This window comes from Ctenopharyngodon idella, chromosome 13 (assembly GCF_019924925.1).
Source record: "Ctenopharyngodon idella isolate HZGC_01 chromosome 13, HZGC01, whole genome shotgun sequence".
Classification (NCBI taxonomy): Eukaryota; Metazoa; Chordata; class Actinopteri; order Cypriniformes; family Xenocyprididae; genus Ctenopharyngodon; species Ctenopharyngodon idella.
The window spans coordinates 14,373,295-15,526,419 of NC_067232.1; the positions used below are offsets into that span (position 1 = coordinate 14,373,295).

The following is a 1,153,125-nucleotide window of genomic DNA, read 5'->3' on the forward strand; positions in this document are numbered from 1 at the left end:
GTCTGTTCCACACTCCGGAGCAGAAGGTGGGGGTAATGCACCTATTACGCTGTAATAAATAAATAAATAAATAAATAAATAAATAAAACAAACTCACTGACCCTAAACATTTGAACAGTAGCCTAGTGTATGTTTATGGAATGTAGCAACAATTATAATAATAATAATAAAAAAATATATATTTTAAATACAAGAGAAAGAACACAGGAGCCTATTTGAAGTGATTGCATAGTTGACTGTTTTGCATATAAATGACTGTTTTGCATAAAATAGATCACTTACTATATGGGTGAATGACTGTATCAGTGATTTTATGAACGATATACAACAAATATCTAAATAATGATAACTGTTTAAAATCTGACATTATACATAGTTTTATTGCAATAACTAAGAAGAGAAGTACACTTCACAAAAAAAAAAAAAAAATGTTAGTCTGTTGATATGGCTTGGCTCAGTGCTATTCTGTTTCATGTAGTATAAAGTATGTTCAATAAATATGCATGAAAACACTGCATGCATTAGCCTATCCAAACCGGTTCTGTGTAATGTAATGTATGTGCCTGAGGTGCAGCCACACGATGTGCTTTGATCTCACACACTCCTCCATTGAACACGCACTCACGCACGCTTGCCTCCTCCCCCCGCTCTCTGCGCGTGCGTGGTACAACATCAACAGAATGAGCCCTACTCGTTTACTGACAGAAATAAAACAAACCCTTTACGACCCAAAATAATTCATTCTGTACCTAAGTATTGAGTGCGTTTCCACCTACATCCTACAGTCGCCTTATCCGGACTAATCTCCACGGTTTAAAGTGGTAAGAGACATTTTTCCGATTTCTTGAAATTAGATTGTGCCAATGCAACAGTGCTAGGCCGCAGTCTTATATTCGAGCATGCACTTATTTCTATGAGCGTTAAGACTCAAACAGACCTGAGAAATGTTTGTGCATTTTAAGGCAGTTTGGTTTCAGAAATAAAAAACTACATGTCTTTCAACCTACATGTTTAACAGCAACGCTTCCGCAAAAGTTGGCTATCAATAAAGGCAGGGCTACAAAACACAAGAGCGATCAGGAAAGATTGGTTATCGTTTTAAACCGAAAAAAATGTGTGAAAAAGTAACCATAACACAAATGCATTATTTTGGCTTGCTATAGGGAGACCTCATCGAGGCACGTGCATTGGTAAGCCAATAGTGCTGCATGCATGTGGGTCTTTGTCAATGTACTGAGCATGAGACCAGTGGTGCTGATCTTTATGGTTGTCTGTATTTGATTTGTTTGTTTGGTTGGTTGGTTGGTTGGTTGGCCGCTGATGCAATGAGCCCTTTAATTACAAAACATAACTTTGATTCAGTATTTTAGACATTAAATATCAAGCCTTCAGATCATGAAGTCTAGGCACATGTATCACATTTTCACATCTTGTGACAGCAAGCGTCTTCTCACTGGTTTGACAATTGCTGCCATAAAAGGTTTTACGATGCATCTAGAAAGAAAATTGTACAAGTGAAAGTAACCTACAGTTACAGTATAAGACGTATGAGGAAGAGTTTGTGAAAAGACAATTAGACAATTCACTCAGTAAGTACAAGACCAGTGGTGTTGGTAACTTACAGTAACATTTTTAGAACTAGCCAGCATCTACTAACAAACAAATTTCTTTAAAAGCTAGTCCAGACATGGTTTCATCACAAATGTGATACAGCATGTTGGTCCACACCAAAAGACTTTTTTCCCCTCAGGCTGTATTTTGTCCTGCAGACCTGGTAAAACTACATTTTGTGCCACTCTGTAGCTTGAATAACAACAAACCAAACGCGACTTTATTTGTAAACTCTTGGAGTATACATGTAAATATGCCATGGTATATGAATTCATTCAGTAGCCACTGCAAGTGTTTCACTATCCTCTCTGCATCTGAACAGGATTACTAACAAACTTATTGTTCTCATTAGATATGTTGAATATGTCATGTACAAGCAAAAAAAATCTTTTGCATTTTTAATTTGTCAAATGTAGTTGGTCGTCCACATATTCCTTCCACAAAAAGAAAATTTACATACTGTGCACACACAGCATTCAATTCATACTGAATACTGCAGAAATAGTAAAATTAATATTGTACTATTGCAAACATCTGAGCTTCTGAACTTCCTGTGATGATTAACAATAAACAAAGATATAGAATAATTTATCTGTAATAAGCATTAAATTACTTGTAAAGAGGAATAGTCTGGGCTTAGTACAATTTTTAAAATGTTTTTTTTTTTTAAAAATAATACTTTTATTAAGCAAGGATGCATGATATTGATCAAAAGTGACAGTTAAGACATTTAAAATGTTACAAAGATTATTGTTTTCAAATAAATTAATTTTGTGTTCATCAAAGCATCCTGAAAAAAGGTATCACGTTTTCCACAAAAATCAGTAAAGCAGCACAACTGTTTTCAACATTGACAATAATATTTCTTGAGCAGCAAATCAGCAAATTAGAATGATTTCTGAAGGATCATGTGACACTGAAGACTGGAATAATGATGCTGAAAATTCAGCTTTGCCATCACAGGAATAAATTACATTTTAAAATAAAAAAATAAAAAGATATTTTAAGTTGTAATAGTATTTTGCATTTGTATTTTTGATCAAATAAATGCAGCCTATGGGCTTTAGAGACTTATTTCAAAACATTAAATCTTAGCATAGAGTGATCGATTATATGATATGATTTAGTGTATATCTGACCTCGTTTTTTTTGTCACAACACAGTCTTAGTGTGTTTGGAGCTTATTGTTGTGATTTGATTTCCTGCAGGTTTCTAAAGTGTAACCAATTGAGACAGGGGAAGGGCGGATCTGGAATGGCAGGAGGAAGAAGAGGAGCGAATAGAACGACATATTGTCGTTCTCCGCTGAGCAGTGAGACAGGCTCCGTTGGCAATGGCAACCATTCCACCAGCTCACCTGTGACGGGTGTGAGGTCACGGACCAGGTGAGGATAATGCTACACATGATAAACTAATGTTCTGTTGCTATGGTAACATTCGCCTCCTATGTAACCTACCGATTTCAAATCTGTGTGGTCATCAGGAATGGCTCCGGAACGGGAATGTCCAGCCCTCCGTTGGCCACTCAGACGGTGGTGCCACTGAAGCACTGTAAGATTCCTGAACTGTCCATGGACCGAAATGTCCTGTTTGAGCTCCATCTGTTTGTGTGCCATCTTACAGCTCTGTTTGTGCATTACGTCAACATCTACAAAACCGTGTGGTGGTACCCACCTTCACACCCACCTTCACACACCTCTCTGGTGAGTCACGTCTCAAGGCTTAAAATGAAACTCTACAGAAGCATTCAATCCTTTTTTTTTTTTTCTTTTTTTTTCACAAAATGAATTTCCTTTTTTTTTTTTTTCTCAGAACTTCCACCTTATTGACTATAATATGCTGGTGTTCACCATCATAGTTCTGGCACGCAGGCTAATTGCTGCCATTGTAAAAGAGGTAATGTGCATTATCTTTTATCTCTGTATGTCATTTTAATAGCTTTAAAAAATGAACTAGTAGTTTATCATACTTTTTCCCTTCTTTCTTTGCTCCAAAGGCATCACAAAGTGGGAAGTTGTCCTTCCCGCACTCTGTCTTCCTGGTGACGGCTCGTTTTGCCGTCCTGACTCTTGCAGGATGGAGTTTGTGTCGTTCACTCATTTATCTCTTCAAGACATATTCCGTACTTAGCCTGCTCTTCCTCTGCTATCCGTGAGTAATAATCTGTACATCCACTGCTATTGATTCTAATGTATTATTAAGGGTTAGTTCACCCAAAAATGAAATTTCTGTCATTTATTACTCACCCTCATGTCAACCCACAGCCGTAAGACCTTCATTTATCTTTGGAACACAAATTAAGATATTTTTGATGAAATGCGAGAGGTATCTGACTCGTCCATAGACAGCAATTTAATTACCACTTTCAAGACCCAGAAAGGTACTAAAGACTTTGTTAAACCGTCGACGTGACTGCAGTGGTTCAACCTTAAAGGGTTAGTTCACCCAAAAATGAAAATAATGTCATTTATTACTCACCCTCATGCCGTTCCACACCCGTAAGACCTTCGTTAATCTTCGGAACACAAATTAAGATATTTTTGTTGAAATCCGATGGCTCAGTGAGGCCTGCATAGCCAGCAATGACATTTCCTCTCTCAAGATCCATTAATGTACAAAAACATATTTAAATCAGTTCATGTGAGTACAGTGGTTCAATATTATTATTATGAAGTGACGAGAATATTTTTGGTGGCCCAAAAAAACAAAATAACGACTTATATAGTGATGGCCGTTTTCAAAACACTGCTTCATGAAGCTTCAGAGCGTTATGAATCAGCATATCGAATCAGCGTATTGAATCAGCGGTTCGGAGCGCCAAAGTCACGTGATTTCAGCAGTTTGACGGTTTGACACGCGTTCCGAATCATGATTTGACACGCTGATTCATAATGCTCCGAAGCTTCCTGAAGCAGTGTTTTGAAATCGGCCATCACTATATAAGTCGTAATTTGTTTTTTTTCGGCGCACCAAAAATATTCTCGTCGCTTTATAATATTAATATTGAACCACTGTACTCACATGAACTGATTTAAATATGTTTTTAGTACGTTAATGGATCTTAAGAGAGGAAATGTCATTGCTGGCAATAGAGGCCTCACTGAGCCATTGGATTTCAACAAAAATATCTTAATTTGTGTTCCGAAGATGAACGAAGGTCTTACGGGTGTGGAACGACATGAGGGTGAGTAATTAATGACAGAAATTTCATTTTTGGGTGAACCCTAACTTTATTCAACAATTTCTTCTCTTCTGTGTCATACTCCTAAGCTGTTTATGTTGTAGACACAGTGCAACGCTTCCAGGTTCTACGTCAGAACGTCGGCTCATTATTGGCCGGCTCCAGCATCAGCATCGCATTGTGCTGCTCACGTGTGCAGCGTCGACCAATACTGAGCCGGCATTCTGACGTAGAACCTGGAAGTGCTGCACTGTGTCTACAACGTAAACAGCGTAAGAGTATGACACAGAAGAGAAGAAATTGTTAAATAAAGTCATTATTTTTGTTTTGTTTTTGCGCACAAAAAGTATTCTCGCCACTTCATAAAATTAAGGTTAAACTACTGTAGTCACGTCGACTGTTTTAACGATGTATTTAGTACCTTTCTGGGCCTTGAAAGTGGTAATTAAAATTGCTGCCTAAGGAGGGGTCAGACAGCTCTCGGATTTCATCAAAATATCTTAATTTGTCTTCTGAAGATAAACTAAGGTCTTATGGGTTTGGAACAACATGAGGGTGAGTAATAAATGACAGAATTTTCATCAGTTTCAGGGGAACTAATTCTTTAAGATGCTGTCACAAAGTTTTGCAGGCGAAATCCAGTAATTTCTTTAAGAATCCATGCAGTCTTGAATTACTTGCAAAGGTTAAGGATTTCCCCATGCGCATTTCACATCTAGTTGGTCACACAAATTTGGATGGATGGATGGATTCATGGATGGATTGACAGAGATTGATAAATGGTTAAATAGTTTGACAGACAGATCGATAGTTGAACAATAGATGGGTAATGGATAATGGACCTTTTTTTTCCTCACAAAAGTTTGATAATGTGTCAGCACCCTTACTGCTTTCAAAATGCATACATGATACTCATGATGGTCGACTAGTCAAATGTATAATTTATTTTTTTCAGTTTTGATATTTTTAGTGTTGGTACTTCACAATACCAAATATCTTTGGATGGATGGATAGACTTCTATAGATGACTGAATAATTAGGGTATTTTGGCTGGTTACTAGGCAGTGATAGGTTGTTCAGTAAGCAACGTAGTAACTTGCAGAGTCATAAATGTTTAGTCATAAACAGTCAGAATTTACAGTCATAGATATCCATTTATGATATTTTAATATTTCAACACTCTTCTCTATCTTTCCCCCTCAGGTTTGGAATGTACATCCCTTTCTTCCGACTCAGCTGTGATTTCCGCAGGGCTGGATCCATGTCCCCGTTAAGCGGCATGAGTCCTAAAGAGGTGGGCGGAGCTGCTTTGGGACGTGGGGGACGAGACTATCTGTCCGTCCTGAAGGAAACATGGAAACAGCACACCAGTCAGCTGTACAGTGTTCAGCCCATGCCCACCCACGCCTGCTGTCTCTCTCCTGACCTCATCCGCAAAGAAGTGGAGTACCTGAAGATGGACTTCAACTGGAGGATGAAGGAGGTGTTGGTTAGCTCCATGCTAAGTGCCTACTACGTAGCGTTCGTACCTGTTTGGTTCGTCAAGGTGAGTGCATCGACAGCTGGTCTTTTGTACACTCGCACGAATATGCATAAACACATACAATGTGTGGACTGAGAGAACAAGTTTTGTTGATGAGGAATACAGGTGGTTCATATGTAATAATTATGTTTAGATCAGATTGTCCTAAAGGGAAAAAAAAATCATTCTTCCCATTTAAACCAACACATGCAAATAATATTTCCAGGTATTAGTTTTATGGCTTTTTTATTTGCCCTCAATGCAAAACTTTGGTTTTAGCATCATGGGTTCTGTTGACAACATGTTCTTTGAAGAAACATTTTTCAATGCAAGCCGCTTCGAAATAATGAGTAATAAAATAGATGGCAATTATATTAGCTTGCTTAGCTTGTAATGCTATACAATCCAAAAGTTTGGGGCAGTAAGATGTTTTACTGTTTTTGAAATAAGTCTCTATTGCTCAACAAGGCTGCATTTATTTGATAAAAAATACAGTTAAAACAGTAATATTGTGAAATATTAATACAATTTAAAATAACTGTTTTTGGATTTAATATATTTTAAAATACAATTTATTCCTGTGATGGCAAAGCTGAATTTTCAGCATCATTACTCCAGCCTTCAGTGTCACATGATCCTTCAGAAATCATTCTAATATGCTGATTTGGCACTCAAGAAATATTTCTTATTATCATCAATGTTGAAAACTGTTGTACTGATTAATGTTTTTATGGAGCTAATGTTTTTTTCCAGGATTTGATGAAAAGAAAATTCAAAAGAACAGCATTCGTTTGAAATGGATATCTTTTGTAACATTATTGATTTGCTATCATTTTGTTTGTGTCATTGCTAAATAAAAGTATTTATTTATTTAAAAAAAGATCTTACAGACACTTTTGAATGAATGTTCTTTGGTAATGTGCATCAAAATTAAGCATTTGATATTTAAATACATAAAGGAATATTACAGGTTTGTGTTACTCGGTAATACCCGGCACAGCACATTTTGTCACTCCAAACCTGTATGACTGTCTTTCTTCTGCTGAACACAAAGGAAGATATTTTAAAGAATATGGATAACTAAACAGTTGGAAGATAATGGCATCCCATCAACTTTTTGGTTACCAACATTCTTCAAAATATCTTCCTTTGTGTTTAACAGAAGAAATAAATTCATTCAGGTTTGGAACAACTTGAGGGTGAGTAAATGATGACAGAATTTTCATTTTTGGGTGAACTAACACTTAAAAGGGTGAACTAACACCGTAAGACCTTCATTCATCTTTGGAACACAAATTAAGATGTTTTTGATGAAATCTGAGGGTTTCTGATCCACACATAGGCAGCAACGTCATTGCACCTTTTGAGGAAAGGTAGTAAAGACATCGTCAAAATAGTCAACATGACTACAGTGGTTTAACCTTAATGTTATGAAGCAACGAGAATACTTTTTGTGTGCAAAAACAAAACAAAAATAATGACTTTATTGCTGCCTATGTGTGGATGAGAAACCCTTGGATTTCATCAAAAATATCTTAATTTGTGTTCCGAAGATAAGCAAAGGTCTTACGGGTTTGGGACAACATTAAGTGTGAGTGCTTAATGAAAGAAATTTTCATTTTTGGGTGAACTAACTCTTTTAGCCTGAAGAGTTTAAGTGAATTGTTTTACATTCCTACACATTTGAAAAAAATCCCCATCCCCATTTTTCTCTGTTTGTATAGAGCACACAGTATGTAGATAAACGCTGGTCCTGTGAGCTGTTCATCCTGGTGTCGGTCAGTACTTCTGTCATTCTGATGCGGCACCTACTGCCTCCCCGTTACTGCGACCTGCTTCACAAAGCTGCCGCGCATCTGGGCTGCTGGCAGAAGGTGGACCCCTCTCTCTGCTCAAACGTCCTCCAACACATGTACGTCTGACCTGGGGACACTGCTGGGGTCATAGAAATGTCAAAAGTTTAGGCTGTGCTAGAGTTTTTTGTGTGTATCTTTTCTGGATTTTGATAAAAATAATTTTTAGTGCTAAAATCTCAGTACAGCAGGTGCTGAATCATTTCAAATGCTTTTAAAGAAAGAGCCTAATTTTAGTGAAATGCTCAGTTTATGTACACAGTCTCATGTGCACTTACCCTTATAAGAATGGATGCATTGTATTGCATGTTTCAACATGTTCATTTGATCTTGGGTGTTGCCATCAACAACAGATTTATTTATAGCACATTAAATGAATTTAAAAAAAACCTTGCTATTTTTGTTACTTATAGATTTGACCATAACTGTAGAATTGTTTGACCCTTTTCTGTTTTCCTAAATTAACATTTTCTCATTGAAATGTTTTTTTTTTCTCCATATAATATTTTTAAATTGTGCTAAAAAGCTTTGTGACATTGTTTTTGCTTTTGTTTGTAGACTCAAATCTCTTTCTTTTGCTTTTTTTTTTTTGTGTGTTTGTTTTTTCTACAGATGGACAGAAGAGTACATGTGGCCACAGGGAGTTTTGGTCAAACACAGTAAAAATGTTTATAAGGCCATGGGCCATTATAACGTAGCAGTTCCCTCAGATGTCTCACATTATCGTTTCTATGTAAGTATAAACTGTAGCTGAACTCTGAAACAGAAAGTGCTTTGTTTTTTGCAGAACAAGTTTGCTTACTCATCAGAATGAATGTAGATATTAATAGAAATATTATTACAAAGAATGCATTATGTATTCTTCGTGGGAATAATATTGCAATAACCACTCTTCCCCCTTTTGTTTTCCTCTCTCCTAACAGTTTTTCTTCAACAAACCACTTCGAATATTGAATATTCTCATAATCCTGGAAGGTGCAATGATATTCTACCAGCTATATTCATTGATGTGTTCAGAGAAATGGCATCAGACAATATCATTAGCTCTAATATTATTCAGTAATTATTATGCCTTTTTTAAACTGCTCAGAGACAGAATAGTTCTGGGAAAAGCATATTCGTATTCAGCCAGTGCCTCTAATCAGAAAGTCAGTTAGACAAGCATAAATTATTGTCAGTCATCACAGATGAGCAGAAAACGTGCATGAGAGCTGTTTATTTTTTCTACAAGTGCATTTTTTTTGGTCTGTTTATGTTCTGACTTGCCATGAAATAAAAAGGAATCATATTTTTGTACTAAGTTTGTTTCTCTGAAGTTTTTTATTAATGCACCACTTTTTACATAATCATCTGACATAATCAGACACAAATCTGTTACTAGAATTCAAATATTTTCTTTATTTTGAAACAAATATCCTTTGAAATCAAGTAAGCACTCGTTTTATCATCGTAATATTTCTCAGGTATTTTTTTTTTTTTTTTTTATCGTTACTCTACCACAATCTCCTTTAGATGGCGATAAACATGTCTCAATGGCTACAGATATCGGTCAAGGGTTGACTAATACAGACATTAATTAAAGAGCTTTTTGTGGTATAATGGCTTATTAAAACACGTTTTATAAATAGCCAGCTGTGTGGTTGAGGTTTTAATGGTTAGTGTGAGGCTCTGTGTCTTTAACCGGGAGCTTAGCTCGCATCTTATTGTGACCACTTTCCTAGTATGGCGAAGGTTTAGCTCATGAATAGTAATTTTGTTATTTTGACGTTGCTTATACGCATACCCATTGTTGAGGCTCGGCTCTTGAATATTAATTAGTTAGTCGGGACGCTTCTTTGATACCTTCCAATAGCGAAAGCGCATCTCATGAATATTAATAACCAAGCTTCACCATAGTACGAGTCGCAGAATCGCGGTCGGGAAGTAGGAGAGCTCCCGCTGGAAGCAGCACGCACTTGATATCGGGTTTTAAAACGGACCGCGTATAAATCATACGTTATTGGGATGGAAAAACCAACACCGGGGCCTTAAATTTGCGTTGGAAAGCTCAAAGAGCCCCATCCTTATCCGCCAGCCGGTGAGTAAATCGTTTTGTTTAGCCATATGACGATGTGCGCATCGCGCCTTATGGGGCATCCTGTGCAAATCCTTTACATTTTGTGTAAAACCTCTTCCCCAAATGAGAAATGCATTAGATCTTGCATTGATAAATATCAAGTCATAAGCTAAAATTCTAAAATTGCAAAGAAAAAATTGTCTTGCGTGAAGAAGACGCAATGTAAAATAAAGTGCATTCATTAAAATTTAGATTTTGACCCAGATTGTTTAATGCTCACTGGCAATGAATAATCCTTCACCTGAATAACTATTATAATATATAATCTGTAATATACAAGTATGTACAATTCACGTATTCATCATTCATTTATAGGGGTGTAACAATATATCGCAATACAAAAATGCAACAATATGTATCGTGTATAGTGACAATATGTATTGTGTAGCTCACCCAAAATGAAAATTCAAGTTTACAGAGTTTCTCAGTACTACACGAAACTACAATAAATAATGTTGAATATAATGTATAATAATGCAATGGGGGAATATTTGTGGGTCCTGATAATGCCTAATGTCTTATGTTACCAGTAAAAAGTGACCTACATTATTTTAAATATATCTAGTCAGTTACAGAGTGCAAGCATATTTGTCTAAAATAATTCTGTATTTTCAGCTTCAGAATCATGAATATTTTTATTCTGGTGGCAGAATTGTTCTGTGCATTGGGTTATCAGCACCAAGTCTAAGCCTATTTCCAATGTAATACCAAATTTAGCATTTTAATCAACAGTACCTTTTACCATGTCTTGGAGTATCGGAATAATATCGTATCGTGATATGTATCGAATCGTGACATGAGGGTATTGTTACATGCCTATTTATTATATATAATTTTTTTTAAAGAATCTAATTTATTAATTTAAATTAAGTTATTTAAAATCTACCATTATGGAATTAAGGGTTGGCAGGAACATATAAATTGCACAGAAATCAATTGCTTTTTCCCCTATTAGGTTTAGGATTTAAATAATAGGCCTACAGTTTAATGCAAAATATTGCGTATATTTTTAATTTTTCTAAAAGGACAGTGATCTTCTTATAGCTGCCATGTTACGTTTAGATAAAGATAGTTGAATTGATGCCAGAGTGCAAGATACCTGACCCAAGTAGTTGCAGTTTCAGAGAATTTTTTTATATATATATAGGTATGAATATATATATATATATATATATATATATATATATATATATATTACAGCAATAAAAAAAACCCTGATGGTAGACTTAAATCATTGGCGGATGGACAGCAGGTACTGGAGAGTCCCAGAGAGATCTGAAGTGTCTAAAAATATTTCGACACTGCAGCACAGCTTGATAACAAGGTATTTCTTTACACAGGGTTGAGAAACAGAACAGAAGAATAAATAAACCAGAGGGGCTAACTTCATCCATAAGAACCTATAAAGTTTTGGTGGAGGTTGAAACAACCCCACAAAGTTAGGATGATTAGAAGTATGTCTTGACAGATACATTTACCAGTGACATTTATCAAGCATGTTACCTCTGATATTGTTAATTGGCTTCATGCGGTCACACAAAACATTGAATTTTCCATTCCATCTGTTAGCAGCTCAAGGTCAGACATTAATAATTGCTGCCTAACCTATGAATGTTTTGCACAGGCTCTTACCGACATGCTGTAATGATTGAAATCGGTTCGCTTCAAAGCTGAAATTGTGATACCAACAGGACTCTCAGGGCATGTGACAAACCTTCAAATTTGGGCCCCCCACATTATTTAAACTATCTCTGTAGGGGCCCTTTTTATTATGTAATGCTCCTGTTTACCTTCCCACCCAAAACAAAGCAGACAGAGTCTGAAGTCTGAACAAGTAACTTTTCCCATGAAAGTAGATTGCTAATGCTTTACAATGATGGCAGTGTTCAGGTAACAGTTTCATATAACAATATTTTTGCAATTCCATTCAGTGACTCTAAAAAAGAAATTACCCACTCTACCTTTACCTTTTTAACATCATGTTAAATAAAGGTTCTTTATTGGCATCTATGGTTCTATGAAGAACCTTTAACATCCATGGAACTTTCCACTGCAAAGGTTCTTTAAGGGTTCTTCAGATTATTAAAATGTTTTCACATTAAGAAAAAAATGGTTCCTTTAAGAACTGTTCACTGAGAGGTAATTTGGTGAACCAAAAATGGTTCTTTCCCATCTAACAGGGAATGTTCTGGTAAGGTTCTCACAAAGTTATAAACAAATGTTTTTCCAGTAACATTAATAGAACATTTCTTCAAAGTTATCTAGTCATTAATAACGTTCTCAAAGCGTTAGCACAAAAACATTATCTATACATTATTCATGAAACATTTTTTTCTGAAATGTTTTAGTTGGACGTTCATCTTACATTTTTAAATGTTACTAATTGTTTCAAAGAACATTCAAAATTAATGTTCCCATAATATGGAATGTTCCCTTAATGTTTTCATAACATAATGGGAACATTAGAAAAACGTTCTTAGAACATATTTTATGTTAGCTGGGTCTATTGCATCACTGCAAAAAAGACCCTTTTGGAACCATTATTTTTAAGAGTGCAGGATCAGATCATGTTGTTTCAGTGGCTGAAAGCTCTTGTCTATGTCTCTTAGAAAGTGCCACTGCCCTCATGGAGGACAAGAGGAAGAAAAGGAGTCCCAAAGTGTCCCTGCCCCAGCCCCCTCCTCCACCAATCAACCCTCGAAAGCTCTCCGTTCTCCCGGCGAGTAAGAGCGCCACATTCTCGTTGGGTCTGCCCCAGCCCCCCTCCCCCAAACCCAGGGGAAAGTACAAGAGATCGGTGGGGGCAATGGGTCCATCTAAAGAAGTTCTTGCCGTTCCTGTGGTTCCCCCTAAAAACACAAGGTTTGTGCGTGTGTGCTCCTAAGCAACATATCTCTGATAGTTTGATCTTTGTGTTTTTAATTGACATTTAAAAGTAGAGTCTAGTAGTGATTCTGGTTCTATTTGTACCGATACAGGCCACACAGAGAGAAGCCCAGAGCTCCTCAGCCTGCCGGACCCAGTCGTGTATCCCAGTCCTCCTCGCCGCTCCAGCACTCATTCCTCACTGACGTCTCTGATGTGAGAGAGATGGAGGGAGGACTGCTCAACCTGCTCAACGACTTTCACTCTGGAAAACTACAGGCTTTTGGTATGACACATGTGCGCTAGGGTTTTATTCAGAAGCTTTAATAGTTTGGGCTCTAATTAAATGTCTTAATTGTTGGGACATTTTTGAGGAATGCAAAGGTGTGTAAGGGTGGCACATTTACACCACCTAATTCATCAGTGAGTTGATTCAGATTTGTTTTATGAATCTAGTAAGGTATTGTCTCAGTTTCTATGTGTATAACACGCTGTGTTTGCAGGTAAGGTGTGCTCCTTTGAGCAACTAGAGCATGTGAGGGAGATGCAGGAACGTCTGGCTCGGCTACATTTCAGTCTGGACAGTCATGTGGAGGAGCTGTCTGAAGACCAGAGAAAAAACGCTTCGGACCGCAATCTAGAACACCTGCTTTCTAATGTGAGACATTCTTTCATCTCATTTTATCATGTAACTCTTGTAGGGCTGCACGATTAATCGAAATAAAACCGAAATTGTTATATGGCCTAGAGCGATTATCATTTGAATGAAATGAAAATATGTGCTGCGTGTTTCAGAGTGAAGTTCTTTTACATGTGAACAGCTCAAGATTCAGTGTTTTCAGTGTCTTTTCAGTAAATTCTGCTCCATGCGAACTCATTTCTGCATCTGCTGTGAGTTTGGGTCACGTATAACCTGCATTTAGGAACGCCACATGCACCAACCATCTTCCCCCCCAAAAAACGACTGTTGTCAACAAAAGAGAAGCTTAGTAGTAATTATAATATAATATTATAATAATGATGATTATTATTATTATCATTATTATCATTATTATTTTCAAGTCTATTATATTGATATAAAATCACAACATATTTGGCCAAATTGTGCAGCCATAAAGACAAGCACAACAAACCCGGAACTTTTTTTTAATTCTAATCACAATATTAATCTTATGCATTCACACTGAACCAACCTTAAACCACAGACATTCGTTCTCCTTTCACACACACATTTATATTTGTACCTTACAGTAGACACACACATTAGTGGAATCTGGATCTAATGGAGATGGAACACAAGTCTACTTGTTCTCTCTCCACTATTCAAGCATTCTGAGCGTCTCTCACACACAAATACTCAAAGACTGGACACAATAATACCCTGTATCTCAATACAGGCCCGTGGCTGAATCTTGTATTATTATCCAAATCCAAGTGTCGCTGTCTGACTGAATTCTTTCATCAGCCTGTGAAGGGCTGGACAGTTACTATTGATAGTATTTCCCTTCTAGCTGTCAGCTCAGTGGTATGTGGTAGAGAGCCCAGAGTGTGACAGAGTATGTGTGAACTGTTTCATTATCGGTGGTTCACTCAGTATAACAGAGTGTATATGACTGAATATTATAGTTCAGGTTACTTTTTACCTCACTTTTTTGTCATTAAGCTTGTTTTCAGACTATTAAAGGGTTAGTTCACTCAAAAATTGTAATCAGTTACTCACCCTCATGTCGTTCAAACCCGTAAGGCTTACGTTCATCTTCGAAACACAAATGAAGATATTTTAATGAAATCTGAGAGATTTCTGTCCCTCCTTTGACAGTCTACACAAGTGACATTTTGTCGCTTCAAAAATTTCATAAAGAGATCATAAAACTAACCCATATGAATTGAGCAGTTTAGTCCAATTTTTTTGAAGAGACTCAATTGCTTTCTATGATGAACAGATTTAATTTAGTTTTTTAATCATATATAAACATTAATCAGCAAACTTAAACAGAAGCTCAGCCGAACCTGCTTGACGCATGAGAACAAACCTCTTCCGGAAGCTCAAACATGCTGCGTAACACACGAGAATGAATCTCATTGGTCCTTGCACACATTAAGCAAACATGCTTGAATTTCCATTTACCAAAACTGATGTGTGAGTTGATAAATGTTTATATGTGAATAAAAACCTAAATTCAATTCTGTTCTTATGATCTTATAAATCTTATAAAGCAATCGTGTCTCTTCGGAAAATTTATACTAAACGCTCGATTCTTATGGATTAGTTTTACAATCTCTTCATGAACTTTTTGAAGTGTCAAAGTGTCAGTTGCGTAGCTGTCAATGGAGGGATGGAAATCTCTCAGATTTCATCAAAAAGATCCTCATTAGTGTTTCAATGATATACGAAAGTCTTACGGGTTTGGAACGACATGAAGGTGAGTAAACGATGACAAAAAATGTTTTGGGTGAATTAACCCTTTAAGACTTAATATTTTCATTAAGCACATTCTCCATAATGCAATGTTTTACTTATAAATTTGTCTATAATTCTCATTATTGATTCTTATTACTGTACTACAGTCTTTTTTAATGTATTATTTTTTAAATCAGCAATATTTAAAGGCAGCACAACAAATACTACCAAGATGTATTTTACTATTTAAATAATACATATATATTAATTACAATGTTAAATTAATACAATAGTTATTTATTCATGTATCTATTATTGTGTTAATGAAAATTAGGAGGCAAAAAAATATTAATAATATTGATAATAATGCCACAGAGCAAAAAATGTAATGGTCCTAAAAATATTTATTTTTATGGCATATATGATTTTTGATTTTAAGGTAAAATATGACTTGGAAATGTTTGTGAGATTCACCCATTTATAATCAATTTGATGTCCAATAATTCACATAATCTTGAAGATGTTTATAACAAGCAAAAATAAAATATTTAGGATTTATTAAATTACTATACTTTTAGGGCACGGTGTAAAGAAGAAAAGCTTTTTTGCAGTGCAGTTTGTAATTTCTGAACAAGGACAGCATGTATTTCACAAATCAGCTCCGTTTTTGTCAACATACAGGCTAAACAAAAGAACCCATCAGGATTTTGTTATTGTTTGAAGTCTTCTGCTCTACTGATTCTGTCAGCTCAACCATTATAGATTGGTCTTTTTAAAGCAGCAGCAATTATATTGATTTTTTGAATTCATCTCTGTTTTTTTCTCCTCTTATAGCTGGAAGAATTGAGCAGCTCAATGTATCCTTTCACACTATGGTTTGTATGTGTTGTACGTTGCAAGAGTAATAAAATGCAATGTTAATTGACTTTTAATCTTAATCAACTCTGGTCAAATAACATATTTTGTGAAAATGTTACATTGTGTTTTTCCAGCATTTGTGTTTGTCCAGAGAGGGTTTGTGTTAGACTGAAAGCTCTCAGTGTTCTCAGCTAAGCACTTAGTTTTAGTTCCAACAAAAGCAGGGATTGTGTTTCTCAAAACATCTCAGATCAGTTGTGTCCTAATGGAAGCCAAATGGATACATGCATTTAAAGAATACTGGAATCAGTATTTTTATATGTAATAGGACCTCCAGAGTTTGTTCATTAGATGAACATTAGGACTGCATATCTCCTTAATGCAATTTAACCAGACAGAAACTCCACCTGGCAGAAAATCAAGACTTACCCAAGACCTCGAACACCTGAAGCAGGAAACCAAACCCAGCCGACCATCAAATCACTGTGCAGATCAAAGCCCAAGTTGCCATGGCTACAACTCAACTGCAGGTTCAATGAGCGCCATCACCGTGATCCGTGGCTAACGCAATGCTAAGTGACTGCAGCAGCATCAAAGCACATTCTCCATGTGAATTAAATTATTGACATTGAAAAAAAAACAAAATATTTTTTGTCTTGAACAGTTTCAGTTATTTTGAGCCTGAAAGCCATTTTTGTTAGTGTTTTAAGTGTTTAAATTGGGATAAATAGTAACTGTACTTACTGTAGGGTTTGAATGAGTTGATTCCACAGGTTCATTCATCACTGGTAAAGGATGACTTAGTTAAACAAGAGCAGACTTCAAAAACCTGAGATCTAGAATTATCAGATCAGCAATGACAGAAGTGAAGGAGAAGGTTAACATTTACATAATCAGTCAATCAGCACAACACACAATTGATTTTCATTCAGTAGTTGGTCAGTGTTCTCTGGAATGATGTTGTAAATGGCTGTGGAGTAGCTATAAACTCACTCAGGACTGCTTGAGATCATTGATCTTAGTGCCTCTTCTCAGTGTCTAGATTACATTGATTGTTTTACCGTAAGGTCTTCATGGGACTTTTCAAATGATGGAACTGGACCTTTTTGTAGATGCTTGTACATTAAAATTGAAGTACAATTATTTAAAATAATATGTTATATGCCATGTTTGTAAACTAGAGATTTAATAGCTGTGTTGATATAGGAACAATTATGCTAGTAGTTGTTTGTTATTCTATATGACACTGATGGAAATGTACAGTATTTGTGTGTGTGTTATCTTCGTATAAACTAAACTGAAAACAATGGAATCAGCCATTTCAAATTTCAGGTTCTAAAAAAGTTAGAGACAAGTTGACTCGAAAATTCCATTTCTTTATGGAGCAAATGACTGTATTTGAAACTTGTAGATATGCAGTCTTTACCCCAAAGCACAAAAGCAGTACAGTAACATCTAATAAAGATCTACAGTGGATGTAGATCAAAACTGCTGCAAAAAATGTTACATAGTCCATAATACAACCTCACTAACAACAATCCCCTTCCTATTTTACACCAGTTTCACTAAAACATCAGCACAACAAATGGACAGGTTTAGGGAAAAGTAAAAGATCTGCACCAGTTTGATGTTTATACATATATATATATTTCATAATGCAGTAACTTCGCTTCACAGCTGACCTCCGCTATGCCTACCTCCAACTATTTCGATAGAGAATCAGTACTGTTGCGTTGAGGGACGTCTGTTTAAATTTATATCAGATTGATTCATGACAGGATCTGATCCTGCATCAGCATGTACAGGCTGTTTTCTCTTCCCTCAGTCTAAAGCATTTGAAAGCATCATTTAAAAATCACATTTGTATTCTTTCTGTGAATTTCAATTATTTCAAAGAGAAAATATCTGTGTGCTTTGCTTTTTGTCCATGTCTTTTGTTTATCAATGCTTATAAACTATTTTCTATTTGTGTGCTTTAAGGAATAAAACTTAATGCAACAACTTACTCACTTTGGACTTACTTTTGCAATTATGGGTCATCAAGTAATAGGAGCAATTTGATTTATTAAAAATAGTTGGGGGGGGGGGGGGGGGGGGAATTATATTATGACTTTTTTTATGAAATGTATTTATTGTTTTTTAACAAATGTTACAGTAAAAGCATGCACAAATATATCATTAGGGACTATCTTTTGTTAATTAAAAGGATTGCAAAAGCCACAAGTAATGCAATTTTGTGTGAAGCATTTTAATTATTCCTTTATAGTTTGCTAGTTTTTCATATTAGAAGTTTAGAAGCATGAAATGTGGCAAAATGGCAACATGCTCAAACCAAAGTAGTGTTTTTTAAATTCACCTCTATTTTCACTAAATTAGGCTTAAGAAAATACATTTAAATTCAACATTTTATCCAATATATTAAAACCTATATATGTTGGGGTCATGGGTAAATAAAATTACTGCACAACAGGAATGACCCCATTACCAAAACATCTTCCAAACAGCGGATGGCGGTCGTGAGCTGCAATCGAATCCGATCCTCGGTGTGTCTGTAGGGGAAGAAAAACACAATCAGCCGTTCAAACACAGCGGCGCTATGAACGAACAGAAATTGATTCTGATATTAACTCAATTTCAGGTAATATTATTTTAATTCAGTTTCTAAAGGTAATGTAAATGTATTTTATTAATAATTTGTTTAACCGTATGTCGGGTAAGTAACTAGGCAAGTTCATTTTTGTTTACATTATTATTTTCATTTGTTTATCTACATTTTTGGAGCAGATGTCCTTTTTTTCTCAGTGCTGACTCTTGTCTGTTCTTTTTTACAATCAATACTTTTTTTAAAAAAAACTGTATTAGATTACAAATTAAGTTCTCAAAACTTCTGTAGTTTGTGCTTTATAAATGAACATGAGCGTTTTAGTATAAGGAAAGTAAAGCTAAAATTGTGTGTCGTGTTGTCCAGGCTCAGTGTCGCGGTTATGTGATGAGGCAAGGTCTGAGTTTGGTTCAGACTCAGTTTGAGGACGTCGTGCGAGAGATTGATGGAGGATTGGATCACCTGCAGTGGAGAGGAAACATCATTCCCAAACCTCACTTTACTGACACTGTGAGCTTCTCTGTCATTACTCATTTCTCTCACTGTCTACTACTGTTTAAAAACAACATAAGTTGTGCCATAAAGTTTCGTTATTACTTTGATTTTCAGATCTTCTTGTTTGTGTAATTTTAACTATTGAACGCATCATCTGATGATTGATTGATTGATTGCTTGATTCGATGCATGTCAGTATCAATATTAGCTAATGTTGCATAATGATAGATTTTAATGTGTGTGATGTAATCTATAGGAAAGTCTACTGCTGCAGTACGAACGCTCCAGATTTCAGTGCCATGACTGTCAGGTTGATTCCGAGAGAGAACAGAAGATAGAGGATGAGGACAGTGAGAAATCTCTCCCACAGTCTGAAATCCACATACCAGAGAGAGACGAAGCTCCTGAAACGGCCAGCAGAGACACTTCCACACCTGTGGACGGTATTGTAGAAAAGACCGGAGAGAACGTGGTTGAACGAAACCTGACAGATGATCCTATTACATTTTGCAGTGCTGTGAATTCAGATGTTAGCCACAGCAGCTTATTTCAGACAGGTGCTATGACAAGAGATTTCTCATTTTAAAAAAGGATATAAAGATTATAAAAAAACAGGCTGGACTTTACGTGTTTGTTTTTTTGTTTTTGGCAGGACCAGGTTTGCATTCAGTTTTGAAAGACACGGCACACACTCCTGACTCTCTGAAGCAGCAGCGGAGCACTTTGGCCATGGAGCTGCTGTGGATCCAGCAAGCCATCAGTAGCAGAAAGAAAGTGAGAGAAGTTTATCATTTTTAACATTAATGTTTTATATATATATATATATATATATAACAAAAAAAATGGTAGAAAATTGATCTGCTCTGCTCCTTTGCAGTATCTCACCCTCAAACAGAGAATGAATGTGTCACACTGATACCGGACCAGTTTTGAAGCGGATCAACGTTATGAGAGATGTTTTTCTCATTTCTTTGTAGCATTTACAGCACAGAATGGTTGTAAATCATGTTTATTTATAAGTTTGTTTTGTCCATAAATGTGTCTGTTAAAGAAGAGTTTCTATTTTTGTACAAATGACATTTGAGAAATAAATATAACTTGCACATAGTATTGAGATGGGATTTTCTGTTTCTATTTTATTTTATTTATTTATTTTTTTAAGTTGGATATACAGGTCTACATTCAAATTTAACCGCACACATAAAGCAACACCGTATATAAAGCAAATCTCGACTGCGTGATTGTTTATATCGCAAAATGTGAACTATTACAACCATATGAAGTTGAATATATAAGTATATCCATGTTTACCCGCATATATACAGTACACTCACGTAAAGAGGTATACATTATATAGCAGAACTGCTTATTTATATCGTCACAAAACGATTTTATCGCCCAGCTCTCATCTAAATATACGCTATATCTAAATATAGACTATATGGTAGCCCAAAGCCCATTATAAAAGTTAACGTGATTTGAAACAATGTATAGGCTATTTTTAAAATTGCTATACAAATAAAATTGACTTGGCAACAGACAATCTACAAAATATAACTGAATTTAAGGATTACTATTTAATTATCAAACATTTTTCAGTAGGCCCTAGCTGCTATAAGGGCTTTTAGACTAAACAAAACCATTCAAAATTTCAGGCTTGCTGTTTTACATTTATTGCAAATGAAACGAAAGGCGGTTTTTCTTCATTATCACTCCACAGAGGTTCTTTACGTCCCTGTGTTTAAAGGTCTCGGGCCTGTAGGTGATGATAAGGAGCGTAATTCTCCAAGGACACGAATAACCACTTCACACTTTATTGCACAACCCTGGATATAGCCGTTTGGAAGGACAGATTTATTCAGGAAGATTAAAGCGATTTTTTTTTATTTATTTTTTTGGGAGATAGATGTAAAATAGTCTTGGTCGTGTAATTAATAAATTGAAGTATTTCTGCTGCCCTCTCTCTAACCCTCTTTCCCCCTCCCTCACCTTCTCCGTATTGTTGTTGTAAAGCCCCACCGCCGCCATAGTTAGTAATGCTGCCATGGCAACCAGGAAACACTTCAGTGTGTGTATGCGAAAGGGTGGGAGTCTGGATGAGGTGTTTGAGTCTCTCACACTCAGGGATTTACTATTAGAAATAAACACTGAAAAAATCTGCACAACTACTAGTAACAGACCACACTTAGATGAGTTTTTCTCCAGGTGATCAGCTTCCTTTGTAAGTATTTTATTGTGAGTGTGTGTATATTTGCATGAGCATGAAAGTGCATCTCTGAGCTGTAAGTGAATCAATGTGTGAGTTTTTGTGTTTAAGGTGTGAATAAGTTTTGGATCTGTACTTTTACAGTTTTGTTATCAAATGTATGGTTACATTTTGATGGCATAAGTAAGTTATCCTATATAGGGGTTCATCTCTGTTTGTGTTTGTATTACAGGTGTGTGTTAATGTGGCTAGTTTAGGGTCATGGCATCCACTGGTGTCACTAATCACCTGCCTCCCGTCAAGAGTGTGAAGGTCTACAGAAATGGAGACCCCTTCTTTTCAGGTTAGAACAGGTTCTAAAACAGTTTTCTGTATAATTGCAGTACGCCACTGTCAAAGCATATACAGGGCCTAAAATTAACAGTGCCAAATGCGAGTAAAAATCGGTTATATATATATATATATATATATCACTCATGGCTCTTGACTGAATAACGATTGTAACTTTAATGGGGAATACTGTTCATGTATTTCATGGCTGGTAACAAATATTTATGGTCGGTAAATTTTCTTTAGTCACCAGCCATTGACAGGTGAGGTATATATATATTTCTGAAATAAAACTACATGTCATTTCATATATGTGTGTAAATGCATGTCCTTCTTGATCAGGAAGGAGATTTGTGGTCAACCAGAGACAAATCTCCACCATGGATGCATTGCTTAATGATATCACTCTCAGTATTGGAGCGCCGTTGGCTGTTCGAAATCTCTATACGCCACGATACGGCCACCGGGTCACGGACCTCACTGACCTACAGCAAGGGGCACAGTATGTGGCTGCAGGGTTTGAGCGTTTTAAGAAACTGGAGTAAGTGTGAATTCAATTAGAATGGGAATATTCTGAATTTATTCTGTCTTTTACTTCGAGGGAACAATTTGGTCTGAACTAAATGTTGAGACTTCGTGGTCCCAGTGTTTGGACTATGGTTTGGACACTTTAGCCACATTTAGCAATGTATGAATTTTATTACATTGAATAACAAAACATCAAATCAAGTCAGTGTTGTTATTAACTAATGCTAAAATTAAGCTGAAATTAAGCTGAAAATTAAATAAAATATAAATATTAGATGAAAAGCTTAAACTTAAAAACCTAAAAAAATATTGAAACTGAAATAAATTTTTAATAAGTTGAAGTACTAAAATACAAAAAAAAAAAAAGTTTAATAAATAACTTATAAAAATGACAAAAGCACATAACAAAATTAAAATTAAGAAGAAAACATATAAAATTAAATTTATATACATTTAATAAATTTATGAATTAATACAATAATACAAATTAGCTAATATATAAATATATCAAAATATTCATAAATACTACATGGGTTATTGGGATTGATTCAGGATCATTCATCAATAAACCATATTCCAGATTTATTGTGGAGAAGGCTTGATATTATGATAAATGGCTAAAACATGCATCATATTTGTTTGTCCGTTGTATATGTGTTTAGTTATCTGAGTGCAGGATTGAAGAAAGGTCCAATGTTCAGAGCTGTGGAGCCAACACAGGTATGTCAATTCAGTACTTATTACTGATTTGTTGCTTTTTAAATTTAATTAAGCTATAAATCACATTTTTACGGTGTTCTAAAGTTGATATATGTAATTATGCATCAAAAATCATACCCGTTTGTTTGTTTACTGGTGTGTTATGTTGTGTTTGTGTTTTTTGTTGCTGTGGATGTTGGTGTGTGTCATAAAGAGGAGGAGAGGGAGAGAGGGGTGTTATTGTCCCTTCCAACAATGGAAGGCCAGGGGAGACACGCTGTTAGTAATATCAGATCAGAAAGCTTGTTAGGACATGTTTAAGTGCCTGACCCTTTAATGCTGCACACAGAGCTGCTAAAACCACTGTTAATAATAGCCTTGAGAGCAGGGGACACTGACTCAGCATCAACATCCTTGATTTAAAATCACTGACTGCACATTATCCTGCTTTTTACACAGCTACTTGCCAAATAAAGAAATGGACATTAAATATTGATTTGCAATTTTTGTATTATGTGAGAATTAAGAGGAAGCAAAGTGATTTGAGCGACGTGAAGCTGTGTGAAGAATTAGTTTACAGTTTAACGGTCACTATACATAAATATTTGGCATTAGAATGCTGCGACTGACTAATCAGAATCAAGTATTCTCATTGTTAAAAATAATACATATAATTGTCCATTAATAATAAATACTCTTTTCACAGGCTAAAGCACTTGTCAGGCCTAATGTTTCTGCAAAATGGAGGAAGGTCATTACTCTGCCCTGCATCATACAGTGAGAAGTCAAGACATTTAAATGCACAAACATAATGCTTTTCCTCTGTTAAACCAGTTTTTCTCATGCTTTCAAAGAAATCCAAGCTTATTCTTCATTCTCCCTCTCATATTCAGTGTATTTAGGAACGGGGACATCCTCAGTCCTGCCATGCGTCTGATCATTCCCAGACACATGCAGAAAAATCTAGAGCAGATCCTGAGCCTCATTTCGGAAAAAGCCATGCTTCGCACAGGAGCTGTGCGCAGGTGATCAAAATATACATACTGTATGTTTTATGATGAGCGTATGAAGCAAGTCCTCATAAATGGTGTGGTTGTTTTGATTTCCACAATCATTTCACCTTTGACCTCTCAGGCTCTGTACTCTGGAGGGCTTCACGGTGACCTCCACAGACGAGCTGGAGTCTGGGCAATGCTATGTTGCTGTTGGAACAGAGAGGTTCAAGAAACTCCCATATGTGGAGATACTGCTAAACAAAGCAACAGGCAGCAGCGCGGACAGGTGATGATGGTGGATAATTGAGATGAACAATACTTTAATTCTTATGCACATGCACTACTGTTCAAATGTTTGGGGTTGGTAAGATTTTAAAAATATTTTTATATTATATTTTTTGAAAGAAGTCACTTATGCTCACCAAGGCTGCATTTATTTGATCAAAAATTCAGCAAAAAGGATTTTTTTTAGGATTCTTTAAAATAGAACATTCAAAAAACAGAATTTGTTTGAAATAGAAATGTATTTACTGTCACTTTTGATCATTTTATTGCATCCTTACTAGTGGTTAAACTGATCGTTGTTGATCCGTGATCCGTACGGACCAAGCCCCACGGTTCGGCACGCATGTGATTCGCGGATCAATTGCAAGTTTAACCGCAATAGAGTGAAAGGTTATCATTTGCACGTGTTTTGTCTTGCTAGTTTACACATTAAATAGATATAAAACCATTCCAGCGCTGGAAGAGGCAAAAGAGGATTTAATTCGGTATCGCACGCCACGCTGTTATCGGTGCACACAGACGCACATACATACAAGGCTCGCGCCATTCGGATGTGTATCTATCGGATGTGTGAATGCATGGGGTCTTACTCTTAAAGTGACAGCAACCTATAAATACCTGCTGTTGTCTGTCATGCAAAGATTAATCTATATTAAATTTATACAGTGTCATTTTACATTTAATTATTACATTTCTGTACACGAAAATTAATACTACAGTTAGACCTTATACTTTATTTGTAACTTCATGTTGTATTTATCTATGCTTGTAATTGGTGTACGTTTGTTCTTTTTACAGTCTGTTCATTTGCTTTTAATAATGTATTAGTTAGGCTAGTAGTTTCTGCTGTGGAATCGGAGTAGTTAAAGTGGGCTACGTAATAAATGCAAAGTTACCCCCCACCCCCCATTTTTTTTTGTGCTGATCCGAAAAATTATCCGTTCCGTGACTTAATAACCGTGATATGATCCGAACCGTGAGTTTTGTGATCCGTTGAACCACTAATCCTTACTGAATAAAAGTATAAATTTTTTGTTACTGAGCCCAAACTTTTGAAATGTAGTGCAAGTATAAATGAAACCATGTTAAATAGGATCTGTCTGTCTTCACTGTAGGCATTATGCAGGAGACAGAGGATTACAGAGAAGAATTGAGGTACTATTAACACTTAATATACAGCGGAGTTAAAATATTTCTTAAATATTTCTGTTTTATTAAAAAAATATTACAAATCATTAAAAAAAATATTATAAATAGAGGATTTTTTTCTTCATTCCCCCCCCCCCCAAAATTGTATTTTCAGGTTTAAATTAGATTTTTACTTTTTAATGCAGTCTCAGACTTATGGACCCCTGCTGTAAATTTATTTTTAGTGTGTCAGACTAATACATTTCCATAAGACAAATTGTTCTATTGAAGTTCGTTATTGTTCTCTTATGATGATCCGACTCAGAGTAGAAAGATTTTTCCCCAGGACAGCCACAGTGACTCCACCCTCCTGAATTCACCTGAGGTAAAAACCAAATCTGCATATTATTTTATTTTTTTTATTATCTTTACACTTTTTTTTTTTTTTTTTTTTAAATAATACATTCATTGTGTAATGTTCTACTTGTTTACACTATAATATTACTGTTTGTTTCTCTGTTATACAATGTACTTTTTTAAATCCACAATTATTTATTCGTGCTTTGAACTCTAGAGCATCATCGTTCAACCGAACCCAAAAAGGCTTCAGATCGTTGACCCACTATATTGAACATATCTTGTGTAAATGGTGTCTGCTTTCAGAGGGAAGGTAGGCGTGTGAAGTCCACAGGAGATGAGGTGGAGCGAGAGAGCTCCCCTCGGCTGGTTAAGAGGAGAGGAAGGAGAGGAGAAAGAGAAGAGAACTCTGTTTTCTACGCCAGACCTGTGAGAGTTCGCAGACACCCACCCACACACAGACCTCCACCTAAAGCTGCAACAGGTGATTGCTGAATAAATAAATACTTACCAAATAAAATGTAACCTTTTTGTTTATTAACCTGTTGCAGTCTGTCTTGTATGATAATTTTTTAATTGTGTTAGATAAACACAGTGTGTTTAAGGCCTCTGAGAGGGAGGAGGTTCGAGGTGCTGAGGAGGTCGCAGAGGATGAAAACACAGCTGTAGAGCTTCCCATTGACCAGGTACACCTCTCCCCTTCTTTTGTCCCATCTTATCTAGTCTTTTCTAAAAATGTTACATTTCAGAGAGAAGCAGATATTGTGGAGGATGAAGAGCTTCCTGAAAGAGATCAATTTGACCCAGCCAGTACAAATCATGTGAGTGTGTGAAATGCACATGAAATGAAAGTAATGACAACTCAATCATAAAGTAACACTATTTGTTCCAATTAAGAAGCATTCAGGTGAACTGCACAGTCCATCAGCTGATCTCTCTAATGAGAACAGAGAGAAAGAGTTTGTAGTGTCTGAGAGGGAGACATGGGACAACACGTCAGCTCTGCAGAGAGAAACACATCAGTCTCCGCATGATTCAAACAAACATGACATTGTAAGACACTGTGCATTGAACTTTGACTTCGTTTTTGTAGTTGTACATCTTAATTGTGTTTTCACTTGGGCTTACATGGAACTAAATCAGTTTAGAGGGATTATAGTATAGTCTCAATTAATTATGCAGATTTTCTTCAGGTCTGCATAATTCTTTCATTCTGTTCCTGTTTAGGAGTCGGACACACGGCATTCCAGATCTTCTCCATCATCACCCAGGGTATCTGAACATTCTCCACGAAGTGAAGAAACACAGCAAGAGCCAGTCAGTTTATGAGTTTTAAACCGGTATATTTAATGCATTTAATAATATTTTAATTTTTAGTGTAGTGCAGTGGTGCCATCTCTATTAAAAGCCTGATATCTAATTGCTGGTGGTAGCATATACGTAAAGGGTTAGTTCAACCAAAAATTAAAATTCTATCATTAATTACTCACCCTCATGTCGTTCCACACCCATAAGACCTTCATTCATCTTCGGAACACAAATTAAGATATTTTTGATAAAATCCGAGAGGTATATGACTCGTCCATAGACAGCAAATGAATTGCCACTTTCAAGGTCCAGAAAGGTACTAAAGACGTTGTTAAAATAATCCACGTGACTACACTGGTTCAACCTTAATTTTATAAAGTGACGAGAATACTTAAAAACAAAAATAACTTTATTCAACAATATCTTATCTTCTGTGTCATTCTCATACGCTGCCTATGTCCAGCGCTTCCAGGTTCTACGTCAGAACACCGGCTCAGTATTGGCTGGCTCCTGCGTCAGCATCACATGGATGCGTAATACGGCTCACATGAACAGCGTCTGCCAATACTGAGCCCGCGTTCTGACGTAGAACCTGGAAGCGCTGAACGTAAACAGCATATGAAAAGAGGATATTATTGAATTGTTATTTTTGTTTTGGTGCACAAAAAGTATTCTCATTGTTTCATAACATTAAGGTTGAACCACATCGACTGTTTTAACAATGTCTTTAGTACCTTTCTGGACCTTGAAAGTGATTGTTAAATTGCTGTCTATGGTGGAGTCATATACCTCTCAGATTTCATAAAAAATATCTTATGTTCCGAAGATGAATGAAGGCCTTACAGGTGTGGAACATGAGGGTGAGAAATTAATGACAGAATTTTCATTTTTGGGTAAACCAACCCTTTAATGCATCCTTTTTTTTTATAGTCTAATATCAAGTTACATTTAGTGGAAATTTTATGTTGCAGCCTTACCCATACGTATTTAGCAATTATTAGAATTAGGTGTAAAGATAAATCATTGAAACACCTTGTCTTGCTCTCTCTGTGTGTGTTTTAGACTTGGGGATCCCATGAGGAACAGACAGACAGGGATGCTGAGCGCCCTCTCCAGGCTGAATATGATGCAGGAGACAGAGGCACACCTTCCCAATCCACACACGAGGTCTGAACATGGAGATCACTATGAAATTGACATTATTTTGGTGAAAAAAATGGCATTTAAAATAACGTACCCTGCAAAGTAACAGTGATTCATTGAAAATTTTTTATTTTTTATTTCTTCTAACAAAATAAGACCTCAATGTAAAAGACATTTAAAATAAAGGTATTTAAATAATGGGCACTTTCACCTTATTTATACAAATCCATATAAACTTCTGTTAATAATACAATATGTACCAATATTTTGCATGTCCCACAATCCACATACAATCCACATTTCCATAGTTGCAAAACATTTGGATTTCACCAACAGTTCAAGAACAGATTTAAAGTTATACATTGTTTTCTCCTGGTTAAAGTTCACAGCATATACAGAAAAAGAAGCAGCACAGATATTGTGTCAGTTTTCACTTAGGTGAATATGTTTCACAACAGCTGGAGCAGATTAAAGGTCCAAGCTTTCTCCTCATTCGCCTTAAGTGGCATGTTTTAGTGGTCACTTGTGTTGCGGAGCCCTGTGCCGTCCGTCTCAGAGACAGAACTCAGGACGCACACAGTCACTCCAGACATGATGAGTAACATTCCCAGCAGAGCTCCTACATTGCAGAGAGACAGAGAGTAAAAGACCCGTCTAACTATGGAGAAGAGTGAATGATGTTATTAAAGCTACTTACTCTTTCCTCCAAACTCCTCTCCAAGCAGTTTACCCATTAGTAGTGTGAACAAAAATGTGAGGGAATTCACCATGGGCACAGCCAGAGATAGATCTACAAAACAAACAGAACTTAAAAATCCAACTCTAATGCTGGCTAATACAATTTTCCATGGCTGCATAGTGATTATGCTGGGAATGATGCTGCCAGCAATTAAAATATTTAAAGGGGTGGTATAATGCCATTTTTACAAGATGTAAAGCAAGTCTCTGATGTCCCCAGAGTGTGTATGTGAAGTTTTAGCTCAAAATACCCCACATATAATTTTTTATAGCATGTTAAATTTGTCACTTTTTGAGGATGAGCAAAAATGCTCAGTTTTTGTGTGTGTCCTTCGAAATGCAGGACGGAGTTTCAAGAGGTCATGTTAGCACATAGTGTTAGCAGCGCCTCACAAAGACTCACTGAAAATGTCAGAAACCGTTCAGCCTTTTATGTTTAAACCGGAGTCGGACAATGATGGAGAGACTCAAGAAGTGACAACATGTAGAATGCAACAGGACGTTTCTGAATGGTTAGTTGCTTAATTTATGTAACTGATGTGGAGTTAACTATCTTAAAGTCATTGATTAGCATATTCTGTCATGATAATCTATACATCGCTCGTGTGGTAACTGTTGTAAGATCAGAGTCAGAGAATACAACCCCCTGGCAAAAATTATGAAATCGCCACACTGCTCTGGAAAAAGACATGCCATTAATAAAAATAAAAAAAATGTGGATTTGTTTGAGGTATGTTTCCTGAAGCCAGAATGTTAAGTTATTGAACAAAACCTTTTTTTGTGTCATATCTGTGATTTGTTTGTTTGCTATAAAGTAAAAAAATCTGAGTGAACATCCTCTAAGTGTGGTGATTCCATAATTTTTGCCAGGGGTTGTATATGCTGTATGAAGATGTAACCGGTATAGTTCAGTTGAATTATGGTTATAACTTATGTTGTCATCTTGCTTTTATGACATGCTATTACATTTGTGTTATGTACTGTATTGCAATAACATGGCCTCACCCATTTGTTACATGTTCTCATGGGCAGGGTTTACGTAAATTTTAGGGTTAGTGATGTCACCAACCCGGGAAGAAGCTCATTTTAGTCCCTACCAGCTGTTTGTTGTAGTCCTTAAACAGAATTCTTTAAAAGAAAATATCTCTCTTTGCTTTGAACTTTGAGCGTCGTAACTTTGCAGCTATAACAGCAACACACACTAACTAAATTTAAAAAAGTGAAATCATAATCAACCACATTTCACATGGTCATATTGCATTTAAATTCAGTAACTGGCAACCAGTATCATCTTAGTAATAAAAACAATTATTTTGCATCCAATACTTTGTGTAAAATTGCTATCTTTTAGCAGCTTGATTCAAAACCTGAGTCATGAAACAGTTGCATTGCACTGTGGGACAGTATTACAGTATGCTCTGTATTACACTGTTCATTTGTGACCTGTGTAATGGGTCATCGAGATATTAATCATACAGAATTTCTGTGCACAGTATACATCCTATATACTGCAGGAGACTGAATCCAGGTTTAGGCTCATTTATACTGTATAAATAGTAGTATGATACTATCCTTAAGAACGTAGACAGTCAATACCTAGAAACTTGAAAAGAAAAAAAAATATCTTCTCACCCGTAGAAGCAAGAGTGAAGTAGAACATTAATGATCCACTTTGGTTCAACAGGAATGGCACCAAATACTAAAAAAAAAAAAAAAAAAAAAAAAAAGTAAATTAAATATATATTACAATTCTCCAATCGTAAGCACTTGGTATATGCGCTTAAAAGGATGATAAAAACACACCTTGAAATTGAGAAACAGGAATTTGACCTCAGCCAGAAACTGGAGGAGTTTGTTGTTCCTCTGAACCCCTTCAATGCCCTCTGTGCCTTTTTTCAGGAAGGGGTTTGTTCCTCCCCACAAGATCGCGACCAACAACAGACAAAGCACTTCACCTGGAGAAAACATTTATTAGGACAGACATTTATTATATGCATTAAAAACAACAATCAACATGTTTGAAGAAATGCACATAATGGAAATTTTACTACATAAAACTGCGAAACAACTGATCATCCAATTATTTTTCTTGTTTACTCGGAACAGTTCAGAAAAAACACCCCCAAATTTCTTTTTTCAGATGTAAACTGATTGATTTGCACAGACACTCGAGCAAAGCGTCACGTGCCCTTTAATAACGATGTCTGCAATTTATCTTCAACAAGGCGTATGTGGCGACGAATTTATTTAGTTAACGTTAGACGACATTGCCAATATCTTTGAAATACTCTGCAAAATACGTGACAGTCTTACTTGTTGACACCATTTCAGAAGGGGTGAGGATCTTATTCGAGTAACAAAAACAAGTCCAAAGAAGAGAGAAGTTTCAGGGCGTTGCTGTCATGCATTGAAGAGATTTTGCAAATAGCTTCAGATGATTCTTCCATCCGTTGAAATGGGGGGGTTTAACCTTTAAATATTTAGGTCTATGAATAAAATGTTTAGCTAAAAAAATCAGATGTAGAATCAGAATGTAGGCAACTTCGAAATGAAAGTAGAAGTTTGTGTACAGGTTCACTTCCTGTTGATATCCAACTCAAAAAGATGGGTTAAAGCAAAATGAACGCCGCTCATTTCAAGCGGCCATTGTCTATCCATTGTAGCTACAGATCTGCAGTTCATGTGTCATACATACGCAAACAGATTTTAAATTAAAAGACTTTTGGTTCCGTTGATAAGAACACACAACACCTGCATAACCAAGAACAAAATTTAAATCAAGAGTATTGAATAGGTAGATAAGTTGACCTGATCTAAAAACAAACAAAAAAGTCTGAGCTCCCAGGTCACTAACCTCTGGTTTGCTTTATTTAATGTGATAATATCATAAATATAGCCTAATTAGAATATTTTCGTCAGAAGACTGTTTTTGAAGACTGGTTTTGATTTCTAATATCTCTATCCAACAGAATAATTTACTTGAAACACAGTTTGTCATCATTCATTCACTCACTCAGAGAAATGACCGTCCATACACAGAGAACAAAATTCTGTTTAAGTTCACTTTATTAGGGTCACAGAGCACATTATACATAAATTATAAACAAATAAATAAAATGAAATAACCTCTCATTGGTGGTAATTACTATTATACTGCTCTATTCTATAGAGCTATATGTTTAAAAAAATGGATTTGATTTGAATGCAAAGTACACCTAAAAGGACAATTACATTTAGCAGCTGCTGAGGTAAAAAGAATAAAGAAACAACAATGTTGAAACCACTGTAATTTGTATGATAACATGTGAAAAGTGCAAAAGTAGTAATTAAAAATATATAAACAATTAAGGTTATTCAGAGAAAATAAATCAACAATCAGTGGCAAAGGGATAATAGCAGGTTATTAATGATGGAAGCATACCGTTGAAAGGTTTATAGCCACCTTGATACTCAACCCATGCCCTGTTACAGCTCAAAGACCCCAATATTGCTTTTTATAAGTTAGCTTTTTGTTTATTTGATTTGGCTGAGGCTCTCTTTGCACATTTAGGGAGTATAACATTGTTAACTTGTTGAAATGGCTATGGTGCAGTACCACTGGTTTGGAGGGATTCTTTCAAATGCTTCTGGCATTTACCATATAAAGCTAATGTGGATTTGCTCCTTACCTCTTTCAGCATGTAAACAGTAATAAATCCACTTAAAATGATGCATACAACTGAGAGAACTATGACTGGGACAGTGACTGCACCTCCAGCTTCTCCTGGAACTAAAACGGACACATCTGTTAGATACAGTATGGATCAACCCTACATTCATTTTATATTCATTCGGTTTTTTGATTTACAGTAAATCTACAGGTACATTCAGACACAAAAACGTTTGTTACGCTATCCACATTATTTTTAATGCAAGAGTGGGTGCAGCCATTTGTAAATTGAATGTGTCTGGCTTCCAGTCTCATCCATTTCCAGTTATTTTAGCTGTACATAAAAGCTCATTATGTTGCTTGATATTGCAAACTGGTATGTCTTACCATATTATTTTAGTGTATTGTCATAATTAACACTGGTTTGTATCACAAATAGCTTTCTGCATTTTGTTGTTCTTTTAGTTGTTTACCTATAGCAGCAAATGAATCGAAAGTCTTGCACCTTCACAGAAAATAGCTTTCTTCTGTGTTGTAAAGATGGATGGATATTAGTGAGGACATCTCATAGACTTCCTTTTTTTTATTTTAATCAGGTTAATGATATTTTGTATCACCGAACCCAACCTTTTTTTGTACTACAAAATGGTTTTTCCGTAGTACTACTGCACACCGTGAATTGTTTGCTTTTGGTATCCCAGAGTGAAAGAGGGTTTTTACCATAGCTGAAGATCACAGGTCTCTGAAGCTTCTGGTTCAGGAGGTGGTTCTTCAGTGTAAATGTGACATTAACCACTGGCTTCTGGGCCTCATAGCTGCTCTTAACTAAATAAAGCCCATCTTCTGTCTGATCATGGAGTTCCAGATGATGGATAAGGCTCTGGCCGTGTTCATCCAACCAGATCACCTCAGGCTTGGGGAATCCCTCCGTCTCAAACTGCACCATCACTGTGGTAGAGTTTGCATGGATGCTCAACCTGGGCTCGGAGTAAAAGGCTAAAGAACACACACACGCACATTTAGATTGACTATTCAGTGATCAGAGCTCAGCTGTTTTCGGATGCCATTTGTGTAAAAGCATCCATGTACAAATGCCATTTAATTTTGCTTCATTATTAAGCATTCTGTTGTAAAATGACAGTGAGGGTTCACAACTTCAAATTCTACATACCTCCATAGTCAAGTTTTATTTTTGCATTTCCCACTTCTTTGATGTTGCTCACTTTACACAGGTACCAACCCACATCCTTCAGTCCAACTCCATCTATCCTCAGAGAGGCATTCCCTTTGCCAAGCTCTGAAATATAAAGCGAGGTCCGTTTGTGGTATTCTGGACTTTGATGGCCTAGCTGGTTCTGTTCATAATAGAAGCTGTGCACGACCCGCGAGTCCTCCTGCCGTTGCCACACAATAACTAGGCTGGAAAGGTCGGGGTACGGCGTGAAATGACAGCCCAGTACAGCTGGATGACCCCTGACTGCAATCAAGTGATCATTTGGTACGCTTACCATACAAGAAGCTGTAAGCAGAATGCATCCAGATTTAATGCTTAACAAGATATTTGCATGTAAACATAATAATATTCATACACATATTTCATCAGCTGTACATGTAATAGGCTATTATAGACACATTAGAGGAACACACTTTGAATACCTTACCTGCACTGCTAGCTAAAATGCAATATAGAAGTTGGAGCATTTTTTAAACCCAATAAGAAGTAAGACTTCCTACTTCTAGTTCTTCTGCAATTAGTGTAAAAAAAGAAAGAAAATGTACTAGAAGCTTAGTACCCACTAACAAAATAACATCGTTAAGAATAGATTGGCCAAATATTTCAATTAGCAACAAAACTTTCCATTTACTCTGTTACTATCCGTAGAGTTATGAAATTTTTATAATAATTATACGCAAGTTAAAAGCTTACAGAACCTCAATAAAAATAACCCTCCGACACACAGACCTCTGTATAATGAGGAGAAAATTAGACGTCAGGTAAAGTGAAAGTAAACAATTGGGTGTGTATCATTTTACGTGGCCGGAAGTGAGGCAAAAGTTCACAATAAAATAACAGTAAATTAATTTGCTACTTATCAGATTGTGTTTTATTAACGACTACACCTACCCTTACAAAAATGCAAATACAGTAATTAAATGACCCAATATTAATGTTGCGCATGCCCAGTGTCCGTAGCTGTATCCCTTCTAGTCTTTACCGAGAAACAGCGCCGTGAATTGGGCAGAAAATGTGCATTCTCTGCCAAGTTCAACGGTCCATAAAAAAATGATACAGTAAAAAGTACTGAAAATTTGGATTTCGTTAGAGGAGTCCCTCTACTATATAATACGTGAACCTCAAGGAACATATTAAAATAATAAATAAATCCATGTCATGACCTATTTGAACACCGTGTTGCTTGTATCAGACTTGTGGTTCCCATGAGGATTGAGGAACAGACAGACAGGGATGCTGATCGAGCGCCCTCTCCAGGCTGAAGATGATGCAGGACACACCTTCCCAATAACACACACGAGCTCTGAACTTGGAGATCACTGTTAAACTGATTATTTTTGGTGGAAAATCCCACAAGATCACGACCACTAAACAGACAAAGCACTTCACCGGTTTATGAGATATTTATTTTTAAAAGAACAAGTCAGTACATTTATAAATACATTTATTTTAAAACAAGATGCAACATAGCGATTCCATATAAAGCTATGCAGAACCATTTGAGAAAAACACGACCGCTGAATTCGGAACCGCATACTGCCATATAAAGATATGGCAAACGTTGTACGACTAGTATGTGGTTCGAATTCAGCACACTTAAACCTTTGTACAACATTCATGATTGTCTTACCTGCTGACACTATTTTACTCTTCTTCGAGTAAAAGAAACTACCTCTACGCATGCGCACAAAACGTTTAAAATAAAAGACCTTGGTTGACATATTACATTAAGAAATCAAGGAAGATATTTTAATCTAATATAGTAAGAGTAACGTTAGTCCTTCCGCATTGCTGTTCCATACTCCAGTTCAGTTGGTGGCGGTAACGCACCTAAAAGCTAGTTTGCCAACCGCTAATAAGCAAGAAGAAGAAGAAGAAGAAGAAACATGTGGTTCTTCAGCGATTCACGTTAAGATGATTTATTTTACCATTGTATCTTGGTTGTATCTACTATTTAATATACTATGATTGTAATAAAAATGTTTTCCTAAGGAAATACATGGCAGCAGAATGAGAAATTAAAACAGTCAAAAACTCTTCCTAAATGTGTACTTGTTGCTTTTAAATTCACCCCACAAACATTGCAGTTTGATATTAGCTTACACAAGTTTGTTGCTGGAATTGTTTAACCAGAACACATACACAGCTATAGGCTAATGTTAATGTACTAAATATGCACATATAACCTGTTAACAAAAGCTCATTTCATGTTGATTTTTACTAGTCTGTGAAAGCTTAAGATAGCCTACCCATTACTTACGCTGTCATGAAAATACATGCCACTATGGGTATTTATTTGAACAAACATTATCATAGACTAGAATTCATAAGAATTAAAAAATAATAAACATACAATATAAATTATTGTGAACATAAATGCATGTTTTCTAAGTTGGAGTCACCTTAACTGCATACACACGAGCAACGAACTTAACGAACTTAACGAACAAAACGGTAGTTGACACCACGTAATGTAGTTCGCCCTGCTGCTATATTTGCATGGCTCAGTCTCGCCATGGTCTCGCCTCAAATGTTTCTTTTGTATTGCACGTGGATCATCGGTGCTGGTAAGAAAAGCTTATTTATAATCGAATGTTTTGACATGTATAATTACTATGAACCTTACGAGCATTAATATTACAAATAAATCATTATTACAGTCATACGAGAGTCATTTCACCATTAGTTTTCAAGCAGTCGCATGTTGTCCCGCTGGAATTAGAACAACACTTGGATTCATTCTTTTTCATTGTAGGCTACAATACAAAGTTCATTATGTTTGTTTTTAAAGGTGCTATTCAGAAATAAAATAACAAATTCGTCAGTTACACTACTGTATTTAGCCTTACTCTAAGTAAAAAACAAAACAAAAAAACACATTTTATCATCTGATTATTGATGTTGAGTTATTAAAAGTTTTATATTTATTTATTAACTAAAGTGAATCCCTTGAGTGAGATCCCATGTGGCATGCTGTTGTTGGTGTTTTTATCATTTAATGTACTGGTGGTCATGATCATGATTCAACCCTGAATACAAGCTACAAAATCTTTACGTTTTTGTAAATGAGGTCAAATCTTACATTAAATTTAAAGTCAGACCACATTCTTTTAGCCTCTTTTAGGGTGAATGTTCCTGACAGGTATCTGCTGGCAATTCGGGGTCATCCAGCTGTTCTGGGCTGTGAGTTCACCCCTGATCCTGATCTGTCCAACCTGGTGATTACTTGGCAAAGATCGGAGAACTCACAGGTTGTCCACAGTTTCTATTATCAGCAGGACCAATTGGACCGCCAGAGTCCAGAATACCATAATCGGACATCATTGTTTATTTCAGAGCTTGGTAAAGGAAATGCCTCCCTTAGAATTAATTCAGTTGGACCTAAGGATGCCGGTCAGTACCTTTGCCAAGTGAGCAATGCTAAAGGGACGGGAAAAGACCAGATAGAGCTGGACTACGGGGGTATGCTAGACTTATAATAACCAGAATTTTTCTTTTTTTTTTTTACGCCCTGTTATTATTATAGCTTGGAAAACAAAAGAATGTTTCTGAACCTGAATGTTAACTGATATACAATATGTCTTATACATATACATATACAATTATCTGTTGAATATTTGTGTAGTCAAATGCCTGTAACAGTAATACAGTGTCTAACACAGACAGCTTATTCAGTACAGAATTATGGAGAAAATTACATTCTTTTTTTAAAACAACTAAAAGTTTTTGTTGGTACATCTTTGCTTTCTAAGATACTAAACTTGTGTATGTGTTTCTCAGCTCTTTACTCTGAGCCTAGGTTTTACATTCATGTGAACTCCACAACTGTGACAGTGCAGTTTGAGACGGAGGGATTCCCCAAACCTGAGGTGATCTGGCTGGGGGAACACGGCCAGAACCTCAGCTATCGCCTGGATCTCCATGACCAGACAGAAGATGGGCTTTATTTAGTTAAGAGCAGCTATGAGGCCCAGAAGCCAGCAGTTAATGTCACATTTACGCTAAAGAACCACCTCCTGAACCAGAACCTTCAGAGACCCGTGTGCCTCAGCTATGGTAAAGACCCTCTTTCACTCTGAACTACTGAAACTGCATGTCAGAACGTATTCACTTTAGAATGGGGTTAGTGAAGTAAAATTGTGATATTAAAATTCAACATTAAAATGGAAGTATAGCAGCTTTAATATCCATGATTTGTCCATAATGAATGTAGACTATATAATAAGATGTTTGAAGTCTGAAAGTGACACTGAATAAGTGCAATATGACTGAATGGATTTAAACAGTATGATATTAGTAGCTGGAGGTATTACCAAATTATCCAAACATGCAAGGGGGTTTGTGAATTCATTCCAATTCTGCAGGCACATGTTCAGTGTGCATGAGGTCATGTTTATTATAATAAGAGTCCATTGTCTGTCAACGGAAAAAAAAAAAAAAAAAAAACTTTATCACCTTACTGTAAAAGAATGAATCAGGATGTGTTTAAACCAGTTTTGGAACAGGTCACATTAAAAAACAAACTTAGTTCTATTATGTTTAATCGCTCTTTATTCAAGACAACCACAAGGAAGGAAATTAACTCAATGTCTTGTTTTAAGCCAGTTCTTTATATTTAACCAAGACAAAGAGTCATAAAAAGAAGAAACATTGATCAGCCCATAGTGTTTTAACACAATCTTTATTTGCTTAACGAGCAGTGAGAAAAACATTGCATGAAATTACTGCTACATGTTGTATTGATGCAAAGTTGATGGATATAATGTTTACCATATTCAAAAAAACAAAACAAAAAAATATGAGGAAGAACAGATGTTGGGTTGTGATTTCTTCTAAATATAATTTGTGGGAATCATCAGCATCAGGTTACTCTGGATGATTTGGTTACAAAGTCATACAACTAGTTTGGTTTGAAAACCTAGTTTGTGCAGTAACTGTCATTCAAGTTACATTGTGTCATTCATTTGAATGCAGATATTATGATCACATTTAGTAAAAGAAACTCAACCAAAAACATAAAACAACAATTTCTCAGGTCACTAAATTTTCTTTTTAGACTGAAACAACATTTATGAAATGTATCAATACCTCTGTGTGAGCATAGAGTTTCCATTCTACTGGATATTCAGTTCACCTGCTGCTCGAGGGTGACTTCAGGTGTTCAATACACAAGCTGCTTTTGTCCTTTTTTCTTGGGGTTATTGAATTTCCTACATGTCTATGCAGGGTCATAGATTTTCACTATAGAGTTTGTTTTCTTGGGATTTTCTCCTCAAGTAACTACTTGTCCTATCTGAAGCTTGAATGCAATTTGGTGTTAAATCATCTAAACCCTATTTTAATAATAATTACGGTTTGAGGTAGGTGCTTAATGTTCAATATTAATGATTTGATTGCATTGACATGAGAATGAGCTGAGATGAGAACTGAGATGAGCTAGATGATGACATCACTGTTTTCTCCAGAATTATAGCAGAATTGACCTAATTTCCTAACTGATGAACTTTACAGTTATTGAACTGGATTGAACTGAATCAACTTCAGCTGAACAATGACACTATTGTGTTTTTTAGAGCTGCTTTACAGCAAAATTCTGTTTGCATCATTGATCATTACTTTCCTGTTTTGTTTTTTAGTTTCAAATGAGGCTGGAGGTAGAAGCTGGAAGATGGCGGCAATAATTTCTCTGTCGATAATAAGCATCATTCTTTTTGCTGTTGTGATGTTTTTACGATATAGAAAACCAATAAAATCGAACCCATGAACCTCCAATCTCTTGCCATCTTCACTATGACCTTTTCCCAGCATGTTAACCATCATTTCTCAAAAACAAACTAGTGGCATTGTTTAGAAACATTTTCAAGGGCAAGGAAAAAGTAGCCGATTCATACTGTCTCAATGATAACATTCTGTTATTTACTTGCGCTAATGTTTCAAACATTTGACTTTTTTTTTTTTTTCTCCTTCTTTTGTGGAAAATCATTGTATGTTTTGTTCATACAGTGAAAGTCAGTGGTGTCCAGTATTGTTTTGAATCTCAATAACTTTCACTGTATCAACAAAACATTTTGCAAAATATCTTTATTGTTCCACAGAAGAAAAACATGCAGGTTTAAAACAACATAAAGGGGCATACATAATAATTTCCAAATTTGCTAAATAACCAGGATAATAATGAAGATGATAATCAGATGCCCTCATGAAACTCTGTTTCTGCGGGTTGAGTCAGCTTTCCGTAAAAATGTTGGTTTCAGCTGAGCTGCCTGGAAAGAGATGAAACCTTTTTTCCATCTGCTAAGCTACACATATTTAATGAGAATAAAACTGCAGAAAAGCAATGTGGACTTGTGGGAATTTTAGTAATTTTATCATCCTCACAAACCCTTAAATACACAAATATTATTTATGGTCCATGATGTATTATGCAGTGTAAAACTCATCATTAAATTCAAAGCCATTGCCATGGGTCATTCTCACGAAACCATTAAAACACCAATGATTTTAAATATTAAACATGTATTTTAGTAATATATAAAAACATCATCATAAAGAAAATATTGTTCTCTACACTGAACAAAGAGTAATTTCAACATATAAATGAATTATTTTTGTATTTTACTGCATTTTCAGCTGAAATTCTCATTACCGCAATGCGTCCAGGTATGTCTGAATGTGTGTTGTTCTAATTTAAACAATATATATATATATATATATATGTTCTAATAGATGTTTTCAAATGACAGGAAAAATATTAATGTATAATATATAATAAAAATGAAAAAATAGTGGAAAAATGAATTGTCTATGACTGATGTTCTCATCCTCTGCAACATTTTTTTAAGGACTCTTTACACACACAAAATTTTAAATAAATCTTGATTTTGAATTAAGCAACACCTTAAAGATGGCTACCAGGTAGGCAGATCGCTTTATATTTCTTCAGTTAAAAGTTCAAAATTCTCTTGTCAGACCATATAAACGACATTTTGATTATTACCGTAACAGGAAATATTCCTCATTTAGAAAAACTTTAACAATTTTCTGTGAAAAATTTACTTCATTAATGTCTAATTATGTACGTTGAATAAAAGTTGCCTAAATCATCATGGCTTCTCTGAATTTAACAAAATAAGCTATGGTATATTATCCTCCGCAACACCATTCTCACTTATCGCAACAATTTAAGGCCAATTGCGGTAAAGAGAACTTCTGTTTTGGTAATGAGAATTTAATCATACAGGCTATTTTTAAATATATATTATCAGTTATTAGGTTAAATAATATTTACTAACTGTTGGAAAACTTTAGCAAAGACTATGGTGACAAATTTCAGAGAAGAGGTTTACAAAAAAGAAACCTTGATGAGATTTGAGATTTTTAAGGACTTGTTTTGGAAAATATGCTCAAAAACGTATTACATTGTCAGTAAAACTTTTAAAATTAATGATCACAAACACTTCAGACCTTGCTCTTAATGTCTAAAAAGGAAATCTGTTAATACAAACATTTTTTTCAATTTTCATGTTTGAAATCTTTGAAACTAAGATTTCATGAGAATCACCTGCCTATATAGCATGTTTAGATTCCAAAGAGTGCTGTAAAAGCTGTGTCAACAATGACAACACTGGGAAAAAATCCAAGTAATGGTGAACAGTTGATAATGTAAACACTGGGTGTCTGAGCTAATCTAGAAGAATGCTTATTATTCAAAGGTGTGGAGTGCAATGGTTAGAATGTTACTTATGTCAAGGTAAGTACAATATTAACTCAACTGACTTCATACAGTACAGAATCATTCAATATTTAATTGAAATTTAAAGTGTGAATAAATTCCCCCTTGTTAAATTTTGTACAAAAAGTTTTTAAAAATACACAACAGAAAAATAAATAAGCGGTTAACAAAGAAATGACTTTAGACACACCCATCTGACTCCCTCTTACAGTCTTTTTTTTTGGCATGTGTATACTGTACTATAAATACTGTTCATTCAAGCATTCTAGCGTAAATTGATGTTAACCTGAAGAATTTCACACAAGAATGCTTGTATGTACACTGAATAGATTTTTGCTCTGCTTGTGGTCAGTGATGTAATAAATGAGCTCAACAATGCAACATGTTGAAACATGTATGCAAAGCTCCTACAGCAATCATCAACTGTTTGATCTCAACTTATTTCGCTTCCGCACTAACCAAATGATAACAATGACCAGAAAAACACAAACCACGGACAGGACAAGTGCGATGGTTCCTTGATTTGCAGTTATGTCCTTATCTGAAACAGAAAAAGAAGCTTAGCTTTAACATTTGTTAAGTGATTCAGATTATGTCAAATGCACTGTTATATCCGGATCAAGGCAGATATTAAACATTATATCTCACAATCTAAAAAAGCATTTAAGATTAATACTACAAAATAGTTTTGCAAACCCTGGAATTCAATATATGGATATATTGGATGTGTACAATCAGTCATTCAGATAACAACTAACCAAAACCATGCAGGCTATATATATATATATATATATTTGTGAATACACCAGATAATGCTTTATTTTTAATATCACTGACCGCGTTCATAAATTTGCACCATTGTATTCCCACTGTGTTCTGTGTTCACTAGTTAACCTTTAGAAATTTATGTCCATTAAAGTAGAAATATGCAAAGCATTAGACAGCTCCAACAGCTCTCTGGGGCTCCATTAATGGATGATGTTTGTAGATAGTAGGCTTTTGTACAAATACTTAAAGGAAAAACAGGCCGCTCGTATATATAAACTTAGGGATTACACTCTTATGACAAATAGTTGACATTTGGAAACAACATTCCTGAAACAATCATAGTGTTGAAATCAAGTGGCTCATGCCTTTGTTGAAAGATTTTATGATGTTTAAGTGAAAAACCCAGCACTGCTAATTCTAACTATTATATAAAGTGTTTCCCAACCTTGTTCCTGGAGACCCACCAATGCTACACCCACATTAATCCAGATATATTTGAAAATATAACTACTGATATCTATGGGTACAAGATGAGTCACATGACTGAACATTTCACAAGATACGATTGCTTTCACATGATATAGTTTGTCTTAGTGTGGACGGAAGGCCAAAGTGTAGAGAAAAAAATATGAAATTTTTTTAAATGTATTAATGTGAATGTAGCCGAAGAGTACACATTTTCGAACAATTTTCTCAAATGGATGGGTCAGAAAAGGGAGACACTCAACATGTGTTCTGTTGGTGTGCCTCCAATAGGCCGACCCCTAAACCAAACCACTAGGGGTTAAATCAGATGGAAATGAAGTCCATAGTCCTTAGGCTAACCCTAAACCTAACCTTTAAATATTACTGGTTGATAGGAGTGCTGATCCAGGAACAACTTATACTTGAGTAAATTACAGTATGTCGGATCTTAATCTTGACAAACAATCTAAACACACAGTCATTCTCAGTTTAAAAGCTTTAAATTGCTGTTAATTGCCTTCTGGTTTCAGAATGGCTGCAGACATAATTAATAATCTCAGTTAACCGCTCTGCAGTTTATTGCAGCTTATTTACCAACACCCAAGCCTCTTTAATTCCCTCCTTCATTTATCTACCTAGATAAATGAAGTTTGCTTTGTGTTCTTCTACATTAGGAAAGTGTACAAATATGTGCCATTGCACAAACCATTTAACACCCCCCTTTCTCACGTGTCAAGTTATCAACTATGCTCTTTCAGTTATTATTTGTGGTGTGGCAAGTATAAATCCAACCCAAGGCAGACAAAGGAGTTCTGTGTTGTAAAATAGCAGGAAAATTATGGCAACAAATCACTTGAGAAGTCAAACATGCCTTAAATGCATAAAGTAATGGATGACATGCCTCTAACTGCCACATCCTCACACACACACACACACTTTGCACACAGAAAGCCATACCATAGCTGAGGCACACGGGTCTCTGAAGGTTCTGGTTCAGGAGGTGGTTCTTTAATGTAAATGTGACATTAACTGCTGGCTTCTGGGCCTCATAGCTGCTCTTTATGAAATAAAGCCCATCTTCTGTCTGGTCGTGGAGCTCCAGGTGATAGCTGAGGTTCTGGCCATGTTCCCCCAGCCAGATCACCTCAGGTTTGGGGAATCCCTCTGTCTCAAACTGCACTGTCAATGCAGAAGAGTTTACATGGATGCTTAACCTGGGCTCAGAGTAAAGCGCTGTGGAAGAAAAATACAATCAGCTGCATTGTATTGAAATGTACTTAAGTAAAAAATAAAAAAAAACAAAAAAAAAAAACATTGTTTTAATCACAAAAGTAATTTCTAGCTAATAAAATATTTTACAGCAAAGCATAACTAGAACACTTTTAAAATACATTTCTATATTTCAAGGCTTTTCATGACCATGGGAAACCTGAAACATGATACAGCCACAGCAAAAACACTGCTGGCATATTCTCAATTCTCAGGATACCTAATCCTCAAACAAAAATAAACTTAAAGATAAAATGAAACAAGATGAATAGCTAATTTGTTTATGTTTAACTTTATCTGTGTCAAAATGCACTGTGTATTTCGGATTCAATAAAATGAAACATTATTTTGCCAATCAGACTACACTAGAATTCAAGGTCAGCGAATTAAGTAAATACTGTAAATTCAGTAGCAATCTTGAATAGAAGTGCAGGAAACACTGTCTGAGCATTTTCGTACGAAGATCCGTCCACGTAGAAGGAAGAATGCATATGCAGGGACAGTTAACGCAACGAAAACGGCATTCTGTTAATTTTTTTTTTTTTTTTTACTTTTTAACTAGAATTACTTCAAAACAATATAAAAAACAAACAAATTTAATTTTATACGTTAATTTTGGTGACTGAAAAAAACAAAGTTGGAAGCTCCTGGAAATAGTTTACAACATATTGATTCCACTGATCATCATACTCCATACCTCCATAGGTCACTTTCATCAAGGCTCTTCCTGTTCCCTTTGCATTGCTCACTATGCACAAGTAGAAGCCTGCATCCTTCGGTCTAACTGTTGCAATTCTTAATGAGGCATTTCCTTTACCAAGCTCTGTAATAAATAATGACGTTCGATTGTGGAATTCTGGACTCTGTCTGTCCAATTGGTCCTGCTGATAATAGAAACTGTGGACAACCTGTGAATCTTCCGATCGTTGCCAGGTAATCACCAGGCTGGAGAGGTCAGGATCAGGTGTGAACTCACAGCACAGAACAGCTGGATGACCCCGGATTGCCAGCAGATGCTTATCAGTGACAATCACTTCAAATGAGGCTGGAAAGAGGCAGTAAGAAGAAGTTATAGTTGCTTGAAGAAACACTCCTGGGTAATCCAAAACTTTATCATGAGATCATCATGGGTCATATCATGAGAAATCAAGTTTTCCGTAATTTTTATGAAAAAACAAACACTGGACCTGACAGCAATGGTACCGCAAAAATGTGCACAGTCTTAAGCCCTTCACTAGTAACAAGTAAATATAACTAGTACATAGCAAATATAATTAAATATTTCATATTTAAATGTCACTTGAAAAAAAAAAAAAAATAGAATGATGCTTTATACAGCCTTGAAATACCTTGGACTCAACACACTGTACTGACTCAGCTTCAACCAACGGCATGAGTTTGACGTGCTTTATTGTTCATCTTATTTGAAATTCAAATTTTAATCAATTTAATAGAAGGACCATAAGTTGTAAAGGGAAAAAATGGAAATAAAGTTTAAGAGATTAAGTCTGTTTAGTAAAAAAAAAAGAAAGAAAGAAGAACCATTTACTTCCATCTAGACTAGAGTATTATACTTAATTATACTGAATCAGTAAATTCAGTCTATATTTGTCATTCTAAATTCAAAATGGTTTGGCGTGCAGTCTTTAATTCTACTGGCTTAAGTAATACCCTCTTTCTATTTAGGCTATACCCTGCAATCGGACTGGAAAGAGTTAATTAACATTTCAGTGGCCATGTATAAGGACATGTTCTAACAGCCAAATCAAGCACATTTTTGGCTTCTATTCACTTTTGCTTATGCTTATCAAGTCAATCGGAAATATTTTGCTCTATTAGAGTCAAGAAACGGAACATAAATATTATCAGTTTAATGACTTACAATGTCAACAATTTCCTGTGTTTTTTCGTTGGACATCACATTAAAGCCGGTAACACTTTACAATAAGGTTCATTAGTTAAACATTAGTTAATATATTAACTAGCATGAACTAACCATGAACAATACATTTGTTACTGTATTTACTAATCTTCGTTAACGTTAGTTAATAAACTAATAAACTCCTTTCAATTTCTATTCATTAAATATAAGTCTTACCCACAAGAACATCCACGAAACACAAAAAGAGCCAAAGCATCGTTGCAGGGGCTCAGGAACATGGCAGTTCAGTGCAGTTCAGTTCAGTTCAGTGCAGCCATATTCCGCTTCACGATTTACGTGATCTCTCAAGCCATATAGAGGCTAAAGCAAACTCACCACAAGACAAACAAGCAAAGTATGGCGTATATCAAAGTCCCTTTGTCTATATTATGCTTCCATCCCCACTTTAACACCTGGCAGTCCCGCCTGCAGAACTCTCAACGTGGCTTGAATTGAAGCGAGGCTGCCCACGAGTCGCTCCGCCCCATACCTATTCACAAATCCTTCACAAACCCTTCATTATAATCCACAAATGAAAAAAAAAAAAAAAAAAAAAAAAAAAAAGGGTTAGTTCACCCAAAAATTAAATTTCTGTCATTAATTACTCACCCTCATGTCGTTCCACACCCACAAGACCCGAAATAACAAAACAAAAGAAAAATAATGACTTTATACACAGGTCAAAAGTTTTTGAACGGTCAGATTTTGTAATGTTTTTAAAAGAAGTCTCTTCTGCTCACCAAAGCTTCATTTATTTGATCCAAAATACAGCAAAAACAGTAATATTGTGAATTTTTTTTACCATTTTCAAATAACTGTTTTGCTATTTATTTCTGTGTTGGCAAAGCTGGATTTTCAGCATCATTACTCCAGTCTTCAGCGTCACTTGATCCTTCAGAAATCATTCTAATATGATGATTTGGTGACCAAGAAACATTTATTATTATTATCAATGTTGAAAACAGTTTTTCAGGATTATTTGATTAATAGAAAGTTCAAAGGAACAGAATTTATCTGAAATATAAAGCTTTTGTAACATTATCACTACCTTTCAAAATTTTGGGGTCAGTAAGAGGGTTTTTTTTTTCTTTTTTTTTGGAAAGAAATGAAAGAAATTCATACTTTTATTCAGCAAGGATGCATTAAATTGATCAAAAGTAACAATCTAGACAATAATGTTGCAAAACTTTCTATTTCAGATAAATGCTCTTCTTTTGAACTTTCTATTCATCAAATAGCCTAATCCTGAAAAAAAAATTGTACACAACTGTTTTCAACATTGATAATAATAATAAATGTTTTTTTGTTGTTGTTGTTTTTATATTTTTTTGTTTTTTTAGCAGCAAATCTTCATATTAGAATGATTTTTGGAGGATCATGTGACACTGAAGGCTGGAGTAATGATGCTGAAAATTCAGTTTTGCCATCACAGGAATACATTGCATTTTAAAATATATTCAAATAGAAAAGTTATTTTAAATTGTAAAAATATTTACCAATATTACTGTTTTTGCTGTATTTTTGATCAAATAAATGAAGCCTTGGTGAGCAGAAGAGACTTCTTTTAAAAACATTAAAAAATCTTACCATTCAAAAACTTTTGACCGGCACTGTACAACCAGTGTTCGAACTATACAGTGGACTTAGGTGAAACAACAAATAGCCCATAAACAAAGCATCAGGCTGTCTTTGAGTTCACATGAACAACGGTTAAAGTTACTCGTCAGGCTACAGAAGAATACCAAAATTCCTCCGTTCAATTAGGTCTAATACATCGAGAGTCACGCACACCTAACAACCAAGCCACAACACATAATTGCGAATAACATGCCTCACCTTAACACAGGCCTGGGGTCAGCTTCCTTTGCAGTTCGAGTTAACGTACTAAACATGAGAAAAATTTGCATCGCAGCGCTCCCACACCTTGATGCTCATGACAAGAATAGCATGTATAATTATCTTTATTGAAGTGATAGGTTTAAATCGCCGTCATGCATGAATGAATTATATTTTTGCAATTCTACACATAATAATCCACGATTATCACATTACACAAAACTGAAATTGCACGTCAAAATAACACATTGTCAATATTTTTTGAGACCCCCCAAAATTTAACAAATCACGTTTTTACAGGGGAGCCCATGTTTTATTAAAGAAACTATATATATATATATATATATATTTTTTTTTTTCATTTATATTTATTTATTTAGGCCTGTTTTATTATTATTATTATTATTCAGGCAGACATTTATTTTGGATGTCAGCATATCATACAGTGACAGGCTGTGAGGTGTACTAACATTTTCAGGTGAAAATGGGCTGTAAAATATGTATTTATTTAGTTATTTTCATTTATTCAGACAGACTGAATGTGAAATCGCTTTGACAGAAGATTACTTGCTTTCAGATCAGTTCTCTGACGGTCTTACCCATGGGCGAGGCTAGAAAAGGAGCTCAGCGCCCCTAAAACTTGGAGTAAGAAATGTTGTTATTCTAAAATTTTTGTTCGTCTTTTACAAGGTTAAATAATGTCCAAAACATACTCCGTAGTTTGTAGTTTAAAATATATGTGTTAAGGATGAAAATGAAAACATCCCCCTTAGCAAATGGTGTCATCCTCTTCTCTTCTTCTACTTCTCCTCTGTACCTGCACCGCTCAGCACGACCGTCATCCAGCGCGAAACACAGTGAGAACCCATCATGTAGTGTTGTGAATCAACTAAGTTGCTCCAAAGCTGTGTCTCACACTTCTTTCCTTTTACCTAGAGTTGTTCCGATTCCGAAACCATATCGGTGAGTACTGGAGTCAGTATCCTGAATCACCATGGTACACCTATAATAAGTGTTTATTTTCGGACTATTTTAGTTCAGCGGGTCGCCGCCGCTGTGGAGTAGCACAGGACCTGAGTGACTCGTCCATAGTCATAAACGGAGAGAAGTAGCGCCGGTTACAATGTTCTTCCGCAAGACGCATGCAGTTCTGTTTATTAACTGCTAGAGTGAAACAAAAACAGCAGCGCGACAAATAAACTGCATACCTGTGTAGTGCGTACGTGTGTCTCTGTTGTTAAAGTTTATCGTTAATTTGATACTCATTTTAACAATCGGGAGTCATGTAAACATGACGTCACGTGCGTCTTTTCTGGTCAGTCGTCATGGAAACATGAAGCCCTGGCGTTTGGACCAGAGTGAAAACAAACGACATATCACTGTATACCACCAGTATGTGTGAAAACACTCACTGTGGCTTTTTAAATGAATTGTTATTCATTCCTAGATTTATATCTGTTATTTTTCAGTTGTGGCTGACTATCAAACTAGACAATAAAAGAAAGTTTAATGTTTTTCTTTTGCTGTATTTATTCATTCCTCACACACAGAGGATTTAACCTGAACCAGACTTAACTCCTGAACTCCTAGCATTACTCTCTCTCATTCTCTGTGTGTGTGTGTCCGCGTGTGTGTGTGTGGCCTGCCAGTGAGCAATGGACATACGACAGTTCTTTAAAAGAAAAAAAGACAGATTCAGGTGAGAGACTAGGGACAGTCCATAATGACCTCTGTCTTGTTTTTGTTTTTTGTTTTTTTTGTTCTTCTGAAAAGTGTTAAGCAAGCTAAAGTAAGAGATAATGCAAACCAGCTGTTGTTGTATCAAATTACTTATCTAGGCAATGGTCCCCTGCTTTTATTTTTTTTTTATTTCAAACCCACAATGGAGAATACAGCTTCTCTTGTGAAAGGAATTTGTCATTTAAAAAAAGTTTCTAAGCCCAATAATAATAATAATAAAGACATTTAAAATGACACGCCTCTGTGTGCCTTTTGATCATATCCTTAGAATCTGTAAATGGTCTCCATAACATTTTTGTGACATGACAAACTGACTTCAACTCTCCTGCCTACAACATATTTGTGTATGATTGTCAGTGCCAAGGGAAAGAAGGAGAAAGGGAAAGGGAGAGTATGCAGGAAGAACCAGGTGAGGAAACAACAACAATAAATTGACATATAGTGAATAGTGGCAAGCAAAACAGTAACTACTCATACTCCTATACTAACTTATTGGCATTAAGTAGCCTATATTACATTTACTTTTTGTAACATATTTTTTGTTTTTGTGTGAAAAGAGGGTGGGTGGTGGCAGTGGGGCTCATTGGGTGCTCAGCACCCCTAAAGCTCTGACCCTAGAATCGCCCCTGGTCTTACCGTAATAGCCAGTGTATGCGCGAACCACAAAATATATTGATTGACTGTGCATTTCGCGGTGGCGGCTGGCTTGACCGCAGTCTATAACTAAAAATGTCTCTTTGATTCAATAAAAGAGACCGTTGATGAGGCAAAAAATGAGGCAAAAACCGCGAAAATTTCCATCTAAGTTCTTTTCTGACTTTTTTCGCCTTCAAATACATCTCAAATACTCTTGGACAGAAATAAGTGAGAATATCTTTAATTATTTATCGTTACTTACCATAAACCGTCTTTATGCAGGGTCGCAGGCGCGGCGTAATATCATTGCGCCTGCTGCAGCCATGGTATTATTGGTATTATATTTTTCAACCCAACCGCTGGGTTAAGACTGCTGGGTAAATTTAACCTAATTTTGGGTTGAAGATCCTTCTTAATCTTAACCCAGCAGTGCTGGGTTGGGAACGCGGACGTGAAAGAGAGCATGCACGTCACGTTAACAGCACTGAGGACTCCGGTGCGAGAAGCCGCCATTTTCTCAGCGTCTTCGGATGGAATCGAGTGAAATACGGTTTATGGTAAGTAAAGATAAATAATTAAAGATATTCTCACTTATTTCTGTCCAAGAGTATTTGAGATGTATTTGAAGGCGAAAAAAGTCAGAAAAGAACTTAGATGGAAATTTTCGCGGTTTTTGCCTCATTCGTCTCATGTCTCAACGGTCTCTTTTATTGAATCAAAGAGACATTTTTAGTTATAGACTGCGGTCAAGCCAGCAGCCACCGCGAAATGCACAGTCAATCTAGCTGCCACTATATTTTGCATACACTGGCTATTACAGTAAGACCGTCAGAGAACTGATCTGAAAGCAAGTAATCTTCTGTCAAAGCGATTTCACATTCATTTATTCAGTCAGTCTGTCTGAATAAATGAAAATAACTAAATACATACATATTTTACAGCCCAATTTCACCTGAAAATGATAGTACACCTCACAGCCTGTCACTGTATGACATGCTGACATCCAAAATAAATGTCTGCCTGAATAATAATAATAATAAAAATAATAAAAAAACAGGCCTAAATAAATAAATATAAATGAAAAAATATATATATTTCACAGACCAATTTCACCTGAAAATGATAGTACACCTCGGACCCTGTCACTGTATGATATGCTTAATTCCAAAACAAAAGTCTCCCCAAGTAAATGAAAAAAAAGGCCTAAATAAATATAAAATTTAACAAGCCAAAGTCACCTGAAAATGATAGTACACCTCACAGTCTGACACTGGCTGCTGCTAAATTCCAAAATAAAAGCCCTCCAACACTCATATATACGTACTCATATATGTTTTGTCCATACATTCTAAAACTAAGAAAAGACCTAGTTTCCACAGAACAAATTCACCTCAGATGGAGAGTACATCTTCTCACGGTGTCAACTACACTGTTTCAGGACATTCTGATGTTGTATTCCAAAATAAGAGCCCCCCCAAACATCATATATATGCGCTGTTTTGTCTATACATTCAGAAAATCATAAAAATAAAAGTCCTAGTTTCCACAAACCAAATTCACCTCAGATAGACAGTACACCTTCTCACGGTGTCAGCTACACAGTTTCAGGACAGTCTGATGTTGTATTCCAAAATAAAAGCCCCCCAGACTTCATATCTATGCGCTGTTTTGTCTATACATTCAGAAAATCATAAAAATAAAAGTCCTAGTTTCCACAAACCAAATTCACCTCAAATGGACAGTACACCTGCTCACGGTGTCAACTACATCTTTTCAGGACATTCTGATGTTGTATTCCAAAATAAGAGGCACCCAAACTTTAAATATATGCTGTTTTGTCTAAACAGTCATAAAATCATAAAAAGAAAAGAAATAAACTGGTCTGTTTCCACAGACCAGTTTAACCTCAGATGGAGAGTACACCTTCTCATAGTGTCAACTACACCGTTTCAGGACATTCTGATGTTGTATTCCAAAATAAAAGCCCCCCAAACTTAAAATCTATGCACTGTTTTGTCAATACATTCAAAAAATCATAAAAATAAAAGTGCTAGTTTCCACAAACCAAATTCACCTCAGATGGACAGTACACCTTCTCACGGTGTCAACTACATAGTTTCAGGACAGTCTGATGATGTATTCCAAAATAAAAGCCCCCCAAACTTCATATCTATGCGCTGTTTTTTCTATACATTCAGAAAATCATAAAAAGAAAAGTCCTAGTTTCCACAAACCAATTGCACCTCAGATGGAGAGTACACCTTCTCACGGTGTCAGCTACACTGTTTCAGGACATTCTGATGTTGTATTCCAAAATAGGAGCCCCCCAAAAACTCATATATACACTTTTTTGCCTATACATTCAGAAAATCGTAAAAAGTCCTAGTTTCCACAGAACAATTTAATGTCAGATGGGGTTGTACACCTTATCATAGTGTCAAATACACCGTTACAGGACATTCTGATGTTGTATTCCAAAATAAGAGCCCCCGAAAACGCATGTACTGCCTATATATATGAAGTTTGGGGGGCTCTTATTTTGGAATACAACATCAGAATGTCCTGAAACGATGTATGTGACACTATGAGAAGGTGTACTCTCAATGTGAGGTGAAATTGGTCTGTGGAAACTAGGACTTTTCTTTTTATGATTTTCTGAATGTATAGACAAAACAGCCGAAACATGAGATTTGGGGGGCTCTTATTTTGGAATACAACATCAGAATGTCCTAAAACGGTGTGATTGACACTGAGAAGGTGTACTCTCCATCTGAGGTTAAACTGGTCTGTGGAAACTAGGACTTTTCTTTTTATGATTTTCTGAATGTATAGACAAAACAGCGTATATTTGAAGTTTGGGGGGCTCTTATTTTGGAATACAACATCAGAATGTCCTGAAACAATGTAGTTGACACTATTAGAACGTGTACTCTCCATCTGAGGTAAAATTGGTCTGTGGAAACTAGGACTTTTCTTTTTATGATTTTCTGAATGTATAGACAAAACAGCGTATATTTGAAGTTTGGGGGGCTCTTATTTTGGAATACAACATCAGAATGTCCTGAAACAATGTAGTTGACACTATGAGAACGTGTACTCTCCATCTGAGGTAAAATTGGTCTGTGGAAACTAGGACTTTTCTTTTTATGATTTTCTGAATGTATAGACAAAACAGCGTATATTTGAAGTTTGGGGGGCTCTTATTTTGGAATACAACATCAGAATGTCCTGAAACAATGTAGTTGACACTATGAGAACGTGTACTCCCCATCTGAGGTAAAATTGGTCTGTGGAAACTAGGACTTTTCTTTTTATGATTTTCTGAATGTATAGACAAAACAGCGTATATTTGAAGTTTGGGGGGCTCTTATTTTGGAATACAACATCAGAATGTCCTGAAACAATGTAGTTGACACTATGAGAACGTGTACTCCCCATCTGAGGTAAAATTGGTCTGTGGAAACTAGGACTTTTCTTAGTTTTAGAATGTATGGACAAAACATCGTATATATGAGTGTTGGAGGGCTTTTATTTTGGAATTTAGCAGCCGACAGTGTCAGACTGTGAGGTGTACTATCATTTTCGGGTGACTTTGGCCTGTTAAATTTTTATTTATATTTATTTATTTAGGCCTTTTTTCCATTTACTCGGGGAGACTTTTGTTTTGGAATTCAGCATATCATACATTGACAGGGTCCGAGGTGTACTATCATTTTTTTTCAATCACTATCATGATTCGACACTCTGATTCATAACGCTCCGAATCTTCCTGAAGCAGTGTTTTGAAATCGGCCATCACTAAATAATTCGTTTTTTTTTTTTTTTTTTTTTGGCGCACCAAAAATATTCTCGTTGCTTTATAATATTAATATTGAACCACTGTACTCACATGAACTGATTTAAATATGTTTTTAGTACATTAATGGATCTTGAGAGAGGAAATGTCATTGCTCCCTATGTAGGCCTCACGGAGCCATCGGATTTAAATAAAAATATCTCAATTTGCGTTCCGAAGATGAACGAAGGTCTTATGGGTGTGGAACGGCGTGAGGGTGAGTAATAAATTCATTTTTGGGTGAACTAACCCTTTAAGTCTGTTAATGGAAGGTTATCAACAGATTCACAGTTTAATTTTTTTTTTTTTTATCTTCGCGATTAACCCGAATGTGATGACCTAGTTTTCCTTAAGGAAATGAAACTGCGATAAAATAAAGGTTGATTTATTTTGATGGTGTTGAAGCGACAATTGTTAAAATTAATGTTTTGCATGTAATATTTCAGACTTGTTGCGCTTTGTGTGTTCATTTGGCCCGCTCTGGGAGTAACGTTAAACGACAGGCGACTGCTGTGCGAGGATGCGCAATCTTCTCAGCTTCTTCAGAAGAGAGGGACAAAATGATTTATGGTAAGTAAAGTTTAAAATTCCACGTCGTTATCAGTTGTTTTTTTGATAAAACCATGTTTGTTTTTGTAGATCAAGCCAGAGACCTAAGGAGTGCTTTATTCTTTTGAGTTTATGAGAGTTTATTTTTAGAAAATAAATGTTTCTGTTGTCTTCTGCCTGTTTAACGTTACTTAAAATGTTTATGCAACAACAGTATGACTTCTTGACATTTTTTTTAAAATAACTGATGTCCGTGTTATTCATTGCAGAACTCAAACCAACTATGGAGAGGAGCCCTTCTCCTTGGTCTTCCTTTCTTAAAGGAATAGTTCACACAAAAATAAAAATTGTCACCATTTACCCAACCTCATGTCTTTAATAAGACTTTTGTCCATCTATGGAAGACAAATGAAGATATTTTTAATATTGTCATCTTTTTTATTCATTTATTTGTATCCATTTACAGTCTAGATAAGTATTTTTAAGCTTCACAAATGCAGTTATTGTAGTAATCCATACCAATATTTATATATGAATAAAATCCTTAATTATATCTGTTTATATCATTATAAAGCAATCATGTCTGTTCAGAAAATTAAAAAATTTTGGACTCCCAGATTTGCAATGGATGGACAAAAAATTGAGAGAATATAAAAAATATCTTCATTTGTGTTTCAAAGATTAGCAAAAGTCTTATGGTTTTGGAAGGACATGAGGGAGAGTAAATTATGACAGTTTTCTTTTTTGGGTGAACTAATACTTTAAAGAGCAGCCCTCCAAGTTCATCAAAATGTGTGAGGTATGTCATGTCTGTTTTAATACTTAAACAAAAAAGTAGTTATTTATATTTTTATTTAAATGATTTTTTGGCATGTTAACTGTTAGGCTTCATAATGACAGAAAAACATCTGACTGGACTCCACACTACATGCTGTGTAATTAAGACATTGTGGCAAAAATATGGTTTTTGAATAGGGCTGGGCAGTAAACGATATCATGTCGAGATCACAATAAAATGTATGGCTAAAAATAAGCTCTGGACATTTTTACCATATATGGATTAATCTAATCCATCTGCAGTATCACTGTATGAGGACAATCCACATGAACTTCATCTCCAGAGCTGCTCTTGAGTCACTTCACAAGCTTTTCCCTGTTTCATTTGAGAAAAACTACCATCAAATAAACATTGAAACTCAAACTGAAACTGTTTGATTACATTTTTAAAAGATTGATTAAATTGTTAAAGTTTTATTAATTTAGTAAGACACAAATTTTTATGATAAATTTGTATTAAATCATAAAACATAGAATCCAGAAAAATACAATGGAAAACAGAATTTAGGGAAAAATAAAGTGGATTTCATGGGGCCCTAAATTAAAAGGTAGCTTACTCTGTGGAGTTTAACTGTGGACAAATTGTTTGCATTTGTTCTCAAGTTCTAACAAATATGTAGAATTTCCTTCCCCATTAATGGTATTTGAATATCGTGATAAATATCGCTATCGTATGATATGAAAAAAAGTATTGTGACGATATTTTTGGCCATATCGCCCAGCTCTATTTTTGAATCATGATTGAATCATTTGGGTTGGTCAATAATAATAATCGAATTAAATGCACTCACTGGTGCTACCATTGTAGAAGATACATTAAACAACTACATTAAGTGTTTGAAGTGATAAAATAGACTATTGACCTACCCTTACTGATGTGGATGCACCTGTCAGAAAATTATTCAGTTTTAACCAACAAATGTTTTAGGAATTTGTTTTGTGTTCCCTAGTAATTTTCTTTTTCCTCTTTTTAACCCAATGATGAACAGGTGGCGACAGGGATGATACTGGTCAAAAAGGAGAATGACCTTCCCCAATGAAGATCACTGATGTGACAGTGCTTTTAAAGGAGAAGATTGTCCTGGACAATTTAAAGGATGTTGCATGCCTTTGCTGTGCTGATGGAGCTTCATGACTGGACATCAGTTATCCTAAGGAGGTCATGAAAATTGGCCGTGATGCGTGTTCTGTACGTATTCATGGACTTAATGAACTTTTAGCATATAATCTGACAAATGTTCGATGCTTGTTCATTGTTGTTTAGTGGAGGAATTCACACTCTCATTCAAACTCACATTCTTTCACATGTATACCTGCCTTATGCTGCGTTCACACCGAATGCGAATCGCGCGTCAAATTCACGTTGGACGCTTCAACATTTTGAAGTCAGATGCTTCAGACACGCGTCAAATTCGCTCTATTCACACGTCTAAACAAAGTGTGTTCAGACGCGAATTCACGTCATGGGAGGGGCTTCTGCCTGGTGTGCTACCCAGTGTATTTGCCGGCCTCCTTGCCAGATAATGGCGGATATGGATGCTGCTGAGTAGTAGCGGCAATTTAGCTCGGTTATGCCGGCCGGCTTTTGCTAGCTAGCAGGTGGGCTAGTATCAATGGCTAAAATCATGCAAAGCGTTTTACAACTTACCAGATTGTCCGATTTTCTCGCTTATCCTCTTCCAGGCAAGGTCCTTTTTATTCCTGTCTCGATAAAAATATGATGACACATCATAGAGCTCAGGGTGGCCACACACAGCGACTATTAATTTGTCCTCCATCTTTGTTCTAGTCTCCACCGCTGATCACATCATACACACGTGACTACCAAAGCAGAGTCCCTGATTGGTTAACGTGCCGCGAATATTCGCCAAAGTTCAGATTTTTCAACTCTGGCGTCTAGGGCGTCAGACGCTCGATTCGCACGTGTGAACGCTCAATTCACGCCACACCATTCGCGCCGCAGGACGTCTAGACGCGCGTTTACATTGACTTAACATGTAAATCAGACGCGTTCGGTGTGAACGCAGCATTAGAGAATTCAATAACTAACAAATGTTATAATGTCAGTGTTAATGTTGTGGTTTATTTGTGTTTAGTCATGTTTGTAAAACAAACAAAAAAACTTTAGTCATGTTAACTTATTATAACTCTTGTAATATAGCTCCATATTTTAGGCAACAATAGAGATTTTAAGTAATTATTACCAAGTAGTTTTGTAAACAACTTAAGGTTATGGATTTATAGTTATAAGTTTGAAATTGAGTGAACTTTGGAAGTTAACTTGTTACTTTTGTTTACTTAAATAAATTATTGCAATATTTAATACAATTACTTAAAGTTGAAACCAGTGAATAATTTTATAGTGTAGTGTTTTCGTTGGCGGTGGATAATATGCACAACAAAAATCTTATATTTGTCTTATTTATAAGATTTATTTATTTTTATGTCTTATTTGGTCTTAAATGCCAGTTCTATTCATCAATGTTCTCTGAAATGTGACAAACAATTTCATTTATCTGTATAAACTGTGTGGCTGTTGATTTGCAATTCTTTTCTTATTTTCATCTCACATGCATGTTGTTACTTTTGACCATGTTCTTGTTTTTAATAAATTTTTACCTTTTGATAGTCATTCTGTGTGTACAAGTGATTTTATAATGTCTAAGATTTCTGGGTTTAATTAAAAACCCATTTGGGTTCATTTAAATACAGCAACGTAGTCATTTTACACCAAAATTTAGGTTACAAAAAACAACCCAGCATGCTGGGTCAAATATTTAACCCCAGCGCTGGGTCAAAAAGGGACGAACCCAGCGCTGGGGTTAAATATTTGGATTGCAAAATAACCCAAATAGGGTTGTTTTTAACCCAGCATTTTTTAGAGTAATTCTTGATGTTCTACTGTGTATATCTTTTCTGGCACTTCTATAAAAATCACCTTGGTTTTATTAAAATTTTGGTTTATAATTTCATTCTGATTCCGTGAATAATTTAATCCGACTCCAAATTTAAATGACTCTTCAAATTTACAGTATTTCTGATTTAACAGCTGATCATAAGATTAGTTGTGATTTAATTTAGATCTCTGTTTTTTCTGGGTACCCCATACTTTCAATTATTCATTCGTCAGGGTCCCGATGCCGCACAGAAATACACGCCCCGGGTTTGCGCTAATTTCACGGACACAGACTCATCAGTCTGATTTTCGTCAGAGGATGTAATAAGTTAGCTAATACCTTTTAGTTGGTTGCCAACTGCTCACTCGTGCAAAAAGAGTATCTAATTTAGCCGCTTCCATACATCTTGCTAAATCAGTGATAGACAGAAATCAACAGGTCTTTAGATGATGTACCTACTGCTCCATTCGTCCATAAGCCTTCAGTGTGACCTATCCTGAACACAGATCTGCGGTAGCATTAACCTCCCATAATCTACTGATCATAATGATTTCAAAGTCCAAAATAAATCAAAATTTATGCTAACGGGTCACACACATCTGGTTTTGGGGATCAAAACAAATATTTAATAAGGATCTTTATTGGGGCATAAACACTAGAACAGGTTTTGTTTTCTTTATTCTTGCCTGTTCTATTGATGTGGGAGTAAAACCATCTTACCAGTTACACCAGAAGTATTTACTTTGATGTCACATCAAACAGCTAAGATAGTATATTTGTGAGATTTGCATGGCTAGGTGAGATCTGAGGGGAAAGGGGGGAGGGAAGAGATGAGATTGAGTCAGCTGTTGTCCTGTGCTCTTTCTCACAGATCCTCTCTTCAAATTAGTGAATTGTATTGTTTTATTATAGGATAGGAATCTTTAATTCAGTCTTGGTAAAATCCATCCTTACAAAGACAGCAAAGCAATTTACCAAAGAGACAGTAACATTTGAACATCAGAAGTGTTTTGAGCCTATAATACAAAGTTTTCTATTTTAATATACTTTAATTTATTTCTGTGATGCAAAGCTGAATTTTCAGCATCATTACTCCAGTCTTCAGTGTCACATGATCCTTCAGAAATTATTCTAATATACTGATTTATTATCAATGTTGGAAACAGTTGTGCTGCTTAATATTTTTGTTATAACCTGTGATATTTTTACTGGATTCTTTGATGAATAAAAAGTAAAAAAAAAAAAAAAAAAAAAAATCTTTTGTTACATTAGGCCTATACACCATTCAAAATTTTGGGGTCAGTAATTTTTTTCTTTCTTTTTTTGAAAGAAATTAATACTTTTATTCAGCAAGGATGTGTTAAATTGATAAAAAGTGATAGTAAAGATTTATATTGTTAAAAAAAAAGATTTCTATTTTGAATAAATGCTGTTCTTTTTAAACTTTTTATTCATCACTGAATCCTGAAAAAAGTATCACAGGTTCCAAAAAAAAAAAAAAACCAGCACAACTGTTTTTAACACTGATAATAACTGAGTTTCAAATCATCATATTACAATGATTTCTGAAGGATCATGTGACACTGAAGACTGGAGTAATATCAAATGAATGCAAACTTGATGAGTATAAGAGACTTCTTACAAAAACATTAAAAATAGTATTTTGTTTCCAAACTTTTGATCGTTACTGAACACACACACACACACACACACCCACACACATACAAGTTTGTTTTGCTATCTTAGTGAGGACGTTGCATAGACTTCCACTGATTTTATATCAGGTCAATTATATTTTCTATCACCTTACCCTACTCCCAAACCGACCCATCACAGAAACATGTGCAAAACACTAGATTTAAATAGAAACTTCTTTTAGTTGACTTATAAGCCTTTTTAACTAGCGAGGACCAGTCAAATGTCCTCACGAGTGGGTTGTGAAAGTATTTTACAATAGAAGTGAGGAAAATTGGTCCTCACAAGTATAGCTAAAACAAGTACTACACATACACACTTTGAGTATTTTGTGATGAATCCTACTGAACACAACAAAGGGCAAATTCCATTCGGCATTTTTGCAGCCTTGAAGGCCATTAGGAAAGGGTACATGCGATGGTCACTTCGAGGAAGTAATTTTGTTATTTATGGTCATGTGACCCAGCGATTACTCGTGATCCATTCATTTTAAAGGTAGATGGCGGGAGAGTTCGAGTTAAAAAACATACCAATTCAAGCTGGGGTTTTTTTTCATGATATAGCCTATTTCACACATTTTTGTCATGTTATGTTTAAATAGGTTTCATAGGTTAGAAATGTGTTTTCTTACAGTGTCCAAAGATGAGATGGCAAGTTTTAAAGTTGAGAAGAGAGAAATACACGCGCACACACACACACACATATATATATATATATATATATATATATATATATATATATATATATAACATATTTTAAAATATATATAAACGTATCTTTATTTGCAACAGCTATGTTAACAGCAATAATAAGAAATTTCTGTCGCAAGAACAACTAATCAGCTGATGGACACCGTGCTGCGTTGTCATGAGATCATCCCAGCTCATGCCCTTCGAAGGGAGTAGGGTATAGGGATGCTCCCTTCCGTTTGGAATTTGCCCAAAGTTGCACACTACGTTTACATGTTACGTCAGTATGATCAGAGCGTTTCAGACAGGGAAAACGATCCATGAGTCACCAAGCTATTGGATCTTATATATCGCATACTTATTATTTAATGATTTTTGAGTAATTATTTATAAGAAAACGGAACAATAGTGTTTCTAATACGGTGCTGTTTTCTCTCACAGTATGTTATAATGGACGCGAGCAGTTGTGGCACCCCTCCGCGCTCATAATGGTATGCGCCGTATCGCACGCTGACTGAAAACATGTGGCTGACTGTGTTTTTTTGGATAGTGGAGGCTCAATTTGCCGGTTTGTCATGTAGATAAACATATTGCATCTTTTAGAAAATAAATCAGTGATACAGTCTGTAAAACGACTGAAAGTCAAGAATACACAGTTGTCACCTCTACAGACAGGAACTGAAGGGCCTTTAACGGGCTCTCTGGATCAGACAGGTGAAGCCTGCGACTGGTTATCTTCCAGCTGCTCGAGGTACTTCTTTTTAATTTAAATAATTCATCAGCCGACATCTGCACAGATTGTTACGGTTATTCGACAGATTTGCTTGTAAAGTAAGCAGATTGCCACGTTGCAAGCTGGATGCAATGCAGCGGGGCTTATTGCATGATATTGAGAGTTACTTCCTTTGACCCTTCAAGGATCGTGTTCATTTAGAGGTTCTGATCTGTGTGATTGGATCCTGGGCGTTTAAATCTGTACCGGTGATGTCTGCAACGTGGGCTTGTTGAAAGCGCAGTTCGCTTGGCGCCCTCACAGCGGCGCTGCTGCGCCACTTTTAAATGAGAGTTCAGTAGGTTTTCCTTAAATTAGTGAAGCCAAAAGTGTCACATAGGGACCCACAACACTGTTTTCAAACATTTTGATGCCAAGTACCCCCTCCATATGGTGATCACTTCCTAAAATATAATGAGAACTGTATATTTAAATTATGATGGAATATATACTGTGTGAGAATTATAAAGACAGGATGTTTTAAAATGTCTTTGTACTAAGGCCAAAACAAATGATTAAAAATGACTAAAATGTGAATAATTATTAATGTATGTATTATTAAAATATATATTGAGTGTATTTACTTTGTATGAAATTGGCAACATGTCTTTTATTTTACATAGTGTTAAAATGGGATGTTCAAAATGGATTTGGTGGGTTTTTTTTAAGGCAGTTAATAGAAAAAAATAATTGTTGTTAATCCAATCATTTCCATTTGGTTTTTATACACTGTATTGTCATTAAGTATAATCAAGCCCAATACTGAATGCAATAATTACTAGTTACGAGTCTCAGTGAATGGACAGTCAGACTGTGGCACTTTGGACCAAGAATGACCCACTGCTGTAGTCTTTGTTCAGCCTAAAATCTGCCACTGACAACTATGAACTTTGCTGTTCACCTCATATGTGTCTCTAAGATTCACTCATATCTTTTTTTTTATTTTTTTATATGAATTTAGAGATCATTCCTCTATTGTGTGAGCTGATTGGTCGTGACCATGAGGAGGTGTAAGAATTGTGGGGGGACGGACATTGATGTGGACCAGGCACGGGGTGATGCCGTGTGCATGGGCTGCGGCTCCGTGCTGGAGGACAACATCATCGTTTCCGAGGTAACCTTCGTGGAGAACAGTGGAGGAGGATCGTCCGCCGTGGGGCAGTTTGTCGCTGGTGACTGTGAGTTATAGTTCATATACACCACAGACAGTTTTTTACTGAATTTAATTTGTTTTAATATATTTATAAGGGAATAAATTTGTGAGCTTGTGAGCTTAACGAAATTTGTTATTTGTGTGTAGCTCAGAGGATCCAATTGAAAAGCTATATGATTTCGTCTTCTATCGCACCGTCCATTAGATAGACCTGTTAGGAACCTTGACTAGAAACAGTTCCAGTTGTCAGCCTGTGAGATCTTCTTTATGTTATTATAATCTGCTTCCACTTTTATAGTGTTCAAGGAATTTCTAGTCTTGGACAAAATTTAAAGTTTTTTTCCCTCTGAATTTAACTGTCCTGAAATCTTCCCACGTTTGAAAATGTTGTATATTATGTATATTATATATTGTATATTATATTATGTGTTTTATATGCTATATGTTACGTTTATATGTTATATAGCTCAACACAGTTAGTCTTATTGTTTGAATCTCTTGTTTTCTTGATGTACCGCAAGCTTTATTTGTAGGAACAGTAATACAGCATTTTCTCTGCCAAAAATTAACTGCATGCCAATTATGATTATGATATTCTAATATCGATCTAGCTTACTGCAGTGTGCAACAGGTGTCTCATACCAGCCACTGAGCGAACGCACAGACTAACATTAACTTTCAACACACTAAAATAAATTAGTATAATTGTTTTGACCAAGTAAAACAGTGCTGCATTACTCCACAATTTTAATTCATCAGATAAAGTGACCTGTATGAGTAGTAATTCAGCACTTGTGGCCATTTCATTAGAAATAAAAAACATTTAAAGGGATCAAATGTAACTGTAACAAAGGGTTTCAGGTTCAGAGAAGGAGGTAGATGTTAAACATAACCTTAATCGTAAAATAAACAAACAATAAAAATGCGGCTGACTGCGGCATATAAAATGTGCCAGGCTCTCGGCCCCGCCCTGTTTCACGCCACAGTAACGTTAATAAATCTTTAATACGTTAGCTCATCCATGAACATGATTTCTGCCTGAGTCCTGATGGATTGCTTTCTGGTGGCTGTGGAGGTGAAGACGACAACTCCCATGATTCCATGCTCATCATTGTAATTGTTTTGAATAAGGGACCTCTAGTGCGAAACTTGCATACTGTGCCCAAATATGAAAATTATCCTTAACACATCCTAGGTGTATATGACTTTCTTCTTTCAGCAAAACATATTATACAACAGCAATCGGAGTTTTATTAAAAAATATCCTGGATCTTCCAAGCTTTATAATGGGAGTGAATGAGAGTGAACCCTAGATTTTGAAGCCCAAAAAAGTGCATCCATCCATCATAAAAGTAATGCCTACAACTCCAGGGGGTTAATAAGATCCCTCTGAAGCGAAACAATTTGTTTTTTTGTAAGAAAAATATCCATATTTATAACTTTATAAACTATAATCACTGGCTTTCGGTAATGGCCGTACGTGAGTCTAGTTCTGGCAGAAGAGTGTCCTCTGTCCTCAAACAAATAGGTTTGGGTAACAAACTCAAGCTCCTCTTCTCTTGTATCGAAATCCTCCTACATTTCTCTTTAAAAATTCTGGTTTTAGACTTCTAATTAATGACCGGTGTTTTGTTTTGCTTTCTCCTCTGTGCTTCTGCATTCGTCAATACATCATGCGTCGAGTCAGAGATCACTTTTCCACTGGAACTAGACTCGTGTATGGCCATAACCCAGTGATAACAGTTTATAAAGTTATAAATATGTATATTTTTCTTACAAAATCCCATCATTTTGCTTCAGAAGGCCTTTATTAACCCCCTGGAGCTGTATGGATTGCATTTTTGGTGTATGGATGCACTTTTTTGGGCTTCATAATCTAGGGTTTATTCACTTCCATTATAAAGCTTAGAAGAGCCAGGATATTTTTTTAATATAACTCACATTGTGTTTGACTGAAAGAAGAAAGTCATATACACCTAGGATGGCTTGAGGGTGAGTAAATTATGGGATAATTTTCATTTTTGGGTAAACTAACCCTTTAAGGCCCGGTTTTACAGACAAGGCTTAGATTAAACCAGGAGTAGGCCTTAGTTAAATTAGGACATTTAAGTAGCTTTTATAAACGTGCCTTAGGAAAAAAAAACATTACTGATGTGAATCTTGAGACAAAACAATGGCACTGACATATTTTAAGACAGTTAAGGACAGCTCAAACATGCATTTTTAGTATGGGACTAGTCTTAAGCCTAGTCTGTGAAACAGGTCATAAGTGGGATGAGAGGGTTTTTTTTTTTTTTTTTAAACTGCTGTACTGTCTTTGAACACCAGATGGCTGGCAAGTTTCTTTTTTTTTTTTTTTTAACTAATGTGCTGCAATGGGGGTTATAAGCAACAAACTTCAATATTTAAAACAGGTCGCATCATTTTAAGTTCAGGTCTTTTGCATGTGCTTCGTTAAATATAGTGCTGTTTTACTCTGGATACCTTCAAAGGAACTACCAAAGATGAGCATAACCGATGCCATATCTAAAAAGTTTTATTTTATTATTTTTCTTTCTCTCACTAACATTCAGATATTAAAATTGAAGAAAATGCTGGAAACAATAAAAATAACTATATTAGCTGATTACCTTAAAAATCCTTAGATATCGCTGTCAGTTCATACTGCATTTTAACATTTTCTCTGACAAGTGGATGAGACATGTTTTCCTGTTTGTTCATGTGACGTTCAACATAAAGCCTATGAAAACTTTTATAGTGGAAGCTGCCTTTCACCACCTCATCTAGTTTTAAGCATGGCAAGCATTCATTTTGAATATAAGTGTTGTTTTTACCTTTCTTCTAAGGTAAATCATTAAAAGTATTGGGTAAGATAAAGAGTACTAGGTAAGGCAAGTTTTAATGAACTATACACACTATACACAATGGTAATACAAAGTGCTACATATAGGCATAATAAAAAACTACAGATATTTTAAATTCTTTAAGAACATAAAAATATTAATGGAAGAGATGGATTATATTTTTCTGTTCTCATAATACTAGTATTACTAATCTATTTTATTTTTGCTTTGTTGCAGCATCTGGAACTGTGCCATCATTGGGAGGAAACTTCCACACTGGGGTTGGGAGGGAGTCCAGAGCTGCCACTCTACAGAATGGTGAGCGTTCATATACAGTATTTGCCATTCATGAAGAATTCATATGTCCTTCGTATAGCCTTCATTTACGCTTCATGACAGTCATAAAACAGACATAAAGCATAGACACTACCATTCAAAGGTCTGGAATCAGTCGTCTGTGTCACATGATCCTTCAGAAATCATTCTAATATGCTGATTTGGTGATCAAGAAACATTTCTCACTATTATCAATGTTGAAAACAGTTAATGTTTTTGTGGAAATTGTGATCATTTTTCTCCAGGATTCTTTGATTAATAGAAAGTTCAAATGAACAGCATTCAAACATAACTCTTTTATAACATTATAAATGTCTTTACTGTCACTTTTGGCCATTTTAATGTGTCTATGCATGTATCAATTTCTTTCAGGAAAAAAAATCATAGTGATCCCAAACATTTTAATGGTAGTGTATGTAACTTTTCTTTCTATGTGACATACTTAAGGTATCTATAAACCCTTCATGTGACGTTCATTAATTTCTCATAAGAGCGTTTGTGATGTAAATATTTTAATTACTTGCTTAATTGTTTTGATTTCTTCATACAGCGCTATCGATGTTAATTTATTCCTTAATCATACAAATTTCATGTTCATGTTCATGGCATTAGATGTATATCATTGTAAAGTCTATATTGTGCTTTTTTATTAAAGGGTTAAATTTTTTGAAACATTTCCTGTGAATGAGGTGATACTATGCGTCACTGAAACTTGTGCAATACTGTGTGTGTTAGATATGTCCATAATATTCTATTTAATTAAAATACATGATTGAGCAAGATATTAACTATATGTGTTCTGTGTTTATGAGATAGGGGGATTCTTTGGAAGCTGTGGGCTTGTGTAATGTGGTTTCAAGTTAAGCGTGTGAGGTTCATTTCAGCCAGATGGTAATGGTTGTTTTTGAAAGAGGCTTATTAAGCCTGAGAAGTCAGAAGGTGTGGTGGGTTTATGTGCTTTTGTGTAGTAACCGATGAATCAGTTTGGTCAGACAACCGTATGGTCTGTGTGTGTGCTGGGAGGGAAATGCGGAGGCCACTTTATTTGTGTATGTGTGTGGGAATGTACACGTGTGATTAATGGCCTCATGTCTGCATCGAGATTTATACTATCTGTGTGTGGTGAGAGAACAAAAGTTGCTCTGTGAGATCTTGAATCTGTATAAACAGACCTGCTTTCAGCTTGAAGATGCTCTCCTCCCATTCTGAAGGGCCAAACAGCCCGTCCACAGCAGGTGCTCATATATAATGTAACTAGACCTTTACTTTGTAGTCAATATGTAATTTGTTTATGGTTAAACTATCAGTTTTTGGTGTTAACTTCAAGAATAGTAGAGGTGTTGTATAAGCATTACATATAGTTGACTGCACATTAAACTGGGTGAAAAATGTATTTCAACAACAACAACAAAAAAAAACACAAAACACACTTCACCTTTAGATTTAGCTCTTGAAGTTGGGATGAAATGAAAATTCTTATCTATTTTTCTAAATGCATGTTATAGATTTTATTGTAACTGATTCATCTGTGCATTTTTTATTTTTACAATTTTTTTGACCTTGTAACATTTTAATCAAAATGTCATAACTGGATCTTCCAGTAAAAGCAACAGTGATATTTCATGCACTGGCCAATGTTTAGAGTCTCTTTTTCAGACTGATTTACACCAAACTTTCCAGTTTTATTCCTATCTATATTCTGAAGTTTTTTTAGGGGGTTTGTTCATATACTATTTGCCTGATTTATGTACTATTTTATTCCTAAAAACATGGTGAACATTGATCCCCCCCCTGGCTGTTGCCAATATTTTTTTTGATTTATTGAGTGATTAAAATAGATAACCAAAATTTTTAACTTTTAACTGTCAACAAAATGAAGCAAGAATTTTGCACCTAGCTTTATCCAGTGTTCAGATTCCCATTCTGGATTTTTTTTTTTTTTTTTTTTTCCCCAATCTGTTACATTCAAATGTACATCACAATATGGAAGAAAAGATCTGTCACTACTTCTGCTTCATCGTGACTTGGAAAAACATGGAAATCAGGAATAATCTATGAGGCAAAGGTCTTCCTCTCTGTCTGGTTTAATAAACAGAAGTTAAAAAAAGGCAATTTTCTTCAAATGCTCTTTGTTTGTTTGTTTGATTTAAACTAGGGGTGTAAGGGTTCTCCGTAAAAAAAACAAACAAAAAAAAAACGGTTCGGCACTCACTTGCAGTATCAGTGTACTGGAACCATGCATTATGTCTTAAAGTGACAGCAGCCTAATATTCCTGCTGTCTGTGTTTTTAATTTTACAACAAAAGTCAAGGAAATCACTCGCTGCTCTTGACTGAATAGCTTTTGAAACTTAAATAATGATTAATCTTTATTTAATTTATTCAAGATTAAATGCAATATTGTTTTACATTTGATTACTTTAATTTCTGTACCTGAAAACTATTGTTAGATGTCTGAAAAACACAAAAAGCACTGTTAATTTTATTTGTATCTTTGCTCTACTGTATTTATTTGTGCTGGCACTTGTAGTTTGATTATTTGTTCTTATTTTCATTTGACAGTAGTAATTTGACCTAATTTGACCAAACCAAAACTGTGACCCTAAAACCGTGATAAAATCCAAACCGTGAGTAATTTGAACCGTTACGCCCCTAATGTAAACACAACATAGAGTTGGACTGGCAACCTAAAGTTTGTTGGTTTCACCCCAAGAAGGGGCAAACCAGGAGCTTTTACAAATTGTGTGTTTCCACTATTAACTTTTGAGGGGATAAACCTGCTGTAAATGTGCTTGGAAAATGCCTGACTGTGGTGTTTTTGGTTGTGTTTTACTTAGCTAAGCGACAGATAAACCATCTTGGTCATCAGCTACAAATGAATCAGCACTGTCTGGACACTGCCTTCAACTTTTACAAGATGGCACTCTGCAAGCATCTGACCAGAGGACGCAAATCATCCCATGTCATCGCCGCCTGCCTCTACCTCGTCTGCCGGACAGAGGGAACGCCTCGTATCCTTTAGCCATGAGGTGATGGAAGCACTTAGAGAGAAAATAAAAAGTCTGTTATTGAGGGTTTTACACCATGAATGGTGAAGTAGATGATAAAATATTTACACATGGATGGTGCATCCATGTTTGTGTAAACTGTTTTTTTGCTGTGGGTTAAGGCCTGTCACACCAAGAACGATAACTATAATGATATCTATTTTATTGTCCACACTGGCTAACGATATCGTTCTGTTTATTCTAAGCGCGCTGCAGTTATGTTTTCTGCTGCTTTAAAGGATTAGTCCACTTTTAAATAAAAATTTCCTGATAATTTACTCACCCCCATGTCATCCAAGATGTCCATGTCCTTCTTTCTTCAGTCGAAAAGAAATTAAGGTTTTTGATTAAAACATTCCAGGATTTTTCTCCTTATAGTGGACTTCAATGGTCTCCAAACGGTTGAAGGTCAAAATTAGTTTCAGTGCAGCTTCAAAGGGCTTTAAACGATACCAGACGAGGAATAAGGGTCTTATCTAGCGAAACGATCGGTCATTTTCTTAAAAAAAAAAAAAAAAAAATCAATATGTATATGCTTTGTAGGCACAAATGATCGCATCACAAGTGCTTCCACCAGAACGCGATTCCGTATTCTTCAAAAAGCTTACGCCGAATGTCCTACGCCTTCCTTATTCAACTTACGGAACGAACGCGGCGCCAGTTCCGCAAGTTGAATAGGGAAGGTTTAGGACATTTACCGTAAGCTTTTTGAAGAATACAGAATCGCGTTCTGGTGGTAGCTCTATGATGCGATCATTTGTGCCTATAAAGCATATACATTTTTATATTTTTTAGAAAATGACAAATCGTTTCACTAGATAAGACCCTTATTCCTCGTCTGGTATCGTTTAAAGCCCTTTGAAGCTGCACTGAAACTGTAGTTTTGACCTACAACCGTTTGGACACCATTGAATTCCACTATAAGGAGAAAAATCCTGGAATGTTTTCATTAAAAACCTTAATTTCTTTTCGACTGAAGAAAGAAGGACATGGACATCTTGGATGACATGGGGGTGAGTAAATTATCAGGAAATTTTTATTTGAAAGTGGGCTATTCCTTTAAATGATCGAGCAGGATGGATTCTGATTGGCTGCCAAAGTTTTTATCGTTTATCAGCTTGAAAAAAAAAAATGTTCTGAAAGTGATTCCAATGATATTGTTTCTCTGTGCTGTTATAGTTGTGATGTGGACTCTACTATTCTTTTATATTTAGAATGATTTTTTAAAACTATATTGTAATCATCTTTGGAGTGAATAGGCCTTTAGAGTGTAAAATACAGTTCAATGATGGGCAGCTGTTTGCAACAGTCAAGAGCTGCTCCCAATCCCAGCATAATGTTAGATGTCACGGATTACATAAACTGAACACTATTTTGATGTTTCCACAATCTTATCTTTTTGTCAGTCTGACAATGGGATTTAAAATGATGCTTCTTCAATATTTTTATCATGTATTTGTCTTGTAGTTTTTCAGATATTATGACTATATTTGCAATAATATACTAAAGGTACAGTCATGTTTACCATTGGTCGGCAGATTTTCACAGGCGAAATCCAGTCATTCCAGTAAGAATTATTGAACGCAATCAGGAAAAGTTTTTCCCACGCAGATTTTGAAATAGGTTCAAGTTGGTCACGTGAATTTGCAAAGCTGCTTGTTTGAGTTGGGCTTCATAAATCGCTACACTATTGCCAATAGACAGTAGACCTTTTTTGCCTGCAAAATTTCGCTGGACATGTTATTTTTATTATTCCTGCAGAATATAGTATGTGTGCTGTGCACTGTATACAAATACCCAGATGACCTAGTACATCTGGTAATTGCATAGTTTAAAACATAGCAGACTGCACTGTATCCCACAGTGCAGAGCACTCGTCTTGATCTCCCATTTCCAGTGTGGTGAATGAATTGATGGTAATTACAGCTGTGTTCTCTATTTTGACTAATTATTTGATTAAACTACAAAGAGTTGACATTTTTTAATGCAAAACTGAGTTGTGAAAGTAGCGGTTTTGCCATTTTTATTTCCATGATGATAATTGTATGCTATGTGCCTGCCACTTGATTAGGTCATTTGATACCAGTGTAGCTTATTACTGTTTGAAACATTTATAAGGGTATAATGATTACTTTCCTAATACTTCAAATAGTATGCAAAATATACTGTGTGGTATTTAGTAAGTAGTTTGATAGTAATGCTCTTGTTCTGCATAGTTTGTACACCATATATATATAATATATATATAAAATATGGAGAGAGAACGCAAAATAGCATAAACAAAAAGAGATGGTGACTCAGATCCATGGAAAGAAGCTGAAGCGGTAGGTATGGAAGAAGAGAGGTTGAGCAAGAGAGGCCCTCTGTGAGGGTAGATGGTCAAAGGTGTTAGTCAGTCGTCTTGATTTGGTCTCCTCACGTACGTCTGTCTGCATTCCACGCCACGCACAAACACTCACAGCGTCTGATGCTTAGTCATATAGCCCCGGTTCTCCCGTGTGTGAACACTCATGCTTATTTTTGTAATAATCATCCTACACTCTCACACTGACTCACTGAGTCAGAGTCTAACTTAGGTTGTTATCTTTAATGTGTTTGTGTATAAAATAATTTGCTTCCTGTTTAGCCTACGCTTCAGCAAAACCTCATCTAGTGTCCGAGACGGGATCTCACTTATAAGCGAGTTGGCTTTTCCAGAGGGTTTATGTGTGTTCAAAGAGAAGCAGGAAATAAGGCAGGGTGTGTCTCTCAGGAGACTGCATTAGGCCTGTACTACACAAAAAAGTAGACTGGAACACCCCGCTTTAGTTTATTATAGTTTGTGTTGTTTTCTGCCTGGCAGTTAGTGCACGTCCTCCAGCATTTTGCCTAATGCGGTGCAAGTTTAAATATGGATCATGACAGTAGATTTCTCTATTATCCCTCACTTCCTACAATAAAAAAGCAGCGAATAGATCTATATAATTGTTTTTTAAGGCAAGGTGGGTATGAATGTGCTGTCTGGTAATTGACGTCCACCAGCGTGAGATGCGGTAGATAACATTCACACGTTCACGGATGGATGGATGGATGGATGGATGCATGGATGTTTAATTGCACCAGCTGTTATATTCAGTTATATTATAACTGTTATATTCAGCCGTTATAACTTGAATGCATATTAGGTGATTTTATTCATCTTTCATCTGCCTTCTACAGTCTAAAAATGCCACCACAGTAACACTCACATTTGTGCGTATTTGGATTTTCATGGACAATGCTGCTTGCTTTCACTTGTTCAAAAACAAATAGAGGCAACATAATCTTTCCGTCTGTCTGAGATTATGCAACGTACGTGTTCAGTTAGATGTCTAGTAGGGTTATATAAGAACTCATGAGAGAGCTTTCACTTTCTGCCCAGGAGGAAAAGGGATATTTGAGTGAGTGAGTGAGTGAGAGAGAGAAGCATTGTTGGTCTCAATCTCCACTATACAGGGTAAATTTAGACGGACATTATATCGCATTATATTTCAAAAGTCAGCCTACAGAATGTCTTCTTGCTCTAAGGTTAGCTCTAAGACACCAATCTGTTTGTGGATTATTGTAGTTGTTTTCCCATTTTATCCTTGACTAATTTGTATTTATTTATTTATTTATTATTATTATTATTATTATTTTTATTTTTTACAGTATCTGTAATTCTACATTGACACCTAAACACTGTGCTTCCTGTAAAGTGATTAGGGAAATTAGCCTTTAGCTAATTTTGCAATATGTTGGATTTCTCCCTGGAAAGGTCAAATCCTGATGCATCCTAAAAATAATCATTAATTTAACAGGGTCATCCATAATCCCACAATTTAGGATTATCTCTCACTGTTACCTTGGCAACTGAATATCCCACAATGACATTTTTAATGGGATGTTTTAATACACTTTGTCTTGATTAGACAGGTGTGCTGGTCTCCATGGATACAGAGTACTCGTTGCCAGGAGACGGGGATTTCCAGAGTTCATGAGGTGGTGGTTCAGTGGAGCTCTACTCAAAGAGGGAAAATGTCAAGCAAAGAGACCAAATCTGACCAATATCCCTCCCTGTTTCTTGTCTGTCTCTGTCTTCTCCAAGTGTCCCTGTGTGTGTGTGTGTATATATGTGTATATATATATCACTTCACTTTAAAGTTGGCATGATGAAATCGAAGTTGGTTCTCAAAAAAAAAAAAAATGCAGGGTAGGATTTTATATATTGGGAAATGATTGGATCGTTGCTGGATTGTTGTCGTTTGCTAATTGCTGCAATCTCAGACAGGTTGACAGGTTGCTGGAGAGAGGGATTATTGTGCCAGTAAAAGTGTCCTAAGAAAGGTGTTGTCGCAGCAAGAAGGAGGGCAACTTATTTCTATTAAAAATTACGAGGGTGCATAAATTAAAAAAAACAATGATGTGCAAGGATAAATCATTTATAATAAACAACAAAATAAAAACAAGAATTTTCAATTTTGCTTTAATTGTGACTTTAAAAATGATAGTTTACCCAAAAATGAAAATTCTGTCATCATTTACTCAACCTCAAGTTGTTCTAGAAAATGCATGCAATTAAAAATTTTATATCTTGAATGCACTATAAGTTGCTTTAGATAAAATGTTCTGTAAAATACATAAATGTGTATGATTTCTTTAATGCACTTTCTCAGACATGCTGCTTGACTTGAGTGACATCCTACAGGTAAGTTTCTATCTATCTATCTGTCTGTCTGTCTGATTCTGTACTGTTTTAGTTAAAATGAAATAAGCAGGTTTGTGACAATATTCATATGAAAGGGGGACAAAAAAATACTAAAAATTGTGACATTCATGTACATTTTTCACGTATAGCTTTTCACTCAAAATTGTTATGCTGGTATCATTTGTAATGAACGGTTTTGTATTAAATTAGACCATAATGCAAATAGATGCATTTTTACTAGCAATCCTAGACTTTTGAGCCCAGTTATTTATAAATTGTGCATGTATTAGTATGTGAAAGCCATTTTCTTCCAGCTGGTGTGGCCGTTTGTTTTATATTTTTACCCTCCCAGCTGTCCTATTAAACCCCCTCCCTGCCCCACACAGTAACACGCAGACCCTGTCCACTGCGGTATTTGAGTCATTAGGGGATTTTACCAGAGAAAGGACCCATAAATTCCTTTGCTCTCCCCCAGACAGAGGAGCTCTTTTGAGGCATAAGGCTGTTGCCGCCCCTCTCAGGTCAGGAGTGTGTGAGGGCCATTCTACTTTTCAGTGGTTGTGACCTCTGACATCATCCAAAAAAGATCCCTCTTTAATGCTGTGGGGCCCAGATGGAAGAAATAGGGTGTCTGTGTTTGTGCATCATCCTTCATTTAAATAATTATTAAGGTGGTCCAAAAAGATAAGTTCTGAGTTATATGATGTTTAAAGCTTGTTTTATGAAATATTTTGTTATTGTAGTTCATCCTTGAAGGATAAGACACAGATATAGAGTTTGTGAGAAAGTGAAGACTCTGTGGTGATGCTGGTACGGATCCAAACCCCAGAGCTATGAACTCCGCAACCTTCAGCATCTGTTAAAATATACAGCGTTATTACAAAGTCTTCTTGTCCCTTTATTCATCCTCCTAACTCTATCTTATCTCTTACTCTCATTCTCTGTTATATATTCCCACTATCTTTCTCTCTTTGTACTTGACCAAAAATTTGTGTCCATGTCTCACTCTTTCTTTCTTGCCCTAGGTGAACGTGTATGTTTTGGGGAAAACATTCCTTGTTTTAGCCAGGGAGCTGTGCATCAACGCACCAGCTATCGGTAAGCATCAAATATCACAAACAAGTGTCATTTCTTTTTCCCATGATGCTTTGCTGCTCACCCAAATTGTACTAGTACTGCAGTGTATGAATGGGTCAGTGTAGTGCTGCTCTTTATACCCAGAGGGTGCTGTGCAACTGCAAATGTAAAACCTGAATTGAACACTGGATTGATTTGTGCAATGTAAAAACAAACTTTTGTTATCTTTTCCTCACCCTTATGTCATTTAAAACCTGTATGACTTTCTTTTGTCTCTGGAACTAAAAGGAAGATATTTGGGAAAAGTGTCTAGGTTGTTTTCTTTGGCCAAAATAATGAAAGTCAATGGGGTCCAATGTTGTTTTGGACCACATTGACTTTCATTATATGGGCAAAAAACAGATTAAACTTTCTTTAAAATATTCTTTCTGTTCTGCAGAAGGAAGGTATTAAGTCATACAGGTTTGGAATAACATGAGGGTGAATAAATGATAAGAGAATTTTCATTTTTGGGTGATCTCTTTAAGGGTATATATTACCCAGATTTAAACAGTAAACACAATTCTTATCATAACTGCACATTAGACAAAAGAAAAGGAAATGCTGTTTGATGAATAGAAACAAATATTTTATGATTTTTCAGGTCACTCAGCATCAAGCTGTCAACAAATAACCATTAAACAAGACAGAGGAAAAGCTGTCTAGTTTCAAGTGCAAACTGCCCCACTTTACACAGGCAGATTATGAATAATTAGAAAGAAAATATGCTTAAATTAAAGTATGTGTTTTAAAACACTGTGTTTAAAGAAATAAATAAGAACGGGCAGCATTCCATTATATATGAGACAAAAATAAAATCAGATCAGAGGGCATTGTTTCTCCTCCTCTAGTAGTATCTTGTAGCTATTGTGAATGAAGGCAATTATTTGAGAAAAAAATCCCCCTGCTGTCTTTTCATTAATGGATCAGTCTGAGTACTCATGCATAAAATATCAGCTCCGGAATCTGTCCCCCCTGCACCCCTGTCCCATTAGTACTATCAGAGGAACACTGAAACTGGAAGGTGACTTTCCCACACTGGACTTCTGTCATTCCTTCCTGTCCAAAATAACTTAGCTCGCTCCCATCAAGAACGGCGCTAACCGTGTAGAACGCATCCTGCTCCACCTGTAGTGGGTGCTCGAACCACACAGGGAACGTTGAGCTAGAACCATCCGACACAAATTTGGTCAAGTTTTGTGCCAGAAGCACTCCCTGTCTCTTTAGTTCAATTCTGACGCTATATTCCGCCTTCCCTCCACTGGAGCCGTACAGACCAAGTCCGGCGATAAACACTCGCTTGTCCACGGCGAACTGGATGCTGTCACAGCGTCCGCGGTAGCGCCACTGGTTGCTTCGGTAGGCGGATGACTGGAACCGGTGACAGCGTTGCGGCGCCAGCCCCTTTCTGGATGCAACCGGGAATCCCAGTGAAGGTTTCGTAGCAGCTGTATACCAGAGAAAGATGTTGTGTGTTTCCTCAAGGGTTAAAATGTTCGACTGCGCCGCTCCGTCTGCAAATTCCTGCAGTGTCATGGAGGGCAGGTGCACAAGGTGCAATGCCTTTCCCAGCACAGAGCGCTGGTTCTGTGACGTGAGGCTTAAGCCTTGTCTCCGACACTCTGCATCGGCCCATCCCAGGACAGCCTGGAACACCACCGCCTCCTTCACGTTCAGCGTCTCTCTGTGTAAAATGCTTTCCAGTGTGGGCAGGTCAATCTCAGAGAAACCTTCGGAGCGCAGCGCAAGTTCTGCCTGGGCGTCGATCACTTCCCAGCATCTCTGAGTGAGCTCTGGCTCCTCAAACAGACGACTCTGAGATAGCAGCACGCACGCATTTCGGGCCTCCAGGCTCGTCTCGAGGAAACCCACACATGCGCGAGCCAGAGCAGACACCAGGTATTTTTTGGCAGCGTAGAGCGTAGCTAGAACTGTGTCGGCCGACAGCTCTATTTCATCACTGTACATGTATCTGGTAAAGAAGAGGAAGATAGAGAGGTTAGGGTAAACTTTAAAGTCTGCATGAAAAAGAAGTTGCGATTGTCTTTTCTGCCCTATTGTGACGTACAGTGTTGGGGACAGTTACTTTTAAAAGTAATGCATTACAATATTGCGTTACTCCCTAAAAAAAGTAACTAATTGTGTTACTCAGTTACTTAAAAGTAATGCATTACATTACTTTTGCGTTCTCACCTGGGCTGAGCTTGCTTGTTTGTTTTTAATAACAACAACAAAAAAATGGCGAATGTTAAGGCCCTTTCACACCAAAAGTGAAATGAATAAGCCTTAGGCTGAAGGAAAAGCATATTTACGCCTGTACAGTAGAGGGCGCAGCTCAAACAAACCTTTCAGCTGTGCTGCCATTCGGGAAAGTAATTTTTGCTTATTAGTATGGTTAAATTAGATCATTGAAGGTCAGCAGCAAAGATATTGGTTAATAAAGTAAGATTAAATACATAAAGTACATTTGTGTAATTTAATATAGTTTATTACAGGTTTGCCTTAAATTCTGAGATTGCATTTCACTGTTTTTATTCATTTTGAGGAATACTGAATGTTTTCGTGCAAGTGAGATGAGTAAATGCATGTTCACATTTAGCCTAGAACTACAATAACCATCATGTTCTACACTTTATTTCTCTCAACATGGCGACAGGAGAGCTGTCAGTCAATAAATGTGAAAAAGTAACTATTTTAAAGTAGATATGTTGTTGTGAATTGAAAAAGTAATGTGTTACTAGTTACTTGAAAAAAGTAATCTTATACGTAACTCAAGTTACTTGTAATGCGTTACCCTAACACTGGTGACGTATATATGAGTGAAATGGCTTCTCGAAAGAGGAAAAAAATGTAGGGTGGGACTTAATTCTGTCCATCGGGAATTGATTGGATCATTGAATCAGTATCAGTTTGCAATTGCAATCTCTTCTGAGTGACAGGTTGTTCGGCTCTTGTGTCAGTAAACACGTCATCAGAGAAGAGATGTTGTTTTAAGGGGGAGGGGAAGTTATTTTGAATAAAGAATTAAACATGAATTAAAAAATATATAAGGACATGCACAGATAAATAATTTATAATAAACACAAAATTGTCCATTTTGAGTGCAGAGATGTTCTTCCATACGAAGAGAATAAAACTGCTAGTTCATACTTCACTAAAGCTGATCTGTTTAACATGATCTTTTATTGCATTGCTACTGCTTTAAATAGTGACTTCCAACTTTCCCAGGGAAAAAGCACATCATTCGCATTCACAATCCAATAAACGATCTAATAGCTCTGAAATAAGAGGGCGACTCTTAAACCAAGACATCACTGTCAAAGTCTCTGTGAACCCATCTGTGCTGCTTGGCATGAAAGCTGAGTCGCCCTGTTATTAATGCCCGGATGTGATTAGTGAGTGAGTCTTACTTGAGCAGGATGAGAAACGCAGCGGGTTCCACATCTGGAATATGGATATCAGAGTCCCCTTCCGCGAGATCCCCATAAAACATGGCACAGAAAACGGAGCTCCCCACTGCCAGCACATACTGAGAAAGAAAGAAGAGAGGATCCATCAGTGTTTTATCTAGTCCTTTCCCAAGCATTTCCTGGATGTCTCCCTTATCTGACACCTATTTCAGATCCACTGATAAGCTGTTGGGTCAAATCAGGTATGTTAGATTTGGGAGACATCCAAAATATGTTGTGGTTATTGTAGAGGGAGAGGTGTGTGTGGACTCACCTTGTGTGCCGGGACCCTTTCCGATTCGCCGGGTGGACCAACAATGAAATGAACATCTGCCATGTGTTCATTATTGAACATTAGTGCATTTCTGCATAAAGTAAAAAATAAATACATTTAGCCTTGGTGTTAATAAATAAACAAATAAAGCACATTTAATTTGAAAGAAAATAATGTAATATTATATTATTTAATTGATGTTAAGATATTAAGTGTCTTTTCACTTATTTTTAAATAACTTGCCTTAATACTGTACAAATGTAATAAAAAACTAATTTAATACATATTCAGACATTATATCACTTGATTTAATGTCTTGCCTTTCTCGTAACGTCGGGTGCGCGGAGTGCCAGCTGGGAATCTCCACGTTGTTGTTGTTGATGTTTTGCTCTGTGTTTGGTGTGGTGGCGATGGACGCGGTGGTCTGCGCAACCGGCTCTACGCTCTTCTTCTCTGACAGACTCAGCATCACGGTCCCGTTCTTCTGCACTGTGGCGTGATCGTTCACGGGGTACAGTTCCGCTGCCATCCTTTTCTTCAGGGAGAGAGTTAAGATGTTATAGCACACAGACAGCCTGCCGGGGTGCTTGCTTGCCCGCTTCAACTTCTTTAACGTTTCGGGGAGCAAGAGTAAAAAAGTCACGCATTTCATGATCCGGCCATGATGGGACAGCCTGCATTCCGGCGCAGCGGGCATCAGAACAAAAAAGAAAAGTTTTTGTTTTGTATAAAAAAAAACTATCAGCTACAACCGTGGTCCGTGATATTCCCAAGTAATATTGCGTAGTTTCCTTGGAAACAAAAACCGCTCCACTGTCCTTAAATGGGCACGTAAATATTTGGGAATTCAAGGATTATTTCATAGATATGCCATCCTCTTTTCCCTAATCACATAACGTTACTCTCCCATCCTATACCGAAAATCCAATCCAAATCCGTTTAAAATCACTTAGGAATTACACAAGTATTGAAAAAAAAATTGCGTCTGTAGTCTTAAATAACGGCCAAGCAGACCTTTCCTCAGCTGTGGCCACACGGAATGATTAAATTTGAGTTTATTTTGAGCTCTCTCTCTCTCGTCTGACGTCAGCAGTGGAGGGTTGTCTCTCTTATCCCTCCTGTAAATTCTGTGTTGCCATGTCCCATTATTATAAGCAGCTCTTGTCTAGGATATTTACACATGGTTATTCACGTGTTGTTTTGGGGATTATTTGCAGTATGTATATGTGAATATATAGTTATATATATATATATGTGAAATAATGATTTTTTTTTTCTTTAAGGACATTATTGAAAATATACGTCTAAAGCAGATTGCTTGTTTTTCTTGTGGGGTCTGGCAACCCTGCGTAAATGGAGCCTGTGAGGATCTCTGTGGACTGTTCAGTGATGATGATTTTTAATTCTTTATATATAACCTACGCATGCTTGTTTATAACTTTACAATACTAACAATCTTAACGTATCATTTAATGATCCGAGTCAAATAAAAGATCTTTGTGTTTATTTGCACATCAAATTCGGAGTTCGTCATTGCAGATCGTTTATTTCGTTCGTCAATATTTTTGTCCTTTACACTCACAGTGCAACTGAAATATAACACTAAATACATAACCATTATTTATATGCTATATATTCTTATTAAAATATCCAACGGATACATTTCAAACCGCGCGCTGCAGCGTTCTGTAAATGTAATGTTTGCGTCACACTTAACTGTTCTTCTACTAGTGTGCAACCAATAAAAGATCTTGCGTATTCTTACCTCAAATGCTGTATTTTATGCGTTGGTTTGTTTTCATCACACAACTGAGATAGTACGCTCGACTTAAAGCGATGTCAAAAGTTTTACTGCTCCGGTTCACGGTCGGTCGTGATGGAGTCAGAAACCGGACGAGGGCTGGACTTGTGGAAATACTGTAGTGCGCACGACTGCTATCCGTTTTCCCAATACATTCCTCGCGCAGAATTATGCTTTCCTCTCTCCCTCGGTCTCTTTTTTTCCCCCACTGACAGCACAGACGGATCTAAGCGGCTTATGTGAACATATGTAGTGGGGAATTAGATCAGAGTTTCTCAACCTTTCTTGATTTATGTGCACTACTCCCACAGTCCCATCAGTAAGGCTCAAGTACCCTTTCATCAACATTAAACCAAAAATGTGTGTGTGTGTGTGTAATATATATATATATATGTATGTATATATGTGTGTGTGTGTATAACTAAAACAGTTAATATTATTGGTGAAAACAGACCCAAACATGTAGCGCCCTTACAAACTGAAGCATTTTATTGAATCTGTTATTTAAAAACTGCATTTAAATTGATATTGATTTCATTGACTGTGCTGAGGCATTTGATGGGTAGAAACTAGGAGCACATTGTGTTGTTGTGTAGAAGAGTGAGAGAGATGAGTAAAATCTACCTCTTTCTGGAGTCTAATTACCATAAAAATCTGAAATGTATTTAAACACTTTACAGCACTAATCATTTTAATTTAATTTCTGTTTTGTAGTTCTTAACAAATCAAAATCACCCCTATGGAGCCTGATTAAGTACCCCCTGCAGTACACGCATCCTTGATTGGGAATCATTGGATTAAATGGAAGATTTGCTGATACTTTGTTAGAGCTAGAAGACTTGAGTTTTCCCACACAGTGCCATTATCTTTTGAAAGTATTACTGGAAAACTGTCAGAAAGTTAAAGTCCCTCGACCTGTCATGTTTCTCCTCCATTAAATCAAATTTTAATGGTGCGAGAAACATCTTATGTCAAGCAGTTGGCTGAAGCTTAATAATGAACATTCTCTGTATGAGTTTTATAGTATTTGATGCGAGTATAAATATTATATTTGTTACATTATCATAACTAAATGAAATTCAAGCATATTAAAAGCCTTTGAACTGAACACTCATCAGTGGTTATTAGCATTTTAAGATAGACGAGGATGTAATATTATGCCCAATAAAGTATATCTTGCACAAACCCTCATATACCATTCATTAGCAGCTGTAAACATTAGATTTGGCACTGATAGTTATTGAACTGAAAATGCAACAGTGTTTGAGAAGGTCTAGATATGCTTGTCTATCTTTGTAATTCTGAGAGTTTTGTTTCGTACAGATCCGTGTCTTTATATCCCGCGTTTTGCGCAAATGCTGGAATTTGGAGAGAAGAGCCACGAGGTTTCGATGACGGCACTGCGTCTCCTGCAGAGGATGAAGAGAGACTGGATGCACACGGGACGAAGACCTTCAGGCCTCTGCGGAGCAGGTAACCATGGCAACCCTCCCCTAACGGTGCGACCTCTTTAATGATGTGAGCTAGTGAAGGGTTGCTTTGTTACATGCGCAAAAGCACATACACCATCGCTGAAACATCCACAGTTGGAATGCATGCTCTAGAAACCTCTTCCAGAACTGAAAGTTTTATATCTTTCATAGGAAACATTTTAAGCTATAGTTTATCTGTCATAATCTGTAATTAGATCAGGTCATGCATTTAAAGCTGTTTCCGAATCACCAATCGGTCTTGATGAAAGAGAATGATTACTGAATAAGTGTTAGCCTTCTCAAACTCACTGAGGCCTGATATTTCTTGGCACTGTAAATTGCCTCAGAGATGCAGTGCAGCGAAATTCTGATGCATGTTCATCAATGTCATTTTTATTTTCCTGCACTTTTAGTCTTGTGCAAACTTTACACAGGCTGTTAAAGCTGAGTTTCAGTAATTAAGTTTTTAGAATAACTGATGACTCCTGCCTCTCAGCATGATTTTCTCTGCCCCCCACCCCTTCGCTGCGTAACCTGAATAATGAATCTCCCATTAATCTTTTAGGAGCAGTGCTGAGAAAAGAGGAAGCATGAGCCTAAAAGAGTTTGTTTCGCAGCGAGAGATCAGAGACTTGAGAAAGAAAGGCAGACTGACAGAGCGACTGAAAGAATGTGAAAAAGAACCAGAATGAAGATAAACTGAGAGGCAGAGAGGACTGCTGAGTGTGATGAATGCCTCAAGCTTGTTGAATAGTCCTCATCTAGTAGCTGAAACATAGATTGATTTGATATCCTGCAGGGTTAACAGCAGAGGAGGAAAACTGCTTTTTTTTTAATCACAACATGAACCTGAGCCCAAGATAGCGGTCAGTTAGATACAGCTGACACCTCTGGATGTGTTGGGGAAAGTGGGGTAGAATGTTTTGCCCCTTTAATTTATCACAAGACCATGTATTTAGAAAGGACTGTATGTGATTGAGAGATGCATATGAGAAAATTGAAATGCATTTTTATGCTTTTTGTTTACATGACAAAGTACATTTTCTACGTGGCAGGATATTATAGATCTAAAAAATATTCTAATATGTTAGAAATCATTCTAATATGTTGATTTGCTGCTCCAGACATTTCTTATTATCAATGTTGCAAACAGTTGTGCTGCTTAAAGGATTAGTTCACTTCGGAATTAAAATTTCCTGATAATTTACTCACCCCCATGTCATCCAGGATGTTCATGTCTTTCTTTCTTCAATCGAAAAGAATTTAAGGTTTTTGAGGAAAACATTCCAGGATTTTTCTCCATATAGTGGACTTCAACAGGGTTCCACGGGTTGAAGGTCCAAACTGCAGTTTCAGTGCAGCTTCAAAGGGCTCTACATGATCCTAGATGAGGAATAAGAGTCTTGTCTAGCGAAATGATCGGTCATTTTCTAAAAAAAACCCCACAAATGCTCATCTTGCACTGCTCTGCGATGCGCCACGCATTATGTAATCACATTGGAAAACTCCATCTCATTTTCTCCTTCAACTTCAAAATTGCCCAACATCATTGTTTTACTTTTTTTTTTTTTTGTAAAGGCCGTCTTTGCACGTTCTCTTTGTAGACACTGGATTTGTACCTATGTCATGCGTGACCGTTCCAACGTGATTACATTATGTGTGGTGCATCGCAGATCTAGTGCAAGACGAGCATTTGTGGTTAAAAAGTATATACATTTTTATTTTTTTAGAAAATGGCCGATCCTTTCACTAGACAAGACCCTTGTTCCTCGGCTGGGATCGTATAGAGAGCTTTTGAAGCTGCACTGAAACTGCAGTTTGGACCTTCAACCCGTTGAACCCTGTTGAAGTCCACTATATGGAGAAAAATCCTGGAATGTTTTCCTCAAAAACCTTAATTTCTTTTCGACTGAAGAAAGAAAGACATAAACATCTTGGATGACATGGGGGTGAGTAAATGATCAGGAAATTTTAATTCTGATGTGAACTAATCCTTTAATATTTTGTGGAAACCGTTATAATTTGTTTCAAGATTCTTTTATTATTGAGAGTCCAAAAGAACAGCATTTATTTGAAATAGAAATCTTTTATAACATCATAAATGTCTTAACTGTCACTTTTGATCCATCTAATGTTTCCTTGCTGATGAAAAATACTAATTTCTTAATTTTTTTTTTGAATGGTAGTGTATATAATGCATATTGGTAAATGTACACTTGATAAAACAAAGTTTTTATTAAATGAACAAATATGTACATAAATTGCAGTTTTCATGGTAAGCTGTGTCAGTGCTCAACTAATACTGATGGCTAAATGCAGAAAATGCTTTTACAAAACCTACAAAAAATGATAAATTAGTGCATTACATGGAAATATTTTTCCTGGCTTATTCATAAAAATGTAAATAACGTGCTACAAAATATATCTTTGGAATGAGATTATGAATTAGTGTGAAATGATGATTATATTTGTTTTTGAAATGTAAATTCAGTCATTTTGTTTCTCAAGGCAGTACAATAATTTTAGAGAATGACAGTGAACCATGCTGTCATATTTTTTAATTAATTCATCTACTCATTAAGCTCTAAAATTCTTCAGTATCTTTTACATGCTTGCATGCTTAGTGGTGTTGGACATTCTTCAGTTTGTCAGGTAGTTCAGAAGTGCATCTGGCTCTTCATGTTTCTTTAATGAATCAGAGTGAAACAGGCATCAGGGGTTCTGCAGTATTGCAGGTGCATTAAATGTCTGTTTGTTCTGCCTGAGGTGAGTCCGTAGGGGGGCAGGTACAGTGGACGCACTTTTCTGAAGGCCTATTAATGTTTCATATTTAACTATGCTTCCTCTCTCCTTCTCTCTCACATTCTCTCTTTCTCTTGCCATTGGCTGAAAGTTTGTATGATGTACTTAAAGTTGTGTATTTGTGTTTACTATAGCTCTCTTGGTTGCTGCCCGAATGCACGAGTTCCGTCGCACAATTAAGGAAGTGATCAGCGTGGTGAAAGTCTGTGAGGCCACACTGAGGAAAAGGTGCATTTTGTCTTAAAATAATCACAGCATGACCACAAGCTGTGCTCTGTTATAACTATTATTGTAATATATAGCAATATCATTCATATGATATAATTGGTGCTATTTCTTGGTTTTGCACTCTCTTTCTGAGGCTTTGAATTTAGGCCCCTTTTTGCTGTTGTATGCCTTGATCCCTGGTGTTGTTTGATTGACAGGCTGAATGAATTTGAGGACACGCCCACCAGTGAGCTGACTATTGAAGAGTTCATGAGGGTGGATCTGGAGCAGGAGTGCGACCCGCCCTCTTACACGGCTGGACTTAAGAAGGAAAAGCTAAAACAGGTCACGAATCTCACTTCTAGTTAGAAATTTTAACATTTAAATCAGCCATTCTCTCAATATGTGCTTTCACACAATCAATCCAATTTATTTTCTCTGATGAATCCTTCCACAGATTGAGTTGGAGCTTGCGAAGAAAGTTGATGACATTGAAGGTACCTTGAAACATTTAGACAGGAGCTTATGCTCTAATTTTTTATCATAGGTGTTTGAACAAACACATGTGTATGTGATCTGCAGGTGAAATCTGTGGCTATCAGGATGAGATTGAAGTCGAGCTGGAGAGCTGTAGGCCCAAAGCCAGGGGATTTTATGCATCCTGCTCCAAAGAAGGTACAGTGTTCACACACAATCCTGTGAAAAAGTTGTCACACTGAAAACATGTTTCATCAATATAAATTCGCACTTACACTTCCATTCCAAAGTTTGGGTCAGTAAGATTTTTTTAATGTTTTTGAAAAAAAGCCTCTTATGTTTCACCAAGACTACATTTATTTGATGAAAAATTCGGTAAAATCAGTGTATATAAATGTAATTTATTCCAGTGATAGCAAACCTGAATTTTCAGCATCATTACTCCAGTCTTCAATGTCACGTGATTCTTCAGAAATCATTATTATATGCTGATTTGGTTCTCAGGAAACATTTCTTATTTTTATCACAGATGAAATCAGTTGTGCTGCTTAATGTTTTTGTGGAAACTTTGATATTTTTTCAGGAATATTTGATGAATAGAAAGTTGAAATGAATAGCATTTATCTGAAATAGAAACATTATAAATGATTTAGATCAGTTTAATGCTTTCTTGCTGAATAAAAGTATTCATTTCTTTCTAAAAAATTGTACTGACCCCAAACTTTTGAACAGTAATGTATCTCGTTTCTTAATTTGAGGGTAATATTTTTTTAACCAACACCTATTATACATACACAAATAAAAAAAAAACTCCTGTTGGCCTTAAAAACATGGAATGTTTTAAGTATTCCATGAAATATCAGCATTTTTATATAATTGTTGATAATTTATATTTAAATATAATTTAACATAAATTAGACTAACATGCTTGGCCTTATTCAACGATTGAGGTTGGTGCACGCTATCAGATGGGAGCGCATATTTGGAAAAGCGTAAGAATTTGTTTGCAAAGAGTGATGATTGGCTGTTGTGTGGGAAGCACTTATATAGAGATGGTTTGCTCCATGAGAACCACAATTATTGGTGAATGACACCCAAAATGTTTGCGCATAAAACGATTATGTTGTTGTCAGAATTTCTCTTTGTTTGGCGAGAACTGCTGCTCTCACAACGTTTTCTACAGGAAATGGAGTGTTACTTCCCTTGTGCAGAAATTCTGTTTATGTTTCTGTCCAATTAGTTTCTTGTTCAGCAGCACTCACAATCAGAGAGCCAGTGCTTCCCCATGCGTGATATCTCTCTCTAATGTGGTGATTACAGAGGGGAGCTAATTAAGACTGCGAGCGTGGGAGTGTTTGTGTGTCTGTCTGAGTGTCTTTTTCATGCGTGTGTGTGTGTGTGTGTGTGTGTGTGTGTGTGTGTGTGTGCGTGTGCAATGCATGTGTGTTGCTGCGGTCAGCTGTGTGTGTTTATATAATTACTTTCTCCCCATGTCAGCTGGATCATAGCGAAGTTCAAAATCAAAGGGAGAATGCATCTAGCTTCATGTTTTAATTATCAAAATAATTTAATTACAAAAATAAATTTGCTTTATTTGCATACATGCAGTAATTTCTTTATTTCTTTCTACTCAGTTTACCTTTTTATTTCTTGTTCCTGCAGTTATTTGAGAGATTTCATTTGTGAATATCGTGTATATTTTCTCACTTTCTTTTCCCAGATGATGTGATTTCCTTGGCATCATCCAGTGTCCTTGTCGGTGATGATGAAGGAGAGGACGATGAGCTGAGGGCAGCAGCGTCTCACTTGTGCAGTACTGTATGTGGAGAGGATGGAGGTGGCAATGAGCAAGAGCGAGATAGAGAGAAAGCCACTCCAACCAAACGGCCCTCGTTAGCATTATTGCTTGGAGCTTTGCCCACTGCTGCCAGTTTGGGCCTGCCCGAGTCCATCACCAAAATGGGAGAGGAGAAAGAGAACGGTAAGATTGTGACTCCACATTCAAGTTACACAGGGTTCCTTCCTACGCAGTTTGGAAAAGTATGGAATTTGATTTGAGTAGTTTTCAGGTCTGGAAAAGTATGGAAAAAAGAAAGCAGAGTATGGAGAAATATTTGCATTTCCAGACTATTACCTCTATTTAGTTTTCTATGATAGATAATTAAGAATTTAATGAATTTATCATACAAGAAGTGTGTTTTCATGGCAGCTGTTTAGTGATTCTTTAGTGATTGTCAAACATGACTGACTGAATGAATTCAAGGTGCACTTTCTCATTATGCAAAAATGCAGGTTAGAAGCGTTTTGGGTTTCTTCTCACAATATTCTTAGCACCATATTACAGAGCCTCTAAAGGACCTTTGCAAAAAATAAAAAATATACAAACTTTCATGGGTGCATGAGAAACCATTCAACTTAACATATAGGACAATGCACACAGCCATATTGCACCATCAGCCCAATTCGCGGTTTGGTTTCTTGGCCGCCACAGAGTATGTGTTAAAGCAGACCTAAGGCCTTGAAATATGACGTACTGCCCTAACGAAAGCCAAATTTTGAACACTTTTTTTTTTTACAGTACCAGTCTGTTTTATAGACCCTTGAGCTTGGCAAATAGGACAATGCACACAACCGTATTGTGCCATCAGCCCATTTTGTGTCATGGTTTCTCCATCGCCACAGAGGATGTTAAATTGGACAGTTTTGAGCAAACAGATCTCTATTAATTTTTGTGCATCCATAATCTTGTTTTCTTCATAGTGAGATGGCAGTGACGCACTAAGGAAATGGGTTATAGCATATATAAAACTAGAAATTGTAATGTGTAAGCAATCAAAAAATTCCTGTGCGCATGTGAATAGTTTCTCGAGGACACAAAAAAGTTTCTTGTGTGCATGAAAAAGTCTTGTCTTGTGTGCATGAAAAAGTTCGAGAAAATCAATGAAAAAAAAAATATTTACAGATGACTGTACTATATACCAAAAAGTGTTTGTTGTTTTGTTTTAAGAAGTGTGGAACTATAGTGACTCCTTTTTTAAATGCTCATTAATCCAATTTCATTTAATCCACTTTCATTTCACATTCATCATTCAGTCACACATTTGTGCCATTAGTCAAAGAAGGAGAGTGGAACTGGAGTAGTGTTGTCAAAAGTACAGACCGTGATACCAAGTCAGGTACTGACATTTTAAAAATATGATGCTTTGAGCGATGTTGAGCGGATTCGTAAACACCTCTGATTGGCAATTGTGTTCACACGCTCATCAGATATGTCTGTGATTGGCTACAATATAAGTGTTTGAATTTGAAAGTGTTTTGAAAGCAAGAGCAGGAGCGTTTGAAAGCAGGTGTCTATCTGATGAAAGCGTGAACACAATTGATACCGACTTGGTATCGCGATCTGTACTTTTGACAACTCTAAACTGGAGTGACTCCTTTTCTAAACCCTCACATTAATCCACTTTCATTTAATCTACATTCATTCCACATTCATTGTTTAGTCACACATTTGTGCTATTAGGACATGAGTAGAAGAATAGGAGTGGAACTGGAGTGATTTTCTTTTCTTTTCTAATTAATCCTCTTTCAGTCTACACCACTTCCACACTACAGTGAGAGTTACCCAGACTATGGTGAACAGAAATCAAAAGTGTCTTGTTTATCTGAAATGATTGCGTTATCTTTTGTGGTTGTTGCGTTTACACTATGCAAGAGCATTCAAGAGAGAGAATAAGACTTTGTTCATCACAGGCAGAAGAGCTGCAGCTGGTAAACTCCTGGGGATAGAGTGCTGGCAGGTTGTCAGATTGTGTGATTGGCTGTGCGAGCAGGTTGTCATGTTTTCGATTGGTTGTGCTGATTGTGGATGATTTGTATGGGGCGGAGGAAGATGAAGCCCCCCTCCACTCTTTGAAGCACTAATTGAACACAGCACCTTGTCATTAGTGCACTGTCTTTCATCCACCCACTATGGCCGGCTGTATGCGCATTTGATTGCCCGTGAGACCATGCAGTGTGTGTATGTTTTGGTTTGGTTTTTGAGTGGGGTTCAGGAAAAATCATGACTCGGAGAGAAGTATTTTTAGTGCTTTTGTTTTGCCCAGTGTCCATGTAAACTCAAGTAAATGTCTTGTAGAACTGTGACAATGTCATTTATTTCACTCAATTTGCTCATTTCATCTCAGCGATGGTCGTATGGCCACGACTGACAATATGGCGCTCTCTGTATGTGTGTGTGCATTTCTGTCTTGGTTCTGTCTGCTTCAGCTTTTTCTGTCTATTCTCCCTGTTTATTTTTAGGCGGGCTCATTGTTCCATTCTAGACAATAAGATGCTTGTTAGAGTGTTCTAGTTACTGTGCGTGTGAGTGAGATTGAGCTGGATGTTCTTATTTAAAAATGCAGAAGTCTTTGTGTGATGAGCGAGTATGTTACATCAGAGAGACAGAGAGATAACTTTCACTACATCATTAAACTTAATGTCATTATCACAATTACTGGCACCATTAGCCTTGTCCGTCATCATAATTCACCTTAAAGGATTAGTTCACCCAAAAATGAAAATTTTATTTACTCGCCCTCATGTCTTTCCAAACCGGTATGACTTTTTGTTCTTTTGTGGAACACAATAGAAGATATTTTGAATTGGTGACCATTGACTTCTATTTTATGAACAAAAAACACTGAGGCTTTTCCCAAAATATCTTCTTTTATGCTCAACAGAAAAATGTCATGCAAGTGAACTGTCCCTTCAATGACTTTAATTATTATTACCTCTTTAATTTATACCGTTTTATTCAAATTTATCAATTCTTTTACTCCACACTGTTATTTTTTCTCAGAACCTGTTTTAAATGATATACTGTACTTCCATTACACTACTGTACTACTGTATATCGTATATAATTGTTAAAGAATATTAATTTCTTCAGATACAACTGTTTTTTGGGGGTGGGGGGGGGGGGGTGGGGTTTGACTACCTGGATTTGGAGTTTTTCAATTAAGCAAAAGTGTATCACGCATGTCTTATTTGGTTTTGCTGCTAGCTTTAGCATGTTAGCTAACCTCTTTTTACATTGCTCTACATCATTTTGTAGTATAAACAATGTGGATTTTTTGTTATTTTGCTCTCTTTTTTTCACTTTCTTACTATTTCTCTGTGTACGCTATAAATAAATATGTTAATATATGGCAATATATTAAACTTGTAGTTTTTGCCTTGCCAATTAAGTGCACTCTATTGAAACTTTGTGAGAGCGAGCAGGCTATATACTGGTGTTTGAAGGTGTCCATCCTCTCCTCTTTTTGTTTTTGTAACTTTTCTTTTTGACTTTTTCTGTTTTTCTAAGGTCAGTTCTCTCCTGTGAGGATGTCAGAATGGTGTCTCCTTTGTGTGTGTGTGTGTGTGTGTGTGTGTGTGTGTGTGTGTGTGTGTAGAGAGAGAGGGATCTGGTGCTGCTGTGTAATGCAGTGTAATTCTCTGAGGGGGCGGAGGGCCTGTGATCTTAACAATGCAGCAGTGAGTGTGAGTCTCCAGATGGTCACTCACTGTCCTCTCTGACCACACAGCAGGAGATACCAGCAGCATCCCCAGGTTTACTTTGGTTCTAGCTATGTTTATGTTTTTCCTTTTGTTTATTGATCAGTCAGTAAATTAAGCTTATTTGTTCACTCTATTTTCCATTCCCTTTGCATAATGTTAGTGTTCACTGTTTATTTGCAACAGAAAAAAGTGGATGGAATCTTTCTTCCCCTCCCCATCTTTCAGAATCTCCCTGAATCTTCAGAGCAGGAGGAGAGAAGAGGCTTGTTCATTTACACTAGGAAAGAGTGGGAGGAGATATATAGAGAGAGAGAGAGGAGGGGAGGGAGAGGTGCCTTTCAAAGGAGAATGAAAGACAGAGTAAGTGTGTGAGTGACATTTATTCTTCTTGCTCGCTTTGAACGCATCCTCAAGACAGCTGTTAGGGGTTTGTAAAGGACAGATGGGCCAAAAGTGACGGTAATTTACATTCATAAGGCCTTTATAATGCACACAGATGTGGCTTTGTCAGTCTTTATAACAATGTTCATAAACACCATGTTAAGAATCGTGTCGCAGATCACATGGTTTGAGGTGCCCTTTTGATGATATTGAATATTTTATTCAGCAAGGACCTGTTGATTAAAGTGACAGTAAAGAATTTATGAAATTACAAAAGATTTCTATTTGAAATAAATGCTGTTCTTTTGAACTTTCATTTCATTAAAGAATCCTGAAAAAAAAAATATCATGGTTTTCACAAAGCTATAAAGCAGCACAACTGTTTTTAACATTGATAATAAAAAGAAGTTTCTTGAGCAGCAGATGAGCATATTAGAATGATTTCTGAAAGATCATGTGACACTGAAGACTGGAGTAATGATGCTGAAAATTCAGCTGTCATCATAGGAAAATATTATTTATATGTAGTTATTTAAAAACAGTAATATTGTGAAATATTATCAATTTTTACTGTATTTTGGATCAAATAAATGCAGCCTTGGTGAGCATAAGATACTTCTTTAAAAAAAAAACATACTGACCCCAAACTTTTGAATGGTAGTGTATATATATTAATATATAAATATAAAATGTTAGTGTTCTCATCAAATAAAAAAGCACAATAAAATCTGTGCAATATTCACAGTTACTTTTTTTCTACAGCAAAATATACATGAATGTATCATGAATAAATAATAAATATATCTCCAAACCATAGTTTTGACTTCAAATTAGTGTATAGTTTAAAAAATGAGTATTTAAGCTGCATGTGAAACTATTGTTATAGCAATATTATGCTAGTTTTAGTGCAGTTTTCAACGTGACACACTTACGATTTATAATGTTTACATTCTCTTATTTTTTCCCTGCTGTTTGATTGATTCTCTTTATTATTTTCATCCTTGTCACTTATTTATTGCTGTGTTTTCTTCTAATGAAATGCAAACACTGACAGTGATGTGATGTCATCTGACAGAGACGCTGCTATCTGTGTGAAATATGACATCATAAAAGTGTGACTGACTGACAGACGTGTGGAGAGGAAAACAACAAATGACTATAGGAGGCCCGATCCATGTGATAGACACGTTCACTGTACCGTTAACATGCACTGACAGAAAAATCTGTGTGCGGACCCCCGTGAGGCTGTTTTGCTGTCTAGATTTAACACCTGAAGGGCAGCCGAATGTGAGCGAGAATGAGAGATCTCATGAATAAAGGCTGTTCAAATCTTTTTCTCTCTTCTCTTCTCTGCTGTTACATTTACATTTTATTGTAAAAAATGTCTAACCCTCCCCCATTTTTGGTCTGTAGATGTACAGTAGAGTGTGAAAAAGTACATGCATATATTTTCTCTTGGCATTTTCTCTCTCTCTCTCCTTCTCTCTTTCCAGCCTCTGGGCGATATAGACTGTTGTAGCAGGTGTGTGAGTGGGCGAGGGGTTTCCCTGGGGAAGTCACAGGGGCAAGAAGGGGTCAGTTTTTAATGGGCCTGTCTGCCCTCTTCGCCTCCAGAAGAAACCCCCCTTCCTCTCTCATTCCATATCTCTGCATCTCCATTGTCCGTCTTTTCCTTTCCCTGAGCTTCAGTGCTTGTTCTCCTGACCCACCAGTCAGTTTGAGTGACGTTATCAGATGATTACGTTTGATGAGCTCCTGCTTGTGTTGAAGAGTTAGAATTGTCCATGGAGAGAAAGAAAGGAGGTGTCCGTCTGGTGGTATCTTGAAATATCTATTTGTCTTTAGTCAGACACAGTGCTTGACTCTGAACAGGTGTTGGTGTCAGTGAAACCTCTAGAGACGAGGGGGGCCTTTGAACTCTTTCTGAACGCACACGGAAACGCTAATGTCTGGGTGGACAACATCATTCAAAAATGTAGCTTCAGGACAGAGAGGTTTTTGGATTGAAGTACAGAGGAATAGATGAAGAGGGAGAATGATTACTGTTAAGTGGAGTCTTTCATTTGTTGTTTCTCTTCTCTGTAATTTTGTTGAACTTCGCCCCTTTTTTCTGCTTCTCGGGGGGTTTTTTTGCCACTGTTGTTTTCAGGTGAGGTTAAAGGGACAGTTCATTCACAAATTGGACTGATACAGTTCTAGAATTAAAGGGTTGGTTCACCCAAAAATGAAAATTCTGTTATTAATTACTCACCCCCATGGGCGATTTCAAAACACTGCTTCATGAAGCTTCGCAGCTTTATGAATCTTTTTTTGTTTTGAATGAGTGGTTTGGAGTGTTTATCAAACTGCCAAAGTCACGCCCCCCAGTGGTGAACCATTGAAACTTCTAAACACTTATGATGTAACGAAGCCTCCTTTACTGAAATCACGTGACTTTGGCAGTTTGATACACGCTCCAAACCACTGATTCAAAATGAAAGATTCGTAAAGCTTCGAAGCTTCATGAAGCAGTGTTTTGAAATCGCCCAATCGCTGTTTTGTTTTGTTTTTTTGCACACAAAGTATTCTCGTCACTTCATAACATTAAGGTTGAACCACTGTAGTCACATGAACTGTTTTAAATATGTCTTTAGTAGCTTTCTGGGCATCTGAAAGTGTTAATTATCTTGCTGGCAAAAGAGACCTCACTGAGCCATCGGATTTGATCAAAAATAACTTAATTTGTGTTCTGAAGATGAACGACGGTCTTATGGGTGTGAAACAACATGAGGATGAGTAATTAATGACAGAATTTTCATTTTTGGGTGAACTAACCCTTTAACTCAGTACATGAATTTACGACGACTTGTGAAATCACAATTGACAATTCTTAATTTTATGGTATATTGTATTAATTACAAAAAAAAAAGAATCTCTGCGCATCATTTGAAAAAAAAAAAAATCATGTTCCAAATTAACAAACGATAACAATCCAGTCTTTCCCATTGGACAAAATCAAGTCCCACCTTACATTTCTTCTCATTCGAGAAGCTATTTCACTCAGATATACATCACAATAATAAAGAAAAGATCATTGAAATTTCTGTTTCATGTCAACTTTGAATTTAGCTTCATATTGCCATTTAATATTATCATATTACTTGAAGACTTGAAATATAGTGCATTAGTAATATGGACTACATTTATGGTACATTTGCTTCATTTTTGAAGTTTGAATTTTACCTAAAAATTTTACCTTTTGTGTACCACAAGACAAAATCTTTCATTTTTGGATGAACTATACTGTACCTTTAAGTGATGGTACTTCATTACCAAGTCGATGCTGAAAAACTAACAATAGCAGTTTTTCTACAGGTTTTTCAACAGTATTCAGTCCCTAAGTGCTGTCTGACTGACATGCAGCTGCTGTCGAACACTCATGCATATGCATATGTCTTCAGGTAGTGTGGCTGCACATGTGCACACATTAAATGCTGTTTTTAGTCAAAATGCACTTCTTGGCAAGCTACACACAGTTGGTTATGTCCTAAGTGAGTGAAAACAGACAGTACAAAAAAACAACAACATTTGAACATGAACACAAAGTTAGGCCTAATGGGAAGGACAGACTGCACTGCTCATTTTATTACAGTTTGGCTTCTCTTCTCTTTATTCTTCTTGGATCCAGCTGCACCTGGTAGTCTCTCTCTGGTGTGGGTTTTTTTCGCCTGTTGTAACTAATCTCTGCTATTCACGCTCTCACCACATCACACAAATGTGACTCATGGTACAGTGTGTTTTAATGTGTGTTGTTGGAGGACTGTGTATGTGTGTGCATGCATTGCATTGATTGTGCAGTGTGTTTAGTCTGTGCATGTTCGGATGCGAGTGGCGAGAGGAGGTCAGGTTTCTTGACTCACGGGATCGACTGGCATTGAGGGGCCCCCCGTTTAGAGGCGAGAAACCAGAATTTCCCTCTCTGTTTTTTCCCCTAAGCCCCCATCCCCATTACAACACATGAGAGAGAGAGAGAGAGAGGGATGCTCTATAAAGCAAACTTCTGAAGCGTTGCCAATAATCTCAAGGCAGAAAGAAAAGAGTAAGGCTGGGGGAAGGGAGTAACTGGACCTGGAAAAAGGGAAAAGACGGAAGGCAGAGTGGGAATAACCCTGGAAGTTGCTACTGTAGAGCCACTGGTTTAATGATCCCAGTAGCCCCAGTGGACTTTCTCGTAAGATTTGCTACAGGGCAGAGACCACAGAGAAGCACACACATATTTTTGAGTATGTTTTGCCATGTGATTTTGCTGTGGGACATTTTATGTGAAGGTTTTTGGGTTGGACTGCAGTGGGATATTCTATGTATCTCCACTAACTTAATTTAACAACTGGCTCAGAGAAATGTTCTCTGATGAATGGCAGCATGTGTTTCTCCTTAGGAAAGTGAAACATTAAATACACTTTAATTATGTGGAGAAAATACCAGGCAAGGCTTTTTATTTTCCTTTTGCCAAAGCAGTTTCGATGAGATACATAACACACACACACAAAAAAAAGATATAATTTTTTTTTTTTTATTATGTGATTTTTATGTAATTTTATTTAGATTTACATTTTTATTTATTTATTTTTAATTTAACATGATTTTTATAGTATAATTTTTGCACAAATTTATTCAGACTTCTGATGTCTACCAATAAAATATTCAATATTCATGAACAGTCTTTGTTTTTCTCCATCAGATGTGGAGGCAGAAAACGGTGAGCTAGACCTGAGCGGTATCGACGAGGACGAGATCGATCGGGTAAGTTTTGACCTCACTATAGTAACGACATGGTAATTTGCTTTGAAAGCAAATAGAGTTAGATAAGCTCATGTTTGAAGTCTCGTCTGTTGAGAGCGTCTTTGTGGTTCTATAAAGCTGAAATCTGAGATGGGATTTTACATCCAAAAATGAACAATGGAATTGCATTAAAGTGGAATGAGAAATGTCCTGATTTGCAGTCTTTTTAGCTCATCCACCATGACCTGAGGGATTATATATTGGTTTTTTTTTTTATACATTTTTTTTTTTTTTTCTATTAGTATATCCTGAATGAGAAGGAAGTTAAGGTGAAGACTGAACTGTGGATGCTACAAAATGCAGACTACCTCAAGGAACAGAAAGGTGGAGAACTTTGAACTGTCCAGTTTGTTAATTTTACTCTTGACAGATTAATTTAAACCAAGAACACTTTTGTTAGAACTATTTGTTTGTTTTTCTTCAGAAAAGGAGGAAAGAATAGCAAAGGAAAAGGAGGAGGGTACATATAAAGAGCGGAAGGTAAGAAGACAATTCATAAATGACAGTTGTAGCTGTGAAGGGTCCCAAATGAGCAAAAACCTTCTAATTTTTGTGCATCATCTCACAGCCTAGAAAAAAGTCAGCACGGAGGCGTGAGCCCATCAATGCCAGCACTGCAGATGAAGCCATTGAAAAGATGTTAGAGCAGAAACGCATCTCCACTAAAATAAACTATGATGTCCTGAAAGACTTGAACAAATCCAGCCTAAAAAGTCCCACTCGCCATCCTGAAGAAGCTTCCACTGGAGCCAAAAGCACCCCCACGGCCCGCCAACGGAAACCCCAACTGACTTCACCCAGTATTGGCAAAACTATCAGCAGTTTTGGCAAGAGGTATGGAGTTGTAGGAGAAAGGTTTCTTATGTCTCGATTTATTTCTGTTTTTCTCTCACTCCCTAGTTTTTTTGGATTTGCTTTTGCCCACACATCTTAAATCACACATTCTGTTCTAGAAAATCCTCTAAACTCGCCATCTGTCCATCACAGTCTAGCACCATATCCTATCCAAGCATGATGCGAAAAAATCTCTTCCGTTTAAAAAAGGTTTTATCCTTACCAGCTGCAACCGCAATGAGTGACTGCACATCTTGTTGATTTGGTTTCTATTTCTTTTTCGTGTGGACCAAGGTTGCCCCGCCCACAGAGGAATCTTATTGGTCCAAAAAAAAAAAAAAAGACTTCACATAGCTGTAAATTAAACATCAATGACAATCTGATTGGCTGTGATTGTGTCGCGTTATGCAACATTTCGAAAAAGTGGTTGTTATTTTTTTAATACAGAAAATGTTGGAAATTTTTGTTCTCTCATTTAGTAATCCTGTGTCTTAGAGTGTTGATGTGGACAGTCTTAAAACAGACCCACTTCTATTGATACACCCTGATTTTTGTTCGTCTGCCCACACCCTTTTTTTGTTTTGTTTTTTTGTTTTTTGGACTCTTTCCTGTAACCACCTCAAGATTTTTTTCTCTTCTGTGCTAACTATAGACCTACGGATACACAATGGCAGGGTACATTACTGTAACTGTATCATGAACCCTGCTATATTTTCTTACTCTATCTTTATATCTTTCTTTTCACATGAACACAATTTTCTATTTTACCATGTTCAAACAAGGTGCATCTGCTACACAGAGTCTGCCCTTTTTTCATAAATCATTAAAATTATATATAAAGAAAAATTAAAGTTAAAAGAAAAATTCATATTTTACATTAGCTTAGTAACAGCAGTCTAATAAAATTAGCCAGTTATGCTTTCATATTTTTCACAGCAATTTTTAGCAGCATAATCATTTAGATGTACTCAAATCATCATCAACTTTAAATTCCCATATGTTTGAATTTTTTTTAATGCAGTCTGAGAGAAAAAGCTAATTGGGGTCACCCTCAGATGGAAAATCTTTAGAGCTTTGTGGGTTGGACTGCAAGTGTGAAAGGTCCTTATGTTTGTTTCTCTCTCTCTTTTTTTTGTGTCCTTTACCCTTTTGTGCCCTTGAGTACAGGGCAGGTCTGTTAAGAATAGCCAAGTCTGGGCTAAATTAACCGTGGGTGTGTGTGTGAGAGAGAGTCCCATGCATATGGTCAGTCAGAATAGCCTCATTCTGCTCTATATTTAGTCTCTAAATGCTGGTATGGAACACATTAAAGTTTAGAGCACGTATTTAAAGTGAGGCCCCACTGCGGCCCACTCCCTGGTACCCTCCTTATACTACTGTGTACTCATTTCCATTCATGTTGTTAGTCTTTAGCTTCTAGGTTGTCATTAGTCATGGATATTTTCTCTTTAAGGAGAGGCTCTTGGTGGCCCTGCACACAAAATTTGCTCTAACAGTTTGTCTTGACACGGTTCAGGCCAATATCATGGAACAATGAGCAACTCTCTCTTCTCTCTCTCTCTCTCTCTCTCTCTCTCTCTCTCTCTCTCTCTCTCTCTCTCTCTCTCTTTGAGTGGCCAGTTTCATCTGTGTGTGGTGTTTTTCTCGTTGAGTGAATTCTTGAAGTGAACAGGATAGATCTTTTGAATCATTCATTCTGAAAGTAGCTTTTATGTTTGTTTTTTTCTGAATGGAAAGGTGAGCAATCTGAACATCCTTTTAAAAGCCATTACACCGTTACTATGCCACTGTCTGTCTTCCAGTTTTTCCCTCTTCTCACTCATAACAGCCTGCAGTCTGTTTACTGAATGGATTCTACCTGAATGGGAGTGTCTGTATTATTTAGTGACTCGCCTTTTACCGCTCAAAGATGACCATCCCTTTTTTTTTTTTCAGTTACTTACAGACTCATTCTAGGGCTTGGCAATATAGCTAAAAACTAAGAAGTTTTTTTGCATTGAACAATATTTAATATATGAAAGATTAATATTTTTCTGAAAATAAATAAATAAATATATAAATATATATATATATATATATATATATATATATATATATATACAATCAGAATTTTTATATATATACATTTACTTTTTCCAAGTATTCGCTCTGAAAACGCTTAAATGAGTTGTTGTTTTATTCTTTTTTGTTTTGAAAAGTTCTGAATATATGCACAATATTCAGTTTCTACCTTTATATATTTTTGCTCGCATTTAATGGCTTGAATGTGATTCTTTTTTTTTTCTTTTTTTTTTCTTCAATCAATCACCCTCATGTCATTCCACATCTGTAAGACCTTTGTTCATCTTCGGAACACAAATTAAGATATTTTTGATGAAATTACTTGTCCATAGACAGCAATATCATCAACACTTTCAAGGTCCATAAAGGTACTAAAGACATTGTTAAAATAGTCCACATGACTACAGTGGTTCAACCTTAATTTTATGAAGCGTCACAAATACTTTTTGTGCGCAAAAACAAAACAAAATAACGACTTTATTCAACAATATCTTCTCTTCTGTGTCAATCTCATATGTTGTTTATGTTCAGCGCTTCCAGGTTCTAAGTCAGAACGCAGACTCATTATTGGCCGGCTCCTGCGTCAGCATCACACGCATGCGTCGTGCTGCTCACATGAACAGTGTCGGCCAATACTGAGCCGGCATTCAGACGTAAACACGGAAGCCCTCACTGTGCTTAATGCGTCACCTGTGTAAGGATAATTACAGGGAAGAGAAGAGATTGTTGAATAAAGTCATTATTTTTGTTTTGTTTTTGCGCACAAAAATTATTCTCGTCGCTTCCTAACATTAAGGTTGAACCACTGCAGTCACGTTGACTGTTTTAACGATGTCTTTAGTACCTTTCTGGGCCTTGATTATATTGCTGTCTATGGACGAGTCAGATGCCTCTCAGATTTCATCAAAAATATCTTAATTTGTGTTCTGAAGATGAACGAAGGTCTTACGGGTGTGGAACGATATGAGGGTGAGTAAATAACGAAAGAATTTTCATTTTTGGGTGTAAAAATAAATAACCTTTTAATATATCACCCAGGATTCTAGTCCTATTTCAGCTGAACCTGTATTTATCACAAAAACCAAATTAGTGCAGTTCACTGTGTGTGTGTAAGAGAGATGTTCTACTGACAGTAAAGCCATTGTATTCCGTTCAGTCCCACCCTCTGTTGCATACTGAGGTATTGTGTACTGTTATACACAGACACACACACACAGACACGCAACCTCCCTTTTCTGCTTCTCTGCTGTATTTTTACAGCATATACCCAACATCCCGCAATCTACCCATCTGTTGGTCTGTTCATCCCTCCATTTTACTGAACCTTAAATTTAATAAGTCTCTCACATTCTCTCACTCTCTCGTCCAGAAATAGCTTGTATAATTGCCCCCTGCTGTTTTAACCCCCTTTCCCTGGTTCTCCTCCCTCTTTCTCTGGACATTTTCTTGTCCTCTCAGATACCCGCAGCTTAGAATTTATATAGAGCCATGGAGATTATAAAAAGTGTGTGTGTGTGTTGTGAGAGACAAATGCCAAAGGTTTTCATTAGAGTTGGAGGTAGGGAGAATCTGAGATGGATTGCGCTCATTTTTGTGGTCCTTTGTTCTTCTAACACTTCCTCTGTATCCATACATGAGACCATCTCATGTTAGACATTCACACCTGGAGTGCCAGAAATCGCCATCTCACACCATCACACATCTGGTAATTAAACAGTCTCCCCCTCTCGCTCTTTCAGACAGCTGTTATAGACTCTCTTCCCCAGTTTTTTCTTTCTTACTCTCGCTTCCTCTGAGGTTCCTTCTGCTGTCGGCTCAGAGTTTCTTTCTTAATCAGCTTACTTACAGAAAACTGCATCTCTAGAGAGAGAGAGACAGAGAGGTGAGCTGTCTGTGAGATCAAAGAAAGTTGAGTTTTTCTCAAGGCTGAATTGACCCAAAAACGAGAGGAAGTTTTGTCATCCTCGAGGAAAAGAGAGAGCCTTATCTTTTTCTGGGACCAAAGCATGCTTCTGAGATGAAGAGACCGAGTTCTTGGGCAATGTTTGCTCATGCCTTCAAGCGCTCAGCGGTAATAGTGTCAGCCTGGTGTCATACTCTTTCAGCTCAATAAAATAAAGGCCTCTGTTGACTTCAGCCATTTAGTCATACGCTGGGTGCAGCATATGAAACGAAGAGGTGATGCAGAAGGTCGGAGTAAATGCTGAACAGTTTAAAATGTTAAAGCGATCTCTGAGAAAGCAGTCAAGTCATCACAACCACAAACCAAAGACTCTGTAATAAGGTCATACATACATAAGTACTAATGCCATTGGTGAGAGCAAAAAAATAGATATAAAATAATATAAAATATATGTATATAGTATCACAATTCAATAATTTCTGTTCAAGTAAAAACCTTTTAAACCTTGTAAAGATTATGATTCTGAAAAGCACCAAGGTTCAAATCAAGTATTGCATCACAATATATCACAGTTTTGAATAACTGTCTCATAAAGAATTACAATATTATTGTATTGTGACCCAGATATCAATATACTGCATCACCAGGTCCCCGATTCCCACCCCTAATCATTATTGTTGTGCTGTGTGTTTGAATAATTGACCCACTCAGTGGTGTGAACAATTTATCAGCCCTTGACGTAAATGTGAATCTGTGTGTGTGTGTGGAACAGACTGTTTCTCAGGAATAGAATGTTGTCACTGTGTTTTGGCTCTGACTGCTTGTTTTCATGCCAAGTACCACACCGTTCCCCATCCCAGAATGCACTGTAGCATCAATAGGACACTTGCATGCTGGGTCGTGAAGGACTGTCAACCATGCACTTGTGTTACTGACTGAGAATTTGAAGGAATTAATCTGTCTGTCTGTCTGTCTACACGTCTACACACACTATATTACCAAAAGTATTGGGACACCCCTCCAAATCTGAATTCAGGTGTTCCAATCACTTCCATGGCCACAGGTGTATAAAATCAAGCACCTAGGCATGCAGACTGTTCCTACAAACATTTGTGAAAGAATGGGTCGCTCTCAGGAGCTCAGTAAATTCAAGCGTGGTACCGTGATAGGTTGCCACCTGTGCAATAAGTCCATTCGTGAAATTTTCTCACTACTAAATATTCCACGGTCAGCTGTTAGTGGTATCATAACAAAGTGGAAGCAATTGGGAACAATAGCAACTCAACCACGAAGTGGTAGGCCACGTAAAATCACAGAGCGGGGTCAGCGCATGCTGAGGGGCACAGTGTGCAGAAGTCACCAACTTTCTGCAGAGTCAATAGCTACAGACCTCCAAACTTCGTGTGGCCTTCAGATTAGCTCAAGAACAGTGCGTAGAGAGCTTCATGGAACGGGTTTCCACGGTCGAGCAGCTGCATCCAAGCCTTACATCACCAAGTGCAATGCAAAGTGTCGGATGCAGTGGTGTAAAGCACGCCGCCACTGGACTCTAGAGCAGTGGAGACGTGTTCTCTGGAGTGACGAATCGCGCTTCTCTGTCTGGCAATCTGATGGACGAGTCTGGACGTGAGACCTGAACATCTCACGTTGCTATCTGTGTTTAAACTAAACTTGCCAATTTAAACATTCATCCGTAAGACGCGAAAGAGAACTCGTGCGCGCTGTGAGGAGATTTGTGTGTACTCATCCGAAGCACGTACACGGAGAGCACGTGCAAATACTCTCGTGCAAATTCTCTTTCAAGTCTTGCACCTAAACGGACAAATTCACACAAAAATTATGTCAGCACCGCCCATTTTAGCGAGTATCCTAACAAACATAGTAGGTTATGTCTTAGGAGAAAAACGAGACCGACAACGCATGTGTATCAGTATCAGTGTACTGTATTTTTGAATTATGTCTTAAAGGGACAGCAGTCTAATATTCCTGCTCTATGAGTTTTAATGTTAATCAAACGACAAAGCATGAAGAAATCACTCTTGACTGAACAGCTTTTGTAACTTCAATAATGTTTCATCTTTATTTAACTATTCAAAGAAGTTTATATGCAGTGTTATTTTATATTGGATTACTTTATTCAATTTCTTTACCTGAAAGCTGCTAGATTGGTCGGTCAAGTAATATTAAATCCAAATTTTTCTTGACAGGTAAATAAATGCTTTATGATAGTATCACTCTGATACCATCTAGCTGTCAGAAAAACCAACACACAGCTAAAATGATTTTCTAAAGGTGTGATTTACTAAAACTAAAGCATGATAAATATAGTTTACCCAAGAAAGCTTAGGAAAACATATGAAAATACATCAGTAATTCTCAAAACTTTAGACTAATGGGCATTGTTTCTAAAGCTCTTCTAATGCTGTTTACGTGGTATAGACAGTGCAGCGCTTCCGTGTTCTACGTCAGAATGGTGACTCAGTATTGGCCGGCTCCTGCATCAGCATCACACGCATGCGTCGTGCGCCTCACGTGAACTAAGTCGATGTTCTGACGTAGAACACAGAAGTGCTGCACAAAGTCTACATTGTAAACAGCGTGGCAGGGAAGAGGAGAAATTGTTTAATAAAATCATTATTTTTGTTCTGTTTTTGGACAAAAAAAAAAACACTGTAGTCATGGACTATTTTAACGATGTCTTTACTACCTTTCTGGGCCTTGAAAGTGGTAATTAAATTGCTGTCTATGGATGGATCAGAGAGTTCTCGGATTTCTTCAGAAATATCTTAATTTGTGATCTGAAGATGAATGAAGGTCTTACAGGTTTGAAACGCATGAGGGTGAGTAATTAATGACAGAATTTTCATTTTTGGGTGAACTAGCCCTTTAAGACTAAATAATTTAAAATGTTAGAAAAATACACACCTAGTACTTCGTTCTTGGCACATTTATTTATTTATTTTTCTACTCTAGCTTCTTTTGGAAGCCATTTGGAGTCCAAAACAGTTAATAAATATAAATCGTTAATTAGAAAAAAGAAATTTCCACATGACTCCGCTAAATTTGAATCGCATTTATATTTGCATGTTATAAAAAATGTTATGTAGTGATATGCTACTTAAATAATCTTTGAGAGCAAGGGGGCCCCCTGGTGGTTTGGGGGCCTTACACAGCTTGCGTAGTTTGCTTATAGGGAGGACCGGCACTGGTTATATCTTTCTTTCTATCCTCCTTTCATTATATCCTCCTTTCTATTAATCATTCTCTTAGTCTGTCTGTCTCTGAGAGATTTTTTTGTGTTTGAGTTCAGTTTAAGATGCGTGTTTGAGTAGATTTGGTGCGCCTTGTGGTTATATAAAGAACTGGTCCCATGAGAAATGAATCTCTTCTGCATATTCAGATGTATCATCAGGAGAATCATATGATTCTGATTAGCGTTTATTTATGCTGCGGGTTTAGTGCATCCATACCTCATTAACATATCTTACATTCTTTGGGATAATGAGTAAACTCATTATTCGAACTGTGCCACTGCATGTTGACTTGCAAATACTGAGATAAACTGCGTCTCTGGATTTTTCTGTGCTTGTCCTGCCCCCCCCCCCCCCCCCCCCCCCCCTCTCTCTGTCTGTCTCTCGATCTTCCCCCTTCTGTTGTCACTTGAGCTGCCATGTTTATTCCTCTGGGAATTTTACAGTGAGAGATTTGAGGTAATGCAAGACAGGACTTGTCCATGTCTACCACCACCTATGAAAATGTGCTAGATTGTTTTTTAAGCATTTTGTTTTTGAAAAATATAGTGAATACATTTTTACCAGATATACAGAGTGACATTTCATTATAAAGCAGGGGTTCATTAGAGTCCCTGTGGGTCTGTAAACTTGTGCTTTTCTGGGTTGATAGAATTTAAATTGCGTACATTTAGGGAATTAATTTAAATAATGTGTCAAGATTTGCATTATAATAAGTCAGTGACTTTTAAGCAGTGTAGTGAATTGAAAATAACAGATGAGGTAAATATTGAATTTATTGGACTGTATAGTACTTAATTTTTGACCTCATTTCCCCCCTTCCCCCCCACCCCAAAAACTTTCTCTGAGCAGCTTTTATTGAGAGATAAGCCATGTTCTCTTAATGATCTTGTCTGTCTTTTTCACTGTCTCTCTCTTTCTGTCTTTCTGTCTCCAAGGTTACAGCCCCTGGTGTGTGCGCAGCCCTCTAAGAAGCTGGCCCTCGATCAGGTGAGTGAATTTAAATCACCGTCCATCAAACTAGCACATCCTTGGCAGGTCTCTGGATATATTAAACCAATTTTCCTTAACTGTCAAATGGCCCTCTGGCCCAGAGCTTCACTTAGTTTATCCCCGTTTCACGAAAACTGAATTAAGTTGACCTAGAAACGGGTTCTTCCTTTTCATGTCTAAATTAAGAGAATTATTTTGATCCGCCGAGTTGCTCCTAGATCAGCAGTCTAACTCTGTGCCGATACTCAAAGGCACCAGTTTGAAATGGGGTATCATAAACCAATGTACTGCCTCAGACTGCAACAGAAAGTGGGGCGCTGACGTCTGGACTCTGAGGAGGCCTTGATGACACATGCTCTTTTCTCTCGGCTCCTACTGATCCCTCGCCGTCGTTCTGGCCCGTAGACCGCTGGAGCTCCTCAGTGGCTCTGTCACTTCCTCCGGCTGTGTCATCCATGATGCTTCATCTTTCTGTATGTCAGGGACCTTGATCTTTTCTCCTCCGTCTTGTTTTTTCTCTGTTATTAAGTCAGTCTGTCTGTCTCATGACAGTCTCTGGTCTTCTCTCTACTACTTTTAAACTTCTGCGAGTGTGTGTGTGTGTGAGTGTGAATGCATAATCACCTCCCTCTTTTGAACCCAGAGCAAAAATACTACCTTCCAGGGGGCAATACTCAGGTAACTAAGCAAAATCCTGCCATCACTTGGCAACGGGAAGTGAAGCTTTGTGATTGACAGCATTCCCTTTGTCCCTCAGGAAATGGAATGGTTCATAAATTCACTAACAAGGTTATCTGTTAACTCTGAAGCTAACTTGTGAAGATAAGTGTGATTCTCATTTAACGGAGCATTATAATAGAATCACATGATCAAAGGGTGTTTTTTGAGTACACTGAAGTCAACAAATTCAAATTGACATCCTTTATCTTATTGTGCACAATTCATCAATGCTCATTATTTCAAAGAGGAGACTCATTTTCACCCTACAGTTTTCCCCCCTACTTGAATATCTAGTTTCACTCGGAAACATGTTGGATGACTGATGCAAAAGGAGCTGTGAATACCATTTCATGTTGACTTCTTTTCTCCAGAAAGGGTCTGGTGCTCCAGTGGCCATTCCTGCTGCCCCAACCCAGAACGCTACTGTTGTAGAGAGCGGACCGGTGGCGTATGAAGACCCTGCAGATGAAGAAGAGGAGGATGAGGAGGACGAACACTGTGTCAGTGCCGTGCAGTTAATGGGCAGCACTGGTACGTGAACTTACCTTGACCTATTTATATACTATTATATTATTTATTAATATGTTGAATTGGCTTTTATTTTTATATTCACAGTTTTAATTCTAATTTTAGTAATTTTGTTATGTGCTTTTGTATTTTTTTTTAAATTAGTTTTATTTAAAATATTTCTGTTTAGCTTTATTTTATTTGAAGTAATTTTAGTACCTACTTTATTTTAGTTAGTTGTCAATTCAAATGTTTTCAATCCAGTATTTATATTTTAATTTATTTGCAGTTTTAGTTAACAATAATAATACTGCTTTTTTTTCTAACCCAATATAGTCCCTCAATATAAAAAAAGCTAGATTTTCTCAATTAAAATTCATATTAACCCTTTAAGCCCTGAAGGCATTTTTAGAGTTAAATATTTTGCACTATCAGAGCATGTTTTATGAAGTTACGAGAGAAAACGTGACATAAATGCAGCATCCGTGTATTATTTACATATGGTACTACTTATGACTTTAGCACTACTTATGATTTAATCAAATTGGCTACATTCCTTGTAAAGACTCTAAGCTTTCAAATGACACCTATTTTGTGTTGATCAAGGCAGTAGTTTTGAAAACTGATTATTAATTTTTTTTGTAGCTAGGTGGCGCCCAAAGGCAGTACACTCCAGTTTAGAGGGACTACTCAGCACTTGTTAGTAGTTGTCATGCATTAAAAAGCTGAGTTTCTAAGCTTTAAAATTATTCCTATTTTGTGTTATTCTTGTCAGTGGTTGCTTAGCAATTTGGTTATGAATTTTTTGCAGGGGGTGGTGCGAAAAACCAGCGGTACACTTAAAGGGTTAATGATGTTTTTCATTAAGAGTTTTAACCTTACTATTTTATATATATATATATATATATATATAACTGTTTATACATGATAACTGTTTATACATAATCTTGGCTCCTTTTTATCATTTTACGCTGAAAAGAGCATTAAGTTTTGTGTGTCCTAACATTTCTGCATTCCTCTCCTTTCCTGCCTACAGATTATGGTTATGAATTGGATGATGATGATGGCTTCTGAATCCAGGGTGTCTGTGGAAGCACCAGTGGAGAGGACACACTAACACTTAGCCTGCTGCTTAATTTTGACCCCAATACACACAAACAACAACCTCCATCTCACGACTCCTGGTGTTCATGCTTATGTTTGCACGATGAGAAGAAAGATTGTGAACATAACACACAACAGAGGAGAAGACCTACAACTAAACAAGAACAAAGACCCCATATTCTTGTGTTTGTGCTTTTCAGTAAATGCATGTTCTAAGCTCATGTGCACTAAGTAACTTAAACACCATTTAAACTCACACAAACAGGAGCATGAGAGTAAATGGGTGTGTGTGTGGTGATTGGGAAAGATGATTCTCTCTCTGGAGTGTGTAAGCCTGCTAGCTAACTGCATTACTGTGTGTTTTAGGCTAATGATGACATATGATCTTTCACATCTAAAGCGATTAGCCCACATGAGGCTCTGGCCTCTGTGTGGACAAACGTGCGCATGTACACGTGCCTTTTACAATTGCAGTATACAGGCCTGGGATAGTATAATGATTTTTAGAGCCAAAGTGTTATTCTTTAAACCAGATATAGCTTTATGTGTTCATTATTCAGAGTGGAGTACGGGTGTGAAATCTGATTAGTAACAGTGTTAAATTTTGCTCAGCTACTTGGCTGCTTTCCTAGTGCCTTTTTAATTTTTATTATTAAATTACCCACTGGTCTGATGGATTTTCCATTTTGGGCTAGTTAATTTTTTTTTTTTTTTACTTAAACAATGTTTAAAAGGTACTTTGAGAATATAATTATTTTTGATTTGATGGTTGCTGCTTTTCTGGTTTATGCAGATGAGTACTTGAAAAATTCATTCCAGATAAATGCTGTTAAAAAAAATGTCATTGGTTTGATCTTATTATTACTGCATTTTGTAAATACTTAACAGTATTTGTTTTTTGACTGATAAAGGAGATGTTTACAGTGATTGTTTCAAAATGGATTGATAGTTTAGTATTGGTTTGTTAATGAGGAAGAAAATATGATTGTTTTAATAGTATTACTCATATCTGAATGCTCAGTATTGGAAAGTGCTCTTGGAGAATGTTTTACTTTATTTATACTTTATTCTCTCTCGGACTCAAAGATGAGTAAAATATAGGAGTACACTATTTTTTTCTGTTAGAAAAGTATTTGAGTGGTTTATTCTGACAGTCATGGCACAACACACAGCAGATATTACTGATGCAAACCCAAGCCATTCAGATTTTGATAAGCCTAATAATTACAAATACAGATGATCCAATTCATTAAAAGAGTAAGCATCTTAAAATGTTAGAAGATACAAAAAAAGAAACACAAGTTGGACAATTGTACTGATTAAATCATTGACCCAAACATCTGTATTTGCATCCACAATCAATAAATTTAAATAAATGTATTTGTGAACTCTTGCTTGTTTAATAAAAACAAGTATGCGAGTCTTCAGGATTTTGAAAAGATCAGATCTTGCTCTGTAGTCCATTAGAGCCAGTGTCTTTTGGAATAGATTGGTTTGGTCTTGCAGCAGTAATGCTGACTATACAACAGACTCAAAGTAGTGTTCAGTAAACCTTAAATAGTATTTATGAGCAAAGAAATAAAGAGTAATCATAATACACTATGTCTTCTGTCTTTATTTCTCAGGGTGATCACTGTGTATTTTTATTCTTTTTGTCTGCTTGCTGTCTGAGTCCTTCGACACTATGACCTAAGACAGGCTATCTCCAGTGCCAGTGGGTAAAACGTTCTGGGAAATAAGGCAATGAAAGAGCTGAGCATCTGTTTTTAGGTTCATGTGCTCAAGGCTGTTGTGTTTTGGTTGGCATAGAAACATGAGTAGTAGTAACTAACTGTAAGATCCCACTGGATGAGACCCTAGAAGTGGCCTCACTCAAGGGCTGCTGGGAGTTGAAGTTCTTAGGGTCATCTGTGTTTACTGGGTGTGACGGCGGGGTCTTTGGTCTTGCCTTAAAGGCTAGTAAAATCTCTGAGAGGAAAGGAGCTCTGCGGCAACAACAACTACAGAAAATTGTTTTGTTATACACTCTTTCCTTTGTTTCACATGTCAAATACAGAGACTATACAGTTTCATGATGTATTTAAATATTTAACCTGTGATATACCTAATGGTATATGATGGTTCTGCACCTTTTGGGAGGATATCTGTCTGAAGCTTTGATCAATATCCACACAGACCCTGAGTGAAGTGAGCATGGTCAACTCACCTCTTCACACTTCTGTCTTTCTCATTATCTCTTTTTCACCACTCTGGAACCTATTGCTCTGACCTTTTGATATCACACATGAGAAAACAGTGCTGATCAGAGATGGGGCCTGATGGGAGAGATTGTGGGTTAATCTGCTGAAGCATGTGGGAGAGACAGGATTTCCCAAGATCGTGAGAAAGGTGAGAAAATGAGCTGAGAGAGAGGGAATATTGATTGATTTTGCTAATGAGAGGATTTTTTACCAGGCTGTTTAGGAATGTCTATAATGAATACCCATGTTCAACACAACACTCAGTTCCTGTCGAAAAAAAAAAGAAAAAAAAGGGTAAAAAAGTGCAAACCAATCTGCAGGTGACCTGACACTAAATGATCAAACTCATTCTGAATAGGGGTTTATTATTGTTACATTTTTATTTATTTATTTTGCATCAGGAATGGGATTGGGATTAGAGTGCAGTTTTTGTTATACAGATATAGGGTTGCGTTGTTTAGTGTAGAGTTTTCAAACTTTACTTTATTCTAAACAATATATACTATAATGTATTTAATATTATGAATATAAAATTTTATAAATGTTACAAATGCTATAAATAAAATAATACTATAAATAAATGTGTGGTTTAAGATATTTGCTATGGAAGCTTATGGGTAGCAATATTCAATTTGAAATGTAATATGCAAAATGGCAGTGCATGATCATTCAAATTCAATAATATAATTTACATTTGCTATATCCTACTAACATATCATTTAATTTTCTCAGGGTTAGTTTTGTGTTTCAGTCTTTATCAAACTCCTCCCTCTTTTCAGAAAACAAAGGTGAAACTTATCTTTCTTTTACCCAAATGTATTTTTTAAAAATTAATATGATTTATTTAATAATATGAATATAAAATTTTATAAATGTTACAAATGTTACAAATAAAATAATACTTTAATTTAATATATTACACTTTATAAATATACTTTACAGTTTTCTCAGGGTTTTGTGTCTTTATAAAACTCCTCCCTCTTTTCAGAAAACAAAAGTGAAACTTATCTTTCTTTGCAACTGCGAGCAAGAGATGGTGAGTGTCCATCGCTGTTTATTTATTATACACTCTTGTTTTTAAATCCTATCAAAAATTAATTTTTGTGTTAAAAATCCTCTCATTAGCAAAATCAATCAATATTTCTGTATATATCTGCAGCATATTTATCTATCTTTATGTCAGTAACTTAATTATGGGTACGTTATTGACAAAGCACTCTGGATCATGATGATCGGGCTGAATACGACTTACTACGTTGCTAAGATTTCTAAAAACAAAATAGGATAAATTATGAATTTATGGTAGGCCTATTAATTTGTATCAAGTTATTTGTTAATAACTATGCATCCGTTCACGGTTGACACTAAATTCTAATAATTATAATCGCAATTTACGTAGCCTACATCAATCTGCTATGCCTTCTTTTCTCATTAAAATATTAGCTAGGCTACTCATTTAAAACGAAGTAAAATCAATTTGCATCAAATTAACCTCAGCATTTCCCGCAACGCTGGGATTTTTCGGCAGTGTTGTGTATGGATGATGACCAGGGGCGCAACTGCACATTTGCTGAAGGTTATGCAAGATCATGGTGCCCCCCCCCCCCCCCCCAAAAAAACAACAACAACAACAACAACAAAACCAAAGGTATATAATCGTATATATTAGCCTAATTATATTACATATTATATAATATTACCAGGCACTAGCATACACACACACACACACACACACACACACACACACAATATATATATATTCTGTAGTACAGTGGCAAGAAAACATATTCATTTGCATTAATTTGTCATAAAATTGTTATCTGATCTTCATCAAAGTCACACCACATGTATAGACGAAACACAATGTGACACACTACAACACAAACAATAATTTTCTTTAATGCTTTATTGAACAGAACTTGTGACTTTTTTTTTTTTTTTTTTTTTTTACCAGGATGACCCACATGTTTTTTTTTTTAGTGTTGTGGTTGTTGTTCATGAGTCCTTGTTTGTCTTGAGCAGTTAAACTGCCCAATCTAAACTTTTCACTTAGGCCTACTTTTTTCAAAAAATTAATGGGATTTTAAATAAAGACAATTTTATTTTTGTATGTTATGTTAACTGCATTGTGTTTTGTCTACTTGTGACTTTAATGAATATGACATTGATCAATTGATATGATCAGTTAATCCAGAAAATCCAAAGGATTCACATTTTCTCATATTTTTCAATATTCTTGCCACTCTATATCCCCTGTCTTGCCCCGCCCCAAACCTATGTAGGTCATCTGATGGAATATAAGGAATATAATGCAGGGCAACAACTCACTATGCGATGGATAGAGCTTACAGAATGCAGTTAGAATGTCTATAAAACTCAAGATATTGGAGCAAAAATGCCCCTTATTGAGTTTTTGTCTCATATTTATCATATGAGTTAAGCAGTATCACAAAAGTAACGGATTTCAATATTACACGAGTGCTGTTTTTGTCCCAAATAAAATGAGTGCAAAATGCAATACTTATTTTATACGTGTTTAAAATAAGTTTATATTGTGTTATTTTAGACTGTTTTGTTCAAATTTGCCAATGAAACTATAAAGACAAAGCAGAACTGTTCGTCTCCACGCAACACACAGCAGTGTTTCATTTCTGAATCTGCGTTTTGAATGTAACAAAAGTGATTCAGTGGACCATTCATAAAAGACTTGAAGCGGCGCTACACGCAGACCGACCGGTGTATGATATCAAAGACTTACAGTGATATAGGTTACGCTTACCAATTTCTTGTTATCCACATGGACATCGATGTCCTCATTTTAAGACACTGTTTTTCAATTTCTTTTTTACGTTTTCTGTTCTGTGTCCCAAACCGCTTCCCTCCTCTGTCCATTTTGGACATGTGACTGTCCGTAACAGAGCAACGGCTCTTGTCGAAATGGTGAGCAGTTGATATCACTTAATATAATAAAGTATATATATTTTTAAAAACTTAAAATGCTAAACAAACATTATTTTTCAACATACATAAGTTTTAAGTTTATTTTAAACGTTTTATTCAAAAAGATTTTCAAAGAAGTTGTGGCACAATGGCGCCCCCCACCACGTGGCGCCCCATGCACTGCATATACTGCATACCCCATTTTTGCGCCACTGATGATGACGTATACCAAGTTTCAATAAGGAAATGCTGTTATCCCAAATTCCCGATCCCGTCCTTCTCCCAAACGAGTGTTGTGAGTACAGAAGATCCAGTGTACGAGAGAGGCACTTTAATGCTGCCTTCACGTGCTATCGGAAATTTGATAATTCCCACATCTGAAGTCATGATTGCGAGCCTAAATTCATTGCCATATTAAAGTTACTGAGTGCACCTTTAGGAAGCGACAGCCACTTCTATTATAGTAGCAATATTGAGTAAACCACACATTTTTACATTGAAATATTTTTTATTATTGTAAGTTGTTAAGTGACATTTGACTCAAATTTGAGTTTTAGGTTACGTGAATTAATCTTTTCCAGTAACATCACTTACAGTTTTTCTACTGTTTTCATAGCAGCAAAATGGCAGAATCTTCTGACGATCAAAATCCCTTTAACTGTCCGATCTGTCTTCATCTTCTGAACAACCCAGTAACTACAACTTGTGGGCATAGTTTCTGTATGAACTGTATTAATGAGTGCTGGGATCGGGATGATCAGAAGGGAGTTTACAGCTGCCCCCAGTGCAGGCAGACGTTCACCCAAAGACCAGCTCTGAGCAGAAGCACTCTGTTGGCTGAAGTTGTAGAGAGAATGAAGAGAGAAGCACCAGAAGCAGAAACAACCTCTCCTGTTTTCAATTTTGCTGTGTCTGGGGATGTGGAGTGTGATATCTGCACAGAGACCAAACTAAAAGCCATCAAGTCTTGTCTGGTGTGTTTGGCTTCTTACTGTGAATCTCACATCCAAACCCATTATACATCTCCTGCATTAAAGCGACACAAACTGGTCAATGCCTCACCACATCTACTGGATCAGATCTGCTCTCAACATGATAAACTACTGGAGCTGTATTGTTGCAAAGATCAGCAGCTGATATGTATACAGTGTGCTTTGATCAACCACCAGAACCATAAAATGACTTCATCTGCAGAAGAAAGAAAAAAAATACAGGTAGGGCTACTGATTTGTTTGCATATCATATTTTATATTTATTTTATATAAATGTTTTAAATAGACACTTCATTCTGATGTGTATTTTTTTCCCAAGTGGTTAGAAATATAAGATCAATGTAATGCCCAAAATATTTTGGAGGAATGCATCTTTTGTGCACCATCAATCAATATTTACTGCACTTTTCACTGTTTGGGAACAATTTTCATGACAAACATAAAATGCAGTTACAGAAGAAGCTTAATGCCCAACTTTTATAAATTTAGACACAGGGACAGTTGAAGAACAATTTGGATACCCTACAAAGGGAAATGCATCAGCGAGAAACAAAGGTACAGGAATTAAGACAGGCCATGAACTCTCATAAGGTAAGTGTATTATAGAACATTATTAATTTTACTTAATTTTTTTTAAAATCACAATGTACAGCATTAGATTTGCAGCTTATTTGGAGGATTGACTGCTATATGATGATAATTATTAGAATAATATTATAGTATAGTTATAGTAAAATAATGTGCTAATCTAAAGTGTACTATTACAGTATGCTAGTAAATTTGAAGGGAATTGTTCCTGCAGTGTCACTGGGGAAAAATTATTTATCATATTATTTATCATATAGTCTTTTGATAAAAAATAAAAGGGCAGTCATGGCCTAATGGTTAGCGAGTCCGACTGGTAACCCCAAAGGTTGCTGGTTCGATTACAGCACCGGCAGGAAATGACTGAGGTGCCCTTGAGCAAGGCACCTAACCCCCAGTCTGGGCGCCACAGCATAAAGGCTGCCCACTGCTCTGGGTGTATATCACGGTTTGGTGTGTGTGTGTGTGTGTGTGTGTGTGTGTGTGTGTGTGTGTGTGTGTGTGTGTGTGTGTGTGTGTGTGTGTGTGTGTGTGTGTGTGTGTGTGTGTGTGTGTTCACTACTCTGCTCCTAATGTGTGTGCACTAACTTTTTCCTCTGTCATCTAACAGCTCTCTGCACAGGCAGCAGTGGAGCACAGTGAGAAGATATTTACTGAGCTGATCAGCTCCATGAAGAAAAGACGAGCTAAGATAACAGAAATGATCAGAGCTCAGGAGAAGGCAGAAGTAAGCAGAGTTGAGGAACTCATACTAACACTGGAGCAGGAGATCAGTGACCTAAAGAAGAAACATGATGAACTCGGGCAGCTTTCACAGGTGGAGGATGACATCTATTTCATTCAGGTAACAACTGACTGATACTGTATCTACTAACTTAACTGTGGCATCAAACAGACTCTGGACTGCATCAAAAGTCCTGGCTTGAAATTTTGTGATTTATTGCTGCTTTTTCCATCTGCAGAATTTTTCCTCTCTTTCCCGCTACCAATGTTCAAATTTGAGCAACATCTCCATCAGACAACATTTGACATTTGAGGAAATAGAAACGGTTATCTGTGAGATGAAAAGTCAACTGGATGATCTCTGTAAACAAGACATTGTTCGGATATCAGAGAAAGGTGAGATAGCGTTTTTTGTTTTTAATTAAACTATCTTTAACCTGTTTGTTTCAAAGAAAATGAATTTAATCCCAGTCAGTTTCTTTTTTTTCTTTTCTTTTTTTTTCTCTCCATTGTCTGTTGTCAAAATTAGGCAGTTTTGAAGCCAGAATTGTAAATCATTGGTTATATCTTCCAAAACAAAGAGCATATGCAGGCAGATTGTCATAATGATGGAAAAAAATTTGTGTATCTTAATAGTTCCCACTGTCCATATAATGGTGAATGAGAAGATCCGAGAGTGTAAGTCAACATTTTTTTACCATTTTATTTTAAAACAAAAACACTCCATACATTCAAATATTCTACGTGTTTTTTGTTTAGATTTGCCATCTCAACCCAAGACCAGAGAAGAGTTCCTTATGTGTGAGTTGCTCTGTAGCTGTGTGTAAATGTCAGGAGTAAGGAAATAATTATGCTGAAGTACATATGTTTAATTATTTTTTTCTTTTTTTTAATCAATAGATTCCTCTGAACTGAATTTGAATAGCTCATCAGCCTGTGATCAGCTCTCTGTACAGAACAAATCTGTGTCAAGGCGTGATGTTCAGCGAAACAGAGACCCATACAGACATCTATACTATCAAACTGCACGTACATACCAGGTGTTGTGTAATAAGAGTCTATCTGGGCGCTGTTATTTTGAAGTTAAGTTTGGAGGACCAGGTTGTTCTATTGCATTTTCATATGACCAGATTAGTAAAAGTGAAGGAACTATTATATTTGGCTCCAACAACAGATCCTGGAAATGTAACTTTCCAGCAGCTAATCTTTGTGTAAGGCACAATAGCCAAGAGACTAACATTTGCTTGGTCTCTAAAATTGGAGTGTTTCTCGATCAAGTTGCAGGAACCGTGTCCTTTTACAATGTCTCTGATAAAATGACCCTCCTACACAGAATCCAGACCAAATTTTCTCAACCCCTCTACCCTGGGTTTTCATTTGAGGATTGGGAAAACAACTCATCAGTGACTATTTGTGATCTTCCAAAGCAAAATAAGTAAATCTAATCTGTTCTAACAGTGATCGTTTGTGAATGGACACCAAATTCAAGGCAAGGCATGAGAAATCACTATACCCCCAATCAATCAATCAATCAATAAATAAAATTGGAGGGGGGAGATGTGGGCTGTTCAAATTAGTGATTTTTTTTTAATAAGAAATTGATATGAAACTTGTTTGAAAACTGTCATACTATGGGATGCTCTGTGTCTGTTTTTCCTGTTTCTTGAGATCCAGTGAGTTGTTAATTTTATTCACTATCTCTGCTACTCTAGATTTCACAATTTAAATTTTTTTCACCAATTCCCTTTAAAATAGTGGATTCAGGTTGAACTTCCATTGTGGATTGAATGTATTCTGAACAATAAATTTCTTTTTTTGTACAAACTGAGAAATTGTTTGTAAATCTATGTTACAAAAGAACCATGAAATGAATGTAACCATTCTCAGAACTGTCATACTTGGTTTTGCAAAATACTTTTGCTTGTATTGTTTTTGCAGATACTTTAATCTAACGAGCAATTAATCATAAGGAAATAGTAACATTTGAAGCTTTAAATTACTTTTACAAAGTAAAGTGGTATAAGAAAGCTTCCTGCTTTCAGTGGCAGGTGCTGCCTGACCTTTGACCCCTTTCATCATGTTTTCATTGTTTTCTATCTCAAAAGACAGGTAGGGGTGTGTGTGTGTGTGTGTGTATAGGAGGTCAGAGATTAAGAATTCCTGGGCTATACTGAGGTGTCCCGCAGTGGGAGATAGTTAATACAATAGGAAAAGCTTGATAAAGACATTTAAACCTGCTGGCTGTGGTCTGCTTCAGTCAGGGTGTGTATTAAGTGTGGCAGAGCAGGGGTCGTACCAAAGCTCTTTGTGCAGTCAGCATTCTTATATTCCTGCACATGTAACATAGCAGCACGCACATAATATTTAATCAATATTTTAGCTCTAACCCTCTATGGGACATTGTCATTTATAAATGATGCTAAGACAATTGCATTTCATATACAATAATAATGTTCAACCAAAAATGAAAAAGATTTTTAGTAATATATGACATCCCCTGCTTCATCCAATAAAATTAAAATTAATTTGCCATGTGCTTGACATTTTTGACAACAAGGAAGTGAAGGAGACATGACCACGTTAGGTCACACCATAATGAGTTCATTTTAGATCAGAAAATAATTCCATTTATATATATATATATATATATATATATATATATAGTGGGTACGGAAAGTATTCAGACCCCCTTAAATTTTTCACTCTTTGTTATATTAATGTACATTAATGTACACACAGCACCCCATATTGACAGAAAAACATTTTTGCAGATTTATTAAAAAAGAAAAACTGAAATATCACATGGTCCTAAGTATTCAGACCCTTTGCTGTGACACTCATATATTTAACTCAGGTGCTGTCCATTTCTTCTGATCATCCTTGAGATGGTTCTACACCTTCATTTGAGTCCAGCTGTGTTTGATTATACTGATTGGACTTGATTAGGAAAGCCACACGCCTGTCTATATAAGACCTTACAGCTCACAGTGCATGTCAGAGCAAATGAGAATCATGAGGTCAAAGGAACTGCCTGAAGAGCTCAGAGACAGAATTGTGGCAAGGCACAGATCTGGCCAAGGTTACAAAAAAATTTCTGCTGCACTTAAGGTTCCTAAGAGCACAGTGGCCTCCATAATCCTTAAATGGAAGACGTTTGGGACGACCAGAACCCTTCTTAGAGCTGGCCGTCCGGCCAAACTGAGCTATCGGGGGAGAAGAGCCTTGGTGAGAGAGGTAAAGAAGAACCCAAAGATCACTGTGGGTGAGCTCCAGAGATGCAGTCGGCAGATGGGAGAAAGTTGTAGAAAGTCAACCATCACTGCAGCCCTCCACCAGTCAGGGCTTTATGGCAGAGTGGCCCGACGGAAGCCTCTCCTCAGTGCAAGACACGCATGGAGTTTGCTAAAGATGGTGAGAAATAAGATTCTCTGGTCTGATGAGACCAAGATAGAACTTTTTGGCCTTAATTCTAAGTGGTATGTGTGGAGAAAACGTCTCGGTTACGTATGTAACCCTCGTTCCCTGAAGGAGGGAACGGAGACGTACGTCAGTAGTGACCGACGAATTGGGATATCGCTAGAGAGCCCTATCAGCTTCGAGTGAACTACAACAGGCCAATGGAGTTGGCGTGCGATATTTGCATAATGCGCACCGCCCGCCAGGTGGTATAAATAGGGGAGCAGATGCCATCGCACTCTGTTTTTCGCTGAGGAGACAATCTAGTCCGCACTACAGCGAGGGTACAGCAACTGTGGCGACGGGACGTACGTCTCCGTTCCCTCCTTCAGGGAACGAGGGTTACATACGTAACCGAGACGTTCCCTTACAGTTGGTCACGTTTGCCGTACATCAGTAGTGACCGACGAATTGGGATCCCAAATAAAGCGCCACAGTATGAACCCCTTCCAGTGCCCAGCGCAAGCTCTAGCCACCCGGCGCACCAGTGGGAAGGGGAAGGGGGCGAGCTTACGCCGAGAGAGTCTACTGCTGTTCCAACATACCCACTAAGTAAACTAGACTACACTGGGGAAGCGAACCCGTAGGGGACACTGCGGAGACCACTACCCACCCGTAGGGGAGGAATTTACGTGGAGAGTACACATATAGACTGGCCGCGGGCAGTTCGCATATGGAGTCCCTGGGATGGCTCCACCTGGGTAGGGGGAGACTCATCTGACAGGTGACAGCAGAGCTGGCTCTGCTAGGGAAAGACACGGGCTCGCCGTAGGGAGTTGACCGTGGACAAATACACACACGGGACCACTCACTTGGAGGGGTTACGACATGTGGAACCCAGCCAAACGTCAACTTCGGTGACGGAGGTTTGGCCTGGCATCAGACACTCCGCAATGTCCGAGCCAAAGGGGGAGGCGGAGGAACTCGACAGGGTTCGCCAAGCGGGGAACTCGACTGGAGTAAAAAGGATGCACGGATCCGGCCCAGGGGGCGGGAGTGGCATTGCAAGCCGACACTAGAACGGGCTCTTCGCGTCTACCGGCTGGTGGAAGCGAGTACACGGGAAGATACCGGTTCTACACGAAGGCTATAGAATCTAGCGAAGTGTTAGGTGTTGCCCAGCCCGCAGCTCTACAGATATCTGTCAGTGAGGCGCCGTGCGCCAGCGCCCAGGAAGAGGCCACTCCTCTGGTGGAGTGGGCTCTCAACCTGAGCGGGCAAGGCACGCCCTGGGACTCATACGCCAGGGCGATGGCGTCCACTATCCAGTGGGCCATCCTCTGCTTGGAGACAGCCTTTCCCTTCTGCTGGCCTCCGTAACAGACAAAGAGCTGATCTGAGGTCCTGAAGCTTCGCGTTCTGTCCACGTACAGGCGCAGAGCGCGGACGGGACAGAGCAAAGCTAGGGCTGGGTCTGCCTCCTCCGAAGGCAGCGCTTGCAGGTTCACTACCTGATCTCGAAAGGGAGTGATAGAAACCTTGGGCACATATCCAGGCCGGGGTCTCAGGATAACGTGAGAGTCACCGGGCCCGAATTCCAGGCACGATTCGTCAACCGAAAATGCTTGCAGGTCCCCTACCCTCTTGAGCGAGGCCAGTGCAACCAGGAGGATGGTCTTTAGGGACAGTGCTTTTAACTCGACTGATTGCAAAGGCTCGAAGGGACGACCCTGGAGAGATGTAAGAACCAGGGTCAGTACCCAAGAGGGTACAGAGGGGCCGGGGAGGATACAGTCTCCTCGCCCCCCTCAAAAACCTGATGATCAGATCGTGCTTCCAAACGCGCATAGAGGTTCCTCGTAGAAGAAGCTCTAGCGGAAGTGATAGTGTCTGCGACTGCTTGCGGGAGATCACTCAGAACCTCCGCGTCCCGTCCAGGGACCACACATGGAGTTTCCACAGGTCGGGACGCGGGTGCCAGAGGGTGCCCCGTCTCTGAGTCAGGAGGTCCTTCCTCAGAGGAATGGGCCAGGGAGGTGCTATCGCGAGGAGCGTGAGGTCCGAGAACCAGGTCCGAGTAGGCCAGTATGGAGCCACTAACAAGACCTGCTCCTCGTCCTCCCTGACTTTGCACAGGAGCTGTGCGAGAAGGCTCACTGGGGGAAACGCATATTTGCGTAGGCCCCGGGGCCAGCTGATTGCCAGGGCATCCGTGCCAAGCATGCCGCCGGTCAGGGAATAGAACAACTGGCAGTGGGCAGTCTCCGGGGAGGCGAACAGATCTATCTGTGCCTCGCCGAAGCGCTGCCAGATCAGCTGGACCACCTGGGGATGGAGTCTCCATTCGCCCGGAAGCAGAGGCTGCCGTGAGAGCTCGTCGGCTGCACGGTTGAGCACGCCTGGGACGTGAATGCCACGAAGCGACCTCAGATGCTGGGCGAGTTGCGACATACGGCGGGAGTGTAGACCACCCTGATGGTTGATGTACGCAACGGCCGCAGTGCTGTCCGATAGTGCGAATGAGCCAGCGGGACGGGCTGGAGGGGCGCTATCCAGGCTTCCAGACACCGAGCCAGCGGGACCGACGCACCAGGGGTGGGGCAGCGAAGCAGAGTGCTGGAACCCGACTCGGACGGCGCAGAGGCCCAAAGTGGGGTCAGACTCTGCGAGGTGACAGTGTGAATGGGAGACGGCTGGGGGGCGGCCTCGACCATCACACTGGGACCTGCTGGCGAAGTGAGAGTGGGCTGTGAGTGGCAAGGCGGGGCCTCTTGTGACCTGGAGGATTGGGAAACTGCTCTTTTTGTGATGAAGTGGGTACCGCTGGACTCCGGAGAGCCAGCGGCGGGACAGACAAATTCACAAATTCCCCCCGGCCCTCCTCTCCCGAAGAGCAGGAACCTTACCATCCAGGTCGCCCGTCTCAGGGTCGCGTCTTCCTCGACCTCTTGCCACCTGGCTTGGCCTGAGCGGGCTGGACGCCGTGTCCGCGACCGGCACCCTGCTGTTTGGCTGGTGTTGGCTGCTGCTTTGCCGTCTTAGCAGGGGCGGAGGACGACGCAGGCGGGCGCCCTCGGCGACAAGCGGGCTGAGGCTGTGCGGCCGGCGGCAGGGTGGAGGCAGCAGCGGACCGCCGGGGCATGACATGTTTAATAGCCTCAGCCTGCTTCTGGGCGGCAGAGAACTGCTGGGCGAAGCTCTCTACCGCGTCGCCGAAAAGGCCGACCTGTGATATGGGGGAGTCCAGGAACCGATACTTGTCGGTATCCCTCATATCAGCAAGGGTCAGCCACAGGTGGCGTTGCTGGACCACAAGCGTGGCCATTGCCTGACCAACAGAACGTGCCGTCACCTTAGTCGCCCAGAGGGCGAGGTCCGTGGCGGCACGCAGCTCCCCAAGCAGCTGCTGGTCAAGACCTCCCTGGGGCATTTCCATCAACGCTTTTGCCTGATGAACTTGCAAAAGGGCCATGGCATGCAGGGTGGAGGCAGCTCTGTAAGCGTTCTCTGTCAAGCCTGACGAGAATTTACAGGCCCAGGATGGGAGACGCGGCTCACCTCGCCAGCCGGAGGCCGTTGGACACAGTTGCATCGCAACAGACCTCTCGACTGGGGGAATCCGCGTATATCCCCTAGCCTCCCCGCCATCCAAGTTGGTGAAGGCGGACGAGGGACCAGGTCTCGCACAAACGCTATAGGGCATCCGCCAGGACCTGGTCACCTCACATGCACCTCCGGGAAGAATGGCATCGGGGCGGGGCGGGGCGCCCCGAGGTACCAATCATCGAGCTGAGAAGGTTTGGGACACGGTGGAGGGTTCCAGACGAGCCCGACCTTCTCGGCAGCCCGGAAAAGCATAGCCGTCAACTCAGGATCGGGCTCGGACAACGCTACGGTCCTGGAGGGAGGTAAGAGAAGGTTCGAGCCGAGAATGTTCGGGACACGGTGGAGGGTTCCAGACGAGCCCGACCTTCTCGGCAGCCCGGGAAAGCATAGCCGTCAACTCAGGATTGGGCTCGGACAACGGTACGGTCCCGGAGGGAGGTAACGCAGCCGAGTCCTCATCTCCCGATGACTCTTGCTCACCTTCCGATGCCGCGATCGACATGCGGTCATCTGCCGGTGCTCCGAAAGAAACGGCTGGTCACTCCGTAGAGGGACCAGCACGCTCAGTCGGCAACACCACCGGTTGCAGTGAGGTAGAGGGGACAGGGGCCCGCGGAGCGGCGCTTGGTAGGGGAAGCCCTGACCATGATCCTCAGATCACCCTGCCTACACGCCGTCACACCGTCACCCCGGCCGAAGCCAGAGAAAACGGCGGAACGGGGCATAGGGGAGGGGACCCCCACTCCCTGAGAACCAAGGAACAAGAGTCTCGATCTCAACACTGCAATAGTCATGTTCCCACAATGAGAACATGAACTATCCACAAAAGCTGCTTCAGCGTGCTGAACGCCCAGGCACGTGATGCAGCGATTGTGGCCGTCAGCGGGGACCAATGAACGACCGCATCCAGTAACGCACAGACGAAATAACATCTTGAAAAAGACGCAGGGTTCATCTGTGAAGCTATTTTAGGAGGGGAAAATTCAGCTCTCTTGTGCTGAAGCACACAGGGAGTGTCACGATGTGTTCGGGTACACCACTCCCCGAACACAACGGAGGAACCGGCCCAAATCGCAACAGACAACAGCTGGGAATTTGGAAATTCTATGCTGTAAAAACAGCAGTTGAGAGCTTAAGCTCAGTCTCCTCGGGAAGCTCGCGACCTTGCTGAAGTGCCGTCTCACCAACACAAGAACTAATTTTCCTTTCTTGGCTTGAAGAATTCACTCTAGAAGTCTGAAAGCTGGAACACAACTAGATGGCTCCGAAGCGAAAGACAGAGCGCGATGGCATCTGCTCCCCTATTTATACCACCTGGCGGGGGCGGTGCGCAATATGTAAATATCGCTCGCCAACTCCATTGGCCTGTTGTAGTTCACTCGAAGCTGATAGGGCTCTCTAGCGATATCCCAATACGTCGGTCACTACTGACGTACGTCGAACGTGACCGACTGAAAGGGAACCAGGCACTGCTCATCACCTGTCCAATACAGTCCCAACAGTGAAGCATGGTGGTGGCAGCATCATGCTGTGGGGGTGTTTTTCAGCTGCAGGGACAGGACGACTGGTTGCAATTGAGGGAAAGATGAATGCGGCCAAGTACAGGGATATCCTGGACGAAAACCTTCTCCAGAGTGCTCAGGACCTCAGACTGGGCCGAAGGTTTACCTTCCAACAAGACAATGACCCTAAGCACACAGCTAAAATAACGAAGGAGTGGCTTCACAACAACTCCGTGACTGTTCTTGAATGGCCCAGCCAGAGCCCTGACTTAAACCCAATTGAGCATCTCTGGAGAGACCTAAAACTGGCTGTCCACCAACGTTTACCATCCAACCTGACAGAACTGGAGAGGATCCCCAAATCCAGGTGTGAAAAACTTGTTGCATCTTTCCCAAAAAAACTCATGGCTGTATTAGATCAAAAGGGTGCTTCTACTAAATACTGATCAAAGGGCCTGAATACTTAGGACCATGTGATATTTCAGTTTTTCTTTTTTAATAAATCTGCAAAAATGTCAACAATTCTGTGTTTTTCTGTCAATATGGGGTGCTGTGTGTACATTAATGAGGAAAAAAAATGAACTTAAATGATTTTAGCAAATGGCTGCAATATAACAAAGAGTGAAAAATTTAAGGGGGTCTGAATACTTTCCGTACCCACTGTATATATATATATATATATATATATATATATATACATATCATTGTACATCCAAAAGTTTTTTTTTTTTTTTTTTTGTAAAAATAAGTCAAAGACCAAAAAAATCTGTGCATCATGCATAAATCACAAAGTCCTTTTAGGGGATAGATATTTTCTGTGTAGCTGGCACTATTGTTTATAACTGGCAGACTGTTACAGTCACCGGTTCCTGTACTACACTTCCCAGCATTCCCTCTGCCCTGCACCTGCACGTCATCACCATCACCCGCACCTGAATCTGGACTCACTATATAAACAGTCACCCTTATCACTTGTGTTTGTCGGTTGTCGTTTGATGTAAGTGCCTGTATCTCCCAAGTTCCTGTATGTTCCATTGGATTCTCTAGTAAAGTTTGACTTTTGATCTTATACTCCTCGTCGTGCGTGTTTCTACACCACTACTCTGTAACAGAACAACCGACCGCCCTAAATGGATGAATGGGCCAAATTCATCGCCTTGGCTCAGGAGAGTCATGACTTTTTTGTGTATTCCTCACGATTTCTTCTTTTCGCCATCAACAGCTAGCTGGAGGATGAGGAATTAAGGAAGATGTACTGGATCGGGACGAGCTACAATGGACCTTGCGAGCTTCCAGATACCACCGGCTTGAACTGGAGGGAGGCCATGCTGAAATGCGTGGAGTTCAAGCGGCCCCGATCCGGAACCCTTCCGAACCCAGTTCCCAACCAGAGACCCACCGCCGATGGAAACGATGACCCCGCCGTGACGTCAGAGCCCGCGCCAGGAGGAGCGACCGAGCCTGACATCACCCCGGAGCCTGAGGTATTTTCAACAGAGGAGAAGTTCGAGTCGGGGGTCCCTTCCAGCGTCAAGGGAGTTGGTGTCGAGGACGACGAGCAGGACAGAAGTCCTGCCCACCCACCCGTCACTGAGAGTGAGTCAACTGACAACAATACTACCCCTCAGCTGTTTGAAGACTCTATACTGGACTCATCAGTTCCTACCAGCCTGTCTCTCCCACATCCTCTCCTGGAATTATATACAGAATCTGCATCTCTGCCTTCTTCCCTGACCCCAACCAAGTCTGCTGTTCTGCCCGAGCTGTCACCCATCAGTCCCACTACACCACCATCACCTCCTTTCAGTGACGTGGTTACATCGCGGGACTACTGTGAGCCATCTCCTCCGGGGCGCAAGGATCCCGTGGCTCTGCCTCCAGCATCTGTTCTCGTCTCTCCTCCTCAACCCGTCGCCCTGACTCCTTCACCTACGCTCCTCCCTCCCTTGTCGTCTGCTGGGACCTTCGAGCCATCGGCTTTGTGGAGCTGCCTCGGACCGTCAACTTCACCTGGGTTGGACGTCACACCGCCTATGCAACGGACCTATGGGCCGTCCGTTGCTCTCCGGCCCTCCACCCCTACTGCTCCAGCTAGCTCCGCCCTCCCTCAGGCTCCGTCGCCGCCCTCGGTCGCTCCAGCTACCCAAGATTTTAGTCTTAAATATATGTAAAATATAGTCTCTTTTTTCTAGCTGTGATTTCACAATTAGTCCCATAGAGGGCTAAACTGCTAAATGTGGAATATGAGGCATTGAGGTATTTTAAACATTGACTTGACACACTCTGAAACACACAGATGGTAACGCCCATTCTGTTTTTCTCACCCACTTACATGAAACACTGTGACATAAAGGGAATAGGAGGGGCAATAAAAACTTCTTTGCTGTTTATATTGCAGCATGATATAGCCCATAAATGAATCAAACTCCAAATCTATTGGTCTCCTGTTATGGACACTCAAGAATTCATCATTCATCCATCACGCAGATAAAAACACAGACAGAGACATCACATACACCAATTTGGTAGAAACTGTAACTCAAACAGCAATAAATAAAATATATTTTAGAAAAATAGATTTTTTTTACTGTATTCACACAATGTATTTTTATGATGCTCACAGTTAACAAAAGATATTATATATATTTTACATATTTTGTAAATATTATTACTGCTACACCTTACTTTCCGAAATCATTATATTAATAATCATTATTTTCTTGTGACATGTAGCCAAGTATGGTGTCCGATACTCAGAATTTGTGCTCTGCATTTACCTATCCAAGTGCACACATACATCAGTGAGTATTGAACACACACACCGTGAACACACACCTGGAGAATGGGCAGCTGTTTCTGCTGCGGCGCCAGGGGAGCGATTGGGGGTTAGGTGCCTTGCTCAAGGACACCTCAGTGGTGGGTAATGAGAGAGTTTATTCACAACCCAATAAATATTTTCCAAATAATATTCCAAATATTATTTGGGGGGTAATTATATTTGTGGCTCCTTGACATCAAAAAGTAAAAAAAACCCTGAAGTGGGAAGGAAAAAAAATGATGCTGCAAGTGGCAAATTGAGAGATTGTTTGTGTACAGCTACACCTGCTGGTCAAATGGAGGAATGGAGTCCCTTATGGTGCTCTCTCTCTCTCTCTCTCTCTCATTCTGAACATGATCTTTTGTGAGGTTCTCTCTTTGTCCCAAAAGGGCCTGGGTGTAGAAATCTGCATAAATTATCATCTTTTCATATTCAAATAAGGCCCACTGGTCGTTAAACCCATGAGGGGTTAATGATGAGAGAAAGCTTGTTAAGGCCAGGCCAATTAAACTGCAGAAGAGCACTGTGTAATGCAGGTCAATTAAAGACTAATTAGGAAGAATTTTCTTAATTAATTCCAAAAGGGCACATGTGTGTGAGACCTCCCAAATGATGGTTACTGTTATAAAACAGACTGTGTACATAGAAAACACACATACATCCTCATATCTCTCACTCAGTTCTCAGAAAATGGGTCACCATCAAAGAGAAACTGGAAAATAGAAGCATAATGAAAGATTTTTGCTCAAAGATCATTAGAATTAACCACCAGGGACTTGCACTTTATAACAGCTGTGCTGGGATACTGTACAGACTGATATACTGTATGTGCTAAATATAGATTTTAATAAGATGATTATAGGATGATATATCAAGTGTGATCTTATTTTATAAAATACAGAACATCTCAAAGCTCCAGGCATGACAAATTCATTTTAAAACTGATTTTTTTATTATTATTTTTAATGATTTATTCCTAACAACTTTGGCTGATATTGTCAACAGAGCTGCAAAGGGACCCTTCTTCATTGTGTGGATCATGTTTGAGGAATTTATTAGCCTATGTGTGGCAGAAGAATGTCCATAACTACTACTTTTGATATTTAAAATAAGTATTTTTCCCCATTAAACTACTTTTGACTACGAAAAATGACAAGCACAGCATGAAGATTTATTAAAACTGTGTTTAAAAGTTTGGTTGGTTGGTGTAAACATTAAACTTTATATTATCTTTGGGGTCCGTTCAGACCCATTTTAATGTTTCCCTCATTAAAAAACAAAGTTCCCTTCATCTCAGTGACATGAGATTTTGTAACTTTTGTTACATTATATATCTAAACACACACACAAAAAAAAACTGGGCATGATTTGGTTGTTCTGAAGGTATGTAAAAAAAAAAAAGTTTTTGTGAGAGACGCTGCGTAATATCATTGCGCCTGCTGCAGCCATGGTACAACAGCAAATTTCCTTGATTATTACGCCGGAATGAGAGTATAGTTCCTAGTCATATCGGCCTAGAAAATCGCAACTTTTCATTTTCCGTTGGTCTTAGTGCGCGCTGTAACTACAGAAGAGTCAAGTTTTAAATAGGAAAAATATCGAAACTCTTTGGTCATTTTTGAGCGAGATGCTAACGGTCTAATCAGATTCAATGAACTATGCTAAGCTATGCTAAAAGTGGTACCGCCAGACCCGGAGATTGGCTGAATGGATTCGAAAACTGTAAAACTCAACTGTTTAACTCTAGGGGAGTTGGAAAATGAGCCTATTTTCAAAACAAGTGGAGTGTTCCTTTAATAAAATAAATAAATCTGGCAGAAATCTAAGAATTTCAGCACAGAAATGAAGGTCTGGACTCTGGTACTAGAGCACAAATGCAATTCAAAACAGACATGCTCACTCACACACAGGCGCACACACACGCACAACACACATAGATGGGCCTGCATAGAGCATTTATATAGAATTTGGGAAATAAAATCAGCCACCAGTCAGTGAGACGGTGAGACGTGAGACGTAACACACAAAAACACACACGCACACACACTTTTGCATACACGCGCGCACACACACACACACACACACACACACACACACACACACAAATACACAACTTATGTTCATTTCTGCTTATTGCTGTTGGTTGTATTTACATATTTGTTTTTAATAATTTCTTATTCTAAAGTTAATGTTTTTTTTTTTGTTTGTTTGTTTTTACTTTTGGTTTATTTAAATAAATATTTTGTGAATATAATCTGAGTTTTAAAAAATGTTTTGTCACTTTAATTATAGTTTTGCAAATTTTTATGGCATTATTGCAAAGACACACACTCCAAAGGTACCCAAACAGCAAAAACAAATTCTAAACTTTCACAAAAATACTTCTTATGTATTTTAATGTATTTTATTGTTTAAATATATATTTTCACAAAATACATAAAAAAACTTGTCTTATGATCAGTTGGCCACTGTCACAGTCACATGGACTTTCAGTTTGTTTGTTTTCATCGGTCACGTGTTCCTTTGTTCTAGTTTCCCGCCACTATCTGTAACCTTGGACACTAATCACTTTCATCACAGCTGTTCGTCATTTGAGTTCATCAATCAGTGTATTTAAGTTCCTGTTTCTGTTCAGTGTGTGGTCGGGTGTCGTTAGTATCTACATGGTGTGTATTCCTGTCTGTTCCTGTATTCTTCCATTGGATTTTCAAGTAAAGACTCACTGTATCCTTATCTCCTCGTTCGTGTGCTTTATACACCAGCTACCGTAACAGCCACAACCAGAAAAATGAATGGATCTCTATGGCCCTCTGCTGGATATATATCATCAAAACACTTTTTTTTGTAAAACTGTAGTTTTATATATATATATATATATATATATATATATATATATATAAAAATCTAACCAACAGATGGCAGAATTCTGCCTCCAACAAGGTCAATATCCAGAAACAGCTGATATTTAATTAGATAATCATTAAAGAGTTTTTTTTTTTTCAAAATGCAATATTTTTGTGGTAAATGGGTAAAAAAAAAGTACCATATATCCCCCAAAACACAGCATAAATTCTTATTCACGCACTAGTCACTTCACACATAGACTACTGTAATGCTCTTCTCACTGGTGTTCCCTCTAAATTGCTACATAAGCTTCAGTTGGTTCAGAATTCTGCAGCTTGTGTTCTTTCTAGAACACCTTCTATCGAGCACATTTCTCCAGCAATTGCACTGGCTTCCAGTAAAGTATCTAGTTGAATTCAAGATCTTGCTACTTAGGGGAGACGGGGGCAATTGTAACAAATTTTGGTCATGTCGTCATTACTCAAACACCTTTTGAAATATTTGGATACAATTTTTATGTCAGTAACTTGTATTTGTGTTCTACTTGTTAACAGTCAACAAATGTTTTTACAAGCAATGTTAGAGTCACAATATTGATTGAAACATTAGAAGTCAAATGTTACATCTGCCCCCACATGCGGGGGCAATTGTAACAACACATGTAATACCTTCATATAAATACCAATAACCACGATAAACTCCAGAGAATATGGACATAGTTCAAACTGTTTAATATCCATTACATCCATATTATGCAGAACAATTAATTAACTCCTCTTGCTGTTTTCCTTGGTCTGAACCAGGCATGCTGTGAACACATAGTACAGAGCTTACTCCGTAAAATGGATCCCCAGATTGAGAGGCAAAAACACATTTCTTAAATTATTGGGAAAAAAAATAATCTATTTTGATGTCCTTACTAAGCTGGACACTATTTTGATGGTGTCGGGGGCAATTGTAATGCAGTGTTACAATTGCCCCTGACTGTACAGCCTGGTCTCATTGTTAATACGTAGGTATTAATACGTAACTTTCAAAGACACAAAACGTACATTTTTGTACGTTTAGAAAGGTGCTAAAACGTACAATATTGACGTAATTATGGCAATAAAACGTAAAAATACTTACGTTTTTACAGCGAAAAAAACTTAAAATATTTACGAATTATATCATGTCTTAAAGATATATGTATAATTTCCCTTTTATCGTTTTGTAGATAAATGTAAGATCCCTAAACCCCATCCCGAACCTAAAAACCTAACGTTACCCATTTTATACAGAATGTTCATAACATAATGGGCAGAAATGTGTAGGAAAATGACAATTTTAGTAAAAATATAACATTAAAACGATATTTTGAGCCACTAATCCTACACCTACCCCTAAACCTACCCATAACCATTTCTTTAAACTACCTACTAATATAAATAAAAGAGTGACAGACAAACAAGCGTAATCACAATAATTTTTTTTTTTTTGCGAAAATGTCAAAAGTGGTACCAAAAGTAGTTCAAATGATGATGAGTTCCAGTCAGTCTTCTTTGGCGGTAATAGTTTTTATAGGGTACAGAGCAGAATTTAACTTATTAATCCATGAATATACGATGAATCCGGCTTCTCTCCGTGAAGGCGCGACACTCATTTCAAATGTCAATCCACTGAAACACGGCATGTCGCAATCTGTGACGAAGCAGGTGAGAACCAATGAGCGTTCGATATCAGTGCCGTAAACCATGTCGTAACACTTCTCGAGGGTGGCGCTACTTTCAAATTTGAATCATAACGAGCGCGAGCTTTGACTGTGACGGTCGCTGTTGCTGAGAATCAAAATGAAGATCGATGGATAAAGGGCTGAATTTGGATCTGTTCCTTACAAACATATGGATTCTAAAGATTGGGAGTACAGCGAACAAATAAAATTGATGTGATTTGTGAATTTATGTTGTGTTTTGGTGTATCTTATGGTTGTATTGTCAGTCACTGCACAGGAGAAAACGCCTTCTGTGTCGCACAGCAAACAAACTAAATATTACAAAATGGTTAAACAATTTATTCGTAAGGTTTTAAATTGTAGTCTTGTTTAACATTATGCAATCCTCCGAAACGAGTAGCACAAGTCACGAACAGAAATGTTATTTCATATTAAGTAGATGACTAAACTGCTTTCAATAAATTCGACTAAAAACAACATTAAATCATTAAAGCCACGATTTTAATATTAATACATGGGAATTCATATACATTCACACTTTACATTACATGATTTACGTTTTTATTGCTGTTAATACGTAAGTATTTTTACGTTTTAGTCCTCTAAATACGTCAATGTTGTACGTTTTTGTGTGTATGAAAACGTAAGTAAATGTACGTGTGGTAGAACCACAATTTACGTAAAAATACACACGTATTCTCATGAGATCACATTGGACTGTACCACCCCGTGACAAGCTACCCTGCTAGCTACAATGAAACTAATGTTTGACAAAGGTATCAAATGTTAGACAACAGAAATGTCATCAAAAAAAGACGGATTTAAATTCATAGACATTAATGGTTAAGACAGTAGGAAAATACTGTAGATGAAAAAAATTACATTTATACCTCAAAAATTAGTTTTTGTAGAAAAACTTTACCAAGTATGATTTAAAAGCTTGTCCTTTGGCATGCATAGAGGCATCTCCACAAAGCACATGCAAACTGAGTTTCATGGTTCTGTCTCGTTTCTGATTGGTGTAATTTGAGATGTTACAATTGCCCCCTGTTACAATTGCCCCCGGTCTCCCCCTACTTACAAGGCACTTCATAATCTTGCACCCCAATACCTTACTCAACTTCTTCACGTTTACACTCCTTCACGTGCTCTCAGATCTTCATCTTCAATTTCTCTTGTGGTACCTCGGATTCGACTAACTACCACGGGTGCCAGATCTTTTAGCTATGCTGCCCCCCGCCTATGGAACTCCCGCTGACTTTTAAAACGCGTCTTAAGACATATCTTTTTATACAGGCTTTTTTATAATATGTTTTGAGTCTTTACTGCACTTTATCTGTATATGTGGAGTGTTCATTGTGTGTTTTGTCTTGTGCATGATCTGTATTTTTATTTTTTTATCTCTGCTTGCTTGTGAGGTGACCTTGTGTGTTATGAAAGGCGCCATGAAATAAAAAATGCATTATTATTATTATTATTATTATTATAAATGAATAGTCGAGAAGTAAAAAAAAAAAAAAGATATATAATTTGTATTAAAAAAAATATATAGTTTTTTTTTAATCGTTGTGTAAATGTGTGGGGTCCGAACGAACCCCAAAGACAATAAGTTTAGGGGAGAAATGAGGAGAATATGAGGGTTAAAGGGTTAGTTCACCCAAAAATGAAAACAATGTCATTTATTACTCACCCATATGCCGTTCCACACCCGTAAGACCTTCGTTCATCTTCGGAACACAAATTAAGATATTTTTGTTGAAATCTGATGGCTCAATGAGGCCTCCATAGCCAGCAATGACATTTCCTCTCTCAAGATCCATTAATGTACTAAAAACATATTTAAATCAGTTCATGTTAGTACAGTGGTTCAATATTAATATTATAAAGCGACAAGAATATTTTTGGTGCGCCAAAAAAACAAAATAATGACTTATATAGTGATGGCCGATTTCAAAACACTGCTTCATGAAGCTTCGGACCGTTATGAATCTTTTGTGTCGAATCATGATTCGGATCACGTGTCAAACTGCCAAACTGCTGAAATCACGTGACTTTGGCGCTCCGAACCGGTGGCTGCGTCCGAAAACTGGAAAATGCTGCTTTCGGAGGACACATTTCAAGGTAGGAAGGCATCAAGGCACGTCCGAATTCTATGTTAGCTTCACTTCCTGTTTCCTGAGATACCTTCGTCTGATCAATTTTTGAAGGCAGCATAGATGTATCCTTAGCTGCCTTTGATATCCCACAATCCTGTGCTTTCCATTCTGTGACAGTTGAGCTAGAAAAATAAAGATGGCGTCCGAAAGTTGCGTTTGCTGGCCAGTTTGTGAGTAAATGTACATTTTTGATCAACATTTTCCACCTTTGATGTCATTTCTAGCGAGAAATTACTACTGTAGTAATTAAATATTTGTTTAGTTCTTACCAAAGCTCGCGCTATTTTGCTGTAGTAGATCATTAAACTCTTATGCTGCCTCAGAAGTCTGTCCAAAATCCGTTTCATGGGGTGCCTTCATGCACAAACTCTGCCTTACAAGTCATTGCTTGATAAGGCAGCGAGGCAACAAGTCAGCTACCTAGGTTTTCGGACGCAACCGCTGATTCGACACAAAAGATTCATACGGTCTGAAGCTTCATGATATTTTGAATCGGCCATCACTATATAAGTCGTTATTTTGTTTTTTTGGAGCACCAAAAATATTCTCGTCGCTTTATAATATTAATATTGAACCACTGTACTCACATGAACTGATTTAAATATGTTTTTAGTACATTAATGGATCTTGAGAGAGGAAATGTCATTGCTGGCTATGCAGGCCTCACTGAGCCATCGGATTTCAACAAAAAATATCTTAATTTGTGTTCCGAAGATTAATGAAGGTCTTACGGGTGTGGAACGACATGAGGGTGAGTAATAAATGACATTATTTTCATTTTTGGGTGAACTAACCCTTTGAAGCAGGTAGGGCAATGTTTTTCATAGGCTAATCACTTTTTGTCATACTGGTTGAAACTCTCTTCACATCCTGATAGCAATCAATAATATGGTCTAAAATATATAAAAAATTACATATATCTTCTGTGGAAGTCTCAGAACCAAGAAATGTACATCCAATCATTGCATTTGGTCCAAATGCAATAATAGGATGTCCTACTTACCTGTCAACTTACCTCCACGCACCCTGTTTGCGCAGACATCACACATCATCAGCTTGTTTCATGAGGCTATGCACTGCACAGTATGCAGAGTTGTAGATAGAAAGTCACCGAGCAGCACAAACAAACAGCAGCCGCATTTTAAGTTCCTCCTGAACCAAAACAACAAGCTTATGCTGCGTTCTCGCTCATAACTAATGTAATTAAGAGATTGCAACCCGGAGCTGTTCACCCTCAGACTCGGATTTATGTGTTTCTATGGCAACACTTTCAACACCGAAATGAATCTGCAGCAGTCAAGTCAGCGCTCTTTAATTTAAGTTCATTATTATTGTAATATTATGTGCTTTGGACATGAGGTAATTTGACGCTGTCTCTCGTGACACTTTGCATACTCTGCTGTGCGTGTGCGTTCATGTTTTTAACTAACTTTAAACTAATTCTGTGCTCCCTCAAGTGGTGATGAAGGGTATTGCCATATACTTCTGAGATAGGCCTCCGGTTTGTAGCACAGCAACCTCAAAACTTTCAAACTGATTATAAAATAAGAGCAAAAAAATATATATGTGAGTATGAGTACATATGACTTTATTGCAATTCATTGTCGTTTTACATTCACAGACTGAGGTTTTGAAAGCTTTTGTTTGTGTTCCTCTAGAAAACAATGCTAAAAATAGTGAAGGGGTGGATTTACATGTATTTATCATGATCTTTGTGGTAGATATATAAAATATAGTTTTGCAGTTATATTTGAGTTTGATAATATATCATATGAAACTTTTTCTGTTTTCTCAGAGAGCGTGCAATGTGACACATTTGTGCTGAAATTATTTATCGTACAGACAGTTATTTACATCGTAACACTGCATTATTATGTGGTCAGGTAATAATTGGCTTCTGCGTAAAAGACTGACCGTAATACTGCGTTTTGGAGCCAGACAATTTAAAATCCTACTTAAAAGACACTTCTCTGTTCACACACACTATTAAGTTAATCCGTATCCAGACATGCAGACACACACACATTCTGAAGTCAAAACAGCTGCCCTATTATTGCAATACCCACCTTCACAGATCTCTCTAAGCACAGAGAGACGCTGCGTCTGTTATCGTGAGGTTTTAATGAATGATACTGTAGTTCAATGGATGTATAGGTGGTGAGTGTGTGTGTGTCTTTGATGCAGTGTGGAGACATAATGTCTAGCGGTGTTTAAGAGCAGTAATGCTCAGGTAAAGGTTGAATCACCGTCATCAGCCTGTCCGGTGTGTGGGCTTGTCATCTATCCACCTAAAAGAAAAGCAAGTAATCCCTACGGAGTGCAGATCTGAGACAGCCCTGGACAATAACAAAAAACATATTGGTTTATATCAGTGGTTCTCAATTGGTGGTTACTGGTGATAGATGGGCAGCAGGGAAAAACAATGCTACATGCAAAAACAATAAAATGACACTAAGCATCATAGTTAAAGGGTTAGTTCACCCAAAAATTGTGTCATTAATTACTCACCCTCATGTCGTTCCTCACCCGTAAGACCTTCGTTCATCTTCAGAACACAAATTAAGATATTTTATATTTAAGATGTTTTGTATCAAACTGCCAAAGTCACATGATTTCACTAAACAAGGCTTCATTATGTCATAAGTGTTTCTAAACGTTTTGAAATTTCAATCGTTCACCACTGGGGGGCGTGACTTTGGTAGTTTGATACACGCTCCGAACCACTGATTCGAAACAAAAGATTCGTAAAGCTTCGAAGGTTCATGAAGCAGTGTTTTGAAAACGCCCAGAACTAGATATTGTTTAATAAAGTCATTATTTTGTTTTTTTGCACAGAAAGTATTCTTATCGCTTCATAACATTAAGGTTTAACCGCTGTAGTCACGTGAACTATTTTAAATATGTCTTTAGTAGCTTTCTGGGCATTGTTAATTATCTTGCTGTCAATGAAGGCCTCACTGAGGCATCGGATTTTATCAAAAATATTTTTATTTGTCTTTTATACGAAGGTCTTACGTGTGTGGAACGACATGAGGGTGAGTAATTAATGACAGAATTTAAATTTTTGGGTGAACTAATCCTTAAAGAAGGCAAAATAAGGCTTATCACAGAAAACACTTTCTATATTGATGTTTACTTTAGCGTTCAATCAAACTATAAGGTATTTTGATCAGAATATTCTATCACTTGATAATACACTATTTGCAGGGTTTGTTCAACCTGGTAAAAAAATGCATTTATGTATTTATAGAATTGACAATATTTCCATTCAGCCTATGCAATGTCAATAATTTTGCATATTTTTCACCCAATGTACACAGTAAAACATGATTTTTCAAAATTGTAAATAAAACATAGATCATTGGAGTGTTTTACAAGAAAATACTATTTCAGTTTTTCTACTTCAAAATGTCACATGTAATTTCATATGTTATTTGCTGTTTCTTTGTAATTATTTGTGAAATTTATTAGAGATTTATGAGTGAAAATTGTTTTAAAGTAAATCCCACATCAGTGTAGTTTATGGTTATAAAAATTTAAATATTTTATATAAATATTTGATAAATGTTTTGTTTAAAGACATTTATGTTTACATTTGAAATAGATGCCCAAAGGAAAATTTGGGTCATGAAACAAAATCAAAGACTATAGAATAACACAAGACGCATCACTCGTATTGTTTTGAATGGGAGAAAGTGCAACGGGCAATATATGACAATGATGACAATGGACTATATGCACGGAGCGTTCTTTAGAACTTCCGCATTAATATAAGCCAGCTCGAAAACTTCCGGTGAGATGTCATTTGCTGGTGTGTTGAGCATCAGTAGTGTAATACTTAGTTTATAATCAGAATAAATATAATAGTCACTTAAATAGTCAGGCATAGCATTAATTTAGTTATTCAAACGTAAGACGGCATAAAAAATAAATAAAGACGTACCTCAGTGTTCCTTCTCGGCTAAATTAAATTCGACCATCAGTTTTCACACTTTTATGTGTAAAAAAAGCTTCAGAAATTCAATATTTATTGTGCACTTTGGTTAGATTAAATGAATAAAATGTGTGTTTTTACAAGTGTGCTGAAATCATTGATCTTGCGCTGCACTGACTGACAGCTGCTGTGATTACAAAGGGAAAGCGTGGTGCTCGCTTTCTGTCATGAATCACAAGAAAAGTTATTGTTTTTCTTAAGATTTTTTGAGTATTTCATACTTCACATTGACAAAATGTATTTTTAAACCTAGTTATTTCATAATGTTTAATATTTAGACAATAACGAAGTTTAAAACGATTAGAGGAAATGGCTGATATATGCGTAAATAAATGCTACTTTGCCGCCACCTGCTGGTTAAAGTGGTAATTATTGTCTTCTTTATTTTTAAATAAGTGTTTTCTATCAAATGTTGAATTTCCTACATTTTGAAACTTTCGGTTTTACGATGGGGACAGTCTCAGAAGGATGAACAAATAATGTTTGTGGTCATCACATTAAAAATGCTGGGGGAAAAAATGCGTACGTGTGTCTAATTACAGACACTGCGTTTTTAAACGGTCCCAATAGCTTCGTCTTTATTGCAATCAATAAAACTGGTTTATTGGCAAATTAAGTAAATGTGATAAGTGCATTAAAATATGAATACAACATTAAAAAGTCAACCATTGATGGTTTTGTGTTGATGTACAGCGAATACAGAATGAACAGCTAACAGTTCACCGGAAATGCCCGAGCTGGCTTAACGACAACCAGGAAGTAACCGTGTATATAGCCCATTGTTGTTACTTTTTTTTTTTTTTTCAAGCATAAAGAATAAGTCCCGCCTTCTAAATAAGAGCCAATCGCCGATTGGTAAAGCAAAGTCCCTTTAAGACAAGTCATTTCACTCGGCGGCCATCTTTGAAACGCCTCTCGGGCATCCTGGGCATCATGCAGCTCCTATCTCTTTGAATGGGGAAACATCAAATTCTCCAAAGCTGTTTGCCAAGTTTTCGATTAAATTTCATATTTGAAATCACCAATGAAATCTGACAACAACTGTCTCATAAATTTTTTTTCCAAACGCTCAAATCATGACAAAAAAACAGTATTTAGGCTGGATCAAGCTAATGCGCATGCGCAGACCTAAATGCGCGCCTCTTGTGCCTCAATTCGGAGGTGCGCGTCTGACTGTTTCTATAGAAACCGGTGCTTCTGACGGCCGCTGCAGTGACGCGATGACTTTACAGGTCGGCGATTGGCTCTTATTTTGAAGGCGGGACTTATTCCGCCATATTGAGCGTTACACTTTCTCCCATTCAAAACAATACGAGTGACATGTCTTGTGTTATTCTATAGTCTTTGGGTAAAGTCATCGCGTCACTGCAGCGGCCGTTAGAAGCTCCGGTTCCTATAGAAACAGTCAGACACGCGCCTCCGAAATGAAACAGAAGAGACGCAAATTTAGGACTGCCTATGAGCATTAGCTTGATCCAGCCTGAAAAATACCGTTTTTTTTGTCATGATTCGAGCGTTTAGACACACAATTTTTGAGACAGTTGTTGTCAGATTTAATTGGTGATTTCATATATGAAATTTAATCGAAAGTTTGGCAAACAGCTTTTGGAGAATTTGATGTTTCCCCATTCTAAGAGATAGGAGCTGCACTTGAATGCCCGAGAGGCGTTTTTAAAGATGGCTGCCGAGTGAAATGACTTGTCTTAAAGGGTCTTTGACAAAACTAGTTAACCACTGTTTTTACATGAGTTGAATAGAATAGAATAGAATAGAATAGAATAGAATACAGTACAATAGAATAGAAAAATAGAACAATTGATGTAGCAACAAATTTCCTAATTTTAAACAGCAGTAGTTTACAACAAAGTAAATGTTCAAACTGAATGATGCATTTACGATATTTATATCAAAACATCAATGTGTTTTCCAGTATATACTAAATGAAAGTATGTAGATTCCTGACACCACACCCGTACATACTTGCTGAATATTTTCTTTCAAAACCATCATCTTAAAACCATCATTTTGCTGCTATAACAGCTTCCTCACTTCTGGGAAGGCTTTTCACTGCATGTCGGAACACAGCTGTGGGTTTGCTACCATTTACACACAAGAGCATCTAGGGAGCTTAGAGGTAATGTTGGGCGATGAGGCCTCGTTCACACTGCTCGGCTTCAGGTCCAAGCTTTAAAACGTTCTTCCATGCCAGATTCAGTAAATCATTTCTGGTGCACAGGGAGAAAAAGAGATGAACCCTCCCCTAACTTCTGTAACAAAGTTGGAAGCACAGAATATGGATAGCAGGTAGCAGGTTATTTTGATCATGACATCACAGGGCTCTTTTGGCATGACACCACTAAGTTGACTCATCATTAGTTCATATGAGAACAATTAGAAAATGATCAATCACAGACCAACATGTTTATCTTCTGAAAGGCAAGATCCTCCCGGGAGCTCCTGAAATACAAACCACTGTGAATCTGAGCAGCCAAAGATCTGAGGCGTCAAAGACAAACAGATCAGGCTCTTTAAACTCTTAACTATCAACAAAGTTGACTCCATTTAGAACCGAATCCAGAACTCGGAGTTGTGATGTCACAAAAAGAACTCTGGAGTGTTTTGTGCTTACAGTAAACAAAGATAAGAGCCATTCTCATCTTCTCTTGTTTGAGACTAGAGTTCTGTTCTGCTTTGATTGATAAGATCTGCCCAGGCATTACTTTTGGCATAGGGACAAATGTGAGTGTGCACTTTGTAGTCTCCTTGACATGTAGAGGCCAGACTTTCCTCCTCTCTAATGCTTTCTGTCTCCGTTTCTTGGAAAATTAATACCAGAATCCTGCACATGAAAGGATTATTGCCCCACATATAAAGGTTTACCCTCCAACATCGTGTCAAGGTTCAGGAATTTGTATCATTCATGCAAAAACCTGGAATGTGATTTGGCATGGGATTGTACAGGCTGAGATTTACCGTGGAAGAGGGAGAGTGATATGACCTTGAGTCATGATGTGTGTTTTTCCTGTGCTGCTAAACTGAGATGTGAAGTGTTTGGGACAGATTGGAATGTCTGTGGAATTCCCCTCGAATCCCCTTCATCATGCAGTACCTTTGACAGATTTCGCTACAATGAAGTCTCTCAACACTTTTTTCTCTCATTCTCTCACTATTGTAGGAAATGTTACCTCATACAGAAAAATACCTTTGTGTCAAACACAATTGCACAGGATCTTTCCCTCCCCAAGAACAGTTCCCTTATTCCTACTCGAAAAACACAAGAACATGGAGGAGTGCACAAGAAGTCATTAAAAAATCTTAACAAGTCTTAACAAGAGAGGAAAACATGTTCAAACACCTGGTAATAAGTGAAAGTACATGGCCTTTAAATACACAGTAAGGCTGAAGAGGAACTCTACGCAAGGTTTTATAGATATCAAAATAAGCATACACAAGCAAGTTTGCTGTTGTTCCGAATATCCCCTGATATTTGAACCAACAAAGTTACATGAATGTGAGTGTGATATTGCAACATGGTAATTCGTAACTATTTTACATTTTGGCAAATTGGTGGTTAATTTGTATTGTACAATCTCATTAGTGTTTTTTGTACAAACTGCTTACACCACATTTATGGCTAGGTTTAGGGGTGGACTTTCATGCTTACATTTTTTTCTAAAAAAATGTTTCTGTATGAAAAACAATGTACAAATTTATACATAATCACATACATTTTAGACAAGATATTGTCAACTTTGAGAAAAGATTTTCAAACAAAGCCAAAGCAGAATTAGCCATCACGTCTTCTTTGAACACATAATAGCAGCATTCCTGAATGAATCTGTGTTTTGGATGAATCGTTTGAGTGAATAATTTAAAGACTCACTAATAAAGACAGTCATTTGTCGTCACCTACTGGCGTAATGATTTAACCTGCAGAAAAGTCACTGTAAAACAGTGGCTCTTCACCTTTTTTTTCACACCCCTGCTGTCCAACACAATATTCAAAGGCCACCTCCTCCCATATAGATATTTCCGGTATTTTTTCCACTCATTTTCAGACTTTTTCATTAACGAAAACTGGGAGCATCGATATTTAACCATGATTACTTTTGTGATTTCAGAAGTTTAAAGAACTGCATGTTTTTTAATAATAATAATAATAAAAAACTTTAATTGAAGGGAAATTTTAATTTAGATTAAAGTTACATATATATATATATATATGTATATTGTGATATATTAATAATAATGGATTAATTTTATGTCACACAATAGAGAACACACAAATATTCTCATGTGTAGAAGGTCACAGTCACACACAAGGGGTCCTTAGGGATTTCTCTGAGAAACACATAATCCATGCTCAACCAGCCCTGCCTATCTCCTTCTATTCAGCACTGTATATAAGCAACACAATGTCTCATTGTGTGTGCGTGTGTATGTGTGCATGTACTCCTCCCTCTCTTACAGCAGACTAATGCAATGAATGATTGGCACAGCTGACTGAGCTGATAACAGCTCCATCCTTTACATACCCACCCACTGCTAGGCACGCACATACCCGCCTGCGGTTAACCCTCGTGGGCCGCAGACCTAAACGCTGCCTGGCATCTATTCCCAGAAGCCTGGATCAAAAACCACAGCCGGGCTTCAAAAACTGGCCTATGTGGCGGGGTCACATAGCTGTCTAATTACCAGCGGTTTACAGTCTCAGGCTGGATCTTGTGAAAAAAAAACAACAACTTTCAGTTCAACATTCAGACATATTTCCAATTTTTTAATTGAAGGTGAAGTGTGTAATTTCTGTCACTAGTGACACTAAATTGAATTGCAGTCTGAGCGCCCTGATAAGCCAGACATAACACTGGCTCAACTACTGGAGTAATTTTGGGGTGGAACTTGTTTGTATCAACAATTTGGTTAGGTCATTATTTTTGTTTTGTTTTTGCGCTAAAAAAGTATTCTTATCGCATCGTAAAATTAAGGTTGAACCACTGCAGTCACGTCGACTGTTTTAACGATGTCTTTAGTACCTTTCTGGACCTTGAAAGTGGTGATTATATTGCTGTCTATGAATGAGTCATATACCTCTTGGATTTCATCAAAAATATCTTAATTTGTGTTCCAAAGATGAACGAAGGTATTACGGGTGTGGAACAACATGAGGGTGAGTAATTAATGACAGAATTTTCATTTTTAGGTGAACTAACCCTTTAAATTGTGCTTATTTTAACTGGACATGGCATCCATGCACAAAACGCTGAAAAATAAGACCTTTGTCTAGTGCATGCTTACACAGAAAAAACAAGAATAAGCTGTGCAGTGGAACCCCAAAACAGGGTATTTGTGAACCAGTCCGTATGTTTTCGAAAGACATGACAGAAACATTTACTTGAGTAAACACAACATGTAAGTACAATTAAAGATATGCCCTGTATTTTACAAGAGAGGATGATCCACAGCTGTGATTTAAAAGAAAATGTAAAACTAAAGAGGATCTAAACAGTGAATCACCTTTTATAGGAACCTCAATTGGTTTCCAGAGATCAATCAGAACAGGGCAAGCTGAGGTGAGCTGTAAGATGCCTCTTCTGAAGACGACATATTCAGGTCAGCCCATTGACATGTCGCACCCCTTCAGTGACCCTAAAAGAGGTGTAGAGTGCAAACACTGAGGGAATCTGCATTAGCTGTAATAGAAGTCTGCCTTGAGGTCAGAGGTTAAGCACTCTCACACTCCATCACTGACATTTATAAACCTGAGACAGAATTTCACACCTCCCAATGACACACCTGCTCGCCAACTCTTCTGCACTTCTGTTCCTCTCTGCATCTTCAAGAGGACTGAGAGAGAACAAGATGAAGAGAGAGCAAATGGCCCATATATATTTGGTCACTTAAGATATCCTTAAAATATTATTTAGGGCCACTGCATGAATGTAATCTTGCATGTGAGGTAATCTTGTATATTAAGAGACAAAGCTTTAATCTTTTATCTCATCCTGCAACCAAACAAATCAATCAACAACACTGTATCAAAACTACAATTGCATTTTTGACTGTGGGCCAAACCTCAGCTGTTTCAATTGAGCGACAATGACAACAACAACTCTTTCAATTAATCATACCCTCAGAACCAAATAATGTGTGTATCTGTGGTGTAGATATTACTCCATGTGCATTCACTGAAAAACAAAACTATTTCAAATGTTTCCCACCCCCTCCCCAATCTGGTACATATTCTGTGAGTTCAACAGAACGCAGGTGCCTTTATTTCTATCAGAGCCGCAGTGTGTCACATCCTCAGAGTGCAGCGAGCATTGTTCACATCTAATTCCTCTGCATGTAGCTCTCGGGCTGACTTCCTCTCTTTATTCCCTTATTCTGGCTATGGACCGGCACTAGAGGAACGCAGGATGGAGTCTGACGGCAAGATTAGGACTATAGCGTCACCCGTTTCCTAAAGACAGAGAGTAGAGAAAGACAGAGAAAGACATTTGATTAACAAATAGCAGGACGTGACACAACCATAAAGTAAATCTGTGATATCATCTCGTTTAGTCTATTACTAACAAACTAAGAGCAAAAGTTCAGGTCTGGCATCACAGCTGAGGGGTGGGAAGCCTTTGAACAAAAAAAAAACAAAAAAAAAACATTCCCACGCTGTTTTATCGGGCACAAAAATGACTTCAAATAGTATAGAGATATCAGAGTGAAATGCAAGTAATGAATGCATGTTGGTAGTTTAGTGAACCTCTCTTTCTCTCTCACACACACATACACACACACACACACACACACACACACACACACACACAAAACAAGATTAGGCTGTTTTATGAGCCTTTCAAATTGTGATTATTACTTCAAATGTCCTCACAAGTTGTCAACATGTAGCTATCCTATTTGAGGGAATTTAAAAAAAAAAAAACTTATTGGATTATGTTGGACTGTTGGAAAAAGGGTATTATACAACATACAAAAAGCCAGGGCTACATGAGACCAAAAGGTGAACGACATACTTTTTTCCCCAGAAGTTTTCAGAGGGCAACCGGTATAATGAATACGTTAACTCATATCCGCCAGTAATCGATCACTAGAGGGCGCTCTGTATCTGTTACCCACAAACATTCAACCGTGCCTTCACATCACTGTCAATTTGGATTGTGAAAGAGTGCAAGCAGGGAAAAATGCTAAAAAAAAAAAAATGCTAAGTAAAAAATGTGCTTACTGCGTAATAATCGTTTGCAAAATGTCAACATACTTCTACCAGTAATTATGTAACCATTCAGCTGTCAAATATTGTAGAGTGAAAGATTATTCCTTTTGTGAAATATTAAAATTGATTAAATAATAACACAATAACAATCTTTAAAATCTCAAAATAGTTTGTCTTTTACTCTACAAACTAAGTCAATAATCCTGTCAGATCTATAATTTATATGGAGGCCCCGCCCTCTGACCATTCGATTGGCTGACGCAGACGTTCTACTACAGCTGATGACTTGCCAATGGTTTATTGAACTGTCAGTCAAGCCCGTTCAGACGTCTAGTAGTTGACTGATATAGTGAGAGCAGCGCGCTGGAGAAGTGAGTGGATGTATGTGTGTGACTTTCATCTCATCTTCTGGAGGTCTTGCGGAGAAAGGAATCACTTTGTATGGCTGGATTTTTGTGGATGATGCATATATTGGTTTTCTTTTTTTAACCATGTCGTATTAACTTCATAGGAGTCATGCATAACTATTTTGGAGCTTGTTTCTCAATAGTGTTACTGATTTTGACGTTTTGGACTGAGGTGAGTTAAACTTCCTTAAGCCTTTTTTAAGTCCACTTTTACCTTCACTGTCTGTAAAGTCCATAGATTAAACAACCGTTTTACATTGACCTGAAACTCATTCATTTTTGTCAAATTAGATTTTGGGATTCTTGTCCTAATAGAATTATCCTTCTGTCAGTGGAATCATGTGATCCTCAAAGTTTAAAGGCGTTTTAAAACCAGTCCGCGTACACTGTAATGGACCTACTTTGAAACTTTAAGCATCGCCTAAATTAATAAATGCATATTTCATTATTGCACGAGCCTGTTTGCTGCGAGTGCATTGGTAGGTGTTTCTGCAATAGCCTACCTGTAGAACCATACAAGCACTCCTTAAACACAAATGCAAGTCAATGCACTATTTATTAAGTTGCATGTGCTGTTTTGTATATGAATGGGAACAAGACAATTTATTCTATGCAATCTTACAAAGCCAAGCTGTTTGTAATTCATATTTTAACTACTGTTTATGTTATTTTTAGGTGTGCCAGTCGTCGGGTTATTTAGAGCTCCAGTTGATCAGCGTGGAGAATGACAAGGGTGAGCTCGCGAATGGAAACTGCTGTGACGGCGCGCGGAGCGCACGAGACGGTCTGTGCGACCAGGACGAATGTGACACGTACTTGAGAGTGTGTCTAAAGGAATACCAGGTGGAGGTCTCCACATCTGGCTTTTGTACTTACGGCACTGGAAGCTCGAGCGTGCTCGGAGGGAATACATTTCAGTTGAAAGGATTCAATGGAAACCCAAACAAGGCCAATGACCTCGGGACCGTTATCATCCCCTTTCAATTCGCCTGGCCGGTAGGTGTTTACCGATACTCTCTTTCATCAGCTCTTCAACAAACAAACACTTTTTTTTTTGTGAACACTTTCTACCTCTATGACGCTGTATATAGTTATTTGGAATATTTTATATAAACTGTTTAAAAATGTGCTCGATTTTATGAGTTTTCAGAACTCGTATTTTCAACAGTAGCCTAATTAAATTCAAAGGTATCAGAAAGTGCAATGAAGACTGGACGAAAGGTTGAATATTTGTAAGTAGGCCTATTAAGGTGTTCATATTGTATTAGAAAACATATGATAGGCTTATAACATGACATTTGGTGAGTATCAAATCATAGCTTGACCACATTAAGATTGTATAACCAGCTGGTACCTTGTTTATTGTTGGTCCAACTAGCTAACGACCAGTTTAGACCAGCTACAAACCATGTTCCAAAGCTAGATTTTACAGCAGATGGCCAAGACGCCCAAGTGAAACATGCTTGGTCTTAACAACACCAACTGGTAGCCTGCGCATTAAACACTCATTGCAAAGCAAATGTTTGACTCGGTGGAAAGAGGAGAGCTCGGTGTCACCGTAGTCACTGGCGTTAATCGTAGAGATGATGAGTAGGGCATCTCCGGTTACGGCGCGCGTTTGGCTGAGCGAGCGGCGGCTGGTGCGTGTCTCTCGCGCGCGCTGAGTTTACAGTTACACGCGTAACTGATGGTGTCGTATTTATAGGACGTAGTGTGTTTTACTTCATGTGGAAGGGGCTGCAAGAAGACCATGCATTGCTGTATTGTATTGCTATCTATCTATCTATCTATCTATCTATCTATCTATCTATCTATCTATCTATCTATCGTCTGTCTATCGTCTGTCTGTCTGATTTAAGTTTCTTCTCTTTTTTAGCAGGGGTCTACATCATTTACAACAAAATAGTTGCTACAGTTGATTTTGCTGTAGTAAGGAATCATTAATGAAACTGTCACCTTTTCAGTAAAACACATCTTAGCAGCATCTTTTTCTTTTCTTAGTGAAAGAATCATAAGATATGGTCAAGGGCACCAGAATGCTCACAAGAATGCTGTTTTGGGTAAAAATGAGATTGCATTTTTTTTTTTTAAAAAGGCACGATTTACACAAGACAGAGTTCTTGACTAGAGCTGGCATGCTCATGGAGTGATATCACAACCCAAGAGATAGAGAAGAGAAAGAGAGAGGCAGTGGGAGTTGTCTACACGATCATGTTTCAGATAGCAGCATTGTCACTAAATAGACCAGAACAGATAGATTGTAAGATAACGCAAGGCACATTATACTGTGGGTAAAACATTTAACTCAAACCACACAGAGCTTACATCAGTGTGAGTTTGTTGCTGTTGTTTTAAACCAGGTAAATCTGTTTTCTAAGAAGTGAAAAACGCTGAATCACTGCATTTGAGTCTTGTTTGCTTCCAGATTTTAGCCGTGGTGATAACAGTAGCGTTGTGGTGAGAGCTGCCTGTGTTCTTATGTTATGCACACGTGTCTTTTAAAGTGGCTTTGTTTTAAACACACAGTAATTGCCCAGTTGAAGATAAAATCGTGGACACAGCAATGTATGGAGATGTTTTGGGACTGTGCATGAATATTTGTATATCTCTGCAGTGGTTCTTCAGTTATTCCCAACTTCAGTCAACTTTTGTCTGTCTGTCTGTCTATCTATCATTCTATCTATCTATCTATCTATCTATCTATCTATCTATTGTTCTAGCTAGCATGCTTACAATAGATGTTTATTTTATTTTGTTTATTTGCTCTCTTTTCTGGTATGCTGAAGAACATCTGCATTTTTCCAATCACCATAAGCTATAACATATTTTTTTCTATTCAATTTAGGACTGTTTTACAGGTGACAAATTCTACCTACTTAAGTTTAGTTTTAGGTCTAAACTGTGTCTCACAACCGTTATCTGGTCGCCTGCTTATGAATAGGTTTATAAGTGCTGTTTCAACAGTTTGGCAGGTGAGTCATTTGAGCAACTGATTACACATTCAGCTGGTGCACATGTGAAGATTCTTCTCTGCTGTAACTGCTGAAGTCTGTGAAGTCTGAAGTTATGTGTTAACACTGGTGAAGACAGCCCATAGTAGGAAGGAAATCCTCCTGCTGTGATGTTTAATAGTTATTTCTGGAACTGGCAAACCACAAAAACAAACACTTGCTAATGGGAATAATCCTCCCATAATGTTCTTCTCTGCAGCTTGTCTGCCTTTAAGTCTTTACAAATTCTTCAATAACGAATAGGAATGATGATAGACAAATATACTGTTTGATATAGTTGCATCAACGCACTCTGCACATCATCATTGTTATTTAGATCAACATCAGCTGATCTGAAATCTGTCACGACACTTGCATCTGCCATTGTCCATAGTTTCTTGGTAAATCGGGTGTGCCAAGGGGAGGGACACAGTTTACGGAAGGTGATGTTTATGGGCCTTATAAGTCCTGCTGTGCCTGACGTCCTACAGCTGTGAGATCTTTGATTCTCTTCCAGCATACCATCTTTTGTTTTTGGATAAAAAAATCTTGTCCCACTGAGCACACACACACACACACACACACACACACACACACACACACACACACACATACCACTTTTTTTTTTTTTTTAGCTTTTCCAAGAGCTCCCCAAGTTCATGTTCTGTTTCACGATTAGGACTTTTTCAGTCTTTAATCTAAACCCCGAATACACAGTCAAGAGAGAGATATTTTTACAATCCAAACAGGAATGTACAATAACAATGTATCTTTACCAAAGATAACATTAGCTCTTTTTAAAGCAGTCAGTGTATCTGGTTGTTTTGAGATATGGGGTCAGGCCACTTAAATGACTGAGTCTTTGTCATTTATGTTTCTGTTTTATATCACGTAAATGTGGACCTGCCAAGAAGCTGCACTGAAAGTTTTACTGAAAGAGAGAGGGATGCTAGTGACAAACAAACTTGATTCTATCATTCTTGACAGCTAAAACAGTTAAGAAGACCTGCATGACTAATACTTGATCTCCTCTACTTTTTCCATTTATTTTTTGTTGTTTATTTTCAGATCTTTCCTGTCCTCCTTTCACCCCATCCTGCTTTCTTTAAATCTTGAATGAGTGTTGGGTCTCTTGTTTCACGACTGTTTCTTTCTCCTATTTTGTATGAGTGCTCAGTAGTTGGCTGAGCGTTAGATAACAGGTGTTTGATGCAAACCTGCATTGTGTTTTCCATCTGGACTGTGATGTCGTCTGCTGGTTACAGGAATGATAACAGTTGATATTTGACTATCAGATGTATTAATGCAAACATGATGTTCCTGGGCTGATTCTAGATCTTGCACTTTGTTTTAGCGTCATGTTGCTCCAGTTGAATGTCTCATGCAAATAACTTAAATAACATGTCTATCTATCTGTCTATATGGGGGGGGGGGGCTATTAGGGGCTTAGACTTAGGGAGGTCCCCCAGATATTTTCATTTTAGTAAAGATAACAAAGACAAAGACCTAAATGCCCTATTTCTACTATATTTAATCTTTCTACTATATTTATCCATTCCATGTAGGGGCTTTTGTATTGCTTACATAAATCAGAAACATGCACTCATTTTTCATTATTTCTATTTTTTTAACATTTTATAATTATTGCAAAGTAATCAAAACTGATTTGTGGCATCTGATTTGTGTTGAAAATAAGTCAAAATGATTGTGCATGACATTCTTTTAAATATGTGAAACTCATTCGCGAATAATTATTCCTGTGCCTCTGATGAATCTGACATTAAGACTCTCCAGTGAATTTGGAAGCCATCTGATTAGGCCTATACTGTTTTTTGAGACATTTCAATGTATTTGTAGTCATATGCTTTTTGTGGGTCTTCAAGTGCCTTATATCAAGTCAAGTCAAGTGACTTTTATTTTTATAGTGCTTTATATAACACAGATTGTGTCAAAGCAGCTTCACAGTGATAAACGGGAAAATAAAAAGAATGAATTATAGAAACTCAACTAAGGATATTCTGCTGTGAAGCATCCCTAAAAGACAATAGTGTCATTATTTAGCTCAAATTTAGCTTATATGTAGTAGTCACCTGCTTCTTTTGCCATTTTTGCCCTATTGGGTCTGCTGCTTTATCACCCTCTAAATTAAGTATTACTTAGGGTAAGCCATTTAAAAGAAGAATAGTGGCTTATCTCTCTTTGTTATCTCTGTTTGTCATTGCCTGGACTGAAAATGTAAACATTTTTTATTCCTAAACAAAAAAGCCTGTAATTCTATGGAAGCCTGTTTTAATAAATGGTATATAGTTATGAATAAATATATATTTTTTAATTATAAATATATTTTATATTGCACCCCTATAATACTTGATTCAATTTGAGCATTGCCTGCACGGTCCCTATCACTGAAGGGGAAAATTACAAGTAAATAAGGCTTAAATTTTGGTCTGTAAAACTACTGTATACCTTCAAGAGACTTGCGATGGACTTTTAAGGTGGGTTAATAGCATAGCCTCATACAGCTTACACAATGGTCTGATTTGTTTCTCATTTCTTTAAGATATTGAAATTATGTCACAATTATTGTCTTGCTGCATGGCTACTAACGTTTAGGAGTCATTCACATACAGCGAGACACCTATATAAAGGAAAAACGATTAAAAAAAGAGTCTTAGACAGAATGGCAGAACCCAACAAGAAAAGTATGATGGCATTTTTAGTGCAATATTACTGCCACACTCTGTAACGCTCAATAATATTTTTATAATAGATATATAATATAGTGATGATATTTTAGTTGTCCAGTAGTTGTCTGTCATTAGAATTGAGATTTATTTACAACCTTCAGCCTCTACCACCTTTACCCCTGACATGCATGTTTAATGTTTTCTGAAGAGTTTTGCAAACTTTATGTATCGGTTGTAAAATCAAAAACACAGCTTACCTTGGCTTATTGCTAATAAATAAACCACCACCTCTTTCATTGAAAATCGCACACAATGGAATAGCATTGTTAATTCTGTGCCACGGAAACCCAAGCACATTGGGTATGAAGTGAATTTAGAACACAGGTGTGTTACCAACCTGCACATATCACATTCAGCTTTTAGGTGGAATAGTTCCTGCGTGTGTGTGTGTGTGTGTGTTTGTGTGGTGTTACTGTGCATTGATTTGCATTTGACCTGAATCCTTATAGACCGGTGTGTTCACACCTGGTGCGAGTGTGTGTATGTTAATGAAAGGCACATTCTGGCTGGATTCTCACAATATACAGTACAGTACGTCCTCCTCACTGTCCTCTGATGTGTAAAAACTGTGGCACTGCCTGCTCAGTGTCACTTAGGAAGTGTAATTTATTCATTGCCTGTGTGTGCGTGTGTTCCTGTGTATCTGCTGGCATGTGTATATGCATGTGGGTGTCTTATTTCCCTCTAACTAAGGAAAGATAAAATGTCCTGCTCCTCCCTGGACTGGTGTCCTGCTGTCCTGCTCCTCCCTGGACTGGTGATTGGTGTCTGATGGCTGTCTATAGAGATTAGTAACTGTTTTTTACGCTATTGACCAGGGGCCAGATTTACTAACAGCTTGTGCCAGTGCAAACCCTCTTTTGGCTTTAAAAGTCTACTGTCAGGATTTACCAAAGACACAAGGTAAAAAATTAGCGCTAAAAAGGCGTGGACACAGTTATTTTTGCATATGCATTTGTAGGAGTTTCCCTTTTAGACGCAAAATTTATGGGAGGAGAGTATTTAAATGAATCATGCAAGGTGATTTACTAAGGTTTGCGCTAGTCAATTTACTGGTATTTGGCGCCATTATTTACTGCCCCAAAAAAGCATTTTTTAAACCACACGCTGATCCGGCTGCATCTGTGTTATTTAATTTGCGCGTCGTCAGTAGATCATGCACAGAACTTTCCACTCCCATCTGCATTTTTTTGGAATTGTGCTCTCATGCTAATTTGCCCTGTTTAGTAAATCTGGCCCCAGGTGTTTACATTAATACGCTCTTGTGGCAAACTAATGCTGCACAAAACCTTTCCCTTTCATTAGTCTGCTGACACTGATTCCTCAACATCCTGACACATTTAATGGGATTTGGACTTTATTCTGGATATTATAAAGCAGTACGCAACTCCCAGGGGGTCTGTGGCAGTACTACAGGGGTAGTATTTAAAATACACTAATATCGCAGTACTGCATACACATAGTTCATTTTATTTTGTAAGATGATTATGGCCCTGTTTCTACCTGGTATTAAGATGCATTTTGGTCGATTGGATCACAAGCTTTTTCGATCTAATGGACAATTTTTGTCTTCAAACCAGACTTTGGTCTCCAGCCGACAAACTTTAAATCCTGTCTGGCTAGCACGCTTCCCATAATGTTTACGTTCAGTAGGCAGAGAGTAGACAGTCTTTTCAGGCTGTTTGAAAACATTTGACCACATGAGTGTTTCCACTACGAAAGCAATGTGGTTGAATGCATTTTTGACTACCTCTGGAAGTGGTCGAAAGTGGACACGCTCAAAACGGTTAACACCCCATTTACACCTGTATTTAGCGTCGTCCACTTGTGATCCAATCGACCAAAACGCATCCTTAATACCAGGTGGAAACAGGGCCTGTGATAGTGTGTTACCTCTGACATTCATGGTTAATGTTTTCTGAAGAGTTTTGCATATACTTTATGTATCTGTTGTATCCTGTCCATTTACATGTAAAAATGTACATATATAAATGTCAATGAAACACCAATTTTTTATTTTTTTATTTTTTATTTTTTTTGTGAATGTTGCTTAGAGGTTTAGTGAAAGGTCTTGCGATGGGAAAGAGTCTTTCCTTCTTTCCATTTACTGCATGCACCTACAAGTTTGAGCGGTTTGGCTTCACTGATGTTAGCGTGCTGATTCACGCTTCCAGAGAAAAGATGCATGAGTGTCAGCACACAAAATTCATGGGCATGTTTCTCATGCCGTGCTGCTGCAGTAAACCTGATGTGATCTCTGCCCAAACCAAAAAATAGCCAAAAACAGCCAAACATAGACCTGCTAAAAACACCTCTTCAGAAATGTCCTGTGTTTTCCCCAGTGGCTCTTTGAAACATAAAACGCTGTTTCCTTGCATTTGTTTTCACAAAGTATTAGAAATCTGTGATTTTAAACCATTTGCAAGACATTTGTACAGACATAAGTTGAAGGAAAAATCTCTTTTAACTACAGAATCTTATTACATGTATGCTATTCTGTCTTTTGTCTGTCCCAGAGATTTCTTCCTAATGTTTCAGACATTTCCTGAAATGTCCATCCAGGACAATGTAATTCCAAAAGAACTCAGGTTCTGTCAAATTAAAGGGAAGAAACGCTACTACTCCTTATTTGAGAAAGAACACAACCTCTCCGTCACCTCACAGTAAAATACTGCTGGTTCAGGAACCTTTTGAAGTCATTCTGCCAATGCTGTTAATCGACTTGACTTAGCAGACCATTTTCCCACGCAATGAATGAACTAAAGAACATTGTTGAAGCATGTGCCTGTGTAGAAAAAACATGAACGCATAAACATCACACAATCATTTATGAATTTGTTGAGTGTGGCAGTGACCTGATGCACACTCATACAAACATCCTTGCACCATCTCATCGTTCATCTGGTTTATAACCGGGCTAATCAGTCACCAGACTGTGGGAACCAGGTTATTCACATTGCTGTTATGACTTGCATCCTGTTAAAAAGGTACACACACATATTCACACGCTGTCTAATTGAGGACATAAAACAGATTTCCATTGTTTTATGTTGGCTAAAAACTAACCCAATCCCTAGAATAATTGAAAAAAAAAAATCCCTAGATATTATTATACTTCTTTTTTTTTTTCTTTGAGGATGTCTCTGGACGCCCTTCTGAGGTTAATATGAATTCATAAACATTAAAAATCATACTGACCCCAAACTTTTGGATGGTAGTGTAATCAGAGTCTTTCTTTTACTTCGACTCTGTAGGCAGACTAATAGGAACTGTGTATGTCTGTGCTTCTTGTGCCATTGTTTTTTGGACTGTGTATTATTTCATTGATATTTTCTGTTTGTCTTTTGCATAGACTTTGACTGTGGAGTCCTATATGTCTGTGTATATTAGCTAACCATCTCTTTCTTTCTATCTCCTAGCTAGCGTACACTTTGATCGTGGAGGCTTGGGACTGGGACAACCAAACGATCACCGACAGCAGTGAGTAATGATTTCCTAACACCTTGACACACACCACCATGCATTTCTACATACACGTTCTTTAAAGGATTAGTTCTCTTTCAAATGAAAATTACCCCAAGCTTTACTCACCCTCAAGCCATCCTAGGTGTATATGACTTTCTTCTTTCTGATGAACACAATCGGAAATATATTAATAAATATCCTGACGCATCCGAGCTTTATAATGGCAGTGAGCAGGACCAACGAGTGTGAAGCTGAAGAAAGTGCCTTCATCCACATCTATAAATCATAAACGTACTCCATACGGCTCCAGAGGGGTTAATAAAGGCCTTCTGAAGTGAAGCGATGGTGTAAAAAATATATACATATTTAATAAGTATGAAGTAAAATATCTAGCTTCTGCCAGACCGCCTTCCGTATTCAAGTAGGGAAGGCTTAGGACGTAGCGTAAGCTTTTTTAACTGCAAGAGGCGTTACACTTTCTTTCTAAGTTGAATACGGAAGGCGGTCTGGTGGAAGCTAGATATTTTACTTAATAACTTGTTAAATATGGACATTTTTCTTACACAAATGCATCGCTTCACTTCAGAAGGCCTTTCTTAACTCCCCGGAGTCGTGTGGAGTACGTTTATGATGGATGGATGTGGATGGAGACACATTCTTCAGCTTTATACTCGTTGGTCCCGCTCACTGACAAGATGTATAACAGAAAACATTCTTTCTGAAGCGAGATACAAGATGTATTGATACTGATAAAGTTACTCAAGCCAGTGTAGATGTATTGATGCATGAGCTTGGGTTTTGCAGTATGTTGTGCTTTATGTGACTATTAAAGGGTTAGTTCACCCAAAAATGAAAATTCTGTCATTAATTACTCACCCTCATATCGTTCCAAACCCGCAAGACTTTTGTTCATCTTCGGAACACAAATTAAGATATTTTTGATGAAGTCTGAGAGCTTTCTGTCCCTCCATAGACAGCTACACGACTAACACTTTGACACTTCAAAAAGTTCATAAAGAGATCGCAAACCTAATCCATAAGAATCAAGCAGTTTAGTCCAAATGTTCTGAAGAGACTCGATCGCTTTATATGATAAACAGATTTAATTTAGGCTTTAGGTTAATTTAGGCATAGTCACTAAAATGTATTTGTAATTTAATCGCTTTATTCATTTAAAATGCATTACATCAGCATCATAGGCACACATGGTAATCATAGTCATTACAATTCACAATATTACACAATGACTATTATTAAATAGGCCTACTGCTACACATTTTCTGGTGGCAATGCCGTAAATGAGTCCTACCTTTCGCTGCATTCCCTACTCTGCTTTATCTTATAAAATAACATTTTTCTCATAGTAAAATCTACATATAGTTCCCAACAAAAGTATTGTTTAGCGTAAAACATGTTAAGAATTAGTGGACAGGCAGTCAAATAACTAAATGATAAGCTATTTCCTCACAAAAGAGTTTTTTTCAGCGTAGTGAAGCCATTCTTCCATTGACATCCAATAAAAAAACAATGGCCTCTGGTCTCCTTCCCTGCATATAGCGTTAGCAGTTACGCTTTTTTCGGCTAAGGTTGCAGTCTTGCCTTAAAGTGACTTTGACATCTATAACGATAATGGTAGAAAAAGACTACAAGCTGTTAAAGTGGCAGACGACAAACCTGCAGCACGCTTTGAATAAACAGAGCGTTTGTTGGTGTAGACACTAATATAGTTATGTTGTTGTGGTTATCTTTAGTTATCGTTATTGGTGTGAATGGGCCTTGCCCAGCCTTACACAAGCTCCTCCTATGTACAGATTCCTCCTCATTTTGTCTGAGAGTGAGACTGCTTCCTTTTTTTTTACATGTTTTCACACAGCTAAATGCTGTATTTTTCTTAATAAAAAGAAAGCAGGTGGACAGGGTTGCCGATCAGAGTATCAAGTCAGAGCTAGATTCCTGTGTTCTGACGTGTCTTTGAACCATTAAGGGTTACCGGCAGGCCCATGAAGAATGTGCATACACAGATCTCAGCAGAAAATTACACAGGTTTCTGCAGAATTTGAATGCCCATTATTCCACATATTCTCACTACATGCTCACGATTAAATATTCTGGCTAATTTGATATACATTATTTTAAAAAGGATAGTACTCCATTATAGACACCTTAGTATAGGCTTAAAAGTCCACTTTTGTCTTGTCCATCCAAGCAAAACAAAAATAAAGAGCTGTATCTAATCGAAAGCAGTGTATTTTAATGAAAAACAAACTCAAAAAGCACTTTTTACACAAAAGGGGCTGTTTACACAACACTGTTTTCAACAAAAAATGTAAAACTTTTTATGCGTTTTGGCCGTTCATTTAAAATGCACACTTTTAAAAAATGGGTTTAAAAGTGCAAGTTTTAGTCTCTTTGTAAACTACAAAAACGCGTATTTGTGAAAACGGTGACGTCATGCGCGTGCTTATTACATGTGCAGTCTGTAGGCGTGTAGTGTTTCTTTACAAAATGACATCGCCAACTACTGGCCTGGCAGCATAATACAGCATTTTTAGTCCTTTTCGTGGATCTGTGTGAACATTGTGGGATCGTTTTGACAGTGATGTCGCCTGTACGTGAAAAATGCAAAGGAAAAACTTCTCATTCTTTAGTATTGTTGTCACATAAACTTACATAAAACTGAAGGCCATATATACACAAGGAAAAACACAAGGGATGAAACAAGGTATAATTGATTAACCACAGGTATGACACATGAGGGTAAATCAAATGCTATGACAGATAAACAGAAATCAAGGAAACTGAACTGAGGCCAGTGCAAAAACTGGTTTCTGTGCAAAAACTGATTTCTGTAATGGCATCGGTAACTAATGTTGACCAGTGCAAATATGACCAAAACATTTTTGTGTACACCAATTTAGCAGAATCTTCCACATTGCAAAAATCATGAATATAAGCAGATTCCATTTGGGCCTTGTTAATACTGCATTTATAATTGTATGAGAGATTCAGAGACTCATTTATTGGACTTTTTTGATCAGAAAGCACTGCAGTCCACTGTCATGGTATGGATACCCAGTGTGCAGGACGTTAACACATGGTGTGAATGTTGATGTGTGTGTATGTGTGTGTGTGTTGTCTTAAACAGATGTGTCCTGTTTTCCTCTTCTCCTCCTGTGGTTCTCCTTTGCTCCATAATAGAGGATGACTCTGACAGGAAGTACCATTAATGAAGGAATTCATGTTCTGGGTGTTGGCTGATCATTTACAAGCAATGTACTCTATAAACCCTAACAAGCTGAATAAACTCAAAGAATTTTAGTTAATTAATTACCTTGAAGAAATTAAGATACACTGCCTTTCAAATGATTGTGGTCTAATGTTGTCAAAAATATCGATATTCTGATATGTATTGATACTGAAATATCTGAAACGATTCTAATACTCCTTTTTGCAGTATCGATACACTGCAGATTTCGCGCTTACACCCGAAGCGCACAAACATAATAAAATCGCCTCTGACATACAGCTCACGAGTGCCAAACTGAGCTCTTTTTTTGCAAATTATTAACAGTCAAATACACACAAAAATAATGTCACAATGCCCATCTTGGTGAGTATTAACATAAACACAGTTGGTTATGTAACAGTTCAGAAAGAAAATGCATGTGTAACTTTATTTTGGATCCGTGAATGCGTCAGGTCTTAAAGGGACAGCAGTCTAATAAACATGCCGCTCTTTATGTTGTTAATATTAATCAAACAAAAGACAAAAGCTCTTGACTGATTAACTTGTGTAAATTTAATTGATTAATCTGTATTTACGTGAGATAATTGTAATGGTAATTCTTTAGAAGAAATTATTGATTGTCTAGAGACAATGGACAAAAAAAGAATTATTAAAAATATCAATTTGACAGTATATGCAGTATTTTTTCCCTGTGGTATCGAAAATGGTATCAAATATCGATACTTTATGGGTATCGTATCGAAATTTGAAATTCCAGTATCGTGACAACACTATTGGGGTCACAGTAAGATTTTTTTAAGAATTTTTTTTCAGAAAGAAAACTTTTATTCAGCAAGTATGCATTAAATTGATCAGAAGTGACATTAAATACATTAATGTTATAAAATATTTTAAATAAATGTTGTTTCCTTTGAACTTTATATTCTTTATGTATCACGGCCCACAAAAACATTGATAATAATAATGTTTTTTGAGCATCAAATCAGCATATTAGAATGATTTCTGATTGCCCATGTGAAAATTAAACTTTGCCATCACAAGAATAAATAACATTTTAAAATATTAAAATGGAAAACAGTTATTTAAAAATTGACTTCTTTCAAAAACATTAAAAAAAAAAAAATCTTACTGAGCCCAAACTTTTGAACGGTAGTGTGTATTTTAAAAACATAATCAAAAAGCTGTTCATCTAATGTGGTCTTCACAATGAGAAGTGAAGTAAACAAAGCATTAAAGTTAACTAGCTGTAAGTAGACTTAACTCTGGTTTGCAATTAAAAAGTTTGTTTGGTTGAATTGATTAAAACATCAAAAACTAAGCATTACTGAGAATGGACTGGAGATTCATGCATTTGACTGGATGGGGACAGTTTATGTTAGAAAGTAAACTGTTATTTTATGTGTTTTTGGGAAAAACAATTGAGGTGGACATCAGTTAGTGCTGAAGTCACTGTTAAGCGAGGATTTATAAGCAGGTCAATCTGGAGGTTACTGGTGTGGTGATGACTGGAGTCTGTGGTTTGGTCAGAAACAAAACTAAACTGCTCTATAATAAGCAAATCCTGATCCATTATATTTAATAATGTCTTACTGTAAGACCTATATTTATTTTATAAGAACAAAGTGTATTCTACGGCAAAGTAGAAGAAACAGAGAATATAACATATAAGCACATGTCTCCTTCAGTCCTCAAGCACACAGCATTGTTTTACACCTTTCCAGACACTTTACAGCAGATTTGAGTATTTGTATAGGTAAGTTTATGTTTATTTGTGTTTGAATATCTAGTGGGACAGTTTGTTGCTAGTGTGCTAGTGCCCTTAATGGGGAAGGGAGGTGGTTTTAGCATGCAAATGGAAACTGTTTATATTCAGCGTGTCATGTTTAAAGTCCCTGGAGAGAGTTTGGGCCTAAACAAAGAGTATGAGGTCATTGCCTTGTTAAGACATTAATTACTGTTACTGTTACTGCTGCTCGTTATTTTCCACACATGTCTGAGCTAATTATTGTCTGAGCAGCTGCAATGCTACTATTCTTCACACACATGTACAAACAAATACACCACCGCCAATTAATCATAAAGCAAAGGGCTACTGACAGGACTGGCATGAATATACTCTCTCACAAATACACACAACACTAACAAGGCATTGATATGTTCACATACACAACTTTGTCAGATAATTGTCCTCTGACTTTCTGAAACTTAGCGCAGGGCTTTGCTTGGCATTTACTTTAAACGTAGACTAGATCTCACACAGACAGACCATGAGCAAGATCTAGTCTGCATTTTTTTGAGATGATCACCCAGATGACAAAATGTGAATGTTGAGACATCAACCGGTAAAGAGGCAGTAAGAGTTTGTGAATGTTCCTGATGCATTACTGGTGGAGCGATGACAGGAATTACTGTTTGCTAACAGATGAGTGGAAATAATGTTGTTGTTATTCCTTAAAGGCATTTGTTTTACTACCGTTATCTGCAAAAAAAATTTTTCTATGCATAGGCATTTTAATTAATTATTTGTAACATTTAATTAATGCTACTTAATCTTTAACATGATTATTTAATTATTTTTTATTTAATATTTCATTTAATTCTTTAATTATATATTTCATTATAAATTATATATTTAATGCTGTTTTACAAAATATTTTATCGCTACTCTGGGAGTTCTTGCCCAGAACAGAACCATAATACCAATCCAAACTGTATGCTAAATATCAATCATATTTGACGATAGTGGTCCTGACAGAACTATGTTTATACACAGTATTGTGCCTGTTATGTGCTATTCACTTTCACACTGTTGCCAAAGATATGTTACTTTGTACTGCGGCATAACATGAGGGCAGTTGCATTTTAGACCAAACATAAAATGGTGATTGAGTGCAACCTGAAAGCATCAGTGAATGGTGAGATATTTTGCTAAATAAAATGATCATGAAAAAGAATATTGTGAGACCTTGATTATGTTTGTTCCATCAGTATCATCTCAGTGAGCTTTAATGAGTTTTTACGCATGTGCAGTAAGGTGAATTTAGCGCTTTCCAAAGTTTAGGTGTAGATAAGAAACTTTTGGAAAATGCTTGAAAATGTGGACGGATAGCGGTTTGAAACCAAAAACGCCATTTTAAAATGTATCCGGATTCACGAGTTCACACTTCCAAATAATCAGATAGAGTAAAAAGTATGCGCATTTGGCGTGCTGTCTGGGGCTCGGTATTTGGCCCGAACCCAGAGAACTCCTCCCGTATCCCTGGCTGTGATAGGAACCCACTGAGAGTGAGGAGTCAGGGTGGAGGAGGGATGCTGAAAACTTTCAAGGAACATAAGTGAGTCGGATGCGTATATATACAGCATATATATATATAGGCCTCCTCTCATGCTGACTGGAGAGATCATTTGAACGTGTTCCTCACAAACTTTGCTCATAAAACATAATTTAATGTAGATGTAGCCTCAGATATGGTAATAGGTGTTTCGTTTCCGACACATGCTGTAAGCGGTAGACAAATCAAAACAGACTGGGCCATCTGGCCAATCAGAGCAGAGTAGGCACTCGGAAAGGAGGGGTTTAGTAGAGGCTGAATCTTCAAACAAACCGTTTCAGACTCTGTGAGAAATAAGGTGATGTGCAATGTATATTATGAGGAAATTAAAGTGTTTTTGATTGTTGATGCATGTAAACCTGTTGTAGGAGAAAACAAAAAACAAAATTAGGAACCTTTAAATTAGCATAATAGAGGCACTTTAAGTACAAAACTTTAGGTCTTGCAAAAATTGCATGCTAATTAGTGGTTCAACAGATCACAAAACTCACGGTTCGGATCATATCACGGTTATTAAGTCACGGATCGGATAATTTTTCGGATCAGCACAAAAAAAAAAGAGGAAAAAAAGGGGGGGTGGGGGGTAACTTTGCATTTATTACGTAGCCCACTTTAACTACTCCGATACCACAGCAGAAACTACTAGCCTAACTAATACATTATTAAAAGCAAATGAACAGACTGTAAAAAGAACAAATACTGTACACCAATTACAAGCATAGATAAATACAACATGAAGTTACAAATAAAGTATAAGGTCTAACTGTAGTATTAATTTTCGTGTACAGAAATGTAATAATTAAATGTAAAATGACACTGTATAAATTTAATATAGATTAATCTTTGCATGACAGACAACAGCAGGTATTTATAGGTTGCTGTCACTTTAAGAGTAAGACCCCATGCACTCACACATCCGGTAGATACACATCCGAATTCTCACCTCGTTCAATTAAGACATAACCGAATGTGTTTACGAGAATACTTGCCGAGAGGGGTATTTTGACTGACATAATGCGTGTATGTGTCCATCCAAGTGCATTGAGGACGCAAAAGAGAAATCAATTTGTCAAAATCAAAAAAGCTGTTTCTCTCTCTGTGTGTGCGCGAGACTTGTATGTATGTACGTCTGTGCGCACCGATAACGGCGTGGCGTGCAATACCGAATTAAATCCTCTTTTGCCTCTTCTAGCGCTGGAATGGTTTTATATCTATTTAATGTGTAAACTAGCAAGACAAAACACGTGCAAATGATAACCTTTCACTCTATTGCGGTTAAACTTGCAATTGATCCGTGAATCACATGTGTCCCGAACCATGGGGCTTGGTCCGTACGGATCACGGATCAACAACGATCAGTTTAACCACTAATGCTAATGTTGTTATTGTTTTAGACAGAACAAATGATAAAGAACATTTTTTGATATAAATCATCAATATAGCTGCTGGTTTCTGTTTATATCTGTCAATGTTTTTGTTTCCTGGACACCACACACCTGTCTGCTATCAATTCATCATCATGGTGTCATACATGCCTTGCGGTTTCATTTTATTACAGGTGTTTTTTGTAGTTAGCTCAAAGGTGTAAATCAAGTAATAAAATGTCTGGCTTTGGATGCAAGAAGTCAGTTTTGTTGTTTGCAGGGCATCAGGTAGCGGAGGCCCTTTGGAGGAGAGGGTCCCGTGGGGCTGTTTACCTTTCAGGAAGTCTGTTTCTCCAGCCCTACGTTTGGACTCTAAACAGCTCTTTCTGGCCAGCGGGTCAACTGCATTGTTCACGTATCGTCAAGGGGCAGAGAAAGGGGTGTTATTGTGTTTCACTTGTACTGTAGTGCTGGCTGGTAGCTCGCTAGATGGTAATAAAGTGGATTAGTGAAAAAAATGCAAGAAGGAAGTGGAAGTTAAGAAAGGTGGGGTACGTTATCATGGAGGAAAACTTGGTAATGTGAGAGAGAGAGTTGTGTAGTTATAAGGGAAAATATTTGGCCTTGTCCAATTCTTTGGTCTATTGTTTGTGATCTGTTATCGCTGTGGCAATAGGGGCCGAATCGCACCCATTGTGCTGGAGGCAGTGAAACAGAGCAAACTGGAGACAGACTGATGGAGAGATGTAAATAGGACAGAAAGAAAATAATAGGAAAGAAAAGAAACTAAGAAAGACGCTTTGTTTCTAAGCCTAACAGCAGCCATCATCTGCATTTCCTGAGGTTTTTCTTTATCTAAAGCTGTTGTTTTGAGTTAAAGAGAGCCTCTCAGATCAAGGCTGAAGTTCTAGTGTTGCTTGAGCTCACGGGATAAATACGACTGATTACTTCAAGAGCTGTTCATCTGCTTACCTGTTTGATAGTTAGGGCTCTTACCCATGTGTGTGACTGTGTTCTGGAGCTGGCTTATCTTTAGGGTCTATCTCTCTCACACACACACACACACACACACTACTGTGACTCTACCCAGTAACAGTCTCTAAGTGTCTCCTTCAGCTTATAGAGAGGGAGTGATTGGTGTGTATTTTTATAACTAATTGCTGTAGATGAATTAGGAGATGAGTACTAGTTTTTTAGGTTTATAAGTGGGGGCAGAGTGAGAGGGGAAGAGAGTACAGCAAAAAGGGGGGATGGCACATTTGATATGAAAGAGCTCAACAAATTCCTTTTTTTAGTCAGAAAGTAGGAAAGTATGTCATAGCTTTTGTTCCACTTCTGGAATCGTGTGTCCATTTAAGGAAGAGAGCAAGTGGACTGAGATGGGGCGAGTGGGGTGATTTCGGCTGTGGGGAAGGAATCGTGAGGGAATGTGCACAAGGACGATTTATAGAGCACCTTGGCTAGCAGTCAAACATAACGACCTGTCAGAAATAACACTGCTATCTCTGATACATCCTCAGTTTTCTTGGGCTTTTTCAAATATATTCTGCATTCCTGTGGGAGTTTATATATATATATATATATATATATATATATTCAAATTCAAATGTTGTACACCATTCAAATACAATCAATTTTTTTAAATTATAATTCTTATGTGTTTATTATAAATGATTTATCAGTGCACATCATTATTTATTTTACATTAAACACAACATTATTATGTACCGATTGAAGAGAATTTCATTCTGAGATATAGATCTCAAATATGACTATATATCTCAAAACGAAAATCATTCTTTTCACACTGTACATTATAATGTTGTGTGATGCCAAAATTAACTTTTACAGTTTAAAAGATCAATTTTAGTCTATCCAGGAAAAATAGTATTGTTAGTATAGTACTACCCACTGGTAATATGCAAATGAGCCTCTGGCCTCAGGTAGGTGATTTTGCCTCTGGTGATCATCTCACCCCTGATTCAGCCATATCCCTATCCCTGTCGTATCCCTAGACGATGATATTGCTAATTTAATCAGGTGTGAATTTCTTGTATGAAATGGAAAGTGCTGCAATGTGAGAATCTCAAGCCAACACCCACCTTCATGAACAGCATAGATTAGATTTGAATCATTGTTGAAGTTCCCTCGCTCTTTAAGACGCTGTTTGTCTTTTTCTCACACACCCATTGTGACTGTGTTTCTCTTCGCTTCGAGTTTGGGTGTGTTTGTGTTTTCTTGAAGAGATGGGGGGGGGGGGGGGGGGGGGGGGGGTGTCTTCCTGGTCTGTTCCTGATTGTATTATTTCCTCACTGGCTCCCAAGCAGTCTGAGACAAGTGTGTGTGTTCCACTGAAGCAGGAAGATCGGCCGTGCTTCATAATTTACACACACACACACACATGCATATAAATCAATGTTTTTGTCTCTGCAACAGGTGATGATCTGTTGATCGAGAGGAGTATTAATCGTGGAGAAATGAACCCCGGAGAGGAGCAACGGATCATTCAGTACAAGGGCCAAACAGCCAGCATCCAGTACAGCGTGCGTGTGCGCTGCGACCGAAATTACTATGGCAACAAGTGCAACAAACAGTGTCGCCCCCGAGATGATTACTTTGGCCATTACACATGTGATCACTTCGGCAATATGCAGTGCATGGAGGGCTGGACTGGGCCAGACTGCAAGGAAGGTGTGCAAGTGTATACATGCATTCATGAGTAAATATATATTGATTTTGGTACATAATGCATACAGAGAGAAAGAAAGGTGGCGACAGCTGTTGTGACATGTTCAGCAATGCAACAGTGTTCAAGGAAATCAAAATTGATATTGAACATTGCAGTGTTTATTATAAAAGATTTATCTGTACATATCACTATTTATTTTTTATTCATGTACTCTCATAATCTTAACTTAATGATCTTCCCCTCCTCTTCACAATGACATCTCTTCTCCATGTGAGGGTACAACAATTATCCGGTCGAGATAACACCAATTAGCAAATGACAATGATCCAACAATCATCAAAATCTACTTTACATTTTTCATTCAGGAACCTGTTTCACTTGAGTATACGTCATCAGAGAAAACAGACGATCGCAACATTATTTCATGCCAACTTTAACTACATATCGTTAAAGTTGGCATTAAATAATGTTGCAATCGTCTGTTCTCTTCGATGACATATATGCTGTATGCCACAATAATGTCACAATTATTGATAACAACTTGTAATATCAAGCGTATCATATCAACTCATTCGTCCATGTATTAACATATTAATAACTTTAATAAAGTTGTGCAGATATATTCACATACCACAATATAAATAATATAGCAAAATCTCTTTCAATTGACACTTTACATAAATCATTGACATTTGTGATCAAATTTTTCAGTTAAGTCCAGTTACGGTATCGAGCAGTAAAAACTACAACCAACAATACAACTGTAACACTGTGGTGCTGACGAAGGAGTGCAGGGAAAAAACAGTCTTTAATGTAATCCACAATGAAAAAGTCAGGAGATAGCAGGAATAATTACTCAAACACAACTATGTGCACATCAACAATAACGGACAAAGAACTATGGAAAACTCAGGGGTTAAATACATGGGGAGTAATGAGGATACAAATTAGACAACAGGTGAATGACATCAGTAACTATGGGAACAAATTAGTGGCAGGAAAATGAGAACAAAAGAAACAGGTACAGGAACTAAAACCAAAACACAATGAAAATAACATAATCCTGACAACAACCTCTGGGTGACCTCCAGCAATAAAATCGTTAACACCTTATTAGTGCTGTCATCTGTCTCGGACTGTAAATCACATGTCTCAATGAAGGGAGAGCAAAGGAATATAATAAGGTTCAATCATATTTCTCTGTCTTTCAGCTATCTGTAAGCAAGGCTGCAATGAGCTTTACGGATTCTGTGACACTCCGGGAGATTGTGTGTAAGTGTTAGCTGATCTCTCTCTATTCTCAGGTCATGCTTCCCGAAGAGATGAATGAGTCTGTTCGTTAGAGTAAAATTGTTTTGCACACACAACACACACATTTGCTTGTGTGCACAGCAGCTTTAAATAGTCCTGAATGAGTTGAGCAGACAACTGAAGGATAATATGATAATATTAGCTCCGCCTCCCTTATGAATGTCTGAGTAGTTGGCTATTTTCAGAATGGAATACTGTGCAGTATATACAGCGGGTTTTTTTTAAATACATGAAAATGAATGCATTAAACATTTCAACGAGTCTATGCTACTTTTCACTATTATAGTGAAATGACCTCACTATGTTTGTCTTTAATTTGGCCAGTTATCATCTTGGAAAAAAATGGACTCTGATATAGTGCACATTGTAAAGTGGCAAATGTAGTTGGTTATCTGAGTATTACTGTACAGTACATGCATACTGAAAGATTACATAAAGTATGCTATACTGCAGAAATAGTATAGTATTGTAGTATGCTTGTTTTGGATATAACCACTGATCCCTCTCTCACAAGTGTGTCTGAGTGATGTTTCTTTTCCTCTGCGGTAATTTAGAAATCTTTTAAAGTATGTGAGGTGGAAATGACCTTTGACCAGCGGTCTGTCTGGAATTCATTGCTGTCTAAGATTAGGAAAGAGACAGAGGTCACGACCTGTGTCTGCTACTGGAAAGACGTTTACACTTCTCTCCCCATGATACTCAAGACTTCCCTCCCTCAGAGTTACTGTGGTGTACATGTGCACTGTGTGACAAAACTTTCTGTGTAAATAGAAAAGTTGTGTAAACATATAAAGTGCAAACACATAGTAAGTTGAAATGATATAATAGGTTTTACTGCTGTATGATAAATGTGTTGATTAGCATGAATTCTGTTCTGTCACACACACACACACGCACACACACATGCTCATGCTCTACTGGTGCTGTAGGTGTAGGTTCGGCTGGCAGGGCCCACTGTGCGATGAGTGTTTGCCGTACCCGGGGTGTATGCATGGCACCTGTGTGAAACCCTGGACGTGCACCTGCGAGAAGAACTGGGGAGGACTTATGTGTGACAAAGGTAGGTTAAATTACATTCTTTTTTCAGCAAATATAGATGAAATTAAGCAGCATATCATTAAAATATTAAATTAAAATATTGTATAAAAAATAATAAAAATCCATTCAAATCTCTAGTGCATTTATATTAACAAAAAAAAGAAACACACATACTGTACACTGCTGCTCAAAATATTTTATTTTTATGTCAAATAAATGCTGTTCTTTTGAACTTTTTGTTCATCAAAGAATCCTGAAAAAAGGTATCACAGTTTCCACAAAAATATTAAGCAACTGTTTTTTAACATTGATAATAATAATAAATGTTTCTTGAGCACCAAATCAGCAATTTTAGAAAGATTTCTGAAGGATCATGAGACACTGAAGACCGGAGTAATGATGCTGAAAATTCAGATTTGCCATCATAGAAATAAATTACATTTTAAAATATATTAAAATAAAAACAGCTATTTTAAATTGTAAAAATGTTTTACAAAATTACTGTTTGTATTTTATCTTATAAATGCAGCTTTGGTGAGCATAAGATATTATAAATAATAAATATAATATATGGAAAATATATTAAAAAATCTTACAGATGCCAAATTTTTGAACGGTAGAGTACCTAAACTTTTGCAAACATACACACTCACAAAAGAACCCTCTTATATGAGATTCCTGGTGCTATGACCTGAAATTTAACTCAAAAATATTTTGTTAAGATAGTAAATGAATGCAGTCGAGGCCTGTTCCCTCTCACATTAGACATTCACTGACATCCACACACATTTTTCTGCTCCAAATGCCGTGTTGCAACTTTTTCTGCTATATTCTTTCCTGTCAAAAAAGAAAGATTGTGTATTGTTTATTTGTTTGTTTCTGTACAGATCTAAATTACTGTGGCACACACAAGCCCTGTGTAAATGGAGGCATGTGTCTGAATACAGAGCCAGATGAATATTTCTGCTCTTGCCCTGAGGGTTACTCCGGCAAAAACTGCCATATCGGTAAGCTTTCTGATACTCTGATAAATGTTGTTATGTAATTCTCAGAACTATTCTTAGTGGTTAAAAATACAGTTGCAGTATATTTGATTTTATCAAGGTATACCAAAATGTGTGTGTGTATTTGTACCTTACAGCTGAGCATGCGTGCATGTCAAATCCATGTGCAAATGGCGGGACATGTCATGAGCTGGCATCAGGGTTTGAGTGCCAGTGTCCCCCAGGGTGGGATGGCCCAACTTGTGCTAAAGGTCAGAAGTCACTCCCTTTTAATTTAGTCTAGATAAAGCAGACTATACTCAATTATGCATATTTATTTTCATTTTGTGTATGTTTGTGTGTGTGTTTCAGACAAAGATGAGTGCACGTCAAACCCGTGCGCTCATGGGGGGACCTGCTTTGATTTGGATAATGGCTTTGACTGTTTATGCCCCCCACAGTGGACTGGCAAGACCTGTCAGATAGGTGAGACCTAGTATGTGTGTGTGTTTACTGTTATTCATATAACTGATTTTATACTCAAATCAATTGAGGGCCACAAAAACTGTACCATGTTTAACTGTATCGTATCACATCTAAATAGGGGGCTGCATGGCACCTCTCAAATATCAGCAGTTCTCTGAGTGTGCATAGTGCTTGTTTAATGTAATGAGGTGTGTAACTGAATGTCGCGTTTACATCTTACATCATGAATTACTCACAGTTGATTGTGTTACAGCGCGAGCGTACTGTATGCTTGTGTCTTTGATGTTTTTTTGTGAGTGCATGAACGTGTGATATGCCTGTAACTATGTACAGTATATATGCTGGCATTGCGTGCTTGTATGTTTATTTAACCTGAGTTTGTGGGTATGTGTGTGATATGGAATTTTGTCCGAGGCTGTGCGGTCACGGCAGATAGCTGAATATTATCTGTAACTAGACCCAGGTGATTTAAGTAAAGCTAAATATATCAACAGGCCTGGCAACTGCCAAGACGGGGACTAAATTTATCTTTTCGCGGGACTATATTACAATGATCATGGGGTGGAGAAAGAAGCTCAAAAGGGTTGTGGTGGAAGTATTTTACTCTGCTGCTGCTAGTGCGACAGGAAATGCGTTATAACCTGTAAACAAGTGAAGTGTGGAATTGTAGCTGTGGTGTCTGGTTATAGGGGGCGGCTCAGGTTTCTCCGGTAGTGTTCTGGTCTCAGGTGTGGAGCAGGCAGGGTTACCTGTGCAGTTCGATTTCATCCAGGGCACAACATCGGCCCCATATACGTAGCTACACAACTTCGATCTGCTCACTTAATACACACTGTAGACTCATGTACACATAAAACACATTTTCCCATTTTCCCTGTGAAAAGTGTTTCAGAGTAAAGCATGCAGCACATTGATTATTATAAATATCAAATACTATTTTTTATAATACAATTGTAATTCACAATAGAAATGTCTTTATTTTTATAATTACAGTTAAAAAAAAAAATAAAACTACTACTACTAATGAATTTTATTATATTATTATTGACATCAATTAATTATAAAAATGCCCACAAAGTTATTAGATTGTATTTATTTTCCACGTCTAGAAATCACACATATATCCAGGTTATCCACATATTTATCGAAAAAAGACAGTTGTTGTAATACTGCCTGCTTGTGCTCTTTATCATAAATACGAGTTTCATAGTTAAAAATTGCACATGAACGCCCTCTGATTCCGATAGCACGTGAAAGCAGCATAATTAAAATAAAAAATATATAGATTTTTAGTTGTTTTAGCTTATTTTAATGCTTGTTTTGTCCTATTTTAAATAATTTTAAGTCATCTTGAGCCCCTCTGGTTAAAAACCACTGCTTTAGGGTGTCTGAATGCTTTTAAAGGGATAGTTCACCCAAAAATGAAATTCTGTCATAATTTACTCACCCTCAAGTTGTTCCAAACCTGTATGAACACAAAAGAAGATATTTTGAAGAATGTAGGTAACCAAACAGTTGATGGGCACCATTGACTTCCACTAGGTTTGGAACAACTTAGGGTAAGTAAAGGATGACAGAATTTTCATTTTTGGGTGAACTATCCTTTAAATGAAAAGCTGTTAGCACAGAGGATGTGTATATGCCACGGTGCATCATAAGATTCTGAGTTTGTTTACAAGGGCAAGGCTTGACACAACTAAGATCTTGTGCTTGGTGGTGGGGCTTGATCTTCAATGCTATCTCTAGCTCCCCTCATCCTCCTCTTCTCTCTCACACAGACGTGAATGAGTGTACGAGGAAACTTTGTCTAAACGCTTATGCTTGTAAAAATCTAATTGGTGGATATCATTGCAACTGCTACCCGGGCTGGGCGGGACCGAACTGTAATATCAGTCAGTATACAAACTCTATAAAGTCTACAAAGTCTATATCTCTCATACTTTTTCCCTCTTTTTTGCAGCAAACTTTTTCTCTTCTTCCTGTTCTCTAACGCTGATTAAAGCTGCTTTGCTTTTTATGGAGCAGAAAAACAGCTTTAAAGGAATCGTGCACCCAAAAAATTCAATTCTGTTATCATTTGCTTATCTTAATGTTGATCCAAACCCATAAGACTTTTTCTTTTCCACTATACAATAGCTTTGAATGGCAAACAGGCTGAAATTTAAGCCAATATTTGCTGATTTTCACCTACAGTGTTAATTGTTGTGACTAAATTGAGTCAGTGAGGTTTGTGAGTAAATAAATTCAGACCAATTTTGTAAACTGGATCAAACAAATAATTGAACCAACTGACTCAAAGAAATGATTTGCTCATAACTCAGACACTTTTCACTTCAATCTGTTACACTTTGCTCTGATCATCACACAAAGTTGTCATATAGCTTCAGAAGACCACTTTTATGATGCTTTTGTTGTACTTTTGTGTCCTTTTGAAGCTTTTTTAAATTCCATGTTAAAAAAGTGACAAGCTCAGACTTTAGAATTTATGTACAAACTTGTAAAGGAAGTGATGTATTTTCTGTCTTCAGTTATTCTGTAGTATTACTTTGTCTCTTAAAGGTTTTCTCCTAACTGTGCATGTGTTCTGTTATTCTACCTGCTCTCGCATGTCTAACAGCCTTTTTAAACTTTTGATTTCTTCTTTTTCTTTGTTTTTACACATATTGGAGCAGAATGTTATGCTGATTGTGTTGATGATTATTTATTTCACAGATGTCAACAGCTGTTACGGTCAGTGTCAGAATGGAGGAACCTGTCAGGTGGGCATATTCCTGTTTTATTTGGCAAGTCTTTTTAGACATTGTGGGTTGAATCAGTTGCACAGCTTTTGTGCACTTAATTTCGGTAAAGAAACCTGCATCTTATTCATTAATCATCCGCAATCAGGTTTATTTAGGCACAATGTACTGCATTGGGGTCAACACTCAGTGCACAGAATTTGTGCGCATTTGCACTGTTATCTGATTTACATAATCTAATTAGGTAAACAATGCAGTCAGTGTGTGAAAATAAATGATGCAATCAAGAGCCAGATTCATTACTGAAAATACTGTAGACATTAGTGAATACCTCCCTTTCTTACTTGTTAACATTTCTGGTGTAGCGTGTATGCGTTACTCACTGTGGTTGTCATTGCACATGATGTTGCTTGCCACTGTAAGAATAGAAAATTTGTTGAAATGAACCACGAACAAGCTAAACTCAAACCATAGCGATTTTGCAACCGATTGCTTTCCTGAATGTAAATTCAGTTTCACTTCTCACGGAGATTAAGTATAGTATCTTTCTTCTGTTCTCAAGGAATCTGTAGATATGGCACAGGTGTGAGCGTACAAATGGTAAAGATAAAATTAAACCTACAGTGCAAGGTAATATAACATATTTTGGGGATATTGTTATTCTAAAAGGGACGGTTACATGTATGTCTAATTTTTCTTCTGTGGAACTTAAAGGAAGATATTTTGAGAAATGTGTGTTTTAGTCAGTGGCAAAACCAATACTTTTTAGTTTCCAGCATTTTTCAAAAAATCTTTCTGTGTGTGTGTTCCACAGAAGAAAGTAATTCACTTTTTTTCAGTTTTGGATGATTATCCTTTTAAGAAAATACAATGGAATGGCATTTATATCAGAGTAGATCGTAATTTCTTGGTTATTTACTCCCTAACTTTTACAGGCTTATTTGGGCCTCTGCCCTGCACACCTGTGAATCATCTCCACTTCTGTGTGTGTTTGTTAGGATGGTCGTCATGGTTATGTGTGCCAGTGCCAGCCGGGATTTATGGGAAGACACTGTGAAGTGCAGCAGAGCAGGTGTGCAAGCTCCCCATGTCAAAATGGTGGACGGTGCCGTTCGCTAGCCACGGGCTATGAGTGCGAGTGTCAGTATGGATACACTGGAACCAACTGTGAGGTGAGGTCAATAATTACATAAGCACACAAAATCTTTCCCTTTCTCAATCGCTCATTTCCTCTCTCATTCTCCTACTCTCTCTGTAGGTGCAGGTGGATCTATGCAGTCCAAACCCGTGTCAGAATAAAGCCCAGTGTCACTCTCTGCAGGGAGATTTTTACTGCGCCTGCACAGATGAATATGAGGGGAAAACATGCAGTCAGCTACGAGACCACTGCAAGACCAGCACCTGCCAAGGTACACAAATGACCTCACTGAAGGCCTGATCAAATTTATGTTATGATGTTCCTGTAGCTCAAGTAGTAGATCACAGTGCTGGCAACAACAAGATTATGTTTGTATTTTATTTTTTATGTTTTTTTTTAATTTATTTTACTTCATATGCTCTCTTTTAAAGATCCTGATAGTACAAACAAAAAAGAGGCAATTTTTCTTTAATCTTGTTTTGTTTTTCCTATTAGTGATTGACAGCTGTACTATTGCCGTGACAACTAATGGCACAGCAAAAGCGGTACGACACATCTTATCAAATGTGTGTGGTCCTCACGGGCGCTGCATCAGCCAGTCAGGAGGAAACTTCACCTGTGCCTGCCAACCAGGATTCACTGGCACATACTGTCATGAGAGTGAGTAATATTACACACATACACACACCATTATTAAACCTTCAGTATAAACATACATGCAACATTCTTTACTGCTTTCTCTCTCAGATATAAATGATTGTGCATCAAATCCTTGTCAAAGCGGAGGAACATGCATTGATGACATCAACTCCTTCCGCTGTGTCTGTCCTGATGGCTTTGATGGGCAACTCTGTAACCTGGGTAAAAATATCACCTCTATATGCTTAACTATTGTCTCTTACAGTAATGGAGTTCTAAACCCTTTAGTCCTATGAGAGAGAGAGAGATTTATTTATTAATTTAGATAGTCATTTGTACACTACCATTTAAAGGTTTGGGGTCAGTAAGATTTTTTAAAAATAAATTAATACTTGTATTCAGCAAGGACACATTAAATTGATCAAAAGTGACAGTAAAGACATTTGTAATGTTACAAAAGATTTCTATTTCAAATATACTTTCTATTCATCAAAAAAGTCTTCACACATGCATCAGGGTCTCCACAAAAATATTAAAGGGGTCATGAAGTGGAATTTTTTATTATTTTATCATGTTTTCTGAGGTGGGTTAGGGTTAGGTTTTTACATCAAAAATTGTCATAATTTAGAAATAAAAGGCATTTTTCTATCCTGATTTTAGCCCTCTGATTTGAACTGTTTTAAGGGGCGTGTCTGCTGTGAGACATCAATGTAAACGTCCATTGCTGTGATTGGCTGACATCTTTGCATTTGAAATACGTATTACATGTGGAACCCTCTCGGATACTTTTACTATTAATGAATTAACGAATTCGTTAGATTAACGAATCCTGAAAAGTGTTGATTATAGCCTTATTATATTTAGATCTTTTCCCATGACATGAAAGGTTGCAGTGATGAGCATTGAGCAGATGACAGACAGTCTGTTGATCGCGTGAATGTAGTGATCTCATTATTGTAACTCGATTCCTGCATTCTCACGAAATGCTTTCACCACAACTAAAAGCAAACATGATGTGAATACAGTAACGTTTGTGCAGTGTAACAGCATCATTCATTATAACGGCAGTTTTGGCAAGTGTCCAGATAAACTCACGCTGTGTGATTGACAGCTTCAGCTATTGTAAAGGGAGCGTACTTTGATCTCTTTCTGTATGTAATTTAATCACAATTTAAAAATCGGATTATTTTCATGCTACTAAGAGAAACAATGTGAATTTGATCGTTTAGTCACTGGCTTGATTTACTGATGCAAAAACAGTACTTGAACTTGAACAGTACAGAACTTGATTACACATCATTTCACTGATCACAGATCAGGCATTAGAATGAACACTGTTACTTACATGTTTGTGGCGTTGCTGTCGAATACATATCTTAAAAGTCTGTTTGCAAAACCTGCATCGATATTGCGACTGAATTACCAAATAATCCACAGTGAAATGTAAAAATAAACTGAATGCATTTTTCTCCAACATCGGCAGCTCATGCAAAGATGATGTTTTTCCACAGCCAGGAACACCACAACGTCTGCGTGGCATCGCAATCTTGTTATTATCACAATCTTATTGTAAACAACTAGGCCTACTTTAGATCCACTCGCTGCTCATCGACTGAACACCAGTGGGCGGGGCTAACGATGCAATGATGTAAAAGTAGGCGTTGTTGTCTTGCTCCAGAGGCAGTCGTATGCAAATGATTGTGCCCCTGTGACGTCACATGCCACCTCGGATTTAAACGAAGCTTTTTTACAGCTTGATTATAAAAATGATTTTTTATTGATGACGAGGACGTTTTAAGTTATGGAACTTGCAGGATGTAATAATAATACAAAGACCTCTTATGTGCCAAAAGACCAAGGAAAATTTGATTTCTCATGTCATGACCCCTTTAATAAATCCAAAACACAAAACTCAGGAGATTGCAGGAGAATAACTTAACACAACCGCATTAACGTTGAAGATACCGGACAAAGAACTGAACAAAACACAGGGCTTAAATACATGGGGAGTGTAATCAAAGATAAAATGGAACGGGTGTAGGAACTGACTAACAACCAGGGAAACTAACTAAAGAACTAAGGCAACAGGAACAGGAACAGAGAAAACTGAGTAAAAAACAAAACCAAAATCTTCTATACTGATTGCTTGTTTTTATAGCGAGATTTAACATTACTGATCCGAGTCCGCTTGAATACCGGGTCAAGGAATATGGTTTATGTGTTTTAGCAGTATGTATATAGTTCTTTATATAATCTTATATATCTTAAATCTTCTCTTCAGACGTGAATGAGTGTAGTGGTGAGCCCTGTCTAAATGGAGGTTTTTGTGTCGATCTGCTGAATGATTTCTACTGTCGCTGCACTGACAACTGGAAAGGAAAGACGTGTAACTCACGTAAGTGAATGCATGAATGAATGTATTTTCATTTGAGGCCTCTAACTGTATGTGCCTGCACTCAAAGTGGATTTGTTGTTACAGGAGACAATCAGTGTGATTCCAGTACTTGTGCTAATGGAGGAACGTGCTACGATCATGGAGACTCGTTTCGATGTGCGTGTCCTTCCGGCTGGGGTGGCAGTACATGTAACACAGGTGAGACAGAAACCAAAACACCTCCATGTTGAGCTCATTTAGTCTGTATCTTTCTCACTATCTCTCTGTCTCTCTCTCTAGCCATGAACAGCTCGTGTGAATCTGGTCCGTGTCTAAATGGCGGGACTTGTATTGGAGGGGGCAGCGTCTTCACCTGCATCTGTAAGGATGGATGGGAGGGGCCTACCTGTGCTCAGGGTAAGACCATGGCCACTTATCCATTTCCCTAGCTTTCTCTCTTGTCCAAAAATATCCCCTAACTAAACCTTGTGCATTTGTATTCATGATTTACTCCCACATGTATAGCTTTGATTGGGCTTAAGGTGTGCTGGCAGGCTGTGATTTGCCCTGACAGGTCTAGTTCTGATATATCCTCTGGTAGTTCTGCCTTCATGAGATCTGTTTTCATTCTGTTTTCAGATGTTGATGACTGCAACCCTCATCCCTGGTAAGTGATGCAATAGATAAAGTAAGTGAAGAAAAGTACAGAAAGGAGAGCAAAAAAACATAACAATCACTCACGCAAACAACTGAGCTTGTCATTCACAAATCTTTGGCAGAACTTAGTTAGACAAAGTGATAGAATATAAATGTCTAAACACCTATATTGGTGTGAGAGCCTACTAGTTGCGCCTGTAGCATCTTTATCTTGGTATGTCGGTCAGTTAAAATCAAGTATGTGTTACTCAGATGCCGCCTCTCTGTCCCTCTCTCTCTGTAGTTATAATGGGGGACAGTGTGTGGACGGGGTCAACTGGTTTCGTTGTGAGTGCGCACCTGGATTTGCCGGGCCTGACTGTCGCATCAGTGAGTAAATACATCTGCACATACTGTATGTGTAAGCATGTTTAAATGATACAGCAAGAACTATGAATATTCATGACAGGACAAAGTTTTTTTTATTGTATATAATACTTGATTTTATTGGTAGTCCACTGTATGAAGAATTTTTGGGTATAATATGTCACAGTTTACTTTATTTTGCTATCCTCACTTACATAAATGAACTATAGTGTCCTGCACCCACTAGTAAAAAATATCAGGGTATATATAAAAATAATATATAAAAAATATCAAAAATGTCTGAATAATTTTTGGTTTGACTATGTGTATATATATATATATATATATATATATATATATATATATATAAGCCATTTTAGTTTTATATTTTACCATTGTTTTTAAAACACAGTCTTGTACGTTTGTCTTTTTGTCTGATTTTCAAATACTTTTTTGCTTCAAATAAAATTTGTAATGTTGTGATTCACCTCATAGCTGGTTGGCTTGGTTCATGGCTTTAACAAATCCCTGTGGGAAAAATGAATCAAAAATATTTTCGCTGAAAAAGTGGGTGGACTGCACTCTGTTCTATTTAGTGAAACTAGTGGTGCAAAAACCACACACTTAACCTTTACAACTTGAAATGGAAATGCACTTATTCATCTATTTTCTAAATGCATCTAAATTATCTTATTGTGATCCATGCATATGTTTCATTTTTGCAATTTTGTTTGTTGTTGAAAATGTCGGTCTTCCTGTGAAATGACAGACTTCTCTCTGATGATGTCTACAATCATATAGTCTGCACAAGCCCTTTCTTACAATTGACTGCAAGCTCGCATTGAGATCTGCTCCATCAAATCAAAAACCGATGAATTAAAAGTTTTCTTTTTTGATGATCCATTTCACTCTGACGTATGTCACAGTACAGAAAAAAAGATCTGTCACTACTTTAGTTAAATTGTGACTCTAACACACTTTCTCTACTTCTGTCTCTGACTCGATCTCAGACATAGATGAGTGTCAGTCCTCTCCATGTTCATATGGAGCCACATGTGTGGATGAGATTAATGGATATCGCTGTCTGTGCCCAGTGGGACGAGCTGGACTGCGCTGCCAGGAGTGTGAGTTCCCACTGACAGAACACCCTACTTGTTTGCATTATGAGAAATGAAGTGTTGATAATCTTTGCTGTCTGCTCATGTTGTGTGCACACCTTAACTTGAGCCAAACAAAACTGGACCAGACTAAATTGCCTGTTTCAACGGCGTTTAACAAGGGTCTGTGGCAGTACTGCAGGGGCTCCATCAACGTTTGTGGGGAAAAAATGAAATATGTGTTAAACAACAACAACAAAAAAAACCAGCTAAATTCAGCAAAATATTTCATTGTCCCTCCCACATTAAAAAGCATTAAGTAAAATGTTATGATTATTTATTTATTAAAGTAAGTCATGCAACACTCAGTTATGTACAACATATAATGGATGACCCTGCTTCATCTCATGCATTTATTGGATTTTATAATGTTTCCTAAGGTGCACTTATAATGTTAGTATGCTTTTTACATCAAAAATCATCATAATTTAGAAATAAAAGGCATTTTTCCTACCCTGATTTTAGCCCTCTTATTTAAACGCTCTGTTTTAAGGAGCATGTCTGCTGTGAGACTTCAGTGTAAACACCCACCACTGCGTTTTTACTATTACAGCTCTCAAGGTTAACTAATCGTGAAAAGTGTTGCATTACATTTAGCCAATATCTATGGCATTAGAACATCGTAGCCAATCACAGACATGTTGTTGATGCACATGAAAGTGCATGAAGTCATTACAACTAAATTTCTGCACCCTAACAAATGCTTTCATCGTCACTAACTGTGCAAATGCATTGTAACTAAGAAATTCACGCCAGTGGGCGAGGCTAACGTTGCAATGATGGAGTAGGTGTTGATTTCTTCTGTGGAGGCGGGGTTTCACCTATCTATGATAGATAGGCACATTCCAGGATCAATCGTTCAATGAGCCCGGTGTCAATAAAAGCTTTTATTGGCCTAACACGGAAGTTTTCAGTTCTTAAACTTATGGTGCTTTTCCACTGCTTGGTACTACTCGGCTCGGCACAGCTCGGCTTGCTTTACTTTCGGTTTGCTTTTCCACTGCAGTTTAGTACCGCTTCAAAGTGGGTGGGATTATAGACTGATCGAATAGTTGCGCCGCCTCTACTGCCATGGATCCATCTACCAACGAGTCTGCACCTCATCTACTGACCACAATACAGCCATTTCTTTTTACAAGTTGCTTGCAACAGTCGTTTAAAGCAAGTTGTTTCACAAACAAATGATACTGCGGTGGCTGTTACTGAATCCTAAAAATCTAGCGGGTTTGGTGTCTTGTGTTTCAAATCCAATGACGTTTGTAGTGACGATTCTCTCTGACCAATCAGTGATCTGCAGTGTTTACATGTCACATTTAGTATCGGTACGGCATGCTTGGAACCTCCACCGAGGTGGTACTATTTAAGCGAGCTGTACCAAGCCATACCGAACCGTACCATGCAGTGGAAAAGCGCCATTACATGATATTCTTATAGTAAGATGACCTCTTATGTATCAAAAGCTCAAGGAAAAGTTGATTTCTCAATTCATGACCCCTTTAAAACTGTTTTCCATTTTAATATATTTCAAAAATGTAATTTATTCCTGTGATGTCAAAGCTGAATTTTCAGCATCATTACTCCAGTCTTCAGTGTCACATGATCCTTCAGAAATCATTCTAATATGCTGATTTGGTGCTCAAGAAACATTTCTTATTATTATCAATATTTAAATGTTGTGCTGTTTAATATTTTTGTGGAAACATTGATACATTTTTCCAGGAATTTTTGATGCATATAAAGTTAAAAAGGAAAGCATTTATTTGAACATTATAAATGTCTTTACTGTCACATTTTGATCAAGTTATTGCATCCCTACTGAATAAAAATATTAATTTTAGAAAATCTTACTAACCCCAAACTTGTGAATGGTACTGTGACTTTCAGGATCTGATCTCTCTTTCTTTCTCTGTGTTCCTCTCCATCTCTTGCCATCTGTAGTCATTGGTGTTGGGAAGGCATGCGATCGCTCGGGGTTGCAGCTTCATCACGGTGATCACTGGGAGGATGGGTGCAACAGCTGTCAGTGCATGAACGGAAACATCAGATGCACTAAAGTGAGTCCTATCATCTACCTCAGACTGTGCTACTGAACCAACCTAATACTAACAGTACAGTTCTAGTCACATGCAGTGTAAAATGTTAATGTTGGAAGGATATGCATCTCACAAACATAAAATATCAATTTCACAAACAAAATTTTTTTGCATAAAGAAAATGACGCCTCCATGTAGATTTTATTTTTATTTAATTATTTCATTTTTATCTCGATATAGATTCTTTATTAAGTTTTTTTTTGTTGTGACCGCAGGTGCGTTGTGGTCGTCAGCCCTGCATGTTGCAGACAGACTCTGATGAGCCACAGCACCCCCTGTGTCCACTAGGACAGAAGTGTGTAGCGCATGATTTCCTGTCTTGCCTTCGTCCACCCTGCAGTCAGCTGGGGATATGCTCCAACTCTGACCGTCTACAGCCCTTCAGCACTCAGTGCCTACCCAACAACGGCTACCTAGATGATAACTGTGCTCATGTCACGCTTGTATTTGACTCTGACAGTGTCCCGCAGGTAAGAATTTTTCATTTAGTAAATGCTGAAAGTTTTGAAAGACAGATACACTACTTATTATCTCAGATAAACATGATTTCCAGTCAAAACACCAACATTTGTGGCATGTTCGTGGGTTTGTTTAACAGGGCACAACCACTGAAGGTGTTTGCACAGAGCTAACGTATCTGCCAATCATGCGAACCCTGGCCAAAGACCACACCCTTTTCATTCTTTGTGACCAATCACCGTCCAACCATAATGCTGTGGAGGTTGCTATGGTGAGCTCACTCTCTTCAACCATCAGTCTTTAATCCTATGAAATTACCTCATCCTTTGTAAACAAGCCCGGCACCCATGTTCAGTCTCAGAGCTACTAAGAAAAAAAGCAACACATCTTGACATAACAGAAAAACACTGGTAACAAGCTAAGGAAAAAAAGTTTAATGATGATGATTATTTATTTAATAATAGCCGTTTTCACATGACAACAAATAGATACTGTAAAATGATAAAAATGATGCACTTTCCTGTATCTTATTCACTTTAACTGATGCTTTATCTATTTTTTTGTCTTGTGTGCCACATAAAAAAGTCTAAATAAGTAGTATGTAATAGTACAGTAAACATTCACAATAAAAGCTTTTTATGATCAATTAGCATCTCCTATTAATGGACACGCCTTCAACTTGGAAAGTTGGGCCTCAAAGAAAATCCCAAGTTTCCTGCTGCTAAACACAACTGTGGTTACTTTTATGTGTACTCATCTCATAAAAGCAATCACTCTGACATAACTTGAACAGTGTGTATCAAAATACTGCATTTTTCATCCAATAACATACTCTTCCTGAAACCATCACATCTGTTTTCCTTCACTTTGGAGTGTTTATTTCTCTTTCCATCTCGTTTCTGCTTTAAAACATTTTCCTGTCTGTCCTCCAGTTTGCACTCCTTCAAAAAAGGCACTTCAAGTCAAATGGCTTGTAAAATTTGATTCTTTGTCGTATCTTTTTGTGAAATCAGGACTTTATCTAAATGTTAGTTGTAAAAAAATCCAGCTTTTCACCTTTAACATACCTCACCTGTCCTGCTCTACACCCTCTCATCTTTCTCTTTTTCTCCTTCATTCGCTCTGAGACCATTGCTGTAGTAATGCAGACTCTTGGGGAAAAGTCTGTTCCTCTACTTTAAGCCCTTAATGGCCAGAATCTTAGTTTTACTCTTTCTGTGATGTTGTAATTCCCTTAAGATTTATGTTGTAACATTGAAAGATTTCCGGAGAAGGAGCGGTAACCTTTTATGGTGTGAGCTCTCGTAAGACTTTGCTTTGTGCTGATGTTATAAGCTCAGCACTGGGACGTCCCCCGTTGAATCCAGTGTGGTTATACCCTGACTGTTACCACAGAAAAATTACATGTGGCTTGATCATGAAATTTAAGGGAAAGGTGAATAACTCAGTTAGGTCTAACTTCTTTCGTTTCTGATCTAGCAATTATTTTTTCTTTCCTTACTCTAAATTCCTTTTCTCCTGTCTTTCTTCCTCAGTCATTTCAACATGTCTCCATCATTCCTCCTTCCCTTTTCTCTGACTGTACGTTTTTCTAGTTTTTCAGTTTCAATTTTAGAGTGCTTTCTTATGAAATTTAAGAGAATAAGACAATAAAAATTAATAAATAATAAAATAATATTATTACTCCATTTATTTCCTGGTTCATATTAGATTTTCTCTTTAAAGGACAGGGACTTTTTCATTACTTGCTACATAATCAAATGTGTGTTTTAATGGTTTCATTTGTGGTTGAACTTTTCCTGGATGTTGCAATCTGTATTCCTATGGCAGTCATGTTTTCCTGTGTCTGCCTGTTTCAGTAGTGAGGTTCTTTCTGTTAAATCTGTACCTTGACAATGTGGCTCTTAGTTGTTGTTGTTTTTTTTTTTATGTGACTGTGTAAAGATAGTCTAACCATTGTGTACTGACCTTTTAGGGCCAAATACCATTACATTGACTTGTTTTTGAGTTTCCCAACAAGTGATATAATTGTTTAATTAGTGTTGTAATTTGGTTTGGTCTAATTAGACAGTACTGTTCTTTTCCAAAGTGTAAGTGTGTTGGGGATTAGTGGATGTCTCAGTAAAACATCAGGACTAAAGCTGAGAGAAAGGACTTGAGTTTGCTCATTTTCATTTGCTCTTTTTCATTCTCTTTCTTTTGTTTTCCTCAGTCATATGAGCAAAACGACTTTGTTGAGGGACGAGCTCAGATACAGGATGTTGTCCGCTCCATCATTGATGTTCTGTCCAAACCTCACAACAGCACGTTACTTTTGGCTGTGAGAGAGGTCAGAGTTGACACTCAGGACCCGCGTCCCCAAGTTGGTGAGTAAGATGTGTGTCCCTTCTCTTTTCACCTGCTCATTCATTCTCTCTTTCAGTCCTCTTTCTGATGCTGCCATTCAAAAGTTTGGGGTCGGTATGTTTTGTTTTTGTTTTTGTTTATTCAGCAACAATGCATTAAATTGATCAAAAGTGACAAAGACATTCATAATGTTAAAAAAGATTTATATTTCAAATAAATTCTGTGCTTTTATCTATTCATCAAAGAATCCTGAAAAAATGTATCACGGTTTCTGCAAAAAATTAAGCGGATAGATAATGATAAGAAGTGTTTCTTGAGCACCAAATCAGCATATTAGAATGATTTCTGAAGGATAATGTGACACTGAAGACTGAAAATTGAAAAAAGACTAAGTAATGATGCTGAAAATTCAGCTTTGCCATCACAGAAATAAATGACATTTTAAAATATATTAAAATAGAAAAGAGTTATTTTAAATGGGAATAATATTTCACAATATTACTGTTTTTACTGTATTTGGTGATCGAATGATGAGACTTCTTCAAAAAATTAAAAAAAAAAAATCTTAATGACCCCCAACTTATGAACTGTAGTGTGTGTATATATATATATATATATATATATATACAGTCAAACCAAAAATTATTCAGACATTTTTGATATTTTTTATATATTTTTACTAGTGGGTGCAGGACACTATAGTTCATTTATGTAGGTGAGGATAGCAAAATAAAGTAAACTGTGACATATTATACCCAAACATTCTTCATACAGTGGACTACCAGTAAAATTGATAAAAATTTGGAACCAAAAATTATTCAGACACTTTGACCTGACCATGTTTTGCTTAAGTGTTATCTGACATAATTAAGATTATTTTTTTCTGACACAGTTTAACTCTGAGATCTTGTCATATTTTATTACAATTTTTTTAAACTATAGTGAATAAACTGTATTAATGAATGAAATGTTCAAGGTGTCTGAATAAATTTTGGTTTTACTGCATATGCTTCATGGGTTAATTTTTGTCTCTCTCTACAGGTTACCTCATCCCGTTGCTGTGTGTGTTATTTGTGGTATTATGGATCTCATGTGTCATCGTGTGCGTGTGGTGGTTCCGGAGACGCAGGAAAGCGAGACAAAGAGAGGACACGCAGATGGAAGAGAGCATCAACAACCAGCGTGGGACACTACTGAGCACTCGCACACCTCACAAAGACAACACGGACCCGCTGCAGGAGAACAAGAACCTGCTTTACCCTCTGGATCGGGTTGGAGACGGAGCCGAGCGAGAGGAAGAGGAGGAAGAGGGAGACGAAGAGAGTGACAGAGGGGTAGTACTGCATAAGTGCTCATCTCGCGCGTACTCTAAAGGGGATGCAGTGTACACTATTCACACTGCAGCCCAAAATCAGCCACACAGGACACACTACAGCAGCAAAGACAACCGCTGCAAGAACAATGTGAACGAGAGCTTAAGCGAGCACATGAAAGATCATTACGTATGAAAGAGCCAGACAAACTGGAAAAACATAAGTATTTTTTCACCGACTGATCTGAAAGCATCTGGGGCTTGTGCGATTGGTGTTTTTCATCTTTTTTTCATCGTGTAGTCAAATGAAACAGGGATTTGTGTCACATAAATGCAGCAAATCAGACTGTCAAAGAATGGTTTTTAAAATCCTTTTCTTTTGTTTACACTTGCACTCACTTTCCTTAAAAGAAGGACATTTTTACACAAGGCTGAACTTTGAGATTATGTCTGTGAACTGTGGCGAGACCTTTGACCCTTGGGGCTGAGGAGAAATCAGCGATAGGCAGCTTTAAAGTGTTTTTGATTATGTCCAGACCTGCCCAAATTCAAGTGTTAGGAGCTGTTAAATCTTCCAGAGGTATATATATTCAAGTGCCTCATTAAACCTTCACGATAGTTCTTACACCTTTTATATACATTTTTAATGATGATACTCACGTTGGTTCTTATTGTTTTTGTTAACAAATGCTACATACACACTTAAAGGGTTAGTACACCCAAAAAAAAAGGAAGATTCTGTCACCATTTACTTACCTTCGTGTCATTCTAAACCCATATGACCTTCTTTCTTCTGTGTAACACAAAAATTAACATAAGAGTGTAGTTAATCGCTCAGGAACTGGAGCTTTCAAGCTTCAAAAGGGGCTCAAAAGCAGCATAAAAGTATCGTCAACGTATCATAAAATACATTCGTATGTAATATTCAAAGTCTTTTGGAGCCATATGTGAAATTTTGGTCTGTTCGTCAGACATGAATCAGACAATCTCTACCTCTTTCACCAGGGCGGATGTCAAGATATTCACTGAACAATGACTTCAGAAAAGATACATTTATTTTTAAGATACATTCATGGTTCTTTTTGTAATTATGGAGCTTGAAAGCCTCAGTCCTCATTCACTTTCTATATACAGAAAAGAGAGAATGACATGTGGAATGACATAAAGGTGAGTAAATGATGACAGATGACATTTTTGGATGAACTATCCCTTTAAAGGCCAATTCACACTGCACAGACAAACGCCCAACAAACACGTTTGTTGGGTTTTGTTGGATCAGTGCGTTACCCCTGTTGGCGTCTTGGCATTGGTCGGTGTTTGTTTTCACCCGAGTGAACATGTTCAATCAGCGTTTGTTGGTGTCTGTTAGGGCAGTGTGAACATGACAGTTATTTTTCATAAAATTTTAAATCCAACGGCCAACTTGTTTGTTGGCGTTTATCTGTACGGTGTGAATTGGCCTTAAGACTGTTGAGATAAAAGGTTTACTTTTTTATTGAAATTCACCTTCTTTGGGAATTGGTACTCATAGTCCAGACAGTAAAAGAGTATTCTGACTGATACACTTTCACTCAGCTCTTGATTATAGCTCATTTTTTGTGTTCTTTCACATGACACAACAGTCATAAAATCAAGGGCCACTTCACTCAACGCACTATTGTGTTGTCCCAAAACATTTGGCTTTTTGGTCACACAGTAGGGAAATTGATTTTAGTTCTTTAATTACTAAGAGGTAATTCATTATAATGACAAAATATGCATATGTACATATGTAAATAGTGAAAAAAGACATAGCTGTGTATATTTGAGATTAGTAAGTTATGTGACACCTTTTTATTATTGTCATTCTTAGAATTGTTATTACTTTTTCTTATTCTCTCCTTCAGTCGCTCTCTTTTTCAACTGTCATTCCTTTTATTTATGTTGGCCAGAAAATGTTTTATATATAAATATGTAAAATGACCACAGGCTGTTAGTCTGTGGGGACTCTTTAAGAAATACTCTAAACATTGATGATCTGTCTTCATGTTAGAATAGATTATCTGTGTTATTTTTTTATGACTTTCCTAATGAATGTCGACTTGGGGATTGGACACATTGACCATGCTGAAAGTAAAAATCAACAACAAATGTTGTCACTGATCACTACTTCTGAAGGTCTAAATACTTCATTGGAGAAAGAATACAAAAACTAAAAAGACTAAAAAATATACTGCGTGTCCGAGTGGCACTTGTCTCCTTGGAAAAGTCCAACACCTGCATTTTCAAGCCACTGTCAGTCATGATGTAATTATGTGTTTATATTAGTGACCCAGACTGTCTGGCTTTTAAGTTGGATGTTGGAAGATTTGTTTTTTATTATTATTATTCTTAAATGTTTTCAGAACATCATTGCTTGGTATTATTCTACAATTCAAACTGAACCACAAACAGACCAGAGTCTTTTCATGAAATGACCCACGTCAAGAACAGAAAACACTTGATTTTAAAGTGTATCTTCTGTCTGAGTATTGTGTTGAATATTTAAAAAATGGTACTATATTACTATAATACCATTTTACAAAAGAATATTATGAGTAAAGATTTAATTATGTTATCTGAAAACCTCCCTCATTTAGGGTGGCTGGGGTATATTTCCCCCTCCTTTATTTATGAGCTGTTCTGTCAAATTTGATCGGGGTCAAATCAAATGCAATTATTCAAGGTTTCTGGAAGGTCAGGAAATTTGTATCAGTGCATGTTGCTGTGGCTGAATGAAGGGAACAATTTAGGTTTTTTCATTGTCATTTCATTTGGCGTCTTTAGTGCAGAAAAATATTACAGTTGAATATAGAAATAATTTGATAGTAATTCAGATGTATTCACGTTTTGAATCTTGCCATTTTCAATATTGTAATATAAAAGAATTGAAACATGTAAAAAACAAAAAAACAAAACGAAAAACCTCCATTAAAGTCCATTATTACTGCCTGTGATTAGTTCTACATGCACTGATGCTCATACTGAATCTGGCATTTCATTTGTTACATCTGTTTGATTTTCCCAACAAGTATTTATTAAAGACTTTTGTACCTATGAGGTTTACACTTTCATTTCATTTGTAGCATTTATGACGTATTTGTTTAACTTTTCCATTTAAAAGAAGACCAAAAATACAAGCTTAGGACTTAGGATCTGTCAGCTGCTGACATCATGCATAACAGTGAAATCCAAAGCTGGAGAAGAATCCTCAAAGTTGAAGAGGCTGATAACAAGAGTTTTGTTTTGACTCAGTCAGAGTAACGATGTGTATCACTCTTTTTAAAGACTAACCTGCTCTAACTCATCCTGGGACCCAAGGCTTTAATTTCTTAAGGGAAAAAAAAGCCACACCCACATTTCCATTTCTTTTCAAAAACACTGACCTCAGATTATCAGATCTCTCTGGAGGATGGGGATGTAAAGGAGTTTTAGGTGATGGAAGGCTTCAAAGATTTGGAATGTGTAACATTAGGAGTTATGATTCAGACAACCAGTAAAGATATACCGTTTAAAGGTCTAGGGTCAGCAAAGATGTATTAAATTAATCAAAAGTGACAGTAAAGACTTTAACATTGTTTTAGCTTTGCCAACACAGGAATAATTTACATATTAAAGGGTTAGTTCACCCAAAAATGAAAATTCTGTCATTAATTACTCACCCTCATGTCGTTCTACACCCGTAAGACCTTCGTTCATCTTCAGAACACAAATTAAGATATTTTTCATTAAATCCGATGGCTCAGTGAGGCCACTATTGAGAGCAATGCCACTGAACCTCTCAAGATCCATAAAGGTACTAAAAACATATTTAAAACAGTTCATGTGAGTTCAGTGGTTCTATCTTAATATTATAAAGCAACGAGAATACTTTTTGTGCGCCAAAAAAACAAAATAACGACTTTTCAACAGTATCTAGTGATGGCCGATTTCAAAACACTGCTTCAGAGCTTTACGAATCGAATCAGTGGTTCGGAGCGCCAACGTCATGTAATTTCAGCAGTTTAGCCGTTTGATAGGAGATCCTGCTAATCATTGACTTTAAGATAGTCCACATCAGCTACATAAATTCATCAACTAACCATTCAGAAACGTCCTGTTGCATTCTACATGTTGTCACTTCTTCTTGAGTCTCTCCATCATTGTCCGACTCCGGTTTGAACATAAAAGGCTGAACAGTTTCTGACATTTTTAGTGAGTCTGCGTGAGGTAATCGGCGCTACTAACATGAGCTCTTGAAACTCCGCCCTCTTCTTAGGAGCAGCAGCTCATTTGCATTTAAAGGGACACACAAAAACAGAGCGTTTTTGCTTACCCTCAAAAAAGTGACAAATTTAACATGCTATATAAAATGATCTGTGAGGTATTTTGAGCTAAAACTTCACATACACACTCTGAGGACATCAGAGACTTATTTTACATCTTGTAAAAGTGGCATTATATGACCCCTTTAACTCTTAATGGGCAGTCAGAGTGAGTGTAAGATTATACCCACTTAAAAATGAGAAAATCTCATTCTTATTTTTATTTTATTTTTAATCCTCTACATCAGGGCTCTTAAACCCCAATCCTGGAGGGCCAGTGTCTTTCTGAGTTTAGCTCTATCCCTAACCAAACACACCTGAAAAAGCTTATCAAGGTGGATTAAATGGAGATTGGTACTGAAGTCTGCAGGACACTGGCCCTCCATGACTGGAGTTGAAGAGCCCTGCTCTACATCTATGATATTAAACACCACAAATGGCTACAATCAACCACTCAACAGCTAATCAAAAGACTGGATTTCAATCATGTTCCTATTCTATTTCCTTTGTAGACAAAAAACAGGATTTTCTTAACAAAAAGATTGTCCTGTGATAAACACCGTTTGTGGTTTTACACCCTCAGGTCCTGTTAGGTGGCCCGGTGCCCTTGGTCTGAACTCTAGGCTTAAATGACTTTATCCTGTGGCTCTCTGTAGCATGTCTGTGGTAGTGGAAAGCTATCTATTTTAGGAGAGCGTTTTTCTCTGCATTCTGTAATATATACTTCACTTGGAGAGCAGGTGCTGGTAAGCTTACTGTATGGTGGGACAGTAAGTGTACTTGACTTCTAATGTCAACAGTAGTAGGTTTACGTGTACTGTATGTACTTCTGCATGAGTGAGCGAGCTTTGATTTGTTGGATGTTAGCGCCATGCTAAGCTGTAGTATTATTGTTGAGTCAGCAGTGGTATCAGATTCCCAATCCGAGCTGCATGCACAGACATAAAGAAAAGAATTTAGCGAACACATTTGTTCTGCCAACAGAGGAAGCTGCCAACAGGCATCTGGCAGCTCGGACTTCAGTACCTGAAACCTGAGGTAAACCTCAAATTCCTGTTTTATAAGCAGAGAGAATGGCAAAGAGAGAAAAACTAAATCAGAAACTATATGCTGTAAATAGTGATCTTCTTTTTTAGTTGCCTGCACTCAAAATGTTTAAGTTGTCTTAAAGGGTTAGTTCACCCAAAAATGAAAATACACCTGTAAGACTTTTGTTCATCTTTGGAACACAAATTAAGATATTTTTGATAAAATCCGATGGCTCAGTGAGGCCACTATTGACAGCAATGCCACTGAAAATCTCAAGATCCATAAGGGTACTAAAACATATTTAAAACAGTTCATGTGAGTTCAGTGGTTCTACCTTAATATTATAAAGCGACGAGAATACTTTTTGTGCGCCAAAAAAACAAAATAACCTTTTTTTTTTAACAATATCTTATGATGGCCGATTTCAAAACACTGCTTCGGAGCTTTACGATTCTTTTGTTTCAAATCAGTGATTCGGATCCTATCAAATGGCCAAACTGCTGAAATCACGTGACTTTGGCGCTCCGAACCACTGATTCGATTCGTAAAGCTCCGAAGCAGTGTTCTGAAATCAGCCATCATGAGATATTGTTAAAAAAAAAAGGTTATTTTGTTTTTTTGGCGCACAAAAAGTATTCTCGTCGCTTTATAATATTAAGGTAGAACCACTGAACTCACATGAACTGTTTCAAATATGTTTTTAGTACCTTTATGTATCTTGAGATTTTCGGTGGCATTGCTGGCAATGGAGGCCTCACTGAGCCATCAGATTTAATCAAAATATCTTAATGTGCGTTCAGAAGATGAACGAAGGTCTTACGGGTGTAGAACGACATGAGGGTGAGTAATAAATGATATTATTTTCATTTTTGGGTGAACTAACCCTTTAATAACTGTCCTAAATAACACTACTTTGTTTTGTCAATTTGAATTTGTGCATTTGGTAAATGCAAAATGCCTCCTTCAGCCAACTACAGAGTCTTTTGTTCACATCACAACACAACAATAACTAAAAATGATGATAAATTTAAATTAAGTCAGCAAACAGCAAAATCATAATGCTATAACAGTAAGCACATAACTTATTTATGCTGTAATGCCTGCTGGGAAACTTACACATTCCAGCAATATATTCATTTTTTCAATATGAAATTCTTTAAGACTAGTTTTGACTAGTTGGGACAACATTTGGCAAAATTCTGTAGGTTTAACATGGGTTTTATAGTTTCAAATAATTCACATTTCTTGTATTTGTGACTAAAAAGGTTCCCTATACTGGAAAATATGTTGATGCCAGTGTACAAAAAAGTACAAATATGGTCTTGAAAACAACTCTAAAAACTGTTGCCATATTTGTATATTATATACGGTGTGTTGGCATTTTTTAGTTTACAGGCATTCATCCTTTATTTTATGGCTGATTCTAATTAACATCTAGTCTGCATTTAATATAAAAAAAATAATAATATAAAATAGGGATTTTAAATTGGACATTTTAAAGTTTTGGACCAGTTTATGAAACACTGAGGGATCCATGCTTGGATTTCCAATGGGAGACTAAAGATTAGTCAAAGAATGTATTTTACTTGTCTCAATACCTTAATTGTTTGTGGAAACAGCTGCTGAAGACCCTCTGCGGGTTTCAGACTCCATGCTGGCATTGAACACATCCCAGAATTCCTCTTGCTCTCAACTGAACTTCATTCATCTAGTGCTGGCAAAAAAACTACAACAGCTGCCAATCGAAACTCTTCTTGTTCTAAAACTTTCATTCCTATCTGTGATTTAAAACCGCATAATGGAATATAGCAAAATTGCTGAATATCATGAATATCATCGCAACCCCCCCCCAAAAAAAACCCCTTTGTTTCAAGCACAAATATTTGGCCATTTAAGGTGTAAGTTTCTGAGAAACTGAATGGACAGTAATTTGTATTATTATCCCGATTAATCATTAAATTCCTGCTCTGCATTCTTGGGCATGTTTTGATCTGCCCTCTTAACTTGTGCCATATATGAGAAGCTGTGCGGGTCTATATTAAACATTCTTCAGGACTATTAGAGAAGACACCACCAATGTTTCTAGCATATCTTAGCACTTTATCAGTTCAGAGAGTTCAGAGATTTAGAAGCAGCCCAAGCTGCTTGCACAAAGCAAGACATATGACAGATTTAGAGTTACAGAACGAGTGCACACACTTCGATATCAAAATATAGAGAATAAATTCACTTAAATTCAGTCCAAACTGCATAACAACATCTGTGAATGAAATCTTTCAAACTTCAGAGGTTTTATCAGGTTGAGTTATGAGCTTAAACTTTGTGAACGCATCTGAGAATGTGTGTGTTCAAAAGTCATGTAGCAGCATGGATCACATTTTACACACGCACACACACATACATGCCACACCCAGAATTAAATTTCTATTTGGGAAAAAGGCTGCTGGAGTGATTTTCATTTGATGTTAGGACAAGAAAAGACCTGTGTTATTCCGGGCCCTGACACAGAGGGTGTTACGTTCACCGCTCTACTGACGCGATTAAGATCTCATGCCCAGTGTTATCCCAGATAATAAATATGAGCTAAGCAATTCTTTCTTTCCTTTTCTCCATTTTAGGGTGGATCCATGTTTACGGTAATGCAGGAAAAGAAAAGCAAGGTAAACAGTTCGCTATTCGACACTATATGCACACACACACACACACCGACCTGGCTATTCCTCTCTCTCTTTTTCCCAAGAGAATAGCAATACAGGCAATACAGGCATTCATGTGGCTTCATGTCTCAATCTTCCTCCTGGATGTCCCACTGTTGCACAGATTAGATGTTTCACTAAAGGTGCGGTCACATGTAACTTTGAGCATGCAAAATTTCTTCTGAACCTGCAACAGATTCTGAACCTGATACAGTACTTAGATCCTCCATTGGACAAACGTTGTTTCGCTATATATAAATATATATGTATAATAGGGCTGCAGGATACATTTCGAAATTATCGAAATATCGCAAATGTACATATTGTGATATGCATATCGCGACGGCTTGCAATAACTGCATGATTTTAATACCCCAAAATAGAATAAAAAGTCCAAATTTTAGGTCGACAGACAAGCAGAGAGTACACTGGACATATGACTGTTACATACATTGTGAGGCATGCTTAATGTTATTAAATGCAATAAGCAAAGTACTCACGCGCACAGGAAGCCGCCTCTCAGACAGTGCGTGATCCCGATTTCAGTCTCTTCCGCAGATTATATGGCCAAATACATACAAAATGATGTCAAAATGTATTCATGTAAACAGTCAGTTATGTCTTAAAGGTGCAATATGTAAGATTTTTGCAGTAAAATATCCAAAAACCACTAGGCCAGTTATATATTTTGTTCACTTGAGTACTTACAATATCCCAAATGTTTCCAACTATTTGTAAATCGTGAGAAAATTGCAATTTTAACCAAGGCTCTGGGACGTGTGAGGAGTCGCCTGTCAATTGCGTCATACCCGCGTTACCCTCGGTTTCCGGTTTTATTTTGTAAAAACCATGGAAACACCAAAGACGCTTTAATATATTACATGTTTTAGTAGGCAAGGGAACAACTGTTTGGTTACGTTTATAGACAGAAAGCGAATTGTTTTATATAGCTCAACACGTTTAGTCTTATTGTTTAAATCTAATTTTCTTGATTTTTTCTGAGTACCATGCTTTACCATGCCTCAGAGAAAAACACTATTTTGTCAAGTAGCTAACATAGCATAATCAGATGCAGCTTTATTTTTAGTAACAGTAATACAGAATTTTCTCCATCATACGTTTTAAAATTAATTGCATGCCATTTATCAACAAGCCATCCAGCATTTAATGATATTCTAAAATCGATCTATCTTACTGCAGTGTCTCTCAAACAAGTGTCTCACAGCAGCCGCCGAGCGAACGCACAGAGTAACGTCATAACATCATTTTCAACACTCTCAAATGTATCTAATATGATAAAACACAGCTGCATTACCTCATACTCATGACCGGAAAGGCGGAAGCAGCGCCAGCGACTGTGCCATAATAAAAGTTCCGCTGCTCGTGAGGCATGTGTTGCGCAATCGCTCCAGCGGCTTCGTTCAGCTCCCACAACACTCGGTCCTGCTCTGCTTCATACTACCGTGACGTTAATAATCTCATCCATGAACATGATTTCTTCCCGAGTTCTATCCTGATTGTTTCCACCGGCCGTTGAGGTAAAGACCACCGCTGCATCCGAAATCGAATACTACTTCACTATATAGTACACGAAAACAGTATGCGAACAGAGTAGTATGTCCGAATTCATAGTATTTGAAAAACAGTAGGCGAAAAGTACCCGGATGACTTACTACTTCCGGCGAGATTCTGAAGTGCGCATACGATGGACATTTTACTATCCCATGAGACCACGGGAGAGGATTTGTGGATGGAGTTGAAGGGACGTAACTGACGCTGGTAGGTCATGTGACGGTAAAAACTTAGCGGATGTAGTATGTCCGAATTCATTCATACTACACGCATTTGTACTATATAGAACATACTTTTTCAACGGTCGTGAAGTAAATTTAAATTCAAATGTAGTACCTACTCTACAGTACGCAATTTCGGACGCAGCCCGCATGTCCCAAGATTCCGCGCTCAAACTTGCAGTCATCGAGCTACGCCTTTGTTTTGATTAGGCCTCTAGCGGACAGAATTTTCACATATTACACCTTTAAATGGACTAAACAGTTGAGAAAGAAAGTGTCACAGACCCGCCAGGCTCAACCATCGGCCAATCCGCAAACACCGCCGTTACTCCTTCACCACCGGTATACGCCAGTCCCATGGCCAAACCAGCGCCCTTCTCTGGCTCGGCGGAAGATTCCAATGGCTTCCTCTTACTGTGCTCGCTGGTCCTGGAGATGCAGCCGCAATTATACCCTGACGAGCACTCCAAGGTAGCTTTCATTATATCCCAGTTGAATGGGCGAGCGCTTCAATGGGCGGAAACCATCTGGTCACAACATGGACCAGCAACCCAGTCTCTTACGAACTTCCTTACTCACTTCAAGGAGGTTTTCGGTAAACCAGCTGGTGATTCGTCGGTGGGTGAGCAACTCTATCAATTAAAACAAGGATCAATGTCTGTTAACGATTATGCCCTCAAGTTTAGGACTCTCGCTGCTGCCAGTGGATGGAACGAACAGGCATTGCTTACTACCTATCGTCAGGGTCTGGATCCCAGGGTGTGGCTGCATCTCGCTGCATACGAGGATTCCATCAGGCTCGAACGTTTCATACAACTCTCCATCAGATTCGCCACTCGTATGCAGTCGTGTCTAAAAGAACACCAGGGCCAGCTGCTACGCACACCTTTCCTCCATCAGCCAGAGTCCATCAGCCCTCCAGAACCAGTCTCAGAACCCATGCAATTGGATGCATGCAAATCGTGCAAATCGTCTAACCTTCACTGAACGGCAGAGACGGCTGACCCGAGGATTATGTTTATATTGTGGAGCTCCTGGACATGTGATTTCTACATGTCCCACTCGTCCTTCTCGTCCCATGGTGAGTGCGATAATCCCCTCCATTAAGAAAATGAAGCCGCTCACCACAATTGTAACACTTACTGCTGTCAATGTTTCCATTCCAGTCTATGCTCTCCTCGACTCCGGGTCAGCCGGCAACTTCATCTCTGGTGCCGTCTGCCGTCAGCTCAGGCTCAAGACAACCTCTACGCCGTCCGTCTACCAGATCCATTCAGTAACTGGCAAACCACTCGGCCGTAAACCTTTTCATCAGTGTGCAGGACCAGTGAAGCTTCAAGTTGGAATACTTCATGTGGAGGAACAACATGTACTGGTTCTGGAGGATTCCACCGCTGATGTGATTCTAGGGCGCCCATGGTTGGAGCAGCACAACCCCATCATCTCGTGGACCACCAGAGAGATCCTGAAGTGGGGCAACAACTGCTTTCCAGACTGTTTTCCACACAAGTTTCAACCTCCTACTCCTCCTCCTGAGTCACTCCCTGTGTGTTCAACTTCCATTGAGAGCCCAGTAGAGAAACAATCTGTGGAGATACCTCCGTGTTACGCCCCCTTCAGTGATGTATTCTGCCCGAAGAAAGCCTCCAAGCTGCCTCCACACCAGCCATGGGACTGTGCCATCGATCTGCTTCCGGGTGAGTCAGTGCCCCGTGGGAAGATTTATCCACTATCCATCCCGGAACAGAAGGCCATGGAGGAGTACATAGAGGAGGCTCTAAACCAAGGTTACATCCATCCGTCCACTTCCCCTGCTGCTTCAAGCTCCTTCTTCGTGGCCAAAAAGGACAGAGGCTTGCGGCCTTGTATTGACTACCAGGCTCTTAACAAGATAACGGTCAAGTTCCGATATCCTCTTCCCCTCGTCCCAGCGGCTCTGGAACATCTCCATGGTGCCACTGTCTTCACCAAGTTGGACCTCCGCAGCGCTTATAACCTCATCCGGATACGTGAGGGGGACGAGTGGAAGACGGCCTTTGTGACCCCTACTGGACACTATGAGTACCTTGTTATGCCGTATGGCCTGGTCAACGCCCCCTCCGTATTCCAGGACTTCATCCATGAGGTGCTCCGGGAATTCTTCCATAAGTCCGTCCTCGTCTACATTGATGATATCCTGATCTATTTCCGGAGTATGGCCGAACATCGCCACCACGTTGCGGAGGTCCTGCAATGCCTGAGGGAATTCCAGTTGTACCTCAAGGCTGAGAAATGCTCGTTCCAATAACCATCAGTGCAGTTCCTTGGATACAACATCTGTAGCAGTGGCATCCAGATGGACGAGGGGAAGGTGGAGGCCATCAAGAACTGGCCCGTTCCATCCTCCATTAAAGAGCTCCAGAGGTTCCTCGGGTTTTCAAACTTCTACAGAAGATTCATCCAGAACTACAGTTCCATAGCTCATCCACTTACCAGTCTCCTCTGCAACAAGCCCAAGTCTCTGTCCTGGTCACCAGCAGCCAACAAATCTTTCAACACCTTAAGAGAAGCATTCCCCAGCGCACCACTCCTCATCCACCCTGACCCAGAGAAGCCGTTCATCGTGGAGGTAGACGCTTCCCATACCGGCGTTGAAGCGGTGCTTTCGCAGCAGCAGGGGAATCCCACCAAACTCTGTCCATGTGCCTTCTTCTCCCGTAAACTCAGCCCGGCGGAGAGGAACTACGACATTGGCAACAGAGAACTGCTAACCATCAAACTGGCACTCGAGGAATGGAGGCATTGGTTGGAGGGGGCCAAGCACCCGTTCACTGTACTCACCAACCATAAAAACCTAGAGTACTTGAGGGATGCTAAGCGACTCAACCCACGTCAAGCCCGTTGGGCATTATTCTTCACCCGTTTCAATTTCTGTATCTCCTATCGTCCTGGTCCCAAGAATGTTAAAGCTGATGCTTTATCTCATCTCCACGCTCCAGAAGAAACCCCTGAAACGCCTGAAACTATCCTACCTGAGAATATCATTGTGAGTCCCATCCAATGGTGGGAAACATTGGTCCCTACCTCCAATGCCTCCGTCAACTCTCTGCCGGGCTGTCCTCCTGGACTACAATACGTCAGCAGCACTCCTCTCATCCACTCTTCCCACACTTCCCTGGGCACTGGCCACCCAGGGGCCAATGAAACCCTCTCACTGCTGAAAGAGCGCTTCTGGTGGCCAAACATGGCCAGGGATGTGAGAAGGTACGTACTGGGATGTAAAGACTGCGCCATCTCCAAGAGCCCCCACTATCTTCCATCCGGCAAGCTCCTTCCTCTGCCCGTTCCCAACAGACCCTGGTCACACCTAGAAGTAGACTTCATCACTGATCTACCTACCTCCGATAACTGTACCTGTATCCTGGTGGTCATCGACAGATTCTCCAGATCCTGCCGGCTGATACCCCTCAAGGGTCTACCCACAGCCATGGAAACTGCAGAACTCATGTTTAACCACATCTTCAGGTACTATGGAATTCCCGAGGACATAGTGTCGGACCGTGGACCACAATTTATCTCACGAGTGTGGAAAGCTTTCTTCGCCCTCCTAGGTGTGACCGTAAGCCTCTCATCTGGTTACCATCCACAGTCGAACGGGCAGACGGAAAGGAAGATCCAAGAGATCGGCCGTTTCCTACATACCTTCTGCCATGGCCACAGAACTCTTGGAACCAGTTCCTGGGTTGGGCCGAGTACGCTCAAAACTCCCTATGCCAGCCCACCACTGGATTCACTCCCTTCCAGTGTGTACTCGGTTTCCAACCCCCTCTGTTCCCCTGGTCTGGGGAACCATCGGATGTTCCAGTGGTCGACTACTGGTTCCGAGAGAGTGAGAGGGTCTGGGACGCAGCTCACCATCAACTGCAACGAGCTTTTCGCAGGCGCAAGATGACAGCCGACCTGAGACGCTCCACTGCTCCAGGACAAAAGGTTTGGCTGTCAACCCGGGACATCAGAATGCGCCTGCCCTGCAAGAAGCTCAGTCCCAGATTCATTGGTCCCTTCACCATCCTGAAGCAGATCAACCCGGTCACCTATCAGCTCCAACTACCACCTCAATACAGAATTCACCCCACCTTCCATGTCTCACTCCTTAAACCTCACCACCTCTCTGTTTCTGTTCCCACAGAGGCTGGCGAGGAGCCCCCCCTTCCTCTGATCCTGGATGACGGAGCTGCATACCAGGTCAGCGAGATCTTGGACTCCCGGCGCCGTGGTGGTCTACTTGAATATCTGGTGGACTGGGAAGGCTATGGTCCCGAGGAGCGCTCATGGGTCCCCAGAAACGACATCCTTGATCTCTCTCTGCTCGACACCTTCCACGCTACTCATCCAGATCGACTTGCTCCCTGTGGAAGAGGATGACCACCATGACGTCGGGGTCCTCGGCCCTCAGGAGCGGGCCGTCGAGGGGGGGGTACTGTCACAGACCCGCCAGCCAATCACAGCGCACTCCCTCACCAGAGTTCTAACCACACTCACCTGATCCTCATCATCACCCAATCACCACAGATACATAAGCGCACCACTCACCTCAGTTCACTGTCCGGTCTCGTTGATACCAAAGGACTGCTATTCCTATGCTCCAGTTCATCGTAGATACCTACCCATTCCACTCCAGCGTGCTTCCTAGTCTTCGTGCCTGTATCTGTGTGCGTTGTCACCCTACCGTCTCCGTGAGTCTACTATTCCACTCTGTTTCCAGCCATCCACGAGTCATCCACCTGCAAGATAAAGGATAGTATCATTACTACAGTTTCACCATTACAAAGTACCAATTTACCAGTCACTTACCAGCTCATCTGTGTTTCTCTGCTGTTAGTAAATAAACTGCACTTGCCTGCAAACCTGTTGTCTCCTACCCTTCTGTCCGTAACAGAAAGAGTGTGTAACAATATATTGGATCCGTGCAGCTCTTAAAGTGACAGCAGCCTAATAAACCTGCTTCCGTCTGTGTGCATAATGTTAATCGAACAACAAAAAAAAAGAAAAAATCACTAATTTACGGAGCCCCGGACATGACATGCAGGAAAAAAATAGTAGGCTAAATCGTGCGCATGATTTATTAATTCATTCCCTCGATTTACTAAAACGTCCGCACGATTTACTATTTCGTTGCCTCGATTTACTAAAATGTGAGCACAATTTACTATTTTGTTCCCTCGATTTATAAATCATGCACACGATTTATAAATTGAGGGAACAGAATAGTAAATCGTGCACACATTTTAGTAAATCGTGCGCACGAATTAGTAAATCATACGTACAATTAAATTTTTTTTCTTGCATGTCATGTGCGGGGCTCCGTACTCATTGCTCTTGATTGAATAACTTTTGTAGCTTTAAAGAGAATCTGTATATATTTAATTATTTATACAGTCACTAAGCAGTGTTTCATTTTTACATTTGAGTATTCAATTACCGTTGTTACATAAACCTAATGTAGACCTAACTGAAACCCTAAACCCCCGGTTTACACTGATGACACTTACTTTTTATGTAATGCTACAGTAAAACACTGCTGTTCACTTTCAGAAATTGTAGGGAAGCTTTATTCTCACAAAAAGAATGTGAAACATGTATATTGGTTATATCATTTGCAGTTTTTAAATATATTTATAAAACGGATAGTTCCGGCCCTCGATTCTGATTGGTTGTGTAACGAAGCGAGACTCAGGCGGGGATCCATTTGCTAGCTTTATTATAAAAGAACGTGGTCGTACAGGCAGGGTCAAAGCAGGGGCAAACAGGAACAGCAGGGACAGGCAGAATCGTAGTCAGGATACAGGCAATAGTCAGGGCAGGCAGAAAACACTCACAGAACAGTATACCAGGCAAGGATCAAAGGTAGGCAGCAACGGGTCGATAACGGGTAACAGACAGGATCGGAAACAAACAGGCAGACAGGAAATAAACGCTCAGAATTGCAACAAGGGTTAACAAGACTTCGCAATGAGGTGGTGTGTGTGTGAGTCTTTTATAGTCCAGGTAATGATCTGCAGGTGTGTGTGGCAATTGGTGATTGGAGTGGAGTGTGCATGTGATTGGAAGGGAGGATTGTGGGAAATGGAGTCCAGGAACAGACGGTGATCATGACATAACGCCCCCCTTCCGGAAGGCGCGTCCTCGCGGCGTAAATGGCACAGATAGGGAGGGGGGGTGGGTGCATTGGAGACGTAGACAGGAACAGGGTCTCCAATGCAGATCCAGGAACTCAGGCAGCCACGGTGGGTCATGTGCCACGGGCAGCCATGGTGGGTCAGGTGCCACGGGCAGCCATGGCGGGTCAGGTGCCACGGGCAGCCATGGCGGGTCAGGTGCCACGGGCGGCCATGGCGGGTCAGGAGTGTCGGGAGGCCATGGCGGGTCAGGTAGCTCGGGCAACCACGGCAGGTCAGGTGGCTCAGGCGGCCACGGCAGGTCAGGTGGCTCGGGCAGCCACGGCAGGTCAGGTGGCTCGGGCAGCCACGGCAGGTCAGGTGGCTCGGGCAGCCACGGCAGGTCAGAGTCCGAAGATGACCACGGCGGGTCAGAGTCCATTAATGGCCATAGCAGGTCAAAGGCGGTTGAAGGCCGTGGTCGTGTAAGGTCCCCACCCACAAGCTCAAGCAGTTCGGAGGCCGCTGATGATCGCGGCCGTGCAGGGTCCCCACCCACAAGCTCCCCACCCTCAGCTCCCCACCCTCAGGTACATGGCCCCCCCCAAAAAAGTTCTTGGGGAATTCAACGGAGTCCGTGGTGGTTTCTTGGATAAGGAGCTCGGGCGGCGCCGGCAGGGCAAGACGCTCGGGCGGCGCCGGCAGGGCAAGACGCTCGGGCGGCGCCGGCAGGGCAAGACGCTCGGTGACGGCCTCCGTGGCCGTATCAGGAAGAGCGGACTGCTCTGGGGCGGCAGCGGGCTGCTCTGGGACTGACTCACGGGCTGGAGCGGGCTCTGGAGCGGACTCACTGGCTGGAACGACCCCTATGTTCACAGACACTGGAGGGGCGGCCATCTTGCCCGTGGGCACTGGCAAAGCGGCCATCTTGTCCATAGCATCCAGAGAGTTTGAGTGCGTACCAACCGGCGAGCTTGAGTGCGTAGCAACCGGCGGCCTTGAGTGCGTAGCAACCGGCGAGCTTGAGTGCGTAGCAACCGGCGAGCTTGAGTGCGTAGCAACCGGCGAGCTTGAGTGCGTAGCAACCGGCGAGCTTGAGTGCGTAGCAACCGGCGAGCTTGAGTGCGTAGCAACCGGCGGGCTTGAGTGCGTTGTCACCGGCGGGCTTGAGTGCGTTGCAACCGGCGGGCTTGAGTGCGTTGCAACCGGCGGGCTTGAGTGCGTTGTCACCGGCGAGCTTGAGTGCGTAGCAACCGGCGGGCTTGAGTGCGTTGCAACCGGCGGGCTTGAGTGCGTTGCAACCGGCGGGCTTGAGTGCGTTGTCACCGGCGAGCTTGAGTGCGTAGCAACCGGCGGGCTTGAGTGCGTTGCAACCGGCGGGCTTGAGTGCGTTGCAACCGGCGGGCTTGAGTGCGTTGCAACCGGCGGGCTTGAGTGCGTTGCAACAGACGAACTTGAGGGCGTTGCAACAGACGAACTTGAGGGCGTAGCGGCCGGCGGAGGCTTAGGAATGCCAGCCGCTCGTACTGAAGTCAGCGGTGGATCAGCCACACTGGAACGCAACCCACTCTGCTCCCAAACAGATCCAGAGACGTGATGTGATTCTAGAAGATCAGCGGAGATGGGACGTGACTCAGGAAGTTTAACTTGGACTTGACTTGGCTCACGAAGATCAGCGGAGACTTGACTTGGTGTTGTAGTACTGGTGGCCGCCATTTTATGCGTGTTCTCTGGCGCGGCGGCCATTACATGATTCGGCGAGGTGTCGTATTTCTCCGCGACACCCACAGTAAATGGAGAGCCCACAGTCATTAAAGCAAACTCCAAAAAATGACTAAGAGAGGAACGAGGTCCCTCACGAATCAATTGTGTCTTAAGTGGCTGATTAACACCCTCACAGAAAAAGTCTATCAGTACACAGTCTGGCAGATCTGAACCATATGCAACATCCAAATATTCTCTGATGTATTCCTCCAACGACCGGGTGCCCTGCTTGAGCCATAATAATAATTGTGCAATGTTCATACCGGGCCAGTGTTCTCCAGGAAAGCCGCTGGATCCATGTGTTGGCGAAGTCTTCTGTAACGAAGCGAGACTCAGGCGGGGATCCATTTGCTAGCTTTATTATAAAAGAACGTGGTCGTACAGGCAGGGTCAAAGCAGGGGCAAACAGGAACAGCAGGGACAGGCAGAATCGTAGTCAGGATACAGGCAATAGTCAGGGCAGGCAGAAAACACTCACAGAACAGTATACCAGGCAAGGATCAAAGGTAGGCAGCAACGGGTCGATAACGGGTAACAGACAGGATCGGAAACAAACAGGCAGACAGGAAATAAACGCTCAGAATTGCAACAAGGGTTAACAAGACTTCACAATGAGGTGGTGTGTGTGTGAGTCTTTTATAGTCCAGGTAATGATCTGCAGGTGTGTGTGGCAATTGGTGATTGGAGTGGAGTATGCATGTGATTGGAAGGGAGGATTGTGGGAAATGGAGTCCAGGAACAGACGGTGATCATGACAGGTTGAGGCGCTTTCAAAGCCGTTGTAAAATTCCCGAAAACATACAGCTGACCATATTACATAAGTATCGATACGCCACTGAATGTGTAGGTTGCTGCGTCTGTCTTAGCAACGTAAACATATGTTTGTTCCTTTTTACAGTCTATGGTTTGTTCTCAATTGATTTTGTTCATTGAAGCTTACTGCATTATGTAGAAGAGTACTGTGAGAGAGATATCAAGTGACCAAGTGTATTACTTGCATTCAGATTTAGCATTTTCCTTCAAGTCAGTCCTATGTTCATAATAAAAAAATCCATTTGAATATCCGCTGCGATCTTGTCCTTTTAAAATGTAATGGGTTTTAAATGAATCGCGTTGTGCCTAACAACACCCCTTAGCTGTTAAATTCACTGTAAACCACAGCTTCTTGGGGCTTATTGCTTTATTTAAATAACTTAAAGCATCATCGTATTGCATATCGAACATTGCATTATTTAACGAGTTATCGAATATCGCATTTTTCTTCAACATATGTCATACAGCCGTAATGTATAGAAATAATCAAACTTTAAGGTGTAGCAAAAGCCAAAACTATTATGCATAACCTAGTCAGCCCTAAACACCTAACTAAACACCATCTTCAATCAGGTGAGACCATTAGGCTGATAGGCAGGTATTTTTAATAGTAAAAATTACAAAATAGAAACGAAATCCCAGCATAATTGGACATTAAATCACTCACTTGATCTAAAACGCAAAATAACACATGATAAACTTCCTATCAAGTTCCATGCAAAGCAACAAACATAATTAATGTAGTTCCATAATTAAGCAGATTGAACACAATGAAATAAAACATGACAAAATGATCATAAAAGTCAATTGAACAACCATAATTTTCCATTGTGTAGCATCTCTGGCCCTGCTTATCTCCACTTGTCTCCACTTAATTACTCTAGTGTTGATAGTACAACTATAACAGAGTCTCAAACGCAGGTCCATCAAATGTCACTTCCTAAATGAGGTCTGCACAGTTGCCATATGTGTAATGGAGAAGATTAGCTACATAATGGGAAAAACTGATCCAAAATCAGCTCTTAATTGAAGCTGTGCTCATAAGATTTTTAAGCATACACCACTCTATCTTCACTCTATCAGTGGGCTGTTTCTGAATCTTTGTGATTCAAGGACAGGTGTAGAAGTTACTCACAGATGATGTTGTGTAGTGGGTAATGCTCAAGGTTGGTGATATTTATGGAACATGCTCTTGTCCTGAGAACACAATTCAAACGTTCAGATCATAAAATCTTTAGTATACTCTTAAAAAATATTGTTCAATGTAATAATATTGAGGAAAAGGTTTCCATGCAATTAATTTAGGTTTGTACAACTTCTTGGCTAGTAATTCATTTAAACAAATAAAGTTTTGCTGAACAAACTTGATAAATTTTAAGTTCTTAGTATATTTATTAATATATATAATGCATGAGATCAGCAAGTAAGAAGAGACTGGTCTCGATATTTGCATTATCACAGCTATTGTTCATTAGGTGAAGCAGTAAACACAAGCTGCACACTTCAGCACAATGGTAACCAAACAAATAAATCAATAAATCCAACACATAGTAAACTCTACTAAATCTCCAATAAACCTGCACATTAAATACTAGCAAGTCTTTCCCCTTTACTCATAAGCACATAAAATAACACTTAACTTTGACATTTACTATCCAAATGCCATCCCATGCTTAAAGGGTTAGTTCACCCAAAAATGAAAATTCTGTCATTAATTACTCACCCTCATGTCGTTCCACACCCATAAGACCTTCGTTCATCTTCAGAACACAAATTAAAATAATTTTGATAAAATCTGATGGCTCAGTGAGGCCTGCGTAGACAGCAAGATAATTAACACTTTCAGATGCCCAGAAAGCTACTAAAGACATATTTAAAACAGTTCATGTGACTACAGTGGTTCAACCTTAATGTTATGAAGTGACGAGAATACTTTTTGTGTGCCAAAAAAACAAAATAGCGACTTTATTCAACAATATCTAGTGATGGGCGATTTCAAAACACTGCTTCATGAAGCTTCGAAGCTTTACGAATCTTTTGTTTCGAATCAATGGTTCGGAGCGTGTATCAAACTGCCAAAGTCACATGATTTCAGTAAACGAGGCTTCGTTATGTCAAAAGTGTTTTGAAATTTCAATGGTTCACGTGACTTTGGTAGTTTGATACGTGCTCCGAAACACTGATTTGAAACAAAAGATTTGTAAAGCTTTGAAGCTTCACGAAACAGTGTTTTGAAATCGGCCATCACTAGATATTATTGAAAAGACATTATTTTGTTTTTTTGGCGCACAAAAAGTATTCTCGTCGCTTTATAATATTAAGGTTGAACAAGTGTAGTCACATGAACTGTTTTAAATATGTTTTTAGTACCTTTCTGGGCACTTTAGAGTTAATTATCTGTCAATGGAGGCCTCACTGAGCCATCGGATTTTATCAAAAATATCTTAATTTGTGTTCTGAAGATGAACGAAGGTCTTACGGGTGTGGAACAACATGAGGGTGAGTAATTAATGACAGAATTTTCATTTTTGTGTGAACTAACCCTTTAAATGCTTGCTTTAATTTTATTGTGTTTACTCGTTTACCCGAGTGTTGACAAATAAATATTGAAATATCAGTTTAGAGGATAGCATTCACGAATTATCCTATCCTAAGATCTTTAAAACGAACATGTAAAACAATTGCTAGAGGCAAACACACATTTGTGTAGCTGGACTTTTGACCTTACAGTTACAGAAATACAACTTTTGTGAAAACTAGCCCCATGCGCCAAATTGCCCCTTATTGCAAGATAAGGTGCATGTTTGTTTTTGTAAACCCAACACAGTAAAAAGCAGCGTGTCCATGAGCACATACATGTGTCTGAGCGATCGTTCAGCTGTCTTTCCCAACGCAGCTGTCCGTCGTCATACAGGCAGCTGCCACCGTCAACCTATCAATGAATCATTACTCCTTTACATAAACAAACCATGAGCCTGTGTGCTTTTTCAAATACAAGTATTGTGTTACAGCAAATGTTAAGATTGCTTGTTCTCCTTCCTTTGGTCTATGTGTCTGTATGTGAGTTAGTTGAACATATTTATGGATAATGATGGATGCATTGTAATGTAACTTTGTGTGGGCTGCAGGTTCAGTGTCAAAAACTAGTTTGAGAAGCTGCATCTCAATTGCCTTTGTGAGAAGCACTGAACTACTGAATGCTCCAGGCTACTTTCCTTTTAGAGTCAAGTGTGAAGCAACGAGAAAGCAGCAGGGTAGATAATTTCTCACAGCTACAAGAACACTTGCATTTAAGCTGAATTCACCAGAAAAGAGACATACCAGTGATTTAATCAATCAGTGTGTCTCATTACACACTGGCAGCTTTGTCGCTTTTAGGGCGCCTCTGTACGGACATATCCACATACTGTGCACACACAAGCGTCTGTGGTAGGAGGTCTCTCTGAAACTGAAATCAGATAGTGTGTGTACAGTAACCCCACCAACGATTAAAATTTAGCTGTTACGGCTATCTATGCTGTTCTAATAAGATATTGAAGATATTTGGAATGAGTGTCCCCTTTATGCATGTTGTAGATCTATAACCTTACGGTGTCATATGTAAGTGTAGTGTGTGTATGTACGTTAGTGTTGGTGTTCTCTCATATCTCTGGCAATAGTTAAGTTGCAGCTGTTGCTCTCAGATGAGTCCAATCATTCTTCAGCTGTTCCACTTCTGATCACTGCATGTGTGTGTTTCTTCAAAGGAAACTCACTAACCTCAGTAAATGTAGATACAAAGTTACATTAACTGATATTACTGAGAAATGTTTATACACACACAAACAGCAATTAAAAATGGCAGCAAAGACTGTGGTATTGACTAAGTTGTTCACTCTGACGAGTTGATTTTTGTGATGCAAAGCGTTTCTCCCACTCACTTTACCTAAACACCTTTGGGAAAAACTGTAGAAATGTTACATGGGAAAGACTTCGAAGAGATGTGAAATAACACATCATCAGTCAAGCTGATTGGCCACTATATGGGAAAGATTGTTCTGGAAAAAAAATGGGTATGTTTGATTGAATGTGTCTGTACGTGTCATGTGCTGTGATTAGAAATGCCTGAACACACTCACACACACACATATTTTCCAAATGCATCAAGATTTTCTATCCAGGTGTTGTTATTGTTTACTAAAAAAAATATTTTCATTAACTAAGAGCTGAAATAAAATAAAATATAAAAATTAGCCAACTTAAAAAAAAATGAATTGAAGTTGAAGTGCTAAAATTACTAAGACTGAAATTAAAAAGACTAATGGAAATATTATTTGAAATATTACTTATTTAATTAAATATTATTATCAAATTTTAAATTATTTTAATGGAAATTAAAATTAAAGCAAATGGAAATATTTAAAAAAAAAATAATAATAATAATAATAATAATAATAATAATAATAATAATTTTTAAAAAATGACAAAAGAACATAACTTAAAATTAAAACTGAAAATATAAAACTTTTTAGAATTTTTCTAATTTTAGATATTAATAAATACTATAAAAGTATATCTGCAAAGATTTGATCAGTTAATTTATAATCTGCATATTACATGCTGATTTAAGGGTAAAGTTGTAGAGTTCAATTAAACCACACTGAAGTTAGTAGAATTATATCAAATACTGTATAATCTAACGTGTGCATGCAGGTATATGCGCACGTGCACACACACACACACACACACACACACACACACACACACACACACACACACACACAGGTTTGTTTTGCTATCAAAGTGAGGACATTCCATAGGCGTAATGGTTTTTATAATGTACAAACTGTACATTCTCTCCCCTTACACTACCCCTACCCCTAAACCTACCCATCACAGAAAACATTCTGCATTTTTACATTTTTAATAAAACATTGTTCAGTAAGCTATGAGGACTCATGAAATGTCCTAATTTTTCATGTTTGCGCCGTAATACCAGTGTAATACCCATGTCATTATACAAATTTGTGTCCTCATAAATCACAAAAATGTGCACACACACACTCCGCTGATACTGGACTCACTTCAGTGATGTCATCATTTACACGTTTTTCCCTGCAGTCGTGGAAGTGTGTGTGAGGCATGTGATTGTGCATCTCAGATGAGAGTATTATAGTGGTTTATTGATTTATTATGAGTCTTCACTTAGTCAAGTCTTTATTAGGGTCTGTCATTAACCAGCTTCTGTGAGATGGAAACACACTGGCAGAGTCTGGGAACTGGCCCTAGGCTATGGGGTGTAGCCTGGGATTTTGTGTGTGTGTGTGTGTGTGTGTGTGTGTGTGTGTGTGTGTGTGTGTGTGTGTGTTAATGGGTGTGGCAGACTACTGTCTCCCTCAATGAGACGCAGACTTTTCCCAGCCTTGGTAATGGAGCCAGTCCTAAAATAAACCATCCAACATGCACAGATAAACACACACTGCAGCGTGCATTATTACTAGTAACTGCAGAATGCGTCACCTGAGACTGGACCCTCAGAGGATGCAGATCAGTTCAAAGGAAACTGACCCATTAAAGTGACCACTAATGGTTGGCCACTGTGACATTAATTTAGTGCCACACTGACTGCTCCATCTGATATGTTGCCACTCCTCACATGTGACTTTTACGTATTACAATGCGACATTTTGCCATCCAATCAACATTTAGCTAACTAAAATAAGAAAAGGAGCATCATATAAATATTGTGTGCAATATTACTGCGTGCTGTGCAGAGTGAAAGAGGGAAAAGAGGATGCAGCAAAAAGTTTTGGGGCATTTTTGGGGTCATGGACAATACATTTTTAGCACATGTTGGAGGTCAAGGACATAAACTAACCCCACTCGCCAACAGTCACTAAGAAAAATCCAGACTATTTATTGTTCCCAGAGGGTGCAAAGAAAGTTGGTAAGGCCATTAACTCAGCAGGGAGTTGAGCTGGCGGTCAGCAGCTGACAGACATGATCGCACACACCATCTCTGGTTTTTCGAACGGATTATGTAAATGAGGCTAATGACTGAAAATGCATATAAAAATCTGTTAACTTAATTTACAGAAAAGCTTTACATTTGTGACTCAATATCCATATTCTGAGACTAACAAAAAAATAACAAAAGACTGCCCGTTTGTGCTTTTGTAAACACTTTGCATGCAAGTGGGGAGTGTATGAGAAAGAGAACAAGTGTGTTTTCATTTATAAATGCGTCATGGGAGGAACTTTACCTTAAGATGACTGGGCGTGACTTTCCATCGGAACTGTATTCATGACAATAAGCGAGAGAAGGCAAATGAATTGGTGAATGCATCTAAAAATGAAAAAAAAAAAAACAAGAGAAGGAAGTGTATTAAAAATGTTCACCAAACAAAAATAACAGAATAATAAACAAAATTGTATTTGATTCAAAAGTTAAATTACATAATAAAGTGTGTTTTCTCTAGCTGTGGGAAAATACTTACTTAAATACTTAATTCACAGAGCATTTAAAATCAGTAAATATATATATATATATATATATATATATATATATATATACACACACAACGATCAGACATAACATTATTGCCACCTTCCTAATATTGTGTTGGTTTCCCTTTTGCTGCCAAAACAGCCCTGACCCGTCGAGGCATGGACTCCACTAGACCCCTGAAGGTGTGCTGTGGTATCTGGAACCAAGATGTTAGCAGCAGATCCTTTAAGTCCTGTAAGTTGTGAGGTGGGGCCTCCATGGATCGGACTTGTTTGTTCAGCACATCCCACAAATGCTCGATTGGATTGAGATCTGGGGAATTTGGAGGCCAAGTCAACATCTCAAACTCGTTGTTGTGCTCCTCAAACCATTCCTGAACCATTTTTGCTTTGTGGCAGGGCGCATTAACCTTTTGAAAGAGGTCACAGCCACTGGGGAATACCGTTTCCATGAAAGGATGTACATGGTGTGCAACAATGCTTAGGTAGGTGGTACATGTCAAAGTAACATCCACGTGAATGGCAGGCCCCAGGGAGAACATTGCCCAAAGCTTCACACTGCCTCTGCCGGCTTACCTTCTTCCCATATTGCATCCTGGTGCCATGTGTTCCCCAGGTAAGCGACGCACACGCACCCAGCCATCCACGTGATGTAAAAGAAAACGTGATTCATCAGACCAGGCCACCTTCTTCCATTGCTCCATGGTCCATTTCTGATGCTCACGTGCCCACTGTTGGCACACGGGCCAGCCTTCGCTCCCCACGTGCATCAGTGTGCTTTGGCCACCCTTGACCCTGTCACTGGTTCACCACTGTTCCTTCCTTGGACCACTTTTGATAGGTACTGATCACTGCAGACCGGGAACACCCCACAAGAGCTGCATTTTTGGAGATGCTCTGACCCAGCCATCTAGCCATTACAATTTGGCCCTTGTCAAACTCGCTCAAATTCTTACGCTTGCCCATTTTGCCTGCTTATAACACATCAACTTTGAGGACAAAATGTTCATTTGCTGCCTAATATATCCCACCCACTAACAGGTGCCATGATGAAGAGATAATCAATGTTATTCACTTTACCTGTCAGTGGTCATAATGTTATGCCTAATCGGTGTATCTATAGTATATATATTCTGTAAGCAGCAGTGAGGTGAGCAACATAAATCTAGACCTTGCAATACTTCGTTCTCTGATTTGTTCCTTTTGCCAAGAGGCAGGGCAAGGATCATCCCTTCAAACTAATGCACTCTTTGGCAATGAGCCGAAAATCAAGACGTCTCTAAAACATGACATTAATGTCTCAGAATTTCACTGCTTAGGTTATCAGATCATCACTTGATATCTTATCAAAGAATGCACTGATTCTTTCATTCTTACCCTCTTCCAGTTTTTTCAGAGGAATTGAGAACAGTGCCTGGAGACCTATGATAAATTTGCAATATTAGTAGAAATGTTTAGTGGGCTTACATTGTGTTTCCTTTACTGTGCAAGTGAGTTTGTGGTAATGTCAGGGAGGGATCTGTCCCTTGCAGATGGATCTATCATGCCTCACCAGCACTCAGATTATGTGTTGTACTGCTTTGCATTGTAAAGTATGAGAAAATGGGTTTGACGTGATTCATATGGCTGTATTATCACAATACTTGATGAATCTAATCACATAAACAAGAATTGTGTCATACTATAATCCATATATTGTCTTAACGTTTCTGGCAATTCCCACCCACCGTAAGTCTTACCACTGCAAAAACTGCAGCATAAAGCCTTTTTACATTAGCAACTGCAGGATCGTTTTCTTTGAGATTGACCCAAGCACTAAACACCTGGAGTCTTTTACAGAGCTATGCATTCTCATCTCAAATCCATTCAATATGATTGAGGGCTTCTTTAGAGCCCTCAAAATATCTATTTGAATCTAGGGCACATCTGCAATGCAGCTGTGATGATGCTTCATTCAACACTAGTCTATTGGATAAATCTAGAAAGGCAGGTGACAGTTGGTGGGACATCACTGAAAGACTGTGACACAAACACTGACCTTTTGCAGTTTGGGTTTACATTCCATAATTTCATAGTCCTCCCCATCCACAGCATGGCCAGTAATATTTTTCAGGCATTGTTTCACAGTGCTTGAGGTTTGTTAGATATTAGCTCTGCATGAAAATAGTATAAGGGCGGAATGTGGCAGTACAGTCTATCAAAAGGTTTTTTTTTTTTTTTTACATATACAACTGCCCACATTTGATGGATTTCCTGGAAGACATTAGCACTAACCTGGGGCTTAACCTTGTGTGCCAAAATGCATCTACTGTAGCTGTAAAAATTTGCAGACAAGTTTAGTTTTCACTATGGAAGTGAACTGATAATGGGCTGACAGCTCTCAAACAGTCTGTAAAATGTCCATCTAACACAATAATTGCATAATTAGACATTTTAATATTAACCAACTTACTATACAGAAACAATATGTCCAGTTTATCTTCCTTCCGTCAACGAAAATAGTTCCAAATGAAGCTGCGCAACATTAACCGCTGCACATGTCTCAGTAGTGGTGTTTCCTTTTAGAATGAATCAGTTGATTAAAGATTCAATGACTCACTTACAAAAACAGACGGTTGATAGGCCTACAGTGCAGGCAAAATCCCTACCACTAACGCATGGATGGACAGTTTAGTGTTAACTAAAAGTAGAATGAAAACTATACAAAACATTGTTTTGGATAATTGGATTAGAACTGAAATAAAATAAAATAAAATATAAATGTTAGATTAAAAAAAAACCTAATGGAGAATTAGAATTGTTGTTTTGGCAACTATCTTAAATAAAATAAGTTGAAGTTTACTAAAGTACTAAGTACTAAATTTACTAAACTTTAAAAAAATAATAATAAATTAAAGCTAAATAGGAATTAAAAAACTAATAAATATGTCAAAAGCACACAACAAAAAGATTAAAATGTAAACTAAAATGAAAATGTAAATGGAAAATATAAAAATAAAAAGCTAATTCAAAATATTAGTAAATGCTATGATGGTTTATAAATAATACTATAATCAGGGGTGCACATAAGCGGTGCAAAAAAAAAAAAAACGATGCGCACCACAAAACATGGAGGGAATCGCTTTTGAGTTCCAACGTTTTTGAGGACCGGTTCACAGGGACACGTTTACTTACCTGAGTAGGATTTTTCTCCATCTCTGGTAAGACAGCAATCATGATGATAAGTGTGTTCTTTAATTATTAGGTGTGCAGCAGATCGCAGTTAATCCGTGATCCGTACGGATACGATTCTGCACGCATGTGATTCGCGGATTAACTGCTAAATTTAATCATCATAGAGTGAAAGTTTATCATTTGGACGTGTTTTGTCTGGCCAATTAACACATTCAAATGATTTTAAAAGCGGAAGAAGAGGCGAAAATCGGGACTCGCGAGCTGTCATCTGTGCGCACAGCCTTACACCCCCGAAACGAGCGCACGCAGAGTGAGAGAGAGAGAGAGAGAGAGAGAGACAGTCAGACAGCGCTCGAACACCGAATTAATTCCTCTTTCGCGTTTACTTGCGCTTGAACGGTCACATACACACAAACTTATGTCAAAATACCCGTCTCGGCAAGTATTCTCTCGGTTATGTCATAAGTGAACGGTTGAGAAAGAAACCGGATGTGTGTCAGTTATTCGGTCCGTGCTTTCCTTCTTAAAGTGACAGCAGCCTAATATTCTTGCTGTTGTCTGTGTCATTAATGTTAGTAAAATAAAATAAAAATTATCATCATCTACCATGTTCGAGAAATAAGAAGATGTAAAGAGAGCAGTCAGGAGGAAAGTGATGAGGACAGCTTGTGTGTCATGTAAAGTGTGAGTACAAGCAACATCTCCAGGTGCTCCCTTGAGAACCAGGACAAAAAAGTTATGTGCACCCTTGAATATAATAACACTGGTGGAGAGATAAAAACAGTGAAAAGTCTCTCTGTATGGACTAAAGATCAGACTGACCAGAACTATTTGTTGTAAATTTGTTGTAATTATTATTGATGTGCAATTATTTGTAAATGTTTGAAAATGTTTTACAGTTTTTTAATGATGTCCTAAACATTGTTGGATCTATTATAACTGCAATGCAACTAGAACATGCTGAACACACACACACACACACACACACACACACACACACACACACACACGCACACACACATCTTTCAGAGTATCATTACAGTAGTAATCAGTAAAGGTGTAATTATCTCTGTCTGTCTCTGCTGTCTATTATTTTAGGGTTCTGCTGCTTGTCTGAGAAGGGGTCAAAGTTGACCATGAGAAGAGGCCTACACGACCCCCACTATTTCTTTCTTTCTTTCTTTCTTTCTTTCTTTCTTTCTAATTGGCTCACATACATACAAACACACACATACACTCACACATCCTCTCTTTGGCATTGCTGTTTGCAATCCTTCTGAGTGAGAGCGTGTGTGTGTGGTTCAGGTATACCCAATTTTTGGGGGACAAAATGTTCCCACAAAGATGGCAATATCTGAAATCCCTGTCCATGTGGGGACATTTTTTGGTCCTAATGAGGAAAACAGCTTATAAATCACACTAAATGATGTTTTTTAACAATGCAAAAATGCAGAACGTTTTCTGGGCAGGTTCAAGGGAAGATTTACGGTTAGGGGATAAAATATACAGTTTGTACAGTATAAAAATCATTATGTCTATGGAAAGTCTCCACATGTAAAATGTGAGTGCGTGCGTGTGTGTGTGTGTTTCAACAGCTGTTTTCAGCAGTTGCTTGTCACTTTGTCTTTGTTTTTTCATAGTGATTTTCTCTCAGGACCGTGACCCTGAATATGACACAACCAGTCACTTCACACGACTTTAAAAACACTAACTGCTTGTGTGTGTACAGCATATATAAGCCGAAATGCCTGTTTAGCAATTCCTCTGTACAAACTTAATCTGATGAAACACATTGTGACCTAAAGACTCACAATAAATTATCCTTTTTCAAAAATATATCACTCACCATAGTCATGTTACGCAAAAAGTGGCAACCTAATTGTTACCATAATGAGATTTTTCTACCTGATTAAGCTCATAAAATTGAGTTTTGTTGGTTTAAATTAATATATTGATTCAGTGATAATTTTTGGTTACCAGTGTGGCTTTTTTCACATAACACTGATGCAGCTGCCCCTCTTGACACGGGAAATTTTAGGGCCTTATTGTTCAATGGAGTCATGACCAGTTTGTTTTTAACAAATGATGTCACTAATGATGGATTGCTTTATACTTTAATTTATTTCTAATTTTTATTATTATTGTTATTCAGTTATATTTGAACCACTAATGAAATATTTTAACGTCATTGGGACAAAAAATAGTGCAGATACAAAATGGAAACATAAAAAATAAAGACAATTTTTGCAATATCACTCCATTTGCTTGCACCAATCAGCTTTGCTTGTCTTGAATGTTCTGTTGAATCACGTTTCTGCTTTAATAAGTTGAGGTAACTTTCCAATGAATCAAAAGACATATCCGCTTTGTGTTTCATGCATTCCTTGAGATTTCTGACCTGGGTCAGCCAGCAAGCCTGGACATGCACTTCTTCTCAGATCACACAAGCACACACACATGTATGCACTTACACTAAAAGCACCCATAAAAAGAAGTACCTGTGTCCTTTGCCTGTTTCCTGCACATGAACCCTGCAGGTGACCAATCAGAGTGCATATGGGCTCATTCCATGAAATTTATGTGAATATAAAACATCAGGAAAATCCCATCAAGCACATCTGCGTGGGGAACACAGAGCCTGCCTGAAATTTTAGAAATACATTTTCTGTTGCACTGGTCATTGCATCAGGTTGCATTGTTTCCTCTGTTTGTGTGTCTTTATCTTTAAATGTACACCCTGTGCAGTACAGGATTGGATCAATGTGTGAATCCATGCATGATCTTTCTCTAGGAGCTCTTCAGTCTCTGTGTGTTCGTACCTGTCTGCCCGTCTGTGCTCTGTTAAGGTGTATTGTGTGTAATGGAAGCTTGGCCATTAATCTGAGTCTCAGACACTCTGTCATAAACACGTATTACTTAGCCAGAGGCTATACTTATTGAATGGGCAGTGTGTACAAATGTGTATCTGCATGAGAGTGTGTGTGTGTGTCACGCCCAGTCATAAACTCTGACTTTGGGTGCCTTCAGGCTATGCTTTTTTGTCTTTTTAATCCCAGTGTGGCGTCTTCTTTTATTCCCTGAGTCTGCACCTGCACAATTTCTCTGGCAACACTGCCTCCTGCTGGACAGGAGGGGTTTGAACAGCCATTGCTTAATGAGATTACTTTTCGTATTAGACCCCAGGCTTCACAACACTGGCATGTTAAAAGACACAGACATCTTATACACCTGTTGTGTGGTCCCAGTGAGAAGTTGGCTTGGTTTCCTCATAGCCAGAAGAATGAGTGTTGCACATGTGTGCCTCTGTCCATACAGAAGTTCTTTCTGTTTCTAACTGATTTCTGTGCCACACAGCTGTCTAAAGATGGCTTTAAAATCTCAAAAATTTGTTATCAACTTCTAATGCTGACGCACATTGGTGTCCTGCAGGGGATAATGTTTATCTGCTGTATTTTGAATTGCTGCTGTCCAGTAAATTCAGTTCTTAAAGGTGTTTATAACATGTATGTAAGTTTTTTTTTCCTTCTGTTCTTTTTAAATGTGCTGAGATAAAATATTAAAGTGACTCCATTGAAAAATTGCCAGCAGTAAGATATGATAACATATTTAGACACCTTTATATCACACGGTGAAGGGGTTTTGTTTGGTGTTAAACTACTCTTCTGAAGGTTTCATGTTCCCCAACATCATTGTTCACTCAGAACTCACAAGGAGTCTTTTGTCTTCAATAAAAAGCTGAATAGTTTGGTGTGGCCTATATAGCAAAACCATAAGAGACAGTAGAACACAGAACTCTGTTTGTCGCAGAGTAACAGGGTGGGGATGCAAAATTCAGTCCGACATACCAGAGGAACAAAACCTCAGAGGTAGAACTGTGTCGCTTACTAGAATCACCATTCACCCCACAATGCATCAGTCAACGGAGACTGCCACACTCTGAAACGATCATCTGCTATCATGATAAGAGTATCATTTTAACATGCAGTGTTTTGTTTGCACTGCCAATGAGCGATGCTGTTTAATATATATGGTGTACAGTATTTTTCAAATGGATTTATGCATTATTGGATGCATAGAATCATACCATTCTCGTCAAATAATGTAAACAAATCTCATTTTAGAGTACAATAATTTAAAAATGGTATAAAATTCTTATTCATTTTAATACATCAAATACATTTTTTTTGTATTTGTTTTTGCATTGCATTATCTATTTGTTTTTATATGATAAATGTTTTATGCTTTTTGTGATTTAAATAATTTTACTAATATCATATTGAAAACTTACATAAATAATATACATAGCCCTCAAAACCAAACTATGGTATGTTTGTGGCACATTTGCATGAGATATTAACCCTTCAAGACTGGATGGAGCGCCAGCGCTCCCATTTGCGTGTCTCTTTTTAAGAGCCAATAAAAACTGAACCCATATAGGTAGCACAAAAATTCTTTTTGCATACAAAACCAGAGACTTTACTCGTTCAGATGAAGCCTCCCACATGCTCCTGTTGCGTTGTTTTCACCCTCTAATGAGTCTGAGTATGAAAATGAAAAATGCACAGATCATAGAAAATGGCACATCATTATTTAAAGCAGATTCTCATGATTAAAATGCACCCAAAATCAACATAATATATTGTGTTGATCACAAGATATTACTCACAGAACGATGTAACATACTTGGCTAAAAACATGTTTCTCATCTTTCCGGTATGCAGCGTGTATCCAGTGTTCCCTGAACCATCCATGTTCGTTTTCCAATGTGGAATAACACAAAATAGATATCATTTTAAAGCTTAGAAACTCAGCTTTTTAGTGCATCTAATCATTTTGAAAAACTCCTAAGAAGTGCTGAGAAATGCCTCTAAACCTGAGTTTACCGCCCGTGGGCGCCATCTGGCTGCGAAAAAATGAATAACACTTTATTCAACTATACTTTATGCTATCACCACAAAATTTGAACCAGATGCAGCTCACATATAGGAGAGCATCACCAAAAAAGAATTTTTCTCTTATTGCCTTCCTGAATTATTCCATGTCAAATAAAAAATTATTTAAAAAAATTATAGATATTTTTTTGTCTTTTATCAGCGGTTTCTCAGCACCTGTAAGACCTTCGTTCATCTTCAGAACACAAATTAAGATATTTTTGATAAAATCCGAGAGGTATATGACACGTCCATAGACAGCAATTTAACCGACACTTTCAAGGTCCAGAAAGGTACTAAAGACATAAATGTCTTTGTTAAAACAGTCGACATGACTGCAGTGGTTCAACCTTAATTTTATTAAGCGACGAATACTTTTTGTGCACAAAAACAAAAAAATAATGACTTTATTCAACAATCTCTTTTCTTCCCTGTCATTATCCTTATGCAGTTGCCTCAGTAAGCACATTGAAGGCTTCCGTGTTCACATCCGAATGCCGGCTCAGTATTGGCCAAAGCTGATCATGTGAGCAGCACGTGGAAGCGCTGGACGAAAACAACATATGAGAATGACACAGAAGAGAAGATATTGTTGAATAAAGTCATTATTTTTGTTTTGTTTTTGCGCACAAAAAGTATTCTCATCACTTCATAAAATTAAGGTTGAACCACTGCAGTCACGTCGACTTTTTTAACAATGTCTTTAGTACCTTTCTGGACCTTGAAAGTGTTGGTTAAATTTCTGTCTATGGACGAGAATATACCTCTCAGATTTCATCAAAAATATCTTAATTTGTGTTCTGAAGATGAACGAAGGTCTTACGGGTGTGGAACGACATGAGGGTGAGTAATTAAAAACAGGATTTTCATTTTTTGGGTGAACTAACCCTTTAAAGCCTTGCTGTGTTGATTGGCTATGTAAGCATTTAACTGAAAAAAGAAAAAAAATTTTTAAAAGACCATGAGATGCAGGACGGCAAATGAGACTGTTATGCCATCACTGGAAAATCGACAGAACCGGAACAAGAGGAAAGAGATGTGGCAGAAATGTGGTCATAAAAAGGTTATTTTATTAAGATCTATGACACACAGCAGAGCACTCAGATCTCTGAAGCTGTACAGGATGCATGTAAAGATCCCCATGCTTTGCCCTCATCCTTTCTGTGTGTATATATGTGTGTGTTTATATCCTGGGGGCTTGTTACCACATCAAGGTTCAGGAACAATGGACCCAGAGCGGATATCCTCCATATGGACAGGTGTGGTGAGAAAAACCTCATACACTCTTTTTCTCTCTTCCTCTTTCAGTCTTTCTCTCCATCTTTTCCCTTTGTATCTCTTTATTTCTCAGTGCATCATATCTTGCCTAATAGTCCTTTATCACTCATCTCCGATCAAAAGTTTTGTACTTCCTTTAGCTAAAGTGACCACTGTCTATTATTATGCTCAATGTGTTTCATTATTCTATTTGTTCAATAATCTGCTTGAAGACCAAGGGAGGGGTAAAACAGAGCCGATGGACAGATGAGGTTTGATCAGGAAGTCAGACAGGTGGGATGTAAACTGATATTTTTGTGCCCTCAACTGCTCTCAACAGTTTCTTATCAGTTGCTGTTTTGTGGGGGAGAGGAGTGTGTGTGAGCACATTTGCATGAAATAAAGGATAATGTGTTTGGCTTACTAAGTAGTCTGGGGGCAATTTTGTGAATTAAATCTAAAGCAACTTTCCTTTGGGAATATATTAGACAATTTCAAACTGAAAAATTTGAAATTAAAATAAATATAAATAAAATAAGTGAATTTTTCTGTAATTACAATTGTTCATTTAGATATACGGTTAGGGTAACTTTTAATACAATAGTTCCAGTCCTTGAGTTTGGCTCTTGTCAGTGACTGTTTTGTTAGGTTACATAGTTAGACCAGTAGATGTCAGTAGATGGTCTTAATAAGTGAGTCATGTCATTAATTTAAAGCTGCATTCAATAAGTTTTGCCTCTTTGTCGCAATCTCTGTTTGAAACCTGCAATTGCAGTTGTTTGCGGAATTATCATTTTTACGTGAGTTGTGCTTCGGCACGGCTCCTCAGCGCGGATGAATCTAATGTTTGCTGTCAGTGTGGATACTGTACTTCGGAATCACAGATTGTAGTCTTTCAGTATGACAAAAGTAAGAATTTTCACCGGAAAAAATGTCATCTGAACAAGTAAGTAACATGTCTGCCACTTTTGTTATGACCAATTGAGGGGGAAAAAGCATTACAATAAATCGCACTGCCAATGGTGATTAAATCTAACGATCGCTTAGCTCAGATCACGTCAAACTATGCAAATTATTATTATTGTTATACTTTGTTCTCAAATTGTTAATGTTAACAGCATCAGCATTGTGTGACTATGTGTATTTAGTGTGTATTAGCATTACCTGTAAGATTTCAACTCCTGTACAGTCTAATCTCTAACAATAATTTGTCATACAATCCGCCATCCAAATGATAAGTTTAATTATTGCAGCTGCTGTGAGAAAAGACTATAAATGGTCCGCCTCACATGCGATATAACCTTCTAGCTGAGACTCGTTCTTTCTGTTTACAGACGTGACATCCTCGAATTTCCCGCGAAACCCCACCAAGTACCACCATAATTATAAAACATTATTACAAGCTTACCGTTGTGAATCGGGCTAAGGTAAGGAGATAGTTTTGAATGCTGGCTGGTTATGTACATGCTCAAAAATTCATTTTGGATCATTTTTAACCAAAAAAGTTACAGACAGCAGCTTTAACTAATTCCTTCAAAAACACTGATTCATTCTGAAACTAAACAAGGCTGTAATCATGAGTGAATCATTGAATCAATATCTTATCCGAAAAAATAGCTCAAAGCCGTTTTTTTTTTTTCAATAGTATCAAGGCTGTTCATCTCAAGATGAGTTTTTGTAAATTTTTATGTCACTTTGTGTCATAATGATCTGATTTAAAGCTGATTAAAAATCATTTGACCAAATGCCAGTAATACGAATGACAAACATTTAGGCTCGGTTTCACAGACAGGGCTTAGATTAAGCCAGGATTAGTCCTTAGTTCAATTAGGACATTTAAGTAGCTTTTATAAACATACCTTAGAAAAAAAAACATTATTGGTGTTTACTTCAGACAAAACAATGTCACTGACATATTTTAAGACATGCCAATGCAAGTTGCTTTCAGTTAAGACAGCTCAAACATGCATTTTAGTCTGGGACTAGGCTTAAGCCTTGTCTCTGAAACCGGGGGTTAATTGTTTATTTTTTACCTTTTAACTGCAAATTTTGTTGTTTATTTTTGATCTCTGGGTATATTTAAGTTGAAAATGAAATCTAATCATGATCAGTGACATATATTTATTAAAAAGACATGTTCCATGTTTGTGGAATGAATTAAAATCTGAACTGCTCCTCTAATTGCCGCTAAAAACCTTTGTGAACTGCTTTCTTTGGCAACTAAGATGTTTTCAACTCTCAGATGAAAAGAGCTGACTGGTGAACTCCAGACCCGAATAACAACATTTAAAAGGACCACTGATTTTATACTCACAGAGTTTCTTTGCTTTTCTCATCGCAAAAGCTTTATTTCTCCAGAGCATCCACAAGAAAGTAAGTTAGAAGAGAAAGAAGAAAAGAAAGAGAGAAGTGGAATTACTTGGGGTTCATTGGTGGCACCAGCGTCCCTTCATGTTGTTTTCCATGACACTCCTTTAATCAGCTCTCTGCTCTCCTTTTATGAAGTCATAAATCATTATCTGACTGCAGTGAAATAATTTCACCGCCTCTCTGCTTTGTAACCATAGCAGCTGGTCAATAAACTGCAACTTAAACACACTGTGTGTGTGTGTGTGTGTGTGTGTGTGTGTGTTCTTTATGGTAACTTGAGATTTACTCATTCACAGCTTTAAAAGTAAGGCTGATTTTCCTTTTATAACCTAAAATCAAATGCGAGCAGCATTAATATTATATGCTTGGATTTAGTGGCTGATAGTTACTCAAGCACACACATTCTGGGTAATCTTCATCTTCAAACTGACATTGTTAAACAACACTGCCATTTAATTTAGGGATTTTCAGCCTCAAGACTGACTTCATATAACCACAACCCCCAAAGAATGTGTATGCACTGCCATTTTCAGAATAATACCATAACATACTACAGTTAGAGTGTATAACACTGGAGAGGGGAGATGTTTCCAAAGCTATCAGAAGCCAGAAATGCTCACACATGGGCCTGGATATTTGTCATCATCTTTAATTGTTGCATATGTTGGAAATGAGCTAGGAGGGGCAAAAACAGTTGTGTTGAAATAACCTTTAACCTCTTCTCCCTTGCACTAGCTCAGGTTATGGAGTTCATAGTAGCAGATCTCTGCATAAACACACACACACATGAATGCACAGAGCTGAGGTTGATTTTGCTGGCAAATGAACTCACACATGCACACACTAGTACACATAGGAACTTCTTGATTGGGAAAATGTGTTCGTGTTGGTCATCTCCAGTAGGACCCAGTGGACATCAAGCCTGTTGTGTAAGCTCACAAGAGACCCCTGAACTAACAGGGTTCAAAAGGAACATCTCTTTCTGCACCAGATGAGTAACCGCCCCCTTCTCAGCAGCCAATCAGACTTTGACAGTCTCTTTTATACCAACGATCCAAACGCTTCTACACAGAGTCTTTGAGCAATCGCCACGCTTGCTTCATCTGCACACTGTGTGTAACTCCATTTTAACAGTCGCTTCGGCACAGACCTACAGAGCAACGGTTCCGTAACATAAAGACATTTTAAATTAGCATTGCAAAACTGCATAACCACACACTTACATAAGTGCACCACTAGAGAACAATTACAGTGCTGAAACTTTGACATGATGCACAGCACAGAAGTATTGCTCGATGGTAAACTCAAGAACATTTTACAACAGGTTTCTCTGAAATAGGTTTCTCTGTCCATGTTTACATGCTTATAATTTTCTGATTAAGATTCATATTCTGGTTAAGCCTCTATTATGAAAATATATGTACTCAGCATAATCCAAAGAAACAGACATGCATGTTTTTTCTGTCTATCCTATTGCAGAAGGGCCGTTTTTTATTCGTTTTTTTTTTTTTTTTTGGTAATTTTGCACAGTAACTAATTTCTGTGCTTGCACCGCTTTTACTTATATTCATTTCTTCTAATGTTTGAAGAAAAATGCTCTCCTCTTTATTCCTGATGAGTTTCTTCAATAGCTTAGGTTTTCACAACTGCCTGTATCAGCTAGTTGCTGTGCAAGTAAAACCTGATGCTAGAGGTTGCAGCATTTAGCCTGCTTGTTAGAGCGTCCGACTCCCACGCCAGAGACCCAGGTTCGAGGCCCGCACAGAGCTGGGCGAGTAGGACCTGTGTAGAGGGGTTACACATATAATTGCTTGTGTAAGAACATACAGAAATATAAATGAATATTCTGTTACAGTGGATATTCCAAATACCAAAATGTCTGATTAATACAGATATATACCACCAAGCTTTGGAGTAAATTAGTCTAAATTTAAATCTACCCTGCGGAAACATCCAGCATTGGTCACTAGCATAAGGTATGTTTTGCATGCAAAATGTCCCCACAAAGATAGCAATATCCGAAATCCTTGTCCTTGCGAGGACATTTTTTGGTTTATGAGGACATTTCCTGAGTCCTTGTAATTAAAATGGCTTACTAAACAGTATTTTATTAAAGCTGCAGTCTGTAAGTTTTGCCTCTTTGTCGCCATCTCTGTTTGAAACCTGCAATTGCAGTTATTTGTGGAATTATCATCTTTACGTGGGTTGTGCCTCGACACGGCTTCTCAGCGCGGATGAATCTAATGTTTGGTGTCAGTCACCACATCAGTGTGGATACTGTACTTCAGAATCACAGATTCTACATCTTAGAAGTATGATCAAAATAAGAATTTTCACCGGAAAATGTCTGAACAAGTAAGTAACATGTCTGCCACTTTTGTTCTGACCAACTGAGAAAAAATGCATTAGGCCTACCATAAATTGTGCTGCCAATGGTGATTAAATCTAACAATCGCTTAGCTTAGCTGTTATACTTTGTTCTCAAACTGTTAATGTTAACAACATCAGCATTGCGTGACTATGTATTTAGTGTGTATTAGCGTTACCTGTAAATTTTAATTTCTGTAGCCACTCCGCAGTCCGAAGTCTTTTGCTTTTGACTACGGGTGAATCTCCAGTTGTCACTGATGATTGTCATTTGGACCTTTCTGGATTACAATCTGCCATCAAAATGATAAGTTTAATTTCAGCTGCTGTGAGAAACGGCTATAAATGATCCGCTACCAGGAGCATCTTATATGCATAGCCTACTAGCTGGGACTCCTTCCTTTCTGTTTATAGACGTGATGCAATGACGCAAAGACGAACAGCTGCATGCTTGAATTTCCCGCGGAAACTCACCAGTACTGCTCTTATTAGAACACATTATTACAAGTTCACCGTTGTGAATCGGGCTAAGGTAAGGAGATAGTTTTGAACACTGGCTGGTTATGTACTTGCTCAAAAGTTACGGACTGCAGCTTTAAAAATGTAAAAATGCAGAAAGTTTTATGTGATGGGCAGGTTTAGGGGTATGGTTAGTGTAGAGGGATAGAATATACAGTTTGTACAGTATAAAAACCATTACGTCTATGGAATGTCCTCATAATGATAGGTGCATCAACGTGTGTGTGTATGGTGTGTGTGTGTGTGTGTGTGTGTGTTTTGAAAGTGTGTTAAGAGTGAACTGGAATCCCTCTGTACAACAGTGATGCCCAACCAGCACTGTTATGGTTTATCACACTTCTTGTCTCCATCTCTCCACCTCTTTTTATTTTTATTTTGCATTTATCTCTCCCTTCATTCTGGCTGACCTAATACCAGTTTTATTGGTCTCTTGTGTAACCTCAAGAAAATCCCTTGATAAAATCTGGTATTAGGGCAGTAATTATAAGCATTATAAGCACAGCGTTTAGTTCACGTCACAGCCCGGCAAAGCCGCATTTGACAAATTGCGACAGCCACAGTTGTATTAAAAATACAGTCTAATAGATTCCCCCTTTAGATTTAATATGAAAACTTATCATTTTAGTAAAGGCGATGATGTGTCATTTTAAAATCTTGTATGTCGGTGCATTATCTCTTGTGTTTGATCTCCTCCATAGCGCTTTAAAATATAGCATTCTGTGTAGATTTCGATGAGTCTGCTGCGCCGAACTCACGCATATGATCCACTTTCTACACTTCTGTCTCTGCTGAGATTCGTGTGACACTAGTGCAAATCATGGCTTCACTTACCCAAACTGAATGCATTTTTACACTGTTGCAATCATTGCTGCCTATCTGCCATTCACAAAACAGTAAATAATGTAGGGGGCAGGACGCTTCAGATGCTAGAGAGTATTTTATTGGACAGAAAATCTGAGGAGAAGCTGAAGTGTGGAATGATGTATTTAAAATTGTTTATCCATATTGGTGGCAGAGAGAAACTGTTCATTTTAAATGCATATTTTTAAAATGCGACTTTTGTCGTTGTTTTGGAGCACTCTGTAACCTACACTAGATAACATTGAGGCTAATATATTCAAACTAACAGCCAAAATACAAAAAAAAAAAAAAAAAAAAAACCCGAATGCTTATTGGGTAGGCTACACTGCCCTCTTCTGACTATGTGGTTAGGATTAGTTCCTCATAAACTGACCTTTACACGGTTTGTACATTTTTTAATCATGCAGACTCAAATATAGACGTGATTTAGCTTGGTACTTTGTTAAATGTTTTTTTTTTTTTTTTTAATGTAAAACTTTTTATGTTTGTTGTGTAGGCTACTACATAATCTTGTTGTTGACAATTGACATTGACGAGCGTTGTTAGACCGCTGAGGCATACTAGACTAAAATGTAACCTAAAAAGGGGGGGTGGGGGCAATTTGTCCATTTCTAATTATTTGGGGGGTCATCTATGGTGCCAAAGACATCCAGCATAGATGACTTGGACACACGTGATTTATGAACGTTTAGGTAGCAGAGAGACAAAGTAGTTTAGTGCCATTATTGTGGCAGTGTAGTAGCGCCATCTAGAGAATAAAATGTTATTATTGATTATTATTAATTTAAGATATCAGAAACAGCTGTTGTCATGAAGTTGTTGATATTTCCAACCAGCCATTGACATCTGCTTTTCCATACGGCATGAACTTACAGGTGAACATTTGAGCATTTAATAAAGTATCACAACCCACTGAGTGTAATTTAATCAGACTAGATCTCAAGAGCAAGAGTGGTGTATAGGCCTACTAAACAGCAGTATGGCTGTGAATCACCCGTAAACACGAGGTGAGAGAGGAGTGATACAAGAAGTGAAAGTCTCAGTGCAGTAATTCTATATCAGCAATGCTGTTTCTCTTCTATGTCTTTATCAGGACTGCACATGCACACACATTCCTCCATGAGCAGAGAACCTGTCCCATCATGCTCAGCTGGACTGACAGAGCTTCAGATTTAAAAACAATGCAGAGAATTATAGGTGTGCCGTCAGTCCCTCTAAACTTACAGAGCAAAAGTGTCTACAAATGAAATACAGGCTATAACTAACAGCAAAAGTGAATGTCCACACTTTGCCAATGCAACAACAGATAAATAATGCAACAAGTTTTGTAAAGTAAATGACTACGCTTTGTAATCGTCATTATCGTGGATTATAATAAAACATAAAAAACAAAGAAAAGCAGAAAATTAGAAAACACCACTGAATGCAATTTTCCTACAATATTATTCTTCATTTGGGGAAACATTTCTGTCCCCATAGAATGATTTTGAAGAATAAAGAAACTAAATTTTCTCTCAAAAAATGCTTAAAAAATAAAACTATTCTAGTTTTAAAGAATAGATTTTAATTCTGTCTCTTTAATTACATTTTTTTTTCTAATATTTTAAATAGATTTTATTTGAAAATTTTGAGTGTTAAAATCAATTTTCATTTATTTCGCTTTAAAATGATCATTAGATCTATTTTTACTGTCAACAAATTGATCAGAAGTTGTCATAACTAACATACATGACTTTTCAAAGCATTGAATTCAAGAAAATCACATTTGTTGACCATATATTTTTGCTAGCTAATTCTAAAGTAGAATTAATTTTAAAGTGTTTTTTAAAAAAAATAAAAAAAAAATAAAATAACGGAATAAAAATATCACTGCCTCAATACTCCATAATACATTATAAACATTAAAAATTTCCTGGTCTATAATAATCATCATGATTATCCTACGTCAAGTGTCACATTTTTACACCTGGATCCTCCCATCCATGCAAATGTAATATTTGTGCCCCTCTCACCAAATAAGGGTTTTTGTCAGGCTTTCTGTTGAGATTCTGTCTTCCTTATAAGGGTGTTTTGTTGAGTAGTTGTTGTCTCCACCTCCAAACTGCGTTTGACTCACCTGAACTCTTTCATGTGCCACAAACGTATCACTTTATCTGACTTTCTTATCACAAGTACGAAATATAAATAATTGGGCGACAACAGGATATATCACAACACAAAGATCCTGTAATTGAAGGTGTTCGCAGTTGCGGACAACAGGTGGAAAGTCAGGTCATTCCGGACTGATCTGTTGTGAAGAGGGCGTGTTCAGATCCGCGCGCTCCTGAGTCTCTTCTTTACTGTTCGGGGCATCAACGCACTTCTCTCTTCCGTCTCAGAACAAGCAGCAGGCATGGTAAGTCCTCAGACTGGGGCGGTTTTCTTTCAGTGTGCACTTTGCTTGCCGTTAAACCATTTGGTAAACACTGGCTCTTGTTAAGGCAGTGCAATTATTTGCATTAAAACTGTTCCAAATCGTACGCTACATGTGCTACAGTGTGATTTAGCCTACTAAACTCAATCTATAACTATCTGAAAACTGCATTATGATAATTCCTGTTTGTGATTTGATCTATCATTGATTAACGAACTATATGGAATATATATTATTTATTTATATTTAATGTATAAATATATAATGTATTTATTTATATATTTTATAAATATATAATTTATATAGCCTATTATATATATATATATATATATATATATAAACACTTTAGTTATTATTATTATTAATAATCCTCCAGAGGTGTAACTCGGCTTCTTGTTCTGACTTGTTTGTAAAGGAATGGAATGTGAAGGCCGCAAACTGGTTCAGATTTCCATCTCATACCTTAAACTAAAGCATATATAAAGATGGGTAATACCTGTGGAATATAGATTTTAAAAAGAATAAAACTAGTTTAGTGGTAGTCCTGTGTCTGCCTAATCCAATATAGATCATTTTATGAGATTCATACAATGGCCTGCTTTGTGTTTCAATTGTTTTTTCTTCGAAGTCATCTGGAAGAAAATGCTATCTTACTCAACAGTCCAATTGTACTTGTTTTTTCATTGCTCTTTCCCATATGTCACCCAGGCCTCAGGTGTAGCCATCGATGATGAGGTGATAGCGTGCTATAATTTAATTAAGGTGCGCCGCCAGGGTGAAGAAGAGAGAGAGAGGTTTAAACTTGTGGTCATGCGTTTGAATGAAGGTCTAAAGAGCATCATAGTGGACCACGACAACTGCTTGAAAGTCAAAGATGTGGCAAACACGGGTGACGTCTTCAAGACTGTCATCAATAAGCTTCCTACTAAAGAGTGCCGCTACGCCCTATACGACTGCACCTATGAGACCAAGGAGAGTGTGAAGGAGGACCTGGTCTTCATCATTAAGTACGAGGCCCTTGTAACTCACTGATTAGTCTACTTTTGCAGGCTTGTGTTCTGTGTGGCTGTTGCTTAGAATATTAGATATATTAGCAAGAATGGTGAATTGTGGCATTTCGATGAGCTACTCTTAGTAAGTGGACAAATTTAGGCTGTAGCTTTGTCAATTGTCAAAAATATCTCTTAGGAATGGGCTGAAAAAATCCTGCTGAAGTCTAGCCTATGCTTCCTTTGGAAATACATGCTCATTGTTGACATTTGAAGTTGAGTTTTGTTGGGAACTTGAGCACCCAACAGAAACACACACAGAAATATAACATCAGCTCAAATAGGGGCTGTTCACACAGAATGACAGATCGTGTTTATTGCTTTTAAAAGGATTAGCCACTGTACAACTGCATTAAACTGCTAATTAATTGAAAAGAGGGCAGAGGTTTAATACATATATAAAATGTGAAGCACACGTCTAGAACACATTTGAATAGAAAAACAATTAAAAAGCAACACAGAGGAACACAACAATGCATTTTGTGTGAAGCAGCCATTAGGACAGCACTTTTTCCTAAATTTTTCCTCTTTATTTTACAGTGCCCCTGATGAAGCCTCCCTGAAGAGTAAAATGGTCTGTGCAAGTTCAAAGGTTGATCTTAGGAAGAAATTGCCAGGTTGGTTATTGTCCTTTTAATATTATAATAAATATTGTAAAAAATAACATACATGGTGTTCATTGCTGATGCTTTTTTTCCCCTCACAGGTGTGAAATTTGAGTGGCAAATTAATGACCCTGCAGACAGAGACGTATCAAATCTTGTGGAGAAACTTGGTGGAAAGGGTTTAGTAAAGTCTTTGGAGGGGAAAAGTGTGTAAAATTAGACCAATAAGACCACTGAGCCAACACCCCCATTATCAGTCTTTTGGTCAAAACAAAAGATTTTTACCTCTGAGAAATGTGTTTTAGCTAATGATTAGCTAATAAACTTTGTATTTCATTGGAACCAGTATTTGTATGTCATTTGACCAAGTGAGAAAAACCCATATTTAGTCATTTACATTAATGATCATTCTTCAGCAAATACCGACATTGTTTACAATGGCAAACCATCAAATATAGTATAGTGACAGCCAAAATCCCATGCCAGAAATTACAATTGGACTGTTAGCTAAAGCAACAATGTGTACTTGAAAAATAAAATCATGTGATTTTCAAAAACTTCGAATGTGTCTCTCTCAACTCATAGTTTTTTTTTTTTTTTACAAAAGATACCAATAACTGTACCACAGTTTCTGTCATATCATCCTGGGAACCAGGAATAGATATTTGTCCTCTGTAGTGGAAATATTTTAGTGAATTTCTCTGACAGCATATCACAGTTTTCAATTCTGGATGTCCTGTAAAGAGCACATTAAGGGCTTTTCAGAGATACCAAATGTTTGGAAGTTTCACAATGACAACTGTCTCTCCTTGTTCTTTAAAAATGACTGACATTAACTTAATCAAATTTAACACTCTTATGGAAATATAATATTTTGTAACAATCACTTAAATCTGACTAATTTTCAATTTTTTTTGTCATAAATCAACATCTCAGGAAAATGTTTTGGGCTTTGAAATCAAAATATGACTTTCTGTTTCGAAACAGGACTTTTTTTTTTATATACATGTCCACTGTAAAGGACACCAGGACTTAAAGCATGTTTATTAGGCATTTTGGGAGACACAAGTGAATAGGGAAATAAATTATATTTCATTATTCCTATGAAATATTAGATACTATTATGAAAATCTTACCAATCACTACTCCCATTATTGCATTTTTTTATTACATGTTGCCCCAAGAACACATTAATATGCAAATTAGATACAGTGCATAAAGCAAAATGGTAGTGTTGGGTCCGAGTCCACCTTTGTCGAGTCCGAGTCAAGTCCAAGTCCTTAACCAATCAAGTTCGAGTCCAAAAGGGGCCGAGTCGGATTTGAGTCTGAGTCGAAGTCCAAAAAGATTTGAAATTGCAATTAACTTTTTGCAAAGACCCACTCCTCTTAGTTACTGTTGCTATGTCCGACAAGCCATGCCGCTCTCTCGCCACACATCATGTTCTCACACAGTGAAAAATACATTGCAAAGTAAAGAGGACACTGACAAAGCACCAACAGACAAGACAGAGCAGGTTACTTTTGATATGAAATAAAGTCTTAGCTTTTAAATTTTGTCATTTTTTAAGAAATTCAAACAATAAATACCATTTTGTAGCACCTCAGTTCAAGCAGCATGTGAACTGATCATCTCTTCTAGTTATAACACAAATTTAGCATGAATGAACATCAGAACTGCAAAAAGATGTCAATACACACCATTTTCCAAGTTCAAGTCCACTGACATTAATCTACTAACTGGTTTAGTTTGTCAGACAAAATGGATGATATCTGCATTATGATTGGTCAGTTCATATGTCAATCAAACTCCAGTAAAAGGTCAATTGTAAACTCAACACTGAGCTCTTAAAATAATATTTTAACCAAAACGATTGCAATGTACAATTGCAGTCATAAATTTACCTACTGTACACCTTGTAGAATCTGCAAGGTAATGCTCAAGAAGGCAAAACATGTCTTAAAGTGTTAGTTCACCTAGAAATGAAATTTCTGTTAATTAATTACTCACCCTCATGTCGTTCCACACCTGTAAGACCTTTGTTCATCTTCGGAACGAAATGTAATCTAAGATCCAATGCAACTACCACTTTCAATCCCCAGAAAGGTAGTAAATCATTAAAGTAATCCATGTGACTCCAGTGGTTGAAACTCAATTTAATGAAGTGACGTTAGTGCTTTGTTTGTGCAAAAAACTTAATTTACCACTTTATTTACAAAATAATATTATCCAAAGCATGTTCATGCAACGTCAGCTCTTGTGTGAACACAAAGCATGTGTCATGATGCTCTTGTGAATGCGCATTGCAGATCAATATTTTCGTAAATAAAGTGGTAAATTATGTACATTTTTGCACAAACAAAGCACTCGTGTCACTTCATAAAATAATAACATAAGTTAAACCTCTGTAGTCACATGGATTCATTTAATAATGTCTTTCCTACCTTTTCTCTTACTAACCCTTTCAGAGCCAGGGGTAAACTTTTAAACAAGATGATTTTTCTTTCTTTTTTTTTTTTTTCCTTTTTTTTTTGTTAATACCTTATTTAGCCTCACACAAAACAAGAATTTGGCCGATTCACTCCCACATTTAAATGCAGTTATCACTCCTAAAACTTTGCAGTGTGAACGTGACCACTGGTCCTCTAGCAACATGAAAAACAAAACTATTATTCTGATTTTCAATAGCGTACCCTTTAAGCAGTCACTTACCACGTTCAGCACTCTCACAAAAACATGTCATAAACAATGAAGTAGTCCACACTACACAGTGAATCTCTTATTTACATCGCGTCGAGAGTAGACTTTGCTGGTTATGAGGGGATTTGCGAAAGTATAAAGCTTGTGCTGATTCTGAACGCATACATTTTGGGCGAATTCTCCGCATGGCGACTCTAAAAACACCTCTGATCTGATGGACAATTGCGTTCACGCGCTCAACGTACATGTCTGCGATTGGCTACAATGCTCAACGCTGCAACAATACAATGTAAGTAGTTTCGTTTCGTTTTTGAATAATACTATATTGTGTCCTTCCTTCAGTGCCCGGACTCGGGACTGTACTCGACTGTTTCCGAGTCAACAATGTCCAAGTCCGTGTCAAGTCCGAGTACAAATTCACCCGAGTGCGTGACAAGTCCGAGTTCATTGAAAATTGGACTCGAGTCAGAGTACCGCAACTCTACAAAATGGTATTAAATCATTCTTTCGTATCTTTCATAACATGGTTGAGAGTCATCTTTATACAAAGTTTTGTATAAAAAATCCTGAAACCTACAAATTGATTGGTCACAATCACATTGTTTTTGCCTATTCATGTCTTTTTAACATTTAAATTGTGCCCTGGTGTCCACTACTGAGGACATAGCATAACATATGAATAAAATATCATTTTTCAAAAATGTTATTTTTCCATTTTTTTCTTATGCTAAACAATGTAATGACATGAAAAAAAAAAATACTAAATTCACAAAACCTTTTTTTCTGGTTCTCAGAAGAATTTTTTTAAAATGGTAAAAATGTTTATCCAAAGAATTAAATTCTAAATCCAGATGCATCTATGCCTGAAATGAACAGCCTTTTTGAAACACTGAAAGCCATATTGCTGTTTATTTATTAATTATCAGACTTATACAGTGGTGTTGAAGCCAGCTACAGAGAAGGCATTCCAAATGCTGTACCCATGTACCATACAATTATGCATACTCATTCACTTACAAGTAATTAATTGCACTAGTTGATGCACGCGTAACGTACATACGTTTTCCCTTTTAACACTGACATCAGGAGGAGAGGTGCGAGAACACAATATATAAGGCAGTGGAGGAATAATTTCTGACATAGCCAGAAGGTTTAAGATGGAATGTAAAGTGAAAATAGTTCCAGCACATCTCTGAAATAAAATGTTTGCACGAGTTAGATTTCTCAGTCTTCATACAATTTCTCCCAAGACTATAGTACGACAAAAAAAAAAAAAAAAAAAAATTCTGGAATGCTTCATTTTGGTCATCTTAAGGCAATTTTTGGCAAAAGGGTTCATTTTCCACCTCAAACAGAAGTGCCTTGCTTCAGCTCTCCATCACCCTCCTGTAAATCGAAGCACATAAACGACATTAACATAGTCATGCAGCTATTCGTGCTACTGTATAAACTTATTTTGTATGATGTTTTTACCTTGTCTTGCAATTGATCCTGCAGGGTTCTGACTTTCTCCTTCTCTTTGGCAAGTTGGTCCTGACTATTTTTTAGCAGCTGCTGGAGTTTGGTGGCTGCCTGGCCCAAATCTTTGGTCATTTTTCGCTCCTTCTCTAGACACTCCTAAAACACCAAGTCACAAGCATTATTGTCATGTCAGCATTGAAGGTTACATTCAATATTAAAATACTAAATCATTCCATCCTTTGAGAGTGATTTCACATGCTGCGTCAAATTCTGGAGCTTGTGAACACATTAAAAAAGACAAAAAAACATCATACTGGTTATCAGCTGGTCAAAATGCAGAGTACCTTCAGCTGAACAACATCCCCCATGGCTGCAGTGTCTTCAGCTGACTTCATCTGTTCGAGATGGCTCTGAAGCTGTCTTTTGAAGGCCTCCTGAGCCTAAAAAGGACGGAATAATGAGTTTAATGAATAATAGGCTTTTAAAAATCAAGAAGAAACAAGGTCATGGACGCTGCTGTACCTGCTCCACTTCTGCAGAGAGCTGCTGGTTTAGAGCCTGTTCACCCTGCAGTTTTTCCAATGTCTGTTCCAGCTGAGCCTGGACCTGATCAAGCCAACAAAACAGTACCACATCAGCTAACCCATGAGAGCTACTGCGAAACCTTTCCATGCCAGCCAACACAAGAGTTGCATTAGTGCACACTGCATTCAAAAATGAGAGTGAAAACAAGCATAAAATCCTGAGAAAAACTGTAAGATATTCAAAGAAGTGTGAGTTTCAAACGCAAAAGACAAAATGTTAGTGGTTAAAAATGTAAGTGTGAGAGAAACCCAAGAGTGGAGATATTCAGAGGTGAAAACAGGCGCCTGGGTTAACAGAAGCTGCTGAAACAAAATGCTGAAATATGAACGGTAAGAATTACGAGTAAAACATCTCATTGGCAGCACTAGATAGGGAGAAAAAGATGTATATGGTATGTAAATATAACCTCCGGTATAGGGGAAATTATCCTCAAAAACCAAAAATAATTTATGGTCAAGTAATTTAAACAAAATATGACCAAATTTGAGACATATAGTGACACTGACTTTTTATAAATAATAACAGTAGTATACAGACTGTCTCAAAACGTAGTCAGCAAACCATTTTTTAAAAGACTACTTCTGTCTGCATTGCTTCATTTTGAGACCCAGCCAGAGTACTGAAAAATCTATCTAATACTGCCAAGTGAGGTGCAGGGTGCCTTTCTGCGTCGCACCCTAACCTGACACTCCTCCGCCTCAGGCCGCCCGTTCTCCGCCACTCCCTGAGCTCGCTTTGTCACGTCACTCAGTTGCTGCCTGACCTGGAAAATGAAAGCTGTCACTCAACAAAACCAACTGCTTTTTTCTTTGGTGAAGCCTCGTGTTTGGCACAGGATTGTGTGTAAACAAAGAATATTGGGTGTAAACCCTTAGCAAATGTTTGGATTTCAAAGGAAACCAACCTGTGAAAGTTCCTCCCTCTGCGTCTGTGCCTCCATCATGGCCACACTCAGCTGTCTTTCAGATTCTGCTAAAACCTGCTTCAACTGAAAACAAACAAACAAACAACCTGTTAAATGACAGAGCAGGATGAGCCACATGTAGGTCATAGTTTATGTATCAGAAGCTCAAGACCTATTCACAATGTCAGATGAAATTAAACAATGCATGTCTATCAATCCATTCACACAGACAAACTATTATTTATAAGAATATTTATAATGGATTGAATGACTAAGATGACTTTGTTTTGCTTTTGTATCTCATATTGTGTTTTAGTGAATAGGCCTTTAGGCAGGAGTGTGCACTCACGTGCGTCATCTCTTCAGATTGACTCTGGCTGTCAGGGGAAGCTGACTGCAGCTGTTTCTCCAACTGGGCCTCAAGCAGCACAATTTTCTCCTCCAGCTGCACTCAGGGAAAGAACATGGAAAGATAAGGGTACAGATTCAATGAGAAATATTGAGAGCTGTTATAAATGCAATTCATTTTATACACTTGGTTCAAACTACTAAAGTAGCATGAACCAAAACATCGGCTTGTTTCAAACTACTAAAGTAGCATGAACCAAAACATCGGCTTGTTTCATGTTTAAATGCAGGGTATCTGCAGGGTTTTTAAAATCAAATTTAAGGCTTTTTACCTGCACAAATAAAATACCGTATATCCATACAGAACAAATCTCAGTATCCTATCAGGACTTAATATGGCTTATCAAAATGGTAGAGCTGCACGATTCTGGATAAAATGAGAATCACGATTTTTTGGTTTCAAATAGACATCACGATTCTGAATATACAACCAAACAATACACATTTGTAATTTAATAGAGATTCTGACAAAATATAAATTGCTGACTCTAATTGCTGGAAAATGTTTGAATGAATTATTTAAAAAATGGTTTTGAATGAATTCAATGACTCATTAATAAATACTTGTTTTGATTTCTGGATGAATCAGTGTTTTTGAACGAATCTTTTGAATGAACGATTCAATGACAAATAAATTTTTTAACAGTCAGTTGTCGCCACCTAGTGGAATTAGATGTAATTGATACAACCGTTATTTGACGTGCCAAGTTCGTTTCAAAAGGTAGTTTGCTCTATTTTGATCGCTATCGTAGACATCGGTGTTTAAATACTAACTTAAAACTTATATCTCAGTATTTCTTAGATAATGTGAATATTTGTAACACAGAAATAACTAATATGTGATTCAAAACGGCTCTCTCTGGCTCTGGCAGCACGAACACAGATTTGAACGTTCCGGTATGATTTTGTCAAAGGTTTAATAGACGCGGGAGAATCGTTGTCATTAATAAAGTAGGATCGCGTGGGTGCTTGAATCGAGATCGCGATCTTTTTACGATTAATCGTGCAGCTCTACAAAACAGGCTAACTACGGTTTTAAAAGGTTAGTTCATCCAAAAATGAAAATTATGTCATTTATTACTCACCCTCATGTCGTTCTACACCTGTAAGACCGTTCATCTTCTGAACACAAATTAAGATATTTTTGATGAAATCCTATGGCTCAGTGAGGCCTGCATAGCCAGTAATGTCACCAAACCTCTCAAGATCCAGAAAGGTACTAAAGACATATTTAAAACAGTTTGTGTGAGTACAGTGGTTCTACCTTAATATTATAAAGCGACAAGAATACTTTTGTGCTCCAAAAACCCCCTCAAAATATCGACTTTTCAACAATATCTAGTGATGGCCGATCTTTGAAGCTTTACAAATCTTTTGTTTCGAATCAGTGATTCGGATCGCATATCAAACTGCTGAAATCACGTGGCTTTGGCGCTCCGAACAACAAAAGATTCGTAAAGCTTCTAAGCAGTGTTTTGAAATCTGCCATCACTAGATATTGTTGAACAGTCATTATTTGTCGCTTTATAATATTAAGGTTGAACCACTGAACTCACATGAACTGTTTTAAATATGTTTTTAGTACCTTTCTGGATCTTGAGATTTTCAGTGGCATTGCTGGCAATGGAGGCCTCACTGAGCCATCGGATTTCATCAAAAATATCTCAATTCGTGTTCTGAAGATGAATGAAGGTCTTACGGGTGTGGAACGACATGCGGCTGAGTAATAAATTACATTTTCATTTTTGGGTGAACTAACCCTTTAAAATACTCATGATTTTTTATCCTTGTGTATATATTTTGGTTTATGCACCAATATATTAATACATACAAATTAGTGACATTAGATTTTACTAATACAATAATAATGAGTTTAAAGAAAGACATCAAATGTTATTGTGCTAATACTAGTTAAATCTTTATTCTTCTAAATGTGTTAAAAAAAAGTTCTTAGTCTTTGTATTGGACAGAGTGGCCCGAAGCTACAAGAGTTTGTTGAATTAATCGCCAGATTTAATTTTTGTGTAAGCAAAATACCAATAATTACCAGGGTAAAGAAAATTTTATGCATGATGCCACTCTACACTATTAATTATAAACAAGTCTGAAATACACAGAGACTCTTCTTTCTTTTTTCAATGTCTACAGCTCATTCAAAGAGATGAGGGAGATAAAATATGCACTGTTACAACCATCTACAACGTATTACAATGTAAACCACTATAATGTAAACATTCACTGCGGTATTCACTGATTTTGAAGTGCACTGAAGCCGCAAGCCTGTATGTGCAACAGCGACACGATTTTACTTTGAAAAATGCAGCATTCACATTTAAATAAATCCTAAAATTTGGAAGATTAATAATCACGTTTTACATTTAATAGGCCTGTATTTCCATTCCCAAATTAAAGATCTCTTAAAATGAATAAAACTTAAAACTGTTTACCACTTAAGATATTAAAGACTTTATATGACCTCAAATTTGAACTGAATGTGACTCAGTTGAGTCCTAATATTAAATATTTAATACTTCAATAATACTTTATATTCTTTCTAAGGTTTATGAAGATAACTATTTAAAAAAAATGCCTTTATCTGTACGTGTCATATATAAAGGAACTTGTCAGATATTTTAAATAGTGACCGGATATTTTCAGGTTACACTTATTTATACAGCCCGACACATTTTTCTCAAAATACGTTTTTTACAAAAGATCTCATCTTTTGTATTCCTACAGTGCAAAAACTAATTTCTACTGGTGAAATCTATACCTGCTGGGTGCTCTGGTTTGCCGCTCTCAAGCTGTCTGTTGTCTCTTCTAATTCCTGCACCTTTTTGAGTGCCTATGAAAACACAAAATGACACATTGAAACTTTCACATGTACTGTCCCTTGGTGGTGGAATGATCTTCCCACAGGAACAGTTTCTTCCCACAGGCCATTTCCCTCTTGAACAGTTAAATGCCTTCCAAGTGCAAAACTCCACTGTTTAGTGCAATATCTTCATAAATTCATTTATTCATAATATTATTCACAATACTGTAAATGTTCATTATCTGTAAAAGTTTATTCTGACTAAACCTATCTGTCTTTCTATAATTTTATATTTTTTATTCTATATTTTTTATTTATTGTCTTTATTTATGTGTGTATTGGAAGCTTCAATACCAAGGTAAATTCCTTGTGTGTGCAAGCACACTTGGCAGTAAAGCTCTTTCTGATTCCGAATTTCCCCCGAAAAGTTATCCATAAATAAAGCTTGTTCATGAAAACTTGATAACAAAATCAGAACCAAATATAAAAGATATTTTCTATAATAAAATAAAACTTTTTTTCTCTGTGTCTGCAGAATTGCTGTGTGTGTGTGTGTGTGTGTGTGTGTGTGTGTGTGTGTGTGTGTGTGTGTGTGTGTGTGTTAATACAGTGTAAAGACCCACCATCTTAAGTTTGTCTTCTGACTCCATTATCTGGGTCCTCCACACCCTCTCCTCCTCCTCTACACTCTTCTGAAGTGTTTTCAGCATCCCCTCCTATAGAACAAGAGGGAAAAAATCTGGCTTAATACCATTCCCATTAAGCAGAAACAAATTGTTAGTGTATATTCTTACCGTCTCAGCCAGTACGCTCCTGTACTGTTCACACTCAGACTGTAGTGTGCACTGACTCTCCTGGGCTGCCTGTAGTTTCACAATTAACTCCTATATAATAAAAACAGCACTGTAATAACTACAAATATGCCTTACATGCCCACTAGGGGGCGACGAAGAGCCACTTAAAGATAATAATAGCACAAGGCCAGAAATTGCAGCATACTCACCTCCATCTCTGTGCTTTGCTGGGATTCTTGGCTCTGTTGCTTTTGATTTAGCACCTCTTGTGCTTTCACAGCAAAGTCCTGCAGCCATTTGGTCTAAAGGAAAAGAATGAGAGACAGGATTAGCTAGCATTTAAGGATGTGAATAGAGAAAGTGATGGAAGATATGTACATCCATTTATTCATAAAAGGGACTCCACTTAATGTTTATGACAAGTACAAGTACACTACTATTTGGGGTCACTAAAATATTTTGTTAGAGAAAAAAAAATTAATACTTTTATCCAGCAACAGTGCATTTAATAGCTCAAAAGTGACAGTAAAGACATGTATCTTTTGTAATGCCATACTTTAAATAAATGCTGTTCTTTCAAACTTTCTATTTATCAAAGAATCCTGAAACAAAAATGTATCATGTTTTCCACAAAAGATATTAATCAGCACAACTGTTTTCAGTTAAAAACTATGAAATAAGAAATGTTTCTTGAGCACCAAATCAGCATATTAGAATGATTTCTGAAAAGTAATGATGCTGAAAATTCAGCTGTCATCACAGGAATAAATTACATTTGTTACATAGAAAACAGTTATGGTAATAATATTTCACTTATTACTGTTTTTACTGTATTTTGATCAAATAAAGGCAGCCTTGGTGAGCTTTCTTTCAAAAACAATTTAAAAAAAAAAAAAAACTTTTCAACCCCAAACTTTTGTAGTGTACATATAGAGCAGAGCTTCCCAACTCCAGTCCTCGTGCCTCCCCACTCTGCACAGTTTGTATGTCTCTTATCTAACACTCCTGATTCAGATCATCAGCTCATTAGAACAGAGCTCAATGAACTTGGGCGCGTCCCGATTGACAGCGTCCCTACAAAGTGTTCACTGCTCCCTACTCCCTGAGCACTTTTGAAGTTCACTTCATTTGACAAAATGCATTTATTCGCAACACCCTGCAGTGTCTCAAGTCACGCATATTAGAAGAGTTTACAGTTTTATGCAATAATATAAATAATATAATATATATAATAATATATAATATAAATTACCATACTTTCATTTATAATACATCCATATAAATATTAATTATAAATTTCACATAATCTAATCCGTCCAATTCAAAAGCCCTAAACTGAGTGATAAATATAAGTTGCAATGTTTAATATGAAAATAAACGTAATTTGGCAATATGTATTTTTATCGCATTTAACCTGTAACCATTAAAGCTGACTTGTAACTGTAGTGTCTATTGCTCTTTACACCCACGGACAACCACATACAAACTCATCTGCTTCGGATTGGAATCTCCCTTAAGATGGCAAAATGCCCTTTTAAGTCCACTTTGTACCGCACGTACGGTCAAAATGGAACTCACCCCTCAACTGAGCGTGTCAGATAAGCGAGACATACAATGTGTAGAGTGGGGAGGTGGAATTGGGAACCCCTGTTGTAGAGGGACTGATGTTACATGTATTTGCATTTCCAAAACAAGCCAATATTACAAGTGAATCCAAAAACAAAACTGAGAAATGAAACCACAAGAAAACTGAAATCCTAGACACCTGTGCTGTCTCTATGTTGATGTGTGGGAAAAGAGAGTGAAGAACTTCTTTGGTCTCGGTCTGGAAAGATTTCAGCATGTCCTCCAAACTCTCCTGTAATAACATTATATGCTCAGAGACAACTGAACGCAATATTTACATTAAGAGCACAACAACCTCTTAAAATTGACATTCTGTTTTATCTAATTCTGTTTTATCTTCTGTTTTAGGTAAGAGCAGGGTTTGAAATGAACTTTTTCACTCACCAGCCAATTTGGCTACAACATTAAGTTACCAGCTATTCAGAACTTCTACTAGCCAAAACAAAAAATATCAGAGATAAACCAGATTATCAAAGTCACAGGTTAGATTTAAATATATTTATCTGATTCTGAATCATTGTATTGCTTTTAGCTTTATGACAGTCAATCACTTTTTGCAGATACCATTAAAATAAAATAAAATAAAATAAAATAAAAAAATAAAAACAAAATTCTTGGTGACTTCTCTTATAATTGCCATGAGTTTACCTGCATGCAGCAATAAATACTCTAGGGCACTTTTTCCCCAAAATTCTTGGACATGTGGCATGTACAGTATCTCACAGAAGTGAGTACACTCCTCACATTTTTGTAAATATTTTATTATATCTTTTCATGTGACAACACTGAAGAAATGACACTTTGCTACAATGTAAAGTAGTGAGCGTACAGCTTGTATAACAGTGTAAATTTGCTGTTATACAAAATAACTCAACACACAGCCATTAATGTCTAAACCGCTAGCCACAAAAGTGAGTACACTCCTAAGTAAAAATGTCCAAATTGGGCCCAATTAGCCATTTTCTCTCCCCTGGTGTCATGTGACTCGTTAGTGTTACAAGGTCTCAGATGTGAATGGGGAGCAGGTGTGTTAAATTTGGTGTTATCACTCTCACTCTCTCATACTGGTCACTGGAACATGGCACCTCATGGCAAAGAACTCTCTGAGGATCTGAAAAAAAGAATTGTTGCTCTACATAAAGATGGCGTAGGCTATAAGAAGATTGCCAAGACCCTGAAACTGAGCTGCAGCATGGTGGCCAAGACCATACAGCGGTTTAACAGGACAGGTTCCACTCAGAACAGGCCTCGCCATGGTCGACCAAAGAAGTTGAGTGCACGTGCTCAGCGTCTTATCCAGAGGTTGTGCTTGGGAAATAGACGTATGAGTGCTGCCAGCATTGCTGCAGAGGTTGAAGGGGTGGGGGGGTCAGCCTGTCAGTGCTCAGACCATAAGCCGCACACTGCATCAAATTGGTCTGCATGGCTGTCGTCCCAGAAGGAAGCCTCTTCTAAAGATGATGCACAAGAAAGCTTGCAAACAGTTTGCTGAAGACAAGCAGACTAAGGACATGGATTACCGGAGACCAAGGTCTGGAGACCTTGCTAAAGAAGGTCTCCAGACCTAAACCCTATTGAGCATCTGTAGGGCATTCTCAAACGAAAGGTGGAGGTCAAGGTCTCTAACATCCACCAGCTCCGTGATGTCGTCATGGAGGAGTGGAAGAGGACTCCAGTGGCAACCTGTGAAGCTCTAGTGAACTCCATGCCCAAGAGGATTAAGGCAGTGCTGGAAAATAATGGTGGCCACACAAAATATTGACACTTTGGGCCCAATTTGGACATTTTCACTTAGGGGTGTACTCACTTTTGTGGCCAGCGGTTTAGACATTAATGGCTGTGTGTTGAGTTATTTTGAGGGGACAGCAAATTTACACTGTTATACAAGCTGTACACTCACTACTTTACATTGAAGCAAAGTGTCATTTCTTCAGTGTTGTCACATGAAAAGATATAATAAAATATTTACAAAAACGTGAGGGGTGTACTCACTTCTGTGAGATACTGTATAAGAACGGGTTGGAAAAAGTGGGTTCTTAATTGTCTCCTAAGGCTCTGGCAGAGTGTCAACCTGTCGCACAGCAGACGGGAAGCGCTGTGCCGTGGACATCTCACAGCAGGCTTAACGCACACCATTTGTACTCGCGTCATTCTGTACTCGCATTCTCAAGTTCAAAACAGTGAATCTAATCACAATACAGGCAAAAGTTCACTTCAAGAATGAACAAAGTGGCATCAATGAGTCTGAGTTAAGGTATTTGAAAAAACTGTGCAAACAGAAAAAGAAAGTGCGATTTATATTATTTCTATATACAGGGTAAGGCATACTTATTCAAGGCACAAAAACCTGTTAGTGAAAAACCCACAATACACAATCTCTTAGGGTGAAGTAAGCAAGTACATATATTTGTCCTAAATCGTTGTATTTTAATGGAAAACTATGCAAGTGACTCTGTGGTGCAGCATGATTTTGAACAGCCGGAGTCTTGCACGACTCTCAGCACGACTAAACATTGACTAAACCAAAAGGAACTTTAAAATAGTTAAATAATATGAAAGAAATTATTTGAGGTTTCTTTTAAACTAAAAACTGCGGAATAAAATGATAATACTTCCTTGATCAGTGTCACTATTTTCATTACCAGTAGTACCGGTCACATTTTACACACACAGAAAAACCTGTATATGGTATTTTTTGTCAACACTCCTGAAATGGAAATACAAGAGCACTGCAACAATTTACTTTATACAGCAAGGCCATATACCCAGCTGACATGATGAGATGTGTGCCTACGCATATTTCTATGAATCACTGCGTACATGCAAGATGACACATCCACAATTGTCTCAGCTACTTACGTAACTCTTGCCTTGTGACTGATTTAGTTCCTTGAGCTGCTGCACTTCCTGTTGTAGTGATGTCACTAGGCTCTCTTTTTCAGATACACTGGAAAACATCATGAAAAACCACTCAACTTGTGGAGGAAAAAAAATGATCAAAGAATGATATTAATGTGGGTGGCTGACAGGAAAAACATGCAATAGTACAGAATATGTACCTTTTTTGTAATGACTCCAGTTTGGCTGTGCTGTCTGCCAGCTGTAAATGAAGAGTGTGTTTATAGAAATGGTCCAAAGCACTTTTTTGAAAGGGGACCTATTATGCCCTTTTTCAAAGTCTTGATTTAGTATTTGGGGTCTACTAGAATAGGTTTTATGCTTGAATGTTCAAAAAACACTTTGTAAAAATAAATACATAAATAAATAAATAAATAAATAAATAAATATAGTTTCAGCACCTTACTTCCCACTCTAACGATCTAATTCTTGCGAAAGTTCTTACTTTGTGACCGCTAAATAAAAGTATGTTATATACAATATGAATGTGTGTAGTATGAATGTAATCCGGATACACGACATTCGCCATGTTGTCTATGTCATGTGACCTAGACAGCTGCATCACTTCACTGCCATTCACAAATCCTCTCCCGAGGCCTAATGAGATAAGTATCCATCATTTACACACTTCAGAATCTCGCCGGAAGTAGTGGGTCATCCGGGTACTTTGCCTACTCTTTTATGAGCACTGTGAATTCGTACATACTTCCTTTGTCACATACTGTTTTTCACCTTCTATTTAGTAGGGAAGTACGTGATTTTGGATGTAGCCTCTGTTTAGATCCGGTCTCTATGAAGCCCCTCCTTTGTGCTCTGATTGGATTGGTTGGACCAGTGTGTTGTGATTGGTCAACTGCTTTAAAGGGTTAGTTCACCCAAAAATGAAAATTCTGTCATTTATTACTCACCCTCATGCCATTCCACACCCGTAAGACCTCCGTTAATCTTCGGAACGCAAATTGAGATATTTTTGTTGAAATCCGATGGCTCAGTGAGGCCTACATAGGGAGCAATGACATTTCCTCTCTCAAGATCCATAAAGGTACTAAAAACATATTTAAATCAGTTCATGTGAGTACAGTGGTTCAATATTAATATTATAAAGCGACGAGAATATTTTTGATGCGCCAAAAAAAACAAAATAACGACTTATATTGTGATGGCCGATTTCAAAACACTGCTTCAGGAAGCTTCGGAGCGTTATGAATCAGCGTGTTCCTGAAGCAGTGTTTTGAAATCGGCCATCACTAAAGTCGTTATTTTGTTTTTATTGGCGCACCAAAAATATTCTCGTCGCTTTATAATATTAATATTGAACCACTGAACTCACATGAACTGATTTAAATATGTTTTTAGTACCTTTATGGATCTTGAGAGAGGAAATGTCATTGCTCCCTATGTAGGCCTCACTGAGCCATCGGATTTCAACAAAAATATCTCAATTTGTGTTCCGAAGATGAACGAAGGTCTTACGGGTGTGGAACGGCATGAGGGTGAGTAATTAATGACATTATTTTCATTTTTGGGTGAACTAACCCTTTAAGAGTGTTTCGGAAATGTTTAAGGGAGTTTAGAAACTGTGTTTGCTGATACAGAATGACTTCCTTTGAAGTAGACTTTTTTCATGTTCAGACAGCAACATTAAACAATAAAGAAAGTTGAAAATATAAAAAAAAAGCATAATAGGACCCCTTTAAACTAACAAATTATACACTTTAGCTGTACAAGTCAAACATACTAACAGGATAATAACAGCAAAGTGTCACTTACTTTAGTGTTGTACTGTTCTTTAGACTGCCTCAACTCTTCTTCAAGCGAAACCACCTGAGACTTCCTTTTCTTTCAAACTACAAGAACAGGAAAAAGAAAACACTTGGCATTAAATCTTAATTGCAGATTGTGAAAAAAAATATGAATTTGAAGCTGTTAATTGGATCACAACTGACGCATACCTGTTTTGCAGCTTTTCCAGCATTTCTGTGTTTTCAAGCTGGAAATAATTAAAAGAAAAATGGCATAAATGGTTAAGTCTGAATTTAATTGTTGTTTGAGGTTTGCAAGTTTGCATATGATCAACTTACTGTGTTGGGGTCTGAACTTTTTTCTTTAACCTGTTGTAGTTCTCCCTGAAGAGTTGCTATTTGCTCATCCTTTTCTTTTATACTTAAATTCAAATGAAGAGATAAAAAACAGATTAAAATCATTCAAATCAACTAAGCACTACTGGACTGCACTAGTGAAGCAGCAGAAAACATCCTCATTGTACCTGTGCTGCAATTGTTGCATCTCTGTTGTGTTATCCACCTGAAGAAGACATATGATTGGTTCAAAAAAGGTAGTACAATAAACAAATTTAAAAAACACTCATTACACACATTAAAAGTCAAATTTACTAATGAAACTGGCACCTGATTAGCAGTGGTGTTTTTGAGTTGGGTCAGCTTTTCTTCAAGAGTTGAAACTCTACTTTCTTTCTCCTTCAAGCTAGAGATTAAACAGTTAATGTGAATTTCATTGTAAACAAATGTTGTGGGGGCAAAGTTGTTTCAAATTTATTAATGTACTAAAATTTTGTAAAGTTTATGCTAAATACCAAAAAACTTAAATTAAAAAAACCCTCAATACATTGTCATCTGAATACAAGTTTTATCTTACGCAATTTTTCATCTCAAGTAAATGTCCTGTTTTAAGCATATATAGATATTTTCATTGGAAAACAAGACAAAAACAATGATTAAATAAAATACACAGCATACACAGATGGTAAATCGTACCTGCTCTTTGCTTGCTCTAGTTCAGCCATCAAAGCCTGTAATGATGATAAATGCAAATGCTTATGAAATTACTGCTACATCATATAATATGTAATCATTTGTATATATCTCTGCTTGTTGTATTTCCCATTTATGTAAGTTGCTTTAGATCAGGGGTGAAACTCAGTCCAAGGGGGCCACTGTCCTGCAGAGTTTAGCTCCAACTTGCCTCAACACACCTACCTGTTTCTAGTATGCTTACTTGATTAGCTATTCAGGCATGTTTGATTGGGGTTGGAGCTAAACTTTGCAGGACGGTGGCCCTCCAGAAGTAGGACTGGACACAGCTGCTTTAAATAAAAGCATCTGCTAAATTAATAAATGTAATGTAAATGAAAAAGTATAGACTGATAATAGATGAACAGTTACTATTAGGGATGTCAAAACTAGTGAATTAACATGCAAATAACTAAATGTTTAACACTTTTATTCAATTTGACATCTACAAATCATTTTATGAGACTTTTACATAAGGTGAATTTGAATGATTGATTAACAGATGATTATCATACAGGGGCACAGATAAATGTATTGGGACATGAAAAGTGGAGTGTCACCTCTGGATTATGGTTTTGTTCTTTGTTCTGGCTTGCCTCCAGTTGCTGCTCTCTCTCCGCCTGTATCTGTTTCAGCTGGCTCTGCAGACTCTCCAACTGTCCGGACCGCTCTTTCAATTCCACCTCCACACTGGCCACACGAGCTTGAGCCTCTGAAACAATGCAGTTAGGAAGAGAAACCTTATTTCTTATAATTAATTCATAACATAGCTGATGTTTTTGTCCAAAGCAACATACAGTACACAAGCAACCTGAGGTTAAAGGGATAGTTCACCCAAAAATGAAAATTCTGTCATCATTTACTCACCCTCAAGTTGTTCCAACCCTGTATAAATTTCTTTGGTCTGTTGAGCACAAATTAAGATATTTTGAAGAAAGTTTGTAACTAGGCTGCTTTGGGGCACCACTGACTTCCATAGTAGAAAAAAAAAAAAAAAATACTATGGAAGTCAATGGTGCCCCAAAACGGTTCAGTTTCCCACATTCTTCAAAATATCTTCCTTTGTGATCAGAAGAACAAAGAAATTGTTATACAGGTTTGGAACAACCTGATGGTGAGTAAATGATGACAGAATTTTCATTTTTGGGTGAACTATCCCTTTAAGTGTTTTGTTCAAGGGCACATTGGTGATACTACAAGTATCACACCTTGCAGGATTTGAAGCCCACACAGAACTATTATCTTGCTTTTCCAGTTATACAGAAATGTTTTTGAAACAGTCTGTATCCATCTTGTGGTTCTACAATGTGCTTCCTTGCTTAAGAACAAAAGTGGGTGCTGACCTGCTAGAGCAGTGGTGTCTTTCTGAGCTTGTTCAAGTTGTGTCTGAAGGCTGTTTCTGCTGCTCTGGGTCTGTCTGAGCTCCTCACTCACTTCCTCCAGACGCTTCTGCAAGGCCTGTTCGCTGCTCACCCAGTTCGCCTGCAGAGGACAAACCATGATAACACAGAAAACACAGGTCAAGTTTGATCGCTCAACTCCGTCTTAATGAACAAAGCAGGTTTGATCATGTTAGTCAAGTATATTCATATCTGCCCTCTTATGAAGCATTACAGAATGGAGTATAACCACCTAAATTTTTTAAATCCCACTAAATGGATCCACAAAAATGTTTTATAACAAAAAAATCAAACCAAGTGACATCTGCAAACAAATGATGCTAACCTTTTTCTTATAATAAGAAAAAAAAAAAATATCTATATATACATCTTTTTAAATGTAAAATGTCATTAAGTATAATATTTGGTTATATAATATGGCTGCAAAAACTAATCGATAAAATCAATAATAATCAGTAATGAAAATAATCAACAACTAATGTCATTGTCGATTAGTCGCGTCTGCCCACCGTGCACGGAAAACTTCCGCCCGTCGCGTCAAATTACAGCACTGAATAAATGTATTTCTATGGACAAAATACATTTAAAAATAGTGGAGGAAACAGAGTAAGCTGCTGCGGGAAAGGTACATGATCCAAGCTGCCCAAAATATGAGAATTCTTTATTTTAAGCTTCAAGCCAATGCATTAGCGTAATGTTTAACATGGCTTGCCCTGTCAGGCGCTTTGACAGATGCGTGTGCTGTTTAATGTGTGATGTTTCCTCAGCGCAAAACTTTCATTTTACGGTTATATACTTATAAATAATTTGCCAACTAATCGATTATCAAAATAATTGTTAGTTGCAGCCCTATACATATAATGCAATTTGATATTTTGATATATTATGATAAAGGAATTCATTTAGTTTTAAGTGTGGCTTAGGTGTCCAATTACTATTTGGAGCCACTGTACATTAAATTCATTTTAGGTCCTGATGTTCACTTAAACTAATTTCTAACCAGGAGGGACTATGCAAACTTAACATGGGAAAATTGATTCTCTCTGGATTGTTACACAACCTTACAGTTTCAGTCATTGCAAGCTCTACACAAACACTTCAATTTAGATGACTGACTCACTCTCCAGACATTGCCCATGTCTCTCTCATGCCAGTACATTGTCTAGATGCTCAAAATGAGCTTAGGAAACACTTCAACAAAAGGCTGCTTTTTATCCGGTGGCCTTTGATTTGTAGCAGTGGATTAGCGAAGAAACGCAGTTTGTTCTCAAAGCTAAAGCTGTTTTATCTGTGCTTCCAGTATGAATAATCAGATACTTCTGTCTGAAACTGTACTGCTTAGGCAGGCTCACATTCCAGATTGCTCAAAGAAGCGCTTCCCTGTAGCTCGGGCCATGTTCCAACCCACGGAGCACTACTGAGCAATCAAACTGGCAATCAAATGTTCTGCCAGCATGTGAACAATCCCATTAGTAGAGGCACCAGCACTAGGGGGGTCAAAGTCTGAGCTTTACCAGCAAGCCTAATCAAGCTTCTTTAATACACACACAGATTGCAAGAAACTAAGCTTGCCTACTGTACCTGCAAATGTGCAAGGCTAAACAGCACAGCAAGTGGTAACAGAATGCTCTAATGAGGCTGGGGCTCATGCTGGGAGATGTTTTATAAGAATTAGAGCGGCATTTTGAAATCTTTCATAAGAGGCACTACTTGGGCCCTTGTTGTTCAGCTCTTTGGTACAAAACTAACTACAATTCAGCAAACTAAACAGGAATGATTGGTGTCTGTGGTGCACAAAATGGTTTAAGAAGGGTGGACTTCTGACCTGCAGCTGGGTTAGTTGTTTCTCAGCCATGGCAGCTTTAGATTCCAGATTTTTCCTGAGCTGTTCTTCAGTCTGCAAGGCCTCATTCTTCTCCACCAGGTCCTTATTCAGTCGAATGCAGTCCTGATGCAGTTTGGCCAATTCAGCATTTTGTCTGATGGACCCAAAAAATTTAATTAAATACAGAGGGAGGGGGAAATCACTATTCTGAACACTCCAGTGTAGTATTAAAAGTCAACATGAAACTCCATTCGCAACACATTTTGCTATTGTAATCTGACATACATCCAAGTGAAAATCTATCAGGTACCCATCAAAATGTATGTTGCGTATGAGAATGGTGCCAGGGACTTGAAGGGATGTTTAAAAAAAAAAAAAAATCATTGGTCCAACGTTCTGAACATCAAGGTGTGGTCTCTGATATTAAACAATATTTGTCACTAACTATTGTGAAAAAGATCAATTAGGCAAGCAAGACATTTTTGGGTTTGGCAGGAGTTGTAGGTTCATACTTGCTCTCCATCTGACTGGTGGCTTGGTTAAGTGCATCTCTGAGGATGGAGTTCTCTTGCTGTAGACGGGCCAACTGAGCATTAGGGCCTTTCTCCAGCTGGTCCTGGAGAGCCGAGATCTGAGAATGAACAGAAAGGGCTTAGGCATGTCACGTAAACATTAGGGCTGCCAAAGCTCACTAATGCGATTAATTAAAAGCATCTAATCCTGTTAAATTTAATACATTTACCTAATTTAACATTACAACTAATGTTAATGACAAAACCACCATCGCTGGTACAATCTACTACAAATAATAAAAAAATAAAAAAAATTTGATTTAGTCATTCTTCAGCCAATTCATAATGAGGTTAATCATGTAAATTACCCAAATTACAACGCAATGATTATCTTAAATAACTGTCCCACTAAATAAATATTTTGTCTGATGCAACTGTAATTTCATAACTTTTCAGAGAGTCTCACTACCATGCAGGTGTACAGTAAAGAATCTGTGCTGAATTCTCACTTTGGCATTAAGCTGCTGAGTCTCAGCGAGGTGGTCTTGATAACTGGCCTGCATACGTGCTTGCAGGGCGATAATGTCCTGCTCTCGCTTGCTCAGCTGAGAGCTCAGCCTGGTCTCTACAGACGCCACCTTTGACTTCTCCACAGACAGCTCCTACACACAAACAAACCAAACACAGGTGATCCGGCGTGAAAATAGGCCATCACAATACTTGTGGCTTCTTGTTCAAGGGCTGTATAGTGGTTGAACATCTGAGCTAGGGTATCATGGTTTCCACAAAAATATTAAAGGGGGGGGTATCACACACAGTTTTTGCCAATCTCATGTTAATCGTGAGTACCTATAGAGTAGCAGTGCATCCTTCATTTCTCTGAAAAGTCTTTAGCTTTATCGTATTTATAACAGATAAATACGCTGTACCGAGTCTTTCCGAAAACAGCTACACGAGCAAGCGCAGCTTTTGCATAGCGATCGTCTGCAAGCTATCAATGGTCATATCTAATGCGTGAGCACAAAACTCTCAGCTCCACTTAACGCTGGGTTCTTTGGGAAGCAAGGTTATCTTTCCCTCACAACCAAAAACACACTTCTTTGGTGACACTGTTGATTTCGTGAAGTCCTGTGACCTGTGCAGCGCTGCCGACAATTTCCGTAAGGCGAACGCACGTTGATGGGCGTGCTCTTGCTCTCTCGCTCTGGTCGACGTGTGCGTGCGCACTCTTCCCGTACAAAGTGCTCGTACAAGGAATTCCGACCTTCATGACGTTACAAAGGCCCATACTTGAAAAAAAGACTGCGAAGTTTCTGAGGATTTGGAAGAGTATTTTTGGCACAGAAATACTCTGTCACACATCCAACTCGTGTTTTGAAAATGTTTAGCATTACAAAATCTTGCTGACCCCAAACTTTTGAATGGTATCCTAGGTTCAAACCTTGCAACGATCAACATCAGACTAAAGCAAAACATTTAATCAAAGGACTGTACAATTTTCACTTAATACAGTCTATAATAATAATAATAATAAATAATAATAATAGAGTACTTATAATGTTTGATGCGTACGCACATATCAAACTTTAAATTTTTTATGCATTATTTTTTTTTTACTGGAATGAGTGTTTCAGGCCTCACTTTAGTCAAATCCCTCAGTCGGCTTTTAGCAGCTGCTGAGTCCTCCTGCTCAGCTGCCAGCTGCTTGTCTCGTTCCTCCAGCTGTTTCTTCAGCACAACTACCGGATCACCCTTCTGTGTGGCCTATAAACATGCACAAAGCACTGTTTAAACAAACTTCCTGCTTGAGTTATAATAAAGTGATGGGTATAAGAATACTCATTTAAAAACATAAAACAAGACATAAAAAAACATAACTTTAGGAAGTTGGCCATACCTTGTGCCATGTGTCTTGAATAACGCCAGTCTTATCAGACAGAATCTCAATGAGCTGCTGGGCCTCTCCTTCACTGAACACCATACTCCTCACTGTGGAAAGCAAAGCCTTGTAGGGAAGATACAGTGGACTGTCTGCGGGGTCTGCAGCCACCGCTAGAAAGAAAGACAAAAAAAACCCAGATCATTTATTAAGGTTATGCGTGAGTAAGAGAGAAAAAGAGAGAAACAAATCACAGAAAATCACAGTGATAACTGCCATCCACTGAGAAGACAGAGTTGCCCCCTTTTGGAGTGCTAGTATGTTGTCTTGACACCAAATCAGAAATCTAAGAAGCGCTTTGCGGCAGATCAGTCTCTGGTCGCAGCAGGGTGTCTACTAAACTCCTTGTGTTGAAGAGCGAATTCGCCAACCCATTTATTACACTCCTAAACACCCACAGCATGATCAGCATCCAATCAGTGATGTTCCCTCTAGTTCAGATCAGCACAGTAATGAAAACAGAACAGACAGTGCAGCTTCAATGGAATGACATGTACAATACAGTTAACTGGACTCGTACAGTGGTGTGTGCATGTGCTATCATGTTCTTTATTGACTCACTGTGTTATTTAGACAGTGCCAGCATGGCATGATTGCAGTGTGGCACCAGGGTGAGATGGCACCCAGGACTGGCGATAAACTCCTATTGTCCAGTCACTAAAGGCCTTTGTGTGCTCCTCTAATGGAGCAGCTGAGGCAAAAGTATTGTTTGAACAGGGCCAAGAGGGCTGAGCTTCGCAGAGAGGAGTGGAATTCTGAGTGCATTTGGAAACCCACCTGCGCGCTGCCGCAAAACTCTCTGCATTTTCCCATGGTCAAAGGAGTGTAATACCTCATCACAAGTGAGTGGAAATACTTATAAGGACCGACTCTTTGTGTATGTGTGAAGGAAGGTGTTCAAAAGAGTTTGAGAAAGAATGTTTTTTTTTTAAAGTCTTTATTTTATATTTTCCATTTCCATTTTACTTAAAGTTTGTTACTTTGTTGTGTGTTTGTCGTGTTTTAGTTTTTTTTTTTTTTTTAAGATATGTCCATTTAGTTTTTTTTTTTTTTAGTTTTAGTAATTTTAGTACCTCAACTTAAAAATAAAACAAAAATGAGAAATTTTGCCTTGCAACTAACTGAAATAAATACGTTTAACTTTTTTATATTTAATTTTAATTTAGTTAACATTTATTTTTATACATTAATTTTTTTATATATTTTTTTAGTTTTAGTTATGATAATACACTGCCCGCCAAAAAAAGGGTCGCTGTTTTTATTTAAATAGGCATATGCTTAAGAGTCTATGACTGAATCATTATTGCAGTTATTATTTTTCTAGCATGTTATATGTTTGGCAACAGTTCTTTTAACCCTAATTGGTGGAGTGTGTAGCTTTTCATTTCTTAAACAACCATGTAGGAAGACACATCATGGCCATATTCCAGGATGACAAAGCCAAGATTCATCAGGCTCAAATTGTGAAAGAATAGTTCAGAGAGCATGAAGAATCATTTTCACCTCTGAGTCCAGACCTTAAATTCATTGAAAGTCTTTGGGATGTGCTGGAGTAGACTTTACAGAGTGCTCACCTCTTGCATTGTCAATACAAGATCTTGACCAAAAATCAAGGCACCTCTTGATTGAAATAAATGTTGTGATGTTATTTCCATCAAGAGGTGCATCAATTTTTGGTCAAGATCTTGTACTGACAATGCAAGAGGTGAGCACTCTGTAAAGTCTACTCCAGCACATCCCTAAGACTTTCAGTGAATTTAAGGTCTGGACTCAGAGGTGAAAATGATTCTTCATGCTCTCTGAACCATTCTTTCACAATTTGAGCCTAATGAATCTTGACATTGTCATCCTAGAGTATGGTCATAGTTCCTACATGTTTGTTTAAGAAATGAAAAGCTACACACTCCATCAATTAGGGGTACAAGAACTGTTGCTAAACATATAAGATGCTAGAAACATAATAATCACTGCAATAATGATCAAGTCATAAACTCTTAAGCATTTGCCTATTTAAATCCAAACAGTGACCTTTTTTTTGGCCGGGCAGTGTATAAAGTGTATAATGATATAATGATAACACTGGATGGTTGACTGTTCTAACAATAGATTAACTAATGAGTGAGGTTGAGTAATTTATTTTTGTGTGTGTGTGTGTGTGGTATTGCTTAATTCCGATTTATTTTAACAATATGCAGCACATCTGTGCAAAATAGAGACAAAGTAAAACCAAAATTATGCATAACAGCATGAGAATCAAGGACATGGTCAGAATATGAAACCATTTTTAAATGAAACTCAAACTATCGTATGTGCCTAAGAGCCTGTGAACTAGCACACACGTGCATGAAATCCAGCACATGTGCAGAAGAATGCAGCTCACTGCCTCCATTCCCCTGTGAGTAGCACTTCAGACATAAACCCACTCTGAGCTCTCTGCAACCAATCAGAGCCAACATCAGCAAATAAGGACTAGTGCTATTCCAACACCCCGCCCACAAAGGAAATAGAGCACATCAGCGCTATTTGTCAGAAGAGAAAACCCAGACGGTACTCTGAATTAGATGAATGACATTAGGAAGTAACACGCATATAAACTCATGAGTCAGCCACTTCACATATACTATATATTCAGGTTTTCCAAGCTCAGCTTGGAGGTTTATTACATGTAGATGTCAGCTGTGTGGTCTAGCCAAAACAGTTTTATCTCTGTCCATTTAATGGGTCTAGCAAACCAATCAGAAGTATCCTGTTATGGCATACTGAAGCCAAACTTCCTTTAAGACATACCTGGGTGCTACTGGCTTTTTTTATTTTCTAGGTCTAATATTAGCGTCTACCACACTTCACGATGATCCAGATAAATGCAAAAAAAAAAAAGAAGAAAACAACAGAGGTCAATCAGTGTGTGAGGAGCATGCACATTAACAGTTTGTCTTGGATAAGACAAATATAAATAAATGGCAAATTATTAGGGGTTAAACAGATCGTAGTTGATCTGTGATCCGTACGGACCAGGCCCCACAGTTCGGCACGCATGTGATTCACGGATTAATTGCGAGTTTAACTACCATAGAGTGAAAGTTTATAATTCGCACATGTTTTGTCTTGCCAGTTTACACACTAGAAGAGGCAAAAGAGAATTTAATTCGGTACTCACGCACTGTTATCTGTGCACACAGCCGCGCACACACCCGAAGCGCGAGCACACAGAGACAGGAGTTATTTTACATTTAATTATTACATTTTTGTACCTGAAATGAATACTGCTACTAATTTGTAACTTTGTTATTTGCAATTAGTATATCTGTATTTTTATCAATTAAAAAGACAATGAATCAATCGTCGAATAATCATTAGCATTCCTTATGCTAATTAAGTGAAATGTCTATTGTCTATTAACAAATTTGAGTTTCAACAGGAACCAGGAGGGGGCAGCCTCCTCCACTTCCATCAGGTCTGTGCATCCTGCCTAGTAATTATCTGACCACTTAATATGGGTGGTTTTGTGGAGATAACAACATACCTGGCTCTGCCTTCTTCTTGGATCCTGCTTTCTTCTTGGGTGGAGCATCCTGTTTGGTCTCCTCTGCTTTGGCCGGCAAAGCAGTCGCTGGGGCAGCTTTTGGAGTGCCCACTGGAGGCACTGCCATAACAGGAACCTTTTTGGTAACCATCTCCAATGGAGCCACTGATTTAGACTGAACCTCAGCAGAAGCAGACTCTGCTTTGACTCTCTTCTTCCTCTTATCCTTAGGAGATAAGGCAGGTGGGGCATCTTCAGGAGTAGGATTGGATGTAGCAAGGGTAGCACCTGTAGCTGCCTTTTGGGAAGGGGCCGGGGCAGGTGGACTAGGTTTTCGGTCAGGTGGAGAGGATTTCTGGGCTGGGGCGGGCGGAGCAGCATTCTGAGCTGGGGCTGGTGAAGAGGATTTCTGAGCTGGAGCATTTGGAACAGCCTTTTGGGCTTGGGCAGATTTTTGCGCGGGGGCAGGTGGGACAGTTTTCTGGGCTGGGGTGGATGGAGCAGCCTTCTGGGCTGGAGCATTTGAAGCAGACTTCTGTGCAGGGGCAGCTGGAATGGACTTTTGGGCTGGGGCAGATGAAGCAGATTTCTGGGTAGGTGGAGGTGAAGTGGATTTCTGGACAGGAGGAGCTGGAGAGGATTTCTGGGCAGGAGGAGCTGGAGAGGATTTCTGGGCAGGAGGAGCTGGAGAGGGTTTCTGGGCAGGAGGAGCTGGAGAGGGTTTCTGGGCAGGAGGAGCTGGAGAGGATTTCTGGGCAGGAGGAGCTTGAGAGGATTTCTGGGCAGGAGGAGCTGGAGAGGATTTCTGGGCAGGAGGAGCTGGAGAGGATTTCTGGGCAGGAGGAGCTGGAGAGGATTTCTGGGCAGGAGGAGCTGGAGAGGATTTCTGAGTAGGAGGAGCTGGAGTGGATTTCTGAGTAGGAGGAGCTGGAGTGGATTTCTGGGCAGGAGGAGCTGGAGAGGATTTCTGGGCAGGAGGAGCTGGAGTGGATTTCTGGGCAGGAGGAGCTGAAGTGGATTTCTGAGCAGGAGGAGCTGGAGCAGACTTTTGGGTTTGAGGAGATGGAGCAGACTTTTGGGTAGGTGAAGCAGATTTCTGGGTTGGGGCAGGTGGAGCTGACTTCTTGGCCGGGGCAGGTGGTGTGGTCTTTTGAGAAAGGGTGGGCTGGGGGGACTGAGCTGGGGCATCTTGTTTAGGTGCTGGTGCAACAACTTGTTCCGGGGCTGGAGGAATTAGTGGACTGGGCTCGGCCGTTACTTCTGTAACCTCAGGGGTGGCCTCTGACTCCAGGAGCTTCCCATTGGGCTTATCGTCCTTTTTCTTACCACGATTTTTCTTCTCAGCTGCCTTGTCCTTTTTCTTTTTGTCTGATCGTTGACTGGATTGGGTCTTGCCCTGCTCCTTCCGCTGTTTAGCTATAGCTTCTTCGTACGAGGTCTCCTTCATGGAAAATGTTGAGACCAGAGCAATCCCAATAGCTGAGAACACCATGAAGCCACCAAACACCACTATTCCAAGGGTCTGAGGATCGTAGATGTCCATAACTGCAAGTGGTCTTTCTATATTAAAAAAAAAAAAAAAGGTGAGGTTTGTGGCATTTTATATCAATAATATCATGTTTTATATTCTATTAAAGTTCCACATAAAAGCTTTTTAACACAAGAGTGGTACCTTAAGAAATAAAAATGTCCCAGTAAAGTTGGGCTATCTTACCTTAGGATTTCCTAGATTATCTTTATCAAACAGATATTTATCGCTTTACTATTTAACAATTTATTCTAAGGATATAAAGGCTGGCTTTTGAATGTTGGCCTGGAGGGAAGAAAGAATGACTCGCACAAACTTTACACTGCATAATAGACATTCCCTGTTCCAGGAGCATCCAGTTTATTCATCTGGAAAGAAGGCCCATGCAACCAAAAAATTACAGAAACTACAGTTTCTACAGAAACTTGTGAGTAGGAAAAGATGCCCAAGCATGCTACCCTCAATTACTTCTATAAAATATGAACAAAAGCTTCTACCATTCAGTAGGCCCTATGCAAACCATGCATTCAGTAGAAGAGGATCATGCAACCAAAAAATGATTTTCTACAGAAACTTGTGAGAAGAAAAAGACATCCAAGCATGCTACCCTCAACTTCTACTATAAACTTTGAAGAAAAAGCTTCTTCTATACAATATGCAAACACTGCGCTTGGTAGAAGACTGAATTATGCAGAGTTTTCCATTCCACCATGTGCTGCTTTCTGCCAAAGAAAATTTCTATACTCTGCTGCTTCCATGGAATTCTTGCCATACCAACCTCACACTTCAAATGTGCACCAAAGCACAAATGCATGTCAAAAAAAAATAGAAATAAAAGAAAAAGAAAAAAAATTCTTTATATTCCAGAAGCAAGAACAATCTAGACGGCCTTCAGGGCACAATACATATAATAAAGAGGTTCAGTGGCCATCTGTAACTTGTACGTAGGAATGCTAAATTTCTGGGGTAAAAGATTTTCAAATAAACTGCTCGTTTATAATTCGCATATCCCTTGACTAGTTTTCTATTTTATATATATATATATATATATATATATATATATATATATATATATATATATATATACACACACACATATACACACACACACACACAGGAGACATAAATCAATATTAGATCAAACAAACATGCATTATGCTAATACCGTGACATCCGTTTATAATATATCTGTTCACTAAAAGTAAAATGGGCCAATGGGAGATTATGAGGGCCACCTTTACGTTGACTTATGTTTTATCTTACATATTTAAAGTTGTTACAAGAAATGAAAGTGAGGGGGAGACTCAACATTTTGCAACGAATCTGAATGAAAAGGCTGATAAATGTTAGATGTGTTTGTACTCCATACTCGCTTTTGACACCTATTCAAATGGTAACGTTAGCTGTTGAATGAATGTACAATAAGAAATCAAGGGTGAGAGTTTCTACTCTCAACAGCTCAACAGATGTACTTTTCTCCCTTAAACATGAGACAATGAACAACCAGAATTATATTTTAAACAGTTTTCGGATAATTCATACATACATTAAAGCAGTTGTAGGAGCAGAAAAGTGTTATTAAGTGTATTTAATGGACAGTTTTCTTTGCTAGCTCACAAAGGAAAAGCTGATATTAACTGTCTGCCTACAACGGAGCATCATCCAAATCAAAATGTGAAACCACTTATTATAGTCATGCCATTCGCTTCGTAACTACAATAAGATGTCTTTAACACACCTGAGTTACGATCTAGGTAAAGAGGAGAGTAAATAAATGGGAGAGATCAAAGTTTACGTCTAATTGCTACTGAAAATCTTTTAAGCTTTTAATGAATAACGCCATAACAAAAGCTTTTAAATCTCACCTTTTCTCGCGGCAGATTTCCGTTGGATGAATAACTTCAGGAAGAGTTTTAACAGAAGTGATTATCTCGAACCTAAGTGCCTTACCACGCCAGCAAAAAAAATAAAACAAAAAACAAAAAAAATCTTATTCCCAGCTTGAGGAGTCAGTCGATGTCTGTGTGGAGTCGTGGCACTTTCTCGCGCTGGCATTACGCCGGTCAGTGGCCCACATTCCGTCCATCCAGGGGACAGCTGATTGGCTAGAGTAGAGTCAGTCAAACAGTTGCAAACCAATAGAATTTTGTTATCGTAAAAGAAGGCTGGTCTGTTTGACTCGAATGGGATTTGTAGTTTTTTACTCGCTTTTCAACCAGGCTTTCAAAAATTACCTTTACAGACATTATTTGACTACCAAACGATTAATTTTGGCATCCTTTTAAATCACCAGTCTGGTTGCTTGTATTTATTTTTTTATTTAATTTTTAATATTTTATCCTATATTATTCCTTAAATATCCAGAAACAGGCCTACAATAATTTATTAATTTTCAGAGAGAATATGAATCAGTGTATCTCCCATAAAAATATAATTTAAAGGACTGGAAGTAAACATGCAGAAGGTGGGGAAAATTATAATACATTGCATTACATCTTTATTTGTTTATATACATTTAAACTTATATTTATTATCTTTATTTGTTTATATATACTTAAACTTATATTTATTAAGCTAAGCTTATACTATGACAGTCAGTTAGGAGCTGTTTATTGACTATAAAAAATTCAATTTACTTTTGAAAGGTTGTTCTTTGGTGTGGTTGTGTTAGGTATGTGGTGTCACATTCATTTGTTTAGCATTGGGTGTGGTATTTATCTGCAAGAATGTGGCATATAAAATTAGTCAAAATGTTTTAAAACATTTCAAATTTTACATATTATTTTATTTTAGAAACATGATATTATTTAATTATAATTAAGAAATTCTGTACAATTCACATCAGAATAAAAATAACTAAGGACAGATTCATATGCATTAGTTCAATGGTTACTTTAAAGGAGTGGATGCTCACATTCCACATTCATTTCTTTATTGTGTAGAATGGTGCAACAGTACTCACAACAATTCCAATCAAATTGGATAAGAGGGCGTTGAAAGAACAAAACATACAGAGAGCAGATTGACCTGAATTGCATAAGTCCAAACCTTCTTATCCTAAGAAACACCTCTCAAGTAATTCCCGACATGCTTTACATTTAATCACTTTATAGGTGAAATGTCTTGTTGTTGTTTTTCTTTGCAGTGATACTTCACAGTATCTCAATATGTGACAATAGTATGCATTACAATATTCAGACTTTATTTCCTTCTTTATAGTTGCATAATTCTCTGAGACTATTGGCCCTCTACATGTATTACAGATCATACATGCTTGCAAAAAGTATACTGCGAGATATACACGATAAATACATTACCTTTAAAAATCAAATCAACATGTCCATAAATACCATAATATTTCCAAATGTTTACCCTTAGGATAAAAAAAAAAAAATCCTTCGTAATTGCTTCATAATCATCTTTAATTTTACAACAGGTCCCATATGCATGTAAATGTTAGAAATATCTGGCATGAAACTGTAGTTATACTGCTGACTCACAGATTTATCGGTCAGCCATTCGAGGTCAAGTCAACGTGGTCTGTTTGCTTAGTGAGTGAGAGAGTCAGAGCTGCAGTAGCACCTGGTCTAGAAAAGTAATTTTCAAAGGAGTATTTTTATTCATTGTTTGTTGAATATTGCCTAACCCTAACCTTAAAGGTACATGCAATACAAAAGAATATTAACATTAAATGTTACCATTATTTCATTTTCAGAAATGTTTTCTATTCAGAAATGAAGTTGGAAGCAAAAATGTAATATAATGAATATTCAGAAAAAATAAGACGTTTTTGCATTTAAACAAAACATAAAGTACAAACAGTATGCAATTTAAAAGTCTTGTGCATTGTTTTCTAGAGCACAGATGGAGCCCAGAACATTATATAACCTATAAATGACGGCATGGCAGTGTCTCGCCTGTTACTGCAGTGTTTGATGTCTGTTCAGAGTAAACAAAACTGCTTCTCTTTAACTTTATCAAGAGAAGTGGACAAACTGGTTTGCTTATTGAAAGTATAGAAAACGGATATATATATACATGTATGTATAATTTTAATTTAATTCTATTCTATTTATTCTATTGCTGCTGTGCCTAAAGCACTCTAGTCTCAGCCTCAGACATCACACTGAACGTCTGATGCATATGGCTCACTTAACTGGAAACACTTCAGAATTTTCGAAGTCATCATCTCATTGGTTGAATTCTACAGGATGTCCGGGAGACGTTTGTGTTGCGTTCTTTAATGGTCCACCTGGAAACAAATGCCTTGACGCCAAACCCCCTCATCGAAGAAGAACGCCGTTGTGTTTATAACTGTGACAATGAGCTCTTATCAGGATCAGCTAAACGCTGGATTTTCAAAAGTATGTAAAGTTTGCAGCTCCATTGTTGCAGGAAACTTGCAATGTTTTTGAATGAATATTTAGATGCACACCGGTCTGTTATTGTAGGGACATTGACTTTACATTTTCACGCCCCTAAACATAACACGGAACAAAAACGAACTATGATTGGTGGCGTTACATGTCAGTCAAACGTCCTCTTGGGCGATCCTTGGCCAATGAAAGCTGCGATAGAGTCCAGACCTTCTGCTGTCAGTCTGAAGGTCTGGCTATGGGAGACTAAAAGCACTCTAACCTCTACTATAGGAGCGCACTTATACATAACCTGCATTTTCGTCTTAATGGACTGAGAATAGGGAAACCAGAGCAAATGCCCTCCGTTGACTTTAGAGAACGTTGTGGAATATTTCAATGCACTTTAAGCAACTGAGTTTCTAATTATCCATGCTGTCTGGTTTACAGCATCAGCGTGTGAATGCTTGTTATGAGTTTTGTACTTTTTGTAGTGATGGGTAGCCCCACACATTGTGAAATCTCATTGGTCCAAGCACATGAAATATTTAAAGGGTTCATATGATGCCAGTTTTACAAGATGTAAAATAAGTCTCTGATGTCCCCAGAGTGTGTAATGTGAAGTTTTAGCTCAAAATACCCCACAGATATTTTTTTATAGCATGTTAAACTTGTCACTTTTTGAGGGTGAGCAAAAACGCTTTGTTTTTGTGTGTGTCCCTTTAAATGCAAATGAGCTGCTGCTCCTAAGAAGAGGGCGGAGTTTCAAAAACTTGTGTTAGCAGCGCCGATTACCTCAGGCAGACTCACTGAAATGTCAGAAACTGTTCAGCCTTTTATGTTCAAACTGGAGTCGGACAATGATGGAGAGACTCAAGAAGAAGTGACAACGTAGAATGCAACAGGACGTTTCTGAATGGTTAGTTGATGAATTTATGGAGCTGATGTGGAGTTAACTATCTTAAAAGTCACTGATTAGCATATTCTGTCATTGCTCATGTGCGAACTGTTGTAAGATCCTACAGAGCCAGAGAATATATGCTGCATGAAGACAGAACAGTTATAGTTTAGTTTAATTACGGTTATAACTTATGTTGTCATCTTGCTTTTATGACATGCTATTGCATTTGTGTTATGTACTGTATTGCAATAACATGGCGTCACCCATTTGTTGCGCGGCTCGGGGGCAGGGTTTATGTAAATTTTAGGGTTAGTGATGTCACCAACCCGGGAAGAAGCTCATTGTAGTCCCTACCATCCGTTTGTTGTAGTCCTTAAACAGAGAATTCTTTAAAAGAAAAGATCTCGCTTTGCATTGAACTTTGAGCATCGTAACTTTGCAGATGTTGTTTATGCTCAAACAGCAACATTACACACTAACTAAAGTTAAAAAAGTGAAATCATAATCAACCACCCCTTTAATATACATTGAAAATATATATTGGCTGTGATTGTGAAACGCAGCAGTTTTGCATTTGTCACTATCAGTTTCACTGTTCTCTAATTCTTTTGTTCGTTTCAAGATATAGGCCTAAGTCCAATATAAAATATTAAACTGTCAATCAACTATCACTTTAAACATATGAGTCAAAAACAAAAACAAAACACTTTGTATATACCAATAACTGTGTTGGGCTCGTTACTCAAAAAATTTAATTTATTACTCGTTATACTCCTTTAAAAGTAATATTACTACTTTACTTATTTCTTTCTGGCAACAGTAATTAGTTTCACTACTAGTTATATTACCTTTCCTTCACGTCCCACAGAAGTTGTAATTGTGTATCTTCCCCATAAAACTCTTCTAAAATGTTACTAACAACATATTTCTGCCTCATCATTTGACCAAAATCCACATTGGATTGCAGTCAGAAGTTATTACAAACACTCGATGGTGATTGATAGTGACTTTTAAGTAAAAATGTTGTGTTAATCTCATTGATTGTCATGTGTAGCTTGAAGCTAATTGTAGCTATAATTTCTCTGTTACCCATAAACGATTACATTTCATGATGTATTTTATCAAAAGAAATCACATAAGTTTGTAAGCAAATGTTTAGTTTTCTCTCTATTAAACGCTATCAAAAGTCATTGAGGTGGGGGACCCGTTTTGTACTTGCTGTCTCCATATTTTGTGCAGGTGCAGTCATTGATTTTGACACAGGACAAGATACTTTGACCCAGAATTCTGACATGTGATTGGGTAATCCAAGAGCAATATTGAAACTCTGTAGAAAAGTAGGCCCTTTAAATGATTTTTTAGATTGTGGTTAAAAGGAAACTGGGACAGAAGTAGACTATATAAAGATTTAACGGCATCATAAGTGCACAATGAAACTAGTATGACTGGAAAGTGGGTGGAATTGTATTGGATGACCCACTTAACGTCTTATATTTCTGTTTCAGCTGCTCAACTTTGTTGTATATGTAAGGGAGAATGTACATTCAGTCCGTGCACTTCCCTTCAGGGTCCCGATCATCCTGTGGGGGTTTGCTTTGTTATTATGATCAACATACTGACATTATTCCACTTTAATGAAATAAATAAATGGACGTTCAATTCCTGTTATTTTATTTTTTCTGTTATTTTATTATGTGCTGACTGCTGAGTGATATGAAGGACATTAAACTAGTCATCAGTTACCAGCTTAGAGACATTATACAAAAATATTTGAGCACAGAATATGATTTTTAATCTCTAAACAGGCTTTTAGCTATGCATATTATTTTAAGAGCCAAACTTAATATAAAACATCAGATTTTATTATAAGAGTAGATAGTCTTGGGGAAAAGTACACAAGGTTTTAGTCTTTCATTTATTTGGTGTTTCAAAGTTTCAATTATGCTTTAGGGTCAAAGCACAACATAGTGGATAGTAAAAAATAAATAAAAGACCATAAAAACTGCACTGAGTGCTGCTAGGTTGTTCATTACTGAATTTCACATCTGATCTAATAGTCACTGGATAGCCTCCAGATATACAGTAGATGAGGAACTCTACACTTATGTACAACAATTCAAATGCAAAACCACAAAATTTCCACCTCAACTGCTGACATCAACCATATCTATTGTGTGGTTTGGAAGAGCTGACCCACATCCTGACTAAAATGACAACATTTTCCAACTTGTTTGAGAGTCCAGCTTCCCTCATCATTGATTTTACAAATTAAGCTTTTTGTTTTTTGGCAGAGCATGGCGTGGTGGTCTGCCATGAAATTCTTGCATTCTTGCATCAGCGCATGGACAGTTGGCCAGTCGTGATGAGTCACAGGCTTTACATCACTACATCACTACACCACCACGATCAGCTAAATGGAAAAATAGATTGTGCTATTATAAACTGATGAAGTCAAAATGTGTAAAGTCTTGTGGAAAGCCCCTCCCCTATAGTCATAATCTCATTAATATTAACGAGCTAAGCTGTTAACATTTAGCAACGTCACAGCACGTTGGTGAAAATACTTTCATCATGAGACAAATATTTTACATATATTAAAGTCATTATTATGTAACACTGGCTGAACAATTTCAAAAAAGAGTGGGCCATGAAGTCTAAGATAAGGCCTGCAGACCTACAGTTCATGGGCCAATGACAGGGAAACAATCACATAATGAAGAAGTAACTAGTTCCTTTTCTTACAGACAGAAAAATATGAATCAGTGGATAATGTAATGAGCCGTACAGCCCAAAAGTGGACAGCAGCAGCTTTAGGTGGAAACCTTCAATCAGTGTGTTTTAGGCAAAAGGGAATGAGAAAGTCAATGCAGTAAATGTGTCTGGTAATCCCATTAATTGATCTCTAGCTGTGGTGGAATCCATAAAATATAATAAAGCTTCCTCCAACACCATTGGTAAGGAGCTATTGCTTCTTTGTAGCTGCAAAAGTGTGTCCTAACTTTTCTATCTTGGCTATGATGTCTGATATTTAGCATTTCTAGCAGCAAGCAACAGATAACTGACACATCATTGAAAATACATAAGCACTGCCACCCTCTGGTGGGAAAAAAAGGTTAAATTAAAACAATAACAATGTTTCAAAGTAGCATATGTTGTTCAACGAACACTAAGACTAATATGTGAGAATATGGAGGTTTGTAACCACATAACCTTAAGGGAAATCTTCACGTTGCATTTTAGATCTAACACTCAACATCTTGTATATAAAAACTCACATTTACATTGTTATAAAAAAAGGAGGAATGAAAAGACATAAAAAGCCACAAAAAAGGGAAAGCAGGGCATATTTATTTTCATTATTGCAAGCTTTCATAAAAATGAGGATAATCCATATGAAAACACTTTTTTTTTTAATCTATACAATCATTTATAAAATTTGTCGTCTCTGAGTTTGCACATGATTATAATAGTGCTTTTACAAAACATAATCTCCATAATTAGAACGGCACAGATACATATTTTTGTGGCTTTACATAAAACCAAACTTTACACATATATTGGTCCACTGAATTTAAATGTAGCAAGTTTTAAACTGTTAGTAACAACATCAAGAGAAAACATTTAGTCAAGTAGAAAAATACATTTGAATAAGGAATGCTGATTTATATTTGATAAAGAAATGGTGTAATTGCAAACTATCAAACTAAATTAATTACCTAATTTAATCTTACATCAGAGGCATTTTTCACATATGATTTCAGTCATCTGAAAAGGATAAGTTCAGGGAAAACATGCAGCTTGAGGAAAACATTTATGGAAGCACCATGTTATTCATGGCTGCATAACCTTTACCATAAAAAGCTCTGGATTCCACAAACTACTAATAGTAACAGAAAATTGAAAGTTGTGAGATTCACCCACACACACCGAATGGGGACATCAGAGTCAGTATTCAATTTTACAGTCCGTCCTTTACATTTAACATAAAAATAACCAGATGAAATACAAAAAGTGCTGTTTTTGACCCTAGCAAAGTATAATTTGACAATTTGAATGTAAATTAATGTCAACATTCCCTTGGTGCTTATATTTTTGTCTAGTAATCTATGACAAACTGGGTCATGTCTTTGGATGAATCTCAACTGAATAGAAAATATGCCATGTCACGTAACACTTCTGAGGTTTATACTGCTCTGCTTGTCATCACACATCAAGTTGTATGTAATATTTTTGTTTAGTATGCATCAGCTTTCCAGTGTGACAACAAATAGCAGATAAATCACATTTAAAGGTACAAAATTGCAGTCAAAAACAAAACAAAAATCATATCATGCACTTTTGTTTTTTCTGTCATTGTGGGGGTTTATAACTGTGCATAATCTGAGCTAAAACATCTCAGCTAATGTTTGCAAGATCTGGAATACTTAAAGAAAGGGAGGCTAACACAGCTATTGTGTTATTGAACTCAAATAAATGGGAGAGATTTTGGGTGATGTCATGTTCACTGCCGTCAGTTTGGTGGCAAGTTTCTGGCAGTAAAACCGGGCATGAGAAAAAAAATGGATAAAGTGTAAACATGGTAGTGACATTGCTGGTGGTGGCTCTTTTTTATGTTTTAGAGTGGTTATTGAACCACATTAAGGACATTTAAAGTAGGTGCATCCAGGTTCCCCTCTAATGGGTTGGTAACAATGCAAGGAGCTCAAGCTGGTCCAGTGAACTCATCGTGTGGGTCAGTTGCTTTTGAGCATCTCAATGCTGCCTTGCAGAAGGGACACACTGTTCTGTAGTGAGTATACAGAAGAAAGAACACGACAGAGAAAAAGAGAGAACGGATGGAAGAAAGTCAACATGTTGGGCCAAACCACGTTAAAATCTATTGATTAATGGATCCCCATGACTTTCCTAGTTGATCGTGATTACTATATTTTAAGTTTTTTTAAACTATAAACAATTCTAGATGTTGAAATATTTTACAGCTGAAACGTTTTACTACTGTTCAAAAGTTTGGGGTCAGTAAGATTTTTAAATTGATTTTTGAAAGAAGTCTCTTATGCTCAACAAGGCTGCATTTATTTGATCAAAAATACAGTAAAATGTTTTGTAAAATATATTACAATGTAAAATAATTTCTATTTTTATATATTTTAAAATGTAATTTATTTCTGTGATACAAAGCTGAATTTTCAGCATCATTACTTCAGTCTTCAGTGTCACATGATCCTTCAGAAATCATTCTAATATGCTGATTTGATGCACAAGAAACATTTCTTATAATTAATATTAACTGATGTTGAAAACAGCTGAGCTGCTTAATATTTTTTGGAATTTTTTTTTTTTCAGGACCCTAATGAATATAAAGTTCAAAGCATTTATTTGAAATAGAAAAATTTGTAACATTATAAATGTCTTTACTGTCACTTTGATCAATTTAACGCATCATCCTTGCTGAATAAAAGTATATATTTCTTTAAAAACAATCTTATTTTCCCCAAACTTTTGAATGGTAGTATATAATTAATACAGAAATTTAAATGTAGAAATTTAAATATAGACATTACCAGGCCTGGTAATCACAACTTTAAAATTCTCTACTATTACCAAGTTTTTCATGACTGTAGGAACACTTGTGCCACGCGGACACATGACACTTCATCATCCTCACCTTGGCATGTTTTATTTCCAGCTCAGTCATCTCAACCAAGTTCTTACGAAAGGCTACTACACGCCTTGCCTTAAAGCTGGTGAGCTCTACAAACACAAGAAATCAATGTTAGTAAGTAATTTGTGACTTAAAGGAAGTTCACCAAAAACTGAACTACTTTTATGATACTTTATAGGTTCTCATCAATGTTCTTCCAAATTTCTCTGCAGTTAACCAGCTTACCGGATACAATGGCAATAGTTCATAAACATCACTCAATTCAAACCTATATTCTATTGGCTACCAGCCAAGATCTACCATATTAAACAAGATCTAAACACCATATTAAAGGGTTAGTTCACCAAAAAATGAAAATTCTGTCATTAATTACTCACCCTCATGTCGTTCAACACCCATTCAGAAAAACAGAAAGATATTTTTGATGAAATCCGAAGCAGTGTTTTGAAATCGGCCATCACTAGATATTGTTGAAAAGTTTTTTTTTTTTTTTGGCGCACAAAAAGTATTCTCGTCGCTTTATAATATTAAGGTAGAACCACTGAACTCACATGAAGTGTTTTAAATATGTTTTTAGTAACTTTCTGGGCATTTGAAAGTGTAAATTAACTTGCTGGCAATAGAGGCCTCACCGAGCCATCGGATTTTATCAAAAATATCTTAATTTGTGTTCCGAATATGAACGAAGGTCTTACAGGTATAGAACGACATGAGGGTGAGTAATAAATGACATTTTTTCATTTTTGGGTGAAGTAACCCTTTAACTCTTCAAATATTACAAACTCTGACCATCATAGTATAATTCATTAGGGTTATTAAACAGTTAAATAAAAAAAAAAACTAAAAAATTTATTGTACAACACACCTTTCCTGCCAGACTCGGAGAGCTTGTCAAACCTTTGCAGACACTGCTTCTGGTTCTCCTCAGCCTGAGCAATGTCCTTACCCTTCAGACGAGCCTTGTCAAGAGCTTTATTGGAATTCTCGTAATCGGCAAGTGCCCGTGCACGTCTATACAAAAGGTCCTGAAGGACGGAATGGAATGCATTATTGCTAAACCTATAATCAGGATAAATCAACTTATTTTGTTGTTAGTGAGTGTTGTTAGTGAACAATGACCCAGGGTTGTCAGCCAAATGTGGGTACTCTTTACACAGTGGCAGGTGAGCTGCAGTATAAGATTTAGCAGATTAAAAAGAAATTCTGTGGCTGTTAGAACCAATGATGTATTCTTGAAGAACACAACGATGTATATGTCTGTCTGACGGGTAAAAAAACCTAGGCAGGTCTGGTGGGCAAAAATGTGAGTTTCCACCCTACAACGAACCCATTCTGGAAATAACTATAAAACATACAATCTAATATACTTGGATGAATTATACAATCCAGTGTATGTAACGTTATACAACTGATGTAACACAAACAGAGGGAAGGTTTCACCTTAGCAGCCTGGATGTCCCTTGTGTAGTATCTCAACAATTCTGTCAGCTTGAGCTCCTGATCTGATGCCACCCTGTCCTCCACTTTCTGCAAAACACACAAATGCCGTAGCATGTTACTTATGATCTTATGATCTTATGGCAACAGTTGGTTGGTAAGTTGGTAAGAAAAATCCTACAGAGATACTCACACGAAGCTTTTCAAACACATCGGCACATTTTTCTAAGTGCCTGGAAGGAGAACAAAGACTAAGTAAAAATAAAAAATCTTACATCATCAAGCTTCAACACTTGTTTTGTGGAATGCATTTGTTGTTGTAAATTCTGCCGATTTAAATGTTTAAATCTAAATAATATAAAAACAACATGTGATGGGGCTAGTCCAAATGTTGGCAGGGCAAGTGAAATATTAAAAAAATGCACACACACACACACACACACACACACACACACACACACACACACACACACAGTACCAACTGTTTAACAGCTACTAACTTTACTAATTTACTACATTTACTTGCATATCAATTTATTCTATGCTGCTTAAAGGGTTAGTTCACCCAAAAATGAAAATAATGTCATTTATTACTTACCCTCATGTCGTTCTACACCCCTAAGACTTTCATTCATCTTCTGAACACAAATAAAGATATTTTTGATGAAAGCCGATGGCTCAGTGAGGCCTCCATTGCCAGCAATGTCACTGAACCTCTCAAGATCCAGAAAGCGTCGAGAATACTTTTTGTGCAAAGCTTTATGAATCTTTCGTTTCGAATCAGTTGTTTGGAGCTCCAAAGTCACGTGATTTCAGCAGTTTGGCAGTTTGATTCGAAACAAAAGATTAGTAAAGCTTCAAAGCAGTGTTTTGAAATCAGCCATCACTAGATATTGTTAAAAAAAAAGTTGTTTTTTTTGTTATTTTGGCGCACAAAAATATTCTCGTTGCTTTCTAATATTAAGGTAGAACCACTGTCACATGAACTGTTTTAAATATGTTTTGAGTACCTTTCTGGATCTTGAGATTTTCAGTGGCATTGCTGGCAATGGAGGCCTCACTGAGCCATTGGATTTCATCAAAAATATCTTAATCTGTGTTCTGAAGAGGAACGAAGGTCTTACGGGTGTGGAACGACATGAGGGTGAGTAATAAATGACATTATTTTCATTTTTGGGTGAACTAACCCTTTAATGTATCAAACATTTATTACTGTTCTTTGATAAAGCTGTTTTTACGGCAAGCAAGACATAATACACTTCTCACTTTTTAAAGGCAGAGTTATTGTTGTCTGCAGCAGTGCTGTTCAGAGCCCCAGAAATGTGGTTATAATCATCAGCAACATCTAAGAAAAGAAAGACAATCTTTTTGTGAATATGAATATCTCTTAGCCTAAACAAATAGCCAAAATGTTTGCAGCCAGATAATTCATTTGGATGAAATGGTCTCACTTTTGTGTGAACGGGTCATTTTCTCAGCTTTAGCAGTGGCGTCTTTGATTTTACCGGAATAATCCAACAGAAAAGTCTTCTCCTGTTCAAAAAACTCATCAACCTCCTACAAAAAGAAAAGAATAATAAAAAATAAAAAAAACTGGCATATCATGACACAAGTCAGAACACTGCTGCCTGTCTGTTGTGCTGATAATAAAAACACACCCACAAAGAGTTGATTGACACACTGACCTTGACCCCTGAGATGAGGACCTCATCAGCAGTCTTTACCATGTTCTTAAAGAACCCACCAAACATTTCCTTGGCATTTTTCCTCCTTACGGTGAGCTAAACAACAAATGAAAAGCAGAGAACAAAGTCAAGCACAATATGAACCAATCAGAAGGCAGAACCATAGTGCGCAGTCTTTATCGCCACTGGCTGAGATCCAAGAAGGTCACGTGTCTTTGTTATCAGTATAACTGACACTTATCAGTACAATACAAGACTTACAGCTTATGGCTGAGTTTTAAGAGACTTTATCTATATATATATATATATATGAATCAGCAAAATACAGTTGTCCAGTCAGAGACAGTTTTTGCGCTGAACTAAGCAGGAAGTTTCCCTCCTCCAATCCCCCTTTATCTTCTGCACTCATCCTCAAACCTCTCTCCATTTGTGTGTAAACTGCCAACATTGCAGCTTCACAGGAAATAAGCAATGCCAACAGTCCCTCTCACTGTCTCTCTGTTTCCTGGTCTGGGATGAACAGGACTGGCCTAGACAAAGCGGAAGACTCACTTCCTGATCGTATTCCAGGAATATCTGGAAGTTTCTGTCCTTGCTGAAGACGGGGTGGGAGGAGAGTCGCTGAAGAAAAACTTCATGAACCTGCACGGTCTTCTTAAAAACAGCAAGATATTCTCTGAAACGATACACTGATTTAATTATATGCATTTAAATGTCAGTAATGCCACAACCTATGTGCAAAAAAAAAAAAAAAAAAAGTGGAAAAATATAAAAATATAGTGCAGAATTTGACTCACGCTTCAAGTTCCTGCTTCATTTTGGCGTATTCTTCCTTTGTCATGCTCGATTCCCCCTCTCCCAATTTATGCATCTTTTCCCGGGGACCCTCAAAGTCAGGTTTTGGTGGGGCGGGAGGGATCTAAGGAATATCGAGAAGGGAGGAAGGAGGAAAGTACACTGTAAAAGCAAGCCAATTCCATATGAGACTACTTGGCTATTCCAATCATGTACAATGCAAACTGATTGTCAGTAGAGAAACTCTGTGGTTTGCATGTCGGCCAACAGTTGCATTCTGTTGCTGGTGATGAGCTTTCATAAATCTAGACAATATGAATATGGGTTTTAAACTTACAATGAGCCCAGCATAATCTTCAGTCTCCACAATTGTGTCATGGAGCCAGATGAAATCTTCATGCTGGCGTGGCACAGAAAAATCTGGCTTCTGAAAGGAACTAAGTGTGGTCTGAGAGGAAGTGGAGAGCAAATTGGCAGTATGAGTCAAAGACTTCATCTAAAACTACATCAAATGTATGTGACAATACAAACACTGACAGACAGTCAAAGAACTATTATAGATCATGGTAAGTTACATTAAATAATATATAACGTGTGCAAGCTACTCAAGCACTGACTTTGAATGGATATAAATTTTATCTGTTAGCTAACCTTGGTGTGGACGGTAAATTTGACTTTGTCACGTTCACAGAGGGCATCAGGGATATCAATGAGGAGAGATGCATCATGGTTCAAGTCCACTGATACAGAACGCACCTATATAAAGCATGATTTGTTAAAATATCAAACATCTTGTGACAAATCAAGAAGAGAGCTTTAAATAAAGACTGAGAACTGTAGTTATGTCTCCTGAATGGATTTGGGGACAAAATTGCAAAAATATTAAATATATATATATATATATATATATATATATATATATATATATATATATTTTACAGTACTGTCTATGCTTATGAAACCATGTTAGCAAAGAAAACATGTTATTCAGTCATCTAACAATACATAACGTCGTTTACTAGATAAACAGTGTAGTGAACAGTCGTTGAGTTCGGAAAAAGCAGTTCGAGAAACTTCCTCTAATTATTTCTACAGAAAAGAGACTGTGTATATATATATATATATATATATATATATATATATATACACATTATATATACATTTTATATATATATATATATATATATATATATATATATATCATTCAACCATTCGTTTTTACTTATTGACAAAACAAATACAACTACTGACGCACTGGCCAATATCACTATAATTACACTGCCAGCTAAAATATTATCATTATTGACAGACAGGCAGAGAGGCAGACAGATAGATAGACAGACAAGATAACATATGACACGAAGACAGTTTTAAACCTGTTTTGCAGTTATTATTGGGTAACACAGCTAGAAAAGAGTTAAAGCTATTAGTAAGAGCGACAAAATTTGCGATTGCTCACTACAAAATACTAAGCAGAGCTGGGCGGTTATTAAGCAACCGAGCAAGTTGAGTGCTCGAAACAGTCTTCATTAACAAACTTTGACTCTATAATAGAGAGATATGGCAACACATACCTTCTCCTTATCGCTGTCCTCTGATATAGATGTCATGTTCAGAAGATATTTTACTTATTTTATCGTCTCTGGGTTGTACATTAAATTGTACTTTTAACTTCCCAAATGCAGCTCGTGCTCCTCACTTTCCACTCTCGCCTGTCACTATGGACATCCGGCTCGATTTTTTTCTGGCAACACGTCAAAATAAAAGTCTTTAAAAACTTTCATTTGTTCGAATATGACATATCACCGCGAAAAGAGAGGGGAAAACATATTATATACCCAATTTACAGAAAAGTAAAAATATTTAATGACTAAATTAAGAACATGTTGTGACTTGTGAGAAGTTGCTGCATAAGGTGTAACGTTAAAGTGGACACAATTGCTTAGTGTTTTGGCGTGTAGTAACGAGCCGAAAAGTAATTTCAATACAGTTGTTTTATTGCTTTTCTACTAAACGTGACCATATATATAAAGTGAACTATATATATTTAACGTGAGCATATATATAAAGACTACTTTCAAAGCCTACATCCAAATGTTGCATTGTGGGAATTGCTGTTTTATGGGAACGTGTTCAGTGTACGTTCGATGAAGTTCAAACTACAATTCCCATAATTACCCAGTAGCTCCAGTTCAAACTGCGCTCCATTTGAAACTGGAACGTAGCAACATCGTGATCGCTAACTTTTTTTGTTTATTTATTTGAATCTATCTATCCATTTTCCAAAGCATGCGAATGCAGACGTAAACATCCCCACAGAAACAGGATAAGAACATTAAGCATGGCGATTACAATGCAAGTATTGAAGCTTTTGATACAGTGCAAGTGTGCGAGACCAATGGGCTTCCCCTCTGGTAAGTTCTCGCGTGTGGACAGCCTTTCAACTAGCTGTCAATGGCGAGCACGCAAAAAGGCCAGTAAGTACAGCACAGTGGACACAGAGCGCTACTCGTCTCTGGTGCGCGCGGTGCTGTCCTCAAAAACCAGCTCCCAGACTCCTGCGAGCATCGAGGATGAGGACTGTCAGCTGTACGGACCTGTAATAAGATCCAGACCGCCTTCACAACAGCCCAAAGTACCTAAAAACCTGCATCCACTGTTAAATGAGGCCAAAGGTCAGTCGGAGTATGTGCCGGGAACTTTGGCTCGTATAACATTACAGAGGGACTCTAATACGACATATCTGCCCAGTGTGACCCGAATCCTCCAGAAGACCATGCCACCTGACCAAGCGTTTTACCTGGAGAGGTGGAAGAGAAGGATGATTGCTGAACTCGGAGAGGAAGGATTTAAGGAATACAGCTTGAGTAAGAATATTTATTTTCTTTAATTGAATATTAAAAGAACTACACCTCCTAATTTATATGTGTTGTGTTTCAGACATTTTCAGACAAGGACAGCTGTTCCATGCTGCCATTGTGGAGAATTTCACCCAGGAAACCCCTTCCAAAGAGGACCCTGAGCACCCACTGGATGTGTCCGGATTTGTAGAGAGTGTATCTCATGTGCTGAATGAAATAACAGGAGTGAGAGCTATTGAGAGTGCGGTGCAACATTCTACATTACAATACCTGGGCATTGTAGATTGTGTTGCCCAATACAGGTGAGATTCATTTCTTTGAATCAAAAAGTCATAGGAATTCATAATCAGATTCATCATGTACTTTTTAACGTATCTTAATCCTGGATTATTTTAATAGAATCATGTATTCTTGATGCTTTCTTGCTCATATTTACATTGTTATTCATCCCTTCATCTGCTCTCATACAGAGGTTCATTGTGTGTCATTGACTGGAAGACCTCAGAAAAGCCCAAGCCCTTACTTCGCCATACTTATGACAATCCATTACAAGTAGCTGCATACATTGGGGCCTTGAACAGTGACAACAACTACAGCTACCAGGTAAACATTACTGTGACCCCGTTTACACCTGGGGCCTGTACCATGAAGCCGGGTTAGCTGGCTAGCCAGTTAAGTTTCAGATTAGTTTGTGCCAATCCTGGGTTTTAGGTACCATGAAAGTGACTTGGCTTTTAGCGGTGTTCATCGCCATAGTAACTTACGCTCCACAGCTAACCTGCTCCGGGGCAGGTTATGTTCTGGGTAAGAGATCTCAAACCGAAATTGGACCAATCAGATGTGAGCAAAGTGACACTGACACATCCAACGCAATAAAGTCCCTCCCCCAGTTTCTCTTCCTCCAAATTAAAGGTCACTATATAGTAAAAACAAATATTTAACGATGAAATTGTCTTGCTTTAATGATTTATAGAATTATTTTATGATTTATATATGATTAAAATAATTATTATATGATCTATATTATTATTAATCCATTTCACACAAGCAATTTTAGTTTAACATTTATTATTAAGCATTTATTTTAAATAAATATTAATATATACAGATCATATGTAAGCTGTAGAATCAACAGATAACTCTTTAAAAATGACTACATAACCTTACATGTTTGAGTCTCTATTGCTGTATATAATAAACTATATAAACACTTGACAATTTTCACTTGCTCTGATAGAGCAAGATAATTTCTTTTATTTGTCCTTTTTCATGGACAAGTTTCTTCTTTAGTGTAAATGCGTTTAAATTCTTCATTTTCTTCAGCAAAAGAGTTTTGAAATGCGTTGACTCTCTCGCGAGAAGTAAATCACAGTTTCTTTCTGTTGCAAGGCATGTGATTGGCTGTTTGCCACTGATGTCACGCATTCATGTGCACGCGCTCCACAAACTCAGGATCAAAGCCTGAGTTGACAGAGGAAACTGATGATCAGCATCATGGTACCAACAAAGCCGGATTGGAGTGGTTTGGTTTTGTCAACTTGAAACTAATCCTATAACCCTGAGTTTGTTTAACTACCATCATGGTACAGGCCCCTGGTATTGAGATCCGAAACAAATATATATGTCAGTGAGACCAGCAGAGGGTGCTTACTCTGTTGTCTGTGTGGGTCCTAACACCCCAGTATAGTGATCAAGACACTATACTATCAAAAAAAAAAAAAAAGCACTGTCCTTCGGATGGACGTTAAAATGAGGTCCTGACTCTCTGTGGTTATTAAAAACCAGAGGATATGCTTCGAAAAAGAGTAGGGGTGTAACCCTGGCATCCTGGCCAAATTTGCCTGTTGGCCTCTATCCATCATCATGGCCTTCTAATCATCCCCATATAAATACTGATTGGCTTCATCACCCTGTCTTCCCTCCACCAATAAGCTGGTGTGTGGTGGGCATTCTGGCACAATATGGCTGCCATCGCATCATCCAGATGGATGCTGCACATTGGTGGGGGTTGAGGAGATTCCCCTTTTCCATAAGTAAAGTGCTTTGAGTGCCGAGAAAAGCGCTATATAAATGTAACATATTATTATATGCGCAAGACATCACAGAACTACATTTTGCCTGATATCAAGATGCAGTAAACATAGATCATATTTTACACAATTCAGTTCAGTTAATACAGGTACTTTAATGAGAATTCAGCTTGATCTATCAATTTTGTGCTTGGATTGAAATTCAAGTATATTTGGGAGAAACATTTTGACATTTATGACAAACTTCAAAGTTTGTGGTCAGTAAGATGTATTTCTTAAAAGAAATTAATAGTTTTATTCGGAAAGAAAGGACACATTAAGTAAGATATGTTTCAAATAAATTATGTTCTTCTGAACTTTCTATTCATCAAAGAATCCTGAAAAAAATGTATCACAGTTTCCTCAATAATATTAAGCTGCATAGCTGTTTTCAATGTTGATAATAATAAGAAATGTTTCTTGAGAACCAAATCAGCATGTTAGGATGATTTCTGAAGGATCATGTGATGTTGAAGACTGGAGTAATGGCCACTGAAAACTCAGCTTTGCCATCAAAGGAATAAATGTAGTGTTGCCAACTGTATGGAAAGTAGCTAAAGGCTGCTCAAAAAGTAGTCATATGTCGCTAGATGACATAATGCGCCAACTGTCGGAATTTTAAATCCATTTTTTCCTCCTAATCAGTGCTCACATACTGTATTTTAATACAATATATACAGTGGGTACGGAAAGTATTCAGACCCCCTTAAATTTTTCACTCTTTGTTATATTGCAGCCATTTGCTAAAATCATTTAAGTTCATTTTTTTTTCCTCATTAATGTACACACAGCACCCCGTATTGACAGAAAAACACTGAATTGTTGACATTTTTGCAGATTTATTAAAAAAGAAAAACTGAAATATCACATGGTCCTAAGTATTCAGACCCTTTGCTCAGTATTTAGTAGAAGCACCCTTTTGATCTAATACAGCCATGAGTCTTTTTGGGAAAGATGCAACAAGTTTTTCACACCTGGATTTGGGGATCCTCTGCCATTCCTCCTTGCAGATCCTCTCCAGTTCTGTCAGGTTGGATGGTAAACGTTGGTGGACAGCCATTTTTAGGTCTCTCCAGAGATGCTCAATTGGGTTTAAGTCAGGGCTCTGGCTGGGCCATTCAAGAACAGTCACGGAGTTGTTGTGAAGCCACTCCTTCGTTATTTTAGCTGTGTGCTTATGGTCATTGTCTTGTTGGAAGGTAAACCTTCAGCCCAGTCTGAGGTCCTGAGCACTCTGGAGAAGGTTTTCGTCCAGGACATCCCTGTACTTGGCCGCATTCATCTTTCCCTCAATTGCAACAAGTCGTCCTGTCCCTACAGCTGAAAAACACCCCCACAGCATGATGCTGCCACCACCATGCTTCACTGTTGGGACTGTATTGGACAGGTGATGAGCAGCGCCTGGTTTTCTCCACACATACCGCTTAGAATTAAGGCCAAAAAGTTCTATCTTGGTCTCATCAGACCAGAGAATCTTATTTCTCACCATCTTAGCAAACTCCATGCGGGCTTTCATGTGTCTTGCACTGAGGAGAGGCTTCCGTCGGGCCACTCTGCCATAAAGCCCCGACTGGTGGAGGGCTGCAGTGATGGTTGACTTTCTACAACTTTCTCCCATCTCCCGACTGCATCTCTGGAGCTCAGCCACAGTGATCTTTGGGTTCTTCTTTACCTCTCTCACCAAGGCTCTTCTCCCCCGATAGCTCAGTTTGGCCGGACGGCCAGCTCTAGGAAGGGTTCTGGTCGTCCCAAACGTCTTCCATTTAAGGATTATGGAGGCCACTGTGCTCTTAGGAACCTTAAGTGCAGCAGAAATTTTTTTGTAACCTTGGCCAGATCTGTGCCTTGCCACAATTCTGTCTCTGAGCTCTTCAGGCAGTTCCTTTGACCTCATGATTCTCATTTGCTCTGACATGCACTGTGAGCTGTAAGGTCTTATATAGACAGGTGTGTGGCTTTCCTAATCAAGTCCAATCAGTATAATCAAACACAGCTGTACTCAAATGAAGGTGTAGAACCATCTCAAGGATGATCAGAAGAAATGAACAGCACCTGAGTTAAATATATGAGTGTCACAGCAAAGGGTCTGAATACTTAGGACCATGTGATATTTCAGTTTTTCGTTTTTAATAAATCTGCAAAAATGTCAACAATTCTGTGTTTTTCTGTCAATATGGGGTGCTGTGTGTACATTAATGAGGAAAAAAAATGAACTTAAATGACTTTAGCAAATGGCTGCAATATAACAAAGAGTGAAAAATTTAAGTGGGTCTGAATACTTTCCGTACCCACTGTAGCTGGATGTCCAAAAAAAGCTGTTCTCATTTACATATTTTCTGTCAAACTATGTAAAGAGCATGATATAGTGACTGACTACATGTTAACCAGCAGTCCAAAAAGTCACTAGATTTGTTGCTAGTCATTTTTTCAAAAAAGGGGTCTGAAAAGTCACAAAATTGGCTAAATTTAATACAAAAGTTATTTTGAATCAGTAATGTTTCACAAAATTTAACTATTTTTGAACAAAATAAATGCAGCTTTGATGAGCATAAGAGACTTCCTGCAGCATTTATAAAATTATACATACCGTAAAACTTTGAACAGTAGTCATGAAATCGCTCCCCTCAAAATCTATTAAAAACTGGTCACATGTTAATACCCTGTGTACAAAGGTCTTGTCTGACCACTAGTGAACAGATCATCTGAGATGGATCATATTGCCAGGTATAAACAAGGCCTTAAGTCATTTACTCTTTTTAAATTGCTTGTTGAAGTTTTCCATTGCAGTCTTTCATCATGTTCTGTTGTTTATGCACAGGTAGAAAACGGTTTAATTGTGGTGGCCTACAAAGACGGATCACCCGCACATACTCACTTCCTGAACTCACAGCAGATTATGCCGTTCTGGCAGAAATGGCTGCTTCGACTAGAAGAGTATGCAGAAAAATAAAACGGCTTTAACTAGTGTAACAAATCAAGCTGATGCTACGCAATGTGTAGTTTAACTGTAAATGTTTGTTTTACATTTGATACAAAAAATATATAGTTGTGTTTTACACATTTTATTAATGGAATGGATTCTTTATAATTTAAATAAAACAAATGTTTGGTTATTGATGTGGTTGATGTATTGGTGTTTTTTTAAAGTTGTATGCACATATCAGAAAACAGCTTTTTACATAGCAATACATAGCATCAGACAAAAGCTAAACAATTTTGATTTCTGCTCTAAAAATAATTAAATACAAACCAGGCTGCCCTGTAATCTGGTTCCTCTGTGAAACCCAGGCTTGTGAAGAGCCTGTAGGATAATTGGTTCTCCTCCTCTATAAAACAGTACACTGGATAACCTTGAGAGTGGAGTCTCTTTGACATAATGGTGACCAGTGCTTTTGCATAGCCTTTTCCTCTGTGTTCTGGAACAGTGTACAACATTCCCAGAGCACAGGAGGGATAAGTTAATATCCATGCTACTGGTTGATCATCTGCGTCCAGGACACAACAAGAGGGAAAGTTCAAAATCATATTCTTAATCATTAGTTTGCTGTGTTCACAGCCAAACTTCCAGCTACTGTTCACTAGTTCAAGATGAGACTCGTTAAGAGAAGACAGCTTCAGTGATAAGCTGCAGGAAAAAGAAAACAAATTTTAGTTTAACCTGATATTCCTCACTTATGGGTCAATACAGTCCAAATGAAATGAGCGTAACATTTGTTATGAAATTATTGTAGTATATTTTGTTTAATATGTTGTATTTTGAGGGAATTTTATGGTACTAGACAACCTCTCTAAATTATGCACCATTTATTTCTATATAAAATAATACAAATATTAGAATAAACTAGATTAAAATGCTTGAAAGACAAACTTTGTTTTCTAGACAGAAAGATTGTGGTTGTTTAAAGAGCTTGAAGTTTCAAGAAATTTTAGTTTGTTAAAAAGGTATTTATAAATTCAATGCATGGAAGGCAGATTGGAGTCATGTGGTGGGAAACATAAAGAAAATCATATGCAATACCATGATGCACTACATGCCAGTATAGCCTTATATATAATAGGGCTGTGTAATCTCTAGTTGCTTATAAGAATGTTTTCAGACATTATTACTTACTTTTATTAGGTTTTGCATTTGGATATATATTTTAGACATTATAAAAGAAGACTATTGTGTCTTACTTGTAGACTGTACCCAAAAATTGCTCCGTATTTTCGTATTTCCCATTTATATCCTATGGCATTTTTGACCATGAAGATCATATGTGTGACAATATTTAAGACCATTTAGCCTTTTCTAATCATGTCCACAATAGCATTTCAATTAAATAAAAAATTCAAAACGTAAACTTTTTGGTCTAAAATGACTGAAGACCAACAAAGGTTTAAGAGTGAGATACAATGATGTTGACAACAACTCAAGGGCCATTAAAAGGTTACATTTCAGTTACAGTGCTTGTACTCAGTGACATTACTGAACATAGTTTGACTTAAACTATGAACTGCCATAAAATTGTATGTCTGAAGTGTGGCGTTAATGATTACAGCTGATATACTTCACCTGTCAACTTGTGAATGTTTTGATGGCTCTCGAAGTACCAACATGTGGCACGCGGCTTCTTTCTTCAAAGGTACACCTCTGTTTTTTGCCACGACTTCCAGCATCTTCTCATGATGAAGCTCAGTGGCTTGAGACAAAGGTTTAAATGGAAAAAGTGAGACCTTCAAGGTTTTGAGTGATTTATACTAATGTGAAAAACTAGCAAAAAGAGATGCAAGTACCTAAGCAAATATACATCTTCCAATCAATGACATCTATCTGTGCCAGCAGGTCTCTGAGGTAGACATCGTTTTTTGAAAACACAGTCAAGTCTTTGAAAAGGTCTCCCGTCTGTAGAAAAATTAGGAAACGAGTTGTTGAACCTATTCTAAACTATTGTAAAATATTTAACCACTCATTTATATTTCACAATGTCCCTGATACCTCACGAAATTCTGGTTTAATGAGTACAACTCTGAAGTCTGGCCACAGGTCAACAAACACACTAACAGGATCAGCTCTCTGTCCAGTTCTGTTGAGTTGGACAATACATCCATATACCTGTATATATCCAGGACCAGGACAAAGCATAAAAAATATAAAGCAAGACAAAATTAAAGGTTTGCAGTCAATGCGTCGCAAATGGCGACGTTTACTGTTACCACTGACAGTTGAGTTGCATGTAAAGCATTATATGAAATTTTGTATTTTTTAGTATTAAGTTTGTTAGCAAACTTATGCTGATTATAGGATCATTTGAAGGTGAGCTACTTTATTAGCTCAATAAATGCTTTCAAACCTGCCGCGACTGTGGAAAGTAGTTTTTAAGGTCTACTTCCAGTGTCTTCAGATCCTCCGTAGTCAGCTGACGCATTGTGGGGGCTCTCTTCCACGCGCTTCACTCGGCGTCAGCGTGTCTACTTGCATTGCTCGCAGTGCATTTAAAAGCCTCATAGAACAGACCCAGCTTCATGGTTGCCAAGTCCGCTGTTTTACTGCGGAAATGGGCTACATCTAAACTTTACAGCGCGTTGATTTTTCCCCGGCTGGTTAAAGGTTTGACATGTTGCATACATTTTATTTGACTGAAATGCTTGCATTGAAATATTTTATTTTCTAAAACTGTGCTAGATTTTAAGTTTTGTTAAGTAGGACCACTGAGTGCCTTGAGCTGTGTTTAATCACGATAGTGCTTTTCATTTTATATAACTTTGACCGTAAATATGTATTTTGGGTATGTATGGGAATGGCATATTTTGATTTTTGGGATGTGGTCAATGGGATACTTTTGGCTTTGGGCTATTTTTGATTGGCCATTGGGCTAATTTTATAAAACGCAGAGCTGGCAACCCAGCCCAGTATGAAAACACTGTAGGCAGGAAGGGGTTGCGGTTCATGGTTTTGCAAAAGTTTCTTTTCACAAGTGCTCATGCAACGCATAAAATCTACAGCGCCCCCCGTGTATGGAATCGTTTCTTCATTTATTTATTTTGTAAACAATCTTTAATTAGAATAATTTTATATATACATATATGATCATTATGTGCATGTCTGCTACATGACAGATAAAATTCTGTGTCAAAGCAAGTTTAAGCAGGTCTAGAAAAAAAAAAGAAACGTAATTCTTGTTGGTGAATTAGAACCATGTGTATTTTTCACTAAAGATTAGCTATAAATTAGGAAAATATAAAATAAAATGGATTTCCCCCAAAATTGTAGCTGTGTGGTAAGGTGTGCCAGTGGGTTCAATAATAGTGATTTTACCTTTGTCTCCAGATGCAGGAAATATTATTTTACTGGTCCCATTAAAAAAAAAAATAATAATAATTTGAGGAAGCCCTAGCATTGAGAATCCCACTTTACAAATAAAATTAAATAGGATTTCCCCCACAAAATTATGATGCTACTGCAGCCACAAATTTGGCAACAGACATTTTGTTTTTAGAATTATTTTACATCATTAAAATATTAATGTATTTATGTTCATTCTTTTTTATTTAAAATGAAAATTGCTCAAGCATTCTCCAATAACTCAACTTAACACAGATTTCCTCTAATAAGTAGTGTCATTACCCAGGTTTGGTGGGTTGACCTTCATTCATAAAACATTTTAGTTCTAGATCACAATGTCATCATCAAAATGTATAATATTACAACTGTGTATAAAATAGATCTTTTTATATGTGACTGAACCTTCACGTAATCAGTCGTGAGGGCGAAGGAAAGTTGAAGTTTTTGATTAAAGATTACATGGGCACTTGAATTTTCAAAAAATAATGATGTGAAAATAATGAACTAATTAATTTATAATAAACAATGCAGAAGTGCATTAAAAAATAGAATTGTTCATTTTGATTTCATGATGATGTTCAAACAGGAGTAGTGGTGAGTATTTACTCTAACAAATGAATTCGTACCAGGCAGCCCTATAAGAAGGGTCCTCTGTAAAACCAAGGCTTGTAAAAAGTTTGTAGGAAAGCTGATTGCATTCTTCAATGAAACAGTACACAGGATAACCCTGAGAATGAAGCTTCTTCGCCATTGTAGTGACCAGGGTTTTGGCATATCCCTTCCCACGATGCTCTGGTAGAGTGTACAACATTCCTATGGCACAGTAATCATACAACAGTACCCAGGACACAGGCTGGTTGTTCTCATCTGTTATGCAGCATGTGGGGAAATGGCTGATGAGATTCAGGATGTTCCTGTAACCTTTGTCATCCCCACCAAATTTCCAAGTCTTGTTAACTACATCGGCATGTGACTCATTCAGGACAGACACTCTGGTCTCAAGGTCACTGAGGAAGGAAGCGAAGATACAAAAGAAAATTTTAATCATTATCAAGCTTTTATTTAAATGCATCGTATTGCAACACAAATAGATATTTATGAGTTGACGACAGGATCTTTTAAAACATAAAATATAGGGACCATCTTACCTGGTAATGAGCTCAGGTAAATGACTGGAATCAGTTAATATCATAAGGTGCACTAAAGAGAACCCTTTCATAGTGACACCCCTAGAAGCAGCAATTTCCTTCAGCATTGGTGAATGACGTAGATCACATCCTAGAATTAATGTAATTAAAATAACCAGAAGTCACAATAATAATATATATAATATAAAATAATATAGGAGGGGAAGACATACCTCCTACTAAGAAGTATGTACTCCAGTCAATTGCATTTTCCATAGTCAGCATTCTTCTCAGGACTTCTTCATCTGTACTGTATAGAGTCACCTTCCTCATAAAGTCCTTTGCTCGATTATTCTAATGATTTCAGACGAACATTAGTGATGTTGACATAAAAGTGGTTTAGTTGTAAGTTTTGGAGAGTTTATATAAACAACGCAATCTCACATTTGGATCTGGTCGAACAATGATAGTGGTAAAAGCTGGCCACGTATCCACCAATACCTCCAAAGTGTGTGGTTTCCGTCTGTTTATAGCAAAAACAAATCCATACACCTAAAAACCATCAGGTATTTGATTAAATGCGATTCTAAAAGCATTACAATTCACGTTTTGCTGTGACATACAATAAAGTAAACATAGTACTTACCTTTATGGATTTAGGCAGATGCGCATATAAAGTAGTCTCTGCAATTTTTAACTCATCTGAATTTAAAATTTTCATGTTTTATAGTAAAAGCAGTCCGTCAGTTCTGTAAAGTGAAACCGATTTTGCCAGAGGTGGCAAATATGTATTATCCAGACCAGAGCAACGTCAAACAGTCTTAAAAGACGGCAGCTTGGTGAAATGTGTAGGCTAATATTTAACCTAGGGTGACTAGACGTTGGTGACCGTTTTCTCGGGATAATCCCGGTTTTTGTTGTCCTGTCCCCAACTGGAGCCGTTTGACAGTATGTACAAAACACCCGGAAAAGCACTGCAAATCCAGTTAGAGCAATTGTATAGTGCTTATTTTCACCAAAAGAGGGGGCTACAGTAATGACTTGGACGCGAGTCGCTACTTTAGCCATGAAGCTGAACGAGAGCAGGGCTGCGTTCAGCCCTGACAAAACGTTGCAAAACGTTTTTTAAACGGAAACGGTGGTGCGCTGAACACCCCGTTCTGATGACGCAAGTGTTGCAACTATGGCAGCTGAGAAGGCCATTCTTTGTGTTCTTTTTGAAGACTAATACTGCAAAATACGCTCAATATTACAGTCACTGCCCTTGCCGTCCAGAATAAAAGAGAACATCCCAATCGAGTGAAGGGATTTGCGGAAACTGTGGTTCGTAATTATTGTGATCTAACATTTGCCTTTATGTTTATGAAAGTATCACTCCACAATACAATAGCAAAATATATAAGTATAGTATTTTTTTTATGTTAGGCTACATTAATCAGTGTCTAGCACACCTTCCTATGGAAAGGATATGGACCAGAAGACATTGCAATTACTAAATGATATTTAGACAGACTTAAAGAAGTTCCAGGGGCCGGTTGCATAAACCACTTAGACTAGTCTTAAAAGTTAGACACTATTTTTTTTCTTGAAGAGAATTTTTTAAAGTCTGTTACATAAAAAGGTAGATTGGTGTAATTGGAATTGGAAAAATAACATTGATTACCCCTTGGTTAACTGCAAGTTGGTCAAACTAGTTCTTAAGACACAGTCTTAATATAGTGACTAAGTTTATGCAACTGGCTCCAGATCTATACTTGTGCTCTTATTATTTAGGTTATTTTGCTATTAATGTAAATAAACATGTGCAAACAATATACTTGCTCTTGTGAATTTATTTTGATGTTAATTACATTTACGAGCTGTTTCTTTAATACTGCGTGGTTTATATCCATGTTGATGCTGATTGGGCTGACATTTTTGACACACCCACCAAACAAGAGAAAACGTATCTCAAACTCGTTGCACACCGTTTCTAGGAAACATGTTGTTCAACCCGGACACCGTAGCAAAACGTTGCGCACCGGTTTGAGCTTGAACGTGCCCCAGAGCACTATTATCAAAGAGACGTCACGCCATTATCGGTTTCAAGTCACTAATAACTATTCATTTAAAGTTAAAGTAGCTACTGTTTGTATGTGCTATATAGAGATAAAATGCAAAAATGTATTTTCCCTGTTTTTAATTCATAGATAATGACAAGTGAGATGTCGAAATGATAATATTTTGACCAGTGAACTAGGAAATGTTCTGTTTCCATTTCAGAACCTTTATTTAAAGGGATAGTTCACCAAAAAATACAATTTCTTTCTTCAGCTGAACACAAAAGAAGATAATTTAAAGAATGTCAGAAACCAAACAGCTGATGGACCCCACTGACTTCCATAGTATTTTTGTTCTCCATACTATGAAAGGCAATGGGGTCCATCAACTGTTTGGTTAACCATATTCTTACTATCTTCTTTTGTGTTCAGCAGAAGAAAGAAAGTCATACAGGTTTGGAACAACTTGAGGGTGAGTAAACGATGACAGAATTTTAATTTTTGGATGAACTATCCCTTTAACTGTGATTTTGGTAATGTTTATAGGTTAGCTGCAAAGCTGAGTACTAAGCTGCAATTAAAATAAAATAATGCTGCTATACACTCTACATTGCTACAGTGCAATATCTATCTTTTATTAGTATACATTTCTGTACACCACTGGCACATCACACAAACTCCATAGGGATTATTGAAACAAAAATAAAATAGCCTTATTATCCTTCCCTTATTTTATTTAATATAGAGAAAGAAAAATAACAAAACAATATATAGCTGATTAAACTCTTTGCCAGTTGTGGCAAAAAACAAAACAAAAAAACAAGTATCAAAATGCTTGTATCAATGCAGTATTTGTCCAGAGGTTAATTTCATATTCAGAGGAAAAGTGTGAGTGCAAGATTGTGGCATTTATAAAACTGTAAACATTAAAACTCAAATCATATACAAATATATCAGTTCTGGTACTTACACTCCTATAACTGTTATCACATAAATACTATGGTTGGATTATTGTTTTCTTTATGTATGCATACACAAAATAATACAGTGTTCTCTATCCTCCCAATAGACTCCCAAAATGAATTTAACCAAAAAACACAGTGCACAGACATATCTCATTCAACCATGTTTTAATAAGTAAAGGATGAACAAATATCAGAACATGCAGTTTATTATTTAGAAATTCTTACAAATCAGACTTTTTCAGAGCAATTGTCAAATGTCATTACATGATTATTGTGTTAGTAAAGCATTCTTATATCATGATTTGTTGCTGACATCAAATGTTATCATGACAAATAAAATTCCTATTTTATCAATAGTAAAGACTTCTAGTTCACCATAATTAGCAATAACAAGTAAATTTTATTGCTGCATGAATGTTAAAGCCCCCAAACTGCACTAGAAATATGCTCTATATGCAGCTGTTTTTAAGGACTTTAATTGATTTTATCCATGGCTGGCTCCAGACCTCTATTTTGCACGTAGTGACCTAAAAGAAAAAAGGCAATCTCTTTTAATATGGAAATTGAGAAATGCAAACAGGTAACTGCAATACTGTAAATTAGACAGTGTGTCATACCCGTGCAACAGTGGGGTCCGCATGAACAGCACACAGGGTTTCAACTCCATCCTTTCTGCAGGCGGTTCTGCCCACTTTCACAGTGAAGATGTATTTCAGGCCAGAGACAACCTAGTGTCAACCAGAAACATGTTCAGACATAGCTGGGTCAACCCTGATGTAATGTGTCACAAAAGCAACCTACATCAACTAATGCGTAAAAGCATCATATCATGATGTGAACAAAGAGGACATTTTCAGCAGGAAAAAATGTATTTATGGTCATTTTTTTTGTCAATTTTCAAAAATATTGGTAATACTTCAAATACTTTTCAAAACATCTCATCTGACAAATCCTTTACTGTCTTACCTTTAAAAATAATTATTTCCCATATGTGGCCTATAAAATAAATAGTTTCCATGTTGGGACCAACAATTCTGTTGGTCTCTTTGCATATTGCTTTGCATAGAACTGGTAAAAATTTCAAGGGCTCAGACCTTTGTACAAATCTTTATGTCTTTTAACATATATATTATTTTATTTATTCCATCATTATTCCTAGTATAACTTCTAACTATTCATTAGATACTTATTCTTACTAGTACTTCTTCATAACAGTGTTACAAATCACTGACAAGTCCACTGTTAATAATGGTTTGCCATTGAATTCTATAGGCATACGGCTATAGTTAAGATGAAAAAGATACTAGTCGCTACTGAATTACTTACTATTAATAAAAATAGAAACATAAAAATAACTACTAGTTAGTTTATAAGAAATAAACATTCAAACAGTTATTTGTTATACATTTATTAGTATATTGTTTATTTGTATGCAGTTATTTGTCACACCCTAGTGACTGTTACAGGGCCCGTCTTGCTTTTAACAGGTTTGTTTAACGAAATCAGGTTTGATGACACAGCCATTAGCCACCATGACAGCGTTCAAGAAACAAGTACGTTTATCACTGGGTGTGATTTAGCGACGTTCCGAGTGTACAAGATGACAAAACAAAATTTTAAAGTACTTACTTGTTTTTGAACCTTGATGACTTCGGAAACCTGACTCACATACGCATCATTGCTTTGTCTGTTGTACTGGGTCATTGCGAACTGTAACGCACTTTGAGCTCCTTCCTCGCTCATGTCTGCATCCACAGGACCTCCAACCTTTCCAGCGCTCGCCACGGCCAAAACCACCGCCAAAAACGGCACAATCATCTTAAGATACATATTTAAGCTGTGTTAGTTGACTCCGTCTGTTTTGATTTTTCCTTTTGTCGACAAGTCTGGGTGGATCCAAATATGCTGCCTGAGATTATATAAACAAACGCTCTGCGAATGGGGGCGGGGCCTCGCGCATCCACCAATCGCAGTTGTAGGGAGGGACAATGGGTTTGCAAAAAACCAAACAAACAAGTCTGCTTCGTTATATAATGTTTTATATAATGCAGATATTTTCATATTGATTTAAAAAAAAAACATTGGAATTACTTAACTTCGGTTTATAAGTATATTTAAGTTTGTTTGTTTTTTCATGTGTTGTGGTTATTTATTCAGGTATCTGCTCCACCTAGCTGAGATGTTTGTGGTAATGTTTTGATGCTTTGTTGGTTGTATACATTTTAATGCTTTTTTTTTTTTTTTTTTTTTTAGAAACATTTGAATAAAACTATAAAAAAATATAAAATGGCACTTTTATAAAGAATATATCATTTTAAAGATAATTAATATTAACCCTGAATTATCTCTACCATTAAAACTGGCCTGCTTAAGCGTCAGCTGGGATTTAATTTTTGTAAACCCCTCTTTCTTTATGTTTCTAATGGCAATTAAATTTCTGTTGTCCCTTGCAACTTGAGTAAGCATGATTTGCAGGTCTTTATGGCTTATGTTCTGGTTTTATAAATCTAAATCCCTGCTATTGTAATCTCAACCAAAGCAGGGGCAAAGTAAAACAAAATGACAGTTTCTGTTCCCTAAAACCTAAAACTCCTTGTTGAACAATATGCACTGTAAACAAAACCCACTTTTTTTCTAGTTTAAGTGTTCCCTTAACTTATCAAAGTATCAAAATGGTGCCACTTGAGAGAAGTCTGACATTTGTTTCATTTACTGTAACTCTTTTAGGAATCTCATTCCTACAGAATCATTCGTATTTGAACTTACTGTAAACAGATTTTAACCTCAGGTGGAGTCACAGTGAGACCACAATGATTATTACAGTAAGTTTGTGGTCTGGGATTTTTTAACCACAGTTTTTGTGTTCTAAAAGAAGTAAAAAGAAAAAAATTACTGCTGCTCTAACTTGTAATTTTTTAAATTTGAGATTGTGTTTTTAGGTCACATTTGTTAAATCTTTTGTCTCAGTTCCTGATCACTAAATTTAATCAGTGCATTGTGTGAAACTGCCTAATGATTGATTGCTACAACTAAACTAATCACTGTTATTTACAGAAAGTAAAAAAGGGAATGTGCCTGCAGTTTCCTTCCGCAGAGTTTATATGATTATTTTACAATAAGTAGTCTGGAAACCAGGCAGACATTGACATCACTTTTTTGAGATCACAGTGAATATGGTTGAAACGAACAAACCCCTTAATTTATAAGGAACTGCTTATTGTAGCTATAATTGAACAGGGATAATCACTAAGGATTGTTAAAGGGCTTTGTTGCAAGTGGCTGCAGGATTTTAACAGTTTGAAAGATTAAGTTAATTTTAGACCAGTGTTTCCAAAAACTTGGGTTTTTCAAACCCTCATCCTGGAGACCCACTGTCCAGGGGCCCATTTCAGTAAGGAGGTTCAACCAACTCTGAATTAAAACTTGAACTCTGAGTTGACTTACTCTGAGATGGGAAACTCTGAGTTTTCGGTTTCAGAGCAGCTGAATTTAGTTAGTTCAATCGACCCTGAGTAGGCTGACTCTGAGTTAAGCGCGTGCACCACGACTATGAAAAGCCATTATCAATGGAGCTCCGATATTACGATTCACCATAGCAACAGCACCCAACAAAAAGACGTCTGCATACTTCAGAGTCAATAAAAGTTTAATTCTTATCAATGTTATAATTTCAGAGGTGAAAACTGGCAGAACGGTAGGTTAATGAACTAATATTCATTTTCATGGTATCCCACGGCGGGCAACAAAAAATGTAAAATAGGCCTATTAATAATAATTGAAATGCATTTTTCTTACTTTGCAAGTTCTTTGCAATAAGTATAAATAGTAATTAGATGTTACTTATACTTTATACTGACAGATACATACTATTTGCACCTCGGTATCGTACATTAACAGGATGCAATAATAACAGTGTAAATGATTATATTTATTAAAATTATAAATACTTTTATCATTATTAAACACTTGTTAGGCACTTTATTTCCACTTTTAGAACATTTTATTTTATTGAAAATAAATGCCTTTCTGATGCACTGTAACAAAAAAAAAAAAAAAGGGGGTTGCTTTTAGGTTTGCTTATCGATAATAAACTTTCATGGGAAGTGCATGTGGATAATCTGTGTCGAAAGGTGCAACAACAAAAAAATTTACTTTTTACGGAGGCTCAGACTTTTTGGTGTCACTCAGAGAGTCATGTTGCTGTTTTATGATGCCTGTATTGAATCCATCTTATTGTATGGTATAGCCACCTGGTTTGGTAATTTGACAGTTACCCTTAGATCACAGTTGAATCGGCTGGTGCATATGGCAATGAAAGAGGTTGGTCTTCAGTCTATATTAAAAAAAACTGCTTTTAAACAGGCAAGGAAAATGACTCTGGACCCATCTCATGTGCTTTATCCTGAATTTGAACTACTTCCATCTGGTCAACAGTTCCGTACTGCAAGGTTTAGATACAACCGCTATAGAAATTCTTTTGTTCCTTTGGCTACAAGGCTGTTGAACTCTAATTCAAAGGACATGACTGTGTGAATATGTTATTGGGTGTCTTGTTGTGCAGCTTCACCTGTATTGCCCAAGACAATTTTCCCTTAACAGGGACAAATAAAGTATAAAGTAAAGTACCTACACCACTGAAGCCGTTAGTCATGCTCCTAGTTTTTAACCTTGTGTGACATTGGTGGGCAGAGCTAGTGTAAATTTGCACTTAGTAATAGACACTCCCAATAATCTTGTTTTCCGTTTGCATTAAGATTATTTTTATTACCACACTGGCAGATAATTTTACTTAAGTAAAATACACTTAATTTAGATCCCCCCAGAAAACAAAACTAAATATCTTATACTGTATAATTTTCTTAAATAGAAAATGCATCCTGATTTAAGCAAAAATACTCATTTTTGCAGCGTGAATGAATGAATGAATGAATGATTTAAACATTGCTCGCACTTTAAAAAGGGGAGGAGAACGAAAGAAACTCTGGGTTTACCGAAGAAAACCTGCTCCTGACCAGGTTAGGTTCACAGAGTAAGTTACCATGGTAACTGACTCTGAGTATAAGTTACCTCTCTTTCAGAAACGGGCTTGACTTACCCTGCTTTCTCGGGTTTGACATACCTCCCATTCTGAAACAGAAAACCCAGAGTTTCCCTCATTTCACGGTTAACATACTCAGAGTTTTCACTTAACCTCCTTTCTGAAATGGGCCTCAGGAGAGTTGAGCTGCAACCTTATGACTGATGTAAACATTATCACCTCACCTAATATAATTGGAAAATAACAGTAACTAGTCACAGAGACCCATCTGTTGATTCACATACTGATATCTACATGTATATTGCAAGCTACAGAACATTATAAACATTTTACTGGAAGCATAAAAAAAAAAAAAAAAAAAAGCAAGGCAAGTTAAGTTTATTTATATAGCACATTTCATACACAATGGTAATTCAAAGTGCTTTACATGAAAAAGAAACGCATACGGAATGCATAGGAAATAAAAGTAACAATAAAGCAGAGAATACCCCTATCTGAAGAGTAAGAGAGTTTCACTCAGAATTGTTCTATGTATTTTTTAATTTGTCTCTTCCCCATATCTATAGTCTTTGGTCCAAACACACCCTGTCATACTCATAACCCTGTCACTAAACATAACTCCACCCGCTCCACCTGCTAGGTTATGAGGCGCCGGACTGGACAAAAGCTAAGCGACACTGCTAACACACAATTAAATAACATATTTCAAATCAGCAACAAAATCTGACTGTTCCATTATGCTCAGACAGCGTTAGAAAAAGCTTATTTGCGCATGTGCAGTCCTAAGCACGAGGCATGAGTCCCAAGGCTGCGTTCCACTCCAGTTTTAGACACGCACTCGCGAACTTCCCTAAGCACTTCCCCTCGGGGGAATCCCTGCCACCATTTTGAAGTGCGTTCCACTTGGACAGACCCTCGCTCCCTCGGTCTACTTCATATGTACACTTCAGGCAGCTCCATAACCCACAATGCAACATGATTGTGACGTCACCGCATATCGCGTTTAATTTGCCCCACCACAAACAACTCTGATATATTAATAAATCTTTTTAAATATTTGAAACACACATATATACATACAGAATGCTGCATTAAACAATTTTGTAAGGGGAAAAAATTAATAATAAATCAGCGCCATTGCTGATTCCAAGCGATCAAGGGCTTAAGACGTTCCAATTCAGCCCATTGCAAAGGCAGCCCAGCTCGTTTTTTAAATGCCCTTCCCTCGCTAACTTCCCTCAGTCTCGTTGACTCGGATGTACGTCATTGCTTACGTTGTCCACTACTGGCGAAACCTTTCCTAAGCCCTTGATCACTTGGAATCCGCAATGGAGCTGATTTATTATTTATTTTTTCCTCTTACAAAATTGTTTAATGCAGCACCCTATCACTAAACATAACTCCACCCGCTAGGTCCACAGAGGTGGAGCCGGACTAGGTCAAGCTACACCCATTTTTGTGTCCAGAGAGGGGAAGCTGGACGTCATTTGACTGCGCAGTGAGCGCCACTTGCTTTAAACCCCGCCCCGCAGCCGATTCTAAAGATTTTATTGGTCATGTCAATCACAGCGCTGCATGCCTACACAACACTAAAACAAATACTAACCTTAAAATACCCTACGCCATAACCTTAACCAGCGTTAGCACATCCTGATAGACAGTGTATAACACTACTTAAATCTATCCGTCCATGATTTGTCTCAAGTCTTAACTTTTCTTGACAGGCGACTACGTGTTGAGTTGGCCAATGAAATCGGCCGAGGGGCGGGGTTTGCACGTAACCGGTAACTTTGGGGTCTTTGGGGGAAAAACCGCCTTCTTCTTCGCGCCTTGAACGTTTCTGCACTTTGAACGTTACATAAGCACTATTATTTGTCAAGTTCAATACAGCTTTGTCTAGAAAAGACTCGGCTACATAACGTACGATGGGTTTTGAGGACTCCATTATGCAGACATTTGACTGCATCAAGTGAGTAAAACTGCGGAACATGGTATGTTTAGAGTTTAGAAATTCTAGCACAGTGTCATACTAATGTGCGGTTAAACCATATCCGTTGTTGTGCAACGTGCCTGGTCATTTCGAGGTCATTTCATGTACTTAACCAGATTCCTGCAACTCCACAACATTGGTCTGTGTAATCATTGAACTGAGATATCATTGTTGTATGTGAAAAAATGTGTTTGCATGGCTGTTTTGAGTTGCGTTCATTTACTTAATTGTTTTAAGTAATATTCGTGATTTCAGATTTCCATGACTTAATTATTGTGTTAATTCACTGCAAATGAGGTTCTTTATTTGCACACCATTCAATATAATGTGCGTTATAAAAAAATAAATAAAAAAAAACCGTCATGAAGAGCAGAGTAACGTTACTCATTTTAAACTACAATATATGTAGTCTCAAGACTAAAAACACTTGAAATCCCTTAAAATTCCATTTTAATAGTGGAACAAACTCATCATGACAACACCTGACTAAATGTGGTGACAAATCAACAACAGCAATGTAATGAAAACTGACAAATGGTCAATGCAACCATATTGCTGCCCCAGTGCATGATGGGAGGAGGGTGGATGGTGTCAAATCACTTTTTTTTTTTCCCCCAGTGTAGGTCTATATTTGAACTAAAAAGAACAAACAAATCTAACCCACCTGCTATGCTTATTTGCTTACTCAGTTATTTGTAAAGTACAGTAATCAAATAAAGACTGGATGGAATACACTACTTGATTTTTGCACTGTTTGCAGTCTGGGCGAGTCAGCGCTAGTTGCTGAAAGTCAGAGCCAGTCTGCAGATTTTGGGCAGTTGGATCGGACCAATTTCACAGAAAATAACAAAGTGTATGATGGGCACAGACTGGTTTATTTCTTCAGACTATGAAGAAATATATATTATCTTCAGAATATAGATTCCGTCCAGTTATCGAACATGTTTTTAGAACACATATTGTTTTGATTGGTCATGTGTCTCCTAGCAACAAGGGGGATGTATCTGCTTATGTTTTTTTTTTTTTTTTTTTTTTTTAGGAACGACTTGAAAGTCTGGTGTATGATGCCCAGTTTTTCTCTGTAACCATGTACAAACTCGGTTGTCGGTTTCACAGACAAGGCTTAAGCCTAGTCCCAGACTAAAAATCATGTTTTAGCTGTCTTAACTAAAAGCAACTTGCTCTGACATATCTTGAAATATGTCAGTGCCATTAGTTTGTCTCAAGTTTCACACCAGTAATGTTTTTTTTTTTTTTTTTTTTTTTTTTTCTCTAAGGCTCATTTATAAAAGCCACTTAAATGTCCTAATTGAACTAAGGCCTAATCCTGGCTTAATCTCTAAGCCTTTTCTGTGAAATCGGGCCCTAGTGTTTTAAAATCTGTTCAGATTGGTAAATCGTGTAGTGTATTCTAGCCTTCAAATCTTTGTTTATTTTTTCAACATGTCAACTAACTTTCTTCACTTTTAGAGAGACCCTTGGCAACCTTGATCGGTCTAAACTACAGCTCCTAGCACTCTCTTCTGCTGGAGTTGGAGCTCTTTTGTGCTACTTGGCATGGAAGCAAAGCCCCAAAACAATACCAATTGGAGATGGCTGGTGGGGAGCTGGGGAGAAGCCTTTAACTGAAGACGAAGCCATTCACAGATTTGTAGTGAAGACCTCAGTGGAAGAGATAGAGGTGGGTGCACAACCACCTGAACAGTAATAATGTTTTAGTCAAGTGCATAATGCAAGTCAGCATCTTTTGGGTGACGAATGGCACATGGATCAACAGTTTCAGAATCAAATAATAGTTTTTTCACAAATCCCCGCAAGATCATTCTTTTCCGCTTTCATACATGTGTTTAGCATACACTCACTTAACCACTATATATTTATATCATCATTAACTGCACTGTTTTCTTCAGGATCTGCACAGACGCATTGATCAAACACGCTTCACGGATCCACTGGAGGATTCCCGGTTTCATTATGGATTTAACTCATCTTATCTTAGACGGGTGGTCTCCTATTGGAGGCAGGAGTTTGACTGGGAGAAGCAGGTGAAGTTGATTAACCAGTATCCTCACTTCAAAACCAAAATTGAGGGTAAGCACATAACAATTTTAAAGGATATCATTTACCTGACTAGATAACCTGTTGTAACAAAGTATGCAATTTTCACTTTATCTTTCAAGTCCCACATCATGCATTCACAAAATGTGTTTAGGTTTATTTTAAGCTTTCTAGATTATTTGTTTCTTAGAACATTTTAGTGAAACTCTGTACTGCTTCTCAGGTATAGATGTGCATTTCGTTCATGTGAGGCCTGTTCAGAAGACTGGACAGACAGTTCTCCCTCTCATGATGGTTCACGGCTGGCCTGGATCCTTTTATGAGTTTTACAGGATTCTGCCTTTGCTCACTAAGACAGATTCAGATGTGGTCTTTGAGGTCATCTGTCCCTCCATTCCAGGCTACGGCTACTCTGAAGCGCCACATAAAAAAGGTAAGTCTGCCAACATGCAACGAGTTATAGCAACGGGTAGTTAGAACTTACATAAGCACTATTATTTGTCAAGTTCAATACTGCTTTGTCTGGAAAAGGACTCCATTATGCAGACATTTGTATGCATTAAGTGCGGAACAGGGTATATTTAGAGTTTAGAAATGCTAGGACAGTGTCATACTAAGGTGCGGTTAAACCATATCCGTTGTTGTGCAACGTGCCTAGTCATTTCGAGGGCATGTCATGCACTTCACCAGATTCCTGCAACTCCACAACATTCCTCTGTGTAATCATTCGGATGAGTTTTCATTGTTGTATGTAAAAAATGTTTTGAGTTCATTTACTTAAAGCTGCAGTCCATAACTTTTGGCGCTCTAGCGGTTATTAAACAGAACTGCATGCGTCTTGCGGAAGAACATTGTAGCCAGAGCTACTACTCTCTGTTTATGTCTGTGACGAGTCACGCAGGTACTGTGCTACTCCGCAGTGGTACGACCTGAACCAGTATAAAATAGTCCTAATATAAACACTCATCACATACTGTAGTGATTCAGGAAAAGACAAAAACACAGTTTGGAAAATGGATTCATGATGTACTTTAATCGTTTTAATTAATATTCGTGATTTCAAATTTCCATGACTTAAACATTTAATTATTTTGTTAATTCAATGCAAATTAAGTTCTTTATTTGCACACCATTCAATATGTGCGTTGCCTCATGTTTTTTATTAAAAAAATATTCACATTTCACATTTTATTTGTATAGCGCTTTTCACAATACATATCGTTTCAAAGCAGCTTTACAGAGAATGCATGTCAACATTACAATTTGGAGAATGCAGTTAGCTAATAATGTAATAATTTAGGCAATTAATATACAATCACTGTTAGCAATTTAATTGAAGGTAGAAGCAAAGAGCTCCTGGAAAAATGAATTACATATTAACAATAATTAGGATATATAGAAAATTGCGAATGTGTGTGTTGATCCAGATGTTGCATCTTCTGAAGTCCTCGCAGGAGTAAAAAATATGATTAAAAAAATATGTCATGAGCAGAGTACTCATTTTAAACTACAGTATATGTAGACTCTAGACTAAAAACACTTGAAATCCATTAACATTCCATTTTAATAGAGGAACAAACCCATCATGACAACACCCAAATGGTCAATGCAACCATATTTCTGCCCCAGTGCATGGTGGGAAAAGGGTGGATGGTGTCAAATCACAATTTTTTTTTCCAGTGTAGGTCTATTTGAACAAAAAAACAACAAAAAACAAACATAAATCTATGCTTATTAAAAAGGTACGTCTGCCAGCATGCAATGAGTTATAGCAACGGGTAGCTAGAACAAATTCTACTAGACAATAGAGTGCAACAGTGCCTGCCCCCTTTTTTTTAGCAGAGCTGGTTCCGGGAGTATTTTTTCCGTTCATTTTTCCCATAGGAATTTAAAAAAAGTCTTTGTTAAAGAGTTATAAGCCATGAACCAAGCTAATCAGCTACAAACATTGATTTAAAGCAAAAGTTTTTGAAAAATATCCCATGTATCCCATGATTTACTCAGCCTCATGCCATCCAAGGTGTATATGACTATCTTCTTTCAGACAAACACAATCAGAGTTATATTAAAAAATATCCTGGCTCTTGGCGCTCGAGATTTTGAAGCTCAAAAAAGTGCATCCATCCATCATAAAAGTAATCCACATGGCTCCAGGGGTTTAATAAAGTCCTTCTGAAGCGAAGCAGTGGGTTTTTGTAAGATAAATATCCATATTTAAAACTTATATATTATATATAAACTATAATAACTGGCTTCCGGCAATGGCTTACGCGAGTCTAGTTCCGGTGGAAGAATGACCTGTGACCCGATGCATGATGTAATGACGAACCCGGAAGCGCAGAGGATAGAGCAAAACAAAATGCTGGTCACGAATTAGAAGTCTAAAACGAGAATTTTTAAAGACAAATATTGAAAGATCTTGAGTTTGTTGCCCAGCCCAGTCGTCTCTCTGATTGGTGTAATTTTATGCACAGCATCATGGTTAATGTAGTTTTTCACCAGGAATTCCACTGTTAAACAATTATTTTGAAAATAAGCTAAATTAATGCGGTCTGACAGCTTCAGCAGAAGCAAATACCATGGATTAACAACCTCTTTAAAGGTTTATAAATTATTGTTCAAAGTCAATACATTTCCAGATGGAGAAAATGAATGGAGTTTTTACTTCCATGATGGCATACAAATAATATACAATCTCAACATCTGTAAATAGATTTAAAATGGAAAATAGACCTGCTATTCTTTCTGTTTTTTCACATGAAGGTTTTAACACTATGGAGGCTGCCCGCATCTTCCATAAGCTGATGGAAAGACTGGGCTTCGCTGAGTTTTACGTGCAGGGAGGAGACTGGGGAGCATTCATTACCAGCAACATGGCCCAGATGAAGCCAGAGTAGGAGTTTCACTCCCTTTACTTTACTAATTACTGTCCTTTTTATGTCATTAATTTTCTGTCACTATATTATTTGTCACTTTTTACATGTTTAAATAATACAGGGCAATACATTTTATAATAGTGTTTATTGTCAATTAAAAAGTTGCCTATTGCTCTTTTTAAAATAAGGTGTGTTCGTGGTCTACACTTGAACATGGTCATTGCCAGGACAGACAGCCTTGGACAGCTCCTCTCCTTAGTCATTGGTCGCTACCTGCCGTTCCTGGTGGGCTTCACAAAAGAAGATGTCAGACGACTCTATCCTTACATGGAGAAGAATATATATGATATAATGAGAGAAACTGGCTATTTACACATTCAAGCCACAAAACCAGACACAGCAGGTAATGCTTGGGACATATTATACTATGCTTTTGGGTCATGTCAAATTAACACTTAATTTTTCTAAAAATATTTTTTGTGCATTTTGTCATTCTTGCAGGATGTGGACTGAACGACTCTCCAGTCGGATTGGCTGCATATATCTTGGAGAAATTCTCCTCCTGGACAGACTTGGGACACAAAGACTTGGAGGATGGAGGTTTGGAAAGGTAAAGAGATTCATCATACAGGTACAATTATTTTTTGCAAAGATTTAAATATACACACTACCGTTCAAAAGTTTGGGGTCGGTAAGATTGTTTTAATGTTTTTGAAAGAAGTCTTATATGCTTAGCAAGGCTGCATTTATTTGATCAAAAGTACAGTAAAAAAAAAAAACATTAATACTATGAAATATTATTACAATTTAAAAATAACTGTTCTATTCAAACATATTTTTAAATGTCATTTATTCCTGTCATGACAGCTGAATTTTCTGCATCATTACTCCAGTTTTCAGTGTCACATGATCCCTCAGAGATCATTCTAATATGCTGATTTGGTGCCCAGAAACATTTTTTCTTATTATCAATGTTAATTATGGTTGTACTGTTGAATATTTTAGATACATTTTTTAGGATTCTTTAAGAAAGTTCAAAAGAAAAGCATTTATTTGAAATACAATAGTTTTTGTAACACATCTTTACTGTAATTTATGATCAATTTAATCCATCCATCCATTCATTGAACTTGGATGAATAACTAGCAAACTCTAAAAATAAAAGGGTTTAGTTCAGTTTTAATTCAATTTTGTTCTATTGTAGAAAGTTCAGTCTTGACGATCTCCTCACAAATGTCATGATCTACTGGACCACATGCTCCATCATTCCCTCCATGCGCTTCTACAAAGAGAACCTGAAGAAAGACTTCAAGACAAGGGTGGACAGAGTGTAAGTTCAGAAATCTTTGTAATGTCCTGAAGTGAATACTCATCATAAAAGGATGGTCAAAATGTTTGCTTTAACATTAGATTTTTTTCAACATAAAAATATATAATTTGCAAAATATTCTATCTTTGCAACCTATTCAAAAAAAAAAAATTGTATGGCTAATTTTTTCCCCCTTTCCCTTAAAGGACAAGTGTGTATGTGCCCACTGGCCTGGCTGCCTTTCCCGATGAGCTACTTCACTGTCCTAGGGCCTGGGCCAGCTCACGGTTTACAGATGTGCGTTCTTTCACCTACATGAGCCGAGGGGGACACTTCGCTGCCTTGGAAGAACCCCAGCTTATGGCTAATGACATCATTCAGTTTGTGGAGAAAGTGGAGAGCAAAGGCCACAAATAACTGCTTTATTCCAGTATCTTAAGAAACATAGAATGCACTGCTCTGATCATTTCTGTTTAGTGTTAATTTTCAGTCGACCAAATGAAGTTACATAAAAAGTTCTGTACAATATAATTTTGTAAATTTTTTGCACAATGTTTTGTGCATAAAGACTAAAGATATACTTTTTTACTCTATGCTGTTAAAGTCAGTAAAACATTTCTGAAGTTTCAAAAGCTAAAATTTGCTAACATAGTTTCACGTTACACTACAATATGCACGTACACTACAATAATCAGTTTGTCATTTCAATCAGTTTAATGAACCCTGACCTTAAGATTGAATGTTCTTTTGTAAGTGAATGGAAATGCAAATAAAAGCAGACAGTACAAAGATATAGCACCAAATGGAAAGTGAAGTGTTAAATTGCATTATTTTCATTAAAGCCTAAAAACACATAATTCATTCATTAAGTAAATTAAAAAAAGTGTATATTCACCAGTTTACAGAAGCTAACATTTAGCAGATGGTTTTAATTAAGTTACTTAAAAAAAATTGGTACAAATGGTCTTAAAGTGAGTAGCAGCCCAGATTATTAAACAGAAAACCACCACTGTATACTGTAAAATATAGATGGATTAGCTGATGACAATGTAAACATGGCATAAATAATCTGAAGTTTTAAAACAAAGTTCACACAGAATTCCTGAATAAAGCATATTAAAAAAAAACAATCATAAAAAAACAATAGCCCATATACTTTTTGGCCAGTCATACAGTGATCCCTGAGAATATGGAGTGAATTGTATTCCAACATTCCCTGAAATCTGTTACTGTTTATTCCCTCATCATTTACAGAATCCTTTCACAGTGACAGGGGCCTGGAACCATATATAGTCCTCTAGGTCTCTCTTACTTTTTTCTAGTTCCCCGGCAAGTGACAAATCACTAGCTATAGAGATGACTTGCTTTTTCACTTTTGTGGGAAATTTAAAATCCACTTTGGGTTTAAACCCAGTCACACCACAATCCCTGTGCCCCAGAGCCATGACCGTGGTGGTCATGAGACGCACAGACTTGGCATCCGACAACAGGTCGGCCACAAATAGAGTCCGGAAAAGCTGTCTTAGACAGCTTGAGGTCCTTAAGCTGTTTTCCCCAGCTCCAACAGCCACCGCTTCCATGTTGACCTCGTACAGCTCACTGGGAAGGATGATAGACCCACCCAGCAGGAAAAGCACACGGGGAACATGGGTAAGAGAGAATAGTGCCTCAAGGTGTGCCAGCACCTCATCCAGCTCCTGCAAAGTCCGCTGGCACCGGCGCCAGTCTAAGCCCCCTGATGCTTTTGAAGGCCGTCGGTTCACCATGTCCTCCGTCTGTGAAAAAGGAAGGACAAATCGATCATACCAGATACAAAGTACAATTATGAATCAAACTCATATGAGGCCTTCTCTAATACCTGAGTGGTATTATGCTGCTGTTTCTGCAGGAACACCATTTGGTCATATGTCATGGGCATCTGTTGCCGCTGGTAAAGGACACACTTCAGAAGCTCACAAACTAATCTACAGCAACCGTCCTGGGTAATGCGCCCAGGGAAGACGACATTCACTCGTCCTTCCTCTCTTGCTCTCCTGAATATTTCCTCATCATCAACGTGGTATGCAGACATTCCAGTAGATTCCCTCTGACTGCCAGAAGAACTGGCCAAAGCATTGGTCTGCTGGTAACCTTGAAATAAGACATTTACATGGCATTATTATCTTGTGTGAAAAGAAAATGAGCAGAATCAAAATTTTAGAGATTTGATCTGTTTAGTCTGAGGTCCCAGGTGAAAAAAGTACACTTCCATAATGTACTAATTTTGTACTTAATATACTAAAAATTCTTTGAAGATAATCTTAAGAACATCTAAGTGTACTCAACTGTGCTATTTTGAGACACCATGAATATGAACTGAAATGTGCTTTTAACATACTGTCATACCAACTAAAAATGTATTTAGTTACCACTTGTAGTACACTTGAACCCATCTTTCATACATAGATGGGTTCAAGTGTACTACAAGTGGTAAATAAATAATTTTTTTAATACAGAGATAGTATGTTAAAAGCACATTTTAGCAACATTATCACATTTATATACATTTTGTTTAGGTCATATGACGTAACCCTAATTATATACACACACACACACACACCAGTCAAAAGTTTGGAAACATTACTATTTTTAATGTTTTTGAACAAAGTCTCTTATGCTCATTAAGGCTGCATTTATTTCATAATAAATACAGAAAAAACTATAATATTGTGAAATATTATTACAATTTAAAATTATGGTTTTCTATTTTAATATACTTTAAAATATAATTTATTTCTGTGATGCAAAGCTGAATTTTCAGCATCATTACTCCAATCTTCAGTGTCACATGATCCTTCAGCAATCATTCTAATATGCTGATTTGATACTCAGTTATTATCAATGTTGAAAACAGTTGTGTTGCTTAATATTTTTTTGGAACCTGTGATACTTTTTTCAGGATTCATTGATGAATAAAGGTAAAAAAGAACAGCATTTATTCAAAATAGAAATCTTTTCTAACAATATAAATCATTACTATCACTTTTTATCAATTTAACACATCCGTGCTGAATAAAAGTCCTACTTTCTTTCAAAAAAAAAAAGAAAGAAAAAAAATTACTGACCCCAAACTTTTGAACGGTAGTTTATATTGTTACAAAAGATTTCTATTTTAAATAAATGCTCATATTTTTTTTTTTTTACTTTTTATTCATCAAAGAATCCTGAAAAAGTATCACAGGTTATAAAATAATATCAAGCAGCACAACTGTTTCCAACATTGATAATAAATCAGCATATTACAATGATTTCTGAAGGATCATGTGACACTGAAGACTGGAGTAATGATGCTGAAAATCCAGCTTTGCATCACAGAAATAAATTATATTTTAAAGTATATTAAAATAGAAAACCATAAATTTTAAATTTAACAATATTATTGTTTTTTCTGTATTTATTATGAAATAAATGCAGCCTTAATGAGCACAAGAGACTTCGTTCAAAAACATTAAAAATAGTAATGTTATCAAACTTTTGACTGGTAGTGTGTATATATTATATATATATATATATATATATATATATATATATATATATATATAAAATTGGCAATCATCTTATTATTTATAATTGCTTCATATTTACTGATATTTAACTGACTGGAGTTTGATATTCTATCACAGTTAGTTATGTGAAGCATAGACAGGAAATTTAACCGTTTGCCACTACTTACCTACATCATGATCCTCTCCTCTATCTTCTGTTCTTGCATGTGTGGGGCTATTTCTATTTTCTTTGTCCCCTGATTGGTTAAAGGGTTCCACACAAACCCTGTCTCTCTCAGTCTCACCAATGTTGTCCAGCAGACACATATTTTCCACCTGAGACTGAGGGGAGGAATCAGGATCATCGACATGGCACAAAATGTTCCTTTCCGTTTCTCCATCAGATAAAACCTTCGTTTCTTCTTCGTGAAATGTGCATTGATTGGTGTGAAGAAGTTTGTCGTTGTAGCTGCTGTTAGAAGTTTCGTTGGTGTTGCTGTGTTTGGTGACAGTCATTTTTGCACACACAATCTCTCTCCTCCTCGATCCCTCTTCCATTTCTACTGTTTGAATTTACCCACCGGGCACGGCATCATGGGAAACACGGGAACCGGAAATCACGAGAAATGTAATAAGAGTCTTGCATTTTTCTTCTCATTTTTTATTTAAGTTTTTTTATATATATATATATATATAAAAAATGTTTGGTTAAAATGTTCACGGCAGAGCAAAATCAGATTTATTTAATTCCTGTATGTTTGGAAATGTTTCTTTTTTGTTTTCTCTTCGGGTTTCAAAGAAGCGGTTAATTGACGCCCTCTGCAGGTTGACTTTTTCATATAATCCTATCGGGACCATTAGGTTCTTGGCCATTCTTGACTGAATGCTGTTATGTTATTGCAAGATTGATGGTTATTTGACAACAATGGAGGTCTTTGTGCTTCTATAAACATTCTGTGCTCTAGCCAGGAGGCCTGAAGAGACTTTTGCATAGATTCTTTATAGAGTTTTATGTGCCTAAATCATGTCTTGCTGAATTTTTTTTTCCCAATTAAATACAGAGAATATGAAAATATTTATGGAATAGGGTGATAATGATAAGAATGACAAAATAAGATGTTGACACATGATGGACCTTCCAACAAGACATTTGTAGCACTCAATAGTTATAAAAGAATTTCCAAATGTACACATCTTTATAGTTAATTAATGCCTTAAAGCAACAGATTCTGATGTTTTCAAAATACTTTTTATATCTAAAGTCATTGAGCACGCTCCTTATGAGGACAGATCAATGTCTCATTGTATGCATTTGGGTTTAACGCATTTAAATACCACAAACCTGTTGCTACAGAAGGTTACTTTTACAACAAGTAAATCGCCATTATCATTCGATCCCATAACTAAATAGAGCTAATGGAACCTAAATTATATCCAAAATAATGTTTCATATTGTGCAGTGAAAGCAATAATTTACCCTTTGTACAAATGTTACAAAGTATATTATGAATTTCAAAAGTTCCATTAATTATAAAAGTTAGACTACAAGTGCGTATATTTTGACCTGTCGCTAAAACGCCAAAGAAACAGAAGTTGCGTTCGTCAGAGGAGGTAACCATAGCAACATTATCCCGCTCGTAAGTTTTTCATTGCCATTGATTTCTGGCGGTACGCTAATAAAGGATGGCAAGTACTGGAATTTTTTTTTTATTACTTTATTATAGGTTTACATATCACAAATATATCACAAAATGTTTTGTTTAAGAAGTCCTTAGAGAGACAGACAGACACATAGATAGATAGAATGTATTATAAGTCAAATCTGGGGAAAAAGTGAGTCGACAAGTTGCACATCACTATACAACTGTATCCAATATGAGCTACATCCCCGCAATTACTACCACGCACGGCGCTCCAGTCTTTTAAAGCTCTTGTACTCGCTCCCCACGGTTGCTACCCTACCAGACCTACAACGCTTTGACGCTCAACCTAGCGCACGTCAAGCGTATGCGCATTTTATCTGACTGCAGCATGAAACAATCCAATCGCAACACCACTTCCGCGTACGGACCGACCAATCGCCGAGCGCCTATTTTCCACGCAGCCTCCACGGGTAGAGTTAAGATAGGTTGCGTCACCGCACACAGTCTCCCCACTAACTACAATTTGACAGTTTCTCAGGTGAGGCGTCACGCTACCGGAGCTCTTTCACTTTCTCTTGAGTTTTAGCGCGCATTTCACTGTGAGCCTGGGGTTGTTTAACTCAAAAACCATTTACCAGAAGCCCTCACACCACGGCACCATGAGCAAAAAGAAAAAGGAGTGGAGAGCGGAGAAAGGTAAGGATCTTTTGGACTCTGGTCGTGTCTCTTCCGTTCAAAGACAGGATACATAACAGTAGTGTCAGTCTGGGGTTTGACATCCACTGGGTTGAGCATGGGGTCACGTCACGTACGTGGCGGGAGAAATGTCTTCTTATAGTCGCTCTGCCTCTTGAATCAACAGCATGGACAGATGCACACCTTCAGATGCAGGTGGAGCATCAGTACATGATGCTGTTGATCAAGGCCCTGATATATCCGGCGTTAAATTCTGTTTAAATGCAAATAAAATGCATGAATTAGTGTTTAGTCTTTTTTTAAATTAACTGGCACATGCGTTTGCTTGGTGCAGCCAGTGAAACACCGTTTGATAACAAAATATCCAACAAGGTGGTCAAGACGCCAAATGACTGTATGACTGACTCTGTGTGGAGTGAACCTGTAACGGGTACATTTCAGTTTGTATAAATACATAAGCTAAATTACAATTTAGAAGGGCTGTTAATGGAATAAAACAGTTCAATGAGATGAATATCATGCAGGCATACACTTTGCAGTGGCTCAGTCTTGCTCCTGGATATCTACCTTCCTAAGTAGTTTAGTTTTGCCTACTTTTTTTTAAAGTATACTTTCCAAACATTAGTTGGTTCAGGTCTTTAATCAGTGTTGGAACTGAGGTTCTGCACTGGCTATGCCTGTTTGATACAACCATATTTTAGCTCAATTTGATGAGAGAACCTTAATAATTTTGTGTTAATCTACATCTTAGACACTTCATTATTAGAACGTTATCATTATCATTAGATAATGGCATCATTAGATTAATTTATAATAATTTTAAGTACACAGGCACCGCCTTTCCTGTTGTTGACGTTAAAATCACTCACAGTGTGACTTGAAGTTCACAACTTTAGACTCCAGTGAAGTATGATTTTGACATGTCCTATGAAGTGGCAGGCGTGTAAATCAGTAGCTTGACAGTGATGCTACTTTACACACATTAATAGTCTGGTATCGCAAATCAAATGCATAATATGATAAATTATATAAAATATGAGCTGTTGACTCGTGGCCTAGTAGTGTAATACAGTGGATTGCAGTGAATGAACATCAAATCCTTCCTTTATAATATCTTTTTTTGGTGATTTGATTAAATGAATCAGCGTTGTTGTCGTTTGTACTATTTTAAAATTGCAAATGCACATTGTGCTCATAAAGGAGCCCTTGTGATCTGCATTCATGTAGCAATAGGGAGTGCATAAGGTTAAAAACAGAAAAAATAAATTAATAAAGATGGTTGAAAAGGCAGATGTAGGGGCAGTCAGCATGAAAAATCGGTAGTGTTGGCATGGGCATGGAGCTAGTTTATAGCAGGAATACCAAGCTAAAATTTCATTTAGTCTTAAGCAAGACAAAAATAATGTTTTAAAATAAAAAAAATAATAAAACCTTTTTTTTTTTTTGGGTGAGCTTGTTAGATTTTATGTACATTTTAACTTCTTATCTTACCACATAATAAATAGTAAAGTCATTATAATTTCCTTTATTGGAACAATGTCTAGAAACACCAAATGTCTTTATTAAAATACATTGCTATAACAAGTAAAAAAATAAATATTAAAAAGTTTTCTAGAAATGTTTAATTATGATAAAAACAAAAATAAAACCTTTTCTCGATTTTAACTTATTTTTATTTATTTTTTAAAAATGTTATTTATATGATTTACAGAATTATTGGGAAGTAAATTTGTTGCTGCAAAATTTTTTTTCTTCTTCTTTTTCTGTCCATTCTATAAAAAACTCTTTACAAAATTTTTGTTATTTAGTACAAGGAAAGTTCCTATTAACTGGAGAAACAAAAGTGAAACTGAAAACGTAGGAACAAAGTTGTCAACTTGTATATGGAGAATGAAAAGAGAAACTAGGATATAGATTGTAAACAGAAACAAACTGTGTAAACTTTAGTCTACTGCAGTCTAAACTAGTTAATGAAACATGCCTTTATTGCAATGAAATGCCTCAAATTTTGGCCACATAAATATTTGGAAATGATTGAATTCTGTTGTCCATGAATGCTACATAGAACTGATCACACACAGTCTGGTTGCATGTCAGGCCTGCAGCTGTATGCTGAACAGTGTACCCTCATTAGCCTGTCACTGCTTTCTCACACATACTTACATGGCTGCCACAATTACCACACCAAAGAGTACCACTCTGACACGATGCATAAAGCTAGTCGCAGATGTTCCTTTATGAACCCCTCTGATTCAAACTGATTAGCTTTGCTTCACAAGACATGCTCTTGTCTGTGTACTTTGACAGTATTGTTTCTTCTGTTCCACAGAGCGCTTACTCAGTCTTGGTCTAGAGGATAGGCGCAAAGATTATCGGGGAAACTATGTGGCATTGGACAAGATACCCACCTGGGCAAATCCTGACAATAATACAGGTAAATTCCGAAGCCTTTCTGACTTTATCTGTTTTTTGTCCAATAGCAGATGTGGGGAGTGCTTGGGGAAGCTGTTTGAAAATGATTTGCAGTTCCTTTTAATGCTAGTGGTGCAAAAATTACATTACTTCACCTTTAAGTAGCCCACAAGATTTTACAATAGTGAATTGTATACACTACTGTAAAAGTTTAGGGTCGGTTACATTTTTTTTTTTTTTTTTTTTTTTTTTTTTTTTTTTAAAGACATTAAAGGGTTAGTTTACCCAAAAATGAAAATTCAGTCATTAATTACTCACCCTCATGTCGTTTCACACGCGTAAGACCTTTGTTCATCTTCGGAACACAAATTAAGATATTTGTGATGAAATCCGAGAGCTCTCTGACTCCTCTATAGACAGCAATTTAATTACCACTTTCAATTCCCAGAAAGGTAGAAAAGACATCATTAAAATAGTCCATGTGACTACAGTGGTTTAACTTTAATGTTAAAAAGCGACAAGAATACTTTTTGTGCGCAAAAACAAAACAAAAATAACAACTTTATTTAACAATTTCTTCTCTTCCCTGTCATTCTCCTATGCTGTTTATGTTGTAGACACAGTGCAGCGCTTCCGGGTTCTACGTCAAAATGTCGACTCATTCTACATTCATACAAGTGTTTTTGGGTGAACTAACCCATAAGGATCCATTAAACTGATCAAAAGTGACTGTAAAGACAGTTGTAATGTTACAAAAGATTTATATTTCAAATAAAAGCTGTTCATTTGAACTTTCTGTTAATCAAAGAATTCTAAAAAAATGTACCACAGTTTCCACAAAAATATTAAGCAGCTATTTTCACTATTGATAAATAATAAGAAATGTTTCTTGAGCGCCAAATCAAAAAAATCGAATGATTTCAGAAGGATCATGTGACACTGAAGACTGGAGTAATGATGCTGAAAATTTAGCTTGCCATCACAGGAATAAATGAGATTAGAATATATTAAAATTGGAAAAATTTATTTTCATTTGTAATATTATTTCACAATATTAATGTTTTTAATGTGTTTTTGATCAACTAAGTGCAGCCTTAGGCCGTGTGTCCACCAAAGTGTTTTTTTCCAGTGGTTAGCATACTTTTCCAATTGTTTTCAATGGGAGCGGCGCATTTTTTAAACGGCAGGAGCGTAACGAGGCGCTGAGCGTCTTTTTCACGTTCAAGCACTGAGAGCTCGGCGTTTTTTACCGGTCGCCTCGAGTTGAAAATTTTTCAACTTTGAGTAAAATGCTGCACTCATCACTGTCACTTTTTAGCCAGCCGTCCAATCAGAGTGGAGGAGGGGCAGGACAAATACAACACTGACCAACTGTCACAACATTCTTGCTGTATGATGACATCAAAAAGCAGAGAACGGAACAAAATAGATGAGAAATTAATATTTGCTGGTCTCCAAACATACATAGCAAGTACTCTACATTGTGTTGACATTTTTAGTCTGAAACAAATTACCTGCGAAATTAGTTACAAGTAACAGATATTCCATATATTATAGCAACCATATATTATCTCAACTTAAAAAAATGGTGCGCTGCCGAAGTGCTCTTAAGCTCTCACAGATAGTCATTTTCAGCAGAGCGCCTAGCGTTTTCAGCGCTTTGGTGGACACACGTCCTTATTGGTGAATATAAGAAACTTATTTCAAAAATATTTAAAAAAAAAAAGTCTTTTGAACTATATTGTATGTCTTTGTGAATAGCTTTAGAGCTCTTTCTATTGTATTGAAGTTGCAAAGTCATTCTGGAAGAAGGTACTGGTCTGGTTGTTTCATGTCCTTCTCTGCCAGCAGACATGATAGTCACTCTGCATGCAAGTGACTTGTTGCCCTTTAAAAAGAAAAGGACACATGGATCAGTGTGACCCTGACAGCTCAGATATCATGGCTTATTTATGGATGAACCTGCCAAAATTTTGAAAAGGTGTCAGCCGTCCCTTTCATAGCCTTTGTTTATGCAGGATTGCTAGTGCTAAGGTATTTGAGCTACCCTGACCTAAGCTTATTTTTTAATAGATTTATTCAAAGGTTTCCCAAGCAAATACATATGATATACAGAACAGGAAGACATAGATGGTGTTACAGTTTATCAATGTAGCTTTATTGCTATTATGTTCCCCCCCCAATTATCTGACCACTATAACCCACATCCAGAAGCCTTAGATTATCAAACATCTGAAGCTGTTATTTCCTGTTTTGATACCAGAGGTCTGTTGCATAAAAACGTAGATTGGTCTACAAAAGACTCAGTCTTAAAGGGATAGTTCACCCTAAAATGAAAATGAAGTCATCATTTACTCATCATGGTGTACATAAGTTTTTAACACTAGGAGATCCACCAACATGTTCTTTCTGTCAAAACTCTTTATCATTGAAGCATGTTTTATTAGATTGTGCTGGTTTTAACACTTTGAGAAACCCTTTTTTATTCGGTTAACTGTTTTGAAATGTCTGACAAAATTAAACCAAATATAGTATGAGTTTTTAGGAAAAATAAATTGTAAAACCTGATATAGTTTTACCATAATTTTTTCTCGCCTTGAAAATAGCCACAGAAGTTGGCATGGCGATAAGAACAAACAAACAAACTCACCCTGGTGTTGTTCTAATGTAGTTTGCAAAAAACTGCACGTGAACACACCAAGAGAACTACCAGCACACGCATTCTGCGCTTGCGTGTAAGGAGACCACTGTCTATTTTTTTATATATATATATATATATATAATATATATAATATATAATATATATATATATATATATTTATTTATAATTCAGAAAGGGAGACCAGCAATGCAGGATGCAGATAAGCAAACCATAAACAAAGCAGCGCGTGCTGGGCTTAAACGTAACTAGTTTTGTGAACTAACAGATTCACCAGTCTAAAAAGCGTAATTTGTTCACAAATCAAATATTTTGCTTCTCTTATAAGTGTTTCAGTGATTGGTAACTTACATTTTTGTCTGTTTCACACACAAAGCTACCGTTGACTTTAGAACACTTGAAAAGTAGTGCAATAGCCTTTTATGGTGCCGTGTGCTTTTTGAAGCCTGAAGGCCTCAGTTCATTTTATTTATTTATTTTTTTAAATTGCAATAAAAAAGATCATGGAAAACAGATATTCTTCTTGTTCCACCAAAGAAAGAAGTTCACATGGGTTTGTAAATGATGGCAACTTATGTATTTTTGGATGAACATTTCCTTTTAAGAAATTTTCTCAGCATTTTATTCACGGTTTCATTCATCTTGCTTGTCTGAATGCAAACAAACCAGGAGAGCATGAATTGTATGTTTTTGCCGAGGCACAGTGGAAAACAGGTTTTATACAAAACGTCAGACAAAGTGCAAACACACAGTATTTTTATTACTTTAACAAATCAGATTTATAAAAGAATATACAGTACTCATTCTTGAAATGTAACGTTATTTTCTCACATAATTTGGCACAGAAAGTGCTTGCTTATTCATTTAATAAGAGACAGGAACACATGTAGGCACAGTACCAATATGGCTTTGATCCAGAACAGATCAGGATTCCAGCATATCCAGAATAAGGGACAGCTCAGAGATTCTGGATTTCATCTGTCCTACACATGATTCAGTGAAACAAGGCAGAGGAACTATAGTGCTATAGTACTCTTCATGTCTCACAACTTTAACAGGACTCTCATAGCAATGACACTTACATTTGTAAGTACACTACTATAAATCCTACTGCATTCGTGTCAGCAGTGGCTATGAGTGTGTTTATAGAAGTAATATGCTATTTGTATTTAAAGTAAAATATATGTGCAGTGGTGGGTGAAGTTAGTAAAAAATGCATTTGCCAGCAGTAGTTATTGCATTCAGTGTAAATACACTAGCTATGTTTCCACCCAAAGTTGAATATTGCATGAAACATTTGCGAATAAAGCACAGTTTCCATCCCATGTGTTCAAGAGTTCAAAATAGTCACTTCCTGGGAAATTTGTGCAAAATATCTGTAATAAAAATGGAAGATTCTGCAATTGGGGAAGCCACTGTTGCTCTTTTATCCTACATCATAAATGACTTGTGCCTCAGAGCGTGCAGACTAAACGTAATAAACGCTGTCATGTTATCTTGCGTTGGATGCCTGACGGACTTTTCAGAATAGCTAAAACAACATTTGACATGCTGTGCAATAAAACTGATCCTCTAGTACATTTATCCAATCACATCCTGTGTTGAGGCAAAGTCACGTGAGTGTTTTTTTTTTTTTTTTTTTGCACATTGAGGGATTTATTCTGTAAATGTATTTCCCGCCAGCGTTTTATTTATTTGTTTATTTTAAATACGACATTCCAAAATTTGCATACAAATAGGTGGATGAAAACATGGCTACTGTCAATTATGTTTGCTTGTTTTTTATTTATTTATTTATTTATTAATTTTTAATTTGCCTTTTGCTTTTTTGTTAGATAGGGCAGTCAGAATTATTTTCTGTAGAAATAGACTGCATGTCACTGATGCTTTGCATAAGGCTTACTACATATTGAACCCTAAAGATTTTTTGTAACCTCTCTTAGTTTGGTGTTCACTGGTGAGGAGATGGATTTGTTCTCATAGGATTTAAAAGTAAAGTTTGTAATTTCTGCTCTAGTGGCACCAAACGGAATTGCATACTTGTTTTTTTTTTTTTTTTTTTTTTTTTTAAACCATCGGTCAGTTTAGACAATTTCCACCCCAAACTCATTTTACTGTCCTTCTGGTCTGGATGCTCAAAAACTAGAGAATGTTTGATGGTAAATATTGTTGTACTGTGGCACTATTTTGGTAGGAATCAACCTACAAATACTCTGAGCTTAACATTTATGCTGTTTAAATCCATTCTATAGAACTCTATTATTTTTAGTCTAAAATCTGCTGTGAAAATGTGAAAGAACCATCAGGTTCTGCGTGGGCCTGTTATTTCCAAAAAAGTGCCCTTTTAATTAAAGGATGTTTTAAGAAATCTCTCTTCAAGTCCTCAGGCCATTTTCATTTTTAGTTCTGTAGTGAGAGGATGTCAGTAATGCTAAATGGAACACTTCCGTTGCCTTGGATGAGGTTTGTTCCTCGCACATCCTGTGTGTACTCCACCAAATGGCAATGCCCTGTGCCAGCAGACCTGGAGATGAACTGACAGGAGCAATAACTGGTCCTTTCACATTAGACTACTAATCTAAGAGGACAGTCTGTAGGATGTGCTATAGGCAATTATTCAAAGAAGCATAATGATCACTGCTTCTTTTAGCTTGTAAACGTTCATGTTTTTTTGCATATCATTTGTCTGCAGCCTATGGCATTAAATAGAGCTGACCGACTGGCCAGTGCCAGCAATTTGAGGCCTGATGGTTTGGACGCTCTATTCATTGGATTGCTATCTGTTCTGTTAACCCATATGCATAGTGTTACATGCCAGCACTTTAACCAACCAGATCTGATTTCATTGGTTTCTACTCTGTTCTGGGAGCTGGTACAAAGCTGTTTCAAAAGTTGACCGTTATTTGTAGATTTACATGTACTTGCAAACCTGTTCTACTATAGAGAACCCATAGTAAAAGCTGGTTCAAATGTGCAATGTGCTGTCAGTTTTGGCATTTGATGCCAAAAGGAAGAATGGAGATTATAGAGTTATCAAAAAGCATTAAACAAAACTATCTTAGTGAGTTCATGAGATGTATGCTTTTTAAATAGTGTATAGGGGTTGGACAATGAAACTGAAACACTGGCCAATAGAGAGTTGGAGGTTTCACGCCTATATGCACGGCCTGGTGGCCAATCTTCACTGATTTTACATTCCATCAGTAAGAGCAAAGTGTGAAGTTTGAATTACAACATAATGGGAGACTATCAGAGTTCAAAAGAGGACAAATTGTTGGTGCGCATCTCTCTGGCTCATCTGTGACCAGGACAGCAAGTCTTTGTGGTGTATCAAGAAGCTATGGTATCCAGGGTAATGTCGACATACCTCCATGAAGGACGAACCACATCTAACAGTAGTAATCATCGACGCAAGAGGAAGCTGTCTGAAAGGGATGTCCAGGTACTAACCCGGATTGTATCCAAAACACATTAAATCACAGCTGCCCAATTCACTGCAGAATTAAATGGGTACCTTGACTCTCCTGTTTCCACCAAAACTCAATATTCATGATCGAGCTGCTATGGCCAAACCTTTGGTCACTCGTGCCAATGCCAATTGTCAGTTTCAGTGGTGCCAACAGTGCAGATCTTGGGCTGTGGACAATGTGAAACATGTATTGTTCTCTGATGAGCCCACTTTCATTGTCTTTCCCACATCCGTGGGAGTTACGGTGTGGAAAAGCCCCAAAGAGGCTTAACATCCGGACTGTTGCGTGCCCAGAGTGAAGCACAAGGGTGGATCAGTGATGGTTTGGGCTGCAATATCATGACATTCCCTACTGTGCTTGATGAGTGTCACTGCTATTGTTGTCACGATACCAAAATTCCAGTTGTCTGTACCAATGGCATTATTTTAACGGTTCTCGGTACCACAGGAAAATTTGTTGGAACTATTTTACTATTTTATTTATCTATTTTAAAAAAAATATTAAATGAGTTTATTATTTATGATGGTAATCAAGTAAATAATACATATAAACATGTGGAGTGTGTGTTTGTGTGTATATATAGCCTACCTCAAATAAATTTTGAAATAAATAAGTAAATTAAATAAATAAATGCTCAAACATCCATTTTGTAACAGACGTGCATGTTTATTTTAGCAATTCCGTCAGTGAAACGACACACTACAGCCTGTAAAACTATGAAATAAATATCAGTAAATAATGGTAACCTAAATAATAAGAAAGTTAAATATTATTTAAAAAAACATTCGTTTTATATTTCCACACAAAGATGCGTCATATAGAGGAATGTGGGACACGAGCAGGAAAGAGACCATCTCTTTTATATCTTCATGTTTTCTCCTGATGTTACAAAGGTCTGAAGAGCTAGTTTTACATTCAGCAGGGGCAAGACATTCAGGCTATGTTTGATTTTTGCGCTGTCAGAGAAAGCGAAACTAAAATCACCGGCATGTGTGAAATGCGCTATTCAACTTGACGCGCTTTATCAAGTCTAATAACAAGCACAAACTGTGTTAAATAAAATTGGCATGCAAGCAAAAAGGTTTCTGTCCTACAGTGTTTTTTCTACTTTACCACAGTAAAGAATGTGAATATAATAGGCCTAATTAAAAGCGAACCAAAGGAAGTGCGAAAATTGGTGAGACGTGAGTGAAGATTTGGGAAAAGAAACAAGAGATTCCATGTTCAGTGGAATAACTAATGGAATATTGTTAAATTCTCTGCTAATCAGGTGACCGGATCGCGATTCGCAAAACAGAATACAAAGCAGACAAAGCTTAAATTTTTGGACCCACGTACCTCTCTCATTCGGCATGAACCAAAATGTTTCCATGGCTGCGATGTCACATTTAATTGCTTACCTATTATTTCTTTTGTAAACAAAGATTTGTGCTTCACGCTTACTGGCACAGCCCTATCAGTGGGTACCGAATATACCCAGTACTCGGTACTCCCGGCACTACAGAAATGGTGGTATTGTCACATTTTCAAAATTTCAGTACCGACTTGGTACCGAAGTACCGGTACTTTTGACAACACTAGTCACTGCCGAGGACTACCAAGCCATTCTGGAGGACCATGCGCACCTAATGGTTCAAACATTGTACCCTGAAGGGGTGCCATGTATCAGCATGATAATGCTCTAATACACACAGCAACACTTGTGACAAAATGGTTTGATGAACATGAAATTAAGTTGAACATCTTCCATGGCCTGCACAGTCAACAGATCTAAATATTCTGGAGGAGCAAGTCAGAACTTTTTCTTCCACCAGCATCACATAGTGACCTGGCCACTGTTCTGGAAGAGGAATGACTGAAAATCCCTCTGGCCACTGTGAAGGACTTGTATCTGTTATTCCCAAGAAGAATCGATGATGTATTGGCCGCAAAAGGAGGCCCTACACCATTCTAATAAATTATTGTGGTCTTAAACCAGGTGTTTCAGTTTCATTGTCCAGCCCCTGCCTTGTATATGCGTGTACACTTACACTACCGTTCAAAAGTTTGACATCTGTAGATTTTTTTGTTTTTGAAAGAAGTCTCTTATGCTTACCAATTTGATGAAAATGCAGTAAAAACGGTAATATTGTAACTGTTATTATAACGTTTTTTTATTTTAATACATTTTAAAATGTCATTTATTCCTGTGATGGCAAAGCTGAATTCTCAGCAGTCATTACTCTAGTATTCAGTGTCACATGATCCTTCAGAAAATTATTAGTTGAAAACTGTTGTGCTGCTTAATATTATTGTGGAAACCGTGATGCTTTATATACAGTACATGGGCACAATTGATATTAAACAAATTAGTCAAATGTGTCCAAACGTTCTGCTGGTAGTCTAGTTAGAAAGTTTTGCACTGAAGATACCTGTTCCTGAGAGAGGTTTTTATTTTCTTGTATGCACAAAGCACCAAAGCACAACATGTCAGAGTACATTCAACCTCCAGGCCACTTGTTTTTGACCAGTGGCCACAGTGTCTCGACCACTTCTCATTTTATATAATCTAGTCCCATTCCATCTTTCAAAATGTTTGTTTTGAGTGATTACAGAGTGATGTCGGTCAGTACAGTGTTGGAAGACCTTTGATGAACCTGTTTGGTTCTGATCAATATTAAGAGTCAACATGCAATTTAAATGGTAGCTCTTGTGTAAGCTAACTTAACTCTATCTTTACCATACAGCTACTGATGAAGAAGAAGAACATCAGTCTTCCTCCTTGGCTGACAAAGTGTCTCTGTACAGAGGTGACATCACCATCCTGGAGGTGGACGCCATCGTGAATGCTGGTGAGTTTGCTGATTCTGATTAATTGCTGTCTCACAGCTTTAGTACATTTGCCAGGCAATTAGTGCACAAGTGTGGCACTGTGATTCTCATTTCAAGATAATTTTAACCTTTTCTTTAGCTAAAAGGTTTGTGTAGTCTTTGATCCAATTTGCATTTGTTGCGCTTGCCTGACCTCTAGTGTCTATAAGTGGTACAGGCTGTTTATAACTGTTCTGTATTGATATGCCGTGAATGTTCTTTCACAGGGATGTTGCGTTGCCTTTTTAGGATGAAACGGGATACCAAGGAACAAACTTGTTAAATGTCTTGTAAAGTTGCAATAATCTACTTACTTTGCCTATGATTGCCTCTTTAGTTTAGGGGCTGTCTTAAATCTATGTTTGTTTTGAATGGAAAGGAGCGGTTTTATAATAGATGTTCTGCAGAAATAGATGCCTGTTAACTGGGTTCTGCTGCGGTGATGGAGCAGATATCGCTGTCATGGTTTACCTCAAGTCAAGGAAACCTTCCTATAAAGATAGAGAAATGGGAACTTTTAAGTGCTTACAGGACTTGTAGAGTATTTAGTATATATTGTGTGAGAGACTGTCATTGATTAGATGTGTTCACTCAAGATGTTTATCTCAGCATCAGTCATTGAGAGGAATAATTTAACATATCTGTCACAGAGAGTGATTGGAAATAGTGTTGCAGTTCATGTCTAAAACTGTTGTCTGTTTGACAAGAGCATCCGTAAAATGTGAATTATTTCTTTTTTTTTTTGCTATGCCGCTGAATCTGCAACAACAAATGAAACTTTTAACAGCTGTATTATGCTCTGCTTACAACATGTACAAAGATGGGTTTGTGAATGATTGAGGTTTTTTGTTTATCTCAATGCAGTTCAGGCATTATGCAGCCTAATTGAAGTAACGATGCCTGTGAGCTTTGGGATATTTAGACAAATCTAAACCTTCTGTTGAGTTTACTGCTATTTTGTGAGCAGAGGAACCTTGCACACTAGTAGATTCATTATCACAGCTTGTCTGAGTTTTGCCTCTCCTTTATGTGTATTGATACTCTTATCCTAGGATATTTGTACCATTTTCATAGTGTGATGTAGGGCTACAGGCTGATATAGCTAAATATTAACCTGTTTTTTAAGTAAACAATAAATGTATATTTTAATGTATGTTTAATGTACATACACACACACACACACACATACACAATATACAGTCAAAACAAAAATTATTCAGACATTTTTTATATATTTGTACTAGTGGGTGCAGGACACTATAGTTCATTTATGTAAGTGAGGATAGCAAAATAAAGTAAACTGTGACATATTATACCCAAAAATTCTTCATACAGTGGACTACCAGTAAAATTGATAAAAATTTGGGACCAAAAATTATTCAGACTCTTTGACCTGACCATGTTTTGCTTAAGTGTTATCTGACATAATTAAGATTATTTTTTTCTGACACAGATTAACTCTGAGATCTTGTCATATTTTATTACCATTTTTTTTTTTTAAACCTGTAGTGAATAAACTGTAATAATGAATGAAATGTTCAAGGTGTCTGAATACATTTTGGTTTGACTGTATATATACACAAAAATATAAATATTTATTTATTTATTTTTTTTTTTAAAGTTCATTTACTCTCTGACACTTTGCAAAGTCAGTGTGTTGCATTATGTTGTGAATTTGTATACATTTTTTATTTTTAATTTGTCTGAAATTTTCACCTAATTCTATGAATATTAAGCATTTTAGATGTTTGGAACAAACAGCTGTTGTTTTCGGAGGTCTGGAACAGAATTGTGGACCCACTGGGAAGGCTTTACCACAGAGGATTTTTGAGTTTGACTCCTCAAAGACCCTGAGAGAGTTTTTTGTGGTTGTCCTCCCTGACAACTGCTTTTGTTTACGAGACAACTTTCCCCTCTAAAACTTTCCGCAAGGTTGCAGTAAGGTCAGTAACCAAAGAAAACAGGAAATGAGAGAACAGGCGGGACGCTGGTCTAATCTCGTGGTCTGACGCAATCATACCGATGTGAAACTGCAACAGTAAGCAAAATGAATCATGCGTTCAGTTGCACCGTGGTTGAGCTTATTCAACAAGTTTGTTGGTGCATTCTTCACATCACTGGTCACATAAAATAATGTGAAGCTGTTTTGTAGGGTTTGTGGCATTGAATTAGAAAAGTAATTGGTTTAAAGGCTTCAGAGTATGAGGGAGACGACTTATCATGCAGACGGGTGGCTGTTCATCCATCAAAGGCCAGTGGCTCAGGCCAGGAAAGTAATCGCATTATTGCAACTATGCTTTGGACTGACTCTTAAATCCCCATTGGCTCCAGTGTTTTTGAGTTTAGATTCCTGGAATGATGTTTCCATCTCAAAGCTATAATACGATGATAAGAACAATCAGAAAGCATCTCTGCGATTGCGGGGAATTGTCTTTTTGTTTCCAGCAGTCATGCTGAAAATGGATACAGCATTGTGCTCTTGAGAAAAAACAATCACTGGGCTGTTTTTTCAATTTTTTTTCAATGTTTAAACATGCTGTAATTGTTTTTACTCAAATATGTCAGGTTAAATATTTCACTTTAATTTAACCTAATAACTATTTGTATTGGACAGTAGTGTTGTCAAAAATATTGATATTTCAATGCATATTGATATTGAAATATCTGAAATGATTCCAATACTCTTTTTCTCCAGTATCGATACACTGATAGCAGCTGCGAGTTCTCGCTTTTTCCTCTCTCTGACGGTGAATTGACAGTTTGACACACACCCACCTCTCACTCGCTCATCTCATTCACTCTAGTTGAATAGTGTTGGTGTTATAGGTCATGAATTTCGGTGCAGGGGTGCGGGTATTGCGCATTTTACTAATACAGGTCTCGCGCTCACACCAAAAGCGCGCACCACTTATCTATATAAGTGACGTGCATATGATGCCGCCTCTCAAACAGCTTGCAAAAGTAGCAAATGTAGTTCTTTTTCTGGGCTTATTGCGCTTAAATGGTCAAATAAACACAATTATATAAAAATGTCCGTTTTGGCGAGTATTCAGGTAAATGCAGTCAGTTTTGGAATGTAAATAGTTGAGAAAGAAAACGTATGTTGTGTAACAGTATATTGGAATAAGCTCTTCAAGTGACAGCAGCCTAACATTCCTGCTGCTGTCTGTCATGTTAAAGGGTTAGTTCACTCAAAAATGAAAATTCTGTCATTAATTACTCGCCCTCATGTCGTTCCACACCCGTAAGACTTTCGTTCGTCTTTGGAATACAAATAAAGATCTTTTTAACGAAATATGAGTGCTTTCTGTCTCTCTATAGACAGCCTAAGCAACTACCACTTTCAAGCACCATAAAGGTAGTAAAGGCATCATAATAGTAATCCATATGACCCAAGTGGTTTATTCTCAATTTTAAGAAGCGACAGAAGTGTTGTTTGTGCAAAACAATATAATTGACCACTTTATTTAAAAAAATATTAATTTCCAGTGCACAAACCATATTCACCATGTTGTCTTGTTGTCATGTGACCTACCATGACACTTCACTGACACTTACAACTCCTCTCCTCTCATGGGATGGTAAAGTGTTCATCGGATGCACACTTCAGATTCACGCTGGAAGTAGTAAGTCTTCCGGGTACTTTTCAGTACTTTTTGTTTATGAATACTTTGAATTTATACATATGACTCTTTTCACATACTGTTTTTTTTTTTTTTTTTTTTTACCTACTTTATAGTAGGGAAGTATGCTATTTCAAATGGAGCCATTCTCTAGAAGAAGCAGGTGAATGAAGGAACATTTCTTTCAATCCCTCTGAGATTTGATGAGTCTATCAGGCAGTAGCACTGATTGCCAATTTTTTCCTTGAGGAAGTGAATTGCATCATCGAATGGATTTGGCTTCTTTTGAACATCTTAGATGTTAGAAGAAAGACCTCCCCATAAGACTCACAGCTGAGTTAGAAAAAAACAAGAATCAGACTAAATACAGGAGAATGTTGAGTCTCAGTGTGCACTTAGAAATCGAACACACCTTGATGTGCCTGATTTCTGCTGTCGTCGCACATCCAACAGTCTTCTCTTCTGGCTCTCGCAAAGAAAAACGTCATAAAAAATCTAAGAAAGGAGTGAAATTGAAGAACGCCCGGTCGTCGTCGTCGTCATCATCATAATTTTTTTTTTTTTCTCTCTACCGATTATAATAGTTTTTACTCCTCCAGCGCTTTTATTGCATTAGCGATGAAGAATATTACTGTAATAAAGAAACCTCCTGAGGCTCTTGCTCAAAAGGCTTACTTCAGATCATGTAATGATATTATATTCTATAACTTGAGTTTGAGGACTTTATTGGTGAGCAGGATTAGTTCATCTGTTGTTTATGTTCTTTCTGTATTAGAAAGGTGTGGCTGCTGACATGCATTATATAATGTTATAATAATTTTATATAATGAGTAAAAAAGCATGAAAAAGCCAAAAAGCTCCATAAAATATGAAAGCTTTATTTAGAGACTAATATTTAAGATGTTCTTGACTGAAAACTATTTTTTCGCTTCAGAATGATAGTTTTTGGGATAATGTTTCCTGTAAAACTTAGAATATCACAAAAATGAGACCATGGGGTGATTGCAAAGTCTGTGTATACCAAGACTGTTCACTTGAATTACTATAAATTGGTACTTCACATGTGCATTGGCCCAACCTCAAATATGCTCAGTTAAAAAAGCATATAAGGGCTTGTTCACACAGAACACGTTTTTGCTTTGAAAAACGTCTCGAGCCTCATTTTTTAAAACTTTAACTTATTTTAACTTGAGTGCCACATTTTTAGAATGCCGTGTCATGCATGAGATGCACTAAAAGACGCAAGATGCAAGGTAATACACGTCCGTCTAGAGCAGGGGTCTCCACACTCGGTCCTGGAGGGCCACTATCCTGCAGAGTTCGGCTGAATCTCAAATGCCACACTTCTATGCATTTACAATGGCTGCTGCGCACGCATGTCCGTTAAGTCCACGAGATCGTAGGGTGTCCCATTTGTTAATTTTATGCTTCAGAAGGGTGCGCACCCTAGTATGCCTAATTAGACCTTGATTAGCTAGTTCAGGTGTGTTTAATTGGGGTTGGAGCTAAACTCTGCAGGACAGTGGCCCTCCAGGACTGAGTTTGGAGACCACTGGTCTAGAGTGTTTACACATGTGTTAACGGCCCCTAAGCAACAACATATATGGGACAGTTAATGTGAGATTTTTATTGCTGATTTGAAATATTATTTAAATGGAAGTTTGTCAATAAGTTTTTGATATTTTAGTATTTCCTCATGCAAGTAGTTAAAAATTGGTCTTTCATTCCCAAAATAGCTGTCTGGAGGCAGCGTCATTCTCTTTTGGTGTGTTCACTCTTTTGGATGTATTTTCTGAGGAGTCTTGGAGAAATCATTTATCCAGCTGAATTGTGTGACATCTTTGAAATAGATCAGGAATTAAATGAATTTATCAATGGTTATCTGTTGATAATTTAAAGGGATAGTTCAGTAAAAAATGTAACATTTTGTCATCATTTACTCACCCTCATTTTGCTCTAAACATATATGACTTTCTTTCTCAAAACAAAAGAAAATATTTAAATTTTAAGTACAGTAACTACTGTGATAATATGGTGAATTTTATTTTATTTTATTTCTTAACAGAATTGTACTGTAAAGATTACGTCTACCAATCTAGCTTCTAATTCTGGTGATATTGTGATTGTTTTGTTGCCTTCACATCCATTTAAATTACTGAAAACAAAAAAATAGTTTAATTCAGCAATATTAGTTAATAAAATATGCTGGTTTTACAGTTAGGCCCTGTAGAGTTTGCATTGGAAATGTCAGGCAGCATGAAATTAAATGGCAACAGTAATTAATTCTGGGCGGCTTCGTGCTGCATGCTGAGAGAGGTGAGGCTGTAAGCATGTTAAATGGGTTTTTAAATCACTCTCTGGATGGCCAATTATTTTTTCATAGAAATAAATTTCTTGTCAGAGCTGCTAATTGAAATAGCAACTGACATCAGGGTCGTGATAGGTGCAGAAATTTTAATTGCTCTCTTTCTTGTTTTCACACAAGGTGTCGGTTCGCAAAGCAAGCAAAACAAACACTGAATTAAAAAAAGCTGTCTGACAGAGCGGTCAGATGGTGAAGCTGTTAAATATAGCATTGAAACTTATGCCAAAAATATCTGTCTGGCAAAAAATGAGAACAAGCAGTCGACATAAAACTTAAACTAAAAATAAAAATGTAAAAACAACAACAAAAAAAACCCTAAACTTGAGTTGCGTGAAGCATACGGTTGAGCGCACCACCATTTGAAGACGTCATGCAGGCTTTGTGCTCAGGAGGGGAGAGTGTCGTTTTGTAATTATGGGAGCTCTTCAGAAAGAAACAGAAAGCTGTGTCTTTTGCCCTGTAGCGTGGTGAGACGTAGCCACAGATGAATGCAGTAATGGAGTCTAATGCACTCTGCACATTAAATGTTCTATGAGTCACAAAGCTTAATGGAGAGCACTTGCATGTTTAACCGAAGACGGGCCTCAGCTCTTTTGTAATTGACAGTTGAAAGTGGGAAAAGAGCACTCCTTATCAACATGACTTGCAAAGCGTGCACTCTGTCATCATCAAAAAAAGGGCCCTAAGATGTAAAGCGGAGCTTATGTTGCTAAAAGCACTAGAGGTATCTTGTGATTTGATAAAGTAAATTCAGTTCCATTTTCTATCTCTTCGTTTAATGTATACACTGTGATGCATCTTTTAGAGGGTAATGACCAGACACATGGAACGTGCACCTGTAGAACTTCTAACATTCACAAAGTTCTACATATACCCCTCACCATGCATGCTAGTTTAAATATTTGGGCTAATTTCATAATGTTTTCAGATACCTGTAAATAAGGCTGGGCAATTTATAGCTAAGACAAATCCGGCTTGACAACCAATGGCTCAGTGGGCGTGACCCTACAGAGGATAAAGCTGTTTGGAGAATGCAATGGAAAGATACAGATTTTTTTGTCATATTGATCAGTATGTAATCATATGAGCTGTCTGACATCTTTGAATTAAATCAGGAACTGAATGAATCCTTTTTTTTTTTTTTTTTTAACTTCAGTTCACTAAATGTTTTTTTTTTTTTTTCCCCCCAGTAGGATTACGTATATTACCATTCAAAAGTTGTAAATGTTTTAATACAGTAAATACAGTTAAATAGAGCAAAACAGTAATATTATGAAATATTATTATAATTTAAAATTACTTTTTTCCTATTTTAGTATATTTTAGTCACATGACCCTTCAGAAATCACACTAATTTGCTGATTTGGTGCACAAGAAACATTTCTTATCAATTTTGAAAATATTTTTGTGGAATTTTTTTCAGGATTCTTTTATAAACAGAAAATTAAAAAAGCATTTATTTGAAATTTATTTATTTATTTATTTTGTAACTTTATAATTCTTTACGGTCACTTATGATAAATTTCTGTATTATTAAATATTTGTTTTGTTATCATAATTGACCCTTCGCCAGGACTTTGATTGACAGGTGATCCAACCACTCATAACGCCAAATCCGCCATTTTGTCTGACAAAGCAGTCAGGGGAGTTAGTAGATTAAAGTCGTGGAATTGAACTTGAAAAATGGTGTGTACTGACGTCTTTCCGCAGTTGAAACAACATTCCTTCTTTTGTTCACTCAAGTATATTTAATGTTATAAATGCTCAAATTGTTTCATATCAAAAGTAACCTGCTCTGTCTTGTCTGTCGACGCGTTGCCAGTGTCCTCTTTGCTCCGCAATGTATTTTTCACTTCGTGAGAACATGATGTGTGGCGAGAGAGCGGCATGGCTTGTCGGAAATAGCAACAGTAACTAAAGTGGGCAGGTCTTTGCGAACGGTCAATTGAGATATATAAATTTATTTTTCTTTTTAATTTTGAACTGATTCAAATAAATGAATCAAATTTACAAACTTTTAACACTGTTTTGCTACTGTAATGAATATCAAAACATCTCCATCTGAGTGTTCTTTCACAAAGAGGGATGGCAAAATTACTCCTCTTGGGTAAATATTTGGGTTCTTTAGGACATGATGTTTATGAAACTTAATGGCCACATAAACATTAATTTATCTTTATGATATTCACAATATTGCTTATTTTATATTACCAACAAAATCATTGCAGTCATATTGATAATATTCAATACATCATCCAGAAGTAGTGTTGTGATCTCAGTTCACTTGAACACGTTTTTACCATGTTCAAGCTTTCTTACCATGTATACATCAGTAAAGACAACCATTACTGCTATTACTAATGTCACAATGTGAAAAATAGTCTCATTAGTAATAACTGCAGTGGTTGTCCTCCAAACCAAGATGAAAAACATTGGTCAGGCTTGAAGTCTTCTCAACTCGCAATAAAACATGTCTTGCAGAAGTTCAGTAACAGCAGTCCTTGTTTCAAGGATGTTTTTCTTTGATGGCTGTGATTGTTTTAGGGCAAGAGAGCCTGGGCAATTTGAAGACTTCAAGTCTAAGTAATTTTCAGCAGTATTGATTCTGCAGTGATGTGAGCAAGAGAAAGAGTGTGTGTTTGAGAGTGCTTGCTGCATTGAGGAGGTGGTGGGGGTGGGACTGTTTGTGTTTGACTGGATGAAGAAGGGAAGTGAGATGGACATTTTGGTTTGGTATTTCTGGTCAAGGCTTTAGCACTTAATAAAATCAGTTTTTGATATAATGCCTTACTGACCTCCACTCTCAAGCCTATATTGATTACAGAACCTCTAAAACACACACGTGAACACACACACACACACACACACACACACACACACACACACACACACACACACACACACACACACACACACTGAAAGAGTTCAAATCTAAGTCTGCAGTTCAGGCTGGACAGTAGAAAGTGAGTTGATGTGCAAACTTGTGATTGTTGCAATGTTGCATCAGGAATGAAAATCGATGGCCGCTACCCATGGCAGTTGCTGCTCTAATGAACAGTGAAATAACTGTGGTGTGTGTGTGTGTGTGTGTGTGTGTGTGTGTGTGTGTGTGTGTGTGTGTGAGAGCTCAGAACCGAATTCCCTTTTAAAAAGCCCTGTTAAGACTGTCAGCATGATGGGATTCAGGCTCTGGGCCTTCTGTAAAACTACATGCACACAATTTCTTCCTTGCATCCCCACCCCCCGCCCCCCCAAATTTGCATTGCTTTTGCAAATGGAAATGAAACTGTCTCGTGCTCTTGCAGATCTGTGGGTTGACCTTTAACCTTTGAAAGCAAAAGTGCAGGGATTGTCTCAGGTATTTTCAGGATCCTTTAGGAGGCTTAGCCTTGTTGTTGAAGATCTGAGTGTCATGATGTCCAAGAGGAACATGTCAGCTCAACCTAATGTTGCGCATGTAAAATAGAGACTGTCAGGAAATTCAAACCGTGCGAACTGACATTTTACTTGCACTCTTTGTAACTTAAAAACAGCAGGGAAAACTCTTTGAATGTGGATTTGTCAGATCTGGACTTGTTGTCCACCTAAACACCAGCAATTATTCTGTATTCTTCTTCCATGCTGATTTCTCTGAATGGACCGGTCTATCTTTACACAAGCTGATAGTGAATCTGTTCATCGAGATTAAGATGCCGTCTTTTGTGGAACTGTAGAGGGCCGTTTCTCCTTGCAGTATTGTCAGTTAGTAGATAATTTTTAAATGTAGTCAAGTTAATTAACGCACTCACTGATGAATCAACATGTAATATATAATATAATAATATATATAGCGTATACGTTACCGGTCAAAAGTTTGGAATAATTTTTAATGTTTTTTAAAGAAGTCTCTTTCTTACCAAGGCTGCAGTTATTTGATCAAATATAAATTGAAAATAGTAATATTATGAAATATTATTACAATTTAAAAGGACTGTTTTGTAATGTAAAATATTTTAAAATGTTGTTTATTCCTCTGATGATGAAGCTGAATTTTCAGTAACCGTTACTCCAGTCTTCAGTGTCATATGATCCTTCAGAAATTATAATAATATGCTGATTTGGTGCTCAATAATATTTATTATTATTTTTATTTTTTTTTGTATAAACTGATTTTGAGAATTCATTGATTAAAAAGTTCAAAAGAACATTTTACAGTCAAACCAAAAATTATTCAGACACTATATATAATTTTTTATATTTTTTTTACTAGTGGGTGCAGGACACTATAGTTCATTTATGTAAGTGAGGATAGCAAAATAAAGTAAACTGTGACATATTAAACACAAATTCATACAGTGGACTACCTGTAAAATTGATACAAATTTGGAACCAAAAATTATTCAGACCTGACCATGTTTTGCTTAAGTGTTATCTGACATAATTAAGATTATTTATTTTGACACAGTTTAACTCTGAGATCTTGTCATATTTTATTACCTTTTTTTTTTTTTTTTTTTTTTTTTTTTTTTTTTAAACCTGTAGTGAATAAACTGTAATAATGAATGAAATGTCTGAATACATTTTGGTTTGACTGTATTTGAAATAGAAATCTTTTGTAACATTGTATGTCTTTGTCACTTTTGATCAATTTAATGCACCCTTGCTGATTAAAAGTTATTTTTTTTTAAATCTTAGTATATATAATTTATGCTGAATTTGATGTTTACATATATTGCAAATACAGTATTTATCAGCGAGAGAAAGAGCATTATTTTGGCCAGCACATCACTTTAACTATCTATCTAGTAAACCCTGATATTCTGAGTCTGACATTTGTTTTCTAAATACAGTCGTGTCTAGATTAAAAAAGGTAAAGGATTTTTTTTTATTCATTTAGAAAAGTTTTGAAAAGTAGAATGTGAAAGTGGAACATACCAAATACTCAGGCATTCTGAAATTCATGTTTTTTTTCATCTTGTGAGTATAATGTAGTTTGTAAAATGTTAAGTGTAAATATCACTATTAGTCTCAGACATTTGGATCCCACCGTGTGCTTCCAGCTTCACAAGAGTCTTCAACTGGAACTGCTGGGCAGTTTGACACTTTGGCCTAAAGGGGGCACTGTGCATCCACGAGAAAGCTGACCCTAACTGCAACCTGAGAAAACAGCTCAGACCTCTCCTGCAAACTGCCAGTGCTCATCTCTGTTGTTTTGACCAAATCCACAGCACTTGTTTGGATAGCTGCTTGTATTCCAGGGATGTCGCGGTTGTGACGGATGGCTCTCGTCTTACTTTAGTCTCAGGTTACTGAGATGAAGGGATGTAGCTTGCCGAGTATATTTGTACATGTGGGCAGTTGTAGACATGTAGTTGGTTTTTGGCTAAAATAAAAATATTTTAAACATTTTAAACATTTTGAAGAGAAGAAAAAAGGTGATCTCTTCAGATCTGTTCAGTCTTACAAAGGGAAGAGAGAGAAAACAGAGCATCAGTCAAAACATGTAACATCAATTGTGGTTTTTAGTGGTTTGGTGACTGGGAACATGCACAAGCAAAGACAAAAACATGGCAAAAGAAGCACAGAGTGATGATGTATTCATTGCTTGCCGGCAGCATCCCATTCTTTCTCTTGGAAAATCATTTTCCCAGAAGTTAGTTCAGCCCAGCCACCTGCTGGCTGCCGTTGTCTGTGCTGCTGCTTTGCTGCGAATTTACCCAGATACGTCCATGTCGTTCTCATTTTTCCTGCCATTTTGTACATTTTTATGACTAAAGACGTTCATTGAAGTCTGTCTTCCGAGCTGCAAGACTATGGGAAACTGTGTGCCTTAGCAGAAATGCTTATTAGGTGCTTGGTTACATGCCCACGGTGGGAATATTTGCAGTAATGGCCCCTCTGAACATTTTCATAATGGGCCGTTCAGCGCTCCACAAATAAAGATTTCAGAAAGCATGTGCTGTTTTTGAAGGAAGTTGTTTGCCGAGCAGAGGGCTTTCTTCTTCTCTTTGAAAAAGACATGTCGTTTAATGTGGACCACCAATGGGCTTATCAGAGTTACGCCTTCCAGTAATACCCCTAAGCCTTTGATACAATTGGATTTTCTTCCCCCTTTCTCCATAAAGGACCTCTCCCAATGTTCATAACTCATTTCATAACAGTCAGTCATTCCCTCTGCGCACTCCGCTTTGTAATCAGACTAAGAATATTTGATCTGTTGCCCAGTCGCTCATCTTTTCTATAGTTACGTGAAACCTTTTGCAAAGTGAGCTGTATTACACTAAAGCCCCTTCAAGGGGCTGCAATGAATTCTGGGATAAATGCAGTTGAATTGAACTTTAATTAACAGCCCATAATTATAAAACACTCAGCATTGAGCAGCATTAATGGGTGGAATTTAGACTTGATGTTTAAATTGAAAGGCGGCTGCACTTTGCCTGCGTTAGCGCGTAACTTTATCTGCGCTTCTGTGCGCGATTGCAGATCAAATGGTGGTATGAGGAAATTGATTTTGATGGTGGTGTAGCTGTCCTGCACTTTAACAGATGGAATTGAATGGATCTGTGCTTCATGGCTGTTCTCTCGTTCTCGTTCTCCTTCATCTGTATGCTAATGCCAGACAAATGGCGTTTGTTAGGAAATGAGTTTCAATTGACTTGACAGGAGTTATATTATTGTTCTCATTGCACAACCACATAAGCCAACCCCACTTTTCAGCTTAGCAAACTGAAGTTTAATGCTGTAATGGACCGATAACATTTCAAAAGCCTTCATGTGATTTCTGACTAATAATTCTTTGTAATCAAATCCAGGAAGTATTGCATGAAAGCTGGTCGGAAAACGATGATAAGCACATGATGACAGGCTCTTTGCACTAGATGTACAGAGGTCTGCTTTAGGTAACTTCAGAGGTGGTTTTTGAGTGTTTGATGTTGTTGGTGGAATTATGATCTTTAAGTATTACTAGCTTATAATGCAAACCTTGACGTTTTTTTTAACTGCATATATAAATGGGTTGTTCTTCAATTAAGGGAACTTTTCTGTCCGCTAGGATGATTTTAAGCCATAAATGTTTTAAAAATGGTCTAATTTGGAAGTATATATTTATTATAACTTAAAAAAAAAAAATTAATTACTTGATTTCTTGCTTATTCTGTTTTGTTTTAAGAAGGTTGAAATGTTACTTTTACAGAATTATTATTATTTTTTTTTTTTGTACTTGAATTTAAAATATTTTTACATCATGATCTGAGAGTTTATTTGGTGATCTGAGAGTATTATTTCCAAATTGCACTGTAAACCTGAATAAGTTGGGCTAACTCAAAAAATTTAAGGTAATCAGTTACATCAAATTTTGTGAGTTATGATGTTCCCAATTTTAAGTAAGCATAATTATCAAGTTTTGAGTTTGTAGTACTCATGCATGTTAATTCCTCCTAACTTGCAGTACTGAGTTAGCTAACATACATACATTTTAACATAAATTAACATAAAATATTTAGTTAATTAACTTTTTTTTTTTTATTTATTTTGAGTTCTTGCAAATCAAATGAGTTATTTACTTCACTGTAAACATGTTACATGTTAACAATAGTTGACAATAGCATGGTATAGCACTTACTGAATGAGTACAGCAACTTAAAACATGCAACTTACCTGCTCTCATACCAAGCCGCATGCGCTACTTGTCACCATGATGGTAACTCTCCAAAAACCCACATTAACAGAAACTTTTCTAAATTAGCATAACAAAACATTAATCACTACTAAATCTCCCTTACCATTAATTTTAGAAAAAAAAAAAAAAAAAAAATTACATAACACTTAATTTTAGCATTTACTCTCCCTTTTGAGTGCCATGGGCAAAGCATGCTGGGAAATAGAAATTCCAGCCCAGTTTCAGTTAAACTTAAGTTTGTCTAAATTAAAAGAAATTAGTTAATAAAACTCAAAACAATGAAACCGTTCAGTTTACTTGAAATATGTCAGTGCTGTGAACTCAAAAGAAAAAGAAAGTTCTAAATATTCATAGCAGTTAATTTAACTGAACTAATTTGTTCAATTTAAGTTCATCGTACTCAAACCAATTAAGTATTTTGAGTGTTCGGGTTTACAGTGTGGTCAGTATTTAAGAATTTTAATTCGTAAACACCATTTTTTTTTTTTTTTTTTTCTTTGCTTTCACATTATAACACTTGAAGGTTGGTAAAGTCCATTATCAGAGCCCCATTCAAATGTTTTAGTGCATACAACAGATTTTTAATTTTTCAAGTTTAAGATGTCAGAAGTGATTGAAGACTCCCCATTATGTTGCATGAAAATGCACATATGTGTAAAACATACATTGTTTTACTTACTTTTTATTAGAAGTTCAAAATGAAACAAGGTATTAACAATGTAGCCATTTTTAAAGCAATTTGCTACTTTTTTTTATGGAGTATGACATACTGACACATGTACGTACACGTGCTCACACACATGTGCACACACACACTTTTGTATATATTGTGCAGCAAAGAGAGATAAAGACAAGACAGAGAGAGCTAAAGTGAAAGCATTGGTTACCTTGGATACAATGGGCAAAGCCTGTTTTGTGTTCTGATAGCACTATTCTCCTGTTTATTGGTTTTCTCAACTGGCCCTTCATTGAACCCTCATAACACGTTTTAATAGTATCTTCTCCATGTGGTAATTGTGGGATTTTGGAAGGCACAATATCCAATAATTGAATTCCCTTCAATTATTTCAGTGTCTAATTTTTATCACCTGGGTTGGTTTGGGTATATTTAAATGAATATTAATCTTAGGGTCTTTGTAAACAGACTTGATTACAGCCAGTGGCTGAACTGTCTAATTGAAGTACATGTGAGGGACAGTGAGAGATAGTGAAAGAGACATGTGTAAAGTCACTAGATCACAGGGTCATGTAGAGGAGATGCAGAAATTCTGTTGATTTGCAGCACAATTCAGAAGTTGTGACCTTACATAAACTGTGTTTGTTTAACCTCCTCAGGCTTTTCGGCACATAATGGGATGATGGCTGCTGCCATTACCATGATGAAATGGCCAAATAAGTGACTTAGCGTAGCCTCATAAGCAGCAAAGCTTGTCAGCATGCAGTTTTGTTGCCCTTTGATGGCATGGTTGGCAAGCCCACCCGTCAGATTAAGACTGCCAGTGTGACAGGAACAAGTCTTTTAAGTACCACAGAATTATAAAAAAATGTCCAACGCTCACGTTTTGACATGCTATGAGACACAAAGGAATGTGAAAATGTCTCGCAGCAGATTTCTAGTGGTTTGCTTTTGGGCATTTTTTTTTTTTTTTTTTGAACTAGTTCAGAACTGGAACTGTAAACCTGACAAGACTACTGCAGATCAATCAGCTTTTTTTTGTACTTTGGGGTTTAATGCAGCCTTCTCAAATCAACAGTGGCATCAGACGTGGGTACACAAGACAAAAAAAAAAAAGTTCAGGAAACCCTGACACAAAGGATAAATCCTACATGTTGGACAATTATTCGAGATCAATGCAAATGAAGATGCAAATTCTGTGTAAAGATGCAAAATCATCACATACTTCCTTGTTTCCTGTCAGCCCGCTGTAAGCAGTAGCCAAAACTAATAGCCCTGTTTGTTTTGAGAAAATGTCTAGCAGTAGGGCAAACAATTATTTTGACAGAGGGAAAGAGCTTTTAATCAGAGCAGATGAAGATTATCCTGCAAAATGGATGAAAAAATAAGGGGCAATATGGTGATTTATTTTTGTGTGGTACACAAAGATATGAATCAGGTGACGATTAAAAAGTTTAAATAGGCGATATTCAGTGTGTGTCTTTTTATGTATTTGCTCTGGAATGACGTAGGAGAATATTTCACCCAAAAATGAAAATTCTGTCAGTATTTACTCACCCTCATATCATTCCAAACATGTATATCTTTCTTTTTTCTATGGAATATGAAAGAAGATATTTTGAGAATGAAAGTCACTGGGCTCCATTGTTGTTTGGACCATAGCATTCTTCAAAATATTAGAGTATAGAGTAAAATATCTTATGTGTTCCACAAAGAGTTATACAGGTTTGGAATGACATGAGGGTAAGTAAATGACAATATTATACTTTTTGAATGAACTATCCTTTAAAATGAAGGATGAAGCACAAAGCCACTGTAACCAAATAGATTAAAAATGTTTAATGCATGAAATACAGCAAATATCTAGTTAAAAAAAAAAAAAAATCAGATGCCTGAACAATTTTTGAGTGATGATGCAAATTAATGCATTCTTTGAAATGACAATATGAACTGATTCATGAACATGAATCTTTCCAACTCTAACAATGTTTTTCTGCTGAAGTTATAAGATGCTGTTTAGGCATGTGACTGTATCACATTTTCATGTTGCGATAATTGCTTAAGCTTTTATCATGGTATACGGTATTATCACGATATTGTAATAAGTTGCAAAAGAAGTTTGTCATAGTTTATCAGGTTTAATAACTTTTCTTGTAACAAAAAGAACTCTGAACATTACAATAAAGCAATACACAAAGAATGTATAAAGTAAACAAATGTTTCAAACAGATTAAAGTGCAAAAGAATTAAAAAGAACAATAGGTATCACTTTACGATAAGATCTCATTAGTTAATGTTAGTTAATGCATTAACTAACATTAACAATGAGCAATAGCTACATTTGTTTCAAAAGTTATTATTCTTAAAGTTAGTTAAAAATGCAGCTGTTAGTTCATGTTAGCTCACGCACATTAAATAATACAGTTACAACTTTTGATTTTAATAATGTGTTATTAAATGTTGAAATTAAGATTAATAAATGCTTTAGAATTATTTTTCATTGTCAGTTTATGTTAACAAAGTAATTAACTAATGTTAAATAATTGAGCATTATTGTAAACTGAACAATAAAGAATCAGAATATATTAAAACAATATCTTGGGCATATTGTAGTCCAGATTAAAATGTCCAGATTAAAATATTTGAGTTTGAAAATAAGTAGCCTTAAGTCTTTAAATATTTGGTGCTGTGATGAACACTAGTAGCTGTAGCAGCTGCTTTGTTTACGGGGTTACTGGGGTAACCACTGCATTTCTGCTGTTCCATCAGCGCCATCTGCTGTCAGAGAGTGAAAGTCTATTTTCATTCTGCGCATCTCCTTCACTCGTTCTGCCATGCTGCTCACGCATGTTGGGCTTGTTTACATCAGTGCACGTGCCTCTATCACACAGTATCCAACGGTCGATGGGTAAAGTATTCTTAAAACACATTCTAAAAATCAGAATAATTCATAATAAATAATTATTAACGGTATTTTGAAGTTCCAACATAACAATATCGCGCATATTTATTATCGCGATATATCGTATTACCTTATACGGCACATGTCTAATGCCGTTTAAACATCTCTTAAAGCTCTTGTGAAATGTGAAATAAGAAAGGATCGTGAAACTAGTCTAATGATGCTGTCTTTAGGTAAAGGGGTGTATATCATGACTATTTGATGTCACACACTAATCATTAATTTATAATTTCACTTTTTTTCATCATTGCATATTTAGATAATTGTCTTAACATGATTTTTTTCTTAATTGTAATTCTGAGTAAATTCATTCATGCAGTCTCTGTGCAGCATTAAATGTTATAAATACTTTTTGTGCCATGCCACTTCAGATGCTGTTTCACTGCTGCTTTTGTAGTTTAAAGACAGCAAATGTCAACAGTCGGTCCATCATTATCGCAGAATGAACCCTGATAAGTTAATCTAAACCCTGAGGAGCATCGAGTAGAAATGTTTGTGTTGAATAACTTGACAGTAAATTATAATACCAGCTTCACTGACTTGATCACACAATGACCAATTTATATCTCTATTGCTGATACCAAGTTTCTGGATTGTTTAGCTCGAAGCCTTTTATCTCCATAGCTAAGACTGAATGTCACGGCATTAATTATCTCCAGTCATCTCCTGAGTTAAACATGCCATGAAACATCAGAGGCTCCATTCTTAACAACCCAACAGATACTCTCAAATGTCTCAACTCTAATGAAACAGCAAGCAGACTTGCACATTCCTTAATGCATGCTCTCTCTCTCTCTCTCTTTCTCTCTTTCACTGTCTCTCTCTCACTCCTATTCTCTGTCTCTTTTGCTTTCTCAATCCTTCCGGCAAGCAGGTGTTGATTGATTTGAAAGAATGTCATTCGCCGTTTTAATGTGAGAGCGAGAGAAAAAAAAAGAAAAAAAAAGGGGGGGAGGGGGAAGAAAGAGACAGAATAAATGTCTCCGGCGTTTTTATCGTTTGGTGGTGTGTTTTTTTTTTTTTTTCTTTTTTTTTTTTTTCTTCTTCATCATGGATTCTGTTACTCTGACAAACAGGAAGACAAGGTGTCTTTGCCTCATAGGGAAAATGTATTTATAGTGCTATTCTCAGAACTGCACCACCAGTCACAGCAAATAGCAGAAGCAAGAACTGCGAACGGAGATGATGTTTCCAGTCATGAGAACTTAATTGCATGTTTGTTTGTCCACTTGTATTTGCACCAGAGTCTAATATCATTTGTAAAACACTCTTTGGTGTGCATTCTGAATGAAGTGGTTTGCTTTAATGATTAATTAACATCATGTTACGTTTACGCAGGTGGATGGTTTAACAGGAAGTGACAAGGCTACTAACTGCTGCCCCGTCATCTTGACACATGTATGAAGCATTACTTGTCTCATCTTATTTCTGTTCTCTACTCTCACCCCATTTCTTCCTACGCCTCCACATTGCTCTTTACAAGGAACCTTGCTCAGAGCACTCGCTGTTCACATTTGAATGGCAACAGCTCCGACAGAACGAGCCCTGAATGTGAGCATCTGAGTGATGACAGTGGCCGAAGGGCTGCCGAGTGGACAGTTTAATTGAAAGCGAAGCTGTGATGCATTGGTAGTGAATAGACAGCAACATGAGATCAAGAAACAGGGGAAAAATTCCTCAGAGTAATTTACACCGGCTAAGAGCAGGCCCTATCGTGGAAAGCCTCTGTCATGTTGGCTTTTTTGCAGCGTCAGTTAGCAGTGAGGGGTAGACATGGAATAATTGCTCGAGGTCACTACTGTTTTTAAAGACCACAATATGCCTTCACCTAACATGAGTGCAAGGCTCTGAGGACGGTGCGGGCACACCAAATGTTTGGGACAGTAGAAGGGGATGCTTGAAGGAAGAATTATTATTATTATTATTATTATTATTATTATTATTATTAATAAAATAATAATAATAATAATAATAATAATAATAATAATAATAATAATAATAATAATAATAATAATAATAATAATAATTAATAATAATACATTGTTGTTTTGGTTTTGGTAGTAAAAACAAGAACAACAACAATTATTATTTTGATTATTAATCCCACCCCCCCCAAGATGGCTATTGAGGATATCTAAAATTAGACCTTAAATTTTGATTAAAAAAAATTATTCCTCAAGAATTGTTGTTGTTGTTGTTGTTGTGTGTTGTTATAATATTAAATAATAATTGTTGTCCTAGTAGTAACAACAACAATTATTATTATTATTATTATTTCTAATGATAATAATAATAATAATTTGAATAATATTTTAAAATAACAATGATGAAAATAATATAAAATGTAATATTTTAATATAATAATTAATATTATAATTATTAATATAATATATTATAATTATTAATATAATAATAATAATAATAATAATATATTATTATTATTATTATTAAATGAAATGATTTTTAAAATATTATTATTATTATTATTATTATTATTATTATTATTACCGCCACCACCCGTGTTTTAAAGGTAGATTTCCTTTATAATAACTTATATTTTAATTAAAATGTAGTATTACTATTTTCTTGGTTATTAAAAGTATTTTAACTTAAATATGAGTTTTTATGTAGTAATTTATTTTATTTAAAAAAAATTATTAATTTAGTTAAAATCCTGTTTCAGCTTAATATGTAAAATCAACTATATAAGCCATTTGTAGGTTTCCTGAAAAGTGTATGTGACTCTGTGGCATAGAATTTTCATTTTTGGGTGAACTATCCCTTTACTGTCATCATTTACTCACCCTCTAGTTGTTCCAAACCTGTATGAATTTCGGTGTTCTGCTGTACACAAAAGAAGATATTTTAAAGAATGTTTGTATCCATGTTTTTTTTTGCTGTGGAGCACTTCCCCCCACCCCATACTATGGAAGTCAGTGGTACCTCACAACTGTTTGGGTACAAACATTCTTCATTATATATATTTTGAAACAACTTGAGGGAGGGTAAATTATGACAGAATTTACATCATTGGGTGAAATAAAAATTGTGCTGTTTGTTTGAGCAACCTTACACATTTGCATTTTGATTCATTTATCTGTTTTTTTTTTTTTTTTTTTGGTTTTTGTTTTTGTTTTTGCTGTGGCACTACAGATTCAGCAGAGGCGGTGCAGGCATGGAGGTCTATAATACCTGGAGAAAGCTATCTATCATTGACAATTTCTCTAAACGGTAGCCCCGCAGGCACACAACGTGGATTTTGCTTTCTTTGTTTCATGGCCACTCAGTGGAAACTTTTTTTTTTTTTTTTTTTTTTTTTGGAGTAAATTCTGTAAATGACATGTTATTGATTACTCTATGAAACTCATTCCAGCAGATATGGAATTTTGTTTACTTTGTTACTTTGCATGTGAATAGCTGTCAATGCTCTCATAATGTTGTAGTCACAGTATCTACCAGCAGCAGCTAACTGCTGAAACTATTCACCCAAAAGTTGACCCCTTGGATGCAGAAAACACTTCTGCGAACATTTCCCAGGAAACCTCATTGAAAGAGTACACTGCAGATATTCTCTGTAATCATGCATTTGTGTAAACAAAGAAAGCTTTATATGCTATTTTTTTAGTTTTCAATTCACCAAGAGGATCCTGGTACTTCTCTTAATTAGGTTAAAACCAGGTTATTATTATTATTATTATTATTTTTTTTTTTTTACAATGCATCCCTTCAAGAGTGGGTCAACTCTAATATTCAACCACAATAACTTGTGTGTTATTGACTACACATTAACCAACTTTTTTTTGACACAGGTTATTATTTTCACATTTTGTGCATATTTTCTTTGTTCCAAAGCACATAAAAAAGATCCCCAAAACAAAAAACAACTCTTTCGAACATTTAAACCCAAAACACTGTATAAAGTTTCAGGAAAAATGAAATGTTCTCCTAAACTTGCCAAAATCAGACTTTGAGGAGAAGCAGTTCTTTCACTCTGGAAGAGAGGAGCGCCAGCTATCTCCAAGGGTTTGTAATGCCGAGCGCATTGCAGAGAGGATTTCTGAATGGAATTGACTGACACCATCACACTGCCTTGTCTCCAGAGTCTCATCAATGTCAGGCACAGCAGCAGACCTGCCTGTCATCTCTGATATAGAAGCTGTCATTTGCTGTAAATCGAGCACTTGGCCCGGGCCGGCGGTTGGCCCTACGGAGGTGTTAAAAAAAGCACAAACTAAACAAAATGGAGGATGGCTGTAGGTCAGAAGCAGACAGGACTGCTCCCTATTGACTATCAGTCTTTCAGTTACGAAAGTCAAACCTCACAAACTCATAAACACCAGCTGCTGTTTCAATTACTGTGTTCTGCTGTGCAATTTTAACATGGATCAACAGACTGCGGTTTCTGTTTGCCAAGTGAATCTTGGATGGAGTGGGAAGTGAATTCCTTTTTAAGTTTGGATATTTTTTTTGGAGTCTTTTTGCTGTTGTCTCTTTCATGGTTTCCAAACTCTGTGATGGCAGCAATTGGCATTGCAAGTCTAGCTAACATTGAAATGAGAACGGGAACATTTCAGCTAGACAATAATTATTTAGTTAAGCAGGATTACCACATTCCAGGTCTGAAATCTGATTGAGTGATAGATGTTCAAATTTATTTTAGAATAGCCAATATATTCATGCCTGTGACTACACACAGGGGTCCAAAGTTAGCACTTGCCATGTGCCAAACGGGCTAATAAGTTTATTAGAAACTGCCTTGTGCATCTTCTAAAAGCATTAAACCTTTTTTTTTTTTTTTTTTTTTTTTTTTTTTTTTTGGAAAATGTATCATCTTAAAGGGAGAGTTAACCCAAAAATTAATTACTCACCCTCATGTCGTTCCACACTCGTAAGACCTTAGTTCAAATTCAGAACACAAAATGCGATACTTTTGATGAAATCCGAGAGGCATATGACTCGTCCATAGACAGCAATTTAACCGACACTTTCAAGGTACAGAAAGGTACTAAAGACATCATTAAAACAGTCGACATGACTGCAGTGGTTCAACCTTAATTTTATGAAGCATGGAGAATACTTTTTCTGTGCAAAAACAAAACAAAAATAACGACTTTATTCAACAATCTCTTCTCTTCCCTGTCAATATCCTTACGCAGGTGACGCACAGGGCACGCAAAATTTCAAAATCCCTGGTAGCCCTTCGGTCGGGCACATTTGAGATTTTGGTAGCCCGAAATAATGAGTCAGCGTTCTGACGTAGAACCCAGGAGCACTGGACGTAAACAACATATGAGAATAACACAGAAGAGAAGATATTGTTGAATAAAGTCGTTATTTTGGTTTTGTTTTTGTGCGCAAAAAGTATTCTCATCGCTTCATAACATTAAGGTTGAACTACTGCAGTCACGTTGACTTTTTTAACAGTGTCTTTAGTACCTTTCAGGACCTTGAAAGTGTTGGTTAAATTGCTGTCTATGGACGAGAATATACCTCTCAGATTTCATCAAAAATATCTTTTAATTTGTGTTCCGAAGATGAAAAAAGGTCTTACGGGTGTTGAACAACATGAGGGTGAGTAATGACAGAATTTTCATTTTTGGGTGAACTAACCCTTTAAGTTTCTCTAGGATGCCTTATTTTTTTTCTCTGAGTCTCATCTCATATATGATGCACGCTTATTCACAAATATTCATAAACAGTTGAATAACTTTTTGTAATGTTTTATTCTAAATGTATTAAATGTACAAAATAGTGTCAAATTGTCATACCAGCCATTTATTGGTAATAAGACCGATTTTGTAATATTGGTGCATCCCTATTTGGTTCACATTATTAGGGATGTCAATTTACAAAAATTCCCATGAATTTAAATTAACGATCAATTAATCAATTAATCGTTAGCCTTAAAATGCGTCTACTGCAGTGGCATATAGTCAACAGCATGACAGGGTGTGCAAATGCTGTTCACAATGCCATGTTCCTCACCAAATGAATGAGAAGGGATTTTAATCTAAATAAAGTAGGATTGTAAAAAGAGTCAATGTGATTGATCATTTATTAAATTATTTATATAATAATCAAATATAACGACTAATACAATGCGTCACCAATGAAAACCGATGAAACACTGCAACTAAACCCTAATAATTCACAGTATTTTATTACAATATTGTTGTCTTTATAATGTTATGTAATATTACAGTCCCAATCATTGTCATTATTAGTTGTGCATTGCTGTTTGAGCTGCATGGATGGATGGATGGAGGATGATCACCGGCACGCTTTACTACATACAGTGTTAACTCTTAACCAGATGCATCCTATATGAGATAAATCAGATATAGATAGGCCTACACAAAATAAACACAATATTACGACTTACATTACCACATAACAAAAGGCTACGAATGCACACGCAAACTTAGTCATGATGAAGGTGTAACTCTAGCTGTAAAGTGGTCCCAAACATAACTCCGGCACACTCGCTTAATTTTTCCTTGTGTCTGCTTTAAGGCCGATTTATACTTCTGCATCGAGTGTGTGCCGAAGCTACGGTGTAGGCTGTGTAGCACGCGTAGCCTGATGTGCACCTCTCCAAAATGAGAGTACATGACAAGCTGCTTCTTCTTCGGCTTTTGCCTTGATACTGACCACAGACACTGTCTACTAGTGGTCTGCATGTTTTATGTCGATGCGGACAACAACGCAGAAGTATAAATGAAAATTGACACAGCCTACTGCGCAGAGGCTCTGGCTTAAGTCCGACACAGAAGTATAAATCGGCCTTTACATGTTTTGCGGTTGAGCAGCACGCACCCGCATGAACCTGCTTAATTGACGATCGATAAGTTTTATCGGTTAAATATATTATCGACGTTTAATCGATCGTCGATTAATCATTAATATCCCTAATTGATATAATAACTTCATTGCTTTAACCGCAACCTTTGCTGCACAACTTTATCTAGTAGTAGGTAGCTATCTGACGAGAGCTACCTAGCTCTGAGGAGAGCCCTCATCCACAGGCTAACACCAGGTCACATCACTGTATGCTTATGCATTCAGCTTACTCAGATTAACATCAGCCAAGTGATTCATCATGCAGCCTTTACTTCTCTCCTTACACAAGGGCGTCATGAGAGTCTGTGACAGCCAAGACAGGTAGTGCTGGAAAATCAACATGCCCCCCTTTGAGCTCCCGTTTCTAAAGATGAAGACCCGATTTCCACTTATCTATTCATGTATTCCTTGTCGGGCCTTAATAAATGCAGCCTTTCTCTCGATCTTTTTTTCCTCCTCGAAATGTTGTCTGTCTGGTTGCATGGCTCCCGTTTTTGGGGGGAGTTGGTAGGGGAAGGATGCACTTTTAGCTGTGCTCTTCGTTAATGGGTTTTCAAAGAAACAGTAGGGACAAGAAAAAAAAATCAGAAAGCAAAGACTTGAGGGTATTGATCATCATAAAAAGCCAACAGCTCCGTGTCACGCATAGATCTAAAAATGGGAGATAAAGAACACATTGGAGTGAGATGATCAAAGTAGTTGAGATATGTTACAGTGTCCTCCAAGTCTCCTTACCAACTGCATTTCATGTCATCCGCTTCTCCACCAGAAACCTGAACTCGAATGATTGCTCAAGCACCCTTCCAACTGTCTGATATGTGTCTGAATCAAATTGAAAAATGAAGTTGGAGGCCTTGATTCTGGATGAGAGCCTAAGTGCACAGTGACAATATGAGCAAGAGCTGGAGTGGCTGTTAATGAAATGTTTTGAGGTTTAATGGAGTGGTCCAAGATTTGATCCTCATCCTTCAAGTGCCCCTCTTGCTGCCAAACAACCACAAGGTTATTTCTTAATGGCACCGCACGTTCTCCTCACTTGACCATGTATAGATGGGTAATTGAAGGCGATATTGTTGTGGTTCTTCTACCGACAGGGGCCATCAGCTCATTCCCTCACCTCTTACCCCAAACATACGTACTCACGGACCATTTAAACGCATTGCAGGAGGCTTTGCTTTTCGGCATAAGCGGTTATGCCTGGTTTTCATTATGGAAATGCTCTGATTATAATTAGTGGTTAACAGATTACCCTGAACGTTACCCTCTGATTACGTTGTTTTTTCAGAAAGGCAAGATGGATAGAGTTTCATTTCGTGCTTTTGGTTTTTTATTTTTTTATTTTCAGTTTGGGCTGTTGGGTGGGTTTATGGGAGCAAATGTTGTTGAAAATACTGTAGTTGAGGGATTTTACTGTGTGACTGTGCATATAATAAAAATATAATGTAAATGAAGTTTCAAGAAGAATGTTCTAAGCATTATTTCAGCTCTCTTGATTGTAATCGTGTTTTTTTTTTTTTTTTTTTTTTTTGTTCCAAGGATTTTGGCTAACCAGCTAACAGTGGTATACTTTAAAGACTTTGGTCATATGTTAAAGTTGTTATTCATATTTGTGTATGGTACATAAAAAAATAGGCACAAAAATGAAAAGAAGAATAAAGACTCTTCTTTAGTTTGACTTTTTTTTCCTGCATTTCATTACTCTGTAGACAAACAAAATAAGATTTGGCTGTCCACCGAAGAAAGTTTTCATTTCTGAGCCCGAATGGCACACGTTCCACTGTGGCTGAAGTTGAGCTGATTTATACCACCGCTCACTGCCACAGAGTGTGTCTGTCTTACAGAGGCAGCCCTGACTTCAAAAGACATTTCTCGGGGATAAATTGCCATTTGCAGGAAGAGGTGTTGACTGACTGGAGATTTTATTCATTCATATATGCATTTATGACTGCTAGGCTTGTCTTGGAGCCTGGGCCCTGCGAAAAAGAGCATGAGGCGAAAGATGAATACCTGATAGCTTCTCTCCCCAGACATTGTTAAACGAGCAAACGGGCAGTTTACAGCGCTGCCACGGCCAAACCTGCATATTTTATAAATGAGCAGTCCCAGGCATAGAGGAATATCCTCTCTCCCTCAAATGGAGCACCATCCTGCCTATTTGATTTTAACAGCCACTTATGGGCTCTTATTACTCAAGTTTTCTCCGCATTTGCTTCTGTTTCTTCAAAAACGTCCATTACGAAGGGCGGAAATGCTTAAATGAAGTCTTAAACACAGCAATGTGTGATTAAATGTCATGACTTTTATTTCACAGGCCACCTGTGTGGTTCTTTCACAGGGATGGAGAGTAAAAATGAGCGTTTCCTGCACTTATAAATGGCAGAAGAAAAGGAGATTGCCAAGCAGTAATAACTATTTCTGTGCCAGCGCTGCTTTCATGACCTTCACTTTCGCTCCAACCTCAATTATGGCTCTGTATGAGGACTGGTGTGGAGAGATGCGTATGGGGTGTGTGTGTGTGTGTGTGTGTGTGTGTGTGTGTGTGTGTGTGTGTGTGTTTGTTTGTTTTTTTTAGTCCACAATCAGTATCTTTTGCTAGTCTATGTTTTGTGTGCAAAGTAATTTTTTTTTTTTTTAAATAATTTCACTGTCATTATTGTGGATGTGATGGGTATTACACAGTGTTCTTAGTAGTTTTTTAAACAGTGCTGTAGCCTAAATTAAAAGTGCACTCAGTAAGTCTATTATTATTTTTTTTTTTACCTTGGCGTTTTTACATTTTATAGACATTTAGACTTTATAGAATGTGTGTGAGCTTCTATTGACTTCTCTTTTAGCATGGGTTCTACCTCAAGTCAACTCTGTCTTTCTTTATTTTCCTCAATACCTCTCTTAGGTCCCGGAGAGCCACTTCCTGGCCTTTCTTTAGTGTGAAGCCTCTGTGCGACACAATACTTTGGTCAGAGAGCCTACAGATTGCGTGTCGTGCGCTCAAGTCTCGATTAGTCTCTCAGGCAGCTGTTATGGGGGGCAGGTGTTGCCCTCCTGTCGTTAAGGGTGGATGAACCTGGGGAAGAGGCGTAGGCAGAAGAAATGCTTTACAAAGGACCTTCAAGTTTCCAATTAACACCAGCTCCTTCTACCCCTGGTGGTAACCTGAAACCCCTCCTCAGAACACCACGGCTCTCTTCACAACACGTTCCTCACTTGAGAAATCTCTCACACTATTCTTTCCCCTCCAAGCTGACCCACAGACTAAGGTCATCACTCCGAGACAAAAGCGATTCTTATCTCTGCAGTCCTACCCCACTCACTGCCGTCTCACTGTCCCTGTAGACTGAGCGATGGCCCCCTCTGAAAATGGATATCAGTGATATAATCTAGGCGATGCCTTTGAGTGGAGCGGCTCTGGCCTGCTCAGACATTCAGCCTTGGGCTTGAGATTTTGTGCTTGCATTTTTAAATTTTATTTATTTATTTATTTATTTATTTATTTGACTTTTTTAGTCCTATGTCCAAACCAGGAATTGTCCCATATACTTCAAGAATTTGGTTACATTAGAGGTTATGGCTCTAATACATGACCGCAAAAATAGTGATGAATTTAGTTATTTAGTTTTGCCGGGTGCAGACTCCACGATATGTTTGATGTAGTGTGTTGTGGTAATTCGTAAAACGACAATGGCCGTTGGGACGCAAGAATTTATCATTTTTATCTTGTATAGTGTCATAGTGAATGACAACCGACACCACGTCTGTGACGCTTGATGACGTCCCTACAGAAAGACTAGCATGTTTAATTTTTTTTTGTTGTTCCTCTGGGTTCTATCACATCTGTAGTGTTGACCAACAGGAGCACAGAAGCTCTTCCATAAACTGCTTTCAAACATGGTGAAATGAAAGAGAGACAATGGTGTTGCTGCTAGGTGGAATTATGCAGTCGAAGAAAGGTTTGTGAAGCTATGGCAACAATACTCAACAATAATTCTGGTGAACGATAGCAGAGGCGCTCCAGCAACCCGGTGAGTACTGGAATTAGCATTTTCATTAAAGACGGCAAGCGGTAATTGGTCAGGAAGCAACGCGTAGTCAGATATGTTTCTTGTCACAACACGACAAGAATTTAGAAGTCAAAATTGCATACTCTGACACAGTGACTATCGTAACAGACAAAAATATTGTGTAGTCTGGACTTGGCATTAGGATGTGATAGGTATAACACAGTGCCCTTACTTTTTATTCTTTTTCTTTTAAAAAAAATCATAGCTATATTAGTGCACTCAGTAAGTCTTAATAATATTAGTAATAGTATTATAATTAATAATAATAATAATAATAATAATAATAATAATAATTTTTTTTGACTGGTACACAGTATTTTTTTATTTCATATATATTATATATTAGTATTTTATTAAATATTCAATAATTTTTTTTTATTTTAAAGTATTTTTGGATCTGCTTTTTTCCCTCAATAAGCTGTTAGTGCCAAACAAGTTAGTACCACCTCCAGTCCTGGGAAAAGATCAAAATTCATTTAGTGGACAAACATGCCTACTGGTGATGTGCTGAAGATGGATTTAAAGGGGTCCTGTTGTCCTCGTCATCTCTCTTTTACTGACTTAAGTCTCTGCTTTCTCCAAAGTCTATTGTTAGGCCTCGGGTTAAACCACTGCTCAAAGCAGGGGAGCTGCTGGGCTTTCCTCCCCCTTATAATGACAGAGTGAAGGAGGCCAAAGGGAATAGTTTTATTTGAGGTCTGTTGGCAATACTGGTGCTTCGGACATGTTGATGGGTGTAGATAGAGATGTTAAGATGCAGGTCAGAAATGAAACTGACAGAGTTAAATGAGGAGATTAAAAGAAGTAGTCTTTGAAACTTTTAGATTTCATCTGCAAAATATTGAAGGTCTCATAAATTTGTAGAACAACAGTTTTGTTTGAGACTCAACTAAGCCCTCAGCTATCTTTTGAAGAGTCATCGATCTCTTCTTAACTGAAATTTTGTCCTTTTGGCCAAAACACTACAGGAGCATGATTAAATATTCATTGAACACTCAATTGACCCCTCTCTCCTGTCATTTCTGATCAGTCAAATCAATGACAGATCTATCAAAAGTGCTTAGAATGAGACTCCTCTGCAGTAGAAAGATCAGTGCGGGCCATTGTCTCAAGACCATCTAATCAATTAAGTCAATCCCTATCCAACTACTTGGTGCACTTCAGATCAGACAGTCCATCCTGAATGGTCAGGTTAATTCGCTCTTCGCACAGCCAGCGTCAGTCAGAAATTTCACCATGGTAACAGCTTGTTGTTCACGTGCAGCGCACTGCATGCCTGGATCATCACCGAGCTGTCACCCCCCGTCCCTCATCCGCCTTATCTCTGTAGGTGTTAATACATCTGAGAGTAGAGAAAGAAGGGACAGCTGTGTCTTTCTTGCGGAATGAAGGAGATGGAAAGGTGGAGGGGGAGGGAAAGGAATCAAAGAGAGGACTGCATCGCCCCTGTGGCTACGGGCACAGGGATAATAGAGTAAAATTGCACACAGCCCTGACTCTGGGCAAGCCTGGCTTCCTCCCCATCCCATTGTGTCCTCAGCATGGCGGTCTTTGTGGCGACTCCTGTGTTCTGGTAATGAACACGGCAGCCCGCATGCCTGCTCCACTCAGTCTGAGAGGGTCGGATGCGGGGAGGGCTGTAGACGAGAGCTGGTTTCATTAGCCGAGGAGAATGGGCAAATTTCAGGGCTCTGATCAAGCGTGACATGGAGGGCTAACTTTTTCTTCTTTTTTTTGACAGACGTGGTCTGAAGTTTGTGGAACTAAAGCTGGTGTTCATCCAGATGAGGTCTGGGAGTTACTGATTATGCCCCTGCCCCACAAACAATATTGTTCTTCCTCCTCCTCAGGTCTCCTTTCCCCCCCCTGGACACTAGGAAGCCTCCATGAAGTCATTTAGGACATAACATGATGTAATCTCTTCTGTCGCCACGGAGTCTTTTTTTGCTTGTATGTGATCTGTCAGCCTCCATGTTGTCCCAAATGAAAATAGTGAATTTGCAGTCTGGTTGATGATTTGTGTTGGCATGAGAAATGACAGTCTCATATTTTGGTGTGTTAACATTCTCTTTAAAGGTTTAATTTTCAGTTGGTCTAATACAATGATTTGTCTTTTTAAAATGATGGTTGTGCACAAGTCAGAATTAAATTTAGAACACTTTTTAAATTCAAAATCAAATTTTTGAATTTTAATTGAGGCAGATAGTTTCAGTCATTTCCCACCTGTAGAATTTTCTGAATTCATTAAATTCCATTTTCAGTTCAAATTCTATTTCAACTTTCTGTGGGGCATTTGAATTGAATTCAAATTATTTTAGTCTTTAATCTGACTGAAATCAATCATACAAGTGTTTAGATAATGCGTTTGTAATTTTGCTTTGTTCAGCATGTATTCAAAAATTTGGCTACAACTGACCTCGGCGTTGTGCACTTGCTCCGAAAGACAAAGGGGAATGTGTGGCGTGTATTGAATCCTTCAGATATTTGATTCTGCTTTGTGTCATGTATATTTGGACAGATTGTGGCTTGGCTACGCAAAAAAACCCTGCTTGAATGTAACTGCATATGTAAATGTACTTGTGAAATTTCTGTTCACTGAAGGGGACTGAACATGGTTTGTTGTAATAGAATTTATGGTGCAACATACAGCAACCTCAATTTGACTGAGTGACCTCATTAAGAAGTAGCAAATAGAAAAAAACAAGAAAATATCAAGCCGATAATGTGCCAGGACAGGAGAGCACTAAATTAAACTAGTTAAATTGAGGAGGATGGGATGGTTTTAAGCTTATTCAAGAAGTGCATTTACATGCACAGTTACAATCAAGCTACAGCTAATTTTTTTGTGTGTAGTTTATATATATAACATGATGTATAATCAAATATTTGAAGAATTAAATTGACATAACCTATCTCTTTTGGAACAAGCACACAGTGCAGAGACCAATTGTACTCTGATTAACATGTTTACATGCTGGAGGAAGCTGAGTTACAATTGCATTATCTAGGTCTGCTAGTCTACCTTTATTTGAAATTGTACCATTCCACAAAGTTTTAATGTGGCATGTAAAGATGAATTATTGCTTTAATCCAACTGAAATCAAACTTTTAAAGTAAACACATTTTAAAGTTGTCTGCATTTGTAAACTCTGGGTACCCAACATTTGTATTTGTAAATAGCAGTCACTCTTCTTGGCCAGGGCTTCAATATGGAGTCCAGTTGCCTTCTACAGACACAGTTGACTAACTGGAAGAACTCTAGTCTCTTATCTCATCCATTCTTTTGTTTCAACTCCTTAATGCTTGTGGTTCAGTCTGGGTATCTTGATCCCTGGGCTGAATCGTCTCCTACACAAATTGTCCTTTGTTGCAGGCCTTGGAAGCATGTGTGCTGCAGATGGTACAAATCTCCTGTTTAGCTTCAGGATTTAAGTATCTTATTTACTTTCACAGGTATATCCTTTGTTTTCCTTGCCCTCTTTTGTGACTGCTCTGAGCAGCATGTGAGGGAGTGTCCCAGCTTTTTGTCCTGACTTAGTTTGGCTCAACTCTTGGGGTTTGAGCCATATGTTTGAGAGCGAGTCTTTCTTTTTAAGTGTGGGACAAAAGAGGAAGAACAAGGTTCCTTCTCTCTATGTAAATACCGGACCATCACTTGCCTGGCAGGAGAAGGGCCATGTCATGATCGATTTCCTCAGCGGGGACGTACAAGCCGAGCCGTCCTCAGAAGGGCTGCTTATTAGCTGTGGGTTCAGACCGTAGGTGTGGGTGAGCTTTCATGCTGCCTGCACTCGATGGAAAAACCTAAAGGCTTGTCAGTGGGTTTCATATGCACGGACTAGTGCTCACACATTTCTTTTCTTTTTTTTCAGTCACTCCCCCTCTCTCTGTGGCCACTTGTCAATCACAGAGTAGAACAGCTGCAAGTCTGCTGGTGAGAACAAGAGAGAAACCGATAGAGCGGTTGGAGCAGGCATTGATGGACATTAGGAGATGAGCTTGGAGGCATCAGCTTCAACGAAACTAGTAATTTGTCATCAATAATCATGATTACTTTCTTGACCCTTTAGCCCAAAGGTCAGTGAGGAGCTGACCTTTGAGACCATCCCTGAGGGATCACAGGACAAGAAGCCTTTCATCCTTTGTTGAAGAGACATCAGAGCCTCCGCAATCCCACTTCTTACATGATCCGTCATGCATTATTTGCGTGCAATCATGCAACCAAATAACAGTCGAAGAATGTTGATGTCAGTCAACTCGCGGCAGCGGATTATGGCAGAATGCCACCGTGAGTGACAGAGGAATAATCTCTCTTGAAAGAGTGTAAAATTCACACCTGGGTGACAAATGTCAAGCCATCCTAGCTGCAACCATGAAGCTGCCGAAGTGAAAGTGAAGGCTTTCCTGGAAAGGCCATATTTTTAAGCTGCGTGCCGTTGTCTGCCTGCAGTATTTCAAGACCAAAGGTTTAAAAACAAAAAGAGCGAGGTGGTGGAAAAATCTGCATACATTTGCATGCATTTTCAAATGAGCGTTAATTTACAGACATCTTCCAGAACAGTGCTTGCTTATGATCTGTCTGGATAGATAATACCCTCGCAGACTCAAAGTTTCTATGACTATATAAAGGTCTAGTGCTTATAGCCACTCTGGAAAAGACGCTAACATCACCCACGCAGATTCTTTGTTCTGTCTGTTCTAAATTGTATCCTAACTCCTCTCTGATTATTGTTCATTGAGGCATAGCTATCAATGCCTGTGGATCTACACAAGAGAACTCATCACCAGATGCAATGAGAGAGATCTTTTATTCCCAAGGAGATATTCAGCCTCCACACCACCATTCAGAGTCCAGAATTTAAGTAATAATGCTAGAGTTAAGCCTGTGGTGTGCTTTGTTTTTCAGCCTGTCATTACGTCTCATGCATGGTTGAGTGTTGTAGCTTTTTTTTTAAAGGACTCGCCAATGATTGCACAAGTTTGAGGCATGCACACTATGACTGTGATACTCCAAGTGACATTCAACCTGGAGTTTCTTCTGAGATGTCAAGACAAAGGTGAAAACTGCAACAATAACAACTTGTTGCAGTTTCTACCTTTGTCTTGAGTTGTTTTTCTTGCATTTCTTCTTCTATTAGTTGAGTAACTACTAGTAATACTACTCACAAAACTATTTAAGTACCTGCCCAACTGTCCGTGCTGCCATCAAATAGAAGTAAATTTGCTTCAAATCACGAGCTCTTGATTTGTTTAGATTCCAATTTTGGATTAATTTGGCCGTATATCCTGAGTTGAGTCTTTTTGAATTATTCATTAAAAGAACTTTACTAGTTGTACTGTATGTCTTTTAATTTGCGTAAAAGAACCGATTTAAAACAGTAATTTATTCTTGACTACACTGGCCACAGAAAACTGGTGCTAAACCATTGGCATATTAGTAAAAGATTAGTTTTGGGATTTTAAGAATCAATATTGAAATTATTCTGTTGAACATCACGATTTAATCCAAATTTATTTTTTGGTACCACATCAACTCTTTATTCAAGAGGTTATTGACTAATGACAGTTATCTTGTAAGTAATGTGTAAACAGTTTTTAATGTGCAACATGGGCACAATTTCATCATCAATGGAATGTTGCCAGTTGAATCCCTTGCTAGAATACTCCTACCCAGCAACAGCAAAATTTGCACCCATTCCTCTTGCCCATTACCTTGTTCGGCTAAATTAGAAAGGGGAGAGATTACAGCAGGTGCTATGTCTCCAGGCTCTGCAAATGAAGGCACCCATTTATTCTCCTCCCAGTGAGGTTTATTCTCAAGGCCACTGATAAGTCTGCCGTGTTCCCTCTTTCAAACAGAGCTGCACATCCAGTCCTGATTGGGTAATGGTCCCAGACGGAATGTATTGACCTACCCGATTGATGCTCATTGCAGGCTCCGCTGCTTTTTTAGGATCTTTTGGGTCAACTATGACTGCTTCGATTGGAGGTTCAGTCTGTAATACCTCAATTGACTGGAAATTGCAGTCCCCCATTGAGCCTGTGAGTAAAGTCTCACCTAAATGTGCACAAAACCACAAATACTGTATATTGCAAAGACCAGAACACTGAATATGACAGCATGTGAGAAGTCAAAGGACAGAATTTTCTACGCTGCCTTTGGCCATTTATGTTAGATTTGTTTTACTCCATTTATCTTAGCACTTGCCAGGATACACTGTGACAAGCTATGAGGCGATTTTATTTTGGCTCTCGTCTTCTGACTTCAAGTTTAATGACCACTTACCGCTCAGCTGATGCTGAATGACCTGTCATTGTATTCGATATCCTGGTGGAAATAAGGGAATTTGGTCACTTAGACGTGTTATCTGAAAGATAAATATCCTACCTGAGAATGATTTTAGCTCTAAATCAAAGACTGCCCGTTCTTTCTTTCATCGAAGTCACTGCAGGTCCAGACACCATTTTCTACAGAAAGAGTAAAGTCTCCTCCCCCATGATAACCTGAAAACCTGGTCTAAATTACCTCTATCTGGGGAAAAAGTGTCTTTCTGAAAAAAAAAAAAAAAAAAAAAAATCTGTTTCTTAATTTTTAAAATCTGAGTCTCTGAAACTCAGAAAATTAATGCCATTATTCAGACATAGACTTGTAATTTTCTGTAATTGTGATTTTCTTTTATTCCCTCTCCCCTTATCCTCTGGTCTGTGGCGACATTCAGTAATCGTAGACAAGGAGGATGGTAGCGATGTTAATGAATCTAAATGTTGCTTTTTTCCCTCTCATCAGAGGCTGTTTAAAGTAATTGTAGGGAGCCTCTGTATGTGGTCCTGAGGGAGGGAGGGGGGCGAAATTGCAAGCACCTCACACGCCTCTGCAATCTGATCCTATTATCTGACAGTGCTCTAAAACCTGCTTCAATCACTACGTTTAGTGAGACACTGTGCCTTCCACCTTTCCATTTGTCTCCTTCTCTTTCATCTTTCTTTTTCCTCATAGTCTGCTGAAGAAAAGTCACTTTTTTTTGGTCACATGGGTATTGTTGGCAAGCTCAAAATGAAGGAAGTTCTCTTTGTCTGTGGAGTGTACAGCCTCTATCCCTCCACTTACTTAAAGAACATTCTCGAAATGCTGCATCAGAATATAATGAGCAATTTTTCCTGAAAAGGTTGACATAATTGAACTTTGTAAGACTGAAGTGCATACTGATTAAACGCGATGCGTGTTGTGTTTTTGAAGTGCCTGCTGATGAGTAAATAATTGCCAGATAAATCACAATTCAAGATATTCCTACGCAAACTATTCAAATAGCTGTTAATTAAAGAAACTTGATATTTCTTGACAGGTTGGCATGGTTTGTTATGGTACAGTATAGCATTGTTTTGTTAATTAAATTGTTCAGACTTTTGTTCTTACTGCTACAAGGACACAACAAGCGATAACTGTGCATCAACATCTGCGTTATCTAACATTATTGGAAAAGTATTAAAACTAAAAGAAAAAAATAATTTGAAGTAAAAAAAAAAATGGGTACACTACTAATCTCAAATACAGTGTTTTATGACTTCAAAACTAAAAAAAAAAAATTAGGAGTTTATTGTTCATTCAAATAAATCTAATTGTTCATTGACTGTTGTTACGAGAAGCAACATTACATCCTTGACTTCAAATCACGTGAAATCATGTTTTAAAAAAACAAATGTCTGTTCTAGCTGTTTGCTTGGAGGTTAAAGAAAGTCCAATATCCTCAGCACCTGTATTGAGAGAGCTTACTGAGCACAGGCACTTAAGAAGGGTTTAGACAAATTGACCCGCTGGAAATCTAAGTGTGCGATCAGCCACCAACTCCATTCTGAAAGAGTGGGCAGTAATTACATTTGACTTGCTCTGATGGGAGGATTAATCCGCGGTCAGTCCGAACAATGGCAGGAAGAGAGTCTTATTCCACCCCACTCCCCCACAGTCTAGCTTTAAATATTATTCATACCCTGATATTACAGAGTTTCAGATGTGACATTTTCTTGGCTGGTTCATGGCAGTGTTATTATTCGCTTTTCACGACTTGGATGTGTGTTTCAAATGGCCTAGGTTTAGGTCACCGGGTTCCAAAGTAATCATATCAGTTTATTAATAGATTTAGCAGCTTTTGGCAGTGTTCCTTATGTTTTCTCCTCGAGTCCAAGGTGCAGGAGAAAGCAAGGAGCTCGATTTACCTCATCCGATACCTCAGTCTCCCTCCCCACCCATTTTATTACACTTCACGAACTAATTCTATTGGATCTGAGAGATGGAATACTTAACTCTGACAAAGGTTTTAATCTCTCTTATAAAAGACAGCATTTTTCAGGTAGGTTGTCATGGAAATGGTTTTCCCTTGCATGAGGTGTCTGTCTGTATACAGGGAGAGCTTCATCAGAACGGTAATTAAGTTATTTTTCCAGCAAGCGGGAACGGGGAGTTGGAGAGCTAGAGAAGAATCAATAATGATATTGTGCTGCATGAATCTGCTATATAATACTCCATGGTACTGGAAGTGCTTAATTTGGCTAGTGATATGCCTCTCCACCCATTGTCAGAGCATACCTGCACCCTCAACAGTGTAGAAAGGAATGAAAAATTGAGAGAACTTTGTAGCAGACTAACTTTGTTTTTGTTTGCAGACAAAGTACTATATGTTTAAGCCGCCGCCTTGCTCTGTGAGAAGAGATCTCGATGGTGACATTATCCAAGGGATGCTTTTAATGTGTCTACTACACACCGACTTGAGTTACATCTACAGCAGCCCTGCTGGAATGTAAATAACCACTAATGGATATGGGCCCGTAAAAGTACCCGCATATATGACGGCAAAGGTTTCACACCACCTGAATCCAAGAGCTGAAAAGATCAAACATGAGTGCCCTGGACACCTCTCACTTCTCAGAGTGGAAGATCTGGTATCTTTCACGGTTCCATTTCCATCATGGTTCATGACCGGTACACTGTACCAAACAAAGGCAGGAAGTAACCGTCATATTTCAAAGTAATATAGCTTGGATGTAACCAGACACAATATCAAAACGTACGAGAGCTCTTTTTATGGCTGTTTGTTTTAAGATGGTGGTTTACTGTAATCACAAGGGCATGTGTTCACCTTCTTATCTAAAAGATTAGTGATAAGACATTCGTAGACAGCAGAAACAACAGAAGTGTTAAGCATATGCCAGACATCCATGACATTAAGCCAAATGATGCAAAAACATTTTTATCACTAGACTCACTAGGATATACACTAATTTGGGTTTGGTAATAACCCAGTAATATTTTTTTACCCAATTAATATTTTCTCTAATGCTCACCAAGGCTGCGTTTATTTGATCAAAAATACAGTAAAAACAGTAATATTGTGAATTATTATAACAATTTAAAATAAATGTTTTAAAATAAATTTAACATTTATATTTTAAATGATTTTAGTATTAGTTTATGTGTAATAAATTCTATGTTTAATCAAATAATATATATTTTTTCTAAATCTACTTTTTGTATTGTCTGTTTGATGCATTTCTCATTTAATACAATAGTGACTTAAAATGATCTTTTGGGGGTAACTTGATTTGCGCTTAATTAAATGAATTAAAGGCCACATCATGTAATTAATTAGATTAAAAAACGAAATGTAAATTTATTCCTGTAAAGGCAAAGCTGAATTTTTAGCAGTCATTACTCTGGACTTTAGTGTGCTTATTTTTAGGCTTGTTCGAGATGCATTGGCGCTGCGCAGACCGATTGCCATATGACATCAAAGTACCGCGAGAGCGTTTGGAGAGCATACGACTCTTTATGCTCTAGAATCTAGAATCACTCTTGCTTTGATGTCATATGCTAATCAGTCTGCGCAGCGCCGATGCATTTCGAACAAGCCTATTATCAATGTTAAAAACAGTTGTGCTGCTTAATATTTTCATATCAGATTTCAAATAAATAAAAAGTCTTTTACTGTCACTTTTGATCAATTTAATGCGTTCTTGCTGAATAGAAGTATTTATAATATAATATAATATAATATAATACAAAATAATGTTTCATGTCTTTTAATGTTTTTTCTAGCAAAGTAACAACTAAGTACTGGCTTCTGTGTAAGGTACGCTGTCAGCATTGTACGCCTCCTATGTCGCCAGTAGTCACAACTTTTAAGATCAAAGAGTGTGGTCACTTTTCTACATATGGTGAGTGGGATGGGCATTACAAAGTTCTCCCCAGCCCACCAGCCTTGCAGGCAATATCTTCAGCCAGCGTTTTAGCCTGGGGTCCTACAAAGCTCTCATCTTGTCTTCTCTATGGCCGGCCAACCAATGAGATGCGATAGGATTAGAGCAGAGTCTGCCATGCATGATGGAACAGCTTTGATAGGCGCTCTGCCCCGCTCCCTGTACTCTGCTCTCAGAAGAACACATTTTTGATATCACATGAAGGCTTTAGCTGATGGTTTTGAAATGCAGAATGTGACAGGCACTGTTTTTGAGTCTTTCTTGCTATGGCCTTTTCGATGCTGAATAAAGAACTGAATATATATATCTTTCTTTATATGTTAAATTTAAACTAAACAGATCGCCCAGATTTGTGATGAATCACGTGTAGTAGTATTCCTCATTTGCAAGTTGCTTTGGGTAAAAGCATCTGCTAAGTAAATAGATGTAAGTGTAATGCTTTTAATATGCAGTTTTCTGCAAGGAAATGTCTTTTCTATTCACATCACACAATTTTTTAAGAAATTCTTGCTCTTGTTTAAGTGATGAAAGGCTTGTGTAAAGAATCCTGAATGCTCAAGCATGTTTTTGTCAGAAATTGGGCAGGTTTTCTGTAAATGGAGATGGCTTTCCTTCCCATTAGAGTGGCTCTGTTTCAGTGTGCACCGAGCTCTTGCCAATGTGTCAAGGTGGCGTAATAATGAATCAAATGGGTGGACGAGAAACGAGCCAGGACTGAATACAGCCTATCGCCGAGTGCCAGGTCCTCTGCTAAACTCTGCCTAGGGAGAAGGTTCAACCGTCTGCCATGAAAGATCACGTCTTTCTCTTTTCCTCTAAACCGCTCCTCCTTTCCAGCTTGCACGCTTTCATCTTTTCCCTCTCTTTCTCTGTTTTTTTTTTCTTTTTTTTTTTTTCTCTTTTTCGTTCTCCATAGCTTAGTGAGTTTGTGAATTTGGGTCAAGAAAGACTGGCAGCCCACCTTTAGCGGCTATTAAAACCTCCTCCTGCAGATAAAGACTTCTGTGGACAGACTTCTTTTGGTAAAGTTGGAGAAAAATTTTCTTTGGCTACTCAGTTAAAGGAATAGTTCACGTAAAATCTGAAAGTTCTTTTTTTTATTTACTAACCCTCATGGTGTTCCAACTGTGTATGATTTTAATTTTTTTATGTGTAACACAAAAGATGAATTTTAAAAATATTCTTATCACTGTTTTTCTATGGAATTAATTTTCTGTCAAAAGAATTTTCTGTATTGCTGTCAACTTTAGAATAACTTTAAAATAATGTTAGAATAATTTGGAAAAGCAAGCACAGAACGTGGAAATAAGAATGACGGGAAAAACAGCATAAGCATACAAAAAATGAAAATATGAGCAGAAAGCGATTCAGTTAACTTTTAATTCATGTTTCAGTTTTGTGCAATATAATTTTAAATGTGTTTGAAGTTTTAATTCATGCTTATTTTTTTTAAATGTTTTTTTTTTTTCATTTTGATAATAATGACTTATCTTTGTAGCTTAGCTTTGTGCTGCAACTTAACTAAGTCACTGAATCATTTATAGTTTTTTGTGTGAATTTATTTAATTCATTAAGAGTCAAGAGAGAATCTTATTTATATATATATATATTAATTTATTATTATTATTAATATTATTACTACTACTACTACTACTATTACTATTACTATTACTACTACTACTACTACTACTACTACTACTAATTTATTTCTTATTTTAATTTTATGTTGCCTTTCCTAACTGAAGGTCACTTTACAAGAAAATTGCATCATCCAGTCCAGTCATATTCAAAATACATGCAAAAATGTCTGAATTCTAACTGAAATTAAATAATGGCCATGATAATGTTCATATTGAAATTTCATGTTTTACAGAAAAAGTTATGTCAGTAAATAATGAGAATTATGGGTGCAACTATACTTTTAATATTTGTACAAAAAAGAGGACCAAAAATACACAGGGAATAAGAATTCTTAGTTTTAGATCCTTGGTAACTGAAAGATGAGAAAAAACGTAACTCACATCATTCTCACTGATCTATCTGCCAATAAACCTCTTCACTGGAATTTAAAAACATCACGTTGCACCTGTGTAGACGTCCTTCTGAGCACTCTTTATTGAATTGTATTTCATGGTCGCCTTAACCGCTATATTATTTTTCCCTCACTGAGCTCCCAGCTCTCCATAGAGGCCCAGGTGTCCACCCAGGGGATTGGTACCACCTCCATTTCCTCCAGGCCTGCAATGAACCACAATTCTCCTAGCTGAACCTCAATCTCTCTCTCTGCTGCCTCTTCCTCTTTATTATCAGTCTGGGCAGTGGGAGAAGAGGTTTCTTATTCCCTGTGGTCAAATTTTTATATATATGACTGCAAGAATTATTTTGCATGAGTGGATTTCTTAACAATGACTTCATGAGTCTTGGCTCCTATCATTTTACTCTGTCAAATACATTCCCTCCAACGTTTTTCATTAGCTGTGCTTGCTAAGGCAAGCATCACCATTACTATTACTCATACTTAGCATTGAAGGTTGTTCAAAATCCCTAACCCAAAATATTAAACTTTGGTGTGTATCTTCTCCCGCTCTGTTTGTGCTACGAACATGAATGATACCTCAAATCATGCGGCTTGTACCTGGTATATGATAAAACAGGCGGAATTCCACATTGAAGGAGGGAACAGAGCCATATCTAGGAATCAGAAAATCATAGACTTGTACGTGGACTCTTTTGACTAAAAGAGCAACTACCCAGAACAACATAGCAACCACATAGCAACATGATAAATCCACTTAGAACACCTTCGCAACCTCATAGCAATGCCCAGGCAACCACCCACAAAACCCAAACATTGTGGCGGCGGCTTTTGCACTGACAAGCACCACTTGCAATGATCTTCAGAAAATCATGCCTTCAGCTTATTGTTTGTTGTATCCCACAAATCCTCAGCACCAGGATGCAGAGAAGCAAACCGGTGTTCACAAACAGGATGCTGGCCTGTAAGTCTAAACAATGTGTGCAGGTGATGTGGCTGAATAGAGATTAGAGGGTTCCTGACAAAAAGCTTTAATTAAACAGAAAGGTGGGATCCTCAAAACATCTGAATATAGCTAAAGCCTTGTTCCAGACAAAATGACGGAAGATTGCTTCCTAAGTGAGTGGGTTAAGCTTTTATGAATTGCAGTTTCCACAAAAGTATTTAGAAAATTTTGAACACTTAAGTCACACTTAAAAATGTAAATTTAGATTCACTGTATACAAAAGTCAAATCAGTTGGTATCGGAAAAATAATAATGACCTTTTAAATCAATTTTAATTATAATACACTATTGTATGTACACATTACTGTACGTACACATAATTTGACAAAATGTTAAGACGTGTAATGTTACAAAAGATCTTTATTCTTCAAAGAATCCTGGAAAAATCTATCACGGTCGGTTTTCACAAAAATATTAAGCAGCACCACTGTTTTCAACATTGATAATAATAATAACAGTTTCTTGAGCTTTAAATCATCATATTAGAATGATTTCTGAAGGATCATGTGACACTGAAGACTGGAGTAATGATGTTGAAAATTCAGCTTTGCCATCACAGGAATAAATTATATGTTGAAATATTAAAATTTAAACTTATTTTTAGATTGTAATAATATTTCACAGTATTCCTGCTTTTCCTGTATTTTTTAAACAAACTAATGCAGCCTTTATTAGTATAAGAGACTTCTTTCATAAACTTTTACAGAACTTTTTAACTCTATATTAACTGAAAACATCTTCCACAAAGATTGACAAAGTGCCCATATTTAATCATTGAATTAAGTTTTTTACATTTTCCGTGGTTAAAATATCTTGTTACTCAAGTACATAAAATTATGAAAGTGAAATCGATTGTGAACAGCCATTCATATTGACTTGAAGATGTGTAGCCAACACACCATACTGTAAGGCCTTTGAGGGTCCTCAAAAATGTTTTGTTCATAGCAAACGCAGCATGACCAAAAAACATGTTGTGTTAGGTCATGACCATAAACTCAGTATTAGCCAGAGCCTTCGATTGTATGTCCACAACTCCCACAGATGGCTTCTGAAACATTTCAGTCACACGGGAGGGTGTCAGTAGTGGAAGAATCAGCTCTCTCTGCTCAACATGGGTGGCGCTTGTATTTTCACAGCTGGCTGTACATGCTGGAATCAGCCATACGATGGAAGAGCCCTGAAGCTGAAGACAAGGCCTTCAAAACCCAGCAGGGCTAACAAGGGAGAGCTTGTAACCTTCACCAGGCCACGCACACAGAAATACTCTCTCCCACAGGAGAGCCCGCCGTTACCCGGCAGCCCTCTGGGACTACCAAACAAGCCCTTCACAGTCTGTTCATCTGCTCCTCTGCTAGATAAACAGCTCCAACCATGCTGGTTTTTCTGCTGCTCTGAGATTCGGCAGTCTAAATACAATTCCCTGAAGAGAGGTAAAAATAGGAACCACACAAAAAGATTGACAATAATGGTGGCCATTGTTGGAGCGCGTTCTCAAGACACAGTGTCCTTATCAGTATAGCATTCACCTTTTGGGATTTGCACTTATAAAATTACAGGATTTATTTCAAACTTCCATGAAACGTCAGTCACCATTCAGGAGTTAAGAGAATTCTGAACTTACAAACCAGGTGACTTCTTGCTTTCACTTTTCATTTGCATATTTGTTTTCTCCAAGAATAACTTCCAGGTGAGATGATTTAGCTTATTGTTTTGTAAAAGCAGTGCAAAACAAACAATGGCAAAAACAACCTGAGTGCTTTGAATGGCATGTGATTACTTCTCACATTTAAATGTGCAAATGAACTTGACGCATTTCTTGCGCTGCCGCTCTCAGCCGTAAGCATGCTGCATGAATTCAGACAAGGTAAACATGTCTTTTGGGAGACATTTTTGTCATAAAAGCCATTGTTGCACCAGATTTAGCGATGCACTAGCAAAGTCTCTTTGCATCTTGCTACTCTTGCCAACAGAGACAGTTCAGTATTTAGCAGTGTGTCTTTTTAAGCACATCTTCGTGCTTTCTTTTCTTTTTTCAGCTATTTTAGCCCAGCTTGGCAGGGGGAGTTAAAGACGATGAGCTCATAAAGGATTAAACTTTAGTTTATTTGATTGTCTCTTTCTTGTGGGGTTTGGAGACTGTTGGGACTCCAGGAGAAGGGCACAGAGAGGGGCCTGGCCCCTAATCCGCGGATATTGAGCGGGATTCCTGGGACGCGACTGCTTTCCGCTCCTTTGGTTTTTGAGGTGTGACGGGAGATGCTGGGGAGACCGAGGATGGGTGATTTTTCTTTTTTTTTTTTTTTTTTTTTTGTGGGTGTGGGAGTTTTCGGGAGGATTCCTCTGTATCTTTTGTTGAGACGAGTTTTCACAGTTTTGGGGCTGAGTAGTTGAGAATTGTGTGTCCAGTGGAGTGCGTCTGAAGAGGGGAGGGGGACGGCAGGGGCCTCAGAGGATTAGTCTCTCAGAGAATAATCACAGGATCAGTTCATACTGCTCAGGAGGGGGCCGCACTGAATGCGTAGACAATCCTGAGAGAAAGAGAGAGAGAAGGAAAGGGAGGTTGTGATGTAAACGTGACGTAATGTGCCTGCAGTTCTTTATAAACCTTAATATTATACTAATGTTTTTAGGTTATTTATGCAAAATTTTAAGAATTGATAGCTGTTAGATTTTAAGCAAGATTTTAAAATAGGCAGTGAGAAATGCTGTACAAACGTTAACCCTGTAATTAACTGCAAGTAGTACTTAAAGGGTTAGTTCACCCAAAAATGAAATTTCTGTCATTAATTACTCACCCTCGTGTCGTTCCACACCCGTAAGACCAAATTAAGATATTTTTGATGAAATCCGAGCGCTTTCTGACCTCCCTATAAACAGCAACGTCATAACCAATTTCAATTCTTGTATTATAATCATAAATGATTATTATACATTTAGTTTTCATGACTCGTTATTTTAGAGTACACGGAATAAGTACTTTTAAATTAAATACAATTTTTTTTTATCTACTATTTAAATAAACTACGAAAACATTAAAAAGTCTTTTTTAGACATGTAAACTTTTTATGTCATCTACCCCATGCCTAACTTTTCACATAAATTTTTATCTACAGTTATCTATTTGCACTTTTGTTGTGCTCTTAGTTTATTATTTTGTGCATTGCATTTACAGAAAGGTGGCCAGAGTATATTTGTTTCATAATACCCTTAATCAGAAGTTATGCAACTGTAAAAAGTTTTTAAAATTAGTATTTTTTTTATTTTTTTTTTATTTTATAAAGTTTGAGCCTTTTATGTGATCCAGGGAACATTTCTTTGAGCCAGCCATTATGCATATTTCATTTGAATACCAAAGCCAGAAGCTTCTGTAATCTGATTTCTGTTGGCAGTAATTGGCTGATACAATAGATCTGGTGTTCTAATCCCTAATTCACTGCTACCAATCTGTTGAGAGTTTAATCTAAACACGGTTGTTTAATCTGAATGTTTGCTTTTGAGGGATTTGTTGTTGAGAGATTTAGACCTGCGTAAGCTGATACTGTAATATTTGTGAATTATTCATGGAAGGGCTTCAGACTAACATATGTGAGCGGTGGCACTGGTTGCACCGAGTTCTACAGATGGTAGCTACTGATTTGGTAGCACCGGTGGGAGGCCTTTCAAATGAAAAATAATAATTATGAACAGTAAGTACAGTTAACAATATTGCACATTTTGTCCCATAGAAACACAGACTTCACAATAAATCTTTTATTTTTTATTTATTTATTTATTTTTTTTGGGATACAATATACATTTTCTTATATTATCAATACAACATCTGTAAAAACATAATTATCACTTAACTTATTTAGTGCTTTTTATAGAACTAATTAATGTAGAGTTAAAATATTCTGACAGTGGGACTGAGCTGGTATTCCTTAACCAGATATTGTTTTCTTTTCTTTAGGCTCTTGAAATCTGAAGGCAAGCAATGTTGTTTTTCTACAGTCAGAGAGCATTTGAACCAAACTGATTTTTCACAAAATGAAAACTGATAGTCTCATTCATGGAGGCTTTAAAGGCCACATAGTTATTGCATCGTGCCCATAGTTTAACACTAGTGTTTGTAGTAAGACTATTCATGGCCCCTCATTTCCATGATTGGTTTCATCTGTAGTTTCTATGAAACAAACTGGCATCTGTCATAAAAATAATTTCCTATTTTGTATTTATATTGTCTGTAGCGTCAGACCGGCAAAACAAAATGTAAAACGTTCACACCAAATACTGAAAGGGTTTGTAAATGGAAAACACTTTAGTGCATAAGCTCAAAAAATGATTATTAAAAAGAGGAGAGGAGCTCACACACATAATCATAGAAAATTTCTTACGAGGACATATGTGCTCAGTGCGAAGACGAAAGATTTTACATTTACATTGAGTATCACAAAAGACAATAGCACACCTGAGTATATGTATAGAGAAATATTTAGCGTATTGCATCTAATGAAATTGACTCAAAGTTAACTTAATGCCTATATACTCAGTGGTATAAAGCATTAATATGTGTGCTGAGATTCATAGACATCCAAAAGCTATTACTGCATAACAATAACTTTAGGAAGAAATATCAAACATTTTTTACAAAAAAAAAAATTGTCATTTCATATCCATAAGAGAATGATTCATCAAATCTATTTTCTATTATACACACGTCATATAAACCCATCATACAAAAAGTATTACATAAAAAAACGATTACTTTCCAAAAATGTATTTAAATTAAATAATATTCTTCAATATAATATAATAATCTTGTTTATACAAATCTAAATCAAAGTCAAAATAAAATCAAATGGAATATCTAGATTTTTTTCTGAAGAACGTTACATATTTCCACCCCTGCGTGGATGCTTAACTTGTTCAGTAACCAAAAAAGTCAAAGTCTAGAACAATTTCTTTAAAGAACTACTTCATATTTTTCTGAATCATTATTATTTCCAAAAACAGGGAGCTGCAATGAGTTTCATTGGTTGTATTTTCAGGCGATCTAGAGAAACCTTTTTTGGCCTCTGAATAAAAGCATTTTGTAAGAAATCTTCTACGATTATGTGTGTGAGCTTCTCCTCTTGATGGACTTGGTTATAAGTATTTATATGATATAAAAGCATTTAGAAACTGTAAATACAGCTCTCATAATTGAATTTATACTCTTTAATTTCCCTTATATTTGTTTTTTGTTTTATTTAATTTTTTGAATATATTGCATGATGCCAAATCACCATAGCTGTTACAGTTAATGTTACTATAGTCAATCCATTGGCAGTTTTTGAAAGGATAATGGTGTGTATTGAAAAGGTGTTTAATTTTTCAGGCTTTCCATATGTAGCAGAAAATGGTAGCAAGTAACCAAAAAGAAGGGGGCAATTTAGTTGCATTGGCAGGAAAAATGGTTGAATGTTGTTGCAGTCTAGAGTCTTTAGCAATATTTTTGTGATTTATGCATGCTTATATGGCTGTGTTTAGATGTTCTATGAATTTAAAGTGATTGCAGATTGCTACCTAAAGCCAGGTTAATTTAGTCTTGAACTTCACTGATCGTAACGAGAAAACCAGAGGCGCTCAGTTGCCTTCAAATAGAATTGTATATCCTGTATGAATTGTTTCCTCTCTTCCTGGCTGGTGTGGTCACCTTGACGTTCTCAAGAATGAGATTACTGTAAGGCTAGCAAAAGCAGATGCCAAGCTGAATGAGCCACATCTGTTCTTCTCATTCCCTTGATGTCTATTATACTAACAGGACAAAACCCGGAGAAACACATGGAAATTAGTTCTGCAGGCTTTTCTTTGGACAATACAGGATGATGATGGTCTAAACCTGCCAGAGCTGGCAACACCAATCAGCTGGTGTAAACACCTTGGGTGTGTAACGGCTGTTTCTCTACTTCTAAAGGTCTATCCATTGTGTAGGATGTATATCTATTCAGCCAATCTTATGGATCATTGTATCCATGAATAGGGCTGAATCATAATTTTAAGTTCACCATTCATTTGTCTACATTTTTTCAATTCCACTTTTAGGTATCGTGCTGACCTACACGTATGCTTTCAACAGCACCGGTATAACCCAATTTGATGTTTTCTTATGTTTGATTAGAACTTTTGAAAAATATAAAACATTTGCAGTATGATTGTAATAAGAATAATCCTACTGTATATGAGTTCTACTTTTAAAAGCTTTGTTACAAAAATATTTTATTTATATTTTATATAAATTCATAATTGTTTATTTATAATTAGTTTATGAGTGTCACAGAAACAAATGTAACAATGAAATGGAAAATTATTTGAAAAAATAATGTCTGAAAGTTTTTAACTGGCTTCAAAAGACTTGGACTATAGATTTGTGTCTTGACAACTTTTAGAGCTCTTTTTCTTAGAGCGACGAGAATACTTTTTGTGTGCAAAAACAATAATGACTTTATTCAACAATTTCTTCTCTTTACAACTTACGAAGAAAGTGTAATGCCTCTCGCAGTTCAAAATGCTTACACTACGTCCTATGCCATCCATATCAGGGCTCCAGACTGCGCCTAAAACGGTCGCATTTGCGACTAAAAATATTAATTTGCGAGTGATATTTTTGCTGAGATCGCCATTGGCGACCATACAAATTCACACGTTATGACTGTAAAATTTGCATGTTATTTGCGTGTTCCGTGACCAGTAGCCTATCACATCATTTGCTGTGTTGACGTAATTAAACGAGATGCTGCGTGTGAATGTTTCGCTGAGTTAAAGTTGCGAAATATGAACAGGTAGGGAAAATTTACACACCAAACAGACGCCAAAGAACTAGTGCTGATGAAAGCCGACTGTGTTGTTGCCTCGCGTTGCCTGCGTCGGAAAAGCTGCATTTGAACACACCGTTCTTAAATTTATCTGATGAGCATGAGTAGACAACTGACCATTTCTTCATATAATTCGTCTATATTCGTCATTCAAAAGGGAAAACCGGTTCTACAGACTGCAGATACACACACAATGCAGCGCGTGCTTACCGTTTGAATATCAATCATGCTGATCACTTTCATTATTCCACTCCGCTCTTGCTCATCAGATAAATTTAAGGTCAAGAGTATAAACGATCATTTTAAGGCATCTTATATTTTGTGGATGGAAAAACAAATCGCGATACTTCCTAATTTCATTAAATAAATGTGAGCGCTGCATGTTTTAAAGTCAACAGGTGGCGCTGTTGCGCGTTCTTCAGAGCAGCTCGCATTCAATGATTAGCGCACATTTGTCAACTGATTGTGATAATTGATCAGCATTAGTTCATAAGCAAAGTTTACTTTATATTATTTATATTATATTGTGTTGTAAATGTTTGTAGCAATGTAATTTTTTAATCCTCATCTGAACTTGAATAAGCAGCAAAAGTAAAGCACAGACATTTCAAAGTAAGAGTCTCGCTGTATTTAAAAGTAATCAAAGTCAAGCTGTATATCAGTTGCCCCTGTTATTTGGTTACACAAACCAAATTTAATATATTTATATATTTATTTCCATATACAGTAGTCAGCATTTGAAGTGGATCAAAAAAGTTCATCAAAGTTGTCCTAAGAACTAAGTTGTCCTAAGAAGAAGGTTTTAGGACAACTTTAATTAAAGGTTTTGATCCACTTCAAATGTTGACTACTATATTTATATTTATTTTCATTTGATTCAAAGTAAACTGTTGTAGCTTCAGGAAGGAAGGACTAAGAACATTATTTGACACATATTATTCAATATAAAGATTTTACTAGCATCAGGGTTATTATAGTCAACTAAAACCATTAAAAACATTTTTTATTGCTTGAAATAAAACAACAACAACAACAACAGCAAAAAACAACAACAACAAAAAAAATTAAAACTTAACAAAAAATGAAAGCAGAAAATATAAAAATCTAATCGGATTCAAAATAATAAAAAAAAAACTATAATAGTATTAAGTGAAAATAGTGGCATTCATTTCCCAGAAAAGTCACAAGATGAAAAAGCTGAAACTGTAAAGTAAAGAGGACATATATAAACACAACAGGATGACTAAAAGTAAGTGATTTTAAAATTTTAAGTTCATTGTTGTGTGGCTCTTAAAAAAAATTATTTGACTCCTGTTTTTTTTTCCCTCTATAGGAGCCAATGGCTCCTTAATGAATTTTTTTTGTCTGGAGCTCTGCGTATTCAACTTACAAAACTTTCAACTCACTTTTTTCGTAAGTTGAATACGGAAGGCAGTATGGCGGAAGCTAGATATTTTACTTTATAACTTGTTAAATATGGATATTTTTCTTACACAAATACATCGCTTCGCTTCAGAAGGCCTTTATTAACCCCCAGGAGCTGTGTGCAGTGTTTATGGTGGATGGGTGCACTTTCTTTAGCTTCAAACTCATTGGCCCTGTTCACTGCCATTATAAAGCTTGGATATTTCAGGATAGTTCTTCAGGATATTTATTAATATAACTCTGATTGTGTTCATCAGAAAGAAGAAAGTCATATACACCTAGGATGGCTTGAGGGTGAGTTAAGCTTGGGGTAATTTTCATTTTAAAGTGAACTAATCCTTAAATGTTAAACCACTGTAGTCACATGGTCTATTTTATCGATGTCTTTACTACCTTTCTGAGCCTTGAAATTTGTTATGAGGTCGCTGTGTATAAGGAGATCAGAAAGCTCTCGGATTTCATCAAAAATATGTTAATTTGTGTTCCGAATATAAACAAAGGTCTTATGGGTGTGGAACGACATGAGGGTGAGTGATTAATGACAGAATTTAAATTTTTCGGTGAACTAGGCCTAACCCTTTAATCAATTATTCAACTTTTTGTAATTTTTTTTTTTTTACTATGTACACATCTGATCCCTTTATTTAGGAATCTACACCTATGTAATTTGTAGCTCAGGAATTAAATTAGGAGTAGAGAAATATCTGTAAGCTGGGGGGCATGATGATGATGAAGTGGGTGTGTGTGTGTGTGTGTGTGTGTGTGTGTGTGTGTGTGTGTGTGTGTGTTCTCTAGGTCAGAAATGAGCACAGCTGACTGCTGTATGAGTGAATCAGAATGAGTGCATCAATCCACTGTGATTCACCACACACTCAAACAAACATACACAACACTTACAGTAGCATTACATGTCAGCATTATTGAGATGAAAATCTGCATTTTCAATATCTTGTGATCAAACCTGGTGCTGTGCAGTGACTATATCACTGCGGGTGACTCAGGAGGTTTGTCTTTCTGTACTGTTTACTATCAGTAAATAAATGGTGACTACGCACATGCAACCTTGTGTGGAATTGTCACCAGAGTTTGTAGATAAAAAGAGGGTGATTTTTCCCATCATGCCTTGCATTCGAGGCGACCCGGTCTGTACAAATGGGATTTTGAAGCTCATCTGAGCATTCCGATAATGGAAGGGTGCAGGAGCCGGACCTGACAATCCCTCATATTCGTGCAGCCTCGATTGATCACCGATCCAATTGCTAACTGCAGTAAATTGAATTTTGAGCCCTAACATTGTTCGTTAACCACAGTGCCGAAGAGATAGCGATACAGATTAATGATAATAGTGGGCCTGGGATGGCTCTCTCTCACAGTCGGCGAGATTTGATTAGCCTCAGACGGCCATGGAGACTGAGATTGGCCCTCCTTGGCTGTTACGAGGAAGCACTTAATGAAAGGCTTGTATGGACGACTAATCGGAAAATGTTTGTCTGGCTGTCCACTTACTGTAGATGTCTGATGTCGTAGACGAGGCGTGCTCGTACATGTGTGTGACTATACGCACACGCTCTTCCAGTGAGTAATGTCCTTGAGGATAGCTGTTTATTACGCTCTCGAGGTTAGTCTGTTCGCATTCACGCCGCCTGTGATGATGTGCTGAAGGAAGTTTTATGGCTTTCAGACCCCGGGTGACGTGAGCGCATCTCTGTTTGAACGTGCGCCTTGAATTAACTTGTCACTGACGCATCTCGTCATATTTGAGTCATTTGCTCTGAGATGTGTCTAAACTGACCCGTGTTATTTGTGAACATCGTAGTGCTAATTAGTAAGCAGTTAAACATGCAGAGTGATACTTCGAGGTTTGTCAACTGTAGTGTGAGATGAATCGGGTCATTACTAGAACATGCTGGATAAAAAACACACGCGCGCACACACAAAACGAGATACAAACTCTGTCCTAAAAACTTGTGAGCTGCCTACAAAGGGAGCATTTTAAGGCAGCATAGGCTCACTTCTGAGACAAAGCCTGTTCCATTATGCTACCTAAGATACCTTGGTAAAATTTTAAAATGAAGTTTAACAATAGTTAATGCATTAGGTATCATGAACTAACAATGAACACTGTATATGTATATCCTACCATTCAAAAGTTCTGGGTCAGTATATAGTTATTTTAAATTGTAATATTTCACAATTGTAGGACCAAATCAGCTCAAATGAAATAATTAATTTATAGGGAATTATAAAGAGTCATTTAGTTTACGACCGAGCAACTGAATCGTCCAGCGTTCATTCGCTTGGGCCGTAATAAGCTCTTGTAGCGGATATGAATATCCAACTATCGTGAAAACACTGCTTAGAGCCCGGTAACTTTAAGATCGACAGTTTAAGACATTAAATTTTACAAACACATAATACAAGACACTTTCTTTTAAAATCTACAGGAGACTTTATTGATTATTCTAACACAAACTAATCTAACACAAGCACGCACACACAGACAAACATTCATACATGTTGCAGAAAGAAAGGAAATGGGAGAGAAAGAGTTTTAAGAGAGAAAATGAAATGATGAGCAGGATTTCTAGCAAAATATGCACTTCAAAAGACCTGACCTGAACGAACCATGAATCATTAATTTAATGTACCAGTTCAGCTTTAGAATCTGGAGGTACTTGCTTGTCGAGTCGGCTTTAAATGGGAAACTCCTCGTCGGCATGGAGAGAAGGGTTTTTCCGAGTCGATGATTTGTTTTTTCAGGTCCGGATTGTGGTTAGGTAAAAACCAATCACGTTTGAGCATGCTGGCAAATGAAATGAAGTCTCTTGTAGTGGCTGGAGTTTAAAGTTAAGGCGGCAAAAGTCGTTGGTTAAACTTTGCGGCAAAACTTAGAACACGAGACTCTCAACGGAAAAGAAAGTTACAGGAAAAGAAAAGAAAAGTGAGTAAAAGTTGGATGGCTTGAATGAGCTGCTTGTCTATCCTTTTGTTTCTGGTCTTGTCGTAGTCTCTTTTGTTACTCTTGTTACTAGTTCTTTGTCTTGTGATGTGACTATTTAAACTTAGGTGTTTGTTCCACCTCTGTGAGGAGTTCTGACCAATCAGATATCATCTTGTTTCAAAGGTGGCTTTTCTCTGCCCCCAATCATAAAATAAGCGTTATCTCCGGTCTCTGGAATTGCCGGCTTCGGCAGAGAGTACCGTTTAGACAATTTCTATTAAATGAAATATGATCCATTTTACGCAGATTTCATTCAAGCCATGATTTAGACATAAATTAGAGATTTAAATGCATTCCAAACACGAAATACTTTCATTCAACCATTCAATAGTTATCACATTTACATGAATTGTGGGTCTTCTAAAGCATAATTGGTCACAAGTAGCATGTATAGACATGATATAAAATTTATGCAGTTGAAAGATGTTTGATAAGTCCATTTCAAATTGTTTGGAACAATTCGATGCAGTTTTAGTTGTAGTTGTAGAAACATTCTCTGTGGGTTTTTCTGTAAAGTTAGGTCACTCAGAGAAACAGGCCTGCATTGTTTCTGTCTCTTTTGATCTGGAGATCAAAGACTCTTTATCTTCTGGTGACCATTTGGTTGCTACAAATATCTTAAGTTTGTCACCTCTCCTTCAGTCAGGAAGCATGGGTGCCATAAAAGTACCTAGCAGGGGTTGTTCTGTAGACGGACTGGAGCCGAAAATTAGATTCTCTGAACTTGGGTTTCTGGAATTATGTTTTGAAAGAATCATCTGAATGATTCATTTGTCTGGTTCGTCCAAGGTTCCTACACAATATACCTTTTTTGCACTTTTTTCTATCAAATAAATGCAACTTTGGTGAGCATAAGATGTTTAATGTTTCAAAAACATTAAAACATTTTACTGACTCCAAACTTTTGAACAGATGTGTGTGTATGTGTAATCTGAAATGTTAAAAATGTTTTCATATATGTAGAAATTAACATTTAAGGTTAATAAATGCTGCAAAATTACTGCAATTCATTATTTCTTGTTAGCTATTGCATTAACTGCTAGCATATATGGTATCCATATATTGATTATATACTATATGGCAATACGTTCAGACGCAGCAGATATGCCCTCTCCCACACAATGCTTATTAGGCTATTTATTTGTTTTATTTACTTTTACGAATATTTAAGAATATTTTATGTGGTCACACAGAATTACATCGGACAAAGCTGTGAACAACAAGGTTTTAGCAGGTGACTACTTTCCATGCAAAGCAATTTTTTTTTAGGGTATGCAGAACTGCTGCCTATGTAGAGAAATTCAAATCAGCCACTTACATTGTTCCATCATGGCATCCATGATGCTTAGGATGCTGTCATAGAAGGCTGCTGCCTTTGTAGGCGGTAGGCAGTGAGATGGCGACTATGGTTGGAACAGAGCTACAGTGGTTTCTTTGTCGTAGCTGTGACGTGTTCTAATTCCACAACATCCTGCAGGTCAGTCAGTTTTGTTTTTGTTTTTTTGAACAAATTTAAACGTTTTATCACAACATTGAGTTTCTGGGACAGTTGGCATGCTTAAAAAAAAAAAAAAAAAAAAAAAAAAAAACTCTAACCAACTGGCTTAGAGCATCTGTGAGATTACAGAGCGTGCTTCGGAAAATCTTTCACTGTTCCTCCCTGCAGCTTAAAGAGTGTTTATTCTGATTTCTCACAGACGAGCCCTTGCACAACTCGTACATATTTTGGTCCATATGTGTTAGGCATAGTATTTAAATAACTTGTGTAAAGCAAACCTTCAGACTTGCCACTCAATAGCCAACAGTTCTGTCTGAACCTGTGACCTACTGACACAATGTGAGAAATTCATGTTTGAAAGTTCTGCAGCATAGAAATCTAGTGAGATGTCCTGTGTCTACTGTCTGCATATGGAGTAAGACAGTACTTTACAGAAAGTTGAACCTCATAACCCCATTTTTTTATGTCATAGATCAATAAACATACCGGTCAAAGGACAATGCCAACATGATGGATAGCAGCATTGCCCAGAAATGTATTTATGCTTGTATACCTAAAGGTTGTACATAATTGGGGGACAAGAAGTATGTCATGAACATGCTTTATCTTTTTCAGTACCTACCCAGAAAATATAGGAATTTAAATGCAGTTTTATATATATATATATATATATATATAATATTATAATTAATTTTTTTTTACAATATTTTTCTTTTCACTATCAGTCAGTACTAGTACAGATTATTTTTAAACATTTTTTTAATACATTTAAAGTCAATCAGTACTTTTTAGTACAGAATACTTTTTAATATTTTTTTAAATATATTGTTTGGCTGTCTTAGGTAGAACTTGCAGTGCATTCTGGGATTGTTTTGTGACACTGCATCAGTTTTTGTCAGAAAATTGGTATCTTATAAGAATATTAATGTTGCCTAGGTGGGCAGCTTGATTGTTTTTGAAATAATAGAGCTGGGAGAGCTTACTCATTCTATCATTGTGTGTAAAAGCTGACACTGACAGCATGTTAGATTTTATATGATTCAATGGATTTTACTGTGTGTGTGTGTGTGTGTGTGTGTATGTATATGTGTGTGTGTATATATATATATATATATATATATATATATATATATATATATATATATATATATATATATATATATATATATATATATATATATAATATAATATAATATAATATATACATATATATAATATAATATATATATAATATAATATAATATATATATATATATATATATATATATATATATATAATACACACACACACACACACACACAAAAATAGAAAGTGACCGTGACATTGAACATTGCACTGTTTTTGAGTGAAATATGCTTTCCCAGCAGCAATGCTGCATGACACTTTGACCTGAGGTTGTTGCGAAACAGGATTTGTTCCTGTTGGATATTAATTGTCTTGTTTAATTACAGCTTAGTAATTAGAGGGGGGCGAGACACGAATTCCCTGTTGCTAAGTCCTTGTTAATGTTTGCGTTTTCAAAGTCAAAGCTGTATGTTCTCAAGGATATGGCAACTCCCCCCTAAACTGCCAGTTAATGGACAGAGACAAGGCTGGAGTCAGCACCTCCTTGGTGTTGGTGTGTATGTGTGTGTGCTGACATTGCAAACATTTCTGCACTGAGAAGCAGAGAGATGTGTTGTTGGTTAAGAACCCCACTGGTATTAAACACCTGAAGATTAATGACACTCCTTAACTGCTGCCCACCAGTCATGCAATCTCACCTAAACCGATCGCAACACTGCAGACATCACCACAACTTGATTTAACTACATATAAACATTTCTATTTGAAGAAAAACTACTTAAACCAGCCTGAGGTAGTTTTCTCTTAATTAAAGGGGACCTATAATGCCCCTTTTCACAAGATGTAATATAAGTCTCTGGTGTCTCCAGAATGTGTCTGAAGTTTCAGCTCAAAATACCCCACAGATCATTTATTATAGCTTGTCAAATTTGCCTCTATTTGGGTGTGAGCAAAAACACACTGTTTTTGTGTGTGTCCCTTTAAATGCAAATGAGCTGCTGCTCCCGACCCCCTTTCCAGAAGAGGGTGGAGTTTTAACAGCTTGTGCTTCAGATACTCAACAACAACAAAACCGGAGAATCTCACGCAGCCAAAATGTCAGAAATTGTCAGTAGCGGTGTTCTGCCTTACATATTTGGAGTCAGACTTTAATGGAGAGACTCATGAAGAAGTTACAACTTTTAAAATACGTTTTTACATAAGAGTAGGGGGGGAAATCTGGAACCGCTTGTTTAGAGAGACTGTTTATGATTTATAGGGTTTATAAAAATAAGGAGTGGGTGGATTTTTACCATTATAGGCTGGTTGTTGACACATACTGTGGACACACATCTGTGTTCAAACCTTATAAAAGTGAATTTTGCATAATAAGGCAAGACACCAAAAATTGTAATCTCTAACGTATATTGTTCCCCAGTTTGATTAATCACAATAGAGTATGCAATTGAGACATTATCTAATTAAATGCACAATAATTGACATATAATAATTTCCAGAACCGAAATCTAAACATTGGATAAAGCCAGGTTAAAAATTCTTGTTTAATTATGTTGACATATTAAAGTGAATTTTTTTTAGAGGGGTTTTTGGATCTCTTTTTATCACTCCATAAATCAGAAAATACTGTCAAACTCAGCAGAAAGAAAAAAAAAAACAATTTTCACCATGTGTTTACTAATAAAATGTTGTATAAATCAGGCGAATAATATTTAAACGAAACCCTCTGTAAAAACCTACTGGAAGGTTGTTTTTTTTGTTTTTTTTGTTTTTTTTGTTTTTAATGCAAGTGCTACTGAAATGGAGATTTCTGACTCAGTGTAGGAGAAAAAAACTAATTGGAAGAAATAGTCTTTAAAGATATATTGTAATTGAAATCTACAGACGCAAACAGATCAAGTGGAATAAAATAAACACTTGTTTTCTTTCCTCTAGTCTAAAAGAAGACATGTTATGGAAGCAAAAACAAAACAAAACCAACAGTACACAACATGGTCATATGCATCTCAGTGGATGTCTGCGTGATTGTGTTTTCACTACGGCATAAATCCAATCCCTGCTTAAGCAGAGGACATGGACTATGGGTTCGTACATCTGGCTTAGCACATTGAGGCTTTTTACCCAGTCACACAAAGCGATGTCATGCATTTAGCCTCAGTCTTGTGTTTGTTGTCCAGTGTCCGTCTCATTGAGCCGTGGGCTTCCTGCAGTATTGCCGTGGGATGCAAGTTGCCGTGTTGAGATAACAGGCCCAACCCAGCTGCGTTATCACGGTCTCCCTTCCCGTTAATCGGCTTTCAGCCTTGCGCAAATAAAGTTTTAGTGTTTCTCTGTGTGATGGGGCTAGCCTGCTTAGTTAAGAGAATGCAAATGGCAGGCCAGGCAGGGTTAATTTACTCAGAGCTAGTCTCAGGGCAAACCATCCGTCATTGGCTCTAAACGCCGCTCACGTCCGCAATTTTGCTCCAGCGTGAATATAAAGACTTATTATGAACTGTTAAAAAGATCCCTGAGCCTGAAATCTGGGTTTTATTTATACAGTCAGTAGAAAACAACAGCACAGTTAATAGATGCAATTTGTGATTTGTTTTTTTGTTTTTTTAACACTGCTGTTTATTCTTTCAGAATATTCTACGCACTTTCAAGATAATTTTTACACTTTTGAAAGCTCCCTAACCCTCTTCTCTGGAGATGCCAACGTAGTGCCAATGAAGCGAGACGCAGACACAACTTGATTAAGCACACATAATTGTCAAAGAGCACCATAAACAGAAGTTGCTCATCAGCGCTCATGAATATGCAGCAAATATTCATAGGATTCTGCTGTTGTGTAGAACAATAAGAGCAGAGCTCATGGCAATCTGGGAAAAGGTTAATGACTCAATGAGGGAATCCAACCATTACCTTCTTTTTTCCTTCCTAAAGCGGATCCTGACCTTTGCAGGCCCGTATCACCACGCTTCTGCTATCACCATTTCATGTGCGGCCCTCTCTTCACACTCATCAGCTGTACTTTTGCACATAGAAAAGGATATAAACACTTCATCTTTACAGTGGTGGATGAAATGGATGAAAATGTGGGAGAATGTTTTTACTTTCCAGTCATTGTTAGGTGTGCCATTTAAGAAATATCACTCAAGCAAGAGTGCCGTTCGATCAAAGGTAATCACAGCCGATTCTGCGGCAAGGGAAAACACATGAACTATGACTCAAAAAACAAACAATCAAAAAATAAACACTACCTATTCTGCTTTCACTCTGTACATTTCACATACTTTGGTCTAGAACATTGAACATTAGAACATTTCTAGTGTTGTTTCACCAAATATATAAATGAAATATTTATTAATTTATAAAATGTATTATGATTTTATAATAATGATTTTTATTAATTTATTAATTATTTCAGAGCAAATAAATAAATATTTTTACATTTATTGGATCTGATGTAATAATAACTAGAGAACCAGAGCAAATAAATAAATAAACAAACCACATTATATAACAATAATTCTTTATTTTTGATCTGTTCCTCTAATTTGATTTAATATATAAATATATAACATCAATACTATATGATCTCAGTTTTTAGTGCTCAAATCCATTTTTCTTGGTAAAGAATGTAGTGTGCGTTGCCTGGCAATGATGGCAAGTAACAGATAATCAGAATTTTGTGTAACAAATTATTTCATGTTGTACTCGCCTCTAGTTGTGCCCTCAAAAGGAGATATAGAAAAAAAATAAAGGGGAAAGCTCAAAACCAAATGATTAAAAAAAAGTTTTGAGCCGTGTTAAAGTCCCCTTGAAATCAAAATTTAAGTTTTTTAGCATTTAGTATGAATATGTTAGCCTTAAGGTTATGAATAAGCTGGTGCTTTCCAAAACAATGACAAAATTCGCATTTAGGAGACATAAGCATTCAAAACTTACAGTCTCTCACTTTCGTTAAAATGGATCACGGATTTTCATGACATCGCATCGCACTTCAACTTCTCGTCAGATCTTCTGTCCAATCAAATTCTCTCTAGAATCTGAAGTCCCGCCCCCTCCTACACTATATACAAATGCTGAAGCTGCGGCTGAAATCGGTCATTTATTCACACATTTACTAGTTACGTAGTGCACTATATAGAGGACAGGGAACGATTCAGACAGTGTAAATATGCTTTCCATTGATGTGAATGAAGTCGTTTTCGTGTTAGTGTCACGTGAACCGCTGCAGCGCGAGCACAGTCTGCTCTGACCCAGAGACACGAGAGCACAGAGTGGATCATTTCAGCGGACCGCGAGTCGGCTCAGACCACAAAAGGTATTGGACCCATTTGAATTCTGCACAGAATGCTGTATTTTAAAGTGATATAGAGGACATTAGGAGGAGAAACGGTTAGAGATTAGAAGGAAACTGAGGTTTTACCGAGTTTAACGGCTCTGGCCGAGCTGTGGTGTAAACGAAATGCTATTGGCTATTTAAAAAAAGAGGCAGAGCTGTTCGATATGTCCCGCCCTGTCTTCCTGTTTCATTTGAAATTACATCAACACATTGAATAATGCTGCGCGTTCCATGGCAATTCAGTGGGCCTTTAACTTCTTCCCCTCTCTATCTCTATCCTGAGCCCAGCAAGGATACGAAAGGTGTACTTGTGTACGGCAAATGCGTCTTTACGGGTACTGACTGAGGAAGTTGCCAGTGTTCTCTTCTTTACCCAGCAGAGATTTCGAGGTGTCTGCATAAATTGACAGCACCAGATAGAAAGTTGCTGCAGTGGATTTGGTTTTTCTTCTTTTCAAAGCAAAGTCACACAAATACGGGCCTCGATTCACCGTCAGGGGAAGAATGTTGCTATGCATCACTTAACAAGCTAGTGTTCAAACAGAGCTTCCTCTGATTTACTGCTGATGGGGGAATGTGATTAATGCTCCCTTTTAAAACCCTCATACTTTAGTATGTGTCGCAGCCCGGCCCATTATTCCCAGGACGGCACATTATTTCAGTGTTTCATGTCAGATGGCGAATCTTAGATGGTTTGTAATAAATTGACTTCACTTGCATTGTCTCCAGCCACAACAAAGTGTTTTAATTTGTAAATAAAGCAGGGCAGTTTGTGTCTACAGATTTTGAACTCATTTTATTTTCATTTTTAAATATTCCACTGTTTACATTATCATTCACATGCTTGTTTTCTGTAAAATATGAATTCTTGATAAGAGTGATGCAATATTAGATGAACGCTATCTGCCAGCGGTGACCAGCCCCAATTCTGTCAAGGTTATTCTGTAAATTTATACATCGGCCGGATGATGTTTTGACAGATTTGACAGTTGTAGAATTTAGATGAATCAAAGCTGTCAAAACTGGAATTCACAGTTGTTCAGGGTGTTGCTTGATTTTGTATCATTTCTTCTGTTTTAACTCATGTTAGGTCTGTGCAAGAAATACGAATGTTAGCTCACATCCATTGATGCAACCTCCCACTGTGATCTAAACAAACAAGCTATTTTGCTTTAGGTCATTCCCATCTCAGTATTTATCCGTCTCAATCCTTAATCTACGCTGAGTGATTGGCGATAGCCTGCCTGCCATTTTTGATGGTTTCCACTAGTTCCACTGTAAAACTCTCATACACCCCCCTCCCCACACCTAAAAGCTGCATCAGTGTAAATAACATTTAAGTGTGAGCAAGATTGTACTTTTTTGCTTCTTGGATCACCATTCCCATGTTTTTCAGCCTTGTCTAAGAAAACCTCAAGGGAGGCCCTTAACTGTAGCCTTTTTAGCAGTGGTTTCAAGGTAACATGGCTGTTACTATGCTTTATTATTTATAATAAGTTCTGCAAGTATGCTGAGGTTAAGTCAGTATGCTCCCTGTCTAAGATAGTCAAGAATGCTTTATGTGAGGTCTCTCTGTCAGATTTTCAAGGTGGGTTCTTCACAACCTCTCTCCATTAGCAGGCCATTAATCTGAGGGCTCGAACTCAAGTCCTGACACTAGGACTGTTTGTATTTTGAGTCAACCTCTCTTTCTGTAATGACCTTCCTCCTGCAATCATTCTAATGGCTTAAAAATTCTCTCTCTCTACAATATTATATGTTTTATATAATATTATATATATTTATAAAATACTTTCTTTTGGCCAAATTCTAAGCCAGCAGCACATATCCTTCTTGAAGATTGTCCCAGTCATGATTAATGCGTTGTGATGAGCTGATTGATGAAATTAATCCAGTTGGTGAAGGAAGTATATTATTTCATTCAATTCTGAAGTGTCAATAAAAATTGTTCTGTGGATTATTTACTCAGTATTTGCAGGCACTTTGTATTACAGTATTGTGGTGTCAGCTTAGAAACATGCTGTCATTCAACTCTATTGGAATCCATTTTAAGTCGAGTTTCCTGTTCAAGTCTGTCAGTTATGAGGTTCTGTTGCAGAAAGGATGCAGATATTCAGAGCTGCTTCGTAATTTATCCTGTCCAAAGCATGCGAGAATGTAAATCGGGAAAAAAAGTGACTTGTTTCCTAATTTACACTCGCACAGCACAAGTAAACAAAGTACTTTTCTTAACTACAATCCTGTTTTGTTTGTTGTGCACTGCAGCTAATGCAGCAAAGCATGTTCTCCACCTTGTTTTATCCTAACCGCCAGACCTTTTCCCCTCCACACCTCACCAAACTTGCAGTTTCACTCCTTTTCAAACTAATTGACTTTAATTTGCCTTTTCTTCCCTCCTTAGTTATGGACTGAATCTCTGTGTCACAGCAAGTGCCATTTTAAAAGGTATTGGCCAATAAAAAACATGAGTGTGACTGATGTTAATTAATATTCAAGCTTTATGATGTGTGATACTGGTCCTTTGTGGCTCACGATTTCCTTCGGCCATTTAGCGTCATACGGTAAGCACCGATCTACTGACCGGGGCTAACGAGCCTTGTCCCCTGAAATGGAGCCCGGTAAGGAAATGGACCTGAGGGGTACATTATCTTAACACAATGAGTGCGTTTATATGTCCGGTGCTGAGGAACATTTTAAAGGGAATTTCATTTCCCTTCGTTAATATGTTTAGCTCAGTATTTAGAGTCTTTCGTTTTCCAAATGACTCATTAGAGGTTACATAATGACCTGCTTTATTGACAATATTTGCAGGCTTTTATTTCAGGACAGCTTAATCAATGGTACTTTGTTGCAATTTATCCTTCCTCAGTTTGTCTTTGTCCTTTTTACTGACTGTCTTGATTTTTTATTTTTTTTTCTTCTTCACCAAGAGGAAACTGTAAATAATCATTCAGTTCTGTGCAATGATACTTTTGTTGTTTCCACAAGGAGGATCTGGCATCCTCCAGAATGGGAGGGGATGTTAATTAAATCACTGCCGCTGTAGTTTTTGCATAAGAGAGCTGTATTATTTAAACGCTCCAGTCTGTGGCATTGCACGGTAAACAATAACCACTTGCCGCAACCCAAAATTTAAATGAGGCTTTCATAAATCCTTTCCTGGTTTACTCATGTTCTCTGATTTCAAATGTGGAGTCACACTTATCTGATGTTGTGGTAATTTAGGTCTGGGGTAAGAGTGCTTCTGATGCAAATGGAAGCTCCAGGACCTCAGCAGACAGACAGCCGTAGTCAACAGCCTGTACTAGCGCAATTACCTGGAAACTTTGCCTGTCTTTTCACCCCTCTTGTTTCTTTATGTCAGTCACTATGGGATATTTAAGTTGTGAAATTCGCTCAAAGATTAAGTGCAGCTCACTGTCGAGTTGCCTCATCTTTTTTTAATAACGCAAGGAGGTCGTGGAGGCAGTCCATTTGTCCTATTTCTCCCTGCCTCGGAAAACCAGCTCAAGGTTGCTGTTTGAAATGCACATCTCCAGGCTGTGTAAATAAATTGCCTTTGAAAGTATATTCTCTGTGCTTGGGTTTAAAGACCGGGCTTTGTGCGAGTGATTTGCATTTTTCACGTGGGGAATTCTGCACGTGATCATCAGGTTTTTGATTTGAATGAATTGATTAATACAAATCAGAATCCTCATTCTATCTTGTCCCGGGAATCTTAGGAACAGTGAAACTTTTAAATAACCTGTCTCGAGTGTTTTTCCCTGTTGGAGGACAAACCCCTTTCTTGTTCCATTGTCAAATCGATACAGATTACCCTGGGAGAGATTGTGAATACCGGATCTGTTTGGTAGCAACCGTTCTGCACTTCTACCTGGTGTTTATCTATTATGAACTGAAATTGAGTTTGTTTACCTGAATGGAGTTTTATTAGCCCTATTTTACTAAAATCTCCAAAATGCATCTCACTCAATGTTGGTTGTTTAAAATTCTGCCTTGCTGTGTGTTTTCGCATCAGAGCTTATCAAAAGTCCAATTTAAGAAAAGTGAATGTACCGTTTTACAAGGTCACAGATCTATGAAATGCTGTTACTAACCTCATCCCTGTTGATTTGTTCTCATAAACTGTGAAGCCACAGCCTCTTTTGTCCATTTTAGGTAAGTTTTCTCCAAGTCTGCTTCTTTTTTTTTTTTCAGATATTCACAAGCTGGATCAATTTGACCTATCTAAATGTTACCCAAACCCCTCAGTCAACCTTTCTTTTATGGATGCCATCATTAATTTGACAAGTGAAAACAAGGCTGTAAGGGGTAGATGCACAGTACATTTAATGAGTTGAAGTTAATTTCTGAAACCGTGGGGACCATGGAAAATATGAAAATAAAAAAAAATAAAATGGGTGACCACACAGAGTATGAATGATTATTAAAAAGAGAATTTTGCTTTCAGTCAAATTCTAATGTTAATTTGTGATTTAATCATTTTTTAAATAATGTTAGGCAAATACAAAATAGAATTATTTTCAGTAGTGTTCTCATTTGCAAACGGGTGTTTGAATGTGGTTCTCAACTGCACGCTTTTAATGACTGGCAGTGAGCGCATTATGAGGTCATGTTTTGATCCCTTCCTCTCAAAGGAAAAGATTTGAGGTCTAGTCTTCCTCTCAGTAATGTACTTTTGAAACGAGTGCAATTAATGATTTTCCTAATGCATAAATATTCACGATCAAAGTGTTGCGATAGAAGAAGCCAGAGCTTTAAAACTTACGACGGTACTTTTATCAACAAAGCCAGATCTGCTTTTAAAAATACTTTTCCATTGAATTATGTTTTAATCAATTCTATTAGCATCTCACAGGCCGTACCTTTTCTTTCAAGGGCTTTAATAATGACTGCACTGGCAAACATTAAGCTATTGACTTATGTCCTCTGGAAGCCTTTGGAATGGGCTTTTAATGGGAAATATCTGCTCTGAGGGTGTATCGGGCCTAAATCATCATTGCAGTTTGAAGTAAAGCTCTTTGTTCAGTAGTAATTGTATGAGTTTCCGAGGGCCTCCCCAGCCATAAATTAGTGATGACGGTGTTTGCAGAAACGGATTTCAGATGGATGTTGCAGTAACTGATCTCGCAGCTTTTCGGTAGGGTGGGGGACGAACACGGCTAGGAGATACTTGCACTCCTTCTGCGCTTTTGCTCCTCTCCGGCAGCCTAATGGATCATGAAGCCCTTGAATATGGCACTGTGAGAACCTCCCCAGGAGGCCTTTTGATGGAAAACATCCTTATGAGGCCACAGTTGGCGCCTGGGCATCAGGAGCCTCTCAGACGCCACAGATTTACTGCCGCCTTTTAACAAAACCTTTTAATGGAGTTATACAGTGTGTTAGTGAAGGTGTTGGGTCTGATGTTTGAGCATTAACTGGTTTAGAAGAAGATTTATGAGTTTTTGAGGGAGTTGAAAGGTCTTATGTTATTTTGTATGGTGATTTTTCATTTGTAAACATTGTTTAGTGTAAATACTGAATATTAATGACTATCTGTAACAATCCAGTGCATTCAGGGGGAAATAGAAAACTTTCTGAAATGAAATTTGCATGTTTGCCTCAACCTTTTTTTTATTTTTTTTTATTCTGATAGTTCCCAAGACTCTGTCTCGCAGTCCCACCACTGGCTCTTTCTTTCAACAACTCTAACGTGCTTTAAACACATCAGGCACCTTGTCATCTCTCCCATCTGCGCACTTTGTTATTTCCTGCCCTCTGTTGCTGTTGTTGGCTCCAGTGTCTGTTCCCAACTCGCTACATCTGTTGTCATTCTCTCACCCCTAGCAAAGTGTGACCTCACACTCCTGTTTGTGTGGAATGATGTGTTTTTAAAGAGTCCTCACGCTCCCATTGGCTGTCGCTATCAAGTAACGCCCCACGGCTCTGGCTTGGAAGCCGCTCGTTCCCGAAGAGGCTCTCTGGAGAGACCCGTAAATGTCGGACAGTCAAGGTTGAATATGTTCTAGGATGGAGATGGTTCTGGCCTGCCAACGACAGTCAAATTGAGAATCTATGGCCATTTTTTTTTTTGTGCTTATTTTTAACAAATGACTCATTTTGATCATTTTCATTAGTGTCTGTGTAGTCTGTTCGGCTCCCTCAACGTACGTTATCTTGTTGAAAACAAGCTAATGGGCACATTCTAATGAAACGCATCTGTTCAATTGGCTTCCTCACTGTTTGATCAATTCTAAAGCTGTTAATTAAAGTGATGGGAAAGCCTGGACGTCTTGCAAGCTCTGCTGCTGATTTCGACACAATCGATTTCTGCGGCATTGATGAACGGATCGAGTGTCTTGTCGATCTGGCCATTCACACTGTGAACAACAATTGAATGCAATGCTTACAACTGAATTTCTTTTTTACTCAAGGCACACAGATTAGAGGTCAGTGTCAGTCAGCTTCAAAGGAGAAAAGAGTGAGATGTAGCCTTTTCGCATCTGAAGTCTGTCGCTGGAGTTCACCTTCAGCCTGTTTAGTATGCCAAAGACATATAGGTGAATGCGGAGCTGGTCAGCTCCTATTTTCTCACCAGGTTGTACAGTCTGCCTCATGAAACCAGCCGTAGCTGTAAAACAGAGGTGAGGCTTTAAAGATTTCATTTAATCACTCTGTGGTTAATTTATTTCAATTTGAGCCTACTTAAGATTCAAATTAAATACAGCTGCACAGAATTAGATATTTTATCTCTGACAATTCAGGGATTCAGACAAAAAAATATGACAAAGGTGTCATTAGCTACTAAAATGAGACATTTAGGAGGCAAATTACTTTTTTTTTATTATTTTTTTTTTTTTTTTTAAGATGACATACAGAATCGGTTGATAAAGGTGGTTGTTTTTTTTCAAGGTTTAAGATCATAGTCGTAGTTGTTCAAAGCTAAAAAGGCTATGCGCTGTGCTGTCATGACGAGACGTGTGTGTGTGTGTGTGTGTGTGTGTGTGTGTGTGTGTGTGTGTATACAGTAAATATGGTATATACATCTATACACACGCATATAAAAAAAAGGATATTAGCATGTAATGTCATGGCTTAGGATATTAGCATATAAAGTATATATTAAGTATATATTACACACACACACACACACACACACAGAGAGAGAGACAGACATTACATGCTAATATCCTAAACCATGACATTACATGCTAATACCTTTTTTTTATTTTTTATTATTTATTTGGAATACCGTTATTAATTGATGACAGTAACAATGCTGTTACTTTGATGTTTTGTGTTTTTTTTTTTTTTTTTTTTTTTTTTTGGATTGGTTCATACTTTACAAGTGCCCGCTGTATTCAAAGTTACCCAAATGAAAAGTGTTTCATTATTATGAGACTTGAGTGATATGTTGCTTTCTGTTCTTCCAGCTGTCCTTTTGGAGAAATGGAGAAATGTATGCGTGAGGTGCCCTCATAAATCCAAAAATCCCCCTCGCCTCCCACACCTTTCTTCTATGCGGCTGCTGGACCCTGTTGGACACTCTGGCATTCCACCCTCGTCAGTGGTCCCCCCCGCCTCCTCTCACCTGCCATCGTCCTCTCTGTCATCGAAGGGATAATTAAGTCGATCCCCAGTTAGGGTCCAGAGGCCCTGTAGAACTGACCGTGTGCCAAAGCACGATGCCTGCTGACCTAGGAGACTTATTTCCCCACCTCCGGCCCCAATGATAGATGGATGAATCCATCTTGAATGGAACTGCATATTTGCTCTTTTTGTGTGTTATCTAATAATAGATTGGCCATGCATATATGTGAGGAATTACTTATGCTTGGCTAAGTGAATTAGCCCAAAACCACGGCCATCTGGCTTATGAAAATGAGCAAGGAGGGAGGGAGAAGTGCAGGAGTTAGAAACTAGATTTACATGATCAATTTGCATAGTGCTTTTTTTTTTGTTTGGCACCAATGTTCACAACAAAAAGTTACTGACTACCCACACATAATCGTGCATAATTTCCATCTCCTTTTTTTTTTTTAACAGGGACCTCTGGAGGTCTTGGCCTCCTTACAATGGCTAAACGAATTTGGTGCCTTATGCTCTTTTTGACATAATTCGATTAGTGACCTGGTAAGCATTATTGTGAACGAACCTCTTCATACAGGTTCATAGGGCTTTGGTGGGATGGCCCGTGTCACGCTAGACACCACCCACCGCCCCCTCAGTCCCCCACTGTTGTTGTGTTGCCACACATAGGAAAGGCATGATTAATGACCAAACTCATGGAGACATTGTCAGCCACTGGTGATGAGGACAAAATAGACACCCCGTCACGTTAACCTCTCGCTCCAGAAGCGGTCGGCTGGGTGGAGGGGGACACAAACTATTGTGTCGAGGTGCCTCACAGGAAACTGAAGTTTAGAGATGGCGCTTGTAGACAGGAAAAATATAAAATGGGTTTTATTAGAGATCTAAGATGTTTCCGTACAGGAACTTGGAAGGGCGGGGACACAGGGCTTTGTCTTTTTAGGGTAAGAAAAAAAAAGATCTATTGTTGGACTGATTTGTAACCCCGCTCATCTCTCCTTAGGCAGTTCAGGCAAACATTTATAGAACCTTACTCAAGTTTTGGATCACCTCATTGATCAAACCTGTGCCTTCAAATCCAGTTCCACACAAATCATGGCCGTTTCCATTTTCAACTGACGTTTTAGAGCTTCATCTTGTGAGCAGATATTTAATGTTTCATTACAACGCAGACGCCATTAATACAAAGCCAGTTTTCCTTCCTGCTAATAATAGTAGGGCTTATTAATTGAAAATGAAGAACGGGCCTGCCAGGCAACCCGGCAGAGTTTTCCAAAACTGAGGAGAGCAGAACTTCATCTTCGTTTGTGTTTAAATGAAACGTCTGCATACTAGAGCAGGGAAATAATTAGCAACTTAAAAAAAAAAATTCTGGGGGAAATTTTCATCCTAATCCCCAGACAGGATTTGTATTGTTGTCATGTTCTCACTGGTTAAGAAAAGAGGGCGAGAGAAAAATGCTAATGTGAGCAGAACAGTAAGGAGATTTTTTTTTTTTTTTTTTTTTAAGAAAATTTGAGAGGCACTTAGCTGTGCAGATCTTGCTGCCATGATATATTGATTGTGTGTGTGTGTGTTTATATATTATCAATAGATATAGAATGAATCACTTTAAGATCATGTCAACTTTTGTACATATTAGAATGTTTAAAAAAAAAAAGTCTTACATAACACATGCATGAAGGCTGTCTTAGCTCCCAGTGTCCCTAGAGAGAGAAATATGCTTCAGGAAAAAGAAGGAATTTCTCTTGTGCAGGATGAGAGCGTGTTGTAGACTGAATGCTTTGCCACTTCTTGTCGTTCCATAATCCTGTTCTTATCAGCACAGCTGTCAGCCCCTAAATGAAGTCGGGCTCCTGAACTCATTTACAACTGTGACACTCAAAACCTTCACTACTTCCTCTCACTGCATGTCACACACTGACGAGACTTTCATGTTTCATATGGTTACACCAGTGTTTGCAACAGAATTCTGTTCAGGCTATTATTATGTTTTATTTTAAATGATAATACCATTTATCTCTTTTGTGAATGTGTATTTGTATTTTTTTAAAAAGAGATTAGAGATTGACTTTCAAGAGTAATTTATTCTTTGCCTTTACTTGCAGCTGGTGAAGACACAATGAAATGACATTGTCTTGGAGATATATCATGTATCTGTAACATATTGGTTATTGGCCAAAATTGTATATTTTTAAATGTATTTGTATCAGTTAATTGCCATCATCTAATGCGCACGTAAATTTAATCTTACTAAAGCTAATATTGATATATATTGTAAACGCTGTTAAATGTAGCCTTCAGCAAAACTCAAAATGAATATCCACTTTTTCATACCTAACATTATAATGTTTGATGTTGAAATTCACTTGGAGTATTTAAAGCATTTTATTTTAGTTTAGTGTTTAGTCTGAAAAATGGTATGGGAATTTTATTTTCTGTATTGATTGATTTTTATCAGCAAAAATACAAAACCTTTTATCAGTTAATTGTATCATCCTGAACTTTAATATCCCTAATGTTGTCTATTTATTGTCTTTTTGACACCCGCTATTGTTAGCTTATCACATTTGTGCAGGAAGACTTGCCTGTGTGATTTGCCTGCAGTGATACTTGAAATATAATTGTAACAGTGCAAGTTGGCAGTGGAAAGATTTGTGTCTAGAAACGGAGGCCTTTGTCTTTTTACTTCATCAGCATTTTGACCTCATTTTTAATGCATCCAGAATCCCAGCAGGTCCATCCTTTTATCTCACCACCCGTTCTAGTAGTGTCCAAGAACTTTTTTTTTTTTTTTTTTTTTTATCATGTGAGAGTGTGTGTTTGGGGGGGGGTTAATGCCATAGATGGAAATGGCCTTGTGGTCATTAAAATGTCTATTCAGAGATTACCAGTCCTCGTTGTATTAAATCACAAATCATTTTGCTTTTATCATGATTGGTATCTTTACGGCTCAATGTTCAGTGTGCGTTTCATTCTACTCATACTGCGATCAGTTCTTGGTCTTCATTGGGGGTCAGAGAAAGTATTTGACTGTCGACATCAAAGAGTCAAATTGCACGCCACCGCATTGTCCATAGCCAAATGATCCCAAAGAGATTTGTAATGGCGTTCTTTTTTTGCCAGCTAGCGGCGCCTCACTTCCTGTCATCTCCTCATGTTCATTTGACAGTGGTCTCTGAGCGAGTGTATGTGCGTGTGTGTTAAAGAATGGGTGGACAGACCACAAGAATGCCACGGTAAACAGTCATCTGTCACTTTAAGCCATGTGTGTGTCCATTTAGGGACTGTCCTGGCTCTCTGAGGCTTGTCATCTGGGATAGGCAGTCATAGGAAGGTCTTAAGCAGCTGAGAGACGTGGATTAGACCAGCTTATTTCCTTAGACTCTTCTAGTGGATCATTGGATTGCAGTAGCTTTGCTAGATTTTTTTTTTTTCATTTGAGAAATTGAAAATGAAATTTCTGCAGTGTTACTTCGCAAACACACAGATTAACCTCGTTCTCGTAATATTTAAGAATCGCTTGGTGGGAAATAATTGGTTTGTTGTTTGGTGTGATACAATAGCACTTAAACCTTTCTGCAGCTTAGTGACATACAGTAGCATCTCCTCGAGCAGACAGTCTATATTAATGCTCATGGGAAAAATCTCAGCGCCTAGAAGTGGTGACATCAAACCTAAAGTGCTTAAACATGCAATCGGACTTATACAGTGTGATTATACAATTGATTGATGGATACATAAACTACCGTTCAAAAGTTTGGCTTTAAAAGTTTTTTTTTTTCCACAAAAGCTTCTCAAAAGTATTTTATTTTATTTTTAGTTATATTTTGTATAAAAAGATATATCAGTTAAGATATAATGTGCACGCACTTCATTGTATTTATTTATTTCTATCGTTAACACTATTGTACCAGTTAAAACTGTCCTATTTAAAATAATCAAGTTTTACAGTAGCTGATAGTGTTACAGATATATAAAATAAAAATATTAAATCACAAGCTGCCTACATAATACATAAGTGAACAATCATGTCTACCAATATTGACATGCTACTTAGGGCCACATGACATATCGTTTCAGCATCAACAATGCGATGTGCGCATCCACGATAGTCATAATGCAGGATGTGCAATGTCAAGTTATAGGAATCGTAGTTGATCCATGATCCGTTCGGACCAGGCCCCATGGTTTGGAACGCATGTGATTTGCGGATGAAGTTTAACCATCACAGAGTGAAAGTTTATCATTTGCACATGCTTTTAAGTCTTGTCAGTTTAAACATTTAAGTGAGTTTAAAGCATTCAAGCACAAGAACCAAAAGAGAACTTAATTTGGAACTCGCGCGCTGCTTTTGTTCGCGAACACCGAATTTACATCTCTTTCTCGTCTTTGTGTGCCTGAATGGATACATACACTGCAAAATTATGCCAAAATGCTCATCTCTATGAGTATCCTCGTCGCTTATGTCTTAAGTAAACTTAAACAGTTGAGAAAGAAAACGGATGTGTGTCATCATATTGGATCCGTGGATTAGCTTTTAAAGTGACACATACCTGCTGCTGTCGGTGTCATTAATGTTAATCAAACAACAAAAGACAAAGAGAAAAGTCATCTGGTGAAACTGTTTTTATATCACAGTATATATCAGAAAAACAAAATATTTGCCTAATGCTGTAACTCTTCACACTGACCTTTTATCAAACTCCTCAGAGCTAATGCAGTATACAACCACCCATCTCTCCTCACCTAGTACATGGGCAGTGATACAGAGACCTTGAGGCATCGATGTGACACGGCCAATGTTCAGATGAATGGTGACAGCCAGTATTTAGAGCCTGCTGACACCACTGATTGTCCAGGAGTCGTAGTGGAGGCAGCCAGACCTACTTCCAGATCGTCCCAAAGAGAGACGCAGAGGCCTTGGGGGGAGACAGGCCTGTGTTGTGGTTAAGTGTAAGTGTATTGATGCGGACTGAAGTGTTGTGTAAGAAGGGCCGTAGGGAGGTGGTGTTAGTCTCACGGTTCCTGCAGAAGGTCAGACTTTCACAGGCTGCATGGCACTTTTTCTTCCAGCTGTACATTTCCCTCGGAACTTGGTTTTCTAAAAGCACTCAAAGTTCTCATTTTTATGTTTTTGAGGACAGAAGTGGAGTAAAGAGGTTCATATGATAGAAGCGGTCATGCATGATGAGGCTATTTCTATTTACTGTAAGTGTCCAGTTTTGTGATGAACAATGATTTTCCTGATCCTGAATTTTCTTCAGAACGTTTTGAGTGGAATGACTCAGTACATTGAGTCAGAACTCAGGGGCGTCATGCATCTTTTTTTGAGGGGGCACCAGTGGTGTTCTTGGCTTGTTTAGTGCCCTAGGTGATTTAAGACTTATGCAGGCCCACACGGGATCTACACCCACAGAACTCTGACGAAATCTAGGTAGATTTCAGCAGAATTTGGTTAGAAGTAATTCATAAATTGCATTAAATTAATTAGTAACACTGTACACAATGGTAAATTAATTGACATTTAATTAATGCATTAGGTATCATAAACTAACAATGAACAATGTTTTACACCATTCAATAATCTGTTAAAGGGTTAGTTCACCCAAAAATTAAAATTTTGCCATTAATTACTCACCCTCATGTTGCGCCACACCCGTAAGCCCTTTGTTCATTTTTGGAACACAAATTAAGATATTTTTGATAAAATCCGATGGCTCAGTGAGGCCTCCATTGACAGCAAGACAATTAACTCTTTCAAATGCCCAGAAAGGTACTAAAGACATATTTAAAACAGTTCACGTGACTACAGTGGTTCAACCTTAATGTTATGAAGCGACGAGAATACTTTTTGTGCGCCAAAAAAACAAAATAACGACTTTATTCAACAATATCTAGTGATGGGTGAATTCAAAACACTGCTTCATGAAGCTTCGAAGTTTTACGAATCTTTTGTTTCGAATCAATGGTTCGGAGCGTGTATCAAACTGCCAAATAATTACCAATAATTAACCAAGTGTAACTGGAATTAAACTTGACAGACTGCTGCTGGTATGATCGGCAGACAACTGCCTAGGCTCTAATTTTTTGAAAGGTGTACGTTTTTAACATCACATTGCCTTAACTTGGGTGTGAACTTTTAATTGAGGCTGGAAGATGTATAATAGGTTTCTCTCTTAAAGTTATTTTTATTGTTTCTTGACTTAATATGGTTATTAGATCAATCCATTGAAATTTTTTGACCAACTAACAGTAAGTTTAAAATCAGCTTCTAGAAGGTGTTTGCAACTTTTCTCACTCTTTCAATGCTGAATGACCACCATTTCTGATATTATCAGTACTTAAGTATCAAGACCAAGTGAACTTTAACAGGTCTTAAATATGATGGTTCTCTAAAGAGAACTCATATTGATTAGACCTTTTCAGAAAAACTCCCATTGGCAGTTACTAGGCTCTCTGATAGTGTTTCACTTTCTTCAGGCAGTAGATTTTAAGTGAATGCTCTGGTGTAACAAAAATACTTTTCCATTTCCATACCAATAACACATTGACATTTAAACTAAACCTTATTGGTGTCGAAATAATCTGATTGCATCTTCCTCTTACGGTCCTATCAGTAGGCTACATCAAATCAGCATACATAACACTAATGTACCAGTTGGCATTACAGCATGTCTTCACCATCTGTCAGTTGCATATATCTGGCGGGTCGCCTTACCGGCATGCAGATACGCCATTGACATTTAAACTTTGGCCCTCACGCAAACGGGAATGCTAACCAGATCGAAGCTGGGCCCGACACGGTCCTCGGAGGGCTAAAGGACGATTGTACCGCACAGGAACTTTCTGAGGGAATGCAATGATTATTCCCAACAAGAGCAGACATTCTGGACAAATACCCCGGTGGGTCGATGCAGCGGCGGAGAACGGGCCGCACGAATCTGCTAAAGGGCACAGGAAGATATATCACCTTTTAAAAGATCATTTAAGCTAGTTAATGGATGACATGAATTAATGTCTCTCATCTAGTAAAGTCAATTAAACGGACGTTCTCAAAACATATGATGCTCTACATCAAATTATCATACCCAGCACTCGCCTGCAGGAATCGGTCGTTGTCGCTTGTTATTGCATTAACAGATGCTGGCTGGAGGTAGGAATCCACTTCACTGCAGTTGTAAGTCATTTTCCCTGTTCAATAATTCAACCTGCTCCACCGGCAAAGTGTCGCTGCTGTTGCCACCTTAATAGACGAGCCTTTGTTAACTTGTATTAATGTCAGATGATTTTAAGGGGAGATAGATGTATGCACGCTGTGTGCTGTCAAGCAAAAAATTGGATTCATTTAGATGATGGGAGATTGTAGTTGTTGCAGCCTTAGAGTTTCAGGTCGTTGGTCATAATGAGGAGAAATACTAAGTCTTGTATTTTAGAACTTAAGGGGACATAGGGAGGACTTTAGAAGATAGGGAAGAAATTGGATAGAGAGTTTGAAAGGTACATTAAGGATGGAGAAAAAATGATAGGCCCCATTAACACTCAACATTAAGATCCATCTCAAGTGATTCGATCAGAAGTGTTCAGCTGAGACAGACACACTACTGTTTGTACCTAGTAGACATCTCCTTGTTGTTGCTGTATTTTTACTCAGGACAGCTTTGAAGGCCTTAAAATATGAAAAGCGCTGGTAATCAATACAGATTTCCTAATTCAAATAATATTTTATTTACAAGCTGTCAATTCAAGTTGATTTAGATATTCATTAAGAAAATGTTTATTTAGCTTACAGATAAAAAAAAAAATCTCTATCTACTAATTCTGTTAAAAAACTTTGTTTCAGAGTATTTGGAAAATGAACACGGAATATGAAAAAAATGTTTGGATTAAGACCATTTTGCTGTTTATTTTATTTTTTTAGTTGATGCAATACACAACTCAATGTATAAACGGATAAAGGCAACAAAGTAACTTGTTTTTGAACTTTTTATTAAAAAAGTGGCTCATACAAATAAATTCTTTTTGTTTTTAATGCAAAAAAGGAAGTGACAGGCTTATTAGAGTCATTTGTTCAGTGATATTTTCTCACAGCCACTGAATATATTCATAGAGTGAAAGATTGCTTTTGGGATTTTAAGAATTGAGATCAGGAACATTCAAATGAAGATTATTAATTACGATTAAAATTAATTAATTGGAAAAACTAAATTTTTACCCAGCCCTAAAGGAAAAGTTTCACCGCATTTTAGCCTGTGTCATTCTTTGTCATATTTTTTAAGTTATGGTTTTCTTTATTTTTTTGGACATTTATTTTCAGTCTGGTTCTTGAAACATTTGCTTTGACTCCTTGTATTTGTTTCACCACATGACCGGGGTGACAGCAGAGCACATGTGGCCGTGGCTCCACGCCCAGACCGCAGCTGTCTCTTCGGGACATGCATAAGATATGTTGTGGTTTCCATCTCTATTGAAACTTACAGAAAAGGGAATGTATCCGTTTTTTAAAACTGGTCTGTCCTTATTTGGTTTGCAATGAAGTATATGAACGGATGTAAACTCTGAAATGTCACAGTGATGATTAATAAGGGCTCTTCAAACCTCAAGCCCAAACGGAAGTACAAGCAAATGCGCATGCATAGTTTTGCACGTTCTGAAAATATACATTTGTCTGTATCATCTGTGTTGATGACGTGATTTATAAACTTGCTTTGTGTGGAGTCCAGGCATGTGGGAGGTCACATTGGTGCCCTAGGCCTGACATTGTGACCTCAATTTCTCTCTCTCTCTTTTTTTTTTTTTTTTTTTTTACACAATGAGGTGTCTCAGCTTTGATGTGCAAGATGTCTTGGACTGAATACAAGGTGCGGATGAAGAACAGAAAGCAAATGGCTCATTAGGAGGAATTTTTGCTATTTTATTTTGGAAAATTTTGCGCTGAGCTGAGGGAAAAGGTTTGCAGTGAACGCGAGGCCAGGCAGAATGGGAGCAAACACATCACACACTTGGGAATAGATATGCTAGGAGTTGATGACTACATCTCCCTGCAAGGTGAAACAAAATGAGATCAGAATAAGATGGTGCTTTTAAAGTCAGCTCCCTTATGGCTCTTTTGGTAAATTAAACTCTAAAAATAATTGAATGACATGTGGCTTCTGCATTTGCCAGTAATTGCCTTTCTTGTCGAAAGCAACTCTCATTACCTTATTTTAGTTGTTCTTATAAATGTTTTATGATCAAAAAACAGAGCAGCTGCATTATTTTTCACGCAATTCATTGTTTTTAAGAGCTAGGGGTCTGTCATTGTCCGTGATAACAAAGCATGACCTGATCTCTACTGTTCCTCTGCTTAAAAAATAGAGGTCAAAAGTCCAAAAAATGAAAAATGATCATCAGTTGCTTTACAATGCGGTCAAAAGTTGAAAAGATGAAAAATGTTTACCAATTGTAATAAAGGGAGGTCAAAGGTCTAAAAAAATGAAAAATGTGTTCCGTTTGCTTAAAAAAGGGTCACATGTCTAAAAAGATAAAAAATGTCTACTAATTGCTTTAAAAAAGGGGGTCAAACATCCAGATTGTCCACCAATTTTTCATCTTTTTTTGGCTTGTGACCCTTGTTTCACCTGTTTAAATCTGACTCCTGATCAGTCATGGTTTTCTATGACCACAGCAAAAGAGATGACTAAGCAACATAGAGTATATTTTTAGAGCCTGATATTTTTAAAGCTCCACATCATTATGTCCTTAGTTTAATTTTTTTTTTTTTTTTAGAGACTTTTGTCTTTGTATTTCAAGTGAAGTGCCCTATTCAAGGTAGAATTTCAAGTGTGCACCAGCCTCAAGGACATCAGACCTGATCAATGGTTTTCCCAGGGCGAATGAGGTCATCTGTAAGCTCCAACAATGTGCTGACAAAGAAGCCAGAGGTGAGGTCATTGTGTTAAAAGGGTCACCACAGGTCACCCCCAGTAGCAGCCGCTCAACTCTCCTTCCCCCAATACTTAAGGTTAGTGTTCTGAATAGATCATTTTAACTGGAGAATATAAATTGCTGTTTGCACTCTCGTCCAGCTGATTTGCTTTCACCATAACAGCACATGATATTAATATTTCAAGCCGTTTTGCTCGTAGCTCAAGCGGTAAAAAATTCTGATGGTGTTAGGAAACTGGAGATTGATTTACTGCATGCAGAACATCCATAAAGGGAATGTGCACGCTAAAACACACTCGCACACCTGTGCGTTTTGATAATTAAAACTGCTGTGATCTCATTCCTATTTGATACTGCTTTGTACCTTCAGTTCTGGCTGACATCTCATCTCCAGAATGAATGATTTGTAAGTTACAGCAGCTGGTGTGTGTATTGAGTTAATATGCAGAAGAGTATTACAAACTTGAATATGGAGGATGGAGAAACCATTTTTCTGGGATTTAAGGGAGAGGGAATAAATAATGAATAATAATTCTCTAATTCGCAGTTGACTTCAGTGCATTGGATAAGACATACTGTAATACAGTATTTTGGTTATGAATTCAAGTTTTTCACAGTTTACTTTCTTGCGTCTGCATTTTACATTCTTTTCAGAGGTAAAATCAATAGTACAAATGCATCCTTGATCAGACAAAGGTTAATTTGAAATAAAATAGCTCATAAAGAAAAAGACTTCAGATTTAAAAGAAAGTGAGTGAAACTTAGCTACGCCATCACTCAGCATTTGAAAACTCGCTAATATTGTCAGTCAGGAAACCACATAAACAAATGACAAGGCAAGTTGTGGAACATCAACAACATTCACATATGTGGACCCTTGCTGTACCATATGCTCACAGAGAGTGTTTACTTTAATTTCTAGCTGATGTGGTATATTTAGTACACAAGACTGTTGAAGTATACTTAAGGTTTGGATCAGACTTGCTGTTTTTAGAGGCTCCCCTGAACTGTAATTACATCTCAGGGCGTGTGCATCTTTGTGTGTTCATCTGTGTGCGTTCGCACAATCATGGCCCACATATATGTTGTGTAGATGCGTACGTGTGCACATGCGAGCCACCTGTGCGATTCCTACTGTGATTTGGGCTGTACCATCAACCTAATGCTATATAGTCATTAGATACGTACATCTCCCCCTGTGGTCGTGAGATGCATCAAAATCCAGCACAGCATCTCTCCAATGGCCTCATTTAGCTTCTGTGCTGTACTCGCTGATATTTCCCACTTGGACCAATCAGATAAGTCATACATGACTTAACCACACAAAAGAGCACTTGGAGCCCTAAGCGGATGCTGCACTAGTAAGAAGCCTCCGTCTGCTTTAGATCAGTGGTTCCCAAACTTTTTACAGTGGCATACCCCCTGAGACATTTAACTTCCTTCTGCGTACCCCCTCTCTTCTGTTTAGACTGCTGTCACACCTTTTCCATTAAGGGACGATATTTACCATCTTAAATTGATTTACAAGTACATGTTTTTACCTTTTATAAAGTCAGTTTTTCTAACCCTTTTAAATGTACGTTTCATGTTTTATGTCATATTCTTAAAATTCCATTAATTTTATTATTAATATAATAATTAAAGCAATAAATGATGGTAAAAACGAAGTGATACCTTTAAATAACAACCGACAGTACATGACGGCAAGTCACTGTCTTAATGAGTGAGTCATCGAGTCATTCATTCATTCAGTAATGAAGCAAGTGGCTATATTTATGAATAGGCCATTAATCATTGACTATCCTGATTCGTTCAAAGCCGCAGATTCATTCACTATTAGCATTAGCAGTTCCTTCTTTGGGATCTCTTTTGATCAGAAATACCATCAGCTTTACTCATGGTGGATATGGAAAATTTAAAATATGCTTGAATGTCTTTTTGACATTTTGGCAATATTAACTTATTTTTACTAGAATAATTTGTCAGGTATATACACACTTTCCAAACTTTATGCTACTCTTCAAACTTGCAAATGTGCAAAACAGTTCCAACCAATGAGTGATTTTAAACTTAAGAAGGCTGACTGGTCAAAAATATATATGCTGAGGGCCAATAGCAAAACATAACCTCCATATACATCTGAATAAACCCGTGCTTACTCTGTCTCTCACATGCATGCACTGTCACCATGTAATACACTTGCCGGAACGGAAAAATCCAAAATATTGTCATTTTTCCAGATCAGGATCCGGCTCATATTAAGCACTGCATTTGTTTGCATATCCTCTCTGTCACTTCACGTACCCCCAGGGGTACGTGTACCCCAGTTTGGGCAACACTGTTTTAGATGGACACTTTTGAGGACCGGAATGGTGTATGCAAAACTTAGAGGGATTAAAAATAAATGGAAAGCATTCTTTTGGGGGAAAAGGAGACCATCGAGTTGGGGTTTTATCCACTTTTATTTTGCAATATGACCAATATCCTATCATATTCAAGTGTGTATGAAAAAAGTTAAGTCACTGATTTATTTTATTTTTTTTGAAAAAGCTAAATACAATAAGCATTGGATCAAGGCACATACAAGACTGGCCAAAGGGCATTCAATGCACTTTGGTCTTCAGTTGTAAAGAACAATTTAACTGTGGCAACATAAAAGTGGCTTGAATTAGAAAACAAAAATACAAATAAGAATTATATGAACAAAAAAATAGTTGACACTTTATATTCCAAATAGAAAAGAGCCCAAATGTGTTTCTTGCCATTTTTTTTTTTTTCTGCCCACAATATATTCCTTTTGGAGGGCAACGTTTACATGACATGTGGTTAACTGTACTGAGGGATATGGTAAATGCTGTTTCCCTTTGCCAAACAAGCGATATTTAGTTCTATTCTTGTGTTTTAGGCCATCTGCTTTGATTTGACTGCAAAGTAACCTCTCATTTGATCTGTGTGCTTCATTTGCAAAGGATTTAGGATTCTGTGCTGTGTTGCTTCCTCTTCCAGGGCAGAGAGGAAGTAATAGATATCTGCTTCCTAAACGTTGCAGTGATATAAAGCCTGGCAGCGTTCTGAAAAGGGCAACCAGGATTCCTAAAGAAACCCAGAGGTTTCTGTGACACCGGAGTAAGTCTGTGCCCACCCTCTTTAAAATTAACAAAACACTTGTGTCTTTATTTCCTTTGATCAACTATGCCCTATATTCCCACAGCCTTGTTTTTTGTTGTATTTTTTTTTTCACTGACAGCAACATAGCGATAGTTTTGACCTGTGCTTATACTACATGGTTTTCTAATATCTGATTGTTCAACACAGCAATGAAAACCCACTTTCACAGTTGACAAGTCATCATATCTCAGTAGAGCACAAAGTTTTTTTTAATTGGTCTAAAACCATAAGTAAAGGAAGTACAGTACAAATGACTACAAATATCTAAAATATAGAATTGCAGTTTGTGGCAGCATACACCGACGGTTCAGTGATGGCCTGCAATCGGAACCTTTTTCCTTTTAATAAATCGTCCTTAAATATAAATTATATGGCAAATGTACATATCGATGCTTTCTCAGTCTTTTCAATCCAGTGTTTTGCAAAAGACCAAGCAGCCTCCAAGTCACTCATTAGCAATAAAATGTCTTTGTAATCCGCGCACACTATCATGAATGAGAGTAGTCTGAATCTGGTATTCCACTGTCTCTGTAGCTTCTGTTGTTGATGCTGTTTTCGCTGTGTGGACTCTTGTAAAGACTTAAGCCATTGGGAGGAAAAATTGTGTGTATCACAAACTCCTCCTTTGAAACGGGCATGTGATTTATGGGAATCATTTGAAAAGAGGTCTCTCTAATCTCCAAGATGGAGTTGTCCTTCTTTGTTCCAGCTTCAGCGTAATCGTCCTTCCGCCTACGCCCTTTGTTGTATGTGCAGTTCCTGGAAAATAAGGAACCATTCCTGTGGATGTACCAGCACACCAGGGCCAGCATGATGATGGCCAAAAGGGCCACTGCTCCTCCGATGATAGCAGCTAAAGGCAGATTGGAATTTTTATAAGGCTCTTTCTCCTGCTCTCTGTTCAAGGTTGTGGTGGGATTGTATGCTTTCAGGGAACCAGTTTCTGTCTCTATGCAAACAGGTGTCTCGTCTGACAGGTAAATGTTACTAGTTTCCATGGGAACCATGCATATCCGATAAGAGGATTCGGGTTCCAAAGCAGTGAGCAGGTACTCTGTTCTCTCCCCTTGGACGATGGTCTCAGTTATGGATCCGAATGCAGGACTGTGGCCCAGCTTTAGCCAACTGAGCCTCAGGGCCGTCATGGGCTGAGATACTCTCCAAGATATGTGCACCGTCTCAGCACTACTGGATTTAACGCTTATTGTAATGATCTTACGACTGGACGGCGTCGTGCTACGATAGTTTCTTCCAAGGTCTGGACCCTTAACCACAGGTCTTTTAGTTACGTATGAGGGCCACTGGGGCCGAGAGGGTGGCAAAGTATTTGAGACTGTGCTGGTCTCAAATGTGGGTGGAATCTCTGTGTCCGAGCAGCCAAACAGCTCTGTGGATAGGTCCTTGATGGCCATCCCTTTGACCTTATCGGGACCCTGGCACATGAAGCCACGCACATTGACCTTAGATGGAAGAGTGCGCAGCCAGTCACGTACCCACTTCATCCTGCAGTTGCAGTACCAGGGGTTGTTGCGCAAGAGCAGCTGCGTAAGGTTATCCAGGTCGTCGAATACCCCCATGGGCAGACTGCTCAAGTTGTTGCCTGACAGATCCAAGCGGTACAGCTGTCGCAGAAAAGCAAAGGCACCTGCTGGCACGTGATTGATGTGGTTGTCTTGAAGATTTAGCTTCTCCAGGCTTGTGCCCGGCAGGTTGGAGGGTGGGGATGTCAGGGAGTTTCGTACCAAGGAGAGCTCGGTCAGATTGACTAAGTTCACCAAGGCCATCTCCCCAATGCCCCTGTTGTTCAGAAGATTGCCATCCAGAACCAGTCGCTTCAGGTTTATAAGATCCTGCAGGGATGCCTCTGAGATGGACGAGATGCGGTTGTCGTCGAAGCGAAGCTCCTCAATAGTCATTGGCAGACCGGAAGGTATGGTGCTGAGGTGGTTCCGTGACAGGAAGAGCAGCCTCAAATGGTTGCTGTCCCGGAAGGCACCCTCTTCAATGCTGACTGCTGACACGGAATTGTCATCAAGGTGTAATTCCTCAATAAAGGGAATCTGTGCCAGGGAGGCATGGGTGATAGTCCGGATATTGTTCTCCTGCAAATGAAGTTCCTTGACATTCAGCGGCAGGTTGGTGGGGAACTCATCAAGATTGTTGCAGTACAGGTAGATCTTTTCGACATTGTTTAGCCGTCGTAGATCCGTAGGGATCCCTGCACTTTTGATGCGGTTGTTCTGGAGAAAAAGTACTGTAGCATCCTCTGGGATGCCTGAAGGGATGGAAGTCAAATCCCGGTCATTGCAGTATATGAAAGTCCCATCGCAACGGCACTGTGAGGGACAGGAGGCTGAGGTCACCAACGGATTGGCCAGGCCAAGCAAAAGCCCGGCTCTGATGAAGAAGACGAAGAAGGACTTGTAATTGCTTGCCATCGCTAATGTCCTTTTTGCGATTGTTGCCCTTGGAGGAAAAAGAAGGGAAAAAGTCAAATTCATGCAGTTTGAAGAAAAGGCAATGTCCTGCTCTAATTGCTGTTTTATGTACAGCGCCTGGAGCGCCTCTCTCATAGTAAATTATTTAATTTTAAGAAAAATAATACTATATTTCTGCTGTTGAATTAATGAAAAGAATCTATTAACATTTCCAATGACATGAACAAATGAAAAAAACCATGGTAGCGAAACATGCCTGGGGTATTTATCTTGATTGAAATCATTTCTATATATAAACAATACAAAGTAGCGAAAAAAAGAAAGGGATTAGAGGGGAAAAATAAGAGGAAAAGGAGAAGTTTCAGAAGCAAGTCTAATTTAAGTGGAAGGATATTCCCAGTCAGCTGTGGATGTAGATAACAAATCCTTAAACCTGCTAGATTTCCTTGAATGAGATGCCTGTGTGTGAGAGGTTTTATCTTTTGCTGTGTGTAATGTAATCTCTGGCTCTTGTTGTTTTACACATTTCTGCTGTTAGCCAGTGCATTTCAAGACTGCATTTCATTGCTGAAATCTGGTGGTAGAACAAAGTCAGGCCTTGTTGTTTAAATGTTGTAAAATCGGCTTGTCTTTTTGCTTTGTCTTTCTGCTAGATTTGTGTCCCCTGTAGGACATGTCAGAGAATCATAGTTTGCAAAAGGTGTAAGGGTTGTAACTTGGAAGAAAAAGAAAAGTGAATTATTCCAACCAAAATATTACTTTCAGATGCTATCAGACTAATTTTCTTAGGTTTGTGTTTGTATAAAATACCATTGTGTATTTTTTTTAATTTTTATATAATTTAATATAAAATTAATATAATTTAATAATGTATTTTATATATTGTTTATATTTATATATAAATATTATGTTGTTTGTTATATATAAATATTTATATTACATATATAATTATTTTTATTCTGCATTTATTTTATATAATATGTAATTGTATTACATTATTAACCTTATTAATTATCTTTTTTTGATTTATTACTTTAATTTCACATTTTCCTCATTACCTCTGTTTGTGCACATATATATTAAAAGAAAAAAAAGGCACAGCAAGAACATCCATATTTGTCATACCTGATTTAGAAATGCCAGTTAATCCTCTGCTGCCACCCAAAATCCAATGAGGCTTTAAATCTTCTTTTCTATTCTTTCAGGAGATGTTTGTCCGTCTTGTCAAAGGGGTCTCTTTGGTTATATCCTGACCAGGCTGGTATTTGCCGAACTGATCCTTGTTTGTACCGCTGACCTCCTTTCTTGTATTGCAGCGTCCACAGTTCATGCAATCAAAGGCTTTGCCATGGTAGATAAACCTATAAAGCAAGCAGCTCCACTTCCAGACAGACCTCAGGCAGCCTTTTCCTGTGCAGTCATGCAATTTCAGTAATTTTTAATCACAAAAAAGGACTAAAACAAAAAAGGAAATAAAAAAAGAGAGCAGAATCCTTTTATTTTAAGTTGCGATTCCTAATCACACCCTTTTGTGTGCAATAGATAGTCCTCTTCGAGAAGTGAACTGCTCCCGTCTCTCCCGAAGCAGACTGGTCATGGCGTTAAGACCACTGTCCGTCTGCAGTACGTTGGGCTCAAATCCAGGGCGGTTCGGTTCTGAAGTCAGGCTCCAAAGTCAGCCCCGAATCCTGTAGTCTCACTCCTGGCAGGAGCATGAATAAAGTATCCAGCCTCGTGGCTCGAAAGCAGAATCTCCTGTGCTGCTGTAGCACTCTGGCTCCTTGGCTCTCGTTTCACAAACCTGTGCCTGACGTGCAGACACCCACTCCCTCTCACATGCTGAACCTCCTACCAGCAAGGATAGAGAGAACAGAAAAAGAAATGAAGTCAATAAGAGCAGATTCTTTTGTCATTGACAGCATGTGACATCTGAATACGTCATGACACCAGAAAAGGTATAGTACGTGGCCTCGTTGAGAATGAGTTATTGACTATGTGTAATATGCTGTTAGGCAGCGTTTATTTAATTCTGAGACGATAGTGCCAAGGCTGAGATTGAGTCAGACAGCGATGCAGCCAGCTGCAATTGGCCACTGTCCTTCAAACAGAGCAGTTTCACATTGCCATCGACAGTACGTTGACGTAATCCGATAGCGCTTTAGCTTCTGTTTTCAAGGTTTGCACCTAACATAAAAAGTATACCACAATGGATTGGATTTTTATGGATTGTTATGGCCTGTAGATCGCTTCACTGCATTTCAGACTTATCAGATTGAAGTGAGGGGAAAAATAAGAGGAGTGTGTGGTTGAGATGAGAATTTGAAAGTCCCTTAAGCTTATTGGGTTTCTGTATATCAGGGGATTTCTTTGCCTCTGGGTAAATGACCACAGAGAAAAGCCCCTGGGATGCAGTCCTTTGATAGTGGACACTGTTTGTGAAACCTGGATTAGTGGAGATGTTGTGTGGATTTTTATAAAAACCTTTCTTTTTCCTTGCCTTAAGCCTGTGCTGCCAGGATAACCGTGTTCGTTGTTCTGTCTGCCACTAACCCTAACATCCCCCCTCTAGTGTTCTCTATGGTGATGGCTGAAAAGAATTCCTTTGCATAAGAAAAGCGACCACGGTTTGGGCCCTGCGACAATGACCAAAGACCGCTCCCTCCTGCCTGCCGACGTTCTCCACTGAGCTGTGCTTTCAAAGTGGCTAAAGATGCTCTAGAAGGAGAAGGTGAAGGTAAAAATAAGAGTCATGGTGAAGCATATTGCTGCTGAGGTGTCGAGCAGCCACCAAAGGTCCCTCGGGCTGCCCCGACAGCACCTGAACACAACGCCCTCGCACTGCTCAAAAATGTACATGTGAGATGAACACGTTTTATGTCTTGCAGACTCATGAATACCCAAATGGGCTCTTCATGCAAGTCACCTCCGGTGGCCCTAAAGAGACATCTATGCTGCACCTTCCATACTATAATTTCCCACGATACATCATTCTGGTTAGACTGACAATATACATTTCTCCAACTGAAAGCCAGCACCACGGTTTGTGCCCTTGCCTGAAACCCTTCTGCTGACCTGCGTATGGTAACCTTCCTGTAAAACATGTTTGGGTGTGCCAGGCAACTTTGAAACAGTTGTAGGGAGTGACAAGGAGAGATTAGGGAATTAAAGGCCTTATAACTTGATAACAGGTCTTGCCAACACAGTCTAATAGTACATCCCATCCTTCTGTTGAACCTAAGTACTATTATATTAGTAGATTAACAAGAGCTCGAAAACAGCAGGTTTGACCCTACTTTAAGGGCAGATGATGGTTGACGGTGAGCTTTCAGCATGCTGACAGAGACTAAGTTGCTTTCTTTTTGTTGAATTCTGAAACATTTGCCTCATGATTGTCGGATTTATTGAAGAGGAAAATAAGTACTTGCAGGAATGGTGAATACTTAGTTAGCGATCAGCTTGCAATTTTGTTTAACTGTTCTGAGGAAATGTTGTATTGATTTGGAGAATTATGTGTGTAAAGTAGCTTGCCATTTTTCTAGAAGTCTGACAAATAACAGACTGCGAAATTATGTGGAGATGGAATTGCTCTTGCTTTATGCACTATACCCAATGTAAATCACTTCCTGGCACAGGAGCGGGAAAAAAGGAAGTTGGCGATACACAAGCCCCTTTGGGTTTTTTTCTGCCAAGATACTTCCCTGAAAATTTAAGGGTTCACTCACAGGTGGCTGTTTATTTCATGATATTTCAGCTGAGATCTTACGCAGGAGACCTTGGTAAAAGCACAGGTGTCTTGGGAAATATATATGGGCCAGTATTATGTTATGGTCTTAAAGGTCAAACAGAAAAGAAGGGAGGGCATCTACCTTATACGCTTCACCTAAGCTTGTCATGCCAGCTGTCTCAATGGGTCATGCAAACCTTGATCTGGCTGGATGATTGGCTGCATTATCATTTTTCTTTTCCCCCTGGCTCTTCAGATTTCACTGAAGTGGCAGTGGTCCTTTGTTCATTACAAGTTAAGCATAAGGGCCCTGGCCTTCTGCTTTACTGAACTTCTTTCACTTAGAATTATTAGCTTTTTCACATTTGGTTAAATCTTCCAGCCCCTATCCCACCCACTGCTCATAGCCAGAGAAAAAAAGCCACTGAATGTGACGGGCACCTCTCACTATCGTTCTAATAGGCCACGTTTCCCGTTAGGAGATCGTTCTAATGGCTAGGCCTGCTTCTGCTTCATTGCTCTGCTTGAAGTGATGTTCAATCGAGCATTCTGGTTAAAATGGCCACAGCCAACTACCTTTTGCTTGTTTAGTGTCTTGAGTTCTGAACACTAGGGTTGGGGCACTGTGAAATGGGTTAAAAAAAGCATTTAAGGGAAAAAAATCATATTTGAATGTGATTGTGCAACATTAAAGGTCAGAGAATTTTTGTTTTTAAGGAATATTGAATAATTTTATAATTTGAATACATATGAAACATGGAATTTAAATACAAATATTTTACATTATTATAATGACAATGCTTTGCTTTATATGTGAATTTTTCTGCATTTTTAGAGAAATTAGGTTAAACCTTAAGATGGCAAACATTGCATTATGCATCATTTTTAAATTTTGAGTTGATGTTTTCTATTAGTTCCCAAAAATGCTGTCACATTTGATCAGAGCCCATGCATAAACATTTAGGATAAAATTAGTCTACATTGGTTGATCCTGGGCTATGATTATGAAAAACAGCGCTCTTGTTTTCAATAGATTCTGAACCCCAGGCAGGATTTGAACTAAATGCCTCTCTTTGTCATGTATCTTATGTCCATGAAGCCATAGCATGCCTCTCTGAGCCTAGTGGGCCGAGAGATGAAACATTTCTGCCTACATATTTGGAAACGAGAAGAACGGTTTAGGCACGGCTTTAACGTTAATTTAAGAGCAGGCTATTGTGTAAGTGGCTCCCCTCCGTGTGCAGTTTTGGGGCAGATGATCCGCAGGTTTGTCCCTGGCTGGCGTTCAGGCAGTGAGAGTGGATTCTAGGGGAGACAGGGTCTTTTTCTTTTGTGCTGCACTGAAAAGAGAGTGGTCTGTGGCAGCTGCACTGTTTTCCCCACTTGGGGGTGGTAGGTGCTTCTGTATCAGGCCTATGCATGCAGATACACACAGACACTTGGAGGCTGAACTGGCGCTTTAATTACCACATATGTACCCCCTGCCAGGGTACAGGGGGCAGCAGTTGCTGGACAAGGGCAAAAAGGGATGGGTTGATTTTACTGCACTGTACTTTTTTGTTTCCACTACAAAGGGAGTAAATTGTTTCTGCAATAAAGCTAAAATTCACAGCCCTATTTTTCTGTTTGTTACATAATTTGTCCTAAAAAAAAAAAGTATATTTCTGCTTAAACAATAAAAATGAGTCATTTTCTTAAATGTTTCAGAAAATTAACTTCTAGGCTTGTTTTTAAGGTACATTTTATAGAATGGCCTCTCCGAGGTCAGAGGTTGGCTGCCGACATGAGGAAAATTCTACTAGACGATTTGTTTTTGTCTTCAGCACAAAAGGGTGACAGACTTTTTTCTGAAGGCCTGAAAGACATGACCATTTCATGTTGACTCTGAGTGAATGCCACGGACCACTGGGTTTAGCCTCCGGCATTCATGGCTTGAAACAAAGAGTGCTATCTGCCTGGCTGCCAGTAAACATATACTGAATGCTTAGATTTTTGCATTAAAATATAGAGAGTGGGTTAATTTTCATTGCTGTGTATTAGTATCTTAAGGGAGACTGGTATTTATGCCTTTTAAATCTCGGAGGTGTGGTATTTGTAAATCACTGATACAAATTGTTTAGGCAAGCGAAAAAGACTGCCACAGAGTGCTTTGACACGTACAACAAAGAACAATAGGTTAGTTAATTTTATCACCCTCCTTACATAGTCAAAACAGACCATTTGTGCTTCTCAGCTATTATTGTGCTAAGAAACTAACCTCTCTGAATACACAGTCTTTTACTGCATTTGCACAGATGAAGCTCAAAGCTAGGGAAAACAACTTGCACTTAAAAGTACATTAGGTATTCAAAAAGAGGTCTTGTTCATTTTTTGCATACTTGTCTAATGTGAATTGTCTACTAGTCGTCTTATAAACTGATTTAATCAGCTCTGACTGAAGCTTGGCTCTTATCGTCATCTCACAGTCCCTCTCTCTTTATCTGCACAAAACTATTATTTCAATCTTGACTTTTTCTGTCTAACAGATATGAAAGCTTATCTTTCAGATAACTTGGAAGGCTACTTAAAAGAAGGGAAATTCGTTTGATGGGAAAATCCTGAAGCAGCTGACAGCCTCAGATCTCTTTACTGCGCCACACACTCACTCTCTCAATGAAAAGCACAGGGCGCACATTTATTGCGCGCCAATCTTGTGAGTTTTCGTTAGTATTCCAAATTAGAACGCGACCCTCATAATCAACGAAGCTGTCTGCGCTGCAAGCGGCTTCTATAATGGGAGAGTTCTAGTTTTGTCGTGTCGCGCGCAGTGTACATGAAGTGTGACGCGCCGCATCCCAGATTCGCCCATTCTTTATTCCAATCACTCTCTCATCACGCTTCCAGAGCATAGGTTGGGCGTTATTAATATATATTTTCTATTTTTTTAATCGACATCTGCTCGTTTCGTTAGCGATAAGCCTCTCACACAAGATTTAAGACGCACCGCGTTAAGTTTATACGTTCCTGTTGATTGCAGGCGGTAAAGATACATTCTGCATTGCGTTTTTTTCTAAACGATGTTTTAAAGCTCTATTATAGCAGACTAACTGATATAGAGTGCTGATGGTGAAAATAAAATGTAAGTTGTGCGTCCCTAGTGCGTTTATTCGCGGCAGCGGAATGGAGACTTAAAGGGATAGTTCACCGAAAAATGGAAATGAAAAATCGTTCGTTTTCTCGCCTCCAAGTTGTTTCAAACCTATATGACTTCACCAAATCCTTTGTAAAATGTGATGTTAGACAGAATGACAGCCTCGTTCACCATTCACATTCATTCATTATATGGAAAAAGATGCACTGAAAGTGAATAGTGGCTGAGCATTTACATCTCTTCTTTACATGCCTTTTTATGTTCAAGGAAAGAAAGTCATAGAGATTTGAAACAACATAATGGTTAATAAATTATGCCAGTATTTTAAAAGTGAACTATTGTTTTAAATTTGTTTTAGAGATGCACGTTGAATCATAAATGGTAAATGAAGGGCTATATATACTGCTGAATTTCATGACTACTGTACTTGTGAGTTTAAATTGCTATTGCATCCCCCTCAAATCCCTAAGGGTCTGCCTACAATTGAAATAAAGCACAATAAAATGCCTTTTTCCTCATCGCAAACAAATGACTGGATCTGAAAGTTTAGAAATAATTCAATGTGAAGATTTGTGTGTGGCTGGAATGTAAGGGATAGATCCAGATTTTCTCTATGCATATGGTGAAGGTATTTGATAACCTCAGGGTGATGAAATACATAAGGGAAAGGGTTAAAAACAGCCCAAGAATAATGGGGGAAACCCATAACAAAATACACTTACCTGCCAAAGCAATAATTCAAAAAGGAAAATCAAAGAATATCCTCAAAGAATAAAGTCAGTCCGTAGGATAAATCCAATACAATGGAAGATGATTTCAATCCCCAAAACGAGCCGAGTGTCAGAAAGGCTCAGTAGCAGCAGTGGTGCGAATAGCAGGGTGTGTTTTTATTTCCACACACACTTGTTCACATACACACACACACACTCCTTTGGCTCAGAGAGAGAGACAAGATAGAGAAGTTGGCAGAGCTGGTCAGCTGCCTGGAGCTCACTACAAGTGTGAGGTTGCATCTGCCTCCAGCTCTGCTTCAACACAGCACTGATGTCATCTGGGGGCGGAGCTTGTGGCTTCCTCCCCTTTCTCTCTGTCTCTCTCTCTCTCCCTCTCTCTCTCCTTTCCGCTTCCATCATGCTGTACTCACTGTGGACGCTAGGGGGAGCAGGAGAAAGAAAGATGAGTATTGAGCAGCCTGGAATAGACGGCTTGAGCGGGCATTTCATGTGTTTGTGTTGAAGGCCGCCATAAGCATTATTTAGATGAGCTTTCTGTATGTGTGCCTAAGAATTAAATAATGGAGTTTATATATTAGAGATGCTGAGAAAAGGCAAAGCAATTGATCAGCCCTGGTATGCGTTATTTAAATAAGAGCAATGAGCTTTCTTTATTTTAGTGGTGTGTGTGTGTGTGTCTGTTAGAGAGTGTGCTGTTAGTGCCATCTAAGTTTCACAGCGCATTATGAATTTTTAAGCTCGGAAGTCAGGCGTTATGTTCAGCCTCATTATGCTTATTAAGTATTAAAGTGGCTCCAAATGGCGAATTTGTTCCCTCATAAACCAGCTGTACAGACTGTGTTGTATGTGTCATCTTCGAAGAGCTTTTGAAGACCTTTGTACAGTCGGGTCTGTTCCTGACCTGAGCAGACCCTTTTGGAGAAGCGGTTATTGTCTTGTGCTTAAACTCTTTGCAAGCAGATATGGTTCTTCTACCCTTATTGTTAAGGGTATAGTTCACCCAAAAATTCATTTGCTAACCCTCATGTCGTAGTAAACTTTTTTTTTTTTTTTTTTTTTTTTTAGGTCAATCTTTTTCATATAATGGAAGTGAATGAGGATTGGGGTTGTCAAGCTACAAAATAACAAAAAAAGCAACATAAATAAGGTGGTACGTACTCCACGCCATGGTGCATTTCTGTCATTATAATGAAAATAGTGGCCAGTAAATTCTTTAAAAAAAAAATCTGTTCCACAGAAAAAGGTTTTGAATGACATTACAGTGAGTGATGATAAATGATGTAATTTTTAGATGTACTAACCCCTTCATGTATGGCTTTTTTTAATTTGAAAACTGAGCATATACTTCTACTCTTCTGACCTTTTTGAGTGCTCAGATTATTAGTTTATAGTTTGATGATCTTTTACATATTTGTGTTTCCCGTAAAGGAGCTGATATACCTCACAGAGTTTGGGTCTGTCAGTGATTAAATTCTAGTGGCCTTCAGTAGAATAGATATGGTTGACCTGCTTTCACTACTGTGTGGCTTGACTGTTGACTAGACTGCCAAAGTTTAGGACAGACATGAAGGTTAGACGTTGTCCCTTTTCCAAAAACCTCCCTGATTGTTTGCTAAAATTCTATAAATTCTATAGAAAATTCTAGCTTTACAAGTATCCATTGGAAGATTAAGTATCTGAATAATGTCCTATCCACCCTGTGCTTTTACAGCGGGTCTAAGTGTCGTGTTTTTAGGGTCAGAGGTGGAGAAGCAGGGCACAGTCGTAGGTGACAAGAGGTCAGAGCAGGGCATCATGGGCAGAGGCCCGTCTGTCCCCCGCCTCGGGATGGATCACGACTCCGGCCTCTGCATCGACCCTTCCGGCACTTTTCTCTCCTAAATCTGACTAGGCTTTGTCTGTCATCGGCCCTTGATTGACTCTTAGACGTACAAAGGGCCCCATTGGAGGGCCCCAAGAGGGTCCAATTACCACTATTTCAATACAGTTGGGGGAGTCTGTGGCTGGGGTCATCTGTTGTTTGGAAGGATGAGTGTTCCTCATCTTTCCAAAAGATGCCATTTATTTTATCTCCTCCATCTCAATGTGTTTTGACAACAGACATGACTTTGATGGAGCTCAAGCCCTTCTCCTCCTGCTACCCTCCTTTCGTTCGTTGTAGTTAGGGGGTGGAGATGAGCATAGCTAAGTTTATTAAAGCACTTGATGCGGTTAAGTGCTAACAAGAGCGTTTTTTTAGTTCAGGCTTTGTTTAAAGAATGTCTGACCTCTGCTTTCAGGGATGTTCACGGTACATTCTTTGCATGACAAGCAAATAAGTCGCATTAAATCGGGCTTTTATTCACTGACGCATGTTTCTTGTATGGCGTTCTTCACTTGAATGGAATTTACTGCAAGAGTTTTTCAAAATCAAAGCCATACCTGAAGTCGCTCTTTTCAAAGACTTGTTGAAGGGTTTGTCATTCTGATCTTTACACCTCGAGTGTATATTTCATCCCCCTGGCCCATTCTCAAACAAACAATCCTGAGCTCAGCGCTGTGCTGTCCAGCTCCAGGAGATTTGTGGAGTATTTTTCTAGTGTCTCCTGCGACTCCACTTACACACATACTCATGTTTACCTAGCTAGATTGGGGACATACCATAGACTTCATTTGTTTTGAATAAGCTAATTATCATTACAAACCCAAACCCCAACCATAGAACAAAGGAATGTTTAATAAAATTGTTTTTATTTTAAAAAATAAAAATAATAGCCATTCAACATTACAGTATAATTGAAAGCTAACATTTAAGGCTTTAAAATATAAAACAACTTTAAATTTAAGTGAACTTAAAACAATCTTCACATAAACCCATTATAATAAATGTCACATTTAACTGTGCCTTTAATATAGCAGGTCTCAACACTAAGAATTTTTTCCATAAAAAGTTGTTTTCATTGTTTTTGACCCTTGTATCCTTGTATTTTAATAAGGTTATGACACCAAAAGTTTTCACAGAAAACTCTGCATTTTTACATTTTCAAAAAAACATAATTTATTATGTTTATTAATCCATTTCCCTCGTGGGGACCACTGGCTGGTCCTCACAATGTAGGTGATCTAAGGTTTTACTATCCTTGTGGGGACATTTGGTGCACGCACGCGCGCACGCGCGCACGCGCGCACACACACACACACACACACACACACACACACACACACACACACACGCACAGTGTCTAGAATACATACTTGCAGGGCTTTCTAAATGTTGAACTCATGCCCAGTTAAAGGCAACTTGGAAAAGCTTGTGCCAAATATCTGCTTTGTGTCTTACTTTTGCTGTATCTTTCTGGTTCATTTCCATAATCATTCACCACGGGCAATTAGCAGTGATCTCTGTGCTGCTGACTTCTCATCCTCCCTGCCACTTCCACAGAGACCTCCGCAATATGGCAGAATGTGAATTGCAGGATGGGGTCCAGCTTCATGTACAAGTGTTCATGCTCATGGCAGCATGATAGAGTGGAGATGAATTATTTCCTGCCCTTTCCTGTACTGTATGACCAGTCCAACAGCCCCATTTTGAGATGGGATGTTGCCTTACATGACAAGTCAATACTGTCTCCTCCTAACCCCTTACCCTTTCTTTTTTTAAATGCAGATCCCAGATGTTTAGCATTAACTTCCTTGGTCTCTGGAGACTAGGACTCTCCTAAACAGCAACAACAATCTCACCAAGCTGACTTCCTGCTGTTCAAACCCGAACCAAAGGTCTGAGTCAGCGGTCAGCACTCTTGTGTATTTGTGAGGAATGAGCAAATCCTCACAAATAGCCCTCTGGGTTGTCTTCTCCGCTTTCCCCTTTGTGTCTGTCGCTTGTTTTTTCAAGGACCTTCTTGTGTTGGCCGCAGGGATGGGGGGTGGGTTTGGGTTGACTTGCCGACTGTGTGGAAACCTCTGGACCCCCCAGTGGTAAATGAGCTTCAAAACAATGGTCTCTGATCAGATTAGATAGCCCACCCCTTTAACCACTCCCCAGCCCAAACTACTCCTTTAGGCCTATCAGTATTGCAAGAGATAAAAGATGCCATCAGCACACAATGAATCCAGTCTCGCCACTCCAGCACTCTAATGTAGCTCACTCAAGCACCTCGCTCTCTTCCTCTCTAACGGTTTACTGTTTCAGCCCTAAATCTGTAATTAGCCAAATAACAATCTTCTCACTCCTTTTCAAATATAGAAGCCTCCCCGTCTTCACAGTAGGAATTTAACTGTGCAATTGAAAGTCTCTTGAGGACTTTCTCCTTTGTTTGAAACACACTCGTTTTCAAAAAGTAGGCCTGCAGCAAACAACTATTTTTGGTAATCGGTTAATCTGTTCATTATTTCTTCAGTTAACAATTAAGTTCATGTTTCACATTGAGGCCAATTCTGTACTTCAAAGTATATATTATATTATATTATATTATATTATATTATATTTTTTACTTACAAACTGACTGAAGTATATAATGTATGAAAAATAATATAAATATTAATATAACTATTTTAAACTTTATATTGTGGCATGCTCGATTATGGCAAAAATCATAATCACGATTATTTTGGTTAACATTAAAATCACGATTATTTAACCTGATTATAGATGGTGATATGATCGAAGTCTTATTTCATGATAAGAGTAATTTTAAATGTCACTGAAATTTCATAATTATCGATACTTCAACAAAAACTAATACTAAGTTAATTAATGTAAGTGAAAAGTCCTCAAAACAGAAGTCAGAAGTCAACAATGACTGCAGCAGATTTATTAGGCTGCTGTCACTTTAAGAGCTGCACGGATCAAATAAAGTACTTGCATGCTTCTGCATTTTACATTTTCTGTGGCCTACCATTTTCAAAAAAAAAAAAAAAAAATTTTTTTTTCTTTTTTCATAGAAATAACTACTACTGCAAAGTGATATTAGTGAATATTGTAAGCTATTTATATTATAATATTTATCAGTTAGTTATTGCAGCCCTGATCTCCACATCTGATATACACACATGATCTTTAATCTTTGCTATCAAAGCAAGCTTGCCAGTGGTTTTTGTTAGTTTCGCTCCTCAGAGAGGAAGCAATGCTTAATGACATTAAAGGTTTGCTGACACAAACAGTTGAACAAATTGTAGATAAGCTTGATAAAGCAGTATTCTTAGTCATTACAGACCTGTCTACTCCCGCTGATTTGGCTAGATTTCAGGAAGTTTCATTTGGCAGTGTGCACAAAGAGAGTTACATAATGATTAAAGCTGTTGGTATGAAGTTTATTATTTAGTATACTAGGTGCTAAACAACAGTTCATGCCTTTGTTCATTTGCTGCCTTCATAAATTTTTATAGAGCGAGAAGAATGCAAATAGGCTTCGCTTGAATCAATTTTTAATCAGTGTTGCTCTTTATTTCTGTTAAATCCTCCACATTTAATTTTTCTCTATCACCCCATTTTTTTTATTTTTTTTTTTTAAATATAAATCTTGAGATATGATAGAAACTGTCATTTACAGCTGCTCATAAAAATTTGCTGCTATTACGAGTAACATATACTAAGAACTTTATAGCACTTTAAAGAATCACATCTGCTGTGAATCAGTGTGCCGGAGAAAGACAAGAATGAGCCCATTGTGTTTTCATGTTCTCCAAACGAAGCTCAAACAATGCATTGTGAGCTATGTGCTTTTACAACATCTCACCTCGTATTGACTTATGTTGCATCTACGGGAGGGCTACATGTTTGCGTTCAGTTCCAGCCGCCTTTTTAAATAATTTAGCAGTGTTTGCAATGGAGGAAAATCATTATTGGTAATGAACATTGAACGACTGAATACTAAGTGGCTTCAGCAGAACCTTAGAAATGTAACTCTTGAGCTTCACGCACAGTGAATTTAGGTCATCAGGACATTGTTCTGTTTACATAAAGTTGTTAATTTGCATAAAATTAATTTTCTTTGTCAGTTTTGCTGGACAAAGCCACATTATGTCAGCAGAAATCACAAACTCTCTTTTAACAAAAGACTTATTTTGTCAATGTAAATCATTGAAGAAAAACCCTGACTTTTTCGCCCATTGCTTGTTGTTGTAATACTTGTGAAAAGGAAGTAGGACATTACAGACTAGTGTCTCTCTCTTCTAACTCAAGTGTGTAAGACCTTGGCTTTGAACCTTCCCATAATGAAACTTGAGTCCTTCTGTCAGATGTAGAGGTGTTTTTCTTAACACCTCAGAAGCATCTGTGTGCCCCAGCGTTCTCGAGCGCTTGTGTGAGTGATGTATCAAATGTACCCCATGTCTTTGTGAAGAACGGCTCAAGAGCGGATAGGAATGGAATGATGACAGGTAAATGAGGGGAACGGGTTGTGTACACATCTTACTTGAGCTCCCCCCCCCCCTCCATTAGCGACCGTTGTTCCCAAAGTGAACTGGCAATTTGTCGCTGCCGTTTGGGATGATGAAAGCTGAGGATTAAAGAAACCGGAGAAGGTTCCTCTCTGTTGCTCTTTGTCCTTGAGTGAGGAGCAATTATTTGTGCCGTTTACCATTGGTTTGAGACCATATGTGGTTGTCTGACCTATGTGTTCGTTTTGAATTTTGGCTGCAGAGATTTTTTTTTTTTTGAAAGAAATTTAAAGTGACAGGAAAGACTTGTTACAAAAGATTTCCATTTCAAATAAATGCTGTTTTTTAACTTTTTTTTTTTTTTTTGTGTATATGACCTTAAAAGTATTAAAGGATTAGTTCACTTTAAAATGAACATTACCCCAAGCTTTACTCACCCTCAGGCCATCCTAGGTGTATATGACTTTCTTCTTTCTGATGAACACAATCAGAGTTATATTAATAAATATCCTGACGCATCCAAGCTTTATAATGGCAGTGAACGGCTCCAGGGGGTTAATAAAGGCCTTCTGAAGCAAAGCGATGCGTTTGTGTAAGAAAAATATCCATATTTAACAAGTTATGAAGTAAAATATCTAGCTTCCGCCAGACCGGCCTTCCGTAGTCAATGGTTATTTAATGTATTCAAATATTCAAAGTTGAATATGGAAGGTGTGGGACGTAGCATAAGCGTTTTGAACTGCGAGAGGTGTTACACTTTCTTTGTAAGTTGAATACGGAAGGCTCGGCGGAAGCTAGATATTTTACTTTATAACTTGTGAAATATGGATACTTTTCTCACACAAATGCATCACTTCGCTTCAGAAGGCCTTTATTAACCCCCCGGAGTCTTGTGGAGTGCGTTTATGATGGATTGATGCACTTTCTTCAGCTTCAAACTCATTGGCCCTGTTCACTGCCATTATAAAGCTTAGATGCATCAGGATATTTATTAATATAACTCTGATTGCGTTCATCAGAATGAAGAAAGTCATATACACCTAGGATGGCTTGAGGGTGAGTAAATCTTGGGTAGGCTAATTTTCATTTTAAAGTGAACTAATCCTTTAAGCAGCACAACTGTTTTTAGCAGCGATAATAAGAAAAGTTTCTTGAGCACCAAATCAGTATATTAGAATGATTTCACCGTTTTTACTGTATTTTTGATTAAATAAATCCAAACATTATTTAATAATTAGTTTTTTATTACAAGCAGAAGCCCTGGAGCGTGACATCATATCACCCTTGTCCATCATGTTGTGCATATTCTAGTCTGAAACTGTCTCAGAATTACCCAAATAAAAGAGCTTTTTTTTATTTTACAATTTTGAAACTTGAACAAGATACTTTTTTTTTTTTTTATTTTTTTTTTTTACCTTCAACATGCACTGTAAAGCAGAAACTCCCGCTAGCTTTGCCTTCAAATTGAAGGTCAGTCTAATAATGCGAGGATGACATTTCAGCCTCTCTCCTACAGTATGTGAATTACTATCCTGCTGAGATCAGCTGTGATGAAGGAAGTGAAATCACTCGTCTTTGTGCGAGGATGTCGGTCTGTGTGTGTGTGTGAATGAGTGACAATGTGTGGCGCCCACCAGTCTTTGCAGGAACAATCTCTGGTTCTGTCAGTCTGTTGTTTTTACATATTCCTCACGCTGTTTTACATGTCTTAGCCTCGACTAAAAAGGACCCATTTGCATCAGACCCACAGCGCTGAGCTCGTGCTGCAGAAACCTGGTCAGTGAGAGATGGATGAGCAGGCATGCAGAGCCCCTTTGAGGTGAAGAGGAAAGACGGATGGTGGTGGTGCTGGTGTTGATGGGAGGAGAGGAGGATGGAGGCGCCTCTGCAGTGTTGATGTATTCCCCTCTAGGGCTCTGATCGTTTCCTTTCTGCTGCTGACTCAGTGCTGTCTGGGCCCCCACCCCCCCTGCGGCCACAACCTGGTCTCTCTCTCTGTGTGTGTGTCTATAGGCTGCTCCTATAGTCTACGAACCATCAAATACAACAGCCCAAGAACTGTTTATAGGTAAATGAAAGTCTTAACAGAGGCTTAACAAAATGAAACAGCAGAAGTAGGTGGTGATGTCTTTAATTGTACAGTTTCATCATGGGGACTGCATAAAAATAATGGCTTGGGTGTACAGAGAAGTGTATTCTTCTATTATGTGCACGATAACTGAATTAAAAGTGTTAAATATGCCAACCGCTGTACTTTTTAGCTGTAGTAACAGCAAGCAAAAGTATTTCCATCCCCTTTTATCGGTGCAGCTCGTGCTGTTGTTCAAAAGTCTGAAACCACTATAGTGAAATTATATTATATTACATTATATTACTGAAATATGTATTAATTTAGAATTATCTTTATACTGATATTTTAATTATATTAAAATTGGCATGAATTTCTTTATTTTTGCTTTGATGGAGGCAAGAATATTTGATTCAGGAAGGATTTTAGATATTTGAGTTTTTTGATTAGTGGCCTAGAAATAACTTAAAAATTTTTTATTCGTTTTCTTTCAAAACATAATCCCCCAATATTTCAAAATCCTAAAACTTTTGGTTTATTTTCAGTAGGCTTGCTGTGACGGTGTTACCGGTGTTCAGCCGTAACACCGGTTACATTGCTTACCCACCGTGGCACCGCCCCCCTCCCCACCCTTGTTTTTATATTTTATAGTAATAAAAGTCATTTAGTTCAGTTAGAAAACAGACAACGCAATTAAAAACTGAACGCATCTGCTCGATGCAGCCTGAGCCAAATGAGAGTCGCAGTGCAGATTGGTCAGATTTCATTCATTACGAGAGTGAGGAGCTGACTGACAAGATGATGGTGGAAGATTTTGAGATTTTTGCAATATTTTGGATTTAAACCCGGTGCTAATAGGGAACTGCAAAGGAATAGTTGTGTTTTTCTAGTTGTTGTGTTTTTCATTAAGAATAATAACCCACCATTCAAGCAATTGCCACCCCCAAATTGGCGCTTATTTGAAAGCAAAAGTAAAATGCGCAGGGCCGCACGGGCATTCATAAATTCCAGCTCAACTCCCATAGGAATTAATTGAAAACGATCCTCTGCTCAGCACCGTTATGAATGCCTGCGCAGCTGTTTGCTTTCAAATTTCGCTTTCAAATTAGTGCCAATTTGTGGGCGGCAATTGCTTGGAATCCCCCCCCCATCTCGGTGATACCGATGTTGTCACATGTCTATTAACCGGTGGGAAAAATTCCTCACCGTCACAACCCTAATTTCCAGGTTTAAATCATATTTTATGTACCAAATTTTCAGCGTGTTCTCGAAATTTTGGAATGTGTATGTGAAAGAGCCATACGCTACATGTCAGTCTGTCTTGGGACATTACAACCTCTAGATGCCTTCATATTGCTTAAGATGGCTGATTGCAAATTTTCAGCTTGGCACATACAGTGGGCCATTTGCAAGCTAATGTCTGGCAGCTGGCTTTGTGTGTGTGGGTGGGTAAAGGTGTGTGTTTGTGCCGTGGCCGGCAAAAGCTCCGCACAGCTTTTCTCAGTTGTGTAAAGGTCATCTCTCCCATGCAAAAATGTCAGCTTTCTCTTTTTGGAAGCTTTTAGCAACTAAATTGTATTGTACGGTGCAACCTCACAGTGCTGAAAACAATCACATGTTAATGCTTTTCTCACATCCTGTCACCTTATATGACCCACCGCTGAGTTAAATGAGACTGTTCTCATTTTTAAACAAGTCCACAGACTGATATGTTCATCAGACTTGAGGAACTTACAAAAAACCTCAACATTTCAATTAGTGGTTCTTCCTAAGGCAAACCTCACTATTACTACTGCTCATTTAGGGTGAAAGATTTAAACTTCGTCCCGCACCATTTGAGCTACCGATGTGAATGCTACCTCAAGTCATATCTAGGGACCAGAATTGAGCACAACCTGTAAAATTCCGGATGTGAAAATCCCATTCATTTTTTTTTTTTTCCATAGAGAAAATAATTTTTTAACGATTCTCTATAAACATTTGAACGTCAGAGCTCATTTTATGTTTCTGTTGAAGCCATCAGTTAGTGTAACTTTAACTTAAATCATTTAACAGTCAAATTGCATGTGAAGAACTAAGTTCCCCATGAAAAAGATAAAAAAGATCTACCAATCAGAGATTAGCAAACAAATCGGGTTGAAAGACATCTGCAGTGACCACTCACTCCCATGAAGCATGTGTGAATAATGTAAGCAAGTATCCCTACACTCTTTATATGCTAGGATCCCTTCACTTTTGATATTATTTTTTTTATACACTACCGTTCAAAAGTTTGGAGTTGGTACAAATGTTTTTTTGTTTTTTGTTTTTTAAAATAAATATTTTTGATTTTGAGATGATAATAGCTGTGCTGCATAATATATTTATGGAAACTGATAAGTTTTTTTTTTCTTTTTTTTTTTTTCTCAAGATTCTTTGATTTATAGAAAGTTTAAAAGAAACATGTATACATTTTAGAGCAATTTAATGCATCCTTGCAAAATTAAAAGAAAAAAAATATTTAAAACAAAATATGACCTCAAACTTTTGAACGGTAGTATATATGAATATTTAGCATAAATATAAAATATTTTGTTTTTATACTTTACAATCACCATAAATCAGTAGTTTTATATTGAACATTTTTTTCTTTGTCTTTCATAATGCTTCATTCCTTTGTCTGTTTTTCTGATTTTAGAATACTTTTCTTTCTTCAATTCAAACTTTGTATTGTTGTGTTAATCTCTGAGCTGGTTGGTTTGGTTTATGGCATTGATTTTTTTTTTTTTTTTTTTTTTTATCCATATGCGGAAAATGAATGGGAAAACACTTCTAAAAGTGGGCTGTCACTGTTGTAAGTAGCTCACAAACATCCAGAAGAGCCTAACAATCACTTAGCCCTTATACCTTAGGACTGTCATCAGAGCTTTGAGTTGGTGACTTTAAATGTTACATTTTAACACATCGTAGATTTTCATCTAAATAAAGGGAAGAGACAGCAAACCTCTGTTATAGGGATACAAAAAAAATCTGTCACCATTTAATCACCCTCATGTCATTCAACTTGTATGACTTTACTTCTTTTGTGGAACATGAAAGAAGATATTTTTGAAAAATGTAAGTTATCAAATTTTGGTTCCCGTTGACTTCCATTGTATTGGAAAACACAATGGGAAAAGAAAGTGTTCAAAATATCTTCTTTCATGTTCCACAGAAAACAGAATGCATACAGGTTTAGAACGACATGAAGGTGAGTAAATGATGACAGAATTTTCATTTTTGGCTGGACTACCCCTTTAAATTCACACTCTTCTCTAATTCTTTATTTCAACCACATTTTCATTAAGTATTTGAGTTATTCAAGTCCATGGAAGTCTGCTTTTAGTGCTGTGAACTGCAGTGGAACACGATTCAGAGTTTTAGAGTCCAGAGTCTCCGTTCTTGACTCGTATAAAGAAGTGCACAGGAACAGAAAGAGTGGAGGGGATTCCACTTAACCTCTGCAGGATTAGTCCTCATGCCTGCTTTAGCAAGGCTAAGAGGGAAATGTCTCAACACACCCAGTCGATATGGGCTACCCTCAGCCTACTGAGATCAACATAAGCCCAACTTTAGACATCAGGCTGGTCTCAACTTGCCAAAAAGGGTTGATAGGCCTCTAACGGAGTGATCCGCCACTAAACCTGCTGTTACCATTCAAGTCAGGATTTAAGAATTAGCTTCAGATTCAGTGTGTGTGTGTGTGTGTGTGTGTGTGTGTGTGTGTGTGTTTGTACGCCTGTCATTCCCTACCATAGCATTTGACCCCTGAAGGCTTGCGGGTCGAACTACGGAGACGACCGTAGTCGAGTTGTGTTGACTCAAGATGCTCGTTGACATTCCCCCACCGTGTTTGGCTTGGCTTTCGTCAGTTCTTCTTTTTAAACACATGCCAGCAACTGCTAAAACACACACTCGCGCAGGACGCCAACAGGTGAGGCCCCATTAAGCCAGTCGGAAGAGACTTTGTGTGTGTGCGTGCTTACTCTCTAAGCCCCTCGGCTCATAACGCTGTCATTCACATTTAGAGTGCGTGCATGCTGTACTCTATAATAGTGTTTAGTCTTGATCTCCCTCCCCATGCGCAGTCTTTCCACGCTGTTGTGGATGGATGTGGCTCGTTGTTTGTAGTTGATGTTTATTTCAGGTGTTGTGGCACTGATGTGACAGCAGAATGGGGTTTATGGATTCGCAGCGCCCGAGGAAGGGGCAACCAGAACAGCTGCGCTTGTGTATTCATTCATATCCATCTCATCATCGCCCTCCCAATCACAACCCTCCAAACCATTAATCAGACCCCAGTCAAGCACGCCACAAGTGTAGTGTCTCACTTTTTCTCTCTCTTTTAACAATGTGGATGTCTGCCCAGAGACGCCATGTTGTGAAATTTCACACCTGTAGTGTCACTCTCGAGAAAAGAGGGTGGCGGAGGAGTGGTATATGAGAAAACAGAAGTGACGTGTCATTGTAGGCGAGAATTTAATCAGCTAAAACACCGCTGAAGCTTGGAAGACTGATTTTGTTGTACGAGACCAGGTGCAGTACACCTGCAAAAGTTGTGTGTGTGTGTGTGTGTGCGCTTTCCACCTCTCTTAATTGGAGTGCGCTATCTTCGCTAATGAATACTCTCTCCTCACCCCAATGTGGGTGGGAGAGGAGAGGCTCGTCTGGGGAATTAGCACAATCCCAGCGTGCCCCCCTGAGAGTTGGAGCCGCTTTCAGTCCTTCAAGCGCTCACTCGATCCTTCTTGACCACATTATCGCAAAAGAGCCTGCTAGCAATTTTCCAGAGCCGTTTGAAATTCTGTCGGAGTCGCGTGTGAAAGCGCGAACGTTCGTTCCTGTGGAGTTTGAAATGCGCTTTCTGCGAACTGTCATAATAAAGTGCTGCGGTACAGTGTGTAAGGAAGGTTTTGTGATTGTGATAAGGCCAGGGGGAATTCTGGGAGAGAAATTCCTCACTTTCCCTCATATGGTGACAAACAACATGAAAGCTTCATGAAAAATTCTCTCCCTTTCTTTTGACTTCCTGTCTTCAGGGTACGGCGTGGGGAGTTTGCATCTACCGGAATGTTTTGGAGGTTGATATGTTACGCTTGCATGAAGTATTTGCTACAGGAGGAATCACATCAACACTGCAGTAATGGGGCTTAAAGTAAAGTGTACAAATGTGCAGGGTGGTCCACCTAATCCTTACCTAGTCACTGTCTTTTGCCTGACCCTGAAATGCCCTGTCAGAACATGTCAGTTTTGCTGGGGTGTGTGTGTCATACTGTATACACTGCACTACACAAGTTTTGTAAGTGATAACTGCTTTTATGTGTAGGAGTAAACGCATTATCATTATGTGTGTGTATTTGTGTATGTGCGTATCAGGGTTGTTTACCTTTCAGAACTTGAGAATGCTTTTTCAATTCCTGAATTTTAATTGAATTTAAAGTGAAGTAACAAGCAGGATACAGAATTCCAATTTAAAGGAAGTAAAATTAAATTAAGGATGCACTAAATTGACCAAAGTGACAATAAAATATAAAAATTTTACAAAAGATTTCTATTTCAAATAAATTGTTCTTTTGAACTTTGTTCTTCAAAGAATCCTGAAAAAAGTCACAATTTCCACAGAAATATCAACTGTTTTCAACATTGATAATATAATAAGAAATATTTCTTGAGCAGCAAATTAGAATTTTAAAATGATTTCTGGAGAATTGTGTGACAATGGATATTAAAATAGAAAACAGCTGTTTTAAATTGTAATATATATAAATGCTGTAAGTATAATTTTTACCTAAAAAAAAAAGAAAAAGGAATGTTTGTCAAAAAAAACCCCAACAAGTTTTGATTGATTAACATACTTTGAGCAGGTTTTTTTGGACCAATAAGATTTTGTTGTGGGCGGAGCTACAATAAAGTTAGCTTTTATTGCTAAATGAATGTTTGGGGCTGTTTAGTTGTTTGTCTCTGTGTGTTTGATTTAACATATTAGAGTCTGCCTCAGAGTTAGAAAAAAAAATAGAAAGGTAATTGTAGGAAAAAGTTTTTAAAAAAAGACCTTTATAAAAGATATAAAATGTCACTGTGAGATATAAAGTTACAACAGTGAGAAATACTCGGTTATAAGATGTCACATTGTGAGATATAAAGTTGCAATTGAGAGATGAAAATTTGAAACGACAAAATTGTCTTTGTCATAATTGTGAGAGATAAAATCAAATGTACCTTATTTACTTACTTTACTAACTATATTTGATCATTTATTATTATTTTTTGCTTCCATAAAATATGTATCCTCTTTCCAACAAAATCTGCTCTACTAACGTGGACATTACAGTCCTGGCGTCATTACACCTAAACTGTGTTGTAGCCGCTCTCACTCCTGACTTTTCCTGTCTGCGAGTAGAGCCTTTAGCCTCTGTGTTTAGTAAACGACCGTGTCCCTTTATTCACCCAGAGTTTCCCTGGAGAACTTTAGAGTGAACCCAAAGTAGAGAAACTGTTTGTGTTTGTGTGTCCTGAGTGTGTCGCAGTCATATGAGAGATCAAAGCATCATGGTTTACGGAGCTATAATGGTGCCAAACACATTTTCATGTGCGCCTCCCTAGTGTGCTTAGCGTTTACGAACAAAAGTTCAGGCTGCTCACAAATAATTCTGATTTGCAAGGATATCTTTTGAAAGTTTGGCTCTCTGTGAATATTGTGCCACAATGCTAACACATCTAGCATGATATCACACGGTACATGGTGCTTTGGATAACAACACTACATCTTTTGACTTTGGGTTTGGGAGTCCATCTGCTTGTTGTGTAAGACTGTAGCCAGACACAGCAGTTAGCCACGGCCTCATGGTGCTCTTTCTTGGTCTCCTGCTGTAAAGGCCTCTGACAACAAAACAAAACCAAACAAACAAAAAGGACAAAGATGGTGGTCCAGTAATCCTGCTGTGGCTTTTTTTGGAGGGACTTTTGGAGCAGTTCCCTCCTCGCTTTCCTTCTTTCATGTCCTAAATCATAAATCACCTTTTGAATGGAGGCATTAACCCAGAGGAAGATTCATTTGAGATTCGGGTTGATTCTCAAACGAGTTTCTATGATTTCTGCCAAGGAAAGAGCTGCCAAGTTCTGAGAAAGACTGCTTGTCTACACTAAGGGTGGGTGATATGACCGCAATTTTATAACTGTGTGTGTCTCTATATAGTTTACTTTTCTGGAAATTCATTAAAGGGTTAGTTCACTCAAAAATGAAAATTCTGTCATTAATTACTCACCCTCATGTAGTTCCACACCCATAAGACCTTCGTTCATCTTCGGAACACAAATTAAGATATATTTTGATAAAATCCGATGGCTCAGTGAGGCCTGCATCGCCAGCAAGATAATTAACACTTTGAGATGTCCAGAAAGCTACTAAAGACATATTTAAAACAGACTACAGTGACTACAGTGGTTCAACCTTAATGTTATGAAGCGACGAGAATACTTTTTGTGTGCCAAAAAAACAAAATAATGACTTTATTCAACAATATCTAATGCTGGCCAATTTCAAAGATCCTGTCCTGAAGATTGTTTTAATGCTATATAAATAAAGTTGACATTGACATAAAATCATTAAAACACATTATGAAAAAGCTATTATGTAACAGTTGTATTAAAAGAGTCAAAATAATAAAACAAAAATAAATAATATATAATTTTATGACTCAATTCAAGTTTATAATATTTGTAATTTATAATATTAATTTTACTTTTCAGTCTCTTTAGTAGTGTTTATATTAATCTGTTTCATAAATGAGTGTATTATTATATTATATTATAACATAATATAATATAATATAATATATTATATTATAGCCTATTATAGCCTATTATATTGTACCCTATTGTATTATAGCATATTATATTATTTGCATAGTGCCCCTGCTTTTGTCATCAATATGTATTTCTTGTATATCAAACTGACTACTAAATCATGTGGTGCTTGTGTTTTTTGCTCATGGCCTGAGATGCTGTTTATGTGAACTGCCAGTTGGGACTTTTATTTTTATGCTCTTAAACTGCGGTTGTACACCATGTTCCTCATTAGTTTTTTGGGGTGTTATGCGGTGCTTAACAAGCTATTTGTTTATGTAGCTTCAGCAGGTGTGTCTCTGGGTTCACAAGCCGCAATGGCAAGATTGGTTTGTGTGACTGTAATTACTAATTTAGGGAAAGTGCGGCGAAAACAAACAGCGACGGAGGAAGAAAACGCTGCTTGATTGAAGGGTAGAGAGGGAGGACGGCTCTCTCCAGCTGCCTTCAGCTCCAGTTCTGCACAGGTAATTCCTTTCAAAGCCATCGAATCAGCTCAGACGATTGAATTTCAATGCGCCTGGAAACAACGGCCCCTCTCTGCGCACTCAGCTGATTGTTGAGCTGCCGCTCTCTTAAAATGACATCTGTCCCGAGGGTGACGTCCTGCCTGTTTTTTGTTATGCCATATTTTAGATTTAAGAGGGTGCTCTCTGAATGCACAGCAGTAATCATGATTTTAATGTTCAGTCACAACTTCACCTTCTCAGCTTAAACCAGTTCCACGTTTTGACTGACGGACATCATCACTCATATCAGCCGACTTTCCACAGTTCTCCTGAAATGCGTTTAGATTTTGCATTAGCGGAGCTGTTGACACTAACCCTTTGAGTTTGCCAGCACTTGTGTGCATGTGCACTCCCTGCATCCATTTGTGAGGTCCTTTTATCATTTTAAGACCAACATCTTCACCACATGTGCTTACGCGTTTCACAGAGTGTCCTGGATTATACGTGGAAGATGACTGATTTTATCAACCCTTCTGCATCCTTTATTAGAATGCAAAGTGTCTGCCAAATTTTACACCTCTCTGAAGCTAGCAGCTCCCTCATGTTTATGCAGCAGCGGTCAGGAGCGATAAAGCTTTTCAGCGTTACTGGCTCCAACACTTCAGATGCTGAATTTGTCTTTAAACACGACCTACAATCCATGGTCAGTCAAACATGAAAACCGTCGCTGAAAAGTATGAAGTCAAGCTTCAGTGGGGTTTGTTTGTCAAGCTTTCTCTTGTTATCTTAACATAAAGTGTCTATCTAATTTATCTCAATATATTTTGATTATTCCTTGCATTCAAATTCAAACTGCAATTTTGCATCCTGTTTGGTGCTGTAATTGAAATTGAATTCCATTTAAGGAATTGAAAATGCATTCTCAATTTAATTCTGAATGGTTAACAATCTTGATAATCATCTTCTTTCTGTTAGTCATTGATTGACTCTCAAGGAAGAAAGCAGAAAAAGCTTTGTTCTATATCCGCTGTAACGACTACAATGTCTTGTTTAGGAAACATCTGTGTTGTACTAAATCTTTATAGCGGAACTTGATACTGTAGTGTGTAGCCGCATACCCTCCACTGCTGTGTGAAACAATGCTAGCTCATTAGCACACACTCACCTATCGTGCCGTTTCCTTTGAGGATCAGAAGCGTGCAGGAGGATATTACTGACAAGGTGTCGACTGCGTTCTCACTTTCAAGCCCTTTTACATTCCCATCACACTTTACCTCCCCCTTATACTTTCTAACTTCTGTAATACCTTAGCTAAGTCTTTGAGAGATCTTTAAATGTGTATTCAACAGGTTGTGTTTTTCTCGGAAAGTCATACAGTTTTGGTGCAGCATGAGGTTGAGTAAATACTGACACAATTAAATTTTTTGGGTGAATTGCACCTTTAATAGCCATCAGGAGTACCTCCATTCAGAATTAGATTGATAATGTGTTTTAATTTCCAAACACATTTGCAAAAAAGTTGAAAAAGGCTTGATTTATTGGCCTTACAGGCAGAACTATAGCTTTCCCAAATCCCATCTGTAGAAATGTGTATTTAGCTTAAATATTTCATCATATTTTATTAGAACATGAGAGTGAGTAAATGATGACACAAATTTTTATTTTAAGTGAACTTTTCCTTTAGCCCAACTAAAGCACCAGACCAAGTCGGCCTTAATTGCAGTGTCACTTTATAGATCAGACTATCACGACTTGTTGAGATGAGCAGGAAAGCTGACTTTTAGCTGGTCCGTGATGGCAACTGTTGAGGATGTTACACCCACTTAATAATTGAGGACATAATCAAAAACTCAATGCTGAAATGTAATTGAATCTCCACTCTATGAGTGGCAGGCTCATTTATTAGGCCTTCGTGTTTACATACAGAGCTGCATTTACAGCGCTATCATTCAGTTCCTTCAGCTATGATGAGTCAAATAGGGAGATGATGAGAGCATCTCTAATTGGCATCCAGGGTGGGATTTGATCTTCTGCACACACTGCCCTGCAGTTAGCAGATCAGAGGCCAGTGAAGGGAATTTCATGGCATACGCGAGTTAAGTAAATATCTTCTGTTTTGAGGGCGCGCTTTTAAGAACACCCTCAGAAAATGCAGAGGTCATCCATTTGCTGCTTCCTTTCACTGTACACTTTAATTTGTTTCTAAGGCTTCATCCACATTTAATGCACAATCCCTTTCGGCACCTTGTGTTCTTAGCTTTTAGTCTGATCTGCATTTTTTGCCAGGAGTCTATAAGATCCAACTGCTGTTCCCACAACTTCTCCAAGGCATTTTTCTTAAAGATCCTTTGTCTAATTCTTGATGCTTATCTACCAATTACTTAATGGCATGTTCTAGAGCTGTGATCTTGCGTTAGTGACCAGTTGTCATAATATGGAAGGAAAGAGGAGGATTTTGTGGAGTTAAAAGCTTATTGTCTCAAATGACAAAGAACAGGATTAGAGGGCAACACTGGTGACTGTTTGAGCTCTTTTACTCAGTGCCAGTAAGTTCAGCTCTCCTGATCCAGGGTCTAATCCCTGTTCTCCTGGGCTAGTGGGCTCGCTGGGAAGTAGCAAGGCTCCTGCCGTTTCTCAACAGAGGAAAATGCTATGTGTCATCATTAGCTTTTCTCATCCCTCCTCCCTCCGCCATGAAGTTAGTCAGGCCTGGACTGCTCTTTTCCAGGGCAACCACCATTTCCACATGCATTAGTCTCCGCAGCCGCTGGGCCACGTCCTAATACCTCCATCTTAGGAAAAGCTCTAATCCTCATCTGAAAAGAAGCAGAGGTTGGATTTGCAGATGTGGATGCACACCCTAGTGTGCCTGGAAGCGCATGCGGAGTGGTAAGAACTTCCTAAACTGTAATAGTTATGCTTAAGATTTGCAGCTTGTCTGAAATAGACTCTTTCTTTTTTTTCTTTTTTAAATCTGGTGTAGTGAAGAAGTATGACTACACAAGTCACACTTAAATCACACATCAGATTTACTTGACCATACTCTTGACCATCCGACTTTGGGTTCCACCGAGGCTGCTTCGACTTGCAAACTATAAAACTTGCAGTTAAAGAGAGTCACTAAGCAAGGTTTTTAGTCAAACTGCATTCAAATAAATTCATTTGCTTGTCGAGTCATTTACAGTGCAGCATGAATCATTGCCTTCTGTGGCTGAACATGTAGTTCTCAATGTCCAAGAGGTCCTCTTTGTGTTCTCTAGAATATAATTGCTGGTTTCATGTCTTAAACCCTCAGGCGAAAAGTGTGAATGACATTCTGACGGCCACTGCATGGCACATTGTCCCTGTGGAGTTGGACTCCATCCTTTAGATGGAGAAGATTAGGTACGTTGTGGCATTTGGGGGCCAGAAGGATCAGTTCCAGAGATTCCACATCACTAACACTGCTTAAGCACCGAGTTAGTTATGGGTTATTTCATCTGCTAATTCTGCCTCATTACCTTGTAGGAATAAAAGCATCTGAAATCTCTACAAAATTCAGTTGAGAGAAGAAATAGCTGACAAGTTGTCTTGAGATCATTCAAAAGAAACTGTTTCACCACATAATGCTTGATAAAGCATTCTGTACACTCTACAATTGGCATAACTGATTGAAAACCTAATTTTATTTTTTTTATATTTTTATTTGCAAGTTTCCATATGTTTTCTTTGGTCATTACCAATAAACTGATAATTATTTTCATGATATGGCTCATATTTATATTCTATACTAGTGAATTAAACACTGAAAACTAAAATCAATCTTTGTAATTGCCTTTGTAATGTTAGGCCTGTTAGGCCTCATTTTTAAATTAGCAAAATTTAAAAAAATTAAAAAATCAAGATTTAAACAAACAGTTGTGTACAATTTTGTTCAGGATTCTTTGATGAATAGAAAGTTCAAAATAACAGCATTTATTTGAAATAGAATCTTTTGTAACATTATAAATGACTTTACTGTCACTTTTGATCAATTTAATACATCCTTGCTGAATAAAAGTATTGATTTCTCCAATTTCTTTTTAAAGAAAATAAAGAAAAAAAACTTATTGACCCCAAACCTTTGAATGGTAGTGTATAATGTTACAAAATATTCTATTTCAAATAAATGCTGTTCTTTTGAACTTTCTATTAATCAAAGAATCTTGAAAAAAAAAAAATTGTACACCAACTGTTTTCAACATTGATAATAATAATAAATGTTTCCTGAGCAGCAAACCAGCACATTAGAATGATTTCTGAAGGATCATGTGGTACTGAATCTGGAGTAATGATGCTGGAAATTCAGCTTTATATCAAAGGAATAAATTATATTTTAAAATATATTCAAATAGAAAACAGTTAATTTAAATTGTAATAATTTTTCACAAATGTGTGTCTGTATGGATGTATACAGTGGGTACGGAAAGTATTCAGACTCCCTTAAATTTTTCACTCTTTGTTATATTGCAGCCATTTGCTAAAATCATTTGTTCATTTTTTTCCTCATTAATGTACACACAGCACCCCATATTGACAGAAAAACACAGAAGTGTTGACATTTTTGCAGATTTATTAAAAAAGAAAAACTGAAATATCACATGGTCCTAAGTATTCAGACCCTTTGCTGTGACACTCATATATTTAACTCAGGTGCTGTCCATTTCTTCTGATCATCCTTGAGATGGTTCTACACCTTCATTTGAGTCCAGCTGTGTTTGATTATACTGATTGGACTTGATTAGGAAAGCCACACACCTGTCTATATAAGACCTTACAGCTCACAGTGCATGTCAGAGCAAATGAGAATCATGAGGTCAAAGGAACTGCCTGAAGAGCTCAGAGACAGAATTGTGGCAAGGCACAGATCTGGCCAAGGTTACAAAAAAATCTCTGCTGCACTTAAGGTTCCTAAGAGCACAGTGGCCTCCATAATCCTTAAATGGAAGACGTTTGGGACGACCAGAACCCTTCCTAGAGCTGGCTGTCCGGACAAACTGAGCTATCGGGGGAGAAGAGCCTTGGTGAGAGAGGTAAAGAAGAACCCAAAGATCACTGTGCCTGAGCTCCAGAGATGCAGTCGGGAGATGGGAGAAAGTTGTAGAAAGTCAACCATCACTGCAGCCCTCCACCAGTCGGGGCATTATGGCAGAGTGGCCCGACGGAAGCCTCTCCTCAGTGCAAGACACATGAAAGCTCGCATGGAGTTTGCTAAAGATGGTGAGAAGTAAGATTCTCTGGTCTGATGAGACCAAGATAGAACTTTTTGGTCTTAATTCTAAGCGGTATGTGTGGAGAAAACCAGGCACTGCTCATCACCTGTCCAATACAGTCCCAACAGTGAAGCATGGTGGTGGCAGCATCATGCTGTGGGGGTGTTTTTCAGCTGCGGGGACAGGACGACTGGTTGCAATCGAGGGAAAGATGAATGCGGCCAAGTACAGGGATATCCTGGACGAAAACCTTCTCCAGAGTGCTCAGGACCTCAGACTGGGCCGAAGGTTTACCTTCCAACAAGACAATGACCCTAAGCACACAGCTAAAATAATGAAGGAGTGGCTTCACAACAACTCTGTGACTGTTCTTGAATGGCCCAGCCAGAGCCCTGACTTAAACCCAATTGAGCATCTCTGGAGAGACCTAAAAATGGCTGTCCACCAACGTTTACCATCCAACCTGACAGAACTGGAGAGGATCTGCAAGGAGGAATGGCAGAGGATCCCCAAATCCAAGTGTGAAAAACTTGTTGCATCTTTCCCAAGAAGACTCATGGCTGTATTAGATCAAAAGGGTGCTTCTACTAAATACTGAGCAAAGGATCTGAATACTTAGGACCATGTGATATTTCAGTTTTTCTTTTTTAATAAATCTGCAAAAATGTCTGTGTTCTGTGTTTTTCTATCAATATGGGGTGCTGTATGTACATTAATGAGGAAAAAAAATGAACTTAAATGATTTTAGCAAATGGCTGCAATATAACAAAGAGTGAAAAATTTAAGGGGGTCTGAATACTTTCCGTACCCACTGTATGTGTGTGTTTATTTTGTATTGCATGCATGCTATTTTTCATTTATTTTATATGTATAAAAGCATGTAGCAAAAAGCATGTAGCATTACAGAACCGTTATGCCATGCTCATTCTCTGCAGCAAAAGTATAATTGCCAATAGAAATTAGATTTCAGAGGGATGCAAAGATGTTCTCTCTCGGCTATTAGGACAACAGCCAAGCGAAATGTCCTCCTTGATCATTTAGAGTCAGTTTAAACCACTCACTCTTCCTGTGGAAGGCCATTTTGCTTATTCTAAAGAGCCTACAAGTTGCTCTCATTGCTTTACAATAGGCTAGCCTCATTATCTAACACTTATGCTAAGCTAAATGGAATTGTAAATCTTCATACCACCGCCCTGGAGTAATGGACTGCACCTCACGCCACAATTGAGTTAGTGCGTTTAATTCTACAAATAGGCATTTGAAAACATTGCATATTTAAAAGTCAAGTCCTTGCTAATCTTTGATTTATTTTGTCCATGTTGACGCACAGTATACAAAAAACAAGGAATTATAAAATGTCATGGGCCTTCATAAAAGGTAAATATGAACCCTGATATTGACTAAACGTTCATCACAAAGATCGTTACGGTCATGCTTGCGTCGAGTGTTAGCCTATAGCGTCACTTTAGCTCAATACCATTCTTTTTTATTGTAGAGATCTCAAGCTGAGAGCGCACTTTTTGTTTCTGAAAGGAATGGCATATTGCCTGGAGTGAGTGAAAGGAGGCTGTTTATGTAACATAGCCATTTGGGAGATAAGAAAGCAAAGCATGTAGGTGTTGTTGCAGTATACCCGTCTGAGTCAGATAAAAATGCTTTTCATATTAACTATTTATAGTTTCTCATGTCATATCAGCTTGCATCACCAAATCATGGGAATGACACAACATGTCTACGTGGCACATATATAATTTAGCAGCTGTTTTTTTCACTCTATAATTGTCTGTCATGAAATGTTGTGTGTTCAGGAATATTTCCGGTACGTTTACTAGAGTAGATTCGGCATTTAATGCCCATTTTAGACCAGTTTTCTTATATTGTTTTGTACAGTGAAAGATGGTCTTAGAACTCTGCATACAAATGCAGCTTTTATTGTGAGTATTTAAATGACCTGATGAAAGGAAAAGAAATGAAGAGAGGTCATGTGACCTACAAATAATGCATGCAAATCAGAGATGCAATGCAAATAAGAGAGGAAAAACACATCGGAGCTTTTTGTGTAGTGTGCGTTGGCTCTGTTTTCTCTCATGTATATATTAAACCTGCAGTCTCTTGTGTTGTGTTGTATACAATGCAATGGAGAGTAGATGTGTCAGTTTGAATGTGAACTTTTGTTTTCACTCCAGCTTTGCCTGATTCTTTGTTTTTTCCCCTGAAAGTACATTAGCACTGTTAAAATGACTGAAAGAGGAGACAGTTTGACAGAGCTAATGTTATGGTGAGATTCAGTCAGTGTTGTTGCAGACAAATCCCACTCTTATTAATTAAAGATTAGTCTGCTTTAGTTTGTCCCTCTCCTACTCTGTAACTTTTCATATTGAACTTGTTGTTCATTCATACAGGTAGGTACTTTTCTACTTTGTATTTTTATGTTGGCTCTATATGCTGTTTGTTTGCTTGGTATCATAGCGTTCATTAAAGGTATTTATGACTTGTATTTGTTCATGAACATCGTAGTTTTCTGATAAATCAGTTTTTATTTATTAATTTGTGGCCTGTTTTGTTACGTTCCCATGTGTCACCATCATTTCTGTCCTGTTCTACATACAGATCTTTATTCTCGCACTGTATTCTGATCTCAGTCTAGTCGAGCAACCAGTTCCTTCTGTTTAATGTTTCAAAGCCTTAAGTGCTTTGAAAACAGTTCTGTTCTTTTATTCATAGTACCACACAGCCCCTGAATGGATCTGTATGCTTATTGGAACTACTTGACATTTTTGAATCTTATATTACTTATAATGTTATGGTAATGTGGGATGGGGGAAGTAAATTTTTGATACATTTTTATTAATCTTTATTGGTAAGTTTTTTTTTTTTTTTTTTTTTTTTTTTTTTTTCCCAAAAGACGTTCATACTGTACTTGTCAAGGCTGCATTTACTTGATAAAAAATGCAGTAAAACAGTATTATTGTAATATTATTACAATTTAAAATGACTATTTTCTATCTTAATGTTAAAATGTTAAATACATTTTAAAATATTTTAAATAACATTCTGAAATGTAACTTATTCCTGTGATGGGAAAGCTGGATTTTCAGTAGCCATTACTCCAGTCTTCAGTTGAATAATAGAAAGTTCAAAAGAACCATATTTATTTAAAATAGAACTCTTGTGTTACATTATAAATGTCTTTACTGTCACTTTAGATTTTATTACATCCTTGCTGAATAAAAGTATTAATTTCTAAAAAAAAAAAAAAAAAAAAAAAAGAAATGTACTGACCCCAGACTTTTTAACAGTAGCATATACTTACATATAAAAGTAATTTAAAGTAGTCATTTAAGAGCGTAAATATTAGTAGTTATTTTAATTAGACTTGTTACCTTAAGCTCCTTGTGTGTCTTGTAATTGCTGTCATTTTGTAATTTTATAGATGACGTTGTGGTGGTGGTATAGTTTTAGTGCAGATTTTCAGAGCAAGATGGCGTTTATTAACTCACAACTGATGCTGTCCATGTGAAAATCAAATCTAGCAGTTAACTTAATCAGTAAACTTTAATCGACTGAGTAATGAGAATAGAACTTAAGCTAATTTATCAGTAAGGTGTTTTAACTGTAATTGCTGCATATGTTAGCCACGCACATTCACGAATAGCAGAGCTATTTCAAGCATTTAAGTCTCCATCAAAGAATAATAAATAGAGATACAAGCAGTGCTTTCACAGAGTTAAATACAGGCTACAGTTTTCGCTGACGTAGCAATGTTTCTCCATTAGGTAAGATGGACTGCCAGCTTACTGCGGGAGGTTGTGACGCTGATAGAGTCCTTAAGGAAATCATATTTTCATGTTTAAATTAGACGAGAGATCTATTATTTTGAAATTGTGGGGTTTTATTAACATTTGAAAACATATTATAGCATGTCAGCTACACTATACCAATGTAGAAATCTCACAATGAAATACTGAATTAGAGAAATGGAGAAAATTTGTATGAGCAAGAACCGGTGCGAGGGAAGCAAAATTATATTTCATCACAGTACAAAAAGATTTCTAGCACAGCAGACCGTAATCAGACTAAAGACAGCATGGCATTGTAATTTGTAGCAGACAGGAAGGAGTAACCTGATTTCAAATAATACAGACAGAGAGAGAGGAGAGATCAGGGTCGTCGCTGACTCAACTGAGAGTGGGCTTTAGCACTGCTGTCTTATGTCTTTGCTGCACAGACACAATTTTACAATCACTCCAGATGGTCGGGTCTATGTGTGCGTTAGCCACGACTGCGCTCCCTATAAAACTCCCCGAAAAGCAGATGCTCTGCTTAAATGAGACTTCTGACATTAAAAACTGTTTGCCCTTTCCTAAGAGGCCTTTCTCCTCCAGCTGTTTAGAGGCTATTTCTCTCTTTAATTGGGATGGGAGAGATCATAGATAACATTAGTGCAGTAGCATCAGTCGTCTCCCTTGGCATGTCGTTCGAGCTGCGAGCGTGTAAACGGACCTTTGCTTTATCATTCCCCATAAAAACACTCTGTTCTCCTAACTGATATGTATTTGGGTTAAGTTGATTTGTATTGCTTTTTTTGAAGGTGCTTTTATACTGTACCCTTGCGACTGGAATTCAGAGCATAAAAGATTGTTTTAGTGTTTTTTTTTCTTCAACATTTAAAAGGGGAAGGCCGATGCTGTCGAAGTAAAGGCAGACAAAGTCTTTACTCAAACCTCTTTCATCTGCTTTTTAACTTGATGATGGAGGTGCACAATAATCTGTATCCCGCCATGATTAGCACTTGCATGGTTAGTTAATAGTTGTACTGAATAGGCCCTCTTCTTTTTTTATTTATTTATTTATTTATTTTTTTTATTTTTGTTTCATTTCATTTCATTTTATTTTATTTTATTTTTTTATTTTAATTTTAATCTTAAATTTATTTTAAACTTATTTTATTTATTTATTTTAAGTTTTATTTCTTTTTAAATTTTTGTTTTGTGTTTTTTGTTTTTGTTTCATTCATTTTATTTTATTATTTTATATTATTTTATTTTATTTTAATTTATTTTATTATTTTATTCCAGCAGCCAATCATCTGTATCAGTCATCTGTATCCATCCCAATTAAAATGTTCTGAATTTGTGTAAGTGTATTTAGGTTATGTTGGTTGCATTTTTTTTTCATTTTGTGAGGTGTCTCATACCCTAGTGACTGGAATCCAGAGCACGAAATATTGTTTTAGTCTTCTGGAAAGTTTTTTTTTTATTTTGTATAACCTATTTTTCAGCCAAAATGGATGCTAACTGCAAAATGAGATGCAGAGAACGCATAGATTGAAAGATATTCATCCTCCCCTCCTTGATTTTCCTGGAGATCTCCATGCTAGCTGTCTAGACTGTTTGATGGTAACATATCCTTGCCGTCTGGCCAGCAGTGACATATCATATATTTGCAGGAGACAATCCCCTTATTTATATATGAGTTAAATATGCCTCAGGGACCCGATCGGAGATTGCATATCTGCAACCCGAGTGCTTGCCAAGATTGACAGAGGCCTGTTACTCGATTCAAACTTGATTAAGTCCAATTGAAGAATGAATGGGTTCCACTCAGGACGGGGATGGAGGGGAGAGCGCGACGATGGCGACATTACATTTCCTTGAAACAGCCCCTGGAAGCAGAGAAAAACCTGGCTGCTGGGAGAGGCACTCGAGGGAACATTTGTCCAGTAGAGTAGTAGACTGTGCCTTTTATTCCCGTCTGGATAAAATAGTGAGGTGACATTTGATCCAGTCACTCAGGGCTCGACTTAAACTGCTCCCCTTTCACGCTGCCCATCACATCTGCGTCTGCCCCTGTCCAACTGAAGGGCTCGCATAACTGCGGGAGCGCAGGTGACCGCAGGGGGGTCCTTGAATTTGGAGGGCGATCCATTTCACTTAAGCGCGAAGGGCTTGGGGAGGTTAATCCAAGACTAGCAGCGGCCTGCTCGGGTTTCCAGGCCAGTACATGTGGAGCATTGCACACTTTGTCATTTATGCGATATTGCGGTTTTTTCTTTTCTTTCTTTAACCAAAACCTCAAAACATCCTGATGTTCTGCGATCCATGCAGTTAGCTGTAACCACAGATCTAATCGAGGGCACATTTTAATGGGTTGGGCTTTACAGAGACATCAAGCTAAAGGGAAGGCCACAAAACCACAATGTCCTTTCTCATACCTCTTTCCTTCGCCTTTTTTAATTATGGAAGTGCATTATTTTCCACATTCCGAAATGCCTAGCATGGTTAGCTGTTAGTTTTATTGAATGGACCCATCATTTTATTCTTTTGATCTGAAACACTGTTTGCATTTTGTAAGGTGTCTCATACCCTAGTGACTGGAATCCAGAGTATGACATATTGCTTTAGTCTTCTGGAAAGTTTTCAACTTTCATTTTGTCATTATGTTCCCCTGAGTGCCAGGTTTTACTCTGCTTCCAAGGCCTGTTTCAAGGAAATGTAATATTGCCATCATCACACTCTCCCCTTCAATATGCTAGTTGTTAGTTTTATTAAATAGACCATCATCTTGTATTTTATTAGAATCTGTGCATTTGTTTATACAGTATATATGTATCATTTGATCTATTTTTTAATTTAATTTTTATATTATTTCTATTTTTATTTTATTTTTTTATATTTTATTTTTGTTAATTAGTTTTATATTTTTTTTTTATTGTAATTTTTATTTTATTTTATTTTATTTTTATTTCATTATTTAAATTACTAGCAGCCAATAATCAGGCACCTGTATAACACGCCATTCTAGGAGATATCTGATTGGACGATCATATTGAACAACAATACCTTTGGGGTTTTCCTGTCATCCTGACAAGAACCTTAGCAGAGCCCAGACAGATTCCCTCCTCCAGGTCTGGCACTGGCTGATAGGACTTCACATGAAAGTGAGTCTGGAGATTTGAGGAAGAGTGGCGCTCTGGGAGTTCAATACACCAGTTTGATGGATCCACATCAAGTACAAACAAGGCGTGCCACCTTCTCCAGAGCTTTAGATATCTGTAAACTATTTCATGTTGAATTCCTTTCTGTGTGTGGCATGCCCACATAACAGGAAGACAGAAATTGAGATGAAAGCTGAAGAGATGAGCTATAGGCTACATTTCTGAATGTCTTAGAGAATATGTTTTTGTCTGTTTCTGTTTGTGTGTGGGAGTGAGCCTACACTCGGAGTTGAAGTGGAAGAGGGTGAAAAATATGTTTTGTGTCACTTTAGGATTAAATAATGTTTTACAAGATAAGTCAGATCATCTTTTCTGAGTGAGCAGTGCTCACTTGTGTATGAAAAAGGACTACTGAAGAGTCTTTATCATCTATAGGTGCAGCGATGTGGCAGAATTCATCTGAAAGATGCCAGTGAGGCATTTTTTTTGAAAGCAAAGTCGTGCATCGTAAATGATGAGAATGATGAGAGCTCTGGTGCATCCGCAGTAATTAGAATGTCCATTAATGATCACAAAGTCCCACTGCTTTGAAGTTCTCTTCTAATCCTACCAATGTCACATTCTTTTAGTCTGCTCAGGGAGAAATATCATAAAGAGCTTAATCTGATGCCAAATCCCAATTTAGCAGTGGTGCATCTATTATATCAAGCTGTAGGCTCTTGCTGGGCCGTTTAAATTGAATATTGAGATTGGTGGGACGAGAGCAGCATATCTAGTCTCGGGTTTAAGCGGCTTGCAGTTGCAGCTTACAGTCGGCTAAGACTCTGCTGCTGCGGATTTATGAATACTTGCATTCTTGATTTAAAACAATTGATTTTATTATTTTAGGTGAAGTTTAGAGTTCAACTATACATGCAGCAAGGCAACGACTAGCAATAGTAGTGCAGAATGTTAAGGGCACATGCTCCACCCCCTGAGGAAGCTGTTTATCAAGATCAAGTGCAACTTTGAGGCCATTTTTCACTTCACACGTTGTAAGTAAAGCATCAAAAAGTAATGATGATTGAATAAACTATTGAACAGATGGAGACTGACATTTTTATCTTGCTTTGAGAGAGAGAGAGAGAGAGAGAGAGAGAGAGGAAGTCAAAGATACAGAAAGGGTGAAATTTCCGACATGAGCCAGGTGTAGCATGTAGCTCTGATAGTTCGGTCTACCTGCGTTCATGCATACTCTGTTCCTGTTCCTTCTCCAGAAGCCCTAATTGCATTGAGCTTTAATCACATATGCATTCAACCCATCTGTTGCTTCACTTTAATTTGCCCTCATCCTTCTTGACTAAATGCATGTAACTTTGTAGTAACTGCCACGTGTGGACACAAACAAAGGTGGAGGGTCACCTTAGCGAGCAGGTGACAGGTGCACCGTAGGGTCCTGACGTGTCTGAGCTTGGCGCTTGCCAGGAAGTGACACTAATATTTACGGCCCCTATTCCAAAAGCCCCCAATTAATCAACTGGGATCATGGGGCTTTTTTGGCAAATGGAATCTTTCGAAATGCACTTTATTCACCCGCATCTGGTTAAGGAAAAGAAGATCAAACAAGACAGCAAACAAGCAGGCTGGGTTTTTAGAACAAGGGGCCTGTCTCGGCACGTCTAAACTGATTGGTCGCTGACAGAAGAGCCAAGTCGAGTTAAGCATGTGCTGAAATGAATGCTGTGACATTCAATGCATTTCAAATGGAGTGTCCTTGAGATGCAAGGTCATGGAGGTGTACTGGTTAAAGACCGAGGCGATTCTTGATGGGCCGCCTCAACACACAATTTTCTTGAGCTGTGATGTTTGTCTGGTAGAAATGTAGGGCAATGGAACATCTTTTCATTCTGTCGTCAACTGTTATTACTGAGAATTTATTTGTATAGAATTTCACAGTCTCTAGTAGAGACTGAAGGTGTTTTTCTTGAGAAGGAAGCAGCTAGTTTTGACTTGTCTTTAATCTCACTTTTTCGCATCCATTTAATGGAACCTGCCGGAAAATGTTTCTCCTATTTGTGCCATGCTCAGCCAGTGAAGGTGTTTTTCATTGGATCCTCATTTTCTGTCAGCCAGACATTTATATGTGCATTTTAACTAGGGTTGTCATGCAATATAATATCAACTTAAAATCTATTTAAATTCACTAATTAACTATATGAGATTAACTTACTGTAGGATAAACTACAAAGTTCTGAGGCGGGGCGAGTGCGTTAAATGTGTTAATGGTTTTAACATGTTATTGTTTTCCCATAATTAATTAATCAAATGAACGTGTTAAATCGACAGCCTTAATTTTAACTGAGGTGTGATCTAGGGTTGGGCCAATAGATGATGCCATCGTCCATCGCCGATGGCTGACAGACATCACGATGTTGAGCCGACATCGTGATTTTTAATTGTTTTTTTCCTGATTAGGTAATAATAACAGAATGATGTTTTTTTCCCAAACACAATTCCAATTGCATTCAAAACAGTTCAATGAACACAAAGTAAAGGTTTTATTGTGCTAAAAACGCCATATGAATTATATTCTACTAGATGTTTTACACATACTAAACCACTGGTTCGGCATGTTTCCATCCAGACCCCGAAACAGAACGGTAGCACCATCTTACTCTTTCTAGTGGAAGTGAGCAGCACGTCAAAACAGTGGTGCGAGTCACACCACAAGCACTCAGGATCGTTTGTGGTAATGATATTTCATCGCAATATCCTCTAGTAGTTTTATCTACAGCCAAACGCACTTCATTCAAGCCCTTTCAGCTCCGTGTGCATTCTCTCTTTCTCCAGACGCGCGCTAATCAATGTAGGGACACTTTAATTTGGTAATATTCATGTAAAATCACATTATTTTATTTATTTTCTAATTTATTTATTTTTTAAATATTTTTTCATGTTTTATTATATTTTTGTAATTATTTCTTTTTATTTTATATATTTTTTGTAATATATATATATATATATATATTATATTATATTATTCTATTTCATTAATTATAATTGATTACCATCTCACTTTCTGATTCCAGTAGCTAATGCTTCTGTTTCAATTGATATTGGATCATTTCATTATATAGATGCTGAAGCAGTCCAAAAATGTTTGGTGACACATTTGGCTCCCGTGTTTAGCAGCCCTGATGAACAACATCAGGATTAGTGCTTGCGTTCTTCCTGGAGAGCAGGAGGGAGTCGAATCTTGTGTCTTACTTAACCCCCACGCATATTCAAGCTCGTTATCACTTATTCTCCAATAACAATTTACTGTTTCCTGTCAGTGGCTTCTGAAAATGAATTCTGCCAGATGCTGTGGCAGCATGATGCAAAGACGTTAGTCGTTATTTGGCCTGCGTCGGAGATGTGCATGGAGTTCAGAGAGGAATAAAAGGCTCATGAGACGTAAGCCAATTATCCACACTGTGGGAATTCCACTGCCGAATGCAAACTATCGTTTATGTAACAGACTCATATACACACACGCTCTGATGTATGCTTGAACCATTTCTAACTTAATATTTACATTGTTTTAGAGAAGAAAACGGTCCTAAACGATTTCATCAGGCTCTCTCGATTTGGGGTGGCTAGCAAAGCGAGACAAAAAACAAAACAAAACAACAACAAAAAAAAACCCATGGAATTTCTGCCTCTGGAGAGATACTGAAGTGTATACCATTTGTGGAGTTCGGCTGTGCCATGATAAGGGAGACAGGAAGTCACTGGGAAAGCAGGATACAAATTCTTGTTCTGTGGTTCACAAATCTGATATCCGAGTGTTTTACAAGTAATTTTATCAATACAAAAGAAATCTAAGGACTGCTGTACTTATGCTTTGCTCTGTAAACAATGTAATCGACTCTGCTAACAGTGTAGCCAGCCAATAATATTCAGTTGTTTTGTGTAGTATTCTTGTTGAATATTAAGATGGAAAAAAGCCTGTACCTGACATTTATTTCTTTTTATTTATTTACTTTTTATGTGCATGTGATGTGGGTTAGCTGTCAAAAATATAACCTCTCCTACTTCCATTTAGATGCCATTCAAATTCAAATAGAAGCTTATGCAAATCTTTGTCGTTAATATTCGGACTGATTGCCTTTTACTTGGCCTTCAAACCTTCCCTTTACTTATCTCAGGCATAACATGCATCCCTCAAATACTTTCTTAACTACACTCAACTTAAAACTTAAATTTCTGAACTATAAACAGATGCCATCAATGAGCTGAAGTATGCATTATCAGTGATTTTGTGCTTGTGATTTCTTTTTAACCCTACATACTGCTTCATAAAGATTTCATAATGGCCTTCAAAAGGTCCCCTTTAAAAAAAATTCTTTGAAATGTCATTTGGTTCAGTCAAAACATCTGTGAAGAACTAAAGAAAGTAATCAGAACTTTTGTTTCCAGATGCAAGAGCTGGTTTTGGTTAACACTTTTTTTTTTTGTTGTCTCCCCTTACAATGTTATTATTATTATTATTTTTATCTATAATTAAAGACATCTTCAGGTTTGTTTTCACTCTTTCCTTTCAATTTTTTGTTTTTCCGGTCATAATCTACTTAATATGGTTACAATTACTTTGGTAGTTTGTGTTTTAAAAAGTTGCATGCTTTCTTAATTTGGTGCTCATTAAGTTTCTAAAGATAAAACTGGATGAGCTGTATATATGCTTTGTGAGTTCGGCGAGGTTTCTGAATAGCGCACCGTTAATAGATGCAGAAATAAACAGGCACTACTCTTCCTTTGATGGTTTTGCATTCAGGTGAATGCTGCTGTAAGTGTTCGGTGCCCATGATGCTCTGATATCGCCTTTATTTGTGTGTGGCCCTGGGCACTAATGATAGCATGCAGGTTTAGGTAATAACCTTGTTTATCTCCTCTTTATGGCTCAGCGAGTAACAGTGGGTGCTGTTGGTGTGCGTTTTTAACTCAAGCGTGACGATTTTCCCTTTGAGGTGTAAAAACCAGCCTTAGTTGTAACTTCAAGTGGCAGGAACATGTACCAAAGTTTTGAAGTGAATACCAGTTTCATTGAACTCCCTACGATTGTCTTTTTCTTTTTTTTTCTTTTTTTTTTAAATGACCCAAAATTATTATTAATTCCAGAAAGTTTACAAAGCAAAACTGCTTTACCCTTTAGTTTGGCTTTCATCATGAGTTTAATGTCCGTTATTTGATATTTTGAACAGGGCAGCTGTGATTATGTTGCATTAAAGTTGAGATGCCAGTATCCTACATATGATACTTGCTTATTAAGAGATTGTTTACTCAAAAATGCAAAGCTGCTGTTTTCCATACACAACTGGTCCCTATGAACTTTCATATGGAACAGGGCATCTTAGACATGACGCTTAAAGGGTTAGTTCACCCAAAAATGAAATTTCTGTCATTAATTACTCACCCTCATGTCGTCCCACACCCGTAAGACCTTCATTCATCTTCGGAACACAAATTACGATATTTTTGATGAAATCCAAGAGTTTTTATTTTATCTCCCATAGAAAGAAACGAAATTTACCAATACTGAGTCTGTGTTCTGACGTAGAACCTGGAAGCGCTGGATGTAAACAGTGTAGCAGTAAGAGAGAAGATATTGTTGAATAAAGTTGTCATTTTTGTTTTGTTTTTGCACACAAAAAGTATTCTTGTCGCTTCATAACATTAAGGTTGAAGCACTGTAGTCACGTTGACTATTTTAACGATGTTTTTACTGCTTTTCTGGACCTTAAATGACTGTAATTATGTTGCTTTCTGTGGGAGATAAAAAAAAAACCTCTCAGATTTCATCAAAACGAAGGTCTTATGGGTTTGGAATGACATGAGGGTGAGTAATTAATGACAGAATTTCCATTTTTGGGTGAACTAACCCTTTAATATCTCCTTTTCCACAGTAGATGGAAAGTGAGTTAATAGTTGAGTAAATGATAACATAATTACATTTTTGGGTAATCTATCACTTTAATAATCTAACAACTGTGTAGAGTATTAGTGTGGCAAGTCAAGGCTCTTGTTTCTTGTCTCTCATTTTTATAATGAAAACGTCTTGTTGTTTATCTTGTTTTATTATGATTATCTATCCTCCCCTATTTTATTTAAGTGAAAAGGTTATTAAAAATAAACAAAATTACTAAATTTACTAAGTTAATAAATTAGGTGAAATATTTAATGAAGTAAAAATCATCTGCATGTTGATACTGACTGCTTAATTACTTGGCCAAAGTGTACATTGCAACAAAATTACCAGTTATTATAAAAAAGCATGACATCATATTTATATACAATAAATCCAGGAATGAAATAGCCTATGGAAGCAAAGTTGATCTCAGTAAACAGAAAACTGACTAAACACAATATCAGAAAGTTTGACATTTACGGTCCCTGTGAACATGTGGCCATGACTGTATGTGGCTCACATTAATGCATTTGCCTTGATTCAGGTTGTATTTTCTGCCACGTTTCTCTTATTTCTGCAGGTCCTCATGAGGTCATTTTAATCCGACTCTTTGTACAACCAATACAAATACCTCATGTTTTTTTTTTTTTTTTTTTTTTATCAGTGTATTTTTTTCTGCAAGTTTCACAGTCTGTCTCAACAATATATTAGCAGTAGATCTTTTCTCGTACGTAGGCCTGCATGATACTTAACAAATTATTTTTTGATGAGTCTGTTCTCTTGCAGTCTTGACCCATTTTTTGCCTCTTATATAAGTATTCTACATTACCTCTTTTTGAATCAACTATAATGTTGTTTCAGGGTACAAGGATAGAAGTCATTTAGGCCAGACTAACTGAAAGAGACTGTCTGTTTTTTTGTTTTTGTTTTTTTTGTCCCTGTTATTTTATCCTATTTATTTATTTATTTATTTTGTCTCAGATGATGAATCATAACACCTTGCAGAATGCATTAGTCCATCTTTGCATTCACCAGCAGAAGCATCATTATTTTTCACCATTATTGTTTGTTATTGCTTTCTCTTCTGCACATCAAATCTAAGGATCGGAAAGGGGGTGCAGGAAAGATGGAAGGTGAGAATGAATTGAGCCATTGTGATGAGAAGACTATATGGAGATGGTGTACAGACACAAATATTTGGCTTATTATTTTGGTCCATGTTCTTGGTAACATTTAACGCAGGTTGGCTTTAAAACATTTGTGACATTAAGTGACAAGTGACATTAAAACTAATCTAATGTAGACATTTCTGTATGCATGCAGTTTTACAGGATTATATTGGAACCCCAATTTTTTTATTATTATTTTATATAATATATATATATATATATATATATATATATATATATATATATATAATTTTTTTTTTTTTTTTTTGAAAAATCTATATTACTGTGGTCTTTAGAGAAGTAAAAGCTGCTCTTCTTCATAAAAGCACTTTTTTGTGTCCTTCAGAGGAAAACTCCAAGTTAAGAGTGGCATGAAAATTGTGCAGCTTGATGAATTATGTAGCCTAGTTTTCTCTCTCTGTGCTTTTGATGAGGAGCACAGAGAAACATTTCTTCACCAGGCAAGGCAGGGCCACCCGTAATGCTTCGGACACATTAAAAAAAAAAAAAAAAAAAGGATTAAAAGGAGCGTTCCGCGTAACCATTGGAGCTCTGTTGTCCCATGATGCTGCCATCATCATTTGTGTCACCGTGCCTCAGTGTTGCATCTGCTAATTATCTTCAACGAAAAAATTGATATGTGATATGTTGAACAGATCTCTTGGTATAACTTTGTTGAGAAGAACAGATGCTGCTGGGCATTTATTTATGAGAATGGGAAATGACGTTCTTTGATAAGTAAGAAAAACATGCGCTGACCCTTGTGTAGATAGAAGAGGCTTGAAACCAGAACAACAAAAAGTGTATTTTATGCTCATTAATAGAAGTTTCAAGGTCAGTTAAGAATCGAGCAGTAGTTTGGCTTGTTATCAGCAACTGTCGTGATTGATACGGTTTATAAAGGGGTGCCTAGAAGCATTTCCTAGAGCTATGTGACCCAACCTTCTGAATCTGTGGGCTACTTGTGGTATTAGGCCATTATACAGCACATCAGGGTCATCTTTAGATGTTTGTCTCCTTGCCAGATTCAGACTCGTGTTTAATACTGCAGTGTTTTCTCTACGATCAGTGTTTGTTTTAGTCTTTTGATGAAAATATCTTTTAAATTTGGTCAGTGTTGTCATATTCATTAATTTTAGTCAGTTTTACTTGAATGATATCTGATTTTTTTTTTCTTTTTCTCTGAAAATGGTTCAGTTGACTTGAAAGTGAAAGTGTGTATGCTTTAGATCAGTGTTTCTCAACTGGTGGGTCGCAAGACTGTTTTGAGTGGGTCACGAAGTGTGCCGTCAAAGAAACAACAACAACACATGTAATTCTATGTTTTTCTGATGCAAGAGTGCCTGAGAAAAACACGTTGTCTTGATTCAATATTATCTGTTAGAGGAGTTGTCAGGCGATATATCAGTGTCATTATAATTGATATTTTCTTAACTTAATAAATAATAAGTCTCTCAACTCAGAAAAAACAACCTTTTCAACTCTTCAATTGCACGCGTAAATGCGGTGACGCACCTTGTATATCGCTTCAGTATAAATGAAGGGCAAAAGAAATTATGAGCATGCAAAGCACAACTTTATTTTCACTTTGTGTTATTTTGTATATTTTCTAATGACTGTGGTGGCTCATACCAACTTACTAACTTTGTATGTTTACTCATCAGTATTAGTTATCAGTAATCAATAATCAGCATTTATTATACTTCTTATAGGCTAATTTGTGTTTGTCTAATTCTTAATATATCTCTCAGAAGTGAGTACACCCCTCGCATTTTTGTAAATATTTTATTATATCTTTTCATGTGACAAGGCTGAAGAAATGACACTTTGCTTCAATGTATAGTGTACAATGCTGCAGCTCAGTTTCAGGGTCTTGGCAATCTTCTTATATCCTACGCCATCTTTTTGTAGAGCAACAATTCTTTTTTTCAGATCCTCAGAGTTCTTTGCCATGAGGTGCCATGTTGAACTTCCAGTGACCAGTATGAGAGAGTGAGAGCGATTAACACCAAATTTAACACACCTGCTCTCCATTCACACCTGAGACCTTGTAACACTAACGAGTCACATGACACCGGGGAGAGAAAATGGCTAATTGGGCCCAATTTGGACATTTTCACTTAGGGGTGTACTCACTTTTGTGGCCAGCAGTATACACACACTATATTAAGAATTAAGAATTCTTTCTATATTAAGAATTAGGTCAAATTCCTAACAAAAATTGGGTCATGGCTTCATGACCATAGGAAAATGTGGGTCCCATGTCCAAACCAGTTGAGAACCACTGCTTTAGATATTGATTGTCAGTGTTTTGGATATGTTTTAGTGCACTGTTATGGCAAGAATTTATTTACAACATGACTAAAATGTTGCTTGCATTTACATACATTTGGCAATAATTGGATTATTTGAAACAATCATACTCTTTAAAAACATTTAGTTCATTTTCAGTATCTTACGGTATTATTGTTTAATCATATTTTTGTCAATAGAATGTTTAAATTATAAATCCTTTAAATTGTCATTATGATGCACATTTTTTGTGATGAAAAACCCTTCATTAACAAACATTTTTGCCAGTAATTTTTGTTAACAAGAACAATGCTCATTACATTCAGTAGTTTCAAAAACTCAAGACTTTGCAAAACTGGTTTGAGCTGGCCTTGGGAGTTATTATTGAAGTTCTCTTGATCATCATTTACTAGGACATCCAGAAGATTGAGTATTCCTCCTTGAACAGTTGTTACAGCCATAGATGCAGGACTGTATTGGTGTGCCTGATGTGGAGAAGAGGGGCTTTGATCAAGAGTGGTATGGCACTGAGTGCTTTTGGGCCCTTTCCTCCCTTGACTGCTATATAACTGTACACGTACAGAGAGAGAGAGAGAGAGAGAGAGAGAGAGAGAGTGAGAGTGAGATGAGATGAGAGATCTGTTCTGGTCCCATACTCTCTGATTCAGCTTGTCCTGCTCTGGTGCTCAGCAGTTGCAGACGTATTCCTCCGGGAACACTCGGTGCAATAAAAAGAACCAAAGAGCCGAGTAGAGTTATCACACTATGCTGCGTCTGGGCCAGGCAAAACCACATGTATTTTTAATGTGCTGCAAATAAGAAATACAGCCTAGTTTTTTCTCTCTCTCTTTCTCTCTGTCTCAGTGGCTAATAAAGAGTCTTATCATTACCCACAAGACTTGGTTCAATTTAACGGCGAGCTTTGCTGACATGAGATGGGTTCTCCCTGATATTTTCTGCCTTCAGTGATTTCGCAGGGTGCTTTGTGAGTGTGTGTGTGTATGTGTGTGTGTATGTGTGTATTTGCGGTCTACAACCCGTTGCTTACTGTACTAATGATTTCACCCTAAAATTCTGGGCTGACTGGCAGACCTAGTTAAGCTGTCTTGTGAAGTGGAAAGTCCGGTGTGTGTATGTGTAAACTGAAGGGTGATTCACCTATTATCCTTATTTTGAGGTTTGCAAGCTTATTTTCACATGGCTGAACATTTGAAGTACTGAATTCCTCACTGCTGTAACTAGTTCCAACACTTTGATTGATGCTCAGATTATTGAAACTGGAATGTACTCTGTGGAATCCTGTTTTTAGCCTTCTTTATTATAAAAAGCAAATAATATCAGCTAGATACTGGCATGTTCAGTATGTCTGGCCGCTAAATATAGCAGCTTCGTTTCTTCTGTCAACATGCTTCTGTTTGTATTCACTTTAATTTTGTAGAAGGCTCAAAATCTCTGAGGAAAATTATATTGGTGTTTTGAACTTGGCATCATGAATGTGAAAAAGCTGAAGATTTGGTGTTCATCTAAAAGCAAAATCCAGGAAAAAAAGGGTATAAAGCCAGAGAAAAAAATAAAGTTGTTTTCCAGTAAAGCATTTTAGCTTGGTTCATTTGAGGTCCTGGCAGATCATTTTTTCGTTTAGCCTCAGGTTAATGCAGACTGTGTACTTGCTTTACTCTTGCATCTTCATTCTGTATGCCAGACAGAGTTAGTCAGTTAATCACATATTCTGATATTGTGCAACTAAGTAGAATATGGATGAAAATGTGAAAAGTTCTGGAAGCTTGCAAAGGTTGACAGGTTCTTATAAAATTAATAAAGAAATGAAATTTCTCTGCTTTAGCATGCTAAAAGTGTACATAATATATCTGTATCTGAAATGTACTGTACACTTACATTAAATAGTCTGTAACTATTTTATGTTTTGGCGAATTGGTGGCTAATGCATATGAATTCGTTCAATTTCATTAGTAGATTTTCATGCGATCTGCTCACGCCCTACTGACGGTTGAGTTTGGGGGTGTGGTTAGGGGTGGATCTTCATGCTTTCTAAAAATTGTGCATTTCCATAAGAATAACATAATTCAAACGTTTTCTCATGAGTTGTACAAGTATTTGATAATATCTCAAATGGAACAATAAATGTGTGGTGACATTAGCGGATTTTTTTTTGTATGACATTTCATGGGCAAAAATTGCCAATAGCATAGTGATCGCATGGATTCCTATCGAAATCACTGGATTTCACCCACAAAAAAAAAAAAAAATGGCCGAACAATAGTAGATGTGACCACACCTTAATATTGTTTTACAAAGATATGTTCATTTGAGGGAAATGTAGCTTTAAACATGGATCCTCTTGTTTAGTGTTGCTGCTACTGCAGATTAGCTAACCTAGCCCAAATGCCCCAAAATTATATATTATACAAATACTGAAATGCAGACAATGTGGGGTGATTGTAAAGTACAGTATTCAGCTCACATTTGTAAGTTTCTGTCTTTTCCTCTGAAGTTTCCCCGAGTTCCCACATCCGCCAATCTCCTGAAACCTACATTATATGTATAGTTAAGTGCATAAAGTATCCAGCATTTAAAACTTTTTTTTCTCTTTTTTGGTTCATCATCATTATCATCTGGGTAATTGCAGTACATTACTTATTGTATAATTTTCAGAACACTAATTGCACCATTTACACTACAAAATTGTGGAGAATAGTGCTAAATGGAAAAAAAAGAAGCAAATGATCATATTGTGGGTTTTAGTTAATTATTTTATTTATTTGTTGTTGTCTTTTTATTGAAGGATTGTGCTTATTTCCTATATATTTTATTTTACTTTTATTTTATCAGAAATTCTAATTAAGATCAATTATCTCTTTTACCTAAGAAAGATTTACCTATATTGGAAAGACACAGGATTCAATACCAGTGTAATTATTTATTTGATTTTGAAAGTTAGCTGTTTTAAGATGCCTAATCAAGACTTCAGGTCACTTCAGGGGGCACTGTCCCTAAAATAAATGTACTGTCCTGTATTATCAGTGTAAATGATTAATTAAAATACAGATGAATGCTTTGGTGTTTGCCCGCCGTATATATATATATATATATATATATATATATATATATATATATATATATATATATGTATATATGTGTGTGTGTGTGTTCCAGTCTTTGTTGCATGTCTTCATTTTTGCAGTCTTCCAAAAGTTTTTGTGTGTGCGAATTTTCTGTGATGTATTAATACAGAATATTTCTCTCTTTCTCTGGTGTTTTTTTTTTTTTTTTTTTTTTTTTTCTCTGGAGGACATGCGCTATTTCCCTATGGGCCTGGCGGGAAAGTGTGAGCAGCTTTTAGCTGCTTGGTATCAACCCTGAGTGCAAAAGGAAAAACACAGGAAAGATGCGATTGTGTGTGTGGAAGTGTGGGAATGTGTGAGGATGTCGTCACCATGGAGGCCGGCGTCTGTGTTGTTTTCTGACACTAACTAATGACCAGCACAATCTCGGTGTTTCTGTATTGTTAGATTTACGAGCTTAGCGGGATGCCCACCGCTGTGAGTCCTACTGGCCCTCGTCCGTTCTCTTAGAGAGAGCAGGAAGCTTTGACTGGGATTTATGACCTGAACAGGACAGAAAAAAACTTCACCATGTACAGACTGAGCTTTGTCTTTGTCTATTGAGCATTGTGGTCTTCAAGGGTGGACACCAAGTGGAGCAAAGGTGTAGGATGACACAGGAAGTAGCACATGTTGTCTTCCTGTTTGATTTTCTGCATTGTTGGTGGCTTGCTTGTGTTTTTCACTTTTTTTTTTCTTTTTTTCTTTTGTGAGGCACACTAGAAGCACATGAGAAAAAGAAACAAATAGGGCAGTCAGTTGTATAAATATACAGTTATTAATAAATGTGTTTACTAAATTTAATATTAGCCTATTAACCTACTATAACAATAAGATATATATATATATATATATATATATATATATATATATATAGTACAGTAAAATAGTAATATTGTCAAATAGTATTACAATTAAAATTAAAAAAACTTTTGCCTATTTTAAAATTTATTTTATTAGTTATTATTAATTATTACTGTGATATCAAAGCTGAATTTGCAGCATCATTACTCCAGTCTTCAGTGTCACATGATCCTTCAAAAATCATTCTAACATGCTGTTCAAGAAACATTTTTTATTATCAGTGTCGAAAACAGTTAATATTTTTGGAATCAGTGATACATTTTTTTTTTCAGGGTTCTTTGAAAAATAGAAAGTTCAAAAGAACTGCATTTATTTGAAATGTAACATTTAAACATTTTTTAATAGTTTTTTTTTGTAACATTTTTGTAACAAATTTCTTTACTGTTGCTATTGATTAATTTAATGTGTACTTGCTGAATAAAAGTATTCATTTCTTAAAACAACAACAACAACAACAAAAAACTAACTGGTACAATCTGGTATTGTATATAAATATATATTTACATTTTGATTAATATGACTCTGTCGGTTGACTACTACTTTTAGCCATGACTATTTTCTTATTGTATCTGCCTAAATATAGAACACAACAGACAGTGAGCTAATGCATTTTATGATTTAAAAAAAACCTTTATCAAACTGCAATATGGCATGATTTCGCCTCTGGTGTGGATTTCTGTTTAGACTTTGACTGTGGCCTGTTTGGACTCAAGTTCCTGTCACTTTGGATCATACTGCGAGTAGCCAGTTTCACTGCACAGCAGCACTGGGATATTCTTCTGAAAGTGCACACGTTTTCTCTTTTACTTCTACACAGCAGCTGTTCTCCATTTGTTCTCCTGCTCGCTGTCTTATGATAAGAGATTGTTAAGGAAAAGTCCCCATCCATTTTGAGGATTTTAATGTCTCCCTTGATATCAGTTGCTGTGGGGTTAGTCTTGTTGTCGATCTCAGTGGAGGTAGCAGTTTTTTTTCATGCTTACCTTATGGTTATTCTCTAAGAAAAAAGAGCAGGAGCGAGGGGAAGAGAGATCAAAAGAATCCCACAGAGAGACTTGCTTCACAAAGGGAAAGAAACATTTAAGAAAGTAAAAATAAAAGGGCCCTCGTGGGTCATTATTCTCAACTTTCTCAGCGTCCCCACTGGGATATAAGATGCCGTGCTGTCGTTGTTGCGAAAGCTCAGACAGAAACGCACAGTCGCACTGTTAGGACCTTTTTATGCTGTTAAAATGCTGATGTATATCTTAGCGTTCTTTCTGAACAGTGCAGATATGTGATGTATAATTAACATTTGTTTTTATTATTTTATTTAAAATAATAAATAAAATATTTTTTTATTTTTGATAATTGATATTTTTTTTATCTAGAGCAGAGATAATCCTAGTACTTTCAAATGTTTCAGTAACCCCTCTTTTTTTCTCTAATAAAACCTCTTATTAGCTTGCCACTTGTAGAATAGCGGAGAAAGGTTGTAACTGTGGGTTGTGGTGCCACACTCTATTGTATGGCTGATTGTTCCATCTACGTAAAGAGAAGTGGAATATATTTTTACTCGGTCTGTTTTTAGTACTCTTATCCGAGCGGCAGGAGAGATTTCTTAGACAGGTCTCGACCCCGGGCCGCCCACTGCACTATCGGAGATCAGAAACATGGCATCAAAGAAACACCCGGGCCCCCCGCGCTTCTGCTTAAACTCACCGCAGCAGCTCTACATGTAGCCCACTCGGCTCTGACAGAAAACACGCAGCATAGGCGTTTAGCACTTAATGGCTTCATTTAGAAGTGTAATGATAGCATTCTGCAGTATAGTTGCCAGCTTACTGGTGCCTCAAACCTCTATTCAGTGCAAATGTCTGGCTTTAGAGTGTTCTTGACCTTCAGGTTCTACATCTCTGTTGGCTTACATCTGAATGATAGTGTGCTGTGCTTTGAGGTAAAGTGCTTCTTTTGAATGTATTCTTTAAATCAGACACTCATGTTGTTTTTCTCTCTTTTGTTTCCTCTACAGCAAACTCTTCTCTGCTCGGCGGTGGAGGAGGTAAGTGTCTTATCTTACTATGTTTTCATTGTGACATCATTTTGAGATGTTAGGTGGTTTCTCCATGGATTCGACAGCAGTAAACACATCGTCGTCCGCTGGCATATGGAATCAGAGGTGTCCAACCATGTCTGGGGTTGCCCGTGTGGGCGGTTGATGGCGAAACACTACCAAGGCCCTCATTTGGACACATTTCTGCACACGCTTTGACGTGATTGCAGTAATTACACACAAAGCACGAGACATGACAGAAGGGGTAGAGAAGTGTCAGGGTGTGGGGTCGTGAATCAACCCAATTACATTTGGAATTTTGATACACCTCACTTTTACAGAGGAATCCGTTTAGTCCCCAGATAATGAATGTAGGTCAGTCGTGTGCCCCCTTTCGCACGATCTATTGTTTATCCATCTGTGCCACGGTGTCAGGGAGGGTCCCTCTCCCCTGCCACATCTTGGGAACCGACCACGCTTGATTGGGTCCCTCGTGAGGAAGCGATTACCACTTGTGATACACTATCCGTCTCACATCACACTCTTCTTAGTATGGCTCTTATGTTATCTGATGTGTACTAAAAGCCCACAAACCCCCGTCTTTACAATAGACCCTTATCAGCCACTGTGACCGATTTCCCTGATTGAAGAAGTGGCGAACAACAACAAAAAAAAGCCTGATTAAGGTTAGAGGTCATACATCTGTGACAAAACTACTTACCACAGCACTTGTCAGTGAATCAGTGTGACCCCCACGACTGGGAGTCAAACGCTTGCTTTATTGGCACCTCGTTGTATGTCATCATGGTCCTTTTATTGATTTGTCACGATGCGAAACGTCTTGAGGGCAATTTGGTTTCTTCATTATTTTGCCGTAATTGGCTTTTGATATTGGTGTGTGTGGGCGTGTGTGTCAGAGAGGCTATTAGAGAATGTTCATCAGCAGCGGCAGGTGAACGAAGGCTGATGTAACACTCTGTGGGAATATTTTTGTACCTGAAAAAGATCTGTGAAAGGAAATATGCCTGTTAGCATTGCATCTGGAGGTGTTTTTTTTTTTTTTCTCCAAACATGTCAGCCTGCAAACAAAACCTGCATCTCTGATACAAAAAAAAAAAAAGCTCATTGTCGTGTTCAGCACTGAAGGGAGTTTAATCAAAGCCCATATCAAGAGTATTGTCTCCCCTAATTGCCATCTCCAGATGCCAGTGCTAGAAAACCAATTAACCCGTAACTATAAGCCATTTGGTATAGTGTCAAAGAAGAAAACAAAAATGCTAATCCAAGGCTGGCAACATAAGAAAACATGTTAAACTCTGAAAACAGGGAGAAGCAGTTACACTAGTTTGGGATTGCCACTGTTATGATTGGCTAATGTCATTGCATAGGAAAAAGTATTAACAAACCCTTGCTATTGCACAAGTGTTTTGAAGACATTATTCATATAAAACCATTAAGAAATTGTTTACTTATGATTTGTGATGTAGCTGCTGTCAGATCCAGTACAGTTGGCTGCTTTATCCATCAACAAAAGTTTCTTTGCAAACTCTCCGATACTGGGTCTCATTTACAAAACAATCTTAAGTCAATTATTCCAAACAAACATATAATCCTCGGATGCAATCCGGGACGCCTTTAAAAATAATCTATCCACTTGTTTCTGACACTGGGGTCCTTTTAAAGTCATTTAAAGACATTTGCATCTCTGTACAGACTCTTTAAAGTCTTTAAACGACGCGTTAAAGCAAATGTTCTTTTACTCTTGCATTTATCCTGTTGTCGGTAGACTCAAGACTCAAGTATGTCAGAAATTGAACAGGCGTCTGTATATTGTATCCAGTATAGACAGCATCAGTAATTATTATGGGTTCTGTTTGTTTTTGACGTGATGTGACACTCATGTTTGGTGTAGACCAATATGCCTAGTTCTGTCATGAAAATCTAGATGGCGCAGGCTGATAAGTCCTTAACGCAAACTGATGATATTCAGTGTTAACTACTTAGCACAAGATGATTGGTTCATGTTGCATCTGCAGCCAATGAGCTTGCTGCTCACAACATTTAAATGGCTAGTTAGCATTCACTAAGAGTTTGCAGCAAGCTTTCAGAGTTCCTCCGAAACTCCACCTTCCCCAGCTCCACCTGTATAGATCTGCTATGGGTAATTATGTGTGTGTGTGTGTGTGTGTGTGTGTATGTGTGTATATATATATATATATATATATATATATATATATATATATATATATATATATATATATAAAAAAAAAATATATATATATATATATATATATATATATATATATATATATATATATATATATATGCAATTTGTGCAGCAGGACTATGCCTTACATACACACAACAGCAAAACAGCATATGTATTGGCAGTAGCCAGTTCCTATTAGCAGATCTATTACACCAAGTCCAAATACATTAACATTGTCATATCCATTACCATGATGAAAATCTTCTGAGAGTTGTCATGATAGAAATATAGTTAATATCAACTGACACGATAAATAAAATATCTATTTGCTGATATATTGTGTATCCTTCTCAAAAAGAGTGTATTTGAACACTGCTTTAGAATACATTGTACACTACATATATGCATATACATAAATGACAAAAAAAAACAAACAAAAAAAAACTACTTGAAATCTGAGCTGATCATTTTTTTTTATCTGTTTTTGCTGTTAATTTGAATAAGATGCACCAAAAATTCAGATTTTTGCTGCCTGTCTGAACAAAGTCAAGTGTAATCCTGTGGAAATAATTGCAAAACTGAAGCAAAAGCAGACTGACATGAGCTCATTCAATGGATGATGATCTAGGCAGCAAGCAATCTTTGGCTTTTATCTTTGAGACTTCAATCTAAGGCGACTTTTCTCCCTCTATTTCAATCTGTCTCTCCTGTTTCACTCGAGATGAAGCTCTTCATTTCTTTCTCACTCTCTCCAGTCTAAAAAAAATCTTGTATGTCCTGGGTGGCTTTATCTCTTGACCCTACAATATCAGCATTGGGACGGCAGATACACAAACGTGTTTTCTTTTCTCCCCCTTTCCTACCGCCTATCGTTTATAGAGGTGAGGACCTCCATCTGTGACAAGTTCATCTCGCTCGCCACTCTTAAAAAAAAAAGACGCAGGCTTCCTCTTATCTCTTGAAGGTTTTCTTGCTCTTGTTTTGCTTTCTAATGACCTAAGATGTGTCAGAAAAGCTGACTCTTTAATGTAAATAGAAGGGAAAGTTTCTACAGCATTGGGCTTTGAACTCTGGGTGGGGCAAAAGGTCACAGGCATTTAATTGTTCTTGTAAACTGTTTTAGCGGTTTAGGCTTTAGCGTACCAGCATTCCACCCAGTTTTTGACTCTCACAGGGTTTCATAGCTGCGGCCGAGTGGTTTCCTGTCGTTTAGCCACAAACGCAACACACAACAAACTCAATCAAAATAAAATTGGTGTGGTCAGCTAAGCACGTTCTTTAGTTGCCACTTTAGCTACTTAGTTTTGAATAGGCATGTTTAAATCTTGTATTTCTCCTTAATCTAAATGATCTCTGTCTAATAATAACACTTAAAAGATTGTATGTAGTATCTACTATCATTTCTAGCTTAAAATTTGTGTCTTATATCTTGATGTTTGCTTTCTAGTAAATGAAGCAGTTCAGAGATGCATCTGATTATATAAACTGTTTGGGGTTGTTTAGTTGTCTGGGTGTTCTGATGGGCTACATCAGATGTAAATAAGTCCTGATGTCTATCAGTCTGGTTGTTGGTGTAGAACATGATGATTTTGGTTTTTACTTTGCTACTAATCTTCTGTAATGGAGAGAACTTTGATGTTTTCATTCAGAGGGGATATTGGCTCATTTACATTCTGTTTAAAATGATTTTGACTGTTTAGCACTGAGGTTTAAATTAGACCACCCAGACAAATTACAGCATTTTAGGTGATGTTTCATATTTGTAAGTCTGTGTGAGTGGAGTAGAAGTGAGAGCAGTTACCCTTCCCTTTCAAAGCATTCTTTAATCACTCAGTTATAATTTGGTTACTGCTGTTCCACATTGTATAGTTCTTCATTTTTGATTTAACATAAATGTTTTGGCACTGGAAATTTTAAAATGTATCACCGTAATGTGGTCCAGTGAAGTTCCAGATTCTCCTTGCTGGAATAAGAACATGTCATGTTTCATACTTGAATTATGTCTCCTTATTCTGAGCTGTGGAGCAGTAGGTCGCTTGACCTTGCAAAAAGCAATTAAGACCGTGTGTGTTGCCAGCAACATCCGTTAGCCTGCGGGCATTAATCGTTTTATTTATTTTTTTTTGGGCGGTGAAAGTGACTCCATTGACAGAACACAACCATTGGATAGCTTTTAAAATTGCTTTTTCACACTTTAAAGCAGCCTGTTGATACCTGACGGTTTGCACAAGTGCCATGTTGGGATTTGCATATTCTTTTAGTATGTGAATTCATCTGTGTGGATGTGTACAGTATGTGTCGCAAATTGGCACCAAGAGACGTACTGTATAGAGCTTCTATTTTGGTCACATTCAACTCATGTTGTTATTGTTTCATCACATATATCTCCACGGAGCCTATGCCAGCTGTACATTCAGCTTCATTTCAAAGATTATTTTACAATACAATCACAACTGAAGGGTTTGCTTTAGTGCAAAATCCCAGTTGTGCAATTTATTTACAGGCTATTGAGTCGACTATTTCTAAAATTCAAATAGAAGTGTTGAGGATGTGTTCCTTACTATGGAGTCTCTAAAAATGGATAATGATCACTTTTTCCAAGATGTGAAAAAAATAAATGTTGTTGTTGACCTGGAGTGGATTTGGACCTATTGATTTGAGAATGCTTTAAGTGGGGAGGGGAAAATCTCTGTAATTCCACTCCACTCACATACTCAGTCTCAAATCCTCCATCCATCCAACCGTTTCTCAGTTTCTCTCAGTATGAATATCATTTTCAAAGGGCAGTTTAGATTGTAAATATCTGTAAAAACTCTCCCTTAAATGTTTTGTATGGGTGAAACTGACTGTCTCTCTCCTTGCACAATTCATCCATCCTTTCGTTTTTGCTATTAATACAGAACATCATGAATTACGTTTCATCTTCAGGTTACCTCAGCATTGCTTGGTAGCTAATACATCATCAGTGCTTAAAACAGTTTCATCCGTGCACCTGCTCTCATCCATGTTGAGCTCACAGGCACTGGAACAAAAGCATCACACCTGCCACTTTAGCTACGACCACATCCATGCTCACATTAAAGCCTGAAATGATGCAAAACCCATTCTTTTGTCCCAACTCTTACCAAAACATCCTCCACATGCGGCTGTCAAAAGGCGAATGGCAGCATGTGGATCTAATGGATCTCAACAAGGCCATTTTACTCTTTGATAGAGATGCTTGTTACATAAGCACATGAATGTGTATTCTTTTGGATGGTGGAGTTGTACCCATAATCCCTCACTGCGTGCTTGTTCACAGGTTTTTGTAGGAGGGATCCTGAAATAGACTCTGCTATCACACTCTGGCCCAATCAGCAGTGATGGATGGACTAATTGATTGGAAATTATCACACCATTAGTTTTTGGGCTACTTTAGTGAGCTCTGTATTTAGATGTGCTGATGTGTTATGGTGTCTTGGAGAGTTCTAAGAATGTAATAAAATAGCTTGTATTAATATTTACACATATAGCATTACAATTTAATTTGACACAACATAAAATGTGCTTGGCACTGCCAAAATGTTAGGTTGTTGTGGGTCTTTGCCAGAGTGTTCATACTGTATGTGGTTGTAATGGTTTGAACGTTTTTTGTTTGTTTCTATTCATTACATGGTTTCTATGGTGTTATGGATACTTGCTAGGTTAAATAGGCCAACCTCAAGTCATATTTTCAAGATATTCTAGTTCCTAGATATGGCTCATGTTCCTCCTTTATTGTAAGGGTTTTCTACAACAATGCAGGAAACGTTAACTGGCAAACATAAGAAATACCTTAGCAAATACCACTAAATACACATATAAAGATGAACAAATAAATGACAGTATTAGAAAAATATGCCAAGGCAGTTACTCCCCACCCCACCCCACCAAAAGCTTCATAAAGGACACATTAATGCAGGTGTCGAACAAGGTGGCAGGTCTACTGTCACATCTCGGTTAAAGTGTGTGGATTCTGCCGTCGATGCTGGGCTCAGTGTTCGCATCACTGTTCCCCAGAACTGATGAATCATTCATCTGTGTCTCCACACATAAATCTCCCCACTGTCATCCCATCCCCATCGGCAACCATGCCATTAGTTAGTCAATGGCATCGCTTGGGCTCTGCCTGTGCGCACGATGCCAGGAAAGTGTTTTAACTTTTACCAGCAAATTACTGTGTGCACACACAAATGGATTACTCCAGAACCCTTTCATTAAGTTAAGAAAAAAATTAGGAGGAATTATTGAAATCCTCAGTATTTACTGGTTACAGGTGCAGGTTTTTTTAGATCGCACAATCCAACAGTTGTGGATGTGCAGTGTTTAGCTTTTCAGAGTAAATGTCAACAGACACTCTAACATTCCCGTGCAGCTTACATCTACCAGTAAACACCTGAACAAACTACTTCACTGGAGCCCTTCATTCCCATGGGAATAACTCTGTTGGGGCTTGTAAATGGTTTTCCCTTCACACATTCACAGTAAACAGTCATGATCCCAGGAAATCATGATCCGAGTAATGATGTTTGTGGAAAGCCTGAGTCATTTGTTTGATATACACCAACAGTATACACAGTTTTTTTTGTTTCTCGTCTTATTTCTGATGTTTGCACTTTTGCTACGCATCCTTTCTGTGCTGATGTGTGTATGTGTTTGCGTTTCAAATGTGTAAATCTGTTATTTGCTAGATTATTAGACACCTGAAACTTCCAGCACACTAGAGAAAAACTGTCATAGCTATCTATAATTTTATCTCTGTGCTTGTGGAGAAAATATCCTCGAGGTAATATCTACCTCCTGTTTGACCCGTGACAAAATATTATTCGAGGAAGAGATCCACATGACTCCAGGTAACAGATTTCAAAGCTTGTGTGACTCATAGATAGGTGTTTTACCATGTCATCACATACGTTTTGAGAAACTGGTCGAAAAAAAATTGCGATTTATCGTTCCTCAGTGACACATCAGAAAAGTCGGCGGCAGGAGCGAGGACGTTCTCCCTCCCCTTCCGCATTATTCTGGGTCAGTCACTGAGATTTCAGACAAAACCGAACATTCCCTTTCTGAATGTCACTTTGGATTTGGGTCTGGAAACCCTCGTGTTTGGTGCTGCGGTTGCTGAGCCTCACTGGCTTTGCCCACTGGGAGTCATCCTTGTTTGGAGGATGAGTCGTCCTGTCAGTTTACTCATTGGTCAGTGTAACACAGTTCGTACGATGGGGGAAGAAGGAGGCGGGAACCGGCGAACGTTCAAACAATAACCTTTAATAAACTAAACAAAGAACAAAAGGAAAGTAATGCCGGCAGACCCTCGCGGACGTCTGCCGGCCACACAAACATAATAAAACAAACTAAAGTCCAGGCCTGGTCCTCTCTCGTCCTTCACTATCGTCGCTCCTCCTTTTATGCTTCCGGAGCTCCTCCGTGAGAGACTCGAGGCCGGTGCGCCTCACAGGTGGAGCTCGTTAACCCTCGCGTCACCGGCCTCGCGCCGTTCCCTCACGGCTCTCGCCCGCCCTGCTCGTCACATACCCCCATCGCCCCTCGCAGGCCGGGGGGTACTCCCGAGACTGCGCTCTACTCCCCCCCGGGGCCTGTCTCGGCGGCCGCAGCACCTGGGGGTAAGGACAGACGAGACGAGAGAAAGGAGACGGAAGCAAGGGGAGCGACAGAACGAGAGAGGGAAGAGAGGAAAAAAAAAAAAAAAAAAAATCTTGATCCGGTTCCCTGACACACTGCCGCTCGGTCCTCAGCCCGCCGAGAGGCTCTTCCTCGCGGTGCCATGCGATGGCACTGGACGCTCGGTGGACGGCCCGATCCTCGACCGCCTCCTGGCGGCCGGCGATGGCTCCTCCGGCTGAGGGCAGCCGGCAGCGAATCCGCCGTTCCCTGCTCCTCCCCTTCATGGCGGATGGTAGCAGGCTCCGGCCCACGGCAAACGACGGCATTCCTCCGCTCCCTCCAGGACGGCAGCCACCCCACCTCGTCCCAGGAGCACGGCATCCGGGTCTCCGTCCCACCTTTCACAAGGCTCCAGTACCACCGCCTCGGGCAGCCTCTCGCGGTCTTCACTCCCGCGCTGCCCGAACTCCGCAGCACCGCGATCCCCCTCAGCAGCGAGGGCTCTCCGACAGCATGTCCCTCCTTCCTCCCGGGTTTCGGCACCAATGTAACACAGTTCGTACGATGGGGGAAGAAGGAGGCGGGAACCGGCGAACGTTCAAACAATAACCTTTAATAAACTAAACAAAGAACAAAAGGAAAGTAATGCCGGCAGACCCTCGCGGACGTCTGCCGGCCACACAAACATAATAAAACAAACTAAAGTCCAGGCCTGGTCCTCTCTCGTCCTTCACTATCGTCGCTCCTCCTTTTATGCTTCCGGAGCTCCTCCGTGAGAGACTCGAGGCCGGTGCGCCTCACAGGTGGAGCTCGTTAACCCTCGCGTCACCGGCCTCGCGCCGTTCCCTCACGGCTCTCGCCCGCCCTGCTCGTCACAGTCAGTTTTTGCATCCTTTAGCCCTGGGCTGCGGACAAAATTCATCCTGACAGTTTTAGGAGCAATGAGGAACAGTCCCCACAAAAGCACCATAGTCTCACAAACAGGCCACTTTACAGACCTAGCATTCAAGTCACCCATGATCCATTTAACACTGGTTTGATCTGTCAAATCAGTGGCCGCATTTTACATCGCAAATGGACCTTTTTTTTTTTTTTTTTTTTTTAAAGGCACAATCGCATTGAATTATATTACTTTGTCCATCACTCCAGAAAGAAGTGCTTTGCACAAGGGAAGCATTTTAGTGAGGTTTCAATAAAATTGCACAAGAAAAAGAGTTTTGAGGTATTTAGCCAATTAATTGGTAGTGATTTAAGGGTGTTTTCAATATGTGTGGGAAGGGGCCAAATTAATATCACCTTGATATGGTTCTTTAAATGTGGATTCAAGATCTTATACTAATTAATTTCTTTTAAAGAAAGTTAAGAAACTGAAGGTGACAATTAAAATTCAGTCAGTAATATGAAATGATGGGATGAAGAATATTTCTAATTTAATTTATCAACCCTTTACCCGATGGTACAGTGAATAAAAGGCTTATCAAAATAACCTTTATTTATATATAAAGAAACTTTAATTTATTATCAGTATTATTTATTTGAATGTTTGTTCACCTGGAATGAATTTAACACTATAAGCAGAAGATAATCAGCTGCTGGTGGCTAATAGATGGCTAAATAGATAAGCCCAATCTGATGTGCCCATATACTCACACAGCATTTATGTGATCTTTATCACCAAGATGAACATTAGCTCGTCTGCTGCACAAAGCATTAACTCAAGCATGGGATTAAATAGATTTGGGACAAAAACGATTAGGTTCAGTATTAGCTTTTAATGGACTATAGTTAGCCACAGAGCTATGGAGTATGAAGCAGGATACTTTCTCTAAAGTAAACAGACTCAGAAGGTTTTAGTAATTACTACAAATTAATTCAATTTTAAATGGAATTTACTAAAGACAATTCTCAAGTGAAGTGTGAAGCAGACCACATTATCCACACAGGAGGGAGGCTCGGATCACTAAAGGGGTGTATTTGGACTCTTTTAATGATGGCAGTACAAAAGAAAACATTAGCTTTTGCTGAAACTCCACAGTCACAGTCTTGTAAAATGCCAGCGTCCATAGGAAGCAATTAGTTCCGGGCGTGAAACGTTTGCATGTATCTGTGTATGTACATGGGTTCACATGGACATGCATCACAACAGTGTTTCAAGTCAAAATGTCCATTCTTCTGTCATAATTACAGCCTTTGTACTTTCACAGATGTCAAAATGGTCTGAAAAAGTTCCTAGCTTCCTAGAACAAAGGCTCGTGAAGAAATATTATCCAAGACCCTTGGTATTTACACAGTCTGACTCATGGTAAAAGTGCGTCTTTTCTCAAAATAGCCTTTTTTTTTCTTTTTTTTCTTCTGTTATGTCTGTCTGTTTATGCCATGGTATTAGCAAGAAAATACAGAAGGGGGTAGAGAAATTGGGGGTTGTGGGTTCAACATTGTGCTGGGTGACACTCTTGGCGCCCCCAATGAGCACTCACAGACCAGGAGTCGTGCCCTTTAGCCAAACCGTAACTGACTGTCAGCCTTTCGGTGTGTCTCAAGAGGCTGTGCTAGTTAGCGCTATCTGTCAGGTTGTGCTCTCGCCAACGAATGCCGTGTTTCTGCCCTGAGATGGAGCTGAGGAGAGAAGGGGAGCTCCAGAGAGCTGCTGTCATCTTTTTTCTCCTCTATCTCTCTCTCTTTCCTCTGTTACCGAAGCGAGAGAGAGCATCTTTCCTTCTGGATATTCAGCTGGTGAAGGCTGTCCTGGAGAACGCCGCATCTGTCTAGAGAGTGTCACTCAAGCAAAACAGAGACAGCTCCCACGGGGCAGAATGAATTCATTCATGCCGTTAACCCCACGATACCGCCAGCCCTCCTGTCTGGGGCCGACATGTTACACACAGACACACACATACGTGCACATACACTGGTGTCTGTGTGGGTCTCCCAGGGGTAATAGGTGACACTGAGGAAGAAACAGTGAGACTGGACTCCTGTGTTTTGAACATGTAAAATGACAGAATCCCAACTCTTTTCCCGAATCTAAGTCTCCCTGGCTAACTGTATAGCACCACAGCATAATAAAGCATATTTTACTCATGCCGCATTCCAGGTTTACATTCCAAATTGAATGTGACGAGATGTGTACCACAACATAAATGTGAGTAAATGCTTAATTCTAGTACTAGCGCAAAAGTAAACATACAGCACAAGCAGTGTAGTCTGATTCCTGAAGAAATGACTCTTCTTATCCAGTTCATTTTAGTATTTAGAATCAGTAACATACAATGCAACCTGTGTAGATTGATTCATTAATAAATGACTCTTATGAACACTGTGTAAACAATAGTTTCTGGTTCTTTTAATGAATCGTTCATCAAGCCAAGACTTGATTTACTGGAGATATTTATTCAGAAATCCTTCACTGAATAAACTCACTGAACTAAAGTTATCATTTACTTTTAGTGATTTTCCTCTTGAAATGAAGCTTGTATACTTCAGACTTGTGTCTGAAATCAGTACAATTACTGACTGATTAATAAATGGTTTTAATTAAAATATCATTTATTTAAATAACACTTAAACTTGTATATAGACAATCAGTCAGTAATTATACTGATTTAGTCTGCAAAAACAAAGTTGCACAAACTGTTTAACTACACTGTAAAAAATAATACCCTATACTCAAAAAAAAATTGTGGCAACAGATTACAAGCAATATTATTAATTAAAATTTAAGAATTAAGTTAAAATTAATCAAATGAGCTCCTTAAAAGTGAACCATTTAAAATGAGTAACTGCAAATAGCACACAAAAAAATTAAGTAAAATGTAAACAAAAATATTGGGTTCATTGGACAAAACAAAACTATATTAATGAATACTACTTAATGAAATTATTTTGACAACACAAAATTAAGTTAATGTTATTAATAATAATAAGTGGATTATTTTAATTAATTAAATCAGATTTTAAGTATAAATAACAGACAGACGTCAAAGATCTCTTAAGAATTCTTTATTTATCAGAAAATTGGGCAATACAAATGCAGACAAGGCACTGATTTTCCATGTACAGATGACCGGTGTTGTAGTCTGTAATGTAAAAGATCACCCCTTGTTGCAATCTGCAGATTTTACACCGCCATCTCATTATGTTGCTCCTATTAAAAAACACATGAGGGAAAAAAAAAACACGAGTACATTTAGACGTTTTAATGGTTAACTGCATTTTTTTGCACTTTAATTCATTTTTGTGACTCCAATACCTAATTATACTGTGCAACCAAATGAATCTATGTTCATAGTTTGTTGTAAGAGTTAAACAAAATGTTGAAATGATAATTATAAGGGCTGGAAAGGGAGTGGTGCTTGTGAGCACTTTAAACGGCATACACTGTTGAATGGTAGCGATCTGCTACATTAATCGGTCTAAAACACGATTTCCTACTTTGTTGGTGGTAATAACACACAACCTGGACAATTAACAACAGTTTTAAGAAATAAATTAAATTATCTTCCTTACCTTTGACAAAGAATTAAAAACTGTCCAAAAAACAAGAAATTAATTTTGTTAAATAAAGTTTACATATTAAATTCCATGAAATCTACAAACCCACAGAATGACTTTTTCAAAAATAAATGAAAACATCATTTACTCATTTTTATATTTGATTACTTTATTGCTGAATTTCAAAACTGTGAGTAAATGGAGGACTCTGAGACACCCTAGAGGCTCTAGTATGAAAGGTACAGGTGCTTAGAGAGAGAGACAGGATAAGGGAATGAAGAGGAAGTGAGAAGAGGCAGGGAAAGCAAGATAGAGAGGAAAGAAGGACTAAGGAAGTTGGTTATAACATTGCAAAGTGGGAAGCTCACAGTGGCGGATGTTATCTTGGGCAGGGTGGAAAAGTAGGCCTGAGAAACTGATTTTGTGAGGGCCAGTCGGGAGGAGGGAACAGCAGTTTTTGGGAGGTGAGGGGATTTATGAGCCGAAGAAGAGATATTAGCAGAAGAGAAATTTCCTTCAACAATACTATCTGCACCTCTTAGTCCTAATTGGCTCTTATCTCTCAGTATCTGTAAACAGTCCGCTCTGTGAACTGCGAAATGGAGAAAGAAATGGGGAGAGCGCTCACTGAAATATTCTCCATAAATTAGATTTATATTCATTACATTTCCAGAGTGGCTGTTTTAATTTGTCAGTCACCAGGAACCTTATCGTTCAGACCATTAAAGGCCTTCACATGTTGTCTGGATCCCAATGGCCAACGAAAACATAAAGACAATTTCTCTTCATGTTCCTCATAGCTAAGAAAATAAAATAGTTTCTGACCATTTATTTGATTCTCTCAGGAGAACAAAGTTGAAATAAAAAAGCAGTTTTAAAGGGGGAAGATGAGATTAATATGAACTAATTAAGACAAGGTTCTCTGTTCATTCAGCTGCTGCAGTTTGTGTTTGTAGAGCAAGGACTTAATGGGGTGAATAATAATGACACTTCTAATGCGGGATACTGTTTTTTTTTTTTTGTTTTGTTTTTTTTTTTTTTTTTGTTTTTAGATGCTTTTGAAAATTCATTGATAATTCTGAATCATATAAAGAAGTGTAGAGACAATTTTTTTTTACATTTGAGCCAGCTTAATTTTGTTTTTAAATTGTTGACTGTGCACTACTGTTTTTTTTTTACTGTTTTTACTGTTACTGTCTTTCCCTTTGATATGTCCATGGTGTTTTCAGACTCCAAGAAGTTCTTGTTACTGTGTAGCTTCTTTTCTTTTAATTTGTGCCGTTTCAGGTTACCTTGAATTGTACAACATATCATTTAAATATTTACCAACTTTTTTGTCCATTTTTAATTTTTTAATGGAATTTTAGGAGAAACATTTGAGAAAAAGTGCATTCAAAGAAACTCCATTAAGTCTCTGAGTTATGAACGGGCAAAGCTTTGTGTCTCTTCTTTTTCCTGAGTTTTTCCTCATTTATTGGCCACTTAAAAAGGCATACTTTAAAATAATCATACTTTTTAAAATCAGTTTATGCAATAATAAATGCCTTTGGCATGTTTCTAATTATAGTACTTGCGAGGCAGTACTGTATTGATCAGAAATGTTTAAATTCCTCTTTGTGATTTGTGACTTTCAGGCCTGGACAAGTCATGAAGATTTCTAATGCAAATATATTTTTAAATGTTAAGTTATGCTCAGCTCTGTTATATTTCATTGGGTAGAATTCTGTTTTTGTGAGTGCAGACTTTATAAAAAAACATAATGGTTTACAAAAAACATATTGTGATCATGGTAATGAGACAAATCTTATCCAGTAATCATGAATGACTGAAATTTCATTGGTCAATAAACAATCATTGAGCTTGAATTGCTTAAGTTACAGACTTCATTTAACTTTAAGTGATAATATGAGCCTTATAGTTTTACTATTTTGTACAAGATTATGTGATGTAATAAATATGTGAAACTCTCCCGCCTCTATTTAACTTTTTTTTGGCACCTTTTCTGCACATATTCTTATACAGTGACAGAAAACAAGATGCCCGCTGTGTGTCAGTGGGCTTTGATGTAACCTTTCATTTTCACACAGCTTAAGCTACAATATAAAATTGCTTAATACTTTAACACTGTTATTTTGCTGCCTTTCAAACACTGGTATTTTTTGCATGAAATGCAAATATAGTCTTTAGTTAGAATGTGAAATAAAACACAATAATTGTGACTATTATCCCAGTTGAGCAAGTATTAAAGTACCATCAACAGAATTGCACAGGGAAACTGTTGCATTATAAAAGTACTATTTCCGCACACTGCTGTGTGAATAGGAGGTGAGCTGTGCCTGGGTTGGCCCTGCATCTCGCTTTCATCCCTACCATGTGGCTAAATGAACTCCAGAGGTGGGCCACCATGCCTGTGTGAAATCTGCACTTACACCTGGGTCCTCGGCGGGCCCCTGTGGACTAGAGACCCCAGCTGGAGACTGGAGGCTTAGGAGGAGATCAGTGTTTATTAGGTGGGCGGTACGGCCACGGTGGTCCTACTCCTGTGACCGAAGTGTCTCTCTGTATTTGTAGTGTGGACTTGTATACGTTTACACAGCTCTGTAACCTTGAAAGCGCGAGATCAACTGCCGCTGTCCCTTCAGTGTTGTTTGAAGTGCCGTAGTGTTTTTTTTATTTTGGCCCTGAAACACTCTTCAAAGGGCTTTGGCTGTGCCCCCTGATAGACTGCAGAGAAGCTGTTTACACTGCACAGAGTTTGAAGTCTCTGAAAGTCTGTGTGAGCGTTTGTTTGCTTTCAGGTGATCCTGCAGGACGCTGGTAAGGAGGTGACCAGTGACGAGAACGTGTCCCAGAGTAGAGATAAATCTGTCTGTCTGCCTGTCATAAATATACATATTTAAATTATACATACAGTATATATTTGATAAAATACATACAGTGCTTTATAATGCAATGAAAGTTGAGCTTTATTATGCATTTAGTGTTATATTTCAGTTTAGCAAAAATTTAAATATTTAATTTTTTATTTTTTTTTTAATTAAGTTGATTTTTAAAAAAAAAAATTAGAACATGAATGCATATGTGCTTTTTTTTTTTTTTTTTTTTATAAAATAAAGCCCCCCCTTTTTTTTTATCCGGTCACAGATGTGGGTTTATCGCCTTTATCCAACAATTTTTATCCAGCATTTTGTCCAACAAATCACATCAAATATAAAGTCCTTGAATGAATGTTTGTGTGAATGTGCCTGTGTTTGAATGCTTTGTATTGATTTGTAGTGCTGCTTTTTTTTTGAAGGATTGTACTTGATTTATCAGTTTACAGTGCTTTATTGGCATGACAAAAACTATAAATTTCCAGTCTGAAGTGCTTACATTTTAGATTCATGCATTGAGAATCATACAAAAACAATAATAAAATAGTACAAATTGAGTAAACGTGATATTAACAAACACTTTCACACTTAAACATCGCTTTGAGATCTTTGTTTGTTCTTAGTGAGTGTTTTTGCATGTAAAACTCTCTTGTTTTAATGAAGCTGTCCTACTCATGGTAGACTATTTGTTGAAATTGATTCAGGCAAGGGGGCCGACAGACCCTGACGCAGTGCAGTTGTTAATATTTTATTAGCTGAGCCCAGATGAGATAAGAACAATAACTGAGTAAAATATTTCTGCATCTTTGTCATTGGCTGGTCACCTCCCCTCCCCTCATTTTGTAACTAAACACCCTCAATGGCCAAGGACACATAAAATTAGTTTGAAGTCTATAAAATGTGTCAATAGAGACAACACTTACAAGATATAGTTATACATTCAGTTCTTCAAAAAAGAAAAAAAAGCTTTATTTTTCTTGTTTGTATTGTTTTGAAATGACTCAAGGCTTAACTTGTTACGTCTGTTGTAAAAGTGTTTTTCAAAACGCAAGGCTGTGAACTCTCAGTAGGAGTTGGCTGAGATCTCTGAAGGTAAACCGCCATGATGCGGATGGTCCCTTTGATCGCACAAAAAGCACATTACGCCCAAGTCCGCTCCAGCAGAGAGCAGATGGCCATTAAATTTACCGTTTTATTTTTTACAGCCTTTTTTTTTTTTTTTACTTAAACGTGGCTTGAAGATTTACAAGTCCTTTTATCGCCGCCATTTAGGAGGCTGATTAGAAACATTCAGCATGCAACAACAAGAAATGTTTCATAAATGCTTATCAGAATCACTCATCTTGTCTGTAATTCCCTCCACACTCAAACCCTTTCCCTGTTTTGAGTCCCAAGTCTAACTAAACAAAGTCCAGCAATAGACTGGCCGTGTGAATTTGATTAAGCCTGATTGTCTGGGCTTTGAACTAGGGGGGAAATGTATAACATCGCCTATAATCGGTGCTTGATCCAGGCTGCAGTAGTTTATTGGAGAATAATGTGAGTCTTTGTTTGGTTATTTTGTGCAGGAGGTCATGGCTAGTGTGTTTAAGAGTGCTTCATGAAAGAGAAAAAGACGTTTACAGCCGTGTTTAGTTACTGTATCTCACAGTCTCGCTGGATTATAACACTCCGCTTCCGCAGGTCTGCTCAGACAACAAGCGGCGAATGTCACACCTCCATTCAAGCGTGCCGCAAATACTCGTTAATCTTCATGTCAATCTACACAGGCGTGCGGGTCTAATTACCCCAACTTGATTAGTCACAACGTGGAAGGGGAAAAAATCACTTTAATAATGTCTGCCCTGTGCTCGCCTTAGTGCTAACTGACCACCTGGGAGAAGGGATAAAAGGGAAAATACAATTAAACCCCCACATTTTTCTGTTTTGCACAAACAATTGAGTGACCGAACAGCAAAAAAAAAGTATGTAAAAGTAGCATCACAAAGCGCAAACCGTAGCCTGACCTACTTTGCAATCGTTTTTGATAACTTTTAATTTACTGCAAGAATAAGAGTAGTTTATCCTCTTATTCCAAACAGAATATTAGCAGACCATCCTTTGTGATAGAAAGAGACCACATCTGTGGTTTGCTTAGCTACGTGTTGCCATTGGAATATTATAAAGCTTTATTACGCAGAATGAATAGGATTCTTTTGGATCGTGCCCAGCACCGGGATTGCAGCCACAATTCCATGTTCACCAGATTTCTGCACGGCAGTATCATCTGTGAAAATACCCTTGTGGTGTTTGTCCCTTTCTTCCCCTTGTCTGACGCCACAGTGGAATAACATCTAATATATCATGAGTCAATGGTCTATTGTTGTACTTGCTTTCCTTTCTCAGATGCATCTGTTGTCGATAAATGTTGTGGATTGGAATCCATCACCCAGCCAGAGTTGAATGAATCTTCAGCAACGCATACACACGTTCACCGGCATCAGCACATTTGTTGTTCAGGATGGCGTCTCTCACCTTTTACCCTCTCCTTTTTAACAATGGGTGGCCATTTTGGGTTAAAGGGCAGTACATAATGGGGCAAAAAAGGCCAAAGTTCCTGACAGGGCAATTTGAGGTTCATTCTGTGAGGGGTTAGTCCTCACAATAGTGTCCTGTGAAGCGGACAGTGAGGCCGAGTTAGTCTGATGATTATTAATCAGTACTCACTGGTGCCATTCACACCTGACCTGCATCCACCAAATGCAATTAAGAGAGGTGAGAAGGGCTACATTATGTCACTGTGGATATTATTTATAAATAGCTAAGATTCACATGCTATTGAATGTGCAACATCATTAAGAGGGGTTTAATATTACTTGGTCATTTATTGCATTTAGCTGCATATTCACCTGCATCTGTCTTTCTTTGTTTACCATTATGTTAATTCAGTGGCTAGACAGCAAGATTCTGTTTCATCTGCTTTTAAAGCAAAAATCATTACTGTAGTACAACCAGGATTTGTCCAATTTAATTTTCCATGGGTTTTAAATTGTATACACATTTTGGATGTGTTCATGTTGTATTGTTCATTTGCTGTACAAAATGTTTCTGCATGACTCACTCATTGTTTCTTTATTAGAGGTATCATGGCAAATAATTGCAATCATAATGTATGGCTAAAAAGAAATATAGCCTTCTTTTCTTTCAGGGTGTTGTTAAGTGAAATCTAAAGTAATACTTCAATTATGCTAATTCCCAAGAATAATTAGATTAGAGAGTCTTAGACTAGCACAGAAATTCCAATCAATTATTGTTGGATTCCGAAACAAAACAAAAATGAATTAGAAATGAAAACCGAGAGCAGCTTAGCAGCCTTTTTTCTTATTATATCGTAAATAAGATAGGCTGAAAAGAACAAGAGTTTAACTGACATCCTGGGAGGAGGTTATTAAATTCTAATTATAAGGATGTTCCTCCGGTGGAAACAGAGAAGCTGAAAATTCTCATTATGGCGAAAAATGAAAGAGGCCTCAGTTTTACTGTTAGCAGATTAAGGATCAGCTGCAGAAACCTTGGCAAGCCAGTCATTGTATTTGTAGTGTAATAAAACAGTTGACTCAGGATTATATCATGTGGCCAAATGTACATCTGCCGTCTTTCTGAAGACAGAGTTATAGTTAAGCTTAATAAGCTTTGACTGAAGAAAGTTTTTGTAGAGTTTTCTTTTTCTTTTTTCTTTCTTTCTTTTTTTTTTTTTTGTAAATTTTGATAAAATACAAGCAGAATGTTACCAAGAGTAGAATAAACTCCTATAAATGACCTATTTAAGTTTTTTTTTTTTTTTTTTTTTTTAAAAAAAAACAACAACATGTATTTAAAATAGAAATCTTTTGCAACGTTTATAACATCTATGTCTTTACTGTCACTTTAGATCAGTATTATGCGTCCTTGCTTAAAGTATTAATTTATTGTTTTAAAAATAGAACGGTACTATGTATCTGTATAAAATGTATTTAGTTTATTTTTCACAGTGTAGATTAAAGCCACTATAAAAAAAACTCACCTCCACGATACTAGGGTGTTGTGGGTGCTTGCCAGGCCATTACTATGCAGTTGCTAAGGTGTTCTGAGTGGTTGTTTAGTGTGTTTTTATGTGGTCGCAAAGGTGTTCAGAGTGATTGTTGTGTGTTGCTATGCAATTGAATAGCTGATATACTGAACCAGTGATGGTTCATTTCCCAGACTTACTGCATGCTTTCACAAAATATCTCCTGAGCCCCAACCCTGTACCAGAGTCTTAAAACCCAAAAGACTGAGGTGGAAAGACAAGCTTTTGATGATTTCACTACACATGGAAGGCTTCCTAGGTAAAATGAAATAGATAAAAGAGTCAAGAAACTCAAATGTACACAATTACAGAGACATACGTAGCTACTATGTTGGTTCGCTTTGAAGCCCTGAGCATATTTGTAGGCGAGATCAATAGGGGACCTCCTGGTAAACCTCATCAGACATCAGTGAAGTGGGAAATGAGAGCATGAAAAAATAGCAACAGGAAATAAAGAGGGGTTGATGCATATCAGCAGATCCATGGCATGGGAAGGCAGAGCACTTAATCCATGCACACACCCTTTAGTTGACATTATCCCCATTAGAATATGCAAACATCAGGCACAGGAAGAGGTCTTTCTCTGTTCAACCAACGATTAAATTTGAATAAAGTGCGAACTATTAAAGTTGATTAAAGTATTAAACCCATCCATTTAACCCTCTTACACGGCCTTGCAGGGTGTTCTCTCTTGGCTATTGAGTTTTGTTAATTTGAGGAGCGGCAGTCAGAATTGATCCCTGACCGGCAGTAAGAGAAGTTTTACTGGCTTTCAGCGCATGCTCAAAGCCCACTTTAATAAAGCTAGCCTGTCACAAGCCGTTAAAGTTGGAGGTGAGAGCCATAAACAAACAAAGATTCTGTACACGCAATCGCCTTTCACAGCAACCTTCCAAAACCACAATGCAGAAAACTAAGCCACTCTCATCATAGTCTGTACACTGCTGTGAAACCCACAGCAATTAGGAGCTCTATAATTCACATAAGCGACGGATCATTAAAGGTCCAATTAGATGTCTTTTACAGGCATATCGACTGTTTTGAGTATTGGGGGAAACAATCTGCTTCTGCCTAAAACAGTATCAATTAGGTGCGCCTCACCTTTTTTTTTTTATTAGTAGTGCTTGCTAAACCTACTATTACTCATACTGAGGATTAAGAGTTTGAACCAACCCCAAAGCCTGAGTATTATGGCATGTAACTGGTCCTTACTGTTTGTGCTGCAGACATAAATGATTCCTCACATTGAGCAGCTTGCTGAGAGTTGGTGTGCTATTATTTTTCCAAAGCAATTAGACACACGAATGATAACTCAGAACACATTAAACAATTAGCAACAGATTAAGAACCACTCAAAATATCTGAATAGCAACACATTGGCAAGCATTCAGAATACCTTAGCAGCCACATAGCAACACCCTGGCAACCACCCCACAGTACTCCAGCACAGAGGTGGCTAATTCCGGTCCTGGAGAGCCAAAGTCCGGCTGAGTTTAGCTCCAACCATGATAAAGGCCCTGTCCACACGAACACAGGTATTTTCAAAACCGCACACAAACGCAGTATCCGGTCACTGAAACCAAACTTTTTTGAAAACTCCTGCCAGGGTGAAGATTTTTAGAAACTCCGGTTGTAGTGTTGTCATATAGATGTTGAAACTGGAGATTTTGGCTTGTGACGTTGTAACGGGAACTGGTAATGACCTTTTTTCCAGGCTTCTGATTGGCCAACATGGCTTTATGGTTAGGGTTATATTACCACCTGTTGGTTTGGCATGTTCTTGACAGCGCTTCATAACGTGTTTTCATGTGGATGCAACTTTTTTTTTTTTTTTTTTTTATAAATAAAGGAGGAAAAACTCAGTTTATGAATATACCCGTGTACGTGTGGACTAGTCCAAAAACTCATCTGCCTGCTTCCTAGTAACCCTACAGACTTTGATTAGCTTGTTCAAGTGCGTTTTTTTTATTAGGGTTGAAGCAAAACTGCAGGACTGTGGCTCCCCAGGACCGACGTTCACCACCCCTGCTCTAGCATACATGTAGGTTGATTTTGCATGGTTTTATATTCACATGTTTGTGATTTCATAAAATGCAGTTTAACTAAGCAATAAGGTACAAGAGGCTGTGCTGTATCGTAAATAAGTCACGGCTGAAGGGCGTTGTTAGGCACGATGCAAAGCGGAGTTCATCTGTGACTTATTCACGATACAGCACAGCCTCTTGTACCTTATTGCTTTTATAAAACGGGTACCACACAATACAAATATTAAAGCCAAAAATATGTATCAATGCAGCTTTCATGAAGTAAACTTTCATTAAAAGCCTTCCTTCCGCCAGAAAAAAAGGTCCCTGACCGTGAACAGCAACAGAAGTTACATTATTACAGCATTAGATGGTGGCAAAGACTGTCTTTATGAGTGAGTCAGGGGTCGTTCACATATCGCGTCTAAAAACATGTGGATAGCGTGGCCGCACCGCTTTCTCCTTCTTTCCAAACAGCTTGCGCTTCCGTGGTGTCTGTCGTTGCTATGCAACCATGAACTGTGCTCTCCACGAGGATTAGGAAGTTTCAGCAAAGGATAAATTGATTTCTAGCCCTTGCATTAGCTTTACTACTAGATATATTTATGGAGATTAGATATAAAAACCACCCTGTTCAGCTATGATCTGCTGTACGGCTGAGATTTCGATGTTTTGTTACGGAAAGGCCGAAGCTGATCGGTTGGTTCTTGTCACATGACCTGCGGTGCGCTTGCAGCATTCTGAAAAGTTGAGAATTTTTCATCTCAATGCGCCTGGAAAACGCAACGCATGCGCATCGTGACCGCGTTGCTTCCATTATGAGCGCGCCTGCCATGCGGCTATATTTGAAATAAGTGACTTGCGCATGGAAAAGACGCGATATGTGAACGGCCCCTCAGTCAGTAGCGAAGACTTGACTTGAAAAGTCGGAATTGTTGCGAACACGGAACAAGACGCAACTGACAAATGCTTTGACTAGCACTGTCAGTCACGGGAAAAACCCTTAACGTTAACTATTAAAAGAACAAGATAATATATCGGACATTTAACAGATTTTTTTATTATGAACATAGGACTGACCTGAAGGAAAGTGCTGGTAATCTAACTGCAGGTAATAAACTCGCTCACTCGATCTCTTTCTCACAATACTCTTCTACATAACACAGTAAGCTTCAATGAACAATATCAATTGAGAACATACAGTTTACGTTGCTAAGAGTGGTTGCTAAGGGTGTTGTGTAGTGATACACAGAACCGTTGGGTGAAGCGGTCATAGCCTATTGACCAATCAGAATCAAGAACTGGAACTAACCATTTTATAATTTAAATTAAAAGTTTAATTCTGAAATTGCGAAATGTTGCAGTGTGAATATTAGATAAACTATGTTGTGGCCTTCACAGCATTGTTAGCAATTGATGGAAGGTTGGTCTGGTCTATGCAGATAGGCCTTATCGACAGCAGAGGTGGATGAGATCTGCTCCCAGACGTGCCAGGTGAGGAGACACTGTCATGGATCAGACACTCCCACCGGTTACACAATACCACTGCACTTTATATTCAGCCTGTGAAGAATGGGGCGGAATTTCCCGAGACAGTCAATGAGGTGTTTTTTTTAAAAAGAAAATTCTGTAATTCTTGCGCTGTCACAACAGTGCAGAGATAGCCTTCAGCTCTGAGATTTCTCTTGTGCTTCCTGTGCGTCCGGTGATGGGGAAAAAGGATCTGTCTTCAGAAGGAACGATCTGAAATTGAATCTTCTTAACTATGGCTCTCTTGGCTGCCAGATCTGAATGTATCTCTCTTCCCATCGCTTTATTCTGTCGCTGAAATGCTGGGAAGTGTTTGTGGCACAAGTATCTGTATTCGGTTCTTCCAGTGGACACGAATGGAAGGGTTTGATTTATGAGACCCTGGAGTTAATGATCAACAAGATGCCCATAGCGTCAAGGACACAGTTACTAGTTTGAGAGTTTTACAGGAAATTGAGTCAAAACATCTGCTGGAAAATAGGATCTCACTGGTTATGTGTAGACAATCAACCTGTTGATTATTAACTAGTCAATTTTGATAATGATATTGGTTGCTCTCTGTCTAGTTGGTATGTAAACACCTCCCCAATAAGGATCATTTGAATAGAAGCAAGTCTAATTATACAGGCATTTTAGATATTCCAACAACTAGTCAATTTTTAAAATGTGTTGTTTTGCCCAAGCCAACTTGTGTGAGTAGTGTAAGTTTGTTTTAGCTGCTGAGAATGTCTTTTACATGACAAAATATAAAGCTGCTGTTATTTTTGCATATGCATATTTCATGACATAAAACTTTAAACAACAAAGCAGAAACTTATTATTTTGACATTCATAGTTGTAAGTGTCACTGGGGTTCCTCTTGGTTCAGTGTTAAAAAGCCTTGGCTTGGACTTGATTTGATATTCTTTCTCTCTTCATGAGCGTGTGCTTTCTGATTACTGATAATGGTGCATGCATAATATGAAAGACTTTAGCCAGTGTATGACTGCACCTTCATTATTCTACAGCCTCTTAAAGCCATATGCTAAAGCTGTATCACTAATGGGCCATATAGTGGAAGGTGACAAAGGAAATGCGACAGGAGAGAAAACACTAAAGCAGCAACTGAATCCTTTTCTGGTGATGTACTGTGTGAAGTCACATTTGGGAGTATCTGCAGTATTTTGTTATGTGCTGGAATCACATGTTTTATTTGCTGTAATGCATCAGATGTTTTTACAGGCAAATCTGATACTTACACAGTTGCTCTTACTAGTTCTTTTTACTAGTTCTTCTGCCATTTTTCTTTTTCTTTTTTTTTTTTTTTAAATGACACATAACAATGTTGTCACGGAACACTGATAACAATTGAAAAATAAGTAAATAAATACACGTAAAAAAATTCTTTTATTTGTTATAAATATTAATTTAGTTATATAAAGTAATACAAATAAGTATCCCATCATTAAAGTAATAAAAGTAAATATTCCTATTTATTAATTGATAATGTAAATAAATAAATACAAATAAATATTTATAAATATTAAATATTTGATAACAGATTATTTATATTACTAAATAATTTATTATATAATTGTATTAATATTATTGCTTACTAATTACTATTTGTGTTATTAATGTAAATGAATACAATATATAGTCTCAGTCTTACACACAGTAACAACTTAGTGAGAATGGGGGCTGTGTGTTTGTTCACCATTGGTCACATCTTTAGTGATGACCTCTCCACCTGGCCACAGAGACAGACACTCAGGGGCCTTCCTGGAGCTGCTAGACACATTAAATCATCCCGTCTTCTTCTCTTGCTTCTCCTTCCTCTTTCTCCTTCTGCATTCCTGGCCTTTTCTTCTTGTCCCTAGGGCCGCTAGTTCAACTGATGACCTCGGAGGTGGCCTGAACCACTATCTATTTGCCAACGTAAAGATTGTTTTTCAGCCCTTGAAATTTCACCCGAGAAGATCAGTGTTGCAGCTGGCCCATGTGTCCCATGTTAGGGGAAGGGGAAGAGGTCAGACTTTGGACTGGCACCCCAGTGAGCATATAGGGCTATACAGGATGCCCTGGAGTCCTGGCTTTTACGTCTTTTATGAGCGCCAACTTTAGAGGTACTAGCTTGTAACCCCTTTCAGTAAATGTTTTCATTTTTTAACATCATGGATTGGAATTGGCCCATCATTAAGTGCCTGTCTCTCTCTCTCTCTCTCTCTCTCTCTCTCTCTCTCTCTCTCTCTCTCTCTCTTTTTTTTTTTTTAATTTTTTTATTTTTTTTTTTATAGTATTTCAGCTCTATGCACTTTATCACCTCCAGATAAGTGAGCTGTCACAAAAAGTGACAGTCCGTGATGGAGGTCATTCTTAACTTGTCAACGGACACCAGGCAGTGTCTTTTTGGCAGACGGCAACCCTATGTTTTTTTTGGGTGATGTTTTTTTTTTTCTCTTTCTCGTTTAAAATGCATAGCTACCAGGAGATGTGCCGGCCGTTCTGCGCGTTAAGCTCCTCTCACCAGAATTTAGAGTGCAGACTCAAAAAACCTCGCCTACAAGGGCATTATTCCCCCGCTCTTCTTTATCAGCCTCCACAAAAGTGGGTCTCAGTGCTGCGATTTCATGCTTTCAGCTTACTAATAGCATTATACAAAATACCATTACCCTGGGAAGGACACTGCCGCACAAAAATGAAGGCAGAGCTCATTTTGGCCGACTGAGTGTTTTTGCAACAAAAAAAGAGAAAACTTTTTCCTTGCGAATCACACTGCACTGTGATCCTTCACACAATAAAAAGCTCTGATATGCTATTTTTTCCCTTTAGGTTGTTTTATTGTTTACTGTGTATTTGCATGGCTGTTTTGTTGAAATCATTGGTTTCAGGCCTTGAACTTGAACGATTTTCTTTTCTTCTAGCCTCCATTGTAGAAAAAAATGAAATGATCCAGCAGGTTATTTAAAGTAATAGTTCACCCAAAATAAAAAAATCTGTAATTATTCACTCATGTTTTTTCACATTTGCATTATTATTTACTCTTTGTTATTCCAAACCTATGTGCCTTTTTTCCATAGAACACAAAAGTGTTAATGTGACAGTAAATGAGGATGGGGGCTGTCAAACTTCAAAAGGAAAGCACCATGAAAGTGTCATAAAAGAAGAATAGACTGAAATGTAAGTTGAAATTTTAGAAATTCCACTGATGGTCTTCCAATCCAGTGAGGTGTTAGTGTTTTGATCATTGAATGGAATCATTCATACTGTTTTTGTGAACTGAATTAACTGATTCAGTGAAAAGATCCAGTTCAGATCGATTCGCAAATCAGATATCTTTTATGAGCACTCATAAATAAACCCATGAAAGCCAGTGGTTATATTAAGATTTTAATCTTAAATTGAGCTCTGTTTCTTTCACAAATCTACAGTATAAGAAGACCTGGTGTCTAGACCATTTTAATGGTACTTCTTTTGTGCTTTTTTTGTAATTTTGGAGTGGCCAAGATATTCTTAGAACATTCACATTTTGTGTTCAACAAAAGAAAGAAAGTCATACAGGTTTGGAATGACATGAAGGTGAGTAAACGATGACAGAATTTTCATGATTGGATGAACTATTCCTTTAATTGATGTACTCAATGGCACTCTGTTTACTCAGGTGCCTTTCCTTCCCTTGTTATTCCTCTTCATCTTCTCTCTTGCTTGCTCATTCTCTCTCCCTCTCTCTCTTTGGTGAATAATGAACAAACCCTTTGAAAGCAGATGTTGCCTCTTCATCAGCCTTCTCAGAGAGACCCTCTTGAAAAAATTAGTTTGTTTAAAAAAGGAAAAAGAGATAGGAGAACAGCATCAAAGTACAGACTGACTGATGTTAAAAATGGCCAAACCGTGGCGGTGTGACAGAAACAATACCTCTGGCACATCTCTGGCTAAGCACCATGAACGATAATGATATTAGACATGGCCCAATGAAAATCCCCAACCTGACCCTTGAGAAACTCTCTTCATGTGCCTTTTTTGGACTTCTTCTACTTAGTCACCATGTCAATGAAACAGTTGTAGGAAACAGAATGATTTGTTGTGTTTTTTTAAGGAGATTCTGCCAGTATTTGCTCCCACTTTCATTAGTGGAACATGAAAGATTATTATACGCGCTATAGAACTATATTCCAAGTGTTTTGAAGCCATACAAAAGCTTTGCATAGCAAGCGTGTGTTGCTTTTATGGTGCTTTTGCACCTTTTTTGAAGCTTTTAAGCATGAGTCCCATTTATTGTCATTGCATTGAATGAAATGAGGTTTTTAGAAGATCTTCTCTTTTTTTTTTCTTTTTTTTAAACTTTCTTCATGGTCTATTCATGTTACCGGACATTTTTTTAACTCACGATGATGTGAAGAAAAACGAGCAGTCAATAATTAAGCCAGGAAAGAAGGAAGGAAGGCTGGGTTATGAGGCTGGACTTTTATAGTAGAAACAGAAAATCTATAAAATAAATGATTCCACCATCCTCAAGAGGTCAGCTCATGATTTTCATGGAAAGCTTAAAAGAAACTTGTGCATATTAGCATGCATCAGCTCTTGTAAATCAAGAAGGCTTTGGCCTTTAGATCTAATGAGAACATATTGAAGTGTTTTAGTGGAAAACATGTCAGATTGCATATCTTTTATCCAATCAGTACTTTGCAGATTGAATCAAAAGGATATGGGATAAAACTTGCAACATCTTGTGCTTTAAACAAGCAAGAAATCAATAATAATAATAAAAAAAATGTGTACAGATGACTATTATTTTCTGTTTAGCGCACATCTAGCTCATCACCAGATACTCTTTTGAAACAGATATTTATTTTGTCACTGGGAAGATTTTACTCATATTTTTTGTGATCGCTTGAAAATGTCACATTCCTCAGTCACAGACACAATTAGGAGTTTCCTTGGTCAGAACTTTTGCTGAATGATTAAGTGTCTCATTACAAGGTCATTGAATAGAAGACTCACATTGTTGAAAACTGGAAAAGTGATGCTTAACCTCTCTCTTTTATTCTGATCTGACTCTCGATGTGGAATGTAACTGAGCATGAACATTCTGAATAGATGGAAGAATTAAAAAAGTATTAGCTTACCATTGTCAAAACATAATAACATTGATAGAATAAGTCTAGCTTTCTATCTAAATGGGAAAAAGCAAGCTTTCTGACAGCAGCTCACTCACTGGCTGTGCATATCATCCCAACAGTGAGGTCACAATGTGAAAGGAGCTTGCATGCCCTGCAACGGTTGACCCCTGATATTTCTGCTTTGTTGCACTTTTTGGAAATGTTAAAGTTTGCGGTGTTTATTTAAATGCAGTAGTCATTTACCTACCTATGGATTCAACATTTCTGCCTGGTCTGCCGGAAGATTTAACATTATCAAAAAACGAAATACTGAGTGAAACTACATTGAAATGTCTTAAGCTACTTTTACTTGATTGATCACAGGTGCTTCTTGTGTTATTTTTAATGAACCACTTTTTTTTCTCAATACAGGACGTGACCTCCCTAAAGCGTCTTCCTGAATAGTTCTGCTTGACTAGAGATTATTAATCATGTTAAATGTTCCAACCGGGTCATTTGTCAGGGGGTTAATCAGGGCGGTATTTGTCAACCTCTGACTCCAAGGTCAGGTGGAACCCCAGGCCCAGTTATACAGTTCATAATCGAGATTGGTAATTGGTGCATCTGGATGATGAAAAGAAAGTACTTGGCAAAAAAAGGATAGAGATAATTGCCATCTTATTATTATCCAATCTTAAACCCTGAGATCAAAGTTTTGGTTTTTTTGATGCATACCTGGGGTCAAACCAATAGGGTGTTATTTATTTTATTTTTTCAGTTTTTCAAATTATTTAGTTCCTTGATAGCCAATTTATAGACCTTATTCAGAGCAGCACCATGACAGGTATGAAAGTGAGGCTGTGAGGGATATGTTTTCAACGGCATCCACTGTAAAAAGCTGTATAAAAGCTCCTAGATAAGTTATAATTTTCCACATGTTGTCTGGAGTTTTTGTCTACTGGAAAGATATTTTTTCTGATGTTTGTCTAATCTAAAAACACATTAAATAACAGTACAACCCACCGAAGAGATGTCTATCCTTCACTGCCTCGCTTTCATTCCCTTTAAAAATCAAAGATGGCACTGCTGTGAATAAGGTCTATAGCTCATGAATCTTGTAAATTTCATATTTTGTGTTAAAAGACAATTTCATATTTAAAAGTCAATATTTGCTACAAGGTTTTGTCCATAATATGCAAATATTTTGAATTAGCCTTTATTTTTATTTTTCATTGGAATTTGTAGTAATTGTATGTGCTTTTGTCATTTTAGTTACTTTTAAGATGAATTTAATTACTACTTTATTTTAGTTAATAATTTTAGTACTTAGTTAGCAAGGCAACAATATAAAATTTTAAATGTATTTTTTTCATCTAACATTTATAATAAAATAGTTTTAGTTGGCCTTGGCAACAATGCTTAGAATTAGTTGTATAGAATTTCATTTTATTATTGTACTGTATATGTACTTAAAAAGTTAACAAATGAACATAATTTATATTTATACTGTGTATAATCAAATTCTTTCAGAATTGATTATACTGAAAATAAAGAAAAAAACAGAATACCTTTGTAGAAAACACTGAATCCAATACTTACTCAATACTTACATCTTTTTATCCATTACTCTAAATGTTGGGGGTCATGCTTTCTAGGGTTATTATATGTACAAGGAAGTACAGCAACTTTATCACGCAGTTTGAGTATGTGTTGCGTGTGCTTTAGCCTCTCTTCTCTCACCTTGAACATTGTTACCGTCAGCTTGCCATCGCTCTTGGCAAGCTAGCGTTGCTCACACTTTTCCTTCTATCGGTGATGATTTTCTGGTAATTGTTAGCGTCTCACAGGTGCGTGTGAGCTCCCGTCTAGACACCGCTGGTCTTATATTAGAGATCATAAAAGAGGCATGACTGTCACTTATGGTGTGAGAACTGTGTAACGCATGTGAGCGTTTGGAGGGGGGGTCTGTGTTTTTGACAAGAGAATGCTGAAATAGCGTGTTTTATTGCACCTCTGAGTGTAAAACCCAAGGCCACTGGGAGAATGTTTGTGCCTCCTGTGTGAGGAAGCGTGTTTAACAAGCAGAAAGGAGAGGAAACGGCCACCTTGTCATGAATGCGAAGTGCACAAATCTCAGTTTTAAGTGTGAAAGAGGCTCACTTAGTCAGCAGACAGGCTCTCTCTCACTTTGTGATGTACCTTTTGTGTTTGTTCTTCCAGGAACATGACATCCTGTTATTTGGCATGAGTCTTAAACTTCACTGTACAACTCATCTCGCACCAAGTACATTTCTAAGGGATATGATACATGATTTTCATCCCACCTAACATCATTCTGACAACCATTAGCATGTTTTGCTTTGTCACCACTCACAAATGTTGGACATCATTTTTTGACAACAAATCATTCTGCCAGCCTTGATAATTCACAGTGTTTCAGATTCCACAACAGTCTTCTGTTTTCTTTCTTTCATTCAGATGATATTAAGGTAGTCTAGTCTGAATGATCTTTGGGGTGTTATCCGTGCCAGTATATAAATCTTGAGACTCCAGCATGGCCCCCAGTGCCTGTGCTCTTTCTTAGACACAATTATCATTCTTTTAATGAAATGGCCTGGCGTTTAGCAAACATGTTATGAAAGGATAGTTTCTAATAGAACTGGGACACCTCCTCCCCCATCTCTGGAGGATCTAATTAAACTAAACTAGTTTCCAACCCGTTCTAAATGACTTCAGAAAAACCCATTCATTATGTCTGCCCTCCAGTCCTGTTAGAAATATACTCAAACATTATATTTATCAATTAAATAGGTTATTAAATGGCTTAAGTGTTGTTGAGAAATATGCTGCGTCTGAACCCTGGAGAGTTGGGTTGCTTTCTGTCACATCATTAGAGTAATGTGGCTACTGGACATGAGCGTTCATGCTTAAGCCCAGAATAAATGTGCTTATGAGTCTATCTCACGACATTCAAATAATTAATCCTGACCTCTGGTTCTCCAAGGTAACATTTTCTATAGTTTGTATCAAATTTGACCCGAGCGCAACAATTCGATAAACTAATCCACCTTCTCTACTCTATCTGATGAAAGTTTAAACCCATTGATCAATGACCGACTGCAAACAGAGACTTCTCTCTGCTGCCATGGAAACAGTACAGACCTTTAACTGTGTGTTTACCAACTAACACGGCTGCACACTAGCCGATTTTGTGTTGCTTTTGTTTTGTACTAGGCAGCTGGCTCATACAGGACAAAGAAACATGATCAGATATGTGTAAATCCAAATGCTATATGGCTGCTTTCTGGGACTTTGTCACATCGCTTTTGTTTCCTCATGCAGACGGTAGGTGGGCTCCATCCAGATCTAGTCAATGAGAGGCGCAAAACCATTAGACCTCAGGTGTGGCTATGACTGTGCTAAATAAATCAATTTCTCTGCAGGCTTTCCTCATCGCCACACTCACCATAATTCATCCAGTCTCAAGTCCATTTGGCTAATAGCGATGGGGCACCGCTGTCCAACGAGGCCGCTGATTGGCTGTCCCTTGTCTATGCAGGTTCATCCAAGACCTCTTAGCTGAGGACAAGGAGGTTTATATGTTCTGACAGAGACAAATGGCTTGAGAGAGAGCGAGAACGATAGAGAAAGAGAGGTAGACGGTGAGAGGTGAGATAATCTTTGAGTCGGCTGAAAACGAGCCCTGCCGGACTGCCAGGTTGTGCCTTCCTGATTAGAATTGCAGATAACCCAGACAATGAGGTGAGACTGAGCTACTGGTGCTGGAGCTTTGAGTGACAGCTGGAACAGCTCTGAAGCTCCTGGCCCAGTCTGTGTGTGTGCTCAGTCTGACGCCCAATGGACGCTTTCAAATAGATCGAGCAAGAGGAAATCATTTATTTAAAGCTCTGTGCATGAACTGCGGTCTGAAAGATGCATTTATGAGATGCCGTGCATAGGTGTTGTTTAACATCTCTGGCTAAACAGAAAGGTGTTTACTGTGTAAAAGAAAGATATAAAGCAAGGTTTAATGAGCAGAGAGGAAAGACAAAAGCCATTTTGTCACGAACGTGATGCGCATAAAGGAATATTTAAACAGCTAAAATGGATGAGCGCTGTCTGTTGCAAGAGTCACATTAGAAGTAGGGTTTGGGAAACATCTGGTTGTGTTTTTTCACTTGAACAAATGACTTTTATGATGTTTGATTTCATTAACGTGCATTCTTGTACGTACATCTAACGGACATTGTGCAAAATAACACTGCAAGTTTCTTGCACTACTGTTCACTTGAGGTATTGGAGTAGAGTTTTTTCTTTCCAGTAGCCATGGCCCAGTGACAGGAAGTGCAACAACCTTGGCCCTTAAAGGTCAAGTTGTCTCTGTCAGCATGTTTGTTTTAAACAAAATGTAGTCCTTCGGACGAATGCGTAGCCCCTCGAGTGACCTTCATGATACGGCTTCTAGTTGGAAGCAATATTTCAACTGGCCGGCTCCTTCTGTGAGTTCTACTTGGAGGACAGCAGAAATGTGACTCTGGTGTAAGTCCTTGAAGGTTTCACTCAGTGCACAGACATCACCAAAACACGTATTCATGGAAAAAAAAATGTGTCAGAATCCACCACATGTCATTTCCAACCGACATGCTGGACATGTTCTGTCTCTTAAATGAACCTCAGGGAATTCACTGCTGAATATTCCTCCACTATTCGTCTGACAGGAAGCACTAGAGCTGCCCTCGGTGCTCATGGGCAAATCTGGCACTGGTAAAGACACATGTCTCTACCTCAGCCAAACCAGCTGTCTTGGTCTGCCAACTCAGTCAATCCTTGATAAGCACGGGTAGGAATGCTGCCATTTTGGTATGTGTGCACACGCTAGGAGATTATTTATTTATTTATTTCAACAGATTGAAGTAAAAGATTTTATAGTAAGATGAAATTCTGCACCATATTTAAATAAAAATTCAATATATAAAATCAGGGGAATAATACTTGTAGATTTCATTGACGGTAGCTCTCATTAGTCACCAAAGAGTGTTGTTATGAATGTGCAAGATGATCCAACTAGATTATGAATGCCTCATCTGATTTCACCTCATTACCTCATTTAAATGTCATAACCTTTAACACAGCTGATTATCCCTCTCATTGAAATACTGCCACAAAGTAAAGCTTTCTCTGTGTGCTTAAAGGGCATTTAAAAGTCGTACGAGCTCAGCCCGAGAACAATTTCTATTCGGGCCTTTTATATTCACACTGTGTTTTTGATTTGCTGCAGGGCTGTTGGTGCAATGACACATCAAAAAAATAAATCAAAAGAGAGAAATAGAAATTTTTGAAGCATGTTGAAAGAGTTATAATTATACTTTTCTGTAGTTTCCATCTGTAGTTTCTGTTTTTGGCTCAAAATGTATTTACCCCGCTGAGATAAGTTTTTTTTTTTCTTTTTTCGCTTTTCCTAATGTGGTTTCATATCAGCTTTTGGTGCTGTGAGCAATTAATTTGTTCAATTGTGATATATTGTTTTAAGATACAACCCGTGTTAATTGGAATTCAGAGAGTGACTGCCACAGGGTTTCAGGATAATGGTTGCTGTTTCTCTTCAGTCACTCTTCAGTGGCGCTTGTACACTAAAGGCGGTTTTATAACAGGAAGTCCTGCATGAATGCTTGTGCTGAGAGCGAGAGGGTAGAGAAAAAGTGATGAGTCAGGCGTGGAGGAACACGACTGAATGAGAAGGCGACCAAGCGTGCTGGCCATTATGTGTATCCTTCCTGTCAATCATAAGCCAGACTGACAGTTCACACAATTGCCTTAACAGATGATCTCCAGGGAGAAGACCCTCAACCTTTCTGCATTGATCATGATATCAAAAACATTTCCTTGGATGTGCAACATTTATTTTATTCTCACTTGACACAGTGTGTGGTTTAGGTAGGTTCAAAGTAGAGTCGACTCTTTGAAACATGTACTACTTTAAATGGTTTAAATAGAGTTCTCCATATTTGGTGTGAAAGTCCTGCAAGTATATTAGTGCTCGTCGCTCCCCCTTCCTCCATAGAAAAATGATGGTGTTAATTAAGAAGACCAGCAGGAACAGACTGGGATCAAGATGGTATAATTATTAAAGTCTTGCTTGTGCTAATGCGCTGCACTTTAGCTGTGGGCTTAGGATGGCAGAACCCTGGAAACCAGAGATCTTGCCTCCATAGACTTCTGTAATTTATATAAACCAGTTCTATTTCTCAAGAGAGTCACAGGCTGCTCCTCTGTTTCATGAACTGGGCATCTTTACAAAACATATTTTGTAAAGTAAATTGAATTGGATTTTAGTTTTGCTTTTTTTTTATTTTAAAAATGTAAACACTGGCTAATACACACTTAAATGATAAAGTTGTTTGAATGGGTTTTATTTTGTTTCACAGACTTTTTTTTTTTTTTTTTTTTTTGCATTTATACACTACCATTCAAAGATTTGTTTTAAAGAAATTAATACTTTTTATTCAGCAAGGATGCATTAAATTGATCACAAGACATTTATAATATTACAAAACATTTCTTTTTCAAATAAATACTATTCGTTTAAACCTTTTATTCATCAAAGAATCCTGAAAACAATTTTCTACAAAAATATTAAGCAGTACTGTTTTCAATATTGATTATAATGAAATGTTAAAGTGTTTTTGAGCACCAAATAAGCATATTAGAATGATTTCTGAAGAATCATGTGAAAATTCAGCATTCCCATCACATGAATAAATAAAACATTTTTACTGTATTTTTGATCAAATAAATGAGTGTAAGAGACTTTCAAAAATGTTTAAAAAATGTTTTTACCCCAAACTTTTGAACAATATTGTATAATTGTTTTTGTATACTTTCAAAGGTACAGTCAAACCAATATGTATTCAGACACCTTCAACATTTCACACATTAAAGCAGTTTATTCACTATAGTTTAAAAAAATGGTAATAAAATACGACAAGAAGTTAAACTGTGTCAGAAAAAATTAATCTTGATAATGTCAGATAACACTTAAGAAAAACATGGTCAGGTCAAAGTGTCTGAATAATTTTTGGTCCCAAAATTTTATCAGTTTTACTGGTAATCCACTGTATGAAGAATTTTTGGGTTTAATGTCACAGTTTACTTTATTTTGCTATCCTCACTTACGTAAATGAACTATAGTGTCCTGCACCCACTAGTAAAAATATATCAAAAATATAAAAAATGTCTAAATAATTTTTGGTTTGACTGTATGAAACATAATACCGTAATGTGCAATGACACAATAAAATGACCAAATGTCTATTTTGTTTGGTTTTGTTTCAAAGGTTTTTGTTTTGATTTTAAAAAGCGTATACCCTCAGACCATCATATTGACAGAATTCATTCCACTCATAAATATTTCAGTGTTTAAAGAACAAAATATTAGTCATCAAACTCATCTGAAGAACTAGTTAACATTTTCAAACAGACTTCTTCCTCTAAATGTTTACACTACTCGTGTGGCACTGGTGTTATTGCTTCACTCTTGGTGCTCCGGGCCGGTGCCGGTCAACGTGAGGCCAGTGATTTGTGCCGTACAGCTGGGCCTGCAGTGGGCGGGAGGAGGTGTGGAGGAGGTGTGTAGGGGAGCACTTGGTGTTTTAGTGGGCAGCTGCTAATGCTTAATCTCTCCCATGCTGACACCGGCTGAATTAATTGATAGTGTTCTCTGGAAGTCTGCTGGAAAGTTGTCAGGGCCCGTCAGATAAATCACTGGACAGGATTCCTCTCTGTCGTTTACTGACTCTGGCCTCAGCCGCCTCCGTCTTTGTGTGTTCATGTGGCCGGTCACAAGAAGGGGGGTTAGAAAGAAAGAAAAATAAAGCCCAGTCAAAAGAGTGCGTTTTTGTTTTTGCGTGTGTTCGTTGGATTGTCCCTTGTTTTCCAACCCAGTGAGAAACTGAAATGTGTAACCAATTGTACTAAAATCACCACAGTACGTCATTGTCAATTTCTTAATTTCCTTTTTGTGAAAGTACGAGTGTAACTGGATAACATGTAAATTTTGATCTCGGATGAAATGTTTACTTAAAGTTTGAGGCAAGGGCACATCTTTAACCTATTTTTCACAGTTAGGGCATGAACTAAAGATTATAAAGAAATATGCATGGCTAAGTATGACTTCCTGTTTTACAAGAATATTCCTGACCCTGTATTCATTCCCCATAGAGACTGATACTTCACTAGCTAAAAACCTGGATTCTGTAGTATAATATACTTAGCCTTTACTAATTATGATCGAGAGCAGCCTAGAAGATTAGGACGATAGGAAAGAAAAATAAAAGGATTATACTAATAGTAGCTAATGTATAAACAGCAGGAATGTAGATTAATTTGTGTAGTCACTACTAAAAAGGCTCTCACAGTTCTGGCTTATGTACACATGCATTATTTCTAGAGCTCACAGTGGACACTTTGGAGGGGAATTGATATTGCAAAGTTATATAAAAGATGACGTGAAATGCTTTGGCGAGTGTAGTTTTCTTTCCTGTGTTGTTGTACTTATATTTACTTTTAAATTTGTAAATGCCCTAAAAGTTACTTTGCATCTAATAGATATGGAACAAAAATCACAAAACTGTTTATAGATTTATAGATCTGCAGAGTGGCTTACAAAACCAATTTTCCTTCTAATAATTTATTTTAACAGTTGTGTTGTTTCTTCTTAGTGAAAAGTGGAAAACAAACTCCTGCTGCATTATTCTCAGACAAATTTGCTATATGAAGCATTGATTTAGTCTTAATGCTTACCACTGCAACTGTGTGTTTATTTTTGGCATGGGCCTTATTGATGTTTACACTCTCAACAGCTACTGCACTCTTAATGAGATTAACACATAAAAATCAATTAAACTTTCACTAAAAATGGTGTTTAAACCAATGCAAGCGTATACTGCAGGGATATTGTTTTACTGTCACATTTGGTTCGCGACTGATTTGAGCCCTCCGCAATCACGTTGACTGTCGAATGCCTTTTTATCCAATTTCCACACAAATGTTCTCTGCTAGATCAGCCTACGCAATGCCACTTCATCCTTTTTTCTTGCTTAAATAGTGATGCCAGGCAGCAAAAGCTTAACCCTGATCAGTGTCAGGGTTTTTAGTTTTACAGTTCTTTTGAGCAGTTGGAATTTCAGACATCAGCATGCTGACATGTTTCAATTGCTCGGCCTGACAGGTAACGCGTCTCAAAGTAGAAATACTCTGAGTCTAATGTTGGCTTGTTAACCTGCATCATTTTAACCGCTGAGAAATGTCAGATGTTGGCAGCTTTGATTATTACTTGTTTTCATCACTCATTTTTTTCCCCCCACTGTGCTGCATTAATAAATACATGTAAATATACACTCAGAAATTTATGAATTTCAGATGTTTAGTAAAATTCCATCAGAATTGAATTGAACAATCCTTACATATTATATTATGAAGATTCATATTATTATACAAATTTTAAATGGGTAAGGCTTAATTTTTTTGAGTGTAGTGTTCATTTTGTTACATTTAATTTGAAATATCTGCTTATTTCCAGATTGTAATGTACTTCACTTATTTTTTTTATTTGTATTTTTATGTTTTTTCAGCATTTTTTATTTATATTTTTAGTGTATATACACATTCACACATATATATTAATTCATGCTTAAAAATGTTGTTGTACAGTATTTTTAAGTGGCTCTTCTAGTCTTCCATAAATGTTATCACTAGATATGAATAAAGACTTTTTGTATTTGAAATTAAAGGGTTAGTTCACCCAAAAAAGAAAATAATGTCATTTATTACTCACCCTCATGCCGTTCCACACCCGTAAGACCTTCGTTAATCTTCGGAATGCAAATTAAGATATTTTTGTTGAAATCTGATGGCTCAGTGAGGCCTGCATAGCCAACAATGACATTTCCTCTCTCAAGATCCATTAATGTACTAAAAACATATTTAAATCAGTTCATGTGAGTACAGTGGTTCAATATTAATATTATAAAGTGACGAGAATATTTTTGGTGCGCCAAAAAAAATAAAAAAAATAACGACTTATATAGTGATGGCCAATTTCAAAACACTGCTTCAGTTCACTGTCATTGCTGTCAATGCAAGCCTCACTGAGCCATCGGATTTCAACAAAAATATCTTAATTTGTGTTCCGAAGATGGTCTTACGGGTGTGGAACGACATGAGGGTGAGTAATAAATCACATTATTTTCATTTTTGGGTGAACTAACCCTTTAACTTAAAAAGATCTCAAGTAGACACTTTAAGTTCTGCTATCTTCATTTAGTGTCTTTTCCTGCTGTCTGCTATATATTGATTTTTATTTTCAACGCTCGGCTGCCTTGGCAACTTACATTTTCAGGCCATCACATTTTCTCTGACCTTCAAACATAGAGCTGCTCTACAGGTGCGTCTTTTTCTCGTGCTCCGGTCCAATTACTCATTCCCCTCACTTCAGGCCCATGACTTTTGACCCGGTACGTATGATTGCATACTTCCGTTTTCGTTTAAGTTCATTTTATTTTAGCACATGAGAGTCAGGCTCCATCATTCTCACAGTGGCGTCTCTGTACGCTCTGGCCCGTACACTTAGGTGAACGGTCCCACAACAGAAGCAGATGTTCATGCATTTTAATCTGAAATTGTGGCTTTTGTTTGTCTGGCTCCATCTCTCTTCATTTCCGTAATTACTGCTTCTGTGGAAAAGTCCATCTGAGAGCCAGGAACGTAGAGAGACAGAATGGTGTTTCTCTCCCCCTTTCTCACTCTTTCTTTCTGATGGACAGACTCCATTTCACTTTTTGCCTGTAATTACTTGGGTTTGGCGGCCAGCGCTGTTGTCATTTTTCCAGAAATAACAAGTGAACAGAGGCCCTCTGTCCCAGGACTCACCTCTGACTGGCTGTCTATTTACCTTCACGGCACCGGGCTGAACTTAGGATGGAATTAACTTCACTGTTGTCCTTGTGATGGTTGAGACACAGCTGCTTTACTGCCTCAAATGGAAGAACAAGGGAATACTTTTTATGTCACACTGTGATCACTGAGGATTTAATGTGTATTTTTATTCATTGACAGTGCTTGACAGCTGGGCACGCAGAGCCTGTACTACTTGTTTACTACTAGCTTGTTTTTTAAACTTATGGATGTTTGTGGATCTCATGAAGTGTTATTTATTATAATAGAAATATTCTATGGATGTTGAACAAGTGCTGATGTATATACTTTATTTTAGGGCATGTTTACACTACAACAATGTACAGATGACAACTATATCAAAACTCTCCCTGTTCACACGGATCCGCGAAAAAGACTAAAAATGCTGTATTACGTGGCAGACAAGTAGTTGGCGACGTCACTTTGTAAAGAAAGACTATGGGCCTGCGCATACGCATTCTTTTACAGAGCACTCGCGCCAAACGCGCATGCCTATCTAACTTATTTTTACAGTTTACTACACTTTGATATTCTTCTTGTTATTTCCCTATAGTGGCTAATAAATCGGAAGTCTCGCACATTTACAGAAAATATGTTGAAAAATAAGGTGGATAGACTAAACACGGAATACATGACGTCACCGTTTTCACAGATTCTCGCTTTTGCAGTTTACATGGAGATGACAACGGTATTGTTTTTTAAAAAAACGTGCACTTTGAAACCTGTTTTCAAAAGTTTGCATTTTCAGGCCTTCGTTGTGTAAATGAAAGGCCAAAATGCATTTTTAGTTGAAAACGGTGTCGTGTAAACAGCCCCTTATATAGAGTACATAGTAATATACATATATTAAATAAGTTATTATTTGTTTTACATATATAATATTATTAAATAAATAGAAATACACACATTTATTTATATTTATTTATTTTATATTTAATTATTTGTTTTATTTATTTAATATATTTAAAGTTGTTTTGCACGGGAAATGCCTGTCCTGCATTCATAGGTCAGCAACAGCAGAACAGCAATAAGTAAACACTCCCATAGATGCGTTAATTCTTTGAAATTACAAAACACATTTAGACGCTTCGTATGTTTGATACATTTGAGTCTACCTGGTTTTCTTGTGCATATTTGTGAGAGTGAATGAGGCTGTGTTTATGTGTTGCTCTGGCCTTGCTGGAAATGAGTAATTGCGACTATATGAAGAGGTGCCAAAGGCAATCTGACCTGAGGGTGCAGGTGATAATGGTCATATCAGCAGAGAGTTTTCTTTGTAATAAGACACTGTATGAGAAGTCAAAGGTGAAAAATCACAGTTATATTGTTTGGAGGGGAAAGGAAGGTGCAAGTTTGTGCTTGCGTGCTTGTGTGTACATGAAGGAAATCCTCATCCCTCAGTTCCACAGTCTTGAAGTGTGGCTACATTTTGTCGAGAATGTTGACTGTCTCTTGCCCTTATTTGACAGACTCTGCTTCCTCTAGAGCCCACACCAGAAATACAAGTCTAACAAAACAGCACAAAACATTCAGAATGACCGGCAAGTGTCAGGGCTATGGTGTCCCCAGGAATCCGGCTCCGCTGGGGTCTGGCACCGAGTCGTCCGCAGCTGTCAGAGACTTGTGCAGCAAAACGCCAGCACCAGATGAGCTTTGGTAACCTAACCTGGCCCAGGACGCTTTATGAGCCTGGGAACAATCCTGTGTTTTCTTTGAAATGCCTGACCCTACCCCCTGGGTGCTAGACACTAGTGTTATTCCAGTGCTACCCCAATGACTTTATTTTTATTTTTTTTATTTTTTTTTAAACAACTGTGGCCAAAACATTATCAAAGATGCATTTTGACGTGTCTGTGGATCTTCTAATCCAGTAAGAATGCACGGAATGGGGTTCCTGTCGTCTTTCTCCTTCTCAGAGTTTCTTTAAGAGGTGTTTTGGTTGTGTTTTCACAGGTCCGGTCTAATGGTAGTCATATGTGAGTGCACAAAAAAGCAGTTTCTGTCACAGTGAGAGACCAAGGACAAAATAAACAAAAATGGTCAGAGTTTCTGTCCTGCCATTGTAAAATCTTTTATGAGCTCTTTGCTTCACTAAAAGAATATAGTCACAACAAAGAGAGATCAAATGTAGTTATCTAAGGAAAGTGCTGCTGGATACACTATTTGGACCTTTGAAAGAATTTACTTGCTTATTTTATGTGTGTATTTGTAAATATAAGAGTACTGCATTTCAGTTCTTTTCCCCCCTCCATATTGTCACCTCTAAATGTATGTAGGATGGTAAAAAATGTTCATTCAGAGTGAAAACAAAATGGGTTGATCTATGTTGTACTTGACCCTTTAGAACATTTGTTTCATGCTTTGTACTCCTCCATCATGAAATATGTCCGAAAGTGAGATCTACTCCACCCTGTGATATTTGTCATAGCCAACAGTCTAGGGCGTTGTCTACACATTTTTCATTTTTTTTTTTAACCCAAAATATTTAAAAAGCTCTGAAACACAGACAATGAATAACGAAAGCAGAAATAATTCACAATATTGTATACACAATATTACTCATAAAATGTTTGAATATGTTTCAGTATTTTTGAAAGAAGTCTCTTGCTAATCAAGCCTTTATTTAATAAAAAATACATTAAACAGTAAAATTGTGAAATATTATTACAATTTAAAGGATTTTAATATATTTTAAAACGTTATTTATTCCTGTGAAGGCAAAGCTGAATTTTCAGCAGCCATTACTCCAGTCTTCATTGTCATTTGATCCTTCAGAAATTCTAATTCTAATATGCTGATTTGATGCTAAATTTCATATTATAATCAACTTTAAACAGTTGTAATGTTTAATGTAATGTGGAAACTGTTACTTTTTTCCAAGATTGTTTAAAAATAAAAATTAAGTTCAAAAGATTAGCATTTATTTGAAATAGAAATCTTTTGTAACATTCTAAATGTCTGTACTGCCACTTTTGATCAATTGAATGCTTTCTTGCTAAATAAACGTATTCCCCTAAAAAAAAATTGCAGATCACATACTTTACTGTATTTGAATATTTGTTTAATTTTACACCTTCTTGTAAAGTAAAATGTTATTTTTGTAGACTGATTGCCATTAAATTCAGAGTAAAACTGACAAAAAAAAAAAAAAAAGGCGAAATACTTACTAAATTTAAAGTATATTTTAATCAAAATACAAAAACTATAACAGAAATGACAAAAAATGTCTTACCTGTCTACCATGCTTCACAGAAATTGGCTTTTTTTTCACAGAAGGCTATGTAAAGCAATCTTGTGTAAAGCAATCTATAGTGGCTAATAAATCGGAAGTCTCGCATATTTACAGAAAATATGTTGAAGAATAAGTTGGATAGACTAACCACGTAATACATGACGTCACCGTTTTCACAGATTCTCGCTTTTGCAGTTTACATGGAGATGACAACGGTATCGTTTTCAATCTTTACATGTAGATAAGAGGTCAAAACACAGACATATCTGTGTAGACGGGGCCTAACCTCAAGAATAAAGCCACAATTCTTATCTGTAGCTTCCCAGTCAAATCTGATATTAACATTGAGACAGGTGAGATTTTTATAATTTCCATCAGCATTTTGAAGGGAACTTGAATAATGTCACTCTCTTTATTCCCACTGCCTGAACAGTGAGTGTGATTAGCTAATATAACAATTCGTTGGAGCTCTGAAACTAGCGACGGGTGACGAGACGTCTAATATCTGACATTTAGAGTTCTAAGGATCTCTGATTGGCACTTGATTAGGGCCTAATTCATGCCATTATCTCCTCCAGTAGAATTAGCTGGGTAGAAAATTGTGTGGTAAATCACAGGGGCTGGAAACAGGAGGGGTGGGGAGGAGCCAGGAAATAAGGCATAGATTCGGAATCAACACTTTCAGTTACCTAATCATAAAGTTGACTAGCAGCCCAACAGAATGGCATGGGACCGCCAAGTGTTTGCCAACTTATTTGGCACTGAGGTGTGCAGTTAATTTAGGACAATTTACAGAGTTCTTCTTCTTGCTTTCCACATCCAGAGTTTCTGTTTCTCACCCAGCCCACCCTAACCCACCCCGGTGTGCACTTAATGGCAGCTGCTCCCCCAGGCCTGAACTCCAAACCTCACCAGGGACGGAAAATAATTAGGGAGGGAAAATTGCGCCTGACACCATTTCTGAAAAGCAGGGTATTATAATGAAAGCAGAGCAAGGATCTTTGTGTCAGAGGGAAAAATTGAAAGGAAAGGAGTCGGAGAGAGAAAGACTTTGCGAGAAAGGCCTTTGGGGGGTTAGCGAGGCATTACTGTCTCGCCGCAGCGCTTGTGGGAAAACGTTAAAACTCATGCATGTGCCCAACAGGTACCTGACTTTTCTCCAGGCACCGTCTGCACTTCTGCAGGAGAAAGGATATTGAGGTTGCAAGTATCTGAGAGAAGCTCCTACACACTGTGCAGTTTTGTTTTAATCATAGTTTTTGATGAAAATATCCTTATATCATCACCGTTTCATTCATTTTAGTCAGTTTTACTCTAACTACAATGACATTTATTTTAATCAGTATAAATTAAAATATATTTATATATGTGTGTGTCTATATATGTATGAAGTGATGCAGTATGCTATAGTGTAAATCATATTCTCTCTACATTTCTCTTCTTCAAAAACTATTTGCAGTGTTTTTTTTCTCAAAATTTTTTCTTAAAATTGATTAATTACTAAATTTTTTCATCTCATCTTCATTATTATTGATTGAATCAATGCAGAACACCTTTGAAATGAATAACTCAACTGCCGCTGAGTCACACATCCTACAGCCACACGCCTTGAGCGGATCGATGCAACATTAGCGGTAATGGTGGCGGAGACTTGGAATGGCGATGGTAGACAACACCAGATGCTACGCTGCATAGTAGGGGAGCGGATAAATGACAGATCCGCTGTTGAAAGGTCCAGCAGGGGCATTGTGGCTTTTGAAGAGGAGTGAAATATTACACTGGGCGGCATAGTTGCAGGATTACTAGAGGCTGAAAGTGCTGTTTTTAGAGCCTTGGCAGCTGTCTTGAAAGCACGGGAAGCCAGGGACTGCAAATTTCTTTAATAGCCAAGCGATCAGTGTTTATACTGAAACATCAACTTTAGGAGACTGCACGAATATGTTGTTGGTGGGCTTTATTTGATGACCCTTGTTGTGATGTCATTTTAATTTGCATAATGAGCCACAAAGCAGGTGATGGCAACTAGCAGATGCTCTCAAACACATCTTGCCATCTTGAACTGCACTCAAAGTGACAACAAGCAGCCAAATAAAGAAATGTGTGTTGCTTAAATGTATTGGTAAGACCATTAATTGTTAGTATTGCACCAGAAAGACATAAATAGCACACTATATCTCTTAATGACACGTTCTCTGCTCAAAGGTGACAATAACACCACACATAGCTAATGACGATCAGAGGCTGCCTTTGTAAGTTCGCTAGCGTTGCAATCAGCAGGGAATTCTTCTTAAATCCTCCCCAGATTAGAAAATAAATTGACACCCCGGTTCGCATCTGGGTCACGCTTCTGCTGCGGCTCGGCTGAGACCTGCTTTCGGTGTTGTTAATTCATTTGTCATGAACAGAAATCATCTGAGTCGCTAGGGAACGATTGGGAACAGTAAGTCCTGCATTTGGAGCCCTACACAAATTCCCCTGGTTAGAAAGCAATGGTTATTGATTCCTGCAAAGAATTACATTGTTTTGTGCCGCGGGTTGTTGTGTCTGACTAGAAAGTCGAGGAATCGGCTGACTGGACATGATTGCGCCCGGGATCCGGGCCCGAGCCCCTGGGCTCATTACCTGGGCTGGATGGGAGAATAGGCTGTCTGCTCTTGCTTTCTCATCTCGAAAGCCATTTTTTATCGGAATTCATCTCTAAATATACCTGTGGCGGGGGAGGTGGGGGGTTAGTGAGATTACGGTATTGAGCCGGCAGACGATTTCAGTTTTAGTTCCCAAAGCGATTTCAGATTGCCTGTCTTTAGAGATGTATGAATGCCGGTGCATTTTGATACCTTCGCTTAGCAGTGAAACAGGGAGCACGGGCTGCCACTCACACTGACGCTGGCATCACCTGATATGGCATCTGCTGCACCCAGCCTGCTGAACTCGTCTCCAAACTAATGGAGCGAAATTAAACCTGAGCTACTATGATGCAAGGCCACAGAAATCAGCTGAAGCCTCTCAACGTATCTAACAGGATTTGCTGTCACAGTGAGCTGAACTCCCAGATTACTTCTGAAAATCATTACTTGCATCGTACAACAATGCAATCGGTTAAATATCCTCGGGAAGGCACGTAGGTTGGTGCCAAATAGACATTTGGTTGCGAGGAGATAGAGACCCAAAGATATGTTGCTCTGAAGCTCTTGTATTGCGGATATTTTGTAATCGGGAACTCGTTTTAAACCCTGCAGTCCAGCAGCCTCTTGCCTAGAATATTGATGAGAGTCTGAAAACACCCCTAATGTGAGTGTCGGTGTGCATGTGGGTGATAGATAATCCCATGCAGGCGGACAAAAGACGAAAGTCCAGGGACTTGAGCCCAGTGAGAAGATGATGATGAGGAGGAGGATTCTGCAGCAGCTGGTGAAGACTTCAGGGCACCTGAAGACATCTTTCACCCGGTCTGGCTTTCGTCTCTCATGGGAAGAGTTCACCTAGCACCTGCTGGAGGTGATCTGAAGCTCCATAAAGAACTAAATCTGCACTCTCTCGCAACCACTCTCAATCTACCACCATTCCTAGGTGTTTTTTCTTTAACTTCAGGCACTTTTGTGTACCATATCTTGTATTTCGCACATCATTTTTCAATAAAATCACTTGTGAAAAAACACTTTAATACATAATTTCACTGTTATGTCCATCACACAATGTATATTTGTTTGTTTATTTATTTATTTATTTTTTGCTGGTTCATTTAAATTATAGTGTTTTTTTTTTTTGTGCTTTTAATGTGAAAACATCTAGAGCACAGCAAATTTTTATATAAAACTGTTCAAAAGTACAAACATTTGATTTTAATGCTCACCAAGACTGGATTTATTTGATCAAAAATACAGGACGACACACACACACACACACACACACACACACACACACACACACACACACACACACACACACACACACACACACACACACACAGGGGATTGTGGGGACATTCCATAGGCATAATGGTTTTTATACTGTACAAACCGTATTTTCTATCCCCCTACACCAACCCTACACCTAAACCTACCCATCACAGGAGGAAACTGTGCACGTTTTTATCTTTCTCAAAAGAACTAATTTTGTATAATTTATAAGCCTTTTGAAAAATGGGGACATGGGGTAATGTCCTCATAAGTCACCCTCTCCTTGTAATACCTATGTCATACCCATGTCATTATACAAATCTGTGTCCTGATATGTCACAAAAACGTACACACACACACACACACACACACACACACACACACACACACACACACACACACACACACAGGCTGTTTTTAGTCTGAAGTCATCTCTGCCTATATTTACTACTTTGATCAGCTAAATCTTCCTTGCTTATAAGCCATTTTGCAGTGCTCCCTATAGAGCTGCTCATTTTACTGTGTAATATTCATTTTGCTTTATTGAAATTGTTGTGTCTGCTTTAACCCTGATGGTCTGTTTGTGGTCTATAATAATTTGCAAAAGAAACCATTTAACGAAGTCAGTAATAAACATAAACCAAGCAGCAAAAGGAAGAGAAGAAAAAAGTTAAAACGCTGTTTTAGGCTGTTCCGAGTGAGGATGAAAGCCAGTATGGTATGCTTGGCGTGGGATTGTGAGGAATAAATCAGCATTTGTGCTGTTTCTTTGACTAGCTTGAGACATGCAGAGGGCAAAGATACGAGAGCTGCATAAGCATCAAATAATCAGACATAGGAAAGAAGGCTCAACACTGAAACACATTTGATGTTTTCACCAGCAGCATCATGTCAGATAATAATAGGCTTTGACAGGCTGTGAGGATCATGTGCTGATTGACTTGTATCACCCGATCTCCATCCGCTCCTTGGCCTCCAGCTCCAGATTTGGCTCAACAGCTCTGTGCAAATAGGAACCATGGAAGATCTACTGATCGATCTATCTATCTATCTATCTACAACCCGAATTCCGGAAATGTTGGGACATTTTTTAAATTTGAATAAAATGAAAACTAAAAGACCAATATTTTATTCACAATAGAAAATAGGTAACATAACAAATGTTTAAACTGAGAAATTTTACACTTTTATCCACTAAATGAGCTCATTTCAAATTTGATGCCTGCTACAGGTCTCAAAAAAGTTGGCACAAGGGCGACAAATGGCTGAAAAAGCAAGAATTTTTGAAAAGATTCAGCTGGGAGAACATCTAGCAACTAATTAAGTTAATTGATATCAGGTCTGTAACATGATTAGCTATAAAAGGGATGTCTTAGAAAGGCAGAGTCTCTCAGATGTAAAGATGGGTAGAGGCTCTCCAATCTGTGAAAGGGTGCGTAAAAAGATTGTGGAAAACAATGTTTCTCAATGTTAAATTGCAAAGGCTTTGCAAATCTCATCATCTACAGTGCATAACATCATCAAAAGTTTCAGAGAAACTGGAGAAATCTCTGTGCATAAGGGACAAGGCCGAAGACCTTTATTGGATGCCCGTGGTCTTCGGGCCCTCAGACCACACTGCATCACTCATCGGCATGATTGTGTCAATGACATTACTAAATTGACCTAGGAATACTTCCAGAAACCACTGTCTGTAAACACAATCCGCTGTGCCATCTGCAGATGCCAACTAAAGCTCTATCATGCAAAAAGGAAGCCATATGTGAACATGGTCCAGAAGCGCCTTCGTGTCCTGGGGGCCAAGGCTCATTTAAAATGGACTTTTTCAAAGTGGAAAAGTGTTCTATGGTCAGACGAGTCCAAATTTGACATTCTTGTTGTAAATCACGGATGCCGTGTCCTCTGGGCTAAAGAGGAGGGAGACCTTCCAGCGTGTCATCAGCGTTCAGTTCAAAAGCCAGCATCTCTGATGGTATGGGGGTGCATAAGTGCATACGGTATGGGCAGCTTGTGTGTTTTGGAAGGCACTATGAATGCTGAAAGGTATATAAAGGTTTTAGAGCAACATATGCTCCCCTCAAGATGATGTCTATTTCAGGGAAGGCCTTGTGTATTTCAGCAGGACGATGCAAAACCACATACTGCAGCTATTATAACAGCATGGCTTCGTCGTAGAAGAGTCTGGGTGTTGAATTGGCCTGCCTGCAGTCCAGATCTTTCACCTATTGAGAACATTTGGTGACAAAGACAACCACGAACTGGAACACAGCTGGAAACCTATATCAGGCAAGAATGGGACCAAATTCCAACACCAAAACTCCAGAAACTATGCATTGTGTTTTGAAAAGACTGTTTTGAAAAGAAGAGGAGATGCTACACCATGGTAAACATGTCCCCGTCCCAACTATTTTGAGACCTGTAGCAGGCATCAAATTTGAAATGAGCTCATTTTGTGCAAAATTTTTTAAAATTTCTCAGTTTAAACATTTATGTTATCTATTTTCTATTGTGAATAAAATATTGGCTTTGAAAGTCTTTTAGTTTTCATTTTATTCAAATTTAAAAAACGTCCCAACATTTATTGAATTCGGGTTGTATCTATCTATCTATCTATCTAGTCAGTAGGTTGCTAGCCTCAGACATCATGCCTACGGACTGTTGGCTGAAGGTTTGATGCATATGGCATAAAGAATGGGAAACACTTCGTGAGATTCGAAGTCGTCATTTTATTGGTTGAATTCTCCAGGATTTCCGGGAGACGTGTGTCGAATTCTTTAATGGTCCTGGAAACAAAGCCGCCATGACGTCAAACCCCCTTATGGAAGAAGAAAGCTATCTTGTTTACAACTGTGACAATAAGCACTTATCTGGATCAACTAAACATTGGATTTTCAAAAGTATGTGAAGTTCACAGCACCTTTGATGAACTGAACTGTTGTTGCAGTAAACTTGCACCACATTCTTGAAATAATTGCACACTGGTCTGTTATTGTGGGGGCAACATTCCATTTTTACACCCCTAAACATGACACTGAACAAAACAAAGTGTGATTGGTTGCTTTACACGTCAGTCAGATGTCCTCTTAGGCAGTCCTTGGCTAGTGAAAGCTACTATGGAGCCCAGACCTTCTGCCGTCAGTCTGAAGATCTGGCTACGCAAGACTAGTGGGTTTCTAGGATCAGTGAACAGACTGCAGTGGGATGATCCATGACGTCATGAGCTTCTCTTTTAACTCGCCTTAATGAAAAAGAAGCATTTTGTAAAGCGTTATTAATAATTACTTCTGAATAAACACATCTTCATGAGCTTCTGCAAACAGACTGCCATTACTGAGGATTTATTTCCTGCATAAATGCTTCTCTCCTTGAGCCCAAACATTCACACATGCATGTTGATTACCTATTCAACATACTACATGAATTTATTGCCTTTTAACTGTGCTCGCAATCTGCAATAACATGCTCCACTTCCTGTAACACTCATCTTTCAAAGGCTGCGGTGTGCTTGACCAGGCGTATTCACGAGAGGCGTGATTCACAGCCAACTGACTTTTAATGCTAACGCATAAGAGCTGTAATAATGTACTTTACATGCAGCAAAATAGGCTGTTTTTATGGTGATGCCGTTTGCTGAGCAAGAGACTTTATGTGTAATGAACTTTTTGTTTACAGAGGCCTGTTATATACAGTAGACAGTGTTTAGAGTCATTCTGTGTTCAGAATTATACAATAGTTAGTTCTGGTCCTAGAATTTGATTGTCTGAGAGTGCTGATATACAGCACTAAGACTTTATGTCACTCTGTGAATTGTGGTTTGCTAGTGTTTTCTTTTTTTTTTTTCCTGTAGGTTACATTGTTACGCCAGTAGGTGGCACCAAGTGATTCATTCATGAACAAAACATGTGACTCATAAGTCACAGTCCCTCACTGAACCGATTCGTATAAAATCTATAGGCTTGTTCGAGATGCATTGGCGCTGCGCAGACCTATCGGCATATGACATCAATGTACCGCAAGAGCGATTCAAAAGAATAAGGAGTCGTATGCTCTTCAAACGCTCTTGCGGTACTTTCATGTCATACGCCGATTGGTCTGCACAGCGCTGATGCATCTCTAACAAGCCTTATGATTAATTCATGAAATGAACAAGTGATCTTTATGAGTGAAGCATTGAATCATTCACTGAATGCAAAAAAAAAACAAAAAAAAACACTGATTCATTCAGGAACGGAACAAGTGACTCACCTTTTGAGTGAGTTGTTGAATCAATCACAAAATACCGTTGCTTGGAGATGTGTCGGTCAATGCTGTTATTTTTTTTTTTTTTTTTTGTTGCTTTTTTTGCCGATGTTCGGAACTATTTTCCTTCAGAACAGAAGTAGATGATATCATATTGTCTCGAAATGTACGTCAGCTGTAGTATAAAATGAATATTGTTGAACTTTACTCTGACGACTCCATGTGGTCCAAGCTGAATTTGTCAGGAACGGTACATGTATTGAAAAATACATAACTTTGCATAGCTGCAAGACGTAAAGAAGTACGCCTACACAGCTCAGTCAACATGTCCATTGCTTTCTGATGGCATTTGATGTGGTAATTGTCAGGCTGTCTGAGGAACTGATTCTCTCATTGCAAGCTCTGTCACTGTCTTCATCTTTTCGAACTGAGTGCTTTCTCAAAAGCCATCGGAATCTGTATCTGTCGACTTGCTGTCGCTCAGACCATTAAAGATGATTGATTGTGGTGGAAAAATCTTCCCAACAGCTGGTGTCTCCTACAGAAAATTCTGATGGAAAAAAACCCATATGTAGTTTTTGTCAACTTAGGTCAAGTTTCTGATAAGGAAGAAAGGGGGTAAAAAAGGGATTTTTTTTTTTTTTTTTGCCAAAGCTGTTCGCACTCATTTACAACGTCATTGTACAATGAATGAGCAAGTGGATCAGGTCGATCATGAAATTTAGCGCGAGCAGCCTCTCTTCTGTAACAGCGGGCTGTCTGTCATCTTTATTGCCTCTCATCTGCTTGTGTCATTAGCGTACTGAGACTGATCTCCTTTATGACATGCTGTTCATCTCTGTGCAAACCAGATCAGTGGCAGCAGCTAAAATATACATTTGGGTCACATGTATCACGACCTGTTGGCTGGGGCGTTGAATCAATCACAGGTTCTGAAGCTGTAGTGATTTGTCTTGATTTGTTTAAAATCAACATGAACGCCATTTTGAATTTTCAACGCATTTAACGTCAATAATGTGACATTTTAGTGTAAAATATTATGTAACTACATTTTTATACTGTACGTAGACGTTTTTTCTAAATATGCGAAGGGCTTCAAAATTTTTTTGCCTGATATTTTGTCCACCATGCCAAAAATTAGAATGACGTGTATGCTCAGTTTTAATATCATGTTCTCTTTATAATGATCTTCTTTGCGAATAGAGGACAGGAGCTCTGCGTCTATTTGTGTAAGTCTCTCTGACTCCCTCATTCCTGCTTACAATTTTTATTTTTTTTTGGATTTATTTGTTTTCCTTATGACTGTACCTTTATGATGTTTCTCTATGATTGATAATGGGCTGCTGAAGGTGTGTCATGGGCTTTTAGAGGGAGGGAGACTATTTGGATTTCTATTTCTCTGCCTACTCATGTAAGCAGTACCATCAGTCAAAGGCATCCTGAGCTTAACCATGTGAAATTAAAACATCAGGAGGTGGGGACAACCAAGGGAGAGCAAAATAACACAGAAGACAAAAGCTTCTTCAAGACATGACATTCATTTTATATAAATCAACAGTGGTCAAGGACATGAGGTGGTTTAGCACTTTTTAGTATCAGTAGTTCAAGGGTCATGCCTTCATCTTACATGAGGGCTGAGAACATCTGTCTCAGAGTTTTTGTTTTATGTTTTTTTTTAATGTTTGTATGTATTATTTCCTATTTTAATACATTAATTCATAAGAGTAGGTCACCTCAGGATTAAAATTGTCATAATTTCTCTGTTGTTCAAAACCTGTATTTCTTTGTCTTCTGTGCAGCACAAAAAGAAGAAATACAAAGAATTTCAAACACCCCATAATCACAAAAAGGTCAAACCAACAACATGAAACATTAACTAACTACATGTATCATAAATCATAACATCATAAAAATGTGATTTTTTTTTTATTTATTTATTTATTTATTTATTTTTTCAGGAAAAAAATATTTTAATACTTCAGCAAACATCTGTTCTCACTAGGAATCTCACAAGAATCTGGCAATACGATACGTAGGCTATAACGATACAAGGGTTGTAATATGATATATAGCGATACTGTAAGAAAAGCTTTATATTGCAATATTTTTTTTTTTTGTTTTTTTTTTTTTTAGGAAATGGATCTAATTTAAGAAAAACTGTCATAAAAACACACACACACCACCATATGCACAAAACCTGAGCCAACAAAAAAAAAAAAAAAAGTTTTTATTTAATCAGAACAGTGGTATCTGTATTTGCATTTATCAGTCCCTGTAACCAGAGTTTGACATTAATACCCGCCAACCTGCCAAATAGCCACTTTGGTGGGTTTAATTTTATAATATATACATTTTTCAATTGTAGTCTTTTAAAAAGGCTTCTGAAATAATCAACTGAGTGCAATGTGCATTATGTAAATATCGATACTGAAATATCTAAAATGCTTCGAAATTATCCGCAGAATAAATACACGATACCAGCTGCTCTTTCTTGCTCTCTCATCTCTCCAACAGCGAGTTGACACACAAACCCGCCTCCCCTCACTCACTTGTTTCATTTGCTCCAGATGAATATTATTGGTGTTACAGGGCTTGAATTTCGGCGTGGGATTGCGTGTATTGCACATAATTTTACTCCGATTTTTCCACAGATTTTGTGCTCACACCCAAAATGCGCGCACATAAAGCCGGCTCGTAGTACTAAATTGAGTTATTTTTTGCTGCTTTTTGCGCATGAACAGTCAAATACACAAAAAATAATGTCAAAATGTCGGTCTTAGCGAGTATTCACGTAAATACAGTCTGTTATGTTTTAACTTTTAAGTGAACGTAACACAGTTGAGAAAGAAAATGCATGTGTAACGATATAATGGATCCGTGCTTCAGGTCTTAAAGTGACAGCAGCATACCTGCTACCAAATTATGAGAGAATATTAAAAATATTTATTTCCCCATGGTATTGATGACTAAAAAAAAATTGTGGCCATTAAAAATGCTGAGTGGCTAATAACTTTGGAAAACCACTAGCCACAGTGACTGGTGAGCAAAAAAGTGAGTCAAGCTCTGCCAGCAACATCAGTATCAGTCTGAGTAAAGGAAAAATTCTTCAGTATTCATCTAAACGTCGTTCTCAGCAGTGTGGATGATGTCAGGATGTTATTGGAGTTCTTCAAATTCAATGTGTTTCCCGAATATTGGATTTTGGCATGGCTTATTTTGCAAGCAACATGATCTCCTTGTCGATCTCCTTAGTGCTTTCTTTATAGTGGAAGCCAAAATGAGTCCACACTTCACCTCTGTACACAGTGGCAGGAGCTGGTATCATTCTTTGGTCTTCCATTGGTGGTAACTAGTGAGCTCGGTTTGCTAATGCTAATGCTAGCGGTTCACCCTTGTGCTTATGTCAGTTCATGTTCAGAGATAACAACACTTCCATCTAGCGATCGGGGTTTAAACTGAACAAAGCCACGAATCTTGGATGCCAACAAATTGATATCAATACAGTATTGACAAACATGATATCATGATATTCACATGCATCGATATTATCTTACCCCTAGTTCTCACACTGCTGTTGTGTTTCTCTCTTTCAGTGGATGGCTGCATACACAGAGCCGCGGGTCATCTCCTGTTTGAAGAGTGCCACTCGTTAAACGGCTGTGACACTGGAAAAGCCAAGATCACCTGTGGCTACGACCTCCCAGCTAAATGTAAGTATCAGCATGTTGCCCTTATTTATTTATTTATTTTTTCCCGGTAACTGTAAAGAAGACAAGGTAACAGCAGTGCTCAAAGACCCCCCTTTGATGGATGTCTTACCTTGTAGTTTCTTTAAACAATGAGCATGAATTCTAGAGAAGAGTTAATTAACAGTCTAATGAGTGAGTGGTACAGCGCTTCAACTTTGTGATGTTCCTGCAGCAGAGCTCCCGTTGTTTGCAGCGACGCACTTTGAGCGCGTATGTGTGATTAATGGAGTGGTATTATTAGTGCGCTGATTATTATGATGACTTGCTGTGGTGTGCTTGGCTGGCTGAAGGGGCCATCTGTACTCCAACAAAGACATTAAGGGAACTATTAGTTTGTAATTTGATTGATATTTCATCCTTGATTTATTCCATTAGCTTATGGCATTCTCTGACTCATGTGAGTGATGATGAGCGTCACGCTGGTAGCGACTGGAAGACGGCGTCGCTACGAGGCAGCGTCACGGGATTTAGAATGCAGGAGGGTGTCTTGTGTCAAGTCGTTTGCCTGCTGTGGTGAAGATGTGCTTAAAACATTAACGGACTCTAAACTATGGACTTCTCCTGAGGTGGTCTGATGTAGATAAACAAGGTCATTACTCTGCTAAACCCCATTAGATGCAGATTTGCAGGTCTTAAGATGGCTTGATATGGTTTAGCTGGTCTCCCAGCCTACACTGTAAGCCCGAAGAAGTTGGCAAAACTCAAAAAATTTGAGGCAATCAGTTGCCTCAATTTTTAAGTTTAGAAATTTAAAGTTTAAGCAGAACTGGCAGATTTTTATTTTGTACTCATAAATGTCAATTGTTCTTAATTTAAATTGTTTGAGTACACTAATTCATACATTTTACCTATTAATTTTCATGTAACCTCAATGTGAACATTTTTATTAGTGTAAACTTAGCTAGCTATAACAAGCCAATTCAGAAAATGCTAACGTGCTAATTTGCTAACATGTTAACAACAGCATGGTATAGCTCTTGCTGAATGAGTGCAGAAAAGCATTTAAAACATTCAATACTTGCTCTCAAACTAATCCGCATGCACCACTCACCATGATGGTAACTCTCCAAAAACCCACATTAACAGAAACTCTTCTAAATTAGCATAACAACACATTAATCACTACTAAATCTCCCACTTAACATTAATCTTGCACAAAAACATTATATAACACTTAATTTTAGCATTTACTCTCCCTTTCGAGTGTCATGGGCAAAGCATGCTGGAATATAGAAATCCCAGCCCAGTTTCAGTTAAGCCCAGAACACTCTCGACTAAGTTTTCTCAGTGTGTTCCGCACCATTGGCTAAAGTTGGTCCTCGTCGGCTTTTTTTCGGCCGATTCGACATGTTGAATCGCCGTCGGAGCTCGTCAGTCAGACGGGCCATCTGATCACTCTGATTGGCTGTTCAGCTACTGCCACCTGCTGGTACGGAAAGGCATTTCTTCTTACGCAGGCGCAGAACGGACGCGCTACTTGGCCGTCGGGTGTCGAGCGTCGGTTTGGTGTGCCAGGGCATCTTTGGACCCAGACGCTGCTGACGTGAGCCAACCCTGCAGTCTGCTTTCGTCGCCACTAGTTTGTTGGCGTCAGCTTGGTGTGTTCTGGGCTTTAAACTTAAGTTCTTCCAAATTAAAAGAAATAAGTTCATAAAACTCAAATCAATGAAACAGTTCAGTTTATTTAAAATATATCATTGTTGTGAACTTGAAAGAAAAAGAAAGTGCTAAATACTCATAAAAGTTTATTTGACTGAACTAATTTGTTTCATTTAAGTTTGTCCTACTCAAACCAATTAATTATTTTGATTGATAGGTATTACAGTGTAGTTAAGCTGGTGCTCCGTCATCTAGGTGGTGGGTCAGTTGGCCAGCTGGTCTCCCAGCCTTACCAGCTGACAAATGCTCTTAAATTATGTGGTTTTGCTGGTCTTAGCTAATTTACTTTTTTTTCCCATGCAGCCTGATTAAGCTGGTTTAGTTGGTCAACCAGCTGGTCTCCCAGTCTTACCAGCTGATTAGTACTCTTAAAGGATGTGGTTTGCTGGTCTTAGCTTATTTAGCTAGTTTTCCAGCCTGGTGAAGCTGGTTTAATTGGTCAGCCAGCTAATCTCCCAGTCTTACTAGCTGACTAGTGCACTTAGGGGGCTTTCACACTGACAGTTTAGTTCAAAACGGGGCACGATTCACATGAAAAATCACTAATGTGTAAGCTGTCACGTGAACCCGGGTGCGCACCGGGGTACCGAACCCGGGACTACCTGAAGGAGGTGGTCTGAGTTCGGTTGCACTCGAACTGTGCCGTGGTTCGCGTGAATATGAAAGCAACATGGACTTGAGTGCGCGCTTGTTCAGGAAGTAAAGTAACCTGCGCATGCGTTTTCGCCGATTATAATGTATTTACTTCAATAAAACACATGTAAGAGATGATAGTGTTGATGATTTACCTTGGATTCAAGCAGGAGTGAGCCTGCAGTGTATTCACGCTTTGCGAGTGCAATCAGAGTGGCAAATTAATGGCAGTCAGCTGTCTCCTCAAAATAGGCTGCTTGCAAGCAGCGGAAAACCGTCTACATGCGGTGCATATACAGTAAACACAAGTGTCCTTTACTCTGCTGCACATAATAGCACCAAATTAATAAAAAACACAATTTATTGAACCGTGTTCTGTTTTCAATCATGCGCCGTGCACGTCTGCGATGACATAAGATGAACGCAAACGCACCAGGGTTCGATAGAATCAATTTCAGTGTGAAACCAGACAAACGCTGCAGGGGGCACCGGGAACAATCGCGCCCAGGCTCAGACCGCGGAAAACGAGTCCAGTGTGAAAGCCCACTTAAATTACATGGTTTGCTGGTCTTAGCTAATTTAGCTTGAAGCTGGTCAAGTTGGTCAGCCAGCCAAAATCCTTCTAAAACCAGCAAAACAGAATAACCTAGCAAGCTTGGCCAGGATAGGAGACCAGTTAACCACTCTAGGAGCTGTCTGTGGTAGGGCTGCACGATATTGGAAAAAACTCATATTGCAAAAATTTGTTTTTATGCGATATATATTGCGATATGAAAACAATTTCACCAGATGACTCGACTTCTATGTGGAGTGCATCTGCATAGAAAATAAACAAATTACAAGCATAGATAAATACAAATCAACAAAGATACAATTTGAAATAAACAGTGCTTTATGTTTTTCAAGTCTTATAGGATTCAGTATTGGAAATTAAATAATCAAATGTAAAATAACACTGCATGGTCTTCACTGTATAAATTAAATATGTTAATCTTTGTTAAAGTCTTTTGTTGTCTTTTGTTGTTTAATTAACATTAATGACACAGACTGCAGCAGGTCTATTAGGCTGTTGTCACTTTAAGACCTAATGCACAGATCCAATATAATGATACACATCCGTTTTCTTTCTCAATTGTTTACATTCACTTAAAGACATAAACGACTGTGTTTAAATATACTCACCGGACAATTTGACATGATTTTGCATGTATGTGTCCATTCAAGCATACAAAGAATATGAAGTGAATTTGGTGTTTGTGTGCACAGAAAATGGTGCACAAGTTCCAAATTAGGTTCTCTTTCACGTCTTCTTGCGCTCGAGTACTTTAGACTTGTGACATGCTGAAAGGATATATCATGCATCCCTAGTCATAGGGTGCGTTATTTGTTCTTTTATCTACCCCCCCCCCCCCCCCCCCCCCCCCTGTGATAACATGCACTATTGTGATGCTTTTAACCATGGCGTCATGTAAAATTGATTTACTTTTAAAAATGCATGCAGAGACACCTGTGGTATTTTTAATTCCTTTGTGCTTACTCTAGCTTTTTTTTATTTTTTTAATGGGAATCTAACCATCCAATCATAACTCGGCTCTTTTTTCTTATTCTGTATCTGATTTTTCTGCCATCAAAATGCGGGGCAGCTCAAATACCTTGCAAACATTGCTAGATGTTTTGTGTTCTGCCACCTGTCTTTTCTAACATGCAGCCGATGTTGACTAAATGAGAAGCTCTGTGGCTTTCTCTACTGTCCTTGATTTAATGTTATGTCACTTCTGAGCTAAAACAATTGAATTGAATGTAACAGCATCCAGCAACCTTGAAGCAGTCTTTCAGACAGTGATGCCTGAGCTAAAGCTTTTTATAGGCTTATCGAATCCTCTATGGCTGGATGATGTGATTAATTAGTGGAAAGGCAGAATCTCTGCGAGAGGAACATACTGTATGTCTCCTCTTCAGCCCTTAGGAGATTCATCAGTCCTAAAAACATCAAACGAGTGAGCTGCATTTTGCCTCTTTCTGCATCAACATCATGTCACTTCATTATTTCTCTGTCAAAGCTAAGATCTACTGGAAGTCTTCGTGCTCTCACTCGCTTCTCTTATCCTCTCTCCCTCCCTCTTTCTCTCTCTGTCTGTATACTTTACCCATCGTTCAGTTTTCTTGTGTTAAGCGTTTACTCTTTTGTGACTAATTTCCACCCACATACCCATTCTGAGACTGTCTGTGTTTTTACTTTTTTTTTTTTCATGTCAGAATATGTTGTTGAGCGTCTTCATTCAGTTCTTGCAGAAAGTATATTTCACAGCTTTGTTTGCAGTTTATAGAAATCATGCTTTACAAATAAGTCATACTGTGTCGCCAAGTGAAGTTGCTACCAGATTAGCATAATTAATTGTAGGCCATTGGTTCTCTGCTGGTTTTGCTCCAGGACAAAGATTTTATAACGGACGTCAAGTTGTGGCTCAACACAGTACTAAAATTTGTTTATTCCTCAAAAGAAACAAAAATGTCCCTAAAATCATACATTAAATATTACCATGAACAAAATGGGCCCTTTTACATTATTTTTATTTAATATTATTATTTTATTATATTATTAAATAAATGAGCATTGGAACACAAACACTGTGCTCAATACTATATTAGTATTAAGTGACACGTAAATTTGCAAAAAAAGTATAAGCGTATTTATAACTTTTTTTCTTTTTTTTTTTAGTTTAAAGGGATAGTTCACCCAAAAATGAAAATTATCCCATAATTTACTCACCCTCAAGCCATTGGTGTATATATGCCTTTCTTCATTCAGTCAAATACAATCAGAGTTATATTAAAAAATATTCTGGCTCTTCCAAGCTTTATAATGGGAGTGAAAAGTAACCGATATTTTGAAGCCCCAAAAGCACATCCATCCATCATAAAAGTAATCCTTACAGCTCCAGGGAGTTAATAAAGGCCTTCTGAAGTGAAGCTATGTGTTTTTGTAAGAAAAATATCCATATTTATAACTTTATAGACTATAATCACTAGCTTCACGAGAGAGTCCGGCGTATGATGTAGGAGTAGCGTAAGCTTAGGTGAGAGTAGACGCCTCTCGCGGTTCAAACAAATATGGCTGGGTAACAAACTCAAGATCCTCTGATATTTCTCTTTTAAAAATTCTCGATTTAGACTTCTAATTCATGACTGGTGTTTTGTTTTGTTTTTTGATGCTTCTCAGGTTTTTGGCAGCAGTGTTTATGTCCTTGCTGTATTTGTAGAGCCCTCACCACATTTCTCTGTATCCATAAAGTTTTATCCTGTGTAAAACAGGTTTATTAATAAAAATTTAAAAAGAATAATCTTGAATAATTGGAGAGAGAATTGCAATGCATTGGTGAATGCATTGCATTCACCAATGCATTCACCCCCCACCTCTAGTCCCTATGCTTCAGACGAGTCTACTAATGCATTCTAGTCTTGGAAAACAGCTTCATTATGGCATCGTCTTTACGGTAGCGAAGGAAAGAAGCTCACCACAAACAACACTGCATAGACAAAACAGGCTGGGACAGTTGCCATGGTTATACTTGCAACTTGCAGCACATTATAATGCATATTTATCATCTCTGAGGCTCATTCTGATTGGACACACAAGCTCTTTCAGCATCACTAACTTGTATGTTTGCGTTCCATCGGCATCTGCTGCAAGATGGTTTATTCTACTGCGCCACAGAGACAACCAGGGAGCGGGATGCAAATGGCACAGATGGTCCTTTTACCTTTTATATCTTGGCGTAGTCAAATATTTCCAGCATGGGCTTTTTATGCTTCCATAATTTGCCAGAACACAAGCCCTTTTTCCTTCCATTCTGCTCTCAGAAAGTGTATCCCTCTCTTTTGGTAGAAAAGCAGAGAGTGGGAGCTCTACTACCTCGACCTTTTCTGGAGTCTTACCTGCGGGCTTCTCACTTCCCTCAGGAATTGACGAGAACAGAGATTTTACAGTGTGCAAGGCCACTTTATCTCGCTCTTTCCCTTTTCTTTGCTTCCTTCCTGCATTCTTTCCTCTAGTTTCAGTTGACCTGAGACTGCCTTATAGACTGAGGCACTAAAGTCTCTGGTGATGTAGAGCAGACGCCACAGAAAGAAATTCATCCTAGTTTATTAGCATCTTTTTGCTATTGCTTTTGCTGTTGCAAAAACAATGTTACCCATGACAGGTCTCACCATTTGATTTATTTATTTATTTATTTTTTCTACTGGTCCAGTGAGCCTAGTAGATGAGATTTTCACTTATACTGACTGTTTTTATTTATTTTATTAGCAAAAAAATATGTATATGCGTGTGTGTGTGTGTGTGTGTGTGTGTGTGTGTGTGTGTGTGTGTGTGTGTGTGTATGTGTATATATATATATATATATATGTGTGTGTGTATATGTATGTGTATGTATGTGTATATATATATATATATATATATATATATATATATAAAATGAAACATGCAATTAAGTATTAAATATAATAATAATAATAATAATAATAATAATTATTATTATTATTATTATTATTATTATTATTATCATTTAGTAGTAAATATATTATCATAGGCCTACATTTCACTTTGCTTTTAAGTGCGCTATATATAATTTCTATATATTTGTAATTAGTTTAGCTTAAAATATATTTAAATGTCCTGTTAATATTTATTTTTCTTGCAAAATACATGGAAAATAAAATAACCTTTTTTTTTTTTTTTTTTTTTTTTTTTTTTTATAAAACATTCTGGTGGGGTAAAAAGTTGCCCAGTAAAAGTTGCTAATAATATAAAATATAACTCCTAGCTGTAATACGTATGGCTACGTTGCCTCACAAAATCTTTTATCTTTTTCAGTTAGTATTACTGTAGTAAAACCATGGTAAGTTTTGTAAGGGGTAGCCACTGCTGAAGGTGCCTTTTTTCTGTTTACCTTAATTCATAAATAAATTCAATTTGCAAAGATGAGTAGAAGGCCATTGTCCTTGCAGATGGTGAAAAGATAACAGATTTAATTAGATATCTGTTTGTCTTCAGCATGTTTTTTAAACCTGTTTGTTTCTCAAAGGATTTCATTGTTGATTAAAAGTAAAATTGGACAAATAAATGGCAGGATTTGTTTGGTCAGGATGGACCTGAAAGTTCTGGAAGAGGAATTCAGTTAAAGTTGTGCCTGGTGAGCTAACCTACTCCACTCATCAAATACTCATTCCTCAAAGGCATTGGTGCTGGCTTGCGTCCCTGCTACAATCTGTCAAGGTCACCGGATGGCAAATTATATTGCCTTAGCTAATGTCGAAATTAAACGCAAAAAGAGAGGGGAGGAAAAACAAAGCCTAAGGGATAAAATGCTTCCTTGTGTTTGGGACAGAGATGCTAAACGCTGTAAGAAACAACCCACCATCGGCCTTAGGAAAGTGGCTGTAAGTAATGAGCTAAAACCCAGCTAGCCCGGCTCTTTTTCTCATACGCATACTTTACTTGAAGCCAATGGGACATGACATCTCAAAAAGTGCCCTTTTGGATTCCTGTTCCCATCATTTGATTCTCTCTTGCCAAAGACAAGAAAATTGGACACTATTAGTGATCAGCAGACCTCTTTCTTCTCATTTTTTTTCATACATTCTCACTGTGTTTTTTTTTTTTTTTGGCTTGGATAAAACCAAGACTTGTGTATCTCAGAGGCAAATGGGACACTTGTAGGATCAGGCTGTTACATGTGGCACACATTACTGAAGACTGGCCTTGGGATTATTAATAAATGACAGTAATTATCCTCCCACCATAGCGGAAAAAGGCACTAAATAAAACTGCGTGTGTTACCTCAATCTGACAATGAAACCAGTGATTTATTTAGGACAATAGCTTTTTTTTTATTTTTATTTTGAGAGTTGGTCCCTTTCGGTAAATCATTTCTTATGGAAAGGTGTATACGCTTAAACAAATTTATTATTTAGTAACTTACTCTACTGTATGTTATTCAGAGGCCAGCTGTATAAAAAAGCATGTGGAATTTATCGAATTAATTTAGGTTTTCTTAAAGGAATAGTCTGGGTTCAGTACAAGTTAATCTTAATCATCAGCATTTATGTTGTTGATGCTCTTTAAATAAAAATAAATTTGTCCCTTTTTTAAAGGATTTAAAAACCAAAATATGAAGTAGTATAATTGCATATACTTTATATTACATCTTTGAGTTTCTGTTGATTAAACCATTGCCTTCATTGTATTAACTCAAATTTTTAATTTCAATGAACTCAAAATTTTAAGGCAACCAGGTAACTTACTTTTTTAAGTTAAACCAACGATTTTTTATTTATTTATTTATTTATTTTTTTATACAGTGTAAGTGTTAAAACTTGTGTATTATTTCTTTTTAATTCTATCATCTTTGAAGTCAATTTAGAATTTTAGTGTTTATGGCATTTTATTGTCATGACAATGAAGATGTAAAACCACAAATGTAAAAACTTTTTCAATTGTGGTGGCTATAGTTTTGAAACAGTGAGTATTGACTGGCCCCATTCACTTCCATAATCTTTATGCCACAAAATTTATCTAGCCTGGAATATTCCTTTAAAAGTTGTGCACAGAGTAAAGGTTTGTACAGTGCGAGTTCATATGTATTGTCTAGAGTTTCTGCATGAATTTCCATTTAAACAAAATCCTCCTGTGCTTTTATATTCATCATATCCCTAAAACAACACTTTGTCTCTCGACACATTAAAAAAGGGACAAGGATTATTTGCAAAAATATCAAATATTAATGCAACGGTTGATGGCGCTTGAATATCACTTCAAAACACTTTAGCAATGTGGTCATAAATACACTGGCTAATCAACAGAACGGAAACATTAGATGAAGCATTGTTATGAATTATTGAACCATCACACAACAGCAGATCCATTTTTGTATGTGCAAATGTGTTCTCTTTTTCATTTGGAAGAAAACAAATCAGTTTGCTTTGTTTGTGTAGCTGCAGCGAATGTTCAGAGTTTGACCAAGGACACATCTTTGACTTTGATATATCAGCTAACATTAAGCACACACTCATGTTCCTGTTAAAGTACTCCCGTTTACTTTCTTACATCAGATCTTTTTTTTTTTTCCCTATGAAGAGGTGTTCACTCAGAGTGTTCAAGGTGAAATCTGTAGTGTGATTGTTTACTAGTGAGCAAAAATGCAAGTTTAGATACATGACCGATTTTAATGCTTTTCTACATAATATCTACTATAATCAATCGGAAATACACATAAATATCTCTTTAAAATGAATCCACGCTATCCAATGCTCTTCACTCGTTTGCTGCAGGGGCAGATTTCAACATCCCAATATGTTGTGGGCTACTTGAAGGAATGGAGGAGGATGCTGATTTTATCCTCCTCTTCTTTTTCTTCTTTGTCTCTTCTCCTCAAAACCAGCAGGGTCTCATCTTTATTAATGCGTTTGTACGTAAACAAAACTGTGCAGTATTTAGCATCAGCTGTCACTGTGGAGCCCCAGCACATTAATTGTTAAAGCCAAAGAGGACTGCCTGGGAAAAGTTAACGTCCCAGAGGAACGTTTAAGACAGATGAGAAAAAGAAAGGATGGAGGAGAATGGAGGAGGAAGAGAGGGGCTCTCACTCGCCGATCTCGTCTGAAATCACCCACTCTCTCTTTGCTTTTTGTTTTTCTCCCTGAGGCGGCCGCAGATTGACAGTTCAAAATCCTTTCGATGTCATTTACTGTTCTGGCTTTTATTCTCATTTTCTTTAAGATAAAACCTCACTGTACGCTGTAAATAATACATTATGCGCTGGTGTTGAAATTCACTGAAACTACAGTACACATACTCAAAGGGTTCAGGGTAATGTGTGTTTTCTGTTTTCGTTTGTGCCGGATCGTTCTATAATTGTGGTTCTGAGTCTGTTGCGGTCACGACATTGTGTTAGACATTGCTCTGATGTTTTCAGTGCTTCCATACATGTTTATTCTCTGTCTAGAGATTGCAGACATAGCTTCTTTGCCATTGCCTAAAAAGTTTTAGTGCTCAATCAATGACAATTATTGATGGAAATAATTGACAAATTTCATTATTTCCATCCCCCCCCCCCCCCCCCCCATTATGTGAGATTGTTTATGTTTGTTAGAGAACAAAATGAGTGATTATATGTTGCTGTTGTCCTTAAACTTCACAGTTAAACTTGATGCATGTCAATCATTGTTTTAATATGTAATTTATAGAATGTGTTATAAAGACTTCAATTTGGCCATCGTTTAAAGCACGTGAGAATTAGGCGATGTTTTAAAGGGACAGTTCAACCAAAAATGAAAATTCTGTCATCATTTAGGTTTGGAACAACCCTCAGGTTGTTCCAAACCTATATAAATGTGTGTGTTCTGCTGAACACAAAGGAAGAAATTTGGAAGAATGTCAGTAACCAAACAGATTTCATCCCCTACTGACTACCATAGTAGAGAAAATAAATACTATGGAAGTCAATGGGGGATGAGATCTGTTTGGTTACTGACATTCTTCCAAATAGCTTCCTTTCTGTTCAGCAAAACAAACACATTTATATAGGTTTGGAACAACCTGAGGGTGAGTTTTTCATTTTTGGGTGAACTGTCACTTTAAATATCTGATTAGTCAAAGAAATAAGATTTCCGATCTTTCATAACAAATCTTTTTTCGTTTATAACAGATATCCAAGGTATTTATTATGTTTATTTAAAATAAATTATTTAAAATAAAATCCTGGTTCTAGCAAGGACTGTGGGGGGCCCCATTTAAAGCATCTGGGGTTTCAGAGGGGGCAAAAGACGTCCCTGCAGATGTTGTGTTTCAAACACACTGCTATTAGTGTGTGTCAGAGGCACAGCATGATGGATGGACAGAAATGATTTAAGTGAGTGTTGACCAAGGCTAAAACAAGCCTCGAGTTCGAGTGAAGAACACAGCCTGTTTGGTCTGTCTCAACTTTGACCACAAACACGCAGGGATCACCGGCTCAACGATTAGCTCATGCAGTTTCAGACAGGCTGCTCATGGAGGGAGTGTTTTATTATCGAGTCGTTCAAAAGCACACTGAATGCCTTTGAAATTAATGCAGTGAAAGTTTTATAGCTTTCAGCATCATATCTGAGTGCAAACTTGAAAGAAACAAAAACTAAAAATAGATTAGGGGATAGAGGGGGTAAGCTATGCTAGTTTTTACTTAAGTTGTCCTCTAGGCAAGGAGAAATGAGAGAAGACAGATAAGAGGTAAAACTAATACTCACAGTTTTAGGACACAGGGCCATAGAATATATATCTATATATATATATATATATATATATATATATATATATATATAATATACAGGGTTTTCTCACCAGCCACTGCGGCTAGTGGTTTTCCAAAGTTACTAGCCACTCACCATTTTCATTGGCATATTTTATGTATGTGTATGTGTGTATATATAATATATATATATATATATATATATATATATATATATATATATATATATATATATATATATATATATATATATATATATATACTGTTACAACTTCCTAATTTTGGTCTAGGGTTAGAAGAGGCAACATTGAGATTGTGATCATATTATCAAGAAAAGGTGTGAAATGATAATATATAATGAAAATATATAATGATAGAAACAATGAAAAAGTAAGAAAATAACAGAAGGGAAAATATATACAATATTTACATAAACAATAAAAGAAAACAAAAATAATAAACTGGGGAAAAGAACAAAAGTGGCACCAAAGAAAAGAAAAGAACAAAACAAAATCAATCTAACTCGAGTTCAATGTCTAACCTAACTAATGAAAAGAAAAATAAGAAAAGCAAGTCTGCAGCGTGTTTCACGCCATAACTTACCTATTCTCTCTAAACAAAACAAAAACATACAAAAGTGGCGCTCACTTCTAAACTGGTGTGTCTATACATTGAAGTCGCTGGGTGTTGCAACGTGTACGTCACGTGGCATACTACCTGTCCATTTTCCCATAGGGCGAAGAGAAGTTCGTCAAAACAATCAAAATAACAAATGATAAGAAAACAAATGGCAAAAGAAAACGAAATCACAACTCAAAACTGTGCAAAGTAAGAATGTCACTAAACATAAGAAAACTAACAAAAGGGCAGATTAAACAAACACAAAGGAACATAAAGGAACACGTTCGTCCTGTCGCTCTTTTAAACTCTGGCGCCAGACAGGATTGGTAGCGGAGATCATGACGTCATTCAGGTTAATAATGATTGACAGCTTCCTGACCCAATAGCTGTCCCGTGTAGGCGTGCCTAAGAAATTGACAGGAGGCGGGAGGGAGAAAGAGAGAGAGAAAACACACACAGAGGCACAAACAACTACCGGGATGTAACAATATACACACACACACACACACAATAGTAAAATTTACTTTCACACAAACAAAAATAAAATTTCTTTTCCCATGTGCATACCTAAATCCACAGGCAGCTTCATGTGATGAGCTGTGTCTAAATTTATATTCATGTGACAACAATGTTACATAATATACATTTTGCAGATTTTTTTTTTTCTTTTTTTTTTTCTGTGTAAGCAGCACAGACTGAAAAAGGTCTTGATCAGGAGCAGGACCGGTGTGTGAGTAATGTCATGTTCATGGGCTCAGTTCAACAAGCTAATGGGTAATTATCTCAAATATGGGCGGTCATGACTGAGCTGGTTGTTCTTTTTCCACGATGAGCTATTCATAGTGGCTCATGAACTTCTCTTGCTCTCTCTCTCTCTCTCTCTCTCTCTCTCTCTCTCTCTCTCTCTCTCTCTCTCTCTCTCTCTCTCTCTCCCCCCACACATTTAAGCTATCTAATATACATGATTCATTCTATATTTTTATGCTTAATCGAGCTTCATATATTTTTAAACTCATTCTAATCAGACTACCAGTTCTGTTTTTTTAAGGCTCCCTCTGTTTGTAAAATGACTACCCTCTCAGTTTGCTGTCCTCAGTACCAATTAACATTTAACTAACTCACTGCATACAAAATTCGATAATTACAGCAGAAAGTTAAATTACGTTGCATCAGGCGCACTGCAGTGTTTATTAGCCGGTTTTGAAGGTCGTCTTATCATCATCTCCATCAGCGTCAAACTCTCACCCCAAGCCAGATGCCAGGACTCCAATATTTACAGTAAACACACCTGGAGCAATAATACTAATCATTAGCACGTCTTAGTGAGTGTGATGAATTTGGGTGAGTTAGCAATGAGAAATCACTCATATGCCCCGTTTCAACCAAGGACCGTCTGTTCGCCTCTTTACCCTGCAAATGAAAATTAATTACACCAAAGTACCTACCATTGATAAGTGACACATAGTTCATTTAGATTAAATTATCCCTCCGAATCATTATCGGTTCACTGGGTCGCATTTGTCACCCGGAGCTCCATCCTTTCATCTGATTGGACGCCTTTGACACTCCTGCAAAGATGATTGTCCACTTTAATTTGGTTATTGGTGGTCTGCCTACGGCTCTCTCCTCTGTGAATTTTTTACTCTTTTTTGCCATGCTCTTTTAGCTTGGACTGAAACTTTCTGCATTGATTCTCTCTTTATGTGTGGTTATTTACTCCTAAGTGTATGTTAGTGCATTTTATGTGGATTAAATTTGTATATGAGCTCTATTGAGAAAAAAAAAACATAAGAGGAAATCCCTTCATGTTGGATGTTAGAATTCAGAGAGCAATTTCTCCATTTGTTGAAGTGGCCCACGGTGCTATGTGTGATCTTCCCGAATCAAAATTTCTCACTTCACGCTTTAGTCAGAGTTTCGCCTCAGGTTCTTTTTTTCTCAGCTACTCACGGTTTAGAATTATTTGATAGCTCAACACTGAATAGGTGCTCTAATATGATATATTTTCATTATGCATCTGTGAAAAATTCTTTGTTGTTGGCAAATGTAAAAGAATATTCCATGGCTAGTTCTAAACTGATGCGTCTAAAATGTTTATGATGTAGTTGTGATGTTATTATCTTTTCTTTTTTTTTTCTATCTCAAAAAGCACAAGCATTAGACAGTGTTCTATTTTTGGAGAAGTTACCAGGAACAAGGTTTTTAGTTTCATGACACAAATTAGCCACTTAAAGAGAACAATTAAATTAAAGTACATGTTTCTCTTTTCAAATCCTGAATCATGCAAGTTTAAAATGAGACATTACACTTTATATATACATATATTTTAAGTGCTCATATGTTTTTCAGGTGACTTTCTGAAATGACGATGTGGGCCCCACATTATTCAACAGCCACTTGCAGAGCAGAAAAGAACATGTAGGCTGGTGGCTCTGGAAGCAGCAAGTGGGCACATCGTAAATGTCACCTATACACACAAAGTTGTTTCAAACTTTATTGGAATACAAGAGTCCAGCGGTCCAGTCTTGCAAGCCATCATTTCCTGTCATTAGCGCCAGGGTGTTCAAATCAGAATTGAATTGACAGTGTTTTTTAAATTCCAATTTATTTACTGAATTTGAATTGAGGTTGCAAACAGGAATCATTAAAGGCTTGACGTTGTCATTATGGACATAAGTTTAAATGAATCTTTAAAGAAATATATTAATGTGCTCAAACCATCTGCTGTATCAGGAGAGACAAATTATTTTAGTTTCAACATTCTAATCAAAAGCTGCTCTATTGCCTTATTGAACGTAATTACAGAGCAGTCACCAAAACCGTCAGAACGCTCTGTTAATTGGTTAGCTGTAATTTTCTAGACTTCTCTCTTCCCTCCCCCTCTTCGTCCACCTCCACTCCGGAATATTTGTGTTTCTTTTGTTGGCTGGACCTGTCAGTCGCACCAATGCCTTCGGGGGGTTGGTATAATTTGGTAATTTTGCCTAAACGGTGATACAGTGATTATGTGGCATCAGCTGCAGGCCTGTCAGAAAGACGCTCAACGCTCATCCATCACCACAAACGTGTTACTGGGGGAAAAAAAGCACTCCGATAGACTGGAGTGTAGGAGGGAAAATGCAGCAGAGGGCAGGTTGAGTTGGGGGCGTAATAGGGTACCTGTGAGTGTCTAAGGGTCCCAGTTTGGCCAGCAGAGAGGCACTGGTGCTTTTTAATAATAGGGATGCATCAGTGGTGAAAGGGATTCTGGGAAGGTCAGCTTTCAAAAGAGGAATGCAGAGAGGGCGGTGGAGTACTGCGGGTCTGTCTGTTCTGCCCACATGCTCGCACAGGGCTCGATCTGTCCATTTACCCATCCTCCATTACTCTCTGCACCATCATCACTCCATCCTTTTTCCATCTCTTATCTGTCTCTCCTCGCTTGGGGAGTCTGGGTTCTGTTGGGGACATGCAGGTCTGAATAGGTCATAATTTTGCTGAAAGCACACCAGAAAGGCACGTGGCATGACTTTTTCTTCCCAGAATTTCAATTTAAGACATCTCGTCCTCTCGGAAACAGGTTTACAACCATCCAGAAATCATCCTCATGACTTTGTCAGTGGAAGCGACTTTCCGGTACTGATTTAAGACTAATATATCGCATTTGTCAAACAGTGTTTGCAATGTTGTGCAATCCTTCATTAAGCAGCCCGCCACCGTAAAAATAAGCAGCCGTTGCGCATACCGTGAGCCCCCGTGTTTAATAAAAACAGACACGGGAGAGTGAGTGTGAACGCGGTCCTGCAGCTTACCAGAGCCAAAAGCAGTGCCGCCAATGCAGTCAATAATTAGGAGACAGATGGGCAAATTGGAAGCAGCCAAGTAATGAAAATCACAGAGGCAGCGTTGGGACCGTTACTGTACTGCTTTAGCATCTCCCTTTTATGTTCATCAACAGAAACACAAAAGAAAAAGCACCTGAATATGATATTTCTCAAGCTTAGTGCCATTGTTTACCTCTTAGCGAAGATTTAGCAGCAGAGCTAATTAAGACTAGCAAGTAGGAAAGTCCTGTTGCGCCTTTTTCCCGCTAATTATGTCTGAACACAGGCTGCTAAATAGTTTCTCCTCAGTCCTTGATGTTCCTTTCGCTAAATAGCAGTCGGTACTTGCGTTACTTCCGCTCATTATGTTTTAAGGCTTAGGCTGAATGCTCGATGTCTGCGTGTTTGGGTATTTTCCTCTCATTCCTCTCACTCATGAAATTCTCAGCTTGACGCAAACGTAGCATTAGCGGCGGGGGCGGTTTTTATGTGACGGCTCGGCCGAGAAGAGATGTCAAGGGTCGAAGCTGAGCTGCGTTCGATGCTGCTTCGAGCAGCCGTTTCGTTTGACCTCGACGGAATCCCACAGTGCCATTTTCTGGTTTTTAATGTTGTGGGTTTAGCTCAGCACTTGCTCCTTTAAATGCCATTAACCCGCTAATAAAAGTGCATACAGCTGTCCATAAAGCCTAATGGGCGAGCCAAGACGTACACTGAGCCCTTTGTGTGTGCATTCAGAAGGGAAAACCTTGACAAATACCCAGAAATGAGACTTCATAAAACAGAAAGTAAAGTGCTTTTAAAATACACTGTCAAAACCTGTAAATGATCCGATATCTGTGAAATAGTCTGCCCTCTATTCAGAATTGTACATTTGAACGATGGCACATTTGAACTCACTCACATATAAAACACTTGCTCTGAAGGTGTTGCATTTATGTTAGACTTGCACAGAATGTGGGTTAATGTTTCTTTATTTTTCTGTGTTGCATAGAAAAGGCTGCAAAATGCAAATAATGCAAACAGTGCCTGTGAAATGCAAATAATGTCCTGCTGACCCTGAAACGGTTTACATGAAACAACATTAGAAACCCCCTGCAGAATGTAGTACATTAAAAGCTTAGAGAGCCCATTTATTCATTTACACTATTAGTCTGGCTGTGTAATTCACTCATTCAGTGAATGAATTGTTCGTTTTTCATCAAATTTTTCATCATATATATACGCTACATTTTAAAAAAAAAAAAATACTTTTTTCAGCAAGGATGCATTAAATGAATCAAAAGCAACAGTAAATACATTTACAATGTTACAAAAGATTTCTATTTCAAATAAATGCTGTTCTTTTTATCTTTTTATTCATCATAAACTCCTGAAAAAGTGTATCATTGTTTCCACAAAAATATTATGTTTTCAACATTGATAATAAAAATAATAATAATAAAAAAATGTTTCTTTTTGCACCAAATCAGCATATTAGAATAATTTCTGAAGGATCATGTGACACTGAAGACTGGAGTAATGATGCTGAAAATTCAGCTTTGACATCAACACAATAAATAAAACATTAAAATATATTAAAATAGTTATTTTAAATGATAACGATATTTCACAAGATTACTGTTTTTACTTTATTTTTGATCAAATGTAGCCTTTGTGAGCATAAGAGACTTCTTTCAAAAGTTTCTTTAGTTATTTATATTTTAATTTAGCTGTGTTAACTATACAGAGAAATTAAATAAAATTAAACCTCTAATATTACCTAAAATAACTGATATATATTGGCAGAGATATATTGTGCATCCCTAGTTTTAAAGCTTCTTGTCAGCTAAGATCAACAATATCAGGAGTTTTAGGGCCGGATCACGTAGTTCCTGGAAAACCTGAGGCTTTTGTATTTGACCTGGCGTTGGTGAAAAACGACAGCGGCTGGCACTTTTATGGTGATCACCTTGAGCCGTTGTTTTGGGATGGAGACCAGTGTGGATAATAGATCCTCTGGGAGTCTCGAATGGCTGAGTGGATTTATGAATCAGAGTTGGACCTGTGCTAGAAATCAATAGCCCTCCTCTTCTGCAGAACCCTATCATGAATAATGCCACATAGTTTACACAATTTGACCGACTTCTAGAAAAATACAGAGCCTGCCCAATGCTGGTCTGAACAGCGACATTAAGTATGGAGCTAGTTGGAGTTATGTCCTGTCATGGGGTCCTTCCTTCCTGTTACCCTCTACCCTCAGCGCACAAATCAATAAGAGAGGAACTGCCCTTCTCTCACCTATGTAACTTTTTTTTTCTGTTTGCACTCGATTGTGTCAGAAAATGCTTTTTAGTTTGAAGTAGAAAAAGGAGAAAAAGGAAAAGAAACAATCTACTATTAATACCTGCATTCTAATAAAAATGTACACACTAATTGGTATTCACATTTTGTAGTGGTGGTTTTGATCTGACATATTTGTATTTAGTTACACAAGCAAATAATAAAAAAAAATCTTACAAAAGAGTCTAGTTATAGTCAGAGTTGATTTGAAAAACGAAAAACAAAACGGTTACCCAAGACACAGAGAAGTGTGGACAGCAAATGGAGTCGCTGCTGTGGGCGGCACGTTCACCACACAGCAAGGAGAGAAAAGGAAGAAGGAGGAGGAACGGATCTGATTCTCCCTCCTGCAGCCTAATTATTGACCAACTAGTATTGTCTTTTCAATTGTCTCAATTATGATGGCACTGGTGTTTCTCTGCTCTGTGGTGTCCCAGCCTGCATAATTCATGTGCAACACCCCGGACTCCACTCAGCTTGGGGAAAATGAGGAGAATGTCAATACTGCAGGGTGGGGGTGTAGGGAGGCAAATTCAGCTTTCAGTGGCCTCTGAACATGAGAGAGAGGGAAAATGGAGAAGACAGATTTGTGTTGTGCGCCTGTCAGATATTTAGTTCCTTCTGCCATGCAGTTAAAAAAAAAGACTTTAGAGATTTGGCTGAACTAACATATAATATGACAAACGCAACAACCAGGCAACTATCTGTCTATCTGTCTGTCTGTCCTTTGGTCAATTGGTTCCAAATGGAAACCAGTCAATTGGTTTCCATTTATATGTCGTTGTATTGGATAGCCCTGCCCAATGCCCATCTCATTGATCCCAAACCCTCCATATAAATATCATCTTAATACCTTCAAATTGGCTGTGAAAGTTGCTTTGAGTGTGGATAGATAAATGACTTAATGCTGGAAACTCATAGCACTGTTAAAACATTATGCATTTTCCCTGCAGGGAAGCTTGTCGCATTCAGTGTAGTCATACTGTAGCACTAAATCTTTTGCCATTTTTACTGTCACCTCTTCATCACAAGTAGCTTCCATTTTGTTTCCAAAGCATACGACAGACAGAAAGACAGCGCAAGACACTTATCGTCACTCAGTGCCCGCAGACCCCTGAAGCACAGCGAGTGTCCCTTCGCATGTCGCCGTGGTTTATGTTTACAGTTATCTGATCTCGGGTCCAATTGTCACCCCAGACCCCGAATCAATAGTGTTAAATTAACAATGAGCACCAGCCGCCTGAGCCGAGATCTGCTCCAGGATCACCCACACCCCCACCCCATCCCAGGAGGGACAGCGCCATCCGTGGGTCAACCCAACTCCCTGCGGTCAGCTCAATGGAGGGAATTCAAGTGAGATAATGGGAAAGTTGTGTTTGTGAGAAAGGATGTGAGAGCAGGTGTTCATTAGGAGATTTGAAGATGAAAGTCAGGAAAGCTTTCTGTGACCAGCTGTAATGCTGTTGTAGTAGAGGTTCTCTGAGCGGAACAGAACGCTACATCTGTAAAATGCTTCATTAGCGAGCACCGCCGCTGCAGGCGCGTTGTTTACTGGGGATCGGGCAGGGAGCGAAAGAGAGGGAGCGCTGGCTATGATCAAAGGAGAGAGGTGTACCTATGTGCTAAGCCTCATTTTAGCAAGGAATGATGGACCCTAATGATGGTAAAAAGACGAACCGGGGTGGATGCCCAACACACACACACTCACAGAGCATGAACCTACCAGCGGAAGTGAAATAGATTTAGTATGCCTTTGTTTTGGACTGTTTTGTCTTTGAGTATCAAGCAATGATACATTTTCCAGAAATATACTGTATCTATTCCACAGCCATATAATTTACCTTATCTAGCAATAAATGCATGCGGAAGTCTGTATTATGTACAAAAAGCATGTCCATCTTATACAAGAGCATAAATGCACTGCATGATTGTCTTTTCCTTGTTATGCATTATGTACTACAGTAATGCTTAAATGGATACTGGTTGGTTAACATTAATTGATCTATATGTCTTGTTATGGAGGACTACTGGTACCATTTAAAGAAATAAAGATTATATTGAATAATATTAATAATAATATTGTTACATTTAACCACACAATAATCAGTTTAAAAGTTGCCTATTATTAATTTGAAAAAGTGATTTATCTGTTTATACTTTTATTTTTGAATTCATAAACTGATAATAGTTTCCTTCATTAAATTTTTAAAATTATGCTAATTATTATGCTATTTTAAAGGTTCCTAATTTTGTTTGGAGGTCTCCTACAATAGGTTTACATGCATAAAACACTTTAATTTTCTCATAATATAGATTGCACATTACCTCATCAAAGAGTCTGAAAACGGTTCGAAGATCCAGTCTTTCTAGACCCCTCCTTTCCGAAAGCTTACTCTGCTCTGATTGGTCAGACGGCCCAGTCAGTTGTGATTGGTGTCAGAAACGAAACTCCTATTACCATATCTAAATTTCAGCTCTGGAGGCTTCCTTAGCGCTTGATACACAGTGATATGAATGATGGCATCAGTTTTTCTGTATCAATTCCAGCGTGTGTCCTCATCCTTTTGAAGTGCCTCAAAGTTGATTCATAGCACAGAAAAGTGTCTTCTCAAAATGTCGACAGCATGAACCAAGCTCTTCCAGGCCTCAGCTACAACTACAGTGTTTGAGGGTGGGTCCAAGTATATGTTGTTCGCAGGCTGTTCAAGACCATAGGCTGGCATTATGCAAATTTGTTACATTGCTACGTATGTAACAGGAAATGAAACTGACGACTCATTTTAGCAATTCTTTTAGGAGACAATAGCTTTATTTATCATGGACTTTGAAATCTTTGCAGATCTTTTTTTTTTAATTTTTTTTTTTTTTTTTTTTTTACATTCACAAACAGCTATGTTACACATTACATGAAAGGTCATATTCGAAAAAGCATAATAGGGGCACTTTAAGTGGCAATCCTACTTCTCTCATAAATGTTATCCAAAAATCTTGTTTTCTAAAAGTTTCAGAATTGGAGCAACTTTTTTTTTCTCTTTCTTTTCCTATTATTCACTAGAATTCGTTATTCATTTTTAAATCATAATCACGATTGTTTTTGTCAATATTGAAATCATTATTAACACGATTATTGGTGGGTGATATGATCAAAGTCTTATTTCATGCTTTGAGTAATTTTAGGTATCAGTAAAATTTCATAATTATCGATACTTCAGCAAAAACTAATACTAGGTTAACTAATGTAGCTAAGTAAAAGGTCCTCAAAGCAGTTACAGAAGACAAGTAAATAGTCAGCAATACAATAAGAACAAAAAAAAAATATTTTACAAACAAAACCAACAAATAAATACAACAGAACAAAAATACAAATTAAATAAATAAACGGTGATTTAGGTATTTCAGGAAGATGTACTAACAGTGGTATTCAGATAAGTAATAGCCTACAACAACAATGAATAAAGTAGTCAAATGTAAATAACAGCATAGTCATTTCAACATTTTTTGTTTAGGCTATTTGACCATTTAAGCGCACACAGAAAGCCACCTGGGGAACGTTGACTTTTTCGTGGCTTAATGCGCTTTTAAAAACACTGTTTAATATCAAGCACGTTTCACAGTTTAGCAACAGTAGACTGCATTTTACAACACTCACCTATTCAGCCTTTTTGGATGTCAAGTTTGGCATAGGGAGGAATGAACACAGCGCTGTGAAATAAAGGATGGTGTGCTGGGTGGAATGTGGCTGCGGCACAATAATCATTTTACCTCGATTATCTTGTTTTCATAATCGTGGAAGCCAACATCAAAATCGAAAATCAATATCAATTAATCGCACAGCGCTACCCTTATCCATGCCTTTCCTAATAAGGCATTCCACTTTGGGGACATCCCTACTCCGAAGTATAGAACACCAGACAATCAAGACAGGAAGGGAGGGCGGCACCCTGAGGTTTTTGGCTTTTAAAATTGTGCATAGTTTAAAATTATTTCCATTTGGCATTCTCTGACATTTTACAAATATTATCCCTTTGTGCTTGCTAATTGATTTGATTTCTTCCTTATTTGGATCCCGGAAGTCCGGACAGTAAGTGATTGGATTCTCAAAAGCTTTAAAACATTGCCAGTCATTTGCTAAAACACTGAGCGCTGTAGGCACAATGTTTTAAAAGGACAAAGAGCAGAATCACTCTCAAGGACCTTGGCTTTTGGCTGCTGTGCATAAAAATCCCCAAAAGGTCGCATTGATAAACTGTTTTATTGCTGAACTGCAAGGCACTTTACCCGGAGAGCTTTTACTGATGTCTCATGAGGCACAAGTAGGCTAGTTTTGGCTGTAGGCTAGTCCATTCTGTAAAGATGTGGGTGGAACAACTTTAAATGGCTTACTGTATTTTTTCATATTTTTTGAGAGATGAGACTAAACTTGTCGAAGACACTTTGGCACTTTTGTTTGTGATCAAAGTCAAATCAAAGCTAAATGTGCAGAAGTAAGCTTGGAAATGCATCCCGTCTTTTCAGGTAATGGGTGAGAGTGCATAGACAAATAGATGTGTCTGTCTGTTTTTATGTCCATCTCTCTGCTGCTTTAATGGTCATCACTCTCTCCATCACTTTGTTAATAGCCTGTGGAAGATAAGGAGAGAGCTCATTAGGTCTTTGAGGGGTTTCAGTCACCCACATCTTTGTGGAATGCCAAGTGAAATTCATTTAAAAGCAAAGGCACTTGGTTATTGATTGCTGAAGACGTTTTGATGTTCACCCAGCCTTTATGAGTTGTCTTATGGTGATGAATCGTCAGCATTTAAACTTTCACACAATGGATTGCTATGCTTGTTGTGGAAGGGCCTCCTGAAGGTGAGAATTGGGGTGAAATCGCCATGGGTAAGATATTAGGAAGCACATTCATTAACCTTCTCTGACCCACATTTCTTCAATGAGTCCCGCAAATCAAATCAAATCCATTTTTGTCTCCCTCGACAACCCGCTCAGTTTGGTTCCTTAATATTCATCTTCCTGCTATTTTCATAGTTGTAGTTTATGGTGAAAAATATACTTTGAGTATTTTTATTTTTTTTCTTAAACACTGCTGGATTGGGAATTCCACCTTACCTTTATCGGAGTGTCTATTTACACTAAGTGCAAATAGCGTCCCTTGTTGTCAAACGCTATTTACACCAGCTCCACCCACCAATGTCTGGTTGGGCCACTCAATTTTTAAAAAAAGAGGCACAGAATTCAGTGTCTTCAGTGGCACAGTGATCGCGAGTAATGCTCGCAGCCTTGGCTTTTAACGCGATCGACACCGATTCGAATCCCCCTTTTGCTGAGTTTGCATTTTCAATAAAAATGAAAATAATGTTCTAAAGGTGGAAATAAACTGTGAATGAGTGTTTAATAATATTAAAAGTGTTTATTGGGTAGGGTTATGGGAAGGTGTAGGGAGAGTTTTTATTCTCCCAATAAGGCAGCATCTATTTAATTATTTTAATAAATATAATCATTTACATTATGATACTGTATTATTGCATCCTGTTAATGTACAAAAATACTGAGGTGCAAATAATATCTGCCAATATAAAGTACCTATAGATAGCATCTTTACTCTTATTGCAAAGAACTGATACTTTTACATGGTGTAAATAGAATCTATCGCTATTTTCACCTAGTGTAAAAAATATATATTGCTATTTTCACTTAGTGTAAATAGATGCTATGTACACTAAGTGTAAATAGCATATTTTCTTAGTGATAGATGCTATTTACACTAAGCGATAGATGCAAATAGCATCTATTGCTAAGAAAATATGCTATTTACACTTAGTGTAAATAGCACCTAATAATAATAATAATAATAATAATAATAATAATAATTCAATTTATTAAAAGGTATTCAATTTATTTAAATTACATGCTACCTTTTTGTGGTTTATTTGGAACTATTTTTTATTTTATTTTTGTATTTGATATTTAATTTGTAAATACTCTGTTAGATTTTATTTTGTGTGTAACAAATTAATAGGTCTATTAACTTTATTATTGAAAGGTATATAATTATTATGAATATTATTAATATTATTATTTATAGAAATTCATATGAATAAAAGGTTTGAATGCTCAGTAGAGACTTTTAGTATTGTATGGTATTGATGGTCAGGACTAGGTCTATTATCTCAGTAGCTGTGTGGCCCACATGTGTTTTTCTAATCATGCTGATCAATATGACAGCCCTTCCCCCTTCACTTCCCCACTGCCCCAACACAACTCTTTCTTCACTCACCCCATTAAACGTTCACAGCTAATGCGAGAGAGAAAGGCCAAGACCACCAAGACATTGATGGAGCGCTGTGTGTGTCTGCAGTGTCAAACTGACCCCTCTAAACAAAGACGGTAGTGTGTCTTTCAAAGCTGTGGGGGATTTGAGGCGATCCCTCATTAGCATCACCTGTTGTCCCAGATGGCATCATGGGAATTAGAAGGATCAGGTTGTGTGAATTTGTGGTTCTTTCTCCCGTTCTGTGACATGCAAGGATGCAGAGGTGTTTCAGAACCACTGATGCCATCTGCTGTGTTTATGTAGCCTGGTGTGAAGACATAGCAGTAGCCCTGAGTCATGAACTTGCCCTACATTGATATGGATTATTAGACTTCTGTACCATTCTGTACCATTATTTCAGATCTGCAAGGTCAACCTATGGGGCCTGCTAGGCCCAGTTTGTTTTGACTGAAGATGTAGAGTTAGAATATAAGTGTACTGTACTGTAATGGTGTTGTTTTCTAAAATATCTGTTTGTTAGAGACATGGCCTGGCAGGTAGTGTACATGTGCCAATACATTACAAGGATGTTATAAAGACAAAATAATGTAAAATAAAAATTTAAAAATGTAAAACAGAAGGTTTTTGCAAAAATATAAAAGTTTCATAAATAAAATATATATGAAAATGTTATAAAATATTTATTAAAAAAATGTGCTGCTCACCTTATTTTTAAAATGAAAATGAAGGACATTTAACCAGGCTAAGTTAGAGATACTAATGCCATTTAAATGCGCTAGCGTTATGCATAATGCATGCTCCTTCCTGTCTTTGATTTTTGTCATCTATTTGCATCATTTGGTGAATAATAAGGCACTGACTTTTAAATGAACCATGTTGCTGTGTTATTTTCCCCTCTTCACCGTTTTAGATTTGACACTGTTGAATTAATACTGTTTGATCATCTTGTATTCACATTAAAAATTACTACTCAAGTGCTGCGTATTAGATGCTTTAGTGATTTCTTTACGCACTTCAGAGGTCCATTTCTCTTCTTTTTACAGATTTTTTCAACAAAGTTTATATTTTAGTAATTGCTGTAGTTCAACTAGCAAATGCATTCTAAGTAATATTATTTGTACACTATTTTATAAGATGCTTTGGTTAGAAAATAGTGACATTTTAAAAACATGAATGTTTTGGTAATGTTGTAAGGATGTCATTGTGATATTGCTGGATACATTTTTCTACAGAATGGATTTGTTATGCAATTTCAGCCTGCAGGCCGTGAACAAACCGTTTTACCATTTAAAGACGGTCTGCTTAACAATTCCTCGTTAGAGTACATTAGCCACGTTAGTCATGTACGCACGTTATTACATCTACAGAGCTCACCTATATGGAAAAGCCATATAGCATTAGCAGTCTTCTGTAATGGTTTCTCAACGGCTCATTAAGACGGTGCGAGAGCAGGAGCTGCGTTAAGGCTGAATGGTGTGCAGGTGTAGGTGTCATCTCTCTTAGATTGCAAGCTAACAGCACCCCCCTCCATGTGAGAGCGAGGGAGATAATGAATGCTTTCACACTTTACCTTGAAAACTGACCAAACGGCCCTCGCGCCAATTAAGAGCTTGTTTTTCACTGGAGTGGCCATTATCAAACCTGACCTTCCAATTATTTTTCTGAATTTCCTCCGCGATTCGTCACCTCATTGTGGCCCCTAGCCACGCAGGCTTGGTTGAAGATGGTCCTGGAATGGGTAATAGGGCTTCACAACAGAACGGCCTCGATCTACGGGCTTGGAGACACCTTTACCACAGCCAAGATATCTCTGTCTCTGTCTCTCCTTCACCCTCTCACCTTTTCCTTCTTTCCCTTCTTCTGCTTTTCTCGTTTTAATGACTCCTTTTCTCCCTGAGCATATCTTCTTATTCTCTCCTGGTTCGTTCATGTTTTTTTTGAATGAACTAGCTATCCACTCTTTCCTCCCTGCATATCTTTCTCATTCGCTCTTTTTTTAAGATGTTCTTCTTATTTAAGTTCTTTGAAGCTGTCCCAAAGTAATAACAACTGCAAGGTCTTGAGGATGTTCAGGACCAGCTCCAATGCCTTTTTCTCTTCTGTCTAAGATACATAATGTTTTAAAATGTTATACATTGTAATGTGAGGTCATTCCATGTGCCTGTCCCTTCACAACCGTATCCTTACATGCTATGTATCACTAACAGGGTTTAAAACTGCTGCTTATTAAGTTACAAGATACTCATAATTGAAAGGAGTTCAACTACAGTTTAAAGGGTTGATTAAATGCATTTTTTTAAATGTTATAATGTAAAATTAAATGCCCACTGCTATGAGTAGGTAACATTTTTGCATAATAAAATAATTTCAACATTCCCGCTACACGTGTGGAATTGTTTGAAAAAAAAACTTCAGATGTCCGCCATACATGTTTGAGGCAGAGGCTGATCCCAAAAAAGAAGACAAACCTACACCTCAAATACCAAGAATACTCCATTCATTCAGCTTGGTAATTAATCATCCGTATTTATATTTATTCCTCGAGTATTTGTGAGGTAGTATTGTATTTTATTACACTATATTAGTGTTGAAACGAAGAAAGTTGTTTATCTTGTTACATAGTTGAAACATTTACCAAGTGTGAAACACTTATGCATATGCTTTATTCTGTATGTCTTAGTTGTGGCAAATAAAGTACTTGGAGTTACCACAGTTATAGTTGACAGGAGACCTTACATTGTTTTGTGTAAATGAATTATGAATGGGCCATCGTTTGTCGCAATGTCTTTCTTATATTCATCGTTCATCATTTTCAGTAAGGTGAGTAACAAAGCAATAGTGACACACGGTAAAAACATTGTTGCTCATATTGTGTGTTGCGAAACTGTAGATTCCAATATAGTCAGTATTGCATCATCTTTTATTTTCAGTCTCTCTAAAAAGCATGTGTTGAACTGTGTCTTGTTTAAAAATGAATCCACAGTAAAATGAAGCAAACAAAAGAACAGTGTCTTACTAACGTGATATGGAACTTTGCTAAAAATAAAGTTAGGATCACAAGGAAGGCAATACAAAGACTGTGTTTTTCCACAACTTGGCACTACAAAACATCTTGTAATCCTCAGATGCATCTCTATTGTTTTGTTGCTGGAGTAATCCTGTGTTTGCGTCTCTCTCGAATTTACTACTACATCATGTGCAAATTGGTGGGCAGGGCTAAAGAGGCCACGATGTAGAAGTAGGTGTTGATCTTATTTTGCAGAGCCAGTCTTTCGTCGTACTATTACGTCATACTGAGATAAAATCCGAAATGAGTCGTTTTTGGAAGTTGGCTTAAATAAAAGCCATCAACCATAGCTTGTTATTGACAAAAGCTATCAAATTTTAAGCCATCAAAATTTAAAAATTCTAGATTTAACTTAATGTGAAAAAAATACTTAAATTGGAAACAGGAAAGATAGTTAACAGTGACAAAGAACCTACGTAGCAATTTAGCACAAAGTACAGCAAGTCCAATCAGCAAGCTAATCAAACTATATTCAGAATGTTCTTTAATCACTCTTCGAATGAGCATGACATTGTGACATCAACATTAATGAGATCAGTGAGAAGTTATGCATATTTAAATATATGAGATGTGTTAAATTATATATGTTTAAATGCACATATTCTTTTTATTTGAATGGCTGTGCATGCATTTTGTAGTAGGTGCAGGTTAGCCTTTGCAATCAAATATTTAAGACACTTTAATTTCCAAAAGACTCCTCCTTTGCTCTGTCCTTGCTGACACCACAACAGCGAGATTGGCTCCATGTTGGGCGTTTCATCTTTCAGAGGATGTTCTGGTGTCAACAGCTCATTGATCATGTCTTTTTAAAGGAAGGAGTTTCATAACAGGCCAATGTCATCACCTTCTTCATCAGGTCTGAACTCTCAGTCATCAGTAAAGCAAGGGTTTCCCCTTTCATTTTTTGGCTGCTACGTGGTTATTGACCCCTAAACTAATGTCCTGCCACTGCCTGCCTATTTTGGTTCTCAGTGATTTATCGGCATACAACTTCATTCTGAATATAGTTTGATTAGCTTGATTATTGGACTTGATGTACTACGTGCTAAATTGCTACGTTGGTTATTTGTCACTGTTAGCTATCTTTCCTGTTTCCAATTTAAGTTTTTTTTTTTTTTTTAATCACATTAAGTTAAATCTAGAATTTTAACATTTTGATGGCTCAAAATTTGATTGCTTTTGTCAATAACAAGCTATAGTTAATGGCTTTTATTCAAACCAAGCTCCCAAAACGACTCGTTTCAGTATATATCTCAGGGGTCGTTCACACAGGACAGGTTTTTTTTATTACACTACCAGTCAAAAGTTTGGAAACATTACTATTTTTAATGTTTTTGAACGAAGTCTCTTATGCTCATGAAGGCTGCATTTATTTCATAATAAATACAGAAAAAACAATAATATTGTGAAATATTATTATAATTTAAAATTATGGTTTTCTATTTTAATATACTTTAAAATATAATTTATTTCTGTGATGGCAAAGCTGAATTTTCAGCATTATTACTCCAGTCTTCAGTGTCACATGATCCTTCAGCAATCATTCTAATATGCTGATTTGATACTCATTTATTATCAATGTTGAAAACAGTTGTGTTGCTTAATATTTTTCTGGAAACTGTGATACTTTTTTCAGGATTCATTGATGGATAAAAGGTCAAAAAGAACAGCATTTATTCAAAATATAAATCTTTTCTAACAATAATAAATCTTCACTATCACTTTTTAGCAATTTAACACATCCGTGCTGAATAAAAGTATTAATTTCTTTCAAAAAAAAAAAAAAAAAAAAAAAAAAGAAAGAAAAAAAATTACTGACCCCAAACTTTTGAACGGTAGTGTATATTGTTACAAAAGATTTCTATTTTAAATAAATGCTCATATTTTTTTTTACTTTTTATTCATCAAAGAATCCTGAAAAAGTATCACAGGTTATAAAATAATATTAAGCAGCACAACTGTTTCCAACATTGATAATAAATCAGCATATTACAATGATTTCTGAAGGATCATGTGACACTGAAGACTGGAGTAATGATGCTGAAAATTCAGCTTTGTATCACAGAAATAAATTATATTTTAAAGTATATTAAAATAGAAAACCATAATTTTAAATTGTAATATTTCACAATATTATTGTTTTTTCTGTATTTATTCTGAAATAAATGCAGCCTTAATGAGCATAAGAGAAAAACATTAAAAATAGTAATGTTTCCAAACTTTTGACTGGTAGTGTATATGTCTTTGTGAATGTACAATGTGTATGTCAGTGCCTGAAGAACTTTGGTAACATAGAGTACAAATGCTAATATTTACAGTAATACTTTTGAATGACTCCTGTCTCTTGGTGCACAAATTGGCTTTTCCTTAGGGTGAAATTGTTGCCATCACCCATTCCCTGGAATCCAAAGATAATCATTTCCATTTTAATTGATTTGTCAGATGTGTTTGAACAGCCTCCAGCAGTCGTCCTTAGAGGGTCAGTCTGAAAGGAAGTATCTCTGGAGGTTCCTTACTGTGGAGAAAAAAAAAAAAAAAAAGTCAGGATGTTGGAGGAATATTCTGCTCACTAGTCCTTGTAAGGACTTTCCGAGCCACCATGATTAGGACGGTACAGATTTTTGGCCTGTTTCTCATGCGATTTGTTTGTTTTTCCTCTTTTCTTTCTCTCACTAACTTTGTTTACATCCGCTGTTTGATTTGTGTTGGGATGAATCCTACATGACATACAATTACACACAAAGCCAGAGGCCATGGTATTCCTTCCTCCCAAAATAATCTGTTTCAAATTGGATCCTGCATTTTGTTTGATGGTGCAGAAAAAAAGGCCCAAAGGTACTTCTGTAACATCTCTAAACACAAGATTTGCAGCATTGAACTACAATCAGCATGAAAAATGTGAACGTTTGAGACTATTTTATTACTTCTGTTCAGACATTAAACATGCCAGCATGTTAAAACATAAACCATTCAAGGATTCTGCCTGCATTTAGGGAATTGTCTTGCTTTTCAGGCAAATCAGCTTCATTTCTTTCAATATGATTCCACTCAAGGCTAGAATGCCTTGTGCTCTCCGATGCCATCCTGGATCTCAACAATGGTTGCAATCAGAATTACCAATCTAAAGTGTTGACATAAACACGCACAATGTTCTTGTTTATTTCTCTTCTATTCCCTTTCTTCCTCTCTGCCTTTCTTCCCTCTGACTTGAATGTCCCTGAGCATTCATCACTCTGAGATGAATAAATGATTGTATGCATTATTTACCGAGCACAGAAGCTTCTGAAGAATGCTTTGTTCGCTTTTGCCATCACTCTGAAAAGACGTCGATATCCCGTCGGAAACCAGTAACAATGCTAAAACAGACTTGCTTGTTTACGTATCTGTGCTACCTGAAAATTGTGGCCTAGTGTGCATTCTGTGCAACCTCTCAAACCAACTGAAATATTTATCAGCCAGTGGCCCATTCCAGTAGCAAACAGCCGTATGAAGAATGCTAAGTGGATCAGCATCAACATCACTAGCAAAATGTATACTCTTTTGTTTGAGTTTGATGATATTTGTTGAACTTTTTGAACAGTAGTGTATACTTCAGAAAATGTATAACCATTATATAAGTTTATCAATAATTAAAAGCAGCATAACAATAAAACATCATCTTTAAAAAAAGAAAAAAAAAACAAAACAAAAAAATCACATGAAACCAAAGTGTACCATTTTCATGGAAAGTGCCAATAATGTTTTCCCTAATTGTCCTAAACCATAAACATAAGACATTTGAGTAGGTCCCTCAGATATGTTCAAGTGTGTTTGTGTACGTGTATAAGTGTGTATGCACATATCTATGGGCATGAATCTGTGACCTGAAGGTGTGAAATTAATGTTCGCTTCAGCAGGGTTAACTTGAATTTCATGGCAGTGTGGCTCCGGCCACCCACGTGAATCTTTGCCGTATGCTCTTGGTGAGAGCGGCAAACTTCTAGATACAGTGATGATTGCGTATTGTGTGGGCAGCAACACACCCTACATGCACTCTCCTGCGCTTCCTGAGAGTGTGCACGAGTGATGACACTTCCTGGGCCTGGAAGAGTCAAGCATTTTAAAGTAGGGGAAGTGTGTGGGTTTAAACTGACTCTAGTGGCCCATCTCAGAGATCTGGATCAAGGAGGAACGAGCGATTTGTGGCTCTACAAATGCTTAGGGAACGAGGTACTGATGCAGCCGCAGCTCATCTGTAAGGGCTGTATCTAGACTAAGTCTTTACTAAGGCGTAAAGTGAGCAGGATATATTAAAATGTAACGCAAGGCTTTGACAGGCTCTGCAACTTTATAGCGCCCCACAATTTTCCAATGTAAATCTGTGGTAGAAAATGGAACTGCAGTTTCATTTTCTACCACAGATTTACATTGGAAAATTGTGAGGCGCTGTAAAGTTGGAGAGGCAGATTTGAGACTGCCCCTCTTATTTTAATGTTACCTTACGTAAACCTCGCTCCAGACAAAGATGATGTCAATCCGCTTCAGCAATGTGTATTTTCTCCATCAGGTCAGTAACTAGTTGACATGTAACTATTGGCATGTCTGTTCTTCCTATGTGGAGTAGCGTATCAGATAAATGAAAGTATTAAACATGCTTATGCAAAGAGCCTTTCAATCAACATTAGAGCGCCACCCTCAGGTTGAATAACACAAGGGCATTAGAACTCTGCTATAAGTGTGTCTGCATATGTTCAGCAATTAGAATATAAAGCTTACAAAATGTTTATCATAAACTAGCGCTAAGACCCAGAATCTGCCCTACTTAATTTACGGTCGGAGCCCCTGCTGGACTGATGTTTTTGCAAAGAGGAATTGGAGAAGGTGCAGAAACCTCTTGAAACCACTTCTTCCCTCGATCACTTTGCCCTCCCCATGTTTTGGCTCTTTGATGTTTTGCTTTATCAATTACATCTTTTAAATATGAACTTTCTGGCTTCAAACAGGGCGCTGGATGTAACACGTCAAACTAATGTCATATCTAATATTGTTACTGGGAGACTACACTAGACGTATCCAAACACCAAGAACCATTCTTATTCACCGCACTGACTACAGCAAGAAAACAAAACAAACAAAAAAAAACCTCAACAGGAGAGACCAAAATTTTCAATGAACCTCTGACTCTGCTAACAACAACTGCGATATGGCAAAAACTTATAGCATTTGTAAGATCCAAAACTGAAACCTTCAACCAGATTTGGTCCCCCCTTTTTTTTTTATACATAGAGACCAGATTCCCCATTACATCCTTACATGCTATTATAAACTCTGAAATATAAACATGTTCCATCCCCTTTTTATCATGCTGAGCCGCCTCCACTGGCACTATAAACTAATTCAATAAATGTGTCTCAAACCCACCTTTTAGGTCAATTGTATGTGTTTGTACAGTCCACCATCTCACTGGATACATGCTCGATCCGCCATTTGAACCCCCATCTAAAGGGGATTATAGGAATATCGTGTGATGCAAGACCAGGCCACTTTAGTCGAACAGGCCAGCTTTAACCCAGCTTTGAGGCTGATTAAAGCAATCAATGTGTCTCATTTAACATGCCAAGATTTGTTTTCTTTTTTTCCCCTTCTGCCCCTACAAAGTGTTTGTTTATCAGGTTGAGCCACATCAGTCCAATCATAGAGTTCTTTATTCAGTTTCTATTTGCTTCTCAATAAGGAAAGAGATCATTGAGAGGTTTTGCTTTGAGAACACGCGTGCTTAATCAGCCAGGAAGGATCTATAGTAAATTCTCTGTCAGCTGTAGGACTTTCATTGTACTTAAGAAAAACACAGCCACTCTTAAGTGGAAATTATTTCCAAACTTGAAGGTTGTTGACAGACTTTACTTTTAAATTTCCTTTTTTTTTTTTAAAGGATGAGGATATTTTCATTATACATGACAGCAATTCAAATTCACAAGAATTGGTGCTGCAAAATATTTAGGCCATAGAGATATGTTCACAATAAAGAATCTCAAGAAGAGGACACATTCCTCTTAACCCACTATGTATGATATGATATTATGCTGCTGTCATATTTCAGACATAGTATTTAGTGTGATAATTTGTGTTTATTTGTATTATGTTTTTACCTATCTTAAATCTGCTGTGTTTTCAGGAGTTGCATGAATGCTAAGAGATGGCGTGGTCTTTCCCTGTCCCGAAGTAATGTTGCAGGGCTCAACAACAAGGGATCATATTCATATGATCTCATGTGACCCGTGCTGGCAAAATGAGTTGGAATTGCATGGGTTAATTTCAAGCTACAGGCAAAACAAGTGAAAAATGTCAACTTTGGTCGAAACTGAGGTTTTTATAAAAATGCGTTCATTGAGCCCTTCTCTAGCGATTCCAATGCTCAAAATAGCAATTAAACACCTAAAAGTGTATTTATTTGTACGATTTCTGAGAGGAGTACCTTTCCTTTGACCATGAAAAATCCATTTATTCTCTGCTTGCTTCTGGATGACTGACGCTTCCCTCAGCACAAGTTTGGTATCATTGTAAAGCACAGCATTCCAACTTTGTGAATATTCATAGCGAAATTTCAATGGCATGAGTCTGAACCAATGAAATGTGATTTTCAAATTCATGCTGATGTAAACAAAATGATCTTACTCTTGTAGACTGACAGATCTGAAGTGCGCACAAAGACACCTCAGACAGCGCGCGATCCTGATATACATATATACGCAGAACTACAGTATTTCAAAAAATCTGTCTTGGCGAGTATTCACACAACATTATCTGTTATGTCCTAAGTGAACGTTTGGTTAACGGTTGGGGAAAAACATCTGATGTGTAACATTATATTAGATACGTGGTACAGTAGGTCATAATATATAGGCTGTCTGTTTCATTAATGTTAATCAAAGAATTGTGGAATCATGGAAAAAAAAAAATCGAATATATATATATTTCCTATAGATACAGGTTTTGACTTAGTTTGTGCCAAATTTGGTGGTATTACCAGGGATTTTAAGGTTGCTAGATGAGTTTGTTTTGGAACCTTCAGAAAACTTTACCTTGATTTTTCTCAAAATTGACTTTGCTGACTCTATCGACTTCTAACAGGTGCAGCTTAGTCATATTTTTTGTATTCCAACAAATCATACATCATTTTGAAGTTTTTTATAAGAGAATTTGAGAATAACAATAACTCATTTTTGAAAATGTGCTCATTGCGAATCATTTTGCTAGCACGTGTCACGTATTGTTGAGCCTTGTGTGAATGCGGTCCCTTTCAGCCATTAAGTCAGTGAAGTTCAAGAGGACATTATGATAAAGTTAGTTTGAGGATGCTGTTAATGTTGCTATTGTGGCTGCTACTGAAACATTAGGTTGTATTTCTGAATGGGAAAACAAGCCTGGCTACAGTCCTTCATGAATTTGAATGGTATTGTTTAGGAGTAATGGGTCGAATGAAAGGAGCGCTGATGCTGAAGACATCGAGAAATAGAAGGAAAATGTCACCTCAGCTATCTTGAGAGCTTAATCCTCACCCGATGTAATGTAATCAGCAAACCCCTGCCCATTGCTCTTTCCTTCATTATGAGGTAGCATTTCAATGCGCTACATTTCCACGCCTTGCGTGACATCCCATTTATCTTCGTAAAGTTCTCTCGCTCTTCAAGCGTTTTCAACCACTGAGCAGATCGACTTACAAGTAATGAGACAAAACTTTAGCCCCACTTCAGCCAACACAAATGAATAACCATGAAGACATAAGCTTTTTTGATTGATAGATGCTTTATGCCTACATATTAACTATTTCAAACACAGCCTGTTTGTTTTATGAGCTATACAGTCCCGTTACTATATGATAATGGTCTTCAACTGGTTTTATCATTAAGCAGAAGGTCATTGAAGACATGGATCTAATTTAATACTAGTTTCCATTACAGTTGCATTGATCTACACTGCAAATCCTTTTAGTCTTGGAATTGACCTAATTGGTTTTCAGACAACCTAACTGGAAATGCTCTGTCTCACCTTGCTTTTAGCTACAGTATGCGCGTGGGCTATACGGTTAATGCATTTTGGGTCTAGGCCATGTAGACCGGTGTAGTCTTTATTTTAACACGATTAGGTACTATGATAAGTATAGCCTCCTTCTTTACTTGTTCTGTTGTTTAAGGAGTTACCATAAAACTGTTACAACTTTCTAAAGGTGTTCATAACTTGATTTATCATTTCTATATGGCACTCATGTAATACAGGTTTACGAGCACATGATTAATAATGTCAGGAGTCGTGTTATGACCCACGTGCAAAGAGAAAACAGGCCTGGAGCGGCTCAGGCAAAGGTGCATGACAGTCTTGTGAGGTCTTTGCCCTAAATCACGGCTCCTGCCTGAGATTTGAGCACTAAAAACACCGCCTCTGGCCCTCTTGTCTAGACAATTGGGTTTTTATAGACAGAGTGGACAGGTGTTGCAGTCGCTCAGGCTCTGACTGAGTTTTCACTATGTTTGTGAAGTGTTTTAATGAATGTGTTACTACGCTGAACCCAGTAGCCCTTCCAGCAGCACCCCACTGAGTCGTAGCATCTTGTCGATCGTGGGCAGATGACTTGAGTTTAACAGTGTTGCTGGCAACCACCACGTTCGACTCTGTTATGCTCCGTTAAGTCAGTGATCATATGGTATTTGGCTAACACTTGGCTATATTAACTTCCATTAAGTAAACAACAGTTATATAAAGCATTCAAGTTTGTTGATAATGCAGTATCAAATTATATATATTTAAGTATATATTTTTATTTTTATCATTCTTATATTTTATATGACGTTACAAGTTTATTTGTAATAATTGTTTGTTTTTGTGTTATGCATCATGGGACTGCCTTCTTGTGAAGAAAAAAGATGTAATATTGCCTTGAAATTTGGCTATAAGAAGGTAACTTTTGGTCACTTCAGTGTCTAGAGTGCTTCTATGATGCCTTAAAATGCTGCCTAAGTTGTCAGCTCACTAGGTTTTGGACAGAGACGCGGTATTGCCTGACGCAGTGTCACTAGTACTGTGAATTGAAATTGCTTGTTCATAGCATAATTTGTCCTCGTTTCCCTAAAACAGCGTGATGCTTTTTGAATGTGGATGCTGTTCGGGCCTGTGAGGGCACGCTTGAGGTCTCACCATTACGCAGCAGTTGCACAGTGGAAATGGAGAGGCAGAGAAGACAATAAGCTCAAGGCACTGCCTCCCGCCGCCCCTGACCTCGTGCTGAAATGGCTTTTCCACACGCACCCAAAAGCCATTGGACTGCATTTTAAAGAATAATAGAATCGCTGCCTCCTCCCCGAGAAGCCATTTCAGCCCAGTAATACGGTGGCATGGGGGCATGTCTTTGAAGGTGACTTCACAACAACTTTTTTTTCTCTTTCTCGCCCTCTCTCTATTCTCTCTCTTTGATTCGTTCTTGTGGCACCCTGTCCAATTCCTGACAAATCAAATTGTCCTTAAACAGTGCTAGCTTGCTGAGGTGTTGTGTTGTATCGCTACATCAGAGAGAGCTCTTGGGTAGGAACTGGGAAATGCTCTTTGCTCGCTGGTAAAACCCCCCAAAAAAGTCATTTTGAAGAAGTCTTTTCACTAGTACAGAGGAGTACTGGAAGGGAGTTTCCACACAATAAAGCACAGTGTAAGAGAGAGGATGTTCTGACATGAGCACAGAGCAGGATTGGGTAATCTAGTGCTGCGTGTGTTCAATCATTAATTATCCATATGAGAGCAGAGCTGCTCTGAGAGAAGCCAAAGCGTCTGACTCCTGTGTAAACACAAGTGGATTCGCTTATTTACCGAAGCTCTCATGATAAAGTGGGACTGAGGCTGCTGTTCTCTCTGGGAGCTATGCAGTCCTGATATGAATCTCCTTTATTTTATTTTATTTTTTTCATTTGAATACTTTATAAAGCCACAATACAAATTTCATAGTTCATATTCATATTGTCTACTGAAGTATCCGGCTGTGGTTTTCCATGTGAGGCTTTGCAGAATTTGTTCAGTATGTTCAGTGAGTCATAGTGTATTCTAGTCATACATAAAATTATTTTGTTATTGAACAATCTTGGTAGAAGTGTTGAGTATAGTGCCCGCAACGTAATCTTTGCCGTTTCAGCATATTAACCTCTCATAGATGTTTGCTTGATAGAAAATGGTGTTCTCTCTCTCTCTCTCTTTCTGTTTCTATTAGTTTCAAACTGCTTATTCATCTCAATGGGGGGATCTGAGGCGAGATAGAGAGCGTAGTTCTCCAGACATACAGTATTATCGGGGGGAGCTGAAATAACTCTAATTAATCAGTGTAGCAATAATAAACACAGAAGGGAAGTGGCCAGTGCTGGAATTCTTAGCCCACAATGCACCACTGCAATGTGAAAGAAATTCAAAGTAGTGAGTTTTTGTAGTTTTCTGAACAGTTTGATGGCTTCTCAAGGGATCCTGTAAAACATGTCTTCTCCTGTTCTCTTTCATGCAAAAGCTTTTTAGTGGTCAATTCTTGGATGTATTGCAAGGATTTTCAAGTAAATCCAATCCAATCCAAAACCATCCATCCATCCTATCACAATTTTACTGTTTCAACAAAACCTGTAGCAATATTGTTAGAAATTATGGTTAAACTGTAATTGTTTCTATTAAAAATTGCCAAAATTCCTTGTAGGCTGTTTTTCTGTTTGACACACTAAAAAACAACCTATAGTATTTTGTTGGTACCAACAGGGCAGATAATGCTAATTAATCTACATGCGTAAACTAAGAACAGATCTTCAAAACAGATAAAAAAAAATTGTAAGTTGTGAAGTCCAAAGCAGAGATTACTGATAGAATATGGTCTACTTCAGAGGCTGCATAGACCTCTGGGAAATGGGGTGAAGAGTCAATGTCTATCGCTCTGTCTGGATTGATGAGCCTTTGATTGCATTGCTCATGAGCAGCTTTCATTAGCACCAGTCAGAGTGGATTGTGAGAAATCTAAATGTGAGTGTGTTTGCTCCATGAGACGTCTGTGTGTGATGAGTTCTTCAAGACAGCTCTCATTATGCACCTATGGAGGACCGTAGCTTCTCTCAGACTCAAGCAGCAGTGGAATCATGCCTCTAAATGGCTGATCTGATTACCTTGTTCAAGCCTTTACAGGAAGATGAGCTGGAGACCTGAAATGGGGCCTTTGTCACTCACTATGAATGTAACCTTTACTCTCATTTGCATGATATTTTTCGTAGTTGAAGAGCTTAAAGGGGGGGAAAAAAAAACTTAGAGCAGCCAGGTGCTCAGCTTTAGTCATCGATGAAAATGTCGTAGCGCTTGCGTCGAGAAGGTTCAGTCATTAGTAGAGTCTGTGTGTGTTTCTTGACTCCATTCTTTTGCATAATGATTCCTGCATGATCCTGTATTGAACTGTGTTGGCTTTTACTCGCAGGCCTAAAAGACTGATGCTTCATTCACAGGCCTAAAAGACTGGTGCTTCATTCACACACTCATGATTCATTTTTGAGCTTAACCGAATGGCCACTTCCTAATGGCACCCATTAGGTATGAAATATCTTGCTTTTAATATGCAATTTATGAGCTGAAAATGGCACATTTTCTTCTTAAAGCACAAATAACATTATAGAATGCAAAAACCACTCTTATGACGTATAGGAAACCTTTCTGCAGCTCTATTAAGTGGCCTGACCCAAAGCAGGAAATGCGGCTTTGTGAAAGGGGTTAGTTTATAAGCTGTAGTATGATTATATGTTGAAATCAAATTAAAATGTAATACATAAGCTCTCAGTAGACCATTCAGCCGTCAATGTGGGGCATTTATTAAAACTCCTGCTGTGATTAATTATATTGTCACGACAAGTTTGGTGAGATTTGTGCTTTATAGTACACGCTTCCCTCTCGCGCAATTAAGGCAGCATGATTACATATGCATATGTGAACACACTCGTAACTGTGGCTTTGCTATTTCAGGGACAGACCAACCCCGTGACCTACTGTAGATAAAATGAATTGATTTGTGTGTGACTGACTTTGCCATTAATCACTTTGTTATCGGGTTGTGACACGTTATTTTACCTGGGCCTGATCCGTTTCACGTCACACTATTTTATTTTTCTTCCTAGGTCAGCTTGGTTTAAAGTCACCTTCGCAGTTTTTATGCAAAAATTCAAGCATTCACACTCACTCAGTCAGGATTCATACCAAAAGCAGACTTCTTTTAAGGCCAATTCACACCGAAAAGACAAATGCCAACAAACAAGTTTGTTGGGTTTTTGTTGGATCAGTGTGTTACTCCTGGCACCGTTGGTCAGGGTCTGTTTTCACCTGACTGAACATGTTCAATCAGCGTTTGTCGGTGTCTGTTGGGGCAGTGTGAATATGACAGTTAAATTACTTTTCATAAAATTCTAAATCCAACGGCCAACTTGTTAGTTGACATTTGTCTATGCGGTGTGAATTGGCCTTTGACTATATGTTTTCTAAATTCAAATGAAAACATTACCATCTCAGTAGTGTGCTTCAGGAAGATGGGGGGAGTATTGCTTGCTTAAAGACCTATTTGGGCAGGATATGTTTTGAGGAAATTTCTCTCTAAAGAAATTGTCCAACGGATGTCTGTTTATTGCCAATTCACATGGGAGGGATAAGCAATGTCTGTAGAAAAAGCAGTGATGGGCTTGTCTAATGCATCTATGCATTTCTGTCACATGCTACTGTACTGATCTCACTAGCTTTGCTAATTAGTTATGTAGGAATTATGAAACAATTATATCAGATTTTGAGAAATTGACTCCAATTTTGGACAACAAACTTTATTTGTCCTTAGTCTATTTTTCTCATGTTTTGAGAGAAAATTTTCTATTGTCATTTTCCCATCAAACCATTTGGCCATTAGAAACCGTTGTTAGGCACTTAACTTTCTTATGCCACAACTTTGGCCACAAAATGGACCTATAATATAGGTACACTATATTTCTACAAATATATTAAACAAAAGAAAAGAAAAAAAAGGAGAGATTTTTAGAATTTGTTAATATTTCCTGATAATTCTTTAATAATAATATAATATTTATTTGTTTTAATTAGAAGGCTTTGAAGACTTTTGGATTACATGCCTCATATTTAAAGTCCCCCCTGTAGTCAAAAATTGTATCCCTTAAAACTCATCTTTGATCACTAAAATGACATCAAAATGTTTTTTTCCTGTGAAATATTTTTTTCATGCCTTTAAAATATACGCAGATAAATGAATATGCAAATTAGCCCCGCCTCCACTCACTCATGCCAGCTCAGAGATCCACTTGGTCAACTTACTGAGGTAAATGACTGTTATCAAACAGCTACTAATAATGTGTTGCTAATGTTACACAAACCATGTTCCCGTTCACCATGTCAGAGTCAGACAGCTGCCTTCTGAAAGTCAGTATACTTACAAATGCTTTGAACAACTCAGAACATCAGTGGAGAAAGGCATATAGTTCATCATAACATCGTAATATACATCACACACCCGCCATATTGCTAAATCTACACGATTTTTCTTATCAACAGAAAAATATACGGGGATAACCTGGCTTCTCTTGAGACTCTCCTGCTAGTTCGCTGGCATGTTGACGTGATTGGTTACAAGGTAGTTTGTGATGTCACAGACACCAGCGATTTCAAACTCCGGGTTTTCTTTCTTTTCACTGAAGTTTTAAGGGGAAAATACTCAGCAATGGTGTTGACTTATGAATTTGCACATGGTTTGTCTTAAAACACATTAAAACACCACATAGACATATGAACAACATTAAAAACTTGATTTTTCATCACAGGGGGTCTTTAATAATGTGTAACATATCTCCAATAATTAAAAAAAGAAGGGAAAAAAACGACAATGTGCTGTTGTACAGTGCAACTCTTGTTTTCTTGTCTTCCCACTGGCCCACACCCACTTGAGACACTCTGAGTGTTTGATGTACAATGACAGTTACACAACCTGTCAGATTTTAAATGATCCCAGCATGGCAGTTCAGATGGCACTGCTTTAACCTGTAGTTAATCTTTGAGGGCATTTTATAGAAGACACTGTAATCTTTACCAGCGCAGCAAAAGTACAAACAGAATTAAAATCACAGAGAAGTTTTGGTAATTCTTACATTACCCCATTACCTTCCAATGTTTTTTTTTTTTGTAAAGTCAAATGGTCAAATGGCTCCCAGAGGCATTAGCTGTTGCAGGATATTACCTAACTGCATATAATTGATGTTCGGTTCAGATACGTAACGATGTGACTGAGACGTTTTAAAAACAAACACTGGGTTTTCTCAAAGCTGCCTAAAGAAAGCTCTGATTTGAGACTTGTAGATGGGTGAGCTTTAGATGGCGCAGCACAAATTCTGATCTATGCACCACTGCAACGTCTGGCACGATGTCAGAGAGGCTCACGAGAGGTATTTGCGTTCCGAGCATCTCAAACACGTAATAAATGACAGCGCTTGCACACTATCTTGGATAATACCTGCCTGCCAGATCACGGCATTTAGAATGGGATAAGATTAGTGACTGTTTGCTGAACAATTATACATTTTCATCCGTCTGTTTTCTTTATTTCAGATAAGACGCTTGTGTTTGGTATTGTAGAGGTGATACTTAATAGGAGGGTCGGTTTGTAGCCGTGTGTCTGGCCACCTGCCAGGGCCTTTGCGGTAGAAGTCATCAAGCTGGAGGGTGCAGTTCTGAGATGTGCTAGTCTCCGAGCTCACAGCAGGCAACATGTTTGTGTCTGGGACTCATCTCCCCTGTCAAAACACACACCCGAGGCACCGGGACATGAAAGCTTATTGCTGTTAATAGTCTTTTTTTCTATATATAAAAAAGGACATACATAGATCAGGATCCCCCGCAGTGTTGGCTGTGCTCAAGAAAGTGGTCTTCCTTTCACTCTCTTTTGCTTCCTGTCAATGTCTCTCTCTTTCTGACTATGATATGCATTATAACTGCAGGCTATTTTTTTTTTTTTTTTTTTTTTCAGTCTGCCAGCTGCTGCCATTTTGAAGTGCAATTAAGAACAACTCACCCTCTCTTCGTCTTTCTTTTTTCTTCCCGCTTTCTTCCTACATGAAAGCATTAGTGGCGCATACCTGTTTGTTTTCTGCTGCCTGAGCACTCATTAATGAGCCTGACTTAAATGAAGCTTTCAAAGCATTCAAAACCTGTTATGCGGATAAAGCTGTTTGTTACAGTTGGGGTCATTTTTTTTTTTTTTTTTTTTTTTTTTTTTTTACATTTTGAGATTTATTTATTTATTTATTTATTTATTTTTTCAAAAGCATTACATTTGCTTATTTAATTCTCATTTGTTCAAGACAACGTGACACCAGAAAGGACCCCATTAACTTTAATTATGTTTCTGATCTTATAGTCTCATTAGTGAATGTTAATCTAAAGAATATATTTATTTTTAGAATCTTAGAACACAATTATAAATATATACAATATGCACATACCACTTTTGAGGGTGACATTACATGCCTCACAGACCAACTAAATTCAATGTACATTTGTAATTTTAAAATTGTTGGTTTTATTAGCCATCAATGAATACCTTACTTTTTTCTCAGTGTTGTCATTTCACGAAAGGTTGCATTACCAATTCAGCTTTTTTAATTAAAAAAGCAGGCATTTTTCCCCTCCAGATTTTTATTTTATTTTATTTTATTTTATTTTATTTTATTATGAAACAGTGGACAGATCATTTTTAAATGAATAAATAAATGAAGAAAATTAAATAAAAATGCACTGATGAATTGTTCACAATAAAATCTATAACTTGCATTTAGAAAATAAAAGGGGGGGGGGGGGGGAATTTTCATTGTATTCTGACTTTGAGTGTTCGCATTGTTGTCAAAAAGGCATAGAAATCCCCAATATATTAAATTAGTACAAGAATATTTTATATCAACATCAGTCAGCTATCCATATAGTATTCATAAGTTCAGAAATTACAGATCAGCATCATAAACTAGTAGACCCCTCATGAAGACAGCACCTAATTATGAATTTATTATATTGTCAATAACCACTGAGTGACTTTGTAAATTCAAATGCCCGTCTTGTTAGTATAGTGTGGGGTGGTGTTTTCTGAACAGAGTGCTGCCTTGCTAGTGTCAAAGGTCAAAGCCGTGCTGGCTCCTTGGCTTCTTGCCTCAGTCTTCTTGGCTGGATTGCTTGACAAATGATCTTGTGGCTTACTGTAGCAAAGCCAGTGAAACAATGATTTATTTGTAAACTATTCTGGTTAACGGTATATGAACTAACAGCCAGAGCTCCATTTACTAGGCAGGTGTTTTATCAGTGGAAAATACAGGCTGCAATTAGCTGCGTTAAACACAGATAATCGAGACAAAATGCTGAGTCTGTGCTTTCCTATTGCTGTTTCTGCAGTGAAGTCTCATCTGTGTCATGCATGAGTGTCAATTACTTTCAGCTTTGTTGCTTAAGCACTCACTAAAAAAACAAGTGAAAATGAAGCATTTTTATATTCCTAGTATATCCTCCAAGTATAGTACTGTTCTGCAGGCCTACAATAACACATATAGCCAAAACACATCCCCCCAGAACTTGTATACAATTCTAATTTGGATCATCTGCAGGGGGTTAGATTCCTGTGGAGTTTTTGCTTCATTCTCTTCACATAAAGACTTCCTCCTTTTTGACTCAAAGAGCTCCAGTACTGTTTCATATTATATTCTGTTTGTCTTCAAACCAGAGGTTGAATTGGGACTGAATGATCTGAAATGGCACTGCAGTACCTTCGGTTAAAAAATACAGGAGAAAGAAAAAAAAATTAAAGCCAGGCAGTTTGTTCGTTGCTCCGTTCTATTTCCTGTAGACTCCAGTCCAGTTTTTATTTGTTCCATTCCATTTTCATTTAGAAAATAAACTTACTTAAAAACACTTTCAGTTCATTACATTAAACATATGCTCCCCCTACAGAACCTAGCAGAGGTGCCATATTCGGGATGTCAGTTCCAGTGAAATCAGAAATAAAATGCACCTAAATGTGCACTCTTTTCTGATATATGCAGTATCACTTTTGCTTTTAGTTGTACTATATGCTGGCAATTTTTTTTCTTCTTTTTTCTTCTTTTTCTTGTTATTTATTTATTTATTTTAATCTTATTTTGTTTTGTATTTAATTTTTTTATATCAGATTTTTATTGTTTTTTTTTTTTTTTTACTATTTATTTATTTTTTAATATTTCTATTTTGCATCTTTACATTTTTTAATCTTTTATATATATATATATAAACCAGATTTTGGTGTCTCCAAAATCCCTTAACCTCCAAACATATAGTCTTCTTTTTTTAAAAAACCCTAGACGAGAGCTGCCATATTGGCGTCAATGTGTCAATAATCGTTGATTTAACTCTCTATGATTAGATCCTTCTGGCCTCCTCCGTGCAGTCTCATTTGTTATGCCTTTTTCTGAGTGCGACCGACTGCATGATGGATCTAGTGAAAACTGCTGACCACCTTACTCACCATCAGCCCTCCTCTTTTATTCAACCGTGATGGATTTGACACCCCAACCTTCTGCACCGCGTCCGTCATTTCACCCGGCATGAGGTGGCAGAAAAAAACAACACGGAAGGACGCTGGGCCAAGCATAAAGAAAAAGCCAGTGAGCATATTGTTCTGTGCTTCCCTGTGGTCAGCCCTCTGAGGTCGCTCACAGTTCAGCACTGGTGTAGGGTGGCTGATGATGGATTCTGTCCCTTTTTAACTTCTTCCTCTTTTTCTAAACTTGCTACTGTGCATCTCTTTAGAGACGGCTCTCCCGCATGGTTAGCGCTGCGATTCACATCACACCCTGAGATTGAGCCTGGCTACGGGCTCATTAGGGGACTGTAAAGACTGTTTTTTCAAGTTTCGGTTGATAGCTCATGCATGCAAGTTATCAGCGCTACAGAATCAAAGCCTGGCAGATGTAGAATATGTCTGTTTATTGTGTATACAAACAGCCTGTTATCTTTCACCCCTGTGCTGAATAGGGTTTTATTAGGAAAAAAATATAAAGCATGCTTCAAGAAGGTTTGCCAAGTATTATTTTTCACCTCACTCCCACAATGCTGGTCTTTGTAGTCATAAATAAAGGATATTTTTAAGAAGGAGGAAAGCGACAAAAAAAAGCCCTCCAAACTCATGTCAGGTTGTTATTTTATTGTGCCTTGGCAGATGAAAAGAGCGGGTTTGCCGATGCCCGTTTGGACAGTTCTAGCCGGTACTTGTTTGTCACGTTTAAAGCCGGGCTCATAATCCCAAAGAGACCTCTGATCCTGCACCTACGCTGATGTTTGATGGAGACTTGAAATAGAATTCATTGCTAATCTCAATGTTCTGATCCGTGAAGTTAATCAGAAGTACAGAAAGAGTTATGGAGGTTGAACTGAACTTTAAAACTAAGTACAGGACATTCAATCAGTTGAGTTCTTGGAATAAAGTTGGTCTGTTAGAAGGTGATTTGATCAAGTCATGATCAAGCAATGGTGTTCTTTTGCTCTGGACTGCATTAGTCTGTAACTGGTTGAACTCAGTGTTAATTTGCTCAATAATCTGACCTGCCAGAAGGAGACTTGAAAACAAAAAGCAAGCTGGTTATTTGCAATGCTAAGTGTATGTAAAGTACAAACATAAAGGTATTAAAAATCAACTACGAAATCCTTTCCTTAAGTCTTGAGACATATTTCAAAATAAGTTGTTTAGATTAAACATACCTATTTAAAGGGTTAGTTCACCCAAAAATGAAATTTCTGTCATTAAATACTCACCCTCATGTCGTCCCAAACCCGTAAGACCTTCAGTTGTCTTCGGAACGCAAATTAAGATATTTTTGATGAAATACGAGGGTATCTGATCCACACATAGGCAGCAACGACATTGCACCTTTTGAGGTCCAGAAAGGTAAAGACGTCATTAAAACCGTCAACGTGACTACAGTGGGTCATCCTTAATATTATGAAGTCACGAGAATACTTTTTGTGCACAAAAACAAAACAAAACTAATGACTTTATTCAACAAATTTGTCTGTCCCCTGTCATACTGCTACGCTATTTTTGTTGAGCTTTAGTGTTTACGTCCGAGCGTCGGCTCAGTATTGGCTGGCTCTGGTCACGTGAGCAGCATGAAGCACGCGTGAGCACAGTGTTCAGACATAAACACTGAAGCACTGCAACGGAAACATCGACCGTTTTAACGATGTCTTCAGTACCTTTCTGGACCTCAAAAGGTGCAATGTCATTGCAGCCTATGTGTGAACCAGATACCCTTGTATTTTATCAAAAATATCTTCTTTTGTGTTCGGAAGACAACCAAAGGTCTTACTTCATGAGTACTTAATGACAGAAATTTCATTTTTGGGTGAACTAACCCTTTAAAGGTTTGGGGATTTTTTTTTTTCTTCTTTTTTTTTTTTATGGAAGAAATTATACTTTATTCAGCAAGGATGGAGAGCAAACATTAATAATTTTGCAAAAGATTTCTATTTCAAATTAGTGCTGTTCTTTTGAACTTTCTATTAATCAAAGAATCCTGAAAAAAAAAATCACAGTTTTTAACTTTAAAAATGTTTCTTGATCTCCAAATCAGCATATTGAATTGAAGATTAAATAAATAGAGAGAGGAGAAGAGTAGTATGACTGTTAGAGGTTACCGATTAGTAGACAGTGTTCCAGATCTGGACCCAGAACTGGTTCCAATCGAACTGCAGACCTTTTTAATATATTAGTATTATTATAAACAAACACATACAGTGGGCATTTAACAGAGGCTACACTGGCTGCACAGCTGTTCTAGCCACTTTTCATTTGACTGAAGTGAAATAATTTAATTTACAAATAGCTTGTGTCAGGGTTCCTCAAATCTGGCCCTGGGGGCCTACTGCCCTGCAGAGTTCAGCTCCTACCATAATCAAAGACACCTGAGAAAGCTAATCAAGGTCTTTAGAGTTACTAGGAAGTTACAGGTAGGTGAGTTTGATCAGGGTTTGAGCTAAAGTCTGCAGGGCAGTGACCCTCCAGGGCTGGATTTGAGGGATTATGTTTTGATTTCTTAGAATTTTTTCCATTATAAAATAACTTCTGACTGTTGCATTCATATCATCTGGTGATGTCCCTGGTCTCCGGCTTTGTAATGTTAATTAATCTTTGGTTGATATTTAGGCCATATCCCATGTAGAGAATGTACTTTTTTTTCAAATACAAATAACTGCATATTTATAATAAGCAGGATATAATAGGATATAATAGGATAGCAGCTTATCAAATGCATCAACAGTCAACGCCTCAGGTTTGGGTTTAGTTGGAGAGCTGGCGTTATGTTTGTTGTCATGCAAGACATGCAGTCCATTGTTTACTTGCCAGAAGCTGTTTTATTTGTTGATGGCACATGTCCTCAGAAATTTATGAGTTTGCCTCCAGCTCAAACTAGTCTACTGTCCTAATGAACACTGGCTGTCTTTAGGATGACTCTCAGACCTTTAATTAACAGCAGGTAGATCCTTCAATCTTTTTGCATTCATTAAATTCAATTATATTGAGTATATGTTGTCAGTGGTGATCTACATTCAGCCTCTAACTCTCATAAACCTTTAAAACTGCACTTCGATCAGTAGCAGCTATGATGCTTATGTTTATTTCTATGCTGTTCACAGACAGCAACTTGCAGACAGCACAGGAAATTTGACTCTTAATTAATTAATGTAGTTTGCTATTAGCATGTTGCTAAGCAAACAACACTACTAATAAATTTGACTTAACTTGATTACTGGTTGTGGCAAATGGTTCATGATCCATTTCTCTATACAGACTGAGAGGAATATAGAGAGACATACAGTCTAAGAACTACTTTATGGCCAACGTTAGTGTTATTAAAACTAGTGTTTTGTGTTCGGCGTTAGCATGAGGTTGTGTTGTCTCATTCAGAATGCAGAAGTAGATGGATACCTTTCTTCGGTAAAGGAGCTGCTGGTGTCAGTATGTATGAGGCATGTGTGCGAGGGTGAAAGGTTAAATGGATGTTAGGTGCAAAAAGAGCAATGCGAGTTTGTAATGAGCTGACATCTGATCCTCCTCTGCTCCACTCCTTCCTCTGACAACTGCCTCCCATCTGTCAGGAGCAACAGTGGCTAATCTTAGCCTGTCTCGGATGCCCTGCCCCATCCGAAAACCGACTGTGTCAATTATTCATTTCGGACCTCCTCGTACAGTTCACCTCAACCGACTGTCGGGCTGCGGAGGGACAGAGTCGAACAGTTATGTGAGCCCTGGCGATGCGGATGTGTTGGCTAACAGCTCCTGTAATAACAGGACTTCTTCTGCGGCTTTGTGCTGTGAGGAGTGACTAAGGAGGAAATGGGCTGTGTAAAATGGTCATGAATACACCTGGCCTGCAGACAAGACACTTTTACTAATGCACACTGCCACCTCCAGGCACACTGGCGCGTCCCCCTCGCTGTCACTACTTAGTCCTCTGTGTTGTTTGTGGTTTTGTTTTGTTTTTTTTTTTCAGATTTTTTTTTTCTCTCTCGTTCACCAGGTTTCCACAATCATTCATTGGCACAGTTTTTGCATTCATTTGCATAAATGCCCACTGACTGACTTAAAATGTACATATTTATTCAACCTTTCTCTCTCACCCTCTTTCTTTATCTCATTCTCTATCAATTTTAAAGGTGTTTCATAAAAAAAAATACACTTTTAAAACTTTTTATATTATATTATATTATATTATATTATATATAAATACATTTTTTATGTATTATATTTATTATATATTATATAATATATTATAATATATTAATTTAATAAATTTTTCTGTTGTTGTTATTGTTAATAACTGAACCAACCCTGTTACCATTCCAGGGATTTTTTTAAAAATGTATTATTATTTTTTATTATTTTATATATTTTTATATAATTTATATAATAGTAAGTTTGATTATTTTTTTTTTAATACATTTATACACATTTGATGTTTATTTAATGTTCATCACTAAAAATTCATTCTGGATTGTAAACTATATTTAGACATTTAGGTAACAATGTTGCAAAAATTGCAAACATCAAAGAAACTTAATAGAGGATAAAGCATATAAAAGGTTGACAAGTGTTGATGATCAACTTTAGGAGTTCAAATGAAATATTTCATTTTGTTTCACCTTGTGTGAGGTTGCAATTAATCAACATTTTCTAAATGTTAAGACCCCTTTCACTAAACTGTTTTTTTTTCTCCAGAAAAAGGGCCGGATATTCTACCATATATTTTGTCTTTTTACCCTACTGGTGGAACATCTCTCTCTCTTTCTCTCTCTTGTCTTCTCTGCTGTGTGAAGATTAGGATGCTGTGTAGAGGTCGTTGGCGAACGGCAGTTTACTTTTCAATTACCTTGCTGCTGTTTTCATGTCGCCGGAAACAAAAAGCCCAATTTAAAATGATAATGAAGCAGTTGTCGTCTGGCAGGGACAGGGAAATGTGGCGAGCGTTGTGTGGATCGTAAATCTTGCTCCGTTACCCGCCGCGAAGAGATGAATCTCCACTCCTGTGCCTGTCTTTTTTTCTTTTCCACATTCCCTCTCTCTACCCCGCATGACTCGTCTCACACAAGAGAAATGCCTTTGCGAAAGCTTTTTAATGTGGTAAACAAGTGGCCTGATTAATCGATGTGTCAGCAATGCTCGTTTAGGGCCGAAACATGGAAAAGCACGATGTATAGAGAGCATTTCTTTGTTTTATACACAATTTTCAAGAATTTGAGTCTTTTATATAAGTGTTGAATATATGTGCAGGTTAGGGCAAGTTTCATGCATAGAAACTCAATTTGAGCAGCTTTAACAATAATATTATGCACTGCTTGTGTGGACAAGATGACTTATTGGAATCACAAACGTTTTTTCCAGCTGATGAGCGATTAAAAACATTGAGAGCCAAAAAGAATCCACACAACTTTAACAAGCTCAAGCATTTAAAGTGGCAGGCGGCATAACCTCTGCGCACTCGTTAAATAAACCGAACGGTATCGTCTGTTGGTGTGGATACCAATATAGTTGTCGTTCTTGGTGTGAATTGGCCTTTAGGGTGGTCCGCCATATTGAATGTCCATTCACTGAGAGAAAATGTATGAGATGTATCAGATAAGCCTCATTTAAAGTTAGTACAGACTCAGAGGAACTGGGGTCAAAGATCAGGCATGCCAACTTCAGTAATGAGGTCCATGTAGAGGTCAGAGGCTGAGAAGACTGAAAATTTCATTCACAGGAAACTTTAAAACAGTCATCCAAAATAATATTTGGTGAGCTCTCTCAGGCCTTCAAATGATTTAAGGAGCTTCTGTATGAGAATATAAAAACTACTCAGCAGGGCTGAGGTACTTTGTCACCCTCTGGGATCCCAAAATTTATAACCATTAGAGAATAGTGTGAAATTTGTATGGATATCATTCTTGTTCTGCACTTATGTTGTTTTACACATGGTACACTTTCTTGAATCTTGACCTGAATCTTATTGCCTCTAGTCTGTTTTCACACATTTATGTTTTTCTAAGTTTATATGCATGATTATTGCAATCTACTATAAAATATATAACAGTTTACTTTTCAATGTGGTTATTTCTACCCGAGAAAGATGGCTTTCACACCATCAAACCAAACTTTTTGCTCCAATGTAATCAAACCTTAAAGTAAACCTTAAACTATACTGGTTTTTTTTTTTGTTTTTTTGTTTTTTGTTTTTTTCCCTTCTCCTTGTAATATCAGTTTCAAAATCATTCTGATGGTACACTGACTTCTAATAAAGCAAATGGCTGCTGTTTGTTTCCCATGCTCCCCTCCAAACCTCTGTTCTGGGAGCATGTAAGTTTGGTGAGTGGCTACAAAATTCAGTACGAAACACAATACGTCAAACCAACATAGCTTTAGGGAAGTAGTATTATCAGTATGGACATCATGGCATCGTTTTAGCCTCATTGGAATGACTAGATGAGTAAATCATTACCATTACCAAATCAAATACCGAGAGAATTTACATTTTGGGGTGAACTATTCCTTCAAAGCAGTTTAAATCCCTATTGGGAACAAAGCCACAAGTTCTTTGACAGATAAAGTAGATGGGAAGTTTTGAATCTTTGGCGCTTCTCCACATTTGCAATTTATTTCAAAGCTACAGACCTTTTTCATCTAGCGTTTCATTATTTCCATGCTCTAAAGTCACAAAAAATACACAAAACTACATACAATTGCTTTAAATTGTAGTTCACCCAAAAATGAAAATCTGCCATCATTTACTCACATTACCTGAATTTTGCTAAACACAGAAGATATGTTTAAACTTTTTTTCCCCATACAGTCAAATGGGGAAGCAGGGTACCAAAAAAAAAAAAAAAAAAAAAAAAAAAAAAAATCCCTAAGAAATCTTGTGTGATCTAAAGAGGAAACAAAGTTATATGGGTTTCAACATGAGGGTGAGTAAATGATGACAGAATCTTAAAGGGTTAGTTCAACCAAAAATGAAAATTCTGTCATTAATTACTCACCCTCATGTCTTTCCACACCCACAAGACCTTCGTTCATCTTCAGAACACAAATTAAGATATTTTTGATGAAATCTGATGGCTCAGTGAGGCTTGTATTGAAAGCAAGTTTATTTAAACTTTTAAACACCCAGCAAGGTACTAAAGTTATATAAAGTTAAAACAGTTCATGTGACTACAGTGGTTCAACTTTAATATTATAAAGTAACGAGAATACTTTTTGTGCGCCAAAAAAACAAAATAAAGACTTGAAAGGATTATTTCACTTTTAAATAAACTTTTGCTGATAATTTACTCACCCCCATATCATCCAAGATGTCCATGTCTTTCTTTCTTCAGTCGAAAAAAAATTGTTTTTGATGAAAACATTCCAGGATTTTTCTCCATATAATGGACTTCAATGGACACCAAATGGTTGAAGGTCAAAATGACAGTTTCAGTGCAGCTTCAAAGGGCTTTAAACGATACCAGACGAGGAATAAGGGTCTTATCTAGCTAAACGATCGGTCATTTTTGAAAAAAATACAACTGTATATGGTTTATATAAACAAACGTTCGCCTTCTAAGTGCCTCCGCCAAAACCGCATTTCTGTATTCTCCAAAAAGCTTACGCTGTATGTCCTACGCCTTCCCTACGCCACAAAAGGCCCTTATTCATCGTCCGGTATCGTTTAAGCCCTTTGAAGCTGCACTGAAACTGTCATTTGGACCTTGGACCGTTTGGTGTCCATTGAAGTCCATTATATGGAGAAAAATCCTGGAACGTTTTCATCAAAAACCTTAATTTTTTTTCGACTGAAGAAAGAAAGACATGGACATCTTGGATGACATGGGGGTGAGTAAATTATCAGCAAAAGTTTATTTAAAAGTGAACTAATCCATTAATCAACAATATCTAGTGATGGCCGATTTCAAAATACTGCTTCATGAAGCTTCGAAGCTTTACAAATCTTTTGTTTCAATCAGTGGTTCGGAGCGTGTATCAAACTGCCAAAGTCATGTGATTTCAGTAAACGAGGCTTCGTTACGTCATAAGTGTTTCGAAATTTTAATGGTTCATGTGACTTTGGCAGTTTGATGCGCGCTTCGAACCACCGTTTCGAAACAAAAGATATGAAAGTGTTTTGAAATCGCCCGTCACTAGATATTGTTGAATAAAGTCTGTTGTTTTTTTGGCACACAAAAAGTATTCTCATCTTCATCTTCATAACATTAAGGTTGAACCACTGTAGTCTCATGAACTGTTTTAAATAGAACTTTAGTACCTTTCTGGGTGTTTGAAAGTGTAAATTAACTTGTGTGGAACGACATGAGGGTGAATAATTAATGACAGAATTTTGAACTATCCCTTTACACAGCTGTTACAATGATAAACAAAGCTTACATTTTTTTTTTTTTTTTTTTTTCAGACACATTGCTATTTTTTTTTTTGTAACACAGAGTAATTTCCAGATCATTCTGTATGGCTGCAGGTGACAGGGATTTGATCTAGTTGTGAATGACGGCTAAATCATCTGAGGCAGATGGTCAAGCTTGACCTCTTCCTGTCCTCGGTATGCTACCTTTAAATTGGTGTGTCTTCGTCTGAGATCAGAGAGAAAGACGTGCTCTCTAAAGAGCTTGTTTTTTAGTTGTAACTGTCATAAATCCATTGGATCTTGACAGAAAAAGCGGCTTGTGTTTCTCTGCTGGTGTGAAGTTTTTTTTTCTTCTTCTCAACCTCTGATGGCTTCAGAAACCTCCCAACAAAGAGCTAAAAGGGAAAATGAAAATACAGAGGAGAAAATGAAACGACTGAGTGGTGTAATGAGACTCGGTAGAGGTGCTTGGGCCATATTTTCACCTAATTTTTTTTTTTTTTTGCCACCTCCTTTCATTGCTGATGTGCAGCACGTTAGACTTAGTGATCTTTAGAGTCCTGGACAGGTGGATCCGGTGGGTATAGTGGGAGGACAGTTACCATACACTTGTTGAATATTGATAACCCGCTCTATTGGGAATTCATTTTTCTCATGTTACGCCAGTCATACATCTTCAGAAAGAGATGATGAAAACCCTTTCAAAGTTTTTCTGTTTCCACTGTGCATGTTGCTGAATATGTCATCTACAGGTAAAGAGAGAGTCATAAGGATTGCTTTTGTTGTTTTCTCTTTTTCTTTTCTTTCAGAATTTTCAATTTATATACGCATGAACAAAAGGCACGGAAATAATGAAACGCTAGATGAAAAAGGTCTGTAACTTTGAACTAAATTGCAAATGTGGAGAAGCTCCAAAGATCCAAAACTTCCCATCTACTTTATCTGTCAAAGAACTTGTGGCTTTGTTCCCAATAGGGATTAAAACTGCTTTGAAGGAATAGTTCGCCCCACAATGTAAATTCTGTCATGATTTACTCATCTCATCTCATTCCAAACCCCTATGCTGTTATATTTTGTTGTGGAGCATAAAAGAATATTTTATTTATTGAAGAATCTTTATATTGTTAGCTGTTTCTATTTATGTTCGGTTTACTGGGATGGCTCACATATGTGAGTGTATGTGATGATGTATTGTTTAAACAAACTAGCTTTTCTCGCAGCCAATCGATTGACATAAATGACATTTTATGGTGGTGAGATAGACAGACAGAAAAGGATAATGGAGGATTTATGATTGAAGCACTTGGAAAAAAAAAAAGTTTAAAATTGAATTTTGGTATAACATATTGTATTATTAAAGACTTAAGTCACCTGAGGCCAGGCTTTTGAGCTTTAGTATCTGTGTGTGTGGTGTGGTTTCAAAGCATTTCTTTTCTGTTGCCTTCATTTGTTAATATGTGCTGGCTGTTTTTTGATTCGCACTGATTGACACATCTGTCTCGGTGAGTGAGTATTCTCCAGTGGTTATTCTAGCCTGTTAAAAGAATAGTTTACAAAAAGTAGTATTTCCTCAATCTCACATCGTTCCAAACCAGCATACTTTTTGATTATTTTTGAGTATTTTATCTTTAAACAACTTTTTTTTTTTTTTTTGCCTGATCTCATTTGCTTTCGTTGGTATTCCCACATAACATTTACAACTACAATGTAAAATATGGATATACTGACAACATCTAAAACATAAAATATTTACAAATGCACAGCTTTAGAGATAATGAGATTTTTATGAAAACGTTATATTTCAAATATATTCAATCTGTTCCATTTAGGCCCTGTTTACACCTGGTATTAAGATGCGTTTATGTCAATTGGATCACAAGTGGACGACACTAAAAACAGGTGTAAACAGTGTCTAAAATGTTTTAAGCTTGTCCACTTTCGACCACTTCGAGAGGTATTCAAAAAGGCTTTTGACCGGTTTTCTTTCATAGTGTAAATGCTCAAGTGGTCGAATGCGTTCGAATAGCCACAAAAGATGTGTAACGACAAGTAAACATTATGGGAAGCGTGGTTGCCAGATGGGATTTAAACTTTGTCAGCTGATGACCAAAGTTTGGTTTGAAGACGAAAAACTTGCTAACCACTAATGTTCTCACCATTTCTAACACGCACTCACACCATTCACTATGGTCTGCGGCTATCAGAGCTGAAACGAAAGCTGCTGCTGTCCGTGTGTTTTTCCGTCGGCACCAACCGCTTTCATATGCAAATTATGTGAGCTTATTTCGGTCATTAGATCGAAAGATCTGTAAAAGCCCGTAGATTTACCCGCATAAAGACCCTCTCCTTAAAGAAATCAGGAGAGAAGTGGTTGAAAGTGGACAAAACAGACGTATTAAACACAAGGTGTAAACTGGAATGTGTCTCCCTCATCTACTTGTGACCGATCGACCAAAACACATCTTAATACCAGGTGTAAACACTGCCTTATTTATTTGGACTATCACTTTGGACTGTCATTTGTATGGAAATAAAACCACTTAATACCATTGTCCCAAAAAAACAAACAAAAAAAACTATCATTCGTAAATCAGCATGCACAATATTAATACCCTCTTCCCTGCTTTGGTATACAAAATGTCCAATTATCTGATCCCCTCAGTGTAATTGCTTTAACCTGTCAGCAGCATTGTCTGAAGCCCATATGCCCGGAGTGAACAGATAGGCCCTCTCGCCTTTGAAACTACGTCTGGTATGATATTAATTGAGCTTCTGTCATTGCTGTCTATGGGAAGTTTTTGTCATCAGAGGGCCCTTAGTGTTACCATTGACAGAATGAGAGGGAAAGTGTGTGTCTGTGTGTGTGTCTGTGTGTGTCTGTGTGTGTGTCTGTGTGTGTCTGTGTGTGTGTCTGTGTGTCTGTCTGTGTGTGTGTGTGTGTGTGTGTGTGTGTGTGTGTGTGTGTGTGTGCACGTTAGCAGATACGAACCAAGCAGCGCTAGCGCCACACGCCAGTCATCTACGCCAGTCAATTAGTGGTCTCTGCAATTTTCATGATCCTCATTGTTCTCTGAAATTAGGTGGTGAGTGAATAAAAAGCTGCTGTCAGCTTTGCAGCAGTGTTGACTGCTTTAAAAGCCAAAACAAAGAAAGTCTCTCACTGCCTGTTCGGGCTGTTTGGTCTGGATGCACTATGAATATTTCCACAGATTGCGGAAACATGTGGGTGTTTGTAGTGCTCTGAGCATCCACTTCATCTGCATCCAGGTGCATGTAGGCGAAGGAGAACTTCTTTGCTCAATGAAGGGTTATATGTTAATGGGACGCTAACATCTGACGGAAAGCATTAGAAGGATCTGTTGACCCATTGCGGCTAATGAAATCCTCTGCCAGAGCCGCTTTAGATCAAGCACCATCCAAAAACTAGCTGTCCAAATTTGTTCTAAAGGCCCACAGATGTACAAGATGTCTTTTCATTGGTGGGTTGTGTTGTTTTGGGCCTAATGGGATTTCAGGTAGGGCTCAATGCTTTCATGTCATTCCATGTGGCCTCTTGGGCTCAGATGATATTGAGCCATCTCCTCATCCATCTTGATTAAATGAGATAATAAGGATTCTACATCTGACCAATCGTGTGTATCCGGACCAGAACCGTCATAGGGTCAATTACTACACAGATCCTTCATTTCATTCTTTTTTCCCCCTCCTCCATAAATCAATTTCAGGCTCGTAAACAAAGGTGGCATGAAATCTGGCAGTTGATACTATGGTTTGAAGTCCAAATGGCCTTTTTTTCACTAAGTACCTCGTAGAGCTGGTTTAGGAGCTAGGTGATGCTAATTTTTCATGGCAGTTCAATTACATTCCCTCTGCCCTCTTTTTTTTTCCCCTTCTTCCTTCTTTCTCTCCGTTTCTGCTTTTGGAATCCGTCTTCTGTGAGAATTCATGATGGTGAAGTGCCAAGAATAAGACCGAGCAGCAGTGCCTAAGGGATCCCTTTCATTTGTTCACGATTCACACAGCATAGAACATGGCTCCACTCAAAGACATTCAATATGGAGATGAGAACGGAAAAGAAGCAAGAAGTTACTTTTGAACAGGTTGTGAGTACAGCAAGGAAGAAGGTAGAAATGAAAGACAGGTGCATGCTTCTGAAGCGTGGAGGAAACATGCCAAGCAGTGCATTTGTTTTGTGTATCAGCAGTTTCATTGATGAGCTTTTGTCTCTAATGAAAGAAAAAAAAAAACAGTATTTAGTTTTTCCAGCAATGGCACATTTACTTGATTAAAAGTTTTCCATTGAAGTTATTTTTTACATGCTTTCCCCCTCATTTAATCATTTAAGTCCAGCATATCAGTCATAGCATGACTACATCAGCATTGCATGTTCTTGCCATATATACTATATATAGTTACATTTATTATTAATTCTTCCTTATTATTAAATACATTAATAATTGACAATAAAATTTACGGTAGCTATTTATTTAAACAAATATGTACATTGTGTTCTCATGATTGCGAACCGGTCTGTAATTGTTACGTAAATGTGTCATACAGTACTTTCCATTATGACATGCACATTTCCAAACTTTTTTAGCAAAGGAAGGAGCTGCAGACCAGTGCAAGGTAACCCATGGTTTTGTTAACATCACATCCGCACTCGTCTGATTACAGCTCTGTGACTCCAACTCCAGACTAAGAGTGGCAAATTAATTGGCCTGTCAATCACAACAAACTCTTGCTCTTCGTTGCACAGAAAAAAATACTGTGAGGTGACGGAAAGCATCCAAAATAAGACACTGAGGCTTTTTTTGTAGCTTGACTGATAATTATTTGAGGAACTGTGGAAATGTGAATTTTTTGGGGTCTTTGGCCGGGGCAGCCCATTCCCTTTGACTCCATCTCTTCCCTTTCTCTTTAATTCCTTAATTTGCTAATCTTCCATTTACCCATGATGGGCTTTTTGACCATGATCATCAATCATTTCTTTTGTGACAATAACTAGTTTAGTCTGAGAGGTCAAAGTTCAAGGTGAGTGAAGGTCTACTCCATTCTGTGAATCAAACTGATCTCATTAATGAACCTACCCTGGGGGCTTTGCCTTACTTTTTGTGAGCATTTGTGGATGTTTTGATTTAATAGAGTAATTGTTCCCAACTGTCCTAATTAATGCAGCCATTAGCTCGTAGATCAATAGAGAGTGTAGTGATTGATCTTACTATGGCAATTGTTGTTCTAAAGTGAACGTGTTTTCTGCTGTAATTGCTACAGCTTATGTGACATATGCTTTGACACGTGTGCGTTTATAGTACGAAACATATTGGCTCAGTCTGGCTTTAAAAAACACTTGTGTTCCTTCCTCTTTTTTTTTTTTTTTTTTCTTCTTCCAGGTTGAGATGTATTGTCAACATGGCCTTTTATTGCTGTGGCTGTCGTCTTTGTGCGTGTTTGTGCTCTCAATGTCTAACACTGCATTTTTCCCCTCTAAATGTTAATTATATTGCCATGCCTCTCTTTTGTGTCTGCTTTACCATGCATGCAATGCCGGCACGCTCCTGCCTATTGACGCTCCATTCAAAATGTCACCATTGTAGTCAAGTGTGCAGAGAGCTGTTTTCCAAGGTTCCTCAGACACGCTGTGGTCAGGTTTCTGGCCTGCATTCAATTCTGGAGAGTGCTGTCATGTAGGGACAATGGAAGGGAAATAAATAGTGCTGTTCCGATGACAGGTCCGCAGGAGAACCTTTACAGTGCAAGTGCCAAAACCACAAAACAGTGCATTATTAGATTAAAGATTTATTCGGTTATATGGACAATATTTAACTGCACTGGCTACATGAATAATATCTCATATCATACAGTTTATTCAGGAGAGGTATGAAATCTGACTTGAGAACATAAAAATGGGCAAAAATGTCAAACACACACACACATATTTATATATACACCGATCAGGCATAACATTATGACCACTGACAGGTGAAGTGAATAACACTGATTATCTTTTCATCGCAGCACCTGTTAGTGGGTGGGATGTATTAGGCAGCAAGTGAACATTTTGTCCTCAAAGTTGATGTGTTAAAAGCAGGAAAAATGGGCAAGCGTAAGGATTTGTGCGAGTTTGACAATTAAGGGCTAAATTGTGATGGCTAGACGACTGGGTCAGAGCATCTCCAAAACTGCAGCTCTTGTGGGATGTTCCCGGTCTGCAGTGGTCAGTATCTATCAAATGTGGCCCAAGAAAGGAACAGCGGTGAACCGGCGACAGGGTCTTGGGCGGCCAAGGCTCATTGATGCACATGGGGAGCGAAGGCTGGCCCGTGCGGTCTGATCCAACAGACGAGCTACTGTAGCTCAAATTGCTCAAGAAGTTAATGCTGGTTCTGATAGAAAGCTGTCAGAATACACAGTGCATCACAGTTTGTTGCGAATGGGGCTGCATAGCTGTAGACCAGTCAGGGTGCCCATGCTGACCCCTGTCCACCGCCGAAAGCACCAACAGTGGGCATGTGAGCATCAGAAATGGACCACAGAGCAATGGAAGAAGGTGACCTGGTCTGATGAATCACTTTTGTTTTACATCACGCGGATGCCCAGGTGCGTATGCAGTATTCCCTGGTGGCTATTGCCTCTTTCAGCAGGATAATGCACCCTGCCACAAAGCAAAAATGGTTCAGGAATGGTTTGAGGAGCACAACGAGTTTGAGGTGTTGACTTGGCCTACAAATTCCCCAGATCTCAATCCAATCGAGCATCTGTGAGATGTGCTGAACAAACAAGTCTGATCCATGGAGGCCCCACCTCGCAACTTACAGGACTTAAAGGATCTGCTGCTATCATCTTGGTGCCAGATAGCACAGCACACCTTCAGGGGTCTAGTGGAGTCCATGTCTCGACGGCTCAGGGCTGTTCTGGCAGCAAAAGGGGGACCAACACAATATTAGGAAGGTGGTCATAATGTTACGCCTGATTGTTGTATGTATATATGAAGTCAGTTGTATGTAATTATGAAGTCAGGTGCCGTTCAAGTCACTTTGGTCGGAGCAAGATAGAGATGTACCTTTTCTACAAAACATTCAGCAGGTTTTTTTTTAACTCTACTTATTTTATGAAGGCACTGTTATCGTAATCGTAGAATTTTACCGTATTTTGTACATGTGACAGCTAGTTTTATTGTAAGTGAAAAAGAATCATTAAATTAAAAAAATGTCAACTCATTGCATCCGCTTGTCAGAGAAAGTGTTAATAGCAGTATGTACTGACGGTGACATCTATGGACTTTTAAGGAAATCAACTAACCTAGCTAGTTCTTTTTATTGTTGCTATTTTATTCAATTTAAATATCTAAATATTAGTGAGAAGAAGAAAAAAAAACTTTTAGATATCAATCTGCACATGCGATGGACATCTGTTATGCTCATTTTTGCTTGGTCATTTAAAGGTATCTTGAGTAAAGCGGCTCTATATTTTAACAAAGTGCATACAAAAGACCTTAACCGGAAGAGGTGCAACCTATTTTACAGAATACAGAAGTTTGTTGCGCGTAACCCCCATTGTGTCCGCCATAATTTCTTACTTGTAAATACATCTTTGTGATGGTGTTCATGTGCATTCAGCTTGTGAATGCGATCTTTCTGACAAGAGTTGAATACCCAATTAGACCAGATTCGAACCTGCATTTGCTGAATGAGCTACATGGCATGTCTGTAGAATATGCACAAACCACTAGGCCCAGAGCCCTAGCATTTTTACGGTATTATAAATAAGCATTTTGCATGAGTGTATATGGGTGTCACCTCTCTGGCTGTTTTCTTGGTCTCTGTCTCTCTCTGTCTGTCTGGAGCAGTGAGAGGGTGGAGCTGAAGGACTATCGAGCGTGGCAGTAATTATGGTGTCATGGTGCCGTGTCAGAGACTGGCATGTCGATGTTAATGAGCTCTCCTCTGCCTTTCTCTCCACCTCCACGGCTTTGATGTCTCCACATGTCAAGCACAGAAGCTCCAGTCTTCGCTCACGTTCTTCTTCCTCTCCCTCCATCACTTCCCAGCGTGTCAGAGTAGCAGTGTCTGTCTGAGCTAATGTTCCCCTTTTTCTCTCAGTCTCTCACTTGCGCTCCAGCTCTCGCTGTCCCCATCACCGAAAGGCTCTTGTTTAAGACGAGGAAGGTGGTGGGCGATGTGAAATTGCAGTGAAAGGTTCTCAGTGAGAGTAATGCATATTGAACCTTTTGCAAGTTCAGTCTTCATTCAGCATGTATGAAGTCCATGAATAAATATAAGCAGAAAAAAAAAGTGAGACCACCTGTGAAAATCTGTCTATTTCGCATGTTTTAAATCAATGTTTCTAATAAAGTAAAAAAATAAATAAATCACAAACTATATATAAACAATATATATATATGTATATGTGTGTGTGTGTGTAATTGTTCAACAGTTCTTTCTGGTTCTCTAATCTGATTGGCTGAGAGCCGTGCAAAATTCACCCAGTATCAGCACCGGTACCGTTTCACCGTTTGTATCACTCTGTTTGCGGCGACTGTCATGGCGGTCGAGCAAATTTGCCATATTAGTTTATAAATACTACTGTTATGTCACAAAATGTAGTTTAAAGAGTTTTTCTAGGTGAGAATGAAGTTATTTAGACTTTAAATAAGTGACTCATATATAAACATAGCGCCTATTTTACTATTTGTTTTGACGTTTTCGCAGATGTGAGCTCCAGGCCGTCAGCGGCCGTTCAGTGCTCGTGTACCCACAGAGAACAGCAGAGAGTATATATAGTGTACTAGAAATAAATATGCTAAAATATATATATTATTTTTTTATTTATTTTAAATCAAATAAAAAGTTTTAGGATTAAAAAATCAAAGAGCATGTTAAGAAGAAAGTGCTTTGCTCCCTTTCTCGTTGCTGTCTTTTCCTGTTTTTAATCTGTTGTAGTCACAGACACCTTTGACAAATGTCTTATTTCCTGTGAGCCACACTGTTCTATTTATGCCTATAAGGAGTTATTCACTTCTTAATGCTTTTTTTTTAATATGAATGATGAGACCATACATAAATTTAGCTTTCCTTTGTTTTAAGTTGACCTAATGCCCTAGACTTTGCTATATAAGTTACAGCGAGCTCAATAAACTTTGACTTTGATTGAACAGCACTTCTCGTGTTTGTGTCATTCTTAGTCCCTAGTACCAGCCTTCTCCTCTGTTCTCCGAGACAACATTTGACTTTATTGCTGAGGTCCATAATTTTATCTAACAGAGTGTTACAACTAAACGTTATGACGCTATTTTTTAACATCCTAAAACTCTCTCTATATATTTAGCTTAAATTTTCCAAATTGTCAGTGTGGTCTCAGGCTTTTGGACTATATATACAGCAGCTCTGTTTTATCAATCATATTTTCTAGCTTATTACATCTCCAGATATGGTCATTTTTTTCTCATTTCATGGTCTCAGAAATGAAAAACTCAATCCCTTTCTCGTGCTAACAATGGCGGAAATAACAAAAAAGATTCATCAACGGCTTAGTGTCACTTAAGAAGCCATGCTCATAAATTTGACGAAACTACTATCGAATTTCAGTCATCGCTTTGTTTCCTCGTGCCTAACCTAGTCAGATGACCAAATTACATCACAGGGATCTAGAGCAGACTGTTGTGAGATCAGCCCATTTGTTTTAATAAGATCGTGATATTGGGTCTGATGACAGTCTAGTATGGCCGATGAGAAACAGAGAGAGAAACAGAGGGATCGGTGAAGAACGAGGAGAGATGCTCATTTGTTGTCATTAAGTGCTTGTCGAGGGTCACTTGATTTGTGCGTTCCAAAACATGCATCGATCACCATGGCCGTGCAAAGCACCAGACGGTGAAAGATGCAAAGATGCATTTAACGGGTGATGCTGTTATCTTTTCATCATTACTCAAAACTATTTGTTAACGGCAATTTGGCATCCTGTTCATAAACTGTCATTAGCTGTTGCTGTATAGAAGTCCCTTAATGCATTGTAATTGAGCGTTTTGTCATTTTTGATGGACAATCTGCTGTATCACGAAGCCATGATTTGACTCAAGTCATTTCATCATTGATTTAAATCTCATTTACAACAATGTGATGAATATGAAACTTACAATTTCCTATTCGGCTTTGCTGGTTTGGCATAGTCACACTGCTGTTATTCATGCATATTGGCATTTGATTTACACCAAAGCAGGTTTATTGTAGTTTTAATGAAAGTACACTGGTGTAGCAGGCTTATATTTAGGCAGTGAGGTGCTAGAGACAGTGCTGTGCCTGTAACCTTATATATTCACAATACAGCACTGTCTTATTGGTTTAATAAAACAGATACTGTGCAATACAAATGTTAAGATGATTTCTTTTATTAAAACAATATTTTAACTAACTACGCGCAGTCCTTACATCAGAGGATGCCATGTAAACAGTAAAAGAATGTGTACTCAATGCATCCTACAGAGTGAAATGCACATTAGACAGTGAACAGGTGTTTTGTGTCATTTTTGTTATTTAGGTTACACTTTATTTTGATGGTCCACTTTAGACATTCTCTTTAGAGTATTGTTTCAGATCATGAAACAGGTTTGTGTTGCCTGACTTTGATAACATGTATCTTTAGCACATTTTGCAGTCCAGGCTGCAATATTAATAATATTTCATGTTTTGTCTCTTAGATATGCACATTTGTCAGTAGCTTGAGTGCAGATGTAAATTTATGTTCATTAACAAAAAACAGTAATATCTGCAAAAAATTGTAACAACCTCATTTTTATGTGTTAAAATTTAAATATTCTGACTGTTTGAGTTTTATTAAAATTATCTATTCCATAGAAGCATACATTTAGATCATGATAACCACACATATAAAAACCACACATATAGCACCTCACTACCTTGGTAAAATGTACCTATATGTTTTCTATGGTATTTGTTTGAAAAACAGTAGGCTAAATACGTTTAGTATAAATGCACAGATACTGTAGCTTAATCACAAAAAAATACTGTACTTCTTTAATACATTTAATGCATGTCTACATTAATAACATAATAAAATTTGATATAAATATCCCATGGTGCAGTTAGTGTTACTACAGTAAATCCATGGTAAATGATGGCAATTTGTAGATTGAAAAGCCTTCTGACTGTATCGTTGCGCACAGTGTTGTTTCTTTTTGTCAGAGCTGTATCATTTGGCTTTAAACTAGTTTAAGCATCTCAAAAGCACTGTTTAGTGGTCGCATGACAGAGACCGATCAAGTAGTAAACACATTTATCTAACTCTTGTTATCGTTTTATCGGGGAGAATTATATCACGATAATTAGCATTATCATTTTATCACCCAGCCCTAGGTTGGGGTTAGGTGTTAGGATTCAGTTTAGTAGAATAAGTTGACATCTTAGTTGCAAAGTTACTACAGTCAGTATTGTCTGATGGTGGTCCATCAAAATATAATGTTAGCAGATATTAAGCAGACAGTCTACTACTCTAATGAGAGTTAGTTGACATGTAGTTGCAAAGTTAGTACCTAAAGTGGACCATGGAAATAAAGTGTTACCCTGTTTTATGAGTTGATTGAGCAGCTGGTATCTGCAGTAGCAGTTTTTGATGTTGCAGGGAAACCTATAATCTATATTATAGATAACACAAAAAGGGCCATAGCTGCTGGAAAATGTTGTTGTATTAGGTGCGAGTTGTAATATTGATTGTATGTGGCAGTTCTGTGGAGTGCCCCAAGAGCTGCTTTGTGTCAAATCAGAGTCTCCCATCAGCCCCTTGTGTGTCATTGTGTATGCAAGTCTTTCCTTTCCATCACAGGAAATCTTTCAGGAGAATTCCCTCGCTTAGAGTTCCTGCTGTGATTTCTGAAAGCTGATCGTCCCTTTCCCTCATTGTGTTACTTGTTTTACTGAGTTTGGCTTCCTTTGTCACTGTTTATTTTAGATGTGACCTGTGAAGGTACTGAAATCACAAATCAACTTCTCTCACACGTGAATGGCTGCTTTTTGCTGCTTTGGAAATGTTTATGCCTGAGGGGTTGATTTTTTTTGATAACAGATTTTAACAACTACTTTTTGCTATGAGAAGGTCACATTGAAACATTTCAAACTTTGTGTCCTCATAAACCATGTTTATGTTGTAATACCCATGTCATTTATACACATTTGTGTCCTCAAAAACCATGTATACAAGAACACACACACACACACACACACACACACACAGAGAGAGAGAGAGAGAGAGAGAGAGAGAGAGAGAGAGAGAGAATTTAAGGTATAGTTCACCCAAAAATGAAAATTCTTGTCATCAGTTACCCTCAAGTTTTTTCAAACCTGAATGAATTTCTTTCTTCTGCTGAACACAAAAGAAGATATTTTAAAGAATGTTGGTGACCAAAAATTGATGGGCCCCATTGACTTCTACAGTATTTTCCCTCCCATACTACGGAAGTCAATTGGGAATTCAACTGATTGGTTAACCATATTCTTCAAAATATCATCTTTTGTGTTTGGCAGAAGAAAGATATTCATTCAGGTTTTGAACAACTTGAGGGTGAGTACTTGATGAAGAATTTTCATTTTGAACTATCCATTTATGTATTATACAAACTTAAATGGTTTATGATTTTTTATTTTTTTATGTATTTTATATATATTTTTATATATTTTATAGTATTATACTGTATCATAATATATATTTTTTTTAATTGTACCTGTCATTTTCACCACAAATAGTGTACTTGTTTACCAAGGAGACAACAGTGTCAGTGAAGAGAATATGGAATTATAACAAGAATAATAGGAATATTGGACACTTGGAATATTGAAAAATTTCTGTCTGAAAATATCATTTATTTATGTGTTTACTTGCTGTAAAATGCTACCTGTAAAATCATTAAATCAAGTTGACTGTTTAATTCATAAAATGTTTAAAATTAAATTTCTGTCGCAAAATTATATTAAACATTACGTAATTTGAAGTGTGGTGGAAATAACTTGAGGAAACTGATAAAAATGGCAGATTTCTCCTGTGAAGCATGTATTTACATGTATATTGTTAGTTAGGGCTGTGCAGCAGAGCCAATATCTGTATCTGTAACAATCTTAAAATGATTTGTATCTGTATTATGTTTAAAAAAGTGGGCGTGGTTTTAACAGGCCGTTCATGAGAAGCTCCTTTTAAATGTTATTCTGTTTCCTTCATAGTTTTCATTTAACAAATATGCCTTGTATAACTCATAAAATAATTATTCTTAATTATAATTATGACATTTCTTTAAATATCAATTTTTTGGAGCCCATAACCTCAGATGCAGTGCTTCGGGCAATTTGAGTTTGAGTCGTTGCTTTGGGACCTTTCCCATTCCTGATAAATAAATGTTTAAATATATTCTAATTAATACAATAATATTAAATGTTAAATAAAAGGGGGAAAAAAAACAACTTTTTTTCCCCAGAGTAATGTTGTAAAGAGTTATGTCAGGACAATCATCAACCTCAAATAAGAGGAGTCGAACTCTATATAAAATAGCTGATTAGAGAACATGAAAGTTGAAATAAAATATTCAGTGGCTGAAAGCTGCTAAAACAACTTTTACTATGCCTACAAATGCAAATTTGAACAAATTATTGGCTAAAAAATACATAAATGCTTGCTGTCTCCAGCAGAGAGTGAGATATATATAGGCCTATCGTATAGCCTATCATTTCCTACAAGGTTGAAAACATTTAAATAGAAATATCACATAGTAGAAAATGTTTGTATCTTGATCTTGAAAATGATTTAGTATCTTACTTGATATTACTTGAGTATCTTAGTTGACAAAGCTCTGATTTCTGAGAGATGGACAGAGACGCTCACACTCTGCTCATTTCAGTTTACACTCATTTACTTCACACAGTCATTACAGCGTAGTGATTTTAGATGTTAATGTAGGCTATAATATAGTGCTGTCTCCTGGCTCAGCTGTTATCCAGCAAACATAAGGAGTGACTGTGTCTGCCGAATATTTTTCCTATTATTCGGTAGAATTCGTTATTCATTTTTAAGCCATTATCCGTGCCTCTGTGAATGAGGTATTCAGCTTCGGACACATCCCTATTGTTAGTAGACAAAAAAAAAAAAAAAAACTGTAAGACACCGGGGGAAAAAGTATTCAGATCACACTCTCAACACTGGTGTGCTCACATGACTGTTGAGTGTCTCTCTCCCTCCCTCCTCAGGTTCTGTTCTAAACTTCTCCATTGAGCGTGATTAATGGCTGTTCCAGTTGTAGTACGGCTATGTTCCAGACCATCCTGATTATGACTCCCTCTTTCGGGCTGCGGTTCTGGCATCGCCGGTTAGCCTGCCGGGACTTCTGTGAATTTACAGCAGTTCTGTTCTGGCAGAGTGGCACTGGGACTCGGTTAGGGTTGTCCTGGGCTCTGTTATGGCACCTCTGCTGCCGCGGAACTCGTGTGCGAGCTGCTAGCAATATTACAGACAGGCCAGCGGCTGCCCACGGGAGTGCTAAAACTTATTATGCCATTCCTCTTCGCTTGACGTACGGCACGGCATGCTGGGAAGACAAAACTTCCCATCTCAACTCTCTTTGTTATGGCCCATCTCTCTCTCTTTCTTTTTAGAAATTCATTTCTCTTTCTTTCTCCCTTTCTCCCCCTCCACTCACCCCAGAATAAAATTTCAGTTCCTTGTCTTCTGTTTATTTGTCAGATTTGCGGATATGGATCGCGCCGCAGGAAGTCGGATGAATGAGGAATGAACTTTGACTAGCCAATCCTTATGAAATCAAGAGATATTGCGTTTCTCTCCTCACAAGGAGCGATCGCGGTGCTTAGTACGGCACGGCGCAGCCCAACCTCTCATCTGCATGCTGCGTGCAATTGCAAATTTAAAAGCAATTGAACAGCAGTGATTTGTAAAATGACATGAATCAGCCGTTGTCTCAAATCTCATTATTGACTTGCTTGAAATGGACTTTTTTCCAGCAACAGCAGATGCTGCTTTGTGTATTTTTGTCCTTGTGTTTTCATCTTTGCTTTAACCACAAAGTATAATTTCAAGCTCTCTCTACCTTTGTCTTTGCTCTGTGTTATCCGGTCTCAAGAAAACCATGTGAGTGAGTGCCTTTGATGGGAAGAGCACACATGATAGTGGAGTGGTAACCAGTCTTGATTCTGTTTATTCTGCCACGTTTGATGAAGTCGTTTGATCCTCTGTTTCAAAGTCATCCAGTGTCCTTGTGAGAGCCTCTATGCTTCCTACTGATAATGATGGATGTGTCTCTCTCTTTGTGGGCCTTTTGAGTTTAACTCACTGTGTTTCTGTTCTTAACAACTGATTTGGTGGTTCTTTATAAGTAGACAAAGACGCTTTATTCTGACACAGATATCAGTTGCACATAATGACAGTTTCAATGTTCAATGACTTTCTCCGCTGATATAGTTAGCAGAAATTGTTTCCATCAGATGAGTTTGTTTTACTCTAGACTTCTCATGGCTTTTACAATGTTTTCTTTCTTTCTTTCTTCTTTCTTTCTGTAAATATACTGTAACATTTTGTGGTAACACCTTAGTATGGGGAACACATATTCACTATTAACTATGACTTTTCCCTCAAACTCATAATTTACTGCTTATTAATAGTTAGTTAGTTGTTAAAGGGATAGTTCACCCAAAAATGAAAATTTTATGTTTATCTGCTTACCCCCAGGGCATCCAAGATGTAGGTGACTTTGTTTCTTCAGTAGAACACAAATGATGATTTTTAACTCCAACCGTTGTGGTCTGTCAGTCATATAATGCTTGTCGATGGTAACTCCATCTATAAGAGTCAAAAAACACGCACAGACAAATCCAAATTAAACCCTGCGGCTCGTGACGACACATTGATGTCCTAAGACACGAAACGATCGGTTTGTGCGAGAAACCGAACAGTATTTGTATCATTTTTCACCTCTAAAACACCACTATGTCCAACTGCCTTGCGCATCCAGTGTGTGAGGTCTAAAAACGCGTTCTGTTGACGGAAGTGATGTCTCGCGCTTATACTTCAATGAGTGCAAGACATCACTTCCGTCATCAGAGCGCGTTCAGACCTCACCAACCGGATGCGCAAGGCAGTTGGACATAGTGGTGTATTAGAGGTAAAAAATGATATAAATACTGTTCGGTTTCTCGCACAAACCGATCGTTTAATGTCTTAGGACATCAATGTGTCGTCACGAGCCGCAGGGTTTAATTTGGATTTGTCTGTGCGTGTTTTTTGACTCTTATAGATGGAGTTACCATCGACAAGCATTATATGACTGACAGACCACAACGGTTGGAGTTAAAAATCATAATTTGTGTTCTACTGAAGAAACAAAGTCCCCTACATCTTGGATGCCCTGGGGGTAAGCAGATAAACATCAAATTTTTGGGTGAACTATCCCTTTAAGTTTAGGTATTGGGTAGGATGTAGAATAAGGCATTAATATGTGCTTAATAAGTACTAATAAAAGACCCTAAAATAAAGTGTTACCCATTTTGTTCATATATATATATATATATATATGTCTATGCTGATTGGATTTGCTTTCATTCAGTGTACTGAGGACCCCAGGAGTTCCTGATGTCACTGAAATAGACTGTAAAATCCCTTCACGCTGACCTACTGTTGCCCTGAAGGATTATGTTTTCTTTTAACTCCTAGATGGCAGTTAATGCATAGTAATCAAAATGCCCACAGGCCAACGGCTAGCCATGTCTCTGGAAATACGGAATAATAGCTCAAGATTATACTGTAGGAAAATGGTTTTTATCCCCCATTCAAGGAAGTTCACTCTGCCAACGGCTCACTTTGAGACTACTACACTGGAGTGTTTTGAAATGAACATGGGCAGACTTCTGCAGAAAGCCAATGAGAAAGCTACTCCTCCTCCAGCTTTCTGTCATCTTCAGATGTTTCCTGCATCTTGGCTTGAGAGCTCAGCGGAGAGAGCAGTCTTGCATTATTTAGATAGGCAATCGCTCAGAAATTCCTCTGTGTTTAGACGTTCCAGGGCGTACCAGGCTAAAAATATGAGTTAGGGCCCCGCTCCTGTACTCATTGTCCATGTAATGAAATCTCCAGGTGTAGTTATTCATCTCTCGCTCGCTCTCTCCAGCACAACCCTGTTTCTTGGTGGCATTGTTGCCGTGGAGATGGATGGATGCTCAGCCGTGGAATAAATCTGCATTCGTTTGATGACGAAGCAGTCGCACAGGTGTCCAGTACCCAGCATTGGTGTACTTTGTGTGGAGACCACATGAGACGCCAACCTGAGGTGATTAGCGCTGATTGGAAAGACGGGGAAGAGTTATAGAGGAAGGGAATGGAATCACCTCCCCCTTGTGCAAACTATAAGGGCAGTTTGTGTTGTTTTATTTTGTGTGTGTGCGCTTCTCAGTTTTAAGTTTGTACACTGTTGTTGTGGATATTGATATAGGCCTAGTCAATATCCATTCCTAATGCGTGAGCTTTTATGTATGAAGCTTTTATAAGGACAAACTCATATATTATTGCATTGATATTTATGGCTCCATTTGTTGCTTTTTTTTCCCGTTATATGCAGTATTAGTGTCTCATTAAAAAATGAGTATGTGTAATTTGTCTTGTGGGTAATATTGTAAACAATCCAAAACAAAGTGTTGCCGTTAAACAAATGTTCCTAACACGGTTTATTGCAGTGAAACCTGCCAACGCATTTTGTATATACACTGTCTGTGTTGTCATTGCAGAAACAGATGGCATTTTTTTTAGTACTTTTAAGAGTGTGTCTATTAAATCCAGTAACTGTGTGTTGGGGAAAGGGGTGATGTTTCCTGTGTAATGGTATTCAGAAATTGATTTTTTTTTTTTGTATTTTCTCAAGGAAATGTGAGTGGCACTTGCTTGTGCAAAACTTGCTGTCATGATACCATGGTGTTTTGAGTGGATTCCAGGGCATTGCTATGCAGTTGCTAGGGTGTTCTGAGAGGTTGCCAGGTAGCCGAAGTTGCTCAGGTCTGTAATTTGATGGTTTTGAGGTTTAATTCATGTTCGTTGATGTGGGATGATTGTGGGATGATGTTGTGTTGATGATTAAATATTATAAATATCACCTTTCATTATATTATATTATTTTGTAACATATACACTTACCTCACAGCCTATTCTCTGCAGGGGTTTTCAATCTTTTAGATTCCATGACCCCCCAAATATGATTATCCTTGCGTGTGGGACCCCCATGCTCTATCCTTTATAAACACCCAATTTATACACAGAAAAAATAGTATAATGTGTTTTTATTAAGTTACACTTTTAAACTTTAAGTTTATTCTTGTAAAAGTAATGGCTCCAAATACATTGTGAAGTCTGTAGTCTCATTATGATCCTGACATTGACTAGACGATATTTACTGGCCCACGCATTGTCTCCCCTCACTCTAGCACTCATATTGTGTGTTTACCTCATTAACAGCATCCGAGTGATTGGTGTCACGTGATAAAGAGCAGCTGTCTCAAACAGTAAGGTCTAAACCCTGCGTTCGTCCAAATACTCTCCGTTTATTTGCTAATGAAAGACAAGCATAGAGGAAATTGCTTCTTGTTAATTCCAGGCCGCTTTTGACATGCGCATACACACTGATTTATTTGCATGCAGAGTAAGAGCAGTGAAGATCCTGAGTGCACATTAAACCTGAGACAATTAAAGAGACTCTGTCAACTCCTTCCGTTTTACTCTAACATTCTCTCGCTCACATTGACACGGCAGCCAATCACTTGTTTACTTGCAAATAAAGCGTCTACGAGTGAAGTGAGAGTTGAATGCTTTTGAGAAAGACAGGAAGTACATTTGAACTCATCAATGTTAACAAGATGTCCACTGAGATAGCAGGGGAAAGTTAGAGAGAGATTCCGTTTGAAATGACCGAGCTGGGCATTTATCTTAACTTTGAGCAGCAAAGGCGTGTGGTAGTCCCTGGTGTAGAGCACGGTTGTGTAGCATGCTGATGTACACCGCACAGGCCTTCCTTCTCAACTGTGAGAGAGAGAGAGACCGAGAGATCATACAGAATAGACAGAGATATAAAGTGATGCCCATGGGAGGCTGCTGGTCACCCGTTTCAGTTTAACATTCTGTTCTGATTCTTTCCAGATTACCAAGGAAACCCCATGCACACACTTGACTTGTATACTGTATTTATTTTTTATGAACTCTTCTATTTTCTAGACATTCTTTGTATGGGAAAGACTTCTAAAAGATTGTGTCTATATGGTAACCCTCATTCTGCGAAATTCATGAGAGATTCATTCATATGCTGCTTTTATTTGTCAAACTGTAATAAGAAGCATTTGTGCTCATTATTTTAGCCTTATGCACAAGTAGATTGTTTGTTTTAAGTCTCAGGTTTTTTCTTACATTCAGAGATATGTAGTTAATAACTTTTCTTTTCTAATGACATCACTTATGGCGCTTTTCCACTGCATGGTACGGCTCGGTACGGCTCACTTTTTGGCACTTTTCCACTGCATGGGACGGCTTGGTACGGAACGGGACGGCTCGCTTTAATAGTACCATCTCTGTTGAGGTTCCAAGTGTGCCGTACCGATACTAAATGTGACGTGTAAAACACTGCAGATCACTGATCACTGATCACTACAAGCGTCATTGGATTTGAAACACGAGAAACCATACCCACTAGATTTAAATAGTCAATAACAGCCACCGCAGTATCTTTTTTTCGAACTGCTTTTTTTTAAACGGCCGTCGCACACAGCTTGAAAAAAGAAATGGCTGTATCGTGGTCAGTTGACGAGGTGCAGACTCTGCAGTAGGTGAGGAGCGGATCCACAGCAGTAAAGGCGGTGCAACTATATCAGTCTATAATCCCACCCACTTTGAAGGGGTACTAAACTGCAGTGGAAAAGCAAACCGAAAGTAAAGCGAGCCAAGCCGTGCCGAACCAAGCCGAGTCATACCATGCAGTGGAAAAGCACCATTAGGCCACACAGGCAATATTTGATAGTGTTAAATCATAGCCAAATGCACTTCTTTTTTTTTTCTTTTTAACAAGCTGTCTTTTGTTCTGGCTCCATTTTAGTATGAAATGCCCACTTTTCACAATCCAATCAATTCCAGATGGATAAAATGAAACCTTTTTCCCCCCCTCTTTGAATATCCTGTTTCTCTTGTAAATATGTTGCATTACAGAAAATGGGTTTGACTTTAACACAGTGAGTGTTTAAAGTATAACACTTTGGTTGCAGCAAATGTACGTGCATATCAGAATTTTGCAGAAAACTGTTACCATCTATACACAAAACTCAGAAGATCTGGCTTTTTTTGGTACCCATGCGAGTGGAAAAGCAAATGGAATTCTAATGTAAGTGTAAAAAAGAAGACCGATGATGAGCTCATTGTGTGTGCATGTATGTGTGTAAAACGTACAAATGCATACATGTCTGGAGGATGGGAAGGTCAACTTCTTAGACCCTGGCACACATGTGGCCAAGACACTTTCTTCACTCATATGGATGACATCAGTGAGCTAGACCGTCACTAATACCGGTTTCCATTCTCATTGGCCTGGACCTCCACCCCCTTCTTGCCCCTTGGCTGCCAAGCAGATGGTCACTTATTAGTGGTAATTAAAATTCCATCGTTGATCATAGTTTATAATCATATTTAATTTGAGTCCTGTTAATAATTAAAGGGACAAAGATATATGGCTGTCATTTAAAAGCAGCAGGGGGATCTCGGCCACCAGCAGAAGTTCATCCTTTATGCTTTTACCTGTATTGGTGAGAAATGAACCGTTTTACGTGCTGCTCTCCGGCTCATAGTTCCATGTTAAAAAATAGTATCAACTTGATCTGGATGAGATGAAATTTGAAAACAGCCTTCCTCGTTCATAATTCATACACACTATTCACTTGTAAATTTCTCAAAGACAGACACAGATTCAGACAGATGGTGAATAACATAAATTAATACACAGCTATCATAGATCCCGCTCTTTCTCAGGCTGTTATGAAGACAAAATGAAGGCCTTTAGTGTGGCTCAGATGAAGGGATTCAGCTTCTCGGCATGAGAAGTTGTAAGGCAGCTAATTTGCTAGCATTGTCATTAGGAATCATGGGGAAAATAGCCCAAGGCTGATTATTTGATTCTCAGAGAGGTCGACATTGATTGTTTGCAGCAGAAAAGAGAAGCGAATGATTTTACCATTCTGTCTGATAACCGAGGGCGTCAGTTCACCACCCACATCAACACTTTAGCCATGGCTTGACAAATTCGCTCCTGTAAAGAATATAGAAAAAACAACTGATATACTCTGAAATTTTTAAGATGTCATTACTGTAATACATTGAGTTTCAAAGCAGCTGTCATATGAAAATAATAGCATATATAGATGGCTAGAAGACGTCTGTCTGAATTGTATCTTTAATGTACTTCCAAATACATTAATAGATAGTGTTATGTGTATATATATGTATGTGTGTGTCTGTTTCTCTGAGGAGTAGCTGAAAATAAGTTTCATGGTACCTTAAGACTAATCTCAGACTCACACTTGCTCTTCAGACTTTAATAGAGTCTGTCTATTCTTTTCTATCTCCTGTGTGACCTTCAGTTTCTATGCACAAGAGGTGGACTGCATCAAACTAGGGCTGCGTTTACACTTGGCATTAACACTTGATCACCATGATCCAATCAAGCAGATCGGATCATCAGCCAATCGGGACACTGCGCGTTTACATTTGTTCACATCAAGTGGCCTCTGTATCTAAATAACTGATCGTAAATCTGTTTCCTGCAAACCTTTTAAATTAGGTCTGTAATATTCTTTTATCACAGACGTGTTCGAAAGGCAGAACCTTCAAATGGTCTGATAGCATAAAACAACGTTTGCTTTAGCCTCTATCAGTGGCAGTGCTAGCATGTGATATTTGTGCTTTATTTGTGTACAGTCGATCACAAATATGCTACTTAATCTATCTTAGTTCAAATTAATTGAAGTTTTTTAAATGAAGGAATATTTCCAGAGTTTATTTTTCAAAAATAACTGGGTTGATCATGTTAAAAGAGTCATATCATCCAGGTTTAAGTGCAAAGATTATAGCATGCAATGAATATATTGTCAACAGAAATGGGACATTATTATAATAAACATGCTGAAACAATAAAACCATATAACATTAAAAATTAAATTCAAAGTGCATTTTGATTATTCCTCTGGCAGTAAGTAACTTCAGCAGTGTGCAGCTCTTCATTTAGATCTCACAACTGTGATTACAACGGCAGCGCTGACAATCGACTTGTTTAGATAATGTTGCACAATTAAAGTGAAAGATGACTCACAGGGTATTATGTAAGTCTAAATAAACTCTTTTAAATGTTGTCAAGTTCAAATAAGTTTAATTTCTTGTCAAAACTGCATCCGTCCATTATTTTTTAACAGCCTTCAGAGAAAGTGGGCGGAGATTTGTCGACCTGTGAGTGCAGATACGATTGCTAGATTGCGTTTACATTACACTGCGATCTGATCACAATGCGTCCTTGACTACCTCTGGACCAGGACACACTGATCGGATTACATTCTGATCAGAAACGCGATTACACTTGTCTTTTCAATGAGTATGTGAAGAAAAAACCGGATACAGGTCACATGTTAATACCAAGTGTAAAATCTAGCCTAATAGCTGGTAGTAGTTGTATAGAATTTAGTTTTATCAAGGACTCTTTTAACATTTTAAATCTTTAGAATCACCACTTTAATCAGAACAACATAAAAGTAGAGCTTTGAAATGAGCATTAAAATGGAAGTTTGGATCCTCTTGAATTTATTGTCAAATGATATACTACTTTTTGCTTAATTTAATAATAGTGACTGAACTTTTTGAATATGGAAAAAGTATAATAAAGAAGGTGTATCAAATGTCATGATTGGCATAGAACTGTAGTGAGGTGTTTCTGTTGTATTAATTTTTTTGGCCACTGTGTCTATAGTTAAGTGTAATGGTAAGTTTAAGGGCCCTATTTTAATGATCTAAGCACATGGTCTGAAGCGCACGGCGCAAGTGCACTTAGGGTATGTCCGAATCCACTTTTGTTAGTTTAAAGACAGGAAAAATGGTTGAGGGTTGTCCCCATTCTCTTATGAGTCATGGGTGTGCTTTGGGCATAATGTGCAATAAACCAATCAGAGTCTCATTTCCCATTCCCTTTAAAAGCCAGTTGCGCTAGCGCCATGGCTGATTCGCTATTTACGTGGCGGAATTTGCAAGCAGAAAAACTGAACGCTTCTCTTGCGAGGAAATGGATCTGCTTGTGCGCGAGGTTAAGCACGCAAGCAGATCTTCTACGGGACAAGCCGGATTCCACCAAAGCATTTTTATCTTTATGCACACAATAATAATCTTTTACGTTGTAATTCTTTTATTTTTAATATTTGGTGTGTGTGTAATAAGCAGAGTGTATGCGCATTGTGCACCAGCCTATAGGCGCATATTACTAACGCGCCCTTTAAATAACAAAAAAATAAATAAAAAAATACTGCGTCCTTGATTTTAGACCAGGTTTTTGTTGGTCACTGGCGCAGTCTATTTCAGTTGCCTCAAAATAGCAACACGCCAACAATGCGCTTAAACACACCTTGTTTTCAGACCAACGCGCCCATGGGCACACAAATGGGTGCAAATGCATTTGCTATTTAAACAATGTGGTGCAGGACATGAAAATAATAACTGCGTCGAGCTGAAACTAGCAAAAAACATTTGCGTCGAGCCTGCCGCCACATTGCGCCGGGTGTATAATAGGGCCCTAAGAGTAAGGGCTCAGGGAATGCAGTGTGAAAGTATTTACTTTGACTTTTGAGCCAGCGAGACACTGACAGGATGAGCTAATGACTGGAAATCCTGTCCAACTGCTCCTCCACTCAATTATCGATTTGTTGTCATGAATGTTGAGTAAAAAAAAAAACCCGTCTTGTCCATGTCAGCTGTACGATAGTCAGTTAAAAGCAAAACTGTGGTATAAAAATTCTTATAATGTCAGTCAAGCAATTTGAAACACTAGCTTTTTTCATGTGCTGTATAGTGTATCACACTGACAAGATTTCTCAGATTAAAGCATGCTAGATTTAGAAAATGTATGAAGTATGTATCAGACGATCAGTAAATAGACAGAGATCAGAACATCTGGGGCTTAGACTATATGTAACATGCTGTGTGTGGAAATATGGGACGTCAGCCAGAAATACTGAGTTTAAAGTCGACTCGCACGAGGCCATAATGAAATAAATTGACTACATGAACAAATGCAATTACAACAACCAGATGTGCTGGCATGCAATTAGACAATTATGCAAGGTGGGCTTCTGTTTGATTCTGTCAGGCACATATTGTTCCACTCCATCCCTCCAGACAGTTTTCTGTGTCCTTGTTCACTTGCAATAATGTGTCAGCCGCTCTAAAGCAATAAAGTAAACAGTGTCATCAGGATAATCATCTAACATTTAGTGCTGAGAATTCAGCTTTGCCATCAAAGGAATAAATTACCTTTTAAATATAAATGAAAAAAAAAAAAAAGTAGCTATTTTAAATTGTAATAATGTTTCACAATATTTGTTTTTACTGTATTTTTGATTAAATAGCCCTGCTCAGCATAAAAGACTTCTTTCAAAAACATTAAAAAATCTTACTCTTACCCTTGAATGGTAGTGTGTATTTTAAGAATTTAATTATTTTTTAATTTTTTTTTTTTTTTTTTAAATTTAATATTAACATTAAAGTTGTGCCACCTCAAATAAGCTGGTAGGGGCGTTTCAATAGAGTGTGATATTCAAAAGCAAGGTTTAGACTGAGCAAAACATTAATTATGGAACATTCTGTGGCTGTTGTTCTGAATGCAGAGGAAGCTTGTCTTCTTTTTATTTTATTTATTTTACATGTCATTCTTTAGTATCTATGTTGCGTAACACATTGTGACAAACTACATTATCCAACACCATGTGCTGTTACCCTGAGTGACATTGACAGTCAGGGGTTAGTGTTTGCAGCTTTTGTAAATATCATAAATCTATGAACATCTTCAAATGTTTGAGCACAATTACATTGTGTGCAGCCTCTGTATCTCCTCTCTACAGTAGAGTAACATTAACACTTACTTTGTATATGCAAACAACAGCGCTCTGTATTCATGCTTTTAGAAGTCAGAGGCTGTCATGGAGCATGCAAGAAAACACAAATATCCTTTTAACTGCATAGAGACCCGAGTATGAAGCATAGGAGTGTCTCTCTCTCTCTCTCTCCCTCTCTCTCTCTCTCTCTCTCTCTCTCTCTCTCTCGCTCTCTCTCTGATATCTGCAGCCACCACATGCTTGTATATTGCTGTTTTTCTCGTCTAGAAAAACATTATTCCTTTGAAAAGTGGCAATCCCTTTTTATGGCCGTATTCCTCCTTCAGCGGCGCGACGGCGCTTTTGTGCGTCGATAAGAGTTCGTGACTGAATTGTTCTTTGATCTGCCCCTAGTGGAGCAGGAACTCTAGAAGGTTTAGCAGCGAGATGCTAATGTCGGGCTCGAGCATGCTGATATCACCCCCCAGGCCTCTTTTACAGTACAAAGACAGTCTCAGCCTTACTGCTGCCTGCTAGAGAATTCTGTTGACAAGGTTTCGGTTCTTTTTTTTTTTTAAATTAGTTTTCATTTTACTTCCCTAAGTGGAGGTTTAAATGTAGCAAGCACATCATATGTAAAATTTATGCAAAGTAATACTACTAAATTGAAGGGGGTTTAGATGCCTTCAGAAGCAGGCACTGGGAACCTGGATTATTCTGTGCTCAAAACAGTCTCTGGACTTAGAGAGACAAAACTCTGCTGGAAAATTACTGTACACTTAAATTAATTAATGCAACTTCCTGAATAGTAAAACATTCAGGAAAGAGCTCTGGCTGTAGAACTGGCTGATGCTTGGGTAAAATGGAAAAGGGGCAGTCTTGCTAAGTTAGGCATGGAGTAATAGCAACCAATCATTTCAAAGAATAACAGTGTGTACTGATGTAAATGCATGTGGTTTAGGAGCTGTTGATTTAACAATTACAGATATGTAAGTTTCTGTAGCCATTAGCTTTGGATTTAGCTCCAGAATTCATCCTTCGCCAAGAGTTTGATTGACAGGCAATCTGATCAATCATAACGCCAAATTTGTCCGACAAACAAACCAGACAGGAGAGTTAAGGCCCCAATATACTTAAGTCAAAATCAAAGAATGAACTGATGTGACGTCATTTTTGTGTTTCTGATGAAATGAGGCACTGACACTGTTTTTCATGTTTGATAATGTAAAGCTGCTTGCTTTTCAGCAATCTATTGAATAAAATGCCATATAAATAAACGTGACGTGACTTTACTGGAGTGCTAATTTGCAGAGCTCGTGCTAATATACCCACTTTTTGTTATACATATACATTTTGTATACCCCTTTTTTTATGTTTTCTATAAAAAAAATGCTTGCTGTTTTCTCATTTTTGTTGTGTGATTATTTGGTTACTGAGAGGAAAGCACGCAGCACATATTTACATATTCATCTAAACACCACTATCAGCAGTGTGGGCAGCATCAGATGTTCGATAGCAGTATGTCGCTGCTCACGTATTTCGAACTTCGTTTTACCCCTAAATGAAGAAAGAAAAAGAACTTCGCTGTGAGTATATCGGGGACTTTAGTAAATTAACATCGGCGGACTTGAACTTGAAAAATATTGTGTATCAACATCTTTCTGCAGTTAAAAAAAACATACCCTCTGATGTTCATTCATGTTTATTGCGTGCTATAGCTTTTAGGAAGAGATGATCGGTGTGTAGTCATGTGCCGCTTGAACTGAGGTGCTACAGCGATCTGTGACGACACATTAAAGAAAAATGCCACAAAATGGTATTTATTGTTAGAATTTAATAAAACATAACAAAATTTGAAAGCTGAGACTTTTTCATACCATAATTAAACTGCTCTGTCTTGTCTGTCAGCGTGTTGTCAGTGTTCTCTTTGCTTTGCGATGTATTTTTCGCTGCATGAGAACATGATGTGTGAGACCGCCATTGCTTGTCAGATGTGGCAACAGTAACTAGGGGGGGCTCAAATATGAGCAAATTAGGTCTAACAATGTACTTTTTCACAATTTAGGAATCTGAGTTTGTAATTATTGTGCCAAGACCAATGATCTTTTTTTCCCAAGCTGCAGAAACCTACATCACAGTGTTATTGATTCAATCCGAAACTGTGCTTGCATTTTGAGCTCTTTTCTTTTGACCTTTCCAGGCTCAGGAAAGCAAAGGGCATGTCATATTTACTAAGGTATGGATCGGTTCTTGGGAAAATCATTTCGGAATTCAGGAAAGGCCTCCTTTTTTTTTTTTAGCCCATAGCGGTGGGAATTGTGTTCTTTGTCTTTTGGGTCACTTCAGTGACGAGAGTTTGAGCCCTGGAATGTTGACATTGCAGTAAAGCTCATGGTGTATTTGTGTCTGCTGTTGTTACTTATTTTGTCATCTGGGCCTTATTCTAGTACTTTAATAAGTAATAGTAAATAGAAACCGTAGATCTGATATGACTTAAAATAGAATATTTTACTCTAAAATAGAATGTTTTACCAGACTAGGGCTGGGTTAAAAATATTGATTTCTCAATTGTAATCGATCCTCTTTTTGATGTACCAATTTTGATTCTTGAATCCCAAGAACTGATCTTTTTATTTTATGCAGTTAATGATTGAACAAAACTTTGTAGAGTGCCTCCCAGAAGGTATGTTGAAAGATAAAGTACAACTTACCAAAATCCACATCATGTCTTATGTAATCACTTAATCAATGTTTCAGCCATGGAAAAACATCAATAAAACATCTTGTTAACAGTGCTGTATGTCACATAATGTTACATTTACCTCAGAAAAGCCATTCAGTGACCATAAACTTGTTAGTCAGCTAGAAAAATTAACTTTAGAGAGGTCGAACTTTAGCATTTTGCTAAATATATGCAATATATTACACATTCATTAATTTTTTTACTCCAATATTTGCACCAATATTTAATGCATGTTTGATCAAATCTGTCATGAATACAAATAGGAATTGAATCAAATCACAAGCTTGTGAATCAAAATGAAATTGTGAAATCTGTGTCAATTCCCAACCCTTCCCATACCAATTCCCATTTCTTTTGTGATGTGGCATGAGCTGAACATTTTACTTTGGCTTCAATAAGTATTTGGACACTTAAGTCACACTTAAAATGTATGACTTATTCCCCCGGTTTCACAGACAAGGCTTAAAGGGTTAGTTCCTCCTACTGTAGGTTTATATGACTTTCTTCTTTCAGTCAAACATAATCAGAGTTATATTAATAAATATTCTGGCTCTTCCAAGCTTTATAATGGGAATAAATAGTAACCGGAATTTTGAAGCCCAGAAAAGCATATCCGTCCATCATAAAAACAATCCATACGGCTCCAGAGGGTTAACAAAGGCCTTCTGATGCGAAGCAATACGTTTTTGTAAAAAAAAACTAAAAAAAAAAAAACTTCATAAGCAGTTAGATAAGAGGTAATCAGTCTTACTTATCCAATTCAAATTAGACTGATCTACCTTTTATGTAACTGACTTTAAAAAGTTATGACCAGTCTTGAAGAAAAAATGAGATGAATAATTTTTAAGACTTGTCTAAGCAGTTTATGCAACCAGCCACTGCCTATTTTCTTTACCTCATATGCCCATTGACCTTCTGTTGACTTAATATGTTGCTCATAATAGTCTGAAGGCAAGCAGAGATGTTCCCTTCAGAGAGAAAAATAAGGAACAAAACATAATACCATTATGAAGTAATTTGGTTGTTCTACTGCCCATGATTGCCAGTGTGAAAGCTTACTTGTTAAAATCTGACCATCTGGTGTTGAAACGTGTACAAAACCGGACCTTGGACCGAAAACACAAGTTCTTTTCCAGCCAATTACAATAGTACTGGTAGAGCAAAGAATGTAGAAATATCTCTTGTATTGGGCTGATAGCATGATATGAAGTTCAGGGTATATATCCAATAATCTGAGGTAGTTCATGCAAATTATGTTGTGAAATCTATATTTGTTTCATGTGGTACCTGTTGAAAAGAATTACAAATACAATGGTACACATTAGTCTGTCCTTCACAACTATTATATAAAATGGTTACAAAACCCTCAAGCTGTCTTTCTCATCTTCTCATCCACTTGACTATAAAAGCAGCAGGGTGATCCAGAGTTCTTGATCCAGAGAGATGAGTCCCACATCACTTATTGACAACTCTTGAGTCAATAAATCAATTGTACAGCTCCAGTCTTCTCATGGGTATCAGCTGGCATTCTTTTCTCGTTTCTTCTTGCTCCGGTCTGTCAGTCCCAGGAATCACTCTTGCAGCTAGAAGCAAGTTGATGTTCCAGTGTGAGTCTTCATTAAGTTGTTTTCCTATTAGAAGGTTAGAATCAGATTTTACTGACTGACTCACATGAATCTGGTTTCCATATGAGCAATCTCAAAGATTCTCAAGGGGAATCTTTCATTTTATCAAAGCTCTAAACAAACTAAACTGTTTTTCTAAATGTAAAAACCTATTGGATACATACATCAATAACTTAGTAGAGCAAAACGGCTAACTCTTGATATGACTTCAGGGCATGAGCGTAGCAAGTATAGATTTTGAATCAGTTTGTTGGAGACAAATGTAGTTCAGTGTGGTCTTACTGTGCCACTTTGCTGTCTTAAAACAACATCCAATTACAGCAGCATCTTCCATACTTTCAGTAAGTTTTCAGTCTTGTTGGGAAAGACTCATTCATGGGCCTGGCAGATATAAATGCCTGTTGCCCTTTAATTCGTAAGTGTTGCTCCACTGGGTATAGGACCAAAGTGCTTTGATCATTTCTTTCCTCCCCGTTCTCTTTTCCTCAAAATTACTTTCTGTAACCATGCCAAGGCAAACCAATCAATAGTTCAGCTACTGAAGTTCAAGGTGGCTCAGTTTCAGTACCTCTCGACTTATCACCCCTGGAGATCATTTTCTTTGTCCATTTTTAAAGGGCAAGTGTTTTGAGCCACCAAAGTCTCAGAGCCACATAAAAAGGAGGACATCAGTGTTCCACTTTTCCAGCATTTTTTCGAGATCAGTGATCACCCCTGCCACTTTGTGACTTTTTTTTTATTAAACTGATTCTTACGATCCTATATGATGCAGTTCAAATGTCTAAGAACACTAGTGAGAATGTTGCTATTTTTGCGTTTTCTAATTTAATACAATATTAGCATGAATTTACGAGTTACATGACAGTGATGTACTAAAAAAGGAAAAGATTTTCCTTTGTGTTTTTTTTTTTTTTGCAAACAGAGGGCAATGTTTCCAAAACGATCCTCGTTCACACAGATCTGCGAAGATGACTAAAAATGTCACTTTGTAAAGAAACACTGCACACCTATAGACTGAACACGTAATACACATGCGCATGACGTTACCGTTTTCACAAATTCACATTTTTGTAGTTTACAGGAAGATGATAACAGTATTGTTTTCAAAAACTTGAACTGAAGAAATGACACTTTGCTACAATGTAAAGTAGTGAGTGTACAGCTTGTATAACAGTGTAAATTTGCTGTCCCCTCAAAATAACACAGCCATTAATGTCTAAACCGCTGGCCACAAAAGTGAGTAACTGAAAATGTCCAAATTGGGCCCAAAGTTATTTTCCAGCACTGAATTAACCCTATTGAGCATGGAGTTCACCAGAGCTTCTCAGGTTGCCACTGGAGTCCTCTTCCACTCCTCCATGATGACATCACGGAGCTGGTGGATGTTAGAGACCTCGTGCTCCTCCACCTTCCATTTGAGGATGCCCCACAGATGCTCAATAGGGTTTAGGTCTGGAGACATGCTTGGCCAGTCCATCACCTTTACCCTCAGCTTCTTTAACAAGGCAGTGGTCGTCTTGGAGGCATGTCTGGGGTCGTTATCATGTTGGAATACTGCCCTGCGGCCCAGTCTCCGAAGGGAGGGGATCATGCTCTGCTCATTCATGGTTCCCTCAATGAACTGTAGCTCCCCAGTGCCGGCAGCACTCATGCAGCCCCAGACCATGACACTCCCACCACCATGCTTGACTGTAGGCAAGACACACTTGTCTTTGTACTCCTCACCTGGTTGCCGCCACACACACTTGACACCATCTGAACCAAATAAGTTTATCTTGGTCTCATCAGACCACAGGACATGGTTCCAGTATTCCATATCCTTAGTCTGCTTGTCTTCAGTAAACTGTTTGCAGGCTTTCTTGTACATCATCTTTTGAAGAGGCTTCCTTCTGGGACAACAGCCATGTAGACCAATTTGATGCAGTGTGTGGCGTATGGTCTGAGCACTGACAGGCTGACCCCCCCACCCTTTCAACCACTCATACGTCTATTTCCCAAACACAACCCTTGGATATGACGCTGAGCACGTGCACTGTGTGGAACCTGTCCTGTTAAACCGCTGTATGGTCTTGGCCACCGTGCTGCAGCTCAGTTTCAGGGTCTTGGCAATCTTCTTATAGCCTACGGCATCTTTATGTAGAGCAACAATTCTTTTTTTCAGATCCTCAGAGAGTTCTTTGCCATGAGGTGCCATGTTGAACTTCCAGTGACCAGTATGCGAGAGTGAGAGCGATAACACCAAATTTAACACATCTGCTCCCCATTCACACCTGAGACCTTGTAACACTAACGCGTCACATGACACCGGGGAAAGAAAATGGCTAATTGGGCCCAATTTGGACATTTTCACTTAGAGGTGTACTCACTTTTGTGGCCAGCGGTTTAGACGTTAATGGCTGTATGTTGTTATTTTAAAGGGCGACAGCAAATTTACACTGTTATACAAGCTATGCACTCACTACTTTACATTGTAGTAAAGTGTCAGTTCTTCAGTGTTGTCACATGAAAAGATATAATAAAATATTTACAAAAATGTGAGGGGTGTACTCACTTCTGTGAGATACTGTAAATGAACGGCCAAAATGCATAAAAAGTTTTCTGTTTTTAGTTGAAAATGGTATTGTGTAAACAGCCCCTACACTTTCACAGTATTTGGTATGTCACCCCTTTTGCTTTAATGACAGTAACACTCAGGCTGCAATTTCACAGGTTTGTGCAAAACTTGCTGATCAATGAGAATGTTTCAAATGGCATCTTGTTAAAGATATATTTTCTTCAGTATGTTTTCAATTTTTAGTTAAATGTATACATTTCTGTAAAATCTTGATTAATTTAGATATTAATCAATATATACAAATATTTTAAGTCCTATACGTCTGAGTTCTAAAACTCATTTTTTAGAATTTAATAAGTTTAAATAAATGAATAAAAGCAAATTTCCAATGTAGTCTCAGAGTTCTGGACCCCACTGTATATTTTGTGTTTGATTAGCTTCCTCATTTTCAGTGTTCATTTGGGGATATTGCCGGGTGGTTAATGAAATGCCTGCAGGCTTGGAGTTCATTGACATCACATGCTGCTGAAGGTGCCCAGTGTGAGAGACAGATGGAGAGATCTGGATGTGACATCTCCATCAAAGATGAGAGCAGAGAAGCATAAAGTAGTTCCTTTACTATCACAGTCTTTACTCTGACTTATTTATTTGTCAATGTATGAAATGCCCTCTTCTCTTTATGAGAATGTAATGCGTATAATCATTTTATAATTATAACACAGACAAATGCTCCTAACAAAAATAAAACCTCCAATATTGTTTCCAGCACAATAATGAAAGGAGTGACAGGGGAAAACACATGTTGATTGCACCTAATTTTTGATTTTCAATACATATTTGACTTTCAAATAAATATGAAGCAGTGGGTGAAGTCCTGTGGGGCTGGTAGTTGTTGGTAGCTCTCAAATGAGAGCAAAAATTATTCTCGGTTTGAGAAAAGGAAAAATAAAAAATACAATTCTGTCAATTACAGCAGTGCATTGTGACTAGATGTATGGTTAAATTAAGGTGTTTTAGTGAGCTGGGGATTTTATAGAGCTTTCCGAGTGGATTTGCCTTGATTTACACTGTTGTTTTTACCCTCCACAATGAAGAGGATCCAAATCTAGTGGAGCTGATGTCAGACCATGTTCTCAGCTGCTCTCTCCCATGGGTCTCTCAATCATGAGTCTTCGACCTATCAATCACTCTGCAGGGGAAACTCCAGGCAGTTTCCTGTGCTCAGCCACATGGAAGAGATTGGTCTAAAGCTATTACACTGACATAATTGATCCCTCAATGCGGGCTTTATTAACCCGTAGATGAGTGAAGATCTATAAACATTTTCTACCTCTTTGCCTCTACTACTGTAAGAAGTCATAATAGTATCGCCTAATTCCTCATCTCAGTGTCCTGTCAGTTCCTGCATGAGAGAGGTCAATGTATAGGAGCACGTTCTTTGAAATAAACAGATGGGTTTAATAACATGAGTGCAGATCATTATCTTCCTCTTGCTGACTGTTAAATCTAGTGGAAGCAATGGAGGATGGCCACAGCAAATGTTCCTCTATGGACAAATCTACATTACTGATCGTCCCAGTGGACCCAGGAGGTGGGTTCAGCCGTTGTAAATTTACAATAACAATGGTCTCCTAAGAGGCCATCATTGAGAAACAAGATGGAGGCCTCATGGTGGAAGCAGCGCATGGCTGCAGGAGAAGCGAGAGGTTATTGATTACTGATCCCTGCCGTTCAGTTGTTCCTCATTGACCTCATGTAGCGGGACAATAGAGGTGGTATGGACTGGGGAAGTCATCCTTTCTCTGGTCATGTCAGGAGTCAGAAGGGGGTATCCTGTTGCTTGGCAATTGCTTTTGATCCGATGAGGATGTACTGGTCAGCATGACTCTATTCATGGGCAAATTGTCTAGTCATTTTACCAGTCTAACATATGTCACCATGTTGGGAAGGATTGCTTTCCTCTTATTGTTGCATTTTTTTTCCCCCTTTGCTCGGTAAAATCCTCACAGCAGCTGTGGTACTTTCACGCACATGTCGGCAGATTCCTTTTTCCCTAGTGACAGTGTAAGGGGAGGAGATGAACCACTTGGTCAAATCGTAATACTTGGTATGGCACCTGTGGGATTGGGAGTCCCGCCTTACAGTTAAAAGTTGCCTTTTTGATTTTTTTTTTTTTTTTTCACTTTTACTCTATAACTTGCATGCAAATTGACCAACCACTTTTCTTCCCCCACTTTCTATGGCACTGATATTCAAATGGCGGACCACGGTTGGCATCCAGACCCCAGCCTGAATACACTTTATATATATATATATATATATACATATACATACATACACACAAGCAATCTATTTATACTAAAGAATTTATTATATTCTTTACCATTAATTATTATAATTTACACACTCCATGTTAAATTGAGCAGCTTTTATTAGGTCGCTAATATGACTGGAGTCTTACACTTCTGTGAGCAGACATGATTTTAAACTTTTTTTTAAAGTACTATTCATTTCTTTAGGGATGAAACTTCTTAATGAGGAAAAAATTATTGAGTGCATCTGTATGAAAGCTGTGGATGAGAGCATGTCCGTGTATGGAAGGAGAAGAAATCCCTCTCACCAAATGATTGAGGCAAAAGTGCCAGAGGATGTTATGGTTAGTTTAAATGAGTTCTCAGAAGTTAAATCCTGCAGTCTTTCTCAGATGTGTTTCTGTATACATCTGGGATTGTTGTAATGATTTCAGGGAGTAGTTCGGACTCCGCTGTCTTGGCTTTCCTGCTCAGCATTTGGTCTTATATTTCACCCAACAGTCACTCCACTCGCAGGAAATACCTAAACTTATTAAACGTGATCCAAATAGGGTGTTATTAGTCAGAATCCTTAAGGGGTGAGGCCAGACATCTTCAGGTGTGTTACAGATCTTGTACTTAAAGAGAGTATCACATGAAAAACACTGCTTACTGTGCTTTAAAGGAATGTTCCGGGTTCAGTACAAGTTAACCTCCACCGACAGCTTTTGTGACATTGTGGATGTTTTTATTTATTTATTTGTATATTTTTTTTTTAATCAAAAATCTTGGTTACAAGAAGGCACTTACATTTGAGTATTATTGTCAAGTATTATTTGAGCATTATGGGCATTATTGTCAATGATTTAAATGCAAAAAAATTGGGTTTGCATTTCTTTTTTTTAGCACTTACAGTACATTAATTTGATAATCCTCAAGGATTTCATCACCAACATAACTCCTGTGGCTGGATACCTTTATGTTAAAAAGTGTTCTTTATCGGTTTAGTGATGCAGTATATATTGACTTTATATGCTCATTAAAAAGAGGTCTGAAATACTGGATATAACTTTGCAGTTAAAGGGTTAGTTCACCCAAAAATGAAAATGTCATCATGTCGTTCCACACTCATAAGACATTCGTTCATCTTCAGAACACAAATTAAGATATTTTTCATAAAATCTGATGGCTCAGTGAGGCCTCCATTGCCAGCAAGATAATTAACACTTTCAATGCCCAGAAAGCTACTAAAGACATACCTAAAACAGTTCATGTGACTACAGCGGTTCAACCTTAATGTCATGAAGCGACGAGAATACTTTTTGTGCGCCAAAAAAAATAAATAAATAAATAACGACTTCATTCAGCAATATCTAGTGATGGGCGATTTCAAAACACTGCTTCATGAAGCTTCCAGGCTTTACAAATCTTTTGTTTTGAATCAGTGGTCGGAGCGTGTATCAAACTGCCAAAGCCACTCCCCCGAGTGGTGAACCATTGAAATTTCGACTTTTGAAGCGCATGTGTTTGTATTACAGCAGTTAAACCATATTTCCTTTTCTTTAGACTTGAATAATGGCTACAGTAGCCTCCTTAGGCATTTTACTTCATGTTTACTTCTGTTGTGCTGTGTTTTGTCAGATTCGCTGCCTCCTCCCTCTTGCTTTTCAACATGAATAAGTAAAGGCCTATTAGCAAAGTGCATGTATTGCTCTGCTCCATTTCTCTAACCCCTGATCGATAAATGCTCTGCTGGGCTCACTCACCATATTGGTAATGTCAAATTCATCAGCTGACATCAGTAACAGGAGGGTTCTACTGCCTCGCAATCATTCGCCTATTTTGGGTGGATGTCTGTGTAGCCACGATTAAAGACTTATGGTGGGTCATTCCTGCAATACATTTTAAACTTTTACTTTTAAAAATGAATAAGCTTGTTTCTTAAAGTACTGTTTTTATAAAACTCATATGATTGGGAGTTTAATATTTTCTCCAATTGAGACATACTATAGACAGTATGAGGACATGAAAATGTACTGAATAATATGAATGTCACTGGCATTTGCCCATTGATGGTACCTAGATGAGGAACTGCTCATTGAAAACATTTGAATTCAAAAGAGTAAATCTTCATTATGCTTATTCAAGTGGAAAAACGATCCGCTCTACATGACAGTCATGCTTAAAAGGTAACGTATTATGATTGATCATATGATGTTTTACACAGAAACACCTTGACCAGAAAAGCGTGTAAAATGATCATTACCTGGATCTTGTGTAGTATAAGAAAGGTTAATCTCAGGGTCATTAGTAATTACCGGTGATAAATGTCTCCACCTCTGAGTTCATTGCACGGTCAGTTCTCTGGGTTATTGTCTGGATTTCTTGTGATATTAGAAAAAATTTAACTAATGTAATCTGCCGTACTGATGGAGATTCTCCATTCAGAGATGGATTAAGATCAATTTCTTGGTCGTAAGCGCAGTGCGGTCCAGGGGAAGTGGAGCGTAAAACCAGCCAAATGTTAATGACTCATTTGTAGGGAAATGGATTTTGCCATTGTGCTTCTACTTTAGAAAACATGACCTTTCATCTGAAATGCGTAGCTTTTGGCTTGTCGGCAGCCTGTTCCTATGGTATAAAATTGTACAGCATTTTCAACTCGACTTGGGCTTATGAGGAGTTAGGAGTGATACAAATGAGGCTTATTTTCCACTGTGAGCTGATTAAGGATAAATACATACTCCAGTGCCCCATGGGTCATCCACTTCATTGGACCATGGGGTCTTGTCATGTAAAGAGCTGGTTTCTTTCTCTCGCTCTCACAAGACGAGCATATGTTTCAGGCATGTCGTGAAAAGGGCCCACCTAGCTAAGGAGAGTCCATAATTGCAGTGTCAATAGGATTGCGCTGCACTGAGACCCAGGATGGAAAAGGATGTGTACCGAACATCGGGTTTATGAGGACTCAAGCTGGGCAGTTAGAAGAAGAAAGAAACAGCGCTTGGGCTCTTCGCATCTGCACCGAGCAGCCTCAGTCGCCTAATTCCCTGATTCAACACGAGTACGAGGAGGACGCCGCCGAGAGCGTTTTAAGGAGGACTTACCCAGCTGCCTCTTAATCTGATATCTGTTTTGCAAAAGCTTGTTTCTAAGCAACAGTGATCCTTACGTTCCCGCTGTGCTCATATTCTTTGTTTTGGTAATTGCTTCCCATAGAGCACAACCTAGTATTTGTCTGTCTTTTCGTGCTATTTTTATTAGGTGTAAGGAAAAGGAGAGGCTTGTGTGCTTTTTGCAGTGCAGGAGGTTTTTTAATATACACGTTCAAGAGTTTGGGGTTGGTAAGATTTTTTATTGTTTTTAATAGAAGTCTCTTATGCTCACCAAGGCTGCATTTTATTTGAGTATAAACTGTAATGTTGTGAAATATTATTGCAATTTAAAATAACTGTTTTCTATTTGAATATATTTTGAAATGTAATGTATTCTTGTGATTTAAAGCTGAATTTTCAGCCTCATTACTCCAGTCTTCAGTGTCACATGATCCTTCAGAAATCATTCTAATATGCTGATTTGCTGCTCAAGAAACATTTCTTATTATTATCAATGTGGAAAACGGTTTCAGGATTTTTTTAGGATTCTTTGGATAATAGAATGTTCAAAAGAACACAATTTATCTGAAATAGAAAGCTTTTGTAACATTATACATATAATTTAAAAGTTTGTGGTCAGTCTTTTTTTTTTTTTTTTTTAAAGAAATTAATAGTTTTATTCAGCATGGATGCATTAAATTGATCAAAAGTGACAGTAAAGACATTTATAATGTTACAAAACTTTATATTTCAGATAAATTCTGTTCAGCATATTAGAATGATTTCTGAGGAATCATGTGACACTGAAGACTAGAGTAGCCTAATGATGCAGCTTTGATCACAGGAATAAATTAAATGTTTTAATTTATTTAAATAGACAACTGTTAAATTGTAATATTTCACAATATTACTGTTTTTACTGTATTTTGGATCAAATAAATGCAGCCTTGGTAAGCATAAAAGAGACTTCTTTTAAAAACATTTAAAAAACGTACCAATCCCAAACTTTTTGAATGGTAGCGTATACCAAAAATCTATATCACAGTTTTGTTTTTTTGTTTTTTTAAATTCTAACGGTTTCACAATACATCATGGTATTTTTTTTCTTTTTATGATTTGACCTTTACAGCATATTAGTTTATAGTGGTTTACAACCTGAATTCCGGAAATGTTGGGACGTTTTTTAAATTTGAAATTTTACACTTTTATCCACTAAATGAGCTCATTTCAAATTTGGTGCCTGCTACAGGTTTCAAAAAAGTTGGCACGGGGGCAACAAATGGCTGAAAAAGCAAGAAATTTTGAAAAGATTTAGCTGGGAGAACATCTAGCAACTAATTAAGTTAATTGATATCAGGTCTGTAACATGATTAGCTATAAAAGGGATGTCTTAGAGTCTCTCAGAAGTAAAGATGGGCAGAGGCTCTCCAATCTGTGAAAGAGTGCATAAAAAGATTGTGGAATACTTTAAAAACAATATTCCTCAACGTCAAATTGCAAAGGTTTGCAAATCTCATCATCTACAGTGCATAACATCAGAGAAACTGGAGAAATCTCTGTGCGTAAGGGCGAAGACCTTTATTGGATGCCCGTGGTCTTCCGGCCCTCAGACAACACTGCATCACTCATCGGCATGATTGTGTCAATGACATTACTAAATGGACCCAGGAATACTTCCAGAAACCACTGTTGGTAAACACAATCCGCCGTACCATCTGCAGATGCTAACTAAAGCTCTATCATGCAAAAAGGAAGCCAGATGTGAACATGGTCCAGAAGCACCGTCGTGTCCTGTGGGCCAAGGCTTATTTAAAATGGACTGTTTCAAAGTGGAAGAGCGTTCTATGGTCAGACGAGTCCAAATTTGACATTCTTGTTGGAAATCACAAACCAGATCTTTCACCTATAGAGAACATTTGGCGCACCATTAAACGAAAAATACGTCAAAGATGACCACGAACTCTTCAGCAGCTAGAAACCTATATCAGGCAAGAATGGGACCAAATTACAACACCAAAACTCTAGAAACTCATAACCACGATGCCCAGACGTCACAATCCCCGAAAGTCTTTTAGTTTTCGTTTTATTCAAATTTAAAAAACGTCCCAACATTTCCGGAATTCGGGTTGTATTTTACTGTCAGGAGTACACAGAATATAAAAACATTGCAATACAAATACAAATTTACTTTGAAAAATGGAGGTAATCAAATCAATTTTTAAAACTAACAATTCAGTTAACCTTTTAAAATGTAATCAAATGAAAATGTAATAATTCCTTAAAATACATTTTATCGTTGTTGTTGTTGTTGTTGTTATTATTGTTATTATTATTACTTTAAGAAAGTATGTTCTACTGTGCAATAGTAATATGTTTCTTTCATAATTTCAGGTTAGACCAAACTTTTATTTTGGCAGTTTGACGATCTCACAGCAATTTGTACGTATTTTATGAGGTGGCTAATTCGCACTAATTCAAACGACCTCACTCGTACGAATTCATAAGTTGTTTTCTAAACCGTACATATTTTATGAGTTGCCAAATCCGTATGAATTCATACGAATGACCTACCCCTAACCCCGCCCCTAAACCTACCCGTCACTGGGGTTTAGACAAATCGTATGAATCCGTACGAGTGACAGCGTACGAATTTGTACTAATTAGCCACCTCATAAAATACGTACAATTTGGTCGTGAGATAGCGTTGGGCAGTTTGTAATGAAGACCTTTGAGTCTCTTTGTGTGTATGATATGGCTTTAGTTTTACCAAATTGAAATGCTCGTGAAGTGACTCTCAGAGCAGATGAGGACATGAGCATCAGATGAAGTTCATGTGTTCATGTCCTCATACAGTGAGATGGTAGATGCTGTAAACACCAAAAAACTGTGGCACTCATTCACACAAACATGAAGAGCGCAGAACATGCAGACTTCAGATTTCAATAGCAGTCTTTTGAGCTTTAATATTCAGACACTAGTCTGTGATTTGATTCATTGTACAGCCCTACTCTTGATGTATTCATCCAAAAATTCTGTGACGTTCCGCTTTATGCAGCAAGTTCCGTTTGTTGCTGTATATAGACCAGTGGGTTCAAGCTTTACAGAATTTGATCATTGTCCCAAAGGCCCAGCAAGTTTGCCTCCTATCCTAATGGTGACTGGACATGACTGATACACTTCAGTAAAGTTCAAATGAGGCTCAGTCACCTACCCAAAAAACAACAGCCTCTTTAGTATTTGTGGCTACTTAAATGGTAGATCCAGTCGACTACTCTTTTAAAGTACAGATGTGCCCATCTGAGCCATATACATGTCTAGTAGCTTAAGGGTCACAAAATGGCTGTAACTGATACTGTATACTTATGCCTTAAGGAAAGCTGAGGAAATACTTTTGTTTAGTGTCCTTGAACACAATAAGTTGAGCTCAAAATAAGTGGAAGCTTTCTTGCTGTCTCCCTGCAGCGATACTGTCAGAAGTGGAAGATTAAACTGATGAAACTGCGTATATCTGCAAAAGAACGTTGTTTGGTTTGCTCTCAGCAAAAGTTTTTACTAGTAATAAAACAGTTTTTCACATTAAAATGAAGATAAATGGTAAATACATTCAAGTTTTTCCAAGACAGTGCTGCGATCGATTCACTGAAAAGACACCATCTGTTTGTGTTTTAGATTCTCATTCATAGAATTTGTAGACACGGTTTTTGGAGCCTTGTCCATCTTGTCCAAAAAACCCAGACAATTCAAACCAGGAGTTGTTATCTTATGTTTTGAAAGTGGCTAACAGTGTTTAGGATATCTTATGATTCATTTTTGCTTTCATTGTCTTTTTCTGCTCACAAATGTGGCATAAATAATGTGATATAAGGCTTGAGTATCTTTATCACAGGCCTCTATTTTGACAGCAATATATCTTCTTTCACGATTCATTGAAGCATGATGTTAAGATTTTTTTGTGTGCATTATATCAGATTTGCTGTCAGTAAAGCATTATTTCACAGTTAAGCCTGAACCTTATAAAAATGTGTTTCATCTTGTTGCTCAGATGGAGCAACAAATTTCATTCCTGCTGTTGTTTAATCTACCCTATTTCTTACTTTGATTAAAATACTGAAGGGTAAAACAAGTGGAAGAAAAGTATCTAGACAGATTGCATATTCAATTTTGCTGTCAGAATGTGAAATGTGTCCAAGCTAAAGAACAAGTCATTCAAATGACAAGAATGAAACCTATTTAGGTTGCCGACATGTTAATTAGATTCTTGATTAGACTCATGTAGTTAGTCAGTCAGCCAGTTAATGCTTAGTTTGACTTAGTTTACCAGGCTTTATATAAATTCCACATCTAGTATGTAAATCAGGTTGGATTATATGTCATTTGTTCATGTTAAAAAGCAACAGATTGCACACATTTATTTAGAGTTATTCTTGAGATGATGTCCTCAATCGTATACCAACTGCGCTTCAAGTCAGTGGCGAGCATTCTGTATTCTCTTAGACAGCATGACAGCATCTTACTGTCAGGATTAAGTAAGCATTTGGCTCATAGCCATCATCGCTGACAATACCACCACTTTTTAAGGCTTAAATCTTCTAGCGGATGACAGCCGGAATGTTCTGTGGCCCACCAGCCCTACTTCTGCTCCTCTCACAAAGCTGCTCCAATCCTGATCTGCGGCAAAATTGATTCTGTACAGAGATGATATACAGTGGAGTAGCATCACGTCAACAGATTTGCTGAGTCACATATTCATCTAATTTTCAAGTTCCTATTTTGTCTCTGTCACGGACAGGATGGTATTCAGGTTCACTCCGCCAGGTCTGATAATAAAGGTGCTTCAGGGAAAGATGTTCTTGCTGTCCTTACACAAGTAATGTTCTTTCAAGATGACATATCTTACCCTGCAGGAGAGTGTTTGTGTTAATTTCAAAGATTCATCTTTAGAATATAAAACCGCATGTTGGAGTGTTAGATGCAAGACTCAAAAACATGAGCTTACCCATTCCTTTCCCACTGATGCCGATTTGCAGTGACAAAGCAGTTGATTTTGAGTGAGATTTGGCGATTTGAGCGATGGTGACCAATTTAGTGCTGTCAGTAAATGTTAAGAGGTTAAATTAAGTCTTTAAAATAATCATTAAAAATGGTAACACTTTACAATAAGGTCTCATTTGTTAACATTAGTTAATGCAATAACTAACATGAACTAACAATGAAAAATATATACGGTAACACTTTATTCTACAGTGTCTTTGTTACATTTTACATGTACTTACCACAGTAATAACAGTAAATTATGCATAATTACATGCAGCTAACCCTCAATCAAACCCTTATCCTACCCAAACCCTATAGTAAGTACATGTTGTTAATTAATATTACTCTGTACATAAATATATAATTACACTGTAACAATGACACCTTAAAATAAAGTGTAACCATATTCTTACAGCATTTATTAACTTTTTTTTAATGTTAGTTAATAAAAATTGTCATGTTCATCTTAATTCACAGTGCATTAACTAATGTTAACAAATACAACATTTGATCTTAAAAATGTATTTGTAGATGTTGAGATTAACATAAACTAAGATTAACAAATGCTGCAGAAGTATTGTTCATTGTTAGTTCATGTTAACTAATGTTGTTAAGTAATGTTAACAAATTATTAAAATTGTAAAGTGATACCTTATATATATATATAAAAACTCTTTTATTGAATACAAAAGTTTTTAATTATATCTTGCTACATATAAATGTATTTTAAAGATTTTGAAGTGTCGAAAAGTAAATCCAAAGGCCAATACAACCGTTTCATTTGTGATTTAAAATATATTAAAATGTAATAAATGTATTTTTTTTTTTAGTCTGTCATGAATTTATAACATCATATATCAACATAGTGCAAAGTGACATTAAAATTATGTGTAGCAGTCGTTGCTTTGTTATGAGAAAGAATGTCCGGAAAAATGAATTTCATTGATGTTATTCGGAATAACCAATATAAAGGGACCATTTTGGATCAAGTCATGTGGTCAATATCATGTGAAAGGATGTGACATTATTCAGACACCTGCAAAGGACCACATGGTCATGAAGCAAAGTAACTAACTCTCTTTTAACTATTTGAAAAATTCATGTTTTCGCTTGCTCATACGCATGTCCCGAAACATCAGGTCATGCGGTACAACCGCTATATACATGGAAAATGTAATATTTTAAAAACCTGTACAAAATATAAAATGTTTGATTGTCCTTTTGCTAGCTAGCTAGATATTAGCCTGTTAGCATTGTTCGAAAATATCGTAATTCGGTATAACCAAAAGTGTCATTCGGTAAAACCGAAATTTTGGTTAAACCGAATGACTTTCTTTTGTGACAAATTGTGTCCATCTTGTAAAAAAATGACAAAATCAGAGTTAATTGATTATAAAAACCACATAATCTCATTGTTAACACTTAATAAAACTTCAAATTTAATTATGTCTCCATTATTCTTAAGGTTATTAAAAACTTTATTCATTAATGACCTATATAATTATTTAAATTGTATAATTATTAATACATAAATGTATTACTTAAATGCGACTTTGAAATGTTAATTTTTTTATTTTTAAAGAAAGTTTGTCATAATCACAGTTTGAGCAAAACAACACTCAGAAGGAAGTTTATCAGGTTTGACATGATAAAACAATAGATATATTGTTTAAAATGAAAATGTATTTTCACACGTTTTTTTTTTTCTGACCTTGGGACCAGCTAGCTAAAAGTAATTGCCAAAATGACTAAAAAAAGTTTTGTTTGCAGGTTTAGCATTATATGCTTACAGATGCCACTTGGTTTGTTATTGTGTTTTCTAATGCAATGGCTTTCATACATTTGTTAAGTGTTACTTAAGCATCTTAACCACTGTACATAGTATAACCTGTCTTTCACATTGTCTTTCTCTGTCCAGTAGCATGCATTCAAACCCTACTGTGTTTCTCAAACATCTTGTCATTAACCATGTCTGCCTGCAGGTCCAACATTTATTCGTTACTATCCAGAGATGCATGTCTGGCTGTCAGCATAGTTGATTTGTGTCTTATGTCTACAGCTACACTGCTAATGGCCTTCCATTCAGAGAAAATTCTGGCTCGATACACAAGAAACACTTCTCTGAGTGGAGCTAAAATGGCTGCCATTGTCCCAGTGTTGTAACAGTGATAAGAGGCTAATTAGCGTTTGGACTCAACTCCAGCAGAGGTCATGAATTATATACCACGGCAAGCGACACCGCAAAGCTACCTGAGCACTGTTAAATTAGCCCCATAAGCTTCCCTCAGTAACAAAGGCTCTTTTAGTGTCAGCACAGCGTTCTTTTTAATGTTTAACCCTGAGAGGAGATGGCAGTGGTTCTCCAGTCGTCAATAAAATGGCTTAGGCGCAGTGCTGAGAGCTCTATTCTTGTGAGCATGGTAAATGAGTGACCTTTTGAATGAGCGTTCTGGGGATATGGCTGAAGAATGGTGCTGCCAGGTTCCAGCTGAAGCTTTAGCCTCTTTATAACCTTGGGCAATGGTAAACATTGGTCTCTGTTTGTGTTTGGTTCTCTATTTTGTGTCTCAAAAATGCTTTTAGGGTTGTAATGAGAAAATTGTACTTTTAGGATTATGAGGTGCGCATGGCACAGTGTATTAGAATGTATTCTCATGAGTTATGTGATGTAATATTTCTCAGGATTTTTCCAAGCTACTCCCTATTGGGTTCTAATGAATGTATCTTCATAAACAGGCGTGTTAGCATTTTTATGCGGCTGCGACTCTCATTATTCATAATGATTTTGGAGCAGGCCCGCAAGATCATGATCTATCAAATACAAAATGAGACCTTTGTGATTCACGATGATACAGTTTCCGCCAAAGTAATGCAATAAATCTGTGGTAATGTGATATTTTTGGCCAAGGCTATGGTTACTATGGTAAATTTACATAAGGGAAGGGTCATTTAAGGCATTGTTGTACAATAATTTCTTATACATTAGCATAGAAATACACCCTTTTTTTGCTATATCTATCAACAAATTCATGATGGATGGATGGATGGATGGATAAACGGATGGACGGACGGACGGATGGATGGATAGACAGATTGGATGGATAGACGGATGGATGGATGGATGGATAGATGGACGGACAGACAGATAGATTAGATAGATAATTAGAGAGCAACAGGTAATTGAGGTTCTTGTCCAATTTTAAGCTTGTTTAATTGGGTTGGCAGGTTACATTTTAATTAAGCCAGGATGTCCTGCCTAGTTAGTCTGGCAATGATGATTGATGAATGTTTAAGAGAGGTCAGGCTTCTTGCCGTTTGGGTCCCATGCACCTTGCTTTCGTTCTTTGAGACACAGGAAGGTGAAAAGAAGTTTAAGGATGTAAACAGCTGTGAAATGGCCTGCCTCTTAAACGACAACATGCTTAACAGGGGCTTTTGAGGGCAACTCTGGCGGTAAGCTATGGGAGCCAGAAAATCACGATGTTAAGGCTCTAGGCTAATGTAAAACAGCCTCAGGCCTTGTCAAATTAGCATTATTTGAAATTTGATTTTGAATAGTAAGTAAGTGGGCTCATGTATTATATATGTGAAGCACTAGTTTAATTTTTAAGCGTGGAAGTTACTGGAAACGCTAGCAATTTTTTATTAGAGCTGGGCTCCGAGAGCAGGTGAGATGACGTTAAACTCTTCCTCTCAGTGGATGATAACTTTCAAATTATAATGTTAAGAGTGTGAGGATTTAGGAGCTGAGGTGTCAATGTCAATGGGACTCATTGAGTTCCTGGATTAAATTGGCTTATTTAAGTCGGCTTTCTTTTTACAGCTTACATTTGGAAATGTGTCTGTACGTGTTGCAGTTATGTAATCTCAGGTCCAGATGTCTTAAATCTAAATTAAACGGCAGAGAGCCACTGATGCCAAAGAGAATAAAGGAAACCAGTAGTGCTACATAGTCAGCGATACATGCAGAGTAGTTTTCACTTGCTAGTCAGCAACAGCATGATGTTTTTAGGCTGTGCTATTTAGAGCAAGTAGGTGGGGAAGACGTTGTGTGTATGTGGCAATACATTTAATCCCATGGAGGTTGAAAAGACCTGCATACAATATCATACTCTGACTTAACATTTATTTTGTTTTTTCTCCCTGATTACCTTTATTAATTCCTTATATGTCAATCCTCAGTCACTCTCTCACTCCAAACTGCTTCATTTTCCCCTTCCCTCAAGCCTACTTGGCCCTCTCTTTACCCTTGTTTCCTCTTTCATTTCCACTCTTCCCTCTTTCAACTTTCCATTTTAATGAGATGTATTTCTACAGACAAAGCGAGAGCACAGGCCTTACAGATCCATCCCCAAACGTGTGTTCCTTCAGTGCTCCGCTGACAGTTCAACATAAAACAAAACAGTCATCCCACCCCCAGAGACAGAAAATTTCCGACTTTGCTTTAACATTATTTGTTTTGTTTTCTGCATCGACATTCAGCTTTTGTACAAAACAGTCAAGGAACTCACAAAGGATAGGAACACAGATCAAAGGGAAGTGACACACGTATGGCACATTCTCAAGAGCTCAGCATCACGCTCGTACCCTCCTCACCCTCATTTGACATTTGTTTTTATGTGTAAAATTAAGATTTGACAGGAGAGACTTTATTACAGTATATTTCACCTGCACCCTGATTGGATTTCACCTGACAATATGTCAAAGCAAAAAACAATTTGCTCTTGGAAAAACTGAAAGATTGTAAAAGATTATGGAGGGACGATTCTCAATGGGATAATTCATCAGTTTGGCATAAAGTCTTTCATTCATCCAACATCTGATGATTCATTCAGGATTTTTTTTTTTCTCCCCCCGGCACATATTTAGATTCTGAATCTGAAAGTATCATATTTAATAGTCAGGTAGCTTCTTACATGGCGCAGTGAGCCAATTAGTCAACCTTTTCCTAACAGATGGATGGAGTGCTTTTTATTTATTAATTATTTATTTATTTATTTATTTATTATTTTTAAAGGAAAAGAATAAAGGCATGAGCCAACCACCCACAAAGCACAAGCAGCTCCCAGCCTCGGTGGCTTTGAAGTAAATATCAAAAGCATCAGACAGTCAGTTCAGGACTGATATCAGTTTGATTTCACTCCCTTGTTTCAGTGCCTCAGCTTTTGTTCTCTTTTTTTATGTTTCTGTGGTCTTGATTACAAAAGAAGCTGAATTGTGCTGTCTGAAGAGCTCACCTGCGTCCAACATACTCTATATTTATGCCTTTTGTTGTGTGGGTGAAATACTGTAGAGTTGTTGGCTCCTATACAATTATAGTAGCACCACAAGGTCATAAAAATATATAGTATAACACATAGTAATCAGCTTTAAGTTTTTGTAAATGACTATAACAACAGTTATAATAGATTACAGTGCCTTTGATTTTCATGGCTGTCTATTTGAAGAGTATCAAGCATTATAAGACTCAATCAACACCAATTGTAATGTGTTGTGAAGTATCATGCATATAATACATTGTTCTCTTTAGTAGTGCAACCATGAATAGGTGTTGTAATGTATGTATTATAGCTCCAAAACCAAAATGTCTGTTTCTGCACTGAGCTAGCTTCTCCGTGCTAAGAATGCTCCTTTCATATAATTAGCATGTGAAAACGTGAGCTTGAGTGTTGAATTTACAATGAGATTAAGGGAGTGAAGCTTTAACAATGGCAGTGATGGATGTGAAGTATGTTGGTGATATATATCCTGCTTTTGCACAACATAGCCAATCAGGAGACACAGGTGCCACATGAATGGAGTTGTGAGGGGATTCAAAGTTGCATTCTAAGGTTCCAGATGTGTTGCTGATCTGGTGACATTCACTGTCTGAATTCTTATTCACATAGTGTTCATTCTACACTGTAAAAAAAGAATGGTTGATTTAACTTAAAAGTAAGTTACCTGGTTGCCTTAATTTTGAGTTCATTGAAATTAAAAATTTGAGTTAATACAATGAAGGCGATTGATTTAATCAACAGAAGCTCAAAATATTATGTTATCTGAACCACGTTAATTATCTAAGTTTATTTGACAAAAGAAAAAATGTTGTGATAACAAATAAATAATTTTTTACAGTGTATATATTCTACCGTTCAAAAGTTTATAAGATGTTTTGGAGTCTTTTATGCTTTTACACTCAGCAAGGCTGCATTTATTTGATCAAAAATACAGTAAAAACAGTATTATGGGAACTATTATTAGAACTTAAAATGATTTTCTATTTGAATATATTTTAAAATGTAATTTAATCCTGTGGCAAACTGTATTTTCAGCATCATTACTCCAGTCTTCAGTGTCACATGATCCTTCAGAAATCATTATAATAAGCTGATTTGGTGCTCAAGTAACATTTCTCATTATTATCAATGCTAAAACCAGTTTTGCTGCTTAATATCTCAAAACTGATACATTTTTTTAAAGAATAGAAAGCTAAAACACAGCATTTATTTGAAATACAAATGTTTTGTAACCTTATAAATATCTTTACAGTCATTTTTAATCAGTTCAATGCAACCTTGCTAAATTAAAGTCATTATAGTAAAAAAAAAAAAAAAAAAAAAATAATTCATCAACCTAATCTTTTGACCAACAATATATACGGTACCATACCAGATTAACATTCAATAGTAATCGGTTTATGAACGGAGGCTGGACAGTGGCTAATATAAAATCAATCTCGCACACACACACACACACACGCGCGCACACACACACACACACGCACACTCTCACACACGCACATGTTGGTGCATTATGATATTCCATAGGCGTAATGGTTTTTATACTGTGTAAACTGTATATTTTATCCCTTAAACCTAAACTTACCCATCACAGAAAACTTTCTGCATTTTTTCATTTTTTAATAAAACATAGTTTAGTATGTTTTTAAGCCATTTTAATTGCGAGGACTTACGAAATGTCCTCATAAAACACGTTTTTAATTTGTAATACCAGTGTAATACCCATGTCTTGCTTGTGGTGATGCTTGGCTATTTGCTTAATTTATTATTTATTTTTCTAGTCTGTTTGATTACCACTCAATAGCTGGCACAGCTCTACGTAACTCTTGCGATTTGTCAGTCATTCGCTAATCACGTCGGCCTGTTTTTTTCCTTCAGTTTATCAAAATACAAATTTGTATTTGCATAAATCATATAGACAAGCACACACACACACACACACACACATGAAAGAGAGAAAGAAATGTAAATTATCCAAGGTTGGATTGTTAGTACATTTAGCAACTGATACAAGGGAAATCTAACACTTCAGTTGGGCATAGAGCTGATACAGTAATCTCAAAATGGCCAAAAAATCATCCCATTAATCAGTTGGTCTGTCACTAGAAAATGGTATGTAAAAGGTGCCAGCAATGTGCACTATTCCAAATGGATTTACAAAGCGTGTCTGTGCTTGCTTTTGTGACTATTATTGTCCAAAACCTGCAACAGTTGTTTGAAGCAGTTTCAAGATGCAATTTAATGATGATGCTTGCTTGCTTCATACTTATAAGTGTGAACTGTATCATTCCCAGTTCACTACATATTTTAGGTTTTCATTTGAAGTATGTCTATTGGGATTCAGCCTTTTGAATTCCATATGGAATCAAATAATTTGAAATTAAATTTTTCAGACAAGAGAATTTGTTTGGATGCAATTGATTTGAGTCTTGGCACATTTTACTCACTGCATGTGGCAAATACCCACAGTGCTACTTGTGAGGGAAAGGAACGGGATTAACTTGCTAATGTTGCTAATTAAAAAGAGGGATGAGTCGGTGGTGCAGTTGCAGTGTCGTGTCATGCGGGCTGTTTGTGTCTTCCTCTCTGTGCTAATTACCACGCAGCCTTCACTGGCTCCTCTAATGACTGTGGGTAGTTGAGACCCATGAGTTACTGCTGTTGCAGCTGGTCATTAGGACCAAAAATTGGAGTAATTGAATGTAGATTGTAGAATGTAAAACCAACTGTTGCCTTTTGCTGGATGATGGCCTTCCTGAGGATATAGTAGGGGTGACACAGACAGCATGATGCTTTTTAGAACTCTACATTTCATTCTCATCTTTCTTTCAAGAGTAGGAATGTTTAGGAGGTAAATACTTACTCACATTTCCTACTATTATCAGACCTTTGAGCAGAACTATGATATGATCTGTTTTGATGTAACAGTTCTGTAGATATCATTCACCCTCAAAAACAAGCCAAAACTTGGAGGGATATTTGGCTGGTGTATTTGGCTATTTGCTGATTTGTCCAAGCAGATGGTGTGAGATGGGATGTTTAATGGCTAGAAACTGGTCACAGTTCAGAAGCTGTTAGAGTAAGTGCTGTAATAATGAACTCACTGCACATGGACATCTGCACACTCGCCACCTCAAAACCACAGCCAGAAACACATCTGATAAGAGAGTCATGACATCTATCTATCTATCCATCCATCCATCCATCCATCCATCCATCCATCCATCCGTCCATCCATCCATCCATCCGTCCATCCATCCATCCGTCCATCCATCCATCCGTCCATCCATCCATCCATCCATCCGGTCTGCCTGTCTGTCTATCATTCTGTCTATCATTTTATCTATTGTTCTAGCTGTCTGTTGTTCTTTCTATCATTCTAGCTGTCTGTCTCTTATTCTCTCTACCTGCAGACAGAGAACACAGAATGTGTCCCTGATGTCACTTCCTGTCTCGGGGGAATAAGAGGCTGGCAAAGCATAGCTGTCTTCTGTATTGTTGTATTGCAGTTTGTCCAGGAGTGAAAGGTTCTCTGAACCCAGGCAGAATGTGGAGAGAGATACAGTGTGTGTGTGTGTGTGTGTGTGTGTGTGTGTCTGTCTGTGATACTTGTTTATTGTCAGACAGTACATGTTGTGTTTTGTCAGACAGGTTTATTTTGCCAGAAAATGAGCATGCACGCCTGCTCCTGCATGTGTTTTCTACGGGAAAATGTCTAGTGTGTCTGCAAAACTATTTATATAGCTGTATTTGGCAAGCATGTCATCATCTGACTCTTTTGTCATGCGATTTTGTCATGTTATTCTGTACTAAACTTCTCAATTTGTGTGCTGTTAGAAATATAAATGGCTCATAGTTGTCTTTTATTAGGGACAAACACTTTGGCAGCTCTAAAACAATGACAGATATCAAATGAATTTTCAAAACGAACAGCTTATAAACATTGCTTGCAATGACAAAGTGCCCTTGCCTCGGTTCAGTTAAAAAATGTAAATAAATACAATAAAAACATTAAACACTGAAAACTATCATTGTCCTTGAAATAAATGATGTGGGTTAAGTTAATTGGTCCTTTTTTTTTTTTCATTTGGATGAATTTTCAAGAGTGAATCAAGAGGGGAAGGAAAATCAGCTCTTCTGCCAGGCCGAGAAAGCAGCAGGAAACGGTTGGAAATTAAGAGCAAAGCTGCATATTATTCCTCCATCTGCGTCCTGTTAAATGCTTATCTGGCTGGCTCTTTATGGACTGTGTAGCGACGGCCAGACGTTGCACTCAGTCAGATGGGCTCCCAATTTTGGGATTGCATTTTCGCTGCCTGCAGCATCTGTTGTCAATTGTCAGGGATGTAGAAAAATGTGGCAAGAATGTTGATGGTCTACAAACTCATCCGTTGGGTTTTTGACTCATCTCTCTCTCTCTCTCTCTATAATATCCCTCCAATCACCCCTCAACATCCATCGGTCCGTTCACAGCGCTGTCACAGTGTGAGCCAGCTGCTATGGCAACTTTCAGGCTGTCAGTGGCTGAGTATCGCGTGATTAAGCTTCCGCTCCAGTGCTGTTGATGGTCTGTAACTGTTTGAACTAGTATCTGTGAGCCAAGCTAGTCAAAATGTCAAAACACTAATACAGCTCAATAAATCAGAGTAAACATTAAAGACATACTATAGCACAGCTGTGGCAGGTAACATATCACCAGAGGAGTGCGCAATCGAAATGGGTTGCCAAAATATCACTTTGGTCAAACGGTTTGCTTGTTTTTTTTCCCTCCGTCGTAGTGTAGATATTGCTTCAGAGGGGCCCTAGGCACTCAGCCTACTGTTGAAATTGATCTACTCGAGTTATAATGAGTAACGTCCAAATGTTTAAGAAGAAAAATCCCCCTCGCTAACGCAAATATCTCAACTGTCAATTTGCGCATGTTAGTTTTTTTGCCTTTGCCGCTCCGCGGTTGCAAAAAAAATGGAGAGAAATGTCACGTCAACAGCACGATGAAAACAAACTTGTCATTTCTGTCTTCAGTATTGCTAACCACATTTTCTTCTCATTTTGTTCTCCCTCATGTTCTGCCTGCCTGGACCTGACGGATCTACCTCACTCGGTTGAACATCATCTCATAGGTAAGTCACACCTATATTGCTTCTGCCTGTGTCCGATCTGATTTGATCTGATCCGATTGTCGTGTGTGTGATGGTTCCCCGCCGCCTGCTGTGGTTTGGGGCATGTGCTACTAAAACTCATCTGTGTTTTCATAAGAGGCCCCTTGCGGTAGCGAAAACACGTGTCATCTGCGACGGATTAGAACAACAAGGCGGCGTTTCCTGTGCCAGCACATTTTAGCTTGTGGTGATGCTTGGCTATTTGCTTAATTTATTATTTATTTTTCTAGTCTGTTTGTTTACCACTCAGTAGCTGGCACAGCTCTACGTAACTCTTGCGATTTGTCAGTCATTCGCTAATCACGTCGGCCTGTTTTTTTTTTCCCTTCAGTTTATTAAAATCAATATAGAACTTTTGCCAAGTTCAAACTGAGCAAATAGAGCTTCTTGGCAGCCCAAATTTGTACTTATTCCCTCAGAGCAATTCCGCCTCACTGGCATTGGCTAATTAAATTAGCCTGTTACGCCCTGCTCTCATTGTTCACAACTGTTGTGCATGCGGATGACTAAAAACAATCATTTGTCTCATGACCAGCGCTTTAATTTCGTTGTTTGTGTTCATTTGACTTTGACTGCTCGATACGGCAATGTAGTGGGGAGCCCGGGGGGTCCGCTGTTGACAGTGAATAATTAGATATCTTTGTGTCTCAGGGCAGAGCATCTAATGAATATCTGCGAGGTTCTTCGGGCCCCTGTGTCTCTGAATAAGATACAATAGCGCTGCAGATTGTCACAGTATGGTATTGTTATAGACATGATAAGTGAATCCTCGATACTGAGAAATTTGCCCCCTTTAGATTCATTAATGCAGCTTTGTGTGATTTGAATTTGCTCTATTGTGGAGAGTGATGACTTTTTCAACGCATAATATTGCAGAGTCACTGTGTACGTGTTTTTGTGGCTCTCTTTGTGGTTAATTAGCAGCAAAAACTTAGAGATACTGTGGGTAGTTACAGATATCAAATATCCATATCGACTTCATAATCACATTATGAATTTATTAAAAACAGCATCATCACATTGTGTGTGTGTGTGTGTGTGTGTGTGTGTGTGTATGTGTATATATATGTGTGTATTTTTTTCAGCATCATTACTCCAGTCTTCAGTGTCACGTGATCCTTCAGAAATCATTCTAATATGCCGATTTGGTGATCAAGAAACATTTCCTCTTATTATCATTAAAGTTAAAAACAGTTGTGCTGCATAATATTTTTGTGAAAACCATGATGCATTTTTTCAGGATTCTTTGAAGGATAGAAAGTTCAAAAGAACAACATTTAATTGGAATGAAAATCATTTGGAATATTAAGAATGTCCTTACCTTCACTTTTGATAAATTGAATGCATACATTCTGAATCTAACTGACTCCAAACTGTATATTGTACTGTATAATATTGTTTATATTTTGTTGTATGTACTTTTTTGTGGTTTAAACACCATTTGTGATTCAGTTCACACATAGTTGTTGACAATGAAAAGCATTTTGGGTATATATTCTCAGGAATATTCTTGCCTTGCCATCCATCTTTTCAAGAGTGTAGTGTTCTCTAGAGTCATATATGAACACACAGAATGTGTCATGAGAATAGCGTGCAGTATGCAGCCTTTCTTGTGAAGTCTTTTTTTTCCCTCCTTGGTAGGGTTAGAAACAGTGGCCGATGTAAGAACGCTGATGTGAGGAACAGGGTTGGCAGGCTTACTGTCTTGTTTGCTGAGGCTGACTTTAGATCTGTTTGGCTGCTTATGATGCCAGAGCCAAAACCAACAGATGGGATGAGCAAAGAAAGTGGCGCTTTAGAGTTTTTCCTATGTGCGGCACTGGGCCAGAGCACACTGACTGTTTGGCAGCCAGTCCCTGGGAAAAAACGCAACGTCTCCAATGGACTGTCATGGCCTGGTGGTTTACCGCATTAAGAACTTTGTCTTTGGTGTCACGAGCGTGACTGCCAAAAAGCCACATGTTAAGTACAGTGAACTAGGCTCAAGATAATGTGCTTTTTTGTTTGTTTGATTTTAAACTAGCATATCTACATATGTATATAGCAATATGTATCACCAATGCATACCTTTATAATAACTTTACACTCAAACAGAAGTCCCGCCTTTCAGTTAAAAGAGCCAGTTACTGTTTTAAAAAAGATCTTTGGCATGATTTGAACTAAAATATTTCTGTTGTGAAATATATTATTGAAACAAACTTGGAGCTTTTGGTCATTTTCCAGTGACATGAATAGGAGCTGTGCTTTTATGTGTGTTACCCACGGACCGTTGGCTTAAAGGGATGATGAACTGTGTTGTTTTATAATGTTTCCTGGGGTGCACTTATAATGTTAGTATGCTTTTTACATCAAAAATAATTAAGAAATAAAAGGCATTTTTGCTACCCTGATTTTAGCCCTCTGATTTGAATGCTCTGCTTTAAGGGGCGTGTCTGCTGTGAGACATCAGTGTAAACGCCCACTGCTGTGATTGGTTAACATATTTCCATTTGAAATATCAAAATATTACTCTCTCTTTTAGCACATTTTTACTATTACAGCTCTCAAGGTTAACTAATCGTGAAAAGTGCTGCATTACATTTAGATCTATGGCATTATATTTAGATTGTGGCATGAAAGGCTGCAGTGATGAACAGTCGATCACAGACATGCTGTTGAGAGCATGAAAGCAGTGATCTCGTCATTGCTACTCAATTTCTGCACACTAACAAATGCTTTCATCATCACTAACAGTGCAAACGCGATATAACTAAGAGATACGTTGAATAAAATGGGAGTTTTGGCATGTGTCCAGAACTCAGTCACTGATAAACTTGCGCTGTTTGATTGACAGCTCCAGTGATTGTAAAGGGACTGTTCTTTGATCGCTTTCTTTATAAAATCACAGTTTAAGCAGCAGATTATTTTCATCCTACTAAAAGAAACAATGTGAAGTTTACCATTTAGTCACTGGTTTGATTTACTGACACATAGACAAAGAACATCTGACAGTACATGAATCATTACACATCAGATCAGGCATTAGAATTAACTCAGTTACTTATATGTTGTTGCATTACTGTCAAGTCCATATCGTAAAAGTCTAAAGTCCAGCCCTTCTGCTGTCATTCTGATGTTCTGGCTATGGGAGATTACCTACATGATAACCCCTCTATTATGGAACATTTTCGGGTTGCAGAACAACATTAATCACGGATAATAGAAACACTCACGAATAGGGCATCAGTAACTGAATTTTTGTGTAATCCATGCCAGTAGGTGTCAGTATAAAGTCCAACATCACTTTCGTATCCTAACCCTGCCTAGTAAAACAAGCAAAAAAAGTAGTTTGCTCAATAATTAATTAAAGTAATACTAACATAATCAGAGATAATTAGTCAACTAATATTTCATGATAAAGCATGGCCCTAGCAACACCAAGGTCATGAGTTTATTCCTAGGGACTAAAAATAGCTCTGGATAGAAGTGCATGCCAAATACATGAATGTAAATGTATCCAGTTTAGCTCTCAATGATACAGCAGTGCTTTTGTGATTCCCTTATCACACCTGCAATGCATTAAAAAGCCCGCACCCAGCCTCTACTGAGCAAAATCCATTAGAGTTTTAATCAGGAAATATGATTGCCATATTCTTCATCTCAACGCACTGGGCTTCTGCACTTGGATCCAGCACCACTTTTCAACAGCTAGCTTAGGGGAAATAGAACCAGGAAAAACAGAAGAATAGGGAGGGAAGCGTTTAATGATCTTAAATCACTCTGAGCCTCTGAGAGGTAGACGAGAGAAATATATCATCAGTTTTGCTGCTTGTGACCATGGGGAATATTAGAGCCAGGGGAAGAAAAAGAGGTGTGATGGATCCAGTCAAGCTGCTAAATCAGTCATGCCATGTTTATCTGCTGTGCAGATAGGTGTTCGACTGCTCTGGCCTTGTGCTTCTCTGCAGGGTGTAAATCTGCAGGAGAGAGAATGACTTTCTGAAGAGAGCCTAAAGCTGCTCTGCGCCGCCCCAACAGCCTTGTTTTCAACTCTGTCTTTCCTGTCCCTGCTCTCCTAACCTCCCAGTCCTCCCTTCCATCGCCATTTGTTGTCATATCATGCCAAAATAATCAAACGCAAATATCCCTTTAGGCTCATGGGATGCAGGCTTGTCACTAATTAGGGATGTTTTGTGGGAAGTTTGGAATCCCAGGGATATTTTTTTATTTTTTATTTTTTCCCTGGTGGGGCTTGCTTTTTCATCTGGTTCCCAGTGTTATTCTTATGCAAGCCACATGCTATAGGTGATGGCTTTAATCTTTCCATTTCCCCCCTTTTTTCTGATGAAACAAGCCCAGCTTTGTTTGTTTTATTTTATTTTATTTTATTTTATTTATTTTTTTTTTTCTGTTTTTATTATGATTTTTATTATCTATCATCCCTCAGGACAGCTTCACATAGATTGCAACAAGAAGTGTCATGCTTATTCAAACTGGGTCCACGTGCCACTCAGATTTGAAGGATTTGTTTGTCTGTTTGTTTGTTAGACTGTTGAGTTCAGTCACAATATTGCTTATTTTGATTAATTTATTACATTTATATTAATACATTAATAATTCTTTAATAATGACAAATTACAAAGTTGTAATTTGGCATATATTCCCAAAATGTGCCCCTGTTTTAAACAAATTCTTTTTTAAATTCGTTTCTTCTCCATTCCAATGACTTTTTGAATGGAAATGCTGATGTATATATAATGGCCTTTTGAATGTTTTTCCTCAATATTTAATGAATTAATATCCACCTTTCATTATGTATTAGTTGCTATTGCACCACTTTTTAGTTTTATTTTCTTTTTTTCTTTCTTTCTGTGTCTTTCACTTCATGCAGTTCTGCCAACTATTAACTAATTATTTTTCCTTGCGAATGATACCATTAAGAGAGAAATTTACATACCACGTAGTCTCTTTAAATGCTCATTTAATAATAGCTTTTATTCAGTATTACTTTCTAAGAACAAAATTATCACAGTTGTTTATGTGGAGTTACTACAATAATTACCACGTTTATACTTAATTACAATAAGAGGGTGGTTCGTTGCATAAATATTGTCTATTTTCACCCTCTGACTTATGAACTTACCGTTCCTGATACTATGACTCACATTCAGTCTGATTATAGTTTTGCATTATGCATTTGTAATAGGTTTCATTTCTCTTTCATTCCGCTTTAGATGTGAAGCTTGTTAAAGAAGCTGGAAAATAGACTTATTCTTCATTTTATTAATCAGACGGAAGCAAATAGCTTGCAAGCACCTCAATGCGTGTGCGCTCCTGTTGAGAATCCCTTTATAAATGTAAATTTGTCCTTGTGAAAGCACCCGCTTACTGTGAGCCCCATGCCTTTATTCATTCTCCTCTGCTCATAAGCTTTCCACTGATTGGGACTTATTTATTTATTTGTTTAATTTATTTCATTTGAGTTTGCCTTTTTATCATTTTCGCATAAGCCGTTCAGTGTATGCATTAGTTGCGGTTGTTTTTGAAACACAGCTCACAGCAGCATGGATTACAACGGTAGATCCAAAGCACCTTTTGTCATCCATTTTCATAACAAAGAGAAATGAGAGACATGCTTGATTTTCATTTTGGATTAGGTGCTTTTTGCTTTAATATTTATGACAGCATGTAATCAGAATGGAGATTAAGGTCATTTTAATTATCATAGTAATTATTATGACAATTTTTATTAGTTTAATATAAAATTCACCTATTGTTTACATTATTTTGAAAGCACAATGCACAGGCCTATATTTCTGTTCTAAGCTTAAACATCTTCAATATAATAAAAAAAAAAAAGATTGCTAATCTCCTTATTTGTCATGAGATGTTTTCATCCAGGTCCTCAAGATTAGAACATCCTGAGCACATAGATCCAAGTTTAAGAACAAACAGAACCATCCTCTCCAATTCCCTTCACTGATCCAGGGCCATAATATGGTCTGGAGTGGCTTTAGTGTCGGTTATCCAAAAGACATTCTCTGAAATGATGTTCAGAAGCTTGTTGGAGATAAAGTCAAAAGCTATAAAGCTGAGAGCACAATTTCAGATGACCCAGAACAGTGTGTTCTTCCATCGTATCTACCATGAGGGCTTTTCCTTGGGCTGTGAAGCAAACTAATGCGATAACCAACAATATAGCTTGTTTTCTTTCTTTTTCTTTCCTCGTTTCTCTATACCAGGGGTATCAAAAACACAGCCTGTGGGTCAAATACGACCTGTGGAGGAGTCTAATCCAGTCCAATCAAATTTTGAGAAGATACATGTACAAAGAAAAATAGTAGCTGTTAAAATTTTTAAGCCTATTTTTTTCTTTTCTGTTAAAGGGTTAGTTCACCCAAAAATGAAAATTCTGAAATCATTCACTCACCCTCATGTACGTTCCAGACTTTTGTTCATCTTCGAAACACAGATGAAGACATTTTAGTGAAATCTGAGAGATTTCTGTCCCTCCTGAAAGTCTACACAACTACCACTAATCCATATAAATTGAGTGGTTTAGTCCAAATTTTCTGGAGAGACACAATCACTTGATGAACATATAATGAACAGATTTAATTTAGGCTTTTATTCACATATAAACATTAATCAACGCACACATCAGATATGTTAAATGAAATCTCAAACATGTTTGCTTGACATGCGAGAACCAATGAAGTTCATTCTTCTGTGTTACGCAGCAACGTTTGAGCTTCCGCAAGAACCAATAAGGTTTGTTCTCGAGCGTCAAGCAAATATGGGTGAGCTTCTGTTAATGTTCATAATGATCATGATTATGTTGATTATGATCAATATTTATATGTGAATAAAAACCTTAATTCAATCTGTTCATCAGGTCTGAACTAACCCTTTAATGTTCATTTTTAAATGTTTCTTATATTAAACTAAAGTTATCTAGTTGTCTTTTTTTTAGATAGTTATACCTCAGTTTTGTATGTAAATGTTATCTGATAACAACACCCTAAAAAAACAACAGCTGTCCATTTAAATTTTTAAATAAAATTTTTAAACACAATGGTTGGGTTTGTCCATATTTGACTCAAACATAGGTTGAAACAACCCAGCATTTTTAGAGTGAAGTTAGCCATAGCAAGTTCCATATGTCTAAAATCATGATAGCAACTGACTCACATAAATGTAACATTTTGTCCATTTTAGGAACTAAAATGGGTTTGAGACCCCTGTTCTTATATACTATATTATGAAATAAAGGTTAGATGTATTTTTTATTGATTGGCAAAAGTATGAATATTGGGTAACACTTTAGTATAGGGAACACATATAAACTATTAACTATGACTTTTCCCTTAATAAATGCCTAATTTACTGCTTATTAATAGTTAGTAAGGTAATTGTTAAGTTTAGGTATTGGATAGGATTAAGAATGTAGAATAAAGTCATGCAGAATAAGGAATTAATATGTGCTTAATAAGTACTAATAAACAGCCATTATTCTAGTAATATGCATGATAATAAGCAACTAGTTAAAAGACCCTAAAATAAAGTGTTACCGAATATTGTAACAGAGAGAGAGAGAGGTCTGAAAGAATTGCAGCACTAAAAACACATGCATACAGTATGTTCATAAATTTGTAGAGATCTGCAATTTGTCTACCACACTTTGCCAGACTCCTCATTAGGTGGCCCATGCATGTAGTTAGTGGTGACTGGGTGTGGCTGTGTTTTTCTTGAGGTTCCTTTAGGCTCTTTAGACAGATTTAATGCAATGGTTTTCATGATAACCCTCAGCTATGCTCATGCCGTCCTTCCCTAACTTAGATAAAAGTAACCGAGACCTCCCCGTTACTTGCTTACTCTGTAAAGCTTTTGGATGCAAACAAACAACCTTGCCACTTTCCTCATGTTATGTCTCGCAGTTGCATCACTCCAAACGTGTTTAGACTGGAAATATCTCCAGCGGCGCAAGAGCTTCAATCCTGATCCCAGTCCTGCAGTTAACACGCAGAAACACAATAGGTGGATTTCATATTGCCTCAGCAGAGACGGTGTTTACAGGCCTGACCTTGAATTAAACCATGTCTGAAAGATTAAAATGAAAAAAAGGAGTTTTTATTTTTTATATAGCCATTCATTTAATTAATTCTTTCATTCATTAGTTTATTTATGCACTCTTCTTTCTTTTAAGCATGTCAAAACACCTTATTGTAATAAGGGCTTATTGCTGTTCACCTTTTACTTGTAGTCAATGTATTTAATGCGCTCACAGCCTCATAGGTCTGAGTTTAAAGAGGAGAAGAGTGCCAGGATGGAGCTTTGCCTTCAGTGTTGTTGATCTGTGTTAAGTGCCTGTAAGTGCTCCAGAGCTCAGACAGACTGCCCCGTCTAGCTTTTTTTGGTTTCCTTTTTTGCCTTTCTTGATCATTTGGTGTCAACAACAGTGCTTGTTGTACAGTATGAGAATGCTTGGCATTAATGTGATGCATGTAAGAGAAACTCACTCACAAATTGAAGGATGTTATCGGACAAAGTTGTTAAAGATTTAGAGACCCAAATAATTTATATAATGCTTTGTTGCTTGTGTTTACATGTGGTTAGGACAAACTCAGATTTATTAAGAGTATAGTTCATTGTTTTAGACTCGGTGACTAATGCGTAGATGACTACTTACTACTTAGGGTTGGGTTGCCAACTTCACTCAGCTTCTTTTTAGGAAAATAAGCAAAACTCTTTGTTTGCTTATAACATATATGCCAGATTTAAGTAAACCTTTGGTGGTGAATGACAGTTGACTAAATTTTAAACAAAAACAAAATGCTTCACAGTCATTGGTTTTCTGCATATGGTTATAATAAAAAGACAAAGTTAAGTTTTAAAATGCATTTGAAATATAACACATTGGTTTTGGCTCAGTGGCATATAGCTTCTTTGCATTTTTTGTAAAATAATAATAATAATAATAATAATAATAATAATAATAATAAGTAATTTTTTTTAATACCATACTTGTCACACAGCATTACACACACATTGGTTCATCTTCTACCTTAGCAAATTAAAACCCTAGAGAATCATGACTACAAATATTTCAATGTGAACTGACTTGTAAGAGCTTTGTATTTTAGACATTAATATACATTTTGATTATTTGGATTTTTGTTGCCTATGTACATATAAACTCTATTGTTACTCCTTTTTTTTTTTTTTTTTTTTTTTTTTTGTGTTAAGTATTTTGTTTTGTTCTTAAAACAAAAATAACATGTTTTTCATTCCATGCTGTCGTTTATTACATTGAAACTTTAATGCAAAACTGATTCAAATGCAATATATAATGTTTAGTTTTAGCTTTTTCAGCTTTTTGAGTGCAAGGTGTTACAATGCAGTTGTTAAGGTGTTAAAATATTAAGTGTTAGAATCCAGGACGAACTGTGTAATGTATAGATTTAATACAGCAGTTGTTTCCTTAGGAGCATTTTAAAATACAATGAAACTGAAATATGCTCCAAATATGTTCTCAAAAGAAAGGATAACTTCTTTTGTGTTCCACAGAAGAAGGTCTACTCAGCAGAAAGAAAAACAATCAAACTCCGCTTTACAAACAAAGGCCCCGTTTACACTAGTGCGTTTTAAAATGAAAACGATCCTCGTCTACACTGGCGTTTCCACAGCGTTTCAGAAACTATCTCCGTCTACACTACACGGCTGAAAACGCATGTCACATGACTGTTCATGCACACTGGGCATGCATGTATAAGTGTAAACAGTTACCTCTTGCGCATGTAGGCAGCTGCAGTATTAAAAATATGCTGAGTTTAACTGCACAGTGGCTGCTGAAAATGACAACAAAGCCAGCAAAGATTGCAGTTCAGTCTCCATGTTATTGTTTTTACCGTCGTCAAGGATACGCAGAGGGAACGTGGGCAGCCATGTCACCGTTTTCAAAAGTCTCAGTTTTGGTACGTTTACACTGAAAAGCAACCCCGGCGTTTTCAAACTAAAACAGTGTAAACGACAATCATAACCGTAGCAAAACTTATGCGTTTTAAAACAAAAACGCACTAGTGTAACGGTGTTCACTCTTAGAAGAAAAGGTTCCATATAGAACCTTAAAAGTTCTGTCAGGCACTTCATATATATAGAACCTTTTAGGGGTTCCCAGCATGGGATCATTTTAATTAATTAATTTTTCACTAGATAAAATTGAAATAACATTTAAACATGAAAGTTTTGTGCAATCATTTAAGACAGTCTTCAGTCCTGCTCCTAGGGGACCCACTGTCCTGCAGAGTTTAGCTCCAACCCTAATCAAACACGCCTGAACCAGCTAATGGACCCATTTCACATTTCATGGGTTCTCAGAAGCGGAAGTCGTCATAGTTGGGTAAACATCTATTGCGGTGATTGGGAGATGACAGGAAATATAATTTTTGTATTTGCATTTGCTCTAAAAGCAAAAGAAAAAATATGCGATAGCGTTTCCACGACTTTCCAAAAGAGGGAAAAATACAGAGAAATTGATTACAGCAGTCAGAAGAGAGAAAGATGTCAAATTTACCATCACTCCAGTTTTAATAGAAACACCCTCGCAACAGTGTTAATTCATTTTTTGTCATTATGTAAAGGTAATATAACACAAAGTATAGCAGTATAAATGTGTATTACATTTTTTTTTTTTTAAATATTAAAAAAAAAAAACTTTACTAGATGTGCAGATGTTGATAACTGTGGAAACGCATCATCACAATCTATGAAAAGGGTCAGTTAAGCTCTTCAGGATCGCTTGAAAACAGGCAGGTGTGCTAAAGCAGGACAGTGAGTCCCCAGCAGTGTTGAACACGTCTGATTTTAAGACATTTCTACTTATATAGAACCTTTCTGGCATAAAGCGTTCTTAAAAACTGAGTTAAAAACCCTAGAGCTCTATATAGAACAACATCGAAAAGTATCGCTTGCTTTAGTGTAAACCCCACACTGCTGTGGTTGTGCAAATCATGTGAATGTTATATTACTTTCTTAACTGGGTAAAGAAAGCTTAGTTTAAAAAGATATATTTTGATAGAAGCTATCAGTAACGCTTTCATGTGTGCTTTAAATTCAACATAACTTGTTTTTGACTTTTGACTGGTTTCCTTTTCTTGTTTTCTCTACCATTCAATGTTAGTAGCTCATTATACCATCTCAGTTTATTTGTATCCTCAACAGACAGCAGCAGCAGCCTTCTTACTATTCCTACCCCTGATCTATTTAGCCTACATCTCCTGCACTGATGATTTTTGAAGCTGACAGCTCGTCTTTGATGGCAGGGTGGTGGGTAGTTGGCCCCAGGGCTCGGGCCTCTTCGCTTCTCCATCGGTAGTGTTGTGTGCGTGGGCTCAGCCGGTCTGCTCCACAGCCTCTCAGGGGCCTGTGTGGAGGAGAGACATTCAGCACTAACCTGATGTGACAGCCTCCTTCTGCTGTTGGTAAATCCAGCACGGAGCTCGGTGAACTCTGCTCAGCAGTCCTGCTCATTCTTCGTCTCTTTTGTGTCAGACGCATGGTGCGCTATTTCATAAACTCCCCCCCCCCCCCCTTTTTTTTTTTTTTCCCTCTCCTCACTACCTCTTGTTCTGTAATTATAGTCATGCTTATGATACTCAGGGAATATTGATGATGGCTCTCCTAAGAGCCTCACGTCTGGGAGATGATCTGACGCAATGCACAAAGGCAAACAAATGGCATAAACTGCAATATGACTCTCCAAACTGCATGTATTGACAGAGTAAACACTCCATTAGGCTGTCTGCTCTGCACCACAACAGTTCATTTGCACACAATGACAGAATGTTTCTTTTAGTAGCAGTAGAAAGTGTGACCACTGCTAAGATCATAGGGGGGGAAAACAGTGCAGAAGTCCACAATTAATTAATTTAAACCTAGAATTTTTAGACATTATTATTATTATTATTTTTTTTATTCAACTATTTATAAATTCATATCATAGTCAATGAACAATAAAACAAAATAATTAAGTTTGGTCTTGTTTTAAAGAAGCAGATTATTGCTGAAGTGTAAGCACTTATTTAAAATATTAAAAGTTATGGAAGATTAATTTTACTGTAAATCAAATGTACTGTACTAAACATTTTTTATTTTATATAAAATTTATATTTTATCAAATATATTTTAGGTTACACTTTATTTTACAGTGCCGTAGTTACATTGTAATTACTCTAAGTACTGAGTACTATTAATTAACTATATGTACTTACTATAGAGTTACAGTTAGGGTTAGGGTCTGGTTTAGGGTTAGTTACTTGTAATTATGCATAATTTACTGTTATTACTATAGTAAGTACATGTAGTAATGTGTAACTACAGCACTATAAAATAAAGTGTTACCATATTTTACTCTAAAATTGTTATCAAATGAAAGCCATAGTCTAACCAATTTGTGTTCTAAATTTGAAGTCGATATCACAAAAATTAAAGTTCCTATGAGATTTTGTTTAGGCACTGTACCAAAAATAGCAATCTGGTGTCACCAACATTCTGTTTATTTTTTTTTATTTTTTTTATGCATTCTCTTGTTACATATTGATAAATTTCTGTCCAAATATCACTTCTATCACAAAACAGTAAATATGGAAGGCAAACATGGAACTGTGAAACTCAGATCTTTCTGACGATATATGTTTTCTCAAGATTAGAAAAGGTTTTGACTATAAAGTAACTAAAATAAATATTGTAATATGAAACCTGACACCACCCACTAGGGGAGGAGCTCACTAAAAGAAATTAAAGTACTGTTTCCATGGTAATGCAACATCCGATTTCAAAATGGTTTTCACAGGCTGAATCTTGAGTTCGTAAGCTTTCGAATAATACCTAATTACTAAATTATGTGATATAGAAAAAGGCAATAATTAAAATAAAAATAGAGCCAAGCAGGTACACTTAAGGGGTTAAATGTAAAAATAAATATATATATTTTTTAATTCAACTTCTTAGTTGGTTATACTAATAAGATACATGCAATGAATGATAAAATAATAAAAATTAAAAGATAAATAAATTAAGCAGTTTAATTAGTGGTCTCAGACTTTTGCACTGTATAGCATGTGTAATTAATTATTATTTTTTTTTTTATATATATAAATAAAATCTCACTACTAGCCATTGGGCTTTGATTGACAAGAGGATTTGCTGATCCAGTTGCATCGCCTGTATAAACAGAGACTGCTGCTAAACATTTCAACATTTCATTACAAACAGAGGAGGGCGTCCCTGGCCCCTGAGGAAACGGCTGCCTGCTATGTCAATCATACTACTAAAGACATTTCGGTGCCAATCCGAAAACCCTGTGGGCCCGTTTGCTATGTTTTTCACCATTTCACTTTTCCTTTCCCTTTTTTTTCCCCATTTTCTCCCCCATTTTCTCATCTCATTTCAGTCTTTCTCCAGTTTATTACTTTTGGAAAGGATGAGAGCGTGTTTAGCTAATCATGTCGGTAAGTGAGAGAGAGAGAAGATGAAATTACCAAATGCTGGCCTCAATTTACGAATTATCAAAATAATTTTCTGTTTTCATTCATCTTTATTTGAGTAATGCAACACGAAAGCAGGTTTTCAGGTGCAAGTATGAAAACCTCCCACACAAAATAACTGCGTTTATGGCTTTTAGCTTTCATATTATGTGCAATTCCACCAGTCTGATTTATTTATTTATTTAAAGAATGTCTAGGCAGAGAACTCATCTAAACAGATCTCATCTAAAAAAAAATAATTCTGTCATTTGATTGGTTACTTATTTATGCACAAATAAAAGGCCTTAGAAATGTTATTTTTACCTCATGTGAAGTCTGATGTCAGTGTCTCCCCATTCTCCCAGGTCTAGGTGTACCTTTACATACTCTGCTTGGCATTCTGTGCTTGTACATGAATGCATGAAGAGAATTATATGAGACACGGGGCGGATAGCTTTTAGAGAACCGTCTCTGTAAACACACGGGCGACTGGTGGTCTCAGCCTGGCTGGGGTAAAACCTGTCTTCTAATGCGCCGTTCCATTTCCTCTTTTTCTGTGTTTGGAAAAGGCATTATACCCATTTCCATCCCAAACACACAACGTTAAAATAAGTGCTTCCCCATGTTTCTGATAGTTTACATTAGAGAGGAGGGAGTCCAAATTAGGTTTCAGCTTCTGTACACAACCCTGCTTCCAAACAGGAGCCTGACCTGTGTAGCCATTTAAACTTTTCTGTGCAAACTTCAATTCAAACAAAAATACGTTTAAGTAAACTCTAAAAGAAAACTGAGAGCATGCTTACTACTTTTCAAAAGCACTGTGTATACTAGCCTTCCAAAGTTTGGGGTTGCCAAGCTCACCAAGACTGCATTTGTTTGATTAAAAATACAGTTATGGTAATATTGTGAAATATTATTACAATTTAAAATTACATTTTCAAATATAAGTTATTCATATGAACAAATAAACATTTAATTGTAATAATACAATGTGTATACATATACACACACAAGTGATATTTAATATTAAAACTTGTATTAAAACTAATTAATCATCATTTATCTCATCTTGTATTTCATCTTTCTCTCTCTCTCTCTCTCTCTCTCTCTCTCTCTCTCTCTCTCTCTCTCTCTCTCTCTCTCTCTCTCTCTCACCGAGCTCATCATTCTGGGATTGTCTTCTCTGTGAAGCAAATTAGGCTGCCCTAGAATTTGGTGTACAGAAGAGATGTTAGATGGCTGCATAAATAACTTGCGTACCTTTTAAACCAGTCTTTACGTTGAGAGCACATCTATGATGCCTCCATAGGCAGCTTGCTTAATATTGGAGCAGAGCAATTCACTTTTAACAGAATAAGTTGAGTGTCATGTGAGTATGAAAGAAGGTCACCTTCAAACAGTTCAACATTCCTATCCTGCTATTCAAATCGCCATCCCCGCAAGTCACGATAGCATCCCATTCAAAGTAGATGAGGCAGGCCTGGGCTTATTTTCGAAGGGTACTTGTCAGCTAGGGAACGAGTCAGAGAGCAGCTTAATCCAGGGGACATTTCCATAAGTAAATAGCTCAAAAGTGACAGAATGTGCTATAAATGAACTCGGTGGAAGCGTGGCCTATCAACCAACAGGACAAAGATGATGGGAGAGAAATGGGACATGTAGGGGCATGCTGGGTAGTTCGGTGCCGGGTGACAATGATGAATGTCTGCACCTAAATATAACTGATTTTTATGTTGTTCACTCATTTACATATTGTTTGTTTAGTTGCTTGTTTGTCTATCTGTCTCTCTTCATTCATTTTTGAGAATCAGGCATGTATTGTTAAGTTGCGCTTTTTGCTGGACCTTTACAATTCATTTTTATCTATCTATCTATCTATCTATCTATCTATCCATCTATCTATCATCTATCTATCTATCTATCTATCTATCTATCTATCTATCTATCTATCTATCTATCTATATCTATCTATCTATCTATTTATCTATCTATCCAATCATCATCTAGGCTATGTTCACACTGCAGGTAAATGTGGCCCAAATCTGAATTTTTTTTTTTTTTTTTTTTTTTGGCCCACATGTGATCTGTCTTCCCCATGACAGTGTGAACAGTACAGACTACATGGAATCTGATCTTTTCAATTCCGATTTGTGCCACTTCCATGTGTGGTACATAATCCGATATAGGTCAGATGTTTTGTAATGCGACTGCAGTGTGAACAGTCATATCGGAATTCTTGTTATTTTTATGTCACTCGAGATCAACATTCGTCACGATTCTGTACTCATGTGAGTCTATTTAAAGATTTTACATACCCAACGTTATCAAGACAGTTGCAAAAGGTAGTCATTAGAAGGGCGGTGATGTGTCAGAACTCGTAAGTATTACAGAGACTGCTCTATAATACAAGCAAAACATAAGGGCTTATATAATAAAAGTTTCAAAACTCTGCTCTTTTTTGTCACATCATTGTCTTTATTTTTCATACTGCCAGCGCACAATTTTGCTGACTTCCACAGCAGATCAAATAAACGCGTAATCACTTACTTTAATGCCCTTTGTGTTTACTTCCGTATGACAGCGCACTGTATGTGTTGCCAAGTCCATGATTTTTGCCGCAGAATTGGGTTACTTTTTCACTGTTGCCTTGGGTTGTTTTGCAACTCCGTGGGTTGAAGCGACCACACTAATGCAATATTTAACCCCCGGAACACAGTTTTTTACTGGGATAACCCACGGAACGCGATTGGGCTAGTTTTACACTAGTTTTGCGAAGCAATTAAGTGGATTTTGTGCTTTGTTTGTATTGCTCCTTTGCACATGCAGGTCAGTTCAGAACCATGATCTATTCACACTGGAAATCTGATATTGGCCACATTTAAAACAACAATGTGAACAGCTATACAAAACAATCAGATCTGAGAAAAAAAAAAAAAAAATCGTAAATTGAGCATTAAGGCTCGCTGTGTGAACGTAGCCTAATATACCTGTCTGTCTGTGGTTGCTAATCCTTATATTAATCGATCACTCTATCTATCATTCTATCAACCTCATCAGATCTTCTGTATTCCTTGTTCTGTCTACAAGGTCTACAAAACACTTGTCCCATCTTTCTGGCTGGCCTCTTGTGTTGTTTTACTGAAAGTACAAGCACTATAGCACGGTGGTAACCTCGCATGGAATGCCACACCATCTTTTACTGCTAAATAGACACTTCTCTCAAACATAGCCAAGAATCAGCTGGATGTCAGCCACAACTAGTAAAATCTCCAAACACTTTACTACTCACACCAGCCATAGCCATCTTCCTCTTAAACATAAACACATGCCAGTGTTTCTCTCACACTAACGTCTTATTCAACTTCTCTTTTTTCCTCTTTATCCTTTTTTTCCCTTCTTTTTTGGCTTCTGTTTCATTTGTTGTCTTGTTAGTCTTATTTCACCAATGAGCCCGTTTCCTTGTATGGTACTAAAGTTGTGGTTGTAGCCTTGATGAAGCCTATAAAATTGGCAGCTTAGTTCATGTGTGTTTTACTGGCAGTAAAATGATGTTTACCATGTTTGAGAATAGGGAACAACCTCCAATGTCACAGTTTTGTAATGTTAATGAGAATGGTGTCTCCTCTTTCCCAAACCAGATTTCTATGTCTTTGATGAATTATTGTCATTACACTGCGCTTACTGTTGCTTTTGCCAAACAGGATGGATTGCTTATGCTGATATCTTGTGTTGTCTTGGATTTTTATTGGTCCCTTTCTTATTTTAGTTAGCTTGAAAGCGAGCAAGGCTATTAGGTACTGGCTATGTCATCAAAGTTACTTTCTTAGCCTATTGTTCATGCTTAATATAGGTGTCTTATTTGCTTGTTAAACTCATGGTGTGTTAAACACTGTGTAAAGGGTAAGAAACTAGGGCTGTTCATAATTTCTGAGACATTTTAAGGTTTAATGAAATTTTCAGGAGTGTAGGTGGAGTATGGAAATGTTAATCTGTTAAACCTGATATTAATTATACCCTCACTAATGAGTGTAACATAAAGAGATTGGGTGTATCCAAATTCCTTTCTTTATGCAACTGTTACGCCAGGCAATAATGTGTATGTCTACAGAAAATCAGAGGGTAAAATTACAGTTGCGTGGTGGCTTCTTTAGCAAACTCTCTACTTTAATTTATCATATAATCAGTAATTCATGAAAGAGCACAACCTGGGGATTACCTCAAGAGCTAAAAATATAGTGTCCTTGTAGAATTGTGTTCAGACTGAGTCATAATAAAAGTATTGTGGCCATTTAACATAAAAAAAAAAAACATTTATCATTTAAATGAGTCTAAATTGCTTTTTATCAGTAGTAATTTGTATTACTATTAGTATTATTTATGGTGAAAATGTGATATTTCAGTGATGCTCTGTTTACTACTACTACTAATAATAATTTCATATATGCATAAATATAACATCACCAAATTATCAAAAGACATCCAGAATAAAAATCTGAATAATTTGCACATTATTTTTTATTTTAAAATAAATAATAAAATCAATACAACATCAATATCAAATGTAGCAATAGTTCTAGATGGATCTGCACAGCCCTAGCGACTGTAACAGATTCAGATTGTAATTCCTCTCTTTCTTTCTTTCTTTTTTTTTTTTTTCTTTTTTTCTCACCGAGTTTAATTTATGGACTTCCATGAGTGTTTAGCCCCTTTCAACTTTTCTGTTGATTTTGTTTAGCTGCCTGCCAGGCGATGGAGTTGAGCTCCTATGCTTATGACAGATTGGAGGAAAGAAGGAGAATGGGGAAAGGGGTAAGTTGCCATGGAGAGGACTGTCCCATATATAGAGATGAATCCTCTCCACCAGGCCCGCTGCGTTAACACGGCCACAACCGGACCCATAAATTACCCCTCCAGGCGTTTTATGGGCCCTGGTGAAACCTTCTTGGCTCCCTCCTCTGTTCACATCTACAGCCGAAGAGATAAATCATCTCTCTTGCTCTCTCCATCTCCCCAAAGATGCTTACTCTCGCCACTCTCTCCACCGTTCCTTACTCGCCGATGCGGTTCAAGTCCAGAGAAGGGTAAACATTGGAAAAACACAGAGCTTAGCTGGTCAGCTGCATCCGTTGGAGGAGGTAGACAGGGTTGTTATGATGCTCCTGGGACAGCAGAGCTGGATTAAACAGGTGTGGGCAAGACTTGAAGGATGATAAAGGCCCATTGCTGAGTCCCATAGCCCCTGAAGAACAGTAGCCATTAGGGGCTCTGAGGTCGGCAAGGTTGGTTGACAAAGCAGCCTCCGAACGTGCTGTTTGTAAAGGACTCATGCAGTCTTCTGGATGTATACCATGTGTATTTGGTGAGAGAGAGAGAGAGAGAGAGAGAGAGAGCTTCAGGAATAGACCCAGTTCTATATCACTGGATCTTTGAAGGTGTTTGTTAAAATGCTGCTCCACATGTTAACACTTTCAGTAGGGTTAGTTAGATAGGGTTAGGGTTAGTTCACCCTACAAAGAAAAATTGTCACTTATGTTTTGGAAAACGTGTATGATTTTCTTTCTCCAATGGAACATAAAATAAAATAGCAGAATATTTATCTTTGCCATACAATGACCGTGGGCTGTCAAGTTCCAACAAGGACCAAAATATATTATATTATAAAAAATTTTTGGACTTTTGGATTTTTTTAGTCATTCATTGTTAGTATTACACATTAAATGATGACTTGTCATTTTTTGGGTGACTTAACAGACATTTTGGTCCTGTGGACTTGATCCAAAAAGAGCCATGGAAAAATCCAGCTGTTTTCCCTCCCATTTTCCACATCATCCTTTTCCAGAATCATCAGTCCAAATTTCGAGGACACATTTTGGTGGGAAGTAGATTTAAGAGGGGGAACTAATCAGCCAGACATAATTTTTCAATGTTATTTTATGCTCTAAATACCACCCCCTCACCTTCATCATTTTCATTATATCTCTGCACAAAGAATTCAGTTCACATTTCATGGTATAACCATTGTGATAAATTTTGTTTTAGCCTATTTTGTGCTTCAATTGGAAAGTATAATCTGTGGTCTACTCCGATAATTGTTATACATGTTCCGTCGTGCTCCATGCTCCAGGACTTGCAGGGCTCAGGGGGCTTTTCTTTGGCCTATTGTTATATCCCTTAATAAGGATTTTTTTGCTTGCTTCATATATTTTGTGAATTGTGTGGAAGTGAATAGCAAGGTTAGAGATTAATGAGAGATAGAAACTATTTCTCACATCTGTAAGATCTGCTGCTATTCCTGGGCTGGAGAAAAATTTCTGCAGAGGAGGAGAGCACCTCTAAATGAGAATTAATTTTTTTTTAATTTTAATCTCAGGAGGTTTTTTTAATACTTATTACAAGCAACATTAACAGTATCCCAGCTTGTACAAGTATTGGCAAGAATTATACAATGAAGCAATACAATTCTTCCATTTTGTACTGCGCTGGTTCCAAGAGCTGACTTTGACTATTCAATACCATTAAAGTACATTGATTCTTTTCAAATTCCACCCCATTACCATAATCACCTATACATCCCTTAAAACAATGTCCATGTACTTAAAGGGTTAGTTCACACAAAAATGAAAATTCTGTCATTAATTACTCACCCTCATGTCCTTCCACACCCATAAGACCTTTGTTCATCTTTGAAACACAAATTAGGATATTTTTGATGAAATCTGAGAGCTTTCTAAACCACCCATAGGCAGCAACGTCAGTAGTAAAGACATTAAAATAGTCCATGTGACTACAATGGTTCAACCTTAATGTTTTAAAGCAATGAGAATGCCAGCTCATTATTGGTTGAACAAAGGTCTTGCAGGTTTGGAACGACATGAGGGTGAGTGATTAATGACAGAAAATGTATTTTTGGGTGAACTTCTCCTTTAAGGATTTCTCATAGAAGATACTAAAAAAAGTAAGTGAGATATGTGTGTCATCATTAAGGACTAAATAACAGAAAAAAACTCATATAATGGAGAAGCAAAGAGCTTTTGAAAGAGGGAAAATTAGGGGCCTGTTTACTTTGTGTCTGATAAAATGCAAAAGCAATCAGCAACTGTGTACAGAGCGCACGCCTCAGTCATGAGAGCTGCTGGTGTTGTTTGATGAGGGTGACCTTGTTCCTCTCTCTACTTAGGCACATGAGATATCAGCTATTACACTTCTCACAGGTCAAAAAAAAAAAAAAAAAAGAAAAAATCCCTCATTATGAAAAGCTTTGAAACTTGGCCTATTTGTTTGTTCATTTTTAAAGTTTAAATATGCAGCATGACTTTCTGTATAATAAATTGTGTGATATATAAATACATATATTAATAAAATTATTATTATATTTATTTAATCCATAAGTCACTGATTCTTGTGACATGGGACAAAAACATATATTTTTTTTTCTCATTTTTGATCCATATTTGATATAGGTCTTACTTACTATGGTATGACCTACTTGAGACAAATTATCCCAAAAAAATTTGCTTGACAGGCTTAAAATATTATGCTATAATTACTATGATATAATTATTTTTATATAGATTTTTTTTTCTTTTATTTATTTAAATATTATTTTAAGTAGTCACAGCAACAACCTACTTTCCCTAAATTAACCCAAATAAGTTATTTGAGACATTGTGGTTTATACAAACTTCTTAAATCTTAAAAGCTACAAGTTAGTTCACTTTTAATTTAATATTACTATTATAATATTTAATATTTATTTGTATAGTATGATAGATATTATATTCATTTTATTTGTTTCATTTTCTTTTTTTTTTCCTTCCAAAATGACAAATCTAACAAATTGTTCTGATACTTTGCCTTATTTTAAGTAGTATCTAGCAACACAAAAACATTAACATGGCCACAGCGTTTAATATGGTTATTATAGGTCTAAATATAGTGATTTTGTCAACACAGCCAATTTTTTTTGTCCGACTGTGGTGACGATTCAGTAGATGAGGCTGAAAATCTATTTAAAACCATCCTATAGTCTCAATGCATTTATTGAAGTCAAAGTTAGATTTGTCAATATTTATAATACATGTTTGACATGTTACTTTTGTATTTGATGCATTAATTGATAGACGAGGAAAACACGTTTTGTGATAAAAATGAAAGAAATAAGCAGTTTTGTACTCCAGACTGGATGATCTGTTTCTGTGTAATGAGACTTCGGCATAATATCATCATTGTTCTGTGCGTGTCTAGCAGTTTTTATTAAGACAGTTTGATAACTATAATTCTGCAGCTTTAGATCTGATGGATACTGACAGTTCAAGGCCTGTGTCAGAGTCTGATTATTGGATGTCGGAGATGAAACCAGATACAGTGTCTTTGTGATGGAGGCCACATTTTCAGAGTTGATAGCACTGTAATCCCATAATGGAATCATTATCAGGTTGAGGCTCTCTGGAGAAAGTCTTTTAAAAGGCTTCAGAAGGTGAAATGAGGGACCAGCTGCGTTCCACCTTGAAATTCCACACCCCCTGCGATGCCACCTAATGTATCACAAATCATGCAAGCTTCACCCAACAAAACCAAAGGAAACATTTACCTAAATACGGTTACCTTCACAATATAGAGTTTTTTAGCTTGTGGACTTTTTTTCTGTACAGATTTGCATGCAGAATCTGTCCGACAGTTTTAAGCAAAGTTGTGCTCACAGCCGTCACGCTCTGCCTGTGCTTATAACCATGGATGGTTGAGTGCCGGGGAAAAGGAAAGGAACAGTTGTTAGTTTATAATAGGTGGTGTGCATCAGCTGAGGAATGTGTATTAAAATCGGGTTTGACATTCACTTTACTGCATGTCCAGACTGGTAGCGGGAAGCATTAGTCTCTAGTAATGCCTTGGCAGCGCCGTGCCCACGGCTTGCCTCTGAAATGTGTGGCATTAGTTTCCCATCAGACTGTGCGCAGCACTGGTTATCATAATAGTCACATCCCTATACGGATCGCATGTGTATGTTTGCAAAATTGTCCATTACCGTCCCTGAAATACACAAAGGTAGGAAGTGTTTTGCTGTCCGGAAGCTTTTCAAAGCAGAAACTTTAACTCTGTGAGGCCACTCTTTACGACATCAGCATTCAAATTACAGGCTCATTAACAAGAAAAATGGTTCTCAATAAAACCAGTCACACTGCAAAATAAACTTCAATTAAACAACCTTATTTTCCCCATTAGAGAGGTTTGCTGCCTTTAGGGGCTAGAGAAGATAACTCTGCTGCTCTCTCTCCATCTGCTGTGGCGAATGAGGCCCCTGTCTCAGACAAACACATTAGCTGGCATCTGTTTGGGGCATCAGCCTTTTTGGTTGAGTGGAAGCCCGGAACAGGTAGAGAGACATAGAAAGGGGTTGAAGGGCTCCCACGGTCAGGGAAAAACCTGGAAATGGGAGCCGAAAATTGCTTAAATTTTCCAAAGCCTTGTTGGTTTAGTTGACAATGGGTGCATGACTCTGCCATAGTCTGGAAGTATTGGGGAATTTTAAAATTTGGATTTGCAGACCTGGAAAAGTCTTGGAAATCTAAAATCTTGTAATGGAAAGCCTTCCTGTAACTCAAACAGTAGAGTATGGCACTAGCAACACCAAGGTCTTGGGTTCGATTCCCATGGAATGCAATTAATCAAATGTATGCTGTTGTAAGTTGCTTTGGATAAAAGTGTCTGCTAAATGCATACATGTAAATCAAATTTCTGTGGGGAATGTTAAATTTAACAGTTATACACTAAAATATTTAATCAGCTAGAAATTGTGTTTTGTGAGTGCGGTCTCGTTAAAATGATTAATAAAAATTCTCAACCTGTACTCACGAACGACTGCAAAAGCCATGGAAATTCATTGTTCAAAAGGTGTAGGTGCTAGTGTTAAACAGAATGGGCTTTTGAATTTAAGTCAAGGTTTATGTAATATTTGCATGTAGTAAAAATGCACTGTGAATATTCAGGGTAAAAATATATGCAAAAATGATCACGTTAAATGGGTTTGGAGCATAGCGCATGATATTTTAACATTCTGTACATCTTGTTTTTAACATAATTCCCTCATTTTTCAGCCAACTTCAACAGCTCTGTTTGACAAGAAACAGTTGTGGCGCTCAGGTGAGAATAACAGCAGTTTGAGCTGACGGCACTAGCTGTGACTCAGAGCCCGTCATGTGAGAAACGGCTCTGCACGGGTTTCTGTGTACATACTCAGAGGGTGAATTGAAGGATTAATGTTGCCACACACCGGATACACACGTCTGCTCTCAGCTGTCACTTAACCTCTCCGCCTCAAGTGTGAGACATGGACCCATAGATTCAGCATCAATGCAAGTCCCCTGTATTGATTTTGAACAGATGGTATTGTATTCTCTCTCTCTCTCTCTCTCTCTCTCTCTCTCTCTCTCTCTCTCTCTCACTCTCTCATCATATTTAAAATCTCTCCCTACAACATTTTTCTTCGAGAGAGTAAACACAATCACCCAGCATTCCTTTTTATAGAGAGGTTTTGTTAGCCTGTTGATTAAGCACTGATCCACTGTGTTTAAGTATTATTAGTGGTATTTGCTAAGACAAACATCACTATTACTAATTGGAACAAATCCTTTTATTCAACTTTATTGTGTACTGTAACTCGTTCTGCACTGTATGTACTAAAGACATGAATGATACTTTAAGTTGTACACTGATTAGACTTTCACCTGGCAGATGTTAAAAGATTTAAATTAAAAATTTATTTGAATTTAGAAAATGGGGTTGCATGCTTTCCTTTAGTGATTGTTCTTTTAGTCCCAACATTTTACCAACAATGTGCAATAAGCAACCGCCTAGCAACCACATACAGTTCTGCTGATAAGTTTACATTCCTCTTGCAGAATATGCAAGATGTTAATATTAAAGGGTAAGTTCACCCAAAAATGAAAATTCTGTCATTAATTACTCACCCTCATGTCGTTCCACACCCGTAAGACCTTCGTTCATCTTCGGAACGCAAATTAAGATATTTTTGATGAAATCTGAGAGCTTTCTGGCCTCCGATAGACTGCCACTTACCACTTTCAAGGCCCAGAAAGGTAGTAAAGACATCGTTAAAATAGTCCATGTGACTGTAGTGGTTCAACCTTAATGTTATGAAGCGACGAGAATACTTTTTGTTGTGCAAAAAACAAATAACGATTTTATTCAACAGTTTCTTCTCTTCGATGTAAGTCTCCTATGCTGTTGACGTAGTAAACACAGTGCAGCACTTCCGGGTTCTACGTCAGAAAGCCGGCTCGGTATTGGCCGATGCTGTTCACGTGAGCAGCACGACACATGAGTATGATGCTGACGCAGGAGCTGGCCAAAATAGTCACATGGACTATTTTACCAATGTCTTTGACTATTTTAACTATTTTAATGTCTTTACTACCTTTCTGGGCCTTGAAAGTGTTAATAATGTGGCAGTCTATCGAAGGTCATAGAGCTCTCAGATTTCATCAAAAATATCTTAATTTGTGTTCCAAAGATGAATGAAGGTCTTATGGGTGTGGAAGGACATGAGGGTGAGTAATTAATGACATTTTCGGGTGAACTAACCCTTTAACAAAACAAGAAGGATCATAAAAATTGCATGTTATGTTTTTGTTTAGTACTGTCCTGAATAAGCTGTTTCACATAACATAAGTTGACATTTAGTCCACAGAACTGTAGCAGAAATCTTTGGCGACCACCTTCAATGCTTTAGCAACCACATAGCAACACTCAGAACACCTTCTCTCAAAACACTAGCAACCACATTGGAACAAGCTAATACGCACAGAACACCTTAGCAACGACTAGTCAGCCACTCTCTTAATTCAAACATTAGTCCATATTTGATAAAGTGGAAATGTCTTATTTGAAAGTTCTTATGTCAAATATAAAACTTTGAAATGAGACAGTTGTTGTGTATGCACGGCGGTCCGGGTGACCCTCTGCCCACTGGAGGATCCATTTGCGTAAGCGATTAATTGGGGAGAATCAGGATGAGGAGGAGGTTGGGGTGGAAGGGGGGCAGGAGCGTAATTACAGGGCTGCAAAAGTGTCAGAAGCTGCATTAGGCCACATCAAGCTCCTGTCTCCCCTATGAAAAATTAAATATGAATATATGCAAATAAGCCCCGCTCTGAGCTCTTAGGAAGGCTTCCTAGGGCACGCCGCTAACAGACTTGTTATGATTCAAAGCAGGGCCATTGTTATGTATATTCATATCACCGCGCTTTAAGACTCATGGAGACAATGAGGCAGAAAGACCTCTTTGCACTTTGACTTGAGTGTGATTATGATTAATATTTGACTATGCTTCCTCAACAGAAGTGATCTAATTAATTCTGTTGGCACGATTGACGCCGAGCTACACATGTATGCTGAGAGACGAGTGAGTTTTCAGGTGAAGCTTTTTGAAGACGCCCCAAAGTTTACCCAGAGAAGTGTCACAACTCTGAGAGACAAATTACCCGTGTTCAGTCTCTTCTTTAATTGCTGCGCTATTTCTATTTGCATGGTGACCCTTGCATGCTGAATGCTGTCTGTGAAGCTGATGAAACACCCCTCCCCGCTACCAACCCTTTTAAAGATGAAGCATTAAGGGCAGATGGGTGGGATTGTGTGAGTGGAGTTCTTGAGCTTCACACATTCTGGGTGTTGATGTTGTCAGGTTGCAGTGACACACTTTTGTGAAATGTTGGCCCATCCTCCCAGTTAGATAGATTCTCTTTCTCTCTCTTTTCCATACACAGTTGGTTTCTTGCTTGTGGCTGCTCAGCAGAATACTGCTACTAGTCCTCTTTGACTTTTTCAGGCCCGAAACAGCATTGAATTTGCTAAGAACTTAAAGGGTTAGTTCACCCAAAAATGAAATTTCTGTCATTAAGTACTCACCCTCATGTCGTCCCAAACCTGTAAGACCTTTGTTTGTCTTTGGAACACAAATTAAGATATTTTTGGTGAAATCCGAGGGTATCTCATCCACACATAGGCAGCAAGGACATTGCACCTTTTTAGGTCCAGAAAGGTACTTAAGACAGCATTAAAACCATTGACGTGACTACACTGGTTCAACCTTAATATTATGAAGCGACGAGAATACTTTTTGTGCACAAAAACAAAACATAAAAAATAACGACTTTATTCAACAATTTGTCTCTCCCCTGCACAAAAAGTATTCTCGTCGCTTCATAATATTAAGATTGAACCACTGTAGTCACGTCGACTATTTTAACAATGTCTTTAGTACCTTTCTGGATGTCAAAAGGTGCAATGTCGTTGCTGCCTATGTGTGGATCAGATACCCTCGGATTAATTTGTGTTCCAAAGACAAACGAAGGTCTTATGGGTTTGAGACGACATGAGGGTGAGTACTTAATGACAGAATTTCTATCATTTATTCTCTCAATAGTCTACGAAAGCAATACATGTTCAGCACAAAAACAGCACGACTAGAGTCCCCCCAGTGAATCTCAGCCATTTCAAGCCCTGATTACAACGGTATTCTGTTGAGCGACTACAGGAATTCTACCAGCTGTGTATGTGAAAGAGATGCATGTGTGTGCATATATATATATATATATATATATATATATATAATTGTATTAAAAGGGCAGCTAAGTGAATTAATTTTTTTGACAGGAACTTTCATTAATAAGCCCTTATCTGACCGAGTTCTGCTCTGCTCTAAATCACTCACAAATCTTATGATAATTTGATAATCTCCATTCAGTTTCCACACAGTATTAGTTGTTTTCATGCCTTTTGCACAACATTGCACCATTTCATGCTTTTCATCTTCAGAAAGATCTTTCTTCCTCCCCATATTGCATGAGAACTGTGACTTGCTTAATAATGTGGAACAACCTCTAAGTAGGGTTTCCATAGACCTGGCAAATTATTTTGTCTGAGATTGATACCAGTTATCTAAAAAGACATGGATAAATAAACAAAAATTTTCTTAGAAAAACTAAAATCTGAATGTTTATTGTACTGAAATCTTACTGATATGTCACTTGCATAATAATTTGGAACGCAGTGTATTGTTGGAGAGTCTGGACATGACAAATTGAAGTTTCTTACTCAAACTGAAATTTGCCACTTTTTACCTTTTCATTCAGCTCTTTGTAAAAAACCTTCAGAGGATTTATGAGGAATAGTGTGTGTTGTATAGCTGTAGTGTTTTGGAGTATAACCTTGAGCTGCAGTTTCCTCGACAGTAGTAAATATAACCACTTAAGGGGCCTTACAATATGGGGTTTCGCTTTCTTCTTATGTCCTCTCTTTTCATTCTCCTTTCTCAGAATGCAGCATACAGTACATCTTTTCGGTTGTAAAAATCTTTACAATTGCTTTGGTGATTTAACCTTGTAGCATAAGTGTTCAGGAAAAGAAAATTCTTAGGTATCATTAACTTCCAAGGTCACCAATGACAGATGACATATTCAGTATTCCTTCCTTTCCTGGCTTTTTCCACCCTCAAGCAAACTGAATCGAGAACCCCCCTTTTTTTTAAGAACTAATCTCCACTTGAATCCAGTTCATTCATTTCAGTGTAATTATTTGGGTGCAGAAAAACTACTACAAGTTATTGCTGCCTGTGGCATTGTAAGCATGCAGTGAATGCGGTATATGAACATCTCCGGTCAATTGTGTCTTCTGTACTGCTTCTCTCCGTGCGTCCTTGACATGAGCCTTTGACTGCCTCGCGCCTGCACACTTGATTCTATTAGTACCGAATTATCTCTCCGTAGCAGATGACTTGTTAATGAACGGCAAAGATTCTACGCGTCCTCTGTGAATTGCGCTCAATACCGGATCTGAGCCGTTTGCCCTTCTGAATGGCCTTTCTAACTACTGTGAGGCTGTTTTTGTTGCACAGACTCTTTCAGTGTCTCATTGCTCTTGTGGTACTATTGTGAAACTGCCTGAGTGAGTCACTCATAGCTGTAAGACTGTGGATGTTTGCGTATATGAATTGGGAAAATGATACGAGATGTTCTCCCTCAGCGATTCTACTTTTGCTTTGGGCCTTGGCCCCTCGAGTTTGTGTCTGTCTTTCACTTCAGATAATGTCTCTTATCTTTTCTTTCTTTCTTGCAGTCTCTTTCTCTCTCAGTTTGAGGGCATATGACTTGCTTTACCTACATCACCTTTCTTCTCCAAGACTCTGAGTTCTGCTGGATCTCCAGCGTTCCTCATCTCTCCTCCTTTACCACCGCACTCCTGCTTCACACTAATAGATTTAGCTGCCAGGCATCAAATCACCCAGTTCTGTCCCTCACCGCTCAATTATTTAGATGCCGCTTCTTATGCAAATGATGTGCTATATAGGATATCCTTATTTCTCTTCTCCCTCTCTCTCTCCAGGCTGTTATATGTGCTTACACACCAGACAACCTCCAGCCTGGTTGGATTTGACACATGGCGTGTTGGGGGGATGAAGCACGCTGCCTCTTCACGATCCCTCATCTCCCTGTATGTGCGGCTCCATCAAACCCAGACTATTAGAGTCTGATCCAGCCAGCTCTCCGTTTACAAGCTCTAAAACTCTCCAGTGGTTTCCTAGCAACAGCTGAAAGCCGTGTTCCCGTTTTCACTGTAGCCCTCTGTTGCCTAGCTACGCAAGCTTAGACACAACCGCACGTTTGATTGCCGTTCAGACTCGTGATGGTTGATTTCAGGCACTAGACTGATAGACTATAGTCATGAAGGTGTTTGTTTCAGATAGATGATGATAGCACATCTACATTACATCCATGTTCAATTGTCAGACGTTTTTTTTAGTTACAGACATACATGTCTCTTTATTTTCTGTTTACTCGAATGTTCAGAGTTCAGATGCACCGATATTAAATGTCTGGCCAATATAGATGAGCTGGTAATTAGTTTAATGGGTGATGCTTTATTTTACAGTGTCCTTGTTACACGTTACATGTAGTTACTATAGTAATAACTACAAATTATGCATAGTTACATGCAACCAACTCTAAACCAAACCAAACCCTAACTCTGTAGTAAGTACATGTAGTTATTTAATGTTATTCAGTACTTAAATGTATAATTACACTGTAACAAAGACACCTTAACCCCTTAACCGTCAGTCCCATTTTTGGGGAACAGACCCTAACTTAAATTGTTTTAAATCTTGATTTTTTTTGGAGCACAGACTCAAGTTTGGTCTCATTATAAAGGGGACACTTGACAGATCATTTTAGAAGTGAAAAAAAAATAAAAATAAAAAATGTTTTACTGTAAAACTGCAAGAAAATCAAAGCCAAAATCTAATCAAGTTGTGTTTCAAATTTTCGGTTGATATCTCAAAAATTAAGCTCTCAGTAAAATTTTGTTTGGGTTCCAGTTCCAAACTTTTCCACTAGATACCATCCAGGCTCCATTGGTGACCACATAAGGACTCTTCCATTTCCATATAGCCTATGGTTTGAGTGACCTGATCCATGTATTTCCATAATAACCATAAAATTTATGAAACTGACATCCTATACAGAAGTAGTATGGGCAGAATGGCAGTATTTGGTTTGAATTCAACCTCTAACAAACACATAAAAGACATGCAAAAAGAACACAATTTTTTTTTATTTTCATTGCTATTTCGAAATAAATGTCTGAACATGCTATATGAGTCGGATGCAAATAGATATAGTACAAAAAAGAACATTTAAATGTATATTTTGGATGTTTTTTTGTTTTTTTTTCAACTACTCTGAAATGAAAAGCCAAATAACCCAATATCACAAAATTGCTTCAAAAGCGTATTCCCTTAAAAAACTTTTAAGACTTAAAATCAGTCATCTTAAATGCTATAATATTAACATTCACTTTTTATTTACTATTGCTATTATTATTAACATTACTATAATGTACCATATGAAATATTAATATTCCTTTTAAGGAATATTATATATTACTTTTAAGATTGGCTAAAGATTATTTTAGCAGTGTTTATTGTTATTAAAAATAGTTATTCAAATGAATAAATTTGCGTGTATATCTCTATTATCAACCAAATATGGTACACAGAAATATTGCGCATTCCTAATTCAGAGAACAACCAAAGCACATCTGTACCAACAGTGGTCAAAGGTCAAACGTGCACGGCTTACATCATATTCACAGTCTAGCCAACAACTCGAGGTCTCTTTTGGTCGATCATGAGCAGTGTGCCCATGAAACTCCCGTATTAACGTTGTATTTGACACCATGGGGTTAAAGCTTTGGCCAAGGGCAGGAGGAACGAGGCTGGAAAGATGAGCTCTAATTAACACTCATTCAAACAGCCCGTCCTCACTGTGATAACAGGAAGCCAGGCTGCTAACTCTGTTCCTCCACCCTCACCACCTGTCAGCGACCTCATTTCCTGCGCTGCCGGTTGGAAACTGTCTCCCGCCTGCCGTGACCACCAGCAGAACCCTGGATTAATAGAGAGATGATCTGTATTGCTTTTAGTCAGCTTAGAGGGTAAGGGGCTTGTTTTGTGGAGTGCTGTTTTAGTAATTGGTGGACGTTAACGCATCTGAGGCTAGAATAGATGGAGAGGATCTGTAATTGAAGGGTAGTGCTTCAACTAAACTCAAATCATGTTTTTTTAGATGCTCAACATGAGGCCAGGGATGCCTTTTGCTTCATTGCAGGTGAAGAGCCCAATTTTCTCATCTCCCCATACAACATCTGAGCTTAAAGACTTGACATGACCAGAGAAGTTTTTTTTTTAGGAGCTCAATGGTAACCAAAGAACATTGTGCCCTAACACATTACCACAGCTATTGTTAAAGAGGACATAGAGATAATCTGACTCATGATGTTGCCACGTAACGTTTTAGTACTAAGAGGGACCAAATATGGCCCCCTTTATATCTGCTATTTAAATGGGTTTTCAGTAATCAAATAGCACTTGACCACTAAAAAAGCCAGTGTAACTGCTCCCAAGATGCACTGTGATTATGGAAACCCCATTAGAGGTGGTCAGGGACCAGCAATTTTGAAGACATTATCCAAGTGTAAGTACAATCAGATCTCCATCTGATAATATTGGAGATAAAATATTTCATTAATATTACAATATTACATAACATTTATGCATTTAGTAGATGCTTTTATTCAAATCAACTCACAAGAGAGGAACAAAAGCAATTCGTCAAGTAGCCAACATTATTCAAAATAGCAGGTTTATTTGAGAACTACATTAGGAAGCAAGCTAGAGAAGAGGAGAAATGCAAAGAAGAAAAGGTGTGTGTGTGTGTGTGTGTGTGTGTGTGTGTGTGTGTGTGTGTTAGTACGTAAATGTGTTGGTTTAAGGGTGTTGTAATATTTTTATACCTCTCGTAATAACATCATGTGTCTAATGTTGTTGTTTTTTTCCGCATTGCTTTGGCAAAGTATCTGTCAAATGAACTAAAATCTAAAGCTGCCATATCATAAAAGAAGTATATAGTCTGCTGCTTGTTTCAAATTGTAGCACACATTTTGCTGACGTGATCAGCTCGTGATTCAAGTGTAGTTTCTCGCCAAAATAAAAGCTCAAGGGTTTATCTTGAAGAAATTAAGATAATAAAATATTGTAATTTCCTTTCTTTGGTGTAAAGTAGTATACAGGTACTCATGAATATATATATTCATTTTCATTTATTTTACAATATATTACTGCCTTATGGATGATGATGATGATGATGATGATGATTAATAAAAACGTATAATAGTATATGCATAGATACATATGAAAAACTGATATGACGTTCTGATTTTTTTTTTTTTTTTATTCTACTCAACATTTTGTAGTTTCAGGTTGTTGCAGGTGCCCTGCGTACCTGTATGGTATATAGTCAAGGCCTTTCTGGCATGGCAGAGAAGCTTTGTCTGTCCAAAACTTGTTTTTATGTCCCTCGAAATGCCAGTTCTCTTTCTCTCCATTTTGTAGACAAATTATTCTTCAAGTTACTTATGCATGACAGAGCTGAGGTGAATTCTAAGGAGGTCACCCGCACACACAAACTCCCCACAAACCAGGGTGCCGCGCTAGCGCTGTGCTGCTCTCCTCCGGAGAGCCTGGCACCAGAGCTCATTCAGGCAGCGGCGGGCGTCTGAGGCGGACCCCTCGCTGCAGAGCCCCACATAATGAAGCGCCCTGTCAAAGCCGTTCTGCTAGATGCGCAGAAAATCTCCATCCAAGTCGCAACATGGGAGAGGGCCGCCAGCCTCAAATTACTGTCCTCGCCAAGAACCAGCGGAGGGAGAAGTTTCTCTCTCTCTGTTAACCCACTCCGATGGGAAGTGGTGACTTGCTCTCCGCTCCACTGAGATAGAGTTAGCGGATTCAGGGCATGGAGCAGAATAGATTCAAAGTTTTTTGAAATGGTGGCAGATTTTAGCTTTTATTTTCTCTCCCTCAGGTAATTTTGCAGCCAGAGAAGACAATGAGGTAGTCTCCGACATATTCTTTGTCAAAAAGTAGTTTGTTTTGAGTAGTACAATGAGGAAGTAAACAGATTTTTCTCAGGAATGACAATTAATTCTAATTTCTGCACCCTCAAAACATATTTAGCCTGGTATTAACTGTTAACAGGGTCATATCGACCGTTGCCTTCGTAACTTATCGCTCAGCGGAGTTCTCTGGGCTATTATACATTATTATGTGGAGACTCATTCTCATATTTGACAAACAACATTAGCTCAGGATTAGGAAGGTGTGAGCAGCGTCTGAGAAATGAAAACCCACAAGGTGAAGGAGCCATTTAAAGTTTGAAACTTTCACTTTGGAAATTCGATCTATGATTAGCCTGTACTTTCCTTGAATTACTTTAAATTTCCTGCTTGTACTCTAAAAAAGACTGATGATGTGTGGTAAATTCAATAAGGGTGTCTTAATGGGGTACTTCTGCCTTCATTTTGGGCCTTCGTGTCTGAATCAAGGGTTTTTAGTAGGACACTTACAAAACTGTGACTATCTTCTATGTCTTTTAACATCTCAGGTGTTAAAATAACAGCAAGATTTCAACTTAAAGGCTGAGGTCATGCGTTCCTCAGATTTCAGAGATTCCTATCATAGCTGTAGTGAACGGATTAAAGCCATCTAGAGAGGAGTATAGCGTCGGTGTTTTTGATTCACTGCTCTGACCTTCCAATCTTGAGTCATGACTTCAGTCATGCTACTGAACAGCGAAGTAAAATACAATTGTGTAACACCTAGAGTGGCGTAAATGTGACCATGTCTATAACTGTATTGTGAACTGTGCTTTTGAAAGATAACAGAACCCAAACACATCTAACTATAGTGATAAGGTATAAGAGTGCCTTTGCTTGCTGTAAAATTAGGCATGAATTAAAGTTTTTATTTCACACAAAACATACATTTCAACAATCCTACACTGCATTGAGGCATTTGCTTTAAAAAGCAAATACATTCTTAATATGTGCTCAAACTTTCTTTTGTCACTCTGACTATATTACTTTGTACAGAATATAAAACATAATGGCATAAAAGTATCATTATTTTAAATGTCATAGTCTTCTACCTTTTAAAAAAAATCTAATTACATTTTAAGAGCTGTGTGATCATGGAGTGAACTATAGTTCATTCTGTAAGCGTTTATACAAGACTTACTCGGAAAAAGCTACCAGCTTGATTCAAGGACGCGAGGAAGGGTTTGAGTGGACACTCATTAATCTTCGGCCCAATCTGAACCCTCCTCAAATTAATCTGAGGGGAAGCTGGAGTCATTTAACATATGGTATTTTAATTAATGAAGAAAACCAAGGCTGTGCAAACATATTGTGACACCGGTTCAATTTAAAGTCACTGCTGCTTTCGCCCTCTGTTATTGACTCGGTCAGATTTGTTTAGTGAATTAGAGTGATTTTGCATATCTAACAGTCTCTACTGTTATACAGAAGACACAATGTAACACAATAATGCTATATACTGCCCACTGCATAAAACAGTGGTATGCTACATCATCACATGACCTCATTACTTTGCATGTGAGAGACATTGATTGATCATCTTGGAAATTATACATTATTAATTCTATTTTGTTTAAATAGAACTTTAACAAATAAAAAGTAAATTTCCTAATCAGTTTTTTTTTTTTTTTTTTTTTGTCTTGTTTTTTAACAACGATATACATTAACTTAAGAAGAAGTAAAAATGTTTGTCAGAGAATCTTTTATACTTCAGGCCAAATCTTTTCAATGTAGTAAGTTTTATTGCTAAAAGAAAATTATAATAATAATTTAAAAATAATATAATAATTTAAATATATAAATGTGGCCATTTTGTAAGACACTCAATTCACAGCGTCTTTTTTATCCTAACAAATGTTTCTTCTCAAGTAAATTTGTTATTTTGTAAGGTTGTTTTGATATTTAAATATATTTACGGGTCAACAAGACTAATGAAGACACTACTGTATCTCACAAAGATGAGATTTTTAATATATCACACTATTTAATACATCTAATGTTTCTTCATTGTGTGTTTAGAATATATGAGCCTGTGTGTGCAGACAAGAAAGAACGGAAAAGATAGATAGACACAGGGAATAGAGATTTTCGATGCTGCTAAACGCTGTCTGAGTGACAACTCTGATGTATGCATTGTTTTCTGAGCTATTCATCATTTCATTTCATTTCCTGTGTGCACGGCTGCTTCGAGCCCCAGCCTAACTCACTGATGTCTATGTCGGATGCATCGCCGGGACTCTGAACCAAAGACAGTGCATTTTTTCTTTTAGTGCATTTTTTTTTTTTTTTTTCCTTGGGATCACGTTTGTGTTGTAAAACATCACAAATGCTGGAGGAATCCGTTGGACAAAAACCTCTGTCAGCTAAGCTTGCAATTGTAAAACAATTTCAAAGTTTATTTCAGACCACTTATTTCATGCTTAACCCCCCATCAGTCCCCTCAGATCAGACGCAGAGCATTAGCAGAGTAGTGCTCAAGTACTCTATTAGTGCTGGTGTAATATGAATCAGACAGCGAGGCAGATCTAAAGGTCAGAGCTGAATCTGATGGCTGCTGGAGAAGCTCTTTAGACGCTCTGCTTGAGTGTAAATCATTCCAGTGAGTGCCGAGGGGGATGTGCTGGCAGAGTCCTCCTGCTTGCTGATGTCCGTGTGATGCTGGAAGACCCATAACCTCCAACTGTACGCTCTTAGAGTCGTAGAGACTAAAACTTTTGCCTTCTGATATGATGTGCTGAGTGGGTTTTCCAGATTAACTGCATTTCCCAAGGCAGCACAGTATTGATATTCCTCAAAGCATTCTGGTTAGGGTTTGTTCTAAACTTTCAACCCTAACACAGTGTTTGGCATATATGGTGATGTTATTTATAGGTGTTATTTGGTTAAAATAAATAATCAAAATTAAATAAATGATCATCAACTCTTTAACCTGTTTTCTTTAGCTTTTTATATTTCGTTTTATTTATTGATTTGCTTTGACCCCTTTCTTTTTTCTTTTTTTTGAATTGTAAATATTTTTGAATTGTAAAGCTTCATAGCTCTTTGGCTTTATGTGATAGCAAAGTGTCTGCTGCTACACACCTTAGAATCTCAGTGGAAGGAGGTCATCTTGGTATTGTTTGTTCACTACAGTACCTTTTAAAAGTTTGGGTTCGGTAAGATTTTGTTTGATTTATGTTTTTGAAATAAGTATCTTATGCTTGAACTTTGTGAAATATTATTACAGTTTTAAATAGCTGTTTTCTATTTTTACATATTTTAAAATGTTATTTATTCCTGTGATGGCTAAGCTGAATTTTCAGCATTATTAGTCCAGTCTTCCATGTCACATGATCCTTCAGAAATCATTCTAATATGCTGATTTGGGGAACATTTCTTATTATTATCAATGTATCATTTGCTGCTTAATATTTTGTGGAAACCATGATATATTTTGTTTCAGGTTTCTTTGATGAATAGAAATTTCAAAACTTTATTTGAAATAGAAAATCTTTTGTAACAGTATAACAGACTTTACGGTCACATTTGATCAATTTAAAGGGTTAGTTCATCCAAAAATGAAAATTCTGTCATTAATTACTCACCCTCATGTCGTTCCACACCCGTAAGCCCTTTGTTCATCTTCGGAACACAAATAGACCCTTTTCACATTTCTGGGTTTCTCAGAAGCGGAAGTCGTTATAGTTGGGTAAAATACATTAAATATATTTTTTGTGTTTCCATTTGCTCAAATAGCAAAACAAAAACTCCACAACAGTGTTTTCACAACTTTCAAAAAGAGGAAAAAAATAGAGAGCAATTGATAACGGCAGTCAGAAGAGAGAAAGATGTCATTTTTACCGTCACTCCCTTAGCTGCTGTATTAGAAACACCCTCACACCAGCGTTAACTAGTTTTTTTGTAATTTGATGCAACGGTAATATAATACTAATAAGAGTGTTATAAATGTACATATGTTTTTTAAAAAATGAAAATATAAAAAACTTTGCAGGATTTACGATATTGATGACCGTTAAAACGCGTCATCACAGTCTGTGAAAAGGGTCTATTAAGATATTTTTCATAAAATCTGATGGCTCAGTGAGGCCTGCAGGCAAGGCTAGCAAGACAATTAACACTTTCAATGCCCGGAAAGCTACTAAAGACGTATTTAAAATGGTTCATGTGACTACAGTGGTTCAACCTTAATGTTATGAAGTGACAAGAATAGTTTTTGTGCGCCAAAAAAATGAAATAATGACTTTATTCAACAATTTCTAGTGATGGGCGATTTCAAAACACTGCTTCATGAAGCTTTGAAGCTTTACAAATCTTTTCGCGTATCAAACTGCCAAAGTCACACCCACCAGTGGTGAACCATTGAAATTTCGAAACACTTGTGACGTAACAAAGCCTCGTTTACTGAAATCACATGACATTGGCAGTTTGATACATGCTCCGAACCGCTGATTCGAAACAAAAGATTCATAAAGCTTCGAAGCTTCATGAAGCAATGTTTTGAAATCGCCCATCATTAGATATTCATTTTTATTCGGTTGTACAATAACAACTTTCTTGAACAATTGTGTGTGAAAGGAACTCAAGTTCTCAAGCTGAAAGTTCTAAATTACACCGTTTAAGTGTTGAGACACTTTTTACAGACCACACGCACAGTTTCTTCTGTAGTTGAATAACCACCGTCTCTCATTCTCTCTCTCTCTCTCTCTCTCACACACTCACCAAATTATCCAATCAAGCCTACATATTTGTGCAGCAGTAAGGAATGAGGGAGAAGCATCTGGCTCCTATTTCCAAATTACTCTTCAAACAAGAGGCTGTTGTCGGGGTGATGTTCACCCAGAGAGTCTTGGGAGAGCGGTCACTTCAGCAGGCTCTTCTTCACTCATGAATGTCATTTAAAACCCCAGACCTTTCGCTTGTGAGCATCATCTCGCCCTATGCCACCATCTGTGTTTGTTTAACCTGGAAAAATGGCTGAAGTCAGCATCCGTTGCCAAGATCTTTCACATGTGCCAAACCACCATATGTTATTTCACGCTATTAATATTGGTCAGTGGAAAGATAGAGCTGCCAGTGATGATCTGGTGTTTGCTTTGCTTATCTGATGCGTGCAAGCTCTGCAGCTGTAATGGAGACAGGCCTCAGGCCACGACTTGTGACGGCTTTTTCTGATTAGATCTTATCTGTTGTTCATTGAAGTCTGGTTGCGCCTGTTACCCATTTTAGACCTTTCGGGAAAAACTTACCAAATAAAACTTCACAGCACATTAACCAGAAAAAACAAACATTTTTAGAGAACATATCAGCCACATGGATTGTGTTTAACATTTTTTTTTATTTTTTATTTAAAGTGGTTCTCAAATACACCCAAATTATTAAATAATATGTTTAATGTCCAAACATATATAGCTTCATATCCTGTGGCCTCGTGCTGGAAACAATCACAGCCATGCTGATATAGAGCTATATCGCATGACTATGAGTGTGATATTGTTTTTATACAACAGTTCAATGGCACAAGTGTGTAAATAAATAAGAAACAACAACAGAGTGTCTTGAAAAACCATCTTTTGTGCTGAACTACTTCCTTCCGCCATGGATTCAAATCTCAATTTGACAGTTTAACAGATGAGCCCAAGCCTCCATCACTAATTCAAAAATGTCACTTTAGAACTAGCAACGAAGTGTATTACCTGTATCTGATATAGCATTTATTCTTCAAGGATACTAAGACAAACGTATCACTTTCCTCAGTGGACGTTCAAACTGATTTTTTGTTATGAATATAAGATTGACCTGAAGATTAGATGCAGGTAATACACTCGCTTAGTCGATCTCTCTACAAAATACAATAAGCATCAATGAAGCAACTCATCATTCCTTCGTTTCTAGTTCTAAAGTGATGTTTTCAAATTAGGCTGTGTATCCACCAAAGCATTTTTTTTCCAGCGGCTAGCGTACTTTTTCAATTGTTTTCAATGGGAGTGTCTCTTTTTTTAAACGGCAGGAGCGTAACGTGGCTCTGAGCGTCTTTTTCACACTCAAGCGCAGAGCCCTCTGCATTTTTTTTTTTACCGGTCACCTCAAGCTGAAGAATGTTCAACTTTGAGTAGAACGCTGGGCTCATCACGGTCACTTTTTAGGCAGCCGTCCAATCAGAGTGGAGGAGGGGCGGGACAAATACAACACTGACCAACTATCACAACATTCTTGCTGTACAACGACATCAACAATCAGAGAATGGAAAAAATTTGTTAGTCTGAAACAAATTATCTGCGAAATCAGTTACAAGTAACAGAAAAGCAGCGAAGCGCTCTCAAGCGTTCACAGATAGGCGTTTTCAGTAGAGCGCCTAGCATTTTCAGCTGGCTAAAAACGCTTTAGTGGACACATGTCCTTAGTAACGGAGGCTTGGGCTCATCTGTTAAACTGACATTTGAATCCATGGAGGAAGGAAATATTTCCACATGCAAGAGTTTTTTTTTTTAAGATGGCCATTGTTCCTTATTTATTTACACACTATTTATTGCCATCGAACTTTTGTACAAACGCAATATCACACTCGTAGTCATGCAAAATGGCTCTATATCAGCATGGATGTGATTATCTATGGCTGAATCACAGCTGTGCTGATATAGAGCCATATCGTACTCCTACTCGTTTTTAGAGCATGAAATAAAATTGTTGTGTTCACAGTTGAGGTACAAAGCTGCGCTTTGTGAGCTGTTTTTTATTTTATTTTATTTAATAAATATATTTTATTATAGTTATGATATATCTTCTACAAATATTCATTCTAATTGGCAGAGTTCCACTCATGTGACTGACAGCATTGAATGGGCCTCTCAGGGAGGTGTGGCACAACCTCTATTTATTTGGATGTTGCCCACTCTTGAGCCCTGTCACCATGCACACTGATTGATGGGTGATTCTTCAGGACTCACTGCTGATTGGCTGATGTAGGACTGTAGAGCTGAGATGGGGTCGACTGTCCTCTGAGACTGGACAGACCTTCATTTCAACACTGGGTTGTTGCTGGCTCAGCCTCTTGAGCTGCAAAGTGCATGAATATTCTCTTTGTTACTAGTGACAGCTTCATCAAACACATCATTACATTTCGCCTTGAAGCATGATTTTTTTTTTTTTTTTTATTTTTTTTTTTAGTCTTTGCTGCTTGTTAAAATCTATTACCATTTTATATAACATTTTTGCTCTCTTGCACTGTTGCTTTCGAACTACATCTACCATTCAAATGATGGGTTTATTTGTATTTACTCTGCCCTTTCAAATACTAAACATCCTTTCATTTCTGATGAAGTGAGTGAGTTTTAGGTTTGATGAAAAGAAACAGTGGTTTGAAGGCAAGCTTTGCGAGAAACTTGACTGAAATGATAGCAGCAAGTGGTATTCAACTAATGTGAGGCATACAGGAGTGGAACAATAGATGGGAAATAAGACCGGTGGATTCCCCCTAAAAGCCTTAACTCAGCATTTATGTGATGTGTTTGAAAGACATTAATACTTTTATTCAGCAAGAATTAATTAAATTGATCAAAAGTGACAGTAAATATTTCTTTCAATTACATTTTTGTTCTTTTGTACTTTCTATTCCTCCAAGAATCCTGAGAAATTTTTCAGTTTCCACAAAAAAAAATATTAAGCAGCACAACTGTTTCAAAATTGATAATAATAATAAATGTTTCTTAAGCACAAAAGCAGCCTATTAGAATGACTTCTGAAAGATCATGTGACACTGAAGACTGGAGTAATGATGCTGAAAAAATCAGCTTTGACATTACAGGAAGAAATTACATTTTAAAATATACTAAAATAGAAAAGTTATTTTAAATTGTAATATTTCCCAGTATTACTGTTTTTACTGTGTTTTGATTAAATAAATGCAGCCTTGGAAAACATAAATGACTTTTTAAAATCTTACCAACTCCACACTTTTGGAAGGTTGGTTTACTGTAGTGTCAATGTCAGTACGATAAAAACAACCTTTGAGAACAAAAAAAGAGACAAAGACAGACAGTTAAAAAGTATAGCAAAGCTCATTTAATGGTGTTTGAGCAAATATAATTTGAAATAATAAAAAAAAAAAAACTTGACAGCTTGACAATTTTGTCTACTACTTTTCTCTGATCTCTTTCACTCAAAAAAACCCCAAAACTTTTTGCTCAGTCAGACATGCAATCCTGAAAAAAGATGACAAATGCTTGTTTTACGCTTTAAAGCTCAACCTTGAAAGACGAAAGAGATAACTTACTCTCAATTTACTCTAAAAATCAAATTGAGAAAGAAAAAAAGAAGAGAAAATTGAGAGGAAAGAAGTTTCTCTTGATGGGAGGATAAAGTACAGGAAATGTAGTAAGTGTGTGCGTCGAGTGCCTGAGTGCTGGGTAATGATGATGAATACAAGACATCGACTATCGTCCGAGTCCGGCTGATGAGCTGTCTCATTCATCACGTGGCTCACGGTGGACATGTGTACATGGAGGGGCGGCGGCAGTTTGTTTTGATTAGCCACATAATTAAAGTGGAATGACAGTCAATGAAGAAGCAAATTGAATGATAGTCTTGTGGTGATTGTAGATGACAAGTTGACTGAGTCGCTGGAGCGTTGATGGCGCTGGGAGAATGTTCTAGATTCAGGAGACGCCGTGGGGCTCCCGTCTCCTCACCCGTGACACTGATGGTATCACTGTCCAGGTTGATGGGGAAAAGACAGGGATCTTTTTTTCCCCCTTGTCTTAATCGACTCATTTCTGCTCTCATGAAGCAAGACAGTCTACTTTCCTGATGCTCATCTCTCACTCTCTCTTTCCTCCCCTTTTCTCACACTATATCTTTATCTCTATATTTCTGTTTCTCATTCCTCTTGAGTGATAGGGTTCAATTGTAATATATATACACACACATACATATATATATATATATATATATATATATATATATATATATACACACATACATATGAGTAGTTCTTTTCTGCTATAGCTGTGAAAGAATTGCTCATCTCAATGAAACCAATTCCAATTTGGTTTAAATGATTCATTAGTGATTCAGTCTGAATTTAAATGATTTTTGAAAATCCTTTAATTCTTTTCCAGTGATGGTCACGGAAAAGCCATTAAAACTTGGTCAAATGCTGTTAGGAAGCTTGTAATTTTGGCGTAGAGCATACTAGAGCATACTAACACAAAACATAGTGCTTACAGAGAATAAAAAAAAATATTAAATAAAAAAGGAAATTTAATGTTGAATGAATGAAATGTTCCATCTGAAGCACTTTAGAACAGATTGAAAGAAGAGCCACTCAGACTTTTATTGGATGCTTCCCGTTATGATCACGCTAATCTTTTGATCGAATCCAGACCAGGAATTTTCGGCTTATCTGTTCAGTTCATCCAGTTCTCACTGCAGTGGATTGAAGCTGCAGGATGTGCAATCCTAACATCATAAAGTGTAATGAGTTATTTTACGCAGGGTCTGATAAATGCTGCTGTGTGTTGGAGGGAGTGGATGATGATGATGATGGGAATGACATTCCGTGTCCTTTGAGGAGAAGGGAGTGCTAGTCCTTCCCTCACGGTAATGATTTTCACGCTCGTGGAGATGAGATTTTTGATTTAATGTTTATTTGCTATTTGTGGACTTTATGATTGTAGTCTCACATCATGTTACTTCTATTTTGTTTTGACTGTTGTGTCATAAATTTATTTTATGTGTGTTTGCGTAGATCCTGAAAGGTTTTCACATGGGACTGTGGGTTAGTATAAGCGTAAACCATCTGCTTTGAAGAATATCGATGTTGCTGTTTTACTCTACTGTTCAAAAGTTTGGGGTCTGTACATTATATATACTGTGTGTGTGTGTGTGTGTGTGTGTGTGTGTATATATGAAACATATCACTATGTTTATGGTACTTTTAATATGTTTGTGTGTCATTTTGAAGCTTGAAAGCCCATGATCACTATCTGCTTCCATTGTATGGCAAAAACATCATGAACATTCTGCAAAACATCTCCTTTCATGTTCCACAGAACAAAGGTATACAGTTTTAGAATGTCATATAATGACCCTTTTTATTTTTGTGTGAACTATACCTTTAATTATAGTCAAAATTATTTTGAGAAGATTTACTATATTGAGAAGATTTACTGTAAGGTTCTCTTCTTAGCCAGAAAGTGATTTGCACATCCTTTAATTGCTGGTGATAACTAAACATTTCAGGCACGTGGCACGTTTTGTTGAGTAACGGCTCGCGTTAATCTTTGGACTAGCCGCATCTTCCTTCATCAATTCAGCATTTAGAGCATCTTAATTGAAATGGCTGCTAATTTATTGAGTGAAAAGAGCCTCTTCTGTCTCATCAGATTTCCACAGCTGTTTCTTAAATGAACGAGGAACCATGTTTACTGAGTGACAACCTGAATTCGCTTCATATTAGCTTCATCCTCTCTGAATATTTAGAATGTTTTAATATAACATAAAAGTGATATACAAGGAAAATAAATAGGTTTGCGAAGCCTTATAACACCATGCTAAACCAAAAGACAGATATGGGTGAACGTCCGTCTCTGAAAACCCGTGATTTCAGCCAATTGAATTCACAACAGAAAAGAATATTAACAAGGCACTGCGCAAACCCCCGTCAACGTTGTTAAATTCAATCTCTCTTTCTCAGAGTGCCGCAGGCCAGAGCAGATTTCTGTCTTGCCATCCCTGTGTGTGATCAGAAGTGGCCTTGGCATCGCAGCATGATCATTTACAGCGCGGCGAGCTTTACCGGCTGAAACTGACACACAGAGTGGAGAACCCACCAACCCACAGCGCTATGAAAATGAAACGCAAAACATAAGATTGGAAGTTTAAAAAATGAGAGGGAGGAGTGAGATAGAGACGTCAGCTGCTGTGGCTGATGTCAGAGAAAGACCCTGTATTTCTGAATGAAGCGAGAGTGAGCAGATGCAGACAGAAAAATCCATTCCACTGAAAAATCACATAGTGTACTTTTTTATATGGTCAATTTCTGCAGCCTACCTCTTCAAACGAAATTGCAAAAATAATGATTCTTTTCAAACATACGGAAGCCCAGTGACTCTATATAATTAAGATGAATAGAACACAAGTCAAGAAAAATAATACAATTGCATGGAAGTTTCTGTATGTTTGGAATACAGTTGAGTGATATATATGTTTTATTCACAATATATTCATGATTAATTTCTGGTCATATACAATAAAATAACAAGTAGAACAGAATCTTTTAAAGCTACTAAGTGAATAAATCAGTTTCAGTGAATCGATTAAAATCTCTAATGAAACTGTGCCAACGCTCAATCATAACATTTTCTTATATTAAGATGTTTTATTAAAAATATAGGTAGGCAAACATGTCTGTTTATTATTTATTGTTATATTGGTGCATATAAATGCAAATAATGGAAGAGCGGAGATGTGTCTTGACATGCTTGCACTAGATTTGCACTCTATTTTAGTTTTTTTTTTTTTTTTTTACTTGGCAAAAATGGCTGTTTGGTTCCTTTGATTTTAAAAGAAAATCACCCTTTACAATCATTTTAGAGCCAATGCATAACTATTAATAGTATATGTTTAATATCCTCAAAAGGCTGAGAAGTATTGAGATTTGTTTTAGTTATATCTGACAGTCCTAGTTGTGGTGTTTAGTTGTGTTGTTTTTGCAGATCTGGACAGTTGGTCCACTCCTTATGACTTCCATAAGCCAATCAGTATGGTTGTTAAAATGCCTTTCTGCTGCCTTCATCTCGTAACTTTCAATCTACAAATTATAAATTTACCCAATGATTATACCTTTTGTAGAATGTTTTGCAATATGAGGCATCTGAGCTGTGTCCAGAGCCGTCACAGCTCATGCTCAGCTTATTGCTGGTGAGCAGGATAATGGAATAAGCATGTAAGCGTGGACGTGCATGTTTTATTCAAGGATCAGGTCACCTATTTCTAAGATTCACAATGCTTTTCAGCACTATTCATTTCAGGCATGTAACACTCCACTGAAGTGAAATGATGGGAAACCTTTAAAAAGAATATCATAAAACTTTTTATTTATTTTTTCCATTCTTGTTGAATTAATTTTAGGCAAATAACTCTTAAGTTGGAAGTTTACCTTGCCAATCTCTCTCTGTCTCTCTCTTTCATTACTTAAAATTGATGATAATTTTCTTTGATTAAAGGGTTTGGTAAAACAATGGAGGTTGTGTGTGAGGAATGCTGATCTTTCTCAGATGGGGTCATGTTTCTTTAGGTGGATTCTTGATTTGCTCAGGCAGTTACCTTAATCTTCTCCTTTGTCCTCCTGATTACGGCTACAGTCCATACAGGCGACTAATTTTATTAAGGTATTATTAGCCATGTTCATAATCGATCACTGCACAATTGGCGGCGTTCATCCCAACTGGAATGTTGACGTCATTTGCATTATTAAACTCATGTTTGTTGAGGCTACAGGGGGTTGAAAAGACGAAAAATAAAACCATTAGCAGGGTGACAGTTTCACGCTCCCTGGCATTTATATGGCAGCTTCCTGTTAAGACAGGATCCGCTTCACTCGGTGTCAGACTCTGCCACATTAAACCCATTAAAGGCTATGAAAATTAAAAGGCAACTTCACAATTCATTTCATTTGTTAATTAAACAATTATCACTTTTCTACATTTAGACTGGTCTATTGAATAATGTTCTATCAAAGAGTTATCAAAGTCATATCCCCCAGGATGCACTGCACTTAAAGAAGGATGATTATATTCTCAGAGAACTCGTCCTGTTCACAAAATGCAGTATCCATTGCTATAGTAGAGTTTTGTTATCCAGGCTAAGTAAGTTATTTATCAGATCACTAATGTTAGTGTTCAGTACTACACTACACTGTGAGGGCTGTTGGAGGAGCAGTCAGTGTTTAGTAATGGTAAATATTTGATGTGCTGTGCTGGTGGTGTGCAGTGCCGGTGGGTGTTTCTGTGGAGGCAGTGTCTCCCTGTGGACAGTCTGATCAGTGCCAGTCCAACAGCTGCTGCATGACCGACCACTGTGTGTGTGTGTGTATCATAGAATATCATAGACGCTTGGAAATGTTTTATTCAGAAACTTTATTTTTCATATATATAGTTTTTTAAAAAGGCATCTGAAATAATAAAGTGCAATGTAGTGCAAAAATATATTTTTTTTTTTTATATTTCGATACTGAAATATCTGCTTCCAATACTCATTTTCCACAGAATAGTTACACGATACCAGCTGCACTTTCTCGGTCTCTCATCTCTCTGACAGCGAGTTGACACACAAACCCGCCTCCCCTTACTAAATTACTTCCATTTGCTCACTCATTCGGATGAATATTGTTTGTGCTAAATGTTAAATTTACTCATTCCACAGATTTTGTACTCACACCCAAAGTGTGCACACATAAAGCCGCCTCTCAGTACTAAATCGAGTTCTTTTTAGCTGCTTATTGCTCTTAAACAGTCAAATACACATAAAATAATGTCAAAATGCTGGTCTTGGCGAGTATTCACATAAACACAGTCAGTTATGTTTTAAGTGAACGTAAACAGTTAAAGAAAACACATGTGTAACAGAGTAATGGATCAGTTCGTCAGGTCTTAAAGTGACAGCATCCTAATATACCTGCTGCCAAATTATGAGATAATATTAAAAATATCTAAATGGCAGCTTTTCCCCATGGTGTTGATGTCAAAATTGTGGACAGTAAAAATGCTGAGTGGCTAGTAAACCAGTAGCCACAGTGGCTGGAGAGCAAAAAAGTTAATGTCAAGCCTTATATATATATATATATATATATGTATATGTATATGTATGTGTGTGTGTATGTATGTGTATATATATATATATATATATATATATATATATATATATATATATATATATATATATATATACATATACACAACTCTTGACATTAACGTTTGTGTGTGTGTGTGTGTGTGTGTGTGTGTGTGTGTATACATATACAACACACACACACACAGTTGTTAATGTAACACTTTACAATAAGGTCTTATTTGTAAACATTATCTAACATAAACCAACAATGAACTATATATATTTTTAAAGCATTGATTACATTTGTTAATGTTAGTGAAAAATATAATTGTTCACTGTTTGTTCATGTTAGTTCACAGTGCATTAGCTAATGTTAACAAATACAACTTTTGATTTGATGTTGAAATTAACATTGACTAAGATTAATAAATGCTGTAGAAGTATTGTTCATTCTTAGTTCATGTTAACTAAAGTTAACAAAGTTCTTATTGTAAAGTGTTGCTGTAAATACTTTGGCGTGTTCAGACAGCTCATTACCACTGGTCTGCAGTCAACATAATAAACATGTAAAAAAATTTGCTTTATACAAGCGCCTCGTCCTCTGTCTTTCAAATGGTATGGTGGGCTTAAAGGAATAGACTTGTGTCTTTGTGTTCCCTCATTAGCCTTGTGGTCTGTTGGGAGTGCTTTTTCCAGAACAGCTTGTTGTAGCAGAGTTCTCTTCCTGTACTAATCTCAAATGCAGACGGCCCTCATCTCTGCCTGTTTATTTATGATAATGCCCCTGTGTCTCAACAGGACTGGGAAAAGTTCTTTTTCATCTATGCAGATTAGCTTTTTGGCAGTCGTGTCCCGCAATTACTCAACGTTTACATCAACGTGTTTCACCCTGCCACTAATTAACAGGTGGCTTGGGAAAACATTTGGATCTGGGCTTTTAGGGTAAGCATGTCTGATCTGATTTTTGAAATGTGTGTTCCACCTCACTTTTGTCCACTACAGTAATTCATGGAAGCAGTTCAGCTGTGCAGCGTTTCAAAACAAATACATTTTTTTGAAAGAAATTAATATTTTCATTCAGCAAGGATTCAGGAAATTCATCAAAAGTGACAGTAAATTTATAATGTTACAAAAGATATCTATTTTTGGTAACACTTTAGTATAGGGAACACATATAAACTATTAACTATGACTTTTTCCTCAAACTCCTAATTTACTGCTTATTAATAGTAAGGTAGTTGTTAAGTTTAGGTATTGGGTAGGATTAAGAATGTAGAATAAGGTCATGCAGAATAAGGCATTAATATGTGCTTAATAAGTACTAATAAATAGCCAATATTCTAGTAATGTGCATACTAATAAGCAACTAGTTCAAAGACCCTAAAATAAAGTGTTACCCTATTTTTAAATAAATGCTGTTCTATCAAACTTTCTATAACTTTCTTTCGTCAAAGAATTTCCACCAAAATGTTAAGCAGCACAACTTTTTTCAACATTGATAATCATAAAATGTTTTTTGAACCTCAGTTTTTTGAATGGTGCATGTAATATTCATCTTTACTGATGAAGTTTATTAAGATTACAAAAAGGTGTTTTTCTAAAACGGTGTGGCAGAATAACTTTTTTTTTTTTTTTTTTTTTTCTTCATGTGTAGCACAAGCCAGATGCCCCAATCACACATCCTGACTCTCATTGCTATTGATACTGTACATGTGCTATTTCTGTTTCTAGACCTGCTGAACCGAGAGACACACCCAGAGACAATATGGAATTGAATTCACTGTCCCCTCAAGAATGAATGTCATGTAGTATGGTATTCTTGGCAAGTATCACTGGGACTACAGTGATATGGCTGGAAGGCAAACTGTCTGGCTTATATGTGAAGTGTTGGGGGACCTCAGTGAAGAGTTATGATGTGAATATGCACAGACAGTCTGTGAGAGAAGTTGCTGTTCTATTAGTGGCCTTGATCTTTCCTCCTCTCTCTCTCTCTCTCTCTCTCTCTCTCTCTCTCTCTCTCTCTCTCTCTCTCTCTCTCTTCTCCCTCTAGATAGTATTGATTTTGATATTCAAAGGAGATATGGGAAAGAAGTTAACGAGAGAGAGACACAGGCGATGTTGTTAGTTGTTAAATAGAGTGAATTTGACATTGTGGAACACAAGGCACAAAACATTAATATGAGATTTTAATGTAACCAGGCACCAGCCAGTCAGCATGACAGCCAAACAACTATGAGATTAAATATATCAGCTAAACAGCATTAACATAAAACTGACTGAAACCAAATGTAGTAGGTTAATGAATAATAGTTATAATGCATAGACTTATGCATTGAGAATGCACATTTTTAGCTCATTGTTGTCAGCATCTTAGATTTTTTAGGGCAACAAATGCCCTCTGAAATAGGATAGGACTGTAAAGTCTTAAGTGACCACTTTGCTTGTTTTTTGTGATGTTAAGGAGCGGATAAATCAGATGAGAACATACATTTGTTCTCTGTACAATGAAAGTGAATGTTAACCACCTGGTCTCTGGTATCCATTCACTTTAATTGAATGGAAAAAGGTAGCTTGGACATTGCACTAAACATTTTCATCTGTCCAAACATAGTATATGGACTTGAGATATTTTGTCATGTGATTATGCTCTTATTATGAGAGTTTAGTACTTGTATTTCCACCTAATGCTTGTAGTAGTAGTTACAGTATCATATTGTTATATCAGATAAAGATCTAAACAGCCTCTGTTCTGTACTAACTATATTTAATCGAATTTGCATGATGCTAAATAGTCATAAACATAATAGATTTTCCTTTGAGTGTTCCAGCTCCTTTGAAAATCCCCCACACCTTTGTTCTTGCTCCTAATCCAGGTCCATGAATTATCATTAAGGAAAACCCTAATCCCTTTTGAAAGAAGCATAAATTAATGCACTAACAACTGTGTCCATATTAAAGTAATTGCCATTTACTTTACAAATTGTATGTGCACCAATAAGGATAAAAAAGGATGATTTCTTAAGCGAGAGCCACAATCAACAAGAGAACCGTGACAGAACTCTGTCACCATGACAACAAGGGTTTGATCAGGTTGGGCCTGAGTGGGTGTGTTCATTTTCGTTTTGTAATCTTTGATAACAAACATGCAAGTGGCAGCTAAGTGTGTGATGGTGGAGAGAGACTCTCTTTCCAGTGAGCGGGTACAGGGCAGAAGCGTGGCTTGCTTTAACTGCTTGAGCCCCACAGGGCTCTGTCCTCCCTCCTGTTAGTTTTATTCACTCACAGCTGTGTGAAACCAGCCTGCCTGATAGAGGTAGGTAGAGGAGTTGAACCTCATGGCTGATTACGCTGAATTCTATTACCACTCATCCATGAAGCAAATTATAAGGACAACCCACCGGTCCTGCGCGCCCCACTGACGTCTCTTGCCTGCCGACTTGATTTAAACTAGACTGTAACAGGAAAAAAAAAAAAAAAAAAATAGGTAGGTAGATATTATATATATAATATTTTTACAATTTAAAATAACTGTTCTCTTTTTTAATATATTTAAAAATGTAATTTATTTCTGTGTTGGCAAAGCTGAATTTTCAGCATTTTCAGCATGTTTTCAAAAGAACAGCATTTATCTCACATATAAAGCTTTTGCAACATTATAAACGGGTGCACATAACTTTTTTGGTCTGGTTCTCAAGGGAGCACCTGGAGATGCTGCTTGGTACTCACACTTTACGCAGCACTCTTAACCTATAAGTTGTCATCATCACTTTCCTCCTGACTGCTCTCCTCACTATCTTCTTTTCTCTCGAACATGGTAGATGATGATGATGTTTTGTTTTTATTTTCTTAACATTAATGACACAGACAACAGCAGGAATATTAGGCTGCTGTCACTTTAAGACCGAATGCGCGGACCGAATATACAGACATCCGGTTTCATTCTCAACCGTTCTCTTATGACATAACCGAGAGAATACTTGCCGAGACGGGTATTTTGATAAAATTTTGTTTGTATGTGTCTGTTCAAGCGGAAGTAAACGTGAAAGAAATTAATTTGGTGTTCAAGCGCTGTCTGAAAGCCTCTCTCTCTCTGTGCGTGCACGCGCTTTGGGCGTGTGAGGCGCGTGAATCCCGATTTTTGACTCTTCTTCCGCATTTAAAATCGTTTGAATGTATAAATTGGCAAGACAAAACATGTCCAAATGATAAACTTTCACATTATGATGGTTAAACTTAGCAGTTAATCCACGAATCACATGCATGCCGAACCGCGGGGCCTGGTCCGTATGGATCATGGATCAACTGCGATTGATATCTTACCAGAGATGAAGAAAATTTCTACTCCTGTAAGTAAACGTGTCCCTGTCCCCAAAAATGTTGGTTATCAAAAGCGCTTCCCTCAACGTTTTCTGGTACGCATCATTTATTTTTACCACACATGCACACCTGCGCACCAGTTATGTGCACCCCTGATTATCAATATCTATAATGTCACTTTTGATCAATTTAATGCATCCTTGCTGAATAAAAGTATTAATTTCTTTAATTTCTGAAAGATCATGTGACACCGAAGACTGGAGTAATGATGCTGAAAATTCAGCTTTGCCATCACAGAAATAAATTGCATTTTAAAATATATTCAAATAGAAAACAGTTATTTTAAATTGTAAAAATATTTTACAATATTACTGTTTTTGCTGTATTTTGAATCAAATAAATGAAGCTTTGGTGAGCAGAAGAGACTTTTTTTTCATTAAAAAATCTTACCATTCAAAAACTTTTGACTAGAAGTGTGTATTAAATAAATGTAGATATTTGTATTTATTTATACTTGTATATTTGTTTAATAATACCTTAGATATTCGGTAAATATTGCATTTTATATAACCAGCATCTACTGCTCAAAGAAGTAGATTTATGAAAGTCACGTGTCAGATGTGTATTTTTCATGTTATGATGATTGACTGGCAATCAATAATAACACGTCTCGTCAGTGTTGAGCCGGCTGTCTATTTTAAGTGTGAAAGATGGGACTAGCTGTCACATCTGCTCATGCATGGCGTTATTTCATGTTTCAGACTATTTTACACACCCATCTTCCCTTCTCCATTGAATCAATACACTTTTCTTTGTGTATACCACTGCCACACTGCTTGTGTGCTCGTGTCTCTGCACGCAGTGTTACTGTTCCAGTCATTTTGCAACTCTGATTTTCAAAATACCCTTAATTCTCTGGGGGGTTGTTCGTTTTTGAAGGTGCTAATTGCAGTCTGGCTACAGCTTATATAAACAACCACATTTGTGTTGTGGTAAGTGATTTGTTTTGAAAGATATTAAAGAAATGCAGGACCTGTTACAGATCCATGGAATTCTGGGACTCAATTTTCCTTCCTGCATAAAACAGAGCAGTAAAATTGTCTAACAGTACCTTTTACGATCAGGATTTAGGCCTATTAAGAACATGATTATTGGCATTATTAAAAGCTGCTTTTGCTGGTTCATTGGTTTCTGCTTCACAATCAGGATGTTAAGTGCAAAGGAAATGCAGTGTCTGTTTTAGAGGATACAGAGCACTGAGTAGTTGGCGGTGTGCTCGTACAACACATGGCAACATTTAACCTCCCCCTAGATTCAGGTCAACCATTCCATGGTTTAACATGGAAAGCCTTACATGAGCTGTCATGCCTAATCCATTCTGCTGAAGAAATCTGCCATTAAAGCCAGGCTATTTAGGAAAAACCAAAGCTTCTCATCTTCCTTTAAGAGATCAACTATCTGATGTCATGGCCAAAATATGTGCATTCCTAAAGAACTGAGATCTATAAATCTATAATAAATGTAACAGCCAAAACAACTTTTTTATTATTTTTTATTTTATTTTATTTTATTTTCACCTATACAGTCAAACCAAAAATTATTCAGATATTTTTTTTGATATTTTTTATATATTTTTACTAGTGGGTGCAGGACACTATAGTTCATTTATGTAAGTGAGGATAGCAAACTGTGACATACAGTATAATACCCAAAAATTCTTCATACAATGGACTACCAGTAAAATTTATAACAATTTGGAACCAAAAATTATTCAGACACTTTGACCTGACCATGTTTTACTTAAGTGTTATCTGACATAATTAAGATTATTTTTTTCTGACACAGTTTAACTCTGAGATCTTGTCATATTTTATTACCCTTTTTTTAAACTATAGTGAATAAACTGTATTAATTAATGAAATGTTCTTCAAGGTGTCTGAATAAATTTTGGTTTGACTGTACATTGTTATTAAAGATCAAGGAGTATTCAGTCATGTTGAGATCATATGACCATTTTGTACTACTCATTTGAGTATTTTAACCATTATTTGACTCTCCTTTCTTATTTATTGTTTGGATTAGCTCTTTCTTGTTAACCATATGTAGTGCTACAGTTGTCTTAGCTTCACAGTCAGGTTTTACAAATCAAATCCTGCATGTGGCTTGGATTGGCTGTCCTCTTTGAGAGTTAACAGAAAAAAAAAAAAAAAAATGCTGAAAAATGAAATGATTTCATGCTGTGAGAAAAGCCTTTTGTTGACAATGTCTTGGTGTAGATGTGAACACAGTGAAATGGTTTTAGAATGTTTCTTAGGGTGCCTGAAATGGTTGAACAGAGATACAAAGTCAAATATTATCAAACAGAATGTGTCTGTGCACACGCTCCTCTAATACGCCAACAATCCAGTCAGCAAGTTAGCAGTCTCTGTTAACCCATTACGTGCTGTGATGGCTGACTTCACTTCACAACTTGCATTGAAAGTCATTACGTGCTTTGTTGATTCTTAAGTGCAAAGATAATTGCACCAAGTAGGATGAAAGTACTTTGATTATTGTCTGCCGGTTCCTCTGAATTCTAATAGATCTAATTTTGCCTTTCCAATCCATCATCTGAGCCTCATTTCTCTCCCAAATTAACTAAGCTTTAAATGCACCACGATGAATGAGCAGGTGCCCCCTTAAAAGTAATGATAGTGTAAAATGTAATAAGTTGTGTTAATGTGCCAAAGTAGCATTAGCTTTGAAAATCCTTTGTGTTTTTCAGTGCGTTTGTTGTTTCTCATTGCTACATCACTGTCACCTGCCTCAAGATCCTGTATTTCTCCTGAGCTTTTATCTGTCTGCTCTCAAGCACGAGGTTGCAGGTGGAGTTTGGATTGTGGATTCAGTGGAAGTGCCTGTCTGCCCTGTCATTGTTTAATCTGCTGTTGGGATATCTTAATTAGCCTTCATTCTCATTCTCTCAGAAGTGTGCTCTAGTTCATCAGGGACCTGGGCCCAAGAGTTGGTGCGGTCCCTAACCACAACTGTCATCAAAATAGAGACATGGAGGTCATCAAAACAAGCACTGAGCTTAATTATTTACTATGCTCATCTTAGAGCAAATGAAAAGGTGTTCAGAATATCTTAAGTTATGTTGTATGATAAAGGAATATATTCATTAAACTTTTAATTACAAAATGTACAAAAATCTGATCTTTCCACCTTTCTTTAAAGAAATTGTTTTTTTTTCTTCTTCTATGGAATACTTTTTTTTTTTTAATTTTTATCGAAAAAATGATGAGTCGGACAATGATGGAGAGACTCAAGAAGAAGTGACAACATGTAGAATGCAACAGGACGTTTCTGAATGTTAGTTGATGAATTTATGGAGCTGATGTGGACTATCTTACTCATTGTGATTAGCATACTCTGTCATGATAATCTATAAATCGCTCGTGTGTGAACTGTTGTAAGATCCTACAGAGCCAGAGAATATATGCTGCATGAAGACAGAACAGTTATAGTTTAGTTTAATTATGGTTATAACTTATGTTGTCATCTTGCTTTTATGACATGCTATTGCATTTGTGTTATGTACTGTATTGCAACAACATGGCGTCACCCATTTGTTGCATGTTCTCAGGGGCAGGGTTTATGTAAATTTTAGGGTTAGTGATGTCACTAACCCGGGAAGAAGCTTGTTGTAGTCCCTACCATCCGTTTGTTGTAGTCCTTAAAAAGCGTTTTCTTTAAAAGAAAATATCTCTCATTGCATTGAACTTTGAGTATTGTAACTTTGCAGAAGTTGTTTATGCTCAATCAGCAACATTACACACTAACTAAAGTTAAAAAAGTAAAATCATAATCAGCCACCCCTTTAATTTCTCAAAAAAAAAAAAAAAAAATTACTGACCCCAAACTTTTGAACAGTATTGTATATTCAGAGTCTTCAAGTCATGTGAAATCTCTATGAGAAATTTAAATCTTTTTTTTTATTTTTTTATTTTTTTATTTTTTTTTTATAACAGATCTAAAATCTAATATTGCACATATGGTGCATGCTTGCCTTTATGATGTTTGGTTACCAAACATTCAAGAAACAACATTTGATGATGTTGACATCAAACATGTCATATGAATAATGACTGATTTCCATCAATTTCATCATACAAAGCTATTGAATGGCTTCAGAAGACTTATAATATGCAGGTCGATGACAAAAAGAAAAAAAAGTCCACGGTCACTATGAACTGTTGTTTGAAAGAAATGACCATGTTTTGAAAAGTAATTAATGACAGAATGTTCATTTAAAGGAGAATGATTTATTTAATCAGCCTTTGTTGACATTGTTTTCAGCACAGAGAATAATATTTGTGTGGGAAAGTCTAGAAATAGCAATCATAGACAATGTGCGAGTTCTGCCTAAGCAGCTCGCACATCTAAATAAGGTTTCTCGTCTCTTTGATGTGCGCACGTCCCTTTGGTGGTGCATCTTTTGCTACAAAGGGGCTGTAAGAACAGAAGCCGTGCTAGTCTCCCCCAAGCCGGCTGTTTGAAGGTGACGTTTGATGTACCTCACGATCAATCCTGACGCCAGCTGCCATACCTGTCGCACACTGTGGCGGTAAAGGAGGAAACGTGGGAACGGGGCTGTGTCGAACGAACGATCTGTCCTGCCTCTGTAGAGCTTTGAAAAACGCAGCCCATCAAAGCGACGGACGGGAGGCCCTCCTGCTGAAGTTCTCACCCTTGTTTTCACCCACCTCACTTTCTTTTTTTTTTTTCTTCCAAAACCTCTCAGTTTGCTTTGGCTTTCATTTAGGTTAAATTCACACATCAAAGGATCCAATAGGCGAACGTTAAATCGATCTCAGACGATGTTTTCAGAGAGCCCGGATGGCTCGCATTATCATTGTGAGTATAAACAAAACATGTGGTTCAGGTTTCGGTTGGACGGTGCTGTTAACATATATGTTAAAAGCAGATATAATGCCTCGAGATAAACTGAGTGCAGTGCTAGAATGTTGAAACCGTATATCTTTTCTGGTCTCCATCCTCCCCACAGAGTTTCCAGCAAGAATGGAGAGGAAGTCAGCCCTCCTAGCGTAGCACCGGGAGACCCTGCTTTTCATTATTAATGGCTGTTGACGGTAGCCCATGGGCGGTGGCTTGTGTCCGTTGGAATAAGATAAGTCCCCGCTGCCCGCACCCCTGTCCTTATGGCGGCCGCCGCATATAAAACAGTCTCTCAGCTCGCTTGATTAGAGCAAGGCATTGAAGAGAAGAAATGCTTGAGAGGTCAGTCGAGTAAAGTGAGCAAAAAGGCATCCATATTCAGAGCCCATGCTGTACGCTCTCCCTGGGCCCATTCTCTTATGTAAGTGCCCTTGACAGACTCATTGTGAAGTGATTGTATGCATTATTCCCGTTGATTGAGTTGAGGTGCGGGGCAGACACATCTTCCTGAGGGTGATTGCTCACCACACCTTGTGAGCCTCTCCTTTTTTCAGTGTTCTTATCTGCTCTTCCCCTTAAAAGAATCCTTGACGGCTGTACGGAGAGACGTTTTTCCCTCCTTTCCATTCTTACTTCTTTCAGCATTGACAAGTTTGAGATGACAGCGAGTTTCTCTTTTGCTTTGTATGTGTCTGTATTTTTATTTATTTATTACCAGCTATTTGGTTGTTGAAATCTATGCAAATGAAATTCCACACTGCTAAGTAATAACAGAACTGAGAAAAAAGGAGGGATGTCCCCTTTACACAAAAGATGTTATAAGTGAAGCTGTGTTCATTTGCATGACTAAGCTATGGCAGTTGTTTGAACGCTTTAGTTCAATCCAAACAACGCTGTCAGCTAATGGCCGGAGAGGAGGCCTGAACAATAGTTCCATACACCTTTGTATTATTGAGTATTAATATGCATGGTTCTATGTTACAAGTTGCATTATCTGTGTGCATCAATTTGTGGCTGGAACATGAATAGAATAGTAAGTATGTAGACTGTAGACGTGCAGGATGACATTAACAATCGTTATGGTTAAATGGACTTCAATAGTAGATCAAATTGTAAACGTTCAACACTTTTGGGTTATTCTAACACCCCAGAAAAGAGCTGGTTTACATTTAGTTTTAAACTAATTAATTTAAATCAATTTACTACCATTCAAAATGTGGTCAGTAACAATTTTTAATGTTTTTGAATGAAGTATCTTATGGTCACCAAGGCTGCCTTTGACAGTAAAAACAATAATATTGTGACACATTATTACTTAATTATTAATTATTCATTTATGAATTTTATTTAATAATTTAAAATGTTTTCTATTTTAATATATTTTAAAATGTAATTTACTTACAAGGCCTAAAACTAAATTTTTGCCACACCTGCCAAAGGCTGGTAGTCTCGCATAGACAGACCTTCAGATCGACGGCAGAAGGTCTGGACTCTATCACAGCTTTCATTGGCCAGGGACCACCCTTGAGGTCGTTTGACTGACACAGATCTGTCAAAGTACAGACTTCAGTATCTATCGGTACTGAAATTTTAAAAATGTGACGCTTTGTGGTCTGTTGAGCGGATTTGTAAACACCTCTGATTGGCCGTTGTGTTGATGCGCTTATCTTATGTGATTGGCTACAATGATCAACGCACGGCAGCGTTCGAAAACACACGGAAGTGTTTGAATTTGAAAGCGTTTTGAAAGCAGGCGTCTATCAGTGGACAGTGTCCTACTTTTGACAACTCTAGACTGACATGTAATGCAACCAATTACAGTTAATTTTGTTCTGCGTCATGTTTAGTGGCGTGAAAATGTAAAGTCGATGTCTCTACAATAACAGACCGGCGTGCATCTAATCAATTATTCAAGAACGTTGTGCAAATTTAATGGACATCCTGTAGAATTCAACCAACCAGATGTCGACTTCGAAAATCCTGAAGTGTTTCTAGTTAAGTGTGCCATATGCATCAGATGTTCAGCCAGCCAACAGTCTGTGGGCGTGATGTCTGAGGCTAAGACTAAATGGCTGGTGACTTAAGAAAATTTACCAGCTATAAATATTTTTTTTTTTACCAGCCATGAAAATTATGACACCAAATTTTTTAGATACCAGTGAAAATTCACAATTCTCTATTCCAATTTCGATACCTCAGCTAAAACTACTAGCCTAATATAAATGTAAAACATTAAGACAAGTAAACAGACAGTAATAAAATAAGAACAAATAATCAAATTACAAGCAAAAGCACAATTATATAAAGTAGAACAAAGATACAAATTAAATGAACAGTACTTTTCAAGTAGGTTTTTCAGGTTGAACAGTTTCAGGTACTGTAATTTAAATTTAAGTAATCAAATGTAAAATAGCACCGCATAATCTTCCCTGTATAAATTAAACAGTTTCATCCTTATGGAAGTTAAAAAAGTTATTCAGTCAAGAGCAGTGAGGTTTTTTTTTTTTTTTTTTTTTTTGTCCTTTGTTGTTGCTGTCACTTTAAGACTAATGCACGGATCCAGTATACAGATACACATGTGTTTTCATTCTCAACGGTTTAGTTTAAGTTCACCTAAGACATAACCGACTATATTTACTAGGATACTCGCGTGACGGGCCTTTTTTTTTTTTTTTTTTTTGCAGAATGTTGTGTGAATTTGTCTCTTCAAGCACAGGAAGACGTGGAGGAGATAGATACTCAATCTAGTATTCACACTGAGATGCGGCTTTCTGGGTGCGCGCTTCAAATGTTTAAACTTCCCACACAGTGCGCAAGTAATTGCGTTCCCTTTCTTGTCTTCTTGCTCTTTACGGCATTTATATTAAAAAAAAAAAAAAAAAAAAAAAAAAAATATATATATATATATATATACACACAGTGGGTACGGAAAGTATAATACTGAATACTTAGGACCATGTGATATTTCAGTTTTTCTTTTTTAATAAATCTGCAAAAATGTCAACAATTCTGAGTTTTTCTGTCAATATGGGGTGCTGTGTGTACATTAATGAGGAAAAAAAATGAACTTAAATGATTTTAGCAAATGGCTGCAATATAACAAAGAGTGAAAAATTTAAGGGGGTCTGAATACTTTCAGTACCCACTGTATATATACACACACACATTTATTTGCTCCATGCTGTTTAAGAATAGAAACATCAATAGAGTTTTAGACTGAAACTGTTTGTACTGTATTTAGAAGTAAGCCAAGCACCAGATTACTGCAGTTCATGTAAGCATAGCAATTGTTAATGGAGAGAGATTCTGCAATCACTGTTGAACATGTACCTTCACAGGGTTCATTCAGCGGTCAGCACTCCAAATGCAACCATAGAGAAAAAACACTTCCCACAAACAGAAGCGTAAAGAAACAATCACAGGTATCGCTCAGTCAGAATAATGGCTCTTTCCCCCCATCCTCACTGGTGAGTGCTGGTCAGTCTACCTGGCTAAATATCTTTATGAGGTGAATTATACGACCACCTCAGTGCCTCAAGTGGGAAATTACAGTAGATAAGTCAAATGGAAATGGTTGAGAAAAAAAGGCAGCCAGGAAAGCTCATCAGCTACGGGTTATGATTGCCAGTTTATCTCCAGGGCATAGTGGACTTCCTTACTAAAGCAGAGTCCATGACCTGCCAGTAACCCTGAACACACACATAAACACTTTTCTGTGAATTCAAAGGTTGGTCTGTCCACGTTTTTGCTCATTTTGATGGTTCCTTTTTCAAATATTTGACAATGGCAACAGTTTGCACAATAATCACGCTTTTCCAACCATGGTTATATACTTGTCTGAAAGGGTCTATTTTGTCCCATGCTCCTCCAATAACATTTGTATTCACACATACCTTCTCAAAGTTATGAGAACCAGTGATCCTCATCTCAGCTGAGAGAGCCAAGATGGTTAAAAGTGAAAATCTACATGGAGATGAAGGGAAACATCACTTGTCAATCATTGTTGTTGTTGTTGTTTTTAATGTCTCCTCCAAACGCACATATTCTCCTGGGTGTTGTTTGTTTGCCAGGTGAATGCAAAGAATAGGAATAGACCATCATAAAAGCATCTTCTTAGTGTACATTTGCATTTATTCATTCTGGAGCTAGCCAAGCAAGAATAATAATAATCTTTTGTCAACATGCCCTTATTCATGCATAAGTAAAAGTAATGATTGTTTTCATCTCAGCATTGTCTAATCGCATAGTCAAGCCGTTATTTTTTTAGACCATTTTTACAGTTGTCTCAGTCGTGTCTTGTTTTACACACCAGCAGATGAATGCTAATGCTGAATCAATACTTAACGCTTGGGGTTTTCATTTATTCTTTTTTTCTTTTTCTTTTTCTTTTTTCATTTGGCAACTGTGGTTATTTCTGTTCACAAGATTGCGGAAAAACACACACACACACACACACACATATATATATGTATTTATTTGGAATGAAAAATACCTCTTACATATTTGTATGTGTGTAGATATCATGCACACGTTGTACAACCATAGCTTTAGTTTCATGAATTCATAAATGGTCTGTTCTGGTCCTCCATCCTCTAATTGAAGGGTTGTTGCTCTAGTGGTCCGGAGGTTCATGTATTATGCATAGAAAACAACTGAGCGCAGGCTATATTATGGTCCCATCATGCTAGCAGGGTCCTGCTGGTATGGGGAGAGATGATATTTCATATAGTTACAGCCTCATTAAGGGGCCACACTCATGGCCAGAAATCACACACACACCCCAGACAGCATGCTGTTTAAGCAACACTGCTGATGTAGCCATGACCCTAGAGATCACCACAGCGAGTATTGTCTTGTCTCATTGTCATTATGTGATATAAGTGCTATAAGCCTCAAAACAACATGCGGTACACTGTTCTGAGTGAAGCAAAATAAATATGCCTTGATTTTGTCTCAGGAGAGTTTCCCAACGACCCATCATTTTTCTGTAGGTAATCGATGTGCAAATATTGCATTGAAAGTGTTGTCAAATTAAAGGCACAAACCCTTATTAATCTTTAATATGCCATTAAGTGAGGTTTTCGGATTTTGTGCTTTAAGGTCACCTAATGAATACTGTGATGGATGTTTTATAATTTGCTTAAGCATTATTTGTGTCCCCCATAACGTTGTCTGCATGTCTTCCTTAGAAATTTCCCATTTTAAGAGAGAGAGAAGCTACTGAAATGTGTCTGTCTGTGTAAACCCTGAAAGGCAGCTTGTCATTGGTGGACTGAAATGAAAACTGGTGAGAACACATCAATAATTGACTGAGCTTTTATTCATAAAGAACAGGATTATGTAATGAGAAAAGCTCTCAGGCTCCCCCTCACACTCCCAGCTCTCATTTGCCGAACCACTAAAGATAGAAATCTTTGACTGAATAATGCAAACATGCTCCTTGTTCCCAAACCTTTCTGTACACATACTTTAGCTGAACAGATGTGTACAGGAAATAGTCATTTATACATATCACATCTCTGTACATTTATTATGACAACATTAACAACTGATCTTTGGTTATGGTACAGCAACTCTTTACAAAAGACAGAGATGATTACAATAAAAACATGACATTACGATAAACAAGAGAGAGAATATCTGTCTGTCCGTCCATCCGTCCACACATTTAGATGTATTTAAAGGGTGTACTTCTCTGTTTCTTTTTTCTCTAATTTGTCATTAGCAATGAGCCAGTACATTATATTTAGATCAGATTTGAATTAGCAGGAAATTTCAGCTCATTCATCCTTGTGCATATTTACATCACGACTGTAAGCTAATAAAGCTAAGCTAAGTGCCTGTACAAACGGAGACACGTTTAGATGTATATGTAAAAATTTTGTATCGTATCAGCGTTTCGTCCAGACGAATCCGGCATTTTGGGAGCGTGAAACCACTATTTTTTGATAAAGAGAAGGGTCCCAGAGTGGATAAATCTGAAAACGTCACACTTGCTTTTTCGTGTGTACAGCCAATCCGTATATTTTGTGAAACGAGGATCTCATCACCCCATGTCTCAACCCTAGTCAGACAGCGCTACATCATATAACAGCAACAACAACAATGGAGGACTACATGCTTGTGTTTGTGCTGCAGAAGCTACTGAGCATATTAGCTTTACTATAGTAAAGCTTTATTATTAAGCATTACTAAAGTATGTATACAGCACACAAGGTTTAAGTGCAAGTCTTCTTCTCTTTTTTTTTTTTTTTTAGTGTTTCTCTGTGGCAGAATTACAGTGCCACATACTGGTCTGGCATCGTATTGAGTCGGTTTCAGTGGTTTGTGTGTACGCAGATATTGCTTGAGACGACGCCGTGTTTACAGATTGTTTTTTTTAGAACGACAAAAAGATCAGATAGGGAAAGCTCTGGCTTCGTGTGGATGTGACCTAAGGCTGTTATGATGGCAGGTGTGCTACTTACTGTACATGCTCAGACAACATATATTTAGGGCCCGAACACCGATGGTGTGAGGACCCTATTGTAATTGCTCAGTCAATTCTTCTTCTTCTCCAAAATGAATCACATTTTTGAGGGCCTAAACATGCTCGAAATCTCATGAAACTTTGCATCAGAAGTGGTGAAAATTGATATGGGTTTCAGAATTAGATCTCTCGATAGTGCCAGCTACAAAATTTCAATTAAACGCCCTTCGCGCTATGTTTCACGTACAGGTATGAAATTCGTTAGGCATATGTAACAGTCCAATACCTACAGAAAAGTCAGTGGTAGCAAAATCTGAAAACCCATCAGGAAGTGAGATATTTTGAATTTTCTCTGCAAAATTTTTGCAGTTTTTGCCATTTCCAGATAAATTTTGATATTTTGCCATGAAAGAGGAAGCTGTTGTAAGTCAGGCATACAGTGTCCGATCTGCCCCAAACTTCACATGTGTGATAAGAGTCCTGGCCTGAAGACATCTCTATGTCAATATTCAGTTAGTCATAGCGCCACCTGCTGGCAACAGTATATGGCATACTTTACACTGTAATTCACTCCCAGAAACACATTTCAATATGCCACGAAGTAACATACATACTAGAAACACGTTAAATCATGCAACACTTGGCTAAGTGCTAATGTATGCGATTTACGCCACGAAACAGGAAGCTGTTGTAACTCAGGCATACAATGTCCAATCTCCCCCAAACTTCACATGTTTGATAATAGTCCTGCCCTAAAGACATCAACATGGCAACATTCAGTAATAGTCAAAGCGCCACCTGCTGGCAGCAGGAACTGTGGTGATTCAAAATGACTGCCATATTTCTCCTCTATTTATTCGCTTAAATGAATATCGCCCACTGTTCACAGTTTTCCTAAGGCCAACGGGTGGCGGTGAGCCCGGGATGCAAGGGCTCTTTCATCGCTGCTTGCAGCTTTAATTATATATATGTTTCAAGTCATTTGTAATTCCAACCACTGCTTTTGATAGAGAGCCCATAATTTGTAGCGTACCTTTAATCTTTTGTTTATTACGTTTTATAACGTACTGTACTGTCACGTTCACTAGCCCTTTTGTAATTTCCCCTTGAATATAATAAAGCTGTAAATTAACTAGTACTGTTGTGAGAGCTAAGGCTAACAATGTGTGCCAGATTAAATTGTCTGTTCACACTGGATGCAAAAGTGATGTGTAATATAGCACAATAGCAGCCAATCAGAACATAGTTGATATTTAATATACAGTTATGGGCAGCATGGTTTGGACTTATGTGATTTCAGTATGGCTACTTAGCATGATGCAGCAGGAATTGAAACCAAGCAACTGACAAAACATCCTATCGCTTGTTGTGGTTGCACCTTAACAAAAATCCAGTTTTTCACCTGGTAATATCGCAAATACATAGATTAATAGAATAAAATAAGAGAATAATAATCTCTGAATTATGGAGAGCACTCTGTAAAGTTGGTGTGTTGACTGTCTGCTGTAAATTGCTGATCTGTAAAGGAAGTAAGGGCTACAAAAGCAACATAAACAGGCCCGGCAAAGCGACCTGTTTATTGTTATTAATTGCCCTCTGCCGCCCACCTTACAGGGCCTGGAGGAGTCAGACAGGAAGGGCTAGATTATTTCTCTCTCAGACTCATGCATAGCTTCCTTAACTCCCCTGTCATCACTGCAATGATTTAATTAAACCAGCCCGCTTCCTCAGCCTTCTCTCCTCAGACCAGCCTCGCCACTGACTGACAATCCAACACATTACTATGCACAGGCAGCAGGAGGGCGTCTACGAGCAGATATGAATATATGAATAGATAGGATAAAAGGATGGAGTAATTGATTTTCTATCTGCTCTTCCATTTCATTAACTGAATAAATGTACTTGATTTTGGGCAGTTTTTTTGGCTTGTTCAAATCAGCCCCATTGTTCCATTGTTGGTTCTTGTCATTGTTGGTTGACTCTTGTTTATGTAGCATGATAACGTTGCAGAAAAATAAGCTGTTTTGTACCCAGTAGGATTGGGAATGTGCGAATGTGTTCCCGTGATCCTCAGCAGTTCTGAAACAGTTCTATTTGTCATTCTCTTGTACGACTTGCCTTTGAAGATCTGACAAGAAGCTTTGTTTTGTTTTTGTTTGTCATGTGGGATTTGTCCTGGTGTTAAGCAGTGTCACAGTTTTAATTGGAAATTCGTGTTATCTACAGTGGCATGTATTTACATTATGAATTATACACACGGAGCTTTACGTTTTGACAGTGTACAGACATAAACTGCTCTACTTTTTCTTTTTTTCTTCTCCCAGATGTGATCCATACTGTCGGCCCAATCGCCAGAGGAAATGTGGGCCAGTCCCAAAAAGATGACCTTGAATCATGCTACAAAAACTCCCTCCAGCTGATGAAGGACAATAATTTGAGATCTGTGGTGAGTTAAGCCTTTGAAACAGTCCACTGTGACAGAGTTGACATTTTCTAAGACAGTGTTTTGAAATCTTGAGGTCAGCAATATAACAGCTTTGAAGATGATTGTACAATGATGGTGTTGCTGTTAGACACACTCCATTGTTTGCACATTTGTATTTGATGGATGGATGGTTGCAGCACAACCTATGCTGCTCTTTTTTCAGTAGGGTACAAGGAAAAAAATCAGATAAAAAGACAAACAGGCAACATTTTCTGTTGGTTTCCACATGGGCTTTAGTGAATGCCCTGTTGTGACACCCTTAGTGACTAACAGTTGCTCTTGTTGTTGTTGCAGAATTAATTCACACATTTTGCATCATGAATCAGATAAAGCCAGATGATGAACTTATTTCACACTTGGGCAGTTTTTACATTCTTTTTGTTTTGTTTTAGTCAGTCTCTGTCTTTTGATGAAAATATTTAAATTTAGTACATTTTTCATAATTTCATGTTCATTAAAATCTGCATGAAATGGAAATTCACCCTGTCTATTTTCTAAATGCATTTTATTGATCTTAATGTAAACGATTATTTTTTCTTTTTTTTTTTTTGGATCGTTCGTTGCACTTTTTAATTTTAGCCAGTTTTACCCTAAAGCGGAAAAATGCATCTAATCTTAGTCACTGAAAATGACATTTTCATCTTTAAAAGAATGCAAAATTAAACCAAATATTCAAGCATTCTTGAGTAAACTATTATACTATAGTATTTTGTGTATTTTTCATGCTTTAAATATCTATTGCCCATGTTGTAGGTGTGTTTTAATGTCGTTATGTGTACACATTCTGACTAGCATGTAAATTAGTTCAAGTTGTGCATTTGTGTTAGAGAGTTTGAAAGATTAAAAGTTGTTGATTAGAAAGTTGTAATATTACGCTTATGGTTGTGCGTTTGTTTATTGACCTCATATATAGTATGCGTTTAGGTAAATTAATTAACCGGGTAGCAAATTGCTTTACCTATGTTCAAGCAGGTCAATCCCCCAGCATTATTGACTATGACTGGATTATTTAAAACTTTTTTTTCTAGATGTTGCTCTTTCAAAAACGTCAATGCATTGTTAAAGGGGTCATGGCATGAGAAATCAAATTTGCTTTGACCTTTTGACATATAAGTCATCGTACCATTAAAACATACCATTAGATTCATAGTTTCAAATGTCCTCCTCACTATAAACAAAGCATTTATTTAATCAAGCTACAAAAACGGCTTGTTATTGTGGGATTTGTGATTTCTCGCAATTTTGGCCGAGGGAGAAACCCACAACACCCCCGGAACACGATTGCGCCCCTGCCCTCGCGGAGGTCTGTGCACGCCACTGTCATCGCACCACAGGCCACGCCCACTAGCGTTCAGTCGCTTAACGGTTGACACTTGCTTACACCAGATGTTTTAACCAGCGTTAACCAGTTGCACCGCAGACATCTCACAGGCAGGCTTATCACATTCTGTACTCACGTTCTCAACTTCAAGGTGGCAGTCCAAAACAGTGAATCTAATCACAATACAGGCAAAAGTTCACTTCAATAATGAACAAAGTGGAATCAATGAGTTTGAATTAAGGTATTTGAAAAAAACAGCACAAACAGAAAAAGAAAGTGCGGTGTATATTATTTTTCTATATGAGGCATGTTTATTCAAGCCACAAAAACAAACCTGTTGCTGAAAAATGCATAATACACAATCTCCTAGGGTGAAGTCAGTACATACATATATTTGTGAGTGACGCTGTGTTGCGGCATGGTTTTTGGAGTCGTAGTTGGGCCATGCTGGTGTGTGTACGGTTATAGAAAATAATTTGTGAACCTCTTTACATGTTGTTCTGCTAATTTTTGAGGCTCCTTTAGGGGAAGGGCTCTGATAGCGATGCAATGCAAAGTAATAAAACATAAATTATGAATCATATCCCGCCAAATTGGCTAGTGTGTTGATATGCGTTACCCACCACAGCAGTTTTTCATCTGCATTTGGCAGGTTGGCGGGTGGTAACTTCAAACCCTGGTTTCATCATATATTTTAATTAAAATCAGTTAATTATCTGATTCTAATTTTTGGTGTCGTCCTCATTAGCACTGAGGAACATTTTCATCAGAAGTTGTATCAGAACACTTTCAGTTGCTTGGCTATATTTTAAGGGCACTTGCAGAGTTTGATTAACTTTTTCATGTATAGTTAAGTGTCAGGGTCAATTATTGCAACAATTCCCAGGAAGTCATACAAGGAAATGGATTTGTTTTATTTATTTTTTTAATCTTAGTTTGCTCGCTAGCTTTTCAAGAACCATGCATACTGTATGTCGTATAACCATAGAAACAGCTGGAATGGATGAGGCTCATATTTTCCGTATTACAACTATATTCATATTGTTTCTCAGCTCTGTAAATTACCAGACAACCTCAGGCTTTAATGAAGCTGGCCAAAGACCAGCAGCTTTGGACCAGGAAGACATAGAGTCTGATCATGCACTGTTCCAGCTGCTGACCCTATCTCCACCATCTGGTGCGCATGAGTTATGGCTCTGTTTTAATCCATGGTGGCCACAACCAGAGGGGCCGTGCGCAAGGCAGACCAATCAGCTCCTCCATCCAGACCAGCAGAGGCCCCTGAGAGGATCTCTCACAATTAGCCATGATGAGACAGTCTTTGTGGGACAAATCGCTAACTTCGGCACTTGATGAACCGCTTTAATCACACTGTGAGGATGGAGAGGTCTGCAGTCATCATCATTTCAAGGGTGGAATTGTGTAGTTAAGGTCGCACGAATTCACTTTTGGCTGCGAGAAATGCACATGCCTGCCACGAGTGACTGGGAGTTAAATGCTAATTAGCAATTCTGTTTACTATGTGTTATCTTATGGCATACACAGACCTTCACTGCTGCAGCCCATGTAGAAGGTCATGAATGAGTCTGGGGTTTGGGATATATATCTATTTACTCCCAAAGCATGGCCCAGGGATTCTTACAGGCATCATTAGGTAGAACAGGAGAAGCCAGGAAAGAGGCCGTGCATCCTTCGCTCTATATTTCTTTCCCTAAGCAGTGCTGTTACAGTACCCGCTCTCTTACATACACATTCCACAAATGCATTTAGCTTCCCTTCTTTATTTATTTATTCAATAATTCACATTTTGATGTTAAACATGGCTCTGGTTTTACTCTAAGGCAGGTCCGGTTCGGTGGGACATGTTTAGACAGCTGCTACAAATTATTGTGGACATTCAGAGAAAACGCTGCTGCCCATTTTGATTGACTGATGTCTGTCCGGTGAGTTTTGCTAACCGTTATGCTCGAGTGCTTTAGTGTATGCTCACATTTACCGTTAGTCGCATACAGTGGAATTATAAAAATTCCCCTATTTTTATGGTCTGTGTCAGCGGCTGATTTATAGCAGAGGTTTCAGACCACTTGCATGGTAGATTAGTGCTAAACTTGTTGGTGAATCTGTCACCGAGTGGATGTTTCTAGAAAAGGAGTAGTTCCCCTAGTGGGATGCTGGAGCATTGCAAGGAGATTTGAGACATGAGAAAAAATATAAAAGCTAAAAAAACATAAACATGGGCAACAAAAGATGGGAATTGAATGAGCTCTTGAGCTAATCCTTGTTCTTGAGAGCCCAAAGACAGCCCCTGAGGCAGAGAGAGATCTGAGCATGTGCTGCGGCACACATGTGCTGTGCAGACAAATTCCCCTTGATTATCTCAAGCGATAGGGACCCGTGAACATATTTTTAGACAGGAGGAATCCAGTGCTGAAATGTTAGTATGAGGACCCTTGCTTCCCCAACACGCCTGTTCCTTGTTACATGAGTGCAAGTTAACTGTAAAAAAGAATATAAACATAATTTTTTTGTGAATTACAGTGAAACTCTACTGTGTTTTATTATATATTATAATAACTTGCACATAAAATGCCTGGCTTTTGTTTTCTTTATCATTGATTGTATAGTATTTATATCACCATGAATATCTTCAGACAGGTGTGTTATCTACAGGAAAGGTTAGAAGGTAAGCATTGATGCGCTTGTCGCTTGCCAACAAACGCTCCTGCAGATTGGGATGAGTAATGTTTTACTGGAAGAGATAGCTTAGGGCACATTAGTTTAGCATGACACCTGTGTTTGCTCCGTGAAGCTGAATAAGGGATGAGCTTCATCTTCAGAAATGACAAGCTCTTGCCGCCAAGATGCTTAACCTCCAGAATGCGGTTTAATGCTTCTTGGACCAGGAGCAAGACATGGAGGACTCTCTCTCTTCGTCTCTGTCGGGTCTTGGCGTTTCTGCTCTGTTCCACATTAAGATTGGGAAACATCCGGTGTAAACTTAGTGAGCATTTGAGAGCAATTATGGATGAGTTTGATTATAACCTATACATTTTGATGCATTGTTCTATCTATCTATCTGTCTATCGTTCTATCTCTCGTTCTATCGTTCTGTCGTTCTATCTATCTATCTATCTATCTATCTATCATTTTATCTTTTGTTTTATCTATCATTCTCTATCTATCTATCTATCTGTCTCTCTGTCTGTCTGTCTATCTATCTATCTATCTATCTATCTATCTATCATTTTATTTTTTATTTTATTGCTGCATTTCAATTACAGAAAATGATTTTAATAGTTTTAGTTAACGATAATAACACTGCTATCTATGTATCGAACTGTCATTCTATTATTATATCTATATTGATTATTCTTTCTGTCTGTCTATTATTCTCTCTATTATTAAGTCTATAAACATTCAATCTGCAAGGCTTTTTTAGCTTTGCTTTTTTATTAAATTTTGTGTTTTTTCTACTTCAAAATTAGCAATATGTATTTCTTTGAATTTTTATATACATATGAATCCTGATGGCTTTCTCAATTCAGGAACTGAAATGGATTTAGGGCATTCTCAATACACTTCTGAATGACACACAACCCAGATATCTAAATATATCCCAAATGCCTCATACCTTCAAGTAATTCAGATCTCTTATTATTCTACTTTTGTGCATTTGTGTTTTAAAGGAAGTGTGCTGCTGTTAATGTGAGAGAATGTGATTAAAACTTAGCATATCTGGTCACACCACTCCCATGTGAACCCCGAATACACACTCCCACCTCTGTGCTCTGCTCGTTTCTGCGACCGAGTGAGCAATCTGTCACGTTCCCCTCGAGGCCCGTTGGAGCCACGTGTGACCGCGGCCTGGTCTGAGGACATCAGCAAAGCTAACCGCACTCCAGAACGCCAGCATGGGGAATAGTGGGAACTGTGGCTCTGGCGAAGTGCATTTACCATGCACCCATGAAGCCACAAAATGCTTTATGGCGCTGAGAACTGATAATTTACAGTGGCCCATGTCTCGATCGGCTGGCTAGATAAAAAAAATTGTCGCCACAAAGGCCTCTGCTTATGTGCACTGTTAACGGAAGTTGCTCAGATGGGCGGTGCTGCGGTAAAATGTAAGGGACGGGTGAGTACAGATCGCAAGATCAGTCAAGATAATAAAACTGTCTCAACGGCCCGGGTGGGAGGAGTCTTGCTCTAGTGCTCTGTCAATATGTATGAGAGCAAAAAGACATTAAATGCATGACACTTGCTGGGGTATTTTGGGACAGTGGGAGCTTGGGGAAGCAGAAGAGATTTTTGTAACATTGTTAATGAGAGAAGACTTGATAACAGTTGTGAAGAACAGAAAGAGAATAGAACCTCATAGCAGACAGTGTTGCTGATAAAGCATTCACACTTTGTGATTAACCAGGGTGTTAATTGTCAGATTTTTTTTTTTAAGCCTGAAGCACCTAAATCACTGGTGGAAGAACTTGCTCTAGAAAAAACACTTTAGTTAGTTAGCTTCACTACAGTTCAAAAGTTTAGGTGTTATATTATCAAAAATACAGTAAAAACAGTCATATTGTGAAATATTATTACAGTTTAAAATAAGTTTTCTTTTTAATATATTTGAAAATGTTATTTATTCACGTGATGGCAAAGCTGAATTTTCAGCAGCCATTGCTCCAGTCTTCAGTGTCACATGATTCTTTAGAAATCCTTTTAATATGCTGATTTGGTGCTCAAAAAACAATTATTATTATTATTTATGTTGAAATCAGTCATACTGCAAGAATACTGTCAAGAATAAAGCAGCAGTTCCCTCCCGTAAGTAACAAAATTTTAACTTGTGGGAAAATTGGCACAAAATAGAAATGGAAATAGAAGTTGTAGCTACTGGTTCTTAAAATAAATGTAATTCTTTGCGTTTAAAGAGACAAAATGCTCTAGCAAATTTCAGCAACATGTTTTATGAGAGCATCAGTGTGTTAGACAGTCCTTAGAGGTAATAGTAGCCAATCATCGGAATTAATTCAGTCACATGACTTGAGACTAAGTTTTTTTTTTTTTAATATAGGAACTCTATATTTGATTTAAAAAAAAAACAAAAAAACACGTTTTTCTATATGAGGATCAAAAAAGTTATGTGACTGTCTGAATTAAGTCATGTGACTGTCTGAATAAAAAATGATTAATCATTATTTAAATAATTTTTATGTGCATTTTAGACCCCCCAGCCCCTCGCCTCCCCAGCATTTTTATATTCCAAATTTTGGTTAAAAATTACTATAGAAAACTGATTATTAAGACTTAGTGATCTTTGTTTCCTCTCTCTCTCTCTCTCTCTCTCTCTCTCTCTCTCTCTCTCTCTCATATTTTAATATATACATTGAATCATAGCAGAGGTAGTTATGCATGTATTTGTAGCTGTAGTCTCAATAGTCAACCCCATAGAGAGCAGCTCATCTCCATACGGACTCATTGAATGCCTGAAGCAACTTTAGGTGGATAGGTCTCTTGTCTTCATTAGCCATGCCAAGCCTGTTCTCATTCCCATCCTGTAAAAACAGCCAGTCACTCCTATGTGAGGACAACGCCATCTGGTAGCCATTCCCCAGTCCAAGGCGATTCATTTTTCCCCAAACTCATAACATACCCTCCGGTCCTGACCTTTTACAAAGAGAAATAACTATGTTTACCCAAAACATCATCATCGTCTCATTTTGCATTGATTTCTTTTGTGTGTTTTTGCTCATTATATGACATTTATGTGAGTTACTAAATTGCCAAACCTCTTATTATTTCTTTAAAGTACAAAACCACCCTACTAAAAGGGTCTGTTATGGAAATTTCTGGGAAACAAGTGAGATACAAAACAATGAGGGTTTTTCCCCTTACGTTTGGCCCATTATGAATATTCGATATACCTCGAATGGCTTTTTTGGACCGCTAATAGTCCCATGAGTAACAGACCTCCTCAAGGTTTTCAAAGCCCACGAGGAACCACGAGTAGGTGCTTTCCGCAGTGCTACATCATTGAGATATTTTAGTAAATACGCATTAAACAAACTCCTGGGCGGTCTACTATCATTTCGGACAGTAATAAAGAGTCGGGCAGCATTTAGTGGCCTCTCTTTTCCCAGACAGATGTGTAATCATAGCACTAGCTTGCTTTTAGATTGTCTCGAAACCACAAATTGTTGATTGAAATACCGAAAGCCCAGCAGAATAAGTGATTGATGGTGTTGTGCGGTGAGATTGAATGTCCAGTTTTAGATAGTCTCAGAGTTTCCATTGGCTCTGTGTTAGAAGATGTGAGGATTTTTTGGCCTCCAAACTCACTTGGAGGTGCTCATAACGCTACCATTTCATTAAACACACCATTACGTTAGTATTGTGCATGCAAAGAGAACATATGTGGGAGACTGGAAACCCTTAGCTTATCCTTTTATGTATTCTAGGTCAAGAGAGAGACTTGGCACCTTAACTTATACAGCACAACCAGAAAAGAAGGCTTTGTTTATTCTTAAAGGGATAATTCACAAAAATGTAAAAAAAATTCTGCCATTATTTTACTCACTGTTATGTTGTTCCAAACCTGTATGACTGTTGATAAATGTTCAAAATGTTTTTGCCTATACAATGAAAGTTAGTGCAGTCCAAAACATTAGACTCCACTGGCATTTTTCAAAACATCATCTTTTGTGTTTCTCGGAAAGTCATACAGGTTTGGAACGACATGAGGGTGATTAAATGATGGCAGAATTTTAATTTTACTCTTCAACGAGTGCACCGAGATAAGAGAGCTAATTCTTTGATGCAGTCGTCTGACGGTAGAGAATCAATAGCAATATTATTACCATCACTGTTTGGCAGCAATTTTTGACACCACCTCATTTACATGGTGCTTAATCGATGCATTTCGAGGGACATGCATAATTAATACCCTTGTGCGATGCATGAGGTAATTAATAATTGAACTGAATGATTTTACTCAGCATTGTACCTAAGCGCCTGTGGTGATGTTTTATAGCATGAACATGTCCAATCATGTTCCAGCTTATTGTAACAAACAACAACAGAAATCTCATGAAAAAGATATTATAAACACTCCAAATGCAAAAATGGACCCTTAAAGAGTTTTATCACAGCATTTAAAACCATTGTGGTGCTTCATTATTTATGCATTTAAATGTTCGCATGTAAAACCGCCACCCCATCCGCTCTTGCTTTCAGGGATTCAGCTCCCAGAGTGATTAATTAATGTACATTTATGTGCTTAACGGATCACACACCAACTTTCTCTCCAGCCCTTTCCCCCCTTTCGCTCATAAATTATTGTCACTGTACGTAAGTGGTACCGGCTTCGTTTCTGGAATAGCTGTGAGTGGCATAAAGCTTTTATTGTGGGTGTGCACAGGCAGCTCTTAAGACCGCTAAGCAAACCGCAATAAAAGCTTGACGGTATTGAAGGGTTTATGGGTAGATCCATATAAACTCTCTGTTTTATTCTGTGTCCGCTGATCGACTTATAATGCTCCTTTACTGGAACACGTCGGCGCTTTCTTTTGCTCCTGCATGCTAGGATATTGAACTGGCGATGAGCTATAATGGGGGAAATGATAACTTTTTTTTAATTTCATTATTTTGCTCACACTGCTCACTACATTGTGGTAAACTTAATCAGGAAAGCTTGAGGCACAGCCTACTGCTTTGTTTCCCATAAGCCATATGCATGGAGATGAGAGCTTTGGTAATGAGCAGCAGATTTGAATGATGATGTAAAATTACTCGGCTGCAGGACCTTTTTATCTCGGAACACTCTAGTGTTTATAGTTTTAATATCCGCGCTTTCCAGAGCAGCTGTAATGGCGACGCACTCTCCACCGGAGTTTGTGGGAGAGCGCAAAACACACAATTCCCTTCCAGACTTCTGTGGCCAAGTTTGTTTCCTCTGCCCTACATAAAAACACCTGCATGCATCTAAAAGGTTAATTAGAGTGAAGTTTTAAAAAGGTCACTGTGTCACTTGGTGTTGTCTTTGCTATTTATCTGATCCAGAAACACAGGCAACAGTAAGCCAATTAGCTCCAATTAGAGCTGTGGCGTTTGGGTTGCCTAGCACGTATTAACGAAGAGGCCGTCTGTAATTTCCATAGTTGCCCTGGCTCTGAAAGTGACGAATTTGTGAGATTGCAAAGTGGGGCACGCAGGAATTGGTGCATCCCTTGACATTTCACCCCGACCATCCAGGAACCGTAGTCAGGTTTGGTGTTGGCCTGAAATATGGAGGTATGTAAAATGTGACATTTTACTCCAGCGGTCTAATCAAGGCTGATGAAGGGGCATAGTGGGAGAAATAAAGCATGTAGCAGGCATGCGGGGTGTGGCTAACTGATTACGAGCCTCAGGGAGCCATCTGTGACTGTGTACCATTATCTTTCTTCCTTTTGGAGGTAATTTTAGAGTACGTGTGGGGAAAAAAAAATGACACTCAGCTATGTACAACAAAAGTAAAACAACAAGTTTGAATCAGAAAAGTTTATGCCAGCAGACTTTATTCACCTAAATGTACTGTGCTAGGCTTTGATATGTGCTGTCTGTCAACTTGTCAAGTGAATTCTCAAAGGAGCAAACTTTTGGGATCATCTAGTGAATTTCAGTTGTTTGTATTCCTCTGCCACACCACAATAGGATCGACAGCCAAGAGGTTGTCAGTGGAAAATGTTGATTAAACAGATGTTGGTCTCAGTGGCTCCGTGGGAGATGAGAATTCCACAATGAGTGGATATTAATTAGACATTACCAAGGGTGGGTTTCACATTCTGAAGCAAAACAAGAGACTTCATTTCCTTTGTGCTTCACTATGACACATGGCAGGAGGAAGAATTCTGCATGCCAAACCGATTCCCTATGGCTCATATGGACGGAGATACCACTTGAGAATCTGTATTTTTGATGATAGACCGTACAATGCAAAGCTTTTTTTGTTATACATAATTTAAACAAAACTTAAAGGGTTAGTTCACCCAAAAATGAAAATTCTGTCATTAATTACTCACCCTCATGTCGTTCCACACCCGTAACACACCATTACGTTAGTATTGTGCATGCAAAGAGAACATATGTGGGAGACTGGAAGCCCTTAGCTTATCCTTTTATGTATTCTAGGTCAAGAGAGAGACTTGGCACCTTAACTTATACAGCACAACCAGAAAAGAAGGCTTTGTTTATTCTTAAAGGGATAATTCACAAAAACGTAAAAAAAATTCTGCCATTATTTTACTCACTGTTATGTTGTTCCAAACCTGTATGACTGTTGATAAATGTTCAAAATGTTTTTGTCTATACAATGAAAGTTAGTGCAGTCCAAAACAACATTAGACTCCTCTGGCATTTTTCAACTTGTCATTAATTACTCACCCTCATGTCGTTCCACACCCGTAAGACCTTCGTTCATCTTCGGAACAAAAATTAAGATATTTTTGATAAAATCCGATGGCTCGGTGATGCCTGCATCGCCAGCAATAACACTCCCTTTTTCAGTGCCCATATAAGCTACTAAAAACATATTTAAAACCGTTCATGTGGGTACAGTGGTTCAACCTTAATATTATAAAGCGACGAGAATACTTTTTGTGTGCCAAAAATAAAAAAAAGTGATTTTATTCCACAATATCTAGTGATGGGCGATTTCAAAACGATGCTTCATGAAGCTTCGAAGCTTTGCGAATCATTTGTTTTGAATCAGTGGTTCAGAGCACCAAAATCACACGATTTCAGTAAACGAGGCTTTGTTACGTCATAAGTGTTTTGAAAGTTCAATAGTTCACATGACTTGAATTATTGACTTGGTACGTGCTCCGAACCACTGAATCAAAACAAAAGATTCATAAAGCTTTGAAGCTTCATGAAGCAGTGTTTTGAAATCGCCCATCACTAGATATTGTTGAATAAAGTCGCTATTTTGTTATTTTTGGCGCACAAAAAGTATTCTCTTCACTTTATAATATTACAGTTGAATCACTGTACTCACATGAACTGTTTTAAATATGTTTTTAGTAGCTTTCTGGGCATTGAAAAGGGGAGTGTTACTGCTGGCGAAGCAGGCCTCACTGAGCCATCGGATTTTATCAAAAATATCTTAATTTGTGTTCTGAAGACGAACGAAGGTCTTACGGGTGTGGAACGAAATGAGGGTGAGTAATAAATGACATAATTTTCATTTTTGGGTGAACTAACCCTTTAAACAATTAATAGTTTGTTTGGAAGTTTTGGGGGGAAAACAGTGGATACTCAATCAATTCACACTTATAAATGTTTGAATGCCATTGCATTATATAACAAAATCTTGGATTATGGTCTAATTTGACAACACTGACATGACGATCAATCATGTCATGTTCTGACATCCTCATTGACATGCAGATTTGCAGGCCATACAAAATAAAAATAAAATATATCTTTTTTTTTGGTTATTATGTGTGAATAAAGACTATTTAGTTGTTTTAGTTTGTAATTTGCCTAATAAATGACAATAACATTTTTAGTTTTAAAATTTTTTTTTGTCAGATTCCTAAAATATTTCTCTTTATGACAGATGATCTAATAAATTTGTTAAGCACCGTAAGTTCCAATTTTTGCTAAACGTCTCTCTCATTGTCTCTCAAATGTCTAGGCCATCGTAGATTCATCGCAATGCAAATAATTGACTTTCAGTGAGGATGTCAAAACAAGCTATGTAAGACTGACAATTTTGCCTTAGAACAAAAGTAATCTTGTGCGATTTCTTGAATTGCTGGCCAAGATCAGACGTTGGCATCAGGCTTTTGAGGTAAAACCGATTGACATTGAAATGCAGAGTGTCAAACCCTAAGGAACTCTTTCTTAAAAGGGGGAGGATCGTTATTTATCAGAGCCCTTGTCAGAGAGGGGCATGTTTCATTCGTTAGAGACTTTTGGACCTGAGATATATGAAGGTCTGTCAATGTGCGTACTGCCGCTAACACCTTCTGACAGCTTTCATCCCATGGGCGAGGCAGATTCACCCAGCTGCGAAAAGTGCAAGAAATCGCCTAATCAGTTCATGCAGCCGGAGTTCCATCTTGCCGTCGTTATCACGGCCGTCGGTGTTGATTGCAGTGTGAGAGGATGGTGTGAGGTGCAAGAGGTGGTCTGTCCCTGGTGATTGTTTTAACAGATTGCTTTTCCTGTGGCAGTGGCGAGGTGGTCAGGATGAGTTCTTGTTTACATCATTACATTAATTAACAGGCAGAAGTGGAGCAGCGGGGAGCAGACGCCGGTGGGGCCGGACCAAACTGACACGTATATGCACACATGACTTTGGTAGGGATGTCACATTTTTCCCCAGTGGTGGCCGTCAGAGTTGCTCACCTCCACAAGTCATGAGTCCAGATCAGCTGCAGGGAGCCTGTCTAGATCTGAATGATTTGATTAGATAATCAGAGTGCCGTCAAGCATGCGAAAGCCCGTCTTTGTCTCATACCCATCTCCTAATTCTTCCCTCCCAGTATATGCTCTCATCATTACACTTCAACACAGCTACGCATGGGGGCATTTTCAATTTAATGCTCACAGATGGATATTTTAATTATCATTGAATCAACCGTAATGGGGTCTACGAATCTGTGCATTCTTTATAACGCATTTAATTAAAGTTGCAGGGCGTGACATGGAACACGACACCGCCACTGCATCAGACAACTGCTCGACAAGTAATGAAGGAAAAACTAGCCAATTATCTCACACCAACAAATAAAAGCTTTAGTACTTGCTTGTTTCTATACATGGAATTAATGACTTCATGTTTTTTATACTCTTTTCCAATAGAGGTGCATTGTTTTCTCCGTGGCTGTATTTTAAAGAAACTATAGAATTTTCCAGAGCATTGTGAAACAATTGGTCAATGAACAATCTCAGTGTGTGTGTGTGTGTATATATATATATATATATATATATATATATGGGTCATTGACGAATAAGGTTTTTAAAAGTGTAAAAAAACATAATGGAGATATAATGATTTTGAAGTTTTATTAAGTGTTAACAGCGAGATTATGTGGTTTTTATAATCAATTAACACTACTTTTGTCATTTTTTACCAGATGGACAAAATTTGTCACCAAAAAAGTCATTCGGTTTAACCAAAATTTCGGTTTTACCAAATGACACTTTTGGTTATACCGAATGATGATATTTTCGAAAAATGCTAACAGGCTGATATCTAGCTTGCTAGCTAGTTAGCTTGCTATCTAGCTAACGAAAGAACAATCAAACATTTATATATTTAGTACAAGTTTTTAAAGTATTACAACATTTTCCATGTATATAGTGGTTGTACCGAATGACCTGATGTTTCAGGACATGCGTATGAGCAAGCGAAAACATGAATTTTTCATATAGTTAAAAGAGAGTTAGTTACTTTGCTTCACGACCATGTGGTCCTTTGCAGGTGTCTGAATGATGGCACATCCTGTCACATGATACTGACCGCATGACTTGATCCAAAATGGTCCCTTTATATTGGTTACTCTGAATGACATCAATGAAATTCATTTTTCCGAACATTCTTTCTCATAACAAAGCAACAACATCTACACATAATTTTAAAACCATTTTGTTGATATATGATGTTATAAAATCATGCCAGAATAAAAAATATATACATTTATTACATTTTAAGATATTTTAATCACAAATGAAGTGGCTGTATTGGCCTTTGGACGGTTAAACCGAATGACCTTTTGACACTTCAAAGTCTTTAAAATACCTTTATTGTAGGAAAATATAATTAAATCCTTTTGGATTCTATAACAGAGATCTAGTTGTACTACCTTACATACTTTGGATGTCATATCTTTGTTTTTTATTATTATTAAGGGACAGAAAAATGACCTGTCACGTCAGTAACCCATATACACACACACATATCGTGAAACTGAGATTGTCCATTGACCAATTGTTTTATTAGTCAGTATCAATTCTGTTGCCGTCAAACTGTCAACACTGTTACTCTACATTGGTAACAGTTTGACAGTAACAGAATTGACACTGACTAATTCGGACAACAAGAAATAAAAATTTTCAGCTATATAAGACACTTTTTATATAAATATTGGTAACACTTTAGTATAGGGAACACACATAAACTATTTACTACGACTTTTCCTTCAATAAACTCCTAATTTACTGCTTATTACTAGTAAGTAAGGTAGTTGTTATGTTTAGGTATTGGGTAGGATTAAGAATGTAGAATAAGGTCATGCAGAATAAGGCATTAATATGTGCTTAATAAGTACTAATAAACAACCAATAAACGAGTAATATGCATGCTAATAAGCAACTAGTTAAAAGACCCTAAAATAAAGTGTTACCTAAATATTATATTGTTATGTCCAGTAACTACTTGTGATCCATGACAATGAGTGACAAATTATTAAAATAATTAAAAATATAACCATTTGAAAAGAGTAGGAAAAAAAAAAAAAAACGACTTTGGACACCAAATGTACCTGCAGTTATAGAAACTAACAGTCAAAAGTTAAATTAAAGTGAAATTGTTACATTAAAATCCTACCTAAATGTGTACGTGTACCTATTCAAATGTGTAAAAACTTGATATTTCATAAAAGTTAATGACTTAATTATTATTTTAAAATGTGGTGGAATATGTTGTAATAACAAAGAATGTGTCCAAACATTTTTTTTACTGGCAGCGTAAATTTAAATGTTGATTCTCATAGTAAATTATAAATATAGTAAATTGTACTAAGACACAGCTGTGAACCTTTTACCAGAGGTGAATGTCATCCACACTATGGCACTATGTGTATGAAAACAGGTGTCCGTGGTATATTTGCACCTCCAGACTTACACAGATTGCTTTCCCGCAGAGCTGCTAAAGGCCTCAGTGGTTGCCTCACATCCTGTGACATCGCTCTCCATATGCACATTAATTTATGCCTACCACAACCGCTGACTCAGAGAAAGGAGGAAAAAATGCACCCGGCACATCTTATTAGATTTCCTTTGTAGTCCAGATATCCAGTGTTGGACATATTTAATAACCCTCAGCTAATTATAACTGCTTGTTATAGTTTTGTGCAAATTATTTTCTGGAGGGTAATGCTGACAGGTGTGCTGAGTGATTTCTATGGCTGGCTGCCATTTTCGGGTTGCGATGACAGAAATGTGGACAGAGGAATGGGGTCTTGGGGAGTTTTGTTGAGGGGAGAAATAACCTGGTCTTTGTTCAGTGCTTGAGAGACACTGGAGCGATAAAGTGCCTTAGCCTTTTTTTTTTTTTTTGGTTGAGCAATGATGTACCAAATTAGGTTTAATCATGTTACAAGGATTTTATCATGTAACTGACATTTACTCCTCAGCAGTTTTCCTTTGATATAGTATCTCAACACGTTTGAGCATTGCATGGGGGAAAAAATAAAAGCAGAAATTTGCCATATGGCTAGATTATTCAGCATTGACACCTCTTTTCCATTTGCAGCATGTTCCACACATTTCCAAATATAATGTCAATATTTATATCAATTTTATATCTAATTTTAAATAGTGCTGTTTTTTTTTTTTCTATGCAAGCAGCAGGAGGATTTAGAGTGTGAAACATATCTTATATTTTGGCGCGTTCTTGTATGTAGCTTTCTTGTATTGAAAACAAAGACCTTCTTCTTTTAAACTAACTGAAAGCCTTTGACATTTAAATTGGATTTGCACATTAATATATACAGACTTTATGCAAATAATACATGTATAGTGTACATTAATTCTGTACAAACAGCTTTATTCACGATTGTAAATTCTCCCCTAGACAGCAGTGCTACTCTTGTGTTTACTGACTTTTAGCTCCAGGCAGAGGGACTGAACGCTTTCATTTCAAAGCAAGTGTTGTTTACGCCCGTTACCGTAATTCTTTAATCACAACCGTCATCCCAGCATATCACCAGGTTTAGTGGCATTACCATTTTCCAAGGTCACTTCTAACGAAGTAGGTCTTCACTACGCCTGCAAACCATTGATTGGCTTTCAGCATCAGTCAGGCACAAAGCAAGGTCTGCTCTCACATTCATGAGGGAGCCTCGTCACATCTCAGCCGTGTTTATGAGAGATGCGGCGAACCCTAATACAGAAGATGAAGGTAGATCAGCCCTATATACAAGCATGAATACCAAGAGAGGCACCACGATCCATTCTCATATATCGTTTGTGTATTCATAGAGTAGGTTTTATAGCTTTAACTTGGTTTTCTCTGGTCATGCATAGGGATTAGACTCAAAGTTTTCAAGTTCAATGTGAGAAAGGAATAAGTTGCCTTAAAATGAAAGTTTTGTTGTCATTTACTCGCCCTCATGTCGTTCCAAACCTGTATGACTTTCTTTACTCTAAGGGACACAAAAGGGAAATTTTTGAAGAATAGGCTGTCAAGCTCCAAAAAGCACCATAAAAGTGCTCCATATGACTCATGCAGTGTTGGGGAAGCTACTTTGAAACTGTATGCCAAGTTACAAGCTATGCATTATTTACAGTAGTTCAAACTAGTATTTAAAGTACAGTCAAGCCTACCCTCCTAAGAATATACTAGCAAAAAGTATATGCAAACAAAAGTATTTAAAAAATGTTTTTATCTGGCACAAAAATAATATGGATTTGAATTAGGGTGACAACATTAAACTTAATACACGCTACTTAATACATGCTATTTAAAAGTTTGGGGTTAGTAAAGTTTTTTTTATGTCAAGTCTTTTATGTTTACCAAGGCTGCAATTATTTGATCAAAAATGCAAAAAAACAAAAAACAAAACAGCAATATTGTGAAATGTTATTACAATTTAAAATAACTGTTTTCTATTTGAATATATTTTAAAAAGTAATTTATTCCTTTGATTTCAAAGCTGAATTTTCAGCATCATTACTCCAGTCTTCAGGGTCACATGATCCTTCAGAAATCATTCCAATATGTTCATCTGGTGTTTAAGAAACATCATCATTATTGTTATTATTATTATTATTATTATTATTATTATTATTTTCACAGTTGAAAACAGTTGTGCAGTTTAATAATTTTTTGTGGAAACCATGCTACATTTTTGTTTCAAGATTCTTTGATAAATAGAAAACTTTTGTAAGAATTATAAATGTCTTCTGTGTCACAATTGATCACTTTAATGCATCGTTGCTGAAAAAAAAAAAAAAAAAAAAAAATATATATATATATATATATATATATATAAAAAAAAATTTGTTCTAACCCCAAACTTTTGAACAGTCATATTTTTAATTTTAATTTTGGTGATGGAAAAAATATGAAATGGAAGGGAGAAATGTATTGCAATGTTTTTGCATTCGCTCGCGAAAGTTTTGTGCTCCCCCGAGAAGCTTTGTGTTCACTCTCAAAACTTTTGCATTCCCTCGCAAAACTTTCTCAGGGGAACGCAAACGTATTGACAAATACTTTTTTCCCGTCTCATGTATTTTTTTTCTACACCATGTCCCTTCTGGGGCTCTGTATAATTTATTCTAATAAGTAAACAACACCCTAATTTTAATTTATAACGCAATTGATTATTTAAAGATTCCAAACGAAGAGATTTGCTGTTGCAAGGCTGAGTGCCCATTTTAATGTGGAAAAAAAGAAAAGAAAAAAAAAAGTAGTACATAGCATTTTGCCACAGTTCCCTGCTATTTGTAGACTACAGTATTATGAAAACAACTTATTTACTGAAAATCTTTGTCTCTCTTTTAATCTTTATCTTCTCAAATCAAATATGGCACATTTAGGTTTGACATCAATGACATAATACGTCACAGTCTTTCACATGTCTCATGAAAAAATGTCATTGACGTCAAAGCCCGCTTGATGCATCAAACGGCATTATATTTGACTTGAGAGCTACAGCAGAGGTCAAGATTTTCATCAAAAGAAAGTAGCATGGGCAACATGTCCTCTTCAGTTTGTGTGCAAATCACAGATGAAGTCATTGTAAAAATCAAATCAGCTGTGACCACACGAGACTGCCCATTATTCCCTTTCTAGGTTGACTCTAAGATGGTTGTAATGTTATATTTATGTCCTCTGTCACCATAGCTCACTCATAAAATGGTGAGCCATGTACTACTTATTTAGCATATAATGAGATTCTAATATGTGACATTGAGCTCAAAATAGATCCTAGATTATAGATATTGGTCTTTTTTGGCTCTCAGCTCGTTAACAGACTGACAGCCCTTGAAGCGAATCCGTGCTCTTGCTCTTTAGAGGTAATTAAAAATTATATGGCACATTTCCATTAATCTGTCATCTAGTGCCCTGCTGATGAGTTCTTGATGTAGTTTGACAGGTTAACCATTCGTCTCTCTGTCAGACAGTGACCTGATATTGTAAATGTAAATGTCTTGTATGTTGTTTGGTCCTTTTTAAGCAAAACATGAAGTGAAGATTCAGTTCTTTTAATTCATCGCCTTCTATTCATACAGAATAAATGTATTGTAAAAATTTGTCTAATTATAGTAAGACAAGTATATGAAACAAATGTAAAGTGTTCTTCTTTAAAGGGAAGACCGTTTCCCATGTTACGTTTCCATTACGTGCAGGTCAGAGCATAGAGACGTCTGTGACACATTTCTAAAGTAAAACCTGTGATCTGTGAAGCGTAAAACCATCAAATGTGACAATGATTATATTAGCTTATAAATGTGGCCACTAAGTCGGGAAGTCTTGCGGAGAGAGACATATAGGCATCGCTGAAGTCTCACTGCATGTACTGTGTGTAATAAATGAGCTGAACGTTCCTGGCCCTCTTCTCTGCATTCCTTTGACCAGAGAAGGTGTCTGGGGTGTCTTGTGGCCTGCGGAGATACAGCGTTTCTGCTGTCCTTACCTAATGAGGCAAGTGAATTCAGCCAGCGAGGTGTTGATCTGCCCTCTGTTGTGCTGCTTTTTTTTTTTTATGTAGTTATTTGTATTTTAAATATAGTCGCCTTGGTGCTGAAGCTAATGTACTGTATAAAGTGAAAGGAGAAATGGCTGTTTAGAGATTGTGTGAAATGTTGATAGCCCTCTATTTTAAAATGTAAAAAAAACATTTTATTTTGTTTTCTAACTAGTATTTTGGGCATTTGAGCAGAGGACTGCTCCTCACCCAACAAACAAAATAGCAAGACAGAAATTGCGCAGATGTGGGTGTTTCTTTAAATTCAGTTTATTTATTTTTTGTTATTTGAAGGTCACACTGAATCTGTCTTAGAAAGCTTTTGCTATGCCTACATTTATTTTTGCTACTTTTCACATAGATTTTATGTATAGATTTTATTGTTATGGATAAAATCCACAAAAAAGACAGCTGTCCCACAGATGTGGCGTCATTTTCTCAACATCAAAACATATTTTCATAAGTTAATGCAGTTGGTTGCCAAGAAGACAAATGTCAGTGAAGAGCATGCATTATGAAATATGAGGTGCGACGTGTGGAGAAAACAACTAAAAATCAAAGTTAATATCACTAGTCAGCAGAATGTTTTATTGTGGATCATTTTCAATCAAGCTGCAATTTTGTCAAATAATGTCAAAAAAAAGTGTAAATGTTATTTTATTGTAGGATACATAAAATGCTCACTTAGCAAGACAAGGCGGTAATTTGTTTGAGACCAAATGAAATAAATCTGTGAACGTATGAAACATTTGTTCATTGTTGTTCAAATTCTCCATTGTTCTATTGTTATGACTTTATTTGTTTTGTGAAACACCAAGTCATTCAACTATGGGCAAAAAAACGAAAGTTCTGTCATAATTTACTCACCCTCATGTTGTTTCAAAACTGTATGGAATGTTGTTTTAGACCACATTAACTTTTATTGTATGGACAAAAACAGTTGAGACATTCTTCAAAATTCTTCACAAAGACATGCAGGTTTGAAACAACAAACCTGTTGAAAATGATGACAGTTTTTTACATTTTTGGATAAACTCTTTCGTTTGGGCCAAAAGTTGACAGAGCATCCATTTAAAACAATGCTTTAGTAAGATATTCTATATTTACTCCAAAATATGAATTACAACCTTCTGGACTGCTATAAACAGTCTTCTGTGTTTACTTACCATATTTTAGTTTTTTATACAGTTTTCTATTTTTGATGTGTTTTGCAAACCTTCATTATACATAACTGATTACGGACTAGTGAGGCATGATATATAAAGCGATAGGGGTGATGCTTTTCCTGTCCCCCTCCGTATGCTGTGTTCTCTGAGGTCTCTCTCCAGCAGTGCAGAGCTGATTAGGGACTCAGTGTGAAGTGTGTGGGTGCCTGGCCGAAAGTCCCCTCTTATTGTCTTAAAATGGCCCCGAACTGTGCAACTCTCAGATGGTGGTCTGATTATGTTTCCCTGATGACTTTTTTTTTCTTGTAGAATTTTTCAAGTGCTTATGACCCAGTCTCACTGGCTTTCTATAGTTTTGTAAATTGTAAATGTCAGATTAAATTATCAGCTTTGATTTGACACAATCCATCACTTTCATTCTTGTGAAATGTAATTAAAAGTATGTTTCGCACTACCTACGTCCTAGATGTAATTTAAAATTAAATGGCTAAATTTGGATGTTAATTAATGCGCCATCAATATTAATGGTGATCACCTATAAAAAGCCTTTTTTTTTTCTTCTAATATGACATTTTAAAGACATAAGATTCTTCGGTACCAGTGTTGCAATGAACGAAAAACAAGATGTTTGTCTGAAAGTTTGTCATAAGTGTGCCACACATGCATTTGGCCTTCTCACGCAAATCTCCCTTTATCTACAAGGTATCAACGGCTTGACAATGGCGCTCCATAACGGCATGTATGTAGGCTGGGAGACGGGGAAGGCGCTGGGCAAAGTGGCTATAATTCATCGGAACCACCTGGTGATTCCCCCAGTCACCTTCCTGTTTCCTGTGTGCCAGATGCTTCTTGCATACCCAATCAATCAGCTGTGCCGAGCTGCTGCTTACCACGGCCGACCTTGAATCACATTCCCCTGCTTCTGCGTTTTGGGGTCTCGTCCGGGAGCTTATTCCCTCCTCAGTGTTTCTCATTTGGAGACGCACCTGTGTCCAGACCCAGATAAACCGTGTCCTCTGAGACCGCTCGGGGCACTTCCCTGCCTTTCTGGAAGTACAACAAGACAGTACTCTGGGAGCCCCAGCCAATCATGGATTGGCCATGCAAGGTGATTTAAAATGCATTGGAGGAAGGAAGATATATAATTATGTTTCTCCAAGGGGAATAGGCTTAATAACCAGCTATAAGACAGTCAGTGTTGTCGTAAGATTCAGGCAGTGAAGGCAGGGTTCACGCTTCCTGAAGCTACTGTTTTTATTCGTCTTCATTCATGGATATTTAATACTCATGGATATTTCACAGATGTTGACAAAGGCTTAATCTGTGCTTCAGGCAAAAGTCATCTGAAACGAAATTTGTTTTGGCAGCAGAGCGCTGGTTTCTGAGCGGTTATGGAATACCTGTCTGTCCGTGGCGCGCGGCTCTCCCACGCCGTAAACACACATCGCTACGAGGCATTTAATTCACACAATTCACACTGAAAACAGATACTTCACACACAATAATGGCTGCTGAAGTGCAAAAGCTCGAATACGCCACGTTTCAGGCTTAGTCAGTATTATATGATTGTGACCATTGCAAAATGATTGACCTTTAAATATGTTTGTAAGTTAAAAACAATAACTTCTTTTCAGCCTTCTAAAAATATTCGCTTCAGCTCCGTATCATTTTATCTCATTTCCAATCAATGCTTCCTCAAGAGGCAAGCTACCTTTCTTTTGAACAGAAAATGACAGAAACCAAATATGAAAGAAACAGAATTCTTTTGGAGTCCTTTGAAAATGATACTTGGCAAGTTCAAGCATTTTTGTAGGGAAATTGCATCACTTCCCTGCTTAATGTTTTTGGCTATTTTTGATGGTGTGGAGGTAGGGCTCTGCAGTTCCACCTGAATGCTGGTGGACATCCATCCTGAGCACCTGGGCAGGGTGAAGGAGCGTGTGATGCCAGGCTGGCCTTGCGGTCTGATAAAGCACTTCCTCCCCTGAAGGTGACCCTCACTCCCTGGAAACTCAGTGCTGGACCCGTCGGCTGTCAGCTGTTGTGGACCTGCCACGGTCTATTAAGCACTTTAATGATGACCACTGCCAGGGGCCGGCCTGCACAGCATTGCATGACTGGAGAAACCTTCTCCTCTGACTCTGACTCTGACTCTTCCACGCCCCCTTCCCCCCCAACACACCTTCTTTTATTTTAGTCTTTTATTATTATTTCTTGTTCTCATCAGAAGAAAAAAAATCCTAGATGGTCAGTAGTTTTTCAATGTAGATCCATTTTTGTTTCCTTTTTGAGTTTAGAATTTGAATAGGAGATAAATGAAGTATTTCCTGACAAAATTAAGGTGATAAATCAAATGCTCAACTGCAGTTTTATTTCTTCATAATGGGGTAGCATAAAAGTTTTTTTTTATTTTTTTTTTTATACAATCATCTAGTACAGCACTGCCATAATTAAACATAACTGAATGTTCAAATGATAAATCAAATGCTCAGACTGACAGCTCAAATTATGAATCAAACGAATGACTTAAATGAAGCTTAAACTGCCTGTTCAATTTATGAATCAAAAGCTCAAGCTGACGAGAATTGATAAATCAAGAGCAAATTACACACTACATCAGTCATGTCAATCAATGCATATGGGCAGAGTTTTGATTCATCTCAGTGAATCAAATCTTTTGAATCAGTTCACCACAAAGATTTGCTCAGATTTGTTCTTGATTCTCACACCCAAACATAATGAACAATTTTCTTGATTATGAACAAAGTGTTATTCAGTTTGTTCACATCAGTTAATGTTATTCTGTTTGAATATGCTAATGATTATGCTTTTAAGCGATTCCTTAATGTTAATTTTTTGCTCTCCATTTCCTCCAAACACTTCTTCCCACTATATACTTCTGTATGCTATTTACCATACGTTTGTCTTAACACTGTATAAGTATGACATGTTTCACTGATTCATTCACTCTCCTCATGTTCCTCTTCCACTGTAAAGCTCTGTACATTTATCCATATTGACATACCTGATGTAGCATATCATTTGCATGTGTTTATCAGTTTGATCTTTAGATTCATAATTTGAACATACATTTATATTTTTAATTTTAATAGTGATGTACTGGATTGATTATAACAATGAATTATCTAAAACAACTGATATTTTTCTATTTGTTGCAGTTTATTTTTTAACTAAGGAAACTGTATTTAAGCATTGCATTTATCATTTTGCACATTTGACTTATTATTATTATTATTATTATTATTATTAATTTAGAATTTAAGCATTGAGAATTTTGCTAGGAAAGATCTTCCGTTATGAAGATTGTTGTGTGCACCCCATGCAAAAGGGTGCAGAGTGAAGAGAGGTAGAGAGTTCATGGTTCTCACACATTTATTCCCGTTCACAGCTTGTCACAAAATAATACTGTCAAAGGGGAAAAGTCAGACTGTGAAAACAGCTTTGATCTTTCTGTGGCAGGTGTTGCTACTCAAGACTCAGAGACTTGTGGGAGAAGTCTCCTCTGTTAGAATGGTCTCAATCGCAGGGTTAGATGTGCCTTTCCTTATGAACGAACATAGTAATTTCTACTTTCATTTTCAGTGAATGAAAAATGAGTGAACTGCATTTCTCAGTGTTTTCTCGTAGTAGTCCACAGATATAACCTTATTTTGCATGGAAAGTTCAGAGTAATCACTTAGCAATCACTCTAAATGTGCAACCTTTGGCTTGTAATGTTTTTCTTTAGAATATTGTCACTGTCTTTCTTTAATCATTACTCTAAAGCTGTCTTAATGTCTTGGAGAAAAAAGAATGTAATCAAATAAAGGTCGTATGAAAATGAGGCATCAGCATGACTAATAGCGAAGGGTCTCGACATCCATGCGCTGTAGCAAAGTGGGTCATTATATACTATAGTTATCAGTGAATTGTGCTGTCCTTTGATCTCCCCCTTTTACAAAGCTGAGGTTGCCTCAAAAGAAGTGGAAACCTCAGAGGAGACTTTTTTGGGGCACCATGGCATTCTCTGTCATTTTACTAAGCCAGGCCGAACAAAGTGAGCTGTCGTGCTTTGTGTTGTTTTGGCTGCCTGTAATCTGGCTCTTCTGGGCCTGGCAGCAGTGGGCCTTTGGGATCAAAGTGGCACCACTGCATCTGTAGAGGTGCCCCATGGCTGCCCACAGGGTGGGCTAATGTGTTTTCCTGTTCATTTATGCCTCGTCCTCTGGCCAAGGACCTTTCTAGTGATGATGCTTTGTTGTGGGACAGTTTGAACACCCAGACAAAGGATGATTAAAATATTGGATGCAACTTCTTTGAGTTGAGGTCACAGTCCCAGATCATATCACAACATTTTTTTTTTTTTTTTTTTTTTTTCAAGCCATGTTTATAAAAGACAGTTAAATGACCTAATCCTGGCTTAATCTAAGCCTTGTCTGTGAAACCAGGCCTTTATTATACAAATATATATATTATATATCATATATGTAATATATAATACATATTAATATTAGTGCTGTCAGCGTTAACGCATTAACGCATGCGATAAAATTTTTTTTTCCAGTTTAACGCATTAAAAATATTAACGCAATTAACGCAGCATCAGTTTTTTTCTGTCATCCTTTAGCTAGCATTATAATATATGATCACGCTCTTATTCATGCAAATTCTTTTAAACCATTTAAATGTGCCAAAAGAGAAAAAGAGAACACACTGTCTGTGAGTATCCTGTCACACATGACACACAGAAAGAGGCGCGCCAGAATCCAGTACTCTGTCACGCTTGAACGAACAATAACACGCACAATAATGAAATATATCGGTTTTGTCGAGTATCCTCATAAGAGCAGCCTTGAATGAGTTAAAGTCTTAAAACGAAAGTAAAGAGCTGTGAGAAAGTGGGACGCGTGTAAGATCCGCGTCATGTGCAGCAGTGGCAGCTCTTAAAGTGACAGCAACCACTAATGCCGTCTGTCATTGAAGATAATAAAAGAACAAAGGTAACAGAGATGATTAATCACTGCTGTTAGCTAAAGAACTTCTGTAGCTTTAATAATGATTATCTATATTTAATTAAGGCTATAAATTATGCAGTGCAGACTGTTTGGTAACTTTATTCTTATTAGTCTGTTAGACAGGTAGGAAAGGCACAGGTAAATATGACATTTATTATGGGTTTATGTGTGGATTGTTCTAAGTTCACTTAAATTAAAAGTTGTTATATTTTTGAAGCCTAATAAATGAAAAAAAAAATATAGCTTTTAATTACACTGTAATGTTGAATGGCTATAATTCATGTTTAAAATTGGGGAAAAAATCAACATCAGTAGCTGTAGGCTATTAGTATCAGTGATACTGGCCTTCATTCATAAAAAGATGCCATAAAACAAGTATTTAAATATACTGTCTTCATGTTGTTTCTTTATGTTGTTTTAACTTGGAGATTAACTGTGAAATTATTACATTCTAAAATATATTAAATGCGTATTAAAACGTACGTGTTTTTAATTGTGATTAATCGTGATTAAACGTAGAAAAAAAAAAATGTGATTAATCGAGTTCTTTTTTTTAATCGATTGACAGCACTAATTAATATATTATTATAATATATTATAAATATGTATTATATTATGTATTTTGATGTATTTTATGTGCATTTGTGTCATTTTGGCTATGATTTGATTATTTGAAACATTCATATTCTTATATACTTCATACATACATACATATATATATATATATATATATATATACACACACACATATGTTTCTAAAATAAGTCTCATGCTTACCAATGATGCATTTATTTGATCAAAAATACAGTAAAAACATTGAGAATATTCAAGAAATATTAATACAAATTGAAATAACTTTCTATTTTAATACATTTTATAATGTAATTTATTTCTGTGATTTCAAAGCTGAATTTTCAGCCTTCAGTGTCACAAGAAATAATTCTAGTATATTGATTTGATGCTCAATAAACATTTCTTATTAATAAACAGTTGTTCTGCTTCATATTTCTGTGAGATTCTTTGATGGGGAAAAAAAAAAATAATTTAGTTATTTAGTAATTACACTGTAACAAGGAAACCTTAAATAAAGTGTAACTGAAAAAAAATCGTACAGACCTCAAACCTATGAACGGTAGTGTATGTTTTAATTAAATTTGCTAAATATGGTCCTTTTTTTTTTTTTTTTGGTCTTTTTATGTTAGTTAACAAACATTTTTTTTTTTTTTTTTTTTTTTTTTGTCAGTAATACTGTTTAGCATCTAACACACAGGCATCTACACATATGCATCTGTTTTCAGAGATCTAAAAGCAATCTGACCGGGTCACAGTGCTGCAGAATGGGACCTTACTACCCCCTCGGCTTTCATTTGCGGGATCAAGTTTATTAATGCTAATATTACTGGGGCCCTGACCCCTAATCTTTCTACAGTCAATTAGTGCTGCCGGTTCCCACCTCCAGGGCACAAGCAGATTTATGTGCTTACATAGCGGGAGAGGGCCAACCACAACCCTGGATCTTCCCACAGACTGTGTATGCTGCACTTCTGTTCAAACACACCGCACTCCCAAAGGCTCTTTCGGTCAGGGTGGGCTGACATGTTGGAAAAAAGCTTGTTTGTTCAGAGGTAAAGATGGTGCTTTGAAGTGAACTACCAGTATTGGATACAGTACAGCATGTACATGCATGTTTGTTGTTGTTGTTGTTGTTGTTTTTTACTCAGTGATGGCAAGAGCTACTGGACAACAAAGTTTCAGCGTGTTCTTATCTGTAGACGTGTGATAGTGATTAATAGCATTAAGTTTTTGCTATTTTATTTGCTAAATTGTACAACAGTGATTCACTACGAATATTCTTCTTATATTCAAATATGTTGGTATATATTTATCAATATATATTTATGTTGGTTAATATTTATTCAATATTTTTTAGTATTGATATTTGTTATCAACACTGTAAACCTGAAGAAGTAAATAGACAATCAGTTGCCTCAAAATTTTCAAGTTAAGAAATATAAAGTTTAAGTAAGTAGAACTGGCAGATTTTTATTTTGTACTCATACAGTTTAATTGTTCTTAACTTGAAATATTTGAGTACACTAATTCATACATTTAACTTAAAATTATCATGTAACCTCAGTGTAAACATTTTTGTTAGTGTAATCTTGGGTAGCTTTAACAAGCTAATTCAGAAAATGCTAACTTGCTAATTAGCTAACATGTTAACAATAGCATGGTATCGCACTTGCTGAATGAGTACAGCAATATGAAGCTACATACTTGCTCTCAAGCCAAGCCACATGCACCACTTGTCACCATGATGGTAACTCTCCAAAAACCATCTAAATTTGCATAACAAAACATGAATTAATCACTACTAAATCTCCCACTTAACATTAATCTTGCACAAAAAAAGTTAAACTTAAGTTTGCCTAAATTAAAAGAAATAAGTTCATAAAACTCAAAACAATGAAACAGTTCAGTTTACTTAAAATATATCAGTATCAACTTAAAAGAAAAAGAAAGTGCTAAATTACTCATAAAAGTTGATTTGACTGAACTAATTTGTTTAATTAAAGTTTGTCCTAAACCAATTAATTATTTTGACCGTTAAGGTTTACAGTGAATTATAACACTGCGTGGCGTTTTGATGCCATTTTATTTAAATTGCATGGATACATTCTGAATTCTGGTTGCCATTAACCTTATGTAAGTAAAAACCATGTTAGAATAATTATTGTTCATAGTTTCCTGTCCATTAGTCTTGTGGAATAGCTGCTTGTGTATCAAGAAAAAAACAATTGCATATATTTATTGAAAACATTCATAGAATGAATCCATTCTAGTGTAGTATTATTGATTAAGATCTTTATTACTATCTTACAGTCTTGTGGTCACATTGAGAAACAGAATACAAATGTGCCGTAGTTAACTGTTGTGCATGCATATGTGCTAATATTGTAAGGTACTGATTTTCTACACATCTCTCACCATTCACAGCAACTCCTAAACAACAATTTTAAGCCCCTTTTCTGGATTTTAAAGATCAATTAAAGTGGTCTTTATAACTCTGATTAAGTGCAAGGAACACCGTCTAATGAATACCCTCAAGAACATTTTAAGTCAGAGTGAAATCTGATATTAAAATCTCTCCACACTGTAGATACATTAATTAGATGTGGAATTATAAGAGCAGAATCTGTGAAGTTTTTGGCTGGGAAGTCAGAGACAGAATAGCTAATGTCACCTCATGGATATTTAATGGTCTCCGACAGCCAGAGGTAGAGTAGATTATTCTCGTTCACAGACACGTATCAATAAACATGCTTAGGTAGCAAACAAAACACTGTTTGCTCATTCTGTTGGTTTGGTCTGTCGTTTTACTTTTCAGTGTGAGTTTGGCTAGTTGGTGGCTGAATAATAAATGAAAAAGAACATAGATAAAACAAAGTTAATTAGTTTTCCATCATAAATTCAATACAACTCTTAATATTACTTGCCTCTCCACTCACACGTTTTCCCAGCATGCATCACAGAGATAGAGCTGGAACATTTAGACTCTGCACCTGAGTAACACTCCCCAATGACAGCAATCCTGTGTCCTCCTTTAGCACTGGACGTTCGTCTAAAAATACACCCCAGATGCCGGCCAGCCATTTCTCCCTGAGCGCCACAATATCAGTGACCTTTATGCCAGTGTCCTGTTCCTGATTTCCCATCGCCCCACTAACCTCCCACGGTCCCCGCTGCCGTCTTACACCCACCAGAGCAAACATCATCTGTTCTAGTGTATTATATTTTAGTCTGGTTTTGTGAAAACAGATTAGTTGTAATGAAATGCCCCCTCTTGTCATAAGTGTAATTAACCAGACATTGGGTATTAGGAATATAGATCTACATGTATCCCCTCCCCCACCACCCATGTTCTAATCAGCTGCTCAGATTGGTTAAAATGAATACAGTCAAAATGAAAGGTAAAAAAGGAGAGAGACAAATTTCACCGTTTAATTTTACAGTTCCCCCCATTAGTCAAGGACAACAGTTTTTTTTGCAGTCATTAGTATGCCTTTAAAATGCTGGGAACCACAAGAATCAATTATAGAGCAGCTTCGAATGAAGGCAGGAAATGTTAGGAGAGGTTCAGCCACCTTCGTGTCGGTCCTCAAGTCATTTCATAATTTAAAATCATTAGGACAAACCCATAGACTGAAAAGCTCATTTTTACAGCACCCATGATATGTCTGTGCTGATAGAAATGGGAATATTTTACTGATAGAAATAACATTCCTTCTTTATTTGTTGGACATTCCATTCTCTCAGAGCTTATACTAGTGAAACAGTGCTAAACTGGCAGCCAAGTCACCTCTTTTTTTTCCCTTCAAATGCAGAACATTTTGGCACCTTTTGCTTTTTTGACTCTGGATTTTCTTTGAACCGTCCTTTGATATGTGGCTTTTGAACTCCTGAAGGATGTCTTGAAAGGAGAAAATGTTTAATTAGATGTTTTACACTGGGAGCAGAGCACAAGAGAGAAACCCACGACAAGGTACATAGAAAGGATGGCCTCTTGTCCTCTACTTGATAATATATGCAGGAAATATCGATTTAAAGATGGAATGGGCCCTAATGTAAGTTGAAAAGAGGCCTTTCATTCTTATTTAATGCTTAAAATAGGGTTACATCTGAAAGAAATTACTGCAGATTTAATGAAGATTCCCTTTTCTGAAATGTGCAGTTACTGTAAGCTTCACTCTTCATCCATTAATCCTTTAGGGATGTGGAATTGAAAGTGTTTGTATGATGTCAACTCTTTTTTTTAATTTTTTTTTTTATTATTCTTTCCAGAAATTACATAACTGGAAAAAGACTTCAAAGAAATGCTGGACATCAGTCTGCAATAGGTTTCAGAGGATGATATTCAACTTTTTTTTTTTTTCTTTAAGTAAAACAATATTAATATACATTCTTATAAATGCTGTTTATTTATTTATTTTATATTGAATCTTGATATGTACTTAAGACAAACCAACCATATTTACAGCAATAGTCTCCAAGACTATCATTGTTATTATATCAATTTAGTATAAAATACCAGTATTTTGACAAACTTAGTTTGCATTATAATGTGATGTTATGTAAAAACTATACATCTTAACATCTAAATCAATGAGGTATTACAGTTTTTGAGTATAATCTGCAGTTATATACTGTATGGTAGCAGCTGTACATGCAGAAACGCATATATTCATATAGTCACTTCCCACTTTTCTCACGCCATTCTTTTCTTCTCTATTCCCATTTTAACTGCTCCCCTTTAAACCCCTGATTCGAATGCCATCCTCAATTTATAATGTCATAGCTCTCATGATAAATACAATAAAACATTTAATAAGACCATTAGCTACGTGTCAGAGTAAAGATCTTAATCAATGTAAAGTTCAGGGCTTTAAAGGAATTGATCTGGACGTTTTGTAATGAGAGGGAGATTGTGCGGCAGATAGAGGAGAATCGCTTCTATTATTCTGCCTGTCAGGGTGAAGCGTCGTCTCCAGGGCCCTGCTGATAAACATGCTGGAGAGCTGGGCAGAACAGCCCTCATCCGCCGGCACAAACAATGCAATCAGTATGATACATTTTTTTAAAGGGGGCCGGTGCTGACAACACTCTGGAGCTTGAACTGTAAAATTCAGGCAGCGGACAGAATTAAAGTGACATGTTGGTGCGTTTGCGAGAACTGCTTACTGTCTCTTTGTTCCTCCTCAACTCGTGTTGTTTTCGGTTGAAAGGTCTCACCCGAGATGTTTGTTCTTTCTTGTGAGCTAGAGAGATTTACATAGTGTATTTTCTTCATGTTGTATTTTCAGTAGAATACTATATCACTCTGCACTTTTTTGCATTTGCTAAGAGTTGTCATTCTGTTATTATTCTGTTTTATTTACATTTATGCATTTATTTATTCTATTAGTATTTATTTTAATATTTTATTTGACCCATCATAAATATTTTATTTAGAATGCATATTGCAAAAAAATTGGTGGCTCTTTACAATAAGGTCTCATTAGTTAACATTATTTAAAAGGCTCCTATTAAGCAAAATCCACTTTTACACTTGCATTCTAAAAGTTGTAACTTCTTCCTGAGTCTCTCCATCAGTATCTGACTCCGGTTTGAACAATGTAAGGCTGAACACCGCTACTGACAATCGTCTTTTTGACTGCGTGAGATTCACCAGTTTTGTGAAGCTAAAGCACGAGCTGTTAAAGCTCCGCCCTCTTCTGGAAAGGGGTTGGAAGCAGCAGCTCATTTGCATTTAAAGTGACACACATAAAAACAGTGTGTTTTTGCTCACACCTAAATAGGGGCAAATTTGTCAAGCTATAATAAATGATCTGTGGGGTATTTTCAACTGAAACTTCACGGACACATTCTGGGGACACTAGAGACTTATATTACATCACCATAATACAGTAGGTGCCCTTTAATGTATTAATTAGCATTAACAATGAACAATTCATTTCTTACAGTGTTTATTCATTTTTGTGAAGGACAGTTAATAAAAATGTAATTGTTTATTGTTAGTTCATGTTAGCTCAGGACCATTAAAAAAAAATTTGCAGATACAACTTTTGATTTTAATAAGGTGTTAGTAAATGTTGAAATTAACATTAACTGAGATTAATAAATGCTTTAGAAGTATTTTTTCATTGTTAGTTAGTGCAGAACTCATGTAGTTAACTAATGTTAACAAATGGAACCTTATTGTAAAGTGTTACCAAAAAACACAATATATATATGTTCTGCATTATTGGATAGACTGTTAAGTTTACTCCTCATTTTCAGTCAAGCGCTTGCAGTTGAGAGGATATCGAACTCTTCTGTTAGACTGCTTGAAGGAGCAGCGGTTGGTCAGCCATAAAAGTGGTGATTGAGTGTTAATCAAGATCATTGCACCAGTGGTTCTATCAGTTACTGGCCTTTGTTCTCTGGTGTTTTTCTGATATTCGCCTGAGTCTGTCTGTCATTCTCATGTACCATGACGGTGTCTATCAGCATCGCTAGCTGGACCTGCATGTGTTATGGAATATTGGATTATACAGGAATGACCATACAAATTCTTTATGTATTAAAATAATTATTCAAACTCTACTGTTTATTTTTTGAACTAATTATATGCTACTGTATCACCAATGGCAGTGGCAGATGGGCCGAGTTTTTGGAAAACTTGCAGAAATTGTACATACGTAATGTTACAAGCATGACATTTCTTTTATACAACAGTTCATTAAACAATAATTTAATATTAGGGTACATATTTTAGATGAAAATATTGTCAGGGCTCTATTTTCAGTCTACAGCAACAACAAAAATGTTCCAAACGAAGCCACAACAAAACAAACCACTTCTCTGAGCAAAACACAGTATAGTGGCAATACTTAATGAATCTGTGATTTGAATGAATTGGTAGAGTGAATGATTCAGTGACTCACTCATTTTGAATAAGTAAGCACTAAAAAGGTATGATCTATATAGTATGAATATATGTAGTATGAAAGTAATCCGGACATACTACATTTGCAATGTTGCCATTATCATATGACCTACCAGCGTCAGTTGCATTGCTTCACTGCCATTCACAAATCCTCTTCTGTGGCCTCATGGGATAGTACAGCGTCCATCGTATGCGCACTTCAGAATCTCGCAAGTAGTTCATCCGGGTACTTTTTACCTACTCTTTTATGAGTACTGTGACTTTGGACATACTACTTTTGTCTCATACTATTTTTAGGGAGGTAGGGAAATACGCGATTTTGGATGCAGCCAGTCACTTACTTTTTTTCCTGAATGATTCATTGTTTTTGAATGAATTGATTGAGAGAATGATTCATGCCTCACTCTTAAAGATGGCCCCTTGTTGCCCCCTTCTGGTGCATTGATGTAATCAACAGAGAGACACTGAAAAAGTTAATTGTTTTGCGAGATAAAATAACAACAGCAATAATTATTTTATGATTCATAATTCATGTTTTTATTGTTTGTAGATCATTAGATATTATTGTGTCAAAAGCAGAAATAATTGAAAATCGCCTCTGTTATTGGACATTGTTTTGACCATAAAACATGTTATGGAATATTAGATTGGAAAAATATGTATATAGAGAGATTTACAGATTCACAGATAAGTAGTTCATGTATGTAAAGTACAGAGTATGAGGCAAATGCTGCCTGTGTAATTCCAAGTGTGGGCGAATGCATGGAAAAGGTAAAGGTTATGTAAAGTTAAATTTAGTGTAGCAATAATAACAATATTAACTTGAGGAATATTAACTTACTTTTGTTAAAGACGTCATGGAAAGCCAGTGATTTTGTCCTTCATGAATGTGACTGAGGAGCTGAAGCAGTGTTACTATCAGTGAGATTTATACTCAGTAGCTCCTTGAACAAACACATAGGACAAGACTGCGGCCGGTGGGTCATCTCCTCGGCTCCACTGCTTTTAGCAGCATGTTCCCATGGCAACCTGCATGCACTGCTTCAGCTCGGGGCTGGACGTGAGAACAGATCTGTGATTATGAGCAATCAGAGCCCCTACATGCACACATGACAGTAGAGTTGACCATGCCAAGTGTCCTAGTCCAAGTCATGGTGTGTCCTGTCCAAATGGCTTTGTTTCCTTAGTGGATACGCTTAAATAAAGGGATTTAAGATCTGCTTTGAGATTCCACCTTCTTAAAGTGGATATTTCCTTTATTAAATGACCTGGAGGTGTGCGTGCAAATAAAGGGACTTTTGGAGGCTTTTAGAAGGTTGTATCAGTGGTTTATCTGTACCAGTTTAGTTCCATCTCTAATCAAACACACCTGAACCAGCTAATCAAGGTCTTTGGGTTCACTTGAAAATTATAGCAAGACGTACTAGGGTTAGAAAGGTTTGAAATAAACTTCAAATAATCGAATAAATTTGAAATAAACATCAAACGTGGCTGTGATTTATTCTGCTTAGGAAGGGGTCAATATGTTTGAATTGGTCATCCAACTACCAACTAGTCAGTTAGTTTGATCAGCTGGTGAGTTAATCTAGATTTTTTATTTTTTTTTTGGTAACACTTTGCAATAAGTCCTCATTTTTCTCAATCGCACTATTGAGAGTTCTGCTTAGCATTCATTAAAGGCTAAGAATCGTGTGTTATCGTCTCATACGTGCCCCTAAACCAATCTAATTATACAGCTCTTCTTTAAGATCGACTTCTCATTAATTCACCCCACCAAATAGTCAATTTTGAAAATCCCTACTCTGATCACCCACGTAAACATATTTGATGTATATGGCACTATACCACTCCATAATGTGAAATAACAAGCACAGAAATGCAGAAATTGTATTTGGCCTGTTGACACATGTAAACGCATACCCACACAGCAATGCATTCAATTAAGAGCTACTCTTAAACCCAGTGGGAGTACCAGCAAAGAATGTGCGTCTATTATAAATAACAATAATAATCTTAATAAACAACCTGAGGAACACAAGAGGAAGTGATTGATTAGAGAAGAGCGATTGCAGTGGAATTGTTTCCCTTGTGACCAATTTCAACATGCTACTGCAAGCAAAACACGAAACACAATAAGCAGGCAAAAGCAAGTGGGCCGTGAGCCTGATTCGGTCCTAATGAACTGACAGATCAGAAATAATAATCCAGCCACAGGACCATAAGTCACTGCAGAGGTGTAATAATGTCAGCCTTGTTAATTAAGGCAGCAGTTTGATATAAATGCACCGGTGTAATATATATATAAACAAGTGTTGCTGGTCACGGTTGCAATGGCGTAACTGTGTCAAGCTAAATCAACTAGTGAGTCCTGGGCTTCTGCTGTTATGTCTCCTGCTGCACTATGAAGCAGTTATCACCTCCACCATCTAGGTATGATTAGTCAGACACACCAGCTGTGTGTTTTTGCTCAGAGAACTCAATACTGAGACTATCTTTCAGATCTTTGCCTATAATAGCAAGAGGTTTAGAATTTGTACTTCCAAGAATATTATCATTATTGATCACTATTGAGTATCCATTCAATTTGTGGCCATGTAAAGCCAATAGATGTGCATGTTCTTATTTTCTGATGATACTTTATGCTCTATTGAGCTTTAAAGTACAAACACGCTGGATAAAATCTAATGGGTTTTTATCTGTTGCTAAGGGCCAAACTGGGAATTATTGGAATGTATTTAATTAAAAATTGTTTAATTGATTTTGCTGATATGTTTTTGAGAGAGGACATTTGCCTTTGGAATGATAATTCTAATACAGATTATATTTTCAACAAGCATTATAACAAGAGGACAACAGATGCTGTAATAATAATAATAATAAAAATAATAATAATAAATTCAACACATAAAAAAAAAATGTGAATGTAGACATTTTTACTTTCATAATGTCATATTTCAGAGTGAAACTAAATATTTAAAGAGAAAAATATAGCATAGGACTTGATTTTATCCATCTGTTTTGATGTTATTGAGATATGTGGACATTTCGAACCAGAATTAAGAACAAGAAATGTACATTTTGATTTCATGATGTTTTTTTTTTTTTTTTTTATCATATCTGATATCACCAGAATGATATTCCAGTATGTTGGACAGTTATAGCATGCTGTTGTGTGTATGTTTTGTGAGCATGTCTTTATTGAACCCCGCAGGGACTCAGGCGAGTGTGCTTACATTGTGTTGAGCCGAGCAGCGCTCTAAAAATGGCCCTCCTCTGCTGCTCATCATGGGGAATTTGAGCCCGAGCGAGATGTACACCTGGAAAGGTCAAAGCTTTAGTGAAAGACTCAGCTGAAATATTGATCTTGACAAGCGGTATTTTGACACAACCCTGTAAAATAATAAACAGCTAAACAAAGATCCTTCTCTCTGGAAAAAAAAATAACCAAAAAGAAAGTACCAAAACACCGGAGAAAATATGCACGTACATTCTGGAATCAGGTGATGCGCGTATGCTGGATAATGCCGCATCATCTGCCATACGGCAGTATGTTATGGTTTATAATCAGAGGTACACAGCTCTGCAGGAGTCTCATCTGTTACTCATTGAAAAGCTCAACTGCCTTTGATTTGTACAGCTGTCACCTGAAATTATATCGCCATTGTTTTGTGTTGTTGTTTTGTCTCTAATGTTCTGTTAGCAAACCATTATTGCAATTGCAGTCTGTTTTGTGCTAAAGCTCTCAGCGCAGCACAAAAGCTTATTTGATATGTAAAATACCTACTTTTAGCACTTCAAACATTTTTAAAACAAAGCCTTATTAGCAGCCTTTAGAATGTCATTAAACAGTGTCTCGCCCGGTCAGAGCGACGACAACAAACGCCGCTCGCACCGGCATTCACACCTTTTTAACACTCGCTTTATTGTCGAACAGTTACTCCTTTTCTAATCTAGACCCAAACAAATGGAAATGATAGGGAAATTTGCATTTGTCATAATGCTGCATTAACGCAGTGGTCACACTTAGTTTTTTTTTTTTTTTTTTTTTGTGATAAATGCTACGCTAAAGCACATATTCAGCTGGTTTGTGGAGACAAATGAGAGCTTTGAATAAATATCTCCTCTTTACTGTTTATTAATATACTAAAAATGATGAATGTGGAACGGGGCACGTGGAACGCGGTCGTATGGAAAAATGATGGTTGTTGCAGCTCTAAACCTGCTCTTGAGTAATACATCTGGTGCAAAGTGCTGCAGAGCCAGACCTATTACAGTATGGTAAGTTTTTAATCTTTTAAAAAATATGGCCATAAATATCGGAGATGCTCTGTTTCTCCCTCAGTCGCTCTGGTCTTTTTTGTTCCATGGTAGAATAACTCTCACGCACCTGTTCACAAAATGATATATCATTTATCAGCGAATAGAGAGACACAAATAAACAGCCCTAAATAAACAAGGCCTTGATTTACATCACTTTATTCACGTTTTATTCTTTAATAAGACATTTTTGCTTGAGAATATGGGTATGTTAACATTGCTTGTGATAGGGCCAAAAACGTGTGAAAAAAGTGTCCCACATTAATATATGTCCAGATTTCAGAACTGACCCTACATTAGGGGGTCTCAACCTGTTATTGATCAGCGAGTATTTCTCAAAAAAGGATCCAAGAAAGTTTTAATTCACTTTTAATTTATCTGGACCATTTTTAATATGACCTCATTTTTAGGTTCCAAAATGATGTTCTCACATATAACACATTAACACAAATTTAAAACACATTTAATATGTTGTTCTACAAAACTTGCATTGGACCAATAGTTGGTCTTAAAGGATTAGTTCACTTTAAAATGAAAATTTCCCCAAGCTTTACTCACCCTTAAGCCATCCTAGTATGACTTTTTTCTTTCTGTTAGAAGGCGGGCTGGCTGAAGCTAGATACAGTATTTTACTTTATAACTTGTTAAATATGGAGATTTTTCTTATACAAATGTATGTTTATAATGGATGGATACACTTTCTTGAGCTTCATACTCGTTGCTCCTGTTCACTCCCATTATAAATCTTGGATGTGTCAGGATATTTATTAATATAACAATGATTATATAATGATTGTGTTCATCAGAAAGATGAAAGTCATATACATCTAGGATGGCTTGAGAGTGAGTAAAGCTTGGGGTATTTTTCATTTGAAAGTGAACTAATCCTTTAAAGGGATAGTTCACCCAAAAATCAAAATCGTGTCACCATTTTCTCACCCTCTTGTCATTTCAAAGCTGCACTACAAAATATAGTAGAGCTTTGAATATATATATATATATAGAAGATATTTTTAAGAACAATGGGCTCCATACAAGACTGAGTCCCAATTCTTGGTATTGATTAAAAAAAAAAAAAAAAAAATTGTTGATATACCAAGAATGTCAATTGGAGTCTTCAGTAGACTCAATTGTTCTTCAAAATGTCTTCTTTTGTTTGAAATGTCAAGAGGTTAATGATGAGAGAATTTTTGGGTAACCTGTCCATTTAATGCAAACTGAATCCTGTACATTGAGTTCATCTTTGCGCCTAGGTCACATTATAACCTACAGTACATTACACATATTAAATAAAATGCATGAGATCTTGAAATGTTATGTAGAGATGTAACCTACGTCCAACAATCTTGACCAATTCAGGTGATTTAAATCTTTCCTTCAGTCAATCATGTGCCAAATCCATAACTGAAATGAGGCAAAAAGACACTTTGGGATTGTCATGTTCACCTGTACTGTCAACACTTGCCAAAATCTGTCGTTCTGCCTCCTAGTGTGTTGAGTTTGTAACTTTCCTCAGAGATTGTGACAGTCTAGAGCTCCATCATCATAACAAATCCGAACATTTCCCAGACTCAAAATGGCTCCAATCCAAGGCCCCATTTACCCTTCAGAATGATCCAGGGTATTGTAAAGGCCATGACTGGATCAATTATAATTTTCTGGAGTATTGAATTATTGGGCACATTTTCTGGATGCATCCAGACTGATGCACATTTCCCAGAGGCCATCTCTCCTCCAGCTACTATATGTGTCCTGACATACTGAAATATGACTGTCCCTTAATTAACTTTCGGATTAATTAGATCAACACCGGATGACAGGCAAAATGGCGCTTTTGAAGTCTCTCGCTAGGTGATGTAAATCGAAATGGATCTTTCACACTGGGTGCATGTCAAAAGCAGGTGGCAAAGCCTACAGGTGGGGATACCACTGTTATTGTATATGGCAATATGTGTTATCATAAACTGATTCACATGGATGTTATGTCTGCGTGTCACATTTTGTCAAATCGCTGCTCCAAATATACAAACACTCTGTCTACCCCAACAGAAAGAAACGTTAATTTCATCCTTTCCTTTGAAGCTGAAGTGATCCACAAAAACAAACACGTCCGCTCAGTGAAAAGCAACATCCTGTCTCTTTAGGCTCTTTAATATATATATGATGTTTGGTATAAGCCTACATTAAGCAGTTATTCCCACAGGCTATTAATGAAACATTTGACATTCACTAAACGTCAAATTTCTCAGTATCACACCATCCATGCAGTAAAATTTCATAGAGTTGGCTTTAATGAAATTCATGCATGTTATGAAAATGCAAGCTTAGCAGGAATTGGAAAAAGACAACAACTCAAGGCTAAAAAATGGAAGGTTGGGCTCATTTCATTGCCTGCCTCTCTGAACTCTGTACATTTAACGTATAACTTCAGTTTGTTAGGTGGTGTTCTCCTTCTTGATTGGTTTAGGTCAGAATTTATGTGATTTTATATGAATTTAATTTCAGAGTTGGCTTACTTTTTGCTTTGTTTTTTTTCTATTACAGGCGTTCCCATGTATATCGACAGGAATATATGGTAAGCAAAATGTCTATTAATCCTCCAAACCTTTTCAGTGTATGTGTGTGATTCTGAACGTGCATGAAGAAGCATGTATGCCATTTAGATAGCAACTTACATGAATGCTCACTTTTTTGTGTGTATAATATAATGTAGGGTTGAAAGAGCCGATGATGAACAAATTACCTCATGTCTTTAAACTCTACCAGTTTTTTTTTTTTTTTAGAAAGAATTATGTTTGAGTGTGTGTGTGTGTGTGTGTGTGTGTGTGTGTGTGTGTGTGTGTGTGTGTGTGTGTGTGTGTACACTACCGTTTGTGAGTCTGGAAAATTTTTTGATGTTTTTGAAAGTCTCTTATGTTTACCAAGGCTACATTTATTTGATCAAGAATACAATAAAACCGTAATATTGTGAAATATTGTTACTATTTAAAATAACCATTTTCTATTTTTATTATATTTTAAATGTAATTTATTGCTGTTATGGCAAAGCTGAATTTTCATTACTCCAGTCTTCAGTGCCACACAATCATTCAGAAATCATTCTAATATGCTGATTTCATGCGTAAAGGGTTAGTTCATCTAAAAATGGAAATTTTATCATCATTTACTCACCCTCAAGTTGTTCCAAACCTGAAAAAAAAAAAATACTATGGTAGTCAGTGGGTGGTGAGATCTCCTTGGTTACAAGCATTCTTCCAAATATCTTCCTACAGCAGAACAAAGAAATTTATACAGGCTTGGAACAACTTGAGGGTGAGTAAATGATGACAGAATTTTCATTTTTGGGTGAACTGTCCCTTTAAGAAAGATTTCTTATCATTGTTGAAAACAGTTGTTCTGATTAATATTTTTGGCCAAACCATGATACATTTTTTCAGGATTCTTTTATATATTGAATGTTCAAAAGAACAGCGTTTACAGTATGTGAAATAGAAATTTTTAGTAACATTATAAATGTCTTTACTGTCACTTTTGATCAATCTAATGCATCCTTGATGAATAAAAGTTAACAGACAAACAAACAAAAAAACTGAACAGTATGATGTGTGTGTGTGTGTATTGACAAGATTCTGTCACTCAAGAGAGTCCCTTTGAGATCTCAGTACTTCAGAAAGGATGCAATTATGTTTGATTCAATAAATCATCTGCAACCTCCCTCTCTAGCACTGCGTAATTGTTCAGATCATCACAGAGAGAGAAAGCATTTACTCTGAAAGCAAGAAGAGCACTCCAATATCATGATCAAAGAGCTAATAACCTAGAATACTTCACAAACCTGACATTTTCTTGTTTCTGTAGACCAAAAAGTCAGTAAGCGCTCGTTTAGGAGCAAAATTAATTTCATATGCTTAAGCTTTCATATTCTACCATGGCAGTCATGAATGTTTGCTTTTGAGAAAATTCCCAAATAAGCTGAAGGAACTTTGCTCGCTTCTTCATTGTGAATAAGATAACCAAGCGAGACAAACTCAATCTATGTGGCCACATCACCAGATTAAGCAGCCCCATGCACCCTGATCGAACATGTAGCGCTGTCACTCATGGCCAACCAGAGCTGACACCCCATCTCTCTTTTTCACTGCATCATGGGAGCTGAGGTCCAGGCTGACAGATGATCGGGGGACAGAGGGTAAGGCGTAAAGGGGCTGTTCTGTGGGGTTGGAAACGTGGACAGCAGGCAGGTAGAAAAATGAGGCCTCACTCCCAGCTGACAGTCTAATCCCTCAGCCCACACCATTAGCACAGGTAGAGCTTTCACACACATGGCGTATTGGAGGAGATGCCACCCATAAACAAACTGGCGCCTGCCGCCAGTAGAGGGGTTGGATAGTATGATAGAGGTTATTAAGTACGATGCTCATAGCCTATCAATCAATGCCAAGAGAGACGGGTTAAAACAGGTTATTTCTTTTTTAGAGAGGATGGGAAGAACTGGCAAATCTATCAGTGTCTTACATAGTGCGGACACAGGCAAAGCACAGAGGTGGACAGAGGTTGCATCATCCTTTACTGTGTCTGGATCATTTACTTTTTCTTCCCTCTTTCCTGGATATGCAGTTGGTTCATAAAAAGCAACAGCTTTTTAGTGGCATATTAAATAGTTAGTGGCATATATGTATATAGTGGCATATATATATTTATGAGTACACCCCCTTTGTAAAGTAACATTTTCAACAATATCTCAATGAACACAAAAACAATTTCCAAAATGTTGACAAGACTAAGTTTAATATAACATCTGTTTAACTTATAACATGAAAGTAAGGTTAATAATATAACTTAGATTACACATTTTTCAGTTTTACTCAAATTAGGGTGATGCAAAAATGAGCACACCCCACAACAAAACCTACTACATCTAGTACTTTATATGGCCTCCATGATTTTAATGACAGCAAGTCATTCTAGGCATGGAATGAATAAGTTGGCGACATTTTGCAACATCTATCTTTTTCCATTCTTTAAGATATGACCTCTTTTAGAGAGTGGATGCTGGATGGAGGGTGATGCTCAACTTGTCTCTTCAGAATTCCCCATAGGTGTTCGATTGGGTTCAGATCAGGAGCCAATGAATCACTTTCACCCTGTTCTTCTTCAGAAATCCAACAGTGGCCTTAGATGTGTGATTAGGATCATTGTCGTGTTGGAAAAGTGCACAACGATTAAGGGCATGGAGTGATAGTAGCATCTTCTCTTTCAGTATAGAGCAGTACATCTGTGAATTCATGATGCCATCAATGAAATGCAGCTCCCCGACACCAGCAGCACTCATGCAGCCCCACATAAGGACACTGCCACCACCATGTTTCACTGTAGGCACCGTGCATTTTTCTTTGTATTCCTCACCTTTGCGACGCCATACAGTTTTGAAGCCATCAGTTCCAAAAACATTTATCTTGGTCTCATCACTCCAGAGTATAGAGTCCCAGTATTCTTCATCTTTGTCAGCATGGGCCCTGGCGAAACTCTAGGCGGGCTTTTTTGTGCCTGGGCTTTAGGAGAGGCTTCTTCCGTGGACGGCACCCATGCATGCCATTTCTCTGCAGCGTACGCCGTATTGTGTTACAGGAAATAGTCACCCCAGTTTGGCTTTCTACTTCTTTAGATAACTGCAGTGAACTTGCATGCCGATTTTCTTCAGCCCTTCTCATCAGAAGACGCTCATGTCGAGGTGTTAACTTCCGTGGACGACCTGGACGTCTCTGTGAGATGGTTGCAGTTCCATCTTTTTTAAATTTTTGTACCACTTTTGCTACAGTATTCTGACTGATAAGTAAAGTTTTGCTGATCTTCTTGTAGCCTTCACCTTTCTGGTGTAAAGAAATTATTTTCTTTCTCAGGTCTTGTGATATTTCTCTTCCATGTGGTGCCATTGCTGACAGCATGAAATGGGAAGGGGTTTTAACACCCTTTTATATTCAATTGTCTGCTGGACACCTGTGTAATGAATAATTAGACTCACCTGGTTGAATTTTTGTTAAATTAGACATTTGTAGTCTAAAATTTAGCTTTGCTCCAGAGACTTTCAGTGGGGTGTACTCATTTTTGCATCACCCTAATTTGAGTAAAACTGAAAATTTTGTTCTCTAAGTTATATTATTAAGCTTACTTTTATATTAGAAGTTAAACAGATGTTATATTAAACTTAGTCTTGTCAACATTTTGGAAATTGTTTTTGTGTTCATTGAGATATTGTTTAAAATTTTACTTTTCAAAGGGGGTGTACTCATTTACGCTGAGCATTGTGTATATATATATATATATATATATATATATATATATATATATATATAATTTTGAAAATAAAGTTGTAGTATTGATGCTCTGTTATGAGATCTGAAATAGAATTGGTATGAAATCTGAAAGAAAAAAGAAAAAAAAGAAAAAAAATGAAATTCTTAATTTTTAGTTAATTCTCAAAATATTGTTTTAATCTTCTAATGTTGCACTATTGAGATTGTTCTCAAAGCTATTTTTGTAATATTTGTTTAACTTTATTTATTGAAATCTTATATTTTAATTTGGTACTAAAATATTATTATTTTTAGTTTTTATTTAATTTTAAGTTTTTTTTTAATATAATTTAATTGAAAAAAAAATGATTGGGGATAAAAATAATAATAATAATAGCTACAGTGCTAACCTGTCAACATTTAACCAACAACCTACAACAGACTAAAGTTAAAAGTTTCAAAAGCATCATAAATTTAGACAGAAAAGGAATAATACTTGGATCCCTTTATTGAAAAAAAGTCCCTTGAAAAAATCCCTTTTATTCTTCAAAACCAGTTGTTCTCAGGCAGACAGAGAACTGTACTGAGCATGTATCTTCACTCTAACCTGGTTTTTGATCAAAGATATTTAGTGTTACAGTTGCCCTCGGCCTCCCCTACAGTTATTTCAACTTTGACAACTTAAAGATGCTGTTCGAAACTTCTGTGTGTAAGATTCATATCAGGGAAAACTCTAATCCAATAGCCTTGAACCCCACAGGTTAATTCCTCCATTATTATTTTAGCCTGCAGAGAGAGAGAGAGAAAGACAGAGTCAAAAAGGAGAAAACTGCAATTACATTTGAACCATCCAGGCATCTTAACAGCCTCCTTCTTATGGCGCTGTCACAATCAGTCATGATATATCCAGACCCGCCTTTAGATAAGCAACAAAGAGCAAATGAATTAGACCCAGGTTCATCTTTCACCAAAGCCTAGAGAAGAAAAATTTGTTCTGTACCCGTGAGGTTTAACCGTCTGACGACTTTGTCACGGAAAGGACAGGGGCTGTCTGACATCCAAACGTGCCACTCATTAGATTATTGTCATCACCGTTTGAAGAGAGCTCTTTATTACCTCATAATCCAGCTCAATGGGGTATATCGACTTGAAGCATTCATCACCATATCAAGGTCTGGTCATTTCTGCTTTGTGTACACATGGTGATAAGGCCTGATTTATTATTTTTATTCCTTAGACATTTACGGCAAAGACCTTCCCAAGGCATTGTGGAGAAAAATAAGAGGCTGTTTGATATAGTCATACTATGTTACATTAAAGGCTCTCTGAACATATCAAAATGCATTAAACTTGCATAGAAAATGTTACATAGAAAATTATATATACAGGGCCTAAAATTAACACTCACCAATTGCCAAATGCGAGTAAAAATCGGTGTTGGTGAGTATGTGAAACTGTGTTAGTCGGCAGTTGTGAGAACATGAACGTGAACGATGCTCTGTACAGTTGACTGCATCATTACGAAAGTTTAAGCCTTTCCACTGTAAATATTCAAGTGCTGAAACACACAAAAGGTAATTTGCATGCAAATACTGAGTTGAACTCTCTTTCATGCATTCCTGTACTTTAACGGACAAATTCATACAAAATTATGTCAAAAAATGCCCGTCTTGGCGAGTATCCTAGTAAACATAGTCAGTTATATCTTAAGTTGAGAAAGAAAATGCATGATCCGTGTGTGCATTCGGTCTTAAAGTGACAGCATCCTAATAACCCTGCTGCTTTGCTGTCTGCGTTTTTAATGTTAACCAAACAACAAAGGGAAAAAAAAATCACTCACTACTCTTGAACTTTAAAAAGGATATGAAGACAGTGTTATTTATTTGATTGGCCTACTTTATTAAATTGCTATACCTGAAAACTACTGTTAGACCTGCATGAAAAGCACTGTTTATTTAATTTGTATCTTTGTTGCATTGTATTTATTTGTGCTATTGCTTGTAATTTGATTATTTGTTCTTATTTTATTACTGACTGTTTACTTGTCTTTAAAAATGTAGGCTATTAAAATTATATTTATTAAGCTAGTAGTTTTAGCTGTGGTATCGAAATTGGAATAGAGGATTGTGAATTTCACTAGTACCCTATCTAAAATATTGGTGTCATAACTGCCTGTTTTTGTTTCATGGCTGGTAAAAAAAAAAATTGTTTTGGCTGGTAAATTTTCTTGCCACCAGCCATTGGCCCCAGCACAGAAATCGACTCTCGGTGTCGACTCTGTTGCTGTGTCCGAAACCGCTCACTTGTTTACTGATTCTCGAATCCATAGCCTATATAAAGTAAGGAGTGAACAAAATGAAGCGAGGAATTCAGACACTGACGAATCGCGTTAGAAAGCTGTCGCAGAAACTTTGTCACATACATTTATCCTACATGTAGCTTACTTTAGAAATGGATAACAGTCATAGTGACTTTAATTTGTAATTATACATATCTCCGTGCCAGCTTTAGTATTGATGGTAGCTTATAATGCAATAAATATAGATTTGATTTTCCATGGTATTCATAATCATTAAACTAACCATACATAATAAAAAAAAACTCACATCAACAATAAACACATCAATAAGTGTACATTATTGTATGCATTTTTGTATGTATTGTATTAATTTTATTATCTTTAACTCTCCTGTCCAAGCACTTTTAAGACAATGATCATGTGTGTTTAGCGCCATCACCCGAACATTATAATGAGATGAATTCATTAAAGAATCCCTTCTTTCTCGTTTATTTAATTCTGACATAACATTCGACCACAGATGTGTTTCGTGACTTTTCTCTCTGTAAAATTAGGTGTCTGCAATTAGCTAGGTAGCAACATTGATACTCATCAAGTCATCGCTAAATTGGACTAATTTGGACAGTCTTGCTAAACGTGTGTTGTTTTAATGAGGGGATTTTAAGACTTTGCTTTGGGGAAAGATAAACTAATTAAGTGTGTAAGGACTGCCATCTTGCCTTATTTATGACCCTGTTTTGATGTAAAGTAAATGGAGTCGAGGAGTCGATTCCATCGACTCCTACAGTGGGAGTCGGGAGTCGGAGTCGACTCCAAAAAAACTGGAATCGAACACCCCTAATAACTCCAAGAATACAGGTAACTTACAAAATTAAAGTTCATTGAAAATATGTTTTTATATATATATTAAAAGTTTGTTTTTTAGAAAAAGAAGATAATTCCAACAATCGTTTTTTGGCAAAAGCAGATGACTCCACATTTCATGTTTCAGAGTTAAACAAAACCAAGTAATTGCTTTGTAATTGCACTTAAAACACACTCAAACACACGTGTGCACACAAACGCACACTCATACACACACACACACACACACACACACACACACACACACACACACACATGCAAAAGGACAAACAAGGGTTCAGCGTGTATGGTGTACAAGGACTTACAGGAGTTGAAATTATAAATCCTTGATCACTTTTAGTCCGCTTTGACAAAACTCCTCTCGGCTAGTGCATCTTTTTGAAGTGACTAGCAGCCTTGTCGCCTGACCTGAATACTGCACGCTGATTCGCTAAAACAGACTTATCGGGCTGTGTTCACAAACAACCGCAGGTGTTTAAAGTCAAGCACCTAGTCTGCATATACAAACATTCGTGAAAGAAAAAAAAAAGGGTCGTTCTAAAGAGCTCAGTGAATTCAAGCACAGTACTGTGATAGGATATGCAATAAGTCCGTTTTTGAAACTTCATCACTGCTAGATATTCCATGGTCAACTGTTTGTGGTATTATTGGAAAGTGGAAGCGTTTAATAACAGCAGCATCTCAGCCATGAAGTGGAAGACAACGTAAAGTCGGGGTCACCGAGTGCTGAGGCACATGGTGCATAAAAGTTGCCAATGCTCTGCTGATTCCCAAGAGTTCCTAACTTCCACTGGCATTAATATCAGCACAAAAACTGTGCAGCAGGAACTTCATGGAATGGGTTTCCATGGCTGAGCAGCTGCATGCATGCCTTACATCACCAAATACAATGGCAAGCGTTGGATGGAGTGGTGTAAAGGCTAAGGCTAGCAGGCTAATTTAAAAGGTTTAAACTGCAGATGTTTTTTGTCTGTACAGTAACTATTTGATATACAAGTGAATACAAACCTTAAAGTTATTCAGGAAGATCACCTCAGGAAGTTTTCTCTTAGACTAGAGACTTGAGACTTGATAAACCGAGACTTGATAAACCGATCCAATTTAATTCAGTTTGGCAAATCAGCAGTGGGTTGCTATAACCCAGCAGGCTGGGTAGTTTGTGAGAAGGAGCATCATTTCTACTGTCAGTGAAACTTAACCCAGCAATGGGTTACACAACACTGTGAAAATAACCCACAAAATGACCCAGCAGTCTGGGTAAAAAATAAATAAATAAATAAAATACAGCAAATTTTAGAGTGTGAGTTTGATAGATGCCAGGAGAATGTTACCTGTCTGCCAAAATATATTTATAATGACATTTAGTTTACGTATCCGTTTACATCTCTGCCATTCTGTCTATCCATTTTTTCAATGCCTATAAACCTTCCTACTTAAAGGTGCTGTATGTGATTTCTCAAATTCGTTGCTGAATACTGTTGATATTTGAAATCAACCCAAACAAACCTACCCCTCTCTTCATTGCTCCGCCTCCAAAACTCACACTCCAATCCTAACCACCCCGCTCCGTGTCGGTCTTGAACCCCCGCCCGATTGCTGCTGGTATGCGAGGCGAATGCACTACCCATGACGTTAAACACCTCATTCTCTAGCGGGTGTCAGTGTGCAGTGGTTTAACTGCAAAACTCTCACTATCTGGCCACTGCAATGCGAGTGGATGTCTGTTTATCACAGCTGAAGCGCAACAAAATGCTTCACGAAAAATAAAGCGCAGATGATGAACGAACGACAAAAGTTTGTTGTTAATCGCCAACAGAATAGCAGCTCCAGACAATCAAAACCCAGTGTTACTTACATGATAAGAAATCAAAGAAGCCTCCCCGTCTGTTTTCAGGCCTTCCTGCTTAGCTCTCTCTAGCGCTAGAAAGCTTTTCTAATATAAACGCGGGTCCTAAAGCGCTTGCCCAGTCATAAACCTTCATTGCAATGATATTCTTTTGAGCTCTTTTGTATTGTGTCCCATCTCTTGTTCTGCAGTTTTTTTTTTGTTTGTTTGTTTGTTTTTTTTCTTATTTTCAAATCTCCCTCTTGCTCGTTCTCTCTCCTCGACCGTCACACGCCCCCAATGCTGACTGGTTACACGTTTGTTGTTGGTATAAGCCCGACTAACTTCCAAACAGTGTATTTGAAATAATACTGAGTCCACCTTTAAAGGCTTTTTAAACAGTTATTTTTATTTATATTTTTTTTACTTTTAATTGTAATTCTGCATCCCCTTTTCTACCTCAATTCAAATTCAGAAATTTAATTAGAATTTAAAATGTTATTTGTGTATGGTGCACAAATAGTTGCTTGACAAATAGTCAAGCAACTATTTCTGCTTGACAAATAGTTGCCCTATTTCTTAGCTGGACAAGAGGTGTGTTGACAGTGAGATTTTTTTTTTTTTTTAGGCCACGACTCTGGTGGTGTGAGATAGGTAGCGATAATCCAGACAATGCATCCAAACAGCTGTTCAGGGTCAGCCAGGGTCAGCTGACTAAGTGTCTTCACTCTGTGATTCCCCTGTCCATCTCTGTAGTGGATTAGGGCCGAACCCCTTATCTCTTTACCTTGATATTGTACAGGTTTCCCTCTCAGGATAGCGCTGTATTCAAAGCCTGAGGTTTATGCTGGGGAGTGGAATTGTGAACACAGGCTTAGAGAGGGAGCCTTTTATGATCACACACTGATGTGAGGTTATAAGTGGGGAAAAGCAAATCTTAGAATTGCATCTAGGGAAATGGATGAAGATTTTGTGTTTTACACTTTCATGGTTTTATCATTGTCAAGTCTGACACTGCTCGAGGAAATTTTAAGGGTTGAGGACATATTTTAGAGATCACAGTTGCTTGAGAGGCATCTAAATCTACAGCCCTACGGCAACTAGATTTTATATTTTAGCTGAGCTGTGAACTTGCAGTCAGAATTGAATGTGACATGAGAGAAAGATTGGGTGCAGTAAGATGGTAAATAGGCAAGAAATTTCAATTGCGTTTGACAACGGTAAACAGAGTGTGACAGTGTTCAGCTAGTGATGTCTGATTCGTAAACAAGTTGAGTTTGAGTTCTTTTTTATGAATCGGTCAAAGCATTGCCTGAATCAATCTGAGTAAACTCACTAGTTTTCATTCTGAATCATAGAGATACCGTATGCTGAATGAATCGGACAACCAGACAGCTCAGAGTTTATTACTGATTTAGCGTCTGACTCCTGCACTGAATGCCACATCATTGTGTTTTATAAAATGTATAGTTCTGACTCTAAATTCTAATTGGATGAGCTGCATTTGAAACTGTTTTAAAACACAGCTCTGAAGCATATATATCTATATTAATGTAAAGTTATTATGTTGCTTGGGAACAGTAAATAGCCTGCAGTTACGCTACATAACTATACTTGTTTGTATATAGGTTTGTTTTATTCAGATTATTAATATTAGGTTGAATCTTACAAAGAGGGGACCAGGTCACATTTTACCCCAAAAATCAAAAGAGAGAAGAAGAGATATTTAATAATATTGTGTTTAAAGAAAAATAACTGTCACGATGTGTGGGATTTATTTATTTAGACATTTTTTCCCAGGACACTTAAGCTCATTTTACCTAATTCTTATTATTCTAATGTGAGTATTATTCTTAATACATAAAAAAAAAAAAAAGATTAATATATAATTTTACTGCATTTAATTAAAAAATGAATAGTTTTTAATTAAAAAAGGCCTTCGCAAACCAATATATTTTTTTTTTTTTTTTTACTGTAATACAAAAAATGACTGTATCAGTAATGTGAATAGTCATTAATAAATAATGAGAAACCTCCATTACAATAGTGCATTACATTAATGAGAATTGGGGGTAAAATGCACATAAATGTTCTGACAATAGGGTTCTAATAGTAGATAACATTGTAAGGTTTGTGTTTAGAGTTTAATTTGAGTTAATAAATTTGAGCACAGTTAAATATACACTTTTGCATGAAAAAACAAACAAAAAATACATTAATTATATTAAGTAATTACTTTTTAGCATGTTGTTAGGCCCAGTAGTAGAAGGGTTGATTTCACATTCAAAAACAGAAAAACTGTAGATAACACTGCTGTGGTGTACAGTATGCATGTATGTATGTATGTATGTGTGTGTGTGTGTGTGTGTGTGTGTGTGTGTGTGTGTGTGTGTGTGTGTGTGTGGTGTGTGACATGTTTTAGTGAAAAGTTAATATTAGGTGGTAATTTTAGCATGTGGGACAAAAATGTCACCATCAATACATATGGCTTTTCAAGGTCACACACTGTGACAGGCTTGGTATGTGTGTCTCTATCCATTTTAGATGTGGGTCACTTCATCCTCTTTAAACATCCTCTTAAACTCTGCTGCCTGTCTTCTGCAGTACTGTATATTTCTGTGAACGTTCCCCAAAGCAACATCTGTCTGTATGTCTGTCTGAACCTTCATCCACCAGCTGACACGTTCAGCTTCTTATATTTTTATGAGCCCTCAGTATGTCATACTGATTTGTTTGGACATCACCACCTTCACCTTTTCACATATCAGGCAAATCATGACCATTTCAAAATTTGTCAGTCTTTCCAGGTCCGGCAGTTCTGGCTCAGATGTTTTAGGTTTTATTCTTTGGTGCAAAGGTTTTCCACATTAATTATTTAGTAGCTTACCAGTGTCCATTCAAAGACAGCTCATATAAAAATGACTTGACTTGGGAGAAACAGCTTGCTACCTTATATTGTCTATAAGGTTAATCATTTTATTCAGGTTTCTTGTATAAAATGATTCACAATGACACAATGATTCACAATGAGAAATCATTTAAATTTGTATTTTGTGATGTCATTAAATAACCATTTTATGACTTTAAAGAAGTTAATTAGTTGATTTTGAACATAGAGAAATATCAGATCTTATTTTAATGAAGCACCTCATAATATCCTAATCCTTCCATAAAGCAGTAATAAAGTCGAGAATTAAATTATTTGATTAGATATAGATGAATGTCACCTAGAGAGAATAAAAGAAAATGTGAATCATCCACTACATTATAATTTCCTCTATGTGAAATTTGTTGCTAAAAATCAAATCAAATGGGCCCATAAAACTCTGCATTAAGCAGAGTAAACTATTAAAAATGATTTGCACAAAACATTAGTTTTGGCAGTACCTTTCTGTAGTGTGTGCGTGTGCGTGTGCATGCGTGCGTGCGTGTGTGCGTGTGTGCGTGTGTGCGTGTGTGCATGTGTGTGTGTGTGTGTGTGTGTGTGTGTGCGCAGCCTGAGCTTTCCTTTGGCATTTGGCAGTCGTCATCTCATTGCTTTATGGGTAACCAGCTAGAGTACATCAGTTTTGCTCTATATATCAGAATGCATTATAGGTAGACAACAGTGAACTATATATGGAATGAAATTGTTCACTAAGAATTTGGACAGCACTACAAAGTGCTGACACCCTATATAGTGCACTGTAGAGTCTCTCTCCTTCTCTTCTGTTTGTTCACATTAGAAGCAAAGGAATTCCCCGGAGCCCTCATCAGCAGCCCATACACTGGTCGGCATCCATCAGCTGACAATAGATCTTTTTGAGAAATATTTCATTCTGACCATAAAAATGTATTTTTTGCATTATTTTTATGCCAAAATATATTTTTGTCCCTATGACAACTGAATTATCTAGTTGTTTTCCCTTGTGTTTGTATATGTCGCATCATACTCAGGATGAGGATTTCTTTTTTTTTGGTGGCTGAAAGGCAGACTTAGTCATTAGTTTTTCATTAAAAAGTTTTACACATTAAGAAATAAATAGCGCTTAGTAATCAGATATTTTTCTTTTGTCCTCACTGTGAGAAAAGACAAATTTTCTGCTGTGCTTTTTTTTTTTTTTTTTTTTTTTTTTTACAAAGTCATGTAAGGTTTCCTTTATGATTATTTGATTGCACATGCTGAGATGTTTTAAACCTCACAGCGCTTTTGTGCATTTTTTGTGATTGCTATGCATAGGCTTTATACTTGACTGCATATTTTATATTTCTCAAATGCCACTCTTTTCTGTGTATCCACTACAAAAAGTCTCCCAAAAGCTGAATCCAAAGTTTTGATGCATATCCACTGAAAAAAAATCCTTTTCATGGAAGGTGTCCTTGTAGCTGGGATTGATCTGTGATGTTTGTGTGAGGTGGGCATCTGTCAGACATGTATGGAACATGTTAAGCAGTCTGAAGAGAGATCAGAGGGACCTCTCAATGAGCTCTGACTGTTAACTTGGTTAACTCTGACCTCTAGTGAGCCTGCCTATATCTCTATAGACAGACATAACACGACTCTCAATGACCTCTTTGGCTCTCTCTCGTTTTTTCCCTCTCTCTGTGTAATTAATGCCTGTGAAGCACAAATCAATTTACATTAAAAACAGAAACACTCTGAAGACGTAATATGAACATGAGTCTAGTGGCCTCTGCCATGTTTTCTGCCCCTAAGACATTGTGATATGCATCAGTGTTCTCTCAAAGGGGCATGTGAGTAACAAGTCTGTGCATATTTATTCAGTAAACAGTTAAAGTTCAAAGCACTTTAAATATGGAGAGTAACATACGTAAAAATCACATACGTACTGTTTTGGCAGTTTGTGTGTTAACACAATGCCAAGGAGGAGAGACATCAGCAATGATCTTAGAGAATAAATTGTTGCTGCCATCAATCTAGGAAGGGTTAGAAGGCCATTTCCAAACAATTTGAAGTCCATTATTCTACAGTGAGGAAGATTATTCACAAGTGGAAAACATTCAAGACAGTTGCCAATCTTCCTAGGAGTGGACATCCCAGCAAATTCACCCCAAGGTCAGACGATGCAATGCTCAGAGAAACTGCAAAAAACCCAAGAGCTACACTTCAGACTCTACATGCCTCAGTTTACATGTTAAAGTTCATGACAGTTTGGAAGGGTTGCCAGGAGAAAGCTTCTTCTCTCTAAAAGAACATGACAGCACAGCTTAAGTTTGCAAAGTTGCACCTAAACAAACCCAGAGGTGGGTATGTATCCAAAAACTGTACTCAAGTAAAAGTACAAGTACTTATAGAAATATTTACTCAAAGTAAAAGTGAAAGTAATAATCTTAATAGTTACTCGAGTATGAGTAAAAAAGTATCCAATGAAAAAACTACTCAAGTAGCTAGTTACTAGTTACTTTGTGTATATGTATATATACACATATTATATATATATATATATATATATATATATATACACACACACACACAACAATACAATAGTATGTTATTATTGAGATAGATATTTAAATTATTATTATCATAATTAGATATCTTTGCAGCAAACACAAAAGAGACAAGCATTTTTTCTGGCATCTGTAGCCCGAATATCATTGCATGTCCTTTGCTTTGTATAATAACGCATACAGTTACATTTGAAAGAAGAGAGAAAACTCAAAGTAAAAGTGAGTGCTCGCGCTCATAACCGCTGAACATCTGAACACAAACAATGATCTAATGCACATTGACGGATCTTCTTCCGTCTGTTCTCCAAAATGTAATCATATTTCTGCAGGCGCATGTAAACTGGTTAACTGTGTTTACGCAAAGGCGTTAATTTTCAAGACGAACAGGTCGCCGGCGCCGCCACTACGCATTAGGTAGACTGCCCACAAATGACCACGGGATGGCGGGTGTTCATTTCATACTCTCTGAACAATGGTAGCTTAATGTATAAATTAAGAGATATGTCCAAAAAACAAGTAAAGAAATGCTACATAGTGGTGTTATCGTGGTGTAATAATCTTTGGTTGTAAAATGTAGGCTAGTCTGTATGAATTGAAATCAAATGAAATTGATACCTGTGGAATTGTTCACAGACAGCATACGCAGTTCAACTAATAAAGATCTTCATGCTTTTAATTGACTGTAGGTCCACTGCCACTTCATCCGACGCTCCGAGTGAGAAACCGCTTCAGATGATTCAGTGCGTGCAGGGAACTGAACAAATCATTCAAACTGATTTGCGAACCAATTTAGACAGTTTTAGACTTGTTTGTTCAAGTCTTTGAACAGAATCGACTCAAAAGAGTGATTCATTTGAGAATGGGCCATCGTTAATGAACGAAAAAACTATGCATTTCTTAACATGTACAGTATTGCATTAAAATAAAGTAACGAGAGGAACGTCGGCCAGCGTAGCGAAGTAAAAGTACAGATTTTTCATTAGAAATGTACTCAAGTTAAAGTAAAAGTAGCCACATTTAAATCTACTCTTAAAAGTACAAATTTTCCCAAAAAATACTCAAGTAAATGTAACGAAGTAAATGTACTTCGTTACTACCCACTCTGAACAAACCACAAGACTCCAGGAAAAGTCCTTTAGACAGATGAGACCCAAGTGGAGATGTTTGGCCATATTGCACAGCACCAAGTTAGATGAAAACTAAACACAGCATATAAGCACAAACACCTCATACCAGCTGTCAAGCATGGTGGTGAAGAGGTAATGATTTAGGCTTGTTTTGCAGCCACAGGACCTGGGCACCTTGCAGTTACTGAGTCGACCGTAAACACCTCTGCATACCAAAGTATTCTAGAGTCAAATGTGAGGTCATCTGTCCAACAGCTACAGCTTGGCTGAAATTGGGTCATGCAACAGGAAAATGATCCCAAGAACACCAGCAAATCTACATCAGAATGACTGAAAAAGAAAAGAATCAAGGTATTGCAATGGCCCAGACAAAGTCCAGACCTCAACCAGATTCAAATGCTGTGGCAGGACCTTAAGAGAGCTGTGTATAAACAGACGCCGACAAACCTCAGTGAACTGAGGCAACGTTGTAAAGAATAGTGGGCCAAAATTCATCCACAACAATGTAAGAGACTGATAAAGTCATACAGAAAATAATAACTTCAAGCTATTGCTGCTAAAGATGGTTCTACAAGCCATTATATCATAGGGTGTACTTCGTTTGTCACACATGACGTCTCCATTTTGGCTTTATTTTTGTTAAATAAATAATGACGAAGTGTAATAGGTCTTGTGTTTTTGTTCATCTGAGGTTGTATTTACCTAATTTTAAGACCTGCAAAAGACCAGATGAGTTTTTATTATGTGCTGATATGTAAAATCATAGAATTCAAAAGGATGTACTTTCATTTTCACATGACTATATTTTAACATACATATTTTTAGTTTAATTAATCAGCACAGAAACATAAAGTAACTTGTTTAAAATTGTGTAACTTATATGGTAACACTTTAGGGTCCAATTCTGACTATTAACTAGTTGCTTATTAGTACTAGTTGCTCTTTATTAGTACTAATAAAGCACATATTAATGTCTTATTCTGCATGACCATATTCTACATCCCTTAATCCTACCCAATACCTAAACTTAACTACTACCTTACTAACTATTAATAAGCAGTAATTGGTAGTTTATTGAAGCAAAAGTCGTAGTATAATAGTTAATTAATAATAGTGAGAATAGTGAGAATTGGCCTAGACCCATTGATCCTGATGGAAGTCTAAAAAATCTCCAGTAATTTCTTGGAAAGTTTCAAACCTTACACAGAGCTCTGGTCATTTTCGGATTTATTTGAATAAAGCCCTAATTTAAAACTGCTATTTTAGGGGTCACCTGAAGAGCCAGGAAGCGCCACAGTCGAGCATTTGTTTGTAAACAGTAATTTCATCTGTTTCTCTGTATTTTGTTTACTGTGAAAAGGAGCCAAAAGTGTGCTTGTGTTCCTATTATTCTGGATGGGGATTATTCTCAAGAGAGGTAATAGGTTTATCGGTTTCTCACGCACATTCTTGACCCAAAGTTCAGGTCTGACGGCATCCAGCCAGCAGAAGATATCATTCGGTGATTCTGCCTGTCAGAAAGAGAGAGAGCTAGAAGACAGCAGAAGCATACAAACAGGGAAGGGTTGGGGCAGAGACTGACAGGATAGAGCTGGTGTGAGACTCCCTCACATCCAAAGGATCCCCAAATTATTTGGTGTTGAAAGGCCCAGACAGGACGTCAGGAGACACGGAGAGCCCTGTGTCAGCCTGCTGAGCAGATAGAGAGGTGAAACAGACAGGGAAAACATCTCCTCAGCCGTGTGTTAATTACGTCTCCTATCACCCTGGAGTCTGAGTGCCGAGATGGACCTTCAGGGTCAGTGCTGCCACTTGCTAGGTAACAGATGAATCATTTCTACAAAACTGGTGCTGTTTGGTCACAGTTTGACCATGTATTCATATCAGCATTTTTCTTATTATTATTATATCATAAATATAGATTTTTTATATTATACCATGCTGAAGAAAAACTGAGGTCTGTAAAGTCCCTTATGTTCACAAAGTCTTAATTTATTTGATCAGAAATACAGTAAAAACAGTAATATTGTGAAATAATATTATTAGAATTTAAAATAACTGTTTTATAATATAATTTATTCTCCTGATGGCAAAGTTCATTTTCAGCAGCCATTACTCCAGTTGGCAGTGTCACATCATCCTTCAGAAATCATAATTTGGTGCTCAAGAAACATTTCTTAAGGACTCTTTGATTAAAAGAAAGTTCAAAAGAACAGCATTTATTTTAAATAAAAAACTTTTGTAACATTATAAATATCTTTACTGTCGCGTTTTATTAATTTAATCCGTCCCTACATAAAAGTATGAATTCTTAAAGTATTTAATGAAATATATATATATATACATATATATATATATATATATATGTGTGTGTGTATATATATGTGTGTATATATATGTGTGTGTACATATATGTGTGTATATATATGTGTGTGTATATATATATATGTATATATATGTGTATATATATATATATATATATATATATATATATATATATATATATATATATAATATACACACAGTCAAAGCAAAAATTATTCAGACATTTTTTTATATTTTTGATATATTTGTACTAGTGGGTGCAGGACACTATAGTTCATTTATGTAAGTGAGGATAGCAAAATAAAGTATACTGTGAGATATTAAACCCAAAAATTCTTCATACAGTGGACTACCAGTAAAATTTATAAAAAAATATGGAACCAAAAATTATTCAGACACTGTCCTTTTAAGGGTACTGCCTGCAGTGACAAGCTGTTGTACCCCTAAAGGTACAATTTTAGACCTTTTTTTTTTTTTTCTCTGTGCAGATTATTTTTTAAAAAAAGAAACATTTTGTGAATTCAAATCAAGGGCCAGATTTACTAACAGCTTGCGCTAGCGAAACCCTTTTTTGGCATTAAAAAACTACAGAAAAATTAGCGCTAAAAAGGCGTGTTCACAGTTATTTTTGCGGCTGACCTTTTTGCAAATGCATTTGTAGGAGTTTACCTTTCAGGCGCATAATTTATGGGAGGAGAGTATTTAAATGAATCATGCAATGTGATTTTCTAAGGTTTGTGCTAGTCAATTTATTGGTATTTGTGCCATTATTTACCACCCAAAGACAGCATGTCTTAAACCAGATGCTAATTTGCTCTCTCTTGGTAGATTGCGTTGGTTATAATGGAAATTATCCTGCTGCGTCTGTGTTCTTTAATTTCCACGTCATAAGTAGATTATGTGCAAAACTTTGCCCTGTTTAGTAAATCTGGCACCAAGTGAACTGATCTCACACAATCCTTAACACTTCAACACATTTTTCCTGTTAGAATGTTTAAAATCTGTCAGAAACGTGTTTTAAAATGACCCTTTTTAAAATGGAAAAGCACCCATTTGATGACTCCTCCTCCTCCTTCTCCTCTCCTCCTCCAGCGATATTAAATATTAATCTCCTCCAGTCTATTTATTCTCAATCGATACGCTGTGTTAACACCAAGACTGGTTTCCCATCTCAGCTCAGGCTCTGGTGATTAATATGGCAGTTAGTGGCATCATCTCTTACATTCACTGGTCAATGTGTCATTACTTTCTCATCAAGATCATGGTGTGACGACCCCGGCACCTGCCACAGATGGCAGAACAGTGTAAATGATTATTTCGATGCAACTTAATGGATCAGTAAATCTACAAGGAATTGGCAGGCACCAGTGATAAATATAGCTAATAGGCCACATTTGGGGATGTGAGATGGGTATGTACAAACAGTCATGTGGATTATATTGCAGCGAAGGTGCTGGTTTAATAATAAAGTGGGCGTTTTTTTGGAAGGACAAGTGAGATTGTTCAGTGTTGGATTTGTGCGCATACTCAACAGACTGTTGTTTGTAGTAAATGTTGAAAGTGTGGAGCGAGTTGAGCAGCAAACAGCCATATGGTGATGTTTGCGTATGTGTTAAAGTGTGAGTGCATATGCTAGTCTTTTTCAATGGCACAAATTCAAAGATGAATCTTTCTCCTTGCTATCCACAGGTTTTCCCAATGAGCCGGCAGCAGAAATCGCCTTGAAGACTGTGCATGACTGGATTGTGAGCAACCAAGATGAGGTAGGAGCCGCTGGAAGCGGTAAACTCTTCTTATTTCACAGGTCGTCGGCTACGAGCTTTAAGTTAGAGCAGAACACCTGGTTTGAAGGGCAGATTTTTTATCATAGGAAATGCTCATGAAAACGAGGAAGTGTTGGAACTGGGATCCACAGTCCATTTCCCTGATGGAAAATCAATTAAAGCTCTCACAGCTCTTCCAGGAGGAAAATGTGAAGTGGCAACTGCTCTCTTCAAATGTCATGTTTGTCCCTCTCTGTCTGTTTGCACCTCTTTTATGTCACGTCCAGCTGTTTATCCACTACTAAAGGCTTATGATTATGCTAGAATATGCAACTTTGAGGTTTGAGCACGTTCAGCAAACCATTAATGACCTGCCTAGTCTAAACATAAAAGGCAACAACTTCTCTATGGAAACCCAAACCCAGCTGCCTTGATCATCTGTGCAGCTACTTACCTTCACACGCATTGAATTAGAAAGTATTTCAGCTCGAGTAACGTCTTTACATGGTCTGTTGACTTTTAAAATGGGTTTGTGCTGCAAACATCTATTTAGTGCAGGAAGATGGAGAATAAGTGTGAATAAAATAAGGCTAAATGAATTTTGGAAATCAATTAAGTCGTTACGGTGCTGTTGAGAGACTGAACACATGAATGTGTAGTGATGTTGACAGGTGGATGTGCTAATTAAGTGTTTGACTTGACAGGTTTATTTGTGATTATTTACGTCATTGTCTGTTCATAATTGTTCCTGTATGTTGAGACCAAATTGACTGTACAAAGCATATTACATGATTTGTTTCGACAGTCATAAGAGTAGATAAATGAAACCCCCCTTCACATTAGCTAAAGTACAGCTGCTGACCTACCAGCTAATCATCCTGGTGTTCGAATGAGCCAGATCAATAACTCAATCACTCAGCAATCATAAACTGTAATGTAGTGCGTACTGTTGAGTTTTGAAAAGTGAGTGCTACTGTGATAGTGTTTTTCACTCTGGTGGTACATGATATAAGGGATGCATGGAATTCATGTCTTTATTTTTTAAAAGATATGAAATATCCAACGCTATCTCATGACCAATTTGTATTTTACAAGGTGGCTAATTCATACAAATTCGTACGTTTTGTCTAAACCCCAGGTTTAAGGGGGTTAGGGGTAGGTCATTCGAAGGAATTCATAAGAATTTGGCAACTCATAAAATATGTACAATTTAGCAAAAAGAACGTACAAATTCATACTGAGAGACATTGTACGAATTAGCCACCTCATAAAATACGTACGAATTGCTGTGAGATCGGGTTGGAAATATCAGATTAGTATATTGTGCAGTTTATGTATTATTTAATATTGTTGCCATTTTTATCACCAGTTTCCTGGTATTTTCCTTAATGGGAAAATGTCTTACAGTGCTCTCCAAAAGTTTTTAAACTTTGCACAATCTCAGCATAAATCATTAAGTGACGAATTTGCATTGATTACAAACAACACAAACTACAAAAACACATTTTATCAAATATAAAATTAATACGGTTAGAACATATAACCATAGTAGCTAAAGCATCTTTAAACTTTGTTCTAATTTGTCTGTTGTACACTAACCTTAATTGGCAATCAATTAGTAAAGCTATACGGATTTGCCCAATCATTTTAAGAGTTGTACCCAGTAATCAGGCATCACAGCTGACAAAGGGGCGTCTGATGTGTACGTACTGTATGTAATTAAAAATAAAATCACTATTGCTGGTCTTGAATGATAATTGCAAGTTACTTTAATGCATTTATGCAAGAAATAAATTGGATAGATTTGAAGATATTGTTGAGCAAGTGGTAGGACTGCATGTTTTTCTGTATAATGGGACAAGTCAAACGACACTACTAGTGAATTAATAATTAATCTCCTGAATTTAGCCTTTCATACTAAGTTGTCTGTTGATTATGTTCAGTATTTAATACTTTCTTCTACATGTTAATGGACTTACTGATCCGTAAGCCTCTTAAAAGCCTGTTCAGTTTGAATTTTTGTCATTTTTTTAACAGAACTTTTTTTTTCTTAATGATGATTTTTTTTTTTTCTGCTAAAATATAAAAAAAATAAAATATTTAGGCAATGCTGAATGATGAACTTTATAAATATTAAAAATTAAATTATTATTTAGTAAATATTATTTTATTTACTTGGTATGACTAGAACTTTTCACTCTGAACCTCCGGCTTTCAGTCATGTAACGCTGACACTGACTTTGTTTATATACTGCCCTGATCCATCCGCTGACCCCATTAAGACACTGCAGTTAGGAATTTGCCTTGTTAGCAGTATTTTCCTATTATCTTAATCCAAGTAAGCTTATATATATAAACAGAATTACATTAAAACTTCGCAGCCCGCTTGTGAACCTGTAGCAGCTGCAATACTAACACTTGCACATGGAAGAAAATGAAGCGACAGCTCTTCATGCTGAAGATTTTGAATGAATCCTGGCTTTTCTATAAGTAAACTCATGATGGACAACAGTAATATTAACGAAGTGTCTTTATTTATTAGTCAGGATGTGCTCTGTAGCTTGTAAAGAGGGATATGAATGGAGTAGATCTATGAGCAACCTGTAGTCATGCACTCACTTAGAAAAACAGACAAACAAATAAAACTTCTAATTCCTCCAGGCTTCTCAGAATAGATTGCATAACAGATTTCCGGGCACCTTTTATTGAATGGCTTTTACCTGCGGGAGCTGAGGGCAGTTTAATTTATTGTGATTGTTAGGCCAAAGCAACGCCTCCAGGTTGATTGTGAACTGAGGGGAAGTGAGGATTAATTACAGAGTATTTAGCCGGAGAGTACAAAACACAGCAAGAGCCGTAAGAGGGATTTATTGTTCTGTTCTAATGGCGTGTCTTCACCCGAAGTGTTACCTGATCTTTTTTAACTGACTTCTAACATTGCTTCTGGCTTCTATTTGTTTGTTTGTTTTTTGTTTGTTTTTTGTTTGTTTTTTTAGACATTTTAAATGGAAAAAGTAGAGGCTAATTTGAATCAATTGCACCTGTTGATATTGTTTCTTCATCAGACGACAAATGATGATAAAGTGCCTTTATAAATCTTTTTTTTCATTTTGATGCCTTCTATAGAGACAGTGAAGATATAACAGGAAATCAGGGGATAAGAGAGGGGTGAATAGGATGGAAACATGATACAGGCCAGACTTGAACCCATACCTCAACAAATATGGACTCAATGTGTTGAACTAATGGTTCTAATACCAATCATGCTTAAGAAAGGAGATACTCTAATAATGCTCTAGTGTTTCAACACAATTATAAAGCCTTTAGCTCTTTATTTGATATTACCTGCTGATTGTTGCAGATGTTATCATAGTAATATTATTTCTGTTCACCCAAAAATTAAAAATTCTGTCATCATTTAATTACCCTCATATATTTCCAAACCTGTATGAATTTCTTTCTTATGTGGAACACAAAAGATTTTGAAGAATGTTGGTAACCAAACAGTTTTAATGACCATTGATTTTCAGTGTATAGACAAAAAAAACACACTTTATGTCTCAAAAGCTACGTTCACACTGTCAGTTTTGGGTTTTGACAACCGCATTTACTTACAGGTGTGAGTCTTGAAATGTCTAGTTCACACAGCAACTCACAGTAGTGTCTCAATTGCTGTCTGTATCAATGGGAGTCAAGCCACAAGAAATATCAAAGATGGCAACATCCATAAAACTGAAAAGTCTTATCAATTTTGACATGACGAGTCCAGTCGAGCCGCAAATTAATCCGTCAAATCTTCATTAACTGACAGCAGCTTTTATATCTGGGTGGAGGGCTGAGCCAAGCAGTGAAAAACTGAGAAGATGAGCATTTGACATGAACGTCTGACTAGGTCCACTGACTATTCTATTCTATTCTATTCTATTCTATTCTATTCTATTCTATTCACTAGATTCCATTTTCTGTATGTTGAAAATTTTCTCACAGTTAAAAATCCCATGCATGAAGGATAATCTGCTGTGCTGATAGTATCTCTATCCATAACATTGAGAATGCCATTATGGGCTTGGCATGCGAGAGGTGCATTAGTTCATCGAGAGTATCCAGGGACATAAGTGCATGTATGCACTACACTGTTAACTTCACAATAAGGTGCATTAGGCCTGGCTTGTAAATTAGGGCCTGGGCTCTTAGCCACCTTAAGATGCCTCTACTTATATGTGTAATATATCATGGTACAGTCGTGCTGCAGCACCTCACACTCTGGCAATTGTGATTGATGACTGAAGGTTAACCTTCGCGGGCCAGGGTGTATGTTCACTATACCGCATTGGGGAAGAGTAATGGAGATGGGGTTTTCTGATGGAAGCTGGGCTGCAGTGAGAAAGGGGGCTGGGTGATTCTTCCCACATAAATACAGTAAAGGACAGTTTCTTTTATTTCAATATACTACACAGCAAAACATCCAGTGTTAAATTAACACTTCCAGTGTCACCCAGTGTTTATATAATCTATAATTTATAATATAATTTAATTTATAAATTAACTGGCAATGTTAATTTAATACTAACAGTGTTCATTTAACACTGGGGGTTTTGTGTAATAATAGTAGTATATAAGTAGTAGTAGTATACTAATAATAGTAGTATATAAGTAGCATAACTCTTTTCAACATTGAAAATAATAGGAGATGTTTCTTAAGCACTAAATCAGCCTATTGAAATAATTTCTGAAGTATCATGTGCCACTGAAGACTGGAGTAATGCTGCTGAAAATTCAGCTTTGATATCACAGGAATAAATTACATTTTAAAATATGTTAAAATAGAAAACATTATTTTAAATTGTAATAATATTTATCAAAATTACTGTTTTACTGTATTTTGAAAGAGCAAATGCAGCCTTGGTAAACATAAAAGACTTCTTTCAAACTTTTGAATGGTATTTATTTGTTTTTTTCTGGGTTACTGTTTTTTTAGCCTATGTAGGTTCAGAGTGTTTAATGTAATTTAGTATTTAATAAGGCACTATTGAAGGAACTTTTTCATAACACTCTCAAATAAGAGTGATGGATTGCTGTAGATTTGACAAAGTGATTCAACTATATTCCCTCATCTCCACTTCTTAAAAGTTAAACTTCCTGAAAATTCTACCCACACAAAATGGTGTTACAAACACAAAAGGGAGCATTGAAATACATACAAGCACCCCATCCCTCCAGTGTGGACCGTGGTGGTCCAGGCTTTGGGGTCACACTCACTCCTGAGGTTCTTCTTTTAATATGAGATAGATTAGCTTTGTATTTATCTCCTGGTCCAGTTCACCATGGCCCTGGTAGATTTACAGAGCTTCACAGAAGGCATTTGTGCCCACCGTGAAATCATTCTGAAAAGCTAAGCAGTGGGTGTTTTTTTTTTTTTTTTTTTTTTTTCTCTATTGTGGTAAAGTTCACATCGTCTTCAGTTCTGCATGTTCCAGCTCTGTCATGATCTCTCACATTTGAGGGCATCAAAGTAGGATTTCACGCTTTCATCTGCTCTTATGAGTCCAGACAACTCTGCACCCTCTTTATCTCGGATGTATTTCTCATCAGTATGATTTCTATATGACAGACTATGGCAGCCGTAGACATTCAATGAGCCCCCTGCCCCAACGAACATGATGAATCAATTACAGTTGCTGCCCTTTTTTTAGAGGTTTAATAAACTGTATTGCTCTATTTCAGTGCTTTTTAAAGCGCTGGTCCCTAAGCCAAACTGGGTCACGTACCTGTAAATGTTCATTCGCTGCATGTTTTAATAATATGTGCAGTTATTTCTTTAGTAAGGTTAACTGAAATGGCAAAGAGCAAATGCACTTTTTTTAGTCTACTCTTCCGCGTAGTTTGTGCTACTGCTACTGTTTGTAGAAAGAAAGAAAGAAAGAAAAAGAAAGAGAAAGAAAGAAAGAGCTCAGTCTGATTGCAGCTGCCTTTTTTCAGGGCTGTTACACTGCCTGGAAACTCTGCTCCAATCACGGCCTCTGATTGTCCATATGCCACCAGTGTGCTATATCTCTCTGCTACATCAACCAGCTCCAATCATCTGTTTGCTTTATTTCCCATTTTCACATCTAATTCGATGTAATTCAGACCTACACTGCTTTAATCCGCCGGTGAAAAATGCAGTGTGACACTTTATTTGGCTGTCGCTTCTAAATTCGCAACCAGCAGACGGTTTAATATAGCGTCTCGGACCCTGGTCCAGACGGCCCGCATCACCCACGCGGCTCTGACACATGAAACAGATTGTGGAGATTCCCTCCTAATAAAACCTTAACTGAACCAGGAATCCAGGCCGTGCTCAGAGAAACTAAGCATTACTAAGCAACGCTGTTGTCACTGCACTTCTGGCTTTTAAGGACTGTGGTCGTTTTTCCTCCTCAGGGTTTCTGTGGGTCTTAAAAAGACTTAATTTGCTCTTCCACAAATTAAAGCCTTAAAAATGTCTTAAATCAGAGCACAAAGTCTTACATTCATAAAGTCATGGCATTAAATGTTGCTTGCCCTGCAAAAAATGAATATCTTCCTCATTATTTTTGTCTAAACATCTTTAAATCAAGATACATTTACTGGAAAAGGAAAAAGAACATATGAAGTCTTGTTTTCTGAGAAATTATATGAGTTTACAACATATGTCAATGGGCTTTGAATTAAGCTTTGAATTAAGTTTGATTAAGTTTTCTGAGCCCATTGGCAGGTATTTGTTCATTTTAATCATAAACCCATACTATATAATTTTGCTTCTCAAGTAAATGTATTTTAATTTAAGAATCTTTCAATATTTACACTGGAAAACAAGATAAAAAGACTGAGAACACCAAGAGCATTACCTTTTTTTTTTTTTTTTTTTGTAAAATTGATTAAAAATGAATGAAGATCATTTGGAAGTGTTGCTAATACACCTCTAAATATTTACATGTAGTGAACATATTGACATGTTTTGTTTTTCCTTCAGTTTTCTTTACTTGGTCTTAAAAAGGTCTTTAAAAAGTCTTCCTTAATAAAAACTGCAGAAACCTTGCTCCTGTTTTGTTTATTTTTTATAAACATGTTTGTTTATTTTTTTACCATCTGTCATTTAAGGGTTTAGATAATAAATGCAATCCCCCACAGGAGCTCTGAAAACTGAGATTGAATGGCTAATAGAAACAAATGCCTGTCGTGATGGTGCGATTTGCTATCCGAACGGTAAATATCATTTCAAGTTCAGCAGGGACTGTGGCAGGTAAGACTGTAAAATGACATCAGGGAGATATTTGTTGTCATTTTTGAAAGGAAGATATATTGAGAATGTCAAACGGAGAATAGGGCAGAATGGCTTTCCGTTGTGGCTATTCCAAACAAACAGCCACATATATATGCACATATGACCTAAAGTCATCATGAGACTCAAGCTCAAGTGCATTTTCCTTTATTTAACAATAAAAATGAGGGATGAGTGACAGAATTGCTCTGTTCCAAAACTCAACTGCCCCCGAGGCAGCATTTTAAGCTGTGCAGGGGAGCCAATCTCAGAAGACATTGTGAAAAATGCTGGAGAATTGTTGTTAATTTATTCAGTTCTGAAAAGCATCAATAGGTTATGTTTTAGAATAATAAAAACTGATTGCTTATTTAAAATTATGTACCACATATTTTCATTCTTAGTAGAGTATTGGGTCATTAAAAAAATATGGTGACAAACCTGTCTTTTGAATTTTAGGTTATAAAAAATGTCAAATATTCAAATACATCATTTTATACGGTTAATTTGAGAAAAAAGGGGCTTATTATTTTGCACATTTAAAAAAAAAAATAATAATTTTTTTGTCAGATGCTTGGAAAATAAAGCTGTCTCATTGATCTGTTACACTTTCTTTGATATTTACAATTATTTATTTGTTTTAATCATTTTGTTTTCTGGGGATAAGCAGTAGTGCAAGGTCTAAGAATTTTGCAAAAAAAAAATACATCAAAATATGAATGCTTGTCCCTTTTGTTGTCAGTAAGGTTAGTAATGTTAAAAAACTTTATTTTGAAAATGTGCTTACTGTCAGTTTTTATAAGAGAGGAAATAACTGAAGTAAATTCAAAACATTTTGTAAGTCAGAAAATCAACATTGCCTCCATTTTGAGTGTTCCAAATGAGTCATTTTTGAGGTTCCCTTTAAGTTAGGATGCTGCCTTGGAAGGCAGTTGGCAGCATGGCAGCTCACTAGGTTTTGGAACAGATCTAAAGTGTTTTTAACTTAAAGGTGAAGTGCTCTTTCGTGTGGAACGCTTCGCATGTCTTTCATTGCTGTAGGTGGACACTGGAGACCAGACGGGGGCGTTCACCAGTTGCCAGGCGGCCCGGTTCGGTTCAGGTGAAGTCAGTGAGAAAGACACAGAAATGTCAGATGTTTCTCCTCAAGGTGCTCACCGAACTGAGACGCTGGCATCTCTTTTGTATCTCACATTGGTGTCACACCTGCCATCGCTTTGTTGAATCTTGTGGTGTGCAGAGACATCTTAAGGCTAACTCCAGACTACTACTTCATTCAGAGTGGCTGCAGACCTTTTTGTTTTTTAAGTTGTCTGGCCTTTCGTTTCAAGTTTGTGCCGTGCTACCATAGAGAAACCTGCCGGGGTGAGGTCAAGAACAAACTGAACACAGCGAGAAACTCATGTTGTCGTATGCACACACACATTTACACATATTACCATGATGGAGTAGTCCAAGTTGGAGTCACTCCAGGCACCGCCACCAGAGACCTCTTTAAGCACTGCTCACTTTCCTTCCGTGTGTCCAATCAGAGCGCACAATGCTGAGGGTGCACTTTTATTTTCCTCTCTACTGACATGGAACTATCAATCTCAATAGAAAAGGTCATAACCTGTTTATCTAACACAGCCCTATATTACTTATTCACTGTCCCAAAAGGAAACAGCTGTGGCTTTCAGAAAACTTGTGTTAGCGCTGGGTTGTGTGATGCTATATGTCAGCCAGTAGCATGTTTATACTGTGCACATATACAGTACATATTTGCACAGATGTCAGTGGACAGGTTTACTACCGTTCAAAAAAAATGGGGTTGGCAGGATTTTCTCATTTTTTTTGAAAGAAGTGTGTCATGCTGATCAAGGCTGCATTTATTTGATTAAAGATATAATTAAAAAAAAGTCAAATATATTACAATTTTAAATAACTTTTAATTTAACAATTTATATACATACAGTCAAACCAAAATGTTTTGAGACACCTTGAACATTTCATTCATTAATACAGTTTATTCACTATAGTTTAAAAAAAAAATTGTAATAAAATATGACAAGATCTCAGAGTTAAACTGTGTCAGAAAAAGAAATAATCTTAATTATGTCAGATAATCAGATAGTCAAGATTCGTTCAAACCCATTGATTCATTCAGCAAGGTAACAAGAGACCTTTTTTATGAGTGAGCCATTGAATCATTCATTTAACTGATTCGGTCAGCAACGCTACTACTTTGTGTTGCTCTGCACAACGCCGGTGTTTGGAACCTTGGCAAAGCAAAAATAAAAAGTAACTGTCAATATTGCAGCTAAAATAAGTTTCTCATTATTATTTTCTTGTTTATTGAACTGTTGTATAAAAGCAATATCACATAATCGTGCTGCTTCCTTGTATTTCAGCAACCTCTCAGAAGCGGCAGTTGCTAGTTCTAATGTGACGTTTTTGAATGAGTAATGGAGGATTGTGCACATCGTAAGAAAGTCCCTTACTTCATAGATATATTCACATAGATGCTGTACCTTGTTAGTGTTTGTTTCTATGGGCTGCTATATGTAAGCAGTCTGGCATATTGGAACAGTGTCTAAACCAGTTCAGTGTGGCATCTATGTATAAATATATCTATGCCTTACTTATTTACATGCTTGTCTGTTAAACTGTCTGTATCTGTGAATAATGGCATAATCTGTATACATCCATACTAGCTATCTTCTGAGGAAATTATTTGTTTGTGTCCTAATGTGTCCAACTACAGTAAAACTAATATGATGCTAATTGGATTACATATTCATTAAGATAGAGAATAGACTAAACATAAAGAGAATAATAATTGAATTCAGTTGTTTAGATGTGTTGATTGTTTTTACACCACATTACAGTCTTCAAGAGAAGGGCGTCACCTTAGCACTTCTCTTTGTTGACAAATTGTCCTTCTGTCTCTAATGAAGTGTGTTTGACAGCCTTACACTACAGAAAACAGCGTAATTACATTGTCATTGTATTTTCTTCTTAAACGTACATTTTTCATAATAATGATATAATGAAATCTGGAAATGTGTGATCTTATTTCTTACTCGTTGATAACAGTGCTAAATGAAAGAAATAATGTGAGAACTGTACTGTAAACAGGCAGCGAGGGTTATAATTAATCATCGGATCATATGAGAGATATACATAGCCCAAGGTTACAGCCAATTGCTTTCACAGTGTCAATATCCCCTCCACGATTTGCTTGCATGAAAATCAATTTCGATGACGCCTCTGGACTCATGAAGATAAAAGTTTATATAAAAAGACCAATTTGACTGTTCGGGAATACGGGAGAGAAACCTGCTCATCAAAAACCTGCTCATTCAAAAGACTGTTTTTGACCCTTATCACTCTTGATAAAAGAATTAGATATGATTTTAATGAGCTTTACTAATTGCATTTACATATATTGCTCTCTCATGATTTTTGTTTGCTTTGCTGTCACAATTCTAAAGATGTAAGTTAACTTGCTTCCAAGCTCTCCACCTGATTCATTAAGTTTTCATCACTTATGCATATAGATCCCATTCGACCCTACTTATCAAATCTGCGTTCAATAGAATGGGCCTAGCTCAGAGAGAACTTATTGCAGAAACAACAGAGAGCCAGCGCACGTCCTCCAAAATAAAGTGATGACATCCTAGTCAGTGAGTCGTTTATCATAGGGATTAATTATGCTTGCTATCTGTGGCTTGCAGAAATGGAAGATTATGAAAAATGTAATGGCCACTTTTTTGCCTCTCTCCCTGGTGATTGTATTAATATGGATTAAGCCATAAACCTCAGGCCTTAGAATGAAAAGACACTTGTCAGCATTTTCTGTCCTTCATGACAGAGGCGTTGCTATTATTGAGGATCTGTTGCATATCTTGACTGACAGGAGATTATGGAAGAATAGATCATGCTCAAGTACATCAAGTACATTACTTCAAGTCTTCCTTCCTTTTTTCCCTTCTTTTCTTCCTTTCTTTCTAGCTTTGTTTTTCTTTCTTCATTCTGTCCTTCCTTTGTTTTTTCACTTCCTGATTTATTTCTTTAATTTTTGTCCTCATTCTTCATTACACCCTTCCTTTCTTCCTCTCTTCCTTCCATCCTTCCTTAATTTAATCTTTTTTTTTTACTTATTTATGTTCTTTCATTTTATTTTTCTATCTCTTTCTTCCTTACTTTCTTCCTGTATTTTACCCCTTTCTTCTTTCATGAATATCTCCTTTCACATGCAGAATGAGCAGTTTTCTGAAAAATAAATAAATTGAATAAACTCTGAAATGAACTCAAACTGCAGTGACAGATTTTTCTTTGTATCTCGATGCACCCGTTCCAAATCCAGACTGACGCCTGTTCAATGTCACAGACAGATCAATCAATTGACTGGCCTACATTTGGCATCATTCTTTCCCTTCACTGGCTTGATGTTATATTGATATAGAAGGGACTTTGTGTGGCAAAGCATAGATTACTTTCTCTATTTGGCCCACACTGTGGCCTTTACTGTTGCTAAGAAGCAAGCTGAGGGTTGACCTTGTCCTTTTGGGATAACCTTTTCCAAACTAGATAGCTGTGCTTCTAGAACTAGTCTCTTTTAGGCATCATTGAATTTTTTTGCGATTCATTAATGTGTCCAGTATTGACCGCTTAACTGGGCCTGTATGTTAACGCTGCTCGGGGTCTGATGCTGTACTGAGTGATATATCCAGGTTAGGAAGGTGGAACGCCAGTGGGGCGGGACTGAATGTCTCAGATCAACGCAGGTGAGCCAAATGATCTTCATCTCTTACCTTTTCATTGCGAGGAATCAGAATCAGCCTCAAAGCATGGCCTAGGGCCACAGCCAGTTTGAAAGTCAATGTTTGTGCATTAATTATGTCCGCTCGAGGGGGTTTAACCAGACATGGGTTTAGACCGCTAGCTTCAACATGGCATGCACATCAATATGCTGCATGCTATCCTGGAGGGCAACGAATCGCACAGATGACAAACCCCAGCGCTAATTTGTTTGAGTGTTGTATTGGTAGATGTGTAAACATATTTTTCAATTTGAACTGGGTGAACCCAATTACACAGTTGGGTCAAGCGTCAATACTTTCTTTAGTTTATTCAATTTTGACTGATATTGTATTTTTGTTTTATTTTCTCATGCATAAAGATTGTGGTTTCTTTTGACCAACATTTTCTTGAGAGTTAAAAAGTTAGTTCCTCAAAATGTGCTCACAGATACAGTACAGTTCATAATCTCTTTGTATTGTATCTGTACACATACAGTAAGATGTATTACCTTCAGACTATGGGATTAGGGTCTCTCTCTCTTTTTTCTTGTTAGCTGTCCTTAAAGAAAAGTGGTGTCACTGAACCTCCAGCACATTATTTGACCTTTATATGGATGATTGATAACAACTCCTCTGGCCTCGAGATATTTCATGTTGTCCATGTGGTGTCAAGGCCACTGTGTGCATAAGGGAAGGGAAACTGAAATGCTTCCCTAAGTGGGGGCAAATTTGCGACACTGACCATATGAACTCCTTTGTTCAAAAGGTCAGATGTTTTACATGATCAAATCATGCTGGAGAATATGATCCTCAGATCATGTCTGTTGGATTGTTGCTGTATATTTTGTATTACAGTACTTGCATAACAAATTCTGATAATTTTTAATGAAAAATATATATATAAGATGAGAAAAATAAGGTCTATTTTCATTAGTCTTTTCAGACTTTTTGACCCTGATTTTGAGTCAGTGAGGTTTCCCCAATGTAAGTTTTCCTAATGTTTCTGGTTCCATGCACATGAATAATCTCCTAACTCACTAAATACAGACAGCATGACCCCCCTCTAAAGCCCATGTTCCTACAGGCAAGAACACATCTGGAGCATTTCTGTTCTCCCAGTGACCTGCACGAAGAGGCTGTCCTTTTATCATTTATCACATTTCACACTTCAGTTTCTTTATACAGTATGAAAAGAAATAAGATTTGCAGAATAAGAAAATGCATAAGGATGCCTTTGGTGTCATACAGGGAGAGATCTTTCAGCACACATTCTGAGCAGCTCTTTGAAGACCAAGTACATCTGATGTTGCCTACTGGGTATTTAGACGTGTCATGGAAATGGTATGGTATTCTTTGAAATACTTTGGGCTACCACATAAATACCAAGGTTTGTGAATATAGTAATCATATATTAAAGTACCATGGTATTATTCTTCAAAATGGAGATAAGCTACTTTGAAACATACTCATAATCAAGTGATTAACAAAAAGTAGCTAACCACATTGAGGCTATTTATTGAGGCCTAACTGTCAGAATTTATTTTCATAATCAGCAGTGTGTGTTTATGGTATTTATTTTATCTGAGAAAAACAAAGACCTCTAAATTGACAGCACTTAACTTGAACTGATGATTTTGCATTAAATATATCTAATAAAACTAGAAACGACCCCATTTACTGTCTGTAACTGGATCAAAAAACACAGCAGCATTTAACTAAATGTTTCACTTTAAAAAATAGTAGCTGTAAATTGCCGCACAGGGCTTTCTGTGTAGACTCATTTTTTTTAACTGGTTCATGTAAATGAAGAGGATTTCCCAATGCTACAAATGAGAGAGGACATTGTAGGAGTGTGTATTATTGCCGAGCTTGCTACATGTGCAGTTCAATGTGACAAAAAACAGCAATATAGCCTTTTGTCACACTGCACCACCTATGTTGGGAAACAGTAGTTTGATACTGAAAAAGATGCACTATTTTGAAAACAGCTGAGCTACTGTCACTCTACTGAAAAATGTATTTAAGTTAGTTGCATTTCTATTTTTAGTTATTTTTTTCTTCAATTCTGCACTGTACTACCAGAGTACTTTTCTGGAAGGGTCTGTGGCACACTGAACTAAAGAGCGATGGATGTTCTCGCTTGTGCTGGAGCAGGTTAGGCAATCTTTCTCTCGGTGTTTCAGCAGCTGTAGCAGTGGCCGTACGGGGGCAGAATTAATACGCTGACCCTGTTAGGAGAGGCAGGTGGTCTTGAGAGGGGGGTCGCACCTGTCTGAAGAGAGGTCACCCTCTTCTGTTCATCTTTCTTTCTTCTTGTTCACCTTGGGCTCTTGCCAAAACTTGCACATCTCTCTCTCTCTCTTTCTCCCTCTCTCGAGTGACTCCACAAAGTCATTCTTTTGTTACTAACTTTTTCCAAAACCTGAAGAGGTGTTATCGATAACGGACAGTGTGAATGTTCTCTTAAAAGCTATTGAATTGCAATCTCATTTCCAGAGAGGCATGTTTGAGGCCGCAGAGACGGCCCTGCTGTGGGAGCGCCGCTGGGCCCGGCGGTGTTCTCATATAGGACATCTGCTCAACGAGGCCTTGGTTTTCTGCTTCTCATATGACCAATGCATTTATCAAACTCAGCCTGAACCAATATCACACTGTCACATAGGAGCACATGGCATTCTATCACTACGAAGGTCTCTGACAGGACAAGTCCTTTCCTATTATTGTCTTCCTGTGTGTGTGTGTGTGTGTGTGTGTGTGTGTGTGTGTGTGTGTGTTAGCTTGTTGAATGCTTGTACGTGTGCCGCCTGTGTCCGCCTCCTCTGAACTCTTATAGATTCCTTTGGACTTGGATCAATACGCTTCTTCACTTCTTAGGCCCAACACATGCTATTATGTAAACACAGATGCTTCTAACAATGCAAGTTCAATTTCATACAATGACTGCATTTACATGTGCACCAATAATGCAATTTATATTTATATATATATATATATATATATATATATATATATATATATATATATATATATATATATATATACACAATAATCAGAGTAAGGACTTAACTGCTGTAAGATGTTTACATGGCACAAGCAAAACTATTCACTCCTGTTTACATGCAATATTCATTATTCTGGTTATTCGCTAAGAAGTGTGGTTATTTTTTTTTTACCGCAATCCTTCACATAAACCAGTGTATAGCACAAATGATGAACTCATATACAGTAGGTGTGGTACTTGCCACTGTTTTAATCCACTTATGTCAAATGCAAAACCCATTTCTATGGACATATTGGATATTATTCGTTGCCGTTATGATCATTGCAATGCCGCTGTAACTAGGGTTGCCTAAGCTGCCGTCACTGTGTTTACAAAACGTAAAGTTTAATTGCAATATTGTTTTGTTTTGTATTGTTCATTGTTTTGACAATGATTTGGAGTAGAAACATCATTACAAGTTGATATAACTGCCTTATGTGCAATGTAAATGTATAAAACTGTGTTTTTAAATGAGTGTTAATTATTATATCTAAAAAACAGTATAGCAATTGAATGTAATAGTTTGAATGCAATTTTTAACCTTTAATATTAATGTGCAAACTGACAGGGTTACATATAGTTTACAGCATTAGTAAAGATATTGTTTTCTACTAATGTACAATAGAAATATTGACATGTACTGTACCTGATATAAACCAAATGAATCAATACGAATTGAATCGAATAACTATATTAGTACTGAGAGTAGGCCAATGTAAAGTATTACAGTGAGTATGTTAAACAGGACTGTGTACTTACAATGCATTGGCCATACATTGGTGTCTGTGTACTTGCATAAAGTATCACTTCACTAAAACAGTGTGTGAACTGATTTAGTGAGGGGGGAAAAGAAGTAGGTTATTTATTTTGGTTTATGTATGCGCATGTATGTCTGGTGAAGCACAAAGTTGACTGACACTCAATGCTGTTGTCCGCAGGCTACGTCTTGCCCCATTGTAAGAGTGAGCCAGTGAGATGGAGGAATTGTGGAGACTTGACATGCTCTCCTCCCTTTCGGTTTGTCATTCAGCAGAGGCCGTTTGAGGCTGGGTGCTCCTGTGGAGAAGGGCCACAGTGTCTCTCTGTCCCGCTCTTGACGCCTGGAGCGCTCAATTACTATTTATATGCTGATCTTTGACAGCTCACTGCTGCCTGACGCACATATACTAGTTTGCAGATATAAGACACTCATGCTCTGAGTTCTGTCTCGGACTGAGAGAAACCTCTGGATGGAGTCAGAACTAACAGATCTCATTCACAGATGTTTCTTCAGCTTCTCAGGCACAGGGATGTATTTTAAACAAAAACACATTTCAACCTTTTTTTTTGTTTGTTGTTGTTGTTGTTACAATATATGAAGGCCACATTAACTGTCTTGAAAATGTTTCTACTTGTCAAATTCCTTATTTTATAGAGACTTTCAATTGTAAATTATGAAAATCCATCATAAAAATATATATTTTTTAGAATTATTTAAAATTATGGGACTTAAAGAGTAATACAAACCATTTCAATGTTTACTATGTAAAAGTTACTCCTTTTTAGATCATCAGTCAGGATCATCACACAAAAAAGGTGTGTTTGAGAGAATGTGTTTTGCTGAGGGCCAAAAGTGCAGCTTATAACTGAAGAAACACCTTCCTTCTCCTACGTTATATCCAAATCAATCAAACAAACCATTGTAGAACATAAATACACCCTGCAATCTTTGCTCTTGTCTTGTGTTTTTTACCACGTTAAAGGAGACCTTAGTCAAAAGTCATCTTTTGTCTGAAGGGGAAGGTAGGCTGCTTTCCTTTGGTCATCAAGGGTAATGGAGTCCTCAAACTGTAGCAGGAAGATTGAGAGTCTCATAAATTAGGCGAGAAGAAGCATAACTGCAGGACACCCAATTCATATAATCTAGCTGAAGAGTTGATTAAACTCTTATTCACTACAAGGACTGGAATATAAAGAACTAGCTCAGAGTGCAACTATACCAGTGAGAGAGGGACACTAAAAAAAGATTGAGACTCATGGTGTTTAGTATGAAGTTGCTATGTCCAGTGTGAAAGATTTTTTTTTATCTTAAGATATATAAAAAGTGTTTATAAACCCTTCACTTAAAGAGGTAGATGACCCGAAAATGAAAATTATCTCTCCAAACCCAAATGCTGTTCTTCCATTGAATTTTAGAGAAACCTTTGCATAGCTCTTTTCCATGCAACAGTGTTTAACAAGGTCTAGAAAGTAGAACAAAAGTACAAAAAAGTATATTAAAAAGTAATGGTGCTTTAATAATTTTTTGGGTGAAAAATTCCTTTAAAATATTGTTTATTTAAAGTCTCTGTTTCATATGTAGATAAAGCTGAAACCACCAACTGGCTCAGGTAGTTTATCCTTTTGTGTTGTAGCTGGCTCAACTTCAGAAAACTAATTGGACAGATGTTTTAAAGTAGGGAATGCAAATGTTGGTCAGTTAATTATCAACCACTGAGCACACATTCAGGAATAGATGTGCTGTGACCCTTCAAATGCACAAGCTGTGACTTATTTTGCAATTTTGAAATGTTTTATTGTGACACATGACAATGTAATCTATACAGTACACGGATAAAAATTAATCTATACCGTACAAGGATAAAATTAACTAAGATTAGAAAATAATCACTATACATCAGTTAGGTAAACCATTTCTGGTGAGAAATGACATTGTTCGTATACTGCTGTGTGATTATGTAGCTAGATTTGCTCATTAGATATTCTACATTCACAATAAATTATCTGAAAAATTATTCATTAGTTTAAATCCCAAAGTGTAGCATATAAACTGATTTAATTGTCTGGACTCATGTATGAGTCGTGTATAAGAAGAAAGTGAATAGAAAATTTTGTTTGTGTAACTGTCACTGTGGGTTTTGAGTCACGCACAACAGACCTCATTTCAAACAAGGGATGAGTAGTTTGCTCTATTATTTTATGTTGCTTCATAAAAGTCGATGTTGCAAAAGATCCTGTTGATAAATAGGTTTAAAGTGCATTTTCAACATGTTTTCTGCTGAGATCAGCATTTAATGAACAAAACTGTACTTTCAGTGCCGCTTTTGGGACGTTCCACTGCCCTGCTTCCATGTTCAGTGGGGATTCTGTAACCTGTTAATATGGGTGCTGAAATAAATATGCGCCACAGACACAGGATGTGTGAAACAGGTCTCATATAAATAAGATATTTGCTTAGTATTATGTATTATAATGGTGGTTATTGCTAGGCTAGTGTTAAAGGGAAAGTTCACCCAAAATATTCAACCCCATGTGATTTTTCTTAAAATATTTAGATTTTTTTTTTGTTTGTTTGTTTTTTTGAATGAACGAATGAACGAACGAATGAATGAATGAATGAATGAATGAATGAATGAAAGAAAGTCAGTGGGGTCCAGTGTTTGGTAAAAAGCAAGCAATAGAAGTGAATGGGGCTGATGTATGAATGATTTAATAGAAATGTGAAGCTTACAGCTTTATAAAAATGCTCTACATTAATTATTCTGTTAAAATCTGTGTGTCATTTGAGCTGTAAAGCTGTTTAAGTAATTTTTACAGTAATTTAGGGCATAACTTTACACAGAAATGTTAGTAAGCTGTTGTTTTCCCACAAAAATCATCTTATCACATATTGTTTGTTTTGTGGCTAACATGCACTGCAAAGAAATATTTCTTGTTTCAAGTTAAAAAAGTTTTTTTTAATTTTTTTTATACAAAATAAGTGTTTGTGCTCCCTTAATTTTAAGTTTAGTCACCTCAAATAAATATAATATAAAAAAATGTCACTTAGTACAACTTAACAACTTAACGTATTTCAAGTTAACTAAACTTAACATTTTAAGGCAGCACAAACACTTATTTTGTAAAAAAAAAATGTTTCAACTTAAAAAAAGTAAGTGTTCGTGCTGCCTTAAAATTTTAGGTTTAGTTAACTTGAAATGTGAAGTGTAAGTGACAACTTGGATATTTGAGCTGACTAAACTTAAAATTTTAAGGCAGCACGAACACTTACTTTTTTAAGTTGAAACGTTTTTTTTTACCTCACTGTAACACAGATTATTGTTTTTGTTTGTTTTTCTTTTAAGAAAAGGAGGGACAAATGGAAATGAATTTTTGTGGTAATTAATTTAATGCCACAAATGCTCATTGAGCTTAACCTGGAATATACCTTTAAATAATTATACAAATTGCATGCAATGCATCCCTAGTGATTATTTATAGTACAATGTACCATATTTTCCAACAACAATGTGCTTTTGACTGCAAGTCATTGCTTTATATTTCAGGAAATACCGTAATCATAATTGAAAAGTACTGTATGTAAATACAGTCATACGGTTCTGTTTTATGGTTTATGGTTTATTGTGGTTTGTTAACAAATTCTGCTTTCACACTCTCTGAGGCTTCTGGGATGCCTGAGCGAGGTGGCTATTTATTTAAAAAGTATGAGAATGTTAAGAAGTTTGAACGTTTCTAGAGCCCTTGAAGTAAGTCTTAGTTACCTGAGGAATCTCTTGTCCTGGTTGAAGGGGATTCTTAACATACACTTTGAAACTACTGACGCTTGACAGGTTCTTGCAAGAGCCTGTCTTTACTTTCACTCTCCCACAGGTCTTTGATGTTAGTACGAAGATCCAGAGTCTCATTTTGAGATTTCTTGTAGTTTAAATTCAAGTTTGAAGTTGTTTTATTCCGTTGCTTACTCATACACACCTTAAATGCAAGTGTAATGTGTATTTGTTTGTTTGCCACCCAAAGTTGAACATAAACCACTATGAGTCATTTAGATTATGCTTCTCATCATCTCGCCGTCTCCATTTACCTCTTATGCGAACTGAAAACCTCCTCATCCCAGACGCATTATAGGTAATCAGCATCCTAATAGATCATTTTGTTCCATGGCTTTTGTGGGCTCTGCCGTCATTACGGCTTCAAAGAAAGCCCCCTGAATGGGTTATGTCCTGTTGTTAGAATCAATGAGCTGCGAATTATTCCATATAGAGTGAGTTAAGAACACAGAAAAGGACCACGCAGATAGCTCTCAGTTAGAAAACACTGGCTAAAAATATTGCAGACGTGTTTTGTGTGCAAATGGCTCTGCATCATGGTTGGGAACCGAAAACTGGTTCAAAATATTGTTTTTAAAAACTGGAACATTTTCATGCAATCAATGCATCGTCATCAACAGCACAATTGCTGAATGTGATATTGGTTTTATATACCAGTTACATAAAGACAATATTGAGAAAGTTATATTTTAGACATAGTTACTTGTCTATTTTTGCTCAGCCAATGAACATAGATTCAAACAAAGCAGTTGTGCGTCTCAGAGCAACACACACAGCATTGGCGTATCTGAGAAAATCAGTGGGTTTGCTTGAATAAATTGAATGACTCACTCATAAATGCAGTCACTTGTTTCGTTCCTGAATAAATCATTGGATTTTAATGATTCGTTTGAGAGACTCACTCACAAAGATGACAATGTGATTATTTGCAGAAAGAGTTGCTGAAATATGAATTCAGATGAATTCAGTCTGAATTCATAATAGCATACTAGCACATGACACAAAACTCAAATGAAAAGGCAAACATGACAACACCAGTTTCATTTTCTATTTATTGGAGTCTAAATAAATAAATAAATATTTTTTAATATTAAACCAACTCTGTGGTAACCCTGTGAGTCACTATAGCTTAGGGAGATTCTGCATCGACAGAAAATGAAAGAATCGTAAGTGCTTTGTGGCTCTGGGTTGGCTTTCAAGGAGGCTGCCTGTAATAACATTTACAACAGTCGAGGAGGCTTTTAATTTCACCTGCCCACCTTTCTTCCCCCTCTGCCTTATCTCAGTCTTTGTCCACTTATCAGCGCTGTCATTCTTTATAAGTGCCACGCGGGCTAATGAAAGCATCGTTTATGATGACAATGAGTCAAAGTAGAAAGTTGTGTGTGCTTACCTGGAAGTGGACTGGAGATTTGGAGCCAGCCTGTGCAAGCTCTACCACTGCAGGAGAGAAGAGATACTCAGTCAAAACAAATTAACAACATGAAGGGAAGAGGTTTTCAAAGGTCAAATTCTCTTTGCCCTCTTTTCTTTTCCACATGTCTTCATCTATTATTTACTCCTGTTGATCTTCACAGTTATTGGACCATCAAACAGATGTTTATTTCCTGAGTAAATGTGAAATGAAAACCACTATTGGTGGAATTGCTATTGATATTTTCTTTCTTAGAGAGCCGACAGCTACTGCATAAAAGTGGTCTTGATATTGTTGCTGGTCTGGCGGTGCATCAGTCTATCGAGGGTTGTCTGTAGGTTATTGAACTGGAGAGTAGAAACCAGCCCACGGTTCGTTAACAGTAGCCCTCCACGTAACACGTAGTATTGAAAAAGGCAGAATGAGATGTTCTTAAACATGATAAGAGTAAATAACGTTCCTGATAAGCACATTCAATTACAGTTAAACCAAAAAGAACAGTCAGCGAGCAAACCGCAAATGCCTTACAATATTGATGTGGTTTGCAATGGAATTAATAAATGATTAGTACTAATAGAGCTGTAAGCTCACACATTAAAATAGGCTTTTATTTGAATAATTAAAGGTGTCTTGTTTGCTTGGAGAGTTATAGTTTACAGGTTCAATATGATTATCATTTCATGCATTAATTCTTAGCACCTTTCATGGATTCTTTAATTATCTCGTCAGAGACTTCCCATTCATCATCATCTTTTAAAAAAATAAAAGAAAAATCATAATTATTAAGTCATAATATGACATCAAATGAAATATTTTAATAAATTGAAGAGAAGCAAGAAGATTTCCCTTAAGAGGATAAGATGAAAAACCGCTTTGAGCTTTTTTAAAGTGCAATATTTGGCTTTTTTTCCCCATTGCTCTCAATGCAAAAAATCTCAATTACTTGCTAGAGAGTCTTTATCGTTGAACCTGTAGTTTTAGTGATATAATAGCAAGCTATAAGAAGATTTTCATTTAGGTAAAATATAGATATAGATGTATACATATAGATTTTTTAAAATCTTCATAGATTTTTGGTCATTTAACTGTGGTGTTTGTATGACCACAGCAACACTTCATTACTGTTCTTAATGTCTTGTATCGCAATCGAGTCAATAATAAAACACATTCTACTAGAATGTCCTCTTATTCTTATACACTGCTGTTTAAAGGTTTGACGTCAGTGAGGGTTTTTTTTTTTTTGTGTGTGTGTGTGTGTTTTTGAAATAAGCCATCATTTTTTAATCAAAAATAAAGTAATTAAAAAAAAACAGTAATATTGTGAAATACGATTACAATTTATATTTAAGCGATTAAAATTTTTTATCTAATTAATTACATGATGTGGTTTATCGTACATCAAATTTGGCTGAGAAATCATCCAGAAAAGATCATTTGAAGTCATTATTGTGTAAAGCATCAAATAGACATTACAAAAAGGGTAACACTTTAGAATAACTCACGCTATGAAGCATTAGTTAAGCATTAGTAAATAGCTAGTTCATCATTTATAAAGCATTAGTAAGACATTAGTAAGCAGTTTATAAATACACCTATAAATGCTTTGTTCTTGATTTATAAGCATATCTATAATGTGTTTAATAAATGTATTTTCATACTTTATTAATGATCAATTTATCATTTCTAAATTAAGTATTACATTATTTACAAAGCAGTTATTTAGGAGTTGTCAGTGGTTCATAAGATCATTTATAAAGTGTAAGTAAATGATTAATAAACAATTTAAACATACTTTTATACATCTTATTATTTAGACATATAGTAATAGTTACTCAGTGTGTTAATAAATGCTTAATTAACACATATTCCTGCAGTAATTCATGATTAATTCAGGTAGTTATAAAACATTTAGTAGTTGTCAGTTAACCATTTTTGAGAGCTCATCTAAAGTAAGGACTATTCATGCCTCGTAAAGCTTTTATAAAGGAGATTTAAAGGATACAGAACATAGAAATATTTATTTCAAGGAAAAAAACGATGGGTAAAATTTTTTACCAGTGCCAACACTGGATTACAGGAGTGCCAAAATACAACAAATAATGTTTGTATAAAACAATAATAATGTAATAAAATATTTCACAGTGTCAAAACTACCTCAGTACTAACTGTAAAACATTAGAGAACAGCAGTGCAGAAGATCACTGAGCCTTTAAATCTCATTTTGTAAAGCTTTACAAGGCATGAATAGTCCTCACTTTAGATGAGCTCACAAAAATAGTTAAATTGACAACTACTAAATGTTTTATAACTACCTGAATTAATCATGAATTACAATAGGAATATGTATTAATAAATCATTTATTAACACACTGAGTAACTATTACTATATGTCTAAATAATAAGATGTATAAATGTATGTTTAAATAGTTTATTAATCATTTACTTACATTTCCTAAATGATTTTATGAACCGCTGATAACTCCTAAATAACTGGTTTGTAAATAATGTAATACTTAATTTAGAAATGATAAATTGATCATTAATAAAATATGAAAATACAATTATTAAACACATTATAGATATGCTTATAAATGAAGAACAAAGCATTTATAGGTGTATTTATAAACTGCTTACTAATGTCTTACTAATGCTTTATAAATGATGAACTAGCTATTTACTAATGCTTAACTAATGCTTCATAGTGTGAAGTTATTATAAAGTGTTACCCCTTATTCTACATTCCTAATCCTACCCAATTCCTACACTTAACAACTACCTTACTAACTATTAATAAGCAGTAATTAGAAGTTTATTGAGGGAAAAGTCGTAGTTACAAGTCACGAGTCACGAGACGAGTCACGCAGGCACAATAGCATTGTATGACAGATGTATCACTTTTATTTCCTTTTTCCTTTTTTATTCAAAATATTCACAAACTTGTCAACTATAGCCTATCGTTAACTATAGGCTATATAGGCGCTGAGCACCCACGGAAAAATATGAGATAGGCCTATTCTCCATTTATTCTAACCAATAAAAAACAACTGCAGCTTTCAGATGCAACATTCTTTTCATTTTTATAGTTCACTTGAGGCAGTTACTATGGCAGCCAAAGCGCGAAAGCACGTTTGAATTTAGCAGTGAACGTTCTGATCTTACCGGTGTTGTCGTATGCTTCAAAGGGTTCAAATCGATCGCCTTTCGCCTTCCATATCTTGAATTTTATTGACATTCTAACTGCATTTTATAGGCTTTATTAAGCAGTGAGTTGATGCCCTGCATCATATTCATCATCAGTCTACTGTATGAAATGTCAGATGACCTAGGGGCGGAGCAAGTGCGTAAAAATTTTAACGCATTATTTTTTCTGAATTCCCAGCCCTAATATATCTGATATATCTAATATATATAGATCTGAGCACAATTCTTTTTTTCAGATCCTCAGAGAGTTCTTTGCCATGAGGTGCCATGTTGAACTTCCAGTGACCAGTATGAGAGAGTGAGAGCGATAACACCAAATTTAACACACCTGCTCCCCATTCACACCTGAGACCTTGTAACACTAACGAGTCACATGACACCGGGGAGAGAAAATGGCTAATTGGGCCCAATTTGGACATTTTCACTTAGGGGTGTACTCACTTTTGTGGCCAGCGGTTTAGACATTAATGGCTGTGTGTTGAGTTATTTTGAGGGGACAGCAAATTTGCACTGTTATACAAGCTGTGCACTCACTACTTTACATTGTAGCAAAGTGTCATTTCTTCAGTGTTGCCACATGAAAAGATATAATAAAATATTTACAAAAATGTGAGGGGTGTACTCACTTCTGTGAGATACTGTGTGTGTGTGTGTATATATATATATATATATACACACACAGTAGTCAAATGCCCACAAATGCCCAATATATATATATAGGGCATTTGTGGGCATTTGACTAAAGATGTTGAACTAAAAGAGAACCGCTTAAGTCATTCTGAGTGTGCCTGTGTGGACATGTTTATACGTGTCTTTCTCTCTCTCTCTCTGCATTGAAATTGATAAATCTCAGAACTTTTTAAGCTTTTAAAACTATGGACTTGTCCTGCAGTCAAAAAAAAAAAAAAAAGATTTTTTTTGCTTTTTAAGACACTTGACACTTACTCAAATGACTCTGTATCGACCCAAACATCAAGAAGAGAGACACTGGTGTCCGACAGCACATCACTGCTCTGACAAACAGAGCTGTAGTTGAAAAATCGCATTGCTGTCCTTTAAACTGGCCAGGCTTGAAGTCTGTGGCTGTGTGAAGAATAGTGTTTAGCCACCATTACTTCTCTCTGACCTTGTGACAACAGCAGCGGGAACGAGCGCTGGGTTACAGTCTAAAGTTTTGGACAGTGATGGCTGGATGTCACCTCCAACTTAAAGCTGAATTATTTAGTTGTTCTTCTCCAAGTCCTGGTCTTTTTGCTTTTCTCTCTTTCATCTCAAAAGTTTCCAGCACCTCCCAGAAACTTCATGATTAAACAGAGCAGAATTGCATGCATAGTCATAAGAGTGGTACAAAGAAAGTGTGGTTAAAAATCACTGGCTTCGCTAGCTGTAATGAACCTCGCTGTTCATTTACTGTTCATTTTTGTTGAATATGAATATGGAGGAAAGAAAACGATGTTTCCTTAATGAACTATTCTGAGAGACGTTCTCATTTCATACCGCTGAAGTTGTGTGTCTTCCGGGAAAGGAAACATGTCGGCGATCCTGATTAATACGGCGGTGATGTTTTGATAGCGAGTCGCGCTTTGACTTTTGCCATTATTCACGCCTACCAATCGATTCAGCCTGGTTCTTTCACAGAGACGAAAGTTGACTTTTACTTATAATTAAAGCAATCTAGATGCAAATCAGGGCAAATACGAACGGCATATTGTGTTATGAAGCCTGCCATGCTCTCGGGAGTGCCAAGTCATTACTGGCCACCCTTATCAGGCATGCCACACACACACACACACACATACATACACTTGCATATAAATATCGGCCCTCATCTCGTAACACACCACATTCCTTTTTATGCACATGTACGCATATTTAACTGATATTTTGAAGCACTCCCTTTGATTAGTTGCATTCATAAAGTCTTAAAGCTTGTAATTGTCACTCTCAACCTGTCTGCATACATTCACAGCTGGATCCTAATGTCAGGAGATGCCATTAAACACCATTATCCCATCAAGAGTGATCCATCTCGCACTCCTCTTGAGAAGCCTAAAGACTTGAGTATAAAACCACAAGTCCTCTCTGCTTTCCAGAGACTACAAGAGCCTCAAAATGAGTTGTCCTCAAAAGATAGAATTAATACAAATCATTTGCGAGGGTTATGTGACATGCATTTTTAGGATTCTTTTGTATCATTAAAGTTATTCTTATACTTCACCTTAGAAATGTACCCTAGACCATTCTTTCAGAACTCTTAAGAACCCCATTAGTTGATGGTTTTAGGGGTCATATCATGAGGAATCGGATTTGCCTTGATCTTTTGAGATAAAAGAGTTGGTTGTACTATGAAAGCATGCTGTAGCTTTTAGAACTCACAATTTCTACCGCAGTTCAGACTAAGCTGCAAAATGGCTTGTTTTGTTCCTCTGCAGTTGTCCGACATCAGACAGATGAATAAGTTTGAACACATGCACACAGTGTCAGCTATTGGTCTTCAGAAACTTCAGAAAGTTATTTTTTCAAGATCAGTTCAGTTTAATCTGAACTGAAATGATAGTTCACCCAAAAATAAAAATTCTGGCATTATTTACTCAGCCTTGTGTCATTCCAAACCAGCATGACTTTCTTTCGTCTGTGGAAAACAAATGAAAATATTTAGAAGAAAAAGTTAGTAATTTATCTTTTTTCTTCAGGACTGGTCCTAACTTTTTAAAGTCAGTTACATAAAAAGCTAAATTGGTCTAATTTGAATAGGAAAAGTAAGACTGATTACCTCTTATCTAACTTGGTCAAATTTGTTGAAATCAGCTGAAAGTGGCATGTTTAGTTCTAAGGGTCTGAGAGAGAATGTAAATTAGATGATTTTTGATAGTTTTTAGCACAAAAAACTATATTAACCTTACAATGAAAATCAATCACTTAAGTACACTAGTCAACATTTGAAGTGGATCAAAACCTTTCATCAAAGTTGTCCTAAAACCAAAATGCAATACCCATCTTGTCTTAGGGCAACTTTGATGAACTTTTTTGATCCACAAATGTTGACTACTATATTTGTATCCCTATTGGTATACCTTTTAAGTACTTGTTTTCCCATCATCTGACTATTTTAACTATCATTAACTGGTAATTAAATAGTTTTTTTTACTCTTCCAAGCGGGCTTCCTGTAATGGGTTCATCAAAGATGAAGGGAAAGGTGGTTTTTGTAAGCATTCTCTTTACATGCTCCAAACAATGGGATTCTAAGACTTTTTAAATGCAACATCCCCATAAGAGTCAAACACGTCTGTCTGCATCAAGGGGTTGATAATTACAATCTTTATCATTCTGAGGTAATAAACATCTCCAGATTTAGCCCGGCCCTCTCACATGTTTACCCTCTACATTTGGAAATCCATTTTAATTTTGCATCTCAATGCTGCAGCTGTTTTTGGGCGCTATGTGTCAAATGAGAGACAGAGAGAGTGCAGAAAGACGCGAGCAGGAGAGGACGGCCAGCAGAGATTGAGAGGCTGGGTGTGTGTTTGTGTTTGGCTTCCCATCACTTCCTATCTAATTACCACACACACATCATTAGGAGGATCCAAACAGCAGCACAATACACAGGGAAACGAGTCATTACCAGCTAGGTGGGAATCAATTAATGCCTCATTTTCAGTTTCATTGTGCACATTCTAATTAAACAGGCAGTTTGGAAAAACAGTCAGGCCTCTTTCTGTTTTGTCACAGACATGCGGGCGTTCTGGTGAAAAGGGCTGCCATTTAGTGGCACCAGCAGTTATTATGTTGGCAAGACTCTGAAAAGCAAGACTAAAACTCACATTCTGCACACTGGTCAGTATTCTGATTGGGAATTCATTAAAATAGTTTTTAAAGTTGTTAGTCTCATTGCTGAAATTTAACACCAGTTAAGTTTCATGATGCTTGATACCGATTTTGAAGGAAAACAGTAGAGACTAATATGATATTGAACACATTATTATTAAAAAGAAATATTAATTTAAATATTAACAAATTACATTTTTCACAATAGCATATACCCTTCCAGTATTTCTCAATTAAGTATACTTTTTGTTTTTTCAATCTTCATTTGAATAAATGGTTAATGATAAAGGCCAAAGAAATATATAATAATGTACAGTATTAAATGATACATTTAATCATTTATATAAATAATTCAGTGTATTAAATTACTTAATAAATGAATAATGAGTTATGTTTGATTAATTTTTAACAACCATACTTTTCATGCCAATACCAGTACTTTTGACATTCCTAGTTGCTAATATTTTTTTTTATGCATCATTTTTGATTCATTCAAACAACGCAATATTGTATTGTTTTTATTTTTTATTTCAGTATCAGTTTGGTACCAGTACTTTTGGCATCCTAAGATGCTTTTATGCATGCATAGTGTTATGGTCATGTCGACTAATTTTGTTATGTGTGCAGCCACGAGTGGCATCGTAAGAAAATCCACATCCAAATAAATTCAAATGAAGGGTGTGAATAGGGCGGTTAGAGGTTAATGTGGTGATAATTATGAATGTGATTTCCTCTTGGCTGAGAACCTGGAAATTGAAAGAAGGGGAGGGTTACGGTGTGATCATATCTAATGCATTAACTTAATGACGAGATTCAGACTCTGCCATTCTCATGCTTTATTAAACTCCACGCCGCTGTCATCTTTCTCGCCAATTTCGTCCAGAGGTTGAATATGTCACCACTTAACCAAACACACACACACACTCTCTCTCCACCCATTTTCTCAATTGACTTCATCCTGACTGAGGTACCATGTTTATATATCTGTTTTTATTTGTCATGCTTGATTTAGTGGAACTGAAGTGTGAAAAAGGTTTAGAGCTAACACGCAATGGTTGGAAATGCGATCGGGGAGGCTTCAAGGAATAACATACGTAACCTTGAGAACTTCCTGTTTATGCCATTACTGCCGCTGAAGATGATGGGCCAGGACATCTGTCATGAGGGTCACAGTCACCTCCAGTACTGCGAGCTAGTCTGATCTTAACGAATGGCAGCCTACAGCCATAAGCGTTGTTATTCAGTGTGAAAAGGTGTTATTTTATTGTTTCAGATAGGTATGGTGGAAGGTAAGATTTGAAAAAACACATCATTTAGATAAAGCGTCTTGTGTGTTGGTTAAGCTTTATAATATAATGATCAGTTCAGACTACCTAAAATATATAAAATAAAACTAAATAAAAAGATAATAGCAGATACAATTAATGGAATATAATTTACGAGAAACCACTCATTATTAATTTATATTCAATTTAATACATTATTTATATAAATTATTTAATTTATCACTTAAAGATTAGTTCATTTCAGAATTAAAATTTCCTGATAATAACCGCGGAAGTACCGCGGTAGGGCGAAAAACTCATTTTCTCCTCCAACATCAAAATCATCCGACATGGTCTTTGTAGACAATGGATCTGTACTTTCACCTATGTCACGTGTGACCTTTCCAACGTGATTATGTCATCGCATCGTTGTGGCGGATCGCAGAAGAGTACAAGACAAGCATTTGTGTTTAAAAAGTATATAAAAAATGACAGATTGTTTCGCTAGACAAGACCCTTATTCCTCGGCTGGGATCGTGTAGAGCCCTTTGAAGCTGCACTGAAACTTCAATTTGGACCTTCCACCATTGTACCCCACTGAAGTCCACTATATGGAGAAAAGTCCTGGAATGTTTTCCTCAAAAACATTTATCTTTGACTGAAGAAAGAAAGACATGAACATCTTGCATGACATGGGGGTGAAGTTGACTTGACTATTCAAGATCTGTCATGAGATGTTGCGCTCATGAAGAACAAATCAAGATGGAAAAGACGGTTCCTGTGTATATCTGGGCAAGTGAAGTTCAGAGAAAAAATCTCATGTTTCCCCCAACCCTATGATGTATCAAAGCGATCAATGGGACTTTGGTTCTAAGATCAAATACGTGTTACCTCTTTCATTTGTTTTCACTACTTTCCCTGTTTGAGCTCGCAAAATTGCCTTTTGTGACACCGTATCTGCAATGCTTTTCATATGGAGGTCAAAGCAGGACACAATGCTTGTGTTGAGAGGTGCGTTGAATCCCTGACTCACATAAAAAGTCTTTTATTTCTTCACTGAATTATTTCTAATATGTTCAGAAGTGGCCTCTGAACTTCCATTTGGCATTTACTCACGTGGTTCTCATGTTGTTTTCCAGTACCCTCATCATATAATCAGGTCCTAAACAGCAAATAGCAAGGCTTTGATTATTACAGCATGTTTTGACAACTCACTGAATTACTCTCAACCCTTTCAGTCAAATTGCCTGCATTATGTGCAGCCATAAACATACAAATTGCACAGCGCATTTGTTTATTACCCATAAACAGAGACCCCTGTAGTCTGCATTCCACTGGTGAATCTGAATCCTCTCAGCCACTGAAGTTTCCTCAGCCGCTCATTTACATACTCCCTTCTTACCTGAATGGACAAAATCGTTGGCGGTAACATCAGAGTACTTAGGTCTCCTGTAAAAAGCCAGGCTGTGCGTCATCTAGAGGCATTAGCCAGAAAAGCTGTAATGTTTAATGACACACACGCTCTCTCTCTCTCAGATCCTGCCTTCTAATGAGATGTTCTTCTCTTTGCATGGATGAGAGTGCTTCAGGGGGAATGTTTTGACTGAAGTGTCTGTCACCGCTTTGGCCGGAATCACTGCGGAAAGTGCAGCATTAGCAGAAAGGCTCCTGGCATCATCACGGGTGGGATGCAGCGTGGAGCTGACGGATGGGGGTCTCTAGTCCCACGCCTAAGTTTGGTGACCAGTGACAGATGGTCCTACTTATACCAAGGGGTTATGCTGTTAGCCATCAGTATATGCCTTTTTATACTCTCAATTCAGCAATGTACCTTTGATTGATTAGCGCAAAGTATCATATTTCAGCACAGTATGCGTAAAACGGGGACGCCGGAGGTCCAGTGCTCATTTTGGTGTTGTATTAGAGAGGATTTGCCTCAGCAGTTTCTTCCCAGCTCTTGAAATACGACAGGCCATTATTTTGCAGCATGCTGTTGGAGAAATGCATAATGAAGGATGACCTCAGAGAGATACATTTTGCTGGTATTAATGAAGACAGCCATGCATAGCCGTCACAGAGGAAGTTGACTGGCCACATGCGTCTTGTTAGCAGGAGGTTCAGGTGAGAGGTGAAGTGATTTGTATGGTCCCTCATCTGCCTGAAGGCCTGACAGTGGGCTCTACCACACAATTAAAGACCTGCAGTCTGATAAGTTCACTTGTGGATTAGTTTTGGTGGAAGAGCCTGTTTTACTGATTTGGTTACTATCTGTCTTGGTTATACACTTTATTTTTATTTTTATTTATTTTTTATCTCATTTGCAGAGTATTTGGTTTTTGTGTTTGTGTTCACAAAGAAGCTGTGCGATTGTGTACTATTGCTGTTATACATCATTATAATTTACATTTTAAATTGCTTGTTGCAAATTTTCATTTTGTAATTAAACAAATTGTGAAGAAAAATTAACATTTAATGAAATGTATAAATATTTTTTTTTAGCAAATATAAAATATGTACTATTTTAAAGCATTGCCGGTGCATTGCCTTATTGTTGAACTCTGACCTACATTATTAACTTTCCTGTGCTGTCTGCAAAGCATGTTAGACCTGTTGTACAATGGCACCCATGCTAGACTTCAACTAGTATGTCTGTGTACCTGCTCTGCTTAAAATACATTTTTGGAGGGAATGCAATGAAAACAGGTTAAAAAAAACAAAAAACAAGCCAGCTTTCTTGCCTTTCCCAGGAGCTTTCATGAGAGCAGTAAGAGAGAAGATTCCTACCTGATCTGAACTGCACATTCCCACCTTGCATCTCTGCCACCACCTGTTCGTTGAAGCAGTGCCCCAGGAACATATGCTAAATGAAATTTACACTCCTCCTGCCCAGCAATGTTGGCACTCTGATGAAATCGATGTGCCAGCATTTCTTTTATTAATCATTTTTTTAGGCCTTAATGTGGTTCTCACAGCATGACCAATGGCAAGCGGGAATGGAAGAGTCTCTTTTCTCATTTGACTTCCAATTGATAGTCATAATTACAAAAGGTCTGAATCAATTGGCACAAATGAAAGTGATTTGTCGCCAGCTTCAGACTCGCTAATTATATTGATTAGCACCAGTGATCTGGAGTCCATCCACTGTAGCCCTCCCTCGGATATATAATCTATTGCTCTATCAAAGAAAACATGTTCGGGGAAACACAAGCTCTGAGTCGAAAGTGCTGAGGCAGCACTTCCTGGCCAGCCAGCTCATTTGTCCAAAGCTGGACAGGTTACGAGTGCCACATAACTCCTTTTTCTTAACTAAATGCGCCGTGCACATATCATGCAAATCTGAATATATATCCAGCATGTTCATTTTGTATAGAATAATTTAACCAACATCTCAATATTGAGAAGTAGGGATTTTAAAAGTGCTAATTAGACAATACTAAATTAAAATACTACCAAAGTTAGAAAGTATTATGTTATATTATATTATATTATATTATAAAATTTTTTTGACTGTGGTGTAAGAATAGTGAAATTGCACTGAACTGCAAAATTTTTGGTATTGTGACAGCCCTGTTGAGAGAGAAAATGATTAGCATTCCACAGAAGTTCAGCTTGCACTCTGACTCAGCGCGCACGTGTGTGTGTGTGTGTGTGTGTGTGTGTGTGTGTGTGTGTGTGTGCGCGTGCGTGTGTGTGATTTATTCTTATAAATCTGCATTTCCTGTGTGGCTGCCCGCACCCGTCACTAAGTGAAGCCCAGAACTCCAGCTCGAGACATCTTATCTATCTGGCTCTTAATGAAGAAAGGGGAGCTGACACTAGCAAAAGGTTTAATTGGGTCACTAATTAAAAGAGCTGCTGTGTCTGGCTATAAGGAACGAGAGGATTAAATAGTGACACAGGTAGGACAGATGAGAGGACGACTAAAGCCCCACGGCTCTGTGGAAGGGCTTAGACATACCGCTGAATTAGATGGAGTCAATTATATAGATGAGATAGCCGCTGCTCTCGGTTTGAGAGTTGTGTTGTGTTGGAAATAGGATTGGGCTCACCTCAATTGGGAAATCTTACTTTTGATGCTGATAAGAATTCAAACTTGAAAAAAACTTGATAACCTGCCCATTTAAAATGATCTTTCTGAAATAGTAGCACCTGCAAATGAAATGAAGGTAGATAGATGTTCAGACCTACTGGTGCATTATCAAGATGGGACTTAGAATACAGAAGTGATATACATTAAATTGTGTTTTTTTTTTTTTTTTTTTTTAATGTTGAAAAACTTTCTTCTATCCTAGTTTAATATGAAGAGAACCATAAGTTAACTATGCATGCAATTGTTCAGGAGAATCAGAGGGTGTTTTCACACTTGAGTCCTCTTTAAAAGAACCAAACTCAGACCCCTTTAAGTGGACCAAGAGGTGAACCAAGTGAAAAAGAACCCAGTTCTCTTTACGTTCACACTGTCCCTGTCCCTGAAAGTCCCTGTTCCTTTTTTGGTCCACTTAAGTTAGAAATGTAGTCTCAGACCTCTTTGTGTTTATACTGTTGCTTTTTGGATCTAGTCCAATTCAGCTTTTGATGGCTTGACCCTATGGCCTTCAAAATTTGATCCCATTCACTTACATTGTATGTGCCTCACTAACCAAGAAATTTGTTTGTAAAGATTATTATTATTATTGTCAATTTTTATTTTGTAAAATGACATTGCTACAAATGCTCTTGAATGAGCTTAAGTTGTTTCTTTTGCACAAAAATATACATTTAGTTGCAATATTACATCTGTATTCTTGCACTATACCACACATCCATCTTTGTAAATAACATTTATTTTAAATGGTTTTCCTTGAATTATGTTTTTTATTGCAGAAGACAATGATAACATCAGCATAGAAAAAACAAGGACAAATACAATAAAAGATGCAAATAAAATAAACTGCTTTAAATTTTCTATGTACAGTAGGTATACCTAAAAGCAGCATTCAAGTAAGAAATTAAATAATCAAATAAAAAAATAAAACTGCATATTTTTCACTGTATGCATAAAACGTATACTGATTCTACTGATTAGGCTGTCACTTTAAGAACTACAGTAATGCATGGATCCAATATACTGATAAACATACATGATTTCTTTCCCAGATACATTCACTTAAGAAAAAGCCTGTTTATGTGAACCAAGAGTGTTTTGACACTTTAAACACAATAAGACGCTACAGATAATTCAGTTTAGTACCTGCACTGTGACAGCTGGTTTTCTGTGCTTGCGCTAACCCAGAGCGGTTTGTGTTCACATTGAGTGTTTTTAGCGAACCGTACCATAAGATGAAATCAAACCATACTCAGACCACCTCCAGATGGTCTCGGTTTGGTTTGTTTTTAAGGGGTCTGAAATTGTTTGGAGTGTTCACATACGGGCCAAAAATCATGCGAACTGCGCTTAGACCCCTGAAAAGGACCAAGTGTGAAAACCCTCAAAATCCAATCCAGAATATTAAAATTCCTTATGATTCATTTACATAGATTGATTCTTTCTATTATTTCATGCATAGCATGCAGGTGTATCTTTTGAATGTGTAATGCTAACATTTAAGTTGTTCGAGGGTTACCGCTATACTGTTTAATTGTATATTTTTAATGTATATTCCCATGCTGTATTTTCCCATTGACATCCATTGTAAGTACATTTCTGTAAACATGCTCTTTGTTTGTCTTTCAGACAAACGAGTGGAATAAGTGGAAATAAGTGGAAATTATTTTCTGCAGTAATCAACAGCAAGCCACAGATGCTGTCCATAGAGTTTAGGTTCATTTTAACTTGGCATATTCCCATTAAAGGAGTTTATTTTCTATTTTATCTTCAGATAATGGTGCACCTGCCCATGTCATTCCAAAGACTAAAGCATGTCCTAGGAGTCTGGGAGAAAGCAATTACATTTTTTTTCTGTTTCTCTCCTTCTCTTTCATTTCCCTCTGTTCCCCCTTTTTTCTTTTGGCACACTGACTTAACATTAGATCACATGTTCAGGCCCTTGGAAAACGGCGATCAATCTGCTGCAGCGCCCTTCTTGCCAGAGCGGCTCACCGTCAATCACAAATAAATGAAGGCCCCTGAAATCCATCCAAGAGCGTTTGAGTGGAGCCCTTTGAGAGACTGGCCAGTGATGGCATCGTTACAACCCAGCAGCTGAAACGATGGCTCTGATTGGTTTTGATTACGTTGAGAGAGGGTGTATCAGACGGGCAAAATCCTCAAAAAAATCTATAAATACGTAATTGGAAGAACAATTTAAGAAAGTTGAGAAAAAGTCATGCACATGCATTTATTTATAACAATGTCCTTTAATTAGCCCTGCCAAAAATTAAAGGTTAATTACACACTCTTCTCGCCAACGTTGCAATCGGTCAATTGATTCAGTCCTTTATAAAAGTATAAAGTATCTCTGAAATTGATTCAGTAAATGATATAATGAATCTGTCCAATGAATGGGTACATTAACCTAATTTTACATTAATTGCTATAACCACAAGAGTGAAATTGCACCAGTCATTTTTATAAATTGATTTTGTAGAGGAATTGGTGAATTCCAAAATTAGCACTTGCCCGTATGCAAGTGAAATTGTCTTTGCCATTTTGCAGAGTGGATTGAGAAAATTTACAAAGGAGCTGTATTTCACATTATCGTTATTTAAAGCATTATTCATAATAATATTTAATAATTTATATAATTTGGTCCCACTTTATATTAGGTGGCCTTAACTACTATGTACTTACATCAAAAATAAGTACAGTGTACTTACTGTGTTCATATTGTATTGCAAAACACTTTTGCTGCTGTTGAGGTGGATACGGGTGAGGTTAGGGACAAGGTGGGTTAAGGTGTAAGGGATGGGTCAAAAGTGTAATTATAAATGTACTGTAATTACAGAAATTAATTACAGATGTAATTACAGGTAGGTGTTTTTAAAAATATAAGTACTATATAAACACACGTATGTACACAATAAGTACATTGTATCAAATAATTCATTTAAATGTAAGTACATAGTAGTTAAGGCCACCTAATATAAAGTGGGACCTATAACTTGAATAAAAGACAAATCTCTGGTGACACTATAAAGATAATGCTACATTTCATGGCTGTTATATTCTCAATTCACTCTCCATTGGCAGGTGTGGATAAAAGTTAAATTTGGTTCTTGGGAATAAATAAAATAACTCCCTCATTGGCTCTTGAGCACCACTGTTCTTTCTAGCCTTGTCCTAGTTCACCGACTGTCTTGTGGCATGATGGGTAGAGTCTCTGCCTCTGCTGCCCTAGTTCACCAGCAGTATGGAGTCAGTAGGGGGTCCCAGTGAGTCTGCCCCTCTTGCCCCTCTCTCTCACAGAGGCAATGGCTGGGGGGATGCCGGTTTGCTGGAGCTCTAGAGCTCAGAGCAAGTAAGCGTTCCCAAGCAGCGCTACAGCTGGGCCCCTCCCCTTCCCCTGGACACCCCAGTGTGCCCGCTGGCACTGCCCCCTTTTTCACCCATAGAGCGAAAGAGAAAGAACAGAGACAGAGCGAGAGATGTGCTTGAGTTACTCCAGGCCTCAGAAGCTCCTCTCTCCCCTTCACTGTGTTTCCAAAGTAGGGCAGCTCGTCCACATCAGTGTGACACCGCCTGTCCACCGCCGAGTGGGACTCACTAATACACTCCACCAAGTGCACCTTTAAAGGAGAATACTTCAATGACACCGCGATCGCAAAAAAACATGTGGTCATTCATTAACAAAGTGCTTTTTAATCTAAACACATTCGATGGGTGGAATTATAAATTCACATATGACCGTAAAATAAAAAAGAGGCCTATTTCGATGTCGGCCTTGTCTCTGTTAGGTTGTTAAGCATTCAGCCATGAAAGCCATGAATCAAAGACGGCAGGAAGTGGAGTGTGTGGATGCAGAGTCCTCTTGCTCTGTCCTTGAGCGTGTGTGTGTGTGTGTGTGTGTGTGTGTGATGGAGTACAAAGCAGGAAGTAAATCAAGGGGTCAAGTCTTTCTTCCTGCCCGCGGGGAGGGGATAGAGAGAGAAGGTGCCACACACTAGAGCCCTATTCAATAAAAACAATTTTCTCAGTGTCGACTTGTTTATGATAAACTGTTGGTCCACTTTATATATATATATCCCCATCCAAGAACTGGTTGAACATTGACTGGTTTAAAAGAACATGTCTAAGCTAATCTGAGTTTCTCATTAAAGAGAAAAATAAAATAAAAAGATTTTGTTTCTCATATATTCATTTTGGTGGCATAATACAAGAAAAATGCAAGTGACATAATGGCCAGAAATTGGCAAAAAAAAAAAAGAAAAAAGGATATTCAAAAAATACAGTTGGTAAAATACATAGCTGACAAGATTTTATTTTATTTTTTTATTTTTTATTTTTTTTTTAAGGCTGGTATTTTCTTAACCCATCGGTTGCAGCTTTGGCAAAAAGTTTTGAACTTTGACATGGGATATTTTATTCCCTTGCTTCCTTTAACAGGGAGATGCTCTTTGCCATCCCTCCGAGCACTGAGCCAACATTCCATTAACTTCTTTACATGGTCCGTCACGCTGCGCTGGTTTCACAGCCCATGCTGATATGAGACCCTCTTGATGTCATTCTGTAAACATCGTCCTCTAATCTGCGTTGGAGGCATATAAACTGTAATCATAATCTTTTGTTATGCCTTCCATTCCGAAATTCCGCAGTCATGAAATTCCGAAGCGATTACCTTCACACGTTAGCTCATAAAAAGGATGGTTATGATTACTCTTTTGATTATTTATAATAAATTAAATAAGAAGCACATGAGAAAACGTCATTTCGTCCAACTACAATAAAGAATAGGAGGCACTAAGGTGTTAATTTCCAGTTGATTACTAATAATCCCTAATAATATGTATATTTTGACATAATCTGTAAAATTATAGCAAAAATTAGGAGTGATTAGGGTCAAAAGTAAAGCAAAACATGGAGGAGATACAGTCAAACCAACATTTATCCAGACACCTTGAACATTTCATTCATTAATACAGTTTATTCACTATAGTTTAAAAAAATGGTATAAAATATGACAAGATCTCAGAGTTAATCTGTGTCAGAAAAAAATAATCTTAATTATGTCAGATAACACTTAAGAAAAACATTTTGGTTTGACTGTAACAAATGAACAGGGATTTTTAAACTTTTGATGCTACAGACCCCCAAATATGATGATTCCCTTACAAGGTACCCTCTTTATAAAATATAAAGACAGCTATATATTTATTTTCTAATATATATATATATATATATATATATATATATATATATATATGGTAAAAATATTTACTTTGTTTTTACATTAATTTGACACTGTATTTTTTTCCCACCCATTACTGTTAGATGTACAGTTCGATGTATAAAATGAAAAAGAAAAATAACTCTGCATTTTATTTTATTTTATTTTTACACAATTGGTTGGCCATTTTTTTATTTATTAATTTTATTTTAATATTTAGTTAATATTTTATTATTATCAAATTTTTTACAAAGATGTTCCCCGAGCCTTTGTTTGAAAACCCCTCCACTAGAATTAGTTGTGCGCTCTTCTTTTCATGCAGAGACCCGGTGAAGCCGGATTAACTGAAAGGTTAAGACTGTGAAAAGAGTGTGAATACCACAGAATAGATGAACTAAAGAGCACTGGAACACACACACACATTTAAGTGCTCACCGTCCGTTTCAGCCCCGCTGAAGGTCAGGAAAATGGTACAGATGGCCTTTTGCACAAAATCAGCAACTTTTCTAAAGTGCGGTCAAATGCACACATATGGTATCAAACTCGCTTGGCTGCCCCCCCACAACACATCATTTATTTCTTTTATTTTCGCTCTCCCCTCTCCCCTCTCTGTTTTTCCGGTCCGTCTGTATCAGACACGTACACACACTCTCTTACATGCACTGACCTTCACACCCTCATAGAAAGCGACTCATATTTGGTGAGTGTGTGTGTGTGAGAGAGACAGAAAGAGAAGTCCTGTACTATCCCTCCATTTTCCACAAATCAGCATCTCTCTCCGTCTTTTAACAGACGGCAGCTTTTTAAATACACTCTCTCAGTCTGTTCAGCCTCACATCTGTGATACATTTATGTCACAGAGCTAATTGCACCTGATACAAATTAGGGGATTAAATAAATGGTTTGAAATGGCACCACAATTTCACCGTCTGTGAAGACACAAAAGCCTGGTATTTGTGAGCTTGCTGTGCTCCGGGTCCACAAAGTTGTCTTTGTACGTGCAGACATGGCCTTGTCGAGAGCGAAAACGCATGCGAGTGAATTATTGGTCTTGGCGAAGCTCTGCCACCCACAATGAGAGCACGTTAACGTTTATAAAGAGCTTTTATACAGGATGTTTATATACAGAACTTTTTGTAAAATGTACAATTCCCTCTATACCAACTGCTGTGAAATCTGGAGGGATTTGTGTCTCAGGGAATCCAGTCTTTTTTCTCGTCATGTCTGGCTCTTGCTTCATGCTGTTGGTTCATCTCTCACACCATCTGCTGAGTCGGGTGTCTCTCTCAGTGGGCTGCTTTCCATCAAAAAACTTTCGTTCACACACACCAACGCACAAGCAATCATCTAGCACACAGTGGCCGCCCAGTCCGGGAGCTGACCGACCATGCATGTGTGCGATTTTTTTTTTTTTTTTTTTTTGTTCAGGCATCTCCATAATCAACTGGCAGGCAGAGATGGGAGGAACACTTGAAAAATGTATTCCTGTACTAAAGACTAATCACTTACGGAAAATAGTGTCATCAGTAACCACATCCAGATACCGCAAGATGAGTAACATCATCAGACTGCTTTTAGTTACTCCTCAAGGCCACATGTGCAAATAAACAAAGAGAAGTGATATCAGCTAGATGAGTTTTACTCAGCCAGCAAAACAATGTTACCAGTAAATTGAAAGCAAGAGGGGGGGGATGTTTATGTCTATTTAAAGACAAAAAAAAAAAAAAGCATTGTAAAGCATTGTAAGCTAAATAATTATAGCAGGTAGTAAAAAACAGAAACAAAATAAAAACAAACTATTGGTATCAGAAGATGTTTTAACAATTTTCTTTATTTTCTGCCCCCTGGTGGATGATCCATGTTCTTCATGAAGTAAAAGTACTTTTATGCATTTTGCGATGTTTTTTTGCTATTAAACCTTTTTTTGATAAAGCAACAGCAAGAATAACTTTAATACATTTCATCATATCATTAACAATAATTAATTATGCTCACCAAAGCTGTATTTATTTTATCAAAATATAGTAAAAACAGTTTAATATTGTAAAATTGTATTTATTCCTGTGATGGCAAAACTGAATTTTCAGCATCACTACCCCAGTCTTCAGTGTCACATGATCCTTCAGAAATCATTCTAATATGCTGATTTGCTGCTCAAGAGACATTCCTTATTATCAATGTTGAAAACAGTTGTGCTGCTTAATATTTTTGTGGAAATTGTGATACTTCTTTTAATAAATAAAATGTTTAAAAGAACAGCATTTATTTGAAATAGACAAAGCCTTTTGTAACATTATACATGTCTTTATAATAGGGGTGTAACAATATATTGTGTCACAATATATCGCAATATAAAATTGTGGATACATATTGTACATGTACGTGGATAGTATATGTATGTGGATAGTGACGATATGTATAGTGTATAGTTCACCCAAAATGAAAATTACTGTGTGAGGGGGAAAAAAATCATGTTTACAGAGTTTTAGTCTCAGTACTACATTAAACTACTATATATATAATGTTGAATATAATGTATCATAATGCAATAGGGGAATATTTGGGGTCCTGATAATGCCAAATGTCTTATGTTACCAGTAAAACGTGGCCTACATTATTTTAAATATATCTAGAATGCAAGCATACATGTCTAAAATAATTCTGTATTTTCAGCTTCAGAATCATGAATATTTTTGTTCTGGTGTCAACATTGTCCTGTGCATTGGGTTACCAGCACCAAGTCCAAGCCTATTCATTTCCACCCCCAATATAATACCAAATTTAGCATTTTAATCAACACTTCATTCTTTTGTTAACCGTTTACCATATGTCTTGAAGTATCGCAAATAATATTGTATCGTGAGTTTAGTATTGTGATATGTATCGAATCATAAGGGTATTGTTACACCCCTACTTTAAAGTCACTTTTGATCAGTTTAAGACATGCATTAAAAAATCTTTCTGACCCCAAACCTTACAGTAGTGTATGTGTATATATTAATCTATTTCTTTATAACCTGGTTTCTACCTTTGTTGACATTAAAGAACATTTCTTTCTGTCTAAATTTAGAAAGAAAATAAATAAATGTTCAATCAATTCAATTACAATTACAATCAATTACAAAACAAAACAAAAAAAAAATCTCTAGCCAATTGTATGTATGTTCTCAAATTCAAGACATCATCGTTCACATCAGAAGTGAAAAATTATGTATGTTTTGGATGGGAAGAGTGAGGTAATGCTCGTCTTTAGAGTACCATAAGTCTCTTATAAGCAGAGTTAAGCATTCCTGGAAAAGTTCAGTATGGCCCGTATATCTGTTTCTCCATCTTTATCACTGCTGTTCTAGCCTGTTTCCTTCTAGTTCTTTCATTTAGTTGTTTTGCTAAACCCCTGTTGATTTGGCAAAGCGCCTTCGTTCTTCGCTTTCATGGCAGTCAATCAGGCTGGACTGTTGTTTGTTTTCGCTCGGGTCGGGGATCATCTTGTGTACGCTGTCTGTCAGGAACATCAGAATCTGTCTTTTATTGATGTGTAATTGTTATAATTTGAATGGGAAGATAAGACGTGGCAGTGTGCGTAAGCTCTGCTATCTGCAGGATCGTGTGGAGAGAGACTGAGGAACATATGGTTGGAGTTAAGCTAGGGAATGTAAGAAGCAGGGTACAGCCAGTCTTTCTGCAGGGAATGAGGATATTAAAGAAAGAAAGCGAAGGGGAAAAAAAGAGCGTCTGAAATTGAGAAATGTGATATCAGCTCAATGAAAAGAAAACAAAGTTCTTTCAGCCTCCAGCCATTCCTGTTATTAAAATAGTATCAAGGTTTTATTGAATTTAACATGTTTAGGTTAGGAGATGCGTAAACGCCCCCGACGGTTCAGGTTTGAGCAAGAATTCCCGTCGAAAGCATGTGCGAGACCTTCAGAGATAACCATCGACAATTTTGTTTTACATGCAGAACCCTTTGAGCCTTGTGTTTGTCCACGAACATGACAACCATGTGTGTTTGTGTGAATGATAAATGGCCCGCAGCACCTACTTGTGTCGTGTACACTTTTAAAGGTGTTATGGATGGGATTTCTCTTCAGTATCACATTAATCTGCACCTCTTTATCAAATAATCCTGTCATTTTCCAGCGCATTGCCCCCGTTAAGCAGACAATTAGCAACACGCTTCTCAGCTAGCTCCTGTACGCACTAAAAACGGCGCCGGAGAAGGTTAATGCCACATCACAGGCATGAAAGCGAATCACTGGCAAGTGTTCATAAGGGACTCTTTGTTTGTCTCTCGTCACTTATCAAACATTAAGACTGTGAAAGTGGTGTGAAGCCCAGGATTAAGATGGCAGCATGGTGGAGTCGTCGATTACAGTAGCCGATAACATTAAAGATTGTTGTGCCTTGGAGGTAAAGGCTAACAGTGCTAATCGTGTCATTTAGCCTCTGATCGCTGATATCCAAGACTAGGAAGATGCAGATCAATATTGAAATATAAATACTTCAAATACTAATGTTATATCATTGGAATCATATATATTAAAACATGTTAAAATGTTACAAACTTGGGAATTCATAAGGGAATTTTTGCCCCCAGATTTTGAGTGATTTTTGTCACTTTAGCATCATTTCCTGAGTCCTGACCTAAAAACAGATGTGTGTGTGTGTTTTGTTTTGTTTAGAAGCATTGGTCCATTATGCCTTTATCCTAGAGCTTGATATACAGACTACTTAATCTATTCCCATGTTCATGAGTGTCATATTTATGATCTGAAACTGAAAGGCAGTAAAATAGTGATTCTACCTGGTTTCGTTTTCAGTGTATTTTCGACTTCACCTCACACTGCTAATTTGGACCATTGGCAGGCTGCCGCATCGTCCTATTACTCTCATTAACAAAGTTTAGTAAATGCGTTGGTAAGGTTAAGAGAACAGTGAGATGACTTTGCTGGCCAGTCTAAATACTAATTTTTCTGTTATAGGACACAGTTGTTCAGTATTAATGTGACCCGCACTGGTTCAGCAAAATAAACCCACCTCCACATTGTCTGCTCAGGAAATTCAGTGGAAACCTTTAGTCTCAGGAAAGGGTTAAGGGTGAGCAATGTAACCATCTTATTTTCTCTGAAATCTACACTTGCTCCCCACAGTATGAGCACTGGAGCCAAAGGGAATGAATGGAAACACATGAGCAGCTCTGCTATGCAGATTTAGCTGCATTTTAACCACAATATACTTCTGAAGGCTCTGCCCCTGGCTATCTTTAATGAAGACCTCTTTCACTTTATGGTACAAAGAGGAAGAGGAAGGTGGACGCTAACTTTTTTTCAACCTCTTGAAGGAAGTATAGGGCTGTATTGCCTTTTCTTGTACAGTTATAGCATTGTTTGCCTGATGGATGCCCTTTTTCTGCTGCTTTATGGAAATATTCTTGTATTTTCAGGCAAACCGACACAATTTGTTTAGCCTTTTCTATATGGCACGGTGGATGATGACTCATGAATGATGTTGTTTTAGACGTTAGAGGCATAAATGATTAGAACAATTAATGAGTGTGTTTATATGTACACCAAAGTGCTGATAACTATTAAAATCAGCATACTCTAAAAGCCGCTTTGTAAGGATTTTTACATGCAAATCGATTAACCAACAACAAAAGGAAACGTGTTCATGTAAATGCAGTCATTGTGTTGCAGAGCAGAGGCTTAGGAAGGTACAGATGTTAATGTTGTATTTTTCAATTAATATAAGGGACCCATATTTTCATCTGTATTTATGTGTTTGATTATGGTGGCAGAGAATGTACTTTTAAAATATTCATAACATATATGGCTATATTTTGCCTGTGATTTTAGTAGGTTCTTCAATCAAAACACTGAATGTCTCTCTGTCTGATCGTTTCTGCAGCTCTTTAGCATGAACACTTGTGGAAGTACTATCTGATCTGGACTCCCATTGTTATGTCCAGAGGTGAAGCTTACATCCTCTTGATAGAGGTCCATCCCCACACATTTTGGTCTGAGGCCCAAGCTGTGTTTGCTCAGGGCCTCCGAGTGGCCCTTTGCCACCTGTGATTATGATGCCAGCAACATGGACAGATAACCAGAGAGCTGGACTCCCGCAGGGACGTTATTGGTTAAAGCACTGTGAAATGTAATTAAATAAAAGAAACATTCATTAAAAAAAGGAAAGGACACACCAGCTTATCAGCTGTGGTAAAAAAATAAATAAATAAAATAAAAAATGCACCAAACTGGACCAAAATGCTTTTATGTTGAAGCTGTGTTTTATGGCATTGACAGCAGAAAAATACAAAAATATTTTTAAAGCTAATCAGTAGAGATGCACCGATACTAAAATCTCTCGATTATTCGGAATGATATCTGACGATACCAATAGTTTGATTTTCTTAAGGAAAAAAAAATCTCTCCCAACTAATGCTGTAAACTATACAGGGAACCCTCTCATTTGGTACATTACTGTAATATTAGAGGTTAAAATTGACAACAGAGCCCAAACTATTATATTCAACTGCTATATAATCAGTGTTGGGGATAACGCATTACAAGTAACTTGAGTTACGTAATCAGATTACTTTTTTCAAGTAACTAGTAAGGTAACGCATTACTTTTAAATTACAACAAAATATCTGAGTTACTTTTTCGAATAAATAACTCAAGTTACTTTGTTTTCTCATTTATTGACTGACAGCTCTCCTGTCCCCATGTTGAGAGAAATCGGGAGTGCAGAGGCGTTGTGTGCGCTGTGTAAACATGATGGTTATTCTAGACTAGTTCTAGACTAAATGTGAGCATAAATTTACTCATTTACTTCTCCTGTGTCCTATTCTTCTGTATTCCAGAATGGCAGCACTGCTGAAAGGCTTGTTTGTTTGAACTGCCCCACTTTTGGTGTGAAAGGGCCTTTACATTTACCAAAAATAAAACTTTTTTATTGTTATAAAAAACAAACAAACAAACAGCCCAGATGAGGAAAAAGTAATGCAAAAGGAACCTAATACATTACTTTTCATAAAAAGTAACAAAAGCAATTAGTTACTTTTTAACTTTCCGCAGTGGAAACACAGATGAAATCTGTTAAATGTGCGTGTTTTTATATATATATATATATATATATATATATATATATATATATATATATATATATATATATATGTATATATATATATATATATATATATGTATATAAGGGATGTTGACGATTAATCGACGATCGATTAAGCATGTTCATGCGCGTGCGTGCTGCTCAACTGCGAAACGTAAAGCAGACACAAGGAAAAATGAAGCGAGCACGCCAGAGTTATGTTTGGGACCATTTTACAGCTAGAGTTACACCTTCATCATGACTATAAGTTTGCATGTGCATTCGCAGCCTTTTGTTTTGTGCAAATGTAAGTTGTAATATTGTGTTTATTTTGTGTAAGCCTATCTATATCTGATTTATCTTATATAGGATGCATCTGGTTAAGAGTTAACGCTGTAGTAAAGCTTGCCGGTGATCATCCTCAGCTTCAGCGCATGCAGCTCAAACAGCAATGCACAACTAATAATGACAATGATTGGGACTGTATATTACATAACATAATAAAAAGAACAATATTGTAATAAAACATTGTGAATTATTTGGGTTTAACTTAGTTGCCGTTTAGTTGTTTCATCGTGTTGCTCCAGGAAGAGCGCGTCCACAACATGACTCTCACTAGTACGTAACTTAGTTCAAGCTCACTTGTACATTCATGTCATTTTGTGCAGATATAATTTGTAATATTATGTTTATTTTGTATATATGATTAAGCTCATATAGGATGCGTTTCTTTGAGTTAAATAACGCGCTAGCAAAGTGCTCCAGTTTACAGTGTTCATTCATCGCGCGGCTCAAACAGCAATGCACGACTAATAATAACTTTGATTGGGACTGTCATATTACATAACATTAATGAGAACACTATCTTAATAAATCATTGTGAATTCATTGGGTTTAGTTGCCTTTTTTAAGCGTGTTGTTCCAGGAAGAGCGCGTCCACAAGGAGTACACATTCTGACAAGCACGCATGTGAGGTGGCGTTGGTGACACGTTGTATTAGTCGTCATATTTGGTTATTAAATAAGTAATTTAATAAATGATCCATCACATAGACTCATTTTACAATCCTACTAGCCCATTATCTAGATTGAAAACCCTTCTCTTTCATTTGGTGAGGAACATGGCGCTTTTGAGCAGCATTTGCACACCCTGTCATGCTGTTGACTATATGCCACTGCAGTAGACGCATATTGCAGTATTAAGGCTAACGATTAATCTATTAATTGATCGTTTATTTAAATGATGATCATGGGAATTTGTGTAAATTGACATCCCTAATATATATAAATGGTTCCCAATGGTTGACTAGTTGACTTGTCAACCTTACTAATCATTGTGAGCCATCCCTATTGGTCAGCATTCTATAGAAGTAGCAATTATGTTGTACTCAAGGTTGACAATCCAAGTAAGGACAGTGCGGTCATTGCTACATCCCATCATGCTATGCATGCAAAACCAATCCTTACTGATGGCAAAAAAGAATGAGTGCAAATGGCTGTGCGGTCACTCTTTTATTACCTTTTAACGGATTATAATTGTGTGCTAAGTGCTCTGTCTGCTGTCTCTCCCAGATGGAAGTTGAACCCTTAATCCTCATTCTGGAGGCTGTCCCACTGCCTGGGGTGGAGAGGTTTCCATCAGCATTTTGACTTGGCGTCGGAAGTTTCACACACACGCACACAGAACATATACCCGTAGGATGCTTGTAAATGTCTTCTGACAGCTGGGCAGGCCGCCGATTTTTTTTTTTTTTGAACAGTCTTTAACCTTGTTTTAATGATGATGTCTGAAATACGTCAGCTCAACACTTTAGAAATAATTTTCAGATGCCCCCCTCTAAAAGCTGGCAGATTTAGTAGATTCTCTCCGATTAGAGATTGGCAGAATTTAATGCTTCAAATTTGAAATGTTTCCTTTTTGGAAAGCATTTTCTTGCTATTAAGCAGGAACAGCTGGCATAGTTGGCATTTTTAAAGAGACTTGTCTTGATTTTGCTGTAAATCCACTAAATTTGAGCTAAGAGTTTGAATTAAACACTTTATCTTATTAAATATAACAACGTGTCTCATACACTCAGTAATGTGATTTGTTTCCGTAGAGTGATAGTTCATCAAAAATAAAAGAAAAGTTTTTAATGAAAGTTCACTCACTTCCATAGTTATTTACTCACTTTCATGTTGTTTCAACTTTCTTTTTTTCCCCATGGAACACAAAAGGTGCATTTTCAAAAAATATCCTGCACTTTTTCCAGTATAATTAAAGTGAATAAAGACCGGGGCTTTCAAACTTCAGAAAGGAAATTAAAGTATATAAGGAATAAGTGATGATGGGCCATTGATACGAAGCAGATTAATTTCTTGCGCTTCTCGTCCCAAACCTCTGTTGCTAGTTAATAGTGAAGCTGTAAGATTAACTGCTTCAAGAACAGCGACGTTACCACTTTGTTACTGAGAAATGTCATGTAGCTTTTCAGTTGTCACAGGTTAGTGCTGACAACAAGTTTTTGTGCACATGTTTGTTTCCGTGTGCTGCGAGTGTGTGTTTGTACTGTACATGTATGTGTGTGTTTGTGGGAGAGAGAGCGGGAGAAAGAAAGCATGCTTTCCATAGGTAATAAAACGTAATTTCATGGAAATAGTTAAACATTTTTATCCTTTTGTTTTTATATTTATTTGCTTGGTCAATGTCTTTGTGGGTTTTGGTTCTTTTGCTTTTGTAGGCTGTAAGGATCTTTGAAATAACTACAATAATTTGGCAAAGTGATATGGAACTGTAATGCAGTCAATACCTGCCTAGATAGCTGTGTGTTTCCAGAAAAATAATTGCAAACCTTAGAATGTTTGTCAACCAACCAGAATCAATAGAAGTGAATAGAAAGTGAGATTTGAGAATTGAATTCCTTAACAAGTCACTTGATCCAGATTTTGTAAACTAGATCAACCGATTCATCTAAGAGATCTGACACAAAAGAACAATTCAGATCTACTTCTCATGAATGCCTTGAGTTTTGATTTGTTCCTCACACAAAGCTATCAGATGGCTTCAGAAGACATTAAATATAGCACACAGGTTGCTTGAACCACTTTTATAATACTTTTTTATGCTTTTTTGGAGCTTGACAGACTCGGAAGAAAGTAATACAGGTTTGAAACTAAGTTATCTTCAATTTTTGGGGAACTGTTTCTTTAGCAATAATCAAATTATTTACACATCAGTTCAGAAGTGTTTCCATCCCATCACCATTGTGCAGTCATTTCCTTTTCATATCTGTCAAAGAAAATAAAGAGTAGTTCCTCTAGACTGCAGTCTGTGATTCTACACTTACTTTTTTCACCCTCTGGGCATCCGGATGATAAAGAAGGTTACTATGTCATTTCCTGCCTGCGTGACATGGGCTGCAGTGGGTAAAGCTGTCTGCTGACCTGCCCGACTCCCCTGATCTGGAAGTGAAGTCTCTTACAGTGGCACATCCTGCCATCTGTCTGTGTTATGTGCTGCAGATGCCAACGAATGGGCACCATGCGGGCTGGTACGGCAACCCGAGGGCAGCCAGCAGGTATCGACTGATCAGCACACACACATATATATATATATATATATATATATATATATATATATATATATATATGCGTGTGTGTGTGTGTGTGTAAGCAGTCTGAAGTAAAAATAGCCTGGTGAAAAATCTGCTGTGCGCATGTTGCCAGAAAATTAGCATGCCCTCAGTTGTCGTGTTATGCCCGTCGGTTATCCATTGTTTACTTAACCCGCTTCAGTCTTTTGAGGTTTTTTTTTTTTTTCTTTCTTTCGTCTCATTGGAATAGCATTTTTAGCCAATCTTGGAGGAATTAACAAAGGATCAGTGTTGCAACATTGGTGATGAGAGGAAAAGATACAGCAAACCCAAAGAAAACAGCACAGAGGCTACAGAGATAACCTAATGAAGATCACCGCAAGGAAGTTCCCTTCACCTGCACACATGCGGTTTGGATGGGAGGGAAGAATCACGTTGTTGTTGGAGTGCCCCGACAAACACTGGCCTGGATTGAGTTACGATTGTTTTCTCTTGAGGAAGGAAAACAACATGATTAGACCTAATGTTCTGTGTCTGTGTCCAAAATTGATGTACTTGGTTTGGCCCTTATTTTGCCTTGGGAGAATATCACTTTTAGAGAAGTTGCCCCTTAATAAAGGGTTGAGGATCTTTTTAAGTGCAGTACCTACAGATCAGAATTACAGTTTCCTCATCCAACCAGAGTTTTGCCCTTTTCAGAATTGAATTGAGAATGCATTTTAATTTCCAAAATATTTTTCGAATTTAAACTTAATTTGAATAGAAAAGTAAAGCAACTTTCAAAGCAAGGTTTTTACTTAAAAACTTAAGCTGACTTGGTGTTCATTGCAATGAAAGTGTTTGTTTTTGTATTTCTCCTGGTCTGTATTTTGAAGTTGGGGTCACTGCTTATGATTCACAAACCATCAGGGCCGGCGGAATCTGAGACATTTTTTTTTTCTTTCTTTCTTTTTTTCTCCTTGTCTGTATTTTGAAGTTGGGGACGCTGCTTATGATTCACAAACCCTCAGAGCCGGCGCAATCGGAGACGTTTTCCAGGTCGTGGGTTTATGAATCAGCTCGTCAGTTGTTCTCCATCACAATCCACTATGATGGCTTACATGCCTGTGCCCTGTGCCCTTGGCATTATATCTGATTACCAGCCCTCCAAACCTGAAAACCAGAAGGTTCAAGGTTCCTCTCTAAATGGATGACCCCTACCTGACTCGCTGCTAGGGAATAAAACTGCTGTCAATGGTATGTCAGGGCAGACATGTGATGTGGATCAGGTGTCAGATGTTTGAATGAAGAATAGGAGTCTTTATGCAAAGTATCCTAAGGGTACAACATGATTGCAGCCATCTATTTCTGGCCTCCATGGCCACGTCTGCTTACATACACAGTTGCTGTGGACTAATATCCTTCTACCGCCAGCTATATAAATGTTTTCCTTTGTAGAAGGATAGGTATAGAAGACGAGGATAGGAAAGCAACTGTCATCTGGATTTCACTAAGATGTAAAATGTGGCTGTTTGAGGAATAGCTTTTAAATAAGCCAGAATGTTTCCCACTTTGACAACTCAAATTTATGTTTATATTTGTTCGACTGCACATGCTTTTATGCAGTTCACTTGTCTGTTTTATGCCTCCTTGGCGCTTTGCTGATGTGCCAGAGTAGAAATCCAGGATTGCTCATTTTTTTCAGCATCACTGTAGAAATGCTTTGCTCCCGAGCAGCTGTTGTTATCAAGGGCAAACCACAACTAAATGCTTTCATACAATGATGTTTCTTCAGCTATGGGACATTTTAGCCCTTTTTTTTATTTTTTTTATATAGTCTTATTACACTCTCACAAATGTATTAAATTTGTTTACTGATAATGTCAAACAATGTATATACAGTGCATACATCTCAGGAGAATTCTATCATTTTTATCACTTTTTTTTTCTGAAAGTCATGAACGTTTCCAACACAGTGTCATTTCCACCACATATTCAATTATGTATTATGTTTCTCAAGAATTCTGTAGTGAAAAATGCAAACATCTTTACTGACACTGTTGTCTCCTTGGTAAACATGCATGCTAGCCTTCGGGAAAAAAAAAAAAAAACTTCATTAGGGTTAAAATTAAAAAATATTAAATTATATACAATAAATGTTTATATTTTATATTTTTTATAGATTTATAAAAAAAATTATAGATTTTACAGATTTGCATACTACATGATTAATTGCTCTTTTATATATATATATATATAAATAATAATATTGTCCACACTGCCCCATTTCAGTCTCTCCTGCAGACATGTGCATCTGTCCAGCCGGGATATGGCTCTAATATTCTTTTGTCTTTTATATTTTCTAATGCTTTTATATTCACACTATTTTCACAATCCCTTATTTCTTTGATCAAACTTCTCACTTTCACCTTCTTTGACTTTGTATCAAATGTCCTTCTTTAAAACAAAACATTAAAAAGCTTTTAAAACAAAACATAAAAGCTCCTGGTAACAGGTGTGTAGCACAACATCACAACATAACAGTTTATATGATTAAAATCATGGTTTTCCTCCAAACTCACTTTATAACGTCAGTTGAGTGTTGGAAAAACCTTCTGTAATCCGGTGTCACTTCTTGTAACAGAATGAGGCAGAAATTATATACTTTTATAATACTGTGATAAAGGCTATATCGATTAGCATTGCGTTATAAATACACATTATTCTTATGTAAATACCCGGGATGGCTTGAAGAACACAGTATAAATGAAACAGACATTACATGCCAGTGTTTAGAGCTCTGTATCTCCTCATTTTGGGTAAAAATTTGATAAATATTACTCCTCTTTATAGACATTTAAAGTAAACATGAGAATCCATCAATATTTCTCCAAATATGCATGCTTTTAAACTAAAAGCCCTGAGGGACGTTGGTTAGTCAGGCGCTTTCGCAACGACCATACAGGAGTTTTTCTAAATGGATGCGGATGATCATATTTCATTTTAAAGGTATCGACTGCATTTTTCATTTATATAACTAAGAAATTTCTATCACTATAAGATATGTTGAATAAAACAGAAGTCAAAAAATTAAGCTTGAGTCTTAGACCTTTTTAATGATAGTCTGTCAAGTTAATTACATTATATTTACATTTACAACTTACATTAAAACTAACAGTAACTTTGAACTAATGTAAATGAAAAATATGCCCGACATTCTCCCGCGGGTTAACAGGTTTTAAGCTAACGCTGGTAATATCTGGAAAATATCTGTTGCAGAGATAAAATAGGATCAAAGTTCATAAGCTTCTTTTACAGATGTCATTGATTTTTGCAATTAATTATATCTTTATTTTTGCAATTCTTTATTTTTGTTTACAAAACTTTTTTTTTCTCTCAATACTTTATTTTTCTTTTGCAATTCTTTATTTTTATTTGCGAAACAATTTTTTTTTTCTCAATTCTTTATTTTTATTTTGCAAAACTTTATTTTCTTTTGCAATATTTTATTCTTTTGCAAATACTGTGTGTGTGTGTGTGTGTGTGTGTGTGTGTGTGTGTATATATATATATATATATATATATATATATATATATTTATATTCCTGGAGTTTTTCAGCTGCCCCCCACAACATCTTGAAAACAAATAACATATTATGAGATTTTCCAAGTAAATAAAGTAATTGTACCATCTTTGTAGGAAGTGAAGGGACACTCTCAGACTTCATGCCAGTTGCTACGTCATAAGGTCAGTGCAGCTGAATCAATTTCAGCAGCGCTCACCACTGAGCTCTTTTATAATATTCCGTTATTCCCCGCTGTGGCGAGTTACTGTTCTATCTGTCTCGGTATGTGTGCGTACATGTGAATTGACATTCATTATGGATGTGCTTGTCCTAATACAGGCCATGCTTGAAAGCCCTGCCTGAAATTTGATACCTTTTTTTCCCTTTCTTCATCCCCTTTGGACACGGTGACCCACTTTGTCGGCATTTGGCACTGAAGACGGTTTGAGGGTGTCCACCTGGATTTAGTTTAGGGGTGTGGAGTCGACTCGTCCCCGCATACACACACCAGCCCACTGTTTCTCCCCGGCCTCCCCCTCCCCTACTGGCTCTCTGCCACACTCTCTGTTTAAAGTGGCTGTTTGCCAGGTAAAGATGAATTACATTTAATTATTTTACCACTGATGCATCAACAGGGGTTCTACTTATAGATCTGGGGGTATTAAGTTAGTGCGGTTTACTCTCAGTGGAGCCGGAGAGAGGATCATGACGGAATATGTGCTCTTCTGTCTCTCTCTCTCCCCGTCCCCCATGATGAGGGCCCCAGCACCCACTGGCTCCTTCTACCACTGGCCTAATTAGTCCCCCGATGTGGCTTAACACTATGTATTTATCAAGAACATTAATTAGTGTCTTGGGTACATATATAATACTTAGAGATATGGCTGATGTTCCTGTTTATTAGTGGTTTAGAAAAAGGAGTCGGGAGGGATGAGGAGTGGACTATTTTTTTGTTGTTTGTTTTAAGCATTAGCATTCTTTTTCACACATAAAATGTCCTCACTAACTAACTGCCTTAGCCAATCAGAAACACTCTCTGCCTGTGAATCATCTTACATGTAAATCAAGGGTGTAAAGTACATAAGTATACTTATTTTGGTTATATACTAATATACTAGTATACTAAGTTTTACTTTACTCGAGTACTACTGAAATTGAATACTTTCAGGAAATTGTCCTTTTTACTCCTTAACATTTAATTTAGACAAAACAAGAAATTAAATGCAGTACACTACTGTTCAAAAGTTTGGTGTCTGTAAATTTTGTAAATGTTTTGAAGGAAGTCTCTTATGCTCATTATGCACATTATTTGGTCAATAACACAGTCACATATTGTGAATTATTACAATTCAAAATAACAGTTCTCTATGTTTTAAAATATAATGTTTTAATGTGATTAATCCAGTATTCAGTGTCACATGATCCTTCAGAAATCTTTCTAATGCTGATTTGAAGGTCAAGATAACTTATTATAACAGTTGAAACAGTTGTGCTGCTCAGTATTTTTGTGGAAACCACGATGAATAGAAAATTCACAAGAACATTTGAAAAATAAATCTTTTGTAACATCATATATGCCCTTACTGTCACTTTTGTTTACAGTTTAATGTGTCCTTGCTGAATAAATCTTTTCAACAACAACAAAAAATCTTACTGACCCCAAACTTTTGAACAGTAGTGTATTCTGCAGTATATCATAACTAAAAACACTATTCTGGGTTAAGTACAGGTTAAATTCTATCCTCAGCATCTGTGGCTTGTGGTTGATTACCAGAAAATATTTTAAATTGTCCCTCGGTTTGTAAAAAAGAACAGAAAATGTGTTTACATTTATGCACTTACAATAAAAGCCTAACAAGTAAGACAGCCAGAGGGTTTAAAAGCAGAAATGTGAAGCTTGTATTTTTGTTAAAGCACTTTCATTTATTTTTCAGTTTGTTATTGCAGCTGTAATGTGTCTAAATCGACTAGGTGGAGGAATTCTAGTTATGCAATTCCTGTGGGTTCCTGAGCTTGTTCCAAGTCAACGGTGCTTTATGAACAGTGACTTTTTTTTATTTTTTATTTACTTTTTTAGTATAGTTGAAAGATTGTATGCATCCTTATTTGGATACTGTCTGTCCTATTTAGTATGTGAGATTGGAATTAGAGCATATAGGTATGCAAGGTATGATAACCTTAAAAAAATAGTATGCCAGGGGATTTTGAAAATGTGCTTTAGAGTGTGTTCAAACTTGGCAGGTTTGGTTCGATTAAAATGAACTCTGATGCAATTGCTCTGTTAGTGCATTTCATTTGAATAAGTGTGAATGCTGCCATCCGAAATATGTAGGCAAAATATACCCTAAAAACAGGCTGTGATGTCAAAATACGACCATAAAAGGACAGAATGCTCAAGCGTACCTGGTTTTTCTTGTCATAAGAGCATTGTTGCCCATTACATTTCGGTACAGGCATCGGAACAGCCATCTCCTTTCAGCAGATCTTTCTTTGTGTTTGCAATGGGGGAATTCTTCACTGTTTGACTTTTTTGGTCTTGACCAAAAGAACCAAGAGAACTGAAGTCTGAACACACCCTTAAAGTACAAAATTTGTTAAAGGGCACTTCAAAAATGAAAATTCTGTAATCATTTACTCCATAACGTTAAAGAACGTTGGGGTCCAAAATATTACACCTTACTGACTGTATTGACAAAAGGACATTTTATTTTGTGTATAGTAGTGGTGTAGTAACTATCCCTTTATATTTACATTTGTGCTTCTGGCTTTAAAGCAATCGCCAATGATTTATATGTTGATAAGTCTCTCTGTCTAGTTTCTTTCTTTTTTTATATTTTTGCACATTGCTATTTTCGCTCTATAAATATGTATGAGCATTACTACCTTTTAGCTTGTCTCAGTATTGCTGTCACAAAGTGTCACCTTCCCAGAGTATGTGTTATTCATTAAGGATCTCAATGTGTGGAATCACACTTGTGGTGTCTGGCAAAACTGGCATTCATAGCTTGAAAAAATGTGTTTTTCTTAGCAGTTGGTTACAAAGATGGTTCCACCGGCCAGCCAATGGAAAGCACTGCCGGAGACGCCTGGGGAAATCGATTTTCTCTGCGAGACCCGGACTGAGACAGATTCGCTATTGATTAGGGAGTTCATGGGGTAGTCACAGCAAGCCCAGGGTGTGTTAGTGAAATGCTCTTAGACTGGATGCTTCATAAATCACACACAAACCACCACGGCATAACGCCATTTCAGATACTCCCAGGATTACTCATCCCCCGCGTGCATAAACTGTCCATCAAACCCACTGAAAGCACTGTGAAAACTACAGCCTGTTTCTGTCACCATCTGACAGGAAATAGCTTGATATGTCGAGGCATCTGAGGTAGTACTCAAAATTAAATATCGAGATCAGCAGATGGTGTCTCGAGACCTTTGAGGTCTCAAATGCTGTACTTTTAAGGAGCTGCACCTGTGTGTTTGAGCCACATGATCCTGTGCCGTGTTTATGACATTACTGTGCTCAGACCAGTAAATTAGTAGAATGTGTCTTGTCTGAGATATTCTATGGCTAGCAATGAGTTAAGCAGTGAAATGCATATTACTGAAGGTTAAAAGGTCCCTTATTGAAACGAGCTGTCGTTAAAGAGCTCAAAGGGATATTAATCAAAAATTAGATTCAATCTTCCATTAACTGCATTATGTATCTACACTGGTTCCATTTACTTTATGGGTCTCTTTTGAATTTCTGAGTCGTTTCAAAAAATGGATTATGTGCACCATCCTCAAATGCAGATAAAACATTATGAATACCAAATGGTCTCTGGGTAGAAGTGTTTGAAAATCTACACACTGATCGCAGTATTTAGAGTGGGTGCTCTTACTTTACTGTTCATAAAAAGATCATTTAAAGCCTATTTTCTCAAATCGCCAGCGCAGCAGCACTCGAGGGTCACTTTTGAGATGGGATCTCTCTGCAGTGGAGGCTGTTGGGTTAACCAGCACAATGCTGCATTGCTATTGGATTGAGCCTCTGGGATATAAAAGTATGTGTGCGGTCATAACATATACCAGCGTTGGGCAAAACTTTTTAGAGTGATCTCTGTCCATCTATCCATCCATCTATCGGTCTGTCTATTTATCGATCTTTATATCAGTCTATTGTTATATTTGTCATTTTGTCTATTAGGTTGTGATGAGATCTCGTGCCACAAGATCTTGCGAGATTAATATGTGACGAGATTTCTTGTTGAGGTGCAAAGCTGTCTCATGATTTTGCTGTGACTGAGTGTGAAATTAGGATAGAATATGCCACCGCTACGTTTACATTACACCTTCACTGTTGTTTTGCTTTTTATAGAAATAAAATCCATTTAATTCAGTTCCCACACGAGCTGCAGAGTTGTACGTTGTGCAGCAGGAATCAGAGTTCACTGATCATGTAACGAGAGTAAGTGACAAGATGACTGACAAGACCATGGCGTAGGATTTGTTGAACAACAGAACCTAAGCTTGTAGAACGCACGCTCAGCACCGCCACTCCCTATTCAGAGTATGCGCAATCGCAAAATCGAAAGCAAAAGAAAAATGTGAGCTCATATTCAAACGTGATTTCAATACCGTGCCTTTTGAAAACACCTCCCTGATGCATGCAGATACCTCCCAATATGACAGCTATCTTAGTCTGGGCTGTGTAGTTGTAACCATCTCTTAGCTCTGTATCAAGCTTGAAGAAAAATTTGGTCTCTATTTGCACTTTGAATATTTATATTTATACTGTTTTTATTTATATGATCAATTTGTGGAAAGGAGTTCAATTAGGAGGTGAAAAGTTGTACATTTCAACATTTCAAATGCATCTGCAGACTATTTTTTTTAGTCATGTATTTCATCATTGAGGATTTCTTAAAAATCTCGTCTTGTTCTCGTGAACTCAATCTCATGTCTCGTCTCGTCTCGTGAGCCAACTGTCTTGTCACACCCCTACTGTCTTTCATTCTGTATGTATGTCTCTCTATTGATCTATCTATTGCCCTATAGTTAAATCTGTCATTCTGTTATTCTATCTGTCTGTCTATCTATCATTTTATCTGTTTATCTATTATTTCACATTTATCCATTTAGCAGAGACACTTATCCAAATTTTGAGTTAAAATTCTACATACTGTTTGCTACCTCAACTGAAATTCAGGGATTGAATTGCAATTTAAAAGACATTCTCAATTCAATTCTGAATAGAGCACAACCCTGACGTATACATAAACACATTTCTTCTGGTATGTAGGTTCACATGTAATCCAATGCTTGGTTAGTTTAACAGCCCACAATTTAAACCTGTTTTCTCAGACCCATCTCAATAAGCAGAAGAAGAACAAAACATCAGAGAGAAGCTCTCCAACCCAGACAGACCTCGAACCGACCAATCAAACAGAGCATTCCATGTCCTCAAGCCCCTCGGTTTGACTGCCGGCATACTAGTTTGTTCAGCCGAGCTATGAAAGCAGTGCTGCCCACCACTTAGAATTCTAATTGGATCCGCTTTCTGAATTCATTGTTTCTTTAGGTGGTTATTAGATGGTTGTGTTTGTTCATATTGATTTCCAAGAGGCAGACGAAAAGAAAAAGAGGCCCAGCAGGAGGCCTCGCTGCGTGGAGAGAAAGGTGAGGGAAGAGAAAAGAGGGAGAGGGGAGGAGAGAGATAAAGGTCTGTCTCGGGTGTGAATGGTTTAAGAGCTCCTACAAGAGATCCTTTTTATGTTTTAAGTGGACAGGGTTTTGTTTGGTCCCAGCCTGGAGGGCAGCAGCAGCCATCTCGCCTACAGATCAGAGCATGAAACAGTGTAAACGGCTCACGTTAATAAAGATACACAGCGTTTGATTTAATGTGCTGGGGTAGAGAGCGCGCCCCCTAGAGTATCAGAAGTTTTTGCGGTTCCTATAAGCCTAAAAATATTTAATATTTAAACTCTTGTTCAGTACATGATTCTCACCTTCCATTTGTTGTTTTGTAGTTTTGAAGACTTTTACTAATAGATGCTATTAATATTATTCTAAAATGTGGAAAACGGTGATAATGAAGAATGAGTAGGTGTCTCCAAACTTTTGACTGGTAGTGTGTCATATTATCTCCTTTTAATATAACACAAATCTTTTACAGATTTTGTTTTTAAACTGTGTCAGCGTGGTGCAAGATGATCAGTTGCATAAGTCTGACATGAGGCAATAGTGTCTATCTCATCCATATGGCAGTAGTTAGCAGTCCAAAACAATTGAAAGGAGATATTGCTGTATATGGCATCATTTGATCTTTTTATATGAAAGTCATGTCTTTAAGGAAAGGAAAGATTGGGACGGATGTGGTCTTGATTTCACTTCAAAGGCTTATTAATGGAACTTGTTTTGCTTCTGTATTATGGGTACAAATCATCTTCGTGGTTTGTCCTGCTTTGAATTTTAACCTCAACAAAGATGCACACCCACCACAATGGCATGGTGCTGATTGGATTTATTTTCTTTAAAAAGTGTAAGAAACCTTGATTATTTTTCAGAAATGATCATTATTGCACAATATTTTTTTAAACCAAATTCAGCCAAGATTTTTACCAGACCCATTTTAGTATTTTTTTGTAACAAATGCCTCCCTAGAGGGCACCTTAGCTTCATATTTACGGCGGATTGTGTCTCACAGGACTCATAATGTTAGACTATGACCCATTCCTCACTTGGAGGGAGTGGAAGGTTTTGTTGGTTTTTTTTTTTTTTTTTTACCAGCAGCACTAAAAGCAAACACAACTTTAATGAAGCACTTAAATTTTAGGGCTCTGGTTCCCAATTATATTTCACTTGTAAGAGTTCAGTGGCGACAGTGGAGGCACTGCAAACACATGATTATTTCAGAGCCGGTATTGTTTGAGCCTCAAGTTGTGCGCCCTTGTAAAGTGAGCCACAATAAAAGCGGAGTAATAGATTTAGCCAAGGACACATGAAAAATTAGTCCTGTTTTAATGAGTTTGCTAATACAGGCCGGTTGGGTGAAGTGTGATAATGTTGGTGGTACATGAGGGGACATTTCAGAGGGAGGCGGTGATGATTAGCGTAATGTTGGATGAGAGAAGCTTATCGTTCTATTTATCAGATAATATTTGCAAAGTTATACACACATTTATTTCAAGGTCAGTGATTAACAAGTTTGTTTGAGTTGAAACAGGATTTAATACAAACCCTTGATGCTTATAGCGGAATGACCCCGTCTCCTGGAACACCCAGCTGCCTAAATCTCTTCTCTGATCTTCGGTCTGGCCTTGAACAGATCATTGGCTATAACTCCACAGGAGCTTTTGATCGCATTCACCAGATTTCTGGCAAGATTTGAACTTATTTTCTCTTGTGAATCTCAGTAACTCTTTATGGATCCAATTGCATATTTCAGATGCTCCAAAACAGCTTGTGGAAACTTCTAATGACTCAACTGAATGCAGAAATAAACACCCACTAAGTTTCCAAAACCTCAAATATTATTGGTGGTTTGAGGCCGCATCTGTCAATGTGAAGGCAGAAAACAGTCATGTGTCATTCCCAGAATTCTTAAAGGTATATAGCTAAATATAGCTATATCTAAAAATAGAAAATTATGTCATCATATTCTCACCCTTATGTCATACAACCCGAATTTTGGAAATGTTGGGACGTTTTTTAAATTTGAATAAAATGAAAACTAAAAGACTTTCATATCACATGAGCCAATATTTTATTCACAATAGAACATAGATAACATAACAAATGTTTAAAGGGAGAAATTTTACAATTTTATCCACTAAATGAGCTTATTTCAAATTTGATGCCTGCTACAGGTCTCAAAAAAGTTGGCACGGGGGCAACAAATGGCTGAAAAAGCAAGACATTTTGAAAAGATTCAGCTGGGAGAACATCTAGCAACTAATTAAGTTAATTGATATCAGGTCTGTAACGTGATTAGCTATAAAAGGGATGTCTTAGAGAGGCAGAGTCTCTCAGAAGTAAAGATAAGCAGTCTGTGAAAGAGCGTGTAAAAAGACTGTGGAATACTTTAAAAACAATGTTCTTCAACGTCAGATTGCAAAGGCTTTGTAAATCTCATAATCTACAGTGCATAACTTCATTAAAAGATTCAGAGAAACTGGAGAAATCTCTGTGCGTAAGGGACAAGGCAGAAGACCTTTATTGGATGCCCGTGGTCTTCGGGCCCTCAGACAACACTGCATCATTCATCAGCATGATTGTGTCAATGACATTACTAAATGGGCCCAGGAATACTTCCAGAAACCACTGTCAGTAAACACAATCCACCGTGTCATCTGCAGATGCCAACTAAAGCTCTATCATGCAAAAAGGAAGCCATATGTAAACATGGTCCAGAAGCGCCATCGTGTCTTGTGGGCCAAGGCTTATTTAAAATGGACTGTTTCAAAATGGAAAAGTGTTCTATGGTCAGACAAGTCCAAATTTGACATTCTTGTTGGAAATCATGGACGCCGTGTCCTCCGGGCTAAAGAGGAGGGAGACCTTCCAGTGTCTTATCAGCGGTCAGTTCAAAAGCCAGCATCTCTGATGGTATGGGGGTGCATAAGTGCATACGGTATGGGCAGCTTGTATGTTTTAGAAGGCACTATGAATGCTGAAAGGTATATAAAGGTTTCCAGACAACGTCTATTTCAGGGAAGGCCTTGTGTATTTCAGCAGGACAATGCAACACCACATACTGCAGCTATTACAACAGCATGGCTTTGTCGTAGAAGAGTCCGGGTGCTGAATTGGCCTACCTGCAGTCCAGATCTTTCACCTATAGAGAACATTTGGTGCATCATTAAATGAAAAATACGTCAAAGACGGCCACAAACTCTTCAGCAGCTGGAAACCTATATCAGGCAAGAATGGGACCAAAATCCAACACCAAAACTCCAGAAACTCATAACCTCGATGCCCAGACATCTTCAAACTGTTTTTAAAAGAAGAGGAGATGCTACACCATGGTAAACATGCCCCTGTCTCAACTATTTTGAGACCTGTAGCAGGCATCAAATTTGAAATGAGCTCATTTTGTGCATAAAATTGTAAAATTTCTCAGTTTAAACATTTGTTATGTTATCTGTTCTATTGTAAATAAAATATTGGCTCATGTTATTTGAAAGTCATTTAGTTTTCATTTTATTCAAATTTAAAAAACTTTTCCGGAATTCGGGTTGCACCAAAACTCTGTCTTCTATGGAATACACACATACACAAAAAAGTTTTGAAACGATTTTGATGAACTGTCTCTTTAATAAAAGTTGTTTTGTTTTTTGTGTAACCAACAAAAGTTTAAATTTAGTTTTCATTTTTCCCAGTTTCCCAGTTTAAACCTCTAAGAAACTTTGAGACATCTGTTTGAGACCTCTGAGACATCTTTTTAAAAGACTTTTTTAAAACATATCAAGCCCTAATATTTCTTGTTTTAGTAGGAGAGAGGAAGAATCTTCCTCTTCATCTTCCAGTGACAGACTTCCCTGAAGATAAACTAAATTATGAAATGTTCCCTATCTCAACTTTTTTTATTCAGAATCTATTTGGCTTCTTTCTGAATGTGTTGAGGCTGCTCATCTATTCAGATTAGAGAGGGAAAATAACAGTCCTCCAAGAGGAAGTGCACAGCTTCGTCATATAAATGATTGTGCGAAGATGAGAGGACAACAGAGCCTCCTCCTACTCTCCCTCACAAACACCCACTTGACATTTATTGCTGCGACTGCAGTGTGGTCAATTCATGTGTGGAGAGTGGGATTTTGCCCTCAAGGATGTTTCCACACACACAGTGGAGCTGGAACGAGTTTTAAAGTGTGAGGTGAGGGGGATGGAGCAGAAGATGGGTGCCTTGTGATTTCACTATATGGCTGAGATTGAGCCCATGAATGTAAATTAGCTCTGGCTGTTGTTGATAGGTAATCTTCATAGACCGTCCAGTCACTTATCTAATTAATATTGATGAGCCAAACCTTTGCCTTGTACTGTTCATAAATAAATTGATATTGTGTACGGATGTGCTTGATTTGTATGGCCTTGCAGATGTTCCACGCTGTTTTGGCATTGAGATGCAATATCAAGGCAGTTTATGCTTGCTCAGATATTTTTTTCATTACCTTTGAATATTAATGAATAAATAATCCAGAGACTAAGTTTGTAGTAGAGCTTGTCTCTGAGATGTCAAAACTGAAATGTCAGCAATGTAACAAGATATAGTTTAAAATAAGAGGTAAAAAAATCATTTAAGCAATTACAGTTGTAAACAGCACACTTAATGGCTATTTCTCTGCATAAAGTTCCAGATGTTCTTTGTGTTATTCACGAGTAGAAAGAAAGAAAGAAATATAGATAGGTGTTGTTGATAGTGTTGAAGAAACTAGTAGTTCCATGAATAGACGCCCAGATCTGACATCTGGATTTTTTTCTTAGTGCAGAGGGCAAAAATCCCCCTTACTTGTTTGAAATACTACCAAGTGTTAAAACTATAGTGAATTATAGCCTGTATCAGAAAGGTTCTTCAGTGCAAGCCTAGAGAGGTATATTATATATTTGAATGGCCCCTCTGGGTTCCAGGGTGTCCGGTTCTCTGGTTTTGTCTATCCACAGAGGAATTCATGTGGGTAAAAGTATAGTTTATCTCTCTGCTTGGTGAACTAACACTTGTTTTCAGTCTTTCCACAGTCGCAGTCAGGGGCATCACTAGACTTTTTTTTTTTTTATACAGGGGCACAAACCCCAGGAAATACATCTGTGCCCCAGTAAAATATTAGAGAAAAATCCTCGTCTGATGATTGAGATTACCATATAACAACCTGAGAATCATTTTCATTGATAATATTTCGGCAGGGTCATGTGTGTTTTCTATCAGCTATTTAGAATCAGAATTAGCAATGCCAGAATCACTCTTATGATCTAATCAGGTTTGCAAAAAGGTCTGAAATTGTTCACAATTCAGTTTCATTCATTCAGACAGTTCACTCACCCACTCATGGCTCACACTGGGCCTCATTTATGAAATGAACATACAACAGAAAATTGGGCGTACAGTCGTTTTCAAGCAAAATTTGGCATTTATCAATATGAACGTGAGCGGTGGCTACGATCAAATCTCACGTCAGGTCTCAGTTCGTGTACGCAAGTTTTTGAGTCAGCGGAAACTTGCGTGCAGCTTAGTAGCTAAAATAAATTTAAAGGATTTTTTGGTGGAGATGGTATGGTACTAAAATAGCCAAATTATATGTTAATGTTTGTAAGTATTTAGTTTTATTTACCGCCAATTTTATTTAATATAAATTAATTTCATTGTTTGCAATTACAAGGTTGAGGGGTGTTTTTAGAGTAAGATGAATTTCTTTTTCATGCCGGGTTATGTTTCTCTGTGTCATAAACTATAGGGCGAGGCTTCTGAAATTTGGGGCGTGATATTTAAATGATGATTGTTTTCAGCAGCCACATTTATCAACGTACTCTCAGTTGTACAATGGGATTGGCAGCATTTCTGTGCTCAGATCTGCACTCTTTTTTACGTTAGATTGATAAATGAGGCCAACTGTAACAGGATAATATATATATATATCAGAAAACAAAAAGAGGAGGTGGATATTTAGCTACAATCTATTGTAGGAAACAAAACTTTCAAATGTCTATTAGTCTATCATTAATAAAGCAGCTGTTTATTGCATTTAAAACTAACAACTCATGTACGGCAGGCAAAGGCAGTTTATATCCATATATTTATTACCATATCAGAAAAAAGCATAAAAATATAGGGACTGTTTTTTGATGGGGATTCCCGCCATTTTCTCTACAGTAGGTTGTTATATATGGCTCTGGCCCTCAGCTAAGTGTGTATTTATGTGCAGGTTTTGTCAGCCACTTTCTCTGGTTTTCCTACCTTCGTAAAGTCACAGGGTGGTGGATTTACCTGCTACGTTGAGTTATGAGGGAATGAAAAAGCAAGCTTTGACAGAGAAGACGCTACTAGTAATTTTCTGAGGCTGACATGGCTGCTTCTCGCAAGCTGTTTAAGGAAGCATGCTTGCTGATTTTGACACTTCTTGTCAGGACAAGACATTCTCACATACTCTAGTTGTTTGCGAGCTTCTACCCGTGGTGTCAGAAGAACTAACTCTGGATGACTACAGACAGGATAAACAAAGATGGATGAGAGAAGTGCCAGTGGCACTCCATAGAAGAAGACACATGTCTGTCTGTGTCATGTTTGCATCTCCAGTATACCTTGCTCCGCTCCTTTCCTGTAAGAGGACGCACCTCCTGCAGAGGAAACCCAGCATGACTCCACATAACTGAGAAAAGAAAAAAGGTAGAGAGATGTGCTGCAAAGGTACAAATGCTACCTTACTCCCTGCAGTTATTCCATAAGGCAATCTATGTTTAGAACACAGACATACCTGCTGTCATTTAATCTGCAACCAGCTGAATCTATCCATATAGTGTCGCTGAATAGTGCTTTGCATGGAGGTAATGTCTTATTTGGAACAACTGGCTAAAGTCTTAGACCATTTTCACCACCTGTGTTTTATTCATTAAACTAAAAGATGGGCATTTGTGCCATGCAAATTTTGTTCAGCATAGATTTTGGAGGGCATATTTACTGTGTTTCCTAATTTGTATTATCTGATTGATAGCTCAAGCAGTAGAGCATGGCACTACCAACACTAAGGTCATGGATTTGCTTACACCGTAACAAGTTATATGCTATATCTACTCCATAAAATTTTGGCAACAGATTACAAGCAATATTATTAATTAAATTCAACAAATAGAATTGAGTTAGAATGAATCAAATTAATTCCTTAAATGTCAACCATTTAAAACGAGTAAAATTTAAGTAAAATTTAAGCAAAAATACAGACGTCAAAGATAAATTAAGAACTCTTTAATTTTTATTGCCAACATTGAATACACCTGATGATAAGTAGAATCACTGAAGGAAAGAGGAACACATGAATTAACAGAGGTTTAGATGTTGTTGATTTTATTGAACATGCTTGGTCATCATTATGGTGATCTGTGTTTCATTTAGTTGTACCTTGAGTGCTGTATAAGTCTCTTTTAATAAATTGTCGTCCAAATGCATATACACATCTTTTTTTTTTTAGCAAACTGGGTGCAAAACAACACAGGCAGTATGTACAAATACAGTAAGCGCAATTAATTGTTTGTAAATTACTTTCTGAGTATTTAAATTATAAAACTGTTATTTGGACTGGACCATTAAAAACTATTAACTTGATAACCATAAAATACAATTTACATTCAAATGTAAATTTCAATTCAAAGCAACATTTGAACAATATTAGAATAAACCTTTCTTTGCATAACTTGCAACTATCATTGAGGATCAGTAAGAATAAATTTCTTTTTGATTACATATTAATAGCAATACACAATGCTTTCATGTGCATTATGAATGCTAATTCGAACCTAGTCTCAGCCTTAGACGTCACGCCCATGGACTGTTGGCTGAACGTCTGATGCATATTGCACACAAAATCAGACAAACTTTAGGAGTTACGAAGTCGTCATCTGATCCGGGTTCCGAGAGACGTGTGTGTTGCATTCTTTAATGGTCCACCTGGAACCAAAGATGCTGACCCCCTCATGGAAGAAGAAAGCCATCGTGTTTACAACTGTGACAATGAATGCTTACCAGGATCAACTAAAAGCTGGCTTTTCAAAAGTATGTGAAGTATGTAAAGTTCGCAGCATAGACTCTTTAAAATACGTCCAAGAGTTTTACACACCGGTCTGTCATTTTAGGGACACCAACATTACATTTTCACACCCCTAAACATGACGCGGAACAAAACGAACTGTGATTGGTTGCTTTACATGTCAATCAGATGGCCCCTGGGCAGTCCTTGACCAATGAAAGCTTCTATGGAGTCCAGACCATCCACCATCAGTCTGAAGGTCTGGCTACACGAGACTAATGCGAACCTGTCTACCAAAATGTGTTTATATTCTTGTTGCAGGAACAAAATGTAGGCCTTTAAAAGCAGCTTTGAAGTTTTTTTTTTTTTTTTTAATCTATGAGGGAACGTGAACAAGTGGTGATTTACGCTGAGTGCAGGCAGTATGCTATCATTCATGAGGAGAGGTTTGATTAAAATGCAGGGTTATGGGGGCACTGCTGGACACCACTAGCTAGTGTTGAAAAAACGATGGAGCCAGTGGCCTCTCCACTTGTCATTTTTGAGGCATCCTTCATTAGTTGCAAAGTCCGAGACTTACTCTCTGTCTGTCTGTCTCTGTTGGAAAATAAAGGGTTGTGTGGCAGTCAGCATGTTGGCAAATGCTATTGTGCATTCAGCTGTCATGTTAGCTGATCATTTGCCATCTTTTTCGTCTGACCCCACATCACAGGGCACTATTAGCATTATTATCTTGTAGAGAAAGCGAGCTGTCACTGTTGCAAACTGATACAAACATAAACTGTCTCTGTTTCTCTATCCATTTGTATCTGTGTCTTGCATACAAAATATATGATCACATTTAGAAAAATGTTGTATATTTTCTCCTGATCAACACAGTGGTGGTTTTCCTGAATGAATTATGATTTTCTATAATACATCTATGAAGAATATCTTGGCTAGGCTTAAACCCCAGGCTTGATTTACACAGTATAATGCCTAATTCCTTATGAAGTCCCCCCCCCCCCCCCCCCCCCCCCCCCCCAAACAAATCGGTCAAGTGAAGGATTTAATGACTCTTTTAACTCTTTCCCCGCCAGTGTTTTTCAAAGAAAGAAAGAATAGACCCTCAAAAGAAAGAACAGACTGGGTAAGCTTCATAAAAAAAAATAAAAAAAAAAATTGGAGCAAAAAGCTGAGAAAATCACGTTTTGTCAAAGACTACGTCTAGATCGGATTCACCAGGATGATCGAAACAAAGATGGAGTCGATAGAATCCATCAACACCCCCAAAGCTTGCACAGTCCTATAGCTCGTCCTGGGTCGACATGTCATTTGGTAACGTTAGGCAGTTTTAATTTATGTGTTGATGATCGCGTTATTTTATATATGCATCTGCTTACATACGCTATTGCTTGTTTCTTCTGCTTCTTCTCCTGTGTTTTGATCAGCAGATTCAGTACACTTTCAGAAGATGTATATTAGCGCCCCCTACCATGTAACACGGAAAGCCAGAAAATTCCGTCAATGGCGGGGAAGCGTCTCATAAATGATGGAAATTTCTGTCTGAAATTTTCACTCCCCCTCCCCCCTTTGGTTTAGGACATTCACAGTGGATAGCCCCTTTTATCACCTTAATTACAGTCTACAGTCTTAATAACACCACAATGCTCTATCAGTTGTATGCTCATGTTACACTGACACATGCTTCTGTTGAGCCTCGTTTTCACAACACAACTACAGTATATCCAATCCATTACAATGCCAAAAAGTGGGCAATATGTCCCTCAAGAAATTGCATGTTCCTCAGCTGCAGGTTATTTTCCAAAAAAAAAAGTGACTATGGCATTATTGTCAAATAAGCTGTTAGCATTTCAGCTGAGGTGAAATGGACTCAATTTTTCATCCATTGGGAGGACAGCATGTGCTAGTTGACATTTACTTACTGGCGTATTATCTATCAGATCAAGAGCCCTAGAGTGGTCACGAAAGTTACGCCCATGCTGTGACATTTTACAATATCCTGTATTTTAGTGTACATAACTGCAAGCTTTTCAAACATGGCTTTCTTTACACTCCAGAGGGAATGAATGCTGAAAAAAGCATGTCTTGTTGTTTCGCCATTGAAATAGGGTTCTTGTGAGGAGAGACTTCAAGAGCACTGTATTTTTGCTGACATACAACTTTAATGCTATCTCACTATAATTCCCTCACATCCTCTGTGTTTAGTTTTATAGCTGCTATTTTCATTTTCTATTATACATCTGTGAAGAATATCTTGGCTAGCCTTAAACCCCAGGCTTGATTTACGCAGTATGGTGCTTAATTCATTATCAGTTTTTCATCTTATGGGCACAATTTAGGAACATTGCATTTGAATGTTTTATGTAGAAATTGTTATGCAATGTGGTTTTTAATAAGACAAAACACTTTTTAACCTGTTAAAATGTCTATTATATAACTGATCATATATGCTAAATGGGTCACCATGGCATTCCAGTCATGTTAAAATAAAATTTTGCTTAATAAAATAGCATTTTAATGAAAATTTGTGTCCTTAATATATTATTATGTTCAAAGTGTTTTATAAAAGTGCTAAGAACACCCTTCAGTAAATAGCTTATTATATCTTTTGGGTTATGTTTGGCTCACAGTGTCAGGCATGGGATGTACGGTATAAATAAGCATATGCTAACCGTTATACATTTGCTAACATTTTCTTCATTCAGCTCCATTTATGTGGTATTGTATCTTTATTCAAAGAGCAGTTTAAAACACTTGACCATTGCTAGTTATGAGAAAAATCAAAGTTTTTCGCCCAGCACTTTCCCCACAGTCCACCTGATGACTGCTGGTTTCTTAAGGCCCTTGTTCTTTGATGTATAGATCTTGGCTGTTCTGTTCAAAAGACAAACCTTTCAGAAGCCTATCTCTGAAATGATAATTCAGTTTTAGCTGCGATTCAAACAACTCCCAAACCCACAATCTCTCTCTTTGCGGTGCACAACATCAAAACAATGTCTGGCTGACCACTGCCCGACCCTCTTAAGTGGTCTCTGCCTGTCTTTGTTTTGGTGAATGCAGGTGAATGCATTTGCTCCAGAAGGACTGAGAGTTTGCCGCTTTTACATTTTTATGCAATGTGGATAGGAATACTGGAACACTGAGAAATGACTGCTGGGAATTTTTCAAAACAATCGAGAGGCTGCTTACTACAGAGGAAATGGGTGGAGCTTAACGTCCAACTCCCAATGTCCAATCAGCATTTGTCATGATGTAATATTCCTGTGATTAGTGATCAGTCACCAAAGGTAGAAACAAATGTGTTTAGTAGTCCTGAGCAAAGATGTCAGACTTCAAATCGCATATATCGGAGGGTCCTATGCTAGCTATAGAATATTAAAATTGCTGGTCTCATTACTGTATCTATGTTTGCATCAGTCAGGAGAGGTATTGGCGCGCAGAGGGTTGTCAAAATATTTGACCAAGGTTACGCAGAGGTTAGCATTAGCCTTTGCTAATCGGCTGTACCCCCAGGAGTTATATATTAACTCTGCATTATACATCAACATCACCATTCAGCAGTCTAATTATACATGCCTTTTGATTCGTGACCGCCACAGAGTGACATCTTCCACCCCGTTTCTCCGTCACGTTTTACAAATCACCTGATGTACGTGTGTTCATTCGTGTGTGTTCATGCATCGTTTAATCTCGTCTGTTTATTCTCCTCTCCCTCTTTAACCATTGGCAGATCTCCGGATCTGAGTGCTATTGTGTGTGTGTGTGTGTGCGTGTGTGTGTGTGTGTGTGTGTGTGTGTGTGTGTTTCTCTCATGCCTTTCTCAACTCTTTAATTACTGTCCTGTCATGCAGGGCTGGCTCAGGTGTGTGTAATTATGCTGGTAATAAGGCCTGGAAAGTCTCCACCTGCCTCTCGCTGGGCACTCTGGCTCCACACACACTGTCTTTCCTCTCTCTCCTTCTCTTTATGCTGACAGACAGGACTCTCTTCATCATTTCCCATCATGCCGCTATGAGGCAGCTTTCTTTTACTGAACAAAGTATAGCGCTGATGCCTGTCCTTTTCCCTCATTGTCAGTGCTGTGACTGTGCGTACAGTGTTGGGGGTTAGTCAGATTACTCTTCAAGTAACAAGCAGCATGTTATTTGTTAAATGTATACCATATCCGAGCACATTAATATTATATTTATTTAATTTATTTAGGGTTGCAAGTATTGTAGGAGAACTAAAGTTTGTGATTGTCATTGATTGTAGTGGAATCCACTTATTTTCTTATACAGCTGCTACAAGACGTGTATTGTTTTTGTTGAATATGTTTTTGTCAAAAATGAAACATTAGATTACTTAATAGATTGTTATTCATTGTTTATGTTACATTTACATTATTAACTGTTCAAAAGTTTGGGGTCAGTAAGATTTCTATTATCCTCACCAAGGCTGCATTTGATCAAAAATACACTAAAAACAGTAATATAGTTACAATTTAAAATAGCGGGGTTTTTTTGTTGTTGTTGTTGTTGTTGTGTTTTTTTTTTTTTGTGTGTGTGTTTTTTTTTTAACTGAAATATATTAAAGTTGTATTTATTTCTTTGATGGCAAAGCTGAATTTCAGCATCATTATTCCAGTCTTCAGTGTCACATGATCCTTCAGAAATCATTCTAATATGCTGATTTGTTGAATCAACATTGAAAATGGTTGTGTTGCATAATATTTTTTGTGGAAACAGTAAACCATTTTTTCAGGATTTTTTATGAATAGAAAGTTTAAAAGAACAGTATTTATTTTAAATATTTTTTTGTAAAAATGTAAAATTAATTACTGTCACTTTTGATCAATTTAATGCATACTTTCTGAATAAAAATATTAATTTCTTTGGAATAAAAAACACCTTTTCATGGTATAGCCTTTATGACAAATGAAAAGTGCTTGTCCACAGCAACTTAATGCATTTCTTTCAGTAAAAAGGAATAATTTACTATAATTTATTCATTTTTAAAATGAGTAATGCAATATTATAACACTTTACCTTTAATAGTAATGTTTCTCAATACTGTACACATAGAGTTTCAGCTGCACAGCATTCCCATAATGATGACAAATTACTTACAACCCACTCACACACTACAGGGAGCTACACAGCCACCTCTTCGCTAGATAATATTCATCATTTATTGAAAAAGGTACTGCAGTGTTCCAGTAATTACAATTATCGTAAAACACACATTACATCTGCGTCTTATTCATATCTCCTCCTACCTTTAGGCCGATATATATACGCAGGGTCGAGAGCTGCAGCAGCCCACTCGTCCTTTTCATTACGCCTGACAGAAACAATAAGTAAATCCAAGCAGAAGAGTGTACGTGCCACAGCTAGTGCGTCAAAGTTTTTCTGGCACAGTCCCCGTGTAATTACGAGCCTGGGTGCCTGGCGGTGACAGATCGTTGGTAAGAGGGCCAGCTGAATGTCGTGGCACCTGCTGGGCTCCCAGAGACTTTGCTTTTGGCTGCAGCCACAGTCAAATTACCAGCAAGTGTATCAGAGCGAAGGGAATGGATTGAAGCTGTTCCTACCTGGCCAGGTGTTTTTCACCTAGAAATGCAGTTGTGTTGCTGCTTTGAAATTCATGAGATTGATAAATTCATACTCTCCCGAGAGGCTTTGGCAAGTTGGAATGCCTGCTTTTCTAAAACATTGACTCCAGCCATTAGATGCATGATAAAATATGCCAGTGGTCAATAAATAATTACATTTATTAATGATAATAACACTATTTTAGCTAGTTGGTGTTTATCATGTTTAGTATTGAAAAGGCTTTACTGTCTTTTCAAACACACAGTATCATTATTTCTGTTACAATAATCATATTATCAAAGAAATACTGAGTTTATAATTCAGATATAAACACTGATGTCTACGGAAACAATCAAAATAGAGTAAATCACTTTTTGAAATGAACTTGGCTCTTCAAATAACAGTTGTATCGGTTACATCGTTACACCACCAGGTGGCAACAAGTGACTGTTATAAAAAATGTACAGTAATTGTCATTGAATCATTCATTCAAGAGATTTGTTTAAAAACGCTGATTCATCCAGTAATAAAACAACTGAAGTATTTATGAATGAGTCATTGAATCATTCATTCAAACCATTCAGATTAATTAAACATTTGAAATAGACTGCAGCATTTAACATTTTGTCAGAACCTCTAGTAAACTACATTTTGTTATTTTGTTTAGTTGTCTGTTCAGAACTGTGGGAGAATCACCATCTCTGTTTGAAACAAAAAAATTGTGATTCTCAATTAATCCAGAATCATGCAGCTCTACTGTAGAGTTTTTATTGCTGCTAAGCATCATAACAATCAAAGATTATTTTCTGTTTAGTCGAATTTCTCTCTCATAAACCCAGGGCTTTCTACACATTCAATGTTTCCACAAAAAAATCTACGCAATTAAGCATTGATGATAATAAGAAATGTTTCTTGAGCACCAAATCGGCATATTAGAATGATTTCTGGAGGATCGTGTAACACTGAAGACTGAAGTAATTCAATTTCTCCATGACAGGAATAAATTATGTTTCAAAATGAAAACAGAAAACAGTTATTTGAAATTGTAATATTATTTCACAATATTGCTGTGTTTACTGTATTTTTGATCAAATAAACACAGCCTTCTGTCAAAACACTGATTCATTCAGCAATTAAACTTCAACATTACTGTGTGTTGCTTGAAGCAAAACAGTTAAAACTGCTTTGGAACTGAGCAAAAATAGACCAACTGACTGGGAATTTTGTGCCCAAAATGTAATGTTAGATCAGACGGAACTCCACGTCAGATCTGACCCCAGACGCCGAACCCCTGTCAGAAGATATCCCATTTTGTCTGGTATCCAAAACTATATTAAAAGTATTTTATCAGCCTGAGAGTTTGACTGAGAAAGCAAGGGAAGAGCAGAAGCAGGAGATGAAGTGATGATAATAAAAAGAGCAGAGTTTATTGAATTGTGTGTGTTTCAGTGCTCAGACTTTGTCCGAATGTCTCGATGCTCAGACTTGGCCTGAGTGTTTCAATGCTCAGACGAAGTCTGGCCAGTACAAGTCCAACAAGTATTATTATACCACAGCAAAAACAGTGGAATATTACTGCTTCACAACATCGTCCTGTGACATTAAAAACCTTGAAATGGAGACATTCTCTTATCTCCTACTCATGAAAACAAATATACCTTGAATCCATACAATCATAAGATTAAACAAAAATAGCAAGGAAATAAATAAAATAGCAAGTAATATAAAATAGAAAAACATAAAATGACAAATTAATAATAAAATGATTAATGAATGATTAAATTATATAAATCAAATAATAATAATAATATGAATAAATCATTAAATAATAAATTAAATGACAACTACATAAATGACTAGTGATTAATGATTATAAAATTAAATCATATAAAAAAACAAAGAAAATAAAACAGCACAGATGAATTGTTGCTCTCTTAAAGTAACACACACACACACACACACACACACACACACACACACAGGTTGCTACTGAGAATTCTTAGATCCTTCACTCAATATTGTTGCATAAATGCAACAAGGATTTCACCCAAGTGGGTGTGTAATTGAGTTATTAAAATTTACTCTGTATTCATATCTGTATATTTATGACATGATGGACGGCAGTGTGTGCTGTCCAATCACAGGCAGAATAGGGGAATGTTTGATTTTTTTTTTAATTTTTTTTTTAAATCCTGTGACAGAGAGAAATCTTTGGTGGCAAAGCATTTCCCATTCTGTTGCTTCCCTCCCTCTGGCAGTGGTGCTTCAATCAGGGTTGAGTTATGACCGGTCTGGCCCGCACACAGCGATCTCTGCTTCCTCATTAGGCCTTCATTAACCCTCTCAAGCTGAGCTTCCACTCAGCCTACCAGTGGATATGTTTGGACACCATTCTTCATTTCCCACAATCCCCCGCTGCTCAGCACAGTGTACGGGAACTGTGGTTCAGTGCCAGGCTTTCAGCACATTCACTGTAAAATGACATACAAGGCTCAGGGGACATACATTGACCTAATGCTGTGCACAGACACATTCACGAAGAGAAACTGCTTTTGAATATGTCAAATGTATGTCATTACTTTGACAAATAATATCCCTTCAGTGATGCCTCAACAGCTTTAAAAATGAGACTTAAACAATGAAAAATACAGCCACTTCTATACATTCATGCCCTTGTGTTCACCTGAGGATATCTGTAATATAGATATAGAAATATCCTCAGCAGGTTTAAAAAAAAAAATGAGGTAATAATGTTTCAAAACTGCTTTTTGATCTCAGATCTCAAATTAAAAGTCATATCTGGAATGTTGGTGGCTGCCATATTAAGTTTGGGACTCTGGGAGGCTGATGTGATAAAAGTGATCATTTGATCAGCGTTAGTCCCTCAGTAGCAGTTCAGTGTGTGTGTGTGTGTGTGTGTGTGTGTGTGTGTCCATGCCCACTGAAAACTGGAGCAGTGGTAAACTTGCATTAATTCACCTAGGACAGTTTTACATTAAATAATTAATGTTCAGGAGATTTGACTACTAAACATGCAAGCAAACAGTCTCCAGTGAGTCTCATAAACAACTGAACAAATGAATTAATATGCTAATGAGTTAATTAGGACTATATTTCAGCAAAATTCCCCCACCACAGTTTTACTGTATATTTATATATAAATACATGTGTATTTACGTGTGTGCGTGTTCGACATTAACGTTTGTCCGCTTGTCTGGGACAAGTGGATTTTTTGAAGGGGCAAGTGAAAGAGAAATTTACTTGCCAGACTGGAAAAGTTGCCTGATTAAAACATCAATAACAAAATAATAACAATAATAATAACTATAGGAAAGCATCAAAACACGAGAAGGACTTTGATTTTATTAAATTCAGTGTAAGTGGTGATTGATAGTGGATAGTAATATATAATGTTTAATGTACTGACGGTAACAAGATTGTGCTGTTGAGGCTTGCGCAAACTCTCGAGGAGAACTCGAAACAAATGAGCCCAGCAGATTTTAATATGTCAAAGCTAATAGAACTCTGATGACTAACTTTTTTTTTATTAGCAGTACTGTAGCCCCTTACTGAAAATTTTAGGAGCACAAGCAGAAAATTTAGGGGCACACCTTAAATCAACCTGCAGTGCAGTTATTCACATTTGCCTCCATTTTGACTATATTACTCACAAATGCCTTGGTAATAAATAGACTTACAGAAATTACAATGTGCGGTTTTATTTTAAGTTTGCAAGGCTCCAGATTAACATTAAGAGCAGCATTATCATTTATAATGTCTAAATAATCATTCAAAAGCAAAACAATTGAAAATATATATTAGGAAGTGGAAATGGCAGCCACCTACTGGTTAAAATGGTAATTTAATGTATTTTTTATTTTTAAAAAAGTGCGAGTTTACCTACATCTTGAAACATTTATTTTAAAAAATGGGGTTAATCTTTGAAGGATGAACAAATAATGTTTCGGTCTTCACATTAAAAATAACATTTAAATATTAAATATTAGAGTTTTGAAGTGCTGGAAAAAGCGCTGTTTGATCTGATATTTACGGTTAATAACGGCGAACTCTGCGCCGAATTTGAATTTGAATGCCAGCGCGACCGCTAACAAAATTTTTCTTGCACAGGCAGGAAAAATTTAGTCGCAGTCTGGAGTTTTCTAACTGATTCAGAATAAGTTATAGTTACACCACATAAAATCCTATTTTTTCCAGACAAGAAACATTGTGTTGGTACAAGCACATGACAAGGCTTAAAAATAATTGCATATTAAAATTAAAGTTTAATATTATAGATATGGACATATGTATTAAAGTTTATATTGCTGTCGAATTAAACCTTTAAAGGAATTAAATACTATTTATCGATATTTGTGGTATTAAAATGTATTATATGTTGAGATCTAACACTAATAGCTTGGATTGCACACTCTCTTTTACTTACTTTCTTCTTCATCCCTTTGTTAATTTATGCTTTATTTCACCATTGGACATCTATACTCTGGGGCCATTCGGATATAAATAGCATAAGGCAGAAACGGAAAGTTCTCTCCATCTCTCCTCTATCTCTCCTAAAGTCTAGGTGCCCCACTCTCTGAGCATAACGTCTGAAAATGATGCGGACGACCTCCTCTATCAGGACCCCTCACCTTTCCATTCACTCTCTGCCTGAGGGGATGAGAGAGAGAGTGAGAGAAAGACTCAGAAGTAATGATCTAAATAAATGCAGAAGAGTTCCCAGCAGGAAATGCTTCTGCCGTGTGTTTGCTATAGTGGTTCTCAACTAGAGGGATGCAACACAAAAATGGGTCACAGGTCTGTTGTGAAAAAACAATGCTAATTGCAATGAACAATATAGCCATTTATAGTTAGTATGGTAAAATAAAAAGGTTTAGGCCATCTGTCCAATCAAATCATATTATTTTGCTTCGAATTCATGTGTCGTTTGGTAATGCAAGCAAAATTAGGCAGATGCTTGCATAAATAGGTTGCATAACATTATTCTCAAGAGCCATGAGAAAAAGTATGTTTTTTACAAGGTAAAAGAAAATATGACCCAGACAATATTATATACAGTTCATTGTTTAATTTTAAGGACATTTTTGATTACTTGGTACAAAAACAGTTTAACGTTTTGGCCATGGAATCTGGATCCTGTAAGATGACCAGTTGAGGACCATTGGCTAATTGACATTTTAGATTCTTCTGCCTTGTTCTCCATGGGCATTGAGGTTTTGGGATAGAAGCAGAGATTCCTGTGGTTGTGTTGGCCTTTGGTCTTTATAGCCATCTTAAAGATGTCTCCTCATTCAGAGTTGAAAGGAAGAAGAGGTGAAAAAAGTGAGCGGGACCATTTTTTCCCTCTTTCTCTTTATGGTCATGACACCCCCTGGAGACATTCTCCTGCACAAAAATAAAAATGTTACTAGTCTCAAGTCAAGTCTTAACATTTACTCCAAAGGGCAGACCATAAACTATTAATAGACAGCTGTCTGTCTGTGCAAGTCTGTGAGGGAGAATGATTTTATATTGAATCCTCATGTGGTTTGCCAGTAAGGGGGAGAAGAGGTGGTCCGGTCTCTCGCCATCCCGCTGGGATCCTGCTTTATCTCCCTCTCCATCCACCGGCAGACGAAACGAGAGAGGCCATTACAAGGCTGTCTGGGAATATTGCAATATTCAGCAGGGCGATTATCTGACGTCTCCCTGGGAGGCACATTTCCTCTGTGGAGGGAGAGAGAGGCGTACCTGTGGCAGAGAGGGAGAGAGTGAGGCTGATAAGGACCCTTAGAGTTGACAGAGAGGAAGTATCACCTTTCTTGGTTTTAAAGGAGGTCTTTCAGGGCAGGAATGAATATTTATGTAAGGACTCAAAATCTAAAGTCGATCGCCACAGTGTTTAATAACAGTTTATAACATGTAATGCTTCTGTTTTTCATTTTTCTAACTTATATTAACTCTTTCCCTGCCATTGACGGAATTTTCCATCATTTATGGCACAACGCTTTCCTGAGTTGACGGAATTATCTACAATCCATGTTTTCACTGTCATATGGTAGGGGGCGCTATTATCTTCTGAAAGAGTATAGAATATCTAGATTAAAAGAAACATAAACAAGCGATAAAAGCATTGCTTATGCACGTTGTAGTCTTTGACAAAAATGCCACTTTCTCAGCTTTTTTGTTCAAAATATTGCTTTTTTTTTTATTAAACTTACCCATGTTCAAGTGTTGATTAAAAAGAACACATGAAACTAGAATAAAGGCTTTGTTCTTTTGTATGTTCAGATATTCATACAACAAAATATTCTGGGGGCCATGAAAGTTTTGTGAAAATGATCAAAAATGCTGGAAACTTTATAAAAAATAAATAAATAAATAAAATGCTGGCGGGGAAAGAGTTAATATAGTTTTATTTATTTATATAACTATTTGAGTAAGAGGATGGATTGAATTACAACATTAACATGCATTTTTGAATTTCTTAATGTCATCTGACCATCTGTACAAAGGAGTTCACATGGTCAAAATCACAAATTTAGTTATGATTAGTGAAGAAAAAGTGCAAAGTTTCTTTGTGTAACATTTTTCACAATCCTAAACCTTACTGTTTATTTTCAGATTTTCAGTGTGGCATTTTGAACCCCACTGAACATAACATGCAAATATAAAGGAAACTTTTGTTATTTAAACATCTGGATCTATGATTTTGGTAATACAGTGTATTTTTTGGCAGTCTTTTTTTGTGTTGTTTTATACTCTTGTTCACATGAGGTCTTTGTTTTGGGAACATGGGAAGAATCAAAAGAGGGTTTTGTATTGAGATCCCTGTTGTACTAGTGTAATCATAGAAATCAGGAGCAGGATGGCCGGTCTGGGTGGTCCGGAATGGAAAGAGATAGAACTGAATTCAGGATCCGGTCTCTGCAGTGATAAGGGAGTGCTGGGAGGTTTAATGTTTTTTTTTTTTTTTTTTAAATCTTGATGTTCTGCTCCTAAGTGACATTGCTCACATTCTAGGGAGCTGTGGTTAGAGACGACTAGTTTGAGTAAGTTTGAGCTTAAGTGGAGGAGATGAAGGGTGGAGGTGACTGATAATGTGTTCTTTTCTTTTGTATATTTTTATTGTACCCTTATCTTGATCATGCTCCCGATTCAATACAATAAAACCTTAAAGAAAATTCATAGTCAGTCCAGTATACAGTATGTAACCTGTGCACAGTATGCACATTTTCCATATCCCATAATGCAATGCACTCAGCTTGATCTTTTATTGCCAGTGTGATCAAACAGTAAAATTAGATTGTAAATAGGGATGCACCGATATGATTTTTTGGGGCCGATACCGATATTAACAAACAATTATTGGCCGATACCGATATTTGTCACTTCCTCTCTTATTTGAAATGTTGTCATCAAAATAGATATTTTGATCATGTTTTAAATAAGCAAAGTTCAAAAACACCTGCATTAAAATATACTAGCAGGTTTATTGCTGCATCATCAAATAATTTCTAATGAACATCGATTCGATCCATTTAACATTCTGCAGGCCTACATAAAAACAACAGAACAAAGATACATATGAAATAAACAGTGCTTTTTAGGTAGGTTCAATAATTTTCAGGTACAGAAATAAAGTAAACAAATGTAAAAAACAAAAAAAACCAAAAAAAAAAACCACTGCATATTCTTCACTGTATAAATTATATACATATTAATCCTTGTTTATTGTAACAGACTTTACTGTGATTAATCTTCTAATTTGTTTTTGTATACATTTTAATATTTTTTGTAAGTGTAAATATGTATTAGATCTGCACTATCTCCTTTACTAAGGCGGGGCTCTTATTTTGACGGGTGTTCTCGTCTACGGTCTAAGGAGAGCGCGCAGTTCTCCTGAGTTATTTTGCAGATTTAAAGTTGGTCCGTTTATTAAGCATCCCCCGAAAAGGCATAAAAATCTGTATGTAATTGTTAACTGTTAGTTGTAATAAGTGTTTTGAGTAATTCGCTGTATGTTGATGATAATGCAACGGAGAGAGAGAGAGTTTAATGCGCACTTCTTGTGCTCTGTATTTAGCTTTTGTGGTGATTTGTTTGGAGTGAAAACGGACGCATTAAACTTAATAAAACATCAGTAAAGGTTTGGTCATCATTCGGATGGGGTCTGCTACACTTATGAAAGTTACAGAAGTTATTTAGTCAAGAATAGTGTGTGATTTTTTGTTTTGTTTTGGTTATTTGATTAACATTAAAGCGCAGACAGCAGCGCTAGGATTACGCAACAGTCATTATACAGCTCAGTGCATTCACGCAGTTAATTGGTAAACCATCGGTTTGTTATATCGGCCTTTTTCCTCCTACAGACGATATGCCGATGGTTGTAAATTGAGCAAAAATCGGCCGATAAATATCGGCGGCGGATACATCGGTGCATACCTAGTTGTAAATGCACAAAAAAAAAAAAAAAACTTTTTTAAAAATAATTTTGGTATTGCACAATGCATATGCACAAATGCTTTTTAAAGTAGTATTCAGTATATATTGTGCAGTATACAAAACACTACACTAGTAGTGTTCAGTTACAAACATTGTCATGTTTTCATGTTTTCTATGTGTTTTTTTAGCTATAGGTATAGTCATAACATCTTGGAATATTCTACACATGTGATTAAATGTTTTGCCTGTTTTGATGATGCCTAACTATTGCTCTGTGTATATCGATAGTTTACCAAAATACTTTATTAAATAAACTATGTATTACTGTTTTAGAACTAGACTAACACTTATTTGCATTTTAACTTTAAGAAAAGTCTCTAAAAATGCCTCAGTGTCATAAATGAGTCCCCCGAGCTCTAGTTATGACAGGTTTGAGTACTAGTACTTTCATATTTATTAATAGTGTTGCCCTTAGCCATGTGTTTACCCAGAGAGGCATTGATCCAGGTTTCCATTATGCTAAATGCCTCTTTTCTACTCTTTCTGCAGATCGACCGTGTCATATTCTGCGTCTTTCTGGAGACAGATTATGAGATTTACAAGAGGAAGATGTCAGATTTCTTCTCCCCAGGTACTGTATCTTCTTATTGGAATCTTAACTTCATTTTATTTGTTGGTTGTAACACCCACTCGGCTCAAAGCTTGTTACTCTGGTACCAGGCAGGATTCACAGTGTCAGGCCGTCTGACTGGCATGACGTACGTTTGTAGTAGAAGCGCACAAATACAGCACAGCAGGCAGTGATTGGATTCCCAATAACAAAAACTGTTTATGGTAATGTACCGCCCAAGTTGTCCTTAAACTGAAAACAATTTCAACCCCCTATATCTTTATCATAGAACGCAATCAAGATAACCGCAGTCAGACTCTTTTCCCATTAAAGGGCTAGTTCATCCAAAATTGAAAGTTAAGTCATTATGTACTCATTTACTTTATATGTTGTTCAAAACTTGTGCGATTTCCCTTCTTCTGTGCAATTCAAAAGCAAAAATTCTGAAAACTGTGGTGGCTTTTTTCAAATTAATTGCAGTGAATAGAGAAAAACCTTTCACACTTAAAAAAAATAAAATAATCCAAAGCATCATAAAAACGCAACTTATGCACTACACAGGTCAAATGATAGCTTTGTGTGTGAAACATACACATTTAAGTTATTCCCTGAAATTCTTGAAATAACTCTACTTGGTGCATTCATAAAGAAGAAAAGATTTCCAATGTATGCCTAAATTGCTCTTTTGAGTTGGATCTTTTCAATGAATCTTGTTCAGAAAACCGACATGAATGTGACATGATGTTCATCATTACTCAGCCCAGTTACAATGGTTAACAGCCCACTGAAGGCGGCGATTATTACTTAAATTTCCATCTGTTTTTCACACAGAAGACTTGAAATATACTGCATGTATTTCCTGACACTTTTAAGCTTAAAAGCTTGAGTCTTCATTCATTATAATTTCATGGAAAAGAGTAATCAGCACAGTCCTCAGAAACTCTACTTTTGTTTTCCATTGGAGAAAGAAAAAAAAAAGAAAGAAAGTCATACAATTTTGGAGTGGCATAAGGATAAGTAAAGGATGGCAAAACATTTTCGGGTAATTTCTTGCTTAAATAATTTTCAGACAAGTTTCCCAGTCTCACTGTTGGTTGAGTTAATTACTCAAACAGAGTATGTTGAAGCCACCACAGGGGAAATCAGCCTACAAATGGCTTACTTATAGCACAATAAGCTGTGGTAAGAGAAAGCATTTTAACATTGAAAAAAACATAGACATGTTTAAAGAGTACATAAAATATTACATATATAAAAGACCCACAATATGGAAAGGAGAGAAATAGGAAAAGCATTGGAACGTGTTTTTGCTGTCTGCATCTCACGGCTCATTGCATTCGCGTCTCAGTTTGTAACCAGACACCTTTGAGTGATTTTTGGTGTTTCCACAAACTCAATTCGTAACTAAGCTCTTAGGCCCCTAGAACATCTTGCTTCGTCCTGCTGTCTGAGAATCCCATGAAATACTCTAGCGTATGAGTTTAACAGGTGTGGAGTGCTTCGGCTGCTTGTATTTCACAGGACCGATTGCTTGTCTCTGAAGCGCAAACGTTGTAGCCCGGAGGTCCAAATGTAGAGCAGGGGCTTTGCTTCTGTCAACACCCTCAGCGATCCTGAGCCTCAACAGCAAACCCCAGATGTCAGAGGCACGCAGGATGGCACCTCCTCAGTGACATTCCACCTCACACTTTTGCTTGTCTGTTTCTGGTTGGATCATGTGGTCTCTGGTGCTGGCGTTGCTTTATGTAAAAATGAACTGTCATGTGATGGGACTTCAGAAGTCGGTTCCTCGGTTTTCACTTTCTTTGTTTTGCACTTTGGCCTTCTGTCAATGTCAATATGACTGTTTCGCTTTCACCCAATCCCTCACTTTGTCTCTCTTTCAATTTTTTTACTCCCTCTCCCTCCTTACGAGACGTGGCACTAGCTAGTTCCATGGGAACTTGTCTATTGTGCTCCCATGTAGCGTTTCTCTCTTTAAAGGCCAAGTCTCTCTCAGGAAGCCTCTTTTCAGTCTCCCTGAGCGCTAAACAAACATATGATGTGAGTGCAGGCCGCACCGGAGCCCTTTTAGACCTTCCCAAGTGTCCTGCTGTCTCGCTCTGCCTGAAGCTTGCTGCACTTCCATGACAAGAACCCCTGGAGGTTTCCAAATGAGCCGCTGCCTGGAGGTTCATCATTTGTATGGACACGCACACACACACACACACACAAACAAACAGAGGAATCCTGAATGCACTAAGAGAATAATATAATCCACCATTACCTCCCCTCGTACACACACTAGGAGTCGTGGACCGGGTGGAATAATAAGTGTCAAGACTCACTTTTTCCCCACTTGCTGAATGTTTTGTTTCTGTCATGTTCCTGTCACACACACACCTTCCCTCTTCCAGGTCTTGCTGAAAGAGAGAATTCACCAGAGAATTTGTAATTATATCAGCCAGGTCCCTGTTCCCCAGGTGCGTCTCTTTGTATTAGTGTTTAGAAATGAGATGACGGAGGCGCTACTCTCTTAGTTTACAACCAATCAGAATGAGCCAGTGACCCCACTTCAGCTCTCTCAGAATTAGAGGCTCTCTCACTTGCTATTTATTTGTAATTTGGACCTCCCTGTAGTCTTAATCCAGTACTAATATAAACTACTTTTGGTCCTAAATGCTTTATCATAAATTTAAAAGGACCATGTTTTATACTTTTGTAGTTTATAAGGGTTTTTCCTCTATTAAGGCCCTTTCACATGACTTGCATCATGGCTTTGCGCCACATGAAAAGCCATCAAACAGGCGTCTTTTAGGTTACCGGGTAGCAAGAAAGCAGGAAGTGTGCGCAGAAAAAAGGGAATGAGTCTTGTAATACATCATGAGAAACTCATTATTTTTATTCTTATTACTACTAAATAAAATATTAAACAAAATAAGAATTATTATTGTTATTATTATTAAGAATTATTTATTGTAATATTTCACTGAAATAAAATGGAGTTAAGAAAAATAATAATCATTCCTAAATGCATGTTATAAGCAACCCAAACTCACAGCACCTACAGAGATGTGTTTGTGTTGAGCAGTATTTACTAAGCTGCTTCGAGATGCTGAAAAAAATGGATCATAAGCTGCACACACAAGCTTCACTCTGAAACATGCAGTGCATATATTTAATTAAATCAATTCTTTGTGAATTGCTTATCGCAATTTTGATAAATTTTGCAGCCCTAGGCAGTTGTATGTTAATTGTGACATCACAACCATTTCTGAAAGTTTGGTTTCTTTCTTTGAAGCTTTTTTCTTGTGAATCAGTGGTCTAAAACAGGGGTTTTCAACCTTTTTGGACATGCACCCCAGTTTATGTAATTTCACTCACGCCCCGTACCCCCCAACCAATGGCAATATCATTGATATATTATTTGATGCGTTCGACCATCATTGCTATATTATTTAATACTACGTATAGTGTGCAAAACCGTGTCTACAGCTATAGAGACGATTCACTTGTCGCTCTCAAGATCGTTATTTTAAATGTAGATGCGCGACAAGCGCACTCAAACAGAGAGCGACGGCTTTGCGACGCTCATGAGATGTTACGCGTTTGTTTTTTCTGTAACAACATTAAAAACTTTACCCAGAAGTATGAATAGCTGATCATAGCTGTTCAGGGCGGGTTTATTTCTCATCTCCATAAATATATCTATAGCAGTAAAGCTAATATAATGGCTGGAAATCCATTTATCATTTGCTGAAACTTCCTCGTCTTCATGGAGAACGCGTTCATGATTGCTTAGACACCACAGGAGCGCAAGCTCCCGAGCTCTTTGGAAAGGAGAAAGCGGTGCGGTCGTGTTTTCCACACGTTTTTAGATGCGACGTGTGAACGGCTGTCCACACTGGACTCAACAAAAGCGACCCGTTGCAAATACATTTGTTCTTTGTGTCAGAAGTAGCACATTGGAGTAAGTCAAAAATAGACAGAAGTATAAGTTTACAGTCAGAGATTTTGCGTGCCATTCGCTTCCAGAAACTGAAACATTACAAATATAAACAGCTTACCAAGTTTAATTTGACAGCCTTTTTCGTTCATTTTAACCGTTTTACCATCGCTGGTATTCTAGATTCCATGTTGTTTTTTGTTGTTTTTGCTCAAATTCAATTGCATCAAATCTAGAGATCTGCCGTTACTGTAGCAGCCAATGATTAGCTGGGAGAATGGTCAAATTGCCCCCTGTAGCAGATGACTAAAGATTTGCTTGCAAAATCTCACATTTGCTTTTTTACTCGAGTGTATGCTTCTGAATTAACAGGTGGCCCACAGGTTGAAAACCCCTGCTCTAAAACATTTTTCAAAATATGTCTACATACTGTTTTGAATGTCACATACTGTTTTCCATTATATGACCTCTTTAAGAGGAATCTCAATAGTAATGTTACAATGTAAAGAGTAATTCACAAAGTCTGGGCTTTTAAAGAGTTTGAGAGGTCAGGTTAATAGTTCCAAAGTCACACAAATGGTTTTATTATTAAAATATGGATCGAGGAGGCAGACACAAGCACTGATTAATAAACAGAGAGAGTGGTCTGACAGGGTCGGAGGTCAGCAATGCAGAAAAGGGGTCACCTGCAGCAATTGCAAACCTTTAGCGTGCTTTTTGATCACGACTCTTAAATTTAATTCAACTTCTTTTTTCTTTTTTTTTTTTTGCCATCAAACTCTCTAATTAACCAATGGAATTTAGTTTAATGTAATCAAAGTTGTTCCTCTTATTCTGTATTTTATATTTCATTTAAATGGCTTGTTCCAAGACAGATCTGTGTTTAATGTGAGAATTGTTATGAGTGACATATGGAGTTATTATCTGTAGTGAAGTATACTCGTCTATCTCACTGTTCAACAAGCAGCATCATTTGTGTTTTCTTAGCTACATCATTAGCATGTTTCTCTGACTGCGTATTAGATATTGATTGACGCAGGAGGAGCGGGTACGGAGAGAACATTCCAGAAGAGCGAAATTATCATGAGGATGGTATATTGGGGCGAATCGTTGTGGAGTGAGGTTTGAAGTGCTTTTTAGATGGAGAGAGAGAGACAATAGGACTGAATTAGCTCTGCTGGTGTCCCTGATAGCGCTGGTTGTAAAATGTGCGAAAATAACAAGGGCCTGACAGCTCGATCCCAACACCTCATCATCATCATCATCACCATGGGAACCAGCGTGCCAAGAGCTACGGAAGAGACGTGCTCATTTTAACTGAGCTTTAAAGCTGCACTCGCATCTCGCGATGTGGCTACTCTCTGGCACTTCTATCTGGCACGCCGCATACATTTACTCCCTCTCTCTTTCTCACCCACTCACTTACTCAAGTATTCATACAAGCCCTTGTCTGCTTTTGCGTCTATACAACTGGAAAGAAAAATCATCTTTGTTCTGGTTGCTAAACAAAAGGGAAGTTATTGTTGTACTGTCAGTTTGCGACAGTTTTGCCTAGTATTCTTCTTAATACTTTTGTTTGTGTACCTGTTAGGATTTGTGTGTTCTTTTAATCTCTGTCTTTGCAGCCTTACAAGTGTGTGACAACTGGCAAATAGAAAGGAATAGTGTCGGGACATGCAAACAGGGCATTTGCATATGGGAAATTGTCTCATCAGTGTATGCCTCCCAACCAGCTGTCATTTTCACCCACAAAAAAAGCAGCTGCAGAAATGAGAACATTTTTCCAGATGATAGCAAATAACAGATTTTGAAAACCGTAATCTTCAGTACAAGTATTTTTAAAGTCTTATTTTTATGCGGTTATTTTATAGTTTTATTTTATATGTTTGATTTAACCTCTTGAGGCGCACTGTCCCGACGTCGGGTTTGACGTCACTTTGTTTACCATGGTGTATATTTACTATATAGAATACTGTCTAAAAATATTGAAAGTGATAACAAATTATACATCATTTGAAAGTTCTAAGGGTTTATTGTCAATCTACAGTGTGTGTTTTATGATATAGATGCTCCAGCAACAGTAATATTGTAATTTGTGTCAGGAGTGCAAATGACAACACGCAAAATCATAATGGGACTTCATACCTTTGTATTGAAATAGCGATCGTGAGATGAATCCAATCCGTCACACTTGGGTATAATGTCCATGACAAGCATCCATTGAAAAATATCCAACACTTTTTGTCCACAAAAGCGTTAAATCCATGACATATTGATATATTGTCCATTGTTTGCGTCATATTTCTCCTGAACAATCTGCTCTCCATCATCATTCTTCAAGAAATGCTATTTGAGCACCGTTTATGTTGTAAAACTGTATACAATCCAATCGTATACATTAGACTCTCACAAACAAATGAGCCCACCTCCGAAATGTATTAGTGCAGCAGTTTTACTTAGGATATCCAAGCAGTGCCGTCGGCATCTTGAGAGGCATATTCTCCAGCCATTGTTATTGTAGTAAATCTGACGAACACAACTTTTAGCCAATGCCAAGACAATGCTGTTTATGTGCACAATACAGCCTGGCAACCACCCACAACACCCTAAGATTGTGACAGTGGGTTTTGCACACGAAGATTTTCTTTAGAAAATCTAAAAATCCAGTATTTAATATTATCTAAGTGCGACATACAGTACAAGTGTTATTTTTCTTTAAATTTGTTTTAGTCTTCAGCTAGCTGGTAAAGATATATCTTTATTACTTTGCTTGTTCCTTGTTAATTGCATCCAATTTATGTTTAATTCCCTTAACACACTTATTTCTATTGTTTTATAATGTATTTAAAGACACGATCAGACAAAGAGATGAATGTGTGAGAGTATGTTGGGGAATTAGACTGTTGAAGCTGTTGAAATCTGAATGTTCTTTTCTGTATATTCCTCCATCCATTTTCCCTTCTGTTACTCAGTTTGTGTGTTAGGGTTATCACTCACGTCTGTCACATGGCTTCTGATGACATTGCGCTCTGTATCTTTCTGTCTCCATCTTTACAATCTAAGACATATCAACTTGAATAAAATTTCTTTAAATCGAGCACTAGCTTGACATTACTAAACTCCTATTCCTTTTCCCTATGGCTTGACCTCCTCAGATTCTCACAGTTGATTTTATAGATTTTCTCCATTTTGTCCCATCAGTTTTTTTTCGCTTAGTTTTGTTTTAAATGTTTAGCACAAGTTGTGTTGGGGAAGTTAATTTAAAAATGTAGCTTTCCAAGCAACTCATTTAAAGTAGTTTAACTACTAGTAGCTTCACTACATTTTAAAAAGCACTACTACTGCCAAAAACAAAAAGTAGCTAACTGCACTGAAGCTATTTAAGGGGTCTATCTTGTAAATTTAAATGCTTGTGTCCTTTATGCTTCTGTGCATCTTTGTGGCAGGTTCCTCATACACACTCGCATCCCCAATGGCCCAAAGTCGGCCACTCCTCCCACCGCAGACACCCTCCAAAAAAGACTTTTGCTTAGAAGAGAAATGTCTTTGAAGTTCTGTCAGTTTCCGAGACACTGCAGTCGCCTTGTCAACTCCACTTAACTGCGATCCCATTCCTAGCATCCCACTGTTATCTTCCCTCAAGAGCCTCACCGCCCAAAAGAGCAGTCTTAGGTCCATTATGTGAAAGTTGGTGGGTTCAGGCCTGTGAGATGATTCTAAAGAATCCAACACTTATGTAAGTGAGTATAGCACACACCACTGCCTGCTGTCCTGTCACTCAGTCATTTATGAGTCAGTGAAGGGACCATGAAGAATACATTTGTCTTAGAATGAGGATGAATCAGATGTGTGTAAGAGCTTTGAGACACTGTGCCATCTCTGTGTTTCATTACATGACAAGACGGGATATGAATGTTTCAATGAAGTGGGTTACAGCGATGAAAAAGCAGGCTTTTTTTTTTTTTTTTTTTATGTTCCCTATCTCTATTTCACAGTGTTTCATTGTTCTTTATTGATATTATAAATAAGCAGATAGATAGATAGATAGATAGATATTTTTTGTCATTTAAAGAAATGTAATTTTGTTTAAGTGTTTTGTCAGCTCTCGTTACATTCAGACAGGAAATGAAGCTCTGTTTCTCTTTCTTTCACCCTCAATCTCTTTCTCACGCTCTCTCTCACTCTTGGTCCATGAGCCACATCCATATTTACATGGAGTTTCTGTGCCGTCTTCTCAAACGACAGCTCCCCCCTGTTATCTTTAATGGAGGCTTTCCTCTCCCAGTGTTACTGTGTCAGAAAGCCTATCATTTGTAAAGCCGGGTGTTTGCGGTGAGACGATGGTTGTCCGCTGTAAGTCGACGGGGCTTCCTGGACCCCCGGAAGAGTTGAAAATGAAGGCTGTGCACGCAACGTCCTCAGTCTCCAGGGAACAAATGTTGAGTGTGTTACGGTGCATTAATATCATCAAACACACCATGGGAATTTTTTGAAGTGCCACCATGTGAGGGGCTTTACACAGCTAGGAATACAGCCATTACGCTAGTGGTGAGGAGCTAGCAGCGATTTAGCTGTATGTTATTTTCAAGAGACAGAATCATTAAGTACACAGCTTCTCTCACACTGCAAAATAAAAGATTTCAGTGCAGTGGCTGAATGTTTGCAGTTTCTGTGGAAATTTGATCATAAGAACATGTTTAACCTGTTTCTTGTTTTGAAAATTACAAGCATTTTTAATGCCGTTAAATAGGGTTGTTTTTTGGAGAATTTTTCATGCTATAGCATTACATCCTCTCAGTTATTATTATTATAATTATTTTCAGCCTGGAATTTTAATCTAATTGGAAAAAATGGTGGGTGGTGAGCTGGTTTTTGTCTCACCCCAGTGCTCTAATTGATTGATTAAAGTAATTGATTGGTTTGGGAGGCCCTGCAACTGATTAAAATGCTTTCAGACATGAGCAGATTGAAAGGCAGCATGTTCCAGCACACTCTCTGGCCCCTAGGGGCCCATGTCTGGCTCTCCTTGAGGAGCAGAGACAGTGGATGTACGTTGGTGTTGGTGTGTGCGGTCCATCTGGTCAGTGGAATTAAAGTCTCTGGTTAGCTGGCTTACATGTGTCTTGTTTCTTTCCAAATCATTTAGACATCTATTGTCTTAGCTCACATAATCACTGCAACATTTGTTTGATTTGATATCTATCTATCTATCTATCTATCTATCTATCTATCTATCTATCTATCATCTTGAAAGCTTTCTGCTTTTATACCTTAATTTTTTTTAAGACTCTTTTAAGAATGATTTGCAATTCAATGGCTGAATGATGCAGCAAGCACAACATCTTGCTTTTTGCATTCAGCATAAATTTATGTGCAGAAAAAATCATAGACCAGCATAGCAGTGCATTACATTTACAGCACTTTCATTGTGAAATTGCATAATCAACTGGCAGCATTTATGCATACAAAGGGCAGTTGTTCTTTGCTGAAGGTTGTCCAAAGGGTTTTGCTCCCTGTCCAGCATGACTCAGCATGTTATGATGTCACTGATTTTCCCCTCTCTCCCCCATATAAATGCATGTTCTGCTTTTATTCTGTGTTAAACAAAGGGAGAAACATTGCCCCACCATCCTGAGGGAGCTTTGACAGTCTTTCTCTCGTGAACAGATGACAGGAGTGTTTTATCAAAGCAGGAGCTTTTGCTAGAGGCTGGATGTGTGAGTGTGTGAATGTGTTTTCCTGTGTGTGACCAAGTGCCTGTCTGAGGATGACATGCTGATGAGGCCTGCAAGCGGTTTAGAAAATGAAATAAAAAAGCTGTTTTTGAAGTCACAGTGATTTGCCATTCACAACCCATTTACTTATGTAATGTGGTGTATTTCTGTGGTGTATTTTGTAGTTTTTGTCAATGACAAAAATTAGGGTGAACTGCACACCAGAATGGAGCTAAAACATGCAAATTTGGATACTGGTTAAATTGGAAAAGCAAGGATTTAAAGAAAGAACAATTTATGGTAACAATATTTCGATAGTCCACTTTAGGCATTCTACTAACTATAGGTAACTTTGCAACTACATGTCATTAGAGTGTTAGTAGACTGTCAGCTTAATATATGCTAACACTATTTCCTTGCTCCCCCAACAGACAAGTAAATGTAAGTAAATTTATAAGTACATTTTTAAGTACATGTCAACTAATTCTAACCCTAACCTATACTAATCCTGAGTTAGTTGACATAGTTGAGATGCCTAAAGTGGTTTATCAAAATAAAGTGTAACCCTTTAGATTGCATAAACAAACATTCACTGCTGAATTGTGAGACCAGGAACATGCAGTAGTAATTTTCATTTTTGGTGACTTTATGAAAAAACTTTACTTCTCTTTTAGCTAGAGTTTCTTTTAAACATTTAGTTTTCTACAAGGAGTCTAGGAGAATAGATCCAATTATGAGTTAGCGGTGTATGAATTGGAACCTGTTTGGTTTGTGGTAATAGCTAACAGTCGTCAGGGGTGGCTAACGAGCTGTAACCAGGCAGGGAACAGCCTTGGCTGCAGGCTCCAGGCTTCAGGTCCAGTAGGTTTGGCATCATATGAGAAGAGAAAAGGGACTCATGCAGAAAAAGAGAGAGTCAAAATTCAGGGGACATATTGACTTCTTTGGCAAGAACTATGAGCTCAGAGTGTAAAAAAAATAATGAATAGACAAAAAGAAAAAGAAGAAAAAAAGAGTTAAAGAGAGCAGTGGACCTGTACAGGAGGGAATGAGAGCGAACAAGAACAGAGGAGAGAATAAAAGAGAGCTGAGCACTGGAGGAATGCTGATCCCTGCATATTTAGCTGGCAGATGGCTGAAATACAGGTATTTTTACCTACAGTCAGGTCAAATCACTCAGATCCTATAGATCAGTGGTTCTCAACGGGTGGGTCGGGACCCAAAAGTGAGTCTGTGGTCTTTTCGCATTAGAGATTTAAAAAATGATGTAGTTGAAAAGAGCTAGATGGACCACAAGAGACAAAGAGGTTTTGAGATGCATTTTTAAAAGTCTAATATTTTAAAATAATAACAAAAATATCAAATCTAAAATATATATAAGAATTATAAAGAAATTATATATAAGAAAAAAAAAAAAAAATTATAAATGAAAAATAATCTTACAACTAGTTGGCTGTTGGATAAATAGTGACCCAAAAATTGTTCTCAGGTGTGTTCTGTTCACACTCGCAGGAAAGAAACAATGCTAAATGTATAATGATGTAATGATAGTGAAATAAATCAATCTTTAAAAGGGAACATTTCTCATTGTTAGCTATTGCCATGCAAGTTTGAAAGTCTGCAAGTCTGCAGTGTTTTGTTGCAAATTCATTTGTCACTTGGTTGAAGCTAGTAACATCGTCGACAACTATATGATTCAAAGTAAAAGACAAACAGAGCAACATGAAGCCACATCCACAACTGTGCCATTTGATTTGCCCAAGCTAGGATTTTAGCCCAGTTGTTAAAGGCCAACTGATGTGCCTTGAAACGCGCAGCATTTTTAATTGTGCTGATGTAGTTTCTACTAAAACAGGAAGACAGGGCGGGACATATCGAGCAGCTCCTCCCCTTTTTTAAAATAGCCAATAGTGTTTCATTTATATCACAGCTCGGTCAGAGCCGTTGAGCTCAGCAAAGCCGCATTTTTACAGCTTATGACAGTAGTGTAATAGGTTCCCCTTTTGATTTAATATGTAAAGGGCCCCGCACATGACATGCAGGAACAAAATAGTAGATTAAATCGTGCACATGATTTACTAATTTGTTCCCTTGATTTACTAAATCGTGCACCCGATTTACAATTTTGTTCCCTCACTCGATTTATAAATCATGTGCATTTCAACTAGTTTTAAGGATTTACTTTTTTCTTTTTTTTTTTGCATGTGATGTGCGGTGCTTCGTAAATATGAAAATGTTACTAAAGCATAATCATGCTGAGGATGTGTAGTTTGAAAAGTGTGTAATTTATGTTGATGCATGGCACCGGTGTTATCTCGTCAGTGCTGTTTCTAAGGCAGAATCTGTCTAACCATTTTTCCTCCTAATCTCCTCCATATCACTTTAAAATATAGCATTCTGTGTAGAATTCAAATGGGTCCGATATGTTTTTTGGTCTGCGCCAACTTGCGCATATTATCCACTCTTATCGTGCCTCTGTCCCGGAGCAGACTGTGTGCGCGCTACGGCAGTTCGCGAGACACTAACGCGAAACCAGACTTCATTCGCCCCAATGGAAAGCATATTTAAGGCCCCTATTTACTATATAAACGAAATCGAAGGACGAACTGATGTGACATCATTTAGAACAAAATCAGGCCAAAATGAAGTTCGTTTTGGGAGTTCGAAATGGCTTGCCAAAGCAAACTCCATTGAGGTAAGATCTCCGCAGGTGAATACTTGAACACACCGGATAGCCGCTTTATAGTAGAAAATGAAGTTGTGCTTCTGATGAAATGAGGCACTGACATTGTTTTTCATGTTTGATACTATAAAGCTGCTTGCTTTTAAGCAATCTATTGAATAAAATGCCATATAACCTATATTTTTCTAAACCTATATTACCTATATCGCCTATATAGTGCATTATGTGCCATTCACTATATAAAAAATAGTAATTGTGTGAACAAGTGACCGATTTCAGCCTCAGCTTCAGCATCTATTTATAATGTAGGGGGCGGGATGCTTCAGATTCTAGAGATTAAATTATATGTTAATATTTTTTCTGTATTCTTGGGTCTATGCAGTTCATGGTAATATTACCATGTTTGATTTTAAGGAGGTTTTTGTTTCCTAGTTTTGTAGAATAAAACTTTTTACTACTGTCATGGGTCATGACTCATGTCCAATGTAAAATTTGGGTCCTTTAGCAAAACCAGTTAGGACCAACTGCTATAGACATTGAGCCTTCAACCTCAGCTAAAACAATCTCAGCACTCCGCCAAACGCTGAATTTAATTGCTGCTTGGATCATATCAAACAGCACGATTGTCTTTCCACAGATGAGCGTTTGATAGCAGCCTGAACTCAAATAATACATCAATCCAGATCAAACAGACTGCGAGCTCTCGCCTTGTCTCTGCTCAGCTTTCATTAGAACTAACTGCCTGGGGGACTCAACAAACCACATATTTTCAATCCTTAGAGAAACCTTGGATTTAATGTAAAAATCAATGCTTGTTCTGTCTCTGTTTCCTGTTCAGCTCTGTTCTGAGGTCTCGCAAAAGGGGCATCTCTGTAAATAGACGTATTGTATTCCTGCTTTGCTAAATTCTCGTTATGCCACTAATAGGGATGAGCCCACGGAAATCCACGCTCTCCCGGCTGCTTTTTTGATCATGTCAGGCTTGCCGTCGTAGCTTTTGACCTCTCCGGTTTCTCTTCCTATCTCTTGCAGATAATGACGACCATAAGAAAGAAGATGATGCCAGAATGGAGCAAGGTGAGTGACAGTGTTTCCTAATGCTGTGTTCACGTTTGCAAACAAGACGGGAAATTATCACATCCAATATCCTGGAGCCCAACAAAGTTTAATCCACGGCATCTGAAATGCTTGCTCCATGATTAATCGAGCCTTTTGTTGCAGGTGGCAGCTCTACAGTTGCCTATAAACAAGAAAACAAGAGTCTGCATTTTCTAACCCAAATGCCTGAAATAGTTTTGCTGGCGTTCCCATGCACACCTTTTGGTCTTTTGGCGAGTTAATTGAGATGAACGTTGCAAGGCGTTGTGCTTTTGCAGGACTGAATTGTTTTGGGGCATAGTCAGATTGATTGAAAGCTAATCGGACCCGCTCGCCACCTTGTTGGCAACGACACAATCAAACATTATCAAATGGGATTCCAATTTGCTTTTCATGTCTTCTTTTAACGGTGGTCCATTCATATGCAAATCACCTTACCGTCTTTGTTGACTTTCAGAAAAGCAGAAAAGATTACAAGGTTTTCATCTGAAGGCCTCCTTAACTGTACATTAACAGTGGCAAAAAGAGATAGAAAATAATGGTGTTTCTTTGTGACTAATGCGTGTTTGCTACAGGAGCTAAATAGAAGGCGGCAGGTACAGCATTACAAATGATTCAGTGCTAAGCTAATTCCCAGTGCTAGGCCCTTAAATCCGGCTTACATACCCACAGTGGTCCCAAACCTGCTTAAGCGACTGTCAAAAAGACAACTGAGCATCGTACAGTGGTAACCTAATCTGGGTTTATCTCTAGGTTTAGGCTGGACTACAAAACCCGTATGATACCAGTGCTTGAGAATGCCATACTAGAGTTTCAGTCAGATTACAGTAGCAGTGTTGTTATGGTTAAATAGAACTATTAAAAAAAAAAAAAAAAAAAAAAAAAAAGTCTTTGTTAATTGAAATAAAGCTGAAATAAAATAAAATATTAATATTCAATGAAAAACTTAAAAAAAACGAAAGTTAGAAATGTTGCTTTATCAACTAAATGAAATAAAATAAGGTACGAAAATTACTAAAACTGAAATAAAAATAAGTTACACAAAACTCAAAATTACTAGAATTATATTACTTGAACTAAAAATAAAAACTGAAAATATAACAATAAAAACTAAATCAAAATATTAATAAATACAATTCTAATATTAAAGCTGCAAGCAGCGATGAAGGGACCCTCGCACCCGTGCCACCTCCACCCGGTGGCTGTTGGAAAACAGAGCACGGTGGGCAATATGCATTTAAGTATATACATATAGGAGGACAATGCCAGTCATTTGTATTTGCCACACTTCCTGCTACCAGCTGGTGGCGATATGACTATAACTTAGGGCACTTATCAAACATGTGAAGTTTGAGGCAGATTGGACATTGTATTGCCTAAGTTACAACAACTTCCTGTTTCATGGTGTTAATCGCAAACATTAGCACTTAGCCAGGTGTTGCATGATTTAACGTTTCTAGCATGTTTGGTACTTTGTGGCATATTGAAATGTGTTTCAGGGAGTGAATTTCAGTGTAAAGCATGCCATTTCCTGCTGCCAACATGTGGCGCTTTGACTTTAACTAAATATTGCCATGTTGATGTCTTCAGGCCAGGACTCTTATCAAACATGTGAAGTTTGGGGCAGGTTGGACATTGTATGCCTGACTTACAAAAGCATGAATTTGATCAGAATTTGTCAGGCCACCATGGACACGCCGTTCAACGAAAACTCAAGATCTTCGCAATTTATTGTCGCTAAGGCCTTAAGATTAGACTGACCAAATATGAAGTTGTTCTGGTTAAATCTCAATGAGGAGTTAATCATAGTGTAAAACATGACATTTCCTGTTGCCCGCAGGAGGCGCTATGACTGTAACTGAATATTGGCATGTAGATGTCTTCAGGCCAGGACTCTAATAAAACATGTGAAGTTTGGGACAGATCGGACATTTATGCCTGAGTTACAACAACTTCCTGTTTCATGGCGAAACATCGAATTTTGTCAGGCCGCCACGGATACACCCTTCACCGAAAACTCAAGATCTTCGCAATTTAACGTCGCAAAGGCCTTTAGATTAGACTGACCAAATATGATGTTGATCTGATTAAAGCTGTAGGAGGAGTTTGTTAAAGTACAACGTCTGGAAATGGCAAAAACTGAAAATTCAAAATATCTCACTTACTGTTGGGTTTCATACTTTTACATGAAACATAGCGTGAAGGGCGCTTAATTGTAATTTTGTATGTGCCGCTATCGAGCCATTTTGCCACAACTAATTCTGAAACCCATATCAGACGTAAATTTTCACCACTTCTGACACGTGTGCAAAGTTTCATGAGTTTTCGAGCATGTTTAGGCCCTCAAAAATGTGATTCGTTTCGGAGAAGAAGAAGAATTGACTGAGCAATTACAGTAGGGTCCTCACACCATCGGTGCTTGGGCCCTAAATATATAATAATGTTAAAATAACTAACAAAGTACTGTAGGTTTTTTGTTGAGCTGGAAGACTGAACCCAGGTCAAACATCTCCAACAGTCACTTAAGCTTTATGGAATTATAAGATGGAAGTTTTCTGGCAGTGTAACAAGGCCAGCATTGATCGTTTCTACAAAAGTTAGGTGATTGAAAATACAGAGGGTGAAAGAGGAGGAGTGCTAAATGAAGCATCTTAGAGGAGGAGAACATGTTCATGCCTCAACGACATGAAGCAAAAAAAAAAAAAAAGTAGGGCTGCACGCTGTAATTTTTACTATGAATGTAAGAAACTGTTCACAGGACTGTATCTGTAAGTCAAGACGGCCATCAAAACCAGATCCGATCCAGAACAAGCATTTTTTTCAGCACCTAACATTGACTTTTTTACAGCCGTGTTATAAAACGGTATTCTGAAGCAATCCAGCAAGCGTCTAATAGCCCTCTGAACTACTGAAGTCCTTGCGTTGGGGCTTTGTGTGGTTGTGTTTACTTCTGCACAAAACCAGGGAGACCAATCACCTCTTTTGTGGACGCTGTTATATCTCATTGTAAACACTGGACCGGGATGACCCGGCATGGCAACACCTATCAGGTTTCCATCTTGTTCACAACACACCAAGTATCACATCTCCACACACACACACACACACACACACACACACACACACACACACACTCACACACTCACACTCCGAGCACACTGCTTTTCCTGCCCCAGCAGTTTCGGCTAGCTTAGCCTCAGTTACATTCAGTGAATGTCTGACTGGCAGCCAAGCCCTGGCCTTTAGCAGCGCTTCACTTAGCCAGGGCTCTGATTCTCTCTCTTTTTCTCTGGAACCAATTCAAAGGCTCAAATGGTTGCCATTCTCACAAGGAATTGAGGCTTTTTTCCCCTTATCCCCCTGTATCAGCTCTCTCCCACTCTCTATCAATCAATCCGTTTCTCTCCGTCTCTCTGTTTCACCTTCTTTTTCTTGCTGTCTTTCACCAAAATCCCTTACACTACACTTTTACAGGCCCCATTTTTTTTATCAGCTGGGTTTTGCCGAGGCGCACAAAAGCCCCTGTTGATGCAGAATCACCTGGTGCATGTATACACTCTAGCAGGGCCTACGACACAATAGCAGGATATTCCTCCGCTCATTTCACCCTTATCAGTGCTGTTCAGTATAGGCAATCTGTGCCTTGTAACCTTGGATGTTTTTTTTTATTTATTTTTTATTTTTTGTAGTGAGCTGGCAGTTGCCCTTTTTCAGTTCTGAGATTAATAAAGGGTTGTTTTTTCAGCTTATGAAGAGATAAGAGAGCTACTCAACTATATTTCTTTATATTTATTTTGCAATTTAATTAGTGGTGCTTGCTAATTATTATTGCTAATACTTATAGTTAAAATTTTATTTTATTTTATTTTATTATCAGAACACATTGGTAATGTCCTGGCAAGTTCTCATGAGTGGTATGATTTTTTTTTTTCTTCTTTTGGACAGATACACATTATTTTTTTATTTTATTTTATTTCATTTCATTTCATTTCATTTCATTTTATTTTATTTTACTTTATTTTACTTTATTTTCAGAACACATTGGTAATGGCCTGACAAGTTCTCATGAGTGGTATGGTATTTTTCATTTTTTTTTTTTTACAGATACACATTATTTTATTTTATTTTATTTTATTATTTTATTTTCAGAATACATTGGTAACGGCCTGTTAAGTTCTCATGAGTGGTATGATTTATTTTTTTTTTTGACACAATTTATTTTATTTTATTTTATTATTGTTTTGTTTTATTTTGTTTTGTTTTATTTTATTTTATTTTTTTATATTTTTTTTTTATTTATTTATTTATTTTTTTATTTTTTTTTTTATTATTTTATCAGAACACATTGGTAATGGCCTGGCAAGTTCTCATGAGTGGTATGATTTTTTTTTTCTCTTTTTTTTTTTGTTTGACAGATACACATTATTTTATTATTTTATTTTATTATTGTTTTGTTTTATTTAATTTTATTTAATTTTATTATTATTTTATTTTTTATTTTTTTATTTTATCAGAACACATTGGTAATGGCCTGGCAAGTTCTCATGAGTGGTATGATTTTTTTTGGACAAATACGCATTTTTATGTTTTTTACTTTTTTTATTTTTATTTTTTTAAGTGTAAAAAATGTAGTTTTTGGATTACAGTTCTCATAAGTGGTATGATGATTTTTGACAGGTAACACGCAGCCCATGGAAGGAGAGGAAGATGATGACAATGATACTGATAAAAAAGGTATGAGAAAATCTCTGTTCTCTTGAGATAAGTTCAGCTGTCAAAGTCCATATCACCCAGCATTCCCTTCTTCCAAGCATTGTTGAGGAAAAATCAGACTAAGTTGGAGTCTCTTCAGGATGTTCTGTCAGGGTTTGGAAACCTGTTTAAGGAGCCATTAGCCTTCGAATTCTGCTGTTTCAGCCTCTTTGGTTGTGTAGCACTGAAACAATTACTTGCTTCTCAATAAGATGGACCAAAGATAATTAAATTCGTATACTGAAGGGGGGTAGCAGGCTATTAACACCACAATTTCTCCATTTGTCTTAAAGCCAGAGGGTTGGAGATGGTGTTTTTTCTTTCTTTCTTTCTTTAATATTAAAGCAGGCAGCACTGATGTCTTTGGGGAAATTTCCCCAGGCTGATATCTCTCTTCAATATGCAGCACAAAGAATGAAGTCATTTTTTTCAGTAAACTGATACTTTAGCAAACAACAACCTACCATATTTTGTCCTTCTAAACAGCAAACCTATTCTAGGTCTACCCTCACAAACATTTACCATAGTGTCTGGCAAAATACTGACACTACCATCATCCTTTTTTTTTTTTTTTTTTTAACAAGTTACTATATTTTTGCTGGAAACTGTAAATGTTTGTAAGGGTATGTCTAAAAGTTCACAAATTCAGACTGTATTTTGAGTCACTGCCTTTATAACTTCTAGCATATTTGAACTCTTATCTTAATGGGAACTAATCCAGTCACAAACCCTCTTGTTTAACCTTCACAGGATGGCGTCAGTATTAAAGCTATCTCTGCAGAAGCTAAGCTCAAACAACAGCGTTTGTTACAAGGCAGTGAGGAGCAGAACAAAGCGTGTTAAAGCAGCATAGTCTATGATTTATCCACAGGTGTTAGCCACAGCCGTCCTCCTCTAGTGCTGTCGCCAACATCAAATGCACTAGCTTTAATGCGGCGTCACTCAGAGAACAAGGTGCGGCGGCACATTAAATATGTTTTTGAAATCATTTTTTGATTCATGGAAAATGAGCTTTTCCTAGTGCCAGAGCTTGCAGCTACGACTCGCCTATTGGATTCCCGCCGGCCGCAACTTTGTTTTTCATGAACAGAGGAAGTTGATATACAGCCATGGTGGGATATTGCTTTGTATTACACATTCAGTACTCTCCCTGAGGGGATGCTCTCTAACTGAGGTTAGAGCAAGAGGGCCTTTTAGACAGCCCGTTAATGACAGAGAAACATTAGTGCTGTTCTCCCTAAAGCAGCACTTCATACATTCACATGCTCAGGGGACAACTGGCCCCGAAAGCACTGATCTGGAACTCTCTCCGTGTTCCTCAACGGGTTACCTGTGAGGAGTGTAAAGGAAAACAGTAACTTATTCCAGATAAGCTCCCACTTGCCTTCCTTCACAGCAAAAGAATATGTGAATCTCAGAGGTTCTTCTTTCTGGTTGTGAGACAGATAAACTGAAAGGGTTTCCGAGGGCATTAGCTGGCGGATTTAGTCTCAGTTAGTGAAGACACGCAGAAGCACGGCGGCGGCGATCCGTTCGATCCGACCTATCAGCGCCGGGTTGTGGCCTAAGAGAGCCGACGAGCTGCTTGGGTGGAGAGACTAGACTTCTTGACAGAGTTCTTGGGGATAAAGTGATTTGTGATGTAATCCACATGAAATCCATACATAGGGGGATCGGTGTGCAGAGAAATGAGAAGGATTGTTCAGAGAACCGGACTGAGCATTTTAGCGCCTCTGGATAGCTTTTCAGATGGCCTTTGAGGTGAGTGTGTGTTTAGCGTGTGTGTCATGCCGCATTTCAGAGATTAGGAGGTGACAGGTTAGATGGGCAAATCAGGACGCGGAGCATCAGGTCGAGCTGTTAACTGTGTACTCAGCAGATGTAGAAGGCAGAGGGGGCATGTTTGGAGAGGGAGAGAAAAAGAGAGTGTGGAGACGTCTGTCTGTGGAGGAAAGAAAGGGATGTAAGGCATAATATCTACATCAATAAACTTATGTTCATAACAATTTTAGTCTTATTCTCTTTTAGCTTAAAGAGTTAGTTCACCCAAAAATAAAAATTGTCATTTATTACTCACCCTCATGTTGTTCCACACTCGTAAGACCTTCGTTCATTTTCAGAACACAAATTAAGATATTTTTGATGAAATCCGATGGCTCAGTGAAGTCTCTATTGCCAGCGATGTCACTGCACCTCTCAAGATCCAGAAAGCTACTAAAGACATATTTAAAACAGTTCATGTGACTACAGTGGTTCAACCTTAATATTATAAAGCGACGAGAATACTTTTTGTGCGCCAAAAAATCCAAATAACGACTTCACGAAAATAACGCTTCATAATATTAAGGTTGAACCACTGTAGTCACATGAACTGTTTTAAAAATGTCTTTAGTAGATCTTTCTGGATCTTGAGAGGTTCAGTGACATTGCTGGCAATAGAGACCTCACTGAGCCATCGGATTTCATCAAAAATATCTTAATCTGTGTTCTGAAAATGAACGAAGGTCTTACGGGTGAGTAATAAATGACATGATTTTCATTTTTGGGTGAACTAACCCTTTCACCTTTAAATTAAGTCTTTAAGGTACTCTCTGTATTATTCCCTCATTAAAAAAAGATTTACCCCTGAAGAAATGAATAACATTTTTGAAAAATATGTTTAAAATAATGTACCCTCATGTGAGATAAAGAATCCAGCATATCAGTAGCCTAATAAAAATCTGTTTAAAATCTCCACACTGTTAAAAAAAACTAATTATATTTTATTTCTTTTTTGCATGTTTTTTTTTTTATTTACTCCCAAAATTTGATAACCTTGTCAATTCAAAAACATTAAGTTTATTTTACTTAAATGAAGTTGTTTTTATCTAATGTTTGTATTTTAATTTTTTATTTCTTTTTACTCTATTGTAATTTTGTTTTAAAATATAATATAAATTAAAATATAATATAATATATAATATAAATTTTCCACTATTTTTATTGCACACAAGTAAGCCGCAATAAATATTTTGTCTTTTATTAAAATTCAGTGCTGCTACTTTTTTTTTTTTTTTTTTGCATCACTTGTATTTTTCATATTTTTTATTGCTTTTTACCCCATTTGCACTATTATTATTATTTTACCATATTTTACATATTTTAACATTTTAACATATTTTACATCATTTCTTATTGCACACACATTGCAAATGTTTTGGCAATAAAAAAAACCCAAAACAAAACAAACAAAAAAATATATTAACCAAATGTGTTTGACAGAAAGAAAGATAAAATATGTGTGTGAGAGGCAATGAAATAGTAGGGGAAGAAAACACAACAAGAGGATGGGAAGAAATACAGAGCGGGAGGGGTCAAGTGACAGGAAGCTTCAGTGATGCATTCATATAGAGGGTGGGCGGCTTTACAATTGTATATTGTAGATAGTGGCTCAAGTGTCTCCAAGTCCACAGTTTTGCACAGCTGGAAACACGGCCGTTAAGCTCCGACCCTGGCAGAGAGCGAGACACTGAATCAAAAGACTCTGCACCGCATGAGATACGTGCAGCTCTTAAAAGTGGAAGCCAACACACACACACACACACACACACACACACACACACACACACACACACACACACACACACAGAAGGTAGATTCTAGGCCGCTGAGCAGCATCTGTTGATTGTGACACTCTCACTCACCTTTCTCTCTCATGTCTCATACATTTTTCATGGTGCCGGTTTTCTTCACCATGAACTGTGTTCAGAGGGCCTAACTGACAGGAAGGAGAATTCCCCACCGTGTGAAAGTAGGAAGTGCTCTGAGTCTTTTGCTATTCGATTCCGTATGATTACAGATCCATAGTAATGTGACTGTAAATGTATGGTATTAGAAATATTTTCTAGATAGCTCACAGAAGCACTTCAGCTTGTATGCAAGCGAGCGTCCTCCTCCTGAACGTGTGCATTTATTTGTGCATGTGTATGAGTGCGTGGCTGTCATTTGAACTCTGTTACACTACTGCCATCTGCTGGTGGAATGACTCACTGCTGGGTTGCTGCATTGAGGTTCATATCCTTATTCAGCATATTAGCCTCATAAAATCATAAACTAACAACACCAAATGCTCATTTTCACAGCCTCAAGTATCCTTTCTGTCCCTCCAAAGTTTGTACTCAGGCTTCATGTCTTTGCTCGCCTTAGTTTTTGTGATTGGATGTATAATAGACAAGAAGTCATTTTTGATGGATGTGATTACTCTATACTGGGTTGTTTCAGTGTTTCTCTTGCAGGCTAAGATAATAAAACTGCTGATGTAATTTTAAAATCAAGAAAATAGCTTACTCATATTTTGAAACTTCTAAATCTTTCACCTTTAACTACTTTAACTTTGCGTACTTTGCTTTAAGTGCTTCCCATGTGAAAGAGGCCATCGTGAAAGCATGCATGACTCATTTCAGCTCTCGTCTCTCAGAATAATTTGGCTTTCTCTCCAGGTTATACACAACATCCCTCACTGGTGTACATAGTGACCATGTGACCTCACATTGAAACTGAGAAGATTTATCATCTTAGTATTTCAGGATCCAATTTATCTTCAGGTTCCTCACAAGAATACCATCAAAGACAATGGTGCATGTCATCCTTTTTAGCAAGAAGAGGATGCTATGCCTTAACCCCATGCACAGGATAGTGGGTTAACGTTTATTTGAATATGCCTTAATACCTTCCTTCCTTCCTGTGCAGGCAGCTTTTAAGTTATGTCCTCAAAGTACTATTAACCATACAGTCCACAGGGGGACTAACCTCCTCCTACATAATAATTCATATGGAGGGCAAAACATTGAGCTCCAGCCTTTGGAGAAAAGACCTTTGCCCTCTAAATGAATAAAATGTCACTACATCATAATCTGCAGTTATTGGTTTATCAATATTGAGTATGAAGTCTAGAAGTTCCAGTGGGTGTGAAGCAGCGTTTGATTGACAGCACCACTAGAGGCAAAGCTAACAACAAATCACAGTACCTTTTATGAAGGTCTGCCATATCTTTTGGCATATTGTGTTTGTTTTCTTTCTTCTTCTTTTTTTTTTTAAGAGCATGTGGTGAGAAAACAAATTGCTCAGACATTAGAAAATTGCTTCTCACACCAGCTTGTTAAAAATGCCAATTATGTCAGTAGTGTAATGGTCATTGTCAAGCACAGCAGATCATTTGTGTCAGGGTGTTCATTTTCCAATTCATCTCAGACCCTATCTGGGTTAAAGAAAGAAAAAATATGGGAGAGTATCAGGACTTCACTTGAAGAGAGGAGAGAGGTAGAAGGAGATGCCAAGTTTAGAGGACTAAAGTGACTAAAATTAAAGTGACAAAATTGAACCCACCTGGGATAAATGCTTTCATGTAACCCCATGGGACGCACTGCAGTGGGCTCATGGGAGTTTTGTGTGGGGTTTGCTGAGATGTATTTAGCTGTCCGTTGGGACTGCACTCGGTAGAGTCTAGAGATATTCATAAAGTGCAAAATTAGTGCAGCGATGCCAGAACTATTATAAATATTTAATGTAAAACATGACCATAGCAGTGCAGCGTTCCTCGAGACAAATGTGTGGACTACTTTATCAAGGATCTTGAGGGAAGATAAATATGCCAAATAGCATTTTAACATGCCCATCGATGTACTGGGGTTATGATACTGTAGTAGTATTTTGTGTGTGTGTGCATGTGAGTTATATTCTTTTTTTGTTCTGTTTTGGTTGTTTTTTTTCCCCCTTGTTTTTGTTGTGTTTTTTGTTTTTGTGTTTTGTTTAGATTTTCTGTTGTTTAATTTTTTATTCTGTTTTGTTTTGTTTTGCTTTTTTCTGCTTGTTTTTTTTCTTTTTTTTTCTTTGTTTTGCTTAGATTGTGTTTAGATTGTTTTTGTTTGATTCTGTTTTGTTTTGTCTGTTTTTCTAAATTTTTGTTTTGTTTTTTTCTTGTTTTGTTTTGTGTGTTGTTTTGTTTGTGACAATAATTTCAGTAGCATGTATGTTTATAGTAAATACATCTGTCTTTATCTCTGACTGATCTTTTTTTTTTTTTTTTTTTAGATGAAAAGGAAGATGAAATTATGATGAGCCAGACAGGTAGGCCTTTCATGTATGATCATTTATAGCTAAAGGGATTTTGTTTCTCCTGGCATTGACCTTGTACAAAAACCCAAGCCAGAATCATTTCTGAGTAGTTATTGTTTACAAGCAAGAAGAGCAGATCTGCATATTTACTTCAGTGCTTGTCTCTTCTGAAAGACACGTCACATTAAAAATGTACCTGTGCCTTGTTATCCTAGTATTTAGCTTATGTTATCATTTTGTCACTGCAACTTAGGAGCAACAGAAATTTGTCTGAACTTCATGATTTATTTTACTTGCTGATTGGTTTGTTCGATTCAGAACAAATTTAATGCCTGAACCAGAACCAAACAGCATCATGAGTTTAATTAGTTAGAAATTTTGTCCCATTGAATATGGGATTAAATAATCTGTGATACTGTAAAATCTAATTTTAATATCAAAATCACACCAAAGTTTCTCATCCTCATTTATCCATTAAGAAAAAGACTTGTTTGATAATCAAACATCAGCTGGAATCTTTCCTGTTCCTCTTCACAGATGAATTTGTGGTTTCATTTCTGCTTGCCAGCAGCAGGAGTGATTAGATAACAATCATCCTCTCATCTTTAATATAGGATTAGCCACTGCAGTGTGATGAAAGGACCAGAAAAAGATTTTTCTTGCTTGTTGTTTTTTAAGAAGGGGATTTAAGAAGAAAGACACAAATCTTGTCATTAAGTTTTTTTTCTTTTTTGATTTCAGAGGAATCCCATGTTGATGAGACGATGGATAGCCAGAAGCCAGAAGGTTTTTCTTCATTCTCTTTTTCTTCTTAAATTTTAGTCTGGATTACAAGATCCACTGAGCACCAATGGGATGACGCTCACAAAGTTGTCATTAACCCTTAAACTATTCAAAATTATGAAATTATTTTAAATATTTGGACACTTTATGCTTCACTTGACACATCCAAAAATGGCTCTGAAAGGTTAAGTTAGTTGTGAAAAAAAAAAAGCCTTGAACCATTTGTTTGCAGATGCCATTTGGTTTGATGTCTGATATTCATTCATATTTATAACATATATATATTTAATTTTCCAAAAGTTTACTTTTCAGACCACTATATACTCCCTGATGTTTTGTAATATCCAGTAGTCAAGAACAATAAGAATCAGTAAATATGCAAACTAGATCTGGCTGTGTGGTTCAGTATGCATAGATCCCCCCCAAACACATGCAGTCTGCATGTTAGTGAGCGAGAAAATTCACTGGGTCTCTCCACAGTCTTTACGCTTCACGTGTCACGCTGTACCCATTCACTGAAGGATCTGGATTGGCTCTGTTGTCCTTGAACTTGTCTCATTACGGACAGGGAGAGCGGCTGTCAGATACAGTTATTACCGTGACGCTTGTGTGCGTGTATGTGTGTGTTTGGGGGTGCATCTGTTTAATGAGACACCTCGCTCCAATCCACACGAACGTACACAGACAGACATCAGAACATGTGCACCGACAGACACACACCACTGCACATGCTGAAATGATTCACCAGATCGCTTGTACACACACACATACTCTCAGAGGCGCTGGCCCGACTCCCTCTGGGTATTCATGTAGCGTGATAGAAACTTTACGTTCAAACCCTGAGGACAAAACCAGCCACAGCTTGTCTCTGCATGGCTAATGTTGAGCTTGCACTTAATGTCACTTTGACTGCAGAGCTCTGAATCGCATTTGCACACTCATAAGCCGCTGTTTTGTTTTGAGTTGGGAGTATCGATTTGGTACCAAAGTACCAGTGTTTTTGACATCCTTATTGCCAACTTTTGATTCACTTTTCCCTCTACCAGCATTGAGGACTGTAGCTATGAGCATTTTTAATAGTAGTCTCGCCAGGCAGAGGAGGCAAAGCGAATGTTCTGCTTGGACCGAACCCAAAGAGCCAAAGATACTTGCAATTGTGTTCCCTGGAGAAGTGAGGTTTTTAAGACCAGGTGAGACGGAGCTGGAGATGCAGAAACAGAGGCTAAATCTGAATTTACCTGAGTACCGAGCACCTGCGACGCATGAATCATTCCCCTATGAGTGCAGACCAGCATGTAAAGACACCTCTGTCTGGTTTTTCCACTTTTGTGAATCAATGTTTCTATGTATTTTGTGTGTATTATTGGAATAATTTCCTCCAAGGAGGCCTCTTCAAAAAAAAATTGGATGAGAAAATAATCCATATTACAAAAATAAAACAGTGCAATTAGAAAAATTTGATATTAAAACATGTATAAATCACCTGTTTTCTAAAGTAACACTGTCCAACAGCCACACCCACGGGTAAAGTTACAGTGGGAGGCTGTGTCTTTCTTGCCTCTCTTGAGCCCATTGAGTTTTAACAGACTCCCTAAAGTATGCGGTGGGTTTGGTGGAGGGTAAATGAAAATGAAAAGTCACATGAGAGGAGGCAATGCCTCTATTGCACTATGATTGGATATGATTGCTTATAGTTGGATACGATTGGTTTGTGTGATAAATCCCGCCACTTCTTTTCGTGCATGTTCCACATTTGCGAATCAGTCTGAGTTAACAAAATTATGGTGTTAATGGGAAGACTAATTAAAAAGTAAGTAAACATCTCACCCACTTAGATATCACCACTTTGTCACGTCAAAATCAAACTTCAAATGGCCTAAAAACATGATGACTTGGTGAAATTAGGGTACATCTTCGTTTACTGAGCTTGATGACTGATGATCCGAAAATAAGTTGACTATTAAAAAGAAAGGTGTGTGCAATAGGTGTGTGCAAACAGCATCAAATTCTACTGATAAAGAGTTACCTCCATACAGGAGCTGTTTTACATACAACCTCAAGAGTAAAATTCATACCCTACCTGAATACATCTCATTTCAGCAGGAAAAGCAAACCAAGCATGCGAAAATAAACAATTTATCTTGAAAATTAATAGCACCCATATTGTTGTCTCTGCCTTGGTGTCTGTTTGTGTCATTCTAAGGTGCATGTGGGTCTCTTGGGATAATATCATGTTTGTTTGTTTTCTAAGCTGACAGCCGTGATGACGAAACCATGGTCCAGGAGGACAAAACGTCTGCAAAGGAAGACCATAAAGGTAACATATCTGCCTGCTCCCAACTCCTGCTCCAGCTTTGGTTGTAATTCAAGCAAAAACTTTGGCTCAAATGTTCCCCCGGTTTCGATTTTAGTCTATGAATAACATATTAAAAATGTATTAGTATACACTACTGATTAAAATGTTTGGTGTTGGTAAGATTTTTAATGGTTTTGAAAGAATTCTTTTATGTTTACTTCATTTATTTGATCCAAAATACAGTAAAAAAAAACGGTTACAATTTAAAACAACTGTTTTCTATTTTAATCTATCTATTCTATATATCTTAATCTCCTTTCTCTGATCGAAAAAGAAACTGTATCTGTTTTATACCCACAACTAGGGCTGCAAAAAAAAAGAAAAGAAGAAAAAAAAACAATATGCAACACAATAATGAAAAATTATAAAGTGTGTTTCAGGTGAATATTTTAAGTGCATTTAAAAACAAAAAATGACATAACCAGCTCACACCTTTCACAATACGCATATGTGCAATATTTCAGTAAATGTGATATATTGCGCAGCCCTACCCACAATGTTTGTTACCTCCTGTGGTTTAAAATGAGGTAAATATCATTTTCATATTCAAATAAAACCTGCACCACTGACCTGACAGTAAATAATAAAACAGTCTTGACATCTTGGGTTTGAAATGCGAAAATCTGCTTTCCCACACCACAGAAAAAGATTCGCTTAAAAAATTAGCAATAAAGTGAACAATCTGGACTCTTGGGTGCAGTGTGATCAAGAGTCCTTGGGCGGCTGGTTATTAGAGCTGCAGTTACGAGTGTGTGTGTGGGTGATATAAGTCTTACTTTCCTGTTGGACGCTGCATGAGTCTCGGTTTCTGTAAGTGAAGGACGATGGCCTCAAGGGCACCATATTGCCCAGGTGGTGCGATATGAGCCTCACACAAACAGCCAAACTACCCCACACACTTCCCACTCCTCCATTGATTATGTGAACGCATGTCTGTGTCCCTCTGAACTGCGACTTCAAACGCTTTCCACGCAGATGGAGTCAGGGTGGACACGTGTGCATTAAATCCTGTTTTGTGTCTTTCATCTGATGTAGTGTGTATGTGTGTGTGGGCGAGGGCAAAATTGATGTCTTTTGCGGCCTTGTATCCCACTCCAGAGCAGACACAGGTGTTAGCTGGAACCGCACAGATGGATACTCTGACTCTCCATCCCTTTTAAAAGAGAGAGAGGGGTGAGATGGGATGGAGAGAGACCTAAACACAAATTAAAGGCATTAGGCTGAAACAGCTGCTCCAGTTCACTCCAAAGTGGCGGCTTAATACCGCTCGGTCTTAAGCAATGGGTCGCCTATTTCCCCGCCATTAAAACCATAATTTAGAACTCATCAAGTTAATCTGAGAGCTGGTGCACCAATATTTCATCCCAAAATGTACACAGTTATTAAATCTTATTGCACACTCCTCAGCCATTTTAGTGAGTATAGTGATTTGCTAGCTTATACATCACATTTGTTATTTGTTGTTTGAATATAAAACATGAAAAAAACCTAAGCCCAAGGGGCCTTGAGCTGTAACCATTTGTTTTTATTTGATACGTTGGCTGTTCAAATAAAGATTAAAATTGTAGTATAATATTATTTTATTGGCTAAAAAATTATTGGTTACACTACAATGCAAAAATTTCAGGTCAGTAAAGTCAGTTTTTTTTTAAACTTTTAATACGTTTAATACTTCAGCAAGAATGCATTAAATTGATCAAATGTACACTGTAAAAAATCAAAAGTTGAGAAAACTTAAAAGTTTAAGGCAACCAACTGCAGGAGATTTTTGAGTTCTCTCAACTTGTTGTAAATTGAACTTGTTATACAACAACAAGTTAAGAAAACTCCAAAATCTCCTCCAGCTGGTTGCCTTAAGGCAGGAACACACCAAGCCGACGCCGACGAACTAGTGGCGACGAAAGCAGACTGCGGGGTTGGCTCACGTCGGCAGCACCTGGGTCCAAAGTTGCCCTGACACACCAAACCGATGCTTGACAGCCAGCGGCCAAGTAGCACGTCCGTTCTGCGCCTGCATAAGGTGAAATGCCTTTCCGTACCAGCAGGTGGCAGTAGCTGAACAGCCAATCAGAGTGATCAGAGAGCTCCGACGCTGATTCAACATGTCGAATCGGCCGAAGAAAAGCAAACGAGGACCAATTTCAGCTGACGGTGCGAAACACACTGAGAAAACTTAGTCGGCCGACGAACAAAAACTGCCCAACGGCCGACTGTTGGCTTGGTGTGTTCCTGCCTTTAAACTTTAAAGTTTTCTCAACTTTAATTTTTTACAGTGTAAGTGAAGAATTTTAAGTTGTTCCAAAATTCGTCCTAGTCATCAAAGAATCCTGGATAAAAAAGCAGCACAACAACATTAATAATAATATTAAATGTTTCTTGAGCAGCAAATCACCATATTTCTGAATTAAATATTGGTAACACTTTATTTTTAGGGTCTTTTAACTAGTTGCTTATTAGCATGCATATTACTAGAATATTGGCTGTTTATTAGTACTTATAAAGCACATATTAATGCCTTATTCTGCATGACCTTATTCTACATTCTTAATCCTGCCCAATACTTAAACTTAACAACTACCTTACTAACTATTAATAAGCACTAAATTAGGAGTTTATTGAGGGAAAAGTCCTAGTTAATAGTTTATATGTGTTCCCTATACTGAAGTGTTACCAAAATATTTTCTGAAGGATCATGTGACACTAAAGACTAGAGTTACGGCTGTTAAAAATTCAGCTTTGCCATTTTTTTAAAATTATATTAAAATAAAAAACAATTTTAAAATGTAATAATATTTCATAATATTACTGTTTTACTGTATTTTTGATTAAATAAATTCAGCCTTGGTGAACATAAGAATCTTTTTTCAGAAACATTGAAAATCTTGCTGACCTCAAACTTTAGAATTTTAGTCTAATTCATAAAAAAACTATCTCTTATTGGTTAAAAAAAAAAACCTCTATTATTAAGAACAAAAATAATATCAAAGTAACTGAAGAAACCCTAAAATGACAATATTTTTAACAAATTTTATTGTGTTTCTTGTCAAGTTTAATTATTTTTTTTAATGGTTTAAGAACACTCCTATGAACACTTTTCATTTTGGTAAAATCACTGTAACAATTTTTCTTGCTACTTTTTGCTTTTATGTTAAAAGGACTGCTGAATGTGGAGTGTTTTTGGCTCTCATACTTAATTTGTTAAAATGGAAATTGGATCTGTCTCCACACAACAGAAGATGCACCTCTTTTAATAACAAACACATTTTTAATGCAGTCCTGCCCACTAAAAGCAGACTAAAGCCCACTAAAGTGACAGTTAACTTGAGTAAAGTTCATTGAACGATGTCAATTCTGGTCAGTTTCTAATTAATTTCAAACCAATGTAATCTTTATCAAGTGTCAACAAGCTAGCCAAATGGGTTTGATTCCCATAGCAACCACCCATAAGACACCACCTCTAATGCAAGGCTTAATCCTCATTCCTTAAGTAACTCACACACAGACGCAGATCATACACTCACATTCTCATGTTCAAACCCTGAGTGCACCTGAAAGGACATGGACTTAATCAGTGGCTTAAGCCATGATCAGTGCCATACATACAAATCCACAAAACACACACACACACAGAGAGTGAAGAACATCTGCTGCATCCAGTCGAGTACCAGAGAAAGGGTCTCCGTCTCCCAGATGCTGGGAGTTTTCTCAGCCATCCCTGATCAATTAAACGCCTACAGCAATTCCTTGAATGAGAGAGAGGGTGAAGGACTGAACATTTGCATTCAGTTTCCACACTGACTTGGTTTCTCACTGTAAAGATGTCAATACTATATAATACTGCATTCACACTATGTCGTAATTATGTAAATAAAGCTCTGTATGCTTTCAAATCACTCTCGTGGTACTTTGATGTCATACACCGATCAGTCTGCACAGGCGTCGCTTCAAGTCGAACACACATTAAATCTGCTGTGGTCAGGTGGTACAGCGGCCATGTGGTACAAGTCGTAGCTCTCAGAAAATTACGAGTTTACACATTGAAATTACAGGTTCTACAAGCATGTGAAGGCTTTTTACAGTCAGAATCGTTACAGTAATTCCGAAATGCCGTGAGCGCACCTTTAAAATGTGTAATAATGTAGTTTGTGTGACAGTAGAATGCTAATAACAGAAATCCAGCAAATGTTTTGATAATAATAGGAAAACACAATAATTCTTGAGTACTTGAGTGACTGTTGTGTTCAACTGGAAGTAGGACATATTGAGTTAGTTAGTAATAACCCATGATGTATTACCCCATATAAATAACTCAATACTCTGTGATATTGTTCATATTTCTTTTGTTTCAGACTCTGTAGTGTGTTCTCTTTTTTATTGATATTGACATTTCTACATATATTTCACTGATACATGTTATTTATGTGTTTGTCTTTTAGTGGAGGTGAGTCCAACAGCAAAGAAGAAACCTGAACCTGAGAGAGAAAAAGAGAAGGAGAAGAAAGAAGACAAGGGAGATGATCCACAAGTTGCAGGTGAGATTACACATCATTCACATACTGCTTTTCCCCACAGGATGTAGTAGAAACATGTCAATACATACAGATTACAGAAAATAAGAGCTTATTTATAAGACAAAAAAAGGCATAGACAGACATAAAACTATGGAGAGTTAAAGGTGGCATATATTTTATGATATACTACTTTATATTATCCAGATTAATAGCAGGAGATGATTATAAATTAGCCATTTGTAGTTTTATTCCTCTGAAAAGTATAAACACTGACTTAAATGTTGATAATCAAAGCATCTATATATAATGATTAGCGTGACTGGTAAAATCTGATAGTTGTGCATACTAATAATGGCTCCAACATTGTATCTGCTACTCTTCTACAACATTGCCTAAGGTTTTTATATTGTGGATCTGGTTATTCCTCTCACTGATAAGACCAGTAATGATTTATAGATAGTTACAAGTGAAATTGCTCAAAATTCACTGAAAGTTTAATTAGATGCAGAAAGTTTTCTGGCATGTGCGACTTGATAACCATAACAACACTGATCAAAGGAAAGTTGAAGAGTTGGTAAATTAAATTAGTTCATAATGACAAAAGTCTATGAATGTCTAATGGATAGAGCGTGATTTGTTCACTTTATGAAGAAATTATGTTAATGGGAACGGCAGTACAGTGGCCTATAACTTATTAGCACACTTAGGCCATTAAAAAAAATAAAGATCATTAGATACAAAATATTAAATCTTGTGGTGTCTGCAAACAAATGATTGTCCTTTTCTCAAACATTGACTTTTCTTTTTACCAGCTGGTATTTAGTCAATAAAAAGAAAAAGAAAATCAGAGTAACTAAAGGTATAGGTCATCACGTTATGGACATTTTCCAGTAAGTCTGAATTCTGGAAATTGTCCAAGTATGTTTTATCTCAATTTTGAAGACTATATATCTGTTGTTTTATAATTTAAAATGATTTGTTAAAAAATGCTTAAAGTGAAGTCTTTTTTTTTTTTAAATGCTGTTTGATGTGAACTTCTAATGTAACTGCATTCATAATGACATTCAGCAGCCCTCCAAAGTCCTTACTGGCTTCCTGTAAAGGAACTGAGAGCTTGGAAAGCTCTATTCTTGTCATCAAAGGTGTGACAGCTGATTTTGTCCCTCTCTCTTTTTTTTTTTTTTTTTTTTGATTGTGTATTGATTGATTGTTTTCTATGCACTTCAAATACTTGTTGAAATTCAAATGTTCTGAAAAGAGTCTGCTGGGATGGCTGGTTTGCAGCTTGAATGCCAAGGAATTTCCTAATCTCTCAATTTGTCATGAAAATCCTATTAGTAAAGCCATTACAGGTTTTCAAATCTGACATTTTGTGCATTTAACCGTTTTTTTTTTTTAAAACTCGCCAAACACAAAGCGCTGACGTCTTAATACAAGCCTGCTATCTGTGACCACACAGCCTTGTTAAATGCAGACAACTTAAAGCTGAAAACAAAAACACAGTGTAGTGTTTTCTCACAGGTATACGCTGTCAAAAAGCTGTCAGCCGTTTGAAGCAGTACTAAAGGGCAGCAGAAACAGCTGTCGTGTTTTTAATGTTCTAAGTTTCATACAGGAGATCAAGTAGTCTAATGCACTTAAATATGCCATGTATGTGTGCATGTGCGTGCGTGCGTGCGTGTGTGTGTGTGTGTGTGTGTGTGTGTGTGTGTGTGCCACCTTAGGCAACAGATGAGCATCATCAAGGCCCGCTCTCTCCTTTTGCCATTTCCTTGATCGATTACTTAGCCTCAGATGAGGCTGTCCTCCCCTCACTCTCGAGGGCAGGGCTTCAAATTTGTCTCAGAGCCCCATTATTAAAAATGATAACTGTAATCTCACCGGCTGCCGGATTTGAATGAGGAAATAAAGGGACGGTAATTCTGAACTGGATGAATTATGAATGGAGCTTTTTGAGAAGTGAGCAAGTTGGAAAGGACAATGTTATTGGATTAGTATTGTTTTTTTTTTTATCTGTTAATATGTTAATCTGTCTCATTCTGTCAAGGGGGCGAGAAAGAGGATAGCCCAGGAAAGAAGATGCCAACAGGCCAGACTGATGAAGCGGGAAAACAGATGGAAGGTAAGACCAGTATCATCACCTAATTCAAGAAAGAGAAAGAGATGTACATGGCGCATTTCATGTGGACTTATCACATGTCCCGTTTCTTTCTTTAAATCTTTAGAGGCCAAATCCCGTGTTTTTTGTTGTAAGAACTATTAGAGATGTTTTATAAATTATAATGTATATATATATATATATATATATATATATTTCTTTAATTAATTAAAAGGATATTGGACCGAAACTACCCCATACTGTGAGACAGTAATGTAATGTAATATATATATATATATATATATATATATATATATATATATATATATATATATATATATTTTTTTTTTTATATATATATATATATTAATAAAATATAATAATATATTATATTATTATATTTTATTTCTTTATTATTTTATTACATTTAATTATATATTTGGTTAATTATGTTATTTGTTTAATTATCTTATCATTCTGTTTTTGAATGATAAGAATTTCTTTCACTGACCATTTGTTGAAAAAAATACATCCTTATTTTATACCCTGTTCATGGTAAGTGAAAGTGCAAGATTATGTCTTTATAGAAAGCGGAATTATACATAACCGGACACAAACAGTGGTATAGATGTTTACACATTCAACATGTTCACACATTCATTTAATTATGCCCACTATTTGTGCACACGAAACTTAATTAAAGTGTTATGTACACAGATAATGGGTAACGATTCCCATTTAGACACAAGCGACAGACTAATACACACAGAAACGCACACACACTTACACAAACACGCCAGTACCAGATGTTAAACACGGAGAAGGTGAGATCGATACAACATATTTAAGAGGATAAAGCCAAGCACGTCACCTCACCATACGGTGCTTTTAACAAACACACGGTCACGTTCACACACAAACAGCCTTCCATAACACCTCAGTCGAGTGTTTCTGAATGCTTTTGGCACATGGTCATTAGGGCACTGCTGCCAATTTTAAGCAGGTGTGTCGGCTTGTGTAACTTATGAAGTCTAATGGTTGCACGTGTTAGCATGGGCATGGGTTCTGAATAAAAGCATCTACTAAATGACTGACTTACATTGAAACCAGTATCACAAATAAGGAGCCCTCAGCTCGAAATGCTTGTTTGTTTTGTTGTCTGTATCAATATTAAAAACATAAAATTGTTTGCTCAGTAAAGTACCTAGACTTTTAGTACTTGTACTTTTTGAAATTGTATTCGAAGTGAATCTCACGTCCAACTTGTTCACATGCCTTTCCCCTGAACAGGCCCTGTGTGATTGATTTGATAACTTTGCGAAAGATTCATAAATTAAATAAAGTTCTCTTAGCCTGAAGGCACCTATGAATAAGTCTGGCTTTGCTAATGGAGGGCGTTTTTTCGGCCGTGGTGGATTGCGGCTCCTGCGGTGGGAGTCGATATCGCCTCTTCGCCTGTATGCAGGTGAGATTTACTGCAACGGCTGCTGAGCCTCAGTGACTCTGAATCCAATCAGAGTTTGTCTCCTCATCTCTCACTGTCTGCCTGATGAAGGAGGGGGTTTTCACTCTGTCGCACCAACTGAGGTTTGGCCTGTTTCTGCATGTCATTTTTTGATTACATCTTGCAAATCGCAAGACTTATTTTGCCTGATTAAATATGATATTGCAGTGATAATGTGAATCAACAGCATGTCGCACATGATGGTTGGAGAGCAGGTGGATCTTAGATCGGTGTAAGTCATCTTAAGAAGATGTTGTTTTTGGAAAGCTTAAGAATCCCTTTTGCTGTGTCAGTTGCTTCTGTCTGTTTAGGACTGGTGGGAGAAAGAGAGTTTGTGTTTTGTGTGTAGGGCAAAGCTGTAAGGCCACAAACAAGAGATGTGCTGGTGTATCAGTCGATAAAGAGGGTGGAAGTTGTAGTTGATTTGAATGTATTCAAATTGTGATATAATATTGGTTATAATTAATTATGCCTTATTTTGCCTAATATAAAATAAAATAAGAAGATAAGAAAATAATATATACAATAAGTCTTACTACATTTATATGTGTACTTATTTAGTACATTGAGAAAACTGTAGTGCATCTTTGTCATGTTACTCACTTAAAGTGTATATTTTATAGTTAATTATAGTTATAGTTTATAGTAATAGTTAGTAAAAATTAATGAACCCAATTACCAACCATGCTTATCGCATTTGCTACTTAAGATTTTTTTGAGTGTAAAATGATGATGCTTAAGCACCATAAACAAAATTGAAATATACTCAATAATACAACTTATGCTTTAATCAGCACTTAAAGGGGAATTTTTTATTGATTGTACAGGCCTGGCTTTTTGCTTCAGTTTTTTCTGTTTGTAACTGGAGTCCATTGTTTGTTGGTTGTTATATACTAGGTGTGTAACGATACCCTCATTTCATGATTCAATAATATCACGATACTGAACTCACAATACGATATTATTGCGATACTCCAAGACATATGGTAAAAGGTTAACAAAAAATGAAGTGTTGATTAAAATGCTAAATTTGGTATTATATTGGGGGTGGAAATGAATAGGCTTGGACTTGGTGCTGATATGCACAGGACAAGGTGACACGAGAATAAAAATATTCATGATTCTGAAGCTGAAAATACAGAATTATTTTAGACTAATATGCTTGCACTCTGTAACTGACTAGATATATTTAAAATAATGTAGGCCACTTTTTGCTAACACAAAACATTTGGCATTATCAGGACCCACAAATATTCCCCCATTGCATTATTATACATTATATATATATATATACACACCGATCAGGCATAACATTATGACCACCTTCCTAATATTGTGTTGGTCCCCCTTTCGCTGCCAAAACAGCCCTAACCCATCAAGGCATGGACTCCACTAGACCCCTGAAGGTGTGCTGTGGTATCTGGCACCAAGATGTTAGCAGCAGATCCTTTAATTCCTGTAAGTTGCGAGGTGGGGCCTCCATGGATCGGACTTGTTTGTTCAGCACATCCCACAGATGCTCAATTGGATTGAGATCTGGGGAATTTGGAGGCCAAGTCAACACCTCAAACTCGTTGTTGTGCTCCTCAAACCATTCCTGAACCATTTTTGCTTTGTGGCAGGGCTCATTATCCTGCTAAAAGAGGCCACAGCCAGGATGAAAGGATGTACATGGTCTGCAACAATGCTTAGGTAGGTGGTACATGTCAAAGTAACATCCACATGGATGGCAGGACCCAAGGTTTCCCAGCAGAAGATTGTCCAAAGCATCACACTGCCTCCACCGGCTTACCTTCTTCCCATAGTGCATCCTGGTGCCATGTTTTCCGCAGTTAAACGACGCACACGCACCCGGCCATCCACGTGATGTTAAAGAAAACATGATTCATCAGACTAGGCCACCTTCTTCCATTGCTCCGTGGTCCAGTTCTGATGCTCACATGCCCACTGTTGGCGCTTTCGGCGGTGGACAGGGGTCAGCATGGGCACCCTGACTGGTCTGCGACTATGCAGCCCCAAACAACAAACTGTGATGCACTGTGTATTCTGACACCTTTCTATCAGAACCAGCATTAACTTCATGAGCAATCTGAGCTACAGTAGCCCGTCTGTCGGACCACACGGGCCAGCCTTCGCTCCCCACGTGCATCAGTGAGCTTTGGCCGCCCATGACCCTGTCGCCGGTTCACCACTGTTCCTTTCTTGGACCACTTTTGATAGATACTGACCACTGCAGACCGGGAACACCCCACAAGAGCTGCAGTTTTGGAGATGCTCTGACCCAGTCGTCTAGCCATCACAATTTGGCCCTTGTCAAACTCGCACAAATCCTTACGCTTGCCCATTTTTCCTGCTTCTAACACATCAACTTTGAGGACAAAATGTTCACTTGCTAGCTTATATTACACTAACAGGTGCCGTGATGAAGAGATAATCAGTGTTATTCACTTCACCCATATATAGTAGTTTATTGTAGTACTGACACTAAAACTAAAGTTGAATCATACACTATACATATTGTCACTATCCATGATACATGTTGCATTTTTGTATTGCGATATATTGTGACACGATAAATTGTTACACCCCTATTATATACAAATAATTTTTCATATGTATTTAATATTGATAAAGTGTCATATTAAGCAAAATTTGTACTGAGACATCCCTATCACAAATGTGAATGCAAATGCTTGGCAAACACATTACTGTGTATATACTTGATAGAGTGACCTTCATATATCTGTTCAATTGAACTTGAAGTGTTATTATTTATGGAGCTCATAAAGAGTTGCTTTATTGCTGCTATATTGTTCTGGAGTCACATGAAATCGAGCTTGTGTAGCTAAGTTAGTTTGTGTAGTAGTTTCAGATCTGTTTTGAGACCATTGAAGCCAATGTTGTGTGAGGGGGAAAAAAAACTTGAGAGAAGACAAAATGGAAAGAGAGGCAGAACAGGCTTTCGCTCCCGTTGTCTCTCGTTCTCGAGCACAGTGGGCAATCAGTGTTTCTCAGCGAGAGGAAGACAGTTCAGATTTGTTTCATTTTGGACACTTTTTTTTTACTTGTTCTTTTACTCTCTTCAACCCTTTGTTTTCTGTCGGATGTCATGGTGAGGCTAAAATGGAGTAGTTTGCCAGCTTAACTCTTGGATATCAGTCAATATTCATCATTTCCTTTCTCACATCCTCCGTAGTGAGATCACACGGCACCCATTCTCGTACCCATTCTCGTACCCATTCTTCTGCCTCTCCAAAAAGAATTTCTATTCACTCAGGAAATCATCAAAAGAAATCATTGTTTATTTAAGTGATATGCTCACTTATTTATTTGTTTACTTCTGCAAGCTACACCCGTAGGAATCTCCATGTAACGTTGCCCGGGTTTGGATCTGCTGGGTTTTTGTTCCTTGTGTATTAACTATTGATTGCGGCCAAGTTTTCGAGACTGCGATAGTGATGCCATCCCAGTCCTGGTGAATGTGGCCCTGAGGCAGAAACCCAACAGTATCCTCTATGACCATCTGTTGCTTGTGTTGAAGCCCTGCATATTTCTAGCTTCTCAGTTCAGTAAATCCTACTGAACAACAAAGGAAGCCGCTTTTGCCAACTGCTATCATTTAGTCATCCTCAGACAACTTTTTTTTTCTTATTTGGTGGCCTGTTCTCATTTTCCCCCAGTCTTGTCCCCTGCAGCTATATTTATTTTTCAGCAGCGTGACAAAGCTAGTTTTATAATAGTGTAGCTTTTCCAGTAATGACCTGCCTTTTCCACTGAGTGGCAGTGTACTGAGACAAAGCACTGCAGGATTTGTTGCATTCTTTTGCAAGTCAGATTCATTCTGTTGAATCAGTTTGTTCAGACAGTTCATGTAAATGAACTGATTAAAAACCAAGTCTGCTTTTTATTTACCTTATGTTGCAACATGGAAGTAAGCTTTTTTTTTTTTTTTTTTTTTTTTTTGTGAATGTGTGGGCACTTTCCGATTCATTAGCTGCTATAGTAAATCAGTGGGAAAATAACAAAATGCAGTAAATGCAGTAAATTTGCACTACAAACCATTGTGTTTATGATTACAATAATAAAATAATATAACAAAAAACAGAATGAGGTGAATTGATAGTTAGATGATACTGTTTTTGTCTTTTATATTTTAGTTTTTATTTTATTTTGTATTTAGCTTGAACTTGTCTGCTTACGTTTAATGCTCTCACACTAATTTAGATCATTAAATCATTTTTTTTAAAAATCACTGTTTTTGTGCCAGAATGTGAAAATATTAGGGGTGTAACTACACAAACATGATGGTTCGGTATGTACCTCGGTTTTGGAGTCACGGTTCGATATGGGTTCGGTACAGCAGGGGGGAGAAAATTAAACATAAAATTGCTTCTTATTATTATTAAACTGTTTTTTTTTTTTTTAAACAAAGGTGTCTCTGTGTTTAAATAAATTCAATTATTATTAAAATTTTCTAAAGAATAAAAAAAAAATCTATCTTAGCTAATGCTTTAAACCAGGGCTCGTCAACTGGTGGCCCGCCAATCATCTTCATTCGGCCCGTGGCACCCCAATCTCTCTCCACCTCTTTTCCTGGCGTTGCGGCTAAATTTGGTTAGATACGTGACTGCAGTGGCGCCTGCAGCTGTAGGGCTATATATGCACTGTTGGTACCATGCGTGCTCCTCCGACTGACCTGAGAAACACTTTCCGTGCGAATATTTCAGCAGTTACTATGTGTGCTCCGTATTTATGTCGACTGAACCAGCGATACCTGCCATTCATGAATTAATCATTCTTTTGTCTCGATTCTTTATTTTCCGTGAATTGGCCAAACGCGCTTGCATAATGATCTGAAACGATTTGGATTTGTTCGGACCGCTCTGTCACTGAATCATCTGTAGTTGTTTCTCGGTCAGTAACAACAAATACAGAACAAATAGCACTGTTTTATGTGTTTCACTAGTTTACTTTGAACTACGCACCACGGCCCAGTGGATAACAGAACGAAAGCTTAAAGGGTTAGTTCACCCAAAAATGAAAATAATGTCATTTATTACTCACCCTCATGCTGTTCCACACCCGTAAGACCTTCGTTAATCTTCGAAATGCAAATTAAGATATTTCTGATAAAATCCGATTGCTCAGTGAGGCCTGCTTCAGGAAGCTTTGGAGCGTTATGAATCAGCGTGTCGAATCATGATTCGGATCGCGTGTCAAACCGCCAAACTGCTGAAATCACGTGACTTTGGCGCTCCGAACCACTGATTCGACACAAAAGATTCATAAAGCTCCGAAGCTTCCTGAAGCAGTGTTTTGAAATCGGCCATCACTATATAAGTCGTTATTTTGTTTTTTTTGGCGCACCAAAAATATTCTCGTCACTTTATAATATTAATATTGAACCACTGTACTCACATGAACTGATTTAAATATGTTTTTAGTACATTAATGGATCTTGAGAGAGGAAATGTCATTGCTGGCTATGCAGGCCTCACTGAGCCATCGGATTTTATCAGAAATATCCTAATTTGCGTTCCGAAGATTAACGAAGGTCTTACGAGTGTGGAACGGCATGAGGGTGAGTAATAAATAACATTATTTTCATTTTTGAGTGAACTAACCCTTTAAAGGAGCTGTGTTTATTCCCGGTCACCATTATTAAAAAGCATTGCGACATCTAGTGAGAAGCATTTCAATTCGACACACACCTCTCGTTTACAAACTACAAATCACTCGATGATTAAACTAGTTTAAATCGGATGAAACAGCCTCAACATTCCCAACAAGACTGATGAAGAAAACAGGAGAAACGTGCCATGAATGAAGATAGAAGACTTTTAAATCCCAAAATCACCACCCTTACAAACATTTACCATGAATGAACTGTAGTAAATTACCATGGTTTGTGGAAATGTGGAATATTTATATCGAAAACTATGTTATAGCCATTTATATTGCAATATATTTATTAGGTGGGTAGGGGAATATATAATTCATGTCTTTGTTAAGGTGTAGTTTGTACCTGTGTTTAGGCGTTTTTTATATGCCTATATAACATATTATTATATAATATAATTTGACAGTGGTAGTGAGTAGCCATGTATGGTTTTACCTGTGGTTACCAAGTCTCATTGTGAGAATATTTTCATTTAAGCCTAATAATTAATAAAATAATTTTTACCAATAAGACCCCCCACCCCCGGCCCACCTAAACTTTTTGATTTGATAATCCGGCCCTTGAATGAAACTACTTGAAGAGCCCTGCTGTAAACTATATAGAGAGCTCTTACTTACATTACTATAATATTAAAGGTTAGAATTAACAACAGACCCAAAATTATTAAATTCAGTTGCTATTTATTTTTAGATATAATAATCAACACTCAAATAAAAAAAATAAAATAAAAAAAAAAACATGTAAATTGCACATAAGGCAGGTTTTGCATTATCTTCTAAATCTAATTATAAATTTAATTTTCTACTTCAATTCATTTTTGAAATATAATCATTTACACAGTGGCTGTCATAACTTGTTTTCATGACAAATTTGTTTAAACACAATAAATAATCAAGACATTACTAACAGGTTAAGTAAATGTAATGAATAGGCTAATATAGTGCATATACAAAATGCTCCTCTCTAAAGTTTATTTCTCTAGCGAAATAACATGCTGTTGACACTAAATGCCTGAGTTAAATATAATGCTACGTGAGATATTATTCTCAAGCTGTTTTATTGATATCTTTCCGCAGATGAAACACTGGTTGAGAGATTACATGTAAACATATCGATCGATCATCTCTTCTTCTTCTTCTTCTCCTGTGCTTTTTACTGGTAGCAAACAGCGTTGCATTACCGTGCACGCCCGCTTCTGGATTGGAGTGTGGGCTCACCTGTGACTGACTGTATTCGTCGTGTGACTGTATGAACCGAACCGTGACGTCCGTACCATTTGGTACGGGATGATTACATGTACCGTTACACCCCCAGAATACATATGTAAAAGATTGTACCCTAAGCTTCAATGCATTTAGCAGTTTATGCAGTTTATCATAAAAGTCAACAATATTTGCAGTTCACAATGCCAGCTTTCAAGTATAAGCTAGTTTAGCATGCAAGCAAATTTGAATGTAGCATTTTTTATGTAGCAAATTCAGCATGATTATGTAGCAAATTATAAGTTTTGTTGTATAGCCAGCTATAGTTTCAAAGTCCCAACACTTCTCTCCTAATTGTGATCTTCCTGTTGTGTGAAATGGGAGATGTTGACCACTCAAGTAATCCTCTTCTAGTAGAATCACTTGAGCGAGGTCACACTTCCTCTCTCCATTGTGACTTTCCTCTGCATGCACCTCTGTTGGGTTGCTTCTCTGATCCGCCATCCATAGAGGCTTTACATGCTGGAGAGACAGGTGGAGGCAACTGCCTTTTTAATTGGCTGTTTAAATGCGACTTCCCTTGTTCTGTTTATGTGCCGGGGAGATTGTGGAGGTGAAGGCAAAGCTCAGAGAGCTTCTGTCAGCCTGTGGCTAGGGCTTATCACAGCACAATTAGCTATTGCCCTGGGCTCAAATATCGCAGCGGTCCTTGAAAGAGCCTGGTATTAGCCAAATTTTCTGCATAAATGCAAATATTCTTGCACTGTGTCTTCATACTGCCCCAAAACTGTCCTCACACTTTGCTTTGGAGCAGGACAGATTAAATAACACAAAGACAAGAACAACATGCACTTTAGCGGCCATAGTTTGTGCAATTGCAGCCTCCCCGGAGCTGTAGCTTAGTGGCATGTTGTGGTACTCATTTAAAAGAAGCAGTTTCAGCCCCTCAAATAATCTTACTAAGCTCCAAAGTTCATTCAGTTCAGTTTTTGTTTTAGTCAACATAGTGTTTATTTGATAAAATAAATGAAATTAAGTTAGTATTTTATCATCATATTTAATAATTTTAGTCAGTTTTACTGTGAAGAATAATTTATTGTTATCATTATTATTGTTGTTGTTATAGTTGGTAATAATAATAATAAAAAATATATAATAATTATTATTATTATTGGCAATAATGATAATAATAATAATATTAAATCTCATTTAAGTCTATGAAAATAAAATTTTATTTGACACAAATATGAAAATGAAGCCAGATATTCAAACATTAAAGTCCCCCTGTTTTGAAAATCAAGTTCTTAATGTTGTTTATATGTCTGTCTGGTGTTTTTAATATGCTTTAAGACAAACCATGTGCAAATTCGTAAGTCAACACCATTGCTGAGTATTTTCTCTTTAAAACTGCAGTGATCTAAAGACAGTTTCAAAAACACGGTTTGAAATCACTGGTGTTTGTGATGTCACAAACTACCTTGTAACCAATCACGTCAACGTACCGGCGGGCTTTAGCATATCATTAACTATGAGCGCTCTGAAGTAGGAGAGTCTCAAGAAGCCAGGTTATCCCGGTTTATTTTTCAGTTGATATAAAAAATTTTTTTAAAAATTGGGTAGATTTAGCAATATAGAGGGTGTATGATGTATATTACGATGATATGATGAACTATATGCCTTTCTCCACTGACGTTCTAAGGTGTTCAGATAATTTCTAAGGATACTGATTTTCAGAAGGCAGCTGTCTGACTCTGACTCGTAAACGGGAACATGGTTTGTGTAACATTAGCAACACATTATTAGCAGCTGTTTGATAATGTAGTCAAGCAAAAGGCTAATCATATTAATTTACCATCATGTGTCTGACGTTGTAAAAAGTGATACCATTGTGCAGCGTTTACCTCAGTAAGTTGACCGAGTGGATCTCTGAGCTTGTGCGAGTGAGTGGTGAGGCTAATTAGCATTTTCATAGATCCACATATAATAAATGAAGCAAGGGTGTAGAGTTACATTCAAGCTATTTTAAGGCATGATTTTTTTTTTTCAAAAAAAAAAAGTTTAAATGTGTCATTTTGTCAAAGCATACAATTATTGACTACAGGGGGACTTTAACATATAATTTCAAAAGGTATATTAATAATTATATGTGTATATGTGTTAGAGGACAGGCTTGATGAAAACCGAGCCATATAAACAGCTTTTGGGCTGAGGCGTCACTGTTGAATTCACAGACAAATATGACCATCATGAACTCTCTTCAGCCAACACAACCATCTACTGATGGACCCTGGACTTCAAACACACCTGATCTGACTGTCATTTGTGCCCCAGTAGAGCACCCAGAATGCATTGTGTGTGCTCTCCATTATGTAGTCACCTATGGCCCACAACCCTGTTAGCATCAAAGCAGGGGGAATGCAGGAGAAGAGGAGTCCTGCTCAAATAAGCTGGAAGGAGCATGGCTCTCACACTGTGGCTTTGAAGATCTTCTTTTGATCAGCAAGCTCGTCCCTCCCACAGCCCTCCAGACGGAGTGTGTGAAGAATATGGAGGCAGGATAAATCACGGCGAAAGTGAAGAGTTGCTGAGGCACAGGGTGCAGAGCTTATATTTGATAATGGCAGTTTTGTTTTGCTCATGCCTATTCATTTTGTCCCTCTCACACATCTCTCTCCCTCTCAGACCGTGCAAAGGTGTACAAAATCCATTAAAAAGTCACATAGAATTTAAAAGCTTTAATGCATATTAAACAAAAGAAAATAGTGAGAGATATAAAGCCACTGACAGTTTGGCAGGAACAGAAAACTATGTGACAGTCACTTTGAAAACTGGTGCTGCTGATAGTATTGCTTCTTTGGAACCTGTTTTAACCTCTTTTCTGTTTTAATGGCCGTCGTGTTCTGAATATTCTGTTTCTGTTCTGTGTCAATAGACTCAACAAAGAGTGCAGACATCGGGGCGGACACCAGTCTAGAGCCTGCGGATCCCATGGAGGTTCAGGGTATGGTTTTCTCAAGCTTTTTTTGTGTTATATACCTCTCTAAGTACCTTAAATGTATTCTTTTTAATTTATATAAGTAAAAACCCATAATTGAAATCCATAGATTTTTACACGTTAATGAGAAGAACATTGAATGCAAGCAGCAAAAACATATTTTCACATATGTAAGATTAGGTAGATAATATTTTTGGAAATTAATACATTTATTCAGCAAGGATGCATTCAATTGATTGAAAAGTGACGGTAAAGACTGTTCTGTTCTGGTTTTAATAAACGAACTTTCTATTCATCAAAGTATCCTGGACAAATGTATAACAGTTTAAAAAAATATATAAAAAATAAAAGCAGCACAAATGTTTTCAACATTGTTAATGATAAGAAATGTTTCTTGAGCAGCAAATCAGCATATTAGAATGATTTCTGAAGGATCATGTGACACTGAAGACTGGAGTAATGATGCTGAAAATTCAATAAATTACATTTTACAATATGTTAAAATAGTAAACAGTTACTTTAAATTGTAATCATATTTCACAATATTACAGTTTTTCAAGCAAATGCAGTCTTTGTGAGCATTAAAACATTACAAATTCTTACCAACCTGAAACTTCTAAACAGTAGTGGATGGGGTAAATATGGATTACTCTAGTATTTGTGACCATAAGAAGCTGTTTGAAAACATGTTTCTTTTGAAAGATTGAATACTTCTGTATATCGTTGTGTTTGAATGTGAAGACCTTTGCTTTCTATATTCTTTCTATTCTTTTTCCAGCAAGGTCTAAAGGTGCTCATGCATCCTATTTTCTGCTGCTACAACTTTTGTTGAATATAATCTCATGCCGAGGATTTCGCAGTGGGTCGGGTTCAAAAGCAGACCACACATTATGCTAAGTCACTCGTTAAGTTTTCACAGCAAGCTCTGCTACCTTTGACAGCTGCGTTTTGCGGCTCTTGAGGTCATGGCAAAGGGGACGCCCTCTTTTTCTTTTTTTGTGGTTTTGAATCATAGTTTTTGGACTTGTAGTCATTCCCATATCATTTGAAGCAGAGAAGAGTAAAACAAAGAGAAAGTTACACTTGCACTCTAACTTTTTAAACACTTTATTTAAACAGATCGTTCGACCCCCCCCAAAAAATTCTGTTTTGTTCACCCTCTAAAGCTATTTGATTGCTTTGTGTGATGAACAGACACGTAAAGGGTTAGTTCACCCAAAAATTATCCCATAATTTTCTCACTCTCAAGCCATCCTAGTTGTATATGACTTTCTTCTTTCAGTCAAACACAATCAGAATTATATTACAAAATATTCTGGCTCTTCCAAGCTTTATAATGGAAAGTGAATATTAACCGAGATTTTGAAGCCCAAAAAAGCACATCTATCCATCCATCCTAAAAGTAATCCATATGGCTCCAGCAGGTTAACAAAGGGCTTCTGAAGTGAAGCGATGCATTTTTGTAAGAAAAATAACCATATTCATAACTTTATAGATTATAATCACTAGCTTCCGGTAACATCCGTCTGCGCATTCACGAGAGAGTCCGGCGTATGACATAGGACGTATGATGTAGGAGTAGCGTAAGCTTAGGTGAGAGTAGACGCCTCTCGCGGTTCAAACAAATAGGGCGGGCAACAAATTCAAGCTCTTCCAATATTTCTCTTTAAAAATTCTAGTTTTAGACTTCTAATTCGTGACCAGTGTTTTGTTTTGCTTTAACCTCTGCGCTTCCACATTCGTCAACAGGTCAAAGTTCACTCTTCCGCCAGAATCAACTAGCGTATGGAAGCCAGTGATTCTAGTTTATAAAATTATAAATATGGATATTTTTATTACAAAAATGCATCACTTCACTTCAAAAGGCCTTTATTAATCCCCTGGAGCCGCATGGATTACGGACGGACGGATGGATGTGCTTTTTTGGCCTTCAAAATCGGTTACTATTCACTCCCATTATAAAGCTTGGAAGAGACAGAATTCCTTTTTATATAACTCCGATTGTGTTTGACTGCAATTTAATATAACTCCGATTGTGTTATGGGATAATTTTCATTTTTGGGTGAACTAACCCTTTAAGTCAGTATATGGGATGATGTTCAAGTTTTGAGCATATCTTTTTTTTTTTTTTTTTTTTTGAGTCAATTCAGTGAATTGGTTGTTCCAGTTCACAAAAACAGTCTGAATGATTAATTTATGACTCAGACTAATCTGAATATCGACTAGTGTACTGACTCAAAGATATAGCTTATTGGTGTGGGAAGATTATCAGTGAATAACAAATTAACAAAACTATTATATAGCTTCAGATGACTTGGAAAATAGCACAAAAGTTGTACATACAAACTTTTCACAACCTTTTTGTTTGGTTTAGAACAACTTGAGGGGGAGTAAATGATGACAGAATTTTAATCTTTGGGAGAACTATTGCTTTCAGCTCTGAAAACACATTTTAGACTCATGTTACATGATGAGTTTATCATATGGTTTCTACTTCGACAAATGATGCATTAAAAAAGGCTGCCGTTCCCCTCCCTTTACTGCTTAATGTGCTTTACTGATCTGCTACAAACCTCCCTGCTCAATTCTCCTCAGCGCTTTCAATGTGACCCTTAAACCAAGCGACCCCATGTTCTCTTTTCACATCTTTAAAAAAGATTTTTTTTTGTTTTTCCAAGCATGGCCTTCTTGGCCCGAGAGAACTGGAAGCCTTTCAGACCTAGAGAGGACCTCTTCTTTGTACAATGGCAGCTCGTCAAAGCACATCTTGTAACTTTAGGCAAATGCGGCCGGCAATACAATGCTACTTGGCTCTGTAGAAACCCTTCCTCGTATTTCTCACTCTTTTCTTTGAGAGGGCGGAATACAGATGAGAGGAACCACTTAGCTTTTCACAGAGGAACGTGCATGAGAAAGATCTGTGGTATTTACACTGAAGCCCTCCCCACCGGGTTTGTTTCGACTCAATACCTTTTAATTGCCTCTAATTGTTTGAAGCTTCACCATCACACAGCGACGCAACAGAGAAAAAAGCCCCACACATAATCAAGTGCCTCCCAGAATGCTTTCTCTTTCTCTTCCTCTCCTCAATGTTGTTCCAGAGAAAATATGCCTGCCCTCGCCCCGCAACCTTTGAATATTTACATATGAAAATGAAGTTTGCTCTCCACATTTAGCACTTCATTAGCTCTCATGGTCTGGCTCTTTGAAAAGGTTGCCCGCCGTTGTTGCGCATGAATAGGCCTGGAATTACATTGATGTATGTTTAAATGATGAGCTGAACTCTACCGTTACCTCGCACAAAACGTTACAAAAGCCGTACTTTGGTCTAAAATGTGGCTATTCACTTGCAGAATACAGTATTTTACATGTTAGGTGATGAATGCACAGCTTGAAGACCACCCTGAGCTTCTTTACCTAAAGTGAGATATCAGGTACTTCTTATGCTACTCATCTTTTCCAGAGGAGAAGAGCTTGATTCATTATATCATATCCGTTAACCAAACATACCCCTCCAAGTGAAGGACAGATAGATAATGCCTTCGACTTCTGAGATATCGAGTGGTTTTACTCAACAATCCTTATGTGAATGTGCGGACGGCTGTAAGCTTGTTCTCTTGTTCTCCTTTCAGTCGAGTTCTTTTCCATTAACCTCCTGAGTGACATGTGAAAACTGTCTGGCGAGGTGCTTTTGTGAGTCACTGGTTCGATTACATTGGTCCCGTGACCCAGTTAGGCCAGGGTTATTGGTTTGGTTGTTTGTGGTCGGCTTTGAGCTGTTGTGAGAGTCAAACGCCTTTGAGAACCTAAACCATCCCGGCATTCAGTGGGATGGTAAATATTGCAGGTGTCTTGACTGTGAAAGAGACTCTCTCAAACTCTGTTGAAGCATTTCGGATGATTGGCCCTCCTAAAAAAAAAAAATATATATATATATATATATATATATATATATATAAAATCACATCCAGTTGCATTTCACAGAATTTCACTAGACATTCTTGCAGTCTTCAGAAACAGTGAGAGTAAAAGTGGAATAAAACTGTGGTGCATTTCATCTACAGATGATTTCTCATTTCAAGCAGATCACTGTGAAGTAAAATGTTTAGTTTTTTTATGTTTGTTTTGTGAGTAGAAGAAAATCCATGCACCCTGTTTGCAGATTTATAATTGTACATCTGTTGTGCCAACTTTGGTGTCAGAGACTATTTTTATGCTTCCTTCATTATGTACATGTCTGTTGACGTATGCAAATTCAACTTTCGTAGTATTTTTAGAGTTATACACAGTACCGTTAAAAAGTTTGGGGTTGGTAAAAATGTCTTAATGTTTTTGAAAGAATTCTTATGCTCTCCAAAGCTGAATTTATTTGATCAATGCAGTAAAAACAGTAATATTGTGAAATGCTGTTAAAATTTAAAAGAACATATCTATTCTTAATATAAATTTTAATTTATTCTTGTGATGGCAAAGCGGAATTTTCAGCATCATTACTCCAGTCTTCAGTGTCACATGATTCTTCAGAAATAATTGTAATATGCTGATTTGGTGCTCAATAAATATTTCTTATTATTATCAATGTTGAAAACAGTTGTGCTGCTTAATGTTTTTCTATAGATGGATAGATGGATGGATGGATGGATAGATAAATAGATAGATATGTATCCTGTTTGCCACCTCAAATCAAAATTAAATTCAGGAATTTAAAAGGCACTCTCAGTTCAATTCTAAATATCACACAACTCTGATAGAAATGATTCTGGTAATTTTTGTGAAGGCGTTGGTCAACAACCAGTCCCACTATTTGAGTCTCGAGTAAGCAGACATATATCCTGAGGATTACTTCACGTTTACTACAGTCCTGCTTTGGCCTTTGTCTGTAACGTCTTTGTTGGAGGTTTGAAGGGGACGAGGAAAGATGTTGATGCTAGCCTGACACTGCCGGTCATTATTTGTGTGGCGCAGTCGATTTATGCTGCCTAACAATAGACCCACAAGCCCCTCACGATCTCTAGAGCGAATGGTTGGTGGAGGATCTAATTTTCTGCTTGTCTGAATATGAATATGACTTACATCTGCCCCCAACCCCCCCAACACACTTCCCTCCCTTTCTCTATCTCCCTCGCTCACTTGTTTCGTCTTCCGTGCTTTGTGAGTGGCCCAGCACTGACTGTAAAGATACCACCCACACAAAGACACCATCAAACTTTCATTACGCCTAAGTGCAGTTAATTTCAAGGGAAGCATATGAAGCAAAGAAAATACGACAATTTATCGAAGCTAGAGCACTCAAACGCCAGACTATCTTGAGCTCGCTCAGCCGTTGTGCAGAAGAGAATTACCGGAGTCTCCAATGGACTGCTGTCAGGATAAATAAATACATAAATAAACCATGATAAATAACCAAAATACGTCATTTTAGGCCACTTGTATAGACTTAGTCTGGTTTTTAACAATAAATATATCATTTTTTTGTGACTTGTGAGGATTTGAAATCGGAATGGCATGATACTGTGACTTCAGAAACCTGAAATCAATCTATAGGCTGCTGGGTATGGAAATGAAATTCAGTTGTTTTCTCTCACATTTCTGGAGAAACAGACTCAAGTGCCTGGCTACCCTCCGTGTCACATTTCGCACACTTTTTCCTACTTGACAGCCTCTGGCTACTTTATTTGTTTCACAGCACGTCAGACTCTCTTCCCGAAAGACCGAACTCATACTGTTGTCGGCTGTAAAGCTAAATTAGAGAGCTGGCAAATTTCTGCAGCGTCTCCTGACGTACATGGCAGCAGTTGGAAGCGAGCACAGGCATTGATTGAAATTCCAGCATCTCGTTTTTTCAAAGGCTGGTTTGTTGTGTTTTGATCAGCGCTGCTTATTAGGAGCCCAAAGTGGCAGGGCTCCCTCTCAGCCCTGACATTATTACATGGAAAGAGAGACAGACGGAACGTCAGGAGGAAGCCAAGTCTCAATTGAGCATGCAGGTTCACTCAAGCGACAGCCTTAACTTTCTCATTTTAGTGCCTGTCCAGTGGCATTGCGTCTAGGCAGTGCTGGGGGTAACACATTACAAGTAACTTGAGTTACGTAATCAGATTACTTTTTTCAAGTAACTAGTAAAGTAATGCATTACTTTTTCAATTTACAACAAAATATCTACGTTTTTCAAACAAGTAACTCGTTATTTTTTCACATTTATTGACTGACAGCTCTCCTGTCCTGGTGAGAGAAATAAAGTGCAGAGGTGTTGTGTGTGCTGTGTAAACATGATTGTTATTGTAGTTCTAGAGACTAAATGTGAGCATGCATTTACTCATCTCACTTGCACAGAAACATTCAGTATTCCTCAAAATAAATAAAAGCAGTGAAATGCAATCAGAATTTAACGAAAACCTGTAATAATTAAATATATTAAATTACACAAATATACTTTATGCATTTAATCTCACTTTATTAACCAATGTCTTTGCTGCTAACATGCAATGATCTAATTTAGCCATACTAATAAGCAAAAATGACTTTAGATGGTGTAGATGGTAGACTTTTTGGTGTGAAACGAAAAAGCATTAACCAAAAATATAACTTTTTTTGTTGTTATTAAAAAACAAACAAGCAAGCCCAGCCCAGGTGAGAAAAAGTAACACAAAAGTAATGTATCGCATTACTTTTCATAAAAAGAGAGAGAGAAAAAAAAAAAAAGCAATTGGTTACTTTTTAGGGAGTAATGCAATATTGTAATGCATTACTTTTAAAAGTAACTTTCCCCAACACTGCGTCTGGGTATGCATGTGCATATGGGCCCAGGGCTTACTTGCTATGCCACTGTGCCTGTCCATCAGGGTTGCCAGGTTTTCACAACAAAACCTGCCCAATTGCTACTCATAACTAGCCCAAAACTAGCTCAATTGCATTTCAGGGGGACTCCCATGGCAAAAAAAACGCGTTCTGGGGTGTAAAATCTGTTTTTGGCAGGGTTCCCCTGGTAAAATTCGCATTCCAGGGGCTAAATATCATGTTATTTGGGGTCGCTTCAACCCGCGGCAAAAGTGTAAAAGTAGCCCAATTCCGCGGGAAAACCGCTGACTTGGCAACACTGCTGTCCATACACTTTAAATGCAGTGCTCATCTCTAAATAACTGAGAGCATTACTTGTTTGTGAAAGTCAGAATCTGTACTGCAAAAGTCATTTCCAACAGGAGTAACTGCAAGAGGAAGCTGTCTGAAAGGGGTGTCCAGGTACTAACCCAGATTGTATCCAAAAAAACAAACAAACAAAAAACAAACAAACAAACAAACAAAAAAACATAAAATCACAGCTGCCCAGTTCACTGCAGAATGAAATGGGCACCTCGACTCTTCTGTTTCCACCAAAACTGTTCGTCGGAAGCGCTACAGAGTCAATATTCATGGTCGGGCTGCTATAGCCAAACCTTTGGTCACTCGTGCCAATGCCAAATATCGGTTTCAGTGGTGCCAACAGTGCAAATTTTGGGCTGTGGACAATGAGTCCACCTTCACTCATCCAAAATCCGCTGGAGTTATGGTGTGACACCTGGACTGGACTGTTGCGTGCCCAGAGCGAAGCACGGGGTGTATCAGTGATTGTTTGAGCTGCAATACCATGGCATTGCCTATTGTGCTTGATGAGCCGTCACTGCCAAGGACTACCGAACCATTCTGGAGGACCATGTGCACTTAATGGTTCAAACATTGTACCCTGAAGGGGTGCCGTGTATCAGCATGATAATGCTCTAATACACACAGCAACACTTGTGACAGAATGGTTTGATGAACATGAAGTGAAGTTGAACATCTCTCGTGGTCTGCACAGTCACCAGATCGAATTATTTTGGAGGAGCAAGTCAGAAAACCTTTTCTTCCACCAGCATCACATAATGACCTGGCCACTGTTCTGGAAGAGGAATGACTCAAAATCTCTCTGGCCACTGTGAAGGACTTGGATCTGTTATTCCCAAGATGAATTGATGATTTACTGGCTGCAGTTGGTTTCAGTTTCATTGTCCAACCCCTGTATATATGACATATTGTAATATAATATTAATGTAATATTATATTGACAAAAATTAAGATCATATATTTTTTCTTAAACCTAATCTTCTTGTCCTCTTCCATATATCTTGAATAGAGATTTTCAAAAAAGACAAAAAAACAAATGCTTTTCACCTGTTTTAAGCATTGACATCATTTAGTATTTTTCTATTTATGCTTAAAACATGAAAAAACAAAAAAAAAACAAATGCAGGGTTTTTTTTTTTTCCTCAAGTATGTTAATATCAGAATGTTTAGATATTTTTACTTAAAAACAAGACCAAAATACTGATGACAAACAAAGATTTTTTTGTTTCTGCACTGCCTTGGTAAGTGTGTGTGATCCTTTGTTTACTCCAGCTCCCCATTTGTGCAGGAATATGGATAAAAAAGCGAAGCGAGGGACAGAGAGGAGACTTGCTTCCAGAAGTGGGCGGTAATGGAAACAGCGTTGTTGAATCGTATCGCACTCAGTTTCAATTTCTCCCTCTACGGTGCCGCAAGACAAGAATGAAATGAAATCATGGTAGTGGCGTTCGCCTGTGCTCTCCCTCACCTTTCCTCATCCAGACACTCTGCTGCTGCTCTATTTCTCCAATGAAAAGACCTTTTTTTTCCACGTTCGAAACACAAATCCATCACTTGCAGCTTTGCGCCGTTAAATCAGTAGAATTTGAGGGCTAGTCACCAGGGAGAGCGAAGCGTCTGGGTAGCTCTCCTTCTGAAAGGTTGCATTAAAGCCAGCGTCTGTAGTTGTTGAAATGTTGCCACCGTAACCCGAGGAATTGTGATGAAATAAGCATGAAAGCATGTAGCATCACAGTGAAAGCAAAAACCATGTTGTTACGCTGCTAGTGATGTGTATTGTACGTGTAAGGTGTGCCAGTTTGTTCAGATGATGTTTGCGAGATTCTCAAGAAGGTAAATATCGTTATTCTTCAGACAAACGCTATTGTTCGAGTGCTGAGCACAGAGTTGTGTGTGCTTGCATCATCTGTGGATGTGCCGCAGGAAGGAGATTATTTCATGCTGTGGTTTGCTTTGGTATTTAGGCAGAGAGATAGAAGAGAGAAAGTCATAGAGGGAGTCTGAATTAGTTTGAGAATAAGGCTCACACTGATATAGTCTCAAGGCAGTTTCTAATTAATTTTCTATGCTTCCTCTTTCGTCTGCATTTGTTTTGTTCCTCTTGAAGGCGAGAGGCTTTTGGACTATATTTTTTATGTTTAAATATTATGCACGGGTCTCATACCAAAGAACCAATAGCTATAAAGTAATCTCTTATTGAAGTTGCTGTCTAAACACACTACATTTGGGGTGGTGTGATGTCGTGGTTAAAGATACAGACTGAAAAGGATGTAGGTTCAAGCCCCTAAAAGTTACTCCATGCATGTAGCTACTCTTTTCACAGAAAAGTTCACAGAATATTTTCAGTGTAATTACCTGTGCAGCTGTGTGATGTGAAATAGGAACTTTTAAAAGGTTAGTTCACCCAAAAATGAAAATTCTGTCATTAATTACTCACCCTCATGTCGTTCCACACCCGTAAGACCTTCGTTCATCTTCGGAACACAAATTAAGATATTTTTGATGACGTTTGAGAGCTGTCTGACCCCTCCATAGAGAGCAAGATAATTAACACTTTCAGATGTCAAGAAAGCTACTAAAGACATATTTAAAACAGTTCATGTGACTACAGTGGTTCAACCTTAATGTTATGAAGCGACAAGAATATTTTTGTGCACCAAAAAAACAAAATAACAATAGGGTTAGGGTTAGGTGATGGGTGATTAAAACACTGCTTTATGAAGCTTCAAAGCTTTACGAATCTTTTGTTTCAAATCAGTGGTTCGGAGCGCATATCAAACTGCCAAAGTCACGTGATTTCAGTAAACGAGGCTTCATTACATCATAAGTGTTTCGAAAGATTCGTGAAATCGCCAGAGGTGTAAAGAGTACCTGAAAACCACACTTGAGTAAAAGTACAGATACCTTACATTGAAAATGACTCGACTACAAGTAACCAATTCCAATACGACTTGAGTAAAAGTCCTAAAGTATCCGATTTTAACAGTACTTAAGTATTTTACTCAGGCTGAATGTAGGCTCAGAGATCCACTAGTCCTCAACACCTGAGAGACATGCCAGTGAAAATAAGAAACAATTGATTTGTAAGACGAAAAATCAAGTTTATTTTCTAAAATCAAAATAAAACTGAACACCTCAATATTGCAATAAATCAAGGTCGACACAACAACCTTTTAAACGTCTACAAACTCTCAAGTCTCAATTAAGCAAGTGCACAAAAAGTGCACAAAAAGGTCACAAGTAAACCAATATCCTTCAAAAAGGTCTTGTCAATGTAGCGGATAAATAAAACAATGTGGTAACACTTAATAATAACTCACTCTATGAAGCATTAGTTAAGCATTAGTAAATAGTCAATTCATCATTTATAAAGCATTAATATACATTAGTAAGCAGTTTATAAATACGGCTATAAATGCATTGTTCTTGATTTATAAGCATATCTGTAATGTGTTTAATAATTGTATTTTTATAATTTAGAAATGATAAATTGATCATTAATAATGTATGTATTATATTATGGTAACTTTATTTTAGGGTCTTTTAACTAGTTGCTTAATAGCATGCATATTACTAGAATATTAGCTGCTTATTAGTAATTATTAAACACATATTAATGCCTAATTCTGCATGACCTTATTCTACATTCTTAATCCTACCCAATACCTAAACTTAACAACTACCTTACTAACTATTAATAAGCAGTAAATTAGGAGTTTATTGAGGGAAAAGTCGTAGTTAATAGTGAATACATGTTCCCTATTCTAAAGTGTTACCTATATTGTTTACAAACCAGTTATTTTTAGGAGCTGTCAGTGGTTCATAAGATCATTTGGAAAGTGTAAGTAAATTATTAATAAACTATTTAAATGTTCATTTATGCATCTTATTATTTAGACATATAGTAATACTTAATGTGTTAATAAATGTTTTATTAACACATATTCCTACTGTAATTCATGATTATTCAGATAGTTATAAAACATTTACTAGGTGTCAGTTAACTATTTTTGTGAGATCATCTAAAGTGAGGATTATTTATGCCTCAAAGCTTTTATAAAAGAGATTTAAAGGATACAGAACATAGAAACTTTACAAAGGGTAATTTGATATAAAATTAAAAATAAACCTCTGCAATGTCACAGAAAATAAAAATTCCTGTACAACTCCAGAAAACTAAATGAAACTAAGCCTTTGCAATCTGATATAAAAATACATTTCTGTAAAGTGTAATCATTGCTGAATAAAAATTTACCAGTGCCAACACTGGATTACAGGAGTGCCAAAATACAACAAATAAAGTTTTATAAAACAATAATAATATAATAAAATATTTCACGGTGTCAAAACTACCTCAGTACTAATTTTAAAACATTAGAGAACAGCAGTGCAGAAGATAACTTTTTATCTCCTTTGCAAAGCTTTACGAGGCATTAATAGTCCTCACTTTAGATGAGCTCACAACAATAGTTAACTGACCACTTCTAAATGTTTTATAACTACCTGAATTAATCATGAAATACAGTAGGTTATATGTATTAATAAAGCATTTATTAACGCACTGAGTAACTGTTACTATATGTCTAAATAATATGTATAAATGTATGTTTAAATAGTTTATTAATCATTTACTTACACTTCCTAAATGGTTTTATGAACCGCTGATAACTCCTAAATAACTGGTTTGTAAATAATGTAATACTTATTTTAGAAATGATAAATTGATCATTAATAAAATATGAAAATACAATTATTAAACACAATTTAGATATGCTTATAAATGAAGAACAAAGCATTTATAGGTGTATTTATAAACTGCTTACTAATGTCTATTAATGCTTTATAAATGATGAATTGACTATTTACTAATGCTTAACTAATGCTTCATAGCAAGTGTTATCGTTTGGGTGAGTAAAGGCAAAACGCACATGATATAGTACTGTCAATGCCCTTGATGGCAATATTGCTTCTTTATATCAAAAACAAACTGCTTCAGAAAAGGTTAGGTGCCATGAAAAATGTAATTTGTAATTGCATTACTCATCACAAATGTAGTGGAGTAAAAAGTACATTTACTTGCTCAAAAATGTAGTCAAGTAGAGAGTCAAAGTTGCCAATATCTTTGATACTCAGTACAACTACAAAGTAGCCAAAAAGATACTTAAGTACAGTAAGTAATTACATTTACTCAAATACTTTACACCTCTGGAAATCGCCCATCACTAGATATTGTTAAATAAAGTTATTTTGTTTTTTTGCCGTACAAATAGTATTCTCGTCGCTTCATAACATTAAGGTTGAACCACTGTAGTCACATGAACTTTTTTAAATATGTCTTTAGTAGCTTTCTGGGCACTACTAATTATCTGTCAATGGAGGCATCACTGAGCCATCGGATTTTATCAAAAATATTTTAATTTGTGTTCTGAAGATGAAGGTCTTACGGGTTTGGAACAACATTAGGGAGAGTAATTAATAACAGAATTTTCATTTTTGGGAGTACACTTCAAAGTAACTTTTATATCTATATATATAAAATAATAATAATAAATCATGTTTTGGGGATGAAAGAATGTAGTTGCTGTTCTTCCTGAAGACGATAATGAGGAATCCAGCATGTGGAGCCAATATAATTGTAAAAAAAATCAAAAGAAACGCAAGCCACAGATAACTTAACACGTTGTTACTTTGGTTTATTTAGATGCTGTCACAACAGCCAAGGAGAGCAACACCAGCAGCACTAAAGGTAAAAACAAAAAATTTAACTATTTTTTTGGCCTTTTAGCCACTTGAAAATTTGAGAGAGGACATGACAGAGCAAAGAGGAGGAAATGGGATCCAGATTCAAAGTATGAGCACCACAGCTCAGTTTTCTCAGGTTTATTTATTTATTTATTTTTTTTCAAATTGAAATTACATGTATTACATAATTCCAATATATTACATACAGAATAAAGCAGAGCTGTGTGTGTGCATTTTTTTAGATGTAAATACATTTTTATGACCCTTTATTTTATTTATATAAAAGTTGAGAGAGAAAATACAGGAACCAGGATCAGAACTCGTCACCCAGTAATTTGTGAGCTTGTGCGTTAACCACTAGGTCACGACTCCAATTCAGATGCACGGTTTATTATTTATACAGAAGAAAGAAGAGCATGTTTGGATGCATTTTTTAATTTGAATTTTCAGGTTATGGACCTTTTTGCCACTTTTTATTTATGTGACATTTGAGAGACCCATCAGATAACAGGGAAAACAAGAAGGAACAGGATCGTAAATGTTGCATTTATTCAAATGCTTGCTTTATTATTTATACAAAGTAAAGGAGAGTGTTTTTTGATGTATTTTCAGAAGACGCATACACAGGTGTATGTTATCATCCTGAACTCCGCAGTCTCTCTCTGTGCTCCGTTGAAGCCTCTGTTGCCTCAGGCATAGCCGTTAGCATCCGCTGCATTTATTTCAGCTAGGAGAAGCACAGTAGCCAATGACATGTCACCCAGTGGCATCTAACTTTTAATTCCTCTGCTCAGCTGTGATCTCGAGTCATTCATTCCCTTCTCTCTGCCTTTTCCCCCCCTCTCATTCCCTTGTTTTTTTCTGTTTCTCCCCTTAATATGTCTAGTTGATGTGCAGAACAAGAGCTCACAAGAGCCCGACTCAACTCCACCAGACAGCAGACCAAATTCCGAAGGTAAGAGCAATAAATCAATATAACTGAGAAAACATACTTGCATAGTTCTCATCTTCAATAAATGTCCCAGTCTCGCTCATTGTCCTCCTCATTCAACTAAAAGCTCGCAACTTTTTCTGCCCTTTATGCTTTATCCACAATTCCTTCACTTCCTTTCTCTCTCATTCACTTTCTCTCTCTGCTGATCTGGAACTGCGGAGTGACCCTGATTTTTCAGAGTAAACGTGTTGGCATGCCTCCTTAAATTGAGTTTGATGAATTACCTGCATGCCCACCTCACGGACATTAATAAATCAAATACAAAGCGTGTGTGATCGGAGCGCAGAGATGACGCAGTGCGCGAAAGCTGATAAATCATGTGTGATAAGAGTTTTGCTGTGCTGTCATTTCAGGAACCCTGGGGTCAGCTTCCCTCTTAGGGGCCGCACATACAAACTCCCAGCATGCCATTTATATTCATTCCCTTTGCGTTTGACAGGAAAATGTTTAGTACAGTATCTTTATGTGTGTATCTATACAAACACAGGGATTGTTTGACTGTATTTTAACCAAAAGAAAAATTCTAAGTAATATTGATGCCAACATGAAATTGAAGTCAAAACAGACTGTCCTAACAGCAAGCGAGTTGGTTAAATTAGAGCAAGTGTGCATGAGCAGGGATGTGGCCCACGTGAATTGCGTAAATCTGAGGAAAAAAAATATGATTGAAATCACAAATAGACCTAATAGATTTATTTGCTTCCGACGGAGCCGCGGGACACCCTTAGCACGTTAGCCAGGGTTCAAAGCACCAAATGCGAGTAAAAATAGGCATTAAAACTGTGTTACTCGCCAGTTGCTGAGTAACTTTTTTATGACAATGCATGGTTGTGAGAATGTGAGATGGCTCAAATCGCAAGGGTTGTGATGTAATTATATAAATATATAGTCTGACGCACTGAATGTTTCAGAGTAAAGCCAAAGCACTGTAAAAAATTATTTGTCATCACAACATTTTTTCTTTTGTCAAATCAACTTAGATAATGTAGTTCAGATAACATAATATTTTGAGTTTCTGTTGATTAAAACAATCACCTTCATTGTATTAACTCAAATTTTTAATTTCAATAAACTAAAAATTTTAAGGCAACCAATGTAACTTACTTTTTAAGTTAAACCAACAATTCTTTTTTACAGTGTGTGTTCACTTTCAATTCACAGTAAATTCTACACTGCAAGTGCTGTGCATTTGAGTCGCTTATAATTTGCATTTGGGACAAAAACCATTTGGCGCCAACCATCTTGCGAAATTCGTAATGTCAAACTAAAAAGTCAAAATAAATGCTCAATGGTTTAATGTTTGAAAGCAAAGAAATTAAGACAACTATAAATGTTAATATTGGAATTTTACTGTTGTTCTGTAAATGACAATATAATACCAATTGTTGTTGTTTTTATTAATAATAATAATAATAATAATAATAGTAGTAATAACAATTCTAGTAATTTTATTAAATATATTGATATTATGATTATTAAATGTGTTTTTATTTACAGCACAATAGTTTGTATTATTGCAAAAGTAAGATATTTATTTAATAAATATATATTTTTTTAATTATATTAATGGCATGGGGGGGGGGGGTTTCCTTAATTTTTGTCTTTAACTAATCACATGCGGAACACTAAAAGAGAAAGATCCTAATAAATTGAAAAATATTCATTATGAAAATATTTGAAAGATATAATGTTTATAAGTAAGCAATAAGGTACGAGAGGCTGTGCTGTATCGTGAATAAGTCACGGCTGAAGGGAAGGGCGTTGTTAGGCATGACGCGAAGCAGAGTGAAATGTTGGGTGTAATACCAGTTTTTATCTGACCATTGAATAATTGATCGATTTTATTTTTTTTTAATCTCATCTCTTGCTTTTAATTTGAAATCAATTCGCTTTTAATAAGAAATCAAATACACTGCTGGACAATAAACAACATCTAATATTTGTCCCTATATTTTATGACAATTTTATGATTGATTAATGTACTACAAACACTTGTGCATTAGGTCCTTATGAATTTTATACAATGTAAAAAAAAAAAAAAAAGAAAAAAGAAAAAGAAAAAAAAAAGCAGAATAAGGCAGAACATACAGTACCTATCCAAAGTTTGGAAACATTCAAATTGTACAATTGAAATATGTCTCTTCTGCTCACCAAGGCTGGATTTATTTTATCAAAAAATGCAGTAAAACAGTAATATTGTGAAATAGTATTACAATTTAAAATAGCTTTTTACTATGTGAATATATTGTAAAATGTATAATATATGTGGTCAAAGCTGAATTTTCAGCATCATTACTCCAGTCTTCAGTGTCACATGATACTTCAGAAATCATTCTAGTATGCTGATTTGCTGCTCAAGAAACATTTCTGATTATTATAAATGTTGAAAACAGGTGTGCTGCTTCATATTTTTGTTGAAACCATGATACAATTCAAACATTTGTGGTAAGATTAAAAAGAGAGAAATTAATGCTTTTATTCATCAAGGATGCATTAAATTTATCAAAAGTGACAGTGACAATAAATGCAAATAAATGTTGATTGAACTTTCTATTCATCAAAGAATCCAGAAAAATTATCCACAATAATTTTAAGCAACTGTTTTCAACACAGATAATAATCATACATGTTTCTTGAGCAGCAAATCATATTAGGATGATTTCTGAAGGATCATGTGACACTGAAGACTGGAGTAATGATGCTGAAAATTCAGCTTTGATCACAGGATATAAATTACATTTTAAAGTATATTCACATATAAAACAGTTATTTTAATTTGTAATAATATTTCGCAATATTACTGTTTTTACAGTATTTTTTTGATATTTTGAATAAATTCAACCTTGGCAAGCATAGAGACTTCTTTCAAAAAAATGAAAAAGGTTGTCAATTAGCACTGCATTATTCATATATTTAATATGACACATAATAATCCATATCTTGTTGCATTCGCGTGTTTATTGTCTCCACGTTTCATCAGTCAATGCGTTTCTGCATTTTATTCAGCTGCTGCTAGCTAGAGCGAATAGCTGAATTACTTCTACGAAACCGTTTTGGACTTCTGCGAGAGAGCGCCCTCCGGCTTCCAGTATGAATATAATCATTTTGTGTGTATATTTATGTGTATGTATGTATGTACAAGGTACACAAGGTGAAAAAAGTAAATAGGCTCAACGTTAGTTTCATGTTGACATCAATTCTTTCAATTCTGTAATGTTTAATTCTGCTTATATGTTTTCTTTCTCCAAGACGGCCAAGGCAATGCGAGCACACAGGAATGAGACGACAATCAGCCTCATAGGAATGAGTGCCGGCAAACTGTGTGAGGGCAAACATCACACCAATTTTGTCCCACGCCAGGGAGTCGCCCACAAACACTGGGAAAAGAGTTGACCCCCACTTCATTCACCATCTTTCCTTCTATTCAACCTGTATTTCCTTTCCACTTCCTCATATTGATAATAAATCAAATATATAGCTATATAAAATGGAACAAATGAGAGTTTGAATCAGAGAGAGTGCAGGGATTGTGGAGCTAGAGGAGGGCTGCTATACCTCACTTAACATGCTGCTTTATCAATAGTTGTTGTTTTTTTAAATATGGCATCCTGGTGCTGGATTTGAACTGGTTTAAATTAGATAGATTGGTCAAAACACATCCGAAAACCATCCTGACACTTTTAGTTACATGCTGATTTGTAATACTATAGATGAAGTGCAAAGCCAAGGCTGAATTTTCCTTCCTGCAGAGCACAGCAATGCAAGATTCAGACCAAATATGATCTGGTTTCACAGCGCTGTCCACCAATTAAGATTTCTTTTAGGTGAAAAACACTAAAATGGCTTTAAGTGTGCCGTTTGTGTGTGAGTGAGTGTGTGTATATACTGATGATGTCACTTTAAAGAGGTTTTCGCTTTGTGTTTGAGCTTCAGAACCAAGTCAGGTCAAACGAGGAGAACATCGCTTGATTCTAATCTCCTATCGAGTGGTGACATTCCTCCCTATTGCACGCTATATAGCAGAGGTGTTCGTGTGCTCCTCTGCTTTGAAACGACACGTCGCTCGCAGAGCCGCCCTTTAATCTCTCAAACGAGCATTGATCATGTTTCATCTTCAAAGCTGCTCTGACTACTGCGAATGCCTGTTAAAAAAGGAAAACCTCTGTTGTGTCAGACTGACATGGCCGTTTTTGACGAGTGCGCTAACAAATTAATTCCCTCAAGTGTATCTAGATGCATGCCAGCATTGTTTAAAATGTTTTATTTACAGTCCCTCTCTCTCTCTCTCGGTCTCCTTCCCTGTCACATGCAAAAAACAGATATCAGTTGCAAGCTCTCAGTATTTTTACCAGATTGTCTCTGCATCTCCAAAAATCTGCCTTATTTCATGCGATAGGTAGTACATAATCACAAACTGGTGATGGCAAAAATAAAAAGCAAATAGTAAGCGTGTGGCTTTGAATGAATTAAATGCTACTTAAGATGATGAGTGATGCATTTCTTTTAAACAAAAAAAAAAATGTTTTTCTGTCTTTATGTTTGGGTTTTAATTTGGTTGTTTAGTTTTCTTGGATATGATATTTTTTGGTTGATAATGATTAAAAATGTATTCAAAAGGTTAATTTACTCCTTTAAGTGGTGCCATACTGTATATCAGATGAACTTCTGCCTTCATCCTTTGATGTTTGCTTTGCTATAAAACAACTATGAATAAAGTTATAAAGTTGTTTCCCTGGGCATGATGTCTGTGTGTTTTCTTGACAGAAACCCAATTTTTCCATTGGCTTTAGGATTATTGCAGAAAATAAGGTCTGTGTCTAACAAAAGCTTAAGATTCTTACACGTTTTGTTCATCGTAATAATCACAAATGAACATGACTTTTATAAATTTTGAAGTGCAAATACAATCGGCAGAAGTCAAAAGCTAAATGTAGGCTATAAACGAACTACACAACAGTCACGTGACTTCTTCCGACAACTCTTTCAGTCTTTGTTTAAAAACATTTTCCCTGAAAGTTTGAGTTTTATTAGTTTGCAAGAGCGTGATTATAAACACAATGTGGATGTGAAAGCAGACTAGTGAGTAGATGAGTTTACCTGTTTGACTGATGATTTTTAATGTCCCCGAAAACCTCTCAAGTCCCATTTAGCCACTTTAGCAACCGCCTTTTATAAGACAAGTAAAAGTTTTGAGAAAATCACAAGAGGGATTTGCTGATGTATTTTATATTGTAGAATAAAACGTGAAAATATCTTGAGCTTGTGTTCGCCACAGCACTTAACCAAAAGCCCATTCAAAAAACCCATTGACTTCAGGACAATGGAACCAGAAGTGTTAAAATGCTAAATTGTTTCTGGGATTTGGCATACAAAAATACTTCATGCCTACACCACTCTATTATAAATAATTGAATGTGCCTTCAGCATTCACTTTCAGCTTATCCAAAACACTTGATGGATAAGATCTGTTTTGTTTCTGAAAACTTTAAGCTGCGGTCAATAACTTTTTTTGGTTAAAAATGATCCAAAATCAATTATTGAGCAAGTGCATAACCAGCCAGTGTTCAAAACTATCTCCTTACCTTAGCTTGATTCACAACGGTAAGCTTGTAATAATGTTTTTTTTATTTAAGTGGTACTGGTAGGTTTCCACAGGAAATACGAGTTTGCCTTTGCGTCATTATATTTTGCGTATTACATATGTATACATATATTTTGTGAGGAGTCCTGGATGCTGCAGGTGCTGGTCATTTGTAGCCTCTTTTTACAGTAACTGGAATAATTAAACGCCATTTTGATGGCAGATTGTAATCAAGAAAGGTAAAATTAACCATCATCATTGACAACTGGTGAATCACTAGTAGTACAAAGCAAAAGACTTTAGACTGCGGAGTGGCTACAGCAATAAAGGGAATGTGACCCGGCCCATGTGAAAATAGGAAAAAATATCAGCAGGGCTTTTAAAAGGTGGCATGAACTCTGTGTTTTGAACGGGTTTAAAACGGATACAGAGATTGCTTTTTTCAGCTGGACAGGTAAGACATTTTAATGGTTCATTGGGTAGATAATGCTAATTAGATAACGCTAATACACTAAATACATGTAGTCATGCAATGTTGATGTTAACATTAAAAATTTGAGAACAAAATATAAAAATAATAATAATTTGCATAGTTTGATGTGATGTGAGCTAACTTTGTGATCGTTAGACCTAGATTATTGGTAGATTTATTCTAAAACTTTTTTTTTTTTTTTTTCAGTTGGTCAGAACAAAAGTGGCAGACATGTTACTCACTTGTTCAGATCACATTTTCTGGTGAAACTTATTATTTTGGACATACTTCCAAGATGTAGTATCTGTAATTCCAAAGTACAGTGAATATCCATCACAGCCTACAATTACACCTCAAAACATTAGATTCATCCGCTCTGAGGAGCCGTGCCGATGCACACCCCGCGTAAAGGTGATAAATGCACAAATAACTGCAATAGCAGGTTTCAAACAGAGATGGCGACAAAGAGGCAAAACTTGTGGACTGCAGCTTTAAGATAGAGAATTTTGTTAGTTTTCAATTACAATACAATTATATCTTTAATTCAGTTTCAACTTGTATACTATCTTTCTGTGGTAGTAACACATGTTAATATATGTAAATAAGAAAATAAAAACATTTTCGACTTAATAGTCCAGGAGCAATTTAGGAGTTCAAAATCCCAGCTAAGATCTTAATAAATTTACTTTAGGTTTTCAAAATAATGGCAAGGATGTGTCAGCTAGGATCACATGATCATTCACTTCAAAATTACCTCCTTAAAGTGTCTGTTGCATACTGAGGAGTTTAAATCCCAGATATGTTACTCAGATTATTGATGACAAAATTTCTTAATTGAACTGATCATTTCAAATGTCCTTGTGCAAGGGCCCTAGTTATAGGAAATATTCAAATCAAATCAAAATTGTGCTACAACCCTAACCCAAAATGCCTGAGCATTTTTCATGAGCTTTTAATCTCAAATGTAATCTCCCAACAGTGTTTTGCATATATAGGGCCTAATGTATAAAACGTGCATATGCACATTTGAACATAAAGTGCTCTTATACTAAAATCCATGTCAACTTTCAGATTTATAAAAACGGTCTTTGATGTGGAAAAGTGCTTAGTGCCATGTCACAGTCTAAACAGACGTACGCACTTTTCCTTGTGGCAGAGAGTCGGCGTACTGCAGGTGTTTGGACGTTGACTGATGCTATTTTATATGTTAATGACATTAATTAGGCAGCATTTACAAGGCAGAGATCTGAACTTATTCAGCTGCACACAGTTTCAAGATCATTTGTGATTTATAAACTTCACATCTGGAAGAGAGGCGGACGCATATTTTTTGTGCGTATGTTCGTTCTCTGAATCACACATACCCACATTTGAGAAATGATTGTAAGATCAAATGTAGGATGGTTTCTATAAGAAACATTTTATAAATGAGGCCCATAATACGTGTCACTGAACTTGAGAGTCTCCTGTATGAAGTCTTGTGATCTCCAGAGATGAGAGGAACATGCTGCAGTCCTGACCTCCCTTTAGGAGGTGCAGAGTGCTGTTGTGTCTTATGACAGCCACAGTTCATCTTCAAAGAGATCCTGTGGAGGGTATTAAAGATGGCCTGCCAACAAATGAAAACGTCTTTGTTACTAACAGAATCGTGAGATGTTTGTCTCCAAAATATGTATTTAAAATAACTTAAAAAAATTCTGTTCAAATTTTAAAATATATTATTCTATTTGAACCCCAGTAACTCATTTCTGATTGATTAAACTGATGGTGTCTAACTAACTCTCACCTGTGCTGCTCTATACAATAAGGAAAATGAATGTCACAGGTAAACACATTTACCTTATCAATACCTCTCAGCAGACTGACCTCCACTGCTGGCACAGACAAAAAACTCCAGCAGCCAGAGAGACACATGGAGCCCGTTCACAAGGTTTTCATTGTGGTTTGCGGTAATTACTTTGCTGATAACTTGTCCCCAGGGCAGTTACTATGAATTATTACACACACATAGTAAATGATTTGTGTCGCTTTGCTTTTCTCCTCAGCGAGAGGACACTGAATCCCCAGGATGTAGATAGATCCACAAGGCCAGTGGACTTTTAATGATCACTTGGTTGGTAGAGAAATTTATTTTCAAATTAGAGAATGTAACATGGGGGATTTGAACATACAAAACAAAACATTACTTTAAATGAATCCATTAATAACTCTTGTTTGTGAGAAAGCTTTCAAAAGTTCCACAAGAGTGCTACTGTATACCCAAGATACAGTATAAATATGCCAAATCTCTGGCTGTAGATGGTGCTGAATATGCAGTTACAAATTCATAGATAAAATGGGCCAGATCTGTGACTTCTCAGCACGATTCATTCTTTTGCACCCTGGTTCCCTGCTGCTACCACTAACACACCATATATTTCTATAACAAATTCCCCATCTAGATAGGATGAATAAAAGAACCCTGGCAGCCCAGCAGGACATTTGCACAGGCCCTTCTGCCCCATACTTCAGCTGTGCTGCATGCGATGAGGAACAGAGAAGGCCATCCTGATACAGTAGGTTTCAAAAATGCAGCAAGAAAAAGAAGAACAGAAAGAAAGAAATGCAGCTCATATGGCTCTCTTTGGCAGGTACATAATGTATCGCCTCTGATTCCACACAGCATTTCTGATGTTTTATTGGTTTTGACAGTGGGTATTTCTAGAAGGTGTCAGAACACAGAACAGTGTTGTTCTGTACAGACTTACTCTATCATGTAGCTTTGCTAATGCAGCATACTGTGTAGCCGTAGTCCCTGTTTACACCTGATATTAAGATGCGTTTTGGTTGATCGGATCACAAGTAGAAGAGGGAGACACACCTGGTGTTTTAATCCATCTCTTTTGTCCACTTTCAACGACTTCTGTCCTGATTTCTTTGAGGAGAGGGTCTATGGGTGAGTAAATGTATGGGTTTTTTTTTTTCTGAATCTGGCGATACGATACGTATCACGATACAGGGGTTACGATACGATATATTGTGATATATTGCAATACTGTAAGAAAGGCGATATATTGCGATATTCCTTGTTTTTTTAGAAATAAGGATGTAATTTTAGAAAAAACGGTTATAAAGAACACACCACCATATGCATAAAACCTTACAAATTTATTTTATTTAATCAATGCAGTATCATTTGCATTTATATCACTAATCACTGTTTTATGCAATCTAAGGGAAAATAGTAAAGTGACTGCAGGATTCTTTAGGTGTATATGTTTTAAAAGTTCACGGTATAGCAGTTTTTAATTTCTAAACTATTTAACAACTAGTGCATAGTCCATTTCATGACTGAATATCTGTTTGTTTTATATTTAATACTGTAAAGCTGCTTGCTTTAGCAGTCTAATGTATAAAGTGCTGAGCTGGTGCAAACATATTCACATCGCTATGATCAGATGCTTTCTTAATTCTGTCACCGCTGTCATTTTCGTTGTGTGTTTATTTTGTTACCGAGAGGAAAGCGTGCAGTACATACTACATATTCTATCGAACGCCTCTCTCAGCAGCGCGGATGGCAACGGGATATTAAGTGAGCTCTCAGATTCAATGCGTTTCCCGAGTTTTGGATTTTAACATGGCCTATTTTGCAAACAACTGACTCTCGTCGATCTCCTTAGTGGGTTCTGTATAGTTGAAGCCAAAATGAGCACACACACTTCAGCGCTGTATGCCGCGAGAGCGGAATAATTCTATCGTCTTGTGAGCTGGGTTTGCTAATGCTAACGTTAGCGATGCACCTTGCGCTTTTCCGGCTACGAGTCACTTTACGTTCTGAGATAACACTGACATCTAGCGGTTGGGTTTTATACAATCTGTGGTTTAAACCGAACACAAAGCCACGAATCTTGGATCTAAATAAATAAATAAATAAATATCGATACAGTGTTTTTGAGAATCGATACAGTATCGCCAAACATAATATCGCGATATTCATGTGTATCGATATTTTCTTACACCCCTAGTTATTCAGGCTTAGTTGACCTTATATTTGACTTATATTTTCAACCATTTCAACCGTCCTTCATATGAGACATTAAACCGAGATTTTTTCTCCCTTTGTGACATCTGCTATTGTAATAACTTAAAAGTTAAACATTTGAGGGTTATTTTAAACTTGTATCTGATGCAGACCCGAGTAAATTTATTTGTTTGGTGTAGGCTACCAGCGAACAGCACCCTTGTCCGTTTAAAAAGGCAGTTAGATTCACAAATCTCACATGTCAAGCTGTGTTTAATTCACTAAAAACACATACACATTCACTCATTAAAGGGATAGTTCACCCAAAAATGAATGTTTGTAGCCAAGCAGATCTTCTACATTCTTCCAAATATCTTCCTTTGTGTTCAGCAGAACAAAGAAATGTATAGAGATTTGGAACAACTTGTGGGTGAGTAAATTCGTTTTTGGGTGAACTATCCCATCCCCTAAATTCATCCATCTGCAAATCAGAGTAGACGGGCTGTTATGTATATTTTTGATTCCTTACAAAGAACAAGCTCTTAAGATTTGTTTGGAAGTCAGGGTACATTGTGTGGTATGTTTTTGATTCCCCAAAAAGGAACTGGCTCATAAGACTCATTCCTTATGGATTAGTGGCTACACTGGTTGTGCTGTATGTTTTTGATTCACTAAAAAGAACCAGATACGAGTCATTTATTGGGCAATGGAACTACAAATGTCTTTATTTTTTATTTTATTTTATTTTATTTTTTAAATGAGAGGCTGTATAGACCATAATTGTTGAAAAACCTCTTAAAACTCTAGTGAAATGAACACATGGTTTCACATCATAGATGGGAATGGATCTCAACCAGTATCAGATTAAAAAATATTAGAGTGTTAATATATGAAACATGGGGGAAACAGAATCCAATGGGGCTGAGAGAGAGTAAATGATAAATGTGTATACTGTTTCTTATTTTATTATTTAGCACCTTATTTGAATACAATTGTATTGTTATTTGTATAATGCTTTGGCAATAGTGTATGTAATAAAGTATTTTATACCCAATGTGTGTGATTTAAAAAACAAACAAACAAAACTACTACTACTAACTGTGGAAACACCAGTGGTATTGGGGAACACTAACCTAATGGGATATATCGGGGAAATAAACTTCGACAGAACACCCATTCAATATGAAAAAAGTCTATGGCTGTAAAAAAAATGATTTAAAGCGAGCATTCATGCAAGAATGAAAACTATGTGAATATATTATAAAATATTTAAAAAATGAAATCATGGCAGACTAAATCGTGAGTATATCATGACAGAATATTCATTTTAGGGTGATTTATTCTGACCTCTCTCTGTAAAACTGTCATTGTGACTACACCAGCTCCTTTTTGGTTATTCAGACATTGGGCTTTAAACAGGCAGGTAGATCTGGGGGTGTGGCTTACAGACAGCGAGCCAAGATGAGTGCTGACAGCGACAGCAGTTCAGCGTTTTCTCCTCATTTTCTGTTCTGGAGTTAAAAGCTTGCTGTCATTATGAACAAACCCACGTCTGGTTAAGTCAGTGGCTCTGGCATAAAGCTGACGAGAATCAAGATCACAATTATGATTTTCTTTCCATTTTATTCCTGTCACCCAGAACAGCAGTGCTTCACCCCTCTAATAGTCTCAAATTACAGGCTGGATCGCTCAGTCATTACGCGAGGACACAATTACTTTGTGCAAGGTACGCTTGATTCCTAAATTACTATCTCTGCAAATAGACCTGAACAATTTCTATGTATCAAGTGATATTTTTGCTGTCTGGACCTGATAAGTGCACTATGCTCACATGAGACTTGTAATAATGTTTTTTCATCTCATATTCTACCTGCATTATCATACGTGTCTTCTAATTAGTAAAATAACTGACTGTATATTTGCCACAGGTGTCACAAAAACCTGGGTAAAAATCTGTTTATCTATAGCTTCTCTTCCTCTGCCATCAATTCATATTCTGAACATCATTTGACCAGCTCTTCATTCGTCTCACACACCTCGTATAAGATCCCCTTTTTTCTGATACAAGGCCATCATTTCTCCCGAAACCAATATAGATCCTAACCACTTCATTCAAGACTTCCATCAGCCCTTGATAATGCTGCTTTTGAATATCTGTCAGGGCGCTGTCACTCCGCTATAAACTTCATGCTCCATATGTCTATTCCTCCTCTACCCCAAAGAAGAAAATAAGAAAGGGGAGAGCGACAGAAAGAATGTGCCAGAGCGAGAAAGTGAAAGGAGAAATCAATTGGCACCATTTTAAAGAGTTTCAAACACATCCTATCTCCAGGTGCGTGTCAGACAGAGAGACGGGGTTCATCCCTGGGGCCCCTGCCATGGATCCCAGCAGAGGCCATCAGATTGCCTGACACAAAGCATTCACTTGTCACTCTCCTGAAGAGAGACGGGCCGCCTCCTGTCCAGTCAGAGCTGCTGGCATGATTGATCATCTAAAGATGGAGGAGAGCACAAGAACCGAGAAATTAGTCATTGTTTAGTAGTAGCAGAGTAAGTACTGACCACCTGCCAGAAGAGAGATGGGAGCAGACTGGCTAGTCCAGTGTTTATATGATTTTGTATAATGACATGGGTATTACACTGGTGTTACAATGTAAACTTGTTTTTATGAGGACATTTCCTGAGTCCTCGTAATTAAAATGGCTTAAAAAACATACTAAACAATGTTTTATGAAGAATGTAAAAATGCAGAATGTTTTCTGTGATGGGTAGATTTAGGGGTAGGGGGAGAGAATATACAGTTTGTACAGTATAAAAGCTATTATGCCTATGGAGAGTCCTCATAATGATAGGTGCCCCAACATGTGTGTGTGTGTGTGTTAATGTGGCATTGCTGAACCTGGATGGGGGTCCATTTCTCAGCATGACTTCGCAAGCTCTTTGCATCTGCTGGTTAAAATCGCATAAATGCAACAAGAGAATTTACAGCAAAAATATGCTGCTTTCTCGAAAAAGAATTGCAACTATTTTTATTAGTGTTATCTGCTATAATATTAGTACAGTTTATTAGTGTAATTATTTTTAACTTTATAAAAAACTCGGTCCCACTTTATATTAGGTGGCCTTAACTACTATGTACTTACATCAAAAAATAAGTACAATGTACTTATTGAGTTCATATCGAATTGCAAAACACTTTTGCTGCTATTGAGGTGGGATACGGGTAAGGTTAGGGAAAGCTTTGGTGGTATGGGTAGGTTTAAGGGTAGTGGTAAGGTGTAAGGGATGGGTCAACAGTGTAATTATAAATGTAATTACAGAAATGAATTACAAATGTATTTACATACAGGTGTTTATAAAATATAAGTACAATGTAAAAACATGTATGTACACAATAAGTGTATTGTATCAAATGATTAATTTAAATGTAAGCACATAGTTAAGGCCACTTAATATAAAGTGGGACCAAAAACTCTATTTAACTGCTATGAACTTAAATTATAAAACTAAGCAGTTTTAGCCTGGTTCACTTGAGATCAACTCTCCAAGTGTCAAACCACTGACATTTCAAAACTTTTCAAAACATTATGACGTAACTAAGCCTCGCTTGCTGAATTTTTGTTGCTTGGTCAGTTTGATACATGTTCTGAAAACATTCGGAAAGGTTTCAAAGGTCCTGCACTACGAATGGTAAGTTGCATTTAACATGATATGGCTAGCTAGCAGTTTTTTTTTTTTTTTTTTTTTAATTGTTTAAAGGGTTAGTTCATTCAAAAATGAAAATTCTGTCATTAATTACTCACCCTCATGTCCTTCACACCCATAAGACCTTCGTTCATCTTCAGAACACAAATAAAAAAATTAAAAAAATTAACTTCCAAAGTCACGTGATTTCAGTAAACAAGGCTTCGTTACGTCATAAGTGTTTCGAAACGTTTCAAAATTTCAATGGTTCACGTGACTTTGGCAGTTTGATTCGAAACAAAAGATTTGTAAAGCTTCGAAGCTTCATGAAGCAGTGTTTCAAAAATGCCCATCACTAGATATTGCTGAATGAAGTCGTTTTTTTGTTTTTTTTGGCGCACAAAAAGTACAAAGACGAAACAAAACATGGAGCAAGGATGAGGACAAAGAGGCAGCTGATGTAGACATCAAAGAAAATAGATATAATATAATAGATATTTTGACAGAGAAACAACATTTCAGATTTTCTATTATGTTTTTTGAAGCATTTGAAGCTCTGAAACATTTTAACAAACTCACATAGAAATATATTAAAGGAGGGCATACAATTTTTCAATTTACAAGTATGGATATGATATTTACCCATCAATACAACAAAATTTACAACATCAGAGAAGGATGAATTTAAATCCCACTTAAAAAAAAAAAAGAGGACATCTTCCTGGGTTATAGGAGGAATTGTCTCCATTTTTACTGACATCCAGCTATGTATATTAAACCAAAATTTACAACTAACCTCACAGTAAAAGAAAAGGTGATCAAAAAAACCACAAGGATCCACCTCGAAATGAAATAGTTTTTGTATAAAATCTCTAACTGGGTAAATCCTAAACATGATTTTGTAATGAGTCTCCTTGAACTTTGGAGCAACTGGGAATGCCATATAACAGGTAAAAGCTTTATCCCTTACTGAGGTTTCAGCATCTCCCAGAAAATAACACTGGTAATCACCAGTGATAATATGTTTATGTTCTTTGTAAATAAGTTTATTACACTTACTGTCTAAAAGGTCTACATTACATATATTTAAAGAGGGAAGATAAACTACAGGTCTAGATAAAGGATCAGAAAAACTGCTTTGGATTATTCTTAACAATCTGGTAGGAATAGTGTTGCATACCTTATCATAACATTTTATTGTAATTCTAACTCTGTATTTATTAGTAAAATCCTTATGAGATAAGAAATAGCCATCATCATCTAATAAATCATGAATAAAAATAATGGCTTTGCTATACCAATCACTTTTAAACAGAGATTTCCTATTAATAACTACAGCCCTATTGTTCCAAAGAGTGGAGTTGTGAGGGGAAAAGTTATGGGTAAATAACTAGCAGTTAACTGCAAGAGATTCATTTGAAATAGTATTAGGGTTTACTCAATTCAGTTAGCTTTCTGCTACACAAGATGTTTGAGTTGAGTTTGTTTTTTAATGTTAAGAACACTTTCTTTGTATAAGGTGAAACCACTGTCCACAACTAAATTAAGTTCAGGCAAATAATTATTTTTGAAGTGTAGATCAGACACAGACAAACAAAGTGCTTGACTTTTCTCATTATCTTCTTCAAATCCAAATAATTTAAGACTTGCATCGAATAGAGATTGTATGATGTCAAGCATGTGATTTATAAATTGGTGATCGAAACCAAAAGGTGATGAAATTCGTGTCTCAAATGACAATAAAACAAGGGCTCAAAGGTCAGAGGTTTCTTAATGGGAATTTCTAGCAGGGGAATATTAGTATCTGGCATCCAAGAAATAACAGACTACATGCAATCCATACACAAGCAGGATGTCATGGGCCAAGTCAATGCCATTTCTCCATGCACCACAGGCTGCCGTGCCCCAGGCTTCGAGACCATGCAGCCGTTTCATTATCTAGAGACAGCATTTCCTCTGCTGAACCGCTAACCTGCACCATTATATAACAAAATTGATCATCAATGGTTACGGCTAGGCCTGGATCCTGTCACGCACAGTGCTGATTGTTTGGGAACACCTGGAAAGCTCCTCTGAGTTAAGTTTCCATCCGTACCAGTGGAGGGCGCTATCATTTGGTGTTGAATCTCAGTGACTTCATACTTGGTGCTAAAATGGAATGTAAAGACTTGTTGTTCAGAATGAAATGAAACCAAATGACTGTCAGTGAGATATCGAGATTTGCCAAATGAGACTTCAGATGAATTCCCGAAAGGCTGTTGGGGTGCAATCGGCCCTGAGATTAATCTAGATATATCTGAAGGCTTGTTTATTTAGTGCCTGTGATCATTTGAGTTCAAGGCAGAAACTGTCACAAATGTGGCTGAAAACATAAAATAAATAAATAAATAACATGTGTGGGGAATTTAAAATCATCCAGGACTTGAATTTGAAAGAAATTCTATCATTTACTCAATGTCAAGTCGTTCCAAAGCTGAATCACTGACTGACTTCTGCATTGAAAGAATATTCTGGTAGGCCTTTTCCCATGAAATGAAAGTAAATGAGTACTGAGGCTATGAAGCTCCAAAATAAATAAATAAATAATAAAAGTAGTCCATATTTCTTGTGCATTTTCTCAAGCAATACAATAGTTTCTCATGAGGAACAGGATAGTACACAAGTTATTTCCTGGCTTTCCTTGGTACATTCATGAGTTGAAGAAGAGGTGGAGGAGAATCATATCAATGAATCAGTTGATCCATTTCACAGAATTGGACTGAATTATATGTTTATGTATCAGATTTATCTGGTACTCCTGTAGACTCACTGACTTGATCCAGTCGTTAAGATTATAGGTGAATAACAACTTATTTTCAAGTCAAGTCAAGTCATCTTCATTTATATAGCACTTCTCACAATATTGCTTCAAAGCAGCTTCACAGTGACAATAAGAAAATTAATTGACAGAGATTGTTTTGGATTTACAGCAGCGCTCAGAAAAAATTATTATCGAGCTAAAGTTGGTTTTTGATTGAATCACTTCTGTTGTAAAAATTGTTAATTATTACTTTAGGGGCCGCTTAAATGACACCTTTCCTACTGAAAACCGAATATCTTTAATGCATTCTTGTCGTTCATTTACATGTTTAGTCTATAGGTTTGTGTGTTTGAGTGTGTACAGTATGTGCGCAGAAGCTTAGTCTTTTTTTAAAAAGTGATATTGCCAAATTACTTGTCTGGTCCGCATAATACAGAAAAATTAGTTGTGTCCGTGGATCTATGCGAACTGGAATAATTTTGATAACGTTTTATCTATACATAGGGAAAGGAAATGGAAGGAGGCCTTCGCAGGGGATAGTTTAGTTGAAACATCAGGGCTGCTTATTGCTATTGAACGGATTCAGGACATAGATGTAAGAACCACTTTTATAATATTTTTATAGTGCTTTTGCATCATTTTTGAAGCTTTAAGCTTCAGTCCCCATTGATTATTGTATTATTATTATTATTTAATTGCATGTAAAAAGAGTACTTCTATCCAAATTTCTCTGCTGCTTGTGCTTCACGTAGATTTGAAACAACGTGAGGGTGAGTATAATGACAGAATTTTAATTTTTGAGTCAATTATTTCTTAGTTGAATTTAAGAGGAAAAGCAGAACTGAACTCGGAGATTTAAAATATGAAGACACAAATATAAAAATGCTTGAAAAGAATCACTAAAAAAGTATAATAATAATAATAAAAGAAAATTTTAGCAGAGTTCATGTTTGCTACAAACCTTAAACAATCCCTGCTACCATATGAGGTCAAAAGAACCAGAATTGACGTATCAAGGCAAAATTGTCCTTGAAGTTTTAAGAGCATTTTAGGCTCTTGGCTTTTCCACACAGCCTTTAAAAGCATTTTGCTAGCAGTGTGGAGTCAGGCTCAGAAAGTGATATTTGGTGGCTTGAGATGGTAGGGAAGATGATGTGTTGTTAGTGGGGTGAGACAGAGGCCTCAGACTCAGCTGGCTGTTGGTGTAATTGGGGAGGTCGGGAGGGGGGCCGCCACGGCTGGTCGGGCCCATATGCAGCGCATGGTGGCGGGGGATCCGAGCCAAAGTCTTCTCCCTGCTGGTGGACACGCTCCAGCACATGATGCTGCTGGTGCCCAACACCTCACGCTGCTGGCCAGCTGTCATTCCTCTGACAGACCCTGACGCCCCTGTCATGCCTATTCATGACCGGGCTAGATAGAAAACCAGAGAGAGCCAAGCTATGTGATTATAAAGGTTATCAACCTAGCCAAGGTATATTTTACGCCTTTGAAGTAATTCTGAAATAACTTCAGCTGTCGTTAATCATGGCAGACCAAGCAGCTGAATAGGCATTTAAATATAAATGTGTGGCAGTTTAAATTTATATGTTCCAGCATACTATGTAAATAGTTCTGTTTGGCTGTTCGTGCTGCAATGCATTATGGGTATATGCTGTTCTGCTCTCACCCTCTTGCAGAAGTGTGGTATCTTTATTGGAGTTCTTTGTGACACGTGCTACTGTTTTAAACTTAGGCTTGCTTTTAGTTTATTTTAGGATAGAAAATGCCTGATATAAGCATTTCATTATAATGGAAGCCTGTTTCTGAAATTGAGTGAAAATATGATTCTGTACATTGTAATACTGAGTCATTATTTATTAGTCACTATAAGAAAGTTGAATTTTTACGGGATAATAACATAATTGTTCGATTTTTTTATGTATAATGCAAAGGTATTCATAATGTATTGTATCTTTTCATAAATAATTGTTACCAAAGTTAAAATACATTATAATATTTGCAGATTCCTTGTTACATCTGAAATTAGTTGTTTGTCTTGCGTTTTTTTATTTTCTAAAGTTGTTCAATGAATATATATTAAAATGTATTATAACCATGGTTGAAATTATTAATGAGACCAAACAATGCATTATAAGGTGCATTACAAGGCATAATTAATGCATTAAAAATACTTTTATAATGCATTATATTAAGGCTAAGGTGTTACCAATTTTGTGTTCTTTATTTTACGATATCTTAACTTACAAATATATGAGAGAGAAAGTTTCTCATTATTATGATATACCAAGACATATTTATGAGAATGTTTCCACACTGTCCGGCCAAAAAAAAAAAGTCGCTGTTTGGATTTTAATAGGCAAATACTTAAGAATCTAAGAATGGATCATTATTACAATGATAATTATGTTTCTAGCATGTTATATGTTTGGCGACGGTTCTTTTAACCCTTAAAGATGGAGTGTGTAGCTTTTCATTTCTTAAACAAACATGTAGAAAGACACATCATGGACATATTCCAGGATGACAATGTCAAGATTCACCAGGGTTAAAATTATGAAAGAATGGTTCAGAGAGCATGAAGAATCATTTTCACCTCTGAGTCCAGACCTTAAATTCATTGAAAGTCTTTGGGATGTGCTGGAGGAGACTTTACAGAGTGCTCACCTCTTGCATTGTCAATACAAGATCTTGACCAAAAATTGATGCACCTCTTGATGGAAATAACATCACAACATTTATTTCAATCAAGAGGTGCCTTGATTTTTGGTCAAGATCTTGTATTGACAATGCAAGAGGTGAGCACTCTGTAAAGTCTACTCCAGCACATCCCAAAGACTTTCAATGAATTTAAGGTCTGGACTCAGAGGTGAAAATGATTCTTCATGCTCCCTCCTAACTATTCTTTCACAATTTGAGCCTGATGAATCTTGACATTGTCATTCATGGAATATGGCCATGATACATCTTAATACATGGTTGTTTAAGAAATGAAAAGCTACACAGTCCATCTTTTAGGGTTAAAAGAACCGTTGCCAAACATATAACATGCTAGAAAAATAATAACCACTGCAATAATGATCCATCCATAGACTCTGAAGTATTTGCCTATTAAAATCCAAACAGTGACTTTTTGGTGGAGTCATTATTATGAGAAATTTTCTCAAAATAATGAGATGAATGAGCTTCTCAATATTATGAATTACAAAATCGTTTTTTTTTACTCAACTGAGGCAAAACGGACTTCCATAAATTCTAAATATCACAAGAAAATCCAGTATTTAAAGTAAATTAAATGTTTTAATACATGTATTTTTTTATTTATTTTTTTTGTAAGTGACTAAATTATTGATTTTTTGCCTTTTAGTTTCCATTAATAATCTAGTCGTGCATCAAGATATCTTAACAGTATATTCATTTCAAACAAGCAAGAAATTTGTATTTTCTGTGATACATCCATCAATACAAACACTCTAATATTCCAAAATATGTTTAATTACATTGGATGATAACGGAAGTCTAATTTTGTTTTTGACCAGTCGTGATGTGCCGTTTACCAGGTGACATGTGGCACAATTAGAAGTGTGATGAAAATTGAGGTGAAGCTGTTGGCACAGATGCTCCCACCCCTGCCACTCTCTCTCCACCCGAGCTCCCAGCCGCCCGTCTGCCCACTCGAGCGTGTGTCAGGAGAGGAATCGATTCCCTTCACACTGGGCGCTATATTAATTAATGTTCCTCACTCCCACTGTCACAGTCCCTCTCGCATCTTCTTCCTGTTTTTCTTGTTCCTGTTCCACTTCTCTGCTTGTTTTCTCTCATCTCTGGACCACTTCCTCTTTTTTTTAAAGCCTGTTAAAGATCACAAGGCTGTCTTCTCTTTATAATAAAACACCCCAGATGAAAACAATAGTTTAGTAGATTAATGCTGACAATCACCATAAACACATGAAAAAGCAGATATATCCTCTCAGCGTCAATGTGCCATTTTTTAAATTTATACTCACTGTCTTTTTCAGCAACCAGATGTCTGCAGGGCACAATTTCATTTATAAGAGAAAGACAGAAAGCGATAGCGATAGTAGAACTGTAGTGTGCTACTGCCCCCATCTGACCATATTAGTGCGTATCAGTTTATCACTGTATGAGGACACATGCAGAGATTCAAAGTCCTGAACATTCAGGTATTTAAACGCGTTTAAAGACATGTAAGAAATTATATTATACACTATGACCACACCAAACATTTAATACACACCATTTGCAACTATACACTTCATTTAGGAGAAAATATACTGTCAATTTGAGGAAGGTGAGCAAGCAGGAGTGACTGCAGGCCTCTCCGGGGAGGCTGAGAAAGATGGCTCCACTAAGCAGTGAGGGAAAAATCAGATCACCTTGAATTAGCATAAACTATCTTCAGATGGAGATACACGGTCTAAATGCAGGCAATCCCAATTGGAATAACTTCTAGTGTTGGATTACTATTGGGTTCAGCCGGGTCATTTAGCACTTAGAGAGAGTCCCCGGAGGCACCGAGAGCATTCAGGTTGGACAAATTGCAGCACCGCTGTGGCAGGTCTCCACCAGAGGGAGGGTGCCTGGGGAACTCACTGGCTCAATTTACACAGTTCAGAGACGAAGCTTGGCACCTGGAGAGAGAGGTGGAGAGAACTCTTGGTACCTGAAGTGACAATTACACAGCTATGCAAATATTGTGGACCATCACCGATTCAGATTAGGTGACCCTGACAGGGTGAGAGAGGTTGAGTCTGGCCCTGAGGGATGAGAAATGCTATATGGCTCTTTTAAACCAGGTTCAGCTGATGCTTTTAAAGAGTGGAAAAGCACAGATGGCACTCATCATTGGCAAAATGTTTATTCAGATTTAAGAGTAAATAAATAAAGTTTCTTCTCAAGCTATTACTAAGCAGTGGAAGTTTTTAAATAAAATAACTGACCAAACTCAGAATCTATACCGATCAGGCATAACATTATGAGCACCTTCCAAATATTGTGTTGGTCCGCCTTGCCAAAACAGCCCTGACCCGTTGAGGCATGGACTCCCTGAAAGTGTGCTGTGGTATCTGGCACCAAGATGTTAGCAGCAGATCCTTTAAGTCCTGTAAGTTGTGAGGTCAGGCCTCCATGGATCGCACTTGTTTGTTCAGAACATCCCACAGATGCTTGATTGGATTGAAATCTGGGGAATTTGGAGGCCAAGTCAACACCTCAAACTCGTTGTTGTGCTCCTCAAACCATTCCTGAACCATTTTTGCTTTGTGGCAGGGTGCATTATCCTGCTGAAAGAGGCCACAGCCACCAGGGAATACCGTTTCTATGAAAGGATGTACATGGTCTGCAACAATGCTGTGGGGGTGTTTTTCAGCTGCAGGGACAGGACGACTGGTTGCAATCGAGTGAAAGATGAATGCGGCCAAGTACAGGGATATCCTGGAAGAAAACCTTCTCCAGAGTGCTCAGACCTCAGACTGGACCGAAGGTTTACCTTCCAACAAGACAATGACCCTAAGCACACAGCTAAAATAACGAAGGAGTGGCTTCACAACAACTCTGTGACTGTTCTTGAATGGCCCAGCCAGAGCCTTGACTTAAACTCAATTGAGCATCTCTGGAGAGACCTAAAAATGGCTGTCCACCAACGTTTACCATCCAACCTGACAGAACTGGAGAGGATCTGCAAGGAGGAATGGCAGAGGATCCCCAAATCCAGGTGTGAAAAACTTGTTGCATCTTTCCCAAAAAGACTCAAGGCTGTATTAGATCAAAAGGGTGCTTCTACTAAATACTGAGCAAAGGGTCTGAATACTTAGGACCATGTGATATTTCAGTTTTTCTTTTTTAATAAATCTGCAAAAATGTCAACAATTCTGTGTTTTTCTGTCAATATGGGGTGCTGTGTGTACATTAATGAGGGAAAAAAAATGAACTTAAATGATTTTAGCAAATGACTGCAATATAACAAAGAGTGAAAAATTTAAGGGGGTCTGAATACTTTCCGTACCCACTGTGTATATATATATATATAGTATTTTATCTCAGTATTCCTATCATTCCTGATCAGTGTATATTTACAATATTAACAGATGGTATGAGTTTTTTGAAAGCTAAATTCTGCCTTCATTGTGCTATCGAAAATGTCCTTCTTCCCACTTCTGGTCATAATTACTGTACTGAGTTAGTCACATTCACTTGTTTTGTTGTCAGGAAGAACAGAAATCATGAAGGATTACAGTTTCATTATTGCCTATTACTTGGAGAAATCTTATTAAAGGCAAAATGTATAGAAGATATTTAGTCAAAATCCTACCTATTTCGAAAAGGCAAAAAAAAAAAATTGTGTCCCATTTGTTGGAAACCATATCAACATTACCCGTTCTATTGTGTACATTTGCCATGCCAGATGGTCTAGCTTGCAGATGATTCTGGAATTTCAGTCAAATAAATGCTAGTTTTGCTGTGTAAAATACATACAATATGCATCGAATAGTTATGTATGTAAATATACATGACTGTAATGGCAAGAAAAAGCAATATAGCTGTTGTGAGAAAAATGAATAAAAATTAAGTCACTACAATAATGATTCTATCCTCTGCCATGCTTAAAGTTTATGGCCTACTCAAATTGAAAAAAATCAAGTATCAAAATTATCTCTGTTTTGAGAGGCTGTTCATATCCAATTTCAGACTCCTATTTATGATAATTCCAATAGCATGTGAAGGCAACATAAATGTTACTGTGTCATTCTACAGCTAACCACATCTCTATCTCCAAGCTCACTGTATGTTTAAATTTCAAGTGCTATTAGTCTGTATATCACAGTTTCATCGTTGGCTATTTGTTGCCAAGTCCCGTCCTTTTGATAGCTCAACCAACTATCTTTAGAGTAGACAGGTGCTGTAGAAAAGCTAGGCTTCCAAATGTGGAAAGTACATCGATTGAAAGCCCAATGTTCAGAACACAACAGGTGCTTTTTCCAATGCAATTATGCTGCATTGAAGTCCTATTTGCTGCACTGAAGTCCTATATACTCCTATTTGCTAGATGGGAAATCGAAATTACATCATGATGTGTGTTGTAGTGATTTTGGTCTTAATAAAAAGAACTTGATGGACAATTCCATATTTCTCTTTTCACTTCTTGACGTTTTTAGCACTAATATAACAAAATGAAGAGAAATGATGCACATTAAGTGTATATAACTGATGCATTATCTGTCTTTTGATTATACTTGCTGCAACAGCTTTGGTAGCACAAGTCTGTCCAGATAATGTTTATTGCTGTTCTTTTTAGTAAAATGTGTTTGAACTAAATTGTTACAACTTATAATCGATAGCCATTTGCTTCCACTATGTTAAACATATTCACATTGATTAAAGCATAGCATGTTAAAGGGTTAGTTCACCCAAAAATGAAAATTCTGTCATTTATTACTCACCCTCATGTCGTTTCACACCCGTAAGACCTTCCTTCATCTTCGGAACACAAATTAAGATATTTTTGATGAAATCCGAGAGGTACAGTATATGACTCCTCCATGTCCATAGACAGCAATTTAACCACCACTTTCAAGATCCAGAAAGGTATTAAAGACATTGTTAAAACAGTCAACATGACTGCAGTGGTTCAACCTTAAATGTTATGAAGCAACGAGAATACTTTTTGTGCAAAAATAACCACTTAATTCAACAATATCTTCTCTTCTGTGTCATCCTTGTACGCTGTTTATGTTCAGCGCTTCCAGGTTCTACGTTCTATGGAGGAGTCATATACTGTACCTCTCGGATTGCATCAAAAATATCTTAATTTGTGTTCCGAAGATGAATGAAGGTCTTACAGGTGTGGAACGACATGAAGGTGAGCAATTAATAGCAGAATTTTTATTTTTGGGTGAACTAACACTTTAACTGATTGAACAGCGAAATAGTGCTTGGTTATGTTGTGCACTTTTATTTGCTACAATACTGAAGTAAAGCAAGTATAGATACTGTATGTCGTCCCCTTGGAATTATAAGGTTCTATCTGACATTTTTATCAAAATTGAGTTATTCACACATTCTTATTCTGTGACAACTTCTTCACATTGTGATTTTTTTTTTTTAATGTTGTGTACATTTTAGGACTTTTTATTTAGAAAACAAAAAGGTTCTATCTACAAAGTTAAATGGAATGCAAAAACTTTGAAGCTCAATATCTCGAAACTGCTCAGAATGCAGAGAGAACCTTATAATTCCAAGGGACGATATATAGTATTCTTTGCACATAAAGCCAACTCTCGATTTTGATGAAATTTTAGGGGAACTTCTTTCCCTACAGCCTTAAAGCAATCCCTTACTGTATAGTCTAAACAGAGATTTTAGGTGCAGCCTGGGGACTTTTAATCTATTGTGTAAACTTGGCAGTGTTATTCTGCCGTCTGGAGAGCTGTCAAGTGCAGTGGTGAGCATTTCTCATCTGGGTTGACACAATGTGTTTCTTGGCTGAAGAAGTTCTTCTGTAGAGATGAACTGTCTTTTTCTCTTACAGTTGCAGTGGGCTTGTTTTGAAACTCCAGATAATTAAAACAGAAATGTGCACAATCTTCATTTTCTGTATCAGATGCAAGTTTATGTGAAATTACAGCGTTGACAAATCCATCAGGACAAGTGAAGTCGCAACAGAAAATCATCACATCCCTTTGAAACAGTTACTTTATTTGTCTTACAGCCTGAAATCAAAACCCATTCCAAAAAAAACTTTTCTAGCTTTATATACAAATTTTGCTTTACAAAAAAAAAAAAAAAAAAGGATAAAAGACAACAGTTCTGAAAATTAATTAAAAAACCTGAAAAACTAGAATAGGGTTGGAAAAGTCATCTGAGTTAATACTTCATAGAGCCACCTTTTGCTTTAATTACAGCCTTTAATCTTGTCTGGATATGTCTGTACTAGCTTTGCACACCTAGAATGGGGAATATTTGCCCATTCTTCCTTGCAGAATTGCTCAAGCCATAAAGCCTTGTAAGTCCTTCAAATTGCCTCTGACCTCTTTGTAGCTTCTTTGATCATCTGAGCCAGTAGGACATTGATCAGATAAGCTACAATGTGTTGGTGGTCCCAAATGCTTTCCACTTCTTGATGCTCTGCACAGTATTCAGTGGGACAGCTAAAGCCTCGGAAATGTTTTTGTAACCTTCTCTTAATTTGTGCCTTTCTACAACTTTCTATAGGCACTGCACTATATATAACCATGACAGTTTTCCAATAACTGTATGTATGAGCAGCCATATAATTCCTCTCTGAATATACTCGTGAACTTGACCCATCTTTATTTTTGTCTCCTCTTCTGTTGACCTTAGCATGGAGTTAATACAGAAAAAATAAAGCTCTTAACTGCAATAAGATCACATTACCTGCCAGTGCATGCCAGTTGCAATATATTCCAGCACAAGCTGTCACTTCAATATACGCAAATGACAGGCAATGCATCAATCATTCAAACATGCCTACTTCTCTTTCATATTTAACACAGTAACCTCCAACAGCCAGGACAAGAACTGTGTGTCTCAAAGGAGGTATTAATCCACTTCATGTGGTGTTGAATATCTTAGCAGTCAGGAATAAACAGAAGCGCTTGTGCATTTCAGAATGTAAAAGAGTGTGCCCTAGAGCAAACGCTGGCCTGGAGGTTGTAGACTGAAGTTCATGAGCTGTATAAGAAATCGAAAGGGAACCGAGCTGGGCTAGGGTTTAAGCTAAAATGGTACCTTGCGGAAGATCTGGTGTTCAAAGAAAAAACAAATTTTTCTTTGAGGTGCTGACCTTGAGTTATGAAATTGATTTGCTGGAGAATTTTGTTGAATGACTTAAGTTTTTTTGCTAGGTGATACAACTGTGGTCTGTGGTTATTGCTGACACCTATTGGTGTGGATGCAATATCACAAAAAAGCAATTTAATGGTTTTCATTACCATGAAACCCCTTCAATATTGGTCAATTCATCAAGAATCCAATATATATATATATAAATGCGGGTGTACAAATGATATGTGAGTGTAAATGATTAAACATACATGTTAAAAGTAGGTGTAAAACTTTGTGTGAGTTTTATCAGTGTAATGTAAAACATCTTTACACTTACAACACATTTTAAGGACATTTTAAGACTGAAGAAATGTGCCCATGCGCTTGATAAACAATTAGCAATCCTGGAATGGTATTGTATGGTGATTAGTGTTGGGAACCATTCAAAAACTAGACATTAGTTTCCGTTAATGTTTATTATATGTCCATTCATTCGGCTATGCAGACGGAATCCTTTACTAGTCTGAGGTTTCTGCAATACTTAAATGTCACCCAACAAATCTAAAACACGAAACAGACAGCAACCCTTATGAATGCTCCTCCTGAACCAGTTCTTTTTAGTAAGTCAAAAAGATTCAGTGCAGCCAGTGTGTAGTGTGATTCCCGGGCGAATGACTCTTATGAACTATCATGAACCGGTTCTTTTCAGTGAGTCAAAAACATCCACTGCAACCAGTGTAATCTGATTCCCAAACAAATGACTCTCATGAACCAGTTCATTTAGTCAAATCAAAAGCATATAGGCTTTCAACTACTGTAACTGAGACTGAAATCAATATACATACTGACTTGCTGTTCATATGTGTAAACAAAGATGCGCTTTGTCAGTAGTATTTTATAAAAATAAATTATTTTAGTGTACCACATTTTTGGTTTATTCAGTGTTTTGGTTTAATATATAGTTAAGGCCAATTTAGTTGTGAATAAAGGTCAACAAGACTGAAAAGTTATTAAAAATCTGGGTAAACACCTTTTCCAAGAGCTGTTTTTTTGCTGTTTTTTGAAATTAATGATTGTTCTTTCATCAAGGTTCCCTGCAAAGACATAATTTATGGTATTTACAACACATTGAGGATTTCTTACATAATTTTCCTATATAACATTATACTCAACAATTAGGTTTGTTTGTTTAAAATACTATAGGCTAATTATCCGTGTAGAAAAACTAACCTGAATAAAGAAGTTACACAACATGGCCTATGAATCAAGTTTGTTGAAAACTAATTACGGCTTTTTTTGCTTGTGCAATTTATAACAGTGTGCTGCCTGCAGTCACACTTAACTTCTGCAGTGTGATTAATGACTTGACATTGGAGGTACAGACCATAGTCAAAAAGAAATGACAGTGAGAGAGACCAGGAGACGGAGAGAGAAACTTCCCTGACATCAGCATTCTCATGGTGAGTACTTCCAAACCCAGAGGCCACAAAAAGGAAAGCATAGGCTGGGTTTCAGAAAACAACCTTGTCTTGTTTGTGAGAGTGCTCGAGGGCAGAGTAAAGTATGAGTGTGCCAAGGCTCAGAGGGCGGGGAGTGAACAGGAGTTAGGTAGAGTTCATTTTCACTGGGAAAACACAGCAGTATTTATGATTTAAGATTCAATACACCATACACAGCGGAAGATGCCTCTGATGCTGCAGGAAGCAAAAGGGCGGGTCATAATGGACAGTGAAAGATATATGGGACTGTGTCTAATACCAGCGCTGTCGGGCAGAAACCTCGTATCTCCAAAAACACATTTCAGGAAAAGGAAAAAAAACACTGTATTCCATAGGCGCCAATCCTCCGAGCACCCATGGAAAAACAAGAGATTTTCTCAATTCATATTAACAAATCAAAAAATCCATTGAGTTTGATGAGTTTGGTGATTGGTGGATCTCACATAGGGTCCTGGCGGGACAATATACACACAATTCTACCATTTTATTTAGCATTACAACATATTCTGACACAAAAGCACGATGATAGATTGAATTGAAAGTAATTAAATCCAAAATCAAAATCAAAATCAAGTACATCAGCGAGAGTGACTTGCGAAAACACTCATGAAAAGAATATAGTTGTGTCCCAAATGATGCACTATACACTATGTACTCAACCTTGTAGTGTATAAAGTTTATACATTTATTTAGCACAGAATTCTGATAGCCCCTCCCCCTCTGCTACGTAATTAAAGCTGTGACAGTTGAATGCATAAAGTGTTCAACATTCCACACTTTGGCTGTGTCCGAAAGCTTAAAAATGCTGTTTTTGGAAGATGTATTTAAAGGTAGGAAGACATTAAGGCATGTCCAAATCCAATGTCCTCCTGAAATACCTTCATCTGATAATTTTTTGAAGGCAGCATAGATGTATCCTTTGCTGCCTTTGATATCCTACAGTCCTGTGCTTTACATTCTGACAGTTAGGCTAAAAAATGAAGATGGTGTCTGAAAGTTGTGTTTGTGTGTATATGTATGTTTTTGGCCAACATTTTCCACTTTTGATGTCATTTCTACTAAGAAATTACTATTGTAATAATTAAATATTTGCTTAGTTATCAAAAAATCTCTCTCTGTTTTACTGTAGATCATTAAAGCGTAATGGTGCCCAAGAAGTCTGTCCGAAATCGGTTTCGTGAGGTACCTTAGTGCGCAAACACTGCCTGCAAAGTATTGCCTGATAAGACAGCCTTGACAGCCCAGACATGTTTTTTTGGTTAAGTGCATCATCCGTGTATTTAAAGTGTACTTTTTCTATTTGCAATTTTCAGTGTGAACACACAATTCACACTAATTATACTACAAAACAGCATTCACGAGTTCACACTCCGAGCTTGGTATTGGCCCGTCATTAGAACGCCCGCTTAGTAAGTGCATTACATTTTCATCAACTTGCAGGCTATAAAGTTTATCATTGCGATGTGGCCACTATGTTTTTTCTTGTTATTTGGCCAAAATATCACCTTATTAAAGATGAAGTGCTACGCAGAGGCTATTTAAGACTGGTACCTGCTATGACTCGATGACAAATGCTAGACTGAGACACTCTTCTCCGCCACATCAAATCAAATACTGAATTCAGACATGAATTAAATACAGTGCAGAGTTTTGTATCACTTCAAAAACAACCTGCTGGCATCAATACAGTAAATCTTTTATTATTAGCATTCAAGTCTTTCTCAGTAACTTCTGTATTTTATTGTAGAACATTACTAAATTCACTCTTTAAAGCTCTTAAAAAGATAAATGCTGCCAAAAAAGTAATAACCTCTCAAGGTAGATCTAATTTCTGAAGTCAGTCTTTTAAGGAGCTGCAAAACTGACAAGAAACATCGGTATTCTGCTGTAAGCATTTGGAGGATGTTGCCTCCCAGTGATTCATCAGTGTTACAGAGGCGCAATAGGCAGTTTGAAATGATGACCAAAAACAAAGACACTTATAGAAATGTGTCTTAAAATAAACAGCCCCCTTGTGCACATTGTGATACTAGATATCTGAGCTTTAAAGAATAACGCTTTAAAGGTGCAGTGTGTACATTTTAGCGGCATCTAGCAGTGAGGTTGCGAACCACAACTAACGGCTCATATCCCTCGCACCCCTCCCTTTCAGAGAAGCTACGGTGGCTGTCTGGCCGACATCGTCAGAGAGAGCAGAGAGTAGCTTGTGTGAAGCAATGAGGTTTCTTCTTACTTCTAGCAAAGAACGGTCTTTGCTTCTACTACTACTATTTCTTTGTGCGTACACAACGTAGCGACGATGCAAGCTGCCTCTAAAAACAAACGATTTAGAACAACAACATAGTGACGAAACGCACTCTGTAGAGTGTTTGACCGTTTAGGGCTGCTGTAGAAACATGCCAACGCATAATAGCGACATGGAGGGGGTCCCGCGGCATATGTGATAGAAATGGTTCATTCTACACTCAACCACTAAAAGTGGTTCTTGGCTCGTAATCATAGAAGAACCACTTTTGGTGCTATGTAGCACCATATCTTTAAAGGTGCTCTACAGCACCTTTGTCAAATGGTGTTATGTAGAACCCATAAGAGGTGCCATAATCGCATTTTATTTCTTCAACAAAAATGGTGCTAAACAGCAGTGGTTCTTTGGCTCGTAAAGAACCTTTAAAGGGGCTTAAAAGGTTCTTTATATGGCAGTGGTGCTATATAGCACCTTAACCACCCCAAAGAACCACTGAAGAACCGCTGAAGAACCACTGAAGCACCAAGATTTGGTGCTATACAGCACTTAAAGTGGTTCCCCTATGATTACGAGCCAAAGAACTGCTTTTAGTACTATATAGCAGTGGCGTGCAGTGGTGTTCTGAAATGAGGAGGCACATTTTTTATTTATTTATGAATCAAATGTAAATTCATGTGCATTACTCTTAACGTTGACACATTTTCCTTGTTAAATGAACATTACTTTACATTACTTCACATTACTTCAAAAAAGAAAAAAAGAAACCAAATACAATTCTATTTTGTAATTTTACATTAACAATGTATTGTAATAAATGTTCTGTTTATCAAAACCAATTCAATCTCATCAAGTTAGTGTTTTAAGCATTTCTACATTCATTCCAAAATAATAACTAAAGGCTGTAACCATTTAAACAATATATTTTATTTGTGTATTGATGTTTTTCTTAGGCTATTTTGGATCATCAGTCATGCTCACAGACACGCTCACAGACACGAAGATGTATTTTTAATTTCACCAAGCTGATTGCGCTAAAAATCATGTTTTCAGTCCAATATCCAATCATAACCAATTACATCCAATCATAGCGCGATGGAGACGTTGAATCCTCTCATGTGACTTTCCCCCATTCATTCTCAATTACTCCCCACAAAACCTACCGCACGCTATAGGGGGTCTAATGGTTTTCTATGAGTGGAAAGGGAGGCATGACTCCTGCTGTAACTTTGCCTGCGGGTGTCGCTGTTGGGCAGTGTTCCTTTAGAAATACAAGTGACTTGCACTCTTTTTAATGTCGTAATTTGTAATATTTGTGTTGTTTTATATGTAATATGGATTATTTTCTCATCCTATTTTTTTTTTTTTTTTTTTTGAGGAGGCACTGCCTCCCTTGCCTCCTCGGAGGATACGCCACTGCTATATAACACCATTTTTTTTTTTTTTTAGAGTGAGGTAATAAAAACATAACGGTTCATTATATAAGGTCTTTATTAGATTTATTTATTATATTATATGGTATATTATATTGCATTTCTGTCAATAGATCCTCCCAAATTTTACACATTACACCTTTAAATTTACTTGAGTGGACTTCAAAGCAACAGCAATCTTAAAGGGATTGTTCAAAATTATTTACTCACCCTCATGTCATTCCAAACCTCCATGACTTTCTTTTTCCTGTGGAACACAAAAGAAATAATGTTTACCCTGTTCTTGTCCAGAAAATGAACTTCAGTGGTGTCTAGGAGCTGTCAAACTCCATATTTGTGTTTTCAAATGTCACGTTAAGAAATGTCATTGGCTTTCATGTATCTAAAAGCATCATGGAATATCAAATTTGAATATCTGCATATTCAGACTACACAAATATTTACACTTTTACTTTGCCTTTTTTTTTTTCTTTGTGTCAGTTTTGGACTTTGACAATACCTGGTCACCATCAATTTTATTGAAAATGTTTTGGGGAAAAATATTAATTTGTATTAATTTTTTATTAATAAAATTAACAAAATGTTAAATATTTTTACCACAATTTTAATTTTTTAAAATTGTGTATTTTTTTTTTATAAAGAGGATTAAAACAAGATTGCAAAATAAAATGTTTTCAATAATTAAAATGAGTTAATGTTTTAAAATAGGTTTTTCAATTCAAATGAATTAAACAGATGAATTTTATTAGAGAATAATTTAATATTTCTCACAACCAATAATAAAATATACAATACACAATGTGTATTAATTTCCAGACATTTGCTTTCCATTGTCTTTCTTGACTTACAAGAGTGCTGTAAAGTGTTTATTATATTTAACAAAATTTTAAAATATTACAACTCCACAAGACATGCAAAACACACCTGCACAACATCTGTTGAAACATAACTTCATCTGATATTTATATAATGGTTTCATTTGCATTTACTGAAGCTCCAGTTCTCACATTTTCATGTAGTGAGTGTTCAAAGCTGTGAGTGAAATCACAGCCCAACACCACAAGCGCCTCAAATGAACACTCCATATCTAGTTTGAAGTGCAGCTGGCAGTCAGGATAGGAAGTTTTCTTAAACGACCTGCTGGCTTCAGCTACACTATCAACAGATGGAAACTGTGCCTCTGCCCCCCAGGGCAACGGTTAAAATTGAGCTTGTGAAATCTGTCACAAAGCCGAAGTGGCAAAATGTCTTACGGTTTTTGCAAAATGCTAATGTGACTCGTGCAGAGTCCAGAAACAGGGGGGGAAAGCGAGTGCGGAGGGGGGTGATGGGATAGAGTGTTCCAATTTAAAAAATGACATCAGATGACAACATCATCTTTCTAAAGGGCAGAGAAATACGTTTGGCCAGAGGACAGACATTCACAAATGAGCCGCGGCTCAAAGAGCCGGATGACATTCAGGGTTGGCATAATAAGTGTGTGTGTGTCTCCTATGAGGCTCCCCCTTACTTGCCAAATTCCATCAGAGTGCCCGATGCAGAGACTAGCTTGACTACAACAGACCGAGTCTCAATAATGAGGTGAGGAATCCGGAGGTTAAAGGAACAGACCAGCATTTCGCTAACACGAATTAACGTACAGGGAATCGCTGGAGCTTTGCTGCGATTGCTCACTGGAAAGACACTATAGAACTTAGAAAAGAGCCCTCAGTGCTAAAACATAGGGAACGTCACAGACCATGACACTGTCATTAAATTAACCAAAATCCAAAAAAAATACTAAATCATGTTTGCCACATTTCTTGTAAGACCTTCTTGTAGGTGATCCTCAAACATTCAAATCTGCCATGTTGAGTGCAAATGAAGTTTGTGGACAGTTTCTTAATTCCCGCACTTGCACTCTACAACTTATGTAAAAATGCATTTACACGTGCATCATTATGGTGAATAACGACTTAAAATTTGTTCTAATTCTCACTCAACGTTTGTATTATAGCTTGCGAGTCGTATGGACTAATGATACTTTAATGGTACTTTTATGTGCTTTTTGGAGCCTGACAGTTACAATCACCATCCTCACATCCCTCATCCATCTACTTTTGCGTTCCACGGATGGGGAAAAAAATATGGGTTTGAAATGACATGAGAGTAAGTAAATGATGACAGAATTTTAATTTTTGAGCGAACTATGCTTTTAATATTGTTCCTGCGTAGCAGACGCGTTTTCGTTTATTCATTTATTTTTGAAAGCTTTAAAAGCCATTTTCAATAATACGCTTTATGTGTTTTTGCAACAGAGAAAGTTTAAAGAAAATAATCAAAATGGCAAAAAGTTTGCTTTGTATTACAATGAAGAGTGCAACTTTTCATTATCAACAAAACAATGAAAACTGAAAGAACATATCCAGAAAGTGACATAACATGTTTTTAACAGCACTTTTGCAATAAAAACTTTGCTGTTGTCTCCTTTATGGCTGTTAAACCAACAAAAGCATCTGCTTAATGAATAAATGGAAATGGTGTTTTTGCTATTGGAAAAAAAAAAAAAAAAAATCCTTTTTTTTTTAACAAAAAAAGATAACTGAAAATCACTGTTTTCTTACAAAATGGAAAATGACACTAATGAACATGCATAAAACACAACAACATTATTCTTGACATTAAATTATAATGTAATATTGTTAAATTAGACTAAAAACACGAAAAGGGCAAACAGAAACATGTTCCTCATCAAAATGGTCCTGTATAGTTTCTTTAAAGGGTTAGTTCACCCAAAAATGAAAATAATGTAATTTATTACTCACCCTCATGTCGTTCTACACCTGTATAAGGCCTTCGTTTATCTTCGGAACACAAATTAAGTTATTTTTGATTAAATCCGATGGCTCAGTGAGGCCTCTATAGACAGCAATGTCATTGAACTTCTCAAGATCCAGAAAGGTACTCAAAACATTCATGTGTTTTCAAAAAGTTCATGTGATTTCAGTGGTTCAATCTTAATATTATAAAGCGACGAGAAAACTTTTTGTGCAGCAAAAACAAAATAACGGCTTTTCAACGATATCTAGTGATGGCTGATTTCAAAACACCGCTTCAAATCTTTTGAATCAGTGATTCGGAGCGCCAAAGTCACGTGATTTCAGCAGTTTGGCATTTTGACACGCAATCCGAATCACTGATTCGAAACAAAAGATTCGAAGCAGTGTTTTGAAATCGGCCATCACTAGATATAGTTGAAAAGTCTTTTTTTTTTTTTTTTTTGCTGCACAAAAATTTTTTCTTTTTGCTTTATAATATTAAGATTGAACCACTGAAGTCACATGAACTGTTTTAAATATGTTTCGAGTACCTTTCTGGATCTTAAGAAGTTCAATGACATTGCTGTCTATAGAGGCCTCACTGAGCCATCGGATTTATTCAAAAATAACTTAATTTGTGTTCCGAAGATGAACAAAGGGTGTAGAACGACATGAGGGTGAGTAATAAATTACATTAATTTCATTTTTGGGTGAACTAACCCTTTAAGTAAGATGTTATCTAGAAACATACCTATAAACTTCCATCTGGAGTATTGTTTTTTCATGACCTGTATTAACTCTCGCTTATATAATTTCCTCTACATTTTTGCTTACTAAATATGGCTTTCCTTTAAGAGGCCCTATTACAAAGAAGCAGCACTATATTTCAATGTCATTACTGTTTAACTTAATGTACTGTACTCTAACTTGATGGATCTTCTGGGATCAAGCAGCTAAGGTTACAAACAAAGGCATACATGCATGATTGATGGCTCTCTTCGAAAAAGAAAGAGCGAAGCAACGAGGTAGCTAAAATGAGAAATTTTCTCAGGAGCTGTCAGCTCACCAAGAGGCCCCACCTGTTTCTCCCATCAGGCACTGGGCACTCCTGAAGCCATTAAAGCAGAGGAGGTGTGAAGTATATTAATGAAAGAGGACGCATCCCACCTCACAGGGCCTGCAAAGGCGAGATAAGAGGTCTCGCTGGTCCAGGCGAGAAGCTCCACTCGTACGCACACACTTTCTCAGAAAAAGCCCCACACATCATTCCCTGCCTTTTGTCCGCTTGACCTGATCAGCGGTGCTGAGCGGGAAGAGGGTGCCTTTCTATTTGCGCTGTCATCTTCCCTTTATTTGTTATATTTCAAACAGGCTTGCTTCTAATGTGATGGATAAAGCATTCAAAAAACATCCATAAGGAGACTATAGTGGCACAGAGCCCTCTGGCCTGCACAATTGATTGACTAGCATGACAGCAATACAGCGTCTACTATTGTTATCATGGTAGCTAGCAAATTTCGGGGCCTCTTGAATAATGGTATCCAGCGTCACACAGCTCCCGTCCCGCAATAACGTTATTTGTTAGGGAGGCTTTTTATGTGATGAATCGAAATCAAATAAAACAAGCTTTTCTCTCATCACAGAGATGGATGCATTCTCTTTATCTGCACAATACAATGAGTAAAAGGTTTATACTGTCATTTATTTTATTAGTTTAATGATGCATGAAAGTTTTTGTAACTAAACCTAGTGAATGGCCTTACTGTCAAGAAACCTCACAGTTGAACCTCATATGCTAAACTGTAACCAATAATATTGTTGCAAAAAAAAAAAAAAAGTTTGTAGAATACCATTATTAACTGACTATAATTAATGTTGTGAATATGAATCTTTAACTGCACAACTTGACTAACGAACCTAAAATATACATCACATTAGTGGTTCCCGGTTCATTTCGATCAGATTTAAAGGGTTAGTTCACCCAAAAACGAAAGCTCTGTCATTAATTAATTACTCACCCTCATGTCGTTCCACACCCGTAAGACCTTTGTTCGTCTTTAGAACACAAATTAAGATATTTTTGATGAAATCCGAGAGGTATATGACTCGTCAATAGACAGCAATTTAACCACCACTTTCAAGGTCTATTAAGTAACTAAAGACATTGTTAAAACAGTTAATGTGACTGCGGTGGTTCAACCTTTAATTTTATGAAGCGACGAGAATACGTTTTTGTGCGCAAAAACAAAACAAAAATATGACTTTATTCAACAATCTCTTCTCTTCCCTGTCATTATCCTTGCATAATTGTCGCAGTAAGCACAATAAAGGCTTCAGTGTTTACGTCCGAATGCTGTCTCAGTATTGGCCAAAGCTAATCATGTGAGCAGCATGACATGCAGCATGAGCAGCCTGTGATGCTGACGCAGGAGCCGGCCAATAGTGAGTTACCGTTCTGACGTAGAACCTGGAAGCGCTGGACGCAAACAACATATGAGAATGACACAGAAGAGAAGATATTGTTGAATAATATTATTTTTGTTTTGTTTTTGCACAAAAAAAGTATTCTCATCGCTTCATAAAATTAAGGTTGAACCACTGCAGTCACGTCGACTTTTTTTTAACAATGTCTTTAGTACCTTTCTGGACCTTGAAAGTGTCAGTTAAATAGCTGTCTATGGACGACTCATTTACCCCTCAGATTTCATCAAAAATATCTTAATTTGTGTTCTGAAGATGAACGAAGGTCTTACGGGTGTAGAACAACATGAGGGTGAGTAATTAATGACAGAAATTTCATTTTTGGGTGAACTAACCCTTTAATCGAAAAGTGACTCATAGTTCAGTGAGGGTGAATCTGATTCAATTTCTGATATATTTTTATGAATCTTTTTGACTGAACCATTTTGTGAAAGTCATTGGTTCAGGAAACGTGTTCATTCGGAAGCACACAATGGTTTTCAGACTGACTATATTTTAAACTATCGTCACATACTGTGTGAGTGGAAAAGCCCATGTCCTAAGAAAAAAATATTTAAAGTAGCCTTTGTCACACACACATACACACACACACACACACAAAAAAAAATGCCCACTGGGTAAAATAATCCATTTTTAATTATGCTGAACAATCACTTATCAATACATTATCGGTATTGAATGAATGTTTAATTTTGGAACAGAACACTCATGTGAATGTGTGAACTGGGCAACCTTTGCTTCATTAGACGAGCACCAGCAAAGTAATGTCATTATTACAGCCCACAAGTTGTCATTAAACATAAAAAACACAAAATTCCACTTCTTGTGCTAAATGGCTTGCTGACTGCTTGTCTTTACTTGATCACTGATGTTTCATATGCAATTAAAGGAGCTGGTGATAATTGCTCATAAAGGTTTTTAGGAGTGCCTATTTCGATATTAGAGCCAAAATCTTTGTTGAACCAAAAAACCAGCCAAAATGGGCACAAACAAAAGGGAGAATTTTCAATCCACTTTTATGAGGACAGTGCTGGTTTTGAGTACAGGGCCTGTATGGAATTATGGAGTCTCTACATTACAGCGAGCAAGAAGGTAACACTCTTTCATAAAGCTGATAAGAGAGAGCACTTTTTCCCTCTCTGCAGATTTCACTTTAGCTCACAAAAACCAAGAATTGACAGCATGATAACAGAATGTTCTTTTTCTGTCTAAATTTGACCTGATCCAAGTTAAATAAAACAGCTTTAATTAGGCCATAATATGATGACTCTTCTTCTCATGTGAGTGTGTTATACTTTTAAACTATTTATTTTAGTACTTCAAAAAATTACCAATAATTTCTTCATGGGTAAAACTTTGAGGAAAAAATTTGAGTGCATCTTTAACATTATTCCCCGGTTTCACAGACAAGGTTTAAGCTAGTTCCAGACTAAAATGCATGTTTGAGCAGTTTAAACTGAAAGCAACTTGTACTGACATATCTTAAAATATGCCAGTGCCATTGTTTTGTCTCAAGATGCACATCAGTAATGCATTTTTCTAGTGTACGTTTATAAAAGCTACTTAAATATCCTAATTGAAGTAAGACCTAATCCTGGCTTAGGCTAAGCCCTATCTGTGAAACCGGGCCTATATGAATGTAAATGTAAACATGAATGAGGAAGCATAAAACAACACATGCAAATTAAAGCCTGCATAAAACACATATGTAACCCCGGACCATATTTGTATCGATAGCCAACAATACATGGGTCAAAATTATTGATTTTTTTTTTTCTTTTATGCCAAAAATTATTAGGATATTAAGTAAAGATCATGTTCAATGAAGATATTTTGTAAATTTCCTACCCTAAATATATCAAAAAAACATATTTTTGTAAGTGGATATGCATTGCTAAGGACTTCATTTGGACAACTTTAAAGGCGATTTTCTCAATATTTTGATTTTTTTGCACCCTCAGATTCCAGATTTTCAAATAGATGTATCTCGGCCAAATATTGTCCTATCCTAACAAAGCATACATCAATGGAATTTGCTTATTTATTCAGCTTTCAGATTATGTATGTGAAAAACTCAATTTCAAAAAATTTACCCTTATGACTGGTTTTGTGGTCTAGGGTCATATATATGACATCCTTTTTTTTGCTATTAAAAAAAACATAAAACAACAGCTGATACTTACAGTCTGCCATAAAAGCAATTTTTTTTTTTTTCTTGGAAAATCTGTCCTAGGTCGGGGTTTTTTCACTTACACAGTATTTCCAGTCTGAAAACATGAAAAGCTCTGATTTTCTAAGAAGGCACATGATGTACTTTTATTAAAAGGCACTCTCTTCCTCTCTTGCTGGCATTCTGTCAAAGAAAAGCACTAGTTGATTGCACTGTATATGCGCCCATAATTTTCTACGCAGTATACCGTTTTTAGACAAGGTAGGGGGGAAGAATGTCTTCTTCCTGCTCCTCTTCTTCAGTGGCATAAAGTGGAACAAAAGGGACCATGAAGCTATTAGCTAGCAATGTGATGCAGTGAGAACTTAAGTGACCCTATAGAAAAAAAGAAGAAGAAGAAGAAAAAAAAAAATCTCACCTTGACCTTGGAATCTCCCCACACCATGACGAGTTCAAGAGATGCATACTGATAGCTGCTGGATGCTGCAGGCATGCAACATGCATTTTTTGTGAAGCAAGGCTATATGAGTCAAAGACAGTGTAGGAAGAGTGTGAAAATTGAAGAGAGGGAGAAGCAGTTTTTATGCAGGTTTTTTCATTTTTATGCTAGGGTGGTACATCACCGTGCAACCGAAACAATATAACTTCAACTGTGCAATCTGACAAAATGAACTACACTATAAAAGCATACCGGTGACACACAGGGATAAACACATCAAATGCGAATTAGAAGCAATCTCATACTTTTGATTCTATAATTGGCAATGAATAGAATGAACATGAAAATCAAGGTTGAGTACTGATACTATCTCTGAATCAAAAATTATTGTTGATCTGCCCATATAATATTGCCAAATAAACACCATTACTACCATGTCAATGGTCTCAACCAGCCTGATGAATTTATGATCTAAATCATGGCCACTACTTTCAATGATTAAGGCTCATTCACACCAAGGATGATAACTATAACATTAAAAAAATCGTTCTTAATAATAAAATAATAGCAGAGTCCATACCACAACTATAACGATAACGGGACACAACTGTCACAATGATTTTTCCTGCTGATGAATGCTCAAGAATTTGATGAATAGCTCAAGCATTTAAAGCATTGGTGTTGACACTAATATAGTTATCTTTATAGTTATTTTTATAGGTATCGTTCTTAGTGAGCAGGCCTTTACTCATCCCTTTGTCAGAAAAAATTATCACAATGCTAGTCTTATAAAACTTCATGGAAAAGTACAAAAATAACAGAACAATTACAAAATGTCTTTATTTCCCAAATCCTAGCGGCGCCGACTCATGTCATGTTTTCGGTGCACTCAGCCTTTTTTGTAGTCTCCTGTCGAATTCTCCTCACTGGGCTGTTAATTATTTTGCTGGAAGGTCCTTGATCAAATGTTTGACAAGTTATTAATCAGGAAGGTGGCCTCAGCGGAGCTGCTGAAAGTTAATTTCCACACTTCATTCCGGGGAGATGAATCAGAGTTGGTAGGAGATTGGGCAGCTGCCTCATCAGCACTGCAGACCTCTGGAGGTTGAGGGTGACTTCCAGTAGCACCGGATTTCCGGTAGACATGAGCCAAAACCACATCCAGACGCATACTGCCGTATCCATCTCTGACCAGCACGCAACGGACGTCCAAACGCTGCCTCATGTCTATTAGCCTGAACTGGGCCTGGCGTGCCACTATAGTTACTGAACGTGGAGGTGGGTGATAAACTGCATCCTCACGCAAGAGACACAGGTGAGTGTCAGTCAGGACAAGCTGGACAAGCTCAGAGTCTATTTGTGCCACCTGTGAAACAGGTACAATAGGGTCAGTGGGAAGCTCGAGACTTGATCTCTGAAATCTGACAGTCGTGTAAAGAAGTAGTTGCACATGTGCAAGTGCCGGACATTCACCTTGCATGTTACCATGTAACAGGAAGACCAACTTAGCCAGGGTTTTTTGGAAAGAGCATGTAAGGCGCCCACCAGAGGGTAGTAGTAAATCTTTAATACAGGAGTTCCAGTCTAAGGACAAACATCCTATGTCACTTGACAGTAACGGATGGTCCAGTGCACCTGTCTCGAAAGGGTAAATAGCCTCAAGTAAAGTTCGGGACAGTTCTTGACTTAAGACTACATTGCAAGTGTGCAAGGTAAGTATGCTGTTCTCTGTGTTGCCCGTCAGTCTGACAGTCTGCCCAGCAAAACCTATGTGGATCTCCTGCAGTTCCTGAAAGGATAACTCATAGAAAACATTTAAAGAGTGTGTGGGGCTAGAAGAATCAGTCAAAGGATCAAAAGTGACCACCAAAAGCTTAGTCTGGAAAATGACAATAACTGCAGGCTGTGGATCAGGTTGAGAACAGGTGGCAACACTGAGCCAGTATAAAGCTAACACCCGCTCTTCCATTAGCAAGTGGGCAGGGATCACATTGTGCAGGCAGGAGAGAAGCTGCTGAGGTGGAAGGTTCTGGAGATGGAGCAAGGGTTCAGGTACAGGGTGTAGTCTTTGGCAACATACCTTCAGTCCCTCACTTATATGGGTAGTCACCGAATCCCTTGTCTGAGTTGCCTCCAAAGCCATCAAAGGGCTCTTCCATTCATCGGTTCTGGATCTTGACAGATCTTGCATGGAAGGCAACGTTACACTCTGTTTACTTACTGACAAAATCTCACTATGAGACAGATTGTGTCGAAACTGGGTTGCCTCCAGAGTTGGTTTTGCCTCTGGTCTTAGAGTCAATTCAAACTGGATATGGTGTACAAAGGGTAGATCCTTTACCAGTGAGCACATTTGATTGTACCAACTGCTTTCTCTACCACCAGTTTGTTCCTTCAAAGAGTTTGTAAGCACACGCCTTGCGTCTGCTAGCATCCAGGACACTCTACCTGCAAAGCTCCCCAGGCTAGAACTGAGCCCACTTCCTTCTGGATGGGCTTTGACTTCTTGACTCTCAACAGATGTTCTGGATAAAATGTGCTCACTAAATTGGCCCCCCATGGTAAGTGGGCTATGCCTCTGTGAAAAATGCTCCAAGCGAGTCAAGCTGGGGACAAAGGCTGCTCCTCCTCCCGTGGCGGTGTGCCTGCTCTGTATATGGGATTCCTCAGCTAACAAGCTCCCTTCTGAGCCCACGACCGGGTGCCAGAGATACTGCTGCTCGACATCCAGGTGCCCAGAGGTCCCGTTACAGCACTCCTGAAATATTCTAGTATCCCAGAACCCTTCATTCACCCCTGTTTCCTCCCCCTCCGTTTCCCTATCTGTCACATCCACTGACAAAGCTTCAGTTTCTGATTTATGAGGGGCTGACTGCTGCTTCTCCCACTGGATGTTGAGACTTGTCTGAAGCGACTTTCCCAGACTTTTGGCATCTCCTGTAGGGTTGTTAGTGGCACAGTGTTCTGTAAGTTCCCTGGGTGTCTCAGGAACGTGCTTAGACTCTGAAGGTCCACTGAAACTACTGTCTGTCTTGTTTTGAGGAAAAAGGAAGTCTGTATGAGCAAGAGATGTGGAAAATATCTGCAAGGGGGAAAAAAAGGAATTGTGTCAGTAGTGTATTGTTATTAGTTCACTACATTTTCTAATATATTTCAATAAATGTAACAATGTTTCATGCAAATGTTTTTGAGACTCTTATTAGGGTAACCTTGTCTAGCATCTCTCAGAAGTGGGCTTTAAAAGCTGTGAAAATAACTTCTCATTTCTGCTCACTTCTGTTTATCTCGAATCTGTTTATCTCTGTTTAAGTGGACTAAACACTTCACCCAATATAAATGGAAGAGCCAGGAGTGAAATCAGTGAGAAGTAATTGGTTAGAAACACTTACTCTATGAATCTTTATATTTGTAAGAAAGGCTCTGCATGCTATTTGTAGTAGTTGCTGTTCCACAGATGAAAATATGATTAAGCCATTACTTTGATACACTCTCTTTCCAGGGGGCAGCCATAAAGCCATGTAAAACACAAGTAATAAGTATGTATACATCATAATCAATGCTAGCTGAGAGTGCTCAAATTATTTGCCATCTTAATTATTTTGGAAGGCAAATAAGGCTTAAGGCAGTCCATATTTGTAACAAAAAGAACAGCATGTTTCTGTGATAATAAGAAACAACCCCCATATCACTGTTTGTAATTAAAATACCTTTAATAAAAGTTTAACCTCAAAGATCAGTGATATCACAGTGGATCAACATTATACTTTTGATGTCATTGCTTTATTTTAAAACTAAGACAGTAGCTGTATTAATTAGAGTCTAATTAATTATAATAGACACTGTGTGGCTAATATTCATATAGTCACTGAGTTAATTAAACAAAATGGTGAGCTCCTTATGTGCTGAAATCAAATAACATGTCAAGAATAGGACAGTATGTCCACAGCTCAATCAGAGGCTTCTGATTGACAATTTACATCAGCAATTTTTAATTTTCAAGTGCAAACATAAAAACAGCTCTGGCTCCCACTAGGTCCCAGAGGCAGCTGCACTGCCTTCAGGCAATGGTGAACTCCATCTATGCTTGTTTTTCAAAACAGCGTATCGCCTGTCCTCATACAGAATCTATAAAAATCAAGCTACTGTCCAGCCAGACACAAACAAAAGTTAGCACCTCTGATTTTTTTCTTAGACAATGTATAGAAGAGCATAAATCCATGCAATTCATCCAGTAGTAAAACAGATTCAGTAATAAAGCACTAAGTGAAGGCTAACAACACATGCTTACCCTGTGACTCTCTCCTGAGAAACAACAGTCTTCTATGTCACCTTCAGGTTGGTCAGAAACCTTTCTGGAACTGTAAGGGAAACCATTCTCCATTTTAGATGGTTCAACAAAATAGAAATGTAACATTTGTATTTATATTACAAGGATTAGATAGGGAAAAAAGCATATTTTTTCTAAATGATATTTACACTTAAGCATGGCCGCAAAAGAGCGAAGCAATTAGGTTTATATTCAAAACCACGCTGCTGTAGTCTTTGTTTTGAAGAGTGAATTTAATTATTTTTGCTACGGTTATGACACAAGAGACCTCCAACAGGCGGAAAGGCAAAAAGACTAAACTGCACAATGTCCCGCATCTCCAAAAGCGTCTATGAGATTTGAATAGCAAAGGACCCAAATGTCTGGATGCGATTAGGGCCACTCAGCTAGCTGTGAAATTAAATAGAATGTGCGCATGTAGATTTGAGGATTTACATACAAGCACTTCATTCTCAGACTGTTTGCATGGGGATAGAAAAGCAGCTTGGTGGGAAACGAAGACGACTTTCCGTCAAGCTCAACAGGATTTTGGACAGAAAGCCAAAAATTTAATGGAGCCTCGTACACAACTCGTCAGATAGCAGAGCATGTACGAGTCAAAACCCTGTAAAATGTCAGAAACGCCCCCAGTAGAAAACAACAGCAGGGTACTGATCTTATACTCGAGCATGTGTTTTTGAACAGCAGAGCATCTACTGAGAGCAGTTCAGACACAAAGGTAAATACAACATATTTTACAATGCAGGTCACAAAAGCAGTTTCACAGAGTATTTTTTGGTTAGGGATGTAAAAATGTGAAGCATAGATTTTTGACAAAGGAATCATAATTTGTAAGAACATATTTACACTAAAAAATTAGTACTGATTTTATAGCATTTAGTAGTGCATTCAATTAATATGCACTACTAAAAGACAAAGACTCGTCCTCTAGGTTTCTACCCAAGCAGTGTGGCTCCTTTTGGGCTGTCTCCTGTATATTCACCTCTTTATACATCATCTCCTCTCTATGCCCTGTCTGTGATCTTATCCCTCCCAAGGTCTCTGCTGTCTTTATGTCACCCTCTGAGTTCACAGAGGTGGATTCTTGGTGACTGGCTTCCAGCTGTTTTTGATATTGTTGTTTGATATAGTCTGAAGATTATTCACATTTTATGATGCCTCTCATTCATCACACGCACTGCAAAACAATTATCAACAGCATTGTTATCTTCATATCTGCTCAGCAAACACTTGCTGTGTCTATTTTTTAAACATTAGGCCGTACAATGTGAATGAATCTAAGACAATTCAGTAAAAGAAACAATAGCAAAAATCTAAACTTTTTCTCTGCACTGGAGAAACATTTAATTAAATATAACAACTGCGACAATCAATGACTAAACAATCTGCAAAATTCAATAAAGAGCTACTTCAAATACCCTAAGCTGTAATATTGGAAGTCTTTGGGTTGGTGCACAGAACATGCAGGTATAATCAAAATGTAATGTAACAGATAAAATGCATTATGTTGAAAAAAATATCCACAAATAAACATGCCATTTTCCATGTACTAATCAGTGTGTGAATGAAAACCACAGCACTGTTAACTAACACCTTGCCATCACCAACAAGTTGACTTTTTTTAAAACTGAAATGTAAAAAAAAAAAAAAATAATTGAGGCAAATAAGAATGTGTTTGTGAGTTGCTTCATACTACGAAATACTATTTCGTCAATTTATCCAAAAGACTTGCAGTACACATTTTACTTGAGGTTAAATGCCTTGTTCTTTCACAACAGATCCTCAATCCTTGCAAAGATCAAACCTGCAACCTTTCAATTAACATTTCAGATCTTTAAAAGGTATCATGAACTGCATTTAATTATTTTAAAATGTTTCCTGAGGTGCACTTATAATATTAGTATGATTTTTACATCAAAAATTGTCATAATATGGAAATACAAGGCCATTTTCTGCCCTGATTTTAGCCCTCTGATATGAACCTCTGTTGGAAGTGGCGTGTCTGTTGTGAGAATTCAATGTAAACGTCCACTGCTATGATTGGCTAACATCTTCACATATGAAATAAGTGTTATATCTGAAAAGTGCTGATTATAGCATTATATTTAGATCATGAAACTGTAGCCGATGAGTGAATGAATGCAGTGATCTTGTCATTGCAACTTGATTTCTGCACTCTCAAGACTGCTTTTATCAACATCACTGATTTGATAAGAGGAGTTTTGGCGAGAGTCCAGAACTGATAAAATCACGCTGTTGATGGACAGCTCCAACGATTATAAAGTGAAAGTTCTTTGATCGCTTTCTGTATATACTTTAATCACAATTTAAATAACAGATTATTTTCACGCTACTAAGAAGTTAACCGTTTAGTCACTGACTTGATTTACTGATGCATAAATGGCAATAATCGACTTTGAGACAAAGAACGTCTGACTGTACATGAATCATTACATATCAGAAATCACTGTTCACAGATTAGGCATTAGAATTAACAAAATTACTTACTGTAAGATATGGACCCGGCAGTAATGCCATAATATGTAAGCAAAAATGCGTTTGCAAAGTCTGCGCCGAAATTGCAAAATTGCAAAGAATCCAGAGTGAAATGTACCAAACAAGCATCTCTGTTTTTAGTCCAGTGATCCTGTATCTCTCTTCTCCACTTCTCATCTCACTAACACGCCAATGGGCTGGGCCAAAGACATGATGATGTGTCTTTCATTGCACTATTACGTCATAATGTGACAAAATCCGAAACGAATCATTTTCGGAACTTGGTTTCAATTAAAGCTGTTTTTGTACTAACAAGGAAGTTTTGATTTCTGAAACTTACATGATGTTTTCATAGTACAATGACCTGTTATATGTCAAAAGATCAAGGAAAATTAGATTTTTCAATTCAAGACCCCTTTAAGCACTAGATGCACCTTCTGTTTGCAAACTTAGAAGAAGAGAAGAATGTGGGGATAAAATACATTTTATCTGAGGCTCAGTCTTCTTTGACGTGGAAATCTCTGGTTCATTTCTTGTTCTGTATGTCGATCAAATGTCCGCAAGTAAAAACATGAGCACACTTGAGAGCTGCTTTATAGTAGAAATTGAAGTTGAAGTTGACACTGACACTGTTTTTTCATGTTTAATACTGTAAACAAACAATCTATTGTATTGAATTTACTGGAGTGCCAAATTGCAGAGCTTGTCAAAACATATCCACATGCTTTCTTAACAACGGTTTTCTCACCGCTGTCATTTTGTTTTGCCAATGATGATATATCAAATGATATGCAATAACATCACAGGAATATTTCACCCAAAAATGAAAATTACTTGTATAAGATGAGCACTTTAACTATGTGCTGGACAGATATCATTCAATGACAATGAAATGCCAGGTGAAAATATCAACATTTCATGCATTCAAACAAGACTCACTGTATTTTTGAAGGAAATCAGTTAAACAAAAATGTATCCTACAGCTAAGACATGAATCACTGCACAAATTTCACATAGGGCAAAGCTATAAAAATGGCAAAAATCCTTCTCTCTGAAACACATTTCGGGGGGGGGGGGGGGGGGAACAGCATTCAAAACCCTGACCTGTGGCCCATTCTGTGATCACATTCTCATGACTGAACAGATGCTCATTTCTCTGTTCCCTCTAATTTTACCAAGACATTTGCTATGAAAAACCTTTGTAAGCTCTTGGGAACTCTTGTGAGCGAAAATAAAGTAGCAGTTAGAGCCTCCTGAATGCTTCATATGTTGATATTCTACATAATATCCAGAAAATTCAATTAAATTGTGAATGTACATAATCAAAGAGCGAAAAAAAGAAAGAAACTGGTTCCAGCAAAGCGACAGAACAGGTGAGAAGCATCTGTTTCACTAGCTGATTATTAAACTTTTGCAGTAGCACACCTTCTGTTTGCAAACTGAGAGGAAGCAGAGGTGATTGGGGGAAAGATAAACATACTTATCCTACATACATATAAAGCTTGAGCAAATGCAATGCTTTAAAGGGATAGTTCACCCAAAAATGAAAATTTGATGTTTATCTGCTTACCCCCAGGGCATCCAAGATGTAGGTGACTTTGTTTCTTCAGTAGAACACAAATGATGATTTTTAACTCCAACCATTGCGGTCTGTCAGTCGTATAATGCTTGTCAATGGGAACTCCATCTAGTAGAGTCAAAAAAAACATGCACAGACAAATCCAAATTAAGCCCTGCGGCTCGTGACGACACATTGATGTCCTAAGACACAAAACAATCGGTTTGTGCAGTATTTATATCATTTTTTACCTCTAATACACCACTATGTCCAACTGCCTTGAGCGCACGCACGGTATCCGGTGTGTGAGGTCTGAATGCACTCTGATGCCGGAAGTGATCGCTCGCACTCATTGACATATACACGCGAGAGATCACTTCTATCATCAGAGCGCGTTTTTAGACCTCACCAACCGGATGCTCGAGGCAGTTGGACATAGTGGTGTATTAGAGGTAAAAAATGATATAAATACTGTTCGGTTTAATTTGGATTTGTCTGTGCATGTTTTTTTTACTCTTATAGATGGAGTTCCCATTGACATGCATTATACGACTGACAGACCACAACGGTTGGAGTTAAAAATCAAAAAAAGGTTGCAGAATCTTTTATAATCAAAATAGATTTAATGTTCTTTTTGTTGTAGTGTTAAAGCTATTGATGTCTGTAAGCTTTCCATAGGAAATTGTAAAACTACAAAATGACAAAGACATGAATCCAGGCCAATGGAGACCCACAAAAAATGTTTGATTTTGTCTTGCCGGCAAAGCCGTACAGCACAGGATATAAATATATAGTACAAAACTGACTCATAAATTAAAGCATATTTAGACAGTGTAGTGCTTTTCTTTTTTGCTCTTCTGGTATTTAGCCATGTTTGATGCATGCATCAAATCCTACTGAATTCTGATGCTTTTGCAGAATCCACAGTCTATCACATGAAAGCCAGAACAAAATAAATTACCAATCTCCTAGCCTTGCAGTGCTCACTTCAAACACACAAATCCATTATCTATAGAAAGCTTTGAACAACAAAGCCAAAGACGACCAAACAAACAAAACATTTTGTAAACACCGACAAAGGAACAATTAGGGGGAACAGCGTGCAGAACATTGCCGAAGGCGTCTAAAGCGCCACACATAGATTGTGTGTACATGTGAAGAGCCTGGAGGTTCACAGATGATGCATGACGTCTCCCGGCTCCAGCTGCAAACAGTAGCATGTCAGAAAGAAGTCTTCCAGCTGGGAGTTGGGAGACTGGGAGCTTTCTTTGTTGTCATAGTTGTTGACACACAAGACACAGAACAGCCTGAACCTCTCTAGCTGTCCACATGTCTTATTCTCTTTCTAATCAAACTTTCTTATATGTGTGGAAATTCTTACACTCCAATCCTGCTCCTAGAGGGTCAATATCCAGCAGAGTTAAGCTTCAACCTATTCTAATACACCTGCATGAAATTTTCCAGCAATCCTGAAGACTTTGATTAGCTGGTTCAGGTGTATTTAACTGGGGATGGAGCTAAACTCTGCAGGAAGACTCAACATCAAGAGTTTAGATACTGCATAACTGTTGCACTTTCCATTGAGAGCTTTGTCTGTATTCATAAACAACAGATCACATCTGTTGTAGCCATTTTCTTTTTTCCCCTTTAACTGCATCTGCCAGAGTGAAAAAAAGCTAAATCACAGTAAAAATAGGCCCAAGATTAAAAAGTGTAATAAAACTAACTGCAAGTAAGAGCCAAAAAGAAATTAGTAAAATGTGTGGAATGAATTCAAATGCAGATGCCAAGCAATGACAAGAAATACATATTTCAACTCAAAACCTAAAAACACAACTGAAATAGAACGAAAATGTTAGGGATATTGAAAAGAGCAGCTTAAACTAAAAAAGTGAGTGTTTACTTTTAAGGGTTTTTTTTTTTTTTCTCCTCTCACACAAACCTGGGCTGTCACTTAAATTCACAGTCACAGGACAAACACTATATGAATAACTTGAACTAATATTTTAAAACAAAACAAGATTTCCTATTTTTTCCATCAGAGGTTAGGTCAAATATTTTGGTTGAATGATGAACAATTCACTTACTGTCCAATCTTTTTTTTATCTTCAGAAAACAACAAAATTCAGTATCAAACTCCATGTGAAGTTGCAAAAAAAATATATATATGTCCATTTCCAAAATATTTTATACTTCCATGTTGTTTGATGTGAACAGGTCTCAAGTTCCATCCCAGAAGAAACTAAAAGTGTCCTAAATGTGACTGTTTATATCCATCTAGTCCAAGTCTAGGTATATAAAATATATTAAAGGAAGCAATTAAAGTTATTTTTTCTAGGATAAGTGGTGTGCAAAATGTCTTGTGGAAGAAGATAAAGCTTCCGTGCTGACTAAATGTTATATAACATAATGAATCAGCTCAGTCTGTCTCACAGCAGGTGTACTCACCTGAAATGACTGAAAGAGTCCACAGAGAACGCAGTGGAGTTACTCGACACGAAGAGCCCAGACTGTGGAGAACACACAAATGGATGGTTGAGCATAGACACACAGCACTGTGGTAAAAACCACTCTCACAACTGAAAGACAGCTGTTTCTATCACACCGCAATTACAGCACACTAATTAAAGCAAACATACCATTAGAAAACACCACAAATCACCATAATTCACATCGAAATAAGAGAGTAGAATGCATAGAGACTGGTAAACATGATTGCAACGTGCCTCAATGAGCATGGAAATAAAACACCTTTTATAGCAAACTGTCTTTGTTCTAATGAAAGTTTAAAGAGATAGTTTACACAAAAATACATTTTTTTGTCATCAGTTACGCACCGTCATGTTGTTCCAAACCCGTATGACTGACTTTCTGCTATAGAACACAATAGGAGATGTTTAGTAGAATGACTGAGCTGCTCTTTTCCATTCAGTGAAAATTGAAGGGGACCAGGGGCAAAAAAAAGAAACCATGCATGAAGTCATTCACCAAAATCTTTCCTTGAAAAACATTCTGTGGTTATGGTACACTTTCACTGTATACGCAAGTGAATCTGAAGCATGCTACAAATAAACTACTTTTGGGTTCCACTCAAGACAGAAAGTCATACAGGTTCAGAAATGATGAATGATTAAGTTTAGACATAGCTGCATTTAAAATCTAACTGTCTTAAAAATCTGAAGTGGACATGTGCCCCCTCTGTTTGAAAGTGATTGACACTTCTGATGGAAATTACATTATCTTTCCCAGAAATCCCTCTCTGATCAGAATATTGAACATGTAAGGTGGTAATTCATAATCTACACTGGTAAATAACTATTCCAAACTGATAAAAATGGCAAGTTTTTAATATAAAATTTAAGTCATAAGATTCATCTAGGCACAAAATATCAATTGAAACAGCACTCAGATGAAGTCAGTTTATGCAAGCAATCTTCAAACTATTATAAGCCAATGTGTATTATGTAAATGAGCAGTAAAAACAAAGTTTCGCACAACAAAAATGACTGAATGGTGCCGCTGAGAGCTCCGTGAGGCAAGTTAACAGTTGTTTGTGAGCATAAGAATAGTTCACGCAGAGAGAAGGCACTGTAATCTCCGTGCTCAGAAGAGGAAACAGCTGCTGTCTAACTTTACAATGAGAGACTTAACAGTCAGGAAATATTTAATTACCTGTCACAGCAGTGAGAGACAGAGAGAGGGAGGGAAAGTTAGAGAGAGTGTCGGAGGCTGCGGAGAAAGTAAGACAGAGGAAGGGAAGGTGCACACTCGCAAACCAACGACAGAGACATGTTCAACTCTTATCAGAAGACACTGAGGTGCACAATTACTCTACCTCTCTGAGGAAATGAAGAAAAAAGGTGTAAAAGATAAAAAGAAAAAAAGAGAACTGGCACTTTGCAAACATACCAAGAGGGATTTATAATTTTAGCTTGAGGGAAGTGTATATGTGCCTCTTTGAAGAAGAAAGCTCCTGATCTACCTTGCATGGAGAAGCACATAGCCAACTGGCATAGCAATTACAACTGAAAGCAGTTTTTGATGACTTGCATTTTTTAACATAAGTTCGTAATTCTGCTCACCCTTTATCCAGCAGCGTTTTAATACATAATTTTTCACAAATAGCTTCAAAAGAGAATGAATTTCCCCCACCTTGCGTTTCTCTCGAAGTTGGGCTGCTTCTTGAGGATGGTTGAAATGGAACATGGTGGCCTTTCCAAGTTGTATGTTCACTCCTGACAAACACATAAATAAACATATATGGTGAAAAAATACAGCAGTAAGCAATATCTGTTAACTATATATCGACACAATATAGCCAACAATACTATATCACTCTTATATTATGGTAAATATATATATATTTACAATAAAAACTAAATATAGGCAAATCTGGCAAAAACAAATGACGATAGACATGAAAAAATTAAACAGACAATCCTGACCATGTGGCCAACCTGTCTCTTTCCTTTCTAGTAAACACATTATGCATAACATTACTAAAACATCTTTCTCGGGGGATTGTGAGAATGTTGGGTTTCCAAGCAGATGCCAATTTCTCTCTTTCTCTCCTCCCTCTTTCTGGAGTGAAAAAAACTAATCTTGCCTCTATTAATGACATCCAAGGGGTGACAAAGCCCTTGAAAAGCCTGCATCAGATGGATTTGGGCCATGGTTGCTGTGGAAATTACTATCATTTGTTCAAAGGAAATGGCTTCAGATGCCACCGTGTCTAAAGAGGGGAACATTGGCAAATTGAAATTTGTGAAAAGGAGACTAGCATGGTTCTGCCACTCTCTCATAAGTCTCCTTCCTTTTAGTTGGCTTTTCTCTCTTTTTTTAATCTTACACCCAGAATAGATCTAGCCTGTTTTGTCTGAATTCTGGAGGTTTTACCCTCTTTGAAAGGTTAATCCCACACATGCACTTCAAACCCCCTCTGCACTCTATCTGTTTCATCTGCCAATTAACTGCGGGCCGGTTGCTTTGTCCGCCAGAGTCTTAACCTCAGTCGTGTTTGGCTGTTCTGGAAGTGCCGCGAGTCTCACTCTGAGATGAGAGTCGCTCTGGTGGACATGTACAAGGATAGAAGCAGTAGGGCGGGACTGTTGCACTCCACAGGCCTGGAAACGTAGAGAGGAGATCTGAAGTGGCAAGACGCAGACATACTCAAAGAGCTTCTTTGAATTCCAGTTAAAACCAGAGAGTTTGACATGCTTCATATTTTCTATACTTGTTTCAAAATTAGTTTGCTTGTACAGTTAAGGCACGACAATAAAATTGATTGTGGCTCTAAAATCTGATGGATGAGTCCAGTTCAAAGCTACTATTTTACTTGGCAGAAGAAGCTTATTGTTAAAATACTCTGTCATTTTGGTCATACAGATAAGAGTAATACAAACTGTAAAGGGGTTTACTTTTATTTCTGTAAACTCACAATAACAGCAAAACATTGTATTTTTGTTTTGTTTTTGCACACAAAAAAGTATTCTCGTCGCTTTATTAAATTAAAGTTAAACCACTGCAGTCATGTGGACTATTTTACCGATGTCTTTAGTTCCTTTCTGTACCTTGAAAGTGGTGGTTAAATTGCTGTCTATGGAGGAATTCAATATAGAATTGCTGTCTATATTGCTATACCTCTCAGATTTCATCAAAAATATCTTAATTTGTGTTCCGAAGATGAACGAAGGTCTTACGGGTGTGGAACAACATGAGGGTGAGTAATTAATGACAGCATTTTCATTTTTGGGTGAACTAACCCTTTAAACTTATGAACGGTAATATTATGCGCAATGATGCCATTTTAACTAGTAAAAAGTAGAGCATTTCATAATGAAGAATAAACTACAATGGTGTGTCACAGATCCTACAAAAATGAGACATAACAGTTTATTACCCTGGGTAAGAAGGTATGGCTGGGTCACCTCCACCCCATTGACTGCACACCTGGCTCCTGGTAGCGGCACAAGTGTGACGGCTCCTCTCTGGTTCTCAAAAACACAGTGTTCTCTCTGAAGAGCTTCACCATGGAGAACTGCAAAACAGAGAAAGCTCAAAATGAAAAAGGGTATGACATTGCCAACAGCTTCCTGTCAGAAACAAAATCTACACAGACAGAATACAAACCTATATCCTGCTCTGGCTCGGTTCCTCCAGTCCCAACTGAAGTTCTACCTTCCTAAACCGCAGAACAGGGAATGTTTAGAAACCCCATAACAGCAAATATTGATCCTATCAATACTCTAAAAAAAAAAATTGCTTGGACAAAACTGATAAACAACATCACGTCAATGGGAGTTGAGTTCAACTGTACATGTTGCCCTATGTTATGAGGTGCTGCCTACCTTTAAATGATAGAGAACAACCCCTGTGCTGAGTAGATCCTCATCAATGCAGATTAAATAGGGCATCTGGGAATCAAGAACTACACCAATACCCTCTTTTCTGAGAGCTACTGTATCTTCCTAGATAAGAAACATAAAAGAAAACAGAAAAAAAGATGAGATGAGATGGATGGGGGTTGGCAAGAAAGATGATGAGCTAAACCATCAGACAGAGAAAAAAAACCTCTAAAAAAATGTTTGAAGAAGCGGGACCAGTGCATAAAACTTAAATGACAGACATTTAATTGTAAAGCATCCGAGCAGAGGAAACAGTGTGTGTGTTGTTTATGACTTTGTCTTCATGCCCCAAGGCCAAGCAGAATAATATCTGGCTTTGGCTATATGTCGAAAGGTTGGGGGAATGGGGATGCTGGGAGAGAGGGAGCGATGTGAAAATAAGAAGAAAACACCATAAATCATTTAGATCACTATGGGTCCATCTCAAATTCTCGAGGAGTTTGCAAAAGGAAATCACATTCAAACAAACCCTATCTCAGAGACGTGTTGTTGAACCCTGGTAAAACAAGGACACAACAACAATCAATACATTACATGTTCAGAAAATAAGACTACTAAAAGATGCTTGGTATTTGAGGTATGACACTACTAATATATAAAGACTTTATCCTACTGTAGTATTGTAGTGGAGTGAAAGCTGGAGTCTGGTATCACATTCATGGGGGGGGGGGGTTAGGTCAGAAGGGGCTTGACTTGTATAACCTTCCAGAAATCAAATATTGCAAGAGAAATGAGAAAATGTGAGCCATCATTATTAGGCAGTAGGGATTTTGGGCAGTTGTGTTGTGACTTGTGGCTGTACGTTCTGCTAAAACTGACACTACAAATGTCACATAGTATGGCGAGAGTTGCATCAAACTCTAAATGATAAGTGAGTAAAACATAACAGTTCTTCCTTGTCAACAACAATCCAGTTGGCAAATAGAAAAATGTGTATTAGATTAAAAGTAATGCTATACAGAATAAATAAAAGACCATTTCTTTGACATATCTGGCTTCAAAATATGTTTTGAATGCATACCTTGCTCACTAAAGGCGAGGAAATCATGCATTTAAGTGCTCACAGCATGTGAAATATGTTGAAATGATCACTATTCTATGCATGGCTTGTGATTAATGCTGTGATATAACAAAGCGTTGATGTTTTAATTAAAAATCATTACAGTCCAACACCAACACTCACTATCATACACTTTAAAAGTCACGGTTAAATCAATATTCACAGGGTAAATCCATTGGAGTTGGACTGGGGGGGGGGGGGGGGGGGGGGGGGGGTTTAATGGGAAGCAGAAAATGTGCAGGGCATCTTTTTTTTTTTCTTAAATATGGTAGCATGTGTCCATGCTACTCCTTATTTCATTCTCCACAGAGATGGGAGGCACTTCCATGTTCGTGTTCATGCGTGCCATCAAAGCGCACATATTCTTCAAAGTCCATTTGACATCCGTGATGGTGCACGCAGATAGAATATAAAGATTAATGCATGTGCTACTTTGAGAATGTTGGCTCCAAGGGAGCCACTATCACATTGGCATGGCACATATTAAATAAATTCGGCATGCAGGATTTAGCATGTTCATCTTCAGGATGCAAATCCTAGACATACTACGTTTGCGAAAATCCTTGCTGAAAGACCAGCTTAAAGCAGTATGAATTTCCAGGCTGTTTTTTTTTTTTCCCCCCTCTGGTTAGTGCTAGTTTGGTTCTGGTCTAGTTGGTTAAAGGCAGTAACTGGGTAAAATTAGTCCAATAGGAAGTCTTGCTGGTTAGACTAGTTAAGTAACCTTGTGGGGATACCATAACATCATATGCTGTTTTTTTTTTTTTTTTTTTTTTTCTCTGCAGGAATACCAAACAATTCAGCTTTTAAGGAAAATGGTGGTAACTGGTTGATATGATGTTTCATGCATTATAGCGTATTTTAGGAATGTATACACCAAGTTATTGTATAACCTCAACAAAAATAATAATAATAATAATAATAATAATAATTTTGTGTATTTCTATATTTTCTCATGGTCTGTCTAACTTTAAAACATTTCTATGCCATTCACATCATATGCAAACATCACTAAAATGGTAGAAAGTGTCATGCCTCATCAAATAAGTACTCTGCTTTGAATAATGTGTGCTTTCACCGGAGAACACGCGTCTGTTTCCAATACGAGAAAGGAAATAATGACAACAATCCACCTGACTGAACAATGAGAAAAGACCTTCGGATGCCCTGCGCATACTAAAGCAGAACAACAAAAAGGAAAACACTTGCATACCAATCGGCCCATGAGGACGCATTCAAAATAGGAGAGGGCCAGAGGACATCTTGAAAGGAGTCATGGACTTGGACAGAGTGTTGGTATTAATTCAGAGATTTGGAGACTGGAGCGCCAAAGGTTTTCTCTTCAGAATGAAAGTTAATGTGCTTTGGTTCACTGTGCTCACTGACCTGAGGACTCAAATGTCTTTCATTCTCTGTGGAACTATTGTATTGTACAAAAGTAACTGCTTTTAAACTTCTCCCTGTGTAAGTGATTATACTCACAGTCACATTGTTTCAAACTTGTTTAACTCATTTACTTTCCAAGGAACACAAAAGATGAAATTTTAAAATAATGTGTCACTTTTTCCAATGCAAATACTATGAATGGGAACTGGAGCTCTTAAGGCTGTGACACACCCAGCCGACGACAAAGAACTAGTGGCGACAGAAGCCGACTGTGTTGTCGCCTAGCGTCGGGTGCATCTGGGCACACCATAAAATCTAGCCCAACAGACGTGCACCCACAGCCCGTCAATGGCTCATACCTGACCTTCGGCTTGGTGTCAATGCCCTTAAGCTTAAAATTGTATGCAAAAGCATGTACTGCTAAATTCCAAGTCTTCTGACAAAATCATCAAGTCAACGTGAGAACCCAATTAGTACAATTTGTGAAGAAACACAGTTTTATGTAAAGAACTGACTCAAAACAATGATTTGTTCACAAATTTGACTTTTCAACTTCTCTAATGAATTTGGTCCATTTCTCACAAAAATATTGAGAGAATTGTAATTTTTGAGTGAACTGTTCCTATAAGGCACATTAAAATGATCAAATAACCTTACCAGCAACCTGTTTTTTTTTTTTTTAAACAAATGTGGCCTTCTTCCCCCTCATCTGCCATTCCTCTCTCATTCTCTGCCTCTTCAGGCTAGAGAGCAATGTGTCTATTTCCACCTCATTGACAACAGGGAATGGAGTGAAATCCTTTTCTCCTAACGAAGAGGGAGAAGCATCGATTGTGTGGAGGGTCTTCTCTCCACACTTAATTAAATGAATTCTTCCAAGACTTCATTAGATAAGAGAGAGAGAGAGATTGAGAGAGAAAGAGAGGGAAAGGCAGGGAGAAAGATGGGAGCCATGTCACTTTTCGTAGGGGAAGGCAGAGAGAGAGAGAGAGAGAGAGAGAGAGAGAGAGAGAGAGAGAGAGAGAGAGAGAGAGAGAGAGAGAGAGAGAGAGAGAGAGAGAGAGAGAGACAGAGCTAGCCTGGGAGCAAGGTACCTTCTGCCCCCAAGAACTTCTTAAAACATGGTGTGTGCGTGTGTGTGTGTTGGTTGTAAAATTACATGCACTCTAAACTTCTGCAGCAAATGAGATTTGGCTGAGATCATAAAACTGCTAATTTATTTCACTCTCTTGGCAAATTAAAGGTGGTTCTGGTGCCCAAGACTTCAATTTGAGGCACTGAATGTGGTCTGAAAACAAGGCAGATGCACTGGGTGAAGATTAAAAAGAGCTCTGAAAATATATGGGTTGAGAGATCAAGAGAGGATAAGAACTACAAAATGGTGCACTGACTATAAAGAGAGAGAGCGAGAGCGAGAGCGAGAGAGAGAGAGAGAGAGAGAGAGAGAGAGAGAGAGAAAGAGAGGGAAAGGCAGGGAGAAAGATGGGAGCCATGTCACTTTTCGTAGGGGAAGGCAGAGAGAGAGAGAGAGAGAGAGAGAGAGAGAGAGAGAGAGAGAGAGAGAGAGAGAGAGAGAGAGAGGGCAGGAAAAAGCAGGAGGTGGTATGTTTTGGTAATATGGTATAGGGCAGTATAGACCTTATGTAGGCCCACCCCTTTTCAGCTTGTTGTGTTCTGTCTTCCGGTTTGTATTTCCACAACATGAAGGTAAGATCTCACGGTTTTTGAATGAACCGCTCTTTTTAAAATCTTCCCAGTCTACTGACATTTGTTATGACCTCCGCTTCAAACATTACAATGCTCATGATAACTTTCGCAAATTCTACAATAAGTAAATCCAATTCACCAGCTAATTACTCTTCAACAGCAATGCCATAGAAATATACAAAGCTACTGCAAAAACGCAAGTTCAGCACACACAATTCTAAAGATGGCTGTGTTCTTGTTTCTCTGCCGCATAAGGTCTACACACAAGAAAAATAACAATGAAGAACTTGCATGAATAATGCTTAGCTAACTTGCTGTCATGATGCTAGGATACTGAGGTGCCTAAATACGACTCAGATCCCTTCTTCAATGCAAATCTGAGATTTTCTCACCTGTTTTATCATCTGTTCACTTAGAAAAGTAACAGCAGAACTCTGTTCAACAAGCCACATGATTTGGGGTATCATTTATGTTTATATCACAAACTAAATGGTTATGCGCTGAAGTTTAATACTCAGCATTAGCAGTTTGTTGAAATCCCTGACTCTATATGAGCAATAGTCATATGGACGCTTGCCTTGCCTTCACATAGGCAGAGAAAATGAATAACTATGAATGCGTCAGAATGAAGTTTTAGTTACTAATATGTACTGAGGTCCATGTTGGCCAATTGCGGATTTACCAATGAAAGCCTAAATTCCTTTTTCTTTTTGCGGCTTGATATGGTTCTCAGATTGATGTGACATCCACTGAAGAAGCACTACATTATATATTCGCTTCATCAGGTGGACGTTCACAGAGCTCATTAAAAGGAACGCTTAATTTCTGACATTCGTTGTTCCTATCCATCCCATTTTATTAACTGAAGGCATTTCACACCTGTCCAGGGCTGAAAAAAAAAGAATGTGTTGCAATCACAACGCTGAAATTACACGGTTGTTATGGATAATTAAAGAGTGGATTTTAATAAACACTGAAAGTGATAAAGAAGCGAGAAGAAGAAAAATTTAATTCAGAGAAATGGGAAGGGTGGGAGGAGGACAGAAACAGAACATTTAAGTTAATATATAAATAAATACTCTTCCACAGCCACCTCAAGACGAGAATGAGCGCTTGTGTTAGTGTGTGTGTGTGTGTTTGTTTGTTTGTTTGTTTGTGTGTGTGTGACCCCGGGGATTTGATGCATCTTTTTTTCGAAATGAAAACAAATGGCACAATCGACTGGAAGATAAACTGCTCTGGTTAGACCGCTATATCTGTCATCAATCCTCCTATTCCCTTCAGTTCTGTATGAGCACTCCTAAATTAACAAATGCGACGAGGGCACATCACCTCGCCGGCTGCCGAAGACTGAGACAGCCACTGGACAGAAGAACATTCCCTCCCTCACTCACTCTCCCCTCACATTCACTTTCTTTCTCTCTGAGAGTCCACTATTGAACCACGTCTCCTTATTAACCGCTGTTCCCTCCCCATCCACCCTGTAACCAATCTACAACAGCGCAGCTGCATAACTTTGCATTCCAAATCTGCCTCAAAAAGCGAATTAAGATTCTGTTTACGTTCCAGAGGCAGAGAATTGCAGTCACTCTCTCTAAAAGCATCAATTTACTCCTGTGAAGCAGCGAATCAACTCGCATCAACTAAGTTAACCCTGAGCATGCCAAATGAGAGTGAAAACTGAAATAGGAGTCAGAAAAGAGATTTTATGAGTCAAAATAAAACTACCATATATTACTATATATAAAATCTCAAGATAATTTGTTGTGGAATCCCCCCATTTGCAAGTTGCTTTGGATAAAGCCATCTGCTAAAATCTATCTGTCTGTCTATCCATCCATCTAGATCAATAGATGTACTGAAAGGCCTGCACATAGAAATCTGCTCTATATCCAAGCTGCAACATATAAGCTGAGATAAAACTATTCTTATTGGTGACCTTTCTGAAGAAAGTCTCACTTCTGGCTCTTAACAGCTGGCCTTTTATTCTCAAATAACTCTTAATGGTTCATTGCGAAGGGCTAAAAGTTTGATCAAAAAATATCTTTGAATTGTGTTTTTTTTTTAATTCATCAAATGTCTTCAAGATGCAATTAAGCTCATCAAAAGACAAGTGGGTTAGCTTTAGCCAGTTCATTAAACACAATCAGAGGTCCAGACTGCTTGTACAATCTTGCGTCCTTGCTGTTCATTTGTCACATAGAGACAAGTATCCATCTTGTGAACACACATCCCTTGTTTGCATTTCTATTAGCATTCCGTTCATTTTGTTCAACAGACCCACTGAGACCACGCCATGTGCTGTTAGCAAGCTAGCAACTGGAACCCCAACCAAAAAGCGATGAGAAGACTTACAACACGGCCATATTAATTAGATCACTGGATGCTCTGAGATTAATCCACCATATGTGACTAATCAAAATCTCTTAATTAAGGACCGTAGCATTGTCTCGCAATGCTCTGGTCTTCTTGAATTAACTTGTTATATACCCCTTATATGCTCTATTGTTTTTATATTTGTATTTTCAGTTTTCATTTTAATGTTTTGTTTAAGATTTAGTAACTTTGTTGCATGTTTTGACATTTTTATTAGTATTTCAGTTTTAATAAAAACACAACTTAGCTGAAATACAATAGGTTTAAGTATATATATATATATATATATATATATATATACACACACACACACACACACACACACACACACAACCCGAATTCCGGAAATGTTGGGACGTTTTTGAAGACCTTTATTGGATGCCGTGGTCTTCAGGCCCTCAGACGACACTGCATCACTCATCGTCAATTGAGTGTCAATGACATTACTAAATGGGCCCAGGAATACTTACACAAACCACTGTCGGTAAACACAATCCGCCGTGTCATCTGCAGATGCCAACTAAAGCTCTATCACGCAAAAAGGAAGCCATATATGAATATGGTCCAGAAGCGCCGTCGTGTCCTGTGGGCCAAGGCTCATTTAAAATGGACTGTTTCAAAGTGGAAAAGTGTTCTATGGTCAGATGAGTCCAAATTTGACATTCTTGTTGGAAATCACGGACGGCGTGTCCTCCGGGCTAAAGAGGAGGGAGACCTTCCAGCGTGCTGTCAGCATTCAGTTCAAAAGCCAGCATCTCTGATGGTATGGGGGTGCATAAGTGCATACGGTATGGGCAGCTTGCATGTTTTGGAAGGCACTATGAATGCTGAAAGGTATATAAAAGGTTTTAGAGCAACATATGCTCCCCTCCAGACAACTATTTCAGGGAAGGCCTTGTGTATTTCAGCAGGACAATGCAAAACCACATACTGCAGCTATTACAACAGCATGGCTTCGTCGTAGAAGACTCCGGGTGCTGAATTGGCCTGCCTGCAGTCCAGATCTTTCACCTATAGAGAAAAATACGTCAAAGACGACCACAAACTCTTCAGCACCTGGAAACCTATATCAGGCAAGAATGGGACCAAATTCCAACACCAAAACTCCAGAAACTCATAACCTCGATGCCCAGACATCTTCAAACATTTTTGAAAAGAAGAGGAGATGCTACACCCCCATCATGGTAAACTGTTTTAAGACCTGTAGCAGACATCAAATTTGAAATGAGCTCATTTTATGCATAAAATTGTAAAATTTCTCAGTTTAAACATTTGTTATGTTATCTGTGTTCTATTGTGAATAAAATATTGGCTCATGTGATTTGAAAGTCTTTTAGTTTTCATTTTATTCAAATTTAAAAAACGTCCCAACATTTCTGGAATTCGGTTTCTATTTCAGTGTTATTATTTAAACAAAAATGTTTTTGTGGTTTTAGTTTTAGTTCTACAATAACCCTGACACAAAGGAGTTCTCAATTCGGCCAGCTTTTCTATTGATTTCATGTACTATAAGGCAAACACTTCATCAACCTTTGGCATGTGTTCAGAGGTCTTGTGCTCACTAGAGACAGGCCGCCAGCTTTGCTTTCTGCTTAGCACTCCCTGGTCAGGGTCACTATCAACATGAACAACAATTTGATTGACTGAGAGCTTTAGGAGATTAAAGTAATTTTGTAAATACAACACAGAGTTAGTTATATGGTGTAAAACTTTACTTTTTTGTAAAAAAAAAAAAAAAAAAAAAAACCTGTAATTTATTGTATTTGGATCTGCAATGAGACACAATCAACTTAAAGGCACAGTTCGCCAAACAATGAATATTCTGTCAATGTTATTTATTTCTTCTGTGGAACAAAACAGAACATATGAAAAATGTGTTTTTTTGTCCATATAATGGAAGTCAATGAGGTTCAGTGTTGTTTTAATGCCAATGTTCTTTAAAAGATCTTAAAACATACAGGCTTGGAAAAACACTTTAAAACTGAGTGAACTGTCCCTTTTAAAAATATATATACAATATGATTGCCAGTTAGCCTCTATATGGAATATTTATGTTTATTTTAAGCTTAGGCTCAGCCTCTTTTTTGATAAAAATTTGGCATACTACAATATATTGGCCAGTAGCCACCCTATCCACCTACTAATATGAAAATACCCACAAATCCACAAAACGCATTTTTTTCACAGAAAGGAACCTTATTGCATTGAAGGATCTCCATGTCCATCACTCTGAGAACGTAAATTTAACCATCACGTACGGCCATTGCTCCAACTGTGCATATATACACTCTGGGTGGCCACTGCAGACATTAGGGTGATTGAGAAAGAGAAACCGCAAAGCACGGTATGCATAATCTCTGTTAATATTTCTTCACCAAGAGAAGCCATTTTAATCATCTGCTGCACAAACCCCCTCCCTTCACTCTGCCACATGTTGACTTCAACATCATTAAAGCAGTTTTTATGGTGGCTGGATGACATAGTAATCTAAATAGCTTGAAAATTAAATATAAACCACGGGTAGACTTTCTTTTGTTTATCTCATTGCTTCAAGTCCATATGGAGGAACAAGAAACATCAAAGTGCTACAGTGCCATCTTTTGGTTCAACCTTTTCACCTTGCACGTTCAACAAGACACTGAACTAAATGAATGAATGAATGACTTAATATGACAACATTTTCTAATACTTTAAAAACATAAAATGTGTTGCATCATTTTGGGCAAGCATCACCATTTCAATTGCTCATAGTTGGGGTTTGAACAAAGGGATATGAACAAACCCTTTACCCTAAGTACTAAGCTTTGGTACATATAGCCCTACTTGAGCTAAGAACATCAACAATACCTTATTTGTGAGAGGCATGTGATTATCTTTCTAAGTGGCCAAAAAAAAATCTTAAAAGTCTTAAGAACCTAGCAACCACACACCAACACATTCAAATCAATCAAAACACTTAAGTAACCACCTTCCTTTGAATGAATTTCAGAATGGACAAGAAAAGTAAAAAATAATATGAAAATTCTATTTGAATCTGATTTGATCTTGATACTTTAATATACTGTATTGTTCAATTACTTGTGTTTTATTGTTTGCCACCAATATAATACGATATTCACACAAGACAACAGATGCTTAATATGCAATCGCTTGCCATTGCTGGGAAAAAACAACAACCATAAAACCAGCCATCATCTGCCTTTTGGGGTTTGCAAAACCGCGTTGGATTGTTAAATCTTCTGTTTCTCATTGAAGCTCAGAGGCGGACCAAAAAAAGTGAGCTTTGAGACTTGTGCTTTGTTCTTCTCTTTGTGGGCTGTCTCTTTCTCACTACAACACTTTCCCATCAAAAAAGATGGCAAAGCACTTGAAAAAGGTGGTGAAGAATAAGCAGTTGAGAGGCGAAGACGCTCATTATGGCGGGGCTTGAGAAAACAGCCCTGGCGAAGTGCTATTTGAAGTGATTATCTGCAATTAAATTCAGCTGATGCATTAACGGCTCGTCCCCATGCTGTTAGGTGCTTGGCGAGGACAGAGCAGAAATTTACAAAAGCTGACGACAAATTGGTCCCTGGATATTTCCTCAACTTTCTGTCACCCCAACATGTGCAAACTGAATTCGACTGGCTAAAAAGCGGGATGGTCAGAGAGGCAGTTGGCATGCCGGCATGGCAGGAAGTGAGTAATAGCTAAATAGAGGTCTGGGCTATTTGGCCCTCTGTGGCTCGTGTCTTGCTGCCTGGACTGGAGCAGATGAGCAGCTAAAAGCTCAGAGAGTATGCGTGACCATCTGCCATCTCTGTTTTGCTCTCCGCTTCATAGATTTTGGTGCGTATGTGTGTAAATGAGACAGGGAGGGAGGTGATGTGACGCAAAAAATAAAAAATAAATAAGAGAGAAAGACTGAAAGCAACCCTCGCTCACCTTCCTCCTCCATCACGGACTATTTCACCATCTCCCTATCTGCTTCACACACACACATATATACGTGCAGGAGCAAGACAGAGGTAATAGTCTTTCATAACAATGAGCTTATGCTGTGGCATTCTGACAGTTCCAGCTTGTGGCCTGAAATTGACCCCCAGACTCCAGCTACATTCTGAAAACCTCCATTTACAACACCACAGGCTGCTACACAGAGCACCATCAAACACACAACCAGCCAAAGGCAAAAACGTTGCAAAAGCTGCGCTTGTCAAGCGCAACACTGCCACCTGTCGGAGGAAAATCTATCAGCTGCTGTTAAATGTGGTAGTTTTAGAAGAATCAAACTGTTATTTATTGCCACACAACCAGGGCCAGTTGCATTTCCACAACTTTTGACATAGAACAGCAACATGAATTTATTACAAGACAATCCCACTGGAGCAACCTGGGGTTAAGTGCTTTGTTCAAGGGCACAGTGGTAATGACTCCTCACGGGGATCAAACCATCAAACCACAATATCACATCATCATCAAAACACTATTTTACAAGAGGAAAAAACAGATCACATGAGAGCACATGATTTGTTTAGGTGTACAAAGGTGAAATTATTGCTCATGCAATTAAAAGTTTGAAAAGTTGAGTGTTATTAGTTTAGTCAGATTATGTTTAGCTATAATTGTAAGCTACAGTAAATAAAGATCAGATCAGATTTTAAAAGGAATCAATGCAGAAATCAAAATATTTTGAAAAGATTCACATACTAATTCTTGCCACTGTATATATAAAGGCGTTTTTGCTAGATAAGACTCTATGGTCCTAAGTCAGGCTTAACTCCATAGTTAAAGGTGAAGTGTGTGCCAAAGCCAAACGGCACCAACATACAGGACTGCACAATAAATAGTACAACACATTAAATAGGCTGAACTTCAATATTGTCATTCACTTCATATTAAAGGATTAGTCCACTTTCAAATGAAAATTTCCTGATAATTTACTCACCCCCATGTCATCCAATATGTCCATGTCATTCTTTCTTCAGTCGAAAAGAAATTAAGGTTTTTGATGAAAACATTCCAGGATTATTCTCCTTATAGTGGACTTCAATTGGCCCCAAACGATTGAAGGTCAAAATGACAATTTCAGTGCAGCTTTAAAGGGCTTTAAACGATACCAGATGATGAATGGTCTGAAGGGTCTTATCTAGCGAAACGATCGGTCATTGTCTAAAAAAAATTTAAAATGTATGTGCTTTATATAAACATATGATCGCTTCCGCCAGACCGCACTTTCGTATTCTTCAAAAAGCTTACACTGTATGTCCTACGCCTTCCCTATTCTACTTACGGAAAAAACGGAACTACCGTCGTGTTCGTTCCGTAAGTTGAATAGGAAAGGCGTAGGACATACAGCGTAAGCTTTTTGAAGAATACGAAAGTGCGGTCTGGCGGAAGCACTTGCAAGACAATCATTTGATTATATAAATCGTATACATTTTTATTTATTTTTTTAGAAAATGACCGATCGTTTCGCAAGATAAGACCATTATTCCTCGTCTGGTATCATTTAAAGCCCTTTGAAGCTGCACTGAAACTGTAATTTTGACCTTAAACCATTTGGGGCCAATTGAAGTCCACTATAAGGAGAATAACCCTGGAATGTTTTCATCAAAAATCTTAATTTCTTTTTGACTGAAGAAAGAAGGACATGGACATCTTGTATGACATAGGGGTGAGTAAATTATCAGGAAATTTTAATTTGAAAGTGGACTAATCCTTTAAATAATGCATCTACCCTGACTGAGTTCTAATAACAAGACATGACACATTCCAGACTGAAAGTCTGCATCCCTGTAGGAGCACTACTTCTTTTATATGTACTACAAGCTCAAAACAAGCGGCAGAATATTTAACTGTCAAATAAACCAAGGAATTAAAGACTATTTGACCCATATTCGCTGCAGTTAAAAAGACAAATGTCTTTTGGGTAAACAATCCTGATAACCCCTACACTCACTGGGACATGACACTTCACTACATTTCACCACACTGTAAAAAAGAAAAAAAGAAAAAGTGTTGTTTCAACTTAAAAAGGTAAGTGTTCGTGCTGCCTTAAATTTTTACGTTTAGTCAACTCAAATATTCAAGTTGTCACTTAGTACAACTTCACATTTCAAGTTGACTAAACTTACAATTTTAAGGCAGCACAAACACTAAGTATTTCTTTTACAGTGCACCATTTCCTGAAATTCATCTTTAAAAGGAAAATGTAAAGGCGTATTAATAATTGTATGCAAATTACCAACCCTAAGAATATTGTGGATTTCTTTCCATCGACTCGCCCACTGTTTTGTCAGCTCCTGAACCTGAGAAATAAAAGAGAGATACTTTGGATTATTTCCATAAGAGAAAATACATACTAAAAATACAGATACAGAAAAAACTGGATTGTGATTATAAAGCACAGGTAAAGAGTTGTCACATTCTTTAATCACAAAAATGGAACAGATAACAGCATTCTAAGTGTTGGGAAAAATACAGCTCTCTAAAATCCCAATTGTGAGTCATGCATATTTACATCCAAACCTAAGAGGAAGACTAAAGAGCAGCATAACATAAAATTAAAATAAAAACAACAATGCTGCTGCTGACCTCCTCTAGCACAAATGCTTTAATTATCTCCCTAAATCAGCATGCATCATACTTAAACAGCCATGAGCGATGGGGAAATCAAGGAGTGATCTGCTGCTATGCTCGGTTTTACCCAACTTTTAATCACCAGAAGATCTGTTCAAGTAGTCTGAGGATGTGCAGAGAAATTGAGACACTTACTCGGGCTTCATCCTGATGAAGCCTCTCCTCCACACTCGACCCCGAAGGCTGCTCAAACGACACCATCTGAAAAGAGGAAGACTGAAGCATTAAGGTCATGTGACCACTGAGAAACAAAACAAAGGCTGTAATTTTACTGAGTACAAAAGTAGGTACTTCTGTGTATATGCCAGTATTACATTTAATATGGCATAAAACGTCTAACCAACTTTCCATACCATAAAAGGCTGTGGGCAATATTATCCCAAAAAGAATGCATAGACTTTGCAACAGTATGCATTCCAGGGCATTTTGACATTATAATTTCAGTGATATGATTTAGGAGGCACTAATCTTTCCAGAGGAAAAAAAAATATTGCTTAAAGGTTGCTTTCATAGTTCAGGAGACTTAGTAATGTGTTAATTAGTTAAAACTGTTCTCTTAAAATTGCTTAGGATAGAGAAAATCACACACAAAAAAACAATTATTCATTAATAAATTCAAAAGATTCATACTGAAATCTCTGACTTTTGTCAAAATCTGAGCACAGTTTGAGCCATTATTTAGAAACTTGAAAAGAGACTATGCGCCTACTCTGTCTTATGAGAGAAATAAAGCTGGAGACTCCATCTCATTGCAGTCTAAGAGAAACAGAGATATTAAAGAGATCTCATTTTTGATTTTTCATTCCTACAAGCTAATCCTGGCATACCACATAATACTGATAATATACAAATTGAAATTCAGTCCGTGATGTCTGAGGAGGATGAAGACGAACTTAAATCACCTGATTTCCCGCAGACAGCAGGGCTTTCAGGCGGGCAATCTCAGCTCGCAGCTCTCTGATTATCTTTACATTGCTGTCCTCATTCACAGTGGGCTTGTTTAAAATGTTCTTGGCCCGGCTGGCATAACGAAGGGTGTTCAGAGTTTCACTGTAGTTCACATCAGCAGGTGAGATGGCTGGAATGACAAAAAAAAGGAAATTAATACAGTATAAAGTGCTAAAATAAGAAATTAATACATAATTAAAGGCGAGATGAGCTAAAATTTCCTTGCAATGGAATATTAACAAGCAGAACCATGTTCATGGTATAAAAGTATGTTGAGAATCTCAAGAGTTAATCTTAATAAAATAAATAAATATATTTATATTTATAAATAAATAAATATATTTATTTTATAAATAAATAGTAAATTTCAGCCTTTTTATGGTGCTTTTTCATGGCTTTTTAAGAGCTTAACAGCCCAAATTTCACTTTTGTTGTATGGAAAAGAGCAGCCTGAACGTTTTGCAAAATAAATTGCGTTATTGCGTAACAAAATCATGCGTGTTTGGAGAAGCTTGAGGGTGTGTAGAACTATGACCACAGTGATACGTGTGACCTCTGACATACTGGCTATCATGATGGTTTTGGAGTTCCCACCAAGACTGTCCTTTAGGAGCCAGGTAAGCACAGAGTCTCGATATGGAACAAAGTTTTGCTTCCTTTTTATTCCACCACCAATGGACAAATCAGCTGTGACAACAAAAATAACAAAGAATATCCACTGAACAACTTCATAACCATGTCAGTCAAAGTGCATGAAACCTTAAGCTGATTCGTATCTTTTGGTAACTTTTCAAAGGTTGTTGGTTTACCTAAAGCGGAGATGACAATGCCCAGAGTGACCAGAGATCTATTGATGTTAGCGCCCTCCTTCAACCTAATGCCAGTAGCCTGTGTGGTATCAGCTCTTTCACTTCCTGCCAGGTCAACCAGGTGTACCTTACTCACCGTCTCGCTGGGTAACTCTGCATCAAACATGGCCTATAAGGACATATTTTGGTAGACGATACAGTCAGATATTTCTCATTCCGAAATTCATAATGCAGAACCAAATTGCAACAGGGAAAAGAAACAGGCAAAAACACTTGATTGAAACACAGGGAAGTAAGATTGGAAATGCTTAATGCTGCATGACAGCTGAACCCCTGAAGTTTGTGAAATTATTATGAATATATTAAAAGAGCTGGATTTTCCAGCTTATAACCAACAGAGCCCTATGGAGTTTAAAATATTAGTCTCATAACATGGAAAAACTGAGAAGACACACAGAATATTGACAAAATAGAGAGAAGAAACTGAGAAAAAAATGCTATGTTTGGAGACATACTTTCAAATGTTAAAATATCTTTAAATAAAAACAAAATAAAAATAACCATTTTCAGATAACTTGGAAGCCACTCAAAACATTTGAAACTTTTTTTGTGGAATAATGCCTACTGATGCCTAACTTTTTACTGATTATACTGTACATAGCCAACTATTTTTTAATATATGACATACTGTGCAATAAGCAGTAATCTAGCTTTCCAAAACATGGCCATTGACACATTAACTAGACTCAAAGGTCACTTCAGCAATGTGTGATATAACCCATGCATTATAAAAATCACAATGACATCTGTGTAGTGTGTATCATTACCCAGACATCCCCAACATACACAGAAAATGGAGAAAGCTCACTAGATAATACAAACAGGGAGATAACTTCAAGCTGCGGCGGCTATCTGCACAAATGTACAAACAAAGAGGCAGATGGCATTCAGCAGAGGGTAAATGGACTTGTGACCTTGATGAAGCGAATGGTGAAGATGGCGTGGGATCGGCTGCTGACATGGTTCATGCCTGTGCTGGCAGTGGCACGCCTCCTGTTGCCCTCATGCATTAGCTGGCCAACCTCAGTATAGCTCTGCACATGGTGTCTGGAGAGGGCTGGACAACATACATTTGCACATATAGAGGATAACGTTGTTTAAGCAATCAATAAAGTATCATTAAAAAGTGAGCAAGTTGTCAGTCATCTTGGTGTGAGGTGTTTTTTCTGTAGTCGTTTTACCCTCCACATATGGTCCATCTTTAGGATGTTCTCTTACTCTCAGCTCACATCCTTGTGTCTCTGTGCTGGGAAGGAGGTCTCGAACTCGTTCATTGTAGATTTCAAAGTAGCTGGAAGCACAAAGCATCAAAGACAAGAACAAAGCAGTGATAGTTTGCTCTTGAAACATGTCTTTTTCTCCAATTTTAGGATATAATGGGATGAAATGTCACCATAAAAAATTCAAGTGACTCATTCTAAATTAAATATACAAATAAGGCTGGTTTTAAATGACGCACATTCCAGCAATTTTGCTAAATACCACTGGTTTAGTTTATATTTTAATAGCTCATTTGCTAGCTTATTAAATTTTCTTTGTTTTGACTAAATCATTCGTGAAGCAGTTGCCTGGAAAACTGAAATTAATTACCTGACGCTGTTTGAATCACATTGTACGTGAATAAAATTATCGAAAACACTGGTGCGATGGAACACAGTGACTGACAAGGAATTAGAGACTACATATTTTCCCTAAATCTGAATAAGCTCTGTTGTGATATACTGCTGCATATTACAGCAATCGTGGGTGAGGGGGAGAAAGTCTCGCCAGTCAGAAAAGAAGTAAAATCCCACAAGACGATAAACCTATTTCAGGCTGTCTGAGAAATGTGAATGTTTAAACAGGCTTCTGAAATGAAAGACAGATTGGTCCCTCTTCATCTCCTAATGAAGCTGGAGAGAGAGACGGCATCAGTTTGAGCTCAGTACAAACCAACAGTGAACTAATTAAAATGTGACAGTCAGACATTTTGAATGCCTCTACAGCTAGAACTGTCCCCAGTGAATGAACACTGTTTAAAGGAGGGAATCCAGGTAGTTAAATTACAAAAACCTCTTGCAGGCATTTAGACACCACAGACACATGCAAGAGAAGTCAAGGGTAAAAAAAAAACAATCATGGTTTTCTTCCATTGATGAAGACAGGTCTCACTTAGGGGTGTGACTGCGCTATGGGGCTTTAATCACCAATATTCTTTTATTAGTTTTGTTGAAAAAACTGGGACTTTTTCTTCTTCTTCTTCTGCTTATTTTTTACTGCAGCAATCCTAACTGCAATGGCAATTGATTTAATACACAATAACTGTACTTTAAGACCTCATTTATGCCACAAGCAAGAGACGTGATTCGGTAGTTTCCTTTAACACGTCCAGAGGTCTGCACAGGCAAAGAGATTTGCACTAAAATGTGAATGCAAACAGTCAGTATTTTGCAACATGCAACACAACAGATATTTTACAATTAACAATATTGTTTCTTGTCAATATTTTTCTTAATCAAGGCCTCTGATGAACTATATAGCTGAATAAATTTTATTTTTGACTTTATTAGCTCTTTTGGCAAACATTCTGACCTACTGCCAATTTAACAGACCTACACTACTGTTCAAAAATTTGAGGTCAGTAGTTTTTTTTAATTTATTTTTTTTTAAAGAAATTAACACTTTTATCCATCAAGGACACATTAAATTGATAAAAAGTGACATTTACTGTATAATGTTACAAAAGATTTCTATTTCAAATAAATGTTACTCTTTTGAACTTCCTATTCATCGAAGAATCCTGAAAAAAAAAAAATTATCAAGTTTTTAAAAAAAATATTAAGTTTTCATCATTGATTATAATAAGAAAAGTTCTTTGAGCACCAAATCAGCATATCAGAATCATTTCTCACATTGGATCATGTGACACTGAAGATACAATTAAAATAGAACATTTATTTTAATAAAAATATTGCAATAATATTTCACAATATTAATGTTTATACTCTATATTTAAATAATCCTTACCAACCCCAAATTTTTGTACAGTAGTGAATAAACATGTTCAATATATAATTTAACTGAGATAGCCAGGGTCACAGTATATCTATGATGTCTAAAAAAACATCTGATAGGTCTAGTCCCAGCCCTGGTCTCACTTTCTGTCTCTCTCATCTAATCTACCGCATGTGCTGTTATCAAGAAGTGACGATAATAACTGCTTGAGGTGGAAGCAGACGGAGGCTGAACACTGACCTTCCTGATCATCTGGTTGTAATTAGAGTCCCGCGATCTTACAATGCCCATAAGAAAGGACAAGCTGCCAGAATGGACGCCTCATTTACACACCGCAATCTGTCTGTCCTTCTCCCTAGGATTTTGATGGCATCATCATCCTACAATAAACCACCATGGAGCAAATGATGGCCGCTGACAACTGTGGTCATGTATGTAGCTCTCTTGACACGCCAGAATTACTTACTTACTCCTTTGGCACTCTTCCCGCAGCAATGTTTACGCCATTACCTAGAAATATTGCGTTCATACCTGACCTCCATGTGAAATGATGCCTTATCTCTTTGTAACACTCCACTGATGTGGTGGAACAGCCCCTCACAGATCCGTGGAATCAGTCCATAATCACCCTGAAAGAAGGAAAATAGAAAAATCAGCTCACTTAGCTGTTAAATGTAGCCAGGTGGTTGAGGAACTAGACTGAAAGATTCCAGGTTTTAACACAAGGGATAACCCATGTGTGATCGATGATCGTTAACAAAAATATTTTGAAGAATGTATGGACAAATGCTGTTGAAACAATGTATTTTGGACCCCAATGACTTTCATTGTATGGACAAAGAAAATATAAATATTTAAAAAATATCTTCTTTTGAGTTCCACGGAAGAAAAAAAGCCATATAAGTCTGGAATGACATATGGGTGAGTAAATTATGACAATTTACATGTTTTGGAAAACTATTTTATCAAACAAGACAGAGTCTCTGAAATAAATAAATGTGTAAGCTAAATGTTATATCTGTATTGAAAAAAAAATATATATACTGGCAATTAAAGTGTCAATAAACCAAATAAGCTGCAAAGACAGAACTAAGCTTGACCAAGGCCAGAAATAATAAGTATTATTAGAATGTACATTAGACATTTTGTACCATTTAAGAAGGACAAGCAAAGACATGACATTGTGCAATCAAAACCTGTTGTAAAAACAACTAGTAAACTCTCCTTAAAAGTGAAGCCTGTGATTTATGTGGCATTAATGTAACTTATTGTCATCTACAGTTTTGTACATTAAAGGGTTAGTTCACCCAAAAATGAAAATTCTGTTATTAATTACTCACCCTCATGTCGTTCCACACCTGTAAGACCTTCATTCATCTTCGGAACACAAATTAAGATATTTTTTAAGAAATCCGAGAGGTTTATGACTTATCCATAGACAGCAATTTAACAAACACTTTTAAGGTCCAGAAAGGTACTAAAGACATTGTTAAAAAAGTTGACGTGACAACAGTTAATTTTATGAAGCGACGAGAATACTTTTTGTGCGCAAAAAAAAAAAAAACGACTTTATTCAACAATCGCTTCTCTTCTGTGTCATTCTCATTCGTTTGTTTACGTCCAGCACTTCCAGGTTCTACGTCAGAACACCGACTCATTATTGGCCGACTCCTGCATCAGCATCATACGCATGTGTCGGGCTGCTCACTTGTGCAGATTTGGCCAATACTGAGCCGGCATTCGGACGTAAACACGGAAGCCTTCACTGTGCTTACTGCATCACCTGCGTAAGGATAATTACAGGCACAATAAGTATTCTCGTCGCTTCATAAAATTAAGGTTGAACCACTGTAGTCATGTCGACTGTTTTTACAATGTCTTTAGTACCTTTCTGGACCTTGAAAGTGTCGGTTAAATAGCTGTCTATGAGTCAGGTACGTCTCGGATTTCATCAAAAATATCTTAATTTGTGTTCCGAAGGTCTTACGGGTATGGAACGACATGAGGGTGAGTAATTAATGACATAATTTTCATTTTTGGGTGAACTAACCCTTTAAGCTAGAATAGGTGAAATAATTTCCACGTCATCATCATCTTTAAAACATAAAAAAAAAATCTAAAATTATAGCATAACACTTATTTTAGGACAAAGAATGGTTTCCCATGATGCTTTTGCCCTTCAGATGTCCACATGCTTGAGACATTTTGATTTCAGCTCTCTCTCTCTCTCTCTCTCTCGACTATTTCTTCACTCTGAATAAATCAGAACTCCATAAAGTCTCCACACTATTTTCCCCTCTGATCTGCAATGGCGGCTTTTAATTACTACCCAAGACAAGGAGGGGATATCAGACGGAATAGAATGATTATCATCAGAACAAATCTGAATGAGTCTCTCGGATGACAGACTGATATCAGTTATAATTATGTGTTCTTCATATGCTGCCCTTGTCACATTTTCTGATTACTCAGGAGAAGCATGCAGTGAAAGTGGATCTGCAGCCACTGGAGTTGAGAACCACTGTGTGCATCTTCTGAGGAGTGGGAGTGTTACTAGCTGTGATTTGTAGGTTTTGAAATTACATTTGAGAGGGAGACAGTAATGAGATATGAAGCTTACAGGGTTGCCCATCATGGTGTAGGACTTTCCTGAGCCTGTCTGGCCATAAGCAAAGATGCATGCATTGTAACCCTCAAAAGCAGCTTGCAGGACTTCGGTGCCGAGATCTTTGAATATCTGAAATGACAGATGAGCTAAAGAGTTACTATTTTTAGTACTTACTGGGGATCTCTATCTACAAAAACAATTTTTCAAAAACAGTGCTCAAAAGCCTGTGTAACAGCTCAGCTAGAATACGTACAATTGCAGATCAGATAGATAAACCATATTATCAAAATTGTCCATGCTTTCACTTGAAATTGATGACACTGAAAAACAAACCTTGACATTTTACTGTAAACAACTCTTTAAGAACAGCTAGTTCTATGAGTGATGGAACACTTCTAACCTTGTTGTTACTTGTCACATGACAATTGCTGTGGAGTTTGTACCTTTTCCTGGGTGACAAAGTTTGAACTTGTGCTGTTCAGTGAATCATAAGAGAAATCATATGAGAAAGACTTCACGGTCTCTCCAGAGGGTTCTCCAGTCTCCTACAAAGCATAAAACACTTCAACAAACTGACCTGCAAATGGTGTCGATAAAGGGTGATATTTGGTCCATGGAATTAATTTTACCTCAATTAGTGCATTTTTGCCAAATAGCTCAACTGAATAATAGTCACTACAATAACTAAACCATAACTAGATAGGCCTACAGTATAATATTATAACATATTTTACATTTTAGACACGTATGAAAAGTAAAGATTGATTTTTGAATAAGCACTGGTTTCTGATTTTGCCAGCAACTAATGCACATAGATAAAAATCTATTAAACATAAAACTGAATGACACACCTTTGTTTTAAGGACAGAGGTTTTATGTCCGTCCACTTGTATTATGACTTTGGCTGAAAGGTCCTTCTCCCTGAGAGAGAAAGATAAACATACAAATAGACAGACAAAAAGGAAGATATGAAAATACTATTGTCAAAACAGTTATCCATGATAAACAACTGCCACTTGTATACAGTAAAATAAGTTAAAGTGAGATATGCTCTCTTATAGAAAACACTTTATTGAGAGAGATTAATTAAAGTATAGACACATGAATACAGTACTTGTGCAGTTATTGGCATGTTGTGCCAAACTGTCAATAAACCAAACCAAACCAACGTATGTTATCTAATAAATAAAGTATGTGACTAGTAGTTTATATTGATTTTGAGCAGACGGAAAGGACTAACCTTTGGCTCAACGGACGGACCCGCACCGCCACGCGCACAGACGCCATGGGTCATCGGTGACAGGACACTTCACGCGTATTATATATCATAACTGTAATGTATGCGCTTCCATTAACACCTGTACCCATAAGCGCAGGCAGTGAAGCATCTACTGTAGAGTTCGAGAGTCCCGAAATAGGTTTTACCAACTCATTTCTCTCCGCTTCAACAGGTGTCTGCCAAAGATAAGAAAATAAATTCTAAGCGAAATAGGTTGGTTGCTGGCAAACTAACAAGTTTATCTCATGAATATTAATAGATTAACAAATATTAGCATTGTTTGGTAACCAATGGCAAACCTTTCTTTATGAATATGAAGTTTGTTATGGAGCTCAAAGTCTAATGATTGGCTCATGAATTCTGTCACGTACTTTGAAAACCTATCAATGTCGCGGGATTGGCTCATGAATATTAAGAGACTTCACAGCAGAAAAACAGTTGTAATGATTTGATGACTTTTAATTCTATGTTACATTTGTGTTGGGCACAGATTAATGATAATGCCTGAATTTATAATCATTGTAGAACAACATGGGAGTTAATATATGTTTACCTGCTGTACCTGAGCCCAAGTCAGCAATGGAGTAATGGGGTGACTGCAGCACTTCCGGGTACAATCGTAGGAAATTGGACTGCACCATTTTAATAAAAATAAAGGGCCCCTCATTCACCTCTTCACGTCTATGTACTGAGTGTATTAGTTTAGTTAGGGTTTCATTTGTATAAGTATATAATTGTGAAGTTTGTTTTTATTAGCTTTCACGATACTTCGATATTATTACCTCTTGTGTTTTGGTGGTTTAAACAGATGAAGTTAATGTCCTATAGATGGCAGTCTTTCTCCAGTTATAAGAGGAAGTCACGTACTTGCATTTACCAACAAAACCTGTGGTCTAATTATAGCCTACTCTGACACATATTTCCTGTACTGTTTCCTAAAATATAATACACATCTCTGCTACAGCACTGTAAAAACACTAATTGCTAATTGTAAAAGAACTGTAGTTGAATTTTATACTTTCTTTTAGCCTACTTATTTTAGGTAATGTTAAATAAATAGCTTCTAAAAGGTAGACACAAACAGACACACAAATCATAATAAAAGAGTCAAGACAACATATGACAACTGCAATATCCTCTATCCCGACTATGGATGACATCACGTAACACAGGCCTATCTGTCCCACTGTCACACACTGCTGCTAAGCAACAATTCCTCATTTCATAGATATCAATCTGAAATAATGTTTATGAATGTTTATAAAAAAATTATAATATTAAAAATAATAAAAAATATTTTTGATGGGTGAAGTTTCAATAAAAATTGCTTTATCATTTTTTAATCAGTCTGCAACAGCGATGTTGATGGGCTGGATGGATGGTTTGTGAGCATTTGGATGGTTTTGGGTTTGGTAGTTTGTGAGAGTGCCTTTAAAAGTATAGGCAGAGATCAGTGTATAGGTCCGATATTTTCTGTGTTCACGACATGTTGACTCATGACGCAGGCCTCATTGTTTGAGGGAAACGACCATGTTGGGGATGCTTTGTTCATCCTTAGATCTTTCTTTGAGCGATGATCTTGTTCTACTTTCTTCTCCAATCACCACAAAAGAATAAAAGGGAAGGAAGTTGTCAGTCACTGATCACATGGTGCACAGACTCTCCTTCTTCCTATAGTGTCAGATGAAGCATTTCCTCTGCTTTTCCCACCACATCTTATCACAGCTGAAAGAGTTTCCTCACAGCCACTCAGAGAAGCTTCAGACCATGAAGTACAATCTGCTGCTTTATCAAGGCATGATTTCATTTTTGAAAGGTATTATTGCCAAAAATAAATCTACAGAAACCCCAAGAGATAGGGCCGTCAATTGAATTCATGGGGATTGTTTTTATGGATGGACAGTTCTCAAGACCATGTTCCTGATTGTCCTCCCTTGACGGCGGAGGTCCAGAGGTCCTGAGTATAGTCACAGAGATCTGTTTTGGTTATGTATGAGGAATGTTTGAATGCTTCAAACTGGATGAGAGATTGGAGATTGACATAAAGTCTGGACTAATTCAGTAGTCTGTAGAGTTAATAACTGGAGACTTGAGACAATACAGGCAGTCCAACATCTGAATATGTCAAAGAAAGTTTTTTCACATAGCGTGAAAGACAGTATTGCCGGTGTATAATGACACAGTCTGTGAATGGTCTCGACTGAAAATGTATATAGCCTGACAGAACAACAGAATGTTCTTTTTTATTCATCTGATGTGAGTTGGAAGCAGAAAACATTTACAATCTGAATTGAACTGTAAAAAGTTTTGTTTTCATTTTGAAATGGTGCTTAAAACTTTAATCTATTAAATGTATTAAGACACTGTGTCTTTGAATTTTCGATGAAAGCCAAAAAACAGCAAACAAAGAAAACAATAAGAATAACTTAAACTTAATCATGGTAAATTAGGTTGGTGAAAAAGGGTTCAGCTATTCCTTCTTTACTGTATGAAGTTCTGCCAGAACAAACAAGCTTTGTACCATCAACTCACTTACTCCAACAAACTTAAAGCAGCTCGTATTTTTTCTTCTCTCTCTCTCTTGATAGAGGCAAATACTGCAGTTCCATAAGTTGAACATAATGTTTCAGTCTCCAGCTTTATATACACTACTGCACTAATTGAACTGTGGTGTTAGCCAACTCAAATATCATTAAGAGAACAGATGATTAAAAGAAAGTACTTGTTAGCTGGCAAATACATAACCATCTGGTTGCAATACTTGGAAGAAAATGTAGAAACCCTTCCCTTTATAAGCATTGAGAGTTTCTAAATATTATTTTTTCACAATAGTTTTGATACTTTTGCAGAAAGTCTTATAGCCAGTAAGCAGATATTGAACATCAGAGAGTGGTGAAATTAAATGCTATTACTTCAATTGTTTCCAGATGTGAAGGTCAACCGCAACCCATTTTTAAAAAAAATGTAGAAATGAGTAGAAATAAACTAAATAAATATGTGGACATGAAATTTGAAAAATGATTTTATAATTTTTTTGTATATTATCCTAGGAATAAGAAAAACAGGCCATTACAGTGTAGAAAACAAGCAACAAGACAAACACTGCAACATTATTACAATAATATTAATATAGGGGAGACCCGGGACGGTTGTAACATTTAGATGGTTGTAACACAAACAATTCCACCAATTAGGGACAAGATAGGAGTCATTTGATCACTTGAGTATTTTCCTGCTTTCTCTCCGATCCCACATATTGATTGTCAAGGCTGGAAACAGGCAAATTCAGAATAGAGATAATTAATAGAGAAAAAACAGATTTTGAGGTAAGAAAGTAAAAATTTTGACCAAGATTAAATTTTGTTTAGTATGTATACTAATGCAGATAAAATTGTATGACTTATATTACATTAAATAATAGTTTCTTAGGCAATATGTGATGCATTTTCCCCCTGCTAATTTCAAACCTATGGTAATACAGCTAGCTAAACAATGGCTGACAGGATGGTGATGACTGTAACACAAGTGTTACACACACACACACACACACACACACTGACATTATTTTTGTTAGACTTAAAGATGTACAAAGATGTTCTTTAATCGGCTACATTGTCGTAGCCTAGTGTTTTTATTAAGTGTACTTAAGTAAGTTTGTTCTAGTAGACAAATTTATACACACCCACACACACACACACACACAGTCATAGAAAGAGTAAGAGACATTGTTCTTTTATTTCAATAATCCAGTTTTTGAACAATATCATATGGTATGGATGTGTTTTTGCTTCTTTTGTCTAATTGTTACAACCTACCCCAGCATGTGTTACAACCTACCCCGGTAGTGGGGTAGATTGTAACAAAGGAACACTATGTATCTAACATTAACTTACAAGGTCTGTGATATTCTTGTTGAGAATTGAATTGGTTCCATTTGTAGTAAACAGATGTGGGTACTTTGTATAAAAGTTTGAGAACTCAAGCTAAAAAATTCAGCGAGTTATAGGTGCTGAAGTAAAAAGTGTTACAACCATCCCCGGTCTCCCCTACTGGATTTCTTTGAGGTCATTTTCATTACAATCAATAACTGAGACACAGTATGGTGCCAGTATTGCATTTGTAGGAAACAAGAGACACCCAAACTCATGAGAAAACATAAATGTTACAAGGTGGCAATTTCGGATGAATTTGATATGATTTATATGGAAACACTATTAGAAAAAACGTAAGTATGAAGGTCCACCCCTAATCCTATCTCTAAACCAAAGTCCCTTTATTCTATAGTCTTTGTCTAAACCTAACCGTCAGTGCTGGTGTAAGCAGACCGTACAAAAACGTGCAAACGAGATACTACACTTTCACACAAATAGACCCTTTTCACAGTGAGTGACGGTAAAGTTTACAAATTTCTCTCTTCTGACTGCCGTTATCAATCTCTCTCTATTTTTTTCCCTCTTTTTGAAAGTTGTGAAAACACTGTTGTTGAGTTTTTCTTTTGCTATTTGAGCAAATGGGAACACAAAAAATATATATTCACCGCTCTGGAATAGAGTACCTCAGGGATGATGTTTTTTTGTAGGCCACCCCGGAAGTTAGCGGCGCACGGGTTCCCTCGATCGAAAGCCTATGCATTTTCCCATAGACTTTTGGAAAATCGCAAAAAATAAGCTCTGTGTTTAACAAAGGGTTATGACACTTACAAGTTTTGTCTATCAAGATAATCTTTACAAGTTAACACAACATTTATACATTTTGAAGCCTAAATAAAGTCGTCAGATATAAAAAGCTAACAGTAGGCTATAAACGGACTACAGCACACCATGGTCGCGGATCAACGTCACCACCACCAAGCTTCCTCAAACTTTATTTAGAAAACAACTTTATTTAAAAACATGCTCGCTGATTATGATCTGCGCTGTGTATGAATACTTATCCACTTTTTCATGAGAAATGCTGTCCAAATGTCCTGTTTGTCATGATTACATCTAAAGTCCCCACCAAAGGAAGTAGTCTGTTTTAGCAATTTGTTAGCAACCGCCATTTTTAAGACACAATAAAGGTTTTAAAAATCACAAGCAGGTTATAACTAGTGTGTTTTATGTCATAGATCAAAACGTGAAAAAATGTAGAGGCTTTGTTAACCACAGACCTTATTTCAGGCGATTTAGCAAAATCCCATTCAAAAAACCCATTGACTTCGGGGCGATGGAACCAGAAGTCCTAAAATGCTAACTCGCCTAACTTTGCCTACAAAAACATGTCATCCCTGAGGTACTCTATTTTACCCAACTATGACAACTTCCGCTTCTGAGAAACCCGGAAATGTGAAAAGGGTCTGTTAGCCACAAATTTGCCAAAATATAAAATAGTTAATTGCCTTAAGAGTATGTTGTATGATTTAAACTACATTGTACCATTTAAATGTTATTGTGTCAGAGTTACACGTTCATTAAGTCTTAAGGTTTTGTTTCTTGTAAAGCATTGTCATTCTTTTAGTCAGTAAAATTACATATTTTAGACACTATATTCTGTTCCCGACAGCCTTGTCAAAGAAGCATAGCTGAATGTCAAACAAGTCAACGCTGATATATTAAAAACAATCATCCGAGCAAAGACAATTATCTCAGCAGTCAGCACCAATAAATGCCATATCACGGAAATAAGAAACAGTGAAATCCATCACAATACAGAAAGGAAACAACAGGCCTAACAACAGAATACATTTGTTTTAGCTCTGACAGGCCAGTGGTTTGTAGCTCAAAAAGATATGTGATGTATGAACTTGATCACAGAATGAATTGTGTAATTAAATCTGAACTGAAAGGTGGTAAAGGTCTAGATGATAGGTTCAACAATCAATCAGTCAATCAATCTCTCTCTCTGTATTTAAACAGTGTATTTTAGTTGATTTGGGGATGTTAGAAGAGAAGAAACCTACATATGGATTGGTGTGATACCAAACTGTAAAATGGAGATTAGCTGCATATAAAATGACAGTATTGCAATGACACACTTTTCTAGCCACAATGCATCAATTGTGATTTTATCTGTTTAATGAAAGGCTTTTTAATATGAAACCCCTTGAGTCTCTTGGATGTAGACTGTTGTCCCTTCTCCACAGAGAACCAAAGGGAGTCCTTGAATAAACTTCTTGCAGACATCATTTTTTGATTTTCTAAAAAAGTCTGTTTTTCAAACTGCGGAGTTATCCGAACTTGACTTCAGTCAGAGGACATGTTTATGTAAGCAAATAGTCCCAAGAGGAGTGTTTTCAATTCAACTGCCAATGCTGGTTTACTTGACATGGCAGGAAGGCCATGTGTTTAGTATAAATAACACCAAACTGCTCATAAATCCTTACATATCAGATATGTGGAGGTCCATATCTTTTCTGTGTTCTATTTATCTTTTTTTTTTGCCTTAAATACATTTACATGCAGATTTAGTATACAATTTTAGATGCAGATTTTTAAACATCCATTATTTTGTCAGTGCAATTCCTATATTGATCTATTGACATATTTACCATTAATAGATTAGGCACTGTTTTAAGACTATAATGGCTTGGGTGACAACACTTAAAATACAGTGTCAATAATAATGGAAGACATTTTGAGCAGCAATATACATGTTTGAGATAATTCACTGATTAAACACTCTCTGTAAAATTACATATGTTTTGTAGCATGTATGTACCATTTTCAACATGTTCTGTTAATTAATATTATTTTAAGTAACACTTACGTTAAAAAAATACTTTAAAAATGTAAATTAGTTTCATTTTCTGTGAAAAAACTGTACGTTGTTCTTGTTCCTCTAACATAGGATGCAAAGAAGTTCATGACTGTGCCGCAGGGGGGCGCTGCTGCAGTCATACGGTCACATGTGTCACTGAACCAGGAAGTATTTTGCTGTGACGAGAGCACATGCGCCGCTCATCATCACATCACATCACATCACAATCATGCAGCAGACACACAACTACACTCATAATTTAGTGCAATCTGTATGTGTGTGTTATCAGTAGAGATGCTGAACTATGCGTATGACTGTGGCGCTCTTCTGCCGTCATGCACCTGAAGTCTTCATGCGAGTGAGTTTTGCAGTCTTTATTCTTTCATTCTGTTTTGAAGGACTGAAATTGCCAGTAGTTAATGTAGAGGCTGTAAAAAGATTCTTTGCTGAATCTAATGTAAGTTTGGGAGCAAACAGTAAGTTATTTCGTTTATTGTGTTCCTCAAGGCGTGTTTCTTATCTGAATTGTACTTCAGTTGAAGCAAGAACATTTGAAGGGATGCATTATAGTACAAGGAATCTGTCAAATCATTGTTGTAATTGTCAAAATGTGTATGTCATTATTACTAACTAAACTGACTTGGATATAAAATTTAATAGCCTATATTACTTTATATATACGTTGAATTCTGAAATTATAATAACTCACTCTCTTTTCTTTCAGGACTTTCAAGAATTGTATTGGAATTATGAGTGAATGATGGGTCAAAATGCAAGCTACATTGAATACGGGTCATGGAAAATTTAGAAAACTCGACAGATTGCAAGGAGACTGTCTCTCCATTAAACAATTCAGGGTCTATACTGAACAGCACCGTCTCCCGTCATGAAGCTATGGGGTTTGTGCTGGTGCATGCAGGTGAATTTGTGTCCCTTTGAGAATTATTTAGATAGCGCTTCAAGACATTTCTGCATAAACATGTTTTGGCACAAATTTGAGTTGTTACACGTTGAATGAGTAATTGTGAAGATTCCCTAAAAGGAATAGGTCACTGAAAAATGTATTTACTCACACTTATGTCTTTCCAGACTAGTATTTTGTCCATGGAACACCAAAGGAAAGATTTGAAGAAATTTTCGTATAGTAACACTTCATAATGGTTACGTCTGTCAAGCTTCAAAAGGGGCCAAAAAACACTGTATAAGTACAATAAAAGAAGTCCATACGGCCATATTACACTTCTTCTCAAGACAAACAAAAGCCTAACAGGCTGCTATTTGTAGTTATTAGTGGTAATTTCCCCTTTTGCTGCTTCTCTCAAATGTCATTCTCCATTCTGCGTATTCAAACCAGCATGCCATTTTCAGTTACAACATGGCCTTTGAAACAATGGCATTTGACGTTAATGACGTCAACGCAGATGAATGGGATGTAAGAGCTTTGAATATTATCGGTCAGTACGGTTTTAAATTTAGTATAGCTTCTGAAGACTTAAAATATAAGCACTATGTGTACGGTGCTTTTTATTATGTGTTTTTGTGTTTTTTACAACTTGACAAATGGTCACTATGAACGGTCATTATATGGAAAAGAATGGAAAAAATAACAAATGGGTTTGGATTGACATGAAGGTAACTAAATAAGGACACTAAACTTTTTTGGCACTAAACTCACTTTATTTGCAAGAAAATGACTTCTAAAAAAAACAATCTCATAAGACAAGCAAAACTACAGACTGGTAACAGCTGAAGAACCTCACTTTTAAGAAATGTCTTATTTTTGATGATTTTATCTCCACAGGGGCAGGGTATCATTCAGAATCCAAAGCCAAGGAATACAAACATGTGTGCAAGAGAGCTTGCCAGAGAGTGAGTTGCATGTGATTCTTTTTTCAAAACTTCAAGCCTTAAAGTACTTCTGCATTTCTGCTGTGCCCTGTAACCTTTGGCTAGCTCTGCCAGAGGTCACGTCGTCAGTTCAATGATATAATCAGCTTTCATTCCCAGCTTGGTTTGCATGATTTCTGATACGTATTGTGTAACATTTTTAACACGCATATGAATTCCTTCTTGCTTACTTTTGCAGACTGTTATTATACAAAATCTAAGATATGCTAACAAAATCGTTTTGCAGCGTACAGTAATGCATAGGTTGACAAGTTGCAATGCAGTGCTTTTCCCTGTCCAGAGTGCCGTGTAAAGGATGAAAAGAAGGGATCAGGCTCGAGTAAAACACCTGTGCCAGGGAATTTGAGTTATGTGTTGATAACATGACACCAGCAGCGACCCGTGAGCTGCTGCCCGGCTTAATATACCATTCCACGCTCTCTGTTTGAAGCTTGTCATGTGGAAAACACTGCAGCTTTATTTGCTTTTTAAGCTTTTGGTATTTGATTATCACATTTTTTATGTTTTGTCTAGATTATTTTAGTGTGATCTTTTCTGCATAAAGCTCCAGAATCCTGAAGTAGAGCAGAACACTCACTGGCAGACACGACGTTGCTGTCATCAGTTGTTATTTAATGTGTTTCAGGCTGTGGACAGGCTCAGAGCCGGAGGATTGGCGCTGGAGGCAGTGACAGCAGCTCTTATAGAGCTAGAGGTGATGGTGGATCACAACAACTCAATAGACTCACAAAGAAAATGGATAGAAAATATAAAGTAAACATTTCAGATATTAATGGGATGACAATCAAGTCAAATTCAACAATCTATAAAAATGTTAATATTTTGAATTAGCTTTTATTTTTACAATTTCAGTTTTCATTTCATTTCAGTTTGTTGTGCTTTTGTAATTTTTAAAAATATTTCTATATAGCCTTAATTTATTTTCATTTCAGTTTAGTACTTGTTGCAGTTAGTTGCCAAGGCAATATTTAAATTTTCTTTTAAGTTTAAGTTTTAATTTAACTTTTTTTTTATTTCAGCTTTATTTCAATTACCCATAACATTTTTTAGTTTTAGTTTACAATAACAAGACTGAAGGGATTGTACTGTTGTTTAACAAAATGACGTTTTTTGAGCTGAAGAAACATCTTTCCAAAAAGCTTTCAGCATACAAAAAAATCTATAAAACAGTTAAACAGACCTTTATACAGTGCATGCCATTGTAAAGACGAAGCCTATCCCGCCTAGTCTAGTTTTCATCTGCGTAAAATTCAATATTGCGTCTACCCTGACTCTGATGTTTCCACAAATTTCTTCAGTGTGTTCTGGCACTAACATGCTGTAAGTTGACATGTCAGACCACTCAAACAGGGCAGTGCTTTGAAAGTGTTGCAGCGTTTAGACTTCTCAGGGACAGCAACCTATGAATGACTTGCTTATAGTTGTGTCTGCACATTAAGCTGGGAAAGGAAAACATAACATTTAACATAAACATATTTTAAAACTATAACGTGGCAAATTTGGCAATTTTTCTGTGTGTTGTTTCCAGTGGTAGACGAAGTACACAAGTACTTGAGTAAAAGTACAGACACCCTAATAAAATATTACTCCAGTAAAAGCATTACGTACTTGAGTAAAAGTACAAAAGTACTTTATTTTAAATGTACTTAAGTATTAAAAGTAAAAAGTACTGATTGATGAATGTCAGCTTGGTCTGATATTATTATGACTTATGATGAATTTTCAAGTTGCCAGCACTAGTCAATAAGGAAGTCTATGTATTGGTCTGCAAATAAGAAAACATTTTATTTTATTACCAAAACTTGTCATACTCTGATAACTACTACTGATAATTACTGATAGTTCAAGTGTGCAAACAAGATATAAAATATCTTAATATCTAATAACAAAATATACCATATAAAAATGAGTAAAAACAAAATGTGTGTAATTATGTGTTGACAAATATAAACATACAATGTGAAAACATAGGCCAAAATGTGTTAACATTAAGTAGAGCGCTATACAAACATACTAGTTTTATATCATTTGAACTGCTACGGCAGTGGGGAAGATCATTCCTGAATTATTTTGCATTATTTTAATGTTATGCTTAGTTTTTATCTAAAACCTACCCTGTTCAGATGGTAATATACAAATGTCCACAATCAAGCATTTTATACAATGACGCTGTCGTGTCTCTAAGTGGCGGTTTCTTTAGTTCAAAAAAACAAGGAACAACATGTTTTTATGAAATGTATAGTGGTGTAAAAAGTACAATTTTATGCTTTGGTATGTAGTAAAGTAAAAGTTTCCCAAAATAAAGACACTCTGATTAAGTACAGATACTTGAAAAGTACAGGTACTCAAGAACAGTAATGAAATAGAAATACTATATGTACTGTCCACTGCTTATTTCTAATTTTTTAAAAGAGAAAGAAATTGACTTTAAGGTTGATGTTTATTTATTTACAGGATTCCCCATTCACCAATGCGGGTACCGGTTCCAACCTGAACATCTCGGGTGAGATTGAGTGTGATGCCAGCATCATGGATGGGAAGTCCTTAAACTATGGAGCTGTTGGAGCCTTGAGTGGTGGGTGCTCTTAGAAACTTCAGCGAGGCTGGATTGAGTTTTTTTTCGAATTTCAAGCAAAAAAAGGCCAAGCTCCTCAGCCTTTTATGGGAGTGTGGCTAATTGCATTTTGTGTGTTCAGGAATGCTAAAATGCAAGACTAAAATACAGTATCTTACTTGTTTATTTAGATAATAAATGTAAATGCTATATCTAAATTTGGTATGGCTTTTGGCATTGAACTATGACACATTCTCTACTTCTTTTCACTCGAAACTAATTGAGGCACACAACAGGACTGATTCTACCCCATCAATCTGTTGCCATGGTTAAAACAAGTTAAAACTTGATTTGATATGGAGTGTTTTGAAATATTCTGCTCATCCACATAAAATATAAAGATGTTGTTTATCTAATTTCACACTGTTATTAGTGAAACTTGTTATTTTGCTTTTTTAATGCAATGAAGTATACATTATCCTTCAACAAAAGTGCATGAGGAAGCCAAATGCAGGTTTCATCTACCATATTTAAAGCTGTCTTGAGCAAAAGTGATACTAATGCTGCTTTCTATCAGGAATCAAGAACCCAGTGCTGGTAGCCAGAAGACTATTAAGTGAAACTCAGAAGGGGAAGCTATCAGCTGGCAGGATCCCTCCCTGGTGAGCCGAGCTCTCTGATGTTGGCTTCCCGGCTATCAGCTTAGACATATACACTGTCTGACATACTTCATTGATGCCTCAGGGAAAATATTCTGGTGTAAAACAGCAGCATTTCAATCACAGTATGCAAAGAATACACAAACAAGAACTAACTTTGTGCGAGACAAAACATGCTTGGACTAAATTCATTTATCTTGTTGTGACAAATGTAGCAAGTATATTTTCTTAGCTACAGGAAATAGGTGCCAATCATAGATTAAGACATTTTCTGTAGATCACAGTGGCCCCAAAAAGTATTTACTTATGCCGCATTCATTAGATAATAAAATATTGCACCAAGTTGCATTTATTTTAAGATAACACAAAAACACTTTTCAAACAAACATTTTTATATTTGTTAGGTTTTAAAGTAGAATACCATATGTACACTACCAATCAAAAGTTTGGGGTTGGTAAGATGTTTTTGAAAGAAGTCTGCATTTATTTGATAAAAAATGCAATAAAACAGTAAAATTTAAATAATTTATATTTAGGGCTGTCGATTTAATGTGTTAATTTACTTAATTAGTTATGGGGAAAAAATAACACGTTAAAACGCCTAGTTAAGCAATATCACAATATGCTTATGCTTTTTATTTTATACAACAGTTCAATAAAGTTAATATTGTTGATTTAAACAATGAAAATATTGCCTAGAAGTCAGAGCAGAACTGTTGTGCGTCTTTGAGCAACAGACTTCCGTGTTTCTGAATGAATCTGCGTTTTGAACAAATCATTCGGGTGAACCAATGATTCAATGGCCCATTCATAAAGAGAGCCGTTTACTTCATTCCTGAATGAATCAGCTGTTTGAATGAATGAATAACTCAAAGACTTACTCATTAAGACATTTACTACCACCTACTGGCAGTTTTAGTTTCTTATTTAGGGTATCATTTTATTAAAAAAATTCATATTTCCTTATTAATAACAAACCCAATAAAGGTATAGTTCACCAAAAAATGAAAATTCTTCATTTACTCACCCTTATAGTCTCATGGTCGTTGTAGCCTAAAGTTTATGTGTAATAAATTCTATGTTGAGTCAAATAATTTTTTTTTTTCCTAAAGTTACTTTTTTAACATTTGATGCTCTTCTCATTTAACACAATAAAGACTTTAAATTATCTTTTGGGGATAATTTCTCAGCCAAATTTGATGCAATTAATTAATCATTACATTGCGTAGTTAATTAGATTTAAAATATATATAAACATTTATTTATTCATTAATTTAATTTATTAAAAATAAATGTATATTTTATAAAAAAAATTATATATATATATATTCTGAAAAAGAGTTTCAAATTAAAACAGGAAACATTCAATATAAAAGAACATTTTATAGTGTGATGAAATTGCTCCTTTTATGTAAATCACATCTCTACTTTGTCAGTTTTTTAGTGGGCAAAGGAGCAGAACAGTGGGCCGTCAGCCATGGTATCCCAGCATGCCCTACAGAGAAGATGACCACCAGTGAGTATCAGACCACCCAGACTCTTCTTTCAGCTGCTTTGACTGAAGTGTTTTTATTACATTTGTATGTATTAATAAAGATCAGGACATGTCTTTGGATTACTGAAGATTGTGAACCACATAATCACTCTTATTGGTGAAAGAAGCTAAAAAGTTCAATTAGAAATTTGAAAGTGACTTTAAATCCTATTATTTTCCATAATTAGAGGAAAATAGGAGGTAAAATGTTAAAAGGCTCAGTAAATTTCTCTTTTAAGAAGCAGAGTAGAGGCTGTTTTTAAGTGAAATGAAAGGTCTTAAGCAACAAGATTCCCTGTTTGGATCTGTAAGGTGTGACTGGCCTCCAGATTACTTTAATAGAAGAGCTTGCGGTTTTATTCTCTCATATAATGCAATGAGGTTTTGTTTGAGGCCTGTTGTGGAATTTTAACCTGTTACACACCACTTTCACAATGACTATTATCTGTAATCAGTTATTAGTGTTCATATTATTCTAAATAATTAATTATATTAATTTATTATTCTAAAAGAAATTTGTTTATACCTTTTTTTTTTTTTTTTTTTTTTGTACTAGTGAGACATTTGCTAGTGTGTGTGGCTTGTGTTTTTCTTGCCAGTTTCACATAATGCTAAAAATAAAAGTGCTAAATGTAAATGAAATGTTATTGTTGCAATGCATTTCCAGATATTGACTGAAACTTGATTACTGCAGGAGGACAGTGGTTGCGCAGTGAGGTGTTTTTGGAGGAACAATCTTCTCAAGGATAGAAATTGATTTAGACTGAAACTAGAATTTAATTTTAGCACAATAATGTTTTTTTTTCTGAACTTAAGTTCAACCCGAACCTTTTAATTTTATGCTATCTATTTTGGTTTTGTGTTCATTTTATACTTGAATGTATAAGATTAAGGTATAAAAACTCTACAATTGACGTAATTGTTCAGCATTCAAATTGTTACCAGCAGCAATGATGTAATTGTGAAATTTGCATGCTTACTTCAGACTCTAGTTTCCATGCTGAATTGTGATTGTTCGTATTCATTGTATATATTTAACCATTTAGCTACATGTTGTTTATTGAGTGAAACTGAAAGGCAAACAAGACTCTCAATAATTGTCAACGGCATTTACAAAGTGGCTCTGGTGCAGCATTTTATTTCAACAATGCCTTGAAAGCACTTGTATTTCTTTCAGGGAATGAAAATCTAGCTCTTATTGTCCTTTAACTGAATTCCCCCATGTTATTTACAGTTTATTGAAGTATACTAGATGAAGAATGTTATATGTTTAGGTTTTTACCAAAACCACTGCCTTTTATCTCAGTTGTAAGTCTTGATAGTCACACATAATAATTTTATTGATTAATGATTGGCAAGACGGCATGTGATCTCATCTGTTGGAGTATTTTTAAACCATTGACTAAGTGTTATTTTTACCAGCCCTAATTGCATTCCATTAAATTCTGCAAAATGACTTAATTGTGCCCAATTCTTTGATTCATTTTCTTTGATTAAGAGATTTTCACAGGAGTGGAATGCAGTGTTTGGTAAACAATGGCTTCTATACTTTAATAGAGGGCCCCATGCCGACTCCCAGTGTGTGTCAGACAGAGATAGAGTGTGTGTTGTCAGTGTTGGAAATGATCTGATGCCAAAACCATGACCTCACTCCAACACATGTCCCATTATTTAGGGAGACTTTGAGGATTTCAACCACATTTCCACCAATAGACTGATTTATTGTGAGAATAAAGGCTCCCCCGCCAAACACACACCCTTGCTGCAATATATTATCATGAAGAATAATACTAATAATCTAAGCAATAAGGCCACGGGAGCAAAACATTTGTCAGCATTTAGTGGGTCTTACACACAAAGGTTTTTTTTTATTTTTTATTGGAAGTCAAAGCAGTGGAATAAAATCTATTATTGACTGTCATGCCTTTTTCAACACATTACAGAGTTCAGTCTGTCAGGCTACAAGAGGAACAAGAGGAAGATGGAGCTGGCAGAGCAGGTTGAGACGAAGAGGAGAAAACAATCGTGTGGACGCGTGAGTGAATGTCCAAAATGATTGCGTCACTGCTCTCATTTTCTGCTCATGTTGTACAATGACATCCCGTCCAACCAGGGTCTAAAATTAATATGTGACCCTGGACCACAAAACCAGTCATAAATCACACAGGTATATTTGTAGCAATAGCCAACAATACATTGTATGGGTCAAAATTATTGATTTTTCTTTTATGCCAAAAATCATTAGGATATTAAGAAAAGATCATGTTCCATAAAGATATTTTGTAAATTTCCTACCGTAAATATATCAAAAATGTATTTTTGTGAGTGGATATGCGTTGCTAAGGACTTAATTTGGACAACTTTAAAGGTGATTTTCTCAATATTTTGATTTTTTTTGCACCCCTAGATTCCAGATTTTCAAATAGTTGTATCTCGGCCAAATCCTAACAAAGCATACATCAAGGGAAAGCTTATTTATTCAGCTTTCAGATGATGTATAAATCTCAATTTCAGAAAATTGACCCTTATGACTGGTTTTGTGGTCCAGGGTCACATATGTCCACAAAATCAAACTATTTATATTGTTAATAGTAATATAAATTTAACAGTTAAAATAATAATAAATACTATGATATTATAATATAATAGTATATTATTATTAATCAAATATATATTATATATATTATTATATTTTTTAATATAAATATATTTAATGTAATTATTATATTAACAAGTAAATGTTATAATATTCATTGTTGCTGTTATTATTATTATTATTATTATACAAAATATTGTATTTATATTCTATATTAATTTAATTGTTATATTAATAGTATATTAATACTTACCTGTAATAAATGATGCAGTTGTCATATGGACAAAAACATTCATTTTGAACCCTGAGATTTAAAATCAGGTAGCATTTGTCTTGTCACACTGAATACAAAACCTCTGCATGACATGAATCAATCACGTCCATATTTTATATTTAATATACCTTTATGTGGAGAGGGCCAATGAAATTTCAGTATGGAATTCGGCTGGCTACCCAGCCTGAATTCAGAAATAGACACCAAGCTGCCGTCAAAAATGTCATGTCCTTTGTCGGTCTGGATCAGACTCGATTTTAGGAGTTTGAGTTTTTTTAATAAAAGGGAAAACTTTTAACATTCAGGATATGCTGTTGATTTTTGACATATGCGCTCTTTAAACTCAGATTAAAAAAAGACTAAATATGCAAGTTTCTCCTATAAATGCTCCATGATCTATAGGTTTCCACCCTCCCATTCAGTTCAACACATTTAATTAGGCCTAAACACAGTGCAGCAGAGGCATTTGCTCTGACATTATTACTCGACTGATAACAGGATCTGCATCTGTTCAGTCCTCTAATTCAAAACCACCACATATACCCAGAGGAGGAAACCCATTGGGTAATGACGACCTTAAAGGGGGGTGTGGAGACCTCAATTACTCACAATCACAGGAAACACACATACGTATACTTACTGCACTGCTGACATGGCACTGCACACAAGGAATTTGACTTGGGTGACACAGTTCTCTGATGCTCTTTTGTAGCTTCTTGTCACTGACCTGAAAAGCAGGAGTTAACCAGGTAGACATGAAAATTATAACTTTGATCTTTTTATCCATTTACTTCAGAGCAGTTTCAAATGCATAATTTATTTTGTGGACCATTTATGTCTTATTTCAAAGAAACAAAAATCACAGGTTTATGTCTTTGTGATTGAGACCTCATGAATGTTGTAGGAGTTTTAAGACAATCGTCGATGTGATATGAGACCATCATGCTTCTGCACCACCTCCACCGTGCCGCCCAATCTCCCGCGCCCACATCTTGAAGTTATTTTACCGAATTATTTCCCGTAATGTGCTTGAACATGTTAGCGTCTCTCCTACTTTTTTGGTACATTTTCAAGGAAGTTATTTGACAGGTACACATGGAATGCAGGTGTCGAGGGAAAATGGCTTCCAGCATAGATCCATCCGTGATGTGACGCTTGTGTGGTCCCAATGAGAAAGTGAAACGTGGGTCACTTGTGGGTCATTAGTTGCAAATTACAGTGTCTGAAAATGTGGGCGAAATGTTATTCGTCAGGAAAGACAAATACGTCGCAGTCTAACTTGGTTCGGTATATGTGGTATTTGTGTTCGGAGTTCGAACCTTGTGCGGTTTGTTTTAAAGATAGCATCAGTTTGAAGTGAGTGATCGCTGTTGGCTCTTTCTGCATGAATGATCTGTGCCTCTGGGATGCCACATGGTCTTTCTTCATTCAGTTCAGTTCAGTGAAGACTTTTCTCCAAAGCTATGCATTAAATGGTCATTAAGATAACAGCACATCCCCCAGTCTCCTCTCAAGTGGCCTGTGGTTCGTTTGATTTTATAAGTGCCATATTTATTGTTTTACTGGGGATGTAATGCATTTGTATCGCATGGATGGCCTGGGGGTCTAGGGGTTCTCGCTCAAGTTTAATGCATTTAACATGCCTCTCAGAATTAAGATGTTTCTGTAACTTCTTTTATGTGAGTGAGTGGGTGCACTTGTGCTTTATAGAAATATGACTTTAGAATTGAAGGTTTCCCACAGTTGTGGGAAACTTGGGAATATTAGGGAATCTTATTTTGTTTTGTATCATTGGAGTTTTCAAGTGTTTTTAAAACTTTTAAGTGTCTTAGAAGTTCACACAACGAGGAATTTTGAGGGAAAAAAGTAATTGCTGGATTTGCAGAAGTTTGCAAGGTTCATGGCAACTTTTGTGTCTTAGAATAGTTTTGCAGGGCCAGGCATTAACGTGGGGTGAAAGGCAAGGTGCTTAAAAACATTTGTGGGTTAATTAAATCTGTTCGAGACATATACCCCGGAAGCCCAGGCTCAGTGCCGCCCATGTTTCCGTGCCTGGTGAAAAAGTATGAAAACTGGGATTTTTTTTCTTTTTATAGAAAAAGATGACAAAGTTGGAAACATTTTAACTTCTCTCATAAAGCTGATTGAAGATTTTTACCAACTTGCTTTCATGACACACCAAAATAGAGACAGAATCTTTTTTTTTTAAGACATAAAGGTTATACAAACAGCTACTCATAAAGGAGAGGAAAATTGATGCTCCCCTTTGGAAAGGTCTGTGAGCAGATGTTGTACTGAAGTTGATTTTGTCAGATTTATCGCTGATGGTGAGATCAATAATAATAACATTCTGTTTTAGCCTGTTCGTTCATATTTTAGAAAGTTATTGCATGTAAAAAATTAGCCAAGGTCTGAAGATCCATGGCCTAGTAATGACACTCTGTTCATGGGAAGATGGAATTATAAATTATAAGTCATCACGTCCCCTTCCGCAGTTTCCCAGGATCGGCCAATTTGTCAAGCGGCTCCATGACTCTTTCAGTCCACATCAACTTTCTTTCCAAAGTACACAGCAATCAGCAAATGAAAACAGTCCTTTAAAAATGACCACTTTACTCATTATAAATGAGAGCACGAGGATCATTTTTCAGATGCTGATATGTAATTGGACTTTATTTGCTCAAGCTAGATAGCTGCTACGTGTATTTCAGTTCCTCAGTTTGACAAAGTTCAAGTTTGGTTATGGTAGCCAGCTGGGTCTGAAAGCCTACTTTTATAGACAAAAAAAAAAAAAAAAAACTTGCAAGAAAAGCAATGTTCAGTGTGTTTCAATCTAGTATTAATCTAGGCTTTGGAAATGTCTTTTTTTGAAGTTGCCAGTAACCACAGCCTCTTTGTTCCTCTTTTTTGGCCCACGGTTTAGCATGACAATACATTGACACTTAAATTTTATTTTTGATTTCACTGTGTAAATGAACTCAGGATGTTAGACTGCAGAAAAGTGCTGTTTAATATCTGTGTGCGATAGGAAATTCTAATTGAATGGCAATTGTGTGCGCAGGAGAACGATTTTGGCTGCTTGGAGCCAGTGGGAGACATCATGGTGGAAGGTGAGGAGAATAACTCGGCCTGCCTGGATACAGTTGGTGCGGTCGTAGTGGATCGGGAAGGGAATGTGGCGGCTGCAGTATCCAGTGGAGGTCTGGCCATGAAACACCCGGGTCGGGTTGGACAGGTGACCTTTGTTTTTCTCTGCAGTCTGATCATATTTAATTTGACCATCATGCTGTATATTAAATAAAATAGCATGGCAGTGATGTAGCATATTTTGAGCTCTTTTTTTATAGGGGACTTTTCATTATTAAAGGGGTAATTCACCCAAAAATGAAAATTATCCCATAATTTACTCACCCTCAAGGCATCCTAGGTGTATATGGCTTTCTTCTTTCAGTCAAACACAATTGGAGTTATATTAAAAAATATATGGGCTCGTCCAAGCTTTATAATCGGAGTCAATAATAACCAATATTTTGAAGCCCAAAAAAGCACCCATCATGATCCATACGGCTCCAGGGGGATAATAAAGGCCTTCTGGAGCGAAGTGATGAATTTTCGTAAGAAAAATATCCATATTTATAAATTTATAAACTAGAATCACTGGCTTCTGTATGCGAGTCGATTCCGGCGGAAGAGTGAACTTTGACCTGACGCATGACATATTGACGAATGCGGAAGCGCAGAGGATAGAGCAAAACAAAACACCGTCATAAATTAGAAGTCTAAAATGAGAATTTTTAAAGAGAAATGTCGGAGGAGCTTGAGTTTGTTGCCCAGCCATATTTGTTTGAACCGCGAGAGGCATCTACTTTTACCTAAGCTTACGCTACTGCTACATCCTACGTCATATGCCGGAACTCGACCGTCTCGTGAAGACACAGACAGACGCTACCGGAAGCTAGTGATAATAGTCTGTAAAGTTATAAATATGGATATTTTTCATACAAAAATGCATCGCTTCACTTCAGAAGGCCTTTATTAACACCCTGGAACCCCATGGATTACTTTTATGATGGATGGATGTGCTTTTTTGGGCTTCAAAATATCGGCTACTATTTACTCCCTTTATAAAGCCTGGAAGAGCCAGGATATTTTTTAATATAACTCTGATTGTGTTTGACTGAAAGAAGAAAGTCATGAACACCTTGGATGGCTTGAGGGTGAGTAAATTATGAGATAATTTTCAGCCTTTAAAGCCTATTCACACGGTGCACAAATTTTTAGCACAACATGAAGCATCACTACACTACTGTTCAAAAGTTTGCTCATGATGTTATCTTTAAGGCTGCATTTATTTGATCAAACATATAGTAAAAAGAGTAATATTGTGAAATATTAAATTTAAAATAATTGTTTATATTGTAATATGCTAATTTTGTGCTTTAAGAAACATTTTTTTATTATTATTTTGAAAACAGTTGCTTGATATTTTTGTGGAAAGCATGATACTTTTTTTCAAGATTTTTTTTGATGATTTGAAAGTTTAAAAGAACTACTAATACTACTGGAATAGTATACTAGTATAGTAGTCTTTACTGTCACATTTGATCAATTTAATGCATCTTTGCTGAATAAAATTATTTCTTAAAAAAAAAAAAAAAAAATCTTACTGACCCCAAACTTTTGAACAGTATCATATGCTAAAATTAAATCATTTCACACTGTAGGTTATAAGTGCTTTATAAACAGGTAAGATGCATAATCATAAAATGTTTTAATGTTTTATTTAACTTTATTTAATTTTATTTAATAAAACTGCAGCCAACATATTCTTATTCAACATATTTTTCTTCAAATCTTTCTGTGTCTCAGGCTGCTCACTATGGGTGTGGCTGCTGGGCTGAAAACGCCCGAGATGTCAGCCTTTACTCTACAGCTGTGAGTACCTCAGGTATCAAACACACCAGAGTCATATTAGTGTGACATTACTGTACATTTACTTCTTTTTGACAGGTTTTGAAAGGGTTCAGTCGGTCACATTTAGGTCATTATTTAAGAAATTTGTGCACAAATACAGTTGATAAAAATATCTAATTTGAAGCATGAAACTTTCTATTGCTTTGTAGTAAACTTTCTATGGCTTTGTAGTAAATACTCATTTCAATCAAGCTGTCATTTTCGATTCATTCTTTGGCCCTGATATGGATGTCAATCCTTCCCTCCAACATCTTATTGTCATTAGCCAGTTGCTTAGTAGGGACATATTTCAAAAGCAAAAAAAGAGCTTTTCTGCTTTACTTGGGATTCCTGCCGTGAGCGGGGCCCAAGGCCGTGCACTTGATGTTTTAAACTAATGCTTTCTGTCACATGAATAAAACAGGCTTTTCTTCCTTATATTGCCTGTGCCCTAGTCAATAGGCCACAGACATGATTCATCTCCATACAACGCATACAAGCACACGTGTCCATTGTGCCCCATAGAGGATGTCTGGATTTCTTAAAGCGGTAATGATAAAAGACCGATTGTTATTCATGGCTAGACATGGAAGAGGACAAGACAATTATGTTTGAATAGGTGCTATAGGAGCTATTCTCTTCAGGTCAAGATAGTAAAGATGAAATCTGTGTTTGGGTGTATACAGTACGTCGCATCACAACACATCACTTCCTTTCATGTACGTACAATATATGCTTTTTGGATATGAATATCCTTTTAGCAACTAATGGCATGATTCGGTCAGACATGCTTTGGCTTCTTTGCTGATTGGGCAGGAGTGAACATTAAAGTTGTTGAAGAAAGATTTATTGTGAATTAAAATTTGAGCCTAGATTATATTACATAAAATACAACTGTCAGTACAGCTGTTAATAGATAGCAGATAATAATAAGCAATGTTCCCTGAGCGCCAAATCAGCATGTTAGAATGATTTCTGAAGGATCATGTGTCCGAAGACTGGAGTAATGATGCTGAAAATTTAGTTTTGCCCTCAAAGGAATAAGTTACATTTTAAAATATATTTAAAAAGAATGCAGTTATTTTAAATTGAAATAATATTCTTGTTTTTGCTGTATTTTTGATCAAATAAATTCTGTCTTTGTGAACAAGAGACTTCTTATGTCTTACCAACCCCAAACATAGTGTATATAATTGTATTTTAATATTGTTATATTAACTGTCTCTTATTTTGGGAGGAGGTAGAGGGTTGAATTATGTGTGATATCCATAGTGAGTGCATTGTGCATTATGTTGATGTTCCGTTTAATTTATCCCATCTCCCCTATCCAGTGCAGTAAATTTGCACATACTTTAACAACCACGACATGGTGCATAACTGCACCTGTAACTTTATTATAATATTTCACAAGGCAGCGACATTGCTTTAACAACCAGACACCTTGTAAAAAGCTCTACTTGGCGTTGAATTGTCGAACTGTAGCCTCTGTTAATATTCTTCCCTGTGCCATAATCACTTGCACAACTTTTAAAGTGTGTTACATTAAGATGAAGGCCAAATTTCATTTCTTTTCCTTCATCCTTTGTTCTGCGGCACCCATGTGTGAAAGCACCTTTGGCCTGGCCTGAGGTGAGCGAACACACACCTGGCCCATTGGAGAGAGACTATGATTCATTCAAGCTTGGCAATATTTGCACAGGGGTGCAGCATGTATGATTTCCTCTGGTTAACAAAAAAAAATAAAATATATATATATATATATATATATATATATTGGCCACACATGCTTTTGAGAGATTTTGGTCTGTCTATTGCAGCAGGCCCGTCACCATCGCCCTAATCGTATGGTCATTCAGCACACTTACGATTGAGAGCAAAAACCTTATTTCTGTGGTTTTGGCCATTCGTATTCCATAGCATATACTTCTTGTTTACAACGCGCTTTTGCAGCGTTGAGCAATTTAGCCAATTGCAAACATATCTGTTGATTACTTGAATGCAATGACCAATCAGAGGTGTTTAAGTTAGCATTGGCGTTTTGAGCGGTGAGTGGATTCTCAGTTTTGCACGCTTGCAATTTTCCTCTCATTATAACAAACAATTACGTAAATGAGAGATTCATTGCGCAGTCAGCTTCATTTATTGTAACAGAATTGCTTGAGATCGTGATGAACTAAGATGAGTGACAGCTTTTTAGTCATTATAAAGGGAGTGCTCTTTGCGTGCTTTCTGAAATGCCAAATCCCGTGTACAGTATGTAATCTGTTAATATTAACAGTGGTTTGTGAACGTAGATGCTTTATTAACAAATAATTTATCAGCAGTGTTTATGTTGGGATGTGTAGGTTGTGCGGTGACAAGTAAAAATCTATTTTAAATGTGCTTAAAATACAGGCTTTTTTCATTGTGCAAAATACCATTTCTCTATCTCTCTCTCTTTTTTTATTTTTTTATTTTTTATTTTATTTTATTTAAATGGGAAATATTACCCAGACATGTTCTTGATAGGTTTTGTGAGATATATCCTATTGCTTGATTCAACAGGTCTGAAATATTACGAGCACTGTTTTACATGTGTGCTCCCTGTTGACATTTTTACTTTATAATCACACAAACTCGTGCAACAGGCACGAAACTTACATTGTGTTTTGTGCCTCTTTGTTTTTGATCGTCCGCCATTCTGAAAACAAAAGCAGAATCACACATTTTATCACCTTCTCCCCCCATGGCTGTTTCAGCATGAATTTCTCTTTCATCCTCCTCAAAATTGAAAACTCATGGCAGTGAGGACAGGCCGTTTGAGTGTGTGCTCCAGCAGTGCACCTGCTTTTCATTTCCCAACTTAAAAGGCGTTCCTATCAAAAGGAGGAGAAAAACAATCATTCTGGCTTCATACTGACACAAAGAGCTCGTTTTCTCCCAGGTCAATCCTGTTAGTCTCTGCAGCACTCGTTGCGGTTTCGCTGAGGGCCAAAGGCGAGTCGGTGTTGCTTTCTTTCGCCATGTTTGCCCGTTTCATGCCATCTCTGGTTTGTTGTGTTTTATTTACTTTCCACTGGAAATTGAGTTTGCACTATCATGGCACTGTTTGCTTGTTAAATTAACTGTTAACTTGTGGTATTTTTGCCAGTAACATCCATTTCTCAAGAGAGAACGAGAGGGTTTACGGTAACTTGAAAATAGTGAGCCAATGGTGGAGCCAGTCGTTTGTTCATTCTTTTGTTAAAATAACAAAAAAGAAGAAAAGAAAAGAAATTAGCATCTAATTGTCATGGCAACAAACCTGCACAGAGTTTTGTTGTAGTTACCTGATATTTTACGAGGCCCAGGTTTGTGTTTACAGAAACAACATGGCTGTTTTCTTAAGGCTTTATGGTTTCTTAGGCTTGAGCGTCTGCCAGACATTTCATGTTCAAGGCATTTCTTTACACTCCCTCCCTTTTGAAAACTGGCTGCTGTACACATTTGCCTTTAAAAGGCAAATGACTGTGACTGTCTTTAGTGTCTTGACAATAACACTAACTATTTTTATATTTTACGTGTTCTTTTAACTTAGTTCCTGTGGGGACACCTAACTTGCCAAACAAATATATGTGTATATAAATACATTTAAAAATGTATTATATATATTTATACTACGGGGCTGTTGAATGCTCGAATCTGATTGGTTGACCAATGTTCTAAGGTGTGCAGTTATTTTCAGGGAAACGCACGGCTAAAGTAGTTCTAGCAGTTTTTGACCGTATTACAGTTCCATATCACTTTGGGAAAATGATTTCAGTTATTTCAATAGGTCCTACAGCCTACAACCACAAAAGAAACAAAACCCACAACGACACCAACCAAGCAAATAAATATATTAAACAAAAGGATAAAAATGACAAATTATTGTTTTTGCCACAAAATGTTTTATTGTGTCCTGAAAGAGCATACTTTCTCCCGCTCTCTCTCTCTCTTTCAAATGTACACACGTACTGTATAGTACGGACACACACTCGCACAGAAACGTTTTGTCAGCGCTGCTCTGATGAATTAATCATAAAATAGTTTAGCAACTTAAGATACATAACGTTTCTCACCAGCGAGGTAATAACTGTGCGGTTCTTAAGGTAGATAAAACTTAAAGTTTCGCTATTAGTAGAAACACTGCTGCCATGAGAGATGCACAGACTCAGGTAGGCTAATTCACATATGCTTACTCTCTCTCTTTCTCTCAACTTTGTTAATAACTGTATCAACTGTATTATTCTGATATCAAGGCTTAAGCCTCCATTACTAGTTATGAAATGACATTTTGGAATTAGAAACGGAGGCTTGGGATGAGATGTGTAAGAAATTAGTCCCACACACAAGAGTGTTTTAAGGACAAAAACCTGACAAATGTCTTGAAATACAACATCGGAACAGTGTCTTGAGGTGTGGTAACTGTAAAAGCGGAATAATTGACGACGGGCCATTGAATTCTTAGAAAATGATGCTCACCCGAGGTGGTTTATATATACATACACACACATACACATACAGTGCTTGACATTAACTTTTTTGCTCACCAGCCATTGTGGCATTTTCACTGTCTACAATTTTGCTGTTGGGAAATTAGATTTTATATGATTAAAGTTGACTTTGGCATGCTAAAATTTAGTCATTTTACTTGATTTAGCTAGATTTAAAACCCTTTCAAATGCAGATTGACCACCCAAATGAAGACTACATGGTATATTAGCTGGTATGTACGGGTGGGCAATATGACCATAATATGAGAAATTTTATAAGTTATTTTTATTAGGCTATGTAAAAAGAAGCAAATTAGCAAATTACAAATACAATAGCAAATTAAATAAACACTTTTTTTTTTTTTTTTAGATACAGTAGGTTTATTTAACATGTATACATTTATTTAACATCTTTTGTTGTTTGATTAACATTAATGACAGGGCTGCTGAATGCATGTATGTAATATACTAACACATATCCAGTTTTTACCCACCTGTTTACATCCTCTTAAGCCATAACCGACTGTATTCACGTGAGATACTCTACACAATGGACATTTTGACATCTGTGTGTGTGTGTATTTGACTATTCAGGCAGGAGAACTGATCGCGCATGCAACAGAGAGAGAGAGAGCGCTACTGTTGTGTGTCATTCAGCGCAATTCCGCCTATATGTATATATGTGTGTGTGTGTGTGTGTATGTGTATATAATATATATATATATATATATATATATATATATATATATATATATATATTTGAGAGAGAGAGGTTTTAAAGGGCATTTTGAAAATGAAAGAGGTATTTATTTTTATAAAAACTATGAGAATAATATATATATATATATATATATATATATATATATATATATATATATATATATATATATATATTATTCTCATAGTTTTTATAAAAATAAATACCTCTTTCATTTTCAAAATGCCCATTAAAACCTCTAAAGTGCATTTAATTTCATTGTTTAATTTAGGTTTATTTTTTCTAAGCCAGTCTTATAGGAATTGGTTTGTTCTTAAGTCATTTGTTGTGATTCGGACACTGGTAACAACAAACCGGTTAAGTTAAGTTTGTTTTATTTTTCAGGTATACAAGGCCTAATTCCACAGAATCACAATAGCATGGCAGATGCTCTTTTCTTCATTCCATGGTATATATACAGTGCCAATCTCCATGCATAGTACGAATCACAAACATGTGACACATCAATACAAACATCACCAACAAGAGTGAGATCACCCAAATATTTTGATGCAGATTTACATACAGAGAACAATCATAAAAGAAATGCTTCTCATCTTCTATTACAGAGGTATTCAAAGTTAACTCACAATAGTTACAGATTCTCTCTGCCGCTGATGGATTACTCCCTCTGCCTGTTTCTATAGATAAATGATGACCTGAGCATCTGAACAGGAACAATGATTGTACCAGCTGTTTGTTTTACACAGATGCAATGTAGCTCTTTTGTACCATCAAGGACTTGCATTGTGAATATATATATTCAACTTATTGTTTTCTAGAACTGTGTGTACCATGCATTATGTGCTTTTTCTCTCAATCGCTGATTCAGAATAGATATGAACGTTCTTAAATCACCTACACTTTAAGCTGTCCCAGATACTGTACTTGAAAAACCATAAAAATACAACAGAACTCTAATGCAGGAAACTCATGTTTTTCTACCTACTTCATCTAACTGAAAAAGCATGTTATAACATTTTCTTGGATAATGATGATTAGACATGAACACTAATTTTATCCAGTACATGATACATCTTTTCATATAGGTAGTAGACAATACAAATGATTGTTTAAGATTTTGTAAACAAAACCGTTACAAACCGTTTTTATCAGTCTGGCAAATCTGTTTACTGATGAACTATATATGCTATACAAATGTATATACTACCATTTAAAGTTTTGAGGTCAGTAAGGTTTTATTCAGCAAGGATGCATAAAGGGACAGTTCACCCAAACATGAAAATTTGCTGTTAATTTACTCACCCTCAGGCCATCCAAGATCAGTAAATGTACAGAAGATTTTTAGCTGAAACCATGGTCCTTGGTGATTCATATAATACAAGTTAATGGCTGCCTTCACTTTGAGAGTCAAAAAAAATAACATATACAGGCAAAAGAAAATACGTGTTGCTCCTGACGATACATTGAGGTCTTAGGAAGTGAAACGATCAGTCTGTGCAAGAAACTGAACATTATTTACAACATTATTACCTGTAATCCACAGCCTCTGCAAATGGTCCTGATGGCATTCACGACAGTCTGGAGCCCAAGCTTCCTGTCGCATAATGACGTACACTTAAATATACAGTATACTTGGGGTTGGGGAGTGGCATCAGAAAATGGTTTAAGTTTCAGGGCCGAGAAAGAATATTTTATGTAACATTGTTGTACATTATGGAGAAATACTGAACCATAATAATGAGAATTTAAAATGTGAATTAAGCGTTAACATTTGCATAAAGCGATAAAGTTTGAGCCAGAGGCCATGAAAAGTGGCTAACATTAGGCTACTACTTGCATGTTTCAAATGATAAATCATGTTTGAGGTCGATGAATGATAGGAGAGCGTTTGGTTTTACAGTATACATAATGTGTTATTGGATTCTTTATTATGCAATATGTTGTTTTTGTCAAATAACAAAAAATATTGAATTATTGAATGTGGGTCTTCTCTATTCTGTTGCAGGCTCTGGAGAGCACCTGATTCGCACCATGTTGGCCAGAGAGTGCTCTACCGCCATGCAGGCTGAAAATGCACACCAGGCCCTACTGGAGGCTATGCAAAACAAATTCATCAGTAAGTGACTCTCAGAGACTTTTTCCCACCCTGTTACCCTGTTTACATGTTTCTCTCTCTCTTTCAGCAGCCTAGCATCACTTCACCACAGTGTGTGTGAGTAAGGGAAGCTCTGAGCTAAAACTGAACAACAAAATCATTAACAACTTGCTTGACTGGAAATGAGCGCTACAAAAATTCGGCAGCCGCAACGTTTTTTCTGTTTCTGGATCAATAACATTCTTTTAAATGTGCTCCACAAGTTTTTAGTTAAATCATATTTCTGTGGCCACAGTTATTTTCAGATGCCATAAATACTCTGTTGACAGTGCATTTGAAGATGTTGCTTGCTTTCATGTTCAGAAGCTTTGCTCGTTTGGTTCCCATTCTGGGCTTGTGAAATTGGGTGACCGCTTGGGTTTCATATTGAATGTAACACACAAAGTACATGTGGGAATATTTGCTGGCTTTGGCCTGTGACCTTTATAGTTTTGTTGCACGGAAATCTACAAATGTGAGAGATTTTCTTGATTTTTTTTTTTTTTTTTTTTTTAGTTTTATGTGTTCCTGCAAAGCTTAGTTAATGAACATTATATTGACCCTCATAAATCTACATAAATGCCTAAAGCACAACGTGATGCGATAAGATTCCAGTGAAAGATGCGACCAAATAAATTGCAAAGCCAGTCAAAAGAGCATGTGGTCTGGCTCTCTCTTTGCAAGCACACTGCTGTCTCAAACTTGCAACAAAATGGAAAAGTATTTAATCAAATTAATGAAAGTTAAACTATTTTAAACATTATTCAAAATACTGATACAGTCATGGAATACACCTGTTTGTTCACATAGAGTTCACAGTTCGAAAGTTCTTATTTCTCAAGATCTGAGATCCATTGTCACTTTTATCATGGCTATTCAAATTATGCAAAAATGATATCCAAACTCAAAATAAAACTTAGCTACTGTGCAAAACTCTCAAGTACGTGAGATAATCATTGAGCTGTCATCTGTGACATCATAGAAAGAGAAACCATTCCAAAAATGGAACCCTTGCTGCTTGACGCATAGTGCTGTCTCTGAGTAACATGGAAAAAACCTTTTGTCTCGTGTTAAAAGGGCTATATATAGAATTCAGAAACCCTTGTTATTAGCGACACCGGTGGCCATTAACTGAATTGCAGCTCGTGCTTGCACTCATGCACACATAACGCACAACAGACTGAACATAATTCATTGCCCTGATATACATTTTTTTTTTTTTTTTTCATTCTTTGCTTAGAAGTAAAAAAGTACCTTTGCAGCGATATACTGTTATATAGCTATATACTGACGCCAAAATGTGCTGCGTGCTTTCCTCAATAACAAAATAAACACAACATATACAGAATAGCTCTTTTGGCATTATCCAGAACATAAGCATTCGTTTCATCATGTGTCATAGAACAGAACAGAAGCTCTCGGGAGCACGCTTAAATGCCTCATTCGTACATATTGCCTGTGTAAAGCTGCAATCTGTAATTTTTTTGGTTAAAAATGATCCAAAATAAATTTTTGAGCAAGTACATAACCAGCCAGTGTTCAAAACTATCTCCTTACCTTAGCCCAATTCACAACGGTAAGCTTTTCTAATTTGAGTGGTACTGGTAGGTTTCCGCGGGTTTGCCTTTGCGTCATTACGTTACGTCTGTATACATAAAGGAGTCCCGGATGCTGCAGGTGGCAGATCATTTATAGCCTTTTCTCACAGTAGCTGGATTTAAACTTGTCATTTTGATGCCGGATTGTAATCCAGAAAGGTCCAAACGACAATCATCAGTAACAAATCCAGCGTTAGCATCAGTTCTGGCAGATCACGTCGGTCAAACTCGCATCAGCTGACTCCCAGGTGACTCACGTCTACCTATAGGAATATGACGCCAATCACATCATCCATATATAAGCTCCTCAGTATTATCAGCAGCTATTGCATTTCTCAGGAACTAATTACCCTCCTCCATCCCCAGCTCCTCCTCTCTTCAGTCGGGATTGGCCTTATGATTCCCCTGAATCAAACTATTTCTTGAAATATGTGTACATGTTAAATTATTGACATTAATTATATCTGCATAGGTTGGTTCTGTTCTGTTTACCCTAGGGGGATTATTGCTGCTCTCCCTGCTGTTATCCATGCTAGACTGCATGGATGCGCAGGGAGTTCTTGCCCAGAACAGAACCATACTGCCAATACAAACTCTATGCAATTATCAATCATATTTGACGATGGTGGTCCTGACAGAACTGGAGATTCACCCATAGTCAAAAGCAAAAACCTTTTGTATGCTAATAATACACACTAAATACACATAGTCACGCAATGCTGATGTTGTTAACATTAACAGTTTGAGAACAAAGTATAACAATAATAATTTGCACGGTTTGATGTTGATATGAGCTAAGCAATTGTTGGATTTAATCACCATTGGCAGCGTGATTTATTGTAATGCTGTTTTTTTTGGTCAGAACAAAAGTGACAGTCATGTTACTTACTTGTTCAGATGACATTTTCTGGTGAAAATTCTTATTTTGGTCATACTTCCAAGATGTAGAATCTGTGATTCCGAAGTACAGTATCCACACCGATGTGGTGACTGAAAGTCACATATTCTCCTCAAAACATTAGATTCGTCCACGCTGAGGAGCCGTGCTGATGCACAACCCACATAAATAATAATTCCACAGATAACTGCAATTGCAAGTTTAAAACAGAGATGGCGACAAAGAGGCAAAACTTAAGGACTGCAGCTTTAAAGGCTTTATTTTGTGAAAATGATTAGATTAATTACAATTATTTGCCAAATAATTAAATAAGCATGAAATATTGATCTAATTTAAAATGATTTATTATGTGAGAAGAGACTTATTTAAAATATTTACCTGCAGGATGCTGTGATTGACCAATCAGAATCAAGTATTCCTGAAAGCTGTTTAATTTGATTAAACTGTTGAAATGCTTAGATGAAACAGAATGAGAAGAATAAAAGCCTTTTTAATGGAATATTGGATGAAGATCTGTTTTAATATGTCTTTTGAAGTGTGGTGTTAAGACATGTTCTGTGTGAAGGCCGTCCAGGTATTCATTGAAGGGTTTTAATTGAGAGGTGTTATAAAAAGAGCTGTGTTCTGTGTAAACAAGCTGAACACAACATGATGTGCAAAATCAATATGGCATTAATGAAACCGAGCACCTATCTGAGGAGAAATTTAAAACTCTTCTCTCCTGTGGACTGATGTTATGCTTGAGTGCTTCAAACCTAGTCTGCGTCCAACACTCCCTTGGTTTTGAGATGTAATCATTTGAATGGGCTTGAAGCCTGTTTTGCAGCTCAAACCATTTCTCTTTTTTCCCCTTTGGAAAAGTATGAGTATTTGCCTGCTTTCTCAACAGAGTCCCTTTATCAGAGCTCCGTGAGGGGTTACAGAAATAACTCATTCCATCATTAACCTATTAAAGAGCGAAAAGTGGCTCTGCTCCCAATTTTTCTCATTTGGTTAATAAAACAAAAGCTTTGGAAAGAATAATTGTTTTCAGTCGTTTAGGTTGGCAGGAGAAAGTACGGAAATGTACGGCTTTTCCGCTCATTTCATTAACTTCTCAGAACAGAGCATAACTAATAAATCATTGACAGAATCGCTGGATTTTCTCAGATGTCTCCAACGTGCTTTCATTTCGATTTCACATCTAAATAGACTGATTGTAGTGGAAAGAGGGTCATGGTTGAAAAGCTGTTGGCTTGTTTGTGTTTTAAGGTTCGCCGTTCTTGGCTGGCGAGGACTGTGTCCTGGGTGGGGTGATTGTTCTGAGGTGCTGCTCTTGTGGAGAAGCCCAGCGCTCTGAAGACATCCAGGCTCTGCTGGGTATGTACCCCTCTATCCTACCTCAGCTTCAATTCAATACACCTCTCGTCCAAAACTATGATGATTGTGCATTCAAAAACATCAAAACAGAATGGAATGGATTGGAACAGAATTATTATTTTAATTTATTCCTTTGATGTCAAAGCTAAATTTTCAGCATCAATACTCCAGTTTTCAGTGTCACATGATCCTTCTGAAATCATTCGAATATGCTGATTTGGTGCTCAAGAAACATTTATCATCAATGTTCAAAATGGTTGGGCTGTTTAATATTTTTGTGGAAACCGTAATACATTTTTTTCAGGATTTTTTGATAAAAAGAAAGTAAAAAAACAAAACAGCATTTATTTGAAATGGAAATCTTTTGTAACGTTATAAATGCCTTTACTGTCACTTTTGATCAATTTAATGCATCATTGCTGAAAGTTATAAAAAAAAATGCAGGATTTTTGAGGAACATCTGGGTCACTGAAGATTCCCTGAAAGTCATTTGTAATTTTGTTTTCTCCCCCATTCTTCTTTTCTGATGCCTCCCTCACATTCTTGTCTAAAGATGCTGACTATTTTTCCAGGCGTCTTTGTTTAAACATTCAGGGATAAACATGGCAGCTCCCTGCATTCACAAATAGCACAATAAACAGGTCTCAAAGTGTGGTCTGGCCTCAGAGAATAGAGGCATTGTTATGATTAGGGCTGACACTCAATGGAAGAACACATTTGAGACTGATATGAAACGTGCTGCACAGTTTTGAAAACTCACCTTTTCAATATTTTTGTCTGTTGTGTTTATTAACTGTTCAATCTTGACTTTAATTTAAGGCTAACTCAGAAGTCTAATTCACCATGGGTTCCTTTTGGAAGTTCTTATGGGTTTTTAGATTAGCGGTTTTCCATTTATGAGTAAAATATTAGGGGTGGGAATCTTTAGGCATCTCTTGTTCCGATCCAATTCTGATTCTGGGAGTCACGATCCGATTCCAAAACGATTCTTGATTTACATTTTTTTTTTTTTTTTTTTTTTTTTTACTTTATTAAATAGTTTACCAATTTTAAATCTTACATTTATTTGTACATTTTTAATTATTTATATAATTAGAAGTACTTTTTAAAATAATTGCAATTTTTAAAAAAAAATTGTATGTTAAGAATTTGACTAACTATAACTAAATATGGCTTCAAAACAATATAATCAAATAGTAAATAATAAAGAGGAACAAAGAAACATATTACAAAGAAGCACAAACAAAGAGTGCTTTCAGTATCTTAACTTATTCCAGACAAGATCAGTGAGTGATTTTTACTCTTTCTCAGCTTTAATGTTGTTTATTACTGATGACATCATAAACAGCGGGAGATCTAATAGGCTGCATATTCACACTAATGTAAGACCTATTTTGACATATTGGATGTTTTGTCCTGTCTGTTTAATCACTTAATGCATAAAAGCATTTTAAAATGCAAGTGCATTTAACAACGAGTCACTCACAACCGCGAGTGAGTTTCGTGTATTGAATATATAGTTCTACTGCATTCCAAACGGCATAAATGATGCCTTCATAGAGCATTTTTAAGGTAAAACACTGAAATACCGGCGGACGAGACTGCACATTGTAAGTACAACATCAAGCAAAGCGCACGTTTCTCAGCGCATATCCTGTGCAGTGAAGCCTGCGAATGCCCTTGTAATTTGCTTCAACCGTTTTGAATTTTATGGAAGGATTTGTGTGTGTGTGTGTGTGTGCTGTTTCTAGAGCACACTTAGTGCCATGATGCATCTGCGGTTAAAAACGAAACTCAGAATCGATTCTGAAATTCTCAGAATCGTTGTAGAGAGAATCGCATCAGAGATTTTTCCCTCCCCCACCCCTATAAAATATGCATTGTGGTTAATATTGCTTATGAGATTTTATTCTTTTATTTTAATCTGTTTTAATATTTCATTCATTAATAAAAAAAATCTGTTCTAAAAATCCATTTGAAACTCCTGAAGATGCTAATGTGTGAATAATCTAAGAACTTTGTAGTAGCTGTATATTACAGTTATTGTGTTTCTCTTTTATTCACAGTGGAGTTTCTGTGGAGCCATACTACAGAGAGCATGTGTGTGGGATACATGTCTGCCCAGGACAGTAAAGCCAGGGTAAGAAGTTCCTAAATCAGAACTCCCTCATCAGAGGCTGTCTCTGTCTCAGGAGTTGCTACGGCTTTCTAGGTGGTTTACTTACTGGCTGAAGTCTGATTTTCTGGTTCCTAGATATGGCTTGGGTCCCTGCTTCAATTTAGTCATTAGCATGGGGAAAAAAAAGTTAGAATAGTAATAGCACACCTTTCTTAAATAAGCCATGTGATTTCAGGCATCATGCATGCCTGTAACACCAGTGGTGTGGGTTGAGTTACATGCCAAAATATAATACTTAAAGGGTTAGTTCATCCAAAAATGAAAATTCTGTCATTAATTCTCACTCTCATGTCGTTCCACACCCGTAAGACCTTCCTTCATCTTTGGAAAACAAAGTAAGATATTTTTGATTAAATCCGAGAGCTCTCTGACCCATCCATAGACAGCAATTTAATTAACACTTTCAAGGCCCAGAAAGGTTGTAAAGACATCGTTAAAATAGTCCATGTGACTACAGTGGTTCAACCTTAATTTTATGAATCGACGAGAATACTTTTTGTGCGCAAAAACAAAACAAAAATAACAACTTTATTCAACAATTTCTTCTCTTCCCTGTCATTCTCCTACGCTGTTGACGTTGTATACTCAGTGCAGCGCTTCCGGGTTCTACGTCAGAACGCCGGCTCACTATTGGCCAGCTCCTGTGTCAGCATCACATGCATGCGTCATGGTGCTCATATGAACAGCGTTGACCAATACTGAGCCGGCATTCTGATGTAGAACCCGGAAGCGCTGCACTGTTGTTTTTTTGAGCACAAAAAGTATTCTCATCGCTTCATAAAATTAAGGTTGAACCACTGTAGTCACTTGGACTATTTTAACGAGTCCTAATGGCCGAAAAGTGATAAAAGCATGGCAACACCCACAAATATGCTTACTATATTTTTATTATCAGTCCATAAGTTTCTGGTATATAATTGGCAGCAGGTACTGAAAACGAAGCTATTCAAAATGAACAATCCTGCTGAATTGTGACAAGTCTTTCTTCCGATGACTCTAAGGAAACATTGCAGCAGAAAGACACCAACTCATTCCTGTACCATTCCTGAAACATTCCTCCCATTCCTGCATGCATTGTGCTGCTGTGTATGTGTGTGTGTTTGATGAGATGAAAGCCCAGAGCTGATTGGCAGCTCAGTGAGATAGAACACAGTCCAGAGCTCTCGGAGTGTGTGCCGTTTTAACCGTTTCTATTCACGCTAGTAGCTCAGAGCGTGTCTGGAAGTGTGCATTGACCCGTTTAAAAAGAATAGTCCTTTGTTGGGTTTGTGCTCTGAACAGGGACTCTAGTCAGTTCTTGCAGAAGCCAGTGTACTCTTTATCTGGTCTATTGTCAGTGCAGATTGGCTGGAAGCGGACCCTCTATGTTCCTTCAAGCTCTTTTGGCTTTCATGCCTGGCATTGATGAATCTCTTACATTAAGAAGCCTCTTTACCTCCAGAACTTCTCAACCTGTTCAGGTTGTATATCTGTTAACACCGTTGCAATGTTGGGCCGTATTTTATTTTGCTTTAATTTAATTTTGTTTATTAATTAATTTATTTTTTATCCATACATTCAAAGAATTGCAATTAATGTAAACTTTGCAAAGCATAAAATTCTTTCTATGTATACAGGATATTTGTGGCCATGAAACTGTACACTTAGGACATGGATGAGCCTCTGTGTTTGGTGCACTGACAAACTGTCTGATAGATCGCCTGGAATGTGGATTGTATGTTGGGTTTTTTTCTGCTAGAGCAATGGGATGGCAAGATTTCAAACCTTCCAGCTCAATTCCCAAATCCACACGCATCATTGCTGTTGGAGAACAGCTAGTCTTCTCATGTCCTCTGTTCCCTGCTCTGGGGTGCGTTTCCTGTACACTCGCTGATTAACTACCATAGTACAATGCATGGGGAAACTAACCAACTAGTTATAATTGTTGCCCGAAACCGTAGTAACAAGATACTTTGGTTCAACATTATAGGATTGTCGTTAATGACGTCATGCACAGGTTGATAAAGTAATATTTTTCTACTAATTGCTGCTGTAACAAGTGACTGGCACCTAATGACTACTTCACTGTTTTTGTTCCATGTCATTTTGCTTTATTTGATTGTTGACACACTAATACATACATAATCAGGCATAACATTATGATCACCTTCCTAATATTGTATTGGTCCCCCTTTTGCTGCCAATCAGCCCTAACCCGTCGAGGCATAGACTCCACTAGACCCCTGAAGGTGTGCTGTGGTATCTGGCACCAAGATGTTAGCAGCAGATCCTTTAAATCCTCCAAGCTGCGAGGTGGGGCCTCCATGGATCGGACTTGTTTGTTCAGCACATCCCACAGATGCTCAATTGGATTGAGATCTGGGGAATTTTGAGGCCAAGTCAACACCTCAAACTCATTGTTGTGCTCCTCAAACCATTCCTGAACCATTTTTGCTTTGTGGCAGGGCGCATTATCCTGCTGAAAGAAGCCACAGCGACCAGGGAATACTGTTTACATGGTCTGCAACCATGCTTAGGTAGGTGGTACGTGTCAAAGTAACATCCACATGGATGGAAGGACCCAAGGTTTCCCAGCAGAACTTTGCCCAAAGCATCACACTGCCTCCGTTGGCTTGCCTTCTTCCCATATTGCATCCTGGTGCTATGTGTTCCCCGGGTAAGCGACGCACACGCACCCGGCCATCCACGTGATGTAAAAGAAAGCGTGATTCATCAGACCAGGCCATCTTCTTCCATTGCTCCGTGGTCCAGTTCTGATGCTCACATGCCCACTGTTGAAGCTTTCAGCGGTGGACAGGGGTCAGCATGGGCACCCTGACTGCTCTGCAGCTATGCAACCCCATACGCAACAAACTGTGATGCACTGTGTATTCTGACACCTTTCTACCAGAACCAGCATCCTTGTGCAATTTGAGCTACAGTAGCTCGTCTGTCGGATCGGACCACACAAGGCAGCCTTCCAGGTAACAACCAGGACTGGCAGCGCGTGATGAGGCGCACCTGAATCGAATGGAGACTTGTCCGGTCTCTTTTCCCCGTGCATGCATGCTGGTGTCCTTGTAGGCCCAGGAGTGATTCCCACACTGCCAAAGCTGCCGAGTTGCTAGACCCAAATTCCTGGGTTGGAGCTTGCTATGCTACCGTTGTGCTGGGATTCGCCAGCTGTCTTGCCCCAAATGCCGCGGTCCCAGGGAAGCCGAGCCGCTACAGAAGCCATCACCCCTTGCACCCCAGACTGACATTTTTGTTTTATTTTATGTTAAATAAAAGCCTCTCCGAGGCCTGACACCACACCCACCGTGTCTGCCGTTGCTCCTTCCACCACAATATTTAAATAGAATGAAAGATATAGAATGTACTCATGTAGTTGTGCCCAAGAGCATGATCTATTTAAGTCCACATGTCATTGAACGTAAACCACATACGATGCTGTTTTGTGAATGTTTTTTGGAACTATGTTTTCGGGAAACGCAAAACGATGAACTATGGTTTTGGGAAACGCACCCTTGGTTGTTGACTAATCGGTTACACTGCTCACGCTTGCATTTTTTTATTTTTTTTTTATTTCACCCCTTGAAACAAGGGATGACACATTGTGGCTGAGAACAAAATATGTGGAAACCACAGCTGAAGCATGGCCATTGTCATAGATCTGTTTTTACACTGCAGCCCCACTTCTGGTTTAAACATTTTGGTTTTCAGCTCTTTAACACATCATACACACATTTTTACATGGCAATTAAGAAAGAATTTAAATGGCATATTTTTGGTCTCTCAAACAAAGCAGTTTTCTGATTATATCAAACTGCTTAAATGTTTGGCTTGAGTCTTGATGTCCATCTCAGTCAGTGAATCTCTGGTTTGCCACACAGAATTGAGTCTAATCTTCAGGTTGCGTTAAGACTTCATGATTATTTCCAGCAGTGGTAATCCCAACCACATGTGAACCATTCCAGATAAAACACCATCAAGTAGATTGAAATGTGTTCAACTTCAAAACACTGTTGTCATTTATAAGAAGAATCAGTCCAATTTACACTTGAAGATTGGAGGTGAATTACCTCTTTCAAGGTATGTTCAACTTTTATGTAGCATAGGTTCAGTAGGATTTCCAGTCTTTTCGTAATTTAGTTTTTTATTTTAATTTATTCTTATTTTATTTATTTTCCAAGCCTTAATTTGATATGATTCATTATATTTACTTTGATTATTAATTGACTTTTGATAGATTTTTGCTTGTGTTGTTATCTAGTTATGTTCAAGCTTTTCTAAAAAAAAAAAAAAAAAAAATCATAATTTGTTGCTTGTTAAGTGTATCTTACTCTAGACAATTGTGCTACAAGCTTTTGAGAAGATGTGTTCTGTTACTTTTCTAAGTGACGGTGAAATATTTTTGACTGATAAAAAGAAAACAAATGATAAAATGAGGGGAAAAAATCCCATATACTTCTGTTGAAAGAGGGACCTGAGCCATATAGTTGAGGACCACAATATCATGGAGACAATAAGCAACCACCCAGAACACCCTGGTAACCACATAGCACAGCGTTAAAACCACCCAGAACACACTGGCATCTCCTTGTTGCAACCACCCCTAGCATCTCATAAAAAATGTTGCAGAACCCTAAAGGCCAGAATATTTGGGCCATGTAATCGCACATGTAAATGGGCATGTATAAAGAAAGGCTTTTATCTCCATATGGAAACAACATTGGAACAACGTTCCAATGGGTGGCAAGAAGAATGTGAAAATTGTGCTATGATTACCCCTGTTTTCTAGTTCCCTTAATCCTTTTCAGTAATCCATTTCATTGTCCATTGTGTCTGAAATTGTTTGTTACATGAGTGTGTTAGCGATTAGCAGAAACATGTTAGATAGTTAGTGTCCTATGCCTATTCCTCATCTAGATCTAAAGCTAAGCTTTTTTTTTTTTTTTTTTTTTACTTTATTTGATAGGACAGGAAGTTTTAGGAAAATCACAAACTAGGACTCGAATTTGCGTCACCCAAAGTGCTATGGCACTATATGTCGGAGTGCTGCCCACAAGACTATGGCTTCGACAAGCTAAGTTTTTTGCAATGATATTGTAGAATACGTTTCAGTTGGGGTTGTTGTGTGGACTCAGTCCGTACAACATTCAGTCTGATTTACACTAGATTGTTGGAAACAAATTATATGCCAACTTTGAAGATCTTTTTTGTTTTTGTTTTTTTTTTTTTTTTTTTTTAAAGCAACACTATATAGTTTTTCGACCTTAAAATAATGTCTCTAAAATTATTTCAGTGGTAGAACCACTCTTAACTGGACGAATTCTACTGCCGCTGCTACCTAAGCAGCCTCCTAGCGGCTACAACCACACTCTACAAGTTTCGTGTTCGGGTTGGTACACACAGCCCCGCCCATCCCCTGCCAGTGAAAGAGTGCAACCAGCTTTACGGCATACGTCACATATTTTACTCGTAGCCTGGGTGGAGTTAGCCAACAGCTAACTATAAGACAAAATAATCTAATTTGCAAGTCTCAAAACCAACGGCATGGCTACTTTACCTGGTCGGTGGACATGGTTTCCAAACGTGGTTTCTGCATTTGCCGGTTCCGTCAGCTTAGTCAACAAATTCACGTGCATTGTGCTGCCTGCTGGGAAGCTTATACAGCAACAGTATTTACAACACTGGTAACAGACAATTGGGCTTATGAGCCACATGGGGGAACCGTGAGCAAATGTTCCATGGTGTTGCTTTAACTGATGATGCAATAAATTAACAGTCTTCTTTTATGTAGCAGCATGGGTTCAGTACCATGGGTTTATGTTTTTCACAGAAATCATAGGGCCTTATATTTTAATTATATCATACTTATTTTTAATTTTATTTTGTAATTTATTATTCATTTACATTATTTTTTTGATGGATTTATTATTACTTATATCTTATCACAGAGTAGATTTTAGGATTTTTTTTGTTCTATTTTTTTAGTTTTAGTTATTTTAGTTAGTTTTAAGGTATTGTCTCGTAGCTTGCTAGTAATCTGCCTGAGCCTGTGCTGGAGGTCACACGGAGTGTGGGAGTGAGATATGGATCACTATCATAACATAACTGACACACATGGATGTGCTGAAAGGGGTCACAGTTTTCCACTGACTGTCACCCTATGCGTGTCATCCCGCCACGGACCAGTGTTAGCAACAGGTGGCCCGGGGCTGCTCTGGGATGGTAGCTCCACTTCCATTCTCCTCACACATGGGCAGGGAGCTGTCGGGTTCTGACTCCCAGAGGGCCGCTTATCGTAGCCCGACAAAGAGCGTGACCAGGGTATGTGCCCGAGGCGGGTGGGCGGCAGCTGCCTTTGATTGCAATGAGGACACCTCACTCCCACCATTCAACAGCTGTGTGCTTCTCCACCACACTCATACTTGACACTGTAAACATTCTCTCTCTCTGTTTGCCAGACTCACATATCCAGACTTCCTCCTGGGGCGGTGGCCGGACAGTCGCTGGCAATCGAAGGTGGAGTCTGTCGGCTTGGGACCGCGAGTGACTGAAGCAGTGTGAAATCATCCTCTATTTCTGCAGCAATATGCCAGCGCCAGGATCTTTATAGCAAGAGCTTGATGTTGTGTCATTGTAGGACACAATTATAAAGGGACAAAAAGGTTGCAATATGTCTTTTCTTCCATCTTTTTCTTTATTGCACAGATATAAAAACATTTATTCATTTATTCACGATTTCCTTTTCTAAAATCTACCATGCTACTTTTGCGCTCCGTTCATGGGCATAGCATAGACAGTGTCATCTGTTTTACTGTCACTTGAGAGGGGGGAGGGGGGGGAAAGGGTTAGCAGGGTGATTTGCGGTAAAAGGCGTCTGCTAAGAAAAGGACATGCCAAGTGCACTTCAGGACTAGTGCACTGCTCTGGTTTTAGTGGGCTTCCAAGAAACTCAGCTTCTAGTATGTGCTGGACAAGACTTGATGCTCCATTTCTATTCCTCTCTGAAATAATATGCACCGTCCTTTTCATTGTAAATAAGCTAAAGGTTGTTGAAACAGGGTGGCCATTAATGTAAGCGGCTTACTTGACGTTTAATATTACTTTTACTATTAGGTTTTATATATAGTTAAGATGCTTGTTTTGTGCAAAAGTTCAGTTTAGTAACTCATAATAAAGGTCTGAACTTTTCAGATCTGAGTGGAGATATTTGACACGTGTGTTTTATGTGAGTCTGGTTGAGTCGCAAATGCGTACGCAGCGTGGAATACAGGATAAAATCCTTTATGAAATTTACAAGAATTGCCTTTTCATTTGACTTTTTTAAAGCTAGGTATAGCGGTTTAGAATAAAATTGTCATTTACTCACTCTCATGTCATTTCAAACCTGTACAACTTAGTTTCTTCTGCAGAACACAAAAGGTTAATTTTGTTAAAACCCAAAAATGAAAATTCTGTCATCATTTACTCACCTTAATGTCATTTCAAAACCTGTAAGACTTTCATCTTTCATTCATCTTCGGAACACAAATGAAGATATTTTAATGAAATCTGAGCAATTTCTATCCCTCCATCGACAGCTACGCAACTACAACTTTGACGCTGGAAAAAGTTCATAAAAAGATCGTAAAACTAATCCATATGGATTGAGCGGCTTAGTCCAAAAATTTTTGAGACACAATCGCTTTATATGATGAACAGATTTCATTTAGGCTTTTATTCACATATAAACATTTATCAGTGAACATATACAGAAGCTCAGCAGAACCTGCTTGAAGCTCGAGAACAAACCTCTTGTGGAAGCTCAAACGTGCTGAGTAACGCACGAGAATGAACCTCATTGGTTCTCGCATGCATCAAGCAAACTTCCGTTTACCACAACTGATGTGTGAGTTGATAAATGTTTATATGTGAATAAAAGCTTAAATTAAATCTGTTCTTCATGATCATGTCTCTTTGGACTAAACCGCTCAATTCTTATGGATTAGTTTTACAATCTCTTTATGAACTTTTTGAAGCATCAAAGTGGTAGTTGCGTAGCTGTCAACGGAGGGACAGAAATTGCTGAGATTTCATTAAAAATATCATCATTTGTGTTCCGAAGATGAGTGAAAGTCTTATGGGTTTGGAACAACAGGAGGATGAGTAAATGATGACAGAATTTTCATTTTTTTGGGTGAACTATCCCTTTAAGAGGATCCTTGTCATTGTTTTCCATTTAATAATCTCTAAAATAATCAAAAAGAACCAAAGTATCATAAAAATGTTTCATATGACTTGAGTCTTTAGAACTTATGCACAGGTCCACAAGATACTTTGGTGCTTTTATGTTCATTTTATTACTTGAAAAATTAATTCCCCATTTATTGAAGTAGCATGGAAAAGAGTGATCTGTCTATTCTTCTGAAATCCTTTTATTTTTCCTGCAAAAAAGTTGTGCAGATTGGAATGAGACAAGGGCGAGTAAATGAGGGAATTTTATTTTCAAGTGAACTATTCCTTTAAAGAGTGGGACTATTCTCAAATCTAATGATATGCACTGTTGAAAATATGTTGAATCGTGGTTGTTACACTTTCACCACAAAGTTGATGGCAGTAGGATCACAGAAATATCTTCTGATGAGACTAGATGCACACGCACTTTTGCTCAGCGTCTTACTAAATAAGTGCACTACCTTGACTAACTGCACTGCTTGTGAGTGTACCAAGAACATGGCGCATGTTTCGCAATCCAAGTATGCATTTGTTTGCGTACTTTTGAGTTCACTTGACCTTATTTGAAAGCTGCATAGTGCACTTCTGTGGTTGAGCTGTATTAACATGTGAACAGCTTTGTGTGTTTTCTAATGCCATGTGTAGTGCTCAGGAGATGAGACCCCCAAAAAAGCAAGCTAAAAATGACTGTTAGTCCATCTTTGAAAATGCAAAATATATTTTAGGTCTGTATTTTATAATGGCAGAAAAATAAGAGGATCTCTAAAATGTATTTATAAATTACACTGAATCAAATATGTTGACGGTTATTACATTGATGAGGGTTTTTGGCAGGGCTATTATTTCAAGTTCTGCAGTTGAGAACTTTTTAGTTAAAATTCTTGCATTACTATATAAAAATGTATGATATATATGCTTATTTTAGTTTTACTTGACCCTGCATTTATTATGAAATGTCTGTGAACGTTTCCAACAGCAGATTGTACTAATCTCTTGCTATTGTAATGCTCAATAAAACTGGGATATGGCGTGCAGTTGTCAGTGTTGATTGATTCATTCATTCATTGATAGTCCTCTTTTTACTTGGTACATATGTTAGCACCTCTGTAAGTCCCGCCCAAACTTCCTGTTTCAATAGGAAATACATTAATACAGGTAAGAAACTACTAAGTTAGTTCACTTTTGGTGCACTTAAAGAGGACTAAGTGGAAAAAGAACTGAATTCTCTTTGCGTTCACACTGTCTCGGGCATTAGAAGTGGACTGAGATCTCTTTTTGTTCCTCTTTCCAGTCACTGTTGTTTGGATGCTGAACCATTTGAATCCCTCTTATGTTAACATTGTGTTATTTATTCTTTGGCTGTCTTGAAATTTATTGTCTACAGTCTGTTGTTTTATCTTTATCTGGAGGCCTACTGTTCTCACTCTTTTGTTTAGTCTCCATGAGCCCTTGAGAAGTTCCAGACAAAAGCACTGCTCTATTTGTAGCATCATATTTGTTTTTGAGGCTCTAACAGACAACACACTTCTATCCTTGACTTCCCCTTGCCATTTCTACTCCCCACATATCTTATAATCTTAACTGTGGGCTGCCAAAGATTTATAGTTTAGAAATAAATTACACACTTGACAATAACCCAGAGGTGAAAATAGAAGCTCTTCAGAGAAGCTGGAGAAATGAAGAAAAATTATGTCTTTGTTTGATGTCAGATTGTAGAATGATGGTGTTTTGTAGTCAGTGTTTGGAAGGTGTGAGTTAATAGTGTTTTCCTTTAAGATCCATATGTGACAATTCTATGGCTATCCCATATGTTGTCCTGAAATCTGTCCTGCAGGGTGTTTGTGGATTAATAGTCATCCTATTGTGTTTCTGGTCAGTGCCACATTGACGTTTGGTATAATATTGACTTTTTACAACAATATTGTTGGTATATTGAATAAGAAAAATCACCCCTTGCAAACCAGTTCCTTTTTAACTCAATATTCAGGATTATGATTAATATTATTGAAGACAACTTTGAATGAAAAACATTTGACATTGTGGGTAAAAAAACAGACAAAATAGAACATTATTACATGCATTATTTGATTTCTTAAAATGAATTGAAAAAGGCAGCTGTACTTTCTTTAAGGAGTGTTTGATAGAGATATTAAATGGGGACATTTTGGGACATTTTTATTGTTCATTGCATATAATTCATCAAGCATAAATGTCACACACACATGGTAGATGTGTTGTGCTCTTGAGAAGATGTCCACCACCTGTTGCTCTTCACAGCATGAGTAAACACATATTACAAAATAATACAGCTCACCTTGAACCCTTAACACAAGCACATTCCCTGTGTCACTTTCCATTTCAGTGGCACTTTTACGCCGTGCACGCCGTAATGTTATTTGTGAGGTTGTGGCAGTGGGGTTGCAGAGGGCCCCTTCAGCTTTGAAAAGAGATACTTGGTCTTTAAGAGGTGGCAGGGCACAGGACATTCAAGGTGTATCCAATGCCTCACGCTCAGCGAGACCTAAAACGCAAAACAGACGGCAATGCGAGTGAAGATCAAAGACTGAAACCGTTGCCCCGCTCGGCCTGCTGTCCACACATGCTGAGCTCTCCTGTCAGAGTGAATCTCTGCAATGTGGCCTGTGTCTTTCTGCTCACACTAGCTCACACAACAGGTAGCTATTGCTCACCGCCACCAAAAACTCTTTATTGCACCGTATTTGAACTGTGTGTACAGAGACACAGTCACGTACACAGAGCCTCACAGGTCGTCTTCCACTGCTCATGTCACACAAGGACATTCTGTGCTGGAAATAGCAGACAGACTCCCCTTATTTCAGAGTGGACAAGTTAACAAAAGAAAAAAAAAAAGGAATCTAAATGTGTAGGTCAAAATTAGGGCTGTCAATTCAATGTGGTAATTAACATTATATTAATCACACTAAATTACTATAATAATCCCCCTGGCCCTACACAAATTCTTTAATAATTCATTTCCTACCATTGGATTAATTCAAACCTACCACCTTCATATTTACACATTGTTAAAACATTTTAAACAAAATTAATTACGAACATACATACACATACTGTATATAGATACACATATCCGTGCACACACACACACGCATTAAAATTATTATACACATATTATTCCAGGCACAGATCATTTTTGGAGATTTTGGGCCATTTCTCTTCAATAACTTCCAAATGATTCCATAATTACACTTTATCTACTTGGATCTTTAGATTTCAGTTTGTATCTTTAAAGGTTATTTTCTCAAAAATTGTTTTTTCTCCTGCCAGAAATCTCCACTTCAGTAGCACTTACATAAACCAAACTTTCCAGTTTTATTCCTATCTATGTTCTGAAGGATTTTACAGAGGAGTCTTCATATAACATTCACCTAATTTATATAACAATCAAGTCAGAATGGGGAGATATAAACTCACAATTCTGACCTTTTTTTTTTTTTTTTTTTTTAGAATTGAAAGATATAAACTCGCAATACTAAAAAAGTCAGAATTGTGAGTTTATATCTCGCCATTCTGACTTTATTTCTCGCAATTGCGACTTTATATCTTAATTCACTGTGATTAACTAACTGGGGAAAGTATGGAGATATCTAATTTTACCTTATTCACCTGTAGTGTCTTTCCTTGACAATGATATGAAAATAAAAATGATAATATATTGACTTCTAAAACATCTCAGGATATGACTGTAACCATGGTTTTCTGAGAACGGGAATGAGACACTGCATCTTGGATTGATGCTATGGCGGATGGTCCAGTGTGACTGGTGTCTGAAGCACGTGTGAAAATGTGAAAATTATTAATGGCCAATGACAGTCCATGACATCATTAGCGGAGTGCCCGTGAGTATAAGAGGAGGTCTGTGATACACGTTATCAGCTTTTTTGTCTGAAGGAGACATGCTGGCAAACCCAAGGCATGGCAATGAGACGCAGTGTCTCATTCCTCTTCTCAGGGAACCATGGTTACAGTCATAACCTGCGATGTTCCCTTTCGAAGTGGAACTCAACACGGCATCTTGGATTGACGCTATGGGGAACAAATAACCATTCCGCCATGCTGAGGGAATGCCTGCCTCACTATATGTGAATATACACAACAAAGAGGGCATAGCATAAGTTGACTCAAATCTGTGGTGCGGCACTGTTTGGCGACTGCATCAGGAGATTATCCGTGCCCTTGATCCAGATATCTCAGCACATCTGTCTGGTAGGCCTGCGACACGGCCATAGTATGCAAGACTCCACCTGCCTCACCTGCTGCTGCATACATTCTGCCATTTAAATGCACGGTGGTCTATAATGGCTTAGATGGGCTGGAGCCTTCAAAGAGGATAACTTGCTCTGTGAGAGACAGCTCACAAGCGTCTATTAAATGGGGCATCCTCATTCGTTCAAACACTCCATATTTGCATAATCATGGGGAAGGGACAAATATGGTCTGACAGGAATCGCTCGTCAAGACTGCCACGAGCAACTTCTCTAATCTGATCTAATCTGGCTGTGGCGTGGGCCTTAACATCCTATACCTCCCTGTATTGGGGGCCTGGCAGGCTGAGAGGGCTCAGTACATAGACTATCCTCATCCCCTTCAAACACTTCCGCCTCTTCCTGTCTGGATGGTGCCAGCAACATACTATCTGCTGGATAAGGTGACACTAGTGATAGCACATCCTGATCCAACAGATCGCTCAAGCCTGTGACTGAGGAATTCGAAAGAGCCGTACCTTTTTCAAACTCCTCAGCCAGCTTGACCTACCATCCCCGTGACTTCAGCCTTCGTTGTGCCTCGGCTACAACGGGGGCCCAGCCATGAGGCGCAGATGCTTGGCCTTCATCCCTCGAGAATAAGGCCAAATGTGAACAGAGTTTCCGCATTGTGAACTTGTCACAATGGACGCATTCAGAACCCTCAAGTACTAAACAAGCATGCTTCTCACTCAAGCACGAAAGTCGTGTTTGTCCTCAGGTGTCAAAATCCTGGGATACAGAGGCACACACTTCCTGAAACACTAGGATTCTCCATTAGATTGCCATCACGCATGCTATTTACAAATGGCTCCTGAAGACAAAAAAGCTGATGACGTGTATTACAGGCCCCCTCTTATACTCACAGGCACACCGCTAATGACACAATGGACTGTCGTCAACCAATAATATTTGGCGTGTTTTCACACATGCTTCAGACACCAGTTATGCTGAGGCCGTTCCCCATAGAATCAAAGACCCAGTGTTTGAAAGGGAACCACTTCGAAAGGGAACCACTTTTTGTCTATTAAGATTTACAGTTTCACAATAATGTCTTTGAGTTATCTATTTGGGTATTTCTTCTCAACAAATATTGATTTCAGTTCCAAATATAAAGGTTTCTTTTTTTTAACAGCAATTCCAAAGCTGCAAAATAGACTTGTTTTTCCATGTTCCTATCCTGTTATCTGTAAGGTTGCACACTTGTGTTGTGAGGTGAAAGACTAAGGTCACGGCTAAGGTCATAAGGTCATGTGTGCATTTTCAGCCACCTTTATTCGTTCTTATATGGACAAACCCTTGCAAAGGTTAATCTGAGCCCCAGAGCTCTTTAGGGTGTTTGTCAGCTACTTGACCTGTTTGTACAGCTGCGTGCCCCTCATTCCCAGCCCCCTCCCCTAGTTTTTGTGCACCCTGTGCCAACAAGCCGTCTCTAGGTCAGGCATCTGGCCAGGTAATACGCCATTCACTGCAGCGCAGGCAGTTGGAGCCCAGGCATTCGAGCTATAGTGCTCGCCAAACAGCGACCTGGCAGTCCAGGTCAGCTATTCCAGGTTCCACGCAGAACAGGCTGCCTTCTAATTAAGCCAGCCAAGCAGCCGCAGCCCTTGCGGCATTGCGGGCCAGACACTTCCTGAAATGTGCTACACCACCCATAAAGTGCCAGCGCTGAGAGAAAGAGTGCAAAAGCGAATTGGATTTGGTCTAAAAACAGTTTCGCTTGAAACCACAACTCTACACCTCTCATCGGAGGAGGGCGAATAACATGAGAAGAAGGTTGGCCAGCTGCACTGTGGGATTCTTATATAAAATCCAAATAGTGGTTCTGCATCATTGCAAAATTTTGGGCCTGAGCTTTTTAGTGTTGTTTTTTCTCTCTTTGCTATCGAAGAATTTCTTTTGGCTTTCAAGATTCTAAAATAAAATAAAAATATAAAAATAATTTAAAAGTAAAATAATTTAAAAATATGTGAAGACATAACTTTGTGTGATGAACAGACTCAGTTCTCTATAGTCTATATTCAAAATTTTCCGCTTTAGTGAACTGTTTACTGTTAACTGTGACCAGATCATTGAGACTAAATCAGTTTGATTTATGAACGAATCATTCAGACTGGCTTTCTGAACTAGATCAAGTTAATTCACTGAAAAGATCCAAAACAAAAAAATGACTCACAAATTCAAAAAAGAATGACTTCGCAAATCAGACATTTTTTTATTTGGAGTAGAAAATTAACTCCAGATATGATAAAACATTAAATCATTAAATATGATAAAATCACCTCAGATGTTATTTATACAACTTTATCAATTATTCACGCCTCTGTGTATGCTGGGAAAATATTAATGTATTATTGTACTTGATTTTATACTGTAGAATACAGTACCATTTTTTTTTAAACTTTGGGATCAATACTTGAGGACTCATTGTAAATATATTAATTGCAAATCATTGTAAATATGTACATAATAGAATCATTTGTACACAGAATTTGCTTAATATTTTAATGTAGTAGATTAATTTATTTAATGTATTTAGTGTGTTTCAAATTTTAGGCCTGATTATTATTATTATTTTTATTTATCTATTTTTTTTTTTTTTTTTTTTTGACATGTTTATTTAGTATTAACATGGTCAATATACAATGTACTTTCCTAAGAGAAATAAAAACAATCATTTGTCATTTCTCAGAATATTGTCTTACATGGATTCTGCTTCAGGTAAACTACAAAGATAACTGCAAAACAAGAAGGATAAGGTGTAAATAAGGCCTGCATTTTAAACATTTTTTTTTCCTTGCATTTGTAAACTGATCTAAACTTTACTGTTAGGGACTAAAGACCAATATACAGCAGTAATGACTGGTGCATTATCTCGTCTTTGGTCATTAGGGGTTTAAAATGATGACTAAAAATTGTAAGCTTGGTATTAAGGAGATGGCTTAAAATTGAAACTACAATATTAAAAAGCATCCAGTAAACACCTTCTGTGAAGGCATAAGTCTGTTATTATCCATAGCCGTTAGTAAGTCAGAAGCACAGTGGAGCTGTAAATAGAAATGGTGTAACTTCTCGGAGGACATGTGGATTGTGTGTGAGAGATAGAGTTGGTATGGGGCAAGATCTGCCACCGCTCTAACACAGGCCTGATGTTTTAAAATAAAGCAGGCTGTTTGCTTTGATGTTGAGGGGCCTCTGAAGCAGACGGTCTGATTCAATAAAGATCACTGCTGCTTATCCAGCTCCATGCTGTAAGCTTAGCCTTCACTCCAAAGTGGTTTTATGAAGGTGAGATGGGAGAAGACCATGAGAATTCACTTGATACTAACAGCAGACGTTCTTGATCTGTATCCTGCTGATCGTGTCTTATGGAGCTCAGGACGCGGTTGTGCTTAGTGTCACCTGCTGTGGGCTGCTGTCATGAAGTTTGACCTGTTAGGGTTGTTATGTACAATTATTTGACTTACTGTGAACATGCATCAAAATTCAACAACACCTGCTAGGCACCAAATGCAGGGAGGTTGTAGTGAATTTGGTAGTCTAAATAATGATAAACCAAGATAATGTTAATTAGCTGGTGCATTTTTTAAGCAAAATATTACTGTTTGGTTTGTAGTTTTCAACACATGCTTACACATTCTGCATCATTTTTCAGGAAAAGTGTTAATGAATTTAGTTTCCATATGATTTCCAACATGTTTTATTTTTTTAATCATACAAGTATATATAAGTAACTGCTAAATAATTTAGCATCAGTTATTAAGCAAGGAAGCATTAACTTATCAATAGTGACAGTAAAGACTTTTATATTAAATTCTATTTCCAATAAATACTGTTCTTTTGAGCTTTCTATTCGTCAAAGAATCCTGGAAAAAAAAAAAAAAAAATCAGTTTCCACAAAAATATTGTTTTCAACATTGATAATAATAAAAAATGTTTCTTGAGCAACAAATCAACATATTAGAATCATTTCTGAAGGATCATGTGACACTGAAGACTGGAGTAATGATGCAAAAAATTATCTTTGCCATCACAGCACATTTTAAAATATAGTAAAATAGAAATGTTGTAATATTATGTAAATAAAGTGTTATATTAATTTACAATATTACCGTTTTTACTGTATTTTTGATCAAATAAATGCAACCATAACAAGCATAAGAGACTTCTTTAAAAAACATGAAATCTTACCTGAATCTAATTATGCGCCAGAGAAACAAGCACGCCGCCATCTTTATAATATTGTCTTTGAACTTACGTTTTTGCGGTAGCTCTGTATATGTCTAAGGCATTGCTGTCAAAGAATAACTAGCTGGTGAAGTGGATTTACTTGTTGTAGAGTTAATGAAAGTTATCGTGAGCATTGTAATGTGTAAAGCTGATGTCTTAACAAATGTCAGTAGACCCAGAAGATTTTAAAACGAGCAGTTCATTCATAAATACGCAAGATCGCTGTGGAAATACAAACCGGAAGACAAAAGACAACGAGCGCAGCGCTTAAAAGGGGCGGGGCTACATAAGGTCTAGGTAGATTTAAAAATATATATTGCATATTTAATTTTTAACTTAACAAAAAACGTACCATTTAATGAAAAAATATATGCATGTCTCTATCAAATATAAAAATGTGTTACTAAAAAAAAAAAAAAACATGTTGGCCAGTGAAAATCATAAGCCCTGTTCATAGAAACTCATATAGACAGTTACAAGTTACGAGAAACCATTTTAATTAAAGCAAAGTATCTACTTGTTTGGCATTATGTCACTGCAGAGGTCAAATGTTGCCCTGGGATTGGTCCAGTAAAAACTCAGTGAAAACAGCATTGATACAAACAGGTGTGTTCTGAGACAAACTGAAGGGATGTTCTGAGGTTTCAGCGTTGGCCCGAAGAATGCAGCCTTCTATTCATGTGATTGCCTGATCATAGTCAGAGAAATTACTGAGGAATTTGAGAATATGAGCAAGCTTGCAAAAAAGACTTTGAGCCCCATTTAAAGGGGGAAGAGTATTTTGCATCAAACATCAAAAGCGGAGCTTAGGCCTGTTTCTGGATAGAGCTAATAGGAGTCTTGTGGAATGGCTTAAAGTGTTTAATATCCGAGGACGGATCTCATTTGACTGTAACAGAAGGTGAAAGACCCTTCGACCTCAGCAGTTCCTATGGAATCATAGGAACTAAAATTTAACACATTGAGAGTCATTTGGTGGTGAATTTAACACATTGAGAGTCATTTGGTGGTGCTGATGTTTAATGTGACATGGCCTATTTATTTAGCACTCAAAAATGCATCCATACATCTATATGCACAAACCCCTACCATTGACACATAACTATGACTCAATAAATACTTTGCAAAGATTATGCAGGAATTTTTGACTGTTTTGATTTTAGCAAAAAAGGAAAAGTGATGCAACAGGACATTATATAGGAATTCTGTTCATCCAACTAGACAAATATATGCATGTTTACACAGAAACCTGAATATTGTATCTGATATCCTTGAATCTGTCCAAGAATCCTGAGGAGACTGCATGTAGGGCATAATACAAGCATGCAAAAACATGAAACTCTCGCTATCAGCCGATCATTGGTGGGATGATTCCTGATATGACTTCCCTTTAGTTTTTCCCTTTTACTCCTTAAACAAATATGTTGAGAAACCCCAAGTAATACAGATAAACAATATAAAGAGAACCATGATGAGTTACTTGGTATTATTCTTTCCACGAAAACACAATGAAAAGAGGTTATGAGAGCAACCATATGAAGATCTTGTGTGCTTGTTGTAGGCGGTGCTGTCTATTTCTCATAGCAAGTCCTGTTCAAACACACAGCCAGTTTTCTACATGAGTTCTGCTTCTGTTTTAGAAGAAGCATCGCAGCTTTTCGGCTCAAAACTCTCTGGCCTCCTCAAACTGTTTGTAGTAGTCCTCATCCTGAGGGTTCTCTGCACATTTCTGTCCGTTATTGGGAGGGCGAGCCTGGTTGTAGCGGCTCCAGTCGCCCTTGCAGATGATCCATGGTAGGATGTCCACTTTGTAATGCAGGTCAGCGGAGAACTCCGTGCTGATGAGGTTGGGCGTACCGGCCCCTTTGCCTCGGGTGATGAGCTTCATGCTGTCGTCGTAGCAGCAATGTTGGGCCGCCAACGTTGTGGATTCCAGCGTAAGCATGGAGCGGATGCAATAGCGAGCAGTGGGTTTGTAGATCTCCAGCTTCTCCTTCGGCCCGCTGGCGTCCTTCCAGCGGAAGTTGCGCCTCGTTGTGGCATCGTGGACGTCTGCGGTGCTGTAGGCCACCTCTGTTGGGTAAAAGCAGGGGCAGCTGGGTAGGTCGTTGGCCACTTTGCTCATGTATTTCTTGAGGAACTCACTCTTGCAGTTCATCCAACGCTCGCAGCTGTCTGTATCTGAGGAAGAGTAACCAACATCACAATCAGGATCACACAGTTGTGTTTAAATATGTGATTAACACTTTTCATATCTCTAATATCTACTGTTGATAACTAGGAATGACATTTGTAAGGGGCCGTTCACATATCGCGTCTTTTCCGCGCGCAAGTCAGTTATTTCAAATGTAAAAGCCACGTGGCAGGCGCGCTCATAATGGAAGCAACGCGGTCGCGACGCGCATGTGTTGCGTTTTCCACGTGCATCGAGATGAAAAATTCTCAACTTTTCAGAATGCCGCAAGCACACCGCAGGTAATGTGACAAGAACCAACCGATCAGCTTCGGCCTTTCCATAACAAAACATTGAAATCTCAGCTGAACAGCCAATCATAACTGTACAGGGTGGTTTTTATATCTCATCTCCATAAATATATCTAGTAGTAAAGCTAATGCAAGGGCTATCAATGTTTCCTTTGCTGAAACTTCCTTGTCATTGTGGACAGCACAGCTCATGCATAGTAACGACAGATGCCACGGGAGCGCAAGCGCTTTGGAAAGAAGGAGAAAATGGCGCGGCCGCATTTTTAGACGCGATATGTGAACGGCCCCTAAGGAATTTTATTGATGTGACAAAGACAGCACATCACACACGAACAGATTTTTAACCAGAGTCCCTACTGTGAACACTGGAAATCTCGTAAAATCTTTCGAGACTTCAGAATAAACATGGCGGAACATGGCAGGAAGAAATTGCAATGACAGTGTTTGGAACGATTCTGACAGAAAATTCACGGGAAAAAAATAAAAGGGTTTGGGTGAAGTCGTGGAGACGGCAGGAACATGGTCTTTACTTTGTGCTGCGCCATGACTGCATTTGTTATGCTTCCGTCTTCTGTCAGCTCGCTTTCTGATTGGATATTGTGATAATGTGGATATATGTGGATATTCACGTGATAATCTTCAGAGTGTGCGCGCGTTTTTCCTCGGGGTTGCCTCCAAACATCAGGATTTCTAATCGTAAATATTCAACGTTAAATATCTACGATTCGCGATTTTCCACAGGAAAATCTAATAAGATAATCTGTAGAACCATCAAGATAATCGGGACATTACCTAGGATTGTTGGAAGGGGAGAAATCGGCCCAAAAACAGCCCGATTATTCTGTGGTGTGTACCCAGCATAACTACACTGATTTTAGTCTTCTTAAATTCAATTTATCACAGTGAGTTGCAAGTTGTATTTGTTTGATCCTCTAAAAAGAACCAGCTCATAAGAATCATTTTTTCGGGAATTGGTTAGACTTCCCTGGTTGCACTGTATGGTTGAAGGCCAATTGCCTCACAGTGGCGTGATGAAGGCTGTCCCAATTCAAAGGCTCCTTCAAATGAGGCCTTGAAATGCATCCTTAGTTTCCCGGACAATGAAGGATACAACAGATGGATCCTTTGCGGCCTACCCTACCCCAGAATTCATTGCGCGCCAGTGACGACAGAATTTGTGTGTAGAGTAAGTATTGGGTTTCAATTTACTCGAATAGTTGCACTGTATAGCTCTGATTAACTAAAATAAAAATAAAGACATGGGCATGGTCCGATTCATGATTGAATCAATCTTATGAGTTGGTTCTTTTCAGTGAACCAAAACCATAGTGTGCAGCTACTACTATAAACAAACTAGTTGCATTGTATAGTTTTGATTAACGAAAAAGAACAAACTCATTAGACTCATTCTTTCAGGAATCAGATTACACACACTGACTCAGTAGTCAGTAGTGGTGTTGTGGTATGTAAGCAACATTTACCAATTCAAGAAATATTATTTTTATTCTGAATATGGTTTTCCTACATTTAGGACAGTAAGCTAGTAGGTTTTAATGGTGTATTAGAAAGCTAAGCTGTATTCCTGTCTTACCTAACGCCATCTTCTCTGCTTGAATATGGTATAATACAAGTTTTAAAAAGTAATATTATAGAGCTAAGAGCATGTTTTGCTCACTTGGAGTTTTGGTTTTGTTAGCAACCAATTACCTAGGTGATGTTAAATTACAAAATAACTCACCAACTCCGAAGAGCTCCGTTGCATTAAACTCTTCAGTGCCAGCAAGCAGACTGACTTCCGTCGCTGCCGTCTTGAAAGCATCTTCAATCCCTATGCATAAGAAAGTGCCATTAATGTTTAAGATGATCATTTGGCAGCATTTGCCACTTTGTAATCTAGGTACAAGAGTTTTCTTGTATAACTTCTAAAGCATGATCCAAAGAAAGGCTGTCTTACCGGGGCAGCTGGGCATGTCACATGTCCGTGACTCTGTGGCCGTGCAGGCATAGCCACACGACCTGGTTCGCTTCTGGTTGCCATTTCCACAAGACACGCTGCATGACGACCAACCGCTCCAGTCCCCTTCCCCATCTATGTAATCTGTAATAGAGGCAAGAAAACAGTCAAATTTCACACATTCACTGGCACTTGAGTGTTATGACTTCAAGCACAGGTTGTGTTGTACTCCTGTCCTACTGAGTAGATCTGATTCAGACCTTATGTTTCAAATACCTGAGGCGCTTAAACTAGGTCTGCTGGCCTATACCATTAGCATACCTCTCTAATTGGCTGATACACATGGGAGTGGGTGAATGAATGAGCCAAGTCTGCATACTTGTGCCAACTTCCAACTCCTTTTAAACAATGTACAAGTACTACTCTTAAATTTCTGATTAAATTTCTGAGGGGTGACCAAAACAGTTACTGAAGTATTGAGGTGGAGTATTTTAATGTCTTTTTCTGACATAACAATTTTATGGCCTTTAATATAGTTTTTATATCCTGACAATAGGCGTTTACAGTTGGTCTGTCAGACACAAAGACATCTGCTCATATTGGATTAGCATGAACTTAAAGTATGCCAAAAAGAGGCCAAAACTAAGGAGGAATTTTAATAATAATAATAATAATCTATTTATGTTTAACATTATTATTATTAATAATAATTTATTAGTATTATTAAAGAAATTCATTAGTAGCCACAATTTAAATATATATATAAAACTATATATATATGCAAAACTATTTTAGAGCATAAACATTGATCATTATTAGATTAGTAATAATAATAATAATGTTAGTTTTGTAAAGAAATTAATTGTATTTATATGCAAAACTATTTTAGAGTATAAACTTTGATCATTATTATTATTTTTTTTTATAATATTATTAATAATAATAGTAGTATTTTACTTGTTGTTTATTATTTTTATATTTTATTTTTTTAAATATTCATTCGTTCATTCATTTTTTCTTTTGAATAATGAAGGAAAAACATCCAAACCAAGGGTGGCTACTTTGAAAAAGCTAAATTATGAGAACGTTTTGATTTGTTTAACATTTTCTTTTGGTCATTACATAATTCAAACTTTTCTGGTAGTGTGTATATATACACACACACACACACACAAACCAACCAAGCAACCACAATCTATATCCACTCCCCCTGATGAGAGAAAAACAAAGAGCCTTGGTCTTAAAAAGACAACATTACTCTCAGCGCCGTCAAACCGCATGGTCACAGTTGAGTGCGGGCCAACTCACAGGCAACAACATGTCTGAAACCCACATGAGCCACAGTTCCCTACACACACCGCTAATGGAAATGAATAAGCCAATCAAGAGCAGATATGGCAAACCCTCAGGAATGAGTCACGGCCACAACCGACCGTGTGTCATGAGGAACATTTATATGGAGAATTTTTAGCTTTGGATTGATACTACCTTAACCCATTTATCAAAGACAGTTCCTCCAAAGCAAAAGGGTTTAGGCAAGTGGTGACAGGGTAAGAATGTGTTTGACAGGAAGTGCAGACTCTGACAGTAACACACATTCACTCATTTAGCTCCACTTTACCAAAAAAGACAGAAAGAGAGCTATTAGACTGGAGGAACAGATGCTCTGGATTCTCTCTTTCCTCCTTTGATGTTCAGGAGTGTTTTCTGTCACGGAGACAGACTCTGCCACACAGGAATCTGTCTGTTACAGGAAGCAATCTACAATCACAGACTCCATAAGAAGTGCCATCCTTGTTGTAGTGATGGCGTAAATCATCTGACGTGCAAATTACAGATTCCATCACTTCACGGCAGAGCCATATTTAAGCTTTGCAGAGCCCTTCATTAAGACAACAACTCAAGATGCACTATAACACTCGTCTGTAACGTACCGTATTCTGTCTGTGTTCTGCTTCCCGTGCCGGCAGACCCTCTTCGCTCCCAATCTCCGAGTGGTTTGAGGAAATTGCTGTCCTCTGTGTTGCTCTCGTAGGGGTAATCCTGTTCATCGGGCCCCTTCGGGGTGGACATGGAAGCTGAGGACGAGGAAGACGAACGCTGCCACCAGTTCCTCCAGTTAGGAGCCACCCAGCCAGGCTTGTTTTCTTTGCGCATTCCCTTCTCTGGTTCAGAACCTTCCAGGCTGTCCACCACTTCTATGGTTACCTAAAAAGATTTTAAAAGAGACTGACATAAGTAGTGTTTACTTAGACAAACATTTCTATTATTATTATTGCTCAACCTTAAAGGGTTAGTTTACCCAAAAATGAAAATTCTCTCATTAATTACTCACCCTCAAGTCGTTCCACACCCGTAAGACCTTCGTTCATCTTCAGAACACAAATTAAGATATTTTTGATGAAATCCAATGGCTCAGTGAGGCCTCCATTGATAATTAACACTTTCAGATGCCCAGAAAGCTACTAAAGACGTATTTAAAACAGTTCATGTGACTACAGTGGTTCAATCCTAATGTTATGAAGTGACGAGAATACTTTTTGTGCGCCAAAAAATCTAAATAACGACTTTATTCAACAATATCTAGTGATGGGCGAATTCAAAACACTGCTTCATGAAGTTTCGAGGCTTTACAAATCTTTTGTTTCGAATCAGTGGTTCGGAACGTGTATCAAACTGCCACGTGTCACGTGATTTCAGTAAATGAGGCTTCGTTACATCATAAGTGTTTCGAAATTCCAATGGATCACGTGGCTTTGGCAGTTTGATAAACGCTCCGAACCACTGATTTGAAACAAAAGATTCGTAAAGCTCCGAAGCTTCATGAAGCAGTGTTTTGAAATCGCCCATCACAAGATATTGTTGAATAAAGTCATTATTTTGATTTTTTGGCGCACAAAAAGTATTCTTGTCACTTCATAACATTACGATTGAACCACTGTACTCACATGGACTGTTTTAAATATGTCTTTAGTAGCTTTCTGGGCATCTGAAAGTGTTAATTATCAATGGAGGCCTCACTGAGCCATCGGATTGAAGATGAACAAAGGTCTTACGGGTGTGGAACGACATGAGGGTGAGTAATTAATGACAGAATTTTCATTTTTGGGTGAACTAACCCTTTAAGGTTAGGGATTTGAAGAAAATCCCAACCCCAATTATATATAAATATATATATTCAAATGTATATTTTTATTTTAATCATTCAGTAACATGATATATCAAAGTACTATGGTAGTACCATCTGATACCATCATAACTCCAACAATTTCCTTTTGTAAGAAACATTTCAAAACAGTAATTTCATGCTGTGCTATAAAACTAAATCAAACACTGCAGTCTGTATCGGTCTCTTTTATTGCAAATCCAATTTGTTTACTTGCACATGTTGAGAATAATCATACAGATCAAGGGTGTTTGTTGTACGGAGGGAACATCAAACAGTGAGGGGTAGTGTGATGTTGTGGAGATCCAGATGGACGTTGGCTTAGGTCATGGTCATGCTCCATGACTCGCCCTGAGAGGCTGCCATTCTGCAGTGACACCCCCACCCCACCCAAACACCCTACAAGTAACACATGTGCCTCCCAGATTGGGGCAGGGGGTGGGCTTCCCCTCTCTAGCCTCTCTTTCTCTCGCTCTCTCCACCTAAACATCAAGTTCAAAGGGCCTCTCAGCCTCCTTAAGACCATGAAAGCCAGATGATGCTTTGGATCAAAGATACCCATGCCCACACACCCCCCCTTGAGCCTCTCACACACACATTCACTGCCATCTTAAGACATCGATACACTTTATCCTTTCTGCCATTCTTGGTCAAGACTCACATGTTTTTCCTTCTGATGTGGATCGAGCCCATAGTGGATTAGTTGGCGGCCGGTGCCATGCAGGTGTATGTGGTTACTGAGACTCGGCTAGGTGAATGTTAGAGGTTGTGTGTTTTTGTGTGTGTATGTGTGTGTATAAGAGAGAGAGAGAGAGAGAGAGAGAGGGAGAGAGAAAGCGGGGGGACCAAAAGGCTCTATTCTTGAAAAGAAGTGCTGATGTGCATCAGGGCTTTCTGCCACTTTTTCTTTGCCAAGTTTTACTTTATGTGCTTGGTCAGCCATGTCTCCTTTAAAAGTCTTTGTGTTTGTGCACAGCAAAAATCATTTTCTTAATCATTATTTTCTCTAATACAAATAAACTTACTTAAAACCTAGTTACATTTATTTGAGAAGCAAAAATGTGTAAAATAATAAGAGAATATATTATGGCCTTATTTTCTTAATTTTTATTATTCTTTAATTTACAGAAGTCCATTACAGGGTTAGTTCACCCAAAAACGTTGTTCCTCATGTCGTTCCACACCCGTAAGACCTTCATTCATCTTCAGAACACAAATTAAGATATTTTTGATGAAATCCAAGGGTTTCTGAACCACACATAGGCAGCAACGTCATTGCACCTTTTGACGTCCAGAAAGTTCACTAGGTATGACAACGGTTCAAATTGTAGAATAAAGTTGTTGTTTTTTTTGCTTGTTTTTGCGCACAAAATGTATTCTCGTCACTTCATAACATTAATGTTGAACCACTGTAGTCACATAGACTATTTTAACCATGTTTTTAGCTACCCTTCTGGACGTCAAAAGGTGCAATGACGTTGCTGCCTATTTGTGGATCAGATACCCTCAGATTTCATCAAAAATATCTTAATTTGTGTCCTGAAGATGAACGAAGGTCTTACAGGTGTGGAACGACATGAGGGTGAGTAATTAATGACAGAAATTTTTGGGTGAACTAACCCTTTAATAAGTTTATTTCTTACTTCATTGGCAAATAGTTATTATGTTAAATGTGTGTTTTCTTTGATTGGGATAAGAAATAGATTTGGGGTAAGAAAAATAATGTTCTCGGAAAAGATCTTAAAACAGTTTTAATATCTTACTCAATTTGGCAATAAAAATTAAGAATATATATATATATATATATATATGATTGACCACTATATATATATATATATATATATATATATATATAGTGGTCAATCATATATATATATATAATTTGATAAATCTAAGGAAAACGCATTGAATTTCAGCATCTTCCTACCTGTATGTTGGGGTTCTGCCCATTTATATCAGCTTTGGAAAGATCAGGGAAGTTTTGTAGGTCCAGCAGAAAAGCTCCTGGGCCGTCTCTCTGCAGGCTGCCCCCTGTCCCATGACTCTGAGCCCAAGGCTGAGACGCTGGAATATGAGCCACTCGGGACTGTCTGTCCCCCGTCCCCATCTGAACCGAGGAGCTACTTTCTGCATTGACATTATTCTGCATGAAACAATAAGAGAATCAGTGGAATATTAGATGAGTAGTTCTCAATGGGTTTTGCTCCAGGAGCCACATTTTATCATTTTCACCTCCCTTTTAAAAGTTAATAAGTATTTATTTCATCATGTTAACTATATATGGTTAGTTGCATTTGCATTTAGCTTAGTTTGCATTTAGCATAGTTTTTCCTGCTGTCCACTATCAGAACAAACCTTTTGCAACCCACCAGTTGGCCCACAGACATTCAAGGACTTGAATCATTTTGGGAAAAGATAAATGATAAAGGAAGCCATTGAGAGTGAATCATCCCTCTGTATATAATTCTTGACTCTTTGTTGTCACAGATTCAAAAATCCATCTCAATTATCTGCTTGTTTCCACCCTGACCTCGGGAGATTGTACAATTGATGTTAGACTCAGCGTAGAAGTATATTTACATTGTGTAACTTCCCAACAAGGAAAAAAGCAGCGTCCCACTATAAATACAGATGAGAGTGGTTAAAAGTGCTCAACATCATTAGATTCATTATACACTGGTTAAAATGGCAGAGGTCAATTCACGTCTCAATCAGAGGTCACCGTCAGCATTAGCACACAGTGGCAACCCATACTTACGAGAAAACCTAACTATTTTACGAGGTGGTGATTTTATATGAATTTGTACGATGTGAATCATATGAAAATGTAAGTAAGCATGAAGGTTCTCTCTCCTAACCTCACCCCTAAACATAACCACCTGTGAGGCAAAAGCATTTCGTATAGATTAGCCACCAAATCGACAAAACATAAAATAGTTATAAATTCCCATGAGATTGTGTTAACTGTGGGTAATAGAATGGAATGGTGTTCCCTAGCTAGTTCAAGCTGGTCGTCTATGGTCATTCGCTGCTCTAGATGTTTGGTAAGATTAACTTGTTTTTGACCTGATTGATCATAGTGGTCAACCTGGTTAGTGCTAGTAGACCACCTTGGACTAGTCACAAACCTGACCTGGCTTCTCCAGCAGGGTTTGTTCATTGAATCTGTTCAGGATATTCATCAACAGGAAAATTGAGGACTTATCGACAACCATGATCAGAAATGCTTCAAAAATGGCAACCTGAACACTATCATCTCTTTCTTATCACCTGAAATGTGCGATTGCAACCTAGACGTCTTTAACACCCCTTTAGCCAGCCATATGTTCACGAAAGAGACCTTGAAGACTGAGATCAATGGAAACAATACTGGTTTCATCCAGCTCAGCCCAGCACTGTTTGTTTACACTGACAGAGATTAGAGACATTAGCAGCTCCACTCACTCAATCTCACCTCAAATGGCCTAATTACCCACAGGTGCTACATTGCTCCTTATCACCCCATAATATAAACACACACACACTAGAGACTTTCTGTGAATTTTAAGAGAGCACTATGATAATAGCCTATCATTTAAAGCTACAAGAGGGACAATTCACACACACACAAAAAAGCCTCATAAAAAGATTAGTCTACTGAACATAATTAGACTAAGTTAGAATCTGATTACTTAAATGGACTGGGAAAAATCATCAAAATGTATTATTTTATTATTATCATTATTTTAAATTTTCTTTTCTGTGGAACGCACACAAAAATAATAATGAGCCCCTTAATGTTTTTAAGCTCACAAAGGCTGCATTTGATAAAATATATAGTAAAATATTACTATTTTTACTATACAAAATAGTAAAAACAGTAATTATATAGTAATAATTAATCTATAATTAATAAAATATAGTAATTTTTTGTTATATATATATATATTATTTTAAAATGTAATTTATTCCTGTGAAGGCAAAGCTGAATTTCAGCATCATTACTCCAGTCTTCAGTGTCACATGATCCTTCAGAAATCATTCTAATATGCTGATTTGCTGCTCAAGAAACATTTCTTGTTATTATCAATGTTGAAAACATTGTGCTGTTTTATATTTTCAGAATTCTTTGATGAATAGGAAGTTCAAAATAATATAATTTATTTGTCATAAATGTCCTTACTGTCACTTTTAACCTATTTAATGTGTTCTTGCTGAATAAAAGTATTAATTTTCTAAAAAATAAATCATACAGATCAGTACTGATCCCAAACTTTTGAACGGTTGTGTGTATGTGAAGATTCTTGAAAAATTCAGTTTTGTTTTCCTTAAAAATAACAGCATACATGTTTAAGTAAATCATGACAGAATTTTTTTTTTTTTTTTCAGTGAATTTTTCTTTAAAATTGGCATCATAAATGCAGTAAGCACAAATAATATTGACCACATAACCTCTGTTATGTTTCATATGTGGAGCCATCTGTCTCAACAGAGTCTGAAAACAAAACTTCTGTCTGTTTTTATGAAATGTAAAAAAATATTCTTTAGTAATTTTAAGGAGTTGGAAACGTCAAATGCTGATGGCCTGGCTCCTGTCTTTCCTTGGATCAAGAGATGATTTCTGGCTACAGTCCTGCACTGTTCTACTCTAGAGCAGCTGAAATAGATAGAGAACGAAGCCCATATTGCAAAATTGTTGTGCGGCTTGCTGGCTGACAGAAAAAAAACATGCTTTTCCCTGTCAAAGAGGGTTGTAATTGTTTTCCCTTAAGACTGCCAAGGCATGTGTTTGCTGTCACATACACACAGAGGGGGCAATTACTCCACAATTGGACAGCTATAAGTAGCTTGTAATCATGCATACTGAGCTAGACAATAAGATCAAAGGGCACCATCAATCTTTTGTCTCTTTCTCTCCTCCCTCTCTTTCACTCAAGCCATTTTGCTTGACTGCCTGAGTGCAGAGAGCAGCAGTGTAGTGTAGAATGCATTTCGCTTCAGGTAAAGGGGGAAAAAAAATCATCCAGCAGTTTTGGGGAAGCTACTTTGAAGCAGTTGTTTTACAACTACTTGATTTTATAGTGATTAAACTATAGTCAAGCTATCCTTTTGAAAAAAGTAGTTAGCTATAGACTACTAACACGTCAATAATGATAATCAGAGAACAGCTTTTCCAAACTAGTTTATTTAACTGGCCCACTCAAATGAACTGATTCATTAATATGTGTTGAACTTTCCAAAACAACATGAGTGCTAAATAATGAACAAAATGCGGTTAGGTGTCTAATAGCGTGGTGCTAATGCTAAATGCTTTGAAGGACAAAACAGCATTACTGATGTAATATTTTATCACGCTTTGACAGAAAAATAGGCAAATTAAGAAACTGCAATGATCATCAGAGTAAACCACCACCTACTCACATGTCAATTCAAAATGGAGTCTGAGATATTGTGAACAACTTTAGCCATGACAGAACATTTTTACAGTTCCTACAAAGACATTACACACACCGTTCTTTAAACTGTATGGGCCTCTGACTATTAAAACAGACACAAGGGTGACATACAGACGCCCCCATTACATTTCTGACTACTTCCACCTCCCGCTTCCTCTTCATTCCCTTTGCTTAAGAAGCATGACACCATTTCAATTGGGAGCCTCTCAGGGGGTCTTCCCAGGAGACTAGACAGGAAACGAAGGCTAAACACAAAGTGCAAAAGGCTTTTCAATGCAACACCTATATGAAGTAGAAAAATATTTGCTTTTCTGACTTTATGAGGAAATACTTTGCCAAGGGCCAAAATGTAAAATCTTAAGGATTAGCCATTGGGATACGTTTCCCTCAAGAGCAATACACTGCACAAAAAAAAAAAAAAAATCACCATATCAACAATATTAATTTGTTTAATTAGCAAAACTGCATAAGATATTAAGTATATTGAGTTTTTTCCACTTGTTTTGAACATAAGTGATAAATAATGGTAATAAGACAAAATCTATATATATTTAAGATACATTCTTTGAAAAAAATCCCAAATATTTACATGATTTTGCTTAACATATGGATTTAACTTGATTTAAGGAAGTTTACATATTTTACTGAGTCACTCTATGTCTTACTGGAGTCATTGTGAGAAATATTAAGGTATTAATGTATCAATTACTAGTATGATATTTTAATTAATTTCTATTATTAATTATGTTCTTCATTTGTTTTTCAAAAATGTACATTTTTCTATAACATTGTGAATCCTAGAGATTAAACCATAAAGAAATTATAAAAAAATGTAAGTAATGCTGTCCTCTCAGGCTGTGGCAAAAGGGGATATTTAAAGATTTGCAGGTGCTGGTTCTTTTACTATATCTGTGAATTTGAGATCAGAAGCTGCCAGTGAAGCTTTTTTGTCATCACTAAACTCCACTTCCTCCATCCCTCACTGCTGCCCGAACTCTCCTCAAACCTGGTTAAGTTTGACACATTCTATGTACATTCCAGACATATTTCCAACAGCCGTGTATGTCATAAACGTATTCAGAGAAAAGCGAGTTCTGTCCCAAGACTCTCCACACAAAACCACAGACTTGACCTCCAGGGCAAAACTGTAAAGACTCACCCGGGATTCATTCACTTCCTTTAGCCACTGACTGTAGCAAAACCAGTGAACAGACTGTTGAAAGACAAACTTTTAGCTTTCAGCTTTTGCCAAACAGCTGTTGTAGAACAACAAAATAAAGCTATCATTTAACTGTTCACCTGAATCACATTGCTGCTGTTCCTCTACAAGAGAACCACCATAGTGGATAAACACACATTCATCATGGTGTTATGCCAACGTTTGCAGACTGACAAAGGCATCTTGGTGTCATGCTAAAAATACATCAAAAAGCTAGCCGCAGGGTTTTTAATGCACCCAACAAAGCCCTGTTGATCTCAAACCCTTCTTGACCCCAGGGTCTGGTCTCTGGGAGCACTGCACTTGCTCCGTAAACAGATGGCAGAACACTTTTAGCTGAAATCTGCACAGACTCATTAAAGCCAGGCTAACAACACTAAAGGACAGTCTAAACTGAGAAGGTTTTCTGTAACCCTGAAAGTCACCCTGCTTACAATGTGTTGAATGCATACAGTCTATATTTGGCTTTCCTGGTCTGATTGTACTGTTCTTTTTTTTTTAATCTTGGCAAATGCACAGTTAGAAGCAATAACATATTAACAGGATGCTTGGGTGACACTGATGGACCAGTGGCGATATGATAGCCTGCAGATTGTTAACTGGAGGGAAAGAGACCATCTCTGACCCTGGCTGCACCTCAGCTCAGTTTGAACTATGCCATGTGAAAGCCACCTGACTACATACAAAATAATGCATGAATCTGCGCAACATCACAAATAATGTTGTTAAGGTTGAAGTTTTATCATTACAATGTGTATGTATATTCTATTAATATCTATCTATCTATCTATCTATCTATCTATATATATATATATATATATATATATATATTATATTTTATATATATTTCAATGGCATTTCCGTAATGGTAATTTGTGGTGGAAATTTCATTTTTGAAAATAATAATGAAAAAAAAAAAACTATATAAATAAATGAACTTTTGATGTATGATATGAAAAATAAAATGAAAAAATAATGTTACAATGCAAAACATCTTAATGGTCAACAAATAGACTTAATTTTCTTAATGCAAAAATATAATTTTTTGTTTTGTTTTGTTTTTTTGGAGTGAAATGTGACCTGGACATGTCACGCGTAACAGAATTAGAATAAACTCACCTCCGCCACCCGCGAGTCCTGCTCCGAGCTTACAGTGTCATTTCCGTGCTGCAGCGGGCTGCTCCGCAACACCGTGATGTGTAACGTCAGAAGAAGGAGTCCCAACACCAACAGCAGCTCCGCCGCTAGCCGCACCATCCTCTTCACTCGAGCGCTCTTAGGACCCTGCGCCGCCGCCGCTGCCGGGCTTCCGCTGCCGCCTCCTGCCGCTGCAGACACTCCGATCTCCGGATCCGCCGCGGACGAGGAGCCGCCACACCACTGCGGAGCCACCTCGTAGTCCAGAACAGCAATACTCACGGGAAAAAGAAATTATCTCGAAGAAGCCCAATCACTCCACGTTTTAAAACTAATCAGATCAATGTGTGACCTATAGCTCCTGGCCTTAAAAATGGTATAATCCTGAAGTCCAAAAAGTACTTGAATTACTTTTAAAAAACAGAGAAGTAAGTCCCACAAACTCCAAAGCTGTGTACCATTCCATTGAGGTATTTACTCTTCTTTTAACATTAGTATAAAATGCAAAACAAAAGGAAAATATTATATGTGGAGAGAAGTTTTACTTCTTCATTGAGGAAAAACTGGAGTTTTACTTGTACGCAGGTAAATCAGGTACATTGGCACAATAAGTCTGAGAGCCTGCAGCATTCTTATCTTTGAAAATAATAAAATAAAATAAAAATAGAAAAAACTCTCCAGCTCAAACAAATTCAAATTCTCGTAGTCTGTCCTTCACGTCTAATATAAAACTTGTGTTTTGGGTACATTGTTGCGCTCCGGTGCGTTGCGCAAAGTGCTGTCATCCTCTCCAAACGCCAGTGTGTCCTCAGGGATGAAGTGTAGTTCACTATAAGCCCATCTTCAGTGTGATCAAGATCCAAAGTTCCTCCTCTGACTAACTCATCTGAGCTCTGTCCTCTGGAGGGTGTATGAGCCGCTCTTGCGCAAGAGTATCCACACACACCTTCTGCGTAAAAGCGCGCTGTCAAATAACACACAACACCACAGCTCAAGACTAGTGTGTGTATGTGTGTGTGTTCCCTTCTGTCGTTGTGAGTCTTTAGTCCAGCACAAACACAGTTAGACTCGTGCCCACGAAGCCTTTGGTGTTTTTATATCCCCCTCTTCTTTTGGTTTGCTGTCACCTCCCCTCCCCACCGAATTAACCCTTCATGTCCCAAATGCCTTTATCTGTCCTGTTGATCTGTTGTAAACACAGTGGTAATGGAAAAATAGATATGAAATATTTGCCATATAGCTTATTATAGCATATAATTATAGCATATAGCAGCAGTACGAAAAAGACTATATACAGCCAAACCAAAACTTATTCAGACACTTTGAACATTTCATTCATTAATACAGTTTATTCACTATAGTTTAAAAAATGGTAATAAAATATGATGAGTTAAACTGTGTCAGAAAAAAATGAATCTTAATTATGTCACACTTAAGCAAAACATGGTCAGGTCAAAGTGTCTGAATAATTTTTGGTTCCAAATTTTTTTTTAATCAATTTTACTGGTAGTCCACTGTATGAAGAATTTTTGGGTATAATATGTCACAGTTTACTTTATTATGCGATCCTCACTTACATAATTGAACTATAGTGTCCTGCACCCACTAGTAAAAAATATCAAAAATGTTTGAATAATTTTTGGTTTGACTGTATATATAGGGTGAATTCAGGGTGATTGGGACACTTTTTGCCATTTAGATGAATTGGAAAATGTGCCTCAATCATATACATCTACAACATGACAAATTTCTTGTCTTTTTTGCTTTGAGACCATATCTGAATTTTTTGTGAAACCATATCATATATGAAAAAAGTCTGTATTTTAATTTAAAAAGCTGTTGACCTTCTTGATTAAATACTAAAATTGTAATAATTTTGACAATCTATTTAAAAAGTTTTATGTCTAAATAAATACAAAACTGAAACAATATACAAAGTTAAATTAGGGCATTGTTTTGTGAATTGTGTCCTCCATTTTGAGCAAGCTATTTGAAATCAACATCAATAAATACTGCTAGACTAAACAAAACTCAACTCTACATCGTTTCTGAAAAATACTTCAGAGTGATTGATTTAATTTCAAACACTAATTAAAAGTGATTAATGGGTTGTAGTTTGTAAAATCCTATAGGCCTTGCCTTTGTTTGAGTGATTATAGTGCTAATGATCTTATCATAGATTCTAAGTTGAGTGGTGATGTAACAATATGAGGGTCTTGTTCCCTCCTCCAAATTTCACACTTTCAGGAATGTGAGGATGAAGGGGACGAGGTGTGTCATGATTTGCATTTGTTTGTTCTTCATGGGTCGTCTGAGAGCACACATCAAAAAGTGTGACAAATGTTTTAGCTCTTGTCCAGAACTTGTGTATTGGGCTGGTTCAAAGGGGTTCACTGCTTTTTTCAAGAATAGTTGAACTTGGAAAGATGTTTGTTTGGACTGTCTACTTTCTGATTAAGCATGCAAATCTGCATGATATGTGGTATGCAGAGCTAAATAATTATTTTATTCTCAGTAACATTTTAAAAATGATCCTATTTCATTTGTCCAGAACACAATGCTTACGTTTAGAAAGGACTAAGAGGAATCTACAGACATGGATACACTGGCGGGGCTCCTTAGCAGTTAGAGTGGCACACAGTCTTGCAGTTTCAAAGGGCGGATGAGCCAGCTCATGGGGCCCCTTTTGCTGATGGTCAATGCTTAGACAGATGTTTTCTTGGAGCAGCACATTGCTGTGTTGGTAGCAAAGGAGATGGAAAGAGACTTGACATCTGTTCTCCAGACCGGCTAGACCCTCTGACACACAGGGTGGGGGTAAACTGATGGAGAGAGGCCTGTCCAGTTGCGTGTGCATGTGTATTTGTGCTCTTCTGTTGAAATGTGTTTGTCCTTGATTTTCCTATGAACAACAAGGAATTTTTCCTATGTTGGGGTGTTACAATTCCCTAATGGCAGAAATCAAAGATTAAGTAAATAATCTGGGTTTACGTACCTTGCAGAAGTGATAGCTCATGAGTCGTCTTTTGAAAGGTTCAAACTTTTCAGTTGCTGGCCTGATCTTTTACCGCTACCCCGCAGCACCTCAAAGACAATGGTATAAGGCTGGATGCTGTAATTCTCAACAAGGATTTCTTCATACCGGGGTCAGATATTAACAAGAGTGGTTGAAAATGTTACTGAAAGTGACAAAAATGCCCTGGACATTTAAAATGCCTCCACAGATTTAATCCGTTATCTAGTATTTGATATATTTCAGAATACATTATTCTTCTAGGCTAATCTAGTCGTGGCTTTTGTGCCTCTGCAGACACTGTAGTGACCGACTAGTTAGAGAATGTGTAGCTAATATGAATGTTAAAAACATGTGGAAAAATGGAACAATGATTACATCAAAATCTACCTCTGATAGATCTGTATTATCTAATGTAATTAAAATTTTTAAAAATATGGTCCATCTCAAATGTTGTAATTTGTGCATTATGGCTGCTATTTTCTGATTTTTATAGGTTCTCTCTCTCTCTCTCTCTCTCTCTCTCTATATATATATATGTTATAAATGATTTAAGATTAATTTATTATTATTTTATATATACAGTAATGTGCAAAAGTCTTAGGCCACCACCAGCTTTGTTGTTTTAGCAATGTTTTAATGACCATCCATATATTTTTTTTTAAATTTGTATTTTTACGATACAAACAGAAAATACAGGAAATATGTACACAAAATGTAAAAGAAAAAACAAAATGGCTTCTTTAAGCAAAAATCAGTATTTAATCCAGGAGGTCTTCTTCAATTTTCTCAAAGAAGAAAATCTGAGAAACTTCTCATCATATTTTGAAAGTTTTCTTGGCCTACCAGTCCTTTTCCATTCCATTTAGGTTTAAGAGAGCCAGGTTCCTGCTATTGCTCAAGTATAAGGGGAGGTCACTAAATACTTGCCACTTTAGCCTATAGAAGTTGTTTTTTTCTTCTGTTTTTTAATACTGCCTACAAATGTTCTGTATTTTTTGGTTATATTCTAATAAAGAGACTGAGAAATAATTATATATGGTCATTATACCATTGTTATACCATTGCTAAAACAACATCTAATGGTGGCCTAAGACTTTTACACAGTACTATATATATATATATATGAAAGACAAAGAGACACCCCCATAAAAGTAAAAAAAAAAGCTTCTGAAAATCAATTCCACAGGGCTAAAGTAGCCCCTTATTCAAGTTAATTTCTGACAGGTAGAGGAGCTCTTACACTATGGACATGTCTTAAACATCACTTATAGTAGCACATCATTGGTATATAAATGTTGTTTTCCATCTATTTATGAATGTCTTCCAGTGCAACAACAATTGCCCCCCATTGCGTCTCTAAAACAGAACAAAAACACGTATTGTCCGACAAGTCTAGTATCCGAGACATCCCACTCGTTTCTCAACTCACCCTTGAGAAATTTTCATCACTATGGTGTTGGTATTCTTGGAATAACAAACATTGTTTCAAACATGAGTAAAACAAGTGCAGACTAGACCCTATCTGTCTGCAGCATTTACTATCTGTCTTGATTCCTCCCAGCATTAATCAAGCGGTTACTCCACACCTGCGGAATGTGCATCTCTGTACTAATTGCTAGTTTTACGTGAATATTGGCCTGAGTGCAACATAGTTGGCATGTAGAGCTCCAGCATTCAGACAGAGCTTTTGGGTCTCTTTCAAATGTAACAATTAAGGGTTGTCTCATTCAAAGCAAAGAGCTTGGTAAAACATGTGCAGACACTACTTTTTGTTAACACAAATATCATTTTGTAGCAAATGAATCAAAAAGGTAATTACTATATGCATTGGTGTTTACTGTGGTAAATAAAGTTTCTATAGAGACCATCTAAATATAGAGGAGCATATCATAATAAGGATGGGAATCTTTGGAGCCTGATTCCTCAATGATTCTGGTTCTTTAATGGGTCAATTTTGATGAAGAAATAGTTGGAACAGCATAACATAAAATAACATAGTAAACTGTATGTTTGACTCAAAAGAGTCATTCGTTTGTGAACTGGTTGGACTGCATTGGTTGCGATGTACGATATTGATTCACAAAAAAGAACCAAGTCTATTAGAGAATCAAGAGTACATTGGTCACACTTTGGGTTTTTGATTCATTAAAAAGAATCGACTCATAAGAGTCATTACCTCTGATTCAATGGTCTCAATCCTAGTTATGAACAAACTAAATGAGTGAAAAAAAAAATCTAAAAAATCTAAAATCCTGCAAATAAACAGAAGGCCTGCATCAAACAAATGGTTACCAGTTTCTGTTCAGTTACAAACAAATGACATGAAATTCTTTCCAACATTTCAAGCAAACATTTGATTTACAAGTACAATCAGTCCATAAATTTATTATTATTTTATAATCATAAGTAGTTTCCTGCACATAAAAAAAAAATAAAAAAAAATAAATGCCTGTCAGTTTAAATTAGAAGGACTGGGATCTGCAAGATGCAATGCATGAATGTTTAATGACTGTGAATGAGCTGAACTGGGTCTACAACGCCCAGCCTTGTTCAATCTCTTTCAATCAATGTACTTGTGGATCACACAAACACATAATCCAGCACAGAATGAAGGTCTTTCATCAGTCCATCTTAGCAGCAGGATAAAAAAATGGGGCCACTTCAAGGGGTTTCTTATCCGCAGTTAGAGTTTTGATGTAGGTCAGTGTTAAGGGAGTTAATTGTTTGATATATTTAGAGCAGCTTTTGATATATGTTCTATAAACACAGCCGTCGCAGCCCCTCCCTTTTCCCCACAACCCCCTGAGAAAAAAATCATTTAACAAACTTCACAAAACTGTGAAACAGCAGTTAAAAAACAATTAAATATCATTTTACAATATATACATATAACAGTCCATGCCTTAAATGAGGACGGACTTTAAAAGCTATTACAAACACTGCACAATGTTTTGAGGAAAAGCAGAACTGTGTGAAACAGCGAGACACTTTTTCTGCTAAAAATGACTTTCACAATGAGGTGACCTTGGTGGCAACACACTCACAGTGATGAGAGTGAATGATCAGCTGTCCAGCTCAAAGTCTGTTTCATCGTACAGCTCTGGCCGATGAGAGAGCCTGTGACGGGAGAACTTCACCCTGATGTAGTCTCCAAGTTCATCGAGGCTCTGGAGAACCTGGGAGGAGATAAGGCTATTCAGTGAGGCTATGTGAGATATTCAAAGGTTGCTATTTTCAAGTGTTTTGTTGTCGGGAACATGCTCAAGAATAATTATTTAGTTTCTGTGGCACTGTCAGGTGGTATGTTTGAGGCATTAAAGTGACTTTGAATAGTTAAAAAGCAATATAAATCAAATAAATTGGTTTGAAATGGAATTAAACATTTGTTTAGCAATTTAGGACTCCATGAATAAGCTCTGCCATCACTTTGGCTCAAAAAGCTTCCTTTTAGAGATTTATTATTTATCATATCGGTTCATTTGGGATGTTTAATTGCATGCTCATTTACCCCCTTTTTTTTTTTACATTTAGAGTACATTAACCATCATCTAATGCTTACTTAAGTAAGCATTAATCTTTAATGCTTTAAGTTAATCTTTAATAACACTAATCATTTATTAACACTGTTAAATGTAATCATGAGCAAATCTCAAAATTCAATATCTCCTTTTCAGATTGTAATGTTGGGATTACTAAATTCACTTTCAGCATTTAAAATGATCTATTTTTTTTTAGTGTTTTAAGCCGTGTTTCCACCAAAATTACCCAGAACAATTTGTCCCAGGAACCCCCCAAACCTATTGCTAGCTGTGTTTCCATAGCAGTCTAAAGTATCGTGAAGATAGTCCAGTGACGTAGGACAGCGCACGACTTTCCAGGTCCCGCTGGATTTCGTCCTCCGCATATAAGCTTAATAAAGCCTGAACCTCATCGTCAGTCCTTCGGTCGTATTTTTTAAACTCCATTGTTGATTCGAATAGCAAACAACTCTTAATGCACGCACCACAACAGACTTTAAAGGGATAGTTCACCCAAAAATGAAAATTCTGTCATCATTTACTAACCCTCAGGTTGTTCCAAACCTGTATAAATTTCTTTGTTCTGTTGAACACAAAGGAATATATTTTGAAGAATGTGGAAAACTGAACAATTCTGGGGCACCATTCCATAGTATTTCTTTTCCTACTATGGAAGTCAATGGTGCCCCAAAGCGGCATAATTTGACATAATTTCATTTTTGGGTGAACTATCCCTTTAAAAAACGATGGTTGAAATAAAATGCTGCGTGGAGGAAACCAATAAAAATGCTGCATGAACTCGACCAATCAGCATGTTCACCCCGAAAGGAACTTAATTTAGACCCTGGTTCCTGCGTGAAACCACCCCAAAGTTCCTAGTTCCTGGGGAAAGTTCCTGTGGTGGAAACGCGGCTTTATTTTTCAATTATTTAAACAAAAGGTAATTTTATTATCAGCCCAAAATCATAACATGAAAATAATTATCTGTTAATCTGTATCACACAGAATTTGTATATCAGTCTATCCCTTTATAGAAATGTTTGAAATATATTGAATTTTCAGCTTTTTAAATAGTTTTTGATTCATCTTGTCTCTGAACACCCATTTTCATTTCACTAGACTAGTCTAACGCTAACACTGTAAAGTAAGTCTAAGTGTTAGTAATTAAAAAAAAAAAAAAAAAAGAATCCAAAAATAGAGACAGATATGTCTGTGAGATGTTGGGTGCTGTAGTTTATTACCTTGTCGAGCATGTCTTTGGTATGGGCGGCAGACACACAGAAGCGAGCTCTGGCTTCTGTAATGGGTGTAGCCGGGAAACCTACAACCACAACACCGATCTTCCTTTTCAACATGGCCCGTGAGAACGCCCTGTGTGCAGACGATGAACAACTTTTTGGCTTATCATCACTATGGGTTTTAAATAAACTTTACACACACACATTCACAAACAAGTGTACTACTGCCAAACTGTCAAATGTTTTAGAACAGCTTGCAGTTTCAACTTTAGTTTAGTATGATATGAAGTCATGATTGATGGTATTGAAGGTTTTCACGCCTATCCTGAAAGCAGTAGGTGCATTTCTTTTGCTAGTTTCTTCAAAACCTATTATAAACTCAAGTTTCCAAAAGTTGTCAATGCTCTTAGTATGACAACCTTCATTACAAACTGATGCCGTGATTAGATATCACACGGTTATGGACAAGTTTTCGCCTGCCTTTTAGAACATCTAGAACTCAAAGTAGAAACATTATGCAGGGTAAAGCTGTTGAGATTCCCATTCAGAGTTTGCACTGTCTGCTACCTTTCCTCACCCTTTGAGTGAAGGGAAATCCATTGTAAACCGCACAGCTGGACTGTCATTTGCATTAGCCAAAAGGGAGAAAAAGAGGTGGATTGACAAGGAGAGAAAGGCAAAGGGAAAGGTATAATGGAGGAGGAAAAGATTGAGAGCGAGAGGAGGAGAAAAGGCCTCCACTTTGTCAGCAGAGACGACAGCATTGAGAGAACAGAGCGGCGACGGAGAGTGAATGCTGGATTTAAAAGGCCTCACAGCTGCCGTCGTCTTTGTTGGTGTGCCAGGAAGCTGTTATCTTTGGAGGAGTCTGAAACGCCTGTGCAGTGATGAGCCTCTCGCATGTCATGTTTTCTTTCTGCCTCTCTTGTTTTTTTCCTCACCACTGATTCATGGATCAACTAGACCATCCAAGATGGCTACGGTCCAACGTCTTCTTGAAAAGACCACATCGCCTTCTTTGGAATGACCAGTGGAGATGACTGCAGCTTTTGTTGTGGTGTCCTCAAGCAGTCAGGACATTTTCCACATGGCATTCAAAGCTATCACCTTTGTAACCCATGTAAGCCTTGCATTGTTGTTTTAATGGCAGCCCGAAATGTGGGCAGGTTCACAAGTTCAAAGGAGGATTACTGTAGTGTCCAGACAGTGGAAACTGTTCTTAAATCACAAAGAAGATGCACAGACGTGAAAAAAGCTCGCAAAGAAACGTAATGTTTTGCTTCTCGCTGGCCCAGTGATCTAAGCTGAGTTTTCAAATGGACTAAATAGGGTTTGTGTAAATGCGAGCCTGGAGATGCTGTTGTGTAAACTGACGCTCATGTTGTGTGAGTTGAACGCTGCTAGAATCTGTAATCCAAACGGGTTGCTGGCTTGGGGAGCTGCTTACCCAACTTTCCCAGGTAGATAGAGCAGGAGCGGAACCACTGGAGAGTCCTGGTTGCCGTAAATGATGAAGCCCATATCCTTCAGCCGAGATCTGAAGTAGCGTGTGTTCTCAGCCAGCTGCCGAACTCTTCGCTGGCCTGCGGGGGAGAAGCAGACAGAGCCGTCATCGAGGAGAATTTGTTAGCTTTCATTGGAAAAGGAGAGACATAAATGGGAGTCTACAATAAAGTAAAGGTCATGATTTACAACAGAGCAACCGTAGGTCAAAAGGAAAAGTGCAAATTATCTCAAAGTGCAAATAATCTCAATTCTCCACTGGGACTGTATTTGAAGGATTTGATTGTACTCTGGATGAGATGGATGCAGGCTATGAAAGTATTGGTTACAGTAGATGTTCTGCATTTATTTATAGACAGATTACTAACTACTTTGCACTAGTAAAAAAAAAATGGCAGTGGTCAAAGAAGAAATACTATGAAACCAACAAACAAAGGACCATGAAAGTCAAATAAAGCTGTTAACTAGCCATATTTTATATTGCCATAATCAATAATTGTAATGTACAATGATAAATGATTTTAATACATTTCTAACCTTAATGTTTACATTTCCATTTTGACTTTGAAAGTACAAAATCTCCACTAAAGACCTGGGGCCCGTTCTTCGTACGTTGCTATCTCGGTTAGCTGGATTTGATTGATGACGATTTGGCATGATCTTGGATTGTTCGGTTCTTCAACGCTCATCCTGGACTTGCTGTCATAGCAACAGGTCCGTAAGCTTAAACCTGCTCGTGAGCAGGCTTATTTCATGTAAACAGGATTAGACTGCATCTTTTTAAGCGGAATTGATACTTAAGATCTGTCCCATCCACTGCTAATTTATTTCAAGAGTACTCTACTTATCCAGGGACAATAATTTAAAATGATAATAATTTACAAATTAATTTGAAAATAATATTATAATGTTGTGTAGTCTATAACACTATAGACAGCCAGTTTTACTTATTGAAAGATTTATTCGTGATGGAATAATTACTTTACAGTTGTATTATGAGTCTTACACACATGCTTGTACAGTTATTCTGAGCCGTGCATTAATTTGAATGGTGACGCTATTATGGGAGTGGCTTGATGCAGTGCAGGAGATGCAGATAACTTGATAACTTGACTTTAATTAATTTTTAATTAAAACTTTAATTAATGCTGTTACGTAACAAATCTGCTTTAAAGATAAAATTGAATGAATTGCGAATTACAACACTGAAATAAAAATGACTGTTTAGATGCTCGTGAATCTAAATAATTGGGAATCATGTAAAAAAAAAAAAAAAAAAAAACAGTGCAAATTTCATTTATCTATTATAACATTTATGTTGTTCTGTCATTTTGTTCGCTTGGCTGTTTCATTATAAAGGTCCAGAAATTCGTCAAGTTTTTCGTCAGGTGTCTTTTCTAATTATATGATGTCATTACATCACTGTCTTGCCGCCAGCCAATCGCTGCATTGCTGATTGTGGTTTCAAATATCGATACATCTGCCCTTTTCAAGGAACTCGAGAAGTAATCTCAGACAACTTAATCCTGATATTTTAATCCACAAATTCGTTTGAAGAACCAAATTAGCCAGAAATAAGTTATGATTATAAGATCTAGCATCTGTCAAATCATCTCAGATGTATTAAGCGAGGTACGAAGAACGGACCCCTGTTCTTTGGTTTTGACCCTGTTTGCCTGTGCCCTGTTATTGTTTGGACTGTTTACACTGTGTTTATGACCTTTTGCCTGTTTTTGGATTATCTCTTTGGAATACCCTTCAATAAACTACTGCATTTGGATCCTCAAGCTTTGCGTTTCCGACCAGTGCATGACACAACCCAACGCTGTGGCTATGATTGTATCATATTTATGATATTTTGCATAAATGAGGACTGTTTGAATCTAATGGTAATTTGAAAATACACTGAATTGTTGTCAATTCTACAGTAATTTGTAGCGCTCAGGAAGTCTGCGCCCACTCTGCGGTAGCATGATTGCCAAACAGACCATGTCAGGCAAACCATAGAACAAATATGTCTACAAACTAGTCCTAAAAACAGCTGGCACAAAGATTGGACCACTTTTTCTCCAATATTTTTGACTACACTGTGTGCCTGCAAGTTTCATAGTTGTTCTACTTAAATATAGTCGAAAACACTGGGAAAATGGCCAAGGAATTGCAACATAATGTAGTGGCATAAAGCCATACCACCAGCAGTTACTGCTCTTACAAAACAGTCTTAGCAATACCTTAACTTTCCTTTTCCTAGACGTAGGCTACTGGAACATATATACTTCACCCTTATTTTTGTAGGTATAATCAAGAAGAGTTTACAAACAACTAATAGTTCCCTTTAGGATATAGACTGATTATATGTGAAAGACTAGGAAAGGGGCCCAAAGAAGGAGACAGGAAATGACATCATCTGCTCTGCCGTTCAAATCCCATGATCGGTCTTTTAATAGCCCCTCATTAAGACCATTAAGTAGTTAGGTAGACAGAGTAGACCCATTCATAAAATAATCCAAAAACATAGTAACAAACAAAAACAGGAAGAAAACATTGAAACAATAAAGTCTTATGGACATTATACATATTCATTACATTTTGAGGCTCATTTCTGTACTCTCTTGAAAACGCCTCTTAATGTGTGTGTGTGTGTGGAGTGAGTCGATGTGAAAAACAGTACCAGCTGGTTTTGTTTTGTCAGGCTGAATGGTAGACAAATTTCATTATTTGCCAAGACACTCTTGGCTTGTACATAGGATACAATGGATTTGGCACACAACTGGAGACTTGGGGTAAACTGAGAAGCACGAACTCACATGCGCACGGTACCATGCGGTTGCCAGTAGATTAGTGGTTACCGCTCCGGACTAGTAATCTGAACTTTGGTGGTTCGAACCACAAAGATATAATTCTAACAACTTAATGCGACTGGAGACACATCAGTAGCTCAATGAACATCAATACTTTTCACTCTCAGTCTTGTTCAGTTTATGTCTACCACTCTTTCTCTCCTCCATCTTTAATGGTGTGAATCATGCAGTTCTGAGGGCTGGCCAGGTCCGCCTCCAGCTCTCTTTGGCACCATGGCCTGAGCTTTTGGAAAACAACAGCATGTTTGCATATAATTACCTGTGAACCGACTGGCAGGTATTTCAAAAGGAGGTGTGCTGTAAAGCCAAGCTCAAAAGACCGCATGTCAGCAGAACGAATACAACCGCTGTTAATTTTCATTACATTAGAAACTCTTCAGCTGAAACAATAAATACCGGCAAATGCAAGAAAGAGCAGGTGAAGCTCAAACCAAACAATTAGTCATGGATGTAGTACAAGTTCAGGTCTTCTGCAGCCTATTGTGTTGTAAATTCAGGGCGAGATGGAGCACTGTAAAGCGAACTCTCAGAACAGTGCGACTCACCCTTCATGAAATCTACATAATGCCAGTTATGACACCCATGGGCGGCTTGTCCAAATCTGATATACACATCAGTGTTCAGCAATTCAAAACAGCCTAGAAAGATTGTCTTTGGACAAGTTTGGACTAGAACCACTTGGCCAGCAGAAGCAGGGAGTTTTATTTGAAACAGTTATCTGAATTAAAAGGTGCTCTATTTAAAAAGACTTTGACATAACAATCCTGAAAGTCTTTTAGGAGTGCCATTTTTATAAATAAACCATATGCTTGATTCTAAAGCCGCGGTCACACTAGACTTTGAGCACACAAAATTTCTACGGACACTGTAATGGTCGTGATATGATGTCACACTCTGCGTTCTTTTTTTTTTACATGAATTCAACATATAACAAATAGTAATACATTAAAAATGTAAAAATATACAATCCACTCGACTTTACTGCAAAAATATCATTCTTTTAATTTAGCAAAGAGGTCACACCATGCCATATCGATCTTCTACTGGTCACACGTCTTCACGTGATGCACATTCGCAGGTCAGAGTTCACCAAACTTGATATTTTGGAACTTAACAAAATGCAAAACTTTTCACATGAGCTTGCATTTCCGGTCTGACTTTTTATTCACATGCAAAACTTTTTTTTTTTTTTTTTTTGACATTTTATTTGCTCTTTTTTAAAGAAATTAATATTTTTATTATGCAAGGACACATTCACAAAACTATTTCACTGCTGGCAAAATGGGCTTTCAATAAATGGCTGCCTATAGTGTAGACTTTGACCATTCCAATATGGCGGATGACTTGCGTATCGCAGCCCATAGAAACAGGTGCTAATAAGGCATCTATGTATATATCTATGTTTTTCCGGCGGACTTTTGCTGAGAAATAAATGTGAATTTTTCGGTCCAGGTAACACAGAGAACAAGTAAACAATGTCCATTTACACACACTACCGACATTGTAACAATACAAAGCGGGCAGTTCTGCCAATTTAGCAATTTTGTCGCTAGATCTAGCGACTTCCCCACCCCTTTTGAGACGTTTTTTTCAAAAGCCAAGTGACAAATCTAGCAACTTCTTGGATAAACCTTATCTAGATTCCGTGACTCGCCCACTGATCTATATTAATATTAATATAGATCAGTGGAATCACTAGTATGACGTCATCTAGCAACATTTTAACGACCAATTTTAGCTACCTTCAACTAAAAGCAATTGGCAACACTGCAAGCGGGTTGAAAGTCGGCAAGGTTACACTTGAGCAGCACAACTGTTTTCAACATTAATAATAAGAAATGTTTCTTGATATATTAGAATGATTTCTGAAGAATCATGTGACACTGAAGACTGGAGTAATGGCTGCTGAAAATTTAGCTTTGCCATCACAGGAATAACTTACATTTTAAAATATATTAAAATAGTAAACAGTTATTTCAATTTGTAATAATATTTCACAATATTATGTTTTTGTTGTATTTGAACTGTAGTGTACTAAACTTAACTCTGCCCTTCATTGTGGTCTGAAGCCTTTTCTATCATGGTGTTAACTGTAGCGAAACTAAAATGAAACATGATGTCTTATCTAAAAACATAAATATATGGATTAACGCATATCAAAAACAGAAGGCAGTTTGAGAAAACTCTTATAACATCTGGTGCCATTCTGCTGACTCCTAATACCTGGAAATATGTGACCTTTCCTTGACTAAAGGTCTAGAGGAGTCTTTAAGCCAGTTCCATTGCTTTATTGAAATCTGTTTTCCATGAGTTATATGCTGTGGTGAAATACATTTTATATGCTTATTAAATCCACGTGAATCTCTTTCCTATTGGATTCCCCATGTTTAAGGAGAAGTGTTGGGTAAAGAATTTCAGTGTCTTCCGATATTACAATGACTGACTGGTTTGAATCGCAGGTCTCAATGTCCTCTGACACATCAAGTGTAAAGTAGTGCATCTGCAGTCATGTAACTTTCTTAGTATTGTTTCAGTGTCTTTGCAGTGCTTTGTTACTAACCTTCTGTTGTACCATCGACTCCCATGATGCATTTAATTGCCCTGATGATCTGCTCCACGACAGGTGGTGACATGGCTGTAGCGTACACTGCACTGTGAGAGTAAGACCGCAAATAATCCACCAACTCCTGCAGGAAAACAGAGCACGTCCATTATTATAGGAATACTTCAGCCCAAACTTTCATTATTTACTCAGATTTATGTCACAAAAGTTCAGACATTTTGCCTGAGATCTTATTTTGTGGTTCACAGAAGAAAGAATTTAATACTGGGCTAAAAAAATAATGAAATAAAATAATTTTTAATTCTATTTAACAGAATTTATTTAATCAAAATTGAATACAATTCATTAAAAATAAAATACAGGTGCTGGTCATATAATTAGAATATCATCAAAAAGTTGATTTATTTCACTAATTCCATTCAAAAAGTGAAACTTGTATATTATATTCATTCATTACACACAGACTGATATATTTCAAATGTTTATCTCTTTTAATTTTGATGATTATAACTGACAACTAAGGAAAATCCCAAATTCAGTATCTCAGAAAATTAGAATATTGTGAAAAGGTTCAATATTGAAGACACCTGGTGCCACACTCTAATCAGCTAATTAACTCAAAACACCTGCAAAGGCCTTTAAATGGTCTCTCAGTCTAGTTCTGTAGGCTACACAATCATGGGGAAGACGGCTGACTTGACAGTTGTCCAAAAGACGACCATTGACATCTTGCACAAGGGGGCAAGACACAAAAGGTCATTGCAAAAGAGGCTGGCTGTTCACAGAGCTCTGTGTCCAAGCACATTAATAGAGAGGCGAAGGGAAGGAAAAGATGTGGTAGAAAAAAGTGTACAAGCAATAGGGATAACCGCACCCTGGAGAGGATTGTGAAACAAAACCCATTCAAAAATGTGGGGGAGATTCACAAAGAGTGGACTGCAGCTGGAGTCAGTGCTTCAAGAACCACTACGCACAGACGTATGCAAGACATGGGTTTCAGCTGTCGCATTCCTTGTGTCAAGCCACTCTTGAACAACAGACAGCATCAGAAACGTCTCTCCTGGGCTAAAGACAAAAAGGACTGGACTGCTGCTGAGTGGTCCAAAGTTATGTTCTCTGATGAAAGTAAATTTTGCAATTCCTTTAGAAATCAGGGTCAAAGAGTCTGGAGGAAGAGAGGAGAGGCACACAATCCACGTTGCTTGAGGTCCAGTGTAAAGTTTCCACAGTCAGTGGTGGTTTGGGGTGCCATGTCATCTGCTGGTGTTGGTCCACTGTGTTTTCTGAGGTCCAAGGTCAACGCAGCCGTATACCAGGAAGTTTTAGAGCACTTCATGCTTCCTGCTGCTGACCAACTTTATAGAGATGCAGATTTCATTTTCCAACAGGACTTGGCACCTGCACACAGTGCCAAAGCTACCAGTACCTGGTTTAAGGACCATGGTATCCCTGTTCTTAATTGGCCAGCAAACTCGCCTGACCTTAACCCCATAGAAAATCTATGGGGTATTGTGAAGAGGAAGATGCGATATGCCAAACCCAACAATGCAGAAGAGCTGAAGGCCACTATCAGAGCAACCTGGGCTCCTATAACACCTGAGCAGTGCCACAGACTGATCGACTCCATGCCACGCCGCATTGCTGCAGTAATTCAGGCAAAAGGAGCCCCAACTAAGTATTGAGTGCTGTACATGCTCATACTTTTCATGTTCATACTTTTCAGTTAGCCAAGATTTCTAAAAATCCTTTCTTTGTATTGGTCTTAAGTAATATTCTAATTTTCTGAGATACTGAATTTGGGATTTTCCTTAGTTGTCAGTTATAATCATCAAAATTAAAAGAAAAAAACATTTGAAATATATCAGTCTGTGTGTAATGAATGAATATAATATACAAGTTTCACTTTTTGAATGGAATTAGTGAAATAAATCAACTTTTTGATGATATTCTAATTATATGACCAGCACCTGTATATCAAACTGAATAAAGAAATTAATACTGACATGAAGGTAGTAATTATTATAAAAAATATTAGGGTGAACCTTTTTAAATACTTTATGGGCAACACAATGTCAATGTTTCACAAGTTGCGGTAACGTAATGGTTTAAGACTGATTTGTGAGTTCAAAGTCTTGAACCCTGAGCAGATGATCCATGAGAAATGTATTGCATGCTTAAGCAAGATATTTAACCTCAGGTTTGTGAATTAAATGTCACTTAATGGCCTGGTTTCATAGACAGGGCTTAGATCAAGCAAGGATTAAGCCTTAGTTCATTTAGGACATTTAAGTAGCTTTTATACATATGCCTTAGAAAAACTTTTTACTTGTGTGCATCTTGAGACAAAACAATGGCATCGACATATTTTAAGATATGTCAGTGCAAGTTGCTCTCAGTTAAGACATGCTCAAACATGCATTTTAGTCTGGGACTAGGCTTAAACCTTGTCTGCGAAACTGGGAAAAATGACCTGAAACACTGTGCTGTCCGAATTGCACCACTAGAGGGAGATGAAACCACATAGCACACACCTGAGACACTGGTCATCCAGTGATAATGACAGCTATTCATTGTCCTTGTATAAAATCTGTCTCTTTGTGACTAATAAAGGATGTTTGTTTTGCAAACTGCTTGTATTAGATTCCCTTAATTAATTACACTAACAGCAGTTCTGACAATGAAGCAAACAAACATATTTGGACATTAATAAAGCCTTTTCGGTTGCACTTTATTTTACAGTATGTGCACTTACGTGTACTTACAGTGTACTTACCTAAGAAAGTACTGGTTAATATAAGGTAACTACATGGGTTAAGGTTAGGTTTAGTGGTAGGTTCAGGGTACATAGTATGTACATGGGGAACAGGACTGTAAAATAAAATGCTTTCGCTTTTTCTGTACAAACTATTATAGCTGTCATTCAATGAGGTGACATTTTTTCACAAACAAGCAGTTTTGGAGATTGTGCCCTGTCTGTCCTGTCTGTCCTGCAACCATTAAAAAGGCTTCTGAGCAGAAGCCGGGGCCAGTATCCAGCTCTTAATCTCTGTCCTCAGACATCTGTATCCACAGTGGAGGGGTGAGGGGAGGAGACGCACCTCGCAGTGCACACGGGCCTCTGCATCCAGATGTGTCCTCTACTTTGAGGACGGGGGCGAAGGGGTTTTTAGGGGAAAAATCTGCGAAGCAAACATCTGCTTCCACTTAGAGTGCAAAATTTGCAGTGCTTTAGGTCCTGGGAGCTTTGTGGAAACAGCATAAGATAAGTCAGTTAAGAGAACGTGTCCGAAATCCACCCACATCTGTGGAGTGAGGGACTGGCTGGAGCCGTTTGGCGGCTCTCTTTGTGTACCTCCCACTGTGCCTGTGTACAGTGTCCTTATTGCTGCTGAGAGCATTTTACTCAACTGCTGTTGAGTACCTTTATAAAAGAAAACAGTAAACCTATGTGAAGGTGTGACAAGTATGACTAAAAAGGTCTGCGAAGAGCAACACTACATTTTTCAACACAGACACATGATAGAAAAATTGTAAAGATCTTGTAGAAGACTCTAATCTGATTGGCTGAGAGCTGTACGATATTCTCCCAGTATCAGCACCGGTACCGTTTCACCATTTGTATCACTCCGTTTGTGGCGACTGTCATGGTGGTCGAGCAAATTTACTATATTATTTTATAAATACTACTGTTGTTATGTCACGAAATGTAGTTTAAAGAGTTTTTTTTAGGTGAGAATGAAGTTATTTAGACTTTAAATAAGTGACTCATATATAAACATAGTGCCTATTTTACTATTTGTTTTGATGCTTTCACAGATGCGAGCTTCAGGCCATCAGCGATCTTTCAGTGCTCGTGTACCCACAGAGAACAGCTTCATCTCAGCCAATCCTTTGGGTATTTGCCGCTGGAAAATTAAATTTTATAACTTTATATTTAGGCTACATTTTACTTAAATCCTGTACTGGAGCGCTACTTTTGTACATTTGACTGTTTGTTTGCTTGTGTTTTTTTTTTTTTTATTTGATTGTGTTCATTGTTTGCTTGTGTTTATGTCTTTTATAATGGCTATTGTTGTTCATTTAAATATTGTTTTTCATTAAATATATAAAATAATATTAAATGAACATGATGGTGTCAAAGACTCTCTTTATGAGTGAGTCAGAACAAGGAAGTTGTTTTAGTGCTGTGGGAACTTTTAAAAGGACAAAGTCAAAGATGTCGCTTTCATCTGCGGACATTCAAACTGATTTCTTTATAATGGATATAATAATATGGACATCGACCTGAAGAATGAATGCTATATCAGATGTAGGTAATACACTCGTTTAGTCGATATCTCTCTTTCATAATACTCTACATAATCCAAAAAGATTCAATGAAGCAACTCAACGTTCTTTCGTTACTAGTTCTGAAGTGACATTTTAGAATTAGTAACGGAGGCTTGGGCTCAATTGTTAAACTGTCAACTTGAGATTTGAATCCATGGTGGGAGGAAGTAGTTCTGCACAAAAGAGGGTTTTTAAAGACACTCCATTGTTATTCTTACTTATTTACACACTTGTGCCGTCAAACTGTTGTATAAACACAATATCACACTCGTAGCTGTGCGAAATGGCTGTATATTAGCATGCTGTGATTACCTGCGGTCTTGTGTCTATGGCCGAATCACAGCCATGCTGATATACATCCATATCGCACGGCTACGAGTGTGATATTGCTCATATATAGTCCAAGGTAATATTAATCAATCAAAAAAATTTTTTATTTTGTCTTATAAAATAAACAAATTTAGTAAGTGTTGGATCGCCACATGATGTGAAAATCTGACTGATGTGAAAAACAACTACTTTATACACTACCGTTCAAAAGTTTGATTGATACCGTATTCAAAAAAAGAAATCAATACTTTTATTGGATGAATTAAATTGATCAAAAGTAACAGTAAAGACATTTATAATGTTACAGAAAATTGCTATTTCAAATAAATGCTGTTCTTTTGAACTTCATTAAAGTGTTCATCAAAAAAAAAAAAAAAAGTGTTGTTGTGAAACAACAACTGTTTTCAACACTTGATAATAAGAAATGATTCTTGAGCACCAAATCACCAAATCAGAATGATTTCTGAAGGATCATGTGACAATGAAGTCTGGAGTAATGGCTGAAATTCAGCTAAATAATAACATTTTAAAATATAAACAATTTCAATTAGTACAGTGTTATTTTAAATTGTAATAATATTTCACGTTGTTGCTGTTTTTACTGTATTTTTGATCCAATAAATATAGCCTTGGTGAGCATAATTGACTTCTTACCGACCTCAAACTTTTGAACGGTAGTATACATTATAGACAGGTACCATGTTAGGAAGCATCCTGTGAAAACCTGCAAGTTTGATTTGACCTATAAAACAGAGCTGGCATTCGGCCAACAGTCTCAACTTATTAACAACGCGCTCAATATTACACGCACATGGGGTCTCTCTCTCTCTTTTCCCCTCTCTCTGTTCTCCAAAGCATGTGTAATTCAAAAAACCTGCAGTCTTTTTCGTTTTCAGTCTTTTATAATCAACTGCCATGTCCGTGATGTGGTTATGAAGTGAAGTGGTCTTTTTTAATGGAGTAATGAGATGAGAGAGACGGTGTGACAGAAGCGTGAGTGACATTTGGGTAACATATGTAGTTTCACATCATGAAATAAGACCATGTGTGTGCGTTTGAGAATGACGGGAAGGGAGAATGGTGTGCATGCTGGTGCATTGTGCATTTCTGCACCACGAGCGTCACCATACGACAAACAGTAGCTCAATGGGTCAAATTTCTGAAAAACCTCGGGCTGATTTTCTGCCTCAGGAAATGCCTTGCTAGAAGGCCCCTGACAGTAAAGTATTAAATGATGCCCACCTTTTTGCCAGCAATGTACCCGCCAGCAGCCCCGAAGCTCTTAGTGAAGGTGCCCATCAGAACGTCCACTTCATTGGGGTCCACTCCAAAATGTTCTGTAACTCCTCGACCTGTGGGGCCCACAGCCCCAATGCTATGGGCCTCATCGAGGTACAGATAAGCCTTGTATTTCTTCTTTAGTGCTAAGATCTCCGGCAGCCGGACTAGAGAGCCTTCCATACTGAAAGAAACAGATAAAAAAATATTTCAGTTAAAATGTGTGCAAGAAAAGTTAGAAGACAGATCACTGACATAGAATGTTAACAAGGCAAATATGTATAAATAATTTAAATGGTTAAAATATTTAAATAAATGGTAATATTGTGTATATATATAATATTAAATATTATATCTTAAAAAAATATAATATATATTATAATAATAAAATTGATAAATAGATACACATATATAGAGCATTTAATGAAAAATCGCACCTGTCTCAGTGACGGCACTAGGCACTGTAAATGCTTTGATCTGGTTAACTGTACAGTGACTGCAAGTTTGTGACTCATTTACAATCTTATATAATCGTGCATGAATTTCATATAAAGTTCATGAACAATCAATGTTCACATCACAGCACACTGAGCACAGATTTATGCAATAAATTACCTTACAAAAAGAGTTATCAATGCTCACGAGGCTGGAAAGGGTCACACAACCATGACTGTAGACTTTGGCCTCAATAAACCAACAATCAGACAGAGAGTCTCATTATCTCCACTGCAGCCAAAGTAGGTACCACCGGTTATTAAATCCAAAAGGTTTTAGCTGTTCTCCAACAATAATAGTAAATGGCAGAATTTTGTTTTTGCATTATTTAATTTGCAAAGCAATTTGAGCTATAATTTCGTAGGAAAGGTACTCTATGAATTGGGTTTTTATTAATTTCCTCTTTCATTTGATGTGGCTGCTTACATTAAACCTGGAATGAATATGATTGTAAACATTCACAAATGTTCTGACCTGTAAATGCCCTCCACCATGATGAGAATCTTTTTCCAAGAGCGATGGGTACGAGGCTGCCCTGAGCAAACCGCTTCCTTCAGCAGCTTTTCTAGACTCTGCATGTCTGCAACCAAACACAAAACAGACACGTTATGACACAATCAGGTATTAAAAGAAATACACACTATTGGATGGTATTTTACCCTAACCAAACGAAAAGCATACTTATTTTTAGGTCTTCCCAAACCAAAATAAGAAGGATACGCTCATAAATGTCAAGTGGTTGGATATTTTTATGTGCCAGTCATGAGCAGAGGAAATTTAATTCTATATAAAATCATCTTTGGAAACGTATATGGCCAAATTACAAACAACCCAACATGCTTGTTCTAGATGTTTCTAACTGTATGTGGCCAACAAGTTTTGTTCTTGTTTTTGTTGTCAGATTACTGAGACACAATCTTACAGTGTCGCTAGAAAAATAAGCAACATGCCAAAAATGTGATGCCAAAAATATCTGATCCACCTCACCAAAATAAGCCTAAATAGTTTTTTGTGCTTTTGGGAGTGTGAGGGTGTTTATGGATCAAAGAGAATTGCTTGAATTCAGTTATCTGATTTATTATGGCATAAACTTGCATAAAACAAACATTAACCAAGGCTAAATTGCATTTTACCGCAACAAAAAAAAAGCCTTTCCAATAATTGTATCCTAGGGGAAGGGCTGGGAAAGGCAGAAACAAGGAATGAAAAGGGAAATAAATTACAGTGAATAATAGCGATGTTTTGTAAAACGGAGCTCTAACAGCACACTGGGATATTTGACGATGCTGTTATTGGTTGGTCATATTTTTTTTGTGTAAGCACAAATGTGTGACTGTATTCTGTAAATAAACCTCCCAAAAACTCACCCATATTTATAAACAACTAGCCTAAAGTCACTTACTGTACATAATAACCAGACATGGCAACACTACAAACTAGCCAACAGATGGCAGAGTTGAACTGCAAAATCAAACATTTTAAAAGCAGCTGCATGTTTGATTCTGGCCTGTGTGGCATCCTGGTCTCATTCCTCCTCTCTTACTCTAAAAACTTCCTGCCTTCTCTACTTTCTCTATGAATAAAAAGTGACAAAAAGCCCAAAGAAAAGAATGCTCCATATAGTCTCTCATTAAAGTGGCCTCATTTCAAACAGGTGGACGTATTTAGGCCAGTGAAGGCCAATGTGGACACGGCCTGCTTTCACTATCCATGCAGTCCTGAAATACTACACTCACCTAAACAGATCTGCCAAAAGGTTTCAGGTTAAGAACAACTACACAAAGAAGAATGACAATTCAAATTTAATACTGGATGAAAAAAGGCGTGGGGGCTTAAATGTTAAACTATGTTTGGCTAAATCTTTGTTTTCATGTGTGTTATGTTATTACTAGTTTATTCAATATGACAATGGCAGTATTTTTAGCTTGGTTATGAAGGTTTTGAACTAGAATAATTGTGTTTATAATAATACAAAAACATTCGGTGTGCAGTGGAAACCTACCCACTCACTACAAAATCTGGCTCATTGACATGTACAAAACAGCAATAATCATTATTCAAAACAATGATGTGCAGCTTTCAAGTGAAAGCACAAAAATCCACTCTCTTATTCTGTGTACCATATTTTTACAGCTGCAATCTTTTCCCTTGGAAAATCTAAGTCTTCAAGAAAGTCCTTTTGTAATTGATAAACTAAAAAAGCTAAAACACAGGCCTAAATATTCCCAGTGTCAGTAGCACATTCAAAGCATTTGAACAAATTGAGTCTTTTTCTATTCAAATGCGCAAATGAGCATAAGCTGACACCAACCAGAGAAACAGAGATAAATAATATCTACCTTCCTGCAGAATTTATGCTGTTTTTCATTTGAAGTTGGATGTGGGATTTTCTTACTTCTGACCATTGCACAATCCTCAGAAGATAACGGATAAAGAATCAAAATGGCAGTGCTAGTGTTAGTGTGGGTAGGTATTTGTCAACAAACATGTCCTAACAACCAAAATGAGCATGATACATTGTTATGCAATGCCAACATTTCTTCTGCCGTTTTACAGGTATCAACAGAGAGTATCGTACCATATTTTACACCCTTGTCTTTGCAAATGCTTGCTAAACAGGTTTGGATTATGATGTAATTATGAATGACTCAGTTATGCATTTCATTTGCTTCAGAGTAAATGTTTATCATTAAATCACATCCGCCATGTTATATCATACACTCACATCTCAATGAAATCAGAAGTGGGGATCTCTGAGATTCCAAGTCAGAAGTCTGACTTCAAGTGACATAGCACTTTTCTGAGTAGGAAGCTGCATATAAAGAATGTGAAGCTCCGTCACACTGTGCTGCATGCTAGGGCGGCCCCTCCATCTCGCCCTCTGCTACTGATAATACTGAAATTAATACCGATACCTGCACCTTTTGTTTTGTTTTTGCCTTTAAATGAAATATTCACATTCTCCATGGCATCCTTTGCAGGAAAGAGAAGCTATTTTATTGCACTGCATGGATATTTAATGTTTTTACTGAAGTTTTGCAGAATTACGTTCACAATGTATCTGGTTACCATGAAAACAGTGTCACGCGCTGGGTGCTGCTGCTGCTTCTTCAGCCGTCCCGTCACACGCTAGAAATGTCCAAATAAAAATGTGCGTTCAACAAGCTAAAAGAAGTCGCTCCATTTCTTCATTGGAAATGTTTAAATGTAACTGAAGTTTGATTGTTGTCATTGTAAATACTCACTTTCCCATGGCCACGGAGGGGAATCAGAGATTGTGGGTTACATCCAGCGAACAGACACTGACACACTGTTTTTTTATATACTTATTTCAACACAGTAAAACCAAAATCAAGTCCCGAGAAACTTGTGAACAGTTTTGCAGAGGCCTTGTGCAAGTTCTGCTAATTCACAAGCTGACAAACTGTGAGAGTCATACTCGCAAAGGTAATTTTAAACTAAACAAAATGCAAAACTTGCAAAAACACTCAGCAATTTGATTATTTGATTGATTATTTTATTGATTGATAGGCAATAGGTTTAATGAGTGACATTATTATTAGATTTGCTATCCCACATCTTCTTGTCACCCCCTCAACCTTCTTCCTTTAGTGTTTTTACACGTAGAAAAGGCAAAAAATCCTCCTAATATGGCGTCTAAACAGACAGTTACCCAGAACTCAACACGGCGTGACGTCAGCTTCACATTCTCTAGCATCAGGGTATGTTTACACAACAACGATGTAAAAAAAACGCGGATCCACGAAAAGGACCAAAACTGGACACTGTATTATGCTCAGGGTTGCCAGGTTTTCACAACAAAACCTGCCCAATTGCTACTCAAAACTAGATCATTCGTGTTTCAGGGGGCGTCCCCCCGTTAAAAATCGAGTCCCGTGGGGTAAAATCCGCGTTTTTTTGGCAGGGTTCCCCTGGTAAATTTAGCATTCCAGGGTTTATGTTATTGGGGACGCTTCAACCTGCGGACATTAAAAACAACCCACAGCAACACTGTTAAAGTAGCCCAATTCCACTAGAAAACCACAGACTTGGCAACACTGATTATGCTGCCAGGTCAGTAGTTGGCAATGTCACTTTGTAAAGAAAGACTATGTTCCTGTGCACATATGCATTCTTTTACAGAGCACTTGCACGAAAAAACGCACATGCCTATAGACTAAACATATAATACGCATGTGCATGCCATCACAGTTTTCACAGATCCGCGTTTTTGTTGTTTACACGGAGATGATAACGGTATTGTTTTCAAAAACTTGCACCTTGAAACCCATTTTCAAAAGCTTGCATTTTCAGGCCCCCCAAATGACGTTGTCGTGTAAATGAACGGCCAAAATGAATAAAAAGTGTTCCGTTTTTAGTTGGAAACGGTGTTGTGTGAACAGCCCCTAAGTTCTCACCGTAATCAAACACACCTGAACCAGCTAATAAAGGTTTAATTTGAACACTGCAGCCAAGTGCGATGGAGTAGGGTTGCTAAACTCCTCTGTCACTTTTATCAAGACCATTTCAGGTCAGACAGTGGCATGTAAAGTCTCCAGGATTCACCTTAAGGACCCACAACCAAGTATTACATGGCACTGTCAGAGTACATTCAAGCTTTTGTTCTTCATGCATCATGTATTCCTATCCATCCTCTGGAGAAAGATGCACACCAGTCATCTAGTAGCTACACAAGAATACCATTAACTACAATAGATTCCCTAAAGCACAGCCATTATAAAACCCAAAATATGCCTCGCTGCAGGCTAATGCTTAAATTTAGTTGGCTAACCATCACAAACTGTGAAGGAGATCACCTCAGAATGTTGAACTCTGAGCAGTTTTGTTGATAACTGAACACTCCGTGACCTGGTAAGTTTAAATTTCATAATATTGTGAACATGTACTTACTGTTGTGTTTGAAGACTCGAATGGTTGCCCCCGACAACCTGGCTCCCAGGATAAGGGACGTGTGATTTAGCTCATCACTCAGGATCAGACAGCCCTGGAAACAAGACATATGTTACTGCATGGCTCTGAACACATTATGAAGCAGGAATCTAAAGCAGGAATCCATCAATAACATGTTGTGTGAAATAATAATGTGAGGTTCAGACAAAACAATCACAAACAGAACCTTTTAAAACACTGTTTACAGTGTTTTACAGAAACTCAGACTAAATACCATATTATAATATAAAGAGTAAAAATAAAAGAATAAACTAGAACCTAAAAATAATAATGTATTCTCACACACACATATTATACAGTACTTCTGATTTTTCACTTATTTTAACTGTTAATTTATCTATTTTTATTATCTTCTCGCTCGCTCTCATTTTCTGTCATTGAATCTTAATTGACAATTCACTTGAGCTCATTTAATTATCTGAACCCCAGGTTCAATTCTGTCCCAGATAGGGAATGATCTGTCTGGACAGTGGTCACCAGTGAGGTGGTTCTTGAACACTTTTGCATATAATAGTAATAAAAACCTTTTAAGGAGACAAGCGAATTAAGAGTACATCTTTATATTTTATATTATCCCCTCCCGAGAATCAAAGAAAAAATCTTGTCGAGGACCTCGATCGGCTCCGATGTTCGGCGCAGATTATCTGGTAATGTGAGGCGTTCACAGATCGAATCTTGCAGCTCCCGATCTGCTCTCACACAAATCGTGGCCACCCCGATCATATCAAACATGTTTGATATTTAGGATTTTAAATCGGGAAGATTACATCAGTTCTTTAACAACAGCCAATGAGAGAAGTGAATGAGAGTGCTTTTGAAATTGCGAAACCAGCTGCTGTATGGATCCGTTCGACAGTGGAGATGGCGGAACGGTGCGCTGAAGTGTTGCAACAACACAACTCCTTGAATAACGCATCTTCAAAAACATGACACAACCGTACAGACAAAGAGAAAAGCTGAGGAGAAATCGCTATGGTTTTGAACATACCGGTTGAGTGTAGAAAGCTGCTAGCAAATAAAACCTGTTTATGTCAGCGACGAATATGTTTACATCTGATTCCCAATGAAATCACGTGAGGTGCTCTTCTGGGTATGATAATCTTAATAATATCCTGTACTGTGTGCTGCGCTAAAAATTTCAAATCTTGTAGTGTGTGCTTGTGTGAGATTTGCGAGAATAACATCTGTGAAGATTCTCCTTATGTGTGTGCTGCAACCAGATTTCATATTTGGTTAGGATTTAAAAACTCCTGTAGTGTGAGCTCGGCTTAAGCGTTTTTGCTGGGAATCGAACCGCAGCCTTGGTGTTGCTAGCTGTTGTCAGCTTTTTGTCGCCAGGATCTACTGATGTGAACTGGATGATGAAGTCTCAATGTCAGCAGAGCATGGCCTGATTCAACAATGGTTGCTGTCATCTCCTCTTCACCTCGAGAGGACTTGAACTGACACCTCCTCCAGAAGGCACAAGTGGTTGGACTACTGCTTAACTAATACCTCAAGGCAGCAACATCATGAGGACTTTCTCAAGGGAAAAACATCCCCCTCAGCACAGTCAAACCAGTTACATTTTTCTGGCACCTTAAGAAAGTCCCCCAGCCCTCTGGATCACATCCAAATCCTGGGGTCTTCTCATCTGAGTTGGTTATGATGACCACATCATTGGACCCAGTATAAACAATCCCTAATGAGACGCCCTAAACAAACACTGTCAGTTCTAACTGTGCTTGTTTATCTGATTGAGCATCATTTTTAACAAGGGTTTGTTTAGTGTGCTGGTTCATTGGGTTATTCTGTGGTGCATGAAAAACAGTTTATAGTGGCAATTAATAGCAGGCGCCCAGAGATAATAGATTAATATACCACACTTGTGAGCTCACTTCAGCAGATAAAATTGAGTGATTTAAGACATATGTAAAAAATAAAAAGGCACCGTTATGGATTAATTTTTAAACGCTGACCTTTCCGACTAGTGCTGGAATGTTCATGGAATTGGTGGCGAAACCCATTCCAAACGCCATGGCAGACTCCATGCCCAAGAACTCAGCAACAAGTCGCTCCAGTTCCTCATGGATGCTGAAGTTGGCTATAAAAAAAGATGAAGAGATGTATAAGCTGACACTTTTATCACAGAAGTCTCCTTGGTCTCTTTATACAATAAATGGAAACAGGAAATGACACAGGCAAGAGTACCACAGCTTAACATGTCAGGAACACATGTGCTGACCGCATTCTTTAACCACAAGACCAGAAAAAGGGAAGACAAAGTGAAAGGCTGAATCTGCTTGAGATTATCAATACCTCGAGGAGACTTTTAAACAAATAAACTCCAAAGCAACAACTCTCCACTTCCACCACAGAGGGTATTCAGGATCATGAACAACAGGAAGTGTTAGAAGCATACGGTAAGAACAACAGTAGACATCTCTGCTCTCATGTATTTCCCTTTGCTGGATGTAAAATTGCATTAATAAAAAAATAATACGTTTTTTTTTTTTTTTTGGTAAAACCACAGACATAAGAATTTATTAGACCACAGTCTTTCCCAGTCAGATTAGGGATTCTACAGCTTTGGAGGAAAAGCTTTTTCAGCATGTCTTCTTTAGCGTTTCTAGTTTTAGAGGCTCAGACAGCATCAGCATAGGGGAAACAAATGAGATCTGTCCAGAACATGTGAGGTGAAAGGTTATTAATCACTCAGTAGGTGCCTTCAGAGACTAAAAACATACAGACAAGAAATACTGCCATAATGATAAGACAAAAACAAAAAGAACATCTGATACTGTGAGATAAAAATGTGACCCATGCCTCATGTGTTAAATATAGATAAATATATAGGCTATAGATATGTGCCATAAATCTCTAGTGTTCTTTTTTATTGCGACTGCAGAATGATGTCATTGCTTTTTGAGGTAATTAACAGGCCTTGAAGTTAAAAGTAGTTGGAAATATTCAGAATTTACAAATTGACTCACTTTAAAGGAAGAGTTCACCTAAAAATTACATTATGTTATTATTAATCATATTAGTCAAAATTTAATCAAATTTAAAATGTCAAACTCTGGATATTAATATTGCACAAACAGTTAAAACAACTGAAAAGTGGTAGTTAAATGAGAACAGCAAATATATTCCCAAATACTCCATCTTGAGAATTTCCCACATAATGGCAGTTTCAGCCTGAAGCACCAGCTGAACCAGACCACCATAACCAGTTTAAATGGTTTACCATTAAACCCAAGACATAGAGTGATAAAAATGGACTAATCTGAATTAATCAAAAAATCATTTTGTTCCAAACCTGTATGACTTTCTTTCTTTTGCAGAACACAAATATTTTTGAGATATTTTTGAGAATGTTGGTAACCAAACAGTTTTGATGACTGTATGGACAAAAACCACAGACATTTCTCAAAGTATCCTCTTATATGTTCCACAGTCATACAGTTTTAGAACGACATTAGGTTAAGTTAATTAATGGGGTAAATGAAGTTACATTTTCATTTTTGGGTGAACTTAAACTCATGAGTTGGAATTTGAATTGAATTGGCCACACCCCTCAGGCTGTCCAAATGGAAATTGAATTGGGATGACAGGAAGAGGAATTTACTGACTAATATCAAAGTCCCTTTAAGACAAGTCATTCCACTCGGCGGCCATCTCTGAAACACCTCTCGGTAATCCAAGTGCAGCTCCTATCTCTTTGAATGGGAAAACATCAAATTCTCCAAAGCTGTTTGCCAAGCTTTCAATTAAATTTCATATTTGAAATCACCAATGAAATCTAACAACAACTGTCTCATAAATTTTGTTTCTAAACGCTCAAATCATGACAAAAAAAATATTATTATTCAGTATTATTCAGGCTGGATCAAGCTAGCGCGTATGCGCAGTCCTAAATGCGCGTCTCTTGTGCCTTATTTCGGAAGCGCGCGTCTGACTGTTTCTATAGGAACCGGAGCTTCTAACGGCCGCTGCAGTGACGCGATGACTTTACCAATCGGCGATTGGCTCTTATTTAGAAGGCGGGACTTATTTCCGATATATTGCGCGTTGCACTTTATCCCATTCAAAACAATACTAGTGACGCATTCAAAACAATACCAGTGACGCATCTTGTGTTATTCTATAGTATTTGCTAATATATCAATACCATCTAATGTTTCTGGAAATCCCCCATATATTGTCTGTATGATTTTACTTATGTGTGATCCCATGAAACCCTCTTACTCACCAAAGTGGCAAACAAACCATAAAGTTCTGACTGCTGGAAATGTTCAACAGCTTTAAAGCAATAAATTCTGGCTAACGATATTTCCTACTGAATAAGACAGCAGTCAAGAGTGATTGTACAACCCTCAATGTTGGTATGTGAATAAATGCCTTTTACATGATTCCTATAGAGATCTTTGTACTCTAAAACACCATTGATTACTCCGGACCTCTGATCATTACTTCTCACAGCAGCAGCTGAAGCGTGATGTGTTTGATTAAACCTGAATCAGGTCCGGGGCGGCTAAACTGCACTTCAGTGTGATAACTGAGAAGCTCGCTCTATACAGAGGAAACACACAAGGGTCTTGACTTGTAACTGGGGTATTGTAGTAGTCTAATGAAGTGAGAAATGAGAGCGAGACCCATGAAGATCACATTCACCTGGTGGGAGTGTATACACAAGCAGAAACTGCCCATATAACAGCAAGTTCTCAAAACATCTTAATTTAATTTAAATGGATGGGAACAGCTCTGAAAACAGTAACGAGTTACATTCAGGGTTAAATACAAATTAAGCTTGATAAACAACATCTGTGGGCACAGACTACTACAGAAAGTCATGTTTACAGTAATATTTACAGTAGAAGTTTATGGGATAAGGCACTGCACCAGATTAACATATACAGGAAGAACATAGCATAACATTTTAATGTTATATTTGTTAACATGGGACTAATATGATAAAATTGCTTACTAATCCTGTTTGTGCAAAGTTATATACAATATTTCAACTCCTGTTGCACAAAAGTCTGTAAACACTGTAACTTTAAATTTGTTTTACACCAGTAAACAAGTTTATCCCACTAAAACAGTAATCCCAACATTAAAAGGATGATTTACACAACTTTGCAACATAAATAACACACACATTTTCATACGAAAGAATTAACATAATTTTAAGCTCTACATTTTTGTTTTCAAGCCCCACATAGACTTCCATTGCAAATGCAAATGTTATTTTTGTTCGTTTTTTTTTTTTTTTTTTTTTTTTTTTTAAACAGAAGGACAACCAAATTATTATCTGTGGTAATCGAAAGCATGCCTAAAGTTTAACTTGTTTAAAACTTGCAAAATTCCTTTAAACACTGGTGCTGTGAACTGTTCTGGGCTCAATTCACACTAACAGAACAAAAACAAAAATAGAAAATATATCAATATTTTAAGTAGCTCCAATAAGACAAAAAAAGGATGTAGCTCAATGAAAGATTCTGGTTTAAGAGCCACTTAGGCACACACTAGAGAAAGACAACTTTTGTCTCATGCAGGAAACTAGTTTAGCAAAACAACATTTGCCACCCACTGGTTACACAATGACTACATTACCATGGTGAAACATTTAGCTCTTCTAACAATAAATGTGACACTTAAATGACCCATTATGTTGTTGACTCCTCCATACTTAAGTGCTACCTGCTTCAGTGATATTAGTGTTTGACAACTGTAACTTAATGTTAAACCTATAAACTCTTAGTACAGTTAAATAGTCCATGGTGACTAAAAACACACACACATATAATAATGAATTCTAAAGAAACAGAGATACTCAGGCAGAATTTCTATAAATGATTGATGTAGAAGTCTTAAAACAAACACAGACCTTATTGATCTTGTAGTTAGAACAAAAACATCCTGTCAACCGTGACCATAATGTAACAGTAAAGAAAAAAAACATTAACCAACATCACATAAATTATGAGTAAAATAGTAATCTTATGTAACTTGGGAGATACAATGCCACTTTCCAGTACAAATTTAAGTGTAGTAATTCTGCTGAATTCTGTGATTTTAAAAGGTTTGTTCACCCAAAAATGAAAATTATTCCATGATTTACTCACCCTCAAGCCATCCTAGGTGTATATGACTATCTTCTTTTAGACTAACACAATTGGAGATATATTTTAAAAAATTCCTTAGTCCTCTAAAGTTTGTAATGGTTGTGAATGGCTGCCCAGATTTTGAAGACAAAAAAAAATGCATCCATCTATAAAAAAATGAATCCATACAACTCATAAAGGCCTTCTGAAGCGAATTTACGCATTTGTGTAAGACACATATCCTTAAATAATTAAAACTTAAATTAAAGTAAAATAACAAGCTTCCGGCGCGTTAACTTCCACGACGTAGTACACAATGCTATGACGTTCTACACTATGCCATGATGTACTACGCTATGTCCTACGCTATAACGCGTAGTATGTCATGTCATTGTGTAGAACGTCATGGCACATTTTTTTATGGATGGATGCATTTTTTTTGTCTTCAAAATCTGGGCACCCATTCACAACCATTATAAACCTTGGAGGACTAAGGATATTTTTAAATATATCTCAGATTGTGTTCATCTGAAAGAAGATAGTCATATACACCTAGAATGGTTTGAGGGTGAGTAAATCATAGGATAATTTTCAATTTTAGGTGAACTATCCCTTTAATTCCTGTTTCTAAATGTTCATAAATGCAAATTTTCCATTTGTAAAACCCTTTAAACACTTAGTAAAACAAGATTCATGAATATTTATACTTCATTTTTATAAATAAGTAAACTATTTTTATATATTAGATTTTAATATTTTACATATTTCATACATTTACTTTGTAATAATATATAATTTCTATAAGCATTTTATACTTATTTTGAAACACTGGTGATGTAATGTTTGTGAATAAACTAAAGAATTAGTTACTCATTTTTTATGTTTGAGAATCTCGACTACAAAAATGCCCAATACGCACATACATACACAGGCGTCTAATTAGGAACTGCATCTTAATAAGGAGTCGTGGGGTTAGTTGTTATTGCTCATTTAACAGAAGGCCTGCAGAAATATATCCAAAAGCAACGATAGCCTCTGAGAGATGCAGAAAAAAAATAAATGAATCCCTCAAATGAATAATGAATGATACGAAAAGGACTTTACACACAAATACCCCCATGACTCATGATCACATGTTCTTTTTGTGTCTGTTTCTGATATTTGGCTTAGATTCACCACAGTAGTGCATTCACTGGATAGCGCCGCAGATAAAATATCTCAGATGACCTACTTTACTATGGATATGATCTGATATCTGATGAAACAATCATGTTATTAAGAGGGATTTTTACTGTGTAAGAGTGTATGTATGAGGAGAAAACAGAAAAGCAGTGACACAGAGAAAGTGTAATAAAAAAGTGGCAAAATTAATTCCAGCTTTACTCTCATGTGTACTTTGCCCAACTGTGCTCACGTGATGTTTTACAGCATTGCTGATGTCAGAACAGGTAGCAACAGTCATCAAGCAGCTAAAAAAAATGTCACAGACATACGCAACAAACCAGAATAACCAGATGCCAGAACATCAGTCAAACCAAAGTACTTAGAATTGTGCCACTGAACAGGTCTAATCTCTAAAACACCATCAAAGATTTCCATACCCTCTTAACAGCGAATTTCCATGAAAGTTTGTGATTACTCAATAAGCATTTTTAAATATCATTTTATAGTAACTGAACTCGCAAAGTGTAATTTTCTAACCAAATAAATTAGAACTTAGCATAAATTTAAAAAACTCTATATTCACTACAGACTTTTTCAAACTTGTAAATCACAATTTTTTGATCTTAGATGCATGTAAACCTATTGTAGGAGACCTCCAAAAACAAAATTAATAGCCTTTAAAATAGTATAATAAAGGCACTTTAAAATTCCCTGACATTTCCTGGTTTTCCATCACTGATAACCATTTTACCTCTTAGCCTTAGTGCAAACAAGCCAGCTTTTAACCTACACAATCTACATGACATTTGTAAAAAAAAAAAAAAAAAAAATGCACTAAATAAACATATGGGGAAGATAATTATGTGTCATTTGATTTATCACAACACATGTAATAAACATGCAGAGACAGATATGAAACAGGTCAGTCAATCATCAACTTGAGCTGCAAATTAAAAAACAGGTTGGGCCTTTAATAAATCTATTGGTGCAGGAGGAATTCTGTGAACGCTGCTCAAAGCAGGTCAGATCACAAGTGGAAAAAATGCTTTTGACAGGTTTATGGTGGCATTAACTAAATCACAATAGATGCTAAACAAGCTACCATGCTTGTTCTTAATGCAAACAATGTTGGATGCTATAGGTGACCTGTTTCTGTGATTGTAGGTATGGTTTCGGTTGAGGTGAAACGACACAAATACCTAGTTCCTGTCTTGTGCTGCAGACGCCCACCCCGTACTGTCTGGTCTTCTCTGCTACAGTTTTCAGGAAGTCAACATTGTTTTCAGCGAAACCCAGATAGTTGTAGGAGCCCATGTTTATGACGTTCTCAATGGTTCTCCCTGTTAACCTGACAAAAAAGAAACACATCAACCAAACCGTTATAGATACTGATTTATCCTGAGTAGCCTGTATATATATCCTTCTTGTTCTTGGGTGGAACTGAAATATTAGTGTTGGGGCGGCCGTTGAAAGACACAATAAATAACATTAGCTGAAATTACAGAACAAAATGAAGAAAATGGGGAGAAAATGAGGAAAAATCATATAACTGCCACTTAATATTTCTCCTCTGATGAAATGTATTAATAATATATTGATATTATATAATATACATTAGTGTTTAAAGGTTTAGGGACTGTAAATTTTTAATGTTTTTATAAGAAGTCACTTATGCTCATCAAAGCATTTATCTGATCCAAAATACAGTAAAAATAGTATCAATATTTTGAAATAATATTACAATTTCAAACAAATGTTTTCTATTCTAATATATATTAAAATTTATTCCTGTGATGTCAAAGCTGAATTTTCAGCATCATTACTCCAGCCTTCAGTGTCACATGATCCTTCAGAAATCATTCTAATATGCTGATATGGTGCTAAACAGACATTCCTTATTATTATCAACATTGAAAACGTTAGTTAATATTTTTCTAGAAACTGTGATGGATTTTTTCAGGATTCTTTGAAGAATAGAAAGTTCAACAGAACAGCATTTATTTGATTTTTCTGTGTGTGTAATGTCTTTTGATCAATTTAATACATCATTGCTTAATAAAAGCATGAATGTAAAACACACACACAAAACTTTTGAATGATTATTATATAATTATATTATCATATTTTAATATATTTCTCCTTGTATAAAAAGACCAGATTGTACCGGTATGAATGAACAAGCAGGTTTATGGTCTTTAGTGCTGGTCTGGTCAAAAAATGAATGCTCTTTAAGTTGGTTAAAGTCCCACTGTGGTAAAAAAAAAAAAAAGCTTTTAATGTTGTTTATATGTCTATGCAGTGTTTTTAAAATGCTTTAAAGGGATAGTTAACCCAAAAATAAAAATTATCCCATGATTTACTCACCCTCAAGACATCCTAGGTGTATATGACTATCGTCTTTCAGACGAACACATCTCAGAGATCTATTTTAAAATATCCTTAGTCCTCCAAGGTTTATAATGGTTGTGGATGGGGGGCCGCGTTTTGAAGTCAAAAATAATGCATCCATCCATAAAAAAAGTAATCCATATGACTCCAGTGGGTTAATAAAGGCCTTCTGAAGTGAAATGATGCATTTTTGTAAGAAAAATATCCATATTGAAAATTCAAATAACTAGCTTCCGGCAGATGACCGTACGCAGAACGCGCAAGTCGACTTGCGCCAAATGAGTAATCCTCTGACGCGATGTATGACACAGGATGTAGGAGTATCATAAGCTTAGACGCCTCTCGCGGTTCAAACAAATAGGGCTGTGCAACAGATTTAAGCTCCTCTTCTCTTATATCAAAATCCTCCGAAATTTCTCTTTAAAAATTATAGTTTTAGACTTATAATCCGTGACCGATGATTTGTTTTGCTTTATCCTCCGCGCTTCCGCATTCATCATTACATTGCGCGTCAGGTCAAAGGATACTCTTCCGCCACAAATTGACTTGTGTATTCTGCTTACGGTCATCCACCGGAAGCTAGTTATTTGAATTTATAGTTTTAAATATGGATATTTTTCTTACAAAAACACATTGCTTCGCTTCAGAAGGCCTTTATTAACCCACTGGAGTCATATGGATTACTTTTTTTTTATGGATGGATGCATTATTTTTGACTTCAAAACGCTGCCCCCCATTCACAACCATTACTTATAAACCTTGGAGGACTAAGGATATTTTTAAATATATCTCTGATTGTGTTCCTCTGAAAGAAGATATATACATCTAGGATGGCTTGAGGGTGAGTAAATCATGGGATAATTTTCATTTTTGGTTGAACTATCCCTTTAAGACAAACCATGTGCAAATTTATAAGTCAACACCACTGCTGAGTATTTTCTCTTTAAAACTGCAGTGATCTAAAGACAGTTTCAAAAACACGGTTTGAAATCGCTGGTGTTTCTGATGTCACAAACTATCTTGCAACCAATCACGTCAACGTACCGGCGGGCTTTAGCATATCATTAACTAGGCCGCAAAGCAGGGTAGGAGTCTCAAGAGAATCCAGGTAATTCCGGTATATTTTTCTGTTGATATGAAAAATTGTGTAGATTTAGCAATATGGCGGGTTTATGATGTATATTACGATGTTATGATGAACTATATGCCTTTCTCCACTGATGTTCTGAGTTGTTCAGAGCATTTCTAAGGATACTGATTTTCAGAAGACAGCCGTCTGACTCGCGAACGGGAACATGGTTTGTGTAACATTAGCAACACATTAGCAGCTGTTTGATAATGTAGTCAAGCAAAAGGCTATTGAAATAATATTAATTACCATCATGTGTCCGGCGTTGTAAAAAGCGATATCATTGTGCAGCGTTTACCTCAGTAAGTTGACCGAGTGGATCTCTGAGCTTGTGCGAGTGAGTAAAAGTAGGGCTAATTAACATATTCATAGCTCTGCGTATACTAAATGAAGCAAAGTTACATTCAAGATTTGAATGCATTAAAAAATGTTTAAATATGTCATTTTGATAATCAAAGATGAGTTTTAAGGGATATAATTATTGACTACAGGGAGACTTTAAAAGTTAAAGTTTAAAAGCCTGGGACATCATATTGTACCAGGAACCAACACCAAAAACATATCCTGCTCTTTTCAACAGTCATAACAGCCTGTTTTATGCAAACCATAGACTTACCTAAACGTCCAGTTGTAATCATCCGTTACTCTTTCCATGAGATCAAAAACCGGACCAGGTAAACTGCATATGGGCCGGTTCCAGTTGTCCCTGACTCTCATGTACAGGTTCCGGGTGTAGAAGTTTTCAAAATCTTGGTAAAGGGGAACAAAGTCCTGTAATACAAGAAATCAGTTACAACACAACAATCAGAAGCACTTTTAAAACAACCTAACATCAGTATTTCATGCTTTCCTTCCACAATATGCCCTATTCATTAAAAAAGAAGAGGCACAGCTGACCCAAGATCAGCCATAAAAAGACACTTTGCATGTGGGTAGTTACAACCGGGTGAATGTTTCAAAACCATCTGCTCTGTGAGTATCAGAGTCCTGAGAGACTCACCCACATCTTGTCCTTAAGTAAACTCTGCCAAAGAACAATTGAGAGGCTAAGCAGACTCCTCATTGTGCTGCCTTTATTAAACCTACTTTGAACTGCTCAGAATCCTAGTTATGGGGACAGTTAAGACACAAGAAAATAACAAAGGCACAACAAACTGCCTGACTTTCACAAGGTTTTTTTTTTTTTTTTTGCATAAGCTTTTGACTGCCACTCATAAGTTTTTCTGGTCACCGAGGAGGTGTCTGATCTTTGCCCAGCGTTTCAGATCATGCATTCAAAGCGTTCTCTTAAGACACTAAAAAATTTGAAACAAAAACTGCACTCTTTTGTTTTCATTTAGCACAAAGCAAACAGTTTAAAGCTTTGCTGGTATGTGACAGCAATGTAGAAACCCCTGTTAAACAGGACAAGGGAGAATGGAAATGGCGTGAGATCATTTGGGGACACATGTAAATTTTGCTCTTAAATGCTAATGGAGTGTATAGGCCTACTATATATCAAGCACACTCTGTGAAATGTGCAGCACTGAAGTAAAACCTGTTCTTTCCGGTTCATCTATTTATTTTCATTGGATAATTTGGGCAAAAGGTGGTGCTATACCAGCATTCCTACACTGAAAAATCTGTTGCACTCATTTCTTAATGATTTGTGTTTGTACACTTTAAAGTTTACAGCTAGCTTAGAAGATTTAGACTGTGCCAATTTGGCCGCAGTGATTCACGCTGATCATGGAAAACATGGCAAGCACAGAGCAGAAAATACCCAATGTGTTCACTCATACCAATATAACACTATTTTACTAAAGGTGTGACTCCCTCTGAAAGCTTACCCTTTTGTGATCTTGCCAACTTAACTTCAAAAATGTATGCCTTTGAATAATCACATCTAATGTAATACCACAAGCTTTAAGTGAGAAATGTGCATAAAAGAGGCATCTTTTCTCAACGGACAGACTGAGAGCAGAAATAATGAAGTCACTCTCCTTTGGGGTTTAATTGCGTCTTTAACCTCCCCAGCATCACCTCACACATATCATGGAGATTTTCCATAGTGAACAGTGTGTAAATTAAATGACATGAAAGAAAACACTTTAAATCTGTCTTCCCTAATACTCATCTTTTTACAGTTATTTTTTAAATGTTAAGTATGCAACTCTCAGAACATTTGCCTTTTAGACACAAAAGAAAGTTGTTATTCTAATCACAAAATAATAAGTCCTACCAATTCAGTAGAAGGTTTACATGAGGTAATGATCAAAATAATAATAAAAAAGATATTCTTCCCATCGTGTATGGAAACTAGAGCAAGACAAACTAGAACAAACTAACGTTCTCTACATGGTGGTTACTGTGCAAAATGTATTAGATGGAGAGCAAACCTACCTTTTGCTCTTCTCTCTCCTGGGCCTGATGGCATTTCTCTAAACCAAGAGCTCTTAAAAAGTCTCTGAAATAGCCAAACAGAATGACAATTCCATAGCCCATGTATGTCAGGACAGCCACATACATGGGGGCTTCCTCAAATGAATCTTCACCCCTAACTCGAGGCTGATGAAAACCGTTTCCCTTGCCATTTTTCTGCACCTGCAATATCACAGGTTAACAAAATATAGTTAATATTATTTTAATGGCACTGTAACTTAGCAGACGAATGATATTTAAAACATATAGGCCTACTACATGAACTAAACAGTATTATTAACATAATTTAATAATAAATGTTATTTCTAAGTGTGCTTAAACCATATCTTTCATTACCAATAGGAAACTTTTAATGACAAATACCACAGTTTGTTTGTAGAAACCATAGTTAAATTAGAGAAGCCACAATAATTTTTCCTGTGGTTACTAACACAAATTTTACAGTTAAACTTACTATAGGGTTACTATTTATATATTTTCATAAGGATAAACATTTATGAAATACCAAAAGCGCCCATGAACTTTAAGCATATTTTAGTGATGACTCAAACGAATTGGTGACTCGGTCTTCTGAAAGGATTCATTAAACGAACCACCTGGACGAACCGATTCGGTGAAATGAATTGGACCTCCCAATTCAAATTCCATGCTAAGTCAAACCCTTGTGTAACAGCGTTGTATTTAAAAACTCCTTCGAGTCATCTTTAAGGATTACCCCTTTAACTTTCATTTTTAAACTTTCACGTTTAACTTGACGTATTTTGCCATACATTGAGCCGAAGTGATGCAGTTTGACATACCTTTTCATTTATGTGATATCCATTTTTCAAACTGTTGTTTTCCTGGTCACAATGAGACTTCAGGGTTCCGTTGCATTGATAGTGCTCATCTGTTCGCATCATGTTCGCAAAGCGTCAACGCTGAAGAATGAATTATACTATTGAACTTCTCTTTTCTTCAGTTTAGAGAAGTGTGTGTGTGTCCGTTGAAGTGCAATTCCCTTATGTGAGTTCACCATCCGACTTCATGCTCAAATGACTTTGATTTGTGTACACACAACTTTGGACCAGGAAGTATTCGCGGACATCAGAGGAATGACACGACGCGACTGGGCGCTCCCTTTGACAGCTTCGTAGATCTGATAATATCGGAAGAGCTCCACTTTGTACAGTGAAGACACAATGGTACTTTCAAACTTGGATACAGTCGTTCTGAATCTGTGTCTGGATGTGTATTATAGTAAATGAAAAGCAAAACTAAAAGTAAACCTGCTGCAGCCACAACGACAGAGTTGTCAGTGGTAAAAGAAACACGTGCAGGGTGAAAAAATCCATGTTGTGCAATATGCAAACGATATAGTCTATTATCTAACAGCTTGGAAAGAGTTTACTTGGTTTAATTAGTTTTCATTAACCATAATTTAACTATTTAAACCAACCAAAGATGGATTTTGGACGGGCCTCTGACTGCCAGGGTCCTCAATCTAAGAAGCCCCTCAGAAACGAGGCACAGCAAATGTAAAATGTTTTAGCCTGTTATGAATGTTATTGACATTGCATGTCACTGCATTAAATTTGTGATGTGTTTTATTATTATAAATTTAACCTTGTCTTATATTTGTGATATAATGTGTAATTAAGAGAACTTAGGCCTACATCATTATATATCTAATGGTTAAGACTGTTTTCACCTGCTGCCAGTTTATGTTCAAATTTCCTATCATTGTTAAAGGGATAATTTTTTAGAGATAAAGTAAAAAATCTGTGATTTTAAGTCACAAATAATCATTAATAATTTAGTTTTTCCCTCCCTGACAAAGACAGTGTCCCCCACAAAAGAGGCTGATGACCAGGACCATCCATTCTTAATACAGACCACGGCTCCTCCTCATTATATGGTTACATCAATGTGACTGTATTATAATGCGATTAAAAAATGGAGCAAACATTTGTCTACATTATTGTAACTATAAGAAATGCATTATAGATGGAGTGCAAACCTACCTTTTGCTCTTCTCTCTCCTGGGCCTGATGGCACTTCTCTAAATCAACAGCTCTTAAGAGGTCTTTGAAATAGTCTGGTTAGATCAGTGTAACTGTGATATAAAACACACTATTATGAAAAAATAGAAGTAAAACACTTTATTTTCCATCACCCTTCATATATTTAGTACAACACGTATGGTAAATGTATATAAGGTGCACCAGTGTTATTTTAGTATTATTTATATAGGCTACTATTATATTATTTATCGAAATTTTCGCTTTTATTTTTATATTTTCATTTTTAATTTGAGTTTTAATATTTTTTTTATGTGCGGTTGTCATTTTTATTATTTTTTTTATAATTTTATGTCACTTTAATTTTTATTTCAGCTTTAATTTTAATTAAACAGCCTATTATTTAAGTTAGTTGCAACGTTTCTAATTTTCATTTAAGTTTTTCTCTCGTATTTTGTTCTATTAAAAATAAACAATTTTTAATAGTTTTAGTTAATAACAACACTGAGGTGCTCTGCATGTGTTTTAATTTTTTATCAATAAAAGTATATTAAGCACAGAGTATTTTTATGTTCCATTACATTGTTGTATATTATTCTTACATTGCAGTTTAAGCCTTAAAGGGATAGTTTACATAGATCACATTTACTCACCCTCAAGTTGTTCCAAACCTGTATGAATTTCTGTCTTCTGCTGAACACAAAAGAAGAGATATTAAAGAATGTTGGCAACCAAACAGCTGATGGACCCCACTGACTTCTGTAGTATGGAAAAAAAAAAAAAAATACAGTGGAAGTCAATGGGGTTCATCAGCTGTTTGGTTTCATACATTCTTTAAAATATCTTCTTTTGTGTTCAGCAGAAGAAAGAAACTCATACAGGCTTGGAACAATTTAAGGGGGAGTAAATGATGACAAAAAATTCATTTTTGGGTGAACTATCCCTTTAAAACAGAAGTACAACACTTTTCTTCCTGGACCTGGTGTTCAAGATTAGCTATCTGTGAATATTTTTGCTGCCTTCTGCATATTTACCACTCCAACTGCATTCAGCAGAATGTGGGAAGTCTTCACCACAGAACAAGAAGTCATTGTGATTACACAAATGAAGAAAGATTCTGAAGCTACACTTTCCTTCCCTTGCTTTTTCAATGTGTTTGTGCTCTTGCATGAAAAAAATAAACGAGGGAAACAAACACCTGAGTAAATGAATGGGAGAAACGTATCTATCTAGAAGATGGAAATGGAGAGAGAATGAGAGTGGCAACGTGTGGCACTGGTAGCTGGCAGCAGCCTGCAGCTGTCTGAACCAATGCTGGACCAACCGTGGAACTGTCACTGCTAATTAACCACAGCTCCCCTCTGTCTTGAGCTCCCCCTCTCTCTAAACCCTGAACCGTTCCCTCTGTCCACCTCTATCCCTCATTTCACCACATCCAATGAGCTTCCCAATCCTCTGCCAGTGACTTGCTAAGGGAGCTGTGCTAGCCTAGATCTGTCAAGCATCGTTAGCTTTATTAATATTAGCACTCATTATTTATCTCATATATTTGCATCATGGCAGGTGTTTCTGTGCACTCTCCCTATAGACCTCTAATGACTTATCAGTAATGCACGAGAGGCGTTGTTTTATTACGTTTGTTATTACCTCATTGGTATTTAACATCTTATTAAAGGCGATATTTTTTTATTTTAAAATGCTCCTAGCGTTAAGTGAACGCCCGTTTAGCAAGCTAATTTCTCGTGTGTTCTTCCACAGTGAAATGTTACTGATAAATTAGTTTTTGGCTATAGAAATTACCGTACACTGACCTGAGAAATATTTTCCCTGACGATATTTCATTCATCAATCAAGTCATGTCACGACGCGCGATTCGCGAATGAATCACTCTTTTGAGTCGATTCTCTTTAGCAATCTTTGTTTCCTGTCGGTTGTATTCAATCAAAACTACCAACGCCTGAATCGTGAATGAATCTTTTTTTTTATTTTATTTTTTATTTTTTGAAGTGTATTCATCTATTGTGGGTGGCAAAGCTGTCAGGACTGCGTTTCCCAAAAGCATCGCAAGCCTTGATCGTAGAGATCACCAGTAGCTCCGCGATTCGGCATGTGATATAACTCACGTAGCCTACTGAATCGGAAAGGTTTCTCATTCAGTAAAACCTTACATGTTAAAACATGCTTTACGACACAGTGAGCAAAATAACTGGATATTTACCGAGCAATTGCAAAACAAAGCCTTTAAATGAAGTAATTGAAACCGAATCTTCAAATGTATATCGTTTGTCAGCGATAAAGATCCTGCACGCGCAGCATGTGATGACTCGTATTACAGGTAACAAGTAGGCCTACTTTACAACACAAACTATAGTAGCCTATTAAACACTGACAGCACATGTTATCGTACCCTGTTTTTTTTTGTACTATTTTTACTAGTACTTTTGAGTAGCTACCATGTAAATACCACGGTAAATAAGCAGAATAATCATACAACGTACCTCTTACAATCATACAACATCATACCATGTTATCTCAAAGTACCATGGTATTTTAGTCTGAATAAACCATCACTATACCACACTACTGGACAAGTATTCTTTTTTTCTTAAGGTATTTTATGAGAAACTTCAACTTATGAGTCATGTAGCCTACAGTAAGTCTTTCAGAGATGTTTTGCAGCTTATAACACACAAGAAAATGTATAATGAACTGTTTTGGGTAAAATAGTTAAATAAATAAACTAGTTATTTTTAATTAACAATTTGAGTCATAAGTTGAATTGAAAAATGTGTTTATTTAAAAGTAATTTACTTATTTGGTATTTCCCCTTTTGCTTTAATAACAGCAGAGCTGCCTGAACTTCACATGTTAAAGCCTGATGATAATGTTCAAAATGAGCATCAAATGAGCATATCCAATAATGTGTGAACGTCTTACATAAAAGTTCACACGGCCAGTGTCACAAGTTTGTTTATTATGAAATAGTGCAGAATCTTAAATATTTATTAATTTTGTTATAGTATTTCTGCTGCTTATTTCCACATCTACATACATTAGATTATAAATCCCACATTCTCAATGCAGTCATATTACATTCTGAACCCCACTTTAGAGAAGAATACTATGTTCTGTATTTCTCCAGATGCATTTTTTTTGATAGAATCTTTGTGATGGTTTCACAAGAATACCCGCTGAGCCACACGTCTGCCTGCTAACCAAACCCTTTCTGGAAGTATATCTTAAGTAAAGTGACATGCTAAGTACAGATAAAAAAAGAAGATTATCACTTTTATGCTTGAGGAAGCCTTGCTGTTTAGAACTGTCCTGACCTCATTTAACAAGTCTTGGTGTGTTTGTGTTCGTGGTAGACTCTTATTTTGCTAATGACTATGCAAATGAAGTTCAGAAGGCAGTATACATCTGTACCTGGAATCTGTTCTTTATGGAAAACAGTGGGAGAGTTACTCCAGCAGTGCTTTATTTCGGTGTGTACAAAGCCTCTTCATAAAAAGTAAAAAATAGAAATGAAAGAATGGCATTCACATGCCATTCATTTTGATATTGGATGAGAATATTTTCAATTTTGAGCAACTGGATTGTGATTCATGTTGTGTTTCCTTCCAGATTCTGTAGTGCATTCTTTTCATTTCTTTGTGGTGATGGTGAAATGAGATAAAATTCATTGGAAAGGTGAACGCACACCTGCTGCAAAGAGTTTCTTCTCCACCTAGTGGTCAAAGAGGTAAGGCTGACCATTTTACTTTCATGTTCAAGAGGATAAAAGAAAAGTAGTTGGAGGAAATGAAAGCACACTCTTTAATTAATAGGATTTTTTTTAATACAGAATAATTCGAGAGCTGCACTTAATCAAATAATGAAATGAACATTTATGATAGTATGCATAAAGAAATTGAATATGTGGACTGAAATGAATGGCATAATGTAATTTTATTCGTTATCATTTCACCATCCGCTTCATCTGTGTCGTGTCTCACTCTTGATGCTTATGGGTGATGTCCTTGCTGCTCTGTCCTAGGAGGGGCCAGTGCTAATGCAGTGCTATATTTGTGTTGACCCTCAGGGGCCATTAAATCACATAATTTCTTCATCAGCTGGGTCTGACCTGATTTTCTAGACGGCCTCCTCAAGCAATATGGGGGGAAAAAAAAATTAAATGGTACGGAAATGTAGATACATTCGTGTAATAGTGCATTTCATTTTTCTTTTTGCCCTGCAGAGAAAAACAAATAGCTATAAAACTTCACTTTTATTAGTAATTTGGCTGATCATGGATCTCTTGCAAGGCCGTAACCACGTCTTGAACATTGGGGGGGACCTTTTTTTTTTTTTTAAATAAAGCATAAAGAAACAAAACAGTGAACGAAACTGCTGCTAATACAATGCTATACCAGATATGTACAATAACAATTGTAGAAAAAAAAATAACATTACGATGTCCAGAAATCAATTTCAATAGTATATTGAGAACTCATTTTTAATGTGATAGTTTCACAAAACAATTTATTTTTAGTTCCGAGATTCTTCAGTTTAGTGAATAAATACATCGTTCCGCAATAAATATTTAAATTCCCTAGTGGTCTAGTGGTAGAATTTTTGTTAACAGTATCAAAGGTTGCCTGCCCTGTTCTAATCCGCCCTCGCATAGTTTTCTTTTTTTCCTCATTAAAATCAAAGATGTCCATCAATGGTTGTATATCAAGAGCAGGGACACGTTTGTGTGCATTCGTTTTGTGATTTTACCGGAAAAATAGAACCTCCGCAACGGCGTTAAGCGATCGATTGACGCGCCCGTCTGTGCTGTAAAGACTTTGTGCACGAGCAAAAAGAGAACGTAAACCCCGCCTACTTTTTAATTTGATTGGCCATCTCAATCATTTTGACATTGACGAGCGTTCTTAGACAGCTAAGGCAGACCAGACTAAAAATGTAACTTTTAAACCTTTTTGTCATCCTAACAACATGCAGAGTGCTGTAATGAAGTGCAGCAGAGCAGTGCAAGAACTTCAAATATTGGGGGGGACGATTTGGCAATTTCTAATTTTCTTGTCCCCCTCAATGTCTATGGTGGTTACGGCCCTGATCTCTTGCATAGTATTTTTGAAGAGACGTTTGATTTTTTTTTTTTTTTTTTTTTTTTTTAATGTACATATAAAAAAAAATAAAAAGTTGCACAGGATAGTTTAAGTTGCACAAGCGTATTTTAGTGTAAATCCTTCATCAAACACATTAGACTTAAGAAATATTGCAAGATTTCTACCTTAAAATCTCTCTTATAGTTTATTTAGAAAAGGACATAGTGATTGATTTTTTTAAAGCTTCATCCATTCATGTTTGTGTGCCTGTGTATGGATTTTTAGTACCAGACCTCATTTGACTGAAACCAGCAATATTTGTGATAGTTTTATTGGTGACACGTGGCCTGTCACGATCATAAATTTTGTGCTGGCGATTAATTTTCATACAATTAAGAATTTAATTATGTTTGGTTCATGTCACTTACAGTGTAAGCTTAATACATTTTTTTTTTCTTGAAATTGAATATAATATAATAATGAATATTATAATAAAATAGACCCATATGATTTACTGTAATGCTGTGAAAATTAATATAATATAAAGTAATATAATATAATATAATATAATATAATATAATATAATATAATATAATATAATATAATTAGGGATGCACGATATATTGGCCACCGTATCGGCCAATATTTGTTCATTTTTAATGTTATCGTTATTGGTCTGATAAGAAAATTAGGACGATATATTTATCAGCATTATATTAATGCAGATAAATAATGCATTATTTTTCCTTCAGCTGAGACACTTCAGATGCACACTGTCCGGCATTATGGTTTTGCATTGCTTGAAATATGATTAAAATCACTTCAAAAAGGAAAATACAGTTAAGTACAACACATACAGCGCAAGTCTGTCATATAGGCTACATAATATTATGAGAACATTATAATCGTGTGCTTGGGACATGGCTTTTAATGGTGAGACTTTTGTTTTTGTAATCTCTCAAAAATTATGTACAAATTTTGATTTAGATTTATCGGCCAATATATTGGTTATCGGCTTTCAAATATAAAGAATTATCGGTTATCGGTATCGGCCAAAATTTTCATATTGGTGCATCCCTAAATACAATATTATACATTGCAGTCTGATTATACCCACAAACCTTTATTTCATCATATGAAGGAAGACCTTTTGACTATCTTTATGTGTTTTTTATATTCTTTGACAAAATGTGATTGAAATTTAAACTGCACAATTGTTACGGTTATCTCAAATAATTGCGAATGACTATGATTAGATAATTAATGAATAATCGCGACAGGCCTAGATACCATGGTACAGTTCTAAATAAACAGGCCTTCACTATAGATACTTAAAATACAGTGAAATTTAGGTTGCAAGTAAATGGATGTGTGGTACAGGGCACCATCCCTGAGGAGTTGTGATATGTGCGGTAAGGTCATGACTGTTTATCCAACCTTGAATTGGACAGGTGAGCTCCAGGGGGTGGCAGCAGCCACGTAACATTCCTCAGAGCTGTCAGTGCCAGGCAGTAAAGAAAGCACCCTCTGTCTGTCAGAGAGGGAAAAACAGATGGTGAGAAAGAGAGAGGTGCTGTAAGCCAGTAGTGGGTCACGACCCAAATTGGGTCATAGGGCTGTTTTGATTGCAGGAACATAACAATGGTAAATGCAAACAATAACATTCAACTAATTAAATCAGGCATAGTTAGAATTGCAAATTAAATAAGCTTGTCAACTTTTAAGGGTGTGTTCACATTTTTAGGCAGGTTCTCTTGGTTCTTTTGTCTGGACTGAAAAAGAAAATTTTATCCCCATTTAATCCTGGTTTATTTTTAACATGTACCTAAAGATACAAAACAAAAATAGCTTTTATGATGTATATTTTATGATGTAAATTACAGAACATCCAAAACAATGTCATGTGCTGGGCTAAATGCGCTCATAGTACATATGATGATGGTATTTTTACCAGCTGAAATCACACAAAGAGAGCATATAAAATGTGTAAAGGAGTCAAAACAGTACCAGGAATTGCTCCATTGCACACACAAACGAAGATCTGCTTCAAGGAGATGGCTGTTCTGACACCTGTACCGAACTGTAAGACGAGAAACGAGAAAAAACAGCTGTTCTTGAGCATTCTGTCCTTTTTAGGCTCAGGTTTTGACATCACATCCTGTTTTTGGTTAGTTCAGACAGGACCACTTTGGCAAGTTACTTTGAGTTTATTAAAACACAAGTTATCTTTGGAGGTATGGTTCCTTATGGGGGTTTTTGCTCCGAAATTAATTGAACATACAAGAGCTTTAACATTAACCCCCCATGGAACCATCAGCTTGGAAATACATAGACAATTAAGACACTTAGTAATGTCTTTAAAAGAAAACAGTGGTAATCGTGTAGATGTGGCAGTGGGACGTCTATACTGTAGCTTGGTTACGAGGATGAGTGTCTCTCGGCAGAGAGGTCAATGTCAGCTAGGACTTGAAAGCCTTGGTAATCTGAAACAAAAGAAGACGACAACCAGAAGGTGCACAGTAATATGCTCATGCTTATAATGGGGAGGGAGGGAGGGTTGCGAGCAGTTTGAGCATACTTACCGAGCAGTAATGCCACGTATATATGTCCCCGGTCTAATAGGAGAATGGTAGTGATTGGAGCGATTTGACAGCTGACCGCGTCAGCTGGTCACAACACTGTGCCTACGTGGCCTGACTGAACTAACGCTGCGCTCGATTTTAGATGTCTTTGGTCTGTCTTGAGTTGTGTTCATATTTCAGTCGAGTTTGTTTGGAAGCGGCCTTCCCCGTGAAATGGTGGATCTCGGTCTGCTTGTTTGGTGCACACATGCCTTTGGATGGTGTTTATTCAAATGAACAGAGCAATTGCACCATAGTTCATTTTAATCAAACCAATTCTGCCAAGCAAGAACACAATTTAAAAGGGATTTGAAAACACTTCCTGTATGTACTGTTGACGTCAAAAGCTAAATGTTGGTATGTTTGGCACAAATTCATCTGTTGCTTGTTAGAAGCTGTATTAAAGCTTTGTATTGGCCAATAGTGGATATTTAATTGTGCATACTAATTTCCCCTGTTTTTCCTTTAGTTTATCTTTGTGTAATATTATGTTCATTTGAAGTTAATATTTAAAACATGAATAATTTTATAACACTGTTAAATTTAATCTTTAGCAAATCTTACTAATCATACTGTACATTATAATTTTGTGATACCTAATTCACTTGTGAATTTAAAATGCTTGATTTTAGTTATAGTTTTTTTATATGTGGGCAAAATAGTATAACATATTTAGGATAACATACTGTATTTGTTCTGACCACCACAGTGAATTAATAGTTGCCAACTATTGAAATTCAACCCCAAAACTAGGGATGCACCGATCTGCCTTTTTCGCTTCCGATACCGATTCTGATACTTGGGATTCAGTATCAGCCGATACCAATCCGATATTCAAGTAATAATAAAAAAAAGTGCTAAATTACCTAATAAACTGTATGCCTCACTGTGTGGAAGAAACTATGATCATTCTTTTGTGCAAGGTATCAGGCTCGACTTAAACATTACTTTCCTAACTTTGTAAAACAAAATAACAAACAGACACAAATGTAGTGAATTATTTATTAAATAATTGTGCATCAGTGTAACAACTGTAAATAAACCAATAGCTTCACTAGCTTGGTAGACATTCAAAATAAACAGGAGTCCAGCTGATTCCTTCATCCATGACTCATGGCTTGTTTTTCATGAATGTTTGAGTCATACATGACATAATCTAAATATATTTATATATAAATATAGGCTATACTATACAATTAAAAGACATTTCTTTTAAATTTATAGCGGAGTTTTTTAATGAGGCAGCAACATATGATAGATAGGACAGAACAAAAAATGCTATTAACAATCTTTCATTGCGCAAAAGTATTATATAATGAACGGCTCCCATACAGAGCGGCACAAAGCGCTTATGCGCATCCCGTGTGCAGAATGATGCGCTTGAAGCATCCTGGAGTCACAGCGCGCAGCGGCAGCGCTCCACATTGAAAAGTTCAAAGCACAAAGTGAAGATATATTGATGCGTATTGCATTACCTGTATCGTTATCTACAGATGAAGTATAATAATAGAAACACTGATTCATCTTGGAGAGAGTTTCATTGTGTTGACTGTCGTAACCGAACGCGACACGCAGTTTGAATGCAGAATGGAGAATGACTGACAGACGCAGCGGAGGGAGGCATTTACGTGAACTTTAATTTAACAACTTAAATATTTATCTGTACCTCAAATTAAACTATTGAATGGCTTCAGAACACTTGGAATATAGTGCACGGAAACTTTATGGTGCTTTTAAATGTTTTTGTGCCTTTTGTGGAGCTTAACAATAACAGAATAGTACACGCACAATATCGGATTTGGATCGGTAATGGCAAATGGCAGTATCGGAGCCGATACCCGATCTGAGTATATGAGTTTTTCAAAAGTGTTTCCTAGCAATATCATTAAATTACTATCTATTCAGTTTTTTATTTTGGCACAAGGTTGAGTTGTCTTGTTGTTCAGCATCTAATCTAGGTCCTGAAGCAAAACAAGCTGAGAATTGCTGCAATGGTTCAAAGAAGTAACACAAGTAGGGGAGGCGGTTTGCTGTAGTCTTATGATTAGAGTAAAGCAAAAGAAAGATGGAGAAGGAAGAATTGTGAGACGTTAAGCAGAATGAGATAGAAATTGTGGAACAAATGAAATAAACGAGAGTAGAAGTGAATAGAGGGCTTATCGTCTCACAGCTCTTTACATGGTCAGAGGGTCAGAAAAGTCTCTTGGCTGCTGTTTCCTTCCCAGCAGCTCTAATTAAGATCTCCAAAGCACATGACTCAATTATGATGAAGCAGGCGTTTATTATTGGGGGGAAAAAACTGCCTTGACTAATGAAAGTTTCAGGCAATATCCTGAGGCGCTTCCTCTCACTGTTTTTCTCACTACCTCGTTGTGTTCTCTCTCTCTTTCTCATATCTTTTTCTTCTCTTGCTGTCAGTCAGTCAGCATCTTTGCCGCCCCTCTCTTCCTTAGCATTGCTGTTTTATCTCCTCCAACCTGCTTCTGCAGCAAGTCAGTCTCAGTTTGGCTAAACGGTGAGCAACGTCTATGTTAAGGCAGCCATGCTTTGATGCCTGTGTCTGTTACTGTATAGATAAAAATAGTTAGAAGTTTTCAGTCCGTAACCCAGATTATGGAAGCCAGTGCAGCTAAACATAATCAGAATGGTTTGCTTCTGTCTGTTTTCCCCAATGTTATTTAATTAGTATTTGCAGGGTTTAAATAGTGTATATCTAGAAGACATACTTGGACTAAACAGTCAAATGTACAGTATCAATGTATAGACCCCTTCTAAAAAGTAAACTGTGTTATGTATGTACATTTTTTAGATGTACAAAACATTATCAATCATCTGTTTAGGTTTATGGGATTCATAGATTTATTTGATTTATAAGAAATGAGATTGTTAATGTTACAGCATAACATCAACAATGTGATTCACACTTGTCGTACTAAGTCCACCATGCAAAAACTAGTAAACTACAAATTAAAAGTTTGATTTTCTCCATTTGATTTGTAAATTTGCCATTTAAATGGTCTTTAGATAAAGTTTTACCAATAATTTAGATCAAACTGAATCACTAAAAGTTTTAGAGGGTTTTAGTTTTACTTTTAATTTATTTGAACAAAATGGAATAGAATTTTATATTAGACATTTATCGGTTGTAGGCCATAATTATATCTCCAGTATATATTAAAAAGTTTTTACATTTGAGAAGCTGTTCATACATTCATATTGTGCGTATCAATGTGTAACAAAGCATACAAAAATGTATTTGTAGACAGAAAGTTCATGTGCCTTATTTTGAGGGGACACCATTCACAGTCCTGTCTCAATTTGCTGGCTTAGGCAAGATAAGACATGACCATGAAAAAAAACAAAAAAACAAAACATGAAACCATGAAAAAGGACCATGGGGGAAAAAAACCAACAGCTTCCGAAGTGTAAGATTTGATAACCTTTTGGAACAGCTTTTGTTTACTGTGAAAAGTTCAAATCCCAACATAGCACTACTTGAACTACTTGAACTTGACTTTATGTACTCTGGCTTGGTTGCCATTTGAATTGCTATCTTTTTTTTTTTTTTTTTTCATCCTTATATTTTCACTCTAAGATATTATAATGTATATTCAACTATTAGATGGACACTTTTTGATCAAGATTCTTCCTTCTTTATCATGTCTGATTTACCCCAGTAAATTTCCTCTCCATCAGTGTTTGATGGTTTTTTGGGGGGTTTTCAGGTTCACTCCCCAAATCCTTTTTTACTAAAAACAGAAAGTATTTGTCATGACTGCCTGCTTGCTTCATGGCCCGTATTACACAACATCTTTGCTGGGGTCTAGTGAGTGATGCTGAACTCTGATGCCCCTTTCTGTAGTCCATCCAAGGCTGCAGCCATCTATAAACTATTGGGATTGGAAGACTGCCCTTCTCCGGAACAACAGTCCTGTGATGGTGCCTGCCATCAGGGTATTGATGCATGGACTCCAGGAAACTCACCTCAGTGACTGGTAGTAATGTATTACTGTTGGCAGGCAGAGTGTACACACGGCTTTCAGGAGATAGATGGCTGTTTGCAGAGGCCAGTGGGGCTGTAGACAGGATGGATCAGCGTTTCAGTCTGCCGGGAAGGTGTCTTAAAAGAGATGGGGAAAATGCAATTGAGAAATAGCAGGTTAGGTGCTGCACGGTCAGAAGTGTGACAAGAGTCATTTGGAGAGAGAAGGAAGAAGATTTTGCTGAAATAAGTATATGAAGGTCATGGACAGTGTCGGAAACCAACTTTTTTGTTATAAAGGGATAATATTTTCTCCCTGAAATAGATTTTTACCTTTACAAAGGCATATTGAACCTAAGTTGTAATTGTTTAACTGTTGAAGAAGTACTATTTTCATGTGCACATTTAATTTAAGTTGCTTTGTGGTTTTTGTTAGTTGTGGTTCTTGAATATTCAATTATGTGGTTCTTACATATTGCATATATCAGAATCGGAATTGTGATTATTAATGAGAATGAAATTTAAATGCATTAATGAGGAATCTGTTGGCTTTGAAAATTGTGCAATAACGAGCAAATACATGAAAAGGATTCAGTTTTTTTCATAGCAAATCATCTGGAAAAATCAGATAATGTCATCCCACACCTTATCTTTCTCACAAATCCCTTTGGAAGCAAGGATGTTTACTGAAAGCCAGTCCTCATTTGCATATCTTGTCATTTATCATCTCAACAAAGAGGTGTCAAAGAACATCACATCAACCCTTTCTAACAATTTCATCAGCGAAAATGGCCTTCAGAAGTGTCTGTCTTTTCCGTGGTGTAAGCCTACCATGTAATATTGAATCAGAATGTAAGACATGGAAGTCTCAGTGGCTCTGTTTCGCCATCATGTTATTCCAACAACTGTGTTTGTGCACTAGTTAAAAATTAAAAATTAGATCGAAAAGAAGCCATGGATTAGGCTTTGCCTGTGAGACCTGTCCTTGATGTAGAAGCATATCTGTCTCCAATCCAGCTACATATTCCCTGACTTTCAAATGAATATTTGCATCCAAGCTCTAGTTTCTGTTTTCTCTGAAAAAGTGTGGTTTCAGTCATAAATATTTTGGGAGCATTTCACCTGAAGCTAATGGGAATCCTTTTAAAACACATGCAGGAAAGGCAGGCGGAACCACACTGAAATATTTTCTGACCAAGATTAGATCTCGTCGACGAATTCCAGAGGACGCGTTTAAAAAATTAAACAGCCCATTCTGTTCCTCTGAAGTCATCATAAAACTATCATGGGAGTCATGCAACTTAAAAAAAAAAAAAAACAATGCAGAGAAGACAGAAAATCTCACAAATGTCAAAAAAGATGGACAGAGAAGGCTGATTTCATTGAACATGTCAGCAGGTCAGCAATTTTATTTTTTGACTATTGGCGTACAAATCTGTTGTGCAGCTTATTCTTGCCAAGAACTGCCAACTTAGAAAGAAAAGGCCTGTCTGCCCAGCCATAAACTGACCAATAACCGTTTGAGGATTAGTTCACTTTAAAATGAAAATTACCCCAAGCTTTACTTACCCTTAAGCCATCCTAGGTGTATATGACTTTCTTTTATCTGATGAACACAATCAGAGTTATATTAATAAATATCCTGACTCGTCCAAGTTTTATAATTACAGTGAATGGGAAACAACAAGTATGATGCTCAAGAAAGTGCATTCATCCATCATAAACATACTCCACACAGCTCCGGGGGGGTTAATAAATTCCTTCTGATGTGAAGCGATGCGTTTGTGTAAGAAAAATATCCATATTTAACAAATTATAAAGTCAAATATCTAGCTTGCGCTAGATCTCCTTCTGTATTCAACTTGCAAAAGTTGAATAGGGAAGGCACAGGAAGTAGTGTAAGCATTTTGAACTGTGAGAGGCGTTACACTTTCTTACTAAGTTGAATACGGACGGCGGTCTGGCGGATATTTTACTTTATAACTTGTTAAATATAAACATTTTTCTCACACAAATGCATCACCTCGTGTCAGAAGGCCTTTATTAACCCCCCGGGTCTGTGTGGAGTATGTTTATAATGGATGGATGCACTTTCTTGAGCTTCATACTCTTTTTTTCCCCTTCACTGCCATTATAAAGCTTGGATGCATATATAACTCTGATTGTGTTCATCAGAAAGAAGAAAGTCATATACACCTAGGATGGCTTGAGGGTGAGTAAAGCTTGGGGTAATTTTCATTTTAAAGTGAACTAATCCTTTTAGGGTTGGGTTTAACCCAAGCCAGTTTCATAGTGGGGCCAATGTAGGCATGATATGGGCTTGAGGTGTGGGCCCTACTTTGGTTTGTCCATAGGTTCCATGTCAGCCCTATCTGAATTACCCCCATTATGGAACATGTTTTAGAACATGGAACCCATGGACAAACCTATTTATGGCAAATTATGGGGCTCATTCAGATAGGGCGACATGGAACCTCTGGATAAACCCATGTGGCTATGTCTGAAATAGTATAAAGACTTTCAACTATTTGCCACAAACTTGGAAAACTTTGGTAAATCCCATGAATAATAAATTCCATGAAGTTGCATAACAACAGCAGGTCAGAATAGACCTGGTGATTTCAGCCATCTCTTGCCATTTAATGCATAATATTTGGACTGACTGTGAGTGGTACATGAGTAGGCCTTAGGCTGAGCTTAAGAAAATTATGTCTCAAACTCAATATGTAGCTGCAAACCACAAACATAGATTATAGGCCTATGTATGACACATTCTTAAAGGGTTCTTCCTTTGTGTTCCACAGAAGAAAGAAAGTCATATGGGTTTGGAACGACGTGAGGGTGAGTAAATAATGACAGAATTTTCATTTTGGGTGAAGTGTTCCTTTAAGATGCATGCATATGATAAATACAAGAATAATCACATTAACGTAACTGGGTGAGTGGGCGCAGGTGATACCTTGAGATTTTCTGCTATTTTCATAAAGTGGCAGAAATGAGTCATTTGCATTGATTTGGAGCAGTCTGGTCTGGGGACCTTGGAGAAATGCACATAGCCTTTTCAACATTAAGAGATGTTTGAATGGGAAATCCATATCTAAGATACTGCATAGGCCAAGTCTTTGTGGTTTATATGAAAGTTCTTTGACAAGGGAAAAAAAAAATGGATTTCATCACCCAAGTATATTCATGGTTATGATCAATCGAAGTAGTTTATATTTATTCGAGCTTTATCCATGCGTAACAGTGCTGGTCCAAAGGAAGTGCCAGTAGGTGACCCTGAGGAGCCCAATCTCGTTTAATCTTTGTTCTGGTGTGCATCTGGACAAGCAGACTCTCCTTCAGAGTTGTGTTTCATGTGGCGTCAGTCCCACAGAGACCCACACAGAACAATCAATGCAGGAAAAGCTCTCAGAACTGAGGAAAGTTAATGGCCCTGCCTTGTTCAGCATCAGATATGATCAATATAACAAATGAGTACAGTTAAGACTTTCCACTATATCAGATGCTCATAGAAAATAAGCACTTTGTTTAAGCTGTTTAAATATTAATGTGTTTAGTTTCTCAGAAATTTCTGTGTTAAAGGAATAGTTCAACTCAAAATAAAAAAATCTGTCATCATTTGCTCACCCTTGTGTCAATCCAAACCATAGCTCATGAAAGGAGAACTTTAGCAGAATCTCTGCTGTGCTGCTTTTCACACAGTGAACAATAATGAGAATATCATGGGTGACTAGAACTCCAAAAACACCATCAGGGTATAATATAAAATTCTCTTATGATCACCAGAGCTGCATTTATTTGATCAAAAATACAGTAAACAGTATTATCATGAAATGTTATTACAATGTGAATGTCATTTATGTCTGTGAAGACTGGAGTAATGGCTGCTAAAAAGGCTGCTAAAAATTCAGATTTGCCAACAGTGTCACATGATCCTTCAGAAATCAATATTTTTGTGAAAGTCTGTACGTTCACTTTTGGTCAATTTAATGTCTTTGCTCAAGGAAAGTCTTTTTTTTTTTACCCCAAACTTTTGAACGGTATACAGTATGTCACAATTTATTATAATGTGGTAAATTTAAATATGGTGGAAGGCTTAAAGGGGACCTGTTATGCCCCTTTTCACAAGATGTAATATAAGTGTCTGGTGTCACCAGAATGTGTCTGTAAATTTTCAGCTCAAAACACCCCACCAATCATTTATTATAGTTTGTCAATTTTGCCCCTATTTGGGTGTGAGCAAAAACATGCCGTTTTTATGTGTGTCCCTTTAAATGCAAATGAGTTGCTGCTCCCTGCCTGCTTTCCAAAAGAGGGCGGAGCTTTAACAGCTTGTGCTTCGGTTGCTCAAATACAGCAAAGCTGGAGAATCTCACACAGCCAAAATGGCGATGCAACTGGACGTTTCTGAATGGTTAGTGGATAAATTTATGTAGTTGCTGTGGAGTTGATTCAACTCATCGATTAGCATGTGCTGTCATGTTAATCTTTTGTGCAAATCCCATATGGATGCCCACTATACATAGTGTACCTGTTTGCCAAACAGAGCCATACACACTCGGCTAACGTTTATGATTGCTATCAAGTGCTGTGAATGGTCTAATATTTTTTCCAAAATATCGCTTAGACAGAAACGCTCCTTTTTTAGCAATCGAGCTTAACAGGGTCAACTTGCAGGCTATCCAAGCTAATGAGACTAAATAGTGTTCTGTGCTTGTCTGTCCAGCTAATGACAGAACAGTTAGCATGCTTTGCTCTAACTTTTGCCATGGCGCTAGAACTGGTACACTGTTTTCGCTTGCGAAAACAAAATGACAGTGCCGTGGGTGGAAACGTGCAGATTAAGGGGCGGTAATATTATAACAAGATCCCCTTCCTACGTCCCAAGGGGAGTGAAATCTGAGCAGCTTGTTTTTTCATGTGCTTGCAGAGAAAGGCTTGCCAAAACAAAGCTACTGGGTTGTCCTTTTTCACATTTTCTGGGTTGGTAGATGAACGGAGGACCTGATGACACTTAAATGCAAAAAAAGTCAGCTTTTCATGATATGTCCCCTTTAATGTTTCAAAAGATGTGTAGTTAAACAACTTCTGAACTCTAAACAGTCACCTGAGAATAGACTTTCAAATTGAATAGCTATATATTAAGATGATACTCAAACATCAGCTTAATCTAAAGATTTATTGTTTTGTAAAGGAAAGTTAAAATAATAGTTTCAGCAAGGTCAGCCTTTTCGAACACCAGACAAAGTGCTAAAAGCCCAAGTGCAAAAACCTGTTCGTGTTGTGTTGCACTTTACGCGAGTTCACTGATGGCAAGGAAGCTTGTGATGGATAACAAGACAGCTCAGACACAGGGGACTGGACTGGGATCAGTTTGGACAGATCATCAGAGGTGAGATGTGTAGGGAGATGGGTGACAGTCTCAAAGCCTGGGGCTACTGGATTGAGCGACAGGATTGTGTCACCTCCCCCAACACAAAACAAACTCTCGCCTTCTAATTGGCATGCGGTGTCAGAGATGTTGACCGTCACCATTATCATTTTCATTTCGAATCAGATGCTCCATCAACGCCCTGGCGTTATTTGAAAGGAGAGAAGGTTAGCACTCCACTTGACGAAGATGGAAGAGGTTCTAGTGACCTTCTTCAACACACATATGGTTAAAGCATTGCCTACTCTCTTACCATGTTTGGGGTGGTTGTGTAGGGGTTAAGACTCAGGGCTGGAGGTTTCCATTTGTGGTACCATTGTGGTGGCTCATATTGGCCCATATTGGATATTTAATTGGGCACACTCATCCTCCCATTTGAAATAGTTTTGCTGTCATCTATAGCTGACTTAAAGTTAATGTATAATGGCACTAATAATTTAATAACACTGTTAAATGTAATCTTTAGTAAATCTGAAGATTAATATCCATTTTTCTACTGTACATTATAATATTGTGATGCCTGAATTGAGTTGTACCATTTAAAACTGTTACGGTTATAAACTTTTGTTATGTCTTCATTTAGTTTCTGTCATGTCTTGTTCAGTTCATTTGCCCTCATTGTATCTCTTGATTAGTTAACCCTTTGCTCCTGTTTCTGTTTTCACTGATTGCGTTCTTCCTCATATGTCCCCTTATAAAGTCTCCCTGTTCTGTTTGGTGCTTGGTCTGTTATTGTATGTGTTACTCTGTTGGTGTCTGCACTCTTCGTCTTCCTGGAATAAATATATCACTTGTTTGGATCATCTTCATCTTCGTGCGCTTTCTTGTATCTACTCCACGCAAGCCGCGTGACAGAATCACCGACCTAAAAAAAGTGAAAGTTTGGCGGCGTTTTCCTGCTTTTTTTTTTTTGTGTTTCTTTTTTTCAGTATGGATATCCCTGCTGTCCTTCTCCTGTGTTTGGAGCAGGGGGAACTAACCTTAGGGGACCACATGAGGATTTAGAAATAGTCTATTTGACTCATTACCTGGATGACTGCTTCTGCACTTTCTATGTTGTGAGCTTAAATAACCACATGCAGAGCGCAGTTCTCCGGACAAGGTTCTTGTGGGAATTTAGCTACCTTTGTGGAGAGGGTGCTGAGATACCCTGTCGTCTTCCGCCATCATATGTATTATCTCTCTGTCCTGAACCATCTGTTTGTCCGTTCATGACCATGAAGGGAGTGCCTGAACTGTCCATCTGCCCTGTAGATTCTGTCTGTCTGTCCCGTTACGGCCACGGAGGTCGTTCCCTTGTCCGTAGCGCTCCCGGTGCTGGGAGTCGTGGTATTGTGTGTGTGTGTGTGTGGGCAGCACACACGGCCCCTGAACTCCCACCCAGCCTCGCTCTCCCACCTCCTCCTATCATCATCCTTTCCTCATCCCCGCCTCTGCTGCTTCCTGTCAGCCCTCAGCTCACCCTCAGCCCAACATCTGTGATGTGGGCTCGCCGCGGGTCTGCCAGTCTCCAGCTTCATCGTGGTCGGTGTATCCCCGGTCTCCGCCTCCGGCCTCCGCGACCAGAACTCCACCTCAGACCGTCAGTCCATTATCTCCACCTTGGCTCCTAGCCCCTTCATCTTTACCGTGGCCCATCAGTCCACCAGCTCCGCCGGGCTCCCTCATCTCACCAGCTCCACCTTGGTCGTTTGTTGGTCTGCCCTCGCCTCGGGACTGCACTCCTCTGGCTTTGCCTCGTCCCTTCGTCCCTCTGGCTCCGTTGGGCTCTTCACTCACTCCATCTCCCCCATGGTCCTCTGTCGCTCTGTCTCCACCACGACCTTCTGGATCCCTGTCTGTGCCTCATTTGCTAGAGCCGTCGGCATCGCCATGTCCCTCCAGATCCTCAGTGCCGCCTTGGCTCGTCGGCTTTCCGTCTACAACCTGGTCTCCTCTTCCACCTGCTCCGCTTCCGCCAGTCAGCCCCCTGGAGTCGTCAGCCCTTTCTCCACCATGGCTCCTCCCTCCATCAGCTCCACCATGGGCCGCCTGCCTGGCTGCAGTCTGGGTCCCACCTTGCTCCTTCTGCTCCAAGTCCCTCCTGTCTCCTCCTTGGCTTCTCCCACCGTCTGCTCCGCTCTGGTCCCTCCAGTCTCCGTCATGGCTCCTTCCTCCGCCTGCTCCGCCCTGGTCCCTCCTGTCTTCTTCCTGGTCATCTGCTTGCTCTTCTGCCTACCCTTCATCTGCCCCTCGTCCTCCTCCTGAGCCCCCTCCGTCTCTCCGCAGTTGGCTCATCTATGGAGCAAGGTCGCGCCTTCTGGGATGGGAAGTACTGTAACGGTTATGAACTTTTGTTATGTCTTCATTTAGTTTCTGTCATGTCCTGTTCAGTTCATTTTCTCTCATTGTGTCTCTTGATTAGTTAACCCTTTGCACCTGTTTCTGTTCTCCCTGATTGCGTTCTCCCTCATATGTCCCCTTATAAAGTCTCCCTGTTCTGTTCGGTGCTTGGTCGGTGAACCACAATTCAATATGTGATTCTAAAATTTATTTTATGTATTCCATAACTGTATGTTTTTAAATAGAAACAGTAGTTTTTAGGTAAAATAAGAAGAAATATGATTTCAGTTAACATCTTGATTTTGTGTTCTTTTTTTCTTTTTAATCTAGATTAGAATTAGATTATTTTAATATAAATAATTTATTAATTCTGCAGTCATCCTGCAGGCCCCTTGGATGTTTGCTGAGGCCCCCTCGTTGAGAACCACTAAATAAAAATGATTGATTTTAATGTTTTGTTTTGAATTTATATAGACAAAGAAGAATTTACAATTTTAATATTAACCCCAATGTGAAAATAACAATTATATTTATAAATAAAAAAAAAAAAAAAATCTAATTTTGGCCGATAACCAATATGATAATGATAATTAACATCATTAAACAGATACATTTTCACAAAAAAATAAAATAAAAACACCACATATGTATAGTCAACGGTGTTTAAAAAATATTCTGCTAAATGCAGCTATAAGGATTGAAGATATAAAGACATTATAAACATTATAATAATTTTCAAGTTAAAAAAAGAGAGAGTCAGTGACGTCTATGCACTTGAATCAGTGAATAGTTTTTTTGAACCGGTTCATCACTGAACTGTATGAATGAACAGGTTCAAAACAAATCAGACTTTTCAACATCACATCTGATCTGATGATCTTTATTTGAGTGTGCTTAATTATGGCCTCAGCTCATTTGGTTGTAAGGCTACATGGACTGTACTCTGTGACAAAATTAGTGATGTGGCACAACAAAATATGTCTTGTAACAAATAGCTTTTTAATAGAATAGCTGCACTAATTTGAAAACAAATGAATTGTCACGCTACTGAAAAATAGTTTGCAGCATCACTGCTTTTATTGTGAAACATGAAAGTCGTGGAAATAAATTCTCATTTTTTTCTCATTGTTATGCATGCCTTTTAAGCAGTTTTAGTAGTAATTGAAATTCAGCTCAGGGACTACTAAGAGTACTGATAACACAAGGCTTGACACGAGTCATAACAGATGAGTTTTTACTACAGTTACTGTGGGGTCTTCTTTGACCTCTATTTGTTTGCTGCAGTACCCTGAAACCCCTTGGTGGCCTTCTGTGGGAAATAACCCAGTGAAAATGAACAGAGTGAAGTACAGCATTGAATACGCTATGTGATTTAAAATACCCAGTGGCTGCCTCTGGAAACAGTCATTTGTGAGTGGTTGCATAACAGACACGACAAATGAATACGATTTAAAAGCTTTTTAGAGCTCTAGTATTGGTTTATTAGCCTTAACTGCTCTTCACCGATGCCGTGGATATGAGCTACACAGGAAGTACTTGATGCAGCAAACAACAGCTCTCATTTTAAGGTCATTGGTCTTGATGGATGTTGCAGGAAAGCAGAGATTTTTCTTTCTTTTTTTTTTTTTTTTGCACTGTTTTTGTTGGTTGTTTCACCTAGCAAAAACATTTGAAAATGTATGTGCCACTAAGCAAAAAAGTCACTTTCCTTTCCTTTATCATTTTAATGGCTTTATAATGGCCAAATTCAGCACTCGATGGTCGGGATTATTCAAATTCCTGGCTGAATGTCCCTGGGGGTCATTGATGCCCTTGAAACAGTGACTGTTGAGTCCAGTGGCTGAAAGTGAGTGTCTTTTGAGAGATCCTCATTTTCATAACACCAAAAGTCAGAAAAAATCTAGCTACTTCAGCATGATTACCCATCCTTATCCGGCAGGTGTGTAATTGGCTGTATGTTATGTGGCGGCTCTGGGTTGTTGGTAGGAGCAGTGTCTATAGTGCTGCTCAGGCTAATTGGATCTTTAGCCTTCAGGAGTCTTGATGACTATCCAAGCAGGACAAGGGGCACTGCTTCAGTAAAATCCAGTTGCGGTCATTCATGTTCAGGGTTGAGAAGACAAGAAAAGGCAGTTATGTTTATTTTCCAATAAAGGCTTTTCTGTTAATGTTTTTAGCCATCACAGAAGATGTGGGTTAATGTGTTACTGTTTTTATAAAATCCCTTCTGATGTTTTTTTTTTTTTCCCCAACCCTCTAACTTGGTATGGTTGCGTATGTTACATTATCAACAAAATCCTAAGCATTTGTTGAAGATGTTGTGCATGGTTATATTTTTTGACTAGATAAGACAATAACTTCCGCCAGACTGCCTTCTGTATTCAACGTACGAAAAAAAGCATAACTGACGTCGCATAAGTTACGTTTTTTTTTTCGTAATTTGAATACGGAAGGCATGGGACGTAGCATAAGCGTTGTGAACTGCGAGAGGCACACTTTCTTCGTAAGTTGAATACGGATGATGGTCTGGCGGAAGTTAGATATTTTACTTCATAAATTGTTAAATATGGATAGTTTTCTTACACGAATGCATCGCTTCACTTCAGAAGGCCTTTATTAACCCCCTGGAGTCGTGTGAAGCACGTTTATGATGGCTAGATGCACTTTCTTGAGCTTCATACTAGTTGGTCCCATTCACTGCCTCTGTAAAGCTCGGATGTGTCAGGATATTTATTAATATAACTTAGATTGTGTTCATCAGAAAGAAGAAAATCATATATACCTAGGATGGCTTGAGGATGAGTAAAGGTTGGGGTAATTTTCATTTTAAAGTGAACTAATCCTTTAATACACTTTGCACTCTTTAAATAGTTTTCTTTTAATTGTTCACTAACAATGCTGAAATATTTTTGGATTACAGTGGCTGACTCTTAGTGTTGTTAACTTGTTATTGTTAACCAAAAACTATAATAATAAAAAATTATTTCATTAATTGTAATATGCTGAAATAAAATAACATTTTTAGATTGAAAAACTTAAACTTAAGCCCTATTAGGGCAGGACTATTGTTTCTAAACAATATTTCAGTTACAATTCTTATCATCTGTTATCTGTGATTTCATGTGGAGTGTTTTCTAGAGGTGGTCATCGCAGAAGGTTATCTGCTGTGCTTGTGTGCATCACGTATGACATATATGTTTTTTAATGAATTACTTATTGATATAACTTTAATTTATTATTAAAACCCTTTTAAAATAAACTTCACATAAGTTTATAGAAGTGGCTGCTTATAAACCCAAATAAGTAAGCAGCAAAATCTAGACAACCTAACACTGATAATAAAATGTGCAGTCTTCAAAATTTCCGCAATTTGGATCTATTTATTAATTTTATAATTTCATTTTTTCTTCGGATACCATCCATATTGCAGTGAAAGCATGTCAAAGATTGGTTCGCAAACGGTGGCTCAGGTAGGTCAAAAAACACTTGAGGAAAAGCGTTAGTATAATACAGTATCGGCAATCACAGGCATTCGGACAGGATTAGATTTCTCAGAGGACCGTTCAGTTTGCCAAAAAACAGTACGTAATTTGCCCTGGAATTTTAACTGAGGTTGTGTGAGAAAAACAAAGACATGTAAGATTTGGAGAGGATTAAAATTACAAAACACCTTTGTGCAACAGATTTCTCTGTACATCTTCCATGAAAACTAGTCCCATCCGAATAGGGCTTTAAATGAAAATTTGAAATGTTTAAAAATATATATTTTTTTAATGCTGCCAACTATGCAACAGTCAAATTTTCTTTAAATGTGATTTTTTTTAATAATGGATTTTCTTAGTTTCAGATGAAAAGTCTTACACCAAGGTTAAAAAAAGTCTCTAGAAGAAGCTATTTCAAAAGTAGCCCAAATAAATGAAGCCATGGTAAAAAAATAATTAGTTTTTATGTTTTTTAAACTTTTAATGTTTTGCTCAACTCCTGGGATGTAAAAGTGCCCATAGTTGATAAAATGTGCGCAGTCATGAACTTCACTATTCTCCTTTTATGTATCTCTTCATTCTGAGACCATACCAAGTGCTTTTCACAGCTTTTTTGCAACTTAGTGGAATCTCTGTGGATTTGGTAAAATTTAGGAGGCAACAAACTCTTTATTGAGGGTAATTTGCAAAACAAGCTGTTTAAAAACATTAAAAGTTTCATATCACACAGACAGCATGCCTGTAGTAGCACTGGCTTGTACCAAGTGAATGTAATAGAATGTGTAAACAACATGCAGAGACATTACAATGATAAAGGAGACATCAGCATCAATGAGTAATTGATAATTGCAGCAATGCAGCAGTAGAGAACCGTGAGCAGTCGCAGGAAGTAAACAATCATTCTAGGGGACCGAAAATATATTAAAATTGGATCCTTGACACATATGGGATATGGAAGGAACCATCCAATTTTCATTTTACCTATAGAAATTGCATTTCGTTCACCTCTGACAGTCTGAGCCCAGTTACTACGTGGCACCCCAATGATTTTTCCTGGTTTATGAAAGCTCACAGTGGCAGCCGCAGCTGGTGGAAGGCAGAGATTTTATTTGAGAAATAAAATAGGCTAGCGCTACAGTTTATGTGCAATGCAAAAACCATAACTGTCTCAAGTTATCATTCTTCAGTGACCTTTGTGCATTGTTGACATGGAAACGCAGATCATGAATGTTTAATGGGAAAAAGAGACTAATGAGAGACCCAGGATGACACTAACTCAAAGCCGCAGGGTTAAAAGGACAAGTGGCATAATCAACCCTGCCAGCAGAACACAAGAAGAGGGCAGAGAGAGGACGTCACACATGAGCAGAGGTGTTAGTGGCACACATTGATGATGAGTTTGCATATTCACACGGTTACCCAGACACACATAGACCACATAAAATTTACCTACACGCACATTGCTTTGCTGTAGCCAGAGATAAGGCACATCCTGGACTAGAGAGAAGTAAATAGTAAACATTCAGGATGAATGTTTCAATCCTCTCAGGCAGTATTTTCCTCTCTTGGCTTTGAACCTCTAAGTCATGAACTAAATCTCAGAGTTTAACCTTAGCCAGTGTGCAGACGATTTTTGTCATCATATTTGCAGAGTAGAACTAAGATTGTGGGTAACTTCTCAGTATTATAGTGTGCTTTATATTTCAAGTCTTCTGAAGACATATGATAGCTTTGTGCAAGGAACAAACTTAAATTTTAGATGTTTCTCACCAATCTCCTTTCCTTTCAGTGAGCTGGCCACTGTTGCAATCGGATTGAGTCAGTATGATGAGCTAGAGAACTGGGTCAGTCCATTTTGCAATATGCATAAAAATACGATTTTTATGTTATTTGGTGTATATATATACACCGATCAGTCATAACATTATGACCACCTTCCTAATATAGTGTTGGTCCCCCTTTTGCTGCCAAAACAGCCCTAACCCGTCAAGGCATGGACTCCACTAGACCCCTGAAGGTGTGCTGTGGTATCTGGCACCAAGATGTTAGCAGCAGATCCTTTAAGTCCTGTAAGCTGTGAGGTGGGGCCTCCATGGATCGGACTTGTTTGTTCAGTACATCCCACAGATGCTCAATTGGATTGAGATCTGGGGAATTTGGAGGCCAAGTCAATACCTCCAAACTCGTTGTTGTGCTCCTCAAACCATTCCTGAACCATTTTTGCTTTGTGGCAGGGCACATTATCCTGCCGAAAGAGGCCACAGCTACCAGGGAATACCGTTTCCATGAAAGGATGTACATGGTCTGCAACAGTGCTTAGGTAGGTGGTACATGTCAAAGTAACTTCCACATGGATGGTAGGACCCAAGGTTTCCCAGCAGAACATTGCCCAAAGCATCACACTGCCTCTGCCAGCTTGCCTTCTTCCCATAGTGCATCCTGGTGCCATGTGTTCCCATTGCCTCTGCCGGCTTGCCTTCTTCTAATAGTGCATCCTGGTGCCATGTGTTCCCCAGGTAAGTGACGCACACGCACCTGTCCATCTACATGATGTAAAAGACAACGTGATTCATCAGACCAGGCCACCTTCTTCCATTGCTCCATGGTCCAGTTCTGATGCTCACATGCCCACTGTTGCCGCATTTGGCATTTTCCTGCTTCTAACACATGAACTTTGAGGACAAAATGTTCACTTGCTGCCTAATATATGCCACCCACTAACAGGTGCCGTGATGAAGAGATAGTGTTATTCAGTTATCAGTGTTATTCACTTCACCTGTCAGTGGTCTTAATGTTATGCCTGATCGGTGTATATAATATTTATATAAACCCGTTTAAATATAAGAGAAAGTCTCAGAATTTTGCTGATATTACGAAGTCTTTATGGTTTTTAATGTTATTCACACAACAGAGCCCATTCAGTAAGCTATAGATAAGCTACTCCAAATGATATTAAGCGTAGCCTAATGAAACTTTATAGAGTGCTAGAGGGCTGCTATTAGATGAACATAAAGTAGAGTAGGTACTGAGGTTTCTGCCTTCTATCTTTCTGGAAAAGCTTTCAGTGCATCTGTGCTTTAGGCTTGTTATTATACATTTTGCATTTTCAGGTTCTTTACAGGAGGTCAGTGTGGTGTAGGAATATTTTAGGATTATTAAACTATAAACAGAGTCAGAGGATTGCTCAGAGATGAGCATATCTACATTTCAAAAAGTTCAAAGCATTTGTGTTTGTATACATTATAACAGTGGTGAAATTTTGCCACACTTTTCAAAAATGTTACCCCTAAACATCATGATTGTTGATAACCAGGTTTAAGGGAGAATTGGCTTTGATCACGAATATAAACTTGTTCTCTGAGGGTTGAATGTCAGAGAACATGAGAGACAATATGATATTGCTAACAAAAACATGCCAGACACTCTCAATTCGGTTGTTTCCTCGACATATGTGAGGATGTAACTCTTTTTCAGTTAGCCAGCATTCCTCTCCTGTTCCGATGCGATACAGGGAACAAAGGAACTCTGGAATGATGTTTTTGAGGTTAAAGAAAACCTTCTGTGTATTTCTCTGACGTTTCTGTCGAAAAGGCAAGGCAAGATAAAACCTTGTTTGCAGAAAAAATTCATTCCGCAAGAGCACGCTGTAATGATTAAGTTCACTGTCAGCTTTAAACATTTGAATAAATCTCCAGCACACTAAACATTTCATTCAGCGAGCTTCATTTACATAACTCAGTCTGCGGACACAGACTTGATAACTGCGCTAATTACAGTGTAGATATCACTAGTAAAACAACGCATGCGTTAAAATCATACAGAAGGATTAACTTTGAACAACTCTGAAAGTTTCGTGTTGCTGCATTCGTGATGTGAATAATGGTATTGTACAGTTAATACCTCACGGATTAGGAATGTCTTTGCTGGCATCTTTAATTCTGAAAGTAACGTTCTGAGCTGTGTGGAAGATAGCATAGTTCTGCGTCTGGAGATTTGAGGAACCTTATAGATAATGCATCAAGGAGACCAATCAAGGTTAGCGCAAGCTCATATTTATATTCCAATGTATTTAAATAATACATTTAGGTATTTTGGCATGCAGGAAGGCTTTAGTGACCTTTGCTCTTAAGCATTTAGCTGAACTGAGGTTGTGGGGTGACGGAGCAGACCATGAATTTGTGTGAGCATTTTTTATTTTTTTTTTGTCATTATCTACAAAGCTTCAAAATGGACTGTAGGTCACTCCCGAGAGTTCAATAGTTGCTGGCTCAAAAAAAAAAAAAAAAAAGATTCCTTCTCCTGGAATTCTCAAAAGGATCAGCCCGGAAGTAGTAAAGAAAGTGAAAACGTTGAGAGAAATGGGGGAGCTGGCATTTTTTTGTCGCTTTGTTGTGCTGCTGACCTTTGGAAATATCACAGATTAGATCTTTAATTATTTATGAAGGGCAGCAGTGTTGGGTTGAGGCAGAAACAGTCTTGTCACACATGATGAGGTTGTGTTGTTGGCGTATTAAGAAGGACAGAATAGATCAGGCTTGAAGGTTGCTCTTATAGTACACTGAAAAGGCTACATTAGGGAGGTAAAAGCGGGAAAACATACATGGTTGAAACTGTGCATGTGGTGTCTGTGTTGTTTTTAGGGCTTGATTCACTAAAATATTTATTCAAATCAAGTAACGGCACAATTTTCTGATTTCATGTAAGTTCTGAGTGAAACGTTTAGCGTACTGTTGTGATCTGGGATCTTTTATTTGGACTGCACCGCAAAGCTCCACTATCATCTGAATCGCCTCTTTACAATGCCAAATGTGTGCTCGTTATCCCCGCGTATCTTTATATATGCCTTAATATAATGCTCTTCTCCACCATTTGATCATCATTTGATTAATTAATTATTCCATGATCAGTAGAAATGTGCTCAGTGTAGATTGCTTTAGATACTGTGACTTAAATATCTGAATCGCCTTTTTATAATTTCATTATAATGTGGTTGTTAACCCCATGGGTCTGTATATTAACCCCAGGTGTCTTTATTATAATGCTCTTCTTTATAGTTTGATCAATCATGCCGTGATCAATTGAAAATGTACGCAATGTAAATCGTTTCAAAATATAAATGTCTGCCAAATCTGTCTGTCCGTTCGTCCGTCTCCTTTGTCAACATTCGGATTTTGTCTTGACAAACTTCTAGTTTAAAAAAAAAAAAAGTTTACACAACAACAATGTACTGAAAACTGAAAAGTTTTTTCTTTGTACAGATGATCAAAACTTTCCTCGTTCACACGGGTCTGCGAAAATGACTAAAAACGCTTTATTACGCATGCCAGAAGAGTAGTTGGCGATGTCACTTTGTAAAGAAAGATTACACGCCAGTGTTAATTTTGACAGCAAATTTTGATTTAGTTTTAGTCATAGTCTTTTGACTAAAATTTCATTTAGTTTTAGTCATATTTTAGTCATCAGAAATTGTTTTAGTTTTAAAATCTAATTTATTAAATTGTAATGCATTAAGTAAGCATTTCTCTAACAATACACAGATCCAATACACTGATATACATCTGATATTCTCCAAACTTTGTTCACTTAAGACAACCAACTGTACTTTACTCGCCAAAACAGATGTTTTTTGACCATTTAAGTGCAAAAAGACACGAAAGAGAGCTCAATTCAGTACTTGTCAGGGACTGACACACTTATCATTGAGAGCCTATTATAGTTTTTGTTAAAAATTGTTTTGATTAGATTTAATTTTTAGTTTTTCTGCTTTCATTGTAATTTTAGTTAAAAGTTTTAGTAATTTTTTGTGTGTTTGTCTTTTAGTTTTTGCTTTTAAATAGTTTTTTATTTCAGTTTTAGTAATTTTAGTACATCAGGTTAAGCCAAAGCTTGGAAACTAGATGAAAGTTTACATTTTTTATATATTTATTTCTTTATTTCAGTTAACATTTATATCAAGTAATGAGGTTTTTTTTTTAATGATTTTAGGTTTAACTATAATAAACCTTATACTTGTAAAATATATTGAATAATGTGTCAAATAATGTTCTTAGTCTTTTCTTCCTGTGACAGAAGATAGTTAGTTATAGTAAGAAGTAGTTTACAATGAAATAAATAGAAATTCAATTAAATACAGTTTGTTGTGTAAACAAAATAACACTAATGACCAAGAAAAATTAACAATTATAAACCATCCCGCATACACTGTGACTCTTATTCTGAAATGTCTGCAGTTTGCACTGTAGCAGGCTGCTCATTTAAGTTCAGATAAGGGAAATAAAATGTGCATTCTTACAACCATCTAAAACATATTACCATATAAACATTGTGTAGTAAACATTGTCATAATTCATCAACATAAGCTTGTAAGCAATCGCTTGGCATAAATGTCCGCTATTCATTAATTGCGAAGCAATCTGAAGTGCTGCTGCGCGAGCCTGTAGAGCTCGCAACAGCGCTGCGTTTCCCCACGGTTAGATCAGCACATTACACTTCAAATGTGCGCATCTTCCACACAGGACAGCAGTCTGACTGGATATCTTCCCAAATCGTCCCTCTCTATCATTTTCGTCTCGTTTTTATTCGCTGACGAAAATTTGAGTACATTTTAGTCATAGTTTTAGTCATTCAAAACGCATTTTTATTTAGTCATCGTCTCGTTTTCGTCTGTGAAAAAATGTTCGTCAACGAAATTAACACTGTTACACGCCTGTGCTTATGCATTCTTATACAGAGCACTCGCACCAAATGTGCATACCTATCCACCTTATTTTTATAGTTTACTGCACTTTGATATTCTTCTCATTATTTTCCTATAGCGGCTAATAAATCGGAAGTCTCGCACTTTCACAGAAATACTTTAATTCCGCGTTGACAAATAAGGTGGATAGACTAACACGTAATATGCATATGCATGCCATCACCGTTTTCACAAATTCGCGTTTTTGCAGTTTACACGGATATGACGGTATCATTTTCAAAAACTTGCATTTTGAAACCTGTTTTCAAAAGTTTGCATTTTCAGGCCACCAAAATGCCGTTGTCGTGTAAATGAACGGCCAAAATGCATAAAAAGTTTTCCATTTTTAGTTGAAAACGATGTCGTGTAAACAGCCCTGGATAAACTGGATAACCTGGATAAACTGGATTGCAGGTGGTTAGAGTCTAAGATGCAGCTTTTTGCACTTAAACCTTAAAGGGGTCATATGATGCTTTGCAATGTTTTCCTTTTCGTTTAGTGTGTAATGTATCTGTTTGTGTATGTATAAGATCTGCAAAGTTACAAATCTCATAGTGTCCCACAAAGGGATTTATTCTATCTAACAAAGAACACTGCTCCGAACCTGCCTAAAGGCCTCGATCGAAGTCCAGATATTACTTCCACAAACATTTAAGTCACAATGTGAAATATTAGCATAATGCCTGCCTAAAGGCATACGCAAAGAAAGAAGACAAGGGGCTTCATTGAATTGGCAAGACACTGAGGCTGCGTCCGAAGTTGCATACTTCCCTAGTAGGCGAAAAACAGTATGTGACAAAAGAAGTCCAAATGCACAGTACTTGTAAAAGAGTAGACAAAAAGTACCCAGATAACCTACTTCTTCTGGCGAGATTCTGAAGTGTGCATACAATCAGGGGTGCATTAACGCACAGGGCTGAAGGGCTGAAGCCCAGGGGCCTACACTGTGGAGGGGCCTGCTAGCTGCACGAAAATAATATTTTTCAAATAATTATTTTTATATATGGAAGTTTACAGCACAGCAGTGACAACTGCATTCTATAAACAAACTCACATACCCCTCAATTTTCAGGACTCACAACCATATTTTCAGCGAAGCCTGGACTGGACAGCTAGTGCTAAACTAACATTTTAATCCAGGATAGGGGGCCTACCGTAATGTTGTAGCCCAGGGGCCTCTGGTTATCTTAAGGTGCCGCTGCATACATTGGACACTTTAATATCACAAGGCCATGGGAGAGGATTTGTGAATGGGAGTGACGTGACTCAACTGATGCTGGTAGGTCACGTGATAAGGGCAACATGGTGAATATAGTACGTCCAGTGGTGAAATTTTGCCACACTTTTCAAAAATGTTACCCCTAAACATAATGGTTGTTGATAACCAAGTTTAACGGAGAATTGGCTTTGATCATGAATATAAACTTGTTCTCTGAGGGTTGAATGTCAGACAACATGAGAGACAATATAATAAAAACATGCCAGACTTTCTCATTTCGGTTGTTTCTCCGGCATATGTGAAGCATTCCTCTCCTGTTCCGATACAGGGAACAAAGGAACTCAGGAATGATGTTTTTGAGGCTAAAGAAAACCTTCTGTGTATTTATCTGACATTTCTGTGGAAAAGGCGAGGCAAGATAAAATCTTGTTTGCAGAAAAAGTTCATTTCGCAAGAGCACGCTGTAATGATTAAGCTCACTGTCAAGATTACATTCATACTACACACATTCATACTATATAGAACTTACTTTTTTAGTGCTTGATAAGTAATTACTTATTCAAAATAAGTACCTACTCAAGAGAGTATGTGATTTTGGATGCAGCCTATGTTTCATTCATTCATTCTTTATTTATTTAATAACCATGCATATGCATGGATTTGTGTGTGAAATCTCTGTACGAACGTTTTCACAAACAAATCATGATTCATCTATAACTTTAGTTTTAAATTTTATTCTAAAATGTATTAAAAAAAACAAAAAACAACTGAAACCACACGTACACAAAAATCTTCTGCATGAAGGTGCAGATTCGTATTATGTAAAGCTGGTTAATCAGTGGTGTGTAATCTGTATCTGTATGGTTTTTTGTGTTTTAACTTGTTTTGAGGATGGCACACTTGGCATTGCTTGAGGATCTTGCTGCGCGTACTCAGCGCATCTTTAGAGAGCATCATGTTTGCTGAGAACAACAAAAGGAAATGGTGTGCGGAAACCCCTTATATGGACATGGTTTGTGCATGTTTTATGCAAAATACTAACCTCATGCATGTAGTCATTTATTTAGAATACTCCAAATTCATTAACTTTTGAACAAAGTTAAGAACAAGTCCATGTGCGTGCGCATGTTATGTGAATTAGGTGGGGGGGTGGGGGGTTTGTGAGAAGAAGACAAATAAAACGGTTAATCTGAACATCATAAATATATATAATATGATGTAATATAACATATTACGTATCTGAATGGTAAGAGAGTTACAAAATAAAAACTTACCACTGTGAAAGTTCTGCTCAAGTCTTGCTTTTCAGAATCAGACTTTGACTCTGATACAGTAATACCGACAACATTATTAACTGTGTTTACAATTGCTTTAGAAGCCTTGGAAGTGATTATGGTAAGGGGCGTTACATTTCCAACACACGCTTGAGTTGTTTGGCCAATCACAATGCACTGGGTCAGCTGGCCAATCAGAGCACTCTGGGCTTTTCAGAAGGAGGGGCTTTGTAGAAATTGTGCATTTCAGAGAGACTGGGAATAGTACTGCAAAAATGTACAGTATGTGAAAAAAAGGTTTTTTTTTTTTTTTGTTTGCTTGTTTTTTACATTAAAGAATGTTAACCTATTCTATTACCCATTAAACAAAATAATGAACTTTTAAAATAGCATCATATTACTCCTTTAAACTTTAAACTAGTGATTTTAGCCAACATGAGTGCAAACATATCGTTCATTAAGCACAATACTCACCAGAACCCATATTTATTTTATGTTGTACTATTTTTCATCATCAGTTATTAGAGCAATTTGGATGAAAAAATACATTCTTATAAATGCATAATCGTTTTTGACATCTTCCTTTTGAAATAAACCCAGAATCAACTTGCCAAATATCAGCAACGACCTAGAATGTACACACCACATTAGCAGTGAAACTAATAATGCATTCACTTTTAGCATCAGACCAAAACAGCTTTGACTATCAACTCGCAAACAAACATGAGAATGAGCTCTGGAGGATTTGATGTCCTCCCTCGAGTGACTATGGCATGTTTGATATGCAAATTTTCTCCAGTATTACAGATCCTCTACGTTTCGTGAGGTAGAATTCACTAGAGGAGAAGTGAACAACTCAATCGCAGCTCTGCGCTGTATGCCTCCGAACGCTGGGGGAAATGAAAGCCGTCATTCAGATTCAGCAAGGGCATCAATGAGAATAGTTTAGCAACTTAGTACGAACTGTGAGTCTCTGTACTGCCTGATGATGTTACTTTCACAAGCATGACTTTGTATTGCAGATGTACGAGGTGCGGAATGTTCTCCTCAAACACTGGAAGTAATATTTAGTGGCGAATTCATTAAACAGTTGCCCCATTTTTGTGTGCACTGTAAAAGCTCTGAAACAGCACTGAAATTAAAATTTCTTGTAATTTATCTTTTTAATGCATACATTTTTACACTTTAAAAAAAAAAACTTGCATCACATTATTCAAATCATGCATTAAACAAAATTTAATTTAAAAGATATATTTGTGTACATTTACTATTGATTGTAGCAGCAGTAACTGATCGAATTATCGAAAAGAGTGTTGTAATCTGGCATATATTACATATGTATGCCTGTGCAGTGTATTTGAGTACATTTCCATCATTTTAAAGAGCAGATTTAGATGTCTGCATCTCAGACCCAAATGCTCATGGTTGCACGTTCAAAATCTTACCTTACTGAGCTTCTGTAGCTATTTATGATAACAGAGAGGATCAAAATACTAGTGTATTAACACCCCATAGAGTCTGACTTAATAAACCCTTACTGTGACAAGAGGGACAAAACAAGCAAATGGTGGAGACCGAGACCTGGCATCAACTTGAGTGTCACAGTGGGGCCATATTGGAGACAGTGAGGTGGAAAAGGCAAATGATCATCTTATTGTTTTAAAAGAAGATAAGGAATAGGCAAGGTCTTACAACAGCTGAAAGAAGAAGGCAAAGAAAATTAAATTACTATTGTATAAATGTAAAACGAATAAGAATTTTTTTCCGTTTCCTTACCAAAAAGGTCACGTATTAGGGTGCTGATAGTGCTCAAACTGGATTTTAAGATTTTTTTTTCTTTTTTTTTTTTCTTGAAATTTGAATATTACTGTTTTTTAATCAAATAAATGCAGCCTTGGTGAGCATAAGAGACTTCTTATAAAAACTTTAAAAATACTGATCCCAAACTTTTGAACGACAGTGTATATATGAAGTTAGCAAGTGTAAATAACCTGTGTTTTATGTTTCTGTGTGAGTTTTTGTGTATGTATGTGTGTCCCTGTCAGAGAGGGATGTAGAATTGTGTGAGTAAAGGAAAACATGCGTGTTTCTTCTTTTCTTGTCAACCCTAATTTGACTAACCATGAGTACTGCATGCAGAAAACACCCCACTCTCTTTGGTCAGTCTTCTCTCTTCCTGTCTTTGTACACTGCATATGAAATGAGACAGAGTGAGAGAGACTTTAGCAGAGGAGATGTTACAAGACCAGAAGATGTCTAAAATGCAAAATTTGAACACCTTATTATGAAACTGCTCAATGCTCTGCAAGAGGGGTCAGTCCAATGACGTGACCTTGTCTCCAAACTGTCCCAAGGTTGGCAGGTGCTTTGCATAAAACAAGACATTTTTAAAATTGAGGAAATCTCATAAAAAGGATCCACATACAGTGAGGTGCAAACTTAGAACTCTAGTAAAAATGTTTATTATTATTATTATTATTATTATTATTCATTTACATTTTTAAATTTTAAAAATGAAATTATTCTATCTGGACAGCAATTTTGAAAGTTTGCAATTTTGAAATATGAAAAATACTTTTTTTGTGTGTTTAAAAAAAAAAAAAAAAATCCAGATTTCCAATGTGATTTTTGGACCTCACAATATATTTATGTATCGATCCTAGGGCTGGGACAATACACCTATCTCCCAATGTAATACTGTCACGATACTTGGGTGCCGATACAATATGTATTGTGATTTTTAAAAATTGTGATTCTACAAGTATTGTAATTCGATATTGCTATGTATTATGATTTTTGTTTGCTTTTTAAACTCAAGACCATGTGGAAAAGTTAAATAACCACACCACAAAAAAAGTAATAAATAAATTAAAAAAGTAATAAATAAATTAAATAAAATAGGCCTAGTTATTGTCTTCATTGTTTTTGACCCATAATCTTAATAAATAAGGTTGTGACACCAAAAATTACTAGCCTAACTCATATAAATTTCAAATATTTTTAAAGTAATAAAATGAGAACAAATAATCAAATTGCAAGCAATGGCACAAATACAATAAAAAAATAAAATAAAATAAAAAAACACAAAATAAACACTGCTTTTAATGTTTTAATGTTTTTTTTCAGGCAAGTCTAATAGTAATTTTCAGGTAGAGAAAATGAATAATCAAATGTAAAAAATAGCACTGCATAGTCTTCACTGTATACATTAAATATAGGTTAATCCTTATTAAAGTTACAAAAGTTATTCAGTCAAGAGCAGTGAGTGCTTTTTTTTTTCTTTCTTTGTCCTTTGTTGTGTGATTTAACCTTAAAACAAAGCAGCAGGTTTATTAGGCTGCTGTCACTTTAAGAGCTGCACGGATCCAATATACTGTTACACATGCGTTTTATTTCTCAACTGTTTATGTTCACTTAAGCTATAACAGACTATGTTTACTAGGATGCTCACCGAGACCGGCAATTTTGTTTGTCAGTTCAAGTGCAAGAAGTTGTGAAAGAGAGCTCAATTCAGCATTCGCACTCAAAACTTCTTACACTATTGAATTGAGTTCTCTTTCGCGTCTTCTTGCGCTTGAATATTTAAATAGACAAGGCTTAAAAACATGTGCACATGATAAACTTTCGTGATGCAGCATTGGCCCAATCAGGCAAGTGACAGTTGTGTCAACTGACCCAAGCGACTTTAACGCTAGCCCCGGGCCATTGGGTAGTCCTTACTGTCGATCCCTGCCCTTTGCTGAAATAAATAGGTAACTTTCCTCCACCTTGTCTATAAGCAAGGACTAAAATAAAGCAATTTAACATAAATTATTATAGATTCAGGAAAAAAAAAAAGATAAAAAAAAAAAAAAAAAATCGCAATAGTTTTATTGCCCCCCCCCACCAGCCCCAATAGACCCAGTAGTAATCAGTAAGTCTGTCTTTCTATTTTTCTGTCTATCTTATGTACATGTTGAATATAGTGGCTGAAACATTGTACAGCATGTTAACACAATGCGTAATCATAGACATTAGGCCAAATGAGATTGAAAGGCATCTTTGAGTGAATTTGATTAGCATCTCTCTGAAATTCTCCATATTCCAAACTCAATTTGGGCTCTATTCTTTTCACAAATAATAGAAGCCTAATTTTAGCATGGAAATTTTACTGTGGCAATTGCATCATCTCATCTTCAGGGTCATGTTGTTCTTGAAGGTGGAATTAATTGCTTATTGTTATGAGAAAGATAAAAGATGATTTTGGCACCTCTATTTGCCCTTCCCTTTTAAAAAAGTCACTTGTTGTTATTGCAAAAATGTAGGGCAGCTTCTGTCCGACATATCTGTTAAAACCTGTTCACACCATGCCACTCTTTTTTGTAAATGACATCAGTGTTTACTGTTTACAGATTTTTTAATCCATATATTTATTTATTTATATGCAATACTGCATCTGTGAACTCCATTCTTCTCTCCCAGAGGGATGTACAAACTGGGGAGGCGCTGAAGAGTCAAAGAGACAGCCAGATTGAGCTGCTGTAAAACTTCAGTCATGTCTTTCTAACTGCAGTAGGAAGAGGCTTTACGCTTCTACACACTCACTGAGGTTCAGCAAGTTCATCAGCTAAGGGATTCATTTAAAATGCTGCCGTTGTCTTTATGGATACACAATGGGATTAGTGAGTCCTTTGAGACTACTAAATGAAGTTTGAGCTGACAAACTTTAACAGCATCATTATAATTTGGCCACTCTTATTTCTCAAGTGATTTTAGAGGAAATATTGCAAGAAGCTTATTATAAGGTGTCTGGTCAACACTTTATTTTGTTGGCAAACTCATAAACTTTTAAAACTTTTGTATAGCTAAAAGGGGCTGTTTGGGTCTCAGTAATACCACTGTTAGTTTCACATCAAATAAGATTTTCCTGTAACAATATAAAAATGATTGACACCTATTATTTAAAGAAGAAAGTAGACACGGTATATTAACTGGCTATTTGGACAAAGGCCACGTTCACACAGCAGCAGAATAGGGTTGTCATGCATTTGAGTCCTTAATATGGTTACATTCACACACAGTTTGGTTAGTTTTGGGAGTGACAACCGCATTCTATAACAGAACTCACCCCCGTAAATTTTCAGGACTCACAACCGCAGTCTCGTAAAACCGGCGTTGTGTGAACGGAACCGGACCGGACAACTAGTTGTCTGTCATGTCATACAGTGCGAGAGAGACGCTCTGCACTGCACAAATGCGTGTCTACCGTGTGTTGCGGGATTTATTGACATTGCCATCTTTGATATTCCTTTTCATTGTCGCTATGGTTACTGGCATGGGAATATGGGCTTGACTCCCGAGACGCTACTGTAAGTTACTGTGTGAATGGGACATTTAGAGACTAACACCTGTAAGTAAGTGCGGTTGTCAATTCCTAAAACTGACACTGTGAACATAGCCAAAGTTACTTTTAAATTAATTTAATTAATTGGTTTTAGACCTACTGTTTTAAAATAAGGTGAATTTGGGTAAATTGTGGCAGTTTTTTTTTTTCATAATTATCTCTCTGTCAAAAATCGCCTAATTTTAGCTGAAACGGAAGCAGAACTTTTAGAACAGAACTTTTGCAAAGACTTTATGATTAAAAAATCTTTTGAGATGTTTGGAAAAACACAGCAATAAAAAATTATCAGGAATGCATCCATACTTCATGTATTATGACGCATCCCCTCCATCTCCATTCCTAATTATGAGCCGGATTCAAACGGCAGGATGAGCCAGCTGTTCGGATGGTTTTAATTTGCTGATTGTTGAGGCGTGTCTGATGAGCTAAAGCTAAAGCTCATCAAACAAGTGCGGAGTCATCTTTCATCGCAGCCCATCCACATCCGGCAATAATTTCTCTCTGTAAAAGCTTATTTTGGAGTTAAACTGGTGACATGCAGTTTTTAGACAACTTATAGAAGGGTTGCAAAGTAGGTCAGACCATTAAAGGATTAGTTCACCCAAAAATGAAAATTCTGTCATTTACTCACCCTTGTGTAATTTCCAACCCATATAATTTTTTTTTTTTTCCATTACGTGCAACACAAAATGAGAAATTTTAATGGATTGCACTTGTCTGTTTTTGCCTGTGCAATTACAATGAATTAAAGGTTTTTAAGCTTCGGAAAAGACACAAAAGCACCATAAAATTGTCAAAAAATAGTTAATATGACTATATTTCAAGTCTTCATCATGCGATAACTTTTTTGTTAAATGTTTAAATGTTTATATATATGTTTAAATGTTTACTTGCATAATAATTTTTTAATAATTTGTTTTATTTTAGATAAAATAATATCTAAATATCTCCATACCTTTTTAGATAACTGGTATCAATCTCAGACAGGTTTGTTAAATAGTTTGCCAAGTCTACTTATGTACTGTAAATGGAAACCCTACTTAAAGGGTTAGTTCACCCCAAAAATGAAAATTCTGTCATTCCACACCCGTAAGACCTGTAAGTTACAAAGGCAGTCAATGGAAGGAAATCTGACAGCTTTCTGTCATCAAAAAGATCTTCATTTGTGTTCCGAAGATGAACAAAAGTCTTACAGGTGTGGAACGACATGAGGGTGAGTAAATGATGACAGAATTTTCATTTTGGGGTGAACTTACCCTTTAAAGAGGTTGTTCCACATTATTAAGCAAGTCACAGTTCTCATGCAATATGGGGAGCAAGAAAGATCTTTCTAAAGATGAAAAGCATGACATGGTGCAATGTTATGAATGTAAATCAATGTAAATCTTATGATAGTTCGATAATCTCCATTAGGTTTTCACACCATATTAGTTGTTTTCATGCTTTTTGCATAACATTGCACCATGTCATGCTTTTCATCTTCAGAAAGATCTTTCTTCCTCCCCATATTGCATGAGAACTGTGACTTGCTTAATAATGTGGAACAACCTCTTTAAGTTTTCCATTTACTTAAGAAGATCTGGCAAACTATTCAACGAGCCTGTCTGAGATTGATACCAGTTATCTAAAAAGATATGGAGAAATAAAACAAACAAACACTTTCTTTGAAAAACTAAAATCTGAATGTTTATTGTACTGAAATCCTACTGATAAGTCACTTGCATAATAATTTGGAACACAGTGTGTGTGTGTGTGTGTGTGTATGTATGTGTGTATTCAGTAGAAGAAAGAAAAAGAGTTTGGAATGACTTGAGGGTGAGTAAAATGACATAGCTTTTATTTTTGAATGAACTGTTCCTTTGAGTTTTGGTAGTACCAGAATGACACTGAGAAGTCACCTGACATTTAAACTCTCATTTCACAGATGGTCTGTGACTGGATGGTTTCATGTGTTGCTTTGTCTGAATTGCTCATCTGTATGGGTCAGAGCTGATCAGACTGTGCAAGCTGTTTCCTACAGAGGCCATTCAGTGTGTCTGACCATTCCAGGACGTGACCTCTTTACCTATGAATCGAGGGAGACGTGTGCTGCTGGGAACTGGAGGAGTCAGTACCGCCTTTGCATCTGGCCAGCAGAATGCATGACATCACAGAAGAGCTGACCTAGAAGGCGGGAACGAGGCCTGTGGAGGAGCTTTCAAAAACCCAGAGAGATAAAAAGAACTCTGAAAAGAAAAAAATTAAATGCAGGAGAATATCAGTGTTTAAGCCTTGTGCACAGTCAAACACTTTTTTGAGATCCTCCACAATGGCCGACAAGAATGAAATGTAGAGGAGGCATGTCCAATTAGCCAGGGGCAATCCTTTACCCATGTTCCCCCAGGCACACACTGCGTTGTAATATCTGGAGGAGGAGGAGGTAGGCGCAGTGCCGGCATAGCAGTGCTGACACTTTAAAGAGTGCAAGCACATCCGCAGTGCACCTCTGTGCCACCTCCACTCTGCATTAGTGTCAGCTTCATTCCTCTGAGTCCCGGATACACTCCTAAATAGACCAATCATCAAGATCCCTGTGTGAGAGAGGGAAACGCGTCCTCAGCTATCCTCATGACCATGACAGAACCTGCATATCAGCAATCAGTGAGTCAAAGTTCATACATTAAGCCCTTCCTTTCAGTGCATTTAGTCATAAATAGCTGAAAAGGTACTGTATATGTGTGCTGAAGTCATGTTAAAGGAATAGTTTGGTTGAAAATGGAAATTCTGTCATTATGTAACACAGCTCCATGTTCTCCATTAATCACATAAAGCTATCACTTGGCTTTTGAAGCTTCATTTTGTTCATTTTTACAGTTTTTGTCATAGTTTTTACCTAAAAAAAATAAAAAATCCTTAAAATATTGTCAATGTTTTACTCTGTTTTAGTCAATGTTTTACTAATTTTGATAAAGAGATTTGTTGACACTATTTAGAAGATTTCCAGTGTAGCTGTGTAATGACTTTTTAAACAACAGCATACAGGTTTAGAACAACATGATGGTGAGTAAATAATATTATAATATATTTTTGTGAACTGTCCCTTTAAGCTTAGTTTGTCCCATCATACAGACTTGCAGACATTTTCACTTCATATAGACCTGCTGAAAGGATGAAGAGAAGTCAGTGAGAAAGTTAATTGTGTTGTGTCCTTAGTCCACGGGAGCTTGCTGTTGTTGCTTGCTCTTAATAGAAAGAACCGAGCAGTAATCCAAAGCGATTCCTCCAGAGGAACACATGATTAAGATGTCAGTGAATCAGGTAAGCTCATGGCAGCAGGAAGCAAAGCAGTGCTGCGAATTATATCTGCTAAAAGAATCCATAACTCTCTTATTTTCTCCTTTCTCTCCCAATCCATACCCCACTCACTTCCCACAATCCTCTCTTGACCCTCAGGATAATACAGGGGGTCTCCAAATTGAATTCCCTGCCTCAGTGTTCCTTGTGACTGCGTCTTGATAATTAAGAATTTAATTATAGCTGAAGGGGAAATATCAACAACAAAAAGCTTGATATTTTAAACATGAGATTACTGCCTCTGCAAGGATTCCAAGGAAAATGAGGAGAGGTGATCTATAGGCAAGCTACTGCCATGCAAAAACATTAATTAATTTAATAAATAAAAGCAAACCAGTAAGCTCAAACTTTCTCAAATCCCTCATGCCTGCCATGAAGGACGCTGTTTGAAATTAAATTGTGGACATCCTCGCTGACTGGGATCTTTTGTGGTGTTCTGCAGAGCAGTGAGTTCAGGCCCTTAGCCTTGGGCTCCATAGTGATTCTCTCTTCGCTCAATCTGCACCACTGCTTCATTTCTGCGGGGAGCCCTCCAGCAAGAATTTGTTGCAAGCAGATGTTTCAAAGCAGAGCAGGTGAGGTTTTGGGTACCACTGAGACATTAGAGTAGGCATTTGAAAGATGCTACAAGAGATTAGAGATGTTTTTATTTTTTTGGTTTGTGCTTTATATTTAAACTGATAAACAGGCTGAACAAATTCATTATTAAAATAGCACTTAAATATTTATAACCTTTCGTTTTGAAACTTAGCATCCAATCCAACATATTCCGGTCAAAAAAATGGCAGCTTGCATACATAGAAATACCAACTTTATTTCTTAATAACAAATTTAATACACTCTTATATGCCATTTAGGGGATAATAGAGCAGTGTGGAAAAAATAATTTCCATTATATATTGGCAGTTTCTACAAATGATTGTTAAAAAAAAAACAAAAAAAAACAAAACATGGGAAACATTACAGTTTTGCTTGTGGATATTTAGTTGGCTTGCTAGATTTAATGTCCTCAAACAAAACCCAGAATATCTTTGAAAGATTTTATGTCACTAACCTGGTGTTACATATTCCCTGTGTGGATTCCTGGACTTTTATGTTGAAGTGTTTCCTTTTTCTTGTGCTATGCTTTGTAGTCTGTTTGTAGTCCAATTGTTCATTGGTTCTCCCCTGATTAGTCTCCCCAATTGTGTCTTGTTTACTTGTTAAGATAGTTACCCCTGGTGTATATGTAGCCCTTGTGTTTGTTCTTTGTCAGTTGTTGAAGGTGATTTGCTTTTCTTTGTTTTCTGTGTTGCTTATCATTTGTATACTTGTTTCTTTATGAAATACCCCTGCACGTAGATCCATGCCTCAGCCTGCTTTCTCCGGATGTTACAGAACAGCTGACCATTTTAATGGATTAAGCAGGAGGTGTCGGGACTCGTGAGCATTCTCTGCTCCATTGCTCAGAATGGCCGTCCCATTGAGGACTATGAAGGGGAGTTATTAGCTTGCTGCCACCTTGCTCCCTTGGATGAGGTCATGCTGATAGAATGTTTTTGGGCTGGATGACATTGGCCAACTGATGCCAGGGGGAGGGCCCAGCTGGACCCTGGAACAGTATTTGGACTTTGCCCTGCTGCTGTGTGGATCTCCCTTCACTGTGGGCGAAGTGGAGGAGGGAGATTTTTTTTGGAGGGGGGGCATACTATTTTTGGGGGGGCCCACTGTGGACCCCCACTCCTGAGTCTTCAGCCAAGATGGCCACTACACCTGAGTCTTCAGCCAAGATGGCCACCACGCCAGAGACTCCAGCCGCCACGGACGCCACGCCAGAGTCTTCAGCCGTCATGGACGCCATGCCAGAGACTCCAGCCGCCAGGTATGCCACGCCAGAGTCATAAGGCGTCATGGACACCACGTCAGAGTTCCCGGTTGTCATGATCGTCACACATGAAGCCATTAAGGTGGTCCCTATGCATGTAAGACTGGCATCCAGCTTGGAGGACACCGCTGATGTCGGTGCATGCAGCCGGCATCCCTAGACCTGTGCCATCTAGCCCGCCAGTCTCAGCACTGACAACCCCGGTGGTTGTTCCCGTGTCTTCTGTGCTCCCTGTGATGGTGGCAGTCATTTTGTGTTTGGGCTATACACATCTCGCCTGTTTCTCCCGAGGCAGCGGCAACATTCTCCTCTGAGCTCATTGTTTCCCATGATGCCTCTGTTACGGCCACAGAGGGCGTTTCTGAACTATCTGTGTACCCTGATGGCTCTGTTATGGCCACTGGGGCTGTTTTTGAACTTTCTGGGTCCTCTGACAGCTCCGCTACTGGTCATCAACTGCACTCTGGTCTCATGTGCTGCCTGCTTCACCCTGGTCATCTGCTCCGCCCTCGCTCCCTGCTCAGCCTCTTCCGCCCTGGCCAACTGCTCTGTCTCCAGGCCCTCGCAGAGGCGCAGAGGAGAGAGAAAAACAAAACACCGGTCACGAATTAGAAGTCTAAAACGAGAAATTTTAAAGAGAAATGTCGGAGGATTTCGATATAAGAGAAGAGGAGCTTGAGTTTGTTGCACAGCCCTATTTGTTTGAACCGTGAGAGGCGTCTAAGCTTATGATACTACATCCTGCGTCATACATTGCGTCAAGCATTTACTTATTTGGCGCAAGTTGACTTGTGCAGTATGCGTACGGTCGTCCGCCGGAAGCAAATTATTTGAATTTATTTGGATTACTTTGATTATGGATGGATACTTTTTTTTATTTTTTTATTTTTTTAAATAAACCTGTTATAAACTGTTATAAACCTTGGAGGGCTAAGGATATTTTTAAAATATATCTCCGATTGTGTTCGTCTGAAAGATCATATACACCTTGGATGGCTTGAGGGTGAGTAAATCATGGGATAATTTTCATTTTTGGGTGAACTATCCCTTTAACCCTCGTGTATATATAGCCCTTGTGTTTCCCTTGTTCTTTGTCAGTTGTTGATGGTGATGTTCCCTGTTTTTCCTTTGCTTCTGGTCAAGAAACCTGGTCAAAAAACTTGTGTTTCTGTACTTTTGGAGGTTGTCACACCAGCCAATCAAATTAGAGCTTAAGTAAGTGCTTTCCAGTTTTAGGCTTAATTTTGCTCAATATACAGATTTTTTTTTTTTTCATCATATAGACCTGCAGAAAAGACAGTCATTGAGAAACTTAATTTTGTTGTGTCCTTATTCCACAGGAATAAGGAATAAGGCTGTTGTTGCTTGCTGGTAACAGAAAGAACCAAACAATCCAGAGCGATTCCTCCACAGATGCATGAAATGGTCAGAAAGCACTGTTCCGTGGATATATAAGGTTGAGTGCTGTTTTGTTGTTCAATCTGGTATGTAATAAATTATTTTGCTCTTACTTTGGGGAAAATTGTTACAACACCAAATGTCTTATCTCCTTTATAATCTGTGCAACCTTTCATGGTGACATGAGCTACAGACCACTGATGCAGAGCAAACATAAGAGGCCTGGTTGCTAGGATACATGTGTACAGTCATAAAACAATCCACCTTTCTCTAAACACTTGATGCTACAGTCATTTTTCCCCATTGTGGACTGCACAATGTGTCTTCACAGGTTTCCCTGATTGCAAGAGATTACTGTATGTTACGCGTCTGGCAGTGCAGCTCAGTGGTGCTTCACCCTTTTTTAAATCAAATTTTTATTTAATTAAACTAGATCACATGCAGAATAATATCCAAGTGCTTCTAATGAGAGTAATGTAGAGTTCTCTGTTTTCTCCCCCCGACTTGTTCCTTGCAGAGGGCCGACCTGCTCTGATTGCCTGATTAATATGTTTTGAAAGCTGTAATTAAGACAGAGGTCGACATGCACATAATTCTATTATTTGATCTACTGAAGCAACAAATTCAGAGTTGAGTCACTCTGCTATGAAAGAGGCTTTGAATTTTAAATGGCCATGTTTCAGTGGAGTGGGTCCTTCCTTTTTCTTTTTCATTTTCACGGCATAATACCCTACTTTGGTATGCAGGCGTTCATTCTTTTTCAATCTTCTCTTTAGGATTCCCACAGTCATGGAAAACCAGGAGATATCAGGAAATTTTTAAATTGCAACATCCAGGCCTGTAGATTTCAAACTCTGGAGAATGGAGTCGTGGAGAATTTGGTATTAAATAAAACATTTTTTTTTTTCTATTTATGCTCATCTTGCTAGAATATTTTGCCATCTGGAGATTTATATTTATATATATATATCCATAAAAAGTGAGTGAAAAAGAGTGGAATCCATAAAAAAAAAAAAAAAAAAACAGTAATCCAGTCAAATTCATTGGTCAAAAAGTTTTAGAGCCTTGATTTCTTTCAGCTGAGCTAATAAAATGTCTTTATTTGTAGCAACACACATATAAATGTAGAATTATCTAATATTTTAATCGTTTTTATTTTATATATTTTATACTATATTTGTATTATTATATTTATTAATATTTTAATATTTTGCTTTTAAAGCAGGCAACTACTTTTTTAGATGGTTTCCTATAGGTTATGCAATACAAATATATAATGTAATCACTAAATCCAATTTTACCAGTTATTTCGATGAGCTGTCTAAACATATTTTTATTTTAATATAAATGTCTTAATCTGTGTGAAGAAAAATGACTTTTTACCAGCCATTTGTGAAAATGTACGGTCAGTGTGCTGAAGGGTTCTTTCTGATGCAAAGAGTCATTAGGATCTGCTAAAATGCAGCAGGATCAGTGGACTGATTGCCTCATCAAATGCAACACTGCCAACTGTTGTTCCGCATGACAGGCAATTGTTTTGATGGAGGTCTGAATCCCACTTGCAAAATTGAAGATCTATTTTGATGGCAATCGGCGCAGGGCTGTAATGGGAGCTGAAGCACGTAAACAGAACTTAGACTTGCTGTCAGGTGCAGCTGGGGGAGAGACATTTACTCCCATCTGAGGCCAGGGGCTGAATTTCAATGTGAAACTCATTGGTTCTAAATGGGTTTAGTTTTTATTGTGTATAGTGGCTTTAATCTGCTCAAAACGTCTGTTGTCGTATCTGTTACCTGCATTGTCACTACATGTTATGTTTGTTGATTATGTGCATGTGTTTTTATGTCTGGAAAACTTACTCATTTGGTGTTTTATTATGAGTTGAACATTATTGTTGTGAATTTTTCTGATTTAAATATGTCACCAATGTAATTTCATCTAGTTGGATGAAGGATCATTTAGATTGGGTTGAAAATTATAAACAAATCAATAATATTTTGCAACGTATGGCATTGTTTTCTAACAAAAACACAAAGTTCTGTCATGAAACTCTAGATGGCGCAGGCTAATAGGTCTTTTAACTCAGCCTGCTCGTAATCACATCATTATCTATAGGGCACAGCTGATTGGTTCCTGCTGTACCAGTAGCCAATGAGCTTGTGTGCTCAACCTTCAAAATACTTTGGTAGCATTGCCTTAGCAGTACAGCACGTTTTAGAAACCCTCCACCTTCCCCAGCTCTACCTGTATAGATCTGCTATGGTAATTCATGTATGCTATATTGTACATTGAGTTGTTATGACAGAAATGGGTTTATGAATTCAATCGTCATAAAGTTAAACTGAAATCTAACACACACTCACACACACACACACACACACACACACACACACACACACACACACACATATGAAAAAATAAGACATTACTTTTAAGAACATTATACAAGACAACCTGTCACTCACATGAGATCACAGCAATAGCAAACCACAACGATCCAATCAATTCCCAATGGACAAAATCAAGTCCTGCCCTACATTTTTTCTTGCTTGAGAAACCATTTCTCTAGGATATACATCACAATTGTCACGATCACTGTCTGTTCCTGTCAGTTCCTGGACTCCACTTCCCATAATCCTCCCTTCCAATCACATGCACCAATCACCAATTGCCACACACACCTGCAGATCATTACCTGGACTATTTAAGACACACACACACACACGCCCTTTGCGAAGTCTTGATTTGCCCCGGTGATCAACTCTAAGCGTTTTCTTGTGGACTGTTTACTCTGTTTCTGTTGGACTGTTTATTCGTTGTGATTCTCTGCTGCCTGCCCTGATCCTTGCCTGCTTACTGGACTGTGTTTGTTTGCCGCCTGCCCTGATCTCTGCCTGCTTCCTGATACCGTTTGTCTGCCGCCTGCCTCGACCCTTGCCTGTCCCTGTTTATGTTCTTGCCTTTGCCCCTGTCTACCTGTGTATCTACTATTCTTAATAAAGCTGCAACTGGATCCCCGCTCTGCCGACCCATCATTACAGAAGACTTCGCCATCAAACGATCCAGCAGCTTCTACGAGCGCTTCCAGCCTTAGCATGGACCCAGCAATACGTCTCGTCCGCCTTCAGCAAGGTAATTGTACACTCGAGGACCACATTCAGAAGTTTTTAGACATTGCCTATTTATCTGACCTGCCTGACTGTGCCCTCATTGACTTCTTTGGCTATGGATTAAACGAACCATTGAAGGACTACTTACTTATTAATGGTCCCCGAGGGTCGTTCGTGGAATTTCTGGACTTTGCCCTGCTTACTGTTGGTTCACTTTTTACTGTGGGTGTCGCGGAGGAACGCGACACCTCGTCCCCCCATGTAATGGCTGCCTCTAAAGAGAGCATGCACAAAATGGCGGCCACAACATCATCACATCATGTCTCCGCTGATCTTCCAGAGCCAAGTCAAGTCTCCGTTGATCTTCTAGAATTACATCACGTCTCTGGATCTGTTTGGGTGCGGAGTGGGTTGCGTTCCAGTGTGGCTTATCCAGCGCTGACTTCAGCACGAGCGGCTGGCATTCCTAAGCCTCCGCCGGCCGCTTCGCACTCAAGCCCGCTGGCCGCCACGCCCTCAAGCTCGCCGGTTGCCACGCACTCAAGCTCGCCGGTTGCCACGCACTCAAGCTCGCCGGTTGCCACGCACTCAAGCTCGCCGGTTGCCACGCACTCAAGCTCGCCGGTTGCCACGCACTCAAACTCTCGGGATGCTATGGACAAGATGGCCGCGTTGCCAGTGCCCACGGGCAAGATGGCCGCCCCGCCAGTGTCTGGGAACATAGGGGTCGTCCCAGCCAGTGAGTCCGCTCCACCCCGTGAGCCCGCTGCAGCGCCCACCGAGGAGGTAGGCACAGAGCCACCGCCTCAACTATGCAAACGGAGGAGGAGGAGGAAGAAGGCTTCCTCCAGCCCTCAAGGCCCAGAGGCCTTCCCAGAGCCCACTGTAGGCCCGGAGGCCGTCCCAGAGCAGCCCGCTGCCGTCCCAGAGCAGCCCGCTGCCGTCCCAGAGCAATCCGCTTTTCCTGATACGGCCACGGAGGCCGGCCCCGACCTCCTCGCCCTGCCGGCGCCACCCGAGCTCCTCGCCCTGCCGGCGCCACCCGAGCTCCTCGCCCTGCCGGCGCCACCCGAGCTCCTCGCCCTGCCGGCGCCACCCGAGCTCCTCGCCCTGCCGGCGCCACCCGAGCTCCTTACCCACGAAACCGCCACGGCCTCCGTTGAATTCCCCAAGAACTTTTTGGGGGGGGGCCATATACCTGAGGGTGGGGAGCTTGTGGGTGGGGACCCTGCACGACCGCGATCATCAGCGGCCTCCGAATTGCTTGAGCTTGCGGGTGGGGACCTTACACGCCCACGGCCTTCAACTGCCTGTGAACTGCTGTGGCCAGCTACGGACCCTGACCTGCCGTGGTCGCCCAAGCCACCTGACCTGCCGTGGTCGCCCAAGCCACCTGACCTGCCGTGGTCGCCCAAGCCACCTGACCTGCCGTGGGCGCCCAAGCCACCTGACCTACCGTGGCCGCCTAAGCCACCTGACCTGCCGTGGTTGCCCAAGCCACCTGACCTGCCGTGGGTGCCCAAGCCACCTGACCTGCCGTGGTTGCCTAAGCCACCTGACCCGCCGGGGTTGCCCAAGCCACCTGACCCGCCGTGGCTATCCGTGGCACCTGACCCGCCGTGGCTGCCCGTGGCACCTGACCCGCCGTGGCTGCCCGTGGCACCTGACCCGCCGTGGCTGCCCGTGGCACCTGACCCGCCGTGGCTGCCCGTGGCACCTGACCCGCCGTGGCTGCCCGTGGCACCTGACCCCCCGTGGCTGCCCGAGTTCCTGGACCTGCATTGGAGACCCCGTTCCCGTCTGCCAACAGGTCTCCAATGTACCCACCCCCCCCTCCCTGTCTGTGCCATTTACGCCGCGAGGACGCGCCTTCCGGAAGGGGGGCGTTATGTCACGATCACTGTCTGTTCCTGTCAGTTCCTGGACTCCACTTCCCATAATCCTCCCTTCCAATCACATGCACCAATCACCAATTGCCACACACACCTGCAGATCATTACCTGGACTATTTAAGACACACACACACACACGCCCTTTGCGAAGTCTTGATTTGCCCCGGTGATCAACTCTAAGCGTTTTCTTGTGGACTGTTTATTCGTTGTGATTCTCTGCTGCCTGCCCTGATCCTTGCCTGCTTACTGGACTGTGTTTGTTTGCCGCCTGCCCTGATCTCTGCCTGCTTCCTGATACCGTTTGTCTGCCGCCTGCCTCGACCCTTGCCTGTCCCTGTTTATGTTCTTGCCTTTGCCCCTGTCTACCTGTGTATCTACTATTCTTAATAAAGCTGCAACTGGATCCCCGCTCTGCCGACCCATCATTACAGAAGACTTCGCCATCAAACGATCCAGCAGCTTCTACGAGCGCTTCCAGCCTTAGCATGGACCCAGCAATACGTCTCGTCCGCCTTCAGCAAGGTAATTGTACACTCGAGGACCACATTCAGAAGTTTTTAGACATTGCCTATTTATCTGACCTGCCTGACTGTGCCCTCATTGACTTCTTTGGCTATGGATTAAACGAACCATTGAAGGACTACTTACTTATTAATGGTCCCCGAGGGTCGTTCGTGGAATTTCTGGACTTTGCCCTGCTTACTGTTGGTTCACTTTTTACTGTGGGTGTCGCGGAGGAACGCGACACCTCGTCCCCCCATGTAATGGCTGCCTCTAAAGAGAGCATGCACAAAATGGCGGCCACAACATCATCACATCATGTCTCCGCTGATCTTCCAGAGCCAAGTCAAGTCTCCGTTGATCTTCTAGAATTACATCACGTCTCTGGATCTGTTTGGGTGCGGAGTGGGTTGCGTTCCAGTGTGGCTTATCCAGCGCTGACTTCAGCACGAGCGGCTGGCATTCCTAAGCCTCCGCCGGCCGCTTCGCACTCAAGCCCGCTGGCCGCCACGCCCTCAAGCTCGCCGGTTGCCACGCACTCAAGCTCGCCGGTTGCCACGCACTCAAGCTCGCCGGTTGCCACGCACTCAAGCTCGCCGGTTGCCACGCACTCAAGCTCGCCGGTTGCCACGCACTCAAACTCTCGGGATGCTATGGACAAGATGGCCGCGTTGCCAGTGCCCACGGGCAAGATGGCCGCCCCGCCAGTGTCTGGGAACATAGGGGTCGTCCCAGCCAGTGAGTCCGCTCCACCCCGTGAGCCCGCTGCAGCGCCCACCGAGGAGGTAGGCACAGAGCCACCGCCTCAACTATGCAAACGGAGGAGGAGGAGGAAGAAGGCTTCCTCCAGCCCTCAAGGCCCAGAGGCCTTCCCAGAGCCCACTGTAGGCCCGGAGGCCGTCCCAGAGCAGCCCGCTGCCGTCCCAGAGCAGCCCGCTGCCGTCCCAGAGCAATCCGCTTTTCCTGATACGGCCACGGAGGCCGGCCCCGACCTCCTCGCCCTGCCGGCGCCACCCGAGCTCCTCGCCCTGCCGGCGCCACCCGAGCTCCTCGCCCTGCCGGCGCCACCCGAGCTCCTCGCCCTGCCGGCGCCACCCGAGCTTCTCGCCCTGCCGGCGCCACCCGAGCTCCTCGCCCTGCCGGCGCCACCCGAGCTCCTCGCCCTGCCGGCGCCACCCGAGCTCCTCGCCCTGCCGGCGCCACCCGAGCTCCTCGCCCTGCCGGCGCCACCCGAGCTCCTTACCCACGAAACCGCCACGGCCTCCGTTGAATTCCCCAAGAACTTTTTGGGGGGGGGCCATATACCTGAGGGTGGGGAGCTTGTGGGTGGGGACCCTGCACGACCGCGATCATCAGCGGCCTCCGAATTGCTTGAGCTTGCGGGTGGGGACCTTACACGCCCACGGCCTTCAACTGCCTGTGAACTGCTGTGGCCAGCTACGGACCCTGACCTGCCGTGGTCGCCCAAGCCACCTGACCTGCCGTGGTCGCCCAAGCCACCTGACCTGCCGTGGTCGCCCAAGCCACCTGACCTGCCGTGGGCGCCCAAGCCACCTGACCTACCGTGGCCGCCTAAGCCACCTGACCTGCCGTGGTTGCCCAAGCCACCTGACCTGCCGTGGGTGCCCAAGCCACCTGACCTGCCGTGGTTGCCTAAGCCACCTGACCCGCCGGGGTTGCCCAAGCCACCTGACCCGCCGTGGCTATCCGTGGCACCTGACCCGCCGTGGCTGCCCGTGGCACCTGACCCGCCGTGGCTGCCCGTGGCACCTGACCCGCCGTGGCTGCCCGTGGCACCTGACCCGCCGTGGCTGCCCGTGGCACCTGACCCGCCGTGGCTGCCCGTGGCACCTGACCCCCCGTGGCTGCCCGAGTTCCTGGACCTGCATTGGAGACCCCGTTCCCGTCTGCCAACAGGTCTCCAATGTACCCACCCCCCCCTCCCTATCTGTGCCATTTACGCCGCGAGGACGCGCCTTCCGGAAGGGGGGCGTTATGTCACGATCACTGTCTGTTCCTGTCAGTTCCTGGACTCCACTTCCCATAATCCTCCCTTCCAATCACATGCACCAATCACCAATTGCCACACACACCTGCAGATCATTACCTGGACTATTTAAGACACACACACACACACGCCCTTTGCGAAGTCTTGATTTGCCCCGGTGATCAACTCTAAGCGTTTTCTTGTGGACTGTTTATTCGTTGTGATTCTCTGCTGCCTGCCCTGATCCTTGCCTGCTTACTGGACTGTGTTTGTTTGCCGCCTGCCCTGATCTCTGCCTGCTTCCTGATACCGTTTGTCTGCCGCCTGCCTCGACCCTTGCCTGTCCCTGTTTATGTTCTTGCCTTTGCCCCTGTCTACCTGTGTATCTACTATTCTTAATAAAGCTGCAACTGGATCCCCGCTCTGCCGACCCATCATTACAACAATAGAGAAGACGATTGCAATTTCCGTTTCAGGCCAATGTTATGTTTTTTGTGTGTTTTTTTTAGTGTAGGTCAACGAAAATTGTTAAAATTTGAACTACTGGCCAAAAAAAAAAAAAAAAAAAAAATATTTTGTTGAACCCTGTCCAATTTAATCATTTAAAAGATTTACTGCTAGCCAGCACAGCCTATTATTGTCAAACCTAAGATGTACTGTAGTAGGACTCACATATGATCACTGACTTTGTAAACCCACCTACCACCATTAACTACAAAGGTACAGAGATTGAAACATGTTTCATCCAGGTCAATTATGAGCACGAGAGCACCCCGCAGTTACATAACAGCTGAAACAAAGCAGCTTGTCACATTTTCCTGCCTCGTTTTAGAGAGTTCCTCACACTAATGAGCTGTACAGATGTGTCAAAGCCAGCGGTGGGGAGCGTCATCGCTGTGGTAAATAATGGCCAATTACCCAGCTCAATTAAGCTCGCTCGTTTCTTTTGTGTGTTCAGAGGCCACATCTGTACAACAGCATTTTGGTTTAGTGGTTCAACACTGGAGCTCTGCTGCTCAAAACCTGGGGAGATAAACATGGGTCATATGTGTGTGAACTGAAAGAGGACATAACAGAGAGCGACTGACAGATAAAAAGGAGGGGGAAAAACAGACAAACTTTATGCCGGCTTGTATTCTCATCCCAGGTGTGCAAGAAAATAGAGCAGCCTGCTGAAAATAGGTCACTATCTTTTTTTCTTCTTGTGCTGATACTGGTCTATTATAAATGTTTTTATGGACATGGAAAAGACATAGTACATAAAATAATCAACTTGAAATAAAAAAATCTTTAGGTTTATTTGATTTTATGTTCCGGTTTGGTGCTTTACCAAATGTTTGGCAAAACATTGCAATTTCAGTCATTTTTCTGCTTTTGTAGCTGCCGTGCAGTTCAAACACCATGCAGCTATGGTGCAGAGTACTGAGAGTGTGATGCTTTTGATAAAGGTGCCATACTTACTCCCAGAGGATTTGATCCTTGGTTAAATTGAGCTGCACCAGATCTCTGCAGAAGACCGCCTGTATTTCTCTTTTCATCCAAAAAGAGAACAAGAAAATAAACCTATAAGTACTTAGACGTGTTTTTTTCCTTCTCGAAATGGCTCATGTAATGGTTGTGTTCGCGTTATATGCCTTATTCATTTCAACAGTACAGTCTAATTGAGCATAAATGTCATGCTGCCTGAAATACATTAATTCCATTAGAATTAGTGGTCAGCTGATAAGCATTTTTAAATGGTTATATATATCACATATAGTCTAATAAACACATGCAAAAACGAGGGAACCAACAATATATTAATAACTGATTGTTGTAGTCAATGTTTGCTTGTTCCTGTGAGCTTTTTGTTTTTCTATGCATTTTTTTTTTTTTTTTTTTGCATAGTAAAATAAAACCAGTAGCTGTAGTTTGTCTTTTTTGTTTTTTATATATACATATATAAGAACATGTCCATAAGAACATGAGCTCCTGTGATTTACTTTTTGTGCTACTATATGAAGGGACCAACCCTCTTGTCAGTTTCTTTGACTGATTGCCTGTGGTCCTGCTGCATAAGATGGAGACACATCATGTTACTATCAGCATACAGGTTGAGTGTTTTATGTTTTATATGTGCCTGCGGCCCGTTAGGCATATGTCACAATAACACATCCACACATGCACAGCTGTTAAGGAAATGTTGTATTATGAAAACAGGATATTTTATTACCTTAATGCATATTAATGTGTACACTACACTGACCTTTTAGTGACCATCACCAAATTTCACAGGTTTTTCAAATGCAATAAACAATACGATGAAGTTGGATTATTCCACAAGAATAATAATAAAAAATATAGCTGCGAGCAGCAATCATCGGGATTCAAGCACTTTAAGGCCTTTAAGCACATGCGTAAAAAGGTATTATATTTATATTTTATTATGGAAAAGACCATTTACAGCCATTACAGGCGATTTAGTAAGGAAAAACATGGGTTTTAAAGGTTTTTTGACAGTTATAGCACCACCTATTGCCTGATCTCTGCCACTTTTTTTGGGTGTCCTCAGAGTGTGCCCATTAATTTTGGTGAAAATATCTCATTTCGTTTTGAAGTTATAGACACTTATATTTATATGAGAGCATAAAAAAATGACCCATGACAGACTTTGATTGGATTTTTTTTGCCACTTCCTATCAATATTTTGACATTTGGGCATTAACTTTTAGTAAACCAACTTAGGTTCTGTGTTTCCTATGGTGGTTTCGTCTCGATCGGACTAACGGTTTCGAAGATATTCACAAAAGTTTTTTAAGCGCTAAATCACAACGTTGCACAAACCATAAGCCGAAACCTGACAAGTCTGGTATCGTTGGACTTGGCAAGGTTTCAGGAGTCTAAGCACGTGACTCCAGTGAAAATAAGTCGACCACACCCAAAGTTATACACACTTTCATCCAAAACCATTAAAAACATATGGCTGGCGGTCGGACGTAAACAAGGAAGCCTGCACTGAGTTCGCTACGTATGACTACGGTTCAAATTGTTGAATAAAGTCATTTTGTTTTGTTTTTGTGCACAAAAAGTATTCTTGTCGCTTTATAACATTAAGGTTGAACCACTGTAGTCACGTTGACTATTTTAACCATGTTTTCAACTACCTTTCTGGACGTCAAAAGGTGCAATCACGTTGCTGCCTTTGTGTGGATCAGATACCCTCGGATTTCATTAGAAATATCTTAATTTGTGTTCCGAAGATGAATGAAGGTCTTACGGGTGTGGAACGACATGAGGGTGAGTAATTAATGACAGAAATTTCAAGCTACATTTCAATTTCAAGCTAGGTAAAGCTACAGTTACATCTTCAGCTAGTCAGATTGAGATCCTTTTCATCTAAACTGGTTATAGCTCATAAGCCTAGTAGTGTGTTTTATGAGTTGTTTTATGAGCAGGAGGATAACCATATTTATCAACACAGCAGAACTGAGGCACAACCAAAACAATGTTCTTCCGCATAATACATGCAGTTTTGTTTTTTTTATCGCTAGAGGGCCAAAAGTGTACCTTTAAAGGGTTAGTTCACCCAAAAAAGAAAATTCTGTCATTTATTACTTACCCTCATGCCGTTCCACACCCGTAAGACTTTCGTTAATCTTCGGAACACAAATTAAGATATTTTAGTTGAAATCCGATGGCTCCGTGAGGCCTTCATAGGGAGCAATGACATTTCCTCTCTCAAGATCCATAAAGGTACTAAAAACATATTTAAATCGGTTCATGTGAGTACAGTGGTTCAATATTAATATTATAAAGCGACGAGAATATTTTTGGTGTGCAAAAAAAAAACAAAATAACGACTTACTTAGTGATGGCCGATTTCAAAACACTGCTTCATGAAGCATCGGAGCATAAATGAATCAGTGTATCGAATCTGCTGTTCGGAGCGCCAAAGTCACGTGATTTCAGCCGTTGGCAGTTTGACACCCGATCTGAATCATGATTCGATACACTGATTCATTGTGCTACAATGCTTCCTGAAGCAGTGTTTTGAAATCGGCCATCACTAAATAAGTCGTTATTTTGTTTTTTTTTTGCGCACCAAAAATATTCTCGTCGCTTTATAATATTAATATTGAACCACTGTACTCACATGAACCGATTTAAATATGTTTTTAGTACCTTTATGGATCTTGAGAGAGGAAATGTCATTTCTCCCTATGAAGGCCTCACGGAGCCATCGGATTTCAACTAAAATATCTTAATTTGTGTTTCGTAGATTAGCGAAGGTCTTACGGGTGTGGAACGACATGAGGGTAAGTAATAAATGACAGAATTTTCATTTTTGGGTGAACTAACCCTTTAATTTTGCTGAACAAAATTGTTTTAATGAAAAAACAACTTTACCCAAATGTGATCTTAATAATTTGGCCTTTTCAGTTCACAAAATCAGTGAATAATTAATTCACAAATCACTCTATTTATTTAAAGGTATCAAATAGATTATTAGTGAATAAAAACAAAAATGTCAGTCGTTTTTGAAGATTAAAATCTGTCTATGCGTGTAATTGCAAAGAAAAGTGACCAATACATTGTTAATTCATAATTTTTACTTTTGTCTTCTTCAGAAGAAAGAAAATCATGTAGTTTTGGAACAACATGAGGGTGAGTAAATGATGACAGTTTTCATTTTTGAATGAAATGTTTCTTTAACAGTGGCTGGAATACAAAAATCAAAGAATGTTCTTTATTTTTCTTCCACAGCATCTCCTTGAGCTCGTGATACCGAATGTTTAATCCCTAAATTGACTTCTGAGTTCCATCTCAGCTCTACGGAGGGAATTAAGTGAAGGTAGCTCATAATTCTATAGTGAAATAAGAAATGAATTATAAATGCTTGACAGCATCAGCATGAGCTCTGAAGCAGATATATATTATCTGGAACACAGTCCGTTTTTACTGAAGCAGGAATGTGCAATATGATTTTAGAAGGAATTTATGAATTTAGCATTGCACCTTTTGATGCCGACTATTTAAAGATAAGTTGAAAGCTATTTTTTAAAAACATGGCTGTATCCAACTCTCATTAAGTTCCAGTGCGGCAATGCTGATATGCTAGACGACCAACCTGTAAAAACACACACAATGTGTCAGAGGGGTCTGATTGGAGTCTAGGCAGACAAAAAAAGCGAAGCCTGTACTCTAGACTCCCCAGGGTTTAAATTAACAATGCTCCCATCTGTTCGGCTACTTTGAGCATGTCTCTAATGACAGGCCTTACTTAGCCCAAGACTAACCCACATCTAACAACATTGCACGGGCAAACTAGATCTATCTTTACACATAACCTTGAGAAACTAGGACTACACAGAAGAGTTTTTCTGGCCCACTTGGTTTTGTCTCATCTATGATAAGATGCTATGTCCCATGAGAGTGTCATACTGTAGTGTAAAAAGAGTGTTTTTGTTCTCGGAAATGGAAAGGAAAGATCAACAGCTTATTTTATTGGGTCAAATGAATGCAGCTGTGCATTTAAAGAGGATAACGGAAACCGCTTTTGTCCTTGTGAATGCTGTGTTTTAAAAGCTGGAAAAGATCAAGGACTTCAGTCTAATGCCGTCCTCCCCCTTACACCAACCTGAGCATATATTTTTTACTCGTCTCTTAAAAACGCTTAACACCATCTTTAATAATTTGGTATTAGACATGCAGATATGCAGATTACATCTCTAGCACACCACATCAGCAGAAACACAGAGTCACTGCATGTTTAATGAGATTTGCAGGGGAAAATGATCCTGTGGTGCAAAGTCTCTTCTAGCAGGAATGGAAGTGCGTGTGTGTGTGTGTGTGGATTCAGAAGGCCCTTTTGTTTTTTCTTCTCTGCCCTGTGGCCTTTTCTGCTGTCTGTTCTGTCTGTTCCAGAGTGGCAGTCGTGTCTGGACTGCGGGGAGAGAGACGCACTTGACTCCTCAGCGCGAGTTTAGATCTTGCTTACGATGAGCTCTCTGTCGGCTTTGATCCTGAGATGGAACGCTCATCTAAGTGCCACACTGAAACGTCTCAGAGCAAGTCATCGCTCTCTCTTTATCTTTCTTTTGTTGTCTCTTAGGATCCGTCCTCTGTGACAATGTAAGGTTAATGCATGCTGTTAAGCCACAGACTCTGTTTTTGACCTTAAAGGGATAGTTTACCCGAAAATGAAAATTCTTTGAACTATTTATTCAGCAAGTGATCTGTATGATGCTATATTTCAGGTATTCTGAGGTTATACAATAGCTTTTAGAAATTGAACTGATTATTCACTGAATACTTTGACCCTGTTGTGACAACCAGTTGGGTCATTTTATATTTATTTAATGCACTTTAATGCGCTTTCACATTTTAAAAAAATAATGTATGCTGTTGCCTTCTATTATGGACAGTAACTAAAAATCTATAGTCTTGTAGAGTTTCACAACTCTTTAAAGATTTAAAGATCTCACTAAAAACAATTTTTTGCCTCTTGCAGCCATGATGATCAATCTCATTTTGCTGCTCAGAGAGCAGACGTACAACCCTGCATGTACCCGAGTCCAAAAGCATCAAACCTGCGATTCATTTATTAGAGAATTTGGCAGAAACCTACCGCCTCGAGAGAAGAGAGTCTGTGCTATTACATCGCTTGATACAGTAACGTAATTACACTTGGAGCAGCCGGAGTGCAGCAGGAGGCCTGAGGTATGGAGCCCTGGAATGAATGTTCATTTGAGTCAAATCATACCGAAAGTCAGGTTTAAGGGGCCATCAGTGCAGTGTAGCAGTTAAAGAGAATTGGACCCTGTTCTGTAAACTCTAATCGGCAATCAAAGGTCTTGCGACGTAAAGTGTGGTTCTAGTGCAAATTCATTTTCACATGTTTGCATAGTCAAAGTTTATTTATATAGTTTATTTATATAGCATCATTACACAGCAGCAGCTGACCAACATACTTTACAACACAATAAAAGACATCAATACCATATATCATAAAAAGGAAAATGAGACAGACAGAAAAAAATGAAATAATTGCCAATGAAAGGCATAAATTAAAGGCATAATCATAAAAAAAGCATATAATGATCAGAATGTATAGAAGCCCACCGACAAATTATATTCAGAATCCACATAGCTGGTCTACATCAAGAATGAGAAGTAGTGAGATTTTAATAAAGGCTCACTGGACAATATGTTCATTTTTTAACATATTGACAGCATCTAAAACATAAGCATGTTACGTATAATTAACTTTGGAGATGTACAGATTCTTTGAGATTCATATAATATTGAATTCATAATAGATTGATATTATTGTATATTATTTTATTATATAAAATATTACAAATATATATATAAAAAAATATATATATATATAAAATATTAAAGCTGTAGTCCGTAAGTTTTGCCTCTTTGTCGCCATCTCTGTTTAAAACCTGCAATTGCAGTTATTTGTGGAATTATCATCTTTACGTGTGTTGTGTATCGGCACAGCTCTAATCTAATGTTTCTAATGAATCTAATGTTTGGTGTCAGTCACCATATCGGTGTGGATACTCTACTTCGGAATCACAGATTCTATGTCTTGGAAGTATGACCAAAATAAGAATTTTCACCGGAAAATGTCATCTGAACAAGTAACATGTCTGCCACTTTTCTTCTGACCAACTGAAGAAAAAAGCATTAAAATAAATTGCGCTGCCAATGGTGATTAAATCTAACGATCGCTTAGCTCACATCACATCAAACTATGCTAATTTTTATTATTGTTCTACCTTGTTCTCAAATTGTTAAGGTTAACAACTTCAGCATTGCATGACTATATATTTAATGTGTATTAGCGTGTAGCGAATTAACTCAAAGGGGAAATATTAATAATTCATAACTCATTATGATTATTAATTATGATTAATTATGAATATGTAAATCAATTAATCAGATTAACTGGATGTAGCTACATTAATATTACAATCAATTAACCTGTTTGTCCAGTGAACACTCAGTGTTGATTGTTTATTAATTCTAAGAAATGTTCATTTCCAGGTTATGGAAAAACAACATTCGTATTGTACAGTACTACTCAGAGCATATAGTCAGGATCTAAATCACTTATTAGCAGACGGAGTCAGGACCAAACATGTATTGTGCACAATCTTTATTAACTAACTCACAAACACATAACTAAACTAACAGACACATAACATACACGCAGGTCACACACATATGTTGGTAAGAATGAGCAATGATAGAGTTGAACCGGAAGTGGAACTGTTGATAGAGCTATAGGAAAAAGTCATAGACAATCTGGAAAAGAATCTTCAGTTTCCTCAGCAATAAAACACCTCAGCATCACTGTTTTGTGTTCAAATGTACGATACTTGCAAGATGCCTTGAGGCTGAGGAGCATCAGATCTGCAGGCTGGGTTGTAATCTTGATGGTTCGGTCCGAAGTTGTTGCCAGTATCTTCTGCGTTAGATGAAGTACTATGAAACAACTTATTGATGAGCACATGGCTGGGTTGTAGGCCGAGGCCTGCAGGCCTAGGCCTACAGGCCTGCAGCGAGAAGGGGGTCTCCTCAGTCATCCAAGAAGCAAGAAAAGAGAGGGAGTGGCATTGTTCACTGGCTTTTAACCTCTGGTCAAAGTCACACCTCTTAGTTGTTGACCGGACCAATGAAGATGTTGTATTTCCGGGCGATAACACGCCTCCTGTCAGGGCTTTTACGATCGAGCAAGATTTACTGGCTGAGTTTTTGAAGAAGAACTATTAAAGATTCTTGTAATACTGATGTGTTGCACAGGTATGAACATACCGCATACACAAGCATTTAAATCTTCTCGATACGAACCCATAGACACTAAACATGGCATAATTGAAGTTACCTTAAATGTATCATAAAACATGCGAATACAATGAGTGCAATACAACAACAGCAATAATGGATACCATTTCCTAGGGATGTGCATGTTCATTTATAGAACGGTCTGTCTATAAATTAATGCAGGAAAGTCTGTGTTCTGTGGGGAAAATGCAGGAAAGATGCACGTTTCTGTGTCTGTTCTCTGCTCTTCCATGTGGCAACCACATTCTTTAGTTAGAACTTGTAACAGAGAACTTCTCGGGGGATGGGGGACAGGCCCCAGACCTATAACAAATAATTGTGTCTGATTTGTCTCAGTCGTTACAAGCGTTACCTGTAGATTTCAATTTCTGTAGATAGACTTAGCAACCATTGATCCAAGTTCTAGTGAACTATAGTTATATTAATTTGGATTTAGCATTCACCACTAATAATTTTATTTCCCTATGTCTGTATGATAGCCATTTTCTCAAGAGTGGCCCTTTGAAGGAGTGCGGACTGTTTGGATACATTCTGAAGCACCATCATGCCCTCCGTGAACAAGTCTTTTCTCAGCGTATTTTCAGGTCAGTCAATGAACTGTGGAAATTGACTGAGGGAAGTAAATATGCACTGAGAAACAAACAGCACTCAACACACTCTTCAGAAGGCCTGTCACCACAGAGATGCATTTACTAAAACTTGAAAGCCACTGCGAGCGAGACCAGTGAATTCAGCGAACCCACTGCCAATCAATATGAACGACAACTAACGAAAGACTGTGAGTCAACAGCTTCTGCTCAATCCAGACAAATAGATCAACTCCACAGCAAGGCCATTCAAGGCAGGGCATTTATTTGAAAAGAAGTATGCAGTGAATTATAATACCATATTAAAAACCATGTCCAATCAGACAGCCATTCTGGTAGGGTAAAGATTGATTATAACTCTCAAAAGTGGAAAAAAGCCATAAAAGCTAGTTATAAAAGTTTCAAAGGTGGCTTTCAAAATTCCATTAGTGTCTAGCAAGAGGTAATTGAGATAATTAGCATCATCATTTCTAACTAAATGCTTTTTAATCTAGGTCATTTACTTCATATTAAGAGAGATAGAGACTTGGGGAATGTATCTGTCTTTTCAACCCTTAGTGGAATAGGAAGTCATTCAGGTAAAAATAGGTGTAATGGAGGCCAGTTAAGTAATTCTGCAAGTTTAAAAAAAAAAAAAAAAAAAAAAAAAAAAAAAAAATTGAGCCTATTGAGAGAAGACTGCATGGCATTTATGTCCACTCAAGACAGATAATCAGAAAGCTCTACAGCTCCACTGGGTTTTACAGCTTTATTGAAAATGACAGTTGCATGTTCTTCTGAGAGAAAAACAGAAGAGAGGGAACAATCTAAGACAGTTATCATAGTGCTGGAAAGCAGGCAGTAAATGGAATTTTATTTCACAGGTTTGTATACATTTTTTGTTTTTTCATAGTCATTGTGTTCGGGATTTAATTTTTTTGCCCAGTTATAATTTAAAAAAAACATATTTTCAATGTTTTATCGGTTGAATAATCATCACCACAACACTCAGAAAAAAATGGTATGGTCATTGTGCGGTACCCTTTCAAAAGGTATTAATATGTACTATTTAGGTACTAAAATGTGCACATTAGGTAGTAAAATGTACCTTTCAGGAACTAATATGCACCCTTTAGGGGTAAATGAGGTACAGAGGTGTGCCTTTTGAAAGGTACCATCCCAGTGACAGTTTTTGGACCATTTATTTCTGAGAGTAAATGTACACACAACTGTACAAACTATTAATCGGACTGTATGTTTATCCTTCACAGCTTTGTTTGCATCAAATGTAATATGTTGTCCACCCTGACCAAGTTCCGTTAACCATCTGATCCCTATAATGAGACCAATATGAATTTTTATATCCATGGACTACTGCGATCGATCATACTTTACGGTTTACAACTGCGCCAGTCTGAATATATAACTGAATTTAGACACCATCATTTGATCTTCACTTGAAGATTACTGCAGCCGTGACCAATAAAAATGTACACAAACATTTTTTTTTTATGAAATTTTCTTTACAGCCTGCTTTCTGTAGCCGTTAATTCCACAATATTAGTTACAAAGTACTATATCAGCACGTTTAGCAGCTAGTTAAACTGGATTATTGAATGGTTACTGAATAATGAAGATGCAGGTTTTTGCTCTGAAATACTGCATGCAAAAGTGGTGCGATTGTAAAATTTGCCCGTCTGAATTTACTCTGCACCATTGAACTGCCTGAAACATTGGTTAGGAGCACTGACAATGCTGCTGTCCAATGTGAATTCATGTGGTTGGGTACCATTTTAGACAGCTGGGTGAAAAGATATGGCTGTTATTGATCATTCTGAACAATATCTCTGCTGTTAGTATTTCTAGAGGGCAGTAAGTGCACTAGCACTTTCTTCCAAGTTGAGGAGAGTTTGATTTACTAGTACAAGCTAAAACCGGTGCAATTTCTCATGGTTCAAAATCCATGTATAACCCTATGATGTAGATTTTTCAATTTTGGCTATTGCACTACTGGAAAAGAAAGCTTTGAAATTTAAGTAGGCCAGTGGTTGTGGAAAAACTTGTTAAAAAGAAAACGCAACAGTGTTGTCAATAATGTGTTGAAGTACCTGCTGAAGAAAGCTATTTTAACAGATTTAGCACTCCTTCATTGGTATGTATAGAACAGCATGCTGAGTGACCCAGATTCTTACCGAAAAGACTCCATAATCTATCCAGTAGCCAAGATGAATAATTATGCTGAAGGAAGAAACTATTTTGCCTTGTAACAATTGACACAATACAAACAATGAGTGTAAAATCTAATTCGGCCTTTTCAAAGTTTTAAAAGGCATTCCTTTCTTGTGTTTTCTGTCAACCTCAGCCTTTGTATCACCCAAGACTTTGTCAAATTAATCGCATACTCTTCTGAATTGTTCTGCGAGATGCATTGTAACATTTATATAATGACTCAGACTTCAGAATATAAATTCATGACATATATCTCCGTCTGCCGTAACCAGATTACACAATGTTCTCAAACGCCATTAAATCTGTGTTGCCTCCAGGTCATTATTATAATACGGCTGTACCGGAGTCCTGCGAGAGCAGGGACAAAGATCTGCGGCGCTCAATTACAGGAATGTGGGAGACAGGATGGATCTGCTTTTCTTGTTATCACCATCTCATTAAAATGATGGGAATATTAGATCATAGCCTGTCATGCCTTATGTTGGGTTTCCCCCCCCCGCTTTGCCGCACGCTGATGTGTAAGGCTGAGACACATCACTCCTCAATGTAAGAAACATGAAATGAATAGCTTGACACTTCACATCACACATCAATACAAACTCTGTGATGAAGGGGAATGAGTGACCCAGTCAAGAGATGAGGTTGAGGGGGTCAAGAGACTGGTGTCTGGAAAAGAAAAAGGAGAAAATGCACCTGCTTCTCAAGAGCAAATACAACCGAGATGGCATGTGATGCCACTGGTTATGTCATTTGACACTAATGGTATAACGGTATAAAAGAAAAATAAAGGAGACTAGATTGTAATGCATGGGTGTATATTTGGGAACTGAATTTCTACCAATATTTCCACCAACTCCAGATTTAATATAAGTATTGAATGCAGTATTGTGTGTTTCTTTTCCGTGTTTTGATTTGTAAATTTTCTCTTTATAACTTAACAGACGTGGTCTTGCATGCATCAGTGATCAGCATTGCCCTTCCTCGAACCGCAGACAGTGTGGGCAGAGGCACTGAGAACTGAGATTTTCCAAAACACCAGGCAGTAATGCAGAGAAAATATCAGCTGAACCAGCAAAAAGTGGCAGTAAGAAGAAGTTTGCAGAACTTTACACTACCCTCATTCAGGTAAAATGGTAGTTGTTAGGGTGTGGACAAAACATCTATTACTAACGTGCCTGTGTGTGTCCGGTACTGCTGCAAAAATTGAGTAATATCTTTTGTCATGTATTTTAACCCCTGTAAGGCTTGACATGAAATAATTTTTTTTAAATGGAACAGTTAATTGAACTTAAAGGGTTAGTTCACCCAAAAATGAAAATAATGTCATTAATTACTCACCCTCATGTCATTCCACACCCGTAAGACCTTCGTTAATCTTCAGAACAGAAATTAAGATATTTTTGATTAAATCCGATGGCTCCGTGAGGCCTGCATTCACATCAATGACATTTCCTCTCTCAAGATCCATAAAGCTACTAAAAACATATTTAAAACAGTTCATGCGAGTTCAGTAATATTATAAAGCGATGAGAATATTTTTGAGTCACTGATTCGATTCGTAAAGCTCCGAAGCAGTGTTTTGAAATCAGCCCATCACTATATTGTTGAAAAGTAGTTATTTTGTTTTTTTGGAGCACAAAAAGTATTCTCGTCACGTTATAATATTAAGGTAGAACCACTGAACTCACATGAACTGCTTTAAATATGTTTTTAGTACCTTTATGGATCTTGAGAGAGGTAATGTCATTGCTTTGAATGCAGGCCTCACTGAGCCATCGAATTTCATCAAAAATATCTTAATTCGTGTTCTGAAGATGAATGAAGGCCTTACAGGTGTAGAACGACATGAGGGTGAGTAATAAATGACATTATTTTCATTTTTGGGTGAACTAACCCTTTAATTGAAAAAGACAAAATCTTTTTTATTATTACTTTTTAATTTTTTGCATATGTGTTGTTGTATGTTTTGTGTCATATCTGATACATCAGGCTTTTATGGCTTGTAATGTATGATATAGTGAGAGTCCAAACTCAGCAAAATATGCAATTTGGCACAGTTGCTGTTATTTATATGGCCAAAAAGTAAGACAACATTTTGATACTGTAGCTTGTAATGTAAATTAATGAGATCATTATAACAGTATAGCAGACTACTTAATGCAAATAAATAAATACTGCATATAAATATCAGTTGTCACTCTATGGGCCCTATTTTAATGATCTAAGCACATGGCGCAGGTGCACTTAGGGCGTGTCCGAATCCACTTTTGCTAGTTTAACCACAGAAAAAATGGTCACTGTGCCAGGCTCATGGTCCAAAAGGGTTGTACCTAGTCTCTTAATGAGTTATGGGTGTGTTTTGGGCGTAACATGCAATAAACCAATCAGAGTGTCATCTCCCATTCCCTTTGAAAGCCAGGTGCGCTTGCACCTTTGGCGGATTGCTGTTTACATGCTGTTGGTCAGTGGTGCAGTCGTATTCACTTGCCTCAAAATAGCAATACGCCAACAATGCGCCTAAACACACCTCATTTTCAGACCAGCAGACCCATGGGCGAACAGATGGACATGAGTGCATTTGCTATTTAAACAACGTGGGTGCTGAACGTGAAAAAGATAATAACTGCGTTGGGCTGAAAATAGCAAAAAACACTTGAGTCGCGCCTGCCGTTGCATTGCATCGGGTGTATGATAGGGCCCTATATCTTATTAAGAGGCCAATTTCAACTAAAAATGGAAATCTTTTTATTCATTTTGGCCATTGATTTACACAACAACAGCATTTTGGGGACCTAAAAATGCAAACTTACAAAAACAATGGGTGACAAAAACAATACTGTTATTGTCTCTGTATAAACTACAAAAATGCAAATTTGTGAAAATGGTGAAATCATGCGCATGCATATTATATGTTCAGTCTATAGGTGCATAGTGTTTCTTTACAGCGTGACATTGCCAACTACTAGCCTGGCATGCATAATACAGCGTTTTTAGTTGTTTTCACGGATCCATATGAATGGGCATCATTTTGACAACGTTGTCCTCTATACACGAAAAATGCAAAGGAAAAACATTTCATATTTTTAGCACATCGTTGTCATGTAAACTTACCCTAAGATGAAATTTAAATGCTTAGTTTTATGACCAAAGATGTGTAGTTTTCATTGTGTGGGCAAAACATAATGCAATCCAGTACAATGATGATTTTAGAGGCCTTAGAAATTCATGTAAAAAAATATAATACTGTAGGCTTTATAGGGTTAAAGATTTTTAGGAGTCATTAAGCAGTTATTGACTAGCTGGCCATATAATTTATAATTTGTATTTGAGCTAAGTATGTTTAGAGACAATTATCCATCAATGTGCCTTCTTTCAACCATCTCAATATTAAAGTCATAAAGTATCTTTAAAATGAATTACTGTAAGATAGCTTACCTAATCAGCAGGCCCATAAGGACTTGGTGCTCGCCGATGGCACTGCAAATATCTACAGATTTTAAACGTCCATCATTCTACATACCCACCACCATTTGAATGTTAAGTCAGCACTAATTTGCCTGAGCTTTTAGTATGTAGTACCTGTGTTTAACACATTTTACCATATTTAAATGCATTTTACTTAGAATATCAGTATAGAAAAATGAGGAAAAAAGTCTGCAGATTCTGTCCAGACTTGCTTATCAGTAATCTATGAAGTAATTGTGATTATACCATGGTCTGTCTGAATACTTAATTATGATTGGCTCGATTTAGAATAGCCGATTCTTATACGTTTTGAATGCACTCCGCTTCTTTGCCTCCACGTTGTGCATTAAAATCGTTTAATGCACAGCTAGCCATGGATTATCCCTTATTTATTTATGGTCTGATTGGGAAACTCTTTGAAAAATGAACAAAACACCTGATATTATATGTACCATATATTATATGACCATATATTTCACCTATATACCCCCAAGATGTTGCTTTCAATGGACCATAAAGCAATATTAAAAGCCACATTGTACAATGCAGGCACTGTATGTCAGAGTGTTCTGTAATCAAGGTCGCTACCCATCTTCTAGACCTGATTTCCTGTCTCAGTATTCACTGCCTCTCCTGACACATTGGCAGTGCATTTCACTTGGCAGATCTCCGCAACTCGAAAGGGCACCTCAGCATCCACAAGCAGAATAGCCGATTCTTCTGCTGTGACTCAGTATTCAGTGTGCGTATCTAGGGCTAAATGATCTCTTCCTCTCTCTCTCCTCCGCTGTCAAGAGCTCTGGAAGAGTGAGGCAGTCACACCTGCTTCCCCTCAGAGCTCACAAGGACAGTGTGCCGAGGTCCACTGCTTCCACAGGACGTACTATTAGCATTTTTAAATTGCCATTCAAGCTTGCTTTAAAGGAATTCACCTAAAATGGAAGTTTTGTCATTATTTACCGTACATGTCATACCAAAACTGTATCATTTTCTTTTTTCTGTGGAACACAAAAGTGACAAAAAGCACCATGAAAGAACTCTTTACTAATCATGCACAAAATCTTGGTGTTATTCTAGGCTTTGTGTTAGTTCTAGGCTTTGTTTAAACCAGTTTTTAATGAATGTTTTTCTCCTCACAGGTTTGGAATGGCATTGAGAGTAAATAACTATTCATTTAATCTCTTCTCTTAATTAAATGTGTAATCCAAAGTTTGAGTACTTTTTAATCAGAGAGACGGTGCTCCCAATACCCAAACTTTTTTTTCTCTGATTTTATTGTGGTTTATCTGGGACTGGATGAGCTCCATCTGATGCTCATTAATTCAGAGCCCCTAATGGAGGCCGAGATCTCTGATAGATAGATCAGTCTTCTCACTCCCCCATGATTTCATGATCAATTCTCTGAAGGCTGCCTAGCAACAGAAGACTGCTTCCTGTCCACTGAGCAAGAGCCACCAGCTTGAATGAATGCAGTGTTGTTTATGCATGTAGTTTATAAATTAATCTAAGATTTCTGTAATGCCACAGACTGAATATATACAGACTGAGTATATACAACCCAAATTCCGAAAAAGCTGGGACGTTTTTTAAATTTGAATAAAATGAAAACTAAAAGACTTTCAAATCACATGAGCCAATATTTTATTCACAATAGAACATAGATAACATCTATTTAAACAGAGAAATTTTACAATTTTATGCACAAAATGAGCTCATTTCAAATTTGATGCCTGCTACAGGTCTCAAAATAGTTGGGACGCGGGCATGTTTACCATGGTGTAGCATCTCCTCTTCTTTTCAAAATAGTTTGAAGATGTCTGGGCATCGAGGTTATGAGTTTCTGGAGTTTTGGTGTTGAAATTTGGTCCCATTCTTGCCTGATATAGGTTTCCAGCTGCTGAAGAGTTTGTGGTCGTCTTTGACGTATTTTTCATTTAATGATGCACCAAATGTTCTCTATAGGTGAAAGATCTGGACTGCAGGCAGGCCAATTCAGCATCCGGACTTTTCTACGACGAAGCCATGCTGTTGTAATAGCTGCAGTATGTGGTTTTGCATTGTCCTGCTGAAATACACAAGGCCTTCCCTGAAATAGACGTTGTCTGGAAACCTTTATATACCTTTCAGCATTCATAGCGCCTTCCAAAACATGCAAGCTGCCCATACCGTATGCACTTATGCACCCCTATACCATCAGAGATGCTGGCTTTTGAACTGAACGCTGATAACACACTGGAAGGTCTCCCTCCTCTTTAGCCCAGAGGACACGGCGTCCGTGATTTCCAACAAAAATGTCAAATTTGGACTCGTCTGACTGTAGAACACTTTTCCACTTTGAAACAGTCCATTTTAAATGAGCCTTGGCCCACAGGACACGACGGTGCTTCTGGACCATGTTCATATATGGCTTCCTTTTTGCATGATAGAGCTTTAGTTGGCATCTGCAGATGGCACGGCGGATTGTGTTTACCGACAGTGGTTTGTGTAAGTATTCCTGGGCCCATTTAGTAATGTCATTGACACAATCATGCCGATGAGTGATGCAGTGTCGTCTGAGGGCCCGAAGACCACGGGCATCCAATAAAGGTCTTCGGCCTTGTACCTTACGCATAGAGATTTCTCCAGTTTCTCTGAATCTTTTGATGATGTTATGCACTGTAGATGATGAGATTTGCAAAGCCTTTGCAATTTGACGTTGAGGAACATTGTTTTCTACAATCTTTTTACACACTCTTTCACAGATTGGAGAGCCTCTGCCCATCTTTACTTCTGAGAGACTCTGCCTCTCTAAGACATCCCTTTTATAACTAATCATGTCACAGACCTGATATCAATTAACTTAATTAGTTGCTAGATGTTTTCCCAGCTGAATCTTTTCAAAATTTCTTGCTTTTTCAGCCATTTGTTGCCCCTGTGCCAACTTTTTTGAGACCTGTAGCAGGCATCAAAATTGAAATGAGCTCATTTAGTGGATAAAATTTCTCAGATTAAACATTTGTTATGTTATCAATGTTCTATTGTGAATAAAATATTGGCTCATGTGATTTGAAAGTCTTTTAGCTTTCATTTTATTCAAATTTAAAAAAACGTCCCAACTTTTCCGGAATTCGGGTTGTAAATTATATAAGACTGATTATTTATATTGGTGGCATGATTCTGGTTTGGTGGCATGATTCTGGTTTGGTGGCATGATTCTTCTGTGACCTATAGTGGGGAAAAATGTAATACCTAAATAAATAAAAAATTGGTGAAATTTAGTTACTAGGCTAAGCTGGATGAAGCTTTGACCTGCCACTATCTTATTTACAACCAGGAAAAAATGTATTAGATCTGCTATCATTTCATTGAGATGAACAGTACAGTATGTCCTTCACTTTTTATTGAAAGTTGTTTTGTTTTTAACATAATGTCCTTGAAAACATTGCTCTCATAAAAACAATGGTTCCACTTTATAGAAACCCTGATTTTAGGAGCTCCATTAGGAGAAAAGGCTCTTAACAAAAACTCTGGGGGAACATATTCATATAATCCAAACGACCAAAACACTAAGCATGAATAAGCAACAAGCAGTTCTTTCAACATCGCATGATGTGACTGCAACTGCAGAACCTGCCCTCAAACAAACTTCGGTTTGTCATAGTGTTTAATAACAAGTCTTACTCATATTTTTGATAACTTACTTTACCATACAAAGTCATTTCTTTCTACATGGAAAAAGATAAAGTGTATAAACAGATAACCCTAAACTAATAATCCTCTAAAATCAATACATTCTGCTGCAGCTCATTAAAATTGGTATGAAGAAGGGAGAGATCTGTTTAAGCCTGTGTCAGTAACAGAAATATGCAGAGCAAGCTCTTTCTGCCTTCATCTCTGTCCTACCGGGAGGCTTTACTCTGTCCATCACAGAGCAGAGGGAGAGAATGAAGGAGAGAGGGATGGATTAAAACAGCTTTGTCTTTGACTAAGTGGATTAGCAGCAGGTAAAGCTCTTGCTGCATTTCCGCCGTTATGATGTTAGCGCACGTCCTGTCCCAGCCATCTGCCATTTATAAGTGATTGATGAGCCAGAGCAGGCATTACTTTCAGCAGCACGTCCACACACAATTGTTTTTCGGTCATGGTGGGGTCTTTCCGCTGACTTCTGTTGTTTTTATTCTGAGCTAATGATATTTTCTATCCCCTAAACCCTAAATGTTTTCCTCACAGAAACCTTTTTGCAGTTTTTGATTTTGCATTGAAACATTATTTAGAGTGTTTATTGGAACAGTTGGATGTAGGGAATTTTAGGTTTTACTATTCTTGTGGTGACATTCGGCCTCCAAATTTATAATGTTGGTCTATAATACACCGCAGGTTCAATTTAAATGATATTGAGTCCGTATTGATACACACCTTCTTACCTCTTACTCTGACTTTAGAAAACTTTATTTTCAAAGGTCAGTGGAAATTTTGTGTATATTTTAAAGAATTAGTTCACTTCAGAATTACAATTTCCTGATAATTTACTCATCCCCATGTCATCCAGGATGTTTATGTCTTTCTTTCATCAGTCGAAAAGAAATTAAGGTTTTTGAGGAAAACATTCCAGGATTTTTCTCCATATAGTGGACTTCAGTGGGGTACGACTTAAAGATCCAAATTGCGGTTTCAGTGCAGCTTCAAAGGGCTCTACATGATCCCAGCCAAGGAATAAGGGTCTTGTCTAGCAAAACGGTCAATCATTTTCTAAAAAAAAATAATAATAATTTATATACTTTTAAACCACAAATGCTCATCTTGCACTGCTCTGCGATGCACGACACATTACGTGTCCATTTTCTACTCTAATTTCAAAATAGTCCGATAGTTTTTTTTTTTTTTTTTGAAGGGCGTTCGACTTAGTCTTTGTACGTTCGCTTTGTAGACGCTGGATCGCTACTTTCGCCTACGTCATTCGTGACCTTTCCAATGTGATTACGTAATGCATTGCAGAAATTATCAGGAAATTTTATTTCTGAAGTAAACTAATCCTTTAAGTAGGGCTGTCGATTTAAACTATTTAATTATTTTTTAACTAATTTAATTCATTTTTAAACGCGTTGAAATGAACCTGTCCCACCCCAGACCTACGTAGTTCATCTTGCATTTCATACAGTTGATGGTGACGAACATAATATAATGCAGTTAGAATGCCCCTAAAATTCAAGATATCAGGGCAAAAATGCCATTAATACATCCAAACTAATTCAAAATTCATTTAAACTTAATTTGCGGTGAATTTTAAAGTGTGTGTGTGTGCGTGTTTTTCTGACATAATCAGGACACAAATTTGTCTAATGACAAGGGTATGACATAGGTATTACAAGGAGAAGGTGACTTATGAGGGCATTACCCCATGTCCCCATTTTTCAAAAGGCTTATAAATCATACAGAATGATTTTTATTTTGAGAAAGTAAAAATGTGCACAGTTTTCTGTGATGGGTAGGTTTAGGGGTAGGGGTAGTGTAGGGGGACAGAAAATACGGTTTGTACAGTATAAAAACCATTATGCCTATGGAATGTCCCCACAATTCACAAAAACAAACGTGTGTGTGTGTGTTCCAAAAAAGGACACTTGGAGACTCCAAAAGGACACAAAATAACCAAATCACATTTAATTCATAAATCTATATAATTCGTAAATGTATGCACCATAATGCACACCAAAGCACCCATGAAAAAAAAAACATTACAGAAAAATCTTTCAGAATTAACAGTGCAACAGCAAAATGCTTGTTTACAGTTTAGACAAGTCAAGTTGCGATACTGAACAGAATCACATGGATATGCAAAAAAAAAAAAAAAAAAAACCCTAAACCAACCGCCTTGACCTCACTGCATACTGTATGCCTACTACAGTACATGGATCCATTCAGAATTACTAAAAACAGCACATACACATGACAAATCCAAACATTATCCTAAATGTGTGTGGAAATGCATCTGTGCATAAATACAGTGTGCCATCAGTGCATATAATTGACTAGCTTCTTACATAGCTAGTTACATAGCTCTGATATTACTACTGTTGGGGAAAGTTACTTAAAAAAGTAAGTAACATTAGGGCTATAATATTGTGTTACTCCCTAAAAAAAGTAACTAATTGTGTTACTTAGTTACTTTTTATGGAAAGTACTGTTATTTGTTACAAAAAAAGATTCTATTTTTGGCAAATGTAAAGGCCTTTTCTACGGAGCCCCGGACATGACATGCAGGAAAAAATAGTAGGCTAAATTGTGCGCACATTTTATTAATTCATTCCCTTGATTTACTAAAACGTGCGCACGATTTACTATTTCGTTCCCTCGATTTATAAATCATTCGCATGATTTATAATTTGAGGGAACGTAATAGTAAATCATGCGCACGTTTTAGTAAATCGTGTGCACGATTTAGTAAATTGAGCTAACGAATTAGTAAATTGTGCGCACGATTTAATTTTTTTTCTTGCATGTCATGTGCGGGGCTCCGTACTTTTCACACCTGAAGTGAAATTAATAAAACTCAGGCTGAAGGAATTGCAAAATCATGTCTGTACAGTAGAGGGCGCAGCTCAAACAAACCTGTCCGCTGTGCTGCCATTCTGGATTACAGAAGAATAGGACATTCAGATGTTTTGTAAATTTAAAAGTAATGCATTACTTTGCTCATTACTTGAAAAAAGTAATCTGATTACAACTTGCGTTACTTGTAATGCGTTACCCCCAACACCATTATTACACCATTGTTTTATAATTTTTCTCAAATAATCTTTCCCAGGTATTCCTGTGTTAAGCAGGATAATGTACAGCCATTATCACAAAATTGTTACAATAAATCAGTGTCAAAAATTAAACCCGTCTAGGTTTATTTCACAATAATGACTGCACATTTTCGTATACATATATAATAAATTGACATAAGGAAAGTGACATGCCGTACAAATAAAAAATTACATCCTATAATTGAGCATATTGTGTTAATGTACTCCATTTATTCCAAGACAAACTATATTTGGACAATTTTGTGACGTTCGCAATATTCTGAAATGTGGAAGGTATACAAGATATAGGACTTGGCTCATGAATATTAATTAGGCTCATTCATTAGTTCTACCTGATTTGCTTAAAAGTCAGATGCTGGTAAAAAAGTACTAGCCATGTTTTTAGCGATTAATCATGTATGTATTTCCCATATAGTAGGAGGCATATGGATGCTATACTTCTTTTCAACCAAGTATGCAAACTATTTTATTTTCATATGGATCTTCCATTGAACAAGCAGTTAGATAAAGATTAAAACAAATCCATATATTTATGATATGGGTTGTTATTTATGATTACAAGGGCCTGTGATGATAAGCAGGCACAGACAGACTCTGTCAGCATGAAGGGGATTGTGTGTCCTGAAGCGTAAGAGTGTCTGTCCTGCCATATGTGGACATTATGTCCATGTGCTCGCCTTTCTTTATGTGTTAGGCCATGCATATTTGTATGTATGCATGAGATCACCCACACTAAGCCACCCAATCGAGCATGTCTCCCATGGGGTTTCACAGCGCCTTTGCCATGTAAATCAAAGGCGTGGAAGCAACTCACCAGTTCAAAGTGCAGCAGCAATGTGGATTGTTCTGGATGGATCTGAGAATGGCTCACTCGGGGCTCAGTACAGGGAATAGAGAGGGCAGAGGCGGGCTTTGATGTCACTAGATTTCACGTTTAGAAATGAAATGCCAGAATAACATATCCTAAACTAATGGAAGTACATCCTGGTGTGCATAACACAAACCTGAACTCGGGTCAGAGGAGTTATGAGAAGCAGGAGGAATGTACAAATAATGTGAGTTTGATTGGAGGCTGTGGTTGGTGCTCAATGGTGTTACTGGTGCTTTTAGTGTAATATATCAAAGTAACCAGAATGATACACAACTGTTGTAGGCAGATGAAATGTATATTTATATATGTGTTTCATGTATATTTTTCATGATTTGGATCTTTTGGAAATATATTTTTTGCATTAATGTTCTTGATGTTTAAAAATACTCTTATCTGTATACTGATAAGTTTGCTTTTGCTTTTTTAATTCTAAAATTTTTTCAATTTATTTTCAATTCTGATTTGTGCCACTTCCATACTGTATGTGGTACTAAATCCGATACAGGTCAGATGTTTTGTAATGTGACTGCAGTGTGAACAGTCATATCGGAATTCATGCGATTTTTGCGTCACTCGAGATCAACATTCGTCACGATTCTGCGCTCATGGGAGTCTATTCAAAGATCTTACATACCCAACGTTATCAAGACAGTTGCGAAAGGTAGTCATTAGAAGGGTGGTGATGTGTCAGAACTCGTAAGTATTACAGAGACAGCTCTATAATACAAGCAAAACATGAGGGCTTGTATCATAAAAGTTTCAAAACTGCTCTCTTTTGTCACATCATTGTCTTTATTTTTCATATTGCCTGTGCATAATTTCGCTGGCTTCTGCAGCAGATCACACTATAAATAAACGTGTAATCTCTTACTTTAATGTGTGCTGCCAATTTTCACGCAGAATTGGGTTACTTCTTCACTGTTGCCACGGGTTGTTTTGCAACTCTGTTGGTTGAAGCGACTGCACTAACGCGATTTGTCCGGGATAACCCACGGAACGCGATTTGGCTAGTTTTGGACTAGTTTTGAGAAGCAATTGAGTGGATTTTGTGGTAAACACCTGGCAACCCCGTTTGTATCGTTCTTTTGCTCATGCATGTCAGTTCAGAACCATCACATTTAAAACAACAATGTGAACAGCTATACAAAAAAATCAGATCTGAGCAAAAATCCGAATTGAGCATTAAGGCTCGCAGTGTGAACGTAGCCCTAGTTTGAACCCTAATTAAATGCACATGATATAGCTAATCAAATCCTTCAGGATTATTTGAAAACTAAAGGTACGGTTGAAACACTGATTAATGATTAAATGAGATGATTCATTTCAGTAAGATGTACTGTATCTTTCAACATACCTTTTGATGTTAATTCATGTTTATTTCATGCTGTAGTAAAGAGGAAGAGATGATAGGTTCACATGCCACTTGAACTGAGGCGCTACAGCGATCTGTCATGCCACATTAAAGAGCGCCAAAACCACGTATCGTTTGAACTCTGTAGTAAAATTGACAGAATTTAAAAGCTGAGACTTTGTTTTGTATCAAAAGTAACCTGCTCTTTCTTTTCTGACGGTGTGTTGCCTGTGTCTTCTTTGCTCTGCGATGAATTTTTCACTGCGTGAGTTTGAATGAGTGACTGCATATCATAGCATTTTTATGTTCAACTTTCCCACATTCTACTGGTTCGGCTTTGTTTGCACTCCAAAGCGCCGTGTCTTCTTCTGTTGGACCCGGAAGGGCTGCATTACAGTATTGCACTACAGCGCCCCACTGTACAAACCTCGTTATTGCAGGCTCTTTAAATAGGTCATATGAGACCAAAATACTATTCGACAAGAAAAATTTTTTCAGTAATTTTTTTTATCATCAACGTTGTTGATGATGTTGACATTGTTTTAAGCCCTAGTGTTGGAGGAGGGTTGGAACTAAAATCTGCAGGGCTGTGGCCCTCCAGGAACCCCTGATTTAGATAATTTAGTTATTGTGTTGTTGAAAGAGGACAAATAAAACAAGAATTAAAAATCAAGACTGCATATTGATTATCTGACACTTAAAATCAATACTATAAAATCAATATTGGTATTAGTAATAAAAAGTTGACATTTTAGAACTGCAGTGAAAAGATGATTGAATTAATATTAAAAAAAAAAAAAATCTCTGTTTGGTACAAATGATGGGCAAGTGCTTATTGTTGATAGTTCAGATATTTGAGGAAACTACACAAAGGCAAACTTCAGCTGCCATGAGGACTCATTAAATGGTTTCTCTCTCTCTGTGTGTGTTTCATTCATTCAGGTCCAGTGCAAGAGACAGGTAGGACAGCAATAGTGTTCGTAACTCTAACGGGCCAGGCTTTGTGTTTTTACTGTATTCAGTCCTTGGATGGGATTCATGCTCAACAATGGTTCACAAGACTTCTGAGATCAGAGGCTCTGATAGCCAACAGGAGCATAAGGGTGGAGAGAGAGAGTGTTTGCACCTTGGCTTTTCTCCATTATCCCCAACAAGCTCTTATCTGAGCCTTGCCTGTCAGGAAATCAATTAGAATACGTAGAGGAATGAAGAGAGGAATAGAGGTACAGTATGCACACACCTATTGAAATCAGTGTTAGAGAGTAGCTAACTAAAATTGCAACATGGCTAACTTCCTTTTAAAATAATTTTTAATGAGTTTATTCATGAAACTGTCTTAACATGGTGCAAGCTGGTACACATTATTCTGAACACTAGCTTTATGGTCAGTTATCTAAATTGTTTTGTATTGATGCTGTTTAGTGTAAATGGGTCTGTTCAAATGCTGTTTAATGCAGGGAAGCAAAGTTACATTTTTGTTATATATATATATATATATATATATATATATAACCTTCACCATTTGAAATGCACACTTGAATACATGATTTTTAGTTTTGTTTGCAGTTCATATTTTCCTTCGTTGTACTAGATCTTTGAAGATTAAGTTTATGAGCTGTATAATTTTTTGGACAAAATATAGGCCCACACTTTTTCAAAAGGACTTTATTTAAGATATTTATCATTGTAGTTTATCACATCCAGCTTACTTGGCCTCAAGGTTTCCACATGAAGTTATCAACCTTGGAAAGAAAGCGATGGTATGCGATAAGGTACTGTTATCAGACACATCTCTTTAACCTGCAGGTTTTTTCTGCCCTGTGACTTTGAGAGAGCAAGACAGCTATCAGTGAGAACTAATAGAGAACTCTGTCGCTCTGCCTCATGCCTCAGGCTGCTTATATTTCTAGATTTAAAGGAATAGTCTACCCAATAATTCATTTACGCTCCCTCATGTCGTTCCAAACCTGTATGACTTTCTTTCTTCCGTGGAACACAAAGAAATACATTTAGCAGAATGTCCGTGCTGCTCTTTTTCCATGTAATGAAAGTATTTTGGGACCAGGGACAGCCATGGTCACCATTTAGTTTTATTGTAAGAAATTTATTATTTTTTTAATGAACTATCCCTTTAAAAACTCAATCGTCACCTGCTTATTTCTCCAGTCTCATCAATTAATCCACCTCTCTTTCCTTGTATCCTTCCTCAAGGTGACCGTTTGACGCAGGTTGAAGCATGGTGCTTGTAAAACAGATTGCATTTATGATAATGAGGCTACTTGAGAGTAACATCAAACCATATTTTCATTCTATCACCTCCAAGGCTGACATCTCCAATCAATTTGAAACTGATTGTGAATCAATTTCCTAATGATGGGAAATCGATATTTAATCTGTGAATGCAAGGCGAGATCTTGGTCAAGGTATATGTTTTCCCACAATCCTGTACTTCCAAGCAGACAATTTTATCTTTCACTTTCAAGTACAAAGCTCAAGCTTCTGAGAGAGTATTAAGGAATTCATACTATCATCTATCTTTCTCAAAAAAAATAAGCAAATAAATAAATAAGAATCACTGAGAAGGGAAAATCTCTGGGCTCATAGCTGTCGACTCTATCTTTTTTTTTTCTCTCTCTCCTCAGAGAATGGAATATTTCCTCTAACAGCTGCACTGTGTGCAATTTTCATTCTGTCATTTCTGGCCTTCCAGATATCCCAGCTAAGCTTCTGCTGAGGTGACCCATCACTCTCCGTAGTTGAGCCAAGCTCTGAAAAAATACACTGCTTTACTGCTCGCCATGTGTGACAGGCTCTCTTGTGCGTGTGTGAGAAAGCGTGAGTGTGTTCCTAGCCTTGGTTTCCTTCCTCCCCTGTTCCTTTGCAGAAGACCTTTGGTGTGAAAGGCAATCCTATTACCCCCAGCCCCGCGATAAGGAGGACTGGCTTGCTCACAAAGAATGAACCGGAGAAAGCGAGCCTCCAGTGGTTTTGGTTTAACCCAGGGCCAAACATTTTGGTGAGGTTTTCCTCCCATCATTTCAGAGAAATTGGATCTTCGGCCGAGAGGTATGTGTTTAAGAGATGGAATAAGGTGTGAAATTTCACCACATCCTCCTGCTGCTTCATCAGCAACACTAGTGAGAAGACCTGTGGAAGGAGCCAGCAGCTCAGAAATTAGAGCCGTGCTGGGGTGTGTTTCCCAAAAGCATCGTTAGCTAACTATGGTCACAAATTCCGTTGAATTGCACCCCTGAATGGTTCACACATGGAATCATTTTTACAGTAGGGTGGAACGGTTCTCGGTAAAAAATCGAACCGTTCGGTTCTCCACCCACGGTTCGGCACGCGCTTGCACCGCGGTTCATCCCGAACCCTGACGACGCATCTATAATATGGTTTGTTGAAAACAACAAAGTGTAAAACATACAGACGGATTTGGCTAATGTATGTTTCAGTCGATGGATACACATTTTGGTTTCCCAATAAGTTACAACAGCGAAGAACATGGACAAAACAGTCACTGACTGTAAACAAATGTTCAATGCGAGAGCTGTATGCTCTATGACCAGTCATTTACGCCGTCATCACGTGTTGATAGCGAGCGAGCGCAGGTGAGATATGAGCAGCTCACGTTGTTATCTGTATTTAAACTAAACTCATTTAAACCTTGCCAACTTAAACATTCAACCATAAGACGCGAAAGAGAACTCACACGCGTTGTGAGGAGATTTGTGTGTGTGTGTGTTCATCCGAAGCATGTACATGGAGACCAGCGTTACATCGCGCAAATACAAGAGCCATTTGAAATATCCAAGTATTACTCTCTCTTTTAGTGCTTTTTTACTATTACAGCTCTTAAGGTTAACTAATCGTGAACAGTGCTGCATTACATTTAGATCTATGCCATTATATTTAGATTGTGGCATGAAAGGCTGCAGTGATGAACAGTCGATCACAGACATGCTGTTGAGAGCATGAAAGCAGTGATCTCATTATTGCTACTCAATTTCTGCACACTAACAAATGCTTTCATCTTAACTAACAGTGCAAACGCGATGTAACTAAGAGATTCATTGAATAAAACGGGAGTTTTGGCACGTGTCCAGAACTCAGTCACCGATAATTTGATTGGTTTGATTGACAGCTCCAGCTATTGCAAAGGGACTGTTCTTTGATCGCTTTCTTCATATAATTTAATCACCGTTTAAATAACAGATTATTTTCATCCTACTAAGAGAAACAACGTGAAGTTGACCGTTAGTCACTGGTTTGATTTACTGACACATAGACAAAGAACATCTGACAGTACATGAATCATTACATATCAGATCAGGCATTAGAATTAACATAGTTACTTACATGTTGTTGCATTACTGAGTCTATATGGTAAAAGTCTGTTTGCAAAGCCTGCGCTGAAATGCGATTGATTTACCAAAGAATCCACAGTGAATACCGAATAGAAATAAATAAAGCTCAACTGAGACATTCGCATTGTTGAAAATAAATAACCATATTCCTAGCATTAGGATCCTTTGAAAGGTAATGTTATTTTTAGTCCTGTATCACTCTTCTCTCCTCCTCATCTCACTAACACAACCATGGGCGGGGCTAACGTTGCAGTGATGAAGTAGGCGTTGATTTCTTATGCGGAGGCGGCGTTTCACCTATCTATGTCATAGATAAGCACATTCCAGGATCAGTCGTTCGCTGGGTCTGGTGTCAATAAAAGCTTTTATTTGACTAACAAGGAAGTTTTCAGTTCTGAAACTTACAGGATATTCTTACAGTATTATATATCAAAAGCTCAAGGAAAAGTTGATTTCTCAATTTATGACCCCTTTAAAACATACTCCGACATTTCGAAAAATCATTTTTACAGTGTTCATTGGAATAAAAATCAACCCCTATGACATGAAAGTTATTGAAGAAGCACCCAACTATTCTTGTAAGAAGATGTTTATATGAGAAGCATATGAGACATGATGTGGAAAATTTGAATGCTGCGCATTATATACCAAATGTGCCGCTGACAACATTTTGCAGTGCAGAATGTTATATTAAAAAACAATTTTTATATCCTCGCTGGCACCTCAAAGGAAATGAATGTCATCCAGTTGAAATTGGTTTCCTTTTCCCTTCAGTATGTTATAACCGCCGCAAAACTGCTCCCCGTTTGCTGCTCACTTTTATTTTTTCAGTCTTTCAAAGATATATTGCTGTTTCTTGTTTTACACACAAACGCCTTTAGATTTCTGTCGTCTGTGAAAAGAATTAGACCTGCTGAGCAAGATTATTGACAGTTATTGTTGCGAATATCAATGAATTATGAAGCAATATTGGTTATATTAAACAATATTTTGATAAATAATTATTCGATAAATAATATGAATCAGCAATTAAATATAAATGACCAAAAAATCATTTTATAATTAAGAATATTTGTTTAATAATGATATTAGTGATCTTTTCCCCCTTCTTTTTGTGGCTACTACAGTTTATCTAATACAAAGAGGCAAAAGCCCAAAAGAAAATAAAATTGGTATTTATTTCATGTCCAGCCAGCTTTTATTTCCTGTCACAGAGAGTCTAGCGCAGCCAGTGCTCTAAATCAAAATGTCTCCACCAGGTCTCCCAAAGTGTTGGCCACCGGTGGCGGTGAGAATGATCCACCTCAAGCTAAAGTGAATATAATGGTGTCCTGCCATACAGAGAGAAATTTAGAGAAGGCGTCCTCCTGAGAAATGCCTGCAGAGAGCCAAGGAGGTGAGCAGCTAATTATGAGTCTATCCCCCTCTTCCTCTTCCTCTTTCATTTCCTTCCTCACTTCAGAGGTTCATCTGCATGTTTCTGAAGCTCCGCAATTACCACAGCAAAACCCCTGGCCAATACCAGAGGGAAGAGGATGGAACAGGAAAGAAAGAAAAGAGGAATAATATTAAATGACATGAATAATTTAATATATACTTAGCCATTTGGATTGCAATTTATCCCCAAAATGCTTTTGGATCCCAGCACATTGCTTTATATTGCATATGTGACCTTCACTCTGCTGTTATAGAGATACTACAGAGAGAAATGCTTTTGCTGAAAATGCTTAAACTAACAGAGCCATCATCAATTATAATGAATGAGGATGTGTCTGTTCCACTCTTAGTCATTTTTCCACGCTGACTTTCATTTTCCCAACACCAAAAAATAATTCATTTGCCTTAAACACTTTGAGTTTGTATGTCCAAAATGCTTCTTGATTTAATGATGCAGCATTCAAATTACATCCCCTGCATGATGCACATACTTCCTCTTATGGAAATATTCTGCATATAGTGCAGGCCACAATTTCACCGTGTTGCATAGGCTTGGCTTTCACCCAGACTGGGCAGGGCCACAGGTGAAAGGTGTTTTTCTGATGAACATTAACCTTCACAGGGTGAAGTGTACCATCAACTCCCAAACAACTGCAGTCTCGAGTCCTTAGACACAGAAATGTAGACAAATGTGTGTCAATTAGAGTGATAGAGAGAGCTGTTCTCCATAATGATTTGCAGTTGGCAGTGTTTAAAATGAAGTTGTTTGCATTTTGGTACCTTGTGGCAACTGACACTAATTCTTGATGCTCTCTCATAACTTTAAATGTCCTACTTTTTAACGCTTGAGAGACAAGAACATGAGGGAGAAGTAGAGCTATCAAAGTGTATGTTTTTCTTTGCTTCATGACATAAAGCGATCATGTAATGCTAAAATTGGCAGCTGTTGGAGTGGAAGTTTATTCTTTTAGTTAAATTTTGATTGACTGATTGAGGCATTTACATTTTATTTGACACTTGAATGTTTTGGCCTAAAAAATAGGTTTTGTAACATGTTTTGAACTAGAATCAAAATTTATGATGCCATTGTTGACATTTTATTGCTGATATGGAATTGAAACCTAATGACTATCAGTTATGGAGATTTTGGTCTTTCCCCATTCGGGTAAATAGAAGTTGCCTAGACAACAGAATAGAAAATAGCTGCTTGGGTGCATTAATAGGCATTAATAATTGCCTTGCAGAGAATCTGATAGTTATGCACAATATATTGAATAAGAAAATATATTATGTACACAGCCTTTTTTTAATGTTTTTGAAAGAAATCTCTTATGCTCGCCAAGGCTGCATTTATTTGATCAAAATACAGTAAAACTGAAATATTGTGAAATATTACAATTAAAATAACTGCTTTCTTTTTGAATATATTTTAAAATATAATTTGGTCACAGTGTATATTTAATTTAATACTAAAATGTTTATAATTTTGTTATTGCTGATTTCCCCCCCCCAAAAAAGAGAAATTTGATCAGAGCTTTAGTGAGCCACAACCAACATTTCAACCTATTAGGTCTGAACATCTGAATGAATTTCATGTGTGAGGAGGAGAAACTAACTGGTGGAAATGTTGCACATGGTTGTAATTATTTTTTATTTATTATTATTATTATTATTTTAGATTTTATTTCAGTGTGCGGCCATCCACCTTATTTGTTCGTTGTTTTTGTCCTGCACCTTTGGCAAATTTGGGTTTTGGATTTAATGAGTAAACAACACCAAAATGTATTTTATTTTAGCTGTAAGCTACTAGCTTCCCTGTAATATCTACTTACCTATCCATCATTCTCAGAACAAAAATGAGACATTTGGAAATCCATGAAATGCAGGGTATGTTTTTAGAGCCTCAGTGAAGTGTCATATTCAGTGTGGGAGACGATGACACTTCAGTGCATCTACCTGACCATGTACATGTAGGCAGATCCATTAGGGTTTCAGAGCCTTCATCACTGTTTTCCATGTTCTCCAAAGCCGGGTTCGCTCAAATGGCCCTCTAGCCTCTCAAATATGTTGTTTTGCTTTTACTAAAACTAATATTTCTTTCTCTTTTGCTCTTCCTGTGCCTCATGCTTTTCTCTCTCAGTCCCTAGTGGACTGCACAACAACTCGCTAATACATTTCCATCGTTGTCTATTTGTAGTCCTGTAGCGTGGGGTGGGTAATGGGCGGTCATGGCTGACAGCTCATTGGGTTACTAGGGTTATGTGCTGTGCTGTGCTGTTCAGTATTCTCATCATGGTGCATTTCCTCCTCCGTCACCTCCAGCTCGTTTTAATACACCTCCATAATGCCTGTCTCACCAACTCCCACAGCGTCGTGACATCTGCACATCATACCATTAGATACATGGCCCTGCTCCCAATGCATGAAAAGGGCAGAATTACAGGAGGCTTATATCCACAATATTAGTCACCTGTCAAATCGGTGTTTATTTGTTTTGTATCTATAAACAACACAGCGGACATTTACCAATCTTGTCACATTAAGATATTACCCTCTGCTAAAAGCCTACAACCCATTATGGAAGCTTATGTCCACCACAGAATAAAAAATAAAGGTAATTGCAATTTTGTTTTTTGACATTTGACATTTTTGACATTTATCTCTGAATTGCAATTCTGAGAAGAAAAGTTTGAATTGTGAGCTATAAACTCACAATTGTGGCTAAAAAAAGCTATAATTGTAAGATAGGAAGTCACATAAAAAAAAAATAAAAAAAATGCTGTAATTGATGTAAACTCTGAGGAAAAAAGTCAGAATTGTGAGATGTAAACTTGCAGATACAAGTTTATAACTTTGAATTGTGAGATATAAACTCGCAATTGTGAGAAAAACGTCAGAATTTTGAGAGAAAATGTGGTTTTTACCTTTTTTATTTTTTTTATTCCATGGCGGAAACAAGCTTCCATAATCCAAATATTGAACTCCAAATTAAAGCAAATATCCTAATGAAATGTGGTTTCGGACACCTTTGTGGCCAAATCTAATAGGAGACCTCGTTAAATTACAGGTGAACTCCATTTGCAGGTCAAAATACTGAAGGACACATCTCTGGTGCATTTTCGAGATGTCTTCAGCCCTAGTGGTGTATAATGGAGGCTGATGGGTGCTGCTAACCGCTAACACACAGGCCTTCGGAGAGCCGCTAATGCCCTGCAGATATTGACCCAACATCCATCATAGTTCCCATCATGCTTTCCCACCAGATGCTGCCGCCTCTTTTCCAGACACTAAGTGAGAATTGTTCACAAATTGAAAAGAAACTCTTTGAGGGATAAAAAAAAATCACGCACACGTAACCCACTAGCTGCTAATTGTTGGGAAATTAAATGCGTCTCGTAACCAGCGGTGGGAAGGGTTGAGGAATCGATGTATTGATCGCATGCTCAGCTTACTGTTTCTAATCCTGCAAATCTTGTGTTGCTGCTAGAAGTGCCGTATTGAATATCCAAAGGAACCAGACGTGCTGCTTAAGTGTAATTTATGTAATGCAGTGGATGTGTGTGTGTTGAGTTTCAATTCAGCAAGTGCACACAGATTTCGGGAGCAATTAAATATATTTATTTAGCTGCAGTGGCTGACAGGATCAACACAGGGGAAATCCAAACCAACTCATGTTCTTAAGGTATTCATTTAAGCAAAACTAACAAATGTCATACTCATAGAAGTGTGTAAAAAGAATTTTAGATTATCGGAATTCATTTAGCACAGTATATGTATTACAGGTTTAGTCACCCAGTGTAATGACACACCAACAGGGGAAATGCGATTAACCCAAGTGAAGGAGTTTATTAAACACAAAACTGAAGAAAATAATAAGTTGCTGGAGGTGAGTACACAGGTATGTGTTAAAGGGGTCATGAACTGGGTTGTTTTATTGTTTTATAATGTTTCCTGGGGTGCACTTATAATGTTAGTATGCTTTTTACATCAAAAATTGTCATAATTTAGAAATAAAAGGCATTTTTCGTACCCTGATTTTAGCCCTCTGATTTGATCGCTCTGTTTTAAGGGGCGTGTCTGCTGTGAGACTTCAGTGTAAACGCCCACTGCTGTGATTGGCTAACATCTTTCCATTTAAAATAGCTAAGTATTACTCTCTTGAAAACTTTTAGCACATTTTTACTATTACAGCTCTCAAGGTTAACTAATCGTGAACAGTGCCGCATTACATTTAGATCTATGGCATTATATTTAGATTGTGGCATGAAAGGCTGCAGTGATGAACAGTCGATCACAGACATGTTGTTGAGAGCATAAAAGCAGTGATCTCGTCATTGCAATTCAATTTCTGCACACTAACGAATGCTTTCATCATAACTAACAGTGCAAACGCGATGTAACTAAGAGATTTGTTGAATAAAACGGGAGTTTTGGCACGTGTCCAGAACTCAGTCACTGATAAACTTGCGCTGTTTGATTGACAGCTCCAGCTATTGTAAAGGGACTGTTCTTTGATTGCTTTCTATAATTTAATCACCATGTAAATAACAGATTATTTTCATCCTACTAAGAGAAACAACGTGAAGTTGACCGTTAGTCACTGGTTTGATTTACTGACACATAGACAAAGAACATCTGACAGTACATGAATCATTACATATCAGATCAGGCATTAGAATTAACATAGTTGCTTACATGTTGTTGCATTACTGTCGAGTCCATATGGTAAAAGTCTGTTTGCAAAGCCTGCGCTGAAATGTGATTGATTTACCAAAGAATCCACAGTGAATACCGAATACAATTAAATAAAGCTCAACTGAGATATTCACATTGTTGAAAATAAATAACCATATTCCTAGCATTAGGATCCTTTGAAAGGTAATGTTATTTTTAGTCCTGTATCGCTCTTCTCTCCTCCTCGTCTCACTAACACACCCATGGGCGGGGCTAACGTTGCAGTGATGAAGTAGGTGTTGATTTCTTCTTCGGATGCGGCGTTTCACCTATCTATGTCATAGATAAGCACATTCCATTTTTTTTTTTAATCTCTGAATTGCAATTCTGAGAAGAAAAGTTTGAATTGTGACGTATAAACTCACAATTGTGGCAAAAAAAAGCTATAATTGTAAGATAGGAAGTCACATAAAAAAAAAAAAAATGCTGTAATTGATGTAAACTCTGAATTCTGAGAAAAAAGTAAGAATTGTGAGATGTAAACTTGCAGATACAAGTTTATAACTTTGAATTGTGAGATATGAACTCGCAATTGTGAGAAAAACGTCAGAATTTTGAGAGAAAATGTGGCTTTTACCTTTTTTATTTTTTATTCCATGGCGGAAACAAGCTTCCATAATCCAAATATTGAACTCCAAATTAAAGCAAATATCCTAATGAAATATGGTTTCGGACACCTTTGTGGCCAAATCTAATAGGAGACCTTGTTAAATTACAGGTGAACTCCATTTGCAGGTCAAAATACTGAAGGACACATCTCTGGTGCATTTTCGAGATGTCTTCAGCCCTAGTGGTGTATAATGGAGGCTGATGGGTGCTGCTAACCGCTAACAGACAGGCCTTCGGAGAGCCGCTAATGCCCTGCAGATATTGACCCAACATCCATCATAGTTCCCATCATGCTTTCCCACCAGATGCTGCCGCCTCTTTTCCAGACACTAAGTGAGAATTGTTCACAAATTGAAAAGAAACTCTTTGAGGGAAAAGAAAATCACGCACACATAACCCGCTAGCTGCTAATTGTTGGGAAATTCAGGATCAGTCGTTCGCTGGGTCTGGTGTCAATAAAAGCTTTTATTGGACTAACAAGGAAGTTTTCATTTCTGAAACTTACACAATATTCTTATAGTACAATGATCTCTTATATATCAAAAGCTCAATAAAAAGTTGATTTCTCAATTCATGACCCCTTTAAAACAGTCCTTAAATGACTTCTGTCAAACCTATAAATAGACTTCTGTCAAATCATAAATAGATTTTTTTTATTGTTTGGATCCCAGTGCTTTTCTAATATCTTCTTTTGTGGAACACACAAGTCATACAGGTTTGGAACCAAGTGAGAAATTAAAACTATTAAAATTTGTTTTTAACTGAAATGAAGCTGAAATAATACTGTATATAAACTTTAGATGAACATCTAAAGATGTTGCATTGGCAACTGTTTAGGAAGTACTAAAATTACTAAAACTGAAATAAATATTAAAGCTAAAGAGAAATATATAATAATAAGTACATAACAAAATGAGTAAAACTTAAACTAAACTTAAAATGTTAACTGAAAATATAAAAATAAAAGGTAATTCAAAATATTAATAAATAGGATACTAGTTTATAAATAATACTACTGATCACTTTACCCAGTCCTGTCAAGAAAACTCTGAATGATAAAAAGCTTAAAATAAAACTAAACCTAACTAGCTTAAATGTTTAATTCACTTAAGGGGTTTGTTGCAACTGAGCCAAAAGCTTTAAGGTGGCCACATCAGAAATACTCTCTTCCTGGCTTTTGGGTCCCATCTGCGGCTCTGTATAATGTTTGAAAGAATCCCAATGTTAGAAACTTTTGGCTGTTTTTTTAAGTTTATTTCCACCAAAGTCCCTGATCATTTCAATCCAACCTTCACAGTTTGTGTGGCCCATTTCAGATGTTTTGTGAACCTGTCACAGTGTAATGCAGGCTTTGCCAAGACGCTGTTATTGATGGATGGGGCAGCAGCAACTGTATTGGTCCCAAGAAGGTCTAAAATACCTGGAGAAAGCTATCCGATAGCATTCACATTCATCTCAAAGGCAGCCGCTTGGCTGTTCCCCAAAACCCGATCCCTTGATTGGACCTAAAACCTGTAAACATTCCACATGGTAAGAGGTTAGCCAGTGGTAACAAAGGTCATTTACAGAGATCTTAAAGGTACAGTAGCATAAAACCTGTTTAATTAAAAGAGAAAGTGAAAAACGAAATTATGACTGTTTTGTGCAAAAAATGACCTCCTCCTATTTTAATTTCTTTCTTAACAGCATAACATTTAAACTTAGTGGGCCAGTTCATGCCCTAAAACTGTTAAGTTTTAAGGATGATATAAACATTTTTTTTAATTTTTTTTTTATTTTTTATTCAGCACATCTAATGTTTTTATTTCTTTCAGTTATTTTTTAAATTTAATTCAACTTAATTTAATGTTAATTATTTCTTTATATATGTATTTATTGATTAAAAAAAAAAATCCCTCAATAAACTCATGCTTACTGATAGTAAGGTAGTTGTTGTAGTGGTTATGTTTAGGTATGGGGTAGGGTTAAGGGATCTTCTAGAATATGGTCATGCAAAATAAGGCATTAATATGTGCTTCATAAGTACTAACAAGCAGCCAATGATAATAAGCAAATAGTTAATAGTGAATATGTGTACCAAGCCTAAATTGTTACCAAAATTAGTTTTCCGCTGCATTACACAATTACACAATATTCAAAGTCAATCTGGGGTGTGTTTCCCAAAAGCATCGTTAGCCAACTAACATCACAAGTTCCGTCGTTACTTACATAGTTCAACGATTTGGTGTTTACCGAAACCATCGTTTAAACGAACATTCGTAAACTGCATTGCAAACTTGTGTGGTTGGAACGACAGCTCTCGAGCTGTGGTTAGAAGCATAGTTTCTTGTTTTATGACGTGGACTTAATAAATCGTTATCTTGAGCAAAATAAGCAAGCTGACATTAAGTACAATGTATATCTTTTATTTCGAATATATACAGATATCATTTATATATTTTAGTTTGTTAAGAGATTCAAAGCACTGTTTTTGGAGAGCGCGCATGTGCATACGTGCTCTAGTACGTCAGAACAAGCATTTGATTTATTCTTGAAATAAAGCAAAATAACTGAGGAAAATGAGAATTAGTCCTCTAATGCCATGTCCGTAATCTATAGCAAAAAATCTAGCATTAATTCGATCTCAAATGGATTAATTTAAAGAAGTTATTACTCACCACCTGCGTAACGTCATTCATCAACGTGGTTGAACGACAGGTTTGCGACAATACGGTTTCAGGAAACAGTCGTGACTAGCTAGTTGATTTGTTCAATGATGCATCGTACTATGGTAGTTCATCAGCGAGTTACATCGTTGTTCGGGAAACGCACCCCTCAACAGTTTCAATTAGGCTTCCAAAAAAAAAAAAAACGGTTTAGAATTGTAAAGCATCTTTGAATAGATAATGACTGCAGCATAAAATAAGTGGCTTAACCTGCTCTTTTTATTATTCGAAATGTTCAATTAAAAAGGTCAATAAAAGATATAATTTTATGCTCAGCTAATTTCATGATCTGTGCTTTTCACAAGAAAAGGGTCATCTAAGGGTTTTGCTGAATTCCACACATACAGTGCAGTAAACTTTGATTTTCCTCAGAAGTGATTAGGTCAGCCTTGAGAAAAAAGCATCTTTAGCTTTTGATAAGATACAATTCGTGATATAACACATAAAAAGCATTATATGGACTTGTTTTGCCATGACAGACAGATGTTTTCTCTGCAGGGGTCTTTCTGTTGATCTCCACAAATGAAATTGCAGAGCGCTGCCATCAGGGTTTGGATGAAGGTCTATTCCAGTTTCAATCAGAGCAACTTCCTTTGATTCCCATCACGCGGCGATGTGTCGTCAGAGGGACTTGCTCTCAGCATGAAATATTGAAGAAGTCAACCCTCTTTTGAGAATCAAAAAGAAACATAAACAGCGTATGCTAATAAGTTTCAGAGTACTCATTTAAATAATTGATATTTTACAAAGTGCGGATTGGTTTTAATTCGACAGCAGTCTCCTGCTAAATGCGCTCCCTTTCATTCGCAAAGCCACAGTTTGTGGTCTGACTTAAGGGTGGGTTTGGGATCCTCTTTCCTGTTCCTGTCTTTGTCTCCGACAGGCGAAGAGAGGCAGAGGGGGGAGCGAAGCCTTGAGGTAGTATTAAATAATGAAGAGGGCTGCCACAGTTTCAACTAATGTTTGAAAGCAGCTCATAGTAAGTGATCGGCGTAAGAGAATAAGTGTGCACGTATGTTTGTGTGTGTACGTGTTTTTGTGTGGTGTGTTGCTTTCTTTCTGCCTGACTCATTTAGACGCATTGTGATATTCTTCTCTCTGACAGGCTGTGACATTGTGCAGCTTTAACAAAGACATCAAACTAATGCAGTGTAAAAACTATATACTCACACACAACCGTATGAATTTCAGCCAGTTGCAGGACATCTAAAAAGAATTCTGTGGTTATTCACTCACCGTCTGTCATATCATCTTCACGCATATAATGACATTTATAGTGATCCTATCTGTCCAAAAATAGCACACAAAAAAAGCATCGTAAAAGTAGTCCATATGATTGGAGCTCCATATTCTGAGTCATACACCGAAAAAGACAATAACATAAAAATTTCTTATTATTCACTGATAATCGTCCCCTCCAGTTAGCTTCTAACTCAAATCGTTGTGACCAAATCATTGAACTGTTCAACTCTATGAGTTGAACTGGAGAACCATTAGATTCTTAAGTTAGACCTTTAGATCTATTAGATCCAGCCCCTGCCTGACTGCCTTTCCGTGCCAACCTTTACGGCTGTCTCTCCGCTCCGCTCCGCTTCCTCTAAGCCAAGACTCCCAGCAGGTGTCCCCACAGAATGGAGATCTGTCCAAGCCACCACGGAGGTCCAACTCGTCTCGTCTTCTCTGGCTGTTGTGAGAGACAGAGAGGTCACACATTTCCACGCACATTCACGGAGCTCTTTCCTTCTTTGCTAAATGTGCGACTTATTAACTCAGTGATCCAGTTCACAGCTTAAAAGTTTGCAGTTTGACAGTGAAAAACTATATTTTGACTTCAGAAGGCAAAAGTCATATGAACTTCTTTTATGGTGATTTTGGTTTTCTTTTCTTTTTTTCTTTCTTTTTTTTTCCAGAAGTGTTCTACTGCAAAACATATGGGTTTGGAATGACAATACTGAGAGAATAACGATTTTGGGGTGAACTTTAGATGAAAATCAAATCTGTTTTTCATCTAAAACATCTAAAAGGACAACTTTCCAAACTAATATAATGGAGGCCAGCTAGTAAGAGATGTGTGAGTAAACCTCACTCCCCTGGCCTCAAGAGGCACACTAGCAACTGATGCTAGAGGCTGTGGTCTTTAGTGTCCTTATCAGTGCGTCTGCCTCCCATGTTGAAAATGCTGGTTCGAATCCCTCTCGGAGCAGTGCGAGTAGAACTAGAGGAGTTGCATTGGTGCCGTGACCCGGATGGGAGTGAGATTTAGGGGGTGAGTGTAATGGAGGTCAGCTAGTAAGAGCTGTGCATGTAAACCCAGTTTCGCATTCCTGCTCGGAGTGGTGCGAGTAGAACCGGAGGGGTTACATTGGTGCCTTGACCCGGATGCGAGAGAGGTTTAGGGAGGTGAGTGTAACGGAGCCCAGTGAGAGCTGTGCGAGTAAACTTCACCCCCTGGCATGCTAGTGACTGATGCTAGAGGCTGTGGTCTTTAGCGTCCTTGTTGGAGCACCCGCCTCCCATGCTGGTGACACTGGTTCGAATCCGGCTCAGAACGGTGCAAGGACCAGTTACACAAACATGTTTTTTTTTTTTTTAATAATGGGGAAGCATAAGATCCCATCTTCCTGAGTAGACTTCATTCATTTGATTATTCTCATTTAACCATACCACTCTGATTGTTACCTTCTCTTATCCACTTAGGTAAGTGCATGCAGGGTGGAGAGCCAATACAAGGTAAGTGCTTCACTCTGGGTTTGGTCATCATTGTTCAGTTGGTCCTTTAGCTGCCTGTCATATGGGCCTATTGATGGATGGAGGGTGAGGCTGCTGTTCTTGACAGTTATTGATGATACAGTCGCTAACTGAGCTGCTCTCATTCTGAATGTACCACTGCAGAAAGAGC

At 37.4% G+C, this 1,153,125-nt stretch overlaps 27 protein-coding genes, 1 long non-coding RNA gene and 1 other non-coding gene across 64 annotated transcripts; 15 read left to right on the forward strand and 14 right to left on the reverse strand.

The window, feature by feature from the left end:
• The first annotated feature begins 445 nt into the window (after nucleotides 1-445).
• tmem39b (transmembrane protein 39B) lies at nucleotides 446-9,467 on the forward strand. Its single transcript, XM_051917520.1, has 9 exons — nucleotides 446-821; nucleotides 2,820-2,996; nucleotides 3,095-3,314; nucleotides 3,424-3,507; nucleotides 3,608-3,762; nucleotides 5,996-6,338; nucleotides 8,039-8,226; nucleotides 8,780-8,900; nucleotides 9,091-9,467. The coding sequence occupies exons 2-9, from the start codon at nucleotides 2,866-2,868 to the stop codon at nucleotides 9,322-9,324; spliced, it is 1,476 nt and encodes a 491-aa protein (XP_051773480.1). The 5' UTR covers nucleotides 446-821; nucleotides 2,820-2,865; the 3' UTR covers nucleotides 9,325-9,467.
• Nucleotides 9,468-10,052: 585 nt separating this feature from the next.
• Nucleotides 10,053-18,412, forward strand: ccdc28b (coiled-coil domain containing 28B). The gene is made up of 6 exons (XM_051917548.1): nucleotides 10,053-10,244; nucleotides 12,893-13,145; nucleotides 13,262-13,434; nucleotides 13,652-13,806; nucleotides 16,384-16,406; nucleotides 16,802-18,412. Exons 2-6 carry the CDS (start codon nucleotides 12,910-12,912, stop codon nucleotides 16,854-16,856), a joined length of 642 nt encoding a protein of 213 aa, XP_051773508.1. The 5' UTR covers nucleotides 10,053-10,244; nucleotides 12,893-12,909; the 3' UTR covers nucleotides 16,857-18,412.
• A 494-nt stretch (nucleotides 18,413-18,906) lies between these two features.
• Nucleotides 18,907-20,612, forward strand: iqcc (IQ motif containing C). Of its 2 annotated transcripts, none has more exons than XM_051917546.1 (5): nucleotides 18,907-19,045; nucleotides 19,376-19,519; nucleotides 19,761-20,061; nucleotides 20,157-20,278; nucleotides 20,354-20,612. In XM_051917546.1, exons 1-5 carry the CDS (start codon nucleotides 19,004-19,006, stop codon nucleotides 20,435-20,437), a joined length of 693 nt encoding a protein of 230 aa, XP_051773506.1. In that variant the 5' UTR covers nucleotides 18,907-19,003; the 3' UTR covers nucleotides 20,438-20,612. The 2 variants fall into 2 exon arrangements, with proteins under 2 accessions (XP_051773506.1, XP_051773507.1); XM_051917547.1 differs by having other exon boundaries at nucleotides 20,382-20,612.
• Nucleotides 20,613-20,744: 132 nt separating this feature from the next.
• Nucleotides 20,745-28,683, forward strand: dcdc2b (doublecortin domain containing 2B). 7 transcript variants are annotated; one of them, XM_051917514.1, is made up of 15 exons: nucleotides 20,745-21,725; nucleotides 21,943-22,053; nucleotides 22,383-22,581; nucleotides 23,231-23,288; nucleotides 23,974-24,044; nucleotides 24,161-24,292; nucleotides 24,402-24,548; nucleotides 25,663-25,702; nucleotides 26,001-26,060; nucleotides 26,339-26,516; nucleotides 26,618-26,718; nucleotides 26,782-26,853; nucleotides 26,930-27,085; nucleotides 27,260-27,349; nucleotides 28,403-28,683. In XM_051917514.1, the coding sequence occupies exons 2-15, from the start codon at nucleotides 21,972-21,974 to the stop codon at nucleotides 28,511-28,513; spliced, it is 1,497 nt and encodes a 498-aa protein (XP_051773474.1). In that variant the 5' UTR covers nucleotides 20,745-21,725; nucleotides 21,943-21,971; the 3' UTR covers nucleotides 28,514-28,683. The 7 variants fall into 7 exon arrangements, with proteins under 7 accessions (XP_051773474.1, XP_051773475.1, XP_051773477.1 ...); XM_051917515.1 differs by having other exon boundaries at nucleotides 26,933-27,085; XM_051917517.1 differs by having other exon boundaries at nucleotides 26,022-26,060.
• tmem234 (transmembrane protein 234) lies at nucleotides 28,596-31,832 on the reverse strand. 2 transcript variants are annotated; one of them, XM_051917553.1, is made up of 5 exons: nucleotides 31,535-31,832; nucleotides 31,025-31,176; nucleotides 30,854-30,920; nucleotides 29,181-29,273; nucleotides 28,596-29,102 (listed from the first exon to the last, which is right to left on the reverse strand). In XM_051917553.1, the coding sequence occupies exons 1-5, from the start codon at nucleotides 31,545-31,547 to the stop codon at nucleotides 28,996-28,998; spliced, it is 432 nt and encodes a 143-aa protein (XP_051773513.1). In that variant the 5' UTR covers nucleotides 31,548-31,832; the 3' UTR covers nucleotides 28,596-28,995. The 2 variants fall into 2 exon arrangements, with proteins under 2 accessions (XP_051773513.1, XP_051773512.1); XM_051917552.1 differs by lacking the exon at nucleotides 31,535-31,832 and adding an exon at nucleotides 31,273-31,421.
• A 437-nt stretch (nucleotides 31,833-32,269) lies between these two features.
• Nucleotides 32,270-35,931, reverse strand: LOC127525176 (CD276 antigen-like). 2 transcript variants are annotated; one of them, XM_051917539.1, is made up of 4 exons: nucleotides 35,735-35,931; nucleotides 34,042-34,389; nucleotides 33,591-33,866; nucleotides 32,270-32,990 (listed from the first exon to the last, which is right to left on the reverse strand). In XM_051917539.1, exons 1-4 carry the CDS (start codon nucleotides 35,823-35,825, stop codon nucleotides 32,803-32,805), a joined length of 903 nt encoding a protein of 300 aa, XP_051773499.1. In that variant the 5' UTR covers nucleotides 35,826-35,931; the 3' UTR covers nucleotides 32,270-32,802. The 2 variants fall into 2 exon arrangements, with proteins under 2 accessions (XP_051773499.1, XP_051773500.1); XM_051917540.1 differs by having other exon boundaries at nucleotides 32,270-33,866.
• A 526-nt stretch (nucleotides 35,932-36,457) lies between these two features.
• Nucleotides 36,458-39,876, forward strand: LOC127525179 (CD276 antigen-like). Its single transcript, XM_051917544.1, has 4 exons — nucleotides 36,458-36,671; nucleotides 37,219-37,566; nucleotides 37,885-38,160; nucleotides 39,741-39,876. The coding sequence occupies exons 1-4, from the start codon at nucleotides 36,620-36,622 to the stop codon at nucleotides 39,866-39,868; spliced, it is 804 nt and encodes a 267-aa protein (XP_051773504.1). The 5' UTR covers nucleotides 36,458-36,619; the 3' UTR covers nucleotides 39,869-39,876.
• Nucleotides 39,877-40,173: 297 nt separating this feature from the next.
• LOC127525180 (CD276 antigen-like) lies at nucleotides 40,174-47,008 on the reverse strand. The gene is made up of 4 exons (XM_051917545.1): nucleotides 46,437-47,008; nucleotides 45,036-45,383; nucleotides 44,027-44,302; nucleotides 40,174-42,377 (listed from the first exon to the last, which is right to left on the reverse strand). The coding sequence occupies exons 1-4, from the start codon at nucleotides 46,474-46,476 to the stop codon at nucleotides 42,256-42,258; spliced, it is 786 nt and encodes a 261-aa protein (XP_051773505.1). The 5' UTR covers nucleotides 46,477-47,008; the 3' UTR covers nucleotides 40,174-42,255.
• A 3,697-nt stretch (nucleotides 47,009-50,705) lies between these two features.
• LOC127525188 (uncharacterized) lies at nucleotides 50,706-58,324 on the forward strand. Of its 7 annotated transcripts, none has more exons than XR_007933271.1 (5): nucleotides 50,706-51,028; nucleotides 54,434-54,523; nucleotides 54,753-54,876; nucleotides 55,125-55,654; nucleotides 56,682-58,324. It is a non-coding gene; the product is annotated as an uncharacterized LOC127525188 (long non-coding RNA). The 7 variants fall into 7 exon arrangements; XR_007933272.1 differs by lacking the exon at nucleotides 50,706-51,028 and adding an exon at nucleotides 53,037-53,246 and having other exon boundaries at nucleotides 53,915-54,523; XR_007933267.1 differs by lacking the exon at nucleotides 50,706-51,028 and adding an exon at nucleotides 53,037-53,246.
• A 2,961-nt stretch (nucleotides 58,325-61,285) lies between these two features.
• Nucleotides 61,286-109,139, forward strand: brf1a (BRF1 RNA polymerase III transcription initiation factor subunit a). Of its 2 annotated transcripts, XM_051917498.1 has the most exons (19): nucleotides 61,286-61,724; nucleotides 62,707-62,923; nucleotides 65,979-66,059; nucleotides 68,914-69,087; nucleotides 73,797-73,828; nucleotides 74,854-74,926; nucleotides 81,792-81,941; nucleotides 84,877-84,970; nucleotides 85,168-85,294; nucleotides 85,407-85,446; nucleotides 85,532-85,624; nucleotides 87,147-87,407; nucleotides 96,069-96,130; nucleotides 96,412-96,493; nucleotides 96,594-96,649; nucleotides 96,738-97,003; nucleotides 105,157-105,208; nucleotides 106,303-106,462; nucleotides 107,475-109,139. In XM_051917498.1, the coding sequence occupies exons 2-19, from the start codon at nucleotides 62,746-62,748 to the stop codon at nucleotides 107,510-107,512; spliced, it is 2,019 nt and encodes a 672-aa protein (XP_051773458.1). In that variant the 5' UTR covers nucleotides 61,286-61,724; nucleotides 62,707-62,745; the 3' UTR covers nucleotides 107,513-109,139. The 2 variants fall into 2 exon arrangements, with proteins under 2 accessions (XP_051773458.1, XP_051773459.1); XM_051917499.1 differs by lacking the exons at nucleotides 61,286-61,724; nucleotides 62,707-62,923; nucleotides 65,979-66,059; ... (1 more) ...; nucleotides 73,797-73,828; nucleotides 74,854-74,926 and adding an exon at nucleotides 80,568-80,787.
• On the reverse strand, nucleotides 75,512-80,578 carry btbd6a (BTB (POZ) domain containing 6a). Of its 2 annotated transcripts, XM_051917510.1 has the most exons (5): nucleotides 80,433-80,578; nucleotides 78,988-79,202; nucleotides 78,668-78,758; nucleotides 78,355-78,473; nucleotides 75,512-76,916 (listed from the first exon to the last, which is right to left on the reverse strand). In XM_051917510.1, the coding sequence occupies exons 2-5, from the start codon at nucleotides 79,194-79,196 to the stop codon at nucleotides 75,884-75,886; spliced, it is 1,452 nt and encodes a 483-aa protein (XP_051773470.1). In that variant the 5' UTR covers nucleotides 79,197-79,202; nucleotides 80,433-80,578; the 3' UTR covers nucleotides 75,512-75,883. The 2 variants fall into 2 exon arrangements, with proteins under 2 accessions (XP_051773470.1, XP_051773469.1); XM_051917509.1 differs by lacking the exon at nucleotides 80,433-80,578 and having other exon boundaries at nucleotides 78,988-79,744.
• Nucleotides 109,140-110,768: 1,629 nt separating the features above from the next.
• Nucleotides 110,769-116,854, forward strand: LOC127525157 (E3 ubiquitin/ISG15 ligase TRIM25-like). Of its 6 annotated transcripts, none has more exons than XR_007933265.1 (8): nucleotides 110,885-111,430; nucleotides 113,339-113,936; nucleotides 114,204-114,305; nucleotides 114,910-115,143; nucleotides 115,262-115,418; nucleotides 115,552-115,700; nucleotides 115,782-115,823; nucleotides 115,923-116,018. XR_007933265.1 is itself a non-coding variant. In XM_051917505.1 (8 exons), exons 1-8 carry the CDS (start codon nucleotides 111,372-111,374, stop codon nucleotides 116,459-116,461), a joined length of 1,773 nt encoding a protein of 590 aa, XP_051773465.1. In that variant the 5' UTR covers nucleotides 110,900-111,371; the 3' UTR covers nucleotides 116,462-116,854. The 6 variants fall into 6 exon arrangements, 5 of the variants coding, with proteins under 5 accessions (XP_051773463.1, XP_051773464.1, XP_051773466.1 ...); XM_051917505.1 differs by having other exon boundaries at nucleotides 110,900-111,430; nucleotides 115,659-115,700; nucleotides 115,923-116,854; XM_051917503.1 differs by lacking the exon at nucleotides 110,885-111,430 and adding an exon at nucleotides 110,769-110,818 and having other exon boundaries at nucleotides 115,659-115,823; nucleotides 115,923-116,854.
• Nucleotides 116,855-144,593: 27,739 nt separating this feature from the next.
• On the forward strand, nucleotides 144,594-186,660 carry jag2a (jagged canonical Notch ligand 2a). 3 transcript variants are annotated; one of them, XM_051917493.1, is made up of 27 exons: nucleotides 144,594-144,639; nucleotides 144,780-144,847; nucleotides 145,351-145,671; nucleotides 153,832-153,892; nucleotides 164,257-164,511; nucleotides 165,721-165,781; nucleotides 166,750-166,880; nucleotides 167,746-167,865; nucleotides 168,000-168,113; nucleotides 168,214-168,327; nucleotides 170,106-170,219; nucleotides 171,040-171,086; nucleotides 172,064-172,237; nucleotides 172,324-172,474; nucleotides 172,699-172,863; nucleotides 172,951-173,064; nucleotides 175,124-175,237; nucleotides 175,322-175,435; nucleotides 175,517-175,633; nucleotides 175,856-175,883; nucleotides 176,157-176,242; nucleotides 177,229-177,342; nucleotides 179,314-179,429; nucleotides 179,684-179,938; nucleotides 180,067-180,198; nucleotides 182,140-182,293; nucleotides 183,315-186,660. In XM_051917493.1, exons 2-27 carry the CDS (start codon nucleotides 144,785-144,787, stop codon nucleotides 183,779-183,781), a joined length of 3,702 nt encoding a protein of 1,233 aa, XP_051773453.1. In that variant the 5' UTR covers nucleotides 144,594-144,639; nucleotides 144,780-144,784; the 3' UTR covers nucleotides 183,782-186,660. The 3 variants fall into 3 exon arrangements, with proteins under 3 accessions (XP_051773453.1, XP_051773452.1, XP_051773455.1); XM_051917492.1 differs by lacking the exon at nucleotides 144,594-144,639 and having other exon boundaries at nucleotides 144,646-144,847; XM_051917495.1 differs by lacking the exons at nucleotides 144,594-144,639; nucleotides 170,106-170,219 and having other exon boundaries at nucleotides 144,646-144,847.
• Nucleotides 186,661-226,281: 39,621 nt separating this feature from the next.
• cfl1l (cofilin 1 (non-muscle), like) lies at nucleotides 226,282-228,731 on the forward strand. Its single transcript, XM_051917551.1, has 4 exons — nucleotides 226,282-226,499; nucleotides 227,226-227,524; nucleotides 228,107-228,183; nucleotides 228,273-228,731. Exons 1-4 carry the CDS (start codon nucleotides 226,497-226,499, stop codon nucleotides 228,383-228,385), a joined length of 492 nt encoding a protein of 163 aa, XP_051773511.1. The 5' UTR covers nucleotides 226,282-226,496; the 3' UTR covers nucleotides 228,386-228,731.
• A 3,030-nt stretch (nucleotides 228,732-231,761) lies between these two features.
• On the reverse strand, nucleotides 231,762-257,983 carry rrbp1a (ribosome binding protein 1a). The gene is given in 30 exon segments (XM_051917482.1): nucleotides 231,762-232,257; nucleotides 232,345-232,488; nucleotides 232,677-232,772; nucleotides 232,855-232,938; nucleotides 233,600-233,680; nucleotides 233,822-233,905; nucleotides 234,171-234,266; nucleotides 237,003-237,074; nucleotides 237,668-237,760; nucleotides 237,839-237,928; nucleotides 238,048-238,140; nucleotides 239,604-239,696; nucleotides 242,324-242,411; nucleotides 242,524-242,564; nucleotides 244,133-244,192; nucleotides 244,194-244,209; nucleotides 244,315-244,352; nucleotides 244,444-244,525; nucleotides 244,629-244,666; nucleotides 244,771-244,846; nucleotides 245,137-245,171; nucleotides 245,733-245,884; nucleotides 246,516-246,654; nucleotides 248,398-248,551; nucleotides 248,910-249,028; nucleotides 249,419-249,571; nucleotides 250,551-250,673; nucleotides 250,807-250,961; nucleotides 254,372-255,931; nucleotides 257,765-257,983. Coding segments are annotated over 29 exon segments (4,077 nt in total). The 5' UTR covers nucleotides 255,915-255,931; nucleotides 257,765-257,983; the 3' UTR covers nucleotides 231,762-232,218.
• A 6,499-nt stretch (nucleotides 257,984-264,482) lies between these two features.
• On the reverse strand, nucleotides 264,483-272,486 carry snx5 (sorting nexin 5). The gene is made up of 13 exons (XM_051917532.1): nucleotides 272,309-272,486; nucleotides 271,386-271,490; nucleotides 271,072-271,182; nucleotides 270,737-270,858; nucleotides 270,492-270,615; nucleotides 269,940-270,035; nucleotides 269,706-269,811; nucleotides 269,521-269,599; nucleotides 268,448-268,487; nucleotides 268,258-268,344; nucleotides 267,683-267,842; nucleotides 266,821-266,906; nucleotides 264,483-265,939 (listed from the first exon to the last, which is right to left on the reverse strand). Exons 1-13 carry the CDS (start codon nucleotides 272,342-272,344, stop codon nucleotides 265,889-265,891), a joined length of 1,203 nt encoding a protein of 400 aa, XP_051773492.1. The 5' UTR covers nucleotides 272,345-272,486; the 3' UTR covers nucleotides 264,483-265,888.
• A 422-nt stretch (nucleotides 272,487-272,908) lies between these two features.
• mgme1 (mitochondrial genome maintenance exonuclease 1) lies at nucleotides 272,909-278,781 on the forward strand. The gene is made up of 4 exons (XM_051917535.1): nucleotides 272,909-273,601; nucleotides 273,675-273,897; nucleotides 274,066-274,198; nucleotides 278,483-278,781. Exons 1-4 carry the CDS (start codon nucleotides 273,076-273,078, stop codon nucleotides 278,612-278,614), a joined length of 1,014 nt encoding a protein of 337 aa, XP_051773495.1. The 5' UTR covers nucleotides 272,909-273,075; the 3' UTR covers nucleotides 278,615-278,781.
• On the reverse strand, nucleotides 278,711-281,165 carry si:dkey-76k16.6 (uncharacterized protein LOC566817 homolog). The gene is made up of 5 exons (XM_051917543.1): nucleotides 280,998-281,165; nucleotides 280,643-280,759; nucleotides 280,441-280,549; nucleotides 280,220-280,346; nucleotides 278,711-279,289 (listed from the first exon to the last, which is right to left on the reverse strand). The coding sequence occupies exons 1-5, from the start codon at nucleotides 281,070-281,072 to the stop codon at nucleotides 278,893-278,895; spliced, it is 825 nt and encodes a 274-aa protein (XP_051773503.1). The 5' UTR covers nucleotides 281,073-281,165; the 3' UTR covers nucleotides 278,711-278,892.
• Nucleotides 281,166-281,662: 497 nt separating this feature from the next.
• si:dkey-76k16.5 (uncharacterized protein LOC566887 homolog) lies at nucleotides 281,663-284,243 on the reverse strand. The gene is made up of 5 exons (XM_051917542.1): nucleotides 283,763-284,243; nucleotides 283,561-283,668; nucleotides 283,350-283,470; nucleotides 283,138-283,267; nucleotides 281,663-282,996 (listed from the first exon to the last, which is right to left on the reverse strand). Exons 1-5 carry the CDS (start codon nucleotides 283,835-283,837, stop codon nucleotides 282,597-282,599), a joined length of 834 nt encoding a protein of 277 aa, XP_051773502.1. The 5' UTR covers nucleotides 283,838-284,243; the 3' UTR covers nucleotides 281,663-282,596.
• A 2,025-nt stretch (nucleotides 284,244-286,268) lies between these two features.
• Nucleotides 286,269-288,054, reverse strand: cst3 (cystatin C (amyloid angiopathy and cerebral hemorrhage)). Its single transcript, XM_051917554.1, has 3 exons — nucleotides 287,750-288,054; nucleotides 286,738-286,848; nucleotides 286,269-286,647 (listed from the first exon to the last, which is right to left on the reverse strand). The coding sequence occupies exons 1-3, from the start codon at nucleotides 287,948-287,950 to the stop codon at nucleotides 286,570-286,572; spliced, it is 390 nt and encodes a 129-aa protein (XP_051773514.1). The 5' UTR covers nucleotides 287,951-288,054; the 3' UTR covers nucleotides 286,269-286,569.
• A 4,889-nt stretch (nucleotides 288,055-292,943) lies between these two features.
• On the forward strand, nucleotides 292,944-300,200 carry ephx5 (epoxide hydrolase 5). Its single transcript, XM_051917521.1, has 9 exons — nucleotides 292,944-293,127; nucleotides 294,619-294,829; nucleotides 295,059-295,239; nucleotides 295,430-295,639; nucleotides 297,970-298,099; nucleotides 298,271-298,485; nucleotides 298,584-298,692; nucleotides 299,287-299,412; nucleotides 299,598-300,200. The coding sequence occupies exons 1-9, from the start codon at nucleotides 293,084-293,086 to the stop codon at nucleotides 299,806-299,808; spliced, it is 1,437 nt and encodes a 478-aa protein (XP_051773481.1). The 5' UTR covers nucleotides 292,944-293,083; the 3' UTR covers nucleotides 299,809-300,200.
• Nucleotides 299,797-303,517, reverse strand: mad2l1bp (MAD2L1 binding protein). The gene is made up of 3 exons (XM_051917534.1): nucleotides 303,104-303,517; nucleotides 301,250-301,521; nucleotides 299,797-301,166 (listed from the first exon to the last, which is right to left on the reverse strand). The coding sequence occupies exons 1-3, from the start codon at nucleotides 303,471-303,473 to the stop codon at nucleotides 300,636-300,638; spliced, it is 1,173 nt and encodes a 390-aa protein (XP_051773494.1). The 5' UTR covers nucleotides 303,474-303,517; the 3' UTR covers nucleotides 299,797-300,635.
• Nucleotides 303,518-305,006: 1,489 nt separating this feature from the next.
• Nucleotides 305,007-881,344, forward strand: macrod2 (mono-ADP ribosylhydrolase 2). Of its 2 annotated transcripts, XM_051917527.1 has the most exons (20): nucleotides 305,007-305,254; nucleotides 307,584-307,688; nucleotides 316,522-316,626; nucleotides 451,251-451,280; nucleotides 505,141-505,257; nucleotides 676,717-676,838; nucleotides 716,681-716,711; nucleotides 736,010-736,083; nucleotides 817,277-817,358; nucleotides 830,692-830,736; nucleotides 835,435-835,491; nucleotides 841,579-841,614; nucleotides 842,344-842,388; nucleotides 844,637-844,702; nucleotides 849,178-849,273; nucleotides 851,300-851,374; nucleotides 862,669-862,737; nucleotides 875,573-875,617; nucleotides 876,500-876,568; nucleotides 879,857-881,344. In XM_051917527.1, the coding sequence occupies exons 1-20, from the start codon at nucleotides 305,218-305,220 to the stop codon at nucleotides 879,886-879,888; spliced, it is 1,338 nt and encodes a 445-aa protein (XP_051773487.1). In that variant the 5' UTR covers nucleotides 305,007-305,217; the 3' UTR covers nucleotides 879,889-881,344. The 2 variants fall into 2 exon arrangements, with proteins under 2 accessions (XP_051773487.1, XP_051773488.1); XM_051917528.1 differs by lacking the exon at nucleotides 830,692-830,736.
• On the reverse strand, nucleotides 396,208-407,242 carry flrt3 (fibronectin leucine rich transmembrane 3). The gene is made up of 3 exons (XM_051917500.1): nucleotides 406,947-407,242; nucleotides 400,496-401,218; nucleotides 396,208-399,398 (listed from the first exon to the last, which is right to left on the reverse strand). Exon 3 carries the CDS (start codon nucleotides 399,368-399,370, stop codon nucleotides 397,421-397,423), a length of 1,950 nt encoding a protein of 649 aa, XP_051773460.1. The 5' UTR covers nucleotides 399,371-399,398; nucleotides 400,496-401,218; nucleotides 406,947-407,242; the 3' UTR covers nucleotides 396,208-397,420.
• A 34,805-nt stretch (nucleotides 881,345-916,149) lies between the features above and the next one.
• kif16bb (kinesin family member 16Bb) lies at nucleotides 916,150-952,857 on the reverse strand. Of its 9 annotated transcripts, XM_051917485.1 has the most exons (21): nucleotides 952,605-952,853; nucleotides 952,216-952,285; nucleotides 951,808-951,909; nucleotides 951,377-951,493; nucleotides 949,288-949,385; nucleotides 946,944-947,053; nucleotides 946,677-946,819; nucleotides 945,703-945,871; nucleotides 945,458-945,580; nucleotides 944,848-945,023; nucleotides 944,081-944,146; nucleotides 943,555-943,614; nucleotides 930,739-930,858; nucleotides 930,521-930,572; nucleotides 930,291-930,428; nucleotides 928,544-928,626; nucleotides 926,840-926,901; nucleotides 920,299-920,368; nucleotides 919,400-919,501; nucleotides 917,484-919,092; nucleotides 917,172-917,376 (listed from the first exon to the last, which is right to left on the reverse strand). In XM_051917485.1, exons 1-21 carry the CDS (start codon nucleotides 952,649-952,651, stop codon nucleotides 917,357-917,359), a joined length of 3,537 nt encoding a protein of 1,178 aa, XP_051773445.1. In that variant the 5' UTR covers nucleotides 952,652-952,853; the 3' UTR covers nucleotides 917,172-917,356. The 9 variants fall into 9 exon arrangements, with proteins under 9 accessions (XP_051773443.1, XP_051773444.1, XP_051773446.1 ...); XM_051917483.1 differs by having other exon boundaries at nucleotides 916,150-919,092; nucleotides 952,605-952,848; XM_051917487.1 differs by lacking the exons at nucleotides 917,172-917,376; nucleotides 919,400-919,501 and adding an exon at nucleotides 921,320-921,514 and having other exon boundaries at nucleotides 919,020-919,092; nucleotides 952,605-952,856.
• A 6,691-nt stretch (nucleotides 952,858-959,548) lies between these two features.
• Nucleotides 959,549-996,474, forward strand: tasp1 (taspase, threonine aspartase, 1). 3 transcript variants are annotated; one of them, XM_051917529.1, is made up of 14 exons: nucleotides 959,550-959,736; nucleotides 960,103-960,297; nucleotides 961,180-961,247; nucleotides 961,912-961,980; nucleotides 963,741-963,861; nucleotides 964,418-964,502; nucleotides 965,936-966,015; nucleotides 967,977-968,068; nucleotides 971,965-972,138; nucleotides 973,773-973,851; nucleotides 981,076-981,186; nucleotides 984,952-985,059; nucleotides 987,126-987,199; nucleotides 993,688-996,474. In XM_051917529.1, exons 2-14 carry the CDS (start codon nucleotides 960,174-960,176, stop codon nucleotides 993,778-993,780), a joined length of 1,278 nt encoding a protein of 425 aa, XP_051773489.1. In that variant the 5' UTR covers nucleotides 959,550-959,736; nucleotides 960,103-960,173; the 3' UTR covers nucleotides 993,781-996,474. The 3 variants fall into 3 exon arrangements, with proteins under 3 accessions (XP_051773490.1, XP_051773489.1, XP_051773491.1); XM_051917530.1 differs by lacking the exon at nucleotides 961,912-961,980 and having other exon boundaries at nucleotides 959,549-959,736; XM_051917531.1 differs by lacking the exons at nucleotides 959,550-959,736; nucleotides 960,103-960,297; nucleotides 961,180-961,247; nucleotides 961,912-961,980 and adding an exon at nucleotides 962,018-962,039.
• Nucleotides 996,475-1,004,966: 8,492 nt separating this feature from the next.
• Nucleotides 1,004,967-1,022,853, reverse strand: ism1 (isthmin 1). The gene is made up of 8 exons (XM_051917525.1): nucleotides 1,022,344-1,022,853; nucleotides 1,021,914-1,022,250; nucleotides 1,019,331-1,020,534; nucleotides 1,013,485-1,013,700; nucleotides 1,010,326-1,010,599; nucleotides 1,008,392-1,008,535; nucleotides 1,008,176-1,008,265; nucleotides 1,004,967-1,006,134 (listed from the first exon to the last, which is right to left on the reverse strand). Exons 3-8 carry the CDS (start codon nucleotides 1,019,466-1,019,468, stop codon nucleotides 1,005,617-1,005,619), a joined length of 1,380 nt encoding a protein of 459 aa, XP_051773485.1. The 5' UTR covers nucleotides 1,019,469-1,020,534; nucleotides 1,021,914-1,022,250; nucleotides 1,022,344-1,022,853; the 3' UTR covers nucleotides 1,004,967-1,005,616.
• Nucleotides 1,022,854-1,024,283: 1,430 nt separating this feature from the next.
• On the reverse strand, nucleotides 1,024,284-1,060,453 carry sptlc3 (serine palmitoyltransferase, long chain base subunit 3). The gene is made up of 12 exons (XM_051917508.1): nucleotides 1,059,439-1,060,453; nucleotides 1,058,600-1,058,800; nucleotides 1,056,834-1,056,988; nucleotides 1,053,900-1,054,048; nucleotides 1,047,409-1,047,533; nucleotides 1,045,391-1,045,484; nucleotides 1,040,954-1,041,059; nucleotides 1,039,949-1,040,168; nucleotides 1,034,045-1,034,171; nucleotides 1,028,568-1,028,703; nucleotides 1,027,124-1,027,253; nucleotides 1,024,284-1,025,540 (listed from the first exon to the last, which is right to left on the reverse strand). The coding sequence occupies exons 1-12, from the start codon at nucleotides 1,059,538-1,059,540 to the stop codon at nucleotides 1,025,427-1,025,429; spliced, it is 1,659 nt and encodes a 552-aa protein (XP_051773468.1). The 5' UTR covers nucleotides 1,059,541-1,060,453; the 3' UTR covers nucleotides 1,024,284-1,025,426.
• A 17,460-nt stretch (nucleotides 1,060,454-1,077,913) lies between these two features.
• On the forward strand, nucleotides 1,077,914-1,078,028 carry LOC127525604 (U6atac minor spliceosomal RNA). Its single transcript, XR_007933387.1, has one exon. It is a non-coding gene; the product is annotated as a U6atac minor spliceosomal RNA (small nuclear RNA).
• Nucleotides 1,078,029-1,153,125: the final 75,097 nt, after the last annotated feature.

Bases quoted from the DNA above. Each gene is read 5' to 3' on its own strand.
- tmem39b (XM_051917520.1), top strand. From the start codon at position 2,866: ATGGCAGGAGGAAGAAGAGGAGCGAATAGAACGACATATTGTCGTTCT. The intron at 2,997-3,094 runs GTGAGGATAATG...TGTGGTCATCAG, and splicing joins GGTGTGAGGTCACGGACCAG to GAATGGCTCCGGAACGGGAA. The intron at 3,508-3,607 runs GTAATGTGCATT...TTTGCTCCAAAG, and splicing joins TTGCTGCCATTGTAAAAGAG to GCATCACAAAGTGGGAAGTT.
- ccdc28b (XM_051917548.1), top strand. From the start codon at position 12,910: ATGGAGGACAAGAGGAAGAAAAGGAGTCCCAAAGTGTCCCTGCCCCAG. The intron at 13,146-13,261 runs GTTTGTGCGTGT...GTACCGATACAG, and splicing joins GTTCCCCCTAAAAACACAAG to GCCACACAGAGAGAAGCCCA. The intron at 13,435-13,651 runs GTATGACACATG...CTGTGTTTGCAG, and splicing joins TGGAAAACTACAGGCTTTTG to GTAAGGTGTGCTCCTTTGAG.
- iqcc (XM_051917546.1), top strand. From the start codon at position 19,004: ATGAACGAACAGAAATTGATTCTGATATTAACTCAATTTCAG. The intron at 19,046-19,375 runs GTAATATTATTT...CGTGTTGTCCAG, and splicing joins TGATATTAACTCAATTTCAG to GCTCAGTGTCGCGGTTATGT. The intron at 20,279-20,353 runs GTGAGAGAAGTT...AAAAAATGGTAG, and splicing joins CCATCAGTAGCAGAAAGAAA to AAAATTGATCTGCTCTGCTC.
- dcdc2b (XM_051917511.1), top strand. From the start codon at position 21,972: ATGGCATCCACTGGTGTCACTAATCACCTGCCTCCCGTCAAGAGTGTG. The intron at 22,582-23,230 runs GTAAGTGTGAAT...ATATGTGTTTAG, and splicing joins GAGCGTTTTAAGAAACTGGA to TTATCTGAGTGCAGGATTGA. The intron at 27,350-28,402 runs GTCAGTTTATGA...TGTGTGTTTTAG, and splicing joins AAGAAACACAGCAAGAGCCA to ACTTGGGGATCCCATGAGGA.
- tmem234 (XM_051917552.1), bottom strand. From the start codon at position 31,297: ATGATCAGTTGTTTCGCAGTTTTAT. The intron at 30,921-31,024 runs GTGTGTTTTTAT...TTTTTTTTTTAG, and splicing joins TCCTGTTTCTCAATTTCAAG to TATTTGGTGCCATTCCTGTT. The intron at 29,274-30,853 runs GTGAGAAGATAT...TTTGTTTTGTAG, and splicing joins CTTCACTCTTGCTTCTACGG to ATCTATCTCTGGCTGTGCCC.
- LOC127525176 (XM_051917539.1), bottom strand. From the start codon at position 35,825: ATGTCAACCAAGGTCTTTTATTTTAAACGTTTTGTGCGCATGCGTAGA. The intron at 33,867-34,041 runs GTATGTAGAATT...TGTGTTCTTTAG, and splicing joins AATAAAACTTGACTATGGAG to CCTTTTACTCCGAGCCCAGG. The intron at 32,991-33,590 runs GTAAAAACCCTC...TGTCCGTTTTAG, and splicing joins ACCTGTGATCTTCAGCTATG to TTCCAGGAGAAGCTGGAGGT.
- LOC127525179 (XM_051917544.1), top strand. From the start codon at position 36,620: ATGGTCTCGCCTCAAATGTTTCTTTTGTATTGCACGTGGATCATCGGT. The intron at 36,672-37,218 runs GTAAGAAAAGCT...ACATTCTTTTAG, and splicing joins CACGTGGATCATCGGTGCTG to CCTCTTTTAGGGTGAATGTT. The intron at 37,567-37,884 runs GTATGCTAGACT...TGTGTTTCTCAG, and splicing joins GATAGAGCTGGACTACGGGG to CTCTTTACTCTGAGCCTAGG.
- LOC127525180 (XM_051917545.1), bottom strand. From the start codon at position 46,476: ATGCTTTGGCTCTTTTTGTGTTTCGTGGATGTTCTTGTGG. The intron at 45,384-46,436 runs GTAAGACTTATA...GCCTCTTTCCAG, and splicing joins TTTCGTGGATGTTCTTGTGG to CCTCATTTGAAGTGATTGTC. The intron at 44,303-45,035 runs GTATGGAGTATG...TTTCTTCCACAG, and splicing joins GATGAAAGTGACCTATGGAG to CGCTTTACTCTGAGCCCAGG.
- brf1a (XM_051917498.1), top strand. From the start codon at position 62,746: ATGAGGAGGTGTAAGAATTGTGGGGGGACGGACATTGATGTGGACCAG. The intron at 87,408-96,068 runs GTAAGATTGTGA...TTTCTCCATCAG, and splicing joins GGGAGAGGAGAAAGAGAACG to ATGTGGAGGCAGAAAACGGT. The intron at 105,209-106,302 runs GTGAGTGAATTT...TCTTTTCTCCAG, and splicing joins AGAAGCTGGCCCTCGATCAG to AAAGGGTCTGGTGCTCCAGT.
- btbd6a (XM_051917509.1), bottom strand. From the start codon at position 79,364: ATGCCCGCTGCGCCGGAATGCAGGCTGTCCCATCATGGCCGGATCATG. The intron at 78,759-78,987 runs GCAAGACATTAA...TACTTTATGCAG, and splicing joins CACCCGACGTTACGAGAAAG to AAATGCACTAATGTTCAATA. The intron at 76,917-78,354 runs GTAAGACTCACT...CTTCTTTACCAG, and splicing joins GCGTTTCTCATCCTGCTCAA to ATACATGTACAGTGATGAAA.
- LOC127525157 (XM_051917501.1), top strand. From the start codon at position 111,372: ATGGTGCCCCCCCCCCCCCCCCCAAAAAAACAACAACAACAACAACAA. The intron at 114,306-114,909 runs GTAAGTGTATTA...GTCATCTAACAG, and splicing joins AGGCCATGAACTCTCATAAG to CTCTCTGCACAGGCAGCAGT. The intron at 115,144-115,261 runs GTAACAACTGAC...TTCCATCTGCAG, and splicing joins ATGACATCTATTTCATTCAG to AATTTTTCCTCTCTTTCCCG.
- jag2a (XM_051917493.1), top strand. From the start codon at position 144,785: ATGCATAACTATTTTGGAGCTTGTTTCTCAATAGTGTTACTGATTTTG. The intron at 175,238-175,321 runs GTAAGTGAATGC...TTGTTGTTACAG, and splicing joins AGGAAAGACGTGTAACTCAC to GAGACAATCAGTGTGATTCC. The intron at 177,343-179,313 runs GTGAGTTCCCAC...TGCCATCTGTAG, and splicing joins TGGACTGCGCTGCCAGGAGT to TCATTGGTGTTGGGAAGGCA.
- cfl1l (XM_051917551.1), top strand. The intron at 227,525-228,106 runs GTACGAGGCCCT...TTTATTTTACAG, and splicing joins GACCTGGTCTTCATCATTAA to TGCCCCTGATGAAGCCTCCC. The intron at 228,184-228,272 runs GTTGGTTATTGT...TTCCCCTCACAG, and splicing joins TCTTAGGAAGAAATTGCCAG to GTGTGAAATTTGAGTGGCAA.
- snx5 (XM_051917532.1), bottom strand. From the start codon at position 272,344: ATGACATCTATATCAGAGGACAGCGATAAGGAGAAG. The intron at 271,491-272,308 runs GTATGTGTTGCC...TGCTTTATATAG, and splicing joins AGGACAGCGATAAGGAGAAG to GTGCGTTCTGTATCAGTGGA. The intron at 270,616-270,736 runs GTGAGTCAAATT...GTATCGTTTCAG, and splicing joins ATGAAGCAGGAACTTGAAGC to AGAATATCTTGCTGTTTTTA.
- mgme1 (XM_051917535.1), top strand. From the start codon at position 273,076: ATGGCGATTACAATGCAAGTATTGAAGCTTTTGATACAGTGCAAGTGT. The intron at 273,898-274,065 runs GTGAGATTCATT...GCTCTCATACAG, and splicing joins GATTGTGTTGCCCAATACAG to AGGTTCATTGTGTGTCATTG. The intron at 274,199-278,482 runs GTAAACATTACT...GTTTATGCACAG, and splicing joins ACAACAACTACAGCTACCAG to GTAGAAAACGGTTTAATTGT.
- si:dkey-76k16.6 (XM_051917543.1), bottom strand. From the start codon at position 281,072: ATGCGTCAGCTGACTACGGAGGATCTGAAGACACTGGAAGTAGACCTT. The intron at 280,550-280,642 runs GTATCAGGGACA...ATTTTTCTACAG, and splicing joins TTAAACCAGAATTTCGTGAG to ACGGGAGACCTTTTCAAAGA. The intron at 280,347-280,440 runs GTACTTGCATCT...CTTTGTCTCAAG, and splicing joins GAAGATGTATATTTGCTTAG to CCACTGAGCTTCATCATGAG.
- si:dkey-76k16.5 (XM_051917542.1), bottom strand. From the start codon at position 283,837: ATGAAAATTTTAAATTCAGATGAGTTAAAAATTGCAGAGACTACTTTA. The intron at 283,669-283,762 runs GTAAGTACTATG...GATGGTTTTTAG, and splicing joins ATCTGCCTAAATCCATAAAG to GTGTATGGATTTGTTTTTGC. The intron at 282,997-283,137 runs GTAAGATGGTCC...TTCCTTCCTCAG, and splicing joins TTACCTGAGCTCATTACCAG to TGACCTTGAGACCAGAGTGT.
- cst3 (XM_051917554.1), bottom strand. From the start codon at position 287,950: ATGTATCTTAAGATGATTGTGCCGTTTTTGGCGGTGGTTTTGGCCGTG. The intron at 286,849-287,749 runs GTAAGTACTTTA...GGTTGACACTAG, and splicing joins TCATCAAGGTTCAAAAACAA to GTTGTCTCTGGCCTGAAATA. The intron at 286,648-286,737 runs GTATGACACACT...TTTTTCTTTTAG, and splicing joins CGGACCCCACTGTTGCACGG to GTCACTACGTGCAAAATAGA.
- ephx5 (XM_051917521.1), top strand. From the start codon at position 293,084: ATGGGTTTTGAGGACTCCATTATGCAGACATTTGACTGCATCAA. The intron at 294,830-295,058 runs GTGGGTGCACAA...TGTTTTCTTCAG, and splicing joins CCTCAGTGGAAGAGATAGAG to GATCTGCACAGACGCATTGA. The intron at 298,486-298,583 runs GTAATGCTTGGG...TCATTCTTGCAG, and splicing joins CACAAAACCAGACACAGCAG to GATGTGGACTGAACGACTCT.
- mad2l1bp (XM_051917534.1), bottom strand. From the start codon at position 303,473: ATGGAAGAGGGATCGAGGAGGAGAGAGATTGTGTGTGCAAAAATGACT. The intron at 301,522-303,103 runs GTAAGTAGTGGC...TCTTATTTCAAG, and splicing joins AGGAGAGGATCATGATGTAG to GTTACCAGCAGACCAATGCT. The intron at 301,167-301,249 runs GTATTAGAGAAG...CCTTTTTCACAG, and splicing joins AGCAGCATAATACCACTCAG to ACGGAGGACATGGTGAACCG.
- macrod2 (XM_051917527.1), top strand. From the start codon at position 305,218: ATGAGCAAAAAGAAAAAGGAGTGGAGAGCGGAGAAAG. The intron at 305,255-307,583 runs GTAAGGATCTTT...TCTGTTCCACAG, and splicing joins GGAGTGGAGAGCGGAGAAAG to AGCGCTTACTCAGTCTTGGT. The intron at 830,737-835,434 runs GTGAGTGACAGT...GATTTTTGACAG, and splicing joins TGATGCCAGAATGGAGCAAG to GTAACACGCAGCCCATGGAA.
- flrt3 (XM_051917500.1), bottom strand. From the start codon at position 399,370: ATGGCAAGCAATTACAAGTCCTTCTTCGTCTTCTTCATCAGAGCCGGG.
- kif16bb (XM_051917483.1), bottom strand. From the start codon at position 952,651: ATGGCGTCTGTGCGCGTGGCGGTGCGGGTCCGTCCGTTGAGCCAAAG. The intron at 943,615-944,080 runs GTAAGTGTCTCA...TTTATTTCTCAG, and splicing joins TTCATCAGGATGAAGCCCGA to GTTCAGGAGCTGACAAAACA. The intron at 919,502-920,298 runs GTAAGCATGTGT...CCCCCTGGAAAG, and splicing joins TCTCAGGAGAGAGTCACAGG to AGAGTGTATCAAAGTAATGG.
- tasp1 (XM_051917529.1), top strand. From the start codon at position 960,174: ATGGAAAATTTAGAAAACTCGACAGATTGCAAGGAGACTGTCTCTCCA. The intron at 966,016-967,976 runs GTGAGTATCAGA...AACACATTACAG, and splicing joins TACAGAGAAGATGACCACCA to AGTTCAGTCTGTCAGGCTAC. The intron at 972,139-973,772 runs GTGACCTTTGTT...TCTGTGTCTCAG, and splicing joins ACCCGGGTCGGGTTGGACAG to GCTGCTCACTATGGGTGTGG.
- ism1 (XM_051917525.1), bottom strand. From the start codon at position 1,019,468: ATGGTGCGGCTAGCGGCGGAGCTGCTGTTGGTGTTGGGACTCCTTCTT. The intron at 1,010,600-1,013,484 runs GTAGGAAGATGC...AAATCTTTTTAG, and splicing joins GGCAGAACCCCAACATACAG to GTAACCATAGAAGTGGTGGA. The intron at 1,006,135-1,008,175 runs GTGAGTTATTTT...ACTCTTCCTCAG, and splicing joins AACGGAGCTCTTCGGAGTTG to ATACAGACAGCTGCGAGCGT.
- sptlc3 (XM_051917508.1), bottom strand. From the start codon at position 1,059,540: ATGATGCGAACAGATGAGCACTATCAATGCAACGGAACCCTGAAGTCT. The intron at 1,047,534-1,053,899 runs GTATTTGTGTCG...CTTTTTTTATAG, and splicing joins CAGCACAAGACAGGAACTAG to CCAACTTCAGCATCCATGAG. The intron at 1,028,704-1,034,044 runs GTTAGTAACAAA...TCTCCCCCGCAG, and splicing joins AGTCGATGGTACAACAGAAG to GCCAGCGAAGAGTTCGGCAG.